The following is a 944,245-nucleotide window of genomic DNA, read 5'->3' as shown; positions in this document are numbered from 1 at the left end:
GGGCTCCGCTGCGCTCCGGCAGCGCGCCCGGCCCGGGGCTGTGGGGCTGTGCCGGGGCGCGGCGGCACCGGGGCGCCCCGGCCTGGGACCTGCCGGGGGGCGGGCGGAGGGCGGGGGGACGCGACCTGCCGCTCCGCCGGGCGGGGGAGCCGCGCTGCGCGGCCGCGGCGGGGCGGGCTGCGCTGCGGGCACATGCGGCGCTCGGGGCATCGCAGCGGCGGTTCCCTGCGCGGTCTCACGGCAGCCCCCGTCCCCTCCCCGGCAAGGGCCCCGGCGGCGGAGGCGCTCACCCCCGGCTCTCCGCCGAGAGCGCGCCCGTCCCAGAGCCGCCGGAGCGGGTAAGTGCTTGTCATCCTCTACGCGTGATTTACTGTAGATTTATTGTTCTCCGGTGGCAGCGGCGGGTTGTTAAGAGTAACCTTCTACAGGCTCGGTTGTAATGATCATCTCTCTCTTTTATGTGCCTTTCAAATATGAGGGTGCCTATGTGGAGGCATCTGCAGAAAAGTTCCTTCACTGTGCATCTATGATTGTCTTTCCTATTTCAGATAAAATGCATTTTTTTTTAACTTTTGCATTTAACTTTTGCTATTTTCAAAGTAATTCGTACCATGTTGCGCAAAGCTCATGGTGTCTCAAAAGGGGATAAATCCTGCTGACACGACTCAAATATAATGCATAAGGATGGAGGGGAGGAGCTGAATGCTTAAAATCATTAGTTGGGGGCGGGGGGGGGGGAATCGCTTCCCCGCATGCCGCCTTCCCGCTACGGAGCGGTGCGCTTTGGGGAACGCGTTGCCGCTTAATCCCTCCCGCCCCTGCGTGCGCACGTCTGCGCGCTCGCCGGGCCCCGCTCCCCGCGCTCCGGCTGCGCGGCAGCGGCATGGCATCGGCAGCCAGCGGCGATGAGAGAAACCTTCCCTTGCAGTTTATAGGTGCTTTTTAGTCCCAGCCCAGTTTCCTGCGGGGGAAATCCATAGGAATACTTCTCCCAGAGATGGGAAGCAGAAGCAAAAGTGTTTGGAAGCCTAGATTATACTCGCTACACAGGAAGCGCCTGAGAGGGTAAATGCAGACACCGCATTTCCCACACCCACTTCTGAATGCTTCCACGCATTGAGCCCTGTGGAGGGTGAGCATGGAGTTACGTGATGTGAAGAAGGTGTGTTCCCCACTAAGAGCCCTAAAAGTCATGCCATCTCTTACTGGAGTGCTGGGAACACCGTTTCTGTCAGTGAGGCTGTAGGGGAAGGAGTAGTGCCTCCTATGTTTTAAATCCCAAGCTGAGGGACTATCTCCCTTCCCCTACTTCCTGCACACATGCCTTTATTTTTTCCTAATGACTTGCATTACTATTTGCTGAACACAGCGTGTGCCTTCCTGCGCAACTTTGTATTTGCTGAGTTGTTCCCGGAACTAGAATCTAACAGAGCATCTTAGGGGCCTTTTGTTTTTCAGGCAGAATTTCATTTACTAATAACTGTCAGATGGCACAAGTATTAAATATTCATCTAATACACATCCACAGTATCTTCTGTCTCCTCATGATATAATTCTTGTATAGTGACATAGGCTGCTAGCTATCTGCACTGTAGTTTTGTTGTGTAATGCTCACTAGAACACCTTTCCATAATATATCACTCATCCTCAGCATTTAACCCTACAGGACACATGTCAAACTTGCAGTTGGAGTAGCTTCCTTGGCTGTAGCTGGAGTATGTTTGCCGCTAGTGGACCAGTCTCTAGCAAGATATGCAACACATCTGATCTGTATGGGTTATGTTAATGGTATTTAATTTCTTTAGAGAGACATAAGCAGGAAGAAGATGCCTGGTTTAATATATGTCACAAATAGGATTTTCTATGAATGTAGGAGGCTCACACTAGTTAATATAACTGACCCAATTTTTATTGGTCTTGTAGGGAAATCTTAAAAGATCTGCTGCAAAGGAAGTTGGAAATGTGATACTCTGCTGTTGCAAGCATCTCTCCATTATTTTACTTGTCTTGCTATTTGGTGCAAAAGAGGATGAAGGAGATAAATCAGTAAGGTTCTGTTGGTTTGGTTGTATAATGCCAAAAATGAATTCATGAAGTCTGAAATAAGCAGTGATTATGTATTGTCATTGGCTTAAGTTAGATTTAAGAGATGCAGCTTTTGAATGGTTTTCAATCTGTTTTGTGTTCTGCCTGCCTCCTCCTTTAAGATCATTAGGACTTCCTCTGGGCGATGATCCTATTTTTACAGTCAATCAAAATCCATACCAAGATCCTTACACAGGCCAAACACACTGTGTCAGAGAGACTATAAACTGACAGTTACAAATTACTTTCAGAGCACTACTAAAACAAAATGCAGATGTAAATAGAGTTTAGAATTGCTCCGAGTGCTGCGCCCTAAAGTTGTGGGTGTCTAAATCTGGAAAGTGTGCACAGGAGCTCTTTTTGCGAGGGCCATGGAGGAAGACAGCTGAAGTTTTGGCTTAGACCTTCAGAGAGTTTGGAGCCACAGTTTGTGGTTGTTGGACTCTCCTAAGTAGTCTGGGTTCAGGCTGGAGTATGGGCTGGAAGGGATCCTGGACTATTTCATCCGGCTTTTGCAGACAGCCTCATCTTATCTCCTGTATAAACTTGTCAAGTTTCACACTAAAATATGTTAGTTTTTTGCTTTTGCTGTCTTAGAGCTCTGCTCAATAGCTTTCCCGAACCTCACACTACAGATACAGATTCAGGGGGTTCTAACTAACGTAATTTGTTTTCATGGCTGGTAATACCCTCTTCTCTCTTTGTTAATAAGTTCTATAGTTTTAATCCCCCTTTGGAAGGCAAGTTGTTTTTTCCTCTGATTGTTCTAGCAGCATGTTGCTACACCTGCTGCAGTTAATACTGATTTTTTTTCTTTTTTAAACAACTTTTTCTGAGCCTGTGTGACTTCAGTGGTAGTCAGTGTTCCAGACACAATCCTAGCAAGGCCTGATTCAGCAGCCTCAGTCCCCTTCAGCAATGGAAATACTTCCCTGATGTACATTAGGATTACATATGCTGTTTGGATTTTTAGCATTGCATGATAGACAAGGGATACGATTAATCTACAGTGATGAAATAGGAGTCATTAGTGAAGCCAGATGGATCCAGGTAGGATAGACGCAGGACTCTTTAAAGCCAGCCCGCTGATAAATTTGAGGTCATCTGTATTGTCTGTGACTACAGTATGGGTTTTGCTAAATCTTGGCCTTTCCCAAGCAATTGTAAAAGGGTCTGTTGAATGTGCTACAACAAGGTCTGTCTCTAATAATGTCTTCATTAAGCTTCTCTACAAACAGAAGAGTATACTAATTGCCAGACTAACATCTCATTTGGCTGCATGAACAAGCTACTGAACACCAACTTATGAATGGAAACCTGAAAGGGTCACTTGCAACCTGCTACATGAAAGAAATATCAGAAGCACTAACTGAAATGCATTTGTGTCTCTATTGTTGCCATTGCTATTAAAGAATGGAAACCAGGAAGCTGATGCAGAATTCAGATTTAATTTTCCTGAGAGTCTTAACTAATTTCATAAATGTTTTTGCCTCTGAAGTTTCAGCAGCTGCTCCCTATATAAAAGCTAGAAATAACTGGTTCTCCTTTAGTAGGAATGAAAGGAGGATTGAGCTCTATACAAATGAGGAGATTAGAGCTCAATGATGTATATACCCTTTTAATGCTGCTGGAAACCAAACCTCCTAGAATAATCTTAACTCTCACTTGTGGTGAGCAGAAATTCTAGAAAAAAAATTTCCTTTAGTGACTTATTAACAAAGGCTTTTCAGGTTTACTGGGATTTATCATGTGAGCCTAATCTATCTTTTGTTCATCCAGTTGGCAGGCTTTAAGGTTTAAAAGGGTCTACAGAAACTCCTCCCCCAAACTCTTTATTTAATTAAAGAGGCTTGGTGCATTATTTACCTTCGAGTCTTCCATTTATGTGGGAACAACGAGTTGGGATTAACATATTGTAAAATATTTGTGAATGCTGCATTGTAAGTAGAGAAAGGCAAAGAGACAAACTTTGGCTATAACTTCAAATTTGCACTGACCTATATGAATGTTATACATCCATCCATGTTAGGTATATACACACCTGTATTTGTATTTTAGTATTTATGTAGGAGTGGCCTCATTTTCAGACATTCATTCAGACACTCACTCCTACATAAATCCTAAAATACAAATACAGGTGTGTAACTCAACAACAAATTTAATCTCTGCTGTAGGTGCTTAAAGAGCTTGGATGTGAGCTGGTCTTTATTTGCTTCCATGGGAGCTCTCCAGAGTCACTGGATGTGCAGATCAGGCCTTGCACGTACCGATATTTTATATATGTGGCTTTGGTAGTTCAGTAAAGACAAGACTGGTAGTTGTAGTTCTCTCATTGCTTCCCCCACTTTCTTCTCCTCCCCCACTCCATTCATTGTTGTAACTGTGAGCATCAAGTTGCAGATAAAAGGACTTTGGGAGAGCCAGGGGATGCGGCCCTTGCCAAAGGCAATTAAGTGCTTAGGATTACAGTGTGCTTTACAAAGTGTGTTCTCGCCGAATCCCTTCCCACTTCTGCTCGCTGGCACAGAGCGGTTTGTTGGCGCTTACCTTTGTTATAACGAGCCTGAGCACTGCTAAATTTCACTTCAGTGTGTCAGCTCCCTAAATAAGTACATGAAGCTGCAGTGTCTTATGTTCTGAGGACAGTCTCGCCTGGTGATTCTTTAGTAACAGTCAGCTTGGCCTCGTCAGCTCTTCCGTAATTGGATTAACTATGCTCACTTGCCAAATACATGGTCAGGTTATGGCATATTAATTCTTCAGATTGAAATGCTGTTCATATGCACAGGTTTCTTAGTGTCAAAGCATTTTCAGGGTCTGTGTGATGCAGCTGATGTGCTGTAGGATTTAGCATTGTCACTGATGGATGCTTTCAGCTGTTTGCTTCACCTAGAAGAATTACAATAGACCATATATTCTGTTTGAAAGTAGAAGACCTAACTTGTGGGAGGAAGAAGAGATGCTGCAGTTGCCAGTCACATGCATCTCTTGTTGTGTCTTCTTTTGAAATGCCATAAATTGCTGAGAGCCCACAGGTGGTCTGAAGCTGGAGACCTCCTGGCTGAGGAAAGCAAGTGATGGTGCGTTGTTTTGCACACCCATTGCAGTTTATTTCTAATTGCTGCCCAATAGGTTAAGGCTGTGGCTTGGAGTTCTTTTTACTGCTCCTTCTGTTATTCTTCAGCTGTCTTGTGATATGGGGCATTTGCAGAGGAGCAGGATACTATGTGAACAAAAAGATGTGCCCAAAATGTGTGTATAGTGGAGGATAAGCTGACTGCCAGGCCTGCAGTTTTCCCCAAGACCTTTTATATACTGTCTAAGCCAGTGTAATCCAGCTGCCAGTGGGAAAGAAATAGCCAAGTAATAAGAATCAGTATCACAGTTGTTATCCTCAATAAAAAGGTGAAGGGATGAATGGATGATGGAGAGACCAAGAACTGAGTGAGTTGCAGATATGCATATGAAGAGGATTGGGATTTGGGTGGATGGAGAGAAACACACTGGCACTTGATCTGGCATAGGTACTATCTGAAATATGTTCCAAATAATGAAAGGGTTCTTGTCTCATGAGTTAGCTGTTCTTATTTGCCTGGAAGAACTGTGGCTTTCCTGTGATGTTTATTTCTAAGGCCCGGAAAAGTAATATTTTGACGGCTGCATGAGTCAAGAAAACTACAGCTACCAGTTCTCTAGGTTCGAACACGACTTTGTTGCATTTGATTTTTAAGGTGATGCTGTTCTGTTAAGTGCATATAAACTGATGAATAATCATGGTGCAAAACAATACCTGAGAGATAAACAAGGTGAGGCAGGGATGTGAAGTTTTCCGTATCTGCCAAGTAGCAGGCACAATTTCATTTACTGTATAAATGTGCACTGCAAATAATTAAATGATATGTTTGACTTTAATACCCTATTATAAAATGTATGTAGCTGTGTAATTATGTTTTCTATAGTGTTAACTAGTATGAAGTTGCTCATCTCTTAATGGTATTTTTATATATATATTTTCCACTAATACCTTGTAATGATGAAAGCAGCTTGTTAATACTGAAATAAAGGCTTTTTCATTTGCATCTTTTATGTCATGAATTTGGAATCAGTGTCACTGCAAAAAAAAAAAAAAAAAAAAAAATTGCTGAGCATCTCTCCTGAGCAAGGATAAACAGTCTGACTGGATGGAGAGAAAGTGTGAAGGCATATTCTGTACAAAGCACTCACAAAGCATAGTTTAGGGAGTCATTGTCTGTATGGCTTTACTCTCTTGATTATGTTAAAATGAAAGTTACAGAACAGGAGCAATAAGCAGACTGTCTATGTTTAAAATACACAGGAAAGAGAAATTTGGGGAAAAAAAAGCACCTCCTTTACTCAGGTTATTTATTCTAGGATTGTTATGAACATAAGCTTCCCTCTCCTTTGGTGGGAAAAGAGGAAGATATTACATAAATGCTTCATGTCTGAAAGTGTTACTAGGTCTCCACATCATTAGTTGAAGTCTAGTCTAGTTCTGGAGGTGAGAAAGGAAGTATTCATCCCTTTCTGCTTTGTGCAATGTAAATTATTCTAGTGTTTTCGTGGGTTAGCTTGGTGAGATCTGCTTGTAGACATGCTGTCGTTATTTAAACGCTGACATTCTGGCCGTGGTGGCGTTAGGGGGTGTATCTCACGCAGAGCCTGTGAGGCCAAAAGGGAGGGAGCCCGGCTTTGAAATGTAGCAGCTGGTGTATGGGTGTCTCACCCCCAACTTCAGAGCAGTGCAGTTCCACTGACCTCAACAGAGTTGCAGCATTCATGGTTTTCACTAATGTGGGAGCGAAACTGGGCCTATATTCTTCTAACTGGTCTATTTAGCAGCTCTTTTCCATATGCAGTCTCCATGCCAGTGACAGGAGCTTCCTGGAACTGACAGGAGGCACAAAAGACTCTCTTCTCTAAATCACTGGACCTTAAGAATATTGAAAGGATGTTACAACAAGCCTTACAATACACCATTGTCAGACTCTCTCTGAAGATGCCTGCAGTGGTATCATACCTCTAAGCTTTCCAGAGGGGGTGTGATGACCCCACATGGAAGAAAATAGAAGAGTAATGGTTTGGGTGGCTGTGAGGAATTTTATGGTACTACCTCTGGCTGTAACTTGAAACCAGCTGGAGGTATCTACTGCTGACTGAACTCACAGAAGTAAGAGGGTAGGAAATATCATATCATATATATATATATCATGTGTTTTTTAGGAAGAGATCCTAGCTTGTGTGTCTATGCATGCCTGTGCGCACCTTTCTGGCTGACGGGAGTGGTGAAAGCTGGTTTATTTGGTGGTTTTGGTGTCCCTTTCTTTTTCCTACTCATTTTTGCTGTTCCCCTTCTGTATAGCAATTCTTCTTGTTGCAGTTTGTGCTTGTGAGTGGGGTGGACACACCTGAACGGAGGAGGGTTTCCAGGGTCTGGAGTCCAAACTGCAGCATTCCCTGAGGAGCTGCAGTTTGCCTTCTGCAATTCCTTTAGCCCTATTCAGGGATGTGCCTTACAGCACAGTGGAGAGTTAGTGGCAAGTAACCTATGTGTTGCTGCCAAAACAGGCTTGAGGGATTTTACTGACTGGCCAAAAATTAAGGACAAACTTCTGATCACCGATTCGGGCATCAAGGAAAAAGAACACCATAAACAGCTATAAAATCACTTACACAAACACCCATCCAAGCTTCTTCCTAGTTTCAACTTTCCTTATTTTTCACCTCAGCTTACAGAATCGCCGAATAGCTGGGGTTGGCGGGCGTCTCTGGAGATACCTGCTCCAACGCCCCCGTGCAAGGCTGGGTCAGCTAGAGCAGGTTGCCCAGAGCTGTGTCCAGCCGGGTTTCGGAAATCTCCGAGGACGGAGACTCCACAGCGTCTCTGGGCAACCTGTTCCAGTGCTCAGCCGCCCTGCGCTTACCAGCCATCTGCTGCCCTGCTCCCTCGGGGGGTCCCTGCCCGCCGGCCGCGCTCACCCGGGGCGTCCGGGTCCCCTTCGGCGTGGAGGTCCCCCGCAGCGTGTCTCCAGCCCTGGCAGCTGCTGCTTTTTTCCCCAAATGTGTCTGAAGCGGGCGCTTCTCTGACCAACGGACGCGTTGGCACACGCTAGTAAAGCTCCAGCGCCCGGTGCTTCAGAACCGGCTGCAACCGGTTCAGGGTGGTTGATGCCGGTCGCAGTGCTGCAGCGCTGGGAGATGCGTGTGGGGACAGGGCTGCAGGGTGGCAGTGTGTCCGGCGAGGGGACCCCCGCCACCCCCCAGGGACAGGTGAGGAGATGGGACTTGCGCCATGTCCTCTGGGAATGGCCGGCCTGAGCGCCTGTGATTTCGGCTCTGAGGTACTTGCTCCGTTTTCCCTCAACGCCGGCCTGTTGAACCAAAATTGTATAGCAGTCGATGGGGATTTTTGCCCAAGTTAAACATATAGGTGACTATGAGCATAGGCATTTGGATTGGGGCTGCTTAGTGAAAAGTTGATGCGGCTGTTTGAAAGACTTTTACATGGATTTTCTTCAGACGTTTCTAAACTTAGTGCTGCTTTGTTTTACATGAGCTCATGCTATGATCTAGTTCACTTCAGACGACTGACAAACTATTTAGTTCTATCTATTTAGCGCTTACCTTCTACGAAATTCTAAGTTATATTCCTTCTCCAAAGCATTTCCAAGTTAGTTGTGGACATTGAGGTACAGCGAATCCATCAGTAGTTTGGATTAGTTTGAATCCCAGTGGCGATTCAGTTCCTGACTGGATCATTGCATCTAAACCACAAGACAGAAAGACGGGAAAAGCCATGGATGGTCAAAGAGTTTTCTAAGGAAAACAGTGCGGACCTTATTTATTTCTCTGCATGTGATCCCCCCCACCCCCCGTTAAGCAGTTCATGACAGCAGAGATCTTGAGCTTCTTAGACTTAATGTGGTATCCTCTAACTACAAACTCTATGTAACTTCATCCGTTTTGTCTGAGATAGCAAAAGCAAACATAAATGTGTAAGCAGATTTTTAGTGCTTGACATTTTATTATATCTTTTAAGGACATTGTTTTGGCCTCTCTCAGAATAGCGTACCTCTTGGGGGGTGCGGGGATGTCTGTCCCAATTTAGCTCTACAGTTGGTTTGACAACTAGGGTAACCTGCTTTTTGAAATTGTTGTGATGGTTCATCAGAGCACTGAGCAGGATCCTGTGCAGGTTACAGGTACTATGGCTTATATTAGAGATGCTTGGTTACTGATACTGGGGTAGATAACTTCAGTAATATAGTCCACTTCTTGCTATATTAAGAAGAGGGGGGAAAAAATGCTAATGGTGTTTCATGTCTGTTCATGCCCGTTACCTGTTCTGTGATGGAATTCACTAGGCAGCTGCTTTAATGCTAGTTCCTTTCTAGTCGGTTTTATTAAAAGCATAAGATTTTGAGGCAGGCTGCATCAGGAGTAGCCGTAAGAGGCATCTTTGTCAAACAAACCTTGCTAATTTTTGATCTTTGTTGGATATAGAGATTTTATTTTTTCCCCCAAGAATCAAATGAAAATATTTTCTTTTAAAACTGTAAGAGTTACAAGATAGTGAGGAACTAAATTGAACCTCAGGACAAAGGTTTTATTGTCTTGAAGATAAAACTCTCTGTAATTGGACTTCTTGTGAGGTATTTTTTACTCTGTCCAAGCTTATATTTCACTCACAGGACAGGAAATACAGCTCTGCTGATTAAATTTTTTTTGAGATATAAATAACTTGCTGTTTTCGAAGACAGTCTAGCTGAGTGCATCTGAAATGAAATTATTTGTGATGAATTAAAAATTAAATGAAAATCTTGGTTTACCTGGGATGTTAAAATAATTATTTATGGATGTCTGTAGTGTTTTTGCAGATGTGAATGGTCCTTTTGGGGGGAATGGTGTTAAAAGAGAAGCTCTGGCACCTGTGTTTGGTCTAAATTGTTTTATTTCCTGTTCTTTGTTGTTCTTGTTCCCCCCACCCCATGAGCAGTAATGTATATGTTTGATTTCCATCAGCTTGCTCCTTTGTTAGCGTTATAATAGAGATGAAATAAAATAATAAAATGAATCCAGAAGCTGCATAGGAGGAAGAATAGCAGCAATATGTATTTTTTATTGCATTGATTATGGATAGTTATCATTAGTCCCCGAGAGACAGTGGCCAGCATGTTATGTTGCTATGTTGAAAGAAAGCAGTTACCTGATACCATACTCCTGTGTTAAGCCATGCGATGAATTCTAGTTCGGTTGATTCAGTGGCAGGAGGTTGTTTTCTGAAGCCCTGATGAATCCTGGCAGTTGCTTATCCTCAGGAAGAGGTGCTGTGTGTAGGAATGCTGAGTCTAGCCAAGAAATAAATAACATTAAAACTGCCTCACTGTTCCAGTTAGTCCAGTATTGTCTGACAAGGCAATAGGAGATTCTTAAACAGCCACTTTTCCAGATCCACTTCTCTCCCCACCTCCCTGATTTCCCCAGTTCTTGTGTTAGGAATATTAGAAGATACATATGTTCAGTCCTTTTAGTGTCCACTTATGGACCTGTTGTCCAGGAGTTTGTTTAATCCCCTTTCAAATCTGTGGATATCCTCTGTCTTCGCAGCCTCCTGTGGCAGCAAGTTCCAGAAGTTTGCAACCTGCTGTGTAAACAAGTACTTTATCTATTTAAATGGATCCCCTGCTAGCTTCAGTGACTGCTCCACACTGTAGTAGTGTGGAATTTTGTGAATAAGAGGTCTGCATTCAGCAGCTCATGTTTGTGTTTTTGTTTTTTTGGATTTGTTGTTGTTTTTTGTAATGCTTGGTCATATCTATCTTCAGCCTTCTCTCCAAACCAAATAGCCCCAGCCTTTTTAGTCTCTTCATGTAAATTATCTGCTCCATTTGCACTAAGTTGTCCTTCTCTGTGCCTTTTTCCCTATATCCTTCTTGACATGTGGAGACCAGACCGCAGTACTCAAGTTGTGGGTACATTCAGGCTGTATATAGTGGGAAAAAGATGCCCTCTCTCCAGTTCTCAATATCCTTTCTGATGCTGACCTGCATTTTGTTGGCTTTTTTGGCTGCCACTGCACACTGAGCCCATGACTTTTAGAGAATTATCAATGATAACTCCAGCATCTGGGTAGGAATGGTTAAAATTATTGCCTGAATGAATTACCTGAAATTTATCAACACTAAACAGTTTTTTTGCCCACTTGGTTAGCTTTGTGAGGCCCTTCTGGAGTTCCTCCCCATCTGCACAACACTTGACTTCGCCATAGAGCTTAGGGTCATCTGAAGAGCTGGAGACTTCACTCTTCACTCCCATTTCCAGGTAATTGGTGAAGATGCTGAATAACACCAGTCCCAGCACTGACCCCAGGGCCTGCAATGCTGACTTTTCGCCATCCTAAAAAGCATCTGTTAAGCTCTACACTTTGTTTCCTTATTCTTTATGATGGGCTTGCTCTGGCCAGGGATGGAAGTGAGACTCCCCAGTCTGTGCTTCCCAGGATCTCCTCCACAGCCCTGCCTGCATCAGGGAGTTGTGCAGGCAGGAGAAGCCTGCCAGCCCCTAGAACAGAGGCTCTCCGTGATGCTGGGTTTCACAACTTGGCTAGCAGTTCTGCAATTTCACATTTGAGTTTCTTCAGAAGTTGTGTGAATGCTCTTCTGTCCTAGCAATTCATTAACATCTAACCTTCTTGTTTGGTCTAGTATTTCCTGAATTTATTTCAGATTGATCTGGCTCTTCTGGCCGATCCACTACAAACTGTTCAACAGGAATGGAAATCTCCCCAACAATTTCAGCAGTAAAGACTGACGTAAAGAATTCACTGAGCTTCTCTGCTACATCTTTATCATCCCTGTCGGCCCCAGTTCCACTGATTTGCTAGCTGGCTTCTTGGTGTTGATGTATTTAAAGAACTGTTTGCTAGCGGTGTGAGCACCCTTTGCAGGCATTTTTTGGATTGTTTTTTCAGCCCTTTTAATTTCCTGTTTACATTTGACTTGCCATGTTTTTTGGGCTTTCCTGTTCGTCCTTAGGCAAGCTATCCATTTTTTAAACGCTAATCTCTGCCCTACAATACCCTCCTAACTCTCTCTTAGGCTTCCTGCTTTTGAACTGCTCTTTTTTAGGATTTTTTACTTGCCGCATCCTTACATAGTTCACTTTTTTGAACTTGAATATCTATGTGCTGGTTTTGTTGAGTGACCCTTAGCACCAGTGCCATTCTTCACATTACCTAGCAGGTTTCCTTTATAGCTTTCTCTGTTTTCAGTTGTACTCTATACTTAGAAGTGTTTCTTCCACTGGAGAACTGTATATGGATCTAATATAATGACTGATACTATATTGTCCCTTTCTTTTCCAAGTAGGCAAAGACTGAGGGGATATTTCTGGGTGTCCTCATGTGTTGTTAATACATGGCAGTTATTAATATTGCATGCTGTGTGGAAGCCATTAATTAACATTTGAGAGGCACAAGCTCTGTGTGAAGCTCTTCTGGGGGGTAATGATGCTACATAATCTCTTTTGTATACAGTATATGCAGTGATGATTAGAACTTCACACTTGCACATATTCTAGCCCAGGGCTGCATAAAATGAACCCCCCTTGCACTTGGAACATCCAGGAAGAGGATAGCCTTGCTCTTCCAATTTTGCAGACATGGAAATACCCTGAAGGAGGATACCTTGAGGTTATATGAAAAGTCTCTGTGGGACACGTTTACAAGAGCTGAAGTGTGTTTATATTCATTTCTGTGCAGTTCCTGGAAGACTTTCCTCTGTAAAGCATGTGCCTACATTTGAAGGAGCCATACAGAAATGTTTATTCTCTGCAGATGCACTTAGAAGAGCTGCTCTTACAGATTCAGTCCAATGTTGAAAGAAGATATACTAAACAAATTATAGTTGATTAATATTGCTTAGGTAGTTGAAGCTAATGTTAGCCAATATCACCCAGATAGCTGAGTAACCTAGTACTGTGCTCCCTGTGTACTGTATCAGTGAAGTCGTGTGTATTGTTTTTACTAAGAGCATGGGACTGAAGGGGGTTTTCTGGGCCATGTCCAGTCCCTGCTATCGCAATCACCTTGCATCTTATAAATCACCTCGCCTAAATCTGCAGAGCTAGTCTGTTTGAGCCTTTACTTAACCTGTGAGTGCTGAACCAATCTTCCTTCAAATCTAGCTATGTGTCTGTGCTTTGTTGAAGGTCTTGGATTCAAGCCTTCAGCTTGTCTGTCTGGACCAGAAAGCTGTTGGAAATGTACACGCTGTTTCTGTGCGAGCCTGGGGCAGTGATATGTATAGATGACTTTGCTGATGAGTTGCAGGAATCCCCCATCATATGAGCAGCTAAATAATGAAGTAGAGTTGTATACTTTAAAAGTTACTGCAAAAAAAAGAAAGTGAAATTGTCCAGAGCAATTTCTTCATCAAAGCTGACTGGAATAACATCTGTGGTGAAAGCCTGTATCTCATCATTTCATTATAATATGTGGAAGGGAAATGATGTCAAGTGAAGCAATTCTCTGTCATAAAGAGGAGCTGGACTTCATGACACAGTTTTTTTGCGGTCCTGTTTCTGATTAATAAGTTCTCATGAATGATTTCTCATCAAATAAAATCTCAGTGGCTGTTAGGGTCTTTTGTGATCATTGGCTTCTGTGGAGCTACTTGGCTGTGGAATTGTTCTCAGTGCCAGGCTTCAGAAGGATTTTGCTTGTTACCTAGTGTGGGTGGGTTTTTTTTTTGTTTTTTTTTTTTTTTAAACTTTACAGTCAGACTGGTAGGCTTGTATGGCTAATCTGGCCAGACTTGGCCCAATATCCGTTGTCTGATATGTAGCTGCTGATAATTTTAACAGCAAATTAATTTGTTTTTTTTTCTAAATGTAAAATACATCCCCTAATGCAAATTATTAGTAGGATTTCTACTAGAGTTTTTCAAATTCTAGGGTCAAACAATTAGTTCTTATCACTTTCATCACTACTTTTCAAATTGTTTTGCAGAGGAGAAGTATCAGAGGTGGAAGGAGCTGGAAGGGACTTCGCTAAGGTCTGAGAAAAGGTAAGCAAGGTGAATCTCCTGAGTCTGTGTCTGAATGCAAAGTTGCCTTACTCTAACTAAAATCAGTTTACAAGTTCTCTGGATAAAGCCTCTGAATGGATACTTATATTACCTATAATCTAGGCTTAGACTGGGTTTGGCTTAATTTACTGGGGGGGGGGGGTCACTTTTGAGTGCAAGTGAGCCCACAAGAACATTCCAGTTTTATCAAACCCTTAAAAGCTCTTACCTCAAACTGTACATTTCTCATCCAGAATTTCTGGGACTCATCAGAGAATTAGTTTTGTATTTGGGATGTGAATTGTCGATTTTTGAGCCTATTTCTCTGCGAGTTTCTAATGTAAGACCTTGTCCTGGACTTATATTAACATTAGTTCTGTTGGCTTAATTGGATTAATAAGATCAAAAATACATACTTTGGATGGCAACTTAAATGGGTTTCTTCCACAACAAGAGACTGAATTAATGTACAGGTTTTTTCAGAGGTGAATTTTGATATCCATAGCTATTCTATCCTGTTGTGTTTCCTTGAATATTATGTCTGCAGACCAAAAATATTTTAGGTTTTTATAAACCTGGCCACGAAGCTGCTACTAGCTGTTGTTGAAAGCTTGTACTCTGTACAAAAATCGCCCTTTAATTTTATTACCTGGACTCCCTGTCTTTTGTCCCTTCTGGATGACTGAGTTGTTATTCATCCTCAAATGAGAGAACTGGAATATACTTTCTAGGAAAACTTCTCTGCAAGATTTCCAGACTTACAGGAGACAGATTTCTGGAAATGAAAAGTGAGCTTACTAGAAAAATAAAAAGCTTTGAACTGTTTGACAAATACTGAATCTTAACTTGTGAAAACAAAACCTGAGTTTAGGTTCAGTGTCAGGACATGATGCAGTTACTTTGAACAGTTCTGGTTAGCTTCATTGCAGAACAAGGGCTGACTAATCCCTTTTGCGTTATGGAGTTACGCAGTACAGCAGTTAACTGAGTTGTATTATGCCAGCTGCTGTGCAAACACTGAGGAAGATCTTGTCACTGCCCCTAAAGAGTTTTGCCTCAGATAATGAACAGCTGCTTGCTTCTAGTGAGGTGATTTTTTTTTTTTTTTAAATGGAGAGCTGTACTGAACTGATAAAACTATATAGCTGTGATTTGTTTATTTCTTTAATCTAGGGGAATTTGCCATGCCTTCTGTTCTTACTCCCTACTCTTCAGAAGCCTGTGTCATTTCATTGCTCTTATAACATGCTCTATAACTTGTGTTGTTAAAACACATCTTCCAGAGAAGCACCTGTTTTTTATTTGAGTGGACCAAAATCATATGCAAAACTTTTTCTAATTTGTTAACTTTTCTCATGCTTTAAAAGAAAGGCACTCTCTAAATTTAGACTTCTACAGCTTCAGTTTCCAGTCCCTGGATTTTGGTATGTCTTTGTCTGTGAGATAACTTTAGTACCTGGTACTACTAGCCTGCCTCTGGAAGCATTTCTGCTTTGTGTGATAAGAAACCTTAACAACCATCTTAAACTGAACTTTTAACTTTTTTGGGGCCATATATATATCTATTTTTTTCCCCCAATCCCCAAATCATTATCTTGGCACTTTTCATCCTCTCCAGACTGTTTCAATGCCCTTTTTAGGAATTATATGGATAACTCCACTGTCAAGCCAGAGGTCTTGTGACTTTTGCTGGCTCCTATGTGAGAAGACTTGCATTTGCTTCAGTGAGGTGGTAGACACTTTCCATTGTGTATGTCAAATATACTGGAAGGCCTTACTGCACTTCAGAGTTCTCCAAAATGGTAAATTTAAACCCAAACACTGGAATAAAAATGTTAACGTTGAATGTTTTCCAAAGAAAAAAGAAAGAAGACAAAGGGGAGGAAGAAGAGCTAAAACTAGGCCTTGGGGACTGATCTTGACTCTGCTTTATTACCACAGCTTTATCCTTTCCAGTTCATAAAGATGCTGGTAGTTATTGAACTCTGACCTGATTAATGCATTGGAGGGATGCCTATAGATTGTGGTAATGATATTGTTTCCAGCTGGTTTCCTGGCAGGCTGATGGGCAGCAAGATGTCATCTTTGCAGTGATGGGGGGAGTAGCATGAATTTTTTTTCTTATGGAGCTTGTTGCAGCAAATAAATACCAGTCATTGGGTCAGTCTCTGAAAAACAGTAGCCTTGTGGTAAACTGAATTCTGTAGATTTACAGGAGTCTATAGAGTAATACAATAAAGCAATATATCCATATCGCTACCAGAGACTTAAAAGCCCTGTAATACCTGCTTCTCCTTCAGTCAGCATGGAGCTCTGTCAGTTGAAGCTGCCTGTATCCTGCGCATGTGGAATCCATGGGATAATCTTGGACATGTTTCTTGTGGCAAATACAGGATTTTACAGGACTTCAATTCAGACAGTTGAGTTCAGTTGATTTATCAGGCAGCAGCTGTAAGAAATTCTTGAGACCCTGCTATTGGGGAATTGTCTTCCTGTATTTTGTGCTTCAGCCAAGGACCAATGATCAGTCTCAGTATAGGTGAGAGAGGGTTCATGATAACTATAACAAACTTATTTTTTGAGTGAGATTTGTAGGCCATGCTGTTTTAAATTTAATTCAAGTATGTCTAGATGGGCTGTTTCCTGTGCAAACAACGGTGTGCGTACACTTGATGCGTTATAAGGAATGAGATGGAAAAGTGCCTTTTTTTTTTTTCTTCTTCCCCTGTCATTGCATTAGTGCTTCACACTGCATTCACATAAATGCATGTTGCTACCTATGGACATGTTTGAGCTCCTAAACTACTACTTTTCTCATCTGTTTTTCTTTTTTGATACCTTCAGTCAACAAAACATCTAATGAGGTGATGCATTGCGCTGACCTCTGGACCCAATATGCCCCCAGTGGCTGGCACAGGAAGTGTTCTTTGGAAAAGGGATGCTAAATGGCTATAGGATGAAAAGCCTTGGTGACAGTTTCAAACTTTAATAACAGTTTTTGTTGCAAGGAAGCTCTGAGATTGCAGTGGTGCTGAGCCAGGCCATGCTATAAATCTGTGATAGAGAGAACTAGCTAGTAATGTTCTCTGAGGTTGAAATTTCTTACAGCAAATGTGGTTCTTATGGCAGTATCCCTTCTCCTTCCAAGAGGACTGGCAGCTGGCTCTTCTACTGCTTGAGCCAGCAAAGCTGTCACTCTGAGTGTTTCTGCCTTAATCATCAAAATAATTTTCCTCTAGCCCATGAAACGGAGGATTTCATTTAGGCACAGGTTTAATGGTGGGACTAAACTTGCTGTGGCCTCTCAGTAGGTAGGGTGCAGAGTGGCAAGGAGAGGTTTATGGTTTTGGCAATGACTCACTTATTTGCATCACTTAAGTTCCATTTGTGCCTCTTCCCTCATCCATTTTGCCGCTGAATCCTACCTGCATCTGTAGCTAGGCCAGTAGAAATGCTGTAGGAATGAGAAATGATGAATATGAAGCACAAAGGGAGAAATCTGACCTCTTCTGCCATGGTTCCAAACCAACTTAATCCCTAATGCGATTCCAGTGATTTGCACAAATTTGACCCAATGTTCCCATGCAGTAATTGATGGCAACTGTCTGCATAATCTCAAGGCAAAGAAGCACTAGAAGCTTTCTGTGAGAAAGCTCTTGGGGGGAAAAACACCATTTCAAATTCATTTTACTGTTCTGGTTGTCTTCTGAGGACCCACAGCAGTAAGCAAAGTCTTGCTCTGGTCTGGATTACAAGATGGAATGAATCTGGCCTCTAGAGAAAATATATATCAGTGTCATCGGCTAGTGTCTTCCATAGGAGAAGAAATGACTCCATAATGGATTCACTGCTGTAGATGTTTGGGAGGAAAGTGTAGCATCTTGGCTTAACCTGTCTAAGCCAAGAAAATCTGAAATAGTTTTAAGTTCCAAGCTTAATTCCTAAAGCTGTGGGCAGGGAGGGGGAAACGGGAAGTGTATTCAGTGGTATGAGGCTAAAGGCAGATTGCCCAGATCTGCCCTCAGAAGCGTAAGCACAACTTTCAGTAATTTCAGAGGGAACTGCATGACATGATGAAAGGAGAACGTACACAGAAGTAACCAGCTCTGGTAGTATCCTTGCAGGGAATGAAACCCAGTCATCCTGGAGGGCCTGTCCAGCCCTGTTCCCAATTCCTGTGTCATACAGCCTCTTTCATATTCTGATCTTAAGGTGGAGTTAGGCTTCTTTTGTTAGTGGGAGGCTGTTTCTTTGCCATACTTGGAAGCATTCTTCTAATTTCTAACCTAAATATATTCATTGCTATTTTGTACCTGTGATTTGTAGGTTTCCTGGTTGGTTATCCCAGCTCTTTGTTCCTCAGAGTTACTTTATGTAAGTATTTTTGTTTGATTTTGTTTGATGTCTGTTAACAGTATGCTAGCAAGAGGGGGACCGAAACCCAGCTGAGAGATGTTTTTAGGGAGAAACAAACTGAACCAGTAGGGTACATATACATACATGGAAGTTAACCTGGTTAGGTTGCAAGACTGCAGCTTTGGGTGTAGACCTGTTCCTCTCCAAAGGGACAAGTACTTCTTGCTGTGTTCCTTTGCCATCTATGCAGGAGGAGGTTGAAGGGGGCATTGGTGGCCTAATGCATAGGGCCCTGGAAATGCCTTGGTGCTAGCAGGTGAATGGTGAGTTGGGGCAAGAAACCAAATTGGAACAGTACTTCCTAGTTCTGCGTTGTGTGTCCCAACTCTTAAGCCCCTGAAAGTCAGCAGTGTGTTTAAGACTAGTCTGTGGAGTGGTAGCTCCCAGAGATGAATTATGAAGAATGTTTAATTTGAGAGTATGAACAGTGGAAGAAAACAAAACAAAATAACCTTTTATTTTGCACTGAGTTTGGCAGTTCTGAAAAATATTAAATTTCCTATTAGTGCACTAAGGAAGAAGCTGGAACATATGTATAGTTTGGTCTCTAACTTTTGATTTGTGTAGACAGCATTTTTCAGAAGTACCTACATCCTTCTGAACGTCAGTGGAAATTAGATAAGTATCTGAGGAGCTCTTTGAAAAATATGTTCTCTATAACCAGCATTGCTTTTTGCCATGACTCTCCACGGAGGAAATGTGGTTGGGAGCTGGGAGCTTACCTGTTCTGCCATGGTTCTGCAAATAGAACTGCAGGTTCTTGAGCTGTGTGGAGGGGGAAAAAGAAAAAAAGGCTGTTTGTCCATGGTTAGTGTATGGAAAAATCTGTGACTTTGCTTATGGTTTTGGATTGAAGGACTTAAAGACCATGTAAGGTTTGGATACCTATATCCAGGGCGTTGTGTTTGTGGGGTTTTTTTGTTTGTTTGTTTTTTGTGTTTTTTTGTTGTTTTTTGGTTTGGTTTTTGTTTTGTTTTTTTTTTGGCCTTATCTTGAATTTGTTTCTCAGCAAACCAAAATAAGCTGTGTAATGATCAGGGAGATTTTCTCATAAAATATATTACCACAATCTGTCATAATTTACATCTCTCAAAAGTTACTAGGTGGTAAATTTTGATAGGAGTAAAGGAAATTCAAATTTGAAATAGCTACAATGTGAAAGAAACTCGTTTGCTATGAGATTCCTAAGAGTCCCTTCTTATTTCTGTGTGAAAAAGTAACTAAACCCCAGTGAGTACTGCTTGTGAATTGTGCTGCTCCTGCCTCCGTTGGACACCTTGCTTAATGAAAGTCCAGAAATAATCAAAAAAAGGGGGGTGGGGGTGGGGGGGAGGAATGTTTGAGTTGTATGCTTTCTCTCCATTTCACCTTTTCTTAAAGCATCAACATACATCCTGTTGCCCTAGTGGAAATCATAAAGAGGTTTTACTGAGTTCTTTGTCGTGAAGCTCATTTGGATAATTAATAACTGTAGCCTTGCTACTGATATCAGCTCTCCTTGTGGTCTCCGATAGCCGTAACATGGCTTGGGCTACTGTGTCATGCTTCTTTCTCCTTCCTCAGCCACCCCAGCCGATCAATCAAAGACAGTAAGCTAATAAAATAAAATTTGTTTTACATCTCCCATTCTTCTCTTCCAAAAACTCTCATGCAAGCTGATAAGACACCCCTGCCCCCCAAAAAAGTACCAGGCACTCTGGTACAAGAGGGAAGGATCTCTCTTGTAACCTTCCTTTTAAACTGCAGTAATAGGCAGTATTACAAAAACCCAAAGGTTAAGTAATGATGTTTGGCTCATATCCATTTAGGTGGAGGATGAGGATTATAGCATGTTTTTCATTAACTAGTGCAGAGGCTATAGCATTCACTTAAGTAGCAAAAGCACTACTATGGTTCTTACGTATGCATCAGATTTGGGTACAATGAGGGCAGACCCAGATTTGCCCTCTTTCGTTTGCATAAAGGGACCCTGAAGCTTCCCAGCTTTCTTCCTGTTCTCCATTCCCAAAAAGTATTCTAATATTTGGAGATTTGTAAACACAGGTTTTGGGATTCCGTGTGCATCTGGAACTGATAAACTATTGGTATTACAGAGATGTAACCCTTTATACCTCTAACCTGGGAATTCTCCAGAGAACTTACAGGCACATCTGATGTAGATGCAAGCAGATTCCTAGGAGCTGAAAGCAAAATGAAATGTTTGCTGTTGAATGTGTGGAATTTTCATTGAAAACTATGTCACAGGGGGTGGGGGGGGTAAAAATTATATAGTCTGCTTGGCAATAAATACAGCTATAATACTTTTGCACTAGGAACTGAAGAGATGTGAGGCAAACAAAACTTGTCAGGCAGCATTAGTGGGGGAGAGAACCTTTTGGAAGAGACAGGGTAGAGCAACAGGAGAAGACCAAAAAAAAAAAAAAAAAAAAGGAAAACCCTGACAGAATCTTAGATTAGTTGAGGTTCAGTGAACGGCTTTGTTGAAAACTCAAGAAAAGAATTTAAATAGAGAAAGCCTGATAAGGTGCAGGGCATCACAGATCTGTTTCCATAGTGACATTGTTCAAACAGAGGCTTAAAAACATGAATACCATTGCAGCTGAATTCTGTAAAAGATACCAGTCTTCTAGTGGGGATATTGGCCGTTTTTTGCTTAATGTTTTTCCCCATTAGATGGATTTGGAAAAAGGTGTGTGTGGGAGAACAGGTATTTGGACAGATAATTGACTTGAGATACTACTGGTTCCTTCTAGCTCCTGCTTTCTGCATCTCTGTATTCTCTGCACCCCTTCTTACTTTGACCATTGGCATTCTTAAAAAGTATATTCCAGTCTTTAAAGAAACCAACCAACCAACCAAAACTTGTCTGTATTTACTCTCATTTGATAAGAAGATATGATTAAACCATTTATTTAAAAGTGGGCTTGGTGTGCGTGCAGCCCAGTCAATACCTTTTCTATTTCATGTTGCCTACCATCCTAATCATCCTGTATCCACGGGGAAATCCATCAAGCATCACCTTATTTTCATACCTGATCCTTTTTCCCTTTGAAGAGCAGGGTCAGGCCCTGGTTAGAAAAAAGCTGTTTCATGTTACAAATATTGTGGTGTTAGTTTTCCTTTCTTTTTCCTTCTCAAAATTGCTATTCTGCAAATCTTTTTAGTTAAGTATACTCTGAAAATAAGCACAAACCCCTTAAGTTACAACTGTACCATCCATATTAAGATTAAAAGCATACTAGTCATTTCTGTCTAAATTATGATACTTTTTTAAAAAGCATTCTTTATTTAAAAAAAAGCGCAGTTCTTGGACTCTCTTGAACTTTTTATTACAGGCTGAATAAGCAACCTAATAAGGAGGGAAATTGATGTAGTCATGGGGGAAACAATTAGGTGGAAAAACTTTCTGCTTCTTTAGAAGACTGATTTCAGTGCTGCAGAAGACTGGGGCAGTGTGGAAATACCGATCTTTATGAGAATGGCCAGGTTTAGACCACTCTCACTCAGACCTGATCTGTTTCCTACTTTGGCTGGATCAGTTGGTGCTTAAAATTGTCATGACTCTTCTTACCACAGTGACGGAGACCATATGAAGTCATTAGAGTTGCATCCAATGGGCCTGTTGTCATCTAGGAACACAAGTAGTTGGAAGTGGAAACATTGTTTACTCACTGAACCTGTTGACCTTAAAGTAAGGGAAAATTACCTAGGGAAGAGTTTTGGCTTCAGTGAGGTAAATGGATTAATTTTTTTTCCAAATTGATTAGTTGACCCAAAACTTTACCTATAAAAAGACTTGAATGTGTATTGCAAAGTATTAATTTTCTGCATCTTGATTCAACAGCTGCTTTTTGAAGACATACTCCCAAGGGCATTCAGAAGCAGAGGGAAAAAAAACAATTGTGAGAGTGCAGTGTCTTGGCACGAACATGGCTAGCTTTAAATAGACTATTCTAGTCAGGTTACATCTTTCCTTTGCTTAAGGAAACAGTTCTGTACAAATGTCCTGTAAAAGCACAAATCTGAGTATCTAACCCTGTGATGATGACAATAGGCTTAAGAGAGTTGATTTAAAATAGATGAAATCAGAAAATGGAGTCTGTTCCATGTTTTTTCCTCAGTCATATCCCTTCTGAGTGGCAAAAGAGCAGATACTACTCATTAAATTCTTCCCCTTCTTTGCCTCCCCTTCCCCCCACCCCCAGAGAAAAAAGCATGCGTTGAAATTTGATTTCCATTCTTGAGGGGAAGGAGGGGAATCGGTCATGGGGGGGAAGTTATTCCTCTTCAAACAGTGTGGAAGCTAAATGTCAATTTTAGTTAAACTCTGCTTTCAATGAAGAGTGCTGTTTTATACTATGCTATTGTGTATTATCTTAAATTCTGTAAATGAATGGGCAAGTGAAAATTTACCCTTCAGTTCAATTCTTCACTTTCCAAATAGATTTCATTATTGAGAGTCTCCTGCTGAGCTCACCTCATTCCCTTCTTAAAGGGTGGGAAAATGTCAAAGATTTAATATATAGTCTTGCTACTGAACTGTCTTATCTCCATACAGCAGGGAATTGCATTAGATGGGAACAGTTTTATCAGTATAGATTATATATCTTTTTAAAATATGAAGAATGATTATAGAATCAGAAATGGAAGCTGTGGGAAATACTGTTCCCAGCATTGTTCAGTATCTTCATCAATGATCTAGATGCTGTAACAAAATGTGCCTCTAAATTGGGACGGGGCAGAGGTTGACACACTGAATGGTAGAGCTTCAGTCCAGGGGGACCCTGAGAAACTTGACGATAAAGCCAACACTAACCTTGTCATGTTTGACAAGAAGCGCAGAGTTCCTCAGTGGACTGAGGAAAGTTATCACTCCCCTCTGCTTGACACTGGGAAGGACACACTGAAATATTGCATCCAGGTTTGGGGCCCCCAGTTCACAAAAGAGATCAAGAAACCGGAGATGGTCCACGGAGAACTAACAAGATGGTTGATGGCCTAGTGCACATGCCTGTGAGGAGAGATTGCAGAAGCTGGGCTTGTTTAGTCTGATGAGGAGGCTAAGGAGCAATCTGATAACAGTCTACAACCACTTGAAGAGGAGTTACAAAGATGATAGGGCGAAGCTGTTCGCAGTAGTGGCAGATGGAAAAATGAGGAGCAGTGACCACAAGTTGCAGCTTGGGTGGTTCAAACTCAACCTTAGAAAAACCTTCCTTACTAGGAGAGTAGTGCAGCGCTGGAACGGGTTACTCAGAAATGTTGTGGCATCTTTGTGGGTGTATTCGAGGCTTGTTTAGACAAAGCCACAGCTGATCTGATCTAGTGTTTCTGGTAGTTCCGCTTTAAGTAGTGTGTTGGATTAGAGACCTCTGGAGGTCCCTTCCACCCAACATTGCTATGACTCTATGGTTGTTACTAGTTTCTTAGTTTTCCTTTGTTCAACCACATGTCCAGCATCCCTGGGTAAGATCAAGACTTCTTACAGTGTCTCCCAAAACTGATAAACTTTCCATCTGTCAGGGGTCCTTGTACATAGTTTATAAATTGGGGCAGCTCATCCTACTTGAAGCTTACCAAGCTGTCTCCATCATCCTGGTTTTGAACTTCCCTGGATCTCAGCAAATGATAGTTTGGTTTTTTTGGGTGATTTGTTTGTTTTTCTGGCCTGACAAATTTATTCTGACAAACAATCTCTGTCCATTGATCTTTCATGGAAATCATATCGTCCTACATCTTAGGCTCACAGGATAAACCAGTATATTAAACATGCATGTTCTTAAAACTCCACAAGGTAACTGTAAAATATCTGCCTAGCTGTTCAGAGTATAAAATTCCAATGCTCTTAACTTAAAGCACATGAACACATATATATTTTTAAAAGCAGTAAACTTACTCAGTGCAGTGTTCTTCACTTTGGCATATCCTTTTGTTGGAATTCCTTTTTTAGAAGGGATGTGACAGCATTTGAACTTTTTGCCTGATTTGTAAAGCTTCTGCAACAATTTGATTTTAAAATAACATGGATATTTCCCTTTTGAAAATAAAAGGAGCATTGTGTTTTTGACTGGAATCAAAAGTAGCAGAATTCAGGTTAGCTCTCGTTAGAGCTAGCATTAGTACTTTGTTAGTGACAGCTTGGTTCTGTGCAGGCAAATAAGACTTGTCTCTGAGGAGAATACAGGCTGAATCATACACTACATTTGTAATCTATTATGAAAGTCTGTCACTAAATGGGTAAATGCCAGAAAGGATCCACATGAAGATTTAGGCTAGCTTCCTGCATAACCAGAGTCGCAGAACTCAGTCTGTCTCAACAGACTTACTGTCCCAAGCTCTACAGCTGGGGTTTGAATGTGCTCTCTCTTGCCCTTCGTGCTGGGAAGTCTCCCTGGCACGATGCATCCTGATAGTATGGTTGTGTGTGTGCAGACATCTCCATTACCAGTGCCTGATCCCAGTCACTGCAATTCAGTGAAGGTGCACCCTCTGTCTTTTGGATACCAGAGAAACGTATTGGGATGCTGAGCATTTTGTCATGCCTGTTCTGAAGGTTGATCATTCCTTCCATAAGAATGGAATGCCTTTTACTGGGAAATAATCCTTAATACTTTAAATCAAGTTACACTGAATACAAATATTTATTTTTTTTAAATCCAAAATCGGTGGTACTACTAGAAAGACTTTTATAAAGACACAGGTGACAGCAGATAAAATCATGGTTATCTGCCAAATCAAATCCAAAATGCTTCTCTATTTAACAGGAAATGGATGTTATGTTACGATTCTGACTGTGCAGGTGATATATCCATGCAGGAGAGATCTGGGTTGATGTAGTTGGAAAGTTTTCTCTCTCTCTTGTTTGGAGTTTGCTTGAGGATAGCAGGTCATCTGGGAGTCCAGTAGGAGGTAATTTTGACTGTCCTCACTGTGGTGTGTGGACTGTCTTTGCCTCTTTGGATGTGCTATTGTCGCTTTGGTAGCCCCAGTGGAGTCATCTTCTGAGTTTCGCCATTCTGTTTTCAAACTCTTAACTCACTGAGGGGTAGGATGCTCTATCTCGAGTATTGTAGAAAACATATTTCATATGAGCATGTAACTGACAGCTTAACCATGCACAGAAATGCATTTGGATTATTTAGTGAAGCTTGTTTCTGGTTTTTACTTGAGACCAGGCATGATGAATCTGGGGTGATGGACCTACAGCCACTATCTGCCTTCTCCTTAACAAAGAATTTGGAATTTTGTCACAAGGAATGTTGTGAGATTAATCTGGAATGTATTTCTTAGGAAAACATCTAGGTAGAGATTTGCAAAGTGTTGCCTCTTGGCATTGAGGAAGATGTGCAGGGGGATCTAAACTCTAAATTCTGATCCTTTGGAAGGTAACGTGATTTTATTTTATTTTCAGTCCTGACCCAGCTCACCCTGTGGTTGCATGAATGCTAGAGTTAGTAAAAGGGAAAGGGTAAGAATATGAGAACAGGGGAAGTGAGGGAAGCAGAAGGTGAATGTCTTTATAGGTAGCAGCTGACACTTAAAGTGTGACCCCAAGATCCCTCTAGGCCAAAGTAAGATCAGAACCTTTTGTTCATCTTGCTGTAAAAACATTAACACACACAGCTGCTGGCCTAAGGAGTTTCCACTTAAAGGCTCTATCATTTTATGAGCAGAGAAATGAGAAACTTGGTCCTTGAAAGATTAAGTACCTTTCCAAAGGACACTGTAGTCGTTCCTCCTCACACAAATTGGCAGTTAAATGGCTTGTGCCCTGGGAGTCCAGGGCATTACTGCCAAACCAGGCTAGTCTCTTCCTAATGTTTTCTAACAGTCTAGACAATAAAATGAAAAGGTTAGTACCAGGGAGCTGGCAGAGTCTTTCCCTATGCTATGGAGGGGTGTGTGTATGGACGTATGTTTTCTCTCCCTGGAATAAGAGTATGACTTTGCCTTCCAAGAGCCTTTGGAAATAGTTTTCTCTTGCTACCCAGGCAAGCAGGGTTTGACCTTTGGATTTGGTATCTTATGAGAGGCCTGAGCTGTTGGTTCTTTCTGAACCGAGTGTTGCATGCACAGAACCCGGAAAGTCTCAGTGGGTGAGAAGGAGCAGCCCTTTCCAAGTACCTTTTGAAGTATGTAGTGAATGATCGTTTGTTTCTTAAAAGTGAATTGATATTGGTCAATCTCTGCCAGAGTTAGCACTGAAGAACTAGTAAATTAAGATCTTCCTTAGGCTTCTAAAAGAATCTGCATTGGTTTTGCTTGTTCTGGTTGTTTAAAGTGAGAAAATGACTTAAAGAAAAAAGACATCATGCTGTGAGGGAAAGTCATTAAATACAATGAGTAATTTGGCAAAGGAAGTGTCCCACTGCGAAATCTGACACCAGTGTTTTTTTTTCTTTTTGGGGGGAGGGAGGGGAAGTGTATTTATGCTCTCCCCTTTCCTCCTCAATCACCCCTCCATTTCTAAGTGGTGTGGAAAATGTTGATGCAAAAAAATAGCTAGATGAAATACTGATAAATGTGGGAATCGCTTACTTAGAACAGAGGCAAATTGGAAGGCAGCTGTTTTTCATCTCTTCTGTTAACTTGGGAGGTGGGGAGGGGTTGCTGAAGAATTGAGGCTGATTTATGTCCCCATATCATGCCCTTGAAGAAGGGAAAAAGCAAGAGTGCTGAGAGTGAGAATCAAGCACACAGCATTTCTTCAGGCTTCTGTTCATTATAAATTGTCTCCTAAGAAATGGAGGGAATGTTTTTTACAGCCCTTTGTCCCTGCTTTATGTCAAATGTCATAAGTGCTAGGGATAATACAAAACTAATTCATAGTATGCTTTATTCCCAGAACAACTTTGTACTTGAAAGACTGTATTAAAAGTGGGGTCAGTGTTTTCCTGCAGTCATAGCACCAGAAAGATGCTGTGGTGCTGAGCAGAAAGAAGCTGTGGTGCTGAGCGTGATGTCTGGGTTAATTCTAGATGGCTATCACAGAGGTGTTGTGGTACTAAGTACAAGTGAGGCTTTGAGGAACCCCTCTCATTATGTTAATGGAGAATGTAATTTAAATTCTTATGTAGAACAAGTTATCTTCTCATTATTATAGATAGCTCGTTCAAATGTCTGCGCGGGGTGGCCAAAAGACAAAGTTAGGAATTGGAAAACAGAATAAAACAGGAACGCTCATTCTGGCATTGTCAAAACTCATATCTGCAGTTCTGACTATAACTTGGAAAGGCATGATAGAACTAAGAAGGATTCAGAGAGAAGCAAAAAAAAAATCATAAAAGGAATGGAATGACATCCATAGGATCAGAATATGGCTAGGACTCTTCTGCTTGGAAAATCTTGATTGAAGGGTGGTAGTGTCATAAAACCAGAAAAGGTATGGAGAAATATGCAAGGCGTGATCATTCATGACTTCCCTTGAATAAAGAAAAGGGAGAACTCAACAAAACTCAGACAACAAGTTTAAAACAAAAGTTTTTTATTTTAATTTATTTTAATACAAAGCGTATGTAATTGATTGCGGAACTCACTGTAATAAAATGTCATGAGGGCGAAAAGTATAAATGGGTTCAGGAAGAGGTTAAATTTTCATAGAAGTTAATCTCGGGGACTATGAAACACGATGGTCTGGCTTCTTAAGTCCGTAAACTGCTGATTGCCGGAAGCCAGGAGGGTGTATTTGGGAAAGAATTGTTGTAAGCTTACTCTGGCTTTATGTGTTCTTTCTCAAGGCATGTGCTACTGATGGTCACTGGAGATAGGATATGCATAAGAATGAGATACTGGGGCATTTTTATGGCTTTTTTTTTTTTCAACATCTCTAGCTGTCTGACTCCGTTCGCAGACATGATACTGTTGTGATCCTCCACTTAATGATCAAACCAACTCCTTGTACTTCTCTACTCCTCTCATCTACATCAAGACGTACGGTAGCTCTGTCTGCCACAGCATTATCCAGGAACTTTTCTGATTTTCTTATTCAGCAGGACTCAATTTCGGTGACACCATGAATTTCACCAGAGTGAATGTTTCATATGGTGCTGATCCCCATTCTGTTTTGTCTGTTCAAGCAGTATTTAATAGTCACTTCAGCCTCACTTGTTGTCATTTAAATTGTCTTGGAAACCTTTTCCAGTATATTGACTTCTGTTTACTGAAGTTATGCACTCTTATCTAGGTAATTTAGTTGTTGCTTTCCTAGTTGGGACCCATGCTTCTTTCCAGCCTCTAGCCTTTTTGTTTTCCACTTCTGGCTTTAAGTATTTCTCCCTCCAAATAGTGGGTGGGGGGAACTTCCAGCTTTTGTCATGGAAAGGATGGAAGAAGTGTGGGGTTCTCCTTCATGTTTGCTCTGAATTTCTGAAGAAAGTTTTACTGTGAGCTGTTTGTTCTGTAAATCTCTTCTGACAAGTGACAGACAATTGCGTTTTACATGCACAAAATGCACTTGGGATTTTGTTGTTCTGGATTTTGCTTGTTTAATCCTGTAAATGCCACGAGTGAATTCCAGGTCAATGCCAGTGTTAGTGGTGTGTGAGCTGGTGCAGTGAAGCTGCAGGGGCACGCTGGTTCGTTAACCTCTACACTGGTGTGCTCGAAGCGTGTATATTTTTTGCTGCTCTCACAGAGGCTGGGAGTGGGAACTTGGAAGTTTCCCACTACAATCAATAGGAAACCGGCAAGTACTTAGGAATGAGAATTGCTTTCCTTTCTGGTACCTGGCCCACTGCCTATTTTTGTGATTTGTGCAATATTCCAGCTTTCACACTCCTCCAGGGGTGCTGAGGTGATGGCTTTCTTCCCTGGCCATGCATATTGAAATACAGTCTGCATACAGTGTGAATGTATGCAGCTGTAGGCATGCCATCTTCAGGGAGCTGAGGAGGTTGTCTTCCGAAGAAGGATGTCTTGTTGAAAGATGCCGTCCTGAAAGAGAGCAAAGAACTGTGGCTTAAACACGAGACTTGTAAACAAATGAAGCATGCTCCTTTAAGAAGGACTAGCTGAAGGCTGAGGGGCTAGATGTATGCCACAATTATGCTTGCTCTGTTTTCTGTGCCCTCATGTTTTCAGACTAACTCTCCAGCTCTTGTAGTTGTGAAGAAACCTTTTAAAGTGTGACCAGTATGTAGCTGCTGCAGCCGTAGCCACCTGAGTTGGCAGAGCGCCTGAAACAATAAGCCTTGAGGTGTGAATTCCTCCCATTCATTCAATGGATGGCTAATTCAAATGGCATTGATACAGCTTTAAAGGTGAACATTAACTGTTTCATTGTGCATCGAAGCAGCTAGGAAAAGGGAAGGGTGCGCGATGGAAGTGAGTAGCATTATGTTGGGCAGTCTTTTAACAGCACAGGGTGGGCTAGAGGAGACTTGGCTCTGAGTATTTGTGAAGCACAAGTCAGCTCAATTAAAGAAACTCTAGCAATAGATGGGCAGCAGTAAACAATAGAAAATATGAAGTGAACAATGAGAAAGGAAAAATAGACTTTTCATAACAACATTTCAACTGGCGTTAGTCATGCATTTGCCTGCTGGCTGTCTCATACTCACTGAATTCTTTGACACTCTTGGCGTGCATAAGGTTTAAGTGCTTGCTAGATTTGGAGTTGGTACCTATGTAGTCTGAAGGGGGAGAGACTAAGTATGCTTCCACCTGATGAGTAGAAGTTTATGGGATAGGGAAGGCCATGCTGTATTTTGTTGCTGACAGAAGTAAAGCATACATCTATCTCTTCATTTATCCCAAAGGAAGATTAGTTGGGGAGAGAGAGAGTGCCATTCCTATGCAGTCCGGCTCAGGAGGAACTGATGTGCCCTTTAAAAAAAAAAAAAAAAAAGGTTTTGTGTTAATCTGAATTTAGAGAACAATTGACTGTATAAGCTTTTACTTTAAGGCAGCGCGAGCTGCTAAATTACGAACCTGAGAGGCTGAAATGCATCTAAAATGCATCATCTTTCTCTATATCAAACAACTCAGTTGCTCTAATTGTGAATTGTTATTAATAATTTCAAATTGTTGAACAGTTAGAGGACTTCAATGTCATAGGGAAAAGACTGCTAGTCTGAAAGTACTTTAGTCTGGAATTAAGTCGAGTGGTATGAAAGTAGAAAAATATAGTAGTAAAGCTTTCAAAGATACTCAGTGTGGGTAGGTTATGTAGGAAGAAAAGCTATTGAATTAGTGCAGAAGTTAATTCCACAGAGGCCAGAAGAAGATAGTCCCTGGAAACATTTAGCAAGGGGGGAATAATAGTTACAATAATATAGCAAAGTCCTCTTAGACTGTGTCCTCCCCTTACAAAAACTTCTTGTCAGCAGATTCTCAGTGTCCAAGTCTGGACATTAATGACATAGATCTTTGCCAAAAGCCCTGGAAAATCAAATAGCAGATTGAGTCCAGAATCCATATGGTGAACAAAATGATCTTAATTCACTTCACTGGGCCTCAAATGGACCTGCAGTTACCCCAGGAAGTTTGAATCACTGATATCATCCTGGATGCCCATCATTGAGCACTGGCCTTCCAAAATTGTGCTGCAGGCTCTTCCATCCTGATCTAATGGGTCTGTTAACACATGTCCTACTTTTTGTATAGAAACTTTAAAACACCGTCAAATGGGCAGCGTAGTTTTCATCTGTATATATAAAATTATGTCAGGGCCTCCTTAAAATCTGCTTGGTTTCACACTCTGCCTTGAGTCATTATTTTCCCTAAATGTATCACATGCAGTTTCCAAAGGAAGAGGCCAAATGTTGTGAAATTTATTGGAAAAGTTTAAAATCTTTGACCTGTTCTATGTTCCACTTGTTCATTTTTTCTTAGATTCTTTTTAATTGGTAAATCCCTTCACAAGAGCCATTCTCTTTCCTATATTCTTCTGATTGATCCCTCGTCGATCTTTTTCCAGTTGATTATTTTGGGGGACTTCTGATCTTGTTGCCACAAAGTCCTAGGCTGGTTCTATTTTGTTACTTCTAAGTGCTGTAAAATTTTTTTGAGGGGGTGCAGTGTTTCCCAAAGTCTCCACTCATTTTCCAGTGTCTGAATCTGGTGGCTGTCCAGTCCTCTAAGCTGATGTGGTGTCTTCTGCCCTAATTGGTCCTGCTGACTTTGCATTGCTAAAACTGTCCATCCCATCTCAGAGATGGCTGCAGTCCAGGGCTGGGTGTGACAATTCACATATAAAACTACAATACCTGGAAAGCTGTTTGGGACAAAAAGGGCACATGAATGTGTCAGATATTAATGCCAGGGTTCCTGGAAGCCTTACTGTCTCCCCAGTAAAATAGGTCCAGAGATTGGCTTTGTTTCCCTGTGGCTGAATTCAGCCAAGATCTTTCCTATCCAACTTCTTAAGTGACTTGAAAACACTGAAATGAATTGCTTTAAGCCCTAATAAGTAATTTCTATTACTGAGAAGGATGTATTCCCTGCCAGCATGGTACTGGTGCTGAAAGTGGATTACATTAGCCTTTTGTTTGAAATCAATTGAGTTTACAACTCCACTTCAAAGTCTTTACAGCTTTTAAAATAGAGCCAGCAGAAACTGTTTGACAAGTCAGTGCTGCCCTGGGATTTGCATTGTTCTGTCTTTAGTTGTGAAAGGGAAAGACTTCATTTTCCTGCACTTTCACTTCACCCAGGGAAAACGTTGCACAACAATAAGAAGCCTATTCGCTTTTGCCTTACCACTGGTTTGCTAGTTCATACCTAGGTGCAGATGTCTCTTTACAAATGAATTGTAACTTCTCCAATGTTTCAGAGTGCTCTCACTTTAAAACGTGATTTTCTGTGAGATGACACTGTACTCTCAGATTATTTTATTTTCCAGTACTTTTTCATTTTGATGAAGAATCCCTTAAATAAGACAAGTTTATGGAAGTGTGGCGCCTTTAGATTTTGCACATTAACTTCTTGTTTCTGTGGCACAAAAGCAAGCACATTCTTTCAGTGACCCAGGGAAAACAACAGCATTGGTTTAAAGATGGATGCAACCCTACCTTTTTAAATGCATAGATTTTTAATCACTGCATGTGTTCTACTGAAAAAAGTAAACCAGAAATCCTTAGCTGAAACATGGGCAGATTCTTCTGAGGTGGGGGTAGTAGCCATTTCCCATAAAGTAAGGGCTTCTCTTTAACCAGCACATAATGAAAAGACTTCTGTCAACATAAGTAGGCAGAGGAGGAAGCAGAGTGGGTGGGTTAGTGCTGTTGTTTTACCAAATGTTTCTTTGCTGAAGCAGAGAGGAAGCTGAAGCAAATAACATGATCTCTTACTTTAGTTAAAGGCTGCCTCAGACTTGGCCTGCTTTTCAAACCTTCCTTGGTCTGTGGTGCTCCAGTTCAGTAGAACTTCCTTCCTTTCAAGGGCCATGACCTGGAAGAAGGTGAAGAGAAACATCATCTCTGTGAAAATAAAGATCATAACCATTTCCTTTCTAGGACTGATGTAGTTTAGTTTCTAGTTTGAGAAAGAAGCGTAGGCACTGGGGTAGCTCTAGAATCTGTCAAAAATGCAACAGATAACGAGTGCAACATGAACTTAGTCAGGCTCAACTCTGCATTGAGCACACAGATTTTTCTGCTGCCTTGCCACAGGATGAACCCTAGGTAGTTCTGGGTTCCCCCATCTCTTTCCCCTCGAGGACAAGCAAAAGGGGAGACAGACTCATATAATCTTACTGTGAAAAGACCTTTTAAGTACATAAAGGCCCTTCCCCAAGAAGTAGAAGACTGCAGTTCGTAGCTGGAGTGTGCATCAGGCAGAGCCTGAAGCAGTTGTCTCTCCACAAACCTGCAGACTCCTGGGTTCTGACTTCTGTGGCGCAAGCTGAGACTCGTTTTGCACCTTCTTGCTCTGATGGCACAGAAAGAGGTGTAAATATCAAGTGAGCAAAACTGGGATTGGATTTTGTGCTCTGAACCTTTAGCTTATGATTTTAATGTCTGTGCTTTCCAGGGTGCATAGGATTGATGCTTAAACTGGAGGTTGTTTTTTTTCTGGAGCTTTGTTCAAGGGAAAGGGGAGGAGAGGAGACAAATGTAATAAACCCAGGCCTTGTGCTTGAATCTTGGAAGAACATGCTAATATTACAAAATGGCTTTGAATGAACAATAAGCAATATTTACAAATAGTTCCCAAATATTTTTTTTTTCTGCTGGAGTGCTATTTGCATCTTAAAACAAGCTTTTCATTATAAACACTGGTTTCCCTGAGCTGGTACAGAAGATGCATCAGTGCCTCATGCTGCCAAGCATTGTGGCTTTTCAGAAGGAAGAAAAAGGCTTAATGCTATTTGTTCAACCCAGCCAGAGATCTACTGTTTATAAGCTGAAATATCATAAAATGTGTTTTCAATTACCTCATGCATATTTTTAAAGAATTAAATTTCCATCAAAGGATTTTGTGAGCTGTTTGATCTCACTGTGTCTAAAGAGCCCAATCTGACTGCAGATAGTTTTGTCTGAACACATATTGCACAATTGTAACAAATGTGCCCTTTGAGGGTATGTGACTTTAAGAGAAACCAGTCAATTTATTAGTGAGAGATTAGTGAGAGGATGGTGGGGGGCTAATTTCCAGTGTGAGTTGTGAAATGAGTAGCTAAGGACTGGATGTACAAAGGCACTGTGATTCTTTGTACTATATGGCTGACTTAAGCTTTTATTTTCTCACTGTGTTAATCTGGATATAGTATTCCATTTTTCAGGCATCTTTAAATGTGAGGTGGAACCCTACCTACTGTAGGAACCTGGAAACAAAAGGTGTAGGATTTTTTTGTTTTGTTTTTCCCCCCACTGAAAAAAGACTGCTTGTGACACCATTGTGCTAGGCGCTGTGCAAGCACACAGCTCCTTGGCACTGAATCTCAATACCCAAGCAAAAGACAAAGAGAAGAGAAAGAAAAATGAAATGGTTTTATCCAGAAATAGCATCAGATGTTCAAATTCCTACTTCATTGTTCAGTCTGCTAGATTACGCTGCTTTTCCAGTGTCAGGGTCTGAGCAGTGTAATGATGGAATTTAGGTATCTGTTGATCCTAGATGGAAACTGCATTTGTTAAACTAGAAAAGCAGGGGAAAATATTGATAGTCCACAATTTTTCTTGCTGTGCTGGTACACCTTACATAAAGAAACATTTAGATCTTCTGGAAATGTTAGCTTGAATCTTAAGAGTGGTGATTAGTCCAGTGGATTACCATGCTCATGTTGCTATTTTAGCTTTGGAACCAGCCTGGATATGTCTATAGGACACTGTACTGCCCTGATCAGGTTTACACAAGAGGTAAGAATGCTTTTCCCTTTCTGTTAAAAGAGCCTCCCTCAACAACACAGATGTTGAGAAGTAATTCTCCTACTGCAGTCAAGCATGTATTATTAAGCATTTTGATCTGTTTTCACATCATTCTTTATTACTAAGGAGTCCTGATGCGAAAGCAGTGTTTCTGTTTCTCAAGCATTTTGCTTTTTCCCCAGCACTTACTACCCACCTAACATCCAAATCCTGTGGTTTGGTTAGTCTGAAGATTGGGTAGCTTTTGATACTGCTATCTCTGTGTACCAATTTGCAGTCCTCTTTTAGAAATTTAATTTTATCTGTATTTAATTAACTAATGTAAATGCATACTGCACCAAATTAAAATGAAATTAAGTTGGGAACATTTGATTACCTGTGTTTGTGTGGTGGCATTTAATCACCATCTCTTGCTGACATTGTAGTTGGTTACTTAGAAAATGCCTGCAATGTCACAAATAAATGTCAGCTGGAAAATAAGCAGCACAAGGTGAAGCTTTAATAAGACAAAGAGTTGTTCTATGCAGATGTTATCTGTACTGAGGAGAAGGAAAGAGAAAGCCAGACACTCTGTACAGCAACAGCACGGTTGTATCTAAACAGAAAGGGGCCTATTTTTCCAAAGTTTCCAGCTAGTGATAGTGCAGGCAGTAATGAGATGCAGAGCTGCTTTCCATCTTACTCTGCCAATTCAGCTCTAGCAAAGATGCCAAATAAGTTTCCATTTATGAGATTTTTCGGTAGAGAACAGCTCTAGCAAAATCATTGCTTTTTTTTTTTTTTTCCTGTTGAGACTTTCTTTCCCATTTTGTGATATTTGCTACCTGTCTGACTGTCGTTAGCATGAAGCAATGGAAGATTTGTATAAATGGTTTGTATGGAAAACCCCTAAATCATTCGCTGACTGTTTCTTAGTGTTCCTGGAAAGGAAAGTAGTGACATCTCTAGGGATGTTTTTTCTATCAACTGGACCTTCACTAATGTGATTAGCAGGCTAAATGCTCCAAATATATCTGTATCACTGGTATCATTTGCATCAGAGGTGGATTTTGCTCATTTATTAATACATCAATAAAAACCCAATGTTAGTTTGAATGAGTCAGTGGAAGAATGGATTTAATTCAATATTTATTTTAATCCACATTGTTTCAAATTAGTATTTCTACACAACACATACAAAAACATGTGTCTGCTGGTCTTTGCTTCTACTGAAAACTTACGTGAAGTTTCCTCATATGAGAAGCACCTTGACCATAGATACTATATTCTGGTTCTAGACGACTGGTTTAATTCCAGGGACTTGTGGGCACCATGCAGTCCTCAGTGGGGTTTTCTGTTTGTTTTTAAACCATTAATGTTGGGGGGGGAGGTGTATTGTACATGCTAATCTGGCCTTGTTGCAAGGCAGACTTATGCTTGTAACATGGTATGTGGAAATGAGAATTGGATGTTACGCTTTGAGAAAACAGCATTTTTGGAAAGATTTTGGGGGTAGTACTGAATAAACAAGGAAATAAGGACTCTTGCTGTGATGCTGTAGGCAAGAGGTGTGATCAAGTCCTTACTGAGATGCAAAGGAGGGAAGATACATCAAGGAGAAGGAGAGAGGTGGGGTGTTGCTCTTCTGTAACACCACTGAGACCATTACACAGTTACCACATCCAATTCTAGTAGCTGCACATCACAAAGGAGGCTGAAATTGGAAAGTTTTCAGGAAAGAGATAAAAGAATGATTCACTGTCTGGAAAAATGCCTTGAAGCCAGAGACTAAAGAAGCTCAGTCTGTTTAACTTTTGAAACGAATAAAAGGTGACTCTAGCTGGTTATAACAATACCTACCTGGATAGGAGGTAGAATGAGGTGGAATTGGATCCAGAAGTTGGAAGCTGAAGGAGGGTTTAATTCCAAGTGAGGTGCCAAATGGTTTAACCATCTAAAAAAATAAATAAAAATCTGGCTTTAGGGACATAGTAGGGTGACTGGATGCCTTCTCCAGAGTATCGTAAATAAATGGAGAAATTCTTGCATGATTTCTTTGGGCTGTGTCCCACCAAGCTCAGACAAAATGATTGGAATAATCTCTTCTGACTTTGAACTCCATAAAACTTCAGTTGCCAGTTTGAATTCAGTTCAGATGTTCAGTTTATGGTCCAGTTTATGGGCTATCTGAAGACCTATTAAGAAGCTAGTTGCTATTGTCTTATTTTTGGAGGGCAGATATCTGTCAAAAACCATCCTTATAAATGGTGCCAAGGGAAAGCCTTGTTAGAGCCTGTATGACTCTGGTAGTTAATTTCTCTATTTTTATCGTACTGATTTAACTCCTGGGTTAATTTACAGCTGGCTGTCTTCCCTTAAATCGTGTTGAAGGACTGCGTAGGGCAGATGAAGGCTAGAATCTCCATTTGCTTGTCCTCTAAAGTTAGCACAGGTAAGCTAGAGAAAAACTGGAGCATACAGTCAGACTTGGAGCAAAGCCTGGGACAAACTTTTGAGGTCTAATCCCATTTCTGTGGCTTTTAAGAAGTCACTCTGGCCAAAATTTTAGGATTGAGGCTGCAGAAGTACGCATGTCTGCGCAGAACATGCTCAAGTATGGGATTTGCATCAGTATTTGCAAGGGAAGCGTGTGTGTGTGTGAAGTTGAGGAGCTTAGGGAAAACTCAAGCTTAATGAAGGTAATTTGTGTTTTTTTTGTTTTTTTGTTTTTTTTTGCTCTCTGTAATAATTTGGCTGAAGAGAGAGGCTAAGACTAGCTGGGTGTTATAACTACGTATGTAAATTGAAACAAAAAAGAAAGTTCACTTTGTTCTCAGTCTGTCTGAGGAGTCAGGTACTGATAATGAAAACGTGTGTGCTATAGCACCAGGAGGACAACTTCTCTAGGAGGCATTTGAAATCTTTACTGATACAGTGGCAGCTTTCACTTAAAGTTGAACCTATATAGTATTTAATTAGAATGTATTGATCTGAGTTTGAGAGAAAAACCTGAAAAGCAATCATGTTTTATCAAGCAAAATTTTCAAGCGTAATGGGAGACTATTTCCACCACTGAGTGAAAGATTGGCCCGTGCTAGTTCTTTTCATGTAAACAGATTTAAAAAAAAAAAACAAAAAACTTATTTCATGAGACTGCACTTACTCCAAGATACACAAATCATGCTGTGTGAAAGCTATAAACTTTTTATCTTATTTGTTTTGGTTGGAAATGGCCTTGGTCTCTTTTGAACCCATAGAAATTAAATAGGCTAATGATTGTGGCACAATGAAGAAGAATTTAGGCTTATTTTATAAATTGCAGTTACTGGTGTGCATGGGAGAAGGATTCTGTCTGTTTTCTTGGCCATTCTAGGGGAGAGATCATCTTCGTGGAAGTGGCAAATGCTTTTTTGTGTATGCTCTCAGTCTCTACATTGCCCTCTTCTCGCAAACTTCTTTAATGTCTTTTGGAAATATGCCATAGAAGGGATTATAGAACATGGAATATCTCTAATGAAACAACAGTGGGCAGGCTGGCTTATACAGGTTATTTTGTACAAATGACTGCTCTGAAAAACGAAGTCCAGAGTTGCACGCTAATGCTTTCATCATCCATCTGACTAATGATCTTTTCTTTGTGAAAGCTAGAAAACTGTTAGATTCTGCAGCGTCGTCTCTGTATTGGAGAAGTTCCACATAATACACATGCCAGGATCCCTTTTAAGAGGAGCAGTCAAAGAGATGTCATTAATTGGGTGCTCATTTAGGATCATTTTCAGGGTTATTTTTAAGATTCTACTAAAGGAATCTAACAAACATGATGGTGTGTGTGCTCTGTTGCAAATTTTAGGCATAGCCTCTATACAAAGGATTTCTATTTTACTGCCACTTTCTTTTTTTTTAATTTCTTTCCTCCTGCAATGGTGAAAATTTCTTAGTTTGTTGTGGTATGCTGCTTTTTGGAGCATCAGAGATATCTGCAGGCACTTTTCACATGTCAGTTCAGAATGAATCGATTTCATACTGTGTTCTTCAGAAGTACCTGCGTTGCCAAGGTCCTAGTACTAGAAGTACCTAGCTGCCCAGGCTTACCCCAAGACCCAGCATATTACCAAGAAGGGCCCTCAAGTCAGCCTAGATGTGAGTTTGAATGGCCGAAGCACTGGGGCGTTCAGCCTTAGTGATGGCACGTTGTCTGCGATGTGGCAACGTGCCGTCTGCTTTGGGTGTCTTGGGACTCAACCAGCGGGAAGGGAGGAGAGCTTCTCCTGTGCGCAGGCTGGCTGTTAAAGTGAAAACCACATTTCATTGCACGGCTCTTACTCAGTGAAGAAATAAAATATTTCTTTGGGGAGGCGAGTGTAGAAGGGATTCATTTTCCAACTATTGGAAATCTCCTGGGGACTGGGAGTGGTTCAGGTTTGTTTCTTTACAGGGAGCGGCATTTATTTTTGCCAGACATGGCCCAGCTCCGATTAACTTAAATCCAGATTAAAGGGAAGTTAGGTATATTTTATGTGATTGGACTATCCAGTCTTTTTTTCTTTTCTTTTTTTTTCCCCCTCCTGGTAACGATCCCTAGAGTGCAGTAAAAAGAATATTAACTCCCTTGAAGAGGCTATGTTAAAGGAACCATACCTCTTCAAAAAGCTGACGCAATTCATTGCAATCTTTCCAGTCCACTGTCATGAATATCTGCTTCTCAAGTGGATTCCAATATCCCCAAAGAATTTCAGATAAACAACATTATGTAGTCTATAAAAGGAGAAGAAATGAACTGTTTTGATCATTAAACATGAGGATTGTAGACTAAAAACATCTTTGCAAATTATAGTCTTATCAGCTTTTAAACTACTGAAAGGTCTGAAGTTTTTCTTTATCATAAGAGCAAAGTTTAATCTGGTGCAGCTCTCTTCTGTAAAGGAATGTCCATGATTGCATTTTCAATTACTGCATTTTCCAGTATTCCTCTGTGTTTCCTCTTTGGACCTCTAAATAACATCTGTATAAAACTCATGCAGGCAGAATCTCCATTCTCATAAATTCATTAATTCAGTACAGTTTGGATCTTCAGTCCCTTAAAGGACTGTGGATTAAGCTTGCAATGAATTTGCTTTTTTTGTATTGCTGGGTGATGTCATTGCAGGCATAAAGAAAGAATATGAATATAGCTGGAGCACTCCAAATTCGCAAGAGCAGAAGATGTGAATTTTTTTTTTTTTGGGGGGGGGGGATCAGAGGATCATTCCAGAGAAGTAAGCGTACTTTTCCAGCATTTAAAGCCATCAGGTTTTTATTCGATATTGTTTTTTTCAAAGTTTTGGTGCTAGTGAGAAGTCGGGAGCTGACAAGAACTGGTCATAAGCAGAGATACGCAGGTATTGTTTAATCTCTTCTCTCTGCCTGTCAATGCTATGCCGTAGTATTTCCAATACAGACGCCATCTCCTAATATTCCCCACAGAAAGACAACTGTGGAGATTTTGATCCTTCAAGAGCTGGAAAATCCTAATTTATTTGTGGTTTTACAAACTCAGTTTGTGTTACAGTGACAAATCTGCCTTTTCAGTGTGAAACAAAATAGCAGCTGTACTGATGGGTTACAAATTAAGAGAGCTCCTATTGGTATTCTAAAGAAACTCCATGGTTCAGTGTTAATGTGTCTCCTTTTCCGTTTGTACCTAGTAGAGATGTATAATGCGTCAAGAACAATTCTTTATTGGGTTTAAGGCAGGAGGTGCATTGGTGCAGAGGTGTCAACAGTGACTTAACTGATTTTTCTTTATTTCTGTGATGCAGGCATCCAGTGGGATATGCAAGTCTGTCGCTTATCAGTTCTCCTGAATGCATGATCCCTGATTAAGACTCATTAAGAGACGAAGAGGATATTTTCTCTGTTGTATAGAAGGGAGGCACAGAGTGATTGCCCAAGGTGTGCCAGAAGTTTGCAGTGGACCTAGGAACTGCGTCAAGCTCTGTTTAAGTGAAATTGCTAGCTGTGGGTTACTGCATGCTGGAAACAAAATAAAAGCCGGGGCACAAAAATGTATGGCTGAGGAGGAACTAGCGCTGAAAGAAGTTTCCAGCCCATTTTTTGGCAGGGATGTCAGAATCGGCACCAGGCTAGTGACTGAGGTTGCTTCATGCTACATTGGAGAAATGAATGGCCAAAGAGCTTATTCCAGCCATTCTGTCTTGGCCTCCCCTGGTTCCCAGTGGGTGGCATGTTAGTAAACCTGAGATAAAGCTGGGACTGATGCTGTTCTTACTGAATGCCTTCTCTGAACCAAGTGGAAGATCTGACTTCAGTATGACACTATTAATGTGGGTATATTACTCTGAGAAAAGTGGGGAGGGCAAGGTTTTTTTTGTTGTTGTTGTTGAAGCGTAAACTCTCAAGCTGTAATTCTAGGAGGGCTGATGAGTGACCGTTAAGATGAAGAACTGAACTTCTTTCACTTGACCTGAAGCTTAATTAGAGCAGGTGACAAAACAGAATGAAAATAGTCACCCAGTGGGCTGCTGCTGTTACACTGTTGCTGTTCTTGTTCAATCATGCCTGAAAGAAGCATTGCATAAAAAATTTTTTTTTCGAGAGTGATAGAGACAGGCAGGCACAACTACTAGATACAGGGTCACTCTGCGGCCAGGTTGGAGTCTATGAACTTTGCTACTGACTAAAATGTCTTTGGTCCTGTTCCTATAAGAAACTGATTCCAGCTCTCAGGGGTTAGCACCATTTAGGAACTGTTGCCATCTCAGTTTTACCTGTGATGTATGCTAACTTGGTTAGAGGTCCATTCTAGTTGCTGGCAGCTATGAATGTCTCCAGCTTAACCACGGTAAGGTGCCATCAGTGTTGTCCTTGCCAGCTGGCATGACCTTGACTGCATGAGGATAGAGTGTGATGTTCAAGTGATCAAGCCTCTTCAATAAAGAAAATACACAAGTGTCCGGAATGTAAATCTGGTAGCTTTATTGGCCTAAAATTCACCTGTGTGTTTTTGGGGTGTTACTGGATGTTTTTTCCTTTTTCAGTGAAAGAAATTTAACATTTACTTTGCTGTCAAGCAGTTGATATGCAGGTGTAACTAGGATGTCAGATGTCTAGTGGATTCAGTCCAGTTCAGAAAGTTGTGTTGAGCCTGGCAGTTAAACTGTCTTTTTTTCTCCTGTGAAACTGATCTTGGTAGTTCTCCTCTTAAGCGGGGAAACAGCCATTCACATGTGCTGCTTTTCCTTATTGATTTGTTCCAGTGACCTCTAGGAAATAAATTACAACAATTAAATTAAAATTTGGCTTTAAGACTGTCCAATTTGAATGCATTGCAGAAGCTCTCGTCTCAGCTTGAGCCCTTTCTAATACTTGAAAGGCAAAGGCTTTTTACTACATGTATATGCTATTACCTGTTGCTACTGCGCTTAGCTTAGCTCAAGAGGAGCTGCTATGCCATGGCTAATTCTCTTCTAAATGTAGCTAGAATGAAAAATCGCACTACAGGAAGCAGAATAATTGTAGGAGATGTGTTAATAGGAAAATTGCCCTCCCTGGGAAGAATTTGCAGCTGTAAATCTGTCTCACATTTAAAATTTCTTAGTTGCATTCCCTTAAAGAAAGGTTTAGTCTTTTAAATGCCTTGCTCTGGAATATTACATAGGCATAGATAGTTGTATGTTTCTTTATTGATGAATAAATTTGCCTCTGAAATATTTTGAAAGTACTAGAATCTTCAGATGGTTAAATAATTTTTGATTGCTGAACCTCTGGTGTAATGGTAAACATATGGCCAAAATCATGGTTGTCTTTGTTGCTAGGAAACCTGCTTCCACGTAGAAAATAACTTATAAAGAGACCTGTGAAGGCAAAAAAGGAAATAGGAAGGAGTGAGAAAAGGTAAACCTGAATAATATGCAAGCACAGGTCTCCTTAAGCTCTCTGGGTTGGAGAATTTAAGTTAACAGATGTCTTTCTGCCAGAGAAACTGTGAAGATTTTTTTTTTTTTTTTAATGCGTCAACTAGCAAGGTTTGTCTGATTATTATATTTACTTGTAACCATTGTAAAAAGAGTTTCACCCTGTGAATGAACTGAGTAGCTTGGAGCAGATGTCTCACTTAGACATGCTCACATGCTTTGACTTTATCATATGTCTGTTCCTGAGCTTTAAACCTGCCAGTAGTGCCCCCAGTGTGTTTTAGCAGTGCTTTTCATGACCTTTAAGTTCATTATCAGTCAGTATTTTGATTAAAACGCTTGCTTCGGTGTTTGCTTAACTCAAATGCAAAAATATTGTAAAGGATTCAGTCCTGTCAGATGCCAATAATCCTGCATGTTAGTGTTAGTGCTTTACAGGACTGTGTCTCTTCAGGCTGAAAACTGTACCCAGATCTTGTATCCTTCCTCTATGGCTGTTGCTTCTTTTTTCCTTCTGTCTAGGCTGGTCTTAGAAAGACGTGTGCATACGTAATGTTCTTCCTCTAAGTAGCCTGACCACGTTCATAGAGAACTTGATGTATGTGCAAGGCTGCGCGACGAGCATCAAAGTCCTTGGGGAAGAGGACTGGCACTAGCTAGGATTAGCACGAAGAGAAAAGGGGCTGGTGTTTTCAAACCAAAGGGCACATGGATGCACTTCACAGAATCACAGAATGGTTGAGGTTGGAAGGGACCTCTGGAGATCATCTAGTCCAACCCCCCTGCTCAGGCAGGATCACCTAGAGCACATTGCACAGGATCCTTTCCACTTTATATGGTTTGTATTCATCTGTTCCATTTATTAAACTTTAACAATACAAACCTCCCTTTGACTTTTTTTCCAAGTTTAAAAAAAAGAGCTTACACTTCCAAACCAACCTGACTGTCTCCAAAGGATAGGGAAAGAAGCTACTTTATAACAATACAGACAGGACCTGAAGGTACTAGAAACCTGTAATAAATGGTTTAGCTATTTCTCTGTGTTTACTTTCTTCCTGAAGTTGCAGGCATTTGTGGGGAGGCTGTTTGGTTATCTTACGCACACTAGCAGTCTTGGTCTCATTGGAACAGTAAGGACGTGTAACTGTTATTTAAATGACATGCAAGTTCTTGCCTCAGACCTTTTGGGCTCAAGTAATCGAATCTTCTGTGCAGAAGGCATAGCAGCTCTGTATGAGAGGGGTTAAAACATAGGCAGCACTTCAGTCTAAAAAAAGTAGCAGTTAAAATACACATAGTGGGGGGAAAGCTGGCAAAAAGAAAGCCCACAAAAATCCTTTCCTAGTCTCTGGAAGATTTATAAGGTACAACAGAATCCTTCCCAAAGTAAATTTAAAGTATTTTAAAAATGCAGCAAGACACCAGGGAACTCATCACTAGCACTTTTTTTTTTTAACCTGGAGTACAAGATGAAGAGAGCTTAAAAATAAGAGCAACAGAATCCTCTGGCCTCTGAAACAATTGCCACTCTTCAAAAGATCCCCATGCATGCTTTTCTTTTTTTTTTTAAATCAAATACTTTTCCAACCATCTCTAGTTACTGCAAGAATACTTTCCACTTCTCTGGATGAATGTCTTGCATCTGAGAGTCTCAAAGAGCTTAACTGATTAAGTTTGCCAAAAGGCAGGATCAAAAGCCTAAGTCAGGGGAGCCTTCCTGTTCAGTTCAACAGAGCTTGAACGTGGGGGTATTAATGCCGCTCTAGGTTGGGGCAGGTGGAACCCTACAGCAACTAGATATGAAGTTATTGATTATGTGGCCAATTTTGATTTTTACTATCTGTTTCAAACTCTTAACCCTCAACACAACTGAGTCTGTTCCTTCACAGAATTAAAGCCAGGCATATAATTAAAAAATTCCGGCATACCAGCCCTCAGCTGATCTGCCTTTAACAGAATATAGAGAGCAGTTCAGCCCTATTACTGTGAACACTTCTTTTAGGGTTAATTTGGTACAGAAATGTAACCGTATTGAACTAGGCTAAAACTCTGTGTGTGCAAGTGTCAGTGCTGTTTGCCATTGTGCCCCAAAGCATTCCCAAGGAGCAGCTCCGGTGTGAACCGTCGCAAGCTGAGCAGGTGGTGTGCAGGGCTGTCAGACAAGCGGCCTCTAGATGAGATTTGACTTTCAGTGTGATTCCTGCCGGTTACTGAGTGATTCGTTTCCTCCTCAAACATAAGTGTATTTGTTTGTCTTTTGACCTTCAGCAAATCAGCGTTGTCCAGCTCTGGTCTGTCGGGAAGCTGGGCAGCCCTTTGGGAGAGGTGGTTAGAGCTCCAGAGTCTTGACTTAACCTTTACTTATTGTCTGGCTTTTAGCAGTGCAGTATAGTTGGGCATGAAACCATCAGGCCTCAGTTCACTGCGGCGAGCAGAAAAGGTTGAAGCGTGCCTCCTGCAAGACAGGCTACCGTGGAAAATTCACCCATCTATACACAAACCCTGCCTTCGCTAACATCCTTCCAGAGCAACGAACATCACAAGATCGTTCCTCAGCAAGTCCTTACCTGAGGTCTGGTATTGTGTCAGTGGCAAAGCAAAGAATAAAATCCAGGAGTCCTGATAAAACCGCCGGGTAACCCTCAACCATTCTGCAGTGTGTCTCTTGAAGGCCAGTGATCACAGCTGCTGCGCTGTGTAAAAGCAAAGTGAGTAATTCTGTCGGCCCTAATTCCCCTTAATATTCCAACTGGATAGTCTTTTATATTGTCTTAATTTTATATGGTAGGTGGGTGCTATCTCCAAGGATGTCTTGCATTCCTGCCCAGAATGTTTTTTCATGATTTTTTCCCCCCCCCCACCCCCAAATACGCATGGAAGAAATGTAGGTGGGGGAGAAAACAAGCACATGTGCACGTCCACTTGGTTATGATTTGCTTATGGTGTTATAAATCTAGGTTAACTCCAGCAGTACCAATGGAATTGCCTCTCTTTCTCTCAGGCAAACAGAACGCAATGTAGAACGCTAAATCTGCTGGTTTAAAAAGCATAGTGATGAAATAAGGTGATACTTAAAGACAATTTAAATAATATTGTCTTTTTAAAAATAATACTTTTTTTGGTCAGAGTTTTCAGACCACTTAGCCTTGTATTGTTATCTATCCAGAAAATATAACACCAGGTGGCTTCTGTCTTCTCTATCCCTATTCTTATATAGAAAAGCATTATTTGGAATATCTTTATGGCAGTGAATTTTTATTTTTTTGTTTTCTGCTCCACCAGATAGGAAGGATAATTTCTCCAGGTCAAAAAAAACAACTGCCAGTACAATAACATGTTAATAACCAATAATTGAAGATTTCTCATTTGGTAGTGGAGAAACCATCTGGCAAAAAGTTGCCCTGAATCTTGATAATAAAAATTAAGCTAATTCAGTTTTGCTTTCTGTCTGGACAATACAAAATTTGGGAAGTTTAACTGATGACATGAAAATTTGCTCTCCTGTGATAAGTGTGTGGGGTTTTTTTGGTTTTGTTTTGGGTTTTTTGTTTTGTTTTGTTTTTTTTTTACAACACCCAAAGCCCACCTACTTGCTAACTCAACTGCTCTGCCTTTAGTCTCTTCCAAGTCTTATCTGTTAAGTTAAATGACTACAGCGATGGTTTAGTGCACTTCTGTTACCTCTTCAAAACCACACTAAGAGGAGCTCTTGCAGCCATCACTAGTGGTGCTTTATATAAAAAAAGTTCCTGAGCTTATAAAGGAGAAGTGCCACTGGCCCTCTTCCATGCGTGTGGTGAAGACCTGAGGTTGTACAGGAAAATCCAGTGTGACTGCAGTTCCTGTCTCCTCCTGATGTGAGGAGAGATAGCTCTGCTGCTCCCCTGACATCTGTTACTGTCCTGTGCTACCCTGAGGCGATGGAGTGTTGCTGAGTGTTGATATTTCCATTATTGGATGAATGTGACTAAGCTATTTTCCCTTCTTGCTTCTAAATCCCTTTGATCACTGGATCCACATGGCTGGATGCAAGTGGAATTAATATCACTTTAGGCCTCCAGGCTCGTTCAATTTAGCATGTCTCTTCCTTCATATGTATTCAATATTCGAGCCTCCTGTTGAACTGAAAACAAATACAGTGCATTTGTCTGCTTAATTCATTTTACAAGGCTCTGAGATTCCGTGCTGCTGTTCCCCAGCTAACATATGTTAAAAAACTAGCAGAAGGCTAGATACTTTTTTTTTTTTTTTTTTCCCCTGTGGCTTTGTGTGGCACAGGAGCAAAGCAGTCACTTGCTGAATTGGACCAGTAGTTTTTCAGCTGAAAAATGATTATTGTGACTACAGCAGCAAAAATCTCTGCAGCTTCACCCATACAGGCTCAGCGTGGATCTGGTTTATCCCCTTTCTGCTTGATGTGGGTTTGCATTATGCTTGGGTTTCAAGTTCAGACAAAAGCCAAAACTGGAAGCAAAACTTGCTGTGATTAGGTATGGAAGTGGTAACTGAAACACTTAAATGTTTGCCAGCCTCAACAAATTGGCCCAAGTAGTAGACTCGCAAGAAACCATTTTAAATTGGGCAGTTTTCTTCTTCGCTCAGGTTTTGATGCAAGTATATCTAATAGTGATGCCGAAGACCTGTAGAAATTGTTTTACTTCATTTTCTCCCAGATCTCTTTTCATCCTTGCTCACGCATAGCAACAGTAAATCCAGAATAGTGTCTGTCTTTTCCAGCACAGGAGCAGCTATCTCTTTGTAGTAAACAGTTAATAGTTGCTTCAGATATCGGACGGGATGAGATAATAGTGCTGGGAAAAGCTGTCCTTGTATGTTAACCTAACAAATCAATTTTTACTTGGAATTTCTGTAGTACCTGATGTTTGTTCTTGCTGTAACTTCTCTGTCAAAGTTTGAAACTAGGGCAGTAGTGAGTCTTCCTGATGTTTATCCTCACTCTAGGAAACATTTTCTTTTACCTAATTTTTTTTGACTCCTCAAGAAGAGAATTAGTTTCTTTTTGTGCATGACTGTGTTAAATACTCTGAGTTGCTGCACATACAGTGTAATGTCATCTTCTAGGATCCTAAAAAAGGTTCTTTTTTGGCATTTTTTGGGTGGGGCCATATACTGTAGAACCAAAACATACACAAAATTGTGTCTAATCACCTGGATTGAAAAGTCTTGTCAAAAAAAAAAAAACAAACAAAATGCCAAAACTGTATGTGGCCACACACTTTAAAGCATTGGACTAAATTGTGTTCTTTGCTTTAATGACAAAGCATAAAGCAGCAATATGCATCTCATGACAACTTGCATCATTTCTGTAATCCCTTTTATAACCATTCTGTATTTCTGAATGTCTAAAGAGCTGCTTGCTAGGGCTTTTTATGTAGAAATCGTGTTGCTGTCATTCCTGGTCATACAAAGTTGACTTAAATGACACTTACAGTGGAAGTAGTCAAGATGGTTAAAAACTGAAGACTGAAGCACAACTATTTTCTAAGAGCATAGTTTTGATCCAGAGTTGTCAAATGTACTTTTAAAAACAAACAAAAAAAGACTCTCATAGCAATATTTGAGATGAATAGCATTCTTGTACCACCTTGGAGACACATGTAGAGAATGGAGGCAGGGAAAGATCACAGACTGAGAGGGAATCAAGAGCAGAAACAGAATCTGGAAGTTTGGACTCGCTGTCCTCTCTTCTAATTACTAGATCTTGCGTGGAATTTGCCTGGATTACTCTGTTTAAGGGTTACCTACTAAAGCAGTGAAAAAGATGCTTTGAAATATCTCTAATATTTGAAAACAGGACCATGGTATTTAATCTAAAGAAGAAAAATCTTGCTAGCTACTCTATCTCTGGTTTCCGATAACTTAGTCTTTCTGAACAAGAGGTTGTTGCCTGAGAGGCAGAAATCTTCCGTTGTCCTGTACCTCACCAGGCAGATTCCTGGAGACTGGTTTTTCCTGACAGATGAGAAATAGAATAAATAATGCTAGGTCACTGTGATTGCAGATCTCACAGAAGCGTAGTACTGTAGTTCATGATTAATGGGTTTACACTTAGCTGCCAAAACTGATACAGGAAGATGTGCTACCAGATCCCCATCAAGTGTAAACTGGTACGTTTTTTTTACTCTGCGCAAACAGACTAATTTATACCAGCTGAAAACTTAGCTTCTTACATTAAGAGCTTTCCCTCCTTTACAAAAACAGAATGATAATGACAATCATAAAAGCATTATCTGCCTGTAGCTGTCTGCCCTCTGTGCTTTATCTTTTACTTTAAATAGTGTGGAGCATTGTGAGCCGTGCATTAACTGTTTTAGTCATCGGTAATAACGTTCAGAGAGTACATTGCTGTACGTTGTACGTACAGACAAAATGCGCTGGACTGTGATGTAGTTGGAACATTGCACTGTTGCCATAAGAGGACCTAGAAGGCAGGAAGTATTGGTAGATCATCTCAGCAGTGATGCAAGCAACCAAAAAGGCATTAAGCAAAATAACCCCCAAGCTGAAAATAAACACACACATATCCTCTTAAAAAGAAAGGTGTGTGCGCACACATGCACTTCCTTCTCCCCCCTCCTGCCCCCAAAACACCTTCAGAAAGCAGGAGATGGGTCTTTCAACAGAGTCCAATAGATTTAATACTGTCATGAAGAAGTGTAGGGGCAGAAGAGGATGGTAAAGATGGGAACTCAGAACTTCTCAAATTATTTCTTATTTTGCTGTTGAAGACATGAGGAAAGACTGCATTACACAGAGCCAAAGTACAGCAGTAGAACTGGACCCTGCTGCTTCTGTGGACTCTCTGTGTCTTCACTCAAGTCATTCAGAGCTCGAGCTTGAAGCTAACGTAGCAAAGGTATGTGTGAGAGATCTGGCTGGTGCAACAAATCAGGATTAGAAACTAGCACAGCTGCTGTTTCACTGTGGTAACCAGCAGTGTGGTACCGGGAGAAATTGGCTGGGCAGCAGCACAGGGGAATGCATGGTTCAATAAGCAAGTAAGTGGTTTGCAACGCTGTTGTTAGCTGAGGAAGGTGGAGACGTTGGCAGGGAAGGATTCCTTGGCCATTGGGAGCAGTAGCAAAGTGACTGGGATTATAGGAAAGGTATGAAAGGTATTCAAGGTATAGGGAAACTTTGCCAGTGTTGGAACTGATAACTTGATATCCCTGTGGTGTTTGTCTAAGCCGGTGTGGCAATGCACTGTTGGGGCTGGCTCATACAAACTCGTACACCGTGGCGTGGCAGGAACTCCATTACAGACCTCTAACTTGCCATGCAAAAAGGTCTTGGGTGCATTTACTGCCCTCTTATCTTTCTCTGCACTGACTAGATCCAGAGGTCATCACTGAGAGACTGGGATTTGCTGCTATTAGTCAAAGTATCTCTGTAGTGATTGGGAGCTGTGGAGTGGTGTGTGTATCTAGTCTATATGATTATATGGTCTTCTTTTTATCAACTATCTTATCTGTATCCTTCTTCATACCTAGATGCCTCAGAAACTGTGCTTGCTGTTTAAAAAAAAAAAAAAATAGTAGTTCCTTGTTCTGGCTCCTTTAGGTGTAATTCAGTCTCTTTCTTTTTCCTGAAAATATTTGGGTACTCAGGTGCTTGGTTTCTCTTCATAAGTGTTTGTGCTCACAAAATTCTTTCAACAATCTATTATTTTGCATGTGATTTTGGAGGCATCTTTTAAAACTCAAGCCTAAGCATTCCAAGATCAGCAGACTTGGATATGAATCACATGAGGTGGAAATATTCCAGGAATTTCCCCAGCAAAAGTGGTGGACTTTGTGTATATTTAAACCTTTTCAGTCTTCAATGCAATGGATTTTTACTCCCTATTTACTGGTTCTGGATATTGATTATCCTTATAAATAGTTTATTAGAGGCAGAGCCACTGTTTGTCTTTTAACAACCTCCATGAGAAAACGAAATCTTCTTGTGCAACTGGCCAAACTGCCCTTTCCTAGGATTGTGTCTATGCTATATCTGTAGGTCTACTGGGAAACTTTGCTCTCCTTCTCCCCTACCCCGTCAGTGCCGGTTTCTAGAGTTATTGCACTGTGATTTTTGTCTGCAAGGGATTTTTGTGGTTTGCAGAACTCCCATTCTAGCTTGACGTTTTCTGTGACGGTGCCTTAGGGTAACTTTCTGTTTGCTACTGGAATAGGAAAACAGACTCTGCTTAGGAAGAAAGATGTATGGATTTTGCTGATATTTCCTCCTCTCCCTCCCCCCCCCCCCAACTATATAAAATTAATAGAACTTTTATAATCCTATCAGTACTTATTAAACATTAGGTTTCCCATTTCTTTTGTTATTTCCAGGCTAATTAGGTACCTGTATATGGAGAGACCTTCTAGAATTGAGGCATGTTTTTATTTTCTCTAATATAGCATGTCTTAAAGTCATACTTGTGCTGTTACTTTTAATGTGTTCTTATTTTGTAAGCTCAGGTTTTTTGCTTGTTTGTTTTTGTTTGTTACATGTTACCCCCAGGTACCCTCTGGTTTAGAGCTTCTCTGCAGAGTTTAAAAGTGCACCCCGTCTTAGGTCTTCAGAGCCGTAGAGCTCTGCCTTTAGTGCGTGGAAGTCTCCTGGAAAGGGTTTGTAAATGAAGAGCTTCCCTTGAACCTGGTTCCCAGTTCAGGTCTCTCTGAAGGCCCTGGCAGCCTTTCCTCAGACTTCAGCGAAACTGAAGTCAGCTGATATTATTTTGTCTGTTGCTCACCTCAGATATCACAGAATCACAGAATCACTGAGGTTGGAAGGGACCTCTGGAGATCATCTAGTCCAACCCCCCTGCTCAAGCAGGGTCACCTACAGCACATTGCACAGGATTGCATCCAGGCGCATTTTGAATATCTCCAGAGAAGGAGACTCCACCACCTCTCGGGGCAACCTGTTCCAGTGCTCTGTCACCCTCACAGTGAAAAAGTTTTTCCTCATGTTAAGATGGAAGTGTCTGTGTTTCAGTTTGTGCCCATTGCCTCGTGTCCTGTCGCTCGTCACCACTGAAAAGAGTCTGGCCCCATCCTCTCGACACCCTCCCTTCAGATACTTGAACACATTGATAAGATCTCCTCTCAGCCTTCTCTTCTCCAAGCTAAACAGGCCCAGCTCTCTCAGCCTTTCCTCATAAGAGAGATGCTCCAGTCCCCTAATCATCTTTGTGGCCCTTCGCTGGACTTGCTCCAGTAGTGCCACATCCCTCTTGTACTGGGGAGCCCAGAACTGGACACAGTACTCTAGATGTGGCCTCACCAGGGCTGAGTAGAGGGGGAGAATCACCTCCCTCGACCTGCTGGCAACACTCTTTCTGATGCAGCCCAGGATACCATTGGCCTTCTTGGCCACAAGGGCACATTGCTGCCTCATGCTTAACTTGGTGTCCACCAGCACTCCCAGGTCCTTCTCAGCAGAGCTGCTTTCCAGCAGGTCAACTCCCAACCTGTACTGCTGCATGGGGTTATTCCTCCCCAGGTGCAGGACCCTGCACTTCCCTTTGTTGAATTTCATGAGGTTCCTCTCTGCCCACCTCTCCAGCCTGTCCAAGTCTCTTTGAATGGCAGCACAGCCCTCTGGCGTATCGGCCACTCCTCCCAGTTTTGTATCGTCAGCAAACTTGCTGAGGGTGCACTCTGTGCCTTCATCCAGGTCATTGATGAAGAAGTTGAACAAGACTGGACCCAGGACTGACCCCTGGGGGACACCGCTAGCTACAGGCCTCCAACTAGACTCTGTGCCACTGATCACAACCCTCTGAGCTCTGCCATTCAGCCAGTTCTCAATCCACCTCACTGTCCACTCATCTAACCCGCACTTCCTGAGCTTGTCTATGAGGATGCTATGGGAGACAGTGTCAAAAGCCTTGCTGAAGTCTAGGTAGACAACATCCACTGCTCTCCCCTCATCTACCCAGCCAGTCATTCCATCATAGAAGGCTATCAGATTGGTTAGGCATGATTTCCCCTTGGTGAAGCCATGCTGACTACTCCTGATCACCTTCTTTTCCTCCACATGCGTGGAGATGGCCTCCAGGATGAGCTGCTCCATCACCTTTCCAGGGATGGAGGTGAGGCTGACTGGCCTGTAGTTCCCTGGGTCCTCCTTCTTGCCCTTTTTAAAGACTGGGGTGACATTGGCTTTCTTCCAGTCCTCGGGCACCTCTCCTGTTCTCCATGACCTTTCAAAGATGATGGAGAGTGGCTTAGCAATAATGTCCGCCAGCTCCCTCAGCACTCGTGGGTGCATCCCATCAGGGCCCATGGATTTGTGGGTGTCAAGTTTGCTTAAATGATCTCTAACCCACTCCTCCTCCACCAAGGGAAAGTCTTCCTCTCTCCAGACTTTCTCTCTTGCCTCCAGGGTCTGGGGTTCCTGAGGGCTGGCCTGAGCAGTAAAGACTGAAGCAAAGAAGGCATTCAGTAACTCTGCCTTCTCTGCATCCTTCGTCACCAGGGCACCCACCCCATTCAGCAAAGGGCCCACATTTTCCCTAGTCTTCCTCTTGCTGCTGATGTATTTGAAGAAGCCCTTCTTGTTGTCCTTGACACCTCTCGCCAGATTTAATTCCAAACGGGCCTTAGCCTTCCTCGTCGCATCCCTGCATACTCTGACAACATTCCTATATTCATCCCAAGTGGCCTGTCCCCCTTTCCACTTTCTGTAGACTTCCTTCTTCTGGTTGAGTTTTGCCAGGAGCTCCTTGCTCATCCATGCAGGTCTCCTACCTCCTTTGCTTGACTTCCTACTCATAGGGATGCACCGCTCTTGAGCCTGGAGGAAGTGATGTTTGAATATTAACCAACTCTCTTGAACACTCCTTCCTTCCAGGGCCCTCACCCATGGGATTCCTCCAAGTAGGTCCCTGAAGAGGACAAAGTTTGCTCTCCTGAAGTCCAGGGTTGCGATCCTACTTGGTGCCCTGCTGCCTCCTCGCAGGATCCTGAACTCCACCATCTCATGGTCACTGCAGCCAAGGCAGCCCCCAACCTTCACATCTTCCACCAGTCCTTCTTTGTTTGTTAGTACGAGGTCCAGCAGCACACCTCTCCTTGTTGGCTCCTCCACCACCTGTGTCAAGAAGTTGTCACCAATGCTCTGCAGGAATCTCCAGGACTGTTTGTGCCTAGCTGTGTTGTCTTTCCAGCAGATCTCAGGGTGGTTGAAGTCCCCCATGAGAACCAGGGCCTGGGATCGTGAGGCTACTTCCAGCTGTCTGTAGAAGGCCTCATCAACTTCCTCATCCTGATCAGGTGGCCTGTAGTAAACACCCACAACAGTGTCACCTCTATTAGCCTGCCCTTTGATCCTTACCCATAAGCTCTCGACTCGCTCTTCATCCACCCCTAGGCACAGCTCAATACATTCCAGTTGCTCTCTCACATAAAGAGCAACTCCACCACCTCGCTTTCCTGGCCTGTCTTTCCTAAAAAGCACGTAGCCATCCATGACAGCACTCCAGTCATGCGAGCTATCCCACCATGTCTCTGTAATGGCAATGAGATCATGGCCCTGCGACCGCACAGATATCTCTAGTTCTTCCTGTTTGTTCCCCAAGCTGCGTGCATTGGTGTACAGGCATTTCAGGGAGGTGATCGAGCATGCAGGTTTCCCAGGAGGGGTAAAAGAGGGTCCTCCATAGCCACATCCCATGCGCACTTCCCTGGCTGCATTCACCTGTTGGAGGCATCCTGACTTGAGCAGTCTTTTGCCAACTACCCTGTCACTATAACTCTCCCCTTCCCCCATCTTTCCTAGTTTAAAGCCCTCCTTACCAGGTTGGCCAACCTGTTGGCAAAGACCTGTGTGCCCCGCCTCGTGAGGTGGATCCCATCTCTCGCCATCAGTTGTCGATCTTCAAACAGGGTCCCATGGTCATAGAAACCAAAACCCTGTTGCCAACACCAGCGGCGCAGCCAGTCGTTAACCTGGAAAGTCCGTCTCCTCCTCCTCTCATCCATCCCCCTCACTGGCAGGATTGAGGAGAAGATGACCTGGGCTCCCAGACCCTTGACCACCATCCCCAGAGCTCTGAAATCCTGCTTGATGGTCTCCAGTTTGCCCTTGGTGTCATTGGCGCCCACGTGGAAGAGCAGCAGTGGGTAATAGTCTGAAGCGTGGACAAGCCTTGGCAGATATGCTATGTGCAGAATAAAATGTGTGACCACGAAGAAAATACAAACTGGTTGTGTTCTGCCTTCTGTCCCCCATGGCTGAAGCTGGTTGTTGGAATAAATATGATGGGAGAAGATAAATTTTAGCATTGATTAAGGCTTGAATATTATGGTCTGTTAAGAAGTGTAAGTATCTCAATGGGGAGAAAAAAGTTAATTTAAAGAGAAGAGAGGGGCATTTCTCTTTATTATTAGAGAAGAAATTCCTTGTAGGAATTGCAGGGAAAAGAACTCAGGAGAGTGGAGGAAGATTAAAACAGGAACAATTCTTGTGGGTAGAAGAGGTAAGGAGACGTGAAGTGTCAGTGTCATTTGAAGAATTAACTTTTTTCATATGCAGCTTCCTTAAATGTTTTATCATCTTAGGAAAGTGAAGAATGCATTTCTGTTTCTAATATCAACGATATGCATTTTTATTCACATCTGTGTAAACACTTGGATAACTGGCATCTTTCTGACCTGCTCACTTCCAGTATTGGCATTCAGAGCGGTTGTTGGGATCATGTATAAAGGAGGATTGCCCTAAACTGGCAATTAGATGGATTGAGTGAGTCACTTTTGAGGGGAAAAATTATAAAACACTTTTCAAAAAAAACAAAGTTTAAAAAAAAAACAAACTGAGGGATGACTCTTCAACAGCCTGACGTGGCATGTAAAAACCTGTCTGAAGAGGTTTGTATGAACTCCAGTCATTCTTGGATTATTTGTCTATTCTTATATGGGGGGGGGGGAGGAAACAAAGAAAATATCTTGAAATTTAGTTAATTGAAGACAGACCAAACTCCCCAGTTGAGCCATCACAGCTCTCAGCCATACTACCAGCATAATTGAAAACTGGTCACCCTTTCGTAGTCTTTATCCTATGTCCCTTATGTTCTTCTTGCCTCTGTGACCAGACTCTTCCCCCTTCTAAAGTCTTTCTGCATCCTCAGAGTTATCTTTTATTCATTCCTGTTGATTTCTTTTCCCTTCTTATTCTCATTTTTTATCCATAATCTCATACCTTCCTGTTCTTATCTACTCGTTCCTGGCCAGGGTTCATTCTCTGCCTGGCACTAACTCAGAATGTTATTTACCTCCCAACTTTCACTGCTGCTGAGGGGGCAAGGCCAGCTGCTCCCAGTGTGAAAAACAAATTTATGGGATGGACAGGATTGGTCTAGCACTTCTGTAGAGCATCTTCACCAGAGCATCTCAGTACTAAGCCTTGCTCCTTTTTGACCTTTTAAAAGGGGATGGGAAGGGTTGTTCTTTGTGGACATCATGGAAAGGTGATGTGGTGGTGGGGGGGGAAGAGGGTTGGGTTGGGGGAGGGGTTATTCCTACCACTTTTTTTCCCCTGTTGATAGGGTAAATGTTGATATGGTCATTAAACTGATACACAGAGTATAGAGGCGTTAAGGATTGGGTTGGGCCCAAATCTGATGAGAAGAACCATCTTGATGAAATCGCAGCCAACAGGCCTCCCAGCTGGAAGCAGAACAGTCAGGACAGGCTTGGACCTGGGGCTGAATGCAGCCACTTTCTTTCTGGTACCAGTCCTGCTGAAATGTGAAGGGGCTCCAAAGCAGTGTTTTCATGTTTTGAACCTACTTTTATGCATGCTTTTGTGTTGATAGCTTTAAGACCTTGCGTTGTGTGCTTTTGTGGAACACAGCTGAATAAATCTTATGTGATCTGTGTAAATTGCTGCAATTCTAGTTTACAAACCCAGCAAGAAGTATGTAAACAAGGTTTTTCATGCAGTAAGATGTTTGCATATAACAGGGCAGCATCTGTATATCTGAAATAAGAAACATCTCAAAAGACATTGATTTGTTTGCCTGCATGTCCCATTCTCCTTCTGCAGTCTCAAATGAAAGCTGCATTCACTTGTTATCAGAAATGGACATTTGGCTGAGATTTGCGAACTGGCGCTTAAGTAAGATTAACCAAATTCCTTCTGTCTCCCTCCCTCTAGCTAAGCCCTGCATTGTTAATGATTTATATATTGATATTGTTGTGGTTTTCATAGGCTGATTCTTTTTTCACCATATAACAGTTGTTTCTTTTCAGATTTATAGTGTTCTCTACAGAATAATAGTTGTCTTGCTGGCCTGGAGCCAGCATGTGAAAGTCTATATTATATTCCAAATTTAACATCAGTTGTCAGATGAATCACAGTCATGGGATTGGAAGGGACTTCAGAAGGCCATCCAGTCTTTCCCATGTCCAAGACTAAATCAAGAGTGCATGTCATTCCTGACAGACGTTTGTATGGCTTCCAGCAGTGAAGACTCCCTGGGCAATCTCTTCCAGGACTGCTTCAATCCATATTTTTTAAACTCCCCCCTCCCCTAATGTCTAAATTGCACTTTCCTGGTGCAATTAAAAGCTCATTACTTCTCATTTTATTTCCCAAGTACGTGAAGAATAAACAGTTTTCTTCATTTTCTTTGCAGCAAACTGAAGTGTTTGAATATAATTACCAACTTAACCTCTCCACTAAGTGAGGCCAATTTGGGAAATTTCTCCATATCAGAATTTACAAAATCTTACTATTTTTGTTTGTTTCCAAAGTCTCCAGCTGATCCATGCTTGGAGTGCGGCATCCAGCGCTGGATATGAAACCTCACTAGCTCTGGGAGGAGCAGGATAGCTTCAGTGACGGGAGCTGGTCTTCTTCGATTACAGAGTTGCCAAAACCTCAATAATAGAGGTGGAATGGAAATGTCTCCAGCTCAGATCATGTATGGGTTCACATTTCATCATCTGAAAACTGCCTTAAGTTCTTGATGTCTAGTATAGGGACTGTCTTTGGGATGGCTTTCTTGAGGCTTTCGTTTCCTTTTCTTTCTATGAACAGAGGCAGGAAAAGGCCCATGGGAAGCTGTCCTGTGCCTGGTATGTAATGTGGGGATTAAGGATGTTGTGGACCAAGGAGAAGCTTTTTCTCTCTAGTAGACATGAAAGCTATGAGAGTAGTTATTCCTGTAGAAAGACTTCTTCTGCAATCTTAGTTGTAGATATTCTTGTCAATCCTGCTTACTGGCTGGCTTTCTGGAGCATATTTCACCAAAAAATCCTGCGTGTTATTTAGGTGCTTTTATAAAACAAAAATGAAATAAAACCAGTTGTCTTTCTTGATAAATAAATATATATATGTATGTATGTTTATATTTAAAAACGTACTGTCATTGTATAGCCTATCTCATGTTTAGGTTATAACTTTCAGTAAGGTGGTGTTTCTGTTTGCTTTCCAGTGCCAAATACATTGTCAAGGATTGATGTATAACAAATGATTGTTGGAGTATGCTGGCTTGCGTACATGTACAAAAGTGCTGTGTCCAGAAAAAACAGACTTGTGGGAGAACTTATGGGCCCGGTTTTGTGCTGACAGTTACTGGGACTGAGTAGAATGGAAGGCAGCGCAGGACTTGGCCTGTGCAGAGTATCTCAGCATGAAGAACCAGTGGCTCTTGCAAACTGAGAGACTTAATTCCTTTAGTATTAAGTATTCACAACATAATTTGAAACTTAATGATGTTTATTCATGGTCCAGTCTATCTCTGGCTGAAGTCAACAGGTTTCTTTCCAATGCTACCCTGGGGTTCACACACCTCAGCCAGTAGAGTGTGTGTGTGTGTGTTTTCCCAAATGGCACAGAATTTGGCAGACTTGAGTCTTTTTTCTTTATTGACTTTCTGGCTGTGTTTGAAACTAAAACACAAAGCAAAATTGAAAGAGGCTGAAAAATTCTGTGTGTTTTATGAACCACAAATCTTCCATGACTCACCTTTCATGCAACTTTATGGCCCTACTAGCTTGGAAATGAGCAATAGCAATTGGCCACCTGCAGCATCAACATCAAGGAAAGTTAATGTGGTGGTTATTCTTTGACGTGTGGAACCTAAAAAGAAAAAATCAGACAATTTCATTGTATACTGCTGATTTAGCATAATGTTCTGCCACCACAAAGACATTGCAGAAGTATCGCTCTTTAAAAAGTCATCTTTATTTAAATCAAATGGTAAAGCCAGAATAATCAGTATAAAAGAAGCGTAGGTTCTCTTTTGTTACCTCTTTTGAAATGTTGCTGAGAGCACCTGAGACCAAAGGGTTCGCCTCCGGAGTTCTGACCTGCTGTCACTGTACAGTACTAGGCAGAGTCAATAACCTCTCAACCTTTGTCTTATTTGCAGCTTGTTGTGCAGACCTTAGAAAGCTTGTCCCAGGCTGCCTTGCTCCAGAATTAGACTCATTAGGCGTGCTAGAATCCCTGCTGGTAAATGCACTCAAATTAACTTTTTTTTTTTAATCTTAGAAAATTAAATAATAAATGAGACTTTTCTTTCAGATTCGCTTTTGCATTTAGTCCTTGTAACTTTGACATCTTGATTATATATACTTTTTATTCCTTTGTAGGTACTTTCATAGACGTATGATGTGTTTTTAACTCAGGAAGTGATCGGTTTCAGGCTTCTGGAGGAGAGAGCTTTTGCTCTAATTTGAGGGTGAGCTGATTGTTTGAAATACACAGCTGGTTCTCAAACTGGCGGCTTAAAAATGTCTCTGGCAAACTGCAGTCTGTGCTGTGGTTTTCCTCTCCATCCCAAAAGCTTTAGTGCCACTGCTTGGCTTGGCCCATTTTTCTACCCTGCCCATTCGGATTTGGAGCCAGAGGTCTGTGGCTTTGCTGCCTGCCCCCCTCTCAAGTCAGACTGCTTTTTATTTGCTAGTCCATCCCAGCAGGTTCATCTTTGGGTATATGGGCAAGAGGGAGTTACCTCTTTGTGTGGCAGACTGGCTTCAGTTCCAAATCCAGAATGGCAGAATGTTTTTGTCTTAAGTCTCTTTAATCAAGTAACTGCCCTAATGGTCTATGCAGATTAAATTACTGATTGCTTCCCCTGTGTTGGCCAGTTGAGATGACCACAAAAGTTTTTCAGTATTGAAGACTGAAGGCAGTGATTGAAACTAGTGTGTATGATCATGGTCAGCCTGGTGACTTGGAGTAGGTTGCCATGCTCTAATGTGGAACTGAGGCTTTTTGATTCAGCAGTGTTAAGGTAGGAATTGCCTATGTGATATTCTTGGATTGGTAGCTACAGATTAAGCATAGATGCTAGCAGCGTTTATGCTTTATAAGAAACAAGAGCATTGCTGCAAGGATAGAAGCAGTATTTTCTCTTTCCTGAATGACTGGCATTGCTCTGTTTCTGCACTGTGTCACAGAAGACTCACGAGATAAACTTGTTCTCTCAGATCAATGCACTGCTTTGCTAGAGGAACGTTATTTTTGTTGAGAAACCTTAAAACTTGAAAATCAAGGGACTTTGCAGAGGCAGGCAGTAGTCCTTACGACTCAAATGATTGATACAAAGTTTACAGTAATCCTGTCCAAAATGGTCTGATTCAAGTGTGGAGCAGGTATCAGGATAGGCAGTAGAGAGGTGTGCATGGGTATGTGTTTAAATAGTCTGCATTTTTGTTTTCATATATAGTATAGGTGACTTAGCAAGTTTGTTTCCTTTTAACATTCACTTCTTGGATACTGTGGCATAGGAGTCAGAATGCTTTTTATTACCTACTTTCATCTCTCAAAGTAATTATGAGGCCCTTACTGCTGTTGCAGCTACTCAAATTTAGCCTGCCACCTTGCTAGAAAACTAGGAAACTGATGCTGTTCTTGTATCACAAGAGGGGAAAGATTGAGAGATTTGCCTGCAGTCTTATTGAAAGTGGGTAGATTAAGAAACTAAGCCTAGGACTCCACAGTTTTGTAGTATAAATGACGGAACCAGTGGATCATCCTTAATCTTAGATACTGGGAGTCTTAATACCTTAACATATATAAATGACTTTTAAAAGGCTTAGATGGAATGTTTAAGTGGTAGGTGCTGTTATTAGTAAAGCAGTTTTACTGAGCTTGTGTATGCCGAGCTTTAAGGTCTGAAGCCAGAGCTGCGGCTGCAGGTTTGAGCTTGTTCAGTTGGGAGTTCGCACTAGTGTCAGCTTATGCTGATATACTTCATCTCCACGTGCTGCCAGTGGCACTAACACTGAATATTAATCTGGAATCGCAGCTATGTTCTGAGAAGGTTTCAAGAGTCTGTTCCAAGTGTTTCACGCAAATCCTCTTACTTCCCTGGTCAGCCGAGATTCCCAGCTGACTCTCAGGTTTGCTGTGTTGTGAAGTCACTGATGGCACATGGATGTGAGGTGAGCAAAGGAAACGGGTTGGAAATTCTCATCTGCCGTGTCAATATGACCTGAAACAATGCGTTTGCACAAGTTTCTCTGCTGCTTGCATCAGTGTGTTGCCTTGAGTGTCAGCACAGCTTTGGGAAATACTTTTCCTTCCTGCAGAAGTGAGCTAGTAGTCTATGTCCTGCTGTTCAGGGATTTGGCCAGGGTCATGCCTCACACCCAGTGATCTTGCTGAATTTTGGAACATTTCTGTCATAAACACCAGCTTCTACCAGTTCTTTTCAATATTTGTAAAGCATGAGATGTAAGGTGCAAAGTAAGGGCAAAGGTTTATTGGTGGGAAGACGACAAGTGAGCTTTCTCATCAGATGCAGTCACAACTGTTTGCTCTGGAAATGCTGAAAATCTGTCTTAAAGGACGACAAGACATATTATTAGAAGTTTGTTCCTTTATGAGGGCAGCTTTTGATGATGAAATTCAGATCAAGGCTTTTAGTCCAAGCTTTCCCAAGACTGAGGTGTTTGGATTTTGGTATGTACTGAACACTAGAAATAATCCCTTTAAGGAAAACCAGTAGAATTTTATTGGGAGTGACCCACTGTTTAGTGCCATGAAAACCTTTCTGTAGACTTTTTGTTTTTAACGTTGCTTATAAACTACAATTCTAGCATATTTTTAAGTCAGATTGATTCCCCCCCCCCCCCCAATGCTTCTATAGGAAGTCACTTTGGAATCAGCCAGAACAAGCCCAGTTTGTATCCTGCTTGCCAGCTGGATTTCCCTCTGGCTTCAATTTGCTGCTATAAAGCAATTCTTAGGTATGGATGCTGTACTGAACCTGCCCAATGCATGTCACATTTAGTTACTCATATTTCTTCTAAGATAACAGCTGCAAAGAAGCTGTGTTTCTTGTGGTCTCTTTTGATTTAGTGCTCCTTAATCTGATGTTTCAAATTAAGCATTCAAGGTTTTGAGCCTTAAAATTCTTTTAAGACACATGTTCAGCTGCTTTGTAATGGGCATCTTTTTTTCCTGAATTTTAATGCTCAGTGGTTATGAAATAATTGAATAATGTAGCATGTCTGTTTATAATAAAGATGAATATATGTTATCAAAGGTATATATCCATTTCTCTCTGTACATATGTATTTTCTGTATCCTTACTTGTTCCCAAAATACCCTCTGCAGCTACTCTAATATATCAATAAGCCATTAAGGAATGGCCATGTAAGGCATATGTCAGGGCTCACGTTAGACATCTTCTGTGGCAGCAATGTGGCTACTCATTAGTGGGTGAAGTTGGGTATCCATACAAATCTCTGTGGGCCTAGGATCCTTGGGAACGCTGAACAGCACGGTTAAACTGGGGAAAATTAGAGTGGTTAAAACTGACAGTAACTGTGAGAAATGCACATCCTTGCTAATAAACTCTTTGTGAAGCAGCATAAACAGGATGAGGAGAGCATGATTTTCTTTTTCCTTGGTAAGAACATGTTGTTTTTTTCTTATATGATTTATGTAAATAATCAAATGTTTATGACTGTCATCTTCTTGTCCTCTAATAAACCTATCTTAACTAAATGTAGATCGGTTACCATCCTCTTGATTTATTCTCTTGCACAAGATGAGGATGAAATTCCTCACACAGCTGTGATCGTACCACAGAAACCTTTTCAGGTTAAAGCCAGTGCTGCAGTAGTCATGCAAATGTAATGGAAGGGCCAGATTTATTGATTGGATCGATTGGGTAGATTGCCTTCCTACCTCTCCCTCTCATCTGGTAACAGTAATTCAATTTTCAGTGTCACACAAACCAAAAGGTACTTTTTTGTCTATTCTAGAGAATTGCCAAAGAAAAGGGTGACTTGACAGTCGAATATTAATTACAAAGTTTGGTCTCAGTCATTCATGGTTAGCCACTTTTACTGATGGACATGTCTATGGCAGCCACTTTTGTGATTTATGTATTCCACAAGCTCTAGCGAGCTCAGCCTTACCTGGAAGAGTAGGTAAGAAGAGCTGTCCTTGTACTCGCAAGGATAACCAAGGCACACAGCAGGCTAAAGGCAATCTGCCACAAAACACTTGTTCTCCTTTTTTTCCAAACAGGGCAGCCCAGACTGCTGGAAGGTGTTGCACAGCGCTACCGAAGTTCGTTGTCCCTCCGTCTCCTGGTCAGGTGAGCAAGTATGTGAAGAGGGGATTTGGAAGAAGGAAGGAAGGAAAATGGGCTGCCTTCTTAGAAAGCTCTTACTGCACTTCAGAGCCCAGACTCTCTATCACTGTCTCACATGTATCTCTCTTGGAGTTGACAGTGTTTCAGTCTTTAAAGCAGCCTGGAGAATATTATTGTATCTGAATACCATATAGGGGCTGCGGCAGTATTTTGTTAAAATGAACACCTGGAACAGTTTGAACCTGCTCTTTCCCTTTTCCTCTGTACAAGCAAGATTCTTGCTGATGGAGAGACTTGTGGATGACTTGCTGAATGTGAAACTCCAGGCAGTGAAATGATGGGTTTTTAAGAACTTGCTTAATTTTGACAAGAACTGTGACATGATGGTCCGAAATGAAATTGTAATTTACTTTGAGGTTTTTTTGCTATCATTGTAGCTGGCCTAAGCTTTTGCACAAATTGAAATTTAGCCTGTAATTCCCATTTGTGTGAGACAGTTACACAAATGCAGTTTGTGGGAACATACCCAGAGATTTTACACAAATGCAGCTGCCAAAACTTAAGCTTGCAAAATGTTTGGATCTTGGACTTGGGCATGAAGATTTGGCATCTGATCCTGTTTCTACTGCCATGTCTGAGTTGCTTTTGAATCTTCCTGGGATGTTTAGGGGACTGGGTTGACAACGCCTTGAAGATTTTATAGCAAAAAGGCTTTTCTGGATGTTAGGTATATAGAGAAGCAGTGGGAAAATGATGATCATTTATGTATGAAGCAAAGAAGGAAGAAACCCCAGTCAAGTTGAGTCAGGACTGATACACAACCTCACTGTCTCCCAGAGTGTCAGGACTTCTTGACCACAAAGCTTAGCAGGACCTACGGGTACCAGAGCACAGACACACAAAAGATCTGAACATCGGAAAAGCATGATTTGCAGACAGTAGCTTTGTGTTTCCTTAGGAAAATGAAAGGTCTGTTTCTCTTGGACTAATATATTTAAGCACAGCCTGCTTAAATAAGATCTCCTTGCAGAAGCACCATCTTGTTGCTATTCCCTTACCAGAGGCAAATAACCGTTTTAATTACGGGATCTGAATGAGAGGCTGTACAGGAGAGTGCGGCTACGCCGGTGGTGCTCATGGGTGGAGATACAAGCCCCTTGCTTCCTGTTCCCACCTCCGACCTCTTCCCTTCTGCTAAATCCACACAGGACTTTCTAATCTGGATTGCTTTGGGGATCCTCTGTGGTTTATGCTTCCCTTGTATGCTGTTTCTTGGGTACTGGGAGCTGACAGGAGGCAGGATGCTACCTCATGTGGGCTGGTAGGATAAGACGGACAAGATGGTCACAAGTCTCATGGCTGCAAAAATTCCTTTCTGTAGTTCTGTGGAGAGCGTGTTCAGTTCAGATGTATGGAAGCCACATGTTAGTCCTTGTGGTAAAGATAGAGGCTGTAGCAGAGGAAATAAGGTGTGTGAAAAGGGGAAGCTGTCAAGCAGGTTTAGAAATGAAAGAAACTCTTTAAAATACAGAAGGCTTTGAAGCATAATGCAGGACCCTAGCAAAACTCTGGTGAATTTGGTGAAGCTGTGTAAGGAAATGAGTTTTTACCTGCAGTGATCTAAAATGCATGCTTTCTGAAAAAAACACCCTCATGATTTAAAAAAGGAAAGCTATAATGAGATCCAGCTTCCTGTGAGTTTATGGTAATTTTGTGCCTTTTACTAGTTATGCTATTTATATGGTCCTATTACTGTAGCCTGACTCCCAGCCTCTAACACAGTTATCCTCACGGCACTTCTTTGTGGTAAGGAAGTACAGTAATCCCCGCTTTGCAAATGGGGAGCCCTAGCAAAAGAGGGGCTTAGCGACTGGCCTGGGGTCATGCAGGCAGCCCGCTGCGGAGCAGGGACCTCGACCAGGGCTCCCAAACAGCAGACGCATGCTCCTGCCCCTGGGCTGTCCTTTTGCTCCTATTTTAAAAGAGCTCAGAAGATTCGATCCAGATTTCAGAGATGGTTCAAAGGTTAGCGGGGGCAGTCGGGTTAAAATAACAGAATAGCCGGACCTGGTAAGAACGCGCTGCTTAGGTGTAGAGTTGCAATATCAGTGAGTAAGTGAAATAAAGCTTCTTCAACTGGCAGCTCCGATTTCCTCCCACTTGCGTGCGCTCGCTCGCTCTCTCCCATGCACACGTCCTCTCTGCCTCTTATTTTTCTTCTGCCTCGGAGGAAGGACTTGGTAAAAGGAAATTAGTATAATTAAATGATTATGTAGGAAGCTGATGGTAAGTATTTACTTATATAAAATAAGTGAATGAGGAGAAAACATAAGGGGGATATCTTACTGTTTGCTTTTTTGGGTTTATTTCTGTGAGCAGGGTGTTGAGTGCTAGAGATTTGCTCTCAGTAAAAGATGCTTGAAACACCTTAGTCTGCTTTGGTATTAGAAAGATTAGAGGACACACTGTGAGAATTTGTAAGGATTTATGTGCTTTTTAGAAAGGATTAAGAATTAAAAAAAATATATCCAGATTAGAAATGCTGTCTAACCACATTGCTACCCTACAAGCTGACATTTGCATGGTGGTTTTCTTTTATGTATAATACCACACTGTCTGTGTTGCAACTTCAATTACAGTTGTTCTTGTTTAACCATCGTAGTCTAGGTGTACACAGCATGTGAAATGAAATGTTATCAGTCCATGCAGCAACCTTGAAATCTTTTTCAGTAGCAGGCTTGGAATACCTAGGAAAGAGATTTTAGGAATAGGGTCATTGTAGAAGGTTGCTTAAATAAAAGAAAAAAACCCATAAATATCAACATCTGTTTTTTTCCTTCCTATCAAATCTTAACCTTCGGCAAGATTTGTTCTCTTTAATATAATTTCCTTAAGATATTCAGAGGTGGCAGTTCCATAGGAACCCCAGAGCGCACGACATGGAAATATTTATTTGTCTGAGAGCATAATCGTTAAATATCCTCTAAGCTGAAAAAAGATTTTGTAATTAGTTACTAGAAGCATCTTCAGCCTCCATAGCTAGTTAAAGTCAGACTGCTAAATGTTTAGAGGCTTATGTTGCTAGAAAACTGCTTGTGCTGATTTGAGCTAATATTGATTGGTTAATTCAGTCCCTTCTAGACACTTTATTTAGAAAAAGATAAATCCCTACAAGATGTCCTTATGGAAAAGTCGAGCTATTACTTTATTTCATACTTTACAGTCCCACTATAACATTAGGCATCAACTTGTTCATAGCTTTTGGCATGTTACCAACATGCAATAAAAATGTAACCTGACTGGTAAGAATGACTATTTTAGCAGTTTAGGGGTTTTTTTTCTCTCTCCTTGCCCTCTCTCCCCCCCCCCCCCTTTTTTTTTGGTAGGGCTAGATCCAATAACCAGAGAAATTAGTGGAAAGATGACATTATCGGAGTTCAGCTCAGTTCCTCTATCAGAGAATCTTTCATGACCAGCCAACTTTGCATCCAAAGCAGCCCGTCGGACACTGCCCGAGCACAGCGCTGCTTGGAGGACGAGCGTGTTGGATACAGCGCGTTTTCCAGGCACATGCTGGTGGCTCTATTGCATGTACTATGTGAATCCAGCCCTGCAGCATACCCGGTGCTGCGGTTTCCCCACGTGAGTAGGTGTTATGCCTAACAAGATTTCTTAAGATAGCCCTGCATTAGCAGTGCGTTGCATCTAAGGACAGATGAACATTTTATCTTGACAGAATAGTCCTGCAAACATTTGTAGTATCTAGCATCTTCTTTTGGGATTTCTTTTTTTTCCAGCCGGTATAATGGCATTCACCAGAGTGGAATTGCATCTGATTTACATGAGTGAATATCAAGTTTGAATTGGATTCTGTCTTTTTTAATTTTGCCTTTTTTTTCCTTTTAGGAAACGTGAGGCATATGTGTGGTTTTGAACTCTGTAAAGCTGATACAGATGTGTGTGGAAGGATAGGTTTTGTCCTTGGCTTCTTATGGCACCAAATGCATTATAATGTCTTCATCTATATTATACCTGGCACATGGCTGTTGCTATTGCAAGTGGTCTGAAGTTTTATTGCAGGCTTATGTTGGCAGACTGATCTGCTGGTGAAGAGTTTCACAGCTACAGAGACATTGCAAGTTTTAGCATTTATAGGCTATGGAAAGGTGTAGCTTAGCAGAGGAGAAAAATGTGTGGGAAACAAAACTGAACACTGAGTAGTCAGTTGAGCATGTTGAAAAACTGAAGATCATCTGTGGAAAAGAGAAATTCAAGGAAGACCTTGGAGAAAAGGGGAAAAAGAAAAGGAAATGGGAAATACAAATTAAAATAGGATTTAGGCCAGTCTAGAACAGATAAGCAGATACAAAATTATCAGTGCCATATCATAAAAGTGACAAAAGATCACAGTTGATATTTATAGCAATTTACTATTTGAAAAATGTTTACTTTGAATCTGAAAAGAAAAACCAATTAACAAAAAATTGCTGACCAACGTGGGCTTGGTAGGCATCAGTTTACAGCTGTGTAACTGGGTGACAGTCTGCAAGATAAGCTGCAGTTTTACCTGAGTGAAGAACAGAGCTCGGAGTTTTGTGCTTAGTGAAAGAACATTTAATTAAAAGAATAATTCTCTCATGCTTTTCAGACAAATGGCTGTTCATATGAGTGGTATCTTGTAAGGATTTGCCTTCCAAACCACAGTTTCTGATAAGTATGTACTGCGAAGCAGAAAGCTTCTGGTGGCTCCTACATCTTAGAACAAAACAGTCTCTGGAGGTGACTTTCTGTTGACGGTGGAGGAGCCAAAGCTACTAGTTCAGATGGGCTGCCTAACTTGTAGACTAATAACTTCCAGGAGAGGAGTTTCCCTTTGAATCTCTTCCTGATAAATGCAGAGAATGTGTTCCTTGAGATGGGCACACTGTATTTTTATGGCGACTGAGCATGTCAGGAGTGCTATATGGAAATTCTGTTATCTGAGACTGGGTTTTCAGAAGCACGTATACGACCTGGAATATCAGTCCTCTTGAAAATGAGTGGGGTTGTGTGTTCCTGAATTCTCTAGTCAATTTTGAAAAATGTTCTCCATCACTTTTCTCTGAGAAGGGCTGGAGATTGGGGGGAAGAGTCGTAGTGGGTAAGACATGGAATCAGTGCTTTGTTGGGTGCGAAAGCTGCAAACAAACATGCAGTCATCTTGAGGTTTGGGAGAATGCCTTCTCATGGTCATTTAGCTTGCTTTTGCGTGGTGCGGTCTGGGAGTTGAAAGAAAATACCATTTAGGTTGTTGTTGGTGGTGGTGGTGTTAAAAATTCTGCTTCCCCCCCCTTCTCCCCCCCATTGGTTTAACTAATAACTTCGCAAAACACACTTTCTGCTGTGTGTCACAAAATTAATAATTCATTTTATATTGACAAGTATTACTTTGAAAATTCAAATGCCATCGCTGTGTCTGAACGCTAGGGACCTGTGGTGGGCTAGTCTTTGGGAGGACAGACAAGATGTGAGAGATGCACCCACAAGGCAGCTGGGATAACATAGCCTTAATAAAGGTGTCTAGTGCTGTTTTGGCAAAAGGCAGGAAGGCCTACGTTAGATGTCTGGGTAGCTGAATCCCCCTTCATCTGCTAGAGAGAAAAGACTATCGGCAAGGTATGTAATGGCCACTATGGACTTCTGAGGTGCCCAAGCACTACTGTTGATCCGGAAGAGGTCACCTAGTCCTTTAAGCGTTAACACACAGGGGTCCTGGGACTGGATCCATTAACTGTGAAAGGGCTGCCTGGAGGCTTGGGCTTCCACATAACTCGGAGAGTTGTGACACCGAATGCCCCATCGCCTTACCCACTGTGCAGGTCCTGCTCTCGGTCGCTAAAGCCACCAGGCATGGACCTGGCTTTATGCCTGCGGGATTGGCTCTGAGCTTCCAGATGCCTTTCCTTGGAGAAAGTTAGGATGATCAGTTAGGATGGGCTGTCGGAGAGCAATGATGTGCTGGAGTATTTGACCTTTCTACCCCTCTTTTGAAGAAGCTTTTTCAAAATGTTTCTGAGTACAGTTAATTCCCATCTATAATAGCCAGCAAAACCATTATAAGTGGAAAGAACGGCTAAATCAATCTTCCGTCCAGATAACTCCTACCTGTCGCTGCTGCTGAATGTGCCTGCTAAAATACTGTGGCCGACAGTGATTAGAGAAAAACGCAGCTATCTTTGTTGTTACTCCAACTTGTTTGTTTTGTGGTTGTGACGGTGCTTCATATATTTTGCACAACTGTTCTGTCCTCCCTGTTTTCTTGTAGCAGCAGGGAACAGAAAAACTTGAGAGGCAACAACGATGTGTAAAAGGTTTTTTTTTTTTTTTTTTTTTTTTTAAAGCCATGTAGATGCAATATTTGAAATGATACTTCATTTTTTAAAATGAGTACTTCTGGAGCACAGTTACCCCTTAATGCTTGGCTGATAGTGCCTGCAGCCCAACACAGCTGCTGTGCGCTTTCCCAGCAAGCTTGTTCCTTCCCACTTGTGTGCCCAGAGCGTGCGGCTCGCTCGCTCGGCTTCGCCGTGTGTTCCCCCACTCCAGCCTTTGCACGCAGCCCTGCGGCTCCTGCCTGCCTCCGGGCTGGGCCTGGGCCACGGGGTCGTGCCGCAGGTGAGGAGCGGGGGCGCAGTGCTGCAGTGAAGCTCTGCCTTTTTCAGTGGGACCCTATTTTCCAAACCTGTCTGGAAGGCATGTTCCCTAGGTAGCAACGCAGTGGGAAGGCCCCTTTCCTGCCGGGCCTAGGAGCGAGGTGTTCGCCCAGCTCAGCCTCTGGTAGGAGAGGGCCACGCGACATGCACACCCGTAGCGTGACCCTGTGAATGGGGGGCATCGTCCTCTAGGTGAGCTGAGGTGACTGGGAGTGACAGGAGCTTCCAGGCAGCGGTGGGAAAGCACGCGAGCTGTGATGGTACCGCGTGTCAGCTACCGCTTGGTGGGGGAAGAGGGAGGTGGAGCCCAGAAGGCTGTTAGTTCCTCTCTTTAACGTGGCGACTTTTCCTCCCCTACTCTCCAAACCTCTGCAGCCTCTTCTGGAACAAGTATTCTTTATGCAGGTGGATGAGTCAGGAATAATGTGGCCCCAGTTTAATTGATTTCTCTCTTGTTAAAGTTGAAACTTTACTGTTTATTCAAGTATTATTTATTACAACTTTTAGCAGAAGCAGATGAATAAATATATAGTCCATCATGGGTTGGTGTGTATGGCGGAGGATTATGACCTGGAAGCCAAGTTCTCTTCCTTGGTTCAACATGATTGATTGGTTGGTCAAGCATTTCTCCCTTTTATTCTCTGTTAAGCTGGTCTATTAAATAGCCATTTTGGAGTGGGGCTTCTAACTTATGCAAATTCTTCAAGGAATTAGCAGGCTGAGCTACTACCTTTTTTTTTCTTCTTCTTCTTTTCTGGAAAACCTAAATTTTTGCTTTCAGTTGCCAAAAAATAGGGTGAATAGCAAAAGAGTTGCCTCTGAAACAGGTATCTGTAATGAGGTTTTTAAAATGCCATTTTTGTAGCATTACGAAATTTGGTCTCCCTGCTATTTTCCTGGTCTGTGTGCTATAGAAGGATGTGCAGTAAACTAGAGAGTTGGAATTGCTGCAAAAGTGTCAGTTATGTACTAAGAGTGCTGTGCTTTGGAGGGAGATATCCAGATATTTCTTAAGATCTTGAAAGCGTGGTATGAAAAATCAGATTTTCCACATTCCCGCTTGCAGCTTAAATCCAGTGCAAACAGAGGCCTCTATTTCACAAGTACTTGTTTAACGCTGGCTCTGCTTTTGAGACTTACTGATTTTGGTGTATTCCAGGCCAGGAAAATCAAAGTCACGTTGCGAAAATATCCTCCTGAAATAAGTTATTACGGTTTAATGCAGTTGTAAAGGATGGCTTTTTGGTTAAGGCGCTGGTCTGGGACTTGAGAGTTCAATCTGAGTTCAGTTCAAGGCTGTGACCCTGACTGCAACCGTAGGTACACCAGGCAGTCTTCCTGGGTCACGCTTCCCCACCCAGAAAATAGCGCTTGTTACTTTAGACCAAAGACTCTTACTATGTATGTGAATATAGCAAAGCTATAGAATGATCTGTCCTCAATCTGATTTTTAGTAGCAACTGTAATGTAGGTAATTAATTGTTCTAAGTTCTATATCACAACTGTGTTTCTCTCTTTTACAGTTCACATCATGGGGGATGTGAAACTGGTGACATCAACTCGAGTTTCCAAAACCTCCCTGACACTCAGCCCCTCTGTGCCGGCAGAAGCACCAGCGTTTACCCTTCCTCCTCGGAATATCCGAGTGCAGCTGGGAGCCACCGCCAGATTTGAGGGGAAGGTAAGAAATGGAGATGACGGAGGGCTTGTCCACTTGTTTTTGTCCTTTCCTGAAGCTGCTTAGTTGGCTGCAGAAACAGTGAAATTTCTAATTGCCTCTGCGTTGTAGGACCTTTGCTCCAGAAGAGTGCACCAGTGTACACCTCTCCTGCCAGGCAGTAAGAGGGGGCAGGAGCATTACAAGTCAGCTTGTGAGTAGAGGAGAAGTGAGGGTTCTGCTAAGTGTGACCTAGGTGAGCATGTCAGGCACTGAGCTTAGTATCAGTGGAAAACTGCCTCTAGAGCTGGCTCTAATCAGAGAGGGTATGTATTCTCCTACTGCATATTCATCTCCCTGCCTCCCAAAGCTGCCTCTTTGCAAAACTTCATATGTAACAAAAGTAATTGCTGCAGCATGTGCTTCCTAGTAGTCAAACTAGGAATCTGCAAAGAGAGAAGTTGTGAAATTTTATTTAACTGTAGCACCTGCAATACATGTAGTTAAACGGAAAGCAGAAGGAGTGTTTCCAGAGGAAAGCGTGATTTGTTCAAGTAAAGATGTTAAGCCAACAGGGATAAAGCGTGTGGGTGGTGGTGGTGGGGAAACCCCAGCTCCTCCCCTTCCCCTCGTGCTTGGGACACTAAATTGTCCTTATTAGAATCTGTGTTCCCTTCATGCTTCAATCCCCATATCATCTCTTTCTTGTTCTGTTTATTTCCCCATCTTCTCCCTTAGCCCAGATCTTTTTCCTGGAGCTACCGCTTCTTCCTCTTGTCCCTGTAAGCTTCCTCCTGTCCATGTCGTGCTGTGACTGTGTGCTGACAGCTATATCATCTAACTGACTGCAGTCCTAGTCTTTGAAGCGATGAGACTTATCTGACAGAGACAGGAAACTGCAACTGTGCTGTAACAAACCAAGGGCTAAAAGGAATTTGGTAAATTCATAACTTTCAAAACTCTAACATAAAGAGAGAGCCGGTAGGGGGCATCTGATATTTATCTTATTTATTTGTTTATGCAAGATCAGGCTAGAAACTGGAATTTTTCTATGGAAACTGTGCAGGAAAACAATTTTTGAAGTATATCAATTTTTAAGTGGAAAATCAAAACTCAGAAATAGTTCTCAGATTGGATTTCTTTGAGGAAAAGTTGGTATTTTTCATAGAAGCACATACTTCCCATGAAAGTGTTTAAACTAAAGAACAGTTTTCTATCAAACTTCTAGATTTTTTTGAACAGTTTACTTTTTATGGGATTTTTAAGACATCAGTCAGAAACACCCTCTCTGTGTATGATGCTAGCTGCTCGCAATGAGCATTCCTTCACTTACTGTGCTTATCTCCCTTTTCCATTATTTTACCTTGCTTAGTTGCAAACTCAGTTGAAAAAGGACAACATATTGCTCCTGTAGGTGCACCGGTGCACGATAGTGTCCTAATTCTGACTGGTTCTTCCAGATAATACTACACCAGGCAATAACAGTGAAGTGAAATCAAATATGAAGCATGTGATGTAGCTATGGTTTTTTTGTTTGTTTTTTCTCCACTTTCCTAATTCAAAGCTTGAGTAGGATATTTTCAATTTTTGGTGCACCCTGCAGCCTTTTTATTATTAGTCAAATGGAAGCAACTATAAACTCTAGTTACCTGTAAGTTAGAGTTCAATCACTGCTTTGGTTGGGGAGGGGGGATTGTTTGTTTGTTTTTCAGATCTGGTTTTAAAGTATTAATTCTTCTGGGTTTCATATCCCTACCCCCTTTTTATCATTGCCTTGAATGCTGGATGGGTAAAGTCTAAGGGTTTGTTCTAGCAGCTTGGATAAAATACTCATTGAGTAGAACTGACAGGCTCCTTGAAGGAACTGAGCTTTGACTGAGGTCTTGGCTTGAACATATTTGAAAATTTAAATTCCAGTTCTGCCCATTTGGTGTTTGAGCATGGCTGAATCCCTTAATTTTCCATCCATAAAATGGGGATTATAATAATACGCTGGCCACATGCATGTCATGTAGATGAAGTAGCACTTTATTGCTTAAAGTGCTTTGTAAGTGCTAAGCATTAAGACTGCGGCTTTGCTGAAATCCATGCGAGATCTGTAATTACTTTGTGGCAAGTAGCATGCGTTGCGTTGTATTCCACTGCTTGGCAAACTGAGATTAGACAGTTACAGCCACTGCCTTTGGCGTTTCAGCCTCTTGCTGCACATGGGGTATTGCCTGGTTTTGGCTCAGTGCAGCTTGCTGCCCTGGGGAGCTTCATTTTGCCTCTCTTAGCTAAGCGCAGCTGAGGAGAAGCATGCAACCCAGCTGTAGACCAAACAGCCAATCTTTATCACTGTGAATCATTTCCAAACTTCCTGGAATCCAAACTAGCTGGAGGCTGCGATATGAACTTGCATTTCTGGGGGAGGGGGAAGGCGAACAATCTGCATTATAATGATTGGAAATAGAGTGTAATGGAGCACGGCGTGTTCTCCTTATTACTTCGTGCAAGGAAACTGAGTTTTGTAATGAGCATACCACTTAAAACTGTCCGGGTTGTGTGTTATTTGGAATGTAATGTGGTTGGGGAGCTTGTGTTTGGTTCTGTTGTTAATAACTGGGTTCAAATTAGTATCTTGCTTGTGCTCCCAGTCTGGTAACGTGACAGGGTGAGGGGACGCAATGCTACAGGCTGGAAGAACGCTGTCGCTTCCTAACTGCAACCTGGTGAGATTGCAGTCTACATAGCTCATATCATCTGGGTCCATCTTTAGCTGCTAGTACGATGTTGCTTTTTCTATTGCTTAACCATTCCCGAGGTTCAGTAGGACAGTTTTACTAAGATTTAGTGACAGTGATAGCTACTGAACATACTTAGGTTTTTCTGTCCTGGAAAATAGGCTACAGATGTTATGAAGGATTGTTGCTGATACTCCACTTCATCACACAGTATACGTATTAAACTAGGCTTAAGCTAAAGAAAAATAAAAGTTTTAAAAATGGCTAGACAGGAGATTTTCTTCAAAGAGTTCCTCTGCAGTGGAATGAAAGAACAAACATTTTGAGAATCCAAGACAGGATATAAATCTGATACTGTGGTGATCCTGTACTCTCATTAAGTGAACAAGGAGGAGAGAGCCCCAAAGTCAAGCTTTGCCTTTCTTTCCAACAGCATGTAAGATAAGTTGTGTGAAACGGCAATTGAAGATGAAGGACAGTGCAGAAACTGAAAAATTGCCTGTAAACATAGGAAATCTGAGGTAGAAGGGAACTGCAATTCCCGTTAACAGGAATTCTCTTAATCCCTCCACTACCACCCTGGTTTTCTTACCAATATCTCACCAAATTTATCCATATCTGACTGCAGATCTCAGTTTTTCAGTGTGACCTTAGGGTAGAAAGGTAGCTTCTCATCCTTCATGCATGTGAGCACGATTTTGGCCTGGAGCTCTCACTGAGGGGTGGAACCACTTAGTCAAGCGAAGGCAAGGTTACCTTCCCAGGTGCTCCCCTAGCCTCTGCATCTCAGTTGTTCATCAGTCAGTTGCTGAGCTGATTTTTACGGAAACCCTCCCAAATTACTGTGGTGTGTTGTGGCTTCCTAGTTTGTTGGGAGTTGACTGATGGACTGCTCTTCATTGCACAGCATGTCTGGGGTGAACAGTCCAGGGCAGTAATCTCCTGCCTTGTGCCAAGTCATTCTTGCTCAGTTGGAGCCTTTAAGATACTCCTGAAAAAAGGCAGGCCAAAATAATGTTACCCAGCTTTGTTTTAAGTTGTTTGCTTCTCTGTTATATTAGTCATTGTAATACATTATTAAAAATTTATCAGTGCTTTACTGCATTAAATTGTGATGGCATATCTTTCTAATTCAGTTGTACATCACCAGATTTCATACCTTTCACTGGCATAATAGTGAATCATGATTTCTTTCTTTGCAGCAAATACCATAACGGTTTCTGTGGCAAGTATTACACAGGAGGACAGGGAAATCCTTTCTGGCCATAACACCTAAATAACTACCTGTAAATTATCAGACAAGGTGATACTCTGATGCCACTGATACCATTTGAATTCAGATCAGATAGGGTTCCCTCCCCTTCCTGACCTGACTTTGGGTGATCCTAAATTTCACTTTCTGCAACTGTGCAGGATACTTTAATTACAACACAGAACACATAGCAATGCTGACCCATAAGAACCTTAACTGTATTTCTAGTTTAGAAATAAATTCATTTCAGCCTGTCCCACTTTCCCAGACTTAGATATGCTATTCTATAGCAAAGGTTCAAAGGGTTGGAGTAGACGAGTATGGATGTAAATAATGTAATTTTCCATACAGTCAAATGAAATAAGGCTTCCACAGATTTGCATGGTTTTGTGCCAGCTTGCCTGCCTGATTTCTTAGTATCCTGTTCAGAACATGTATCCAGCCTGATTTCCTGGTATCCTGGTCTTTCAGAGACTGTGGGCTCAGTGACTTAGACTGCAGCCTGCGTTATATCTCAGATTCCATCTTTTTGTGAAGACCTCTTTCCATCTAGAAATTGAACTTCTAAATATTGGACAACTTTATCCAGCTCTACATTCCCATTCGTTTAGAGGGGAAGGTCCGTCTCCCTTGTAGAACCTAGCAGTTATTTAAATACTGCCTTGACTCCACTCACATTTGCCTACATCCCCAGCCTGAGTGTTGCTGTCAGCCTGAGTTGGCCCATGCTAGTGTTTAGGCTTAGGTTCTGCTTTTCCTCGGGTTTGTGAGCCTTCCCACGTTTGTACTAAGATAGCAAGCTAGGCCTCCAGTTCCCTTTTCTGGGTTTAGAGGCATTGAAAGGTTCTGTCATGAGTCGCTGGGAAAACCTCAGAAAGCAGCTTGGTTTTCTGCAGCAGAATAAACCACTGGGACCCTAAAGTCCTGGTGGTGTGTATAGGTGAACAGAGCGGCCATAAGGCCTGGCCCCAGTAGGGCTGTGCACTCTTAACTGCCAACGTAAGCTGTCAGCAAATGTTAGTGCTCAGATCCCAGTTTCCCATGTCCACATTAACTTTTGTATGGGAGGATACTTTGAGGCACAGAGAGGTTAAGAGATTTGTTTAGGTTCCATACAGCAAACTGATAGAAAAGCCAAGAATAGAAACCAGGAATCTTTACTGTTCTCTAACCACTGAACCGCATTTTCTTGATCGTTTCCTCCCTATTTTAAGCTTCCACTTCTGAGACCAATAAAGCAGTCTGCTGCAGCCTTGCTGCTTTAAAAAAAAAACAAAACAAAAAAGGGTGGTTGCCCACAACAGTCATTTTTAGTTGATAACTGTGTGATTAGCTGCCCACACTTAACTCAGCTGAACTTAAATAGCAGTGGACTCATTACATCAAAAGCATGGTGTGAACATGTCTGATATGTCACTGAGTATCACACATTAAAAAATGGACAAGCTCAAAGAATGGCAGTTTCCAACAAACCCTTCCCTTTTCAGAGTGATATTAACCTCCACATTTGATTGCTGCAAGCAGTTAACTAAACCTGCCTTGGCTGCATAAGTGTATAATTTTTGAGGGTAATATTGACGGTCATTAATTTTATGAGTCTAAAGAATACTTGTGCTAAAGCTCTGCTTGAGAAGAACAGCCAAATGTCATGCTACGGACCACAGACTGATTGCCTTGAGGGTTAGGAAAGAATTTCTTCTCCTTGGATGAAGCATTGCGCAGTTGGCAACAGTGCATTATGGGTTATTTTCTACTTCATGCAAACCATGTATGGTCTGTTGCCAGAACCGAGATATCAAACTACTAAATCTAGTCTGGTATTCTGATCTCTGCGAGCTACGTTTCACGTGAGTCATGTATGGACATAGGCGCTTCAGAGCTTGAGTAGATGCTGGATTTAGTAGTTCGGTGTTTGCTCCCCATTAAGCAGTTACTGTCCTGCTCTTCCCCTCCCCTTCAAGTAAGGGCTGGTGAATTGGATGGTAAGTTTTAAGGTAAGCCAGGTCAATGGCAAATCCTGCCTCTAGTTAATGTGCTTTCTAGTTCTCCTTCTACCCCTGGTGTTGCAACACCCTGTCTTTTTTCTTTTTTCTTTTTTTTTTCCCTTGCAATAAGTCCAATGACATGTTTGAACTTGCCCATTTCTGAGCTTCTCTTGCTGCTGGGGGTTGCACAGATACTGTTTGAACCAGGTGCCTGAAAAAGTAAGCTGAGATCAGGTAGGAAGAAATAGGAGGGAATGGGGAAGTTAACTTACTTGTTCTGTGATAAAGAGAGACCAATTTGTGTGGTGTGTGAAGAAATAAAGGGTAGAAAGAAGTGTTGAAGAGGAAGACTACCACAGCATTTTAAAATTTGCATCTACCTGCTAACACAAAAACTGAGGTCTAACAAATTTATTTTCTTCCGGCTTCCACACCATCGCTGAGTGGCAAAACCTTTGTCATCTTCTCTTTGCTTTGGACTTAGGGCAGCAATGTGCACTCCAAGCCTCAGTCGCAAGCACTCCAGAAGTATGCCTTAATTATATTGTATGTCTAGATTTGAGGTGGTAGAATCTGAAATGAGAGAAGCCCAGATAATGACAGAGGATGAGGACATGGCACAAAATCCTTTGCTGTTGCTGTTGCCATGAGATGTTCGCTGTTACAAAATGTACTGCTCAGCTAATTGCATGATGCTGATGGTGGTTTTGGATCTGTATTTTCTGGAGGGATGACTGCTCTGGACCCCATGAGGAAGGAACTCAGGAAGGATCCATGTTTTTGTGGGAGACAGTTGTCTGATGAAAGCGAACACTGGAGGAGAGGTGGTGGGAGGAGTTGTGCTGAATCTGTAAAACTGCTGTGCACAGAAGCCTGATATGAAACATTGAGGCATGGGTGTTTCCCCCCCCCCCCCCCCAACAGAAGCTGTTGATTTAACTGGAGGTTTTACTTGATCATCCTTTCTACATACTAGTGAGCATTCTGGTAAAATAAATAAAAATCCGCTGTATGTTCAGAAGTTGCTGAAACATTTTGTGTCAAATAGATATTGGAGGGTAGAAAGCTTGAAGGCTTTTCTCCTACTTTGAAAGTAGGAAAATAAACACAAATTAGGAGGCCCTGAACAGCTTATTGCACATCTTTCTTCTGTTGGTGTTATCTGCTGCTACTTCATCTTCCTTTGTGTAACCTGCCTCACATTATACCCACTTCCACAGTGCTGGTTTTAGCAGTTCGCATATTCTCATGAATAATGCATGCATTATTTTATACCTCTGTATTGACATAAAGAAAAAATGGCTCAGAAGACATTCAGCTTTAGACAACATGGCCAAAGAGTGAGTGGCTGCTCTGCTGGAGAGTGGTTAAAGTGGGATTCAATCAAAACTGCTTCCCCACAAGGTACCATCTGGCTCCAGAATTATGCAAAGACCCTTCCCTTCACCAAGTGACACATGCACCCATCTGTCATCACCCGTTTTCTCTTCCTTGCACATCATGTGGCCTTCAGGGAAAAACTACAGAAGCAGGAGCGGCTGCTCAGGAGTTTGGACGAGAGTGGTGGTCTGCGTGCTCCGGCTCTGCCCCTCGGTCTCTTCAACTCAGAAATTCCCACCGGTCTCCCTGTCACCTATGGCCATGATAGTTATATTCAGGACTTTCCAGGTAGAAGTATAGGAGCATGCTCTGTGTAGCATGTGTGCAGTAAGTGTGTCCGACAGTTCCCCAAAAACACTGACCTTACTGCGCTGTCCCATGCCACCAATCTGAGCGTGCGCTGAGGCAACAGCCATGATTTCCGGATGCTTGGCAGCTCAGTTTGGTCAGACCTTTTGCAGAGTTGTTCCAATCTGCCAGATGTTCAGAAATCCCAGACAATGCTAAGAATCCGTAAATTCCAACCAGATAAAATTTCTAAGCAGAAAAGAAGCCATGACTGAGAAAGACTGGGCATACAATATGCCTACTCTTAATCACCATTTCTCAAGGTTAATTGTCTATATAATGGAGCTTATTCTCAGTAACCCACCCACCCCCAAACTGTGGAAGAAATCCACTGTTTGCCACTATTGTGTTTATTATTCTGTTTGTTTTCAATCTCCTTTCCCACTTTGTTTATATATAACCAGCTGGGACAGAGACTATCTGCTGCTCTGTGCAGTACCAGGCAGAATGGCTCCCTGTTCTTGGGTGATTTAAGAACTACTGTAATAATTAAAGTAACTTCAAAAAACTGATTTTTTTAATAATAATGGTCATACTAGGGTTAGACCCTTTTAAGGGCCATTCAGCTAATGTAAATATGGAGTTAACGAGAATCTCTCCAAACTGGTATTGTTTTAGCTCAAGCCAAAACAGACATTTATGCTGCTCTTGGCCACCTCTTTCACTTTCTTCCTTTACTTTTTCTTTAATGAGTTTCCAATTATTTCAGATTTTGAGGTGGAAGCAGTTAAAATCACATGGCAAACCTGACAATTAAATGCTGTGTGATTTAATTGCATCTGTCTGCTCCCAGTTTGAGGGCAGGGGCCAACAACTTTTGATTCTGGAGAGGTTATTGTAGAATTCTATTTTGTGATCACCCGCTACTGTGATATATCATCATCAAGCATGGCTATATATCAGCTGAAGTTGTCAAGTATGTCTTACCATTAGGGTTGATTTTGAAGACAATAGTTTTCTTTGGGAGGGATTTCTGAACTTGTGATTTTTCTATAGTCCTCAAATATAAATCAAAGAGAAATTTCTTTAATTATGTTTTGAAAGATTTGCAGAGGAAAAGGAGATATAAAATGTTTGTATTGTGGTGTAAAGGAGGTTCAGTCTTTTACAGAAGTAGTGATGGAATAAATACCAAGAGTAATCATAAAGTCTGCAATGTAGCAAAGAGAGGATAAAAATGTCCAAAAAAGGAATAAAAGAAAATCGAGATATGCCCCAAGAGAAAGAGAGCTAATCGGCATATCCTAAATAGCTGGACAAAAATAATATGTTCAGAAATTGAGGTTGTGTAAGTCAGGGTAGAAGTGGTCAGTGTAATTCTTCTTGTTTTTGTTTTTACTTGTCCCATGATAGTTAATCATAAATCTCTCAAATTTCAACAGTCTTATTAGATTCTTCAATTCTGCCTTTAACTTGAAAAATATCATCATCTTTTCCAGGCCAGTTTCCCTTCCTCTGGGCCAGGGCATAAGTCTTTGTTGTGGTTAGTTCCACTGGCAATCAAACTCATCGGGTAGCGTTGGGCTTTATTTAAATAAAAGTTCTTAGCAGAACATGAAACATGACTGCAACTTATCATTATGATGCCTAAAAATTGCTTGTTTAGGGGAATTGTGCATTTGGCTCCTTTCACAGTTATAGTAGATTGAAAACTTAAAGAGGAAGACCTAGTAACTGGAAGTACTGCAGTAAGAGGAATGAAATGGGGAAAGATTTATTTATTTTTTTCTCCCCTCCAGAGATGTCCCTTGAAGGGAAGAAAAAACAACTTTAAATTTTCTCTTTCTAGCTGACAAAAGAGGTAGGGTGGAATACTTCTCATCAGATTGTGTATTCAGCTAACTAGTAATAGGTTTGCTTTCTGTGATCGTAAGTAAAGCTCCTGCTTTGTTTCAGGGCCTTGCCTTGATCTGACTGATGTGACCACAAAGGTGAGCGAGGGGGTTCAGCACCCCGTGCAACCTTGGTAGCACGTTCAATAGCAAAGTAAATGTGGCTGTGAGAGTTTGCCTGACCTAAATTAAACCAAATTGTACTTCTTGATATAATCCTGCTTTTCCCACCTAGAAAAGAAAGTAGTTGTTAATAGACAGGAAACATGATTCACTTGAAATCTTTGCAGGAGGCCACATGCGGAGAAGGTTTATATTCACACCCGTCATCATTCACTGCTATTTGTTCAGTCCGCACTCACTCTAGCATTAGACTCCAAAGCTAAAAATTTCTGCTCTTGACATGTTACTTGGCTCTGTTCACTCATGAGTGGAATATGAAGTTTGGAAACCTACTGGGCACCCCCCCCCCCCAAAACAAAACAAAAAAAACGGGCAACATACTCTGCCCCCCTTCACCCTCCCGTGGGTTCCCTGGCATTGAAGAAGTGCATGCTCAGTAGAAGATAACGTTTTCTGTGAATCGTGTACAACTCAACCTGTTCATGAAGGAGAGAAACTAGGCTGTAAAGCTAGTGTAAAACAATCCAGACCATTTCTTAGTCTCCTGATTTGGCCTTCTAACTCTCAGACTTCTTCCTTGAGGAGTGTATTTCATAGAAGAGGTGCGCTAGACAGATGAAGTCCTAGTCTCCACACATGCAGAATGGAAAACCTTGAGATGAAGAAGGGTGAACCCCAGCTGCTTCTCTTTTTCCAAGGAGGAGCTCACAGGGAAGAGGGTTATTTATTTATTTATTTATTGCTTCTGGAAGCTACACTTGCAGTGTGAAAAATGAAGTGTTGTCTCATTCTAGAAAGAAATGAAAGTCTGTTGTTTATTTGAGGAAAGAAATTCTCTAGATGTGCCAGATACCTGAAACACAACCATTTTCGGACTGCTGTCACATGGCAAGATGAATGAAGCTACTTCTGTAGTTCACCAGGGCAGCTATGTGGGGGCCTACCATACTATATCTGAAGGTGTCTTGTGTAGGAAATAAGCATTTGAAAAGGAGTGAGACTGCTGTCTGGGGTGGTGGTTGGTGCGGAGGAAGTAACTGCCCCTGCTATTGCTGTCAGAACTCATGTTTCAAAGCTCTTGGCACTAGTATGAGCCAGAAAATCAAGGCATTTCAGTGACTGGTTGTCCCTGAGACGAGCAGTCCAGTGTAAATGCCTTGAACTGCCAGCCTAAATATGTTGAATTTATTTTTCTATGAAACTCAAGAGCTCATTTTCATTATATGTGGGTTGGAGTATGTGGCAGTACCCTTCCTCTCTCCCTGCGGTCAATAATCTGGTAGTTAGAGACTGAGATTCCTGAGATTATAGGAAACCTGCTTTTTGTCCTTTTCAGACTAAAGTTCAAACCCACATTTTCAACCTATTTGAAAATCTAACTGTCAAGTTAACTGGTTATGTTGGGTGGAAGGTTCTCTAACTCTTTATGGTGCAGGAGGAAATACGGCCATCTACCTCAGTGACCAATTTTCCAAGGACTGTTTCTATATTTAAATTAAATAGTTACTGAAAATGATATTAGAGATAGTCCTGCAATCTGGGCCTCCAAAGTCCTTCTGTGAATCTATCTCCAAGTGACTTGTCCAAGGCCTGCTAAAAGTCAGTGGTAGAGCAATGAATTAAATTGTGTTTCTTAACTCACAGGTTAGTAACCTGACCTGGGGGCTACCCATTCCACATTAAGGATATGTTGCAGTGAGATCCTTGAAGTGAGGTAATTTCTTACACGTTTCTTCTTCAAAGGGGTTTTAGAAATATGCAGGCTCTGCATTAGCAAGTGAACACCTGGAAATGTTTCATTTTCCAAAAAAAAATCAAAAAAAAAATCATCTGTTCCTAGTCTTTCTGGTGATGAAGGTGATAGCTTTATTCTCTGTAAATCAGTGCATTGCTGTAAACCTGCAACCAGACAGAACAAAGCAATCCTTGTCTCCTGAAAATACTTTGGCCAAGAGAAACGAGGAATCGGGAATCTAACCTGGCGCAAATTCCAAGCAAAGTCAGCTTTGCGTGTCTTAGTCACTTAGATAGAGATCTTTGCCGTTCATGTGCAGAATGAGGTGAAATGGGGAAATAAATTCCCTCATCTACCTTTCTGAATTTCCCTTGCTTTTCTGCACCTTTTCATACTACTATAATAAATGTTACTTTATGGAGTATATTATTCATTACAAATACAACAGTTGAGCTTACTAAAACAGTAATTAAAAGTCATACTGTATGCTGATGTACAACATATACAACACCTTTCCTTTAAGGATGACAGCAATGTGCAAATGTAGCCCAAGGAACTGGGCTAAGAAGCCAAGACTGAGAAATTAAAAAATTCTGTTCATGGTAACCCGGCTGTTGGTCACAGAATGTGGAGCTTCTTTCATCCAGCTGTGTGCTCTATCTCTGGACTTCCCTTTGGAAAGGTCATTTTCTTTTAGCCTCACAGTAGAGTGTCCAGTTATAATTGTGTAGTCTGAGAGCCTGGTGTTCTTTCCATGTGCACCATAATACACAAGCAAGCCTACAAATACGGTGTCTTTATAATTTGTATTATTCTTGCCAAGATTAGAGTATTAGTGTGATGCACACTATTTTGTAAACACTTGGTAAGAGCATCCCCTTTTCTTTACAGTAGTATCTGACATCTTGTATCTGAAATCATTTGTATCACATTTCCCATAATCTATAATTTTCATAGAGATCGCATACTTTTGGTCAATGAAATAAAACTGAACTGCTGGGAACTCTACTAAATAGGTTTTCAATATGCTTAAGCTTGATTCTTCTGTCTATATAATTTCTGCTGTTCCTTTATAAAAGAATAACTCAGCAGTTTGTCTCTACCGGAGGACAGACACAAATATTTCAAAACCAAGTTATGTTAAAAGCCAGGCCAGTGACTTTAGGAAGCCAGTAAGCAATAAAAATTATGATAAGATCTTGGAAAGGGGGATTAAAGCACTATGGCGAATGGTATTGATTTTTGCTTATTTCATGGTAGCACTTCAAAAGCCTAATCCAGCGGGAGTCTTACTGTAGGTTTGCCGATAGTGTTGAGCACAAACGCGTGCCAGACTAGAGTTGGTCCCTGCTCTGATGACCTTCCTCTCCAAAACATCAGAGGAGACCGTGACTATTACCCTCATTGATGCTCATGTGGGGTTCTGAGGCACAGAGAGATTTTTTGGTTTGTAAAGTGCGTGCCGGGGTTAGGACCCAAACTGCTGTCTTCCTGAAGTTCAGTTCCCATCCACTACCTTAAACATAAACCTGTCTGTCTTTGGAAGTAGCTGTCTCTGCAGTAAATACTTTCTGCTTTTTGAAGAGAAAGTTACAGTTTCCAAACAGGTGAAAATGTCACCAATATCTTGACAACTGCCCTTGGACTGAAAGTATCACTAAACAAAAGCAGGATGGCAAATTTGGGTCCCTAGTGCCTTGACACAAGAGCTGCTCTGGTTTGTTTGCCCGTTGGGGTATGGTAACGGGCAGAAGCAGGCAAAGATTTGTCTGCTTGGGAGACTGTTACATAACCATGGGTTTAATGGGAAACATTATGTTGGGTTTGTTCAGGTCTTTCGGTAGGTATGCCAGTGACTTCAGTTAAATGGAGCTCTATTGAAAGCACATGGAGGGTAAGCGCTTTTTTCCCCAGCCTAAACAAACGTAGCTATTTTTTAAGTGCACGTGTGTGTTGCTCTTACCAAGATCAGAGCAATTTTAGTTTTGAGAGAAAGCACTAGAAAGGAGAGGAAAGCCCACAAAATTTCTCTTGAACTCAGCCTTTCTATAAATATTTATTCTGGACTGCTGAACTAGAAATTCATAGCCACATCAATTTATGTTTTAGTATTTCAGTTAGTGCTTTGAGAGTTTTTTTTTTTTCTTTTAAGCAGTTTTTGCTTAGACCTTTATTTTTAATGAAGCAATTTATATATTGTACTGTATGAGTTATCTTTGTTAAGCTGTTAAGTTTATGTGCTAAGACTATAAAGCTTAACTTTATCAATTTTACAGATTCTTATAGGATAAAAGCAGCACTGAGAGATGCTAAGAAGCAGTTAATGTTTTACAGTGGCCTTGTGTGTGGAAGTCTTAATTACTTAATGCATAGCAGTAAGTTGCACAGAATAAGCAATGCAGTGAGAAATGTTAAATGTTTAGGATATCTAATGTATTCATATCTTCACACTCCAATATTGCATTTTGTACATTTGTATGTTCATCAGTTCTGTTTTTTAATGAAACTTAAAGCAAACGTCATGCCCAGTCTGGTTGCCAGCCCTAGAAAGTAGCGTTAGCAACGGGACGGTGCAGCTAACTGAGGAGGATTTTTATAACCTCTCCAGGACGCTGCCTTTGCCAGCAGTGGTCGTCGCTATCAGCAGACAGTTTTTAAATGAATGTCGAGCTCTGCACTCAACTCGGCAACCCAAAACGGTTTCAGTGTTTTCTGTGGCTGCTGCCAGACTACTAAATTGCAGGAAATAAATCTTGTCTGGCTGGAAATTGATAAAGGACGGACACCTTCATGCGGAGTGAAGAGTTTCTGTTACCTCCTTACAGCCCAGGTGTGCCTTGCTGCTCTCAGTTACGGATCTCATAGCTACAAAGCCTGTTTTCCAGTAGCTGTGTTTTGTGCACAGAAAGAAAGCATGTTTGTTTTTATTAATTTTCCACAGTAAGTCTTGCACAGTGTGTACACATAGTGTGTAAATTTATACAGATTCCTTGCCTGCAAGTAGCACATATTGATGCAGCGTTCCTAAGAATAGCATCCCAAAGCCAGGAACGTATGAAGATGCAAGCTAGTCTGGTCAGTGGCACAGCTCTTAGAAGAGGGTTGGGCCTCTAGCATTTGGAGACATGTCAAATAAATTCGCATCTATTAAGATAAAAACTTCATATTGGTAAAATTAAAAATATATATATTTTCAGTCTTCCAGCAGTAATATGTGATCAAAAATTGGTTTTTACAAGTATTTTTACACTGACTGACCATCTTTGTCTTGAGAAAGACAAGAAAGAGTGCGTTGTCTTATTAAAAAAATGACTCCGGATTCGAAACCCAAATATTATTGTTATGAAGGGATCGTTGCTCTCTGCAAATAACTGGTGCTGTTTAGTGTCGCTTTTTTGCGGTATCAGCGGAGTTTCTTGACCTGATGATGTCCCAGTCTCAAGCTGTGGTGCAGAGTTTGTCTGGATTCTGTGAGATAAAGCTAAATATTTACAATTTTCCTCCAAAGTGGGAGCATATGCACATATTGCTAATGACAGAGTGAAATCTTGGAGTTAATTTCAGCTCGTGTATGTTGGGGGGGGCTTCCTGGTTTGTGCGCTTTGGTCTAGACTCAGCCTGTATCCACCTTTCTGAGTTCTTACTAAATGAAGGATCTACAACTGACGGTAAAAATCTTTCTCAAGTGTTAAAAGCTGAAGTATCTTGGAGGGAAGAGGGGAGACGGTTTCCCAATGGTCTGTTTTTCTTGTGTTAAACTGTTTGATGTTTGAGCCTTTCTTCTAGGGCTGCCAAATAAAACTTATAAACAAAAGTAGTGGCAAACACAGTAACTCGGTCTTTACTATTGAAGTGGAGATGAATGAACTGCTTTGGTTGTTCTGACAGCTCTCACAACACAGCGAAACTCTGGTCGAACTTTTCAAAATCTCATTTTCTGCAGCAGAGATTCCTGCAGTTCTGAAGTGAACACTGGTCCTATCAGGAAACTTCTGGCCTGCTCCTAAACTCACTGATGGACAGTTAAAGCAGTTGCTTCGTTTGGTAACATGTGATGGATATCTTGATTCAGAATAACCAAAGATGGTGGGGAAGGGAGGGGTGGAGTCAGATATTTTAGATGCCTGTGGGGTACCTGGAACAATTAGCAAGAGCTCTTTCCATTCAGTAGCCACAGTTATTTCCCTTTGAATTCATTTATGTTCTTACTGCATAATCCTAAATGACCCATAACCCCCCACACAGTTTGGCTATTTCTTTGCTTTTTTGGCATTTTAAACTATTCAAACTATTCAGCACCTCATAAAATTTAACACATTTTAAAAGGCCTTAACACCAGTTCATCAATGAAGAAAGCTTCCTCTTTGACACAAAAGAAAATCAAAAATCTGCAAATGTTTTCTTTGTGGGCAGTGGTGGTGGGTTTTTTTGATTTAGGAGAGGCTTAGAAGCAGGGAAGATTCTCTTTTAAATTGATGAGAACCTCACCCAAGCGAAGGCTGCAAAATTTATCTTCTCTGTTTTGTTGAGAGCTCTTGTGCTTGCCCTTGCCTTCAAAACCTTTCCTAGCCTGTGCTGCAGGCTCTATTCTGCAAAGCTGTGTTAAAGTATTGAGGCTACTGAGCACTGCCAACCTAATAACTTACTACGTTCTCCTGTGGTGTCGAGGGTGGCTGTTAACATTAACTTCTTTATAACAATATTTTGCAAACTTCTGGTTGTGCTACAAAGGCTCTGGACTATTCTGTCTGGAACCTCTTTCCTGTTATTCATAACTGTGCCCTCTGATACCTCTATACAAATACAACTATGTGATGGTGATGGGCTTCTGTCATTATTCAAGATATGAAGAGCAGCTGTTCTCCTGTGCTGCACCTTCAGTTCAGACCCTGTCTAGATTGTTTATGGCAAATCTTTTGGCAGGGAGAAAGTATGGTCAGATGATTTGTTCTAAGGATACTAAATATGGAAACCTAGTTTCCTTTTGGTGTGAGTTTGCCAAAGTCTCTGAGGGTTTCTACATCTCGGTTCCTCAGTTATGAAATGAGAGTGACATTTTCCCGCATGTGACAACTATGTATTTTGGAACAGAGATCGTCTTCAGCATGTACATAACTCAGTATCCTGTGCACTGTTCTAGCTTGTGACAAAGTGGCAGAATTTCACCTCTTTGCTTGTCATCCCTGTGTGCCGGGTGTAGCTCATTAAAATATGCAACAACTCCAGGAGAGCAGGAGGCTGTACAGTATTGGGGTGGCAAGTGGGGGGAATAGCCTAAGCTTCTCCTAGACTTTGGCAAAGGTTTATGGCATCTGACTGCTTTTGATTTGCCGACCAAAACAAACTTCAGAAAAGGGGAAAACTTGGACAATGTCTAAGATAGATCTAAAGAGGAACAGAGATTTGGCCTGCTTATAACCCCATGGTAAGTCCAGAAAAGTTGTATTTCAAGGAAAAAAAAAAAAAAAAAGTCCAGGTGAGCTATATGGGTGGTTTGCATAAAACTCGCCTCGCGTGTTTACAGCGGTAGGTCAGCTGGCTACCATGTGGGAAAAGTAGAAAGGCAGATGTTGCCTCTGGTAGAATGATTTATTAAAGCTCCATTAAAAAGCCACCACCATTCTGGGACTGCAACACCTGTGTGAAAATGCCTGCGCTAGTGTAACACAGGTTTAGCAGCATTACCAAGTCCATTAGCTGATTAGTAATATAGATACACAGAAATGTGTTCCTCTGTACAGTGTGTGTTCCCCTTATGTCCACTATACTGGAAAGGGTAGAGTGCACCTTAATAGCGTTCCCTATTCCATCTGAATGATGTTTAAAATTATTCTGGAGCTGTCTGAACAATGCTACTTTAAATGCAATAAATTTAAACTAATTCTTTAAATGAAATAAGTCTTAATTTAGGAAAAGCACCTAGGCATGTGATTAATTCCAAAGGATTTAAGTATGGCTTAAGCATATTCTTAAGAACTATATTGATTGGGGCTCCTATCTGAACTTAGAACTTAAATATAGTCAAAGCAGCTTCACAGCCAGTGCAGCTTGCAGCTCTGAAATTCCCCTTGAGTCCTTTGTAAGTCATTCAGAACAGATGGACTTGTTAGCATTAAGGTTCCTGGGAAGACATTGCCATATTCAAACAGCTATATTCTGGTGACTAAACGCACAACCAATATGCGTGCACCTCTAGGAACTCTCCACACTGAATTTTACAAGAAATTATGGTTAAATGCAAAAGATATGAGAAGAAATGATCTGCAGCTGCTGTCTGCTTTTCAGTTAGCAGACCATGTCTTCCATGGATAGGTCATAAATTCTTTCCTGTTGGAAGTACCATAAATGCTGATTCCCCTGAAGAACTGTGCTGGCATGTGTAGTGCTCAGCACCATTGTAATCTGCAAAAAGGGGTTGAATAGTGACATGACAAAATTTGCAGATAGAACAGAATTATTTAAGAGAGTCAAAGCTAAAACTGGTAAGGAGAGATATGCAAAAGGATCTCATTCCGTTGAGTGCCTGGACTATAGAATGGTAAATGCCATTCGGCACTGATGTAGAAAGGCACAAAGGAGAAACATAATATATACCTAGTGCGCTTTTATTAGCTATTACCACTCAGAAGAGAGATTTTTTTCCCCTGAACAGCTCTCTGATTAATCAGCCTAGGCTCAGGGAAATATAGCTATTAGGATGTTAAATATTATTTGGAAAGAAAAAAGCAAAGTGTACTGTGTCACTCCAGAAATCTTTGTGTTCCTCATCTTGGATATTTCATGCAGTTCTGGTCTTTCCCAATCTTGAATTAGAAAAGAGACAGGAAATTGGACTAGGATATCAGAGGTATTTCATGGCATCTAGTACAAGCATAGAATAATTAAACTAGGGCTCTTCAGTTGAATAAAACAAGCGGAGAAGGATTTGATACAGTTCTATACAATGATGAATGATATGGAAGTGAATAATGTTTGTTTGCTATTTCCCAAAATACAAAAAGTAGGGAGACAGTGAAGTATCAGACAGCAAGATTAAAGCAAACCAGAAGTAATTTTTCAGTTGGCATAATTAGAATAAGGAATTCATTGCTGGAAATTACTTGGGAGGAAAAGCATTGATGAATTCCAAAACTTAAGCAGTATCATGGAGGATAGGTCTGTTGATGGGTATTAAATATGATGGCCTGGATGCAACTGCAGATTGACAAGATCCATGAATATCTTTGTGCCAGGTGCAAAAAGGAGAGGCTAGGAAAGAATCAGTTGATGCATATACTGTTTTAATACTATTGCTCTTTGGCATGTTCCCATGGCTAGTCTTGGGTTCAGGGCACTAGGTTAGAGGAATCTTTAACCTTATCCAGTACAGATATTTTTATACATATCTGATCTGCTTTTTACCCATTTGAAGCCACATGCAGTATTTTTGAAATCTCAATATTTACATCTAAGCTCTGTGGTTTTGTCTGCTTTGACCCTTGAGGTTTTTAGTTTAGGGTTTTTATAATGCTTGGTCTTTGGCTTTAAGGTTTGTATCCCTGATCTGAGTCTGGGAAAGGGGGACCTCAAATACGCTGTACTCTGTACTAGGGGAGGGATAGATCTTGTACTGCTATTCCCTTTTTACTTCATCTTCCACATATCTCTAGCCAGGTGTATAGATATTTCTATCATTTTAATCCTTAAAATATTGGGTGGAGGGCTGCTGGATTCCTATGGAAACCAGGGTTGACTTTGAAGAGTGCTGGTGAATGGAAAAAGGATGTGTTTCTGCATTGACCCTTCTGCTGTTCACACAATGCCTTACATGCAGCCTGGGAGGCCTGACTAAGCCTGTGCTAATGATGTACTAAGCTACTGCACTTGCTTAAACTTGAATGCTCCAGAGTGTAATTTCGGGCTACCCTCTAAATTCCCACTATATGCAGGAGACAAATCTGGTTTGGGGATAATCTCATAGCTTGACATTTTCAGATGGAAAATCCAAATCAGCTTTTTTCTATCATTTGTGTAAAGCTTCACAAAAGTTTTGGCTCCATAGTGATGTTCTCCTTACAAAGAGAACTGCTGTTTTCTAAGAATTCTCTAATGTATTACTGTTTTGGGTACTTTTCCTTTCTGGTGACATATTTTGCCCATGACCACCGTAATGGCCGTGTGTCCTGTTTTGTGCATTTTAAGATGGAAATTTTGTCCTTGGATACCTGTATTCTTTCTTACACAATTAGGAATTGTGAGATGCACAAGCAGTTCAGTAGACATGGTTACATATTTTTCTTCTAAATTGTCTAAATAGCACATGCATGCAGTGTCAGCACTGGTTTATGATCTGAACTGAAAGCATGCTTCCAGCCTCTCTAGCAAGTCCAAATGGAGCATTGCAGAGTCAGTGAAGCAAGATCTAATGCGTTTTCATCACAGTGAAAGAATTTTGTATGAGAAAACTCTTGTCTTTTGCTGCAGAATTCTGGATTGTCAGTACCAGCATTAGGGATGGAATAAACACAGAAACATGACAGAAAGTAATTCTTCCATGTGATCAAGTGATTTCCACACTTTCTAGGGTGGTTGGACCTTTTGCCAGGGAGCTGCACAGACTTTTGCAGATTGCCAGACAGCAGAATAGAACTCAAAGGAAGGATCTCTCCCATGAAAATAGAGTCCTTTAACTCTTCACCTTTCCCTAGCTTCCATTTCACCTGAATCCTGCAATAGAATCTAGATATTAGACCCAAGATCTGTAATCTGAACCCTTTGCATATGGGTTTATGATATAGATTTTTTAATAGACTTTTAAAAATGAACTAGAGTATACCGTTCTTCATTCATATCCCGATAGTTGGGTACAGCAGACAAAATGAGCAAGAAGTGCTCAACGTTTGCTATCATGTTTTAAGTTGGTGAAAACTACACGTTATTCAGCATATTCTGAAGTTGGGCCACAGGTTTTTCCATGAGATTTGGAAGAGGTAAACTGCATATGGCACACTAAAGGTGGTATTGCAGCAATGATTTTAAAGGAACAGTCTTTAACAAATGGGGAGAAAGTGCTAAGTCTCTTTCACCTTCTGGCCCTCCTTACATTTGCACTGAATTTTATGAATGGTGTCTTCAGGTAATTGTTTCTCATCTCTCATCATGGCAAAGGGAACAGTGATGAAGCTTGCTTCTGTGTTAGTGGTGTAGTCTATGATCTTTCCACCTGGGACTGTAAAAGACACTGAGATTTTCAACACGGACAGTATCAAAAGTATTAATGACAGCATCAACATTAGCAGTATCGAGGAGTTCAATTGAGCAAAAGTTTTCTCTTCATTGCCACAAGTGGGAACCAAGCAAAGCCCGTATGGTTTGAAGCTTCTGTAGGTGAAACCTAGAGAAGAGCGTAACGTAACTATGTATGTCTTGATATTGCTTAGGAACAGAACGTGGTGATTGCCAGAGATGGATGGTTTGGAGACTGGAGAATGAGTTGTAGCATTTGGAGGTGCTTTGCGGATGTTTTATTCTACTTTCTACTTTTTTTTTTTCTATCTCCCCTGACCTTTTCTTTTTTAAAGACAAGGATCTGTTTGAAGACTTCTGTTGTCATTTTTCTGTCACTGCTCCACATCATTTGGGAGAAGAACCAGATAATTTGCACACACCAGTTGTGAAGACTTATGTTTTCAGAGTAGTGTTCCAGTAAAGGTTACGCCCAAAAAAACTAATTTATGAGGATTGTGTGCACATGGAAGACGAAACCTAAACACCGGGTGTAATGTATCAGAGTTCAGCACTTAAAAACATGACCAAGGGTTACAGAAAGACCAGTATTGTTTCTTATAGGTACTATAGGTAATGCTTTGAAGTGAGCTATGTTTAGTCCTACTAATGTATTCCATTTCTGTTTTAAATGAGGCTATCATAGATTCTAGACTACTCCACAGAAGAGGTATCATTATTTACTTTGTTTGCAAGGTTGTAGCTAAGTCCCCAAATATTTAACATGTTCATGTTTAACTTTGCCAGGCAGGTTCTTTGTTATAGAAGTAAATTTTTAAAACGGATAAACTATTCCTGAGCTATGGTTTGTGTGTGTTTAAAGTCTCAGAAGGAGCTTAACAATATATCATGTTCACTTTCCCTTATCAAGAACATCTGCTGTTCATTTGTCAAAATGGACTGCAGTTCAGACCTGACAGAAGCATTGTTACAAGACTTGTGAAATAGGTGCACTGGCAAGAACCGTATTTCCCACCTGCACTAATCAAAACAATAGGAAAAAAAATATGCCACCTATTAGATGGGGTCCTATTCATGGTGTTCACATTGTAATCTCTACAGTTTTGTCGTACTCTTCTCCTTAAGATTGACAGAAAGAGTTCACATGCATATGAACATATGAAAATAAGAAGTGGCTTTTTTCTTATTAGAGAGCAAGCTGGGTAGAGCGTGTGCTAGAGTGTATCCAGTTCTTAGCATCCTCTACTAAGTCTGCTCTCAGGTACTTGATTTCCCTCACAGGTCTTTTGATGAAGATCAGGATACAGAAACTCTTGGCTCTTGATGGAAGGCACGTAGAGGACACTGGCTAGAGTTTGATGACTATGGGAGCCACCTCTTTTTTTGTATGACCTACCAGGAATATCATAAGACATGTCCACAGAACAGCTTTTACTGCCTGGATGGAATTTCTTAGGGCTGCAGAAAGGCACTGAATTGCCTTCAGCTGCTTGACCTTCAAATAAACTCATCTATCAGATAACTTGGAATAAAATGAGCAGTTTTCTTTTTGCTAGCCCAGACATTGAAAGGAGAGGTACACTCTCTGTACAGTCTCTACTGTATTTCAAGTGTAAATTGCTATATGACACCTTTTCCTACATCTTCACTCTTTGAATAGAATTACATTTACAGAATTTGTCATGCTACTTAATTGCATTCCTTCTTCTGCTTTCTTGATACAGTTTCCTGGATCTATTGATCTCTGTATCTATTGCCTAAGTTTTGCAAAAGGCGCTAGTAATTTGCCTTCTGCTAGATAATGAGTAGCTGCCAGGTCAAGTCTTTTCTTTTTTATGGCCACTTTTGCTTGCAGGCAGCAGAATAAAGGTCAAACTCTGTCAACCATTGCAGATGTTCTACTCTTCCCTTCATTCTTGACTCAGTTCTATCTTGTTTGCCTCTTAAGTCTCCTCTCAGTGTGACCTCTGATGAACTGCCCAAACCATACTCTTTGGAGAAACTCAATGGCAACATCTGGTAAGTGTAAGTGAGGCTATTTTCTTTTTATCCCTTTGTAAGTTCTGATCTCTGTAAGCCTTTTCAAGGCTACAGTTCCCAGAAGTGTTTGGTTCCTGGTTGAATGTGGCAATGGGACAGAGGGTGGACTGCAGACCATTCTCAAAAAGCTAGCTCACTCCTGTGATATTCCTTAATGTTAAGATGGGTAACTAGCCAAACAAGCAAGACTCCTGCTATTCTCCTAGAGAAGGAGTTTGCTGCTGTCAAACATTATCTACCAACCCACTGACCAGTTTCTCTTACAGTCTTTGCTGAGCAGGGTTTTCTGTGGAAGACTCATTTTCCCTGTGGGAGGAATGAATAATCATTAGAAAGATAAAAAAGGATACAGTGACTTATCAAGTATTCATGGTAAGAATGAAGGGTCAAAATGATGCTAATGTCAAATATAGCAAAAAGGAATTTAGCCTGACATGACTACACTTTAACCATTTGTTGTGGTTTCTCTTGGAATTTAATGTCCTTGATCTTATAGCCATAGTCTCTTCCAGCCTTGTTTTCCATGAGAGTCCAACTAATCCATTTTTCCTTAAGGCAGATTCAACTTTATGCCTCTCATTCCTGATAGATGATTGTCTAATCTGTTCTTAACAACCCGCAATGATGGCAAACTTCCAGTGGTAAAAAAGTCTCTTACTTATCCTGTCCACCATGGATGTGGGAAACAGTTTATTCTCTCCTGCTTTACCGGTACTGTTATGCATTAGAAGACAATTCTCATCACTGCTCTTCTCTTTGCTGGACTTGTTCCCCAGTTCCATGTGATCTGTATTTTCATGTTATTATGATGCTTCCAGCTACTACGTATAGTCTAGTTGTAAATGCACTAGCTGCAATACTAACCATCAGTCTTTTTAATAAATTATTTCTCTGTGCTGCAATGAATCAAATGCAGGTTTTAAAAATCAGTTGTAACCTCAAGGGCTGCATATCCCTAAAAGTCTCAAGACATGTGGAAAAGTCAAATTTTGCATAATCTTTTATCACCACACATGTGAATTAAAACAGCAAAAACTTCCATACATTTTCTCTTAGAAGCATATTCCATATTTTACGTCTCAATTATAAATGGATGGTTATGATAAGGAGTTCTTATCACTGAGAACCAGGTGTTAAAAGCAGTGTCACTGAACTGCAGGAAGGGAAAACTGCTGTTTTTAGGATATTATATACCAGCCACTACTCTGTTACACTTTAACAGCCTACAGAGGGGACAACCTTTCTCAAAAAAAAGCAAGGTAGGCCAGCTGTATTGAAAACTACATTTTAAATAGTACATGAAGTATAAAAAGTTGAATAGAGAATAATATTTCTGTCTTTAGAAGATAAATCCAAAAGAAATTGTTCTTTACATGGATTGAACCATCCAAATACAACTGATTCTTTCATTCATTGAATGAATAGTTTGCATACAGTGGTCTTGATTCTGAATTTTGTGGAAGAAAAGGAAAAGGTGGTCCACAAAGATAGCAGCACAACTGAACTCTCTATGCTGACAGAATCTGGATACTTTAAAATTCTTATTTTGTTGGAGACAGTAACCCTTGACAGGAATTTGAGTGGATGACAGAATTCATATTGTAGCATATGAAATCATCTTTAAGAGGGGTGTTATTTTGAATAGCAACTTCATGATGGTTGTCTCATTGCCAGCCTTTCTTGGTAGAACTTTTGCTCTGCTGGTCTGCATACGATGTACTTTTGGGGGGATTTTGCAATCCAAGGCAGGCTTTTGATAGGCTATTTTGTTTCTGATCTCATTGTGCTGTGTGTTGCTATGACCTTGAGTAGCGGTTTGTGACATATATCGTAACATCAAGCGCTGAACACCACAGCCAGTATAATGAGCACAATATTAGAATATGTCATGTAATGCTTGCCGTCATTTCCAATAGTCTTGAGGTACTATAGTTAGAGTGACTAACACTCAGCACTAGTACGCTCCCCGGCAATGTTTGTCACTGCTACCTACACTTCAGATTGTTGCTACTTCTGGCTGACTCTTTTGGATGCCCTGGGTTTATGTTCATTGTTAACCTCACTGGAGCCGGTGATAGTTATCACAAAGCAGTATATGACTCTGAAGTTAAAAGCGTAAACCAAAAGAGTGCATCAGATTACCCTAAATTGCCGCAGCAACTGTAACGCATCTGAGCAGGCAAACTGCTGTGTTTTTTTTAAATTGGTACATAAGCAGCCTTTGTGTGGAGCATAGTTACTGGCCAAGTTTTAGAAAATCCCTCTTGCACTTTGGAATGGTCAAGGAAAAGGGTCATTGAATATATTTGGCTGTGTTGGTCACTGAATGCATGTAGGTTTGTGACAATGGAGTCTAGATGGTAGAAATGTGTTTTTGAATGCTACTGTCCTTTGGAGGGATAGCTTCATAGATTTGTTGTATTTTTTTCTCTTTCCTTCTTTTCTTGGGGACCTGGCACCATCCCTTTTCAATGGGATTCCCCCAGGCCTAGATGCAGACCTGAATCTGGACTATAGAAGTTTCAAGAGCAACAGCTCTTCCCTCTTCCTGTATGGCTGGATAGAGCAAAAGGCCTGTTTTATCTTAGCAGACTTCTTCAGGAAGACCCTAAGCGATTGATGGGTCCAGCCAAAAACTCAAAACCCATGTTTGTGATAATACAGGGGTTATTTGCTGCTTGCTGTCAATTTTCTACTTGTTAGCATTGTACAGCCAGTAAAGAAAAGCCGTAATCTCGCTGGGACTGGCAATACCCCTATAGGCCAGGCTGTAAATAAAGGTTATAGCCCTCTGCTGCTGGGCATTAAATAAGCAGATAAATTTCTCTTTCCTGTGGATTATTCAAGGCAGATGTTTTTACTGAGTTCTGGAAAGGTTAGGGAGGCATATAAAACCTGCTGCAGTTCTGGAATTGATCCATTAGGATCAAAACCCAGTAACCAGTGATTCGTTTAAGAGTCCCTGACACTTTTTTGGCAAGACTATGTATTTCAGAGAGGGCTGAAACACATTTCAAGCCCAAACCTGAAGCAAATCCTTTCAGAAAAGCGGTTCTGTAAACTTCTGCTTTCCCGTCATTTCATTTTCAACAAAAAAATGAAAAAAAAAAAATACAACGTTTGGGAAGGGAATGACTCAACCTTTTGAAAGGAAATGGCATGCTGATTGCCTGCATTTGTAATTTTCTATGTGGCATTTCCTAAGTGTAGAGGTGTGGATGACCAAAATAATACAGATATAGCAAGCATGAAATAAACAGACATGGAAAAAATGGAAAAATACTTAAAGTAGGCTCAGCCATGTGATACTGGATGGGCATGTGTAATTGTCTACCAGAACTTGATGGGTCAGGTAAAAATGGCCTCTTGTGGTCCAAGAGGGACTTAGGAATATGGTAAAACAAAAGCAAAAATGGAAGGAAAATGTTTTGCATTGCTTCAACCCCCTTAGTTCACCAGGAAAAGTGATTGAACATTTGTGCTTGGGCCGTTTGAAGCTGGATAGAACAATACATAATAGAAAATACCGGACGGAATGATTGTGAACTGGAAAAAATAGTAAATATAGTAGGCGAAGTGTAATTGATGACTTGTATTCATAGGCCAGAATTTCAGCAGCTGTAAACTGACATGGCGAGACTAGCGTTAGTCTAGACGTTGTGATGTAATGCACGGAGAAGGTGGTTCTTCACGCCAGCCCAAGTGCTGCTCTGTGGATTTACTGTTTCCTCCTTGAAATAGCAGTTTCAAAGACATTTTGCCTAAAATGTTAAAAGTTAATATCCATTAAAGCAGGAATGAGAAGTAGAAACTCCAGTCTAATGTACTCTTTGGCTTGGGTAAGTTTTGTTGGTTTCTTAATCTAGAAAGAGAAGATACGTAGGGCATTGCCAAGTTAATAGGCAGAAAGGGCTCTCTGGTACAAGTCACGTTCTGTACCAGTGAGCACATTATCAACTCACAAATGCTACACTACTGTAAAAATGTCGTTTTGATGCTTTGTAGCCTCCTCCTTGTGAAAATGAGATGTGCTGGGAAAGATATCCTTCCTGGGAGCCTGCCCTCTGAGTGGGCACTAAACCAATGTGATGGAATAGTGCTAAGGGGCATGGTTGGGTGGGAGCTGCTGTTTTTCAGATAGCACAGGAAAGAAAAAGCATGGCCACACAGAGCTTTAAAAAGATGTTATGGTAATTTTAAGCAGTAATCAAGACTCCCTGTTGCACAGGATACCACAATGCATTCATCACAGAACATGGTTGTTACATAGGTAAAGGTAGACTTAGAAAGAACTTGAGAAGTTTGTACCAGAAGCAGGAAGTTTCTCTGGCTTATTCAGTGTATTCATACGCTTGGCAAACATTAATGTCCTTTAACAACATCTTGTATAATAAGTAAGTAATGCCAGAAAGAAGAGGTCACCACCTCACTAGCAAAATTAATTTGTTTGAACTGATACCCAAGGAGTTAAAGGAAAGAGAAACATTTCTGACAGCTGTAAGTTAAGTTCTGACAGATGAGAAACCCAGCTGGAGTGAGGTGGGGCAGGATTAAAAATGAAAGATCTTGAAAGAAGAGAACCTAAGAATGGGTAAGGCTGGTTGGCTAAAGTTTGCAATTTGGAAAGTAAGTGCTGTGCAGCAGAAGGCGGCAGAGCTGAAACGCTGAACTGAAACTGAGAGGAGGATGCTGGGAGATATCTGGACAAGCCACAACCAAGCCTTCTTCAAATCAAGACAGGTCATCAATATTTTGCCCACCTGGAGGCTGAGGGGCTTCCTGTTCAGTTGGCAAGTTTTGATAGCATAAGCCAGAATGCAGCATTGCTGCTTTCTCAGTGAGCAAACACAGCTACAAAGATTACTCATCCCACTTCATCTTGATCCACTCAGTTACTTTATGACATTTAGGCAAGGGATCAAAGAGCTGGAAGGTGGAGAGCTAACATATCAGAGTGGGGGAATAGGAAAGAAGGGGGAAATACCGTAATCAAGAGTTGTTATGACGACTGAGGAAGTGTTCTAACAGTTAACACGTACTAAAGCAACCTTCAAAGACGATGGCATCTCTCATAAAGCAGAGGAAGAACCTTTGCCTGATGAGTTAATTCTGTGGGGAAAACTGGTATATGTCTGTTTTTCCCATCTTTTTATGAAAAAAAACCCCACAGATCCTCAGCTGTGTTTCAGCCACTTCATCGAAATCAATGACTCTGCTCTCAGTTTTGCCAACTGAAGATCTGTCTGCAAATCTGAAGGTATCGTTAATGCAGGCGGGGTATACTAATATGGTTGCTATTTAATGAGCATAGGGCTGGTTTGTTTTGTTGAAATCTGTTCTTTGGCCTAGCAACAGATCACAGAGCTACTTATATGTAGCAGTGTGTTTGTGTGAATATGCCTAGGTCTTTATATCCTGCCATGATAACATCAGACTGCCCCTTAATGACACTTTCTCAGATGGCAGCTTCTTATCTTCTGCTTTTAAGGACGAAGACAATAGTTGTCAAATGAAAGTGCCTGCATCTCTTGCCTGTATATTGGCAGGAGCTACTACTCAGCCCACTTGAAAACTAGATAGATCCATACAGATTTACAACAGAAGCCTAATCCTTGGCAACCATGGTATTAATGTTTGGTCTACATACCTTGCATGCTCAGAGGTACGGCAGAAGTTCTGCCTTTGAGTGGGAAGCCGGGTGTCAGGATTCTTTGTTAGTGCCTTTGCTGTGTCTGCAGGCAAACAGTTCTAGAGGAAAACTTTCACTGCGTAGGTCTCTATCTGCTGACTAGTCTTATGACTTTAACAGTTTGTCTTATCCAAGAGTTTCTTCATTTCATTAGGTTCTGCCATTTGGCTTGCAAAGAGTATGTGCTTAACAGCTCTTGTGTCAAGAGCTTTCCACTGCATTGCTAAATGTCCAGCATTTCTTCCTAATACGATCATGTTGTTTACCTTCTTTCTCCCTTCTCTCTCCCATCTTTCCAGGTCAGAGGCTACCCAGAGCCTCAGATCACGTGGTACAGAAATGGGCATCCTGTCCTAGAGGGAGAACGTTATGTTGTGGATCGCAGCATTCGGGGGATATTCAGCTTGGTAATCAATGGCGTGCAGGAAGGCGATGGTGGTAAATACACCTGCGAGGCTGCAAATGATGGTGGGGTTCGTCAGGTGACTGTGGAATTGACAGTGGAAGGTAAGAGAGCGTTTATACTGCTGTTGTGATGATTACAGAGTTTCACTGTATGGATAAGGTGTATTGAACTGTCTGGTTAAGATCATAACTGTACATACATGCTTTCTCACTGGAGCAGGAGTAAGACTAATTGCATTGCTGTTGTCTTTGGAAGAGTGATCTGACAGGACTGGAAGGAAATCCCATTGTCCTAGCCCTAACTCCAACATGAGCGCAGGGAGCAGGGCCCACAGTCCTGTATTTACAGAATGTTTTGCTAATGTCTAATGTCTTTGTATCTGCATGCTATACTTAACAACTTTCTCCATCCCCCATCCCCTCTAGTGATCTGTGAGCTACGAATGGGATGTTACCTTTGTTCATTCACAGGAATTTTCTTGCTAAAAACTGATACAATATTTTGAAAAATTAGGTGGAGGCTTCAGTTAGAACAAAGAAACCTTTGACTTCTGTTCATGTACAATGGCACACTGTATTGCTGAACAGGATAGAATGTATTCCAGTGAAGGAATATGTGGTTACTATGAATAACATCCATATTTTATATTTTCGGAACCCTTCATAGAGATCTAGCTTTACAAATTAAGATTGACTTCATATTGGACACTATGTTGCATACCAAGGACCTGACTGAAGCAAGTGAAAACTCTTACACTTGTTATCATACAGATACTGGATTCATACTTATAAAATTATAAACAGGTTACAAACTGTCTGAGAAAATATTTGAAAATAAGATGCATCTTTCTAGTCTCAAAAAGAAGGCAGAAATATTCTAATAGCTGTAAAGGACCTCTTTTTCTGGAAGTTGGGCCACCATTTTGAAAGCCTAAAAGATCTTTCAGAAGCTTCATAAAAGAAACAGCCGTCTTCTGCCTGTCTCTTCCTTTTTTCTCTAGAAGAAGAGGGATTCTGACTGTACATGTTCTGCTTGTGAGGGGCAAGGCTTGAACCTACAGATTTTACACTGTGAACAGCTTTGTCCTCTCCAAGCTCCATCCTTTCTGATGATTCTCCCTTTCTCATCCAGTGCTGTGGTGGTGTAAACAGCCTTCCCGTTACCACACCTGAACTACTTGTTATGTTAACCTCGGGGTGCTGTTCCATTCTTGGCTTTACTTATGGACACTTCTTCCTGGGGCCTTAAGAGGAGAGGACACTGGTTTGGATTCCTTTTTGAGGTTGTCTGTGGGGTGTCTTCTTTGCCCCTTTCCTCTGACTTGCTCTATGGCCACACTCAGCAGCATAGCCAGCCTGAGCTAGCTGTAGTGGAAGGGCTCAATGGACTAATAAAATTCCATTTTATCACTAAATACATATCTTTTTAAAAGTGGCAGCCATCCATGCATCCATCAAACATCAGTTTTGCAATGGGTATGATTATGTGTGACTCCCAACCAAAACCAGTGAAGTTCTATCTGCTGAAGTAATTATTGAAACTAGCCACGTATGACTGTAAAATTTCAGCTCATACAACACGTGGTCAGTTTTAGCTAGAGCTGCTCTTTTGGTGGGAGTCATTGTGTTAGTAGAACTGCTTCTGACCTCCCTTCATATTAGCTCTCTGCTAGTCTAACGAGAGGACCTGCATCACCAGTGCTGTACAGCCACATGCCTTAGGAAGCGCACAGTATAAACAAGATGGGGAGACGAGGGAACAGGCACAGAGCACTGAAGTGCTCTTCCCCAGCCATCATAGTGGTGACAGGGCTGTAGCTGGGTTCAAAAAGGCATCAGCCTGCTCTGCCTGCCATCCTGAGCTGAGGGACAAGATGTGGGCTGACAGCTGTCATGCTTCTAGGATGGAGCTAGCTCATGTAAGACCAGGTAAGAGCTGGTATTTGTCTGTACCTGGGTCTCCATGTCTCCTGAGACCTCTCTGCTATGTTGCTCTGCCTTGCTCAGATGGATTTCACATTTTAAGACATTTTGCAGGGAACTACATGTCTACAGCTAGGTAAAGTGTGTGTTCGGTTTCAGAGGTGTATGATGATGCACCAGTTACAAGAGTCCTGGCCTTAAAGTCATTGCTGAAAACTTTGAGATTTTCATGGAAGCAACCACTCAGGACAGAAACAGAGGCCTGGAAAGTAAGAATTTTCTTTCAGGTAGTAGAAACTGTGGCAATCTTGGTTGCTTCACAGCGTATCAGACAGGCACACGGAGGCAATGGATTTCTGGAGTTCTCCATGGATGCTTCCATTTGCAAAGCAGAACGCCTGGTTGCAATTGCGTACCTAATGTCACACAGGAAACAGCTAAGATCAAACCCAGGAATTTTTAAGAGAACATCTGCATATTAGATAGTTGCAAACTGCCAAATTTAAAATGTAAGGAGTGACACAAAACCAGAGAAGGATAGAAATCCATAGCACTGCCTCTCTTTCCCATTTGGTCATGTCAGAGATCTGCTGAATATCAAAGCTGCTCAGGTCACGACTTTGTGTTAAATCCCAGAAGCAAAGCAAAAATCCTCAGCAGTCCTGAAGAAATTAGCATTTGGGTCTATTCAGAGTCAAAATCTCTTACAGAAATCCTTGGAGTACACACTGAAATATGCATAGGTCTGGCATGATTATTAATGCCTTCTGTTCTAAAAATTATTCAAAATATTTTTTCCTATTTTAAAGTTGTCCAAATGACAGCTTGCACAGAGGCAGAGTGTTTTTAAACCTTTTCTTATATCGGTTGTTCTGACCTGTTTTTTGCTGCACTTCAGCAGCAATTTCATGGCCATACTCAATGACTGAATTTCTCAGAGTTTAAGAACTACAGTGGTCTTTATTGTAATAATCCTATATGGATCCTGATAGCAAAGTGCAGAATTATTCTTATTCAGCCAAGGTATTTGTTTGGGTTGACTACTACCTTAAAAAATGAATGAATCTTTCCATACTGTATGACTGGCCTGTCTGAGTGCTAATACAGATCCCTATAAAGCTCTAGAAGGAAATTTTTTCACAGCTGCCAGAGTTGTTTGCTTCATGCTGTCACTCAGGATCCATCCCATATCACTACCCCGCTTTTCTGTGCCAAAGCTAGCAGGAATTCTCTGTGCAGCAGATGGCGCTGAGCTTACGTGGCTTTGTGCATAGCGTGGTATTGTGCACACTGGCAAGTACGATGCGCTACTGCGCTTCAAAAATGAGCATTTCACAGAAGCGGTAGTCTGAGCAAACACAGGAATAAAAAACAAACAAGCAAAGAAAAACCTCGTTAAGAGTCCAAAAATCTTTTCTTGTTATGTAATTTGAATTAGTGCTGCACTATATAGATTTTTTTTAATTTTTAATTTTATTTTTTTCATTTTTATTCACTTTTTTAAAAATCTTTTTGCACGAGTAATCTGCAGCATTGGTATTGCTGAGGCCAAGGGCTAGCTGGCAACTCTGCTAAAACCTACTCTTGAAGTTGGAGAGCCTGACTTTAGACTGCAGACGACATAACCTTATTCTGCAGGTGTTGCTTTTCTCCTTTATATTTGAAAGCTGGAGAAATGCTTATTCTATGTAGTCCTTAGTATCTGTAGTTCCCAATAGTCTTGACAAAACTTCTGACTTCCTATCTTTTTGTCCTATGCTTACAGGAAACTCCTTGAAGAAATACAGCTTGCCATCCAGTGCCAAAACCCCTGGGTAAGCAGTTTAGCAGCTCTGATATTGTTTAACAGAGTCCCAAATAAGTTTTGGTAGGAAAACAGGTAAAATGACTCTTTTTAAAGAACAGACACTTCTCTTCTTTTCAAGAGCCTCTTGCATTCTGTCTTTATTTCTGATTCACTTTGAGGGCCAGTCTAGAAGGGCTTGGTTCCTGCTCAGTTCTCAGTAATCCCTCATTGGAAACATGTCCCCAAGGCTCCTCTCCGGTGGAAGAGGCAGGGGTAATGGAGGAAGCCAAAACCTGGCAGTTACTGAAGATGAGTGCCAGTTCTGTACAGCATCACACTGGAATAAAGAACATTTTTAACTGGCTGGCATGATTTCTCCCGTTTGTGAGATGGGGATAGCAAGAATGGCTGGATTCTCAAAGGCAGCACTAGCCTAACTTCATCAGTTCAATGTCCGTAGCCCCCGTAGGGTTCAGTGCCAGCTACAGCAACGTCTGAAAAAATCACTTTGACATTTGTGAACTCGAATGCCCTAAGTCCAAATCTCCCTTTATCCCAAGCTGAACAGCTATCATGAGAGCTGTTCTGTGGGTAAAATTGTTGAGGCTGTCAGGAAGACACAAGTAGCTTGATTCAACTGCTGCTCACTCATACTGATAGGACTTCATCAGGCTGTAAACAGAACTTTCTGCTGGTATCTGTGCTCCAATATTGCAGCCTCCTGTCTCCGCTCTCTAATCCTCAGAATGCTTTCCCTGCATCTTCCATGATCTGACAGTCTCTCTGTAGAGCCAGAGCAAATACTGAAGAGTGATTAGTAAGAAATTAAATCAGCTGGAATAAGCATTCTCTCATATTTAATTTGAGCCTTTCTGAGTAACACAGTGGGCAAACTGTAGCCTGGAAGAAAGACTTGTTCTATTCTAGAGTAATTGTTAGCAAGAATGGGTTGAGGTGGTGATCTGCACTGACGCTGGCATGCAGGAGAGCCTTCTTACTGCTGTGTGCTTTCCGCACTTCAGTAGGCATTTACAATTAAATGAATGTTACTGCTTTAAAAGCCTAGACCCATCTCTCCCAACAGTTGAGTTTATTTCTTTATAATTAACTTGAATTTAAGCAGAATTATGTTCGATTTACACCACTAGGACTGAGTGGTCCTGAAGACTTGAACAAAAATCAATGTTTCTGATTACGTTAGTGGTCTGAATACAGATAATTAAAATTGAAGTTTTTAATTTCTTCATTGCTATGAATATTGTTTGTGTATGTTTTGATTTTTAGAATTGACTCAGATTACAACTGTGAAAATAGACTAGTAAGTGAAACTGAGTAATCAGGAAAGCTTTCTTGGGGTGCTGTCTATATTGCAAATGTACTACAGAAATACACATGCTAAATAATGAAAGCAAGAAAGGACGGTCAAGGTTGCTGTTAGCTTTTCTTTTTCCTTCAGGCTTTCCAAAGAGCTACTGTAATTTATTGCATTGCATGGAGTTGGAAGGACTGTCCTTATTTTTTGTCCTCATGTGTTTTGCTCCTGTTTGGCCTATTAATAATATTAAGGCCTGGAGAGTTTATGCCTTCCATAAACATGAAGGAAGGAAGAAAAAAAAAAGTAAATTTCCATTTGTATATGTCTAGTAAACAGTTGTAAACCTGCAGGGTATAATAGCTGATTTTCGTTTAATGTGTTAGTATACGTGTATAAATATATGAATATAGGGACATCACCTAAATGTTGTCACTAATGAAAAGAACTCTTTCTTTAATAAACATTCATACTCTTGTTTAGAGGTAACATGACGAAGCAGACAGTAAAAGCCACCAGCTATTTAATTCTACGATGGAGATTTTCCATTTTAGCATGTTGCAGTCACCCTTCTTTCCCAAGATTTTCTACTGTTCCTCTTGTCCATGTAAATCCTTTCATCATGATCTTGTCTTACTCAGAAACCTCAAGTTGCCTATATGGCAACCATCATGTCTTGGCAGCACCTTGGACTGAGGCGGTGTGGTCTCTGTTAGTATCTGATACCTCATAGAAATGGAGAGGTATTGACACATCTCATTTGCATGGGGTAAGAGGCCGTCTGGAAAAGAGGGCCCTGAAAATGGTTTGGTTTGCTTGAAATTGAAGGCTTAAAGCAAAAAAAAAAAAAAAATCACCATCTGCCATCTGCTAGTGTGTGTGTTGATTGTACCAGGTCTTCAGAGCAAAGAGTGCGAGTGTTCCCTTTGACATCAACAGACAGCAGTTACACTTTTTTTTTTTTCTTGCTACAATACTGTTTGATGTTTTATGGCTATGTGACTGAGGTTTTGGACTGTAGTTGCTGTAGTTTTGTTCCACATGTTCCACGTCTGTGCCATCCATGTAAGTAGAGCTGGGCCTTCACACTTAACAGATACTCTTTGCCATTCACTTGGAGTGGTGTACTTTGCATTTGTGCTCTTTTCATGTTTGCTTTGCAAATGTTGTAGTGAATGTGATTCCAAACAGAAGCATTCCCTAAACTAATAATCTTTACCAGGCCGCATCAGAGATGTCGCAAAAACAAATTGCTGATTCACAGTCACAAATTACTGTGTCAGCACACTCGGTGTCAAAACCAACAACGTGACAAAGAACTCTGAACAGTGAACAAGTAAGCACAAATAATCTAATTGTAGGCGAGTCGAAAAGAGGAAAGGGGAAAAACTAAACATATGGCATGCTTGTTGTGATTTAGTTTGCCCAGCTCTAGTTACAAGCACCTTGAACTGTCCCTGAGATTGTATGTGAGTTGTGTGTATGCTGGATGAAGGCGCATAGCGTCGCATATTCAGTTGCATGAGGAGGCAAGAGCAGTTGTCGCCAACATGGCATTTCTCCCATTGGCCCCAAAAAATACTGTGTTAGGCTGAAAATTTGGTAACTAGTGTCTTGGTTACTACATATGATATATCCTAGTTGGCAGACGACTGTTCTGAAATGCTTCCTGAAGTGTGCTCTAACCACACCACCTCCCAGTTCTGCTGTGAAACTAGGATGTTGACTGCCTTTCCAGGGGAAGATTTACCGTTCCATCCGTGGAGCACAGGCCAAGCATCTGGGGAGAGAGTCCACCAAAGTTTGCTACAAAACCCAATAGAGTTGTCGTGCGTGAAGGGCAGACAGGCAAATTCTCGTGTAAAATAACAGGACGACCTCAGCCTCAAGTAACCTGGTTTAAGGTATGATTTGCCAAGAAATAAATGTTTTCTTTCTGCCATGAAGTTTCATGTCTTGAAAGGATGAAATGTGTTTGCTGCTGTGGTATGGTAAATTGTCATGGCAAGAATTTACATACAAGTAAGAGGGCCATATTTTCACACTGAATAAACACGCAAAAGATAATGTTTCTCCGCAATATAAACTTCTCTTTTATCTGTCTCATAGCTGAAAATATTTGTACAGAGATATCATCTGAAAGCACCAGACAAGATCCAGGTACCATTATAAAAACAGTGGATATGAGACATATCTGCCCAAAAACCTTACTAACTAGATAAGGCAAATAGACAAAGAGTGGGAAATGTGAATATTATCATCAACTCTGTTTTATAGAGAGGGTCTGCAGGGATTTAATGCCTGGTCTGTGGTTACAGAGGAGTGTCTTACAGTCATGAAAATTGCAGCTGTATTTCCCAAGTTCCATTTCAGAGTCTCAAACCTGAAGTTCCTTTTCTGTTTTACTTGTATTGATTTTACCTGTACATTAGAATTAAGAAGATATTTAAAAAGAAATGAAATCTAATTGAAAAGGAAATGAGCCATTTAGGCACTAAGAGGCATGATTGTTTGTTGGCGTGCACAATCGTTTTTCACAAATTAAAAAAGAAATGTCCAAGGCAGATGAACAACAGTTTATCTGTTTCATTACTATCTCTGAAACTGGTAGAAGAAAAGAGTTTGACATATAAAATAAAAAGAGGCCTGAGCTGTGAACTTATGGTCTGCATTAAAACTGAGAATTATAAGCATGTCATTTACAAAAAAAAATTTACAAATGAACAATTTTCAAAATTTATTAGACTATTAAAAAGCACTGAAGACTTAAGTCTTAGCGCCCCCTCTGGGCAAATTCAAGATTTTCAACTACTTTTTTGTCAGTAGTGAGAGGGCTTTCAGGTGATAATTAAATGTTACATCGATTAGGCTATTTTTGCTGAAACTATTAATGTTTTAGAGAATTACAGTTAATTTCTGTAATTTGGAAGAGCAAATTCATGATTGCTCTATTATCTCCCCTCTTCCCTTCAGCCTTTAACAGACAGTTGCTTTATGTATAGTGTCAAAAAGAATGGAAATGCGGGAGCTTTTCTCTGAGCATTTAATTTCTTCTGGTGTTTGTAGGTTTTCTGGGAAAAAAAAAACCACAAAACTGTTTAAAGGGTAAGGGGATGCTTCCAAGTTCCTGGCTGCTTTATTCCAGACTCATTCTTGTCTGTAACACAAGAATGTGAGGAGACACCTCAGAAAACGAGCAGCCTTGTGCTTGTGTGAGCAAACACTGAGATGTCTCCTTCAGCTGGCGTCTCCATCCAGGGTCCGCTTCTCCCAGCGGCTGCTGTCTCTTCTCCCAGGACCACCAGCTCTCCAGGCAGTCTGCGATGCAGCTGCTCCACAACTGCAACAGCCTCTTCCCAGTCCCACCAGGCTGGCTCAGTTTCTCCAGCCATGCAAGTTCAGGGCTGTGTGTTAAACAGCAAGTAGAGATTAGCAGTCCAGCAGCTTGAATCTATAGTTTGGTACTTCTTTATACGCATTTTTGCAGTTTGTTACAGGTTATGTTGCACATTTTCCAATAGATTGTCAGCTTCCATAATGCATCATTCTATAATCTGTCATTCATTGTCTGATTAAATGAACTAAGTATGAGAAGTTTGTGTTATTAGCAGCTCCATAAGTTCTGTTCATGTGTGCATCCTTAAAAATCCTATCTGGACACCTGCAGATCTGCATATACTGCTATGTAAAATAATACAGGTGTGTTGTTCAGAGGTTCAGTAGTCCTGCCATTGGAGGCCTACAGACACCCTGTCACACTCTGGAACTTGCCTTCAATTCATTGCTGCAATGCGTTGGTTAATTTGGGTTGGGTTTTTTTAGGCTTTTGTGATACTATTTTAGCCCATATTTTGAGCACCAGGAAGATTTTGTGAAGCTTTCTTTCAGTAATTCTTATGCTCTGTGAAGTGCTAATGTGCTGTTGCTTCTTACCGAAGTTTTATTGGCAGGTTGTTGTTGCAAAGCATGTCTTTGCATACAGTATTCATAGGGGCTTGGCTCCACAGGTAATCATGCATTTGCTTTGGCTGGTTGCAAACAAGCTGAGGCCCAGAATCCTTCTGGCCATGTGAGGATGGTGCTGCCAAGTCCTGCTGGGCGGCATGGTGTATGAGTTCTGCCTCAGCATCCTGAAAATAAGCTTACGTGGCTGCTGGACAACATCTGGCTGTGGCAGAGCCAACACATGACCACCTTCCATAAGGCACATGAGAGTTTTAGAAACAATTAAAATTGCCCTTTTCAAAACAAATGAATAAGCTCTTTATGTAAATGTCTGTCTGTGTTTATTGTTTTCTTTCCTCTTTTCTTTTTTGCTAAGTCACAAAGGACAGAAGCTGATCCTGTATTACCACAAAAACCCTGATGTGAATTAGCTTTTCTTTCAAGTAGGGTTTATAGCACCCAGATAGTAGTAAATTGATAGAGCCTTCAGGAGCTACAGTGTCTGAAAATCAAACCCTGGCTGAGCAGTGCCCTACAAATCCTGGAGAAAGCACAGCTCTCCCTTCCTAAACTTAGGATAGGAAAAGCTGTGGTGCCTGATAGCAGGGGCACCTGCTATCTTAATCTTTAATGCCAGATACTGAAGTAGAAGCACTAATTTGCTCACAAATTAGTAGTTTGATCTATTATTTCTTAGAATTCAAAGGCAAAAAATAATTGTTCTGATCATTTAGTCTAATTCATGTAATGGAGAGCAGAGAATTACATACATTTGTTCCTGCCTCAAAGCTGTTGTTTCATCTCCAGTGTAGCTCTTTGATAGAAACTTCTTCTTGTCTTAAGTGTTGGAAATGAAGGAGAAAGCCTCAAATTTGCAAGTAAATTGTGTTAATCTTCCACACCTCTTACTGTACAAGTAGACACCTGACTTCAGTTATTTTAATCATTGGATTGCATAGTATCTTGGTGTGGTAGACTGAAGAGCCCTCTAGTAATAAGCATCATTTTTCTTTTTAAATACGTTTAAATCTTGATGAAGGTTAGAGTCCCTTTGTGCCAGAATAAGAATAGAGCCAAAGGTGGCTTTCTCCCCTCTCTGTATTCTCTACTGTGGGCCTTTCTTGGGCATGAGGGCTCTGCTGGAGGATGCTGTAGCCCATACCCACCTTCAGCTGGTCTCCACAGAGGAGCAGTGGTGCTCTTAATGTCCTGCCTGGCGCCTGTTGCCCCCCTTGTCTGGCCACTGCTGAGGTCCTCTTATGCATTTTCTTTTCCTGTTCCTAAAGTGAAACAGCATAAAGGAGCTATTGAGGGATGGAGAACTACTCTCCAAGTTGAAAGCTGTTGCTTAAAAACGTGATGTTTGTCTTTATGGAAAGAACATGAACAGAAAATTGGTTTGTGCCCACCTGCAGTGAAAGGAGATTTTTCTAAGGATATGGACACACTAAATGGTGAAAAGCCACAAGCAAACTTAGATGGGAGGAATGGCAAAATGCAAGGAAAAGCAGTCTCGTGCAGATACGAATTATAGGACTTTTGGACACACATTTTTGTTTATACTGTCTGAGTAGTATTCATAGAAGGAATTTGGCTGAGAGATAGGAAAAAGGCATTTTGGCCTGATATTTGACCAAAAAATTGCTCTTTCCCTTCCTCCTAACAATAGCTCTCTGTTTCATGGTGTCTTGTGATATTTGCAGGGCGATACTCAGTTGCAGCAAAATGATCGCTTCAACATGTTTGAGAAAACAGGCATTCAGTTCTTGGAGATCCAAAATGCTCAGCTGGTTGATGCAGGAATTTACACATGCACAGTGGTGAACAGTGCTGGGAAGGCGTCTGTGTCTGCAGAGCTCACCGTTCAAGGTACAGCAAAGAAAAGTTAATGAGAAAGAGCATAAGTGAACTACAGACATTCCTTTAAAACATCTTTGGTTGTGTTCTCCTTACAAGTGTTGATTTTTTCCCAATATCTTTCTGTCTCTTCATTAAATGATATGTGATAGCTTGGAGCGTACTACAGCTGAAAACATTGTGTTGGGGCTCTGGGAAACAACTGTCCAAACTCTTCTTCATAACAACTTCCCTTAAAACCAACTTTTCATTTTTACTATGGTTTTGCCCTTCATATGTTTTGAACATAGATTTTAATTTCAGCCAATTGAAACTTTGCCCTTATACTTCTAATCAGTAATTGTTTTTGTATTTGTTGAGTACCAGTTCTGGATGCACATTTATCCCAACTTCCATCTGGGAACAAAGTTGTATCTGTGTTCGTAGAACCAGGAAAATACAGGAGTGTAATTCAGAACTGTAAGAGAGAGAGAAGAAGAGCTTAATGAGGTTAAAATTCAGGGTTTTCAACCCCCGACCCTGCCTCATTTCACTGTTGTTAAAGGAAATAAAAATTTTTGTGTAAATATTTGGGATCTTCTATTCTATATATACATTATTATATACAATTCATTTTGCAGTTTAATGCTTCTTAGGGTGCCCTTTGCATCAGCCACAAAAGCATAAAGCCTTCAGCAACTGCACTAGAGAGGAATTTTGTTAGCCAATGGGTAAGCAGTAGGCTGTCACAGTTGCTGGACCCAATTAGATAAATAAATGAATAGTTGCTGGTTTCAGCTGCAGGCACAAGATCAGTGGGTTACATATGCCCCCATCAGTGAAAATTTGAAGTGAACTTTTTAGGTTCACAGCAATGCTGTCACTTTGTAAGGTCAAGAATACAAATGACAATAGGATTTGCATCTGGGATTCTCAGAACTGCAACTAGCATTTACCACTTTACTTAAAGCTGCCCTTTTTATCTGTAAGTGCCAATGTGATAAAACCATTGCAGAAAGCTTCTACAAGTTGCCTATTCAACTGATATATTATAGACAGGGCCTTTTTGTCCACTGAGCCTTTTTATTGAACATGAAACTTGATCCTTGCTTGCCCTCCCTGAAGTGGTGAGCTTTCTGTTGTGCGTACAGCAGCCTTGAGAGGTGATGCAGAACTGGGGTCACAAAGTCAGTGGTGGTATATGTTTACTTCAGATGCTGACCACGTCTCTGAATAATGCGCACATTCTTTCTTGGATTAGCACAGGTCAACCAGAAGAAAGTGGTCTCCAGACTGTCAGTAAGAAGGGCGTTCTCTGGCAGTGTACTTGACTAATCGGATGATTCCACTTACCTAACCACAATATCTAATTCTTTCATTATCAATTAGATCAGGTAGTAGGAACTGCTGTAAAATGCTAACAGACAATCAAGTGGCTCAGAATTACTGGGTTTTTTTTGTTTTTTCTTTTAAATAAAGCCGTGCAAGCTCATATGTGGATAACCTTATTCCAAGAGCTTCATTTTTTCCCCCAGGTTTCCGCACAATGGAAAGCAGCAAAGGAGGGGAAAATATTCTTTTAATTAACAGGGTTGCATAGCATTGTTTTTGTTACCAGTAGTTATTCTGCTTCTTCTTCTGCATTTATCCAGTCCATTTTCAGCTTTAATTTTTATGTGAAAAATTTCCGTAACTGTATATTGACAGGTTTATTGAAGTGAGGTCAATGAGTTATTTCCCTCTCTCAGTGCAACCCTTCTTTATGTGTAAGTAGTTTCTTTTGGTCACTGCAAACGGTAACGCAAGTTCAAGCACTTAGATGTGGATTTTTGCTTGCAAACCACAGTTGAAATCAGGGTATCATCTGTCACACCTTTTTGTCTTTTCCCTGAGACAAGGATTCTGAAAGCATATTTTATGCAGTATTGGATGATGACTTTTTCCTGCAAATTCATTATTGCAAGCCTTTCTGCTGGAATTTCTAGTCCCACAGCTGACAGCAGAGTGGATGCAACTTTGATCTGACCAGGAGAAAACATGTTGCATCCTGCAGTGTTAACCAGGGAGAAATGAAGAGATATGGTTGGGACTGGATCTGGAGCAGTGTTTTGCTCCCTCCCAGCTATTTATTAACTGATGCTGTCTTTAGGAGTTGGTACAGGGAGGCAAATACTGTCTAGGTTTGGGAGAATACATGGAAGCTTACATCCATGTGAACTAAGATGCTGGTATAGGCAAAAAGTGCACTCATTTATATCAATGCAGCTGATGATGGTAACTTGGCAAGCTATATAACTTAGCCATGTTCCCAGATTTTGTGGTTTTGTTGCAAATCAAAAAATGTTGTATGTTAGTTTTCGTGTTGTGTTGAACATGATAATCCTTAGTACCCAGGGAATGACTCAGTAAAAGTTTGCAGGTGGGCTTAGGTTTGTGAGGGAAGGGGGTTATTACTCTTATTTTGATTTTGTGTTTTATCTGGAGCACAGCTTCAGTTTCACTGTGGGCATGCTCAGGAGTAGTACTGATGATTTATTTTTCTCCCACTTTGCATACTCTGTGGAGTTCCCGTAAGATTTAATGAGCTGCTTCTGAGGTGGAATCTCTTCCTGACTTTTCTCTTCCAACACAAGCCTTTTAGACTGACAGATCATTACTTCTCAAGGGGCTTTATATCTCGCTAGATCCAGCAGTGTCTCAGAACAGACTAAGACTTCTTTCTGTCTCAGCTGAGCAGTTTGCTGTTGTCCATATCAAATTCCAGGTGTGGTGATAGTCAATCTTGACTTCAATGCATAGGAAGTATGAAGCGTGAAGGTTCTTAAGTATATTCTTTGCTTGCAACATATGCAATTTATGGGATTATATATAGTATATATAACAGTTACCTGTTCTGTTTTTCTTTATTTCAGGTCCAGATAAGACTGACACATATGCTCAGTCATTGTGGTATGTTTTTCCTGGGGTACTTTCTCAGTATATTTAAGTATAGTATACTAATGATGACATTTACTGCATGAAGCCTTCTCACAAAGTGATAAATTGTTTTGGGTCAGTCTGTATTTGGAAGTTAGAAAATTTTTATTTGGAATGAGATTATCTCATAGTGACAATTTCAGATGTCCTTGTTGTTTCCTATGAAATAGTTGGTGGAACTGGTGACAACACTGTGAAGTACAGAAAGTGCAGGTCTGGTATAGGAAAGCACAGTTTAGGTGTCTTTATGCTCACTGCTTCCGAGTAGCCAATTAGCTGTAGAATCTGCACAAGAACTGTGTGGGGAGAAATTATACTCTGGACTAGTCAAGCCAATTCCTTTTTGCAGTCCTGCATCATCATGTCAATACTGAGGTTGTTCTCTGCTCTCATACACAAATGTGGTATGTCCAGGGTCTTTACTGTTGTCTGAAAATAGACTACTGAAGTATGGATACAGCAATAAGAAAAAATAGATATTGTAGGACTTAGCACGTTTATTAAATTTAAATGACTATGATTTACAAAAATCATTTTGGCTTTTCTTCATGGATAGAAAATGCAGGAATGAAATGTTCTAACCTGTCTGTGTAAGATATCTTCATGAAGGCCAGTTGCTTTAGAGCCTTCAGGATGCTTAGTCTGTACCAGCATGCCCTGGATGGGATTTCAGAAGTGCATGTTTACATTGTCCTAACTCCATTTTCATTGCAAAGTTGATCTCAAAATGCTGTGCCTATTCTGTTATTAACATTTGTGTGATTTATAGAAACATACTTTAAAATAAGGTTGATGTGAATGCAACTGTGCTGCCCTACAGCCAGAAATCCGCATGTACTGGGTTCACCAGATTAGTTCTGCCTCCATAATTTACTCACAAGAGAAGGCTAGCTCACCTTCCTGCTAAGGGCTTGGACATTTGTATCATTGCTGATAATAATGATTAGTCTTTATACAGTATCATATATCTGTAAACTTATGATTTTCCTTCAGCATACCATCAAAACCAACAACAATTCCTGCTAAAGCTGCTGAACATTCAGAATTCCAACAGGTAACTAGCAATGGGATTGCCAAAGAGTTGAAATCCAGCAGCGCTGATATGATTGAAACCAAAGACAGACTGTCAGCAAAGAAAGAGACCTTCTACATCTCCTCCAAAGAAGTCAAAGACAGTAAGGAAGGACATCACCAAGAAGCCAGTGTAGTGTCTCCTCAAGAACCTAAAGGAGGAACAAGGGGGTCTCAGGTCTTGCAGAAAACTTCAAGCACCATCACACTGCAAGCCATTAAATTTCAACCTGAACCAAAGGCAGAACCCCAGGCCACCTCTCTAAGACCAGGTGAAGACAGGAAAAGACCTGTGCAGCCCACGGTGACAGCTCAACAAACCTCACTTCTGACAGGGCAAGTCAGTCCAAGGAGCAGAGAAGCAGAAAACAGAGGTGGAGCCCGGAAAGCTGTAACAGAGGAGAAGAGGGAGCCTCAGGGAATTCCTCCTCAGTTTGAGAGCCGTCCACAGAGCCTGGAAGCATCAGAAGGACAGGAGATTAAATTCAAGAGCAAAGGTAAAAGGATGAAAGTTCTCAGAGCCCTGGGGTTAGCTGAGTTCCCTTTCTGTGCTTGGAAATGGGGAAACACTTCCTTCTTCACTGCAAGTTGCCTCTTCCTAAAACATTTTTGAAATAGATGCAGAGTCTCATGCTGTTTCCACAGTACTCTACTCTGGGAAATTTTCAGGCCATTCCACACTGCAGTGTCCATCCCCTCTTGCAACTGTTTTTTCCCCAGATGTGCTCAATGCCTGTCTTTCTAGGAGGCAGTTTTAGGACCTCTTATATGAGGGTGCAAGAGAGAAAATTAATTGTACCCTTTCCAGACCTGTAACTATTATATTCCTCTTGAGCCAAAGAAATGATCAGCTAAGAAACTGTAATTAGTCACTGCATTTCCGTTGGGGCATCTACTGTTACCCCTTATATTTGGTCACCCCAATATTGATCTGAGTGCTTCTAACAATTTAAATGAAAAAGTCAGAATTAAAAGGGTGGTTCAGAGTTTGTTCTTCAGAATTTGACTGTGTTTTAACCTCTCGAAAGAGTAATGAGGGCTGCATTTTGCTGGTAACCTTGAATCTAGGGGGTAGATTTGGAACACTTCATTTTGTTTATTACAATTTTAGTAAAAATAATTTTGAAGCATTTTTATGGTTTTTTTTAAATAACATTTGCACTTCAAATTGTTCCCATGAGTGAGGGAGAAATTGGTTTTTTTATGTCTGTGGAGAAAAAAATTCACAACAAAACCATGCTAATTGATTTCATTTCTCAATGGTTCTTGCCCCATGAGGAAAGAATACAATTTATATCACAACCCCAGAGAGTACAGAAGGGGAAGTATTCCAAAGATTCTGGCACCTTTTGAATAGTTTATTTTTCAGACAGAGTAGTACTAAGAACTTCTCCCTCACTTTCCGTCAGAGCATCTAAAAAATATTGCAAAGTTTAACTAATTCATAGTTTTTATTGGTAGGGAAATGTAGTCCCTGTTCTGCAGAAATCAAGGCGATTATTCAGTGCTTATTGAAGTCAGTGAATGTCTTTTTGTTTGGCTTCAGATCCAAAGCTCAAACTCTTAAGTCGATTGGGGAAGGTCGTGCATGGTATCTGTAGGGAAGCTCCAGTGAAATCTCCATAACTCCTTTTAATAACCAGTTAGTTTGGTCCAAGAAACTCTCTTCCCTGAGAATCCTCCCCAGAGGGTGTCCGGGCTTGTCTTCACATGCACCTTTCCTTCCTGGCTGTGATGGGCAGTGGAAATGGAAATGCTGTAACATCCATAAGGAGACCTCTACTTGCCAGGCTGTCAGCTCCACATGCTGGCAGGTCTGCAGGGTTACTACAAAGCATCCAGGTTCCTTGATGCTTCAGGACTTGAATTTTTTCAAACTTTCAGAGGATCTCCTGCCTACACTTTTTTTTCACTAATTGTCTGTGGATTCCAGCAGTGTGTTGTTTTTCTGCTGGTCAGGGAAGAGAGTCTTTTTTGTGATAATAACTTCTAGTCTCTCCTGGAGTAAATTCACAGGGAAAGGACATTTCCTGCCTTCTGATGTATCCAGTGGAAATTCCACTTTTTTTCTTATTCGTGGCTGTAATGGTAACCTACCCCCTTCCAAATTTTTTTATGGATTTGGAGAATCCTGTGCTGGATCTAGGGGCTGTGTGTGTCCGTTCCCCCCCCCCCCCCCAAAGAGAATGAATTAGAAGGAATTCCTCATTTTTCAGTTTCTGGTCTGAAGCTCCATAAGCTCATTTGTATCAGGCAGGATACTGCTTCTACCTAAGGGTTCCTCCTCTTGACATGTCATTCCTTCAACCTTGTATTTTCTCTGTTGAAAAGGGCCTCTTCCAGTACATCGTATGTCTTTGTTGCTGCTCTTCCTGCCATCTCGTGCTGTCTGTACCCTCCTCCGGGGCTGAGGTGCTCTTGCTATGAGCAAAATGGGTAAAGTTGAGAATGAGTATCAGCAGAGAGCCCTGCTTGCTGAAGAAAAGAGAGGGATGGGGTTGGTGATTCCGGCATCCTTTCCTCTCCTTTTACACAGGGCAGCTAAAGCCCCACAAAGCCCAGCCATCCCTTGGTACCACCAGAAGCCCATCCGGTTTTCCAGAGCTCGGGCATAGGCAAAGCAGGCAGTGAAGCCATAGCTGTTTTGTTTCTGCTCCCTGGCAGTTTGCTGTCCTAGGAAGCTGCCTGCTTTGCCTACTCCTGGACCCTACTCTGGAAAAGAACAGGTTGAACAGCTACAATAACTGTTTTTGCTGCAGGTACCATAGATTGCAAAGTGCTGGGGGCTTTTCAAGCTGCCAAGTATTTATTATTTTAAAAGCTGGACTGGTTGAGCAGTTTTGGAAAATCAGAAATATCAAACTGTCTTTTTGAAGACAGTTATGTGTATTACTTACTCATTAAAGTTTATATAATTATGTATGTGTAAAGTATACATAATTTGCACCAAAGCAAATAATAGAATTACAGTGAGGGGAATACCTGTTCATAAAAAATCAAGTACCTGATTGTCTAGTTGCAGGGAAACCAAAACCAGATGTGGAGTGGTTCAAAGAGGGTGTACCTATTAAACCTGGAGAAGGAGTCCAAATATATGAAGAAAATGGAATTCATTGCTTGTTGTTAAAGAAAGCCTGTTTGGGGGACAGTGGATCTTACAGTTGTGTAGCTTTCAACCCCAAAGGCCAGACTTCCACCAGCTGGTTGCTAACTGTCAAAAGTAAGTAAGCTCTTGTGAGCCCATCTGCACTTTGAAAACTATGGCTGGGCTTTTCTAAGCTGTCGAAGGGTGGTGACTGCAAAATTCCAGTTAGAACTGCTCGATGCAGATTAATTCTGATTCCTACCTCTGCCACTAATGTGGTGTAGGAAAGCTGGCAAGCCACTTTCTTCATCAGTGCCGGTTTCTGCTCCTACCTGTTGCTGTTGCTTAGCATCTCACCATGTTTTGTACATAGGGAGGACCTGTTCTCTCTTGGACTTTTCTATAAATGATTGTATTAATACAGGTTGCCAAAGGGTTTTTTTGTTTGTTTTATTCTGCATGTGGTTCTCCTGGAGTTGCTTAGCACTTCTATGGGACACTGCATATCTGAAATGTTTTGCAAGCACAAATCAATCCTGTGCAATGAAGCGAATTTGAAAAGAAGGAATGAGAATTGCATGCTGCCAAATTCAAGTACAACTCCCAGGGGCAAATTGTTTCGAGCTTGAAAGCACTGTCTTAGCAGTCTGGTTGAAAGACTTGTTGGCCTCTTAGCAAATCCTCTCCTGAATTCTAATCTTTTCACCTGGTTTTAGATTTTGTCCTGGAACTAGGATCATGTTTATGCAACGTTTCTCTATTTGCTGTGTCTGAGGTTAAACTAGGATGCCCAAGATACTATGGCAGCACACTTTTGGCCTCCTGAGAGATCTGTAAACAGCTTCCTCAATTTACCCTATATTTTACTGCCAGCCAGGGAAATTTGAGAGAGGGAGAGATAAGACAGACAAGAGGGAAGAATAATTATCCTTCCCTTTGCACTAGCTCTCAGGTAATATGTTGCATTCCCTGCTAGTGTTTGGTTGCAAATGGTGGATTTTGGGGTAGAAAACCACCACCTAAGACAAAGCTTGAAGGCAAGAATTGCCTGCCTTGTAGATTGTGGGAGAACAACTTCTTTATGCCAGTCCGTCGCTTGAAATGATTTTTATTTCCCAATAAAACATTTCATTGTGGTTTTGATTTTTTCCTTGTTTGCATGGGACAAATTTGTTAGCCCAGCCATGGCATCTTACCATCCCTAGAAAAAGTCACTAAATAGTAAAGGTCATTTTGTCAGTCTGGATAAAGGAACTGTTTTCCTTTTGGTTTTAAAGGGCCTAAAGTTGAAGAGGTTGCTCCATGTTTTTCCAGTGTCTTGAAAGGATGCACCGTGAGTGAAGGGCAAGACTTTGTGCTGCAGTGCTGTGTAGGAGGTGTGCCTGTGCCTCAGATCACATGGCTTCTCAATGGTAAGGAATTCCCTTTTCTGCAGAAATACATGTATGCACCCACTTCTGTCCACAGTCTCAAATGCCACTCTGATCAGTACACAGTAAGGCTGTGAATACTGCACAAAGCACTCTAACTCACCTTAATATAATATCTGCTAGAATGTTTGAAGAAAATCATTTTTTTTGTGTATCATATGCAGGAAGAATGTTTCCCTTCAGTAGTTTTCTGTCTTACTGCCGTTTTCCACTATGTCCAGGAGGGGGACTCCGATGACAAGTTTGTATGCAGATGGGGTGTTTCTTGGGTTTTGTTAAACACAGTTTTTCATCACAGTGGAACAAAGTCTGTGTTGCTACTGTATGCTGAATACTGTGCAACTACCCCTCCTTCGCTACTAGCCTCTGTTCTGAGGGTAATGGGTAGGCATCAAGGTGCTGCAGGAAAGATAATTTATAAGAAAAATAAGTGCAGTATCACTCTTTAAGCTTGGAAGGAATTCTGTGCCTGGTTCCACTCTTCAGTCACCTGGGTAGGTCATAATTGTTTTTAGCTGCTACATGCCCAAAATCTAGTAAGGCACAACACTCGGGCAGGGCCATGTGCTTCTGGGCCTGCTGCAGACCTGGACCTACCGTGATTAACCTCCAGGCATTTTATCCGTTTATGTTGCTTTGGTCCGTTCTTTGTGGACTGTTGGACTGCTTATCTTTTTCCTTCACAAATCATACACATTTCTCCAATGAGAAGGAAATCAAAGTGTACACAGAGCAGCAATATATATTGCTCTTACTATACAAGTGTTTTTCTTTCCTTACAGGATATAATTAAGAATGAAAAAGATCCACAAACATCTAAATTTCAGTTGCCTTTTCATCTTTCCCTTTTTTCTCTGAGCCTCTCAGTTATCAGAGACAATGAAACCAGAATGGCATTTTCACTTTCTGCTTAATATCACAGTTTTTCAGGTTACTTCTCTACTGGAAAGATGTTCCTTGAGATTTTAACACTGCACGGGAATGTTTGTCCAAAGCTGTCTAAAAAAAGATAAGCAAGTAGAACGTTATCTACTTTTATCAGGGTCTATAATCTTGTATCTTGCCCTGATTAAACAAATGAACATGAAAGTTTCCTTAACAGTCCCCTCTTACTATCCGAGTTGGGCCCAAACATCAGTGTTTTGCTTAGAATCCAAACGATCTTGGAGATCCAGGGACTGGCACACTTGGACTAAGGGCTCTTTCCATTCAGAGCCATATCTATTAAACACTAGACAGATATATTCAGCTTAACCCTTGATCAGGTCTGTTACTTCTGAAGTGCAGTTGATTTTTTGCAGGCTCTGCCAAGCCATCTATCTTTGTGTGTGTGTGTGTGATTTAAAGACAAAGAATAGCATACTTTGCCATCAAGCGGTTTCCTCCAAGATTGTTTTAAAATGAATTATTTGCACATGATCTCTGTTTTTCTTAAGCCATTCAGAGAAAATGGGATAACTCAGAAAGGTGGCAGGGCAAATAAACCATGACCTTGAGATTGGTATGTTCCCACAGCCTGGCCTATTCCCCTTCCCAATAGCTCCATGTCTGGAATAGAAATGCCGGTTCTTTATTTACAGCATGAAACACATGTGAATAAAGCTCTGACCCTCTCCCATTGGAAATCATTTGCTTCTCTCTCTGAAGGCTACACTTCAGTTCCCTCTTTGCAGGCTGGGATAGAAGCAGTGTTTTGCTACACAAGAATTGCATCTTGCAGCACTGAAAGAGCAGCTCCTACCCATCGGGTCAGCTGTTTCTGCTTTGTGCTCCAAAGGTACCCCATGCTCACAAGGGGTTCCCTTAGTCATTTGATGTAGTTATACCCAGTTGCCTTCCACCTCATACAGAGCGTCTTCGTGTCTCAAATGACTTCTGATTTTCAAATGAAGTATAGTTTGCACTGTGTTACACCTAGGCACAGTGTCTCCATGGATATAATCGTGTTCTGCCTTTGCTAACTGGGAAACCAGTGTCTCCTGAAAAATGCAGCCTAGAGATCCATAAATGACAGGTTTCTGTAAGCCTCCAATATGCACTGTTCCCTCTTGTCGTTCTTCCATATGTTTGTTCTGAGTTAACCTTTCTCCTGTTCTTACTAATCTTGTCTGAGTCTGGCCCTGTGCCTGTTCAGGTATAGCCACGTCTTTATAGAATCCAAGCTTCTAACTGCAATCAGATCAATATCACAAGGAGTAAGCAATTTTTCAGGTAGCTGGATTTCAAATCATTTAGGGTTCTGTAGGTGAAAGGCAGTGCATTAACTCTGCTCTTAAATCAAAAGGCAGTTATGATTTTGAGCAAGAGAAGCACAAGAAGCTATCACAATAATAAAAATCAGGGACATCATATATTATTCTAAAGACATAAACACATTACTTTCATCCCAGACTCCTAGAACATACTACTGTATTTCAATGCTTCTCAGTCTTGCATCTGATTGTGATACATAACTGTTTATATACCATTTGGATACAAACTTGAATGGATTATAAACAGTAGTTTAATGCTGATAAATCCATGTACATTCCTACGGTCATAATTTTACTTACGGATCAAATTGGCTATTGTGATATCCATTTGAATGCAAACATTTCTTTCCTGTCTGACAGCTAACTACATACTATACACTGCCATATTTCCATCCATAACCAAATAAAGGAGAAATTTGTATTTCTGGTCCTGAAATATCACTCCAAGCAGACATAACAATGCTCTTTGTGAAATAACATGATGGAGTCTTTCATCAACTGGCCATGTGAAGAAAACAGTACATTCACAGTATATAGTTTGAGTCAGGCAGATAAATTTTATTTTAAAAAAGGTGCGTTAGAATCTGCTGTCCATGCTTGGAATATAAAGCTTTTTAAGTTCACAACTAGTAGGCTGCCCCATAGAGAAAAACAATCTACTGATAGCAATTGCATTTTTGTTCACAGTATAGCACTTTTGCAGAACTCCATGGTAATAATATGTATATATGGGACAGGATGTATGAAGTTCAGAAGAAAATGTCAAATTCAAATTGTCTTCAAAGTGTGACAGTGGTAACAAACTAGAATTAATTTTTCAAAATAATTAGTCAGAAAAGTACATATACACTTGAGGGGGTGATGAATATAAAGACCAAGTTACCAAATTGTAAGAAACATGAGCAAAAGGCTGCTTTGAATCACAAAAACGAGAAAAAAGCAGAACCGTCTTACTCTTATGCTTGCCATCCCGTGATACTGAACAGCCTGCATGTTGTCCAGTCTGCCTCCCAAGATCTCTAAGGAATCAACAACAGCTGAGACCTAAAAGACTTGTAACAGCTTCTTGTATAATGGCACCTCTTGGCATTTTTACCAGCTATGACTACATGCAAATTTAAAATGTTTTCCAAGCCATTGTGCGAACCGACCTCTTTTTCAGGTTAACCAAGCCAAAAAATAGATGATGTAAGCTGTGCATTCTCTATAAATACTTCTTAGCACCTGTGAGGACAGGGAGTTGGTTTCATATTCATCCAGATTGCACAAATAAGAGCTACTTGATTGAACTTTGTTTTTTTCCAGCTCTTACTCTTCTCTGAAGCTTTACCATCTTCAGTTCCTTTTTCATATACTTTTTCCTGGTCCATTTTAATGATTTGAATCTTTTTTTTCCAACTTTAAAAAGACAATTCTTCCATCTTTTTGCTCTCACTCTGAAAGTTTTCCAGAAACTGAAGCTTAAACATCTTTCTGTTCCATACCATTATGGATAATGTTCCTTTTTTGCCACTGGGGTCATTTTTCATTGCTCTTGCTCTTGTCTCTTTCTAGATGATAATAAGGTGGAATGATGCAATTCCTCACGCTTCAACTCTATTAAACTATTTGCTAATCTCTGTCTTCCAGCCCTTTATTTTAAGTTTCCCTATGAATTTGCACCAATTTACTAGCAAATTCCCTAGAAGTATAGTTCTTGTGTTTAGTTCTGGCCTCAGCAAGGCTGTATAAAGAAGAACTTTCTATTCATGCTGTCTGTGACAATACTTGAGTATGTAACTCCAATTTACTTAAGATTCTTTAAATGTTTTGTTGGTAATTTCTGTTTAATGTGCAGGAATAAGGCCAATGTCACTGCATTTTAAATATCTTCCTGTAATCGAACATGCCTTTTCATATTGCTGTCCTATTTTCTCCTAAGTTCAATTGAACCTCTTTCTGTTGAATTTAGAAAACAATACGTCCCTAACTTTAGCAGAACAATTCTCTGAGAAGCGTTTGTTTTAGGATAGCTTTCTGATCTGTCCAGAAAGCTTGTAATAAATGGACCAGGGGAAAATTTCCTTTCTTCTGGCATAGCATGCCAGCAGTACGGTATTTTTTGTTATTGTTCCTGCTGCCAAACTGTCACGGATATTTGACTGTTCTGCCTCTAGAGAAGGGAACATTTCACTACTGGGAGAGCTGTTTTTATTAGATCAAAATGTAGGTACAATGAACATAATCTGGCTGTAGGTTATCCCTCTGGACAGATATATTTTTGTTTGGTTTTGGGGGTCCGATAAAAAAGGAGAATAGCAAATAGTGCTAAAAATAAAAAATGAAAGTCCAGGTTTTGTTGGGACATGGAGGGAAAAAGTGGATGTGATATTGTTTTGTGATTTGAGGGCATGGTGAAGGAAACCGCACTTTTTTTTTTTTCCGCATAGAGCGCTTCCTCTATTCATTTGCTTATTCATGATAGAAATAAAAAGACATTGTCCTTTTGTTTGATGGTGCAGCTTTTATCCTGCATATATGATTCTGACATGTTATCATTGTGGCACTATTAGGCACCATTAATAGCTTCAATGTCAGAATCCCAGCCAGGATCCTTGTCAGGTTAGGTACTCTGCAGTCAGACCAGGAAGGCAGTCCAGTACCCCATGCCCTCTACCAGAAAACTTTGTCTACTTGGGCTTCAGTTCTATATTGCACATATTTGAACTTACTGATATCCTGCAGGCTAATATAAAAATTGGACCTAGTAGGCACAACAGCCCATGCCTAACAGAGTGAAAGGAGCTTAAAGGAACCAGTAATAAGAACATGTGATCCATGAAGAAGCTGGAGGGAGTTTATTCTGAAATTGGTGCCTCCTGGGCAGTTGATTAAATGTTTGCCCAAGTATTTTCATGTGGTAGAAAATTTGTTAACTTTCCAAACAGATGGCTTATAAGACAAGTAAGGGACCAAGATCATCCAGCCAGGCATTTTATAGTGTGTGTAACTATTGAATCATGCTGATTTTAGCACATGTAAATATTTCAGAATGAAACTTCATACAGAGATAATGCATAGATAATAACTGTCTTCTAATTTTGCTAGTGTTGGAAATCATAGCTGAGAGAAAAATCTGTGGCATCATTTAATTTATCCTGCTGATAGTGCAGAGCTGGTTCTTAGAAACCCCAGTGCTTTTCTCTTAATCTTTTAAAATGATTCTGTCAATGAAATCAATTTTGATCTTTCATTTTGACCATGATTTCCCCAGTGGCTGATGTCTTTGATTCAGTCCTGAACAATTTTTCTTCAATTTCACCCTCTTCTCTTAGATGAATCTAATTTCTGTTTCCAGCGTGCTGTTTATATACGGCTATCAGGCCCTCTTAAGCATTGCATACACTGGGAAAGCAACCAATGATGAGTCAGTAGTGGAAACTATTTAATATTAGGAAAACAGATTGCAGAAGCATTTCAGAAAGTAAGGCTGAGATTGATGATAGTTTCTGAAACAATAGCAAGGCAACTTTAACCAGTGCACGCTAACATTTAAGCATGTTCCATACCAGTTCAAGGAACCAGTTTTTTAAAATGAACTTCTTTAGTGGTCATGCTTTTTACCACAGACTAGACTGTAGCTGTGCATGACCAGACTATACATACTCTAGTGCGGACTGACTGCCTGTGTAAATCAGCCTCACAGTCTATCGTAGATTTTGCTGTCTGTCTTGGAATGTCGTCCATTATAGGGGCCTTCCAATGTTTCTCCATACGCCGACAGGTTTTGCACATCTGGATGGTAATGTTAATGTCTAGTTTTCCACAAAGTATGAGATAGAGGCAATGGTTGAGCAAACACACATGGCATCTCTTCTCTTATGCACTTGGAAGTGAATCTGTTCAAAATACAAAACCAAACCTTTCTCCTCTTACTATTAATCAAGGTAGCATCCAGTAAACCTAATGGTGAGATTTGTCTGAGGACCATGTTCTGCCTTGAACTTGGGATACTGCCATTTGTAGTCACTAGAGAGCAGTGGCCGTGCACCAGAGAGCAGGATTTGGCTTTGGGCTCTAGTATACTGACTGGTGTTGGGCAGCTTGATTTCATTGAAACCAAGAAGTGCTTTTGAAATTTGTGGTTGGTGTATTAAGATAATTCTCTTCCTTTCTGTCTACAGACCAGCCAATCCAGTATGCCCATTGCACTTTTGAAGATGGAGTTGCAAAACTGACTGTCCAAGATGCCTTACCAGAAGATGATGGTATTTATACCTGTCTGGCCGAAAACAACACAGGACAGGCATCTTGCAGTGCTCAAGTCACAGTCAAAGGTGAATATCTCAACCTGCTGTAATTATTGCAATGATATCAGCTTATAAACTTAAAAGATTTCTTGAGTCCTTAACAGAGGCAGTCGTGAGAGGATTCCATGGTTTGTCTAAGCTGTTGTCAGCTGGCTACTTTTCTCCCCCATGGAGGTGTGTGCAATTTTAATGCTTAGGGAGTCTGAAATGTAAAGTAATATGCATGTTGTAGAAATAGGTATTAATGCTCTGACCTTACCAAGAGTGGTTTAATGTGGTACACAGCAGTAAGGCTAAGGTTTGGAAGTGGTATATCAATGTGGGAAAGGACTGAAAGAAAGATGAGTGCAATATCACCAGTACCCATCAGGCAGAGAGAGAGTGTTATGGTGAGGAGGCAGCTGCTGCCCTTTTCTCTTGAAATGCAGGTCTCAGAGGAGACCAGTGCCAGGGACTGCAATTATGATAGCAAATGTCAATCTTCTTGTTCTGCTGCCACGAGCTATCAGAGGCAAGGACAGCTCTGAAGATATATGTGCCAGCTAATTGGGAGCAGTATATCTCCAAACGAGCAGAATTTTGGTGGTGAAAGTACCATCAGAAGACAGCTGATGTGACTGACTGAGGTGATCTGTTTTCTCTGAAATCTGGGACCATCCTCTTTTCAAATATCAACATGTTGATACCCTCAGTGCAGGACTGACATATTTGCGTTTGTCCATGGATGGCGTGGTTTTGCGCTAGGGTCTGAACAAACACCGTCTAAAAGGCCAGAGATTGTAATGAAGACAAGAAATGATAGATTCCCCGTGGATAAATCAAACAGTAAGGTAGTATCGATCAGCATTATGGTCTTTATTCTTATGATCTCACCCAGAGCTAGCTGTTTGATTTTATGGCTGCAGGTGACCAGGTTCCCCCCTCCTCTACAATCAAGCTAGTATTTGGTATTTGTCACCTGGTCTTTTCCCCAAAGTTATGATAGTTTGTCACTGCCTGTCCCTTGCCAACAGACTGCTGAGTGACAGCTGTCAAGGGAACCATTCCATTTGTCCAGCCTCTAGTAATACCTGCCCCAAACTGGCACATGCAACTTGGTGAAAAACGTACCCTGATCCCTGATATCCCAAGATTCATCTTGGTTCGCATACATTCTGCCATGCTTGTCAACAGCACTGCAGTGATATGCCTGCCCCTATTCTGTCTATAGGAATCGACTTAAAACCCTAGACAAGCTTAAAATGAAAACAAAATAGTTCTAGTAAACCTAGGAGTTATATTCTTGATAACAGAATTGGAAATGCTGTTACCAAAAAAAAAGAGCATAAAGTAGGAAAACATGGACTTAAAATAAGCCTAAAACTAATCTGTTCTCAAAGTTGTCATTTATAATTTCTCTGAAGCATTTCATCTGCATTAGCTAAGGACCAATCAACAGAGGTCCACCTCAAGGAAGCTATCTTTGACTTGGGACCTGCTGATTTTTCACTCAGACACAGAAGCCAAAAAGACAGCCCCTCACTTACTAACCTGAGTTATTTCAGGGTTGACATATAGCACTAACCTGGGAGCACTAGTGACCTAGACTTTCCCTAGGTTTTTTGTGCTCTGCTGAGGTCTTTAAGGCTACATAGTCACTGCTGCACTGCGTTGTGTCCCCCCTGTATTTTAGCTAGTCTGGGGTTAGAAAGCTGCACTGCTGCTGCTATGGGGAGTTAGTTCCTCTGTGCTGCATCTGATTCTGTTTTCTGGGAGTCATGAAGTGTGGGGGGAGAACAGGAGCAAAATTAAGAACACGCGTGACAGGCTGTAAAGCCATGTGTTTAGCATTTTTACAGCTTTAGCTCTCCTCCCCACTTCCTCTCTAAAACTCATTATGTCCCTGTTGCCATGAGGATTGCAGTAACTTTCCCCAAGACTCAGATCAATGTGGATTTGCCTGCCAAAAATAGTACCAAATTTAAAATTGTGATTTCCAAATCTCTTATCTTTTCATATATTTTTTTCCATCAGACCCTCTAGCAAACACTTATTGGCATTAGGGTTCTCTAAGACCCAAAACTGCTGTTAAGGCATCTCTAAATGCTTGACTTTTGCAGACAGATTACAGCAGGAAATCAGTGTACGTGCAGGAAGAGAGAAAACTTCATAAATCCTCTCCAGACCAGACACTGATTTTTGGGATAAAGTCTGCAAAAACCATTTCTGAATTGTAACCCATCTCTCTCCAGTTCCTTTTTGTCTCCCAGACAATTTAAGGTTTCTAGGCATCATACAGCACTCAGTTTGTTTGTTCATCACTAAAAAATATTTTTCCTTTTGTACCTTAAGCATAATTTTATATTTTATCTAAGAAGGAATGAATGTTCCAGGCTTATTTTCAGTATCAGACCAGCATCTGAATTCAGCTTCTTCTTAACTTGCTACTGTGGTCCTTGGACACATCTCTGAGTCTGGGGCTAAGTTTAGCTTTACATTGCCATTTTTGGCTTTGCTATTGTGAAACTACAGTGGTCTCATGAAGGGACTCATCTGTTGTGATCAGCAGGGAAACTTTACCTGGCATGAATTGTCTGTCTTGACAGTAAAACTCAGTTTTGTTTTTTTAAAATAAAAAACCTCCACTTCCTAAAGTAAGTTAAGCTTTCAGATAACTCTGAGAAGTCCCATACTGGCAGCAAGGATAGTCAGTGACAGTTTAAAGGAAATTAAAAAAAGAAGTAAGCCTCATGTATGAATTATAGTACAAGATCATGCTTAAACCTACCAGGATGTTACAGGTATTATCAGGTGACATATTATGTTCTTTCTGATCTTTTGTGCGTTCTTTGTCTGTCCTTCAGAAGAGATGTTACTTTGCTTTTGTCAAAGGAAATTCCCTATTGTGGAATTAATGTAGGAAACAATGTTTCAGCGGGCCTTTGCCCCATACTTGGAGACCAATTCAAGTCCTGTTAAACACAGTGGGAGATTTTTCCAGTTCTTTCAGTATGCTTTGCGTTGTGCCCAGGATAACTAGCTAGGATTATTGTGGCAGAGCATTCCTTCCAAGTCATCAGTCTTGGATTCATTTATGGTTGGCTTTTGCTTCCTTATTATAAAGCAGGGATAAAATCTGCCTGGTGCTGAGCAACCTTGGTGCTTCCTTGGTTTCTTACAGGAAAGCTGAAGAGCCTTACTGTTTGTAGGACGCTTTTGGCACCTCGTTGAAACAGTCCCACACTTCATACGGATGAGGCATAAAAAATGTAATGGTCTTAAAAAAAAGTTAACAATTTCAACCTAATCATTCTTCTGCTTATTTAAGGCAGGAAAATATCATCTTCAAATCACTGAGGTAAAGGCAGGCTGGGTAAATTGGCATAGGGCAGTTAGGTGGTCTGTGCTGAAACTGAAGTTAATCAAGGTGAAGTTAATCCTGGTCTTGTAAAAGACTAAGTAGACTTAGACTGAATCCTGACTGACTCTCTCCCCGTCACAGCGGTATCTTACTGCTGAAATACAGGTAGAGTCGAACTCGAGAGAATGAGCAGCACTGCTTTGTAAAACCGGCCTGGCAAACTTCTTCACCATGGGTACTTTTTCCAACTGAATGCTCTGGTGAGTGGGGTACACTGGATAAAGAGCTAGATTAATTAGTCTAATGCAGGAAACCCTGAGTGTTGAGCGGTAGAATCCAGATATTCAAACTCAGTGGCAGATCTTCCCGTTCCTGGAATAGTGTCATATGTCACTCTGCAATTTTTATAGTTTTTTGTTATTTAAATGAAAACATCATTTTCCACACACAGGCAAATCAGAGTTTGGGAGGCATTGGGGCTGCTATGAATATTTTTTTGTAAGTTCATAAATAATGTGTGCATAACGGAGTTGTTGCTCTGATGGTATGTGCAAGCTGGTCAACTGGGTTATTGTCCCATTTAATAGTACAGTTTGTGCATTGTGTTGTGATATGAAAATAAGTACACAAGCCATTTTCAAATACACCAGGTGTCTTGTTTAAAAAAAAAAAAAAATCACCTCTCCGTAATGGGGAGATGTAAGCTGCATTCAGGTCACCTGAAATATATTTATAGTGATGATGGCAATTGTAGATACTGAGGTCAGATATTAATATTAATCAGCTTTTTACCAAGGTGGCTGAACACTTTAAACACAGTTTTATGAGTAGAAAACTGAGGTGAGGAGAGGTTAATTGACTTGGGCATAACGGTGTGGTGTGCCAGTTACAGCGCTGTGCTGTAGCTATGGCAGTACAAGCAGGACAGTTAGTGGTTATAACTTATTAAAATAACTGCATGGTTGGAAAGTAAGGCAAGCTTCTGGGCATAGCCTCATACCTGAGATAAAGCCTCCTGATATGTAGTTGTCTCTGTCAGTTGATTAATCACTGACAAAGAACTGTAAGTGAGATTCAGCTGCAGAAAAGATGCGTCAAAGGGATACTCAACCACCTGACATTCACACCGGTATGTGGGTGTATTACTCAAGATTACAGGAGGAGAGAGAAGGGGAAAAGGGGGGGAACAGATGATAGGTTCGCAGTAATATTGTGCTGCACCAAATAAATATTGCGTACAGGAATCTTTTGTTCTTCACAGACGGACTCTGCATGTAAGAGGGGCAGTTATTTCCTTTTCCCAGGTTTCTCTAGGTGTGGTATCAAGATGGAGTGCTTGTTACATGAGGGCTGACTTGCAGGATAATGTCCTTCTGTCTTGCAGTTCTGTCCAACTGTAGATGACAGACAAAATATCTGACCCGCTACAGGCTCTTGTTTCATCCTCTGGAGTTCTCGAGCCCTCTGAGTTTCCTGTCTCCTCTTGCCAGGCAACAGCATCAATGATTGACTTCAAGAAGTGCGGCACGAACTCTGGTGATGATAGCAGCAGAAGCACAGGCTGGGAGCCAGCGCTTTCCTGGGTGCTCTAATGCTCTGCAGCCACCCAGGCCTGTTTTGCTGATGCTCATTTTCTGCACATTTCTTTCTTGAATGGAGGCCTAATACTGCTTCCCTCAGTGAGCAAACACTATTCAGCCAGTGCTGCTGCTCCTGCTCACTGGCTCTTGACCTCATTTCTCCCTCCCTGCCAGCAGTGCACTTTCCTGACTTGACATCTGTTCCCCTTTCTCCCCCACTATCTTCTGTTCACACTTTTTTTTAGTGCAGCATTCCCAGCATAAGTGTCTATGTTGGGAAGCCTGTAGCCCTTGTAATCCGATTACTGTAGTCATTCATTGATCATCAGACAAGCAGATTAGAGTCACCTGAAAGCCTGTCAGGATCCCTGCTGTAACCGGTTTATCGGAGCAGTGAAGAGAGATGCTTTCTGGAAAACCAGTTCGTTTTGTTCCTGTCACTCTTCAGTCCAGTGTGAGCGGACCACAAAATATAACCAGGTGAAAGAAAGGCTTTCAGGTAGGAGTCTTTTGTCCTATCTTGAGCAATGCTCAAGTCTTTAGGTGGTGCGTTGTTTTCTTTGTATCTCAGAATGACCTCTCTTGGCCATTAATCTGTTACAGAAGGTTATCATTGCTATAATCAGCCTCTCTTTGAGGCCTTAACTGAGAGGCTACAGCTTTGTTTCTCTGAGATAAATATTTCTGTCTAAGGTAAGCAAAGTATGATGTCTACTTATCTAAAGTGATGAAATATTTGTGACAGCTTTTCAAAGCCACTAGTTATTTGAAAGCGTTTTGCTGTATTTCAAGCATAACATAAATATAGAGGACTATAGAAGACTTTCCAAAGTATACAAATCTAGTCTTGTTAAATGTCCAAAAGCTATTCCAGACCAGTAGCCTGTTTGAACTGCTTGGCTACGTAAGAACTGGTACTGAGCGCTAAATGAAAGGGAGAAGTCTTTTGTCACTGTGTTGAAAGGTCAGAGGTAAGCTGTTGTGAGCCGGGCTAATATTAGCCATCAGAGAAACTCTGTTCCAGTGCTTTCAGGAGTGTCCTGATGTTTTCAGTTGAGCACTCTGTATGTCACTAACAGCTGTAATCCCTGCAGGACTGAGGGTTTTTTGTTTGTTTGTTTTTGGGTTTTTTTTGTTTTTGTTTTTTAATAAATTTCCTTCTTTCAGCACCTCAAGCGCAAACGTGAAACACAATGGTGGCTAGAGACCAGAAATGAGGGACAAAAGCAAAACATGTGTGGAAGCTTTTAATGATATAGGATTTGTGCCATCAATATAAGTGGTGTTCTCTAAAGACAGCTTCTTGATGTAAACCATTTCCAGTAAAAGAGGAACCAAATTTGGATGCAAATGAGGGATGCATGCTTGCAGAATGAGCAAAAGTTAAATGCTAGGAATTACATTAATACTTCTTGTAAATGAGAAACAAAGCTGAAATGCTGACAGACACAAATGTTTAATTTAAAAAGAAAAGAAAAAAGCCCAACAACAAAACCCCTAAATCTGGTGGTGTCCTCAACTGTGAAGTGATCAAATGCTGTGCACATTAAGCTATTATAACTAGAATGACAGAAAACAGATGGTTATTGTAACGTCAGTCTTAGGAATGGCCCTGCATTGGCCAAGGGGCAAGCTATCCCAGCAGGGTCTGCCAAATTCTACAATGCTGTAGGTTTCAGCTGGAAAGGGGAAGTCATCAAAATACATATAAAAATTGTTAATTGAATATATGCCTGAGCAATTTTTAAAGCATGGACATGATGTTACCCTGAAGACCATTTCCAAGAGCAGCTGATGTGGATTAGCTAATCAGAAGTCAAAAAGTCAACCGTCAGACTATCTCATAGAATTAGCTTGATTTATAAAACTCTTCAGAAATCACAGGTGGATTTGAGGTAGACAAGCTGTGGGATGGGAGGAAGGCCTCATAAGACTGAATCACTGAAAACTGGTCCCAAAGCATCTGAGCATAGGTTGTAGTGTGTGTTTTTCTGGAGGAAAATGGACTTGGTTTCTGACACTAAGGATCGTTCTTGCCTGCATTCCTTTGTGTGGACTTTTGTCTTGAGCTTTTAGTGCAATTATAAATTCACCCAGCATGTGAGAATTCTATGAAGCTTCTGTGAATCGTCTTCCAACCAAACTTTGCTGAACATCCTTTCCATGAATACTAATCTGAATTTATCAAAGCACAGTCCTGTTTCACATACGTTACTAAACAAATGGCAAACAGCAAACACATCATGTTTTTGTCACTTGTCTAACATCAGTCATGATTACATCCGATGGAGTACACCCCAAAGAGAAATTGTCTGCAGACTCTGCCACCTGGTTATGTAACAATTAAAAACCATTACATACCCTATAACATCAAAGTTAAAATGGCTAATTAAGTGCTAGAAGCGACCTGCCTTAACAGCTAAGCTTTTCATCTCTAGTACTTCATATTTAGGCGGAATGAGAGTAACAGGTGGAAGAGCACTTGTGAGATTGTCTAATATTTGCCTTTAAACTACAAATCAAAAGCTGAAATGCATCCTTAACCAAACTGTTTCCCAAAGTTAGAATTAAAATTATAGAGGCAGCAAAAGAGACTCTAAGGATTTACCTATGCCTACTTTGTTCAATTTGTTTAAGATAATTGGCACTTTCGTTAGTGCAAGTTTTGTCTGTCTATCCATTTCTTTCAGATTTGGGAGCAGACACGTTGACAGTATTTAGAAGCGTGTTGACTACCTTGCCTTATCAGCTGATGTAAAAATTACACACAAACATATATATACTCTAGTGCAGAAATCTTACAGAAATCTCACTTGCAGAAGGAAGAGTCTTACCTAAGCAGAAGAGCATGGCCAACTTTTAGAGAAAAGCAGAGTATGTCAGGGATAAGTGTTTTGTCATGGGTGTGAGAAAATCAGCATGCAAAATGGCTCTTAATCAAAAGGCTCAGGACCAAAGGCACTGGTTTGAGAACAGGGTGATGTGCATGTTTCTGCTGAGTATACATGAGAAGCTTTTTTGTGAATACCATTACCAAAGCACAGGGAAATGGGAGGACTGTTATCAGAAGTATAGGGAAATGGAAGGACCATGGAAAAGAGCTGTGAGTGTATAAGGCTGGATATTCAGCATCAGTGGAAAGGTGAGAATTAAAGAATGAGTTTGTGGACAGCAGGATGCAGGGGGAGAAGCAGAGATACAGGAGAGGAAGATCCAAGTGAGGAAAAGAAGAGACGGGTTTGTCTAAGGGAAGCATCTGTCTTCGAGTTAGGTTGTTAAAAAGAAATCTGAAAATTTTAGACACTTTAAGCTGGAGTATATAGGGCTAAGTAGGGATGGCAAGTTCTTAGAGGTATCTTTCTTCAGATTATTGTTACAAAATTAGCAACTTGTTGTTCAAGTATTTAACGGGGACACAGTATAGAGTCCCTAGGTTAGTATGGCCAACCACACTGAAAACAAAGGTCCTTTTCTGTAAAAACTGTCCCAACAAAACAGCTTCTCAGAAAGTCCATTTTGATTGTCATTGTTTTCATTTTGCTGTCAGTTTTTAGAGAAAAACTGGAGAGGAGCAAAAAAAAGACTCTCTTTCCTCAGTCTGTGTTCCCAGATGTTAACGTGAAGGAGGTGAGGTTCCTTTCCCAGGTGCAGAGTCCACCTAGATGTCAGCAGGACACTTATACTAGGCATAAGGGCTTATATGCTGCTTACACACATCTGCCTTTCTGCCCTCTCTCAACCAAAGGCAATTAGTGACCTGGGGGAGCAGATGGAAAGAAATTGGGAAGTGTAGTAGACAGTTAATACTGAAAAGTGCCCTATCCTTGTCCTCATCCCAAAATGTCATTTCTTACTGATCCAAGCTCAGTCTTAGCAGATGAACCCTCCCCATAAACACAAGACCCCATACTGAAAGTTAGCAGGTCCTGCTGTGTCCTTAGTGGTTCTGAAAGTCTATGCTGTCCTCTAGCCCAAAAGTAAAATTGTCCGCATAGGAGAAGCTGTGTAACAGAATTTGTGTATGTACATTTGGCATAGAAAATATACCTAGCTAGATAGACGTACCACTCTTAACACCTGCTTTAGCACCCCTCCTTGAAGCTCTGATTTTGTCAAACACTGATATTTCAGTTTTAGAGGAATGAGGTTTCCATTTTACAGATTGGAAAAAATGTGCTATACAGAAGTGTTTAAGTGCCTTAATACAGATTAGAGTATGAGTCCTACGAGCAGCTCGTTCCTCTGCAGTAGAGCAAAGGAACAGAGTGCAGGAATTTTGCATAGTTATGTATCATTGGAGATGTTTCAATATAGCTTCACTTTAATCAGGCCTTGTCCTGGCTGCAGTTCCACAGTCATAATGGAATAACATTTTTTTCTTTTTTTTCAGGATAAAGTCTTGTTTTGCTGAGTTTTTTTAATATGACTTTATCAGGAAGAGGCAGCTGAGCACAGACAAAGCCTAATAGAATTACTTTATCTTTTCTGCACATAAATGCCAAATGAGGCTTTGGTCAAAGCTGTGTGTTTCAGAATTCCTTTCTGACACCAGCTCTCACCCAGAAATATGATGCTGCTGGTTCTCTCATTTTTTCTTTATATTCTTCTAACTTCAAATGTATCCTTGCCATCAAGCCAAGTCTTATTTGAACTGTCCCTTAAAAGCATTCTTAGCACAGTATCTGTTTGATAACTGACTCAGCAGAGTGAGCAGAAGTATTTTAATATTACCGTAGCTAACAGAGCCATTCTGTTCCTGGTGTGGATTTACTAGAGAAGGGCTGTAACTCTCTATGCTAACAGCGTCCTCGGGAATACTTGCACTTTCTATTGCTGCCTGTTCCTGTTGTGGGTCCATTGGAGTTCTGCTCACGCAGAGCCCAGTTTTTTTCTACTGGAGCTGATATCTCTGCACATGATGATGCATTGCATTTAATTTAAATTCCACCTGTGCAGCCACACAGAAATTGAGGCTGTACATGCGAAGGTGAAATTCTGCCTCAGCAGTGTGCACATTTCACTGCAGTTAAGCCAGGTTGGTCTAGCATATATGAAGCACCTTTTCTGCAGTTCTCTATGTCAGACTGGTAGAATTGCGTTTACAGTACTGTACTAGTCCAGGTATCAGCATGAGTTTCTAGCGGTCTATCTAACATTGGGGAATTTGTTAGAGTGGGCCAGCTAAGCTGCCTTATAAATGCATTTGGTACATGTACATGCTCTCAAGCCTTCCATGGAGTTGCTGTCTGTGGCGGTGACAAAAGAGCAATCACTTGATGTAAATAGCTTGCAAACAGTGTTAGTCGTTAGTAAGGCAGACAGTTCTGAAGGCAAGAGCAAATACCACTTTGGCAGCAAAAACTTCCAGTGAGACTGTCACTGAGGAATTCAGTCTGCTGACTGCGAAGTGATTTGCAGTGACCTCAGCCGACTATGTTGTATCTCTGTCCTCTGAACTTAAAGTTAAGATTTTGACTGGATTTTCCCCAAATAATGGGTCTTACTGGTATGGTCAGCCTTTTGACAGTAGGATTCCTGGGATGGCATCTCTTTCAAATGCTGTGGGCTGTAGAAGAAGCTGGGAAGACAAATCAGAGGTGAAAACACTGATGACCTGGTGGCATCCCATACAGAGAGAAAGACTCAGAGAAGAAAGGCAGAGCGTTCATGGAGCTGCAGGATGGGACTGGAGAACTAGCTTGCAGTCCTGCAGGAAAACAGGGAGATCGCCAGACTGGATGAAATGGAACTCAGCCTCCTAAATATATCCTTAAGCACCTTGGCTAGTGTAGGCTAAGCATATTGTCAGTCTTGGGTTAAGGGTTTTTCTGTGTAAGGGGAGGTACAACATCCAGGCTATAACTTGGCCCAGCTCGTCAGTGAAAGCATCTCCCAAGGCTATGTAAAACCCCTAGCCTTCCATTTGCAGAAATAGATTATACCTGCAGAAAAAAATGATGGGAGGTAGATGTCTAAAGAACACTGCTAGGTCATTATATGTCTAGTTCTCATGATCTAAGTTTGCAAAATGGCATACCAACCTGATATCTTTAACAAGGCAGAAATGTCCCTACATGTCTCAAGTAGATAGAGGTCTCATATTTTTTTATGCTAGTATAAATCAAGTTTGGAATTTTTGGAAAACTTGCAGAGACTCTTTTACTCATATCGCTTCAAGCCTGAGACGAAGAAATTCTTTATGGGAAGAAAGACAGATGAGATGAAAGTCCTAATATCAATTTTCTGCCTATAAAATTGTTATTCTTTGAGTCGACGGTAGTGTTAACATGAGATCTGGTAACAGCTGGAGTTATTTACATAGAAAATATGTGGGGAGGTAGAACTCAAAAGTCTTTAATTCAGCTGGCCGGGCTCCTTTACAGCTCTGACTGTATGTATATGTGTAAATGTGAGTCTTGCTTTGAGAGATTTTAGTGGAATCTGCTGCTTCTCTCTCTGAGTTGCTCACGTGGAGAGCTTTTTGAGTTAAGCATTTGCTTCAGCTCAGTTGACATCTTAGCCTCTGAGCCAAATGATACTTAAACACCATAAATGGTAAATGTTGCAGAGACAGTCCTTTCACACGGCTCAGGCTAGGCATTATTTGGCAGCTAACCGTATGATTCTGGCAAACAGATTCCTCGAGTATAATTAAATCTCTTCTAAGACTAAACAGCGTGTTCGCAGTGTTCTGAACATAAGGCAGCAAACACTTTATTCTTTGTATGTCCTTGACTGTAACTAGTCGTAAGCCTGATCTTGTGCATAGCTGAGTACGCTGAAAGCCTGATATTCCAACAGGAGATGTCAGCACTTTGCAGCTCACGTTAAAAAGTCTTCAGTACGTCTGGGCAGGCAAATGAGCAAGAAAATTTACTAGAATAGATGATGTCCATAAGATGTTAACTGTGTCGGTTAGAGGCCGGGTAGAACCCAGGTACAGTCTTTGGAGACCTTCTTAACATTTGTGTCCAAATCTGGACTTCCTTCTTCACTTTAGTTTCAATAGCAGATCTAGGAATGAAAATGCCACAGTGTAATTATTGATTCTTTTTCCTTCTCTCTATATGTATAGATTTATCTATATCTTTTACCTTAGAAGGTAAATGGTTGTATACTTTCATTTAAATTGATACATATGTCTATTGTACAATTCGTTTGGAGTAGATTAATTTAACTATGTGTGGCAGCATGAATTTTTCCTTTTTTTTTCAGGTATACACATACGCCTTCAACACAATAACTCACCTCTGCTTATCATTCTACGATACAAGTATGTTTACAGTTGTGTTCAAGCACCAAATTCTGATTCAAGTCTAGATTCTCCAAAATTCAAGTGTTTGGCTTGGGCCCATAGCTAACAATAATAATAGTCTTGTAATAATTTCCAGTCTGCAGATACATGGAAGTTAAATTGATGTAAGGCACTTCTGAGATCCTGGAATGGGAAGAGTCAAAGAATAGGAAAGCGTTATTTATCACTTTGTATCTCTATTAATAGATATTAATAGATCAATAGATGCTTGATGTGGTAGCTGTAGATGGATTAATTTACTATTGATTACATAAACACAGGGAAGTAGAAAGAGAGATGAATAGAAATAGTCGTGCATCAGAGGCAATATATCTCCTCCTTACTGCCTTCCAAAAATGCTGAGAATCTGTCTTTTGGTAAGAAACTGGAAGGATATGAATTCTCCTTAATCTCTGAGGATTTAATACACTAAATGGCTTTTTTAGACATAGGCTTGGATGCTTATTAGACTGTCTTTCTAATAAAAAATGAAGCCTTAGGGTAAGGAAACACCGTGGGAAAAGCCTATATTATTCTTGCTAGTATAAAACATATGTGGGTATATAAGGTAGCTTTGCTTACTATTTCTGATCTCCCAGGCTAAGCACTGAGCTCTTTGGAGTGATATGTGTGGAGTGTTGTATTTGTTTCCCGCTGAGCTGTGCACCCTATTACTTGCTATTTCCCAACATTCATGCATAGTAAAGCCTGTAGAAAGATAAAAAACCACAGGAACCGCGTAAGTGGGATCACTGTGGTGGGCTTTTAAATCTGTCACCCTTTGTAACACCTCATTGAAAGCCTATCAAAATGACAGACCATTGCTCTTCAGAGAATGCCGCAGTTGGGCTCATGTATTAAGCTAGATCTCAGCTCTGAGCAAAGATGGTTAGTCTTTTTGAGCTGCAAATTTTATTAGAGCCTTTGGAAATCAGGTGCTCTATCAGCAGCCTTTGAGAAAATCGCATCTTGTGTATTATCTTGCGTGATTTGAGCTTCTGTGCAAAATCAACAGTTGTGGTTAAAAATTATAGCTGTTTTTATAAGCTACGGTAAAATAAACTAGTTGTGTGGTCCAAAAAATTAATAAAATGTACCTGTGCTTTATCAAGCCCATCCGAGGTAGTGCTTTCTGCTCTTCCTCTTGAATTGAATGAATCATGATCCCCCTGGGGTGAACTCACTGCAGCGGTGAAAGTTGACTGGGGAAGGGAAGGGGAGGAGGAAAATTAACTGCTTAAATTAGAATTTTTGTAGTCATTATGACAGTATTGATATCCGTTATCTGCTATATTCCTGCTTTTCATTCTTAAAAGTAAACCTACTCCTAATTCAAAGTAATAGGAAGTAAGAGCGGTGGGGGAGATGTTAAACAGCTGTAGGTGATTAGAGCACGTTAACATAATAGGAAGAGATTGGATCTGCTGTATTTCACATCCAGTTGATTAAGCTTGAGGATGGTAGATACATAAGAAAGCCATGGCCTTTATGCTGATATCTGACTAAACTTTCTTTAGGTTCCAGATTGGCTTTCTGATGTGAGATGTGCCATATTTATATTGCTCTGTACCTTTGGCAGCAGAAGTACCCCACAGTGCTGTAGAAGTTGTTTCTGCCAGAAGCATGGTGACTAGTAGTATCTGAGTTTGGAGCTGGACTTGTGCTTTCTTCTTTCTCCTCTTTCCCCCTGCTTTGGGCTCTGGAGCGAGCTGTTGCTGAAGATCACGTTAACTTTGAATCCCCTGCATAGTTCATGTGGTGAAAGGGGATGAGGGATGGAAAGCCCTAAAACAGGCTTTTCATTGCATGCTGCTTGCCTGTTTGTTCGAGTGCTGTTTTTCTTGCCTTCCTGCCCTCCATTTTCCTGGTGCAAGTCACAGATTTTGTACCTGATGCCTTGTGTATGAGGTTAGCTGGCAACTAGTGGTAGCCAGGGAATGTGAGCTTCCTTGGTTGTTACAATTCCTGAAATTACTTTTTGGCAAAAAATGCCTGGCTTTTCCATATGGTTTTCCTTATCTCACTTTCCTGGCAAAATAATTAGCCAAGTATTTTCAAAAGGAAGTGGAATCATACAGTATCCTTTCACCATAAGTGGGAACAGAGTTATTTGTTTAATCTTGGATTATAAAGAGTTTGTTGATGAGCAGTTTCCGTTCTCTTCCCAAGTGCCCTCCAAAAACAAACTCAGTGCAGTTTTTGCAAGCAAGGCCATGGGTAAAAGTGAAGAAACCTTTAGGTGTTTTAAAATGAGCTGGGCAAATGTATAGCACTGCTCTCTAGTAGTAAAGTTGTGTAATGTTAAAGCCTTCATTAGAGGAGCACTGAGTTATTGCATGATGCTACATGAAAAATACACAGCTAAAAGCATTTACAAGCTTCAGAGATCTTGATAATAGTTAAGATCCAGGCCTTGCAATTTGGATTCTGTGTGATTGTGTCAGTCCCTTTTGAGAAAATGGAATGATTTTAGACTAAGAGCAAATAAAACTGAAGAATATAGCAAAAACCGGCTGTGCTGTGTTGTGCAAAGCATTGCTAGAAAATAAAGTTGTCAGTAGATATACTTAATTTTTTTCTAAGTCTAGAAGAAGTGCAAAATACAAAATTTTAAATAAAGAAAGGAACGTTCTATGAAATGAGTCCATATGATTTCTTAGTGAACGAATAGCGTTTAGAACTATGGATTAGAACTCAAGTCTTTTTAATTGTTACTGTAAAGTTAAGAAACAGTAGACAATCTTGATGTTCTGCTTAAGTTGGTACAATCAACACACACTGTCAAACAACAGTAGCATAAAATCAGAGATCCCTATTAAAAACACATCTTTAAAAAGCAGGGGGGAATGCTTGTGTTTTGAAGGAAGTTGCTGTGGAGTCAGTCTTTTTAGCCATGTATTTATTGTGTCCTGGATGTCTTACAGTTGAACAGGAATACTGGTTGCCTTGGCCACAATCAAGCTTCTAATTTCGCAGGTGGTGCTGACGTGAATTGGGTAGAATTTGCAACTGCTTAGGCTTTTTTGAGCCCTGACATGCAACGGATTTTGTATCTGGTCGGTAAAGAACTGCTTTCACTGCCTCTGTGCTCTAAAGAACATCAGCAATGAAAAAGAGAGCCGTTTTTACTGCTGCTTTCTGATATTTAGTGAGAAACCAAGTAGCATTTCATGGGCTGGTCTAAATCAAGCAGTGTACATGCAGTGGCATACCATAGGTTTGCAAACATAGGAATGTCTTCAGAAATGTTCTGATATAAAAAACTGCCTTTGCTTCTGCCCCTGGAGTGATCCTCAAGTTTTCAATATTTCAGACTTAACAGTTCCTCTGCATAGTTATATTCAGCTTCCCCTAATGAAATAACTCATTCATTTCTCCAGTAACTTTTCTTGCACTTTTGAAGCTGTGTCCTTTAACTATGCATATACCATAACGTTTCTACTTCTTTTGTTATTTAGCCACCATCATAATGTTCTCTTTAAGTACTAAACAAGAGATCATCATAAAGCTGCGCAGTGCTTAAATTCAGTGTAAACACTATTTTTAATATTTGTGTGATGGTTAGCCAAGTTCTGACCCCTTAATATCAGTTAGGAAGCTTCACTTACGAATAGTGAGCAAATTTCTTGTGAACAAATAGTGAAAAATTTCTTTTGGAAGGTGATTTTATGCTATTCATTCTGTAGCCCCTCACCCATTCTTTTTAATAAGCGGAGCCTGTCACACCGTATTGTCTTTCTTGATAACAGAAATCCATGTATTTAGATTGCATGGAGCAGGTATGTCAGTCTAATGAAGCAAAGAGCCGGCTGGGAGGGATGTGGAGTGCTGCTAGTGCTCAGTGCCAGTTGTACTAGGGCTTTGCCAGAGGCAGCTCGGTCTGTTCTGGGAGAACTGCTGTTAGAGCCACTACCAGCAAGCTCAACTCCCAGTCACTGTTAACCCTCTCAAGGGAGCGGCTTCAGCTCTTTTTCCTGTTATCAGTCCTTCTCTGTAGGCTTGAACTTTTCTGATCATACTCCAAGACTGCTTCTCTGTTAGTCTAGCACCACATCTCTGCTTTATATCTATTTTTTTTTCTTCTCCCCACTTTTCTTTTATTTCATGTCTGCTTTCTTCCTTCTATTACTAATGCTATGTATTATTTCAATGAAAGGGATTATAGAAACATTATCATTACTTAGTGTCTTTTTCTCTTTTTTTCCATGCCTCTTCCCTGTCTTACTACTTTTCTTGTTTTCTCCTTTCCCTCCTTTCTTCTTCTTGTCCTCCTTTTCCCACTTTTGTGGATTTCTGCTTCCCCTGCCAGATCTGTTTCTGAGGGACAACAGAGTTTTCTGCAAGGCTTTAGAAATGTAGCGAAGGGCAATGTGCTGGTATTGCCCAGTCTAGCAGATGTATGCAGCAATTTTCCTGAGTAAACAGTACAAAACAGAGGAATATGGTGAACCAGAGCAGTTTCTTGCAGCAGTTGGGTTTGACCCAAATTCATGACTATTTTCTATACAGCATTAGTCACTTCTAAATAGGTGCTGTAGGAAGCCCTGAGACTGATCAATGTGGCCTGATGGGAATTTCAGAGTGCTAAGTCCATTGCACTGAGCGGAGTGGGTCTCATCAGTTCCTGTATTTCCATTCTCCCATGCATCAATGTCTCTCTACTCAGTGCCAAGGAAAGACCTATGACATAAGCCAGCAGGACAAGATTTTGGCTAGAAAAAGCTTTGCTAGAGAAGAGGGGAAAAACTTCCTCTCCAAGAAGCTTCCAAATTTTTGTGGAGCTTGAATAGCCCTGGGACAAGCTTAACTTTTGGCCTCCAGGAGGTTCAGTGGACTTGTTCAGTGAGGTGCTTCCAGCTTTTCTAATCATTGTCCTTTTATGAATGGCTGCTTTGTTTCAGCCTGGCACTTTATGTTGCTGTAATGCTATTTTGGGTGATCTGATAAACCTTTGAAAATTTTCAAGGCGGTAATAAGCAAAATGAAATTATTTTCACATATGGGCAAGAAGGTAGAGTTGGCATTATAGTGGCAAGATGTAAGAGGTCTGAACTCAAGGTAAACGAAACAAAAAGTGTATCCAAGTGACCTATAAATATTTATGACTTCCTGCATTTGGTAATGATCACTGCCTTGGCTCCAGAAGTGTCTTTGCTCCGGTCTTTAGAGCAAAAGTATCTTCCTAGTCTGGTATACTGTACAGGACACAGTCAATGAGCCTGCTTCATAGCCTGTAAATCTGAGGCAGAAAAGACCATTATAGATGGTGGAAATGTTGTATCATAGCTAAATTATATTTTTAAGAGTGATTAATTTTAACTCCAACCCTCATCATTTGATTGTACATCCTTAAAAAAAACCCTAATCCATAGCTTATGTTTTGTGGTATACGCTCAGGTTTCAATCTTTCCCATCATTATACAGTTGGCTAAGTATAATACAGCAGAGGCGTGTGGTGAACTAATCTATTATACTCAAACCCGTTTGATACTGGCAGTCGAGCAAACAAAATGGTTTTGTAGTTTCACACAGAGTGGCAAATCCTATATTCTTGTGAGTTTAAATTTTTAACTCATCGATTATGAGAAAAACACCTTGTTAACGTATTTTAAGCTTTTTTTATGTGAATTTAGCACAGATAAAAGGCATTGAGTTGCAAGGATGGTATTATTCTGCACATGGGCGCATGTACTTGAGGAAAGTGAGCGCAAATTTCTGTGTGCTACTACACCATATATGTTAATGTTGACTTAGGAGGGTCTTTGGAGGAAGGACAGTTTCATTCCCCTTTCTTTGGCCTTTCTTCTTGGACAATTGTCAAGAGTAAACAACTGGGGTGGTTTACAGTGCTATTGTTCTCTGGGAGCTGAAACAAGACCACTGACTCAAAATCAGTTTGAACCTAAGGTCAGTTGAAGCTCATTGTGAGAAATCCCAGTAAGAGACCCCTTTTGTTTTCCTTTTGACTTCACAGAAAAGAAGAGCAGCAAGAAGATGGAAAGTGCACACGCTGTTAAGCTAAACGAGACTTTTGCACCCATCTTCCTTAGAGGCCTGACTGACCTCAAAGTAATGGATGGAAGTCAAGTGATAATGACAGTGGAGGTATCAGGTGTGTTGCAATGAAGAAATATTATTTTAAAAATTTTGGTGCTGCTGCTAAGTTGTGCACTTGTTACCATTCTCCCTTTCTCCAAAAAGTGTCTTTGTATTTGCAAATAATGTTTCAAGTAACCAATTTTTAAGAAGTAGAAATTAGGGTTGCCTTATCTGATCTTCAGGGTGGATGAACGTTGGCCAGCGCTGAATGTGTTCAGACCAATAGAAGGGTTTCTTTATTGGAATAATAATCTACTTACTGTTATCAAGTCCCCCTGTTGAACTGAAACTAAGTCTCAGAGGACTTGTAATAGCCTGTGTTATGAACTGAACATGAATGAATACCTGTCAGCTGGGGACAAGATTAGTGTTGTAGAAGAGATCAGTCCTGGTATCAGCTTAGGCAGTCAAAACCGTTGATAGCTACCTTCATGGTATCTACAAATCATTTCCCCTCCCTGTTGTATACACACTTACCTCATTCATTTGTACTTTAACTCTAAGAAGACAGGCTTAGAACTATTCCACATTTCATAGCATCAACAGAGATAGTGAAATTCTAGGAGATTTTGAAGATGAAATTGAGAGTCAGGTGGCAGAAAACAATCAACCTTGTTTGTCCTCTCAGCCACACACTGAGGTTTTTTGTGTTTATCTCAGATTTTTTTGTTTCCTATTTTTCAGCTAACCCACCTCCTGAAATTATCTGGCTGCACAATGGGAAAGAAATCCAGGAGACAGAAGATTTCCACTTTGAGAAAAAAGGCAATGAGTACAGTCTGTACATCCAGGAAGTATTTCCTGAAGACACAGGCAAATATACCTGTGAAGCCTGGAATGACTTAGGAGAGACTCAGACCCAGGCTACTTTGACTGTACAAGGTATGAAGTTCTTCTCCACCTTAGGAAATGCGAAAAGGAAATCATTCTGATATGCTGGAGGAGTGTCTCTTTAAAGTGGATGAATGTTTATAAAGTCTGCTGTGAAGGATACTCAGTCTCTGCATCTGAATTAACAAGGATGTTGAGCAGAAGCAACTTTAAAAAAAATCTTTTCACTCTGGAACATTATGTTACTATTTCAAAAATGCATTCCTCAGTCCTATTCCTAGGGACCGTGCAAAACTTCTGCTAAATGCAGCTTCAGATTATAATTATAAGACTTGCTTAGCTGTGGACTAAATGTAAACCATTTAATGATGTTTTTCTTTCTAATTAAAGCACTGAGCATTTGGAAAAGCTGCCCAGGAGCCAGGAATCCTGGCTTCTTTAATATTAGCATTGTAATGGTAACAGGTGAAGAATGATTTCTGCAATTTGAGGACCAAGTCTTCAAATTTTGGCTTCGAATATCCACATAAGATATAAATCCCACAGTAAACACAAAAGTACTTAAAAACCTCCTGTGATTTGGGCATTTACTAGCTTCCTGACACTAGACTTTGTCTAATCTTACTCTGAGCCAACATTTTCCTATAGTCATTATTTAGAATTATTGGAGATTGATGGGAGACATTTAGTATTTTTTCATATAAATAGTCTTGACCCCAGGATTTCAGAGAGCTGTGCCTCATGGGGTGGGTCTGTAGTCTGTCATCACTGTCTGCTCTAAATTCAGACCGTTCTCTATTCTCTAACATTCCCTGAGGTCTAGCCTCAGGGTCAGTGTTTTATACTAAATGCAATTTTATGCTATTGCCAATGATGATTTATTACATGAGCTCTGAATTGCACGGCAGTCATAGTGCTGTCGCTTGCCCTTAAAGTTATTGCTGTCCATATTCTCCAAGGACAAATCTTCAAGATTCCTTTTAGGGCGGCTTTAAAGTCTCTTTTTTTTGATCTTAATATAAGTCTGGATCGAGCCAGTAAAGTGCCAAGTAAATGATTAATAATAGTACCAATGATAGTTACTTCCAAAATTAAAGCCTGACTTATTATCAGGTTAAAAACTTACACCCTAAGTGTTCAAAATAACTTTGCTTCTCTGTAATTGCTTTGCCTAAAGTTAGTTTATTAGTTCCTTTTAAGCGTGATATTTTCTCTTGATTTGTAAACTCTGTTTGTAAACTACAGAACCTCAGGATGGTATTCAGCCTTGGTTCATTAGCAAACCAAGATCAGTGACTGCAGCTCCTGGGCAAAATGTCCTTATATCCTGTGCCATTGCTGGAGATCCTTTCCCTACTGTTCACTGGTTTAAAGATGGGCAAGAAATAATGCCAGGAGCAGGGTATGAGATCCTGCAAAATGAAGACATCTTCACACTGATCTTGAGGAATGTGCAGTCTCGTCATGCAGGGCAATATGAAATTCAGCTCAGGTAGGTTTGCCAAGAAAAAGCCTGTTATATTTGCCTTTGACTTTTCAACTGCCTAGGTGGAGACAAACATCCCTTCTTTCTCCTGTTCCTCCTTGAACAAGACAAGAGGTCCCTCCTATTTGCACAGAAATGTAGAGTACTAAAGGAACTAAGTATTTCTGAGGGACGAACGGAACAGACATTTAATAAAACTAAAAGAGGGAAGGAGAAACACGAGAAAAGTCAGGAAGAAGGGCGAAGTGGCACACAGTTTTCTTTTTGGATCCTGAAAAGCAAAGCTTTGTAGCAGCAGTATGAGAAGCAATGTGTGTTTCTAGCAAGGGAAGTCACAATCCATGTCTCTGTTTTGGGGCTCTTGTCTATCAGGTTTGGCATCTCTTTGGATATTTTTTAATGATGCCCCCTTCCCATAGGAACAAACTGACCAGGAAGAGTCATTCCACGTATTTATGATCCATATCTGTAAGAGAAGAGTGTTTCCTGACCATGTTTAAAATGTCTGAATTTTATATGGAAGTTGGAGCCTCATTTTTCTGACATATCTTTGAACAGAGGCATCTTGATGCTTTGACCTTATTGTCTGTCCTACAAAATTTGGAAGAGCAGTTCTGAATTTAGCTTTTTTTTCTGTTGGTAAAATAACCGTCCTTTAAACCAAGCATCAGATTTGCTGCTGCTTTATTTTATAGAAAGTGCTGTAGCATTTTCCACCTCGAATGATGAAGATTGGGCATACTTACATATTCCCTGTATGGTTTTAGAAAACTTAGTGTACAACGTTAAACTGATGTTATCATTCTACGCTATTTACTGTGCATAGATGTATTGCCTTATTTGGCTAATATTTGTGACTTTATTAAAATTTATTTAGCCATCATGGATGTTTGAATCTGTGACACTGGAAGAAAATTATCTGCTTTGCTCCGCACACTACCTTTTTAGTCCAGACTGACTAGTCCAGGAAACAGAATAGACAAATACTGCCCAATATTACAAACTATTAGCATTGCAGTTCTGTACCACTTGCATTTGCCTGTTGTATGGTGGTTTGTTTTGGGTTTTTTTTCATGCTGTGAGCAAGCTATTTTTATTTCATATACTTCAGTCTGGTACAAAATTCAAAAAGTGAATTGTCATTTGCTCGCTTGCAAATAAATTGTTCCTGTCTTCTTCAAAGAGACAGGGCATTTCTTAATAAATTTTACCCACTTAGCCTCTAAAGCAGTGAGTTTAATTTTTTATATTTCTGGTTGCTTTTCCAACCAGTGTCAGAAATGGAAAAAAATTGTTGCCCCAATGATGGACCTGTCACTGTGTAGATGTCTAGTCCTAAGGTATGTTTCCATAGACTACCACAGGCAGCCACAAGCTAGCCTCAGTATACGTTGTTTTTGTATGCAAATCAGACAGGTTACTTGCTCTTCACCAGAGTAGTGTACTTTAGAAAACTGTAGCTGTTTTATATTAAGATTTGCCATAGAGAAGCTTTTCTACTGTTATATTCAAGTCTTGTTACTAACATTTATGTAAATAGAGCTATGTGCCATGACCTTTTTGCAAATAAGCCATTTAGCAGATTTACTTTGTACTTTGTACTCTTTGTAATAAATTATGAACTGACTGATTTCAGAATTGGTTTGTTCACGATCAGCTGACCAATATTTTAGGGTAATGACAAAGTCATCTAGGGCATTCACAATGCTGATTTGCGAAGGTCATGTCTACATACATCCTTGCATGTACAGAAAAGTCTTTCTGGAGGTGGGTGGTGTTTCTAACCTAGATCGCGTGTTCAGTTTTCATTAAGGTCAGTAACCTGTTCGGGAGATAGCAGGCCGAATCGGAAGAATTGCTACCTTCTTCTGGTGCGTTTCTGCAGTTCTGTTTGCATGCCCAGGACATGGGCGTTTTCTGTCACAATTTGCTAAGAGAACAGAGAGAGATTTCACTTTAAACAGCACTGAAGGACAGGGAGACATTCCAGCAAAACATCAGGGAGGGCAGGAAGGAGGGAAGAGAAGAGGAAGAGCAAATGGGAGCCAAGAGTACTTTCCTGTGGCTGACTTGAGCAAGGTCAACCTTAATGATCTGGTTGTGGCTGCTGGTCACCCAGGCCAAATTCGTCACTGAAGACTTTTGTCAAAGCGGAAGCCTGATAACATCATGACTGGAACACACAATAGAAAGTACAGTTAGAAAAGGAATTACTTCATAAAATTAGCAGAGAAGGAGAATTTTTGAGGGGCCGACAGAAGTAAAGTCTTAGCTAGAAGAAAACAACAGATTACGTACTAATGCAGTTGTTCCCTTCTCCTTTTACTGGAGAAGCAGCTGGGGGTCCCACAAAGATCAGTGCATTCATGTTGGCTTTTTCAAATTCATAATGAATAATGCTACATTGCAATTATTGCCAGGGGACTGCTGATGCCTCTTTTTGCCCTGCTCTCATTTGTGAAATACTATTCAGGGAACAGAAGGCCATGTGTTTTTAGGCAGTCGCTTATGTACCATGAACTCACTTATGTACCATGAATGATGAAGAAGCAGCTGCCTCAGGAATACTCAAGGAGCAAAAATATTGGCTGTAGAACTTCATGTTTGCAGTAGAGCTAAAGTAATTTCCAGCAGCAAATAATCTTGTCTAAATAGCTTTTGAACAGCCTGCATTTGTCTTGAATATTTGACTGAGAAGTGTTTATATATTCAGAAATAGTCTTAACAGTACCTGAGAGTAGGAGGGCTGTGCATAGTGTCCTTCACTAATGCTGTTACATAGTCCATTAAAAATATGGAGTAACTGAGAAACCACAATACAATTCACTAAGGAGTTTATAGAGAGGCTGACAATATACAATGGATTATTTTTAAACTTAATCATTTTCTTTTCAAATAAAATGTGCAATTCCTTTTCATGTGCTAATTTTAGAAGCATGTTGCACAGCTGCTTTAGGGAGTCATTCCTTCTCCAGCTCTCCTCAACATAGTCAGGGCATGGTTTCCTACTAGCATTAGTTACTTTCCAGTTTTCTTTTCCATTGTTCTCAAGCCCTAAATGCTGTCCTAATCTCTCCACAATTTTCCTTTTATGTTGGTGGCTCACAAATTAAAGATCTGGGTTTAAAAATTTGGGTTTAAAAGAAACATCTCTTTGCCTCTTCCTGGTTCTTTCTCCTTTTATCAGAATGAGTCAACAGAGGAATGTAGTCCACTGTGATCCTAGTGTGATCCATCAATGATTGCTGTTTGGCTCTTTCCTTTTTACTCCCTCAATATCATTTAGGGATGTGTGCTTGCTTTGCCTTTTGCTATATGGCAGACTATTAAGGCTGTCTTTTAAAAAGTCAGTCATTTTAGCCTCTCCTGGCCCTTGCTTTAAACCTACATAGAGCTCTGATTTCTCTACATTTGCATTGTTCATTTTAATTTTCCTAATCATTTCCTACTCTGCTTGTTTTTGCTCAGGCCTCTGGAAATAGTGTTGCATAAATATAGAAAGAACAACTGATTCATCCACTACTGAGGTTCACCTATTCAAGTTTGAACATGGCAGCCTGCAAAATTGCTGGCCTGTGCCGTTAAGGGACAAGAAATCAGTCAGAGTCTCTTTGAAACCATCATGATTGAGACGAGAAATAACACCCCCTTTTTGACCCAGAAAACCACAGATATCTTTTTCTCCTCCCATCCATTCCATTCTTCTAGTGATGCTAGCATAGGTATCCTTTTCTTATCCCATGGTATCCCATAGGTATCCCTATCCTATCCCATGTTCTTTCAGTCAGTGTGCATGCTCTTAACTGCAGAGAAATTGGGAGTACTGGACTGAGACTGAGTTTCTTGAGCAAAACCTTTATAATGGCACAGTCAACATCAGAGACCTCAGAAATCCTCCTGCAGCTCCTTAAACAAATCATCTGCTTTATTATCCTTTGCCTTTTCAGAAGCTGAGCCCTTCTCCTTTTCCCCACCCCATCTTCCATAAAACTTTGGTTAGTGTTGATTAATCTTTTTAGAGATTTTAATAATGTGATTAAAATCAGAGGTAAACATTCATCTCATAAAGCAGGGGTACCTCAAATAATAGTCTGCAATTCAAGTTACATAAAAAACAGTTGTAAGGTTATATTCCATTACACCCCACAGCAAATATAGTTCTGTCTTGGTGTAAAATAAACTTTGCAAACCTTGTTCTCTGCTATCAACTCATTGTCTATTTTTAGGGAGGAAAATCATGACCCCTTTCCCATTCCCTTCTCCCACTCAATGCTGTAAAATGCGAATAAAATGTTCTAGTCTTCCAGGTATTAAAACCTTTTAGCTGAACCATCAACTGAGGTAAATCAGTGCATCCTCTTTGAAGCCAGTAGAGCTGCTCTGCTTTATGTCAGCTGGAGGCCTGGTCCAGTAGATTAGGCACTTTCTTTGGGGTTAAAGCTTCATAGGGTCTGGACTGTATCCCCATTTAACTAAGAAAAGAGTTGCAAAACCTCATTCTGAGACTTTGCAGTGACGTGCACTGATGCACCAGCTATCGCTAGGAATCAACTTCTTTCTTTACCCTTTTCAGTTCATTCTTAAAAAATCCAATTTACTCTGCTACACTTGCCTCACACTTGGTAGGCCAGTAGGAATTTTTGGTGTGTCCCCACACTATAATTAACAGTGCTTTTTTTTCCCCCCCCTCTTTCTCCAGAGAGAGCTTCCTGGGGACATGCAGACAATAAGTCTCATCTAAGGTTCAGTGGAAATATTTGAGTAGATTCTGCCAAGAAACTAGTATTTCAAGACATTTTGAACATAAAAGCCATTCCAGGGAAAACTGATCCCACAATAGAACAGGGAGCTATTTCTAAAATTGCTTCAGGCTTTGCAGCTGGGGTTTTATTTGGTTTTTTTTTGTTGGTTTTTTTTTTAATTCATTGACATATTAAAGATAAATCCTGAGCATGGGCATTATATAGAATAATCCTGCAAAATCCAACACTTCCAAGCACTTCTTTGCCACATAGCTATGAAGCGTCACTTTTATCCATGTCCTGCGTTAGTCCACAAAAAAGGAGCCAGTGGGATCTAACTTTGTCAGGGGTTTTGTTGATATGATCCCAACGTGGAGAATGTAACGTTGCAGAAGTAATGTTGTTATTGCCAAGATTCAAAACAGCAGAGACCTGAAAGACTTGAAGTAGGGCTTGTACACTGCAAAGCTCTATTTTTTCCAATTGTCCCTATGAACCTTGCCTTGACTAGGTTCTGAAATTGCGTAAATGTAAAAATGTTTACAGAGTTTCCAGAATTATTCTGGATTGAATTTAGCATCTAAACTATCCAGTCCTTCTTAATTATTATTGCCTTGTTTCTCTTTTTCCATCCTATGAACTACAAGTACTTTGCAAAGGTGGGTCAATGTTCTTAACTACACTTTTTTAGACACTGCAACTGAATTCAGAAGACAAAATTCTGTTCTCCCTGCTCCTAAAATCAGTGACAAAACTTGCTTTGATTTCATTGGGACCAGAATTTGCCCTAAGAAAGTTAAGCCTTTGGACAAGGACATGATGAATCAGACACAGACTGGAGGTTTTTATCCAGTGGTCTGCTTTTCAGTCATTCACTTGAATCAGAAATCATAATTAAGAACAAAAACCTACCTTGTGAACCATTTGTCCATGTAGGCACTTGCATGGCCCACATGCCATAATTTGTATGTGCTTCCCAGGTTTTAAAAACAGAAAAAATTGCTGTCCTGCTTTCTTACCCCCTCCTTTATTTTCCAAACCCTGTGAAAAATAACTTAGTTTAGAGAGCTGTATTTTGCCTTCCTTATTTGCTTTCTTGTATATATGACGACTTTGCTGAGGGAAAGATGCATTGCAGAAATGGGTCCTGCAGAAATGGCATTTATCACAGTGCTCAAGGTGACACTCGGTATTCCTAGATCCTTCTTCTGGGAGAGTGCTGTTGCTGGTACTTTAACCTCTCCCACTGGTGACACAATTCTTGTGGGCAAAAACTATGGTCGTACAGTTGTGACAGAAGCTAAGCAGTGGTGCCTCTCCATTTGATATATGCTGTGAACTGTCAATTTTTCAGCTTAGGAGGCTTCTCCTACTCTGTCAGCTTTGGAGTGGTTTTACGTCCTAAAGGGAGAGTAACTGAGCTCTGGGAGATTCTGCTAGGAAGGGCTTTGGGCTAAACCGAAAGCCTGCTAGCAGCCCTGTAGCTCTGGTGAATGAGAAAGTTCTTGAGCAGTTTCAGAGTGCTTCCACCCATCTTTCGGTACCGATGGGTGTGTTGGGAGCAGGGGACACATGCATTTTTTTTCTTTCTTTTTGTTTATCTTGCTTCCAAATGGGGGTTGCACACGACAGGAAGTGACTGCCAGGTCTCCAGCATTCAGCTCGCATTGCGTGGGACTGGTTTGAATACTGTCTGCGCTGACTTGGGACTTCCCATGCCCTTTGGGCAGTCTCCGTTTGGTACTCAGATACTCTCCAGTCTTTTATATTGAGGGAAGTCAGGGTTGTGGCTTTGAGTGCTGTCCTTATGGATTGTTATCCACAACAGTTTCCTGTGTGCATAGACTGACTTGGTTTTGAAGTGTTGAATGTGTTCCTATGGCTTCTTGTTCTTAACGGCCTTAGGGACAAGTAAGGTGTGTTCTCTCCAGTCCTTAATCAGTTCAAAGGGGTCAGTCTATTTTTTTAATAGGACTTCAGGGGAGCTGTGGCAACGCTTAAAAAAACTACTGCCTGGGGGAGTTACATTTTGCTTTTGGCATCTCCTGTGTTAAGTGGAGAAGAGCTGTTTGGGGCTGGAAAGATGATATATATCTGCTGGAGGGAGTGTGCAGTGGGGGCGGGGGGAGCACGCTAATGACTTCTTTAATGGGAGCCCTTTGCAGAAGGCATCCATGGTATTCCTCTGCAAAAGGAAGAATAAGTACTCAGTACCATATATGGTGACACTTTTATGTTTTTTAATATAAACATGTACAGGCTGGAGCAATCCATGTAGATGGCTTTTGCTGATTGGTTGGGTCGGGGGGAGAGGGAAGGAAATGAGACCCTGTTTTTAATATCTTAACATTAGGAAACTTAAGAGCTCGGGACTTGAATAAATAAACAGTAGGCAGAGTTGGGAAGCTTTTCAACTTTGCAAAATAGCCCCTTCCTCTGCCTGGATTTTCCAGCTTTTGTATTTATTTTCCTTTAGCTTGTTTGTTTGCAGCTGCTTCATTCTGTAAATTGCTTTGATTTTTGTTCAGGGAGTATGTAGTTCCCAGCGTAGACAGCAATAGATCAGGAAAAGCTATTTGATATAGCTTAACTCCAAATATAAGGGGAACAAACCCACTCAGCCAACCACCACCGTGCTGGCCTTAAGAAAGGGGAATATCACACTAGGTTTGAGCTGCATTAGTGCAACACACAGTACAGCCACTTTAGCTCAGGCAAGTTACAGTTTTGGAGGGGGAAACCTCTGCTTTTCTGATTTCATTTAAACATTTCAGGAACCAAGTTGGAGAATGCAGCTGCCAGGTGTCTCTGATGCTGCGAGAGAGTTCAGCTTCCAGAGCAGAAATGCTCAGAGAGTGAGTATTTTTCCCAGGGACTTGCATGGGTGGGTTCTATTTTTTGCTCCGTTAATTCCCTGCCCTTACAGACCCAGTCTGGCTGCTGTTCAACCTAATCCCCAAATGTGACCCAACAAATTGTTTTCATCATACAGGCTAAGCACACTGTACCAAGCCAGAGGAGAGAAGATCATTTTTGTTTGTGCCCTTATATGGCTCCTGAAGTCATCATTGATGCAATAAACTAATGGAGTGTGCTCCTCTAATCAACCTCCCCTTCTATAAACACATTTTGTTCCTGCTCTGAGATTGTTCCCTGACATTTTTAAACCAGCCCCTTTCCTGGCTGACTCTTTCTTTTCTTTTTCTGATCCTAGTGGGAGGGAGTCAGGCAGCTCTGGAGAGCGAAGAGATGGTGGAGGTCATGGTACACTAACATTTGGTAGAACAAGTGGTTTCAAAAAGAGCAGCAGTGAAACCAGACCAGCTGAGGAAGAACAGGAAGACGTCCGAGGGGTGCTGAAGAGGCGAGTGGAAACTCGGGAACACACGGAGGAGAGCTTGAGGCAGCAGGAAGCTGAGCAGCTTGATTTCCGTGACATTTTAGGCAAGAAAGTCAGCACCAAAAGTTTTTCTGAGGAGGAACTGAAAGAAATTCCAGCCGAGCAAATGGACTTCCGTGCAAACCTGCAACGGCAGGTCAAACCCAAGACCTTGTCAGAGGAGGAAAGGAAAGTTCATGCTCCTCAGCAGGTGGACTTCCGTTCTGTGCTGGCCAAGAAAGGCACCCCAAAAACCCCTTTGCCAGAGAAAGTGCCACCTCCTAAGCCAGCCACTCCAGATTTCAGATCTGTGCTGGGCTCAAAGAAGAAGCCACCCGCAGAGAATGGCAGTGCTAGCACCCCAACACCGAATGCCCGCACCAATTCTGAACCCCAGAAAGCCACCCCCAATTCTGAAGCCCCTGTTGCCAAACCAGTAGTGAAAAAAGAAGAGAAGAACGACAGGAACTGTGAACATGGGTGCTCAGTGGTGGATGGCGGTATAATTGGAAAAAAAGCTGAAAGCAAAGGAACTGCAAGCAAAGGAACAGCACCATCCTTTACAGAGAAGCTTAAGGATGCTCAAGTAATAGATGGTGAAAAATTAGTTTTACAATGTCGGATTTCCTCTGATCCCCCTGCAGCTGTCACCTGGACTCTAGACAGCAAACTCCTCAAGTCATCAAAGTCTGTTGTCATCTCTCAAGAAGGTAAATTAATTGAATTAGAAGCCAGCTGGATGGCACACTATTATATCCAACTCTTGATTAATAATATTTAGTTCATTATAGGTAATGCAATACTTTAAGTCCTGTGCCAGTAACTGCTTCCAGATGCATCTTTCTTGTTATTTCAGTGCAGTACACAAGGAACAGTATTGTTTGAAATTTCTTGCAGATTCTCCTTTAACAGCCTGCAGATGTAATTTTTTATAAAGTTGAACTTCATGCATTCTGAAATGCTGCTTACATTGCTAACGGTGTTTAAAGAGCTGGTACGTGACGTTTATTTAAGCTGAACTTTAAGGATTTAGAATGTTGAAAAACAGAATAACATTATTGCTGGTTTATACATTCTGATTTAATTCCTTTGTATGTTTACTATTTCAGGCTTTTCTATTGCATTAAGAAACATGGAAGCAAAGAGGAATTGTGTTATTGAAAGAAATGGCTACAATTTTGAGTTATACAGTTAAGATCAGAGTTGAGAATTGATTTCCAATATATTCAGTAACTTGCCACAGGTGCTCCTGTAGTCTTTAGAGACAGTGAAGCATTCAAAATCATTGGTGTGATGGTTTTTAACCAATTTCAAAACAACACCTGGTTTGGTAAAAGCCCTCAAGGAGAACGTTAGTGTTGTCAAAATGAGTAATTTCTTTGTATTCCACGTTCTGGATAAACAAAACCCACTAGACTGGTTTTATACAGCATGAAAGCTAATACTATATCTAGGCAAAATGTACTTTCCTTGGGACAAAAGTGGGGAGGATAACTGATAATGTAGAAAAAAAATCCTTATTTTATATTGGTTTCATGAAACACACAGGGAATTGTATCGAGAATGATAGTGTCCTACATAGCTCGTGCTAAAAAATTTCATGGTGGTTGTAAGAACTGTAGCTTGATACATTTAATCCACAGTTTTTTTCAGTGTTAGCAAATGAGAACCAAAAGAATTTGCACAGTGGTTCACCACAAGCAGTGAATCCTTCCACAACAATCCAAGCACTGAAACATGAGGATTTAAGTTGATGCAATCAGAAACAACGTTGTTTTCCAATAGAACAAAACAGTACCTGGGTACTATGTTATGGCATAGCCAAGTGAGTAGGTGGGGAGAGAGAGATGGCAGCAGGCACATTGTGTCTGAAGTAGCAGAAGAATTTTACTCATGAACATGTGCTGATTTTTACCAGAGGGAACTGTGCAGAATAGGGGTAACTCCCATGTACATGAGAAAAGATAGAATGGAAAAAATGCCATCCCTGTGAAAAGGACTGAGATAATCAAAAAGGTGGGACCACAGTCTAATTACCCTTATCCTGAAAGAAGCCCGAATAGCAAGATTTCAGGGGTTTTCTTGGAGTTGCTTAGGGTAACAAGAAATTACACATCTGAAAGTTTAATCTCTCCTCTCAAGGTAGAGCAGAGAGAGAGCATCTCTGTATCAGAATGAATCAGGTTCTTCTGAGCTATGGTGGAGCCCCTCAAAGTACTGCAGCGTTGGTGCTGCAGTGTTGCAGAAAGCTGTTTTCTTGACTGAAAGAAGCTGTTGCAATCCTCCAACTCATACTCATTTTAAAAAAATAGTACTGTGAAGCCAAAAATCCAGTGTAGTTGGGGTTTGCTGTGAAGTGATCCTGATGTACTTAAATGCTCTGCCACCTGCCTGAGCAGAGCACGTGACACGTCCCGTCCAGTTTGTCTGGGCCAGGTGACGCTCTCAGCTCATAACACCCCAGAGCTGGCGCTTTGTCAGGGTGTCACAGATCAGCAACACTTTCCATTGGGGTAAAGAGCAAAGGTCACCACGGAATGAGGAATCCACTGTTTCAGGACAGCCATCCTGCAGGGAGTGAAGAACCTGTCCTTTTGTTTGAGTGGTACCTGTACTGTACTATTGTCACGGTTAGGTAATTGTATTATTTGTACTTAAAGGTTATGCTGCCTTTTGCATGTTTGCAGAGGCTGTGTTACACGAGGAACTGAATGGTAAGGTTTTCTCCTTTAATGCCAAGAAATGGAGCGAAGGTTACAACTACTTTTTTTTCCCCCCTATTACCTGCCTTCTGGTACATTGAAGGGACACCTTGCGTGATGGTCAGTTTAGGCTTTTTCCAGCCAGTAGCTGCTTGCTTTGGCACTTGGAGAGCAACGTGTTGCTGCTGTCATGCTGTGAGATGCTTTTATGCCAACTGTTAAGTAATTAGCCAGATATGCATGATACTTACTCAAAGCAAGCTCCAATTTTCTTAGAAATTGATTTTCTCTTTTTCCTTAATTAGGAACATGTGAATGTTTGATGGATATCGGGGTCAAGGAAGGAGGGGGAACAGTTAGCACAACAAAATTTACTGGGAACTACAGACTAGAACTGAGAAATAGCAAGTTTATGCTAAATATCAGGAAAGACTGCTCAGTAGTGGAGGCCTGTGGGTTAGTACCACAGAGACAGTGTTTGGAGCAGCTTTAAACATAGAGAACAACAATAAAACTGGATGCAGTACTTGGCATCCCAATGCCAAAAACCCCGTTTCTGTCTTTTACTCAGAATGCTGAAAAGGCAACTTGGTCAGGCCACAGGCATCATGTCCTTTAGCAACAGTGCCTTTGGCCAACCTTGGAGCGGCATCTAATGGGCTCTGGAGATGATCCCCTACAGTCATCCTCAGCTGAAAGAAGGTTGAGTCTGTGGGGAAGGAGAGGAATTTGGAGCAAAAGGACCTAGCTCACATTAATGGGCTTAGATTTTGCAAAGCCAGTTTTTACTTCTTCAGTATGATCTTGCTCCTCTTGTGTTCAGCAGCAAAATCCATTATGGAAGTGGGACAGGGTCTGTTATTAGCTATTTCACCAATTGCTTAAGCGCTGCCTTGATGTTTGATGGGGAGTGCTGGCTCTCATGTATGGAAAATACCATACATATATTTTCCTTAGGTGTCTCACAGAGGAAGAGTGGCTTAGTCCTTCTTAGTGAACTGTGTAGTGGAAAATCCTCCATCTAGAGCAAGAGATGTTTATCTGCTTCTTTGCATAGTGCAAGCCCATTTTAGTTAGTACAGGCTAGTGGTCCACAAACTGTTCAACGTGAATGGCACACGAACCTGCAGAATGACATGTATTTGTCCTTTGGAAATCAAATTAACACTCTCTGTCATTGCTGGAAAGCAAAAAGAGGCAGCAGCTTGGTGACCTCCTGGCACCAGATATACCACTAAAATAAATCCACAAAATCTCCTGGTTTCTTGAACATGGCTACTTGCTAAAGCAAGTGGTACATTTGGCTAGGAAGGACAGATTTAAAAGTATGTGCATTACACAAAATCTTTTGGTGTTTAAGAACTCCACTGGATAAGCGAGCCCTCTATGTAGTAACTCACTGAAAGTAACTTTCCTTGTCATATTTGTCCCTAGCTGACAGAAGGCCCTTTACCTGTTACAAGCGCTTCTGTTCACGTCTCCTCTGTGTGTGAAGAGGCTCACCCTACGTTCCCTGTCTGAGGCAGTTTAGCTATTAGCTTGCAAGAGAAGGGTGGACGTTAGCCCAGCTTCTTTACAGAGATGACCAAATTCGAACACCAGGCTCAGAATAATCACTGATTCTTAAGGTCTTTAGCTAATGAAAAATTATATTCTGCTCCAAAAACAGACTTTTACCTTCAGGCCTATTATTCAGTATATTTGCTGTATTCTTGTACTTAATCTAAGGCTTGCAACGTATGTTATTATTTCAGGGTAAAGTTTACATTAGCAATTAGAAGTCAGAATCTGGGCAGCATTATACTGGATGTCATGATCACATACCTAAGAACAGTCTCATTCCTTCCATTTTACACTTCAACTATTAAAAGTGTTTTATTGCTCTTTCTAATCATGAACATCGGTATTTGTTTTCTCATTCCTTTTCATAGGATACTTCCCCAAATAGTATTCTGTATGTTCATTTGCAGAAGTGATTTGTTGCTTAAAGTATCATTTTTATGGCAAAGTGAGCTACTATACCATTTTTCTTTTACCAATATATTTGACCTGGTAGGAGTTTAGAATGGTTTGACTTTATATTTTTCTTCTTTTGAACACTTGTCAGAGTGCAGTTGTCTTCACTTTCAGGATAGGCACCTATAGGTTTTTTGCCTGTAAAGTCTCAAAATTAATGGTCACTGTGACTAATGAGAAGGTGCAAGAGAAGGTGCTCACAAATTAGAGCGTTACAGATGTATGGGCAGGTTAGATGGTGTATGGTTAAAAGGTGGTTGATTTTCGTATGGAAGAATGCTGCTTTGTTTGAAGTAAGGAGTTTTTTGGTTTGTTTGAAACAAGATTTTAAGAAGGTGCCAGAGTGGAGTTAGACATATAAGGACCGTGCAGAACGAGCTTCCTAACACTGTGAGCTCTTTAGAGTGGGGACCATTTTGGTTTATGTTTTACAGGACTTGGCACAGCAGTGCCCTGTGCTGCTGTGTGACTCACTCTTGGATGCTAGTACCAGATTGGAAATTTTTGCATGGTGCAAAAGCTATTCTAGAAGAAGACAGTAAAAGGGACCTGGATGCTGGCATGCTGAGTGGACTGAGGAGTGCAAAGGAATTGAGATGCACAGTGAATATACGTGCAAACTGGCCATTTTCTAAGTCAGTTTGCTCTACTTTTTTTGGCTGGCTTTAGTACTGCGAGACTGTATACGTTGAGGAGATACCATGTAATGCAGGCTCAGGTAGAAGTGATGGTGTAGCTTAGAAAATGCCCAGAGTTTGTGTTACTTTGTGTAAGACAGTTCTTTTTGTCTTCCTAAGTGTCTTGGCAGCTTTAACAGTTGGTGATCTTGTTAGCAGTAACGCCTTAATGACTTTCTTGTGACCTAACCCAAGTCTTGTTCTCAATTGTGCATGTCTCTGTCTGTCAGTCTGGCTAGGATCTGCCATGACTTTTCTGATTTTTTTAATTAACTTGGAGCAAGAGTTTGGTGTATAATTAACAGATCCATATGTACTGCTGAATTTAGCTGGACTCGGCAGCGTAAGAAAAGCTTAAAGAAAAGCTATTTAATAAAGTTTAAGGCTAAGGAGATCATTTTAACAACAGCTCCGACACAACTCCTTGCGTGCCAAATGCCATAAAAATTCCCTCTGTACTGTCATTTGTGTCTGAAGCTTATCTGCCAGGAAGGCGTGTAGCGTAGATCTGAATACAGCAAAAGAGAGACGAATGCTATAATCCCTGGCAATTTATTACACTAGCTAATTATTTTCATAAGTGTTTTGTTTTTAAATCAAGAACCAAAGAAATGTCTTATTTCTAATTGGAATTTCTCTGGTTTCTGCTTCCACACACTGATTTCTTTTCTCTGATAAGCTAAAAAGCCTATTTGTACTTGGTATAATGACTTTGATTCTGTAATCAAGACACCTCTCTACCTCTCTATTTTTAGAGACTTGACAAGTCATGCTCTTATTAAATTCTCCTCCATAATGCACTTTATCCCTGGAGTGTTGCTTTTTTTTTTTTGGTCTTTTTAATACCTCCTCTTCAGTTGTTGTTTGTTGGTTTATTCTTTTTAGAAGACAGGCAGCAGACCCATACCTTAATATCTGCATCAGTGAGATGGAGGTCACCGTCCTATTGCTGTGCTTACAGGAGATCATTAGTCCTCTTTCCACCTTGTCACAGTGGGGCTCATGTTTGTTACTTCTGTGTTAAACCTTTAAATCTTGGATGTTGTCACTCCTTTACATAACACAGCAGTCCAGTCTGAAGACAGAGTGTCCCTTCCTGTACCTGGATATATAATTTGGCATTTCTCTATATTAAGCCCCATTTTCTTTGAGTGAATAGGACTTAGTTCAACAAGTAAATGAGATCATTTCTGATAATCGCTGTGTTCTCTCTCTCTCTCTCTCTCTCTGTCTTCCTCTGTTTTCCCTTTCCAACAGCCTTTCAATCATCTGTAAGTTTATCGCCATTGATTTATGAGTACTTCTCCATCATAGGTTAAAATATTGAATAAATTTGGTCCTAGTTTGATCACAGAGGAAGCCCACTAGAAACATACCAAGTGATGATTTCCTCTTGTCACCTTCTTCATGAGATCTTTATTTTGGCAGCTCTGACTCTGCCTAATGTGAATGTTATTATTATAGTATTAGTTTCAAGCAAAATGATATGAGATAACACAAATATTTCAGTAATCTAAGAGAGTTACCTTTTCACAGATACATTGCCAGTTGAACATGTAATCCCACGAAGAATGAAAGCAGGTTTGCTTCTTACATCATCTTCCTTAAAACCCTGTCAATGAGCAATAATTAAATCTGATTTTTTTCTTCCCTGAAACTCCTGTGAATTTTTCCACTGCATTGCTTGTTATCATTGTCACTGTATTCAGTGAATAGTTTCCTGGTCAACCCACTTGCCAGTTTTAAACATGACTGTGACATTAGCACGTTTCTGCACCTTCCCACACAGTCTGTGATTTATTAAAAATTAACACCAGTGGGCCAAAGAGCTCCTCAACCAATTTGTTATGACTTGAGGGCACCATTTCCCTTGGCCTAGTATTTATTAATGTTGCCTAAATACTCTGTAGTACTTCTTTTTGCCATGAGATACAAATGCGAAAGACATGAGAAACTTCAATCTGCGTCAGAAACAGGGAGTCGGGAGTTTGGCCAGCTAGATGCCAGAACAGGGAATTAGACCAGGAGCTGTTCTTTGTTGGTTTGTGTATTTGTTTTATATCTGAAGTTCACTTTCTGCAGAGTTTCATGGAAAGAATGCAGAAGCCTAGAGATATTTTAAACTGGTTTGCACTATTTTTGAGTAAGTCAGAAAATCCTTTAATAGCTCAAAATGCAAGGGAAAGTTTTTGTGTATCTAAACTAGAGTCTCCAGTAAACTGTCAGCTTCTCTGGTTGTTAAGGTCTTTTCTAGAGCTGCACCAGTTCCACGGCCCAAATGGAGGATCCAAGTATTTGTGTTTACTCTAATGCTGCACTTTGTGGCAGGATTTTAAAGACTATGTCAGTGAGCTCGTTCTTTAAAAAAAATATATATATATATATATAAAAAAGAAATGGAGGGATGGGGGACAAAATTCATTGTGAAATTTTTTAGATGGCTGGGATTTGTGAAGTGCCAGGATTCAGAATACCCAACTGGAGTCACCAGTCTGAGCTTTCTTACAGTTATGAGAAAATAAGCTTGTTTCAGGTCATGAAGGGCTTTTGTAGAGGAAATACCAAATACTTCATTGAAATACTTTTGGCCTTCCAGTCCCGGGAATCAACTGTAGCCCTAGATCACAGAATATAGGCCTTTTGGGTGTTTCCTGTCCTTATTAAATCTCATCAAGTCTTGCTTGTCTTTTTTTTCTGATTTCCTAAGGAAATGAGTTTTCTACGGCCTTGCTGTTTCTCAGCCTCCCTTTATCCCCCCTGCCCCAGCCTGGCTAATATTTTTTTTGAACCATTGGCCAATTTCATAATAAATAAAACCTAGTAGTCCACAGCTTTGTGAAAACTAGTGGCTAAATAAAGGAGAATGACCCAAGTTATCCCATTTCGTCTTTACTCCTCCAGTGAGGGCAGAATACCACCATTACATCTTCTGGTGGTAGCAAGAAGCCCAGCAATCCACATGTGCTTTGGATGTGCTGATCTGGTGCAGCTGCCAGGGAGTATGAAGAATTGAAAGGAGAAAGGATGCAGATTATTGCTGCAGGGAGATGAAAGTTAAGAGACAAAGGGGACAGCCCTTGAGAAGTCAAGTTTCAGTCATTCTCCTGCTCCCCAAATAACTTAATTCAAATTAAGCACCTATAAATATTCTTTTGGAATGAGCATCCTCAGCAAGACTAACGTTATTTCATGAGGACTGGACTTCCAGCAGAATAACCCAAATGCATTTTCAGTCAGATCCCTGCTATGCAGCCTGGCCAGTGCTGGATTATAAAAGTACTGCTCACAGAGAGCTGTATGCGCATGGCAACGGGAGGATTTTCATGAGAAAAAGCAAGGATTTGCTTCTAGGATTTAGTTTAATTGTGGGGAATGACCTATTGTCAGGGAGGGTTCTTTCTGCTTGCATGCTGCTTAAGGAAAAGTTTCTCATGTGTTAACTTATATTTCTGGAGTGTGCTATATGGGCAGCAGCGCAACATTATGAGTGGTGAAGAGTGAATTTATGTCAGATGAGTTAAACAAGCTGATAAACATTCAGGTCAGGGAGGGCTTTTGAGAAGGTAGAAGGGAGCTCTGTAACCCACCAGCAGAAACTAAAGCAAATGCTGGTTTGTTCCAGTCCCCTAAGGATCCAGTTATCCTTACAAACAAGGCCCTATCCCATCAGCAAGGTGGCCAGAGACCTACTTCATGTGTATGTGAATTTGTTCCATAGTTTATGTTCTTTAGCAATGGCATTTTTAGCTTCTAATGTGTGATCTGTTCTAATCATGTTATATAGATGCATACAAATTGTTTGCCTGGAAGTTATCATTGGTTTGCCCTCCAGTTGTCTCTTTAAACAGCAGAGATGCCTGAGTTTGCATTTGCTAGATGCCTGCCGGGACACTTTTGTAATGTCTCTCCTTCATTTGGAAGGAGGCTGCAGCTCAGGCTGACTCACCGAGATGAGTTGCCTGAGGGAAGGCACGTGGCTTTTCTCCTCACCCTGTAAGTTGGCTGAGCGCAGCCCATGTGAGTGAGTGAGGGGTCAGTGCTTCTCCTCTGAAATAGTTCTCGCTTAATTTCTCAGGGGGAAAAAATTGGCATTTTTTTAGAGCTTCTTTGTTTTGCTGAAAATAAGGAGGAGGGAAGAAATTGATTTGCTTCTAACCCTTGCGTGTTCCTGACAAAACAAATCTGTTGGGAACTCTTTGGTGTTTTTTTGAAAGATTTGCCTTGAATAATAACATCCAGTCTTACAGGGAGGGAAAATCTGAATGCCAAAAGCTGAGCTGCTGTGTCAGAACTGAGGTCCAGTCTCTGAGGGAAGCCAGTAAATTCCCCATGTTGCTTTTCAAGGATCAGTGTCACTTGTGACTTGTGCCATCTCCCACATCACGAGGGGAGATATGTGATGGAGAGCCTGCAGGCCAGCACTCTGAAAGGTGGAAGTCAGCCTGCAGTTAACCTAGAAAGAGAAACATGGAAAATAGCAAGAGATGCTGGGAAATCTCCTTATGTCCCAGGACATGGGAAAATGCCTAAGAAAAATTGGTTAGAGGACAGGTCAAGCATTCCAGTGAGGAAGGAGAACGCAAGCCCACATTTCACCCTCACTGCAAGGATATTTGAAAGGGGAAGGTTTGGAGTGTCATTTTTTTAAAGTGGGTTCTCCCCAGGGAGTGAAGTACTTTGTTGTTCCAAGCAATGCAAGTGAGAGTGTAAGGGATTAGGTAAACCACAGTTCTCCTTCCTCTTCCCCCAACTAGTGGGAATAGCTTCTGTTTTGGTTCACAGAGTTTTATTTTTTAAGAGGAAATGTATTTCCCTTGGGTCATACCAAGCTTCCCTTGGTAACTACAGAGCTTATGTCGCATCCTGTTTCTGCAAACCCATTGAACCCAAATTTTGGCTTTTTGTTTGAAATTAAATGGGTTCATTGCAGTGACAGATTTGATTGCCATTGATATATTGGGCTTTTTTACAGATATTTTACAAGATCAGACATTTGGTCTTTGAGCAAAAAAATCAAGCAAAAAGATGGTGGCCCTCAGTGCCATTTTTAAACTCAGGCACTAAGCTACGGTTCTACTTTCACACATGGATGCTGATGGGAGTGCTAGAAACAAGTTTGAACCAAAATACTGCAGATGGATGCTTTATAGAAGTCCTCTTATTTGCAGTCCTACACTACTAGCACTTTTGGGTAAAGACCATCTCAGTGAGGTCTTCTTATCACTGCTGCAAGGCAAAGAATGGCAGCAGAGATTCTGTTCTGGGTCTTCTGTATCCTCATCTATTGATCACTTGAGGACTGCAGGTCCAGTTTTGAGAATCCTGAGGAATATTGATATGATCTACCTTATGTATCCATGTATTTTTATTTTATTTCAGTCTTAATAAGGTTCTGATGTTGACTTTTTAAGGTCAGGACATCTTTTTCTAGTAGTGAACATCAACTGTAGTAAAAGATTGGATCATTTCATGCGTTCTGTTCCTTAGTAACACTAAGCTTTTTATGAACTGCCAAACATAATGCCTGTTTGACCTCTCTTTTCTTTGTATTAGGGACACTGTGTTCACTTACCATTGAGAAGGCTGTGCCTGAAGATGAAGGCGAGTACAAATGCATAGCTGAGAATGCAGCAGGAAAAGCTGAATGCGCTTGCAGAGTGCTGGTGGAAGGTAAGTGCTTTACTGGATATGAGAAAACCCTTCCATAGAACTTCCTCCTTTCCCCCCCTTTCTTTCACAATAACAGCCTTTATGAGCTACATACACAAAAAAGAACTCTGCCTGCTTCCTTCCTGCATGTTTTCTATCAATACGATAGTTCAGTGTCCACCATAAAGAAGCATGAGCAGAGAAATAGTGGAGCGCCAAGTGCTCTCGCTGCTTTGTCGTATAATTCAAGCTCCTGCTGTCCACTGTATTTCTATAATGATACCACCCCTGTATACCACTGTCTTAGAAGTCTGGTATGAATAATTTGCTAACTAAGGTACCAGTTCTCAACTCCAGTGATGCTGATGACACTGTACTCACATGCCAGATAGTCTTGGTCTTAGGCAAATATTTTGTCATGGGGTTGAGAGCACAGACTTTTAAAAATGCCATGGAATTTAAGCCCAACTAATTAAATGTGATTCTGATCAGCTCACCTTCAGGTGAACAGCTCATTCTTGAATACTCTACTTTGCATTGCAACTAAAAGAACACAAAACTAAAAAAGAAATGCAATACCTACCATAATATAAATCTTGGGTGGTAATTTAAAGTAATAATGAGAATTTACCAGCACTGAAGTTCAGAAAAGACTATCTAGAGGCTTTAAACAGAATCTAAATCATGTAACACCTTCAGTACCACAGAAGCAGAAGGATAAAGGAGCTGGTCATTAAGAGCTTAGCACTCAGTAGTTCTCCGAAGCTATCCTAGCATCTTTTAAATGTTTCCGTCATCTTCATATTTTTTCCTTTTCTTTGTCCTCTGATTGCCCTCAAGTAGTTGCCTTCTTTCATGAAGTCTCCTTCAGCATTATTGTTTCCCACTCTAAATTTCTTGCTGGCAATGTATGATCTGGGAGACTGGATGTAGTCTTTGGTTTGCAAAGCCTTGATCATGGGAAGCTGTCAGCTCATGACATATTCGTTACTTGATGACAGAGATGGTGTCCAACCAGCTGTCTGCCTCGCACTGGCAGTGGCATCCATGGTGTTAGGAGCTAACTGCTCACATAATATTGGACACCAGAGTGACCATATTCCTACCTCGATACTGGCCAACTCATCTGTCCTTTCTGTTCCCTACTGGCATGCTGCTTTGCATGACAGAGAAGAGGTTTTGAGGAATGGCACCAGAGCAAACCCCAGGTACTAGGAGGGATGCTGCTGGATATCCCGTATCCATGATTGGCAGACAGGACAGCTGTTACTTTTAAATTAGAATTATGATCTAAAACAACAGTAAAAATTGCTCCTTTCTACTCAGTCTGCAGTCAGCATCCTAGATGCTGATTTTTAGACTAAAAAAATAACCTTAAGTTTCATTACGTTCCTTTTGGCCCCATGGACTAAAATCAGCTCAGAGGAACATTTGACTTGATGGTTTATTAGCTCAGGGACAAATCTGTAGAATCTAAGTGTCTGAATTTAGGCCTAGCAGACTTCTGCTCTGAATTGCTTGCTAGAAATTTCTGTTTTTCTCTGTTAATTTTACAGGAAATTTAGAAAGACCAACTTCCATGCTCTGGCACCTACAGATTACCTGGGTAATCTGGCTGAAAAAAGGTTGCATCTCCTAGCTATATGTGTCTGTATCTTTTGGGTACACGTGGAAGAGAGCCTGTATTGACTCTTGGATGTCAATGCTGAGTATTGCTGGATATGAACTGTATAATCTTGAGAATGCTGAAATGCATCAAACTTGAGTCCTGTGGTGCCACTTTTGCCATCCTCCTTAGGAACTGAACCAATCTTCTTGAAAAGACTTAAACATACAGAGGAAATACTACTTTTCAAAGAATGTTCATCTATATAGATCACAGAGACAATAGACTAGAAAATGATATAGCAAAAGATTATTTTGGATGAAATGGTGCTTCAAAGATGCCTTTGCTTCCCTCTTCCCATGTCCTGTCTAAAGCAGCTGTGTGCACATTGTACTTAGTTCTCTTCAGTTAAATAGGCCCATCAGCCTTGGTGGTGTCTCCTTTCTGTTTGCTTTCTCAGGTTTTCAGTGCAGCTGCTTCTGCAGAGTGCTTCCCTCTCTCTGTTCCCTCTTCCTTTTGGAATATGACATTCTCCAGCAATTCTGTGCAGGAAATCTTGTTTAAAACCCTAACAGCCAACAGGTTCCTCTAACTTTGCAGAAAGATCCAGAACAAATTGAGGTTAACAGACAGTACTTTCATTCTTAATTTTTAAATTAATGTGTATTTTATAATCATTTTTGTTTTGATTGCAGATGCCTCATCCACAAAGACCTCAAAGCCTGCTGAGAAGAAAACCAAGAAGCCTAAGAGCACACTTCCCCCTGTGCTGTCAACAGAGAGTAAGTGACAGTGATTTTAATTGCTTCCTTTTCAGTGGAAACAAAAGAGTGCTTTGGGATTCTGTGGTCATTGCCTTCTGTTTGTAGGCATAGTATTGGAAGCTTGTGCTGTTTCTTTAACCCTTACGCATAGGTCATGCGAAATAAGAGTTTTTGCCTTGTAGGGAATGGAAGTGAGAGGTGAAACTGTGAGTTCAGACCTAGCCCACTCACTTCTCAGTTTCCCATAATAATGCAATAAACTTATGACACGTATTTCTTTTCAGCTGCCTCCTCAAAAGAGTGCAGAAATTCTCGAGTCATTTGTTTCAGATCAGGCTGTGTCCTTGCAGACAATAGACTGTCCTACCATTGATAGGCAAGGTGTTTTGACTGAATTGTCTCCTGTAACATAATCCATCCTGTTCTTTTTCTGTGAACGTGGGAAGTGGTTTTATGAGTTTTGCATTCTTTATTTCAACCCTAAATACTCTGCTTGCTTTTAATGCTACTTAAAATAACAAATCAGCCATAAAATCCAATGTTTTTTGCTACTCTGCATACATGCATTTGATTAAGAGGAAACTTTAAATGGTAAAGTCAGCATAATAACATTACTACTTAGAAATTCGCAATGCTGCTACTACTTTAGAAACAGAATGTCCACAGGGTGCAAATGTCTCTTTGAAATGAAACACTGGAGCTTGAAAGTTGTCTACCTAGGCTGTCTACCATGTGAGTTTCTAAAAAAGGAGTAAAGACATAGTTCTAATAGAAACTATTTTCTATGTAATATTTTCTCCAACTGTTTCAAAATAATTAGAAACAAGCTACTATCTGATTCTCCAGCATGGAATAGTTTTGGCTTTTTTTAGATGGACTCAGTGCAGTTTTGTACTTATTAATGATCACAGGTAATATTTGTGCTTCTGGAGTTGTTGACTTATGTAGAGCTGTTATGAGTGTGTGCCCCCAGGCTGTTCTGTCATGATATGCTCTATTTCTGAAAGTTTTGGAAATGTTATCTCTTCTCCATTACTTATTTTTTTGATTTAAAGATGACATTTGACTTGGGCTGCAGGTATTCCTGAGTTGCTGGCTGAGCATTAGAACTTCTCCCTCCTGCCAGTCGTTTGGGAGTGTGGGAAGGGTCACACCAACATGCTCGACCTCTGCACCTGTGCTTCAAAAACTGTGAATAATAGGAATTGAGAAGAACAAGCATTTGTTCTTGAACATCAATAGAAAATAAAGTTTTAAAGCTATTTAAAGCACCACAGGCTAGTGTTTTAAATAGTGTTTTCTATGCACACAAACACACACATTTCCTCTCAGCCTCCCAGCCATGTTATCAGTTGCAGCATTCCCAGGAGAATGTGTTAGTGGGAATCAAGTCTAAATATGTGGAGATGCTGATCCACATCCTATTGTAATCATTGTTTGTCTTGCTGTGGATTTTAGTAGAAACTGGATATGAGCAGTAAAACAGAAGCTAGCAACTCTGACTTCAGAAATGAAAAGAAAGTTGAAACAATGATGGCTGGTTTTCTTAAGTTTGCTCCATGACATATTATATCAGTGTTTAAAGTTCTTAAGCTTCTCATAAGGTCTTTTTTCAAAATACCTGTAAAACATCTTTCCTGTTGCCCTGAAAGTATCATCAAGGCAACCAGACAGAACATTAGGGAGCTGGGCTTTGGAAGAGCTTTTGAAAAACTTTGGAGGGTATATGTTTAATTTTAAAGGGATTTGTCCATAGAGATTCCACAGGCAGATTTTAACATCTCAGCCTCAGTCTCTGGAGGGCTGTAGGTATTTATCTGCCTGAAATGGGTGTTACATTTGTGTGCTTGTCAGTGGCAAACCGTACAAAACTGATCCAGTACTCTTCACGGTTTCAATATAAACTGAAATCCCTTTCAGATGTAGAGAATTTAAAGTTCCTTACCTGAAAGAGAACAGCCTTAACAAGTCAAATATTTGTCCATCTTTACTGTATCATTTCTCTCCAAAAGGAGGTTAATAAAAATGCCTGCAAGGTAAGATTCCCCAGTCTAATAAGGAGTTAAGTTTGTCCTCTGATCTCTTCTAGTCTTTGTTGCCACATCGACTCGGCAGCACTCATAACGGCAGGTAGAGTATAAGAAATGATAAGGAAGAAGTAGAGAACAAAACAAACCTAACAATCCCACTGCATAAATTCTGAATTTTGAATAGTTAATGCAGGTCTGACCCTTCCACCCCAGCTTCTCTGAATGGATATTGGAGAACTAAAGAAATTACACAGGAGACATTAAATAGACTAGGAATCTTTGGTTTGAAAAGAGGTAACCGAAGAAAGATAAGATAAAATCTATAAAACGATGAACAGCATTGATATTTAATGCTGAGCGTGGCTGAGCTTGGAAATGAGCATGAAATCCCACTAGTTTTGAATACAGAAACAACATGCCATTAATGTGGGCTACAGTTCTTTCCATCACAAACTTGTCAGCGGCTTTTTATTTACCCCTCCTGGCCTGATAGGATTCAATTCTGTTAAGTCACAACAGTATGTGCTATATATTCTCTGTCATCTTTAGAAATACCCCTTCTCAGAAAAAATTTCCATATTGTTCATTGTCTGGAAGAAGGTGCAAGTCAACTTTCATGGTTAGCAGCTACACCAACTTTTTTTCCCTTCAGATAAATTATAAGTGATCCCAAGATTTTTGCCCTAATAGGAACCTTCAGGAAATCTGATGAAAAATAATTAACTTTTAGTGCCTGAAAGCAAAGATCAACACATTTCTTGTTGAGAAGCAGAATGAATGTTGGTATGTTAATCCACAGAATTTGTCTCACTGTGAGAAAAGTTGCTGCCTCAGGTCATTTGACTGGTTGTTCTGACGATTTTATTCTATTATTTGAGGTTTAGCTTTTGCAAGCTACTGAAATCCACTAGTAAGCTAAATTTTCCCAGCATGAGCTCTTTTGAAATGATACTAGACTCTCATTTAGAATAAGAAGTTATTCTGAGGAAAATATCTGTGAAAGCAGCTTTGTGGCACTGAGTGTTTAGCAATATCTCTGAATAGCTCCTTTTCAAGCACGCTATGTTTACATGCAGAGAGACTGCTCCCATGCTAGCAAATTAGGAAAATTAGGCTGTATTTCTTTTTGCTCATAATTAATATTCTGTAACCAGAATTTAGTAGTAATTATGACTCTATAGAATGCAACTCTGTAATGCTAAATAGAATAAATAATAATGTTTGTGAGAGAAACAAACAGATTCAGCTTTGAATCTGAAGAAATCAGTTGTGAGAAAGAAGGGGGAAGGACATATTTTTTTTACTTTCAGAATTGATTCATTCTTTACTGGCTTATGTTTCTCTTCTAGGTGGATATAAAATGCTACTGGATTAGAATAATAAAGTGTTATGTTTCCTCTGCACAGATATAAAAGATTAGAAGAGGCAGTGGAAAATTGGAACCTTTCATTATTTATCATGCTGTATACTCCCCGCTATGGCAGGACAATCAGTGAATAATATAAGGGTCTCCCAGTTTGACATAACCTTGCAGCAGAAGCAGTGAATTAAAAATTCTTAGCACTTAATCATCTTCCTATGGAGCTTTGAAAGCATCTGATGTAAAGGGATTTGGGCACCCAATCCCCATTAAAATTAGAAGTTCATTCAAATTAAGCATAAAGGGAATTGGGTGTTTAAATTGCCATGACTACTTCAGTGCTTATTATATAAATGTGTTTTGCCCAACAGATTGTGGAAAAATGAAGGTGCAGCTTGAAATTTTTTAAGAGTAAATGATGATTTCATGGTATATAAATAAGTATTCTCTTTTATGAAAAAATCTTCTACTACTCAATGCTTCCTAAGATTTTGTCCCTTTAATGTGTCTTAAGCTGAGGATCAAAATAACAGCAAAACATAGCCTGAGCAGTTTGCCCAAGATCAGGCACATTCAGTTGCTGTTCTAGAAGCCAACTTTTTTGATTCTCAGTCTTGTGATTAGCTTACTCTGCATACCATGCCCTGAAACACAATACTTTTTTTTAACTGACATACCCCAAATTTGCATAAAACATACAGATTTTCCCAAGGCCAGATTTCTTTTCCAAAGATTTGAAGTATTTTTCAAGACTTAGAGGGGGAAAAGGCATCTTACAACAGTTAGAGGCTATCTCTTAAACTTCACCAGGGCTGAGCAGTGCAACATAACTTTACTATAGTAGGAAGAAACTGTATCCCAATCGTTGCTTCTTAGGAAAGAATTGGCTTTAATGTGTTAGAAATTAAACCTCCTAAATCTAAGCATTGAATCAAAGTGTTTGGAAAGAAATGCCCGCTGTTTTTCACAGAGCTAATTCACAGCCCTACTTCCAGTAAATATTAAGAAATGGCAACTATCACCTGTCATAATCAGTGGTGTAAAAACCTACCAGGATATCCTGGATTACTTCATCTCAGCAATATGCTTGTTAAACCCACTGTTCTCATACCCATAAATTAATACCTGGTAGTTAAACCTCATGCATCGAAGGGATGATCCAGCACAGGGTTTAACTGCACAAATTCAAGTTTTTCTACTCAGTTAAAAATAAAGTTATTTCAAAGAAAATAACTTCCTCCACACACCCAAGTAAAAGAGCCCAAAATACGTTATTTAGCAGTATTTGATATCTTGCTGATATAAGTCTTTTATATCTGCTACTATATAAAATCTGTTTGATTTCATGTCAAACACATTTTTGGCTGAGTAACGACGCATTCTCTTGCTGACTGTTGTTAATAAAATGTCGCCACTGACACTGTCCAGATCAAATCTTCTGGGAGGCTGAAGCGTTATCTTCCCAGATCTGACTTCTCAACGTTGTTGGTACTTGACCATAACGCTGAGCAGCAGCATCTTTGCAACAGCATGTCGTACGTGTAAATGTGTCAGACAGGACTCCTTATATATCCATATTCATATGGCGGGGGGGAGGTCAAAGCATTTTAATTACCATGGAGAAGTTATCAGTCAGCAGCCAAGTGATTAGCACACAGTGCTGTCATTTGTTCTTCAATAAACAGCCTTGTTTATTGAATCCAGGTCTGCTGGCACCATTTTAAGAAAATGTCGCAGTAAAAAGCTAAACTTGATGTGTCTGACTTAGATAATATGTAATTAAATCACTAAACACTTCATATTTTTGTAGTTTTCCATTCTAGGAACTATCAATATAATATTAAACATGGCACTGATGAATATAAAATGCTTCAAAATCTTCGTCACGTCAGATTTTTTTCTCCTCAGTATAAAACTTGCCACTTTCTAAGGGAAGAAGTAACTAATCAGGTCAGAGATATTCTCTTAATTGCACAAATAAGACAGTGCTGTGTAGCTGCACCCACTGTCAGGAAATCAGGGCAGCAGCGATCTGGTGACTGCTGCTGCTGTCCTCTCTTCTCTCTGGGATAGTTTGAGATGCTTTTAAGGGTCAACAAGGCTATTCAAAACAGTTCTCTCAGGCCTGTCACTTTCCCAGGAGGTCCATACCTCTCCGCTGCTTGAATGCTCCAAGAAGAACTGAGCTGTTGTCTGTACCGTGGGTGCACAGTATCTAGATCTCTGCTTAATGTGTTGGAACAATACCAATTTCATTGCCAGGGAAGTCATTGACCAAACTTTCTCAAAGAGAAAAAAAATCTCTCTTTTTTTCTTAAGTGAAGGTGAAACCTCCTTTTTTAGTGTATGAAAATAAACTTACTCTGAGCTGTTTTTAAGATGTAGGTATGATTTTTCTGGAACTCTGAATAATTAGAGGCGATGACTGCACACCTCAGGACTGGTGTCTGAGGGTGAATAACTGTGGCACGGAGCCTAACAAACAAACTAGCTGAAGTGAAAAGGTAGTGTAAGATTTAACTTGGTGACTGAAGTTGGTTGCCTCCAGAGACGAAAAGAGAATCCAGTCACTGTATGTATATATAAAGCAAAGAAGAAACACTGATGTGTTGTGTAAATCACTTCTCCTTGGGGCTCAGTGCAGCACCATTTAGCTAATGCCAGGTATGCATTTTGAATCTCTGCCAGGTTACTTTACAGCTTACACCAAACTGACGCTTTCTGAGTTAACATTGGCACAAAACAGTATTTTCCATGTGTTTTTCATACAATCCATCCTGCCTAGCTGTATGTTGACAGAAGAAAAGAGAGATGTTTATTGACTGTCGCACGCAGAAAAAGATGAGCGTAGTTTTTGCAGGATGGCCTTGAACTGAAGAGGCACCATGCACCATTAATTCCCAGTTAAGTCATTGATTAGAAATTGCTGATCTCTGGCATGTAATAGAAACATTGACTAAAGTTTCTTTTTTTATAAAATGGGAGCCTACATCTGTGTGCTTGAATAATGTACAAAAGCACTGAACACCTAGCTTTTTCCACTGAAATCACTTGAAGTTGCTGAAAGTCTAAACAAACTGACAGTCAGCCCTCTCTTTCCTACTTAATAGACTGGGCAGCAGGCTCGTAACCTGATTTAGGCTGCTGTTCCTAAATGCATGAGCACAGCATCTTAGTGTCTAATTCTAGCTGTCCTTGCAGGACCTGAGAAATACAAGAATCAAATCTACATTTAGAAAGCTAGCGCTGTTGTCTTGCTCCCACGAGAGCTTGTAGTGGAAGTCGTACAACTTGAGTTGTTCCTAAGCTCTGAGAGTCTGCATTTCTATTTGATGCTGGATCTCTTCTGTGCTTCTCAGATTTGCTTTAACTGCAGAAATTGCTCAAGCACTGCACTGCCAAACTGCTGTGGAATTGTTTCTTCATCGAGCTGAGCTCTTTTAAAAAACTGAGTTACTTTCAGTGTCCTATTTTGCATTATTGAAGCTGCGAGTGTGTTAATATGTGCTAGCTCTCTCTTGACTGGGAATGCAAGAGTGATTTTTTTGGAGGAGGGAGAGGAGGAAGCTGGATTTTTTTAAATTAGAGGGCAATCTCTGAATGATTTAGAAGCTAAATATGGGATGTTGCAACAAACTGTCAGTTGTTTCTAATGAACAAATAAAAGCTATTAAAATTGTGCTGAAACACACAAACAACTGACGTATATGGCATTTAGTTGTCTAATTTCCACATCTTATCAAATTTAAGTCAGAGTTCTTTTCTATTTTATTGTATTTAGATAAAAAACAGTTACTTGGAAAGGATATGAGGAATTTGCTCCTTGAGAAGCAATAGAGTGGAACTATTTAAACTTTCAAACCGTGATGAAGTCTCAGGCTATTGGTGCTGGTACATTGTCACTGTCATTTTCTGTATAGCGATTAGCATAGGTTTCTGAATGTAGGAATAAACTGGTAAGTGATGATGTGTCATCTTTTACTATAATCTTACGCATCATCTTTCTTTTGTTTCAGCTTGTCTGTGCTGAGTGATACCTGTGATAAACTTGGGTGCCACAAAGGAGGCCTGTGATAGAGGCAAGGATAGAACTGAGTTAGTCACAGCCTTAACTGTGAGGCCAAGCGTTTTTTCTCTTCCATAGTTCTAGGTCTCAGTCAATCCGTGCTTTCTAAGCAGTGAGTAGTGAAGCTTTACAGACAGCGGTCACCTTTGATACCAAAACCTGATATTCCCAGGATCAGACAGAGGTTACCTTGTGATGCATTTACATGCAGGAGACAGGTTACTCACAGTGTCACATCCCACAGGTCTGAGGTACTCAGGTGAGATGGAGAAGATACAGGTTCAGGTCCATAATGTGAATCTGATAGAGCAGAGACTTGAACCTGAGTTTTCCATCTCCTGTATGAGTATTCTTGTTACTGTGGTATCTACCATATTATAGATATGACTTCTTTTTCAGTTTCTCATAAAGGAAACTCTGAAAATCTTGATTTAGTTCCTCTCAGAAGATAATATCTTGAAAAGTTTTGCATGATGGGAAAATGTTTTCCAATGTGGCTAGAGTATCAGAGTATGACATTAGCCCTTCTCCTACCCTGAGCTAAAATGAGACTATTCCAGAAGCAGACCTTGCTCCCTGTGTTTGAAGGAGTTGGGGATTCATTGTATTTGTTTACCAGGTGCTGAAATCCATCACGATACTATAGACGACAAGCACATAACTTTAGGCGTGTGTTTCAAGGAAGATGGTGGGAAGGATGGACTGGCTGGAAACGCTCTCTGGAGTAATGATGTTTTTTCAGACTGTAACAGATTTTTACTTCATGCTTTATGAAAGCAAGTTGTGCGGAGAGTCATTTCAGGGGAGGCCTATGCCTATTTTTAGTAAAATTCCAAAAAAGGGAAACAAAAAAGAAAGACGGAGGCTTCTGAACATATCTGCTCCCATGAATTCGACATCAGGGCAAGGCAAACGGCCCAACCGAATGTTCCACGGCTATCAGCCTGTATGGGATCTTTCCCTTTTAGTGTACATCTCCCCAGGCACGAGCTCTCTAAGAGGCAAACCTGCCTATAAAGTTATGTAAATACCAGCCTTGTAATGTTTACATTGTGTCGTTTCTAGGAGGCAGATTCATTTAAGGAGGGAATATTATGCCCTTTTTCTTCCAGGCCGGTTTTTAGCTTCAGCTTCTTTCAATGTAAATATCAAAAGAGAGACAAACTGTCTTTTAAGAAAAAAGAAAAAAAACAGCAGAAGCAGACTTGAACTAACATTTCCAAGAGGCTGAAATATTTTGATGAAAACAATCATTTGACCTTGTCAACTTTGGTTAATCTTATTAGATTTCTTTCACTAACTGTCTACAGCGGCTTTTGAGCAAAAGTTGCTTTTCAAAAAGATGCATGAGTTGAGCTGAAATTTTTTAAGGAAAGTCCATGGACAGTGGAGTGTACTCCATTAGCCAAAGAAGTCAGGTTCATGGACACAGAGGCATACTTTTGCACTCATTCCCTTCCACACTGTCCTTGCCCTTCATTTCTGCTCCGGGCTATTTGTATCAGCCAGACCTTGTAGCAGCCCTGTGCAGTCTGCATGGTTTGATGAAATCCAGTGACAGTCTGCATAGCCTCAGATAAGTGAATGCAATGTCCTGGTGGGTGAAAATAAAAAAATTAAACAAAAAACTCGTATTTACATATAAAAAGCAGTACCCCAGCTGAATGAGATGATGGGTTCATGTTCTTTGCCTCACTGCAGTGGAAATACTCATGATGTGAGAGTCCTTTAAACTGTCTAAGCATGGCCCTTAGCCCTCCCAGGGATAAGAAGGATGCTGCATTTATTTCACTTAGAGTGTAAATATAGTCCATGGTGGTTCATTATACCTCCTAGCCTATATATAAATATTGTTCTTTAACAGTGATGAATTGAACATCACTGACTGTAGTTGTGAATGAACAAATTTTGTGATTGGGGTCCCTTCTCTGATGAACTAGGAGTGGCTGATAAGAGGCAGAGAGAAGCGAAAGAGGGAGGTATTTGAGTATATAGATATGTGTTCTGTGTATGTTTTGTGAAAAGGCTGATATTCAGAATGATATTGTCAGGAAAAAAATGCCACCTTGCCTGTTAACTGAGATATTGCAGCAAATGTACAACATCAGCCAAGAGGTGATAGCTGAGTGTAAATCATGCTTGATTAAGGAATTTTGGTTTTCCTCCCATTTGTCTGTAGTATCTTTAGTCCAAGATGGCATTTCACAAATGGTGCTTTTTCATCATCACTGGTGTTCCTTGTTGTTCATATCAGGCTTAACAGGGCATGGAGGTAATAAGATTCATGTCACTGTTTTAGATATTAAAAGTATTAAAAGCCATTATAGCTCTGAGGATACCCAACAGTAATTTCATTCTCAGTTTAGAGAAAAGGAGAGAATCTGGTGTCAAGTACAGCAGAAAAAAAATTAATCTACCTATTATTAAATCGTACAGCTGTGTTAGTTTGCATGGGATTATGCAGCTAACGGATTATTTCCATTAATTGAGGTGTTTGCCAGCAGATGATAGGCCAGATTCAGCAGCCCTTATGAACTAGCACCTGATCACATAAGCAGTTTCATCCACGTAGCTGTGACTACAGAAATAAATGAGAGTTTCAGCTCAGGGCTTGATCATACAGCGATAAAGAGCAGAGATGCTTTACAAATACCGCTTTTTGCTTTTCTTCATACAGCTCGGGGAGGAGAAGAGGAGCTGGAAATATATTTGCTATCACTTATTACAGCAGCCAGGGTACACGATAGTCTGCTGGTGGCCCAAGAAGTAATGGGTCCCTTTAATGAATAGTGGTGCTCTTTAAAAGCACCCATTTAACAAGACTAAGCCAACAAAGAAGACATAGCAATGCAGACATGTATCTTATGCCTTGGTGGTCCGGTTATACTAGGATAAACACCTCACAAGTACTAATCTAAACCTATAACTAGTTTTGTTGAGCTTGCAGTCTTTGAAGAAGGGCTTTCTTGGGAGATATCCAGCTCTTCTTTTTTTGACTCAGCTTTAAGTACTGCAAGAATAACCTGCCTCTCCATTATTTATTTCTGGTTCCAACAAAATCAATAAATACAGAGCATGTGAAAGCTAAGCATACTTTGAGAGAAAATTGCTATAAAGTAGAACTGTTTATGAAAAGAAGGCGACAACAGCTTCTGTATTCAATGCATATGAAATATTCCTCAAAATGAACTGAATAAACACTGATGTGGACAGCTAAACCATTATTTATTTATATTTATTAAGCCATTTGCTGTTTTAACAGCCTACAGCACATCAGTTGCTATTAGTTGCTATCTCCAGCGTCCCTAAAACTTGAAATCAGAGTCTTTGCAATTATGTATTGCTTGAGCCCATGGTGGGCTCCCATCTCCGATTGGTCCTCGTTCCTGGGGGATCAGGTGACGTGTTCACTGGGCACATTCACAGCTTGCAGTTTGCTATCAGCAAGCAGATTTGAAGGCTCAGAGCAAGGGAGGCATGGCAGTGCTTGTTATGTCTTCCAGAGCTTTAAAGAAAAGCGGTTCTATAAACACAGAGGCCAGCACTTGGTGGTACAAAATGTGCAGGATCTTATTGAAAGGGAGGTTAAAAAAACCCGGCTCACTTTATTGTGTTTAATTTATTTGCTGCTCACTGCTTTGAAATATTTTAAGTAAACAGTGAACCAAATAATTCAAACTTAGTTATGGCTATCACTAGGCACCTAAGTAGATGCTGCCAGATACTGAAAAGCACTTAGCAGATCCTGCCTCCATCAGAGGCAGCAGCATCTTAAAAGCCATACTGCTTCAATCAAGTTACCTATTTGAGCATCAGAAAATAAGAAATGGCCTTTTAGACCAGAGGGCATCCTCTGACAAGGACGCTTAGGATAGCGGATAAAAAGAGAGTGCTCTAAAAGGAATGAGCCCCCGCTTCTGGAATTCGGGGGGTTGAAGGCATCCAGACTGTTACGTTAATGGCCACCACTAGACTACCTCCTATGAATTTGTCCTTTTGAGCCTGTTTATGCTTTTGGCCTGCAAAACATTCCTTCTCTATGAACCCTAACTTAAGCATGTGCTATATTTAAAAATACTTCTTTGGTTTCTTTTACGCCTGCTACCTGGTAATTTAATGGGACGGCCCCTAGTTCTTGTTTTCTGAGAAATAGTGGATAGTCACCTTCTACCTACCTTCTCTACTGTCCTTCTACTTAACCGTTCACAATTTTGTAGAATGTTGTCTTGATCACATTAAGTGCCCAGGTTTCAAATTCTAGCCCATGTTTTTTGATGGCAACACATTGCGAATAAACATTTGTGAATAAACCAAATGTTGCCCTTGCCTAGAGAAAATGAGGTGATAAGGGGGTGATAACAGTATTTACTGCCTGCATATGTCTGTTTCTTTGTTAGTTCACAAGTGTCATAAGAAGTAGGACATGGTGTTTACTACCTTGTTTTAATTGAGCTCATTTAGTTGAGCATGATTTTTTTAAACCCTGAGCAGAAATTCAGTATGAGATGGATCTCAGCCCAGCGTTTTCATCCCAGTTAAGCTGCTAAAAGGAACTGAGTATGACAGAGTACAGGAGACACGTAGCAGATTTCATTGGCTCTTTTGAAAGTTCCAGTTTCAGCTGTGAATATTCTGAGGATCACCCAGGATAATAAATGTGATTTTTAATTCTTGAGTTGTTTAAGTTAATTTACATTAATTCTTAAGTTGCCAAAATATAATAGGTTTTGAATTGCCAACAGAGCATCACTATGAATGTGAACGTCTTTGCAGTTAATCTGATACCTTCCAAAACTCACCTGTGAATTAACTTTTTTTTTAAAACTTTTTTTTTTAAACTAGGTGAAGCAACAGTGAAGAAGAAACCAGCTCCAAAGACTCCTCCAAAAGCAGGTAATTAGTTGCATATATCATACTGTATTAATAAAAAATAAACCAGTACAGTTTTAAAAAACAGGCAACACATTTATAAGCACAGCTGTTTACCTGCTAAGTTTGTTGTGCGTATGTGATTAAATGGTGGTTGTGATGTTCTATGAGGAGAAAACTGGAAGGCAGAGTCCATTTCTCAAATTTGCTCTTGAGGTTACATTTGTATACAATTTAAATTATGAGCACGCAAAGAAGTTACTAACAATAAACTAAAGCAAGATCTTATGGCGTGTCAGCAGTAGTGCTGGAACTCCGGCCCCTTTAGTATATCCACAACATAGCCCTCAGGGAAAGAGATTTTTTCATTTATCACGTAATGCCACGTCCGCATGGGTAGCTACCACAGAGAAGTTGATAGATTCTACATTTCCTCTTAACTGGTCTTGTGCTAACTTGCTCAGGTGTTTGCCTTCTCCTAGGCAAAGCTATCTATATTTAATGTTAAGCAGGATGTTCCATTACAGCAGTCTGCTTTCGGTGCCTTGAAACTTTGTCAGACTTTTTAGCTGTTCACACAGTTTTCTCTGCCAGATGTGTGCTTCTTTCTAATTTCTTTCAGATATTTTCAAAACAAAAAATAAACTTCTCTAAGAACATGTCTAGGGAAAAACACTTTGTTTTACTTATTTTGAAAAGAAAGCACTTTCTTGGATGCCCAGTAGCCCAGTGCTTTGGACAGGAACCTTACATTTGGTGAAGTTATTCTAGTGTTAGGGAAGGCCTTTTACTGTTTCAGTCAAAATGTCCTCAAAGCTGCCTCCAAAAAAATACCATTTATTGTGCTGTTCCTGTAAAACAACTGAACATGTTTCACCCTGGAGCTGTCAGGGCTGTGATATTTCTGGCATCTATCCCTAAGAGCTGCCAGGAGTCTGTCACGCTCAGCACCACAACTGAGAGTCAGGAAATAGCACTAGAAGCGAAAGAGAGGTCCTGCCATCTATTGTTACCCCGACAGTGAGAAGGAAGAGCAGAAATAACTGATTCAGACATTGAGGAATATGAATAGGACTGCAAGATTTAAAAGAAGCCCTGCAGTACAGAAACCGAAGGATCATCATTGCTCACAGGAAAATTCAGTGTGGTGGGGAAAGAAGCTGATTTCCCTCCTTGCCTCTCTAACTGAGGTCTCAGATGATGGTCACCTGGCTACTGAAATGAGGATGTTCAAAGTTGGCTGTTGAGCCTTAGATTTTCTGCATGCTGTTGATGGCATTTGGGAGCAGGTGTGCAGACACCCTGAGCACATGCAGATAGATAGGAAGTTAGCTGGGGCCATTCGTTGAAAACATAAAGTGCTACAAGAATCCTTAGTATTCTGAAAAACTCAGTGCAAAATTTAATATGTTTTATGTTTGGAATTAGTGGTAAGTCTTAACAGTTTTGGCCTTCAGATTTCTGTACGTTAGTCTTGAATGAGCAAACTTTTGATGGGTAGATTGTTTTTCCTTCACTACAACAGGATTAACAAGTGTCCACAGAATTGTTTCATAGCAAGCCATAGATAATTGTCAGTCTTTTTTCAAATACCACTCTGAAACTGTTAAGAGATATATGTGTTTGACTGTTAAGAAAAATAGAAAGTATAGTCACCTAAAGGGAGGTTTTTTTTGTTTTATCAGCTACTCCCCCTCAGATTACTCAGTTCCCAGAAGACAGAAAAGTCCGTGCTGGTGAATCAGTGGAATTGTTTGCCAAGGTGGTAGGAACAGCACCCATAACTTGCACCTGGATGAAATTTCGTAAGCAGGTAAATTGTTTTCTGGTCTGTTTTAACAATCTTAAAAGAACAGAGCTGGAAAGGAACTCCAAAGACGCAACTAGTCTATATTCCTTCCCCAATAACTGGCCATAACTGTGTCATTTCTGCCAGATGTTTTTCTCACCTCTTCTGAAAGCATTCCAACGATGGAGATTTCACAGCCTCCATTGGCATCCTATTGCACTGCTTAACTATACTTAGTGTTAGAATTTTTTTCCTAATGCCAGACCTAAATCTTTCTTGCTACAGTTTAAACCCATTGCTGCCTGTTCTCTCTCCCATGACAAATGACTGGTCCTTTGAGAAGAGCCTTAGACCATGTAATTAAAGGATAGGTGATCTGAAGGATATATTATATGAAAGATATTTATCACAGAAAGCATTTCTCTCCTCCTTCAGAAATAACCTTTTCTTCATTGATGCTTGGTCTAAAGCTATGTCAGAGGGGCAAAAATATGACTTAGGAAGATTGAATGAAATGTCTCACAACACAAATGGCACCATACAAGGCACAGCAGCACTTGTGGTGCTGCGAGTGCCCTCACCACCTGGGTTAAAGTTCCTTTTTCTTGAATTAATTTCCTCAAGTTATATTACGTGTGTCCATAAGGGTAATTTCTGAAGAGAGTTGCTTTAGTGAACAGTTAAAACACTTTAAACCAAACAACCCAATATGGAAGCACAAGCTGGAAGATGAAGTGCCACGTTAGGATAGACAAAAGATAAATATGTACTGTAGCAGCTATTGTGTTTATTTCATTCTGAACTTGTTATGCACTCTATAAAACATAAATAAAAACAGCTCCTCTTAGGAGGAAGTTTAGACTCTAAATCTAGATATGTCAGCATTTAATCACAGGAGTTCAAAACAGTTCACTAATGCAAAGGGTATTCCACATTTCATCTTTGCTATCCCCAAATGACCTCTTACTTTAGGGGAAAGGGTGCACGATAATGTGCCATTAATTCCCTCTATACTGTATACTCAGCTTTTCTTTTATCTCCTTTGTGGAGTTTTTTTTCCTGAAGTCTTACATTTTCTTAAAATTCTGTAGCTTAGAGACTGAGGCTAAAAACTGGTCTACTTATTTCTACAAAAATAGTCCTCAGAAGCCTCAGTGGCATTCACTGTTCTGTGCTGCTGAGCTCTGTCTTGGCACGTCAGTGGTAGGTACCCCAAAAAGTGAGTTTCCAGTCTGTTCTGTGCAGAATTCTGAGCTCACTGGTGAATTCGGCAATCCTATTTACATCGATTCCATGGCCATTTTTATATACAAAACCAAAGTGATAACAGAGACTACCATCTCTTATTGCCCGTATCAGACCCATAATCTGTGATACTTCAGCTTTCTCTGTTTTAAAATGTCACTTTTACCATCTTTATGTATTCTTTAGCTAATCCCTGTGAGACAAACTAAAGGTTTGCAAAATTTTACGTTAGGATGATATTTAAATTTTTCGTATGTCAGTATGGCAGGTAAATGGTGTAGAAAAGAAAAAAACATTAGGAAGCTTAATAAACAATATAGGAGAACAAATGAGGGTCAGCAGAGCCTGTGAGTGGTGAATTCTGATTTCAGCTCTGTCACTGCATCGCTGTGGTGCACAGGAGGGACTCAGCTTCTCCTTTCTCCCATTCCCTCGCGTTTGAGAGAACCACGGGGGCTCTCACAGGTATTCTGGATAAATGCCTTTTGATGGGGAAAAGGGAATACCACAAAGTAATGACGAGTACTGCTGTATGGGATGGCAGCCCACTAGAGCGATGGTGGAGCTATGCTGAGTTAACACACGGAGCAAATGTGCCTTTGAAAGCCTGTTCTATTGTTAGCTGGATAACAAAGTCCATTGTTTGACACTGCTAATTGCTGGCGATTCTTAACTACCACCAGTGACTGTCTTTTGGGAACACAGGGATCAACTGTCCTATTCCCCAGACGCATTGCAAGCCACCAAGCATCCTTGCAGGGCTTTCTTTGCATAATACATATCCAGTTCTACTAGACTGCTTTTTTTATTATTATAACCCTTTGATTAATTGTAGTGAAGCAAAACACATAAACCAGTGTAGAATATCAGAAGAACAAAGCACAGCAGGAAAAAAAAAAACCTTTCAATATAATTTAAACTGTACGCCTACATAATTCCAATTACCAGCTCCTATACCAATTATTGCAGGACAAGCTTTCTCAGGTTACTTTTGGGCTATAGCAATGCACGTGTTGTGGCTCGATTGAGGAGAAAAGAGGGGCAAGTCCTGCTCCTAGCCTTGTAATTCCTTATCCTCTGAATACATGAGACAAGATAAGTCAAACTAAATAGCCTTCATTTTTAATGAAATTCTGAGAATGAGTTGGAAGAGTCACTTATCTGAGAAGGAAGTGGTGGGAGGAAGAAGGGCATTGACATTATGGTGCCTGTTTCATAAGAACACAGTGTGCTACTTCTGTAATTGCAGTGTAGCATCACGGGGTTTTGGAATAATCTTTCATGTCTCAAATTAATACTCATTAAAATCCAAGTATCCCTGGCCATGCTGTAATAGCTTTGTTTCAATTAAAAACTAGTTCATAATGTGCCTATGGAATTCAGCTGAGAGTTTGATTTTTGGTTGTTTCTGAAAATTTAACCAAAAGGAGAGATGCCAGGGATATCTGTGCACATTAAATTAGGATAGTTTGTTCTCTTCTGCTAGACAATGTGATTCATTTTGTAATGTCAGTGATTTCAAAATGAATGTTTCACAGGAATTTAAAATTCAAAGAGTGAAAGGGTATAATTTTTTTGTCTGTAAATTAAAAAATATTTTTGGTTCTCCAGAAAATAAAAGTAACTTAGGAAGGCTGCATCTGCACTTTGTAAGCCTCTCTGCACAGTGCACTATTACACCTCCGTTTCAGGCAAAATATCTTCAGTTGTTCAAAACCAGGAAACTCTTGCCCTGATTGATGTGGAAGCACAGAGTAAGGCTGGTTAAGACAAGGTGGTGAAAGTCACAGCTATGAAAGATCTGCAGAGTGGGTCTCTGAAAGCAATGACAAATGAATTAGGATATTTACAGCTAAACCCTAGTTCCACTGTGGTCTCTGTAGAATAAGTGAGACAAGACTTTGCTCTTTTGCCATTTTTCACTTTCAGTTGTCAAAGGGGAGGTAGAAAGTGAAATTCCTGTTCCTTAGTGGAGTCCCACCAATTCCAATGTTCCTTGTCTCCACTGCAGGAATGGAGTCATAACATTTACTATATTTCTAGATGTTTTGTGTTGATTTCACTCTTCATGAGCTACACATATTCACTGCTGTGATAGAGTTGTCTCTAGATGATGCTTAATAATGCTAACTTGTGTTGTAATGTGAGCTCTTTCAAATAGGTAAGGAATTTTTGCCCTTAAGATCTTTAATTTTTTTTCTGTTGAATTTGGCAGATAGAAGAAAATGAATATATCAAAATTGAGAATGCTGAGAACAGCAGCAAGCTAACAATATCATCAACAAAGCAAGAACACTGTGGATGTTACACTCTAGTTGTAGAAAACAAACTTGGCAGCAGACAAGCACAAGTCAACCTTACAGTTGTTGGTGAGTTTAAACAATGCTTTAGATATATACTCATTCTTTAGAAATTACTTTACACTGGTGTTCTAATGTATATGATGCTATGCAAAAACTTAAATAAAATCATCAGATAAGTTAAGAAGACTGAAAAAAACCCCAGACCTTTAAAAAAAAATACCTGGACAGGATGCTGACATGGTATAAGCACTATAAGCAACCTCAGTAGGGCTATGCTGTATTGCAGCAGCTTATGATGCATTTAATTTCATTTTGAAAAATTATTAATTACAGATGGAGGTAAGAAATAACCCAGATTTAGAAAAAAAAAACAGTAAAGAAAAAAAGCAGCTCACATCTCTTATTTTGTTTAGGTACCACTGTAGTCGTCCTTTTCCCATTTAACATTTGTAGCATCCAGATGTTTGCTAGACCGCAATTTTAACTAAATAATCCAGATTTTATTAGACTGTTAGTTTGGGAAGGACTCAAGTGGTCTGTATTAGACTGTAAATTTTAAAACATCATGTTATTTTGGGGAGGGAGGTTTTATCTGTTTGGCTGAAATTCCTACCAGTGTCTAGTGTTTTATAGTGACATAAACCGGTGGATAGAGGCAGTCTGTTTGGAATATGGAGTCCTTTATATGTGGTCTATTGTACACATGTGCATATATTCTGTAACATACATGGAAACAGTGAAAGAATTATTTGTTTGATACTTTGGAGCGTTTTAAAGTTCCAAACAGCTTTATCAGATGACACCGTGAGGCTATCAAGTTTGTTGAAGCAGGATGTGGGCAGCTACAGATAGCTGCGGGCCAGTAGACTGTTGCAATGTATTTGCAGGTACAACTGCAGCCTAGATGTAAACAAGCTGGGTTAATTCTGGACAAAATGTAGAGCTGTACCATCTAGCTCTGAAAGGGCTAATGAACCCACCTTTGTGTGGATACACAGCAAATGCTTTCCAGGGAAATCTAGGAAAGTTCTGCAAGCAGAGAGAGAGATTTAGTCAAAACGTTAACCTGGTTCCTTCTAACATGCGTCACTAGTTGTGTAGGACAGTTTGGGCCTGTCTCTGTTTCCTAAGGCTTGCAGCGGGGTCTTGGCACATGGCAGGGGAGGGCAGAGTTTGCCCAGGCATTTGGACAAACTCTATTTCAAATAATGAGGCTGCATCCTAATCACTCAGTCATAACTGCATTGGCTCTGCTGTCCTAACATATATGTGGGCTACTGAGCAAGTAAAGAAACCTGGGTGTAAGGCCAAAGGTGAAGATCCGACTCCAGTGAAATCAATGGCAAAATTCCCGTTGACTCTAACTTGGCTGGAAATTCATTCCAGTGATCCACTGAAGAGCATAAAAAGTTTAATAACTAGTATCACACTTCAGTGTACAATATCCAGTAAAGTCTGAATATGTTTCTTGATTATTTAAATGAATTTCTTTTGCCTTATTTTTGGTGTTTGTTGCAATTAAAAGGTAACTGAATGAATGAGTACAAATATAAAGTAAATTCCAGCAACAGATCAGAGAAGGCAAGATTAGAATATCATAGAAGAAGCATTTTTCATGTAATGCATAAATAAATTGTACTACCCCTTCCGACAGTAGCTTGTGCAGGTCAGAAATATAGCTAGGTTAAAAATGAACACCATGAAAGATTGATCCTCCGGTAACCATTAAACGCACTGTTCTGGCTACAGCTTTTGGCTATGCAGCTGGTTAGCAGCTAGAGGTATGCCAGGAGAGCATCCACTCTTCATGTCCCCCGGTACGCTTTCCTAGGCAACTGCTGCAGACTGCTAACTGTAGCGGGTTATTGGGCAAGATGGATTTTTTAGCTGAACCGAGATGACGAGTCTTACAATCTTGTCACTATGTGAACTTCACCTCATTATTATATAAGTCACTGGTTTATATTCTGTGGAGTTAATTGGTTTGAAAGTCTTTGAATTCTATAACCTTATAAAGCTACATCTCAGCCTCTTGCTTTGCTCTTCCATGAGTAAGAAATGTGCCAGAGAACAGTGGGATTCCCAGAGCTGCTTTTGGGAGAGTTGGGTGAAGAATCCTTACAATGCGCTGGAGTTTGCCATGCATTTTGGCTGATGAAAAGCTGTCTGATTCCAGCTGAAAAGAATAAATTCCCTCTTGTAAAATTGCCAAGCTCTTCAGTGAAACATCTCACTGATGTCAGTACTGCCGAAGGCATGACAAAGCCTCAAGATTCCTCCTTTGCTACATATGCATTTTACAGCCAGATCCTTCCATCTGGGTACCCAAAAATGTGGGGGAAGGGGGCAAAAATGTCTTCCTTCTAGGGAGCAGGTTGGAGTCTCACTGTTGAGGTAAAATCCTTCAGCCTATTTGCACCTTTAATGGTGTTAACTGTTCATGAAAAATAGGAAGGTGCTGTCTTTTCTCCAAAGCCTGCTCCAGTCAGAATAGGGAGGCTGTACTTCTTGAAGCATGCAGAACCAGAGAGCTTTTAGTCTACCAAACCTCATCCTTAGGACTAAGTTCTCATCTGTCCTTTCTGTTCCCTCCAAAGTACCAGGAAGGAACTTGCCCTCCCTGTCCTGACCCCTATTCATAACAAGGGTTGATGGAGAAAGCCCTGCTGCTACACATGGGCTTTGTTTGCCTCAGCTATATATAATAAGGCTCTAACCTCTGTGTGAGCTGCCTCCCCACAAGATTACTGTTTAAAAGGCACACCCACGTATATGCTGTGTACTGAAAACACTGCTGCCTGACCCCAGTACATAACTGACTCTTGAACGTGTTGAGAGAAACTATAAATACAGAACATCTGCTCTCTGGAAGGAGCGTGTCTGAGCCGACCTAGAGCTATGTTTCTCAAAAGGCTAACTAACAGGCTTGTCTGGTTTGAGTTTTAACAAATCAATGACATTTGTTAAAATACAAAATGAAATAGATAAGGAAATAAACCAGTAATTTTTTATTATTACTTTTTACAACCGTGTGGCTTGCAAAGTCGTCATGATCATGCGCAAGTTTCTCATGTGAAAGGCTCCAATAAGCATTTCCCAAATTAACATTGGACTGTAGCACATGACAGGGAACACATTGCCCAGAGAGGTTGTGCCATCTCCATCCTTGGAGGTATTCAAGTCCAGACTGAATAAGCATCTGAACAACCTCGTCTGACCTCCTAGCTGAGCAGAAGGTCTAATGACCTCCTGATTTAAGGCCTGAGTCTTAGACAGTAAACCATAGCTGGACATTTGAATGATTTTAGGGGGGGGAAAAAAAGAAAAAGAAAAATGCCTCCCTTGTATTCCTTTGATGAATTTTCTCCTTGTCATCACTCCTAAAGTCTTAAATCAAACTGCTCAAACTGTCATACTCAACAGTCATATTCAGCACTTCAACTGTGAGCTTAATTGAACCAAGTAGGGATTCTGCCATTTAAGGAGCTTGAATCGTATAACATTGTTTGATTCAGTTTTGGCCGTGGGAAAAGCTGCTCTTGAAGAAGCCCAGCTTTGAATTATTCTAAGGATTTCTTTTTTCCTTCATGATTTTAATGGATAACCATGAATAAAACTTCTATTAAACCCAACCTCTGGTGTGAGCTGTTTGCAGTCCACACACCAGCTGCACGGTATTGAGTCAAATTAGAGGAGACTCCTGTTAGTTGAGGATAGGCAGTGTGGTGTGGTGATGAGCGTGCAGGACTAAGCCACAAGCATTGAGTCTTAAGCTTAATATAGATTTGTGGTGTAACTTTGGTCCTGTATAAGCTAATAATACTGGGAGACCTGCAGTAGAAGTGTGACATCCAAGTTAAGCAGTCTCACCTCTTAAAGGGTAGGCTGCTTCCAAAATGTCCGTGTAGAGTTCTTCTCTATTGTTATTTAAAGATTAGCTCTCTCACATAAGCAATTTCATTAGCTGAATGATCTCTCTAGAGAGATTTTGCATGTTTCTGCTCCAAATCCGAAACAGCCTGTTGTGGGACCAAGCTTATGATTAACAGCAGACACTGTGTCAGATTAAAGTGGCTTTTTGTTGCTAAAGCTATATTAAATGAGCCAGCGATGAGCTGAGTGTAAGATAGGGCTGATTTAGGAAAGGTAAAGTCCTCACTCCATAGTGATAGCAAGGAATATTCATTCCTTTCTTGCCACTTTTTGGATGCATATGGGTAAATAATCACATTGCTGCTTCTGAACGTTTTAGCTATGGGACAGGAATACCTCAATCCGTAACCTGTTATGAAAAAGCAACTTTGTCATCATACTGGCTAAGGCTGGTTACTATGACAAAGAGTAAAAAGAATAACGGAGTACTTAAGAAAGAGAACTTGGCCTTTGAGAAGCTGTGGTCTGTTCTGTGGCTCTGCCGCAAGTTTCCTTCATGATTTTGAGGATCCTGCTTAGTGCTTCCATGCCCAGACACAAGGGAATTCTGAAGCTCAGTGTTTGCTGAGTACGTTGGATATCAGCGATGCCTTTTGCCTTTTTTCATACACAAGTAGGAAAATATATACTACCTATGTGGGGGCTGCTTTTGATCAACCTTGTTTTGTTCTTTAGATTGGTATTGTTTCTCATGTGGTATTGTATAAAAACAAAATATGGCTCTAAGACAGATATATGCAAAAGAATAAGAGCAATATTATTATACCTCAAGAGAGACTTAAAGATAGTCGTTATGGTGTTTTTATTACCCTAAACAGTTGTGCACATACTGTGTGCTCTGAGTCCTTCTCATACATTGTTGAACGGTGATAAACCAAGTACTTAAGTATACTTACATATAAGCATGTTGCACACAGACATGCAAGTAGTATAATATGACTGCATTAAGTAATACTTGCTTTTCTGCCTGATGTTATGGTTCCTTACTTGATTTGGGATGGAGATGTTATTTTCTGTGAGGAAATTGTTATTTCCCTGTCTTCAGCAGAATCAGTATCCACAGAGTTTTTCCAAGCAAAAATGAGAAAATTCAAGTTTAGCTTTAGAATAAGATCTGATCGTGCACTAACTCCAATAGTCATCGAATATAGTGGTAGTATTATTAATCGCCTATGCAGAGGCATTGGCTTCAACAAGTGACGTATATGCATGCTATCTTAACATTAGTTCTTTGCCCTTAAGCTCTACTGTAAGGAAATGTAACATTTAACAGTGGTGCTTTCAGCATTTTCTACGAGTCCCTGAGACCTCTGGCTCTGCGAGCGGCTCACACTGAATGGATCCATAGGGGGGCAGAAACTGGGCAGTCTCTCTCTGCAAAAGCACGTGCAGACTTCTGCGATAGTGAGGCAGGACAACCAAAGGTGTTTCTACAGAGAATACTACAGCAACATGAATGCTTCTGAAACGTCCTTCATCTTCTGAGAAGCATCAGCTTGCATCCTACAGTGGCCATGTGATTCCCTGTTTATAGCTAGGGCTGAGAATGCAGTGAATTTCCTAAGAATATGTGGGTGGACTTGGCCTCTAACCTTTGGCCTTTTAAATTCCTCTGGATTGCTGGAGGATTTTTGTCACCAGCTTTCCGGTTAAAGAGCAACTAGACTGATGGTTCAGGAAGGGATGTTTGTTGTTGTTGTTGTTGTTGTCGTTGTTGTCGTTGTTGCGGTAGTATGGTGTTATAATCACCACTGTCAGCTTCCCTGCTACTGTTTGGTGACTAGACTCTGCAGCCATATCAAAACTGTGTTTTTGCAGAAAGATAATAGTGCGTAGAGGAAAAAACAGCCTAGGTTGCCTAACATCAGTGCCAGTACCCTGATGCAGAATTAGTCCCTGAAGGACCATCTCATTTGTGTCACTTCTGTGAGGAGAAATTGCAGCAGAACTCTCTGCTTAGCTGTTTTTCCTGATATTCACCTTTACCTTTCTTCTGATGAAGAAAAGGAAACATCATCACAGTATTTTTCACAATAAGCTTCCTGTATTTCACGTGCTATTGAATGCTAGGCATTTCTTTAGTTATAAATGCTAGTGGTTGCTGTTCTGCACATGAGCAGGGTGTTCCTAGGACCCCGGTGGAGACTTGGCATCTGCTTACAGTCTTACCGGAGCAAGCCCTAAAATTTATTCTTACTTTCAGTGGACAGGTATTAGAGCTCTAATTCAATCAGTTATCAAACCAGATTCCTGACGCGTAGCATATGAGTAATCTGAATAGCTTGTTGACTTAGGCACAGGAACAGATGGTTTAGAAGAAGGGCTCCTGAGAATGCATTATATATTTGTTTGTTCCATTAGGCCTGTGGCAGGAGGAGATGTTCTTGTGATGAGGGCATATGCGTGGGAGTGGTGAGCTCTGGTTTCGTTCCCAGCTCCATCCTCCTGCCTGTCCTTGGGTGAGGTCGTTTTACTCTTTCTGCCCCAGTCTCCCCCTTGGCAAAGTGGGGATCGCGGTATGAAGTGCTGCTGCGGGTCTGCAGTGCTTGCGAGCTGCTTTATCTGCAGATCTCAGCAGCGCAGTTTTTCAGTAATGTAGTTTTATGTCAGAATTGTGGAGAGGGGCAAAGGGGGGTCCAGCTTTTGAGCTTGGCGCTGTCGTGCAGGGTGACGTGGAGAGGAGGCTAGAGCCCGTCTGCAGCGGGTGCTGCAGGGCTGGGCTGCGTTACGAGTTGTGCCCGAGCTCCGGGTGGGCAGCTCCCCTGAGCTAACCAGCCTCGTCTGCGCGGCGCTCTGCTCCTGCTGGGGAGGCTGCTTCCTCCGGGGAAAACCTCTGTTCCTTTCATCTTCTCTTGGGCTGCTTTGCGGGAGAACCCAGGTGTTTGCTTCCAGTTTAATATTATGCTAAACCTGTGGTGCATTAACATCCAGGAGGCTGTTAAAGGGTGTTAGTACCTTTACTTACAGTGCTTCTCTGCCTTGGAAAAAGAGCTGCAGGGCATAGTTTTCCAAGCAAAGCAGAGAGGTCTGCCATGACCCCAAGCCCTGTCAGCAATAATGTAGAGTTCAGTTATGACCTTTTATGGTTTCGCTTTTCTCCTGCTGATGAATTTCAAATGGAGCCTTTGCCAGTGCTGTCGGCATGGACAGTGTTCAACTGGCTTTAGCAGCATATTAAATACCTTCTCTGGCTAAACAGCCTGTGGAATGGAATTAAATTGTTTCTTTCTGTCTGTTCTTCATCTGGCAGACAAATATCACAATAGCTAATAATAGTATTATACAGTAATATGATAACTGGATTTAGAAAGAAACCAAACCAACTTTGAGAACAGATAAAGAAAACCACCTCAGAGATGTTGCTTCAGTGCTGTCTCTGAAAAAGAGCAGTAACTTTTCTTTCTCAGGAGCTGCGGTTATACTGTTCCCTGTTTTCAGAGGCTTTCTGCTGCAACAGTGTTGCTGCTTAAGAGACTGCCCGAGCCCTGCAAGCTCTTAATGTGCGGCAAGCCCTATCTCCCCGCTTCGGCTCAGTCTGATGGTCACATCAAGTAGCCGGACAATTTCCATTTCCCTGCGCTCCGAGCTAGATAAGGAGAACGCTGCCTTTTTTGGTGTCCTGGAATGGGGCTCGTGTTCTGCAGACTCCGCAAATTGAGCCATTTTGAGAAGCCAGTGAGATGTGGGTAGCATGGTTTCATGTTATGTGGGTGTCCTGTATGAGCTGTGGGTTTGCCACCTATGCAGAAGGAGAGAAAGTCCCTTTCCTTATCAGGAGGGATTTTGAGTTAAACACCACTGAAAGGAAAGCAAGGGCCTCAAGTCAGACTTGTCTCATAAATAACAATGATTTAAAGGCCGAGCATGCTTATGCTTTGTGCTTCTCAGTGCGCAGAGTGTACAAATGCAGATTAATTAAAGGTTACTTCAGGCTGTATATCAAAACCTGTTTACCAAAATATCTCTGAGAATTTGTCTGAAGAAGAAGTGCAGCTGAATCCAATTTGGGAGTAAATAGGAAGTGTGCATTTCAGTCCCAGTATGGTCTTAAATGTGGCTCATACCCTTCAGTGGGGCTAGCTTGTGACTTTACTGTCTGCCCTAAGGAGCACAGGCCACAAAGAACAAATCGGCATCAGACCGCCTTGCCTGCTCCTCCTTGCTCTGGGGAAGGGATAATCTATGTCCCTCTGTGTTGGGGAGCATTTGTTTTTTAATCTGTTCCTAGTTTGCTGGATCATGAAGGGAGAAAAGCCCTCCTTCTCCTCACCTCATTCGCCTCTTGCTCGCCTACTCAGGGCATGTTGTATGAGTTGCTGCTGCTCTTTCCCCTGTCTCAGTGACTTCAGGCAGTCCCTACGCTGCTGTGTAGAGCAGAGCCTCGGGCAGGCTTGAGGCCAGGTTACCTCTTTGTCCATCTTCCCTGCCTGCAGCCTTTGGAGCCAGCCCGGAGGCAGCCCTGCTGGTATTCCTGAGGAGATTGCCTAGGGAGCTCTGCGCTTGAGTCCCCTTCAGCATTTAGCTCTCCAGCCACCAACGATCTTGTTAGCCTTTGCAGTCACATTAGGCAAACAAGGTAGTCATGCATCCTGGTAAAAGAGGTATAGGTGCTGTCTGCTACAAAGGACGGTGGACTTTGTAGGGTGCTGACCAAGTTCAACAGAGACTGTGTGGGTGCAGCCAATTTGACTGTGATAATCTAGATTATCGTAAAGTTTAGGTAACTGTTGATTTGGGCGTTATATGCATGCTGTGATAACTTAGTCAAGGCTGGAGTACCCCTAGTTTCATCTAGTTAAGATGTCTAATTGTGGAGAACGTGCACATCTATTTTCTTTTGTTGCGTAAGTAGTGAAGCTGAAGTTAGAGCTCTGTATTTTGAATGAATTGCTTCCCCTGGAGATACATTGATATGCAAATGTTCAAAAGGAGCAGCATATTTTTTGGATGCACTCCCTTCCTTCTAGTTCCCATTTTGGACTGTGGTTGTGTCTTGGTCCAGAACAGGAGGTACCAAACTGTAGTCCAATGGAGCCAATGTAAAGTCCTCACAGTATAAGGCTAAATGTGAAGTATGTTTGTGTACGTAAAGCACTGCACATGACATGCAAATGAAAGACTGAAGATAGCCAGCTCAAGGACGCTAATGTTATATTAAACAGTAAAACAGAAGGACAAAATAGAGACTTGTGCTTGACTTCTGCACCCTTTCTCAAACCACTGGATATTTTTATTGGAAGCAGTTAATTATGCTGATAGAGTTTTCATATTCCAGAAGGGAATGCAGTTTGGCAAAATATCCTAGCTCTCAGTACAGACAGATGAATACAGGGTAACCTTTTAAATCTCCATGGAATAAACTGTTGAGAAACAAAACAGACACACGGAGAGACCATCTGCAAATTCTCTGAATGTGCAGAGCTATAGGATATCATCCAGTCTGATATCAAATAATTTTTTAAGCATGGTAAAGTACAATTTGGAGAGATACATAGATCTGTCATATTAAGAAAGTGCAAAGATTAGGCTGTCTTTCTTGTTTATGGTCTTCCATAGCAGCTACTACCCAGTATTTATATGTTAAGCAGGTCTGCAAGCAGCAGTACATGGTAGACTTCAAACAGAAATGTGGCTTTCTGACTCAAGAGAGTCTGGCGAGGGTTGCAGGTTTTCTTCTTTTCCTTCTGGGCAAAAGTTATTAGAAAAGTGGAAACATTCCCAAGACTGGCAGATATTAGACTAAGCCATATGGCATTTTCTTTACAGCTAAAGTCCCTTTGGCCGTGAATGTTTTCTCTCCAGTGCTCACATACTTAAGCCTTGCTTTTGTAAACTATCAAAATGGATTCCAGTTATCTAGGTGAGTCATGGAAAGAGAGGTCACTAAGGTAACTGTGGCCTAGGCAACTGATAAAATCATGCCCATGCATCATTTGAAAACAGAAGTGTGCTGAAAGCCAGCAAAGAAAGACTGCATATTCACGTCCTGCCTGGGAAGCAGGCCACTATGCTCTGCACAGACTGAAAGAGATGCATTTTTTCCTCCTTCAGTATAAAACTGAGTATAATGATCTAGTCAAAAGCTGTCCAACATATGGATCTCTGTAGGCTAGTCTTCTCTTTGAAAGAAGGGCTTAGTATTACAGCAAGCTAACTTAAAAAAAGAAAAAAAAGAAAAAAAAAGAGAGAAGCACATACTACTTAACTGTCCACATTTAGCTGTGTGCATGGCAGGAGTTGGAGAACATGCACCACTTGCACAAACCCGAACAAACGCCTTTAGAAAGGCTCGGCCTTTGGCTCAGCTTTTTCTTCAATGTATTTTTCTTTTGCTATCAGCAACTGCTCTGTTCTGTTTGGATTTAGGATGAGTCAGCAGTTGCTTGTCCGAGTTCTTATATCTGCATCCTGACATAATACAACAATGAATATGTAAGAGGAAAACGAGACACACAGCTAAGTATTATTCTTCTGAATAATACTTGAAGAGGACAGAGGCAGTAGAGTTTCCCACGAGGTCTCCCTGGATGATGATTTGTAGTGAACAGAAGGTGGTTATCCCTGCTCTTCGGAGTGTGACTGAAACCATCTAATCCCCGCGTGTGATGCCAGCTCCCTGGTGCCTGGTGCAGGACGGTGCTGGTCCCGTGAATGAAGGCGGCGTGGAGTTCTCACTTCTTTCAGCACCGAGGAGGCTGAGGTAGCACCAGTGCAGGGAAGAGGGACGCCACCATTTAAGTACCAGGAGATTGAGATTCGGTTCTCATTTTTGCCACAGTCTGTCCTTCTAATCTTGGACAAATCATTTAACCCCTCTGTGATCCAGTTCACAATATCTAAACTGTAAATTCATGCTTGTTGGTAGTCCCTTTTATTTTGCTAGAGAATGAGGCCAGTAAAATGTGACAACTAAGCAGGGCAGTAAGCCATTCCAGAGATTAAGGACATTTGGTTTCTGATATTCGTGTTTAACTAGAGGGGCACTGTATAATGATGACTCCTAGTGGAATGGTGTTTTAAATATTGCCAAAATGAATAAAGATAACCTACATCTGAATGGCTCTTTCTCTTCTGCCTGGGCATTCTCAGGCTGAATGCAGCTGAAAATCCTTGGTGCCCATCTCTCTTCCTCCATCTCCATCTCTTTCCTTATATTTAAAAGTTATAGACCTTTCATATATTTCAGTTTGGGAGGGAGGTGGATTTTTAGCGACAATTGTATTAAAGAGAATTACATAAGAGAGATTTTTCAGAGAAGCCGTTGGTCAACAGAACAAAACAGCTTATGGTCTGTAGAAAGAGGACTGGCCTGTTCCAGACAGTGAACTGATCTGAATAGTTCAGTGTCCTGGCTGGGTTAAACTATCCCATTTTCCCTCTGTATAAGTAAAATCACAGCAGTCAGAGGAGACATCCTTCCGTCCAAGAACTAAAGGTATGCCTGTGGCAAACTGTGGCCATTTCTGTCTGCTCAGTGATTTTCCTAGCAATGATAATTTGAATATGGAGGGATAACTAATGTAGGCTACCACAGTAAGGCTTTGATCAAAGGTCACAACAGTTTTTCTCAAGAAATTTTTTTATTACTGAGCAAGTGGCTGTATTTTTGGTTTGTTTGGCAGTTCTGTCTTTCCAAGAAAACGATGATGATGTCCATTAGCAACAGACAGTTATTCTTCGGCAGCTTTTATCAGCAAAACAGGACATGCATGTAGCATGGTTTTCTTTTCATCTTAGTTTGTTGAGTTTTGCCACCAGCCACATCTAAGCCAGGAACAGGTGAGGTTCAGAGAATGCATCTGGGATTTTGTGCAGCAGTTTGCGGTTTTCTGTGTCCTGATGATTGGGTGTGCGGCTAGGACAGCTACGTGTGATTTTGCAGTTCTACTCATTTGACTGGAAATGGTTCATCAGACTTACGCCTCTCAGAGCTTTATAGGACTCTTTGTGCAATATAGCAATGGAGCACTAGAAAAACAAATGCAGGCAAGGTTTTATTATACTTTGCCTCATACCTTAAACTCCTCCCTCTTAGAAACCCACTTATGTTACCTAATGGTTGAATGCCTGCATAAAAATCCCATTTCCTTGTTTCCATCCTGTCTGTTTCTCTTTGTTATTTTGAATGTGAGGATGTAGGATGTGCTTGGAAATACCCAGCTGGATGGTTGCTGCTTCAAGCAAAGAATAGTAATGACTGGTGAAAAGTTATTTGCCAGATTATTTAAAGTTATCAAATTAATTAAATTGTGTCTATTGCCCATTGACACAGTGATGTAAACTGGTGTGTTTGACAGAGGGAAGCTTGAATATTGGTGATTTTCAGGAAAATGGATAATAAAACATTTGCGATAGTTGTTGCTTTGGTCTGGTATCGTCTTCACAACATTTTATTCTCCTGTTCTCTCCCTTTCAAAATCCTGGAATAATTTGCAAAGCTTTGTCTTGTTCTGCATGCTGTATGTGACTGTGCTTTTACCTTGACATATTAGTTATTGCTATGGATTTTACCGATCCGTGTCCAGTGTTACCACTGTCTGTATCATCTCACACTTATTCTATTTTTTCCTTTCCATTTTCTATCACTTTGTCCCATTCTTTGACTTCACATTCAGCCTTTGGTCACTGGTTCATCCAGATCAACATCATCATTATTTTGTAGGTTTTGCTAGATTACTTCTGAGAGGATTATTCCCAGGGAAGATGCTTTGTTCCCTTTAAAGTCTTTGCAAGTGCTTAACTTCCATAATTCTTTCTTTAATAAGTAATTTAAAACGTCAGCATCCTTCTGTCTTAGGAGAACATTTATTGCAATAATTCCTTAGTTTAATGATTCAGGTTAATTCTGAAAAAGCCCTATAACTGTATGTTTTTTGTATTGTGTGGAGGTTTGCATAGTTGGTTGCTCATTTGCGTACCAGTTTCTGGTGATACTGGCTCTGTCCATGCAAATACGGGTTTTAGGAGCAAGCCTCTGAATGGGCAATAGCAGTTCAAAATTTCCATGTTCCACTTCTTCAACAATTTCCAAAATCCACATGAGATAAAATTTCAATATTTAAATGAGGTATTCTAAGCTGAGTTCTTTTTGCCAAAAAATGTACTAGGCTTCAAGAAACTGCACTCAGGCAAAGAAGTTCACTAAATTGTTGACAGCAATGTTGTCGCTCTTCAAGATATGTATTTCTATGCCAACAAAATGGGTTTGGTGTCCCTGATACCTAGCTACGCTTGGATTAATGGCACGTTCTGAGGCTGCGAAAGCTTGCCTCAGCCTTGGAGCATGGTGGCAGCAGAGGGGAGCTGGACTGAGAGTGTCACTGCCATGGCGACTGTGGCAGGGGTGACCCTCTAAGGAAGTTAACCAAGGAGAGGTTTGCGCTACTGTGGGAGATTTGATTCCAGTACTTGCAGGCATAGCTGGGACTGGTTTTAGTCTCAACAGTTCCTGTAATGGTAGCTGTGAAGGGCATAGGCTTCAGCACAGCTAAGCAAGATGCCTGGGGTACCGAACAGCCCATGCTGAGTCCCATGTGGGATCAGCACTTGTGTTAGCTAGTTCGGATACGTCTGTCTGTGCCGCGGTTGTTCCTTCTTACTGTAGTACAACCCTTCGAGGCAGAGCAATGACACAGAAGGAACCAAGCTCTTAGCTATGGCCACTCACGTCCTAATGACAGTCCTACCTCGTACTCTCAGTTTCATCTAATGTGTTTTGCATATGCATCTTTGCAGATAAACCAGACCCACCTGCTGGAACACCTTGCGCATCGGACATACGAAGTTCGTCCCTCACTCTCTCATGGTATGGCTCCTCTTACGATGGTGGAAGTGCTGTGCAGTCCTACACCGTGGAGATCTGGAATTCAGTGGATAACAAATGGACAGACCTCACTACCTGCCGCAGCACGTCTTTCAGTGTGCAGGACCTGCAGGCTGACAGGGAGTACAAATTCCGCGTGCGAGCTGCTAACGTGTATGGCATCAGCGAGCCCAGTCAAGAATCCGAGCTGGTAAAAGTTGGAGAGAAACAAGAAGGTTAGTCTTTAAAAGAAAAAAACACCTGAATTGCGTTACACCATCTCCTAACACTTCCCCAGTGAGGTCAGGCAGCTGTACACGCTCCTTCGCATGTGCCTGTGTGCAGTGAATGCTTATGCTGGCAGTAAGTGTGCTAATGTCCCGTCGCAAGCTTCATTTGGGTGTCCGTGCATATAGGTTTTGCATGCACTTATTGTGGGAACCTGGCGTCTGGATCCCAAACCCTGCTCTGAGAAAGAACCAATCATTTGCCTTCTGGATTGCTGTCTGCGTACTTGCTGACAAACTTCTGTGATTCAGTGCAGAGGTAATGGGAGATGAAACCTTTCACACATAAGTTACAGGTTCAGACCTTGCCCGGAGGAAAATGATGTTTGGTGGCTTACCTGAAATATACCGGTGGATTCATTACAGTTTATACTGGACACACTATGGAAAAACAGGTCAAAAACACTGTCCCATCCTCTGTGCTTGCTGGTAGCCAAGTGCTGAATCTGTATGTGGAAGCTGAATTAGCCTCTCATTCATACAAATTCCCATTCTTCAAATCCCAGCATGGGAGAGCATCAAAAGAAAATCCTCAGTCCTGTTGCCCCAGTACATCTGATCTGCTGGATTTCAGACTTGTATCCCTTAGAGTATGTTGGTTTTGCTGCATTGTATGGGTGTTAAAAATACTTTTTGAGGACTTTTGAGCTAAGTAAGCAGAATATTTTTATTCCAGTTGCATGTGCTTGTAAATGTATTTTTCAGTATCTTTCGCCTCTTATTTTTTGCTTAAGATTTTATCAAGGGCCTAATGGGAAGAGCTGGAGCATTTCAGAAGTTATTCTGAAAGTGGTACAAAAGTTTTTAACACACACAAAAATATCAATATTATTTTTAAAAAGTAGATGTTGAATGTGCACACCCACATCTACCAACTGTACAAGGATCATTTCAATAGTCATGCCACACTGAAAAGCCCACAATAGGGGGAACAAGAATGATGCATTTTGCCGTATTTCTTGTCTTTGGAGAGTTGTCTTTGGTGTTGCATCTCTCCGTCCCTATTTATGTATGCAGGGTTTTGGAGTTTTAAGTGTCTCATGTAATCCTTGTGATACTATCTTGTAGCGTCACAGCAAGACAAAATGACAACAAAGTGGTGCAGCACCACACAACTGTGTAAAATCTCTCAACAGATATTTCCAAACAAAAGGACATCATATTCCTCTTCAAGTGCTAAATTGGATGTATTCTGAGAAATTGCTTTCCTCTATTTTACAGACTTAAAAATTAATGCAAATCAAGATGCAGCTTCTCTTCAAAGGGGGAGAAATAGCAGTAAGAGTAGCAGTAAAATTGGAAGAAAGCTAGGCGGTGCTGGCTCTTCATAATAAAATTCCCTGTGTTTGAATGCCCTCTTTCTTTAGTTGCGGGAGGGACACCTTCTGGAGCTGGGGACTGGACTTTTCCCTACATTTGCTTTTCCTAGAGCTGACATTAATTGTACTGGGCCAAAGCAAACAAGTTATTTTTGTTTTTAAGACTAAGAGTTTTCTTGCATAGATTTTAATGCAGAAAGACTAGAGAGTGTATGAATCAGTGTGACACATGCAGAAAGCAACAACAAAGTTGCTTTGGGTGAAAAGAAAATGCCTCCTGTTTACAGGAAAGTGCCTTGTCTTAGCAGTTGTCCGACCACCAGCGTTTCTTGATTTCTGTTCTTGATATGAAGCTAGTATGGAGAAAGGGCAAGTCATTTAAAGTCTGATTTTTCAAGTGTGCAGAGCAAGCTAGTGTTCTAATTAAAGCCGGTGGAAAATGCATGTGTTCAGCACCTCTGAAAGTCAGGACTTCACACTGTCATCTATGTAAACACTTAGCTGAGTAAGTAAGGATTTTTCATTGCGGCCAGAAAGAGTGATTACTGATTGTTATACTGAAGTGGCTAGTGCACATCAGCAATCTCAGTCACATCCTAGTGAAGAAAGGCATGGGAAACTTTTCACTGTGGATTCAGAGGAAAACAGCTACTAAAATGAGGCCATATGTCACAAAGGATTAAGGCAGACATTGCCATGTTTGAGGAAAATCTGGTACTGTTGACTCACTTCTGAGAAAGATTTTAGCACAGCTACGCAGAGCTTACCAAGCTCAGATATGTTTCATTTATTTAATTTATGCTTTCACTGGTAGACCAAAAGGTTTCTAGCTCATGTCTTGAATAGACTGCCGCTGCAGAATGGGGAACCGACTTCTTTGTCTGTCTAATAGCCATTTGGCAGGCATAACTACTTGGCAGCATGGTTGGGATCAACCCTTATGCAGCCCTTAAAAGGGGAGGAAAATGTGATGTGCTCTGTGCAAGTGTGGTTTCTAGACGAGGAAGATGTGAGGACAGCTACCGCTGAGTGGGGAGGGCCCCCTTCCCTCCCTGCTCTTCTAGTACCTCAGCTGATGGCAAACCAGCTAGTCTGTGCTGGGGCATGCAAGTGGTGCAAGCCCAGCAAAAGGCGAGATAGGCTTTAGTAACACGTTATATCTACTTCCCTGGGTTTACTACCAGAATACAGAGGCAACATCATGTGTTGGGTGGTAGAAGAAGGTGAGGGATGAAGCTGGTCAGTTATATCAAAAGGCCCCCATGTCAGACGAGCTATCTGCTCCCCTTTCGCCCTTTCTTTCTGTTGTTTTTTGTCATCTGCTGCATGTAGCTCCAAGTAGAGTAGGTGCATGTAAAGCACCCAACAGTGTCCGGAGTGCCTCATTAATATATCATAACATAAATCTGTTGGCACAGGGGGGATAAATCACTTGTCTGGGATTGCACTCGACAATGGCAAAGCGCTGCTTCAGCAGTTGACGGGAGAGTTGTTCAGATCACTGAAACCGTCTTTGCAGTTTTTCAAACTACTGATCATTGCCACAGGTCTTAGGAACAAGTCCAAGCAGTAAAAGTAATACAAACAACACTGCAGCTACAACCCCTTTCCCCCATACCTGCAGGCAACACAGGGAACAACACACAAACCTGTGTCACTGACAGCTCTTGCACCTGCAAATTTTTAGCAAGACACTCAGGGCAGCTTTCACTCTGCCCTGTGTTACTGGGCTTGCTGACATCTCTGCCTGCCTTTGCATACACTGCAGAACGGAGGCTCCATTTGGACCTCGGTGATTTCAAAGTTCAGCCACGCTCAGGAAGGTGCATGGTTTCCAAATTTTCCCATCCTTCTGAGTCTCAAAAATTTGTCTAGATGCTTTGCAAGGCATCTTTTCATGTAAGAGTTTGCTTCAGTTTTGTTTTTTCAGTCCCAAAAATGTATAGAAAAAACAGAAAAGGATTTGTCATTGTATCAGTAGTGTAGTTACTGATTTGAATATTTTTTATTTATTTTCCATTTCATTAAGGCATTCTGAAAGCAATTTATTAGATGATTTTGAACTGATTCATTATGCCTATGTTTCTAATAGACAGGTAAAATAGCTGAGCACTGCAAAACACCTAAACTTGATTTATTAAGAAGTGGTGACCAGATTTTGATTAGGTAGTTAATAGAAATGTAGACATGGTGAATAGATTTTGATTATGAAGTTAATGCACAAACTCCCTGACTGCTTTTTTCTGCTTAGCCATTCGGATCTACCAGTTCTTCATAATACTGTGAATAATTTGACTCTTCTATGTAAGTACTATATCCTATAAAATAAATTAATAATGCCTTTTTTTTTCTTCATAGAACTTAAAGATGAAGTGGAGCTATCTGATGATGGTAAGAAGTTCATATTTTAATCAGGACAAATGCAAAGCTGCATCCTTAATTTGTGCTCTATGGAGGTTTTAATCACAATTCTTAATCCTTATTTATAGAAGGGAAAGAAACAGAGATCGAATATCGGACAGTTGCTATCAACACTGAACAAAAAGTTTCAGATGTCTACAATATTGAAGAAAGACTGGGATCGTAAGTACAATACTGTGCTTTTGAAGACACTGTTTTTGCAGCTAGCAGTCAATTAAAAAGATCAGGTATATTCATTTCTTGATGGTGTCTTGCACTCTTAGCATTTCAGCTGGGCTCCTCTATTGCAGTAAAAATAGGTTCTAATGTATGTTGGCCTCCACTCCATAAAGATCTTTTATTCCTATTAATTGATATTTTTAAATAGGCATTACATGCATTTTTGGCAAGGAAAGTGGAGCCCACAAATGAATAAAGCTAGAGGATTTGTTCGTTGTTCTGTGCTCTGAAAGCTAGCTGAAAAGACAGGAACACACTGTGCACTTGCATTTCCATTATATGCATTAGCGATAACAAGATTATCCTGCCCACAGGCTAGAATCTGTGTTGACAGTGGTTATAATCCCAGGAGCATTAATAGTATTGCTCAGTGAAGGTCAGTGATTAACCTGGCTGTGTTTCTCAGTACTCAAGCTCGTGGTTATGTGAATTGCATGCCAGGATAATCTTTGAGCAATTTGTGCTCCTGGTGGAGCTGAAGGCCAGGGGCCCTGTGTGCTTCTCATAACAAATCTGCCACTTCCCGTCCTTCTACCCGATAAGTGCGTCGCACAGGTGGAATTGTGTGTATTCACCAGATTGAATGAACAGCACTGAAGCCTCTAGCATGGGGATTCTCATTTCACCTACATCTCTTAGTAAGGTGTTTCCTGTCCAGTTCCCCTTCAGAGGTGTGTGGCCAATAGAAAAACTTGCAGGATGCAGGAAAACTGGAGTTGTATGAATTGAGGCCCTGCAGGAGTCTGGTTTTTTTGAACCCTCTTGCACAGAAGATACTAATTGGAATATTGTTTATTAGAAAGTAAAGGGACGATCTGGGAGTCTTTGGGCTGCAGTCTGATATTAATAGTGTAGGTGTATGGATGTCTATACTTAACGTGCATGAGTTTTTCAGCTTGTAATATCAGTGTACAAATACAGTGCTGTACTTCTACTGTATCTTTGCTGTGTACCAACCTAATCAAATTCTGAGCGGAAGTTCTGGGGCAGCTCCTCAGCTTGGTGCAGCTCAGCACAGTTCTGTTGATTTTGATAGATTTACAGCAACATTTGCCTTCTGGGGATCTCTCTAGATATGTTATTCATTAAAAAGTTCTTGCAGATTACTCTGCACAAAATCAATACTTGTTATGATGACATTTGTATTCCAGACTGGAATGGCTGCACTTGAATATTTAGTAAAATGTTGTTGCTATTCATGGTGAACTATACATTTTATGGAAATAGTTATATATTTTCAGGGGGAAATTTGGACAAGTCTTTAGGCTTGTTGAAAAGAAGACTGGAAAAGTTTGGGCAGGAAAATTTTTCAAAGCATATTCTGCTAAGGAAAAAGAAAACATAAGGGAAGAAATCAGCATCATGAATTGTCTACATCATCCAAAACTTGTCCAATGTGTAGATGCCTTTGAAGAAAAAGCCAACATTGTTATGGTCTTGGAAATGTAAGTATAAAAGAGATCACACTAGCAAAGCTAATAAAGTTGAAAATGTGTATACAAAAATAGCAACTTACCTAGAGGTGAGTGACTGTCAGAAGCTTCAGGGTTTGCAGGGCCTGGATGGTGTTTCACACCTTATAAGTTTTTCCAGTTATTTATGCAAGTTCTTTAAACTGCGTAAGTGAATCTGTGGTGTGTCTCTTTAAAATCAGGGAAGAAGCATTATATTTCTTATTGTCTAGTTTGTTTCTTTTTAATTGAGTATGTGTGGTGTTTTTCTGCAGCTCACTTCTAATGCTAAATTGGGAAGGGGAACAAAAGTTAGCTGCAATCTGGGCTTCGTCTTAGAACCAAAAACTTGTTTAAGGAGGAGATAATTTATTTTTTCTTCAGGCATTTCTAAAAATGTATAGAAGACGCTTGTATCATATTTCACATAAACACTGGTCAATTGTCTTTCATAGAGAATTGAATGTTGGTGTAGAACTGATTATAGAAGAGAAAGATAAGCTTAAGAATGCAAATCTCAAACTACATTCTAACAAAATAGTTGAGTTTCCATGAAAAATTCACCCAGGCAAATTCAGAGTACCCAAGAGGTATTGGGAACAGTTTAGTTTTCATCAAGTGCAGTATCCAGTTTTTATATTTTAAGTGACCTTAAGGGATTAGTCTGATGTGTTTGTCTTATGACATAACATAAATACTCTGATTGCAGAACATTTGTTTATAATAAGGGAGTGCTGTCTAAAAATCTGCATAGGTGAACACGTTGTTCATCTAAATTGTTCATCTAATGTTCTAAATCAAGATCAGTAGATGTAGAAAGATTGGGTTTTGTTTCCAAAAAAAACTAATTAAACATGACTTGTTCTGCCCCTAATGTTAATGCCCACCATTCTCCATGACGGTCCAGGTGTAACAGTTGTAGAAGGAGATATTTCCTCCTTCACCTGAAAGTCATTGCACTCTTCATCCCAAGAACAATTAAGCAAAGCTCAATCTGAAGACAGCCTATATTGCTGTCTTAGGTGTTGCTAACTTACATGGTAAAATTATCTTCACCCTCTCAGAAACTGTTTGCTTTGTGGTACTTACTCCACACTGTTGCAGGAAATAGCAGAAAAGCACCACAAGAGCAGTACTGTGAGACATCTCACAGGGCTGTGGCTGAGCTATGTTCATATTTGTAGATAGCAGATATTTTTTACTTTTGGAAAAGAGGAGGTTCAGAACATGTTCATGCACCAGTATTCATTTTAAGAAAAGAATCTGCACAGTGTGGGTTGGAAAGCAATGGTCAGACTTCAAAAGCAACGAGCGTGCATGACCAAAATGATGTCTGCATCATCCGTAATGCACCTGGCTTAGTGTAAATCCCGTACTTGTGGCAGCAACAGCTGGAAAGAAAATTAAATCCTGATCTGTGCAATGTTTTTTTCAAAAAGTTACATCAGTCACTGTGCTCCTGCCACATCTGCTTCATGTACTGTCTGCTGCAAGAAGGAGAAGCAGCTTTTTTGCTGCCTAGAAGTCTCGAACAAGATAGAGATTGTTAGAAGGAAAAGGGGCTATGCCTCTGCTCTGCTTGCTTGCAGCTTGTCTGCACTGTGTGAAAGCTGCTGTTGCATGGGTACATTTCAGAGACTGAATCCTTGTTATGCAATCTCGGCCCTTATGTGCAAGATGGTGCTTTTATATTTAGATTTAAAAGTTGAGCAAGCTGATGACAGTAAAGGAAGGGAACCCTACTTAGCTTGGAATTGGGAGCTGGCAGACCTAATGGAAAACAAGGAAATGTATGAAGAGTTTTGAATAGCATATGGCTTTACACTCCATTAATTTCCCACTGCCAGCAAAGGCTTTTTACTTTAAAAGTATATATAAAAATGCAATCAAATGTAAAATAGTTCTGTTACCCAGTCCAATTAGGATGTGATTTTAGGTTGGGGTGGCTGCAATTTCCAGCTTTGGAACCCACATACTGAAATTTCCATAGTGCGGAGAGCCATCGGAGCAGGGGTTCTTCAGGCAGCGCGCAGGCGGGAGGTAGCAGTCTCTCCCTGCGCTGGAGCGGCTTTGGGCACTGAGGCGCTGGCGTGACACATTCGTGTCAGATGACCTGGTCACCTCTGCACCATCACAGCCCTAATGTCACCCAGCTAATGTAGTCCCAGCCTGGCAACCACACTTGGATCGTTAGAGAGCCACTGAACAATCATTTCTGTTTTAGCTATTAAGCTAGTATTTCCTTGCATATCAAAGAAGTTGTGAGACATATTTTCCAAAATTCTTAGTATCCAAGCTGTTCTTCCTTATTCCCATCAGAGTGTAAATATGCGGACTTCAAATAAATCAAGGTCACCTGCTGTCAGTCTACTTTTACCCCAGATTTTAGCAGTGACTGGAGTTTAGCAGCTCCCTCTGCACCCAGATTGGAGCTGTTGCTGAGGAGCACCGTTGGATTTTCCCTCCTGATACTTACCCTGAATTTGTCATTGTAATTTTATTCTTATATCCTTTTGAACTTCGCCCAATAATTCCTCTCCCATTTTGGTATTTATGCCATGACACTATTTTATGTGGTTTGATTTCATACTTATAATAGATTTTTTTTTTTAGAGAAGTAGTATTTATTAAGGTTTGTGATCATTCATTTTAAATCAAACACTATAGTGATTCAAATAATTTGACATGTCCTTCCCTCAAAAACCTCCCATTTGCCATTTGCTGGAAGTCAGGAACAAATCTCAGTAATTTCCTTTTCGATTACAGCAATGCACCAGTTCCACAATAGATATCTCAGTGGAAAAAGAACATCTGAAAAATATTAGCATGTTGTGAATGGCTTTCAGCATTGGGAGTTAAGTGTCTTAAAGTCTCCTCATCTAGAGGAGACTGAAAAGAGAAGAATCCAGAAGAATCCAGAAAGAAATCCCATTGACCTGATCAGGCATTTAGATTCTGATGTAGTTGTGACTGTGTGAAGAAGGCCTGCTCCTTCTTGCATGTATGTGCAGCACCTGAACAGCATTGGTTCAGTTCAGCATCCTTACCTGGGAAAAATGAAACCTGATTTGGCTCAGATTATAAATGCAAAAAATGAGTTCTATAAATGCATTTACAGTTTAATCTAATGATATTACCAGAATGTCTACCAGGTTAAAAGAAAAAAATCTTACATGCAGGTACATTATCCAAATATATGCCAAAAAGCTGTGCTGGAGACAATGGTATGGTTTCTGAAAATTTAGGGATCTAAAAACAACAACAACAAAAAAACCCCAACACTTTAGGATTAAAAATGAGTCGTCATTATCTGGGTTAAACCATCAAAAAGCAACCCATACTCTTTCGTATTATAATGGAGATATTTTGGAATTGCAGCATGCTCCAGCTGCAGACATTCTGCATACAGATGATTTCATAAACACCTGCATACTGGCATCTTACTGAAGTAAAAATATACTTGATATCAGAATTTTCAGAGCTGTTTCTCCAACAGCTGTAGCCATAATATTGGTTTTATGTTATGTATATGCTATAATCCAGTGTAAGCTCTGAGTTTGTCAAGCCTATGCTATTCTTATTGGTTCCTTGTTAACAGGAAACTGCAGTAGCATTTCTAATTATTTATTTTCTGAAACCTTATAGTCAAAGCTACAAATGCATCCAGAACTCCAGATGTTTCAATTTCAGTTTAATACATGAGGGATATTACCATATATCTGACAACTTGCAAACGCTGCAAAGCCATTTTTCAGTTGCGTGTTTTCTTTCTGTAAGTGAAATGTGCAGTTACATTTGGCAATCAGCAGGAATGCTGCCAAATATTAAGCCACCTAAAGAGCATGTAGCGTTTCATTTAAGAACAGATTTCTAAAAGCAAAGCTGCTTTTCACCATTTGCTCGCTTATGTATGGGTCATTCACCCGCTGCATACAGAAAAGTATTTGCCATGTTTGGACATGAGCAGATGAACCAGTTAAGTGATTGCTCAGAATTCAAAAAAAGACCAAGCACAATTTGCATTTTGTTTTATTATACCTAGATTAAAAATGTCCCACTTTAGTTCTGGAAGGAGTTTGATCCAGGAGATTCTACCTGGGAAAAAACAATTATTTCACAGTTTAAACAAGCATAAAATTGGAACTGACCTACAAGCAGTGTGATGATGGTTCAGTGAAAAATGCCAGCACCAAAAAAGTTGTGGGTTAAATCCTTGTCCTGTTAAAGCTAAGGAGGCAATTCCCATTGAGCTCACGTGGGTCACTAATTTACCCTTCGAGCTTTGCATTAACTGTATCATTTGAATTCTTCCTTCTCCAGCCATTCTCTATCATTCTCAGCCTCTCCTCTCTCAACTTTAGCAGGTGGCTAAATGCTAAAGGCAGGATGTAAATCCAGCTGCCTGCGCACTGTCCGGGATGCTAGCGTGAGTGTTTCACAGTCCTAAGCTGGGGAAATATTTCAGTAGGGAAAAGACCTATTGATTCATACCACACACCGCAAGAGGTGATTTTTCCTAACAGAATGATCCTTGTGTCTATGGAAAATGCCATTACAGCACATAGATTGTGTCCTGAAGTGCTATTGCAAGTTTGAACTATCTGTATTTGTATAAAGGAAATAGCTTGATTACTCCCAAAATGAAAATGCTACAGAAGACCTCTTTTTTTTCTGTCTGTCCTAGTGTTTCTGGAGGAGAACTCTTTGAACGAATCATTGATGAAGACTTTGAACTGACAGAGAGAGAGTGCATTAAATATATGAGGCAAATTTCAGAAGGAGTTCAGTACATCCATAAGCAGGGTATTGTCCATTTGGATTTGAAGCCAGAAAATATTATGTGCGTCAACAAGACCGGTACAAGTATCAAACTCATTGACTTTGGACTTGCAAGAAGATTAGGTAATGATTTTTTCTGCCTACTTCAGTATGTCATGGGAAAAAGGGCAGGAGAAGCAGTAAATCATACTGTTATATTCTCTCATATCTAAAGAATAAACAGACATGTTTCATATAAATAGTTCTGTGTTTAGATTAAAAAAAATAGAAAAGGGAAAAACAAGACCTTCCAAAGAGAGTGCAGTGTACCTCATCTCCATGAGGCGTTTGCAATTAAATGTATACAAAATAGCTGTTGGTTTCTGTGGGTAGGATATCCTTGTAGATTACAAAGTAAAATACACAGTAGTAGTCATGTTAATAAATATTTACATTTATTACAGGTAATCTCAAAACCTTAGCGCTCTAACTGTAAGAAATATAACAAAACATTGGTCCTCAGGGTTACTAAAAATCTTTGAAACTTTTGTGAGGGCAGGAGTTAAGGTGATGTTCTAGAAGAGTTTCAAAGATGGATAGTTACATTCAATTTACACTTCCCCTTTGGTTTCATCACTTCCCATCCTAATATTGTTCTATATGTTAAACACAGGACGTAATATAGTATGAATATTTATAAAGTATGCTCAAATGCTCAAAATGATTGATAAAATAGCACTACTTGCAAATAATGCAGTGGGATTGAAAAAAACCCTTCCATTTGACAAGCTCCTCTTCTTTTTAAGCTATTCTCAGTTGCTTCCTATAATTCATTTTAGACTAAGCTTTCCAACATGCAGTGCCATTCAAAAGCAGAAGACCTTGCAGGGCCGCTTTTCTTCATAATGCTCAGTGTTAACTCTGCTCTAAAAGCAGCCTTCCTGTTGTGTTTGTTAGTGTTAATATTAACAATAAATAACAATACCAACATCACATACTGATCTTTTTTTATCTTATTCTTACACAAGGAAAAAAAATCATTCCAAGAATTAAAAGTAGATAAAATAGTTTAGGAACCTGTTATACTGGGAGAGCTGTTATTTGTGGCTCTTTTCCCATTAACTTGATTAGGACAACTCATATGAATTGCTACTCTCTGTTATAAGTGGCTCACAACTAGATTCCTATTTGTGATCTTTTCCCTTCCTTCTTTAAACAAAATTATATTTGATACTTTATTAAAAAGTAGAATGATGATTACTGTAAGAGTGAAGCCTGGAATTACAACCTTCTGGTTTGTTATTTGCCTACATGCTGCTCTTCCTTGTTCTTCTGACACATGAGTAACAGACCATGGCATACCCAAGAACATAATTTTACTAAATAAACCAAAAATGGTATGTTGATTGAATAGGAGAAAAAAAGTTTACTTTTCAGATTTTTAGGGGAAGTTCAACTCCAAAAGGGCCTTATATGAATCTTGATCACATGGGCACTGTGAATTCGGCAAAATATCTGTTATTTCACTCATTAAAAAAGATTTTGCTGCTATTATGTTTGTTCGCCAGTATGGAGCCAATACTTTCTGGGAGCATAAGCTGGATTTTGTTCTCGTTGAGGAAATAGCAGAACTGTTAACTAAGTTCCAATTGTGAAGTTTTTGTTGTCAGAGATGTGTGAAAGAATCCGTCCTATCATACTCCAGCTGTCAGGTTGGAAATCCCTACATTTACTGCTGAAGTGAGCAGATTTTATCAACAAGATATAATATACAAGGAACCACAGAATGACCTTTTTGCAGAAATGTCTTCAGCTACCTTCATACCTTCAAATCACAATTAAACCACATTTAGCAAAAGCAAGATCCTATTTTCAGCAGCCTGTTTGTATCAATTAGGTCTTCCTTTTTTCTGTTAATGTAGTGGTGTCACTGTATTTTGTACTGTTGACAATAGCCTGTGAGCTGCTACAGGCATGTCATATCTAGTAAATCTCTCTATGTAACTTCTCTTTTGCGGAAGGATGAGAACTATGGGCACTGAAGCTGATCTGGATTTTACAATGCTGCACACTTCTTTGGCTTAATACAGTGCTAATTCTTGCAAAGTTACACTATAGGTATTTGCTGTTTTTTTCATCTCTGAAAAGAAACTAGTCTCTTACAACAGCCTGGCATTCTGGACAACTCAGGGCGTGGCACTTCCCTAGGAAGGGAAAGTGCCCTCCTGTCCTATGCGCAAAAAGCAAAAGCTCTGCATTAATCACTAAGACGTTCCTAACAACTGGCCGAGTGTTCCAAAATGAGAAAACAATTTTTACTGTCTCATTTCCTTATAAAAAATTGTTAAATTGTCAAAAGTGATCTTTACTAAGTGCTCTCATCTTGCCAGTTGCCATAGGTGACACATTGAGAGCATGTTCCTCTGCTGTCAATCCCTTGTGACTTTATAATTGACCATCGGATTCCCTTTGGCTTTGATGCATGTGGGATTAGGAGCCCTCATACTATGGACCTGACCCCAGTTCAGCAGACCATACTCAACCAAGGGACTGCTAAAGGGAACAGTGACTGATTCTGCACTTCAGCTGCTGAGATTTTTAGTAATTGTTTGGCAACAACTGCAAACTTAGTGCATCTTGATATTCAATGTTTTGATCAGTTTTAAAGAAATTAAGATCAGCTCCTTCTGCAGTCATTTTCTGTGGTTAATTAGTTCTGTTATTTTGTCAGGAAATACCAAAGCTTCAGTGGGATATTTTCCTGACCTTTTTTGGTGTGCTGAGGAACACATGTAGAAAATTGTTTAAGATAAACTTCTTGAGGAGAAAAGGGAACGGTTTTTGAGTACTGTAAAGATTTTTTTTTAATCAGTTGATTATACACAGTGACAGCAACAGTTTCCAGCTAGCTTGTCAGCCTTCTATCTGAACTAAGTGGTATCTAAACATAGATCCTACTTGTGTATCAAGCTTGTAAACATCTGGGCAAAGATTTGACATACTATTCAGTAGAAAAGGCCCAATTCCTTTCTTTTTTCTTTTATACACAGAAAATGCTGTATCAGTTCTTTCACACTGTATGCTTGCACTCAAATGCTGTGTTTTCAGAAAACATTTCTGTGTCCTACGGGTAGCACATTTCATACCCCAGCCTTTGGCATACACAGTGGTTCATGGTAGTTTATACAGTGCACAGAAAAGCCTCCAAAATTGGATGTGAAAATCTGAGCCTCAGATTGAGAAGATCATGATGAAGCTCTTAGAAAACAGATCTTTTGTGACAAATTTAAGTAATTTTTCATAAGGACAGTTTGAAAAAAGTGTAGATGTTGAGCTTAGAAAGAAGACAACTGAGAAGATGGGATCTCAAGTCTTCCTGCTTGTGCTTAGAAAAGGGTGGGTGTCACTCCTCATTGCCACTGTGGCAAAGACATTGGCCTTGTTTTTAACTAAGTCAGTTTAGGCTGGATAGTAAGAAAAGCTTCCTAACTTTTGGGGTAAGAAATCTCTGATTACATGAATGTATGGATGTTATGGAATATCTTTTGAATGAGATTTTTTGAGCCTACTCAGACATTTGTCAGGAGGGATCCTGATGTTGGTGAACTTGCCTGGGAAGTAGGCGATTTGCTGGGGCCACTCTCAGGTGCTCCTCTCTGTTTCCCTCCCTAGAAAGGGGGACTCTGCATGGCAGAGTCTCTGAAAGGAGGGAGAACGTGTGAAGATGCTATTTCCTAATTCGCTATCACCAAGTCTGAGCAGAGCAAAAAGGGTTTCATAGCACTTAAGATGGGAAACTGGCACAACTATGAGTGAATTCCTTGTGGTAGTGCCTAGAAGTTGCCTCAAACATGCTTTCAGTTCTTAAACAAGTCATTAATCCCATGTATCCTTCAATTTTCATTTGGTAAATTGGGGTTATGAATACCTCAAAAGAGTACTGACTTAGGTGTATGATTAGATTTTATGAAATAACAGCTTTCAATGGAGGTAACTGTAGGTGCACAGTCAGTATTTGGAGCAGTTTTTATGTTGCAAAATGTGATAATGGGAAGTTCTGGTAAAGTATTCTGTAGTGATTCAGGGTTCTGGCCAAGTAACTTTTATTGTAGTCTTCTCAAAACAATTTGACCTGCGGTTTTATTTGTTAAGCTTTTTTCTTGATTATAGAGCTGCAAATCTATGCACGTGTGGTTACCTTAACAGGAGTAGTATTGGAATCTGTTACATTGGTTTTTCTTCCCATTCATGTCTATTTTGTTTAGATGGTAATCTCCATTGGGGCAGGGATGGCGTCTCACTATGTCCTTCTTCTGTGCTTAATCTGGATGCTACTGTTGAACAAGAGTAAATACAAAGTGATGGATCTCGCTTAATGCAAATACTGATTGTTCAGGCAGAGGTACAGACTGGACGAGAGTTTCTCAACCTAAATCCATGCCTGTTTCAAGTTAGAAACAATTTATCTCCTGATGTTTTTATATTCCTGTAATACAAATTTTTATTAAAATTTGTTTTTTTTCCAATCCCTAATCTATTCTTGTTTCTTACTACTTGTAGTTTACTCCCTTCTTGACCTTGTATATTCTTTTCTTCCCAGCAGATTTAGAACGAGCATCAATGAAAATGAGCCCACTGAGATTTGCCTAATAATTTCTATCTAAATAACTTGCATTGTGTTTCACACTATCACCAAAAGTTGGATGCATCACTGATAGTTGCACACTGGTAGCAATAAGTGATAATGTATTCTGTATAGGTTCTGTATAGTTTATTAATCTACCTTCCTCACTGTAGTACTGTAGCATCTTCCAGTAGAGCAATGCTGGTGGGTCAGTACGTGAAGGATGAAAAGACTGTTCACATGTCCCATGACCTCATTCTTTCAGTTCATATTGCTAGTACTAGCTTGGCTATAGCTCAGTTTAAAAGCATCCACACTCTGCTTAAGAAAAGCCAAATGTGGGACGCCTGTGCTACCAACCAGCGGAGTAAGAGTTTGGACTGGTAGCTGACGACTAAGGATTCATGGTCTCCCTTTCTTCACCACTCTAGAGCTGCAGAGCAACCAATCATATACTCATAGGCAAGCCTGGTTTTGAGAGCAGGCTCAAACCCAGGCTTACTGACAAGGTAGAGCTATACCCAGTGATATCACTTTACCATTAAGTGCAGATCCCTGTACTTTGATAGAAAATAATTTTTTGATTAAAAAAAATTTCCTTCAACTCCTTTCTAGCCCTGAAATCCTGAAACCCTGTTGTGTGGCTGCTAAAGCAATGAAGGCTCAAACACTCCTGCACTTTAGGACATTCAGATTAAAGCTATCCTCTTTCTTGCAACAAGACCTGGTCTTGCTGAAGCTCCTTGGAATAGGAACTTTCTTACTATGTACAGTGCTGTGTCCTTGAGGATGCTTAATAATTAATTCTTTAATGCTATTCATGTATCAGCTGAGAGATTAGCAGTTCAGATGTTGTTTATCTTTCTGATAAGGTTCTTTAAATCACAAATATGAGTACAAAATTGGTTTTGCTCTTACTGGAGAATAACTGCTTTTAAAAATCTGCATGCAGCAGGTAATGGTTTTCTCTTTCGTTCTTCACAGAAAATGCAGGTTCTCTGAAAGTTCTCTTTGGGACACCTGAGTTTGTGGCTCCAGAAGTTATAAACTATGAACCCATTGGATATGAAACAGATATGTGGAGTATAGGAGTTATCTGCTACATTTTGTGAGTACCTTTGCTAGTCTTGACTCTAATCCTGACAGTTCCTGAACATATGAAATTTCCATCAACTTCTGGGTGTTCTACAACTTTCAAGTCTTTTCTATTGTAATTAGAAACTCCAGGATTATTAATAAAAATTAATCTGCTTGGCCCCAGCTGAAGAAAACTGTTCTCTGAAGGATCTAATTGATAAACTGCAGAATTAGCAGCTTTGGAGATTCAACCATTTGGTGTTGTACATCTTACATCATATTCCAGCAAAACTTCAACTCATTTAAAAAGACAATGTGACAGTCTTTTATTATTAACTTTAAACTATTTTTCCTTCCCAGCTGTTTAAGAGAAATATGTGGGTGTACACTAAATCTTCCCTCTACTTATTCTCAAGAGAGAAAATCTTTGTGAAATTTGGGGGTTCTTATCCAGATAATATCCCCTGCAGAAAAGAAGATATCCCAGCATTGTCGTATCTGTTCCCAGTGCATTTTAATTTATTACTAAGTACATGCCACTGGATAAACACCTTTTATAAGCAAAATGGACCAACATGATGTAAATATTTTAGGGCACGGTTGGCTGCAGCTCCTGGTTACACACCTCTATATGTGATTTGATCATACGTGATCATGAACTACAGTGGATCTAGAGAAAGGCATATGGGAATAGGATCTCCCAGCTCCCATGCCTAGAACAACAAGAGATCTTCCAGCTGTGGCTTTACAAATTTGAGGCAATATAAACATACGAAAAGAAAGACTCAGTTTGGAACATGGTTCTTTTTCCCTCACTCCAGTTTCTGTCATAAGTAAATGGCAGATCTCCTTTTCATGCATTCTTCTAAAAGACTTTTGCCAATGCTTTGATTTTTTAAAAGACTCCCCCTCCTCCATGGAAACCCTCTTCCTTGACACCTAGCAATGCATATTCGTTTGCCCAATTTTTATGCAGTCTTTCTGTGATTCTCCTTACCGTGTCAGCTTATAGTTGTTCTCTTACTCTTCTAATTTCCAAACTAAGCAGCCTCATTTTCTTTCTTGTCCTGTACAAGAGCTACCACATCAACTCTCTTACTCCCAACAAAGACTCTGAAAATCTCAATATTTCTGTTATCTTCTATTTCACTCTATTTTCATATGTGAAGTGTGCTACACTCTTCAAGGTCACTTTGTTCTGCCAGTTTATTTACAGGACCTTTATTTTCCATTCACTTCCAACATTTTTTTCTAGATCTTGAAAGCTCATTTGGGCCATTCTTTAGTTCAAATAATTTAGACCACACAAGCAGGGCTCGGAAGACAAATTAATTTACTTTTTTAGCTTCTGAGGCCTCCTGAGCTACAAAGCACTTAGAGTGTTACAGAGATCCCAAATCAGACTGCCACACTGCTAATGGAAAAATCACTAGGTAAATCAATGCAGCATTGCCCCCTAGAGGCCTTATACACGGTGAGGAACAAAATGTTAACCTCCACAGTGTGTAATTTGCACATTTGGGGGGTTTTAACGTCTTTTGCTGTCATTTGTCATCAAAGTATTTCATGAGTTTCTGTGTGTTTGCAGTATGAGCAGGCTATTTCTTGTAAGAAATGTCAGACAAAAAAGGCAAAAATCAGTGACAGTAGTTTGCATGTGCTCCTAAGGCATGCAACCAGGATTGCTGCTCCATTATGGTGTGCGCAGGATAACACCATCACCGTCTGAGTAGGCGAGGCAAAAGGAGTGGGAGAAACAGATGGAGAAAAGGTGAAATGATTTGCCAAAGATCAGCCTGCAGGCGGTGGCAGAACTACTTCCTCACAGTTTCTCTGTGCAATTAGAAACAAGATTTTAAAGTTTAAAATATTTGGATGCTGCAATATTCAGCTGATGGGATCGGGGTGGTGTTACACTTGATTCAGATCATCTGATATGCCTTGCAAAATATATTACGAAATGACTCATTTGCTAAGGTGTCTTTAAGCTCATTTAAAACCTCATGTGGGGAAACAGATATTACCCAAACACAGTGAAAATCTTGTCCTTTTTGATGCATGTTGCCAAAATAATCATTTATAGTAATAATCAATGTCTGTCTGTCTTGCCAGAAATATAAAATAATAGAAGTTAGAACTCTCCACCCCAGGGTGCCAGGTTCCCAGTCTGTCTTCATGTCCTTAAAGCCCAACTATTTTTCCGGTCTTACAAATAGGAGCCATGATCTGAAATGGACCATCGCATCATGATTACAGAATGCAAGTAACAGTAATGGAGCACTGCCTCTCTCTTTAGTTATACCTGCTTTCTGCTTTGGTTATAAACTCAGAACTGTCAAATATCATGCACTGAGTTAAGACACTTGTTTGGCATCTGCCTCACATCCCATCACTGGGCTTGTGTCTTAGCGTTTGCATCTCCTCTCCCCCAGCTCTGTGAGTGGGGTCAACAGAGGGGAGCACTGCAGTGGCACTGGAGTTAGGGACAGGCCTGCTACAGGCACCTCATGGCACAAAGTGGCTGTGCCCATCACATGCCATAACCGAAGTGGGAGGGCCATGCTATTGTGTGACTTGACATAACACATTTTTCATGGTCGGATTTAAGGGAGTTGAGAGACTTGTAACCTGCCTAGACAGAGACTGTGTCTCCATTATGTCCTGCGCAACACCAAATACAAACCAAGTTCAGCAAAGAGCTGCTAAATTGATCTCTGTGGGTGAGGAATATTCCTTGCTGAAGAATCAATGGGTGGGATGTAATCTCAAGTAGGAAATAGAGTAACCTCACTCCTCCAAAACCCTGCAGCAAAATCCCTCTCTCCGCTTTCTGCCATGCAGGCAGAAGTACAGATATTGCAGTCTCTGTTGGGATGTTGCATCTGTCTTCCTTACAGCATGACTGACTTAATTCCATCCTACAGCTCCTGGGTACCCTATCTGCATTTCTAAACTACATGTTAAATCCTTCTAAGCTTTCTGGATAACTTATCCAGTCCTGTCTCTTTATCAGTCTTCGTTCTTTAAATTTCCCTCTTTGTATTCTCCACCTCAGTGTTTTTATCTTCCACTTTTATCTTGCTCTCTGTCCTGGTCTGCATCCCAATATTGCCCCACATACTTAAGTTGATCTATTGCCTTTGAAGTAACAGGCCACAAAAGTTATGGCTTGTGTGCATCATCTCCATTTATGTCTATTGCAGTGTCTCTCTTTGCGTTTACAGTAACCTTTATCTAATGAAGGTTAAACCTCCTGAATTCTTTCCAGCTCTTTCTGTCCCATTTGTTCTTGTGGACATTGCTGAATTTTTTTGTTTTTTCTATTTCTAGTCCTTTTCTGATGATCCTTTTGGATAGCCTATATTTCTAATATTTGGTAATCTGAAACAATTTCTAAATTCTATTTTTATTTCAGACCAAATTTCAATCTAAGATTTCAGCTGTGTGTGCACTTATATTGAAACTAGATAGCACTTTTACTTCTATCACCTCAGCATCTGACTAATGTAAGTAAGTGAGGAGTTTGCTATTGCTGCCTCTAACCTCCACTTACTTCCTATGAGTTCTTCTTGCTTTATCAGTTCCATGTATGGTATAGCTTTTTAGAGTCTGTCAGTTAATAATTGTTTTGCTATGCTACAGCTTAGGCTGGATTTCTGGTGCATTATATTTCACCGTGTTGTGGCCTCTTCTTCAGCGCTTTCCTAATATTACCACTCACCTGCCTCTTCAGACATTCCCTTTCCTTTCTGTCTGTTGTGGTTTATCATTGCTGCTATAGCTCCCTTGTTTGGCAGTTTGGGTTGGTTGAAAGATCTTTCAGTATCCTTCATCTTTTGGGTATGCTGACTCAGGACTTTGGTAAGGCAAGGCACTCGGGTTGCTGGTTTAAACTTGGCTCCACGTGGTATAAAAATGTAAGCCTTGTTAATACAAAGATGAGGGAGTGCTCCTAGCTCTTTCAGTAAAGAAAGTTAGAGCTCTTTAATGTCATGATTGTGTTGCTCAAAAGGAAATGAGTTATGTGGTCACTGGCAAGGTGTGATTCTTCATTAATCCGCTGGGCACGTAAAACAAGGGCAAGAGCAGAGTGAGCCCTTGCTCCAGTGATGAGCTTTATTCCTGTATGGGGATCCCGGTGGTCTGTTTCTTCCCTGAGACTGCCAGTGTGGGAGTCAGACAGCCCTCAGCTAAGGAGGAGGTTGTTTTGTCACGTGGATACATGTCCCCCACAAAGCAGACTGAGACTATTTATTTCATTTCATTTGTAAAAGAGTTAACTTACTACCTGATCTCCAGGATGCAGGCGTTATCGTCTCTGCCTAAATGGGCTTATTTCGCATGACTTGCACAGGTTTACTAGAGTCAGCCAGAGGTACTCCTCCAAGTGAAATTTGTCCCTTTTTTTTCACTGCTTATACAATGCAAGAGACTGTAAGGAGGAGCTCAGTGTCATTAGACCCAATCAGTTGCTGCTGCAAACACTGCTTGCAGAGGAATGCTCAAAGTCTGACTTTTTGAGGCATGGGGCACATTCATCTCTCCTGGATTAGTGACGGTTTTAATGCAAAGACTGCCAAGTGAAATGTAGGCAGTCAGACCTGAGGACCACAACGGACCCTTCTGATCTTAACATTTCTAAATCTGCACTCAGTGCTTTGTTAGAACAGACAATAAATGTTGACCATCGTCTGGAGGATGAAATATCTTTCTTCTTTATGTAGAAGTGGAAACTGTGAAAGACTTTCTAAACAAATGGTGCTTAACATGCCAGAAAGATGCCTGGTTAAGTAGCTGGAAAAATGTTTTCAGTAAACAACTTGCTGCTTGTCTAATAGTAACTTCATAGTATAAGCTCAGTATTAATTTTCTGGAGAGGTAGCTCCTCTTTATCACTAAGCTTCAGCATTCCAAAATGAAATTGTTTCCATGATCTGTCAAAAGAGATGCTGGGCCATTATTACTTTAAATGGCTATTAAGGAAAGAACATGCAAGACCTAGGCCAGTGAGATCTGTGATAAAGATGAAGAACTTCGGCGTATAACCTACATGAGTTGCTGCTGTTTTGTTTTCTGACTATAGACAAGGATCTAGTTCTCCTTAAAAATATTTCCATAACAAAGCCATGGGTTCACAGTAGAAAACTGTGGGAGAAGGAGACAATTATTTTAGCTTTATAAATTTGCAATAGCACACTCAGAAAAATATGCTTGTTGAAACCTCTGAATGGGTATTGTTACATTGCTGTTTGGAAATGACAAAGTGAGTGGAGGCTTAACTGGTCCTAATTTAATAATATACCAAATATAGAGAATAGGTCGACCTAGGACAGCATTTAAGATTTTATCAAACAATCCTGCCACCCAGTTCTTCAGAAAAAATACAAATCAAAACAACCAAACTTCTTTTTCTTCCCTAATCTCCTTCCATTTTACCCTCATCCTTCAAAAGCTGTGTGTGACATGCAATATCCCTTTGCCCAGAAAGCTTGATGTCTTTTTTATCAGCACTGCCTCTGAAATGTCACTGTGGAGCAATGAGCAGTGGTGCTTCCACACGAAGCAATGTCTCTGTATCTGTAGCAGTCTTTCTAACATGGAAAGTGAGCGGTCAACCTAGCAGCAAAGAGCCTTAATCTCTGGAAATAGGCCAAACTATTATCTAATGTAGCACAAGAGCTGTACAATACTATTTGTGGTAATACTATGCAGAGGTCACATTTGCCATACTTCAATCAAGTGTTGAAGAGAAGTGGGATTGTTCTTGCTCTGGCTACCTCAGTATTTCCTCTAGAAGCTTGACTGGAAGGAGAGAGAAGACATGCATCTCTTATATTGACAATGAACTAAAGAAATACTTTACAAACTCGTAGTTTGTATAAAATACGAGTCCTTGTAAGCTGCTGAATTGGTTAGGAGATTAGTTTACTTACAACATAGTCAAAAAAGATACAACTTAAAAATGAATATCTAGGACCCCAAAATTAGAATGGCAATCTGGATGAGATTTTTTCACCTTTTAAAATGTTATGGAGAAAGATGATGTTGTTATAAATATTCCTTTGCATAAATATTTGAGCAGGGATAGATTTAAGGCCCTGCTGGAGTGGTTTGCAGATTCCAGGACAGAGATTTTGCTGCAACAACTTACCTGGCCTGCCGGCTGGCGTTCATAAGAATCTGCAGAGCAGATTCTCTCTTGTTGTCCAGTGGCTGCCAGCTCTCAGTGCTGCCAGGAAGAAAACTTGCCTCTTCCAGTAAGTGTAAAAGACAGAGACCAGTTATGGTAAAGTAAGGTGTTGTTTTACGTGAGCACTGCTTTGTATGTTAATCTTTCAGCTTTCTGTAACTCATGCCTATAGTAAGTTCATAACTGGGTTTATGCCATTTTATACATTTATAAAGGCACTCTTCACTCTTGTATTTGAGTGTGTCCCATATAGTTCAAAGAAGAGAGCAAACACATCCTGTTCTGATTTCCCTCTTCCTCCCTGAGGCTAAAGAAATCAACCTTTTATCTTCATTTCATGTATCATCACTAGCAAATTTCTGAAATACACCTGTAAGATTCTAGACTCTGCTGTACTGTACAGGCGCCTTCCAGAAATGGTAAAAGATTTGTTATCTGCCTTGTCTGAGGCATCAAAGAGTGTGTATTTCTACTTTACTTACGGAAGTAAAATCCTCAGGAACAAATTCTGAATGAGATTTTGAATCTCACTAAAAATGTTTTTTTCTACCACTCTGTTGTGTAATATTCAGTAGCATTGCAATATTTTTCACTATAGTACTTTCTGAACCCTAATAAGTTACACTTACTTTTCCATATTTAAAGAAATGTACTGCTATTTAAATGTAACTGGCTTTTAAGAGAGTGGTTAACATGACTGGAGTACAGGGAAAGCAAATCAAGTCTGTAAAATCTCATTCTGGATAGTTTACTGTGTAAATTGGATGCCAGAAAGAAGAGCTGTAACTTGTAGTTCCAAAATATAAGCCAGCCTTTCGCCTGAATGTTTTTACTGACAGGGTGATAGATACAGATATCAAAAATATCTGGATGCACGTAGGTACAGTATAATAAAGGATAAAGCTAAACTTGAGAAAGACACTCTGCAGAATGGCATCTTGATGTTCTGTGGTTGCCATTCACTGGCAGTTTTTCAATTGTATTGAGTAAAGAGCCTTGGGAGCTCAACTTACGTTATAAAAGAGTATTATTTGCATTTCATGCGTCATCATGACTGACTGAGAACATGAAGACTGCATTACACTTTTGGATGCATCTGCATAACTCTACAGCCTGTGGTGATGTAGCACTGTTTTATCTGGTCCTATGATTGGGGTTTTGCTGTTGTTTTTGTTTACAAAATAGGCCTGTGAATTTCATGGTTTCATGATACATCCTTCTTCCCAGCCTACCTCTGCAGAGGTAAATGGAATAAAATGTACAGAAAGCTGGTTTTGACACTAAGGATAGCAAAGTCACTCTGAATGCACCAAAAAAAGTTCTTCTGCTGAATTTGGTATGAAAATTGTGCTACTATTTCTGCAGAACCAGACAATCATTTAACAAACTAGTAGCAAGTACAAATTCTCCATTGTCGCCTAATTCTAGTTCCCTGCTTAAAAAAATCTCAGGAAAAGAGCAAGAAAGAACAAAACTTTTCCAGTCATGTTTGCAGTCAAAATTCTAGTTTCCTTCCCATATGACTATCTGTACATTGTTTTGAGTCTTTGTTTGTTGAAATATCAGGGAGCTTCCACTCATAAAGTTTTGCAAGGCATAGGAGATGTCTTAATTTCTTCCGCTCATCATTTGCACAATGACACTGTTTTGCGTCTGTCCGTCTGCTTTATCCCCAGGGTCAGTGGACTTTCTCCTTTCATGGGAGACAATGACAACGAAACCCTAGCCAATGTTACCTCAGCAACGTGGGACTTTGATGATGAGGCTTTTGATGAAATCTCTGATGATGCCAAGGATTTTATCAGCAATCTACTAAAGAAAGATATGAAGTAAAGCTGTTGGACTTGCTACAGTTTTTACATTTGTGTTTACCTGAGCTTGCCGTTCTCGTTTCCCCACTACGAATCTCTGCATCGAGGCAGGCACTTCCGGCAGTACTTTATAAGAAGCTCTCTGTGCACATCTGTCTCTGTGTGCAGCTAGCATTTATGTTACAGTACAGGGTCTGAATGGAGCACTTTCATTTAAATGCCTGCTCACTCTTCTTTTCCTTTTCCTCAGGCAAAATGCAACCTGAGGCCTGGGTGGCTGTTCTTATCTTTACTGTAGTGTGACCACACATAAGAACTACTGATTCCTGCATGCGCTGTGTTGATCCGAATGGGTTGCAATTTTGCCAGATTTATTTCCACGTTGTTTTTAAATGTGGTATCCCTGAGTAGGTAGCTTTCCTATAAATCTAGTGGTTTGGCAAGAAAAAAAAAAATCAGAGTTGGAAGCCCTGTTTACAACGGACTCTGGACAAGCCAAAGAAAAAAAATATTCTTTTTCCAAGGAGTTTACAATCAAAAAGACAGAAGACAGAGGGTTATTTATACATGTGCCATGAACAAAGTGAGGTATTGGCGTGGTTTGATTAGAGATGTATTTGGATACTTCTGTTTTGTTAAATGTTGTTTAGTGTTGTGGGGAAGAGGGGTATTTAGCAGTAGAAAAGGGAAAACTTCTATGAGTAAAGGAAAGGAGATCTGAGACAGGATTCTAGTCATAACGAGGAAGCTGAATCATAGCCATTGTGGCTCTGTTGTATATATTTCATGACTAAAACATATGGCTTTTCATGCTTTATTTTATAATGTTTTATTAACACTTAAAAATGCACAGCTTACCCTCAAAAAAACTTCAAAAATTGTGAAAGTGAGTTTGTGGAGTACGCATGGCTAAGACAGCAGTGCCATGTGATCTATGTTGCTAAATATAGGAAAGAGAAATCAGCTCTCAAAAAAGAGAAATGGAAATAATGTTAAAGCAGATAGGTTCTATCATCGTTACTGGCAAAACTGACTAGCCTTTTTATATAAAAACAGGAGTCGCTTAGATTGTACTCAATGTCTTCAGCATCCTTGGCTGCAAAAAGACACCAAAAACATGGAAGCCAAAAAACTTTCCAAAGAGAGGATGAAGAAATATATGGCCAGAAGAAAATGGCAGGTAATGAAGAGGACATAGAATTGGGCCAGCTATCCTAATAAATCTCTTTATTTCTAACGTTTGTGATTCCAAGAAACATATCATGCCAGGTGGTTTCTACTGCTAGTGAAAACTCAAACGTGGCTAGTATATGAATGTAGTAAAGCAGGTTTGGTTTGTGTAGGCGAGCAGTAGGAGGGTGTATGGCTGTATAAATATAACATGATTCCATTTCAGGCTACTAAACGGTGTTTGAGTTCAAGTACAGATTTTCCTGTTCTTTTAGGGGCTTTTCCCTGTATGACTGTCTTTCCTCCCTGCCCTCTGCATGCTGCTGAGGCCGGGGATTTTGATATCCTTATCAAACTTGAACAGCTAGGTAAATGCCTATCAGTGTGACCTCTCTAAAGATACCTTCATTTTGTGGTAGTTTTGTTCTTCTAAGCTAGTAGTTCTTGTCCTCTTGGAGCATCAAGCTTCTCATGGATTCAGTCAGACTAGTTTAATAATTTTCTTTGAAACATTTAGTCTCCATATCTTCTTTTTTCTTAAAGCTAGAATTGAGGTAACAGCTCCATCTGTGTCATCCTGATAGCTAGGGTAGCAGATATATAATATCCTGGATCCAGCCTTTTCATAAGCCTACAAAATACTGATTTAGGTAAATTTACCTTATAATTTGCCTTACGTTCTATTTTACATGTTTCTTTAGTGCCCATGCAAGCTGTACAAAGATACAAGTGTCCATACGAAAGGGAAAGTAGTTTGAACGTATTTTAGTATCCTGGTGGTTGATTCTCGAGCCTGTCAGAGGCTTGCTTTTATCATACAGATGGTAGTTTCTCATTCATTTCGTATTAACTGGTTATTCACTCTTGATGAAACTCAGTCCAGCCCATAGAGCTGTTCAGAGATCCGTTTACCACTAGAGTTAAGTTCCACTTAAATGGTACATAGTTTTTTTGCTGGCTCTCCTCATGCAGTGCATTTTATCCTCAGCTAACAGAGACATTCATTTAGGTATGAGTTCATCAGGGGAAGCTCATATCTGCAACTAAATTTGGTAATTCGAACCAGTCTGGTCTGTCTCTGCTAGAACAACACAGCTATATATGAAGTAGTTTGTCCACGAATTTCAGTGAGGTTTGCTGAGATCCTAAGTAATGGTAGTACCTTTGTTACGGAAAATCACATGCCTTTTGGATTGGACTGACCAGAAGCCCTTGTGTTACGTTTCAGAAAACAGGCCATGCTGTTCGAGCAATAGGAAGATTGTCGTCCATGGCAATGATTTCCGGTATGAGCGGGAGGAAGGCCTCCGGGAGCTCGCCTACCAGCCCTATAAACACAGACAAAGTAGAGAATGAAGGTAAGGAACTTTGCTGCACCACGTTTTTACCTACCTTCTGAATCCTACTAAACCTTTTAGCAAAATGCGAGAAACCAGTCGAGTTTATTCCTGCTCTCTCTCTCCTGTTATCTTTTTCTTTTTTAAAGATCAAAAAGTCATTGTTGTTGTATTGCTCTGCTAACTCAGAATGTCCCATTGTAAGTACTGGCAGTAAAATGTCCGCTTTCAATCCAAGGAATTAAGGCAGATTTGTCAACTGCACTTTATATCAATCGTGGGAATGCATGTTTATACAAAGATTGCAGTAATGTATTACCTTCTCATGCAAATGCTCAAGCAATAAAGTAGTAATACTTGCTATCTCCAAGACACGTGCTATGTGATAACCATGCCCCTCAGAGAGGGGCATTAAAAAAAAAAAAGGCGTCTACAGTTATTCCCCTAAATCCAGATTTGGAATGTGGATTTGTGGTGTATAACAATCAGGCGCAGATGTTTGACACCTCTGAAATTCAGGCTAGTCATTTTGACATAGCCACATAGACTATGGGCCTGATCCAAGTTGAACTGGGTTGCCCCTCTGACTAGGAAAAGTCCAGGTTTGATTATAAACAAGTTCAAGGAAAAAATAAAGAATATTTGCAGCACGGTGGCCTGAATGTTGATTTAATTCTATTTATTGTCTGAATCTTTGTCCAACTGTGAAAGACTGGCACAAAACTAAGCAGCTAACATCCTCGCTGTTCTATTAAAAAGCAAAAGATGCTTTCATTACCTATTTGGTTATTAAAAATTAAAACTCATCTTTTGAGAGCATCCTTTGTAAAACAATTAACCACCTTTTTGCTCTCTGCCAGATGCTTTCCTTGAAGAAGTGGCTGAGGAAAAGCCCCATGTAAAGCCATACTTTACTAAAACAATCCTTGACATAGAGGTTGTGGAAGGAAGTGCTGCTAGATTTGACTGCAAAATTGAAGGTACATTAAATAAGCCTATCTCCACTATTCTTTCTTTCCTTCCCTGCCAGCTTTCTGCATTGTGCTGTTGTTTAGCTGAGGTTTTTCTGTATTATTGTTGTGCAGGTGCCATTCTGCTTTACCAATATCTGCATGTCACAGCATGAATATGTTGCAATAAAATAAGCTATTTGGAGCGGCACCGGCTTGTTCTGTGCTTGCCATAGAGCAGAAACCTCCTAAAGTAAATGTGTGAGTCACTAATTCAGAATACTGAGAAGGAACAGTAAGATGATTTTTGAAGATGGAAACAGTAAAAACAAGATGCAATGTAATACCATAAGTTGCAGAAATATACCCTTAGAGACTGCTAACCAGAAACCATGAATAAGCAGGGAGTCACTTGTCTGAAACGGCAGACGAGTTTTAGGTGACCTCCAGCCACGCATACACTGTGTTAAAGGCAAAGTCCCTAGCAGCGTATTTGCAGAAGTAATGATAATATTCATTGTGCTGATTACAAAATTCACATCTAGAAAATACTGTGCATTGTTTGTTTTTTTTTTTAACTTATAAGCCTTTTAACTTATAAGCTCAAAAAAGTAAACACAAACTGGAATATGTAGATAGAAAGAATAACTTTATGAGAAGACACTAAAGGAGCATGGCTTTGTCAGCCTAATAAACTAAAGGCCAAGACTGCTAGCATTTCTACCACAATGACACTGAGGTTTCTGTATCATGGCTGTTGATGAAAACTAGAAATTAGGAAGAGAAGAGCCGTTAAACAAAATGGATAGAGTTGGTACCAGAATGTATGGATTAAAAGTTAAATAATTTCTAATCTTAAGAAAGATGAAACAGCCTCACAGATTTTTGCTTGTTTCTTTCTGTGCTCCTAATCTCTTTCACTGCCTGTTTCCTACCTCACAGCGGAGATGTGAGGATGGATTGTTGTTGCTGATGGATGCTCAGCGTGAGGGGTATGTGTATAAATCCTGCATGGAATAAAAAAGATAGATGTACCACGGCCGATTTTCCAAACTTTCCAGTGTATCACTATAATGTTCACTGTATATTAGAGATTCCTGCACTTTATTGTTGTTCAGTAGGAAGTCATCCTCCTGCCGTAGTCCAGAATTTGCCGTGTTCAGTTTGCTCTATCAGCCAAGAGCACTACATAAGAGATTGTTCTCCAGCATGCATTGTATGGCCCTGCTCTGGATGCCTCCAGTATAGCAAAACCATCTGCTTCACAAAATGCTCAGAAACTCCTATTGAGATGCATAATTGAAATGCTTTTCTTAGATCCCCTCACTTATCCTAATAAAGACATAGAGGACGTGGGAGTGCCACAGTCACCATACAGGACAGGCTGGTGTAAGCGAGCAGATTAGGAAGAGGAAGACCCTGAACATCCACAACAAAGCAGGCTAAGGAAGACAGTAAATTGTAGTTGTAGCACAAAGCGCCTTATCCCTGAAATTCTAAATTTCCATGTTGGGAACCGTAGGTTCCACAAAAGCTGCATTGTAAGGTAAGCCTCAAATATACTATTAAGAGTCCCTTCCTGGCTGATGTCTGAGATGTATGAAAGGCTGTCTGCAATCATTGAAAAAGTGGTGAAACATGATATCTAGTGAGTACCTCAGTGTCAACTTTTGATTTTTGCTATTCATAATGAGATCAATTCAGGTAACTGTACAGTAAAAAAGGCTTACATCATTTGCATTTATTTTAAATAGAGTTCAGTGAAATACTTGTATGTCAGCATTTTGGCATGTGCACACCTGGATGTAGAACTGGAGCGTAAAATAAGTGCAGATAAGTTAATATTCATTTATTGCAACTGCTGTTCTTTCTCCACTATTGCAGGCTATCCTGACCCTGAGGTAATCTGGTACAAAGATGATCAGCCTGTTAAGGAGTCCCGGCACTTCCAAATAGATTATGATGAGGATGGGAACTGTTCTTTGACTATTTCTGAAGTATGTGGGGACGATGATGCCAAATACACCTGCAAAGCTGTTAATAGCCTTGGGGAAGCAACATGCACCGCAGAACTCCTTGTGGAAACAATGGGAAAAGAAGGAGAAGAGGAGGAGGAAGAAGAGGAAGAATGAAACAAGGCCCAAAGAAAAATTTTTTGAAAAAAAAATATTTAAAGACTCTCTCTCTAAGGCTCAGAAAACCAAGTTATCAAAAGCACCTTGTGTGATACGTAGGTCTTTGCGGGGGTGTTTTTTCAGCATGATCAGTTGAGACCTGTTTGTTTTATGTATGGGCATTAATTGAAATCAGCAGGCACTTTAAGTTGCTAGCATGATTGGATTTCATTTAAGCAAGTCATCAATTAAGTTGCCCAGTCTATTTTTTAAATTAAAATATATGCAAAGTAAGTCTACAATTATACTCTGAACTTACTAAAGAAAAACAGACTATTTATTGAGCTCATTGGTCTATACCATCATTTTCATCAGCCAGCACTACAGCTAAGTTGGTTCCCCAAGATCGACTTTACAAGGAATTGTTTGTCAGACACATGCAGTGAATCTCTCCAGTCTTAAGAAACAGGCTACTCTCATAGCAATATCTTCTATAAGGGAAGGTCTGATGCAGCGAGCATTGCAATTTGTATGTTCGTATGGTTCATTTTTCATTTGTTTTAAATAGAACTTCACTGTCCTAACTTTAAACACATTCACTCCCCTTTCTCAGTGTGCTGTTAGTGTAGTTCTAATACTGCTAATCTTAGATATCCATGCGTTTTTCTCTGAGATATTGCTGATCATACCTTGTCAACTTTCCCTTATAGAATCTGTCACTTTAATGCAGTCGCAGCTCCCTACTTAAGAAACAGACCGAAAATACAAAGACTGAGAAAATTTTCTGTTGTTCTGATCAGTTTAATAATGATTTGTGAGTCATATATATGCTGCTGTGAAAACACAGGTTACTGCACAATCAGTGACTTCTATGTGCATGTCTGTGAAGGAAATCCCAGGTTAGTTAAAATTTTACTTGCATTTATTTGGCCATTGCAAAGCAGATTTCAACTGATGATAAGCTGGAAACTCCCACAGACTTTTGGAGTAGCCAAAAAAGATAGTAGTCTGGATTAGAAACTCCTTTATACTAAGCAGTTTCCAAAGAATCATAACCTATATAGGACTTATTTTTACCTTATGAGCTTGACTGTCTTATTTTTGTCTTGAACCTGCATCAGTAAGGCTGTTGCCTTTTTTAGAAATGCAGAAAAAAAAAGAAAAAATCCAAAACCCCAATTTTTTCTCAGAAATGGTTAATGCACTCAGGCTTAGTAACTTTGCTTTCCTTTCACAGTGTTGGCACTTTTTAATTTTTTTGTTGTTCAGAGGTAATATCAGAGGCTGTAAGGTGATATGCATAATCCAAAACCAGTGTGTGTCCTATATCTATGTATCATTCCAAAAGTGATTCTTTTTCTTTTCCACTTTTTGTGTGTAAAGTGCAACCATTTGCATTTCAAAGGTTACCTCTATAAAAAAAAGAAATTATTTTAAATCCTCACAATTAAGTAGTCAATGTACTTTAATACAGGTGTGTACAATATCAACCTTAGGTTGTTTGATATTACCTAGTTGTGTATGTGTTTTATATGATTTGCTCTTCTACATTCAAAACTCAACTAATGTGGATCACACGATGGTTTTTATAACTGCTTTACTTTTTGTTGCTAGGTTCAGATTGCCAGCATGTCTTTTCTTTTTCAATGGATAAAGAACTCTTGTTATACTAAACACAGTATTGCCACAATTCCTTATACAGAAAGGTTTTAAATCTGATTTAGAGCATACAGAGCTTTTCTCACGTTTTTTAAATGTGTTAGACAACAATGGGGTGTATTTTGTACCTTAATAAAAATATGCTAATGTTTTCCCAGTTTGTTAAACCATCAGAATTGCAAAGATGAGAACGCTACGGCTGTAGTTGCTCACAGTTCCTAAATAAATAATACCACAAAGCATGCTACTTGTATACTCTATTGCAGGCGTCACTATGTTCACATTGGCTAAGGAAATCAGAATAGCAGTCTTTTCCTAGTCGGTCCCTTGCTGAGACCTGTTTGGCACAAAAATGGGTGAGGTGGCCGCATTGATCATAGTGGTGCTTCTGCACTTCTGACCACGCAGAGGCTCCCTAAAGCAAAGATTGTGAAACGTCCTGTCTGTATCAACATGTTTCTTAAGCAAACCTTCAACCCTTGAAACAGTCGCCTTTGCAAGATGAGGCCTCAACAGACTTGTGAACGTACTTTACTTTATTCATTGGACTGCTGTTTTCCATGCAGGTAGGCACATACATAAAGCTATTCTATGCTAATAAAACATACAGCTTTGATGGCCTGGGACACAGACATGGCAAGGTTCGTAGGTATGTGTATGTGTACTGGCTATCAAACCCCACAGACTCAATATTGGTTTTACTGCACAGAATTTCCCTTCTTTCTCCTCCTCTACAAGTCTCTCAGTGTTCAACAGGCTGCAAGTGGTCTCTCTTGCTTTTTACCCTAGCATGTATCTAGCTTATCATCTAGTTGATGAAGTAAAATGTCATGTTGACTCCTAGTAACATCTCTTCTAGTCTTTAGGAAACAATGAACTTTACTTCAAAAATGATGCAATACATATCTAATTCAACTCTGAGCAACTGATTCCAATTTGTATTTAGCCTTGAAATTTTTTGTTTGAAGAGTAGAAGACTCTTCTCTTCCAACTGAAGAAGGATCTTCCATGTGCTTGAAATCCTGTCTAATTTTGCCAGTCATCCCAATTGGTCTAATAAAAGATATTATCTCTTCCTATAAACCTTGTCTTGCCTGTATGTTTGCAGAGAACCACATTTTGGGTGTGGTAGGGTTGAAACAATCCCCAATAGCAGAGGTTATGCAAGACATTGTTACTGCACAAGTTGGACCACTTAATTTTACTTATATTTCTTTTGTATAAAACTCAGTCTCCTTAAGAGGTAAGGAAATTTTGGGACTAGCCACTGCTTTTTATAACTCAGGTTTCTGGATTTGCAGAAACTTAATTTACTTAACTACAAGCTCATCCAACCATCCAAGTGCCCAGTGCACAGTTGTGGCTGGCAAAGAGACTTTGCTAATTGCATGCGTGCCACGTAAAGACTCTTTGCCCACAAGGACGATAGCACAGGACTTTGTAATTCTCTTCTCTGTAGTGAGTTTCAGGCTTTGAAAATGCAGAAATATTTTTTAGTTGCAGATAAGGACATATACCTCTAAAATTTACTGGAATATTTATTGGAAAGGTCCAGAACGGTCACTAAAAAGACTGCTATCTGAAAATGATATTCTCATATATTATCCTTAAATTTTAAGCCATATTGACTGTAAGAGATGTGCACACAATGCTACAAATTGATTAGGAGACATACATGCTAACGTGAAAGCAGAATTTGCTGGGGGATGGGGGGGAGGCGTATGCACACTGCTCATAGAGAACTGCATCACAAGTAGCATTAAAAATAAATTGAGAATTGTTCTGGGAAGTTGAGAAATAACTCCACAGAATATTTACAGTCTCTGTAAAAAAAAAAATTGTTCATCTTTTCATTGCTGCCCTTACAAGTTAAAAAAAGAAGTGAGGATGGTGTATGTGACTCTGGGAAAGCAGCTCTGTCTCCTCTAAAAGGGATACTCAAATTCGTGCTGCTACAAAAGTCATGCAATACAGTTGCAACTGTATAAAACTTTAGCAGAAAATGAGTTATAGCTTCGGCCGTGCTTGGCTTCAGCAGCTTATTAAACTATAAAAAAAGATGAAAAGCGACAAAAAAAAATCTGGAGACAACCTCGATTTGAGAACTAACGGTACTAATTTCTCCAAGGAAATCACAGACCTACTTCGTCCTGCTGGCGCGAGATCACAGAGGGATATTTTTAACTTTTGTTTTAAAATGTAATCGGAAAGGTCGTTAATCACCTGCCTGGCAACGGGCGCGCTGTAGCCTCGAAGCGAACAGCAGCGGCGGCGCATTAACCCCTCGGGGCGGCTGCGCCGGGCCCAGGCGCCTCAGCGACGCCGCAGCCGCGGGGCCGGTGGCGCGATCCGGGACACGCAGGGCGGCGGATCAGGGCCTCCGGCAACGGAGCGCCGCTTTCCGAGGTAGCGGGGCGCCGGCGCCCAGCCCGGGCTGGGGGCCGTCAGGAGCAGCCCCGCCGCGCCGCTCTGCCCCGCTCCAAGATGGCGGCGGCGGGTGAGGCTCGCGGCCCCGCCCCGCGGCCCCGGCGTGCGCCGAGAGCAGGCAGCGGCCGTAGGAGCGCCGCAACATGGCGGCGGCTGGCGGCAGCGGCGGCGCTAGCCGCGCGGACAACGGCTACGGGAGCCAGCAGCCGCGGCGGAGGAAGGGCCCGGGCGCGCTGGCTACGGCCTATCTCGTTATCTACAATGTGGTGATGACGGCGGGGTAAGGAGGCGCCCCGCGGGGTGCCGGTCGCGGCCCGCTGGCGGGGTCTCGCCTCTCCGCCGACACGCGCGGCCGCCGGGGCCCCCCGCGGGGCCGGGGCCGGGGCCGGGGCCGGCTTCAGCTTCCCCCGCACCCGGCGGGGCTCTCCCGGTGCCGGCTCATGGCGGGGCGGGGGGCGCGGGCTGCCCCTGCTCCGGCGGCGGGAGGGTGCTGGGAGGCGCCGCGGGGGTTCCCGAGCGACGAGGGGCTCCGCGCCGGCAGCGGCGTGACCGTGCCCCGGCATGCGTGCACGCACGTATGTGTATATATGTGTATCCATATATAGACACATGCATGCGCGCGCACGTGCAGGTAGCGGTGTATGTGCGCGCACACGCACACACACAGGTACTTGTTGCCGGTCAGGCCGCCGGTCGCCCCCAGCTGTCGCGGTGGGGCGGGTGGGGGGTCGCTTTGCGCCGCCGGGGAGCGGGACCGCAGGATCCAACCGGGTCTTTCCCGTTGCTTCATCCCTTTCTCCCCCCTCGCTCGTCCCTCTTTCAGGCAATGCACCCGAAGCCCTGTTTGCCTGAATATACGCTAGAGATCCGTCACCTTTCCAGGTGACCCTCCTGTTATCAGTGGTCGTGTCCCAAACTTTCAGTATGGTGTAGGGGGAAAAAATAAATTTCCCTCACTGCCTCTCGTGCTGGAGAGGAGCTCCTGGTAAATACACGTGAAGTTGTTTCGTTTCCTTTCTCAGTTCTCTCCTTCACATGTTACAGTAAGAAACGCAGCGCTGAAGGTGGGTGCTCTAAGAGGGCTCCCTCTGCCCTGGCTCCCCGGCGCGTCCCTGCGCAGCACCTCTGTGCTGCGTGTCCTCGGCCAGATCCTTCCCCCTGGAAGGAATCGGCCTGAACAGCACGGGTGCCTGTTCCTGGCTTGGACAAGTATGTCCACCTAGAAGAGCTAATGCAGGGTTGGTGGGGCGCTTTACGTGCCTCACCTTAACTTACTCAGTACTTATTTTCTCATCTAGGCAACCGTGTAGATCATTGTTCTCAGCTCGGTTTGTTTTGTGGGCTCCAACACTTTTGGTAGAGAAATGAACCTAAATGCACTGAATTTGTCCATAGTAGTAGTTAAGAAAAGCAAAGGAGAGGAGAAAAGAGCATTAAAATGGATCCTGAATGAGCCTGTTTTCTTCTAGATAAATCCTGGTGGGTGGGAAGTCAGGCAAACAGAGTAGATTCGCTTCTCTGGGGGGGAGATTGGTATAGAACTAATATAGATAACATTTATTTCAGTGAGGCAATTGGACAAGTTGATTCTTACTTTCACTAGTGACAGAGCTGGTGTTATTTTAGCTTATAATGTGGTTACACTTATGTGGAACATAAGTAATTTACAGGGGAGAGCTCAGTTCTTTCAAGGTGCGTGCTACACCTATTGCACAATAAGTGTATTATTGTGAAATGGAACTGTTAAGAGGATTTATGACATTGTATGATATTTGCAGGGTATTCTGCTTATAGAGTGGAGTGGCAATTAGCCACCGGTCTGATACAGTTTAATGTTTTGTTTGAGAAATACTTAATTACATGAGCAATAAAACACAATACTGCCAGTCAGGAGCTCTTTTCAGTTTGTTATAATGTCCCAGCTGATGTTACAATGTTACCAAGTTAACCTCTGATTTCTTCCATGTCAAAGCACTTGCCTGCTTATTAAGCTGCTGATATTTAATTCACTTACATTTATTTATAAAAGATCTCAAAAACCAGTGATAGAAGTTGCAGGAGAAATGGAAAGGTTTTTTTCAAATGTCTTGATTTTTTTTTTTTATTCTTTTAATCAGGCAAGTTCCTGATGTTACGAGATATCTATTTCTTCAAAAGACCTAAAAACATTGAAGTGTTGGAAACTCAAATCCTTTTTATACTTCCTATTGTCACAGAAATCTTGATCAAGATGTTACCTGTTTTCCTAATTTACACCAAACTTTCTAGAAAATTCCAGTCTTAGGTGGGATGTGGCCTGTGGCGCTTTAACAGAAGGTGCCTTTCTGGGAATATTTGTGATTCTGCAATTTGGGGAGCTAGCCAAGGAGTTCTGCAATCAGGGTTCATATCTCTGCGTTGTCACTCACTGCCGTCCTTTTGGGGTAGGTCCCTAAGGGCTCTGACTGATGATTGGGCATTAAATGGATGAGGATTTCTGCATTGCCCTGGCCACTGCTGAAGTGCCGCAATATGCAATGTTGAATTAAAAAAAAAAAAAATTACTCAACTGATTATTGCTTACTTTTAAAAATACTTCATAATAAAGTAGTTTTTCAGGAGTTGGTTGACAGAAGCTCAGTTGTTCGTGTGATAACGATACGCAGCTGATGGCAATAATTATTCATTGTCCTCATGTAAATCAGAGTGTTCAACTCTTAGTTTTCTGTCTGCAAAAGGCAATTGGTAGTACTGCCTTGTAAAGAGAACTGTGAAATGAGAACACCAAAGCCTAAGGTGCCCAGATGATGTGCTGATGCCATAAAAGCAAAAAATGGTGGGTTTTTTTGGGGGGAGGGGGGACTCCCTTTGTTTTTTGGGGAGGTTTACTGTAATTTATGAAACAGCTTTTTTTAAGCTTGAGCACACAACAGCTGTCACCACTCAATAATAAAGAAATATCTTAAAAATTTAGTTGACATAGCTGTATTTAAAATGGGTCAAGTGACAGTTGAAAATCTGGGCTTAATTATCGTTTTTACTTTGCAAAACTTTCTTCTCGTGTTCAGTCAAATCGGTATTTTCCGGTTAGGGTGTCAAATAGTTTAGTATGCTGACATATGAAGCTCATTCCTGAGGCATGGTGAGGTATAGAAATTATTCTCCAAAAAAGTGTTTGACTGAAATCACTGAATGATGGGGGTGAGGGGGAACAGGACATGACACACTTGCTGTTAGTTGGAGGTGAGTATAAATGTTTGAGATGGTGATAAGCTGATTCAAAATATGATCACGTTTCCTATTTTTAGTCAAGTGCCATAATTACTATTGGGGTAGAAGTAGCTGATGGTGGTATAAACAATGAATTTCAAAATGATTTCACTCAAGATGTATATTTTTAATAGCTTTTGAGTTTGCAGAGGGTTCGTGTAATTTGTGCTGAGCAAATAGTGTTTGGGTTATGAACTTCAGGGTCCGTATCTTCAATAACTGGTTGCTGAGAATCAAAGTACACTTCCCTCTTCTTCAGACTCATTCATGCTGTACCTTTGCTATGTTCTTTCTTTACATAAACCAAACAGAACCTCAGTAAACTTGTTTCTCTTACAAACTATAAAAAAAAAAAGAAAGTTGGGGGACAAAAGGACCTGTGCATGAAGAACTGTCAAGACTGAGTAACTGAAACTTAAAAAACAAACAAACAAAAAAACCCTTGAGTTTATGCTGTATTCAGTTTTCCTTAGTTTATATAAATCAGGGAATGTAATATTCTAGCTAAGAGTTTACATGAATGGCAGTGGTTATTTAATGAAGTATAGCTCCATATAATATATCAAGTAGGTCTTTTTAGTGTCTAGAGTGCAGAAGCTGGAAAAGTTAACTTCAAACTTAGCCTCCATGTGACAGTGGTGCTTCTTCCTGCCCTTTTAATCTTCTAACCAAGTTTCTTTTTTTTTTAAGTTGATCTTTCACCTATCCCTGTCCATTCTCCCTAGTCGGATGGTTTTTCGCACTCTGTAAGAATCACAGAAGCAGGGCAGAGGTACTAAAAGCTTCAAAACTGAGTAGCCACAGCTTTTAGTTTTATGCAGATTAATACTTCAATCAGTATTAAATGCCCTTTGAAGGACAGTAGTTGTATTATCAAAAGAAAGGTGTAGTCTTTGAGAACAAGTAGTACAGTCTTCCTCAAGTTAGCTGTCCAGCAGAGAGGATGGAAGAAGGACAAGCAAGAGGCTTGAACAGCTTTGAGAGCCATTTACTTCACCAGCTGAGTTTCAGTTAGGGTGAAAACAGTCCACTGCAGACACAACGAAGAACTCTTATCTTCTGTAACCTGAGAAGTTGCTCAATTTATCTAAGTTTCTCAGCAAACATGGAAGATGAGAAAAAAACAGAAACTGACAGATATGAACAGGACAATGTCAACTTGCTGCCAGCTATCAGAGAAGAGAATTGGTCAGTGTTGCAGAGGATAGTTGTTAACTATTATACCTGCTGGTTTAGTCTACATTGAAGTCTGAATACCAAATTCATTTGATTCTTTCTTTGTAACCTGTAATTGGCAAAAGTTTTCTGTCTCTTGGCTTTATAAGACAGCTTTAACAGAAATAAGACTTGTCACTACTGAAAAAAGGGAAGACTTTCTCCCTCGCTTCCCATCTCTCTTCCTCACTCTCAGTGCTTGTCTCTCAAAGGCTTTGATGCTTGTCTTTTGGGAAGTCCAGGCAGAAATGAAATAGGTTTTTTTCAGTTGTACCGACAGATGTCATAACAACAGACCTGGACACCAGAATTGCTTATTATTGAAAAATCTGCATTCTACAGCAAATTTCAAGCAACTAAGTATTATATTTACTATATGGAAATACTTCTATATAGTTCATAATATCTAAAGTAGTATGGTACTTGTAAGCATCTAATATGCTGTAAATTATCAGGGAAGATGAAGAATTTCCCTTATAAAACCACAGCTGCAGTTTTTTTCAAAGGGTAAAAAGCTGTTGTGTACTTAGAGGACTCTACATGCGCATCCAGTGAGGTGTGCCATGGTTAGTGGAGATACTCGGTGACTGTTAGCATGAGCTCTATAACAGCACTTTGGGATTTAGAGGGAGGTAGGGAGAAAGTAGGGTGGCATTACGAGTTGCTGAGGGGAAGGCAGCACAGGAAGAGCCTGTCAGTAAAAAGTTTGAGAGTCACTGAAAAGGAATCCCAGTTTTCATCGACCGATTCCTTCTCCTGATGTTTGCCACAAGCAATCAAAAACTAAAGTTAACTCTAGATGCTGACTTCAGCTGAAAAGGTATTTGAGCAGGGTATAGCCACCTCAGTTTCATGGCTTGTCCTGGACTTCACAGTACAATTTCTGAAACTGGGGGCAAACACCGACTCTGAACAGCTATGATAGATGTTCCTGCCTCCGCCAGAACTGGAGGAGAAATTTTTAGCTGTGCTTCCTAAAACACTGAGGGGAAAAGTGGCAAGGTTAACAGGTTATGTTGTTTATCTGGGGTAGCTCGGGTAACTTTGATTAGAAAGCTCTCTGTGGAAAGATTCGGAGAGAGCAATAGACCCTGCTAGAGAAGGGGGAGCCACATGAACGATCCTCTCTCGCTCTTCCACCTGAACGGCTAGATGAAAAGAGAGTGTCGGCTTACAGGCTGAGGTGTGCAGGGTCATTAGTTTCATTCAGCTTATTCTGAATGAATTTGTTGTCTTCCTTTGTCCGTAAACTGTCCCACAAGCACAGTACATCTCCATAATTACTTTCCTTGTGATTGACATAGCTTCATTTGCTGCAAAATACCTTTCTGTGTGTTTATGTGCATCATCAATTCTTAGCTGCATTTTTTTTTTAAGATTAAACATGACAAATAGTTATATAGGCCTAGTTTATTTGTTGTTTAAAAAAAAAAAAGCTGTGACGGGAATAGCCAACATTACCCTCAAGACTTTAGTTAGTAGACTCAGTTTTCTTGTATTCACTTTATTAATAACTTTTTCTCATAAAATATATACTAGAAGTTAAGCTGGATGGTGTATCGTAAGGACTAAGAGTTTATTTTGAACTGAAACGCTAAAGTAGATGCCTCCTGAATCTTATGTTATGATTAATATATTACATTAAGAATCTTTGACTAGCAGTAAATGGTTTGCTGCTTAAACTAAACAAAATGTAATGCCAATCTTATTTTAAATGTCATGAATACCTTCCATAATTAAATACAGCTCAATAGAAAAATAAATGTAGATATTAAAGATATTGGTGTCATGATGGTGCTATAAGGTATTTTTAAAAATGCATAATACTTAATTTTGATAGATTTTCAGAGAATCCAGATGTATTTAATGTTTTCAGTGTTGCAGAGGGTAAGCAGAAAGTTAATATTCAGGCCATTATATGCCTGTTGCCTTATTGCATAACAAAACAGCTAATAAGGATGAGAGATTGTTTGCATGTATGCTCTACTTAATATCTCCTTATCTTAGACTTTTTTCTGTCTCATTTTAGATGGCTTGTAATTGCAGTTGGTCTAGTTCGAGCGTACCTGGCTAAAGGTAGCTACCATAGTCTTTACTATTCAATAGAAAAGCCCCTGAAATTCTTCCAAACTGGAGCTTTGCTTGAGGTAGGTGTAGTCTTCCTCCCCAGTATTACTAATATTTGCGCGAGTGTTTTGGTTAGGAGAAATGAAGTAGCCTTTATTGAACAGTACTTTCTAGGTACCTGTTTTTTTCATTAGCATTATAGAGTGGTTTGAAAGCAAACTTAAGAAGTAAATTCATTATCTGCTCCAGGTATTTCCTTTTAGCAGTCAAGAAGCTTACTGTCTCCTATTTAGCTGGAGCATCAGAGCTAAACATTAAGCTTAATTTTTGAAATATAAATATTGAACCTTAAGCACTTGTGATGGAACTAAATGTATTTTTGAATTACTGCATTTGAAATGTTAGTGATTTGAATTTTTCTTTTTGTTCTAGATTCTGCACTGTGCATTTGGTAAGCTTGCAAATTTTCAGTTTTATTATTTTTATAGAAAACTGCAGTTTTAGTGATGTATTGCCATGAAACTAATGTTATGGTCTGAATTGCTCGTTTTAATTCTGGTATAACTCCCTCATTTTTGCTTTAAATATTCCAATTTTTTACTAAATAATTTGACAAGTTAAATCACAAAAAGGAAAATAGTATAATAGGTTTTCAATTACCTGACACTGTTTTTATCTAGGTCCTTCCAATGCTACAAATTTTAGAGCGGTTTATAAATGTTTTATAGTAGGTTATGATTCTCTATATTATCTACCCTATAATTTTCTGTACCAGGCTGTCTTTCCTCAAAAAATATTTCTAGCTGGAAAATTAAAATTTCAATAAAAGTAACATTCCAAGCACTAGAACTTTGCCCGCATCCACAGAGCATAGACACACATTGCAGAACTGGGAAGGGTGAAACCACTCTGTGTTCCAGATTTGGCTAGGAATAAATATGCTTAAATGGCACTATTTCTGAGAGGAAGGAGTTTATAATTCCTTTTAGCCTAGTATTGTGAGGCTTATTCATTAGCTTGCCTAGTAGCACAATCTTAACTGTGTATCAGTGGTCTGTGGTCAGTAGCAGTGTCATGTTTCAGTCTACCTGAAAAACCTCATGTCCAGGTGATGGGCTAGAGTCTTGGATGTTTTGTTAGTCTTCATTAGCAGTGAACAGTTTGGCCTCAGCGTTTGGATGTTTTGTTTGTAGAACAGGTGATGTGTATAAATCTCTGCAAGATCAAAGTTAAAGTGCTATAAAAGGCAGCAGCACTTGTCTGCACTGCTTTGCTTAACGCTGATTTTTTTTTCTAAACAATCCAGCCTTTGCAAATAGACAGTCTTATGTTCAGATAGTTGGTCCTGTGGTTTTAAATAATGTGTTTGATCTCCTATCTGGATGTTTGCTAGCTACTTATTTGAAGAGTCAGTAAGATGGCATTAAGGTTTCTAAAGCCACGGCTACAAAAGCTGCTATTTTTGCATATCATACAAGCATTCTACAAACTGTAGGGTGTATCACTATGGTACCACTAAGCCCACGTTAATTTCCTGTGTAAAAGGTTTTTCTGAATAACCAAATATGGTTATTGAAAACTTAACATCATATTCCAAAATATGTCAGCAGAGGGCAGTATAATTCTGTATTTGGTACAATAGTTCTTGCCTTCCTGAATACTTCAGTTACTCTGAAAATGTTCTTAAAAAGAGCAGTTTGTAAACTGTGCACAGATCATCCTAAGAAATGAATGACTAGAAATTCTTTAAATTGATGTAAATGGTTCTTAGAGCATCTCTCCATATAGAAATAAATATAGTTTAGTTGAAGGGAAAGCACATGCTACCAAGTTTAAGCAACTTGAATTTTCTGAGATTCTTTTTTTAAAAAAAAGAAAGAAAAGAAAAGAAAACCCTGCAAAATAGATGTTTGCTCTTCTGCGAGTCATTTCATCTCAGAAACAATGCTTTTACTATAAATGTTAGTTATTTCCAAATGATATCTTCTGGTCAGCTTGTTTCAAATCACTATAATTAGTATACAGTGAGATTATTTGTACACACCCTTCTTAGTTCAAGTAAGCAGAATGTATTTGTGTGTGCACAGATTGTCTTAATGCTGGATATTCTAACACAGATGTTACAATTCAGCATCTGAACATTTAGCCATTGTAATCACTTCAGAAAAGTAGAGGTATTGGCTATTAAAACTAATATGACATTCCTGAATAGGAATGCATGATATAGTTGCCTGTGCTCCCAAAGAGATCTTTTTAATCCTGTTTTGCTTTACTAAATCTCAATTGCCATTTTTCCAAAATAATTCATACTCACTTTAAAAATATTTCATAGTCTATCAATAATACTTGACAATATTTTGAAGTCCCATTTACCAAATGACAAGAAGGACAAGTTAAATAATCTCAGAACACCGGGCCGAAACTTGCAGCAAACACTATTTTACCATCCTAGATACAACAGCATCAGAGCTATAATGCTCTGCTGGTTTCTTAAGCTAAACTCTGCGTAAAAATGCCTACATTTACCAGTACTAGGTCTGAGAAAGAATATAAACATTTTCTTGAATTATCTTTTTCTTACCTGTTAGAGTATATGTCCTCACCAAGCAGTGAACTGCAGCACAGCTAGTCCTGTGTTTCCACCTCCTAGGCTGCTGCGGAGCAGGAAACAAGATGCCTGTAGTGGTGTGTCTTTGCGCCAAGTTAGTAATCCTGGATGAGTTGATTTGAGGTGTGGATCCGTTTAGCCCATGTTATCCTCAGTCACATAATTTACTGTCAGCAAAGAGAGCCATTAATGGAGTGTTGCAACATTTTACACCAGTGTAACTCTCTCTTTATTTTTGCTAGCAGAGTTATTACAAAAACCACTAATTTTATGATAATTGTCCATGGACTTTTTTTTGTCAATGGAAGCATTTTTTGGCTAAATAAAATGAGGTTCTATACGCAGCTAGATACACTGCTGCTGTCTGCTGTAGTATAATTTCTGGATGTTACAGCTAATCAGTTCCAGATTTCCAAGGAATGTGCTAGGTATTAGGGAGAAAAAGTCCTACTGAATCTGGTTAAAAACTTCTCTGCAAGGAGAAATAGGAAACTTAGATTCCTTTGCCCCTGGTAAGCTAATTGCTATAACTAGAGCTCTAATTCTGTGTAGACAGAAGATCTTTGCCATGACAGATGGTAGCATGACCATCTACCAGCATAACTTTTTTTTTTCCTCCACATCTTTTCAGTAAAATCTAAAACGTTGATATCTGTGAGATAAGTTGTTCAAAACATGAACATTGATATGGGAACATCTCTGTATCAAGCGCGGTTGAGAACAGATCTTTGGCATTTGGCAGAGATTTAAAGAAATGGAGAAATGGACCTCTGTGTGGAGGGAGAGGAGGTAACATGTAGCCTGGACACTGAGAGAGCCTGGAGGACAGGGAAATGGAAAGTGAGTGTGCAGTTCCTTGGCTTGTGTAGCAGACAGAACCCAAGTGTATGGCACAGGAGAGCTTCTGCCTGCCTGAACTTAGTGTCAAATGAGGTGGTAGGAGCCCCTGAAATGAGGAAGCAATGGTAGCACAGGGAACAAAGAAAAGCAAGAAGGCTTTGGTTAAGTTCAAGCCTTCCTACCACAGGAATGCTTACCAGTAATACTAGTTAACTTTGCTTTGACCTGCTTAGTTAGGAGGAATATGATGGCTCCACCTCTGCTGGGCCAGCAGAAGGTAAGCTGGGTCTGTTCTGAGCTGGGAACTCCCTGGGAGAGAGGGAAAACTGTAGGAGTTGGAGGATCTCCTGATGGAGGTGAGAGAGGTCTGGGCAAGGCTTACTTGCTGCTTGGTTCTGGACCAGAGTCTTCTGTCTGCCAAGTCCCACTCTAGCACATACTGTATTGGGTAACTGGTGACAGATGTTCGTAAAATCGTCTGTCAGGTACCTTTTCAGTGTAATTAGTAAATAAATAGAGGCAAGTAGAGTTTATATAAAATTGTAGCTAGTGAGTCAGTGATTTGGATCTCCTGTTTTTGACATAGATTGGCATCATCTAGGCCAAAATGAAAAACCTCATTTATCTCACTTCTGAGATAATTTTGGTTCCTACATCGTCTTTTTGGCATATTTTTAGATTCTTTAGCATAAACATTGAATAAGTTATTTTGCTAAGCAGGGAATCATATTTTACATTCTGGGTTAGTGTTATTTAGGGCTAAGCTTTTGTGAAAAGCCGAGTTGTAGAGACTACTGAGGATATTCAGCAGTTCTTACACTTGCATATGAAAATCTATTTGTGGAAAAAAAAAAAATCCCCCCCATTGTAGGTGTGTGCCCTTAATGAGTGCAGATTGTGGGATTTTATAGCACCCCCTTTGTTGTCTGAATAACATATTCTGCCCTGAGATTTTGCATCAGAGATTACATTATGAACAATGCATGATAAAATTGGAGAGCTATGTTTGTAGGATTTTTCCCTTCTTTTTGTCCTGAAAAAAATAATAAAACATAATAGCTTTCTGACTGAAAATAATTCTAGTGAAATTTGCTTTTGGCTTTTCTTATTCTTTCTTTCCTTTCTGGTTTCCAATTTGGTTTTTACTTGTTTCTTAGGCTTTTATGCTGCTTGCTGTGATTTGCATTAGTTTTAGAAGCACTGTTGACTGTATTTTAGAAGCTGTAACTGCTCTTGCACTTGTCTTCATCATGCTATTTGAAGAAGATAGAACTTTGTGCCATGAAGTTTAGAAATTGGGTGTAATCTTGCAGTCTAAAACTATCCTGCTCTATCAGACCTGGGTATGTAGACCCATTTTATATTGGTTTGATCAGCACTTTAGAACTTGCTCAGAAATAACAGAGAAATCTGCTGCCTTGAGAAAATCTTAAAAGATTGTTTCTGTACCTATCAATGCATGAACTATTCCTTGTTTTAAAAAACAAACAAACTGTAGTCTCAGGAAGGAGTTGTAACTCATTTAGCAGAATATTGGATAGCTCAGTGGTTCTTCAAATCGGTTAAATTTTGTTTGCTGGTTTTTGGGAAATACGCTGCAAGACATCTTTTTTTTTAACTTTTAAATCACAATAATGCAGACTCTCATAGATATTTTAATCAGACAGGTTTTATTTGAAAGACTATCCCAAAAGCTATTTGACTAAAACTACTTCATCTTGTTCAGCTGTTTCATATATTGAGAAATGTGCTGTGATTGCAACAAGAGCAATTACTTTTATTCTCATTTAGATGTACAAAGTTTTGGTCAGGGGCTTCTGTTGTGCTAGGCCGTATAAACACACCATGAGACAGACTTTGTGCTCTCAAATTGAAAAAAAAAAAATCAAATTCTTTTGTTCCAAAATTTTCAAATAATTGGAGTTTTGTTTAGTTGTGCTTGACTGTATTTTACCCCTCTAGATACTAGGGGATATTCATTAATTGCCAAGTATTTTCCAGGCATTGTTCCGTCTTCTGTTGTCTTGACTGCTTTCCAAGTGATGTCAAGGGTTTTCCTGACCTGGGCAGTAACACATAGTGTAAAAGAGGTAAGTTAAGCTACAAAATAGATGGAAAAATTAATGACTCATGCTAAAAAGCAAGTGTTGATTGCTATGTTATTTTCCTTAAAAATGAGTTCTGTTTTATCCCAACATATGAAATTGTTTGTGAATTTGTGTGAATCAAAGAGAATAAAAATAAATATATCTGATGTCATCTCTTCTTGACAACCAAGTAGGTTGAGGTCTGAGTTTCTTGCTGTAAGACATCTAGTTCCTGAATAGCTTTTGCAGTCCTTACACTGGAACCTCTTCAATTTTTGGTATAATATGGATCCCAGAAGCGGGGACAGCATTCTAGTATTGATCTCACTACTGCCATACTTAATAGTAAAGTCTCCTCACTACTCCCCTCTTTCATACACAGCTTGCTTTTTTTACCATCGCATGCAAAAGCTCCCCCTGAATTGTTTGTCCGCAGCAACGCCTAGATGTTCTCAGTTACCACTTTCCAGGATGATCTTCCCCTCTGTATGCCCTTCATTCAATTTTCATACATTCCAGTGTAGGTGTGGTTTTTGGGTCTGGGTGTTTTTCCTCATTATTTATCACAGCAAATACTGCTGTATTTCATACAAATCCCTGCAGAATCTTCTAGAAACAATCCAATTTGAAAATGATTCCCAACTGACAACTACTTTCAAGTCTAAATCTGTTCATATGTGTCAATTGATACAGATCATGCTAACTTTTCTATATGATCTAAATATCTTGCAGTAGCCCAGGTATGGTACAGTTCTGCTGTTACTTTGACCAACTGATTTTATTATCTTGTTAAAGAAAACAGCAGACCTTGATGCCATTGTCAGCAGCTTCTGTCTCAGAAGACACGGCTGCCTGAAAGAAGTGATGGACATCTAGTGTCATACATGTAAGATGTCTTGTGACTTGACAAGGAGAATGTCATTAGGAGCTTGTCCCTTTTGGCCAAGTCTTCAGGCAAGCTTCTGTCTCTTCCTTACCCCAGCACCTGCTGATCAGAGCTTCCATCCACACTGATAAGTAACATATGTCACTGCAGTTCCTAATAATTAACTGTCCTTTCTGATAGGATGATGCTTGTTCTTGTGGAGCCTTAGTTTCCTACTACTGGAAACTGTTACTTTTCTTAAAAAAAAAAAAAAAAAAAAAAAAAAAACACTTCTACATACTTCTCTCTCTTTCTGATTTATTTCACTTTTGATGGAAACAAATGTACTCCAGTCCCTATTAATTCAAACTCACTGGAGATAAATGCTAGATTTTCAACAAGAAAATATGATCCCAAGGCATTAGATCTTAGATACATGTATAAAACATTTTTAAGAAATAAGCCTGTAGTTTTGCTTGTTATCTATTGTTTTTAGTTGTATAATGTTGGAGTACATGGTGCTTCATAAAGAACATGAGTAACCTATATTTATGAATTGCTTCCTGGTCTTGCAGTAATCAAGAATGTTAAGGTCTGCATTGCCTGGATAGAATTATTCCATATGTGTTCTGTAAGACATCAAAAGGAAATTTGCAAAATAACAATGGATTAGGGTTTTTTATTGTTTGTTGTTATTTTTTTAACTTATGTCCACATTCTTGCAAAAAAAAACTTCAAAATGAGAGAAAATAAAAGGAAGTTTAGCCTAACATTCAGTTTTTAATAAGGATTTTTTTCAACAATAGCACACGTGGTTTGTTGTTGTTGTTTTTTTTTTCTCCCTCCTCACAAATTTACATGGTCTTTGGGTTAAAAAAAGTCTTGAGAGGCACTGCTATATTACCTTTTTAATGTCTCAGAAAGTGGGCATAAGAGGATTGGGATATGATGAGTTTTCACCTCTGGACATAGAAAGATAGAGGTAATAGATTAAATGAAGAGGTTGTCTCATGACACCCTCTCCCAACCCCCAAACAAAACCCACCCAAAACAGAATGCAGTCTTATTTGGGAAGATGTATTTAAAGTGTCACGAGTGTTCTACTTTTTCTAAAGGGCTGTCTCACAAGTGAGCTCCATGGTGAAGTCCAGGATTAAATTCTCACACAGCTTTATGGAACTTGTAAGCTATGCAGTTGCATGATGAGGTTCTTGTAAAATAAAACTCAGTTTTTCTCTTTAACTTTTTGAGTGAAGATTGTTTAATATCTTGCTTTTCCAGACTGCTTTCATATATAATACAGTTAAAAGAAAAAACGTGTATTGCATCCCTTCTCTGTGTCAGAATACATTTCTGGATACTTGATGTGATTTGAAGCATGCTTCTTGCCACTAACATGTTTGTGCTTTTTGTTGAGTTTAGTGTTGACATTTTCATAAATTCAATATTTATAATAAAGTGTTTATAATAAATGTTAGAGCATGGCAGACTTCTGGTAAGCACTGCGCACTTCATGTAGCAAAGAGATTTTTCCCTTACCTCCATCATGTGATAAATATCATCACATGAGCAGCCGTTAGCTTAGTGGAGGAGGACCTGGCATGTAATACAATACTTGTAGCCCAGGAAATACTCTTTTTGGTGGATTTTACTATTCCTCATATGAAGGAATGAAGAGAATGAGCAGACTAGAGTGAAGGTCTGGATGAAAATAGCCATAGAAGAGTGATAGGAGTCCTTCAGTTCAAAGTTATCTTTTTGAATCTGTACGTGAAAATGAGGTCATCTAGTGATGTCTTGGGGCCCTTCATGAAGTTCAGTGTGTGACACAGTTCTGATAGGTAAGTATTAAGTCACTGCTGGCACCTTTTTGACTTATCAAACTTGATGCAGTTACAAAGCTCCAAGTAAGGTATATATTTAGAGGTACCTTTCTAGAACACAGTGAAATTACATAAAGGGGTGGTATGGAAAAGATATGTAGAGCATATTGAGTGGGTAATTAAGACTCCAGCATCTGCAGCTGTGAACTTGACATCTTTCATCAGTAGTAAAGCGTACTTAAAGAGAGAAGAACATTTTAATTTAGAATATTTTTTTAAGGTTGAGTTGAAGTAAAAGGAGTCCACACTGAAAGTTCAGAACTCTGAAAGAGTGAGTGCAGTTGGCAAGCCTGATTCATTACTGCTTTACATCTATGTAAAATTTGAGTAATACTATACTGCACAAGTGTCTGTCAGGCCCTTTATGCCTATTCTGAACCTTCCTTTTTTATTTTTTATTGATGTACAACAGAGCAGATGGAGAGGTGCTGTTTCATCATTAGGGTTGTATAGTGTCATTGTCTTATTCTTCCGTGTTGATTTCCTTTATGATGTATTTAGCTGAAATTTTCTGCAAATAATTTGTCAAATATTACCCTTTAACATGAGGAAATGTGTAGAATTTCTGGATTTATGTCTTTCGTGCCTTTCAAAACCTGCATTATCTCTTGGATAACTTTTCATGCATAAGGAGAACAGTAAAAGAGGCTTCATTTTGTCAATTCCCAATTCTAAATCTCATCTTTGTATCTTAAAAGGCTGTGGATTTTCATTTCTTTTAATGAAGATTGCCTGCTATTCATAATCATGAAGATAAATTAAAATATATTCAAGACCCTCCTTGGTGATAAAATCAGTTTGAAACACATGCCAAAAATTTATGCCTATGGTATGAATCACCCTAATTAAGGTAGCTGGACAAATAAGTCATAAATTGTAAAACATCCTCTGACTTTAACCCCTCCTTCAAAGGCTGGCAGGAAAAGGTGGAAGACGACAAATTGAGTTCTTAGGGCAACACTTGGCTTTGTGGTTTATGAAGAGCCTGCTGTTGATTGTTTGCACTATCCTTTGTCTCAACTTGGAAGAGGAATGATACATATGCAGCACTAGCAGTGGTTGTTTCTAAGTGAATAAGTCTTTTGAGCGACTGTTTTGTAAATCAGTCCTCTGGGGTTCAATAATGTGCATCTCGGACATCTTTATTTGAAATACTCAAAAAAAAAAAAAAAAAAAACCCTCAATCCTCAAGGAGAAATTCTAATTGCAATGGACTTCTGACAGATCTGTTAGTTTTAGGAAATGCATCTTTTTAAGTGATGAGCTATGGACTGTAGTTAAAATACAATGATAAAATATACAGGGGTCTTGTGTGACTAATTACACAGAAGGGAAGTGTTTGAAAACTCCTTAGGTCATTTTTGTACCAAAACTACCACCAGTTTCCAGTATTCTTCCTTCCTTACATAAGGACTTATAAAGGCACAGTCCATACTTCTAGTTAGTGACCTTAACAGTTTTTTGTTTTTTTTAATAATGGTGTGAACTGTTTTAATAACTTCCAAATACAGTTCTATTATTAAAGTAGGTTGGGATAACTCAACTTCAGAAAGCAGTGTTAAAGAAGTCCTGTGATGGAACTGGATTGCAACTGCCAAGTTTTCTTCTCAATTCATCATTTACTGTTAGCATCACCGTTTTTTGGATCCTCTTGTCCCCAGTCATATCTTCAGGTGGTGCCTCAAGCAACAGATTTCTGTTTGATTGTTTTTACTGACTTCCATAGGTAGGGAAAGAAGTGGGGTATCGAAGTGTAGATTGAGGTCTGACAGACGCTTAGATGAACTCACTAAGCTGCTAGCTGTGATTTGACTAGAAGGTGCAGCTCTTGAGTGCTTGGGAAGCATGTTGCTTTGGGGAATAGCATCATCTGTGAAGTGCTGCTAACTCTTCCAGAGTTGAGAACTGAGCCTTGCTTATCAAGCAAACCCAAAACAGGAGAAGTATCCTGTTCTAGATATTGTAGAAATATATAGTTAGATGTAGTCTCTTCTCTTTAAAGAAGTTTGGGGTTTTGTTCTTTTATGATGCTGTAAGGGAGATTAACATGTAGGCAAATTACCAGAGTTTCATGTGGAAGAGAGCAAGCTATGTTTGCTGCAAAATGCAATGGAAGTAACTTGAAATGCTGTAAGTAGCATCTCATGTAGCATAACACCAACTTTACATATATATTTTTTATATAACTCTTTCTGGGTTTTGTAGTCTCTGTAACAGAAAGCTTTTTTATGGATAGTCTTCATGAGCTTTTTTACAAGTAAATACATGATCAGTCCCTTTCTCTGAAAGGATTGTCTGTATTTTTTTTTTTGAATGTACTTTGCCCAAGATGAATAGGGTGTAGCACTCACACCTACTGACTTCCTTTTCCCTTTTTTCAAAGAGTTGGAGGAAAAAACAAAATGCAGGCCCCTGTGGTTGAGCTCTTTTTTGTTCCCACGGTCCAGTGAATTTGGGCTCAAGATACTCATACTGCTGAGAATTCACAACATGCTTCTGTTGTGGGGGAGGGGAAATGGAGAGCTGCATAAAAATCATATTTATTTGTGCTCTCATGAGTTTATAGTGTGGTTATGTGGCCCCCATAAACTTTTTCATAACTGCCATTATGTTTCAAACTTAGGTCATAACTATGCTCCCAAATCTAAGATTTCATTTTAAAATATCATATGCTTGTGAAGACTAACCTTCAAAATATAAAGGGAGTAAAACAGGTTCCGTGGTGTGCGAGTGAAATACTAGCTCAAAGAGGTGTAAAGCAGTGAAATTTAATGATGCCTTAAATGTAATGTTAGAGGAACAATGCTGGATGCAATAAACAGAAAAAGGAGCAGGGAGCAGTGAAGCAGACCGCTGTCAAGCTTACCTGAGGTGGGACAGGGAAAATCTGAGCTTCCATTTCTTTCCTCCCAGCCTGTTTCCTTGTGTTAGCTGTCTTGTTGCTTTCCAAAATTAGGACCCAGGTTCTCATCTGTGAAGAAGGAAAACAGTGTTCCTTTTAGTCAAAAATAGCACTGACTAGGACCAGAGCATTACAGTTTAAACCAGATCTCGTTAGACTAATGCTTTAGCTTCCTCTCTGCTTCCTGCACTAGGAAGCAATCACAAGACTGAAGTGGAAGTACTGTATAGGAGTGGGAAGAGTTGTGAGTTGTTCTCAGTATTTCAAGAATTTTTTGCACTAATTGCGTTATACAGAATGAGGGATCTTAACTTACCTGATCACCAGAGCTATTCTTAAGCCAAGTAGAAAAATATGGAGCATGATAAGAGGTGTGGGGGTTTTTTTTGTTTTGTTTGTTTTGCTGTTGATACTAATGTTGCTTTTAAGCTCATTCTTGGAATCTGTTTTCTGAAATTATGCAATAAAGTAATCCATAGAAATTGATTTCTTTGGGTTTTTTTGGTCTGCTGAGTAATTAGTAACACCTGAATTTATAATGAACTTCTCTTTTTTTATAGGTACAAACTGAAGATAGCGTCCTGTTGTTTGTTGTGGCCTGGACAATCACTGAAATCATCCGTTATTCTTTTTATACATTTAGTTTATTAAACCATCTCCCTTATCTCATCAAGTGGGCCAGGTATGAGACATAATAGAAATCATAGCCCTTAAAGTATTGATTTGACAGAAATATTTATCTTTTAAAACAGTTGCAGTTAAAAAAAAAAAAAAAAAAAAAAAAAAAAGATGCTACCTGGTGGTAATTGCCCTGTCTGTGAATGTGATCCTTCTTTCCAGTAGTTTTCCTGGTTAAAATCTATCAAATGTAAGCTGAAACTTTACTTGGTCAAAATTCAATCCCATTTACAAAGTGATTGTGTTTGTCAGAAACTGACATCTAACAATAAGGAGAGAAACAACTTTTTTTTTTAAGGCAAAGCATGTTTGAATCTAACTTGTAACTGAAAAAATATGTAAGCTCCTTGATTTATATTGACTGTGCTTGGCCCGATTTTAAGTAATATAACAACCTCTAACACAGAGTTTGGAAGTCAAAGTAACTAAGTGGGGGTTGTTTTAAAGACAGCTTTCAGCTTCTCAGAGGTATAATAATTCAAACTGAGCATTTTACCTTGCAGTAATGTGCACGCCTTACCATGCCCTAATCAAATAAGGATTAAGGGAAATAGAACAAATATTAAATTGAGTAGAGAATTTAAAATTTTGAATACCTGTAATAGTATTTAACAAATAGTTTGTAGGAGTTTGACTTTTAATCCTTTCCTTAAATATTTTGTTCTAGGTACACTTTGTTTATAGTATTGTATCCAATGGGAGTCTCAGGCGAATTACTCACAATATATGCTGCATTACCCTTCGTCAGACAGTCTGGCTTGTATTCCATTAGTTTACCTAACAAGTACAATTTTTCTTTTGACTACTATACATTCCTGATCCTGGTTATGATCTCTTACATTCCAAGTAAGTATGAGGTTTAAGTGTTTTATACTAAAAGCAGTGTGAGGAAAAGCTGTGGGATTAAAGTATACATAACTAAGTATTTTTTTGTAATTAATTTCAAAAATCACCTAAAGAAAAAAGCTCAGAGCTAAAATAGCAGGGACTGCTTTCTACCAACACGTGCAATATAATAATATTGTTTGTTTTTTCTCTTACTGTTGGAATATAAAACAACTGTAGTACTTCTTGGCACATACTGACTTCATAATTTTTTGTCTTAAAAGTTCTTTTGTCTTTCTTAATTTTTAAGTTTACAGAATTTTAGGGGAAGAAAGTTCAAAACAATCTATTAGAACCTGGTTGCTTTTCAGGCATAAGAATATTGCTTTTCCACTGATTACTAGGAAGCATCTCTGTTTAAATACCTTGAACTGAGATAGTCTCAGGTTGCTGTTTCTATAGATGGAACGAGATCTGGCTTTGCTGTTTTGAAATAGGCAATAGGAATACTGGAGTCTCTGAGTCCCACCTGAAGCCTGTAGCAAATTTAATTATGCAGACAGAGGTCTAAGTGAGTAATGCAGTGATGATGTTGCTGTTGTTAGTTATCTCTGTAGCTGTCTTTATCTGAACCTTGTTGTTTGTGCAGAATGATAAATCATATAACGAGATTTAAATTTCAGAATTGTGGTATTTTATAATAAGCACTTTCTCAGTGAATTATTTTGTAATTCTGACCTCAAGGTTTATAAATTTCTTCAGCTGTTCTCGAAAATACTTTTCATACACTTGTGTCTCCTTGCCCCCTCCTCCAAAAAAGTTGATATTACTAACTCCAAGAAGGCAGAATAATATCTTCTGTTTCAGTCAAAATAAATATGAGTATTACTTCTCTTGAAGTAGCTACATCACAGTTGACAGGCCATGTGGGAGGGAAGGAAGTTGAACCCAAATAACAATTTTATCCCTCTCTCTCCACTAAAATATCTTTTATCTCACCACAGAGAAGTGGGCTGTCAGATAAGACATTTTGTGTGATCCGTTTGTCAGATGTGTAACTTGAATGCAGTCTCTCTCTTTTTTTTTTTTTTATCATTATTGTGAATTGGTATCTTAACTCTGAGGACCAAAAATATGTGCATGATATTATTACTTTGGCTTAAGTGGTGTTAGGTGCCTTTTTGCATGAAGGTATAGCCTGTGGTATTCTGGAGATGCAGGAAGATGAACATTCATTGCACTTGTTCCTATTACACCACAAGTCAGTTGTTCTTTGATAAAGGCTCCCTGTGCAGGGGCGTCGCCTTCTGAACCCACTGAAGATCTTTAAAATTTTGTAAATGCTAACATTGCGAAGAGAGCAAGCTTTGAAAACTGTTGTTGAAAATTGAGATTAACATTCCTGATAGTTCCATTTTATCATTTACTTTACATAAATCTCTAATACTTGTCTGTCAGAATTAGTATCTTGCCAAAAAAGATGTCATTAAATTCTCTGCATATAAAGGATCCCAGTTATGAATGAGTACCTGAATTTACGTAGACTTCTAATGGAGACACCATGTGGCTCTTTATACTACTGTGTTTCTGACCAGCTGTATTCACTACTTCACACTGAGGGAGTGAAATCAATTGAAATTCAGGATAAGGGGAAACGATTAGGAAATTAAATACAGCGTAAAGAAAGCCAGAAGAAATGTCAACTTGAAGCAAATAGTAAATATTTTAGTACATAAACTAAACAGTCTTTGGTTGGTCTCCATTTATAACTAACATTTGGTGTATATAACTGATGTAATCTAGGCTGATGCTGACCTTGTTTAGTTTTCATACGGTTCACAAGATGAAGGTTTAGAGTCTAATGGCAGTTTTAGGTTTTGCTGTTCATGTATGTATGTTTTCCATCTTCTGTTTTGTTCTTCTGCAAACATACTGTATAATGCAGCCTTAGAAAAGGAGGAAAGAAGCTTTGCGTGGAGGATAAAGAGGCAGGTGAGAGAGGCACCTGTTCAGGTACAGTTTCTTAGATCCTGAAAAATGGACACTAAAACTGTAAGGAGAGAAACAAGTCTGGAAAGTCTATCCTTTTGGGAAGAGTTTCATTCCTTATGGTGCTCTTTTTCTTCCTTGCAAAGTATGTTCTTTCTACTGTGTGTGCGCAGTTCAGGAAACTTTGTCATCCTGTTTGAACATGCAGAGTTAATTATAAAAGAAGGTATTTGGCCTTTAATTCAAAATTGATTGCTCTGGCAAAAAAATAAATAGTACATGAAGTCTGAGGACTACATTAGTCCCTTAAAAGACTAAAAGGCAGTAGATGATATGAGTGGAAAGTGGATAAGCATGTTTTATTTTCAAAGAAAATTGGTGACCTTGAGTATGTGACTGTGCATCTTGCGTTGACACACAAACCTGACTGCATGCTTTATTTACTGATGTTTGTTTTCTCTTCAGTCTTTCCTCAGCTGTATTTTCACATGCTACATCAGAGGAGAAAGGTACTTTCCCACACTGAAGAACACAAGAAGTCGGAGTAATTCCAACTCCTTTTCAGAACTTTTCAAACATCAAAATGCTGCAGATTTTCAATATTCAGCACGTTTATAGAGAATATACCAAGATAAACTAAGTCAGAGGTAAAAGACCAATAATTTAGCAAGAATAACCAATAAACCTGATTTCACTGAAATTCCACGGTGTAAAACATTGAAATAATTTTCAGCTTGCAGTGCTTCAGAAAACTTCTAAACTTTAAATGGCTTTGGCAGTTAGCCTTTTACTTTTCCTTAAATGATATGCTGAATGGTTTTCAGTTATTACTAAATGCCTGAAGGTTACAGTATGAGTGATAAAGTTGTACTCACTAAATGCTTGAATTGGGATTATATTACTGGTATCTTTATTATTTTCTTTTTAAGTGCTTGACTGCATGCCAGAAACTGTATGTATTGCTGTGGAAGCAAACAATATGCTCTGGAATGCTTTAGGATTTTTGTCAGAGACTCCAGTGGAGAAGGTAACCCAGGCAGACTGTTTGAATTTAGAAAGGTGGGTTGTGAATTTAACAGGCAATGGGATCAGGAAGGCAATTATGGAAAATAAGGGGTTCTGCAGGAATTTAAATACTAGGGTGTCTGACCAGAGTATGTTTTCTGAAAATCTTGTTTAAGCTGATTACCCAAATGCTAATGTTCATCCAGAGGCTATAATGCAGATCTGAAACACTAAAACTCTTAAGTACTGCAGCCTTGGATATTTTTTAAACATAAAAGAATACTTATCATAGTGTTTCTCGTGACATCAATGACGAATCTGAACAATATAAGGAGGCAAGTCAGCTAGAAACAGGTATAGTTCTCCCTTTTTGACTTTATATTATCATCTCTAATAATTATCGACCAGCTCAGTGGTACTCATCTTTCTATGTTGAGGACTATTTGATCTACTGTAGAATCATTTGCAGGCCTTGTGCTTCAACCTGTCTTTTCTCAAGTGACTAATATGTATCACCCTGGCACATCCAAACAGGCAGTTCCAGACACTCTGCTTCTGAAATGTTGCAAAAAACCTAAGTCATAAGTTCCTTCTTTGAAAGCAGGTGTCTCATGTGTTACATGCTGCTTTTGCAGGTTGGACAAGCCTTCCCTCATCTGCTCTCTTGAAAGAGCAGAAGAGCACAGAAAGGCAAACTTACCTAGGTGCTTGCTCTGGGTTCTTGGGCCAAACCTTCCCTAGGGAAGGTAAAGCAGAAGATGAAAGGACTGAGAAAACCATGTGGCAGGCCAGAATGTCCTAATGCTGTGTGAGCAGTGGCCCAAGTTACGAACAAACTGTGTGCTGAGGGAGAATGGGAGCAACAAAGGGAGCAGGGAAATGAGCAGACATCCAAGCAAAGGCAAAAGGAAATGTGGAGTATGGTCTTTGCTCTGTCAGGTACTGGTAGTCAAAGTCCTATATTTACCCCATCAGAGCCGCTTGACACCAAGACTAGGGCTTCTCTGGCTCCCCTCTTGTAACGTCATGATTCAGTGCGCAAATGAGGTGTGACTACTACCATGTATGTGTGATACTTGTGCCATGCTTTCCAGCACCTCCCCTGGCCTTGGCCCACATCCGTGTCCCAGCACACTGACACGTTGCAGCTCTCTCCATGTAGGGCAGTACGTACTAAGTGCACGGCCTCTCTGTTCCAGCAGTTAGGGAGAGCTGGATTTACAGTTACTTTTGTTTTATATTTGTCAGAGCTCTGTTTAAAAAAACTTTACATTTTGTAATTTTTTTTGTTGGCTCCCTCAAAAAGTTTGATTGAATTTTCCTAGCACTCAGTAGTGTGCTGAATACCTTTCCTGTTCAACACAAATGGGACCACTGTAAGTAGGGAGGGAATAAGAGGCAATCATGATCTTTGCTTCTATTTTAAGGAACCTTCTGTAGACAGTTGTTGGCTGTAATCAGAAATGCTATAGCGATGTACAGCCTAAAAGTGGTTTTGCATTGAGACACAATTCATTTCTCTTTTAGGCTGTGTACTGCTGTGTTCTGGTGATCTGAGAAATGTTGCATTATACTGAATTCACTGTTCAAAGATGTATGTGTCACCTTTGAACAACACATCTCCTTTTGCTTGTACTTGCTCTCAGTTATTGGTGTCAGTGTTTCTGAAGGATGTCTTTTAAAAAAAATCTGATTTCCTGATGTGCTCAGGTTACTGGATGTTGTGGGTGCTCTGCTCCCGAAATTTTTCTTGATTTGATTTCTGTGCCTGAATATAGGATTTGGATTCAAGTTTGTAGTTGCAGGTCGGAGGGAATAAAAATGGCTGTATGGTATTCCTATATGAATCAAACTTGTAGATACCTTGATGGGAAAGATGTAGCACAAATCTGTAGCATTGGGCCTAAGAAGCAGAAAGTCACCAATAGGGAGAAGGCTTGTACAGTCAACCTCTTTACTGAGCAAGCTTTATTTTGGAATATTTACTTCAACTGAAAATATTAATTTACTGCACAAATGCAAATAAACTACAGCCTTTTTAAAGAATATGGCATTTATTTTCCTTCTAAAAGAAAGAGGAAAAGAAATTATTTTGATAGTAAGAAATCTCAAACAAAAAATAATTGATTTTTTTTTTAAATCTATAATCTGAAATATGAAACATGCAATCAATAGATAAAAGGATTCTAGCATTTATGATTGCAGTGCTTTTTAAAGTTAAGCTTCCATACAAATCACTGGAAGGTGATCTTGAATAAAAACTGTAGTATGGTGCCCTAATACTGACTTGGGTCACACGTGTGTGGTTTTGTTGGTTTTTTTTTCCTTCTTCATAAAATGATAACAAATGTCACCTCATCTATCAGTGAAATTATAATGTGGTGTATGTGAACTTTATAATGGAAGCTTTGATCAGTACTCTTTTTCACAAATCTAGAGGTTTGGTTTTTTTTCCACAAGCTATTTACTTGGCTTGCATATTTTCTCTCTATCAGCATCACTGAACTGCTGCAGCAGACATCTTTTCTGCTCTGGTCATCTTTGTGTTGTGTGCTCTAGTTCAGTCGACAATACTACCATGTTCTACCGTGCCAGCTTTGTCCGAGTTAGTCATTACCCTCAAAAAGACCATGGTTCTTCCCAGTGTATAGTTTACAACTGGAGTTGTAGAAATGTTCATATTGTAAATTACAGTAAGATGCAGACTACAGTGCAGGTAAATTGTAATTTTTCACAATGTGATGTTTCTATCAAAGTTTTCTTACTTATCAGTAGAAAGGTTGGCATTTGTGTGGACCAATCTGCAGTGTCATTTTAAAACCTATCTTTCAGATGCAAATTTTCATGAATATACATCAAATCATATGTTTTGATGTATATTTGTCAGTGCAATTTGGGTGAAAACTATATACGGTCATTTTTGTATTTTTTTCTATGTTGTGAAGAATAAAATTGTAATTTTATAAGTCTGATTCACTAAGATTATTATAAGTTAAATGTATTTTTTGTATATTTAGGAATCTGGTATTACCTGGAGCTCTGAAAGACTAAGCATAGAATTTTTATGCATGTTTGGAAGACATTTCTACTTGATAATGCAGTGAAATGGTTTGTATGCTAAAATACTAGTCTGTGTTGTTGCCTTGTGAAATTGATTCTGTGCTCTCTGCCTGGATTTGGACTACTGACCAGTGATACTAATTGCTGTAATCCAAATAAAATAATTCTGAACAAAACATGTTGTATTGCTACTGTTTAAGGAAAAAAAAACAGATACTTTGTAAATGTGAATTAGGGCTGTATTTTTCTTCATCTGTATATAATATCTTGCAGTTCACAAGTTTTTTGGCATAGATAACTTCTTGATCTCAAATGAAAGACAAGGTTAACTTAAATTCTGTTACTAATGTTCTGTTTTTTCACATTTGAAAGAGATGTTCACAACATGTTAACTGATTATATTAAAATTCAAATTTATTCTGTAACTTCCTGAAGGACCCTGAATAGAATGTTAGCCTATTGCTCTTCTGTTGTTGTCTATACTGTAGGTGGTGATGGTTTTCTACAAAAACAAACCTTTTTTTTAGTATTACAAATACAGTGGAATGCTTAACTAAAGCAACAAAATACTTCAGAGCTCATTTACTAAATATAATGTGTCTGCTACCACAGCAACGTTCTTAGCATTTTTAACGCTTCCTGAGAGATTTAAATACTGTGTCTAGGTTCTATTAATTCTCATAAATAACAAGTTACAGTTGCCTAATAGGAATTGAGTAGCAGTTGCAGAGTGAGTGCTATTATTCTAGGCATATGCTTGTCATAAGATTGCACAACTACAGTGATTTTTTTGTTTTACTGCAGAAGGGATGAAATAATGTTGTCATGCCCAGCATCAGCACATGTCCTACGCATGATAGCTGTGACTTAGCACTACTGTGTAATTAAAATTCTCTTTGAAATGCTGTGCTGTGAGGAGTGGTGCTGAGCTCCATTTGCGCCTTAGATTAACTATTACTTGTTATTTCTGTTTCCTCTTTGCATTTGAAAAACAGCATATGTGGAAACAATTTTAGTTACCTAGGATAAAATGAAAAAGTCTGAGAAGCATAAGGATTCTGTGTTCATAGGCAAATAAATTTCACAACAGTACTTAAGGCTCATCTTAAATAAAGCGTTGGCAGTTCCTGACATAAGACTTGGAAGGCTCTCTGCTGGTATAGTGAGTATAAAACAAGAAGGTGTGAATCTGTGTGTGACTCAGCTTTATTTGGTATGGATGGAGCATTTCTAGAGAGTCGGGATCAATGATGAATCAAGCTGCCCGACTGTCTGAACATTCCACTCAATATCCAGGGGCTTTTACATTCTGCTTGCCCACCTCCTAAACAAATACACTTCCACAGTTGTCAGAATGTTCTTATTAATTCTCTCTCACCACAATACTAAAGTTTCTGTAATCATTTCTGAAGGCTAGCTAGAAGCAGTCAAAATTAAAAAATTGGATGGAAAGTTTAAAACTCTTCTAATCTTGCTGATCACTAATTATCAGATTAATAACTCCCTTTAAAGATGTGAAAGATCTTAAAGTCACTGAAGCCCTTTTGATGTGTTCACAACTTAGCTTGGCATTAGTATTGTCAAAGGCGGGCTTTTCTCTTTGATGTGATGACACTGATAACGTGCTAGTATGAGGGAAAGAAATGTTGCTGTCAATATTGCATCTTATTTTTTTTTCCAGTCCTTTAAGTAGATATATATTATTTCAAACCACCACTACAAAAGCATAATTCAGAAAGTTTAGAAAAACTTTCTAGTTATGCTTGCCAAGGCACAAGCTCTAAAGTGTCACAATAAACTGGCACTCTATAGATGAAATGAATGAATTCTGTCCAGGTTGTATATAGAAATTTTACATTAACTGATACTCCATAAGGATGGCATTATTGGGAAATTCATTACCGGAAGTGTTTTCAGAGGCTTTCTTGGTGGAATTGTGTGTGAACACTGAACTGCATTTTCTCCTGTGATACAACTTCACTGCTTCATACAGTGTCTGCACAGTCTTCTGCAACCATCTGTAGCTGTCATTTAGGCACTGCTTAAAGCATTATAGTCACCATATAGAAATATCATTTACAACAAGCCTACATTTAAAAACTTTAACACTGGCATTTTCTAATTTGAACACTTAAACTAGCAGAATCATGATTGCTGTGTAATCTAAACTGAGCCTCCTAGGCATTACAATAGGTTAGTCTTGCTCTAAAAACAGTGAGTAGTAATCTAAAGAACATAGAATTAGCCTGAAATGCTACTTTTTATCTCTCTTAAAATTAGTTTTAGGTTGATGTCTGTTTAAAGGTCACCCCTTTGTTTCTTCTGTATCTTGCATGCCTACAAACAATTTCACTTTGGGGGGGATATAGGAAGTAGAGGGCTTTCTAATCAGCTTAACGTAAGGTTGCTTTATAAAATTTCTTTGGTTTTTAGTTAAAGGTTTCTTCAGATAAAACACAGCCCTTCACTTAATGGACAAAGACAAATATACTGTGTGCTGGGCTGCTCTGATAAATGACATTCTTAGTACAAAGATGAGGTGGAAGAAGGAGGATACAGAGCTAACGCTGATCTTTCCAAAAAACATTTGGGAATCAACAAAACTCTCAAACTCTTCTCCTTTCTTCCTTTGGTATCCCGTAATGGAAAAACAGCAGAATAACACCATTAAATGTATTTGCTGAAATGTTTTGTCTGGTTCTGACAATTTTGAGTCCCTGCACTAAGTGTTCACTGTAAGTTTGTGACTATGGGGAACTGGATGCAATGGCTTAGGTGCTCTGTTTTAGGCCTTAGGTCTTGTGTATAAACTACTTTTTTGAAAGTTACTGGACTGAGTAGTAACATTTCCTTATTCAGCTTTTCAGTACAACTTAAACTGTTCTAAGGGTTTTTTTTTCCTCTTACTACATACAGTACTGCAATTAACTTTAGTATATTGCCTTTCCGCAGCAATGGAGCTGAGCTGGAGAAATGTTCACACTTCAAATGAATATTCAGCTGAATAAAAGAAGTAATTGGAACCAGTTTCATCCTCTACAAATGCATTTGTAGAAGCTATTTTCTTTCTCATTGTTCTTCATAGCATGTGAAGGCACTTTATGCTGACTCATTCTAGTAGAACAAACTGCATAATACAATATACAGGACAGGATACTGGCATGCATGTAGCAAACATCAAGTTCAGTTTGAGAGGACAGCATTCTTGATTTTTTCATACTGTCCTAATTTTATGATTATGGTGTGCTACTACTTAATTATTCCTATATGCTTGCTAGGATTGCCTCGCCAGACAGCAAGAGTGGTCACAAATAAAGTTAATTGAAGAAACAAAGCACTGCAAGTGTTCACTGATGGAAGCAGCAAAGAAACTTTCTTGCCTCAGCAAGAAAAATGGCTGTGAGATAGAAAATAAGACATTGCTGGTTGAGTTTACTTAGTGAGGACTGGGAATTAACGCTTGATATTGCCAATCCCTACCAGAAGTAGACTCTGCAACCTGGAGGTATTTGAATTACTCTTCAAAAAGCAATCAAAGGATATGTGGAAATCTGTTCCAGGTGTACAAGTGCATCCAGATGTGAGGCATACATGAGCATTTAAGGGCCAGTGTGCTCTAGGTTCTTGATGCTGCAAGGCTGCAGATCAGGCCATAGCTTGCTGGATGCTGAAGAAATAAAATTCTTGTGGAAAGATGTAAAGCCATTACATACCACAGACATTGAAATTATATTACTTAGGTATTTTCAGTTCTGCCTTTAAAATTGAGACTTGTTTGTGTAATAAACCATTGTTGGAGTCTATTACATGAATTTTTAAGAATAAATGTATTGTATAATATATTGTTTTATGACCCTTGCAGTTATGTAATTCAGAATAACTTTTGAATAAAAAATGTTCTGCCTTTGTATATTTTTATTCAAAGTCTGGTTTCCTGAAGAAAACAGGATAGGCAATCATTTTTTCTTATCTGGCCCATTTACCTCTTCCTGAATGAGGCTACAGTCATTGAATAACACCAGCTGGATTTGAAAGAAGGACAGAAGTCTAACTGCCAGTTTAGCCTGTGCTTAGCTCCAGAGCATCCACAGCATGTGCTGATCTCATCTCACAGTAAATATGGAGGGGGGATATACACAGATAATAAGATGAAAACAATTGAAACTAGGTTTCCTTAGTCTGTGCGTGCAGAATAATACTTTTCCATGCACTTTTTTTTCCCCCACCCCTATTTAAAATAAGGAAGTGGTTCCTTGTGTAGTTGTGTTACAGTATCAGGCTGTTTCTTCTGGTGCGCAAAGCCGTGACTTGAGGCAACTGGTAAGTTTAATAGGCAAAACCACCTGACTGTGCGCCCTGTTTGCAGGTGTATTGAAGCTAGGCTTTCCAGTACTGGAAGTTGATATGTTGCTGGTGTGCTTAGTGCTGTAATGACGAGGCCTATCACACGCTTCCATTTTAGGCATTTGTGACCTTAAATATCGGTGCCTCATTTGTGCTTGTGCTGCAGATAAGTACAGTAATTTTATAAGTGGAATTTAAGACTGAGTCTCATTACAGCTTATATAGAAGTATTTGATGAAGTAAGTAAAAGCTGTCTAGCTTGTATGCCAAAAGCATAATTGTTGTATTCTGAACTTCATACAAGCTACAGAAGTCCATTCTGGATTACTGAAATCCGCTCTACCATTGCTTTGATGCTATCCATAGCTGAGCTAGCAAGACTAAAGTGAGGCTGAAAATTAAGTAGGTCTATATGGGCTACAGTTAACAAACTGTTGCATATGCAGTCTCTGTAAAGAACTGGAATCCTCAGCTACTTTTTTCTTGATGTCAGGGTTACATTAAATCCCTGCAAATGACCCACTTGAATTATTTACGTTAAGGTGCATTTCATGATGTAGTCTTTCAGTATTGCACGTGTGCATCCAGCTCTAGGTTGACCTAAACAGCATAGAAATGCAAATATTCTTAGTTCTAAATTTGTAGAGGAATGCTGCAGACACTGCTATGATAGTCTGATTCAATAAGCAAGTTGTCTTTCCAGGTTTCTGTGTAGCCTTGAAACCGTATAAGTCAGTTATGAGTCAGGCTGGTTTTATTTTTTTATGGCTGTGTTTCTATGTTTTCACAATTTTCTACTCACCTTTGGGTCTATTCCTTGTGCATCCTCAAGACTGGGGAATAAAAGCCTGAGAATGCATAACAGCAGCTTGTTCAGGTTCAGTATTTCATGCCTCCAAGTTGGATTCTCTTATTAGCTCTGGGCTTAAAGGGCTGCCTTGGACTATGCAAAGAGTCAGTGACAAGACCAAGAATCTGTTTTACAATGGCTTCCCTAATTGAGGGAGCATAGATATTTTGGAGTTCTGTATTTAATACTTGTGTGAATCTTAGTGCTAAAAGTTATGAGAAGTGAAATGTGTGGCACTTGTTCTGAGGCCACTAGCTAGACATTCCTCCCTATTTTAGGTAAATAATGCAAAGGCAGAATATTAATGTTTGCATCTACTGCACCTACTGTTAATCATACAGGGAAAAATGTTTTAATATTGATTTGTGAGACAGCATCTGAAATTGGAGTTTGTGTGAACTGTTGTGTGTTTAAGAACTTCAGATCTGTGCTTCACTTGGCTCTGCCACTGTACTTGCTGGTTCCTTCACAGCTGCCCTGGAGGATCTTGTGAACTTAATATGGCTCTCTAATTCTGTCCTTCTGTCCTTATTCTGTAAATCTTCCACATGCCTACTTCCATTTAGATACATTCTTTAGCTTCCTTGCTTAAAATACAAGGAGAAACACTTGTCTGAAGGAGGAGGAGCCCAAACAAAAGAAATTATTGCAAGTTTCTATTTTAATGCAGAATTTGATTAAATTATGATTGAAGGAACCTAATGGTATTTTTCCCCAAAACCAGAATAGCTTGAAAGATTGAGTGAATAGAATTTGGGAAGGCTAGGCTAGGGTGGAAGGTAGGACATTAGCCCTTCTAGATAAGGAACAATTAAGTTTCTCTATTTCAGCAGTACATTGTCCTGTGATATTTGTGTTTGTTGATCTCTAATAACAGGGCAAGTAAATGTTATCATTTTAAAGATTAGAAAATACAAAGAATACTTGTATTGACAAAGGTTATAGCTTGTTAATAGCTAGTTGGGACTAAGGCATGGGAGCTGCTCACTTTTACAGTCATTCTTCATAAATTGGCTGGACTAAGTTACCAAAGGAAAAGGTAATTATTACCTATAAATCACTCCTTTATTAACAGAGACTTTACTAATTGCCTGAGTGTTTTTATAACAAATATTAGACTTTTAGAAATGACTTTATGGCATCCAAGCTAAGTTGTTATTCTGCTTTCTTGCAACTTTCTGTTGAGCCAAACATGCAATCCTGTGTCAAAACTGCATATGTATTGCTTTTACTTTTTGATATCCAGATTTTCACAAACCATAGGTAACTTTTTTATGGCCTTTACTTCTGAGTATCCAACTTTGTCTCTTATACCCTTTGCTAGATTTCTTACTTGGCAACTGGGCAGTACAATATTGATTCAGGAACTTGAAATTAAAACTGTTTCTTTCCTATGGAAAACTTACTTGCCATAATCTAAAGAATTTTTCCTTTCTTGCCTCCTTTCCTGTAATCCTAAATAAATGAGGTGAGAAATTTTAAGTAAATAATCCTGAATGCTTTTTATATCATTTTGAAGGTCACAGAATTTCAACAATGTCTAATGACTGTCTTCCATTGTTTTTCTGCTCATGTTCATAGCTCTATTCATTTTAAATGAAGGCTAGACAAGATACCTGTGAGCATTCAGGTATCCCAGTTTTATTAATCCAGTCCAAGGTTTTGTTAAAGAAAGAAAATATTTCAGGATGAAACATTTACTGGAGTTTTTTACCTGTCTTTTTTAAGGTTTACCAGTAAGTAAACTGTCACTATAATTTGTACCGTGATGTTACAATCTTTAATTTAATTTATCTTTCTTCCCCTACATTTCCAAGATACAATTTTCAGTAATATGTTCACCTAAAACTGGGCATTACTTTCAAGATTTTGGTGTCTGTATGGAATCTTGCATCTTGTTTTTCTGTCATAGTACTTACTTATATGTCCTCAGTACTTGAAGTGCCTGATTATTTGGCCCTTCTCTTTGCCTCTAATACAGCATTCTTATTGTTTCCACAAGTCTGCAGATTTCTTGAAGAATCTCCTCTAAGTGCTTCTTTACCTTTCTTTTAACTTGCCGCCTCATTTTTACATACCTGTTTTTTAAATTCAAATTCATGGTAGAAGAATTTTTTTTCCTTCTGACAAAGCATGAAGGTTGAAAGCTAAGGAATTTTTTAAAAACAACTTTGATAGATTCAGCTTTAGCATAAATTATTGCAACATTAAAAATAAATGAAACTGTTCCTATGGCAAATAAGATGACATAATGAAAAGAAACATGAATGATATTCCAGAATTGAAACAATCAGTGGCTGTTATCTGTATAAAAAACTTTCTGGAGAAGGTGCTGTAACTGTGCAATGGTACCCTGCCTTGGATTGAGGCCCCCAGAAGGCATTATGATGCAAATACTAAATAATGCCCAATTTAGTCCCTGTGGTGGAACATCAGACCCATAAAATGATTTGACCCATTACCTAAGCAATGTGTTGTTGATATCCAGAATTAAAGGTAGTAAGACCTAGAGGCTGAATCTGCTAAGTGCTGGGTGCCTGCCTACTTAGTCATTTTCTGTTATACAGAATTAATTTTAAATCATCTGATGGGCATCATCTTTCCCTGGTCAGTTTTACAGTTGCACATTTTTGTGGAAAAGTGAGATCTTTCTCCGCTGGCTTTGAGAGAAGAACACCAAAATGGAACTTTGTGCACAAAACAAAGACCTGTCCCAATTTCCAGCAAGTATTAAGAATTGTTTCACTGGCTTTATCGTTAGAATCAGGCACTTTACAGCTAGAGTGCATAACTGAAGGAGATTTAAAAAAAAACCAAAAACCACAGAATTCTCCAGTACAGTTTTATTCTACTTAGTGTATGGATAGTGGCATGTTGTACAATAATCCAAAAAAAAGATAAATTTTGTCTGAAAGATGGTAGTAATTATATATAAATATATATATATAAAAGTATATTATGGAAAGGGAACTGTGAGGGCAATCTTGACCAACCGTAATGTTTAGCATCTGGCAGGAAAATGACGTGTAAGTGAGGATCACTGGAAGAGTTGGATGCATTTTTTAGTGAAAATCTTTAACTATATATTCATGGTAAGTAAAAGACCCTAGCTGTATGGAGGCAGCTGCTAAAAATCCAGCATATGATTTTACAAACCTTTACTGAAAAGCAGAAAGGCCTAGATTGCAGTAATCTGTGGAGTTAGCAGCAAGCGTAAGGGACACGTGAAAGGCTCGTGTTTGGAAGGTTACCTCTATATCCACTTATGTTACCTCTCTCTACAAACCTTGCCTCATCTATGTCCCTAGATAATCACAGCTTCAGTAATACTACTACTAGAGGCTACTTGCGAGCAGGGATTTTAAGCCTGGACAAACATCTAGACAATTACCAATTTCAGCTACTCAAGCTAAGCAGTCATCTGATCTGACAATTTGTTTTTCATAAAACATGACACAGAGCATCAAGCAATAAATAATATTATTCTTAGCAGACGTGACACCTTCAAAACATTGTAAAATATTAATTGCCTAACTCGCATCTGTAGAAACACTGGAATAAGGCAGCTGCAGTGGATCAGCTGAAACTACTGTAAAGAACGGGGTTTGAAAGGCTTTGGGAACTGCCTTGGTAGCCTTCGCATGCCCCAAAACGGGGCTGGCTAACCAGGTTACAGAAAACACCCTCGAGTGAGACTGCGTCATGACACCGTCAGATGAAAACTTGTGGTTTAGGCGGTTGAAAAATAGGCTTTAATATACAGTACAGTGATAGAATTCTTCCATAGCAGCCTATATTCATAAATATTTCAGCCTTAATTGCCACATTAGTAGTAGGTCCAGTAATAAGTACCTGAGGTTGGGAGAGGTTCCTTTGGGGTTCTGCCCTCCTCCGTTTATCAGCTTTCAGCCACTGATGCTTGGTGTTCTTAAAGCCTCCGTTTCTGTCATTTGGAGCAGGAGAAGGTTTGTTTCCCCCGCTCTCCGGGGAAAAGCTACCAAACGCGAGCCCACAGCCTCGACGATGAGGCAGGACGTTGAGATACTACACTACCCTCCCCTTATGCTTGGCACTGGCACAATGGAGCAGCTCTCGCGCGGGCGGTGGTGGCAGGGTAGGGTATTTCGGGGGGAGGGGAGCACCTAAGCAGCGCGGCCGCTTTGGGGTCCTGCCCCGCAGGTGCGCGGGGCGCCGACTGAGGCGAGCGCCCTGCGGAGGCGCTAACGGCCGGCGCGCGCGGCGCGCGACGCGCCGAAGGAGTTAACGGTCGCGCTGCGGCGGCCCGGCCCCCGCCCGCCCCTCCGGCGCGCCCATTGGCGGGCCGGCTAGCGGCGGCGCCCAATGGCGGAGGGCGGCGGCGCGGGGGGCGCCAATGGGGGCCGGCGGGGGGCGGGGGCGGGGGCCGGCGCGGCCGGCGCCCGGTTGAATGGGGAGTACAAAGCGGCGCGGGGCCGGGGCGGGCCGCCGCCGTCCCTGCCAGAGGCGCGCGCGGGGCCGCCGCCGCCGTCCGCAGCCCCGCGGGCGAGCGAGCAGCCGCGGCGGGTTTGGGCAGCGGGCGGGGGAGGGGAAGCCGAGCCGCCCCCTTGCTTTCCCCTTCTCCCCCCACCTTTGGCGTTTTCTTATTTTTCCCCCTCCTCGGCGCCTGTGGGAGAAGCGCGCCCGCCGCCCCCAGGCGCCGCCGAGGAGCGGGAGCCCGAGCGGCGGCCGCCGCGTGCATGAGCAGCCCGGCTGCCGCCGGCCCTGCCTTGCCGCCGGGGCTCCTTCGCCGCCGCTGGGAGGCGAGGCGAGGCCGGGGCGCCGCCGCCGCAGCCCGGCCCGGCCCGGGCAGCCCCGCCGCCGCGCCCAGGGCCCCCCCGGCGGGGGATGCTCCCGCCGCCGCGGGCTGCTGCGGCCCTGCGAGCCTGAGCCGCCCCGGCGCCCTCCCCGCTGACCGCCCCGCGCGGCTGCTGCTGCTGCCGCCGCCCGCCCCGTGCCCGGCCCCGAGCGGCGGGTGCCGGCGCGGCGCGGGGCGATGCGGCTCCCCCGCGGCGCCCGCAGCCGCCGCGGAGCGGCTCGGCTCGGCGGCGGCGGCGGCGCTCCCGGAGCCCGCTGAGGGCGAGCGGCTGTGAGGCGGCGGCGGCGGCGCGGCCCCGCGGCCCTGCCCGCCCCCGGCGGCGCCGCGCTCGCTCGGGGGTGTCGGAGCAGCGGGGGGCGGCGATGGCGGCCGCCGCCGCGCGGCCGTGAGGGCCCCGCCGGGGCCGCCCCGGCTCCGGGGACACCGGGCTGCGCCGGGGGCGTTCGCGGGTTTCCGTTGTTTTTTATATATTTTTGGTTTTTTGCTTTTTCCCCCTCCTATTTGGGAGTTTTCTCCCTGCTGTTCACCCCCTGTCGCGGGGGACCCCCCCCCCAAATCCCCCCCCCAGCGGACTTGTGCTCCCTCCCCGCCCGGCGGCCTCGTCCCCTCGCCCGCTGCCCCTTCCCTTCCCGCTGGGCATGTCCCGGTCCAACAGCGTGAGCCCTCCGGGCTTCGGCGGCCCCGCGCCCTGGGCGGCCACTGAGCAGCACCGCTCGGCCTGGGGCGAAGCGGAGGCCCGGGCCAATGGCTACTCCTACCCGCTGCCTCCGAACAGGTCCTCGGGCAAGAAGGCCTCCCGCATGGCGAGCAGGTGGAGGAGCGAGGAAGACTACGAGCCCCAGGCGAGCCGGAGCCGCGGGGAGAGCGGCTGCAGGATGATGATGAGCTTTAGGTCCAAATCCGCCTGGCAGGAGCACGGTGACGAAAGCCGGCGTCATCGGTCCCGCCACCCGCCCGGCGGAGATTCCCCCGCTGCCCCCAACGATGCCAGCCCCCGGCAGCTGGGGGAGCAGGGGGAGGTGCGGCCCCGCTCTGTCGAGCTGGGGCTGGAGGAGAGACGCATCAAGGCCAAGATCGAGGAGCTGGAGGAGGAGGACGGGGACGAGGGGGACTCCGAGGCGGCCTTCTCCATGGGCAGCTGTTGCAGCAGCCTGCTGCAAATCTTCAGGTCCAAGAAGTTCCAGTCGGAGAAACTGGAACGCCTCTATCAACGCTACTTCTTCCGACTCAACCAGAGCAGCCTCACCATGCTGATGGCCGTGTTGGTGCTGGTCTGCGTGGTCATGCTGATATTCCACGCCGTGCACGGCCGCTACGAGGTGTCCTACGTCGTGGTGCTCTCTCTGGCCATCCTGCTCATGGTGGTGCTGTGCATGGTGTGCAACCGCAACGAGTTCCACCAGGACCACATGTGGTTGGCGTGCTACTCGGTCATCCTGGTGATCCTGGCTGTGCAAGTGGTAGGGGTTCTGCTGGTGTGGCCCCGGAGCGCCTCCGAGGGCATCTGGTGGACCGTCTTCTTTATCTACAGCATCTACACGCTGCTGCCAGTGCGGATGAGGGCCGCGGTCATCAGCGGGGTGGTGCTCTCTGCCATCCACCTGGCCGTCTCCCTCAAGATCAACGCTGAGGATAAGTTCCTCCTCAAGCAGGTAGGCGAGCCCCGAGCCCGTCCGTGCGAGTGCTCTGCAGCCCTGACCTGGCTGCCGCTTTGAGGAGCGAGGAGAGTGGGGTTAGCTGAGTTTTACGGGCCTGCCTGATGCCGAAAGGCTAATAGGCTTTCGGTCGAAACCCCAAGCTGTCTGATACTAAGCAGGATTTTGTTCGACGTGGTGACTAGCCTGTAGTCCTGCTCCTTCGGGGCTGCCGTATTTCCTCCTTGCTGCTTTTCATTAATGTTCTGAACATAAAATAATAATAATAATTATTATCTTACTGGTTTCTAGTGACTGCTGTTTTAGCACACTATCAACCAGCCCTGCTAATGCCCTTCAGTTTTATTTTGTGTAAACAGCCCTGCGCTAAGCACACCTGTGGAATGGTATCTGCGCTTGCTGCCATGTCACTGAGAAATGTGTGGAAAAAGTCTTGTGATTTTTATCTGATAGAGGTTATCCTCGTGTGTAATTCTAGAAACTAAATTCAGTGGCAATGCAGTGTTTGCTTAGGCATCAGAGAGCGTGCTCCATATAAACATTAAATAAGCTTCTGATTTAACAGGAGGGTGTTCGCTCTGAGATGCACTGGAAATATCCATGGTAAAGAAGCCCGAACAGAGTTCATATGCAGCTAGCAGAAAAGTAAGAAGTATAGATGCAGATTATTATTTAACTGTAGTTGTGATATCATGTTTAAGTGGAGCAGCTCAATTCACAGGAACAATAAGACTATTATTGAATGCATTACAGTGCATTTTTTAATTACCATGTCCATATAAAAAACAGTAAAACAAGGAGCCACTCTTCTTTTCCAAGCAAAGGAAGCAGCCTTGGGGGTCGTGTGCTTTAAGCTTACAAGACTCCTTGGCAGTAGGAAAACCATTGACTTAAAATATTGCAGCTATATGGTAATCACTGTTGCTCTAAAGAGCAGGGGTCTGAGTAAGGATGAGTCTATCACCATACGCTTGTATGTAATTGGGGGTTGTTTTTTAAAATTTGGTGTTTGCTAGCTTACAGTTCTACCGCATAAGACAAAATAGAGCATTGCACCTTGCTGTGGCTGGCCTGAGTCTGTCCTCTAAATTGTTTTGGTTTCCACCTATTGCTGTGTCAGAAAAAGTTCTAGGGCTTTCTTTTAAATAAAACTCTGGTGGATCTGGGCTGCTGCTGCTTTGCTTTACAAAATATCCCCTGAAATTATTCCTTAATTCTTCTTTTTTTCTTCTTTCTATTCTCTTCTTTCCCCTCAGTTCACCCTGCTTGGATAGTTTCTGGCTTTAGTTTTAAGCTTGTTACAGATATTCTTATAAACTGTACATGACATTTTTCTTATGCTTGATACAAATGGGTTTTTGTGGATTTCCAGTAGAGCATACCCTGTAAGCAGGACGGTTACTGTTTTTCTGCTTCAGCTGGAAAAGTTGGCAAATGTGCTCAGCTCTGCTTCTGCAAAGCCTTGTGCATGTTCTTAACTTTATAAACAGAGAGTTGTCCCATTCAGTTGAGCGTATTTGGATATTGTTTTCTTAAATATGAAAGCAAAGCTTGTCAGGATTACGGCCAGAAGACTTAAAAATCTGATGCAAGCAAAGTTCAGTTTGAAGGATACTAATAAGTGCATGAAATGCTGTTACATTGGAAAGCGTTGATAACTATTTTAACAAGAAGGAGCCTAAATCACAAAGGCCAAGTCATTGACTCCCTCCCTGGAGAATCTGGGATAAGCTCAGGCTCCCAGCTGCTTATTCAGATCACTAGACCTGCTCTCTCCCTTCCCAAATGCAGCAGGGTTATTTGTAAGAGGTTAAGAACTACGAATGCATGTGCACTTGTCAAAGGTAAGACATGGGCAGCAGATGATGACGATACAGTATTCACAAATCTCTGCATTTCGCGGTTGTTTTCCCTCTCCTACGAATGTTGGGTTTTACGGCAGGTTGGGAGTAAGAGCTCAGTTAAAGAAGGAGGCTCTTAGGAAGGAAGGTGCTTGGGAATCTTCTTGCTTTGCTTTCAGATACAAAGGTCTGGATCCTAATGTGGTCTCAACTGGCCCTAGCACTCCTGAATTCCGTGGCGTTGTTATTCAGGGCCAAGAATCAAATTCTTTGTACGTTTGCCTATGTACGTGAGCTGCTATCTCTGGCTGCCTGATAGAAAAACCCGTTTCTGCAGAGCACGTTGTCTCCCAGCTATCAGCAGGCCTTTCTCGCTGGGGCTGTAGCCGGTTGCCATGGAAATCTGTTTTGTTCGGCTCTGCCCCGCTGATGCGTGTAAGCCCTGTTTCTCCCTTCAGACTAACACTGGCAAAGGTGGATGGAGACCAGATAAATCAAGAGGAAGGGGTTAAGTTGTTTTCAGTGACTTCACTCTGGTAGTCGCATCGGGCTGGATTTTGTGGAACAGAAGTGGATAGTGAATAGCGTTTGTGACTATGTGACCAGATGGTTCTTTATCCGTAGCATTCATAGGAGAAAGACTGCTTAGAACTTGTATCCCCTCTCCTCATTTAACCATAATACTTAAGTGAGTTCCTTTGTGTGTGTGTGTGTTTTTTAAATCTCCTCTCAGTTGCTTCTAAGCCTGGAAAAATCATACACTTGTTACGATCTGCTAAAATTTTTGTAATAAGCTGGATGACTCTTCTGTAGACTCCTGAGCACTTTTATGAGGCTCAGGAGCCTGCTGAAAACCTTGCTGCATCTCTAAAGAAAGGGGGTGAAATTATTGTTGGTTGTAGGTCCCTTTCGGGAGAAAGGGAACTTGTTGGATTCCCTTGCTGAGAATGCATGCTTTTATTGTCTGAATTAAATTGCTCTCATCACTACTGGACTTCTCTGTCATCAGACTTTCTGGTCCAAGGCTTATGCTGCTCAGGCTTGTATCTTTGAATGCATAGGCCCCTGGCCATTGATTCACAAAAGGGTTAAGGCGCTCAGCTGTTTCTGAATTGGGATGGGAATAAAGGTGGCTGTGATTTGACTGAACTGCCTTTTTTAATAATTTTTCTGGGGTCACAGGACTTTGGAAGGAGGCTCTGACTTCTCTCTGCTTACCTGAGGCATCTGGGGTCTGTCAGTCACGAGTACAGTACTGTGAGTGCGCTTAGCAAAAGCAGCAGGTATACTTGGTACCTGCGCGAGTCTGATCGGGTAGAGACAATGATTTTGGCTTCTTGCATTTTCTGTCCCAGTTAAACATCAATTCTAATTAATATGATTTACTGCATTATGTGGCAGACTCTTTCAAATGTATCCAGTGCTGAGGGAGGAAGAGAAAAAATATCCTCTTTGAGAGTTTACTCACATCCAAAGACTACTGCTGGAAACAGAGCATATTAAATGTATAACACTACTCAACCTACCAATTTGATTGTGTAAAGGTTCCTTGTGTACCTGTGATCAATTAATTCTAGAGGGATTGCCTTCAGATTTATTTGGGAGAGGATGAGTGAATTTGTCTTTACGTTTTTGTCCTTGTGTTATCCTGGGAAAGTTTGGCTTACAAATGTGATTCAGTGCACAAATGTCTGTGTCTTCCTTTCTTTGTATATGCTACATATCTCTTCTTAGGCCAGACTTTTTCCATGTGATGGCTGTGATACACCTTCAGGCTCTGAAAATACAGTGGACTCCAGAATTCATATAAAAAGTACTTTACATGCTAATGAGAGTAATACTTAACTGAGAAAGGAATATACTAGTTATTGATAACCTGTCTTGCATTCACAACAAAGATGATACCATGATACTGAGATTTAATCTATGTTCCATTAGAAACAACCCACCTAGCTGGCCCACAAACTCCATACAGACATATGGGAAGAACTTACAGTATATGGGTTGCAGATGCTTAACTTAAATCATGTGAGTAGACCTATTGCCCTCAGTACAGATAGTCTTGAGTAAGCACTGGCATTTTTGTAAGACTAGGGGCTAAGGGACAGGGAGTTTCACAAGAGAATTTGTTGGGCTCTGAATCAGAGTTAAAAAGGAATGGGGATTGTGTGGGGGAGGGAGTGGAGGAATAAGAGTAAGGGATAAGAATGCAATACACAAACATCAAACAAACTCATGGACTGAGGTTAGATTTAGTCTCGTTTTCCCATCCGAACCTGTTTTATTGTAACTTTCTGAGGTTCCTTGTTCAAGGATACAGTTAAGCCTCTGTAGTTTATTAACTCATTGTGAGTGGGTGACTGTTAAGATAGCATAAAAACAGAAGACTGAGGGGTTTTTTTTTTTTTTTGGTCTTGTATCTGTAAAGCCATGAAAACAGAAACTGAAATGTTCAGATCTTTTCTTCCCCAACTACTACTGCAAACCTTCTACAAAGGATTTTAAATAGCAGAGCTTTGAACAGCTGCCCCAGCACATGGCTCTTGTTTATGGCACTCAGATTGAGGACTCCTGATGTTGAGCTCCTTGTTGCTCAGCCCCATTCCATACGCCTCCATCATAACAACATTACATTAATACTCCTCATCCTTCACTTCTGAGAAATGTGTATGTGTTGGCCTTTCTCCCTGTCAGTCCGTGTTAATGATATGTGATTGATCCGCAGCTGCATGGTGGCTCTCTTGAAAGTGTAGCGTTTCGGTTTAACCATTTCTAGGAAGATGTTGCTATGAGAACGTGTGCAGTTTCTCTTTTTCCTTTCCCTAAACAAACCGTCACTTCAGCTGGGCTAAAAACAACTTTTTACTGTAATAGGATATTGACTTGTGTCTTGTGGATATCTTCTGGCTTCTCAGAAAGATGCTTTTTAGATGCAATTTAATTAGCATTCAATGAGAAGCTAGTTACCTAGCAGGAGAAATGGAACTGTATGTTTCATCTGAATCGCAGCATGCTCAAGGCATGTAGATGATGACTGATTTTGAGACTAGCAGATTCTCAGATATGTGTTACTGAAGTCACTGTAATGCACTTTCATGGTTTTATAGTAGCCTTTATTCATAAAGAAAGAGAAACGTGCAACTAAAATACAGATGTACGTGTCGTTTCTTTACAGTTTTCTCTCTCCTCCAGCTGGAAGGTAAATTTGAGTAATATTCATTTAGGACCTGATGTTAAGGCCCTCAGCTACATGGGGCCAGATGCTGCATGTCTTACAGCATGTGATATTTTGTTCTGCCTAAATGTTGATTTCAGTCGAACTGCTCATACAGTTAGATGTGCTCCAGCAAAAGTAACAATTGAAGAATTTGCCTGAGCAGTAGGTTGACTTAAGTCAGTAAAAGTCCAGTATTTGGGGCCTTTAGTTTGTGAAAACAGGCAACCTGAAGCATTCAACAACTGTTGCACTGATAATTGCCTTCCCTGGTGTAATTCTCTAATAGACGTAATTAAATTAATCCGTGAGGTATTGTATATCAATTAGTCCTTAGTAGAAACATTGTCTGTATCTCTTGGGAGTGCATATGTTGCTTGAGGTTTATAAAGGCATATCTGTTTTTCTTTCTTATATCTTAAATTACCCTGTGATCCTGCCACCTCCTAATCTTCCTCCCATTCTTGTTCCCCTGTCCCACCCCAAATCTGTTTGCTATTTTACTGAAATGTTCACTGGTACCAAAAACTGTTAGTGGAATTGTGTTTCCTGAGTGCTGTGTGCCTGTTTTCTCTGTGCCACTGGATTCGCGATAGGTGCGTTGTCTGGGTAAACTGACCCATTTGACTTGTTTCTGTGAGCCTTGCGGTAACGATCACAGTCCTATAGCTGGCTTGGAACTTGGTGAATTGAATATGAAGCTCGGTGGGGATGATATAGGTGCATTGCTGCTCCAGAAGCACTAATTCTAGCAAAAGATTTGTCCTTCTAGGTGCTTTTATGATACGCTTGAAAAAGCAGGGTATGCTAGTTCTGTGTATTTCTGGAGGGATGAAGATATTTCAGCAAAATCGTGGCAGATTACATTAGGACTTGTGAGGCAGAACGATAGCTTTGGGGGCTCCAATCTTACAAAGCAGTTGTTGTCAACTTGTCCTTAAGTGTCCTGGCTCTATAGTTTGGTTTGACACAATTGTGACCCTTAAACTCTGTCATAGACCTGTCCGAGACAGGACATCTTATTTACATGGTCTTTCATTATTAACTGCATTCGGATGAGACATAAACCTGAATCGCAGTAGAAACTAAATGTTGATGATCCTAGTGCTAAAGGCTCACTGGAACTTGTTCTGCCTTCTCAGAGCCTGGATCAGCTGCAGCACTTCCTAAATGCTGTTTTTCTCCAAGTTAGCTGTTGCTTGGACAGTGCTGCTGAAGTCAGGGATGGAAGAAGACTGGGACCCTGCCCAGCTGGAATGTGAACTTTGGGCACCAGACTGTTCTCCAAATACATTAAATTTGTATTTGATTAGCTAATCTTTCAGTCATGCACCACAGATCCCTCTGACTCTTAAGAAGAAAATTGGAAGAATTGCTAACTCTTTGGCCATTTTAGTAACTGAAACACTGTCTTTTGGGAATAACTGGTTTTGTCTTTATGGGATATTGCTCTCACCTTCTAATCAAATCAACAGAACCTTCCTCCTGCCTGGCACAACATGCAATGAAAAGTCTCCAGCAGCAGTTGTAACACTGACAGGTAAAAATTGAAATTATTTTGACAGCAGCTTCCATGTGTGTGGTAAAACAGTCTGTCCTGTAGCTGTTAGTGGCTTCTGAGAACCTGTGCGTTGACAAGTTCCTGTCCTCCTCCTTTTCTTTTTTTTTTTTTTTTTCCCCTGTGCGGTTGGGTGCAGTTCAGAGAACATACCTGCTTTTGTTTGGGGAGGTGGAAGACAGTGCTCCAAATTCTGCTAGCCTTGGGCAAGCTTTATCTTCCTGTCTGCTTTTATCTGTGCAAGGTGGCTTGTAAATGCTACAATAAATATGTACCCAAAAAAATGTAGTGCAGAGGGAGTTGGACTGCACCAGTCTCCCCAGAGCCTTCCAACTAGTACATGATTTGCCACATGCTTTTTTCATGGCCCAGAGGGGTAGGATGCTGACAAAACGTGTGAGAGGAATGTGAAGATTCACAGCTTCTGGGAAGCGGGTGGGGTTCCTGTATAACTAGTATGTGACTTTTTTCATCTCCCGTGAGTCCTGTGTTTTGATGTGGGATGTAGTCAGTGTTAGTTCCTTCCCTCCTTTTGAAGTCTAGCCTAGTGATCTTAACTTGTGATATCTTGCATTCAGGGGATGCTTTCTTCTTTGTGTTTTTAAATTGATGATACTTTTTTTTTTTGGCTTTTCCCAAGGAGTACCATTCTGCTGCCAGAAGTTTAAATTGATTCATTATCATGGAGTCCTTAGGCAAGGTAAAAACCCAAGGGGAAATCTCACGTGGGTGAAAAAACACAACCCCAAAGATTAAAAAGGATAATCTAGATATGAGGGGGTGTGAGAAAGAGTCAAGAAGTTTTAGTGTCTCTTGAACACCAAAATGTTCTCACCTTGTTGCAGGAAAGCTGGAAACTTCTAACACTTAATAAGATCACACACAAAATGGTTGTCAGCCCAAGATACGAGTCAAAATGCTTTTTAGCACCTGCAACTGGACTACTCCCAAGAAAATCTGTACTTGATGTTTTATGATGATGAGTCTTGCCAGCCTCATCATTGGCGGATATAGGAATGGCGTCATTGAACAGATCTGCAGTGGAATTTAGCATGAGATAATCCTGTTCTGACACTTAGAAATGGACTAAGCCAAATTAAAACTCTGCCTTTAACTTCTGTTTTCAAACTCATGTTTGAACATTTGGGAAGCTCTTCCCGCCAAGAAGTCTAATAATCAGACAAGCTTGTGAGCTACTGCAATCAGACACATTCAGCTTTGCACTGCAAAGGTGACACATTTATGAATGGCAAGAGACCCCACAGCTTCAGAATTCATGGACAATATTGGCATCACTGACAAAATCCCTCCTAGTGCTAGGCCAGCCTCACTGATACTAGTAGGAATTCCTTTTTAGCATTTGCTACAAAAAGTTTCATCATAGCATCAGGCTTTCTTTGTTCTGCAAATAAAATACCTTTATGTACTTCTTTTTTTTTTTTTCTCCATTTCCATCATGAGTCATTAATGCGATTGGGATGTATCTTTGTTCTCTTCCCTGGACATAAAGAACACAAATCATGTTTGTGTGTTTAAGATGTTACCTGGACTGTCTGCGCTGATAGCGTCAGTGTGCACCATGTGGTCGTCATACTCACGTCCTTCCTACCGCTTAGCAGCAGAGATACTAGAAGATACATATCTCAAAGTAGCCTGAATCCTGCCTATGTGACTGATTCCTCTGCAGTTTGAGTGACGAGCTTTCAGATGAAATATTAAACTTTCTCTTCTTTTCATCAAAGTTTCACACATCCATGGAACACTCATAAATTTTCTTTCTGGGAAGTGGGTCTTTATGGTATTACACTGCCTACCTATCATCCTCCCTCTTTCTGGGAAACTTTGGTTTTGGGGGGTGGGGGGGTAGAGCTGTGGATTAAAGCCACTCTACAAATTTAACATACACATTCCACTAGTATCAGAGTGCATCTTTGAGACAGTAAACAAAGGACTGTGCTGATGCAACAGAGGAGGAATATAAATAGTTTTTTTTCCCCCTGAAGACATTAGAAATGGATCTCTCAAAGCAGCGACTCACGCAAACTGTTTATTCCTTAAATGTGCTTGCAGCTTGTATAAGACATGCTGTCTCACTTCATAGTTGAAAGAAAAGGCTATGACATTGCTTGCAAGAATATGTCATAAGACATTTCTAATGCAGACAGCTGCCTGGCTGTATTTTCCCCTTCACAAAAAGCCACGGCTCTTTCTCTCTATTTCCCTCTCTAGAGTAAATGCCACAAGCGTTGATCTTTGTGCACCTCAGACTCTGGAAACTGAATTCCTAGAGCTAGCGATGTGGTAAGGGACTACTCAAATCAGTATTTCTAAAAACAGTCAGCTTGCCAGTCAGCCCACAGATGACAGAGCTACTCAGACAGGCTTGCTGAGTGATGAATTCTTTCCATTTGCTGGGAGCTACCCAACAGCAGCTTTGTCCATATTCTTGCTTAATGTATGTGGATTTATGCACAGAATTGCACAAATGGGCAGACGAAGGAATGCATTATTAATGAAGATGATGTTTCCAACTGAATGGGATTTCTTTTTTCGGGTAGGTGGTTACTAATAATCTCATAGAGGAAAGGAAGCAATGCTGTGTGGTGGGAGATGGTGTAGTTAAAATCTATCAGTCTCACCAGCCTTAAATGCTGACTGCAGCCTTTAAAGCTGTTAAACATGAGATAGGTTACTAGTATGGGTACTGCTATTCTGAAGTGAAGTCTGTGGGTCTTAATGCCAGGAAGGAGTACTATGATCATTTAACACAGTCCACAGAACTTTTCTCTGACACATAATGATTTCTTCTGTTCAGTTGGTATGGAGGGGGAAAAAAGTTAAATACTGAATTACACAGTATTTGTCAGTTGAAAAAGGAATCTGCAGTGATCTCTGAGCTGAATATGAACAGAACTAGCGATTTCTCTTCCCCCTTCCCCCCCATCCCCCCAAAAAAGGAGAAGATTGTAACACCCTGTGATGGAACATATTGGGAGTAATTTGCTGCTCAGGGTGGCATCTTCCACTTAAGACATAATGCAGATGGTCATGTTAGTTTGTGAAGGGACTCTGACATCATGCCCAGATTTCATACTGCGTAATTGTGTTCTTGCCTTCTTAACTCTAGTTGAATATGGCATTTTTCTGTGCTCATTTTCTATTCTGAACTCTTTAACAGTAAACGACAGCGCTGTCGAATAGCTGCTGTGCATGCAAGTGATTTTACACCCATAGCTGAGAAACTTGCAAGGCTGTTGACAAGCCAGAAAAATGAGGGAATAAAGTTATGAATTGTATCTTCTTAGTTATGTTAGTGTGCTGGAGCAAGTGCCATGCTGCTGATAAGCCTGATAGATACATTGATAACTTTTGAAAGCTACTGGTGATGATACAGTTGAAGGGTGTCTCCTGAGGTCAGCTACACCATCCCACAGCACCAAGGCAAGACCAACTCGGTCTCAACCATTTGTGGCAGGTCCTAATCACACATCTATCTATCTTAAAAAAAAAAAAAAAAAAATCCTGGGCATATGTGCTTTGGGGTCACAAAGATGCTGTTTTGCTTATTTTTAAAGAGCCTAGGTGGGATTTGAGGAGGAAATAGTAGGGAAGAGAAGTCCATAACTAGGACTCTGACTTCTTTTCCTCATCTTATGAAACTGCCTCTTAGCTTCCTTGTTTTACCTTATCTCTACTTCCAAAAAAACACCTGAAACCTGCAGTTCTCCATCTTTATTTGTAACAAACAATGAATTTGTATGACATCTGGCATGGCTGGGTCTCATTCCTGAGGCAAGGCCTTCTTGAGAGCACTGCAGTACAAATAGTAAACTTGGACACTGAATGTCCTTTCACAGGTGACTTCCCTTTCGATGTGTAGTCCTTCTCAGCTGTTTTGGACAGGTGCACTTAATTAACTTCATTCCTGACTCATTAGCACATTAGGGTTACTTCAGGGGCTCTTAAGCTGTATGCTTCTTGCAGCTACCATGGAAATGGCTGTGAATAATTACTTAAGGAAATATTTCCAAAAGTATTTCCAAAAAAAATTTGTCTTTCATTAGATAAAGTGAAGAGGTTGCATTTTTTCTTTTTCCTTAACTGATGTAGGTAATGAGTATCTGGCTGTAGTCATGAAACCAATTAGAGTACACATGTCCACATGCACCCCAGTTGTGCCACAGGAAACCACTATACAGAGACTGCTGTCCACAGCTGCAATCACCTTATTCTACTATTTTAGATGCAAATAAGATCCAGTAAATTTAATTCACTCTCAGAGGGAACACAAACTAAATAAAGTCACATTTGCTAAGAGGAGCATTCACACAAGTTTAACAAATCTTCCTCAATTTATTTTGATGGACTTTTCTGACCAGACAAACCTGTACTGCAATATCTTCAGGGTAAGACACTCCAGCATGCGTAAGTTGGGAGTACCTAATGTTACCATAGTGCATTGCCCATATATGCTGTTTTCTATTAACAGAGATACAGTGTCACCCTCTGTTCTGCATGCTTACCCCTTTGGCAAGGACTGGGGCCAGTTGTGTTAGGGACAGAGCCAAGAGAGTAGCTTATCTGTCACGTTTCGCCTGCCCTTGACCCTGTTACCAAAGCTGCTTCTCAGGACCCTGATCATGAGTGTCTCCTTGATATGGCCCCTTCTGTGCCAGGAGCTGCTGCAACTACTCCCAACTCATCCCACGCAGAGGCATGATCTGCTTTCAAAGCTCTTGGCCTCTTGGTTGGGGCTGAGAGGGAACCTTTCTATTGCCAGGTCCTTAGCAGCTGTGTCCATGATAATATCCTGTAATAAGATGTAGGCCTAGGAGCCCAAGTTGTTAAACACTGAAGTGGCAGGTGACACTGTTCTGTGGCACTTCAGGAGTAAAATCTTTACTGGGGACCTTCCTTCACTTGCTTAAGTTCTTCCTATGTTTAAGCCACCTACAGTACCGCCTGCACTGATTCAGCCAGTGCTTCCCCATGACATCACTGCATCCGTTCTATGTAAAATGTCATGGGTAAAGATCTTTACAGCCCCTCTGCCTGCCAAACCTTCTGCTTGAGGTTGTTAGAGAAGTAGGATGCTCTGCTCAAACAGGTGGCATTGTAACATTGGCTTTTTGGTGGAAACTTAAGGTTTGGTTCTGGTTGGAGTGCGAGAAGGTATTGATTTCCTTTTAGTATAGAGGGAAAAAAAAACAAAACTGAAAGGTGCCTTTTGCACAAACAGTGGCTTTAATTAGGGCTGTAGTTTGCTGGGCTGAGTTAAACAGCTTTTGAATCTTAATGGCCTGGATACCTCTTTCTCCCTCTACTAGTCCCTGTCCTGGTCAAATTTAATAGGAATTTTACCTCTGTTTAAGCCATACCTTAATTCTTCATTGCCTTGTCTAGTTTTTATTTATCACCACTGGAAATGAGTTGGAATCTAAATGTGTTCTGCCTGTCACCAAAAATATCTTTTTCCCCTCTGGCTGCTTGCAAAGTGCCTTTAACTTCCCTCAGGGCTTTTCTGTATGAAGGGACAGCTGGTGTAGAACAATAGTGGCTGATTTACTCTGATCAATCCCCACATTACTGAAAAGCATCTATTTTATACTAGCCACCCTGCAGTGCATGCTTTTCAGAGACACTCTGGTGGGAGATGCATCTGCAGTGTCTCCACTCTCTCTCCCCAGCCTGACTCCTTTGTAGGTCCTGAAAAAACCCTTGAGAAAAAATACTATAAATATTTAGTAGTGAGAGGTGTATTTTTCTCTCCTCCCCCAGTATGATAATTGATCGCCAAAGTTTTGGTTTTGTGGAGTTTGTTCGCGTGTCCTTTGGCAGCAGAGCCTGCCAAAGAGACTATCAAACTCAGCAACCAAAATGATCTTGCCCCCAGTCTAGTTTTAGTCCAGCTCAGCTAAAGTTAGTCCATTTATTTGGACCAAAATGGGCCAGGGAGTGCACATACTCACCGGAGCTGGCAGACTGGAGGGGTGGGTAACATCTAGGGGAGAACAGCAGCAAGGAACCAAGAGCAAGCACAGATGCAGCTGAAGGTGCATCCTGATAGGGATGCGTGGTACTTCAGACTTGGGCTGGAGGGAAGAGCATAAAGCTATATTTTCAGGAAACCTTTGGCATAACAGGAGAGAAGATGGCCCTAAGCATGGCGTTTCCACCTGTTGCATACCTGCAGCCCACCCTTCCTGTTTGCTTGCTCTCTTACCTCCTCAGTGATGTGAACAGCCATAGGAAGAGGGGTCGGGCAGTGTAGCTCTGTGTTCCTGCTACTGGTGCTGATTTTTCTGGTGCACTTTACATGTGTGGGTAGCTAAGATGAGCCCCAGTAACTGTCAGCTTTCACTGACAGCAATCAAATGTTATTCCTCACTGACAAAAGGAAAGACAGTTGTATAAGGTACCTGCAGCTGCAAGTGAATCTTCACGGCCCTGTACTCCAAAGTGACAGGAGAGAGCAGTTTGTTTCAGTAGCTGATACCTCCTCTTACCTCAGTAAGAAACTCCAAACTTTGCTTATATTTATTTTGAGTATCTCCAGCAGTCTGGCTAAAAGTTCCCTCTTCAGCCTTTAAGCAAATTGCAGTGGATAACTTGATTAAAAAGGGACATTGCCTCAACTCCCTCCATTTTGCTTTGGTATGAGTAGATTGTGTGAGAGCATCATTTAGCAAGTTTTGTTTTGGAAGCCTCCCCTATTCTGTGGGATTAGAGTAGCACCTGCTCCCTTGCACTTCATGTGAGAGCTATTTGTTATCACAGCATGGGAACTGGTGCTGCAAGTGAAGTCAACACAGGTGTTTTCTGGCTCTTTAATGGCTTGCTTTCCTCCTCTGCCAAAAGAGCAACCAGGTAGTCTCAAGGGAACCTGCTGCCTTCTGATATTTAATTTGCTCCAGGCTTGCTTTGGCATTCTGCCTCTTTCTTCTGCTGCCCAGCTTGGCCCACTTGCCTGCTCTTGCTACCAGCATTGTAGAGGAAACACAAGATATTTCTATAAAGTCAGGCTATGACTTGCTCAACATGCTGCAGTTGGGCCTAACAGTTCTCCAGCACCATCCTTCCCTTAAGTGCTTTTTCAGTTTCTGACTTCTTTTCAGCAGAATGTTTGAGTGATTTCTGCTGAACTACAGTGAAAATTTCATCATCTGGCAAAGGAACGTGCAGGTGAGAAATTGCAGAACAATTCTTCTGTTATCCGTCTTTTTGATTTAGGTATCACAGTGATAGGGGCTTAAGATATCTGTGATACACAGTGTTCATCTGTGACCACACGTGATTTTTTTGCAGAAGTGTATATATCCTGGAGGATGTATGGAGTGTGTATAAACTCCATATATATGGAGTTACATGGTGTGTGTCTTAACTGGAATATTAACTGCTCAAGAAGATTTTTAAAACAGGAGACTGGATAGGAAATGTCTGGCAAAACAGACTGGCAGCTGAATACTGACCAATTATGGGAAAAAGCTATGGGTTTAAATGCTAGAAGAGACCTTGCAAGATATTGACAGTAAGAGGAGGGCATGGAAATGCATGTGGAGCATACTAATTTGATCACGTGTTTTGGTGCAGGCCTCCTTGTATGGCTTTCCTTGTTGCAGCAGAGCATCTTGTACCATGGATCACCCATCCAGGTTTGTTTTTTGAATGCCTAACAAGCAATATATGCAGAGTGTCTCCAAATATGCCTTTTCATAGAAAGCTTCTAGTTTCTGAAACACATTTTTGAGATGGAAGCTATTTTTTCATGGGGTAGGACTGCTCTGGACTAAAGCATAGAGTAGGAAGCTTCACTCTGAATGGATGTGGTACGCAAGAGCTCAGCTTTAGTCCCTCTAGTCACTTCAAAAAGAAGAAAAATTACCTCAGAGAATGCTTCCACTGAAGATTATATGCTGGGTGAATGGTGTTACTTTGAGAGCCTTGTTCTTATGCTCCACGGATCATCGAGACAGCTCAAATATCAGCCATTTTTTCTTTCTAAACACAGTTAGCATGCACAGAGAAACAAGCAAGTTGATGCTTTCTAGATATGTGGGTCAAGTGCTGTTTTGCTGAGGAAATGGGGAGGTTTTTATTTAGCCTGCATTAATGCACAAGCATTTCCTAATTTTGTTGCACTGAATTCCTACACCATTACTCTGCTGGATGTTTCTTAACAGAAGTGTGCATCAAATCTCAATGTTGTGTCTTTAGGAATGCTGGCTTATGTGATTTACTAAGGTGGAGGGAGTTCATAAAGGGTGCGCAAGCTGCGTAGCTGTGGCTGTCTTCAAAGCCAGCTCCAAAATCTTAAAAAGTACTGCCATGGAGGAACTGGGTGACTTTGGGGAGGAATGGGGACAGAGAGAGAAAAATGGAAAGGACTTTCTAAAATAAATTCTAAAGGACTGTATATCCCTGTTCTATGAAGTAATAAACATATGGAACAGACTGTCGTTTAGGAGGTTTTAGGGGGTGGAATATTAACAGTGGTGAAAACAATGCAGGAGGAGAACATGCGTCCATGCTGGCACTTACTATATGTGTCGTCATGGAATTTCCAAAGAGGGCCCTAAACAAAACAGCATTATAGAAAAACAATAAAGCGTTGTCAGCAGTGGCTGAGGAAACTGTGCTGGCACCTCTTTCCATAACTGTGCTTTAAACTGGCTCTTGTTCCCAGTGTTTCTGTGACCGTTGCACGCACAGCTCTGTTAGCATCTGCCTTAAATGGTTCTGTGAAACTATGCTACAGCAAACGGTGGCTGGGCTTTGTTGGGCTATGCTGGCTTGGGGTTAGTGTTTGCATTTGGAATTTGTTTAAACATAGCTACTTTTCCTAAAACAGTCTTTTTTCTTTTCTTTTTTTTTTTTTTCCTCTCCACTAAGTCACAATAACTTGCCCTAAGGGAAAAGCATATGGAACAATGCAATTCTGTCTGAACAACTGTGTTCATTTAGAGTTGCCTTGCTTTGAGTGTGGGAGATTGTATTCTAGGCCTCTTTAGAGATTGTATGTCTGATCCAAGATTTTCTTCACTTGATCAGCCTCTTGAGCCACCACAATCTCCCTTAAAGTCAGGGTATTTATGAGGAGCGTGACAAGAACAGTGATCTGTTCCTCCTGAATGTGCATGCAGAGAGAGTGTCCATCTTGATCATAGTGGAGACATAGTACCAGAAAAGAGGGGGTTTTGGTGTACTGTGAAGCATGAAATACTTGCCACAGTGAACCTGTGGGATAGCTGGTTTAACCCACCTACCTTACAGCACAAGGGAAATGCTTATGGCTTCCTGGAGTCCTTGGCTTTCCGGTCTGAATATCTGGGGGTCTAAGGAAGGGTTGAAACCTTGTTTGCTGTATCTTTATGGGTTGGTTAACCTGTAAAACACACTTTTTCAAAGCCACTCTTTCATCTAGTGCCTAGGCACTCAGCATGGGATACCTTAGGCATCTGAAAGCTGAGTTAGGTTTAGGTACCCAGCAAGTCTTCTAAATTTAGGTACCTAAAATCTTTCTAAACAGCATTTTTCATCGACTAAATGGTGTGACTGCCTCCTCCTGCCTCTAGTGGCTACTACAGAATAAATAAGTTTGTGGGCTTCCGTATTTACTACTGCTCAGTCATGCTTCTGAATGTAGCTGCACTTGAATAAGCATGAGCTGCCTGACCAGCCTTGCATACTACAGCAGGATGATCACATATGTGATCAGTAATAGAAATTGGTTGGTAGAGCAGAAGGGATTCTTAGAGCACCTTTGACTAAACTCGGAGCAGCAGACTTCTGCCAGAAAGGAAAGAAAATAGCCTCTGAGTTTACTCTATGTGTGTGTTGGATTGTTAAAGCACAAAACATTTTAAATGTGAATGCAACTTCAAACTTGAATGCTTGGAGTACAAAAGTGAACAAGTTACTACTGAAAATGCTTAGCACGTTGGCCTGAAGGGATAGGGCATGGTCTACGTTGTGCAGGTGAAAAGCAAGCACTTAGGGATGCTAGAGGTTGGGCTACAGCTTCCTGATTTAATTCTGTGCTTGCAGTCCTGCTTCCCTGTTACCTTCTCTTCTCCACCCTGCTCTCTCCTGCCATCCACATCCAGAGATTAGAGAAGGCAGTTGGCAGCTTGTTGTGGGGAGAAGGTGGGATATGACATGGGACTGGGTGGAGGTAGTCTGGGACCCTGGGAAGGGAAGTCAGACTGAAAATGGGCTGGGAAGGAGGTCGTATGTGTGAGGAGAGAGGAAGAGAGATGGGAATTGAAGGGGGCTTGCAGGTCTGTATGGAAGTGGTAGGGGAACAGCCTGGGAAAGAAACAAGGAAGATCAGTAGGGTGGTGCATGAGGCTGAGGAGAGGAGGCTGTGAGACATTTCACGGGGTTGTTATTTTTCAGTGTCAACTTGTTTCTGTTCTTTTGAAAGCAAGGATTGCTTAGATCTGGACCAGTATTATAATACAGACTGGATCAGCCAATTCTTTAATTTTCCTCTGTCTCTTGAACAAAAAGGAAAACATTACAAAGGACTTGCAATTAAAATGAATTGTGAAGCGTTATCTGGTGTCTGCTGAGCAAAATCTCAACTGCTTCATGAGCTAGCTGAATTAGCGTTCTGGTAGTAGTGTGCTGTGTAGCAAGTGATGAAGCACGGAGCCTTGGCTATTGTGAAGAGATGGGGCAACAAAACAAGCCAGGTATGCCCAAGCCCTGCTGCTGCCCTGAAGGGGGGCGGTGGATATACAGCAACAGGCTGAGCAGGTAACGACCACTGGAAAGCATCCAAGAAGGCTTGAAAGAAGAGGGTGGAGGTAAAAGGGGCAGGGAGAAGCAGAGACCAGTACTCTGAAGATGCGACTGAGAATGTCCTGCCATGGATCTTTTGTTGGGAATAACACTTTATTGAAGCTTCCTGGCATGCACATGTTTGTCCTCTCTTTTGCTTGTGACTTCTCCATAACAAACATCTCAGCTGGGACTGACAATGGAAAAATTGTAGGAAACTTTCACCAAACAACTTGGTGGTAGGGCTGCCTCCTGTTTTGTTCTTGAGCTTTTCTGTTTTAAAGGAACCATCTGCTGCGTAACTGTAAATACAGCAGACTTTACTAGCAGTCTTTATCATTGGAGGGTCAGCATCCGTCTAATGCAAACTGCTGGCAAAGGCTGCCATGCTCTGCCCCTGTGCGGTTGCTGCCACCTCTCCTTCCAGGCTCCAAGTCCATGCCATTGTGCAAAGTTAACTTTGCAGGTTGCAAGCTTCCCGCAGCGCGGTGGTAATGCCCTCCTCCATGGGCAGAATTAGTAGGAACAGATAGACCCATGAACATGAAACTTGGGTGCAGCTGAAGTGACACACATGCTGGATGTTAGTGTGGCTCAACAAATGAGTCAGGCCCAACAGCTGAGCGGGCGCAGTTCAGTTTCCCTTTGCAGGATGTTTTACAGTGTCTAATCTTGTCAGGAAATCTTCAGGCAGGCAAAGCAGAGCCCTGTGCAGAATCCTGTTTCTCTCTTCGTGCCTTGCCCAGTGGCATATGTCAACAGTTAAGTAAGGAAGCATTACTCTGAGGGGACAAGGTCTCATGTTCTAAGCATATCCTAATTGTGGGGGTCTTTTGGTATTGCGTAAGGTAGGCTTGATAGAGCTTTACTCTTGCTTTTTTTGAAGGCATGTTTTACTTGCAAAGCCTTCTTCCAGAAGGAAAAGGTGAGGGCTGTTGGGGCTAGAAAGGAGAAAAGGGAGAGATGCTGAGGGCTGAAAGAGTGAAAACCTTGTTCATGAACATGGTGAAGTCTGAGGGGGTTTATTGGAGGAAGTGCTGATAGTGGACCTGCTGGACCAGGTGGGATTTCTCTTCAGTAGAAGAGTTCTCCCCCTGCCGCCTTGCTTTATTGTGCCAAAATAACTACTGGCTTGTTTGCATAGAAGGCCTGAAAATTAACACTGCTTGAAGCACTGAGCATCCAGTCTGGCCTGGTTTAATGCATACTGTGAACCTGCATGGCCTGACACAGTCACCAAGAGAAGGATTTGTTGTGGCAGCACAAGTATTTTTGTGGTGTGTGGAGACCCAAATCTGGGAACTGACTGGATTTGGCATTGCCTGGAGCAGGGGGAAGAAGACACAGTTGCAAATGGTGCAGGGGCAAGACAGAAGCAGGGGAGGGCAGGACACACAATATGTGTGTTGTGGTGGGTTTTTTTGTTTTTGTTTTTTTCCGGTGCTTGTATGAGTTCAGTATGGGTGATACTATGACCTGAATGCAGCTCCTGCAGTGCTTATTTCTGGTTTAATGCATCTAGCTAACAGGCCCTGAGCTGGACCTCCTCAGAGTGAAAGAGGAGGAAGCAGTTAACGCTTCCAAGGTTAACGAACTGGTCAGATAACAGGGCTGAGAGCCTGTAGGACCCAAGTTCTGATGCATGTCTTTAAATTAATCTCTGGTCTCCAGTAACTCATTTTAATGTGTCAAACTCATCTTTGTTAAACTGATGAGGAAATTAATGCATGTTTATAGAGACCACATCACAAGTGATATGAGGAGCAACTAGTTAATGTTTAGCAAAGTTCTTCTGAAGATGAGAAGTGGTATACAAGTGCTGTTCTGACTGTCTCAAGATTACTCTTGAAATAAAAATGCTTTTTTAAAGGATGGATTTTTTTGTCCCCTTAATCATTGCAATTGCATTGAGCCTAAAATATAGCCATGCATTCATTCATTGCTCAACTGAGTATGTATAGCATTATGAGAGTGCATTGGGTAGAGTTGTATGTCTTTACAGCCTAAGGAGAGATGCACTTCAGGTGAATGAAGCCAGAAGAAGGCCTACCGAAAAAGCATGCACAGCAAAGTGACTCAGCCGGCAGAATGCCACAAAGGAAATTTTAAACAAGGCTGAATCATTAGCAGTCAAACATCCCTTTTTCTTTTCCTGTCTTGCTATTTGCATTTTGAGATGCGTGCACGTCACAGTGAAATGTCCTTGCTAGCTAAAGTATTCTTCTAAATGGGAGAAAGGAAGATGTTGTGTTTAATGTTTGATAGGCCTTGGATTACAATTAAAGCATTATTCAGTGGGATTCTTGTATATAGTCTGTAATGTATTGCTAAAATCTTGTCCTGCATCATGGTGGTTTGGGCCATGATTCAGTCCTGCCTAAGGAGGCATCCAAATTCCAGGCTTGGAGAGCAGTTCTCAGACTTGTGTGAGCAAAAGGGAGAGACCTTGAATTTATCAGATAATCCGAACATATCCTGACTTTTTCAGAGTACACTAAGGTATCGTTATACCCGTGAATCTGTCTGCCTCCACAAATCCCACTGACGCCAAGGGAGACATCACACTGAGACAATATGCAGAATCGTGTGAGCTGTGTGAGCTACCGTGACCCACGCTGTAGTCCTGTGAAAAAACTGCTGTTCTGCAGCAGCAAAAGTGAATCTCTGATTTTTGCTTGGCAGTGCCAGCTGTATGCTGTGTCATGCTTGCACAGCTCACGCTGTTAACGCGCTAGTACGATGAGGTTTCCTGCATCAGTGTTGTGCTAGCAACGGCCACCAGCTCCTGATTCAGTTAAACCCAGGCGCGATGTGCGCAGGCTGGTAGTTGGGAATTACAGGCCCCTGTTGGAACAGAAAGCCTGCTGTTGTCTATCAACGCATTGACCAGGCAGCACAATAGCGCAAGGCAAGCGCTGGAAAAGCAAGGTCAAAAGAGCTGACAATACCATATTGTATTGTGTGACCCTGGGCAAGTGGTTTGCCCACCTTGCTTCAGCTACCCTATGAGAAACCAGAATAGTGCTTGCTTTTATAGAAAGTGCTTTATAGCCCATGGGTGGAAAGCATTTGTTTGAGTGTGAAGTATTTCTGTTTTAGAAAGAATTATTCTTATTTAGCATAGTTTTGTGTTCCCAGACCTGATTCTCAGAGAGATCAGATGCACAGCTTCCTTTTGAGGATGGAAACCTCTCTGTAGCTGTTCTGTATTTCATTCATCGTGGTCCATCTGGAAATGCTTTTTGGAACGATCCATTTTGTTTGTGGCTTTGGCTGGATTTGCATACTCTAAATAGCAAAGAGTGTGGTTTGGGCTTCATATTGGGATATATGGCCTCTCTGGTCTTCTTCCAGGACAGATTGGGAAGGACTGAAAGGAGTAAGACTTTAGGTCTCATCATGTAAGGCACTAGCAAAACACTGGGTACCTAATAGCAGAAGGAGGTCTAAGTGCTTAGTTACAAGCAGCCTGTGTGATATAATTTGGTAATGGAGAGTCAGTTATTGATTCAAGTTGCTCCTTACAAGTGGTCTCTGCTGCTCAAGTTTGATACGGTGGGTTGTCAGCTTTCATGGCATCCTTTTCTAGCTCTTGCTAGACAGTGACCTTTCTCAGAATTCATAAGCCGTTGCCTGCTCTGCCAAGCTGTATGGAAAGGGCACGTGTACCTGCCAGGTGAGCCAGCACCTTCTCTTTCTAGGCAACGTGGTGCCTAAAAGAATTGCAAGAATTTAAGCCTGTTAAGCCACAAACTCCCTTAGAAGTTTTTTTTACTCGTCAGTGGGACAGGACCAACTATTATAATTAACCTCTCCCCCTACCTCCCAGCTAGCTTTCCGTTGAGCGTCTGCATTTTTAGGTTCTGTCTGTCTGTCTGCGGTCCAGCCCCAAGATAGTTAAATTTAATAAATAAATAATGATAAAAATAGTCTCTGAGGACTTGGTAGGCAGCAGGCCAAGGAATCTGGGTAGGTTGCCAAAAGCTCTTCCACTTGAAATCTAAAGTTAACTCAAACTACGGTGCCTTGCATCGCCCGTTCAAATTATTTTTTAAAGTATCCTTTTTCCTTCCTCATCCCGCACCTTAAATGGTACCCTGTGTCCACTGTCCTCCTGCTGGCAAAAGCTCTGCAGCCTTGCTGCAGAGTGGGCTTTCAGGGCTTTGGTACAAACATGAAAACCATCAGCCTAACAGGGAGGAGAGCCCTCCGTCAGAGGGGAGAGAGCACCCCGTCAGAGGGAAAAGGCTGAAGTGTTGGTGCTCCCTTTAGTGAAAGTCAGAGCATCAACACAGACAAGACTCTTGTAAGTGCCAAAACCACAGAAAAACTTCAGCCAGAGTGAATGAGTCGGCCACAAGACACAAATGTGGAGGAAACCAGCTTTTGTGAGTTCTGGCATTCGCAGAACTAACTGCTCATTCTGTTAAGTGTGCTCTGATTTTTCAGCTGATACCACGTGGACTCCCTTTTTTTTTTTTTTTTTAAATCCCTGTGGTGAATTTATTGCTTTGTGATGTCCCACCCTAGGTTCCCAGTTACATCTCAGGGTAGGAACTGTCACACCACATCATCAGTGTGACTGTATTCAGCCACTGCCTGTATATTCCCATTTCCTCTCATGCCATTTATTTATTCCGTATAGTTCTGGGAGCTGAAAGAAATCTACCACAATCCTAGACAGGCAGTTACCACTATCAAGAGTATCTGGAAAACTATGTATCCTAAAAATGCATGCCCTCTTTCCCCTGGTGAGAAACAGGTTGCCGGCATGTGGGAAGATGAGTAGAAGAGATGAGATTCCCCTTTAAGGAGAAGCAGTGTTGGCTTGCAAGAACGAAGCTATCTGAACTTATCTGTGTGCAGCAATCAGTACAGTTCCTGCAGAATCGCGCCTAGAACAGAGAAGTTGAAAGTACAAATACAGACCTGTGCTTTCTCACCCTGCCAGGAACACTCCCCAAACCAGCCCCATTTCACTGGAGTGAGCTGATAACTATTTTAAACCTTCTAAAAGAATCTGCCAGCGCTTTCAGACATGCTTTTCTATAGACGTGTTCCTGAAACAGCGGTCACACTAGGAACTGGTAGTAACTGGGTTTAAGTCCAGCTATTGCATACTTTAAAAAGCCTTTGTGTGGAATAATCAAATGTCCCCAGATAGGCGCACACCTGCTGTGTGCTGGTAGGGACACAGAAATTCCAGTAAAGACTGGTTTGGGGCGCAGCACCCTTGTTTTGCAGGCAAGGCCAGGCACAGAACTTGTTTCTGGGTTTATTGCCTGTGTTGTTAATGTGTGGCCTAGGGAACTGGTAAGGTAGCAGAGATCAATACCCTTTTAAAATTTCATATTACACAAAGTGCTCTTGCGTGTGTGATTAGTCTCACCTGGAGCTGGGAGTGTAAAATAAGCTGCTCACAGTAAGGGAAGGAAGTTGGCCAGCAGACTGATGAAGAGATGTCCTAAAGTACTTACAGCCCCGATACCGGGGACAGTGTCTCAGGTGATAATGGGGTAACTCGGGACAGGAAATCATCTCTGAATATCCAAGATGTCTATTCCATTTCGAGCCATCAGAGGATGCACGTTGCATCCCGAGGAGGTACAGTGGTGATTCAGGGAGCTACCTCAGCAGTGATGTCCCTGTCCAGGGCTCTGACTGTGATGTGCGGAGGACTGCTAGAGGGACGGGTGCTGAGAACATCCGTTGTGACTCAGTACAAACTAGAATTGCAGTTTGCTTTATTTGTAATTTTTTCCCTAATTCTGCATTCAAAAGCCCAATGTGCCTGCCTTCATAGATCTGCCCGTTGTTTTATAAAAGCCTGCTGATGCTGGCGGGAGAAGTGAACCCTGGGTAAAACTTAGGCGCTCCGTCTTTCTGAGACCAGTGAGTCAAACCAAAGCAGCCTCGAAGAATCAGCAATCTGAGATGTGTGCGTGGAGAGCCCAGTAGGCAAAGGGTCGCTGGGATGCCGGTGCTGCCAGCTATCAAATTTGGGGAAGGAATTCCCTCTGGCAGGAGCAAACAACACTGCGCTCTCTGCATCTGCAAGAAGCAGATGCCGAGGGAAAATCAGTGGCTTTAGGAACATCCCTGGAGCCTCTCAGTACTTGAGACCTCTATACCCCCTTTGCAAGCTGATGAGAAAACAGTGTTAAGTTTGAACGCTTTGTAAATGCCCTTTGAGAGGGAAAGCACTTAGTTTTTGTTACAAAGCTCAAGTGCCAGCGCTCTCCTTTCCCCGGCGCCAAATGCACCTACTACATGGGTGAGAAGTGAGACCTCCTTCAGGACAATGTAGTATTGATAGAGTGAGCAAACTGTAAGGGCTGGTTTCTCGCTGTAGCAAGTCCGTGTAGCCGAGAGCGCTCGCAGCGTGCCTAACCTCGGGGAGAGGCTCTGTCCGTTTCTTCCACAGTAAAAATTCCTTCTTGGCATGTAGAAATATTGGACTGATTTGTCATGGAAACACATTAAGTTGTATAACTCTGGCCACGACCCATGACCCTAGATAAACTGGAAGGTGATGGATTTCCTTTGGTTCAGGAACCATCCTAGAGAAAATATTTAAATACAAATTCCCTGAAAACTTGAGTGCTTTTTGTAACAAACTCTTACTGTATGCGTAGCACCTCATCCTGGTATTAACCTGGACATAAGACAACGCTGCAGGGAGACAGATGATTCATTTCAGTTGGTTAATAGTTAAGTACTTGGGTCCTGTTGCAGTGACTGCTTAACTTAATAGTTCATTGACTTCAGCGGGTCTTGGATCATGCGTAATACGCACTTACAGTTTCGATTCCCTGCAAATCCTTTGTGTAGGTGTTGGAGGAAGGGGCTAGATGGATTTTTTTTTTTTTTATACCCAAGTATAAGTCAGGAGTAGTTTTGCTGATTCAATGGAGTCTGTCCAGTCTAAAAGGGCTTTAAATGTATTTTATTATTTAAATTTTATTATATTTATTTAAATATATTTAAAATAAATATTTATTACCCATGCCCCAGGAAGGGCTGGAGGGGAGCTCCTGCCAGGTCAGAGTGTACGGCAGTAACTGAGATCAGCAGTTTGTCAGGCAGAAGACCAAGCAGGCAAACTAATTGCATGTTGGCAAAAAAAGCATAATTAGGAAAGCAAGGCAAGGCTGTTGCTTAGCTGGCTGAGTGCTCCTCCCCTGCCTCATGTCACAGCCCTCTTGCATGGTGCTCCTTGGAGATTCCCGTGGTGGTGGGAGTCTGAGCACGCTGGTGATCACAGCAGCCCACGCTTGAATTATCTCTTTACCAGGAGACGTTTGCAAGCAGGCAAAAAGGGAACAGCTCGTTCTGACTTCAGCTTCCCGTACCTGGCGAAGGCACGGCCTTCAGCTCGCAGCGGTGACGAAGGGCTAGTTAATCCCTGGGATAACCCCATTAAAATCGGTGCCGCTAGCCCGAGTGTTGTGCTGTTTAAAGAGCTGTGGTGACTGGCCCTTTGAGATGGCTGCTTCGCCAAGCTGGGTCATCGTCGCAAAGAAGCAAACTTCATAGCCTTTGACAAATGCCTTTCAAATGGCTTTTGAGCTGTAACCAACAACCACTGTGGTTATGGCCTTCATACCGGGAAGGAGGAATTGTGGCTTACAGGGCCCAGGGACATGGGAAACCTTGGTTCTCTTGCTGGCTGCCCCCAAGCCTCTGGTTTACATTGGGTGCATCATTGCCCAGAGAGCCTTATCTGTAAAATGAAGAAAATTGTAACGTCCTTTAATAACCTTTTTTTTTTTCTGCTAGTGAAAACTCCAAGTCCTACTATGTTTGTGGAAAGAGTTGATTTTATCTTATGATGTACTGGCAGTGGTAGTAATGGTTCTGTTTAGGTTAGAAAGGTATGAATTTTGAAGAATATAAAATATTAGCATCTTGTAAGATACGGCTAGAGTGCTGCAGTATCTGAAGCTAGATACCAGCACACCTATTTTTCAGTTAACTACATTGTGCTAATGAAATAATATCAGAGAGTCAATGAGAGCCTCTAAACATGTGCTTGAAAGCTGCAATTAAAACTGTTTACCTTTCATTAACTTGTTTAGCTTTTATAAGTCATGTGAAACATGAAAGCGTCTGGAGAGCAATACTTTTAGATATAGAGTAATGTTTGAATGTTTAAAAAAAAATGAAGTAGCTTTTAAAAATATTTTGGTTGAAGTAAACAAAAAATGTTCTTGTAATCTGTTGCTTCTTGCTCTGTGTGTCAAATCTGCTTTTGTTTTGCATTTGACTTGGCCGCTTCTCCTCAAATTTTTGTGCTTTGGCTCTCAGTTAAATATTTCCGTCTTCAATTAATCTTCACATGCTGAAATAAGTTGCGAAGTCCACATTTGGAATGAATGTGCTGCACAATGTTTCCTTCTCATATACTTGAGGTAGTGTTAACTTTTCCAGAGAAATGTGATGAATTTCAGTAACCTAACCCTTAGTGCATGTGAGCTTCCTAAAAGATTTTTCGGTAAACATCGTCAGTGTTTTGTGAAGTCTGTGTACTTTCCGTTCATTAGATTTCCTTCATGGAGAGCAAGGAGAGAAATTGGATGAGGAGCTTCTGTTTGTGGCCATGACATTGACTGAGTTTTTTGTCCTCATTTTGCTTTGTTTTCCATGTTTGTAACCGGAGAACAATACTGATTGATTTGAGACACAGTTAATTTACCTTAAAGGGTAAACTAATTGAAAAATACTCTCAAATGCTCTGATAAGAGGTGGGGTGACAAGTTCCTGTGGAATTTCTGAATGTCATTAATATACTTTTTTTTTTTTTTGGTGATTTAGACCCAGTTACTATTCTGCTCTCGGGTATTTGTGTATCGCTACCAACCACAACATTACATCTAATAGTCAGAGGGCAACAATACTGCAAAGGCATAATCAAGAACTAAATTTTAGCGTGCAACACTTCACTGTCAATCCAGGAATAGGGCAGCACCTAGAATTCCTTTTGGTATCTAGGATGACTTGTCCATTATTAGTCTTGTAGGAGAAGGCTGATAACGGACGAATTAGTAGAGATTGTACTATTAAGAGTGTCTCTCTTCCCCTCCCTCCCCCCATCTTCTCAGTCAAAAAATGAAATTTTGAATGATATTTATCAGAATTGTTGTATGTCTCAGTTACCTTTATTAGAGTGATAGAAAGATCCACCAGAAAATAAATAAAGACTAAGTTAAGTCAGCCTAAGAAAGTGTGCTGAAGTTTATGCAATGAAAGGGATTAAATAGTAGAAGAGGCCTTTGTATGAAGTCTGATATGAATGTCTTTGGATAGGATGTAGACAAATGTTAGGCTACTTATTGAAGTCACTTGAAACTGGTAAACTTGCAGAAGGCCTCCACAGAAAGGGCCCATGCAGATGCCACTCTCTAAAGCCCATGTACGTCTTGCATGGGCTTAAAAAATAATCTGTGGAGTTATTTCAGATTTATGCTGAAGTGTTATGTAAATGTGATCTAGTTCCCTCTTGAAATCACTGGGAATCTTTCTATCGCCTTTGTAGGAAATTGAGCTAGCCTACAGAGCAGAATATTTCCTGTTGAGAGTTCCCGCCCTTTACTATTTCTGCGATTTGTGAGTTTTCCCAAAGGAGCTCCACATTGGCGTGGACATGGAAATTTGGAACTCTGCTGAATACCGTAGGTGCCACTTCCCAATTTAGAGCTCCTGTTTTTGACTCTGGCTCTTAATGGTTGCACATGGATGTCTGTCTACCTTAGTTGTCCTTTCTATAATAATCTCTGCCAAAGTAGGTTGACCTTTGGGACCTTCACCTAAAACTACCTATTTAATAAGGACTTTTTCAGAAGAACTGAACAGCTTTCATCAGAAGCAAAAGACTGTCTATACAACTGAGTTTATAGGCTTTGGATCCTGTCTGGTATATTTTAGTGCCTTTGTGGTATAACTGACTATTACTATTGTTGTGAATTGTGATACTTTCATTGCTAAGGTCCTTAGGACCATGGATAGAAATATGTTAAATGCAAAATATGTAAAATGGGAAAATATTGGAATAATAGGGCATCAAGGCAAGGCTGCGTAAGAGCCAGAGCAACACCAAATTTCTTGTAATACTTAAATCTCTTCTTTTAATGACGTTTTGCAAGTCTTTCAAAATAGTTTCCCATTTGTGCATATGGTTTTGTACCAGGCACTTTCCCACAAACTCTAGTTGTTGTTTAGGAATCTCTAGTTACTAAGAAAACCAGCTAGGTAGCTCTCAACGTATGATGTTATAGATGAGCTCAGGATAACGTGTATAAAACAACTCATATTTTCATCTTTTCCTAATTCTACCACATGTGACAAACTCTAGAATGAATGCACAGAACTTCATGAACTCCTTGAGATGCATGTTTTTAAACTTTTGCTGCTGGAGGAGTAGTTCCTAAGTGTTATAGCTGGCAAATTGCTATTTTTCTGACAGCGGGATTAGGTGTGAATTTTCTGCAGATGCCTCATTGCATCAGTTTGAGAAGTTTTACTTTGTTCTTTTATAGGTATGAAATCAGACACAAATGTATATAGTCATTTTAAATGGATGTGTTAAGAAAACTGTGGGAGTCTATGGCCACAGTCAAAAGAAAAAAGAATCCAACTAAACAAATAATTTGAATGTTGCTGTTAGCTGTGAGGCATGTTACGCTTGGCTTATACCTGGGATTTCTAGCAGCAGAATATTTGTTTTGAAATATGATGATGACTTATATCAACATGGCTCTTAGCGTGGATTCTGTTGTGTGACAATATGCAGTACCTTTTACAGAGGTTTGTGTTTCTGTACAGAAACAAAATATTTTAAATGCATTCATAGTAATATAGTTGCATTCATGCTAGGGCAATTGCACTGCTTTTCACAAAAGTGGTAAAGCTAGATACGCAACTTCTGCGTGTAACCGCGGCTTTTATTCTAAGCTAGTGGATTTTAAGTTTTTGTGTTTCAGGAACAGCTACGTGACCCTGTGGTACGTTCAAACTTTTGGCGACCCTCTCATGAGCAGAGATGAGATCAATGCAACTGCCAGAAAACTGTTTGTGATGCTCTCAGGTTGAGAACCTGTGCACCAGGCATTGCACGTCTCAATGTTGGTAGGAACCATTTTCTTAAAAGCCCTGTTTGTTATCAAGAGCAGCCCTGCTAGGACACTTAAAGAACTGGCTGAAACCCTCACATAACTGTACTGGTTATCTTTGAGAGGTCATTGAGGCATTGAAAGAATGGAAAGTATCAAACATAATGCCTGCCTTTTAAAAAAGGGGAGGCGGGGAGAAGTGTTGGGGAATTGTAGATCCATCAGCCTCACTTCAGTTCCTGGAAAAATCTGAAAGAAATAATAGCACAGTGTGTAAGTGCCTGGGACATAACAGAGAGATGAATAACAGCCAAAGTGACTTTGCTGAGAACAAATGGCATCCAAGTGGTCACGTTTCCTTCTGCAACAGGAGTAAGAGAAATGATGATAACAGTAGTAATAATGTCCTGCATGCTGTAGTTAGACTTTTGACACTATCTCATATGACGTTCTGAGAAGCAAACTGCGCCTAGAGTGTGATTCCCTAATATGGGGTCAAGCATGAGAGACAAAAACGAACGTGTATCCCGGTGCAGTTATAAAGGGTTTGCTGTCAAATGGAAAGATGCGTTGAGTGAGGTTTTGTAGGTGTCCTGGGGCTGCTTGTGCGCAGTGCAGGATGTACAGGATATGTGCGTATTAAATGTGTAGATGACACAACCACAAGGAGAACTGCAGCTATATCAGTATTAGCAGTGATACAGCAAGCCTGTCCTTGAACCTGTCCTGTCACAGGAATGAGTGTTTCCTCTGGCTAGAAATAAAATCCTAATCCGTTGCCGTCACTGACAAATCTCTGTTGATTTTGTCCCAGGAAAGGAATAGGGATCTGAAGTAGAAGTTACTCAGACTTTCTTTCTGGCAGGAAGTGAGAGGTGGCTGGGGGTTACAAAGCTCTCTGCTCACCCCCTGTTCCTCCCCCATTTCACCCCCGTGCAATAGTATATGGCTCTTCCAGCAGACTTCACATCTCGTGAAAGAGGGCATGTCAGACGGAAAATATGGTTGTAATAAACATTTGAGGCATGTATTTGGTGCTTAATTTTTGCCGTTTTGTTTTTTTTTTTTTTTAATTTCAGGTGGTTTGGTTTTATTAAATGGGTGGAGTTTTCTGTTAATCAACTGGTCTGGACAACGCACCTTAATTAAACTGATCTGAGTATCATCACATGGCTTGTCTGAAACGATTATCATTTACAGTCTGTGACAGTCACCCTTTCTGACAGTTTGATCCTTAAAGCCATAACTTCAATAGGGATAGGAGAAAGCGGTAAAAGGCCATGCATTTCTTTACACCTTATATGACAAGATAGAAACAACTCTTTGACATGCTGACTTTGTGAATTTTACTCAGCATTTTGGGAAAACTTGAATAAATACAGATGGGAAAAGTACCTCTTAATTTTTTTCTAATTTCCTCCATTCTAATTAGCATATTTGAAACAAGATGCTAAAAGGAATGCAGCACAACGTGGATTTCTAGGGCGTTCCTGAAGGATGCTCTTGGGATTCATAGGGCCGGCTTACAGAGCTGGAGATCATCTAAAGTATAAAATGTTAATATGAATAGTTTTGTGCTATTTTTGGCCTGGCTTCCTAAGGAAATGAGACTTGCACAATCTTTCTTCTCTCCTTCCTCACCATAACTTTCAAATCTGTTGACCAGTTTCAAACAAATATGACAGAGATATAGAAGCAGTTTCAGATAAAGTTTCATGAACTTAGGCAGGTGGAGAACAAGACACCCCACATATTGGTGCCTGTTCACAGACAATAAAACTGAAAGATCGAGCCCTGTCCTTACGGGAGGGCCCTCAGAGAAGAGAGAGATGTTACAAATATCCCAGCTGCAGGAAAAGCTTGAAGCAACACATGTACCTTATTAAATCTCAGAGAACCAAACCATAAATCTGTAGGAAACCGGGTTTTGCAAGTTCTTCTGCTTGTGGAATTGCTGATTAATTTCTGTAAAGAGCTGGCTAGTTAGTGCACAGTTCCCCTCCCGGGTTTATAGCGCCTGTGTCGGAGAACCAGACACTGCAACGACTCTGCGAGTGCAACCAAGATCCTGGCAGGCTGTTTCCTGGCTCCAGAGGACTTGCATAAAACCAGTGACTGCTCATTTCTGAAACATGTTTATCACCTGCCACTGTCCCTCTTTAGTCTTACAGAGGAAAAGAGCAGGAAGTGAAAACTGCATCTGCGATGCTGATCTGTGCATCTAGTTGCTTTTAACTGAAGTCCCTTGTCAGCTGCCCTCAGTGGAGAATGTGTAAGTGGTGATTGTATTTCTCAATGGTTTTAATCAGGCTTCTGTGGTTTCTCTCGAATTTGATGGTGAAGATTCAATAGGTCAGGAGCAGCTCTACTGTTGTCTTAAAAATTTTAGAGGCTCATTTCTTTGTGTCTTATACAGTGTCTAGCAGAGTGAATCCAGAAACTGTGACTAGGCTCCCAGTCCTGCTGTTAGCTCGGAGTAGTGTCCGTAGAGATGTTGTCTCATAATGATGTCCCTGCTTTAGTGATTAAATTACCTTTGAAGAAACTGCTGTGAAGATACTAGTGGGATTGTTGTGTGGACCACTTGTTCCCCCAGTGCTTGCATCTGTTTGTTTATTTGTCACTGTAAAAATTAAGGGACAAGCTGTTGTAGGCTCAAGATATTTCTCTAAGTCTGTAATGCATGATGCTATGCTGTTGTGTTAAAATTGTTCCCATTCCTTGTTCCCCTGTGCAGAAGGGGAAAATGATGTTCCCTTTGTCCTATAGCTTTGTCTGCGCCTAGAAAATGAGGTATATTGGAAACACCTGTAATCTTTCATTAGGATATTGCTAATAATTTTGAATATCTACTCTTAACTGTTTCAGTTCAGCTGAAAAAGGCTGCGGTTGGTAGCAGTTAAACCTGACATAATCTGCTGCTTCTATTAGGTTGATCATAACTTACTGAGTTTTATATGGCTTTCTGTCTAAGCCAAGAAAGACATCCAGCAGTTGCTAACAAAGCTAAGAATTTAGGATTAATGAACAAAGGCCTTCACATGCTGCTTGGTTCACCCAGCTCAAACTCTGGCACAGGTCACATTTTAAAGCACAAGTCCATTAGGTTTTCCATGCTGAGGACCTCAGTCCCCAGACCTGTAAAGCTTTCCTGCCTGAGCAGAAGGATTTGGTTTGAAGGATTTTACCTCTGGCATAGGTACCACTAGATGGGGGCAGAAGGCCACAGTGGGTGTGCGACTTCACTTTTTCTTCCCCCTTGGCCAACCCAAGGAGCTCTTTCTTTGCCTGTACACCATAATTATAAAATGCCTTGTCCCTCCCAGACAAAGGGTGGGATGAACTATGCAAAGGAAAGGAGGAACCAGCACTAGCATGCGTTGTCTTTCTTGAACTTCATGCAATTTTAGGTGATTGAATGTGTTGCCATTACCTACATAGAAATAAGCTTTTAACTTTGCCGTCCCCAGTTGTTCAGACTAGACTACTTGCAGCTGAAAGTTTCCTTTCCTCTGATGGCTGCATGTGGGTTTTGGCAACTTTCTAGCAGATAATTCACACTGAAGACTGATGACAGTAATGAAACTAAATTGCTCATGCTGACATCCTAAAAGCAGTGGACCCTGACTTTAAATGACAGAGGGAGGAGCAGAATATTGGGAAAAAGGGGGGGTTGAACCTACTAGGATGGCAGTGAAACACAAATGAGTTTAAGACAAATTTGTACTTATGTATGAAGAAGATGAGCACTGAGTGAGAGAGAGAAGAGTAATTTCATCCCCACTTCCCAAAAAATTGGCTTTATTGCTTCCATAGCTATTTAAACTAGGAAGTTGGGGTATCTTTGATTTGAACAAAACTAGATGTATTTGGGGATTGGAATATGTCATTCTGTGTTAAACCTGAGCGGGGTACCTGCTGGTAATACATAAACTGAGAGGATGCATTTTGCAAAATTTAAGCTCCGCTTGCAAAATAAGGAAAAACAGATGCCATTTTCTAGGGACAGGCAGGAAGACAAACTAGCATTGCTCCAATTAATCTATAAAGACATCTTTGCTATGTATTAAAGCAACAAAAATGGATGACTTCTGCTGATGCTTTCTTAATGATGCTGAGAGACTTGGCACTCAGGCTTTTTCATGCTTCCAGTCAGTGGCAAAGCTGGAAATAGTCCATCATTTCTGGCTTTAGTTCTGTGTTGAAGCTGTTAGTGGCTACTACTTCCCCTTCTTCAGATTTCTGAAATATGTTGTGTTAGTGGAGTCTGGATAAAACCTCCTTGAGTTTTAACCTCACCAATTAATCTAGAGCTTTTACTTATTTTTCTTAGCATCTTTTCCTGAATGTCTCTCTTCTCACCTCAAATCACCAAGACTGCATTTGTTCCCGAGGACTGGCGCTGTTCAGAGAGAGAGTGCAAGGTGACTCCACTAGACAAGTAGCAAGACTTTAATAGAATATGGACCTGTGTTGCCCACTACAGTCACCGAGGTACCAAAATCCTTCAAACATGGACAAAGCCTTCTTCCAGTCCAGTTTCCACCTCCTAGAGTTTTACTTTGGGAATTACTTCAGTCTACAAATGCTGCTTCCTTCTGGATGCTGGATTGCTACTTGCATTCCATCCTTTTTTTTCTCTGGGCAGAGACTAGGACCTTCTTATGCAGCCCTAGTAGAAAAAAGAATTGAGCCTTCATGTTTGAGTGTTGATGATCAAAGTTCAGCTCCATATAAAACCTTTCTGAAGCAGAAGCTTTACTCCTTTAGCAAGCTCTGGCATTCTAGTTGGGGTGTTAATCCCCCCAGAGATGGAAAGGGATATTTCTGTGTCTAATTCATTCCAGGGGTTGGATTTCTTTAGGTGGGGTTAGTGAGACCCTTGTCTCTGAGGCGCAGGTATGCTTTGCTTTTCAGGATTCAGTTAGTGGGAAATTTGTTATTTCTCCCTATCTTGCACGCAGATTAAGTAATCTGAAAGGGGAAACAAGGTAGCTGAAAATATGTCATTGAGGACCTATAACTTTATCCAAGGTGAGCACAATTAGTAAATAGCACCTTGCTAAATAGTACTGATTCTGACTAAAACTTAGCCAAAGCTTTTGACTTGCAAAACAGAGGCTGTTCAAGAATGCATGAGTTAGGCAAGCTGGAAAAAATACCCTTCATTTCTGAAATAGATCTGATCATAGGATTTAATTAGGGCAGGTCGTTTCTTTGGCTTTCTTAATTTCAATGTATGATTGGGTTTTATGTCCTAATAATCTGTCATTTTGTAAGGGTGAGGAATGCAGTAAATGGAACCGCTGAGCTGCCAGCATGGAAAGACAGAAGCTCTTTTCCTGTGTAATAGTGCAGTGAGATGGATCTTACATGCACAACTGCTTACATTCTCTTTTGAAATCCAAAAAAAGCACCAGCTCTAGTCCTTGCTGCAAGGTCGATGAGAGCATAACTAATGAATGTTGTTATCCTTAAGTGTATCCAGCTTTTCCGTTTGTTTTTAACTTTGATTGTAGCTTCAGCAAACTCTGCCTGTATGACTCTTCCAGTGTAGAAGCAGATGAAGGGTTATCTGTCATTCATATGGAGAATTAGTGCCATTTCTACAGTTATAAACCACCCAACTGTTCATAGGGTTTGATGCTTTGTTTTGTTGCAGACCAAAATGTCAGTGCATTTTGATTTGCTTTGTTGAAAAGTGTAGAATTAGATTTATAATGCAAGACTTCAATTGAAGACTCTTCCTTGCCCTTTCACAGCTGATTAGTTATTATGCTCTTTAAGGATTCCTTGTTCTGCTTTCAGAATTACTGGTTCCACTGTATACTTCAGATGAGGACAGAACAATCTCCATTAGCAGCTATGCAATGCTCTTTTTCCAAGGTCTCTTCTAATATCTTCCTGATAATAGCGCTTGCTCTCCCTTTGTGAGGAAAAGGTCACAACGGTGTAAATGGTATATGTTTGTTCTCTTGTTTCTAAGCTGTGCTATTCTTCCTTTTTTGTTGTTGTTGTTGTTGTTGTTTCTGACAAGATGGTTGCCAGGCCACTTTGTCATCACTCCTGCATTTCAGCAGAACACGGGAGTTGTCCCAGATAACAGGAGAATATATCTTTCTGGCAAAACCTGAGCGACTTCATCCACCCCAAGTTTAAACAGGCTTGACGTTTTCTGGCCCTGTTTGCAGACAGGATACTTCAACAGGACTCAGATGCTCTGCCACAAAAATAGCTGTTTCTCTTGCTAGCAAAGAAATGTTTAATTTTTGGGTAAAATGCTGATGGCATAATCAGTAATGAACCTTTGTAATGAGCCCATGCTGTTTATCTCCATGTATCTTAAGTATTTGAGATTGCATTGTGCTGCATGTTGAAAGACAGCACACTAAAAAGAAATTGTCTGCTGAGACTAGTGAACTAAATTCACTCAATATAATTTTGCATTGCATTATGTGTATGGCTGCTCTAATTAGGGGAGGAGAGGGAAGAACACTGAGTGAATATAACAAACTACTACCGTCATTATCTTCTGTCCACGTCCCTATGCCACAGCCAATTACATTAATGCAAATGGTAAGAGCCTCCTTTGATACTCTTATCAGTCTGCATGCAGTTCCTATGCCCTGATGACTCCCAGCAGTCCATTGAAATGCACACTGCGTATGTACAGCTTACTGTTTGGTGAAATCACAATCCCCTTCTCAGTTCTCTTCCCCCTTGCATGTACACTAGTAAAATATATTCATTTTACTTGCATGCAGATCCTGGAGATTTGTCTGTTTGGCTTTTGGTAACTTAATGTTCAGTAAAACCGGCATTTCATAAGCTTCCCTAATATATCTTGACCAAGACCACACAATCAAGGTGCTGCTTCCACCCTAGACAGCCACATGGCTCTAGCAGTGTGTTTCCAGATGCTTTAGGTGATGGTGTTCTTGTCCTGTCTCTCAGCTGTACTGCCTCCTTATATACAGGTGCCCATCCTCTTAGAGCTATAATATGCTTTTAAGCTTTTAATATGACATGCTTGGTCTTAGAGCCTCGTTTTTGTGGACAACTGTGGCAGGATGCAGTGCGAATCTCCAGTGTTTACACCAAGCCTTATATTTGTCCCTTTGCTTCTGTGATCACTAATAAGGGAGGAGCTGTCCCTGAACAGAGGAGGACAGACGTGCTTAAAAAGTCTAAGGAAAATCTAGGTTGTTTTTTATAGATCAAATCTTCTTTTCAAAATCAGAATACTTGAGACAACCATTTTGGAACACTTGTTAAGCATAGCTCCCTCTCGCTCAAGCTTGTCAAAATTCAACATCTAGTTGACTCAGTCTTCTAAAATTGTTTCAGAAGGTTTTAAAAGATGATGATCAAATAGGAAGATTTGCACTGGTAAAGTGCAGAGACAAATATAAATTGGAGGAGGGGAGAGAGGAGAAAATAGTATTAAATAATGCTTTTTGAGTGTTTTTATCTTGGCATCCCATTAAAGTAACGTAAAGATCCGTAGCACCACAGAAGAGTGGAAAGAGCTGCCTTTAAAACATGATCTGATCCCAGTATATTGCCATCATTCATCAGAACTACATGCTTCCATCCTGATTTTTCAACCTCCTATGCTATTGCAATAACCACATCCCTAGAGATGTGGTTAGGTTGGATTCCCCCTAGCTTGGGAAACCTAAATGCGGTTCCAGGCACTTCAGATATTTTATGTTTCCAGAAATGAGGTCTGGGATCTAGATTCCCCCTTCCAGGAGAGTGTTTTAACCATGGGGATGTAGTGTCATGTTCTCCTTTTGCTCCCATGGTGTTTGCTTTCTTGACTGCACTTAGAGAGTGCCTTCACCCAGACCAGCCTGACAGTGTTGCGTGCTAGCTTGGGAGTGGGTGGAGTAAATCTGAATGTTCTTTAACTGAGTAGGGGACCTTTCATTTTCCTGGCTGATTACTCCAGACTGTTAATTAAAGGTGAGCAGGGAAAGCATGACCTCCTCTCTGCCCAGCGTTCATGCCAAAAAGCCTTGAAGGTGAGCCCTGCTCAGCAATCTTTTCTTTGACAAGGGCCCCATGCTTCAGGTCCCAGCTACGTGGAGGCATCCAATGCTCAGCCCTCATTCCAACTCTTATGCACTAGGGAGGAATGGGAACTTGGACATGTTCATGTACCAAACATCTATTATTTGGGTGTAGGTGAATCCCTGTGTGGCCTGAGAGTTCAGTGCCACCTTTCTGAGATACCTGATTCCCCTTAGTGACCATGCAAGTAGCCTGAATATCTAATTCTGGTCTCTGATTCACCTGAGCTGGGGCTAGGTGCTTACGAAACACTCTGGTCTCCTTTAATGCCAAAGAGGACATATAAAGGAAAAATCACCAGCTGGTGATTCCTTACATGATTTCACTGCTTGGTGATGTTAGAGCCCTCCTGAAGGAATCGGAAGTAGTCTGAAATATTCTCATGTTCAGTCTTAGGTGGGGAGAGTTGGAGGTTGGCATTGCATTTTGGAAGGTTTGGGCTTCTAGGTATGAGTTTGCATGTGAGTGAGAGCAGGTGGGCTCTGGGCTCTCCAAAGAGGACTAGAAGTATGTGGTCTGAATGGAGAGTTTGTCAGTTTTCTTCCAGTGAGTAGTTCAGACCTTGGCTTGTTTGCATCTGCTTGGGGGAAAACCTGTTCCATCACAGAGCTGAGAGCCCTCAGTAGCATTGGTGTGGGTGGTGTGAGCTGGTGAGTAAGCGTTGCCGTAGAAAGAAGACACCTCCCTGCTAGGTGACAGGGAAACTCAAGTCTTCATGTTTCAGAAGGGACTTTTGCAAGGAACCTGTTGCTTGTCTCAGAATTACCTTGGGGAAAAGGCTTTATCATTATTTAAAAAAAAAAAAAAAGATACTTTAGAATCTGCACTTGCTTGTCTCCTGCGCCTGGATGTTTTAAATAGGCAGCTGTAATACTCCTCTCCCAGTCAATCCATGCTCTGATTTATCAGTTCTTCTTGGTGGCTGTAGTGAAAAGATTGGCCTTGCCTTACAGATGACTTCTCTGCTACAAGATGAGTTGGTGGATTGCTCTTAAAAACTGTATTTTGCTGGACAAGAAATGAGGTTTGTGTGGGTCTTTGTTTTGTTTGAGTAGGTGGAAACCTGGACTGATAAAACTACACAGCCCCTTGGTAAAATGAGATTAAATTAGGAATAGCCAAATGCCTGTGCATTTTGATGATGTGGTTGGCTCAGAAGAAGCTTAATCTTCTGGCAGAGCTGAGTGAACCTAATTTATGTGAATTACTATTTCTACTGGAAAACCAGATCCTGTATAATTAATTGCCAGTGTTTATGTGTCAGAATGCTGTCTTTTGACTTCATAGAGAAATGTTTTAAATGGGACATTGAGACGCCTTTCTCTTGGTAACTGTTGACTGTTGGGTAGGTAGAATTCGTCTGTCTCTGGAATTTGGCATAATCTCTAACTAGAAAGAGTCTGAAACTAGAAAAAAGAAACAACTAGCGACTTTTGTTTTGACCAGCAAGTGAAAGATTATTCCTCTCCTGCCTATGAAGCCCTTAAAAAAAAAAAAAAAAAAAAAAAAAGTATGAATATTTCTGGAAATGTGATGGCGGACTGACCGTAGGGAGACATCACAGCGTTTTACAGTGGAAAATGTTACGCTTGCAACTCAACGGTGTTCAGTGAAGCTTTGAAAATAGAAGGATGACGTAGCATTCTCTAGTGACTGGCTGAATGGAAGTCATTATTACCCTCCGAGCATTACCAAAGAGCAGCCTTTCTTTCAGTCTGCTGGAAACTTTGTGTTCAGGGCCAGAACTGCAAGATCTTCTCTGAGGGTTTTGCAGCCCTGTTAGAGCACTGAAGGGTGGTTGTTCTTGGACAAGCTCTCCTTTGCAACAAAAGAATTTAATGCAAACTGAAGGTGTTTTTGTCTGTGTAGGGGCAGATCCCACAGTCTGCTCTCCAGTATTGCGTAGAAGCCACCAGCAAAGCAGCCTGGTGTTGGGCCCTGAGGTAAGGGGCAGTAGATGATGGTCCTTGTCCTGAACAGATGAGCAGGTAAATGGTGGGTCTGTAAAAGTAGTTGCTAAGCTGTTAAGTAACTTGACCAGAAACAGACCCAGGGTCTTTTAATACTTTCTTTCTTCTCCTAAACTATGCAACCTGCCATTGATTTCACCTAACAGATTTTTCTTTTAGTTCACGTAAAAGATGCTTCACCCTTTGGTGTTTACCTTAGTTTTCTGCTCTGTTGAAGTTACGAACTTTCTGCCTGTGGGTCATTTAGTTAGCTTGTTGTGGGTCATTTAGTCAGCTAAAGAACAAATTAAGTCGCACTGCAAAGCTGCCTCCCAAAAAGTAAGTTACATGTTTTCTTGTAAGTATTGGATGATTCATAGCTTTACAGGCTGCTAAGAGCAGGTGACTTAGGAGGGACTTGGAAAAGTATGCCTGCCTTCTCGGTTAGAATGTGTCCAGCTGACAAAAAATGATGCTTGTTCATCTTGACATTAAAAGAGGAGTCACTCTAGAGAGAAGAGAGCGGATGCTTAGAAATGCAAAGGCGTTTTGAGCTCTTCCTGTTTTTTCATAACTCCGAGAACTGTATATGCAGGCAAATGGCAACACTTGGCAAACCTAAATATACAGATCTTCATATATTTCCTTCTTACTCTTTCCTTCTGTGTACTGTGCGTTGTTGACACGTGGCAATCAAATCAGCAAGGAGCAAGCTGTACAGTTCATGTGCAGTGTGTGGGGGGGAAAAAAATTAAAAATCTAGACCATCCAGTTAGATGAGTCCAATTGACATGATACACTGTTAATTTGACTGGCTCTTTAGCACCCTTCAGTGTTGGGGGATCTCTGTGTGAGTTCAAAACCTCAGTGTGTTCAAAATCTAGTGATATCCGCTCTTTATTTCTTCCCTCCCCATCACACTACCATAATATAATACAACATAAAGAAGTAAAGAGTGTATTTATTACAGAGGCTCCTACCTGAGACTGTGAAGGAAAACACTTTCTGCTACTTGAGTTTCTCTATCATCTTATGCTCTGAAACAGAAGTTTGGATGGGTTTTCTTCTATGCTGGCACTAAACTAAGTGTTCATTTTGTATTGTGTTGGATTTTAGCCTTGTTTCCATAGGAAACCAGGCATGTAAGATGAAGCTGTTTCTGCATATCTGTCTTTTCCTTTGCTCTTCTTTTTCTCTCCCTTTTTTAACCCATTGACCAATCACAGTCGAATTTCGCAGGCTGGTAGAGGTCTCAAGGGTAACTCTGTGCTATGGATGAGCTTCTTCCTCTAGACACTACAGATCCACCTGAAGCAGAGTCCAGAGACGTTCCCAGCTTCACTCTGAGCTTATGCTGTGAGACATCACAGTGCCCGAGATGCAGATTCACAGGAAATGAGACTTCCTTAATTCCCAGTAGTCAGGGAATTGCACATTTTATATCCATAGGCAACATATCCCTGTTCTTATGCTGAGCCTGACGTTAGGATTACGTTTACATGCAGTATCCTTGTAGGGTAAAGATCTCCTGCCGGAGACTAGACTGAAAGCCACTATTAACCCAGAGTCTGAGGTCTCCAAATGGCCTCCTGGGTCGGCTTGTACTGTCTCTCTTTGGCTCGTTCAAACAAATAAATAAATCCTCCTTCAGTTGTTCTTACTGTTGACAATCCCTAATTCTTGTTATGACATCTTTATCCTCTGGAAACAGGAAATACAACTGAACAATTTTTCAAAGCAGCAGCAATCCTAGTTATACTCCTGGGCTTTACAGTCTCATTTCTATGATCCATAGCCTCCAAATGGTTTTCTTTTGGTTTGTTCCCACCCCCACTCCCTCTTTGGTATTTTAAATAACTCCTGTGGTAGAATAGTGAGGCTTTCAGCCAGTCGCACTGCCTTTGAGTGTGAGGCATTTGCCTGAAAAAGCAATCCTAATGGTAAAGGCAGAAAAATGCTGTGGGATATTTTCTCCAGCTTTTTCTTCTAAATAATCTGTCTAGTGAATTATGATTACTTGGAGAGATGTTTTCACTGTACTGTGCTTCAGGCATAAAATGCTGTGTAAACCTAATACTTGGTGAGGAAAAAGCTGATCTGAGTTAGTGTTTGAGTTTCCATTTTAACAGTGTGTGTTGCTAGCTCACTGGGAAGCTGGCACAATAACAGATCTGTAAGTCAGTGTTTAACATCTAGAAAATACAGTATAGTTGGGACTTTAACTCAAGGTGCTGTTCATATTTACTACAACCCAACTTTATTTCTGTAGCCATTCTTCCTTGTGTTGGTTTCACTGCCATCACTGTGACTTCTGAAAATAGTACAGATCTAAGTCAATTCTGCAGTGGATTACAGAGAGCGTGGAAGGGTCATCACTTCTGGACTGGTAAGAAGAAAGCAGCATCTTCCTTCTATTAATGAAATCTCAGTTCCCCTCTTAGCTTAATTTTGGTCTCCTCCTCCAGTTACTTCACCCTTGTTCCCATTCCATGTTGATCAATCCATTTTTAGCTTTTTCTCCATCCTGACCCCAGTTTTCTTTCGTGCTAGTTGCATGCTCTGTACAGATACCTCAGGATGTCTTGACTGTGATGGGACTAAACAGCCTCTGTGAGAACAGAGGCCTTGATTCCTGTGGGAACAAGAATTTCTGAAAGACAGAACTGGAATATCAGAATTGCCTTAAATATGAGGGTAGCAAAAATCTGGTATGTGATGGGATTGCTCAGCAGGGAGATTCTTCATAGCCTGTTCTGCTCTTAGTGAATCAAACCCTTAACTTTTAGGTTTCCCAGAGAGGGAGGGAAGGTGAAGGAAAGCACTCAGACTATCAGTGACAATTGGTTAAATGGTTTGTTTCTGGTAATTTTTTTTTTTTCCCCTCTCTCTCCCTCTCTCTCCCCCCCCCCCCCCGTTGCTATTTGTATCAAAGACAGAAGTACTTTCTCAATCCCATGTTACTTTAATTGTGGTGAGATATCATTCTCTTACTGAGCTCACAACAGGTGAAGTTTTCTGAACCTCACATTTACAAAAGTCAGTCCACAGAGATGAACAGAGTGGGTACATTGGTTCACAGATGAACAGGATTCTGGCTGACAGTCATCTAAAAAGCCTTCCATCTTCTCTATGCTTGGACACAGATCTTACATAGCCTAATCCATTGCATCCCCTGTTTTGTAACCTTGTGCTGATCTGTGTTAATGGAGGATCACAGCGTTTCATGCGTATGTGATGATGCTTTACTCTTACCGTTAGAGTAGGGCAGATGGATTTTTACCTTCTGCCTTCCTGGTGAGCTGCATGCCTAGATTCAGCCTACAAGGCCTCCTAACAAAACTCACTCTTGCTTTCTCTCTCTCCCCCAGTTACTCTTCTGTGTGCTTCACCATAACTCAGCCAAGATGTTCTGAAGTACAAGTGAAAGAACTAGTGTTTCTACATTGCACCTATGTGCTTGCATGTACTCAAAAAATAGTGTAAGTTGCTCTTCCTTGCATCACTGGCACAAGCCCATGAGTCATTTTTGTCCTACAAAAGAAAACGGTACATATTCTTGAGATGTTTTTTCCATACGTTCCAGTGGCAAGAAGCGGAGGCATGGAGGAGATCCTGTGACTTCTGTGTTGTTTTTGTGACAGAACAGTGGCAGGAGAAAGAAAGGCCAAGTCTCTTGACTCACAGTTTCTCTCCATTTGTTTGTTCAGTGCTGAGCTCTGCTACTCATTGCCAAGTTGCATATCTTCAGTTGAAATTTCATCTTGATAATGCCTTGTTGCCTGCCTGTCCACTTCTTCATAACTAGTCTTCTTCTAGTTCACATGCAGGTGTTTGTTTTCTCTATGGCTCTCCAGCTGTGACATGCATAGGTCTTAGAAAACAGTACATAGTCTTCTAGTGCAGTGGGTGGACCCACCAAATTATATTATTTAAGCATGTCAAGTTTTCATTGGCACTCAAATGCAATGTTCTTATGCTGGATGAACTGGATATTTTTCTCTAAAGTTTTTAATGACTAGATCTCTTAAAGAATTTAATGAAGAACCTGTTCTACATAACAATTAGATTGAAGTTTCCAGAGATAGAAGGTCATGGTTTACTTAAAATGTCAACATCTAAAATACAGTGATGTTTTGCTTTCATTTTTGGTGAGTATCACTCCTTGTTTCAGCTTTCAGAGATCTTTTCTTTTAATTTCTGTGTTACTTTAGCTGGCTTTCAGCCAGCTTTGGCAGTTTCAAAGGAGTTATTAAGAGGAGCATCCTGAAGATAATAAAGTTTATGAAATAAATTAATAACAATGTAGTATAAAGCTTTTATTGCACAAGGTTAGGAAGACTATTACTTGTCATCAGCAAAGTTACTTTGATGTAGCTTATTCTAAATGACTGCTAGTAAAAAAACGTGCATTGCACTACATGTTTCTTTACAGCATGGATGTGTACGCTTTATTCGGTATTTAGAAATGAGCATCTTTTAGCAATACTACATTTTTTTTGTTGTCGCTTCTTGAGTGAGTTGGGTTGTCCTAGTTCTGTTATATCCTGTTTCTGAAAGAAATCAGCTGTACAACACGAGCAAAAATACAGCCTTGTTCTAAAGCCTGAAGCTTTCAAATATGGGCTTTCTGTTCATGTAAAATTGGCATATGCTATTGTTCATCCTTGGTGTAAATTTTAGATGTTGTTCTGACCACGGGATATCAATAGTATAGAGGCCATGGCCTTCACCTTCAAACACCTAAGACTTCTCTGTTTGACTTGTTTTTCTTCTACAAGCTGCTGCAGGCCATATTTAGTAAGTGGTTGTAGAAGAGAAAACAGTTTGTCTATAAAATGCCAGTCAGAACTGTGACATTCTTGGGGTAGGGGAATGCCCAGAAATCCTCATCACTTTGTGTTGATATGATCAAATTGAGCATTTATGGGTACCACTGCCTGGAAAGAGAGCTGTGTTTTGTTATAGGAAAGACAATGGAGAAGCAGTGACAGCTCTGTGCAGGAGGAACTCCATCTTCAGTTCCACCACCTCATCTCAAGGCAGCATGGATAGGTCCCTGTTCCCTTACATGTGCCAGCACACAGTCTTGTTCAGCAGCTGTCTTCTCCACAATGAAGGGGGTGTGTTTGATGATGACAGGTTGTTTGCATATCCATGCAAAGTAATTTATATTCATTTGGGTACATACCACCCACTGGGAAAACCCCACTAAGAGTAATTCATAGACTCTGGCAGGGTTACTCTCAGACTCTTAGTCTTACCTCCTCATCTTACCTCATATGTGACAAGTAGTGTGATTCCACCAGCTAGTTCTTGCATTAAGCTGGGACATATACTGATGAATTAAAGGATCTTAATGAAAAATATTCAGTCTTGATTACAATGGACCCTAAATGATAGTTATTGGTTTATAGAGGACAACAGTAATTATAGTAAGGAATTTCCTTTATGTTAAAAATGTGCTTTTTATTTCCAGCTTGAATATCTTGTTTCTCAAATTCTGATCGTTGGATCTTATTTTGTCTTTATCTGCATGACAGAGTGTTGTAGCATCAGTTCTCTTTTCTGCATATGAATAATTGCCTTCCCATCTTGTGTTTTTTTTTGGGTTTTTTTTTTAAAGCAAATGAGCTCCTGTTTTCAAGATTATTCTAGTAACCTGTCCTTGAAACCACTACAGATCTTAAGTCTTTTTCAAGTAGGCTTGGTTCTACAGTAGTGTGAGGGCTTCTAGTAAGAGACATGCCAGGACAATCCTTCCAGGTTGCCAAGGCAGCCAGGAGCTACTGGGCCAGACATAGCACTTGGATTAAACCTAAATTTGCAGTTCACCACATTAATGCACATGAGACACTCGTCCTGGCCGAGATTCTCAGAAATGCAATGCTATATTTCTGGGAAAGTTTGTATGCATATTTATTTATTAAATTTCATTCCATCTTCTCCACCCCACTTACAGAAGATACCATTTTCCTTATCAATTCAGCTTACAAATGGGTATAATGTTGCGGCTTCAGCTGACTGAGTTTTCAGAGGGTATGTGTTTCTCATTGTCACAAAGTGTTAAATATGAGGTCTTGCAACTTGGAAAAGATATTTGATTTGCTAGCAGAATTATCTGCACATCCTTTTCATCCAAGGTTTTGACTCACAGATGGGTTGGGACAGCCCTTAAAAGGCACAATACTGACCTTGATGAATTTGTGGAACTATTTTGCATTAAGCCTCTGTGGAATCCTGAGTCCTGCTTGAGAGGTGGAAAGAAGTCTTTGTGAGAAGCCTACCTGTGCATACATCAACCTTAAGCAGTAATGAGCAACAAAAAGCATTTTAATTTTGTTTTCTAGCATAATGTCACAATTCTACAGCTCGGAAAACTGGCATTAGGTTTTTCTCTTCTGTTTCTCCTCTTCTCCCCTCCCGGCTCACTGCTGGCAGGTGGTCACTTGTCCCATGGTCCTTAGTAAGTATGGAAATGTGTGGGTGACTCCATTTCCAAATGGATTCAGAAGAGAGCTTCCACCCACTCAGAAGTGACAGTCAAATGGTTTTATTAGCTTTTGAGTTGCACGAACTTGCAACCCCTAGTGGCTTACAGAATTGCTCTTTGAAACAGCAACAAAAAAAAAGTCATTAGGCTGTTTGGTTAACTAAGTGCTTTGAGCAATTGAAGGTGTTTTCATGCTTTTCCTCCCCTTCTCCTGTCGTCTCCCCAAATAAAGGAGCTACTTATCCCACAACTATATTCCAGGCTTTTAAAAATCTCTGTGGGGTAATAAGAGCCAGTGTTGCCTTTTATGTGAGAAAATAACACAGCAAACAATTGATTCTAAATTAAAGTTTGGGAGAATGAGTCAAATCCCTGTAGAAAAATAACGTGGCTGAAAATACTTCTTTTGTAACAAGGTGATGTCAGAATTCTGAGTCAACAATATTGTCATTGAGTCAACAAAAAAGTGTCAGACAAATGCGCTGCTTTACTGCTTCATTGCCTTGATTTCATCGGAGGTGCATTTTTAAAAGCGAAGTATCCCCTCTACCCCCAATGCCTATATTTCTTCTATAAGTAAGCTTATATTTCATTCCAAGCAACCTGCCAGACCAGCTACTTGGAATTAATTTCCTAAAATGCTAATATAAATTTTAAAGATGGTATTGTTTGGGGGGAGGGGGCAGAATCCTTGACAGCTCTTGTGACTCTGCTTCATATCCTGAGGACTAGGAGAAAGGTGCTTCATGTCAAGCCTAGGTAAGTAGGATGTTAAACAGATGGTAAATAGCACTGCATTTGTAACAGTTCTGCAAAGGAAGATTAAATCCTCCTTCTATATGTGAGAGATGAAGGCATGGGCAAAGAAAGCCCTGCAGCAAATTACAGTTATGTTTGAGATTCCCGATCTATCTTGTGCTGTTGAACTACTGTTTCAACTTTGTTCTTCCCAAATTTTGTTTGGCTGAAAAACTTCAAAGTTTTTTGACAGTTTTGGTTTTTCAGAAATGATATTTTTCTATGAATAGGTTAATCTTTCCCCTTATCCCCACAGTGCTTTTACCCACTCCAGTCAAAATAGTTGCTTAGAAATGCATTCATTACAGAGCTCAATTTTCTGTGGTGGCAAAATACTGGGGAAAGCTCCTGGGCAGTTACAGCTGGAGATAACTCCATGCTACCCCTGTTCATGGGAGGGCTCCACTGTGGGAAGAGGATGTGTCTCTTCAGTCCTGTGGAATTTCACTAAATCTCAAGGCTTTTTCTGTTGCACACTTCTGTATTCAGAAAGTGTCAGGGTGAAAAATGTGTTCCATTGGGAAGAAGAAAAATGAACTTTTTGGCACTGAAATAGCATGCCTTCTGTTTCAAAATCTCTCTGCTCTGGATTTAGAGATTGAACTAAGTGTCTTCATAATTGGCAAATAAAAACCTGAACCCCTTCTTGCATCATTGTTTAGATGCAAAAATATTCCTTTTATGGTTATGTCCGTATACATCTTTTAATGAAGCACAGAAACCTTTTCGGAAGTGAACTTTCTGCCCTCTTGGCTTTGACAGGGTGGGTCAGCTCCAGCCATCTATCGAGTTCTGCACTCGACACTGTACTCTTGTAACGAAGGAGGAGAGAAGGCAGAACATGGGAGACTTGGCTGCCTTCTCCGAGCTACAGTCGGCACATGGGTGTGTGAGGAGGCCAGCCAGCACCTGTAGTCAGCCAGGAGGAACTGAGAATTCAGCTTAAATCCCTCCAAGGAGAGAACAGATGGGCCTTGCTGGCAGGCCGCTGTGCTGTCCCTGTGCTACATTACACACCTCCTCCCCGCTCTTTGGGCTGGCAGATAGGGAACGGGGCAGTAGCTGCAGTTTTGCTGTCATCTGCTCCGTGCAGGGCACCTCAGACTCTGCAACGGCCCTGGTGTGTGTTGATTGCTGTTCCCTGCCTCCAGCCTGCTCCTTGTGAACACAGAGATGGGAGGATGGGTGTGAGGGAAGGATCGAAGGAGAGCAGCCTTTCCAATCTGCTGTGCCCCATGGGCTCCTCTCCGCCAGGGCAGATACAATCCAGTGCTTGGATATACAGCCTCCTTGTTGTGGCTTGTATCGGGTGAGTATCCTGGCCAGCAGGAGAAGTCACAAGCTCCGTATGGTTACAGCAGATGAGGAAGCAGTGCCCCTCTCTTGGGGGAAAGGAGAGGGCTCAGCCCTGGGTGGGTAAAAGGCTGTTTCTTGACCGGGACATCTAGCCAGGCAGAGACGGGCTTGCCAAAGGAAAGCAACAAGTCCAGCTTGTGAGGCATTGAAAACAAGTAATGCATTTCTTTTTACAAAGCTTTTCTAAAGCAGTTCCTTCCAGGTTAGTGTTGCTATGGCTGTGCTCACCTCAGAGCAGGGTGAAGGATGTGCATGCAGCATATTGTTTCATGCCTCACTATTTTATGAAATAGTGCTGATCTTCCCTAGTCTCTGCACCCTGACTGCACCGAAAAACCATCCAATCATGGTTGTATATTCTGGTGCATTCCTCCCCCATCCTTTATGCAGCTTCCTCAAAGTTGCAACAGATGAAAATGTGACACCGAATAAGGGGCCAGTGATCTGAAATAGATACAGCCATATGCTGATGCATTTCCTTTGTTCAAACTGCATTTAGGAAAAAGCATCTGCATGATTGGACCTTAACATGAGGCTTATGGAGGTGTCAAGGATACTAGAATGCCCTTGGGTCAATTTATTAAATTATTTGCTTTTCCAAAGTCCAGGCAGCTGAAACAATAACATTGTATGAAAGGACTAGACTCTATCCTGATGAATAATAAAAGTGCTCTTCTGTGTCATTTTTCTTTGAGTGGATTGTACTGTTGCTTGCAATTGCTAACTAGAAAAGTTCTTCCAAATCACAATGGGAAGGGCAGCAATAAAGTTAAAATTATTAGCAATGTTTGTGCAATACGTCACTGCGGCTTTGTCATTATATTTTTGTGTGCATTTCTCTCAGGTGACAGTAGGACTTAAATTATACAAATAACTAGTATCCATAAGCTATAAAGCATGTGTTGCTGGTAATTTTGCTTATCAGCAGAGGACAGTTATGACTTGATTTATTACTTTAACCCAAGTTGTTTGGCAGCAATGCTGAAAGATACTGTGCACACTTGCCAAGGTCCCCTAAATTATGAGTGTCATAAAACAAATCTCTTAAGTCACTGAGAGAAATAATTGGAAACTGAAAAGGTCAGAATTATGGTATGAAAAAGCATGAGCGCATTTAATAGGTTTCATGTGCTTTGGTGAGCAGGTTGGTCTGATATTTGTTCATAAGCCATAAAACAGAATTGACCCTGTTTGGGGAATAATTCACTGTAACCATTTTGAGTAGCTGGCGTATCTCTGACTTTTTATATGGAAAAGCTTTAAAGATAACCAGTGGTAGTTATGGTACTGGGAACATATGTTTTACTTTAATTTTGAATATGGGGTGGGAGAAGGATGGGTAGGAAGGAAAACGCACTCTGTTAGCAATAAATACGGAACTGCATGTCTGATCTCGTATGTGCTGACCTTAATGCATATACTCTGGTTGAGTAAAGATCTTCTGTTATCCCATCAAGTGCTAATCTATTTTAAATTTTTTGCTGTGTGGCCTTTAGTTGAGTAGCTTTTAAAGGGTGAATCTGCTGTCTAATGTGCATTTAGTTCCCATTGTTTCCTTTCAAAAGCTTACGACTACTGAGTGGTTTTGCAAGAAGGTCTAGTGTGATTGAAGGCTGTGCAGGGGAATTTCTGGATTACAGTGCAGGAGTGACTTCCACAGGATGGGTCTCAACTGAGTGGAGAAGTACTGCAGACTTCCCTGTGCTGATCAGTAGTGCGTTCTGCCAATGATGCTGAAGTTAAAGTCAAGTAGACTTGCTTGGAAGTGACCTAAGATCCAGCTCCTATCATACAGGCTGTCAACAGCCACAAAATGCCAACAATTCTGGTCACTGAGACAGTGACATTTTTTGGTTTGCCAAACATGTTGTGAATGACTGGGAGCACGTGTGCATGCAACATTAGTGATACAATTAGAACGTGCAATACAGAACAAAATCTGCGTCAAGTAAGTTCTGCAAAGATCTCTGGTTTGTTCTGCTGCATGTTTTGTATGCTTTGGTTTCCCTTGGTTTTCCTGTCCCCATGAGGCTTAGAGTAGTTGAAAGCTGTTTCTAAAGAAGTAAGGAAAAACACACAGCAGCTTTCTTGCATGGTCAGTCTTAACAGACGGCTTCTTTTTAGGGACCAAAACAGCCAGTAGCGTGAACTGGACTGAAGTGATGGAAGAGCGGAAGGGAGTCATTTTGATTGAAGCTACTGGAAGGTGACTCTTATCACAGGACCTGGAGAAGCAGATAACCAACTCCTAGGCCTCTAGTTCAAATGAAGCTTGAGGCATTGGGTTTTCTACTAATATCATGTTATGTACAGCTGTTAACTGAATGTGTGTTCAAAGTGCTAATGAAGAATCTAAAAGGACTGATTAGTTCTGGGAGCTTCCTTGGACCAGGTAGCCAGAGTTAACTTCCAAAAATGCCAGTGTGTAAAGTCTTACTGTGCTACATTTACCAAAGCGAGACAGGGAATTTATAAGCAGAGTGATGAGAACATTCAGTGATTAAACTTCGGTAGGTGAAAATGCAAAGGAATACACTATTCCACAAGACAGATTGTTTTTACTTAATGGCCTTTATGTTGCTTTAATAGATAAGTAGGTGCACATGCCTTGTTCCCTTTAAATGAACAAGGTGCAGGAGTCAGAGGGTCAAGAAAAAGAATTCAGCTTTCTCTACTGGCACTTCTTTCAATGTAAAATTGATCTGATCTAGTGAAATTTGTGAATAATGCACTGATACAGAGAAAGTCTTATAATGGACTCCTCCATCTCACTTGACAATTTAATCAGTGCAGTAAGGTGGTTGTTGTTGTTGTTTTCTTTTTTAATCTGTGTTCTGTTGTTTTTGCCAGTGTCACACTGGGTTTATAGCTGCCACTTTTTACCTGGGGAAACTGTCTTAAAAGCCAGTTCTAACATCATGTTTACAAAGGCTCCCTTGGAGGCACAAGAACGTGGGCAGCAGGAAAACAAGCTAGAAACACGGCTGTGGCTAGAAACACACTAAACCTGCGATTCTGCCAGCACATGAGCCCACTGGATTTATTGCTTATGAAAGGAGAATCCTGAAAACGAACAGGAATGTACAAAGTCTCTGGGGCATAAATTCAGGAGATTTATGTTCTTAGCTGCAGTAGTGGACTTGATGATTAAACTCTGTCCTCATTTGAAATGCTATCCCTTGAAGACTTGGGGGGGGGACCCTCTGTCCCTACAAACTTCCTTTCTTACTGCCATTTTTTTTGTTAGCAATCTGTCTTGCTTTTACTACCAAAGAAGCCATGTGGATTTTCTCTCGCTTACTTCCTTGTGTGGTATTATCTAGGCCCGTAGTTTTGGGAACGTAGCTGAGTGAACCGAGCCTGTGTGGGTAAGCTGGAGTATCCAGGAATCCAGCGCGGAGCTGTCATCCATATAAATAGTCCTGACTGTGCCCCAGCTTGAAGCCTTCATAGCTTAAGGGGTGTGTGTGGGTGTGTGTGTGTGGAGGAGGGGGGTTCCCCAAGCCTTTACAAGATCATTTTTCTGCCTTGGTGCCAAAACTCCTTTCTGAAAGGAGCTCTTCTGGTTTACGCCAGGAAGAAGTGTGAAGTGGTTGTTGATGTTTTTATCAACGCAGAGAGCGTGGAGATGCCGAGGGAGGTGGGACGCGGAGTGACTGAGCGTGACTCCCCAGGACGGCAGAAACCTGGCCTGTGGTGCTAGCTCTGCCACTGACCCCTTCTGGCACGTCAGGCAAGGTGTCCGAAAATCTTTATTTTTATTTATTTTTTTGCATATTTAGAAAGTGAATTTCTCAGGTCCTGAATGATCTCCAAAAAAAAAAAAAAAAAGTTTCTGATGTTGGTTCTGTCTCTTGGTGTGAACATAATATTGATATTTCGTTACAATCCCCAGGCGACTGTGAGAAAGTGACATCGAAAAGGCAGGGTTTGCATTTATGGAAGACGCTTTTTAGAAACACTTAAGTCGTGATCCTGCTCTGCTCTCACTTGAAGTTAGTGGGAGTCTTGCCTTTGACCTAAATAGCAGCAGAATTAGGCCAGAGGCTAATGGATTTGAAAATGTTGCCTTCTTATAAGATGGAAAGAGCTGCGGTGGCTCATCTTGTGCCTAGAAGACAGTTTTGTGGTGATCTATTGATGTGATGGCATCCTTTTTTTCCCTTAAATTATCTCTTTTCTTCCCCAACCTTCTAACTAGAATTCAGAGAAATAGTCAGTAGGTGATGAAAAATGAGGGTTTAAAGAAGTGTGTAGTAATTGACAGTGCTAATTACACCCATCCCCCAAACAGCAGTTGTATTAAGAATATAGTTTCTTTAAAAGCCATCTCTCCTGTCAGTTTTCAATGTTCTTCTGCTGGCAGCAAACAATAGACTGTGCTTAAATTTATTCAGTTGGTTGCGATATCTAGTAACCTTTTATTGATCTTTTAGGCTGCACACTCATCATCTGGTTTACAGTGGGGGAAGGCACAAATGCAGTATGTCACAGCATCTTGTATCTGATGGGCACAAGAGGGGAGCAAACAGACAATCTGGGGTATTTTTGAATGCTGGTACATTTAAACCGGACAAACCTGGTGAGGGAGAAGTAAGTGTTTCTTTGAAAACAGCAATTTCTTCACTCAGCTTAAGACAAAAATGAGGTCAAACAGGATACCTTTTTTTGCCCTGTGTGTGATAATCCATTTTCTTATACACTTTTGACAGTGTTGCACAATTATCAGAGTTACAGCTACGCAAAGCTTTTTTTCAGTACTTGGCAGCTGTGGTTGTAATTTATTTTAATGACTTTTTCTGAATGCCTGCGAGATGTATTGGACTGACCCCTCCGGCAACTATTTACACAGCAAGAATAGCGCATAGAGGAGCAAGGAGACCGTCTCCGGCTTTCTGTGACAGCGTGTGCTAACCTTGACCTGGAATGACGAGCCCCACAGCTTCAGTTTCCATGCCCGTTCAGTCCTTGGCTGGTCTTGCTAATAAGAATGCCAGATTTTTTTTTGTGGACAAATAGCCACCAGAGCAACGTCAGGAGATTCACTGTCTGTGTTGTCTTGAAGCTGGCTTGCACAGAGGAATTGCACAGGCAAATTCTGACATGTGAACCAGCCCTAAAATGCTTGCTGGGGTTCTGTATCCTTTTTCCATGTTGTGGGGCCATTTTTTTCCAGAGAAAAATGTAAGATAAACACATTTGAAGGGAAGTGCAAGACACTGTTTATGTTAAGCGTGTTGTCGGCAGTAATGCAAGCATATCCCTTTTTCTTGACAAAGTGCAGTCTCTCATGAGTTTAGCCCATTTAAAGAACATGTTGTGCTGTGCAGCATATTAAGGGTTTCCATGGAAATCTCATAATGAGAATGAAATTTGCTACTTAAAAAAAAAAAAAAGTTTTCTTAATGACCTTTGCCTTTGAAATTTTAAAACTGGAAACAAAGGAAAAAAGTTAAAATCTGGGATTATTATAGCTTTTGTGCAAATCTCTGGATTAATTTGCAACAGTGTGTGCTGTGAATAACTATTCACTATTTTCAACCAGATTCTCATTTCACAGAGCTCTGCTCATGTCAGAGGAGTTCAGCCAAACTCATCCTTTGTATATTTTTAGTTAATCTTTGCTAAAAGCATCCTTTTCTGTGGCCTGCACTGGGGCTGTCAGCCAGTGTCCTGCTGTGCTATTTCATCCACTACTTGAATGAGTTACTGATCCACAAAACGTTGTTACATGGTGTAAGTGTCCTCAGCTCCTTGACTCAGCTGTTGTTATACGAACTGGTAGCCCAGTGTTAAGAACATGGGAAGCCCTTGGGTGGATTCAGAAATGCTGATTCAGCCCTTGCCATGGCACAAGCTGCATCCAGCTAGTTAGGCACGGGTGTCTTTTAAATAAAGCTTTTAGGCAGCCTGGTTCGGCTGCGCACGATTTGGTGAAGCTAGTGGCTGCCGCAGTAGTGCCGAATTGTCCTTCGCTTCTCGCTGAAGTACCAAAGCATCCTATTGTTACTTTGATCCCTTTTGTCCATTTACCTCTCCTCTGTTAGTCGTATGTATTAAGCTATAATTTACTGCAGTAGCCGCTGTTGTTTGTTTTATATTCCTACAGTGTACAGTAAGATCCTGGCCTGGCTAATGGGTTCTCTGCAACACACTGATACAGATTTCACTTGTGGCTGGTATTAAGGACCCTGAAAATCAGGGTCATATAACATCCGGATAGATGTGTTATTCGGATATGGTCTTTCATATGATGAGACATGTCTCTGATTCTTTTAGTCTACCTTATGTCATAATGCTTTTTCACCTAATTTTTGCAGGAGTGTTTCTAATGGAAAGCTTGGGGGCTGTGTGATGGGCTGATCTCTGTGCTGACAGCAGGAGAGAGAGGAGACAAACATAAGACATTGCGCAGTAAGAGTAGCTGATAGTACACCCGGTGCAAACTGACCGGCTGTTTGCATCAGCAGTGGCATAACAACACCCTGTGATGATAAAGTGTGGGAACAAACAGTCCAGTGCCCTGGAAAGTGCTGGAGGGGTGGGGAGTAATTACCACTGATTTTAATCTGTGGGCCAGTCAAAATGAATCTGGTAACAAAGCAGTTAATTTTGCCTGGAAAGCTATCAAAATGATGAAACCAGCAGGAGTAGTTTGGCCTTGCTGTACAGATGTTTCGTATGCCATGTGATGAAGACACTGTCTAGCTCTTCTAAACAGGGAGGATGCTTTGTCAAAAGAAACGAATACTAAGTCTGCTTTGAACTGATAAGCTATTGCAAGCTCCTTTAGCAGAGACTCTTTTCTCAGCGTGTGTTAGTCTTTACAAGACAGAGCTATAAGAAAATCCATTGATGTGCAGGAAAAAATGCTCCCCCAGAATAACAGTTTACTATTTTTACCCAATGATGAGTTCCAGAAAACACTTAGGAAGAATGAACTTTGTCAGGCTTGAGGAGACTGGAGTAGAATGGTTAGCCTTGGAGAATGATTTTTGGCATAAAACAGCTCTGTTCATTGGTGCCTTTAAAAGTGATGCTCAGCGATAACTGTGACTATAGCCATTTTAAGGAAGGACGAAAGTGGAGGAAAAAGGTTGATGAGGAATTCAAGCCTAACGGAATGATAGGGGATTAGAATCTCTTCCCTGCATTTCATGTTGCCTCCTGTCCAAAACTTCATCTGTATGGAAATGTATTAATAGAGATGGTTTCCAGCTCCTATGAAGCTCTTAATTTTTAGTAGCTTTCGATCAAATGTGCTTAAACTGGTACTGCTGGCATAGGAAGGCAAAGAAATGGGAAAAGGGGAGCAGACTTAAAAGGGTATTTGGAAGTAGGATAAGCAGAAGCTAAGCTTAGTGCAGAGAAATGAGGAAACCAGGAAAAAGATGGGAGTGAGAGAGAGTAATCTGAGCACCAGGTGAAGAATATGGTCTCACTACTTGGCGTAGCTAGCATAAATCATGCATTGCGCTATCCTTTGTCAAATTTGTAGAACAGAGAAGAGCCTTTTTAGCTCCTTCTTCGGTACATTCAGAGGTATATCCTAAATAAGTAAAAGAATAATTGATATGTCTCCTTTAAAGCTTCAAACCAGCAAGCAGAGATTTAACATTGCAGTTTATCAAAAGGTATGTCATGCGTGAAAATAAGCAGACCAATTCAGATTTCACAGGTTGTTGGTATAACTTGCAAGGCTAACGTATAGTGCAGCACAGATTAATCTTCATTTTGGTCTCTGGTACCTTGAAGCAATCTTTTACCTCTATGAAGACAGTACCAATCCTATTTTGGTGGTCTGTAGATTTGGCTGGAACTTAGACTATGTGAATAAGGCCTCTAGGGGAATGCATATATTTTTGGTATTACATTGCTGTGTTGGGTTGCATCATTTATGGATAGAGAACTACTTATAGTGATTATTGCCTGTGAATTTTTTTAGATAACAAAACAACCCCGAAGTCACAAAATCTAAAGACTCTGGATTTTTCTGAAATAAATGTTGTTCAGAAATAATTTATTGGATTCCCATTCCTTTGGCATCTTGGTCAGTTGTATTTGCCTTGAAGTAGATTGACTCTTAAGTTCAACACATTGAAATATCAGGAATGTTGTAGCTGTTTGTCACTTTGAGGATGCAAACATCACACTTTTGATGTTGAATAGAAGTCCCACAACTAAAATGTCACATGGTTTCTCATGGGTCTATGTTTTTAAAAGGATCCCTCAAAGTGCTTTCATTTTTGATGGATCCAAACTGCTAAGGTCAAACATCATCAATCAATTTTGATATCAAAAGAACTTTTGAACACTTGCCCAACCCCTTTATCTCTCTCATCGTAACTGTCCATTTCTCTCTCCGGTGATATTTGTAGCTTTTGAAGATGAATGCCATAGTCCTTTTATTGTTTAGAAAATGATGTTTGATATCTGAGAAATTTGTTTAACTTTCAGCAAGGTGCTGCTCCAGTAATCTAGTTAACCATGTTTATATGTTATTTTGAGAGCACATATGAAAAAACACAATGGACAAACAAAACCAGTTATATGTTGTATGTAAATGAATGTTTATCCATTCACTAGAGAACCAAAATTTGATTTGATAGTTGAGGAAAACTTCTATTTTAAGTTTTAATACATAAATTCTTGTTTAACTAGATGATCGCTAGACAAGAAAAAAGTTAATGTTAAAAGTCATTTATTTCATTTAGAAGAGATTTAAAAATACTTGGTACAGGCTCTTTGAGATCAATTTCTAATTGAAATTAAATCCTTGATACAAATCTATTTGATTTCAAGCCTTTTAGCTGGTTAAGATAGCAAAGATTCATAGACAACAGTCTGTGAATCTGAAATTACTTGGTGATGGTAACAGCTTTGGACAGGTAGACTTTCTGAGCATATGGAAGCCTTGCTAAAAGCTCAGTGGGGTAGAAACTGTCACTCTAGCTCTGCTTAATGAATAATCTATAAACACCATCCTGTTGTTCCTTGAGTGCCTCAAGGCCCTAACGGAAATCTGGGCATTGTATCTTCACTGTTGGCAAAATCATACAGAGAAGTTATGTATGATCTGGCATATTTACACTTAAAATAGATGAGAGGGAGTGTGATAGACAGAGTGAAATGATTTGCCTGGAGGTGCAAGCAGAGCTAGGGTTTAGACTAGATGTTCAGTGCCCAGTCCGGGGCCTTGTTTGCTGTGGAAGTCTTTTAATCCAGTGATGCTTGTGAGGGTCAGACCCACCTCACTCCTGGTAGACCTTTCAAGGCTAGTTTTGTAGTCTACTTCTTGTTCATCATAACTGCTTCTCACTGACACAAGAGAGTAGGGCTCGTCTGAGGTTTTTGCTTGTATTTCTCTCCAAAGGATGGATCACAGCCAGCATTATAACAAAAACCTTAGTAGCAGTTTGATCCTTTCTAGTTTTGCTGACAGTGTGACTTTCGGCTTCTGGTGATAACTAGTGTTGGCTTGATGGAGTTGGGAACCCACTGACTTCAAGAAGTCCGAATTCTGAATTGAATCAGAATCAGAATTGAATATCTATGGTACCTCAGGAGGCATAAGATTTTCTGGCACTATTTTTGCTGTTCCTGTTTTTAACTATATTAGCAGTATCATAAGTATATAGCCTAGAAAGGTGATGCTTGCATATATGAAGCTTGCATATTTGTTGTTAGATTTGCGTAGACAGGTGTGAATATATTCCCTGACACACAGGAATTATAATAGTCTTTAACTGTAGCTTCATGTTGTCCTTTGAGTAACAGACTGAATGAGACTTGAGCGCTCTGCATGGTGTTTATAAGTGCCAATTTGTTGGCTCTTTTGGATGAAATCCTTGCCCTTTGACACTACTCCAATCTCAAACTGGTGCAAAGGGCTCTAAAAGCCCTAATTTCTTCTGTGGCTGCAGCAGGATGCCTCCAGCAAAGGTGCTTCAGAGGACAGTGATTTTGCAAGCAGGGCTCATGTTACTAGGCACCTCTATAATCCATAATGCAGTGCCGACTCTGAACTGTGCTGTGGCCTGTAGGACATCCTTGTAAGTTTACCATAATTCAGATAGTCCAAAAGGCCTAAGCAGCCAAGGAGAGCACAAGCTGGAGTGCCAACAGGTGACCCAGATTCCCTTCAGGTTTTCTGTTCTTCAGCTCTGACTTTTGATCCACTCCTCTGTATGGGTGTCAGATGGATTCTTGCCCTTATTTAATTCCCAGAATAAATGTATAATGCTGCAAAATGTCATCAATTTCTGTCCGAAACTGTTGTGAAAGCCTCGTCTGTGACAGCAGACAGAAGAGTACATCATTTAAAAAATTCATCCTCTGCCCAGCAGAGGACAAGGCACGAGGAGTTCATCTTGGGTTAGCAGCTTTGAAGTGACTTGTATGACTTCTTACCGTTTAATTAACTTAGTGTTTAAGTGCATATGAGAAATCCAAGTGTAGGGTTTTTTTTCCCTGACACAGGATTTTTTTTTTTTCTTTTAAGAGCTGGAATATTATTCATGTGATAAGCTGTAACAAATCTGTAATGAGAGAGATGAATATAGAACAGTTCATTAGCTTCCTTTAAGAGCACCGATACTGTAGATATTTGTTAATTTAGACTGAAAAATGATTCTCAAGCTCTCTGCAGAAAAGAACAACGCAATAAATCTTGTGGCTTTGTGCAAGGCATTCCTTTCAAAGTTAGCAGAGCGCATAGACTGCAGCTGGCACTGGAAAGAAAGCAGGACCCAGCTATCATGTGTCCATATCTGTATTTTTCCTTCTTCACAGGTGCTAGTACCATTCCCTGGAAATGCCACTTTATTTGTCTTACGTGTTGAATGTGTAGCATATTGCCTCTTGAAAAGACCATTTCAATTTTTAATGAAAACAATCTTTTCTTGTGCAAGCAGTGATCACATTGGGTATCAGGGACAGTTTCAAAGCCTGCGCTTTATAAAATTTCAGATTTATATAGTGGGTAGGGAAATTTTAGAAGGCTCGAAAGGATTTTCTCTATTGAGAACCTGTGACAATGCTGTTCAATATTAATTAAAGTATAATGTTAGATACCCATAGCTAATCTTGACAAGATGATATTCTTTTTTCTTCATGCTCTGTGAGCCATTTGAATGCGGTTCCCTTCTTCCCTTCAGAAATTATTTTTATTAGCATTTCCAAAATACACACCATAGGAGGCCGCAAACATTACAGGATACCAATCTAGCTGCGATTTGATACGAACTAGAACTACCATCATCAGTGATATGCGGAGAGACCATAAAAGGAAAACAGAGCAGCATTGCATATTTGCGTAGTGGCAAGGTCAAACATGAGAGACATTGCAGCCTGTCTTCTGAGGAGGAGGATTCAATTCAAAGCGTGCAGCACTAGCGTTTCATAAGGCTCTAGTGAATATCTGGAGGGAATTTAAAAAGGCAAAATAGGAGCTCCGCTTAGAGGGGAGCGTAACACAGCTGGAATGAACAGGTAGTGTGTTATGTTAGGAAAGGTAAATCATTGTACTCAAAAGGGGACAGCGTGACTTAATGTGTAGGGGAAGGGCCTGTGGGAAGCAGGAAAAGCTTGTCTTGAGGATTTCTTTTTGCATTGGTTGACCTGGTCTCTCGGGCAGGCCTTCTGAGGCCGCCTCGTAGGGCAGGATGCGTGCGGTGTGCTCCATGGAGGAAAAGTGCCTTGGGTTAATAACTGATGCCACTGCAGGCTGGGAAGTGCTGGAGTCCAGGGATAGCACTGCTCCGTCGAGGCATTTGACCCGTCTCAGGACCAGGTGCTGGCTCCTCAGTGAAGGCACAGTCACGAGCCCTGCAGCGCTGGAGGCTGCGGTCCTCGTGCTGAACCACACGTACTGCTAGCGGCATGCAAACTGTTTAAAAGTGACATTCCCACCCATGTGACAGGCCACCTTTCTTTTTTTTTTTTTTTTTTTTTTTTTCCTTCTTTCCTGTAAACCAGAGCAAGAAAACCTACTGCTGTAAAGACTGGTAGGTTTGAAGCAAATATAAGTGTGTGTATGCACTTCTGCTTTTACCTCTTCCCACACAGACACTCGAGATCATCACATGCCCTTGGATGCACAATTCCAAATCTTCTGATCTCTGTTTCTAAGGTTTTTCCAAGGAAATGGACTCAAGTTATTGCAAAATAAACTACTTGGCAAAACTAATTTTCTTATTTAATATTCTGATGTGGCTATTGCACTTTTATTCTGGAATAAGGCACAGTTTTAAGGTTTTGTGTCAACAAACCTTCCAAGGGAGAATAACCCTAGAAATACTGAAACTGGAATAACCAGAAAGGACGTGGAGGACAGCTAGGAAAGCAGCTGAAACAGACTGAGACAGCAGTCGCTGGCACAGAAAGCCTAATGCTCAGTGGGCCATATTCCAGTGTTTATGCTCATACTAGTGTGCCCTACAAGGTCTCTCAAGCATCCTGTAATATGATGATGAGAGAAAACCATAACAATCAATAATGCAATTACATCTCGGATTGCAATAGGTAACTCATCTGAAACTGCAATTTCATTTCTGAGTGCAGGTGTGCTCACAGCGCGTGCTAGCTGGAGGCTCTGCGGGTACTTTACAAGTGCTGTCTCTTGATTTTGCACTAGCTGTTTATTTCCTCACTTGATAGCTTGATGTTCTTGGGATAGTGGATTTAAGCTCTTCTTTTTCTGACTATGGGGGAAGAAAAATAATGGGAGAAGTGTAGGTAAAAAGAAAGTCCAGGGGTGTTACCTGGCAAACTGTTTACTGCTGATTGATTTCCACTGCTCTTCTAGACTCTTGAGAAATATGGCTACCTGAAGACCTTTTTTATTTATGGGCAACCTCATCACTGCTTAACTTGTGACTTTATTTTACTGCACCTGCCATCCATCCGCCCACAGCTACACCCACACACAGTCACAGATAGAGAACGGTTCTGTTAAACAGACCCAGATTGCATTGCAAACAGATACACTGAAATTATAGTTCAGCACAATGCAGGTGACTTGCAGTTAGAGTGCAGTGGTCTGTGATTTAAAGTTACTGTAAGTGTGTGTTGCTGGAGGAGATTTTGGTTAGGGAGCAGTTAAGCACGTATTTGCTGTCGCAGGGGACAGTGTGTGTGCTGAACTCTAACCCAAAATAAGAATGGGCTTGGATGCTAGCTGCCTGGTCTGATGACCTTTTAGCGTCATATCCAGATTGTGGAAGGGGAGAACGATACACAAGCAGCTGGACTTAAATTGATTTAATTCACAGCCTACAGTCAGTACTCCCATTCTCAGACTCTGCAAACATCATTTGTTGCCCCCAGTGAAGAGGTAGGGATTCAAGGAGATAAGCTACGTGCGCTGTGCTCAGATGATTGCACAGGGTAGGATCAAACCCAAAGATACATTACAGAGAAGTTAAAGACCAAACAATTACAGAGACTGGGCTTTCTAGTCACACTGACAGATGCTTCACATTTCCTTCCAGGCTTCCAAGGTCAATAGATTAACTTTATATATAGTCCCAAGGCCTAGAAGGACTTACATGTTTAAAATATGACCATTGTCGATTGCAGGGTTGAGCTATAGCCAAAGGAGACTTTAAAATTGCCCCTCTCTGTGCTGGACAAGGTGGGGTAATTTTTTAGAGCTGTCAGTATCTTTTTTTCAATTTGTTCTGTCACACACTGATGCCAACAAAAGATTAAAAAAAAAAAACAGAACTTTTGAGATTTTTTGTTACATATACATGTATTTAGAGATCCAGAGAAGACTGTCGTTGATTGAATATGTTACTTTCCATTGTTAATCAGAGCTTAAGGAGAAACGTTTTATAGTGTTTCTAGGTTAAATTTAATTCCTCTGTGCTCGAGTACTGTGCCATAGTAATAATACACTAACTACACTGACAATGAAGGCAAGTGATTGACGCTGCTAACTTCTGCAGGATGCTTCACAGCAGTCTGTGCAAGACTTGTGTTGTTGATGGTTTGCTAATGTGAATAGATTTTCTTTAAATGCTATAAAACCTTCTAATTAGCTTGTAAATAGAGCACTACATTTTGAGTAAGGGAAACGTTAAATAAAGCGTAATATTTAAACCAGACTTTATTTCTGGCAATTACCCAGGCTCCAAAGATAAATTCTCTTTTATTAAATTACAGTGAGGACCTATTATGGCTAGCCTCTGTGTAGACATATACTAAGCTACAGTCTGAGAAGGATCGGCAAGAGAGAATAAGAGAAGGATGAAGTCACGTGTGTTAAGGGACAGAGCTGGTAAAAGACTCTTCTGAAATAGAAATGTCACATGCAGAAACTGTCGTTCAAGTTTGTTTGCATTGCCGCTTTGCCACAGAATTGAGCTCACATTATCACTGAGATTTTGATAGAATTAATTCCCCTCCTTCCCAGGTGAAGGTGGCTTTGATAATAGTATAACTGAGATGATCCTAATTCTTCTGGACCAGGTCTAGCAGCCACAGTGTGTTGGCAGCTAGGTTTGTTCCGGAGCGCACCTGTGCTTCTGGCTCTAGGGCAACTTGTGCACAAATAATATTTCTAAAAACAAGAGAATAGCTACATCACCTAGAAGAGCAAAGCAAAAGCAAAGTAGGAAGTTTGTAGAAAGTATTTCTGCTAATTCTTCACGTACAGTGAGGCCATACTGTAAACACTGGATTGTTAAATGGGGAAGAAAAAAAAGTACAGGTGGCTCTATCATATTGAAATATCTTTATTGTCTCCTGTTGAGGAAGATTCCTCTTCTCTTAGAGTTCAGAAATATTTGAATCAGGAAAAGTCTAAGTGCATACTTCAGAGAGGATTTCAATTTTTTCCTTGTTCTATAGGGAGGATGAAATGTAAAAACTTGTGAGATGTGAAAAAAAAAAAAATTAATTGTAGTACGTATAAAATAAGGGGCATTAAGAAGGGGAAGCCTTTGTGCAGTAGTGATATTCCCATTTCACGACTCAGCTTGATTTCTGAGAAGCAGGTATACCCGACCTGTCTCTTCACATTGTACAGACTGGTGTATGTGCGCAAGTCTGTGTATAACTCTGGGGTTGTAAATACAGAGAAGAGGACCTGATACTTTTCAAGCTCATTAAATGCTAAATAATGTCTTCAGAACAGGCTGTGTTTTCATCAGATATTTTGAGGAGGAAAAGTGTCTTGAAAATAACTTCCAAACATACTCTTAAGATACCCTCTATCCAGAGGTAGGATTATTACCTCTTTTGTGTAAAGTTAAGTGACCTTAGCTCATAGCACATAAATAGCAGTTAGCCCTCAAGTACAAATGTACTCTTAAAAAAAATAACATAAAGATCTGGAGGACCTGAGTAGGGCAACTTTTCAAAAATGAAAAAACCCTTTTCCAGTTAGCAAATGATGTTTCAGGATCTGGGCAACCACAGGGAAAAAGAAGCCTGGAAAAGGCTATGTTATGGAACTTTCACTGAAATCAATTAAAGTTGGTTTCAAAATTGCCTTGTCAGAGACGCAGACTAGCTGCCTTCACCAGCGTACGACAAGTATTTCTGCAGCTGGGAAACAGGCACTTCCCTCCCTCATCTCTCCTGCAAGAAATGTAAGACCAGGAGAGAATTTTTTCTTTGTGGTCAGTGCATAGTGACTCTGAAGTGCCTGGCAGCACGAATGTGGAGAATGGACTATGAAGATATGGAAGATCTGTCTCTCTGTACACTTACTTAACCAGATACAACTGTTATCTTACAGCGTGTTACAGAGTGAAGCCTTTCCATGCTCTGTTATGTACGTGGAAGTACCTGCCACCTACTCTACCACTAGTTTTGCAATTCAGTTAAATAAATACTTGCTTTGCTATATCCTGAGTGGGTTGAGCCAATGTTGTTTTTAGCTGAGCGGTCCCTTTGCAAAATTTTAAGCATTCACAATTAGGCACTTCTTACTCTCGTAGGTAACACCCACCGCAGAACTGCATGTCTAAACAGATGCTTAATTTTTCAGTGGAGTAAATACTAACTTAATCCTTGTTTCAGACAGCTCTTGCTTACTCTAATGCAGAATAATTGAGGGTTAATACTGCTTACTTGATTTGAGAATGAAGCAGTTGTGTGAGTTAGGGTGAATAATTCATTTTTCAGAGTTCTTCTACAGGGTAGATGTTAATATTGCGAAGCTGCAGCTGATGTTTCAAAAGCCATTTATGTTAAGAGAACAAAATTGCCACTTGGCATGCTGAAAAATTAACCCAATTTACAGCATGGGTGAAGATGAACTCTCTCTGGTTAAAACTATATTTAAATCACCAATAAGATAATTGTATCTTGGCCTTCCAACGTGTCTTGGTGTAGCACAGATGTGACTGCTTTTTTCTTTATAAATGAATACCTAAATGAATACAGTTTTCTCTTTAAAAAAAAAAAAATCTAAAAATTATTTGTGCTTGTTCTTCTAGTCTTCATGCATTTTTATCCAGAAAATTTATACAAAATAAACCCTGAGGGACATGCATACATAATGTGTCATCTAAGGATTAAGCCACAAGATAAGCAAAGAGGAACCAATGTATGCTATTCCTACATAAACACAGCTTTCAGAAAATTAGTACAAGTCCTCTTTCCAAGCAGAATAGGTAACAGTTGTGGGTGCAAATGCTTCTGCACGTAGTTAGTTCCTGTGCAAATTAATCTAAGGGGAAGCTTCATCTTTTAATTTAAACTATCTTGCTTGGAAAAGTCTGGTGTAATTACACCAATCAGGGACATTTTGGTGTGATGCTGTTAAAGCATATGACCTTTGTGCCTTGGTCAGCATAATTTTGAGTATTGGGCCTATATTTTGTCTATTTAAATCAGCTGTAGGACCTCACAGTACTACTCCTGCATGTGAGCTGAGCTTTACTGAGCAAACAAATTATCCACAAAACAATGTCTTTGTGTTTCTACTAGAACTGTAACAAACACAGTTCTTGTTCCCTTGTTTGTGCGTGTCCTTTGTGGAAGATGACAGCACAGAGCCGGGAATGACTTTCATTAGTTAAAAACCCTCTGCAGCCCAGGCTACAGGAAGATCCTAGAAGTGCACACCAGCGCTGTCCTTGTATATCCTTTTGCCTCCCCCCATCTTTTTCTAATTTGGGGAAAATGGCAGCCAAAGTTTGGTATCTTGTGCCAGGTGAGAGCAGTGGGCAGGCACTTGAATCCCACAGCCTGGTGTCACCCAGCCAGAGCATTCCTGCCCGGTTCAGCTGTGCTGTAACTGGTGGTCCCAAGAGCGAAAGAGACAGAGGAGTGAGTAGGACACAGTGGGGCATCCCCGATGGAACTGGTATTTGAGTATTATCACAGCTTTTTCTCATCTTTCTTCCCTCAGCTCTTTGGTCTCACAACTGCCCTTCCGTAGGTGTTGGTAAGCTTGGTGGCCACCAGGAGTTCCTCAGCTTTCTGGTTCTCATCACTGAGGCATACGGTCGCTATTTTTGTATAATGGTTGTATTCAAGCCTTGCTGCTTTCTGAGACTTACCTGTTTGGGAGAAACTGATTGCTATTAGACTCATAGATTTGCACATTTACAGAGGACAGAACCAGTTATAGTACCTACTCACTTGCAGAATTTAAGCAGGTTAAATAAACAGAAGAATGATCCTGCTGGCTTAAGCAACTTGAGACTTAAAGCCTGGGATGCAACTGAAGAAAAAAAAGATGCAAACTTTTTTTGAAATAGAATCTAGTCTTCTAACACTTATGTCAATTAAAACCTACTTTCTATACTATGCATACCTTCAAACTTGCCTGAGAACTTACTGTTTAGTTAGGGTTTGCATGTCCTGTGTTTGTGGAAGGAGTCTTATTGCATGTTATGGATTTACATCTACGAAATTTTCCTGATCTAAAGGTTTCTGAGAAAGCTTTGAGTAGTTGTGGTGCATTAAGACACTGTTTACAAATGAAAGTTAGTCTCTACATGTTGCAAGTACATAGTAGCCCTTAGTCACATGCACCTAATTAAATCCTGATATGTTTTGTAGGTAGGCAGGTAAAACTGGGCAAAAACTGTTAGTGAACTTTTCATGCTCAAAAGGATGATGAAAATGAAGCTTTTGAGTTGGAGCTGTTGGAGCAGTCCCCAAATTCATTCAGTTTTATCTAAGAAGATAAACAGTGTGACAGGAGATCCTAGTATTTGCATTTTCTATTTTTGTTGTGAAATGTTGTCTTTGTCTCTAGACTGACCTGAATTTTAAAAAGACATCTGGATATCTGAAGCTAATAATAATAAAGCAGTCACTTTGTCAACCTCAATAAAAAGAAAAAAAGAACACCTCTGGGTAGGACTTTTGTTTTGATTATTTGATTTCAGCCCTTTCAAAGGGAAACTCTTTGATTTATGCAACTTTATACATAACTGAGTGAGCGAGTGGCCGGGGAACTTATCTCCCAAACTGAAAAGTAGATGAGGCTGAACTTGAAAAAGAGTAGTTCCCTTCACTTTTATTAATGTAGGAAACAAACACAAAGGGTAAAGCAATATGTGTAAGGTTACACCATAAGTTGGTGACAGACTGAAAATGTCATGTGTTTGAATGTCTTGATCGCTGCTCCCTCTTGCCTTTGCGGTAGAGAGAAACATCTGTCTGTAGCTGATATACTGAACTGAGTATGTCTTGAGGCCTATGTCAGACCTTAGTACAAAGATTGTATTAAGGCTCATTTCTCTTTCCACTTATGCTGTGCTAACTATCCTACCTCTTCTCAGCCATGGTCCGCTGGCAATCATTTATACAAAGCTGGGTTTTATAAAGGTGTTGACTGGTTGTAGTCTCTCAACACTACTTAGTGGTTGCAAATTAGGAAGAGAATGAATGCTTTGTGGTTATCTATATGGTGTTAGCTCTTCTCCATTAACTGTTGATACCTATTGACTACAATTGTGGGAAAATCAGATTTCTAAGCTTGCAATGCTGGTCCTGAGACTTGCTGTTCAGTGGGATATTGATGTAGATTGACAATAAGGGGAATTCTTTGCAGTTCCTAGCTGCCTACCTGTTGGGAATACCAGATCCTCCAAATCTCAATCAGATGGTCTACCCAAGGGAACTTACTGAAAAAGCAAGGATTAAATACATCACTAATGGGGCGAGTTGCTGGATAGATTTGGTGACTGGGTACTGGAACTCTTCTTTGACCTTGAGAGTACAGTTTGACTGCTGTGTGCCAATAAAGTAGGTATAATTGCTCTGTGCCCATAAAATGGGTATCAGAGCTATCTCATAAGGCTAATTAATGTTGGCAAAGTGCTTTGAGGCCCAAAAATAAAAGGGGTCATACACTGTTGGTTCTAAATACTGACATCTGTTTCTTGATAAAGTAATCTCCCTCAGTCATTGTGCTCCTATATTATTGTCTAGGATCAGACTGTTTCTGGCTTAATAATTTGCATGTTTGCAGGTCTGGATTTAGATAGCTCATCTGCTTTAAATCACTACAATTAGTGATACTCTATATATATATGTTTTTTTAATATATACATACACACACGCTATATATATATATTCATATATATATGAAAATAATCATTTCTTATATGGATTCCCTGAAACTGCTTCTTTCTCAGTTTGACCTGTCCATGCACTTAATTGGTAATTCTAGGAGCTTTTCCACAACTAGTGGTGACTCAGGCCCCGAAAGGTAATTTTGATTAAAAACTTGCAGATGTTGGACATCTCTTTGTCTTCCCTCCCCAAATGGCTTAGTTAAATGTGTGATATACAGGTCTCTACTTGTATCTATTCCCAGCTCTCTGGGGACACTGCTTCAGGGGGCTCAGAGTCTGAAGGCAGATGTGTGTCAGTGGTGCCAAAACAAACCAACCAAACCCACAAACCCCAATTGTTGCAGTCACTTGTGTGAAAGGATGATGGGTTCTGGCAGCTTTCACCCATGCCGAGGAGACTGAAAGGGGTCTGCAGACAACCTTTGACTCTGGACAAGCAAGTTCTGCTGATAAGCGGTAAAGAGACTATAGTTAAAAAGTCCTGTGGGAACCAGAAGGCGACAGCAAAAGGCAACAAAAGGAAGAAAGTCAGAGGGACTGAGGAAAATTAAGGGGCAAAGAGGAGCCAGGATGAGCTGATGTCCATGCATTGGCAAGGAAAACTGGCAGCACTGTAGCATTTGGAATAGTAAAGCTTTCTGAGAATGTCAAAGGACCTGAACTGATTCTCCTGATGCCCATGAGATGCACTACCAGAGGAGAAGAGCCCTGCTTTACACATAGAGAAAACAGTCCCAGCAGTGCTGAGCATCCAGGGTTTCACCCAGGGTTAATGGGGGCTTGCCAGTGCGCAGCATGGCTGCAAAGCAAAGCTATGTGGCTGCCAAAGGGACTTGGGGGCTGAGCTGGCAATAGTCTAAATCTGTCTCACTCCATCCCATAATAGCCGTCCTCCCCTAGACTTTCAAGGAGGAATCTAATTTTTCCGTAAACAAATGCTTCTGTTTACCCTATAGCTGTGGTAGCTGCATGTGCCTATCACTGTGGTAGCTGACCTGCAGGCTTTAGCACGCTTTCCTCCATCTCCCTTGGAAGGGAAAAGCTCTGTCTTTATGTTCTGCACAACTGAGGCACAGAGAGACTGAAATGATTTACCTGGAAGGAGCGAGGAATTGTCCCCAGGTAGTCCAAGGATCACATTGGAATCAAACTACTAAAATATCACTTTTGCTTAATCAAAGTTTATCTATCACAAGTGGGGAGTGGAAATAAAAGAAGGCAGCCTGTCTTACACGTGCCTGGCCCCTGGAGAAGCGGAAGAGTCAGGCTGTGGTCAGGGTGTGTGTGTGTGTGTGCATGTGCCTGTGTCCCCTTGCAAGAGGCCTGTTCAAAGCAGAAACTGTTTCAGGATGCCGGATTGCAGTCATCATGGTAGCCTGGAGATTATGGTACTGCGGGAAAGCACGTTCCCACGGTAACCAGAAGCAACCGTACCCAGAGCCTGAGGGGGAGCCGAAGGTGCGCCTTTTCCTGCAGTCCCTCACTACAGCTTTGGGGGTTTTTAATTATGGCATTAAGGGCTTATTATGTTTGAGCTGTACTGATTGGGATGCAGGGATTTTTCAGCAAGAAGAGGAAGGATAACCCGGTCTCCTAGCTGCCACTGTCACTGGAGATCACGCAGTACTGTGTCGGCTTTGGGGTTTTAGCACTAGAGCCTATTTACAGTGCCGTTGCGGGGTGTGCGGCTTATGCATTTCTGTTTGTTTAGACCATAAGCAACAGCTCAGCCAATATCGGCATCTAACATTTTAATCTGTCTTGTTTGAACTGGGAACTGTGTATCATGACCTTTTATCTGCTTTAGCATTATCCTTTCAGTATTTTCATGAGTCAGATAACCAATAACGTGGTTTTATGGATACCATAAAATACTTTGCAGTATGCGCACCTAACATTTCAGGGCCTCAGCCCACAGAAGAATTAAGATTTAGATTTCCAGTCTCCCCTCCATGCAATTTTGGGAGGTGAGGCCTCTGAGAATGGGCTGTCCATGGTTGTCATGCTGAGTGTGGGACGCCTGCCTCCTAGCCTGTAGGAGAAACTACGGATAAGTGATGTGTTTGAATAGCATCCTTCAGCTGGAGGCTGGGAGCTTTCTCAGGGCTGTCCTCCTGCTCCTTTCCACTCCTTTGGGAGGGCTCCAGGCCGCAGAGCTTGGATGCAGTGTGTGCAAGCATCCCTTCACAGAGCTTAAGCTCCAGGCGGAAGAGCCAGAGAAGGTGGAGTTGGGGATGAGCTGCCCCATTTGCATGAAAGGACCTACGAGCATTTGTGCACGAAATGACCTTCTCGGCTACAGGGGAGCCCAGACTGTCTCTAGCAGAAAACAGCGTGGTAGGAAATATTTCCTCGTTTCTGCTGAAGCTTGTCACTTTATAGAAAAGCAAAATGGAGGTCTGGAGCGAGCAAAGGAGAATCATTCTGTCACACGGTGTTTAGGGGACTCACCTGGCTCAGGGAAACGCTGCCTTCTGGTCCCTTTTGTCCGGACTGTTCATTTTCAGTTAAAACGGTTTTTCATTTCTACCATTTGCTTGTCATTGCTTCTCTCGTTGGGAGGCAACATGCTGACTACGCATCCAAGAATCGCTTCTTTCCCATCGCTGAAAGGCCCCCCCCCACCCCCCCCCGTGGGGTGGGATCTGGCAGTTGTTTGGGAGTGCTGAGCTGCAGTTGGCTGTGCCGCGATTTCGGCTAGGGAGTGAAGATGAATGTCCTCTCCTGCTAAAGCTGTAGGGGAGGGATTTGCATCAGTGAGAAGTAAATATCAGTAATGCAGCCTAGGTCAGGAACCGCTGCTTTACAAGGGCTCCTCTGGGGTCTCTGCCAAGGAAGATGTTACTCGCTGGGTGGGTTCATTATAGCGTTTGTTTCCCTCCTACCTTCATCTCCCTCCATCACCTTGCTGAGACCACGTTTATGTTGTGAGCACTTACAGTGCTACGCTGGTCGAGATCAATTTTGAGTGAATCTGTCTCATATAGTACAGCTTGTTTTAGGGACTTCAGTTAGGCACCAGCCATGTTAATTCTTATGAATATTTAGAATTTAATAGCTATGCTGTTAAACGATGTTAGAGTTTGCTTTGTTTTGTATGTTTTTTCTTCCACCCTTGAACATTTTGTGGAATGCATCAAAACAGGCTCCTTCTCAGCCTGTCTTGGGGAGGAGGGTCTAAAACAAGCGGAGTGGACACTTTTCAAAAACTGAAAACTCTTACGAAGTTGTAAAAGGTTTAATGCAAAATGCTCTCATTTCAAATCTGTCCACCTACCTGAATCTCATCTTTCCTGTTTTTTTGAAAATGCAGAGGAGGAACAAATCTCACTTTGATGAAATTGCTTCATCTTGTTCCTTAACCGACTGAATAACTCAGTATGCTAAAACTATGCTAGGGAACTATTAAAGTAGAAACAGTGGAAGAACTCAAAAAGTTGACAGTGATTTGTGCAGCCTGGTACATATACATTTCTGTGTAACCTTGAATTATTGATTAGATACTATTTCAGTGATTGATTTTTCTGCAACTTTACACTGCTCTTAGAGAAACCTACAAAAATGAAAATATTAATTTGGATTGTTGAAACAATCTAGTAGGTCTTTAATGGCTTTTATGTAGTGATTCTGCCCTCCTACAGCACTGCTGATCTATAGAAATTCAGTACAGTTGACTGATTTAATTTATACTGATATATGTGAGAGGAGATCGGTCCTTTTATACTTTTCTCTCTCTCTGTCTCTCTCCAAACAATGGGTTGTGCAGATAACCAGATACTTTGTTGTGCATTTAAAGGCAGAAGCATTACTGTAGTGTCTTGCAAAGCTTTTGTCATGGACACAAACTTTCAACAGCAGTAAATTTAGCTGAGAGGCCTTTAAATCACGTAGAAATTCTCAGATTAAACACAATCCAAAAGTATAAAGTATAGGTAATTACAATACTTTAATTGCTGTTTGTACAATCTCTGCTAATTTCTAGTCACCCCTCTTATTATAGGGAAAAAATTAAATTTGGGGTTTAATAAGCATCAGATTCTCAAAGGCAAATGAGCTCATTTCAGAAGAGCATCAGAACAACAGTACTGGATCAGACCACAGATCTGCCTAATCCAATATCCTGATTCTGACAGTAGCTCAGTCCTGCACTTGCTTTCCCAAAGCATCTGCTGCTGGCCTTCCCTTCCCAGCTTTGGGCAGTCAGCTGTTTAGGTACTTCTTGAGCCAGAGGTGGACTGCATCATTGTGTTTAATAGCCTTTGATGGGCCTTTCTTCCATGATTTTCTCTTAATTGCTTTTCTTTTAATCCATTTATGCTTTTGGCCCTCAAAACATCCTGTGGCAATGAGTTACACAACTTAATTAGGTGGTGTATAATAAAAAAAGAAAAAAAAGGAGGGGGGATGCTCTCATTTTAAACTAGCTGCTTGATCATTTCATTTAGCACCCTGTTTTTTGCATCGTGAGAATACTTGTTCCTATTTACTATCTTTATGGTTTTCATGATTTTTAGACCATAATCATATTCTTCTCCACAATCATCTTTCTTGCAAGCTGAAGAGTCCTCTTCTGTCTAATCTTTTCTTGTAAAGAAGCTGAGTTTTGTACCTTTGTTATTTATGTCTTCCTTTGCCATGTCTTTTTATAGTTCTTTAAATCCATTTTAGAAATGTGCATAGTACTGAAGGTGTGGGCACAACTTGAGTTTATACAGAGAGAGAGATGATGTTCTCTGTTTCTTTTGTAATTGTCCCTGACATTGTTTTTCTCTTTTACCATCCCTTAGCATTCAACTTGATGCTTTCAGAGAAGGCTGTTGTGATTCCAAGATCTCTTTTCTGAGGAATAATGGGTAATTTAGATCATGTAACAGTGTATGCACAATTTCGGTGGGTTTTACACAGGTACAGCACCTTGCATTTACTGACACTGCATTTCCCAGCACCCCAGAGCAATTGTCTTCCTTGCTGCTGTTTGTTTATCCTTGTATAATGAGAAGAACTGAAAAAATCATTTATCTGAAGGATTTTTGCCTCGGTTGTTGCCTGCTTCAAGTAAATCACATTTTTTTTCAAATTCAAATTGTGCCACTGCTGTACAAAGCAATGTGGAGAGATAAGGGGAAATGAGACATTTGCTTAAGCAAAGAACTGCGCTAATCTGCTTGTACTTTTGCTGGTACCCAAGCTAGCCTGGGACTTCTCATATAGCCCCACACTGTGCTAACACATCTATACACTGACAGAAACTGGTCAGAGAGGCGCTATCTTTCAGTAGCACTTTTTATATCCCAGTGAAAGAGATTAAAAATAATAAAAGATTTTTTAAAAAATGTAGTAGCTTATGCAGCACGTAAGGGCCTTGGGGCCATAGTGTGGCCGTGTAAATTCCTTCAATAAAAAGATGAAAAGTGGATGGAGGCTTCTTCTTCCTGACCCTCACAAGGCTGAGCCGGGAAACGCCAATGGGACAGGAAAAGCAATTTTTTGTAAGCAGGACAAAGGGTGCAGCAAGGGAGGGAACGTGGTGACTCGACTCTCGCTTTTTTCCTTGAGCTCCTTAGCTGTGTCGTGTTGCTCAGACAGGACTGTGCTCAACGTCTTAACTGTTCTTCAGTCATTTTCTCTTTCCAGTTTCCATATCAGTTTAAAAACAAACCAATCCAAAACTAAATGCAAAGGTGAAAATCCATTTTACTGGCATCTGAAGTGCTGAAATCACAAGTATTTCTGAAAACGGAACACTTGTGTTCTGTAACTGAGTGTTTGATGGAAAATGTAACAGTTGAGTAGCTTTGTAAAAATTCCAAATAACCTATTTTCTCTGAAGCATTGGCTTTCCAAGTAGTAAAGCAGTAACCAAATTTGGTTCCTCAGAGGCTTGCGTGGCCATTAGGTATTTAGTACTGAGTAAATATTAGCTTTCATGGTCTGGTGAATTTGTGTCGCTCTGTGTAATTACCATTTTTTATTAAGAGGTGTCTTTAAACATCTGTGTGATAAATAACTGCAGTGTTATGTCAACTTGTATCTGTCATGTGAGCTCACACACACAACCAGAAAGCCAGTCTTTCTTCCGTGGCAAATGCACATGTTTTTGGTGGCATTTCTTGCCCAGAGAAACAAGCAGGCTCTTGTGCTGTGCAGCTCTTTGTTTATTGTCTGTTGTACTGCTTCCTTACTCTAGGGAATGAAAGCGGGGGGAATGTCTTTAAAAATTACCATCGCTATCTATTAGTTTATTTTTCCCCTATCCCCCTTATTATCCAGAAATAAAACTTTTAACTCCTTAAGGTAGGAGTAAAGGGTATAAGAGAGCGATATGAGTTGACAGTGGCTGCAGATGGGCACGCTCAGAGGATGAAAGCAAGACTGATGAATGCCTAGTTAGACCTGAGACAGAGGTTTACATCTTGCCATAGCAGAGAGCAGGGAAAAAGTCAGTTAGGAAATAGAGAAGAGGAAATATCTGGCAGACAGCCTTCCCTTTTACCTACCCCCAGTCATTCCCAGAGCATCAAACTGAAGATAAATTTAGAAGCTCTGATTCTATTTATTGTGTGGTTTTTTTGTGTGAAAGTTGGTATTGGGGGATAAATAGCAATGTCTTCATTTCCAGGTTTTGCATTGCGAAAGGAGGAAAGGAGGGGCACTTTTAGGCACAACTGCACATGAGAACTGAAACTGTTTGCTGAACCCAAGAGTCTTTCAATAGCATATTAGCCAGCTAATCCCCTGAGGATGTAACTTGTATTGATCTCATTAATGGACCTCTAACAATGAAACTTCCCAGCTGCAGATGGCTTACATAAAAGTGGGGAATACACAAAAGAGGTCTAACTTGTTGACTGTATTACATTGTATTTTAATATACTACAATATATAAACGTGGATGGATTTTTTTTAAACCCCATAACCCTTGAACAACTGAAACCGTTGTGAAACAGGTAAAGGAAACTTGTCTAGAAATACTCTTGTTAGATTAGTCTTGAGTCACCAGAAATTTTAAGTGAAGATGAGAAAAATTTTAATCTACATTTATGAGGGATGGCACGGCTAGTTCATATTTTAGTCTGATAAATATTCAACGTACTCTTTCAAAATCATAGTAATGTGAAATGGAAAAGCATATGTTGAGAACAATTGCAAGAAAAAAAAAATCATCATTTTGTACTTCAACAGGTCTATATATAGAATATGAGTCATTTCACCCACCTCTGAAAAGGAATGTGGCCACTTACGAGAGCATATTGCACCATTAGGCAACAGTTCAGGAGAGATGAAGAGGAGCTTCACGGACAGTTGAAATGGGGGCTGTACACAGGCAGAACACGACTGAAGCAGCCCAAAAACATTTGGCTAAGTCGCCTCTGGCTGACACCTTTACTCCCGTGAGAAGTGTTCTGGCATCTTTAGTGACTGCAAATATTGCAGGCCACAGCTGTAAATACGATGGCAAAGGTGGGTCTCCTGTCCTGCACCTTTTTTGACACTGACTCACCGGGAAAGTTTGCCCCCTACAAACAGCACGTGTTAGCTGCAGACTTCAAGCAGATGTTTCATTTCCATTCTGCAGCAAGATCAAAAGCTTCCAAATCTGAAACTCAGAGCAGATATGTATTTCTTAAAACAAAAACTAAAAGATGAAAGAAATCCTTCAGCTTTTGTTGACTGTTTCATCTCTGATTGCTAGGCCAAGATTTAATTTTGGATGCTGCGCGGACAGTCACGTATTTCCTCTGAGTCAAAGTAAATTTGAAAGTAGAGACAAATGCTACAATTGCACAAAGTAAGATTAAAGACAGTCCTGGTCATGCTTATGGAGACACAGAACATGTTTTAATATTTGTGTTTTTCTGGTCCAGACTAGATTTCACCACTCTTCATCATTTTACTCATATTAGGAAGAAGAAAGGCTCTGATAACATCAGAGTTAAGAAGCAGATAAGCTCTCTTGAACACATTATGTGAGAGAAGGGGAAAAAAAGGCCTTAAGAGAGGCTTCAGAAAATCCTTTGGCTGTATGGTTGTTGCATTGGATCTGAAGATGATTAGCTGCTCCTCTTGGTCCACATATTTGCAGATGTTCCTGTGTGTTACTGTAATTCAATGCATGTAAAAGTGTCACCAGGACAGCGCTGCTGGGTATGCCGAAAGTCAAAATTAATAGGGATGGACTGTGACTACGTTAAGGTGTGAGAATTAGTAATGGTTGGTTACTTCAATTCTAACTACAGGTTTGTAGGGAATTTGAATATTTCTGCCTAAGTGAATTCTGTGAAATTATTCATAAAGTTGACGATTATTAGTAGCAGAGCTAATTGGAACATCATGGGAGGAATGGAAATTTTTGCAAAGAGAATGAGCAGTTTTATTTTGTCATTCATATGTCAGTAAAATGCAGTTTGGGGTTCCAAGATTGCATGTGCTTAAAAAACAGATGCAGCGCTCCTAGTATGGCTGTATTTCTGTAAATAGTTTGTGAATCCCTGGAGCTTCACATTGTGTGTTACTCTGGAATTTTTCTGGTACATTTGTGTGCTACTAGAAACAAATCAGAGTGACACTTTGTACATAGTCACGTCTGCAGTGCGTGCGCAGAGCAGTACTGGTAGTTGGGATTCAACTGTGCCCTGGGTTTTTTTTCATGCTCTTTTCTGTAGAGAGCAAACAAATGCGAGGAGGATGTGATCCTGTCTGGGAATGGAGCAGCACAGAGGGCAACTGTGGAGGCCTGGGGAAAGTGAAACTTGAAAGACACTGTGCCTGCTGGATCTTGACGTTGACTTTTGTTCTGAATTTCACTTTTAAAAAGGGAAAGGAAGGCGAATTTTTTTTTATACACGGGGGAAAAAAATGACTTCTTGGAGAAAACTTTTTTTTTGTCCGAAGCAATGTGTTTTTATACTTGAGGAGAGCATCGGTCAACTCCCTACCTTCTTGAGCTCCTTCTCACACCCCGAGACTCTCTCCTTTAAGTATATCTTAGAAACTAGGAAAGCTTTGACAAGCTCTGCTGTTTATATTTGGGATTTTCAGCCTGGTTTTCTGAGGAAATGAGACTGTGATCACACCGTCTGTGAATTCATCCCACTTCTTCACCCTGATAGGTTTAAACTAGCTCACTAGTTTCCACCAAGTTTGACAAAGGAGAAGGGGTTTCAAAGGTTACTAAGCTCCCAGAAGGTTCATAAAACAACGTCTGGGTAGAGGAAAGCAACCAAAGCTTGTGCCCCTTTGAGAGGAAGGTAGGCAAAACTCAGGATCAGAAGCAAGCAGTTGGCTGCCCAGTCAGAAGATGTGGGGTGACCCAGTGGCCAGCGTTGCAGCCAGCCACAGTGTGTCCTTCGTAGTAAGAGGCGGGGGGAATGGAAGAGTGCTTGGGGACACTGCAGTAAGAGAGAGAAAGAGGAGGGGGACAGTAGGTACAGTGGGACATAGACCATGAATCTGTAGAAAATCAGGCTTCGTTGGCCCTGTGGCTGATTTCAGGAGACCTTTAGCTGCATAAATCCCTCCCTTCATACCAAGTTTCAGGTGCTGGTTTCGGTTTATTCCTCAGCTGGAGCTTAGGAGTTTAAAGCTGGGTATTTCCATGGGGCTAAGAGCCAGGCTGAGACATATGAAGAGTATGTCTTGATTGCATTTGCAGCCTTTCTCATCAGAGTTTCCCCTTCCTGCCGTGCCAGGTTCCTCTCGTGACCCGTGTCAGACCAGATGGGGACAGGGCTTTTCCAAGACGCACTGCTCCAGAGGGGAGCCCAGGAGGGCTGGGTTTAGCCTTATTTCTTGCCTCACACACATGGTTAGCATCTGTGCTCATGTGTGCTTTTGTTTTATGCAGAGTTTTTAAGGAGCTGGGTTTACTACAAGCTAGACTTTCACGCTTACCTCACGTGAGGTGGAATTTATTTTTTGGTGAGGTGTGGCCTTACAATGGGGAGGAGATGGTGAGAAGCAAGGTTCGGGGGTCATGCTTAGCCACCTCAGTACCTCACTGTGCACATCGTCTCCAGCCAAAGTTTCATTCACTAACTGAAGGCTTCAAAGTGGGGAAACTTGTTGAAGTGGTGGAAAATGCAACGATCCAAGCCAATCTCTAATCTTCCCCTTGTGCTCACAAGATAAAAATACTAGTTAGCACAATAAGGTACCTGTGTTACCTAGCTGCCTTGTTACCTGGTGGCTTAGGCTAAGTATATCGCAATAATTCAGGTACACAAGACTTCTTCACAGCTAACTTCTGCTGAGCATTGGTGGTATGTAGTCGTATCCTTGCTGCTTATCTGTTCTCGTAACATCCGCTAGAAGATAAAATATTATTCCCTAGGACATTTTATGGTCATGTGAAAGTCCTGTTTCCTTCCCAGCTTCCAGCGAAGCAAGCATAAATCTCAGCCTTGCGTTCCTGAAAGGCTGAAGGGGAAGTCGTCGTTTGTTGCCCGTGGCTCTCCTGGTACTGTCATGAGTTTGTTTCTGTCACTCTACTTGCAGGTGCCTCGTTTGGGGGAAGGAGGTTGCGTCCTGAAAACTGCTGTGGTATAGCAGAGGCAAGATAAGGTTGTGACACAAGTGACCTGGGTTTTCTCCCAGGGCTGTCAGTGGCTTGCTCTCAAAGTCTCACAGCTGCTTTGGTCCATCTCTTTCTCCAGAAGTTACTTACCCCTGCTCTGTGTAAGGGAGATGAGGACTTTTGAGCCTGGGTGTGAACACAGGGAAAGCGCCCTGCTAACCTGAGTAGGAGTTACAGGGTTTCCAGGAGAGGGTGCAGAAGAAGGAAGCCACGTTTGGGGGGTGGTTTTCTAACTGCCGGTTTCGGAAATAGCTATGACTTTTAGCAGCTTCTTCCACCAAATTCTCTCCAAATTGCTAAGACCTGGCAATTGTTTGAGACTGAAGTGATGGAGGGCCATCTGTGAACAGCATTGCTCATGAAATCAACTTTTGGGAACTTCAAGGAAGAGATTAGTCTACTAAAGCATTGCTGTGTACTGTGTTAGCCAGAGAGGAATGTCTTTAAGTGTTTTCTTGAAAAAAGTAATATGTCTTGTGAGTGAAGCACATAACGGAAAATACCTTCATCTAGATTTTGTTTGCAGCATCACTGGTAATTTTTTTCCTTTTTCATTTATTTTGGAAGCGTGAAGTAAAATATCTTTGTTACCGATGAATATTTACAGCTAGTAAGCATTTGCATCTCCAAATGGCATGGTTTGAAGGTTAAGTGAAAGGCATTCAAACATGGCAGATTTTGGGAACCAATGATGGGTTCATCACTAGAGCATGCTTTTTTATTTTCAGCCATAAAATGGGAATTATATTTACCTAAAATTTTTATGGTTTCTAAGATTAGACATGTGTAAAATACTTGGAAGTCATTTCACAGAATCACAGAATCACAGAATCGCTGAGGTTGGAAGGGACCTCTGGAGATCATCTAGTCGAACCCCCCTGCTCAAACAGGGTCACCTAGAGCACGTTGCACAGGATTGCATCCAGGCACGTTTTGAATATCTCCAGAGAAGGAGACTCCACCACCTCTCGGGGCAACCTGTTCCAGTGCTCTGTCACCCTCACAGTGAAAAAGTTTTTCCTCATGTTCAGATGGAAGCATCTGTGTTTCAGTTTGTGCCTGTTGCCTCGCGTCCTGTCGCTCGGCACCACTGAAAAGAGTCTGGTCCCGTCCTCTCGACACCCTCCCTTCAGATACTTGTACACGTTGATAAGATCTCCTCTCAGCCTTCTCTTCTCCAAGCTAAACAGGCCCAGCTCTCTCAGCCTTTCCTCATAAGAGAGATGCTCCAGTCCCCTAATCATCTTTGTGGCCCTTCGCTGGACTTGCTCCAGTAGTGCCACATCCCTCTTGTACTGGGGAGCCCAGAACTGGACGCAGTACTCCAGATGTGGCCTCACCAGGGCTGAGTAGAGGGGGAGGATCACCTCCCTCGACCTGCTGGCAACACTCTTCCTGATGCACCCCAGGATACCATTGGCCTTCTTGGCCACAAGGGCACATTGCTGCCTCATGCTTAACTTGGTGTCCACCAGCACTCCCAGGTCCTTCTCCGCAGAGCTGCTTTCCAGCAGGTCAACCCCCAACCTGTACTGGTGCATGGGGTTATTCCTCCCCAGGTGCAGGACCCTGCACTTGCCTTTGTTGAACTTCATGAGGTTCCTCTCTGCCCACCTCTCCAGCCTGTCCAAGTCTCTCTGAATGGCAGCACAGCCCTCTGGTGTATCAGCCACTCCTCCCAGTTTTGTATCGTCAGCAAACTTGCTGAGATAACAGAAAGCATTTATAAAAGCTGTGTTATAAATTCAACCTTTTCCAGGGGTGTGGTTTGATAATAGAGTAAATCTGGCTTTCAGTCACCTACTACTGTATCAAAACGCTCATGGCAATGCTGATGTGGTATGTGTACTATATGCTGCCAGTTCTAGGAAAGATGATGGACTAACTTTGTACTGTGATATTTGTGGAGCCCCAGCCTAAGTTGCAGAAATGCATTCTGGGGAGCAAAACAAGGACTGTATTAAATGGTCATATGCTCTGGAAAGATAGAAAGGTACAAATGGTTTCAGAAGTAGAAAGAAAAGTAACAGTAGAGGTGGGTGCCCCTGCAAATGGTTATTGGAGGAACTGGGTTCCTTGCTGGATTTTGGTTCTCCCCTTTGACAGACACATTCACTTTTGCTGTGTGTATTAACTTAAGGTTTTTGTTATGCTATTTGGTAAGGTATACGCTTATAATCTACCTTTTTAGCCAAACCATGCACTGGATAGCTTCCCCAAGAAGACGAGAATTTGTCTATTTATTCTTGAGGCAAACCTTTCCCACTTGAAACGTGCTGATTTTCTGCCTCTTTGTTTGTTTGTTTGTTTGTTTTAAGTATTTTTGTTTCAGGATGACTATAAGAATATGCAGAGCCACTCGTGGCAATGGAAGTATACTGAGCATCTGTTGTATTTGTAATAACTGTAGAGTAGCATAGTAAAAACCCAGGGATGCAGCTTAAGTGATCCAAAATGAGATACAGATCTCAAGTCAGCCTATAATTCAATCTTTTTCAGTTCACTGTGTTTCACAATAAGAGGAGACAGAAGAAAGGGAACACAAAGCAGATTTACTCATAGCTTGATGTTCTATCTGCATACAAACTAAACATATTAAACTTGGCACACACTGTGTATTTACCACACTATATTGTAGTTGTGTAGCTTTATAGAAGAGTATTTACAATACATGGTTAGCATTAAATTTACCAAAGCCCCAGTCATCTGGAATGTGTTCGTCTTTCCAGATTAGCAATTTTAAAGCTAGATTTCCCATCAGCTTTTTGTTTCTCTGCCTTATTAGTTTTATGAGCAGCAAACTAGCTATTGGAGAATTGGTTTCAATTGCTCACTCAAAAATGCCACCCTATCAGCCTTGCAATCTTGCAGCAGTTCTTGCTGAGCCAGTTTCACCATCTCATTAGATCATGTTTCTCCAAAACTCTGTATAACTAGTATTAAATTATAGCAAAGTTGTGGGTTTTTTTTCCCCACAGTGGACTTTTTTAGTTGTTATTAGAAGCATTTACCAGTCCTCCTGGGCAGAGCAAAGGTGATCCCTGACTCCTGTAGGTTGTGCAGGAGCTGCTGGCATAAGCAGCGTTGTTCTTCACTCAGGTACAGTGAGCTTTGCTGGCTGGAGGTCATTTTACCATAATAGTACAAGGTACAACTTCTTCTGGCCTAGGTGCGCCTCCTCCTGTTATGGAAACCTGACGCCGCCAAAACACTTGTCTTTTTTTATTTCACACAAAGCAAGAGAAACAATTTTTTTTCACTGTGATGTTGTTCTTATTTTGGGAGGAAAAAAACAGGTTTACTTTATAGTCTATACACCAAAGAGCACGTCAGTAAATTCTGTTGGCTGGCTGATAATAATAAACAGCACATCTCTGTCCAGATAGCTTTCCTGTTTCAGTGCATCATCTGGGTCCTCTGGGAATTGCATACTATTAAACCCAAAAGGACGTTAGCTTCTCGACAACAGGCTTACTAAACTTCAAGAGCTGAGTTTAAGCATAGACTTTTATGACTTCTGAGTTGTATTTCTGTAAGTAGGTGCAAGTTTACCTCAGGGCCAGGGTATACTGAGAGGCCTTTAGAAACTGCAAATGATGTGACAGACAAGCTCCTGGTTACCTGATGTACAATACTTTATTCCTTTGGTTCAAGGTAAGTAGTTTGAATCTAGCCCCAGTAGATGTTTCCTTTGATTTTTTTTATCCATGGCAGTGCCAGTCTGCCTCTACTTCTATCCAAACGGACAAAGCATAGATGTTCTCCATTTCTTCTTTTTACAAGTGGAATATCTCCATCCATCCTCTGTGGTAAATCATGGTGTTTTAGTGCTGCAGCTTAATAGCTGCACAGTTAATCTTGCAAGTTGGAAAATGCACAAGCTTATCTCTGCCCTTAGTGTGTCACTATTACAAAACAGCCCTTGCTTACACAGGCATCCACTACAAGAGCTGTTCTGCAAGCAGAGGATGGCCTGTGAGAATCGGCTATAGATGAGGTATATGCTGAATGAGCAAAGCCTGTTTTGGAGCGTATTTTGCAAGTCATTTCTGTCAATGGCAAAAAGAGCTTCTGTTCAGTTGTTCTGAAGTCCACCCCCAGTTACGGCACAGAAATTACTGGTGGCAATTGGGGATGCCACCCACTATTGTATAAATTTTCTTCTCCTCATCAGTGCTTGTTGCTTCTGTGATGAACCAGGAGAAGGAAACCTTGCCCCAATGCCAATAGTTGATTAAGTGCAATAGTCTATCAGCTGCTGATTGGAAGTACTCCCCCTTGAAAGAGAACTTCAGTTTCATATCTGTGATCCATGGTCAATGTGGATCACAAGTGTCTGCTGCAATGCCAGCAGGGTTTTGGGTTTTTTTAAGTGAGGTGGTTAACACTGTTCAAAGTTGTTTCCTTGTAGAGAACTGAGGGTAGTATTCAAGGAAGGTTGATTTAGACCTTGAAGGCTATTTTCTTAGCATAATAAGCCAAGTGGGAGGGAGAGAAGTAGGCTCTTCTTGGGGTGATTCAGAGCACCTACAGCTAAGCCTCAGGTTTGAATCACCATCCAAAAAAGCATGTTCTTCTGAATCCTCTCACAAAGTCATTTTAGCTTTTCTAAAAGTACCAGAAATTGAGAGAGTAGCAGTAGTCTGGATGTGGGCTTCTTATTTTGTTGGTTTGTTTGTTTTCTTATTATCCTTTCAACATTCTGTTCTCGGGTTTATTTCTTGAATCCCTAGGGAATCACAGAAAAGTAGCTTTGGAAGGGACTTCAAGGAACTATCTAGCTTGATTTTCCACATCTCCTTCCCTTTTTCTGTGGCACAACTAAATATACTAAGATCATTCCTGATGGTTGTTATTCTTGAATATCTTTAGTGGCGGCAGTTCCACAAGCATCCTTGGAACATGTTCCAATCCTTAACGGTTCATAGCTAGGAAAAATTTTCCTACTGTCTGACTTCAATAAAAGTTGTCTTCTGCAAATGGAGCCAACTACTTGTCTTATAATCTGTAGATATGGAGAACAATCAATTGCTGTCCTCTTTAAATATCTTTAATGTACATCAAGAATTATTACACCTCTATCTTTTTTTTTCTAAACTATACTCAGCCAGATCTTTTACACTTTAGTTCTAGGTCCTTTCTCTAAACCTGATTTCTCTCCATTGCACTCTCTCTGATTTGTAGCACCTTTCTAGGTGTAGTGTCCAAAAGTGAATGCTCTATTCAGCAAAGCACACACCAGTGCTGAACAGAATAGAAACATTGCTTTCCATGGCTAACACAAGATGTTCCCAGTGATGCATCTTGGAATTGCATTAGCTTATTTTGTGACAAACATTATATTGACTCATGAATCCAATTTGATCCAGCGTAATTTTCAGAACCTTTTTAGGAGTCTTCGTACTGTGCGAGTTGTTCCCAAGTCTACACTCTTGAGTTTTCCTTGGTGACTTCAAAATTCTGTACTTCATTTTACTGATATCCGTTCATTTGTCCAACATACAAAGATAATTTAGAAATTGAATTTTATCTAAGAGTGCTTACATCCCCTCCAGGCTTGGTATCACCTGCAGATTTCAGAAGTGTGCCATTTATTCTGTAATCCCAAAGTGAACTGTGCCAGAAACTCCATGAAATACCCTCTTGATTTGATGGAGACTGGCCTTTGAGAGCATTTTTTTCAAACAGTTGTGTATTTGCCTCTTGGTGTTTTGATCTAGATAAGAAATTTTATAAGCAATTTGGCGTGGGACAGCCAAAGGCCTTGCTAGAGCTGAGCAGCTACTGGATCCTCCTTAACCATGAGGCCATGTGTGTGTTTGGAATGATTGTTTATTGGAAAATTCAAACTGGCTGTCCTCTGTTATGGCCTAATTCCTTGGTGCATATAAACTGATTGTTAATATTTTATTCCTGTGTTATTCCAGATATCGGTTAGGTTTGGTAATCTAGTTATTCCCTAATTCCTCTGTTTTCTGAAGAGAATTACAACATTTTATTTTCCAATTTTGTTGTTCTTTCATGTCCGCCACTGTGGATTCTTGAAAATGTCTGGCAGTGGTTCAAAGGTTCAGGATTTTTGGTTGAATTCAGTATTGAATCAGAACTGCTGGCTGGGCTACATTTAACCTGTTTTATATTCTTTAACTTCTTCTTTCTTTATTCTAGTTTGTGTTTTTACCCCATTTTTAGAATGGTGCAAAGTTTCTGGTCATAGCCAACCTTTTTTCGTGAAGACTGCAGCAATGAAGACATGGATTACTTTAGTCTCTGTCATGAATTATTTTCTCTCCTTCCTTATTAAGCAATGGAGCTGTACCTGCCTTCTGATACATTTCTAGAATATTCTCTTTTCATCTTTCATGTCCCTTGGTACTTGTGATGCTCTTTTTGTGATGTAGGCTCTGATTTTGTCACAGCAGAACTTTGCCGGGTGTTTGTTTGTTTGTTTTAGTTATTCCTAGCCCTGAGAAGTTGTTTCTGTACTGGATTTTCAGAGCTTCTGCTTTTTAAACAACTAATGCAACAGCCTTCTGTCTACCACCCTGCTTCCAGTCTTTTCCTCTGGCAACTTTTCAGTGTTCTGCTAGAGTTTCTGTCCCAGAAGTCCAACCAGCTGTTTCTCTAAATTTACTGAAGCCTTAAGTCCATCATCCTCGTTCTGTTTCTTTATTGCTCCCCCCGACACTCAGAGTGTTTTCTCATGATTTTAACATCAGTTACCTTCCCTCTGAATTTTCAGATGGTTCTTTCCCATAAATCAGAATTTCATCTAAAATAATCACCTCCATTGCAATTTCCTCCATTTCTGAAACCAAAGTAAGTCCCACTGTAAGTGAGGGTCCTTTGAATAAATTGTGAACAGTTTGAGATTCATTTTGCCTAACTGTAGACACTGAAAATTGTTGACACCCAAAGTCTTGACCAGTGCTTGTAGGCTCTCATCTAAACAGCAGGAGGAAACGGGCACTGCCAGACCAATCCATCTCCTCTTTAGAAGAAACATTTTAGCTGCAGCAGCGATGGTCCATGGGCAGGGATAGCACAAGTGAAGAACAGCATGTGTGTCTGAAAGCTTGTTTATTTTCCAGCCATGTCACCTGGTCTAAAACATATTACCTTAACTTACAAACCTGGCCTTGTCTTGGGGATGGATTTACTTGATCCCACCTCTGCAGGGAGCTGTACCTTTTCCTCTAACAGCTGGGGTGGGGTGGGGTGGGGAGGTGGCACCCAGAATGGTGAAGATGTGCCCACTGACACTGTGGTGTAACCCCCGTGACACCTGAGGGAAAAAATCCCTTATGCACGTCATAGGCTATTTCATTTGAGGAATTGTTTAAAGCCAAATAGCTGTTAGTATAAACCACTGTAGTTAAGTCTGGACAAAGCAGTTTCTTCTGCCGTTGTCCAGACTAGGAAAGTGCCAGTGTTTACCAGCTGCTTTTGCTAAATCGTTTACCTAAAGTAGGTGCTAAGTGGTGTTTAAAATGTTAGCTAATATCTTTCCTAAACATGCCTTGTCCAGTTTGTTTAGACAAGACTGGCCTGTGTCTCCTTTCTTTGGAAATGATTAGTCACAACCCAGAAAAATGTTTGTCATAAATTTCATTTAGCTCCAATTTAGGGATCCTAGTAGCAAAAAGGACACAGATCTATCCCCAGGAGCAGGTGGATGGTGCTTACAATTACCCTTTTCATCTTTCCACACCAGTTGTGTGTTTTTTGCTTAAGTAAGAATTGTGGTTTTTCATTGGTAGTCTGCCGGCACCTTAGTCTTATTTCTGGGCCTTTCAGTATGTATTTGGCTTATTGAAGAACCCTTTTGGAGGGAATTTAAATGTTTAGACATCTCACAACAGGCTCAGAAATCTTTCAGGCATGCTAGCTTCTTTAGTACCTTTTAAATAATGTATAGGCAGAGTTTACTGTTTCCTGAAAGGTGGTTGTTTGTTTTGTTTAAACTAAATTTGTATTATTCCTTAGATTGGAGCATAGAAAAATGGAATTTGGCATGCAAAAATAATCTGAGAACATGACATATTGCATATGCAGGTAGAGAGAGACCTGTCCAAGACCTTCAATTTTAAATTCTCAGCTAAAGTTTAGGATTTGGGGGAAGTGTTAATTGGATACTTTTTTTGTGTGTGGTTTGAAAGCAAAATCAGACATTGTTTTTGAAATTGGCTTAAAAACAACCAAACATTAGGAGAGTGCTGATTTCATAATATTTCCGGATTATTTTTTAATAGGGTTTCTAGCTTTTTGATATGATAGCCTGGTGATAGTAGTGCATGAGGATTTGGCTTACTCTAAATCTGGTTTGCTACAGACTAATGCTCTCGTTCCCTGCTTTTCCAAAGTTTAAAAGAAAAGTGAGCATATTAGAACAGCAATATTTACTCACATTCCCATTACCTTTGAAAAATTGATGATGCAAGCTTGGCTGCTGGCTGGAAACTTTTGTCCCCAAAGTGTGTAATCCCTCTGTGTCATATGTCTTTAGTTGCACTTTTCTTTGTGTATTCCCATATTCTGTAGAACTGTCCTGTTCTGTAAATTTTATCATATTCCAGGATCTTTGAACATTTGTCAACTAACGGCCGGAGTGTGGTTATCAGCTAAACCAAGCTAGGTGAGCAGGGAATGCTTGCCTACAGCTTGGTGGTGAAGGTCTGCTTTTTAAGTAAAATGGAAACCTGAAAATGAAATTCTGTTGAAACTGTAAATCTTTGCTTATTTTGTGTCCTGATGAAGAGAGGGACTAGACTGATGCAGGGTACCTAGATTTAGTTTTTGTTTTTGTTATGGGCCTGCTGTATAGCCACAGGCAACTCTCTTCTGTTCTTCAGTTTCCCCAACTGTAAAAATGGGGGCAAGTGGGGAAACTTTATGAAAAGAATGAAGTGCTCAGAAGCCTCTGAAAAAAGCACCGTTTAAAAATCCTATTTACAGTAATGTTTCTTCCAATACCAAAATCAGAAGTTGACTGAAATTCTCGCAAGTCAAAGTCTGCGTGTATTTAAGAGCTTCACCATCTTTTAGTGAACTTTAGCTGGCAGGAGTTAAACTTTTGGTAGAAGACAAGAAAAAATGAAATTTGGGGAGGAGCAGGGGAAGCAGGAATGTTGTTTCCCAGGCCCCCACCTTCCCGACTTACATAGATGTGTTTGTGAGTCGCCGATGAGAATGTTTTTATAATTTGCTGAACATCCCAAATCATGCCAATTCTGAATGCCTCTCTTTAATTTTTCCCTGCAGCTGCCTCAGCGGGATTGTGCTTTCTTTTCATCCATCTTTCAGCAAGTGTATTGTGCAAGAATATGTAAATATCTTTACAGAGAGAGTAGCACAAACTGCACACATGGTACTGTTTAGGCAACTGAGACAGATGGTGCGGGTGTAGTTACAATGAAAACAAGCCCTTAAAGATGGGTGGGGGAACATTGTATGTGTCTTTGCTTGGGTGGAAGCTCTAACAGGATCTGGGCCTGGGATCGGAGTAATCCCTGAACTCAGGCTTCTTTTTGGCAGAAAACTGCATTATGCAGTTCAAGGTAGGCCGAGTCCTGTAATACTTCTCACCTCAGAAGATGAAGGGATAATCCTGGTTAGGCTGTTTTCCATTCAAATCCCTTCCTATTGTTTGGCTTCCAAGAAATGTTTTTATTTACCCTTCCCCAAATGAAAGCACGAAACAACGGTGGGGTTGGTTTCTCAGGGTTTCAGATCTCATGTTAGTCATGTACACCACTACAAAACACTTCCCGCGGCGCAGAGGTGGATTGCCTTATGCCCTCTACGTGCTTGCTTGCACAGGTAGAGGTGGCTGGTGAAAGCAGAAGGGTAACCAAGCACCCCTTTGGGAAGCAGTAGAAGCGATGCCAAACCACGTCAAGTCAGGTTCCCTAAAAATCACGAAACGGGTGGTGTTTTCCCCACCCCTGCCTGCCTTGTCCCCTCGCGCTGTTTTGTTACTCACGTTTTCTTGCATCGTGTCTGCAGTGAGGGCTGGGCAACGTGGGAAGAGCTGGGGGAAGCAGAGCACGGAGGGCACGCGTGTAGTGGTAATTGTGGGAAATCTCTGCCAAGTGCTTATTTGATAGCTCCCCTAGCTGTTTTCATCTGACAGGGTTCCTCCGCTGCTGAATTCTGCTTTACAAATGCTTCCCCCTGCACCTGACGCTCTTCCAGTTTACAGCTCTTGTCCTTGCCCTCCCGTCCTGGCCGGGCAGGAGCACCGTTTCCCCCTTCTTCCCAGCTGCTTTCTCGCGGGAGCTGCCGGATGACTGCTGTGCAGAAATATGCATGACAGGCAAGACCTTGCTCGGTCTAGCAGCTGTTGCTAGGGGAGGAGGTGACATTTAGTGCTAGTACAGAGGGTCAATTAGATAGGAGCCCTAAAGATAGTTGCTATAATATGGGGTTCAGTGATTTGGAGCGGGGGAGGGAGATCTGTAAGAATTATGCAGCTACTATTAATCTGGTTGTTTTTTTTTTTTTTCAACCTTGCCTCAGAGAGCTCATGGTTTCAGCAGGACAGATGTTACCACCTTCAGATATTAAAAACATGCTTAATCTCTATGGAGACATTTGCTTCACCTAATGAAATGAGCTGCAGCAATCAATTTTATTCTGTGCCTATTGATCATGTCTGTTTTAGGGAGACAAATACAAGACAACCTTAATTAAGAGGATCTATCTCTTCCCTTAACAGTGTTTTCCAGCAGGAAGCTTTCACATCTCATACTGTATTTTTGATAGAAAATAGCTCTTCTGTGTGAACCAGGATTAAATGGAAATCAGGCTTGTATTTCTATCCTCTGCACTGATTTTAAAGGAACAAAGTGGTCCGTATTTTTTAAGTACTTAATTCAATTTATTTAGATGTATTATCCCTCAGAAATTATAAAACTACTAACCCAATAGCTGCCAGGTACACAATTTATAGATTTTTTTTTTTAAGGCTGCAAATCTGAGTGACATCTGTCTTATGTGAATTGTGTGGCTTCATTGTACATAAATTAAAAACACAGGATTATTTTTTTCTTTAGCATTTAGCTTGAGGATAATATCTCTTAGTTTCCATCCTTTTCTTCCTGGCCAGGTTCCACGTACCGTATGTGCTTATTTTCAAACTAAGCTGCATTTAGCAGAGTCCTCAAAAGAGAGGAGCTTCAAGAAATCAAACAGGTGGCATTAGTGTTCTTGGGGACTGTCTACCCCTGCAGCAGTCAAATTTTTTAAATGAGATATTGGTGCCACTGGCGTGGAACGTGGAACGTTTTCCCTGCCAAAGCAAAGCGCTCCTGAGCTGACAAATGTTTTTGGTCTGCTTACAAGACAGCTGTGGGAAAGGCACATAGTAAGTACAAGTAGGAAAATACTTGCTTTTGTGGGGTCAGAAACAAGGAAATAGTTAACATGTAGTACTAGATTGCTCATGATAACTGATGATAGTAGTATATCTAAGTATCAAGCAATGAAAGTACAAAGCACTGGATCAGCAGAGTGATTTCAGAGCTCTCTGTCAATAGTACTTAGTACGCGTGGTGTTTCCCATCAGTCTCCAGCGGGCGCCATCCCTTCGGGGAGGTCAGGACTATTGCACTGTGCAGAATGATCTACTCCGGCACAGTGAAGGAAAGCGTCCAAGCTCAGCACACAGCAAAATTGGGAAGGATATGAGAGAAACCTTATCTGTGATCCCCTGCTTTTAGCATCCACCAAGGAGCACTTGATGGTCTCTCTGGTAGCTCAGCACTAACAGGGCTTTCTGCTCTCTCTCAAACTGGTTCAGCTGGGAACAGCTTAGCAACCGAGGTCTCCTTTGACATACAGGTGCAGCATATCGGTAGGGTTAATGGGTCTTGACTTGGTTAGAGGTACTGAAGCGGCAACAAATTCCATAGTTGTGTGCGTTGGAGTCTTTTGCATGCAGCAAGGCTCTGTGTGGGTGGCATTAATCCCAGAGCAGTTTTTGTAAGAGCAGCGCTTTTACCCTAGTGCCGTTGGTTGAAAATTGCTCTCCTTTGTGGCAGAGCCTGCCATGCTGATGTCCCACGACCTGGATAATATCAGGTCTCATCCTGATATCTGCATAGCATCTTCCACTGTCTTTCACAGTTTTGTTGCAGGTGCTTCTCAGGTCAAGGTCGGAAAGATTTTTTTTACTTCAGAGCTAAAGTTAACCAAAGTATTTCCCTTTTATGGGAAAGCTATGTGTAGCAGCTGGGAAAAAATGGGAGTTTAGCACATTGCTATAAACAAAGGAAATAATTTGATTCTGAATCTTTCAGTCCCCACCTTTTGTAAAGCTGATACTTCTACTTTTAGAAAGTTGTGGTTGAAACGAGTATATGTAAAAAGTATCAAAGCAGTAATTCAGGTGTCTTAACTGACACAAAACTTTTTTATGAAAAAAGATGCACTTACATAAGCTTATTTCTATTTACCCGAAGTTCAATAAAATAAGCAATTTCATTCTATTGATATTTTCCTCCTCCTCCTCCTCCTCCTTTCCAGGACATAAACTTGACTTCATTTGACTTTCTTAGACATTTTTTGCCCCTATAAGGAAATTTAGCATCTCACAGCAGTATGTTTTGCTTTGTTTTAGTTCTCTGCTGGGTCTCTGGGTGAAGTTTAGTGTCCTTTAGATGCTGCTTAAGAATTCAACACACCAGTTTGTTTATTTGTAAGAAAACAGTTGTTGCTGGACATCTGCTGCTTGTGGTAGTTATACTGGAGTTAATACCACTGCACTGCTCAGCCTGAATTAGTAATAAATACAGTTGACCTAAGTAGTGACTTTGAGAGATGAGACCCATCCAGGACCTTACCAAGAGCAGTATGAACTATTATATGAAGATCTGCATTAGATTTCTAAGTCCCCTGATGGTGGATATTGTGAAGTCTATGAGAAACTGTTGCACTTCAGTACTCTTACCTTTCTTACTGTTATTTCTTTGCTCAGACACTTGGCTTCTCATGAAAAACAAACTTTAATGATTCATTGCATTTAATGATTAAGCCAGTCCCTGTTGGTTCAATTTAGGCTGTACAGATTAAAGGGTCTCAAAGTAAATCCCATTCAGTTGGTCATGGACAGGCAGGCTGCAGAGAAATCGGCTCTGCAGGATACTGAGATTGTAGGGAAAGGACAGGGCTCTCCAGAGCTTTTCAGATCAACCGAGAGCTCCTCTGGGGGCCTGCTGGCGAGAGAGAGGCCCACTATGCTCCTCTCTCTCCTCCCTCTATCTTCCAAGTCATCGTTACAATAGGGATAAACCAAACAAAAAAGTCATAATTCATACACGAAAGCTCTAGAGGGATGTGTTTTACAGCTGAAGGCAAGACAGTGTTTTATATCCTTTGAAATACTGATGCTTGTATAGTTTTCCATCTGGCATTTTTCTGTTTGAAAGTTTGTCAGTCATACCAATAGTTAAATGAGTTTTGGAAGGCCAACTGTTGTTATCTTCAGGGGGCTGGCGGATTTTTTTTGTCCCAAATAACCTTTTTTTAACCCTTAAAGTAAACAGGGTTTCTTTCTCTTTGAGTCCATTTAAATACAAGGCCAATATACTCTGTAACAGGTTGACAAATGGGAGTTCTGGTGCATGTGGAATAGGCAAGATATATTTACTCATAAAATGATATAATAGGAGATGTTAGGCCTGGTTAAGTACCAGCTTAGATCATTGCATTCAGTCTACCTAAATTTCCACTGGAATTTCCCTCAGATGTGATGATCTTCATCTCCTTCTCTCTGTTGTTCTGTGCTTGGTTGAACTGTCCTAGCCTTTTCCATCATGCTAGTCTACTGGCACCAGGTTGAGTATTTGCATCCTGCATTTCAGTACTAAGAGCAGCAGCTCTTGTGATATTTCTGCAAAGTCTTTGAGTTAAAGGCACTCTGTTGTAAAATGTTTTCTCTTTTTCTTTTTTATTACTGCAGCGGCAACATCTTGCATTGCTTTTTCAAAGCAGTATTACACCCAAGAGGGCAAAGGAGTTCATGCTTTATGAATACTGCTAATTAACATTAGCCTTCCCTTCCTCTTTAAGGTGAGGAAGTAGCATCCCTGCCTGATAAACAGATGAATCTGGGGAAGAATTAAAATGTCTTTTGAAGGCTACTCAGAAAAATTATTACAGTGAGTTTTTAGGGACTCAACACATAAGGCAATCTGTCATTCCATCTATCCATTCCACAAGGCAGAAAACCTCTTTTTAGATTAATGAGGGTAGTTACAATAATACTCATCCATAAACAACTTTAGGTATCAAGGGTTCACTGCTAATTCCAGTGAGGTAACTTTTGCTTGTTAAATGGAGGTGGTAAATTTACCTTTCAGGTACTCTTTCTGTTTTGAAGGGTCTGCTATATGGTAACCTTTTCTCTTTATCAGTAGAAAGCATAAAATCTTTATGCAGTTCACGTGCATTACGCAGCACAAGTCAATCAAAAGTTCATGGACGAGTGTGTTTAGAATGTGACCGAGTATCCCACACTGAAACAAGTTAGTGATGAGCGTTTAATTATTTTGAGGTTGGTGGCTGAGCGTGTCTAATACCACTTGGTATGCAGTCACAAAGTAGAATGGACTAAGTCATTTGACATGTGAACTGTGCTTATAATGCAAATGTTAATACAACTTCAGCTTAACTTCCTGTTTAGTGGTTAAAAATTTGAGTGATATTTAATTATTCTAATACTGCATTGGTTTTAAACCACAGGTTTTCTTAAATGGTAATTATTCAGCTTTCTTTTTGTGGAGACTTAGCAGGAAGACTTTGTGCTTTGAGGAAAAATACACGTAAGTGGGCATTTTCAGGGCATCTCCATAGCACTGTTTCTGGAAACAAAGCATAGGAAGCAGCATGCTGTATTGCATCTGCAGCCTGTTTGACAGTAACCAGCCCCAGGTACTTCAGAGGTCAATTTACAGAATCCAGAAGTAAGCAGTTAATCTGCCCAGGGAAGTCTCTCCTCTTAAAACCAATAGCCTGGAGGTTAACATAAACTCTGAAGTGTTAGACATGTAACCCCTCCTCTTCTCACCCTCGCTCTTCTTACTTTACGATGTTTCTAGGCAATCTAACTGTCCAGCATTCGCTCCAATTTTTCCTTGGACCTTGATTAGACTTTTGGCTTCAGTAGCATCATAAACATTTTGCAATTATGTAAGCTTTGCTAAGGACCCATTCAACTTTTGAATATCCCATTGCTTTTGAATTATGAGAGAGAACAGAGGATTCTGATGTGCATTCTGCTGATTATTTATAACTGTACATACTTCTGTCACCTTCTTATTTAAGGCAAGCAGTTCCAGTCTTTCAGGGTCATTCTGCAAGAAATCCTCCTTTCGTGGGAAACCCATCGCTCCCCATTGAGATGGGAAACCCATCTCCCCTGCCATGTCCTTTTATCATTGGCATCTGTTTCTGAATCCTTTTCAGTTCTTGAGTATCATCTTATGGAGAGAATACTTTGGGATGCAGTCTTCTAGAGGAAGGTGAACCACTGATTTGTAGAGGCCTTTGCTACACCTTTTATAGAAAGGTTTCCTTATCTATAGCTCTGTCCTTAAATCCTGCTGCTGTAGAATTCTCATTTTAGATTTTAGATGTTTTGTGATTAAATATGAAAATCTCAGTGAAGCAGAGTTCTGTCAGAACCCAAATTACAGGACTAAGATAGCTTTAAGCAGATAAATGACTTCTGGCCTGTGAAGAGACTCTGAAGAGACTACATTTTAGCAGGGAACAAAACCAGTGTTATAAATGATGTTGGGAAGATGAGCATGTTTTTCACAACAATGTGAAACTGGCACATGAAAAACAGCCTGAACATTTGAACTAGTAGAGTCATTCCTACTTTGCATGTGTATCTTATTGTTTCACATCTGTTATGTTTGTGTAGTTGACTTTTGTAGTAACTCCATAATACAAGCAAATTGTCACCAATAAAGCAGATGGAATGAAATTCCTGTTGAATAATGTAATTAAGAAAATAAGCACAATGTAGGAAGGAGCTAGTATGCTGCTCTCTCTCATAGAGCAGGAACTCATCATCCATGCCAGCCTCTGTTGGCAAAGCACATAAGGGTGCTTTTTCTCTTCTTAAGCAGGGATTGTTCTGCTAGGTTTTTCTTTTGATTTTGTGTTAAAAAGCATTATATAATGATCATGTTCAAAATTACTGCCATCTCATTGAATTAGATGGGAGTTTTGGCCTCTTTGGGAACACAGTTGAATCCAATAGTTATACAAGCAAGAGTACATTTCCCTCTTAATTAGAAAATAAGTGTTTATAATACAGAAAATAATTTGAGAATTTACTCAGTCTGTTTCATCCTGCTAGCATAAGCCAACTGAAATATGTAATCCTGAGACATGCTAATTGAAACGTCATATTTACAAGAAACTGTGCCATCTAAAAAGTTGTGCTCATAAGATAATTAAAAAAGCAAGTTGGAAGGATTAAGTACCTGCTCATGTCATTTTTGGCCTGTCTAAACTATTATGTAACATCTGTGGAGTCTGAGATTTCTCAGCTTCCCTAGGCATTCTATTTTAGTGCTTAATTATCTTCACCTTTAGAAAGCTGTGTTTGATATGTAATAATAACCTTCTTTTTTGCAATTAACTTGTCCAGTCTAACAGCAACATGAAGAACAGATGATTTTCCTTATATTTTTGCAGTAGCCTTTCATATATTTTTGAAGAGCGCATTATCATGTCCCTCTGTCCCCTAGATCCAGCAACCATAGTACTTCTTACAGGATGTTTTGTATATCTGTAGTCATCCTTGTTGGTCCCCTCCTGACAGTAAACCATGGGGTCACATCTTTTTTGGAAAATGGTACTCAAACTGGCTACAGTGGACACCTCTGGTTTTAAAAGTGCTGGATAGAGTAGCAGGATTGCTGTATGGGTCAAGCAAATCATATTGCTATTTATATATACTAGTATGAGAGTTTCTTTGGTTTTGTTAATGTTTGACATGGTTTCTTCTCCTTTTATGTGATGGAAGTGTTAAATATGAGTCAACAATGTCATGCTGTGTACTTAAAAAAAAAAAAAAAAAGCGGGGGGGGCTATGCTTGGATATATAAAGGGGGAATTAGTATTAATTTAAATGCTATTTCTAACACTAGAATTTTGCTGTAATTTATATATGAAACATTGATAGTTACTGACCTTCTCTTATTTTAGTTATACTTGCCTGCAGCCACTGAAATAAATCAAAGAAACTGCTTGTAACTTTGCAAGTGGTTAATTTATCCCATTGTCTTCAGCAAAAAGTCTTTGAGCTGAATATTAGGCTTAGCCAGTCTCACATTCTCAAGAGCGTTCAAAGTAAAATCTGATGAGGTTGCAAGTAGAGCGTGAACAATGAAGCAATAAGCTGCAATAGAGAAAAGCTAGTACAAATTGTAGCAGCTATGTTGTTTACTATTTGTGCTGTGTTTTATTAGTTCAGAATTGTTTAAAATTAATAATTATAAATAGCTGTTTCACAGGGTCTTGTAGTAATGTGGTTTTATTTATTCTTAATGGGGTGGAGTAAAGTGATGCTTTCAGCCATGATCTGTGAGTTGTTTTCAGAGCGTTTTTAATGCTTACCCTAAAAATCTGAACCTTGATTTTGTGGAGCCTCAGAATGGAATCTCACTGTTTCTAATGTTGAGGTCTTGAGGTGTGTTAAATTGGAATATGCAAACCTGGAAAGCACCTGAGCAAATTTGGGTCCTGGTTGCCCAGGAAGGCTCTGAGGGACTGCAGCCCAGATCTCTTAGTTCATAGTCCTCGTCTTAACACTCACAACTGCAATATCCCTACCCCTTCTCAGAAAGGGTACCCCTAATGCCAGAACAATTAAGGAGACCAGTAGATTTTATTAAGTGTGGTTTCACAATGAGTTGGTTAACTTGGAGAAAATGATAGAAACTTAAGCTTAAGACCTTAAGATCCCTCTGAAGAGCGATCAATTGTAAAATTGCTTATCAACGCTGCTCTTGAAGAGGTGAGGAAAGGTCATTTCCATTCTTCTGGTAACTTGGATCTCTCTGTTAGTGGCCATCTTCTGACACCTAGCACGTTCCAGTCCAGAATTTAATTTAAGCAATCATTATCATTCTACACAAACCAGCAAGCTGTTGGATGCTCTGTCATATGATGCTCTGCCCAGCCAGGAGATGGGGTTATTGCAGAAAACCTTACAGTTTGCTTCTGTTGAACATTAGGGCATTGTTAGCTAGAGTAACTTTCATGTAGGTGAATGTTTTATTCCTTCATCTAGTCTTGGCAGTTACATAATCGAGTTCAACTGATGTTGATAGGATCCAAACTTCAGAAAGGCATGGTTAATTACATGTCATCAGCCATGTGTTCAGAGTAGCTGAAATGTCTTAGGTAAGTTATTTTTATACCATGCTTAAGAAATATAAATGTCAGTTATAGTCCTGATCTTTTTATGGCTTTATAGCTCAAGATGTTGAAGATAACCCTGTGTATCAGGTTTCTTGTGATGAGATTAGTTAATTCTAGGTGATGAAGAAGAAAATTACACTATTTGTGCAGAAAACGGAACCAGAACTGGTCTTTTCTGTGTGTGGTGATAACAAAGAGAAGAATTGTGTGCTGTGGCCATAAAAAGTTGAAAAATATAGAAGTTCAATGAATAGCTGTTGCACAGTTTCCTAGTGAACTGTGTATGCATCTTCACAGTATTAAAGTGATGATAGTTGTCAGGGCGTCGGTATAGTCAAGAATTTAAGCGATATGACACTTTTCTTCTTTCTTGGTACCTTGACTATGGAAGTTGAAGGGAGAGTCCCAGACAGCTTTATTTCCCCCATCTGCCTCTCATTATTCCTTCCCAACAGGGTCACAGTGCAGAAGAGCTGAGAAGTGCTGGTCTGGTAGAATAATTGGACTGGGCATTAATAGATGCTTTCTTAATCCTGATTCAGGCATTGACCAGCCTTGTAAGCTTCGGGAGATGTTTTGTTTCCCCTCCTAACTTCTTTTTGCTTGTTAGCACAAGGTGGTATGGTTCCTAAGAAGAAATGCATAGAGGATAACACATGCTGCACCCCCAGAGGTTTTCTAACTGAGACCCAAGGCAAGAGGCAACAATTGGGTACAAGTCGATGGATAGGGTATATGAAGGAACAGTCAGGCTGTTCATCTGTATAACGGGCAGATGCACTTCAGTCTTGCTCTTTTGAAAGTGTAGCACACTGCATGCTCCAGTGGCCTAAACCTCTGCTGGGAAGCTGACCAAACCAAATCTGAAAATTGAGAGTTTGAAGGGGAGGATTTGAAGGAGGTCCGTGACTTAGCTTTGCACTTTGTTCTGAAAAGTCTCTGTCTAAATGAAGGAGGCAGCAAGGGGGAGGACAAAGGGAAGCACAAAAGCGTTTGCTTGAAAAATACAACAAATAATGGCATCAGGGAGTGGATGGGCTAAGGGTGAATGCAACAGGCTTGTGCACATAGGACAGGAAAGGTCTGCATGGAAGGGAAGCTTTTTGTGTGCAGTGTGGTGAATGTGAAGATTTTGCTCCATCAGTAACATGGACTATCGGACAGTCTGTAGCAGTGCTTTGGCCATAGAAGGGCTCAAGTTGCAGCTTAGGTGTGAGATGAAGCTGGGGATGGATCCCAGCAGGAAGTCTAGCTCCACAGACAGAACTCTAATAACAGTGTTTGCAAATAGACCCGCGCGTACTCTGTTGCTGTTGACCAGCAACCCGAATTGTTAACGAATTCCATACAAAGACACTTGAGCTGACTGGATGCAATCAAATTGAATGCCACTGACTAGCGAACTCTTCAGAACTAGCATTAATGCAACCTAATAAACTCACTGCATCCTAAACTAGAGTTATTAAAACTTGGGCGGTTTCGAACTGTGCCATGCAGATATAATGACCGGAGCCAGCAATAGCTCAGGTATCTCTGCACTGTTGTGTTCTGTCATGTGGATTTGTCCACTGCCTCACACATGTCTTAAAAGAAGAACAAACAACTTAGGGTTGTATGTACTGTGTGCTACCATAACATGAGTCAGGATAAAACTCCTGTAAATTTTGATTTTATGGTAGATCTAAAGGAGACAAATGACTGCTTGAAACTCTGTGAAAAAGGAGCTCTTGGGAGAGTTTGGCAGCATTGCTGATCTAATGCAATCTTGAACCCCTGTAGCACATGCTGTCTTAAGATAAACCAACATCTAGGTCTATCTGCTAACCCGTCCATCTCTACAGAGGGTATTTGTGTGACTAGCACTCAGTTCTTTCACAGTTGCTTATTACTCATTTAATCATCTTCTTTTGTGATTTCCTGAACATATTCACTCTGAAGGGTGTCACACCCACAGTATTTCAACTTCAGGTAGAAAAATTGCATGAAAAAATAGAATAACAATAAAATGGAGAAGGAAAGGAGAAAATTGAGACCAATAAAATTCTTGCTTATAATCGTAATAATATTTGCAAACAGTGCTTCTGTACTGGATATTGCTGAAAATTTACCGTAAGGCAAATGCTCCTATTAATTCTAAAAAATGCAAGAGAAGGATAATATGAAAACATAGCTCCAAATGGATAATTTTTAAAGATAAAGCAGTCTTCAAGTTTTCCATTAAGGTGTCCTTTAGACTGTTTTTCTGTAAGAAATACCTCTGTGTGATTTTGGCATCTCTATTTTAATATTCTTTTCCTAGTGAAAGACTGCAAACTGAAGTTCATAGTAGTAAGCACATAGCTCTCATGCTGTAAACTGAAAGCCATCAAAAAAGGCTTTCCCTTCGTGCCTTCAGGGTGCATGTTGGAACACAGGCCACATGGAGAATATGGAAACTGGACAGATTATGTTGTAGATTAAGAACAGAAATTGTGACTGAATTGGGCATGTGTTCAAGCTTCATAGAATTGCTTAGTTGCAGAGTTCTGCCTAAACTATAATCTAGACTGTGTACTGGGAAAATGGTCAGAGAAAAGGTGTTAACATAATCTTTCATCTGAGACCAAAACACTTAGCAATGTCTCAACCTCTTAAGGCTTGCATGGTGCAGAGAACACAGTGTTTAAGAACTAGGCTCAGAGGTCGAGGTAATGTACCTTACTGTCATTTTGTAAGGAAAAGGCTTTTAGAACCAGTCAATCCAGTGTAATTTGAAATACAGTACCACTTAAGCAGTAAAGCAAAAGCAGACAGGCACCTGCAGTCCATACTGTTGAGCCTAGCTCTAAAATGAAAAGTTCCTGAGTAAAACTGGAGATTTATCAGAGGAAAAAAAATCTACTGACATGTGAATTTAAAAAGCGATGAGAGAAATAACATGGCTAAAAGACTTGTCTCATCCGCAGAAGGAATAGCAGATGACTCTTGTATTGTGATGAGAATTTTAAGGACACATTCACTTTTGCCCTGTTGCCATTTAGTAAAGTTGTATATACCAAAGAATTTATCAGAAGATGGCTAGGCACAAGAAGTGCTGATACATCCAAAGCTGATACTTGGGAAAGAGGATAGAAGGAATAGTCTAAACTTCTAATGTTGTCTTGGAATGGAGCATAAGAGAGTTTGGGTTCCCTGGTGGGAAAGAGAAAGTTAGGACAGCTCTGCAACCTATCCTGGCTTAGCGACTGACTGTTTGTCTGCAGGTCGGCTTAACACCTGAGATCAGTAACTGAAAGAACTGATATACTAAGTTCACCAGAATATGTTTTTCAAAGAAGAAAAGAAGAAATATACTGCTTTGTGTTTTAGTCACTCACTTATAGTCTAGTCCGGCTTAGCCACCCACCAAATATATATCCATTCTAGGACCCCGCTGGTCACCAACTCCTGCATCCCATAGAATAGGCTTTGTCATGGAGAAGAGGAGATCAAAGGCCTATGTTCCTTTATGCTTTAGGAAACTCAAGCTACTGAAAAAATCAGTGAAGTTTTCAGCACCCAACAAGCCCTGATACCAGAGGGTATAAGGTTGCCTTAGAATATTGGATTTGCAAATACCATTGTTCTGTTTCTCTGAAGCCAATAGCTGTGTAATACGTGGAGATTCCCCTAGCTCAGAAAATGTTGTAAAACTACTCATTGCCATTATTATCCTCTTCTCTGTCAGACTTATGGCATGAGAGTGTTAAACTTTTCCTTTAAGATTCAGAATTTCAACAGAGTTTGCAGACTGGCTTCTTGCCCTGTTCCTAATTGTAGGTAGTAATAAATGATTACTTTGACTTTAATGCCAAGAAAGAGGAAACAAAGGTTTAAGGAATACTTACTTTTGTACACAGCAAGTTAACAATTGGGACTTTGATATTTCATATTGTAACCAATGGGTAATATACATATAATTGGGAAAATGGGATGAAGGAGAGGTTGCAAAAGTTGACAGTGACAGGAAATTATAGAAGTTAGTGAAGATTAGAGAAGACTGTGGGCCCAAATGAGGTGAATGGACACGATGGCAAATGAAATGCATTTTCGTCACAAGCTAGGCACAGAACAAAGAGTAACAAGACTGATTTGTACATGTTGTAGGGTTCTAAATTAACAACCATTATTTGTGGGTGGAAAAAATGTTTTTGGGAATGAAACTATTTGTTCCCACAGCTTCCACTGTGGGAAGCTGATTGAACATGTCTGTTCAGTATGTAGTGGTGATCTAATAAAACCTATGTCAGGATTACCAGGAAGAGGACAGCAAATAATACTTCCCATTATTCTAATTGGGCATACTGTGTCTCTGATCCCTTTCTATTTCTGCTACATCTCTTATAGATAAGAGGTGAGAACTGGACAAAGTAATGCCTACCCAAGGTTTGGAACATGTCCACTGGTAGGCCACCCCTTTTTTCTTTGTATATATGGTGAAAAAAAATTATGCTTCAGGCCATAAATTATGGTGACTGGTGGAGTTTAGGGAGATGTTTCCTTCTGTGTGCATTTTATTACCTAATTTAACTCTGGAGAGTTTCTTGCACCTTCTGATGTTTCTGTTATTGGCCACTATCAGTTACTGGATACTAAATGTAGCAAGGGTCACATTTTGTATTGATTATGTAGTAATACATCTTTGTGATGCTTCCATTACAAATATTTTCATATCTGATATAACCTGAAATCCAATTGCCTTTAACTGGTGACCAGTTCTGCATCTGCTTCAGCAACCCATGTGAGAAGAAACAATGGAGATCTGGGCACTGTCCATAACACTGGATTCTGTAGGACATTGTTAGTTACCTTTGGGACCTCAGGAAAAGCTTTACTAGAGCTCCGTCGACAAAGGAGAGGAGCTGACTAAGCAATGTTATGGTCCGAGTTCAGCACTGCATTAGAAGAGCAGTTCACTTTTATGAATGCATTTCCTGAACCTGTTGACGTTACGGGCAAATTCCCACCAGCTTCAGCAGACAAAAGTTCAGTCTTGCATCTACTGCTAATCAAAGCTGAGGAAGAAACATATATAACAGCTATGCTGACAGAGAGCGGAGAGAATCTGATCTACTTTTCCTCAACTAATAAGAAAGTGGAGAGACAGCAGGAAATTTCATGGAGAAGGCTGATAAGGCAGAGGTTTGTGGGATGTGGAATAGCTGAGGAACATATATAACAGTCATAGATACTGGACAAACTTGAAATCTAATGAGCGAACTAAACAAACAAAATCAAAAGAAAACCCAACTCTGCATGTATTCTTTAAAGTAAGCAAGAGTAAAAAACACGTGAGGCTTGCATTTAGTGATCTGAGAATAGCTGCAAATTCTTTTCGCAATAGAAGAGTGTTTAGATCAGTCCAAATATTGAAGACCCTGACAATTTTAGAAGAGAGAGAAACTGGGAACAAGATCAGAAGCCAATTAAGTTGTGTTAATGTTGCATTTAATCTTGTATCCTGAAGATGCCTTTGAAAGCTTCTGAATTTATTTGAGTAGTAGATTTTTGTGAGTGAAGGGCTTTATTGGTAACTCATAACAACTGAAAGAAGTTGGGCTTCAGAACTGACAATACAGATACTTTTCATAAAGATTAGCTGTAGAAATAGGAACTGGCTCATGAACCCTTCATTCAGGTTTGTTTTGTATCATCCCACATTACGCATGTTGTAACTTAGGGAAAGAGTTAAGAGTTGAGTTTAATTTTCAAACGTGTTAGCTGTTTTATCTGTGAGGTGCTTAACTCGAGATGTAGATTACCTGAAACTCCCATGGGCTGCAGGGTTACAGCCAGAACAAAACTGCCCCAGATGGCCTCACATGGAAAAATAAGATTAGGTAAAAATAACATGGAGTTCCTTCCTGAGATTTGTTTGCGGGCTTCATTTACTATTCATGCAAATTCCCACTAAGTCCATCCAAGCTTGCGTTACATAGGACAGAGCAGAATCTGTGTTAAGAACTGCAGGGTTTGGCTGCTCAGAAAAACTACTAAGTGATGCTGAAATCAGCTCCACTTTTCCCCAGCCATATTAGAAAAATTGTTTCCCCGAGGAGGGATGAGACAAGGAGTTGCTTAATGACACTGTCTGTTTGTAAAGATTCCTTCTGCCCTTCAGCATAAAGTAACCCCTTTGTACATGCATTTTTCTTGAGGCATCAAAGTTAAAAAGACAAGTTCAGTTTCCACTTTTATAGAAATATGGTTCATCTTGCTGTGATGCCTGGCCATCTAGTTTTGAATTTTCATCCTTAGAAAGCGAGGTGTGTTACTAGCTCACTGTTAGGGGGGCTTTTACAGGTAGGTAGCCTTTCCTCTTCTGTTAGACCGCCTGAGGACGGTTTGGGCTGTGCTTCTCTCTGCTGACTCTGCGGGCAGTCTGCCATCCTTCCTCTTTGTGCTTGATGTCTTGCATAGCAGGGAAGGTGCTTTGAAGGCTTTCCTTTCACCTGCCTTAATGCTTGTTGTGAAACTTCCCAATGAATTTGAGACAACTCTCCCTTTTTGGTACTCAGCTTTTTTTTTAAGTTTCATCCATTTCTGTCCATGAAATTTTTGTGTTTGATTTAAATACTTGCTGCTTCTACTCTTTTCCGCACCTGCCTCAGCTCTAATGTTTCATTAGTTTTTCACTTGTTTCAATATTCAACTTCAATATTTTGACGTGTTGACATACTATATTCCTTGTATAAACATGATTATAATAATCTCTGGCCTGTTTTAAACCACTGCTCAGAGCTCAAGGGCTGTAAATGAAAGTGAGTCATGGTGGTCTATTGTATGTAAACATAATAGGAATTTGATTGATTTCCAAGATCAGTTAACATTACTTGATTGGAAAGGGTTGCTATGGGAGAAAGAAGGTGATAACAAAAGTAAGCAGCTAGTTTCAGAGCATGATGGCAATCACAAGCTCTCATCACGTGTAGAATAAAATTTTTAGTATGGTATTTTTAAACCTTATCTTAATCATGCAATAATGTAAACATTTGCTGGAGTTCAGCCTCTGCAGTGAGAGAAGCAATTCTCGCTAGGGAAAAGGGAGTAAGAGGCAGGGTCGAGTCGGCTCTGCTTTGGCACACCGCAGCGTGGCTGCCGAGATGGCTGTCTGATGTGTCTCTGAGCCTACCAGTCCACTCTTGTTTTTCCCTTCAGATGAATGATCTCTGAGGTGGCCAGGTTTCTGTGATCTTTCAGCGGGAGGTGTGTGGCTTTATGTGTGTGAGGTTTTCTGCTTGCTTTGGAAAAGGTTGGCTTAACATGCTTTCTCTCACGTCTTGGCTAAGTCCCTAGAATAGAAATGTATCCAGTAAATATTTAATTCCAGAGATGCTGCCAAAAGATTCCATGCTCAGTGATTGCTTTGAGGCTTGTTAGTGTGAATCAATTTTTACTATTTCTTAGAACTGACCTTACAGAGGCAGAACATATGTATCTGAACTATAATCAAAAATATGGAGTGAACTTCTAGCCAAAAAGTTCTAACTGGACACAATACAAACACGATACTGGTACCTCCTTATTTGCTAGGAACGATTGTGGTAGAGCTGTGAGCAATAGCTCAGGCTCAGTGTTTCTCCCTCTCAGTTCAGTTCTGCGCTGTTACAGAAGATATGGCTTTGAAGTGTTTCAAACCTGGACTTTCTCCATTGTGCCATATCATTTAACTGCCCACCTAATTGCAGCACTTCTACTCTCCTTGTTTTGCCTACCTGAATATAATTTATGTAGATAAAAATAGAGCAGGGAAAGAACAGAGGCTGCCAAGGTTGGGTTTAAGTTAAAGACCACCTAAGAATGGATTAAAGGTGAGTAACTATTTTGTCCTGGGACAATACTGTTGAATAGCAGGGTACAGAGGGAAGGGGAGAAAAAGTAAAAGGAGCATTGCTAAGAGGTATGGAGAAGTGATGGCGCAATTGCCACATCTAAATCTAAACAATACTGCAAGTTTTTAGCATGTTCAAATGGAGGAAGGGAGGGAAAGGAGTAAAGAAATCCTAAAATATGCAAACAGTGGTACATGAAATTGCAAGGAATTTTAATGAATGCATCAAACTGGAGAAGATGCCGTAGGTTTGAAGAATAGCAAATGTAGATGGATATTTGAGAAAGCAGATTCCTCTGAGTGAACCATCAGGGTGCTCTCCTGGCTGGTTTAGTTGTGATTTAAATTGACAAATAGAAACCTTGGGCTTTAAATCTTGTTTTGCATTTGTGCACTCTTTTTTTCCAGGTAGGGTCTTACCAGTTGGTAGCTGTTAAATCATGTTAGATTTAATTTCAGCTGTGCCCTTAGCCTTCATCAGTTGGAAACGACAAAAAAGGAGAAAGACCACAATGCGTGAGTCAGTCCAACAGTGACTAAGCTGCTGTTGTCTTCCATGGCTACATCACAAGTGCAACCCTGAGATGCATTCAGTGAAGTGCTCCAAATACAAGAGTAGCTCTGTCATGATGCATGAGCGAGACCACATGGAAGTCCTGCATGCAGGCCATGTTCAGGAATGAATTACTTGAAACTGGACACGTAAGAAGAAGGGCTTCTGGGGTTATCAAAGGAACACAGAATATCTTACAGGGGGAACTTAAAAGAAGATAGCTTCTCTTATTTACAAAAACTAATGCTGATTTCTTTGATATATAGTTGTTTACCACACTGCATATTTATAGACAAATGGAGGAAGGGAAAAGAGTGAGTTAAACTGGAGGACACCATTCAAACAAAAAAAAAATGGCTCTGGATAAATTCAAGGTGAAGATTAGAATAATGTTTCTACCTCTTCAAACAGTGTTATTTTAGGATTAGCCTATGCTGGCCCTTCCTCAAATGTCTGCCCCTCAGCTAAGTTCCTTGGTTCTTTAGTCACAAACACAAATTTATACCTAAGTTGCCCCTCCGTGGCATGTAGCTGACCAGCAGCTGAAGACAAAGTATATTAGCCATGATTACTTTTATATAGAATATGCATTCTAATAGATTTCAAGCTGCTTCTCGCTTGTACATATTTGATACACAAATTCATCGTCTGTCAGTATGATGACAGCATGTTTGCTTGCATGTGTGCTCAGCATATTTAGGACTACTCTAGCTTTGGAGCAGTCTTGTGAATTAGGTAGTGCATACAAGTAAATGCAAGTCTAGCTTGAATCATTTAAATATAGAGCCATTTGCTTGTCAATATGAGCATTATCCCAGCTAGCCCAGGAACCCCGCAGTAGCTGTTTCCTTGCTAGCTGGATGCATAGTATTATGAGCAGTAAGAGATCTGCATAGTAGAGATGAAAAAAGATGATTAGATTCAAAAGTCACCTACATAAATCTGTGAAAGATTGCCTGCAGCAGCATGGTCCTAGTTTCTAACAATCTGTTTTGTATTATGCGCTCACCATAGTCTCTCTGTGCTTAAGTGGCGAAACGGCTGTAGCAATAGCTTATCGGACCACTTCTAAAGGGATCATGTGCTCCGGGAAAACTGTAGTATTGCAGACTTGACTGTGGGTAGCAGTTCTCTCTCCTCCTACCCCTTTCCTTCAGTTATCTTCATTCTGATTTGATATGCTGATGTTCTTTAAAAAACCCTCAAAACTCCAAGCCAATTCAAATCTAACACACACTGTCAGAGCAACAGCTTGGTTTGTTTTTTGTGTTGTGTTTTTTTTGTTGTTTTCTTTCCTCCAAGCTTTGTCTTTTCAGTGCTGTTTTAGGTCAAGTTCTATCATTTTACACCTGTCCAACCTTGTGTAAGGCTTCACTGGGGTTGCACAAGGACAAGCGTGGGTGGAACTTAATGTTCAAAATCTTGTATGGCTGTTGACAACGTGTGAGAAGGGAAAAGCCCTCTGCTTCCCAGACCCCAAATTAAGCCTCCAGGGCTGACAGTTAGCAAAACAATTCTTGTAATGGTACATGGAGCTAATTTGTTATGGACTCAGAGAAGCAATAAATTTGGAAAAAAAACTATTCCAAGTTTAGTTTACATTGGAGGCAAATTACACTGTGAGCCATGCACTGTGCCGCTGCTATCTACTAGACTTTGGTAATGATAGTGTGGTAGGTTCACCCCCTCACTCACATTTACCTGATCTGGAAAATGCAGATTTCTCCAGTGCAACTTAAAACCAAGTGAATTCTTGTGGGGTTTTTCCCACAGAGAGTCTCAGATGTGCCATTCACTTGCAATTTGGCGCTGCTAATTAGTCTTGAGTTTTAAAGAACGTGAGGCTCAGCCGTTCAGACCCTGACATTTCGTGTTCCTGCTATTCAGGCTGTCCAGCCCTGGGCCAGTTGCTAACCGACAACAGAGAGCGAGTTCTCTGGTCTTGGCCTGGGAGAACGAATAACTACATCCACACGATATTTTGCAGACAGACGTGAGCTGGTTGGAGCCAACTACTGGACATGGGTCTACATTAGCAGGATCCTGAGCTCCATTTAGGAGGCCCCTGAAGTACCGTGAGGTTGTCTGCATGACTTCCTGCTGGTTCGGATCATCAGTGGCACTCACTTGTCCTGCCTGTGAATACCCCGCAGACGTTCACCTGCTGGCACAGGGAGAATGAGCCTTGTGGGAACGCAGCCCTAAGCAAAGTTAGCTGCTCACAACAGGGATTGGGTTCAGGGCAGTACCTCTGTGAACAGTAAGCAGCTTGACGGCAAAAACTGGGCTTCACCAGTACTTGAATTTTTAAGGTATCTCTCATGCCAAACTTTTTCTGTACAGGCACAAGCCAGGAAGTCCTAGTCAAATATGCAATTTCTGTGCCCTGCTATTCATCGACTGGCACAATTTTATGCGGCTCTGTCATTGTTTCTGAATTAATGACCAGAAAGAAACAGAGGTCCTGCAGATACTGTAGGCTATGGGAAACTGCAGCAGTACTGAGATAACATAGTTGGTACCAGTACGTTCTGCTCTCAGGCTTTCAAATTACTTTTGTTAAAATAAACAAACAAAACAAGAAAACCCTGCTGGCCTGGAAACCCTTAGGCATGCTTTCCTAAGAAAAGTGCATTGTCTGTTGGTTCTTTTCACTATTTCTTCCTAGAAATTGCTGTTATAAAAAAGCAAAACCAGTTGTTTTATTCATTGTCATAAGAAAATAAGTCTCTGGGGAGGACATGGCTAGCCTGGAAGGAAGAAACAGTGCTTCACGTTGCTGTTTGAAGTTAACCTTCGTTGCTGTGTATTGTGACTCAGCTACTGAGCTGGCGTTTGGGGAGGTAGAGCAAATGCAACAACTTTTTAGTCTTAGAGGTAGATGATTAGAAATGACTGTTCTTTATGCCACTGCAAGTACATTGATTTCATTTCTTAGAAATTAAGGGTTTCCTCTGACCTAACTCCTACTGAAGGAACTGAGATAGCCTTTGCCTGCGGAAAAGGACCGCAGGATTAAATCATGAAGAATAATTGTACTGTGTACTCTGTGCCTTCCACCAGCCTTTCCGTGCTGCCACCAGCATCCATGCTGTTTGTAATAAACCGCTATTAAACCATTCTCCCTAGGACCAGGACGGGAGCTGTATTATGCTAGATGCTGTGAAACTGCATAGTAAGAGGCTGTAAACTGTTCTCTGAACAAACTAATTAAATAGGAGAAGGGATATGAAACGGAAATAATCCACAACCAAACTCTGGCACATGGTGATGTTAAGTAGGTGCTGTAGGTTACCTAGTAGGTGTGCTGCAGAGCTGGAAACTGAGCCGGTCTCCTGTTCTGCCAGTATGTGCAAAAAAAAATTATCTTCCTTTATCATTTTTTTTTCTTCTCACTTAACTGCTCCAGTTTATTCCATCAGCTCTTGTCCAGAGAATGATATAGATGAATGTGTGGATATGACTGAATTACAGAATACAGCCTTGTCCCTCCAGATTGTTTGCCGTCTGTCTTGCACTGTCCCCATTACCATAACTAAAAGATTGCAAGGTGCTTGGATATCACACCGGCAGGAATGGCAAGCATCCGTAAAAGTGTTTCTGCATTTATGCAAGAAACATATGTATGCAGAGTTGTGTTCTTTCCAATTTGAACTAAAGTATAGCTACCTGCTCGTTTTAAGTCAGCTCAGTCATTTTGTTCCTCAGTTTCTTTCCTCTCCATGTTCCCACCTTTTTGATGGAGAATTGCAAAGGAAGTAGAGGGTCTTGTCTGTGTAGTTCCTGCTCTCCACGGAGTCAGCAGTGGCCAAGGAGGCTCAGTGTGGCTGCATTGTTTGTAAGTACACAGGGGACAGAAAGCCTGAAAAGTAACTTTTATGTTTGTGCTTGTTGGGAACACCATAATGAATTAAAAGTTCAGGAATGCCTTGTTCATGTGCATTCTGTACCAGAACACCATCAGCATAAGCAAGGAATCAATCTTTCATCCAAGTACATGGTAGCCACAGGGCTCACTCCCTTTTTTGGTGATTTTTTTTTTTTCCTTCCCTCCCTGTTCTCTCCAACTCTTCCTTTTCTGTGTTTGAGCACTCGGATGCGTCAGCAGTGCTTAGGGAAGGTGCAGTACTGGCAAACACAGACTCGCATTCTGGCTGTTTTTTCAAAGGTGAAAGGACTGGTTGTATCGACACGATGAAATGTGATGGGCGCCTTGTCCCTTTGTGGCCTTTAATCTGCTCAAGTTATCCACTTACTGTGGCTGCCGGCCACAGCCTGGAGCTTGGCCTGTGGCTCCGGGTCAGGAAAGGGCTTCATGAGGCTAAATTAGGTATCGGGGAAATATGTGCAGGCAAAGAGGGAGAAGCCAGAGCCTGTTCCTTGGAGCCCCCCAGTCTGTGTGTGTGTGGTATTGAAGAAGAAGCTCAATTTCTCTTGAAGTTGATGTGCAACACTGTGGATTAAATTCTGCTGACTAAAACTCCGTGGGTTGTGGCATATGGATGTTGGAGAAGTCACTTTACAAGGGTATCAAGCTTGTTTTCTGAGGGCTGAACTTAATCAAGAGCTGAGAGTGATAGGACAAAGTGTAATAAAAGAGGGGACGGGGGCGAGAAAACATCCCTTGTGACTAGCATGCATCAGTGTTGTGGGATAGTCCTCACTGGAGTCTATCTGAAATATTTGTAAAATCACGTCTTGCAAACATTGGCTCTGCGCATTTACTCATGCCACGCTGGTTGTCACATACAGACATTCAGACAGCCGCCTTGGAAACTGCATCCCGTCTTATTTTTCTATTTCTTTTAAACTCTTTAATTCACTTGAAGGTAAAGAATAACAAGAGAAGGTAGGACCTTAAAACCTCTGTGTCTGCAGGAGTCAGCATTTAATGGCAACTTTGCCTCTAGTCGTGGCATCAAGTTACTTTTGAAGCCTTTGAAGTCATTGGGCTGGAGGGAGAAAATGTTGTGTTGTTTCTTTAAAAAGAAACATGCTTCAGTTACGTTTGCAGCTGAGTTTTTAATGGCTGAGAATTAAAGCATGTTTTATTTGGCCTTTGTTTTTAGTGCATTTTTCTCCCCTTAGGGAGACTCTAAGCCAAGGCACGACTTAAAATGTAATGGACTGCAGCACACCAACTTAGCCATCATCAGTTTGGTCTCTTGTTTCTCTGCAGAGCTCAGCGCTCGTGATTTGTGCTCCCCAGGACTCAAACCTCCCGACCTCCCCAGTACCTGCCCGGCATCTCTTTGCATGTGCTGTGTCTTTGCTGACACAGTAACAAGTGGTTTGTGGCTGACTTTGTGGCTTGGAGTGAACTGAAGTAAACTTTGTGCGTTGGCCCTGGAGACCTTCTTTTCTAATCAACTCCTGTTAAATTACTATGAATCTGATAAAGGGAAAGAAGCTCGGTTTATGAAGGTGCAGATAGGCACTTAATGTGATTTAATGTATGTCTAAATAGTTTAGCTGCCTGTCTGCACATCTGGCCTAAATATTTGTGCAAATCTGACCCATCCTTTTTTTTTTTTTTTTTTTTTTAAACCCTATTCAGTTTGGAAGGACAGAAGGTAGATTATGCAGTTAATAGGTTACGAGTTATTTCCCAGTTGTTCCTAGGAGCATCAGCACTCCTGCTGCCTGGTGTTGAGTACAACAAGAGGTACTTGGCCAGTGATGGCAGTGGCAAAGCAAAGTGCTCTACTTTGCAATTTTTTCATGGTTTGACTGAGGCCATGAAAAATGCCCAGTGAGGTTCCTGCATGTCCTCCTCACCCTTGCGGGTGAAAAGTTCTGTCTCAGGTGGAATAGAAATAATATTCTGGTTCCTTTTATGAAGACGATGTTCTTTAGATCACAAGGGCTTTATTTCTACTTACCTGAGATTTTTACATCTGTCTAGCATTTCCAGTCCTTGATGCGTTATGGACTTGGAATCACTTTCCCATCTCAGAGTTCATGAAGTGGAGAGTATATGGTTAAGGCAAATTCCTGGTCTTTTAACATTACTGACTCCAAGTGACAGAGCAAGAATATTTTGCTTGGCTCTTCCTGGACATTCTTGGAGAGGCTGAGACAGAGAAGAAACTGGTGAACGCTTTTGTTAAAGTACTGGGCAATCTGGTGCTTCAGAGAGCAGTATACAAATCTTGGCTTTGCCATTGGTTTCTTCCATGACCTTGGACAAATTGTTTGGTCTCTCTGTAAATGAGAGACATGAGGGTAACTTCTCCCTCATCTGTGAGGGTGTTGTAAGAAAAGATCTGTAAATGCTTGAGGGGGCTTGGAGGGAGGAAATGTGATCCAGCAAACTTACGCCATTTTATCGTCTCACTTGTGTATTGCTGTAAAGAAAGGAGCTTAAAAGGGAAAGATTTTTCTGTGTCTCCTAATGTTCTGACAGCCCATGTCACCTGTCTATTCAATCAGGCCTCACCATCCATCTGCCCAGTTTTCCGTACTGTGAACTTGGGTGGGGTGGTGTTTTTTGTGTGGCTGGTTTTGGTTTTGTCTCCACTTTTTTAATTGTCAGGGCACAGGTGGGAAAGCTTGCAGCCTTCATTTTGTCTGAGTGTTGCAGTGCCTTCTGCACGTGTTCTGCCTCTTTAGCCTGTTTCTCTGTCCGATTTCACCCTGAGTGAGAAGGGTGGGGAGTAGTAGAACATTTCTGTTCATAAAGTATTTCCCTTCCCTCCCTTTTCTTTCTGTGCCTGGGAGGATAGTGGCCTGCAGCGGATTCCCTGCAGCATCTGCGTTATTGCATACACATGCTTGTGACACTTTAATAGTAGCTGTCAGATAACATTAGCACACTGCTGCTACGAATAAATCAAGCAGGGCCACAAGCGAAGAACTGAGCGAATGAGAAAGGACAGTCTCACCCATCGGTATCAGACAAGGGCACCATAAGTTTTGTCTGTTCGCTTTGCTAGCAAAATTGATGGCCATGCGAAGATGTGCTTACTGGGAATACCCAGAACGTAGCCAGGATCATTCACTGGGGATATCCAGTATATAGCTGGGCACCCTCCCCTCTTTGAGCACCCGAAGTGTAACTTAGTTTATCAGTGGTTCAGAATGGAGAGAAGAGGAAGCTTGTTTTGGCCTCGTGAGGTGTTCTTGAAGACCCTCTCTTTAAGTACCACCTTCTGTGGGGTACGGACAGGAATGGTCTCCTCTCCTCGGAGAGCTGTGAAATGTTTGGGATACTGAAAATATCATTGCTGTAACAGGGTCCCAAATCTAATTGGGTTTCTCTCAGATGATGGCATGCTAAATCCTGTGGCAATGGAGGCCATTGGTGAAAGACTACACAGATAATGTTGGACAGGCGGTGGTTGCCTGGCTTGGGAGAATGGTCGGGTAGACCCCACTGGAAATCCTTGGCTGGCCCCCAGACCTCTTTCTAGGAGAGCCTTAGTTATTGGAGCTAGTCACCAGAATTAATTGAGTGGGGGGAAATAACAGGTAAGCTGAAATTCCTCCCACAAAATTATAGCCCTCATTTATCAGTGTACTACTACTTAAGGATGTCTATTCTGGGTCTTCTCACACTTCTGAGAAGTTCATTAACATGATATTGAATATAAAAGGTTCTTTATCTGATAGCGTAGATGTTTCTAAACTCAGAAGTGCAAATTGCACCTGGAATATTGTCCTCCTACTGCTTGTGGAGATCCTGGAATTACCTCTTGCATTTGAGTGTTATATTAGAAAACCAGCCAGTGTTAACTTGCTTACAGCTTAGATTGAATAGTCAGCGCAGTAAGTATTTTGCAGGCTCTGCAGATAGAGTGGTAGGAGAAGCGTGGCATTTGAGAGTTGGCCTAATGTGACTGGAAAATTATTGTTAGTTCTCCTTCTTAACAGTTGTTGACATAGTTTATTAGGTTGTGATAGACTGCAAGGAAATATAGACCATAAACTTAATGTATACCAGACCATTGCCCAGTTTCCTGAAAAGCATTAAAGTGTCACTTTGTGATTTAAATGAGTCTTTTGCAAGACTGAAAGCTCAGAAAGTTTCAGTAAATTAAAAAAAAACTTCTTGCAGAAGCAGTTGCTTTTACTGTGTGAAGGTGGAACATTATTTTATGTGGCTGCAGCTGTGGAAAGTAGCATCAGTACTTTTTTTTAATTTGTACATGATTGTCGTGTTCTTAAAATTCTCTCCGTGACAAGTCTTTTGTATTTCCTTAAACTGGTGAAGGGTTTATTATGCTGAATTTGACAGGTTAATGATCAAGTAGGAAATCACATGATGCTCGTTAGTGTTGTTTCTGATGATATAAAATTAACTCTATCCTTTCTAAAATCAGAAATTAAATCTAGAGTTTGGAGGTAGGGGAGAGATTGTGGCAGATAAATACCAAGAAGCTCTCTTAAGATCAATGCGCCATCTTGCTCTACTTAAATACTGCATTTAAGATAGCAGAAGAGATATAAGCCCTCATACTGAAGAACAGAAGTCAATGCCTAACTAATGGGACTTTGGAGGAATGTTGTGTGTGGATAGGTTATTCTGTTGATAGCTTGGCCTAATGCAGAGAAAGAAACATCAAGAAATTCTGAAGTGCCGGGTTTGGAGTTTTGCCTACCTAGCAGATACAGTGATAGGTGGCTGTTTGCATGCTGGTTTGAAAGACTGGGTCTGTTTGAAATGGACTGCCACCCTCTGCTTAGCTTCCTTGCTGGGACCACTATGAAGTGTTATTTTTAATGGGAACACCTCTGATTTGGGCCATCTCTGATGATGTGGGGAGGGAAGCAATATAGACACCAATACTGATGGGCCATTGCTAATAATAAGGGTAATGCCATAATAAGGATAAAACTAAAAAGCAATGAAGCCGTAATAAGGATCGAGCCAGTAGCTTTGGCCAGCATTGATCTAGCTTTGTGCTTGTGATTTTGAGAGCAAAAGCCTTCACAGCCTGTTGTCACTCCTCATGCTATGTGTGAGTATTTTAATAACTTGTGTTTTTCCTGTTCGAATGGAGTGAAGCCTAGAGAACAAGCTGTTCTTTTGGAATCCTGTAGTTCGTTTATTCCCGGTGGATTCCAGTGGGAAATAAAATCAACAGCCTCTCCACTTCTGAACAGTGACCCTCACTGTGTTTGCTAATACCTCGCAGTATCTGTTTCCGTCAAAACTCGGGATATAATTGCTAGACCAGAACATGTAGGGGAATAAGAACTAAGATCTTCTGAGATTTAAAATGCACACGAACGACGTTTGATTTTGGATACCCAAAGACTACACTTTACTGCTCATTTGTTTAAACAGCTTTTAAAAATCCAACTTTCTATAAAGATCTAAGGTTTAAGCTCCTAAAACCACATCATCAAAGCATCCTAGTGAACTAGTGACAGCTGTACACCTCAAAATGTTTGAGTGCGTGGGCACAAATGCCAAAAATTGATTTCCCTCTGGGGCCAGGAGAGAAAAAAATTTTTTGTTATCTTCTGGTTGAATTAGCACTTGACTTCCTTATCATTTCATGCTCCTTAAATGAATTAGTGACTGAGTCTTGCAGCATAGGTTCTGGAGAATATTTCAAATGTGTATACCTTGAAAAATCACAAAATATTCTTCATTCGGATGTTGCAGAGCAATTAAAAACAGTTTCTGCAATATGAATGGTGAGAAAGGGAGGTAACAGCCGACAGAGGGGAAGGATAGATTTACTGAAATAAAAATGGAAAGGGACCTGATCTAATAATATCTAGTGAATAGAAGCTCTCCTAGAAGTGCTAAAATCCTGGCTGAATCTTAATCCTAGAGGTTTGGGCTGTAATTCCATTTTCTGTGTGCCTTGCCAAATCGAGAAGGGCTAGGATTATACTCAAGTGGATAGAAGACAATGCAGTTAGGGACTCCGGATCAGAACAGGCTGTGGTGCAAGAGGAAGTCTGAAAAAAGTTCATTTCAGTAACATGATTGTTTCTTAGAAAGATAAAATAAAACCTGTATATTGCATTGTCACATCTGTCTTTCTATTATTACCATACTCTGCCAAATAGAAAAAAGATTGCAGGACTCCTTATTCCAATATATATCTAGACTGAAACTCTGAAAAGTAATCCAAGATTTAGAAATGTGTAAAATCCCTTCAGTTCACTGACTATTGGGCTTAACAAAAAAAAAAAAAAAAAAAAACCTCCAGTTCAGCCTGTTTACTCTACACACAGAAGTAAATGATCATTTAAATTAAAAAAAAAAAAAAAAAAATTGTAAAAGTTGTAAAAATTCCCATAGATAGCTTCGGTGACTTAAATTACATTCTGTGTGAATAAAGTACTTGTGTTGTCAGTATTTTGAGTCTTACAACAAACTGCCTGACTTCACAAGGTAAAAGGTAGATAGAAAGTTAATCCAATGTTTGTTGTTTATCTGAAGACCCATAGAACAGTCATGCTGTGGGGGAAAATGACAGCACATACTGTTAACACACCTGATAAATTATAAGCTATTCAATGATACAGATTCTCTTACTCTGTTTTGAAAATACTCTGACACAGTAGGCTTGTGGTCCTGACTAGTGTCTCAAATAAGAAGAGTAAGAGTCAATGTGTGATGAGTTACATTCTCCAGCTGGCCTTGCTTGCGTTGTGCAGATGCAACAATAGCAGAACTTGGCCTTTCTTCTTCAAAAACAGGTGGGGCTTTCGGACACAATTTGTGAGCTGGAACGAGGCCATTCTTGGCTCAGCAGGGAAGTCCTGCAACCTTCTTCCGTAAAGGAGGAGAAAGGACTTTGATGTGAATTCTTCAAACTGCCCTTTCTGCAGAAAGGAAGTTTAATAGGGGAGCTCTGGCAATGTCCCATATTCTTGGGGTCCCCTTGGTCCTACCTGGCTTCAGGCCATTGCACAGTATAGAAGCAACACTAGTTTCTTGACTGGTGATTTTCTCCACACACTGAGCAGGTGTCAAATGTTGAAAAATATTGTAGACGTGCCCATGGCACCTAGTAAAGACAGAGGTGAAGGAAGTCTGGGATCACTGTTCGTTTGCCTTAAACCTCTCTCATGACCAGAGTAAGTTCCCTCATTGTCCATCTCCTTGCTGTGCTTTCCTGTCATGTGTCCTCTATCAAGTATTCGAAGTTTGGCACAGTGAAAATGAAAATGGTTTAGAGGGATCAAAGATATTTAATTGCCTAATGCTTGCTGGTGCTGAATAATTGTATAAACTATGTCAAGGAATACTGGAGTGCACAGTTAGAAACCCTACATACTTAGATAAGGAGGGGTGTAGATGACCTGTCTTTTTAATCATGAGATAGCATGAAGAAATGTGCATTGTCGGACACAGCTGTCAAGGATAGAGTTGCTACAAAGGGGTTTGACTAAAGGCTTGCTGGGTGAAATTTAACTGTAGCAGAACTGAGGCAATTCTGCAAAGCTGGGGGAAAATTGAGATGCCGTGGATTAGAATTATCCCCCTCCCATGAGGGAATTGCACCTGCTGTCATTAATTTAAGACAATTTTCAATGTAGGTGGTTCTTGTCTGCTTCCGGACACCTTAGGAGTAGGTTCACTTGAGCAGGTTTTCTGTCCGCACTCAGCCAGAGCGCTGGCCTTTTTCTCCCTGAGGTGGAAGCTCTTACTGCCAGGTGCATCTTTTGTTGCTTTGATGCTGGAGCTGATGTTACGCCCTCAAACTGAGAAGCAGGAGCAGAGCTGAGGATGCCTGCTTGCAAAGAGGTGCTTCATGATCAACCAAGTTTCACTGTTCAATGTCAGCTATGTTGACTTCTGCTTCTAATAGCTTAAACACTAGTATGATGGTGGATTTAGAAAGACCTGAAAAATACATTGCCCTTTCTATACCCTCCCCCAAGAAATCGCCCTTCTCACAGTCCTTGGATTAAAGAGAGGAATTGGAAATCACTCAGCATTATTTTTCTGCTCATGTTGTTTTAAATCCCAAATTCCCTTCTATAATTCCTGTGGACAGATAACTTCTGGCATTTTAATTCCTGTTGTGTAGACCTGATGTATGCAGAGCTGGATGAAACCAGAATTAGAATAGCTAGCATTTCACCCATCTCCAGCAGTAAGGAAGGTAAATATGCTCCCTGGAGTCCAAGTCTGGGATAGTCACCTGTATCATACATATTGACAGTCCAATAAAATTTGTGCTAATTTTCCAACTACTTTCTGGTTAAAAGCAGCACAGATTGTTCAGAACTAATTAAACAGCCATTTGTAAGAGTGTTTTTACTGATCCGTTTGGTGCTGATAATCACATATACCAATATTACACTGTAGAAACAATATTTTAAGGCAAAATTGAAGCTGTGAGGTTGGGCACTCGCTCATGCTAGGAAATGTGACACATTGCCTAGTGAGCCTCATAGTTTTGATAAAAATTTGCCTGTGAGCTGGTGAACTTTACTCAGCATTTAGGTGGCCTCTGCAACCTTGATTCAGTTCCCTTGTTTAAGGCAGTCCCCAAATGAACATAATCTGTAATACTTGTATTTTCTACTACCAAGGTGTAGCAATAGGAGGACCATTTTGTTCTTTACAGACCTGCCAGCTGAAGGGACTGTAAACATAGTTTATCACAGAGTTTAAGTTATTTTTCAGGCATAAAAAACAGTGGAAAAAATGTGGTTTGATTTCAGGTTCTATAAGAAAGACATCTGTAATCATTGCAGAAAAAGTGCTTCTCTGTCTGCGCCCTACTAGTCCATGCCCTCTCCATCTGAGATGGTATATTCTGTGGTTTGTCTTTTTAGAGTTACATGATTGTTTTCTGTAACTTCAGGTGGAACCATTTTGAGAAACTACCCTAGTGTTTTTTAGGAAAGGTATTTGACTTTATAGTGGTCAAAAGAATACTTGGTCTGTTTTAAAGACTGCCCTAGAGACATCATTGGATGATCAAAGTCAATGAGAGAAAAGACCTGGTTAAGTCTTTTTTTCTAGTCTCTTCTGCTTTTGTTTTCCCCTGGGTTTGCATTGCATATCTGGAGTTATGACTTTCACCATCCCTTCACTTTTTCTTTTGTTTAGCGTTATTTTAGAAGCTCTGCAGCAGGATGCACATTAGAGTCTTTGGACCTTCTGCACCAGAAGATGTATTAGTTATCACTGCTATCTGTCAGGGACCACCTGCTTTGCCTTTGAAGGGATATCTCATATTTGCTTATGGCTGATTACCATAAAGCACTAAGAAGTGTTTGATGAAATAAAATCTGGGAGATTAATTCATCACTTACACTAGTTCTAACTGTCTTAAGTTGACAGAGTTAAATGGATAAGAGCGGAGAACTGGATCCAGTATCCTTATCCTATCAAATGCTACTTAAGAGTTCCCTATTGGATTTAGCCAGACGAATGCTATCACATTCCAGTAGCACAGCTAAGAACCAGTCTGATTTCAAACCACAGTCATGGGACTGATCACATATGAGAAGATTTTATACCATTTTTTACCGTTTTAGTATTATTGTCTCTTTTGATAAATTTTTAATTTGTTTTTATATGACTCATTCCCCAGACACACTACCTGTTTTTCTGTAGATAGGAAACCCTCTCTCAGCTATTTGTTTTCCTTTTTTAAGTAATTATTCATCCAGTTACCTTCCACATTTGAAGTATTTTTCATAAACTCATTTTGTTTTGAAGTATACAAATCAATCTCCAAATAATATAAGTGATGTTTTGCAAAAGGCTCATTAGGCAAGGACAAGTGCACAGGTACCCTGCTCTCAGAATATAATATCTGATGTAAAACCATTGCTGAATATTTAAGCAGTGGTAAAGCTGAATAAGATCGTGGGGCAAGTGGATTGCAAACTTATTTGTTTGAGATCAGTATTATCTACTTCCAAAAGAGTAAGCATCTCTTTAGGAGATATTAAGAGAAGTACTGTATATAACGTAATGTAAGCAAGTACTACTATTCAGTGCCATTTAAACTTTGACAGGATTGTTGTATCAGTTTTTGGATGCCACACCTTTTTAAGAGGCAAGTAGGGAATGAACTACATAATTCTTGGGGTCTCTTTGAGTCTTTTGTTGTCATGCTGTCATGTTACAAAAAATTCTGGAATTAAAAAAAAAGTTTTCTCTATTTTTTTTCTCTCTGCCTTCCTTAGATTAGGTTATTTTAAAAATTCATAATTCACTGTTTTTCAAAGTCCAGTGCTGTGGTGTACAATATCCTCTTGAGGAGGTCAATATGATATTAAGTCTATTTTAAGTTCACCTCAGAAAACCCTATTCAGCTACATAATCTCTGGTAATGATCTTTGGGAGAGTAAAAGAACATACTTAATTACAGACTCAAATTTTTCCACTAGCTACAGAAATTTAGGTTTTTTTCTTTATATCCAGCCCAATTCTCAGCAGACCCAACTTATTTCATTTGTCAGAATTCAAGGACTCTTCCAAACTGTGCATCTCCAGGGAAGTGAGGTTTATTTGTTTGTTTCTGTTAAACATCTGAATTTTTGCAGCATCGTAATACCAATATTTTCTTCTACATTTGACAGCAAGAAAAGTAAGTTTAAGATCCTAGCAAAAATAACCCATGGCTATGGCTTATCTTGATTCAAGAATCCAGCTTCCTGCCAATTCATAATGCTTAATGACATTAATGATGCAGTCTTCTGGAACAGATCTTGGACAACGTTTCCAATACATATACCTTAAAAGTATGTAACGTTTTCATTCAGATAGTGCAAAGCAATTAAAAATGTGCCCTGCAACATACACTGTGAAAAGCTCACATAACACTGGAGTTACAGATTGTTGGAGCTATCAAAAAAGAATGAGATTCATCTTGGCTGATTTAAAAATATTAATTCATTTGATTTGGTCCTGGGATCATGAGATCATGGGTTTCTGTGTGCCTTTGGGGAGAAGACAGGATTGGGCAGCTGAGAAGAAAATCCAGTGTGGATTATAATGAGAATTACAGTATAAAGAAGGCAGAATGAAAAACACATGAAGAGTAAAATAATGTAGTTCTAGAGGAATAGGGAAAAGGGCTGGATATAATGAAATAAATGCAGCCTAAATTGTGTTTATGTAATCTGTATTATAAACAGAGCTGGTCGTAACCATTATCATTAGGTTGTCTTACACTTTTCTTTATAAACAATTCTGAAGTCTGTTAGCGCTTCTCTAGAAAATCTTTGTTGTCTTACTGGAGGCCTTTGAAATTCAGTATGACAAAGACCAAGGCCAAGGAATGTGCCTTCAAGCTGTCCATTGTGCTCAATTAAAAGTTGGTTGAGAATTTGCCTACCCGCAGTTCTTGTGTTGCTGAAACCAAATCTGTTTGGAGATCAGTATGCTCAACTGCTCGAGCGGCCAGGCTGTAAGATACAATAATGAATCTCAGACTTCTATGCAGCCTCTCTTGTTGTGGTCCGGTTAGATGACTCAAAGATTCACTTGTGCCTTAGCCGTGGCTGTGCACCATCTTTGCTGCCTGTTACGAATGCTGCTCCTTCCCCTCATGTCATAACAGCCACTGCTTCACTTCAGGAGTTCAAACTTTGCTGGTGGTGCTTGATAATTTTTGTGTATTAAAAATATATGTGGGTTTTAGAAGAAAGGAGCCCATCTTGTGGGCGAGCTGCCCCAACTTCATTTGAAATCCAGCAACAGAAGAAGAAAGGAGGTCTTATTTAAAAACAAAACAAAACAAAAAAAATCCATCTCTATTCTACTCTTTCTCCAGTTTTGTATTTCTTCCCACACATGCACTCAAAGCCAACCTAAATCACCACCCCACAAAAAACACACACTCTAAATGCCTGGGAAATAATGATTTTTATATCTCACAGACCATATTTAGGGCAGTCATTTCTGCCTGCTGAGCAGTTGGAGAATGTTCTTTTTTCCCAGATAAATAAGACTTCCATGTAACTAGATAAACATTTTTGTTTTCCCAGTGACCTGGAGGTGACGCCTGTGCTTAAATGACTGTGGAAGATAAGGGGTGATGCACTGCCTCTACTTGAGTACAGGGCTTCCACAAATATTCCCAGAAACACTAAGGACCAGGGCACACTGTGAATGCAGGGAGCAGAGGGGTGTGGATCTTCATGTTTTTGTCTATTTAACATGGAGATTTTTTCTCATAGCCGTTGGAAGCAACCATACTTGGCAGAAGCACTTCAATAAAGTGTGTTTGCTGGTAGCAGTTAGTCTGTTTGAAAGGGCCAGCACCCCTTGCCAGGAGAATGGAGGGGACAGCTAGCGGCAGAGATGATTGTGGGATCTTGACGGACAGGCTGCAGAAGTCTCTTCTGCTGAGATGTTGCATGAAATACTGTCTGCCAGGTACAACCTGATCCAAACAAACAAAAAAAAGTCAGAAAAGCAAACCAAACAAAATCCTAATCCCAACATAGAACAACTCAATACATATATTTGCTTGATGAGTAAGGTGGCATATATTAATTGGCATTGCATGTGCATTTCACTGTAGTGGCCTAGTTTTAGCTAGGTCTGATAGAAAACCTCAGCATTTGGTTTCTTCCTTCCTTCACATCCTCTCCACCACTGACATGTTTTTTAGTTTGGAAGAAAAGAAAGATAGGGAAGGAAATATGATGTAGAAGGTTATTCAAGTCAACCATCTTTCTGAGCCTTTGTCCTCCTAATTATATTGATTGCAGCTCCCTCGCTGGCTTGAGAAGCATTCTGGAGACTTGTGAAAGTACGGGCAGAATAGGTTGTTTCGGGGTCTCACCGCTGCACTAAGGGCCACTGCTGAACCTCTCTCAAGCTCCTTGCCCTTGGGTGGCAGCTTCCCACACTGTCATCTCTCATGGACTTCATCTGATTCACTGTCAAGGATCCCTGCATGAAAACCATGCCTGTTTTGTAGCTCGTAAAATATGTTAAGCATGAAGATGCACAGAAACTGGGTTGCTACGGCGATTTGGTGAGGATGGACAATAGGACCCGGGAATCTCCTCCTCTACCATTTTATTCCTAGCCAAAGGCAGCACTTCCTCCCAGAACAGGCTGTGCCCCCATATAGAGAATACCGAGCTGCGATCATGACAGGGTTTCAGGAAAATTTGGACACAGAAATACCTCTTTCGGCTGGGGTTATGCCAAGATTTTGTCAGGACAGTATATTCTCCTTCCCTGCACCTTATCACTCAGTAACCAAAGAAAATGTGATCTCACTGAAATCCCAGCGGAAAACTTAATTAAAAAAAGAAAAAGCCATCTGCGGGGAAGTAAAGTTTATCAGTTAGCTCTAGGAATGTTTCCTCTAAAGTGGTTTGCTAAAAATACATCTGTGTTTGTAATGTTCTATTCTTTAATAAAATTTGGATTTAAAGTTTTTAATTATAATAGTGAAATGTAAGCACGGTCCTTTATGTTTCTACATTCTGTACAACAGTGAAAATAGCAGTGGGAAAGAGTGTATGGAGGGTTTGCAACTACAGTAATCAGTAAGCAAATGAAAGTCTTGTAGAATAAGGTGTGAGAGATTAAAATTAAGAAAGCAACAAAAATGTTGATGCCATCTGAAACAACTGTAAGAACTGAAAAATGTCAAAATCTTAATTTTTTGCTCTGGACGTGGGGTGTAGTGCATTATGTCTGTATCTGCAGCTATGTATTTAAAAGGTGAATCCGATTATTTTTTTTTCCTGAAGAAAGAATAAAGTTATGTGAGGCAAAATTATTGTTCGGCTTTCCCTTGAGAGGACAGAGCATCATATCTAAGTGATCAACATGTACCAGGGCTTGGATGGTGAGATGATCCCTGAAATATGAGGAATGGGATAGCATCAGTATAATGTTTTAATTTACTTGAATTCTTGAATAGAGATATTCACAAGTGGCATAAGCTTTCTTTGACAGGTTTCAGCCCAAATACCAGTGCTTCATTCTCACAAAGCAACTTTATGCTGAATGTAGAATTTAGCTGAAAAGATTGAAGTAGGCAGCTTTGGCTACTTGCAGGTTTCCCAAACAGAAGGAATATCAGAAAAGAGCATCAAAGTATTTCTGCAAAGAATTTTTTTGTTCTCAGCATCAACTGATTTACTGCCTATGTAGAGCCTCACTATTTGATAAGTTCTGCTACTTTTGTGATTGTTGAATTATACTATGACTTAGTGAAGTGTTTAAATTTCTAGAGCTGACTTCAGTAGCACTACTGATGTTCATAAAGTGTAGTTAGAGAAGTCTTTGGAAGACAGTGGTTATAATCAGTTTTCTGTTCTGCTGGAGACCTCAGCGAGTGGTTGTTGCACTGAGGTAGCAGAATGGAGGGGGAAGGTCCCATCTAGCAACTCCAGAAAATTTGTTCTTAGGTTCTTGTGTATTGACTTAAATTTTGTTGTTGTTATTTCAAGTATTTAGTAAAAGTGCTTGTTACATTTAATATTAAAAAGCCCTCCTGATTTCCTAATTTGCACTTTATTCTTCTTGCACTATATTTAGTCCTTATCTTGTTCTTTACTGGCCAGGCACTAGGAGAGGACCATATGACTCTAACTGCTTAATTATCTTTCTAGCATAATCTACAAGTTTCCCCTATCTTAGTGCTGTGCTAGTTCTAGCTCTGGGAAATTAAATATGTTGTTGTATATACAGCACAAATAAATGAGTAATTTGATCTTGGAGCCAGTAGATGTTGTCTTTCATTTTAATTTTCAATATGCCTTTGGCTCTGTAGCTGCTCCAATTCTTTTATTAGATGGAAGTATATAAAGAGGCAATATAGGGTTAATTGCTACTCGGGGGAAGCATTTAGAAAACAGCATCATCTGTACTTTACTTTCCACTTTTTAACAAAAACATTTTTCATAATGTTTGTGCTTTTTATTTTTTGCAATTTTAGAATTTATCCGTCCTTCCAATTCAGTATCACCCACACGGGTGCTACAGAAGAATCTTGGCTAGATGGAGCTTTTGAAGTCCATCATTTTTTTGTTCTTACATTGTGTTTCAGATAAGTATTAAAGAATTTATAACAAATTTTCACAGTTAAAAAAGGAACTCCCAGAAGTAAAGCTTATTTCGGTGTTTGCCCCTGCAGTTAATAATTGAACCAATTTGTCAGTTCACTGTACAACCACTCTGAAATGTAGTCTAGAAACTCGGTTGTCTTGTCTGTTTTTAACCTACCTGTTGCACTGATGATCAGTTTAACAAAATATTTCCCACTGGGTGAGTAGTATGAGAGCTGGAAAGAAGAGGCAGAGCAGTGTCAAACTCCGGAGAGAGGGACATGTAATTTATTGTTTGCTCTAGATCGTTTTGCATGGCTTCTTAATCTCCGTACATGTGCTTTCCTCTTCCTTGTGCCAGTTTTACTGTCCCACATTAAAAACTTAACATGTAATTGTTTTCAAAATGGGACTTTATAAAAATATCACAACAATATTTTGATTTCAATAATAAATAAAATAAATTTAAAAATAAAATATTACCTAGTGGTATTAGAAACTAGCAGAGAATGGCTTAGTGCTGGGATCTCAGAACAAAAATAACCCCAAACCTCTGCACAAGAAGTTACCAAAGCAGAGTGACTTGGGAAAAACAATTAAAAAGCTGTGATTATTATAATAAGCTGTGATATTCAGAGGAATATAGCCCATTTTTTCATGTCAGCAGCCAGCTTTTTTGTTCTGGCAAAGGTAAGGAACTAACGAAAATTATCTTGACACTATCCCTCTTAAGCATGTTGTTGTCTCTTAATTACATATTGAATAGCATCTGGTGTTTGAAGAATAATCGAATAGAAACATAGTAGGGAGAACAGTGGCAATATTGATTCAAGCTGATGCTTTATTCTGTTTTTGATCATCCTGAAGGCTCTCCTCTGAATTACTGAAACATGAGGGTTCTTCCTAAGTTTTTCCTGAAGCTCCAGAAATATCAATTTTGTAATGAGTGTCAGGCCAAATTTAGCCTGAGATTTTGATTTTGTAATACCAGGTTTTCGTAACTCCTAGAGCACATGAAACTAAACTGTTTCCATTGCTTTTTTTTTCTTCAATCACCAAGGGAAAAAATATTGAAAACAGCTTCCTGCAAGAGATTCAACAAAATCATTACAGTGTTCTGCTAGTGAGACAAAATCAAAGTGACTAGATACTGTCTAATCTGTTCTGCTGTTTGAGATCAAGTGATCTGTTATTTCAGGGGAATGTAAGAAGTGTCGGGGAGTTCTGAAAAACCTTCATAGTACATAGCTTTTCTTTTAGGTACTGAATTACCTTTGAAGAGCTCTGCCTCAGTGAAGTCAGGATAATAGCGTTTCTCCACTACTCACAGATGTTGTAAGAGTAGACGTGTTAGTTTGTGAAATACTCAAATCTGACAATCCTGCAGGCTAGTTTAGTAACTTATCTAGGAGTAATATGTAAGTGAAATAGTCTTGTATAAGCTATTATTTTCCAAAATCAGGAGGATAGAAATCTTCTTGGTCTGAATCTCTGGACAGGCAGAGAAGGGAATCAGCTCCAAATTAGACAACTGTATTTTCCCATTGCCTTGAACAGCTCTTCAAGCACAGATTGTCTGAAATAGTTGCCGTAATATGTTTTTGCTTTTCAGGCCATGGAGCTTAGGGAATCAGTTTTTTTAATATCTACATCATCTCTTTCCTCCTGGGATTGAAGCTGGTTACCATAGCAAAATGGCAAGGAAGCTGATAAGCAAGTAGTGCCATTTGGCAAACAGGACATAAATTTATTTTATTAAGACAGACGCTGTGAAAAAAATTAATGAGATTAGAAATCTTTGATTCTTTTTTTGGCTTAATTTATTTTTAAATACCTGTGAAGAAGATGATTGTGAACAGATATTGAACAAAATGCTCTTACCTAAATAACAAGTGTTGCTGCAAATAGTAGGAGCTTGAGTTTCAAATCTCTGAGGATCTTTGATGCTCTCAGCACTACGCTGTAATTTCCCCCCTTATGCTTCAGGATGTCACAAATACGCCATGCTGCAAATTAAAAGAGCTTCCCTTTAATGGAATGAATACAGATGTCTGTCCCTTGCTACTTAAAAATTACATTGCTGTGCAATTTTTATTCCTCCCTCGCGAAGCACGGTCATCTGAGTCTGTCTTGTAAATCAGTCTGTGAAGCCCCTTGTGTTTGTGTAAAATCATGTCAGTTGGTGCTGAAAAATTAAATGTCTTGGGGTTCCACGAGCATTGTCAATAGTATCAAGTTTGATAATGCTTTTTGTGCTCTGACTTGACAATGTTGATCTCTAGAGGGATCGCGTGCCTGGGACTGTACAGCTTGGCTATTTAAGGCATCATCGTGACAACGGTATCTTCAGGGGTGGGCCTCACTGGGGGCATTTTCTGTTGGCACCGAGATATGCCCGTATAGTGTTTGTTTTCAGGATTGAGGTGTTCCTCTCTACTGCTCAGTTAACTCCCGGTCTGTTGCCTGCCATCTAACCCACATACTGTCTCTTGTTCTTGGTGCAAGAGTTTCAATTCAAGTCACTGTTTTGGGGAGTTTGTTTTGGATTTGCACTGTTAACTGTACGTGAAATGAGGTCTCAGCTTCTGAGGATTAAGAAAGAAAACTAAATGTTTCCTGAAAATCATCTGTGTTCTTGTCTTTATCCATTTCAGATATATGGTGCGTGCTTATGCTGTTTTCCGTGTGCTGACAAATTTTTCATTTATTGTGCAATTGAACAGCTCCAATAGAGAGGATTTGGGTGTCTTGCTGTAATCTGGCCATGCAGAAGATGCTATTTAGTGTTAACCCCTTTGAGCTTGTAATAATTGTATTGCACTTGTAGGAGTGTTATTCACAGGCTGTCAGTTGCAATCAGTGCAGCCATAAAGCAGGAATCACAGTAACTCCTAGGGAAGCCCTACTTGTGCTCCCTATTTAAGCTTCCTCTTACATAATAATGAGCGCTAGTATTTTTTATATTATTTTGTGGGTAGGATTTTTAATCCTTTCAAAATCCACATTTTTCCTCATTATTAGCAAAAAATACTGTCAAATGCCCACTGGTTGCAGCACTGCGTTAGGGTAACTGGGCAGGACATGGGTGGGAATCGGCTGCTGTGTGATTTAGCTTGGAGGAAAGATGGAGGACCTTGGACCTGTCAGGATCCAGCCAGCCTTAAAAAGAGCTGAGGGAGAAAATAACTTCAAGGGGAATTTAGGCGTTTAGGAGCAGGGCTTATTGCGTGTTCGTGTGTGCGAACTGCTCCTTAGCTAGCCCTGTCTCTGCTCAGCGTGTGGACTCTTTGGAGAGAGGGAGCAATCTGTTGAGGATGAGTAGTGGTTTCCTCCTTGGAAACCAGTTATTTGCAGATACATATAACTGGCAGCGCTGATAGTCACCACTGGGTAGCTACAACTGGTGGGTTGTTGTGTTTTAGTAGTATCCATATGTGTGGGATGCAGAGAAGTAACCCAAAATGCAGCACTTGCAATAGAGGAGCTTCATGAGTTTGAGTGTTGCCATCTACTGGCGGCCGTCTGCAGAGAGGCCGAAGTACCTCGGCTGTCCGCAGTTACGAGGTATTGCTTGTTTTGAACTGAAAGACGAGATTTTCTGCCTAAATTCGGTTTCAGGGCAGTCTTGTTAATAAAACAACAGTTGCTGTGCTTAGCACACGGATGGAGTCAAAGCGTTGGAGTAATCCCCGTGGGGCTTCTGCGGAGAGATCGTTGCTGTGCGGGCTGCGCGCTCACGTTCGCTCCTCTCTCCTCCAGTGAAATGGCAGAGAAGAAGCTGATTTGGGGAGTCCTGAGCACCCTCTGCAGGGTTCAGGGCTCGACGGGTGCCCTGCGCTCGGGCTGCCTTTCGGAGTCAGTGCACTGGTCTGGAAATGTTTTTTTTTCTCTGCAGTAAAAAAGTCCAGAGGTGAAGTGTGTGTTTGGATTCATTGGACAATAGCCCCAAGATCCCTGTTTATGAGAGTGTTGCAAGTCTGACATTCTTTTCCCCTAGAAGAAATGGGAGGTGTTGTAAAGTCTGTCCTCAAAGGAGGGGATACAATACAGCTTGTGCAGCTCTCGGCAAGTTGTGTTTTGACCTCTGTCAAACGAAATGTTTATGTGAAACCATTAGAAGCAGTTCTGAACATTTTGCTTGAAGCCAAATTCCAGCAAGGGACATCTTTTTTTTCCTTTTTATTAAAAAAGAATCGTTAGGAAATAAAACACTGGTTTTCAGCAAAAGATATGTGACTGCTTTATTAAAAAACATAACCCATGTGGAAGCAATAGAGCAATGTAGCTTTTCCTATATACTTGTCCAGTCTGAATATGCTTCAGACTTATCACCTCTTTCTGTAGTCAGAAATGTGAAAGACAATTTGTTTATCTAGTAAAATAAAATTTTGGAACTAGACAAAAAATGGATTTCCGTTGTGCCTAAAAACCGTGAATACTAACACGTTCCCTTCAATATTTTAAGCACTGTCTCTGAAATAATAGTTTTAATACATCATTGACATATTTTCATGTCAGATATGTAGGTATACAAGCATGGAAATATTTGTATTCTTCTATCAGATCTGTCTGCACAGTTCTTAGCTCACCAAACAGAGAGTAATGATGCATTTTTAAATAGATTTTTGTCACAGTAGTTCCAAGATGCTGGATTACCATAAACAAGATTTACCAGTAGAGTTGTATTTTTTACTGATGAAGTAATACACAGTGTTGAAAACATATATTTGAGGCCATATATGGAAGTTTTATATTTTAAAGACTAGAGAAGTAAAATACACTGGAATTAAGAGCTTGAGGTTTAACCGTGGCTTGGATTAAGGAGTCATGGAATGGGCTGAGTTCTGGCTGGTCCTTCTGTTATTGATGGCAGGTTTCCAAAGTGTAATCAAATGTTTTTCTCTCTTTTTTTTTCTTTTGTTGCAGCTGGTCTCCAATGTTCTCATCTTCTCCTGTACAAACATTGTAGGCGTGTGTACCCACTACCCAGCAGAGGTGTCCCAAAGGCAGGCTTTCCAGGAGACCAGGGAATGCATACAAGCCAGGCTGCATTCTCAGAGGGAAAACCAGCAGCAGGTAAGAGCAACAATGCGAAATTAAAAATGAAACTGCTGAAGTGGAATTAGCTTGCAAATTACCCCTTTGGAACTGGATTTGCTGGTCTCTTGCTTGTTGACTGATCCAAGCAAGGGTAGGCTGGCAGTAGGGGGCAGGGTTTTTAGAGGTTGGAAAGAGAAGTCAAGGCAGTCATTCTTCCCCAGTATCCCGATAGACCTGTCTGCAGACATCAACAAATCTTGTGGTCTGTGCTCTGTGAATGAAAATTACACAGTATGCCGGGAGTCTGCATAGTTGTTTTGCACCCATGGAAGCCATGTGTTGAAGGCAGATGCAACACAGGCTTCAGACTGGCTCTTTTTTGTAAGGGCAAAGTGTAATACGGTTTTCAGCAAAGCCACTACCAACTGGTTGCTGTAAGGCAGGTTTGGGATGTGAAAGAGGCCCACAGAACGCATGGTCCCTTGGTGCCTCCAAAGACGGTCCTCTACCTGTCTTCTCTAAAGGCTCCTACCTGCTGCACACCATTGTATACCATATAGACCTCAGGTATTTGTCTGAAAAGTAAGATTCATCACCCACTTCTATGTTTGTTTGCTGTAAAAAAACCTTTTGCTGCTAGCATACAGGTTTGTTGTCAAGGGCACTGAACATATCTGCTCCCCTAATTCGTTCATGGGTTCTGTTGCAATGAATTTCTTGTGCCCTCATAATTAGATATGAAGGACCTTTTGGGCCACCTTGACTATTCCCTTGCTGATACACATCTCTATCCTCCAGTAAATCTCCTAGTGGTCTGTCCAGTCCAATCTGAAATGAATCATGAAATGAGGCTTTCACTCTTCCCTTGAGAGATATCTCAGAACTTGGTTGTGGGTTTGGGGAAGAGGTCAGGGGAATGAATCAAGTGTGATGTCTTTGCATCTCTGTGGCAACACAGCTTAATTTTCTTTCATGTCTCGGCCCATTTGCATCTATAGACCTGTTTGTAGGTAGTGTTTTATGAGGTGCTTCTGGCCAACAAACTTGCTGTTTAAGCCATACTGTGAAATAATATGTATACCTACTTTATTTGATAATATCTATATTTATATAAAAATGGATTCAGGCTTAAGGCTTCTTTTCCTTCTGTAACAAATGTAGTCTCAGAAAGATGAAACAAGCAGCTGCTCCTCCTTCCATACCTTGAAATGGAAGAAAAGTCTGAGCCAAGAGAATACCCCATTTTACTTATTGATTGCAGCACTGTCTTCCCTGCTGAGAGATTGCCTTTGCAGTATGTCTCAAATGCTTGTGTTATACTGTATTTAGAAACTTCTTTGTCAGAAGTATCTCATTAAAAAAAAGCTCTGACAAATGCCATAGCATTATGCCTTTTTCTTTTTCCCCTCCCCAGATAGTACTACACCAGGAGAAAGCCAGGACATTAGAAAAACATGGGTCAAAGTCAGTCACTAAAAATACCCTCCAGAACTCCCCGCAGTAACTGTGGATCCTGGCAGCTGGGGCCTCCATACAAGATTATTTGCTGCTGCAGCCTGCACTGACATTGATTTCCAGGTTCAGTTAAGATGCATCCCTATGCATAATGCATTGAGATAATCTGGAGGTGACAGCAGACACACATAACAGTAGCTCTGCTTGCATCTGGGAGAGCCAGTCTCCAAACAGGCATGGATGGAAGAACTGTGCAGCCCAAAACCGCTATCAATGTTTGACTGTTCATGGAGATCTGACAGTGCTCCCGCGTGCTGTTCTCTGTTAAAGGCAGGCAGATTATCTCAGTCGAAGGACTGTATATTTTCCCTTATTAAACTTCTGCCAGCACCAAAATCAACAAGAAAGTAAGTGGAAATTCAGAATGTGCAATCCAGAATAAAGACTTCTAGTGATTTCATTATTCGAGATGACCTAGGGCAGAGTCATAACAGGAATTACTGTTGCTCGCCCAGAATAAAATACTGTTGGATAAAAAAATAGGTGTTCAAAACAATCTGCAGTGAGCAGATATTTGCAGTAGATTTGGCTAAGGGATTGGTGATCGGGACTACGTAGTTTTATTTCTTGCAGAGTTTATCTTTTGTCTAGGAAAAGTCATTCTCTCTTTTTCATCACTGCATCATTTAACTCATGGTACAAAATAAGTGTTGTTAAACCTGAGGTCGAACAGACCATCATAAGATACTAAATATTTTTTAGTGCTTTGAGGTCATCTTGGGAGAATAGGGCATTAATAGTTAAAATTCCTATCTAGGAAGGAGTCATTGTAAGGATGTATGTTTTATATATACGCCCACTTATACAGATATCTACATGCCCATATGTAAACAGAGTAGAACTATATTATAATCTTTCATCTGTGCCTATTCTAGAGAGTAGTGCTCCTAGGTATACGTTTGTTTAATGTATAATTCAGTGGATCTGTAGCTGCATCTTATTTAAAAGTGAGAATTATATGTGAATTTGCTCTTTCTTTTCTTATCAGGTCAGACTGCTGCCTTGTTATACTTGTAAAACAGCAGTCCCAGTCACCACACTTGTGCATAATAAATGATTTCACAGTGAGGGCTGCCGTACTTTCTGACCATTATAGCAAAATGAAAATTGTACTCTAGTGGAGACTTCAGTTTCTGTGCTGTATTTGAAATAATACAAAGGAGTATTTGGTTGCTTTAAAGTTTTTCTTGGTATGGCTTGTGCTCTACTAAGGCACATGTTACAACTTTCTCCTGTTAGTTACAGAGGTTATTTTCAGTGATCCTGTGAAGGGATGTTACGTGCATTGGTCTCAATTGATGAAGTATATCTTATTCCCTGGGTTGCTGACGTTTAAGGGCTGTGTTAGTTAATCCTCTGAAGATCTCAAATGTCTTGAAAGTATTGGTGGATTTAATCTGGCAAGTGCCCATTATGTCAGGAAGAGCAGGGGTGGAGGTCCATAAGCAAAAATTATCCAGAAATCTATCTGAAAGTCTTTTGGAGTATTAGAGAATCTCGGTTCCCTGAACATGTCTCTATTTTGTGAGCAAATAAAAAAAATCATCCTTCCACTCTCATGTGCCTACAGGGAATGTTCCAAACCTGCGTATGCCCTGAACCTTCCACTAAGCTCCGAGTTATTTTAAAGGATGTGTAAAATCACAAGAGAAATAGCAGCTTTCACGCATTTGAGGATGTCTATTATAATATGCAAATGACAGCAGTGTGTACACTAGTTACTCTGGTAAACCTGCAAAATGTGTTGTGCTTTTGTGCTCAAGAAATACCCTAACAGCTGATGGAAGCCTGAGGACATCTGCATGATTCATATACTTTTTTTTTTAATTTGCATATGTAAGTGCTAGCACATGCAGTGTGCTAGTGGATGCGATAGTATTTTAAAAAACGTGTGTCTTGTCAGGACTGCTGCATTTTTGACCTGAGGGGATAAAAATCCCTCCAACGTATCTTCTTCTGTGTTATTACTACCTCTTCAGGGACTGGAGGCAAGAATCAGTCTCTTTGAGGCACAAGTTGGAAGAAAAAAGTAAATACTGGACAGTGCTGCAGAATATAAAAAGTCTCAGTATATGCTGAGCACATTTTCAGTGAATTCATTTTCCTCTGCTTCCCCCAAAGTTTCTTCAGCTCCTTAGAGGAAGAAATGAATGGGCAACTTTCAGTCAAAAGTAGGAATTAGAAACCAGGAATGTGTTTATAATTGAAGTATGGGCAAGAGATGTAGTGACGCAATGAGCAGGAGAACGCTGACCCCTCTGAGTCAGGATGGCAGTCCGAGCCCTAGTGCTCCCTGTGTTGTTGAGAATTAATGAGCTGTTAGATAAGGTTGGGGACCTTCGTTTATACCATATTGTGTCTGTGTCGTCAGGAAGGAAGGCCCTTTTCTTCCCTCTGGTCGCTGCAGGGGAAGGAAAATGATGAAGATGAGAGTGACACCTAGAAACCTTTGGGATTCTCCACCTCTTCCAGAGCGCTGTTTTCCACCTGCAGGTTGGGTTACGCTCGGACTGGTCCAAAAAGAGATACTCTCAACCGTCTTCAGCTGTAGCAAAAACTTTGTTTGAATTGAGGAAGGTGTGGGTGGGAGGAAACTAAAGGGAGTGAAGGATCTGGGTAGAATTTATCAGGTGTAATTCCTGAAATACACCAATGTATCCCTGGGGTGCATATTACCTGCAGATTTAAATTCTTTAGCTTTTACATGAAATTACCACCAAATTTCGAATAATAACGAGCAGAGGCTTTTGTGTGAGTTTTTAGGAAAATTACCAGAAAGTCATCATTTTGTCATGTAACTAATTTTTGCCCAGCATACAAAACTATATACAGAGCAGCTTACAAAATAATGTTATGAAAGACACACTAAAGCTATTATCAGTAAATAAAGGTGCAATTTAGTTGTTCCAAGTGAGGGTGGAGAGCTGTGAGTTGCTGATGACAGAAGGTGGGTATTGGAAATACTCTTGTAGGTGAGTGGGTGGGCTTACAGGGCTTTATGCAGTTGGGCCCTGATGGCAGTTTTAAGCGTAGAAATACGATACTACATGGTATAGTTGGGCTAAATTTTCATGCTGGTTTTACTGGGGTGTTCCTATTGACTTTTCAGCTGCTGAGAACAGGTTTGTGCCTGTTGGAGGAATTTGCTTAGATGGTTAGATGGGAGAGGAAGGAATTTTAGATGGTGCCCAAGGGTGTCGGGGTATCAGTCCTCTAGTGTTATGTGAAGGAGAAGTTCATGGTGGCTGTGGAGAGACTGTGCATGAGGTGAGACGGTATCATTTAGCGGGGTCCTTTCAGGAATGCGCATGTGCACTTTTGGGGTTGCATGGCGCCTTCATTTGCAAGAATTAGCAGCCATGAATCACAAGCCCAGTGCAGCAGGGGTGAAAAGTAATAATTTTCCCTCTAAAATAATCGAATTCTTATTTGGGGATTGAGGCAGCACCCCAGGTGCCTTGACAGGGGAACCAGCTGCTGGGTTTATGGCGACCACTTTGCTTGGTTGCATTCATCAGTCACCCGACTGATGGCTTCTTTTCTCCCCAGGAAGGAGCACGGTACATTTGTTAAGCGGGCTGCAGGTGTTTTAATTGGTTCATCTCTCTGACTCCACAGGAGCGTCTCCTGCTCTCTGTACTTCCTCGACATGTTGCTATGGAGATGAAAGCTGACATTAATGCCAAGCAGGAAGATATGATGTTTCATAAGATCTACATCCAGAAGCATGACAATGTCAGGTAAGAACAACAGCTGGCCTCCCAGCTGCCGGGGGGCAGGGACCTTCCCAGTGCTTGGCACTTGATGCCAAAGGAGGAAGATGGCAGCAACACATGATCCCCAATAAGAGTAAAATCTTGGAAGTGTCACCAGTTGACTTTCGAAAGTTTGTTTATAGGACAGGAGGAGGATTGCCATGTGTCTGCAACATCTTCCCCTGAGAAGCAACTTTAATCTCTTTCCTTACCTTTTTTTCCTTTTTTTCTTTCCTGGCATGTGTCTCACTGATTTTGGAAAGGTGGTAGACTTAGGTTTAGTTATTCTTTGAGAGTTGCAAGCACTCTTCCAATAATGCAAATTAAAGATTGTGGGTGCTTGTCCTTCTGGCGAGCTGCAGAGTCCAACTGATGTTAAAACGACTTTGAATAGTCTCTGCCAGTTTTGAATTACGAGCAGACGACCAGCTAGAGCCAGCTCTCGGCCCCTGCTCAAGGAGCAGTCAGCCACCCAGCGCGTTGTGGCTCCTTGATCTACCTGGAAGAGCACAAGAATTGGGTGTCACATCTCTGTCAAGTGGTGCAAGATCAAATGCTCCATGTTGTGGTCCGACCCCATGAGGCTCTGAATGTCCTTGTTCCCCCGGGGTTTCCACTATCTGCTTCCCAGGGAAGGGAGAAAAGTAGTACTTCAGTTACTTGATATCTTTATATGCTGCCGTTACAAAGTGAGGTTTTATTTAATATCAATGCCGTTTACTTCTGCTGCAGAACCTGACCTCTGTAGGATAACTTCCATCTCTGTTAACCCAGGTGCTGACACTGTTTAACAGCTCTGTAAGTCTATAAATACTTCTGCTGAGACAGAGGGACTAGGGATAGAGAGTTTCCCTCATTTCCCCCCTCCACGTCCACTTCAGACAAGATGTCTTCCTGTAAATTGCTTGTGTAGCTTTCTCTCTTACATAGCTTTGAGTATGTCGGTGAGTTATGTTTTCTGCTACTTGGGGCTCAACAAGTAGTATTTCAAGAAAAGGATTTGTTACATCTCTAATATACTGCACCCCACATAAGCTCCATTAGATGATACAGCGAAATTCACTTAAAATTCACTTATAATTCTGAGGCATTTAAAGACTGACAAGCTGACATTTCCTTACCTTTGAGGGTGGGGGGGAGAAGTAAGGTACAAGCAGAAAAGTGGAAGGAGATTGCTCACTCCTAAATGTAGAGTCTGATACAAAATTCACTGAAATCAGGGCAAGCCTATGTGCTGGCTTGGATGGACTTCAGTTCAGCCCTCCGTGGTTTTGGTTTTGACTGAGAGTCTGGTAACTGATAAAGAGCCACTAGCAATATGGAAGAAAAAAATGTCAGATATAAAAGACTATAACCATTCTGTGGTGAAAAATAAAGAATATACATATGGTGATGAAGGTGACTGTTCTGGCAACTGAGAAGAGCCCTTCAGTGGTGCCCTCAGCAGAGTATGCACAGCAGTGGACTAGGTGATGTTTTCTGTCTTTATATCCTTTTTTTCCTGAAAGGCACTTAGCTTGCTCAAGAAGGTTTGTAAATTTTTAGTGATAGATAGTGTTTGTGAATTTTCCTAATGGAGGAATTACTTTTCTCTGGTACCCAAAGGTCAGCTTGACATTCGGACAGAATGCAAGTGGTTGGATATGACATGAGACTAGTCAGTATGGTATTACATTCTTTCATATCAGTTCCTATATTTCATTATTTGCAGGCTTGAAAGATGTGCAGTACAGTCAAATCTTAGTAAAGGTGATTGTCTCTGTAGGATGATGCTTCTTTGAAAGCAAAGTTTTGACTGTATCACTAAACAAATAATAATGAACAACTAACTAAGTTAACAAATGAACACATTTAAAGGGAGAGAGGGAACTGAGAGAATGATTATGATGGAAAAAAGTAACCTGAAGCTGATGGCTGGTAAAGAGAGATGGCGATATCAGAAGATACAGCAAAAAAAAAAAAAAGAAAAAAAAAAGGCATGTGACCTATAAATAAAAAGAGAAAGCAGTTTGTTATGATTTTCAGTTTTGGCTGGTAGGTAAAATGAAAGGTGGAGCATGTGTACATAAATGGGCGTTCTTTTTATGCAACAATCAGCTTTTTGGAGTATCCTGATGGATATCTAAAGGGAAGCTTGCAAGCATATAATTTTCATATCTTGCCTATTCATTGAATAATATGAGCATTTACTCATAATATTATAATAGATAACCTTCTGCAGTCTAAAAATAATTTTAACTCTGTACTTCATGGTGATGAGTAATTAGGATAGAGCCCTTGCAGATACTTGCAGGTCTACAACGCAAATGGAAGCTGAGGTCACAACAGGTCTTGCAAGGGGAAGCAACTTAAACTTTATTTTCCTCAAGGTATGGACTTTGTGGTCTGTGACTGCTAGGTCCTAAATCAAAGCCCAGTGAGATCAGTGAAAAGGCTGTCAGTCACTCCACTCAGTAGATAAGAAATAGGAATCAAGTAATATAAGGGTTAGAAGAAGCACGGAGAACATGTATCTAGGGTTCTGATCATTACTCACTGGGTGAAATAATATGAAAAGGTGGAGGAATTTACCCCTCAGACAATAGTTTGAAGAATAGGCTTTGCTTTCAGAATATGCTAGTCTGTTTTAAATAGCATTTCAACTCCGAAACATGCGGAAGTTATAAAATGATTAATTAGGTGTTAGCTGACTGTGATCGATATTAATGTGTAGATGTAGAGTTCTCGATAAACACATAACCCCTTAAAAAAAGGGAATTAAAATTTGTTAATTATATGCCGACTGGCAGCACCCTTGAACGCATGCTTGCATCTCAAGAAGACTTAAATATACATATGGACTTGACATTTCACTGAGTAGGTCAGCCATGCTATTCAACATATATGTATGTATATATTCTTTTCTTCGTTTCTTTTTCTTTCTTTCTTTCTCTCTTTGTCTCTTTCTTTCTCTTTTCCACACAAGAGCTTTTTGTAGCCGTTACACATAGGTACTGAGAGCAAAGAGAAAGTAACTTCAGAACATCTCATCTTCATATACTTTAGGGAAATGAATAACTAAGTATGAATACTCAAAAAGGAAATATGATTTGGAACAAATGACTCATTTCACACTAGGAGTTCAGCGTGGAGCCCTTTCTCTTGCCTGGGTGCCCTGAAACCAACTGTAGTGGGAATTACTGTGGATGATTTTAAAGCATTTATGTGCACCTGGAAACACAATGTTGGTGGGAGGTAGTGCCTCCACGATGTGGATTAATGAATTGGCTGAATATAAGCAAGCGGGCTCTTTACCTTTCGTTGGGAAATGCTCAAGGAAAAGCTTTTGAGACTAGAACACTCCAAGCAATTTTGTTTTGGTTTGTTTTTTTTTCCCCTGTTCAAAAATGTCATAAGATCTAAGGTTTTTTATGAGCTAAAGGTTATTGTGTCAAGGCAATTGAGAAGTATGTTAAGCTGGTGCAAGGGTGCTGTGCCCAGCCATTGAATCTGGCTTCCTGTTGGTGATTTATGAACAGAAGCATTTCCTTCGCCGTTCGTAGGAGTGGGAAGGTCTGTGCGTGCACAGAGGTGCCTGCTTCCCCCTGCCATCAGCTGGGCGCAACGGTTCACTTTTCCTGCTCTCCCAGCACAGTTAACAGGCGGATTTACAAATCCAAGTGTAATGGATGAGACTTCTCAGTGGCTGCTGATTTACAAGTGTGAGATTGCTGTCATAATACCTTGTCTCCGAGGGCTTCATTTATGCCGAATCTTCGGGGTGATGTTGCTCACTGACCTCACCAGCAGGATGGAAATTATGAACCTTGCTGACACTGGAGGTTTCAGAGCAGCCAGATTTAACTTTGGCCCCGCGACCTCTGGAGGCACGGGAGCAGAGCTCGTTCACTTAGCTTGTTTAGGCATTTTGTATGAGAGAAGCAGTTTACTAAATTCTGTTCCAGACAAGATTAAATGTTTTAATTTTCAGGGATGATTGGGTCTGGGCTTTTGGGACACCTCTGAGTTTAATTAAAAAACAAACCTAAACCACTCCACCAGCAGAAAATGTTATTATAAAATTATTATTGAAGTTACTGTGGGTTTTTTTTTTCCTATTTTAAAATAAGAAGTCCTTAAATGGCTAGTTCTGCTATGATGTTCTTGGGTTTTTAGGTACAATTTTAGATGCTTTAAAAAAAATTAACATATGTAGAAAAGAGATCTGCTTCAACTGCCGGTAGTAGGTCTGTAAAACACAGCCATAATCCTTTAATAAGGGGCAGTTCTGGCATGATATTGCTAACTATGCTACACTACTTTTAGAGGGTGGGTATACCTGTCTGTGGAAAAACATGAGGCTTTTATGCAAAGGTAAAGTGGTCTCTCTAACCTGACTGGATAAAAGCAAATCTTTGTAGAGCCTTATCAGGACTTCCTGGGAATGAGTTCATAATCTCCTGCTTATTGTTATGGAAAGTAAAGTTCAGAGACTGAATTATCCACAATGAAAATATAATTTCCTGTCATTTTTCCACAGTAAAATTTTTTCAAGATTATGTTCTTCTAAAGAATTTAGGGTGATGGTGAAGCTAGGATGAAGAGGTTTGGGGTTGATGCACTCTGTTCAGATGCGAATGAGCAGAACCTTTGAACAGGGAAAGAAACCTTTTCCCTCCCTGATTTATTGAATGAGAGTTAACTTTGACTAGTGCAGAATCTTAGAGCATGACTTGACCTTTCCCACATGTGTGTTTTAAATATAAAGTCTATTGTCAAATGCGATCAGGAAAGGAGTTCCCAAGACCATACAAGTCATTTTGGGTAAACAACAAGGTGAATTATGTAACTAAATCAGCTCATTTTGTCATGAATGAGATTATGCCTGATAGACAAACCCTAAAATACACATAGATTATATTGTTTATCTACAATGCTTCCTAGGGGGAATTTGAAATGCTTTACATTACTATTGCTATTTATATCCCACTGCAGTGATAATGGCTTTAATGTTATCTAGGTTTGGCCAAATATAGTAATCTCAGTGCTATAAAAGGAGGTTTGAAGTCCTCTGTGAAGGGATAAAGGTTGGCTTTGTCATTTAAATTCCTTTGATGAACTGTTTCAAGAAGCTTATTTTAGGGCCAGCATCCAAGCACTCTGAAAGTGACAGTTTCTTCTTTTCTCTGCTTCACATAATTCTTATGAATCATGTGCTGAACAATATTAACCTGATCTCATAGTCTTTTAAACATCTTGACAACTTGAAGTAAGCCATTTGCAGAAATAAAACAGTAGGATCGATTTGCTTTCAACTTTGTAAGTGGAAAACATGTTTAACTAGTTTTGTGATTTAATTAAGTTCTAACACCAAAACCACTCCCTTTAAAAGTGACCATTAAACATTATAAGTGGAGCAAATCGTTGCCCTTTGGCTGAGCGTCAGGATATTCAGACCAGCCATGCTGACTTAACCTCTCTCTGCCTTATAGGTGTCGTGATGCTTAATTAGTTGTTTATGAAGTGTGTTAAATTCTTAGATTGCAAGATGCTCTTCAATTGCATGTTGCAGTTTGTGAACGTTTCAACTAAGCAAACATCTGTTTCCCTCCTCCTTCCACTGCCCCTGCACACAGGACATCCAGTCTCAATATTTCTTGGCGTTAAAGGAGTTATCAATCTAAACAGCGGTGCAGAGCCGGGCTCTGATTGCAGCTGGCAGGGGAGCCCCCACAACAGAGCTGTAACTGGGCATGTCAGATCAACGGCCAGAGCAGTGTGCTGCCTAATGGTATATTCTTGTTGGTGAATGTAGGAATGGAGCTGTTTCTTCTGGCTTGCGAATTGTAACGTGCCTTTTGAAATGCTGAATGAGTTTATAACGAGGCATAATCTGCCAAGCGCAGGTCGGACAGGCGCGATGCCTTCGTGGGTCGTCCTGCCAATAGGCTGTTCTTGTTCAGGAGCTCGTCTGGGTTCTGCTTTAATGTGTTTTCATGAAAGGTCATTGAAGCTAAACAGAAACCAGTTTAATTTTACCACTTTTAATAAATAAAACTACGGTATAGTGTACATAAATGTGCGATGGTTCTTTCCTGGATATTTTCAAAGATACCAAGAATAATCTGTTGTCTCAGCCAAAGTTTATGTGGCTTGAATTTCTATGGAAAGCCTCATTGCTGGGAAAAGGTGGCACCAGTAACTGCTTTAAATATTCCCTGCATGATCCACCTCCCTTCTTGGCTTCTCCCCTTTGCAGGGAGGGAATAAAACATGGTGGTTTATGTTTGAAGGTGAGGAAGGTTAACATTAAGGAGGAAGCCAAAAAGCAGGTTTTATGCATCTCTTGCTTAGTGACAGTACTCTTCCTGCTGGTCAGGGAGCTTTGATTTCCTCCTGAAATGTGTTCATGGGCTGGCAGGTTGTTTCTCTGCATCATGTCTTAGCAAGACCTCTATCTGGATTGGGTTGTTGAAGGCCTGGGCCCATGTGCAGTAGAAAGTCATTTCTGCAGGTTAGCAGGGGAAACTGTGGGTTTCATATGGGTTTAGGTGCCCCGTTCAAGTAATTGCCATGACTCCTGGTTCAGGCTGTAGGCTGAGAAGAGTGGGTAGGAGAAAAATGAACAACCTTCCCACACCTTTTCCCTGCAATGATGACAGCAGTGAATTTTACTTTTTCAGGAACTCTTGTGTCTCCCTGTCAAGAAGCAGCTCCTAGGTATCTCACCTGTATCTGCCTGGAGCGAATCTTAGCTTTTTAATTTTCCAGAAATCCTGATTTTTTTTTTTTTTTTTTTTTTTTTTTTTTTTTAAGACTGAAGTAATTTTTAGGATGTGTCAAGCTAGGTTTCACCCATGGGTGAAGGTACATTATTCTGCAGTTACCACATGACCTATTGTTTGTTTTTGCGAGGAAAATCAGTGTCTTTGGGGAAAAGACATTCAAGCTAAAGTCTGTGTGTAAAGCGATTTGTATATTTTACAGCAGTTGTGGCACCTGAACTTGACATCAAAGCCGTGCAGTAAGCTTGGACCTAATATTAAAGAGGATATTTCAACCGCAGATCAGTCCCTCTTTTCAGTATGGGTTTGTTGATAGTTCAGTCTTGAAAACTTTTAAGCCAAAGGACAGGGTAGGTGTATGTATTTTATCCAGTCTACTTCATGCATATGCACAGCACCCGTTGAGAAGAACATACACACGGTAACTTGTATAAGTGTTCATCTGACTGTCTGCAGATCTTTCTTTTTGAACTGGGAATATATTGTGATCTTGGTTCCTGCTGGGAACTCCTGGTGTCTTCAGGGGGATGAGAGTGTCTTGTACCCTCCAAAGAACAAAAATAGATAAATAACTGACTGCAGGGCACCCTGCTGGATGCATTACTTCAACACGTGTGCTGTGATAAAGATAACATCCCAAAAGTGCAGTGTGCCAGGTGACTGCAGATCTGCAGCCCCCAGCAGGCCATCAGCAATTAGGCAGGGCCTGTGATGTATAATTCACACGCTGCTATTCTGGTTTTACACAAGGGTCTGTGAAGTTCACAGGGTGATGGATTGAAGAGCGTTAGATGTTTTAATGATGAAATACTGTGAATAGTAATTTGGAGAGAATAATGAAGATGCCTGCAGAAGTTTACAGAGCAGTATTTTAGCTCAACAGGGTTATTTGGAGTCTCTTTTTTTCCCTTCAGTAGTACTAGAAATAAATTAAATCTGAAAATAACGCAAGTCTCACTGCTAATTGGCCTGATAGTAAAAACAGATAAGTATGAAATGATGTTTATTGAACAAATCAACCTCCAGTCTCCTCTATTTTGGAGTAACTTCGAGGGGAAAAAAATTGAGTCATCTCTGAGCACAACTTTACTTTTCTAGGGACTTGCTGAAAGTTAACCAATTATTGTGTCATGTTATTAACATGCAAAATGATTTTAAGAACACTGAGTTTATATAATACTTGAAAAGATTCTTATTAAAATCATCCTACCTTTTTGCTTCCTCCTCTAGGCTATAATGACTGAAAAGCAAAAATCATTTAAACTTCTTATTCTATAATGCATTGAGCTGTGCAAAACTATTTAAACCACTCTCTTTACAGAAGCTGTAAAACAGAAGCACAGTTTTAGATGGGGATGGATTAACTTCCTTTGTCTTGTACTATATTTATATCCCTCAACAATGGTTGCTAATGGGTGCATGTGTTCTTATCCATTTACATATAACTTTGAGTCTGGATAAATGATGATGAAGAGGCAAGAGCTGAAACCAGCTAGTGAAGAGGAGCTCTTAGGAAACCTGGTATCCTATGTCTCTGTCTCATCTCTGATAATGTGTTTGGGCAGCCCTTTCCTCAGTGCCATGCTAATTTGAGTCTATGTCCTCTAGTCACTGAAAGTTGCGTATTTTTTTAAACATCCTCCTTGTTATTAAATTTACTTGAAACTAGGAGATTAAAAAGTTAGGAAGAGGCTGCCACGAGATGTGCAGGCTGCCCGGTTCCATAAATTGTGTTTCTGTAAGAAACGGGGCTAAGAACACAGCGCTAAGGAAAAAGAGTTGAGTAGAAATGACAAGCAACCAAAAGACTGCATTGAAGAGGAAAGGGCCTAAGAGATTAAATATATTCCAGTACACACACCGCTGGCAGGGCACTGGCCTTGTGGAACGATGGAAGTGCTCTTTTTAGAAAATGGAGATTTTTCTCGGTCCATTTGTTTCAGTTATAAAAGCCCTAGAAAGATGCGTGCAATTAAATGGTAGGAATAAGGTTATGTAAGACCAGGTCAGTTCTGAGGACTTGAATGTTTGCAAATATTTTTAAGAAACCGTGGAGAAGGACATGTGTTAGCTCTACTCGATCTGTGATGTGATTTCAAAAGGCAACAAAATGAAGGAATACGAGTAGTTTCTTCCATGATGCCATGATCTTTGTCTGCCGATGCTGTATGTGTGTGTTGGGCAAATCTCTGGGGCTCTCAAAGGCACGGAAAAAGTCTAAAGATACTGCTGACGAGTAAACACGTCCCTTTTTGAGCCAAAGTCCTGAAGGAGACCCTTTAATATGTAGGAGGATGCTGAGGATTTGAAACCAGCTCCCTTAACTGCACTGCTGCAGAGCTGAGCCTGCAGCCTGGAAGCCCCGTGCTGCGCCTGCGTGCGCGGTGCGCTCCCTCCTGCTCAACCAGACCCTGGGTGCCGTCGGCAAAGGATTTTGCAGGGAAGCACAACTTGGCATCCCACGTGAAAGAGGGCGGCCGAATGTGTGAGGCCACCAGGAATTACCGCAGCAAAGGGATATAGTTTGTTGATCCACCCTGATGGTTTGTTTGTTTGGCTTTGCTGTTGTCGTTTTGGGGTGTTTTGTAACTTTAACAAGAATTCTCTGCAGAATCTGATAATCCGCTGGCACTATTTCGCGCTAGTTGTGGGGAATGTGTTGCTAATAGGACGTTACTAGGACAACCCTAGCTCTTCAGACAACCACTTAATTTCTGTTATCTCCAAGGCCTGGCAGACCCCTAAGTGCTGAATGTGGTAGCAAGTTGGAGAGACGCTTTGTAACATCTTGGAACGTGAAGGAGATGAGAGATGTATGTCCAAGAGCCGATGGGATATTTGTGTAGAGGGGAGGTAGGCATAAAAGATGGGAAAGACTAGAAAACCTGTGAAAGCAAAGAGCAAATGTAGTGATTGTTAGCAATAACCGGGGGAAAGGAGGATGGAAAACAGAGACGTACTTTTGTTTAGATAGTTGGTGGTTATGTGCCCTAGCAGTTTGGGCGGCGAGCCTCTGGTCTGGGAGCTTGCACACCAGTGCCCTGCTACTTTCTGCAGGGATCGTTTCCAAAGCATGAGCTAATAAGCATCAATTTGCAGAACAAAGCAGACAAAACTTTGGCTTCTGCTCAGGGGAACTTGAGCAATTCTAGTTATAGATCAGGCTTCAACAGGAGCCAAATGTTGATCCATGAAAGTGTAATTATTCTGTTTCATTTGGAACCTTTTGTTCTGGATTATATTCAAAACTACCGTAAGCCCCATTATAAGATTCTTTTTCTTTCCAGCCAAGAGGAAAAAGAGGCCTTTTGAGTTAATAGCTCTACTTTGTTTTAATTAAAAATGAGGAAGAAAACACCTCTTCCTTGCCTTTCTTTAAGAATCTTCCCTTCTGTAAAATAGCAGCCAGCAGGCTGCGGTTTAGGATAATGGGTCTGGCTTCGAGACCAGGTTGTATTATAGAATATAAATGGTGAGTAAGTGATATTCTATTTGTAAGATACAGTACTGATTGTCATTTTCAGCTGCAAACTGAATAAGTTTTTGGTATTGAAATTGGAAGCGATTGCAGATTTCTTGCAAAGCCCACAAAACCTGAAATTGGAGACGTGAGTTACTTGCTGAGCCCCTTTTCCTTGGAAGCTTGTAAAGAGTGGAAAGAGTAAACTGGAAATAGAATATTCTCTGCAAGTGTAAAGAGAACTAAAAGAAGACAAAAAAATAGTGTTGGAGAATCCTACGACTGTACAAAACTAAAGATGTGTTTAAGGATGAAAGAAGTGATTTGGGGGGGGGGGCTTGTGATTTTGAGAACGGCATAGGAGGGTGACAGTTCACCCACTCTGAAACAGCTTGTATGCTAAGAATCATCCATATGCCTGAATAACACTAACCTCATTAGCATTTATTAGATCACTGTATTTCACTTAAATATATACATTCACTGGTTTATTTACATCTTTTTTGTGTGTTCTTTCATGTCTTTTTAGGTTATTTTTCCTGATCCAAGGAACATTTGTAGTGGAAGAACATCCTAGTGATGTGCTTTGTGAAACAGTAAAAGTTGTATTTGCTTGGTCTGTCATGTCTTGCAGCTTTTTATTTTTCCATTGATGTATCAGATACAGCATTTATTGTATTACTAATAACTGACCAAATTCTAAGTCATCTTGTTAGAAAAGGAGCGCTGCCGGCAAACACCTTGCATTTTTAGCACCTTATGCTCGCAAATCCTTGTGTCAGTATTCACTGCTACGAGTGAACCCCCCCAGGAGGAAGGGAGGGCAGGGGAAAGAGAGAGGCTGAGAGTGACAATGATTTGTTTAATTTGACCTGGTAAAGAGGCTGATTACAGCTCAGAAATTCCTGGCTCCCATTACAAAAGCGTCCCAATAACCAGACCGTGGAGGCTCTGGCTGCGCTGCGAAGGGATTGTGCAGAAGTAACAAGCAGGCAGTGTGCAAAAACACACTCGCTGTGTTGGGGATTTCTTGTGATTGCCGGCTTTGTCTGCAGAGGGAATGAGCTTTAAATTTCAGCTGGGCAGCCATGCCAAACTGATATCTTTACTTCTTTTCCTCACTACAGTGAAAACCCAGAGAAATTAATTAATTCAGTTGACTTTGCTGGTGACAAAGTACGGCACAAAAGTAGTCCAGATCTAAAGAGACACAACGGATGATGCATACCCTTCTGCCCTGGAAGCATAGAGGCTAGACCCACTTGCTTAGGATGTTGGTTATCCAGATTCAGTTCTCCCATGAGGGCGTTTGAGTCCACATCTCCTAGGGCCTAGGAGAGGCCCTAACCAAGTCAGGTGTCCTCCTGCTCTTTTGTTAACTCTGTTTTGCTTTTTATATAAGAGAATGAAACCCTGGAGCAGCAGCTGGAATCCTGCTGTCCCATGTCACACACAGCACCGTAACCAGGAGCACAGAGTGCTGCTTGCTGCCTCTGCCTCTAATTATTCCGAGTATTTTATACATAATGAGCAGCTGCAACATGAGGTCCTGAGAGCACCCCTGTTCCCAATCCAAAATAGCCTGTTGTCCAGTTCAGACTGGATTCAGGCAGAGGAAAGATCAGAGCCGTGTTTTCTCGCTTCCCAGGCAGCGGTCCTAAGAGACGGTTTCCCAGCTTGCCTTCTCTTTCCCTTTATATATAGTTGGCATTTACAGAATGCTAAAGAATGAAGGATGTAAGTATGTGTATATTTTTTTGTTCCTTAAAAATGCACTGGTTTGTTGTGACAGGCCATTGATGTTTTAGCTGGCAGGTATATAGGCTCTAGATAGTCTAGAGTCCTATAGCGGGCAGCATAAATGTGGCAGAGATGTTGTTAAATACTGGACACGCATCCTTTTTTATTGTAGCTGCTGACTTGTCTGAGCCCTGCTTGTATTTCTTAATTCACAAAAATAACCAGTCAGATATTCCTGTAAGATGCTAGCATGAGACTTAAAACTGAAGTGAAAATAAATCAGCGGAGTTTTCTAGCATCAGTAGTCCTTACTTGACTAACCACGGTATGCAGGAGGTACCAAGGAAGGGCAGGGGCCAGTGTGATTCTGGGTTCGGTTTGCTTTCACATTTGACCACTGTTAACTTTTTCTGGTTCAGTTTGTAAAGATGCTGTTGACTGAGTGTTGTCAGCAGCGTTTTTTTTCGGTTGCGTAAGGCCCGGGAAAACAGTCTCTGCCTGACTCTTCCACAGTGAATGGCTTTCAAGTTAAGCCATGGCTGCCGTTATTGTGCTCTGTGACACTATAAATAAAGTTATTAACATCAATATGTAAATGGCTTTCTATTTTTGTTCCCTGTATTGTTTGTAAAATCTAGGGCAGTTATTCAGTAAGAATCATCTGCTGTTTAGCACTGAGCCTACCAGCATTTGATGCTGTGTGGGCTGCTAGGGGTTTTTTTTCCTTTCTTTCTTTTTCTTTCTTTCTTTCTTTCTTTCTTTGCCCTGGCTTTTAGAATCTAGCTCCTTTGCAAGTTTCTTTCTTGTGGTCTATAAGAAATAGTCTGGCTGTGCTAAGCATTTTCAGGCTTCCGGAGAGTGGCTTGGTATTTCAGAATAGCGAATCATCTCTTGATATCTGAACTATAGGAGCATTAAAAGCAGCTACACAAACATCAAACACCACAGCTGCTATTTGCCTTAGTGTGCATCTTGCAAATTCCACTTTGTTCAAAGATTTTTACAGTTCCTGTTTTGGTTGTGTGCTCCATTTCCTTCCTCTCCCCTTGCCATCCCCCTGGAACGGCCTCACAGCCTTGGGCCATGTTTGTGCTGGGAACTGGTACCCTGGTAATTAGTATAGTTGCAAGTGATACAGCTCCCTGAGGGACGGCACAGATATATTCATTTAGACCACCATAAATATATATATGTGTGTGTGTGTGTGTGCGCGCGTGTGTATATGCGTGCATGCATGCATTTATGTATTTATGTACATATATACCACTTTATTAACATTTTAATACTGTCATGGAAAATTATTCTAATCCAAAGCATCTGTTTAGAAACCTGAGTGCATCTGTGCTTGGGACAGGACCCGTATGGCTGTGATGGCTAACAAACATACCATAGAACAAATTTCAAGTGTAGATGAGGCATTACTGACCAAAGACCTGCATGCTCCAGTTTTATGTATCACATAAGACAGTTTATTCAAACTTCTTCCTGCTCTGTGAGTGCATTTCTCCCTGGCCTCCCCAAATCTCCTCCGGAGAACGTCCCAGCCAGTTTGTCCTGTGACTCATTAGCCGCAGTTTTAGTGCCAGTTGTGTCAGTCCGGAGATGGGCACGCATCCACTGCGGCAGCTTAATGCCGTCTCATGCAGCTTAGCGAAAGGCCATTGCAGCGCTCGCACACTAGCAGCTGTGTCTCTAATTTCATTCCTTGCTCGAAGTTGCATTTAGGTTTATTATGTGTACAGCAGATGAATGTACAGTGGTGTTTTAAAGTTGTGACACCTGCTATTGTCAGAGCTGAGCTCATCCTTTCAAATGCCAGGCACTTTGTTTTGTTTTCTATAATTAATCTTCAAACCAAAATTGCTGCTTGTGTAGAGGCTTACAAGGTGAGCAGAAATAGGCTAGACTGCTTTTGCCTAGGCAGAAAGGTCTGACCCAGTAACTTTCCCCTTATTTTTATGGTCTGAGACGCATTAATCTCTAAGGTGGCTTTCTATGTTACAGAAAAGATCTGGTCAGACTCTGTTGACTTTATTGGTAATAGTGCAGTGGCAAACTAATAACTGTTTACGGGAGCTTCATTTGGAGCTGATATTTTGCAAATATCGAGAGTAGCAGGCAAATGGCTTAGTGAAATATCTTAATGCATTAACACAGAAATGAAATTTTCCAATGGAGCGTGCAAGAAAAAAGCTATTTCTTTATATGCAGATCTATTATTCTAGTGATGGCAATTACAGTAATTCTCTTGAAATCAAGATAAAATTATATGCCTTCCTCATTATGAGAAGAAACTACTGATTGCAGAAATCAGGGGAGATCCAGTTAAAAGTTAAAAACACTCACGTTTGCAGTGGGCAGACCTGCCTTGCCACTGTCCCTGCTTCGACAAACCGTTCTGCGCAGATGTTCCCTGGATTGATGAGGCCAGGATTCAGGTTCCTTCTTTGCTGTAGTTTTCCCACATGGCCTGGAGCCCCTTTATATGTCTTCTTTATATACCATACTGCTGCCTCTGTAAAGTGGTGTGGCCGGCATTGCTTTTGTAGTGCTGATGACTGAGTGTAAAGATTTGTAGGCTGCTTACACATTGTGTTAATGGACTCGCATTTGTTTTCTCTGTCTGCACACCCTTTCCCCTAAATGTGTTTGAGGTTTGACACACACATTTAGTGCCGAAATTGCTGCAAGTTGTATTATGTCACGTCTTTTGAGCCATGGCTTGTTTGTTTTTTCCACTGATTGGAGTGGGCCAGTCTCTTTAAGTCTGTTTTCTCACTACATATTTGTAAAATTCAAAATGTTTTTTAATATTTCCTCATTTTAGCCATTTCCCAATGCTGTTTTACGTGAAGACTTATATGCTTTAAGAAGCTAGAGATGCACTGGTCAATTTTATTTTATAAAGAAAGAAATTTGAGGCAGAGACAGCTAAGTAACCAACCACAAAGTCAAATGATGGGTTGTCAAAGATTAGCCTCAAGGTGTCTGGATACTTATTATCTAAACCAGCAAAATGGAAGCAAAAGTGGTGCAAATGTGTTCTGATATTACAGAATATAATCTGAATGCCATAAAGTAGATTTAACACTACTTAATATCTATGAAATAATGTATTTGGAATGTCAGGTAGTTAGGGATATTACATAGAATATTATATACATACAATATAATATAAATACATAGAATGTAATATTTCCTATTATAGGATGGTCTTCCATAGAAATACTCATTTAGTGAGTTTACCAATACTGCTTTCTAAGTGCAAATGGTTTTATTGCTGATATTGATTGTGCAGTATTTCATTATAGTTTTATTGTTTCTCCATGACAGCTAGAGTTTTCTGTGTTACCAAAGGGAAATGCAGAGATATATCAGTTCAAGTGTTGCTGATCAAATGAGATGTGATGGTAGGTCTTTAAAAAGGAAACAGAACCCTTGAAGTTAAATTGTAGCCCCTGTAAAGCTGGGAGAACTTTGCTCATGACTTTTGTATATCTTGTAATTACTGGTTCTTATCAAGTAAGGAATATTAATGAAGTGTACAATACCCAGATAGCATGAGTTCAATTTCCTGCGGGATTTTCTCCTTCTCATTTCATTCTGAAATTAAGGCCAATCCCCCTTCTTACTGAAAATTAAACATTTTATTATTAAATTTATTACTAGGTTTGTTTATTAACTAAGAGCAAGTTGATCCCTCAACTAATGAGCTATACCATTTTATTTGGACAGCCATTTTACCTTTCAGAATAACTAACAAAGGAAGATGTCTTAACTTTAAGGTTCTTTTCCGTTGATGTGGCATTAATACATCTTAAAGTAACTTCTAATAGTTGTGGCTCACTAAGTTTCTCTATATTCCTTGGGTATATTTCTGCTTCCAGTTTCACCAGTGTCATTTTTAAAACTCAACCATTTGAATAAATTTAAATATGAAAATGAGGAGGCAGGGGATCGACTCACCTTTCGGTTGTTCCAAGAAGGGGCAGGAAGAATCAGGCTCCTATTCTTCAGTGGTCGCTTGTCACTATGGGTGGCCACTTCGCTATTATTGATGTAGTAAGTTCCTAAACATGAGTGGTAGGTATCTGTACAGAACATCACATCACTTGTCCATTTTCACCTTATCTGTGAAACATTCTGCGTATTTTGGTACATTTGTGTGTACCCTGGTGTCCTTCTTTGGGAAAACTAGGTAACTATAGGAAAGGCATAGTTGATCTTTAAGGTTATAAGTTATGACATGTCTATACTAATGCAATGTTTTCACAGTGCAGTCACTTTTCAGCAGGAAGAGTGAAAGAGATCCTGACTTAAAGAATTTGCAAAGTAAATAAATCACAAAAGGACAGGACACTGGGGAAGCTAGTGGTGGGAATGAGGAAAAGGTAAAGTTAGGTTGAAATGACCACAGCATGCAGAATTACTGCAGCTTTTGGGTAAGGAGCATAAAAGCATTGTTGTTTGACTAAATGTCCATGATACCAGGGAAAAACAGCCTGATTGTGATTTGAATAGATGCAAAAAGCATGTTTTTTCAGCATAAGGGACAAAGAACTGGACAATATGTAAGAGAAAGCTCAAACTTGATTAGATGGAACTTACAGAATCTCTGTCCCTTGTGCTTCACCCAGTATTTCAAGATAGAAGCATGAAACTGTTAACTGCCCATGCCAAAATTTATAAGTCCATTGCCATCTCTGACGGGTGATTGATTGACTGATTGTTGGCACACAGCCTCTCAGCAACAGGCCATCCTTTATTTAATATTTAATTTTTGGGTTGTTTCTCTTTTCTGTTGCATTGCTTTCAGGGCTTCAGTCACTTTTGCAAGCAGTGCTCTCAAAGCCAGGCAAGGAGGAATAGCACCAGCCTCTTACGGCCATGGTGCTAATGGATAATCCCCTTCCTGGAGAGCTCTGTTAGCTCTGACTTTGTGTTTGTTGGGTTTTGGCAGGCTTTTGATGGAAAAGATTGCTCTAAAGCCAGAAGACAGACTGCAAGAACATTCACAGCAAAATCACGCTTGAAGTTTAAAAACCAGAAATTGCCATGACTTCTCCTTTCTGGTTTATACACTGTTTGGAATTTCAGGCTTGTAGAACAAACGGATCTGAGGTTTATTTTGGTGTGGGTTGATCCTGCTCCAGTTTGGGTGAACAAACATGCCAACAGTCTTGTGCACCAGTCAGGCAGGCCAGGATGAGTCTGGCCCTACTCTGAGAGAAGACGTGTAGTCATTGTTAATGCCGCTTGGATTTGGAGCTGATATACCCTGCTGTCAGCATGGTTGTTTGCACAGATTGACACCTTGATAGCAAAGCTATGCAGTAGGTAGGGCTCCCTTGCGCTTTCTGCAAAAGGCCTTGTGTATCCTTGGACTTTGCCTTCCTAAACTACCTCTGAGTTGGAACAGATTTGGCACCCTTTTCTTTATATGTTTTTTTCCCTGACCTACATGACTGGAAAATGTTTTCACATTCCCATCAGTCCCTTCTTAGATACATGATAAAGGTCTGAATTTGCTCCTTCTTAATAACCCAAAATCTCATTTAGGCTGTTTGGATTTCTATTTTATGTTCAGCAGACAGTGACATCTAATTTGACTTGTGACGATGGAGTAATAAAAATGGAGTAATAAAATTCCTTCCGCTCATCTTGAAGATATCTATAATGTGCTCCACCTATAGTTTGGCTAGTAGCCACTGCATATCTTTCTTTATTTGTTTTGCCTTCCTCAAATAGTTTTTCTTCCCAAAAGGCTATTTATTACTCCTGTTTCCAGTGAGGAATCAATTTGGTTAAAGATAGCCTGCTGAAATCGGAAAATCTTTTAACTCAAGATGTTTAGAGGGAGAGGGAAGCAAGCTTTTCATGTTTAAAATAAAAAACGAGTACTGATGCTACTTTGCTATAAGCAAGCTCTGATAACTGGGGTTGCTACTCAATGCTTGTATCCTGCAAACCTATGAAGGTCATAGGAAAATTGTGTTTCCTGTTACGATTGCTCCAGTCTTCCCTTCCTGTCTGGTTATCTCAGGATCTTAAATTCTTCTCATATCTTGTATTGATAGTGAAAGACAGACCACTGGCGTCGAGATGAAGAGCACTGAGCATGGAGGGAAATGCAGCGCCATTTTTCGCACCGGCTCTTGGGAATGCCGGAAGGGTTAGACGCCTGCACCTGGGCATTGCCAGAAGCACATTACTAAAGCAGGCAGAGCTAAAGTCACAAATGCTGAGAGTTTATGCTGTATATATTTTCCTCCAGCTGTGTCCCCCAGGCAGTTCTAACCTTTGTTCGGTAATGCTTGTGTTAGAGCAAGCATGGGAAAATCAAGAAAACATAGAGCACTGTGGTTTGGATCTTTGCAAGGAGGGTAGCTTGTGTTGTTCAGTGGCACTGTGGGTTGCAGTCTGCACGTTGTCACGGCTGTCTCTGTGAACCAGCTGGTCTCCTGCTTTTAGGTCAGTTCTTACACTGTCACCAAATTACAGTTGGCATGGTCTTGCAGAGTGCACTTCTTGAATATGGGATGTGTTTTTGGTTTACATTTTTGGCTGCTTTGTAAGAGGGACAGGGGGCTTTCCGTCTCTTGCTATGAAGAACAAGGTGAAAAGGCCCACAGTTTTCAGGGATTTGGCTTTGTAGGTTTTTTGTGTTTATTTCCTCCTGTGCTGCCTTGCGTTACTCTTTCTCTCAAGGATGTGCTGCTTTCCTTACCATAGCATTTGTGCGCACACATGTCTTCTCATCCTCTTGAGCAAGTGGAAGCCAGCATGACTGGTCCTAAAATGGAGCAGTGTCACTGCGCATGTCCGAGTCCTGCTCCCGAGGGGGAGCTGTGCCAGCTGATGTGTCACAGAAGTGCTAGAGCCCATTTGAAACAAAAGGTGATTTCCAAAAGTAAACGGATCTTCTGCAAAATGACCATATAAGTTTAGGAAAGAGAGAGTTTATCTTTTTGCTTTTTTTTTTTTTTTCCATGACTGTAGGAAAAGGAAATATTTTAACCTCTGTTGTGTCTGGTGTCCTGCTGCTCTGGAGAACGTTTTTTTTGTATTGCGAAGACTAAGACCAAGACGTTAGCTTGTCATATAGACATCCCTAGAGAGCAAAGCTGACATGCTGTAGGGACCTGAGTTAGTCTGGACCTAGCTAGCAGCCTTCGCTGCACCAGTCACCATGCGGTCAGTCAGCGTGGTGTGATCTGTGCAGGCCAGGTTTTCCTCCTGAGGTGGGCTTTGCTGTCCTGGCTCGGGTTTGTGCTGCTGTACCTACGCGTGCTCCCTGAGCCACGGCCACTTTGTACGATATACCTGAGCCACTGCGGTAAGCTTGTTCTCCTCTTGGTTTGGTTTGTTCTTTGTTGTTGCTGTTATTAAATTCCCAGGGGGAAAGGGCGTTGTGAGATTCTCGCTTTGTGACTCTGGAAGCTGAAATCCTTTTTGTGCACCAGGAGGGTGCCCAAAGAGAGCAGGCTGTCCTGCGGGGTTGTCATTGCCTCATTGTCATCCCCAAATGACTCTTCTAGGAAAGGGAGACTGAGTGTATCTTCATGCCACCTCTGGGTCCTTCTGGTTGAACTTAACACTGTGTTTATACCACTCAAGCGTTAGCTGGACAATAACTTCGGGGCTCCCACTGCTGCCTGGGAACTGGCTTTTAAATGAATGTCCAGGTGTGAAAATTGGCCCATTTACCAAACTGCTCAGGAAAACCTAGGTCTTTGTTACAGGGCCCGACCCTTCAATCGAAAGTTTTGTGGCTTTCATCTCAGTCCATCCTTCTTTCTCCTTCCTTGTTCATAGTATCACTCAATAATATGCAAAACCCCCAGCAGCAGATGGTGTTGCAAAGCGACAGCAACATTTTGAGGCACTGTCCTCTGCAATCAACCCAGTAAAATCACTGTCATGGGCAAATTGTGTCTACAGCAGATGACTTTCTCGTTACACCTTTGCTCACGCATGCACATTAGGGCACATCTATTTTGTGCGCAATGATTATTTCATTATGCCACATGAACTTTCTCTTCCCTTGTTCAGTGCCATTTGTTACACTAAAACACCATGGCTTTGATTCGCATGCAGTCAGATGCACTTTGCTGTTTTTGCAAGTCATTAAAGCTCGCCGAGTCTGGGGTTTTGTTCTGTTTCCCATGCAGTGCGTGTGGTGTTCAGTTTCCAGTAACACATGGTGTTTATATTCATGACTGGCATTACCGTTGTGATGGTGATAGGGTTTGTGTTTCTTGCCTTACTTGATTTATGTTGTGGCTGGCGTGCATGGCACGCACATGTCTTGAAATAGAACGCGACTGTTTTTTTGTTTTTGCATTAGAAGCACTGATGATTTAATTTTGCGTTTGGAATAATCCTGCACTTGCAGGGAAGCCTGGCTGTGTCGTGTCCCTCCTTTGATAACTCTGTCAGCTTCAGTCATTTAAGGCTGCAGTTCAAAATCGCTCTCTGTAGGTGTGTGTGGTTTCTAAAAAATCTCACGTGGGTTTGCTGCTTCGCACCTTGTCCTCAGCTCTTCCTATTCCTTACTAAATTTTTTGCTTTCTGGCAGGATCATCTCTCCCCTCCTGCACTCTTGCTATAAGACCTTTCTCCTTCGCCATCTGAAAGAGCTTCCCCTGCTTCTGCCCCAGGGTACGTTAGTAGCGCAGTCACAGCGATGACTACCTGAATTACAGGAGCTAGTTTTAAATGATCTACAGTGGTAACAACCTAGCTTCAGCAGCACAGACTAAGCGGCCAGGGGAATTCACACCGCCAGCCTCGGTGGTGCGGCATGGAGGGTCCTCCTGTTGTCCTCAGCTACCTGGCCACCAGCAGGTCGTGGGTGAGGACAGGCAGGTAGCAGACTGTCCTAAGCAGAGAGGGGGATGGCAGGAGCTGGGAGCTAGCCAAGCTCCCTGTTATTTTTCGTCCCCTGTGCTGTCGTGAGCCACACAGGGGAACAGCCACAGAACTCAGTTTGGCAGATACAGCTATGAAATCTTGAGCCAGTCCTTGCTGGAAGAAGGACCTGAGGTTACGCTTAGGAAAGTATCCACCTCTATCCCATGACACAGTTTGTGGTACTTTTCAACCAAAATTAAACATCAGTAATCTTAAAAAAAAGTGTAAGAAAGAAAGATAACCCCTCCTTTTGTCTTTGCTTCCCAGAAATAAGCCCTTTTTTGTCTTTTTGAGGTCATGCCCTGGTTACTACTGGACAAACTCCAATCAGATGGTAATTCTGAAGTCAGTGACAATATGGAAAATCTATTCAGAGCTCTGAAGCTGTTACAACGTTTTAATTACCTGTTAAAGTGTTTTTTTCCACACAGCAATGTCCTTCCAGATGAAGGGACTGGGACTCAGGGCTGATAAATGTTGCTGAAACACGGGCTGCAGATTGCATGGTCATTCCCTTCCAGGCAGCTTTCTGCTAATAGTACTTTTAAACCACTCACCTACTTATCCCATGAGGTTTCATAGCTATCACAATTATTTCATTTGGCCTTTTGTTGAGCATTGTCATTTACCCCAAATTTTCAGTTTGTCTTGAATTTTGGCACAAAGAAGGCCTATTACTGGCATTGTGCTCCCACCAGCAAGGAAAGGCCTTGCTTTCTGAAGACTCACAAATAATTGGCTTGAGTCTTGCCCTTCATCTCAATGATCCATCACCATCATCCTTTAATAAAAACTTTTCATTGCTAAGGGTAGTCTGAAATGAAAGACTAAAGTGAACTATGGAGTAAGGACTTAAGGGGGTGGGAGGAAGCCCTGCAATTAAATCTCTAAGGCTCCTTTTCTCCATGCAATAACTTGGCAGGACTGAGTGGTGTTCTGACAGTCAGATGTTTTCCCAACCTCACCGCATGCGTTTTGTGTGTGTGTAAGGAGGTGTAACAGGTGTTTTTCTAAAGAAAAGCTCTGTCTAAACACAGGATGAGGTTCATGTGCTGTTTTCTGATGGGTGTTGTAAGAAAAATGCACTTTTTTGTAGTTGTTTCTGGGCTGTTGGATATTTTGCCGGGAGGAGGGTGAATTTAAGGGTTACTGGGGTTAATAAGAGAAGTAACAGAAGTGGCGTGGCACAGCAGCATGTCCACTGATCCCCATTCCTCTCCCCTGTGGATCATTAGTAGGGTTTGGACTGTCAAACCTAGGGGTTGTTTCTGCTGCAGGAACAGTGCTAGCAGGAGCGTGCTGCGGGAACAGATTAAGCAAAAGGAGTAAAAACGTGATTTAGTGGCTTTCAGAGCTCTTTGTTGACAGCAGAGGAACAGAGAGGCTTCAGCCTGAATTCCTGTTCGAAAGGACTGTTTTCTCTGATGGTTGTGTGCTGTTCTTTCCCCAGGCTGCTGCCACAAACTTGTCTCTTCCCTCTCTGTCTTCACTTCCCAGATCATTGCCCCATCCTCTGCCAACTCCCACACAGTCCTTTCCATACCGTGGTGAGGTTTTCTCTTCCCTGCAGCCTCTGTGCCAGGAGGGGAACGTTGAGAGCCCATGCAGGATCCCCTGACAGCACAGTGGCCTAGATATTCAGTGGCACAGCAAATGCCGCAGCTGTCTTACACCTGTAATGGACCATGCTCTGGTGCTGCGGGAGGTACATACGTTACTTGGTCAGCTGACAGGGAAGAGGGAGAAGAGGATGCATCATGCTCGGTTCGGGTAGCATCTTCCCAGGATTGCAGGTAGACGCCTTCGCGTTAATCGCAAAGTGTGCAAAAACTGAATCGTGCAAAGGACTTAACATGTAAGCCATTATGAGCAGGTTTTCATGCAAACGGCAAAAGGCACATGCCAGATGAAGCTCTTCCCCTTATTGCTAAGCCTCATGTCCATGTTCAAGAGCATGAAGAGACCTGAAGCATCTAAAAAATTCTTGCAATTCATTCCTTTACTTTGGATAAAACCAAACTTCTTTTTCCTTGATTTCCCTCTCCGAAATGATCAAGCCGGTTTTGTTGAAACTATTTCATGCAGCCCTCCTTCCTCAGACAAAGCACTTATCCAGAGAAGCATCTCATGTGGTAAATGTTAGCTTTATAACCAGAGGTGGTTATAAAGCATCAGGTGGTGTTAACTTCAGGTTTTGCTGCTGTCCCATCATCCAACCTTTCTAGGTTTTATTCTCATAATAAACCCTTTTGTAGCTGCTTATAATTGTACTTTTCTAGCACTCAGCCAGAGGCTGCACGTTGACTTGCAACTGTACTGCTCTGTGACTGCAGGGTGAGGATCAAGCTGAAGGAGACATCTGCTGAATTTGAACAGAGTACTTTGCTGGTCACCTGTAAAAGGTTACAAGTTTAAGAAAATGTTGTAGACAAATATTTCAACTTGAGAATGCATAAATTTGTGCGTAGGTCAGCTCCACAGGTCTCTGCAGATCATTTCATTTGACCGGTTGAAAATATTGCCGTGATTTAACTTTGAGGAATGTCTGATCCATTTATCCAGCGTGATAGTAAAGGGGAAAGAGGACAACCTTGAGTCGTTCATCTGTGTTTATTAGTACGCTACACTATCGCTCATTTTCTGAACTGGGCAGGAGGAGGCAGCTCAGGGCATCCCTGCGTAGTGTTTTTGGCGATACCCATTGCTCTCTGACCATCAGAGTACCGATTGCTCTGTACTCCTCCTCTATGCCTGTTATAACGCGCCTACAAGCAAAGAGTGGGAACGTGTCCACAGGTGAGGAACTTTGCAATTTGCCATGTGCCAAAACAGGAGCAAATTCCCGTCCCTCTGAATAAAGGGGTTTGCATTGCTTTTCGTGTTTCCTGTGTTGCGTCTTTTGTGCCTAACAGCTAGTCCACTCCTGAAAAGTTAGCAATGCTATTAAAGAACCATTATCGAGATTTTTCAGCTTGCAACAGGATACATTTTGTTACTGCCACAAGAACTGGAGAAATTTCCTATTTGTACAATACATATTAAAACATACTTCAGTTGCATGGTGAGCAATATGAACATCTCTAGTGTTTTGGTTGGTTTCAAGTGTTTTTCTTTGGGAGGTTTACATTTATTTGTAAACATGTGAGATCTTGATTTATTTTGTGTGTATTTTTTCAAGTGTTTTTAAAAAAGGCAAAATATATTTTGATTCAGACATGCTTGCATTCCTCCTCCTTTTGCATTTTTCTTGTACATTTGAGTTTCAGTCTGACTAGTGAAGAAATATTTAATGCAATATGTTTGATTGATGATTTATTGGGGTTGAAATGTGGAAGAAAAATAGAAAAAGCATGCCAAAATTGAAATGTGTTTCAGGATTTTTGCAAAAAATGCTTGTGAAAATATTCTTGTTTTCTTTGCTTTCTGTCTGAAGACATGGGGAATTACAGCTGAAAACATAGCCTCTCCAGTTTGCCTAAAACATGTTAGAGTTTTATTTTACAAAGAGAAAACAATTCTAAAGTGCAAGCTATTTACACTTTTAATTTCTGTTTCTATCCAAATACAGCTTGCTGCAATAATCAACTTCAAAGAAGAAATCAACTAGTCGCTGCTTTAATACAATAAAATATACAAGTATATCTTAGGAATTTTATATTTTTATAAATGTGTGTATGGATAAATTTTATAGAATTTTAAAATAGTTTTTTATGATTTGTATAGTTTTATATAATTCCTTAGATATATGTAGATATAGACATAGTCTGCTACTTATTATACTGAGCAGTTTCAAATTTAGCGTAATGGCTATGTTGATTGCAAATCAATGTTTCAACTGTAATAATTATCAACGAGACAAAAATCAACGAGACAAAAACCTTTTTTTCCAGAAAAAGGTTACAAGAAGAATCTTTGTAAAATTGATTAATTGAAATGAATTTGTTATTCATACTTGTGATTCAAATAATTTTGCTTTCAAACCAGTCCAAGTGGCTTTCAGAGGACTGTCCCGGGCGGCGCTGGGCTGGTGCTAGCGGTTCAGTCTCCCTGTTGCAATAGCGTTGCTGCCTTATTGAGAGCAACTTATGACCATAGGTGTTTGCTTTTATAAAGTGCTTTGGAGGCTAAGCCGGCTGGAAGGCATAGGAGAAATGGGTAATATTATTTCTGTAGTTCTTCAGAAGCTAAGCAAAAAAGATAAGCAATGACTAGTGTAGATTTCAGCCTGCGGGCGGTCGCGGGGCCACGGCATGCGCGGGAAAGTCGACCGCCGCGGCGGGAGGGAAAGCTGCGGCAAGCAGGTTACGCTCATTCGCTAGAGGAAGGCTTTAGGTTGTGGCTCCGCTTTGGCAGTGGGGGAAGCGGGCAGAGGAATGTGGTTTTTCTGAAGCAGGGTTAAAGCAGAGGCGATATTACTGAGCTGATAGATTGAGGGACGTGGAGAGAATGGGTAAGTGTTGACTTCATAGCTGGGCTAATTTGTTCAGTGTGTAGGAGAGCCTTGGTATTAAGAACAGTTGATAGTGTTATCATGCTGCCACTGGCTCCCAACATACTGGAAATTTTCTGGACACAGGACAGGGGTGGAGTGTGGGAGGCTTGTGGTTTTGTTGTCCCTCTCTAATCTTTGTAGGGGATGAGGCCATGCCCCTCCGCACTTCACTTGTGATAGAGGCGGCAGCATAAGGTGGTGCTGGGGGTGCTCATCTCCTTGCTCCTGTAGGGCGGGGACAGTCCTATTTCACGCACGCCCCCCACCCCCGGACTTCCACTCCAGAACTTGCACGAATATTGGCAACAAATTTTATGACGCTTTTATTTGTTTTTCTCTTTTTTCCCAAGCATCCTCTTTGCAGACATAGAGGGTTTCACAAGTCTGGCCTCCCAGTGTACTGCTCAGGAGCTGGTCATGACGCTGAACGAGCTCTTTGCCAGATTTGATAAGCTAGCAGCTGTAAGTTTTCTATTATAATTCTGATATATTTTTTTTCCTGTTGCAAGAATGATATACTGTGCTGGTTCACTGGATTTCTGTAAATATTCACTGCCCTAAAAGGCAAGCTATTACAAGCATGAAAATAAGCTGAATACTTTTCTCTCCTTTATTATTGTTATTATTTTTTTAGGAGAACCACTGTTTACGTATCAAGATCCTGGGTGACTGCTATTACTGCGTGTCTGGGTTGCCAGAAGCAAGAGCTGACCATGCACACTGCTGTGTTGAAATGGGAATGGACATGATAGAGGCCATCTCGTAAGTACCGTATTCCTCGTGGAGAATTTCAGAACGAATAGCAAGCAGATTCACTTTCCAGTTAGGTCTTCCTTGCATTAATAGTTAGGCAGCCAAACCAGGGAACTGATTCCCACAAAAAGGGAGACCCACTGGAACCGGAAAACAAAACACAGTAAAGGTTTGACAGCAGAGAGAGAGATGCTTGATTCCATTACAGCCACGTGGATATCAGAACTGAATCTCCCAATGAGAAAGGCAAAGGTTATTGTAGTTAGTGGAAGTTTCATTCCCAAAGGAGAATTCGAGTGAGCTACAGAAATGTGAAATCAGAGGATTAATAATAACTTTATTAAATTGCAATCACTCTGCACTTACCTGTCTTTAAACCAGCTTCTTTCTTGCCTCGCAATTCCTCTGCTAAGCTCTCTCTTCTCTAGTTTAACTACTCCTCCTTCATGTGCCCCTGTACCAAATAGGTGAGATCCAAGACTTAATTTAGACAAATTAATTATTGAAGAAAGTCGTCATGTTGGTCAGACACTACCTGAGATACCCATGGTGTTTTTATTTTATTACCATTTATTTCCCTGTCTTTAGCTTTTCTTTTTAAAATCTGTTCTGAAGCTTTGCCTGCTCCTGAGGTCAGACTAACAGTCCTGTATTTGTCCTGACTATTTCTGTCTTCTTAAAGAGTAGCAAATATACAATCCGTATCTAATCCTGTTACTTGGAGGACATATTGAATATTGTTTGCATTAGACGTGGGCTTTCACATCCCAGTTCTTTCAGAATTCAGGGAAGGGAGATTATTTGGTCGTCTTGAAGGCACTGAAGTCTTTTAATTTGGTTCTGCCTCTGTAACACCTTTTTTCTGGTTATCCATCTTGTCTTACATGTCCTCCTTTCTGGCTGCAATGTCACTGTTTTTACTGAAAGTTTAGGTACAACATTCATTCAGTTTGGAATGGTAACTGAGCTGACCTTAACATCTACCCTGTCCTTGCCTCACAGAGACTGCTTCTTTTTGCCTTGTTCTCTTCTAATTTTTTCTTTGTGAAAGCAACTTCTAAAGTGTTGATGGTACTAACAGAGAAGTATAAGGTCTCTTTGCAGTTTTCCTATCATTCCATTCAATAAATTGACTGAATTTCCACTTCATCGTGATAAAAACTAGAAGTACGTATTTGTTGAGCTTGATGCAGTACATCTTAATAATTATGATTTCTGCAAGGACGCAAATGCACATCCACACTTTTCAGCCTCATTTTCACAACGCTAGTGCATAGTTTGAAAAGCAGAGTTTTCACCTAGGAGACCCCATTCAAAGAGCAGTACGCAGCAGCATTCCTTTGCTTTGTATGCAGTGTGCACTGTCAAGACTTACTATCTGTACTTTCCCAGTTTTAAACTGTGTTGCTTTGCACCAGTCTCCTTTTGGGGTTTGTATGCAAAATACAAAATAAAAGCAGTTCCAAGTAAGTTGTTTTCAATAGCCCTTGGAAGGATCCTCTGCCTTCCTTGCAAAGCACAACTAAGTAGCAGGTGAGGAGGTGTCTTGTCAAATGCTAAAAGGCATGATTCTTGGTCACCTGCCCTATGAGGGAAATACTGTGAACGTTATGTTTAACCAGAAAAGTCTCACTTTCTGCATTGTGTGGCCTGGTGAAATCCCTAGACCTTGACACATTGCTTTGTAATCACCCACAAGGCTACGTAACACCTAGGACATCTAGACTTCGTTGATTAACTGCAACCCACCTTACCTTGGAATAAGCATGGAGCTGAAGTGCACTGAGTTTGTTTACAAATAGCTCTTCATCAGACTTTAAAATTTGTTTCACACTTGATGTACAGTGAACGTATTTAACAACATTATCTAAATCTGGAATGTGACTCGCTGTTCTCACTGCCTTTGCTTCCCCCTCTTCCTCCTGCCCTAAGGATCAAGATAAGAGTTTTCACAATTAAGGTAACAGATATTTACTGAACATTGATTTGCAGGCCTCACCAGTGCTGGGTCCTGTCCATAGTTTTATTTTATCTGTGCACAGTAACAGCAGGGAGTGTTGCCCCAGATCAGAAAGACAGAATTATATTCACTGTACTATTGGTATAAATGGAATAAAATAAATAAATAAAGGTAGCAAAGGATATTTCATTTGTCTATAAAGGATAACCAAGCTCATTTGTTTATCTGCAAAGTCTGAAAAAAGTCATGTTCTCAACAGCTATACTGGGAGAAGGTCCCAGGTCTTGTCAGTAATGTGGCTTGGCCCAGGGTGCATGGGGTTTGTAGCACTCCTGCAGTGTGTTGTTCCTCCCACCCCAATGCTGTACACACACTGCAGCTGCAGTTTTCCTTGCAAGGGATATGGCTGCAGCTGCATTTTCATTACCCCAGTTCCTATTGCTCTCCAAGGTGATGTGGTTGAAGTTCTTTCAGTTCATAAGCCTTTGGCACCTCACCAGTATAGAGCTTCCCTTCCCTGCTACAGAGGGTGGAGGTATCTCAGCAGCTTGTTAATAAAAATAACGTCACTTCTGTGAGCAGCTAATGAAACAGGAGAAGATAGGGATTGTAAGGAGAAAGGAATTTTAAGGTATGGTAGGAGCTGTTTCAAAGAGAAATGGTCTTGAATAGTCTTGTAAGGGACACGTATTAAGCTGTGAGGAGTGAACTATATTCCAGAATTGGTCTATCTTCAATCATTCATCTTCATTAATAACTAAAACATTAATATTAAAATTGCGCTGATGTTAAGAAGATGGGAGGACTTATCTATCAAGAGGCTGTAGTTCAGAAAGGACTAGATGAACTTGAAAGCCAAATAGGTTGAAATTTGATAGGTACAAAATGCAGCTTCACACTGCAAGGAGATAACAACACATGGAAAAGTATTGTTCTGTGTGATGTAGGTGGTTTTCCCTGTGAAATGTGGATATTCTGGGAATGATGTGACCAGCAATAATAAGAAGCTGAGTTGTTCTGATGGCCTCATCAAGACTTTCCCCTACCCACATTCCTGAATATATTTTCCATGTGAACAGCCCTTGAAGTTAACTTTTGCCCTAAAAGGGCAAAACCCACAAAGTATTCCAGCAGTCATCTTGGGAGTAAGCAGAGCATCCAAGACCTCATTAAAATCAGTTTGAGTATTTGTAGCTGCCTGTTTAGAGTGACTGCAATAGATGTGGTTCTCTGGTTTGCTGCTCTGAGTGCATCTATAAAGCTCTGTTCGAGCTTTCCAACTGCAGTGGGGTATTTCACACACGTATCGTATTTCATCTGTGGAACAGCTGATGCTTGGTGCCATACAGACAAATTAAGATCTCTGAAATCATTTCCTTTTACTCTTTGCAACAGGCTATTACTTTTAGTGAGGGTCAGAATCCTGGCAGGTTATGTCCAGCTTTGGTACGGAGCTCAGAGACCAGTGCTTTATTCCTTTCACTGCCCCAAAGAATTTTTTCATGAGTTCCCAACTTGACCTTAGGGGATTTACCACTAAGGATTTACCACTAGATTGGCCAGCCAGACCATCAAAGTGCAGTACAGCCTATCCATTTTTGTTTTGTCGTCCTGGTGTTGTGGATGAAGAGCACTCTGTGTATACTTGAATAATGTATAGGTCATTATGGATTTTAGAATTCTGGGTGTAAGTTTGTGCCACTGACTACAAGCATGCAGTTCTTAGTGATGTCCTTCTTTTCCCATATCTCTTTTCAGATTAGTCCGGGAGGTGACAGGAGTTAATGTCAACATGAGGGTTGGAATCCATAGTGGGAGAGTTCACTGCGGGGTCTTGGGCCTGAGAAAGTGGCAGTTCGATGTGTGGTCAAATGACGTTACGTTAGCCAACCACATGGAGGCAGGGGGCAAAGCTGGGTAAGTTGCTTTATCAAACCTGTCATGTTAATCCATATGTCATTTTGCTTCTGACACCTCATAGCAAGATCTGGAAATGAGGGAGAGAGGTTCAGGCAGTCTGTATGTCTGCCATAAAATGAACTGTGGGTGTAGCATTTTAAATGTGTACAGATGTTGGCAAGGTTATTCTGTTCCATGTCTACATGTCTTCGGTTACAGAAAATCTACCAAATCCCAAGATGGGCACATCCTTCTACGGTAAGAATTGAATTTATTCTCTATGAAACAAAGCTGATAGATACAACAGAAATTAATAGGTCTCTGTGTGAACACTAGCAGAGCTGGTCATGGTTACAGATGTGACTATGTTAATAGTGTTTGCTGGAGAGCATACCAGCTATCAGTGGATATTATAAGAAGCATTATTTTAGACTAGCTTTTTGTTTTGAAACATTCCTTTGAGAGATCAGAATCAGTTCTTTTTTACCCCTTTATGGACCAACTGAAGACTAACTTGCTGCCAAGTTGTCCCTGTGAGAAAATTGTTCTACATGCCTTTCCACATTTTCTCTGCTCTGGAAGAAAGCATAAGACTATGGTACTTCATAGGATACCTCTACAAGGTACGCTGGTACCACAGTGATTAATGTGATATAACAAACAAGATATATGCTATAGTATATATTATATGTGTCTGGTGCATATACATGTCCTTGTGAAATGCATATATTTTCTGTAAAAGATATCTGCTGTATGTTAGAGCAAAGTGAATAAAAGGATGAGTGCTTTTTTATCTAAGGAGGTACTTATAAATTGATGTGGAAGATGTTTAATATGAAAACTTCTCTTCAAGAAGATACCTCCCTTCCTGCTTCCTTTAAAATAGACAAAATCCTGCACTACATCTGTAAGAGTAGTGGCATGACTAAATAAATTGTTTCTTACTACTTGTTTGTTTTAGAACATGGGACCGGTTGGTTACAGGAACGGGCATTAAAGACAGGTAATAACTCTTCAGAGATTACAAAACCAGCTTGTCTTTTGTCTCATTCAAGGCGCATCCACATAACAAAAGCAACTCTAAACTATCTAAATGGAGACTATGAGGTGGAGCTGGGCTTCGGAGGGGAACGCAATGCTTATCTGAAAGAGCACAGTATCGAGACCTTCTTGATTGTACGGTGCAGCCAGAAACGGGTAAGAGCAAACAAACTAATGCAAGTTTTAGACACTTTTAATAGCTGGATGCCCTCCAGCACATCAAAGCAGAGTGAACACCGGTCTTTTTAGATGAATGAGGACTGTTCCTGTACAAGTTGTTGACTACCTGACCTCCAGTGACAAAAATTCCTATTTCACTTTCCTCCTCCTGAACTTCTATGTGTGTAGAAGGGGACATAGCCACCTTATTCATAAGGTTTCTGTGCAGAGCACTTTCTAGTTCTATCAAAGAATCTGTCCTCAGTTGTTTTCAAAATCATTGTGAGAATGTTGTTAATACAGATATATTTTTTTCAATTAAATATAATGCTTGTGCAAGTTAGATTGCAATAGGAAGCAATAGATTGAAAACACAAAGATCTCTGTAGTATCAGAGTACAGACAGAGGTGCTTTTGCCCACCTGCTCACCGTGTTGCCACAAACACAAAGCTCCCTATTTAGGGCAGTTCTTATCATCGCTTTTCAGGGTCTGTTTCTGATGATGGGAAGATTTGGACGGCCACTGTGGCGATGGGATGAGATCATACCCATTGGTATGAAATGAGTCAAGCTACACAGAATAAGACTACTGGGGCACTACTGATTTGAGCTTGAGTCAAGTCAAACTCAGATGGACTTCAGCTAATAAATCTTCTTTTTGAAGTGACGCTGCCCATAACACAAATTAGGCTTATGTTATCGCTAGTTTGTATTCTTTCAAATAACGGTAGACCTTAAGACCAGAAAATGACCTTTTTGCTCATCTAGTTGGGCCTACCCAGTAATGTTTCTGTAAGGCATTTCTGCATCATAGACACTGCATTGTCATTCAGAGTACTGGCAGGCATATAAAGGTTGGCCTGAACTCAAAAATCATTTCAAATGTTTCTGAATCTAAGACCAATTAAACCTTCCCACAGCCATAAATATGGCTACCATGAGATTAAATGCATTAGTGTTTGTGACATGTTCCAATAGCATGGTTCCTATGAATAACTGTAACACCTATATAGAAATTGTTTGCTACCATTTCCTCATTTTCTGAGAGAATGAGAGAATGGAAGCCTCAGATCTCCTTAATGGATATTGTGTAAAAAATCTCTAAGAAAATCCCATATCATCTGTTAAAGAAAGAGGCTGATGTTTTGGTTTTTATCTGCTCATGAGATAAATCTCATTAACAATTGTCAAACTTCAAAAGAGGATTAGGACTTGCAGTGCAAGATTATTGTTTCCTGAGCATCGCTGCCTGTCAGTGGGCCAGCTGATGTTTGTGCCTAAAACACCTCTTCATTGCTGGGTACATTCAGGAACATAAAGCAAAAGAGCCTTATGGCCAGGGCCCATCTTCAGGGGTGGAGAAGTTATATTGACTTGTTGAATCAGGAGCATGCACTCGCATGTCCTTGCGGAGGACTGAAGGTCTCTGTTGAGAGAAGAGGAACACTACGGTGGACGCCAGGATTCTGCTCCTTGTGTAAACAAAACACTCAAAAACAGAGACCTAGAACACTTGGGACTTGATTTAGTTTTTTAACCCAGGGCCGTCTTGTGACTAGGAGACTGGACAGAGACTCAGGAGAGATCTGGATCCCATTCCAGACTTTGATTTTGGGGAAGTCACATCTTTGTGCCTTGGTCCTCCATGTGTAAAATAAAAATGTTCTCCGCCTCCCTTCATTCTTTCACTACTTTATCTGTATTTATTAGAGCTTTATTACACAATGTAGCCCTTAACTGCAGTTTCTTGGCACTACTATAATGCTGCTCTCACATGCTGCATCCGAGTAATTAATAACTGGGACATGCACCTGGCTTAGGTAATTACTGTACTGAAGAAATTGCTACCCAAGGTCATGGATATTAGTGTTTAGAGTTTGAGTAACTCCTGATTTGCCCATTCTAGTACTGCAACTTTTTTTGCTCCTATAGCCATTTTCTATCCCTTTGTGAATAGTTTAAAGTTCTCTCCCTCTTTAAAAACTCATTTTAACATGATAGGAAGCTCAGAAGTGAAAAAAAGCTTTCTCCTGTAGCCAACAGTCTCCCTTGAATATTTTGCTAGATGCTAGGCAAAGTTCTAGCACTTCACTTTTTCCTTCCTTTCCTTCTTGATTTTAATGACTTTCTTGTGATGTGTTTAGCCAGGTTTTCATTTGAGTCTGTTCCAGTAAAAGCCATAAAATGTTCACCTAGCTTAGTAATGGGTTCCTGTGAGTCGTGTCTGGGTTCCTGCTATCCTTATACACAAGCCCCAGGATTCACAGAAGGGAGCTCGGCATGTGTGCCATCATGATCTGGGCTAGTGGCAGCTCTTCTGTTGGAGAAAACATAAATCATCTCTTACTTAATTGTTTTCTTCTTGGGCCCAGACAATGGCAGGTTAAAATTTTCCTGCACCCTGTGCTTGTTCTATTCACATGGCTTCAATTCTGGTCAGCTGGTTGTTTTTCTGAGTGGAAAAGAAAGTTGTTGGGTTTTTTTTAATCTTGGCCCTTCCCAGGGCATTGGTTATATCAGGTTCCCATAAGAATGGTTTTTGGTGGGTGCTTTGGTAGGTGATTTTCAATTGGATTCTGATTTCTGCAAGGTGATAAAGATATCTTAACACCTCCTTTGCTCAGGCTGCCAGTTGCCTTTCTGTCCACTGCAGTGTCTGCGCATTTCATGCAGAGAGTGACAGGGCTTGTCCCTCTCTAGCTAACTAATTAACAAGTCTGCTCTCAACTTCCAAACAACATTATTAGTTCTTCAGTTCAAGCAGTACAAGCTCACGCTGGAGGGTCTTATCTTCAAATCCTTCTGTTAGCTCAAGTGGGATAAGTTACATCTGCATCGTGCTATGCAATTCTGATGCCTTTTCAGAAAGCACAAGATGCTTAGCTGCAACTGGAGTTGGGATAGTGCTTTCATCTTATTTAGCTGTGACTTCCTGAAACACTGACCTTTTGGGGCTCTTATTTCTCGTGCTTGGTCTCTGCATTTGGTAGAGTTTGAATTTCAAACAGATCTTACATCTGCACGTTCTGGTAAAATCAGTCAGTGGGAAAATATTCTTACTGCCCTCAGCAGATGGCTGTTCATACCTTAAGTCAGCCATGAATGGGGCATTGAATGTTTTTTAATATATGGACCATCAGACTTTTTCATAATTCTTTCCTTTATATGTAGTGAGTAAATTCCATTGAAAAGCTCAATGAACTGGAATAATTATTAATATGTATATAACAAAATGAGTTTAAAGAATACAAAATAATGGGAGCAGAAATTCAGTTTAATTAAAGGTGTATGCTAGAGGATCTAATTCACATTGAGGATAATTTGCGTTATCCCAATAGATGACCTAATTAACTGTTTGTCTGAGCTATTCTTCAGTTCACATAGGCATATCAGGTCCCTCAGTCCCATAGCCATCGAAACCCACCAATATCAGTTCAAATGAATGCATAAAATGTAACAGCATGTGCTGTCATACCCTTTCTGCTTACTGTTTGCTATGGGGAATCATAACTTTGAATTTCCTTTTTTGTTTGTTTGACTTTTTCAGCCATTAAATGACTTTGTGTTAATGCCATTTCTTTGGCACGGAGTAAATGGGAGGAACATTTATCTAATATTTTTGTTCCAGGAACTCTCACGTGTTTCGGACTTGCTGCTTCTTTGGAAATAGCTTTTTTTCCTTCTTAAAGATGCTGTTAACTAAAATATATTTAGTTGAGTTTCAGGAAAAAAATAGCTAAATTTTGGTCGCTCAGCCTTTAAAATAACATTTCCAGAGCTGAAAAAAGTCCTGGCTTACTTTCTGATACGCAGAAAGATCTTTTTCTATTGAAAGAGAATAAACAGTAGAAATTCAAAATCTGGTTTGTTCAGATTTCTCTCTCCTCATCTTTCTCCCTCCTAAACCTGCTTTTTACCTTTCTATTTGCTCTGTCCTCTGATGCTGCTGCACTTATGAGTAAGCACTTGCTTGTGTAAAAGGCTTCTTGGATACCCCAGAGAAGTGCAGGAGTCACTTCATTATTCCAGTGCTGTGTTCCCCCAAATAAAAGCTGTTTTTCTTTTTTTTGAAAACACAGGTCCAAAGGTGCAAAGTTGTTTTTCTTGCATTTATTTTCACTTTCTTAAACTAAGATTATAAGGAGATGATTAAAAATATGAAACAGTCTTAACTATGTGATTCCCATGCATTTCATTGCAATGTAAACCTACATGTCTGTGGATATCATTTATAAATCAACACTATCTTCTACCTTGCTGTTCCTCAAAGCAAGTAAGAAATGCAAAGATACATATGAGCTACAATGAAGACAGGAACATGGAAGGAAAGAATCTCTTGGGCCAGCAAACGTACATCAGTGCTGTTGAAGGCAATATGTATATCAGATAATTCTTGTCATAAGTTTAGCAAGCTCCACCATAAAGGTCCGCTCAATCTTCTGCTGTGGTTTGTTTGCTCCCATTAACGCTAACAGAGGGCTGTTTTAGGACGTGATTGCTCTGATGTCTGAGAACATCCTTTAATCTCCAGTTTATATTTATTCATCTCCAACTGTCACCTATTGTTTTGTGTCAAAGTTTTCTTGTAGCTTGAAATCGCCTTTTTGTGGTGCTTTCTTTCCTAAAACTATTCTTTTACAGACTTCAATCGTATACCTTCTCTACCTCTCAACCTTTTTTTTTTCCTCCTCCAATCTTTTCTCACAATGAAAGCTGTCTATTTTCCTGGTCATCAAAGGAAACCTTTACTTTTTGCATAGCTCCATTACCCTGGTGTCTCATAGTTATTCTGTGATGAACTAATGTGATAACTAATAGTTAACTGAAGTTTCTGACTGAAGTCTTTAAATGAATGATCTTGCTTTTTCTACATTTGAATGTCTCAAGTCCCATTTCTATTATTCCAGTCCTCAAGTATCCAGTGCTATCTAATATTGCTTTTTTCTTATGTATCAGATACTACCTCTGCTTCTCTCAGTAGCAAAGTCCATCATTAATTCACTTTCTGCCAGATGGGATGAGGAAAAAATTAAACAAAATCTGCCCTAAGACTGATCCTTGAGTAACTCTACCACCAGCTTTCATCCAGCCTGATACTTCCTCACTCAAAACCACCTCTTGCCTTTCCACTATAAACCAGCTCTTTGCCCAACTTCTTTTTCCCCATCTGTGTTATCCACTAACCTCCAGCACGGCACTCTGTCAAATGTTCTGTGGAAAAAACAAGGCCAGTGAGCTACTGTATTTCTGTTGTTTAGAAAATCTTGGATGCTCTCAAGGCTGTTAATCCAAGCCCAGCATTTGCAGTTCTGTGTCACGATCTCTAATTAAATAGCTATTAAAAGTGTCTGTTACCAGAACTGAAATTGCGTTTGGCAGTTGTGCAGAGATCTGGGATGGAGGTTGTCCTTTTTACTTCAGCACATTACACTTCAGTTTTGCTTCCAACTTAGCCATATTTTCCGTTTCATAACACTGCTCCTATGATCCCTCTTCTCTTTTCCTTCTACTGTGGTGGTGGTGACTATCTGAAAAGAGAGACAATCTGTTCCTTCAGTTCTAGATGGATGTAGCTTTTGTAATCTCTGTTATCCTCATTTTATGGGGTGACTTCTGTCCTTATTCACTGTTTTATAGCTGAAGTAGCATTTCAGCTATCTCAGTCTGGAGACTCTCACTTTTTTTCATTTGTTTGGGATATATATTCCTTTTGGGTTTAGTACCTTAGCATGGAAGAAACAAGAATTCTCCAAGGAGGTCTTTGCCCTTCCTCCATTACTAGCTTTGCATCTTCATTCTCTGTCTGGAAAGTCGATGTTTCCAGATAGACAGAGAATTATCAGCTAGAATTGCTAAGACTATTACCACATCTGTTTTGATACCCAAACTTAACCCTAGGCTTTCTAGTGGATTAGTCAGAAGAACTTCTTCATCCTTCTCCAAAGTCATTTTGACCCAATCTGGCTTTATTTTATTCATGTCATCCTTTTTTTTTTTTTTTTTTTTTAAATTTACCTTGCATCCTGTAGAGTTCCTAACACACAGTGCTGTACCCCACTTCCTCCAATTTTGTATGTATCCTTCTGGAAAAATGCACTTTACTCAAAACTTCTGTCCCAGTCATTACTGCTGTTCTGTGATACATACACTCTATGTATCACAATATTCAGTTTAATTATCCTTATAGTATCCAATAGTACAAATTCTCATGTTGCCCAAGTTTCTGGAGTTTGTATAGAAGCATGTAACCTGGGTGGTTATTGAGATGTTTCTGCTCTTTCTGCTCTGCTGCGTTAATTAATTTCCAGAAGCTTCACAGCTGCTCTTCTAATCAGTTCTAATAACTGATAAAAGCTTTAGTCTGAGAACGGTGGAAAAGTATGTCTTTGGAGGAGTGGGAAAGTGATCTGTGTTTAAGGGAAATAGGATTTTAATAGCAAATTAGGTTTGCAGTTAATTCGATTGTCCTGAAAATTGTCAGAAAACTGGGGAAATGCTATGTGTTGAACACAAGTGGGAACTAAATGTGACTGTCAACAGGTTAGCAATAATGCTGACTAAACACAGTGTGCTGACTGCACAAAGTAGGGAAACTGAAAAAATGTTTATTCTTCTTTAATGTGTTTCATTTGCAGTAAATACGGGCGTTTCTTTTAACAATAGTAAGTACACAACAATTTCAGGAAGAATTGTTGATGGTGGCCTTAAAACAGCTCAACAAACTTTGGCTGTAACTCCTAGAAAAACAATTCTTATTCTTTTCTAAATAGTGTCCTGGAACTCCATCCAGCTGAAGAAACAGAGTGGTCATTTAAATGTTGTGCATGTGAGTCTCCTAAAACTTCATCAGTCTAATGTGATTTAATCACAATTCAGCCAGGTTCCATTAATGTAGATTTATGAAGGCAATGGTTTGCAACATGTATCATTGCAAGAAATGTCTTGATGTCCTATTGACATGTGGGTGACCACATAGGACATCAAGGCAATTTCAGGAATAATATATATAGCTGAATCAGAAATGTCTGATCCATGCTCATATTTCACTGCTTTGTTGCACTGATAGTCATCACATATGTTGCAAAATCTTATCATACACTGTAAAAAAGTAACATGGGCATGCCTGATGCCATCGATCAGTATAAGAAAATCCCAGCTATTTCTGCAGTTTTGCTATAGTATTGCTGTAGCTCAGTGTGTGGGAACCAGTGATGGGAACAAAATAAAACCTCTGGGAATAAGATTTACAGTCTCTTTGCGAGTCCAGATTTAAAAAGTTCCCACAGCATCTTTTGGAGTTTAGCCATGTCAAATTTGAAAAACTCATTACTGTCAGAAAGTTCTGTACCTGCTCCTGTTGTTGGTAGTATCTATGATGAGGAGGACTGAAAGGTATCACCTATTCCTTCTCTTTATTCTTTCCAGTTTTCTTATGCCTTAGGTAGCACTGTGCGCAAGTTGTCCTCATGCTGTCCTTTAACCAGGAAGAAGCAAAGTGAGGATCTTCCTAAATTTCCATAGAGGAACTATGAATTTTTTAATTCTTCATTGTTAGAATTTATTTTTTTCATGATCCACTGAACAAGTGATCTTGCAGAAAATAACTTGGTTCAACTTTTAAAAATGTCAAGTTGTAAAAAAAAATGTTTGATATGAGTACTGATACGTTAAAAACAAAGTCCCTTTGCTCAAGATAATATAGTAGCATAGTATGTTATTTGGGAAAGCAAAAAACCACTATCCCTATGTATATATTTTAATCTGATTGGAAATAGTGCTGAAACGTGGTTCACAATTCTGTATAAACTGTTTAAAAGGTAAAGGGGGAAATACTGCTAGAGTTCATGTAGCCATGGATAATTTATGGTGCTTGATGTCATGGTTAGAAATGATCTCAGAAGTGTATGTTTACCCCTTTGTCCCAGCCTTACCTCAACCCAGATGTGTCAATAAACGTGTTCCTACTGTATGAGGTCTTTTATTCCCTTCAAATTAATTAAGTGATTGACATGAAGTAGAAGTAATGTCTCAGAGTCACCCAGCACTAGTTTTGACTAGTTTTTGAAGCAGGTAGATAGTTTACTTGCTGGCTGAGAGGGTTTAGTGCATCTGCTTGAAGTTGTCATTAAAGCTTTTCTCAAATTCCAACCAAATTTGCTAAGGCTGACTTCCTGCTGGAATGTTTTTAGTCATGGGGGAAAATCTGTTGTATGTATCTTTTATCATCTGTTGAGGTAAAAGCATTTGTAATGTAACCAAATAGCTTTGCTTTTATAGGTCCCCAGACTAGCTTTATTGTCTGGGTTTTTTGATTGCTACTGGTTGAAAACCCTTCACTAAGCTGTAATAAAATGGACAGGCAGCATCACTTTTAATACTGAAAACAATATATATTTTCTTGTAGATAATGGATCTATATTTTCTACCAGTTTTCTGGCATCATATGATATATTAAAAAAAAAAGCTTAATTATGGAAAAGGGATTGCATCTAAAATGCTACAAATGATTTGAGAGACCATAACGTGCTGTGACTTTTAAAAAACAAAACCTCAAACCACCTCGAATCTGAACATCAGCTTTGCATCGCATTTGTGTATTTTTAGAAATGTTTAAAAGGCAGCTCTCCTGGAGGTTATCCAGTGGCTCTGTCATGATTGCTCATGTGAAATTCGTCTGGTGCCGAGGGATCAAGTTTTCAGCGCTTCAGGATGATGAAGCAGTGGTGGGTTGGATGCGGGGAGGAGGCTGGCTTGATAGGCGCTTGCAGACCTGGGGGCATGCCACGTGGGAGCACCCACCAGCCTTTCCGGCAAGCTTCCCGGGAGCTGGCAGTTCCCTTGGGCGATTCCTTGGCGCTCTTTCACAGCTCAGGTGACTGCTAACAGGGCATCAAGTTTCCTCAAAATCCTGCAGCTGCTTCTGGCTGGGTGGGAAAAGAGCTTTGTTGGTAGCCCAGGGCTGCGGTGACCACAACGGCATGTCGTCACGGGGCTGGTCAGGTGTCCGGCGCTGGTCTCCCATCGCAAGTGGCACCGTGTCCCCGGCTCGTGGTCGGGAAGCCCGCAGGACTGCGCGGGAGGACAGCTGGTCCCTGCGTGGGGAGCATGCAGACTCGTGGGAAGTGCTGTCATTGGAGCTGTCTCCTCTTTGCAAGGAAAGAGATGATGATTTCCCATGGTTGTCAGTCAGGCACTGAATCTGAACAGGCTTTTTCTTCTATTAAAAAAAAGAAAAAAGATTAAAGCAGTATAGCACTTGACAGTTAACTCTCTGGTTACCATCGAAATAACACCAGGTATTTTGCAGACTCCTGACAGGTACACGTTACAGCGAGTGGCAGGGAATCAAAGTAAATAGGTAGGGAAAGCAGACTCCAGGCAAAAATAGATGCAGACCAACCTGTATTTTCATACAGAACTTAAACCATTATTCAGGTGTCTGAACACCTTCTGAAATCCAAAATTAACTATTATGTCTAACTTCTTCAGTACTTCCATGGAAGCAGGCAATCTCTTGAAAAAAGCTTGATCTCTCAAACTAATAAATAGCCAAGTTTTAGATATCAGCACTGTCTGATCCTTCAAGCTTTCCAAAGTTTGTCTCTCTTCAGTAAGGATGTGGCAATTGCTGCCCCTCTGCCTTGTAGGGCAGCACAGCTGAATCACACAGTCCTCATGGAGCAAACCTCTGGGAGCAGTCCATGCTAAAGATCGAAGGGTTTCGCTGTGTACAGCAAACTCCTGTCTTTCCATAGAAAACATTCCACGTGGAAGATTGCCCATCTTTTTAAACCAGAGAATACATTCAAAGTAAGGAAGTAGCCAGCCTATTTTGTGGCCTAATTACATGTTGCACTTCTGCTTTTTTTTTTTTTTTTAACTGAGATTGAGCTTGAATAAAAGCTTTCAGTCAGATGCTGTGCAAACTTTGCAATAAGCTCAATTTACAACCACAATTCAAAACCATCTCTAATAACAAAACCAAAGACCCTGCCTGAAATTCAGGAACGTTGCTGCCAATGACAAAATTTGTGGCTAGCGTTAGGGGAGAGAGAGACAATTTTATCACACACTTGCAGCATCGTTATCCTTAGCACTTACACAGTAAAGTTGTTTGCAAGATTTATGTTCTCTCCTTGTCTCCTCTGGAAAGGTGTTCTGTTTTTGCAAGTGTGGAAAGTGACCTGCAGAGAAAGATGTTCTTCATTCCCATAGTTTCACAGTTCCTATTCTCTAATTGGATCTTTCTGCATGTCCTTGAATCCTTTGTGTTGTGTCGCTTGCAAACACAGCAATTTTTTTTTCCCTGTTATTATTTCCTATCTGAAATGATTCAGTTTATTTAAAAAAAAAAAAAAAGAAATGGACGTCTCTCAGTTTTGGAATGTTCTCTGTGTTTGCACAGGTTATGGTGGTGGTTCAAAACAAGCAAATGAGTAAAATGGTGGGCACCACTTAGGGGAAGTCTTTTAAATTTTTTTCCCGTGTAGGTATGAAGAGAGAGAGCAATGATCACCTTGGCCTGCTCCTGGTCAGCAGCCATTTCATAAAGTTCAGGAGATCAGAAATGAGAGGTGCTTGGAGAATGACTGGCACATAAATGTTTCAAAAATGATTCTCCATTTCTTTCTTACTTGTGTTTCAGAAAGATGAGAAAGCCACAATAGCCAAGATGAACCGTCAGCGCACGAATTCCATCAGCCATAACCCGCCACACTGGGGTGTTGACCGGCCCTTTTATAACCACCTCGGAGCTCACCAGGTCTCCAAGGAGATGAAGAGAATGGTAATGCCTTGCTTTATGGTCATTAATTACAGTTCTTCTTAATACAGTGTTATATATCCCCCCTGCTTTGTCTGAAGGTTTTTGCAGCCTTGAGGGCATTTTCCAAATGGCGGTGGTATATTCTACTTTGACTGCAGAAGTAATAACTGGTACATCCGGAGGTGAGTGTTTGTGAGATGAGGCCCAAGGTTGTTTGAAAGGGGAAGCGAGGCAGAATGGCACAAAGAGAGCTCTTTTGTTTGACTTGTCCTGTGTTCTGAAAACTGATCCAGGCTGGTCGAGAAGCCTTGATTATCTACAAAAACTCCTCAGTAACCCCAGCATTCAAATAGCAGAAGACATACAATTCAACTAGTCCGTAATGGACTTTAGCACCTGCAGAGATCTCTTATTTGCATTGTAACAGCTAGATGCCATGCACTTTCTGTAAGCTACACGTCCATATATACTCATGGGTCTACAGGAACCTTTCAGGAAAATGGCAGCTCTGTCACATGAATTATGTGAGATGCTACCGTATTTAACTCTTGACAATACATTCTAAAGTATATGGACTAATTGACCTAAGATAGCAAGTTTATTCATTTCTTGCTTATACCCTTCATTCCTTCTAAATTAAAATAGGTAAGTAGCTGGTAACTAGCACAATCAGACTGGGAACACTTTTATGGCTCATTTTAGGTAAAGTTGGAGATGATGAGATCTTTGTTTCATCTTCAATAAAGATGAAGAAAAGAGAGTTTCAGTTATGATAGGCATTTTGTAATAATAATAATATTTATCATCTCTATAATAACTCCCATAATCAGATTGCTCTTTGAGCATTAGCTTGTTAATCTTTAGTCAAAGTTCTAAACAAATGAATTCCCTTTAACATTCTGTATGTCAGGATAATGTAGGACAAAATTAAAATATATTTACCTTGGTCACACATGGGGATGTTTTTCAGATTGGAAATGTCATAACCATTTGGGGATTGCAAATCACATTCTGTTAGTTATTTTGCATGCACAATATATAGCTGCATATCCAGCTTGGAATTCACCCACTGAGTTTGCAGGATTTTTGTGTTCCCTCTGCAGTTTATTAGGGATGATTGAAAGTTGGAGTCCTTCTGCAAACAGTTTATCACACTGTTTTGACACTTCATACACAGTCAGAAGTGGGTATTTCTTGCCCATTTTCTTGCCCATTTCTTGCCCAATGTCAAGATTCTGCTCCAGTTCACCAAGGCCCTAGAGGTGTTCAAAGAACTTTTTAACTTGAGATTCACCTCCACAGCTTTAACGTTTTTCAGCCTAGCTATAAGGCACTCACTGCATATGGTGTATTCTAATGGGAAATGCTGGCACATTTATTAATAGTTGGTGCTAATATTATTCAATCATAATATTATTTTACAATGCTAAGCTGAATTTCTTAATTTCCATAGCAATGCTTCTTTCCTTTCTCAAATCTTCAAATGAGGGTTTCTGACATAAGCATACAGATCTGTGGAAGTGTGCATTTTTTATGTGGGCTTTTCAATAGGGTGCACTCAATAGGCGTGACATTATTAGGAGAGCCTAATCACACTAGCAGATAATTATAAGTTTCTTTGAATAGCTTTTAAGGAGTTCTTGTATCCTCCTGTTCAGAAACAAGGTGTGAGCATGCCAAATGGTATTGTGCTTCTTGGTGTTAATTACAGTTTGCTATGTCTAGCTGGTTATTCAGTTGGAAAAACATAATTATTTATCAAAATATCAAGCTGAGTTCTGAAAACTTTGCTGCCCATTGCTGGTAGGAGGAAAAGATTCTCTTCTTTTTTCTTTCCTTATCTTGAACCCTTTCTTGCAAAGGTATTTACCTTTTTATGAAATCAGCTGCTCAGAAAGTCTTTCCTGGTCGGTAGGCTTATGTTACCTTTTGTAGCAAGCTCTTCTTGGAGAGGCTGATGTTGTCTGTGTTGAATGGCTCAGGCTTCTTTCTGAACACCAATTTAAACCTGATTTAGATATATTATTACTTATTCTCAGCTAGACTTTTTGTTGTTCTTTGTGTACCTTTTTTTAAATCTGCTATTTGCAGCATTTCCTACTGATGTATCTTTGAGACGCTACGGTCAAAGCTAAAACATGCTGCTCTCCATGCAATAGAGACCATTTTAACATCTGCTAGGTGGATATTTTATTGATTAGATCATATGAGCAATTTCTCTTTCTCGGTTCTCAACTCTTTCTCTGTCTTTGGATTAATTAAGTGCTGATTTAAATTTGCTTTTCCTTGCACCACCCAGCCTTGCATAGTATGACTTTATTTGTATGTACTCTCTCACATTGTGTTATACAGTTGCTGTGTGTGCTTAAACCTGTCTATACATGTATGCTATCTACAGACTGCCTGCTCAGAAATACAAAATACAAACCAACAACAGGGGAGCCGAGCTACAAAGGCTTTTTCAGCACTCCTCTGGGATGGCATCTCATTGATCTTGATAAGCAGCACCGGCTTTCAAAGCTCCTGAAAACGTGCTCTTTGTTCCACTTCACCCACCTTTCTCCAGCCCTCCTGTATGCAATTATATGTAGCCTTTTCTCTTGGGAACTACGGACGTGTAAGGTTGGATTAGTCCAGGAAGTATGCCGAAGGCAAGAAGTGCAACTTTGCCTTTCTCTTTAAAACCTGAAGCTCTTTAGCCTTCTAATTTTGAAACAGGAATTTATAAAGGCAATCATCAGATAGTACTATGTCAGGAGCAGGGAGATGTTACGGTGAGGTGCAGTTACAATGTGTTGATATGTGTATATAAATACATTTGTGTGTAGAGGGTAATATGGAGGGTTATAAAGGACCCGAATTTTTGTCACAGGATACAGAGCATGTTGCATTGTGAAGACAACTGTGTTTCCAGGAAAAAAAAAAGAGATACTTTTCTGGTGCTACTGAGAATTTCCCAAGAGACAATATTAAAGTTCCCAGTATTGCATTTTTGGGAGGGAACCATTATATTTAATAGAAAAGAGAAGTTTTTGGAGATTTTTCTTTCTTTTGAACACTGGCTCTGGTAGCTGTCTCTACTCTAAGGTTTGAAATATGTTAGTAGTAGTCCTGGATGAGATGGATTAGTATCAAAGGTGCCCATATACTCCTTTCCCGCCCCACTTGTCATGGCATTTCAACACACTGACATGTCTGAGTGCATCGGCACTGCATCGCACAGAGATGCTGGTCCAGCCAGTCTTGTCCGGGCAGGCAGTCCTGCCAGCAGGAGATGGAGACCCTGGACCCTTGCTTCTTTCTTGTGGCTTGGGCTTAGTCCCTGCTGGGTCCAGCTGACTTTACATAGTACTTCTGGGTTAAGTTCATATTGTTCACCAAGGCGCTCGGGAGTTTATTCAGGCACTCGCACATGCATATAAGTAATGCAAAATATTGCATATGTGTCCCTGTAGTGATAATCTAAAATGCCCTGGATAACTGGACTTATTTTCCTAGTCCTAACCTTCTAGCTAACTGGGGTCAGAGTCAGCTGAGATTACAACTGTGCTGTGTCATCCTCTCTTGCCCAACAGCCTCTCTGCCTTCCTCCTGTGCTGCTCTGCTTTCCAGAGCATCCCAGATCCTTCTTTTTCCCCTCCCATGCGTTAGTGGTGGACCTTCTTGCCATGCAGAGCCTCCCAGGAGACAGCGAGCGGGAAACACCAACATTGCCGTTGCTAATCCTGCCCTCTCCTTAGCCTTGCTCGGAGAAAGCCAACCCCAGGGACCTCGCTGAGTTGTGCTGCCATGTCAGGGGTTTCCCCCACCCTGTCTCCCCCCCGAAGCCTGTTATTTTAGAGGCTGAGAAAGAGCAGACACGAATGCCATGGGAAAGCAACCTCTGAGCTGGCAACCTCTGCTCTGAACCTCACCCCCTGGGCCTGTGTCATTGCACAGGGTGCTGTTTTCAGCGTGAAACGTATAGAGCGGTTAAAAGGTTGCCGTGCTCGCTTTACACAGGCCAGACAAGCTGAGAGAAGAAACCTGGACAAGACCAGCTTTGTGGCTATCTGCAGAATATGAAAAGAGCCAGAAAACAGCAGCAAAGCTACTTTCAGCTGCTTTCTCTTTTTATTGCTTTTGTAGTACGTTTTCTTCTTTCCTAAACAAAAACAGGCAGTCCAGGACCAGTTACTGTCTGTATCTCCGTGGAAATGCAGACTTTTGTACAATTTGTGATACACCCAAAGGCACAGAGTTCCCACAAGTCTACGTACGCCAGCCTTGTGTTCCCCGTTGTTGCTGAGGTCTAAAATTTAATTGCAAAAGGGTCAAAAATAAAACCAACTTGAAAGCATTTATGATTACAGGTATATTTATAGCTATAAGAATATTTATACACTACAAAGAAATACTTTGCTTTTCCCAGTATAGATCTCAGAGTGCTTTTATACATATTCATGGATTTTAGACTTCTGGAAATAATAGTTGTGCCTCAGTTTTCATCAGCAAAACAAGTCTGCAGAAAGAATTAAAAAAAAAAAAAAAAGATCTGAGGATTGAAATAGTATATAAACTGAATGAAGTTTGTTGTAAACAATAAAAAAGGCAAATGTAGGTACCTACCAAAGTGCCAGGGCTGTTCTAGATGACCAAATGTTTCTTCTTGCATCCTTTACCCTCGTATGCATTGGCATGGCCTTAGTTGGAAAACCATATCCAATTTGGGAATGCAGTCCTTTAGGAGGGCATGGATGAACTGAAGATAATTCAGTAGAGAAAATTACAAATCGAGAGAGTTTCAACAATGTGACTTGTGAGGAAAGGCTGAAGTTTTGGGTTTGTTTAGTCTAGAAAAGAAAAGATTGAGTAGGAACAAAAGTCTTCCAGTACTTGAAAGGCTGTAAGGACAGAAGATGGTGATAAATCATTCTCCATGTCTGCAAAGGACAGGATGAAAAATAATCATCTTAATTTGCTGCAAGGAAGAGCTAAGTTAAGAAAAATTTTCCAGATGTAAGGAAAAGGCTATATAAGGAGCTTAAGTAATTCCTGATTTTACTGAAAACATTTTATTGATTTTATTTCGAGACTTTTCAGTCTAGGGGGAAATAGCAAAATGTGCAAATATAAACATAATCATGTAAAAAAAATCCGTATTAGGATAATTTATAGGAAATAAAGAATATATGATAGACTTAAAGATATTGTGAATTTTCCAGTCTAGGCTGCACAGAATTGGAGGTATTTTCTCATCTATCTCTCCCCATAGAGAAAGGCCATACCTGCAGGCTATACCTGCAACACTCCTGACAGATATTTGTTCAACCCTTGCTTAAAAGCCTCAACAGCCTTGCTGGGTGTCCTCTTCAATGGTTTAATTATTTTTCCTGATGTTTAACTTCAGACTCCGACATTTCAGTTTTAAAATAGGCTGCTTCATGAGCTATTTGCAGTAGATAGAGAACAGATTAATCTTCTCTTTGCAGTTATCTTTTATGTGTTTGAAGACTATTACCATGTCTCTGCTCAACTCCAGTTCCTTCATCAAGTTCCTTCCATAGTTTGTGCTCTCCAGGCCTGTGGTGGTGGTTCTCCTCCTGTGGGCGCTTGCCACGTCTTCGATAAGAGGCAGTGCCCCACGCTGAATGCAGTGCTGCCCAGATGATGTTGGTCATTGCCTGGGTCTTACAGCCAGAGCTCCTCATGGTATGTCCCAGTATGAGGTTTGCCTCCTCTGCAGCAGCATAGGAGAGTCCAGAATAAACCATGGCAACTTGACTTGGGTCCGTCATCTACTATGGTCACACTAGTAGTACCCAGACTGTCAGAATAATTGCCCAGGTATTTTTTTCCATTTGATTTTTATCTCAAAATTTGTCTAATCTTTTAGAAAGCATCCGTTTCAATACAGATCATCCATCACAGTGGGCAGAAGTCAGCACTTCACGTGATCAGATGAGGCAGTGTCCCGGGCAGGGGTGGTGCTTGGAGAACTAAGACGTGACACAGCTGAATGCTACCTGGCTTCTAGAAAAGGAAACGTTAGGCGTGTCATGAGATCTAGTCAGCCATGCAAAGTCCTGGCCTTGTTTCTTAAGGCTGCTGTATGTTTATTACACTTATTTTGCACTGGCTGGTAGGATTGAGCAGCTTAGCCTGTTCCACTGATACATGCCTTGGGGAAGGTTTACTGTAGAAACAGGTACCTGTAAGTCCTTATAACCAAATGTGAGCAGAATTGCTAATGTGATTACTGAGCCTGGTTGTAGATGCCTGGCAGGCTTTCTTTTATTTCTTTCAGCTACTGGAAAGGTCTAACATCAGGAAGTTTAGAAACAGAAAGAGGAAACCTTGAAGATCTGCAATGCTGATTTCACTCTGACCATGTGTCTGTTATGAGTCCAAGTACAATTCACTAAGCATTTAATCTGCAATGAAATTGTGCGTGAGGTCAATGTTAGTTACAAAGTAAAACTGAAATTAAATCAAATAGGGTTTCTGCACATGACTGCAAGCAGATGTTAAAAATTTAGGACAAAGTTAAAAAATACATCCTGGAAATGATTAGTGCAATGAAGAATAAGCTTTTATTTCAGGTAGGCACTACCTGATTTGTGTGTTCTGTGTTGTTCAGAGCTGCGTGCATGGTGTAGTACATGATACTTGATTGTTTGGTGTTTACTTTCTAATGAAACAAAACTCATCTACAAGCCTGGTCATTCAACCATATAGTTCTTTGTATCATTCACTCCATTTAAAATCAGACAGTTCTCTGCATGTTGCATCACAAGTACAGCTTATTCCCACCCTCTGTTGTCTCCAAGTTGCCCATACAGTAGATTTTCTTGCTACTCAGAAATCAAAACCGGGGAACAGGTGCTTCAAAGGAACAAACTCTAGTTCTATGCCAACAAAACTGATTAAACACCAGAAATGATTACAAATTTAAAATAAAACTCAGTGGGGCAAGTTTTTCTCAGACAGTAGTGCAGCCCCATCAAAGGGAAGAGGATTTTACTCCATGAATGAGGCACAGAAGGGTTCACCCTCCTTCTAAAGGTTTTCATTTAACTTGAGGTCACCATTATCCTCTTTTCCAGCAATCATCCACTAAATCTGGTAATAGCAGCATTGACGTCAGTGGAGTTGGACAGAGGCACCCAATGGAGAAGAATTTGACCCGCTGTTTTTTTTGCTGCTATTGTGGTATTGAGAATCCCCTGAACTCTTGCTTGCTTAAGTAGGGAGAAACCCTCAAGCCATCCATTTTGCTGTAGTCTCCCTGTATTGCTGTAGACCTGGGAGGAAATTGTTAATCTAGTCTGGGTTTTATATTGCCAATTTGGTTTAGATAGCTCGCTAACAGTGAGGGGAGGAATCCTATCCTCCAGTTATTCTATATAATTGCTTTGGTGCTTCTGCAAAGAGGATTTGCCTGATTTAAATGTTCTGTGTTATCTCACTTAAAGGAGTGGGAGCCATATAAAACATTGTACATTGCTTGAATTGTCAGAGGCTTCATACAGTTTTATATCCTCATCTGCAAACTTAAACTTTATTCTAGTTGATCAGGGCTTGCAATCATCCTTGATTAAATTCTTTAAAAGAGGAATAACAGTCAGCACTTGTGTGCCTAGCTAATATGCAACAGCTGATCTGCAGCTGCTTTTGTGAAACTTAGTCAGAGTTTAATATTTGCTTGGAAATTTTGCATTGATAGTTTTTCCACCATTCCATACCGTGTTCTCAAATAAGCCATAGTCATAGAGGAAAAGGGGGGTTGACTCAAGACATTACTGAAAAGTGTCAGTCGGTCTTCAAATGGGACTAAATTAAGCCTACAGAAGTAAAGATATTGATTACTACACTTCCTGTGGTGTCAGGGGCAGCTTTGAACAGGTGGATACCAGAGATGAAATTGTGGCATTTACCAGAATCCTTTGTTTTTCTTTTTTACCAAAGCTTTCTAAAATGCACAGTAAGTTTTAATGATAAAAGGATGCAGTTCTGCAGGTTTGGGTTTGATTTTTCGGAGATGGTGAGCAGCTATGGCTAGTGCCAGTGAGAGATTTTGATTAAGGCTGGATAGGTTTGCATTCAGGCTGTCTGTGTCTGTGATTTAGGTGTTCTGATTCAGAGCCTGTTTGACAGTAGTTTCTGTAAAGTTTCTGTTGTCTTTATCATCAGCTGGAGTGTAGAGGTGAAAGGACAGAGATTAAGCAGCCAGTGAGTGATACAGAGCATTTCTAGGACTACCTATTTTTAGGTCTTTTCTGTTTTGCAAGCTCAGTTATGGTAACTGTTAACAAGTGAAGCACAAAAAAAACATAAAATTTCACTTGCAAATGTGGCCTTTCAACTGTAGAAATTTGGATTCAGAGTTCATACAAAACTGGAAATTGTATGCAACCTGCACTTGTCAGAGGTGTAGGTTCACCAGAAGTTAATTAAAATTAAGGGGGGAATACCTATTTCAAAAGCAACAACTTCTGCTCTGCACAGTATAAATCTGATGGGCCGAACATATTCATGGGCTTGGCCAAATCCAGTCTGCCCGTTAGGGGCTGTCTACTAAATCATTTTTAGCAGAACAAAGCAGTGTGTGCAGTGCAGAGGGATGAAAGTCTATTTATCAAATGGGGTGGGATGCAGAAGGAAGGAGTGCTCCAGTTTTCCTTTAGCTCATTAGCATATGCTCCAGCTATAGAGGACACACTCATAAAATCTGTTTCATAAACTAGTTTTATGCCAGATTGTTGTTCTGCACTTAGACGCTTGTTAAATATCTTTCCTATCAGACTTAGTATTTTATGTGCCCTTTTTTTCAGAGCTCTGGTATAAAAATTGTGCTATTTCTGGCTTGAGTGCTTTAAAGTCCTTCAGGTTTTTTCTGCTCTTACACCTAGCATTTATCTTCAAAGCCTTGCCTCGTTGACCACAGGGACAAAGACAGAATGCATAACACTACTGAAAACAGAGGTGAATAATCAGTTATGCGGTGAGGCCATACCAAGTTTGTTTTTAACTACATCTGCTGTCTGCCCATCAGGCTCCTTTTCCGTTTTCCATGGTCCCTGTCTCTGTGAAACACCTTTGCTTTGCAAGTTGGTCTGGCCTCTTACAGACTTGATTTTGTCCCTGCTCTTCTTGACCCTAGGTCTAAAGTTCTTTTGATCTCTCCCTTAATACCAGTTAAGTCACTTTTCAACTTTGTTCTGGAGGTGAGCAAAGGCATGCAAAATGGGTTTCTTTGTCATCTTTGCCCTTACAATCTTTGTTGGAGTTGCCAGTGAAGTTTTTAAGGCAGAATCCATGCTTTCAAACCATGGAAGGTCATAGAGCTCATCAGCCCCTCTACAGTCTTATTTCTGGAGCTAAATGAAAAGGTAAAAAGGGAGATAGATGTAAAGCCTGTTCCACTTTTCTTTGCCTAGTTACAACATCTTAATGATGTTCTCAGAGTTGGATGTTCTCAAAGTTGGAATTATTATTTCTAATGGTTCTTGATTTGAAGCATGATGGTATGGCAGTCAGCTTGTCATGGCTTTGACAAACAGTCTATCATTCTATTTAAGGAATCTCAATCTTCAAAGAAAAGGGCCTGGTTAATTTAGAAGTCAAGCAGAGAGATGGCAGTCATATGAGCTTTTAGCACAATAGATACTCATAAAACATCCCCCATAAAATTATAAACCTTTGGGACAGACGCAATGATGGAACATTCCCTCTTTCTCTCTCCTTCACGTGTCTACCTCCACTGAGGATGGTCATTAAAAGTAAGTGCTTGTAAATTCAGAGCCAGCTGACCTACCATAACAATATGTTTTTTTAAAAATCTCATTGATGTAGAAAAGAAGAAAAAGCAGGACTGTTCTTTGGTAGGTGGTGTTGCCTTTGAGGGAGCCAATTCAGCTAAGTTTGAGTTAATATTCCTGAAGACAAAGACAGACCTGTCTTAGTCTCAGAGCAGTTATTACATGTTATTACTTTTACATTTGCCATCAGATGGCAGAATAATGCAGCCTCCTGGGGGAAGGGGTAAAAACTTGAGTATTGGGGAGATTTAAAATGAGATTGAATAAAATTTGCATGAGATCCTATATGCAACAGTCCATTAGTAATGCACTGCGATAAGAGCCTTCTTATGCCTTATATTTCCTTCTAGAGAAAAGGAATTTTGGCCTTAACAAGGGCTACTTCACCACCATGGTTGTGGAGCTGCTCTGGAGCTCCTGTGAACTCATATCTGCCTGATCCTTGTAGCCATCACCACTCTTGCCACTCTCGTCTCTGCAGAAAAATTCCCAGCCTTTAGCTCTTAGCGCCCTAGAAAGCTCTTGGCACTGCTTTGCGGCTAGCTGGGCACAAATCCATGAGAGTCAAGAGGGGATTTAGACACTCAACTCCAGAAATAGGCTTCTCCTCTTCCTGCCCCTTCATTCCCCCTCTACCAAATGAGAGGCCCCTGATTTTTATGTATTGTATTTCCTGGGCATCCAGGTTTCTGTTTGTGCGTGTGCAGAAATGCCAGTTTTGGCATAGCTTTGCGCAGCTCAGCACTGGCTCTATACCTAACAGGCTGGGTACGCCGCTGCACCCACACAGCTCGGCAGCCTCTGGCGGGCGGCAGAGTCGAAACGAGCTCAGGGCTGCTGGAGAGAGGCTTTATGGACGTGCTCACCACAGCACCCCCCCTGTTATTTCATTTTTCTTGGCCTGCTGATGGCATGCGGGAGGTAGTACCGCGTGTTGACCCATGCACTAGCACAGGGTGAATCGCTCCAGCAGCGCGGGCGGACGAGCGGCGTTAATGCAGAATGCGGGGCAGTAAGAGAGGAAAGCTATCACCTCTGTCTTTGCTGCTTAGTGTATCTTAAGGAACTTGTTATTTGTGGTCGTTTGTCTACTAGACCATGAGTGCGTTAGTCCTTAGGAATCAAGGCAAATCCGTGCACACCACATCTCTACAAGATTGATTGTGCTTAGTACTTACCCTGTGTATAACAGACCGTTACGGTTCATGCGAAAAGCCCTATGCTGAGCCAAAGGTTAACTGGATCAAAGCATTTGAGTCCTCCAGAAGCTAAACTATTGGTAGCTGCAGAGAAGACAACGACCAGTGTGCCATTAGTGCCCAAGCCTTGTGCAAGGGGAAGGAAATAATTTTAGTGAAGACTTCCAAGTGATTCTAATGGGCCAAGCATGCCCACAAGGCAGGAGGAGGTGAAAATACATCAGCGAGAACCCAGGGGGGAAATTTCCTTCCTAACCCTAAACATGGCGAGCAGTGGGACCCTGTGTGTGTGATATCTTCTCCACTTAGGAAGATTCTTGGTATGTAATTGAGATACTGGTGCTTTAATGGATAGGGGAAAAAATCTCTGGTGACGGCCGGATTGTTAAGCCATATTTTCTCTGTATCTTAGCAAAGTATTTCAGTGCAAATAAGAAAGATTTCCTGTAATAAGCTATCAGTTTTTAAGAAGCTGTGTTTGGGATTTTTTTCACTTAAATAATCTTGCAGACCTTTCTCCATGACAATTCCATTTTTGGAAATTTTGCATGAAGAATCTTTCATATAAAATGGGAATGTTTGAAGTGAATCATTTAATTTGCTTAACTAAAGAGGTTACTACTACTTATTTTAAGCTGATTCTCTTTAATTGAAGTTCAAGTCACTCTTAAATATTTAGTCTTGTTAGATGAAGATCCATGAAAGAAAATGTAATAATCTTTTCCTTTGTTGCTTTACCTGAAATATGCCTTTTTGGAGTTTTTAATTTTGAAATATCAATTTAATTTGAGCTGCCAGCATGAATAACTTCTAGGGTTTTAAGCACAATTCAGTATTTTAAATTGAAAAGCTTAATCAATTAATTCTGTATTATTTTAGAGACTTTCTTTATAACAGGTTTGCTGGGGGAGATAAGCAGGGGAGAATCCAATTCCACATGGACCAAATGATCACTCATATAAATGGCCAGTTAAACATGCAGCTGATGTATTTGTCCGTGCTTGAAATACTACTCAGATGTAAGATGTACTCCTTTTTGAGGGTACGTCTGCTGAGGTTTTCTTGTGGATTGACCTGGTTGGCCTATAACCTCAAACTTGCACACCTAGAAGGCAGCAGTTTGAGGTCTGTATTTAGTTTCAAGATTTCAGTAGTATCAATGGTTGTGCTGCTGCCCATGAAAATCAGAGCATTTGGGGGGACCCTCCAAATGGAGTTAGTCATCCAGTTCCCATGCCGATAAGCTTGAAAATGTGAATTTGATGTCTGTCTAATAAATAAGTACAGTCTGTTTTCACACTGGTCCCCTCCCCTTAGTTGTTGGCTGGTAGCTGTTCGTGTTCGGCTGGTTTTCTTTTTTTTTAGCCTAACTGGCTATGACACCAGACAAATTAGTGAGCATTTTGTCTCCATGATTAATCAGTGAGCTTTCATTTTTGGCATTGTGTTATAGCATTGCTTAGAGGATAAATAAATAAATCAGATATTCCTGACAACTGTAAAATGATTAAGCAAAAAAATAACTCCACACAACAGAAAGCTGAATGATCCCTTCATCACTGTTTAATGTGAAGTCAAAAGCACATGTTTTGTTTGGTTTGGATAACTGGACATGCTAACTTTGAACCAACATTACTATTTCCTTCTTCCCACTGAGCATTAATCTGCTGGTGGTTAGTACGTGGGACCAAGAAACTTCCTTTATCTGAATTTCTGATGGGTTAAGTTGGAGTTGCAGTTTCTATTTTGAAGTGTGGGTTTTAGTTGGAGACTGAGTACATAAAAATGGAAATGTCTCACTCAGTGAATCACAGTCCTGACTGTTGACCTGAGTGACAAAACCCACCTTTTTCCCCATGCCAAGCTGATGTCGTTTGGACAGGCTGCCTTGGTTTTACTTCTGCCTCTCACAAAGTCACCATATTGTTAACCAGTAGCAAGGTCAAAATTGGTTTTCACGTAATATCTGGTCGACGTTCTTGTCTCTGATGGTGTCAGACAGGGCAGCCGTGGGAAGACTTTTGCCAGAAGATTGCTACTTGCAATTCAGCCACATTGAGGAAGGATCTCAGTTTATTCCCCCCAGCCTGGTAGCGGCTGCAGTTCCCGTAGCTGGAGTATCTTCATGCGCTCGGAGCATTTTTGGCCTGAGGTCCCTGGGAGGAAAAAGAAAGGAATTTGTCATGTCTCCCAGCTATGTTTCTTATATGTTTTGGAGCTCAAGGGACAAACCCTGTGCTTGTATATTTGACCCTGCCTGTCAAATATGCAAGCACAACTTTTCTTGACCTCGGTTAAATTTATGCCAGGATTTCAGAGGGCAGATATTGGCTTACCCCATGTAAAATGTCCATTTTGATTCCATTTGATCTATTAGGAATGTTAATACTAAATATTTAAAGCTATCTGTCCATACATATTTTTCTCTAAGGCCTTCTGGCCACTTTTAAAGTATGGCTGACCTAAAATACATACTGTTGTTACTCGGTTCAAGTGGTCCTGAAGGAATTACGAGCATTTCAACTATTGCAAAAATTATAAATAATTTCTGTATTCTTATTCAAGAAAACACACTTCGTGTATCCATATAGTGAGGGCAGAAGGAAGGAGACCCCTTAAGGTTCCTATTGAAGAAATGAAAGTTGAAGTGCATCCAGCTCCCTTCACAAAACTCCAACTTAAAGAGGTGGAACTTTGTTGAATGCAACAGTTGTTGTGTGTTATCAGTCTGAATTTTGTCTCAAGAGCAATATATTGTCAGTATAATATCAGTATAATTTCCGTTATTGCATTTGTGATGGTGACCTTTTTTTTAAAAAAAAAAAAAAAAAAGGAAAAGACACCTCAAATAATGCATGGCAACAATCAACTGAAGCATCTCCCTTATCTTCGCTTCCAGAAATTTATATCTGAGGACATGTGTTTTTATAAAAAATTGTTCTGTCCACCTGATGACACAGCAGCACAAAATATTGCCTTGGGTTGGTAAGGTTCTCCATCAACACCTAACAAATGAACTCACTGAAAACTCCTCTCTGAAATGCTATTCTTCAGAATACATGGTATTCTCAAGGTCAGCCTGTTTCCTAACTGTTGTGTCCTTTTCCTTTCTTTCAGGGTTTTGAGGACCCCAAGGACAAGTAAGCAAATTTACTTCTATCATACACTGTTAGGTTTCCAGATTTTGTTTTTCTCTTATTAAAAAGAAACAACAATAAAAATTAATGCCCAACAGACAAGAATAGTGCCTGGACTCCTCAGGGATTTCTCCTGGAGGGAAAGCCATTCTGAAGGTGCTGTATTGACTGGTGTGCATTAAGAATTGCCACTGCCCTCAAAACATATATTTGTCTGGGTGGTTTTAACTAGTTTTTGTAATGAAATATCCCGAGAACAAAATCTACATGTAAAGGATGTTTTACAGTGTTGAACTTCTCTGATAAGAAATGTGTATGTGTGTGTGTGTGTGTGTATATATATATATATGTATGTATGTATACAGTTTCTGAGTTTTATTTACATATATAAAATGTATAATAATATATAAATACAGTGTATAATAAAATATAATAATAAAATATAAAGTAATACTAAATATAATATATAAATAAATGTGTCTGTCTAAATAAACTCAGAAACTACAGTTAATTTCAAAAAGAAAATTCATACTTTCATGCTCTAAAATATAGACACATGAAAGCAGTTTTTCCATATTTTTCATGTATAACATTAAAAAAAATTGGTAAAAGTAACAGTTTAATAAGAATGGTATTTTGTGCTGGAAAATTGCTTCTGCAGAGAAAAAAAAAAATCCAACCATGTTTACCGTTAACTTTGGCACCTGAGTATAACAAAAGCATTTCTGGTGTTGAAGGTGCCTGTAGAAATTTCTTATTCAGTCACAGTGGATGGCATTAATTGTAGCCTTGCTCAGAGTGGGACAGGTGGACGTAGAGGAGCCTGATGATACGGCGCTATTGCTCCTTGCCGGCATTCTCAGGCTGCTGGTCAGGACTCGGGGGACCTCCGTGAGCTAGGGCACAGAAATGCTTCTGAGCACCTGAAAATCCGTCTTTGGGAAAATTCACATCATGAGGACTGAGCACTGAGAACAGCCCTCCAAAAGTAAATGGGTGTGATGAGCTGGGATATGGCACAGCCAGCAGAAAGCGTGAGGATCCTCCTCTCCTTCCCTTGCCCTTCACTGCAAACTCGGTTGTCGTAACGTTTAGTTTGCATGTTCTGCTGGCGGTACAACGTGTCTCAGGAGAGTCACCAGGTTTTCTTGTGCCCGTGGCTGCCCTGAACTCTGTTGATATTAGATGCACTTTGGGCAGAAAAGAACCAGCATGTTACAACAGAAAAATCCTTAGGAACATAGAAAAATGAAACATCCCTCATGAAACAGGGTATTTCCTTATAGTCTGTGCAAGAGAACGTAAATTCAGCTGCCTCAGCCCACCACAGAGTTAGCTGGGAGTGAGGAAATGCCGAAGCACCTCCACTATTGTCTAAAGGGTTGTAATAGCTCTCCTCCGTCCTGTAGCTTGAACAGGTTGCTTCAACGGCTATGGCCAATACCTAAGTGCTGGCAAGGGTGAGTGTGTATTTACCTGTGCTGATTCGGTGCAGCTCCTTCGTGTTGTGTAGGTTGCAGGATTTTTGCATTTCTATTTAGGGACAAAGGTTTGGCCTAAAAGATCTCTAACAGGAAACGTTCATAGTGCCGTTGTTTAAAATCAGCTATCAAAACCAGGTCAAGCACTCAGTCCAGTGCCCTCACACGCAGAAATGCTGAGCATGCTTTTCGCTGACAGCAGAGGAAGATGCAGGCACCACGCATCTCTGAAAAAGGCATGCCTAAACCCAGATTTAGATGCTGAATCTAAATGCAGATTTAAGTATTGAATGTGGGCATGAAGCATTGAAAATTATGGCCTATACGTAATTCTGGCACTCTTCATTTGCAGACAGTAACTAAATCAGCAGGCGGCTTTTGGATTGCTCTGCAGCCAGCATCGCTGGGTGAATTGCCAGCCTTTACGTTTGCAGGCAGAGCGTGAAAGTCGCTGCAAGCTCCGTTTGCACTGTTCCTGTCCCTCGCACCTTTTTTCTGGTGGCTGCATTTAGAGAGATATCAGCAGCGCCTTAAAGAGGTGTTTCTGAAAGTTTTGCGTAGGCTTGAAATCCCGCTTTTTTCCCCCCACCCGCAGTGATGTCCGTAAGCATTTCCACATACGGTTTTCGTTAGCCTACCGCAGGCCCTCGGCTCTGACTTACAGGCGCTGCCTCTAGAGCACTCTTCAGCCCTGGAAAACGTCGTCTTTCCATTCACACCTTCTGGTTATGCAAGTGTACCCAAACTTGCTGTAAACTGATGAGCTCGGGTACAGCTGGCAGAGCACCGTGCTGCCAAAGTCACCCGAGCAGCGAGGTGCGTTGGGGTGACTGAGCTTCCCCGCGGTCTATGTGAACGTGGGCGCCTCGCTGGGAATATCCGAGCAAGGCGATTTCAAACTTGCAGAGCTGTTTCTACCTAAGCCGCAGTCCCACAAGTTAGTGTAGTGTTAGAAATATCCTTAGCGCTATAATAACCTATTGCAAAACTAAAAACAGCCGAGGCCAAAAACTCGAGCGGGGTTTGTTCTTCTCTTTGTGTCTTCCTGAGCGACGCTTTTCGACTGGAACTTTAAATTTAACGGAGGTTCACTAAAATGCTGAGCCAGCTTTTTAGCCTGGGGTCTCGGGGAAAATATATAGCATCTCTCACATGTGGTATGAAGCGACTAAATGTGAATGACCCAAACATATAAATAACTAGCAGGATCTTGGAAGGCTTTCTGTAAATATGAAGCCTAATAGTTTGCTTGCTCATTTTTGAGTCTGGGGCACAGAATTGTGAGGACTGAGGGAAAACAAGCAGCGTCTTCTTGAGTGTTTAAGCAGATGTGCTTCCTCTAAGGAAGCATCTAGAAGTAAATTGAATTTCCTTTCCTTCAAGGGACAAAACCACATTTAATTTCGAAGTGGAATATATGACGTTCAAGGAATTAAATAGCTCTAGAGTCCAAAAATGAAAGCAACTCTTTTTCCCCCAACCCTACTGAAATACTAAAATTTGCTAATATAACTCTAAGACGTTGAGACAAAATAGGTTTGCATTTGCCATGCAGTCACTGAATAGGTGCAGACGACGTGTCGTTGTGACACAGCTGAGGCACAGACGAGTTCAACTTACTGGCTGGGGCAAAGGGAGGTGCCATGGAAACAAGATGCTTTGTTTTTCTTTTGATCTGAGGTACACGGTAGAGCTGTGGGTACCGAGTGCTTCTGAAAATCTGTTCTGGTATTGCAGAAAGTTTTTGGAGAGCCTTTCGTTTGAAAGTGGGCCTTTAACTTTTAGAATACAGTCCCGTTTTATTTGGGAAGCCGTTTTGAGTAGTCTTTGCTTGCAGCATAATCATGCGTATAGAGGCCCGCTGGCTGCATGCAGCGTTTGTGCTTATACACTGTTATGCAGCACAAATAAAACCAAGGAGATATAGTATAGCTGTGTAGCTTTTCATTTTGCTTGTCAGCCCTCAGGCTTTTTTTTTTTTTTTTTTTTTTAAGAGTGCCTAAGGTGAAGGTCACATAACATGAACTATAAGCTGCTCTGCCATCATGGGATTTGTGCATGGAAATAGTTATCCACTGGAATACGCCCCAGCACAAGCTCTGTGTCCTTGGCAATCATGCAAGCAGAGCAGGAAAAACAGCACTTCAGTATTAGCTTTTAATTTCTGCCTATAGCTAGGTTTAAGGCAGGCCATTAATGTGACAACATCAAGTTATTAAAATACTGTTAGATTTAAAAAGCAACTAGAGGTTTGGGGGAGGGGAGGAGGTGCTTCAAATTTCCTGATAGCACAGGATGCCTCAGGGCGATTTGGTTTTCGGTGTTATTTTTTCAAGAGTTTTTGAAAATTAGCCTCATTTTTCAGAAGCTGTATCAGAGCATCGGAAACACACTGGCACTGAAGGTTATCAGCAATTTTAAAATCTCATTCCGCGTTTTTGGAAAGTAGAATCTAATTTCATATTGTCTTTGCTTTTGCTACCTTTTTCCTAGCTCAAGTATGTTAAGTAACTATCTTGTACAAGTGAACAGAAAATTGCAGTCTGGTTTATGCTTCCCACACTTGTAAATGACTACAGAAAAGGGAGAGGGAGAAGAATCAGGCCACATTTTTTCTCCACGTTTGTTCCTATGAACAATGTAAATGCTCAAAAATGGAGAATTGTTCAAGTTCAGAAATTTTCAGAGGAATATTTACAGAAATGATATCAGGAAACAGGGAATCCGACTGTTTTCATGAATCCTTTTGCCAGTTCGGGCAATAATGGATATGAGAGTATTGAAATGCAGGGAAGAACAAGGCAGAGGAATAGTGGAGGGAAACTGCTGACTGCCTTTAGGGAATGATGCATGGTAAAGAGACCTCACGGAGGGGGGGAAGCTCCATGATAGATATAGAACAGCAAAAGAGCAAGTAAATCAATTCTTTTTACTAGTGAACTCAGGACTGGCAATGCGCTCTGGAGCTGATATCATTTTCCTCTCAGTTCATAATCTGTTTTCTAGTTAGAAGTTGTCATAAGTGAAAGGCCGTTAACCTCCGGCTTGTTATACAGTGAAATGATAACATCAGGTGAAGAGGGGAACATCATCATGTCTTCTTATGTTCCCTTTTTGTGACATCTCCTCAGGAACACACAGGAAAGTATGAACCCTGAAGATGAAGTCGATGAGTTTCTGGGCCGTGCCATTGATGCCAGAAGTATTGACCGGTTACGCTCCGAGCATGTGCGCAAGTTCCTCTTAACGTTCAGGGAGCCGGACTTGGAGAAAAAGGTAATGCTGTCGAAAAATCGTTGCAACAGGTCACTCAGGTTTCTTGTGAGTTTTGATTCTCCTGCATAAGCTGAAGCTTTTATTTCTAAAGGTAAAGTTAGGTTTTAGATGTTGGAAGTGGGGTTGTGGGCTTAAAAAAATCTGTGCTTCTTTATGGAAACGTTAATGTATATGCATCCTTAGAAAGCCACAGTCATCCAAAGGGAGCACTGGGCAGGAAAGCCAAGCCATTTCTGTCAGACACACATGAATATGCAACAGTGAGCTGTAAAGGGAATCCAGAATAAGCCAGATCTGTTCCACTGAGCTTAAGGCATCCAAACTGAGATTGTGGTCACCCCTCATCTCCCTCAAAGTCACTGAAGAAAGTGACTTTTTGAGAACGCAGCCTGAGATCTGAATCACTTCTGGATGGGCTTTCATCTTCCTTTGGCCATCCAGGGAGCCCCAGGTGCTGCAAAGGTTCACTGGGGTGCATTCATACTCCCCTTGTCTTTGGAGAACCTGTTTTAAGCACCAGTTAGTCATCTCTCTCAAATTTGGGAAAGGAGAGTAACAGATCTGCAGTTTTTCTGTCTATAATATGGAGACAACAGCTTCTCTAGAAAGTTGCAAAGTTCAATTCAGCTCTGTCAGGAGGTACCTGGATGCTATTATGAAGGGTACCATATAAGCAGCTGTTTTTAATTACCAAAAGAAAATTAAGGTCGTCTTTTTTTAATCCTAATAACACAAGTCCTCAGAATACTTGAGCTGTCTTCAGGTTAAACTCATTTTTTAATGGGAAAAGCTTTTGTTAGATATCTAATATTAATTGAATTTGAGCTGTTTTTTTATCATATTGTTTAGAAATGCTCTTTCAATCACAAGAATTGCAACCTATTGAAAAAGCAGACTTTTCCAGGATTTACAGCTACTCAATGAATCAGTGTTGGATTCAATAAAAGCACAAACATGTAGTTTTCCCCAGCTACTTCCCTTTAATTTTATAGCTGAAAACTGCTAGGGAAATTAGCAGTTCACCTGTTCTGAGCATCTTTTATTTCATGGTTCAATCCCTGAGCCCATCTGTAATGAGCCCTGTGCTTCAAGCTAAATAAAGCATCTTTGGGAATTGGATGCAGCTCCCATGTGACTGATATGTTGATAAGTAGTTGGAATGAATGGCTGTGTGAAAACTGCAGCGTCCTCGCACTATCATTAGAGCCAGCCAAGCCGTCTGCACAAAAACAGAGGTTTTCTCATTAGCAGCTCTCATTCCTGTTAGAGGAAACTTCCCATGGAAGAAGTGAATATCTGCCAATGGTGACCTAGAATTCTGGTCTCAGTTAACCAGTTCTTGTTCCTCTTGTGTAAGGAGCAGAGGGTGATTCTTCTTTTCATCCATCTACGTGGGTTTCTTCCATGGCCTTTGGTTCTGTTTGAGCCGTTATGCTTGCCTAGGGAGAAGGGGAGTTTGCAATTTTAGATGTTTCCTACCAGCGGTGCTTTCCAAGGACATAAAAAGAATCTGAGTAAGTAGTTTTTGTAGGCAGAAGGCAGCTGACTGTGTTTCCCACGCTAATGTAACCCTGTTCACTTTCTTGCAGTACTCCAAGCAGGTGGATGACAGGTTCGGAGCCTACGTGGCTTGTGCCTCCCTAGTCTTCCTCTTCATCTGCTTTGTTCAAATCATAATCATGCCACAGTGAGTATCTTTTCATCCCTTTGTTCCCATCTGCTCCCCTCCTGTATTCTGCCCTACTTCTCTTTGTTTTTTCTTGAGGTTTCAGAGCACCAAGGGGAAGAGAAAAATCCTTAAATAATTCATGCTCAAGTGATGCCTGGTGCTTATTGTTTTCACTCATTTCTAGAGCAGAATTAACCTCCTCACTGGCATGTGAGGATTTCTGTTTTGACAGCATGTTTTCTCTTAACATTTACCTCCATTTTAGGAAACTACTGTAGTATTTTTATAAGCCCATGGAAAACAAATATCACTAAGTTGGAAGCATTGCCTACTAAGGCACAGTATACGTTCACAGTATAAGGCTAGGCTCTCCTCTTATCTAAATGCAATAGGACAGAGCGGTGTCTGCTTTATGGATGAATTATGACTTCTCATCTGTTTATTCCTCTGGACTCAGAGTACCAGTGCAAGAAGAAAGGTTCGGAGGGAGTTGAGCTACGCATGTCCAAGTTGTGGGCAGCTCACACTTGGTTAAAAGATTGCAATAATTTCTTTCCCCAGGCAAGAGAGAGACCAGAATGGAATTAAGCTTCTCAGGGCTGTGGGGCACTGTGCCTTTGGACCATTGCAGTGTATTTCTTTATCTGAAAGTCACAGCGTAACCCACTGGATCTTTTCTAGCAGTAAGCTCTGCAGGCATGGTATTTATTCTCAAAAAATTCTTGAAAAAATCCCCCAAAATAAGCAAGTTAGTATTTTCCAGTGCTCTGGTTTAATAGCAAGGATATCTCCTTCACTGTGTACCACTGTGCTGGAAATAAATTTGGAGTTAGTCATTTTTAATTTAAAGAATAAGATCACAGAAGCTCTAAAAGCACTTCATCTTCATTACAAGAAGACAAAAAATTGTTTAAAGAGAGTCCCAATACTCTTATTTGTCATTACCACTGATTTCTATTTCTGTTCACACCACAGTTGTTTCCAGAGTAGAGACTGGTTTGTACCATTCAGATCAGATATTCGGAAGGTCATAGAACCAATGTCTAATGTTTGAGGTCACTCACTCTCCCAAGCAAGAGGGCAATCACTTCTGGTCACAGAAAAATTAAATCAGAAAAATAGCATCGATAGAAACGTGCTGTATAACCAGACAGATCCACTTAGGGAAACAAGAAGTGAAGCTGAAAGAGGTTCAAAAGTGAAATCAGATCAATCCCAACACTTAATGCAATAATGACCAAAAGTGTTCTTTAAAAGTTTGCCCTCATTTAGTAAGGGATTACACTTTGGATCTCAGGAGTGGCTGTTGCTGCTTTGAATTCACACTTGAAGAGGCCCTCTAACAGCCTTTGTGTTGCTCATCAAACTCCCTAAGCAGCCGCCAAGTTGTCTCTGTAAAACCCAGTTTAACATTCAAAATAACAACTTGACAGTTTCTGATCTGTGGCAACCATGTGGCTGGCTCTTTTGTGTTACACAAGACCCATGACAGTATGGTGTAAATGTCATACTGGTCAGCCTGCTTTCACGTGGCTTATAACAGGGTAGGGTGGGTTTTTTTTGGTAAGTTCTTCAACATCATTAGGCAGCCTGAGCTGTCTGAAAGATAATTTGGTTGAAGAGTAAATACAGTTTAATATCTTAACTGCAGGTCAGATATATTTTCCATCACCTTTTGCCTGTTTTTCCTTATATTTCAATTGCATTGTTTAGTCTTTTACTGAAGATAACAATTAAGCAGCAAGGCTTCATGAAAGACACAATATGGAATTTGAATCTGAAACTTGAGACAAAATGGCAGTGATAATTTGTGAAGATAAAGAGGAATAGCTTTAATGAATTTCACAAAGGCTCAAGCAGTGAATTAGCAAGTACAATTATCTTTGTAGTCGTGAAAGAACACAGAGACCAGCTGGCTTTGGCGTGGTTAGCCTTAATGTCACGTTGCAAGAACACTTCCTTTAAATTATGAGCAAGGCAAACTCCTGGGAGGGGACCTGTCCTTTCACACTGAGACCAATCATTGGGAAATTGTTGCTGAATATCTTCATGATCAAAACACATCAAAATGCATAGTACAGTGCTGGCCCCAGGTCTTGTTTGTACTTCAAAAGTGGAAGGAACAGAGAAAAAGGAGGAACTTCTCAAACTGACCGGGCTAAAGCCGTTTCCCCTAACTACCCTCTTGCCGTGGTTGCTCCCATCCCATTCAAGAGACGGAGCACCGACGTACCCTCTACATGGGAAGGCTGGTTAGCTAACCCCATTGAGCTCTCTCTCTATATGTTCCCACGTAAAAAGTGCAGGGTTTCGCAGCTCTTCCAGAGGCGCAACCGAAAGGCCAGGGAGCAGGTCTCATTAGCTTGACATGAAATGCTGTGCACTTGGCCACAGCTGCCCACGCTGCAGCTTGGGGGCTGACCCACTGCAACAAATTGTTCTGCCCTCTCCCCTAGCGCACGAAATATTTCTCGGTCCCTCTGCTGTCTCCCTGGCAGGAAGGTGATTGCTACACAAGGTGCAGTATTCTCTGCTCTGCAGCCCGTGTGAGTAATTCAGAATAGGACAGGGTATCTGTTGGTATTCAAGGCACCATGTATCTCCTACCACTATCCTAATTAGAGAGCCCATGCAGTATGTCCTAGCTTGTACAAATGTCGTATTCTAGAGAGCAGAACTTAGCTGTTCTATATGGCGTGCATTAAAAAAAAAAAATCTCCTTGATTTCAGCTCTACGTTTATGCTGGGTTTTTACCTGACCTGTTTCCTGATCCTGACCACAGTGGTGTTTGTTTCGGTCATTTATTCCTGTGTAAAGGTGAGCAATGTTGTTTCTTTGTAGAGCCCTTTGCCTAAGCCAACTGGATCAGTAATCCGTTTCTTAAGCTAACAGAGCATGTTTTGTTAGCCGTCCTTTCCACACTATGTGATAAGGGTTACAGAAAAAGCCTTTGATAAGACAGAATGAACTGCAAACAGATGTTAGGGTTGGCATCTCTTTAGCTCAGCAAGAAGTAATCACTCTGCAGATCTGCATGTCTATTAAGTCCCCTGCAGGCGCTCTTGTATTGATATAAGAAGAACACATTTCCCAATGTGGAACAAAACACTGACCATTCGTTTCCTCCCTGTAAACTTCCTGCAGAGTAGCCTGTGTGCTGTCCCCTGCTGCATATGCATGTTTTGGTAGGCAGATAATCAGAAGCAGAATATCATCAAGGAAAAATGTCCTGGGGGGACATAAAAGCCATAAACATATAACTTTATCAGCCTTTCTCAGATGAGTGTACAGAGCTTTCGGCATTTAGTGAGCTCCTTTTTGTAACTGGTGTCCAATAAGCAAAGAAATACATAGTGTAAAATCTGAAAACATATTAAATATTCTTGGCATTCTGTGGTAAAATGGCTGTCAGTGCTCTTGGGAAGGGTGGTGTATTCATGTTTTTCAGTCAAAGGTATTTGTATTAAAATGTTGATCCTAGTTGATTGTATCTTCTGTTTTGGGGATCATTCCATGCTAACAATGTCTGAACCTGGAAAATGTTTGGATTCAGGCTCCCTAGCCCAAACTCTGCTTCGTTCCTCAAGAGCTTTGAAAAAAATAGCTCAGTAACATTTTGTTTCCTGCAGAAGAAATAGGTAATGGATTGTGTCAGGCAGATGATTTGTCTCACTTTAATTTTCTTCTCTGTGCCATTTTCGACAGTTGAAAGTGGGTGCTCTTGACAGACTTACACCTTTCATGTCTTTTTGCTTTTTGAAAGTTCAATTCTGAGAATTAAGCTTTCCCTTCTCATTTAATAAGAACTATGAACTGTTTCCAATGAAGGAAGCTTCAGGTTATGTTTAAACTTGCAACTCACAGGGCTTCCCTTGGGCTCATGAACATTTTAAGAGAGCCTAGTGCGTAAGTGCAGCATCCCAGTGGCCCTGCTCGTTTACCTTGCTTGTTGTTAGTCTTCCTTGTTTCTTGGCAATGGGACTTACAAGCCAGAGAGAATGGTGCTAGTAGGAAGACTTGGGTCCCTTGAGCTGAGGAATAGGACCCAGCGATGCCCGGCTACGTTTCACGTGCCCGTTGCACATGAGGATGCTACTGAGTGTCCTTCCTTTGCAAACTGGTGATCTGCAGTGGATGAAAGTGGTCACCATTGTGGAGAGCTTTTGGTCACAGGCAGAAAGTACTCAGAAAGCCAGTGCAGAGTTGTGCTGAAGCCTGTTTACGCTGCAGTGCCGTGGGCAGCAGGGTCCCAGCACGCCACCAGCCGTGACGACCAGGCCAGCACACCAGCCCGTCCGCGACGCGTGGCGCTGTGCAAATAATGGCGCAGGAGCTCTGGCAGCGTCAGAGCTCTGAAGCGTTTGAGCTGGCCGACCTGCAACCAGGCAGATTTTAAAGAGCACGGCTGTTTTTCACCCACTGGCTTTTACAAGCTTAAATTGTTTTCACAAACTGACAGCACCACTCCTTTTTTCTGAGTGTGTTTTCTGGTGCATTTTTTCATCATTCAAAGTTTTTGGTTTTGGCTTGGGGCTTTTTGGTTTGTTTAATGTTGTTACTGGTCTGAATTAATGATTAATTTAAAAGGCGCACAGGATTTTTCAACCCTGGGAGCTTGTTCTGTTGTGCTTTCTTTGCCTTTAACTTCCAAGGTCCCATAGAAGAGGTCTGTCCAGTGGTGCCTGCAACTGTTTTGGGGCTGGCTTTGCCTCACGGGACGGGCCCTGGCAACACAGATGGACAGACGTCACGGAGGATTCAGAGTAACAACATCAGAATTTAAGGGAATCTTGTAAAGCTCCCGGTATTTCCAAAAGTGAGTTTTCAGCATTCTGCCCAGACCCACAGGGTATTTGTGTATAACATTCGCTGACACCAGTGGCATATGTGCATGAATTGCAAATATTAAAAACATAGGGCTTTCTAGCTCCTGTACCTTTTTTGATTGCCACTTTTTTTAGTGCCCCAAATTAGCTTCTGCATTAGAGCATCTGATTATGAGATGGCTTGTTCGTGAGGATGTGTACTTCTGCTGTAGGGTTGGCTTGGCAGTTACCTGTTGGATGTCAGCAGCTCCCAAAGCTGAAGCCTGCTTCTATCATGAAAGATTTTGGTGCTTCAAGTAAGGTTTTTTTCTAATTGATCAGCTTATCCAGCCCTTGATTAAGGAGTATTACTTTACTACTGTACCAGCCACTCAAAAGATGCTTTTAGAGCTTGGGTTAGCTGGGAGAAATAGTTCTCAAAACTCAGAATGACTACTTTGGAAAAGAGCAAGGCTTGTAATAGTCTTCCAGTTGCCTGTGCTACCTGCCTATCACCCAGAAGCAAATTCCACCCCACAATCCATATTTCAGGTTGTTGAGAGAGCAGTATATAAAATACTGCTAGCAGCTTACAGATCAGGCTTTGACTTATGGCAGGATCCATAAAGCAATTTTATTGTTGTGATACTTGCGGTGGCATGGCCTAAGGCTTAAGCCTCTGGAGCAGGATCCAACATTTTACAAATATGCACAAGGAAGGCACTTTCACAGATCCTTTAGATGAAATTTTAAGGCGCAGGGATATCAGAGACTGCATTAGTTTATTTGATTCACAGTCGGATGTGGGATAGGAAGGAGTGTGTTTTACATACTAATAGTTCCATACAAAGTTGTAAGGCAGGTGTTCAACCCAGGAGATCAGCAGAGGCATAACTTTTGTCCATTTGCTGTGCTATTACATGATAAGTGGCTCTTTTTCTTCCTCTTTCCAGCTTTCATATGAAATTTTCCTTCCCTGTTTTGGCCTCTCCATCTCTGGCTTTGACAGTTGCCAGCAGGCTCTTTCTGGACAGCTCGATTGTGTTTTATTTTCTTTTGCTGTCATTATTATCTTCTACTATAAAATTCTCCACGGACTAGAAGTTGATCCTGGAATTACCAACCCAGCCAGCTTGGCTTTCCAAGTTTCTTCAGCTGTAATGAACAAGAGAGTCCCAGTTCTGTGCTTTGATGCTCAATGAAGACTTGGCCACCGAGAGATGGTGTTTTTTCCCAATAAAATCTAAGGTCATGGGAACCAGGGTCCCTTCTCAAATACTCCACTGACAGACATCTGTTTTGCTACTAACTTATCAAGTTTGTATTTCTTCTTAAAATCCATAACTTTTGATATATACACTGCTCTGTGGAATTCAACTTTTTGCATGTTCCTGGGAACAAGTATGAGAGAGAATCCAAGTTATCCCTTACAAGATAATAGGATTTTAAGACAGTAGCTTTGCATGGGTACAGTTTGCCTACCTGTTTCTCTGTCTCTCAAGGCGGGGGTAGAAGCTCACAAAGTTGGTTTTTTCCTCTTCTTCTTAAAAGGGAAAAAAAACTCTCTGAAAACTGTGCTTCTTTTTTATAGACTAATGAAACACTGTGGAATAAGTTATATAAGTGGACTTGCAGCTTCAAGTTGCCTGAAGATGTTGTTTTTTACTCCAGAGGCATCTTAATTTACCTCAAAATGACTCAGAGGCTTGTATTACAAATTGAAAAATCAAAACTTAAAGACCTCCTACTTTTATTTGTTTCACCACGCAACAGTAATTGTATCCGACTGGTTTTCCTTGTCCACAATATATGTTAAGAAGATTGAAAGGAGAAATATTACCTTCCTGTCTGTGATCAGCTGTTGCCGCAATATACTGCTTTATTTAGTGTGCTTTCTGTCGTGCAAATGAATGCAGGTTGTGGATTAACTTCAGTGTAACACTTGTACTTGTTACGCTTTTAAAGTTTGGACTTTGACCTGTGCAACAGTGCTCTGCCTTCCTCTTCTATATCAGCATTACTACAACAGCATCAGCTTCTGGCTTGTTGACCAGTCAGGGTGGATCTCTGAATATAAAAGGACTTAGTTCTTCTGCCCCAGCTTCCCCTGTATAAAAATACCTATCTATACACTGGATGTAATAACGATAGAAATTGGCTAACTGCATGCTTTCAGGGACTCTCCCCTTGGGGGAGCTTATGTCTTCCAGCAGCATTTATAAATATCAATTGGAGTCAATTGGACAATCCAGCTCACTTTTTCCCACTGTGGTTATTTTTCTTGACACAGGGTTTTTAAGAGGACTAACGGGTGGCCTCAAGCTTGTGTAGCAACCTAAATGTGAATTTGGCTAGCCGAATGGATCATTGCTGTTCTTTTAGCCCCTTTTCCCCATAGCTGCACATGCGGGTTTAGAGGTGCCATTTCATCAGACCTTTCTTCGTTGTTCTGTTCTTCACCAATGCAAGATTTTACTCATATTAAGAGGAGTAAATGGTGTCGGACAGTACAAACCAATGGGCTCACCAGCAACAGAGTACAGATTTTCACTGTCCTATTAAGTCTTGATAGTTCTGCTTCTTTTACTAGGACAGAAAGGATTTTATTGGGCAGGAACAGAATTTTTCTTTTTTGGGGGGAAGATCTTTTTTTTTGGTGTACCCCTGGCCCGCAGATGCTTCTGTGGAGGGAACACTGCTGGAGTGGAGCAGACCTGTTAGTGCTGCAACAGGTCACCCATTTCTATCATGGAAGTCCTCCAAGCGGCAACCATTCCTGGTCTCTGCGTTTGCTTCTGTAAAATGATGTGTGGTGTGGCTGTGCAGCTATGCTCTCTGTTGCCATCCTAACCTATCGGGGTTTCTGGCATTAGTTTCATCTTCAAGACTTTTTTTCTGGCTGCACTTATTTACTAATTTAACCTTTTCCCTACTTTGCAAAGTGATGAGAACCAAGATTAATACAAAGAAAACACATTTTCATTAGAATTGAAGCGCCTTCCCCTGATAGCTTTGCTTGATATCTCAGGCTTGGTTCAAAGTCAGGCTTTTTTGAGATTGTTGGCAATAGAGGCTTGAGCCAAGATCCACAACAAAGCACTCCCAAGTTTTATTTCGGTGCCTGATTTCCCAGAGATTGCAGAAGGAGGTTAGACCCATATGTACCTTTGTGGAGCTTGGCCATGAGGCCCAAACATGAGCCTTGGGGGGCAGCAAGATCTGTCACGCTCTCCTCCAGGCCCAGCCTCTATCTCCTGGCTCAGTTTAAATGATACCTTGGGCTAATTCCTGTCTTATCTCGGTTTCTCTGTTTGTCCAATGAGAATAGTGCTTCAGAGAAGTGATGTGATATTAATTTAGTGTTTAGGTGGTGTTTGGAAGAGTGAAATACTAAGTGCTAATCATTACTGTCCTACAACACTTGCATAACAGCTCCTCCAGCAAGGATAAAAATCCACTGCTAATTCCCTATTTCCTCCTTTGTGATTTCTCCTTCTCTTTTCACAGAAATGTGTTTTCCAAATTTGGCTGCGTCTTTCCAATTTAGCCTTTTATAAACACAAATCTGCTGACTGAAGCTGGATTTTGAAATCCAATTTAATCAGCCCCCCGCAACCTCCCTTGAATCCTAGCTGCTAGATTAGAAACCTTTCTGCCTGATTTCCCTCGCATGCAGTAAAATCAGGAGCAGCTCTTAGAAAGGCAGTGGACCATCATGAAGGCACAAGAAAAAGCATATTGTTCTTTTGGTTGTATTCAGCAAACATTTTCTCCAAATTCCTATGGCCACTGGAGATTTAACACTGTACTCTATTGTTGGGCAATGTGTACAGTTCCCATTAATGTCACTCCACAATAAATCAGAGGATGATATCCTCTAAGGGATGAAGGTTATCATCTGCCTGTCAGCATGGGCCAGTAGGTACCGTGATACTAGATCTTGTACAGCAGATTCTTAAGGTAGCAATTTAAGAGACCTTATAAGGGATGACAGCTCATGGATATAAAAATCCTATTAAGGTTAGAGAGGAGGAAAGCCCAAGGGTGTTGTCCTACATCCCTGCGGCGGTGGGAATGTGTTGGCTGATGTCTGTCTAGGAGCAGCTGGATACGGTAGGGAAAGGAAGTACTTTGATTCTGGCTTATCAGCAGAGTCAAGAATTTCTATATCAGCAAGGTTTATTTCTAAAAAAGAGGGGCTCTGTTTTGTTTTAAATCGGCTGCATGAGCCTGAAGGATTGTCTAAGCGTTCAGTGAATTTCAATCAATTCTCATTCAGTGCGAACAGATCAGAACCCCGATTTCCCCTTTTCTTCCACCACCCTCCCCGCGCAGAGACTTGCCCTTTTCTCCCTGAGAGTTAGCTGAAGTTTTGAGTGCGTGCTGGCAGCAGGTGCAGTCAGCTCTGGAAAAGCTCTCGCCATGCCAGCCTCTCCTTCCCTCTGTAAAAGTCCCCAGCTAACCAGCGCCGCGGCCGTCCAAACGCTTCGTAATTACGTTGCAGGACTGCTGTGTGGGAAGCTGGGCCCTGACAAAATGTTGCCTCTCTGAAGATGTAAGAGTGAAGGATAAACTGGAAAAGCAGGCCTTTTAATAGAAACATTAGTCATAGTTAAATTGCAGCGCCATGTCGCTGTGCTGCTGGCTTCTTTGTGTCTCTAAAAATACCCTCTAGTGGCTTGCTTATTCATGCAGTGTGTTGATACAGAAAGGAGAGCTGGATTCTGGAAAAACTCGAGCAGTCGGCGGCAGAGCCCCCCTTCCCTTGAGCAGCTGGCGCTCCCCGCTCCCCAGGAAAGTGTTCCAGGATTTCCGGAGGGGGCATCTCTCTGTGCTCCAGCTCCAAGCTTGCGCCGGGACAGCGGTGGTGAATGCAGAGAGGGGCTGTTTCAGTGCCTTGGGGACTTTTTAGCAGCTGAAGCAGTGGAAGGAGGCCCCGTGCGACGTCGAGGTGTGACCCTTGCTGCACAGGTCTCCCGGTTAGCTTGCACTCGGCGCGGGAACGGTTCCCACCTAGAGCACAGTGCAGCTCCTGCAGACCAAACACGCCGGAGGCATGCGGTTCGGTAGTGAGAAGAAACTTCCTAACTTCGATAACAGTGAATCACTGGGAGAGGCTATTTCAGGAAGCTGTACGATTGCCCTTACCAGAGGTTGTTTTTAGCCCTGTGTGTCTGGTGCGGAGTGCTATAGACAAGGCGAGGCCAGCTGATTTTCCCAGTGCCTTTCCGTGCGGGTGTTACAGATCATGAGACTGGCCTGGACCTTTTAACAGTGTGTTTCTGAAATGGTATCGAAAGTGCTGTGATATCCTTTCTTGACAAAAGGCATATAAGAGGGTTTTTTTCATCTCTGTTTTCTTTTAATTTTTGATCCAATAACCCACAGGCTGCAGCTCCTGGTTATTTCAGTTACAGGTGGCTCGTGGTTTGCTTCTCCTGACAAGATGAGTGCAGTCCTGCGAGCTGTACTGTCTCGGCTCAGGAGCCAGTGTTTCCATTAGGAAGGAGTAACTAGGTTTGACAAGCCAGCTGGGCCGTGCTGCCACGATGCAGTCACGTCCCTGCCTGTGTCCCACAGCCTCTGTCCCTTGTCACCATCCTCCAACCCCTGTGCAGCAGCCAGATAGACACTGTCCTGAAGGATGTAGGCAGCTCAAATGAAAGTTGTAATCCTTGCAACAACCAGTGATTTTACATGTTTATTTAATCTTTTTTTTTTCCATATCCAGCTTTTCCCAGCTCCGCTCCAGACTCTTTCTAAGAAGATTGTACAGTCCAGGACCAATAGTACCTTAGTTGGAGTCTTTGCCATTATCCTGGTTTTTCTCTCTGCCTTTGTCAACATGGTACGTGCGTTATTTCCTTTAGACCCGCTGTTCGTGTGGCTTTCGTACTGATGCCCTCTGGTGCCGTAACCCTTAAAACCACTGGGCTTAGCATAACACTGCCTGGTTGTTAGAGCATCTGAAGTTAGTTCCTCTTTGCTCTCGGGGCACAGAAAGGAAATTGGAGCCAGACCACCACGTCCCTAGCATGTTATATGCCTGCCACTGGCTTTGCTTTTGTGACTATATTCTTTTCTGATTCTTTAGATGCCTCTGCTGCAAATACATAAACCAAACCTGAAGCGTACCCCAGCGTGAAGGCCCAGCCCGAGGCCCATGCGTCATCTAACTCCCACAGTATTGAGTGGGACTTAACCGTTCCGTAGGCTTTGTGCTGGCCTTCTGCACAGCACTGAATTTGCTCCCAGTGTAATAATCACTTAACAGAGACTGTAAAGGCTCTGCTTTAAATCACACTTTCAGGACTGGGGTGATTTTGCTTCACATCCAAACACTGCTGCTAATTTCAGATTCAGAGAGAGATGGGCTGTTCTCTAGGGCCTTGTTGCTGCTGTTTTTTCACCTGTACGAATGGCTTGAAGGATAAATGGATTTTAAAGAAACCATTTGAATATTCTGTCCTGCACACATCTCTCTTATTTTTTAAGAGAAAAATAAAAAATAAAAAGAGATGGTCCTGGGGTTAAAGCCCTGGGCCTAGAGATAGCTCCAAAGACTCCACATAGCTCCCTCCCCATCAGTTATGGCCTTGGCTGAGGAAGCCCGGACCTGGCACTGACTTGCACTGGCATGGAGTAATTTAAACACCTAAACATCAGGCCACTTCTTGCTCTTGCCTCCGCTTCCCTATATACATAGTAGAGATTTAGGAACAATTTTATGCTCCGTGGGGGTACTTGAGTGGGAGGCACTGGCAAAGTACAGCATGTTCTGGTTAGACTAGCAGAGCCCCGTTCTGCACGAGGGGGAGACCCTGAGCTCCAGGGCTTTGAGACTCCCACAGTCTCCCCCCATAGCACACCAGCAAAGAACCAGTGTGGGTTGCTGAGCACCAGGCAGGAATTAGTCTTATTTTTCTGCATAATATGGGGCTCTTTGCAATTGTGAATTGCTTAATGTAAAAATCAGCTAAATGGACAAGCAGAGCTGTGCACACAGGAGATCAGGATGGGGGCGTCTACCTCTGCCTCAGAATAATGTAACAAATTAGTCTTTGAATCTTGACACAAAAGTCTTTCCTACAGAAGAACCCACAGCAGTAGCTTTAGGAACTTCTAGATGTCAGAGGAAAGTTAGCAATTCAGGAAGTCCTGTCAGTAGAAATACAGCAACACCAAGACCTTCTCACAGAAAATGGGATATATTTGTAGTGTAATATCTACAGGCCCTCTGCCTTACTTGTGAACCTTCAAGCATTGAATTATACATGTTGAGCACTGAACTTGCTTTCTAGAGTGCATGGCCTGGATTTTATTAATTAATGGCTTGGGGAGAAAAAACATAGCCATTACATGTGCAGTAAAACAGAGGCTGGTGATTCCATTTTGCACATCGCTTAGTTTCCTTGGATAGCCATTTCCAAGGGGCTTTTAAAATGATATAAATTATTTGGTTCTCTTCTCCTTGTCTATGCCTTTGAGTTTAACATTATCTTTTTCTTCAGTTCATGTGCAGCACTGTGGATCTTGCCAGCTGCATGGCTACAGAATACAACATCACTCGTGACCGGGTGGACATATGCCTTATCAGCAACCTGACTTCCAACTACAGCCTGGGCACCTTGCAGGGATTCTGTGACAGTCCTTTGCCCAACTGCAACTTTCCAGAGGTATTGCTTGAAAAAAATGCATTGCAGATGCATTGGTCTGAGAATCACTAAATAAAATTTAGCGATTGCAGAGGAAAGCAGATTGCTGCTGACTGATGTTATGGGACTGACACAGGCTACCACTCACAAACTTCTATGTCTGAAGTTATTGTCATGAGCCTGCATTCATACGTTTGAATGAGTGGTCTGATTTTCAAAGGTGCTTAAGCTCTGAGCTCTGGGCAAAGTCACCAGGGTGCCTGAATGCTTTGTACAATAAACCTGCTACACGTGGTCTCTAGCAGGGATGAATTGGAGACCTGTTTAAGTTCTTTCAGGGTTGAATAAGCAGCAGACTTTTATAATTGTTGGGTCCTGCCTGTAGCAGGAGAAATGGCCTTTCTCTGTGAAGTCCTTAATAGCATGCAGAACTTCAAGCCATTGGTATGTTGTCTGCTGGAAACTGAAAAGGAAGGGAAAAAAATCTCTCTTGGATAAGCGCAGAATAGATGTCTAGGTCATTTGGGTTTGTGACAGCGTTGCAGATTTATAGCTGATCTGTTACCATTCAGGTGTTGTCCCACTGAAGCCCTGAACCTGTTTCCATATAAACTAATGGGAATATTGTCAGTATCTAATTCAGTGAGGATTCTGAGACTATCCTTACTGTGACTTTCAACCCTGCAAAGCCTCTTAGTATTTCTACAGAAAGACTCAGAAGCATGATCTGGCACAATGGAGAACTGAAAACACTCTGCACCCATCACAAGGTTGTCCGGGTGCTGGGCAGAGAGGGATTGTAAGCAGTGGGGAACAGCCATTTGTTCTCTCCATCAATTCAGTTTTAACACTTAAATTCCCTGTAATGTTAGAGGATCCCACAGGTAGCCACAGGTTTAAATGTTCATTCAACCACATGACCCCCAGTCCCTTTTTATCCCTCTGTTTAGTTTCTTTTGTTTTTGGTTTTGATTTATCCAACTGACATTCATCTCTCTCCTGTTTTTTTTCCCTTTTTGTCTTTATACAGTACTTTACCTACAGTGTCTTATTGAGTCTCCTGGCCTGCTCTGTGTTCCTTCAGATCAGCTGTATTGGAAAACTGATCCTTATGTTAATCATTGAATTTATATATGTTCTCATTGTGGAGGTGCCAGGGGTCAACCTTTTTGACAATGCAGATCTCCTGGTTACAGCTAACACCTAGTAAGTGCCTTTCACTTCTGAAATCTTCACCTAACTTCTTTCACTCAGTGATTTCAGTGTGGCATTAGGTGGATGGGAGCTCCAAAGCCGAGGTGTAAGCAATGGAAGTGCATGGTACCAGGTTAGGCATGGCTGTAAATTTAAGGCTCTGTCCGTGCTGCTGTCCACCTCTGAAGTGTAGAAGATCACGGTTACCTATAAGACTTTTTTGAACTAGAACTTGACTAATGAACTATCTATTAATAATGAAATATAACTGGAATCAGAGTGGATATGTGTTTTTTTTTCCAGAAATGGGGAGCTGTTGTTAGTCATTCTGACTGCTTCTGGTAGTACACTCTCAATATAGCAATGCCTTGTCTCAAAAAAGAAAACAAAAAAACTAAATTCTAGGTGGCTCAGAGATGAATGAACCTCTGAGATGTTCTGACATCTGGTGTATCAAATGCAGGTTGGGGTGGCAGAACTGGTAGAGCTTGGCATTTGGCTAGTGATCTTACAGTTTCTGCTGAATGGATGTCTACATTTGAAAAGTTGGCGGTATAGCCTATGCTGGCACAATTCCTAGCAGAGGGGCCCGAGTTAAGTGCCAGTAGGCAGTTGCCTTTTTACTTACAAAGGTAGTTTATATTTGCCAGGTCACACACTAATCACGGTGGTAACCTCCTCCTTCTATTGACATGGTTACCCCTCTCCTGAAGGTCATGTCAGGGAGGCAAATTCAGCACATCCACAAGCACTCTCTCCTCCACAGGTTTCACATCTCACCAGCAGTTGCATTGTTTTGCTGCTTGTTTTGATGATTTTCCCTTGCAGGCAACAATATACTTAAGTGTGAGTCAACAAAATCATAGTGTTGTGAAAAGGTAAACATGATGCTAGGGTGTATAACAAGGAGAGTTGCCTGTAAGATGTGTGAAGTAGACCATTTGCTCTACTGAGCAGTGGGAAGGCCTATCGTGGAGCACGTTCTCCAGTTTTGGGCAAGGCGCTTCAAAATAATGAAGAGTCCAGCGCAGCAAAGAACAATCAGAGATCTAGAAAGCATACAATACTAGAGAAGATGAAAAGAATTGGTAGTGTTTATCCTAGAAAAGAGAATAGTGAGAAGAAACTTGGCATGTGTACGTTGGGTAAAACATGAAGTCGTAACTTAAATAGCACCAAGGAATATTTATACAGATGCTAGGAAACTCTTTAATGGTAAAGATTTAGTAAGCACTGGGATAACCCAGTAGGGCATTTGTAGTATGTCCAACCCTGACGGTTTAAAGACCAGTTTAGGTGAAACATCTGCCTAGGATCATAGCTATGTTTGCTCCTGTCTTGAGACAGGAAGATGGTTGAGAAGACACCCATGGTCCTTCCCAATGCTATTTTGTATGTTATGAAATAGCTTATGTAGTTGCTTGACTTTGCTGATGGTCATTAACTCCTACAAGCTGGATGCACTCAGTTACTTCTGTCCTTCACAGTAACATTCCATGATTTCTAGGATTCCTGTGTGCCCAGTAATAATTTATGGAGGTATGACTTTCACATCCATTGACAGTAAAATCATTTAAATAATATTTTTAACTCAAGCAAACGAAATTATGTAGGAAACCCCATGGAGCTTTCTGTGGGAGTATAAGGAGAAGGAGGTTTCCTTTCTTTTTTGCAGAAGGTATGCATTCCCACAGCGGAAGCTGTTTAGCATTTTCTAACATAATTAGAGAAATAAAAGCATTTTATATCCTGAATATCATTTCATTCTTTTAAGTCAAGCACTAAGCAAAATTACAGCACTTAGAAGTATAATTTACGTCACTCCACAATCAAAATGTCAGTAATAAAGTAGAGAAGGTTAGAAGGTTTTCCCAGAAATAAGTTTTCTGTGGATGCTATATTATCTCTCACTAAATGATACTTGTTTTGTACTGAGATCTCCATGGGCAGCTTTTTAATGCCCCAGAGTCAGGCAGACCATTTGGGTCTGGTGGGAAATGGAAGCTCAGCATGCAACGCAGTTTAGAGATGTACCTTGTTGTCCAGCTGATATTAAAAAAAAAAAAAAATGGCCTCATATTGCTTTAATTGGATGCCCATTGTAGCTACATAATTACTGTCTACTCTGGAGCCATTATGGTACTCTGACTAATTAGGAGTGATGCAGATGTCGCTTCACACTTCTGTGTACAAACTAACCCAGCATGCAAGCAACTGAAAGGCTGATTACAGCACGTTGAGAGTTGCTAGACTTGATTGCAGTGACACACCAGCGTTGTGACATATGAAGCATATAACTGGAAGCACAGAGCTACTATTATGTTACTTTTTTCCTATGCAGAAGATAAAACTAACACATTGGTTTTAAAGATATGATGGACCAATGTGATCTTCTAAGTGGAGCCCAAAGAACTTTGCCCAATGATTTGTTCACAAACCCATCATTTCTGTTTGAGCTATAGCATGTGATCTGGAAGGCTGTCTAGCCTTGGCTTCAAGGCTGCAATAAGGGAGGCTCTCCTGTCCTTATGGGAGCTGTCCCCAAAATCAGCCACCCATCCTGCTGAAGATGGGCACTTAACTTTGAACGTGAATGTATTTAGCAGACTTCTCACTGTGTTGCCTTGTAGTTGGTTAAAGAGCCATCTGCTACTGGAAATGTCTGTCCCATGGAGGAGCAACCTACCAATGCAACTCCATTATTACTTGCAGTGGGCATTTTCACTTATCCAAAGCTTTATTGTAACTACTGGGTTACTACTGCAGTTACTACTGCATTTTGTAATCTTTGCGTTGCTGCTGAGGATTTTAGAGCAGGCATAATAACCACAGCAAGCTGCAGCCCCGGGACAGAGGTTCAGATCTGCTGCTCTCCCATCATAAGACCAAGAGTGATAGTGAGGGGCAGGCACTCATCCTTGTCAGGGCAGTGATTTAGGGGAAGAAGGGTATCACACTGCATGAAGAAAGTGGCTCCAACTCCTACTAGATCCATCCTTCAATGTGGAGTAAATTTCCCCAAAGTTTTCAAACTGGCTCCACTGCTAAATACAGGCTGGACTTCGTTATGTGTTTAGTGCTGGAGTTGACCAAGGGGCCTCGCAATGAATCAGGTGTGAGACGACAGTGGTTTTCAAAATCTGTCAGAAGAAATTCCATGCTCAGAACACCAGAAAATATCTTGAAAAAAAACAAGATTAGAAAGTTGCTATGTTATTATTTTTTATTTTGTGCTCAGCTAGGTCCTCAGCCACTTCAATTTGGGTAGTTTCTAGCTCTGATTCTCCAGAAAGAGGGTTCCTGCCGGCCTCAGAAAACTGTGACCTGAAGTACTCAGAACTACTGTACGACTCTCATTGTAAAAATGTGTCACATTAGCAGCCTGCAAAGCTATAACTGCATCAAAAGCACTATAATAATGCTACCACTGGTTTCTTTCTTTCAATTTAAATAGCATTTTAAAAGACACATATATATGGTTCTCAGCCACCTAATACTCCACCTACACTTGAGAAGAAACCCCACAGCATTAAGCAATCAATCAGTCAGGAACTGAGCCAGCTCCTACCCACCAGAAAGCTCTTTTCCATCCTTTCGCTGTACGGAAAGCACGCCCTCCATCTCCTCCAGCAGCTCTGCTCGATACGAGCGCTTTGCGGTGCCGTATGTTACGGTGAACGGGGAGAAGGGGAGCTAGCCCTCGCAACGACTTATCCCAAAGCTGCCTTTTCTAAAACAAGTTTTTCTGCCTGACCTAATTAAGTAGTGGCAGGTGCGCAAGCATTTGCTAAGCACCCCACACTAACATTACAATCTTGAATGATTCTCCGATTCTCAGTGCTGCTTGGCTGTTTACACCCAAGCCACATTAACCACGTTGCACCATCACTCTGGATCTTGGAGTGTAGCTCAGAGAACGACCTCCCCCCCACCCAATCTTTTTCTTGTTACCCGTTTTTAAAGGGTTATAGCCCCACACAGTGTTGGAGGTGCCACATTGCAGCGATGCTGTTGAATGATACGCCAAAGGACGTGTGCTAGAGAGAGCAAACCACCTTACTAACCTTGGCTTTGTGTTTGTTTGTTTGTTTTTCAGCGTGTCTGCAAATGCAACGTTACCATGGTGAGTTCTTTCGGCATGAAATAATTCTAATGATTTTTTTGGGCAGGCGTTTTCTGTTCACAAGGAGCAGTATCAGCATGTTGGGTCACCAGTGGGCAAGTCTGTCTGGTGCTTTACTATGCATTGCTGTGACCTGGTGCAAGACACTCTGAAAAACATAAGTGGACTGAGTATTGCCTTTCTGTCTGTATAGCTATTCTCAGAGCATCCTACTTTCTGTGGGACTGACGTGAACTTGCTTTATAAGAGCAGCTCATAGATTTTATTTGTAACTAAAGATCACAGGTTTTATCAAAATAATATTTTCATATTGTATAACTTTGTAATTCAAACAGTTTTTATTTGCTTGCTTGTCAGAAGGGCTGGAAATGTATCTTAACATCCCTTTCAGCTTTTAGAATATTTATAAAACAAAGGCCATTAAAAAGTGTGAGGAAGCACTGAAAGTAGAAGAGCTCCAGACTTAAGAGGCTGGGGAGGACAGTGCGAGAGACACAGTGAACATGATCTGAGAGCTGGCAGCATTTCAGTTTGCCCAAGCACAGTCCTGGCTGAGCACGTATGGCTGTTTTCTTAAAATTGGCTCTTATATCAATGTTAAGCCTTTCTAAGAAGTTGGATTAAATTTCCAGTTTCAAAGTCCTGTCTTAGAAACTCGCATCCATGAGCCAAAATCATAAGCTTTTTGCAGGTATTGTTTGTCCCTTTGCCAACATGTGCTTCACAGGGAAATAAAAAAATCTTCTGTTCAAATATTGGTTAGCCTTACATGGGAATTGGAGAGCATGGCTAAGCTGTGCGCGTTCCTCGGTGCTGCGAATAATCGAGAAATTGTCTTTTTGTTGGCTGTAGCGCTCCGGCAATGACGCGAGTCGCGCTCAAGATTGTGACCCCCGTCATCATTACAGTGTTTGTCCTGGCGCTGTACTTGCATGCCCAGCAAGTGGAATCCACTGCCAGGCTTGATTTCCTCTGGAAGCTTCAGGTTAGTGGTGTTTGCCGTGTTGGATGAATGCACAGAGCCACTGGTGTTGGTATGAAACCGTTGAGCTATTTGTTATCAAGTTTTAGAGTCTTATAAAAATGCCTTTGAATTCAGGATGAATGTGACAGCTCACTGGACACATCAGTAATGTTCCTAGCTTCTTTGGCGTATTTCATTCTCAGTGCCTGTCATCCTGCTTATTTACTTTCACCCTCATTTCCTTGGCAATGCACTTAGGATGGTCCCTGCAATAAAGGGCCAGAGATCTGAAGATGAATTCGGGCACCTGGACCTGTCGCTGTCACAGAAACCTTTAACATAACACAATTTATAAACGTTATCGAGCTCATTCTCACTGCTGATTTGTTTTGCAGAGTTCAGTCGACTTTGGCTTGCTGTATTTAGAGGTTCAAAAGATTTGCAGTTGCGTTTTTGTTCACCTCCTTGTTAAGCAATGGGAACTGGCTGGATATCCAATCTTCATTAGCTCCTAGGCAGCAATATTGGATAACCAACATGCTACAGATAATGTCACGGTTTTTTGCTTCTGTCACTGGGTTCAGTGTTAATATTTTTACTGCTTGTGCTGGTGAGGGATGTTGGGGTACCTTATATGATTCTCAAGCAAGCAGGGCAGGTCTCAGCTCTGCTCCTGAGTCATGGTTGGGGGACCACAGGGTTTCTATAGATTTTTTTTTTTTTTTAACCTTCTGGACAGTAGGACATCATTCTAAGAATAGGTTAATAATTAATTAAAGCTCCTCGGGAAGCAGATAAACATTGTTATCGTCATTTATAAATGGTGAAACAATGGAAGAGATGAGCTGACTTGCCTGGGCTTCACTGCAGATCCAGGTCTGTGCTCAGCAGGCTGAACCGCGTTGCTTCCCCAGGCAGCGCCAAGTGTTTTTCTTATTCTGTCCACACATATCACTTTCTAAAGGGTCCTTCCTTGTTTAACCGAATTTCCAGTCTCAAATGTCCTGTTCTAGAAACCAGCCCGCATGAGCCAAAGTCGCAAGTGCTTTGCAGATAGTTTGTCCCTTTACCAACATGTGCTTAAGGAGGGTAGGGAGGAAATCCCTTCTCTTCACAGCTTGTGACACACCTGTTTGTACGTACGTGTGTCTCTCCTCGCACAGGGAGGACTGGAGCATATGGCTAAACGCTATTCACCCATGCTGGGGCCCGAGAGTCGCAGGAGAGTCCGTCCTTTGGTTGGCTTCAGCTCTCCAGCAGTGACAGAAGTAGATTTGAAGAAAACCCTTTTCAAAAGGCTTTACTTTGTCAGGGGTATTTTGACTGCTGCTGCTGCTGCTGCAGCTCTGTTTTCCATGGGACAGCCGTGTGGTGTTCCTGTGAGCTGAACCGTTCTGCAGTTCTCCTGTATCAACTACGCAGTTCCCAGTCATTGCCTGAGCCCCTTTATCCTTCGCTTTTTGCTCATAAATATGCAAAATGACAAAAAGTAAAAACAAGGGGGGAAAATCCTGCTACCATTAGGTAAGGGGGGGGGGGAAAGAAGTGAATCAGTACATGCACCTCTGTACATTTGCCTGCAAACCAGAAGCGATGAACTGTGGCGATGCTGGTACTCTGCAAGTCTGCAAAGAGAAATCAAATCCTCAGAGAATAATTATCTGTGAAGTCTGATTAATCTAGTGTGCTTTAAATGCTTGTTTTATTTTAGTCACCTAGCTGTGGGCAGGTACATCTTTTCAGAAGTTCTTGCTCCATCTGAACATTAATCCTAAATCCATATGCATTAGAGCAGAAACAGGGCAACCCATCCTCCTCATTGGCCCCTTTGCCCTGACATATCCCCTCTACTGCTGGAGAAATGGGCTCTAAAGGCTGGTAAAAAAGTCCTCCCTGGAGTGTCAGATTAGACTGTTTCATGGGTTCAATTGGGAATGTACCAAATTTACTGTTTTCCCCTCCCTGCTTTCTTCCATTTCTGTGCTCCACACAAGTTCATTTTCAGCTTGCTCTCCTCCAGAGCAGTTACCAAAAGAGTAAGCGTGCCACTGTCTCTCCCTCCTAAACTAGGCCACTGAAGAGAAAGAAGAAATGGAGGAGCTGCAGGCCTATAACAGGCGCCTCCTCCACAACATTTTGCCGAAGGACGTGGCGGCCCATTTCTTGGCTCAGGAGCGGCGAAACGACGAACTGTACTACCAGTCGTGCGAGTGCGTGGCTGTCATGTTCGCCTCGATCAGCAACTTCTCGGAGTTCTACGTGGAGCTGGAGGCCAACAACGAAGGGGTGGAGTGTCTGCGCCTGCTCAACGAGATCATCGCGGATTTCGACGAAGTAAGTCGTGGAAAATCCAGGTGGGCAGAGTCAGCTGAATCAATGAGCGTCTCTGGGCTTTGCTGAGCTCATGAAGGAAGCTGGCTTGCTGAGTCCTTATGCCTTGTTTTATTTCTCCTTGCTCGAGACATCTTTAATTCCTTTTTTCAGATGAAAGCTCCTCTCATTCCTCGTCCCTTCCCCCAATAACTAATCCCCTTCTTTGTGTGAGGACTCTGTACTTTGAGGCGTGAATGCTCTGTTCAGCACTTTGTAGTGCTTGTACTAAGGGAGGACACGTAGCAAGGACATTAACAGCATGTATGTGTTTGTCAAGGCTTATTTGGTTCCTTTGTTCTTCTCTTGTGAAACAGATAATAAGTGAAGACCAGTTTCGGCAGCTGGAGAAGATCAAAACCATTGGCAGTACATATATGGCTGCTTCAGGCCTCAATGATTCCACTTATGACAAGGAAGGGAAAACGCATATCAAAGCTCTGGCTGATTTTGCCATGAGGTTAATGGACCAAATGAAATATATTAATGAACATTCATTCAACAACTTCCAGATGAAGATAGGTAATGTCCCTGTATTTACAGGATGAAATATTGTTAGTGGTTATTCTGACCTGGGGATTTTACAGAGTAAAAGCCATAGATGTCACCTTAGATGTCCAGTGATGTTAATCGCTCTTGTGTCTAGTGACAGAAAAATAACTGGCTTTTTTTGGCCTGTATGATGCAGTCTCAGAGCAATTTGATTAGGACAGTGTCCTCATTACCAGAGCTCCCTGGAGCACTGGGAGCAGTCGAGCTACGGACCTTGGCGCAAAGAGGCTCTTACCAGAGCAGTGGGTCTCACAGGGGCATTGGGCTTGGGCTCATTCTGCCTGTGATGTGTCCTCTGCCCACATACCCTGTGGTTCCTGGGTCCGCCAGTCAACTGTGCATCTTAGACATTAAATTGTCTTTAAAATCAGAGAGTAAAAAGAGTCAGGAAAGGAGAAGGAAAGAAAGCGTGAAGATGGCAAGAGCGATATTTGTTCTAGAAGGTCATCGGGACGCTGCGTTACCTCTCACAGCCACCCAGCATCTCAGCAACTGTGTCTCAGCCAAATTCCAGGGGAGCTGTTTGCTCGGCAGCCAGATGGCCAGTAAACTTTATAATGTTATCTGGTCCTGGAAAATAGCTCTGGATTGGACAGATGCAGCCTGTGCTGCCATTTAGACAGCCATAATTGATCAGAGAAGCAGCCAACTTCTCCTTTAGTTTCTTTCCCCTCAGTTTGGCCATAGCTTTATGTGTCAGGGTAAAGCACTGCTAGAACTGATGAACCTCAGGATTTTTGTATTGTCTGATAAATAGCTTGCCTCAAACTTAATGTGGAGCCACACGATGGATCTGAGCGTTGTAGAATTTCTTCTGTATTTCTAGGCCTCAATATTGGTCCTGTCGTGGCTGGGGTGATCGGAGCACGTAAACCTCAGTATGACATATGGGGCAACACAGTGAACGTAGCCAGCCGAATGGACAGTACAGGTGTGCCTGACAGGATTCAGGTAAGGACCTCGCTGGAAAACTTGCTTGCGTTGCCAGTCGTGTGCCACTTAGAGGTTTTAAAACTTAATTGGAATTTTCATTTCACTTGATTCCTTTATGCCACACATTTATCTATATGCTGAAAGGAAAGTGAACTGGGGAGTGGTTATGGTAGCCCGAAGCTGTGACTGTTAAATTTGACCAACTCTGCAGCCTTGAGGTTAAAAAAAAAAAAAAATCACCATTTAGTTCTGGCTGGAAGTGCTGATCTGAGTTTCCTTCCCTGAGTGCTTCACTGGTGTTAAGAGGACAGTCCTGCTCCGATGCTTGTAGTAACTCGTGCTGCTGGCTTTGGTTTTGGCTGCGTGCAGCTCTGCACTGGCCTGCAGCTGGGAAATTAAATCTTCTTTGGAGCTGGGGTTGCCCCCCACCAAAGAACAGCGGTGGGTTTATTTTCCAAGCACCTGAGTCACAAATGTATTTCTGTGTACACCGCGAGGTGAGCAAGAATCCAGGCAGCAGCAGGGAGCGAACAGGTAACTGGAGGGAGAGGACGGCTGAAGGGGTTTAACGGAGGCTGCACTACTGTACCGACCCTCCCGCCGCCGGGGCGCAGACAGGGACCTGTGCAGTGATTCGGTGCCGTTGCCCTGCTGTCTCCGAGTCAGTGCCCGCAGCTGCAGATTGTCATTCCTTGGGAAAGTACCGAAGGGCTGTAAAAATAATTAGAGTAACTGATGGTAAATCCAAGAGGGGAAGCCATGCTGGTTTTTTTCCCATTAAGCTGTTAGTTGACTGGATCAATATTTAGCCAACACCCTTTAAACTTTCCTACGAGGCAGTCCATGAGCAATTTTCTTTCAAGTTAAGCAAATCAGCACAGCAACCTTACAGCAGTAGGAAACCAGAAGAGGAAATATTTAAAGCCACCCAGAAAAAAAGGTGAGAAAATGCCTTATAAGAAACAATTCGCCATAGAATGGCTAGGCTTTAACAGATACTTGCTGCTCTGTGTTTTCCTGTTGCCCATAAGCTTATGAAGTATTTAGAGCTGATGTTTATGTGAGTATGCACAGGCAGTGCAACACTAGACTTCCCAAAGACTCTTTCTTCTTTTTTTTTTTTTTTCCTTTTTTTTTTTGTGCTATCTAATGGCATGGTAGAGTGTTGACAGCCCGACATCAGGAAATTGGGGGAACGATTAAGAGGATGCAATGGAACTGTCAGTGGGGGCTAAGAATTTCAAATGTTTTGAGTGATAAATTTTAAAAGTTTGGGGTCAGATTAGGTGCTTGAAGGGATTTTTGCAAATTAGGCCTTGAGCCCCTGTTGGTAGCTGGTGGGGAATGATTTACCCGAGTTACAAGTCTCATTTGCTTAGGCTCTGAAAGTACTGTGAAACACCTTGCCTTGCTTGGCCCCTAAATATCTCAGAATCTGGCTTTAAATCTTCTGTTTGTTAGTTATTCCGTGGGATAAGTAAAAGTAAGTGACTGATTATAGCTGAATGGCATCTGCCCAATGAAATTGGATCCTGGGTAGATTATTCCATTTTTTTTCCCCCTACTCTGATCTATTTCCAGGATGATTCCATGCAGTCTCATTCCCCCTACCCTTTCCTCCACAAAAAAGCCCCCAAATGACCCTTTCTGAACTAAATATCCACTGGGTAGGACTTGATAATTTGGTTGGTCCATTTCAATTCTAAATTTTTCTCTTTCCCCAAAACTTCTAGAAGCCTTTTTTTTTTTTTTGAGGAATTTTTAAATATCTTTTAACATGTTTTCCTAATATCACTCTCTGATACAATATTTTGCACATTTCCTGAACTGCCAGGTGCATTTTTTTTGAAATGTGACTAATTAATTTTTTTCTTTTCATACCGTGACTTCCTTGAAAAGCTGGTTCTCCTCACATTGTGTACCCTGTTTGCCTTGTGTAGGTTCTCAATTTCTGCGGTTTGTGTTTGTTTTGCAGCTTCTGCCAACTTCTTTAGTTAGTGATTGATGTGAAAAAGTCAACTTAGAACCAAAACAGTTGACGCCACCCAAGTTTTGCCCAAGAATTACTCCAAAAGCAAATGAAAAGCATGCCAAGCACGTGTCTACTCTTGTTTTTTCTGCAGGTAACCACAGACATGTACCAGGTTTTAGCAGCCAACAACTATCAGCTGGAATATCGAGGCATCATTAAGGTCAAAGGTAAAGGGGAAATGACCACCTACTTTCTAAATGAAGGGCCTCCAATTAGTTAGCACCAGTTGCAGCGTCGCTCAGAAAAATGGAATTTGCATTAAACAAGATTGTGAAGTGGAGAAGAATCACTTTTTGGCAGTGAATCCAAAAACAAAAAAAAAATGCAGCCCAGTTGAAATTTCACACAGTGACTCTGGAACTGGTATCAGCAAACACTTTGGCCACCTATCATGAGATGCAAAAGCAGGGAAACAAACCGCTTGGAGTCGTTCCTGCCCGAGTGCTAAATCGACCAAAGATGTGTGCCGATGGAAGTCACAGCTAAGACATGAATTTGGAATTTTAAAGTAAGGCTGCTACCACAGGATCTAAGAAGATATTTAAGTATTTATTGAAGCAACACAACATTTACTTGGTTGAAGAAGGAATGTATGATTCACTACAAAGCATTATTTTGGAATGGATTCGCACTCCCATAATGTTTCCATCCCATACTGCCAGCTATTTGAAGTGTACCACTGTGCTTTTATTAGCTGTTTTGAATGGGCTTTTAAAATTGACACCCACTGTTGCAACACACAAAAGGCCTTTTAGGACGGCATCAGTAATGTTTTAGTTAGAAAAGACATTGTAGGCCTAGCCCCCTCTTTTCCCTTCTTTTCCATGGCTGAAAGACTGCGTTTCTGAGTGGGGCTGGCACATCTAACGAAAGGGAAGATCAAGATGAAGAAAGATGGCTCTACAAGCATATTTATTAAACAAAAAGTCTTCTGTGCTCTTCTTTGGTATATATCAGTTTACATGGGAAAGACTAGATGTAAACAAGAGACACTTCATTGGGGGGAACTCCCCTGAAATTTGTTGTGTTTTTTTTTGTATTTTTTATTTTGTAATATTGAAAACATGGAGATCTAACAGATATACCAAATTCTATATTTTGTAAATTATATATAAATTAGAAGACAGGCTGTCTGCACCAAGGTGTGTTGGGAGGTGTATATAACCTGTAGACTTTTGTGTAATTTTTTGTGCATAATACTCTGAACACAGACTTGGCAGTTTTCAGATTATCACTATACAATCAAACAGCAACAGGTGAGTTTCCAGGCTGAATCAGATGCATTTTTTAAATGAAAATCCAGAAAAATCTACAACCCCAAGAAGAGGAAAAAACAAATACAATAATCACACAGTTGTTCAATGCAGCATTCAAACTGAGGGTGGCGTATTAACAAATGGAAACAGGACCTATGAGGCTTAGCTAATGAGAAGGTATCAATTCAAGCATGTTAAAAAGAGCTCTGAGCAACTCTTCTAAGTAAGTGTAACAGGGAGCTCATATAAGAAGAGGAAAAAAAAAAAGATCATTTGAACTTTTCTTTAAAAAAATAATTTTCCATAGCTGGTATTAATACAATCCTGCTGATGAGAGTTGTCTGATATTTTAACTGCCATTTGACATTGCAAAAAACTATGTACTTGCATCGCTGAGTTGGCTTTCCTGCAGTAGACATTTATTTAAACTGAGTCACATATTTTCAGTTTTCAGGAGTGAGTTAGGTGATTTTCAAAACAAGATTATGATGGAAAATTTGTGTATGAGGTGGGTGACCTTAAAATACAGTGCCATTGATATTGTGTTGGGCATCCTTATCTCTAGTCAGGGTTGATGCATAGCGCACTGTTATCATTCATCTATCTTTTTTTAACTAGTGAAGAAAATCCCTTGATATTTTATTAAAAAAAAAAGAATTTAAAAAGTTCTATTTTTTATATTCTACAAGGGGAGAGTTTTGATATTGAATTTGGCTAGCACTAAAAATGACTCCAATCTTTTGACATTTAATAAAGTTCTTTTCCACTCTTCTCAGGGCAGAATATTGTAGTATTAACAGCTTAATGATTGATTGCACTATGGTGGTGATTTATTTTTTCCTACTTGACAACAAGAATAAGTTAAAATCCATGAGTCTGTCTTAATTAATTTGCCATGTTGCTAAGCATACCCATAGCATTAAGCCATTTAAACTTGAGCTTAAATGGCATCGCCCCGTTCCTTCTCCCTTCCACTAGGAAACATCGCTGAAAGTATAGTATATTGACTTCTGTAAAACTGCCAAGTCTGCCCTTGTACTATACTTTTGCTCCTTTACATCTTTCCTGGTTTGCAAAATACTTCAGTTGCATCACACTGTTACGCCTTTCTTTTCCACCCTCCATCCCTTTTACTCCCTCACTGACTTTCATTAGCTCCATGCCATACATTCAGTTTTGGATTTGCTTTCTACTTTACGAAAGTCTGCAGCCTTCTTAACTTTTGATTCATCTTATGAAGTTGTGTTGTCAATGAAATTTCAAGTCCCCAGTATCTCTAGCTGTGATTGTTGACAGTGTGTCATGATCATTTCAAGGGGTATTCACACACTCTTTACTCTGGATCTTGCAAAAATGGATAGTTATGATTTCCCATGGAAATTGAAATCTATTTAAGTAATTTAACTATATTAAACACTGTTTCACTGGTAAAGTGTCTCTGTTTTATTTAAGCTGCATCTGGCTAGTGAAGAGATCAGATGTAATTTGTGTATTGGATACTGATTTTGCATACAGAAACATACAATCCTTGCATAGTGATGAATGACCATCTGCACTACATTGCTACTAAGCAATATCCAGTTACAGGCCCTCCAGTTCTGATTTGCATGATGAACATCCTAATTCCCACCTGTGCATGTACTCTGTGTACCCACTTACCTTGAAAAGTTAATCTCAGGATAGCTGACACATCCTGGTTGCTGAACTATGCTTAAGTATATGGTTATAACTCACTAGTTTTAAAAAAAAAGTCACATATGAGTGCTATTTAAAAAAATTAGTTGTACATCACAGAAAAATAATGCCCCAGGTGCATGCACACAGAAAGAACTGAACAGAGTGGGTGCAATAAGGTGCTTTTAGACTTGAGGCTCCCAAGGACAACTGGAGAGAGGTGGCAGGCCTGTCCAATACAACATTTACAGTCTTCATATGCGAAAGATGCTTCTCATTTCCTCACTGTAAACATGATGCTTCAGCTTCCTGGTAATTGGTGTAGTCACGTGTAACTTAGAAACAAAAAGCTCCATCTTTAAATTGAGTTTTTCTGTTCAGGGGCCATTCATTATACAGACAATTAAAAATGGAACGGCTTAAAAAAAAGTTGTTACGTGGTAGGAGGGATTTTATAAGTTACCAAGAACATAACTGTACTGCAAAAAAAAAAAAAGAAAAAAAAAAAAGAAACACGCCATGAATTACTTCTTAAAATAGAGGTTTAAAACAAAAAATAAATAAAAAAAAATAAGCAAGTCCTTAAGGAAGACTGAAGAACTGATTACTACTTTACATGTTCTCTAACATAAGCATACAAACAGCAACTCAGGAGAGTATCTAGTGTAGGTTATTTTTTGAAACTTCCAAAGGGGAACTTCAACCTCCAAATGTGCTTTGACTAAAAAGGCCATAGGAGACCAGCGAGAGGAGAGGGAGAGAGGGAGAGAGATACACACACACATGCACGCACGCAGACACGCACCCGGAGAGCCTTTCTTTGAACACAGAATTTCAGATACAAACAACTATTGCCATCTACTGGAAACAAACTCACATAGCCTTAGCTATGATGTTAACACTGCTTCTAAATAATTACACAGAAAGGGGCTGGAAGAGCTGACACCACAGGAACAAAAACCATTTCAACTGCGGGGGAAAGCCCAGCCCAAAGGCATTCACTAGCTACACAGTTGCTGCTCAGGCTGAAACGATCAAATGCAATTTATAAACCAACAAAAATGATGCAAGAGCCCAGGTTGTAGCCCCCCCCCCCCCCAATCCCTCCACACAGCAGCCAATGGTAAAACAAAACAAGCCCTTACCATCTATTCTGATGCTGCTCCTCACTACATGGGCATGCTCGAAAAGCTCTGGTGAGCAATCAAGACTACATGGTGAGGAGGCCTGCCTCATGGTAAACACCCTTCCCCCCCCCTTTTTTTGTTTGATGCAGCCCTTGAGCCTAAAAGTCCCAGCAGCCCATAAAAATGTGCCATAAATTCTGCAGCATCTAAACATGAAGCTGTGCTGAGAAACAAAGTGTGGGGGGGGGCAGGCACAGTCCCCAAGAGAGGGTCACTCCCTGCCACCAGCTCGTCCTGACGCCAAACCAACCTGGTTCCTCCCCTTTAGGCGCTAGGGTCTTGGAGTAGGTTCATCCTTTTGCTTTCTTAAATGCCGCAGTAAGGCACCTGGCTTAAGCCAATTCCCCACTGGCCCTTAGATGATTGTTTCACTAGTCCACTGGTGGTTTTTTAGGCAGAGCTCACGAAGCAGCTTTGTTATTCTGTTCCCTTATTCAGGCTGGTACTGCATACGTTGAAGCCCACGAAAATGCAGATGATGCTGCTTATCATCTGCTGTGCCGCAGGGGCAATGGCTTCAATGCTTTCCCCTCCCGAGAGGGTAAGGACCTGCTCTCATCCCTAATGTATGCTTGGCACTCTCCCATTCTTCCTTACAAGGCTGGTCCCATTTGATCTGAAATGAAACAGGTTAGCAGATATCCCACCTCCTCAGCAAGGAATATAGCACAGCATCCCAGGATCCCCATGCTTGGGGGAGGGGGAGGGTGGAGGAGACTGGAAGACTGGGATCCACAAAGCACCAAACTGAGGCTACACATCTGCTAGGAAACAGTGTTCACCTTAAGTTGTCTGAAGAACTACAAAGATGCAGATTGCATCCTGGAAAGGGCAGGGAGACAGAAGAGGAGAGCTGGTTCTTGCTTTGGAATTATTTTGTGCTTCACATGCAAGGCAGACACCAGGCCTCCCCCAGCTATGCAAATGTGAGAACTCCTGGCCTAAGATGTCCTCATCTCCTGCCCTCTTTTCTCCTGGCTTTTCTGCAGCAGCTCCAATATGAGAGATGGAGCACATATCCCACTTCCCATCTGCTTTCAAGCTTTGCCTGCTGCTTGATAACTAGAGCACATTCTTAAGCTCTGCTCAGAATACAGGTTAGTGGGCTAATCCTTCTGTGCCACTTACATGTTCCCAGCGCCAGCAGAGTCAGATGCTGCGGTCAGAGCTTTGCATTCAGAAGTCAGATATCCATAAGTGCCTATGCAGCCACTGCTGAATGTACCTTAAACTTTCTAAACATGCACTTGTCATCTTCAGGATGCTTTGCCTTGGAGGAAGAAAGAAAAAAGTTATCCAGGGTAACAAAAACTTCATAAACGCTGCAAGAGTTCAGAATGACTTTTAGATAGCTCTGTGTACAGCCATGATAGCAAACAGAGGGTCTATCAACTGATAAAAATGCTCTGTGAAGTTCGCTAAAAAAAGAATTTGATCAATAAAACTGATGATAAACTACAATTTCACAAGTAAAGAAAACAGGCACAGATGCCATGAGGTTGTTTTTAGCCTTCACCAAAGTAAACGGGTACCTGGAACATTTCACCAGCTGCAACTGGAACCGCACACGTAGATAGCTGCTCCAAGCTTACTCTTGTCAGCAGAGCCCCTACTGCAACCTGTCTCATCAGTTATCCCCAGTCAGGAAAAAACACCCTTCTGTAATACATCCCTTTATATTAACAGCATCCAGAAAGCTGTGGTAGCACATATATCTAGAATACTGCTTATTCTGACCAAAAGCTAATTCAAAAAATGCCTACATTCAGTGTTTGCAAGCATTAATGGGCTTCTATTTTCAATACAAACCATGACAGCAAAAAACATAATCAAACACCAGTACTTGCAGTGGAAATGAGGAATGAAAGGCAGGAGCCCGAAAGGTAATACCCCTAAATAGATGTTCTTCATTCCTTTGAAAAAGAGACTATCAATATATTAAAGAACCCATAGTAAAAGTTGAGTAATCACAATGTCTGCAAAGCAAACTGCATTTTCCATCACCTTGTAGTTCTATACCAGTTTTGATATAGCTAAAAATCAATTCAAGTAGCACACGCAAAAAAAGGTTTGAACCTTCATTCATTCACAGAAGGCTGCATTCTTTTACACACACATACACCTTTAAATTAGCAGTATGAGAGAAGAAGGGGTCTGAACATATTTCAGTGCCTGAAAGGTTATTTCCTAGCAAAATCTGACCGTTTGGAAATGAAATAAATCTTATCCCCAGATTTTAGCCTAGATGTTCAAAATAAGACAACAGACTCCTGTCAAAAAGCTTAGACATTAAAAAGGACTAACACAAGGAAAATACGAATTAAATGTCTAGAAGCTGAAGTCAGGGACTCTGGGGGTAATCAAACCTCAAGCAATACTACGTACCTTGTAAAAGTCAGTCAAATGTTTGGTGATTCCATATTGAAAGTGAATATAAACAGTCATACTTTTTTCAAAGAAAAATATGATATTTTGGGTGTTGGATGTATTCATTTTAACTTTAAAGAGGGCTTACTTTGTAAATACAACATTAAGTAGGCTCCACTTCTGCTATGTCCTGCAGAATATATTAAGCAACTAGGAATGTTATCCAATTCAAATTAAAATAAAGCATGTTGCTCAAGAGAGTAAACAGATGTAGAAATTAATCTTTATGAGTATCTGTATATACTCAAGTATCTGGTGAAACCAGCAAGGAAGCACCTACTGTTTCACTGAATACTGACTTTGTGCAAGCAATTGTGAAATCCTGGGAATTTTTTGTAAATTTGCGCCTCCAACCTAGCCATGAGCACTGCATGTTTCTAATCTTACAAAAAATTTCCACCAATTCAGATATTACAGTCACACTACAGTAATATACACAAAAGCCATTTTTTTAGCACATAGTAATATCGGGTGATGAAGAACAGTCATGTTTAGGGACCAGACATTAACTTTCCATTGCGAATTGGGATTTTTATCTGTGCTGTAAAAAACAACTGTCCTCTACTACGCTGACAGTTGTATTCGTTCATTATATCTATTAATCAGCAGTTAGTTAAACACCAATATAACTGTAATGGAGTAATGGCTCCAGATGTTACAGCAAAGGAAATCTTCATCCCTTAAAAATGCATCTTTAGAAACAGCAGGAAGTCTCAGAGAAAACAAACATGATTACCTGCTGACATACAAGCCCAGGAAAGGATGCAACAGGAAAGTCTTCATGTGCTCAGTAGCACAAGTCAAAAACAAAGTGGTATTTTGGGCATTCCTAATAGCTTCCCTGCCTATCAACTGAGGTGAAGTAAAAAGACAGGTAGAAGGACTCTTGCAGATTTTATAAGCAAGATAACAAACCTGGTTTTATATTTAAACATGAATACCTATATTTTTCAATCCTTGACTTAAAATGGTAAAGGACTGCTTTTTACGTTTTCAGGTGTTCAGAGTTCAGAAAGCTGCATACAAGTTAATACAAGCAAACTTTGCAGTGCTAAACACAGATTGTGCTTTCTGTTCTTCTGTGTTTTTAAAATATTCATGGTTAAACATTCCCAAAATTTTTGTATGCTTGCTCTCCTCCTTATCTCTTCCCCATCTTCCTGGTTCCCGAAACAAAAGCAGACCATGTTCATGAACGCACTCTGCCTTTCTGGCTCCAAGAGGGGAGGGAAGAGGCTTAACAGCAAAGCACATCCCCTGCAACGCCGGTTTTGGATGCTGCACACCAAGATATCTTCATGGTGTTAATCTCACTTATCAGTCTGAGAAATAGACATTATGAATAATATAGTACATACCCCTGCTGCTCACTTAGGACTGCAATTTCATTCTCTAATTCTTCTTGACCTCAAGATATCTAGATTTTCTTGACCAACACCACCCTCTAAAAAGAAAAAAAAGTATCCAGCTCCATTCTTCTCTGTCATAATCTGACCCCAAATAACTTGCTAAAACACATAACTTTTGGTGGGAAGTGTCCTTAGAAATCTGCCAGAAGCAACGCTTCACGGTACACCAAGTCCTGCCGAGCCCCAAATCCAACAACACAAGCAGCATGGCAACCTCTCTGCTATTAAAACTTTTTTTTTTTTTAAACACTACATTATTCCAGGTCATATATAAAAACAATCTCTATCTGTCTATTTGTACATTATGAAACATCATAAATAACTGAAACAAAATTGTCAAAAAAAAAAAAGAAAGAAAAACTCAACAATGTAACTGATGATGGTACCATGTGGTTGCAATTCTGTTTTCTAAGTATTTGTTGTTTGCTGGTTAATTCACAAACTTCTGCAATATGCAATGGTTTTCTCAAACACAAGTCCAGATCAAGGAAGTTCTATTCCAGTACAATAAAACAAAGCCAGCAGAAGAAACCAAATTCCTGTTCTTTTCTTGTTCAAGCTAATTCGACTGATTTATTTGTCACCAGTTGCTTATATAAGGTTTCAGCTAATTATTTATCCATTTCAAAAATAATAAAAAGAATAGCCAAGAAATCAAAGTCACTCCATCTACTCACCAGACCATTTCCTTTCAACCTTTCTAGAGTTCAAACAGAGGAAGAGTGCAAAAATGGTGGGTTAAGTGGCAGACTTTTGTTGGATAATTACTAAAAATAAACTGTGCCCACAGAGATCACTTTCAAAAGATAATTAAGAGCAAATTAAACAAATGAAAGAAATGTGCAAGTATTTACAGCACTAGGCAGAGGGCCACTAGTGCCAAAAAGCTGATCCCCAGAAACTACAGAGTTTCCAGGTTACATTTTAATTAAGAAACCTTTCACGCATATGTCAATGTGAAAATGTTCCAAAATGTAGCATCTTACACATTCCAGCTATAGTCTGTTAACAGGCAATGGAGCTTTTTTTTTTTTTTTTTAATTTAGCCTATTCCCCTACTGCCTCACAAAGGCAAAACTGATTTTGGAAGTAAAGAGCTTGCATGATAGGCAGCACACATACTCTAACACATTTCTTCCATTAACATACTTTTGAATAAAGCTTTATCATGCCACCAGTCAAATTCCCCAAACTTGGTGCCCCAATACATTTCACTGCACAGATATGACCCATTTTCCTCCTCTAGTCCAGTATTCTTTTGTGCCTTCAGTTCTCCTTTAAAAACAAGTTTAACCACCAAGTGAAAAATGTCCACAGGCATCTTACATTGCTTTATAAAAAAAACCAAAACCCACAAAGAACAAAACAAATAAAGAGTCCCATCCAGGTAGCTTCTTCTTTTGGAGAACAGCTTTACATTCCTGAGAGTGAATAACTGCTGGAACAAGATTGCCTTGAAATGTTCCAGGACTTGTCAGACATTGTAATCTGGGGACTTCCCCTGTGGTTGTCTCAGTCGTATTTGTAACGTAGAAAACGCTCCCACAGTCACATGAAAGAAGAGCTGCCACAGATTGCGCAGTTCATACAGATACATGTTACACAGGCAAATTAACCCAAAAGTCAGGAAGGATTTGACATTCCTCCAGCCTGTGTAATACACAAATAGGTAACACTGTCAGGAAGAGAAAAGAAATCACATTAGTACATGGAAAATAACTTCCACTGATGAAACATATCTGGTCATTAAGAAATCACAAAAATAAAAAAGTAGAACTTCTAAAATTAAGCATATAAGAATAGTATTAATTTACAGCAGTCAAAGAAGGGTGAGAACTCAACATCAATAAAAGGTTAAATTTTGCTTCCATTAAACTCCCTTTGAGGACAATTCTCTCATAATAATTGATAAAAACTGCAGTAATGAGAGCGGCCCATGACAAAGGGAAGCGGACGTTCCTGGCAACCTCCAGTCTAAAACACGCTCTCTGCTCCAGCCAGACAAGGGAGGAGGAACGAGAGCCAGCTTTAAGTCCTCTGCGGGAGAAAGGATGGTAAGGACAAGGAAAACAGCAGTGCTGGGCAGGGGGGAACGCTCAGCACCAGGCAGCCCCGCAGGTACGAACCCAGCATCCTGCTCGGTAAAAGCCGAGGGGAATTGGTGGAGGTGGAGCAGCCCGCGGCTACGCGCTGCACAACACACAGCAATTCTGCTGTAATTCAGCCACGGTTTAAGGGTCCGTCTCTGCACAGAGAAGCTGTACATTGCTGTGCAACGCAAAATGCCACGACTGTCCGCAGCTCCTTATTCTTTGCCTTCTTCTTCCGCAGCTGAACAGCTGCAAAATCTGTTCTATTCTCTTGCCTCAGTTTTCTTTTCATCTCTAAAAGGATGCAGCTGCCCAGTACTTTTTCATGGGCATTATTTTTATTTCTTCTATTGTTCAAACCACTTCCCGACTTCCACAAAAAATTATTTGGCCTCTGGATTCCAGCCATTTCCATTTGCCAAAGGAAGCTTTTGTTGTGCTTCAAGGCAGGTAACAACATCACTTGGGCTTGGTTTCTATTCCAAATCTGTTTCCAGTGGGCATATAACCATGCTCTTCCAAAGTTTTAACAGCATTCATCGTCAGATTATCTAAGTGTCATTCACTTTCTTCTTGGGCATTTGCCATGTTTTATCAGTGTCAGAGAAACCGTACTTAATTTTTTTTAATTTTTCATCTTCCTCAAAAAATAATGCCAAAGCATGGTACACTTGCAGCTGGACAACACAATTTATTGGGGTTTATATTTTATTGGAAATTTAACGTACTCCTATTGCAAGCATGGTTCAGATTATCAGAACTATTAGACATTTCTGGATATCTAAATACCTTCATAGATGTGACAACATTGGTGAGATTTTTATTTCCTCCCTCCAAAGCAAAGTAAAACTACAGATAAGTAATCAGTGGGTTTCAGAATCTAGATGGAATTCCTTTGAACTTGCTGGGCCATTCTGAGCAGAGCAAATGCAGCCTACTTGTGCAGACAGTTTTACAAATTATATCTAAAAGAGTAATTCACTGGTACTAGTGCATCAACGATAAGAATACATATAATTTCCTAGTGTCATCTCCTCCACTGACAACATCTGAAGAAGTACAGCTCCTTTGAAGAACAAAGTAAGAGTCAGGATATGCTTCGTTCAAATAATTAAAATTAGAAGGATTTAAAAAAACAAAAATAGTTAGTACAGAAGTCTAAATATGTTAGTGCAATATGCTGTTGAATGATTGTAAATTTTACTGAAGATCTGTTTTAAATGAATTCTGGAGCTGAATTTTTCATTAGCCTAAGTTTGAGATGGTAAAAAATCTGCCACTTAAAAAACAGAGCAGCAGTCAAAAGGACAAGACATTGCGTTTTAACATGTTACTCTAACAAGCGCTGTAATGAAATTCCTGGAGTCTTTGATCTTTTTTCTTTTTTTTTTTTTTAAACAAATGTTAAGAAATGACTGAAGGCTCAGCTCCTGATGCTTCTTTGCACTTCGGGTACAACTGAGACAGCTGTTACTCTTGCTCATTTTCTTCTTCAGAAGACTAGAAACTTCATGGAGAAACACTGGACATGTCAGCTCTAGATATACTGGAACAGACATTTCTTGGCTTCTTGGACGTATTATCAGTGTTCCTAATCTCAGTTATTTTTCCCCGAGAACACTGTAGCACTATTTTATGAGTGTTGCAATACTCAGTTACAGTTTTGTAAGCAAAGTAGGCCATAGAACAGAAAGACTTAAAAGTTTACTTGGAAATGGTGCTTTCAGATGTGCAACAAATTATGATCCCAAATGGAAAAAACCCTAAGGCAATTAAAAATCACAGTTAATATTTGAATGCTGCTAAAAAGTGCCCTAAAGCTGTACATTTGATTTCTATATAAAAGTGAACCTAAAAGTGAACCTAAATGCTGATAACATCAGCTTGAAATGGAAGGTTTTAGAGATTACTTGGTAGATACTCATGGTGACGGATCATTCCCCCAAAATGTTAGTAATAGCTAGAATAGCTACTGCTCTGTTTACGCAGGGAATACTTTTCTCCTACCTCAATCTAAAAAACATCCAGATGGCATAGTGTATGTGAAAAATGTAGAGGGAATACTATTATTATTTCAGTAAGATATATGCCTGCAGCCCTCGTTGGCTAATCAATACATCCCAGGTATTACTAGGATTCTTGAAAATGTAGTGCAGAATGATTTTCTCTGTGCAGCCCACTTTCACTTTGTTTCTTTGTGAAACTAAAACATCCTATTCTATATAAGCCCAGTTTTCGCCTGCACACCTGGGTTGCAACCATTTTCTTGGAAACTCAAAAAAGAAACATACTGCTGTGTAATTATTAATTGAACAAGATAATACAACATTGCAGAAGTCTTATGGGTGAACGGTAATGTGCTGTCATGCAACACAAACTTGGAAATAACCTCCCAAACTCCCATATGGGGCAAAAAGATGTCAGAGCTTGCCGTGGAACCGACAGCCCTCTTTGTTCTGGGAACCGACCAACCACATCCTGTAGCAATCGCCCTGGAGGGTGCACAACAAGAGTCCCGATAGATGTATTTGGAATATTAAGGAAAAGCCTACATTCCCAACTGTATGGATTCTTTCTTTTAAATACATCTATTCAAGTCAGCAAGTGGGGGAAGGACATATGTCCTTATGTCTTAATACACAGACAACAACACTTTATAAAGTAAGAACTTCCAATTTGGGAGAGGAGGGAAGAATGCTTATTTTTCTCGCAAAAAAAGAATGGAGGAGCTCCGCCTATCTGATACGGAACAGACTTTTGGCATGGAAAATTAACACCAGTTTGAAGAATTATTTAAGGCAGAAGCTGGCGAAATGTCAACAAGTGCTGAATACAAGTTGTGCTGCGACATTTTGCTAGAGACTAGTTGTAGAGAACAGAGATTACAAACAACTTGGATAAAAGGCTGATTGATAGAAAGGTTGAGATAAAAGAAAACCCTGGGACATTTATCTTATTTTACAGTCTGACACTGTACTAACTATGTGAGCACGACAAGAAGTAGATACCGCATATTCCACAGGCACAAGAGATTAAGAGTCAAAAGAATTATAACAGCAATTGAATATGACTGACGTAATAGCCATAGCTAAACATAGCAGTAGAGTCACTGAATGACAAATGCCAAAGTGCATCAGAATACTTTGCTACAAATTATACAGGAAAGTCAAATTAAGCTGCAAAAATGCAAAATCTACAGACATAAAATGCAAGTACCAAATATCAGATTGGAGAAGGAAAACATAGTGGAAAGTGACTGAAAGCCTTGAAAAGGAAGGAAACGTGTGATAAAGCATCAAGCAGGGGAAATTTGGGGGTGTAGTAAATTCTAGGTATTACTGTATTTGCTACAGACCTTTCTAAAGGAAAGGAGCAGCAAGTCATCTGTTCAGACAGTTAGATACGCTTGAATTACGGAACTATTATTTTAAGGAAATTACATAACTTCCATTGCTTGTGAGTTTTACAGATAAATTGTAAGCTTCAGGAAGAAAAGTACACCCAGTATCTTGATGAACTGAGGAATAATGCCAGCAAATAGAAGCTTTATGTAGAAATCTGCTCTATCACAGTTTATGATCAATGAAGTAAAACAGAGCAGAAATTATTTTTAAAATTACTCTATTCAAATATTCATGACACTTAAGAAACAAACACTTATAGATAACTGAGTGATGTTTTTAAACTCCAGTGAACTATACAAGCACAAGAACATACCTGGTACAAACAGGCTGCTGTTCCAAGAAAAAACGCAATAACATAACTGAAATCTTCACCTTCGCTCTGTGAAAATAGAAACAAAACACAACATTTTACAATGTTTCAACAAAAACAAATGCTAGTTATGTACAGTATGAAAGTTATTCATTACTCAAAGTTAAAGTAGTCTCACACAGAGATTTACAATAATTCCTATACTAAGTTAAACCACAGGAATTGGCAGTAGTCATTACTTATTTATCTCTCCGGAACAAAACCACCACAATCTGGAATCTGACCAAAATGTTTTTTCACCACAGCAGGTAACTAATGCTGAGATTTTCAGAAGTCTTAAAGGAAGCCTAGCTGTAACACTGGACATCTACCTTCTCCAGATGCCCTTGATAATCTAAGTCTAAACACTGAGAACTACCTTTAATATCAACTTTACAGAATTGTGCCTTCCTGCAGCTTCACAAAATGGAAACTAGGTAAAATAGAAAAGACAAACTGGCCACTAGGGTGTGCTGATATTCTATGCAGAAGATACTGCTGGCAGGTCTGCATTAATGGCAGTGAGGACAAACAAAAGCACAAGAATACCAGAGATTATTCCTAAAAAATGATATGGACAGAAAATTAAGTTTTCATAAAGGAAAAGAGAGAAAAATTTACTTAAAACGATAGCTCTTTCCACTCTTTTTTTTTTTAAGCACACATTCCTTCTAACTTACTCAAATGGGTTTTATAGTTTCTATAGAGCTGAGCAGAATAAATTTGCACGCTCAGTGATTATTCTATCTGCGTTCCAAACAAACATCTGCTACAATCAAAAACTTTCCCAGGAAAACAAAGGGTATTCATGCAAATGTTCTTTCTTGAAGGAGAATTTCATTTTGAGAAGAAACTGGGCCATTTGGAACTACAATTTGTTTCTGCTAAGATTATGTTCAATGCGAAGCATCTGCATTTACAGCTTTCATCAGTGAAAAATTCATATGTCTGCACTAACATTTACCTCCACAGAGCAGTACACTCCCAAAGCATATGAAAGTCTTATATGGCCACTGTAGATTTACTGAAGTATAGCTACAGGTTATAACAGAGTTTTGCTAATACCTAAATAAAACACAGATTATAAAGGAAAAAATACTAAATTCAGAAAAAAGTTTTGCAATGACTTTTCAGAAAAGGTTCCTTAAATCACATTCTGGATGATTTCTGCCTTAACTTTGTGAAGTTTTCCATAACAAAGGAAATTAAGAGACATTTTAATGTACTTTTCATGTCATTTGTTGGAAATGAAAAAATACTATCTTCCATGTCTACTGCAGTCTGTTACCTCCAGAATCAACAGCATACAGAATAAAATGAACTGGTTGCCCTATCGTCAGTTAAATAGGTCACTCCAACATTGGCATACCTTTCTGCAGCTGTGATTAAAAAACAAAAAAAACCTCTAGAAACATTGTGATTAAAGTGGCAAAATACTGTTCATTATTTTTGTACAGCACCGTACTTCAAATTTATTCATTTTTATAAATTGAAAGGCATGGTAATAAGGAATTCAGGAAATATTGTACATATTCATACAAGAAATCTAGGGAATGAGCAGTGTACCTGTTCTCTAAAAAAAGCTATGTAAATATGTATAATACTTAAAAACATAAATAGCAATAAAAGTGAAGATATATGGTTACTATTTCATTCTTGTTTTTGTTTTATTAACCCTGCTCAACTATTAATTAGTCTGCAGGAACTGCTCGGACCTCAAACATTACTGTTTTATTAATTCTGTACATATACCAATAACTGTACAAGACATAATTGGGATAGAGATCATCATCTTTCCCTTACTGCCCTAAAAAGTCCATGACATATCAAAAGTTGCAAAGCAGTTGTTGCAGTTATAAAGTCCACACACTTTTTTTGAACAAAAAGAGTTTCTACTGGCCAAACAGGAGAATTCTTCTTTTCTTTCTGAAACCTTCCCCTTCCATGGGATTTTTAGTTTCTATCTCCACCACCACAACAGTAGAGCCCTGTTTAATGTTAAGTAAATCCTTTTTTTGTAGGAAGACACACCAGCTTTCTGTGCATACTTACAACTGACACCAACGTATTCACCTGAACTGCCAGAAGTCATCATTTCCTTAATTATTGCAATGAGAATATAACTAACAGAAGAAACAGAACAGAAAGAAAAACTTATCTGCTGAAAGGCTGTGGGGCAGAAGTATCTTTTACAAGAAATCGCTGGACAGTTTCTCTTAAATATAATTCACACTGATCCTTTCAGCATACAAAGAGAAATGATCATCCTATTTAAGAAGGTTTATTAAAAACAGAAACAAACCAAAGAAAGCTTTTCAAAAAAGGATTTTAGAAAAGCTCTTTAAAGGCCCTGTTCTGTGGATATTTCCATAAAATTGATTAGGTTTTCAAAGTGGCTTACTATTTCTCCCACATGTTTTTATAGAACAGCTATAAAAATCAATATTTAACATTTCATATCATGACATAAATTTAGAAAATAGGATACTGTGTCCACGTACTCACTGCTACCAACGTACCTATGGAGTCAGCCACCCACCTTGTGCTGCTTTCAAAACCCACAGCCCTCAGGTGAAGGATGCACAGTCCACAAACAATTAAGGCTACATAAATAAAGGTAGGAGCTCACAAACAATATTTGTGAAAAGAAAACTGGAAAGATTTAGTTCATATTGTAAGAATCTTCTACAGTGATATTACAATTGATATGATGCATAACTCTTAAATTGATAAACATGGTACAATACCTGTAGAAGACTTTCAATGGCATGAAAGCCACGAATTAAATTCAAAGCCCCACATAACAGACTAAGTACAAATGAGACTATCCCTGGCAGAGTTACAGGTTCCAGACGCTGATGAGGAGCTGTAAAGCACAAGGTCAAAAAAAGACATGAGAGGTCAAAGCAGTGTCTTTAAAAAGATTTCATAAAACAGTAACATCATTTTTCAGTATTTTCTGGCTCAAGAAGAGATCACTGAACATCAATCTTTTTAAAAAAGAGGAGGAAACATTTTAAATATAGCAACACAAGGTTTAACAAAACATATACTTTCCTTCAATTAAAATATAGAACTGTCTCATTATATTTAGTCTTTAACTTGATATAACCAGTTTATTCAGCACGGTACTGAAGGCTGCTCAAACGTGCCAGTAAATCAATAGCAAAAAATGCACTGGCAAGTAAAATTTGCCCACAATTAGTAGCCAGCTAATAAGTCACGTACTTAAGAGCTCCTCTGCTTTTCTTTAACACTGATGCTTTAGCAGAGCTATCTAGACTGATTCAGCTGGTTTGCTGAACAGAACGCTACGAGGCAAAGCCTGTTACGTGTCCCTACTGCAAAACATCCAGCCACTGAGTGCTACCAAAGATACAAATAAAAGACTGCTCTGAAGCTGCAGCTAGAATCTATACTACAACCTTAATACAGACTTTTCCAATATGTTTAGAAGTTTCTTACATAACATATTAAAATTAGAAACCCCTTTCTTTCCATGCACACCCGCTCTTTTAGGCTCATCTAGGGTCACAAGTACATAGCAATTGTGCATGTTCCTCATTGCTGTCCTTTTCCACAATTAGTAATGGAAAGTAAATATGAAAAAACAATTCAAAATTCATAACGGTCTAGGCAACACTGGGGAAACAATAGGACTAGTGAACCGTATTTAAATCATTCTGTTCAAATCAACGAAGTGTAATGATGTGAACAATGAGGTTAATGAACTGTAACATTAATATGGAGAGAGGTGTCAATCTTGGTTGTTTGCACCGCACAGATCCAGGAGAAAGGCTTTCCAAGCCGTTCATAAAGTTACAGAAACTAAACAAAAAAAAAAAAGACAATAGCTACCTCTCACTGATAAGCATACAAGGGCTGTTTGATTATCACCATGTGACAGCTTCAAAATAGAACACAAAATGAGTTCAATTAACTAATTTGTGCTGAATTTAATAACGTAACCTCTATTTTTTTTTAAATAAAAGCATAATCCATGTTTAACTTTCAGAGCTTATTGCGGTGCACACTAGAGGCATACTACTAGCAACCACTTAGGTTCGATATGAATTTGCAGCCCAAACCATTCTTTTTCAGTGACTCGTAACTTTTTCTACCAATCTCATCCAGAGTGGCTGCAGGTTTATGCGACTGTTTCTCTCCAAAAGTCACTTTATTTTATTTACTGATAGATAAAAATTAATTCACTAGTGAGTTCTGACAATCTAGGGACAGCTCTCCAGGCAGTCTCATTTTTCCCCTCATATAGGGGTAACTTTAAAACACCATGTGTTCAAACAGTATTTAAAACACCTCTGAGAGCCATGGGGAGCAAAGTGAATAGTTTTGTCAGCTATACTAAGACAGCCTGTGAACTCAAAACTCCCTAACACAAGCCAAGGAACAAAGAAAGCACAAATTCTGAATTAAATGTTGGATTTTAAGTAGCAATTTAGGAAATTTACAGGATGTGAGAAACCTCATTACTTGCAACGACAGTCATTAAAAAAACCACCAAAAACAAACAAACAAAAGAATCAGGCACGCTCTGAGGCAAGAAGTAATTTTGATTTGAGAACTGATTTTTCCTTGTGAAAAAGCTTAGGAAACAGTAAATTCATCCTAACCAAATAAATACCAGGAACATCACACTTCAGCATGCTGTCACCATATTTCTAGTGTCTGTCAACACCTACATTCACCTTTAAAGCAAAATCCTATCCTATAACCTGCACGCTGAATGCTTCACACATTAAGTATTAGCGCTATTACTACACAGAACAACTGTCTCTAAAGAAAAAGGACTGCCATTTTCAATCGCTTTAACAAGACAAGAGACCGAGACACCCGGTGTTATTAAACACTGGATATATATCCAATAGCTTTATCTGTACAAGTAACAGACAAAGCTTTATCAGCATAGTCAAAACTAATGCATCAAATTCTGCTATATCTTGTAACAAGACAAGATTTGTGCCCACCTAACTTTCTACTTCTGCATCCTATCTAATTTGATTTAACATATTTAATTCACTTGTAGCAAGTCATATTTTTAAGAGGATAGGCCCATTTCTCTTTATAAGTGCCTCGGGAAGGTAAGCACATTGAACAGACAACACAAAACAGACATCGAAGCTAAGATACACAGGCTATGTCATGGGAGCTCTTCCTTTAAGAACATTATGGTCAAAAGGCTTTTTTAAAAAAGAAAACATATCAAAAGAAAAATCAAGTCTACTGCCCTACATCATGTAAGGATACAAGTACCTAAAGTCTGAAACTTACCGGCAGATATCTTACCAGTACCCTTATAATCCGCAGCAGACAAAGGTGTAAATCCGTTAGCTGAACCAAGTTCTGACACTGAAATTTGGTAAGGGGGTCTCAGTTTGATCTCTGTCTGCATGTCAGCAAGGTTCATCTTCGTTGACAAAGAACGTGTGTTGTTGTATCGCTGTTTGGTCCTCTGAATGAAATTATCTGTGTAAATTTTAAAATGAAAAGGTATAACCCTACAGACTTCTGTTAATTAAATAATCCAAGACCATGCAAGTTCACAGACAATATACTTCACAAATACACAAATTTAAATACGTTGTTTGAACTGCTTGCATTTATCTTGGAACATTCTAATATTATTTCTGCTTTATGACTACTATATTATGGGCTATTTAATTCTGCAGTAAAAACATAAAGCTCTAGAATTCTAATTACTTAATAACTGAATAAACTAACAGCTTTTCATTGCATGAGACTGAAAGCACTGCTAATATAACAGACTTATTGCATTTATTCTGGCTTTTCTTTTTTAGTAAACATCCTTATGAAAAAATTAACTTCTGCATTCAAGTATAAACTCACTTGAGTATGAAATATGCCTGCAAAATATTCAGTCTGAGAAACTTAATACCACAATATACATACATAAACACTGTTACAGACCTACAGTCTAATTTAACAACTGGCAAAACACAGAGAGCATAAATAAAAAAGTAGGTTCATAGAAATCTTTACAAGGAAGACAACAATGTTACATATAAGTCATTAAAAATGGACTGAATTAATTACAGACAGGAATTAAACAAATGGGTACATACTCCATATTTCTAAAACAACAATTCTTTTTGCTCTAATGCAGTTTTATAATGATATAAAAAATAACTGCATAAGGCATAGTTTTAAAATGACAGATATTAATAGAATCCATGACAGTTGTTATCTGGTACATATGAGATTACTTCTGCTTGGAGCTTGCAGCACGGAAGATCAAATGCATCCCTATATCATAACACAAATAAAAATCTTCTCTCCCTTTCACATTCTAAACAAAAACTAGCATACTTAAGAGCAGACATGAAATTCTGATCTTTTACTCTGGAAATTTATGAAGCTCAATGCCTTTATAGGTTAAGTAATTCAAGAGGTATTAAGTCAAACATGTCATAAAGTATTATTAACTAGGAGACGCTAAACTCCAAATTTGGTCACACAATACCTATACTAAAACCTACCTAAATGAACAGAAAGACTATAAACAACCTTTGGGTCAAACTCGGGTAGCCTAACTTAATTCCCATGGAAGTATTTTTTCCTGTTGTCTCTGATGGGAGTTAAATCAGATTCTAAATCCACCTGAAATACAGCTATAAACTCTCCTGGATATTTTTGTCTTGTGTGCATTAGGTTGCACATCTACTTAAATACTGATTTGACTTAGGGTAAGAATGGGAATGGTGTCTGCAAAAAGAGAAAAAAAAGAGTCTGATCCTTACCAAACTCTATAAAACAGTACGGTCTGATAGCAGTATTTGTCTTCATCATATTGTAGGTAGTAATGAACTCTTTCTGAAGCTCATCCAGGAAGCAGAAAGCCAGGACACTGGGATAATTTTCAGTGCACAACATCATATAGCTCACTCCCAGAGAACTGATAAAGCTATAATTGAGACAACAAATTCAAAACTTCAAAATTAAATCCAGGTAGTTCACGGCTTCACAAGTCAAATTTCATATTCTACAATCAGAGTAGCAAAAACTGCTCTGGGGTAACAAAGGCGTTAATGTTTATTGAAAAGTCAAACACTGTTCTAGAAGAAAACAATTTACCTTCAGGTAATGCCTTATTTTAACACAGCATTGTACCATCACACAAGAAACTATGTTATACATATATATGAGCGTTACAAATGAGTAACAGGCAAACAGCTCAGACAGCAAGATAAAGCCCTTGGGATACAGAAGTTGTGGCCCGTCCCATGAGAGCATTTCAGTGATCTCAGATGTAGAACACAGCATCTGGTACAGCCCAAAAATGCAAAAAATCATCTTCAGTATGGTTGGGGGGAAAGGGAGCACAGTTGGTTATTTTTAAATATGTGAGGGAATGAAACTGTTCCGCAGAATGACAGATTCTTCATTCTCTAGAGACAGATGTAAAGATGATCAGAGACAGCAGATACGGAAAGAAGGGAGGGTTTTCAATGTGCATACACCTAGTGCATTTGGGCAATTCATTAAGATGTAGTTCACTTTTTCATGACACTCAAATTTCTTCAAAAACTTGATATAACTTACTATTGAAAGTAATCAAAGCTCCAAGGAATAAGAAGTTCTTAAGTCTTATGTCCCATTCTTAAAAGTTTCTTTTAAGCTGATTGGTTTATAAGCCAACAGCAGCTGTTATCTAAAAAATTGACCATCGACTTTATCCAACAACAGTTTCATGTTTTATGGATAATTAAAGCAGTGACCCAACATTAACATGTAAGAGAAAATATTTACTTTCTGCTCTCCATTTACACAAACAGAAACTGTTTGCTCTTTGTAACTAAGATGTAAAATACTGCAGAACTTCAATTCACAGCAGTATAGATATCAGATACTAAGCACATGCTTGGTCGTGTCTCTACTCTTGTTTAAAAAATGGTCATATGGTATGATGATTAAGGAAGAAATTAAGAAAGATAATTAGGAACTTATTTTTTAAATAAACCAAGTGTTCAGTTTTATAAATCTCAGCTCACATATTAAAATAACTTATTAAATAATTACCAAATGGAAATAATACGTTATCATTCAACAACCAGATAAAACATGCTGCTACGGTGTTTTATACTAAGTGCTCAATGACTGGCAGGCAAGAACATAGAAAAATCTCTACAATGCAAACTTGACCTTTTAATTTCTGGGATGAAAATGAAATTAAAGCCTATTAAAGCAATGAAAAAGAATGTGCAAGATTTTTGTATTGATTTGTCAATGCACTTTGGAACTGCTTTTCCAAAGATGCTTTTGCAGCTTTGTTAACCCCACTGAAACTATGAATAAACTGGAAAAATGTAGCCCATTCCGGGCCTAATCCTGAGAGATGTTGGAAACTCATCGCTACCAGTGGGATATGGAGAAGTTTGAGCACTTTCGAAGGCACGTGGTACACTGTCCCACTGCTATAAGTGCTAGCTTAATGTCAACACATTTGCTAGGGGTTAGGATGAAATCACTTGACTCATTTAAAATGGCCTATCTAAATTAGGATTTCAGCTCAGCTAAAGTGCAGCTCAATTACCAGCTACACACAGGTGCATCTAATTACCAATAGTAAGGAGAAAAGGTCACATATAAAGCAAAATTCTGAGTGAATACTAGATTCAAATAATTATTTCATGATAATCCAAGTTTCATGTTGCAAATAGAAAAAAAAAAAGAGCATCTTCTGAATTATTACTTATTAAGTGTTGACATGCAAGTACACTATCAAATTGACTAGCTTCAGAATTTGAGGAATTGTTCTAAGAAAAAAAAAAAGGTGTAAAGAGGAAACAAATAGCACTGCTGTGAAAGCGCTGGATGGAGTATCAGGATAAACAGACTCCTTCAAGGCTTTACTACACATCTCCTCCAGACTCTGGAAAAATTCTTCTCGCCCTTCCCACTTCCTCACTCCCCATGTGCAATAATATTTATCTCCTGCCTGATGAAGATACTATACACACTCAACTAATGTCCACAAGGACCTCCAAAACCCTTGACAATGCACCCCAAAACAAAAAAAAAGCATTCACACAAATGGAATAAGGGTTCTGCAATATTTCATAAAATATTTAAGGTTTAGCAATATTTGGATAACATTTTAAGAAGTTATGGACAGGTGAGGGAAGAGGACTTCAATAGTTTAAACATCCACTTCCAACACTGGAAACAGCAAATGTAACAGCATTTTGTTAATGCATGAGATCCATGAAAGGAAACTTAACAGTTCAGGTTTATTGTCCAGACAAAGAAATAGATGAAAAGTGAAAAATCAGTTTCTAACAATCAATAATTTTTAATAAATGAAACATGCTTTCAACAGTAGAGATTTTGTCTGACGCTATAGAATCATGATGTGTTTTTACCAAATATTATGTACACTAGATTGTAGTCAGGATAAGGTCTCCACTGACACAAGCAACATACAAACAGGTAGAAAGACACAGTAAGAAAGAATTACTGTTTGGTGCCTCTACTGACATCACCGTATGGAATAATTGCTAAGTTATGCTCATTTCTTAAGGTATGACATTTTCTCTGAAGTCGAGACTATAAATGTGCAATAAAGGCAGAGTAGGATCTAACTCCACAATAAAGTATCACAAGTTTTGAAAAATACTGGACAATCAATATATTTATTTTTTCTATTTGTGAAGGCTAAAAATGGAAAACAGATAAATACTGGTTGAAATAACATGATAAATAATTTAAAAACTGGTCAGTTTCATGCAGGAAACAACCTCAAAATCAACAGAAATCTTTCTAGTAAGTCAACAATTTCAATATTTATAAAAATATTGGCAATTTAAATGATAATTTCCATTGAAGTGTGGTAGGTTTCAAATATTTCTAGCATTTCTCAATTTGAAATTTTTGATACACAAAAAGCTTCTTAATTTGATCAATCACTACTGACATGCAACCACTAACTTTTTAAGTTATGGACAAGTTCAACTCAGGAATGTTATAAATATATATAAAGAAATGTCTTACTTTATATTATACTGCCCAGTTTTCAGAGTACATCTATCAGGAAGCTGAGAAAGTTTCTTTGAGAGCATTTTAAAATATTTCCTACATTCTTGCACTCCTGTGCTTTGACCATAATCAGTAGATGCAGACAGGGGGAGTCCATCCCTCACACGGACCACAGAGGCAGATAAAATCATAGACATTGCCAACAGAGTTAACGACAACCTAAAACAAAACACAAAACAGCCTGAGAAATACAGAGGAATCAAAATTAAGGTAAAAATAAAGAGAAAGGAGACAACTGTGATTAATCAAAGCTCCCAAACTGTATATGGGGCTCAACCTTAAAACGGGGCACAGCGATGAATTTTCAACTATAACTCAGATTAGAATCCTAACTGAAAAGGATCTCATAGCCTATGCAAACCACAAAGAGGCAGCAAATCTAACATCCTGTTTCCAAATATTTTTATCTGAATTACCCTAATTCCTCACCTAGAGGCACCAGGGGAGACTGAAACTCTATTACTTAGCCTGAGTACTACCACAGCATTTACACTCTTGAAGATGAAAGCCTTTCTTTTGTAGCAAGACAAGAATTATAGTCTAAATAAACAAGAGCAATAGCTGGAGAGGTGAAACATGTATGACAAAAATATGCCAGATAAAGAATTCACCCTGGTGTGATCAAGCAACAATGTTAACACACTTTCATGTCACTAAGCGCATGCTTAAGTATCTTGGCAAATGGAGACTTATAAAACTTAAATACAATCCAACAAGAAACCAAGGAATCGAGACAGCAAGGAATATAATCGAGTTCTCCCAAATCACAACACAAGTTCTTAAACATGAAATGTCTTCTTTCTTATCTGGATCTCCTTTTTTTTTTTTTTAAATCTGCAAAATGTATTTTCCCAAAATAGCACTGCCTCTTCACAACAGGAAAAAGTGGCTTTTTTCTTTCTTAACTCAGGCCTCCTCTCTTTCTCCCTGCACAAAGGTTTTACATCAGGATTCTTTCAAATAACAATTAATATTCATGTTTTTCAAGTCTATTTACTCCTCAGAAAGCAAGTTGTGTAATAATAGAAACATTGAAAATCTGTTGCGATTTTCAAGTTAAGAAAGAAATTCAGCTTCTTCAGCAGCAGCCAAACTTCAGCCTGCTTTCAGATGCATCATGTTAACTTAGCAATATGAGTTCCAAATTAATACCTTTCTAATTTTACTTTAATAGTGTATCAGACTTTCACCAAAGCTGTAACAGCAGCAGAAGCCACTACAGCCACCGAGTCCCTCTGAACCATTACCAGGTAGGCTTGTTAATTCAGCATCTCACCACAGAGCTCCGTATTGTACAAAATGCTTTGATCAGAGTTGGATACAAAAGCAGAAAGCAAAACAACTTCAGGATTTCCTCTAGGTTAGTTTGCTAGAGTTAAGCATTCTAGAAATTTAACCTACAGTTCTGGCAACTTTTATGTAGCTATACTTAGGTTTATGCAAGTGCTCCCAGCAGGACAACTCACATGAAATACACACTATACACGCGGCACCCGTTTCCTCAACTATGCTGCCAACCATGTAACCATGGCAGTGGCTCACAAGCATGACACAGTTGCAGAGGATGTAAAGTTTCTCGGACAATAGCTGCTTCTGCCACTTAGGACACAGCCCTGAAGGGACTTCTGAGAGCTACATCAATATAAACATAAGAACAATAATGCGATAGCAAAAGTTTATAATTCCCCTCGTTAACTTACTTGCACTAAATGGAATTTCATGGATCCGCATTTCCTCTGGTGAAATAAGTAACTTCATTAGCACCTACAGGGAAGAAAGGGCCCACAGCTCCATGTCCCGTCTTAGGAAAAGGTAGCAGGTAAGACAGCAAGGCCGGAGAAACTCAGAATCTTGAAGTTAGCTCTCAGAAGAAAAAATACTGTTCTGTTTACTTTTAACGTGATCTTGATTGTTGAAGTTCATGTCGAGCTTTCTGATGAGGCAAGAATGAATATATTAATACATTTATTTTGTGGCTAATGATATTATTCAACTCTTTTTGTGAGGCCATGCTTACTGGAAACAGTTTACTAAATCTCCAAAATGAAAATGCAGCTTTACCTGGCCCTTGAAATAATCACGCTCTACAGAAAGCACCAGCTGGCACATTTGATACAGACATATATACACAAAGATTGAAGAAAGAACAATTAAGGATATAACAGTGTTTTTAGAACCATCTTTAAATGCCTTTTTTAACCATCTATTCAAAACTGCACTGATTAATTCACTGTACCATTACAAATCAAATAGTTTTTTCCTCCATGAGTGAAATTAGCGGGTAGCAAGTTCACAGAAAACATAGCTGATTCTTCACAAACCATGCCCTTAGCCAGCGGAACTCCTCGTCACAGGATCAGGTAGATGCTGGAAGTTTACGTGGATTCAAGAGGCAACTGGATACATTCACAGAATAGCTAGAAGGGTTATTATATCTAAATCACTACTCCTTGCTCAGGAAGATTCTGACCCACAAACAATGAAAGTACACTATGGAAATATCACTCAGTGATGGTGCTAGTCTTATGCTTCTCTGTATGTATCTGCTTCTGATCTGTCTTTATCGATTTCCTCTGACTCCAAAACTTCACAGGCCTCTCTGAAAATCCAGACAGGGAGAGCTCAAGGAAAAGAGAAACATGGAGAAATCAGATCATAGATAGGAAAGAGTGACCCAACACAGTCACTCCTGTGTTATTCCACTCTCCCTAAATCTGCCAGAAGATTATACATGCTCTGCTGCTTTCAGAAACAGGAATTATTATATGTAGCTTCAGTTTCACTTCTTCCCATTAGAGGGAAAATTGGGATGATGCAAATCAGAATCTGTTATTGTATTTTTATTTTTTTTTTAAGACAGCTGCAGTTATCATCTAGTTTATTTGTGTGTTATGGATGACACTTGGTCCTGAGGCAGCATCAAGAAAAGTCCTAGAAAGTGGTCTATATTCCAGTCTTCCTTTGTAAGGAACTGGCCTTTCAGTTTGAGATATGACAATATGCGTTCTATACTTATTCGTCTTTTCACAACTCTTTAAAAGAAAATGTCCAAAAGTGGTCTGCGAAAATGGTTTGCTCAGGATACTCTAGTCTTTTAAAAACAGTCTAGCTTCACAAAAAATGAAAGCGATTGTAAATACATCTAGTGTAACAGCAAGCCTACCCTCCTGCACCTCTGAGCTTTCAGTGCCTCCTTAATCAAGCTGTTCCTTGCCAAGATGCCTGCCTCTCATAACAACTATCCATAAAACACAGAATTGGGTTGTGGTTGCAAGCCGGGCACCTCCTTGTAGAAGCAGAATGAAGATACAGTTTCTGTGTTTACCTCAAGCATATGCGATAGCCTTAGACAGTTTATTTTCCTCTCTTTTGGAGGCTGTGGCAGCTGTATTATGCAGGTAGCAATCTTAGCCTCTCCACTCTACAGCATACTTTAGAAATCCATTTCACAAACTAAAACACTGTGTAAGGACGACATATAAGCAGCCACTTATATCAGGTATAATCAGACAAGGAAATAATCCTAAACCACTAGCCCATATAATCCTTCTCATAAAGAAGAGGCGGAAAAAAAACGGTGAAAACATAGCACCAAGATTCTGGAAAACTACAAGAACGGGACAAACCACATTCCCGAGATCGGGAAGTTGAGACCTGCCATCCCCCCGCCACCTCCCTGCGCGGAGGCCGCAGCCGGGGCGGGAAGGGGCCGCGGGTGCCCGACCTCCAGCGCCACGGGCTACCTGGCTGCAGACCCCAGACTTCGCAGCGGAGCCCTGGCGCCCGCGCAGCTGCCCAGGGGCGGCCGACAGGCCCCGGCCGCAACACCCCGGCGCCCTGGGAAGAGGCCCCGCCGCCCGCAGCGGCCGCACCGCGCTGCCCTCACGGTGCCACCGGCCGAGGGAAGCGCTGCCGGGGTGGGGGGGGGTGGGGGACACACACCGGGACCCCTCAGCACCGGGATGCTCAGGGGCAGACGCGGTGACGGGGCAGGCCTGCGCCCCTGTCAGCCCCCGCCGGACACGCAGCCCCCCGCCCCCCCCCGTAACCCCGCAGCCGCAGCGGAGCCAACCGCCTTGTGGCTTTACCGGGCAGCACCCGCGCCCCCCGGAGCCCCGAGAGGGGCGGGCGGCCAGGGAGGGAAGGAGGGAGGGAGGGAGGCCGGCGGCCGCCCCCTCCCCATGCGGCAGCGGAGCCCCTGCCCCTCCTCTCCCCCTCCCCCCACCGGGCCCCGGCGGGGTCGCCGCCCCCCGCCCGCACGGCCCGGGCCCAGCCGGGCTGGGCGGGGCGGGCCGCGTCGCTAGGCAACGGCGCGCGGCACCGCCGGGGGAGGGGGGAGGGAGGGGGCGCACAGCTACCTGGCTCAGCGCAGCGGCGGCACCGGCGCGCGCGGCCCCCGCCGCCGCCTCCCGCCAGGCATTGTGGGTACCGTCCACGTCCGCCCCGCGGCGAGGCGGCGGCCGTCACGTGACGCCAACGCGGCCCCGCCATTGCTCCGCGGGCGGGGCGGGGCAGGTCGCCATGGCGACGCGCTGAGGGCGCGCTGCGGCGGGCCTGGCTGTGTGGCGCCTTCCAGGGCTCTTGTGCTCCGGGCCGCTTTGGCTCGCTCCTGTTGCCCGGGTTTTCTAAGGAAACGGGGCTTCGCAGTCACGCTCTTCGGGTTCTCTCGTGTAATAACTTCTAGCTATTTGGCCGGTTTCGGATGAGTTTGAACAGCAGCATATAGAGCGTGGCATGTGCTTAACACTATATAAATAATAAGATACGTGTTTTTATGTGTTTTCTGATGAGGTAGTGCACATAAATGCAGATCAGGAGGAAGTACAATGACATAGCTGTCACCAGAAAAAGTGCACTAAGATGGCACGCGGGCTGCCATGTGGTAATTTCAGTTGTTCTCAGAGAAATCAACTGGACATGTTCTGAAAATAAATGACAATACAAAAATGAAAGTTTACCAGTCTCATTACTAATCCCAAAGTGAGACACCTATTTTAAAACTACTTTGTTTACCACTACAAGAACAATTTTCTCCCTGCATTGCTCTTCAACTTGACTTTTTTCTTACTGTATCATACAGTTTTAGTCCAACTGAAATGTTAAATGAAAGCAGTTATTTCCTTCCTAACACCTTTTAATTTCTCCTTCTATCTCTGTTATTACTTAAGTATACAAATGTTTTTAGCATTGCAAAGAATGGCAAAGTACAGACGACATACATCCTACTCTAGACTCTCTGGGTCTACTGAGCTATATTCAGGAGCAAGGTAACAGGGAAGACAGCACCAAAGTACATTAATACTCTCCAAATTCAAGCTTGCCTTCTCCAGCAGCACAAACTATTTCAGCTGGGCACCTTCGGCAACTCCAGACACCAGCAGCTAGTATGAGAGTCGTGTATCGCCCCGAGACAGTAGGTGCGAATGCCAGTGATTCAGGTGTGGCAAAATGATCTCTTGGATCCATGAGCAACCAGGTGTAAGTTGTTTCTGCTGGAGATAATTTAGCTTTTCAGCCTTCAAGCTTTCCACCATGCTTCAGGCAAAGCTCAGTCAAGCTGAAGAATCTAGCTCTCTGTGTCAGGCTTTACTGCGAGAAGGTTTACAAGGTTAAATACAGCTACAGAGCTGAATAACAGAGATGGAGGGAGTCAGTAAGAGGTGTTGGCAAAAGAGAAATTTGTTTTCAGAGGAGGCTCGAATGAGACGGAGAACTGATGAGGCAGAGCAGTAGAAGAATGCCACAGCAGATGGCAGGAGCAGTGGCCCGGACACTGTCAGGAGTAGGGCGAGTGTGTGAAAGAGGAAGGCAGGAGCGGATAAGCAGAGGGACTGCTGCCGGAGAAGAATGAGGCAAGGTCACCTGCAGACATTTGATGAGTTAGTTTTGCTTTGAATGTTAAAAGCAGCACCAAAAAAAAAAAAAAAAAAGTGATACCCTGAAGACCGCTGGGGAGACAGCCTCTTCTGAACACATTCTCACCTGCTGCAGTGGAAGTCAGTCGTGGCAGGGGAGCTACTGCAGTCCTTGCTCTGCAAACATGTCTTTCTTAGGCCTCACACGGTCCGTGCGTTCAATTAAGCTCCTTAACATTTCCAAATTAGAATCTCAGCCTGTCAGGGAGAAACTGTGTCCCCTGTTGGGTTTTTGTAGAATTGAGCACAAAAACATCCCCATCCTGACTGACTAGGCACAACTATAATATACGTTGCAAAGATAACATGCTAATCTAAATAATTTCCACAGAGTCCTTATCCTGTATAAACAGAGTGCACAGTATTACAAGCTGCTACACAATTTAATGGCACATGATAACATCTACTATAACGCTGAGAAGCAGTGATTGCTTAATCAGAGGCTGCCTAAAGGTTTGTGATAAGTGCATATGTGTGTCATTTTAATTTTTCTACTTCCTGACTGTGAACTCTTTATCTTTGAACCTGAAAATTCTCTTGACCATTTGTAAATGTTTTGAAGGGAAAAAGATAAGCATTTTGCATTTTTATAAACAGAACTTTAGAAATTATATATACATCTATTAATTAAGTCTTATATATTCTTAGGGGAAAAAAAGGTAATATTCTCTATAATCAGGTGAGGAAATTGGCCCCAAGAGGTTAAATAAATTGCATAAGGTCAGTGACGGAGGTAGAGGCAGAGTCAGAAATGGAGTTACAGCTCCAGATTCCCTCATGGTACACGTAAATCATACCCGTTATTTAAGAATTTGCATGGCTAACAAGCCAGTTGCATTTAAAATATCTTTCTTCCTGTCCCATTGACTCCCGTAAGACAACGAAGCAGTAAAACATTATTAGAGGGGCACCATGCACTGAATAAATTAGTGAAAGCTGCAGTGAGAGATAAAACTGAGATTCCTAAGAACTAAATCCAGTCAGTGTAATGGCAAATAAGTGAAGCAATGTAGGTGTTTCTAAAGGAGGAGGAGAGATAGATCAAGAGGACTACAAGGCTGGAATGGACAACGTCAAAGGTTAAGTGAGGAAGCTGAACTTTTAAGGACTGGTGCCAATAAGTCCCTGTGGTGTCAGAACCCTCTGAGATGACAATGAGGTACTTGTTCATGAGTGCACCAAAATAATGAAATATAACGTGATAACTTACCGTGTCATCAGCCAAGCAAAGATAAAAAGCCAACAACAGAGACATGTTAGCATGGGATTTATCCCACCAAAGTTTAATGATCTGAAAATTGCCCAGTGTGAAGAAGCTAGTTGTTGCTATTCCTCCTCAGTCACTGCAGGGGGAGCCAACATGACCAGCCTCCTTTAGATGTCTAGTTTCTATATTACTAAAGATAGAAGAGATAAATCCCACCCTTGGGCTCTATCCACTGTATTTAAGGACAACTTTTAAATCAAGTTTCTTAGAAAAGAAATCTTCAGCCTGAGGAGTTTGTAGTAGTTATGCTCTTCAGTTATGGAATTATAGGAGAAACACAGAGGTGAAGGTCTGAAAGGACCCTCAGAAGGTCATGCAGAAAATTGTACCTCAGTTTCTTGTAGCAAATTAAACTGATAAACACTCAGTGTATGTGGAACATATCAGATCACTGATCCACTTTGCAGCCCATTTTTTTATGGGGAAAAGTACTACCATGCCCCTTAGCCTTCTCAGATTTAGATTAATTAAATCCAAATCTGTTCAATCTTTTCTAAAACTTATGTTTACTAAACATCTTTATAATCCCGTTGCTCCCTTGTCTGGATTTTGTCATTTTTTCTGTATCTTTAAGAAAGATTGGTGCCTGAAGCTGCAGATATTATTCAAGCCGAGGCTGTAGCTGGAAACCAGACCGTAGCGTGCTTCTTGTTTCTTGTATAGTAATGCCAGTTCCCATGAAAACACAAATATATTGAATCAGTTGCTGTCAGTTCATGTTCAGTACAGCCACAACTTCACCACAAGTGCTTAAAACTTTGCATCAGGCCTCCTGGAATCAAGGTATTGGCTAAGAACTCCTGACATCCTAAAAATTCTGCACTTTGGAATAATTGCATCTGATTTTAGAGGTTTTAGAGAAGCCTTTGTCCATAATCACAAGAGCTAAAAATACATTAGTTGGAGCGAGAGAGCCTTGCTAATACAGCATCAGCAGAAGTGTGAGCAAGGTCATAAAAACCATCAGCACAATATACAGTTTATTTCCTTGCTTATTTTTTAAAATGTTTCTCCACTGATACATTCTCAAGAGTCTGTACTGGGTAGAAGAGGTTCTTTCATGGAGCAATAATGTTTAATTCTCAAGGACCTAACAAGTCTGAAGCCACCTCATGATGTCACATGAAGTATCTCGCTGGTAATAAATGCAGATGTTAAAATAGCATTATCCCAATGGCTTTTGTTGCAGTAGGGCCCAGCATGATCTCTTGCACAAAGAATATCGTATTTCTGAAAAGTAATCTTCATGCTGCATCTCAATTAGCTTGCAAAGCAACATGTTTTTAATGTATTCTTATTTGCAGGGCCATCAACACTTTGGGCTTCTGGAAATAAAACAAGTGAGCTTTTTGATGATCATGGCCTTAGCCATTCCAATAGTAATGGTATCTCTTTGGAGCTTTTCTGCTTACTTTATACCTCCTCTGGTAGAAGAAACTAATCTGGAAAGCCACATTAATATACTCCTAGTACACATAATCCCCTTAGTTCCCTATATGACTGTAATTGAACACATTGGCAGACTTTGTTTGTATTTAAATATTTTCATAGAAGGGAAAGTCATGCCAAGACGATCACTTTATAAGGCCAAGAATTTCATTAGCAGCCATTTAAACAATTACAATAAATAAGAAAATCATCATTTGTTAATAAAATTGTACCGTAAATGCTTAATTTATATTCAAAGAAGTCTTGGTCCCTAAAGACATTTGCCTTTGTTTATGATAATATCCACAACAAACTCTGCTTGAGTAGGAAAAAAAAAAAAGGTTTGGTAATCCAGTTAGGATGTTCTATCTGAAACTTAATTCAGAAGGATATAAGGGTTTCTTAGAATTGAAGGGATTATTAGCTACTAATATCGAATAAGATTATAATTGAATCAGATGGAGGTGGTAGCTCACTATAATAGAAAATCACTAAGACATAGGAATATACTAAGACACAGGTCTGGCAGGACTTTCTGGGTTATCATATCCAGTCCCCACTTACTGCAGGCCACTGTATCACATAATCCATTGCACAAATTTTGTGAGCTTCACATTAAAACTAGGTGTGTTTTTGTCCCTCTATGTTCTACGCCCTCACTAGGCAAGTGCGTAAAAATCATCTAATTTCTAGCCTAAATTATTCACGGCCAGTTTATACCCACTTATTCTTATGCCTGAATCGCCCTCTAGTTTTAATATTTTCCTACCTGATATATTTACAAAGAGCAATCAAACCTCATCTTGGCCTTCAGCTAATATGCTAAATGAGCTGAGTACATAGAGTTTCCTTTCATAAGAGGTTCTCCAGCCCCATAATCATCTTAGCAGCCCTTCTCTGTACCAGTTTCAGTAAGAATCCAGATTTCTTTAACATGAATGGTCAGAATCATACATATTATTCCAAGTGAAATCTTACTGGGGTCTTGTACAAGGGCATTCATACTTCCCTTTCTCTGCTGGAAATGTCTCTCCTTCTGCATTTTAAAATTTCAGTTGCCTTTTTCATGACCACACCACAGTGGGGGCAAACGGTGCGGGATCTTCCTATGTTTTTTCTGATTTCTTGGAGAATGTTTTCTGCTGTTAGCTATCATACTATTTTTGTGACCTTACTCTTCAAGGACATTCATTTCTTGCTCTCTGCTATTCTGAACTTTCTCTGTACTAATGATACCTCCTAATTTTGTGACTTCAACACATTTTAATTATCAAACACCTCTGTTTTCCATGTGGGTCATTAATGAAAGCATTAAATAATAATCAGTCCTAAGACTGATTTTTAGGAACTCTGGATATTTCCCCTTCAACACAGCTCAGCTCTTCATCTGACACCCTGCCCACCTTGCGGTTCCTCTGCAAATCTCAGACTTCTCCAAGCAGAAGTAACACATGGCGCCTTGTCAGCTACTTTACTGAAGTCCAGACAGCCAGACTGTCCCTCTTTGTCTAGCTAATTAATTACTGTATCAAAGAAGGCTATTGAGTTACTCTGGTATTATTTAGTCTTAGTGCCAATGCCAAATGCTAATTCCATTTTTCTCTGTTTTCCACTGACTTTCATGTCTTCTATAATTCTTTCCTTTAACATTTTTTCCTAAAGCCTGACAAAGAACATTGATGTGCACAAAGCAAAATATGTTGTGCCTTTTGAATGAATTTCATGTTTTATTTGTCCTTGGCATGGGTTCATTATTTTCCATCAATATGTATGTTTAACTAACAGGTCGGGTTGAACGGGGATTACACACATATTGGATGCCTCACTGTGTTTGCTAACGAATGTACATGCCTTCTTTTTTCATTATTCTAAATAGCGGTAGGACCACTTTTACAAAGGATCAGACTATAAATTTAGCAGCCTGCTGTCACCAGGACGTGGCACCATGTGGAACAGGGTCTTTTCCCTAACAGGTTTGTAGTCCAATGCAAACGTGATGTATGCTGCAGTAAATCAGAGGACAGAAGGTACAGTAACATGACGTGTAAGGTGATCACAAGTATAAGCCTGGAAAGAAATACAGGTTCTGAAGAAACAGAGAAGGGGGGGAGGATTTGGCCCAGAGGTACTGGATGATTGTTCTTGAGAGAGATAAATTACATATGGTATTGTCCTCTTTATGCTTCATTTTAATATTTAATTATGTGTTGTGTGCAGTACACAAATTGAAAGAAGAGCCAGTAAGAAACTAAATCAAGACTTGAATTTCAAATCCACCGCTGACCCACAGACTGTATGTCCTTGGGCAAAATGCTTCGTCTCTCACTGCCTCATCTGTAAAACAGAGATAACAACACTTCTTTTTTCCCAACCTGACTATTTACATAATAAAAGCCTTTCCATGCATGACAGTCTCATATATTTGTACAGCATCTAGCATAATGAGGGCCTGGATCTTGGGACCACAGTGCAAACAATAAACAACAATTAAGATTATACTCTATCCAAAATATATCTAATGTACTTAATACTGTGGTACCTCACTGGCGATATGTGACTTTACTTCATGCTGGACTCTACTTCTGTTTTTCCTTTAAGTCCTTCATTTTATTCTGCTCTTTCACCTAGGGAAGGCTTTGGCAGAGAGGTAGGTTTAATGAAAAGTGAGTAGTCCCTCTGCAGAGATCCTTTCATCATCTCCTGCAAGTGGAAGGGGTGACTGACCCCAGGCCCTACCACGTCTCCCAAGAGCCGTAGCCCCCACAGGAGCTGTTGGAAGCGAAGCAGAGCCACATGGAGGCTCGCATGGCCCCGTTCTTCTCCCACTGGATCATGGAAGGGCTACCTTGAAGACAGTTCAGTCCCTTCTGAAAAGGGGAGAAAGCCTCTGCCTGCATTGTTGTTTCCATAGTGCCACTGGGGGAGACAACCTCTTCCAACCAATGCAACCTCTGCAGGCCAAGCACGGCGTTGTCCTTTTCCTTACTCTCTCGGTAAGCAAACCGTAGGCTCTTGAAGAGGTATCAGTAAATTCGGGGGATGCAACAGGAAACTTGGGACCTGATCACCCTGTTTCACACACATACGGTGGGATATAGTAATAAAATCCCCCTCACTAGTGACCTGATGGCTAGAGGATGATATCTTTCATTATCACGCACGTTTTCCAAGGAAACGTTATCTCACACAACGTAGAGGTGGCTTGGAAGGTGGCTTTCCACGCCAGAATTTTTGGGAAGGGAGGAAAGAAGCAAACTGGCAAGTATAATTTATGAAGCAACAGGAATGAGGTGCGAGGAGAGAAAGCAGTCGCGCTCATGCAAGCTGTGAGGGAGGGCTGCTGCTGGCCAATCACGGGATATTTTTTCTGATAAAAATTCTGAGATTTTGCTTTCTTTCGCCCCCGCCCTGAGTTGTGCAACAGCCTTGTCCTTCACTTCATCGGTTCCCTGCCTTCCCGCCCTGCAGGAAACAGCCCACCGTAATGAAAGAGACCCCAGCTGCTCCCCAAAAAACCCCAAACCACCTCACTGCTCTCAGTGGACTGTCACATACACAACCTATAGAAACCCCTTCCTGGGGGAAGCGGGTAGCTCCTTCCCGTAACCCACGTGGCCAGGAGGTCTGCCCGAATATTGCTCTCGTCAGAGGACCAGCTGGGGCTGTGCTGCAATTTCTCTGCACGCCGAGAGAGAAACAAAACCGGAGCCTGCTCGGCTGACCCAGGCCCTAAGGAAGCCGGGCACGTAAGTGTGCAGCTGAATCCAGGTCTTGAAGTGGGGTTGGCGCTTGGGGTTGCAGTTGCTTGGCATAAAGAGGGGTAAAAGCATGCAGAAATTGGAAGCTCTCCAGGCCAAGTTTCCTGTTTTGTCCCAGAGTAACTGATTGAGGGCACTCACGTATTTCCAGCGCTAGACCAGCCTGCCCATACACGAGTGACATGTTTTAGTGGCTCCCTTGTGGTGGCAGGCAGACCATTACATTAAATTTAACTGCGTAACACTGCTCTTGCTAAAGCAGACGGACATTTTAAAGTTCTCATTTCAGTAGTGCTGTTTCCCCCCCCTCCCCTTTCCCTTCCAAGTTTGTTACAAATGACAAAACGAGCAAGAAAAGTGCAGATAACTGGATTATTAATAATGCACATTTAATAACTGATTAATTTAGTTGCATGTACCGTGCAAGGAAGATTGCGTTGTGATATGGCTATTGTTGTTTTATGGAAACTGAGACTAGGTATCAGGTGTCTATTACAAATGTTAGGCACAAAATTAAACACCCACACATACGGGAAGGACCTTCTACATGACAGGAAGCATTATTCATTCTACAAGCAAAAAAAAATGGCAAAGCAGAGCAGTGACAAATGCTCTAGATAAATCCAGAGCTCCAATTTAATGCATGGTATAAGGACCTCTTTTTACAAGTAAAGATTTCAACTCCTGCAGCATTTCTTACTTCTCCATCATTTAGCTGTGCACATATTTGGCATTTAGAGTGTGATGGATTTACACATTTGCTACCAAATGAGCTGCAAGCGCTAATGAGCTCACGCAGAATTGCACATATTAATGAAGAAGGCTCTTTCTTCTGCATGCCTACGATGTAGATACCCACTTAACTGGGGCACCAGAGACTAATTTGAAAAGATTTTGTTCACACAGAAGCTTTTTCCCTCTGATGAATGTTTGAAGGGATCGCTTGGTGTGGATGGGGAGGGAGCAGTATCTGCAAAATCTGACTAAATGCTACTTGTTAGTGAGTGTTGGAAGAGCAACAGGACGAATAGCTTACTAATGGCCCAAAGCTAATGAGGATGATTAGCACTATGATGCTTTCCAAACACACACGGAAAACCAGCGTTCCTTAAGGAGCACTGTCCCGCTGCACATGTGGCCAGCGCTCCAGGCAGAGCTGCAGAGGACTTGCACAGATAGAAATCTTTACAGCCAAAGACCAGTTCCTGCAGCTGGGCAGAGGCACCTGCACGTCCGGCTGGCTTTAATCATGGGCTAGCATTAGAGTAGCGATTCCTAAAATTTTGGGCTAACAGCTCAGTTTTTGCCAACCTAAAAGTTCAACTTAACTCCTAAGAAACTACAGTCTGGAAGTTGCTGCCTTCAATACAGAGACTTTTTTGCAGCATTGCATCATAGCCACATACTCACAACACCTGCCAAAACCTTGGCAAAAGCTGAGGCAGCTGAGGGTGTTTTGCTGGGAGTATTTCAGCCACTCTGCTCAGTGAGGCATTCCAGGACTCTTGGCTGCCAGCAGATAAAATGGTATTTGGACTCATTTCCTTTGTAGAAACACCCAGGTACCCTCCTTCCTTAATCAGTAAATAAAAGCAGGATGCATAGAGAAAGCAGAGCATCTTCTCATGCAAGCCAAAGAAAATAATGGGAGAATTTTAGTTTCAGAATGGTTTCCAATCATTTCCAGCACAGAACAATTATGTATACAACCGGATTAGCCAAAGGGCCGTACACCTGAGGCTCATCTCTTGTTCTTCCCTCACAATTACACTAGAGCCACAAAACACTCGCTAATGCCGGGATTTCAAAGGAGAAAAAAATGCCAGCATTTGGCCCTGGTGCTTAGCACCTGCTGAGAAAAGCTAAATCCTCCCCCCTCTCGGTTTTTAGAATTTACTCCTGCAATCCCAGTCAAACATTACAGACCCAATCGCACTAAAGCAAGCCTGTTAAAGCGAGGTGCATGTCGGCAACAGTCCCTGCTCTGCGGATTGTCATTTTGATCGAACAGTTTGTTTCATAGTTTGTAAAACGCATAGTGCCACGGGTTTGGTATTAGCCTAGGAAAACCATATATAGACCATTTCTTTCTCTTAATATAGCACTATCAAGAATATGAAGAGTGATTTTGCTTTTTATTTTTTAAAAAGAGAAAAATAGATTTTGAAAACACCTGTGGACCGCAGAGTCACTGGGTTTTGACTTTTCTTTTGAAAAGCAGTACAAGCTTCTGAACTTGAAGTCACCCTTGAAGCAATCCCACCAAACTAGACTGTCTAAAGCAATCACTTAGAACTTATTCAGGCAGGGCCTTGCATCTGCTTTTCTTTTACTAATGAATTAAATACTGTAAGAACACAAGCCTATACCCCTGTAATTTTTTTGATTGTGAATATCAATCCATTTTAGTGGATGACTATTGAGAGAAATCTAAACCAGTGAGATTTGGGGACCTAATTTGGGCTGAGTAGGAGTTTAGATAAATTCCCCCACAACTGGATTACGCACCTGGGAGGATTTTTTTTTTTCTGGGTCAACAGGGCTTTCAGATCCTGAATGCAATTTTAAAGGAGAGGGAAGAAGAAATGGAGATTTTTTTTAGGTTGCTTTTCTTGATTCAGATTAGAAAGCTAGTCTCTTCAAATCTCTCCTGTGGAAGTTTTTCCAGTTTGAACAAATAAGGACATATTAATTGGGTCAGAGATAGATGGACAACCTCTTTGGAGCAGAGGCCGAAGCATCCATTTGGGGTGCTGGGGACTGGGATATAGACCTGTGTCGTATCCAGTTCAGACCTGGGACTCCAATCTGGGTCCCCCATATCCCAGAGTATTCACCTGCCTGGGACCTGCCGATGCTCCCTTCTCCCTCAGACCGACGTGTTTTGGTCCATCCCATAGTTGGATGAAACAAAGCAGAAGTCTCAGGCTCTTTCACTAAATGGGAAAACCATTTCCTAGCAGCTGCCTCCTAGTCTGCACACAAAGCGCAGTCCTGGTCTGACACGAGAGGTCTGCACCAGACCCACGGGCTATCTGTATCTATCTCCTTTAAGCCAACGCTGAGGAATGAAGTGATAGGCGATCCTTGCTCGGCCTCTTGCTGGGGTGCACTGTTTTACCCTTCTTCAACGAGGGCTGATCCGCCTGGGGTTAACTGTGTAGCAAAGGGCGAAGATGTTTGAAACGCACCTTAAAGGGCTGAAAGACCAAACCTATAACTGCAAAAGCAGAATCTCTGATTCACTGCGAACCATTTGTTATCAGCAATTAAATTTCTTTCTGATAAATGATTCATGATTTGAAAGACCTGATTACTCATTTTTAATCATAGCAGAAATTCCTGTGCACTTAATGAATGCCTTGTCTGTGCATTTACTGGAACAGGCTGGAAAGTCTGAATATGTGAAATAACCAACAGTTTAAATGCACAAAATAAGAGCTCTTAAATATAAGATACTTTTCATCCATATTTTGTAGAAACAGGAAAAAAATTCAATTTTAGCTTAATTTGACTGATGCAAATAAAAATACAAACTGACTTCATTAGCAAATATAAACACTAACTTTTGCATTACTGGAGACAACAGATTAACATCAGTGTAACTGAGATTCAAACCTGGTCTGCTAATTAAACAGCCTTGGAAGTAAAGCTTCTCGCTCATGATATACTCTAGTTCACAGTAACTAAGGCTTTTGGTCAGCCATTACATGTAATTGTTTAGGGTGTTCAAAATTATATTTTTCAAAAAACATTCAGACTATAAACCAGATGACTCATGACACTGTAACAGAAGGTAAATTATTCTCAAATATTTTATATTTGTGCATAACATATGATTAGCTACAAAAAAAAAAAAAAAAAAAAAAAGCCTAAGTCCAAGAAGTAATTGGCAAAATACTGAAGGGAAAAATGAGAATCCTTAATTTTATATTATGGTGTAACCAGCTGTAAGGAATTACAGGTCTAAAGCACAGTGTGTAATTGTCCTATCCAAAACATTTACTAAAGCCTATAATTCAGAATGATCCTGGCAAGTGATGTCACCACTGGCAAGCCACAATCTTTTTTTTTTTTTTTTTTTTTTTAAGTCTGCATTTCTTTGCAATTAGCACAAATACAGGCACAGCCTACAGCTCAGGCATTTGCGGATACCGTATTTCCTTTTCTTAATTTCAACTGCTTTGACTCACAGAGATCAAAAAAGTCTGCAGTAAGTTCTGGACTGATCATACTTGCTGCTTTGTAGCCTGCTGGTAAGCAAAAAAAAAAACAAAAAAACCCACCAAACCAACCAAACAAAAAAACCCACTGAAACCCCCAAAACCTTATTTTAAATCTAATGGCATCGCTACATATTATTTCTTAAATTCAGGGCAGAACGCACACTACCTAATGCGAGGATAGCTTGAAAGAAAGAGTTACCACGATTCTTGTGCAAAAGCACTAAACACAGTGTGAAGTAGCTGTGTTATGAGAAAAGAAAAAACAGCAAGAAACTAAATTAACCTAGTTTCAGGCTGGGATATTACATACTACCAGGCAGATTTTTTTCTTTTTGAGTGGAGACACTCATCAGGTGCCTAATAAGAGAAAATGCTTGGCCCAGCTCCATCCCCGTTTAACTCCGTGTTGTGGTGAACGAGCCGGCCACCACGCAAGGCCAGTCAGGCTACTGGTATTCTGCATTACTCACTAATGGCTTCAGCAGCCTAACGAGTGCCAAACGTACAGCGCCACTAATTGGGCAAGAGAGCGGAGGAAAAGATACCGCAGTGGAGATAAGATGCCTTTCACCTCCCAGCAGCACAGCGCTAGGTTGCCCATCAACATGGGCTTCACCGAGAAACCAAACCAGCAAAAGGAAATGCAACTGGCAGGCTGAGGAGCAAAAGGAAGATTTCGGACCCAAGAAATAGTTATTTCTTCGTTGCAAAAGGCTCTTTGATCCACCCGCTGAGCGCTGGGGTGGATGGGCGCCAAGCCTCGCACAGGCGAGCGGCCCGCGGTGCCGCGCAGCACACCCGGACGCCGGGCTTCCCTGGCACTGGGTCTGCACTCGGGCAGCCCAGCGGGAAAGAAGCTGGATGAGGCCAATTAACGATTAATTTTTTTTTTAATTTATTTGTAGTTCAAAGTGAATCACAACTTCCTGCCCATCCCTCACCCCTCCTATGAAGACATAAGCACCTCCAGATCAACATAACCTTTTTTTTCAGGCATCCAGAGTGTAACAAGCTTTGACTGCTCCATCTAATACAGTTTTTACAGTGATGACTCTTTGTCAAAGAGAGATTCTTTATGCAACTCCTTAAAAAGAGCAAAAGGAAAAATCCAACATACGAACACAGACAAACTTTTGGAATGTAAACATGTAGTATACATAATTGTTGCATTATCAAAAGTATTATGCATTTATCAAAACAGTCAAACATAACACTTTCCAACACACATTTCGTATGGCCCAATGATAAATTTTAATGGTGATTCTGTAGCCTATAATGTAATTCCTCCTCCTGTAATTTATAGGGGCATTTAACAATACTGATGCCAAAAAAGGAGGACTTGGCTTGAATCTTATCCATGCTGTGCCGATTTTTGCACAATTAACTCAATACATTCTATAAAAGTATGTAAACAGTCCTGGTAGAGAGTTTAAAATGAAATCACTAAATCTGAACTGGTCAATGTTAATGTCTTCATTAACTCCGATACTTTATTTATCCCTGAGCACCTTAAAATTGTTCCCCCAAATCTCACTGAAGAACGTGTAACTATTTCACAAGAAGGGGAAACTGCATTTGGATAAACCTGTTTATTACAAGTCCCACTTTCCTTCACTGGTTTAAAAAACATCCCCCCCCCCTTTTTTTAAACATGTACTGTAATATCTTTAAAAAAAAAAATCACCCCATCAAACAATATCACCTACAGACACACTACAGACTACAAAAATATTGCATAGGAGTGTCAGTGGGCATAGTCTCACAACATGAGAGAAAATGCTAAGTTTTCTTTAAAACACTATGGCAACATTCTAATTTATTTTCCTTTTAAAAATCAAGTGGTTTCACTTTATTTCAAAATTGTACAAAATGGCCATGGCTGTTTATAAAAAAAAGTCTCTGTCTTGAGAGTATGTGAAGTCTCAGGTGCAGTAACGATAGACCTGGAACCATTCACAGTGCAGCGGAAAGCTTCCTTTGAGGCAGAAATTACAATTCATCCTTCTTCTTTCCTACTCTTTCATGGTCTCTTTCTCTAAGGGTTCGCATGAAAGTGATGAATCCAGACTCCTGTTTTTGAAGAAAGAAAAATATGGGTCATATTTTTAGAAATATACAACCAAAACAATGCATCAAGAACACTTTCAGCTTCTGCACTGCCAGCAGAAGGAAGGTGGCAGACCATAAACTAGGAAACAGTTATTGCTTCTGCATTGCCTCATCATGTGGTACTCTGGTCCAATGCTGCTCCATTGAAAAGCAAGGGGGAAATATCCACAGACTCCAAACTCGACCATTTCTCATGAGAAACTCTGAAGAGTTGGGGTACATAGAGAAAGCAGCCCTGGAACTCACAAGACAAGGTAAAATCTGTCTCTAGAAATGCCATCAATGCCTTTTTGTTGAAAAAGCTCAAACACATTTTCATGCTGCATGTGTCATTTTAAAAGTAGTTAGTATATCATTTGTTGGCTGTACACACATTTACCACTGTTCTTCATCCTGTAATAATTCTGCTTATGATTTTACTCCTTCTTCAAGCATTCAGATTAAGGGAACTATATTTTTTCCAGTCAGTATCAAAATTACAGTCAAACAATTTCAAATGTGGATGCCTAGGTGCTGCCCTCTGTATTTTGACAACTTACGATTTCCGATTTTCAAAGCTGTTGAACACCAGCAGTTCCTGTGGTCTGACTCCAAGGAAAGCTCTGAGCACAGGGCAAGAGAACCTGACAGGCATTTTAAAAGGCTCAAAGATGTAATGGTGCGGGCACCTGGGTTTGAACACACTGCCCATTGGTACACAAACATTGTAGCTCTCTAGGCAAATAACCTCACCCAATGTGACGCATTTTTACTGTTAAGCAATCCTGAAACACACCAATGAAAGCTGGTGATAAGAAAGGAAAATACAGAGAGGTAGAGAACAAACAGAAGTAAAAGTTTGACTTAAAAAAAAAAAAAAAAAAAAAAGCTGGGAAGCTTTTGGGAGGGTTGAATGATAAAAGGCTCTTCTAAAAAGAATTCACTATTTTTACATTGAAAAAACTGAAGTGACAGCTTCTGGCCATCCATGATCTGAAGACATTTGGCAATCACTAGCTCCAACAGGAGGACCCCACTTTTCAAAGCTCTGGATCTGGAGCCCATTAAAAGCACACCTAAGTTGGAAGGTGTCCTGGCTCCCCCTTGAGTTGCTTGGGGTGAAGTGCCCTAAAATCTCTGCTCTGGCACAGCAATTCCCTTTGAGGTGTGGAGGACCCCTTAGGGGCTACCACCGAGGGTCGTGCTGCCCCTGTAGCCAGGGCTCCAGAGCAGAGTAGCAGGGAGCTGACGGCTCCTGCTCCACCTGCCGTGGCTCCTGTTCTAGCACATCACGTTGCTCCCGTGGCAGCTGAGGACACCACCTCCCATCTTCCTTGACCATGTGAAATTGTACTACACCAGCTGGACCACACTGAACTAAATGCTCATGGACATGTACCAATGTAGTGGCAGAATCGGGAACAGACCACAGGTCCCCTGGCTCCTACTGCTTTCTCCTGAGACCTTTGCAAGGTATGAGGCAGTAGGCTGAGGTGCTTCAAGTGCTGTTGTCATGCTGATGAAAGTCCTTTAACAACACAATCCTTTGACACTGAAACAGATAGGTGAACAGACCTAGAAACCCTATGGAAGGCCCTCTGCTGAGTACTGCCTCCAGCATTACCATGATAGGAGGAACCAAAACCTAACTGGATGCTGCAGGAGCAGACGACCACAGGGCCCAGGAAAGGTGGAGAGAGAACACAGTTGTCAACCACAAAGAGTTTGTGACATTCTGTTGGGTAATTTAATTCTACCCAATAAAGGGTTGACCGCATGCAGGGGATTAGCCAGTCTATTTTCCAAAACAGGGATAATCATCTCCCAACTACTGTGGCTTCAGAGCACTCCTGTCTTGCTAACTTCTTTATCAGCCACAACAGATCCATCCTTTCATATATAATTTCTATAAGTATGGGTAATAATTACAAAGAATGTTATGGCTAAAATTTTACTTGTTGGCTACTGCACCCATCTTTACCCTTAATAAAAGATACACAATCTGTGCTAAACACAGTATCCATTAACAACGCCTGGATCAGTACAGTAATTATTGTGGTCCTAAAGCTGGAAAAAAGTGGGAGGCAAAGCTCCATGAAGACTTCCCTAAGCTCCTGACTGCCAAAAGACTTGAGAATTTGGCTTTTTTCTTCATGTTCCTCTATAATTTGGTGAGCTGTAATAGCAGCAACGACTTTCAGCCAAGGCTCTTTTAGCAAATAATCACTGGATGGTTTGAAGACCCCATGTTTTTCATTGTAGTCCCTAGTACCTCTAGGTGATCAATCACTGCTGAGAAGTAACATCCCTCTAAGAGATTATGACAAAGAATGCACACAAATAACTAGATTGCTTCCTTATTCTCTGGCATTTTACAACCACAGAAGGCACTGTGCCATCTCTGCCCACTGTACTCATAGCATACCATTAGCGGGCCACAGGAGGACGAGAGGGAAATTTCAGCCCAGGAGCTAGATGCCACGACTGGTCTTCCAACCCTGAGCTCCAGGAGTAAATCTGATTCAGTGAGGATGAGCTATTTAGCTTCCCCCAGTCTTCAAAGGACAGTTTTGGCCTTGCTATAAAACCAATGGTCTGTCACAGTTTGGCAGACTGGTGAAACTATTAATACATTTGCGGTATATAAGAGATCCAGATCCAGAACTGAGAGGAGCAACTTATACATTTTCTGGCCTTTCTGCACCCAACAGCAGCCCATGCAATAAATCCTTCACTTTCACTTGGTTCACGTTCACTTGCAGGCTTCAGCTTAAAGAATAAAATATGTAACAAAGCAATACCAAATCCACTCCTTTTTCTTCTCATGTTCCCAAAATAGACCAAGTATGTTCCCAACACGGAGATATATAGGGGTGTGGTACACAATGATTCATCCATGTAAGTTAGTAACAGAAGCAGTTAAACATCTTTTCAGCCTGACAGAAACACACTCTATGTCTTTCATTTGCAGAGGCAGTACAGGCAGAGGAGACCTTCCTCCCTTTATCAGATGATGACTCTTGCTTTTACTTACCCCTCTCTCTCCAGTATATTTTTCCACAAATTTCCCATAGTTGTAATAGTTAAAGGTGGGGTAGCCATCAACCCCCTCCTGCTTGCACAGGTCATGGTTCTGTTCTTTGGCACAGTCCACCGCAGCGTAGGCAATCTGAAACGCAAAAAAGCAGCATAAGGCAGTAGAAGACAAAGCAAAACTCCACTTTGTGGCAAAGCTGCTGTTGCAGCTTAGACCTAGCACTAGGAGACACTTGTGTCTTCTGCCAAAAGTGCAACTGCTTTTGTAACCCCTCAGCTGTGGAGGAAGATCAGGTGGTCATCATCAGGTCAAGCCACATGAACATAAGGGCAGAGCTCTGTCCCTCCTGAGGAAGCGGCGCACTGCACTGCCTTGCACAGCATCTGGCCTGCGCAGCTGCAAGGTGTGTTCGAGCCACAGAGTAGAAAATCACCTTCCTAATCTCCACGTTAAGTGCTATGTTAGCCATATTTTTCCTGTGCTTTGGTGCTAAGTGACAAACAGTGAAGACCCACCTAATGCAACCTGCTTCCTGTGACGTGACAAACGCCTGGAGATGGTACCTCTTCTGTTCATGGACAATCATGGCTGATCACTTATACAGGCTATTAACAGATTAATGATTTCTACCCCAAATAGCTTTAGTGAACTCTACTCAGTTCTCCCAAGGTCAAATGGGGATGGGTGAGGAGCCAGAACGTTGTCTTCTGCATAGCGCAAATAGGGAATTAAGTTGCTTGCTTGCAGTCTTAGCCTCGGTCTATGTATTTCCTTTCCCACCTTTTTTTCGGTGTGTCCTTTGAGGTAGGGACTGTACGTTACGTACAGCCATTAGCAGAACGGGCTTCCAATTCCCTTTGAAACCTCTAGATGCTACTGTCACACAAACAAACCGTCAGTAAGAAACAGGCTGCTATGCTCTCAGCCTGTTTACAGCGCAGCAACACCCTCCTTCCCTGCCTGCCTCAGGAGAGACGGCGTGAGGAAGCACAGCCCTGGAGCCCTACAGCATCAGCTCAGGCTAACCCTAGTTTAGGGCATCTGACATTTGAAACCTGAATCTACAAATTATTGAGAATGAGCTTGCACTTAACATTTTTGATGTTAAGGCAAAATGCAGTTCACAGACTTTTACTTACAGCAGCCTAGCCCTCTGCTGTGATTTCACACCGACTCTTCCAATGGCAGATACAGCTCTAAACTTATTTTGCTGTTTATGAGATTTGCCTTCACAACTCCGTGGTATGCTTTGCTGAAAAGCAAGCAGGTTTAGGTACAAGCTACATAAAGAAACAACAGATTAGAGGAGGGATTTCTGCAATTGTGGGTTCCAGTGTATCAAGTGCTAATTTCATAGCAGCTACATCTTAACTTGAAATTTCCATTCCACAAGCCTCCTTCAAGTAATCTGCAAAATACCTTTTGCTCGCATGACTTTAGGGTTGCAGTTGAACCGTTCTTCCATAATTAAAAGATCACTTAATATTCCAGTGCCCTCCAGTTTCATGGTGACACCATCAAAACAACAAAACCTGATCTCATTATCCTAGCAGCAATTAAACAGATTTGCAAAGCCAACTTCAGTTAATTTGCTTGTTTTGTTTTGGCTTTGAAAGCTTAACAAGACAATGCTCAGTAAGATCTCACTTGGGTCTATCTTCAGATGGAAAGCACTATATCAACTGTGCAATGTTCTTACCTTAAATATTTGGTTTCTGTTTTCCTGTTTTAAACATTAATAAGGCTATTACAGAAACAGGACTCTTGAGAGCTGTTAAAAGTAAGTATGATCACACTTTTTTTCTTCCTTTTTTTTGGTAAACAGAAAAACTTCTACTCATTCAGGGTCAGTTAAAAAAAAGGTTAGGAATAATACACAGCAAAAAGGTTTCATCCAAGTATTTATGCCTTCCTGACCTTAGCAGCTAGCCAAAATTTAGAGCCCTCTGGGTTATTTCTGTATATAGGAAAACTTGCAAGGGAGATTAACATTTTTTGATGTCACAGTATTAATTCACAGAGAATACTGGAAGTCCTGGTTCCCTGAAAACAGGAAGAATAAAACAAACTGTTTTTCTTAGTACTCTAAATATCACAAGGGGAGAGATTATGGCCAAAAAAAGGGGAAGGTGTATGTGTGCTCATCTGGATATTTGTAGCTGGTCTGAGGCGCAAAACTGTCATGACCGATGACCCGTCTGTTTTCAGATAATGCCGTGGAGATTAGGAAGATAAGTTATTAAGACACTGGAAGGAAGAGAAGCCTCTTTGTCTCTATCTCTGTGGAAACATCAAGACTGCCCTTGGTTGGACCAAAAAGCCCAATTCCATTTATAAAAGGCTTTTGTGACAAGACTCTCCAGCGAAGCCCAGGAGAGGGCACAGTGGAGGAACGGTATGCTATAAGCCACTGACGACCCTGTTCAGCATATATTTGCTGTCTCAAAACAGGTGAGCAATGGAATATAAGAAGGTGGCTTCTGAACGAAATGCTTAGTAGATTGATTGAGGTACAGCTCTCTTCTGCAGCATGTGAAAATCTAAGCTGGTAAATCTGCATTGTCGTGCAGTGCAATAGTGCACAGAGATCCTGCTCCAAGCCTGCCTGCAAGAGCCACGTTAGCCTACCGGTATGCCTGCCTGGTAGACCTGACAGTAAGGGACGCATCCTACACCCAGGGTAGGGGGTGGAGGACGCTCCTATGGTTTGTCATGCTCTGAAGCGTTCCTGATGCAAGCTCCCGCACAGCCCCACGGACTCGCTGCTGCTCCTGCAAATGTCATTTTGAGCCCAGCTCGGCAGAACATTCACATTCAGTTATTTTTACAGCCACTGAGAGAAGAGAAATGGCAATTTTCAAAAAACTTGCGACTCATACAGACCTGAGCAAAATTTCAGAGAGACGTCTAATTCCCAAGACTGTATCCTGGGGCTGGATTTCAAATGCCTGCTGCCAACAGGAGCAGAGTAAGAGTACTTAGGAGAGTTTGCATGATTATTTTAGAGCGGAAATGTTAAGGCAGCCTAAATATAGAGGTTGCTACTGTCTCTATGCACTCATTACCATAGCATCAGTTCTAATTGTCTTGCCTGTCTCACAGTGGAAGATCAAATACAGTACATTACAAAAGAGAAAAGTAATGCTGAAAAACACTTCTTGCAGCAAAACACATTTCTAGATTGAGGAACAATTCTAATCTCAGTTCTGTCAGTTTTAGACAACTGAACTCCAAGACATACAAGAATTTCAGCAAACAGAACTGATGCCCTTTGCTTCATTCTGATTAATATCCATGGTCCATGAAAACACAAACTCCACTTCTGATGGAGAAGTTTCCTACAGTAGTTTTAGTTAGGGTGAATCACTTTATGACTACACTGCAATACTGCACATGAAAAGCAGCAGCCCACCGCTCCCCAAAAATGTCTTTGCTTGAGTCCTGTCTCAAGTGAGCAGTGATACATTGCAGGGCAGTCTTCCTCTCACTCTCAATCTTCTTATCAATGGTTAGTTTTTCTGTGTCATTAAAGAAGAAAATTGAGTGAGGAAAAATGACTCACCCCCACAAAACCTCTGCCCCAACCTGGTTAAAGATTTCTGGGGAACATTACTCTCAGAAATGATCTTCAAATTTAACCATCAGCAACAAATTGCATGGAGGTTCACTGGAAAGCATAGGTTAGCAAGAGATACATGTGCTACCTCGTCAAAACAACTATATTTTAACCAAAAATTTCAGACAGATTAAGCATATGACATCCATGAAATATATCCCGCAGCCAAGGAACTCTGCATCATCTCTCATGAATTCTGTACAAATTTTTCCTCATCAAGAGAAAAAAATTCTACAAATCTGTGACAGCAGGAAACTCTCCTGACACCGATGGCAAGACTCTTACATACATATTTGTTCATTAAGAAAAAATTAAAAAAAAAACTAGCATAACAGCAGTTTTTAGAAGAAAGGTTTGCATTTTGAGTAGCTTTTGATTATTAGGGCTAACATTTAATTTCTTGGGCCTTGTTAAACTTCCCTGTAGCCAGAGGGACAATCAACCGAAAAATCATTTTGAAATACAGAAAACAAAACAAAACAAGAAAAACTGTAAGTGCTATTTCTGCAATACTCACAAAACTCTACAGGGTTATGGATTCTCCATAACCCAAAGCTGCACTGCCTTAAATATTGAGGATGCATCAAAATTATTTTCCCAGAGGCTCTGCCATTCAGGTTTATCACCACCCTAGCTAATAACTGTCACAAGAACAAAACAGTTATCAAATGAAAAGACAATCAGCGGGAAAACTTTGGACCCTAGAGGAAACTCGTTGGAGGACATCCAGCACTCTTGATGTTACTGGTAGCTTCACACAACTGCTATGTAGCTTTACCAGTCACATTTTACTAGGATACCAGGCTAGCATGCGTTTCTCCTGTATTTCAGAGTCAGCATAGTTCACATGACTCTAGCAGCATCTGGGACTGGAAAATATTTTTGTCCTAATAGGAAAGTCCTATAGCAGCGTTACAGTTTTACCAAAGAAGTGGAAGCTCAACTGTAGAGTTGCCAACTTCACTCTGCACCGCTTTAGAAAGTGACTGATGTATGACCAGCTCTGAAGAGCTCTTAAAGAGGAAATAGAGCGTGGCATATCATTCAGATGAAGTGGTCTGAATTTCAAGAATGCTGAGCTGTTGCAAAAATCAGAAGTTTTAATTTAGGTGCTTAAATAGAAGTGGTGCTCTGCTGAAAATGCGACCACTGATCTCTGCATGCCACAACTGTAACAGAAGGATGACACCTTATTTTTTTCCACGGAAGTGTTAGAAGGAAAAAAGTATTTGCAGCATCATATAATCATACATCAGGCATCGCAGTTCCAGCAGAATTACAAAACAGCTCTTTGTTCTAGAGGGATCTTGCAGGTAAAGAACACAATTACATCTAGCAGTTCAAATGGATGTGTAGAAAATTGAAAGTGGGATCCCTTGACATTTCAGGTAACTCCCCCTTTCTGATTCTTAAATTCCTTTCATTTTTAACAGTTTGTCTCCCAATCATCATGTGATGATACACTAAAAATACCTCCTGCAATCCTAGTTGCTCTCCTGTTAAAATATGTGCCACCACACACTAGTTTATTGATTCAAGGAAATAAATCTCTGCTGGAGCTAATATTGACTTTTGTTATGAAAATGAAAGCGAATAACTAACTGAATATTGATTCAAGAAAGGAATGACACATGATAAACTTAAAAAAATTAAAATAAAAGTATATTTTCAGCATGGAAATGAATGATACCAAGCAATGGTTTTAGAGTACAGTCAATTCCAGATGACAAACTCTGTTGTTGCCAAACGTCTTAAAAGCATCTATGAATAAGACAGATGCACACTCTTTTCTAGGATTACTCTACAGGGTTCTATTTATATTACCTGTTATGGATCCTAACAGCAGTTATGAGCTAGCCTGCTAAGGCTTGTTGTGATTCAGCTACTGTTTTCAACGTGAATGGCCTTGCAAACACAAGATTCATTAGTAGATGCCCTGATGTACACTAGCAGCATTACCATAGCTGCAATTCATCAATTGTTCTCAAAGTAGGTCTACTTGCAAAGGGAAGATCCATTAGTAGTCACCATAATGTACAGTACTAATGTTACCATGTTTAATGAGTCTAATTAAAAAGAAATTCAACACATGCTATTTAAGCAAATACAATTCAAATTCTTGGCCTAATTCAAATACTAACTCATTTGGATGACTCTGTACAAAGGTTTGGTTGGTATCGTAACTGTAAACCACGTTTCAAATCTAAAAACGTTTGCAAAACTGGTGCTCCATATGCATTGGGGACTTATCCATTTCACTACTGAATTGCAGCTCCCTGCTAGCAAACCAACTCACCCAGTAAGTCGCTCTCTTTCCAACAATGTCTGCTACAACTGGTTCTGTACAAACTCACTATATCCCAATTGCAGTGCTTTGATTTAAATCAGTGCTTACATACATGAACAGCCTTCTGTGGAACTGGAGAAGATTGGTCAAGCAGCAGCCCCTTTTAGGAAATTCTGGAGTTTCGTTAATGAGGGGCCTTGAAGAGTCAATAGCTTTCCTTCTCCAAATCCAAATTGGAGCCTCACAAATCAGTTCCTTCAAGATGAACTTTAGGATCAGCCAAAAGGCAGAATGCAGATTTTTGAAGATTTAGCTGCTACCCTTTCGAAAGTCTCTGGAGCAGTTAGTGAACATGCCTTCATGCTCTTCAATATGTTCAGCAGTGACAATCCTCCCATTTGCATTTTCTGAAATACACCGGTCATTGCCAAAACTCTAGCTGTGAAGCACAGGCCAAAGGCTTTTCCCTAACAGCTGCAAGCAAAGGCCACAGCTCCCCAAGGCAAGAATGCTCCAGATGCCTTTTTTTTTTTTTTTTTTTTTTGTTAAGTAACTGGAAGCAACATGCTAACTGCTTCATTAGACTAGCCTCTTCAGCACCAATAAGCCCAGGCCAGTGAATTCCTCCAGGTACACGGAAACATGCAGAGCCCTGATTTATGCCAGAGCCCTCACTGGTTACACCCAGAGCTGTGTTTTGCAATAGCCACAGCCAGCTGCCCTAGGAAAGCACACAGACTCAGTATTTCTGCTAAAACCACCAGCAGTGATGTGGCCAACAAGAACTGACATTTGGGGCCGATGTTCTGAATGCTGCATTTTTAAACTCTGACTCCATCAGTGCAGATGATGGAAAAAGTACTCAGCATCACACACATCCCTACGAGGGTGCGGGGGGAAATTCTGCGCCAGATTCACCGTGTTACTGTGAATTTTCAGAGCCAAAGACACATTTTAACAGCTTTAAGTTCTGCTCATCTTCAAAATTCCTATGTAAAGACTCAAAGTCTCCAAAAGGTTGCCTTTTAAGATACCATTTATAACCATTAAGGGCAGGAATGTTTTTGATTTTTCTTTGGCTTCTGCAGAAATAAACATTAATTAAAGGACCACCCCTACTGAAAAGAAGATGCTGTTTAAATGCTACCATACTCTGTTAAATTGAAAAAATTTCTCCAGAAAAAGAATAAAAGCCACTATTATGGACTAAAAATGAAAATTAGTAATGTTTCCATATTTTTGAAAGAAGAAATACTACTTCCCTCTTCTTTAAGCAGCAATTTTACAGAAGTCTGAAATCCTACAGAACTTAACCAAAGCTTTAAGGCTCAGGTCAATCTGAAACATGGGAACATGCCCAGTGCTGTTCATGGGAATAGCCATCTGCCCTTCTGAGTTTTACATCAGTTTATTTTCTTTTCCACAAGGGCACAAACTGGCAGAAAGAAACACCTTGGCAGGTTATGGTTGTAAACAATTAAATAGGGTTCCCTAGATAAGCAGTCCCTGGCACTTTCATAACTCACTGGGGCAGAATAAGATCGTTTTCCCTAACTGCACACACCTCTTTGAAACTGTACTAGCCTTAATATGCCCTACTGGCTCTCCTGTTCCAACTCATTACATTTTATACCCCCCCCCCCACTTCAGCCTTAAACTGAAATCAAGATTTGCAACCGTCAATCACAGTTCTGCTCTTTGAGTCCTTTCATAACGTTCTGCAGTCTGAACTGAAAGCTTCACAAGCCTGCCTGATGTTCAGAAATCTGCATTATGATTCAGATTGGTTGCTAATACATCCTGGGGCTCTAATAAGCAAGTTGCACATTGTTTGGTACAATTGCCACATCTCCTCTGAGTGAAATTTTAACGAGTTTAGGAAAGAGAGGCTTCATTTAGAACTAAGAGAAAAGTGGGAAAACAAGGATGCATTCGTAGAGATCTTTGAAACAAACAAGTAACCAAAAGGTATCTGAACACATAAACTTATAGCAGGAAGAGAACCGACAGCTGTGTGCCTCTAAACCTTCCACATGCGACCTGTGCCAGAGGGCATAAGTGATGGACTTCTAATTTTATGCATTCAGTGATACAAGAATGATTTGTCTCGTGACATTCCTATGCATCTTGTGTGAGTTACAAAAAAGATGGGGGAAAAGAAGGAAAACCACCACCGAAATTCTTTCCTCTTATGGTAGCGGGCAGATTAATGTACAGCTATTTCACAGCTAGCCCTTCACTGCCTTATTAAATTGTCAAATCTTTTCCATGCCACATCTAAATACAAGGCGTTCATGAAGTTAGAACAAATACTGAGTTCAGAATGAAACACAGTTCAGCCAAAGATAATAAGCAGGTTTCTAATGAGGTACCTGGTTAGATCCAGTGACTCAGGTGATTCAAGTAAGCCAAGTGCTTCAATGCATTAATGAAAGACTCTCTTTGGCAGTTTCTTTCTCATCATTTTAATGAGTGAGAAAAGGTGTGGAATTTCAAAATACAGCAAGAAATAAAGGGACCAAAACATAGTGGGGATCCAGAATACTTTTTTTTTGGATTACACATTTCATCAAAACTCAACCTGAAATACTTCATGGGAGAAATATTCCCCAGGAGAAGGATTCTCAAGTGTACGGCCATACAACTGAGCTATTACAGCAGAGCAAGTTACTATAAATTGATGAGTTGCCCTAACTGTGCAAATCCTTTTAGTCTGGCAGAAACGCAAGGCACAAGGTAACATGTCAGGTGTAAGATAACGTTTTTTCTTTAATCCCAGATATGCATGCACTCAGTTAAAATAGCCCAGCTGATGCAATGGAATTAGCTTGTGTGCTTCAGCCACCAGATGTATGATCAAGGCAGAAGCATAAGGGACCTAGAAGGGCACAGCATCCCAGCCAACTCACATAAATACATTGTATTTATACAAGCAAAGATTAGTTATATGAATGAGGCCTTCTGGATCTGTCACACAGCTTGTGGTTTCTCCACACACACTCCATTTACAATTGACAAAACCTGACAGGTAATGGAGAAGATGCAAGTTATCTTTGTTTCTCACTGAAAGATTAATAAAAGTGTTTTGCTTCATAGAAAAGGATTCTCACACAAAGAATTAAACAGAAAGACAACAAATGAAACAGAGAACAGGTTAAAAGTATAACTCAGTTTGACCACAAAAGATATAGCCCTTAAGATACAGATACATCTCTATTAGTTTAACAGCAACTTTAACTACAAGCCCACAACCTTATCAGTAAGCAAAGCCTGTAAAGTACAAATGGTGGAAAAGGTTCTTAAATATCTCAGAAGTGATTAACAGCAAGTTACCTTTCGATCTTCTTTAAAGACTTCAGCAGCAGTTGTAAAATGCGGAATGGAATTTTTACAGTGTGGGCACCCTGTTTGACACGGGAAGAAAAAACCAGTATGAACATTTGTGGTAAATAAGATACTGGGACAAACTCAAGACAGATAAGTGAATTAGTGAAAAATTAGTACTGAAGAGAACTCTAGGTAAGAGTTCTCTCGTTCTGGGAAGAGCAGGACTAGGCATCTATAGACCATCTGTCAGCTACGTGAACTTAAGCATGTGTTTAAAATATATCTGACTTCAAGCAGTTTAAGTGTATACTTACAGTTAAGCAACATCCCATAGAGGGACCATGGTGCAAGTGTCTTTTCCCTATCTCTGGTCACTTAAGAGCATTGAAAGATCACTAGTCACAAACGGACAAACCATTTTCATGCTGTCGTCCTTCTTCGTGGGTATTACCACATAGGTTATTACTGTTGTTGCCACAGATACAAGCTACATTTGGAAACAGGAATAAAGACAGGGCAGCTGTGAACAGGAGGAGGAAGGGGACTCCACAATGAATCGTAAAGGAAGTCGCTGGAAGACAAACTCCATGTTAAAAACCAAGATGAGGGTTTAGAAGTGTTTGGGAATTGCTGGTTTTAGAGCCAAGCCATTGGGATCACAGGGGAGGAGGAGAAGAGCAAGTCCAACAGGCAACGCACCTTTCACATACAGAGGACAGAGGTCCAGCTTCAGGCTAAGATTACTCCTGTTGGCCTTTCTCTAGTCCCCTTCTGCTTACCACAAAACACATCAGCAGGGTTTGAAGGGACTGGCAACCCCAGAAGAGTTTTACAGACCCAAAGTTCTGTGTGGAAGACTGGCCAAGACTTGCTTGTACCACAACAGTCTTCGCAAAAGGCCAGTCTGTCCCTTGCTTGCTTTAACGTATACTGAATTTATTCAGACGTTTTAGAAGAAACCACCCAAGGGGAACAAATGGCTCTCTTGATTCAAGATCCAGATTTGAGCACTCTTAATTCAGAAGCAGTGCTTATTGTCTATGATTAATCTGAACTACTCTCAAAATGCTCAATACTAAGTAAGGTTTTGAAAAGGAAAGCACCTACATATTGGTAACAAATTATTCTTCCAAACTTAGTGTAAAAAGATTGTACCCAAGCAAACTATCAGGACTTTTTTTTTTTTTTTTTTTTTTGCTTAGATGCGGGGGGTGGGGAGAATGGACAAACTTCTGTCAAGCCTGTATAATTCTAACAAAGGCACAAAAGTTCATCCTGCTATTACTTTTGAATAAGAATAAAACAAAGCACAGGCGAATTGCTCACTAGCTCCAATTATAGCTTATGTTACTGCTGCGCATCATTGTAAAATACTGGTAAACAAGTGGCCGTGTTATTTTTAAGTCAGTACAGAACAAACACCCTCTTAGGAGGCTTAAAGCTGCTGTCTCATAAAATGCACCATCTTTTAGGTGACAAGAAAAACAGTTATCTCCGCATAAATGCCGTGCAACCCTTTTCACAAAGGATAAGCTGCACATCCCTTTCATCACAGCCAAAATGCAACTGCATTGCTTACATGCACTGCTTTGAATTTTAGAGTATTTTTTCTCCAGAATGGAATTTTAAAAGCACTGAAATGACACACAAGGGTATAAATGCCACTGAAAGTCTATGGAGTAACTAACAAGTAAATCCCACTGAAAGTCAAAAGGACAATTCGTAAGAAACTGAGGCTTTCCACAAAGCCACCTTAACAGCCGCAAACTCTTCATGCAGCATGGTGACAGCAGTGGTCTATCCTCAAGGCAGCTGTGTTTCAGTGGGAGATAGTGCATGTCCTCTGCAGCTTGCAAACTATTAACTTTGTTGAGCATTTTGGCATTTGTCAGAGAGAAAACGGTCAAAAAAGAAGAGGAGGAGGAGAAGGAGGAGGAGGAGGAGGAGAAGGAGGTTAGCGCTCCAGGCTACCAGGCACTGCTCCCATGTCCATCAACCCATTTCGGTGACCTGTTTTCTCTCCCACCATTTGCCTGTCCTATCTGCCTGAACAGAAAAGCCTTCGGGTCAGGGCTGTCTCTTGACACATTTTGTATAATAACCTGTACTGTGGGGTGACAGCCTCAGTTGGCCTGTTAATATTGCTCTACAAAAATAAATCAGAATTTCAGTATTGTCAGTGACAATACTGAAAAACAATTTCAGAGACAAAATATGAGAAAAATCAGGCACCCCTAAAACAGTAACACTTCTCCTAGCCCATAACTTTAAACACCACAGTTTACAGGAAAGTGTGCCCAGCTGTTACACAAAAACACAAAGGCTTAAACCTTTCAGAGCCCTCTTTCTACTCATGATCCTGAGCTTGAGATTTAGATTTCACCAAACAGCAAATTTTAAACCCTCAGTAAAAGATACTGCAAGAGAAATACAAGACTTCAGGTCTTCCTATTCCCCCACCCCATGCCCCAAAACCTTTACAACACATCAAGGTCAACAGGTTTTCCAGCCTCCCGTGTGCTGGATCTGTAGAGGACAGGGCATTTGGTAAATTCTCACTCTAAGCCCCTAGTGAAGCTGCAGCAGGTTAGAGCTTTCTGTGAGCCACATTCTTCAAGGAGACCCAAATGTGAAACAACAAGCATGTTCCTTCAGACACAGAAAAGTTCAATTGCTATTAAAAATGCAAGTGGTCATTTTACAATGGCCAACAGATGGCCATTAAGAAAACTGTCAGAGTGCCAGAGTTTTAGCTGGTAACTTCTCAGAGGAGTGCCAGCAATTGTTCCATGCTCCTTCCATCCTAGCAAGCAACTACTGCCGCACAGTGTTCAGTAGGCGGCATCAGAAGGGCTTTGAGCATGGTTCTCAGCAAGGATGCATATTGTTTAAGGCCAGACGGAAGCACAAAATTATCTAGATTGTTATGGTATTTTGAAAAAGGTAGGGCAAAACCAAATATGCTCTGAGGTTGTGGTCAAGAGCACTACACAGAGGAGGTGAGTACCATGTAATTCAAAACACCTAATAAAGGAATCTATGCTCACAGCTGTACTTTTGCTTCTCTGATCTCCTCCTTATCTTCCCATTCTGATACCAAACTTCAAAAGTTACCTTCATTTACTGATCTGAAGCTCCATCCCTCCTCCCTTCATTTCTCATTTGGCCCAGCCTCCTTTCTTTACTGCACTGTGGTTGCAAAACCAAAACACAACCATATGGCTTTTGGCAGAGTTAACTCCAAGTCCAGTAGGCATTTTGTTAGTCTTGGACATCTATCCACAGAACAGATGTGAACGCTGTGCTGTATTCCCAAGGAGTTTCAAGGAGTCACCAAAAAAAGGGGGAAGGAGCATATCATATGGAATAGCAGAACTTCATCTGTTACAACTTAAAACGATTGCCAAATGCAGAAAACACTTGGAAGACACCCAATTCAGTCATTCTATTTAAAGCACACATGGCAAAAAAAATAAAAGCAGAGGTTGATGTCTTCATTTTGACAGACGGAAAACTTGTTCTTCCCGTTCCCTTTTCACACCCACTATCACACATTTATTTTAAGTGTTAACACTATCCTCAAGATTTGAATGTGAAAAGAAAGGAAATATACAGTGCCTGGTAGATGAAGAGAGGAAAGCGTATATGAAGATAGGAAAGTGTGCAGATTCCTTGGAAAGGATTTTCCAGATGGGCTGCAATGGAAAGTGATTGAACTGGAGGCACCTAAAGGTGCAGATAAGGTGTCAAGGATCAAAAGGTTCTACTCCCTTCTTGGTGGTACGTATAGGACAGTGAGTCACTGCAGACTAAGGAAGTGGGAAGATGCATCCCGTTTCATTGCAGTTAGATAATTCAGTTGCTACAGTAGAAGCACATGCTCCCTCTGAGGCCAAGTGGTGGACTTCCACCAGAGCAGCTTTGGAAGTAGCACTGACTATTCTGGGAGCAGAGCCCTCCAACATAGGCACCAGCGCTTTGTGTTACCAATTGTTCTTTCTTCATTTTTAGATCACTGTCAAATTTGATCTCATCAGGGTTAACAGCAGATGTGAAGTGAACAGTAATTTCCTGTGCCTGACTTGAGAAAGCTGAAAGAAACCTGCTCTTGGAACATCCAGCCTTTCCACAGGATCCCAACACTGGCTCTCAAAACCTCTAATCACTCTTGAAAATCTTGAGCTAACTTCATTTCCTAATGCAGAAACACACTTGCATCGCCTGGCAGGCGAACAAGAGAGCCTGGCTTGAAGTCTCATGTACATGCAGTAGCATGTGTTAAGGCTATTCTCCGTTCCTGATCTGCAAATGATACAACTTTATTACAGCTCTGGCCAGATGTTCTCAGCTGTCTCTGTGCTCAAAGTTTTGCGCTTCAGAGGCCCTCCCGTCCGGCTTGCGGTGCGCAAACACGGCAGTAGCTGCTCTGCCCGACCACTGAAGCCTTCCAGCAGATCGGCCTCTTTAAACCACAGGTCCATAGATCTGTACGAGAACACCTGCAACAGAAGGGTCCTAGGCTTTACTTACCATTGCACTACAAAGTTAAAATTTTACTGCAACTGAGTGATTTCTACAGGTGTTTTTCCCCCCATTCACACCATAAATTTGATAAGGCACACTGTGGTACAGTCACAGGGGGGACAGTCACATTTTCTGACCTTGAAAACTAAGTAGTTCTGGACTTATTTAGTACATGAAAGATACTGTTGCTTTGGGTGAAAATCCAAGAGGAATGTGTGCCGAACAACAGATGAGGGAAATCAAGTAAGGAAGCAGGCTTCATTCAGACCCATTATCACTGTGGGCTGGAGAGGGAGTCAGGCTAAATCTCTGCTAACTAGAGGCATTTAAGGCCAGTGTTTCATGGGAGCTGAAGTGATGGAAAATACACCGCCCGGCTTATTTTGTGTGGACTGAATTTACTGATAGCAGGAACAACTGCATGGTATGGCATCTTCTCACGGTGTTTTGAGGAAGGAACCAATGAACAGGCTTTGGTTTGAACACAGAAAAGCGTTGGAAGAGGCTGGCATAAAAGCAGGATGCATCCTCACTGAACCACAGGCTTGAGGACTCTGAGAAATACCAAATGTCAGACTAGGATCAAATTTGAAGAACTGCAGGGTAAAGCTGGATAGGGTTTCCTAAAACGATGCCACAAAAAGTTTGTGCAGATGATGTTAAAACAAAGCTATTACACATGCAAATAGAAAAATTTACTAAGTACTAACGTCTCCTTGCAAACTGATTTTTTTGGGGTGGGTGGGTGGGAACAAAAATCGGACTGAGGAGAAATAATATAAAACATTTGTCAGGTAAGATAAGAAAAACACAAAACTGGTATTAAAAAACAAGCGCACACTGCCCCCAAATAAGAGTAATCAAGCATATGCTGTGCGAGTAATTCATTAAAACTCCAGAAATAATATACTGTATCCATAATTGTAAACATTCCCCGTAACTGCACGGCCCCATGGGATGCAGATGGGATGCCAAGATGGTTTTAAAGAAATGGAACAGTCAAGTGAATAACCTGCATATCTTTACTAGATTCAAAGGGAGATTTTTTTCATTGGCCAGAGTTTCTGTTTTTTTTTAACCAAGTGAAGTGTGAGGAGGTGACAAAAGCACAAAAGAAAAACTTAGACATTCTTAAAACTCCAATGTAGAAAAGTATTAGGACCAGATGGCAATTACAAAGCTGTCTCCAACACAGTGTGTGAAACAGATGCACCCTGTTGGACAATATTCACCTTATTAAATTTAAAATAAAATTGTGCAAAATTTTCAGAATTGCCTAAGGAATCAAGTTCCATATTGAAAAGACAGGTTTCTATTTGCTTAAATATGAAAAGGGGCCTTTAAGTTACTTTATGCTTTAATTTGAAACTACAAAGCCAAGTGATATAATATAACCTCTCTACATCTGAACAATACAAGGTTAATTCAGTTTTCTTAGAAGAGTGGAATTTGTATTAGCATAGCACATAGAAGGTGAAGCTGTTTTTAATGAATATAAATCAAAAGCTAACAATTTGTACAAAATAGATAAAGGAAGCAAATGGACATCAAAGCAGTATCTACTGCCAGCAGAGCTAATAATGATGTTTTAAGTATATAAGCGGCTTTAAATATATTAAAAGCAAAAGAAATCCAAACAATACTAGCAATATACCTCTAAAAGAAAAAGATGAAGCTGTCAAAAGGAACTTCACTGAATGCATAAATGAAAATAGCAAGTAGGAGTGGAGAGGGCCTCTATACCCGGCATCTCCAAAATACTGCTTGTAGTTTTGGGTCCACAAACCAAGAATGAGTTCAAAAGCTGGAGGGTGCTCAGAGAAGACCTGCCAGAAAGACAACAGGACTGGAAGGCATGTTTCATGGCAAAGGAAGTCAAGAAGCTCAGAGAGTCAACAGCTTAAATCCAAAGGCTAAGAAGTGACAGAAATCAAGAAGAGCTCGCTAGGTGACAAAGGCTAAGTAACCTCCAAAGCTAGCTGGCAGCAGAAGCCGGTCAAATTCAGACAAGAAATTCACATTCCCCATCCCTGGCGACATTTGATTTGGAAGGGAATGGTTTTCTAAAAGCAATGCTTCCACTTGGTGGCTGCCCACCCGATTCGACTGCAGCCTGCCCTTGGCGAGGACCTGCTCCAGAGGTGACATGGCTCTGCTGTCCCTGAGCTGGTGGCGAGTGTCCAGGTGCCCGCAGCGTGACATCCCTGCCCTACAGCCAGGAGGTCCCTCCTGACCCCGGCTCCATCAGTGCCGAGTGGGTATTTCGACTTCAGAGAGCGCTAGCCCATACCTTTTGCCCACCATTAATACGTAACATGTACAACCTCACCCAACTTGTTTCTGCGTTTGCTTTTAGCGTCTTGTAACATAATAGGATGTGATAACTAAAGTAAAAAAGTTCTGTGCATTTATTTTACATGAGATGTTTTTCAGATAGATAGATTAAACATGCATAAATTCTAATGCTGTAGATTGCTTCCATAAAAAATTTACTGATTTTAACTATTAGTATTTTCATAGCAAAGTCCTGACCAACTCCTCAGAGGGGGAGATCTGAAAAGCTACCAGTCTGTGAGACTGTGGCATTTGTGCCGCCTGTGCTCAACCCTCCGCACGCACAGGAGGGCTCCTCTCCCCTGTCAGCCCTCAGCTTCCTTTAGCACCTCTCAACGGGTGATCTCAAATGCTTTAACCAATATCAATAAATTAAGCCTCAAATTGCCCCTAAGAGAGGCAGACGTGATTATCCCCCTCTTTCATTACAGCCAAGGTTAAATGGAGTCAGGAAGAGAGTAAGTGACTCTCCGGGTTCAAAATTGTCGTTGACAGGGAGCATGGTGGCTAGGTGCTGACCGCGGAGCCGCGCGGACCTCGAGTGCTCAGCGCTTGGCAGGATGGAGCCCTCGGCGTGCAAACTGCAGAGGGGAATGACTGGCTGATTCCCTGCCCCTGCTCGAAATAATCACCGTCTAAATAACAGGGGCAGATAGGGGCCTCCATTATTGGCTTTCAAATGACTACAATTCCGCACAAGCGAAAGCAGCAGTGTGCAGCAATCAAAGCAAACAGAGGAGCTTGCAGATTGCAGAGTAAAGCAAAGCCTGTTTCCATTTCCAGAGTTCCAAGTGATTAACTAGAATTAAAAGAAGAATATTACTCAGTCAGTCAAGGAAAGACAGGCCACGGACAGTAACTGCAGAGATAAGAAGCTGAAAACGGATATACTGCTTAAACCAACACAATTCGTGCAGTCACACAAGTTATTGTAACCACGGGCAGATTTGAGGAAAGGCATTTGGAGATGTTACTGAGAGGTTAATTTGCTTTTGTTCTACCAGTACAGAACTGGAGGGCCTTTTAATGAATATCTGGAACCAAAGCTCATTTTATGACATGACCTGACACACAACATAATCATATTCCCAAGGCACAAGATATTAATAATTGAGAGGAGGAGGATTTGAAAAAGGTCATGAGGTTTTCAGTTAAGCATCAGGTCAACCAGGGCTTGCCCCTCTACTCTCAGCAATGACAGGCAACCTACTACCAATTTCACAACATGCTGGTGGGTTTTGATTTTTTTTACCCCAAGCTATTTGAACTTTTACTTTATCAACTTTAAAAAGAAACTTTATATTCTGCTCTGGACTTTGAGGGAAATCTTTAGATAGATGATTTAAATGCAGCTGGCTCTCTTTTAGGGTACCAAATCAACTAGATCTCTTAAAAGGTTCCTTTCAAACCTATTTCCTGATTTTGAGAGAAAAGGGGATCGTAACCACTTTCCCAACACACACCATAGAAACGCACACAGCGCTGAGGGGATTGGGAATTCCTGAGCAGTAACCCCAGCTCTGCTGTCAGCGCTCACCGTGCTGCTCTCAGACAAATCTCAATTTCTCTATCTTCATTTCCTGAAGAGTGTATTTGGCACAATTATAGCATGGATGCTGTGAAGACATATTAGTTGTTTGCACAGCCCCATGAACTCCAGAAGTGGTGTGCAAATGCCAAATAGAAATTATTTTATCTACTATTGGTGCAAAAGATGCAATTCCCCCCTCCGTGAAACAACAACAGGCACCCAACTTATTACTGAAATGCAACAGGAGCGAGGAGTCCAATTTACTTCAGTGCTTTTGAGCATCTTGGACAAAAATATTACTCTCCACAGCAGAACTACCCTGCTTGCCTTGCAACCATTTGGGATAGGAACAATACACCCTTAAGTGGTCTGCGACCATGTGGCTACCCAGAATCCCCTCTTAGTGGTCTCCAAAACCCTACTTAGTTAAAAGTTTGTATAGCATGAAACTGGCAGAGAAATCACCTACTGGCTGTTTTCTTTCGTTAACCCTTGAAGAATACTCATTCACAGATTGAATATAACATGCACTGAATAAAAATACAGCTTTACCTATGCACTCTCTCTGTGCAAACTGCATTAGCATCACTTCTGTAGCACGTTGTGGGTATATAGAGGAGAAGGGGCATACATAAACCCAAATCTTTAGAAACCACAGCCTTAAACATGAACAGCAGCAACATAATCATCAGAACAGGGCAAACTGCAAAGGTGAGAAGAGGGGAAAGATCCAGCCCCAAATCCCTAGACTGTTTTATCCACTGTAAAAGGCAAGGACACAACTAATTGCAGTGAATTACAAATAACATGACAGCAACTGGCACTTGGCACCAAGCAATCCTTTAAGATGCAAAGCTGTACAGCAAGCAACCACCGGACTGAGGGTTAAGAGCAATAGTTATATTCAGAACAAAATTAACGTGTCAGTCCCAGAACACCGGGATTTTCCAGATAGAAACCACCCAGCTGAGCACAAACAAAGCTGAGGATCACAGTGGTAACTCTGTAGTTTTAGAGCTAGTCTCTACTCTGAGCACTTCTGCCATAGCTACGTGCAGTCCAGTGAAGTGCCTCAACTTCTGAGTTAAGCGTGGTTAAAACCTGTTCTCCTGGTACTAATTAATATCCTCAACACAAGCACTAGGGCTAGCAGCAGCTCTGACAGCCTGATTGCAAAGACCGCTCTATAAATTTATCCCTTACCAAAATCAGCCCATTAATGGCCTCTGTAGCATCAGCACTGTTTACACTGATGGGAAGGCATGTTGCTAGCATGAGTCTGCAGCGAGAGCACCAGTAATACATGGGAGAAACAAGGAACCAGCAGAGCTAACAAATCGAAATTCTGCAATGCCAGCCCATGCAGGATTTGAAGCCTCATTATCGGAGGCCCCAGACATAGCTTCTCCCTTGGTCAACAACCAGAAAATCCTTACTGCGAGGGTTTTTGCCTTGAAATGGATTCTTTCTGTTCAGCATGTTTTAAATAATTTTTGATAGCTTAAGCTTCATTTACAAGCATGCACATTTTGCTCATACTCTCTGATAGAGCCTTCTAATGAAAACTTAACAAGATATGGTTGCAAATGAAGGGAAAACTGCTTGTTGTAAGCCCTTCTGAGGCTGTTACGGCATACTGACTTAATCTGTGTTGCTGCTTTGTTCAAAAATTACTGGGAGATAGGAGATCATTCAAACAAGCGTTGCATTTCAGTGCATTTGGACCTATTAACTATTGCATATTTTAGCCCCTCTGTGCTCCCTTCACATAAAACTATGCCATCCAGGTCGACTCTCCATGCCGAGACCTCGACCAGTGATCTCAGGCCCATGAGTCACTGGCTGAAGCCTCATGGTCGGTCTAAATTATTCTGCCCCGTTGCAGCAGTCAGGATTAGCCAGGACACAGCCTAATCTCACCAAACCTTCCTGCAAGCAGTGCAAAGGCATGAGGGCAGAGATATGGTGTAGCCAGCTTTGTCCCAGCCTACTTCAAAACGGGAGGAAGGAAAAGGAAACATTACTGCTTTCTTAAGAAAAGCTTTTTGATCAGCTCATGTTATAAGCAAGCCAACAGGGCTGGAGGAGCAGACAGGACCTATCTGTTAGCACTAATAACCAAAGCGCTATCTGCACAGGCTGCGCACACAGTGCAATCCACTCTGGCACGGACTCTAAGTGCTCTTCTGATACTGTATATTCCTTGATGCATAACCTGGACAGAAGAAACTGGGAAGTTTTCTCTGCAAAAAGATAGAAGGAGCATACCAGATTACAGGAATAGAGTACCAGGATGAACAACATTTTGAACAAAACCTGTGGGTAAAAATTAATGCACGTTGCTGTAGCTCTCAGCATTTTATGCACTACTGATGGGATGCACAGGGATGGGAAAGGCTGATTTATAGTTTGGACTAAAAAAAAAATTTGTTCCCTCTCTGATTTGTTATTGTTTGCTATCCACAACAATATCTATCAGACAGTGATGATGTCTCTGTCAAGATTCCTACTTGACTTGGAGCCAAAAAACAGTTTATTTTTGTCAAAACAATACCCAGTTTCTTAAAAAAAAAGATTCAAACATCTTCCCAAACTCTTTTGCAATGTCATCAGGTACAAAACAGATGAAGTGCCTTCATTTACTTCTTCCATCTCTAAAAGAAAAAGCTTACAAAAGAGTTAAGCTAAGAGCCAAGGAGAGGTACATGTCCTAATTGCACATCTATTTGTCAACACACAGCCACTAACTCAATACAAAAATACCCCATTAAAATTGTCCTCAGTAAGGTTTATATGCTGAGTGTTCTTTGCATAACCCCTGTGGGTCAGGCTGCACCAGAGAATAATCTTCTCCAGCTGACAAAAATAATTTCAAGTGAAGTGAAAGTTTTGCTGCTGAACAGAGAGGCAAACCAGAAAGCAGCTCCCAGCAACAAAGTATTTATTAAAAATATCCATTCTGTGAGCCCTGTTGAGTCCCACAAATTGAAGTCATTTGGCAAGTTAATAACATTGGCAATCGCCGTCCTTACAAACCATTAAAAGGGAGCATTTTCCCCCTATTATTTCTCATTGCTGCTGAAAAATTTATTTATTTTTTTTAAGAACACTTACCTTGCGTTTTTACAAAACTAGGAACTGAATGTATTTGCTCAGCACAAAGCCCTTTCCTTAAAAGTGTCCAATAAAAAAAAAAAGCACCTCTCCCATCATTCAGACCCACTAATTACTGGATTCTATTATGATACAACTACTGCTCCTGACACAGGGGATTCATTTGTAGCATTGCTGGAGGTAGCTCTCTTGACACAAAACAATACAAACGTGTTTTCACGTTGGTCTTAATTCTTAAGTACAATCACCGCTGGACAGCTATTCACAGAAAACAATAACTAGATGGAAAGGGTGAAAAACACCCTTTAAATTTGAAACTCTAGTGCTACTGTTCCTAGAATCAACGAATTGCTGAGGATGGGAGGGATGTCTGGAGATTGCTTAGTCCAACCTTGAACAATTTGCATTTCTCTATTTCACTGGAAAATGCCGACCTAGATTCACTCAGTTACGACTTTTTCCTTAATTCAGTTTGAGTAATGCAGCAAAAACATCCCCAACTGAGCAGATACTTTATTTACTGCAATTTCTTTGCCCTTTGTGATTCTGACAACTAATCAACAATCGATTGCTTCTGTTTTGCAGTTCTCGGTGCTACAGTAGGAGCAGGTTAAAATCTAATGCATTGGTGAAGTCAAGTCTTAATTATCCGGGGTAATGGAGTGGAGAGAGCCCACATAAAAGTAAAAATGCAGAGAACAAAACACATTCAGATAGTCTACATGAACAAACAGTGAGGACATAAGAGAAACAAGAAAGAAAAGTCAGCCCGTTGATCCCAGAAGTAGCATCAATTCAAACTGGTCAGTCCAGATCCCTACGCATTTAATGCTGCAGGTCTTGAAACAAGCACTGGACACAGCACCACGGAGTACAGCGCTGTCACTTCTGGGCTTAGCTGGGTAAGCCTGGGGGCAAACACCATACTTCTCTGGGCTGGGTCTATTCTCGTCAGTTTGGCCCACTTCCTGATTTGGTCCACAGCTCCCAAAACCCAATCATCCACATACTAGGCTGTGTATGCACATCAAACCAAACTCAAGACTAACTGGCTCCTCTCCTCTTTTCTGGACCAAGTCAAACAGTTACAAAAGGAGACTTGTAGTTGGTGGTAACCGGTACTCCAAGGGCTGCTCTACAGAGATAATACAGACACAGGTGCGATAAAGTTTGGACATCTCCTAAAACACCTCTCAAATGCTAGTGCAACAAGCCTGGTGCTCTCAAATGCCCCTCAAACCCTTCACACCAGGCCGCAGGACACATAACATGTGCCTGTGGCACCATACTTCACTTTAGCAGATTGCAACATTGCTCTCATTATTGTAGGCATTTTGAACTCAGGGATGAGGTAGGGGGACAGCAATCGCATCTAAGGACCACAAGGGCCCCACATAGGTCCAGAGAAGATCTAGACCTAGCGCTGTGCAGCACAGATGCCGCCAGCCCTGAGAAGCAGGGACAAGTGCCAGCGTGCACCACTAGCCTGCATGGCAGGGTACCCTTCCTGGTGGCAGCCACAGAGGGTACAGACTGAACCAAGGGACACCAGGATGAAGATCAGGTCAAAGGCAGTTATTGGTACAAGTAGCATCAGCTATTCTGCAACTAGCACTTTTGTCCCAAGTCAGTAGTGACCAACTACCTTTACGGCTGTCCCTTGTCCCAAATCAGGCATTACAGTGCATGGAAATGCCACTGCGGAAGGACGCAACATGAAATCAGGAACATTATTCTCACTGTGGGTGCCAAGTCCATGGCAGTGGGATTTTTCCAGCAATTTCAAGGGTTTTGATTCACATTCACAGTCCTTAAAAGACTCCCGAAGCACCAGGTTTAACCTTTATGCTTTGACCATGTTCAGGGTGATGGGCTAATGAGTTCCCTATCTTTTCCAGTTGGATACAGCAGTATTTTCTTCTGGAGTTAAATCACCGTGAAGCACTGCTCAGTACCATTAAAACATCGCTCAGTTCAGTCCAGAGTTATCTGTACAGCAGCAGATTGATGGTTCTCTTATACAAACTAAGTGATTTGGGCTGGAAGTTGCCACAGAAAAGCCAGATCTCATTTTAATTCACATGTAAGATATAAATCAGTGGCCTTTCCCCAAAGGTTTGTCACTAACTGAAAGCTTTAAAAAGGTCAGAATATTCAACTTACTGCTTTCAATTCTAATGACAGATGAGAGATACATTTCTTAGCATAAATATTTATGTATAAACATATTTTATATATGCATGCATACACCCTCCCCAATCTTAAAATATCTCAGCATATGTGTAAGTGTAACAAATACTGCCATAGAGTCACAAGTGAATAGAGTAACATACTGTGAGTCTGCACTGACCTAAGATGTGGATCTGAATAGAAAAAGAAAATTATTGGATATAATGGGACCTGGCAATTTTAGCTGTGCTCCTTCTGCACTGAAATAAGCAAGTTAAGACTAATTGGCGATGTAAACTCCAAGAGGTCTCAGGATTGAGAAAAGGGTAAACAAAAGCTAATCTAGCAAATTTAGCAGGAGGCACATTATCACTGCAGAAAAGCAGAAAAATAGAATGATTTGTACTGTTCTGTTGCATTAATAATTATTTCACAGAAACTAGAGACTTAAAATATTCATTTCCTACTTCCCACTGCATCCAATAAAGGACAGGCTTGTTGACTCCAGTGTTTGTGTGCGTGTGCGCGTTATGCTTAGCACACAGGCACTTTCAAATTTAGAACAAATCTAACACATCAGAAACCGTGCATGACCCACATACAGACAACACAACAGCAGCGCTGTCTGAGGAGTTACGGGAAGTCCAGAAGTGGTGGTTTCAGTTAACACCTCTGTCTTGTATATAGGTGGTCTCACGCAGCACTGTATCCGAAACAGTGCAGGAAGAACATGTCTGAAGGGCAGTCTCAATGAACCCAATGGTCTCACATCATGCAAATCTTGCTCTTGCAGCCCATTAGTACACACAGGGCAAGCCTGATCTTTATTCACTACTCCTGGGGTAAGGGTGGAATTCAGCCTTCGAACAATGGTGTCATAATTTGCCCATCAGGCAAGTTGACTCATGCTTTCAGCCCCGAGAGCTACATATTCATTGCACTTAGTGTCTTTGTTATAAACACTGTCCATAAAAAAAAGACAAGACAAAAATCTTAAGTGCCTTAAAGAGATGCACCTGAAGAACAACAGAGGAGTAAGAGCTCTCTCTTCTCCATGGAAAGTGGCTCATTGGGTAAAGAGAACTCAAGAACAGCAAATTTCTAACTCTTACCATTTCGTGTACAATCATTTGATTTTGAAGCTACAACTTGCTCTTAACCAGTTGCGCTCCATGAATCAGAAATTCCTGGCACATGGGCAATTTTCAGTCAATAGATGGTGGGAACTGGAGTTGAGAAAGGATTAAGTCCCTTTCTCTTTTCTTTTACAACCTTCCAGAAATCTCTCTTCTGAATTCCATCCCTCCCTTCTCTCCACATCTCACATCCTGCAGGACTTTGCAGGAGCCCAAAAGCATTCATGTTTAATTCTCTAATAGAAAAGCAAAATAAAAGGCTGACTGTTTAAAAATTAAGGACCTGAGCCTTTTCTTCCTTTCTAGAAAACCCCTTCATTTTTAGGGGAACAAGTTAGTAACTGCTGTCTAAAGGTTATCAGTGAATTGCAGGGATGGTCATGCGATGGGGAAGCATTTTTTCCTGCAAAATTAATCTATTTAATATCTTCTCCCTTTGACAGTCCCCTCAAAAGCGAAGAGCCTGAATTGAACCTGCCTTCCTCTAGGACAACACAAAAAAATAGAAGAGACAATTTCTCTAGTTTCAGTAATACCATGAGAATCAGAAGGAATATCCAGAGACAAATGGTACCTGCATATGGCATATATCTAAAGAAGTCATTTAAAATGAAAGGCGGGGAAATAATTTTCCTCCCATTCACCTAACTTATGAAGGGCTTGATTCAAAACTTCACTGGAAATATGCTCAGGAATTTCAAAAAGGGAGTGTGTGGGTGATGTATGCAAAACTGTTTGGGAGGGGGAAGCTATGCCCATAATCCAGGTGGTGATTTAAATGTAGATTTATTACTGACAAAGTTCCCTCAGAATTTGTTCTCGGCCTGTGGGAGACTGATTCTCCCTGCACCACTATATCGATTTCATTACTGAAGTGCTGCACTAATGAGCCAGGCTCTGTGGGTCCGTTGTACTATTATAAATGGATCACATTTTGTTACGCGGACCATAAAATGCAGCAGAGGAAAATACATCCGTTTTCTTTTTGTTTCCCTGCCTACTTTAGTGTCTGCATTAGCACAATAACTCCTTAAATAAACACTGTACATTGTTTTGTTTCCCATTTATGAAGATTCATACAGTAGTGTCAAGGATGGTCCCATGCAGTTACATTCAGAATCGGCTTTTTACCCCTACGTAGTCTGGGGACAGCGAGTGAATTAATTCAGGATTTCATAAATTGTAGCATTTAAATCAAACCCAAACCACATGGAGAGGTTTTTACTCACATGGGGCGTAGAACATGACAAGTGTGTGCTTCTTCTTCTTCAAGGACTCCCTGAAATCTTCTCCAGCAAGGTGCATAACACTAGTTTGTTTTTCTTCCCATGCAGGCTCGGGTGGAGGTGGTGCTTCAGGACTAGAAAAGATGGGGAACGAGATTGGTTTGAAAGTGTTTCTGAAAGCACGTGAAGAGGCATCACAACCTGGTCACAACTACTATGAGGGAAACAAGGTAGAATAATCCTTCAGGGTACCTCTGCAGTAGAAAAAAAGTGCTCAATATTTCCAATGCCAGGTAACAACAAAAAATGCTATGTGTTAATTTCTGTAAGTCAGTAAAAATACAATTTAAGTGAGCCTACTCAGGCATATCAGATTGCAGAATAAAGATTTCCTATATTGCATCCGTTATCTGGCAGAAAGAACATTGCTCCTATATTACTTTGTCCATAGGTATGAACTAAGAACAGCAGGCAGGGCAATCAAAAGGCAGCTGACACAGGGCAGCATCTTCCATTCAAACGTTCGCCGCATACTCTCTATCGCTATCATGCAAACTTCTATAAAGAATTTCACGACCTTCTCTTGAATTCTAATATTAAAGTTTGGATACAAAAAATCAGCATCGTTCCATTTGGAAGACTGGGGGTAACTGAACTGGAATATTTTATCTTGATAAAGAGAATGTCAGGTTTTCAATTATGACTGCACATACTGACTAGATCAGAGCAATGCTGCACATCTAGAGCACCTCTAACAAAACTTCTGCTATTCACCAGCTCACAGACTTCTCTCAGACTCATTAAATTCATTCCTGCTGTATCTTAAATAAGTGATTACTTATATAAAAGCATCAGAATGGAGTCAAGGTATAAAGACCTTCATATGTTGCCTTGGTAATAAATTAGCTTTTCAGCCTTTCCTGTCACTTTGAATGACACCATTTTAAGTTGTACCAGGGACATAAAAACTAAGTGGAGAACACCTCAAATTTTAAAGTTCTATTCAAGGTCATTTGGTGGACATCCATCATATTTCCATCAATACTGATTTGCTCCTTGTTAGCCAAAAGAATTAGGACAGCTGGTCTGAATCGCCACATGAACACAGTTGGTGTGAGCTATCATCAATTGCAGGTAGTCTGGGGTGTGACTTCATCTCACATAGACCTCCCCAAGCTGGCCTGAAATCAGCTACTCAGATACCGCTAACAGCGTAGTGAGGCAGCGCAGAGCACAGGCACCACGAACAGACTGGGGACCGAAGCTGAAACCTGCACCGCTGTGACTAGACCACTCATTTGGAGAGGTTTTTCCACAAACGTAACTTTATTTCCACCTTGCACCCCAGATGCATCCCTTTTTCCATCAGCTTCAGTGGAGCTGTGACAATTTTACCCCAGGTCAACAAATAAGGAGCCTACTTTATTTCTGTCTCTAGTTGGAAGAGTGGCTAGTGGTTAGGGTAGGAGACAAGCCTATGTTTCTCCCTGCGTTACTGACTGCCTGAGGCTGCAGACAAGCCTATGTTTCTCCCTGTGTTGCTGACTGCCCGAGGCTGCAGACAGAAGTCTTCCAGTGGCACAGCTGGATCTGGAAAAGATTACCACCGCTACCCTCTTCATCACTGCTGCTTTACCTAGACAACTACGTGAGCGCTCTGCTTAGCCCACTGGAGAAAACCCTCAGGTAAGTAGCGTAGATCACCAAAGTGAACAGGCGGTACCAACCCGGCTGCCTAGCCCAGTACAAATTAGCTAGCACTCAAAACGCTCCAGCAAATGCCTAGGGGAAATCGGACAGTGATTAATATCCATTACTGACAAAGCATCCTAGAGCTTGAATAAGCAAAGTGGCCAAGGGAATGCTGGGTGCAAATGTAAAAAGCAGACAAAACTTCCCAACATGCTACAAAGATGCTCCCAAGCTGTATTTCTTACCTGATTTGAGGCACTCAGAGATGTAGATTAAAAGACAACAACAACAACAACAAAAAAACAAGAACAAACAAAACCAAACGGGGGGTGGAAAAATTAAGATTATATTCCTCATACCAACTGTGCTTAATAGTTAAAATGACTTAAAAACGTCACAAAACACAGATGCATTTTCATTGAATAACATGGAAAATATACTATGCTTACAGTACTTAAATGAATTACACATTTCATTCCAAAATACTTAAAAGACAGAATTATACCAGCAATTTTCCTCTTTGAAATAAGATTATTTTTATCATACATCAAACATAACTCTGCATATTTTAACACACCTCCCAGGAAAAGTTGGGAAGAACACAAAAGGTGCTGTTTTGTTGGTCTCAGTGGCTTTCCTTCAGTCCCACATAACTGGTCATCTACGTATTGACTCTGAAATTGCTGGAGGGGGAAAGTACAACTACAGAAGATCAGTAGCTAAATAGTGAAATCTGCTGCTTAATATAAAGAGGGAACAACAAATGTTCTGTTTATTTTTCAGAGCCACTGGCATTCCTTCTCCAGAGAGAGGCTTAGGGCATATTTGAAAAATATTTATTTTGGGAAAGAATTACCAGGACAACTATGAAAAACCCCACAGCAAATAAAGGATTTGGTGTATTAAAGACCATAATTATCATACATGTTTGTGTGGCTTTCAATACTGGAATTCAATTTGTTTTTGTTAGCAAGGGATTTAAGCAGTCGATGAAGCCAGGTTTAAGATTTACTTCCTTGCAAAAGCAATCTTCAGGAGCCCATAGCCACGAACCTGAATACTATCTCAGACTCTTAATACTTACTTCAGCAACCAGTCAATGATCTTCTTCTTTGTTCTGAGGTGTGGCAGAGTGTATTTCTCCTCTCCATCCTTAAAATACTTCAAAGTAGGAAATCCCGAGATGTGGTATCTTTCTGCCAGTGCCTTGTTGACGGTAGCATCTACGGCTGCAAGGACACCCGGACTCTAAAACAGAAACCACCACCTGTAAATCACAGCAACACACTCGCACACAGCTGCGCACTCCAGGGCAATCACTTACACTCTAGGTGCCTTTGCTTCCTCAGGCACACACTAAAGATGCACAGCAAGACACAGAGGGCCGATGCAACACCAGGAAGGGATATCTTATGATGCCAATATAATTAGGGTATTCTCCTCCTCTTTTCTGACCAGATTTCCCTGTCACAAGTCACTTTGTAAGAGCCTAAGAGCTGCTCCCGGGAGAGGCACTCCCTCCCACCAAATCCATCCACTTCTCCCAGAGAAAGAAGCATTGTTAAAAGTTTACTTCAAGACAAATCCCCCTTTCCCTAACTTGCAGGCATCTTTACATCAGCCACCTTTACAGTCAAGGGAGAAGAGACACTCCTGGGATGCGATTCATCTGATTTTTTTTGCACATCTCCCTCTTCTTCTCCAACAACTACAAAGGGAATCCAGGTATCTCCACTGAAGATACCTAAAGTCTGGGGGGAGGGGGGGGGAGAATTCTGTTTCTGTTCCTTTCATGGCATATACAGAGTGAGACTGAATCAGTAAGAGTAATAATCATGTTACTGGACCTCTGTTCTCCACCCAGTCATGCTGATGGAGCACTTACGATGAAGCTAATGGAGTGACACAACCATAAAACCAAGATATTTGAAAGAGAGATGGACCCCTTTTGCTTTTTTTCGCCAAATCTAATTCATAAATAAAACCCTATGTTTCTCCACACTCAATGTCTTTAAACAATAAGGGAAAAAAATCCATTTTGGATTTGATCATATTATGTATAAGGCCTACAGCAGAATACATAAACATTTTTCAATTTTGTTTTTGTTCAAGACAGAATGTTCTTTCTAAAACTTTGGCAGGGCTCATGCATTAGCGATGAGACTGTACTTTGGAAGCACATTTTGAAGGGTCCTGTGGGAGGATGAGAACAGCTGAATTTGTTGTAGGGAGAAAAGTCACTTTTATTACTCCAGTTATTTATCACTGATTATTTGAAGGATATAATAATGAAAATTAGCTTACATCACTGGCTACATGGAGAAACTCTGCAGCCTTCTCATATTCTGGTTTCATTTTCTTACAGTGCCCACACCCTGCCAAAAAAAAGGAAGATATAGCCAATTAAATTGTACACGCCATGGTTATTCATTGACCCATCCAGTCATTATCAAAATCCCAAACCATGTGGTAGAGATTTACTGGAATTTAGTATGAGTTTACTTGATTCATTTGTAAAGCTTCAGTATGATTTAGGATCATTTCCAAAGTAGTCACCATAGCTTAAGCAAAGAATTTAATTTATTAAAAAATAATAAACCCCCCTGCATTCACACCCACACTTTTTCCCTACCAGAACATACTATGAACACAATACTCATCAAGTCCATTCCTTCTAGCATCTTCTTGGGTAAGACACAACCTCACCTATTTCAGTTTCCAAATCTTTATCTGCATTAAATAGAAACAACACAGACTCTCATGTGACTTGCTCAATTTAAGCTGAGGCTTATACTAGCATAGCTTAATTAGGTAATGTAATTTGAATTAAACTGCACTGATAATAAGCCCTACTTTATATTGGTGCAGCATGTCCCTGTAGCAAGGATTTGCACTGATTTACTCACATCAGTGTAATTACACCACCACATATGTTCTCAACGTAAGCAAGGCCTGTAAAACTGAGATAATGGTGCTTTCTCACTTGTGCGAAGTTCTCCAGAGATCTCCCATTACTTCATTGCTAAGTGCTGACATTACAATAAAGTAAAATGAATGCATGAGTGAGGAAAAACAGATTTAAAACAAGTTATTTGGGTGTAAATTAAACTGCTTTCATCTGGTGCAATCCCTTCCAAGGCTTCCAGGCAAGCTGCACGTTCAGGAGTGGGTGAGATTTCAGCTGCAACGTCGAGTTGCACTTGAGCAACGATGGTGCGATCCTGTGTGCGGGCCTTGGGGGCTGCCTCCTTCATCGCCCTCCCGCAGCTCCTTCCATGCCCGCCAAATGCCACCGCGGTCCCCGGGGGCCGGAGCCAAGGAGGATGGGGCAGCACGGGCAAAGAGCTGGGGCTGGCTCCTGCAGGTGGGCTGGCGCTGGAGGCGCGGAGAGCTGTAATTAGACAAGACCCAGCGGATGCAAGGCGTTCGCCTGCGCCTCTCTCCGCAGCCCCTCTTTTCTCTCTCCAGCTGTTATTGCTGGAAAGCACGCTTGAAAGCCCAGACTTTGCTGAGCTTTTGAAAGCCGTATCTGAAAATGCAGCTAAAAATCTGTTTCGATACCACTTCAGCAAAAGCAGTTTCTGAGGTACACAGGCAACAGGGCTATGACTATTTTTATACCATTGTTTAAAAGAAAATAAACCAAAGACTCCAAATCTCAGCGCTGATTTGATTCCCACTAATGGGATGAATGACAAAGTCAGCAGACACAAACCTAAACCTGAACTCAACCAGACAAGCCTGAACTCGGCCAGACAACCGTGTTTTATAGAGCACAAGCTGAAGAGTATTCACAGCCTGGAAGTGACAGGACATGAAGGTGCAACTTCCCTGAGGCAAAAAGGGACTTCGGGAGAGCTCCAGCCACTACAGCACATCACGAAATGCTCTCCAGGCATGTTTATAGCACAGTCATTGCTGCGACCGCAGCACAGAGAAGATATAATTGAATAAAGTCTGTAAATCCCACCCGAGAATTAAGGAAAATACCCAAATGGCTTGTCCCACACTGAACTCCGGTTTGAACACTAGCTAAGGTCTGTGCTGTTTAGTAGTTTGTATATAGTGACTGCAGCACTAAAGCCCGCTTCCTTCTCATGAGCAAAACCAGGGTTTTCATGTGTTAGAAGCGGCAAAACAAGCTGATCTCAGAAGTGCTGGGAGAGTTGGAGGAGGACGTTTTGCTTGGTTTTCGCACGGCAGGGAGAGCACATGGGGCCAAGCCTCAGGTGACAGCCTCAGAGGTGAACTCAGGAAGAAGCTGGAAAAGGCTGAGGACAACTTACTGTCTCGGCACTGCTCTTGGTTAAGAGTATGAAAGAGGGTGGCAAAATGATTTATTTGCCACCCACAGAAAACTTGCAGGCATATGGCTTTCTGGAATGGGCTGACAGTTCCCTTTGACACCTGCCTGAATTGATTTATTTCTCCTTTTAGGAGCAGGGAACTTCATTCATTTTGTGCTCTTCCCCACTTATAACAAAGGTGAAGTTGACTGTATCACAGCTCAGATACCTGGAATTTGAATCATGGCTCAGATACCTGGGAACTTCACTGAATTAGCTAGCTCAAATTTGTAAGAAGAAAAAGATTTTTTGAGGGGGTACCTTTGCCTTGGTAGATTTTACACGGTGTGTCCCCCAACCAGAATAAACTTCATGCTGTGTGCTCTCGCTACTGCATGCACACTTGACCTAAATTATGTTCCACAATCGTTAATATTAGATCTGATCACACAAAAGCAACAAAACAACCCAAGCTTTCACCATATCTACGCATTGAGGAAGTGTGTGTGTGTGTGTGTGTGTGTGTGTGTGTAGGGGGAAGTTAGGGATACTTTGTCATGGAAATTAAACAATCCAAAGCCTTTGAAATGCATGTTAAGTAGTATCCTGGAGAAAGAAATTCAGACTATAAAGTATCACAGTTCTGGATTCCTTCACAAAGATTACATTGATACAGCACTATGGACTTCCATAAAGCTTACTCACTCAGGACAAAGGGGAAGAAGGATCTGGTTTCTAAAGATGTTTAAATACAAACTGAGGCCCTCAAATCTTGCTCATGCAATGCTTGTTCCACCAATGACAGAAAATAGCATGATATTCTAGTCTGGAAAAAAGCCACCATGTTCCACTGAATCCGAAATGGGAAAAACAAATCCCAAGGGCTTCTCCCTCAGTAAAAATATTTACCTGGCCATCTTTAAGAGATTTTTGCTATTCCCTTCTTTTGCATTCTACTGCCTGCTTTCACCTACCATTGAGGGGAGTGGAGATTTGACCTAGAAGTCAGATCTACACATTGCATATCAATCCATCTCTCCTATGATTATTTATCCTACCTTTCAATAATCTTCTGAGGATTACCATTAAATTCAAGGTCAATGAAAAAGGCATTTAAATGAATTCCAAGGTCACTGCCTTTCCTTTGAATGCTACACTATGCTGTTCAGCAGCAGCTGTATACCTCTGTGCTAACCTCCTCTAGTTTTAGACATTTTCCATTTATAAAAAAGAACGGGAAAATAACAACAATCCTGCAGGTCCTTAACCCAGATGCTCCAATGTGCTGCTTAAGGTCTGCTGGGATTGTGGATGGAGGCCCACAGGTTTTGCAGCAAGCACCTTTGATAGGTGTGTTCTTAGAAAATGCATTGTTGTTTTAAGTGTATACTGACATTAAAAGCAAAAATCTAAAAAAGGGAAGTGATCTGTTCAATCCTGGTAGAGAAAGAAGAAGGTTACAGTCAACAGCGAGGATGTCCTGCAGCCTCCTGTGACCACTGAAGCCCTCCAGGTCTCTCTTGGTCAAGGCTGCTGGGAGCAACCAAGGGACAGTAAGGAGTTGTAGGCAACTGCACACGAGGTTGGTCGTGGCCTCATTCTCTGCTTGCAGAACACAGGGAGCTCCAACAAGGTGAAAATAAGGGTTACTCTCCATCCTGTGGGATGAAACCAGTCCTGGGCTCGGCTCCTGGCTCTGCAGGCTCGCTGAATGATTCTGGAAAACTCATTTGACCTCTCAGTACATCACCTTGCTCCACTCACACAGGACACCCAAGTCTGCAAGGCTCCATGGTGCCCAAGGGGAAAAGAGTACACAGAACAAGCGTAAAGCAGCAATATTACAAAACAGGAAAAAAAGTCAAAGCTTACAAAAATCAGTGTTAGGACATCTGGTAGAAGGCAGGCTCTTGCTAATTGTTTTTAAAACAGATGCCTAAATGAAGTAAGAGTTCTTGTTTCCCAGTTCATTTACAAACAATGTTCTCATTTGCAGTACATAGCCACGCAGATAAACAGCTCCTTCCTTCCTTCCACGGTTGCTGTCACATAGCTCAGCTGCACGCCTGGAGCAGTGACAAGCAAAAGTCTCCAGGTTGTTCCAGCGCAGAGATCAGTCATCTCCCACCAGAAACCCACCGCAGACTAGAGGACGCTGCTCAGCCTGCACTTCGTCCTGCCCAGAGCGAGGCCGTACCCGAGTGCAGAGGCAAGCATGGACAGCGCGATGCTGCTTTCGAACGGCAAGCAGCACACAGACAAGGAAAGGCAAATGAATGTGTCGAGCAGCTCACATCTGCAGGACTCACTACAGGAGTTACAGCAGTTGTACTGACTAGGGCGCAAATAAAGACAACTATAATTTTCAGTTTCAAACCTTAAATTAAAAGGCTGGGTAGCAGTTTCTCTTCCAGCACAACAAATTGCACACAGATACCAGGATGGTGCTGGGAGCAGCAGAGAGATAAGTCACAGTTAGTGGCCTGCCACTGTAGACAGGCAATCAAGGCAGAAGACCATTATTAGAGGAATCTGAGTATTTCAAGTCTTTCCTCTCTAGGACCAGTGTAACAAGCAGCTCACTGCCACACTTTCCTCCTCACCTGTAAGATACGTACATAAGCACACACCCTCCTCTACGGCATCTTCTGCGGCTTAAAGACTTCAGGGACAGAACTGAGTCTCTTACACAGAAAAACAGTTTTCACTAAACAGAAGTGTGGCTTTTTCCAAATAATTATCCGTATTTGTTCATGGCAACCTATTTGGCACTGCTGTAGAGACTCGCAGTACAGAGCACAGTTGCTCCAAACTCTTACAAAAGTGCGCTACTAACACAAACACTTCTATTGTTAAAAATATAAAGTTTTGTCTGAAGAGGACAGGCAGAAAACTGGTCAACCACCACCAACTAGGCTACTGCATACGCAGTCTTACTGCTGTCCCCAGAACGTAAATCTCTCTGCTTCTTTGTCATTTATTGTTTACTTCTTTCAGGTTATTATGGCTATATAAACAAACACCATGCTTTCAGTCACGTCTTCTCATTTCAGCACAACATTGGCTGAGGATCTGAAGTGAAAGAAGGTACGTGACAAACAAGATAAAGGCCAACATCCAGGTGACTGCGGATAAGGAATTTCTGACTGAAGAACCCTAGAGACAAACTAAATTGCAAATAAAGATTTTAAAGAATCATTAAATTTCTGCTATTAGCAGGCTGCTTGGGTACTGCTATCATGCACCAGCTATTTATTGTATCATGCCACCTCCACATTCATCTACAGCTGCATACCACAAATACTTCTATTAACCTGACAGGAAAACATAAATTTGAAGCCCAGAACATGTCCTGCATTCAGCAAGCAGGTCATTGGGAGGTCAGACTACATTCATGGAAGACTTACGGACAACTTGGAAGAAAAAGAAAGACCTCAAAAACTTCAGATTCACCTTAGTTCCCTAAACACGTAACACAGGGTTACCACTTTGATTTCTCCATTGTTAATCCCAGAGCAGTGATTTCTCAACACAGCAGAAGAGCTAAAGTTTGTTCGTGCCCTGTTTTTAACTTTGAATCATATACTGTAACTATACACATAGAGCAAGAGTAGGTGGGCAGGATGGGGGAAAAAAGACCATTCCTTGGAGCTAGGGCAAGGACACGCAGTCCCAGCCTCCACATTGCCTATGCAAGAATACAAACATATTCTCCTCTGCCATGAAAACCCTTAACACACAAAGCTTTCTTATGCATCATATAACAGAGTAGCTCTAAGGTTTGACATGAGACAGCTTACAATTCTTTTACCATTGTAGAAGAGCATAAACTGCAATGGCTGCAGATTCCCTTGCATAATTTAACCTTCTGCATTGCAGACATCTGATGGGAAATCACCCACAAATTTGTTAGGGAAGGAGGGTGCAAATAAATGCCAAAAGCAACTTTTCCTCCCCATCATCAAGGGTTTGCACGTGGAGCTGTGATGGTTCCACACCTACTTAATAGTTATAATGGCCCATGAAACTTGATTGCCTTGTATGCAGGCCATAATCAGATCCCCAGGTTTTTGCTTACAAGTTCACCCCGTAAAGGACCAGGGGCTTAAGAAATTTTATGTATTCTTCTCTCTTCATACCTACTCTGAGATATAGATAAAAATATAAAATATATATATTATTATTAATTTATTATTATTTTTTTATATCTACATCAAACCATCCATCTCCCTCTCAAGAGCAGCACTGCCCTCCCCGGCACAATTCCAGGGGACTTAATACTTACATTGAATTCAAATATTCATCAGCTAGACATGTAAACTGCTACTGTACTCTAAAGAGTAGACTTAGTTTGACTAAATATGACATTTTTTAGGTATCAGTGACAAGCAAGCAGCTTTGTGGCTTTACAAGAGACCAAGTCTGTAGAAGTTCAGCCTGGAAGGTAAGGTTCTGAGCAACTAAAAATATGGAATTAGAATGAAAACACTTCAGCAGTTTGGATTAGTGCAGTCATGCTACATCTACACAGTTGCGGCCAAACTGCGTGGCTGTGCGGGCTGCGCAGTCCATCCTAGCGGCAGGAGAGCAATAGGGTGCCTCATGCCCACCCATACCACCAGCTGCCGGGCATGACCACAAACTCACAGCACACTCAACCTGCGCGTGCAACGATCTGTGCAAATCCATTGACGCCCAGTACACGCACACACAAGGAAGCCCCTCTCTGCTTCCAGCAGCAATTCGGTCCCATGCAGTTGGGACAGAAAATGCCTGGAATTTGGCCACTGCTTCTCTCATCGGTGCAACTCACTACTACAACAGCAACCCCATCCCAGCCAGCCTCTCTCGGAAGCAGCTCACACAGGTGTTACATTCAACCAAATCTGGATTATCTTTTCTGTGCCAGCATAGCTGTTGCCCCAAGCATCCCAGAAGTTGCTCACCAGAAGAAAAGATTCACAACAGCTTTTAGACAGTTAAAGCTTTTTTGTTTGTTTGTTTGCTTGTTTGTTTAAAGAGACACTCAGACCACCGCATTACATAAGATAAATCAGATCAAACTTAAAAGAGAGCTTAACCAAGTGTATCCTCCAGGAATCCTTTCTGCATTCATGCCATTTTCACAGCTCCAGCAGAAAAGCTCCCTTCAGCCAGCAACAGACCACAGCAGAGGAAAATTCAGAATACAGAAGGGTGAAATAAGAGCGGATCTGTACACAGTGCTCACAGGATTTAAAGGAAGATGACTTTTATGACCTCCTACATAACACAGGACAAGAAAATTCATTTAGATGCTTCTGCCTTCATTTCTGGTCACACTGGAGCATATCTTCTTTTGACATAAAGGCTCAGGGAAAAGGGTAAATATTCTCCAAAGCTAACTTCAGCCACAGGCTGCTACCTCCCAGGGCTCCCTAAAGAGTTATGTGGAGACAGAGATTTCTGCTCTATATTGCCCTCAGAGAGAGGTCACTCTTGGCATTTAACTCTACAGGGAGCCCTGGGTGAGCCAGGTTCCTGAAGTCAGCCTTTGAAAAATACACCCTCCTCTCCCATGGCACCGAATCCAGCACATGTCCAGGAAAGCTCTTTAAGGCTAATCTTCTTCTTTAAATTAAAAACAAATAAACAAAGTCTTACAGTTCCTTATTTCCATTCCAAATTTGGCTTCAGCCTCCAGCTACTGGAGCTTATGCTACATGTATATAGCCTGTCAGTCAAAGCTATATGGTGCAACTGGTAGAAATCAGGGTGCAACTGGTAGAAATCAGTGTTGGGAGACGATGGTGCCTCCTACCATCCCTGTTGGGTGGGAAAAGAAGCAAAGGAAGATGGATCAGCTGGCACCAGGAGATATGAATTACACCTCCTACACTAGCTTGGAGGATCACGGCCCTGAGTAGGTGTTGAGAATTAACCTTCCCCTATTGAAATGTGAGAGAAACTACAGCATGGCTGCCTTTAAGGTGAAGTTGTTGAGAGTTTATGAAAAATACCACCAGAAGGTTTCCTTCTTGATTAGACCATAATTATTCCACATCTTAAAAAAAAAAAAAAGTCCCCCTCCCCCTCCACTGCCAGATGATCAAGAACATTTTGCCTTGGGAAGGGAAGAGAAGCTGTACTGCTTTCCCTCACATTCCCACCCCACTAAGAAAGATTTTACACTTTAGATTTAGTAATGACAACGTCACATAAGGGAGGTTAGACCAGGGAGTCGCGACTGTCTAGTTCAGTGAAACAGCATAGCAAGCAAATGATCAGCTAGGATGCAATTTGTACAAAACATCAGCAAAACGGATGCAATACAGAGATCTTGCTAGGAAAGCTAACTATATCCCAAAGCCAAAACTGAAGATTTGGGGGTAGGGGTATTAAAGCAGTGTTCATACTGGCTGTTACTGAAGTTACCAATAAGAGGAGGCAGCAGGAGAGGCATTATGCAGAACGTGCACTTTTTGTCCAGAACTGGGGCAAAAGTAGTTGCCAACTGAGATACATTCACCTACTTCTGAGAAGTGTGGTGGGATGCTCACTAACCACAAGCAGTCAGGACCCCAGAAGATACACCTCCACCATCAGCACAGTACCTCAATATCAAAGCAAGGGGTTCATTTATGAATAACCCAGAAAGATAGCGTCACTTGCCAAGTTATCACCCAAAAGGGCACAATGAGCAGACAGACAGGAAAGCAATCTTTCACTATAAATTTCTCTGCTTGTTATTTGCCCTTTAAAGTAAGTTCCCTACTCTCCCTTCCATAGGATAATAAAAATTCAAGCCATAAATTATTAAGGAAGATAAACTTGATAATGAAAACTCTGCTGGTAACGATTCAAATAGCAGAGATATTGTAAGGCACTTTCCAAACGTGAGCTCTGCACTGTATATTAAGTTCATCCAGGCAAGGAAATTAATTTATTTCAGAAGAAATAAACCTGGCTACTTTAATTCTTAAAACAAACTCTTACTGTTAACAGTCATTAGAGGCAAGCAAAGTAAACTTAGAAAAATAAATTATGCTTCACTCCTATTGGAACTTAAGGGCTTACAAATACACTGGGGTGAAGTCTGCAGGAATAAAGTCACCTGGTGCACACACACAGAGGCCACAGCAAAAGCCCAAGAAAAAAATCTCAGTGCTCTGGGTGGTGCCTCCGTATTTCATGCCCGTTTCATCTCCAGTCAAGCTGGGCATGTTCAGTCAAAACAAACACAACATCACCCTACTGAGCTGACATTAATCTATCACTAAGCAAGACTTTCACTAGACAAAAAGGCCAGCTACAGTTACAGCAGTCCTTTAAAAGACCACTTGGATGAATAATTAAATAATCTGCTAAAACACCCTAAGAAGGGGAGAAGAACAGGGTGAGTCTTTCTTCTGCTGTCACTTTTCAGCTGACCCGGTGGTTTCCCCAGGAGCGGGAGCCAGTCCTCTGCAGTAGTCTCAGTTGGACAGTAAGGACTTTTTAGGAAAGAGGGAAAGCAATAGTAAAGGGAGAAATGAAGCAGCAAATCCCCAAAGAAACTAATGTTCCCTTCACACCACCTGCCACACATTTACAGGAAGATTTTTTCTGATTAGAATAGCCTTCCTAAATGTCTTCTTTAATAGAGAACTAATTGCTCCCTATTGGAGGCTAGCAGGCAGCGATGCATTTTGAACAAATTTCCCAAATTCAACAGAACCGAGTATCTATGGTTCAGCTCCATTCTTTCCTCCTCTACTACCCTTCTGCATACTCTTATCAATTCCCAAAATTGCTAACAAGGAAGTTATTCAAACTCCACTCCCAGTCCCCTCACTGTCTCCAGAGCAGGACGGCGACACAAAGCAGGTCACATTCCCGCTTGCAGGCAGTGCAGCCCCAATAGCGCTGAAAGGCTGGTTTCGCTGGTCTTCCTGTCACGAAGCTGAACCCCAGAAAGCCAAGGCTCCTCCGTTGTGGTCCAGGTGTGGACTTCAGCCAGGCTGCGAGCCATCAGCCCTGGTGGCAATAGTTGTTTGAGCAGTGCATTCTCCCCGACACATGCAGCTCTTCCTCAACAGGGCAGCCAAGCCTGTTTGTCTTCAACAAGTCGACGAACACGGAAGGCACAATCCTACATCCTTCAGGTCAATCAAGTATTTGCAATTTTCTTTTCAGTTACAATATGCCTTCCCATACCAATTATTGCAATACCAGAGGCTCTCAGAGCCCATATGTAGACCACTACATAAAACTCCCACGCAAGTTGAAACGTCATCTCTGCTTCTCAGATTGGAAAGAGACAAAGATTTAGCGAACTGGGTCATGGTTTTATAAATTGAAGCAAGGGAAGGGACTAAATGTGTATATCTTCAGGCCGAGGCTATTATTTTTATCACTGGATCATCCTCTTTTATGACTTTACTCAAAGAGCATGAAATACTTCAAAATGACAATCATCTTATACGAACTGTGTGCTACACAATCAAAAGATTGACAGAAAAGAAACAGTAGACTGTCTCTAGTGTCCTCACCCCTTTCACTGGGTATCCCATCAAGTTTTACTGCACAATCTAGTTATTAGAATTTTTATACTCTCCCCTTTCTTATTTACATTAAGTACCACTAAAACCCCACATTGATTTTTATTTTTAAACCCTCAAGAAACGGTCATTAAAAAAAAGTTACTGTGTCAGGTTCTTCATTTTCCTGGTTTGCTGCATTTTCAATAACTCCTGCTTTAACATGTGTGCCTAAAAGCCCTACTGAAAACTGTTACTGTAATTAGTTTAATGAGGCATGTCATTGCATGAAACTGTTTACATTCCCCAAGATTTCCTTTGCTGATATTTAAATATGTATACTATCAAGCAACACCCTGTTGTAGATTTATATGTTTTTAAAATATTGATTAATCTAGTCTGAGTTTTACAGTCCTTATCTTGCTGAAATCAACAGCCAAAACTCGTTCATCTCACTAGAAGCAGAATCAGGAGCCAAGAATTTATCTGGCTGATGTGAAGAATCTATCTGTTCCCAGAGTGTGCCAGTAAGGATGTTAGGAGTTCAGCTAAGAAGTATATACATACAATGAACAGAAAGTTGGCACAATTTATGCTTGTTCAGGAAAAAGTTTATTATACATTCCATTAAAAATGCATTAAGGCAACATTAAAGTCAAGCACCTAAGGGATGCAAAAAGTCAAAAAGTGGTATGCCCAAACTGAAGCAGATCTCTTCCTTTCACCTGTCTATCCAGACTCTTAAAACAGCAACACTCCTCATCTGAGTGCCCTCGGACAGCAATTCAACCTTGAAGTGATTAGGGCATTACAACCTGTCCCCAACCCATCTGAGATGTGCACTCTTCCACCAAGAAACGATACACAGCCAGGCCCTGCCTACCACCTAGGTGATGGTCCAGGAGGAGTTTACCTCACTCAAAGCTTTCTCCAGTTACTCTGAAAGCAAGGACAGGACTTTCACTGGCTCTGGTAGGAGCAGGATCAAGCCCACAGCAAGCATCTTCACATGTGCATGGTCCCTGCATACAGACCCATGGACCGGTAAGTATAGCTGTATCAGGTGGGTATGGCATCTGGCAACCTTACAAATACACAGCCTTACACACTACAGATTTCCAGTAATGCTTTCAGTCTGCAGCTAATCAGCCATAAAACTGCTTGCCTTCATTTTCTCCTCTGATTACAGCATTACTGAATAATGGTCACAAGTATTTTTAAAGCACTGTCTATATGGAAAGTCCAACTTGAAAAGCAGAGTCCATACGTGAGATTGGATTGTCAAGGCTTATAAAAAGACCTTTCAGGAAACTTGAGAACAAACTCCTGAATGAGGGCTACATCCTGCCAAGCTTTCAACTTTAAACTCCCTGCCCTTTTGTATAGTTAAAACACACTTTGAAAACACTGGTCTTCTCCATGTCCTCAATGCTTCTACAGCATAATAAGCCCTTCTCATACAAAGCTGTCTTCAGCCAAGGAATGATCAAACTTATAAAGCTGAAAACAATGGCGAAGAGCGCAAACATGGAGATACTCAAGCAGAAGGTAGTACTGCTACTGCTGACACTGCTCCTGGGAAGCTGAGACCTACCCATGTGGACACCACTTGGGTGCATGCCTCTTCTCTGAAGCTGCCTGACTTGGCTGATGCCAAGGCTGAGGTTTGAAGACAGACCTTTGGTGATGAAAGACAGTCTTTTCCACCTGAACTAAAATACCACCATCAATAAAGGCAAGTTCAAGCTTCTTATGAAGAGCAACCACTAGAGGATGACAAAAAACTAAGGAGTCTCCTAGCATGGGTTCTCAAGGACAGCTTTCCCAGCTACCTACTTCTTCATCCTAGAGGCTATGCACTTGAAGGCTGATGGCAGAAATTGTGTATATAACCACAGAACGTAGCCAATATTTTATTTTAAAGTAACAAGTATGTCAGATATGGTGAGGACAAACGAAATTAAAAGATATTTCCATCCATTCCACATTCAGTGCTGTTTGTTATTTGGATAACCCAAAAATCTTTAGCCTCCAGTGGTGTCAACTACATTGGTTTCCATTAAAAGGGGAGGTGGAGGGGAGGAGAAGTGTCTTTGACTGAATCATGAATCAGCGTGGAAAAAACTTCAGAAGTTTTTATTTATTTATTAAGGGCTGACAGTGTCGCAGTGCTGCTGACCTGTGCTGGAAGGGCTATTTTTTCAGGCTGCACAGTAAATTAATTCTTTAGCCTTTTCAACCCATGGCCCTTCTGTAGAGGCTGCCAACAGAAATACCAATTAGTGCTAACTGCAATGGTAGCTTGTTTTCACAAGGAACCAGTTGGGGTCTGAAAGGGAGACTTATTTATAGCTGTAAAACCCAGTTAAAAAAGCAGATTTGATTTTGTGTGCACATTTTGGGTTCGCTTTACTTTAAATATAAAATGAGCAATAGCTTCCCATATTCTAGTCTCTCCACATGGAGCAGTAGGAAACAAAACCGAGTTCAGTGAAATCAATGATGGTGCGCTCTCAGGGAGACATCCAGCCTGCTGCTTGGTTAGATGCTGGAGGCCCTCATCTTGTATTGGGTTAATTGGCTGGCATTCTCAATAATGAGCCCACAAAGTGGCTTAAAAGCTTGAGTTTTAATGGATGGAAGGGAGGAGGGAAGGAGAGAAGGGTGTGAAATGTTTTTCAAAGCTGAATTGATAAAACAGCTCCCAGTGCAATTAAAAACCTGTACAGCTGGATACTTGGCTTTGGAAAGCATTAACTGTGTAATTTATCAGGCTGGTTTACAGAGGGAGAGAAATTATCTGAGGAATTCCATGGACATTTCAACAACACATCAAAACTGCAGGGCATTTTATCATCTCAAGATTTATTCTTGCCCTCCTCTCCATTAGAAGGGAGCAAGTAGTGGTGCATCATGGCTGCATCTCCAAATCAGTTTCCAAGAACAAATTAAGGGGAAAAAAGGTGGGCTGAGTATTCCTTGCCTTCCTTCCTTATCAGGGAAGGAAAACAGTGACAGCTCCAATAACACATTAAGGGCCTCAACAACATTTTTTCTAACCCTAGGTCCTGCAACTGCAGGTTATATAATGTCTCTGAAGAAGTCCTATGAAGAAAGCTGCGTAGAAGACAGGTTTAACATGAATGTAAGCTTAGGTACAAGGCAGAAGTGTTGCAGGAAAAAAAATCCTACCGTTTAATCCTTTAAAAAGCAAACGCGCACTCCCGGTAGCAGTAGGGCCATGCTGCCCTTTCTCTATTACCTTTGGCATCACTACAGGACCATGGACTGTTATCTCTGATGGAGTGCGATGGGGAAAAAGCAACCCTAAGCAACCATCAGAGGCTCCTGATCACTCATTACCAACAGGGACTGCCTACTAAGTTCTGCACTTGCTGAATATACCAGAGGAGTTTAGAGCTCATGGTGGTGCCAGGAGATTACTCTACATGAGGTACAGGAACACTTACTCTCTAAAACGTTAGCAATGTCATTTGTGTTAACAAAACATAATGAAAACTAACTCCTATGCAGACACTTTTAAAACCCATTTCTGAATTGATTCTAATTTCAATCCATGACTTTAAACATCCTTCAGTAGCATTTGAATTGACTCATCAGTGACTTGGTTAGACTTATTTTGTGCAAGACTGAGATCATGCTTTGGAGAGAAATGCTGGGAAAAATGCAGGAAGGGAAATGCGTGGAGCTTTTGTTCCTTTGACAAAACCCAATCCAAAAGACAGCAGGTTCCACTAATTTGGCAAGTTTTTTGACATTACTTTAAAAAATTGCATTTCACTCAGCAAATAGGTTGATATGGACAACAGGGGGAAAAAAATGCTTTTTTTGTGTTCAAGTGTTTTGGAAGCGTAAGTCCCAGCAAGTCCCTATCTTACTAAAGCATTTAATAACATTTGACTGGCAATATAAACCAAATTCAGAGACATTCAGAACCCAGCTCTCATTTTGGGCCTCTAAATAAACCAATCAGCCTACAGCATGGATATCAAGAGGCACATATGGACAGGGAGCCTTTATTTTCATTACTAGCAGAAGACTACAATAAGCTGCACAGGTACCTCTATTTATATCACAGTACATAAATAGCTTTGGTTGGTGTGATCCGATTTCAAAGTTGGGCAAATCCATGCTAATTCACAACGATACATCTTCTGCCACAGCCTCAGAAATAGGTCTGTTAACATAACCATGCTATCTTGTGTTAGCAAAAATGATCAATCCACAAAACAATTTCAAATCCTTCGCGAGCAGGGGCCACTTATTTGTTCTCCTTTTGTACAGCGGTACATGCCAAGAGATCCCAGTTCATAACCAAAGTTTCTGGATATAACAACAACACACAAAAACACACTTCAGAAGTCTGCAAGACAGTAAACAACTTCATCAGGTGTTACGTGTGATGAACAGCTCTACTGAACACATGCTCAGGATGCCTGGACATATCCAGGATAACCACACGCCCACCAGCAATTACAAAATTCCAGCAAAATGCTTGAATAAGAAGGTGCACAGCAATGCACCCTCTTCTCAGAGGGCTAGGGAAGAAGAGTGCCTTCAGACTCGCAGCTAGCTGGGTTATCATTTACCTACCCTAAATATTCAGATTTGCAGAACATCTTCTTAAGAGCTTTAAGTTTCAGAAGGTTAAAAATCCTGCCTCATGTCCCAAGTGACCTGCAGAATGAAAGCAGGATGAATTCATCCCGTCCACCCACACTCACCCACGTTTCTCAGGGCCAGCAGTAATGACTCAAAACAGCCTATCTTTTATTTCACGTCTGTTCTAAGTTATTTCAGAAAAGCTGTAAAGTCTTTGATATCAAGAGGCACAAGCTGCATGTAACAGACTTTCCTGATACATTTAAATCACACATAGCTGCTCTAGCTGAACCAAGTCACACTAGGCTGCACGTAATGCAAGATGCAGTGACATCTTTAATTGGGCTGGTAAGTGCGACTGATTGTAAATAATTAGTGTTATCCACAGGGATGAACACTAGGAGCCACAGGCATGGAGGCACAGCTGGCCATAATCATCACGGTGCCTAATTCTGCAGGTAGGAAGTATTTAACAGTTGAACCAAACACATCCCTGGTATCTCCAGCACTAAGGTGGGGGGAGGGGAATTCCCTGGACATTTTTAATGCTACAGTCTATTAATGCTTTAGCCATCTGACTATGAAACTGCAATTAAAGCATCAATGCCATAATTCTGCCTCTAGCAAGAGAACTTCTCATGAACACAAGATTTATAGCATATTAAAAAAACTCCAAGTCACATGTACCCTGCATGGTGACACAGGGTTTTAAGTACTTGCTAATTCCAGGCCGGTGTTGAAATCCCCTTGCTTATTCTTAATTACATAGAAATATATCCTGACTTCTTGGCCTATTTTGTATGTTTGTCTCAAGATTTTTTTTTTTTTTAATTAATACTTAATTTTAAAAGAAGATACTCTCACAGTCTAAGTTTTATCAAGGTTAAAACAAATAAGATACCCTCTGCCTTTACCACTTCTTTTACTGGATAAATTCATCTCCTAATGTTCATAAGGTGACTCCACTAGCAAATTTAAGAAGTGCTCGGAGAAGATCTTTTAATCACAGAGATAACTGTTTATGATAGCTGTCTGTTGTTAATTAGTTTGCAAGACCAGTCTCTGCTGAGGATGCCCAGAGAGGATTCTTACAAGCGCAGATCTCTTACACATTTGCAAGCTGGATTGTGCACGTAGGCATGCCACTACCACCTGCCTCTCTCCAGCAGAGGTTTCCTGAATGTAAATAAAATGTGTTAAGTCATTTATGCCCCAAGTTTTCAGGTTGCATTTAAAATGGAGTTGTTCTGATAAGGAACACTCCTTATTCCAATTCTGAGCAGCTGGAACACGTTATCAGAAGATTGCAACAGCCCAATTCAGGCAACTGATTTCTTTTGAAACATTCACCAAAAGTACTACTGTACCTTAGCACAGGATGCCCCTTAGTACAGGATGTACCTAGTTACAAGTGCCCCATCTCTCCAAATGGGGGTCTCAGCATTGTTATCCCTAGAACAGTATTATTCTTCTTTTAAAAGACATTAAAAAACCCTAAATATCATTCAGATTCATAACTAACTTGGATTTACTAGAAATTTAGCTGTAGCTGTGTGTATTTGTCTATTTTTAATTTGACTTCCTAAAGGAATAAGGGTGGTAGGACCAACTTGTTGATTTCTGCTCTCCCTTTCTCCTCCCAAATACATTCCTCAACTCCTTTACCCCTTTTCAAACTTAAAAGCTGGCAGAGCTTTCAAATACAACTGAATCCCTGCAAGGTTACAGAAAACTGAGGCTAGACAGAGAAGATACTTTTCCCAAGCCACTGTCCACAGAGAGGGGGGAGAAGGGAAATCCAGCAGTTAGGTTTCTGTTTGGCAGCAGTTGCCCAGCCAAACCAGCAAGTGTAGAGCTCCAGACGAGCAGCAGCCTCTGCTGTGTCCTGCACGCTGGGGGCACACGGAAGTCCGGGGGAAGGAAGGATTTGGGTAACGAGGGGTGACTCCCTGGCAAACCAGGCTTCATCAGTTCTGCTACTCATGCTTTGGTTTTCAAACTAGGTGTTTATGTCCGGTCCCACTTTCATTATTAAGCACAACCCAGCTAACACAGCAACAAAACAGCAGTCAGTCGCCTGCTTCAATGGATCAAATCCCTAGACATTTCATTAGGCAAAAGCAAAATTCATTACGGTATGTTTTTCAAATCAGTCTTATGAGCAGATCTTCAAAAAAGTGCTAACTCCTACTGGATTAAAGGGAAGCAGGATTTCAGCCTCTGTGCCAAGACGCTTGGTTGTGAGCGCACAGCCTGCCTCCAGAGCCCTAGTCTTAAATCTGTGACCGCGAAAATGAACATCTCATCTAAATGCAACTGGCAGCACAGCGGTAAGAGGAGACAGAAGTGATATACCACCCAGCATAGTGGATTTGGGTCTGAACCTTCAACTGCAAGTACAAAGAATTGGAAGGGTCAGCTGTGTAGCTGTAACCAGTTAAATCATTAGTGAACAAACTTATTAATGCACTCTTCCACCCTACAGCATACAGGAGGACAGCCTAGTTGGAACAGCTTAATGAAGGCAATCTCTCAGGGCAACCCACTGTGTTTGTCTTGCTCAAAGTAAAATCTCAAGTCATCAAGAAAATCAGCCCAATTCATTTTCAGCAAAACAGGAAGCAATATCACTACCAGCTCTGCATTACAGTTTTCAAAAGTCCTGGCCACTTTACGAACTTCAATGAAGTTTTGGCATACTTCAACACAACATGTAATGACCACCACCCCTTACATTGCCAGAGAACAGAAACTGCAGAAGAGGAGTGAAAGTGAGTCACTCCAGTGCTCAAAATGAAGCATTAGCAGCCACAAACAAGGGTTCAGGAGCTCTTAGTTCTTAAGCTCTGTCCTAAACTTAAAGTCAGCAACTTCACAAGCATTTAATGCCTTGTGTATTTAAGAATCAACACAAACAAGAGAAGCCTGGACCTTGGGACTCACGGCTCTGTGAAACCTGCACAGAAAATTATCATTGATTTTATTAGCAAGCATTTGGATCAGGGTGCGGAATAGAAAAAGCAAACTCACACGGTGCGTGGAACATCACTAGCACAGATGAATGATCTTTTATAAACTTGTCGAAGTCCTCATCGGTCAGGTGATAAACTACATTTTCCTCATCTGCCCAAGGAGTCTCTGGAGCCTGTGGCTGAGGTGCCTGTGGGCTGCAAGACAAATAGACACAGCTGAAAAGCAGCTCTTTGCTGCTGAACAGCAATCATTTTTGCAAGTAATTCTGCAAGAAACCACTTTGTGCAAATGCCAATGTACGACATGCTATCCCTACTAAACAGCTTCTATAATTGTTCCCGCTCAGAACTGATAAGCGCTGAAACCTAGATAAGAATGGAGGAGGAAGAAAAAAATCCACAAGAAGCTCATAAGGACATATCAGAAACGGAAGGGGATAGAGTGGGGAGATAAACAGACTGCTTTGTTATTATAAAAGTCAGCTGCATTTTCTATTACTCTTTTAACTTGCTCAGCAGGATGCTCCCTAGTTTCACAACAATCGCACTTAGTAGTTCACAGGAGCCATTGCAAATGAAAGAAAAAAGTACTGAGCGGAAACAGCCAATCTAACCAGCCACCTTGAATACCTACAGCAGGACTAGGGCGGAGAGAGAAAATGAGAGGAGCAACACTGGGCCCATGAGCGAGCTATTTGCAACCCTCACCAGAGCATTTCCCCAGGAATATATGAGTTTATTCTTAACAACCCTGTGACCGGGGGAAGCATCACTGTGTCCTCATTTGGCAGTGGGCTTGTAGGTCTAATTCAGCAAAACTACTCAACTTCGTGCTTAATCTAACAGATAAGCAACATGTGCCACTGACTCCACTAGGATTGCACATGAGCTTAACTATCTTTGATGGATCAGAGCCAGAGATTAAAATGACTGCTCAAAGACACACTAGCAGATCTGGAAATCGAACCCAAGCTCCTCTGGACCAGTTCAGTGCTCACCCTGCAACACAAGCATTCTTGGCTTTTATTAATGTACATTAAAAAAGAGAATTTGGCAGATATGAACTAAACTATGCTGATTGGACATTTAATTTATTAAAGTAGTTTGTATAAAGCACACCCAAACATAGGAACATTCGGAGCCAGACTATGAAGCTACGTTATCCTTGCCAGTTGTAGTAATGAGTCCCAAACACCCTAAAGGAATTGCCCAAATTCCTTGGCAAAATTCAGGTCTGGATGCGGACCCATCTTTGGTGAAAGCAGATTTACTATTTTTGATTAAAATGTATTATTGTGTTAACTGCCTGGAACAAGTAACGGCAAGCGGATGGTAACTCATTTATCCTCCCTTGTTCATTTCCAGGCTGAAAGCCTAGTTTGATAAAAAGCAGTAGAGACATATACAGACAAGACATAGTGAATTCTGTTGATGAAGGCAGTAGGTACGATTCAAGAATATTAAGCAATCCATGCAAAATTGTGATGCACACCTCTGATGCTGCTTATATGATAAATGAACCAAGAAAAAAAAACAAAAAAAACACACAAAGCAGGGATCAGAGCTGCATTCTGCCAAGCAGCCTACAGAGAAAGAGAGGCAGGTCCCTGCTCATGAAAGTTTACTGTCTAAATGGCAGAGGAAACCCACAGTGCAGGGGGCTGATGCTTTAGGAGGCTGTGATCACAACGTTTAGCCAACAATCAGTTTGCTTCTTGCCAAACCTATAGGAGACAGCAATAATCTGTAGGCATCCTGACAGAATGAGGGCTTTCCAGACAGTATCATGATACTTAATGAATTTGGAAGGGAAGTTTGTTTATTAAGAGTAGGCAGAAAGTGATGAACATGGACACAGTCACCATAATGCACTGGGAGAAAGCTGAAAGCAGGGCCTGGCATGACCTATTTCAGTAAGGAATTCGTAAAACAGGGCACAGGATGTTTATTCAAATGGCCCAATTTAAAGTGCTGTGCATGCTAATAACCCTCACAGGAGCTGCTAAGAAGTATCTCAAGGCCTGGAGTAGACAATAAGCAAAATCTAAAATATCATTTAAAACTGAGACGAAGCAAATTCAACACCTAAAGACCAATATAGGATGACAAAAGTCTGGAAAAGTTATCAAGAGCTAATTAAGAACAAAGAACAAGTTCTTGATCTAGCTGAGTAGCTGGTGCTAAGAAAGTGCCCAAGAAAAGTCTGTAGGGGGGAGGAAAAAAAAAATCCCAGCAAGACAAACTAAGCATCTGCTGAAGGCTGCAAGAAGCTGGGTGGCTTGCCTGCCATCCAGACTGATACAGCTGTAAGTAGAGTGATTTTAGGAAAAGAATTGTGGTATGTACAAGATAGCATCTTTCGTGTTAATAATGCTGCGTGCTGGAGTAAGACAGTATGATGGTTTCTCTCTATTGCCTCCTAAAAACATCTGAAACTTCACTAGATAGTAGCCAGTGGCTATTAGGAAGATAAGAGGGGTTAAGTATCTGTAGACTGATATATTAGGGCACTTCAGCTCCAGAAAAAAAAAAATCCACCTTCAATAAGTAGCAGAAAAGGTGTTGGAGGCCACCAAACTATCAGCTCTTGTTCTGAGAGAAAAGAGCATGAAAAAACACACAAGTCTGACATCCTTTCCATATTTAAACTAATTCTAACCTTTATTAAGTTATATAACTTCCCCTTCCCCCCCTCCAAAAAAATTAGCATAGACTAACCACTTTCAGCGCTTAGCCAGTACCATTTTGAAGGAAAAAAAGGAAGAAGGGGGAGATGGAAAACAGCTGCTCCTTTGTGGTGCATACCTAGTGTCCACAAACAGTTCATTTCATATGGCTTGTCTTTGCTGGATTCGCTTTTTCTTCTATATGAAAGAGAGCACACACGTGCACAGTATAAAAATACCGTGGTTTTGCTCGCCACACATTGCAATGGACGCTGGCACTGCCATATGCCTCTGCTGTTCAGCACTGTCAGCACGTCTGCTCATCAGATCAGCGTCTCGCTCCAAAGCGACTTCCTAACAGGAGCGACTGTCTTGGCAGGGGCCTCTCTCTACCCTCCAGCTTCACCAGCTCTCAAGTGCCTCTCAAATTCAAAACAACACAGTTTGGGAAACCAAGAACTACCAGAACTAATCCTGACTATTCCCAAATATTTCAACATTCCCAAAGTTGAGACTGGTTATAAGATCCAGGATTTGGTCTTGGTGCATGTCTAATGCATACAGCTCCTGCCTCTTTCACCATATTTCTGTGTTTTTCAGAAAAGGGAGCCAATCTCCCCATTCAAATGGAAGTGAGAGGACATTGATCAAGACACCAGTATTACAGGAAAAAACAAAAATGATAATACGATAATATTTAATTCTGGCTAGAGTTATCTGGTAAGCATTTTAATATTATACTATTCTGAAGTATAGAGCATACACCCTGCAGCTATCTAATTACAGTCTTTGGCTTTGCTAAAACCCTTGCCATACCATTTGACTACTTGTAGCGCAGATTCCTCAGAGTAATGTAATACTATGTATGTAGCAGATTTACCCTCTATACAGTTTTAATTGCAACATCATTTACTGACAAAATTCAAGCATGCATAATTTCTGAATATGGTTTCCTTAAAAGTTGTATTTATTACAAAAAAAAATGGGCAAGAGAGCTACTGCTCAGATCACATTCTGGGAAACTAATAAGCCTGCACTGAACACTAAGTGAGGACAAACAGCTGTCTTTAACTGCGGCCTGCCGAAATATCAGCCAAAGCCCACAGTGGCTTGTTAGCAGAGATTATCATTGGAAAGAGCTTGCAGCTGTTCTGCTTTGCCTCCAGTAGCTCTGTTCACTTGCTGTCACAGCACTGATATAAAGGCACTGCATGTTACAGGGATTATCTGGATATTATGTGGGCAGACAGAGGGGAAAAAAACACCCTAAGTATCTAATGTTTCACATGTGGTAGCCAAGAGATAACCTCATCCTTGCAGAACAGAAAAGCATAATAAAGTACAGGTGATGAAGTCACATATCCTTGCTCCAAGGGCTGATCATCTCCTCAGCGTTGCTGCAGTTGCCATATTGCCAATTCATGTGTGAAGGCTAAATGGTCTAGAAGAGGCTTTAAAACTATAGCCAAGATTCTCCCCTTCAATCCACAGGGCAGTACTCTCCTTCAGCATTCGTGCCTCCTGATCCTAAGAGGAATACCACCATCACTGCACTCTTGGGTCTCGGCATGCTGGAACATCCCCAGTCCTGAACCAGTTAGCTTACTACTGCTGAAGACCCCAGGCCGCCTGCAACCATATGCATGTCCCTAGCCTATCCCCACTAGTAAAGCGGAACACATTCACTCTTCAGCCAGTTTTGCTAAGCCATATGGTTTGCAACTGTCTGTTCCTTCTCACGTTTTTGTTTCCTATATTGGCCTCATTTTAAAATTATTTCCTTGGCTGCAAAAAACAAGCGAGGGTTTCAAAGATGACCTAATGCCCAAGAGCCAAGGACTGGGGCTTCCTGTTAAAGGCAGTTCTCCATCACCATAGTATCTAAGCACTCTCCAGCTGCTCTATCAACTTTACTGATGATGTGCTCCTTTGCATCAACCGAAGATCAACTATACACGCACACACTATTCTCTCCCTCTCAACTGCTAGACCCACAGGCTCATTCAACACCCATAATATTTATGACTGCAAATAGCTGCCTTTAGGTAGAACAAGATGCTTTCAACACCGCTTCACGTCATGACAGGAAACACAGCCTCCCTTTTCAAAATGACTCGCAATGTGGGGTGCCTTGATCTTCTGCTTGTCTCTATGAGAGACACTCTTAAGGCTCCAGCTAAAGGTTGAAGAACCAGTGTGAGCTGGTCACTTGATATACACATTCTAATAGATCAACAAAACCCAGACCTTTTACAAGGTATCAAGTTCAGGTACCACAGATCACCGGAAATCTAGGTTGGCATTTTTTAAATGGAGATGAGATCCATATTATCTGCATTTATTTTGGTGCACAGTCCCCTATTACACACAAAATGCAACTGTAAAATGCAAATGCATACATGCTAAAAACCAAAACTTTTGGCAATCTCTGTACTAGTTTAACCAATCTCAGTGGTTTTGTTTGCTCTCCTGAGCAGAGGGAATGAGGGAGAGATGGCTGTTCCTAAACCATTACATTCTGCAAATACTGAACAGTACATAAGAGGTGGAGTGCATAAAGTTCAATGCCTTACTTTTTCAGCCACTCTGCTATATCTGTTGCGGTAGCACCATAGTTCTCAAAGTGGAACAGGAACTTTCCTTTCCTATTAAAGCAACAAAACCAGTTTTAGTACTTGTCCTGGAAGATAAGAAGGACATGCAATTATAGTTGAGTGTATGATTTCTAAAGTAGTAGCAAAAGATAACTGACTCAAAATAGCAGATTGTAGGATATCCCCGGACATTGTATTCTTCCTTTATCCTTTCAAACTCGGCAGAGTAAACATTCATCCCTGCAAGTACCTGGGGGAGGGAAAAAAAAAAAAAAAAAAAAACCCACACAGAACAGAACAGCGTCATATTGATTCTTACAACATAGTAGTAACATTATAACTTTAAAGAGAAGTAAAAACAACTGAGTCTTGGGCAGATACTGATTTCATTCACATTGCTGTAAAACAAGGGGGGGGGGGCTCTATAAAATGTACTGAAATTTTTCTGATTTTGTGCAAGGGAGGAAAAAAGCAACATTTGAGTCCAGTCCACAGAAAGCACACACCAACTGGCTTGTCACCCCCCTAGCCCTGTCAGTATCTCCTTTCTTTTTTCTTATTCACTCACTAACAGAAATACCAAAAGGAAATTCTCTCAATAGCACTACATTAATACGTTAACTTACCTGGCTCACAGGGTGTTCCAACAGTAGGAATTAGCCTTGTTCCACAGATGTTGAAACAGGGCCATGGAGGTGTAGCAACTTTTCAGACTAGCAAGTAAAACACAAAACAGGGCTCGCCTTCCCTTTCCCTACCTCCACCCAGCCCATCCTCCAAACATGCCCTCACCTGAGGTTCAGGCTCTGAACTGCTGCTCCCTATCCTGTGCCCAATTGTCCCTCAAAGGGTTTTGACCCTGAAGATTTGAAGGTGGGACTAGTTCTGAGTTTCTGTGGGTGCAGGATTCACACAGAGCTTGTTCAACCAGCCTGTTGCTGAGATACAACTTCAAGATTAGCTTAGTTTTGATGACATTGATGGCCTAAATCATTTTAGCAGCAGGTTCTTAATCCAAACTCCTCCTCCTTCCCCCTCCCAAAACAGGATTTTCTCCTTCCAGCTGAAATATCACATCAGAATTTAATACTAGGTTCCTGACTGCAGCAAACTGCATAGACCAACCAAATACGCTCAGAGCCAGCATGAAATAAATCTTGGAGCACAAAATCTTCATTTGAAGGTCAACCTTTTCTAAGAATGCACTGGAAAGTCACAAAAAGATACTTTGCTTTTTCTCTCCTATCCTGAGGAAGTATAAAGAAAAGCTAACTCAGAGGACAGGAGTACAGAAATAGGATTTATAATGGCTGGTCAAATCTCTTATTTTGAATTTTCCTTGCAATTCTAACAACCAAATGGACTTAGTTTATGAGACACCTATACCCAATTCTCCCCTTCCCTCTTCTTCTATGTCACCACTTGAGGATAGGTAATTGCAATATCATCAAGACAATTTCCTTATGGTTTCCTAAAACAAAACTACCCTTTCAAACCCCTACCCCTATCCTCTCTGTCCTCCCCCAAAACAACCCCATTACAGTGGGATTCAGTTTAATGAGTAAAGTTATGCCACTGCTTTAGCTGGCCTATAATGACAGAACCATGTAATATCAGGCTGGCAGGGACCACCAGAACCAGGCTGGCAGAGATCATCAAAACACACCTACCACCCCGAGCCAGGATCCTCCCTGTATACCTAAACCACTCCAGCTAGATGTTTAGCTAATTTGCTTTTAGCAAATGACTGAATGACCCTTAATGCAATTTAAGTCCATTACCTCTTAAAATATCCCCAGCAGACATGAGAATCAGTTTATTCCTTTCACCTCTGCAGTGAGGCAAAGTATTCCAACACTTCTCCACTCTCCACCTAGCCACCTATAATCCAAATAGATTCTGAACCTTTCTTAGCTGGGCATGTCTTCTGGGCTCCTGACCATTCCTGTTCTCCCCTGAACCCCGTTCTCACTTGCTTCATACTTTTCTTGATGGGGTAGGTCCAAAACTGGGGCATCATACCAGCACTTGAATCCTTCCTAGAATGCAGTTTAATGACTAGATTAAACAAAGGCTTCCTTTGACATCTGAAATAAGAGTAGGAGCTTTGTGCTTCTGAAGTCTCAGATTCCTACCAAAAAAAAAAAAAAAAAAAGACAAGCACCAAAGAAGGAAAGCACTTAAGTGCATCCCCCAATATGTCTTTGCTGAGTAAAGCACTGTGGCATGCTCATGAAGTCAACGGAAATTAAGCAGGTGCTTAAGTGCTTTGCTGACCACCAACTCCTCCCTGCACTGGGGCCACAGTGTGCCAGTGAGAGTCATTCACTAGAGTCCACCCTGCTCAAACCACAGGAATCTCTTGTCTCAAGGATAAAATAAGTCATCCTTTTCTGATTTGGAGCTGGTCTTTCTTCCACACTGGGTGTGATTTAATGCAAATTCTAAGCTTAATGAAACACTAAAAATGCCATCCAGCTTTCCTTTCAGTAACAATACCGACAAGGAACGACCAGTCCCAAAAGAACATAGCAACCAGCCACAGGTACAGTTTGCCTTTCCATTTTTACAACCTATTAAGTAGGCAATACTGTATTTCATTTTCCAGCTATATAATAGCAAAAATCACTTTTGAGTCTGGCACTTCCTGACAGTTAATTACAGGTCAGGATAAACGGCCAAACTCTCAGCTCATCCAAACCAATCATAAACTTTCCAGCAACACCTGACCTGGAGGTCAGCATCACTTTAAGAAAACCCATGGATAATCTATGATGGGTACGGTGCATTTACTTTTAGAAACTGCAAACTGAATACACATCCCACTCAAAGTGAATTAGGTAAACTTAGACCAACAGACTGATTTCTGTGCAAGAAACCAGGGGGAGTGGCATAACTGGACTTTCCTCTGAACTGATCCTGCATGAAAAATACCCTGATGCAACTGATCCCTGGCCTGCATTGCATCCAGCACAGGTATTGCCCTGTGCCAGTCTCAGTGCAGGGCCACGGCCCTGTCATTCATTTGGGCAGGATCAGGCCAGATCTACAAAGAGACCATTTCCAAGAGCAGGAGAAAAGAAATAAATTGGAGGAGACCTGGAGCTTACATTCTCCGGTCTGAATTTAATAAAATGGAACTGCATCTGGCAAGGCAAGAGATAACAGCAAAATACAGAGTTCTTCAGCCTGCCTTCCCTCTAGCGTTACGTGTGTAGGTGATTATTTTTCTAATTCCCATCCCCTCCAAGCCTTACGATGTACCTGCCCTGCAAGACAGGAACAGCTTTCCAGAGGACTCAGTGTACCTTCCACTGCAGCGAGATTTAACGTGAATGCTGCCTGGCCTGATCAAAATGCTCTTGAAAATGTCTTTGAGGCTTGTACTGTGCCCTAAATAAATTTGAACAACTCCCACTCAATTTAGCCCTAAGCAAACAAGGATTTAGAGAAAACACTTCTTAAAAAAACAGCTAGTTGGGAGAACATGGGGAAGTCTGACAACATTCAGTGCTTATGAGATGTGCTGACTGACCAGAGCTGCCCTAGCAATGAATCTCAGTGCTTCATTTTTAGCCTCATCACATGCTGCCTCCGAGAAAATCTGTAAACTCCAGCAAAGTGAATGAGAACAAGTAGAATTAGACCAAATCCAGGTAAAGTCATGAAATAGCAATCATATTTCTTTTGTTGCTCAAGTATTATTGGTTTAAGTTATACATAAAACGCATTACAAAATCTTCAATTGAGTGCCTTTGACTTGCTTAAAGAAATCAATATGCCTTATTACTTCAAACAGGTAACTAAATTATTGTGACTGCTGCTAATGGATTTTATAAGGGTCAAAACTTATTTTCATTTCAACCCGCTATGAATACTGACTTTGTTGACACAGCTATAGTAAAATTACAAGATCTATAAATGCTCACGCTTACTGGCTAAGAGGCTGATCAGTAGCTAACATGAGAGCAAAATCCCCCTGCCATGACACTATGATTCACCACTGAACATGCAGATTAATTATTACTATAACAGCCTCCATCCTAGATTCCTCTATGAAACAGCAGGCCAAAAAGTCGATCAACCCTAGTACGGTAAACATTTCCTTATCTGTATCAAAATAAGTCTGACAAGACTACAAACTCACAAATTAGAAGCTAGATATTTAAAACTACACAGGGTCAGAGCCACAGTTTTTTTTTCTGACAAGAACTCCACTGAATCTAAAAGTAGCGAGTAACACTTCATCCTCCACAGTTTAACAAAGAATAAAAACCAAAAGAGACTGAATCCTGAAGAGATCTGGAACAGCCTTTCGTTTCTGTTTTGATTTCCTTAAAAATTCCCCACTTTGAATATTTTAATTTGTATCATTAAATACTCAAAAAGTGTTAAAAGGACTTTTTACATTTATATAAATCTTATCTTCTCACTTACATATTTACCCTTCAGTTCTGTGGCTGCCTGTTGGTAAGATGGCATCATTCTCTTACAAACACCACACCCTGATTAAAACGAAAAAAGAAAAAAAAAGTGTAAGTAATATGCAACTCTATCTGGACTGTTCTACAGGATCTCACTGTGTTCCAAAACATAAAAACACATTTTTATTTATATATATAATACATATTTCACTAAATATTTCAGATTATTAGTTTCTAAGGAAGTTACTTTTTGCTATGTACAGCTATTTTTGCATGTTTTCATGCTATTCCTTTTCGAAGTCATTTCTCATCCCGATTTTGGGAAGAATAATGCCATCTCATATTCCCCGGGCTCTGAGTTAAGCCCAAAGTGGAACACAAGATGAAACTCTCACACATTTCAAAAGTCAATGAAAGATGTGCTTGTCAAGTCAAGCAGAAAGCTTGGTGTGTTTCAAACACACACTCCAGTGACCAAGAAAGTCAAAATACACTCTTTAATTTGGGGTGGGGGGAAATGAGGTACTTCAAATTCAGCCTAACTTAAAAGTCTTTGAAACTCAGTTGAGACACATTTCCTAAACACATTAAATAGACATCAAAAGTTAAGCAGTGCTACATTAATTGAGGAAGACAATAACTCAGAAGCAGCAACACCCCTTGTAAGACATAAGAACTTTACGTGCTGAGTAAGAGACAAACGGTGAGTGAGGAAGACTACTGATGTATAGCTGGAGCATGCTAAAAGCTGTTTGATGATGCTGTGGAATGCTAAGCAGATTAACAATAAATCACTTTGTAAGCCAGCAGGTTTCACCCTTGCCAAGTAAAATATGTATATCTGTGTTGAAAGGGGAGGAAGGGCAGACAACATGAAAGAAGGGAAGCAGAAACCAAGCACTTAAGAAACTTATTGTAGAGACTCTTGGGTCTACCACTGGACAGTAGTCAGCATTTATTTGCTGGTGAAGAAACAGCTGCAAGAGTTTGGAAAATATCTTCCAGAAAGGAGGAACAGAATTTGCAACCACTGGTTTAGGATCATATCACCATGCCTGGGAGGAACATCCTTTAATCAGAGGAAAGAGAATCCTTATTTCTATGGTCTTTCCACTTTTGATCTCTCTGCTCAAATGGCCCACAAGGTCATTAAATCAGTGCTGGTTAAAGTGATGATTTCTTGGTGGGCACAAACCACTCATCTGAGGCCTACTGAGCTCTTACAACTTCATCCAAACCACTGGACAGACATCAAAAGATATGAGTTGTTAACACATCTTCTGAATGCTCTCTGTTTCTATTCTCTTCAAGAGTCCAAGGCCTCAAACACCCCCATCTAACTCATCTCCCTCCTCACTTGCCCTCTTCAACCTCCTACCGTTCCCTGGATTCCCTCCTGGAGTACAGGCACGTACTAGCCTCCTCCACCCAACTATCACCCATATCGTCCTTCTGTTCCCAACTCAGCTGCTGCTTCAAACTCGCCGCTTCCAAACCCACTTCAGTACGATTTCTCTTGCCCATGCATTTCTGCATTATATGGTTCAGAACTCTATCAAGCAATATATGCCCCTATAGGGACATACAAGGGTAACTTCAAAAAACTCCCACTTTCTTTTGTTATTTATTCTTGCCTTTTAACTAATTTTTTTTTTTTAATCAAATGCATATTAGTTTTTAAGTATTTAACGCTTTCATTTTTAAAGCACTGTTTCCAATGACATTATAAACAGCTCCTTTTTGTTGCTAAACCCAGACCATTTCCTGCAGGGGCCATCTTTGAGAGAGCTGCACTACAAATAAATCTGAATGCCTGCAAGAATACCTAATTTTTCATATTTACTGCTGTCTGACTTTATAATATAGGCCAAAAAATACAGTGAATGGCCTCAAAATGGCAGGTAATATCTTCTAAGGAAAGCATGCCTTTGCTCAGAGTAGTTTCACACGGACCAAGCATTCCTGAAATATTAAAGAAATGACATTTAAGTTTGCAGTCACTTTCACCTCCCTTTGCACTGGTACATAATGAAAAAGCCCACTTCCTATGAATCTGCCACAGTGAATCTAAAACCCCTTGCTTCCAACAAAGCTGAGAAATAGTGCAGCTGTCTTGCCCACATCCTCCTAGACAAAGGCTCTGATGTCCTCTCTTGCCAAAGATCTCCCCGACTCACCTATTAAAAGTAACAAGCACAGCAGAAATCCCTTTAGTCACCAGCCTTGATTTGCTACTCCCCACTATGAGAGGTTACACCTGCACCAAAAGACAGTAACCAATAACCTCAGCTTACCAAAATCGCTCTTTTAATGCAACTGCTAGATGCCTTTTGTCTTGAGTAAGTGGAACAGGAGTAAGAAAAGAAAAATTGGACACGAACCAAGTCAGACGGTCTTGTGAGTTAAATAAAAGATAAGGGAGTGAAGAACTGTGAAATCAGAGGGGGAAAAAAAAGCCTTACAAGTAGGCTTCCTTCACAGCAGTTTATAAAGCAGCAGAAGTATTACAGCACTGAAGACTAGCAGGTATTTTGCCACTTCAAAAGAAGAGAAACTGGAAGGAGGGTTTCTGGGGGGAATGGTTCAAAGAGAACGAAGGGTTAGATAAGGCACATTTCAGGAAGAGACTTAGTTGTGGGAAACAATTATTCGTGATGTGGGTAAACTGAGAGAGCATTCTGGGCCGGAACTCTCCCAGAAGGGACGATTTATGGGCAGAGCAGGCGTATCATCTCCTGCTGACACTAAGGCGGCAGCAGTGACTGGGAGTTACAGTGCACTGTGCCAGGCCACACAGGACCACGCTGCTGCAGTTCGAAGGCAGAGAGCTGCAACAAATTTAATTAAAGGAAAAGACATTCTCTTTGTGAGTATCAACTAAGTCTTGGGTACTTCTGGCCATCTTGGCAGTACTCAGATGAGACTAAAAAGGGTAGAAGGGCTTTTCAGGCAATAATCACCGAGGAAATTCACTGAGTAACACCAGAAAACGCTGCCATGGGACACTCATTTTATAAGAGAAACAACTAGCAAATTGCCATTGATGCCTAACATCAATTTCATTATCAGGGCAGAGCTGGGAGGCTTTTCTAGCTTAGGTCACATGTTCATTCCTTTCTCCTGGCTCCTCTGCTTTCCAGCTGAGGAACAACTCTAGTGCAATAATACTCAGTTTTAAAGAGCTAGAAAGCCCCTTGGTTGCCAATCACAACGAAATACAAAAAAGCAGCTGGAAATTTGCAAAATGCAGGAATAAGCAGCCAATGCAGTGACAAGATAACAGCAATGCAATGTCAAGGTAACAAAAGAAATGCAACGACTCCTATGCATTCTTTCCTCCCTTCTCTGATGAAACCCCGCTCGCTTGAGATACTCCTGCCAACATGGGGACAAGCCTCCAGATTGCCTCCTGAATAGAGCAGGAGAGTCTCTTCCTCCTGACCAGTGCATTGCTTCCTCTGCCTGCAGTTAGGCAGGACACATACGGCTTCTTTCAGAGCCATGGTCTCCTCTGGAGATTTTTTGCTTGTGTGGAACCAGCCTATCGTATGCTGCGATCCAAACTGCAGAAGTAAAAGGCATGTGCTCATAGTTCCATACAGGCCAGAGGGACAGACAGACCTTTTAACATTTACATGCTCAGCATACCTTATCTCTGTCTAGTACAACACAAACTTAGAAAGGACAAGGGATAAACATATATATAAAGTGGCAGCTTGAAAGAGCAATGACTGAGAATCATCATCACAAGAGAAAGAGGCAAGACTGGGATAAAGGGAGAAAATATTGATAGTCTAGAAAGCAAGAAATGGACAGCTAGGGGAAACTGAAGACAAACAGGCAGAAAAACACAAGGAATTGAATGATAAAGATGAGATAGGATGGGATTAGTGAAGGAAGCACATGTTACCAGTCCGACACGGACATCTCTCAGTGGAGACAGGAAGATGATGTGAGAGGACATTGCTGGATTACTTACATGGGGCATAGAACATCATCAGAAGGGGTCTGTCTTCCTTCTTCAGAAGCCTTCTCAATTCCTAATGAATGAACCAAAGATAAGTTATCAATAAAAACAGATATATACACAAGAACACCTATTATTACTTGTGTTAAAATTTTGAAAGGTAAATTTATCCATCAGTAGCACATAGGCTTGTTTACTTGGGCAGGGAAGAGGAGTCATCTTTCCTAAGAGACAAGATTTGAGTTACTTCTCCTTGTTCAATTTTTAACTGCGAAGGAGCTAGCACAATTTATTATAGATTCAAATATTTGCTAAATATCCTAGACCAGTATCATCAGTGTTGAGATGCAGAAGTTGTACTACTTTGTTAAATCTCACTGAAGAATCTGTGTGTGACTAAAAACATTTCCTTTCTGGACTCCATTGGGAAAAAACAAAAAAACAAAAAAAGAAAAACAGTACTCTAATTCATGAAGTCAGACTTAATAACATGCAAAATAAGTTCAGCTTCCACACTATGAAACCTTGTCAGGGCTATGAGAAACCATGAGAATAGATTTTTTCAGTACCAGCATGGTAGAGAATCCAGATGAAGTTTTTAAATCGAACACAACCCTTGGAGGGCTAGTAATAAGAGTACAAAAGGTGAACATTAAAAATTAATCTTTCTACAAAAACTGAATGTCAAAATAACTGTTCCAAATATCAAAAATGAAAGCTAGAAAATTGAAAAGGCCCTTTATGAAATACCAGCTAAAGTCCGATCAATTAAGTTTTAAAAATCAACAGATTAGAAAACTGATACAAAATACCAAGCTGATTATTTAGGAGAAAATAATGGTCAGCTCTGTGGTGGCACTGGCTTTTTAAGGCAATTTTATCTCATTCACTGCTTTCCCACTTAACACTAAGCAGAAAGTTACTGTAGAAGGTTAAATCACTCAAGATCTGGATTCTGTTCCTACCTGCTCCAGACTTTGAGACAACCTCAGGCACATAAGAGAACCTAAGGTTTAATGACAACCTGTAGTTGTAAGACTAGCATTTTGCTTCCAACTCGCACCTATCTTACCTTTAGCTGCTACACTTTCCTGAGACAAACAGGCCTCTTCCGCCACATCTGTAATGCTTTAATACTTGCTGTGCAGCTGGCAGACTAACACCATGACCACACGTGGAGATGAGGAAGGAAGTAAGCAGGAGACCTTGTTCTGTATTATTGTAATCCACGAATTTTGTCAAGTCACTTGAAACAAATTGGGTGCTCTAAATTTCCCTTCCAAAGGAAGGAAATAATGGTGCTTCATTAGGAGTTCACATAAACATGCACACTCCTTACATTCCATACATTTATAAAACATATTTAATCTCTCTCCTCTGATGTACCTTTTCACTGTCAACATGCACAATGTCTTTGGCTTCTGGATCCTCCTCCCACAATGGAGCACCTTCTGGATCCTTGAGAAAGGCCACCATGGACTGTAATGAATGGAAAGAACAGTTTTTAAAGCAAACTGAGAACCATGAGACCTTCCAACCCAAATCCATCCTGTCATGGGAACAATAGCCAGGACTCTTTCCAATTAGTGCCTTTACTGTTCTGCTCTTACACTCATCTGCTTTACCGGAGATGAACACAAACTTCTTGTTGCTGAACAAAGCAATAGCCTGGGGTATACCTTCCTCACAACTGATATCCCACCTCACCAGTGCCAATTTCCACTCTAAAATTGGGGAGAGCAATGTGGAGGTAGACCAGCATACAGACAGCAGCTTCAATGATCCTTCAGACTACAAGAGGGCTCTTTCAATGGTACCAGAGCTGTAATACTTCCACAGCTACTCCCTGGCTTAGCAGAAAGTATTTCTTTCTATGTAGAGGTCAGGTTCCCACGCCCTTCACTGTTCCCAAGTAACCTTTGAATCCAACAGGACTAGTCGGAGGGCACACTGCTTTTGCTCACGGCAAGTAACAATGAACTCCAGACTTACAGATCAAACTGCTTATTTGGTCAAAAGAAGAATAATCCACCAGCTGTTCCCCCATGACCCATTTACCTAAAAATTGCACTCAGTAGATTTTTATGTAGGAGTGTAACAAGGAAACACAACAAGAGAAGTGGGAGATAAGACCCTATGTTTCTGCAGCTCCCATATTCCACAAGCCGAGTACAGGCATATGCCTACTTTATAATTGCTCTGCCCAACTGACACACAACCAACCAGCTCTATTTTGGCAGATCACAGATATTATCTTTATCATAAAGAAATACTCTTGAGTGTTTCTGATTTCAGACTGAGCCTGAGGGAAATTCCAGCCCTCTGAAGTCGATGAGACTCTCTCCATGGGTTCCAGTGAGTAGCATTTCCCCCCACTTCCAGCTGTAATGGGAGCTGCAAGCTCAATCACTGGTATCCTCAGATGTCCGTGCTCTAGGAAGCAAGATACTTAGATTTCTATGGTCATTCACTGCTTAGTCTGACCCCATTTCTTTCTCTGTAGCATTGTCTGTAGGACCCAGTACACATCAAGTCCTAGGCAGGACCTCTGCCACCCCAGGAATGTAGTGAGGTCCCTGAGCAGCCTCCTCCACTGTAAGAGTAGGGGGACGATACTGCAACAGCACTGAACAAACTTGGAGTTAGAGCAAAGAAAGAGGTACGCTGTGCCATTCATTAAAGCCTTTTTCAGCCCATGGGATATTCTGCCAAAGCAGCTCATGTTTGAAAAGCACAGTGGGGTATACACTAACACATACCAAGAGCATCCATCTTAAAGTCCAGGTGTGCACTCCCCTTCTCAGAGCAGGTTAGCAGTGCACCTGGTGACACACACCACTGAAACAGTCTCAGAGATACTTCTGCCACCTCTCTGCCTTTGGTCAGGCTGCTCTGGTACAACATCCCAACAGCTTATCAACAGAGAGCTCATTTTCCTGCATCTCAGTTGGTTCTGCAAGACTTGGGAGGATTCGGAGCTTATGGCAGGATTCATTTATTGCATTAATGTTTTTCTCTACTCGCTCAGCTAATACCGAACAGATTTGTCTTATCACAAGCGGCAACGTATATTAGTCACTAGACAGCAAGCAAAGCACTTAATGTGCCCAGTGAGAAGACCTAAGGGGTGAGGTAGGTGGTGTTGGGACTGCAGACACTTTGAAGAGAAGAAATTTATTTTAATATGGCATTAACAGAGAAAGGAGCTAGCTAGAAAAAAAAAAAAATCAAGTTATAGCTGTAAAAAGCACTAAAACTATAGGCATTAACATCCCAACCAATGCTAGAAGAGACTTAATAATATATGATGAAAGGAGAGGGGAAGAGGACAAAACAGAGGAGATATTCTACATTTAAGAATGCTAAATCAAGTTCTGCTCACTCTCAGTCTGCACAGATCTCAACTATACATGGAGGGGGAGAGAGAGAGGGGTCAACATTTTAACAGCTAATGAGTGTGATTGACTCTGCTAGTTTCAAGAATTCCTGTGTGCCAAGTTCAGTCATGTAGAAACAGATGTGGTTAGAGGATGGGGGATTAAAGAGATTTAATTCATCCAGCTTCTCCCTCTCAGCCAAGAGAAAAAAAATTAGATGTGTAATGTCTTCTGGCAAGAATAGGCAGTATATTGGCTTGCACTCATTACTCTGCTCTGTGAAGAACTAGCATTTCATCTGTGCCTTTAAATAGGGAAAAAACCAGCTCCACAAACAAGCCACAACATTTCTAATCACAGAAAAATCAACAGTCCCCAGGCTGCTGGGGTAGAGGTCAGGGCAAGGTCCAGTCCACAGCACAGCAACGCCCATGTTAAGGAATCGGCTACACTTCTGTCAGGCCACGACGTGGTTAGGACCCGCTTTGACCCTACGGGACCGACAAACCACGCTGGGCTGCAACTCTCCACTTGAACCCACACAACGGCTTTGAACTTTAAACACCAATTCAGCAGAACCCAGGGACGTGCCTTTGTCCAGTCCACCCTAGACAAAAATCAAGCAAGTTTTAACAGCAGCGTTGCTGGCTATCCTATACGACCTGGGTGTTAACCTGGGAGAGGGGGAGGGCAAAAATACGTCCCTGTACTTCTCACTCCAGCAAAGTATAATGCAGTAGGGATGCTAATAACAGACTTCTCTTGATTTCACTCACGCACACACATCCCTCTTAGTTTTAAAGAGCAACCTACAAGAGCAAATCTGAAAAGGATTCTGACTTTAGAGCAGGACTAATTTATTGGTTTAGTCTATTCCCTTTATTAGTACTAAGCAGATTTATATTTTAATGAGTTTTCTCCATTTTAGGAGAGAAAAATTTCCCTGTACTCTACCCTCCAGGAAAGGCTTCAACTTGTAATAAAGACAACGTGGATACTAGCCTTCTGGAAGTATGGAAGATTAGGAAGCGGTGCAGCTACAACAACATAAGAACAGACATACCTGTTAAGACCCAATCTAAACTTAGATCTCCAACAGCAGCTGGCTGCAGATACTTGGGGAAAAACTACACCAGGATCATTCTTATACAGCATATACTGGCATACATTCTGTTTCTGGCAACCCGTAAGTAAATTTTAGGGACTCTGCGTCAGCTGTTGTATTTGGACCACCGAGCTTGCTAATGCACTTATTCCTTATGATTAGATAATCCTGTTTTTAAGACCTTTAGATTTTTAGCTTCCATGACATGTGGCAATGAGGTCCACAAAGGAATTCCATCATGTAAAAAGTAATCTGTTTCAAATAAGCTATCCCCAAAAGCCTGTTTGTCCCCAAGTTTTGAGGAAAAAACAGGTAATCATTCCCTTTTTGACACTACTCACCACTGTAAACATATCTATCATAATTCCCTTTAGTTCTCCTTTTTCGAAACCCAAGAATCCTCATGTAAATATTAAGCCATCCATACCCCGATCATCTTCACTGCCCTTCTGAAGTGCTTCTCTGCCTTTAGAATAGATGGGGCAACCAGAATCGCATACAAGGTACAAGATGAAAGAACCCAATGGCTTCAGAGAGTGGAATAGCATTTTCCTGTTCCATTTTCTGTGCCTTCTCTATTCATTTGCCTTTTTAACTATGGCTAAGCACAGGGCCAAGGTTTTCAGAGCAACCACTGTTCTGACTGGTAACTCAAAACCCACAACAACAGTATGCGATTACTCCAGCATAGGGGGAGTTCTGTCCCTTCCCCTCCTCATGTTCATTTACCCTGCAAGTTACTACTTTCATATTGACAAACTACTCAGTATTGTTAGAACCTTCCCAACTTTTTGCAGAAGTTAAAAGAAAAAACCCAAACAAACAAACAACCCCCCTCTCCTCCCCCCACCCCCTACTAATTCCTGGTAATTTTGCATCAAACTCTGCCATCTTGCTGTTCACCTCCTTTATCAGATACACTGAACAGCTCAGATCCTAACAAAAGTCTTGGCAGCAGGAGGTTCTGACTACTAAATTCCCCCCACTGTGAACACTGAGCTAGTCCCTATTCCTCATCTTTTTAAAAGTTAACCCACAAGGGGATCTCTGCTAATTACATAAGGATTTAGTTTAAGAAATAAAAAGCTTTTCTCAAAATCCAGGTACACTATCAGCTGGATCAGCCAAATCTATGCAATTGCTGATTACTTCAGAAGAACCCTTTTAGGGTTGTGAAGCACTCCCTCTTCAGATCTGTGTCCATTATTCTCCAAAACATCCTACTAGTTAATATGTCCACCAGATGCCACAGAGGATCCAAGTTTTCTTGCCACTGTCTTGCTGAATGATGTGAAACACATCCTTTAACCTCCCTGTTCTTCTGTCTGTCCATCTGTCCATAAAAGAGGTACGATACTCTATGCAACTGTGTTGCTCTGCTGTTCACTATATGTAAAGTGCTGGGAGATTCCTGGCAAATGGAGCTGAAGGCAAGAGAGAAATGTCACTACCTGAGCACAAGACAAGGAGAGGACATAGTATAAAGGGGGAAATAAAGATAATATTTAGATAGTTGTGAGCAGCAGAACAAGTAAACAAAGGAGTTCAATGACCAGTGCCAAATTTGGATGCACTGTCTAATCTGTAAATTATTGGTAGCTGGTTTCATGGGACAGTTAAATTACGAAGAGTAGAGTTCCTGGAGTGTGCATGCATGCAGAGGGAGGGAGCTTCAAAACCCCTCTTCCACCTGTATCCCTGTCCATGGGCTCACCCTAGAGCTGCTTTGTGTTCATCAGCAGGCAGGAAACATGCATCAGAACATGAGGAAAGGGGAAAACGCTCATCACAAAATAGCAACTACAAGAGTAAGTGACATGGTTCCTGTTTTGCTATGATTGCATCTTGGCCAAAGCATTCCTTGGGGCTCTGCAGGTACCTTCCAGTTGATCCTATCTATCATGCAGAATCACAGCACTAATTCCTGGTAGCAGTGCTTTATAGAGGGCAGGAAGGAGACTTCAAGGAGCATTCAGACCACCTAAATTTAAGCAACTAACAAGTCTCTCTCGGTCCATCACCCACCAAGAGGGAAAGAAGTTTAACTTCATCTCATTAACTACACAAGGAGCCTCAGAAATTTGCTGACTAGGCTAGGTATCTAACATCGCCCTTCTTTGTTCCAGGTGAGATTTCTACTGCAGGAGATAGGAAGATATACAGTCCTATTCTCCCAACCTCATCCGTGCTCCCTGAAGCCTGCATAATGACACCAAATACAGGCTGAATAGCTGACACAGCCACTGTGCATTTCTGAGACAGTTCGCCTGGACACACATCTACCCCACAACAATTTTGGCTGTAAAAGGAAGGTACAGAGAGCATGCTTAGGAGCAGCCACTCTGAAAGACTCAGATTCATGTAGCACCTCACACAGGTCTTTCTTCATCCCAGTTCAAACCTTAGAAGAACCAAAAAAGGGAAGCGAATGTAATTATGTCAGCCTGTGTTGACTTCACCAAGCCTCCACAACACTGAGGATGGTGCAAAGGCTGGGTTTGCTGGAGAGAGAGGAGGAACAGAAATGAGAACTCTGCATCAGAGCTGGGCAGAAACTGTTTCTGCAAGCCAGGTCAGCATAGGGTTGCAGGTTCATGCAAGGATAATCACAGCACTTCACCAGTGCCTCATACGGGAAGGCCATATACCTTCTGCCTGTTTACTGTGCTTTTAGTCTATTGTTTCTGCAATCATTAAAATCTACACATTCATTTCAAGTTTCACATCTTTTTCCTTCCCTTGCCCTCGCAGAATGTTGCCTCCTGTTGCTTTGTGTCAAAGCTTGAAGGAGAAGGAAGGTCATTTTATCCCTGCTGCACTCAGGGCATATCCATAGGAATCTACGCTCCATAATCAGATCAAAGATAAGGCCGCTCAGCTCTTTTTCAAGTTTGTAAACACAAGACCTAAAAACCCCAGAGAACTCCTTATCAAAATGCAGTCCAGCTAATACTTTTAGTTATGCTGCCATCAACAGCATCTTGTAATCAGAACAAACACAAAAATCCCTATTTGTTACCAGCCTGCAAGTCAACTCACAAACTACATTACAGTTTAACACAGATTCAATGTTGTTAATAATACTTAAAAATCCAGCTTTTCTGGATCTGTGGTTGGCAGATGCATAAAGACACAAAGATCTTTAGGTCATTCTGACAGCTGTTTATGACGATTAACCCCCTCCCCTCCTACCTTTAACATGAAACAAGGTACCAACACCCATTTTTAATCCACAAATGTCTCCCCCATATCTAGCAAAGAACAAAAAATAATAATCGAATATTTAAATTTACCTTCAACGTGACAGCTCTGTTATATTCAGTATGAAATGCACCGTCCCTGTTGAATAAGGAGTGGGGAATAGTGTTAACTTACAATAGCGTTGCTGGAAATCATACAGCTGTTCTCCCAGGTATCTCACTAACCAGGATAAAATTGTCCTGCCAAAGCCACAGAACTAAGCAGAATTCATTGTGCAGCAATTAAAAAAAAAAATAGAGTGAGGAAAAAGTGAGGGTGAAAAATCAAGTGTAAAGCAAACAGGTCTCCAGTAAATTTCTTCTCTGAAGCTTTAACAAGAACATCTACTAAGGGCATGATCTTTGGAGATGCAGCTGCTTGGCGTTTCTTACATTTGCAGTACTCTTACTCCTATTATTTCCAGGAAGAAAAACTCTTGCTCTCTCATTTCACTTGCCTTTCTTCAAGTACTCTGCAAAAAGTACTGTCTCAGGTCAGGAAAGGAGGCACACAGAGTTGAAGCAACCTGCCCGAGGCACATGCCAGCAGGCAAGTGCCAGAGAAAGCAAGAGCGCCGAAATCTCAGGCCTCAGCCCTTTCTATTGGGTAGTTCTAGCTCATTAGGCATCTCTCCTAGACTCAGCTTATGCTTTTAGTGTACTGTATTCAACAGCAGAATAAATTTATCTCAACTTCTACTGTAACACATGCTTACAAACTGAAGAAACAGCAATCAATTTCAAATGTCAAAGGGTACAGCAAAAATCAAGAAGTCCTCATGCTGCAGTAGAATGGAGCTGCAAGGAGAATGAATGATCCTAACAGGGGCATCAACAATTATGAGCTACAAATCCCAGCCCAGCACTCACTTATAATGGAGTAATTCCACTCCTTTCTCCTTTGAATTAGGATCTACTTTCATCTTCTTGCATAATTTTCGGCTTTCAGTATCACTGCAAAAAACACATATTGGAAGAAAAATGGTTACAAAAAAAGAAATCAAATGCATTCAGTAGTGAAAACTTATTACTTTGCTTCCTCACCAGCAATTAGTTGCAGCTAATGATAATTTAGAAGCTCTTTAGCTAAATTTGTGGGACAAACGTGGAAATCTGCATTAGCCAATTTAAATTTGCGGGTTTTTTGGTCAGGACAAGGTGAACTATGTTAAAACAAGTTCATGGCCATGTTCTAAAACCAGGCCCTGCCCAGTGGAAAAGGAGTCCATGCCAGCACGTCCGATTACCTCAGTAGACTTTGCATCCATGAGATTAACAGAAAGTTTAGAAGTCAAGTTTTCAAGAAGACCCTGTTACCATTAGAGGGGGGTCAAAGAGCAGTGTTTGTGAAAAGACTCAAAGAAAAAGAGCAGATCAGCTTTTGTATCTGGTAGAAGAGAACTCTACAACAAAAAAACCCATCTTCATGAGCTCTCCAAGCCCAGAGCTTTCAGATGCAGAGTGGCTAGCTTTAAATAGGTGTCACAGAAAATAAAAACCTATTCAAGCTTTGGCTGGGCCAGCCATCCCATTCACTCTAGGTATAAAGGAGGCATTCTGTGGCCACATCTGACAAGTGGAGGAAAGACCCATCCATCACAGCTCCTGGAAAAGGAGACAAGTAACAGGCAGGGAGCAGACCCTACTGAAGGTGATTTGTAAACTGGAGTGAACTGCTTCCAGCACAATCCAGATTAAACTAAGGAAAAGAAGAGAGAAGGGCCATGGGAGACTTAGGTGGGCAAGATAAGGGTCTAGGAGACCTAGCTGCTGTCCTAAATGAGGTAGAAGTGTAGCTATACGGATCCTTCAAACTGAAGCAAATATGAAGGAAGTCAAAGACCAAAATGAGATGAGTGAAACAGCGAAACTACTAAGAAAAAGAGGAAGATTCATATTTGCAAGTCTATTCTTTGCATTGACAAACAGCAAGATTAAAAAGCTTGAAAATTTGTTTCCAGCAGAGGACAACTTGTACCTTTTACACAGATAAATCAATTTAAAAAATGAAAACACTGAAAACCCATCAAGTTTAAACTGATTAGAGACACTTTAGAAAGCTGAGATGCAAGGGCCCCACCAAATTACATACTGGCAGCTAATTCTCCCGATGTTCTCCAGCTGCCTTTCTGCAAATGTGAGGAAGAACAAACAGCAAGGTAGTAGTGTGTTGCAGAGGAGAGAGTGCCTTTGTGGGAACATTTCCCAAATACTTATTGTAAATGGAAATGAAGAGGGGGCCTATGGGCACATAAATCAAGAGCAGAATGGTACACTGAAGACTAAAATTAGCATTTTAAGGAACTAACAAAGCACGCAACCACTTCATCAGTAAGGAGCACCTGCAATCTCAATAGTACAGAAGCATGTCTATCCAAGGAGTCTTACTCAATGCATGTTCTGTCATTGTAACCCACAAATGCTTTCTTTGCTTCCCCAAGAGGCTAGAGATCCAAGCAAGGACAGATTTTCCTATGGTCTGCTGCATCTTTTTCTCCATACTGCAGTGGAAGATGAAGCTAAAATATGTCAGCTCCACTGAATAGCACAAACATCCCCCTTGCAACCAAACTAGGTTAGAAAGCAAATAGTCTTGATTTAGACTTCTACCCAGAAGTTGGTTTGCAACATGCAGTTTGTACAGAAAGCATGTAATAACATCAAACCTAGCTGCCAGAACATACAGTCTCCTCTCATCGGCAGTCCTCCAACTGTCCCATGGGCTAAATCTAAATGGAAGGTCACCGAATCTCAGAGGGAACATCAGTTTATCAGACTACCTCCTCAACTTATGCCAGACACAGAGATCTAGGGACATGAAGAACAACTTAGGGCACTGCTGGAGTTAACTGTCTGGCAGTCAACTGAAGTCTGTTGACACCACAGCCAACATTTGTAAATGCTACTCTGGACACTCCCAAATGTTTCCTATTCTGGACATATATTTGTCTAAGCTGACCTATCTTTGTGGCTATTTCAGCCTTGTCAAGAAAAGTGTTAGAAAGTGGTCCAGATGAACAAGTGCAATGGTGATACCTCTGCTGACAGGGTCTGCCTGACCCTGTGATGTGAAGACTTGATTTCTTGTTCTTGAAGCTTTGTTCTGGGACCAATAACTTGAGGACTGAAATCTGCATCACGACAAGTCTGTTGCCAGTTCTGCTACCAATTCAGTGCAACTTCAAACCATGTGGGGGAAAGGGGGAATTTTTCCTTATTTATCATTTAGAGATCCTGAGGCTTACCCAACTTAGGAAAGCTTTGCAAGGGTTATAGTTTAAAAAAGGCTACAAAATATTACTACTCAAACAAGATGTGCACGTGAGCAAGCAGCTAGCAACTCTTACCATTCCAATTCCTACCAACTCCTTTCCTGCTCACAAGCATTTCTATTAAAAAAGAACAGCTGTACCATCAGAAAGAAACAGACTCTAAGCCTTCCCTGCTTTCAAGATTGCTCCATTTGTAGAGATCCACGTAGCCGCCTGAACGCACATCCATTGTCACAGGTAAGGAAAGCAGCAGTTTGCTCCAGTACGTCTCTTACAATTTATTGGACAGATTCTCTGCACCAGTGCATTGGGAATTCAGTCTGTTATGCACTGATGCAAGGAATGGAAGAGGAGCAAATCCCCAGAATAGGGAACGCCTAAATATGTATCAGTACATTTTTCGTGCATCAGTGCAGATTTTTGCACATGCTGACCAACTCAGAGACTCCACTAATTTTTATTTTATTTTTTTGAAAAAGCAGAAAAGAAGATGTACAGAAATGGCAATGATGGACCTCTTCTGCTTTTTCTTCTGCTTTTGCATACAGGCAGACAAAATAACAGTTACCTGCAAAGAGCAACCTGCTCTGATACTACCTGGTAACGCCTCTTATCCTCAATAAGAGTAAATATCAACACGGATGCAGTCTCTGCTCTGAGATTCACCTCCTTTTAATCTCAGCCAACAGCCTCTCTCTGAAGATGAGTTCCTCACCTCTCACATGGGAGAGGATAATTAGGATTCCAGCTCTCACAATTTAATTATATCATTTGAATTAAGAGTTTGCTATAAAGACAATGGGGGGGGTGAAGAAGCCACCCCCAAAATCAGGACTCTGCCACCCAAGCCAAGACACTAAAGACAAGGTATGAGGCTCAAGAAATGCCGGCTTTGGGGATGAGGTCAGTAACCATGTCCCCAGTACAGGGCTTGTCTCCCTCCTGCCATTGCCATTCAGAGCAATTCAAACGCCAGCAGACCCCTGCTGTGCTAGTGCTGAAGAGCCCCAGCTTTGCCTACTGGGAGTCCTACAAAGAAGCCAGCTTTATTTCCATGGAAAATCATCCAAAACATCAGCCTATCTTCAACACCATAAAAGCCCTAGCCAGCAGCTATCTACATGGTAACAAGGGCAATCCTTAAGCAGGGTAGTGGTCTGCACAGACACGGTAGCAGGTCTTCCTTCCACTCCCACAGGCACATTCCCCACGCTCCCCCTTCCCACTAAACCCACCCAGGCTCCAAAACGCTCCTTTGCTGAAGAAGCAAAGGCATAAGGCAGCCTGTTAAAAAGAACGATAAAACGAATGATCCAAGATGACCTAACTAAGCAAGAAGTCTAAACACCAACAAAGGGGGTGTGGACCGCAGATTACTTTGCCCCTCTGCACCCACATCCCAGTCTGCTTTACTGGGACAAGTTTCTGTCCTCCAGGGGTTACAAGGGAGCTGGCAGGAAGCCCCTTCTGCACTGCTCCCTGTAAACCTCCGGAGCCCCCTGTCAGCATTAGCGTGCATGAATAACCACTTTGCCAAGCCAGCCATCCATCACTGGGGCAGGAAGAGGACAAGGGGCCTGCTAAGGAGACCTGACCTCCTTTGGCCCACAACCAGCAAAGCCAGAATCTGAAAGGGATCTGCCACGGGCGCTCCTCAGGGGCACTGCAAGGAGCAGGGCTGTCCACAGGCCTGGGAGCTCGCAGCTGGCGGCCAAAACACTGGACAATCGGCAAGACATACTGATGGCTGCCCTCGACGGCAGAAGCTACCCAGGGAAAGGCTTCTGCAGCAGTGTGGCACAGCAATTTGGAGAGAGAAAGAGAACAGAGGCTAAAGCTAGATAAGAGGAACAGAAATATAAGGTCCAGGAGTTTGGCTGCAGCAAGTCCATGTAGATTTCTAAAAACAAAACAGTCTTTGCTGGCTCCTGAATAAAAGACACTGCCTGGAGATGACAGTGCAAAACATCATCCTCAGGGCCAAGTCAAACATTGCCCTGGCAGGTGCTGATGGAGCAGGACAAGACTGAACATCCTGAGCACCGTCCTTTCTCCCAAGCACAGACAAGAGCTTCTGCGACCCCCCTAAGTATTTGCCTTATCTTGTAACGCTGACCACTGGCTTCTCACCAGGAAGGGAGAACAGCCCTACAACCATATTGGCCTCTGGGGAGGGAGGATCTGACTGTCAAATCTTCTCTCAAGAAACAGCAAAAACGCCATCAAAAAAAGTTTGTGTCTCCAGTTGACAATGTTATAGTGCTGCATGCACATGCCATGCAGCTGCATCACTGAAGATGGTGCTGGCATCAGCTAACACTTTGCAATGTAGACCAGACCTAACAGTCTTTTCCATCCGCACCCCCCAACGTTCCCAGGCGCAAGAGAAGCAATTAATGAAGATGCTATGATAGCACACATTTAACTAACGAGGTCAGTAAATCTGCCTGCACAAACACTGTCTTGCTTTCCTATCAGCATATCGCACAACTACACGTGAACCACAGATCTCACAATCTGTAAACAGATTTTATCTGTTCTATCTGTACATGTCTCAATTTGAAACGGGGAATTAACAGTTCACAAAAATTATGCTTTGTCAGTCACTTACATTAGTTGCACCTGCAGACTCCACATGACCAAGGCCCTGCTTTATCAGTGGCTGTACAAAAAAAGCACTGTCAGTGTCCTGAACAGTCGGAAGAGAGAAGACTGAACAGGTAAAGAAGAGGAACAGGCCCAGAGAACAGGGTAACGCAGCAGAACAGTGGCAGGGCTGCACACAGAACAGTACTGTTTCCCAACACTGGGAAAAGCCTTCGACACTAAAAGGAAGATATCAGTCAAGGGTGTCATCACATTATCAGTGTGCTCTCACTTTTGCCTCTATTGTTTAACTGCTTTTAATCTCTTATGTTATGGTGAAAAACATCATACAGACACTGCAGAATAACTCCAGTTTTAACTCCAGGGAACTACAACTGCAATTCGGACTAGCCCTTAGAATTGAATTATCAAACAGGGTTTCCCGGCCCAATGCACAGCCTTTGCAATGCCCTCTGGCTATCTTCCAGAGAATACCCTCTCCAGACAACAGACTGATGAACATCCTGAGAAAGCATGGAGTTGAGATCCTGCCAGACAACTAATTGAGCTTGTGACCCGAAAAAGCAGCAATCAAGAGGGGTGTCAATGCCAGAAATTTCCTCAAGCCACATAAAAATAAAAACCACATTCGCGCTAGCAAATCTAATCTGAAAGAGGAAGTCATTAACAGTCAGTCATAGTCAGATCTGCTCCCACAAGGTTTAGAAATCAAAAACGCAACTCATTAGCTGTTCTGTTTTGGACAATATGGGATTCTGACCACACTCCTTCCAATCATCAATCCCACTCTCCAACAAAGACTGCACGATCCATTTACATTACAGCACTCGTGTACTTTGCTGACCAAAAGAAAACAAACCAACCGCTGCAAAACCTTCCTCCCCTCAGACATAAGGCATTGCTTCCATATCATCCTTTCTCCTCCCTCCTAGTCTGGGGTGGCAGCTGCTACAACTACTGCTGCTTACAGTATGTCACATTTATAAGGCTCCTCATATTCTGTAATGAACCTAGACCTTTCTGTATCACTCTCTTGAGACAGATCTGAAATGAGAGAGGAAAAAAGAAAAAGGAAAAAGAAAAATCACTTCTCAAACTGTCAGCCTAGCTTGCAAGAGCACTTCTCCAAAGAGCTGTGCTAAGCAGCTGCTGGATGGTAATGGCTTACATCCTCTCAAATGGAAAGCACATATGCAGCTCTCAGTGCAGACAGGCACTTAGACACTATGCTGATGAGTGGGGTTTAAGAACCTGCAGGCAGAACCCAAGAGAGATGGACATGGGAGTAATAAACACAGGAAGTTTAAAATGCAGAATTTGTCTTCAAAAAACAAAACAACAATTTGCCACCATTCTAGGTTCCTCGTGGAGATTAATTTATAAAAGAAGTAACAATAGCAACAGGTTTCCATAGCAAAAAACAAATGAGCCTCTAAAACAATGCAGTGAATTACAAGCTTGACTCTATTAGGGGATGGGAGAGCAAGAAAACACAAAAAAGGAAAACTTACTGCTGGAAAGAATCAAAGATTAGGACTAGCAGATTGACAGGGCAGTCTCATCTGAATTTAAGGCTTGATTTCTTTCCCCCCAAAACTCAGCAAAAAGGCCCTCTGTGACCCACAAGGCTATCATAGCTTTCTGCTTGAGCACTCCCCTGAAACGTGCCAGGACTGCAAGTGGCACAATCTAGATGCTGTAGAAACCCAGCACTACCAGTCACCCAATAAAAGTGATTCTGTATGCCCATTAGTCAATTAGAGAGCCCAAAAATCTACAGGAATGAGATCGAAAAGAAGTATTTGCCCAAAATTAAAACTCAGGAGATTAGTCCTCCTAAAAGCAAAAGCGAGCAAAAGAGCAGAAAGAAACCCAAGGTAAAAAGGTAACACAGGTATCATCAGACAAAAACAATTAAGAAAGGGAAAATATCATACAGCATAAGCTCCAGCCTTGCAGAAAGTCTGGAAGTTATAATGAAAGGTATTTTCCATGGAGATATAAATTAGAGAGGTGCACTCAGCAACACACGTCTACACAGAAATACAGTGAACACAGTCAAAGGAGCTACAAAGGCTATGCAGGAACTTCTAGAAAAGCAGAATGCTTGAACTATCTTCTTTATAAGCAAGAAGCCTTCCTCATTAGACACTATGTGGGTTAGATGAGGTCTGGGTAATCAGGGCACAGGAGGATATGGTGACACTGTCCTAATCTGGGACACAGAGGGCTCACGCTGTATCTTTGAATTCGCACTAAACTAAGCTCTACGTGAAGATGGGTTTAGAATGCATTATCCACAGGCATGTGAAAGCTGTAGTATATTGTACTTTGTCTCTTTTATGATTTTTTTTTAGCTGTATTATGGGTCTGGAAAGTATGCTAGAGGATGTTTTAAATAAAGTATTAAAGGCAAGAAAACTGAGGTACTTTTGATTAGATCTTAGCTCATCTACTATTCATTTTAGCTTGAAAAGCAGCAAGGTTAAAGATTCACAGTTAATCAGCAATTCTAGGCAAAACAGTCATGGAATACGTATGGTTGGCTAGAACTATGATGTGAACCCAGTCTTGTACACGTAAGCATCACAGGGGCTTTTAGTTAAATTCTCTATATTTCTGAATTAGTGCAATACACCCAACTCTAAATAGGTTTACCTTCGGCACCAAGAGCTTGTTTAAAGGAGGAAATTATTTCAGAATGAAGTAGCACTTCCTTCATGGTCACTCTTATGGTAAAACAGAGGGGCTTTAACATGAATTAGCATTAACCGCATAGACAGGTTACAACAGAGACAGGAGGAGGAAGGGATTGAAAATCTATGCTGCAAAGGCACAGTTTGCCCGTATAAATTGCACCCACACGAGGATCCCGTTGCCAGTATAAGCACACTTGCAAAGTGCTCCTTGTGTATACCTGGCCCGCGACTCCTAGATGGGCTGCAGACAGCCCCCCCTCACCCTGTAGGCTGCCACGTAGCATTACTTGTCACCCGCTGCCGTCACCTGCAAGGCGGCTGTAGCGAAGGACAGAAATCCAGACGCGCAAATCTACTTGGACGTAAGGGGCTGCATCAATGTGAGAGCACTCCTTCCTTCTTTTCTCTCTCTCTCTCTCCCCGTTAGATCTGGTCATTTTTATTTGCAATTTCAAAGCTTTTCATTAGCTTTAAAATTCAGCTACAAGGAGGAAAGATGAGTAGGCTTACTTCCTTAAATAAATCCTACTTCTCATCGGTTTTATAAGAGCGAAGGTAGAAACTAAAGAGGAAAATGACACTTAATGCCATCTGTACCAGTAGCCTTATTTCTAAAATCCCTCTCTCCTATTCCAAGGTGTTAACCAAGTTCATTTCCGATTGTGTGTGGGCAAAGCCATTCTATATCCAAAGCATTAGAAATCTGGGGAAGCAAGATTTCATCTAAAAGGCAGATAAACATGGAAATTGGGGGAAATCCCTGGAAAGGAGACTTATTAGATTTAACTCTCCTGAGCCAGCAGAGGTTTAGCTATGCAGCCTTGAAAGAGCTGCTTTACCAGCCAAATTACGATTTGGGTGGGACCCTGAAGAATGTATCTCATCTTTATGATAAGTGTCACAGGATTGTAACAACTACAAATAATTATTAGATCTGTGTCTGGAAGGGGACAAAAGGAATGACACACAGACCATGAAAGCGGGAAAAATGGGATTAAAAAAATTAAAAAATTAGTGAGATTTTAGCCAGATGGCATTTCCTCTTACTAGCAGCCTGATGTGCTAAAGCCAAGCACATGCACTATGACAGCAGATGGGAATCACACAGCTCTGTCTACGTTAGGGACCTACATTAAAGGAAACCCTGCAAGTCTGAGTAGGGAATAATTACCCAGAGCCAAGGAAATGGGTGCTTTTATGAAAATACCAGTTTCCACAATCAGGCAGAAGTTACTGCTAAAATCAAATTTGATAGCATGGAGTTACAATTAACAACAGCTTGATTTTGAGATTACACAAAACGATAGGCTAACACCTTCTCTTTGCAGACATCTTCAGCTTTCAATTCCCTGTTTCACTTTGGAAATGGTAAATTCTGAAAATGAAGCACTTCATTTTCAAAAGTTGTATCAGACTGCTACTAAAAATAATTCAATAAATAATCCAATCCTCTGCTTGCTTAAACGCCTATCCCAATAGCATCTGAATGCACTAAATGAATAATACTTATTAGCGCTGCTGTAGCATTTTTCCTTTCAAAATTCTCCAAACTCTTTATAAACATTGACTAATGAATCAGGCAATATTTACCCAGTTGCCTGGAAAAACAGAGATATATGGTTTTTCAACAGCACAAAACAACAACAGTGAATCAATGGCAGAGCCAGGAACAGAAACTGGCTCTCTCAGCTCTCGTTAACTTGGTGTCTCTCCGAACACAACTCCCAGTACGCTTGCTTGCAAGAAGCCTGACCCATCTTTTTGGGACATTTGGAGGATTTACAGAGTTGTAATGTTGTGCTCTACCAATGCTACTAGTCAGCCTCAACACAGAACTGAAGCACCACATATTTTAGGGGGGAAATAAATAAAAGGTAAGAAAAAGCTCTCTGTTTAAACTGACACAATAAAAAGTAGAAATTGCACAGAAGACCAGACCTTAACAGACATTATTAATTCAATATTCTATCATCTCTCACACTACTGTTCAGTCAACGAACGCTTCGGCAAGGACTTCTTAATTAAAACATGGGAAGGCTAAAATAAAATGTATTTTTGTCACACGGTTTGTGGCTCTTTTATTCATAATTGAAATAGCTTCACATTTAGTTACATACAGAGCCACGTATGCTATCTCAGTAGGCAGGAGCAAGAAGCGATCACCTTAACGCTGTAAACCATTTCAGTGCTGCCCATTCATCTTCAGCAGAAGTCACCCCTTCTATCTGCCTGCAAGAATTGATTCAGATCCCCGGTGGAACAAGGACTTCCCTACAACACCGTGCATGGAGAAGTTCCCGAGTGTGTTGCGTTCAGCATGGTCCTGCTCCAGCACGGCACTTAAGCACAGGTAAGTCTAACTGCACGGAAGAGGCAGGGACCTGGCACTTCCCAGCCCCACCACTCATAGCTGAGCCCAGGCACTCTGGTGGACCTCTGCTACGTTGCTGCACAGCTAAAAGCAAGCAGCAACCTCTTCTCTTCCACTCTGTCTCACAAGAAACCACCTATTTCCCCAGAGTATGCTGGAAGACTAACCTCCCTGGTCTTTCTCAGGCCACTCAACCTGGAATTAAAAGCTCTAGTCTAACCTCCAGCTCCAACCACAGACCCAACAAAAGCCAAGGAAAGGGAACGTGGTTTCCATATAAGCTGGCAATTCAGGCAGCCAGCTTTCAGCCACAAACCTGCACGCTCCTCTGTGCTGCATGAAATACAGAACACGCTGACAAGACTCAGCAATTAATAACGCTTTCCATCGGTGGAAGAATAAATTCTTGATTTCTCCTGAAAATTAGGGGGAAAGGGGGAATTATAAGAAAGAAAAAAGCCTGGCCAATAAAGAAAAAGAAAAGAAAAAGACTGCTGTCATCGCCACAGGGAAGCAGAGACACAAACCACAACTCTGCATGTATGCCAACCTTGCCAACGCTTGGAGCTGAAGGCAAAGAAGTCCACTACAGCAGGGTGTAAAGAGCAAAGCCAAAATTCCCTGCCAAACAAGCCATTTCTTGTCAATATTTGTAAAACAAATTGAGCCTGTGCGGTAAATATCCCTGCATCTGTGCGCTGTTTGTTTCAGCATGAAGACTTGCAAACAAGCTTCACAGCATACTTGCACTAGGAGAATAGCTTGAGCAACTCTGGTCGGACTCAGCTGTTCGGAGTCCCCACAAGTGGCCCTTTGTGACCAGTGACAGATGGCACTACTGCAGCCTCATACTATTGCTGGGACGAGGGAGGCAGCAGTTCGCAGCCACCTGTAGAAAAATTAAGCAGTAACACACACAAATCTTTTAAACTTTTTTTTTTGCCTTAAAAGTTACATCAGCACATACTAAGAGATTGATTTCAGAATGCTTTAAAGGTCTAGCAAGCAAGCAAGCAAAAAATAAACTTGGTTCAGATTCAGACCCTTCTTGTCCACATGTATCAGGGCTTCCTTTGCCGCAAGCCAGTCTTGCAGCCCACCTCGCCCCATCCAACAGGTTCAAAAATCCTCATTAGGACATCCCTCTGCAGGAGGGTTTAACAGAAGAGAGACCTCTGAAAAATAGCTAAGTATTTATTTAGTTGGACAGAGCATCTATTTTTTTTCAGGTTCTTCCCAAACAAGTGATCTGAAAGGAAGCACCGCTCAACCTTTTAAAAGAGAATTACATCTACTGCCATGTTTACAGCATCCTCTCTATAGCACTGTTTGTCACTCAGCAAACAGCAATCTGATTTCAAAAGTACTGGAATCAGAGCAGATTTGAGGAACCTACTGTCTATTCCCAGGTCTGCCAACCTCTTATAGCATGACCTTCACCAGGCTGCTTCACTTCTCTAGGAATAACTCATCTTTCACTGTGGATGGGAAGCTTAATTGGATAATAATTGCCCAGAAATTTATGATGGTCAGAAAAAAGGCACTGCAGGTATCAAACTTCCTATGAAATGTATTAAAGCACTACCTGGAAGAGACTTTAAAATACATTTCTTGCAAGTAACTTCCATAACAAAGTTTGGTTTAGGTGCCAACACTTGGCAAGAAGGAAAAGGGAGAACGTATTAGGACTTGAGGAACTGAAGTTTATTTTACACCAAAACTAAGTAATACATTTCCTCCCCCATCACCGCCACTTACAAACTCAGGACCAGAGACTGATCTGTTGAATTAAGTGCCAAAACTTCCTTGCATTTCAAATAGAAGCAGTACTGGATCTAAACAAGGAATATTTCCTTCCCAACCCAGAACTAAAAATAGACATTAGAGGAGGTTATTTCTTAGTTGTACTATAGCAGCATTTTGAAGGACCAAACAGAAATAGCCTCAACCATTCGAGGAGTTGTACGTGTGAGTGCACACACACAGTAAGCAATGAGCCCCACAACACAGAAGCAGTCTAAAACAAAGGGGAAATAAGAGACACAAAGGTAAAGTGACCATTCTGCAGTCAGGGAGGCTGATTGGAGACTGAAGTCAAGAAGCTGGCTGAGAATCCTATTCACTACACTTACTGACAACCAAAAATTGTTTATTGACGCTTCGGTTAGACAAGGAGACTGGATTTCAGAGGTATGCCTGACTTCCACACAGCTTTCTTTTCTTCGGGGTCAATATAATTTATTTGCTGGCTTCTCAGCAGGTGGGGACTGGTACAGGCTTCACTGACCTCAGAGGAGCAGCCCTGCTCTCTGCCAGCTGATGACTTGGAACATTGTCCCCATCAGCTGGGCAGGCATGAAAATGTCTGTGCTTTTGGACTAGCCCAGCAGAAGGCAAACAGAAGGCAGAAACATAGGACTCCCCAGGAAAGCTATTTGCCTGGGGGCAGGAGGAAAGCAGGACAGGTTAACTAACAACAATAACACATTAACTTGGATTTACCAATAACTTATTCTGGGTCACTGCTTTCTGATGGATAGGGGTGGTTTCAAAAGTATATTTTTAAGGGAGCTACATGCTTTTCAGAGATGACTCAGATCTGTGCACAGTGTACCACTTGCTCACACCACGGCAAGCCACCCAAGCGCACAGGTAGGCAGCAATCTGTTCTTCCGGAAAGCAGGAAGTGGAATTTGCCACCTGCAGGCAAAGCTCTCGAGCTGCAGAGACAGAGAGATGCTACGATACGCACGCTGAAACCACAGGCAATGTGTTATTGGACAGAGCCACAGCAGAGGCTTTCAGATCTGCAAACCAGAAAGCACACACCTGCTCATTCCTCCCCAAATAAGCAAACACTTACAAAAACAAGTCTCCCTGCTTTCACATTAAAAATCACCATGAACCTACCAGCACAGAGGAAGCTCTTTAAAAGAAAGCACATTTTATTGAGAAACACTAGTGGGTGGACACTTCAAAGCCAACAAAACAATCCTATTGTTCATGTGATATTTGCTGCTAGAGCAGAACCGCACTGACCTCCAGCAGAGGCATCACATGGGGGATTCCTCCTCCTCCCTGCTTGTGGGAGAGCTGGAACAGTCACAGTCTCCATGCTACGTGGCCCCCATAAAAGCAGATGCTAGCTGGGGTCTCCAGCTTCTGGCAGAAAAACATGCTGTCAGAGAAGAAGTGACAACAGCCACAGGGAAGAAATGATCCCCTACCAACGGCCTGAAGGCAGAAGAGAGATGGTGACACATAGGTTCCCTCCAGTTATGAAGAAACTGAGCAGGGTGATGTGGGTTCAATTTTAAGCAGCAAGTTTCATAGCTATCAGAAAAAGCTAAGTCAGCAATAAAAGCCAAAAGGGGAGAGGGCAAAAAGGGAAGAAGAAAACAAACAAACAAGAAAACCCAGTGTGTCACATACCCACAGTCTATCCAGCTGATAGTGCCTCGTCCCTTCACCTCCTGGGCCACACTGGACAGTAACCTGAGTGAGCTATCCGCAGCAGCAGCTGAAAAACCAACAGCAGCATTATTACTCCACGCAGAAAAACACAACAGTTGCATTCCTTTGTTCTGAAGCACTGGAAGAACATTTTCTCAAGTTTGAAGAAACCAGTATGAGAGAAATGAGTGAAATCTTTCCTAATCTAGGAGGAATGCCAGCTATGACTGAAGTTTCACGGCTCTTTCCCTCTCTCCTCCTCCTTTAACAACAAACTGAGAATCATATCTTCAGGCAGACATCCTGACCTATATTTATGTGGCTATACTGTGTCCTCTCCCACAAACCAGCTTCCATCCATCACTGCCTTTTTCCCATGGCTGGGCATTAACTGGTTTGTACTACTGTCTGGTAATTAGAGCACTCCATTTAAGACCTTCCTCTGCTGTAAAGGCAAGTCTTTTAGTGCTTCTGCCAGCCTCAATTCCATACCTGTAATACACAGATAACAGTACACTGTTATGCTCATATTATCCCTGGGAGATATCCAAACCAACAGCTGTGAGGAGCTCTAAACTGTTAGCCAAGAGCACCCAGAAAAGGTCCTTCCAAGAATATATAAATATCCAACTGATTGATATATATATATATATATATATATATTTTTTTTTTAAAACAGTGCCATGCCACCTGTGTAGGTTTTGAAAAACATTTACCATTTTATAATAGTGTTTTGGAATGTATTAAAAATAAACAGAGGAGAAAAAAAAGGAAGGAGAGCTCAGGAGAGAAAATACAGATTCAAACGAGTATCATTTCCCCCCAAAATATAAATAGAAACTATTTCCCGTCCCAATAAACAGAAAATAGAAATTCAGAATCTTCTCCAGATCCACTTAAACACCACTGCTTTTCTACAACTAGTTAAAGTATTTGAATATAAGAATGGCTATACTGGATTATATCAAATGTCCATATAGTCCGATAACTTGTCTCCAACAGGGGAGAAAGTGAATGCCCATGGTCAGATTAGAAGAGTAGAGGAAGCATCTAGTGATAGTTCCCCTTAAATAATCTCCAAGCCTCCACAATTTATACCTCAGTCTCCTGAGCCAGAAATGGTTTTTGTATTCAACAGCCCTTGCTTGGGCCTGATGCCATCAGAGACTCCAGCCCACACATATTAGCTGTCAGGAAACTCTCCTACCCCCAGTGCTGATCCCATGCAACCACCACCTCTTCTCCAACACAGGGATGTAGCTGTGTGGGAATATTTCGTATGTAATTAGAGCAGAACAGTTTGACAAACATCCTTTAAATAAAGATGACAAATTAACACAAGTGTTTGGGATCAGACTCCCTTAAGACTCACTAGTTGAGCAACCCTGGCAGGATGAACTAAACATCTCCTGTAAATGAGGACATCTCCTGGAATCAATGCATTTTCTGCATGAGGTAGGAATATTGATCTAGTTTTGCTCAACTGAAAAGCAAAGACCTCTTTCCAGCAATACGATCAGTTGTTGGACAACATCTCACCACAGCTGGGTGACGTATACCTGGGATTAGAGCTGTGCCTCTGTTCTCATCTCTTTTTCCTCCTCTCTTTCTTAATTGGGCAGCAGTTAGGCAAGAGCTTTCTAATTGTGCAAGGATCACTGTTCTAGAAGGAAACATTAAGTACACAGCCAACACTGTATGCAATGCTTCAGGCTGCTAAAACCAACCAATTAAATAATAAAAACAGGAAAAAAAAACATCTCCACAACATGGCTTTTGAAGGATGCCCATAGGGCAACACTTATTTGATGAGTGTCAGAGCCAAAACGTTCTGGTTGTGCTACTAAAAAATGAAAGCAACTACCACTAAAAATGTTAAGCATAAAAAGAAAATTTTCCCTTTAAGAAGCTGAATAATACAGATGCTTTTTTTTTTAAAATCTAAAGTGCTCCTTTCAAAAATCAAAAAGCATTAGAAACTCTTTTATGACTTCCACTTTGAACTTGTTACTACAAAACCATTTGGCCGATTTTGAGCACTCAAAGTTTCCTATTATAACAGAATCTAAATATTTGAACAAGAATTAAGTCACGTACTCTCATTTTAGTCATTTCAAAATGAACACATCCAGTATCTCCATGCTGTTGCCTGCAGAATTCTCTTATCTGATTTTGGAGGGGGAGGGGGGGAGAATATTGGGTCACCACATACTGCTACTATTTGCCACACTATAAATCCAGAGCAATTCTACTGGTGTCATTGCGTTTGTTCGAGATACAACCATTGCACAGACTAGAAAGGGAGAACCCAACCCCCAAATAAAATATTATCTTGTATTGCTTGTTCTGCAGGAAAGGAAACAACAACAACATAAATCAAAGCCTGTACATCCAAACAATATTAAAAAAGGCAACTTAGTTATGACTTTTTCTTTCTGCCATTCAATGAGTTTCATATCTACAACAGCATTCTCCACTTGCGTGTGGAGCTTAAGGACCGGTTCTTTATTTCACATGGTGCCACAAAACATCCCCCACAAACAAACAAGAGGATAAATAAGGAAAAAAAAAAATAAAGTACAGCAGGAGAGGAAGGTACATAAGGTACAGAGGAGAGAAAGGAGCAAATGACAGAGCAAGAAAGAGACAGAAGATGAGTAAAAATGAACAACTAGAAAGAACAGCCTGAACGAGAGAGGAGATAAAAAAGATGCAAGTGGACAGGTGGCATGAGGTGAAATGTGCCATTTCTCCCTCTTACAAAAGAGCCTTATTTTTTATTTTTATATTTTGTTAATTAAAGTTGAAAGACAACCATAGGACCCCCAAAGATGCCAAAGTAAAGATGGTTTCATTCTTGTATTATAACTTTCATTAAGCCTTTCAGTGCCACCAGGAGACTGAAACTTGCAAACTACTATGACAAACACAACTCAGGCTGACAGCTATTACAAGCAGCCATTTTTTGGAGACAAAACCAGAAAAAAAGTACATTTTCTCCAAGGTGACAGTACAACTAGAAGACGAAATTAAGAAGAGCCTTCAAATCCAAAACCCCAGAAGTCTCTGAGTTAGAACGAAGGCCCCTGGTCCTAAGGAAGCCCTTATGCTATAGTGTACAGTCATATAAGACAACACTGGACAAACAGTAAATGCAGGAGAAGAGCTTAGTCATTCAAATATGCACACAGCTAACTGAAGAGGTGCAGAGAAGTTCACAAATGCAAGCAACCTTCTGGGCCGAAAGAGTTGTGACATTCAGAAAAAGGAGAACTTACCAGATTTGGAATACAGCACTAGTACGTTATTCCGTGTCCTGAGAAGCTTCTTGAAATCCTTGTGGTCGCTTATTTTTTCTATGAGTGGGGACACCTTCAGCGAGGACAGGAACGGCGGCAAGAATGCCTACAGGCACAAGAAGCCAGAAACATTAGTAACAGCTTCCAAACTGAGAAACAAAACGCAAAGGCAAACCGCTTTTGAAATTGCCTTGACCTTTTTGACAGTCTTGAGATGCACTTCCTTAAATAAATTATCATACTGATTTGATCAGCAAAAGCCAAAACACCATACACATGATTTATTGAAACTAGAGCAATACCACTCCCCCAAAACATCCTTAAGTGGAAAGATGAGATGAACACAACATCAAGAAATGTGTTTTTGTTTAAAAAGTCAGCTGCTTTACAAGTTTGTTCCTTAATCAGATAAAAATTCCTACATAAATTTAATACACTGTCACAATAGAAGCAGCAAATTACCACTTTGAAAGCACTCTTGCCCCTAGATCTCCAAATGCTTTGCGAACCTGATCAAGTACTTTCACCAAAGAGAAGACAGAGCCACAGAAGTTGAGTAACCAGCCCAAAATGACATAGAGCAAATGAGGGAAATGAAAATAGAAATTGTAAATAATCTGGTGCCCCATGAAGGCACTAACAACCCCAAGCCCCAGCTTTGACTTCCACCAGCCACATTTCCACTGTCCTCACAGGCAAGTTATTTAATCTCTCTGCACCTCGGTTCTGCACCTATGCAAAGAAACGATTTATTTTGTTGCACCTTTTGCTCTATTTAGATTATAACCTCTTCAGAATAAAGTCCATCTTTTACTCTACTATAAAGTAAAATTCCTAGCGCAATATGGCCATAACCTCAGCTGGGGACTTCACTACTCATTTGTACCGCAATAATCTTCAATAATAATAATCTTATCCATCAGGCTATGCTGCCTCCCTTCCGCACTGTAATGATTTCATACTAATGGAATGATTATAGGAAGCTTAGCTGGAGAAATTATCTAGTTTACATTCACCTTACAGTAAAACCTTAACACTTAATTGCTTGGCTAAAAGCTTTAGTTCATCTGCCTAACACACAAGAGGTTCAGCATTTCCTTAATTACAGTACTAATTCTTAGTATGGCTCATTCCAACCAGGCTGTAAAATTTGTGTCCAGGGTGGATATGAAAAAGGAAGAGCCCGTTGTTCTTGCATTTCATGTATTACAGATTGCAGCATTCAAAACAAGGCACTAAGCCAATCAAAGTCAGAACACTCAGCCCGAGGCACTGTATTTCATTACAAATTCAGTTATTTGCAAACACCACACTGCTGAGGCACAGAAACAAAACCTGCATCCTGTGAAACATATTTTGCAAGTGCCAAAAGTTTCTACATGCTGGACTGGGAAGCGGGAGTTTTGGAATGCATGAGGTACAGTGAAGAAGCTAAGCTGAAATGGCTGTAGTGCTCAAAACTGTCTCAGGACGTGTTTGGGAATTTGAAGTTATAGACGATATTACCATAATGTAAAATATAAAAGCACAACAGGCTGAACAGGCTCAGAGTGAACAAGTTTTCCCACTACGCATGTAAGACTCCCAACACAAGAGTCCTGTTGATTAGATGGTTTAACTGTTAAGAGGAAAAAAAAGCACAAGATTTGCAAGTCAGACGCTACCTTCAGTATAAATGTGCTTGATGCTTTAATTCAACTGACAGACACTCATTCTTTCAAATTCAGATGTCCAGAGCTCAACCTTCATACATATGACTCACATGCATCAGCCTGAAGTATATTTCTTGAGATAAATACATGGTGTTGCCAATCAAAGCAGACAAATATAGTTGTGCTAAGTGAGGTGACACACACACATGCAAATTCATGCTCAAAACTCATTGCAATCAGAGGCTTTACAGCAGGGATTAATCCAACATGGACTTTATGAGCAGATCTCTTTAATCACGAATATATATATTTTTTAACTGAGGTGAAGAAAAAGGTTTTCTAACTTCACATCAGGTCTACCCAAGTGGCTTAGAGTTTTATGCCTTGACTTACAGAAGGCCAAAACCAAACTTCACTGAAACTAAGGATGAACACAAAGGAAAAGAGCTGAAACTTTTTTTTTTCCTTTGGCTTAGAAAACTGGAATCAAATAAGGATATTTTAGTCTATGAACTCACTGCTGAAAAGAATTGAACTAAAAAGGCTACAAAGGCCATTTCCAAAGTGACACCAAATGGTATTATGAGCTTTGTTTAAAGCATCTGTACAGATTTACCAATAGCTTGAAAGTACACATATTTCATGTCTTTTCCAGATGGAAAGGTTGTTTAGCCAATTTCAGCGAGTTTTTTTTCTTTCTTATAATGGCAGAACTATAAGACTCTTGAAAAACTGGATTCTGGAAACAATGACAGCTTTAACTACTGCCTTGTCTGCATTGCCACTAATAGGAAACTTGCTGTGCTGGTGGAACTGCAGGTCTTCGAGGGAGAAGCCCCTCATTCTGCATATATCCACTGCCACTTTGCCCAGTTCCCCCCATAGCTATCAATACACATCATTCATTTACCTCCAGTGTTGCTGCTGCACCTCTCGCTGATGCTACAGTTTCAACCAAAATGCACTAGGATAGGCACGGCACTCACAAGCACACTGATCAGCCCTGCTGAATAAATCATCATCTCCCTCCAATCAAGATTAATGTTGCAGCCTCTCCTGGTTATAAAAAACAAAGGTCCAAGCTGAAGGCATCAGGTTGGACAGAAATGCACTGACCGCACATCTAAGGCTGCTGCGGCAACACCGGGAGGTCATCAGCTGAGCCTACAAGCTCACCACCTCCCAGTAAACATTTGCACTACACTGTGCTTGCAAACTCATAAGGATTAACCAGGTCTACATTCTCCAGCTTTCTCATACTGGAATTAACAAAGATCCTACCCAGGCACAAAAAAAAGAGTTTTTCCTCAAATCTCCGAGAGAACATCTACCTTTGCTACCAGCTCCATTGAAGGTAACCAACGGCAAGTGGTCATATGCACAAGATGCCAGGCCCAGCCACGGGGTGATCTGCCCTACTCCCGAGTCGAGGCTGTGGATCAGCAACCAAACCCCCACCAGGGCTAGAGCCACCAATAGCAGCAAGAACATGAAATTAAGGGGGAGCTGGGAAATGAGACTCCCACAAAGGGAGTTACGCACCCCTCTGCCACAGAAAACAGGCACCCTGCTCCTGCACGCTCCCCAGGCAAAGAAGCATTGCTTATACTGTGCTATCCGACTTCAATTGCAAGGTATGACTCACGGGTACATCTACTCCACACATTTTGCAGAAGTCTCTGCAGAAGAGCTCACCAGCAAAGCAGCACCCTATCAAGCACATGGCATTTTGTTTAAATCCAAGACACAGGAGGAGATGAGCTCATAAAAAAAGTCAGGAAAGGTGACAGTCTCTCCTGGGCAGAAAGTCTCTTTTTATTTGCTTCAGGGAGTGCTATATCCAGACATATGGAATCTTATAAATAAGACACAAGCTAAACTCTCGTCACTTCAGCATCCTAAAGCTTTAAAATCTATTCACAGCAATCACTGAAAAGGCAAGAAAGACTCCAAATACTTTACCTGAAAGACTATTTCCCCAAGAAGCTGCCTGCCTTGGCAGGTGTATTAAGAACAACACAGGAAACATCTATGCCCTGCCTTCCCTGCGACAACTAAGCCGACAAGAAATTGCAATAAAACTGGAGAAAGGTCTCTTTCATTTCAAGGCAGTCTTTGCTCAGTGCCTAGCATGATGGGTCCTCATCCACGGCTGGATCTGTGAGCTGTAACCACAACAGTTACCCGATGTCCTCAAAACCAGGCAACTTTGGTGGAGACCTCAGAAAAAGGCATACATGGGTCCGACTATGAAATGCAAATTTGGTAGCACTTGTAGTCTGCGGACTTTCCCCAGCTCAAGATCTCAAACCGAGTTTATTTTCACAAAACTGTATTGTGTAGGTCACACATTAGTCACATGGTTGTAGTGTCTGAGCTAAGATGCATCAAGGACTCTTATGTAAAACCCAGGGTGACCTAAAACCTTCAAGACAGTCAATTCAAAACTGCTGGGATATACTATTTGAATACAAGGTACAAAAACACGTGTGCTCTAGCTCTGTGCCTGCTCTTCAAATCAATGTATGTTTTTAAATGTACAATCTTGCAAGCTAGGCAGAAGAAGTCTGATCAGTTGAAAAGGTTTAGTTATCCTTTCTTCCCCGCACTCCAGCAATTCCAGCAAAGCGCTCCACAGCCCCACCCAGGGTAGAATTGGCACCCAAGACTTATCTGAGTTTTCAGAAAGGCAGAGGAAAAGAGAATACAGGCAAACAACTTCCAGGACTGATACTTTTGAAAAATGTGGTCATCCCCCAGGCCAAGTTTTTTCAAAATCATTGAGGATCTAAGAAAGAAGAGTTTATTTCTCAAGCTTTTACTCTTCTCAGTCTCTTTTCACAATGAAAAAAGATAATATCTTTCAAGCAGCCACAGAAATATCTTTCCATATATTCCATTTATGATTCAATTTAAGTGTGATAAATCTTAATTGCAGTTCCTGCACAGCCCAGTTCAATTTATGAGTTGTCCCCCACAAAAGCATCAGGACAGCACAGTCTTTTGCTAAGGATAAGCAGAATATCTGGATGAGAAATTTTATTAAAAGCAAGAAAAATACAGTTAAAAAAAATCAAAGTTAAACAAAAAGGAACTATCAGAGGAGCAGCTTTGTGCACTAGACAGAAAAACTGTCCTAATCTGGTAACAATACAGACTTCCATTTCCAGCTCAAGAGCATGAAATATGTATTTCCTTGGACACAAATTATGCATTCAAAAATATGATCAGATACGTGGCTGAAAGTGCCTGAATTCATACATCAACATACAATTTTTATGTGCACACTAACACTGGCATGTATAATTAGCTAGACAATTTGCACATCATTCATCAGGAATAGCTTGAACTGTTGCAAACCATGTTGATTCTAGCACAATTGCTCCCGGGCAGGAACACAGTCTTACCCCCACCACAAAAGCCCATTTTAAAAGCCCATTTTACAGCAACATATTGATTTTGATTTCTGTCTTAGCTCTGTCATCCACTGATGTTCTCATTTTGGGACAACAGCATTCAATCCACTGTAAATACGATCAATGAGTAACCTTGCATGTATGAAATGGACTGTGCCTGAAATGGTCAAGGCATTTTATGGGAATTTATCTGAATACCAAATCTGCCTCAAAATTCCAAGCAGTAATGGAGATCGGAGACTTTAATCTCATAATTAATTTCTTTAGGAGGGGAACAGTTCAGATTCTGGACCACACCATTCTAAAAAAAGTGTCTCATCCGCTAGATCAAAATGCGGAAAGGAACCCAAAACAGACAAGCAATTCCAAGAACAAGACTGGATCTCACCTTTCCTACTTAGTCCCCAAAATAAGCCTTGCATTAGAGTCTGTGCTTACCTGCAGAAGGTGGGTTTGGAGGAACATCTGCACAGCAGTCACTACAGCTTTATGAACCCTCAGCCCAGCCAGCAGCACGGCCAGGCTCCTAGGGTGCAGGCAGTGTGCACTTACTGAAAATACCAGGTCTAAGATATCTCCAGGTAAGTACAACAGCAAAACAAAACTGTTGTTCCCCTTCCACACCATTTGTTCTAACGCAAAAATACAAGGTGTTCAAATCCAAAGCCCCCTTGTTTACAAGGGCCACAGTTTGATTGCAGATGTTTTATCTCCCTTGTTCATCATACAAACCACTCTTGACCTTGTGCAGTAATTGCTTGCTTTTCACTCACCAGCCCTCCCTCGGTTGCTATTTACATTCAGGGTTGTGCTGCTTTGATCACTGAGCCATTTGTAACAAACGTCTTCCAAGATGGATAGCGATAAGTAGCACAGTCCCCTGTTTTTGTTCACTATTAATATCCAAAATAGCTCTAGAAACACTTTAATCAAATCAGATGAGGGGAGATGGGGTTACCTCTGTTACCTAGTACTTCAAGGTGCTGGTACTTCAGGAAAGCCTGCTAAGACTTTAATACTTGGGAAGAGGATAGGGGAAGAGAAAAGATGACACTTGGATGTCAGACTTCAGTGGTCACAAATGAAGTAGCCCCTGCAGTCCCACTGGGACCATAACATGACCCCTTCCTAACCACAACTGCAGGGGCTCTCAAAATACAATCTGCCGACCACTTACGGCACAGAGGCCACAGCACATGATCTGCAACCAACTCAGAGAGCCATCTACCAACTCAACGCAGAGAGGTGATTCCAGGGGCCTGCAACAGCATGGGACAGTGAGGAGCCGTCCAACAGAGACTCTGAAAGATGAAGAACTTTCGCATTAAAGACAGACAGCATAAACTTAACAAAAAAAGAAACACGCACACACACACACACACACACACACAAACACAACACATTCTTGCCTGATACAGATTTACATCTGCAGACACTCCCATCGGACATGTCTTTTTGTTTTTGTTCAATTCCCATGAACTACATGGAAGATTACACTCTTATTTGCCATATAATTTAGATCAATTAATTTACACCTCTAGCCATTCAAGGAATAAAAAACCCCAAGAACTGCTGACATTTTATTGTGGTGGGTCATAACTGAAAGAGGCAAGTGTCATATCTTCTTTTGTTCAGGAAGGAAGGAAAATTAAAATCCTGACAAAGAGCATCTTGGTATTCTTTAAACTTACTGAAGAATGCTACAAATAAGGTATTCAACTTAATATGGTACTTGTAATGTTCACTTTCCAAATATAGAAGATAGCAAAAAAACCATGGCGACGTCAAGATTTGACTGGTCTCTACTGTTCATATTGTTCTTAACACTGGGTTTTAAGGAACACAAGCCACAAGCATAATAGTTTGTATTAAAGGTTATTCCAAAGCTCTGTGTAGCCAATTAATTATATGGTTTATCACTGGTTTAAAAAATGCATAGCATAGGAAAACCTGCACAACTGTTTACTAATTAGCTGACTGTAATATAGTCAATTACTAACACTGACAAAGAATTTTCTCCTTATTATTAATGTGTAGTTCAATCTCTCTTCAAACCAGGCATTGGTGAAACATATTATTTCATCAACAGCCTGTTTAATATATGTTTCAGATATCACTTCTGAACAAACACGTTTGGATAACTTCAGAAACTAAGGGAGTGAGAATAGCATATGCCACATTATCCCTAAATAAAAACTGGGTTTTGAAGAAGTATCATCTATTGAAGAAGCATGTAGGAAAGGCTATAAAAAGATAACAAAACCACTATTAATGGGACTTATAAAGAGGAGAGGGTGAAAAATGACACCTGAAAATCCTTAGCATTTTATACTGCACTTGTGATCTTCAAAGCATTGCACAAATATTAACACTGTTTTTCTGCCAGGTGAATAAGGAGAAGAAGCTCAAGTAACACTCGCAGAGAGAGAAACTGATCTGCCAGAAGCCAAAGGGAGGCAGCATTAGAGATATCCACCACTCCGAAGTTCCCAGATCCCACTACACATGCTCATGGTGTGTGAAGGCGTCTATTCCCAGGCACCCAGCAAATATACTATAGGACTATAAACTCACTAACAGAAAGGACAACATCAAGGCAGCCGCAAGCGAGACTACCTCTGTCATCTTTGTTCGGCAAGCATTGCAAGTCACTGTGCCCTCCAGATATGCTACCAGCTATTCTGAGCTAGCAACATAGTGAAATTTAAGACTTGCTTTGCTATCACAGTTCTCTCCCATTCATGAGCTTGAAACAGCAGCAGGATCAAGGTAAACCATAACTTACTTCCCACCTGCCCACATCAAGAAATTTAAGGCAATGCTAGTTTGTGATTCTGGTTGCAAATTGCATCGAGTTTTCCCATTCACAAACTTCCAAACACCCCTGCGATTAAATGTTAGTCTCGTTACCCTCATTTTGTTGATCAAGAAACTCCATCACTGAAAAGCAAAAGAAACAGTCAATGGTGAGCAAGCAGCAGAAACACCACCTCTTCTACAACCAATTGTCCACGACATCGGGAAGGCATCCCCAGGCAGAAACATCACTTCTGATGACCCCACCATGCTTGAGGCAGTATTTGAGCCCCTCTGAAGTAAATGGGAGCTTTGCATCAAAGCCAACAAATTCAAAATGTCATTCCATAAGGCACAGACTTGCGTGACAAAGCCAGTCCTGAAAGCCAAGGTTTGATTTGGGAGGAGCATCCGAGAGGGTAGAGCATAGCCCATGTCACAGGGTTTACAAATCCGTAAATAGAAAATGGACACAAAGCAGGAACAATATTTTTCACAAAGGGAGACAATAAGTAAGGGATTTACTATCTGCAACACCCTCCTCTGACTTGCGGAAAAACATTTCCCAAAGCAGCTCCTGCTGTGTACACAGTGCCTGGAAGGGAAGAGGCCCTCCCGAACTCGAACCCCAGCCCTGACACCCACCTGACAGCACGGGAAGCGGCATCTGAGAGTTCCTGTAAAACCTTTCTTTGAAGACACCAGCTTTGAACAGCACTCAGGTTAAAAGGCATTCAAGTACCCTGGTGCTTCCACGAAGACAGCTTAAGGACTTCTTGAAAGCTGTAAGTTCACCAAACTCCCTCGACTCAGTTTCTGCCATTAAACCAACACTCAGATGACTAACCGATCTTTGCCATGTTGTTCTGCAATAATATTGGGTCAATGTTCACAAAGCAAACGTATCGTGGATGCGTAACTGCTAGAAGCAGTGGCTGGCCTCTGCTAGAGAAAGGACAATACCTCATACTTTACTGGAAATGGAAAATCCACCTTGTTGGTTGTGAAATTCCTTCCCAATGCCTGCAACAGTAAACTCAGTCCTTCGAGCATGAGATTTAGTCAACCACTTGGCATACCAAATAGGGAAGTATCTCTGAAGTTAAACCACAGCTTCCCTATGACTCTCAAGCTCATTCAAGAAATACATATTTACAGCACGCAGAGATTACTACAGCATCTTCCTCACTGTGTCACAGATTTACTGTGATGTAGAAGATCCTGAAGTGTTTAATTCACCCAGCTTTGTAATCTTCCTTTTAGAATTGAAGGAAGTCTCACACATAAGGGTTTCAATTCTCAGAAGCCACCTCTTATTTTGGGTTCCTACTTTAAAAGTGAGCCTAATTTTTCAAAAGTTCTAAGCATAAATATCTGATATCCTAAATGCATCACAGGTACACAGCACTTCCAGAAAAATAATCATATTTGGGCACCTGAAGAATTTGGTATATTAACCTGGACTGTAAAGATAGAGCAAGGAAGGGCTGGAAGGAGAGACAGTGTTCTCATTAACCTCTGTTCTACCAAACAGCTTATATTACCTTTGCTTTTAACTATACGCACTGAGTATGTCCTGGTTTAACAGCCTCACTGACTTTGCAAACATTGACTTAAGAAAAATCTAAAAGCAGTCTTTGCAATGTCACAGCTGTAGGCTACTTTTTTAATCCTGAAGTACAGCAGGTTACATATTTCAAGATGAAAAATCACACCTTCAAGTGCAAGATAATGCAAATTGGAAGAAATCATTTAAACTACTTGTACACAGCAAAGGGGAAAGAATTAGCTGAATCAACAGCTCAATGAAGACATCTGCTCAGCACGCAACATCACAGAGCAAATAAAACATCGGGGCAAATTAAGAAGGCAAAGAGAGAATAATGTGGATAAACTATAATGGCATCATGTAATTTCTCTGACAATGGCAGGCTCACTCTGCTCATCTCAAAGACGACAGGTCTGCAATATGAAAGGTCCAAAGGAGGGCAACAAGAATGGTTAGAAACAAGAGATTCACATGAAAAGAGATTTATTTTACTTGGATAAATCTTTTAATCTACAAAGATAAATCACAACAAAATGCTTACGTTGACAGAAAGATAGTATTACAGTAAGATAAAGTCTGACAGTCTCAATGGATACAGAGGAAATATTACAAGTAATTCCTTGTGTTTAGTTGCTTAAAATGAAGGGAAATTCAGTCCGCTTGCAACTCCAAGGAATACAGCGCCACAGCATCACTGAGAAAAGTATTTTATCTCTCAAAAATGAGCCCTGGAAAACCAAAAGCTGCACTAACCTCTCCAACATTTTAGGAAGAGTTCAGTCTGACTTCAGTTTCTCTTAAGTCCAATAAATAAATTACAGAGAGTAGAGCCCTGTGCTTCTAGACCACGCTCAGAAGCGAGCAAGACCGCGCAGCCCCGTCCGCCCTCTCCCCGCGCGAGCGGCGGCCACGGCGCTGCCGGAGGCAAAGGCTGGACCGCCCGGGCTCAGCGCGTTATGCCCCGCGGCGGCAATACCGGTGTTAGCTCGGGAGATGCACGGGGCAATAACCAATTCCACGCCTGATTTGCATGAATTACATGACTGCCGCTAGGTCACTCAGTTCTGAAATGCATTTCAGAATTGTGTGCCTAAGAAAATTAACGTGGTTCTTCATTAATTATTAACTGTTTGCCCAGGCAGAAGGAAGAAGCGCGGTTCGTGCCAGCAAAGTAAATAAAGGAGTGCTTTAAAGCATGCCCTAACCAATCTTTTAAGTTGTTTACGCTAAATTTCTTTTTTTTTTTTTTTGGGGGGGGGGGGGGATCGGACTATGAAGCATTTCTGCGAGTCCAGCAGCCTCTCCGCCCAAGCAAAGCGCAGCCGCTCCGCTCGGCGCGGCTTCAGCCCTGGAGCCCCCCGCCGCGACACCGGCCCCGCGCCCGAAACTTCGGGGTGCGGGAAGCGGCCGCCGCGGCCCCGGGGGCAGCGCGGCGGCACCGGGCAGCACGGGGCGCCCGGCCGGGGCCGCCCCGGCGCCCGCTTCCCCCTGCTTTTTGTTTAAAAGGGGGGAGGCAGGGAAGGAAGCAGCGCTGCCGCGGGACGACAAGAGGCTCCGCGCCCCCCGGCCGGCGGCAGCGGGGCGGCGCCGCCGCGGCTGCCCGCGGGGGGGGGGGTGGGGGGGGGTCGGGCCGCCCCCAACTTTCGCCCAACTCCGCCGGCCGCGACCCGCGCTGGGGGGACGCGAACCCGCCCCCCGCCGCCGCCCCGCAGGTGGCAGCGCGGCGCCCCCCGGCCCGCCCTGTCCCGTCCCGTCCCGGCACTCACCGCTAGCCCGAGCAGCAGCAGCGGGAGCCGCCCGCGGCGGCGCGCAGCCCCCGCGCCCTGCCCCGGCTCAGCCATCGCCGCCGCCGCTGCCGCCGCAGCCGGACCCGCCGCCGCCGCCGCTGCGGGCTGCTGCCACGTCTGGCCGCGCAGGCGCGCTGCACCGCCCCGCCTGCCCGCCCCGCGGCATGCCGGGACTTGTAGTGCAGAGACAGGGAAGCGGCGGCTCTGCGGCTCCGCCGCGGCTCCGCGTGTGCGGCGGGGCCGCCGCCCCCCGCCCGCCCCTCCGCCTCAGCGCGGCACCTGCACGGGGCGCGGGAGAGAAGCTGCTGCCGGCACTCGCAATTCAACAGCAATCTTCAGGCGATTTGTTTCAGCAGGGCTCAAAAAAAAAAAAGAAAGAAAAAAGTTCTAGCTCTGCCTGAACGCCCCGTTTGCCTCCGCTCTAGGATGAGCACCAAGATTGCTTTCGTGCCTTGGCCTCGCCCCAGACCCTGGACAACCTCGTTCTTCATGCCTCTGTCCTTCTGTCTGGCTCTTTCAAAGCTTCTGCTGGTCTTAGATCCGGGGTAAAAGGTAAATAAGGGAAAGGGGGGAGAGAGTTAAGCGGAAGAAAGGCTTGGAAACAAGGACCTGTTCTCCTCATAAGTTGTTCTCGCTGGTTATCATTAAAATCCTAAAGCAGAGCCCAGGGTGTCCTCACACGATGGCAAGAATGCCGGAAAGCAGATAAATACAGTGCATCTGAGCAGGGTCTGTTTGTGCAACGTTCCTTATGATCCTGCTATTTGAATGATCGCTGCATCCGGGTGAACAAATGAGCCCGTGCCCCAAGTTAGGCACATTCGGGGCGCCAGCTCTGTCGAGCAAGGACATCCGAGGCATCCCGCTAGTGATCTGAGTGTCAGAGCGGGTCAGTCACGTTACAGTCGGCTTCTCACAAACCGAAGGATCCTTTACCTACAGCCCAGTGGCCGTGTGCAATTCCTCCTTGGCCCAGAAAGATCAAAGAAAATCAAAGGCATCTTTTAGAGTCTGATCCTTACAGCTGACTGTTGCCTGAGCATTAGACTAAGAGGTTGGCTTCAAGGGAGCAATTTGTAGGCCCATACAGCTGACTGATCACTTCAAGCAGTGATCATGAAAACTGAATACCATTGACATTAACAAGTCCCCTGGTGGAGATGTAATCTGGCAAAGCAGAAACCCACGTAGAGAAACTTATTACTATTAACATTCACACTTTTGTGGCATCTTTTCCGGCAGGAACAGTGCACACTTTGCTGTCACAGCTGGATAACCTTTAGCAAATCATTTCACAATTTACGCCTCACTTCCCATTTGCAGAAGGCCTCAGTTAGCCTGCCTTAAAATGAGGTTAGTGATACTTAGCTTCTCTGTAAAATGCCAGTGAATCTACCCAACTGGCACAGCCCTGGAGCCGTCAGGAGGAGTTTAGGACAGGGAAGGAAGCACAGCTGGAGAGAGAATTAAGGAAGGAAAGAAAAAGGTAGGAATCTTTTCACTCAACAACGGAAAGACCCAAAACAAATCATCCTTTGCCTCAAGTATCTGCACCCCTAAGGTATGTACTACTGATCTCTGCACTCCCTTTTTTGTGCCTGCAGTCCTAACGACTGTATCGGGATTGCTGGAAGGGTGCGCTGTGCTGGCCACTGCCATCGCTGGTGCCAGCTTTCCAATCTACAATGATCAGCCGACTAGAAATAGGCTCAGGGTCCCCACTTGAAGCCCATTTCAAATAAGCTATCAGGAATAGATAACCTCTTCCGGATGCTGTTCACAGCAGATCCCTAGCCTAGAGCTGAAAGGCAGCTACCCTGACTCATCCTTACCTCTAGTCTCAGCAGGATATCCGAGCCCTGAAAGACTGTTTGAATCCCCCTGTGACTCTTTTCTGTGGAAAACTGTTACATCTTCTGACTCTTCGTATCACAGTCACTGGTATTAGACAATACAAAAGTAACCTCAACGTGGTAGATTTTCTGTGCTGTGTCATCGTCATACAGGATGTGCTGCCATTGTGGTAGGAAAGGATAAAATGCCGGGACATCGTTGTTTTGTGACAGGAGAACTTTTTTATCATAATGGTAAGAGGAAATGTTCTCAGGAAGAAAGAGAAAAAGGAAGAAAGAGAAAAGAAAGGTGAGTTATTTCAAACTGTGTTTCAGAAAGATTATACAAAAAATCCAGTTTGTGAAGCTGCCATTCTTATATACAAAGCAATATAAAAAGGGTATCCATGTGATAACTACAGCTTCTTTCTTTCAGTTCAGCCAATAATTTGTATTGACATGACAAGCATTGCCAAAATTTAAAAGACAAGATCATTGCATCTGTCTCAGGTCAAAATAATATATCAAGTATCAGCTCTGCACAGGACTTTACACAGTGGCAACTACTTAATCAATCCAGTCGTGCATTGCTAATGAACTTATTACAGTGGTATCTGAGTGTGCCACTATCCAGCATCCTAAGTTTTACCTGGTATCTACTTGACATTATTATCATATGCTGCTTGCCTCTCCATAATACAAATATTTAATATTTGTATATGGCATCTCAAAACACTGGGAAGGCATTCATTAATTCACTGCTGTGAGGCAAATTACTGCCCCTGGATTATAGATCAGAAAACAGTAGTAGAGAAATTATATGATTTGCCCAAGGCTATAAAGCCAAACAGTTTCAGATCAGGATCATTCCAAAGTCTGTGTTGGGACTGCTAATCCTTACTTGTCTATCTAAATTCAAACATCTGTTTTACCAAGAATAAAATACAAAACTGGACGGACAGTAAGTATGTGTGTAAGGAGTTACACCCTCCACATTTCCTGGGTGTTGCTGCTTTATTTGAAAAGCTTTTTCTTTGTTCTCTTTATAACCTGAACAAGTCTCTAATGGCCTCTCAGCAAAGGTAAAATGAGTCACCTGTACTGCAGAAATGACAGCAGAGTAGCTAGGAAAAGTTGCAAACACTCTGCAAGTCAAACTCAATCCAAGGGCAATGTGGTCAACACTGGGACCCCCAAACTGCATAGCATTTGCCCAAAATGAAAGCATGATTCCCTCACTGTCTTAAGTTCATAAAGTTCTTCTTCCTTCGAGCACTGTCTCTTTCTTCCTTTAGTTCAGCTTCAGCCAACTGGTTTTGATCTGTGGGCTTAGCTCTTGTGAACTAAGCTTTGTGACATCTGTGTTGTGGCACTGATTGAATGAGCTGGAAAGAGACGTATGAGCTGGTTGTCATCAACAGATTGATGGTATCGTAGCCCTTGGCTTCTCCTGACCTTTCCAACAGCTCTTCTGTACATGATGAAAAGGAAAAGAGACAGTACCAGCCCCTGCAGGCCTTCACATGGGAGTGGTCTTGGAGAAGAGGCACAGCTGTACGCTGCTTTTCTCTAACGGAGGTCTGTCGGAGAGGAGAGCCTGAAGTCAACTTTCCACTCCTACAGACTCCTCAGCACCTGTCGGGGGGCTGCAGATAGAGCATATCCATGCACACAAGCTAACAAATTCCATGGAGGATCGGTAGCACACCAAAATAAGAGATAGAAAGGTGCAGCTGTTACATATAGGATTGTTTCTTTGGTCAAACATTCCAGTGTTATACTTTTGCATAAATTCTTTTTTACAATGTTTTGTTAACAACAGCAATATATCATGAGTCCTAGGGGATTGTTTTCTGTTACACAGATGTTACATATCTGTGGTTTTCGCCTGATTCACTCAATGCAGTCAGTGGGAATAGCATGAAGGCAAAACAAGATGGAGTTTAGTCCGAACACTGTTAGCCGCAATACTCTGTAATACTGTGTAAGGTTATATGGTTGTGCATGGCCATAAAACTCAGTACTTCCATTTTCTGCATTCTACCCCTTCACATTTCTGAGGTCTTGAAGGACTGTGAGCTTTTTGTACAGATCTTGCACAGCACAAAGAAGAAATACACACATGCTGTGTACTTTCATGGGTATCTTACTTTTGTACTTTATTGTTGTTGTTTTCTTCAGTCTAGAATCCAAGTACTTTTGGACCGCAGGTAGACAGATGCTCTTTATATATATGAGGGAAAAAACAGTAGGTACTGCAGGAGTCAGTTAAAAGTTGAGTTCAGATATTTTCCAAATATTTCCTCCTAGAAATTTTCCATTACAGTTTTTATTGCTTTCTTTAAGTCTGAGGTCTGCATGCCCTTTTACATTTAAGTGGCCCTACTGTTAAAAACACTGTAGTTTCTTTCACTGAATATCCAAAGCTGGGTATAATGTGTTCCTGAGTAACATAAAAACCTTCTATAGTATGGGCACCTTGCTGGCAGGATGTGGATAATTTATGTCTTTCAGAAAGTTACCTGCTGAGAGAATGGTTTAAACAAGATTAGAACAACCATTGGAGTCTAGCTGTTGTGCAGTGGCTGTAGCACCACTGCATGTTTCCAAAGTGTTGCAGTCAAGACAGTTTTCTAGTCATCTGCAGAATCTTTATAAATATTTGCGGGCTGTTTTACCTTTAACGCATCATCACAAAAGGGTTGAACAACGAGCAAATTAAGAAGGCTAAGATTCGAATCTGAATCCATGTACAGCTCAACCACAGGTTTCCTGCATGAGGATTTACACGTCATATGATCTAGTGGGGGGCCGACATCTCCACCTGTAAAACAGAAATAGGTACATTAGTGGGGTTTGGGTAACACCCCTTGGATTGTGCTGGCGCCTATATGCCCTAGTAACAGGGGCCCAGCTGGTTATTTTAGAATATTAGAGGTCTCTATTCTGCTGGCAAAATGTTTGTCTTAAGTATACAAGTTCGCATATCAAGATCAGTTCTGCCAAGCTGTTCAGCGGTACCTCATGCTAACAGCTAGCGACAGAGAAGTAGATGGGGCTCCTCTTGTGAACAGAGTGATTATGCCTCTGGTCTGGGTACACAAAATATTCATGCATATGAAGGACTGAATATAAAGATAGGTATATAAATATATTACCAAAATATTGGTTGGTGTAAAACCAATTTTTGCCCTGCTGGCCTCAGTCTTCAATGGAGCTATATCCATCTACAGTGGCTGAGCATCTGTCTCCATATTATATCCAAAAATGTGGTTTTAGTCAACCATCAGCATGTATTTGCTGCAGATAATGTCCTACTAAAATATTTTTCATATACCTATCCTATGAGAATATATCCACTATATACAATATATACATATTCAGTACTTTTCCCTCTCTGTATGTAGATAGATAATTTTATATCTGCTTCTTATTTTATACATAAGTATACACACACATATGCAGGCATATACCTGGCATATATTAAATTAGGTAGACATTCTGTGGAGGTTTCTATGATTATTTGTAATCACAGTAATTATCGAGTCTATATGTTTGATATTTTTCTCCATTTTTTCAGTTTTCCTGGTATTAATTTGTATGATTAAAGGACTGTCTGTCTGAGCTCAAAATCAGCAGCCACAATTAAGCATATGACTAAGCAGTCACTAGGTACTGCATACAGTACTGCAAACTTCAATGAGAGGGATTTTCTTCCTGAAAGACCTTCTCTTTGCAAGGGCCGCTACTCTTAGCCGTATGAAAAGAGCTGCTTCATGGCGAAGCTGGTATTAAAAAAAACAACTTATGATCAAATCCCTTGGCTTTCTGCAGTTCTGTAGTACTAGTAATTTAGCAATTCAGTAAGGAATTTACTAGGTCCCTAGAATTTTCTCTCTCTAAACCCCTTTGCTTCCTGCATATTGTAATAATCCGTCTTTCAGTAAGGAAACACCACAAAGAACGCTGCATGGGAAAAGAGATTGTGGAAGAAACAGACAAACAAGAGGGAATAAGGTTTTGATCCAAAACTCTTTGAAGGTAATGGAATGACTTCAGCAGACTTTGGTTCGAGCCCCAGCTGTCAGGAAGAAAAGTCAGTAACGGAAGAAGGAAAACAGTTGAGAAACAACAGGAAAACAAAGGAGGCAGAAGGAAAAAATACTGAAGACAAAAGGAAGAAATCAGAAAGGGTAAAGGATGGAGTGCCAAGGGAAGAGAGTCAGAGGAGTGCAGTAGTGGACACCACTAAAGCATCGACAGAGGAGAGCGAGAAAGAAACTACAGTGAAATATCCATCAAACAGGTTGTGCAGGGAGGGAGGTACCAGTCGCATACACAGATGCAAAGGAAATGGATTTGCTCCTGTTTTTTAAGCCAGTTGTTTATGCCGCACAACCTCGATACTGCCAGTGACAGAGACTGCAACTACATTTACTTTTTGATGAGCTTTATGGCATCCCCTGAGACCCCGTTCCTCTGTTCATCCAGGCCAGCACTTCTTTAGGGAACGTCACGGCTCCCAGCTGGTGTATGCATTTAGGTTTCCCCTACAGGGAGGAGGTTGGTGTGCCTCTGGGTTTCACCTTGATATGGAGCTGAGCTCATGTGGAAGTCGATGGGAATGGCGGGAGCTCAGCACCACAGGTGAATTGCAGTCTTGCCTCTTTAAGCCTATCTATACAGCAATGAAAAGATCTTTTAATGTGGGTCTTATAAGCACAAGATTGTCTCATGGGCCAAGAACAGAAACAGGAGTTAGGAGACCAAATTTATGTTTTAAAGCTCTGTCACAAGGCTCTTGCAATCATTAGTAAGTCAATAAAGTATTATTTTTCTCCTCTTGAAATATGCATAAGCTTGGCGATAGGAAGTTCCTCAGCTGCCATTTGTAAAACACCGAGATTTACAAACAGCCTCAACTGTGAAACTCTCTGGTGGGGTCTGTGGCTGACCTTCCTACTTTGGAGGATCATGGTAGGATTTGCCTGTTCTTTCAGATCATCTTTTAAAAATACAATTAATTTATTAAGGTACTTAGCAATAGCTCTCCATAGCTCTAGGTACCGTAACATAATAATAAAAAGAAATCCTTGCAGCATTGTAATGACATTCATCGGGAACTCTGCCAGCCAGGTGAATTCTTTTCTCTCTCTTCATTATCACTCACTGGTGTCCTAATGCCTGCCTTCTCCAAAAGCCTGATCAGACAGATGGTTGCAGAGGCTGAAAAAATGTTTCTCTCCTCCTGGGGTTCAGCTTGAGTCTCTGGCATTGCAGTGTGGCTCTGGGACAGCCAAAGAACACGGTTCCCCGGATCCAGAAAAGTGATAGGGATCTCCAGACGGCGCCTCTCTTCCCCTCACCTCTCTGTGGCCTTGGGAAAACGCGGAGCAGAAGAGCCAGCCAGAGGACTCCGGGTGGACATAGCCAAAGCCAGGATCTTTGCACATGCAGATAACGGTCTGGATTTTGGACTGTAACACCTTTGCTCCATCCTCATTTGCTGCCTACTCCAGTCCTCTCACTCCTACACAATATTTTCACTTCTGCTTCACTTATATCCTCTTATTCTCTTTTCTCCTGGACTCCCCCTTGCCATCATTCCCTGTAATAGCCATTTCTCAATTACTTTTCTTTCCACTTAGCTGACATCTTACATAAGATATCCACCTCACCCCTCCAAAGAAAGATTTAAATGAATAAGGCCTTTGCTGTCCTCACTTTGTTCACTTTCCGTAGGTGGTATATGCATTGTCCCATCTCTTGCTACTCAGCCCATCAAGTCTTTGTGCCAGACTGGCTGTTCTGGTGTTTCTTGGGGACCTGCTTAGTGGGGCTGGCCTTTAGGCACAGATAAAATAAACATCATAATTATGATTCTGAGTTCCTTCAGCAATGATTTTCTCATTGCTCTTGATCTTGGCTCTTGTATATTCTGGCTCCATCAGCTATACATGAATAAAAATAGGCAGAAGCATCTTTAGAAGCAGAGAACTTTCTAGTAGTTTGTAAAGTTACCATGTTGTAAGTGGAACCAGTAACCATACCAGCTACTAAAAGGTACCCAATGCAACCTAATTATTTTAGATATGCTTCTCTTCACTAAAATAAACTGCGTGAGCTGCAATTTTCTATTCTGGGCACCTGCTTCAAGTTTACTTATTCTGGGAAACTTCTTCCAAATTTATTCAACCATCTCTAAGCATTAGGCTTAGTGTCTGAGGAGCCTCAAAAAATCCTGACTACCTTCTCTTTGAAAAGCTCCAATTCTCTCCTTCTTTGGAGCAGGCATCCAGCCTTCATCACAGAGTCATGCCCTTTCCAGAACCTGTGCAGATATGTCCAATTATTTGCCCAAATTAAATTCAGATTAAGAAAACAAACCAAAGCTGTAGTTTGCACACATGTAGTAGTAAGTGCCTGGATTCTCAGGGCTAAAACCTCTGACAGCTCCTACAGCGCAGCCTTGCAGCTGCCCAGGATGGCTGAGCAGCCCCCTCCTCCTCAGCCCCTGCGTGTAAGCACAGCCACGCTTGTGCCACTCGCACAAAGCAAGGCAGCAAGCTGCTGCCTGGTTGCGGACGTTGCTCCCGCTAGCCTTGGCCATGTGGAGCTGAGACTGCGGAAGCTGTTTGGAGCTCCCTGCAACCGCATTCGCAGTCTGAAGGAGAAAGCAACCTAATCAGCATGGGAAGGAAACAGAAGCAAGGGAGGAGGGAAGGAAAAGGATCAGTTAGAGCTTTTGAGATTTGGCTTTCCTTCTTGTGCAAACTGCTTAAAGAAACTTTTCTCACATTATCCCTAAATGTTCATTTCTCCTTTTCTGGGTATCCAGCCTGGTATCCCTGATCAGATTTGCAGAAATGCTGAGCACTTACAAGAGGAACTGAATTCGACAGGAGCAGTGCAGTGAGTATTTACACTCTGTACAGCTGACTATACTGAAATATGAGATTTTAGGCAGTCAGACTGCACACTCAGAATAGGGAACTCAAACTTATATTCTCTTGTTTCAGTCCCTGTCTCTGAAGTGGAATGACATCCTTTTTTGCCCTACTATGTATTGGAAAGAGAAATTTATCAATGGGCATAAAGCACTCAGGCTCTTTAGTGAAGAGCAACATAGAAAACACCACATGACAGAGAATATAACTTCCATCAAAGCAATGTTTGAGTAGCAGACAGTAAGGAAGCAAGGGGCATATATTGAGCATGGAGGCTAAATCAAAATACAGATACTGAGTACCACCTATTCTGCGCACTGATTGAGGAAGGAGATTGTGGAAAAATGCAGTATGATCAAATATTAAAGGCTCTATCCTAATGCTTGTTTATCTAAGAAAACAGTTATGGAGGAAACAAGCAGAGATAAGATAAAAAAGTGTTCAGGAGCATTCTGGCAAGCCTATGTAAAAAAGGATTAGGGACCTGTAAAATGGGGAAGCTAGTAAGGTGCTCCTTGTTAGTAAGGTGCTTTGAGAACTGCTGCTGAAAGATGCGACAAGACTTAATGCATTCTTCTTTTCACAGGATCTACAAGGTCTTATAGAGCGACTCCAGAATACCTCATAGGATGGATCTGAAGCCAATTGCAGTAAGTGGGAAGTTAGTTTATTTCAGGGGTTTTGGAGCAAAATCCATGAGCCATCAAACCCGGTTTCATTTTACGAAGTGTCTTGATGTCGTGAGCTGTAGACCCTAGAGACAAAACCACGGAATGAGGTTATTAGGGTGACATAAGCCAGGATCTGTGTTTGGTTTATTTTTTAAACAAGTTGTTTCTTGGCAGCAACCCAGAAAAAAAGTGATATATATAAAAATAACAGGAAGGATAGCATGATAATAAAAAAACCACTGAAACTAGATCAGTGCAGACAGTGGAGTCTGTGAAATATAAGATCAGGACAGCACTGAGACACTAATAAGGCATTGTCCAGCTGAACTAGTAAAAAGCAATAGAATGAGGTTTAGCCGAGGCTGACAGGGTCACCTCAAGCTCATTTCCCCACGTGCACCACAGTAGGAACATAGCCGAAATGGTGACTTTTTTTTCCTTCTGTCGGTTATAAAGCAGAAAAACAGAGCACCTGCTGAAGGCGCTTGTCAATGACAGGCAGCAAATGGTAGCACTAAAAGTACAAGCCAATGCAGCAAATGTGACCTGAGAAAAACAGGCTGACAGTGAAAAATGCTGCAGATCTGAAGTGCACCACGGCTCTCTAAGTTTATAAAAGCAATACACCTGGGCAGCTGGCGCGGGAAACAATGACAGGCCACATGTCTGAGATGTTATTGGGGACAGACAGAAAGTGCAAGGTCCTCAGCGTTATTCAGAAAGGGACTCTTAACGCTATACTGAAAAAAGATAACCAGATGCCCCATTTTTAACCCCCTGTTGCAAAATTTCCAGACCCTGCCTAAGGCTTTGGCTGCACACACCAATGCCAGCACCGTGAAAATACCTGCAACAGGCCAAGGGGCCACAAGCTTCTGCCTCCCTCAGGAGCAAGATCTGCTCCACTGTGAGTTCCCACGTGCAGGCTTTTATCTCACTTTGCCCGCAGTTTATCTGAGGCACTCGCCACTCCGTGGAAGAAGGCTACGTGCCTAATATGTGCCATGAATAACGGGGAGTAGCTGGCCTGCAGCTACTCTGTGTAGGTAAGGATTTCATAGACCAGGTGTGCAGGGCCCCTAGAAGTAAAGGGACCCCAAGTATTCTCATGAATTGTTTATGCTCAAAGCCTGCTCTGAGGGGGAGGTGAGCAAGCCTGGATTCAGTTAATTTGTCTAAATGAATTATCATTTCTACCTACCTATACCTATCAACATACCTATGTTCTACTAATAAACTTCCCAGTACAGTACCTTTCACTACAAAAGAAGAGCTGTAAGCTCTTGTATTCTGCTGTAGACTCTTTGGAAGGGGAATCCTCTTTTTATTAGAGAGCATCTAGCATGATGGCATTCTGATCTGATTAGAACACCTTCTTGCTAGTGTATTACAATTTAAATATAAGAATATCTATTTGCCATTTTTTCTTGGTTCAGTCTTGAGATGGTCAGAAAAGACAGAAGCAGAAATATTCAACTATGTGTGATCTACAGATTCTTATTTACCACAAATCTCTTGGGTCTGTACTGTCATGTTAATATCTGATTGGCTGTGTATTCATAAATGTGAAACTTTTAAGTGGGAATGGCTTTGTTTTAACATTGTCTATTTAGAGTAAGAATTTAAGGTCAAGGACCTTTTCTCTTATTGGCATATAGATATAATTTCTTCATAAGGAACATGGATATATTCAGATTACATAAATCAAAACACTCAGCCATCGATACCACAAGAGGGACAAGGGACTGATGCAAAGGGAAGCTATGACTCTCAGATCTGCTGGAATTACAAAACCAGAACTTGAATCAAAATCTGTTGTTATATGTTATCTTAATACTTAAATACTATAATACATCTTCAAGTGTAAGCAAGATTGCATAATGAGACTGAGCAAAATATGTTAATTTTCTGTAATTTCAACTTATGTTTCTTTGTCAAAACATGTATGGAAAAGGCACAGCTGACCTGTGATATGGTTTGGCTATTGTAATTATACATTAGTATTTCTATATTGTAATAAAACAGCCTTTAAAGTTTATCCTTTGTAAAGCTGTTTATTGTTTTTCTCTTATCATAGTAGCTACACATGAATTTACTAGACAATACTACTACAAGGCCTATTTGCTTTATAATGGCATCCTGACAGATGAATTTGTTAACTTAAGAGTCAGATTTCTTCACTTATGTTACTAATAACATAATGTGTTCAAACTGAGACAATTTTAAAATCCATTTGACCTTTCACTGTTGATTGGAGTTGCCGAGTTCCTGTGCTTCTCCCAGAGTGCATAAGGAAAACAGCTTCCTTTCCTTGGAGTCATTTTATGTTTTATGTGGTAAGCAGTGCAAAGGAAATAAATGTTCTTTGTTTACAAACAAGGGTGTTCCATTCGAGTGTTAAACAACTGTTATTATTAATTATTTACATTGTCATAGCTCTGCAGAGACACCATCATGGAGCATGGCTCTATTATGTTAGCTGCTATACAAACATAGATGGAAAAGATGATTGTTGCTATTCCTGATGGCCTATATGCCAAGTTGCCCAAGGTAATGATTTGTTTATAAAAGGCAGCAAAAAGGCCTAGATTAATCCAAACAAAAAAGCCTAATTGTACAACTAAAATCACGTGCAGTAAGAAAGGAAACAAAACTAGAAAAGAATGTGCTAGATTAACCTCACATCTGTTTGCTGTTAAAATAATAGATGGATCAGCTATTTCACTGTTTAGAAGGGCCGTTTATAAAAAAAGACTGAAGAGGAATCAAGACGGTCATGAAAGCAAATGTACTAAAAGGAGTGAGCCATCTTTTATGGCTCCTCCTACATTATCTTCAGGCATGGAGAGAAAGACCTAGATAACCAGATCCTAGATAACTTTTGCCAGCTTTGGCTAAAACCTGAACAAGCACTGAGTTCCTGTTGTCACTCTTTTCCTTCTGGATCTTTTTTCTTTCCCGTCTGTTTCTTTTCTATCTTTCTCTTTTTAGCTTTTCTTCAGTAAGAGTTTTACCTAGTTGGCCAAGATCACAGACCTTGTTGCTATGACATTAAATAGGTTGAAATTTCTGCATTTAAAATCCTGAACCCTATTTAACTTCTTCGTACTGATCGTGAACACACTTTTGACTTTCCAGGCCCACTTATCCCATCAAATTTAACACTGATGCAAGGAGCTCACAATCCAGAAATGTCATATTAATCTAAAGTTATAAAAAAGATTATTACATGTTGGAATTTGGGGCCCAGTGCTATTTGAAAGCATTTCTTTTCTGTTAATATACCACTTGAAAAGGGAAATTGCTAAAAAACAAGTAAATCCTTTTATTACTGTAAATAGTAAGATTTTGTATTTGTTCTAAAATAATGAAATGCCAGTAAATGTTATATTTAATATCTGACCTCTTGGCCGGATGAATTTGTTGTCGATTTTGGCACTTAAAAATTATATATTAATTTTGAATACATTTTCCCAGACCAGTTTTTGGACTAGAACTCCTTCAAATAGAATCAGCATTAGTCTGTGATCTGCTCTAAATCAAAGGGCTACCCCGTTGCTTTGAGCAATCTGTTTTTATCATATTTTCCAATTGAAATGATTGGAGCTTCTCAGAACCCAGTACATGAGTTTTGATGGTGTTATTTTTTCAGTATGGGACTGAGGTGCTGAGTCGAAGGTCCAAATTTTAAAAGTGCTTTGGCTGCCTAACTTTGAACAAAATCAGCATCAGTAGGTATTAGATTCCTTTGAAGATCTAGGTTTACGAGACTTACGCAGGAAGTTTGTGGCATATCAGGATGCTGAAGCCTGTAAAGCTACAGGCTAGCATTCTAATTTCTGTATTACTCTTCTTTTCTCCCATCACATTGCTGCTTCCAGAAGGTCTGATTCATTTTCTTTGCTTTATTTTCAGTATTATGCCAGTTTCCTGTGCAGCCGACACAATACACTGGTTCCTCTGCATTCTCCAGAAGCAACAATCTCCCCCGAAACCCCACTTCCTTCAGAGTGTCTATTTAAGCATGGATTTGTAAGTTGAGAAAGCAGTCAGACATGTCTTTTTCTGTATGCATGCTAAATGATACTTAACCTATTGTGCCAGAATCTAGAGAAGATTGTTTTCTCTTCTGGACTTTTCTAAGAAAACAATTGTTTCCTTTCTCTCTAAGAAAGTCTTTTCCGATAAGCTTTTGGGGAAGCACTCTCTGCTATAGTGCATCATTTCACAATCATAACTGCATCTCGGCATTGCAATTTATGTATGAGAATTAGAGGGAGCAGCTCCTTCCATTTAATCTGATCCACAGGGGACTGGGAAAGAGCAGGCAGAAGCAGTGCCTGCTCCATTTATCAGCAGTAAATCTGGTAGAAAATGTACAGTTCTAGTCTGCTTTTTTTGATGGAGAACTGAGTTTTTGACAAAACTATTTTAATTAAAAATATTTCTGGTTGATAGTACTTGTTTTCTGCAGAAAAAAGCAGAAGTAAATAGTGATCATAACCCTAACTATTACAGTTTTGTAACATTTACTGACGTCTTTCATACATGTACTTTCATTGTCTTATGCTCCTCTTTTTAGGCTGTATTTCCAAGACAGACGGTATCTCCCAGGGCGCACTGTGGCCATGTGACTGCCATGATGCACCACTTCCCTGTACGAATAGAGTGAAAGAGGAGGGCATGCCGATATACTTATTTTTAACAGGGAAACCAAACTACAATGAAGAATACTGGTTTGCAACACCTGCACTACAGTTCCCAGGAGGCAGTGCAGCTATGTTTAGGAACCAAAATACTGTTCTTTTTCACTGCCATTTTAGACTATTCTATGTAAAAAAGTCTTCCTAACTGCCCATTTTCCAAGCAGCTCTAACCAAGCATCCTCAATGAGACAATATAGGAAATAATAGAAGAGGGACCTACTTAAGGAAAAAAGAGACCTAGACGTCCCATTTTCAGATGTCGTCATCTTCTTATGAGCTTATTTTCCATCGTGTGAGGTACTTAACTGATTCTTCAGAACAACTGGATGTTAATAATGATCAATCTACATTTACTCTGCACGTAACCACAGAGGTTACGATGCACGGCATAACTGCAGTGTCCCGAATGTTTCCTTTTTGTGGCTGGCTGCAGAGACCGTAACCGCCTGCTACTCCTTTCTAGGTGAAGGCTTCCCTCCTTCAGTGTGGGTGGCAGGAGCTTGTGCTTCTGCTGCTGACACTTTTGATCTTGACTCTCACTGGTGGTTGTAGGCAGCCACATTTAATTATCATGCAATCAACATTGTTTTGTTATTCTCCTTTCAAAATGACCCAAAGGTACTTGACAACAGCGCCATATCAACCAAACCAAACCAAACCAAACCAGACCTTACCTCTTGGGAAGGATGGAAGTAGCCTTAATATTCTTCATTCCAAGGAAGAATTTATTACATGCTTCACATGTTTTCATGTTCTCTTTCCCTAAAACACTGTAAAGACATAGAGAAGGCCAGAGGTTAGATATGGCATAATTGCAATGGCAGTCCATCTCTTCCTGACCAATTAATTATTGATCTATTTTCCTGAGAAAGAAAATCAACAAACAAACAAAAGCAGGACATATTATGTGTATTTATGTGTATTTACAAGCAACTGAAACACTGCAAAGATTTAAAAAAATTGTAAATTTAAAATATTGTTGAAGATAAGACACCAAAGATAAAGATAAATTGAATTAATGTATTCAAGTCTGTTGGCCCAAATCTGTGTCTGGTATAAATCCGTAGCTCACAGATGCATTTTTCTCACTGTTAGATAAAAACAGAACAAAACCTGATTTCGAAACAGATACGATAAGCTGGCAACATCCACATACAGCACAATATACTGCGTTGGACTGGAGCAAACACGTTTAGTTAGATAACTGCCACCGAAGCTGCGGTTCCTGCGCAGGACTGAGGAGCTGGGTTCGCTGCGCGTGAAAATCGTCTCATCTCGGCACCCTGCTCCCTGAGGAGAATAAACCTTTTTTTTTTTTTTTTTTTTTTTTTTTTACCTTTTTGCGTTGTAAAAGCCTTTGGGGAAGAGATGTGTTGTGCCCTCACTCGAGACCTCTGGCAGCAAAACCCACGTCCCTTTTCTGCTTGACTTCAGAGAGATCTGGAGCCGGGCCCCACGCACGCTTCCCCGGGCGGCGGCGGCGAGCGGGGCGCGGGCAGGGCCGCGGCCTGCTGCCATGGCAGGGCTGCTCTGCCGCCTGGTTTTTCTGTGTGGATTTCAAAAAACACAGACTGGGGGAAGGGATGGAAAGAGCCAGCTGCGCGCTCCTGGTTCATGAGGTGCGGGTGCGAGGGGGCCGGCTGCTTCCGAGGGGACGGGGAGCCGTGGGGGACGCCAGGGCCCGTCCCACTGCCCCGTGGGCAGCAGGGAGCCGGGGCAGCCCCGGGCATGGGGCACCTCCGTGGGGACGGGGATGGGGATGGGGACGGGGACGGGGACTGGACGGGCGGTTGGGGTCCAAACCAGGCCCGGTGAGCGTGAGAGGGGTCAGACGGAGCCCTGCGACGGCCAGGCAGCGCCGTGGGGCTGGGCCGGGCCAGGCCCTCACCGTGGGTCAGCCGGCACTGCGGTGACTGGACAAGAACTGAAATTAAATATCATAGCCTGCGATAAAAGCAAGCATCTGATAAAAATAAGCATTTTTTATCAAACACATACATAAGCTGTGGAACATATTGTTGCAGGAAAGTACTGAGACCGAGGACTTGAGAAGATTCGAGAGGGTTCAGTCAGTCAGGTTATAGGAAGACTGTCCAGATTTGGCATAATTTACGGCAAATTTCAGAGATATTTTAAAGTTTGTGCTCCAGGGAAGAAGTGAGTCTCTTAGGAGGTCAGTTTGAGATTTAAAGCAGAGCAAAAGTATACGTATCAGATTATCGTACTGCCCTCTTAAGCTGCTGTTAAAGACAGGACACTGATCTGAATAGATTGCCAGATTGATAATTTATGACAACTCCTATATTCTAGGCTGAGAGCAGCCGCAAAAAGCAACAGTGTGTGTGAAGGTCATGTGATCTTAGATTTTACAAGGGCTACAGCAACTTAGCTGCTGACGGATGAAAGCATACCTGACCTTAGCATCTTTCAATCAGTGAGGCTCCATCCTTCAGGAAATAGGAATAACTGACAAAAGTGTTATTACTTCCACAAATTAATTCAGGTTTCCTGCTCTTTTGTCTGGTACATAGCCTTTTGTTCTCTCTCCCCTCTGTCCTCCTTTTTTTCTTCCTGCATGCATAAGAGACAGCAATCCTCCAACGCTTAGGTAGTCTCGTGTACTTATGAACCCCATCCAGCATCAGAACATTTCTGACAACATGTGAAAAATCGCCTCTGGATGTGCCAGCGTATCAGCACGGAAAACACTAAGCAGGGAGCGGACTCTCATGACAACTGACATATTAATTCAGGCAAAATGCATACAAGAATTACAGTCTGTGAATATGGAAAGAAAGCTGCCATTCGTACCAGCTAGCCTTATGCCATTCACAGTTGGAGTGGCAAAATGTGGTTCCTCAAAGTACATAGACTATCACTGGTGATCTCAAGGGATTTCTGGATGAGCCTTAAAGAAAAGGTTGCAGTAGTTGTATCATGCCTTTCCCATAAAGCAGACGTCTGTGTAAAAGGTAATAAAATAGAAACATGTTTCCTTATATACTTTCAGCTCCTTTTTACCCAGCAAAATGCCTAAGCACTTCAGGAACTATCCGTTCTGTGGGATCCATTTGCCCACCACTGAACAAATTTCTAGGCTGCAAAGCAGCAGGTGCTGCGTGACCCACTATTGAACAATTTGAACATGGTATGTGAAGAATACTACCCCCCGCTGAAACCACAAGGCAACTATAAGCAGTAATGGGTGGACTCAGTGGTTCTTAAATATTGTCCTGCTGCAAGCTGTGCCTCAGTCCTTTCATGGAGTCTGGTTTTCTTTCCAGTGTCCCAATCGGTTTCTCACTATTTTTCCAATGTGTACTGCAGCTACCAGGAAAAAAAAACGTTGACCAAAATTACCAAGACTCTGGGAAGCGATGTGAAACCAAGCTCATTTCAACAGGAGGTGGGCATCTGCTTTGCCGCACCCCATCATTCTGCAGCTGTGCTCAGCATTTGCCTGCCAGAAGTGCTGGAGCTTTACTTTTGTTATTGCTGACTCTTTTTCTGTTGCGTGCAGACTTTTAATTCTCTCTCCAGGTCACTCTGCATGTTGGTTCTCTCCTCCCACTTGTTTGTTACCCTCTTGCTTTCAGCATTGGCTGAAAGTTTGCTCATAGCTGGATTTACATCACAGACACCTGACACAGAAAGACATCAAACAAGTATGCCTATTTTGGAGTCAAACTGGTCAAAAAAAAAGAAAAAAAAAGCATCCAGAAATCTTAAATGAATCTTGACCCGAGTTCCACAGCAAGAGATCACAGCTTTGAGACTGACAGGTGCTTCACCACTGTGACAGCAGCAGTTTTAGCAGATTATAGTCTGAGAACTGCTGTGTTTGCTGAGTCAGCAAAATTGACTGCCTGGGAGCTCTGTGCTAACTGCTTGAATGCCCATGAAAAGATTTTGCCTGTTTTTCTCCTGCTATTCTCAGCAAGAATTAGGGCTGGATTGCAGAGGAAAATCTGGATCCAAGTGAACATGAACTTTTATAAAATCAAGGTGCACTTCACTGCTGGCTTTATTATAAAATGGGATCATTCAAACCTAGCTTTCAAACACCCCCAGACTTTGGAAACTGAATCCGGATTTTTAGCACAGTAACCAGGCTCATCAACTAAACACCTTTGAATAGTTCTAAGCGGGTATAATGCAAGACATGGAGCGAGGTCCAGGACAAGTGTTCCAGTGCTGATCCTCATGAACCTTGTGAACTATCAGTGCCCTCACTTATACCAATGTGGCACCAGTCCCTGAAGCTTGTTTTGAATCATGCATTGAAAAATCATTGGTACTTAGGCTGCACAATCTTTTCCCTTGTTATATCAGGAGCAAATGACAGTCTGAAGTGAGTGCTGCTGCTTCAGCTTAGCATCCGATATGCTTGCTTTCCTGATGTAGTGTTCTTAGGGAGTGATTAATGAGAATTCTTGAGTCAGAGCCTATAACCATGATGAGCATTAACAGTTAAACTTACAAATAGAAAAGGATAAAGCTCCTGAAGGAGGAAAAAGTACTGGTATCTCAGTCCGGTTGCTTATGTATTGGTCTCAACCAGATTGTCTAGGGGTTGTTACATTTCAGTTCAAGTCTTTTAAAGCACCAAATATATTTATTCATGAGACTGACAGAACATGTTTATAGACCACAGTGACCCTATAGAAACCAGTGGCTAACTCCTCTGTTTTAATCAGGCCCAGGCACAGAATTCATATGTGGAATGCTCATTTTCTTCTGTGGACAAAATCAAAACTGACTGCAGCGTGTTTCCAAGCAGACAGGAGAAGATACAGAAATGCCTGCAATATAAACAAACCTGGTGATAGCTCCCTGTTTGTTGCATGGGGATATTCAAGTAAATACACCCCAGGTCATCAGTACATTTGAGCTCATGCCTAACTTTAAGCAAGTACTTGAGTATCACTGCCATCCCTTGAACTTTAATGGCTCTTTGGGCCACTGTTCAAGGATAAATCAATATTTATGTTCCTTGAAAACCTGAGATGGGCTTGCTCATGCCTTTTTTGTTGTGCTGGATCAGGGCTTATAATGCCTATCTAAATATTTCAAGCACATATACAAAAATAAACCTAATCTTCTGCCAATATTCCACCTCTCTGATCCCGTGACTTCCAGGGCATAAATGACTGATCTTTCCAATGATCTAACTTAAAAATCCAGTTTTAGAAGGCACCGACAGCTAATCACTCCTACAGCTGGAATACCTATGTTACTGCATCTCTGTTGCATGTGACTAGCTTGGAAAATGAAGTTAAAGTTATACAATAAAAGCAATTTAATACATGATTTAGAACTTTAACCATCTTATTGCAAATTAATTTGCATGCCTGCAAGCCTTTACTTGTATGAGCAACCCTATCTGTTTTGACGAGGATGGAATTATTAGTGAGATTTGGCCTGCTAACTGTAGAAATGATTGTATCATAAATCAGTGATAATATTTACCTGAAATGTAGCAGTTCCATTCATTGTTCAGGAAAAAAACAGTTTTTCTCTCTTTTCTTCTTCTTTATTGCTGTTGAATCTTGCATTTTTGAGGAAAGGGAGAGGAGAATCAAACCTTGTATATCTCGGTCTATTATTACAATGTGAATAAAATGGTAAAACTACCTTACAATAGGCATTTGGGATGGAAGAGTGAGTCAGCAATGGAGGGTCTTCTATGCAATCAAATAATTGATCAGACTGGAATCTGGTTACCCACCAAATGAAATCATAGCTGAGATTTAGATATGTCACTGCTCTAATAGGCCAATTCTGTGAGGCACTCTGACCCCTGACAGAGCTTCAAGCATCTTTGACTGATGGAAGGGTTGCAGTGCTTAATATGCTACAGAACTGGGTCTTACATTGTAGACTCACAGAAAAATTTAGGCTAGAAGGGACATCTAGAGGTCTGTAGTCCAACTTCCTGCTCAAAGCAGGACTAGCTTCAAAATCAAAATTAAAGGGCCTTGTCAAATTTTGAAAATCTCCAAGGGCGGAGACTGAACAGTCCCTTTGGGCCTCTGCCCCAGTGATGCTCCAAGCCCACTGGGATGAATTTTCTTCCTTATTTCCTAATCATTATTTCCCTCATTGCTGCTTATGATTATTGCCTCTTGTCCTTTTGCTGTGCATCTCTGAGAAAAGTCTTCTCCATAATCTTCCTTTAAGGTAGTGGAAGACTGCAATTATATTCCTTCTTAGCCTTCTCATCTCCAGGCTAAACACACCGAATAGCCCCATCCTCTTCTTGTACATCATGTCCTCCAGCCCCCTGTCTTAGTGGCCCTTTCTGGAACCTCTCCGGTTTGTCAGTATCTCTCATTTTGCAGGTCCAAAATGCCAGCTGTAGGGTCGCTTACTCAGCCCCCAGTCTGTCCTCTCACATGGGGTACTTCTGGCCCGGATGCAGGACTTCACATTTGTCTTTGCTGAACTTCATGAGATTCCTCCAGTTTGTTGAGGCCTTTCTGAATGGCAACTCTGCCCTCCAGTGTATCAACCATTCCTCCAATTCAGTGTCATCTGATGCGGATGCATTGGGTCTCATGATCCAGGGCCATATGGCATAGTAGTAGGATAACATATGGAGTTAGTCAGCAGATGATAATTTCAGATTATCTGGCAGGAATATAATTCGTAATAATCATTGTCCAGAGTTCATGGAATACTTTTGGCCTTTTGACTAGACTGATTATACAATATACTATGCAGTATATGATATGCTAGTTAGAAATATATGTAATGCATTTTGATATGCATATCTAAATGTGTACTTATCTTGTAAAGGTACTTCTGACGGACAACTTTGTATGGAAAATAAATATGAAACAGATATCAGTAATATATACAGTTAGGTATGTATAGTATAGCGGGTAGAATTCTCTGAGTAGAAGCACTATAACATCATACTGCTGAAGCTCAACACCTGACCCTGCCCGATCCAATGGCCCATTTTTTCACTGCTGCACTGCCTGCCTTCCGAATTCACTACAAAGCTCTTGGCTTGCCCTGTTGCTGTGCCTTCTGTTTGAGATGTAGCTGCTATATGTTGTGGTATCCAGGCTGAAGGAAGGACATGATGTTTTGCAGAAGATGTCGCAGGGTTTTTAATTGCTTGAAATGCAAAGCAGAAAGCCTCTCTCTTCCTGCACCAACCCACTCTGCAGCAATCATTTTTCTTTATTGACATCTTTAGCTGTGCCTGTGAAGGGAAGCAGACACTCTCAGTTAGGAAGCAGTGTGGTGTACAGGATAATGCTATGGTATTCTTAGCTTTCAGTTAATGTAGTGGTTGTGGTACGCCACAATCTTTTTGCTGAGGTACCATAAGCAAAAAAGTAGCTGTCTCCTCTGACATTTTTTTAAACAAAAACAGGCCACACACTATGGTAAGTCCAGTCCAACTTCTTCCTGGTGTTTAGGTTTACCAGTGATAAAATAGCAATGAATATTCATATTTCACATATTACCAGCTCAGCCTAGGCCCAAGATTCCCTTTCATCACGGAGCAGCTTCCACCACCCTCCTCTTTGGGTGGGAGGGAAGAGGTCACCTTGTCTCAGTGAATCAGGCAGTGAAGAGGACAGAGAGGGCTCTCTGCAAGAGACCTCCACCTCTTTATACTTTACGTGGAGGTCTCCCTGATGCGGGGCCTTCTGTTGTATTGCCAAGTCACAAGAGGGTGCACTTCCATTCACGAGGGAACGGAGCTACAACGTGCAGGTCTAAGCTACGTTCTCCTAGAGCAGCAGGCAGAGCTGTTGGGGTTAGGGTTACATTTCAGGTTTACTGTTGAGAAATGTCTCAGGCTGTGAAGTTCTACCTACCCTGTGTAAGAATTTGAAGCCAAGTTTTCCCCAGGATAACAGATCTGTCTTCATCAGTTCCAGCAGGCCTATTTCTTAGGACAGGAAAGACTTGGTCACTTGGTCACAACCATTATAGGTGAAGCTATAACACGGTTTCTATTCTAAACCCTTATTTTCAATACCTCTCTGAAAAGCTGCCAAATGGAGAATTGAAATCTAAACTATTTGGCTTCTGCCTAAAGGTAAAATTATATTTTTAAATACAGTTCATGCTTTGAATGAGAAGGCTAAAAAAAGTTTCCTGTTTAAAATGGTAAAAATTTTCTCCTGACCTTTTAATTTGAACAGCCCTGCAGCCAAAGTGGGTGAGATTTGAAAGTCAATTGGTTTTGATTTGAATTATAAGCATTTACATATCACACACTGAGTAGGTACAGTAGGGTTTTTAGTTAAGTTCTTTAAAAGCATGCAGGTATGGAAGGACATAGTATTAACTGAGCGCTATGAATTTAAGCCCTCAGAATGGCTTTCTAGGTCATGAGTTCCAAATAACTACAGGAGAATTACAATCCGCTAAAAGGGAGATTACCAGTATGTTCACATTCCCATTGCATTTTCAAAACCAAACACTGCAAGTTGCATTACCAAGACATTGCTCATCATATAAACAGGTGAAGGAAGGAAAACTAACGGGTTCAAAACTTGCTCATATTTAGGCCCAGATTTTTCAATAAAGCACAGCTCACTGGACACAACAATGTGTTGTACAAGCATGTTCCTCCAAAGCTTTTTAACTTAGCTGTATAAAAGAATATAAGACCAGGACAAGATACTGCAAAGGTTGTAATGAGTGCTGAGCTCATCTTCCAGCTGAGGTGCCTAAGGTGGGGTGCGAAGTTGGTGGCAAAGCTGGGAACAGCCCTGAGTCCAAGCGGTGGAATTCACTTTTCATTCAAATCTGGTTCCTGTAAAGGGCACCCAGTGAGACCTCCAATGTACCCAACATCTCTTTAAATAAAAGCTTAAGTCCGATTTTAAAGGCTTCCATACTCCCCGGACAGAAAATCCCCCTGGTAGTTACCACGGGAGTTTTTAGTCCCTCCAACAATATATCTTGGAACAGAATAGCAGTGCTCAGTGGTAGGTTTTACACTTTCTACACTTCCAGTCTCAAGACAGAAGTCATTTCCAATAAACACGGCCTCCGGGCTCAGAGCTTAGAGGAAGGGAAAAAGGAGCTTCTGATGTAGTATCAACCCCCTTACTGGTATTGTTAAAAAATAATTTTTCACCGTTCCTTTTATTTGCCAGCAAATAGGTGGCTGCTGGGTGCTGCATAACTTTGAGCAACGTGGATGCTCACTGTGCGGTGACAAGTGTCGCCGGGTAACATTCCCTCCCTCCTGGTATATCATGTAGTTATCTCAACCTTTATGTGTCATGTGTCTTTTTCTGCCTTTGTGAGACTCAGCAGGAATACTCAGGCCTGCCTCTGTTAACTATGTTGACATTTGCTCACCTTATCACGTCAAGAGACATATGAAAATTGGTAATTAACAGTACCTGACTTTGGGGGAAGGGGGGGGGACCAACTGTATATCATTTGTCCATAAGCAGCAGAGCCTTCAGATGTAGTTTTCTAAAAATAAAGCCATTGTCCCAATTTAAGCTCATTTCATTCTTTCCAAAGAAGTGAAATATAGTTATGGCTGTGATGGTGTCAAGTCATCTCTCTGTATTATTCCATTTGTTCCATCACAGACTATTCTCCCCAGGGAGCTCATTTGTATTCTCTTGCTTTCAGGTCATCTGACTCTTACTTTGTGTCATGGATTTAACTTTGCCTTCTCTTTAGTATAAATTAAAATGTTACTGTCGCCACCAGCCTGAGCCCGGAAACCACAACTGTGACTATTTAGCAGCCTATTTTAAATTCAAGAAAAAAAGCCTGGTACCTAAATATTTTATGGTCAATGGCCATTTAGTTTGAGATCTAAATTGAAATATTCAAGATAATGCTTACTATTTCTAGTGCTGTATCGCTGGTGCTTTTGAATATTTGCTGATATTGCATTTAGAAATGCATTCTTCCCTTTTGAGAAAACACGGCTTCATCTAGAAGGGCAGTTTGGGCTCCACTTGGGTCAGGCACTCGCATCAGCATCAAGTTGTAAAGAGCGTGTCGCTGCCTGTGTTTTGACCGTTTTCCGCAGGGCAAGCCGGCTTCCCTCCTTGCAGCGCTACAGCAAAGCACGAGCGTGTAGCTGGCTGCTCAAGTGCTTGGCTGAACATACGTTCCCAGCTCTCAGTTTAAGCCGCGTTTTAAATTGTTGCCACTGACACGGGCACTGTCCGCCTCCCTCGCGCTCTGGGTGCAACGGCCTGGCCAGCTACGGCGAGGTTACTTTTCTAACGACACTGCTGCTACTGTGCAGTCGTGGCCGGAGACCAAACGGGCTGTCGCCTCGCCTCGCCTCGCCCCCGGGCGACGAGGCCAGAGTCAAGGTCTGCCTCCAGAGCTCCCCCGGTGCCGGCGCCTCTCCGCAGCGCGCTCGGTCGCGACCAGACCGGTTTTCTCCGTGCAAACGCAGACGGAGCAGGCGGCTCCGGGGGCGGCACAGTGCCACGCTCGCTGCGGCTCCGCGAACCGTCTTTGCCTCACCGGGATCACGGAAAAGCCGCGGCCGGAGCCTGCCCGCGGGCGGCGCCGCGCTGCAGCGGGAGCCGCCGGCGGCACCTGGCGGTGGCAGCGGGCTCCGCCGCGGCCCGGGAGAAGCGGAGCCGAGCGGAGCCGAGCGGCGCCTCCGCGAGAGGCGGATCGCGCCGCGCTGCCTCCGCGCCGGCGGCTAAAGCGACGCCCCGAGGCGCCGGCCGAGAGCGCGTCCGCCGGCTGCTGAGCCCGGCGGGGGATCTGGGGTCGCAAAGCGAGTGCTTGGCACAGGTGGCACCACGTGCGGTGCCCTGACTTTCCCCCCGTCGCTTCTGTCTTTTCAAAGCCTCTGAGCTGTTCTGCTGTGCGTCACGAGCCCCTTACTAAAGGATCTGAGCAGCACCCTTGCTGCTGCCGGAAATTTTTGGGAGGTCGTGCTGTGCAGCAGAATTAAAGCATCCGGAGCTGGCTGGTCCAGCAAATATTACCGGACTTCTGTAGGCACCTTTGATCTTTGGTCTCTGCGCAATGCATGCACGCACACGACCAGCTAAAAGTAGTGCCAGCTTTGAGGGGGGGGGGAGCTAAAGCTGCAAAATAGTAGGAAAATGCTCTAAGATTTTAGGGCAAACAGTCTTTTCTTTAAAAGAAAAGTACTACCCCCGAGGTCCTTAGATGTTGACTGAGAGGGGAAAAAAAGCCTTAGTTTATGAGGTCTCATGCTACTTACTGTTCACTGCTTAGTATCTAATTTGCAAGTCTCAGGAGGAAGAAAGGCTGAGCTGACTCTTCTGTAAACTATATCTGTAGTTGCGGCATTTGGTGTTGGCATTTTATTGCTGAGGCTTAGATAACCAAGCCACTCACCCTATAGTAAAATTAAGAAACTCCGTGATGGGCCGGTACTGCCCCATCACAGAATTACAGATGTGCACTGTGCTCTGCCCTGGACACCCAGGCTAGCATACATCATTATCTAAAATTTAATTTACTAAATTGAAAGATATCCTATTAGGGAAATAGAGTTAAATTTACTATTCACGTAGAAATGAAGACAATACCATAAAAAGATGCTATAACAACAAATCAGCTAGAGTCTTTCTGTTGACTGTTTAATGGGTTTTTTTTGGAGTGAGTCTTGGGAAGAGATGGGGATGAAAAAAGAGGGGCAAATGAGATGCAGCAGCACATGGGGCAGTTTGCTTAGCAGCTTGCAGACTATGCCTAGTTTGAGGCTTATCCTGGAGTTGGTTTCAAACAGAATACATAGCTGCATTGCAATTATTTTGTAACCATTACCAGTCCTCAACTTCCCAGGGAAAGTTTTAAAAGGGAAGTAAGTTTAAAAATGCTATACATATAAATTATGTATTAACTATTTCATACAAGCTGTACTGCAAAAATGCATTACTCTATTAAAGGATGTAGTGATACGGTTACTTAATTAGTGTTAAGGAAGAACTGAGAAATTACGAAGAACAGGTGCATAATTATGTATTGTGTAATGCTCATCTCAGTGGATCCGTGCTGTTACTTTCATGAGACTTGAATTGTGAGAACACCCACTGCCACCACAATTGGCAGTGACAGCACAGATGAGCCATCACACAATTACACTGTTTTCACATAACTGTAACACACTGTCAACATCAATGACTGGATCAGTTTACAGAATAAAGCAAAAAATCCCGTCTCTCTATGGAGGTGCACACACACGCGCAGCGGTGCCAGCAAGGCCGTTCTACCTGGGGATTCGGCGAATAAATGGCTGAGGCTCTTATCTTGCAAATGTTAAATGTCACCAAAACACGGCGGATGCTTTTTCCGCGCGTCACGGGGCGGCAGCTTATCCAGCAGCAGCGGTTCTTCTCTCCTTGCCCGGCTGCCGCCGGCGGCTCAGAGCACCCGTGCGTCGCCACGGGCGCCGGGAGGCACGTCGAGCGCTTTTAAAAACACGTTTGATACCCCCCCCCCGCCCCGCCGGAGCGCGCAGCGCGGGGCGGCCCACGCGTGGCGGCGCTGCCCCGCGGGACACGCGCGCCGCCGCGGCCGCGGGGGGCTCGTGCCGGGCGGCCTCTCCGCGGCGCCCGCGCTGCTCCCCGCCACGACCCTCCCGGCAGGGGGGAGCCGGGGCCCGGGCGCGGCGCTCCCGCCGCGGCGCTTTGCTCGCCCTCGCCTGCTGCCCCCCCCCCCCCCCGGCGCTCCCCACCGCCGCCGCGCTTGAACCTGCCCGGCCGAGCAGGGAGCAGCCCCGCCGCCCCCGCCGAGCTCCCGGCCCCCCCCGTGCTCCCCAGCCCCGCCGTCCTCCCGGGCCCCGCCGAGCTCCTGGGCCCCGCCTAGCCCCCCGGCTCCGCCGAGCTCCCCGGGCCCCGCCGAGCTCCCCCGGCCCCTCCGTGCTCCTCGGCCCCGCCGTCCTCCCGGTCCCCGCCGAGCTCCCCGGCCCCCCCGTGATCCCCGGCCCCGCCGAGCTCCCTGGCCCTCCCGTGATCCCCGGCCCCGCCGAGCTCCCTGGCCCTCCCGTGATCCCCGGCCCCGCCGAGCTCCCCGGGCCCCCCCGAGCTCCCAGGCCCCGCCGAACCCCCCGGCCCCGCCGAGCTCCCCTGCCCCTCCGTGCTCCCCGGGCCCCGCCGAGCTCCCCCGGCCCCCCCGTGCTCCCCGGGCCCCGCCGAGCTCCCCGGCCCCTCCGTGCTCCCCGGCCCCCGCCGAGCTCCCGGCCCCCCCGTGCTCCCCGGCCCCCCCCGTGCTCCTCGGCCCCGCCGTGCTCCCCGAGCCCCCCCGAGCTCCCAGGCCCCGCCGAGCCCCCCGGAGCGCCCGGGAGGGAGGCGCGGGGGGGCGGCGGGGGCCATCCGCCTGCCAAGCAATGCCCTGTTGAACTTTGAATACATTAGTTGACATCAGCGCGAGTTGGGGCTGCCAGCCCCTAGCTCCCTCCTCCTCCTCCTCCCCCCCTCCCTCCTCCTCCTCCTCCTCCTCCTCCTGCTCCTGCGCCTCCTCCCCCCGCGGGCTCCGATGGAAGGAGTTGAAGCCGCGCCGGCAGGAGCCGCCTGCAAGAGACGGCGCAGGCGAGGGCAGCGCTCGCCTCGCAGCTCCGGCCGCGCCGCGGGGACGCCGCCCGCAGCCGCTCGCATGGCCCGCGGCGGCGCCGCCTGAGCGCCGGGCCGGGGCCGGCGGCGCCCTGCTCCGCGCCCTGCTCCGCGCCCTGCTCCGCGCCCGCCCGCGGCGCCATGTGCCCGTGAGCCCGCACCGGCGCCCGCAGCCCGGCGGCGACTCCCGTAAGCGCAGCGCGGCGGCGGCGGGCCGGGGGGACCGCAAACTTCCCAACTTGGCGGGGCGCGGGGGCCGCGGCCGGGGGGATGCGCGGCCGGGGCTCCCCGCGGCGGGTGCGTGCGCGTGTGCGCCGCGCCCCGTGTGCCGCCCCCTGCCCCCGGCCCCACTGGGCTGTGGGGTGGTTCTGCAGCGCGGGAGCGGGCGGCGGCGGGGGTGGCGGTGGCGGTGGAGGTGTCTCGTCCCTCTCTCGCTCCCCCCCCCCCCCCGTCTCTCCCTAAGCGCGCCGAGCCGCGCTGGGGGGAGAGGGAAGGGGGTGCAGCGGTGGGAAGGCAGATAGCCTACACGGAGCGATATTAATGATTTTTTTTTTCAGATGGTAATTTGTCTTTGTGGTAGGGGTGGCCCATTAAATTTCAGCTCACGTCCTGATGAAGATCAAAAGCGAAGGGGAGAGGGAGAGGGAAGCAGAGAGCCTTGTGCGGCTCCCTAGCTCCGGGTATTGTTGGAAACTTGGGGGGGGGGGGGAATTCCCAGAGCCGACCTTCGCCGATCCAGCTCCGACACCCACACCAAAAGTTGGAGGTCTCTCTTTTCCGACACCCCCATCCGCTCCAGCGCGCTGCCCGGGAGCACAGCGCTGCGCCTCGGAGGAAGCCAGCAAAAGGTGTGTTTGCCAGGCTGGTCCCCAACCTGCCGCTTCGTGGGCTTCAGGTGGAGCGGGACGGGCACAGCCCGGTATCTGCGGCTTCACCGTTCCCTGTTGGCTCAGTTTAGACCCTTTGACTATTTCCTGCCTTTAAAAAAGGTCTCCAGGCATGGGAGATGCCAGCTCCTGGGTCTGGGCTTTTCTTTTTTTCCTTTTGAATTATTTATGCATGGATATATTGGTTTGGGATCATAGTGAAGTTTCATCTCTTGTTGTGCCAGTGTTCCCCCCTCATTACAGAAAATACTTCTTTTCCTAAATTATAGTTGGAGCGGCAAGAGGTTAGATGTCTTTGCCTCTGGATGGGTTCAGTGGTAGGCTAAGACCCCAAGCTGACTGCGCTGCGAACAAAATAAAAACCAACTAAGCTAAAAGTTACAACGGGCTTTGCTCCTGCCTGCTATCTGAGATCAGCAGAGATGGTGGGTGAGTGAAGGCAAGGAGGAGTGAGAGTAGCCGGAACAAACTACTCGTACGGAAAAGCGCTCTCTTGATTATATGTGCGATTTGTAAGCACCTAAGGGAGAAAGCTCTGGTCATAAACTGCAGAAGAGAAGGCAATGGGAACGAGAAAAATCCTGCTGATAATTAACCAGATTCCTCGGGCTTTTTTAATAGAGTTTTTAACAGCTACTTGAATCACCCATGTTTTTGTTTTTGTTTTTTTCATTTTTTCTCCCTTTTGGACTAAAACTTTTCCATTCAAATTGGACTGAATGATAAATAGAGTCTGCAGAAGGCAGCCTACAGCAGGGAATCGCTGCAGTTGATGTTACGCCTTTCGCCGTTTTCGGCATGGTGCAGGCAGTTTCTCCTTTTCTTTCCCCCCTTTCTTTCTTTCCTCAGAGAGATTAAGTTTTTGTCCTGCCCTGTCAGGGACATGTTAATCCTGAAGTCAAGGGGGGGGGGGGCGGGGGGAAGAGACCCCGCCATTCGGAATATAGGTGTTTTTGCTTTGTTTGTGCCCCCGGCCCGTGGGGCTGCCGCAGGTGGCAGCGGCTGCCCTCCGCCACCTCCCTCCCGTCCCACCAAGAGCTGGGGCGGCCGCGGCGGGGAGATGGGCGAGAAGAGCAGCCCCCGAAGACAGAGGGCTGAGGAGGGCGACGCGGGGGCCCGGGGTCCGTGCGGGGAATGACTTTTAACCAGGCGGCCCCGGTCCGTTTGTGCAGACCCGGCGCCCTGGAGGTGGGCTCACAGACCGATGGAAACGCGATACAGGTGCTGCCGTGGGATTGCTTCGTAGTAGGATGAAACAAGTGCCTGAGTAAGACGGCTTTGGGGGTCTGGTATGATTGCCCTTCCTTCGCCAAACGGATGGCTGGCATGGGGGAACAGGCCCCCGGACCTGAGAGTCTTTGCTTTCATATAACTTACCTTGGAGTCGGTTGTAAAACTCCTGCTCGGTTTGGACTGAGCCACGGTCGGTCCTAGTTAAAGAGAGGGCACGTTCTTGAAGAGCAGTCGCTCCGTGATTTCAAATACGGCTTGAACAACAGATTTCTCTTTTAGCCAGGATTAATAATCATGTGAGCAGTCATGCTAGGGTTAAATAAGACCATCTGCATTAATATGTTTTACTGAAAACAAATACATGACATGAGAAGTTTTTGTGCAATGTCTAGGCTGTTGACTTGCTGTTTGGCAAAAGGGGGCAGTATCAAACAATGCCTCAAAGAAATCCGCTGTGCATCTGCTTTCCTGCCTTAAGTACTGATGTGTACTATTTCTGCTAGGATCTGGGAATTTCGGATGTTATTTGGTAGCCCTTATTCAGGCGATTCCTCATAGAGACTTCACTGTTGTTACTTGACTGAGTAAAAGATGCAGGATCGAAGCTCTCATTAGCTTTACTTCATGGTTGCATCACTCCCATATGGAGCAGTGAAATCTAGGAAATTAAGGACAATACTATATGATTGCAAAGCTACTTTTGTTCACACTAAGGAGTCTGGCAGCAATAACCTTAACCTGTTCTAATGAAGTACCCAGCAGAACTTCACTGATTTCCCAGAGAGCACGACGGAGCCCTAGCTTTGGATTGCAGTTCATATAAATGCCCTCCAAGGAATTGTCATCACTGTTTTCTGTAGTAAGAAAAATAGACGTTTTCTTCGCTAAATTTAACTTCGTTTGAGAGCTCATTTGTTTCCAGCCTGGGGAAATATATTGAACAGGCTTATGAAATACTGCTTTTAGAATGTCTTTAAAAGTCTTTTCACCTTTTCTTTATCTACATGCTTGGAATCATTAGAATAGGACCTCTTAGTTAATTTTTTACTGAGAGCCACGGGTGATTTTACCGAGGATCTCTCATCAGGAAGCCATGCACTGACTTTGTCTTTGCCGGGTCTCCTAGGTGTTGTGTGCTGCCTTCATGGCAAGAACTGTGGTGGCAAGTACAGGCTGGCCCTGAGAGAGCGGGGAAGTGGTGAGGAGTACGGAGTCCCTCATAGTAATGTGGAGGATGTCACACCACCAGAGCGGTGGTGGCATCCAGAACTGAGTTGCAGTCCAGTCTCACATCTGCAATCTGATTTGCCTTGCTTCAGACTGTGCACACCTTCTGGTGTCAACCTGAAAATGAGAAATTTAATCAAATGCAGGTAACGGTGGAGGCAGTTGGGAATGATTCTCTGAGGACGAGACTGTTCTGCTGCTGGTCATTGTGCAGCAGATACAGGCTGTCAAGTCACACTGAGATTGCCACATAGGTCCTCAGTGATGGACCTGCCTTTCACGGACTGAGCCCCATGAAGATGAACGGCCGCTATTTTGCGTTGTGTCCCTCTGATGTAGTCCAGGAGACAATCTTGGAGGATTAGAGCACTATCCTGCCTTGAAAAGGATCGTGTTTGAATATGACTGTCGTTGACTTCGGGAATCAAATAACATTGTTTTGCTGCTGTTCTGTTGCCTTTTTTATTTTTAAGGAGGAAAAAACAACTTAGTGAAGGGGGTGTCAGCTAGTCTTATTGCAGGTCGCTGTTTCTTTTCTTTTTAAAATGTGCAGTGCTGACTCTTCTGGCGTGCCCAGCACCAGAACACATCCCATCCCTGTCCGTGATGGCAATTTTCATTAGCTTCGGTGGGAGCTGTCTGAATAGGAGATAAAAGACTTCCACGGCTATTTGAGCGTGCAGCTTGCGTGGACAGTGCCTCGCTTGCTGGAGTTACCTCCAGCGCAGTTAGTCTCAGTATTCGTTTCACCTCTGTTCTCAAAGTTGTGCAAAAAAATCCTGCAGGGCAGCAGTTATTCCCTACCCCAGGCTCAAACTGTGTGAGCAAAGTGCAGCAAAGCTGTGAAGGCACCACTGTGCCTTCCAGCGTGCAAGGTCGCCTTGACTACGGCACTGCAACTCCTAAAGTTACCTCTCCGCTTCCGCGCTCGTATGAAGCACTCATTTTTAGGGCCCATGTAAAATCTTCTGAAGCTCAAAGTGATTTTCTGATGATGAGTGAGTGTGCGAGTAATGAGACTTTGGAGATACCGCTGTTATCAAGTGTGTATCTACAAACGAAATGGTTTTGTTTTGTTTCAGAACACAATAAATCTGGCAGGGAGTTTGTACGTGAAGGATATTGTCAAGCTACAGAGTGTGACTATGAATTGGTGACAGGGCTACTCATATGCTTACAATTAAGCATATGCCGAAGTGTGGTGTCAGTTAAGGACTGCTACGTCTTTATTTACTTTTTAGTGAGCTTTAAATGAAGTCACAAGCAAACATGCTGATTGCTAGGCTTAATCCCCAAATCAATTGTGAACACGTTGGGAGTACAGTAAGACTGTGTAATTTCACTGTTTGGCAGCAAGTGGTCATTTGTGGAGTGAACGCAGGGTATTTTCTTCCCATAAGCTGTTTTGAAGGAGCTTGGTCTTGCAAGATGCTGCACGTTCGTGATCCTTGTTAAAGTGTCTCCTGCGATGAGCACCCTCCCTGATCAGACCCCGATAAACACAGACTTTAGCTGTGCCCGACCTCCGTGGGTCACCTGCTTTGCAGAGCAGCCTAAATGCTCCTGAACTTGGCTAATCTCAATATATAATGTACTCTGTGTTAGGTTATTGCAGGAAGCCGAATAAATCGCAGAGTGCCGGTTTCAAAGGTTTGACTTTATCCTTTGTGTGGCAACACGTGACCAGCTGGGACATCGCAACCTACAGAGCAGAATCGCAGTAATCTATTTTATCTCTGCCCAATATTGTGCTGCGCTCTAAGGGCTTAATCATAACTTCAGATCCATGAGGCAGCCTCCAAAATTGGGAATAGCATGTGAGGATCTGATCCTGCAAAATGGGTCCTGCAGTAGCCTTGAACCCTCGATGTTACGGAGGAAATACCCTTGTGCTGGGGGATCAGACGTTAAGCAGAGATGCTGTCTCCAGTCATGCAGAACAGCCAGGCTAAGTCCTGGCTGGATGATCTATAAGCCATTTGCTGTTTAAGGGTTTGTGGCTTTGAAGTTTGTGTATTTTTCAGATTGCTTGTGCCATAGTCTTCAAAAACAGTTAGCTTTTAAGACAAGCAGATGGCTTAGCAAAATATATTTGCTGGCACCTGCAACAGGTGGATCTGGAATCAATTTATGCAGTGTAATTTTTTCCACACCCCTTTTGGAATAATTTTGTATGCTGGAGCCACCTAAGATGCTTATTATGTAGCCAATAGGGAACTGCTTCTGTCCGACTACATAAGATTTTACACATCTTTTATAGCTAATGCCTAGATTGAAATGCAAAATTTAGTGCCGGGAGTGCATGTGAATTTGTGAAACTCCCTGGAGAAAATGTGGGTGCATGTATCAGTGAATGAATTATGCTCCTCTGTAGACAGAGAGAGTTTTTCTCGTGGTAACAAATGCTCTGTGTCCAGTGTTTGTCATTTTAAAAGTGGTATTTTTCATTTCCAGTGCAAACCTCATACAGGTTACTGATGTAGAGTAAAAATGAAAAAAATAGGTTTAACTTTGTTTGAAAGCGTAACAGAATGAAAATTTCTTACATGGTACAGAAGTGTTCTGGCTTACAGGTCAAGTTTGCGGTTCCAAAATACAGCTGGGACGGTTACAAGTAGCGGGTGAGAAAGGGGAAGATCCCGCGTGTCCTCTCAAGGGACAGCAAACAAACTGGGGATCAGAGCTTGGCTAAGTCCTCGGTCTTGCAGCAGAATCTGGCCCAGGGAGCTTCCCTGGTTGTGTCGATTCGGAGGAACTTCGGGGGGTTTTGCGTGGGCACCGGGACCATCTGCACAGGTCAGAGGTAGGATTAGGAACTCAATCTGGGACCACTTTGGAGCCGGTCTCTTGAGGCAGGAGGATGCTGCCCGTGGATGGCCTGTAGTGCAGGTTTAATTGCTTTGCTCTGTTTCCTGGGCACGTGTAAGTTGTTTAGGCTGCAGTTTCAGCGAAGGGTTGCTTATTTATCTCTTGCAATGCTGATTTGCAATAGGGCAAGAGATTAGGGAAAAAAAGGAAGATGAAAAAGAAAAGGGTAGGAAGTTCATTCTGTGTAATTGAGTTTGACAGGATAATATAGTAAATTCAGGAAAGTAGACGGAGACGCATTTTGGAGCCTGTGTATGCAATGAAGGGAAGGAAGAATTGGCTAAGTCTCAAGAGTTTGTTAGAGTGATTACAGATCCCCCTACCCTGCCTCACGTTCCTTTTCTGTTCTCTCTTCCTGATTGAAAATGATCGTCTGCCAGAAAGAGATTTTCAAACACATGGCTTGGACAGAGCAATCAGTATGTGTTTATAAATCACATAATATTCCACTCTCTGACCTTTTTGGGGTCCGCTGTACATCTGAAGGGCATTTTCATTAAAAACACAAAGCTGAAACTCATTTTCTGCCTACATCCGAAGTATTCCTCCAGTCTAAGACAGTCTAACTTTTAGCTGTAATTGCAGCTAGTAACCACCTATTTAAAATAAAAGACAGCAGGGAAAATAACATTAGTGGCTTGTGGTAGGATGAAACAGTCGAAGGATATACACTTTATTTGACATGAGCAAGATAGGACTCAGCTCTGTAACTTGGGCTCTGAGGTGCTCATCCGATACAGATGAAGGATGATGTCAGGTAGCACATAATATAAGTTATGAACAATTCCACAGTTTTGTGAGGATAATAAAGTGATAGAACAGAACAACTTACCCTTCTTTGCCATTTTGATAACCTTGCTATGTGGTTAGAAGTAATAGTCATCAGGGAGAGAAACTGAAGTTTAAAGGACTACGGCCTGGAGAATTTAGTGCTCAACTGTTGAAGTTACCACGAAACATAAAGATGCAGATAGGTGCTGTGTTGGATTGCCAGTGACTGAAATCAGTAGGAATTCGGCTTTGAGGTCTTTGAAAAGACCTGGTCTTCTGCAACTTGCTCAAGGTCATGCAGCGAGTTTGTGGCAGGGGTAAGGTTACAATCCCTGAAAACACTTACATATTTAATTATAAATATGTATCTAAGTCCTATCAATTAAATATTTCAGTTCGTTGTTTTTCTGGATCAGAGCCCTAGTCTTGTGCCTCATTTATCCCTTTGCTAAGCATTTGCTGGTAGATAACTTGATGGTGCAAATCTTTTACTCACTTGAGCAGTTCCAGTTAGTGTGACTAATTTGAGGAAAAAAATACCCTGATAACATATGTGCAATTTGTCCCAACATTTTAAAGGTAGACTAAGGATCATTCCTGTATTTTGTATTTTTATATACATGTGCACACATGCGTATATATAGATTGAATTAAAACAAAAGCAAATGATCAACATCTTTTAAATTTAACATTTCCCCCCTTAACCAACAGAAATTGTTCCTGAGAGAGTAATTTACTAGATATCTTCGGTATTTGTCTAGGACTGTACGTCAGGAATACAAAACATGCTATTGCTAATGCTGTGTGTTCCCTCTAATGTGTCTTTGAAATATTAAAACAACTTATATTTGGAATGAGCTTTGCACACCTCCTTGTCTGTGGTTGCTTTGCAAATCCAGGCTTCACTGCTTTGCCTTGGAGAATTACGAGTTTATTATGCTCCTGGAATGCTAATAGCACTTTGTTTTTTTCCCTAAATTTCTTCTTCATATGTATTTATTGATTCTTCATTTGAGCACAGTTTCACAGATAATGATGGTACTACTGAGACTAGCTGGCGTGAGTTAATTTTGAGAGGGCTGAAGCTACAGTGCCATCCTTCCTCGCTAAGCAGCTCCGTGTGAAGTTCATAAGCTAAGGCGTCCAAAACACTGGATTCGTTGAGAAGACAACTGGACAGGGTTACTCCCAGAGTTGTATTTCATCCCCAGTTCTACAAAGAGAAAATGTATCAAGGTTGACAAATCTCAAAGTGTTGGTTGAAAACCCGCTGGCAGGTTTGCAAATGACACGCTTTAGGGAAGCAACGACTTTCCTGTGTCCCTCGGTCTTTATTCAACTGAGTAACGTACTGACTTGTGAGGGAACGTGCAGGAACCAGGGTTTTTAGCATTTCACCCTTTGGTTTACATTTTATTTTTGATTCCTGGTATTCTTCCGCATCTCAGTCCCTCTTCACACAGTCATGGATGGCGACTCCCAAACAAGTGCTTTCAGTCATTTTAGCTGTCCTCCCTGAAGCCACAGGACTTCCCCGAGCTGATTCTTGTTCGAGCTGGTCATCTCTTCTAAACAAGCATCTAGTTGTGAATTAAACATTTCCAAAGGTGGAGAACATCCCGCAGTCTTCAGTTAGGTGTTTAAAATGCAGCAGCCCTCGCAGTTGCATTGCCTCTTGGTTCCTGTCGGTCGCTAGCCCCTGGGTCTTGCTGTGCTCTCACCTGGCGACCGGGGCATCGTGTTTTCTTCCTTGTAGCAGAAGCACTTGTGAACGGCAGTCAAGCTCTTAATTTCTCTGTGTTATTTCAGCATGATACCGGATTCTGCTGAGGTTTCGCAGTCTTTCTGTCAGCCTTGTGGCTCTTCTCTGAACGCTTCCTAAGGACGTCACCGGCCAAAGAGGACGGTGCGGTGCTGACAGAAGTGCGGGGGCTTGGGCGAACCGAACGCCGGAGGTGGCAGAGCAGGACTGAGCGGTGGCAGGAGGGTGAGAGACAAGGACGAGGGGGCGGACGAAGTTGGAAGGCAAAAAGAGGCTTGGTGCTATAGAGGCTCCTGGCATGAAGAGCCTGGTGCGAGGTGAAGTGATGCACGCCCGGGGAAGAACCGGAGTAGCTGAAGTGTTAAAAGACCTCAGCAGGTTTTCACTGGCAGAGGAGGATGGCTGGGAGGTAAGCAAGGACTGCAGCAGCAGTAGTGCTTGTAAATCAGAGCAGCGTTGTATCAGAGAAACCCTCTGTGGGAAAATTTCAAAACATCTGTCTGCACTTTGCTCAGGCATGAGCAGACTCTTTCTCTCGCTCCGGAGTGCTCTGAGGTAGGCAAAGGGCAAGGAGACATATGAAACTAAACTGAGCGCAGAGTTCGGTCTGGGTTTCTGGTGAGGCAGCCATCCCACCCTTGCAAGTACAAGATCTGATCCTGCAGAGCGAAGCTCGCTTTTGCAGCCTGTGTAAGCGCACCAAGTGTTACTCGTTTCGGTGCAATGACCTGTGAATGAGCATTTACTGGCCTGAGCTCTTGATTGCTAACACAAGGCAAATGTTCTTAAACTGTTTCCAAAAGTTATACTAGTGAACGGCTGGGCTGTACTAGCCTTAACTGTGATAATTGTGATCTGAGAGGACTAGAACCTTCCCGTAAGTAACACAGTTTCTGTTTTTAGTTTGGAAAGATGTTATCATTTAATGAAAACTTTTTGTTTTCTGGCAGCCTACCCTGCTATCCATTTACAAAGCTCTCAAAGGACTCGGACTTCCGTAAAAAGTGCAAGAGCCCAATTTTACTCTCAATTACGCTAGTGCAACCTTGCTGAAGACCTGCAGTTGTGCTTGACTAACTGAGGGCTAGCAGGATGAGTCCAGAGACTCAGAGTCGAGTTTCTACCTAAGGGACAGAATCGCGGAGGGATGGTGTTGGGCCAGAGGCACTTTCCAAAATTAGATGCGCAAGATTATGCTGGTGCAAAACCTAACCATAAGAAAAGCATTTTCAGTTTTAATTGAAACAAAACCCAAAACAACAACAAAGTCCCTCTTTATGCTGAATTTTAAGCTTCCCAAATGTTTTAGCATTAGATGCAAAAGTAATTAATTAGAAACAGAAGTAAAATAATGAGGCTAGTTTTTTTTCTTTTCCTAAGCTGATTCAACTGAGGAAGGAAAAATCCTCGGAAGCCTTTACTTGGGTTGAGTAAGACTTCTTGCCACAAATAGACCAAATGAAATACTGAAGTGCTTCAGTGAAGTTATCACAAGGACCTGAGCCAGTGGGATTATTTATTTGGCAGACTTCTACCTGGTAAAATCAGGGCCTTACTGGATAATATAAAGATTTGGAAATAATTTAATGTCTGCAGTTCTAATGGTCTAAGGTAATTTTGTCAGACGTAAGAGCCTGATCCTGCATCAAAGGACATCAGTAGGAAGACCTCCATTTATGTAAGTTAAAATCTGATTTTCCTGAAAAAAAGAAGTATACGTATCTTGCAGTTCTTATCCAAGGATGACTTCCTTTTGAATTTGGCGTACCACCTGAGTCAGGACTGCATGAGTTTTCAACCTGACAGTACCTCTTTAAAATGCAACAGTATAATTTAGGCATCTATTTGTTTTGAATAGCAGAACGAACGTCTCTCAGTTACAATGACTTGATAGACATGATTAAAAGGCAGGAGATCGGGAAAAATGTGTGCTTATCACAGCCAACTTTCTCTGATGAAAGAGTAAGTGGCTCAGTGGCATACTTGCAATAGAGGTGTAACTGAAAGCATTTTTGGAAATGTGCTTTGTAGGCTGCTTTGAAATGGTGTTTTCTATTATGACCAGTTTCTGGAACAGATTATCATGATTGTAGGAAGTACTTCAAAGCAGATTGATGTAGGAAGATCTTTCCCTGAAAACTTTGGCTTCTCCTGTAAGACAGAAAGCTACGAATGTGTCTGCAATCTGTGTTGTTTCAGCTACAACAGCATTTATTTGGTAAAAATGGGCTGCTATTAATTTCCAAAAAGCTACAAAGTACTTTGTATTTTGCTGGGCCCTCTGTTTCACAGAGGGTTTCAGAAGTCTGTGTTTCCTTTCTCCCGTATCCCTCTAAATTTCTGTTTTGCATCTTTTCAGAGGCTGAGATTTAAACATTGTAATGAAATATTGGGCTGCATCTGATAAACAGTCAGACAGTAATTTAAAATCTCGGTGGCCAGACTTTCATAGAACAGACCTTGAAGCATCATCTGGTCCATCCCCCTGCCCTAAGACAGGATCAGCTGAATGCAGGTTCATCTGAACTCGGCTGTAGCCAAACCTTGGTAGGAACTGGAGAATGCCATCAGATGCGCCTAAAATATATCAATCTCTGAATTTTCACCTACAAGCCTAGCTACATGCCATCTCAGCAAGCCTGCTAAACAGCTTTACTTGCAGGCTGATGTCTGCGTCTTAGAGAACTGAAGCCTTCTACACGCTTGCAGACGCAGGAGCAAACAGGAGAAGCCAGCTTTCTGGCTGGTATGAAACCAGGTGGTAACAGAAAATTGAAGCATGATAGCCTGCCAGTAAATTCTTCTTGTTTTTCAAGGATGTTGAAAAGGGAGGAAGCTTATGCAGGAAAATGAAAGCGAGCATTAAGAAGAAAGATAAGAATCAACTAGAACCATCTTGCTCTGCTATATTTGGTAGCACATGGAAATGACAGGAAGAAGAAATTAATAAAAAAGTTGTTCTGTTGTTTCATTCTTGTGCCTCATCCAGCTGTATTATATCAAACCTGTTGTATTGTGCTGTATAATCCCTAAGCAAACAAATTTCCTTTTTACCAGGGAAGAAGCTAAGGCAAAGAGAAGTTATATGTCACGTGTCTGAGCTCACAGAGGGAGGCTCTGTATGAGAGCCCTGCGCTCACGGTGTCTTTTTTTTATTTGACAGCAGAAATGTGATTAATTCTTTATGTTGAGGCAGAAGGGCCTTGAAGTATTCCCTCCTCTTTCTGGGAAATTATTTTTTCCTATAAAGCAAGACCAAATGTTGTATTGATGGATACCTTATGAATGCTTATGGTAACTGTTAATAAAATGTAGAATTTTTCTTTATCTACACTCTCATCAAATGAACAATTTTGAAAAAGCAGTTTGATATCAAAATATTGTTTTGCTTTTCTGTATCAGCTTTTTCAATAACTAAAGCAATATGCTCCGTATGCTATAATCCATGAATTCAGTTGAAAGTTGCTGTCTTGCTGTTTGAAGCCCCACCAGGACTTTTTCTGTAGTCTTCTACTCATCCGCTGCCTCCTATCTTCCATAGACTTGAAGTCCGTCGTGTTTATTAAAGAAAATAGACGTTGCTAAAGCGAAGCTTCCACATAGCTCATGTGGTAGGTTGCCTCTGTGCTTTCCTCTAGCCACGCCGCATCTGGTATTCATTACAGAAGAGGAGGAGAGGGGCGGAATATGCCCCACGGTCATGTCTCATCACAGCGCTCTCGCTGCCTCGGCCCCTGTAAGGATGCTCTTTGTATCTGTGCGATGTGGCACCTTCTTTATCTGTTCATCCTCAATCACACGTGACATCATCACTTAAGAACCTGCCTTATTTCTTGCTCAAGGTGCTTCATTTCATTCTTGCTCTGTTATTTAATGCCATAACATTTGTTCTTTCAACCTGGAGTGTAATTTATATATAAGATGCAGTGAAGAAGTGAAATTAACTTATGCAGAAGACTTACTCTGTTTTTTTTAATAAAGAAGTGCACATCGCTTTTAAATAAGCTCCTAAAGGAGACAACTCTGTGAGCCCTTTCTTACCCTTTCTTTTCTCCAACATAGAAAATTACTAGCTAAGCACCAATTTTGCCTGTATTTTTAGTGAGCATAAATTAATCTTCTTAAAGTGCAGTATGCTTCTTGCATCTACACATAATTAAATCATATTTGTTCTTAGAAGCTATTCATCTGGTGTAAACCTGCTTCCTGAGTAAATATTCCTTTAATTAGCAGAACAAATAGATTGCGGGATTTGGAGTTGATTATCACAGCATTCCTTTCCCTGATGTCTGCTTCAGATCTGCACAGTGGAGAGGTGTGCTAAATACAGTTGGGGAACACAGCAGCAAGCTTTTTTGCAGTGTGAAAATAAATACATCGTACGAATACTTCACACCTACAGAACCCTTCATTTGGGGATTACAAAGTGCTTTGCCATGCTGTGTGGGTATTATTTGTTTCCATTTTAGAGCAGGATAAAGTGAAACAGAGAGAGATTAGGGCCAATACACGACGTCCCCACATTGTATTAATAGGCACAGCTGTTACTAAAATGAATACAGTTGTACTCTGATCTTGCAGAACAACTGAGGATGTGGCTTGGTCTCCTCGGAAAGGTTAATTAGGTGCAGCCTCCATTTTTGGATGCCTGGCTGGGGATATCTGGTCTCAGAGGTCCTGAAAACTCCAAACAGATGGAAGTCACCGAGGGCTGCAGGCACGGGGGATCTCTGTCAGCTGAGCCCTGGCACTCCAGTTCAGCATCTCAGTTTCAGATTTGGCCATGGGTGTTTAGTGGCTTAGGGCTGGGGTGTGGAGTCGGTGGCAGAGCAGAGAGAGGAGTACAGCTGTGCTGCTGCCAAATCTTGCGGTGCCAGAGCAGAAGAATATATCCACAGATCCAGATCCTTGTCTTCGTTGCACAGCTCATCTAGGAGGCTGGAAGCCCAATCTGAACAGCCACTTCAGCAAAGCCCCACTCATGACCTCAGGGTTTCTGTACTTGCCTCTGGGAAGGTGAGGATATATGTGGGTGTCAGTGTCTCCCAGGATTTTTTGTGTTGAGGCTATGTAGGAGTAATTCCTGAAAAATGTGGGAGAAATATGTTCCCTGTGGGACGAGCGTTCAAGAGTTATCAGCAGCTTCATGTTTCTTCTCTGTAGGGTAAGGAGTTCCTGATAGGGGAGGGTAGAGTTTGAACTCTGCTTTCTCCTGCTGAGTTTATTAGCCTGAGTTTAAAGCACTTCCCCTCCTGAACTGCAGTTTCTTATGTGGGAAAAAAGGAGGGAAGAGGCCATAGCCACATGAGAGCCACAATTAAGGATGCAAATGAACAAGGATGGAGCTATTTATTGGTCTGGCTTGTAACTGTCTGCCTTGAGTTTGAGCAGAAGATTGTGTCTGCCAGCAAGATACGGTTTGGACATATCCTTAATGAAAAGAAAGGGTTTACTCGGGAGTCAGAAGCCAAAACATCCCCGCTGTTGTTCGAGCGCAGAGTGTCATGTGTGCTGCACATCCTGCTGGCGTTGTTTCAGGAGTGCAGTAAAGGGAGATGGCATTTGGAAGAGACTGGGGAACGTCAGAGCTGAAAGAGGTGACTGGATGCTGTGCGATACCACATTAAAGAGGACAGGTCTTTGTGCCTGCTTGTCTTAGGATGGGTTAAATTCCTAAGACCATCCCCACTCGCACACATCTCTCTTCTTCCAGTTCCTGTTCTTTTTCCTCAGTGGAGCTATTAGATGTAGCTGAGGCCAGTCAGATAATGGACTGTGAAGGAACAAATCCTTGACTTAAACAAAAACATCTTTAGCAGCTAACGGTTTAGAGTGGTATTTCTCTGTATACTTACTCTAGCTCTGAAAGCTCAAAGGCTGCTCCTTCTTGGCTCTGAAGGCTTTACTTTAAAAGCACAGGCTTCAATGGTCCGAGTGAGTACCTAGGAGCCTTGCAGTGCTAATAGACATACGCCTCATCAGCTAGCTCTGGTGTGCCTACCTGTGCGTTGGGTGCATCTCTTGCCTGTGGTGGAATGATATATAAAGAGTGCCTTTATGTGGTTTAGTGTAATCCTCTTAACTGCAAGAAGATGTTCTTAGTGTGTAATACAGTATCCACTCAGGGAGTTAGCAGGAAATACCTATTGTAATTTAGATTTACCTCCTGGATTACTGGGCAATAATTTCCTCTTTGCAGGCAAGCTCTAACTCACTCGGAGGTCAGATGCTGCTGGGACAGGAGCTCCAGGAGGGTGTCTGATGAGAGCTCTCTGCTTTGACTTTCCACTGCAAATGAGTGTAAGAGTATATGTGATCTGTTTTGTTCATTGAGGTCAGAAGTTCTTCTGGGATGAAAAGTTACTCTATAAACATGAATAGCACCTTGTGCAGTGCTGCTGCATTTCGTGTGGAACCTCTACCTGTCTCTGTAACACTAATAGTAGTGGAAATACATCTGAAGTATGAGAGCCTTGTGATTTAAATACTTTTTCTTTGTTTCTGGAAACCAATCTCTTTAGCTCTTTGAGGCATTTAATGAAACTTGTTTTAGCATGACTGCAGTATCTTAGAGAGTACTGTGTGTGTTTTTGTGTAGTTAGTTGAAGCTATAGAGTGCAGCTGGAGCCTTAGCATTTTACTGTGCTGTGACAGGTGGAATTGATTTTACAGTTAGGTGAGACTGATTTCAAATGTTCCTTTATTGAGTTTATTGGCATCTACAGCTAACAATGTTAAAAGGTTAAATGGCACACATGTTAAACTGCACACAGCCCCAAAAATTTGTTTAGAGGACTAAAACAGTGGAGTCCCTTGTGAATGCCTTTCACTCTACAGAATTTCTGTGTGTGGATATCTAGCCTGGATGAGGTTGATTAAGATTACTGGACACTGTCATCTTACATCTTTTCCGTGCCTCTTGTGGATAATATTTCTGGCTGAAAACCTAACTGACAGAAAGGCAGGATGTGCTCTTGTGCTGAACATAGATCGAAGGCTCGGAGCATTCCTGGAACATCTGGGAACATCCTGGCATCCGTGGCTGGTGTCCAGATCTGTTACGGGCTTACTGTGTGACCATGAGCATGTCCCATAAACACTCCATGCTTCATTACTTAGCCCTCTTACAAAGCAAATAGCGCTTCACAGAGATGTTGTGGGGCTTCAGTCCCTGGGATCTGTAGAGCTCTAGGACCACTTGGTCTGGTCCAGCTACAGAATCACATGTATTAATAATACTGCTTGGAGTCAAATAATCCTGTATAAATGTCACGAGATCTGGTCCATGTTATCAGTTAGGAAAGGACATGAATTGAGTGAGAAAGAGAGATATGCTATAATGGCTTAAATACAGACATGGGAATTGGGAAGTTTTAACTACTAAGCTCTTCCCTGCCAGCAGCTCACTCTTTGCCTTGGGCAAACAATGGGAACTCAGCATCAGGCTTCCCAGTTGGAGTAATAATGCATAAGAAAAGAAAAAAGGCAACATTTTCTAGACCCGTTGTAAGAATTAATCAGAGATTGTTTTAAAGTATTGCCTGAAAAGTGCTACATATTTTAAATTGTTTCCCATCTCTGCGTACTGGTTGTAGGCGTAGGAAAAAATCAAAGTCTGAAGCACAGCTCCCATTGGTGATTTCCGCTTGAAATGACCCTTTCATTCATCAAAACAACAGAAAGGACAGATGTGTGCTATTAAAAACAAGATGTTCTTGTTCAAACTGTCAGCGTTGTCTCTGAAACCCACCCTGCTGGAGCAGTGCTTACAAAAATCCTAGATTCTCCCCAGTTGGCTGCTGCTAACTCTTCCACTTCATTCCCCAAATTACTTGCAAAGCAGCTGGCATTGGCCACCCTTATTTCCTTTGATGCAAGAAGTTTTCATTTCCCATTCTTGGATTCCTCCACACCTGTGGCCCCAGTACAAGCAGTGATCAGTGGTTAGTCACTTGACACACTCTGTGTCTAGTGTTGGCTTTGCTCCTAGAGACATGTGCCAGCCTGGGGGGGGGGAAGGAAGGAAGGAAAACAAAGACCCCAAAGGCATGATAACTTGAATTATTTCCCTTCAGCCCTTCCCTTCCTGAAGTGGAAATCCAGCTTGCATATGGAGTTCATGAACTGGAAACAAGCTGCTGACTCTGTGGCTGCTGTTGGCTATAATCCTCCAAACCTCAGCATTCGGATTGAAAGCCAGACCTTTCTGATGCATTAAGGCTTGCACACTTCTAGCTTCAATTGTTGAGCTTCCTTTCAGGACTAAAAGATTACAAAAGAGTTGCCAAGGCTCTCTTTTCAGTGGCCTATGTTCCCGTGATAGTCTAGCTAACTTGACTTTGAAGTGGGCTGCAAATGAGGATGTTCTCCATTCTCTCCTCTACAAGTGCACGCTGCAAGGGTCCAGCTGCCCCTGAAGTTCCCATCAACTTGATTAGTTGGCACCAGCTTTGATGTAGTTTGAAATACCAGGAGCAATTTGTCTCTTTAGAAATACCCCTCTAAAAATTACTCAAGTGACTGAGTTTGTTCCTCGTGCATTTAAAGCTTATGAATTGACTACGAGCCTCCTGCTATGAACCTGATCCAAAGATCACTGAAATAGAGAGGGGGAGGATGTCTTAAAATTCTTTCCGTCAGTTTTGGATCAGGCTGTTTGTTAAAAACACTTGTCCTTTCTTCTAATCCGAACCCAGTATTCTTGAGGGCTGTGGATATCTTTTCTGTTTCAAAAGTTTTAGTACTTCACTCCTACTGACATGCCCAGTTTACAGCTCCTCTCATTTAGTATGACTTGTGGTCTGTACAAGCAGGTTGGTTTTCATTGCTGCATGAGACATGGAGAGCTACCAAGATTGTATTTTAACAGAAGGTGGAATATATCAATGTTGTACAACTGAAGCTGGAGCCAATAGCATATTTTACCTTTAAGCTAGTGAGCCTACCAAAGCCAGTATTTTCTTAAACTGAATGGGGACTGTACATCTGTTGCAGTACAGCTGGAATACACGTTGTTAAGGGCAGGGTGCCCTCTCCCGGGACTGGGTGTATTGCTTTTTGTGCTGTCCACCTGCACTGGAGTGTTTTCACTTGGCTGCACTAAACTGTGGTCATGGCTGAAAATAAGCAGATTTGTTATTTAGTACCTTTGGCAGTCTTACAGGGAGCTGTAGTGAAGAATCGAGAGCGTACTTGGTTGGCATCCTGTTCCCATTGGAAAGGCCTCGTGCAGCAATAGCTCCCTGTGCTTGTCCTCTTCTGCAAGGGTGTTATACCTGCTGGCGAGAGAAGGATCTCCAGGATGCTGCTGCTGCCTGACAGCAGTCTGCTAAGGATAATCGTAGTACCACTGTTTCTCATACAGAGCCATTTGGCCTTGGCTGCTCCCTTTGGCAAGAGGGATTAGGAGAGTCTTTTGTGGCTTGGAGTTTATGGTTTCCTGATGCAGGGAAGTGCTGCTGTGTTGGGCTGTCCTTGGAGGTCATGGATCTGCTCTGCTGAGTGCAGGAGAGAAAGTCTCTTCTGTTTCTCTTTCAGAAATCCCCCCCAAAGCCAAAAGCAAACTTCAGTTGAATTACTTCTCTTACAGGCTGGGAAACGATTTGGCTCTTCTGGCTGGAAGCGGGCTGAGCTCCAGCCTTTCTCATGCAGTTTGCCCTGTAACCTCTGTTCCTTTCCCAATCCCGTCCGCATTGTCCGAAAGCGGCAAGCTCCGCTCTGCCGCCGGCCTGGCTGCCGCTCGCCCCAGCCCGCGCGAGGCGCTGGCAGTCCCTTTCCTTCCCCCGCCCGCTCCCTGCCGGCTGTAACGCCGGGATGCCGTCCTTTGCTTTCATCCTGATGACCATGCTCAACCCAGTCATTACAGCTGCTTGTGCTTAACCAGAAACCTCCACGTCCGTCCGACGGGCTGGTTGGCGTGGTCAGAGAAGGAGGAATTTTCAGCCGTTCCAACGCCGCGCTGAGATACCCAGACTTTTAATGACATTTTCAACTGAATGCTAATGGTAGCTGTTCATGAAGCCAAGAATGTGTCTCTTCATGCCACTCGAACAGTTTACTGAGGGCGAGGGCACAATTAGTCATTCAGCAGGCAAACATCTGGTGTTTTTGTGTGCCCTGCGGCTCTTCCTATACAGCGGGCCTCACATAGGCCTGTCTAAGCGAGGAATCTGTTAGTACAGGCATTTTAATTTCATATTTTTAACCACCACCACCACCATAAATGGGCTTTAACTTCTAGATTGGCTACAGTTAGGCAACACATTTTTAAAGAAGTTGAAACCTATTTACTTGTCTTTTTTTTTTTTTAACTATGTTGTTACAGCAGGATAAGGTTCCCTCACTGGACACGCACCAACATACTGCCTCTGTCTTCTACTCATTGGGAACAGGCACGTCTAAGTTTTCTTGAGTCTGAGCAGAGTTCAGGTACTAAATCTGTCCCTGGATTTTAAGGCACAGTTCTGAGGTCTTTGTTTTCCCTTTTAGAAAATGTGAATTTAGCAATTGCTGTTCATGCCTGGGCCCAGTGTGGAGGGCCATGACAGGGTTAAACTGGTGGAAAGTTGCAAGTAGCAAGCAACAGGAGTCTCAGACAAACGTACCCAAGGACACTGGTGCAGCTGGAAATGATACATCCTGAGAAAGTACAGATAAACTAGCAGAAGCCAGTGGGAACCAAGGTTAAGGGCTAGACGGTTTTGCTAAATAAGTAGCAAGGTACAAGGCATGACCGCTGCGTGCGTGATCGGTGCTATGATTGGCTCCCTGTGACATAATCTGTATGAACCACCAATCAAGGGCCAAAGCGCCGAATACCTGTACCTATAAAATGGGCAAATTGATGAATAAAGGGGGAATTGAACCTGCATTCTGTGAATGCGTATGATTCTTTCCCGTCACTCCCGCGGACCGCGACAGCCCAGAGATGGATGTGTCGGTATTGTGTACAAGACTTTGCAGTTGCTTACACCCATGAATGGCTTTCTGCAGCTGCAGGAGGTAAAACTTTGTTGCTCATGTGGTCTTTTCTAGTTCTGTGTCCTTGTATTTCTAGATCCCAACTGACTCTGGACAACCATTTAGGGATGTGTGATAGAAGAAGCAAAAGAAACAGGTTTTTCAGAGGGTTTTGAAAAGACTCTGTCTTTTAAGGCAGGATAGGAGACAGCAAACCAGGGAAAATAAAAAATGCCTTCATGCAAATCCCTGCCTCTGTTTTCTCCCTGTGCTTGGCTTCTCTTCTGAATCCCAGAGGCTCCCTCTGACCACTGGCAGTTCATGGCCCATAGTTTAGTCCTTGCGAAACCTCTTGCTTTTGTTCCTTTTTCCTGCCCTTGTTTTCTTCATCTCTGGGAATTCATCTGAGCTCTCAAATTCTCGAATGACCACAGGTTTCTTTGTTTTCCTCAGATGAAGAAATGCCCTTTTCCAAATGCCTGTCCTTGTAGCCCACCTGCAATAACTGGCTTCTTCCAACTCAGGCACTTTCCTTAGCACATCTTTTGTCCTGTCTGCACATAAAAATGTTCACTTTGTCTTTTGTTTCACTTCCTCTTCCAGAAACAGTATGTGACATGTGATGGAGTCATAGTAATCTACCTAATCTATAGCTGGTGCAATCTGTGTTGGAGTTTGAAGCCTGAACAGAAAATGCATAACAGCTGATCAAAATGCATAAAGCATATGTAGACTGAGCCCTGAACTGCACCAGGTATCTCACCAGTTCTTAATCACAGCCTGTTTTCTTCATCTAGATGTAGCTTCCAAGCAAACTGAATCTCAGGGAAACATGGTGAAACCGAAGGAAAGTTCCCAAGCTGCTCCACTGTTTTGCAAACAGCAAGGAGAAGTTCTAGTTAAAGTGACCCTCACTATCATTTAGAGAGTAAAATCTTGGTGGTGAAAAGGCTTTCCTGCATGATACATCCTTCTGTAATTGCAAGGTGACAGATTGTGTAGCACTGGGAGAACTTGTGCTCTCTGTCTGCAGTGCAACATATTTTTATAGAAGCAGAATGGGTGGGGGTCTTTTGACATTTCAGCCTGAAGGAGAATTATTAGTAAATCGTTAGCTAATTAGAGCTGGAAAAGAGCTGGCAGCCTATTCAGTGCATCCCTAGCTAATGTAGGACTGTTCCCTAAGGTGCATTTTCTCCTGTTGGCTTTAAATGACTGAGCATCTATTGCTTCCCTTGGGAAAGTATACCAGTCTAGCTGATTTCCTCATTAGTGAACTCGGTCTAACGATCAGCCTAAACTTTTCTTAATTTCCTCCCCCTTCCCCTAATTCTTTCTAGATTTTTATACCTTTTGAATATTTGTAGATAGCTCTGCTGTTATCATATGTCATATCAGGATAAATTTCGTTCTTATTAATTGCTGTTTGTGCTGCTTCAAGTTCTGTTCTGGAGTTCTGCATCTTCCTATGCCATTCATAAAGCTTGACTGGGGAATGCCCAAACTCCGGTGCGTCCTTTTATAAAGCCACTTGTGCGTTTTCTGTGCTCTGAGTCAAACTGCAAACCTTTGAAAATGTGGAGCCAGACTTGAGTATTGGAGCAAGATGAGTCCGCACAGTGGGAAGCCACTAGTCTGGTTTTTAATGTAAGTGTTAACACCTGTTCACATGGTGGCCCTGGGAAAACGACTTTGCCCGTCTGGTTAAGACAGCACAGCTTTCGAGTGGAGGCTTGTGCGTGAGCTCGCACCTCCTCCTGTCCGGAGGGCTTGGATACGCTTCAGATGCAGGTGAGCTCTGGAACACAGCAGGAGAAGGAGGTGCAGACTGCTCTCCCCAAACCGGGTGTGGGTGTGGGGTGTGTGGGGGTGTACAGTGCAGATGTAGTTGAGATACTTCAGTCTTCCCAACTGTGAGTTAGGGATAACGTCGCTTGTAAGTGCTTTTGTAACACCGTCAGGAACCAAGTATTAATCACTATTGTTCAAATAAACCCTTATCTTTAAAATGGGCTCATCTACCACCATATCCTAGAAGAGCCCTTCCTTTTGGTTGTGTCCCATCTGAATCTGGACATGGAGCCAGAGAGCTTCAGAGGAGAACACTCCCTCTTTTTAGACTATCCGTGCCATGATTCAGTTTGATGATCAGGCTACCATTTTCTTTTATTTCAGCTCAACAACGAAACAGGAATATGCAATTATCCACCATCCCGTTTCATATATTTTATGATTCACTGTAAATTAAAAAAAAAATCCCTTTTTTGGAAGCCTGAAATTTTACCGGTGATCGAAGATCCAGAGAACCCATTTAGAGGAAAAATACTAGTAAAAGTAAGAGAGGATAAAAGGCATCACTGGCTGTGTCTTTTGGTGTAAATCACATTCATTTCATAAAAGTCTTGAACACGTTCCTTAAACTTTTAATACCTGAATTTCAAACCCAGAAGCCAGTGGAGTTTTTAGCACCATCCAGAGAGTACTCAGAGTTGGCAGGCAGATGGTCCTTTCCCCTTTTTTACATTCTTTTAACGCACTAACACTGCCAGTTGGGCGCTTGAAAGCCTCATTAATTTTCCTCGCTGTTTGGCAATAAGACCTTACTTGTTCTTGCTGTCTTCCATTTCTGAAACCTGTGCAGTTTTCAGATTGCTCCTACTTGTTACTTTGAGGTAGGCTGGGTTATTTGCCTTGCTGTGGAACCAAATGGTGGAGATGTTGAGTGGTGTAGAAGCACCCTGGGATGTGATGTCAAAAGCACAAGTGGTGAGAGTGTGGAGAGGAGAAATTCCTGTGAGTGGATCGAGTACAAAGAGGGAATTAGAAATGAGAGAGAAGGAGTCATGTCGAGACAAAATTGATGTTAGATCCAGAAAACTCAGAGGAGACTTTAGCTTTTGCTGGTTAAATTTGTGTTTAGAGTAACCAGTGATGTTTCTTTATACTTTATGGAGAAGTCTTATGTTTCTCTGCTGCTCTGGAAGTATGTGATGTATCTAAAAATACTGGGTTCGCCTAATTGCAGGTTTTTTTTTTTTAAATGAGAAATGCTTTACAGTGTAGTTCTGCTTTCTAAAGTGAATCTGCAGAAATGGCAGCATGGAGCTGCATGTTCAGTGGTTTGAGTGGCTCCATATCTCATTATCCAAGTTACAGGATGGATTTCTTTGACTGCCTGCCCTGCAAACTCATTTTGAGACAGATGTGTTAAAAATGCATGTGTCCTTGGTTACCTGGAGAGAGCAGAGGTGCTTTGTAGCTCTGAGTTAAGCTAAATGAACAAAGCCTGTATTATTCATCAAGACAAAACCATTTTCTGAATCTAAAAAAAAGAAACTGTCTTGTCTTTGAAAATCATTTATCTGGCCTTAATTTTCTTGAGGGCAGTGAGTAGAAATCAAGTTTAAAACAGAGAATAAAACTCTTTTTCAGTGGGATCAACAAAAGCAGATTGCCAGCAGAACCACTTCTGATCAAATAAGTGTCTGCTGCAAGAACTGACTGTGCTTGCTGCCCATGCGGCACGATGTTACAGTGTTCATCTGCTCTCCAGTCAGTTAGCATTGCTTTGCTCTCTTCCGTTTGGTGTGCCTGGCAAATTGAGAAAGATGGATGTGTAAAAGGTTTTGTCTTTCTCATGTGGACTTCCCCAAGGTGAAGAGCTTACTGATAGATCAACAGTAGTTGCATCTGTCAGCACATATGCAGAGAAAGCCCCGGGTGCTAGGAATTCATAGTCACAGCACCTCTACTGAGGGCACAGAGAAGTATTGCTTGTTGTGTCATGCCTTAAAGAAGGTGTGACTAATATCCTGCAGACATGTTGGCCCAGGGCATGATGGTTTGGGTTCCTGCAAGCTGAGAAGAGTCTGATATGACCCGGTGTTCAGGATGGGAGTGACAGTGATATTCATGATTCATGTGCAATGTTTCTCTGCTAAAGGGTAGGATGGTCATGTGTTGCTGGAGCCATTATCTTTAAGGTGAGGAGTAATTCTAATATCTGAACTGTCTTATGGTCAGTGTACATCCACATTGTACCTTGAGTCTTTTTGTTTTTGAGCCTGCGTCTAGGACAGATTGCAAATTGGAGCAATTTATATTCTTGCTGCCGTGGTGGGTTACAGAGGAGAAAGGTGTATTGGGCTTCTGTGTGAGGAAGTGCTAAGCAAGATCGCTCATCTAGGGTCTTTCCATGTGTTTGCAAGCTCATTGCAGGAACTGAGCAGGACCAAAGAAGCCACAGCTAGGGAGATGGACAAAGGCAATATATTTTGTTGATATTTCTGAGCTTCTGCATCTAAGAGAGAATGTCCTTGGAGAAATTTCTCCATACAAAGAATTAGGATCAGTGAGTTTGGAGAATATGGACACATATTCACAAACAACTCCTCCTTCCAAAATTGCCCTCACCACTCTTGGTAATGAATAAGCTAACAAACCAGCCAGTAAGACATAGCAGAAAATAACATTTTTTTTTGCCCTAAAAATTCAGTTGATTCCATTTAATCCTTGATGCCAGTGGTATTGTTATTAATCTTAAATGGATTCTCACCTACCATAGAGGTAATAAGACATTACCAAAACTAGATACATGGAATATTTAGCCTCAGGAGGAAGAATTCCAGATGTTCCCTGTGCTGTTCCAGGTGGCCTATATTTGTGTCTGCATGTAATTCTTTCTAGCATTTCTATTGGTTATGGCATTCCTTATCTCCTCTCCTAAAGTATTTGTGCATCTGTAGTGCATGCTTTTAAACAGGTAGTGTTTTCTAGTCCAGAGTGATTGCATTCCTCTACAGCGTGGAATGTCTCCTAAGGATCATTTATAAAATACTAAATCACTCTGAGTGCAAGAGAAGTCTGTCAGTAATAATACGCATCTTGCCTTCTTAATAAATCTCAAAGTTATTGTCTTTAAAAGGTGATTCCTTACAGGTTTTCTTACTATTTTGTAAACTGTATTAGTTTTTACCTCAGTTCTTGCAATAGCATTTTGTCTGGCTATTTTCTCCTCTTCATTGTACAGCAGAATTTAATTGAACTGAATGAAATATATATGAACGTGAAGTGGTGATTACTCAGCCTGGCTTGTGTTAATTCACAAATGTAATTTAACAATTAAAAAAAAATCTGAACTTCACTCAGGAATTTTAGAGCATCGATCACTAAATTAATTAGAGCTTTCTAAATATGTCGTGCAGATTATGCATTACAGCCCCAAATACAAATACCACATAGAATTTATAAGTGTCGGTGAAGGCCGGCCGCTGCAGCTGCCTGCGGTGCGCTAATGGCACTGCTGCCCCTGGCAGCACCAGGGAGTAATGACTCACTGGGCAGCGGAGGCTGTCACCAAATTCATTGTCTTAGCTGGAACTCAGCTGGGGTAAGACGTTATCGCCCCAATTGTTCATCTCCAAAATTGGCCTTTGAATCTATCAGCTAGGACAAGACACAGAAAAATGAGGCTATAGTAAACTTTTTGTGAGAATTTGTCATTTTAAAATCCACCCATGTGGAGTGCCAAGCATGATGGGTCCTCAGTGGGGCTGTGGGGTCTCAAGTAACACCCAGAGGTGCAGGATGAGAGGGAAAGCCCCCGACTATTGACTCTGCTCCCTGCTCTTGAAAGAAACGGTGTTGTGCAGTCCTTAATACATCTAGTAAGACCTGTCCTTAAAGCAGCTAGGGATCCTGGCCCCACTCTTGTCCCTGGAAAACTGTTGAAGACACTCAGTCCTTTGATCAGAAGTATTTTCTAATTTGCATCCTAATTCTATTCATAGATAACTTACATCCTTTTTTTCTTGTATGAACGTTTTCTTTTAACCTAAATAGCTTTTTTTTATGCCTGATATATTTACAGTCAGTAATCATCTCCTCTCTCACCTTTTGTTTTAGTAGGCTAAACAATCCGCGTTCATGAGATCCATGAAGTGTCTGATAGTGTGAGTGGGTTTTCTCTGGATCTACTCAAGCTTGAATTTCTCTTCGTTGGGTGCAGCACAGAACTTTACTGCACAGTAACATTAATGCTTTCCCACCTCTACTAGAATAATGTGTCTTAATACACGCTAAGGTTTCATCTGTCTTTTTAGCAACTGTGCCATGTTAATGGCTGAGGTGATCCTGAATCTAATTATGAACCCAGGTCTTTATCTTCCTCTCCCAAGCTGGTGATATCCATACTGTGTTTTAAATCTATGATCTTGCACTTTGCATTATTAGCTTTCTTTCTGTTCTTCCTACTCCACCCCTCTTTTGTCACATGTGATATCTCCATTCCCTTCTCTATCACCAATTCTTTTTGAGCTATGAATCATCATCACCTTTCATTAGAACATGCCTACAAAATTAAGGTGTATAAAATTTAGGACTCGGACTGCAAGTTGCTTGTGTACCTCAGAGCAGGGTGAGTGCCTGATCTGCAGAGACTTAGGCTGTGAGGAAGCCACACAAGTTGTAGCTGGGAAGTTTTCATCTTTCAGCTCATGGTAGCAGACTATACATTTAGCTATGAATGCCTTTAGTTAAATCTCTAACGTACCTGTCATGTTGGTTTGCACAGTGTGGCAAGATCTTGTGCTGTGCTGAGCTCCTTCAGCGTCTGCACACTTCAAGGTACTCAGCATTTGCTAAGATAAAGCTGCTTTGCTCAGGACAGCTTTTCAACAAGTGTTTCAAAAGATACATTTCTAGATGTGCCCACACAGAGTTTTTCGCAGGACTGCAGTATCGTGATGTGGATGCAGCCTGTGTCAGGCTGTGCAGGGTATTTACCCGTCCCTGCGCGTACGTGATTGAGGTGGTCGGCTGGTGTAACTCACTGTCATTTCAGTAATGAAACTGGACCAAGCATGATTTACTTCAAAGCGTTTGGACTCCATATGGACAAAATTTATGCCTCTGCAGAGCTCCTCACAGGAACAGGATTTTGTGCAATATTACTGAATATACTAATCTAGACATAGATTATGGAAATTCCATTTATTGGCAAAACCAGAGGCTGGTCAATCTCCACATTAAAATGTTATATAGCGGGATCTCAGGGAACCACTCGGTGATTCCAGCGAAGTTACACCAGGGAATGAGTCTGGCCAAGTTGATTTACCCTTGATGACAGCAGTTGTGCAGCTGATCTGCACAATCGGATTGTGTTTTGGCACTGGAGGGACCCTGGGGAATCTCACGTGATCTGTTCCGTGAAATTAATTTGATAACGCGCCACATTGTTTTCCCTGAGCTTGATCGTTCTTTCTCTGCTGAAGCTAAGACCTGCAGGACTGGAGTCATCACGTTTTGAAACCAGCTACAGTTTTCCGCTTACAGGATGTCAAAATCCCTATGCGGTTGCCTTCTTTAAAAGAACAAAGCGCAATGTGTGCAAAATAAGGCCTGTCTGTGAGGTTCCTGCCAACGAGGGGCAGAAACTGCCCCATGAAAAACTGGCATCAGTTTTCTTTAGAGCTGATCATGGGTGAATCTGCAGGTGCTAATTCATGAAGTAACTGATGCAATCCATCCTGATGAAACACGAATCCCAGCAGACGGAGGAGGGAGAATCCAGTCCCTCCCAGATCTTGATCTTCAGTATCATGCCTGCATATTTTGGCTGGGCCAGGTAGCAGCATTGGGCCCACTCTAGCCTTGGTGTAAGTCCGTTAGCATCAGCGGAGTTGCCTGCACCTACACGAGGCTCACCTTGGCCCACTGTGGTTAAAGCTCTGTCGGTATTTCCGCTAAGCCCTTTTCTTTTTTCAGGGGTTTAGAAGCTGGCTGTAAAAACGTGCTCCATGCTGACACTTGGCTTACAACATCTTGTCCTGGGACCAGGGATTTTCTTCTTCTGTAGAACAAAAGAAAACAAATAGAAACCCCCAAACCCACTGAGGAATTTTAGTCTGATTTCCTGGATTAGTAATAAGTAGGAGTTTGTTTCAGATTCTTTGTTATTCACCTACATCTCTGGGGTGGATTTGTCTTGAAGATTATCATATGCATCTGCGGGTACATGCAGGGAATTTGTTTTTAGGTGTAACATCAGCTCATATTGCCTGTTTTGGCATTCAGGAGTGATGACTCTTCTAGGAAATATAAAGTATTGATTAGGCTCATGTGTCCATAAACCAGTGTCTTCTGTTGAACAGGTAGCTTCTCTGTGGTTCTGTTTCTTTTACTTAGATCAAAGCGACTGCTTTGAGCAAATTCACATGGCCCAGTTTCTGTCTTCATACAAGGCTTTGAGCCTTCACAGATGTGTTTGTTACTCAAAAGTAAGTGTACACATAAGCTTCCATGAAGACAAATTTCAGTTTTAGAGTTGCTTGAGAATAATTCATTGCAGTTTTGCATGGCCATCATCTGTTAGTGACCAGTTATGTAGTGCAGATATGTCACGTGAGAGTCTGTTGACAATCTGGGTTAATGGCAGAAGAATTTGGTAAACAAGAAGAGTGCTTGAATGAGCCAGTTGTGCAGACTCTAATGCCAAAGTGTATTTACATGAGTATCCATGAGAGTGCTAGGACTTCCTGTGTGATATTTCTATGCATAAATTTTTTTGCAAATACAGTCGCTTCGTGAACAACAATAAAGTCAGCCTCACAGCTGTTTGTAGAAAAAAAAAAGCGTTTGCAATGTTTGTCAAAATGAACTTGTTGGAGGGAGCTCAGATAACAAGTGAACCTGCCCAGTGCTGCTGCCAGCTCCCCTGGAGGAGATCAGTGGAGAAGTGGAGGCAGTGAGGGGACATCTGCCCTCAAGTCTGTCCTGGAGTCCATGTGGCTGCGGCAGACCGCATGGGGATAATTAGGAAGCCTAGGTGTAGGAGGGACACATTTATTAGCATGTTTATCTATTTCTCAAAGACATGGCAAATCTTGAGAGATAGTCATGCTCATGCCTTTTAAACAGCTGTACGGATTTAGGTTGTTACCATCTCTCAGCTGTTCATTATCTGCTGCTCAGCTGACTGATCATGTAAGTGTTCCTAATTTGTTGCAGTACAAAGTGAAACAGTTCATTTAATGAAGCTTTTAATTAAGATGATGGCAAGAAGGGATGGTCAGATCTTAAAGAACCATTGTTCTCATAAACAAGCGTAAGCCTATGCGCATAATATTTGCAAAAGCCTGCGGAGGTGCAGAGGTAGAAGTGATGGTTCAGCACTATTATCGTTAAGATATGGCTTGCTCTACATCCATAGGATACATGATTTCTAAAACACTTTATGTACTGCTTTGTCTTCTCTGTATCAAAGTACAAACGCCAGAGAAATAGAGCCAAATAAAACCAGAAAAAATGCTGTTCTTGTACAGTGTAGTCTTACTGGAAATTAAATCCAGGCATTTTAGCTATTATTCCATATTGCAGCAGTGTTTACATAGCCAGTGAAGGACAACTCCTAATGTGCATGGATCCTCTTTTTTAGAATAGAGCACCCTAACAGTTTATCAGGTGGTCTGTCTTTTTTAGTTTCTAGAACATCAGTCAGGTTTTCCTGGGGAAGCATATATTCATGGACCTGTGAGCAGTAAGACTGTGTCTAGTTCTTCGCAGTGAAAAGATCACAGCCCATGTGCTTTCCCAATTGTAGAGCTGCCCGGTTTGGTGTCTCACTGGCAGACCAGCTGCAGGGAGCACTAGATAGATACCCATTTAGTATTAAGTTAATGTGTAGTATACAGTCTCATACATTTTCACACTTTCCTCTGATTTCCCTTATACTTCAGTTTTCAGTGCTTTTGGGGTTGGGGAAAAAGCAGGCCCTAAGGGCATGCCGACTCTTTGCTTTTGAAGACTCTTGAACTTGAGGGAAAGCTAATGGAAGCTGTGGGCGCTCAGGACCTCTTAAAGCTAAGCCACAGATTGTGCTATATTTGCTCATACAGGATTCGTACCTCATCGGCGCAGAGTTCCCTTTCCTTCAAAGCCGTTAGGAATCCAGGCTCATCTCGGTGTGAGTGAGCCCTAGGGCCGGATGCCTGGAGGCGTAAGCATAAAGGCGCGTGAGCCTTCCCGGGATGCCTTCGCTTCCGCCGAAAGGGTGGCGCGGATCCCCAGGGCGCTTGCGTTTCTGCATGCCGCTGACCTGCACCGGCTGACGATCTGGCGGCCAAACTGGTGAACGTACGGTGCTGCCTGAGGAAGTATTAACACTACGTTACTGGTTACGCAGTAGTATGTAAACCCCCCCACGCTGGTATTATGTTTTGCATTTATCTCAGTTCAGACAAGGAACTCAAAGAAATTAGCTTTGCTCTTATCTATAATCAATTTCCCTTTCCAGCTCTGTGTTTTCTTCTGTTACTCTCTTCCCTTTGCACTCCTGGAATGCTGTTTAATTAGTGGATCATTAATAATAATGTATTAATTCTAAAATAAAAATAAATGGGACTGTTTCTAGGAGTCTTACTTGTAAAGAAACGTTTGATATTATTATGAATGTTGGACCAATAATAAGTTTATACTTTAACTTTGAAAGCACTTTGTGATGATGCTCACCATGTTGTAGAACATGTATTTGTTAAAACAATGCAGCATTTTTCATGGCCTCTAGTTTTTACTGCTCTATCCTCTATATGTCCTTTACTGAATTTTTGATCATTTTGGTACCTGAGCACAATTGGGACTTGATGCATTACAGTATTATGGATTTGTATCTCTGCTGCCTTTTAAAGATGTGCTCTAGTTCAACCTGAAATTATGCTCAAAATGCAGGAATTTCAGGTGGTATTCAATACTCAGGGTAATTTAGGAGGTCATAATGGCCTAATCTGGCTGTAAAATATAATAATCTGTTTGAACCTTTGCAAGTACTTTAAAGTACTGTAAGCTGCAAAATACTATAAACAGAGTGAAGAGCCGTCATTAGAGAGGAAACAAAAATAGCCTGACTTGCTTAGCCTAGCAAAACTAAGGTGGAAAGGGGATATGAATGTCTATAAATATATCATGGGGGTTAATACCAGGGAAGGAAAAGAGTTATTTACGCTAAAGGACTAGGCTGGCACAGGAATAGGTACATATACATTGGTTGTGAGTATGTTCGGACTGGAAACTGTAATGTTCCTAGTCATTAGAGAAATGAGCTTCTGTAACAGCTTTTGAAAAGGGGAATATGTTTAATGTGGAGCATGGTTGGTTGTGAAGGAGATCAGTGATGTTGTTGTGCGTGAGAGCAAGAGACTGGGTGACCCAGCGGAGTTCAGTAGAAGAGCACCAAAAGGCTAAGTTGTTATGTGCATTTGAGGGTCAAATTCAAATCAACGTCAGCACAACCCAGCAATGTTACAGTTGAAATTGTCCTTAGTTTACCCCACTGCACAGTTCCATAACTTTGTAGGGGGTGAGATTTGGGTATTATATGTAGGGTCTTATCTTGCATAAAATAAATCCTGACGTTCTCATGATGGCCAGCAGACTGCAGGGTTGGGAAGAAGTATGTTCGCCTGCTTGTCACTACTCTATTTAGACATGACTGAGTATAATAAATCTCTCGAGTTGTCTTCCAGATGCAGTATTCTGTATCTTGTGGATCCCTTGAGTGAAGTTTAATGAGAATGCAAGGTCACAGAACGATAAAAGAAAATTGCCATGTTCCAGCTATGAAGGCAAAAAGATTGATCCAGTCAATAGCCATTCAAGTCAGAGGAAACCTTTGCATTGATTTCAATGGAAACTGGATCAGAGCCACAGGGAGTAAATTACTGTCTGATCTCAGTACCCTGTGCATCTAATATCGTGATATAACACAACCTTATCTGTGAAGAGAATTTACTCTGCACCTGTGTTGTAAGGCGTGAGAAATTAAAGAAAAACTGACCCCAGCTAGGTCATGCTGTACAATGCAAAGCTTTTTTTTTTCTCTTGAGCTGTGAAATATAACTGAAAACTTCTATAGAAAATACACATTGGTACTTCTGATCTCTTCTTCAGGAACAGTCATTTTGCTTCTCAAAAAGAGAGGCTAATCACATTTCTTCAATCTATAAGGAGAGCTCTGGACATCAGTGGTTTCAGTCAAATGCTGAATTTTCTTTCTTGGTGACTTAAACTAAAGATGAGTCCAAGCTGAAATGCTGGATCCTAAACCCAAGACTCTGGAACAGGTTTCTAGATTGGCAGCTGGGTTACTGTAGCAGGGCAGTGGCTATCTCAGCAGGGACTTGACCCCTTCTTGTTATTCTAGCAAAAAAGCTGAATCCAGAGCAAGATCCAAAGAGTGGTATTGTTATAGCTGCCCTAAGTTATCAGTACCTCTTGGACTGTCTGCAGCACATGCACAAGCTATGCTGCTGAAGGCATGCTATGAACTCCATTTTTATTAAAAAAGGTAACCTGAGGCTCAGAGACTGAGGGACTGAGTAGATATCAATGACAGAGCCCGCATTGAACCTGGATTGTGTGTATCACAGTATTTAATCACTGAGCCCATCCTTCTCTTCCTGTCCTTGAGCTGCTTTTTAAATTAAATATTTCTAAAGCAATGGAAAACCACATGGCAAGTGAAACTGTATTGCAATTCTGAATGTTTTAGGGGTGCTGGCTTATTTTGCATTTATGCAGATAAGACTGTCCCTGTTTCTTCTGATGTTAAAATTAAACTGCCCCGTCTTCAGGGATAGGACTCTCTCATTAAAACACTGTTTGGTGAGTTAGCATTTTGTTTCAGGGCTGTCCACAGAGAATAATTGAGTCTGACCATTGTATTTGTCTGTGCAAATAGACACCTCGTGCGTTCCCTTTAGTAGCACTGCAAAGCCTCCACTTAGTATGCACATGCTGCAATGACAGCTTAGCCTGCCCTCCCCTTCATGGCCTGTGTATATGTGTCCTGGATGCATTTGCATGCACTTGCATCAAGCTGTGCTGGCAGCTTGATTTTGCACCATCACTGTGGGCTTTTCAGGCCACAGAGGGTCAGCGCTGTGGATGAGGAAAAGCTGATGTTCTTTCTGCTTCATAGCAGGTGCTTAGATGTAAATGTTTAACCACTGCTAAGTTGGAGATGTAGAAATTTGGAGATGTCTGTGTGAGAAAGTCGCTGGACCAGCAAAGAGCTGTGTATGCTGTACTGGTCGTGTCTGTACTGGCTGGGCATCTACCCAGAGGTCCCTTAATCCATGAGAGCCATACGTCATACATTTGCTGTGTGGTGCTGTGACCTCTGTCCCCTTCGGTGACGCCATCCGCAGGATGCAGTTTGTCAGAGCATCCTTTAGCTCACCTGGGGCACTGGGTCAGCACAGTGCTACACCCTGGCACAGATGTGTCCTTCCAAAAGGCCCCCAGAGCTTCTTCTGTCGTCTGACCCAGTGTGTCAGGCGTATCCCCTGCGCTCATTGCTGGAGTAGAGGAAATGAGAGGTCTGCGTGAGTGCAAAAGCTAGAAGCACGTTCTCTCATATTGCTCGGAAGTCTAGAGGATGTTCCCACGGTACTGCTGCTTCCCATCTTCCACCCTCTTGAGACATTTCAGAAAATATGAAGCTGTCTTCACTGTTTTCCCTGTACTCTCTCCACCCTGCGGATGCCGAGGCTGTGGTCCCATTCCTCTTTGGGCTCTAGCTGTGTTGGGGTTAGTGTCCTCTTAGATCAGCTGCTCATACGCTGGTGTGAATGCTCCCTGCTGTTTTAGTGCAGATGGACTGGTTTAGGGTGCATACTCAAATTCAACTCAGATTAAATGACCTTCCTGCTTCCAGTCTCTATTGCTTGTTGATGTATGGCTTTGCTAGTCCCATTGTACTGGGAGCTCATGTTGAGTTGCTTGTTTGCTCTGACCCCTAATTCCTTGCTTGGAAAGCAGTGGCTGTACAAACAGCTTCTTACTCTTCAGAGGTGACCTGCTTTCTTATCTCTAGATGAACGATCCCCTTTTGCCTAAATAAACTGTATTTTTTGACTGGGCCCAGCTTATAAAGAAGTTGGGAACACACTGTATGGTTGCCTGCACTGTAGACCCCAACTGAATTTCATCCCTTCTTAAAGGAAGTTCCTCCTTTCTTCGTATTTCTAAGTTAGATTCCTGTTTTGGCTTTGGTCCCAGTCTGTACCTCAGGAAGTGAGAAAATGATCAGATTCGTATGGTTAATATCCATGGGCCTGCACTAAGTGTTACTGTACCTGGTGAGGGCCTGGCTCCATGTTTCAGGGTCCTTGTTGGCATATCTTAGGTCTGCAAATGTCACTTTTCTCAAACGTCTCCTGTCACCCAGATGAGATCTGGGCTGTTGGGGTCAGACAGCAAATGTGCTTTGAGGAGAGCAGAACGCAAATGCTGCAGTGGTTCTTCAAGATGGGCTGAACCAAAACCACTGGGAGAGGAGAACCTGAGGAGGGTGCAGATTTCAGAGATGCCTGGACCCTGTCTGCTCATTGAGGAGTTTTGCTCTAAGCTCAAGCTCAGACAAGTCTCTGGCATTTTCAGCAATGTCACAACATTGTTGGTAAGCTAGCAAATTCTTTAGGAGTTGGAGAGAAATAGTTTTTCTCTCCCTAAACTGGCATTGGGCACACCTGGCAGAGATAACTCACAGGAGTCTTCCTGTTAATACGGCCAGAACTGGAGCAGATGGGACATTTGCGAATCAATTCCTGACTTCCTCATGCATTTCTTTATCCTCTGCCATTTCAGTGGCGTGTTGGAAGCAGATAGGATCCTGAAGCTTTTTTTTTCCTTCTTTCTCCATAGCATAAAACATGCAGGAAATTATAGACATTGGATCAGAAATGCAGACCAGCCTATTTTACACGCAAGCTAGCTCTCTCTCTGCCCTGGTAGGAGATATTTAAAATAAAGCCAGCACATTCAGAGACGCTAATGCAGCAGTTAAAGGGAGTTGGCCGTAGCAGCTTCCTGAAAGACAAGTGTAGCCTAATATATTTGGCACTAGCCTGGGACTCGGGAGCTGCGGTACTATTTCTGGCTCTGCTATCAGCTCTTCCTGTGCGGAGTTTCCCTGTTTGTAAATATAGACACTTATCTCCTTCAGGAGAGCTTTCAAATCTGTCGAGGAAAGTTGTGGGAGAGCTGTAGGAACGGAGAACCCACTGGAGGCAGGAAAGAATCTGTAATTTCTAACTTTTGTGCTAACATCTAAGTAGGCTTCCGTTCTGGCCTTTTGGTAACACATCAGTTCGGAGCAGGGCTTCAGGGTATGGGATGCTTCTCGAACGTGCACTGCAAGTGAGACCCAGCCCTGAACAGATGGCAAACTGCTCTGCGCAGATAAACCTCCTGCCCTGTTGCAGGGAACGGGACGCTGGCTGCTACAAACAGCTTGCAGATCGATGCCTAATTAAAGACGAGGCAACAAGTGAGCATCACCGGAATGGGGAGATCGGAAGGTAACAGTAATAAGCTGGAGTGGTCAAACAGTCTAGATTGCATACGATTGCCTTCAACTTCTGCTTTCACTTAGAAAAAAATGCAGCTCTCTATGCCCGTACTTCTGGTTCCATTTAAAATGAAAACTATTTTTTAAACCTCTGTTTATCTTCAGAAACCTGTTTCTGCCTGTTTTCATTTATTTTCTTAAAATTGCTGGTTTAACCCAGTAAGACTTACCATAGATTTTCTTATGGGAAGAAATAGATTTTGCAATTTCAAGCCAATAATGATCTGTCCGTGCATGACATGAAAGAGAAATCGAAGGAATTTTTTGACAAGGAACAGACCTGTCTGTAAACTAATCTTTACTGAGCCAGCTGTGGAGAGGTTTAGCTTTCTGGTGCTTCCCATGAACGCATACATAACTCATTGCTGTTCAGCAGCTTCAGGTCACTTGACTGGATGCAATTAGCATTTTGTAATGAGCTGGCGAGCCCGCTCATGGGTCTTGCCATGGTCGTGTTGAGGAGTCTGCAAAATGTGCTCTGTACATTACATGCAATTGTTTGATCCATGAAGATATTTCTTGTCACCGCACAAGGTACATTGGCTGTATGTGCATGGGTGTGGGGCACCTATGGGATGTGGGGCATCTGCTTAGGAGAATGTAACAGTATCAAAATCAGTGTTTCACTAATGATTTGCCTCTTGTGAGCTTGAAATCCTGTCCTTGTTGATGGCCTAGGAAGGAGAAGCTGACAGTGTAGGAGAGGGAGGAGAAAACCTGGTCGATAGACTGGTATGTGTGTGTGGAGGGGAGGGTGCAAAGCCATAAATAACTGATATTAAAAAAACATTTTTAGTACACTGGGGTGTTTGATTCTTGCACATTGTTAGAAGGAGATACTCCATGGCAAAGCAGATGTCTTCTTCAGTGCTGGTCACTGGGATTTGGAAAGACTTTCACGAAAATCAGCTTTAGGCTCGGACAGCCGTACAGCACATGTTCTCTGAAATACTTTCTGACTGTGCATGTTCAGTACTAGCAATAATTTAGGCCCCAATCCAATACCCACAGAAGCTAATAGGTGTCTTTCTGTTAACTTCTTTTTAATAGACCAGGCCCATAAAGAGAAGACAAGCATATTTTTAAGAGCCTGCTAATCTGTGGAGCATGTGTTACTTTGAATGAAATCCCCTAGCACACTGTGAATGGAAGATTTCCAACAACAACAAAAAAAAAGAGTAAATATCCATTTGTGGAAGCTAGGAACCTGTAAAGGCTGAAAAAGGAAAGGTCAGTTGCATTCCCAGCTAAAGACTGACGATCTTCATGGTTATGAATGTATTTTTTCTATGTATGGGAGTTTTGAAAACGCCCTGATATTAGTTATATGGGGGAGAAATTAATACTGAGAAGAAATCCACCCAAATAAACCCCAAATCTCTTCACTTTGACTTTGCCTCAGAATAAATTGCATGGGTGTAAGAGGAGTGAGGGAGTCAACTTCCTCTTTCCTTTTACACACGTAAGGAAAAAAAAAATCTTACCTACTCATTTAGAATTGATACAGCTTTTGTCTCAAAATTGTATTCTAAATGTTTTTATTGCAAAAATCATTTTTTTGTTTTGTGACACTATTGCATTGTATGTTTGCGGACCTCCATTTATTTCATATTTATTTTTATTTTTAAAGCCAGAATGGCTTACAGGCAACTAGTCTGATTTTCTGTTAAACTACAGAACATGGAATTTCACCTGTGAATTCCAGATTAAATTCAATAATCTATGAGAATGCTAGAACATACTTATAGGAAGAAATTCAAACTTTATGCACAAAATGGACAATCTGTGATATCCCGGGTTGAACTGCTAGAGTGAAAAGTAAAAAGGCTGCTTCTTTCCTGTTTGTTTGTCTAATTTCACCTTCTAGCGCTTTGATCTTGTTATACCTTTGTCTGCCAGATTAAAGAACTGTCTCGGATCAGATACCAGATATTGGTAGGTACTTACAGACTCTGATCAAATCTCCTCTTAACCTGCTCTTTGATAAGCTAACAAGATTGAATTTTCTGAATCTCCCACAGAGAAGCGGGTTTTCCAGACCATGAATCCTTCTTAGCCATTTGTTTGATTTGGTTGCACTGGTGTGAAACTGGAGGTGTCCAGTGGTGAACCAAACCCTGTTACTTTAGTTATTTTGCAGAGGCTCCTGTTCTTTGAAAAATATTAGGCTTTATATACCTTCCAATATCTGAACAGCTCTGTGTTTCGGGGAAAGGAAAACAGACAGTAGAAGCATCTCCCCTTTTTGTGTAAGCCCACGACTGTAATTATTTGCACACTTATAAATGTTCCATTTCTTCAGTACTTCAGAGAGACAGTGAAGGTAGAGTAACATTTACTGATCCCAAAACAGTGTTTGAAAAGCTTCTAAAAGGACCGGGAAATGTTATGGCTGGGACTGGTGTGATACTGATGCCGATATCCTGTTTTTATCAGCTAGGTATCTGAACCGTCTGTCTTTGTGATCCTGCCGCTGTTGAAATCAGTAGGGATTCCTCCCTAGATGCCGGCGGAAGCAAGAGCATACCTAAACGCCGTAAGCTCTTGGGAGGCTGTAACTGCTCAAGCCAGTGATCTCGTTTCTGTGGCCATTGCTTTTTCTGAGAAATCTGAGCATTAGAGTTATACTGTATTAAGTAGTGACTTTCAGGCTAAGATCAGGCTGCAAATTTTACTGGCTCAGACAGAAAGAGGGTCCTTGAACGTGTGTGCAGCATGGCAGTAAAGACGGCAAGTTGACTCTTGGCTGTGGGAACCCATGATAGAAACTGGCAGCCGTCACATCCATCAGGGCTTAGGACACGGTCTCCTATATGTCATTCACTGGACCGATCACATCAAAGCCCATTTTGGCTGTGAAGTGGAATAATTTAATTGATGTCAGAGAAGTTACACCAGATTGATAACCAAGTAGATGAGAATGAAAACTGGCGGTGAGCCTCCCTCTTCTGTGGGCTTGTTCCACAGAGGCTGTGCTGCAACAGCTTCCTGGGACTGCAAGAAGTCAGTGGGACCTGAAGGCATGCAGGGTGTTAAAACTTACATTACATAAGCATAAGGAATTTGGTCAATGCCTTAAGATAAGATATAATTATCTGTGCTACAGGTATTTTAAATTCCCTCCCTGAGGGCAGGAACCTCTGTTGCAAAACACATGTATGAACATTGTCAAAATCCAGCTATGATGGTTAGTAAATCTGTAGTTAAAGGCTGTATTGATCCTTATAATGAAGGAATTCATTTGAATGCAGGGTATTTGTTTATGGGTGGAAGAGGCAGCTTACCTGCAGGATTCACTAGGGTGGGTACATTAAGCACTGTTCAGCCTAAACTCATGAACTTCAGCCTCCTTTGCTCCACTTGGGTCTGCTTATATTTCAGATAAGCCACCAGCAGTTTGGTGTTTATAGTGGAATGCAATCTGAAAATCAATGTTCCCTTGTCTGCTTTAGCCATTGTGCTCCATTGCTCTTTGTGGTCTTATGTTATTAAAATTACATCAGGTGTATAGCTGTATTATATGATTTGGTAGTTGGAACGCAGATAACACTTGGATTATTGGGTCAGACGTATTTATTATCCATTCAGAGAGAGTGGGTATCTGATGTGAATTTCTGGAAGTGTCTGAGTCGATTTTGTAAGCTGAGAACAGCTTTTCCATCATTGGCTGCTGTGTGCAGACAGTCCTCTGGCTGCCACTTACCTTTACTTTATCGTATGCTCCACTGGAGCATAATGAGCATGTATATTGGAAATTGCTTGGTGCGTGTGTGGTGAGAGGGAAAAACCCGTAGACGGAACCCAGCATCCACTGACCCTCGGACAAAGAAAAAGGGGAACAGATGTTTCTCAAGCCTTTGTACATGGTGTGTGGGGTGAGCGCTTTGCTTTGGGGTCAGACACTTCTTTGCTGCTGGCACTGAGTGAGGGTCAAGTCCTGGGGAGAGGAGCGTGTGGACAGAGGAGAACAGCTCCAGTAAGCAAGGTAGATAGTCATGGGCATCGAGCCCATGTGTTATAATGACTGCCTGCTACATCCGACTGTCTTACTATTGCCTTTTTGCTTTCTCTGAGTTGTATTCACTTACTGTCTGCATTCTCCAGATGATGCCTGTCTTCCTGTTCAGCGTGTGTTTTGTGATGGGTGGGATAGCACGTACGTCTCTGCCGGAGCTTCACGTAGGGTTTTTTCAGTAGCAGGTGGTATGCTATGGTATGTTTGTGTGATGCAGTGCAGCATTTCTCAGAAATGCCCAGGTGAGCCCTGGAGGTGCTTGTTTAGCTGTTGGGAGCCAGGTGATGACACTAGTGTGGTGCCTTTTTGGGTTAATCAGTCTTCCTGGGAAACAGGTTGTATTAGCTTGGCAGAGCGGTTGTGTTGCCAAACTAAAGTGGTTATGTTGCTCTTAAGCTTCAGCTGAGCTTGTTGAGAGCCACCTTGGGTGTCTGCCCAGCAGCACACTGCAGACACCTACTCTTGGGAATGGAGGCAGGTTTAAACAACCTTGTCCTGCATGGTGAAGAGAAGGGAGTCATCCAAACCCAGCTCCACAGCGCATAGCTGGAGTTGCTCAGAAAAAGAGCCAAAGCCAGGACCAGCAATCTGGCCTCACTTGGAAGGTAAGTATTGCAGAAGTGCATCTGCACGCTGTGGCCCAGAACCAGGTTTTAAAACATAGCAGCCAGGGTATAAAAAGTCCCCCGCAGTTTCCCTTCCTGCAGTCCCCAGTTCACAGGCAGAACCCTGCAGGTTTGGTTCAGAGAGGCTGCAAGTGAGTGAATCCCCTGCAATCCTACATTCGGTTAACTTCATCTGCCCGACAGCCAGCTCCCTTACCAGCCTTTTCCTGTGGAAAGAAGCAGGTTTGTCCTGCCCCTCAGCTTCTTCACTCAGGGGCCTGCAAGATGAAGAGGGGAGGTTCAGTACCTTCCAAGTGAGGAAATGTGCTCAACCTGCAGTTGCTGGACTTCCCTATCAGAGGCCAAAACTTGGAGACATAAAATGCTGAGCCTAGGTTCAGCTGAAGTCTTGAGGCTGTTTTACACAGCTATATGCATATTACTCAATAAAATAGATTGCACCTGGGCAGTTCTTGCAGCTGTGCATCAAAGGCATGAACACATGGAGCAGGGGAGGGATTTCTCATTAGACTGTTATCTAAGAGATGACGTTTGGCTCAGCAAAGCCCGTTGCTTCCAAGGTTATAAATGAGACTTTATTTTTTTTGCTGCCACCATAGGTAGCTTGTGGCTACTGAGTCTGGCTTGTCAGATCTTCTGCCTGAGATCAGTTATGGTCTTTGTCGTGCGCTTATCTGGCTCTTCTCTGGCAAAGTCCAAACTGTAGCAGCTGCTCTCTCTGTCCCATTAGTTCATCATGAGACTCCTAGCTTCCTAAGGCTCCTGTTTGCAGAGAGCTATCTAGATCAGCTGAAATCAATTTGTGCTTTAATGTACAGTCTGTTGGGACTTCTGGGTCCTTCACGTGCTTCTTTGAAGACTTTGCTTCCTTTCTAGTCAAACCCACCCTTGGGCCTGCCTACAAATTGTTACTGATTCTGTCATTCTTTAATAGTTCAGTTGAGTTTCCCCCAGAATCATTTTGGTAAAAATACCAACTTCTTGATGCCTTGTAGCATTAGAAGCCCTTCTCTGCTGCACAGGACAGTGCTGGCCACCCTTGGGAGCTAACAGTGTCAGGGAAGAGGCTCAGACTGCCACATCCCTGTCTGCAAGCACCAGTGGTACTAAAAACAGGTGGCTCACATACACCCAGGGAAGGGCAGATGTTGCGGATGGAATGGGATAACTGACAATACCATCCCAAGGTTTACGAATGTGCCATACACCTAATTGGATATTTTTGTAAGAAGCAGCAACTAAATTAATTTTGATTTACCTTGGTTCTAGGTTAAGCTTTTGCAAGAGCCTCAATTTTCTTCTTTCTCTTGGTCCAAATTCCAAAAGCAAATGGAACGCCTGAAGTGGAAAATACTGCAGATAACAAAGATTTAGGTTATAAAATTATAGGATATCTATTTTTCTTGGTATTGGGTTCATCAGCAGCTACACATTCAGGTATTTCAACTTAAACTACTGACATAAAACATGGATTTGCAACTCTATTTCCAGTGCACATATTTTATATAATATGAAATTTAACAGAGTTCTATATTTCCTGTTATATGATAGTTGAAATCTATAGCAGTAGTCTTTTTCTTTATCAAATCCTGTACAATGCTATTAGCTCTTGAGCTATAAAATCCAATAGGACTTTTTCCCATAAGATCAGCTGAGAAGATGCAATATAAATTCAAAATATTACCACAGACTTTAGCCTAGAGCTAACACTGTTCTCTGTGAGGATATAGGGCCTTCACTGTATTTACTCTAATATTTGTGACATACCCTCTACCCTCAGCTTGAGACTTTGCTTTCCTAATCAACAAACCTGTCTGCTTGAGACTTATTTGATGAGGCAGTTGATGCATCCTGCTGTGAAAGTAAGCACAGCATTCAAGGGTCATTTGAAGTCCAGCATGTCCAAGTCCTTTCTTTAAGACCACTTGAAGAGGGGGGAAAAATTGGAAGAAAACTCTCCGAAGAGGAACTTTGCACCATATGAGGAATTTGGATGGGAATGTTATGCAGCCACGTGAAGCCGTGGGAAGAGATGACCAGACAAGGTTAATTGCATCTGCCAAGTGTTTCCAGATTTAAAGAACGAAGAGAACTGTTAAATTCTGCACATTTTCTTTTTCTTGTCTGCCAAGTCCATTAGTAAGCTTTTAAACTAATGTGTAGCTCTGTTGATTCTTCCAGGCTGTAAGCATGTTACAGGCGTGCGTAGTATGGCCCAGCAAGACAGTTGTGGTCCCCAAGGAGAGGGAAGGACCAGCACCATAACCACCATGCTGAACATGGAGTCAGTCCTGGCTCTGGTGCAGCTGGAACTCATAAACCCAGCTGGATCCAGGTTGAATCCAGCAGAGCGCTTGGACAGCTCTGCAGCTGCAGTCCCCATGGTCCCACACCCAGAAGGATTTGCTCACGTGCAGCGAGTGCACAGGTCCGGTGCAGAGATTGAGCACGAAAGCTCGCAGCCTGAGCAGAGCTGGGGAGTTGGCTCAGGTCAGGCAAGGCTTTTTAGCTTCATCTCAGGGCTGGCTGTGCTGGATCTGTGCTAACTCACAGTAGTGAGATGTCTCTCTACTACTTTTATTAGCCTGTTGCCTGGGATAGCCCAATTCCTTGTTACTTTGCATAGCAGAGAGTGGATGGTATATGCCATCTGTTTTTTTCACTTAACTAGAAGATAGAAGTTTAACTTAAACTGCACACCTTATAATTGGCATCTATTATACCAATAAAAACAGCAATTAACCTGTTACCCTTGTCTGAGGTTGACAAAGCAAGGAAGAAAGTTGCATACAAATTAAAGTTGTTGCCCAGCTAAATGGGCTCTTTTTCTCTCTCTCAGAACCAGGAGAGTTTCAAAGGCAGTTCACCGAGATCAAAAGAGATGCTAACCAAACAGGGGGCTCATGCCAAGTAGTTTGAAAATACATTGATTGCTTTTTTGCTGAAAATCTTCTTTCATTACGTTATGATGTAGACTAAATATATAAGAACGGGCTTGAATTACTAAGCTTACTGCTCATTGAGTTCAGTAGTATCAACACATGTCTCAGTACGTCATGCTGTAGACCACGTTTTGTGAGCGCGCTGGTTGTACACCCTTGGCAGGAGGCTACGTGAGAGAATCGGAGCCGGTTCTTGTGAAGATTGTTGCTTCTTTGCAGGATGTGAGTCAGGTAATGTTTGTGAAGACATGGCTGGAGAGGGGGATGAGTTGGGACATTTGGGGTTACCAGGGGGACAGAAAGCCTGTCAGCAGTACGCAGCCATAACCTCAGGCATGTTGTGGTCTTGCCAGATCTTGATAGGAAATGGTGTCTGAGCAGGCCCGATCCTAAGACAGACTCTGAAGGTTGGCAGATGATGGCTCCAAAGACAGAGCTGTTCCCGCTGAGCTGGTCAGGTATGGTGTCACGGTGCCTGTGCAGGGCTTTCGGAGTCCTCCAAGAAAGATATTAAATGATGTTTCTGACATTTGAAATCATTAATTATCGCTTGGCACTTTTCAGAAGTGAAGAGGTGCCAGTTCCAGTTTGCGTGGTTGTTTCTTGGCAGATTTAATCGAATCAGAAGTCATGTGGGATTTTTTTTTCCTCCGTACCATTAAGCAGCAACTGTGTGCAGTAAGCAGTGGCCACAGTGACCTGTAGGCCCAATCCTGGCCCAATCCTCCTATAATTCGTCCTCTTTTTTGTACAGGGAGCCTGAATAAATTCTGTGCGGAATCGTGGCCGCAGTGTATAAGAAACCATTATATCCTCCCAAGGAGAAAAGTACTGTAGAAGTTCAAGATTAGTATTATAAAACGTCCTCTAGGTCTGGACTCCTGCCTTAAACTCGATCTGAAAATAAGCAGAAGTGCCAGACGCGGTGCCTGTTTTGCCCTGCCGCTGGCCCCTCTTCCTTCAGAGCAGATTAGGAACAAATGTGAAACTCAGCGGCTGGTTTAAGCACTCAAATGGACTTAAAAGCAAACGTGATGATAAAAAATAAACATTTTTTTCCCTTCAGTTTTAACTCTCTCCGTCTTGTTAGAAACAATGGAGGTAAATTATGTAAAATGGAAATGTGCTATGTAATTCTCTCTTTAGCCTGTCATTAAGATTCTTTGTGATGTCTCTGTAGCTAGGAAGAGTCAGAGTAAAAGGGTAATAGAGGGGAACTATTTACATATTGTTGGAGGCGATTAACAAACTTTTTTCCTCATTGCTATTTCATCCTATGAGGGAAAACACATCCCTTTTCTGATGATGTTGTGACTTTTGTCACGCTCTGCTTCCGAGTGTGTTTGCTAATTGGCACCTCTTGGATGAATCTGTCTGTCAAAATCACATGTAGCACCTGGATGTGCAGTGTAACAAAACACTCTCAATATTTGAAAGGAGCTCAGATTTTAATATCACGTTCTATAAATAAAGTCTCCTTGTTGATGTGTGATTGATGCGATATGCCTTTAATTATAAAAATGAAAAGTCTTCTCTGCATTTTCTTTCTAACATTTAAGCTTTCAGGTTCCAGATCAAGACATAACTTAGACCCATGAATAAGTTCCATTTAAATCAGGGACCTCTAGGCATATGCTTAATTTCAAAAATGTGCTTCCTAAATGCTGCACAAAGTCAGGCCCTGCTTTTCTTAAAATTCATCAGACTTTCTTTTCAGACTTTACTGGTGCTCTTATTTCTGTGGATTTGGGAATGTCGCTAAGGATGGGAATAGACTAGTTGGTTTCTGTAACACTGCTTTGGCTACAGTCCTGCAGCCTGATCCCAGAGAGTGCAAGCTAGGGGATGTAGGGATGTAGGTTTTCTGTGTGCTGTACAGATTCATAATCCCCTTACTTTATTGTAGCAAGCTAAATTTACATCCAGCAAAAAATGATCATGCAACCAAGTTCATGGAAAAGATCATTCTCACTGAAGGAAGGCATCTCTATTAGCATTTTAAGTTTCCCAGATGCATTATGTTGTCCCTTGTAATATGCTGCGTTCCACATTAGCAGCTCTGCAGGTCTCAAGGTATGCCCAAACCTGTTCTTTAAGAACTGTGACTGTGAGTAATTGAATACCGAGAGCCTCAGCTGTAGCCCCCTGGGGTCAGTGAGGAGGTCCTTACTGACTGTGCTTTGGATCATGCCCTTGATTTCTGTTCGAATCAAATAACTCCTGAAGTAGGAGCTGGGCTGGGGAGAAAATGTCCGACACTTCATGCTGGACATAGGTGCGGGATTGCAGTTACTCTCCTGGGAAGTGGAGGTGCGTGCATTTTGGAAAGAAGTATTCCACGTTTTTCCAGTCGCATGCACAATATGGGAAGGCTGAAGAAGCATGTGGCCGAGCATAGAAATGAAGGATAAAATGCTTTCCTTGCCCTGGCGAGACTGAACACACAGACAGAGAAATGCACACAGACAGAATGAGCCCTTTCATGCGGGGAGTCATGATTTACCGATGCGCTGGCTGAATACTAAGCGCAGGCGTGTGACAGGAGCGAGGCTCTGCGCTCGGGAGGCGCTGGCGGCTGAGCCGGGCAGCAGAAACCCCAACACCTGCGAGCCGGCGCTCTTTACACCAACGTTGTTCCACTGCCGGCGTGAGTTTACTGCTGACCCACACCGGTCTGTACATTAAGATTTAAGCCCCTTCTTGTCTTCTCTCTCGCTATTTGTAAACCAGTATAAAATGCTGTGAAGTGATATCGGCAGTCTGCACAGCGAGTGCTGGGCTGTCAGCATGATGTGCTTTATTCAGGTGTAAATGGCTTTGGTGGCCAAGATACGGAGATATGGGCCTATTTCCTCTCGTACTGATGGTTGCTTACATTGCTACAGCTCCCACCGGGTCCCATTTTGCTGGCTAACGCAGCGATGCCAGGGAAGAGGCAATCCCCTTGCCAGATCGAGGGCCGGACTCTGCTTTCCTGTCCTCCGTGACAGGTAAATGGGTTGAAGTCAATAGAGCTGTGCCGGGGTGAGAGGAGACCGGAGCACTGGGCCTGATGGATTTGCCTGTTTAAGGTGTTTTTATGGCTCCCAGCGCAGCGATGTTTGAATGCCTCACAAACTTTAAGACCACCCCTGCGAGAGAGGGAAGCAGTGTCATCCCTGCTTAACAGCTGGGGAGCTGCGATACAGTAAGATAAAATACCTTGCCCAAGGTCGCTCTGGAAGTCTGTGACGGAGCAGGGTCTGCCAAATAAGCCTTTGCCAGATCTCAAGCTGGTATGCGAGCGGCTGGGCCAGCTTTTGTCCTAGCATGGGGCGAATGGCCTGTCCTTGCTGTCTGTCCGACTGTGCCCTCATCTTCCTCCCTTTCTTGTGTTGCGGTGGTGCGAGCTGTTTAGCTAGGAGCTGCCGGAAGGGATCAGCCAAAGCGCAGTCCCTGTGGTGCTTTCGCTAGGCGTCGGATCAGGCTGTTAATCCCACAAGGCGCAGGCACAGCGATAGATGCCCGTTTCCTGAGAACGTGGGAATCCAGGGTCAGTGCACCACTGGATTGTTCATTAGCAGGGTCTAAGCCGTAGCACCTTCCCCTCTCACATTTGTATTATTTAGGGTGACTAATCATAATAACAAATTGATTAAGGTTAACTGGATAAAGTCATCTAAGTCATATTTACTGCTAAACTAACTGCCCAGGGAGGTGAATTAATGATCTTTACAGAAACCTTTTATGGTTATTTGGCCACAAGGTGTGATCTGGTTTGATCTTTTATGCAACATAAATCAGTTTAATGGTTAAATCTGTGCAGCTAGCTGTTGAATTTAAATGAGGGCTTTTTAAATGAAGTATGATGCTTTTCCACACACAGAGGGACATTGAGCAGGTGTATATTGCAATTAAATGGGAAAACTTACAATTAGATAATGTTAAGTTTGTGACGGTGGCTGACAGAAGCCTGGAGATTCATGGTGAAGGTCCATGATCAATCATTAATTCATGCTGCTACGGACAGAGTAAAAATGCAAATGGTCTCAGACGAGGTCAAAGCAGTGTGGGAGAACAATGTGGGTCATGCAGCTGATGGTTGATACCAGCCACTCATTTCAATAGCTTTGGGTTTGAATACTGTGTTGAGTCACAGATGGAAATGAGTTGGGCTTAGCAGACAGCTCTCTGCCTTTCCATCATTTATTCCTCTTTTGGCAATGCCTAGGAAGGTCCAGCTGAGATGAGGGACCTGTTGTAATAGGCAGGCTACAAACACATCCTGGGAGATGGCTTAAGTCTGGTGCAGATTTTCTAGGGTGGGAGAAAGCTAAGAAGGCATTAGCAACCCTCCTGGCCTTCCTGTGCTTTAGCACTGTGCTCCTAAATAGTCTGATGTAGTCACAGCCTCTCCTGCCCCATTTAGACAGCAGTGGTGTCTCTCCCAGGATCTTACTGTTTAAATGGTGAATGCAATTTGGGAGATGGAGACTCACAGAGCTGTGCTAATGCATCCAAGGTCAACAGACCAGATCTGGGAATGAAGCGAGTCCTTCTGATGCACAGCCTTTTGTCCTACCCACAGGACCACACTGCTCACCAGGTCTCCCCTGAATCCTGTCTTCACCCAAGGGTGGAAAAAGGGATCAACAATTAGACAGAACAGCTTAAATGTGAGCCAGCTTTGCAGGGGATTTGTTGAACTTGAGAATATTCTGTTAGATACACCTATTTACTCAGGTGTTCTGTGAAGAAAGGGAGAAGTGATTGGGATGTTGACTGAACTTTGGGGAAAAGTTTGTAGTTGGGAAGGCATGGAGAGGAGTGAGTAGTTCCTGTTTGATTGACTTCTTTTCTGAGTGCTCCTATTTTAATAATTTACTGATAATATTATAGAATGGGCAAAGAGCCTGGGGCAGGGAGGGTGCGGATGGGTGAAGGGATTCAGGAGCACCACTCAAGAACAGATTGGTTCTGGGAGCCTGAGAGACACGTTTTCCCATTCAAGTCAGTCGCTGATGGACCATGGCCCTCCTGTGCCTGGTCTTGCCTCCTTGTTGAGTAGAAAATAGTTGATTTTTTTTCTGTAGGGCTTGGTCCCATTAAATGATGGAGATTAAGTGTGAAGTGATTCTGCCAAGCCCTTCTTGTTTCAGTGCCCTGGCGTGGCCTGGAGAGGCGGCACAGTCACACACATTTATAATAATCATTTACATCTTCAAAGTTCTTTGCAAATGCAAGCTAATTAAAGAATCATCGTCAACCAAGAAATCACAGTTTTGTCTTTTTAACTGTGTTACAAGTAACAACTGACTGTTGTAATAAATACTGTTCATAGAGCAATGAAAGGAAAATTTCATGGATTTCTTTCTTCTTCTGGTCAAAACTTTGATTGATGGAGTTTTAATTCTTTTTTTCTTTTTTAACTGGCTCTAAGCACTAAAGAACAAGAAAAAGAAATCAGCTACCTTCCTTCCAGCCTGCTTCTGCTATGAATTTGGCAGTATTTGCAGTTGGGTCTGTTTGGATTCTAACACTTCTAACTCTTGTTCGTTACCTTTTTGCACAGAAAAAAAGTGGAGAGAAAAGCACCAAAATATGTGATTTTTAGAACCTTAAAAGCTGAAGGGGAGAGGGTTCAAGATAGTGCCTGAAACTACTTCAGACAATATCTTTTTGTATCACATTAAAATGCAAGTCAGTGTTGTTCCATTAAGTCTCCCACCACTTTGGTGTGATAAGTAAATATTATGATCCTATTTAACATATGCCTCAAGCCATATAAAAGGCAAGACAGAGATTTGGCATACTTGAATGTGAATCATTAAAACTGCAGCTTCTTAAATGTAGACTGAATTCAGTCTAAACAGGGAATGTTACAACTGGGATTAGACTTATTCCTCTACCAGTCTCCTGTTTTGGTACACCAAATTATGTCTTCATAACGTAGTGGTGTTTGGAAATGTGTTGTGATGACTCTGATAGCACTGCAGATTTTCAGTACCGTGATCATTTCACTGTTTATAAATCCAAGCTCTTTAGTTCTGTTTTGCATAGGCTCATATAAAGGGTGGTAACCAGTCTTAGATCTGCCTGGCTTAAACCTGGAGGAGGGGTTGCCTTGAGACCTGTTATTATATGAAGTTGGTATCTCAAAACAAAGTTTGAAAACTCACTCGGAGGGCAGTTTTGTTTGGAACCAGGTTGTTGGCTGTAAAAAGGCAGTCTGAGGCTGGGTGGAGAATAAGGGATGCCTGTTTCTTCCTTTTGTTTCCTTCCTTTAGCCAAGCAGCTTTGTTCTTTACCACCTCACTGAGAAACTGGCTCGGTTTGGGGGAGATCACTGCCGGACTTTCAGGGTTCTGAAAATGGATATTACAGTCACCCTATGCTGAGCCTGCACTGGTCTTTCTTTCAGTAAACCTTATCTGTGTTTTAGGATGGAAATAAAAAGAGAGATCAGACAAGCTTTGCTTCATTTTCAGTTTATTACAGCAGGCTCATTCATGTGGTTCTAATCTGGGTTTTCTCATTTGAGAAACGTCTAGATGTGGCAGCTTAGTTCTCTCAGCAGAGAAAGTGACCCTCATTTGAAAGATCTGGCCCCAGCCTATTATTCAGGGGTGCGTAGGTCAGCCTCTGCTCTAATTTTATGACTTGATTTCCTTGGTTAGATATTTCAGGCATGATTTTAAGAATAAGGATGGTCCATTCTTCGGAGGAGAGATTTAGTCACAAATTGTCATATCCTCCCAATTTAGGAAGATTGACTGCATCTTCTCCTTTTTGTCCCACTGCCCAAGGAGGAAACTGCGAGGTGAGGACTGCAGGGGGATTTTCTTTTAAATGCATGCAGAGGCTCAGCAGTTACTTGGTTTGTTGTGCTTTCAGGTTTGCCATGGCAGAGTTGTCCGATTAGGAATAAAAAATAGTGTTGGAGATTGACTGTGGTACCCAAAGAAAGAGCTGGTTACTGAGGATTCAGCATTGCTCCCAGTTAAAACTACTGTAAAACGTGAAGCAGATGTTCTGTGGTGATGTAGGCACTAGTGAGAAAAAAGCCAGCGAAGGTAATAAATCAGCCCTGCTAGCCCAAGCGTCCACGTCTCTGTACATCTGCCAGATGCACTGGAGGGAGGGAGCGGGGAAGTGGTCCAAACAGGTCAGGAAGTGGAAGGAGCTCGCTCCTGTGAGAATGGAGGTCTCTGGCTGTAGCACATCTTCATTAATTGCCATAAAAGATTACCCACTCAACACTGCTGTTCCAGGTGCTCTGTCTTCAGCCCCGCCAGGCTCTGTTGTAACTCCCATTTTCTGTTTGTGCTGCAGGAAAAAAACACACCAGCATTGCCATTTTCCCTTCTTTGCCCTTGAAAGGCAAAGACAGTCCTTCATAGACTGTCTGACATGGACTTCATAGAAAGGACAGGCCTGTAGTAAAGTCACTAGCATGAAATTTGGAAGATTTTGGTTTAATCCTTGCCTCTGCCACAGACGTCTTGGGTAACCCTGAGCATGTCAGTTAATCTCCATGTTCTTCCATTACTGCAGTTTTAGGATAATCCTCTCCCAGCCTTTTCCTTTCTTGTCTAGTGTATGTGCTTTTCAGGGCTGTCTCCTTTTTGTTTGTATAATGGAGTGACGGGGACATCAGGACTCGTGGGCTGTAGAAAAAAAAAACAACCAGTAAGCCAGGCCACCATGAGCTGTTTCAGGCCTGGGGCAAATGAAATCTTCTGGTCTCACGCAATCCCTAGCCTGCCCCAACTACTCACAGCGGAAGCCTAACTCAACACAGAGCTAAGCAGCCAGCGATAGAGATGGCCACAAAAGCCAGGGCAGGCTGGAAGGAGGTGGGTAGTGCGTGGAGAGGGAGGCGGAGGTTTGGTACGTGCGAGGTTTCTGTATGGGGTCGTGCGTCATGGGTGCCAGCAGAAGCAGGACACTTGAGTCAGTTGGGAGAGCTCTTGTAGTTGTGCTATATGTTGATGTGTGGTGAAGACCAGGACACATCCGCCACGTGGGATTACAACTGGCTCTGCTGATAGGAGAAAGTATGTGCATGTTGTATGTGTTCATGTGCGTCTAGATGTCAAAACAATTTCAAAACAGTAAAATTTTGCTTGCCGTTCTCATTTCATTTCCCAGACCTGGGACCTGCTTTACTTACTTGGGTTTGACGACATCTCTGATAAGATGCAGATGAGCCTAGAGGCTACGATGGGATTTGTAACTTTGTGTGACAGTCACCATTTGAGTTCAACCTAATGCTAGACACCAAGAGTCTTGAGGTTGTGGGTTCTTAAAGCAAAATTCCCGGAATGGAAAGTCGCCCCCAACCTAGAACCTAAAATAGTTTGTCACAAATCCCTCTCTCCTGCTGTGGCTGAATTTTAAATGGTCTGGTGATGCTAGGTCACCCTTACATGTTGTTGTACCTGTTATGACATTGTGGGGCTGTTACTAATTTGTTGCTGAACACTTTTGAAACAGAAAAAAGCTCTGCAGGGTGGCATACTCTCCAGCAAGATAAAGTGGAGTGCAGAGGGTAGGAGAAAACAAACAAGAACATGGAAAGATGGCTATTGGCCAGGTTTGATGATACAGTTTTTAGGAAATTGTGAGCGTGCAGGGAAGATTTCTGTTTCCCCGACACCCAAACGATTATTGTGGCTGCGAGGCATGTGAGGGGAGAGGCACCATGAGAACTGTTATTTGCTTCTCCAGGAATAAATAGAAACCTTGTACTGCTGTGTGACAGCCCTGGCGTCCTCGCCCTGCGGAGGGACCGTGACAAACCAGAAGTGGCCCGAGCAAGTGCCGCGAGCGTTTGAAATGAGCTGCGCTGACAAGTGATGGAGAGCGTTTCGAGGGGGCTTCGGAAGGGTTCGTGTGTTTGATTCAGTATTGGCATCACTTCTGTCGTAGCCGTGATTGGCAACGTCCCTGCAGCGACTTAACAGGGGAGTTACTATGTTAAATAAAAGTTACGTAAGGAATAATTTACCCCCAGCCGTGCACAATAATGCTGCTATGCTTCCATCAAGGCGTTCGGGTGACATCAGAAACCGCCAGCGTCAAGTTTCAGTGTCTTGTTAATCTTCCCAGAATTCGCAGATGGAGGCAGAGCCGCCGCACGCTTTCAGGGCGCACGTTCGGCACAGGCCCTGCCGTCACGCGCCAGAAGGACTGGCGTGCGCGCGAGCGAGACAAACACGCAGCAAACACGAAGCCTCCTGCGTCTCCGGCGCGCAGGGATCCAACGCAAGTTATTCCCCGCGCAAGCCGGCGGCGATGGATGGGGGGAGTTGCGCCCGGCCTGTGCTCGGAGCTAGCCGGGGGCCAGTCAGCTCCGGCCCGGAGGTGTGTGATGGGAGCCTTAGCACGGCGCGGAGCTGAGCTGCTCCTCAGGGCTTCTTAACTCCTCTTCGATGCTTCCTGCACGCGGGTTGGTGGCTTCTGGTTTGCACCCAGCGGGCTGAGGGCACGGGCAGATGTGGGAGGACCGCGCGTGCCCGACCGCAGGCCTGGTGGCAGCGTAACGCCGGCCGGACCCCAGCCGCGGCCTCACGGGCCGCGAGAGCGGCTCTGCCACTGGACTCGCCGGATCCGTCGCGTCGTGAGGAAGGTGCCCCGAAGCGCTGGGAGCGTGAGCTGGGAACGTGGCCCCCGAGCGCGGGGAGCGGGGTGGGAATCACCAAGCCCGGCGCGATCTGCAGCCTGCTGCGCGCTCGGCCCTCGCGCTGCTTCCTTGCTGGGGCCCCTTGGACTGTTTGGATACTCGTAACCCTCTGGACCCTCTCCGATGGGACCGAGAGCTATAACATTTCAAGAGAGAGAGAGGGACGACAGGGGGGCTAAAGAGGAGTGAGGGAAAGGCACCTAATATGATTTCAGAGAGCCCTCTGGCAGCCTGTCCGTGGGAGGCTGCCATGTATAATAAGGAAACGATTTGTCTGGGAATGATTCAGTGTGTAAAACTCCCCCTCTCTGACCTCTCTGCTAAGTCCCCGGCACGGGATTGCTGGAGATTTCTGACGGAGGAGAAACGATAAGGCACAATAGTTTTCGCATTCTCCGCGCGGGGAGGTCAAAGTGCCCCCGCTGAGGCAGCGTTCTCACGGCGGCCCTGGGGGCCGCGAGCCGCGCCACGCCGCGCCGGGTTTCGCCTTTACCCCGCGCAGGGAGGTGTATTTTGCCCTGCTCGGAGTCACATTAACCATTGGAGAACTTTTCCTTTTTGCCCAGCTGGCCCTTGGCCGTCTGCTTCCCGCAGCCTCTACGCCGCTGTCGCACAGCCGGCCCGGCGTGGGGACATGGGCGCACTCTCCGCTGCAAGGCTCCTTCCCCACCGATCTCCCCGGAGCTGCCTGCGGGCTCGGAGCTGGCCTGCTGATACCTCCTGGCGCGGGCTCCCTCCTGCTGGTGAGCCGGGGAGAGCCCTGCTGCAGGCTGGAGGCTGGAGCAGGCAGCTGCCTGCGGGAGCCCGCCGGTGGGGCTTGTTTCCAGCGAGGGAAACCCGTGTGCATTTTCTTGAGCTCACTCTAGACAGGAGGGTTGAATCGTTTTTGCTTCTCGGGTACTCTGGGAGCTCCTGTCCAGCACTGCGAGCCTCCACCTGACCAGCACAAATGATTACAAAACTGCTGTTTCTTGGGGACTGAGCTGGTTTTATAGGTTGTCAGGTTCTCCCAGAAAATGCTACACGTGTTTCCTCTTCAGCACTCTCTGTGTGCAGAGGGGCAGAGGAGAGACAGCAACTAAGTATGCTAGTGAATCCGAGTTTGCAAATGCTGACATTTGAAAGAGTGGCCACCCTTATGTGCTTCCCTGTCTCTTAATATGCACCAGTACATTTTTGCTGATCTTCTTCATTGAAAAGCTTTATTATCTCTTGGGGCGGGATTCTCTTTTGCTGCAGCTTTCTGTAGTTAATTATACTAGTGCAAAATGGCTATGAAGCGTGAGCAGATCAAAACAGGCAGGGATTTCTGGGCAGTCCAAAGGGGCTCTAGGTCCCTGCCTGCTCCTGCTGTCATGTGAGGAAGGAGCAGCTGTGCTTCTGTGTAGTTCCCTTCCACCATCAGTGCAGCTGTCTCCAGATCTAACGTTGCTCCTTTCCTTTTCATTCACTTAAAGTAGAGGTGGCCAAGATTCCTGACCCTACAAGTTTTGGGCAGTCTAAACTCTCCATGTGGCTGAGGGCCATGAAATACATACCACATCTCTTGGGGAGCTGGGGAGGGAACCAAGAGTAATTTGTAGATGGGAGAAGAGACGAGCTCTGCAATGGAGGCACCTTTCTGCTCTGAGATGAGGCTGGACTGGACATGCAGGAGGGTTTCAGGGTGAGAAGTTAATGACAGCTTCATCAGCCCCTTTCAACTCGCCTCCCCTGCAGCAGTGGCTTATGATTTTATCTGCTGCACTGCTGGTAATGTAACCAGCTCAGCAAGGGGGCTGCTTTTGAACTATTTATAAGCATCCTGCTCAGGAGCTGCTGGTGAGCACCGTCGGCTTAATGAATTTGCAGGGGACAAGGCCAAGGTGAACAGGGCACCCAGCGTCAGCCAGTGGCAAGGGTAATGTTCAGCAACGAAGGAGATGTCAGAAGTTCAAAGCACTACCTTGGGTTTGTGAATGCATTGCTCTCCAGGTCTTTACGTGGTATCAGTACGGACTGTAAATGAAATAACTCCTTTCCCTGTTATTAGGTGATATCTATTAGCAGACAGCTCATTTTGTGTTCTGTTCCTGGCGGGGACATTTTGGCCAGAAGCAGTTTCCAATCTGGCAAGCACAACCAAAGTATTACAGGAAGAGAGAGAAGGCTACATCCATGGAGGAAATATTTCTCTTCTCCTTTTCTTGCTGGTTTGAAAATAGCCCCAAAGCAGGATATCTCAGCCCGAACTGAATTATCTCAAGTTGCCTGTTCATATGTATCAGCTAGTAACAAGGTCACTCTCCACTTCTATCTCCTTACTGATTTTGGTGGGAATTTTGGATAAAGCAGGCTGGACTGGAATTCCTACCCAGGCTGGCTATCCACTGCGTCTGACACTGGCCAAAACCTGCTGCCTTGTAGAGTGCACATGTGCAATAAGCTGTCCTTTGTGTCTCATCCTAACTCCCAGTATTCAGAGACTGGCTCTGAAATGTGTAGTGTTTCTGTCGAAAGCCTCTGCCTCTTTGAAGCTATGGTTAACTATCACAGTGCTGGATATTCTTGTTATCAATATAAGTGTCCAGGCCTAACTTTGTATTTTGTTCTTCCTCCCCGTAACTGCCTATATGAGTGCACTGCAGTCTAGTAAAACCAATAGGGGAGGAAAATCAGGGACTGTGGGGAAAATCAGTGGCTGTCAGTCATGCTCTTCCTTGCTCTACTATTCGCTTTTGCTGTGTAGAACAAATCGCATAACCTTTCCATGTCTCAGTTTCTTCCTGTATAATGAGGACAAATATTAATTTGTCTCCTAGTGACAGAGGGAGGTTGCGTTCATACTTACAAAGTGCTTTGGTAATCAGAGGTATTCTGTGCCATATATTGTTATCCCGCCATCCGAATGATTCCTCTGTGTTTCCTGGGGCCTGAGCACTTGGAGCTCAGTCCGTGGGGTATTGCATTACCAGCTTTGTAAGATGGCCATGTGCTGAATATGGGACAACTGAGAAATGGTGGGTTTATGTCACTGACACTGGATATGACATCTGGATCTGCACTGTTACTTTTTGGCCTGGTGCGTTTGTGGCGTGTGGTGTGTCCTTGTGGCAAGGACAACATGTAGTCCCACGGGGAAGAGTCTCAGAACCTCCTGTGGGCAGCTTGCTCTTCCCTCTTGCTCTTCCTATCACCCAGCCCAGGAGCCCTTTGTGCCACCGGCTGTGAACTCCCAGGATTTTCTGCTCTCTGTGCAAGGCTTGTGATGGGATACTCGGCAAACCCCTCTGCTCAGGCTCTGGGATCCTGCTCTTAACCCTTTGCGTGGTGAGGGGCTGCCTTGGCTGTTTTGGCTGTAATTAACAATGTGCACTTCATTAGCACTTATACCATGACTTTTCTGAGCAATCTGTAAATGCCACACCAGCCCTTTCTTCATAATGTTTTCCCTGCTTCACTGTTGACTTAATTCTTGCAGACCTCGTCCCAGAGGAGCTACCGCTCGCTCACTGATGTATGAAGGATTTCTTATCCCCTGGCTTCCTGTGGTTTTCATAGCTGGAATATTATCTCCCCTCTTGCCCCCTCCTCTCTAGACACTTAACACTTTACGTTTCATTTATAGTCCCTGTCTGTTCTTTTCTCTCAACATTTTGTCTTTTCAGTCTTTTTTTTGCTCGCTCAGTTCTCACTCTCCTATAGAGGAAAATGGAGCTGGGATTCTTTGCAAATCATCCTGTGAAACTTAGCAGAGCATAAGCTCCCAGCAGCAGCAGCATTGTAGATGCTGGCTAAAAAATACTCCCAGAAGCCCTTCATTCCTCTTTTCCTGTTAAAATATATTTTTAGGGTCACTTCTATAGAAACATGGTTCTACAGAAGCCCGTTGGTTTCATTTCTGTTGAAAAGCATAGGACTTTTCCACAAGGACAGCTGTGCAACCACAAGGGAAATACTTTATTTTTTGTCTCCTAAGAGCCTTGCAGAAACTAATCTTCACAATAGCCCTAGGACTGGGGTCTTGCACAGATAGAAGAGCTGGCACATAGTCACTTAACCAAGGTCACAGGAGGAAATAAAAAGCAGAACTGGAACGGGGATGCTTGTGTCAGTGCCTCTAGACATGCTCTTGGAAGGTCTTCCTAGCGTGGGAACCACTGCCATCCCAGTGTGTGCACACCACCTACCCTCTACTGCGTGCGATGGAAATCACCACTGTGGGGTCACCACGCGGGGATGGCTCACACGCTGCTTCCGTGCAAAGGAGGCAGTAGGACTGAGGCATGGTTTGGGGAGGAGCATGAATTTATGCCCCAGAGTTGATATCAGACATAGCGGTTTTGTATAGGGCAGGTAATCCATGTGGATCATTTTTAGGACTCATTTGCCATGGTATGCGCAAAAGTCATCTCGATGCCTGCAGTTGGCCAGATGAGGAGACGTGTTAGAGTTTTCCTGGGCTTTGCCTTGCTGGAGAAGCTGCCACAGCGCAGCAGCGAGCCAGGACTGGGTCTGCCCTCGGTGCCAGGCAAGTGCGTTGGCACCGCCTCGCCTCTCTTCTCCGCATCGTAGGGTAGCATAGGGGGTATTTCGAGCACTGCAGCCCTGGGGTTGAGCCAGCACTCCTCCTTGTTTTGGGAGAGGCCTGGGACCTGGGCTGGTTTGTTTAGAGTCACCGTGGATATCTGTGAACTACGCAGCGGTGTGTTGCTCTGACCTGTCTGTGCAGCAGTGGTCCCAAGCGGCTGGTTTGTAGGTGGAACAAGGGATGATGTTGCCTGCTGTATGTCGCCTTTTCGGCTTGGTTGCTTAGGGGCGTGTGGACCTTGGCGGGGGCACGGCTTTGGTTTGGATGTCATCCAGGGCACAGCTTCTCTGAACACACGGCATACTGATTATTATGTTTTAAGCATAAATGAAACAAGCCCCCAAAATTAAGATGCGATGCAGAACACGAACGCCCAGCAAGTTTGGATGTTTGGTTTCTATAGCTCATGGCAGCATCTGCAGAACATAAAGGGTTAGCTATTCCAGCAGTAGCATGATTAGGTGCTATGAACACTAATGATCCAAAAAGCTCAGTTTTAGCTTACGTGAGAATTGTATCCAATGTTTTCATGCCTGTTAACTTTGCAGACAGCCGGCTTCCTACAGTAGCCAGAGACCCAGGCAAGTGACATGAAAAGTTACTGAAAATGCACGTAGCGTCTAGAGCTGTGGTCTGCAGTGGAAAGTTAGACAAGGTGAGACTGTAAAAGGCCAGTAATTGTACACAGGAGATGGCTGTGATTGCTTTGAATGTGGAGCCATTGTCAGGAACACAGAGAAAAAAGCGCAGCCTGTTTGAGCGGTCTTATCTCCAACTCGGGGCTAAGTGAAGACAGGAAATGATTGGAGGGGGTGCTGTTGTTGTCTGCGCGTTTTCACCTCTGGGATCTCTAGAAACTTGGGATTTTGCGCTGCCTTTGGCATGGCTTTGCTACACTTTGCCAGGTTTCATTAATCAGCAGCCAGGGGTTATGTGAAGGGTATGGTGTCTACCAGATGGGAATTCAAGGACCAAAAGGAGAGGTTTCAGTGACGTTTATTTAAAGTTCTAGTTTTTTACTTTTGGATTCTGAAACATAACTGCCATCTTTTAACTATTATCAATGGCATTAGAGCTTCACGTAGTAACAGCATGCTTGGATCCATGAGAGAGTGTCAGACTGGCTTGCTGCTACATGAAAAATGTCAAATCTTGCAGCATTTCAGCTCTTGATTTTTGTCTGGTTTTTAGCACTTTGGAATTTGATGCCATCATCTTATCAAAGGGAAAAATGTCTCAAATTAGAGCCTGCTTTAAACAGATGCTTTGCAGCCTCAAGTAAGTACAAGTTGCAGGCATAACTCAGAGAGAAATTTAAATGCTGAAGGTACCTAGATTCACCAAATTGCTGAGATCCCACTGAGCAGCTGCATGGTTCCCTCAGCCTCCCCTCCACCCCTCGAGCAGACCCTTTCTTTCCAAGGTATTCCTTCTGAATTGCTCCTATCCCTGAGACTTCGATCCGTCTCCCACACTGAGCAGTACCGCTGTCACCTTGTCTTTGTGTCTCTTGAACATCATCGTTAGCAGTTGTGTGATGGTTTTGCACTTCATGTGCTGCTGTGTGTGTACAATAAGCTGTAATTATGGCATGTTAAATGAAACAGTATGTAGCGTGTGGGCTAAACTCTGGGGTATTTTTAGTCTCTGTTGGCCTTGTCATGGCCTTCGCTGTATTTCTCTGGGAAACAGTTGCTGAGTAGCATCATTTAGTTTGTCCCACATAACTCCAGGCTCTTGGAAAGCTTGAGTTTCCTGCCAGACTTTGGGATTCTGGGACGGCTTGTTTTCCCACTGGGAATGTACCGTTTTAGCATTTACGACTTCATGCCTTATTAATTTTGATGAGAGTTTTGGGTGGAAAGGCAATCTCAGGGCTGGGCCTTAAAAGTTGATTAGGGGCGTAAAAACCAAAGGTCACCAGTTTAAGCTGAGACTAGGTTATAGGTGGCAAAAAATCTGTATTGCCCTGATCCTTTTGCATAGCAATTGGAGATATGCTGTATCAGTGCTGTAGTGAGTTCCTGATAGACAGATATTCCCAGGAAAAGGGAGGCGGGAGCATTACTGCCACTGCTGAATGAAGGTATCATATGTGGGCGAAGGACACAAGTTGGTGCCTCCATGGAGAAGTGCCCAGGGAGAGCTGGGTGTCTCCGCGTGCCAGCTGGCCGCTCAGTCCGGCGTCCCTATCCTCCCAGCAGAATTGGCAGAAGGGAAGAGAAGTCTGTGCTGCCTCCAAGTCTAGTACAAACCCCATCTTTTAGCTCAAACCAGGGAGGATGAGGGGCATGAACTAAGCTCCCTGGCTATAAACTGATGCGTTTAAGTGCAGACACATGTTCTGCTCTGCCCATTGCTACAAGCAGTAGTAACCTCTGGCAAATGGTTGAGGCAGACATCTGGAGATGGTGATGTCTTAAACTGCTGTAACATGATTAGCTAGGGCTCATCTGGTTTTTGAACCTTTAGTATTCATCTTTGCAATCTCCTCTTTCTTACCCTGAGAACCTAAAAGCTTTTTTTTTTGTAATGAGAATTTCATGTAACAACATGGCTCCAGGAACTGTGGCTTTATAAAGAAGAGAAAGTTATGAGAGACTGTATAAAATCACCATGTTCTATTATTTTACATAAAATTAAATAATACCACACTTTAGAGACAGGGAGAAGTGCTTTTTATTAGCTGAGAAAACACACATGAAGTTTAAGCTTCCATACAACAGCACAAAATGTGGGTAGCAGGGCTGGGAGCAGAACTGACTTCTTCTGGCTTCCATGTCTTAACCATACTTAAAGAAGATGAAAAGCAAATAGTTGAAGATCCTGAACGTGGAATTCTTGCTCCTTTGTGCAAAATATTACATTAAAGAGAACTACTTGAGTAATTTATTTTCTGCAGGCATTATACTTGCTTAGAAAAAGAGGGAAAAAGGAGACCTTTATATATTTTAATTTAAAACTAATCATTCACTTTTGAAACTCTTAAGAATCTGAGAAGTGAATTTAACAATGAGATTTTCTAAGAAAAACTGCTGATTCCAAATTTACCCAAGACTGAGATTAATCACAGTCTTCTGGAGAGGGGAAGCTGTGGAATAGAAGGCATCTGAGAATCCATCAAGTTCATGGGAAAGTGATCTTGGAAGAGCAACAAATAAATACTATGACCTTTCGACTCTCCTAGCCCTGGAGCTGTGGTAAGTTTGCAGTCAGGCACTTGGTTCCAGACAGGAATTTTCATTGCTGCAGTGAAGTAAATCACCATGAGGAGGAGGCCTCGTGGGCCCTGTCTGCATGAAGATGTTTTCAGAGCTCTTAATTCCCTGCTGGTGCCCCCTCCATCAGTGACAGCGTAAATGGCAGCTGAATGACAGATCTGGCTCAGGAAGCTTGAAATACCACCATTTAAAACCATGTTAGTTAATATAGTAGCAGAAATGCCAACCTTATCACTGCTGTGGTCTGCAGTGGTGGTTCTGGCTGAATCCCAGCAATATGGGATGGATTTGTCCCAGAGGCAAACTTAGGGAAGTGACTGAGGGTGCCGTAGCTCTCTCCAGTAGCATCATCTTTGCATGGCACATGTGGGATATGTAAGGGAAGCTGTTGCCCATCCGCTTTGCTTCAGCAGCTTAAAGAAGCTGAATTAATGGTGGAAAGTAAAACAGCTTTTGGAAAACACATTGTTTTTCATGATTATTAATTTAATGATCCTTAGATACAAATGCATTTTAAACCGCATGTTAGGGGAAGGGAGTTTCTTTGCAATTAAATTGTTTGGTTTGGGGGTTTTTGGCTTTGCTTGTGCAGACTAGACAGAGCTGTTTCCACCCTGGTTCATACTCTGTGTCTCATGGGTTAATGACGGTTAGGCTGCAAACATTGAACCAAGTGTCATATTGCCAGACAGGTTTTCAGACCTTCTGAGATCAGGCCTGGAGAGTTATGAGTTTGGCTTATAGAGCCTAAGAATTAAAAAATGATTAAGGGTTATTTCTGTTTTGACTTATGCATTTGTGGTGGGGGTAGGGAGCTAAGCCTTTATGGCTCAAGTTTTCTGCCTTCTCTCTCTATCCACAGTTCCAATGAATACTGGAAGATGTTAAGCCTGGATTCCTACAGATTTATGTCTTGTGGCTGGTTGTGAGTCCCGATTAATGTAGTTAGGTCTCATATATAAGGATCTCTCCTATGTGGATTAATTTAATAAAGCATGAGTTCACACTGCAGCCTTTTCTGGGGATGCTAGATCTCTGTCCTCTCCAGGGCTTGTGTTCATGAGACTTGTAGGAACTTATTTATTGTGGAAACCTTTACCTTTCTCTGATCTGGACTAAAAGTAGTCTGTAAGTTCCAAAGCTATTAGGAGGAAGAGACAGAAAGGCTGCATGTTAGGTCTCATTTCCTTAGGAACAAGGAACTGCAGCAGTGATTTTTGTGTAACTATAGGAACCAGCACTTTAAAGAAATAACTAGCCAGTGCAAGACTTGGGATAAAATCAAGACTTGATAATGATGGTTTCTTCTGATCAATCATCACGTGCAAGGGCATAAAAGGTCTGAATACCACTGATGCTGCTGGGGGACACAATACAACCAGGTTGGACGTTGTCTTGTTCTGCTTGATTGCCTCCTTCCCCATTTGAGCTCAGTGTGGCATGTCTGGGGCATCACGTGAGGAGAGTTAGAGGAGCTTGTGCTCTGTGCAGTGGTTATCAGGTTGTCCGTGGAGAATACAGCTAATACAGCTTCTCTCAGCATTGGAGCTCCTACTGGGGGGTCTTCTGTGCTGGGAGACTCTTTGCAGGGCCTCACTGATACGGCTATATGAGCAGAAGCCTATAGGGCATGACCTGCCTTTGTTTTTGCAGTCTGTGTGGGCTCTGGCCCTGTCCCCAGTGAAAGGCTAAGCATGCTGAGATCCATTAAAAGGAGTCTGTTTCCTCTAATGCTGGCAAAATTAGTACAGCTAAGAGGAGAGTGTTGCCCTCATCGCGCCTAAGAGGCTGTTATGGAGCAGTGCACAGGACTCAGTTGTGGAGTGGCAGAAACTTCTGGAAGAAGATTGCTGCTGCTGCTCTTTCCCTTGCAGAAGCAGAGCTGCAGGGCAAGGAGGGCTTTGCTACAGCTGCTGTAGAAACATCCTCCCCTTCTGCAACATACATATGTGCTTGATGCGAACACATGAAATGCCCAAGAAACAACCACCGTAAACTCGCTTCTCTGAAATACCTCATTTTCCTTTTTCCATCCTTCTCCCATCTGCTCTTTTCTTGTGTTTCTGTTCCTTTGGTGGTGATAAATATCCTCCCTGTATTCATTCTGTGGATTCACCTCCTCCCCACAGGCACCCAGTGAACAGTACAAATGGCATTTGATGTGAATCAGAGTAAGATTCTGCTTGGGTCTTTTCTCCTTTTCATGCTCTGGGCATCAGTATAACGAAGAAGAAGGCAATGATTCTTATTTACTTCACATTCTTTAAGGCAGATGCCTTCAGCATGTGTGAGAGAAAAAGACTGGTCACGTGGCAACGTGTGAATGACTCGGTCGGGACTCAGGACTGATTTTACATTTATTTAGGCAAGGAGAGGGATGTGCCTCCCATTTTTGCTCTGTCGATGCCTCTCCCCAGCATACCCTCGCTTGCCAGCCCTTTGTGCGCAGTGATTCAGGGGCTCACCCAGAGCTCAGCAGCTGTGGAGCAACCTTGGTTCCAGAAATGGTGATGACAATTGCCATGCAATCCTACCACCAGCTGAGACACGTTCCCCGAACTGGCTAGAGCAATCACTCAATGAACAGAGTGATCTTTTGGCCGAGAGCTGTGCCAGGGACTTTCTTGTACTATCTTGTACTAACAAAGCCAAACTAGAAGAGCCAAGGTTGGCCTGACCTGTCTCTGCCTGCGCAAGGGAGAGTAGAGTCCTGTCCCCCACTCTGACATATACATTTTTCCTCCTACCCAGGCTGCCATTTCGCCAGGAGAGAAGCAAGGGAAAGCAACAGCCTTGGTTCTGCCCCCTGTTTTCCCTGCCTAGGGAAAACAGCCGCACACAGCCCGATGGCGAATGCTTCTTGCTGTGGAGTGGAACAAACTTTTCTCTCGCAGAACTGGAAGGATCTGGAGCTGTCTGAGCCCCTTGGTTCCCTGGGTCCTGCTCCCTGGGAGAGCTCATGCCAGCCTTACTCAGAGCAGATAATATCTTACAATCAAGACATAAGTGATTGCACTGTTAGGGTTTTTTCCAAGTCACAAACTGTCTTTCCAGTAATGTAAGATTTTTTACCCCTGTTCGTACTGTGATGGGTGTGCAGTAGTTCCTCCGCTCCTTCTGCTAATCATCCGTTCTGACAGACTAAGGTTTGTGCATTCATTTATTTGCCATTTTTTTCTCTCTTTTAAGAACTCCTTAAATTTTAGTCACTGGGAAAACATTTAACTGCCTTAAGACTGCATCGTGGGTTTGAGTCTGATTTGTTGAAGCTTTGAGGCCAGACGGCTTTATTAATGACAGTGGGTTCCTTTTCAGATAAATTCTCCTTTTCAGAGAACATCTTTCCTAAAGAGTTTCACAGCTGATTATGGACGCAAATAACTCATCAGAAAAAGTTAGTGATGCTCAGTGTTTGGCAAGCCCTGAATTATTATCCAGTTAATGCTGCAGCACTGTGCGTTTCCAGCTGTGTTGCAGTGGCACGCAGACCTCAGCAGCTGTTGTGGAGCTCATCAGATAGCTGTTGAGCATCATCCCTGATTTGTCATAAACCTAAAGGTTCCTCTGGGAAAGGACGTTATCGCCTGCCACAGCCCAGCTCTACTGCAGCGATGTTCTGGCGCTGTCATTATGGGGACCGTGTTTGTATGAATTTCTCCCCTTTCTGCCTTTGCCTTTATTATTTTTCCTTTTTCAGGGGAATTGTGTTCAGATTATTCATAGCCTTGTGCTTCTAAATGACTTGTCTGGAAATGCACTTTGGTGTCTGCTTTAGGCCTACCTAGTTTCATTTCCGACAAACCCGTTGAGATTCTATTTTAAAAAATATTTAGACTCCTAACAATACCAAGAGGCACAGAATAGGACTTTTGAAAGTGCTCAGGCACCCTGTCCCTGTAAACAGGAATGGGGTTTGAGGTGGAGGTTGTGGGATGGACAAAAGCTGTGTTTTATGGAGGATTTTAGTGTTTGCCCTTATTCTGAGTAGGAACAAAACTAGAGAACTTCAAAACTGGAAAGGGGAGAGAAAAGGGGAGAGAAAAACATTGGATTTCATAGAAAAGCTTTGTGTTAAGAAACTTTTTTTTCAGATACATAATAAAGAAAAAGCTGAAGCAAGGCCATGTTTCAGAATATTTTAGACTTCTGGAAATTTTCCATGTCCAGTTTCACCATTGGCAGAACACTCTTCAAGTTTTCTTCCATTTTTCCTTTCAGACACAATTTCAGCAAAACTGATACGATTTCCCAAAATTGTTTTAGCTCAAGGGGAAAAGCTTTCAAAGATTTTCTGACCACTTCAGTCTTGGTGCAGTTGAAAACCCCTTTTAGGCATGCATGTGTTCCCTTTGCTTCCGAGAGACTTGAAAAATCCAGGCCATGGTCAGGTGCAGAAAGCGCTTTTGCAGATGCTAGCAATCACGGTTCCTTCCTGGTTCTGTTGGCCAGATTGCTTCATCTCTCTGTGCTTCACGTGTGCCGTGGTATAATGGGAACACTAATAAATCTTTCTTCTTTTTGGATTCTAAGATCGTCTTGGCAGAGCCTGAGTTATTGCAGGCCTAGTTTCAGAGTCCTGCTCTTTAACTCAGTCCATACCACCCCAGGCTTTTAGTATGGGAACTCCTTGTTCGAGTCACTGGTGGGTGGCCCTTATGCTTGTACGATGCAAATATTATGAAAAAGAGACATGGTAGTCACTGCTGGCCGTATCCTGATTTGGCTGTCTCTGGGAAACGCCTTGGCAATAGTATTTTTCCTTCCCTAAATTGCGCCATAGTCCTGAGAGACTTGCAAGGATCCATTTGAGGGACGACCAAGTATTAGTGACAGGTGAAAGCATCGGTGTGTTTTCACACCGAATTGCTCCTTTTGTGGTCCTGTTTCTTGTGAAACTTGCCAAGACAACATGATTGGGCCCCGAACATCCCAGTCCCTGGGCTCTATAAATATCCTGGGCAGACAGGGACAGTTGAAAAAGCAAACAGAGCACTTAAGCGGTAAGGACTTTTCTATTGGGCCTGCCAGGTTGGTGCAAGTCGTCACTGTGACTCTTTGTCACAAACAAGCTGCAAAAAATACTTTCAGCCGCCTGAGATAAAATGGACAGTGGTGGCGGCTTTTTGTTGGCTCAAAAATAGTGAGATGCTTTCAGGCCAAAAATATTCTTTCTGCTGCCAGTCCCCTGAAGACTTTTTTGGCCTGAAAGTTTATGTGTAACAGCTTATATATTAGTCCAATAAAGGATACACACGATCTACCTTGTCTCACTATCGGTCCATCATCAAAAATGTTGCTGCAGCGAATGGCGGGTCATATTTGATTTGTACCCAGTGTATTTTCGGGCTGCAAAACCATCCAGCTAGGGTAGATGTCTGTCTCGGTCAGATCGTCCTCTGCCTATTATTATATATGTTTGTATTAATGGCTAGCTATCCCATAGTGTTAGTCGATTTAAATATTGAAAACAAATCTCCTATTTCTCTGCCTTGGGGATAGGATTGATTTTTTCAGTCTCTTCAATGTATATAAATCTGCATCTGTTAGAGGTCTGTATTCTATAATGAGCCCAACATGCGAACTCAGTTTGCAAATTCATCTGAGAAATGCTAAAATTGGCACCTAGGTCTGCAAGTACTTATAATGTATTCAATGGTATAGTTGCCCTATTGCTTTGGAATTGCAGGTTTTTAGACTTAAGCCACTCGGGTCAAAGTCCTTCTGTCTCTTTATTGTTTACATCTTCATATTTCAGTGTCACCAGGATACGTTATTATGACCGTTGGATGCAAACAGCCTGTCGCTGAGGGTTTTTTTTAGTAACTCGGCAACGTTATCTAAAGCAAAGCAGACTCTTGAAAATTGGGACATACTGCAATACACAGGGACAATGAAAAGTATTTGTGGTACAGAATATTTCACACACATTTGCAATCTCTATTATATCTATCTCAATCAGAAGAGGAGTGGCCAAAGCAAAAACAAGTTTTGTTGCTGTTTAATGTTTCTGATAAAATTATTTGCAAAAATACCCTTTGGAATAGTGGAAGAGTTTGATACAATAACCTTAACAATGTTTACAGTGCTGCTTGTAAATATGTGTTTGGGGAGATATAAAATTGCAGATCATTGACCTTATAAGCTGTAGCATCATTTTCAGCGCTATTTAGGTGTGTCGACTGTATGAATATTTAGAATCTGTACAGTACATGTAGTAAAAATTTGCATGAAACTGTATCGATTTCAGGTGCAGAGGAAGCATTTCAGTGCAGTCTAGATGGGCTGCTGGAAGCATCTGTATTCCAAGGCAGGAGCAGCCAGAATCTGCCCAAAGGACCCCTTGTAGTCCTGATGTGAGCCGGTGCGAGGCTGCGAGAGGCACAGCCAGGAGGAAGCGGTGAAAGCCTGGGAGCTGTGGCTCCTGGGGCCGGCTCCTGGCTCTGCTGCCGACCCCAGTCTCATGTCTCCGCGGTGTATCGCAAAGGAGCCTTTCTGTGATGGACTCCATCAAACGCCCTAGCGCCTGCCGCGGGACACATGGGAGAGCTGCTCCCATGACTGTGGGCAGGGAGGTAGAAGTAGATAATACCTCTGATGCCACACTTGACATGAGTCCGGTGACAAGCATTTGACTGCTATGCTCTGGGCTCGGCTTTTTGGGGGTTGCAGAATTTGGCTGCCGTCCGCAGCACAAGGCTCAGCCCCTTCAGAGCAAGGGGTCGAGGGAGGAACTCATGTCCCTAGTGAGGGAGCAGGAGAGAGCGCAGGAGGAAAGCAAGGAAGTTTGGGACACGTTGCCGTGAGTTGCAGAAAAATGGCAGGAATGTCACAAAACTGATACTCAGTCTAGTGGTGAGACATTTATGACGAAGTGCCTCAGTGTATCCAGATCATTTTGAACATTTTGTTTCTTCAAGCCAATGTCAAGATCTTTTTGTATCCTGCAACCTGGAGCTCATTAAGTGCATGGTGCACAGAAAAATGCGTTTGCTTTTTAATAATGTAATACTGGGGAAAATAAACTCTTAATCCCACTTTGTGTTGGACACCTTTTGTATCCAAATTCAAGCCATTTAACGTACGTGTATTTGAATGTTCGTTCATATTTCTCGCTTTGCCTAGGTGTGGATTTGAAATTCAAGCTCTGCGCAAAAATCTTTCCCCATTACCACCACTTGGGTGAAGGTAAGAGACCAAAATGCATGAAGCGCAGTGCTCCATCCACCTGTCACAGCCTGAGAGATGGAAATGCCCCCTTACCGCCAGTGTTACAAACGTGTATTTCTCCAGAGGGAGATATTGAAGGATGCAGTGCGTTTAGGAGTTTGTTGTTGTCTGCTTCAAAGTGAGGAGAGAATCAATAATTTGTTAGTCTGTGAGCTGATGGCTTGTCTGAACGCCAGCTCTGGTGCCCTCAAGGATAAGCTGCCAAAGTGACTGAGGGAGCAAAGTCGGATGTAAATTCCCCAAGTCATTTTCCTTAAACGCTTCTATGGGAAACCTTTAGAGCCTCTCAGTAAGGGCAAAATCCTTCCAGGCTTAGTTCTTATTTGAGCAAAATTCCTTCTGAGGTCAGTCAATCTAATCCTGAAGCCTTATCGCTTGTTTACCTCCAGGGGATTTGAGCGTGGGGAGAAAGCAGAAGGAGGGTCTCAGGACAGGGCACGCTGGAAATATTTTCCTGGGAGGCTGCAAGAGGCCTGCCAGGTTTAGGCCCTCTGGAAATGGGCACACACGTGAAAAGCGGGCTTGCCTTGGTAAAAGCAAACTTTGCTAAAGCCCGCTCCCTCAGCAGTCATAGAAATAGCAAGTAAGAGCTCATCTCTCCTTTGGAGGCTCTGCAGTGTCTGCCGGTGGCCCTGAGCTCCTCCCGTGTCTCCAAGGCGTTGTAGCTCGTGCTCCTGTGCAGACACTTCAGAGGTGTTTTACAGTCGAGAACTTCCTTCTTTGACATCTTTGGGAGGAAAAAAGACCCAAACTGACACCCCCTCTTGTCTTTTTAATTGCAGCACAGTCCATCAAAGTGATAAGTAGTGTCAAACACAGGAGGAGGTGGGAGCTGACACCTTGGTTTCCGTTATCCTCACGCTGGGAAACAAGCTCCGTATTCACCCATTTGGTCTGGAGGAAAACGATGTTCCAGTGAGCTTTAGGGCAAGACTAAAAGTGGTTCCCAGCCCTGCTGGCCCTACGCGCTGTCCTAACGAAACCCCGTAAAAGGCCCCTCGTCCCTGCTTGCAAATTGTGGCATGCCAACGATGCCCTCGGTAGAGATCGCTCCTGCTTGTGGGTTTTCCCCTCCTCCTTTCACCCTGCAAATTGAAATGTGTCTTCTTTACAATGGACTCAGCTCTTATTAGCCCAAAATCATGCCTCTTTATTAATCTTCAAATAAGGCTAAACCAACTGAGTGAAACATGATTCGATAGGGCATATGGTATCATAAAAGTCACTGCGGGTGTCACACAGCTGTTTAAAATACAGGAATAGGATTGCTGGTTTTTGCTTTTTGGTTTGTGGGTTTTTTCTTTTTAGTAAAGAGATGGAAATCTTTCTTTTCTTCTCTTTTCTGCTTTCTGGTGAGTGACTTACAAACAGCCTGGGTAAAATTGGCTCTAGAAATTAAAGTTAGAAAAATATATAGACTGTTGCATTGTTTTTATGAATTCCAGTTCATGGTACAGGGGAGATTCCATTGTAAACTTTCATTAAAAATAAAAGGAGAACGTTAAAAATCCTACTGCTCATCCAGGAAAAGTAAAGCTTTGTCAAGCCAACTAACACTAAGCCATCTTGTACTTTCTTCCCTGCTGTTCATCTAAAGCATGTTTATTACATTCAGTAGGTTTCTACTTCTGGTAGTTTATATCTCCATGAGTTTAAGAGCCTTTGCCTAATTAAGACCAGAGAGATCTTCACCACACTGCCACAGTCCCACTAGAAGGATAATTTCCGAGTGTTTTGCTCTCTGGGGACATATGAGGACAAAATTAAAGATAAGTAAATAAGTGTGTATGTGTGTGTATACACATACATAAATTTAGATGTTTAGATTATATATATGTATGTATGTACGTATATGTACGTATGTTAAAAAAAGTCTTAAAACTAAGTAGCTTCAGACTGCAGAATCTGCGAACCGTAGCACAGTCTTCTAGGTGGGTCTCTGGTTGCATCATAAGCTATTTGCAAATTAATCATGGAAGAAATTTAAAAGGTTTGATACTAGGAGTGAGTAAGTGTGTGTATCTGTGTGCGTGTGTGTGCACGCATGCAGAACGTGGCTGAGAGGGATGCCTGTTTTTAAACTCATCAGACAAGTTTTATTACTTCTGTCTGTTGATACTGTTTTTGAAATATGATGGGCTGATTCTATTAAGGTAGCTCAGAAATGTCTTTCCACATTGGCTTTTGGGTCCCTGTTCTCATACTCGGTTGCTTCTTGATTCCCTTCCGAATCTGCTCGCCTCGGCATTTGCTGCGTTTGCTAACACAGAGGCATTGAGAAATGGATTGTTACCCACCCGTTTGCTGTAACAGAAGGTGATTCTTGGTCTGGATCCAGAGAAAGATATTCAGAGAAAAAATACATTGAAGGAAAGGATTGTATCAAAATTGCATGTGAAAATGAGAAGGTAATATGCATGTAAAAGAGTATATCAGAGATACAAAGATATAGAAATGAGGGGAGAGGTATTCAGCTGAAATTTGCAACTGCGTTAACCTTACTGATGTTGAACAATGTCTGACTCCACAATAAATCCTAGAAACTGAAGTTCAAGATTCAGATTCAGGAAAACATACAAGTTTGTAATTTCGTCCCTCTCTGGCAGCGTGATTGAATGCCTGTTGCATCTCTGTGAATGTGGTTGCCAGCTCTTATGAGGCTTAGGAGAGCACCAAAATCCCACAGATTTGTAATGGCAAGTAGTTCCACGTATAGACATTTGTGGTGCCACAGGAAGAGTCTGGTTTCTGAACCAGAGCCTTCAGCAAACTCATCCTGAATATGGGGCAAAATGGAAGCAGTCAGGAAAAGCGAGATTTGTTCGTGGAAGTTTTTGAGAAGAACAAAATAATTCATACCACCTGAAGTCTGAAACACAGCTTTGTCAGGATAACAGAATTTACAAATCACTTATGCTGGTGCTAAAATCACGCCTATAGTAGTATCCACCAAGATAAGGCTCTTACTTTCAGAAAATGGTCTCCAAAGCTAGATCACACCATTAAAGGAGATAAGAGAGTGGGAGTAAATTCAGCCAACCTCATCTGAAGAAAAGTTTAATGAGGAGGATGATCATCGTAAGGGTCATTTAATACCAGGAAGAGGAAATGACACGATACAAGTAGTAACCCAAAGAACAATGGATTCAATTTAATAAAGGGCAAATTCAGATTGGAAATGAGGCTAAACTTTTAGACGGTTAAGAGCAGACAGAAACGGGAGTCATTTGCTTAATGAGGTAGTTATGACAAATGAGGTAAAAAAGTTCTGGTTTCCAAATTTTGCAGATACGGAGTTGAATCTTTCCAACTCAACACAGGGGGTTGGCTCAGGGAAGCCAGTGGTGCTATATCAGCCTTGTCCATCATGATTATTGGGTTAATAATCTGCATTGGAATAAAGGCACTACAGGAGCCTCATTAGATGTTGAGATTCTTTCATCTTTCACAGTGGAGGAGGAAATTAGGTTTTTGGTAGCTTTACAAAAAGAAGCAAAACATTAAGTGTGCTGTGGTTTTCCTAGCTGAGATTTAAAGCCCACATGGAGATTTACAGGCTCACAGCATTTGTGCCTGTTCAGAACCATGCTACGCTATAGGTTGACAAAGTCCACAGGTCTGGTTCTGCTTTCCTGAAAGACCCTGGTGGGGATTTCTCCTAGGATTGTATGGGACTTTTCCCAGGATTGTATGCAAAGTGCTGTATTGCAGAGACAACTGGACACCCTAGAGGTATCTGTTGAAAATCCTGCTCTTCCATTCTAACTGTTCCCTTGAAGCATGGCTGGCCTGACGGCTATTCATGATGACGCGGTTGACCTTAATTAACCACCTACAAGTCTCGCTGTACCAAATGCGCTCTTTTCCTGCATGCTAACGACTTCTTTAGGAGCATGTCTGAAAACAGTCTCGTTTCTGTGTTGTCATGAAGGCTCTGTGAAATGAAACTAAAAATGCAGAGTGCCAGAACTTCTCATCTGTGTAAAAGTGGACAAAGTATATGTTAACGTCCTGGAATCACTGAACAGTGCAATAGCTAGTACTGGTATTTGAATCAGTGATTCTAATATGATGAAGAAAAGTGATTAACAGAGATGGTTATCCCTTTGTGACACAGTTATACAGTTGATGTTCCTTGCCTTATTTTAAATATATTCTCAGTCACAAAGAGCCTAATTAATGAGGTTTCCAATTAACAGATAATGGTCACCAACTGGTAGTTTTTGCTATGGCTGGAGATGAAATGAAATGATGTGACTCAGTGCATGAAAATGGCAAGTTTTACAGCACGATTGATGATTTGATGATTACTGCATTTAAGTAACAGAATTCATGTAAGGATTCGAGCTGCTCAAAAATTAATATAATTTTTCCAGGACCCTGATAGTGATCAGGAAGTGTATGTAAAACTGTGATCTCATGCAATTTGGAAAGTTCACAGAATAATCTGATTGGCAGAGTTTGCTGGAGATCTAACTGTATGCTCAAAGAGAAAAAAATCTTGAAGGCGTGGGTCTCTGCCAGCAGCAATGGAAATGGAGAAGACAGTGGATTTTGTTCTGTAATTTATCTGAGATAAAGATGGGAGATGTCCCAAAGAGAAATAAAACAGTGTTGCTGCTTGCAAGGAAAGTACATCAGTCCAACTGTTAGCATTGGTTGTTATATGCAGCTATAGAGGTGTATATTGGAGTTGGACAATTAATTTTTTCTTGCAAAAACATTGCTTTCATAGAAATCTTGCTTTCAGATTCTCATTGGAAAAATTGAAAATCATCACTTTCCAGGCACCAGAACGTCTCAGATGGAAACCTGGTTTGTGGTCAAGTTTTTTCCCCCACGCAGACACCCCAGTTTGCAGAAGTTAGCCGTCTTTACTGGTGTGGATGCGAATCTACTTTTACAGGCTATCCTATTTCCTCCCTCGTTCGGCCACATCCCCTCCTGAATGTGGGAGCCCTCAGAGCTGCTGCCTCCTTTTTCCAGCTGTGGGTTTCTAAGTTTCGGTTTTTATTTCAGTTGTAAGTTCCTGAGCTACTCTAAGGGCTTATCATCCTCGCCACTCTCTCATCTTCTCTACTCTTTGCAGTTAAGCCGAAAATTAGAAATAAAGTGTTTGAGATTGCTCAATGAAAGCAATGGCAGAAGTTGCACCAGCAGTAAACGTTAAAGAGAGAGAAGCCGTAAAAACTGAGGAAAGTAAATGCAAGTTGTCAACAGTAAGTGCAGGCCACATTTTTCCAAAATAACTCATCTTTCTGGCTGGGGACAGAAGATGAAAATCTCAGATTTAATCCTTCTCTCTTATTAATTGCTGAAGCTGTTGAATAATAACCTCTAAAATCTCTACTAGTAAGAGCTGTGCCAGGACCCTAGTAAAGGTAGTGGTCCCTGGATGTCCTGTGGGAATATTTTTTTGAACTATATAGCGCATTACCAGCGTTCATCAAATAATACGTAGCTTTTACTGCACTAAGCTACGTAACCAGGGAAGTTCAGATGTCAGCAAGAGGTCAGAGGAAATGATCTGTTGGTTATATAATAGCGCTAGTAGATGCTGTTATTAAGCCCCCAGAGCGTGTGCGGGCTGTGCTGCTGAGATGTAAGCATGGAGCTTTTAGCATTTGTTGGGATATTTTATACAGCTAAGGCAGGCTGGTGACAGGTATTATTAGAAAGTAGAGTTGGCTGGGAATTTTCTTGTGGTTGCAGGTCACTAGGTAGATACAGATATATACGTCTCTCTGAATAGCCAGCAACTTTGTGGTGTGGACTTTTGGCTGGGAAGTGAAAGCTCCGTGTTAGAGGCGCTGGCTGAATTCGGCAGCGTTCAGGCGATTTCAGCTTCCGGCGGGAGGGGGAGTTGGGCCGTTGGGCTGTTCCTTGGGGTTCAGATGTCAGCTTGGATTTCCCTGAAAGGTCTCATTTTTATCCTGGTGTAAAATGGGAGAAGCTTTATGGGATGAGAAAACTGTTTCCTGTGTTGCTAAACTACGGACTTATTTCCAATATCTTCATTCCTTTAAGTAGGTGTCAGTAGCCTTTTTTTTTCTTGGTTAGATACCACAGCCTAATTCCTGTCTCTGCTCTGGTGCCGTAGTTGAGCAGAGCAGTTCATCACCCAGGGAAAATAAGTCCTTCTTTATAACTGTTTCTCTTCATTTTGTCTTGGCTCGTCGGTGCCTGGCAGATTGTCCATCCCTTAGGCTGTTTCCCGTCAGCCCGCTGCGGAGAGCGGTCACTAGCTGTGCGTGCAGCGCTGGCGTGGGGACGCGCTCCTTCTCCAAAGCTTTGCTCGCTCTTTCTTGAGTTTCTTTGAACTTTATGTTCCTTCGTATATTCTTAAGACTTGTAATTACCATCGGACTGGACTGACCTGAAGTGGCATTGTAACTGCGCCTGACACTTCTGTTTGGAAAAGCATTTATGAAGTTGGCATTTGTATCTCATTTTGTTAAATTTACTTGTACCGTTTAGAACAATTTTAGGAGATTTATAATTGCTTGTTTTGTAATACAGCCAGAAAGAATTAAGTAAACGCTTTAAAAGTAATCTCTCTTTTCTCCAGCTGAAGAAACACTGTCATGTTTTCATATATCATCTTATTTAGGGTCAAAGTTTGCCTTCCATCTGCCCTTGATAGACATAGGTAGCTTGCGTAGACAGCGTAGCTTCGTTACGATGGATTTCATGCAACTAAAGGAAGTATATTTTCAGGAAAAATGACTACTAGCCGATTGCAATTAAAACTGTGACTGAGTTGATACTGGAGATCAATAGCTACTAGCTTTGGATATTTGCTGGGTAGGCAGAAACTCGGAAAACAGTGGATTCTGCGAACAGAGATATGGAGGAAAGACGGCTTTCTGTTTAAGCCTCTGCGTTGGGGCTCAGAAACCTCGCTTCACTTCATTTTCTGGCTGCCCCGCAGGATGCCTCTGTAGTCTCGGGGATGATTACAAACTTTTTACAGTATGTTTGTATTGTGCCTAATGTCCTGGAGCCCTTATTTTAGTTGGGGTTCATGAAATTCTGGCCTACCAAATAATATTTACTCATTAGCCTCTCCGAGAAAGTAAACAAATGTTCTTTGCAAGGACCAAGCTAAGTCATGTTTAGGCTGAGTAGGGATTCTGCGTCGTGGGCGCTGATGGATGGAAAGGAAGGCCTTGGAGATGATGATTATATCAGACGAGACACTCAGACCAGGCATGGGATCATTTAAGCTGTTTAGAAAAATGCTGGGAGGGAAGGAGAGGAGATGGTGACCGTGAAGGCTGCGAGCTGTTTCCCCGAGATTGTAGTCCCATAGCTCAAGGAAGAGGAAGGATCTGACAGACGGAGAGAGCCCTCCTCCAAGAGGACATTATAACTTCATTATTATGTCCAGCCAAGTGCAGGCACGCTTTTTTCTTTTTTTGTAATGAAGAAAAAGCTGCTTTTTTTTTTAGATAAATCATCCACAGGCAAACTTATGAGAAAAATAGAAGGAAGAAGGCCAAGGAGGCATGCCAGAGAAGGAAGCCGCCTGAGCAGCAGGGATTTGGAGCAGCCTGCAGCGGGTCTGCCTCCGGGAGGGAGGTTCACATCTCTAACTGCTGCCTGGGTTACCGTGCGGGAAGTGGGGCTTGGACCGCTACTGGGACATTTGTCTTGGACTTGGCCTCGGGGCTGGGGAGTTAGCGAGGGAACGACACACTTCTCCGGTGTGCTGAAACACGGTGCTTTCAAATTGCTCAGTGCAAGTGGTTTTGGTCTCTGATCATGTCATTCCTCCTGCTCCAACGATGAGAAGATGTGTCAAGTAGTTAAAGCACAAATCTGGGAGCTGGAAGACTTGGCCACTGTTTCCGAGGCTGCTATATCCTATTTGTGATTTTGGACAAAGCAAAGAAGCCCTGAATTTAGACGCAGGGTTTTCCAAATGGCTCAGCACTCTCTTACCTCTGCTGTCATTGGCCTTGAGGGGAATTTTCCCCTTTACTTTGTTGGGATCTTGTATTTCCAACTATATGTGAAGTAGGTAGGTTTCTGTAATCATTTGGATACAAAAAATGTGTCTGCTGCAGTGCAGGAACTGATGCAACTTCTGCAGATGCTACTTAGTGGATGGAGAAAGTGTATTTTAACTAAAAATTTAAGGTCAAATTCAGGCCCAGTTCAAATCTGGAGTGATGCTGTTGGCGTCTTTAGCTGGAGTTCGTTGTTACGGTAATACGACTGCTTCACAATCACTTGGTACAGCTGCAGGGGACTGCAGTATGGGCAGGGGAGCGGCGAATCGAAGCTGATTAATTTGGTCCTAGAATATATATCCCATAGTAAGTAAATAGCATTGCAAGGGCTTAACTTTGCAATATCCTTTTTCCAGTGTAACATTACAAGAAGGTATTAGTAAACCATTTACAGTTTGTGCCCAGTTTGTGCTGTCTGAAGCTAGGAAAAATTTCCGCTTTGGAAAAGATGAAGCTTCTATTTGGAGCAAAGCAAAGCATTTTTCAAATTCCTTATGGAAAATGAATTTTTGTTTTTAATACGAAAAAAAGTTTCAATCTGTTTTTGTAGAAGAATGGAGCACAACACGGGGTTTGCCAGAATAATGAATCTGGTCCCATCATGGTGATTCATTTCCCTGTGGACTCTCCGGCAAAGAGATATGGGTCAGATAGACTGGTTCCAGTATTGATCCTGCAGGCAGCTCCCAGCCCGGGAGTCCTCAGAACACGAGGAGGCATGAAGGAGGCTGAAGAAGTGATCTGGTGGTGCCATTTGCAGAGAACAAGCTGCAGAGGGGTGTTTGATAAGCCCCAGGTTTGCCAGATATGCTGTTCATTTGCATTTGACATGCTGAGCATAGGTTTGGCCATCTGACAAGCCAGGATGGGACCATACAGCCCTTCTGCTGGAAGAAGATACACAGCTGGAGGGACTGAGGGACGCTTTCCATAAAGGAAAGGGAATAGCTGGGTGCTCCTTGGGCTCGGGGCTGGTCCCTCCTGTACCGTGGGGAGTCTGGAAGCAGAGGAGCCTTGTCTTAGTTTAGCGCTGCTTGACTGCGTATCGGGGATCCTGGAAGCCCTGGGAACTTAGTCTTAAACCTCCCTTGGGCATCCAGGGCCTTGTTTTGTGGCGTGGCTCCTGCAAGCCCGGGGTTGTTGACCCGGAGCCGCCAGCAGAGCGAGCCGGCGGGGAGCGCGTGGGCTGCTCGTAGGGACCGCTAGGCTCCCTCACACCTCTCCATCTTTTTTACAGACCTGGCAAAACCGAAAGAGCAAATGTGTCAATATAAGCAAATCAATCTTTTACTGACCAAAGCGAGTTGTGCTGGAAATTTTCTGGGCTAATCTACTCACTGTATCACGGGTCTGGTTTAAAACCAGTGCAAAGAGTTAACCTCTGCTCAGCGAGTTGTACTTCTCTGAACTTTAATGCCCAGCATGGTATGCGGCAGCCGTAGTCCGCGGAGGAGGAACATGCATTTCCTTTGACTAAGGATGTTTGCAGTTATCTCCTGTCTCCCCTTGCCCTCTTTTCATATTCAGGTGCATATTTTCAACACTAATGAGAATCACAACTATATACTAAAAGGATCCTCTGCCCCTTAAAATGTCTCTTGGAACAGCCAAAGACAAAAACAAGTAGTGAACTAGAAAAGCTCCCTCTCTGCCTTTTGCTCAGCCAGTCACCTAAATTAACCTGTGTGTTACAGGACAACGAGCTGCCTGCTGTGGCCACGCGGGGTGCTTTGCCCTGGGATTCACACCTGTTGAAAGCCGAATCCAGCCCTAAAAGGTAGCTCCGGACAGTATCCCTGGCCCCGTCTCTGCATATATGCGTGCTTTGGGTGGCAGCCTTAATTTAGTAGTTGTGGCTGTTTGCAAAATGCACACTAATGAAAACAGCACCTTCCTCTGTGATGTTCTCAGTAGAAACGTTGTAAGAGCTGGGTGGGGGCTGGTGTCTGGGGGGGACAGGACCGTAAGCTGGGCTTCGTAGCTCCCCCCCAGCTACGCCACTGGCTCGCTGTGAAATCCTGTGCAAGTCACTCACCTTCTCTGGAGGTTGGGTTTTGCTTTTGCAAAGCGGGAACAATGATTCCTTTCAGCTGTGCCTCCATCGCAGGGACTGGACTGGGCTAACAGGCATTAATGCAGTCTTCGAGGAGCGGCAGCCCTGAAGTCACTCGAGGGAGTGTTTTGTGCTAGGAGAAGAATGGATCCATAAAATATTTAATCCACAATCTCTGGGTATAGATATTCTCCCACTTCTGCATTAAATACTCTTAGGGGTTTAGGGGGTTATTATGTCTTTCCCTCTTTTATCTCTTGTTCTCATCAAGAGGAGCTGCATTTTAGACCACAATAAAGCTTTTTAACCATACTTTTACCAGATACAGTTATTAGGAAAACTTCAGCATGTTTTTTTTTAATAGTGACCCCATTCTCACTTTCTGAACTATCTTGATTTTTTTTTTAAAGGGAAGCAATAATGAATTTCCATATGGGCTATACCTTGTAAAAAGATTATCTCCATTTATTCTTTTTATAAAGTTTTCAGAAGGGAAGGCACTGTCCCAATACACAGAAGCAATTTTTCTTTTCAATGGATCCTGTGACTCAAATCTAAACCTTTGCTCTCAGAGGAACACTTTTCAAATGTTTACTTACTGCTTGATTCCTGATAGGCAGTCTGGAAAAAAATCAGATGAGGTGTTGCTCCTGAAAGTTATACTACTTTATATTGCTTGAAAGGCAGAGATTGAACTGATTTGTTTAGCAGCTTGCCTTGTCTCAACTAGGGGAAAGAGTTCCTTTGTATCTCAGGCTTTTATCAACAGTCCAGTAAAAGTGTTTATATATATACATAAAAAAATCATACAGCATTTATGTAAAGCCTTTCATCTTGATGGATCCAAAGTAGTTGACAAATATGTCAGATAATTTGTCAACTACTTTGCTCAATAGTTATCTCTTGCTGCAGCACAAAAGTGGTGGCATTTCTACGCTGTGTAAAATTATTCCTGCAGCTAATAATTTATTAATCACCATAGTTGTAACGCATGGATTACAAAATTCTAAACTAAGATTTTTATATTTCTTTTCCTGATCATCTAAGGGGAGTTAATTAAATACGAAGCAACCATCCTGTTCTGCCGGGGTCAGGGAGGAACTGGCGCACAAGGCATGCTGAGCAGGAGCGGATCAGCACTGCATGGTTATGGTGCGTAATTGGAGGAAAAAAAAAAAAGAGGAATAATACAACACTGATGACAAAACCAGGGTCACAGAAAGATCCCCTTTGAACAGTCACTTGGTGACAAATTGCTGTTCGGCAGCCCAGCTGGGACAGATTGTGCTTTGTATGGGCGAAAACCGCATGAGCTGATGGGGACACCAGCCCCTCTCTGATACCTCCTTGCCCATGCCGGGCTCAGAGAGCAGCGCCTGGGCCGAGCGTGGGTTGTCCTCCTGGGGCTGGCGGTGTCCTCGCAGCGGTTTGCCTTCTACCTCTCTGGTGTCACCGTAACCTTCCCTGGCCTGTGCTTCCATAAGAGCCGGATATATGAGCAGCGTTTGCCGCTTCTGGAAGGGCTCCGTATTCCCATGTGGCACAGCCACAGTGACGTCTGTAAGGCTGGGTCGCAGCATCCTCTTGGCTGCTGGACCTTTTCCTCGCGCAAGTCACTGGCTACCTCCTGAGGAAACATGGTGCAAAGTGACTAAGGGTTTCATGATGGGATCCATAGCATGAGTGTGTTAATGGAGTCAAGTGTTATTTATTGGCTCCAGCGTATTTCACTGCGCCCTTGGCGCGTTCCCGCTTCCTGTATGAAATTTGGCTGGAGGAGTCAGAGCTGCAAGACATCATCCCAAACTCCAGCTGGGACACATAACTTGGCTGCATGACACTCTCCCCTCTTGCCCCCCTTAGCTGCTTCCCATGTTAAATAGCTTCTCAGGACTCGGAGGGGAAGGGGGAGATAATCTCCAGGCCAATGATTCTGATAAGTTGAAAAATTGTATAAATAAATTAGCTGCGATTAATCATGAGAAATTGTCACTTTTCCCACTTGCCTGGAAGTTCTGGACGGCTGAAATGACAGTGCTTGTCTTGCTGCTGGGGGGCCGGGATGCAGAGGATGAATGCTGAGAGTGGGGATTTATCTGACACATATTTTCAGATTAAAAAAAAAAGTGTGATTTATTTTCTTTTGCTGCAGCCTGCTCCCAATTTTCAGTTTACATTAATAACTATGGGAACAGCAGTTCTTATTGCCATATACTTTAGCCATTAACACCGTGTCTGGTTTGACAGTACATCTCTCTTGTTTTTTTTTTATTCCCTTGCGTTCATAAAATATGTATCAACCTTCCTTTTTAATCTCCTTTGGCAGGTCCAGCTAGTTAATTTGTGCCTTTCCTTCTTTAAAATTTGATTTTTCTAACATCATATACTTATCAGAAGAAACAAAATAACTCACTATTAAAAATTGCCTTTATTTTTTGGAACTTGTTTGAATTCATATTAAATGGAATTATTTCTCCAAGAGCCCCTAATAAGTTTCTCCCCAAAATGTTTGCATCATTGATATTTTAATTGCTGCAATAATCAGTTTTGTGAATAAGAGGTCCTTCCCGTAGCTCAGTAAATCCATACTGACTGAGTAAAGCATGTCTGTGATTTATGTGCAGATAAACAGCTTTGGTTCCTATCCAATCACTTCATCAGTTTTAATTCGGCTGCCTAATCAGTAGCAAACAGGAGGGTTGTTTTTTTGTTGTTTTTTGCTTTGTTTTGTTTTTAATAGGGTTGTGGGTTTTTTTAATGCAGGCCTTGGCATGTTCCCCAGAATGGCACAGATAACTCCCCATTTCTCATCATGTTAGTGTCAAAGTCAGCTCTAACTTTCTGAAAGAGTTTATAAGAAGGGGATGAGATGCCAAGACCTGCCTTTAGGCTTTGGCTGGTAGCTAAGGAACCACACAGATATGCAGGCTGAAAAACAAGTCTGCTCTTATCTCATGTTCTATAAAGGACATCCCTCAGATTCCTGAGAAACGTGGAGAAGCTCGTGTGGAAGCAAACTTTATTTTCCGTGTGTGTTTAGCGGTTGCTGACTTCAAAATTATTGCCGCAGCAGTGGTGTTGCTGTGTTCTTCATAGGCTAAAGTTCTTAGCGGAGTGCCGGAGGAGCCGGTGGCTGTGGGCACGCAGGGCAGGAGCCGAGCGCGGGGCTCCTGCTCCCTGGGCTTCCCCGCCGCGCCGGGCAGGAAGGATGGACACCAGCACCCAGTGGGGACCAGCGGCACCCGGCCCCGCGGCCTCTGCTGGCTGGGGAGGGCGTGGGGCTCTGGGCTCGCTGCCCTCCTCTCCTCTCCTGCCCTGGACGCTGGAGGGTGAACGTTTGGTGCATGAAGTAAGCGGTGGAGCAGGAGATGGGGCAAGTGCTGCTCTGCGAGGGAGCTGCTCCCGCTACAGCTCCGGGCAGCTGGGGGGGGCAGGAGCGATATAGCCCCCTCTCACCTTTGCGTCTCCAGCCTGTAGGCTGCTGTTACACATCAGCTGTGTGCGCAGTGCTGTAAAGGCCGAGGTGATACAGATTCCCCCAGACTGAGGCGCTGCTAACTTAAGGCTCAGATCCGGAGATCCTGACCTCATTTTTATCTGTCATAACCCAAGCAAAGACTTATTAATGTTAAAACATTGAACCATTTGTATTATTATCTGTTAGTGCCATGTGGCCAGAGGTGAAGTGTTCTCTGATTTATAAGCAGCCTCTGCAGGATTACAAAGAATAACTCCATTTGGTCATCTGATCTAGGGCAAGCAATACCAGCTGTCATATTAAAGCTTACCTAAAGAGCTTAGCTTGGGTTGAAGAGTAAACCATGGCTGTGTGTCTCCGCTTCATAGCAGCCCTTGCTACATAAGTAAGTGGCAAGTTTGGGAAAGTTCTGCTAGGCTGGGAAGCCACCACTGGACCATTTAGGAGATGTGTTAAGTTGGAAGAAGAAGACATTGACATTGCTACTGTATCTTGGGGGTTTATATTATAACCCAGATATGATACAAAACACCCTTTTTTTTCCATTTCAGGTGAAACACCCACAGGTTCATATTTCACTGTTACCAAGACAAAAAAGTCTTGGGGAAAACCCAAGCAGAGCTGCTAAATTCAAACCTTTTGGCTCAGCTGTAATTCCTTGCACACACCCATAGCTGTAGGGGCTTTAAATAGAGCTTTGAATCATCATGAAATTTAGAGAATTAGGCTGGGCTGGAGGGAAGGGCAGCAGACTGGATTTGAGGCACTTTGGGATCAGTTCGCAGTGCAGATGTGCATATCCCGAGGGACCTTGGGCGAGGTGTGTAATCTATCGGCGGTGCTGGTTTTTTTTTTTTTATTTTGCAAACGGGTATTAACACCTCCCTGCCGTGGACTGGGGATGAAATGAGGATAAAACCCATTATTAAAGAAAATGCATGCAGATCCTGTGGTGGTTCTGGAGTCGTTCCACCTTCCCTACGGCAGTCCCCGAGCTTTGGGTCTGTGGTGATCAAAGATGTTTGGTCTTTCAATTTTAGAAGTCCCTGCTTCGATCCAAGGTGTGTTGGCTAAGACAGTGTGTCTCCCACTGGCGTGGATTTGGAGGAGCGTATGGAGAGGGCAGTTTGGTCCTTATATTGTGCTGTTGTGCCACTTTTTTTTTACTGCTGACAGCACTATGGAGGAACCAGCAGGCTTGGGATTTTCCTGGCCTTGATTGAACACAGTCTATAGGTCTAGTTCTTTTAACCTGAACACAAGGTTTGAACACCCCATTCCGGTTAAAATTAATGTGAAAAGAGCATCCAGAGTCCTGAAAAATGAAGACAATCCCATCTGTCTATCTGCTTCTTTAATGGAGAGATAGGAATGGTTTCATGCTGTAACCTGAGAGGGAATTCAAACATCTGACAAGTAATTTCAGGAGAACATTCAGTTTCTTGCAGATCAAAGGGTGGGTTTAGGGAATCCTGTATTTTCTGGCCAGAGGGGAGCTGTTATGTTTAGAGAATTTGGCAGTTTGCACACCAAAAGTGTTGATCAAACCCAAGAGTTTCTGCTGACCGATGGCCTGCTTTTCAGAAGGGAATGCCAATCCTGATCGGGAGGTTTGAGCTAACAAATATATTTTATGTTCTTACAACCTGGTATGTTGGGCTCTGAGCAGCCACTTGGGGTATCACCGGAAAAGCATTTCCACTGTTGTCATTTTAAAGAGCAAGAGCCAACTGGTAGTAGAGACTTAGTCCTTTAGTGAGGTGATCTGTCACCTCCAGGGTCCCCTTGGGTTTCCTGCAGTTGGCATTCAGCCCTGGCAGCCAAGGAAATTTTCACATCTTCATCCCTCTCCTATGATTTCTTCCACAAAGGAAGACCAATAGGAAAAGGAGGGAAATGTAAGGGTGTTTATGAGTGTTACAATCTTAAAATGTTGCAAGAAGGGAGTGTGGGAGCATTTTCTGGATTATGGAAATGTGATGAATGAGGCTTCCTGTAGAAAACAATTGCTTCAGTCCTCTCAGCAAGCGGGATGACTGGTTCCTCTGTTACTGCAGTTTGCTTTTTTTCAGAGGTTGCTACAATTATTGCGACTTTTTCTCCTTTTGCAAGATCCACACTATTTAGAAGCCTGTGTTCAAGGAAGAATTACCAGGACTGTGAGAGGACGGCCTGCGGCTGGAGCCTGTTACCCTGTCCTTGAGAGGGGCACCTTAACCCTTGGGAGCCTCTGGCATGATAGAGGCTTTTGGCAGATCAGATTTGAGCTTCCCTGGAAAAAACATTTTGTCGTTTTTGTGTCTCCGTTCCCTGTCTGTAATGTAGGGTTGATAGCATGTGCTACTTCTCAGGAGTGCAGGGAGGATAAACCCATCTGGTTTGTGAACGCGCAGACATTACTCTAATGGAGGCCATGTAAATAACTAGATAAATGATTCAGTGAGATCATCTGTCGAGCGTAATAGGTAGCAGGGTCAGACTCTCTTTCACAGTGAATCATTTCTTACTGGCTGACTGGGAATTGTGCTCACCAGCCTTTGTGCAGAAGCATCCTCCGATTTTTGCTGTCTCTGTCTTTTCCCTGCCTACGCATTTAGCTGCTTGATCTCTAGCCTGCGAGGTGCAGGGAACAGAAACGACCATGTCCAATGTCTGTACAGTGCTTAGCACAAAGAGTTCAGGCAGGTGGTAGGCCTCTGAGTGCTGCCATAATATAATGTTAAAGAATAATTTATTAGAAAATAATCTAGAATTTATCATAATTTATTATAAGTTTTGCCTGTTTACTTTCATCAAGTTGTGATGGAGGTGTGGGTTTGGGGTAAGACAGACGCGTGAAAACAGCCTTTGAGGTGTGGGTTTCTTGAGCAGATTTGTTCATTTGGTGCTTTGCTTTGTCATCAGTGCCCTCAGTGTTTCGAAGAGTGGGGATGTGGGCTCATAGCTGGCGTGCCCGCCGTCTGCCCTGCCTGGCTTGCTGTGAGACCTGGGGCAAGTCGTGTAGGCTGTGTTGACACCTCTTCATTTGGCTGCAGCTCCTGGATTGACTTGAAGAGTTTAAATGGGTCTTTGCTAACCTGTATCCCTTTGACTACTCTTGTAAGTAGTTCTGTAGACAGAACGGAGGGCACAGTGAACTCCCGCAGTGGTGACTGATGGGACAAGGAGACAGGTGATGGAGACAGTCATCTTTCCAAGCAGGACGCTACAGTGGCGAAAAAGATGTGTGTTCACAGCCTCAGTTTCTTGTTGGTGCTGATCTTCTCCTTGGAAATTGGGACAAAAGCAATTCCTCGTGTCTCCTGGAGGATGAAGCATTCAGGATTGTGAAAAGTTCAGACAGGGCTGCACGATATCTAAGATAGATTGAGTGTGTTAAAATTTTTATTGTTTCTACAAACATTTGCTACTAGCAAATCTGTAGGCTAGGATTTTTGCAGAAAGCAAATATGAAGAAAAATGCTTTCAAGTTGAAGCAAGTTTTGAAGCAAACTTCAGCCGAGTTTTAAGGAAAATTTTTACACTGCTCTATGGTTAAATTTAAGTGATATGTTCTTTAAATTTTATTTCCCAAATAATCTCAAAATTTGACATTAAATTCTCTTCCTTGAGAGATGAGAAGATGTAGTTAGAAGTATCCACTTAAGATTCTTTTTCTGGTGTTTCCACAGCTTACTAAGGATTTTCCCTGGAGCAGGACTTTGAATATGACCCTTCAGTAATGCAGAGGCTGTAAGTATATAATATTATGTTTGCAACCCTTTTTTAACATCTATGTCTACACTCTTTCAGAGCTTTGCTAGAACTCATCTTTGCTAGATTCTACTTTGCAAAGAGCTTACAAGGAAGTGACTGGAAGATGAGATGGTTCTAAAATGGATAGTGCCATTTTAGACACTGCTTTATCAGCTTCATGTTGCCCTGTTTAAGTACTCCTATAATGGCTTGTTAAATCGGCAGGAGGAGAGCCCAAGACATCTGTCAGTATTGCTGGAAATGCCACAAGTAGACAAAAATAAAAATACCTCATTAGTACAGATGAGCAGTGCATAAAATGCAATGATACATTACCAAAAGCTGGCATGCAGTTGGTTCCCAGGCACAGAACAAAGGCCAAGAACCATATGTCGCTTTGTGATACCACTAATTAAAAAGACCTACTTTAAGCTGAATAAATGAAAGTAAGTGAGGGCTTGCTACCCTGATCATGTATTTGTTGGCCTTTGGTCACTTGGTGTCAGAGTTGGAGGTCCGAGGAGTCTTATCACATCTCAAATAGGCAAGGTTTTGCGTAATTCCTCGTTGTAGATGCTTGAAAAAAATACAATTTCCTTTTTTTTCCTCAGCTGTTCCCATCTTTTTTGTAGGTGAATTAGTGAGCTGTTAATTTTCGTAGCTCTTTTCTGAATTCTGCATTGTTTCTCCTAATCAGTTCTCTCAGATCTGTTCAATCTCCATTTAATTCAGTCAGCTACTCAACATCCAAACCATTTGTAATAAGGAGAGTGCTAATTTTTCCTTTTATTTCAATTGTAGCTGATGGCTTTCGGCAGGTGTTATCATATAACTCAATCACCAGCCATTGGAATTTGTAATTTAATCAATAAAGGAGGCCATTTTTCTCAAGGAGATCAAAAGAGAAAGAGCCCAAGGAAAATGCATGGCAAAAGGAGCGTGAAGAATAAAAAAGGGTGATAGGCACTGCAGTTCTGCACATAATAGCTGCACAGCCTGGTGGCTATATCTGCCTAGCAGGTGGCAAGCAAAAGAAATACCTATTATTTATTTACCTATAATATTCTAGAACACTGTTCTAGAATAAAGGAATGTAATGACTACACTCATGCACTTGTCTTGGAAAATCTAGAGGGGAAACCATACTTAAGTTGCTACGACATGTACCTTGTATCAACTCCTCTGGGGTGGATGGCTTTAGCAGCCCCTGTGTGTGAGCAGTAGTGTTCACATGCATAATTTGATGTCGAGAGGAACACCACGAGATGAAACTCTGCTGATCTTCCAGCCTTTCTGTTCACATCCTTTCATGACGTTGCAGTTGCTTTAGATAAGGGCAGAGGAGGGGGTAGCCGTGGTGTCAAGCCACTCCTTCAGATGTTCTCCCTGAACGGCTCAAGGCCTTGAAGCACAGTCATCTCCCTGGCCTCAGTAGGGGGTGGCCATGGCCTGTGCACAGCCCCACTCTGTCCCCCGCCTCCGTGTTTGCTTCTGCTGCTTCTGCCACCCCAAAGGAGGGGTGGTACTGCCCTGGGGTGGCAGGACTTGGCGTGGGCTGTCGGCCGTAACAAGGAGGCTGGGAAGGGGCAAGAGTGGGTGCGTGAGGGGCTGCCTGTTCGTTACCAGCTGCAAGAGCTCACTGGTTTCATGGCATGGCCCATTTAGGAAGTGCAGTGTTTAGAGGAGCATCTCTGCCGGTTCTGCTGCAGAACTGGATTTTGCCCCAAGGATGGAGATTTGTTTGTGCTCAGCCTCTGGAAGGCAACATGCCTTTTTTCATGCTGCCAAGAAGCTTAGAGCAAGCCTGGGGAGAGAGGTTGAATGCCCTGCTGGGGAAGCACTTGTGCTGGGTCACAGCTGGGAAGCCTTCCTTGGCTCCTTGACTTCAGGGGAAGGTTGCCTGAACAGGTCTCAAATATCAGGCCTCTGAAGAGTCACCCACGGTTTTGATGATAAAAAGCTGCTAAGTATTATGGTCTCAATTTGGCAAGGACTAGAGAACTCAAGATGAAAGCTATCAAAATTATTCATCCAGAAAATGTTAACATTTAAATTTACAATGAATTAGTTGGTCTTTAAAGGACATCAAGATGCTGATTTGTTTATGTCTGTCCCAAAGCGCCATTGCCAGCACTGTAACCATGTTTTCTACAAGTGAAATGTTGAGCCAGCCATAGAAACATGCATCTTGGGAGATTTTTTAGAACTTTTTTTTTTTAATTGAAGCAGGCACATCAGTAAAGAAGGGCTTAAGAATACAACATTTTGGGAAATTTTTAAAACAGTGTGTGGTATCTGTCTTGAAAATATTAGTTCTTCCCTTGAGTGCTACTGTAGATTGAGTATACATGTATTTAGAGAGTCTTTAGGTGTTTACTTTCAACCTGTGTTGCCAAACTTTTCTTGTGGTAAGCACAGAATTTTTTAAGACAATAAGACAATCAGCTGAAGAACTTTATAGTGAATAACCTTTAAAAAAAGAAAAAAAGCCCCCAACTGTCTACAGCAGAAGCAATCACTTAATTGCAGTAAGAGACTTACATGATAGTTTATTAAGTGCTCAACCTCATGAAGAATGTCTGGACAAGTGATGCAGTGAAATGTCTTTGTTCTCCTTGTCGCAGCCCTGTTGAATTCAAGTCCTACCCCTTTTTTGCACAGCTGTACCAGAAAGGAAAGTTTTGGCTGAGAAATATGTGAAGTGTGCCAATCAGACAGCTACAAAACCTTCTATGAAACTGCAGCTGGCCAACTTCTGACAAATCATTCCCTCTGCCCCTGGAAAATATCATAGAAGCCTTTTCTTGACTAGTGTGAACAATACTGTAAGCGATATTGGTACATTTTTTTCCCCATAAATCTATGTTTAAGTCTATTCCCCAACCTTTCAACATAAAGGATTACCAAACATGCACCATATGACTGCTTATGATTCCTGGTTCCTTCTGGTGCACACCAAAGTAATGTCATCAAAGTCAGTGCAGTTCTGCCTGCTCTGTTTGGCCAAATGAGAGAGCAGAATTTCTCCCACTGAGCAGCTAAATCTGAAGGCTGACTTTTTGGAGCAACCAGCCTTTGACTGGTCAAAGCAATCAGTGCTTTGCCTAGCCAGGCGGCCTAGGGAGCCCAACCATAAGAAATGCAAAGCTTCTGATGAGGACTGAGGTTGAAAGCAATTCTCAGGATTGATTTAGCACTCGAGCTCAGTGCTTTGCCGAGTCGGAGCATCTTCAGAAATCAGTAATGGCACATGCAACGACTGCCTCTCTGTCCTTCCCAGAACAATGACTTTCTCTTTTCACCTTAAAAAGGAGAAAATAGGTCTTGGAAGAAAATAGGAAGAAAATAGGTGCCTTAGTCCTACTAGTGAGTAATATCTTGCACAAATCCCTTCTGCAGAGCAGAATAATTTGGGGGGGAGGCAGGAATCATGCATGTGTATATTATTTCCAAAAATGCTTACATACATATTTATTAATAATTTTTCCTGACATCCATTGCTTTTAAACTGCTGAAACATTTTGAAAGGCTTGGCTTGGTTTTCCTGCCCTGCTCCCAGCACCAAATCACCCATTTTAGTGATTCCACTCAGATGAGGGATTTGGAAGAAAAGAACATTGCAGCTACGTTTAGATCTCGTATGGTAGAGGACATGGTGTTTTACTTCCACTGTCTTTGATTTCAACAGGCTGCAGAAGGACTGGGTGTCATTTAGCTGTTAAAGATTTTTGTTCTCCTGATCGTTGTGAAGTAGCATCATTAACACAGGCAAATTACCATGCTTCACTGTGCTGTGTCCATGGTGCATTAGAGGCCCTTTCCCATTGGTAAAGCTGGCCCTATTCTTCTGTAAAATGAGGGGCCCATTGGCAGGTCTTTGGCAAGACAGACAGAGGGACTATTTAATGAGAAGGAGAGTGGTCTAATAAGGGGAAAAAATTGAATGTGACAAATGCAGGGAGAGATAGCAGAACGCTGATGTATAAATCACCGCGTAACTGGGCCAAAATATTTATCAGTTTTCATCGGGTGAGGGAAGAAGGGGGCTGCAGCTTTGGGGTAAATGATTTAATAGATGTCTCCAGAGTGCATTTTGGAAAAGTCAAGCGTTCCATTGCATCTCTCCACTGCTTAGCAAGCGCTGTGCTTTTAGACTAATAGAAACTGGTTTGCATTGCTTAATTTTCTTCTTTGAAATGCTGTATTGGCTTTTGGTGCGGGAATTGGCATTATGCTTGAATACGTCTGGCTTTTACAAATAGGTTTTTAGTTTAATAAGATGAAACCAATTAACCAGAAAAGTCACTGCCAATGGATTTTACAAGTACATAAAAATATATTGCTTTTTCTTCGAACATTTCATCACCCTTTCAAATGTTCTCTTTTCTTTCCTTTGCCACCAGTGGCAAAGCACTGGGGTTTGATCTGTCCCCTTATGTGTTTTTTTTAAAAGACGTTGGTCTCTGGCCCCGTTTGGGGGTGCGCGTGTGGGAGGTTGTATGTGTTTATTTATTCATTTCTCTCTTATTTTGCCCCCGGTGTTGTTTAGTGCAGTTTGCTTGTGGCCTGAGGAAAGACGGAGCCCACAAGCTATAAAAAGGTGTCCTTAAAGGGTAACCCGAAGTGGCCCAGCACCCACGGCTAGTGAGCAATCTCGCAAAACCGGGCGTTAATGCCGTCGCCGAGCTCCTTGGAGCAGCAGATGCGCTGAGGAAGGCAGTGGGGCCGGACCGTCGCCCCGCCGCGTCCCCGCGAGGGCAAACGTCCCCCGGAAACTCCTGCGAGCGCCCCACTGCGCTGGTGTCGCCGCGCCCTGCGGGACGGGGCCCTCGCCTCCGCTTCTCTGGCCGTCGCCTCAGCCCTGCTCACCCTCGCGGCCTCGCCGCCTGCCCCAATCGCCACGGGCTTTAACCGCCGAGGGCTCGAGGGCTGCGGCCCCGGCAGGCGGCGCCTCGGCGCGACGCCGTCTTCCCGCTCCGGTCAGCTCTGTGTCAGTCGAGCCATGAAGAGTCTGCCTTGATCCCTAAAAACTTCGCCCGTTTGCTTTAGTTACCAGCTGACGCAGGCAGCGATGACTAAAATGTGGAACTTGGGGGTACAAAAGGGTGTCTGTGTTCGAGCAGCACGGCATATGCCCCAAAACGTTAGCTATTGCCCGCAGACCTCTCTGCTCACACGAGCTTCGCCCGGCCCTTCGTGAAAACACCCGCGTCATCTGGAAGAGTAGCAAATGCTGATTTCTCTTAATGTGAAAGGCTTTAACTCCTGTCTTCCGCAAGCGGTGGGAGTACCCCTCGGGCAGTGCCCTTTTTGCATCCTCGCTTCCATTTAGCAAGGGTTCTCACATTTTAAAAATAAGCGTAGGCATCTTAGCAGCAGCCTGACATTGGTATTAATGCTCTGTGCCTTATGAATATCTATTTTTACTGTATAACTGCTGGTAGAGTTGGAGGAAATCCTCAAAGTGGATGGTTGTACAGGAGATTCCTCCTTTGAGGAGGTGTGAATGTTGGCACAAGCGAAGCAGTTGCTTCAGGTCCTCCTCAACTTGTGAGAATCGCCCCAGCAGCCGCACCAAGCTGGGAACGATACTGCCCTTTCTGAGAGCCGCGATGGCCCCGCACCTCCTCCCAGGAGCTGCTGTGTGAGCGGCATGGGTTGGTCTTTTGGCCTTTGTTGAATTTTTCGGCTGTCCGTCATTTTAAAACGACCTTGTTCCTTCATTTAACCCCCTCTTCAAAAAAAAAAAAAAAAAAAGGTACTTGCACCAAATAACTGCTTTGTGGCATCCAGTTTTGTGCCGCGTTTGTTTTACAGCTTCCCAGGAACCCCAGGCTACTTCGCGCAAACTGTTAACTCGAGGGTAATAATTTTGTCTGGGTTTTGTCACAGAAATTCAATTAAGGAGGATTATGAACACAGTTGTAGGCCTGTTTCATTTACAGTTGCAAATGAAACCCAGGCCACACACTGTTCGTTTATATACAGGCAAGGAGATGCGGGGTGGTTCTGAGTGGCTGAAATCAGAGTTACCTGCGTGCTCCTTTGTGCGGCTTCGCTTACCGGAGAACGGAGGGGAGGGAGAACTGCAAAATGAAGGAAGAGGTGATGGAAAGGCGGGAAGGAAATCACCAAGGGAAAAACTACCCCTACTGCTTTCCCTAGGAGGCATGCTTCCCATGTACACATAATAAACTCCGCGGGGAATTTCTTCCTCCTTAGAAAACATATCCCGAAGGATAAGAGTGAGTCGTCCTTTATTTATATATTTCTGGTTAACAAAGAGCAATATTCTGTTTTCGTGGCCTTGGTTTGGTTCCAAGTCCCAGAGCCACTGGGGGCGAGGCATACGGTTTCACTTTTTTCAGTTCTTATTTCTGGGCCAGGCAAGCCAACTTTTTTATTCCTTTTTTCTCTTTTCAAGTTTTTTCCGCAAGCAGCTGAATTCCCCAGGTATTAAAGGCGGGAGGAGGGGGAAGGGAGGAGAAGACTTTACCAGATTGGAGTGAAATGAGAGCTGCTGCAGAGACTGGCTCCTGGTGGAAGCAGCATGTTTGGAGATAATGAAAGAAGGGGTTTTGTTTATTTTGCAGAATGCACTTTTTAGTTATGAAGGGCAAAACAAAGGCAAAACTTCTCTCGATGCCCTCTAATGAAATGTCTGTGTCTGTAAAAAAGCAATATGTCTGCGCTTTCCTCTGCAACAATAAACTCGGGAATTACTTTGAGCCCCTCTGGAGATATGAGAAGGGCACCGAATTGGTCATCTCTTCTTCCTTATACGGTCTTTATCCCACAGCTCTGAGCTCTGTCCTCGAACCCTTTGGCAGGGAAATCCCACACTGATTTCCCTGGGGTGTTGCCTGCCTGAAGACATGTAGGATGCGGTCTCCTATTGCTAATAAAACTTAGCTCCCATGAACTGCATTTTATTCATAAGGCGTTATCACCATTTTGCAGGTGGGGAAGAGAGAGGTGCCTGAGGATAGAAGTGCAGCCCTAATTGAGGCAAGAATAGGAATAGTCCCAGTCTTGGTTTCATGTCCTAAGTATCAGAGCACACCGTATCCCCAGCTCGTGCATGCTGGAGGGCCTGCTAGGGACCTGCACCATGCCTCGCCTTTGGCTAAAGCTTTCCTCGAGTACTCTCTGTTCAACAACTCCTTTTCCTCCTGTTTCTTGCTTACTTCCTGATCCTGCAATTCCGGGAAGGGTTTTACTGTTCTTACTCTGGTTCAACTATGCACCCAAGAGACTTACTGGATTCTTCACCAGATAAGAAGAAATAAGCTCTTTTGTTTGTAGCTTTAGATCAGATACTGTTTCCAACAACCTCTGTGTACAGCCTTGACACTGCTGAAGTTAGAAAGAGAAGCGGCAGCTGATTAATCTTCAGCAAAATTCACTACAGGTAATGCAGTGAAGTGTTAATAAAATCTACCTTTGCGCTACATCTACACGGCAATTCATCCTGTGGTGAGGAGCTTTTGCAGCTATTTCTATTACTCAGTTGTTTTGTGGCAGAGTTGTTTGGTGTCAGACCAAACTTCTTGTGAGAGCTAGTGGTGGGAGCACTGGCTGCATCAGAGCTAAATTCATCAAGGCAAAACCTATTGAAATGAAAGGCCTTAGGTAAAGGATGATCTGAGACTCTCCTACCTTTTGTGTACCTGTTCTGAAGAAGTTAGGACGATTTAATTCAGTGCCTTCAGCAGCATTCAGTCTAGCTGAACATGACTTTGGAGCAGATATTATGATTCTATGGATATAAGTCAGAATAACCCTGCAAAAGTCAATGGGAACACACTGGTACAAAAACGCTGGGAGAAAAGAATCATGATCAGGAGTTTTCGTAACTGTCAGATTATTCCATTACAGTGGATTTGGGCTATCAATAACCACCTACTTTTCTTCTGTAGTCCCTGAAGGAGCTCAGCACCGTAAGCGGGTGACTCATCAGAGCGGCGTTCCCATAGTCCAGAAGAACTGACCTTTGGGAGTGCGGAGCTCTTCCCGCTGACACAGTACAAGCCGAGCTGCCTAGCCTAGGCCTTGCTTTGAGGTGAATAAAGTAGGGTGAGATGAATCCCTGCCTATGCTTTAACCACGTTTTGTATTTGGTAAAGCAGATTAAAACAGCCATTTTTTAGTATCTTGCGATCTGAAGACAGTAGAGTTAGACCCACAGCTGGCATTGATCAGCTTAACTGCAGTGTTAAAGAGCTCATTTTGATGGAATAACTTCTTCTTTACTGCATTAATTCCAGTGACTTCTGCCTTTACTCCAAGGGGAGTCAAATGTCCATGGAGTTTTTGGAGGCTGTCTGGGAGCACCATTAAGCTTAGGACATAAACCTCAGCACTGGGGCAGAAGGAGAGGCTGTGCAGGATTTAGGGTACACATGATTTGATCTGACGCCGTATGTTTTACATAAGGTGCTTTCAGATGCATGACATCCGGCAGCACTGCCTTCTCAGAGTGCAGCAGTGAAATAATCCTTTGAACTCAGCTCTGATGGCGACTGAAACGGTTTTCACTAGCCTCGTTTAAAAATTGGATCCAAGTCTTCCCTCATGTGGATGCTAATGGCTTCAGCACAGACAGTGCCCACACACAGTAGCCATGTCGGCAGTTTCCCTGGAACTTGCTGTACATTTTTCTTTTCTTTCTTTCTTTCTTTCTTATTTTGGAACAAGCTTTGTTTACACAGCAGAAAAAATGTGTACTTGAATCATAAAGCTAGATGAAGTATCATAAGCATGTGTTGGAGGGAGGTCCTTTTCAGCCAAATAATGACTCTATCTGCTTATAATGGAAGAATTGAAAGAGATGTGGGAAAGTAAGACAGAAACACACTCGGGATCCTATGTTTCAGTAACGAGGAGGAGGCTGACCGTTGATATGGGAATTAATAACCCTCCAAAGCCACCTCATTTGAGCAGCTGCAGTAGGAACTGGCAGTGCAGAGTGCACAGACTAGTTCTCTTCCAGAGTAGCTAAAATTAAATGTTTGTTACAGCTTTATGTACATACATTCTCAGCAGGGGCCGTTTTCCTTCCCTTTAGGCAAACTCAGAAGGGGAAGAACATTTAACAGCCTTGAACCCCCTGATCTGTATGCCATATGTATATGCCACTGAGCCATGCCTGGGTTGTCAGTGAGTCTAAACCCTCCCCGAAGGGTGGAAGCTGAGCTTGTTGCTAGCAATTGGTGTCATTATAGGCACTGGAGCAAAAATGCTAATGTTGATCAGAAGGGGAAAGCTTGAAATTGTAAGCAAACAGAGAAGATCCAGCATGCATTTTCACAGATGATAAAAGGCTGACAGTGGCAATCTGCTTATCAAATAACTAGATTTATTGAAATAGTCTGTGCTCTCATTAAATAGTTTGCTTTTTCTGTTTTAATTTTATTTTCTTTTACTGAAGGTGTCTGGGTTTTTTTAAACCTACCATTACTACCATTGCAAACTGGCTAATTTAGATTATTTCTCCTGTTAATGCTTAGAAGCAGCATGGAATGCAGTAGTCTCTTCTCGCTGGTGGAGTGGGACCTCAGCACAAAGCCAATTCCTGTCACGAAATTTGAGCTTCCTGGAAAATAAATTATAAAATCAATATAATAATTATAAGTTTGTTCCTTGCAAGATGATAGTGCTAGTGGAAGTATGACTACACATCTCCTTTAGCATAAGCCTAGTGCCTTCAACTATGCACAGAAAACAGGGTAGGATCGATCTTTTTTAATCACTAGAGAGAAGTAAAACAGAGAACAAAAATGTTGCTAGCATGATATGACATCCCTATGCTGAAGGGACCGTTCCTTTCATGGCTCAGCGAGGCACCATATTTCATGGTTTTGTTCCCAGGGGAACAAGCTACTGTTTTCCTCCTTTTCTGAAAAACTTTGGAAAGCAAGAGTGAAATATTAATAATCAAAAATGCAAGTCTCAGTTAAGCCATTTCCATAAGGAATTTTGCTTGACCCTTGGAGAATATTCACTGTTAGTTGGAGAAAAGATCAGCAGAGGAGCTGTGGGAGCCTGATGGGTCTAAAAGGTTACCTGGCAATAAATGTGTTTCTTAAATGAATCCAAATGTGGCTCCCAAGGCTGCAGTTCTCTATTTATAGCTTGCCCTTTTTCCTGGAGGACCTGAAAATAAATCCCCCCACCCCTGGGTGTGGTAGCAGTAACTATGCATTATTATGGAGGGATGTTTTTTTACCAAAGGACACAGAGACAAGTCCTTCCTCTTGCAGAATTTGCTGTGTGAAGTGTAACAGTCACAGTGACCTTCACTGAGAACGTCCTTCCCTACAGACGTTTTAACAGTGCATGGACCTGCATGGAGTTCACCCATCCACTGCAGCAGGGGATGAGACTGAGCTGATGCTGCTGGGATTTTAGCCTATAATTTCAGGAAATGGGGGTGGTGGTGGTGGTGGTTGTTTTTTTTTTTGGGGGGGGGGTTGTTTGTTCAACTTGATGTTTATACTGCAGAACCATCCTTCCATGCTGTTTTGAATGCTCATGGTACTGAAACATTACTCATAAAGTGCACACACGGTTACGATTCCTGACTTTAACTCTTAGCATATTTATAGGCCTCATTTCCATTTTTTGTAGTCTCATTAATGGAACAGCAATAATAAATTGAAATGTTAATGGGGGATCATTTCACCAACAGCAGAAGGTATTAACGAACTTGATAAGATATTTGAAAGGAAAATAACTTTTTAGTAGTGTAATTTTTTTAAACATAGCCCCTGATTGTCTCCTTCCAAACATGTATAATTAGGGCAGGTTGAAGCTCTAAGTGTCATTTCATATGGAGATTTTTTAATCAGCTTCCTGGATGACTTGCATGGGAGATGGACCCTCTGCAGAAATTCCAGTGGAGGCAGCGAATCTCCAAGCTGAGCCATGAGTAAACTTAGCTGTAGTCATGGCGGTGATGATAAAACCCCAGAAAGTACCTTTTGTTCATGCAAGTTAATGACCTTCATTAATACAGTGTGAAAAAGTGGCCCTCTTTGTACAAAGTGTGTCATTCACGTCTTGTTGTGAAGTACTTGGAGATAGTGTTCAAATACGATCTCATATAGCAGTTAAATTCCACAGCTGACAAGGGAATTGCACCTTATAGTCACTAATTTGTGGCTGAGAAGTCTCTTAATCTCACTGTATCACAGTTTTCTCACTGGTAAGGTGGAGGGCTTTGACTTGGTGAAATGCAGAAGGAATTTCAGGCTTGGTCAGTTAATATCTGTGGGGAATTTAGTGTCTTCTGAGGGAGAAATGATATGTTGTGAGCGAATCCTCAGCTAGGAGTAAGCAGTATCAGACACTGTCCAGGACCTTTCCCGATTCTAGGTCTTGTTTCAGACCTCTGTGTTAGGTTGGTTACGGCTGTAAGGACATTTCTACATGCATGTTTAGAAGTTGAAGGCAGTAACATTTGCATTCTGGCCCCCGGTACAGAGCACCTGTCTGAGCCTTTTGCTGCTTAGGTTGTAGAAAGTTTGTTCCTAATGAGTTTTCATCTCTCTGGGCACATGCACGAATGCTTTTTTGGACTTTGCTTACCCAGAAATATAGTGGAAGCTTTGAAGTGGATTGGCAACTTCTCCCCCCCATCCCTCTTTCTCTGTTTTTGTTTTTAACAGTAGGTTTAATGGCATTAGAGTGGGTCCAGAATTACAGTTTTGAACTGGTTGTTTCCCATAAGAGAACAAAGATTGGCATTTGCATGTGTCAAACAGGCTAATCATCTCATAATCAAGAGTCTACTGAGCTAGAAACTTATGTAGTCTTGTGAGTACAAATATGTGCAGTTTTCTGAGAAAAGGGAAAAATGATTATTTTCAAAGAATGGACATGATTGGTGTAATTCCCTGGTCTTTTGTAGCTTTTATTAATTTAGAAATGACTTCTGTGTAGAGTTGTTGCTTGCTTCCAGCACAGGGAAACTGTGTGGGAGCGAGCTAAGCGTGGGGTGAGCCAGTTCGTTTTGAAGTCGGTAGGAGAATACCAATGTAGGGGCAGCTGAAGCAGGCCCGAAGAGAAGATTATGTGTCTAACCATATTGCTAAATAATCAGAAAAGAGGCTAAAAGTATTATATTGCATTTGTTCTTGCTTAGGGCTTGATCCAAAATTCTCCAAAATGAATGGGACACTTTCTACTGATGTGCTTGAGTTTTGGGTCAGGACACCTGATTCTCACCTTCTCCCTGTCTCACAACAAAAAATTGCTAAGTGCCTCAGGCAAATAAAGATATTTTTAACAGCCAGCGCTACAAACACTACCTGTCAGTGGAAAAGCAAACTGTACTCATATCCATTGGTCCTAACCATGTTATCAGTAGGAAGCAGTCCCCAGTCAAAAACTGGCATGATAAGTTAAGTTATAAATGCAGGAAGCAGAATAGAACCATCCTTAATCTGCTGTAGCTGTAATGTCCCTTCAGCCTGCATAGGGGTAAACAGTTCCTTTGAATAATATGACATGGATATGGATGTGGGTAGGGATATGGATATGGATATAACCCAAGCAGTAAGGCGTCATTTTTATATAGACAAGTGACCTTAAAATGCTTCTTCTAGTTTTGCTACGTCATCATCTTTTAAACTTCTTACTCTTTAGCTTTTATTCTATTGGATATATTTTTTTCCCTGTTTTTTATGTCTTTTAAAGTTCAGTATGTGCAGATTCATTTTAAGGATGGAGGTGGAGCACAGCTGGTGGAGTGGAGGGAGAGGGGAGGGAGCGGATCTTTTTAAAGCAGCTAAACTTGTAGCCAAAAAAGATACTGCATTTATAATGTCCCCATTCTTCTCAATACTTAACAAGAAAAATGATTGTGTGTGTGTGACGTGAATATTCAGCACGGAGCTTTGGTGGCTGACCAGCTCTCTTTTCACAGCCATCCAACCGCACACACATTCCTAGGGGATTACCTCACCGCCAGCACTCCTCAAAGTGTGGGATACGCCGAATCCAACCAACGGCAAAGCTCCTTTCTGCTTACTGTCGTGCTGATTTTAGGCAATGACCTTTTAAACCAGAAATCTAATCCTCCTCCTGCCCCTAAAATGATTTTTCATCCATTAGCTAAATGGAAGAGATGCTGGGAGTGGAAATCGGGTAGAGTCAGTAGGTTACTCGTAGAAATTCCTCTCCATGTTTCCCACTCTGCTTTGGCTCTTAACATTCAATAACTTTCCAGCCAGGGAATGTTTGTCCCTTCCTTCTCTCTCTCGCTTTTTTTTGTTCTTCCCTTGTTTTGCATATTCTGACACACTGTTTACTTCAGTCTGCAGCTCCCACTGCTTTGTGTGCTTTCTCCCTGTCTCACAATTGCACAAATAAATCACTGAGGAAAATTTGCATTTGATGGGAATTTTTAGGTGATATTAAGTTTTATGGGGAGATTATAATGTATGTGAGGTGGCTTAATTAAAATGAATTTTCATTCGTGAGACAGATGTCTTTTTCTGTAGAAGGCCATTTTTTTCTTTTATCTTTTTCACTATTAAACATTCCAGTGGATTTGAAAATGTGATGATGACAGGTCTTGAAAAGTATCATTTCCACTGCATCAAAATACCCGCCTATGCCGAGCAGAGCAAGTCAGCATCATCACAGAAGTGAACAGTTAATTTATTCCAGGAATTTCCAAAGCGGGGACTGCATGCCAGGCGGTCGAGTCCAAGGCCCCTATATGTTGCAGCACCCTCTAGCTTGCTCCATTGGTAACTTGTCTCACTCCAGGTGAGAGCTGAAGTTAGCCAAAAGAATTTGGGTCAAGTGAAAGTTGATTAAAAATTCGTCCAGAGTTTCCACAGCTTGCAATACCATACTGATGGAAAGTGTTTTCCTTCCACTCCCAAACAGTGGTGCCTCCTCTCTCCGCTGCCACAGCTGCAGCTCACAGAGATGGGAACCAGCGTCCTCATTCCCATTTTCACTCTGCTCTTATGTTTCCACATTAAAAAAAGGGACAGAAATGCCATTATACACTGGGGTACACACCTAACTGGAGCATGTTTTTAATGCTTAGCACTAACCAGGAGCTTGGTCTTTGATATTTCTCCCTGTGCAAGCAGCAGGAAGGGCCGTGAGCCTCCTGCGGGGTCCCCAGCCTGGCGTCCCAGAGCGCAGGTACTTGGGAGGGCTGGATAGCAGTTCTGAGTTTTTGGCTGTTTCCCTCAAACAAAAATGGCAAATTATATCTTGAGATTGTCACGGTGATTCCTACTGACAGTGCTGGTGCAGCTCCCCAAAGTGTGTGAGGCACTGATGAAAGTGCTAGTTTCAATTTATTTTTTGTTCGGGCTAAGGATTTCCACACTTGCACAGCTCCCTTCACTGCCATTCTCCATGCAAAGGGCCTTCATGCCCCCGAGACTGATACCTCATCTGCTTCTCTGCGAAGACAAAGATAAACTGGTCCATGGCACGTTGTTATTTTGCTTGCTCTTCAGCATGAGAACAAGCAATAAGAATGCATTTAAGATGTTAATGAAATTAATGAAAGGCAGATCTCAAAAACAGCTGAGATTGTTGACTGTCTCAGGCAGATTTGTACTTCATTTTAATTACAGATGAGCCAGAACCAAAACCCTGATTAGAAGTGCTCCAGATTTTGGATCCACATCTCTCAGCTTTGCAGTTTGGACCAGGTTCCCATGTTTAATTCTCCTCCTGTTTTATTTGTCCTTCTGGTTTTACTCCAGGTATTTTCATGTTTTCATTTTATCTCAGTGAAAGATTGGCCTCAGTGAAGGACGTGAGACCTGCCGCCACAAGTCCCTCTGGGAATTCAGAGGTATAATTTTATAGCAGAACGTGCTAGTATACGTGGGAGGAGGATATACTAGATTTGGTTCTGACAGACGTTACTGACATCTATGCGGCCAGGCCTTGCTGCGCCTGCCGGCATTCTGGCATCTCAATATGTAAAATACTGTCCCTGGGAAGTCTCCTGTAGGTTAAATTGTAAATATCTTTCCCTCTGGCCTGAACCGGGTGGGATACTAGACGAGTCCCCCAGCCACATACGTGATTTATGGTCTGTTACCATGCCGTCGCCCACGACGCCAGGCAATCCCGTCGACGGTGCAATGTTCTCAATTTGCACGTATATCAATTCCATCCTAGAATTTGTACTTTGATTAAAAAGAAAACCTCTTGGAGACAGTGTATTAATAATGAACAAATTCCTTTTCATATCTCCTGGATATAAGGGAACCTTGAGCCTCTCTCTGGGGAGAGAGAATGGTCTGAACAGTCCAGTTAGAAACCTCAGAAGCAGCAAGCGTGTGGGAAAGGCTGGTTTATAATCTTTGTTCTTTCATCGCTGTACTCAAATCCCAGGAACAGCATGACTATAGGCCACGAATACTGTGCTCTGCATTTTTAGGGTAGGTCGAGAAAAGCACCCGATCACAACAGCTTTAAAAACAGTGATAAAAGAGGGAGAGAAAATTTAATTTACATTAAATGCCACAGTGCTTCATTTACACAATATAATAAAAAGCAAATTCTGTGATTCAAATAATGATTGCAGGTTATTAAACTAGGCTTAAAGACTTCATAAATAAAAGACTTCTTTTAATAAGTGATGAACATGGATGATGATAATGCACTAGAAAATAGAGAGAATCTTTATTAAGTTTGATACATTTGTTCTCCACCCACCTACTTCCCTCCTACTTTACTTGGTCCCTGGATCACTGTCTCAAAAATGTGCCGGTGAGACAAAGGTCTAGCTGGGAAACTACATGGCAAAGCACCACATTTGATTACTGCAAGGGCCTTGAGAATTTGAAATTTGGGGAGAGAGACTGCAAGGATGCTCAGTGAGATGTGAAAGTTGCTCTCCCCGGATAGCCGTTGCGTTCGGACCCCGGCGCTGGCAGCGGGGCTGCTGTGCGGTGCTTCGTGCCGGCCAGGTCACACTGTGTGCAGCTCACCAGGAGCCTTCTCCAGGGCTTCTTTGCTTGAAGGATCTTGCTTGGGTGATGCTGAAGCAAGAAACTCTGACAATTATTTCACCACTTCTTGGTATTTCTGAAGGCTAGTTCTGACCGTCATCAAATTATGATTCTGCAAAGCAGAGATTTACTGGTCTGGCGGGGAGGTGGCAAAGGAAGAGGCAGGATGCTGCCCGGAGCCTCCTTCTTGGAAACAGCAGTAAGCTGGTGATGGCCTTAGGGAAGCTGTTCCTGCACGTACTGCCTTTTGGTTAGACATTTTAGAGTCTTTAAAAAGTTCCTGTTAAGAGAGTGAATATATCAGACAGTCCTGCCCAGCTGCTATTTTGGATAACTTAATTTTACCTGCTCAACTTGCCTCCCCATTTCAGTGGAATATTCTGCTCTGACTTGCCTAAATTATTAAAGACTGATGAGTTTTCCAAGCTAGAAGTGGCTGCATTTCAGTGACAGATGAGTTGATTTTTGTATGGATATAGTAATCAAGGTACTTTTAAGCGTCTTTGGTATGAAAGGGACAAGATAAACATGAAATATTATTTTGTGCCATGCAGCTGCTCGAATCTGAAATACGCATTATGTCTCAGTAATATAGACAGTGCTTAAGACTGTTAAATTAAACTATTAAAGCCTATAGAAAAAACAGACATGACAGAGTGCAAATTAAATCTGAATTATCGTTAACTTGCTGTGCCAGTAGTTTTCAAACACATTCATATTGACCTGGAAGAGAGCAGGGGGAGTGGGATGACGTTCACACCTCTTAATTGGAGTCATTATCTGTACTTTGTTCCATGCTGCCCACCACAAGGGCATTGCTGGGACAGACGTGTCACAGGCAGGGTGGAAGGACGCCTGTGGACCATGAGGGATACCTAGCGGCAGTAACGGCTGTCCTGCCATCTTTCTGATTTAAAGCCAGGACGTGGTCAGGAGATGACTTTGTCAGCGAGTTTCTGAAGGCGAGAAGTAGCTGCAGGTCGAGGGAGGGGGGGAACTGGGGGAATGGTGCGTTTCTGGGTTGTGGGAAGTGCTGGCATCCCATGGCTATTCTGGTCCATCCTCCCCTGTTGTCACCCTTGCTACCATCACAGGTTTGGGGGGCTGTGCTGAACCAGAGGCTGGAAGCAATTCCTGATATGGGCCATCATACAATATCAGATAGAAAAGGAGCTTTTTAGATCATCTAGATGATCTGCCTGCCAAAACATTATCACACCTGACAGTATGTTCTCAGATGCTTTGTCTAGTTCATATACATCCAGTTGCAAGTGATATTAAATTTTCACAGCTTCCTGTGGAACATTATCCTTGCCCCAGTCTTTAATAAACCCTCCACACTGCATTTTTAAATTGAGATTTCGCCTTTGTTTTCCGCATTTCATTACTCATGATGATATCTCTGTGTACCTCTAAAAAAATACCTTCCCATCCTTAATCTTTACAAGCGCTTGCAGGCATGTGGGTATCTGTTTATGGTGAGTCAACCCCATGGCAATCCATCAGTTTGCCTTCTAGAGCATTTTATGACAATGAAAAGTGATTAATTTTCAAAGCAGACACAACCTTTAATCTTCAGAAAAGGAAACAAACTTTCCCTTGCTCCTTTGCCGATTGAATCTGGAAATGAATGAATGATACCCGACTCAAATGTGTTTCTAAAATAGTTTTCATTAAATACAATCGGTCACTGCTGATCATCAAAAGTGTCTTGAAGATTGGCCTATATATATATGGTACTAAAGTCAGAATGAATTCAGTGATCGATATTCGTCCAACATCTTAATCTGCTCAACAGTATTAAATGGATTTCCTAACATCCCCGCAAAGCAGGGAAATAATGTAACTCTTGAGTAGGAATATTAAAGCAGAGAGGATAAATGTTACGTCCAGAGCAATGCTGAGCAGCTCCTGACTTGTGTCTTCGTACCTGTTGTTCTCCTGTTTGTGATCATCAACTGATGCAGTTACGGCTGGGGAAACCCCCAGGCAGGGACAAGAAAAGCCATGACGTGGCAGAGTTGGATGAAACGGCTCAATGTGCTCAAGTGGATTCCCTCGGATGTGTCGATGGAGTCGCAGATCTGTAGACCCCAAGTCACCAGGGGCTGAGTCGGGACTAAACCCAAGAGCACACACAGCCTTAGTTCTGTGTCTAGGCTCTCAGTTTTGTGTGTGGTTTCTTAGTTGTTTGTGCTCCTGCACGAATGATAGGAACATAGATCTCTGTCCTTAAGTCCATCCCTTGCTATACTGCTAAAATCTTCTTCCTGCTTCCGGCATGTGGCTGAATCTTGGCTGAAACTAAGCTCAAATATACAAGTCATTTTGCATACTGCTGCACTATAAAAATCATACTAATTTTATATCCATATACAGTTAGCTCAATAATGGGTTTTGTTCTTCCCTAGACTTTTGTTCTTCCCTTGACTAGAATCTTTGTTCCTCCCTAGACTTACTGTAGAAAATCTCTTTAATTTCGCTGCTGCAAAACTGGAGGGTAACTAACAGTGTATTTAATTTAGTTATTTAAGGCAAGGACTGCTACTGAACATCTGTCTATGGCCATGACTTCTGGAGAGATTTGAATGAATGACCTGGAAGATTCTGAATCATCCAGTCATGCAAATTAAACTTTTTCAATAATATGAGGGCTACTTTTCCTGATCCATAGTAATTGATGAGGCTCATTATATGTTAATATCACTTCTTTTTTTTAATCTTACATGTAATTCACTATAGTGTTTCAATGTGAAGGTATAATTAAGATTCAGATGGCAATTTCATTCTAGACTGCTCTCTACAGTTGCTTAAATAAAAATTAGCACTTGGAGTGGTATCTTCTCTGAAGGCAGAAAAAATATTCTTTTTGATACTTCGGATGTAAATCTATTCAACTGTTGCTGAGTTTTCTAATTGCAGAGAAACACAAAATACTGCCTCTTAAATGCAAACACTATTATTTCCCTTTCTCCCCTTGTTTGGTTCTGTGCCCCTTCTGAAGGTCTTGTGTTCAGTGCAGTGTCCAGTTCTTGAATGCACAAAACCTGTGATTTTTGTGGTTACAGCTGTGACCAGTAATCAGTTCCTCCGCTCATATATTAATGTTTATTTTCAGTGTGTATGGTGTTGATGTACACAGTCAGTCACTCCAAGATCTGCCTGACCAAGCTGTTGGTGTGCCCGTCCTTGGGTGAACCTTCATGAAACTTCGCTGAAATTTTGCCAGGCTTATTATACACATTAAAGGTTTATGTGGGGCTTAAACTGAGCCGAAAGCCTTGACAGTGAGGGGAGGAAAGGCATGTGTGTGTGTGTATTTGTGTGTGTTGTAGCTTTGCATTGATCCTCTGCTTTATGACCGTTCTCAAGGTTTCTATAAAAGGCTCTGTCTGTATGTGGGATTTGATGACTGCCTACCGGTTGACTACACACATTAGCTTACTACTTGGGATGTAACACACTCTTGACAGATAAGCTTTGGAACATAGCATATGAAAAGAGCAAAAAGAAATGTTTCTGTAATAAAATGCTAGGAAAGACAAATGTGGGTGTACATGAAAACATTCAGGCGAGTCTGCTGACATGGGCAAGGAGGAGAGGAAGAAGGGAGCTTCTGTGTTTTTGTAAAGCAAGTTAAAAAATCACCGCTCATAGTAGGAATTTCTGAAGTGGATGGCAAAATCTAACCATTTTTATGTAGCAATCACAGAACTGTGCTATTTCACTTAGGCCGACATCATGTGCTTTATGAACCCTGTTTCAAGGTTTACAAGGTTTACTGTGTTGGCTGCTTGAGGAAACCTGGGGCAAGTGTTTGGAGTGCAACTCCTCCTAACAGTTTGAATTGCAAATGCTTGACAGCTAGCAATGTGGACTGGTACGGTAGACTGGATCTTTGCTCTGTAACGGAAGAGGGATGTACGTTTTATAGCTCCCTTAATACAAGGCCCCACAGTGGTTCATAGACTGTAACGTACTGCAATATAGAAATCATCTCACGAAAGAAATGCAGTCACCTCTGGGGTGGAAGAAGAGCGGAAGGGAAGAGGCTGCCTTTGGCTGGGGCTCCAGCTGCGGTGTGGGTAGGGGAGCAAAATCCTATCTATCTCCACCCTTGTGCTGGAGTGGACAGGACTATGGCGGTATCACCTTTTCTATGAGAGAAATACCATGGGATCTTTAACAACCAGAATGATCCAACACAGCTGAATTCCTTTTTCCAGCAAGGCCTGTTGGGGTGGGCAAGGCTGTCTGATGCATCTGTATTGACTGAACTTTCTCGCCATGAAGTTTGTCCATCTTTCTGCTGCAGAAGGCCAGATAGAGAATAATGTGTTTGGGCCTTTTTCCAGCTCCCCCACCACAGAGGATCAGATTGTCAGGACCACACGTGGGCACGTCAGCTGCTTGCATCCCTCCGAAGGCTGGAGCGAATTCCTCCCCCTGCCTCCATGTGAGGCTCGGTAGCCCCTCGGGACCCTCACTGCAAGGCCCAGAGGGAGGAACTGGAGAGGGAGCCCAGTTCCTGGGGAGGAGGGAGTGGGAGCACAGATGGGGCCCGGTCTCAGCTGTGTTCAGCATCTGTCCAAGCGCTGGCGGCAGAGCAGAGACACACGAAAGGAAGGAAGAGGTGGGAATCTGTGTATGTGGGTAGGACTTGAGAGATTTTTCATCCTCCTGCTCTGCAGCGGCGAGCTCTGGGAATTGCTGTAAAATCACTTAGCATCTTCATGACTCAGTTTCCCTTCCAGTAAATTGGAGGAGATCTTCCCCAAAGATGCTGTAAAAATGATTATAGTACAGTGATGCTGTGGTGTGAGGGCCCATACGAGCACTTCAGAGAGACAGCGTGCTGTCTGGCAGCTGCTTTAAATCTTTAAAAAGAAACACAAAGATTTGGCTTTGTTTCGTACCATGTGCAAAAGCAGGATGTGTCTTTTGAAAAGGAATTAGTCAGAACATTGTCGTTTTGAAGGACTGCGAGTGGTGTGGGTCACATTCTCCTGCTGTAATTGCAGCTCCTGTGCCGCAGTCACACAATAGCGGCGGTGTGGGGTTGCCTGCCCGTGCAGGTCGCTGAGGTGGGAGCGTGCCGTCTACGTGCCATGCGTTGTACTGTAATGTAAGTTTTGGAACCAGGCCTGTTTTTAATAATTTGTACCTTTTCCTCAACTGCTTCCTGTCTAAGTACTGTGCGCTAACCCAAAATGAGCAAGCGTCACAGCAGCTGTCAGTGGATTTTTGTATGTTCTCAGAAAAGACCCTCTGAGGAATTTCCTTATTAAACAGATGAGCTATCAAAAGCGCCTTTTCCTGCCAAAGAGGGCAAGAAGCACAGAGAACTGAATGAAGGTTTAGTGAAATTCAGTTGTACTTTAATGAGATCGGGCCTTGGAAGGAGGTCTCTTCTGCCTCACCTGCCTGGTGGCTACTGGAAAGAGAGTCAGAATAATGCGTAATGGTCTTGAGTATAAAATCTTAATCATCTTTGCCTGTGACTCTTTCAAGGTATACCAGTACTCTTGACATGTTGCTGGTTGGATACTGTTGCCCCAAGAGCTGAGCTGGGCCAGGTGGGGGTTTGTAGGTGATCATGAGCATAGAAGTCTTGGCTACCTGTGGACAGACTCTAATCTGGGGGGCTGATGAGTGGTGCTTAAGACTTCAGTGTATTTCAGACTTGCTTTTGGGGAGAGAAAACACTGAAATCAGTTGTAAGAAAACAGATAAGGTTTATTACCAGGTGCGTCTCTAACTTTGGGTGATTGAATAGAATAGACTAGGACTTTTCAGCCTGGGAAGGAGATGGAGTGGGCATGTGGTAGAGATCTAGCAGACGGGTAGGTGGGTGAAAGCAGGTAAGCAAGGAGGAAAGAAAAGGAAGGATGTGGCTTCAAGGAACATATTAAGTCACTGCTTTACTTGCTGTGGTGTTTTCTAGATCATTCTAAAGGAACATTAATTAGATGATTGCTGTTGGAGAGAAAAATGTGAGAAGACTGGGGGAAGAGTGGAGGAATTGCCCCAGAAAAGTGTTGGGACAAGGCGTGAGAGAGAAGGAAAGGCAGAACTTGCATTCTTGCAAAGAAGGAAGCAAAACAACCTAATTAGAAACAGAGGATGATGTTAAAGAGAAATACCATGTCTGGGAGGCAGATGAACAGATCTTATGAATTAGAACTATTCATTTAACTCAGTGCTAGCACAGAACTGTGCTATATGCTTTTATTCCTTCTCAACCTGATTTCTACCATTTTTATTCTGAGTCAGTGCCAGAGGGTGTCCTTTAATACTGCCCTCTTGCACAGAATTCAGGAGTGAGGCTCTTTTCTGGATCTAAGTCTTTCCGTTATGTTATTCCTCTCCTAAGGGAGTGAAATTGATTTTCAATAAAGCAGCTGGTTGATTTTTAAGATTCTAGCAGTTGGCTATTTGTTTGATCTTTTGGTTTTCCATTTAGCAGGTTGCTCTCTCTATCCCGCCTCTAAATGACCTACACCCAGCCTGCCTGCACCAACTGCAGCTCCACGACCTCCTGGCTGTTGCGCACTGCGCCCCTTCTCCAAGGAGTCCCACAGCATTGGCTGATATTAAAGCTAATGAAAAATGTTGTGTTTCGTTTTCCTTCAGTGGATTTGATTTTTATTCATTTCGTCCCTGTCTGTCAGGACTGAATGAGTGGGAAAGGAGGAGGGAGTCATGGAAGCTCTCTTTCATCTCAGACTCGAGCACGCTCTGCTGGCTCTCCCCTTATTCCCTCCCCCGAGTAAACCTACCACTCCTTTTCATACCCTTGTACTTTCCTTATGCTTGTTTTTTCTCCCATCATAGCCTTTTATCCTTGTTGCCTCGACTCCTTCTTTTGGCACTGAGAGATCCTCAGCCTGGAGGCATTTCCTATTTTAGTGAATATGTTTGGCAGTAGTAAACATCAAAGCATGATCCAGGCCAACAGAGCAGTACATACCTTGGTATTTCTTATATATTCCTGATTAATGTTCACACACTCAAGCCAACCAGTTTCCAAGTTAAAACATTTTTTTCTCTGTCTCTGACCACTGCAAACTCTTCCTTTTATGTAGAAGGAAAAATGTGTCTTCCTCCCTTTTCTTAAAGGGATTCAGCAGCAATAAAGAGGCTGGGTTAGGAAGCTGGCTGATAACTTTGCTCCTAATACACGGGGCTGAACAGGACAAAGGCTGTTCCCCAGAGTTACTTTGGTTGTGCAGCGCTAGACATTTGTTTGCGGATGATGCAAGTGCACCGCAGATGAAAATGAGAGAATGGCTGTGTCTGGTATCCACTGTTTCTTTTTAATACTTTTCTGAAGATAACTTTTACTCAGCAGGAAGCTGGTTATTTGACACATTGTATCCTTCTTGTGGGTAGGAAGTCTCTGCAGGTTTGCAGAAGGCTACTGGCAAAACAATTAAGGGTGCATAGTCTGAGCAGTGCTTTAGAGAGACACTTGCAGCCCTCGTTACGTGTTAGGAGAGCAGGAATTGCCGTGCCAGATGAAACTGGCAGTCGCTCTCCCTGGACGTGCTGTCAGCGGCAGTATCCAGTGTCGGATGCTGCAGGGAAGATGCAAGAAACTTGGACGTGCCGTAAAGGACCTTCCTCTTAATCACGCCGATCAGGCTTGGCTGGTGCCCTGAAGCGTGAGGATGTATCTTAGACAGTGATTTTTCTCTGTGAGTCATCATGACTGATGTTATAAGTGAGTTACCTCTGTTACAGAACAGAGCAGTGATGGAGGCAGAGGTAGCTGATATGGTATGGCTTGGCCAGGTATGGTATCAGGGAGGATCAGGGTAAACTGAAATGGTATAGTGGAAATCCTCAATTTTCATTGCAATTATCACTTACAGTCTGTACAGTTAACTCCTTTTCCTTAATTGGATAAATTATGTAAATAATTGACACAGGTCCATAGCCAAATATTATAACAATGCATGTCTTAATTGGCTCTGAATTAAAATGCGCTTTGCTGTTGAGTTCTTACAGTACATCATGGAGCAACATTTTGTATTTTTTCCTCATTACTTAACTAACTTAGTTTTGCTTTTACCTGTGCTGCTTTTATATGTTTGAATGACTGGGACTTTGTTCTCCTTTCCTCGTGCATTTGAGCCAGCAGAAGCATCAGTCAGTTTGATCTAGGAACCACGTGGGAGATGGTCGCCACTTCCTGTAATTTCACGACCCACCAGCTATTGAGCAGCAAAGTAACACAGAATTGACACAGACGGCTTGGTTATAAGATTTCAATATATAGGATGTCAGCATCAGTCTGAAATATCCTGTTTGGAGAGTGTTAGACGTGAGCACTGCCAACCCTGACGTCACCCCCCTAGTGAGGCCACCCTGTGTCAGTTATTCTGGCAGGTGGTTCCCTGAGAGCAGAGAGAGATTAAATATCCCAGGGAATTTTATTTTGCTGTGTAAAGCATTATTAAAAAGAACTTTCAAATAAGGCTTGTGTGTCGCTTGCTCTCTGGCTGCTTAATGACAGGACGTGGAACATTTTTGGTTGGTGTCGTATGTGCGGGAGGCACAGACGCTGTAGTGGTAGGGAAGGCTCCGGACTTACATTTGGTGTAGAAAGGCCTGTGCAAGCTGCCGAACTGCAGCAGCTTTAGCTATGGTTATGTGGACAAGTTCATTTTCCTCCAGCACTACCAGCAGAGTGAAACCGGGCAGGATTGCAAACTGTCGAGCATGTTGGCCCGTGGCGCAGTGGCCGATTTCACACTGCTGCCCCCAGGTCCAAGGCAGACGTTGCTGCCCTGGCAGAGTCCCAGGCATCCTCAATCACCCTCTTATTTTCTGCATAACGTAATCAGCTTGATTCAGGAGGTTTGGATATTTTCCGTTGTTTCAAAAGCTTCAGCATATCTATTTGTGGATACAAAACACACTCCTGTAGAAAATTCTGTTAGCGGCAGGGGCATATTGCACTCTGCATTGAATCCTGTATTCTGTTTTTCTGGGAACTTTGCTGTTTGGGGGATCTGCATCAGTAAAGCTGTGGTAATATAGACAACAGCTTGCGCTGAATTGCCTGAGACTGAAGACTGAATTGAGTGGCTAACCTGTACTGATGTCCGTGATGTCCTGGTTTGGCCACTTTTCCTTCCCGATTTAGCTAGGTGAAAGCTGCCCGGCTTTTGTCTACACTGTGCTGCAAACACACTTGCAGGTGCATTAGGGTCTGTGGTAATGGTAGCACCTGCATTTTGCAAGCTATGTTGTATGCAAAATGATGCTTGAAAAGAAGAAAAGGAAGCTTTCAAACAAACAAACAAAAAAAAGGAAACAGGAAAAGAAGAGAAAAAGAAGAAAAGGAAATAAAAAGAACATACATGGGTCAGTTGCATACGCAATTTTCCACCTGCTCTTGGAAGAGAATGGCAAATCTGTTTTTCCTCTGCAATTTCAAGCTGCAGAATTGCTCTGGGATCTCTGATTCACCTGAATATCCTTTCCTACATGGAAGTCAAACTCTTAATGTTGCTTATGCACTCTTCTTGCAGTTGATAATCCTAAGTCATTTTAACATTTCATCTACTGTCTTTACTCCATTGAACAGAAATAATGGAAAAAAGATAGAGTGATAAAGAAAAACACCAATGGGAAGTGGAATGAAAACTGATTGATGAGACGTAATGTGGTTAAGCAACAGATGTTAAGCACCGTTAACTCATTGTCTTATTATATTCTACCAGAGGTTCATCTTCCCCGACCCTCACAGGCCAAGCAATCTGGATGTGTGTACTGCAAGTCAATGCAAATCAGAAGAAAACATTTGCCCGTAGACTTATAAGGGGCTCTTCAGTTAGACAGTGGTGCTATAAATGCCAGCCTGATCTGATATATTAGTGTGTTTGAGTCTAACCTCTCTAGCCTTTTAAACAGGGAAAAACAACAGCTCTAAGTGGCTGTGAGGTTTCAATTACATTTGCACCCTAGAGGGACACAGCGGTGACCTGGTGCTGATGGATTTATGAGTATATTATCTGACAGGAAGGCGGGTTTAAAAACAACTGGTGCAACACGTGCTTAGTTATTACGTAAAACTACTTTCCTTGGCTTGGACATCTCTATTTTTCTCCTCTCGGCAGGCTCAGGTAGTCCAGAGGATTCTTACCATTGATATGAAGATTTTTTTTTCTCATAGTTCTTCTAGAAATCTAAATCAGAAATAAAGTCATTAGTGACATTAAAAATTTCAGCAGGATTATTTGAATCACCAGCATGGTGAGAAGCCTTTTACTTCAGATGTTATTTCAAAAGCTGAGAAGATTATTTCCCATGAGCAGTCTGAGCAAGAGTAATTTCAAATGTAAAAGGAAGAGTTACATCTTTGTGAACACTCATATTTAAATCCTTAGGATAAACGTGCTTCATTGATACATTGTCTTCTCTACACTGTATCATACAAGAATTTGGATTATTTAGCTGGAAGTCATGGAGGATTATTCTTGAAAGTTATGAATTGCTTTCTATATTCCTCTGAAGCCTTTTATTGTCTTTTGGGGCTAATCATTATCAAGCAAAGAATTAAATATTGATGGGAAGTAATGAAAAAATTGTAAATGGGCTGAAAAATATACAATTTTCATGAATTTTGAAGTGTTCAAATTCAATAATAATATTTTGACATTTCTCTGGTATGTCACAAACCTACATGTGTACCTTCTAGCACAAAACCACTGTTGTGTGTAATGGTTTTGGTTTTACAGATGTATTCACCATTAACCTATGTGTGAAGACTACTAAGCAGTTTTTAATTAACTTATGTCAAACATGCTGCACAGCAGCACATCAACAAAAAGATACAGGAAGAACAAATCTTCATTCAGCTCAGATCAATACATGTTCATAATTCATTACACTGTATTAGCAACATCCTACGAAGAAACCTTAACTCTGACCCATGCGGTTTTGCAGACAGCAGCTATCTATTTTACTAATTATTGCAATAGCAGGGATTAATAGGAATATACTCTCAGATGCTTTTGCACCTTGTAGCACTTATTGGTACCCCTATGCCATCTGCTTGCATTAAATTGTGTAGGTTACCTCTAGCCAGAGCTAGGACCTGAACCGAGTTGCCTGTGTTCGAGCCATATAAATCCCTTAACATCCTCTTTGATCTCGTATTAGCTTTATGGAAGTGAATGGCATGGACCTGAGCTTTGGCTTCATCTGAAGGTATCGCTTTCTTCAGCAGTCCCTGGTTTTGCCTGTTCGGCTCGCTGGCAGCTGTCTACCACGCCGTGCCTATGCACAGCTATTCACAAACCAATGAGCCTGGATCCTTTCCGCAGCATTTTGGCCCAGATATTCTCAGGCAAGTTTTGTAGCCATGCTTCTTGCTGCTGTGACTAAGTTGCTAGCAATACCTGTACTGCACATCTCGAAAATGGAATATCTGTATCTGGGGCAGGTATTCCAGTGCAGATCAGCTCCTCACTGAATCTGGTGAGACTGCAAAACATGATTGGGTTATCCAAAAGAAGGTGATATTGAAAGTTTATAAGCTATTATCTTTGTATTTCAATAAGGACATTTTAGGAGGAAAAAAAGCCCCAATACTATTCACTGCTTAACATATTTGAAAATATTCCATCTGTTTTGCTGCAGTGTTATCTTGGCCATTAGGCTTTTGTACTGGGGGGAGAAGTGACTGATCTCTCTGGCAGTCTCAGTTGGTTCAGATATCCCTGAGTACCACCACCAAACTTCTTGCAGCTCCCTGGGTGCCAGTACCACGCAGATGGAGGTCTCTGCACTCATGAGTTAGGAGTCTGATACCTGTACTAAGTGCCTAAAGAGGTGCATGCATGGGTATTTTTTTGATGAGGGCTTGTCACCAGTGCTGCAGCAAGAAGAGGAGAGATGAGAAGAAATCAGAGCCCAATGGCAGACGATTATGTGGTTTTTGTCTTCTAATTGCACAGAAAGTGGTTTGACATAGCCAACAGCTTTCCTGCATGAGGTCGTTCTGTTAGCAGTCTGTGCATGGATCAGTCAGGAACATGACATCTACTTTAATAATTTTTTCTTATTCCCATTGCCATTCAGGTGGTCACTGAGGTACAAGGACAAGAAAATGTAAATGTGTGAATAGCCAGTAGCAACCAGGTTTTGCAAAACTCATTACCTTGATAGAGCTGTGCAGTAGAAGCCATTTGCAAACCATTTTCTTCAGCTGGTCCCTGCTACCCTTCTGAGCAAAACAAAGCAGCTTGGGACAAAAAAGAGCATGAAACTTGTCCATCCCTGACCTCCCCCAAAATAGCCTTGTCGTGCATACATCAGTGAGCTATTTACCTGAGGAGATGGAGAATATGAAGGCAGGGGTCTTTCCAAACCTACAGTTTGGTTGTGATTTGAACTTAGGCGACCTCCCCATGACTGCCTGATTAGCAGCAATAACACATTTTACTGAGAATATTTGGCAAGGAGGGGTTTTATTTTGTGCTTTCCTGTTTAACAGATGGTTTTTGGTTGGAGCAGGGGTAGAAATTCCCCACAGTAGTTGCAGTGAGACTTGGCCACATCCACTGGCATTAATTATAATAATTGTCCTTTGTAATTAGCTGCGTGCCAGAGCTGGAGGCACAACGTCACGTCTCTGCTGACTCCGTCTGATTGTTGGGCTCTTTTGCGGATTGTGCTCCCACAACTGGGAAGCAGATTGTTTGGGCTGGAATTAGAGAGTTGTAGGTAGGCAGCAGCTGCTCTTGAGCTTTTTTTATATGCTAGTTGGATGTGTGAGATCAAATTGGTTGTGTTCTTTTTACAGTCTGTTCAATGGAGGAGGAAGAACAACATGAGCCTTTGTAACGGGTAACAGGCTGTTCTCACAGAGCCTCTGCCTGTCGATGACATTTAAGTGTATTTATGACTCTGCATATGATAGATTCCTGTTTCACTGCAAATGTAGGAAACAACCCTACATGTACCTACTTCCAGCGGAGAACCCTTACTCATTGCATGTCATACCACCCTGTGCAGGTGGTATTTGGTTTGACCTGAACTTGGTGTAAGCATTTACTCATCAGATGCGGTGCTACTGAAATTACACAGGGCTTTTATGCATTGTGATTTAAACCTGGAGCTGATCCTGTTGTCAAGACCCTCATGTTTAACACATAAGCCTGTGCATAAAACGGAGGGCTTCATCTGAGCCCTGAAACTCACTGACGGTGAAGAACCCAGGCATGCACACCCAGAAAGCAAGTTCATTTTGCCTTAGGATCTCAAAGCATTTCACAAGCCTAAGTAACAAAGGTATGTCTATGAGGTGGAATTTAAAAGAACTCCCCAGGCAGTGCTAAGATTAAAATCCAGAATTCTTGCCTGCCAGTTCTGCATTTAATATCAAACCCACACTAGGTAATCAGCTGATCTGAATGATACACTTCCTTGGTCAGTGGGCTCAGACTCAGTTACAGCTATGTGGATCTGACTCCTACAATATTGTGTGCAAATTGGTGGTTCATGTTCAGGATACGGCATCAATGCAATATTGAAATGAAATCCAATTTGTGTGAAGCAGCCTGGGCAATGTAGATACTGCAGCGATGCTGTAGTAAGTGAACAGGTAACCAACCATGCAGAGCCTCAAGATGGATTTTTCCCAGAGACAGTCCTATGCAGTGTGGTAGGAGTCCTAGATTATACAGTAATTAACTTCTCAAAGGAAAACAAAGATACTCCACTTTATCTGGAGAAGAAATGTGAGGTGGCTGCCAAACCTGAGTTGTGAAAAGAAATCTGTGCTCGTTCTGCCCAGCTAGATCTTTTAGAAATGGCAATAAAGTCGTCGTTCCTTTTTCTCTTTGGCTTCATGTCAAGTCAATGCTGACACCATGGATGAATCTGACTCTTTGCTCTGTTCAGCCTGGGGATGTAGGAGTGGAATGATAAATCTTACTACGGTGCCTAAACCAAAACTTTCAGAGAAAGCGAGGAAATCTACATTTCCTTCCTGCACCAAGTGCATCAAATGACTTCAGCTTACGATATTGTATTACATTATTAAAGCTAAACTCCAAGGGAGCAGGTGGCCCCATGATGTTATTTCACCTCCCAAGTCTGTTGGCAAATCTATCATCTTAATGTCAAGTGAGAATAAGTTTTGGTGGCTGCGGTCTAGGAGAGTTTCAAAAGCAGGGAATTATTAATGGTAATGGTTATTAGGGCTAAATGTTTGCTTTGTGTTCAAAGAAGTTGACTGTGATTTGTATTGGCCATGTAAAGAAAGGAAAAAGAGACAGTCTTTTCTCTGAAGATCTTCAATTCCCAAACCATTTTGAAAGTTTGAGGGAGTTGGGATTCTCTCTTCTCTAAGCTTTAGGGGAATTTATCCGTGTCCTAACAAGAAGGGTTATTGCTGCAGACTTGACTCAAGGAGAAGCGATAGATCTGAGCAGGAAATCCTTAGTTGTTACCTGTCTGCATTATGTGTGGTTTAAACCAGCTCCAAATTGAAAAGAGAAATTTAAATAGAGAGAAAAGAAACCCCCTATCCAGTGTTCTCAGTATTCAAAACAACAAGGGAAAGAATCTGCATCTCAATCTCATCGTTGTGCTAAAGGAGATGTACTGACTTTGCGGAATGGCTGCAGCAGGTTGTGAATAATGTATGAAAGGGAAAAATTGCTTCCCGGTGCACAGAGAGAATGCAAACAGCTGTGCCGTGTGCCGTGGGCTGGTTACGCAGGCACGCCAGCCTCGCTGGGCACCCAGGAAGACGAGGGTAACAAATCCAGAATTCCAGAGCTTCTCCTCCCGCGTTGACATCAGACCTTAAAAGAAAAGAGACCGATTTAAAATGACTTTTATTACTTATAATTATTTTTTCTTCATTTCCTAGTCTCTTCTTTTCTCCTCTGTTGGGCACCTAGCCAGTTAGAGGGAGGGAGAGGGAAAGAGAAACATACACAAAGAGCCCAAATAAGGAAACACAAGTCTAAATACATTTCAATTAATTTTTTTTTTTAATTTAAACTCAACCTTCTCTTTTTCAATGCCGTTGTGTATTTATTGTTGATGAGAGATAGGGATTAGGAGGCTTGGCAAAAGTTGAGGTCACAGTCTTTTTGTGCTCCAGACAAATCCTTCATTTCTGTCTCCTCTGTGTTCACCCACTGCTTCTCATCTCCTTTGGTATGACAAGTCAGAATCTGGTCCAGTACATGAGTCCTACCTGAGTGTGTCGTGGGTTGGACCTTTGAAATTTTTTAGTCTTTTTTGCCTCCTGGCCAGAAAATGAGACCTGTGCTAAGTTGTGTGGCAGCTTTATGGTGGTGGTAAGTAAGGCTTTGAGCCAGCAGGACATTTCATCCCAAAACGTTCACCAGTCTTTTTCAAAGCATTAGCTGAACTCTGGTCTTTGGAAGAGAAGGCGAATGAACACAAGCCCATTACTTACTTAGCTTTCATTTAAATTCAGCTTTAAATCCTACGCTCTGAATTTAAACAGATGAACGAATAGCAAAATAGAACTCAAAGAGCTGTCCCTCATTGCCAGGAGAACCTTTTGTCTGGTGTGGAGAGGAAAACACATACAATTAGTCATTTTTATGCTTTCAAAGCATTGGTTTGATGGTGCCAAACTTTTTTTGACAGATCTTGTCTACTTCAGTTATCTGCCACTCCAGTTTATGACGTTTCTAGGGCAACTAACATCTTCACAGTTAAACACCTAGCATATTCTCAGGATTCATGTAATGCTGCTGTTAGTAGATTCTTTTCCTTTAGCGCCCATGGACTTCTGTAGCTCAATTTCCAAAATCACCTCAGCAAAGTATTATTATTGTATGAGCACAGGTGAATGATTTCTTGTCTTGGATTTTTGCAAGGCTGATGGTCAGGAAGGCTTTGGCTTTCTTCTCTGTCAAGTTCCTTCATAGTCAAGGGGTCTTGGCCAAGAATATTACTTATAACTCTCTTGAAATTTTTGGGGAGGAACATCAGCTTCATTCCTCTGGAAAAATGTAGCTGTCTTAGCCTGGAAGCTGGGTTTCTCATCTGTGGAACAAGAGAGGTGAAAAGAAAGGCAACGGAAGTGAAGAGCTCTGGGATTGGGCTACAGAAAGGGGGGAGCATCTGGAGATAGCACTTGAAGTTGCTTCTGTCAAAGACTCAGTAAATCTCAATAAACTGATATGAGGTAATTCAGACTGGCAGAACCTGGACATAAAAGAAAATGAGATAGTATCCTGTGATTCTGTGATCAAGAAAGCCATCTACCATGCTGCCTACAAGAAATGAATAATCTGATTAGGCTGAAGTTCCAGATTCTGGGGATAATGTGTATACATACTATGATAATTAAATTCAACTCCAAAGCCAAGTTGTTATTCTTAAAACACTTTCTTGGGAAATATGATCATTTTATCATTTCATGTAGAATGGATGGAGTTAAAGAGGTGTAAAGAAGCTGTAGCATAGCTGGACACAGACAAGACGAGGCATGGAGTTGCACTGATGTATTCACATAGACATACGTATATTATTTTTGTGTTTCAGTGGTGTCTGAAAGCTCTTTGACAGCACTTTGAGGCTGGGTCTTATATATTTGAACAGCATCTAGCATGTCACGTGGAGGCAGAAGCCAAACAAAGAGGCTTGCTGGCTAGTCAGCTAGCCTAAGATAAATGGGTACCATGATCTTCAGCAGACCTTCTCTATGAGGTGGTGAATGGGCAAGGAAATGCAGTTAGCTGTTGAAAATAAATGATAAAGTTACTTGTAATGCTTACAATTACAGCTGGAGCCTGTTTGCTAACACCATCCACCCCAGCCACTAATGCTTCCCACTTCCCTGACGCGTGTCCATTTTCTAATACTGGCTTGGTTTAAGAATATTATGAATAGGTTTTTTTATTTTTTAGCCGTGTTAATGTGGCACATAGGAGCAGCATTACGCTGGGCACAGTAGAAACACATTTATTTAGACTCATGTGAAAATTACTAATGAGAAAGGATGGCTGGCCAAAACTTTAGGCGTTCTGACACCTCTGAATACAACAATGACATCCCAACAGTGCTTAAAGTGATGATTCCAACAGAAACTCCGCCAGCTGCTTCCAGAAACTCCTACAGCATACCATTAGCCTTCTCTAAATAGTCTATAAAACAGAAGACTTGACAAATGTTAGGAGATGGTCTTTACCCTGAAATGTTTACAGTCCAAGGCCTTCATCCTTCAGAGAAGTGTCTACTTACGTGATGATGTCCAGTGAGAAGATGTTGTTACTTTTCTTCCATAGAATTATGCATGTCTCTGGACAGTCAAGGCAGAAAGTAAAGGGAGGAGGAAGGAAAACCGTTACTTGCTTTAAAAAAAGAGAGAAAAGATGAAGGCTTAAAACGGAAAGGACTTGCCTGAGGCCACGCAGAAAGTCTGTGGTGAAGGCCTGAATTGAAACCAGATGTTGGGAGCCTGTGACAATATTCTTTAACAAGAATTTAACAGGGAGATGTTTTCCTTCAAAGTTTGTTTTCACCTCCCTTTTGAATTATCTTTTGATTTTCTTTTTCTTTTGTAAAGGATATTGAAAGAAAGACACAGGGAGTTTCAAACAAAGATAATACATTCAGGAATCCAAGCTTTGGGAAATTTGCTGGGGTTCTGGTTTCCTATGAGCAAGAAGAACTGCTCTAATTCTAATTCTTAGGCAGGAACCTCAAAGATTGCAAGAGTCTATAAATATTTGCTTTATTTGCAGTGACGAGTACAGGAAGTTCTGTGTTAGCCTAATTTAGGCTTCAATATAGGCTATTTATGTACTACCTCCTGGGACCACCTCTGGTTACTGAAAGAGTGACCTTACTGGAAACCAACAAGTAGGTCTGCAGTTAATTATAAAGGATTCAAAGCTCACTGCACAACCCTAACAAAGGTATTTTTGTAGATGATGTTACGTGTTTTTATTTAACAGCTCAAATTAGGAGAGCTAAAACAGATGGCGTACTTCTTGCTGCTCTCTGAGAACACCTATAGAAAGACACTGATAATAACTGTGAGAGGCCAAGACTAGTAGGTCAGGAGTAATGGCAAAGATCAGGCTGTCTGGGCTCACTAATTAACATCTGAAAGCAATAATGAACTGGTCAGTTGGGGTCAGGAACAGGTGATGCTGTTTAGAAGGGGAGAAAGAGGATTTTGTTTGTCTCCTGCATTTGGAAGCGGTTGCTTATAAATTTTTGTCCCTTTTTTTTTTGTTTTAAACTTCATGATAATGGCAGTGACTTAATCTAATCTAAATGTCGTCTTTGGAGAAAATCTACTCTAAGACTTTTCCAAAATAATTTCCTGATGGAAAGAGGAATCGCTCTGAGTAAAGTTCAGAGTAATGTCTGGAGAAAGAAATGCAAAAAGCTGACTTATGGGGCAGCAAGTTTATACACGGGAAGATGCTCCTCTGGGGCATTATAGAAAATGATTATACCAGATTTTGTTCATGAAGGCAAAGAAAGCTAAATCAGAAACAAGATGAAGCCCTTAGGAGGGGGAGGATCGTATTCAATTTAGTGAGGCAACTGTGATAATAATTAAAGCCCAGATGGAAACCTTTCAATGTGTCTGGCATCTGTGTATCCACTGTGTTTTTTCTGTTAACTTGACATTATAAAAGGAGCACCCAAAGAATAAAGAGATGGTGTTTGAAATTTCATCAGTCAAGCACTGTCCCAACTTTGATTTATTGTAAACAATCTTCAAAAATTGGTTTGGGTTTATACGATACAGACAGGGAGTTTTTCTCAAGTGGTAATTCACAAAGAGAGAAATTGTACATTATTTGTACATTTGTCTTTGCTGAAATGCAGTCAGGATTAATCACACCATTTGCCAGTTCTGACTGTGAACCTCTTGTACTTCGGACATATGGAGAGAATTTTATTCTGCTGCTATAAACTCTGCAGCAGAGTGCTATGCTGTTTACTTTGTGAGAAAAATTACAGCAAGATTTCAGTAAATAACTTCTATACATATAATACATATAATTATACAATAAAAAAAGTAATGCAAAAATCAAGGATTAAAGAGGGAAAAGTTGTCCTACTTTTTTCCAATAATGTCCAAGCTAAGAACAAATGATGATATTGTATGGAAACACTTTAAAAGGGTTAGAAAAATGTAAAGAGTTATTTGCTATTACAGCTGAATGAAGGGGAAAGCGGTTGGCACTTATATTGCTCGACTGTCATACACACAGGGAGCCTAGAGTATCTCCTGTCTCGTGTTTGAGACATTACTTCTATCTGTTTGGAGCAGACAGACTGCGTCCAGTCCAAAATCATCCAACGTACTTTATGTCTAGTACAGTCAGGTATGTTGTACTAAGATTAAATACTACCGCTTCAGTCATGGGAGGCTTGCAGCTATTTTATCCTGTTTTTTACAGGCCAGAATCAGGGTGCCAGTATTACCCTAACAAGTCTTTCATGTCAGAACAACAGTGAAGAGTTTGTTGTTTGGAGTAAATCGAATGCGCCGAAAAAAAAAAGAGAGAGGAAAAAAAGAAAAGCCATTCCTCCGCTGAAGTGTTAGATCAGTTTTTCCCACGTCATCTGTAAACACGTATTTAGGGGCTTTTGAAAATGTCTGTTACTCCCTAGACAGACCATTTTATTAGCAACTTTGTGATGTTACAGTCGCAGGCAAAACTATTGTTAAGCATGTGTAATTAGCAGCATTATTAATGGTTTTTAATGATATTAACTCCAGGCAGTGCTGTTTTCTCTGAATTTTCATTACCTGAATATTACCTGATAATGCCTTGCATCCTTTGGACTAAATCTGTGTTGCCAAAACACTTCTGGTGTTTTTCACTTAAAAAAGTATCTGCGTGTGAGCATATTTCCTCTACATATGTTGTTAGTCTTCATTATAATTTTTTTTTTTGCATTGAAATACGTGGAGCCTTCTTTTGCAGTCTGTGTTCTGAAATAACAACAACAAAAATGCCACTTTCTTATATATGAAGATTTATTTTAAATATTTTTAGAAAAGCTCCACTTTTAATGCACCTGCTGTGTGCATAAGGTTCCTGCTGTGCTGGAGCTTCCTGCAAGTGGTTCAGTGTTGCTGAAGAGAACCGAAACACTGGGTCTGACAACTCATGGATCTGAGCTAGATTAAATTAAGCTTCAGACCCACATTTTTTTAATCTGCATTTCACCTCCACGTGTGATGTGCGAGGGCATAGCAAGCTTCCGTGTGCGTGGACCACGCGTTTTACTTGAGTAGTGATGCAGATGCAGCCTGCCACCTGTCCCCTTGGAAGTGGAGACCCGGCGTCCGTGGGCTGTGATCAGTCCTGCGGAAAGCGGTGAGACAACCCTCCAGGCTGCGAGTCTGGCGCCCAAGAGTAGCCTATCCCAGATCGCCTTCCCAATCAGCTTTTCACTTGTCAGCCTCTAACTTTGCTTAAAGGCAACCTAATTGTAATTAAAAAAAAAAAAATCCCTTTTTTGCCTAAAACCAACATCCTGTAAAGTTTGTAAGACCACTGGTGATATTTATGGCTCTGATACCTCCGTGACTCTTTTGTCTGCAATTTCATTGCTGCTGCGGGAGTAGGGTCTGCATCTTACCTCGGTGCATGTAAGCGGAGACTTGAGAGATTTATAATGGGAAAACGCTGACAGTTTCTTAATTTATTGCAACACTAATGGGCGGCACAGGAGCTCCTGACAGCTCCAAACCTTTGTTCTCCAGGAGAGGTTGTTTCTAACGCACTTGGTTTGCTGCATTTTTCCCCCTCTCTCTCTCTAGATGAATGGGCCGACGTTTGTGAATATCTATATTGCTGCATTTCCCCCCGGTAATTTAAAAGCCTTTCGCTTCCAGGACTTCCCATTGTTGAAATTTGTAAGGGATTTCAGGACCTTCGCAGCAGAAAGGCTTTTCGTATAAGTTGGCTTTTTTTTTTTTTTTTTTTGCTGTTGTTCTTTCGCTTCCCCAGCGTCGAGTATCTTACATATTCATTGTCATACCGGATATTCAAGCAGCGGTCTTAAATTTGTGCGCCCTGGTACTTTGCTGGGTCCAAAAAATGTGTAGGCATTGAACAATACCTACTTTTTAACTTATTGGAGGAGAACACTGCGAATCTGCATAATGGTTGCGCACAGAAAGTGCTTTATCTTCACGAGTTAGTGAGTCAGTTTAGGGGTATTCTATTGGCGAAAGCTTTCAGAGAAATTATGCACGGTAAATTAATGAAGGCCGTCTGAGGTATTATTGTGTGTGAATGCACATGCCATTGGAATCAATGGCTGGCTGAAAAAAGTTAACGGTCATTAAGCGACTGTTAAATAGGCCGGTGGACACAGCTTTCCTCCCTTGCCGGGTTCTGGTTGGATTAGGTGAGGACAGAGATTGCTATTTGCCTGTAGGCCATAGGACAACCCAGGCTTTGTGCTTCATCTCCCCGTTTATGTTGGCTCCTTTCTGGCACTGGCAGATTTACAAGAGCCTGCAAGGAGCGTCTCATAAGCAGGTAAAGGCCTTTGCATCCCTTGTCCTTATTTTAGGAGTGGTTGGTAACGGGGTGTCGAAGGGGGGGAGCTGAAATGGTTTCAAACCGCTGAACATCTCAAAGTGGGTGTGAAATGGAGCTCTTTAACAGAGAAGTTGCAGCAGAGAGGCTACCCTTTGGCTTTAGATAACGCCATCCTGTCTGGATCCAGCCTTTAAAATACATGTCTTATTTGAATAGTGCGGTATCACCTTAAATTTAGTCTCAGAGAGATAGCAAATAAATTAATTGAGCAGTGTGACAGATCTAACCATTATCCAGTGGGACGTGAAGAGGAACGTTAAGCTCCAAATGAAGTTTAGACAACTCTGTACCATTATTGGCAGCTCAGCTGTGAATTTGGTATACACAAAATATAAGTGACGTGAGCTATTTTCTGAGCACCTATATCGCCTTGGGCTGTGTCCTTTCCCTTGAGCGGTGTAGGGTTTTTTCCTAGATTGTGTTTTAACGCAGTGATTGTGACTGAAATAAAATGCATGGAGAAAATTAATGATTTGATATCATCTTGATGCTGCCAAAAGAAATATAAAAGAGTCTTTGATCTAGGGGCCTTGAGAAAGTAAGCTGGACCAGTTACTGATGCTTACTTACTGACCCAAGTAAGTGATAAAGCGACTGTGTCGAAGTTTAATTAGTCTTGATCAAGATACGTATTTAAGATTTAGGACTAGTGACCTTTTGAAGAAGAAAGGCTTCTAGTTGTCATTTATGCCACAACATGTCCTTTTATCATACCTCCTACATCTCCAGCAGGAACAGTTTTTATTTTAGAGGAAAAAAGAAACAGCTCATTTGATGGAGATTAGCACAGACAAGCTTACTAATGTTTGAAGACAATTTCTCTGTCTTACCTTTTTCTCTATTTCATATCCCACAGAGATTGCCTCAGACTGCCGTTGTTAGTCACTGTTATTTATATAAAGATATGTAATGTGTTTGTGCTTGCGGGGTCGTCTGTGACTGGGTGTGCAATTTCAGATTGTAGAGGGTGGCGGGAATTGCTGTGAAGAATCGCTTTCCAGTGACAGCTTTATCCTGCCTCTAATATGTCATTGCGTGTGACTTTCAATTAATCATGCAATAACAAAACATTGCGTCTGGCGACAATGGTGTGTCCATTAATATCGAGAAGTAAGTCTCGGCTTTATGAGCACAAGTGCTGTCGCAGTCCCCTGCCCACTCTTGCGCTTTAATCAGCAAGTTTCAATATATAAGGAACGTTTCTCTCTTCCCCTCTCCCCCATCATCCTCCATTGTGATCTATTAAGCTGCAATCCATAATGTCTCGTGTCTCCGTAACAGTCTAATGGCGTGCGGTTTTAAATGATTGTATGAGTTTGACTTTGGCTCACTCTGCCTTGACCTTGGTGTCTTCAGTGGCTTCCCCTCCCTCGGTTTTCGAAGAGGGAGTGGGGAGCTGGGAGAGAAAATCAAAGAGTAACAGAAGGGATTTGGGAGATATTTCACAGGAGGTTTCATGTTGCTCTTTGAGGAAACGGGGGAGAGAGAAGGTAAGGGAGAAGCACAGGTCTGTGAATTTGCAGGAAAAATGGCATCATGCTGTCGAGCATAACTGGTTCTGTAGGCTGAAACCTGCCACGTGCTGGAGCTCATTGGTAAGCAGGGTGGAAATCATGCAGTAATTCTTCCTCTTGCTCACTCTCCCACTTATTATAAGATTGCTAAGTAATGTCTCAATTTAAGTAAAATCCCCAAATCTCATTCTGTTTTACAGCCATGTCTGTATTCTGAATGGAAACATAAAGAGGCACTTGGGTGCTCTGAGGCTTGGGCCACAAAGAAAGACGGACCCTGGTCCCACCTGCCAAGTATGAGTCCCGTTAGTATATTGGACCAAATTCAGGGGCAGATTCTTACTTCATTGAAAGTCATGGTCTTTTTTCAGTTGCTTTCTGTTGGGTTAGAATTGGAGGTTTTACACCTTAGGCAGCATAAATAAAAGGGCTTGGTAGTAATCAGTGGGATTACTTTATTTTTATTTTTCCTCAGAAGGAGGAAATTTAATTTTTAAGAAGTAATTGGATAGACAGTGTTGGAAGACTCTCTTGAGCAGCCTGAAAGCTGGTTTACAGCAGCGCGTCAGCATGTTGTGTGATACGGAGGAACCTATTTTTGTAGCTGTTCCTGTGTATTAACACTGTTTGAGAATTGGTGACATGTTTGACCAGTTGCCTTGAAAAGAGCACTCTGAAAGAGGCATCTGTGTTTGTCCTGGATTCTGACGATAGCGTGTTGGGTGTGTTGGAGTACTTTCACTTTATGTAAATAAAATGCAAAAATCTTGGGTATTCTGAGGAATAACAACAAGGTTAGTAGCTCCTTGGGGAGATCTTCCTTCCCTGGCTAGCTGAAGTCTCGTCCTTGTCCCTGAGTTATCAACCGAACAATAAAACAATAGCTAATCAAGGGTTTACCTCAAACCTGGTTATTCTGGGGCAAATGCCCTTTTATGCCAGGGCCATGCAAGGTTCTCATTCCCTCTGGGCGATGTGACTTCTGCCAGTTGGCAGCGGCATTGGTTTTGGTTCTTTAATTAACGCTAAGCCCTGTCTATCCTGCTGTCTGAGCTGTAGATCTGACAAGATGCCGAACTTGCTAAGCTACGTAAAGTAAAAGCGCTTGCCCTCACGTAGACACGAGGCCATTCAGTACCACGAAAGGTGATGTCTTCGGCGATTAGTCTGGGCCTGATCCTAGGCAGATGCAAACCAGCCCGGCTCTGTAAAGCCATTTACTGCCAGGTGGGGGTCTGCCTGTTTACATCAAGCTTTTACATCGAGCCGAAGGAGTTGTGTGCGCGCTAGCGGCTGCTTGGATCCTCGTGCACGCTGTGGAGGCTTCCGAGCAGGAGGGTGTGTAATCAATTTCTCATTCCCAAATTATTTGTCCAGAATCCCCACAGTATGGTGTTTGAGTAACAGAATAATCTTCTCGCTATTAAGTGCCTGAAAATCAGCAGTAATTACCTTAGTGCAAATTCTTCCCTTCCTCTCCCTCCCCTTTGCTGAAAAAAACAAACAACCCCCCTTTCTCGGCGGAGGAAATGCAGATGGCAGCCGCCTCTCCCTCCTTAGCCAAGTCGTGTACAGACTGCGTCTTTTTTTCCCCCCCCCTTCAGTTCTGTGAATAACATGATTGCTTTGTTATCCCTCGGGGGATTTGTAATATTAACATTGGTTAATGACATTAATTCAAGTTTTTACCATTAATAAAATGGCTTTGCTTAAAATTAAGCATTACATTTCAATTAGTAGTCCATCGAAGACTTTAATAGTCTGGAGCATTAAAGTGATATTTTTCTAAATTTCTTATTAATTTTTTATTGTATCATGCTAATTTCCAAAGAGTGATTGAAAGCCCAGCTGATCCAAGTAACGACCCTATCTGCCATGTTTCTTGAGGGAACTTCTTTCTTTTGTGACATTATGCAAAAAGGTCACATTTCCACAAAGCAGGAATCTGTTTCAGTCACCTCCTGAATTCATTATCATCCTTTTTACTTTTTAACATGAGGCACATGATATACAGGCACCCCAGGTGGACATGTTTAAATTAATCTAGTAATAATTGATTCAGAAGAGATTTGGAGGACAGAATTTGCATAAAAGCCATAATGAGAGTAAATCCTCCAAGGCCAGGCTGAACAGCTAAGTCCCTGAATTACTTACATTTTCTAAACTGATTTGGTTATATATGCAGCATGGAGGTGTGGGGGTTGGAGTGCCATGTGATTGGAATTCATTGCAAATAATTTATCTTCTCCAGAAAGCCTGGCCTCGGAGTGCGTTAAAACGGTATGAGCCCCCAAACACTTGCTCAGACCCTGCCCTTGGAAGATGACGACAAGATTTCTGTCTGAGGGCTGGTTTGGCTTTTTTAAAGCATTTCCAAGGAGGAGAGCTGGCACCATGGGGCTGGGATATTCCACTTAACAGGTTGCTTCTCCCAACTGATGATGTTTTTGTAGAGCATATTCTACATCGGAGTTTAGCTGGATGTTGGATATAATCAAGGACATGAGTGTGGAGGACGATCCAAGCTTTTATTCTCATATACTCCTGCCTTCGGTTCCACATGGAGCTGCTCAGCTAGGTAGCAGACTGTAGGGTTTGTATGAAATGCTGGATCACTTTGATGTCTCGCAGTTTAGGGAGAGAGATGTCTTACAGCACTGGGACCAAACTGTATGGTTCAGGAAAAGTAAATAGGTGGGCAGTGAAAATTATGACCCCAGTTCAGTAGCAGAACACAGCAAGGGCCTTGCTGTAGGATCACTCCAGATTTGTGTTGCTTCACGTTCTCTTTGCCTAAATACCTTTGTTGAGAAAAGGGCTGAAAGGAGCTTGCTGTGACCCAGGATAGTAATTTCTGTGTTTTTAGGTTGATGAGCTTTGATTAGCAACTAATGCACCCTTCTGATATCAGGGGAGTTGCAGAGTGTGTTTGGTGGAAGAGGAAAATTCAGCTCGACTTTTTTGGAAGTTATTGAACACCAGGTATTTTTCTGGGGAAAATTGATGTCACTGCTGTTTTCAGCAGGTGAGGAATCAGTCCCATTTCGTTCACCCACAGCAGTCTTTAATAACCTGTGATTTGTGAGCCATGTATTTGCTGCGTTGCTTCCCTTTAGCGCTGTCCTGCAGCCGGTAGGTCTGGGAAGAAGCTGCCGTCCCATAGAGAACCCCCACTGCAACGCGAGAGTCGGGGCAGAGCAAACAGCCCTGCTGCTCCAGCGAGGGCAAGAGTTAACACAGCTCAACAGGAAGCTGCTGCTGCGAGAAATATGGCAAAAGCCGGGCATGGCAGGAGAAAAAAGAGTCTGGTTGATAATTATTATTTTGTCTGTTCACATTTGGGGCATATATTGGCCATTCGAATGCCTTCTAGCCAAAGGCTTCTGTATGATGAATGGTGCTGTGCGGTGCCAAAAAGACACTGCAGCGAAACGTAGTCTTGTTTCCAAGCAGGCTGAGACTTGGAGTTCCACTACAGCAATGCCTAACGCTTACTCTCTGCAAGTTACAATTAAGCCACGAGCCTGTGTTTGCTCGGAGGCAACAGGTAATCGCAGGTCTTTGACACAAACAAGCAGGCGGTGGTTTCTCTCTCCTGCATGGGCAAGCATTAAAAGCATAACGTTTCTCATCCTGCTGTTGCAACTTATCAGTATATGAAGGAGTTGCTGGGAGGTGTGTCATGGGTTCCTGACGGGTACCAGCCACCTCTGACCCTGGGGCGTAGAGCTGCGTAAGAGAGGCAGAAGGGTGTGTGGGATGGAGCCGAAGGGGGGTGGATGGCAGGAGCTAAAGGCCTGGAGCTTGCACTCAAGTCTTCAGATTGGAAAAACAAAGCTCTGTGGAAGTTTGAGGCCATCTGTTGTGGCTGACTCTCAGGTGGGAGGTTAGTTGGTGCTGTGATTTCATGGCTCAGTTCTCATTGCTGAAGACCTAAATACAGAGATTGTTTTGGGTCACAGGCAGAAATAAGATTTTTTAAAATTTCCTCTTTTTAGTGTTTTCCCAACTGTGCAGTTACAAGGCCACCATAGCGGCTGCTACATAGTTTAGCAGGGTTGTCTGTCTGCTCAGCACAGTCTGGGTGCTGCAGTTGTCCATGGCTTGCCAGCAAAGAGCTGAAGAGAAAGCTTGCAAGTTACCAGTCTATATTGGGTCTGCTACAGTCTGGAGCCACTATCCCTAACTTCCTTACTAAAATCCCATCAGATGTCTCCAGTGGGCCCTGTAATTAGAGCTGAATAAAAAAACAATGCCAGTAAAACTAGGGTTAGTGCTCTAATAGCTTAAAGGTCAAGGAGATTTACAGTTTTCATATTAAACTAGGAGGAAAAGGAAGGTCCTGTAACCAAAGCATTTGGAAGAGTCAGGGAGACTTGACTTCATTTTCTGATTCTATCAAAACCTAATTGCAGTTACTAGTGACTGAGTCACCAAATTGTGTCATGCCTCAGTTTCCCCAGCAGTAATGTCATAGTTGCAGTACGGAGGTGTGTGAGCTGCAACACAACTTGTCTAGAAATCAGTGCAAATAGATTAGTGTCTCCAGACAGTCAGGCTACAGAATGCATTGAAATGACTTTGGTTGCACAGCACGGTGTTAGGGGCTGTGGCTCTGCTAATTTGCAAATGTAGAAGCCATTCCCACATTGCGCAGGGGAGCGACTTGAAGAAAAGCAGCTGCATTAGTGTTTTCACAACATCTCTGTAAGCTTAAGGCATGGGCCTGTAGGCTTGAGTACCAAATCTCCAGCCTGAAAGAGCCCTGGTAGCCAACAGACTATTTGCAGCAAGCCTGATGCTGAATTGACTGTGCTTGCATCATGTAGCTGATCTGCATGTGAACAGCACGCCTGGCACACTGGATTTACTGCACCCATGCGGAGGACTCTACCTCACATGTACAGTGAGAGCAGAGACCATGCTGCAAGCGATGCAGAGCACTGGGCACCCAGCCCTGCTGTGCACAGGGCCCCTGGAGTAGTTATTCTTGCTCTGTTGCTACTGTCTTGTGGGCCCTGGGGACGCCTCAATGCTTGGGCTGTGAGTAACACTCATTTGGGTCATCCTTTTGATAGACTATCCAGAAGCTTTGACTGGGAGCCGGGAGCTCCTGATCTCCAGTCCAGGCTGCAGGGAACTTTGGGTGTGAATCGCAGTGATGCTAAGTACCGTAGCATCCATGGCGTGCTGTTAGCTGTGCCGTTGCAGATTGGAGTCTCTGCCTTCCTGGCTCTGTTTCACAGATGCAACTTATGAGAAATAATTCCATAATCAGTCTAGGTCCCAGAATCACAAAATACCTCCACTTTGACATCCCTGTTGACAGTCTCTCAGAGAGGCCAGTCTGTGACCAGCAAAAAGAAGGTCTTTCCATTTCTACTATAAAGGTAGTCTTCTAGAGAACAGTTGAGGTATACCACCAGAGAAAAAAATGTGTGTAAGCTTTCATTGCCAAATACAATCTTTGGATAAACAGAAGACTTCAGACTCCAAGGCACCTTTCACAAGTGCTAAATTCATACCCCAAACAAACCCTAACAAAACCTCTCATGTCTTTATATTATGTGTAGCCAGTAAAAAGACGTTCTAGAGCCCTTTGGGGAGGGCCTCTTGAAGCACTTGGGGAAGCACTCAATGTGTGGTCAGGTTAGCACTGTTCAAGAGTAGGTCTGAGTGTCAGCAGAGCAGGTATTTATTTATGCCCACTGGGTTTGGCAGGAACCCAGCAGTATGTATATTTTGCTCTGTTACACAGGCTTTTATTGTTGAATCAGCTTTATTTAATGGAAGCTTTCTGTAATGGGTTCCTCTTCTGGAGGGCCTCCTCTAAAGGTGAGGAAACACTTCAGTTTCCAGGATCATTCAGCCATTAACTGTTCTGCTGAGGCTAAGTAACCAAGTGGTGGCTGATGATGGCTCATCGGGTTTATACACCAATCCATAAAGAAGTGGACTGACCCACACCAATTCATTTCATCCTGAGCCACTATTAAGGAGTTTCATTTTCTGTTACCTGATCCGGATGAGAACTTTTTGTGGGCTTGGTTTGGGACCTTGATCAGTCTTGGATGGGTTTGAACAGCAATCAAATAATGCTCTAGAAATAAAATGCCCCTAAGTACACTGTCCATCTTTTGTGTGATACAGTCCTAAAAATCACAGAATCACAAAATAGCTGGGATTGGAAGACACCTCTGGAGATCATCTGGTCCAACCCCCCTGCTCAAGCAGGGTCAGCTAGAGCAGGTTGCCCAGGGCTGTGTCCAGTTGGAGTTTGAATATCTCCAAGGATGGAGACTCCACAACCTGCCTGGGCAACCTGTTGCAGCGTTCAACCTCCCCTCAAAGTGAAGACATGTTTTCTTATGTTCAGACAGAGTTTCCTGTGTTTCAGTCTGTGCCCATTGCCTCTTGTCCTGTCACTGGGCACCACTGAGAAGAGTCTGGCTCCAACTTCTGACCATAGACTATTAATATTCAGCTCTGCTACAGGCTTTGTGAGCCATGAACCTTAGAGTATATTAGGTTAAACTGATTTCTCCTTTGCAAAGAGTTACCTGAATTATTTATATATATCTAGATAACAGGAAGGTTTCAATAAAGGAACTTGTATTGCCAGATCTTGATTGTTTTATTCCTGATGTAAAAACTATTCTGATACTGTAACTGGCACCTTACAGATGCTGTGAAAGGCAGGAACTGAGAGTGATGCAGTGGTTAGGATGGAGCTCAGGTTTCTGCTTTGCCACAGGAGAGCATATTACCTGCACACTCTTGTGATCCTCCCTGCTGCTGAATTGCAGGGTTTTTTTAAATGATAACCCTTGGATTATATGCATGAAAATGTGGTCCTGTCTTCCTGGGGTGCGAACAACCTCACAAGGATATGTGTTGTAATGAAGGCCATGGGAATCTCTTAAAAAGGTAGATGCAAGAGAACATAACAAAACCCAACTGGAGCAAGAACTGCAGAGTGTAACTGGTCGTGAAATTGGAGGTAAACTAGCCCATTCCTTAGAAGACGAGGGTGATTTAATTAAAGCAAAACAAGACCTCTTCACAAATTCATCTGATCACTAGTTTGACCAGCCAATCCCATACCCTTGCCTCGAAAGTAAATAAATGAGAAAGGCTCAGTATGCGGGAGCCCAGTCTACAGGTGTACATGAGATTTGACATGAGGACATGCAAGTGCAGTGTCATTTTTTGACAGGCATGGCTAAGAGCTGAGCGTACTGACGTGGCCAGGGACAGAGGGAAAAGCTGTGCCTTTTTCTTCGATAGTGTGAAACAGCCTTTGGAGCCAGTCTGATGGAACGAATTCCAGCTGGTGAGGGTGGGAGGGGAGGGCGAGGAGAGGCGTATGAATAGAGAAAGGACCGTGGTTTTGTTGGCCTTGGCGTTCTCTGTTTTCTAGGGCAGAGCTGCCTGTGCCAGCTTGTCATAGCCGCATTGCTGAGCTGTCTTGCGTTGTAAAGTTTATATTTATTGCCTTTTTTCTTACAGTACTTTTCTGAATATTTTGATGTTCACCTCTTTCCACTGGTCATCTTCCCTCTGTTATCCCATTCTAATAAAATCATAACTGTGCCAATCACAAAAGATCCTGAATGGAGGAATTAATGCTTTTTTCAAGAGGTTCCTTTTTTTAGTCTTTTTTAAAGGCATCTCTTCTCCTTAAAATGAAAGATGAAGCATTTTCTTTTATCCTTAAACTTCACTGTCACGTTTTATTAAGTCAAAATGAGAGTTACAGTCAGAGGAAAGCAGGATATGTATTCCTGGTACAGCCATTTTTAAAGTGTGCTTTGTTTTAAAGCCTTGAAGATTGATTGAAGGTATTTTTCTTTTAGACATGGAGCTTTAGTCAAAGGGGGCCTGATCTGAGTTACCCTCTGTAAATCAGGATTAGTTCCTGGGAAATCAATGGAGTTACAATGATACAATGCAGGGCGAGTTGGAAAAGACTCATGCCCCAAGAATGAATTAGGGAGGAACTGTGGGTGATCCCCTGAATGCTGCGCTTGTGCAAGAGGGTGAAGCCACGAGGCAAAGCAGAATTATATGCTACCCCTATCAGGCCATGCTGGAAGGGCCTGGGTGAGGAATGGGCATGTGGCAGCGGGTTTGTGCTCATATGGATGGTGTGGTTGCAAATCTCAGCTTAGGTGACGCATTTAGCATGCAGATCTCCTTTACCCAGAAGGATCAGTGCTTCCCTTCCAGTGCCACCAGTTACAGCTGGGGAGGTGCATGAGCAAAGAGACCCTGATTTAAGAGACAAGAGGATGGTGGCAGAAGTGGTGCTTTACAAAATACCTCTCGCTGGAGCATATGTCACTGGATCCAATGGAGCCTGAACGTGTTGACCTTTTTGGCACAGGGCCAGAGGGATTCATTGTGTGGGAGAAGCCCTCATCAAAGGGCCTGGGTACTGCGCAGAGGAGCAGAGGACCTGCTTGCAGGAGGGAGCAGGCAGATAAACTTGCACAGATAATCGTATTGGACATTTTTATCCTTTTTTTATGCGTCTGCATTTTGGGGGGAAAAATAGCTAAGGTGGTAAAGATACATCAAGATGAGTAAATAAAGAATTGAAATGGTATGTCCTGTCTGGGATTTGAGTTTAACTGGGGATTTCAGCTCTTGTCTCTCATCTGTACTGAGGCCTTGACAGCTGATTTCTTGAGCCCTAAGCCGTTTTGAGCAGAGAAAGCCTAATAAGAACAGCTCTTTTTATAGCATTTAAACTGTGTCTAAATGGCTTAACGCTAGGGCAAGTTCCAGCAGTGCAAACCCCAGCTAGCCTGCTCCGTGCAGGGTTTTAGCAGTCCAACCAGGGCAGCCTGGTCCTAAGCACTGCTCATATTCCAGCCCTCACAGTGAAAATCTATAGCTGGGGAAAACCAGAGGCTTGAGTCTTAAAACATTTACACTTCATAACTAGCTGCCAAACTCTTCCAGGCAGTTACTAGTTTGCTTTTGGTATACAACTCACCTCCTGCTGCACGTGGCACTTTTTCATATTTGAAATGTATTTTTTTTCCCAGAAATAAAGTTGCAGCGGCTGGGAATAGCAATTACTTATTTAGGGCCTTTTTTAAATCATTGAGAAGAAAATGACCCAGGCAGCCTGGGAAGGGGCAGCTTGAAGAGGTAACCTTTTGCAGTGCTATCTGGTATCTGACTCTTGTTCAGCTGATGCTCTAGGGCTCTGATTTCTGTCACCCTTGATCAAGCTGGCATTATCCACTGGAGTCAATGGGTATCAGTTCAGGGCTGTACGTGACACTGATTTTATTTAATTAATTTTCCAGCACATGAGAACTCCACAGATTGGGTAGACTCAGAGGAAGGAAGTAGGGGAGATAGGGGAGGATACAAAGTTTTTTATGTTGTTTCTTTTTCATCTTTGTCTTTTATATTATTTTCCACTTCACATCAATTTTGAAACCATGATTTTCGTGCACACTTTGGATTTCCCTGCGATGATAAACCTGAACTTTAATAAAGAGGATGAAACTTTACCCCAAATATTGGTTACAGCTTTCTAAGGAACGCAGAAGTCTGTTGGACTGTGGTAAAATCTCCCAGGGAAAGTGGCAGAAATCCAGCTACTTGGCACATTTTACAACTAGTCCAGACAAAACACTAGTAAATGTACAATAGGGAACACTGCTTTGGCAGAGAATGGGCTGCGGGACATTATGCGGTTTTCCTGTATGCAGCTTTTTATGGTTCCATGACCCTGATGAGTGTGAAACTTGGATTTACTCTTCTGCTGATTCTAGACCCCATCGGGTCTTAGAGGAGCATCGGAGGCCTGCACGGGAAGCCCTACCATGTGTCTCTGAGCACCGTCACATGATTATTAGAGAATTTCATTCACCTGACTTGAGAGTGTTGTTTGGATAATTAGTACAGGAGAATGGCCATATTAATTCAGATCAAAGGTCTGTCTAGCTTAGTACCTTATTTCCAGGATTAGCCAATTACAGATGCATTGGGAGGAGTATAGCGTGCATATACTTGGCTATTTCTTCCAGTTTCCAGCACCGTTATCTGGCAGTGAAGAAGTCCTTTTTGTCTCTTGTGCATTTCCCAACAACTACCAACTCCTATCTAAGGAAAGCTTGTTTGTCTCTCCTGCAACTGTGAATCTGAGAGCTAAGCAAAATGCATCTCCCTAGGGTTCACATGTGTGCTGTACTTAACTCCTGGATCTGTAATGAAAAAAATTGTCACGTAAACCAATGGCTGAAAACATAATCTGATGCTTTGTCATCGGTAATTCCCATTATAATGATGTGACTTGCACATCTCTTGTCATCTGAGATGCCATGATACCCATTTATGTGTGCCCAGCGGTATGCTTGTTCTTAATGACTAAAGGCCATGCTGGTCTTAGCTTTGAATGATTTCACCTCTCTTACTTCTGCCAGTGCCACTTTTTAATTTAGCTTGATATTTGCCATGTTTAAAAAAGAATCCTCCTTAGCGAAGTGCTGTAGAACCTTCCTGGGAGAACTGGAGGGAGATTTTATAAAGATGTTAGGGGGCCTGGAAAAATGTGAAAGGCTGTAATCTCTCATTCACACTAGTTAGGAAAAAAAGACCTGAGAACTCCCCAAATCCTAAATGCCACCTCACCGTTATTTTCAGTCAACAGCACGTAGCGGCTGTTGAGAATTCATATAATAGATGCACTGGCAGTTCATCTTTATACTAGTGTTTAAAATCCCAGAGAAATATGGATAAGGATAAAACACAGAATCCATCTTTCAAACCAGCTGTTTCCTGTAGCCCTGTAAGCAGTGCGTGATTGCTCCTGTGATGCCTGAATACCTTTGGAAACTTCTTCAGGCTCCACAATGTTGCAATATTGTCCCATGCTGGGGTTTGCTCCATGCCCTGAGTCTGTCATGGCTCGTTGGTGCCTCATGTTACCAGCCCCCAGGCTGGCCAGTACAGCTCACTGAGGATGTCTTGGGGACTCCAAATAAAAATATAGAGGTATCGGGCACTGAGGGAGTTGACTGTTGGACTTAGACGATCTCCAGAGGTCCCTTCCAACCTCAACCATTCTGTGATTCTTTGATTCGGTGACTGTTACACTACCTTCATGAGTCACTACACCTGTAGGAATTGAAAATCTTGTTAATGTGTGAAGTTAATCAGAATCAGCTTTATCACTGGATAAGGTTTAAGTGCAACAGACTGTTTGGAAACACACATTTGCAATAATTGAACAAAGTTACAGTAGGAAAAGACACCGTGCATATCATTAAGATGAAATTTGGCAATGCAGATTTTCCTAAGCTGCAGCAACGTCTTGGGGAGCTTGTGGCACTGGCTAATTAATCCTCCATGCCCTTCCTCAGGCCTGGTAGGCCCTGGGGCATTCTTAGAGCTGTATCTTTTCTGCTTATTTTGTTAAAAATGGCTCGTGTAGAAAAGCCATGACTTGCCCCTCTCCTAGCCTGAGAGGGAGTGCTGCTCCTCTTTGGCTGTGCCTCGCTTCTTGTGACTGGGAACTACAGCATCCCACGGTAATGCAGGCGATCGACTCATTTCTCACCATTCCCCCATTAAGCTCTTTTAATTTTTATTTTATGCCTTAATTAGCACGTTCCTGGCAACACCTTTAAATTGTTTTTTCTTGTTTCAAGGCATTTTAAAAGGCAGTGCTAAAATGTACAAATCTATTAGAACAGTTTTCGTCACACGTGTTTTTAGTGACGGCTGGAGTTGGCCTACACTTAGTAATCTCCTGAATGTAACATGACGCATCGTGGAACTGAGCAGTGAGGTGTCCACGTTAGGGGACGTATTTACATCTGGAGCATTTGCAGATTTCTTGTTCTTTGTCAGCGCTGGGCATTGCGCACCAGGTACTGTATAAGGACATACAGCCAAAAGTACACAAAGATCTTTAGGGAGCTGTGTGCTTCACTTCTTTTTGAAGTTAGCAGCCCAAATACGGTTGTAAATTGGCTCATTTTTTTAGGGTGTTGTTTGTGGAATATTGTCATGTGTACTCAGCGCAAGTGGGGCTGGGATGAAAGGGGAAGCTCAATCCTTCTGTACCCATGTTGCACACTTTGGTTAAGCGTTCATCTTTCTGAAAGTGGAATTGTTTTTATTTCAGGTATCCTCCCTGGGCCTACCTTGGAAGCTAGATCTGCAGCCGCCCTTCAGTCATGGTTGTTTCAAGATTAAAGGCCATTTCCCTGTCATTGCCAAGCCTTTTTCTTCTTGCTTTTCATCTCTCAGCATCACAGAATGTACCTGAATACTCTGAAGCTGAACATCAGCAATGTGTCAGGAAAGAACACCCCACAATTGCTTTTGAAGGTAAGAGCTTCTGTTCCTGTTTCAAGTTCCAGTAGGATGATCCATTTTGAAGTCCTTCTTGGTGTTGTTATGGATGATGGTTTAGTCTGCGCTGTTTTCCTTAAACCTATGATTCACAGGCCAGTGCGAGTGGTCGTATTCACTTTGATGCCTTACAGAGATTTCACCATGCGGTCTCACAGCAGTCACTTATTTCAGTGAGTTTGGGGACTGCTGGTCTAAGAATCTCCATTTCCAATTCTAGTAGAGGCTGCTTGTAATCTTGCGCCACGCTGAAACTGTGTCTCAGTTTCCTTTTCCCTAAATGGATTCCGTAATTCTTATATACCTCACATGGCTGTCCAGATCCGGATACTTAATAAGTGAAGAGTGATAAAGCATTTGGAAATATCCGGATGCAAGAGAAACAAACTGTTTTGCAATTGCAGTGTGTGGCTGCCTTTTTGCTTGTTGCTTTTTCTGTATGTACTTATCACCTCTGCCAGGAATTTTTCTGTCTTTCATCTGGGCACTGAACCTGACAAGGTTTTAAGAATGTAAGATGGGGCCTTTGCACTGCAGCGTCCTGCCATACCGCACACAAAACGCAGGGAGTCCTTTTTCTGTTCATCCACAACGTGGGATTTCCCATATTCTTATCCCTGTTGGATTTTCCACGGGTGTTTGTGTACCCCTAGGATGCTCTCTGCCTAATCTGTCCACTTACCCCCATGACACTTAGATCACGATGCAGGCATCAACATTATTTCTGAATTCGCCCCAGTCTAGTATATTAAGCTCAGTATGCCAGCGTCATCGGTTGAGTCTCCTTGATAAAAGTGGTTTCCTCCTAAATGTTGAACTATTGATTTTGGTTCCCATTTAGGGCCTTGCAATGCATATCTAGTTACGTTCTTTGCTAAAGAAATTGCCTTTGCTAAAGGCAATTAAATACCTTGCAATGTGTCTCAAGTTAGGTTCTTTGCTAAAGGCAATTAAGTAGGGGCTTTGTGACCTTTGAGATAGGGTTTCCAGGAGGAAAGTAGTCAAAGGGTTCCCTGCTGACCTTTCAGGGTTCTTCTAGAGGAGGAAACTATTGTCTCTTCGTGTGGAAAGTGTAAGAGGTTTCTTGTCTGTTTTCCATTATCTATACTTTAAAGGTTTAAGTGGATTAAAGTAAATTAGCAGAATCTTTAAGCCTACATAACGTGACACTGGCTCTAACCTTGTTCCAGTGGAATGGGTAAATAAACTTTGATTCTAATTGCTTAATAAGTCTGACCATCTGTTTAACTGGGGAGGGGTGAAAGGAGAAACCCTTGTGGTTAAAAACGTGTTGGAACTCATTTGGCTATTTAAATAGATAAATACAGTAATGAGTATGTTATAGATACAGAAAGGGGAAAAATGTGTGCGCTCTTCATATTAACCAAGAGGCACCGAAATCTGAGCTTGCAGAGGACATGTTTGTAGGATCCAACACTGAGATATATCATTCTGCAGGGAATATTGGAGCCCTGAAGCCTGATCCTGAAGAAGAGATGGGCATTTCTGGCACTCAGTATGAGTCATATAGTGCTTCTCCGCAGAAGGGATTGCCATGTAATTACACTCATAGTCTGCCAGTTTACTTTGTATTAATCAGGCACGACAGATTCTCAGAAAAAAGTAGTCTCTCCTCCCCTTTCACTGTTCTTGCTCCCTTCCCTCCTTTAATGATAAAGGGCAAAAACTGGCAAGAGTTAATTAGAACTTAACAATTACACAAAAGAAATAAAGAAAGAAATTGCAGACACATCAAGCAGATGTCTCAGATTATCACTCGGGTCTCTTAAACCCAAGTTAGATTCATGGTTATTGTTTGTTTTCAGCACCTGTTTCCTCATGATTGTTCAAGATAGAGTTTAATCCTGTGCTCTCCGCCGTGAAGCCCTGCTGGAAATGAAATTAAAGGCACCTCATTCCCACTGCCCACAGTGTTTAAATTCTATAGAGGAGGGCTCACACCTCCAAAAACTCTTCTGAGTTCATAATTTAATTTACCTTAAAGCTATATCCTGTTCTGACCCCAACACGAGCAGGTTCAGGCTGCAAGGGGAGACGAGCAGGGGAATCGGCCTCTTATCTGCCCAGTTGCCCTGGGGAGGCGTCTGTGCCCAGCAGTGTGGCTCACGGGTCTCCTTGCGGGTCTCCAAACGCCCTGCCCCGTGGATCACAACCTGCTGGGTCGCGGCAGCATAAAGCCAGCGGCTGGCCGCCTGGCCCCCACAGCGGCCCTGCGGATGCTCCCGCCGCCAGGGGAGAGGATTATATTACACCAGCAATTTTCAGTGGTCGGGCAGTAATAATAAGTAAGACCTCAGACCATTCAGTCATACAGGATGCATTAATTTACTGCCAGATTAAACAGACTATCAAAACAATACATGTTACAAAGGGGTTGAATAGCTCCTTGTTCGCAACCTGGCTGGCCGGGCTTCCAGCGGCAAGACAGAGCGGATGCCTGTGACATGTTTAGTGCTTCTTCAGTCTTCAGTTCCCACCTTGCTTGTGCTCAGCCTCTCTTTTTATTGTGATTTTGCCTTCAGATTACAATATTCTTAATTTCCAGTTGACTAGATTTTAACGTCGTGGAAGAATCCAAGCAAAGCTCATTTCTGTCTACTTTTTAGCTTTTTTTTTTCTGAGAAATTCTGTATTTGCCATACCTCATCTCTTGTTTACAATATCCCATCCACACTAGTCAAGGACCTGATTGAATTGACATCACTTTGTATTGCTATGGGAGGGGTAAGAAAGAGGGAGAATACATTACATGACCTTCTCATTTAAGCAAAATACAAGCTACATGTGAAAAATGATGTTATTTTAGCTGTTTTCAGACCTGCAGAAATGACCGTTTCCTTACAGAGTCCATTCCCCCAGTCATCTGCCGTTACCTGTGACCTAGAGAAGAAGGTCTCAAAAAGTCAAGAGCCCAAAATGTGCTTATTTTACATGTTCAAGCTCAAAGCTTGTGCTGCCAGGAGAGATGAGGGCTGGGAGTGGGCTGTGGGCTGGATGATCTGTCCTAGCAGACTCCACAGAGCTTGTGGGCAACAGGTTAGGAATTTGTGCTGGAAGGTCTGCCAGGCGTGTTTGTACCGCACCAAACGCACCGGTGCCCCAATTTCCCTGCGGCTGGAAAGTGCTGCTCATAGTATAGTTCACCAACAGTAATAAGGTACCTAGTTTTGGCCTTTCATAATTAGGTTGTTCTACTCTGTGCGTATAGAAACTCCAGTTAAAGTTTGATTTCCCTTGTTAGATCAATAGGAAAATGATCTTTTAATTCCCAGGAGCCTGTTTCTGGTGTCTTATTACCTGTTTGGCTGTGAGTGGGTAGCTGCATTTAGGATCTTGCATGCTTGTTTGTTTTTCAGTGAGCTGAGAAATTGGTGAAACAAGTCAGGTATATTCTTAGTGAAACCTTTTTTATTTATACCTGCATGCACACATGCGTACAAGTCCCCTTTCATTAAAAAGTGTGTCACTGCAGCTCAGCTCCAGCTCAGAAATTCACATATGGGTCACTTTGGTAAGCCAAACACCTGAGAAACTGTCTCTGGTTCCTGTCAGTCATGCTCATATGCTAACTTTCTTGTCTTTTCTATATACATCTTGTAAGCAGTAGATCAGTCCCGGCATTTGCAGCTGGGCTATGCCCTTGCCATACTGTCGTGTTTCTCCAGCAGTAGCCTTCACTGTAGACAGCTGTTTCTCAGACATGAAGCAGCTTTGTGACTCATTAAAGACGTCTGGAGTGCCCTTTGCAGCACGTCCCTTGGGAGCAGCCAGAAGCGTCTTCTGCCATAGCACGGCTATTTTTTTCAAGAGCCAGAGCCATGACTGACATGTGCACGTATGTCTGTAATGGGTGGAGTGGGGAGTGTTTGGTTTGAGCTTGTTTACCAAGGAAGTGCTTAGAAGTTTGCAAACTCATCTGCGTTATGTGAATCGCTTGGATGTTCATGACTTAGCTGGAAATGAGTTGTGGACAGGTTTTCACTTGCAGTTTCTACATTATTTCTACAGTTCTACAATTATACATTAGCTCTATCCATTATATTATGCTTAGGAAAAGGTATGATAGACTCCCCAGGTCCTTCTCTGTTCTGTCTGCCAGTGCATTCTCCCCTGGGTCATGGCAGTTAGCGTGAGCTGAAAGACTATCATTTGTGCTCCCCTGCTTTAATATTTGTAGCCTTTCTTTGTCCTCAGAAGCGCCTCAGCTGGTCTCATGCTGAAGCACAGGAGAGAGGTGGACTTGGTTAAATAGCTTACATCCCGGATCTTCGCAGGACCACATATCACAGCTTTGCAGACTGTCTCGTAAGTGCTGGTGTGAGTTCTGGGCATGCAGCATTCGACCCACCGCCTGGTGCTCCATCTCTCCTAAATGCACAAGGTGCTCTGTCTGTTGCCTCAGGTTTTTAAAATGAATTAGTTCAAGAGGGTTTAAATCTGGGATTTTACTTCAGACTATCCATAATTATTACCTCCTACAAGATGAATGTGATTCAGGTTGCTTGAATGTAGCTTGCTATATATTTTCTCAATATTTTTTCTTTAAACAGCATTTTATTGAAACCTGGCCAGCTTTGAACACTGAGATCTGTGGGGAGCAGTTAAGTGTTTGCTTGTTGTGTTGAAAGCAAAAGCTGTTTTAACTTTGTGGGCTGAAGGATAATGGGGTATGATTTATTTGCTTTGACTGTTCCTGACCTTTTACCAAACACCCCCACTATTGTTGAATTGGTCACTAATACATTATTCCCTTTACTGTACATTGATGGAAAAAAAGCACATTAACATCCATCAACTCCAAAATCCAGCTAGGAAAACCCCTTAGGAAATTTTGATAAAGATTTATACTTTTCTTGAGCTAGCGAGATTTTGACAATCCAACCCAAAACTTTAGTTAACAAAGGATGAAGGTTGTGGGGTGAAGTCTGAGAAGTGTATCTGGCTAAACATCAAGGGGAAGGCTAAGTACATTATGGGAGAAATTTCTTCTAGCTCATAGCTTTGCTGTCCTTGAATCTCAATACAGGGAGCCAAAACATTAACTAATGATGGAGCGTTAACTGCTAACTAATGGCATCCTATGCATAAGATTGGGATATTTGACCTTCAATGCAGTTCAGTAAAGATTTTGTTTCCATTAAGTGATCCTTGTGGCAATTTTCTTTTTAATCTTGAAAAATGGAACTGTGGCAAATGAAGCTGATATTTTCTTCCTTAGGGTTGATTTAGAATTTGTTTGAAAATTATGACTAATAAAGCCATAAATACACAGCAGTTAGGAAAGTAATTTGCTCTCGGGCAAACTTTTGAAAATTACACCCAGCAGCTCTCAATATCTTTTTCGTTCCATAATAATAATTATAACAATAATGATGCTAGTCCTTTGACACTTCCCCATTAATGGTGTCCAAGATACCTCACAAATAAACACAATGAGATTTGATTAAAAAAATGATTGTGTGCTGTTCCTTGGGGCTTCCAGGAGAAAAGGGGTCTTGGAAGAGTGCCCTTCATTCACAAAATGCTTTACACAGTGAGAATCCCTCACAAGCAGGAGAGAAAAGGAAGATTTTACGGTGAAGCTTCAGGAGGCGAAGTGGTTGAGTAACTCTCAGATGGTGCAGTGGGGGAAGGTAAAGCTTTAAAGAGGTACGATTGCTCCAGTGAAGGAGCATCTTCTGACCATGAGCGGCAGTGAAGAGGCAAGGGGAGGTGTCCTCAGCAGAGGGGCTGAGCGAGGAGGGCGTTGTGGTGTGGAGGAACAGATACCCAGAAGGTCGCCAAGGTAGGATGCATGGACCAAGGCCATGAAACACTCTGGTCAACAGCGGAGTAGCTTCCTTATATTTTCAGCGGTACTGCTGGTGTAACAGCGATGGCACCAGAAAGCAATAGTCCTGTTCTTTGGCACAGGTCCAAACAGCTGGGTCCAGGGAGCAGAAGTGGGCTGCTGCTTTTCAAGTCCCAGGGAGCACCTCAGTGAAAGGAAACTGGATGGAAAGCAAAACAAAGTGCTTTTCTTCTTTTTCTGTGGTTCAGTGCAAACAAAAACATGCCTTTTGGAGACCTCATTCTCAGTTTTAAAGTTTACTTAGCATTGTTCCCTAACTGAATAAGTTTGTGAGCCAGTGGCGTGGCAGACATCATTTATTTAGCACGTTTACTTGTGATGAGTATTAATATATCACATTCTCCTAAAACCTTCCATCCAAGGATGTCATTATGCTTTGATAAATTTCAGCTTAGTACTAGCACTCTCTTAAGAATATTCTTGTTTAACCCTGCTGGGTTCACTCTGTAAGGTAATGAATACTATAGCCCCAGCTCAGTCAAGCACTTAAATATGCACTTACCTTGAAGTCAATGGGATTGTGTACTTGAAACCATTATTTGTTTACATGTTTAGCTAGGCCACAGTCAGAGTACTCAGTACAGAACAGATCAAGTCCCTAAATGGAAACCGTAGCATATAATTTTGTTCCTAGAGAGTTTTGCTACCACAGGTCCAACTGGCCAACTTGTTTCTCTAACGTAGCTAAAGCAAGTGCTTAAGAGGTCTGACATGTTCCTGGGCTCTATATAGGATTAGCTAGATAAAAGTCTGTGGTCTGCAATATACAGTAGACTGGATTAGAGGTTTTTATGATCATTTCTAGCTTTGGGATGTGCAGATAAAATCCTTAAGAAACTCTTTATGCTTTGGCTTTAAAAACTGTGACTTCATAAATCATCCATTCCTTCCTTTTTACTAGCATTGGACGATCCTTAGAATGTTTTTTTAATGGAAAAGCTTGAGCTGCAAAATTCAGATTTGTGTTTTATACATGGGGATTGCTCAGAGTTAGAGCACATTAATAAAAGAAGTGGAGGTCACTGGTGAAATGTGGTCTTTGATAATCCCTTACTATTATTAGCTGGCTTCTGACTTAAGAACAATGATCCTTATGAGAAAAGGCTCATTTCAAAACTCTTCCAATATTTTGCTCTTATAATTATGGCTTCTCCTCATCACTGGTTCATTGATTCACTGGTGTAGCTGACTCATGACTGGACCCTTTGTCCGCACAAGACAGGAGCCCTCATAGGCCTGGCTAGCTAAAGAATACAAATTGTGCATTTGACTTTGGCAGTCCCCAGTTCAGTTTCTGGTGAGCCAACAAAGACGGCCAACTTCTGTTTCAGATGTTCATCAAAATCAGGGCACACCTGCTTCTGTGGCAGATCTAGGTGCATGCTGGCGAAACTCAAGAAGGTGGACTTGGCCGCACCTACTCTGCCCTCTCTCAGCTTCCTGAGTGCTCGCTAGTGGAAACGGTTGTCCTCAATCTTGCACCGTGTCTGTTGGCACAGGTGGCTGGAGTAGAGGCATAACTGAAAGGCTAGTGAAAAAAAAAATCTACTTCCAAATGTGGGAGAGGCAGACTGAAGGTTGAATGATGACAAGAGTGTTTTTTCCATCAGACTGCAATGGCTGTAGGAGCCAAGATGCAGCTTGCTTTCCTGTCTGAAAAGAGGGATTATACTGATCAGACTGTCATAGGAAGGTGCAAGTGATGCATGAGCACTCACCTTATCTTTCTCAGCGAGGGAGATTGCGTGACAGCTGCAGGGCTTGTCTCAGTAAACATTGGCTTGCAATACCTAACCGCTCTGCAACATGCTTAAGAGAACCAGGAAACTTTGGATGAGCTAAGACAGGGGCTGTGTGGGACACTGGTGATGATGATTTCACCAGGGAGTGATGGGACATGGGGCTATGGTGCCATGACGCAGTGCGGTGCCGTGCAGGGATAGCAGGCGAGGTTTTCGAGGTGTTTTGACGAGGAGGGGAGGCAGTGTCAGGGCAGTGTTTGCCCCAGTCTGTAGCCTGCTGAGGAAAGCTAGGTCTTCCCATGCAGTATTGTGCCATGGAGACAACACACCCGTGGCCCCATCACAGAATCACAGAATGGTTGAGGTTGGAAGGGACCTCTGGAGATCATCTAGTCCAATCCCCCTACTCAAGCAGGGTCACCTAGAGCATGTTGCCCAGGGTTGTGTCCAGCTGGCTTTTGAATATCTCCAGAGAAGGAGACTCCACAACCTCTCTGGGCAACCTGTTCCAGTGCTCAGTCACTCTCACAGTAAAGAAGTTTTTCCTCATATTCAGACGGATCTTAGCCATGCAAATGGATGTGCTCCTGCCTCATGGCTTTACATCTGTATCCAACGCACTATCAGTGGTGTGGCTGTGTCTCTTCTTGCTCTGCCACTGCGTGTGCCTAATTTGCAGTGACTGGCCATGTCCAGCTGCTGTACCATGGCTGGGGTTTGTGGCCTTGTGGGACTCTGAGCAACAGGAGCCAAGCTGAGGGTGGAACAGCCTCTCTCTTCTTTCCCCATCACCCGGCCTGAGGCCTGGGCACCCACAGATTAGAAGTCTTCTCCTGTCTAGCTGTCCCCTGGGTACAGGGGTAGGTCTCCACTGAGCTGCTGCTTGTCCTTCACCATGGGCAAATAGGTGAGAGTAACCCAGGTGAAACAGAGAATGGGCCAAAACTGGCCTCCCTATAGAGCAGAAGTGCTGGAGAACGTAAAGAAATGGGAGTGTGACGCACAGTCCTTCAATCTCCTTCCTTGGGGGGCCCCCAGGAGAGCATAACAGCACATGAGAGCAAGCCCTAGCTCATAGTTATTATCTGGTGTTTTCTTTATATGAGTTTGAATCCTTGAGTTTTTGCTGACAGACGGATGTGTTTTGCCAGCTGCTCAGTATTAATAATAAATAAACAAACAAGCAGTCATAATTGTACTTTCGCAAAAAATAGGTTTGGGCTAAGTTCTTTTTTTCTCCATATTGAAACAATTTAGCAACACTTGTTTTGAAGAAATGGTTAATATTTAGGAAACAAAGATTTGAGATGCTCCGCCTGTTTTAACAACAGTACGTCCTGTACATCACAGCTTTCAAGTGCTTTGCAGATAATTAGGCCTTGATGCCCTAGCTGGTGTCAGTAAGCCCATTTAACAGTTGGAAGAACTGAGGCACTAAAGGATTTCTTGATTTGCCCAAGACACAGAGGGCTCCAGTGTCAGCCCTGTTAGGCCCTTGGGGCCATGCTTACGTCACCAGGTGCCATTTCTCTCTTGTGATGGAAGAAGCTCAGCAAGGTCCATTTAATAAGGAGCTGTAGATAGTGAACCCAGAGGCACAAAATCATCTAGATGTGATGCAACTTTAAATGGTAACATCACATGACTATTACTCTGTGAAGGAGCAAGGTGAGTCTTCAGCGCTTCTTTTCCCTTGAGGATGGTAAGGAGCAGAGCCTTTTCTTCAGACTCCTCCTTTTTCTTGGCAGCTGAGACATGGGGCTGTTCTCTCTTTTAGGATACCAAGAGAGAAAAAGTCTTATCCTTACGCAGTTGTTTCCTGCCTACCAGTTCTTGGACAGGTTGGACATTAGCAACTCTGTTGCCTCTTGGCTCTCATTGAAAGGGAATGGCTCACTGCAAGGAGCTCTCATGGTGACGCTTATGCCACTCATGGGTTAGCTCATTGTTTCTCCTGTCTTTGAAGGAGTTTTATAGTTGGCCCAGCCTGGAAGAATTGATTGAGTGGGCAGGAAATGAGGTAGAAACATGGGTGGAAGGTGAAGACTGCTAGAAAAGAAAGTGTGAGTGGGAGAAGAGGTGAATGTGGGGTCAGAGGGGTAAATTGAGTGAAACCATGAAAAAGAGACATCTGGAAGAATATTTTAAGTTGGATTTGGATATAGAGAGGAGTGAGAAGGAAACTGCTGGTTACGACATAGGGTAGGGTTGGTCTATTTTGTAGAAGAGGAGATTACTCTGCCAGCAGCCCTCTGAATCCTCATAGCTGTAAGTGGAGATCAGAGATTTAGGAAGGCAATGAAGCTAGAAATTGCAGCAGTTGGTATGAGGACATATTTAATGTACAATTAAAGATTTCAACAGATCAGGTTAAAGAAAGAGAGAATACCAGTAATGAGGTGGAGGTGGTGATGGGAAGACAAGACAGGAGGATGATATGCAAGTGTGGGAGGATTTTTGGGGTAAAGCCAGCTTGAGTTTTCTGGCCTCATGAGTAAAGTTGAGCTCTGAGTGCTGACACACTGTTTGCTCAGCTCTGCCAGCACAGCAAAGGATTTCTCCTTCTCCTGAGAATTTTGCTGAATTGGGGTGGTTTTGTGTTGTGGAGGCTACTTTTACATCTCAGCATGAGGTAGGAGTGAAACTCATTTTCAAAAGACTATTGCACTAACCTGTGGCATGACCTAAAACAGAGCTAGAATTTAAAATGAGGCTGATATGAAAATATGATTCATTGTCAGTCTAATAAAGATAACGCTGTAAGTTGACTGTAATGTTTATGCATCTTTGGAAGTGTCCACACCGAGGCAAGGAAGCTGTAAAGTAGAAGACTGAGCTGATGAGATAGCAAAGTTGTGAGTTGTGATCTTTGCTGTTTGTGCCCTGGTGGTTATGGTGCTGCTGGGAGTGGTTCTGCAATGATAAATATATGCTGAGTTTGAGAAGACAGGTGGTAGCATGGAGAGTCCTGAGCTTTCTGACCTGTTGCTTACAACCTTACTTGCTTTGTCCCTGATGGTGACTGGTCAGTGACATCTACAGAATGGACACTGTGGCCTTGGTCTTAGCAGGCAACTGTCTGCTTCATGAAAAATACTCTGAATACTGAAGGTAATTGAGACAGAGGGTGGTCTGAGTTTGCAGGTCTTGACAAATGAATAGATGGTAGGTCAAATTCTGCAAATGGGACGTTTACCCAAAAGGTAGGCTGAGTCACAAGGTTGTAACACAACAACCTTGTGCTACAAAGTGATTTACGTCTGCTGGTCATTGGTGGGATCTAACACTGAGAGTCCTCTAGTCTAGGGGGTGGTCTGAAAAAGACCTAAGTGGTTAAGTACCTGCAAACTGGAGTACCTGCTGGTCTCTAAACTTGGTTTGCCCTGTGCCAGGGCTGAGGCAAGCCAAAAGGCTTGATGAAAGGAGTTTTCAGGGTTGCAGAGGTCAATGCTGTAATCTGGACCTCTGCATGAGTGCTGAAATTTTCACACACACACAAAATAAATGTACCATGAACTAGTAAACTGAGTTAAGAGAGGTTTCAAGAGGGCATCTTGAGGCAGTAAGGGAAGCACTCAATGTGTGGTCAAGTTAATGCTGCACAAAAGTAAGTCTGAATATCTGCAGAACAGGTATTTATTTATGCCCATTGAGTCTGGCAGGCCACCAGTGCTGTATATATGTTTTGCTTTATTGCACAAGCCTTTGTTGTTGAATCAGCTTATTTTACAGGGGCTTTACGTAATATAAGTCTTTGGTCTAAAAGAAGTTTTTGGTTCGTGTTGTATTTTCTGGAATGGGGTCCCTGGGTCTTGCTTCTAGTTTGTCTTTTTGTATCCTTGAAGCTTTTCTTTGCAATCCTCCCATTTCCAGCAGGGGACTCATGTTTCTACATGGTGGCACACCCTCAGTATGAGTCACAGCTTGACTACACCTGGCACTAGTCACAAGGAGCTGTTCCAAAATAACTCCATGTCTGGACAGTCTTCACATGTGACTACACAGCTACCCAAAAGTATGAACAGGGCACACACCTGATGCCTGAATTACCTTTCAACTAGCTAGGTCCAAAAGAGATAATGATTTTGCAGTTGGCAGTGTGGTATTCATGTTGGGAAGCAAGCTCTGCCCAAAACGCAGGAGAAATCCTTGGACAAGTAATTCAGGATGAGGTTTTTGCTCATGCAGCCTCGCTGTTATTCATATCAAAGCTACTGCAGATAGATGCATGGGTGGTTTGTATATGTGGATATACCCTTATTTTGCACAAAGAATCCTTGCTCCTGTTTAGTTTAGCTTCTTTTGTTCCAGACTAGGAGAGTTCACGCTGTGAATTATTCCAGAAGAGATGTTCTTGAATAACACAGTGGTTAGCCATGCTCCTTGCACATAGAAATGGCTTTGCAGTTTCAAAGCATGGGCATTTAACCTCTCTGTTCTTGCGTGGTGTGTGGCTGGATGCACAAAGCTGCCACAGGCTGCTGGTGATGGGAGCTGCAATTGGGCACCAGTGAGATGAAGCAGTAAATACTGTCCTTCAGGCAGGGGAGTCTCAACCCAGTGCTCACGTGCTTCTTTCCTTCAAAACACTTGGGATAAGGGTGAGGTGGGGAACAGCTGGTTTTGAGGAGACGGAGGCTCAAGTATTACCAGGTTTACCACATGTCTTTAGAAGCTGATCCAAAACCCATCAAGCTCAGTGGAAAACTGCCAATGATTTGAAGAGCCCCTGGATCAGGCCCTTAAACCCAGCTCCTGCAGTCTGGCACGCAGTCCTTTGTGCAGCTGACTAATCCTCGTCCCAGTCCTATACTCTCAGGAAACTGATGCAGAGCAGCATGCTAGCAGGCTGCAGGGACCACCCTCCGAAATGGCAGAGGGCCTTTTTTCACCTTGTCTCATGCACGCATAAAAGCGTGAGCACAGCTGTGTCCGCAGACTTACATTTCCTGCACAGCTCTGTGCTCTTTGCAGCTGGATACCTGAACCACCTTGAGCTTGGAGGGACTCTCAGAGCTTTAGCGGCTCTGAATCATATGGCTGGCACAGGATGGGGTTGGAAACTATTAAACTTTTGTTTGTTAGTCCTAATGTGGAGGAAGTGAGAGCATGGATCTTTAACCCCCTGGAAATGATTAGAGATGAGAAGCACAAAGGAGCCCTTGATGAGCATTTCACCCTTAAGCCATTCGGTTCCTAGCTTTCCAGCCCCTGCTGCCGACATGCAAAGCCAGGGCCTTGGTTTTTAATTTTTCATACTGTTTTTAAACAGATACTTTTGCAAATGTAAACATGCCCCAGCACTGAAGGTTTCCAGCCAAATTAAAGAGCACTGGAAAAATCAGCCTTCTGAGAAAGGTCAAATACAAGCAAACTCTGGAGTTCATTGGGTCCATATGTGTAAACTTGAGCTAATATAGGATAGGCCCAGGGCAGCACTTACCTAGCAGAACTGAGCTTGTTTTAAAATGAAAGCTTGGACCTGTCCTTGGGGATGCTGTGGTCAGAGCAGTAGATTTGAACGTGTCAGATGAAAAAAGACCCATGTCCTGTCTCTTTCTTGATTTCCATTCCACTTTATCCCTTTCCTCTAACAGGAAGAAAGAAGGTTAGGAAGGAAAATGTGCCATTTGGCATTAATTCTGACAACTCACGGTCAGACATTCTTAGCTGAGACCATGCTGGGTTTAATAATCTCCAACTACATGCCTATAAAAGCTTAATTTTGCTATGAGGATGCATGCCTTGCAGCCTTTAATTTAATAACCGGGAAGGGTTTCTTTATAAGTTGTACCACCTGCAGTAGTAATAGAAATCAAGACACTGCCTGTTATTTCATGGGCTTGATTGACATTTAAGCCAACATGGAAAGATTCAAGCCACCTACTGCCTTTAATTTTTTTTAATTATTTTTACCTGTAATTTTTCAGAGCTTGCCATTAAAAGGAAGAACTGATGAGTGTACCTCTCTGAAGTGAGGAGCTTTTGCTTAGAGCAGCAGATGAGGAAATATTCTTCCTGCTACTGCACTCTAATAGTGGGTTAGTTAGTAGGAAAAAGTTGGTAGGAGAGGAGGTAAAATGACAAGAGAAATTATGGCCTAAAAGCGGGATCCTTGAAAGGTATCATCATTATATAGCAATCCCCTAATCCCACCCCCGTCAGCCAACACAAATGCCAGGAGATCTGCAGCACGTCAGCTGGCTAACCTGCCTGAAAGGTGTTATTGTTGCTGGTTCTGCTGTTTGGCTCAGAAATGTCTCTGCAGCTAAAGAGCTACAGGAAAAGAAGACAGAGCCCCATTAGTTAGAAGAATGCCAGAGGTGAAACTGCAGTACCTCCCTGGTGCTAGTACATCATTAAGGGTCCCAGAGGAGTGTAGGAGGTGGAGATGTTTGAAGGTTAGACTGGCTGAGTTATTCCTTAACTCATGCCTTTTCCTTGAAGAGCAGAGGAGGTACACGTGTTGTGTGTGGTTACGTTGTGTGACAGGAATGCTGAGAAGGGCTGGAAACCTCCAGCTCCCAGTGACAGGGTTTTGGGATTGAGGGGGTGGAGGCCTTGTCGTCAGAGGTGCCCTGACAGCCTTGAGTCAGGCAAGGTGCAGGACCAGGTCTGATGGTCAGTCCCGTGTCATGGGGGCTCAGGAGTGGTTGTGAGACGTGGTGGCATCCAGAGCAGAGACAGAAGCTCCATGGCAAGGTTCTGCCTTGGGAAGGAAGGCAGAACATGGAGAGATTGGACTGAAGGGACTTTAGTATGTGTTTTCTCAAGGTTTTGATAACTCAGGGACTTGATTAGATTTCACCCGCCCCTGGAAGGAGAAGGGACTTGAGAGTGCCCCCCAAATATCCCTACGTCAAGGGTTTTAAACCCTTGCACATATGTAATCCTGCAAAGCATGCCAAGATGCCAACGGCCTTGTAAACAATGAGATCCCTTGTCAGCATTGTCATCTCACCCCTGTGGAAGGGGGAACTAATGCCCAGACCAAAATGTTCAAACCTGGCTGTCTTCAATGAGAGGTCTCAATTTATCACTGGGCACATAAAATGACAAGGGCGCATGCTTTCTCAGAGCTCTTTTGAACTGATCTGAACAAAGCTGCATCATTATTGTTATGAGTCACCAGGTCATTGCCCTCTCTATTGGTATCCTGTTGGCACGAGGCCAGAAGATCATACCCTTCATGTTCAAAGCTTTGAGCCTCCCGGATCTTCAACATCCATCTCTTGAAAGAGGCAGGGTTACTTGTCCATAGGTCACAGAGGGATTTCAGATGTTTCAGAGATTTGGTCTCATTTGTGCCTTGCTCCCTCAGATGTCTGGCATTATCTGTGTATTTAACAGCCAGAGTACTTAAAAATTGGAACAAATTCCCAAGAGAAGTCCTCCCAGTAAAACTGGATGGCTTTCTGAAAGGTGTCCATTAATCAAGCCCCGGTTATTTCATGCAGTAAAGGTGTAATGTGAGAGAATGAAATTCTGTGATACGTGATATGTGCAAGGTCAGAGTTGATAACTATATTGAAATCTGGAGTTCTGTGTATGCCCTAGCATCAGACCTGAGAGTACCCTAAAAGCAGTGTTTTAGTTTTTCCTTATTTAAAACAGGTGTATTTTTATTACATCAAGACTATCCTGCTGTAGAGCTTTCCGTAGATGTTGTGTTAATAGATGTAGCTTCTGTAAGAAGAACTTTGTCTCCATGAGTGTAGCTTAGCCAAATCTATTGCTCTGCATTAACCTGTGTGATTGCAGTGTCTAGGTTGGCAGATCCAAGCTAGTTGACAGAATCAGTTTCAAGCCTCTGGAATCTCTTAGCTACCACAATGCTGTGATGGCCACCCTTGTCTTGGTTAAGGAGGGCTTTAATTGAGGGGGATCCCCAGCGCCAGGTAAAATGAAACCTAGAACAGAACCTTAAACCTAGAAGAGAAGGTAAAACCTGTCTTTGGAGCAGTCAGCTCTTGAGTGCACATCACTTCTACTCTAACCCAGTTTTCAATCAATTAATTCCACTTTCCCTTTCTGGAGGACAGCAGTTTCCCTTTGCCTAGTGTAGAAGGCAAGGCTGCGGAGGTGTTATAGGGGGAACCTAGTCCCCTTACACTGCTTAACCCTGGCTCCCCAGTTTTAACAGAAGTAAAAGCAAGCTGCCGTTGTCTGCAGAGCCAATGCTGACACTCCATCTTGGATGTGAAAATAACTGCTGAGACAGCCCCGCATCTATGTGCAATTTTTGCACATTGTGCGTAGGATGAGAATAAATAGTAACCTTTAAATAGATTATTAATTATCTTTCCTCTGACAGATAACTCTGTAGGAAATCCATTAGTGGATGTCTGGGTGAACTCACTGCTTCTAGAGCAGCTTTATTGTTTTCTGCTTTTTCATTGTCGTTGCAGATCTGAAGCCCTGGGTGTCGAATTTCACCTATCCAGGTGTGCATGACTTTTCTCAGCTTGCACTGGATGCCAACAGGAACCAGCTCATTGTGGGAGCAAGGTAAAGATAATCTTTTAATTAGACCAGGGTTGCTGCTCAAGCTCTTTACCTTCAGGTTCTGGCTTCAGAGCAGAGTGTGTTTCCAGCTTCTGTGGCCAGTCTCCCTCTCAAAGAGAAAGCTATAATTTGTGTAGAGGGATTTAGAATCCCAGTATAATTGCAAAGAAGAGAAAATTACTAGAATTAAAAAAAAAATGCAACCAAAATGACTGGTTAATGAAGAAGAATGCTGGCATCTCCCTCAGTAGCATGAATGTGAGGAGAGTTATAGTAAATCATTCTGCGCCATCATTCTGCCAGCACGGAATTTGGCTTTGTGGTTTATTTACCATGGACAGACTTTCCGTCTGTACCAGGTTCATCTACACGCCTTTTAAAAGCTGTAGTGAGACTGTGGAGGTGTAAGAGCTTGGCTTCTTCTCTCTTCCTTTAGAATTCACTCCTCAACCTGTTCTCTTCGTCCTGCTGGCAAAGCCAGATCCTCACCTAATGCATTTTGGTGCAACTTTGTTGTTCTGGCCCATTGTATATAATTAGCATCTATTTTCCTTTATTTTTAAACAGTATTTTTATGTAAAATGCCATAAGAGAAGGTTAGAAACACAAACACAGCATGAGCATAGGCAAGCTCTAACAAATTTAGAGCTGCATTTGTTACAGCGAAAAGAACTATGGTTCAGCGAAATAATATACGTCAGGAGTGGTTGAATCATGGGCCCCAGCAGCAACAATTCTTTATTGCATGATAAACAGATAAGACAACCCCAAAAGAAAAGACTAAGCATAGTCCAACAAATCAGCCACCAACAGCAGTTTAAGTATAACATTTGGAATCAGATAACTTTGTGGTAGCAGTCTGCGCTATTAATGAAAATGGAGGAAGAGACTGCGTTCTTTCTAGTTTATTTGGCATTAGAAGACAGGGTGGTGAGAAGCAGAGCTGGAGGAACCCCTGGTATAAACAAGAGAAGAGAGCGAGATGTGTAGTGGAGGGGGAGTTTCTGGCTCCAAAGAGACAACTGAAGTGGTATTTAATATACATTTTCTGTGTGCATTTATGCAGTAAATAATAAAACTTACCATCACATAACTGCTTGAACTACCAGAGGCGCTCCTGCTTTTCATGCAGAAACGTTTTACTTTTTGAAGCCGCAGCTTTACCTGTGTGGGAATCTTTAACCAGTGATTATTAATATTTATTGCTTCAGAATGGCATCTCTTTGGGGACAGCCGTGAATAGTGCCTTCTGCTAGGCGTTTTACAAACACAGGCTTGTCGCTCGGAGGGATTTACGGTTTACATAATGCAGCTGCACAGCCCATTTCCCCCCGTGTAGACATTGCTAACGCCGACACACCTCGGCCCCGCTCAAACCCCAGCGATGCATCCTGGAGGGACCCTCTGTCTCCGCACGAGTTTGTACTAGTGCGGTTAGACACAAGGCAACAGGATCGTTATAAGCAGAGGGATGACAGCAAATTTGGCTTCCTGCTGGAAGTACAATACAGTGCAATGTATTACTTCATGAGGAAACGGTGACAGGTATTTATAGAATTTGCTTGGAAAAGTCGGTTTTTGTAAAATACCACCAAGCCGACTGGGAGACTCTGAAAGTTTCGATAGCACCGAATGGCTCTGCTGAGCAATTTTTGAGGCGGTTAAAGGAGACATAATCTCCCGGAGTGGTTTGTCGGGGTGGACGCACTCTTGGCGTGGGGCAGAAGGGGAGCGTTTCCCCTCCCCACCGCCCGTTTTCTCCCCTGCGCGACGGCCGGGGAGAGGTGCATGGAGAGGAGGCTGCAGATGGGGAGCAGCCCGTGGTCCACGGCTCTGCGCAGCCCCGTGGGTCCTTCGGGTGCCCCATGCCGCGCGCTGTGCTGAGCTGAACGTCTGGAGATGCCAGAGAAATGGGAACGGGAAGTAAAGCCTTTTCTGTTCCCTCCTGCCCTGATGAATCCACACCTTCTTCTGGACTATTTTTAGGGGTGATTTTTGAGTCATTAGTTGCTCGTGCACCATCTGCTTGAATTTGCAAATGAAACAATACCTCAAAGAGATAGGAGCTGTCTCTCTCCATCTCCACAGGGTGTAATTTATGAAACCTAAATTTAAATGTTAACCATGTTTAAATGTGGTACTGCAGATTGTATTAGTAGTAACACCAGCTATTCTGGGCTCGTGGCAGGAGTTGGGGATCAGGGTGGAGTTTATAAGTACTCCCACTTCTCAATTTCCTGGTTAACATCACTCTCTTAGATGACTGTGTTATAAATTGTTTCAGACTAGTTCTTTCTATTTAAAAGCAGTATGAGCTCACCGCGGCATCTCTTTAGCTTAGCTCGCCCTGTGTTTCCTCTGTCTCAAAGCTTCGTAGCAAATGCTTCCTAGAAGGAAAGAAAATCCCGGGGCTCACGAGAGTTTCTGGTTTCAGGAATTGGACACAGTGTGACTGAAACCGTAACAGGTATTGAGGGCACGCTGTGCAGAAAGGGAGCGGGGATAACATGAGCCTCAGGGTTTTAAGCTTCATCCTTATCCGAGAGCCCTCCCGACTGACTGGTGGTGCCTGAGCCCGAACCAGAGGAGTCTGATAACTCCACTGTACCAAACACCTGCCAAGTCAAAATCCCAGAAACAAAAGAATTAGTTTCAAAAGCCCACCATGGTTTCTAAGCAACGTATTTGCTCGTCACATCATTTGTAAAATCCAAACACTTGCGAGTAAGGATATGAATAGTTTAGGACATTGTAAATCTCACACTGCCCATATTGTGAACCGCATTTTATTAAGTATAAAAACACACATTTCAGAAATGGATAACCTTCATTTTGACTCATAGTTTGCATGCTTTGTTTTTGTTTTAAATGTAGTGTTAGTATTTTAATGTACTGTTTTTCTTCTGTGAATGAGTGATTGTTTTGAAACATTTGCTGCTTTTTTCAGCTCTTGAGCTCATGTGATTACTATTGAGCTTAGTTTAATGGGAGGAAAAGCAATTTTCTAGATGTCATTATTACTGAGAAAAAACTTGAAAATATGATCTGCACAGCTCAAAAACCAAGATACATAAATCTCCCCGTGCATTAAAAAAAAGTGATGATTTGGGGAACTTGAATCTGGATTTTTGTTTGCTTCTATCAGCAATGCTACTTTGTCCAACTGTCCTGCTTTTTTTTGCAAAACCTTCCTTTCTTCAAGAATAAGCCTTGAATTTTTCAGACCTGAGAAAACTTCCAAGCCAATGCCAGTAAGGGAGCTGAAATGGAAACTGATTGCAGCCCAGACTGTGTAGAAACTGCCGTCTCTCTCTAATAGCATGATCTGGAATGCTTATCGTCTTTACTTTCAATCTTTTTCCCATTATTAGATTTCAGATTTAACTCTGCTCTATGGCGATCTTAGTGAGCAGTTTGCTTTTATTAACTGCGGGTCTATTTGCACTACCTAAACATCTGAAATCAAAGAGTGACGGTGAGGAAGTGGGTGATAGTTTCTTGCAGATTAGTGTTGCATAATGAGCAATAGTTTTGAATTATAGACACATGTTGTATATTTGCTGCCACGGCAGAAGAGCCACAGACGAGATGATCCTGGTGCCAGAACAGAGGCGAGGCAGCCCGGGACGCTGCTCTTTGGTCAGTTATACAGCTGGGGAATGGACTGGGAAGAACAGCTTGAATGAGCTGCTGTAAAATAAATGGTTTAACGAAGGAGATGGGCTGAATTTCCTAACTTGATGGGCAAGCAAAAGAGACTTGCATTAAAAAGTGGTGACTTAAAAGACGTGACTGTTTGAATGGACAGTATCTGCTTGCCGTAGCTCAAGAGCAGCTTTAGACACTGTCAGTAGCTGTCTGGAGCAGCAGACTGCTGGGGCAGCCAGATGGCCATGGGCCCTCTGCCTCGGCCAGAGCCTGGGGAGGACATGCAGGGTGCTTCTGCTGCAGGGGGACACAGGAGGCGATGGGAGGACTGGAGGAAGCTCCATTCCCATTCCCGTTCCCGTTCCCGTTCTGGCAGGTTGTTCTGGCTCGACTCTCCAAGGTTCTCCTTGGGACTCTTTGTCCCCTCTTCTCCTCACATCCCCTGCCCAGGCTGTAGCAGAAGCCGGCTGGCCTTCTCCCTCTCCGTGGGGCAGTGATTTTGCCTGCACGTCTGCAAAGCAGTGCCCTGCTCTCTCAGCTGCCCCGTGCGCAGGGTGCCCAAAGTCTGGGAAGATGGGTTTTGTGGAGGAGGTGCACTGCCTACTTGTGACATCCCACCCCTGCACCCCGGACTTACTCCTCGAGGCTATCTCATTACTGACTGGGCAGAGACAGGGGCCAATGAAGAAATTTTGATATGAAAGGCCCTGCTTGGAGTCAAGCCAAAAAGCATGCTTCACAAGAGCTTCCTGGCGAGGAGAACATAAAAGGTTTAAACGAGGACGGTTGAGACACCATGTGACGATCTGGCACGATGGCAAGCTGAAGGGAAACAGCTTGGACAACAGGAGGATGGTACCCAAACAAATGGCTGTGCAGAGCATGCCTGGGAAACCCTAAGGGAAACATTTGACTTCTCCCAGAAGGACGCAGCGGGGGTGTCAGCTCGGGGCAGTAGCGTGCTGGGGCTGCGGATGTGAGAGGCCTGGCTAAGAGCATTGGCCATTCGCAGCGAGGGGACATGTCGCTGTAGAAAAGCAGCCAGAAAGCGTCATGACCAGAAGTATTCATTGTCCTGCCTGCCACGAGAGCTGTCAGCTCCATCAGGAGCTAGGACGGGTTGTTTCTCATGGCTTGTAACAAATGGGCTTCACCGAGGAGAGCCCGGAGGTAGAGGGTGGTGCGCAAATGCTGCATTAAGGGACTTGCAATGGGCAAGTAAAGTGCACATCCTTCTGTGGCTGCCAGCTTCTTCTGCAAACTCCGTTGAATGTAAAGCAACAAAGCTGCTGGTGAGGCATGTCTGGATGCTTTGAGGAGGGGTGATTTTTGTCCCTGATTTAGAGCTGTACTGAATATACCTCTTAATACCAAGTAGACAGGCACTGAAGAGAGGAGTTAGGGTTAATTTAGGGAGAAGATGCTCTTTGAACTTACAATGCTTATTATAGATCAGGCCAAAAGCTTTGCTTCTGACTCTGGGATGGAGGGCTGTGAGTGTGAAAAACAATTTTGGGAGGGTCACTTTTGGCTTTGAACAGGACAACTTGGTGATAAATTGGGAGCACAACAGCGTGGGTACACCCCTTCCTGGCTGGCCTTGCTCCAGAACATACGAGCAGTAAAACAACTCTGTATCACGTAGGCTTAGGAACCAAAGACTGAATGGAAGGAGTGATGTCCCAAAAGAGTTGCTTCAAGCTGCAGCTTGCAGAAATATGGGAGATTGTAAATATAGCCTAGGATCCTCAACCAGCAGGTTTGGCACCCTGAGTTTATTGAAACTCTCTAGTGTATGATAGATTAGTCTGTCAGACACCAGGTTTCGTGCAGATTTCTGGCTGAACATAGGCTCTTTCCTGCCTAGTTGGCAGAAAGCTCCAGAGGAGTGCAGTAAAACTCACAAAACCTGTGCTGCTTGGAAAATATCACTCTTACCCTTGGGCATCTTCAATCCTATCCAGATCTGTATTGCCACTGAACTCTGAAGAGAATAAGTCTTAGCAGATTATGTTGCCTGGGCAAAAAACACTTTGCAAAGCAGGAAGTTGGTTCAGTGGCAGAAGTCTTGGGTCAGAGATGATTGCAGGTTTGGAGCATCAGCATCAGGTCTGAACTCAGTCAACAACGCTTTCTCTTGCCAAACGATCAAGGCCCCTCACCAAGATTTATCCTCACAGGGCTTCTGCAAAGAAGGAAAGCACTATCATAAATTTCACATAAAAGATGGGAATCTAAGGCCCAGAGGGATTAAGAGCAAGCCTGCCCTGTGAAACAGCCTATGATGTAGAGACACATGAGCTTATGGATCTGAACGACAGTGCGGTGCTCACCTGGCACAATTGCTCCTGCAGACAGGCTGCAGCTTTTGGAAGTAACAGTTGATGTTTGCACAACCCCAGAGGTGTCTGCACTGTTTTACTTGGCTAATATGGACATACCCAAAGCAATATTTTGTATGGACTCACAGAAAATCTGTGGACCCTTTACCTTTGGGGTTCTGGCAGTTTAATTACCCACCCTCAACCTGGCATAAGACATAAGTCTTCAAAATGCTGGTGAGAGTCTGTGAGTCCCACAGACTTGCACTGGGACGGTGGGACTTCAGCGTGTCTGAAAAAATCATGTCTTGTACCGTGGAGAGACTAACCTGCAAGCAATTTAACATTGCCCACAGTCACATGGGCCTAACCAAGGGTTAAATAGTACACAGGCTTATCCTGTTATCAGCAGGCAAAGACATGCCGTTCTTCACAGACTGCAGAATTTGACTCAATACTTCTCCGAGACAAAGCGAGTGAGCTGTGTTACTGCGATGTTCTGGAGGCTCGCATCGCTATCACCCCCTCTTATGCCAACCGTACCCCCTACAGAGTCACGTTTGACTGGGAAATTACCTTGCCCGTTGAGGTGTTAATGAGGACGTGAGCAAGCAAAGAGCATGATAATGTGTTTGGTTATATCCAGATCGTAGGAAGGTATCTGAAATCTGTGCTGCAAAGGAACCTAGAAAAACAAATATCCTCCCTCCTCACTGTGATTTTTCCGATCAGACAAAAAGAAGGCTCTCGTTAAAGTTGCAGCCTCATTCCAGGGGGAGGGAAGGTAACATGGCAGCGTAAGAAAAAAAGGGGGATCAGTCTTGGAAATTAACAAAAACTTTAAAAGGACCATTAATGGTTTTTAAAGAAACTGCCTGACCTGCATGAAAAAGAACATGGCGAAGGTGAGAAACTCGTGATTAAACATTACAGCTAGTTAAAGCCATAATTGGGAGTGCCCGGTTTCCTTATCCAGGGCATAAAAGTATGATCTGAAGTGCAGATTTTAACCTCTGTGGTTGAGTCTGGGATAGTTTAAAGGGAGATTCTCCTCTCTGATGCTGTGCCAGATGAGGCCAGCTCAGCCCCTGCTTTGGTGTGGAGGGATGAAGCCTCGTTGGGGTGCCTGGCTCTTACTTATGGAGTTTGCTCCCTTCAGCTGGGCTGTAGGAGTCTGCATTTGTCCCACCCCAAGTCTGTGCTGTCCCAGACTACCCCTTGAGGAGGAGGAGAAGAGGTATGGGCAGGGATGGAAGGAAAGTTTTTGTAGCTTATGGGATTCTGGGAACTTTGGAGCCTGGCCCAAATTTTGTTCAAAGTATATATATTTTTTTCTCACGTAAAATTTGTACATTTGCCCAGAGCACAGGATGGGAATTTTAATTAGCACAGAAAAAATAAATCAAATAAAATGCTACACTGCAGCACCGGCAGGTTGCTGGGCTTGGCCAAGGCACAGAAGAAGCAGCAGCTGTAAGACAGCAGAGAGAAAGCTTCGCCCCAGGTATTGCTCCTGGAGAACAGGCTGAGGCAACAGGCAGTCGCTTAGGTCTGTCCTCCTTGTCGGCAGAGAAAACAGGTGGTCCTTCAAACAACCTGTAAGGCAGCACCATCCACCTCTCTGCTGACGAACCCTGAGGTGGTAGTCAGGGCGCTTTGCCCATTCCCGGAGCAGACAGACAGGAAAGCAGCCGTCGGCTCTCCTGGCCGGTGGTCTCACAGCCAGGACTGACTGAAAAGCAAGCTGGGTGCAGCGCAGGTTGATGGGAAGCATCTTTACACAGCTAATGCAGCCTGGCTGGAGAAGCATCTCATACTCCAGATAAAATGAAAATTGGTGATATGCTATCACAAAAGCAGCCACCCGTGAGAGACTCGCTTGCTTTAGTAACACGTGAGGAAAATTCAGTTTAAAGATTGTATTACAGAGAGGGGTATGAGGTCAGGAAATGTTGGCAAATACCTTGGGGGTTTCAGCCTAGCATGTGTTTTACAGCATTGTGGGATGGGGCTGCAGAGCAGTTTCGTTTTGCACTACTGAAAATACTCCTTTGTTCCAGTTAAATTGGTGTTACGTCAGTTTTATATGGCAGGGCTCACCACGGTGACTTGCGTATCACTTTATATCCAGATGTTTAGGTGCTAAACCTACTGTTCTGTGCCACTGCTAAGGTGTAAAAAAAACCTGTAGAGAGAAGAGTAAAAAGAGAAGGCATTGGTCAGCAATAACATGAGCTTGCCAGCCAACTATATCTGTATTTGCATACAAGTCATGTTGAACTCCTCCAGAGTTTGAGGAAAGCCTAACAGAGCTGAGCATGTTTATCAGCCTAAGTAGGCAGGCGGGGGGGCTGCCAAGGAATATTTGAGTGATATTCAGTGCACTGGAAGAACAGGAATTTTACAGGTTGCATATGAGAGCGCAACTAAGTCATGTGCAAACAGGAGATCAAAGGTCTCCATGTGGCTCAGTGCCACAGCAAGGTGCTATAAGTGCTCTGTTACTCTGCCAGCTGGGATGAGAGAGGCAGAGAAGAGCTGTCAGTCACAAGTCAAGAGAGACTTGAGGTGGTATGTGGGATAATATGTGATGGCCTGAGAGGTGGACTCACTCCAGGAGATTGGGGACCAACCCACACAAGTGTTTTGTAAATTTGACTCAGTTTCCCTCTACGAGGTTTTAAAGAAACTCATCTAGTGAAATGGAGGAAAACGTAACAAAGAATTATGGAAATTTGCCTCCATTTTTTAACATTTGTTCAAATAATATTAAAAACAAAATCCCCCTCCTGATCCTCCTGAGTGTGTACATATTGTAACCCTCCAGAAAACGGCTGGCTGAAGGCTTCTCAGGAGTGTGGGCAAAGCTGCCACCCCTAAAGAGGTGGAATCAGAGACATGCTGCTCCTGCGAGGTGATGGGAGAGGGGACTTGGCTGCTGCTCTGAGGGATGACCCCCTTCCTCCTGCCTTCCCTCCTGCAGCAGCTAGCGCTCCCTGAACCGTGATGTTACTCGGTGACAGTAGCAGCAGTCAGTCTGGATTTCTGAAGAGTCATATAGGCCAAACGTGCTGGAGCTACACTGTGGTCCTGCATGGACTGCATCTGCCTGTTTTGACTCTTCCGAGAGCTGGCCCTGAATACACAGCATCGAGACTGCACAGATCTGTGTCACATACCCTGTGCTGCTACAGCTGATGATAGCTCTCCTCCATTGACTGGAATATAGAGGATTTGATTTTCATCCTGGTTTCTACTGGAAAGTACTGGGAAGTACTTGTGCAACACAGTGACAATCCAGAAGTGCTAGCTGGGACCCTGGCTTAACTTGGAAGCTACTTAATCAAAATGATTCAGAAATATCTTGAATGCTTGCAGAAGAGCCTCTTTTAAGAGGATGCTGCTCCAGCTCTGGCAAGATTTATCACAGAGAAATGTTGCTTTGGGAAAAGCAATTGCTCATATGGCAACTGCATCATATCACTGTGTGCCATTTAGTATGGTTCTCTGTTGAACGTCTATTGATTTTTAAGAAAGAATGATGTACTGGACAAGTTTTTCTTCAATAGAAACAAAATTACTGGTGAATAAGGTTCCAGCTTGTAAGGGAGATGCTGGCTTACCACCTTTCTCCAGCAGTTGTATGCCAGGCCCTTCAAATGAATCACTGGCGCAGCATTTGCTAAGGGATCATCACATCACACTATGGAACAAGCATGTAATTAACTCCTTCTGAGAGCAAAGGCCAGAATCACCCTTCAGAAGCGGGGTTTCCTGGGACAGCTGGCTTGTTCAGAAATGTGGATAACCATCTGAAAAGTTCAGCCACAGCTGGACCTCCATAGAGGCACTATGCTTTAATCTAGCTTGAAATTTGGTAACCAAGAGCCCTGGGGTCTGATCTCAATTCCATCACTGACTTGCTGTGCGCTTTGGAGAAGGTCATTTAATGTTTCTCTGGCTCATTTTCCCATTATTATAAGAGAGGGAATGATACTAACCAGCTCGCAGGGAGTTGGGAAGCATGAGTAAGCTATGTTTGTAACGTACTGTGGAAGTACAAAGTATACTTAAGGTCTCCAGAAGCAAAGATAGGAAGAGATGACAGGACCTCCTGGCTCCTAGCCCGAGGCTCGGCCCTAGGACGTGGCTTCTAGGAGAGTGCCAGGAGGGAGCGTTAGGTTTGTCACAGGCATAATTCCATGTCTTGTTTCACATCACCCAGAGGACCCTGTTCTGTTAATTATTTTTCTTATTATCTACACTGACAGTTGTGAGTCCCTGTTGTAGACCTGGCACCTGATTGTAGCACAAGCATGGGAAGTATCTTCCCAGAGCCCCACTAGCATACTTGAAGCCTCCAGTATCTCACTTAAGCTGTATTGGATGGCTGTTTCAGTGCGATAATAGCCCCAAAAGGGGAGAGCAACTCTTCACTCAATCCTCTTCAGCTCTCTCCAACCATGTTTTTTTAGCATGATCAAACGCTACTATCAGCTTCTGCTGGCTGTGTTTCTACTTCCAGGGTAGTTGTCTGTGTACGGAGAGGGTGCTTGAGGTAGCCTGCCCTGTCATGAGGCAGGGGTAAGCTACCCGCATCTACTATAAGATGCTGGAAAGCGGGAACATGCAAGTAGATATATATGTCTTGTAGTGATATAGAACAGCTAGGGTAAGGTAAGGTACTGCTGAGTGATAATCTGTGTGTGCTGAAGTCCAGAAAGGTTCCAGTAATGTCCTGTGTTAGGGGATCTTGTAGCTTCACATCGCTATCAGGGATTGTGCTGGAGCACAGACAGGTTACCCCACCTCCTTGGTGTGTGGCGGGGAGACGGCAGTGGGAAATGTGAACAAACCTTACTCATTAAATAGAAAAAAAGATTCTGAAGCTAGGTAAACATTCATATACACCTGTTCAAAACCTGTTCAATCCATCAGCTGCAGGGAAGTTCCTCCTGATCTACTACAGCAGAACTGAACTGAAAAGCACGCTCCTTTTTAATTAGAAGGAAGCATCTTTTAATCAGCAAGAGCAGTGCTGACAGATGTAGTGCCTGAAAAAAGGGCTTTGCTCAGAGCTGGGAAGGAGCGTGTTTGTAGGCTGTCTGAAGCATGTTGCAGCCCTTATAATTTCTGAACTCCTTAGAGGAAGAGTCTCAGCTTTTATTGCAGTTCTCTAATTATGCGGCTTCCCATTGGAAAGGCATAGTGTTTCTTGTAGCTCTGTTGCTCAGTAGCATTTTAGATGAAACATTTTGTCTTCACTGTGAGTTGCTGCAAGGCCGGGTGATGTGTGAACAAGTGCATGGACATCACATCACAAAGTTCATCCAAGGTGTGCTTGGCTGTATGAAACGGACTCTTAATAAGCAGCTTTGACTTGGGAATTTCATTGGCAAGCAGATTTAGGTGGATATATTCCTCCGCCCTTTCTTAAACACATCTCAGCTGCTCTCCTGGTGGCTGGTACGCCTGCACTGTGGTACCAGGCACAGTGAGTGCTTAATCATTTTACAAGGCAGCCAAATACAAGTTACAAAGCCAATTAACAAATACTTTCATCTACAAGATTTGTACTGTAGCTTGGCTCTGCCCGTAGGCAGAACAGGAGAGAGGGCCCAGAGTACTTGAGTGTATACCCAATTTCCAGGAGTGTAAATGACACTTCAGCACAGGCTTAAATGCTATTCCCCAACTTGGGGGAACAGTCTTTCTCCTAACCAGGGCACTGGCTAATGGACTAGGAGATCAGCTCCTGGTTGTGCTGCAGATGTCCTCTGTGACCTTGGCCAAGTTTCTTACTCTGTGCTTTAAACTGAAACGAGAATGATGTCTCTTTTTCACTCTTCTCTACCTGTTTAGATGGCAAATTCTTCAAGATTAGGTTGTATAGAGCAGGAGGTCTTTACAGCAGCAAACTTTGTATGCCTGTATTGGGGCTAATATCCCCCTGCAATCATAAGAGACAGGGAGAGGATCCACCCTCAAGTTGTTTAAATAGGTTTCTGCTGTGAATCGCTCCATGAAGGAACCACCACCAACCCACTCTCTGTCTAATGTAATAAAGCTGCAGTCCTGACTGAGATGTCAGGGATTATTAACATGGGTATTTTAAGAAATGCACTGAGGTTCCTGAATAATATTAGTAGTAGTAATAATTAGCAGTTTGAGGCACCTTACACTGTGTATAATACAGTTTATCCCAGAGTACTTAAAAGAATGTAGTCTCTTGGTCTGGAGATGGCTGAAATGCAGCCAACACTGGGATGAAACAAAGTTACTGTTTTAATATCATGCAGCAAAGTTGTGTGACCTTTTAGGACAGAAAGTGAATAAGAAGATTGTTCCATCCCTCCAGGTTTGGGCACTAGTTTTTTATACTGGAGCAGGAGGTTAATAGAATAGCTGTTTGCACCAAGCAATTGCTCTTCTGGCCTATTCCAGGTGGGTTTAATTTAAAAGAGAAAGGAATTAGCCAGCATTTACTGAGAAGACAAAATGGGAGGAAAAAAAAGAAAAGACCAAGAAGGCACCTCATCCATTCATGCAGAGATCTCAGTGTGCTTATGTATTTCTTAATCCTATTCTTACAGCTGCTTTAAATTATAGTTCAGCAAGGTATTAAACAGACATAACTTCAAACATGAGCAGAAAAAAAGGACACAAATGGGGCAATTCTAGGTACAATAAACCATGCCTGTCATTCAGAGACATTGTTCATTCTCAGACTGAAATCACAGTTAAAAAGCAATTCATAAAAACGGCACAGTCTTATTCAGCAGATCTTCCCCTGTTGCATTTTACTCCTGGTGTGGCCTTGCAGAACCAACACGGTTAAAAGAGCATGTTATTAATTAAGGATTAGTCAGTTCTAGCTGGGCAGGCCAACTGGAGTCCAGAGGGGTCTCTGGTAGCCTAGTCTGGCCGCTGGTGGTCATATTACTGCTGATGAGATGTGCGAAGGATCAAACAAACCAAGAGAAACTGCCAGTGGCTGTGCAGATGCCAGGTGAGGCCAGCTGATGAAAAATAAAGGGGAAACCCCCCTTTCTGCCAGAAAGCCATAAGGTCGGACTTGGAGAGTTGAGTTTAGTATGAGGTCTTTGGAAGATCATTGTGCGACTAGCGTTAGTACTGTGTTTCTTCTGCCTGGTTCAGGTCTCAGCCAGCTGAGTGATCTCACTGCTAATGCGTTGTTCAGGCGCTACACAGCAGTCACTGAGAGGACAGAGACTGTCTTTATTTAAATGGACACTGTTCCCATCTGCATCTATTTTGGCTGAGCGCAAAGAAAATCGTGTCCTTTAGATATGTCTCTTCCATTAAAGATTTTCTGGTTGAATTTGCTCCGCGGTGCTACCAGGGAAAAAAACCCTAATATTAAAATTTATTACTCAGTCAAACTGTCCAGCTTTTTACAAGACTAAAACAAGGAACTGGAATCTATGTTATAAGACTTCCAAAATCAATGCATTTAAATAGCATGCTTAACAACAGGATAGCAACTTCAAGTCCCTAGTTACAAGAACTTTCTCCTTAGAGTGTTGTAAGATTAGAGGCCTGTGACAAACTTAACTCCTCCAGGACAAGGATTATTCCATGATATCTTATATACTGGAAATGCATTAGTATTTTGATGAGAGTAGTGTGTGCTTTTCTAAAGGAGCTAAGTCAAATCAGTCACTGGATGAGAATTTCCCTCCATTTTGAGATCTTAGTTATACGTATGCTTGATGCCTCCAGTCTGCTGCACACAGCAGGACAGAATATTTAAGTCTGTACCTGATGCTAAAGAGTTAATAAATAATTACCTGGAAGGGTAGGCAGCACTTTTAGAAGGAGTGTGGTTTCAGAATACAAAAGAACCGCTGGATCTCAGGAGATTGGACTAGGAGAGATGATGGAGATTTTGTGTATGTACTTCTCTGCGTACTTACATTACATATTACTGATATATTTTGTCCAGGTATTGCTAATGGGTCTCATTCTTCTCTGGGTAAGTGGTCCCAGTACAGATTAGGCTAGAGATGGTGCAAATTAGAGCTACATCAGCTGAAGATCTGGTCCCAGGAGCTTGACTTCCAGAGTTCCTCATAATCTTCGTTGCGATCTTTCTTTACAGACAGTCTGCCAGTGGTTGAAACCCTTAAATCTGTTTATAGAATCGTGACAAAATATATAGACAGCTCTGTGGTTATGACTTATGTGATATATAAAAGAGATAAGAGAAGAAGGAAGAACTGTTCATGCCTTGCAGTGGTCATTGTGACATAATATAAAATTCTTGTGCGTGGAAGTTAGAATAACTTTCTTTGCTTGGGCAGAGTGTGCTGCTGACTACAGACTCTAAACAAAGCTCTTCAGAAGAGTCCTTAGGACTTTTTCATTGCCATAGGAGCTTTCCACTGACTTCCCATTGACATAGGACTGAAACCTGTTTTCCTGCTGAGTAGGGAAATGCTGGTATATTGGCACTTCTAGAGTGAATGAAGCTATATCGTCAAGCTGCACTTCATACTGTTAAAATAGAACCACCTCCAAAAACATAGTTCACCTGGTATAACACAAATGCATCTTCTCTGGGAGACTGTGGTGACAGGGATGCTGGAAAGGGATTACAGCTCTTCACACCCCCTGACAGATGGGATGCAAAAATATGAAGTTAGACATGGCCAAAAGCCTCAAGCACACAGTCAAGTCACTATGGCTTAGTATATGTCAGCTGATTCCTGATAGCTGCAATGTCTTAGCAAGCAAAAATATGAGTCAAATCCTGTTAACTAAGCTCCTTCCATAGATGTTTATGCAAATGCATGTTCCCTCCTATTTGTGATGGGATAAGAACATGCAGAAGGACAGATACAGGTGTTCAACTGATGTGTGGTATCTCACGCAACAGTGACTTGTCAGGAATTCCCTTGCTTTGCCTGTGGAGATGTGATGACAGGAGGATTGGGAGTATCTGCAGTCACTGCCTTGATTTCCCTGATGGTTTTCTGTGCAGAGAAGTATCTGTCCTCTTCTCCTCCTTTCCCACAAAGTCCTTGATGGGAGCATCTACAAGGATGCGCTTGTGGGGAGCATACTACAGGAGTCAGCTTTGCTCCATTTGGCTTCTGTCCAACTCCAGACTTCTCAGTATGAAAAAAGAAAAATGTGAGCACAGCCCCTACAGGGCCTGAACCAAAGCCCACTGAGGGTTTAGAAGCAGTCTCTGTGTTGCTGGGATTTCATTGTGGGCCTCCATTATGAGGTTTGGAAAATTTTGCTCCAGACTTGCTCAGAGCTTTGTTATGAGGTTCATTAAGACACAGATGAAAAGGGGCATCTTAATATCTTTGCATTGTGTGGAGAGGAGTCCAAGGAGAGCTCACTGCCCATACAAATGAATAACCAAAAACTATGACTTCGTTTTATAACTTTCCCCTCCCTTCTTTGGGTAACCTAACAATTTTTATTTCTTCTGCTTGCTTATGCAGGAACTACCTCTTCAGACTTAGTCTGCACAACGTTTCTCTTATTCAGGTATGTTCACATTTTACTCTCTTGTTTTATTTGAGTTGCTAATGTAATATTTGCTTCTGTAATATTTGATGTATGTTTTCAGAAGGCTGTAGAGCATAAATGTGCCCAGAGTGACAGAGCAGGGAGAAGAACAAAGTCAAAATCAGATGCTTATTCCCATTCAGAAGATAATGCTGGGGGAAGGGCTTTTCTACACTTGCCCATTTGGACAACACCCTGCTCTTCATTCCTGAGTGTTTGGGTGGTAAGGGGTTGTGCCAAAAATATGACATCTTAAAGGAACAAAGCAGGTAGTGTGACCAATAGTTGGTACAGGCTTAAACACAACAATCAAAAGAAATCCTTGTCTTTCTTTAGAGGAGATGTCAGCAACATGTAGGAAAAGCTTTTACTATTCTTGTCTGTCCTCGTTTTCAGCCTTTGTTGGCCCTTTTGAACACGGACTGCTGAAGAGCTGAGTTTTGCTGAATGCATTGCTAAAAACAAGACCGAACTTGCAAGCATTCAGGAGGCAAAACTGGTTGCAAAATGTATGTTACCCATAGCAGAATGGGGGCAAAGCAGATGAAGTTTGAAAGGCCCTGCAAATATCCAGCAGTATTAGGACTTTTCTCCTATTGCACTGAATCTGGAATTGAAAGATGCAGCAAAAATTGTTAGTAAAAAACCCACTTTAAGTAAATAAATACATATACTCTGGAGTATTTACTATCTTCTGTGATTGCTATAGAACCAAAGATGTATTCAGTATTTTTTAGACAGATGGAAGGGCCTTCCTCCAGTATCCGACCAGGCAAACAAGCCATTAGGCTAGTATTGCCAGCCGTTCCCATGTACGCAAGCCTTTTGCTGTTAGTAGGAGACACAAGTATAGATGGAGAGGAGAAAAGATGTTTAATGGTTGTAAAATGCATTGAATCTTTCTTTAAAGGGAAAACAAAGTCTGGAGTTACCAATGACAACAATGAAGAGCTAGAGAAGCTGATACTCCCATTTGGCAGGAGTTTCCCTTTGCAGAGCCGTACTAGCACGGCTGGAAGGGTTCCAGCAAGCGCACAGGAGAGGGAAGTCTCTGTAGTTACGCGAGGTGCCATACCTTCCACAATGCCTGTTACCACACTGCCTAACACAGCCTCTTGTGCTTGTCGGAGGAGGGAGCCCCTTCCTCCAAACCCAGCTCTGAATATCCCATATACAGCTCTGAAGTCAGGCTTAGCTTGGGCCCTTTTCACTGCAGCGAGTTTCCTTTCCTACTCTGCAGAAAAAAATGGGAAGTCTCCTTTTATGGGACTGGAGGATGCTGTGGGATCTCCGGTTAACATAATGAGCTTAGTTTGCTCCTGCTTTCTGGGTGTATCCGGCCACTTTGCCAAGACTTTTTGCATGACAAAGAGAGCATGGAATTATGTTGACACACGTGTTGGGAATGATGGAAGTGATTGTTTCCCGACCTAATGGTTGCCTAAGTAGCTACTTGGCTTGTCTCCATAAAGCACACGATGCTGCTTAGAGACACCCCCTCCCGCCTTCCCTTCGCTGTGCATCATTTTAAAGATCACATCAGAAAGCCAGACAAGAAATGCAAGGAATTTGCAGTTAGATCTATGGAAGGAGAACAGAAGGTGAGAATGCAGTTTAAGAAGTAATCCCAATGCTAATTTGGGATGTTTTCTGTCTCCTTGTGTTTGTAACTAAAATATAGCACAGATCTTGTTAGGCCTGATTTGGGGTAGGTTTTCTTTCTGGGATTGTGAGTCTAATTTGTTTCTGTTCATGGCACTTACTCTTCAGGTTGCTAGTGGTGCTAAATTGCTTGAAGGTGCAGGATTGTGTTGGCAGATATCTTCTCCCTCACATTTGTACTTTCATGAGAACAAGGGAGCATGGTTTACAAAGACAGCAGGACATGCTGGTTGGGGGGCAGAGCTTGGCGGTGGGAGGAATACTTCCCTCTACAGCAGCGTTAGGTAAAGCTTAAAGATCTCCATTGAAGGAAACAACTCTTAATTGCCTTTTCAGTGAGAGTGGCAACAGCATCTCTCTGGGGCAATATCCCTGTGCCACTGTTTGCTAGCACAGTGATTGTAGTACTTTAGTCTCTCTTTTGGTAATGGGTACAGTTACTAGCTCACTCTACATAGTGCATGTTTTCCTTTCCAGTTATTTTTTTTTTTAACCAGAAAATGAATATTTCCTGCCACTGAGCAAGCCATAAAGTTTTTCATCACAGCATTACTTTATTCATTGCTTTTTGATAGGAATAAATTCTTCTTTTTCTGGATTATAATCCTCTTTATATCTATCACATATCACAAGATCAGTGTTAACCATGTCATTACTCTCTGATTTTAGAAAGGCTTTGGAATCTCAGACTTTAAAAGACTGTGCTCTTTCCTTCTACCTGTTGAATGATTGTGGATGGCTTTCATTTAGGTTCAGTATAAAACCCATTGAGATAAGCAAGAATTCTCCACTGACTTCAAGGATGTATTTGTAAGACTGTCACTCCTGAAAATACATTTTAAGAGTCTTCAGTTCCAGCAACTAAAGTTCTGGTATTATTTCTGGATCTGTCTTGGACTGCCATTACTATAAATTTTTAAGTTTGTAATCTCCACAGAAAAGAAGGCTCTGTATTATCATGTAGCCATTCCATGTAGTTGGAATAAGAAATTACTCCCAAGAATTTGTTACACAGAACTCTAGTCCTGAAATTTCAGTAGACTCAAAGACAAGATTTAATGTTATGTGGGCAAGTTACTGGATAAGAGCCGTATAAAAAGATAGCATTACCCTCTAGAGAGGTTAAGATTTCAGGGGAGGGGAGGAAAAGAGGTAGATTCACAGAGTGTTTTCTTAGGATGTGTCAGTTTTTGGAATATGTTATACTTTAGTAAAGGGGTCTTTTCTTTTCCTTTCCTGGCTTCCAGCTCCTTATCTTGAATTCCTTCCCCAGCACTTTCGTCCCTGCTACTCTACCCTGTGGCAAAGTTTGCTCCTGACTTCGAATTTTATTTTGGTTCTGCTGAGGTTTTTTCTCCAAGAACTGTAACACTGAGCTTTTACGTGAGACCCCGGGGGTGGAGCGGAGCAGGAGCTGAAGCAGAACAAGCTCATTTCCTACTCCAGTAGGAGAAATGGAGAATGAGAACATCCAAACTTTTTTATGTTGTTCTTTTTTTCTCTCTTTTTCTGAAATTTGCTTCAGAAATTCCATTCCGGATCTGAGAAACCTTTCTGAAAATGAGTTTTAGTGGCATGAAAATCTTTGGTGGTGATTGATATTTTGTGAGAATTTTTTTTGGTTAAATCTCAATATGCTGAAGGAAATTGGGGCCAAAGTATTTTGGGGGTCACTTGTGTTTTTGTTTGCCTTGGTCATTCTTGCCAAAATTGAGGCACCTTGTTAGAGAATTTCTGAAAATCAGTGTCTTTGAGATGCTCCAGGTGGGGTATCCAAAAGCACCTGATAATTTTTGAAACCTTGACATGTAGCATTAAAATTCTTGCAGCAGTCAGGAAATAATAGTTTTAAAATGGATACTGTTCTTAATCTTTTAAACAGAATCCGTGCAATATTTTATCTCCATCTTTTAAACTGACCTCTTGTATGCATTATGAGCTCTAAATATTAGACATTTTATAGAACACATTTTTGAAATGATGTGCACTTGGAGCACATGCTGTTTAATTTATGCATGAGCCTGAAACAAGGTTAGCTCCTAATCTCCAGATTTCACACTGAGGCCATAGAAAAGTCTGGTTTATACTGGACTTTGTAATTAATAGAGTAGGTGGAAGGGTCATTTTAAAAACATAAGCCTTTGAGCAAATTAAAAAAAATGCAGTATGCTGATTAGGACTTCTTACCAAGGAATGCTACTCTCCGGTGTGCATTAAAAGCAGGCTACTTGGCAGGCATTTCATAAATCCCAGTGTAGTGCCTACTCCCCGTTCACCCTGATTTTACCTGGAATTTAGAGATCTTGCTAGAACTACATGGGAAATGATTTTTTTCATCTCCAAAACCTTTTATAGATGTCAAGATATTTTGCACTGAGATGAAAACAAGACTTTTTGACGTATTTGTGAAATCTGAAAGAGAAAGAGATAGATACATGGTTATTTGGGATGCAAATATTCTAGGTCAAGTCATTATCTGAACTGAGCAGACGGAGGGTTTGAATGTACATTCTCTGCTCTCAAGAGACTGACCTGGTTTGTTTGTGGTATATTTTTTCCTTTCCTTTATGTTTGTGACCAGAAGTTTCCCTCTAGACCCAAGCGTCCCTTCTGGGCTCTCTTCTGATAAGTTTAAAAGAAACTGTTAGGACTTCATAAAATGCTTTGATTTCAGTTATTTGTTTTAACAGAATATCTCTTCTGAAAAAGTTCCTAACCAGCCCTGTGAGGTTTTTTTGCTGACCAATTATGTTATATTAGGCTAATAATAGTATTTAAAAACACATACTCTGAGAGTATGTATTCCCTTTGTTAAAGGTACACTATATTTTAACAAAATATGACGGAATAAATGCATGCGCCTATTGCAAGATGTTTGGAAGAGGTAAGCTGTCTCATCTTTTAAGAAAGACACAAAAAATAAAATATTCTTTAATTAACAATTCTGAAACAAATTATTTGTCCTCTTGAGTTAGGCCAAGTTTAGAGACAGAGCGTATTATGGAAGCTTATGAAACCAGTTCCTTTCTGTTGATATCACTGGGTTTTGGCATGGGTGTTTTTTCAGACCTAAAGTTGGGACGAAATGGTCCTTTAGCCGATGAACTGCAGCTAAGCACCCAGTGCATTTCCAGTGAAGGCAGTTTTACCCCGCTTCACTTTTTCCTCTCTTAATCAAAGAAGCAGAAACATCCCTGCTGCAAAGATCACGCTCGTAAACTCAGCGGCTTCTCCTGAAGTCACACATCCCTCCCTGCTTATCCCTGAAGGGATCTTTAACTCTGTGGCATGATCACTGGTAAATCAATAGTACCTATCAACAGTGTAGTTAATAAAACTCGCCTAGCGGTTCTAAATATGTCACGCGGCAACAAAAGGAACCTGTTTTGTATTTTGCGATTTGAATCAAACTGAGCACTAAACGCATTATTTTCTATTTATTTAGGGCTCGGTAGTGCCACGTTTGTGTGTGCTGATGAGAAACACGCTCTGCAAGTACATAAAAGTGTGAGGAGTGGTGGTGGAGTTTGACTCTCAGTGTTTTTCTGTATAGTTAATAAAATATGGTGAACAAAATTAACAGGGAGCAATGAATAATACAGTTTACAGTCCAAATTGTCACTCTATTAATCTTTCAGGGGGAGAATACTTCACCATGAAATTTTAAGGATTCTGAATATGTTCACAAAGCGCTGGCACTCATTAGCAAACTAACAAACAAGAGATAAATCTTACGTCCACCCGAGACAGGGAGAGACAGTGTGTCCTGCTGGATAGACACCAGGCTGGGGCTTGGGAGGCCCGAAATCTCCCTGCTGGCTCCCTGTGTTTTGTTAATAAACATATTGTGTTTCAGATATTTTTTTGCAGAAACGGCCTTGAGTCAGAGCCGTTCCCGTTCTCAAACTCTCCTCTCCGAAATGAGGAGGACCCCGCATGTTGATATGGCAGGGTAAACCCAAGGGTGTTCGAAAGCAGGCCCGAGTTTGCTGAAGATACCTGTTTATGGAATCAAGCCGGAGTGTCAAGATTATCGTGCTATTTAAAATCCAGTTTGGGGAGTAATTTTGGGGAGGACTGAGAATACTTTGCATAGCTTTATGTGCCACTGAGCCACAGGACGACAGAAACTCTGTTTTGAAATGGTCAGGAATAAGCTTCACTTCCCAAAAGTCACTTTCTTAAAAGCAGTTGATTATTTGTTTCTATGCAGATTCCCAGATACTTCTGTGAATTATATGGTACGTATTTCTAGCTAAAACATCTACTTCTTTATTTTTAGGCCAATGCAGTTCCTTCATCTGAAAACATAATCAAAACCTCTACTAGAGCAGATGCAGTCTTAATATGTGGCTCATAGCTGAGTTATGATTGTCACATATTTTATCAGTATGCTACATTTTTTATTAACAGATTAACATATAAATCTATTCATAAATCACCTTCCAAAGCTGCACCTAAAACCCCTCACCCTCAGCCTAGAGGTTTAAAGCTATTCCATAATAAAGCCTATATCGGCTGAACAAACTTTCTGGCAAATTCAGCTTTTTATTCTTATGGTTTCAGGTTCCCAGATCAAATCTACTCCCTGAATATACCCTTCCTTAAAGTGATAGAGCAGGAGCTAGATTGCAACATTCAGGTGCAGGTCTCCCTTCCCAGGCTTTATCTAAGAGCCTGGTGGAAATTCCGGGTTTTTCAAAATCTTGATGTGCAGAGGGAGATGGGTGGAGAAAACAGGCATGTCCAGCTGGAGATGACCATGTCTGAAGGTCACACTTGGTCCTCTAAGGATGCACTTCTCCACCTATTTGCTGCAGGGAACTGTACTCTGTTGAAGGCTCTGGCCCCAGCCATTTGGGAGCAACCCTTGTGCTGATATATTGGTACAGGTTACTCATCGGCTGATATTCAGAGAGCAGAGGAAGCAAATCTCTTGTCACACTCCTTATTCTGAGTGATTTCTGAACACCATGTCCCGTCTGTCGGAATTAACCAGCTCAGGAGTCCATTTATATCCAGCAAAGCTTTTAAGCCCATGTTTAGCTTTAAATAAATGCCTGTTTTCCTTTGAGAACTGTCAAAGGTAAGAACATGCTTGCATGCTCTACTGAGTGAGACTAGATTTCAATATGTGCATTAATGAGTTTGTTAAACAGGCTCAGAGTGCTCCGTCTAGTCGTAATCAATATGATTGCCCTCAAAAGTGAGCAGTTAGGCATGGTATAGGAAGATCTCATGTATATATTTACATATATATTATGTTACATATATATGTACATACACACATACATAGGTGGATCATTTCTATAGGGCCGTACAGTGTATATAGGAGGTTCAGGAGCTACACCAGTTTAGATTCTTCCTTGGCATAAAACAGGGCAACTTTCTCGGAGCCGGCGACGGCCGTGGAGTTGATTTACGCCTGGAGGGGCTCTAGCCTGTTACTCCCAGGGTGCGAGTGAGGCTTCCGTGATGACTGCCAGCTGTGGATTGTCAGCCTGCTCTCCCGCATAACGTGTTACTTGTCATTCCCTCCCTCCCTGCCTCGCCTCACCTAAATGCTGGAATTACTACGGGGGGTTTGGTCGTTGTCAGCAAACATTATGAACAGGACTCAGAAACCGAGAATTTAATTAGCTGCTGAAGTCACTTACTGATAACAGTGGCATATTGGGCTTTTTATTTGATAAAAACCTGTCAGGCATTTTATGTGTAGGGGATGAAGACTAATGTTGTTATTCCTTGCAACTTATAGTCAGGACCATTAAACATCCTTTATACAGTGAGAAAAAAAGAAGGAAAATGAGAAAAAATTCCCTTGGACTTTTCATTTCTTATAACCGGTGTTGCTTCTGTATCTTTGCAAAACATATTCTGCTTAGCATATTTGCCCTTTTTTCTCTGTGTGAGGCTTCCCATTCCACCGGCTCCAGGAGACTTTAGGAGAATTCCGTGTGCTTGTGCCCTGACTCTCCCCTTCCCTAACACACGCATTTGTCTGCTGCTGTCAACAAAACCAGCTCTGCAGATGTTCCTGGGAGGCAAATCAGCCTCCTGTTGCAGGCTACAACCATAGCTAAATTGACATGCTGGCAGAGATTTATATAAGAATAGGCTGATTTATTATTATTATTATTATTATTTTAGGGATGTGGGGTATTCATAGACACGAGGAAAGATTTATTCTGTAGCTGGGAACCCTGGCTCGTCACAAGGCGGGGGAAGTATTTTGTAGTCACTCCTGTCTAAATTACAGCGGTCTAATGCGGTCATCAGTGGAGGCTCTAACCCAGGACGGGGTGGTGCGGCACCTTCGCCTAAGAAGAATCGATGTGGCAATGGCGACCTATTGAATTTCACACGCTGAGCGCAAGGTTCACGCGGTCGCTCCTGCCTCCTGCTCTCCCAGAGAGAGAGACGGCGGTACGTCCCGCAGCGTCTGGCCTGCCTGGCCAGCCCGGGGCTGCGTAGATGGTGAGCTGCCCACCAGCGGAGCCGATGGATGGCATCACCCCGCCGGGGAGAGGTTGGGGCACCCTGCTGCACCCAGCGCTGCGGTTTATCACCTCCCAGCGCTGCGGTTTATCGCAATAAAGTGCGCTTCCTACCTGGGACGCAGCGCCCTGTCCCTTCCCTGGCACTGGAGCTGAGTTTCATGTGCTGGGAAGTCAGAAGGAGGAGAAGTCCTCAATGATACAAAGCACGGCCTCTTTCCAGACAAACAATGGAGTATTGGGGCCAATTACTGTAAAAAAAAATGGCAACTTTTTTTTGAGACTGAGAATGCAGGGAAATATCTACATTTTGCACTCAAAGCAGAGCTTAAGAGAGATTTAAATGATTCATGTGCCTTGCACTGGCTCTCTGCACAGGATTAAGTTTGACCCTGATAGCATCCAGTCATTTATAATGAGAGAATAAAAAATCACCATTTATTGATTTGCACCTCTCTAAGACGGGCCTGTAAATGACCTCATGTGTTTCCTTTAAAACCAACTATTGAGCTCTTGGAAAAGAAAAAAGAATTATTTTATAGTAAATACACTTCATGTCACTGCGTGTGGTTTTTCCCTGGATAAATAATCCTGCTTTTTCTGTTAGTAACAGTTTAGCTGATGTGTGTTTTACAGATTCTTTTAGATGTAAGAGTTCGGAATGAGCAATACTAAGGAGATTATAGGAGCCTGGAGCTATACAGCAGAGTCACTAGCACAGTCACTGCACAGCCGTTACGGTAAATCCAGAGCTAGGGAGCAGAAATGGGAACCGTTTGCTCATCACTCCCATAGGACATCGATTCTATCTCGGCATGGCAGGCACAGCTTCAAATAGCTTTGGGCTCAAAGGTTTCATCTACCTTCCCCAGGCTGAACACAAGAAAGCACGATCCCCGTGAGGACCGAAGAGTAAATAGGTCCCAACTTGATTATGCCTGCGACCTCTCCAGCTGCCTTGACTGGAGGAAGATGTCATCATAGCAGGAGCAAGGACAGTAGGACTGGAGGGAGAGGATGCCCCAAAAGAAACTAATCTAGTGGGAGGTGTTTTTTCCAGTTTTGCTGCATAATTGAAGTTTGGGTAGAGGATCCACAGGGCCTGTGGTGCCAGCTGAAGCCCTGCAAATTTCCATATCAAAGCAAAGTCTTCACACAGATGCAGATCTGAGGTACTGTGGAGGTTTCTTGGGAATGCATGAGCTGGGAGGTAGCTAATGGTCAGGGAAGAACTGGCCAAATACTGTCCGTGGTGGAACACAACCATTGAGGGGTGGGCTAGGAGACCTCCCCAGCCCTATTTTTTAAGGTAAGTGATGCTTCCACATGTTATGTTTGGTCTTTCAGAGATTTGTAGAAACAGGTAACACTTTCATTTAGTCCTGCCAATAGGATCAATAGAGGCAGGCAAGTTTGCAAGCTCAGAAGCCTTTCTTCAGGGTTGTAGAAGGGAGAGTGAGCTTCCAGCGATGCAGTGTCAGGGAATGGCTGCTCTGACTTTGAATGTGGCTAATGGGCAGAAAGGAAAGTTAGGTAGCACCTCTGGAAAGGGTGAGATGGTGTGGCTCTGGGATATAAATGAGTTGCTGGGCGCCCCCACAACTTGACTGCTCAATAGGAACAACATTCTCACAGACTTCCTAGGTCACTGAAATGCTCCTTTCATCTAAAAGCGACCACACCAATGTTTTCTATCTATCCGGTGTGTTTTTACTGGTAACATGACTGAGTGGACACTGCACTACTCTGAGATTGAGGAGACCAAGCACGGGAGTCAGCGGAAGTCAGTGAAAGGAAATGTCCAGAAAAATTGCATATTTCTGTCCATTCTCTCTAAGGAGAGCCTAGATAGCATGGACTAGACGCCTGATTATTAGACAGCTGCGTAAGGTGAGGTGGTTTCCAGCCATCTCTGCTCTGTGCTTTCTTTCCTCCACATGTAAAGCTGAGATAATGATACTTGTCTTTTTAAAGTGCTTTGAAATATATGGCTTAAAAGTGCTTTTTGTGTAAGGCCAGAGTATTATACACAAAGATATGCACTTGTAAATATAGTGGAGTTGCCTTAATCATGAGGTTGCAAAGTTGTTACACTCTGATTGATAGTACATGTAATATTAAGCAGTTGTTATCTTCACTTCTGGTTTTTATTTAAGTAATTATGCAATTTTAGAGTGTCCTCATGTTTAAAATGAATCCGTTTTTCACTCTTTTTTGTGAACTTCTTAACTGAAAACCTTTTAATGTAGCTGGGTTTTGGTAGGGGAAAAATGCACTAACAACTTACCCTTTCAGATAAAAATACTTAAAATGCAAATAACTATGTAAATTATTGTTTTAAAAAGTGAACAGCTTGGCAAGAATTGTTGGGGGGGGTTAATAAAAACACTATTTCATTTTTGTGTGAGAAATTTGAAACACTTCCAGAAATTATTTTAATTGTTAATTAATCATTTCAGAAAGGAGACAAAGCATGATTTTGAGCTTTTTGAGAGTGTTTTCTTTCCTTATAAATAATGAACAAGGAATAACGGGGCTGCAGCCAGTTGAATAAGCTGTGAGGTTGTTCAGAGAGAAGAGGTTTGAGCTTTATTAAAAATGACCACAAAATTCTTGAGTTAGCTTAGGCATAGTGAGAGACAAGCTGCAGTTGCCTAAGAGCATAGGATTTTGATGCATAGGGGAGAAAGGAATGATCAATGGTTCATAAATATACTAGTGGTAAACACAGTGACAGGAGAGAAAATGTATGTGGCTAATGTAATTGTTACAAATTTAGTAGCTTTTGCTGTGAGATCAGCTACTGAGGATTTAAGAACAAGGGGAGAAAAAGCTTTTTTTCAAGAAAAGATAAATGTAAAAGCACTGAGAGCCACCAAGAATGAGGTTGACAGAACAAGCACAGAGAAGAAGTATGCTGCATTAAGGCTATTGGAGAATCATTTTGTATTCCCTTATCTTAAGTATCAGGCATATTCTCAAAACTTAGTGTAGACTCTTTGACCTTGGTCGAGGTTAAATACAAGTGTTTTGGAAGAGAGGTAAGGGAAGAGACAGGTGGCAGGGGGAATGTAAGGGCAGGATTCAAAGTGAAGGAAATTGGAAAATAAATCCTGAGTTGGCAGGAAAGTGCAGATTGGAGAACAGATCCGAGAGGAGCTGGGCGGAAGGAATAAAAGACACTGCATCAGAGTCGTCTTTGCAGTAGAAGGAGCAAATAAATTCCTTGTTGAGATGAAGCTTGGCAGAGCTCACTAGAGCATCAGGTGCTGACGTCTGGTGTTGGAGAAGAAGAGGCAGAAGCAAGGCAAACTGTGACAGACCAAGCAGGGAGTCTGAAGGCATCTGTTTCCGAGCCTTTGGAAGAAGCTAGATGGAAAGATGCTTCGCGAAGCGGTGGGACTCTGCTTGTGTACAGCCACAGCAGACTGGGACTGCTTCCTGCTGGGGTGGCAGGAGGGGATTCTGCTGGAAACACTGGAGCTTGTGGTGGTGGGATGGGACGGGGAGGAGAGCCGTCTTCCGTAACGTTGCAGTCCTGTTTTGATTCAAACTGTTGCACACTGCCGCGTTGCAACAATAAACGCGAGGCTTGAGAAAACAGACCTTTTGGACTCTTGATAAATCAACCCCATCACTTTTTCTCCAAACTGGCTCCTTGTGTTTCTCTGAGAGAAGTGTTTGATTTTGTTTTGATCAAGTGCTGAACTCCAGTCACCACACGTACCGCTAGCAATGTGATTGTATATGAAGAGTGAAGCCTTAGATGTAGACGTAAAGAAACCAGGAGATTCAGGTCCTGTCTGGCCTGTCGTTTCTCCACTGACCACTGAAAGTGTTGCTGCATGTCATGGAGGTAGAAATGTAGCCTGCCCGGAGCTTTCCAGTGTATTTATGACAGGACGGATGTTGGTTTCAGACTTAACTGGAATTGCTGGGGAGATGAGTTGGGGGGAGGGTATGGGGAATTCAACACTGTTGGGTCTTCACTTTCTCAGTATTTAAGTGTTCCTTGCTGATGGAGCACAGATGGTCTTAGATTAAGGAAAAACATGCCAGAATTGCAGGCTAGGCTCAGATTGGGGAGTTAAGCTTGACATGAAATAAGCAGAAGGCTGTAATTAGCTTATCAAGAGCATTAGGCACCTGGTGGAGGAAAGCAGATATGTAATGCACAATGTAGCTGTAGCACAATAAAAAAGATACTGAAAACTGGTTTATGAAGCTTGGGGGACTTTTTGTTGCTGACTTCCTTTTCCAGCCCTGCCTGGTAACGTCTGAAAGGTTCCACTTGTTCCTGGTTATTAGTGATTTATGAGAAATGACATTTTCTGACAGTTTGTGATGCTGAGCACCAAACCTCATAGAAGCCAGAGAGTGTAAAGGTCAAAATCAAGGTGCGTTGCCAAAAACTTCCCTGGGAAGCTTGCACCACATTTGCTTGTGCCCCATGTGTGCTCTGTGGCTGCACTTACCAGCCATCTCTTTCCTCCCTTTTGTTCTTTCTGCCTGTTTTTGCAGCCACATGTTGTTTTTCATCTTAACCCTAGGATACAGGCTCTTTGGGGCAAGGATTGTCATTTAATTTTGTGTAGAAATGCCTAGCAGAGTGCAGCTGAGAATTCCACGTACTACCACCATGCATGTCAAAATCGTAGTTCCTAGGAGCAGTGGTCTAGATCCTTTCTCTACATATGTAAAACAAATGGAAATTCAAATATAAGCCTGCTGAATTGAATAGGGAAAGTACAAAGACTCCTTTTTAGTGGAGGATTTAATGCTTTTTTTGCCTCTATTCTTAAGTACTGTCTCAAAAGCTAAAACTTTAAAATGGAGTAGAGCAGGAGTGAGAGTCTGGTTTCACTTATGTTCCCCATGGCACAGGCAGGCTCAGGCGGGATCTCTGTTTTCAGCCTGCCTTGCAAAACTTTTCCAGTCTCTCTGGCTTGCACGAAACTGGCCTTGGCTAATTAAAGTAATCTCAAAGCTTTCATTTGGTCTCAATAATGCATCTTTCACTTAATTAAAGATTTCCACTGCCTTTTTTTCCCTTTTGGTTGCGCTACACCAAGCTTAAGTGCACAACCAGAAAAGAATGTTGATAGGATAAGTTGAATTGCATGCACATTTATTTGTTTAATTGCACGCTGCCCTCTTTTTTTCAAGCCAAGATAGGACTAAGCCCATGTTGAACCTCTTATACAATTTTAAAGAGAATATATTGCAGTGTTTGTCATCTGAAAGAGTATTAGTCCCCCCAATGCAATAGATGCAATTTCCCTAAAGAGAAACAGGAGGCACAGAACAGTGAGAACGTCATCTTGAGTTCTTCATTAGTCCCTTTAATACTGCAGGATGTGCTGATTTTGATTCCTGAACCTCAAACTAAGAGTTTGGAGAATCAGACCCAAACTGGGCATTTTTCTCCAACTCATTTCAGCTCCTTCTCAAAGTAAACAAATAAATGCTAAACAAGTATATTTCATGATATAGCCTGAAGAAGAATGAAGAATGCAAGATTTTCCCAATTATTTTGGAAAGCTCGTAACACACAGGTTTCACACGTGCTTCAGTGATTACATTTTCAGTTTGAAGCATATGTAGGAAGATTGCTTTTGTAGCTGAACTTTTCATGTGGGTGCACAAAAATGCACTTGGTTGACTGTGCAGGATTTGTCCAGTCTGCCTCAGAAGTGGAAAAAGAAAAGCATGTATAGTGGGGAACCCTTAACATCTCTACATAAGAGCAAGCTTCAAAGAGGCACAATGGCAAGGAAACCCAGAGCAAAAAAATGAAGGAGAAAAAAATTGCCTTGCTTGATGCAGAAATACAAAGGAGACTATAGCCATGCTAAATTGATTTTGTACTGAATATGGGCTGGTCCATTGGAAGGGGTTTTGAACCTCCTATTCCAGAAATCATTGTGCAAAACAGTAAGAGGAGGCTGTTTAGAAGTCTTGTCACATCCATCAGTGGAGCCCACAGAGAGGAAGGAGGGATTTAGTTCTGAATGGCGACTCCACTAAGGAACATAAAGGGGTGGAGATGGACATCTTTTGGCGGTAGAGGGGCCTCAAAGGAAGAATTGCCTCCATTTTACCAGCAGTGACCATTGCTGTGACTCCTTTCGTTGGTGCGCTTCTTAGAAATAGCTTGTTGCACCTTGTTTGTAGTGACTGAAGCAAAAAAGAATACAAAACCTGTTCTTTGCAGAATAAATAGTGCTTTTGGTGCGAGAAATAGCGCTGCGGGGTATCTACCTGTCTGGTGTCAACCCCAACAGTGTGTGCATTGGCCATACATATATTCCTGACCTGGGCTTGACTGCAGTGGAATTTTTCCATAATCATTTCTGAATAAGTATATTTTAACCTCTTTATTAGTTCATTTATTGATTTATCATATAATCTTATGTCTTTGTAATCTCTGGTGCATTTAGTAAATGTTTGTTGTCATAAGCTCTAAGTTGAATGTGACATGGCAAGAAACCAAATTCCACTCTGGATGTTAATTACCCACTATGCTAAAAGCCTTGTCTCAGTTTCTGTATGCTTTTGATCTTCAGTAATAGGAAACACTATAAGTCATCCTTCCCTAACATCTTCCATGCTGTTCTCCAGTTCTGGATGTTGTCATTCATTCTGTACTGGCTACAGGCAAGTGCTTTAAGGTCTTTTTTTAATTTTCATACTGAATGTCCCAGTTAACTAAGACCATCAATTTGCATTTGGCCCAATATATGCATTTGCATACTTAAAAGCAGTAGAAAAATTGAATGGATTAGGTTGTTTTTTAAAAGAGATAAGCATCCCGTATAATACATGCAGCTAAATCATTGTAGTGCTCAGTACTTTCAAGCAAAATGAAGCGGATCATCAGCAAAATGAAATCATTGTCACAGACTGACGTTTTTGTTTGCTTTGAATGAGAAAAATACAAAGAATAGATACTGGAAACAGAAATCCAATGCCATCTTTATCTGTATTCTCCAGAGTGGTATCTTTCTTCCAAAGTAATATCTTGGCCTGTTCATCTAACATTGCTGCATAAATATGTAGCTGTCAGTCTAAGCTCAGCGTACAGCCGCAGCAGAACATGTACTCCTTCTTTCTTTACCCTTATGCACAGCACTGCAACCGATCTGTTGCTAAAAACTGTAATCTGGGCATCGTTCTTGATTTCCACAATCCCTTCTGTCCAAGTGTGGCATCTCTTAAGATATATCCTGAGCTCCTTATTTGACTGGGTCAGCACTGGCTTTGCACCCTTCCAGTGTTTCCCCCTTTCTCTGTCTTTCATGGGCCTGCTCATGTACAGCACAGCCTGCCTCTCACTTCTCATGAGAGGTCCTCCCCACTTTGGATCAGCCCGTGAAGCCAGCATCTCTCCCTGCTTTGGTCACATGTGCCTCCTCCTCTTGCTTTCTACCACGCTGCCCGTTGCATCTCGGAAGACCTGTTATGTCAGTGGTATGCTGAGACCTTTGCCTCTTGTGCGGTTATGCTGCCCTGTTTCTTTGTGCTTCGCTGCCTGTTGCCACCTGAGGTCCTGTGTGTGATGCTTTGCTTATAATCCGCTTGGCAAGATTGTCTATGTTCAGTGCTTTTGCAGAAGCTTGCGCAGGGGGTCCTGGGCCATGATGGAAGCTCCTAGGCACTTAGATACTACTGTGAAAATGGCAGTTTTGGATGACAGACAAAGAAAATTCAAAACTTCATTGTCAAAAAAGCTCAATTTTAACAGAGAATTAGCAGAAAAGCGAATTCTGCTCTATGTGGAATTTAGCATCGAATTACAAATATTTTTACACTAGGGTTACTGAGAGGATGCATAAAGCACTGGCAAATCAATCTGCGTGTTTCAAACATGAATTTTAAGTTGCCAATCTACCTCTCCAAGGATGAGCTGGCTGCTGCATTATAAGCTGTCCTTTGTGTCCTAAAATTCACGAAGAGCTGAAAAGTAAAGGTTGTAACCTGGACGTGATTATCTGTATTTATTATTTATTGTGCAAAATACCTTTTAACTTTTAGTACTTGGTATCAAATATTCTTTACTAAAGCTTTAGACAATTATCTTAATAATAAAACCTTGCACAGTGCTTTCCATCTGGGTATGCTTTAGAAACCGCGATCTGTTAAGCCTTATACAGTACTCCTTTCAGATAAGGAAATGCATGGTCTGGAGTTGTAAATTCCTACCTGACACTGCAGAGAGAGGGGAGTGTCTGATTTACAGACCTTATGTTATTTAATGGATTCCCCTGTAGGACAAATGGAAGTTGAAAGCACCAAAACTCAAATTTGTTTTTTTCTTTGTAAGTTACAGATTGTGGCCTTGCCCTAAGATGACAGAGCGGATCAGAGGAAGGAGAGGACCTGGGTGCACGGCGTCTTGGCCGTTGTTCTAGTCTCTAAACCCGCTCCCTCTGCACATCACCAATTCAGTGGATGCACTTTGTGATACTGCTTGCATTAAAATGCTAAGAACACATTTTGTGCTAGACAAGGCTGTCTCAAGTCCTCAAGAGAGCGGAGTTCAGTTCTCAGCTCTGCCTCTGACCCGCTCCGTGGCTTTTCCTAGGCAGTTGACCTCTCTGTGCTTCTGATTTTCCCCTCCTACCGTGTGCCCGTGTTGTCTTTTTAGCTTGTAAGTGCTCTCGGACAGAAATTCTTTCCTCGCTGTATGTTTGTATATTGCCAAGAAATACAAGGTCACAATCTCAGTTCATGCCTCTACGTGCTCCTGTAATACAAGTAAATAACAAAGGATTTTGAAGCTGTGAAGGCGAGAAAATAAATAGCATTGACCATCGAAGAAGAACTCAAAGCGGCTGAAATACTTTCCCCCAGAAAGGAGTGAGTTAGCTTTGCAGTCGAACACAGATCCTCTCTGCAGGCAGAGATGGCAGAGGTACAGGAGCTTCCTGATGTACTGCTCCTCAGGAGAGTCCTCTTGCATGGGCAGAGTAGGAGACCATGACCTAGCAAATGCATAGTAACTCCTTAAGTTGGGGTAACTTGATCAGAGAAAGTAGAGCTCACATGCCTGGAGGCTGGGCCTTGTTCTGCTAGGTAGTATTAAGTGCTCTGCCCGGATGTGCATACAACCTGAATACGTAAAGCAGGAGGACAAACTCTATTCTAAGTCAGTGATGCCCAAGAATGAAATGTGGTTGAAGTAATGCAACCAGCAAAGGGAACGTAGCCAGTCCTGCTGGGAAGTCTCCTCCCTGTCTAGGGAGTGCAGGTGTAGTCAATTATGTTATTTTTGTACAGCAGGTGAGCCAGGACTGAAGAACTTCCTCGGGGCTATTGCAGTTCTCATTGTAAGGATGTGGTAAGAGTCCATGAGACAGAGGTCCATGAGCCTCGGTTGCTGTTACTTGGGGCTGAGGTAAAGATCTAATCTTAAAGTGAGAAAGTCCTTCTTTCTGATGAATTATTCGTTTCTTACTAGGCCTGCATCTAGCATCCACTTTGGTTCTCACATAGAGTGAACGTGTTGAGTAGCCAACAAATACCAGGCCAGAATCGGTCCCAGGATAGTAACGGGCTGACTTTCATTTATGTAGAAAAGGTCTGATTCAGAAATTAGGGTTATGGGAACAAGAGCCCACTGATGAATTTTTCTGCATGTTTGCCAACCTCCAAGTGTTACATTTTGAAGTCTTCCCCAGGTGACTTACGATCCAGCCACTTCCAGAAGAGCCATGCGACTGTGCCAGTCACTGTCGATACGCGCTCTGGGTACTTAGTTTAAGTGAAGCATACAGCTTGAGTTTTATCACATCCTGAAGGGTCTGAGATCACTTAAGGGAAATCAATTAATAATTTGATAAAACACAATGCAATTCCCTTCACCCACGTCCCCCCTGAAATGAATTGACTCAATACTGTGATAATTCCTCATAGCTGTCACTGCATGCAGCAGTGATCTGTAATTTGTATACTGCGGTATGCAGCTGAACTGACTGCTTATTGAAACTTGGCATTATGTTCTTTTGGTATTAGTTATCTGTTTATCAGACATGTTTATCACAGTTTTAATAAATTACCTGTACTGGAACTTCAGAAGTGGCCTCTAGGGTATTAAGCTACTGCTCTCTATTATTAAGAAGTTAGATTTCAATAAGTTTTGCTTATAGACCCCTTTAAAGGTGACTTGTCCTTAAGAGACAAAAGCCAATGCTTCAAAAAGGAATTTAACTTTCCACTTATAGAAGAAGGCAGCGAGTCTTTATGGAGAAGTCCTGGAGTATTTAATAAGGAAGAAATAGCTAAAGTTATGTAGAATTTTTTTTACACTAAGTTTTATAGAAACATAAGTTAAACAAGAACCTTTACATGGATTTTTGTGGTCCAGCCTATAGAACTCTTTCAGAGATTTTTTTTTTAAGTGCTATAAGAACCAGTATTTACCTATTTCTTTTAAATGCTGTAGAATTTGCCCAAGGAAGGATAGATTAACACTGTCACTGTCTTGTGTGGAGACTGCAAAGTGTGTAGAAACATAGAAATGAACTTATAAAATGGATTTGTCAACATCAGCAAGAATCTATGGGTTGTATTTTAGAGGTCTGAAATCTGTTCATCTATATGGATGAAAAGGTTCAGACTAACATCCTGTAGGGGAATGAACTGTCCTCTGAGCAGTCACTGCCTAAAGGTCTTGATCTGCAACCCAATTTAGCAAAGTCCTTAAGTATGTGATTAAACTAATCTGGGGTAGTAAGGTATGTAAATATGTGCTTTATTTCCATTGAAGTGAGTGGATGTTAAATGCTGTGCAGGAACATGGCCCCTCCACGTGCCTGTCTCCCCAGGACTGGAGAAAAATTTCCATACCTTGCTATGAAATGAGCTGATCCAAAAACAGTTTGTAAATAAGAAATGCAGAGATTTTGAGTTGGATTAAGGAATACAGGAAGCTGCTTTTGGAGCAGGTCTTTTTTCCAGAGGTATATTTCAGTGAATATACTAGTGCCTTGTACAGTAGTTGGAAAAGAAGATGTAAATAAATATGCAGGGAAAGAAATGACTCTGCCAGCTTGGGTCTCTAGTGCACAATAACTGTCATATCACAACACCTCCTGCCCTCCCTTCTTCATGCATAACTCAGCAAAGGGTTACGTGACTGGCAGCCTCTGCTCAGGGCACCCTACACGGCTCAAGCGGAGAACCAAAATCACCTCTTACCCCTTGGGCAGATTGAAAAGTCTCCTGTGTGCATTGCGGAGGGCTGATGGAAATGGAAGTTCCTGCCGTGAGCAGTCCCCGCAGACCTGAACCCCTGACACACCACGCTGCTTCTGCTTCTGCTGACCTTAGCAGGAACCTGGGCAGCTCAGTGCCTTTTGGGAAATGCTGTGCATCTTATAGAATCAGTCCTTTTCTTTTTTTTTTGCAGTAAGCCTGTCCTTGCTCTTTCAGCCACTTTCAATCATAAACAATGTAAGTTTTTGTGTTACACATTTCTCCCTTAATAGGAGAGAACAGCATGAATCTGAGACTGTCTGCAGGCATGTGCGGCTGCCAGTAGCTTGTATGGAGCACTTATTTAATGGAAGTGAGTTTGGTAACAGATGGATAGGATTGTAATAAAGAGACTTCACAAATTAAAAATGGGTTTAATTTACCCGATAAAAATGCACGTAGCTTATTCTCTTCCAGTTTTCACTTTTCATTTTTAAAACAACATTTTGATTTGGAGCAAAAACCAGCACCTCTGTTGTGCAGGTACAGTGCAGGGATTAACATATGCTTGATCAACTAAATTCATATGTGGTGTTTGAAGTAATTATAAACTGCTGGCCTGAATGTAAAATCTGGTCCATAAAAGTTGAGGAGGCTTCCACATCAGCATTTGAGGATGCACATGACTATTGACAACAGGACTTCCTAGTGACAGGCAGGTACTTTGGATGCCAACCTTAAGATGCGCAGGTAATTAAATAAATGTATCTAGAAAGCTTTTTGCAGCAGTGTGTGCTGAATAACTGATTTGACAGCATATGATGGGCTAGAATTTCTAGATCACTTTTGATCTGCAGTCTGAACTGGAAGCAAACTTTGATGCTCATAATTTATTAAAAAAGACCTTAACTCTTTCTGTGTCTGAGTGTGACATTTGAATGTTCAGACTTGCACCGAACTTTGCCATTGCGGCCCATTTCTGTTAATCTCTAGTTGGCCAGTGTTGCACCACATACCCACAGTGGTATGAATGCTTTTCCACTGATTGTTCTCCTTCATATGACTTCCTAAAGATGCAGAAATAAACCCTTTCCCCTTTTTTGGGGGAGAAAATCTGTCTGCATGGAACTCAAGAACAGAAATAGAGATGGGAAGAAGCAGATGCCCATGCAAATATGCTGAATAGAAGGCACATTCAATTGCAACTTCAGTTCAGGGACAAAGTTGCTAATACTCTACCGCCTCTCTGCATGGCTGGCTGGGCAGTCCTGCTCATGGTTTGCATGGCTCTTGTCTTACACAGCAGCTGCATCCCTGAACTAGTTGTTTCAGTTGTATGGCATATGAATCTGAGGTTCCCACGTTCTGCACATGGGCCATGTGGTTGCATAGGAGATAGAAATTCTGCATTTCTTCTGAAATTGCAAGAGAGAAAGGATGCTGGCAAGCTTGTAAGGAGGTAACGTGAGGAGCTGGGATGCTCTTGGCAAGGAGCTAAGGGAAGGAAATGTTGATGTCCTGTCACCCTGACATCCTAAAAATGTGTTTGCTTATTTGCTTAAGCATGTGGCAGGTAAGGAAGCAACTAGGAGAAAGAACATATTGTCCTGTGTTCATATGTAGTCTTGCTACCAGTTTTTGTCACATCTTCATCCAGGCTCTGTTTTCCATGACCCATGCCATGAAAGTTGTTTTATTGCCACATGGGTTCAGAGGTGTCCACTCTACTGCTTTTGACTGACATGTGTAGCAGGAGGTATAGAAATAATCCCAGATAAGTTTTCTGAAGCTGGGAAACTTAAACGGCTCAGACAGCTGAGAAAATGAGTGATAAATTCAGGATGATCGCCCAGTGGGGTGACCAAAAATGTGTGGTTGATTTGACCTCAATCAGGAGTGCAGAGTCAGCTTTCAGCAGTAAAAAGAAATAGAAAGTAGATGCCTATATTGCTGAGAAAACTCTGGGCACACACAGCTGAACTGGTTCTACAAATACGCTTTGTGCACTTGATGTTCTCCAAAAAAGAGAGATCTTTCTGAAGGCTTCTCTGCCCAGTGTCCGGGATGTAGGTTGAGTCTGGGACAAAATGAATCTAAGAGAGAGGAAGAAGATTTCATCTGGGAAGAAACAGCTTGGGTTGTACAGTGACATGCATAAAGTAGAGCACCAACATTACACAGGGAGTTTGAATGAAGAGGCCCAAGATAACAGGGATGACAAGAGTGTGAAGTTTTAATCTGAAAGAAAACCTGATTAGTCAAGTAAAGAAACCCAGGAGGGCTAGAAAACTCATGCAAAGGCCTCAAGCTCAGAGTTTGGAGCCTGCCTGGGCTCAGGGGGTCCAGCCCAAAGGCTATGACTGCAGATATGTGAGGGCTCCTGGGAGCCCAATGGAAAGACTTGTCTGGGCTGCAGGTCATCTGACTGGTGCATGTTGATACCTTGAAGTACAATTATTTAAACATGTATTAGCTGCTTGGCCTTGCAATTATATTTTTACTATTGACAAAATGTTCTGCATTGCAGGGTCATTAATATTTTCTTTGAGTCACTTGAGGTCATTGGAGTTACTTAGTCCTCAAACTAATACCTCCCTGCCCTTCTAAAGACATGTGTGGGACTTGTAAAACATGCTTGAGATTGCTATATTGCTTAATTATCCTCATAACTAATGAAATGCACACTGACTAATGGTGCAGTCACAAACAACATGTTCCCATAATTTGGGCCATCACCAAGAACTTCTGTTATCACTCAATTCATCAAGATAGTGCTTCAGAAAGCTGAAGGGCAGTGCAGTTTAGTAAAAGAAGACATTTCGCCACTAAGAACGTAGCTGGAGGGATAAATGCTCTGACATGAGCTGTTTGGGATGTACCTGAAAGCTCTGTGGTGCAGGTGGCTGGCAGGAGGAGCTAGGTGTCCCCTAGGAGGCCAAATTCTGCTCTTGTTAGGTTGCTACAGTCCCAGAAGGCCCAGAGTATTTGTTGAGAAGCAGCAGTGATTGCTGAAGTAACCAATGATTTTTGTTTTCATTTTGTCCTGTCAAATATTGTCAAGGTCAGCTGGGGCTGTAATGGGAAGTGCTGTGTTCCAGTTTTTAAGATGGAAAGAAGAGCCACCTAGTAAGCTCTAATGAGGGTTTTTTGTATTAGGCTTGTCAAAAATTGATCCAAGGACCAAGAATACTGTGGCTAGATGAATATGGGCCAGAATTGGACTGAGGATAAAAATGCTGCTGAGTAGTGATTCTGCAGATGTTGAGGATCCCTGGGAGTCACCAGTCAAAATTCCTCACTCTACTGTAATGGTTTATCAGAATGAGCTTTCTCTTCCGATGACATACCCCCTCTCAGGATATGGCTGACATGATCCTTTCCAGGGAAGACTTATCCCAGTTCTCCCAAAAGTACTTCTGAGGCACAAACTTTTGGCCTTCAGCCTGGATTGGACTACAGTACTTGGGAGGTATTTCCCAACCAACTCCCACAGAAAGATCTCTGCTGTTCCCTTCTTCCGCCAGATCTTTTCATGTGCTCCTAAGGTCTTACTTCAAGCCAAACTGAACTGAATGCTCAACTAACAATAGACAAGATTCCGGTTTTCAAAGTGAGGTACCAATATTCCTCCCCCGAATGTTTAATATAAATGGATTTCCTGGGTGGTGGTATTTCTTGCAGTTATGTGTTCACTGGGGGGGGGAATTCATCCCGTCTTCTTACTGGACTACCATCTTCCTACTGCAACAAGTGGGATTTATCATGTAACAAGGGGACAATTTTTATGGAAGTCCAATGTTTAAAAAAGTATGTTGGCTGCAGTGAGAAAGTTCAAGAAAAGTTCAGATCCGGACCGAACTTTAAAGCTATTTCCTGTGTTGGTAATGGATTGAAAAAAAAAAAAGGAAAGAAATCCTGGCTATTTTAGAGCAGTTTTGGGTCTGTATCTAAACTTGCAAACCTGGCCTTTCCATATGTAGCAGAGCTATTTTTCTTGTACTCAGAATGATGTATTATGTATAGTATGGATGTTTATATGTATTTTCACCTCCAGCTAACAATACCTGCTTGAATTCGTTACCACTATTTAAAAAAAGTGCTGAAGGAAGGAAAATTGCAGAGGGCACTGAATGGTTGGGTGTGTTGCTGAAGTTTTTAAATCTAGGAGTTCTCTCTAATGGAGTTTTGCTGGTTTGACTTTTCTTGTGAAGGAAGGGGTCTCTTTGCCCTGAAGGAGTCAGAGTGCTCTCGGTCAAGGCCTCACAGCCCAGTCAATAGTGCCTTCAACCCTAATACATTTCACTCCACCTCAGGATCTGACCTCACATCTCTAGCGTTACAAATTGCCATCCGTTTCTCCCTGCTTCCTGTCTCTCCAAGCTATGCCTTTCAGCTCCCCGTTCTCGTTTTGTCCTGCTCACTTTTCTGCATGATTACTTAGAAGGTGATAGTGTGCCACCAGCAGATATGTACAGAACGTCCGGGCTTTGCTGCAAGGAAGGTTTTTGCCTCGGTGAGAGCTGCGCAGCGCTGCCTCTTTGAAAAAGGCAAGGGCTTGGCCTATGGGGCTTGTGTCTTGGACACTTCCAGTTGAATGATGATCAGAAGTTGCAAGAACTGGAATCTGGACATTTCATCTATTTATCATTTGTGTGCACTGTGAGCACAGTGGGAGTGAGATATATTTACTGTCACAATGCTGGTTGCAAATTGGGCTGCATAAACTGGCTGGAGATACTCGCTCTTGTTTTGGGAGTCTCCAGGTGTGGTGGTTCGCTGCACTGTCATGTGACTTGTGCCTTTTGGTTTCTCAGGCAACAGCATGGGGTTCAGATGAAGACACCAGGCGGTCCTGTCAGAGTAAAGGAAAAACTGAGGTAAGTTTTGCTTTGCTACAAAGATATACTATGGGTAAATTTATTTGCCTCATTCCCTTAGAAACCCACACAGGGAGCATCTAACACCAGCCCGAGTTTGTAAATCTGCAGCCTTTCAGAGCTGTCACCACACCTGTATGAGCACTACCATATGGAGCAAGCCATTTCAAAGGCCCCCTGTCCAAGTTATTAGACTTGCACTGCATGAAATTTAAAGGTAATTTGACTGCTGGAGAGGACGCAGTGTGTGACACCTCAAGGTGTCAGACCAGAAGTAGCACTGTGTGGTGGGGCTGAGGCTGGTCAGGTCAGCCTCAGTACTCTCAGGACTCAGCAGTGAGCTGCTGGAGTTCAGCCACGTGGGCTTGTGTTTGATGCTTGTCTGCAGTTAGACCTGGTCTTGTATAAATCTCGTGAACATGAGGATTTAATCTGCTAGCACAAAGCAATTCTTTTCAGGTAGGGTATCAGAGAGTTCCTCAGGAAGCAGGTGCACTCTGGTAAACTACGATTTAAAGCAAGAAGTGTTTGAACCAAGGCCTTCTATCCCACAAGTCTGGAGTTTGCAGATATTTCTGATCTGAACACAGGTCCTCTTCTGCCCCTTTTCTGAGAATCTAAAACAAAACCATGTATCTGAAAGCAGGGAATACTCTGAGTTTTCAAATGAGTAGTTATTGGTACTGCACAAAAACCTCTAGGCCTCAGCTGAGAGCAGGTCCTACTGTCCTAAATGCTATACCACAAAGAGTTTTCGGTCTAAACCAAAGGAGTTTGACATAGGATAAGAGAGGATAAACATTATCTTTGCTGTAGACATGGACAGTCAAGCACAGACTGATTGTCCCAAAATGCCAGTGTTTTGCTGAGTTCCAGTTCAGTGCTTTAAACACAGGACTATATGCTCTTCCACTGATTATGTTCATTTTATATATTAAATTCCATGTGATTGCTGTATTAATTTGTATATACACGAAAAAACTAGCTTGAATTTTGCTGGATGGGCAGCAGTGAGCTTCATGTAATTGGGGAGAACAGGAGTACAGGTATCCTAGAACATCTGTCAGAGTTTTGCATAGGACTACATTATGCAGGAAAGCACCATGGATCCTCCCAGGCAAACTGGGTTAGGTTAGGTAAACACCAAACGTGACCAGCCACTAGAAGAAGAACCCAAGTGAAGACGGACAGAATTCAAAAACTCCAAAACCCAAGACATGGGAATTTCTTCTGTACTTTAAAATGTGTACTATAAAGAGAGGGTTTTGCTCTTTTCTTCCATTATAAAGTTTGTAAGACTTATATAGTATTCCATTGTTCATGAAGTATTTGAATTTATAACCCAGAATTATTTTGTCAAACTACAGATAAAACCCTACGTGAGATTCCATGCACTTGGCTGAACGTGTTCTAGGATAATTTCAATTTATCTTTTTTATTGTCATGCCAAAGCAAAGTGATGGCCTGAGCATCTTTGCTGCTGCTGCCTCCTCACGTCTGTGACGCAAAGAGTTTGCCAGACATTTCATGAGGATAATCCACTGAACAGCTGAGTTTGTGCTCATTGTGATCCAGCACTTAAAATTGTTCAGTGGGCGCGGTGGCCCTGGCTGTGCAGTTCTGAGGAACAATAATTAATCAGATTGTTAGACACTTCTTGACATACAATTAATGGCAAATAGAGGTATTGCCTAAAAATCTGAGAAGAGGACATGGAGCTACAAAGAAAGGCAGAAAGATTCTGCAATGGTTAAGTAAACTCAGATCTCCCAAGTCCATATCTTCTCTAACCTGTGTGTGTCCATGGACAAGTCACTGTTGGGGAGTCTACACTATTCATTGCATTGCAGAGAAACAACTTAGCATTAGCTGCAAAAATAAAGAGCTTAGCCAGCTGGTGAAGAGCTTGACTCCAGCTAATAAGTTCAGCTCTGACCCAGTACCTTTGCCCTGGGCTGGGTGAATGCATCAAGCGAGGACAGCACTAACGTGCATGTTTTTGTTCCTGCTCTGCAGTGGTGGTACAAGAGCCAGGGCTTTGTCTGCTTCAGTTCTGCGTTGTCAGAACTTGACTAATGGCAGTTTTCTACCTTGCACAGATGATTTGATGATAAATATGTTATGGATTGTCAGGCACTTAGATATGTGGTGATGGAGGCTAGAAATAAGGAGGACCTTTGGCTCTCATATTAATTCATGGTGTAGTCTGCGTAAGTTATATGACTGATCCATTTTCCATGCCCATTTAATAATACATGTATTTTTAGGGTGAGGTTTTCAAAGCCACCTGGTATATTAAAATGCCTTGTTTCCCTTCATTCTTATGCCTTTTGAGTATCTAAATCAGATTCCTCCCGCAGCTTAGAAAATCTATTCCTAAAATGCCTAGAGCTTTACCATAAGGAAAATAAATAGTGCAGGAGTTAAAGCCACAAAATGCATACATGTTCAGTATTTCATCACAGAAATATAGTTTTTATGGCATGATGGTTACTCCACATCTGATTGCCCACTGGCTACAGAAAAGAGAGATGGGAAATCCGGGTCCCAGATTTAAGGCTAGAAGGTACCATTAGGTCATTTCTTCTGACACCTTATGTAACTCTGGCCATACATTTCACCTACTCATTTTTAAATTGAATTCAGCAACTTGTGTTTGGCTACTGCACCTTTTCCAGGAAGGCAGAAAGTTTTGAATTGAAGGCCTCAAGCAATGGGCATCCCACTGTGGGCTTTGCTAGCTTGTTCTGATGACTGATCACCTTTACTATTAACAACGTGCACTTTATTTCCGGTTTGAATCTGGCTTCAGCTTTTACTGGCTGGGTCTCATTCTGCCCTCTCTGCTTGATTAAAGATCCCTTTAGTTACCAATATTTATATTTGTATCCTCTTGTCAAGTCAGTTCTTATGCTTCTTTGGTAAACTAAAAAGCTGAGTTCTTCAAGCCTCTTGCTCTAAGGAATTTTTCTGCTGCCCTTGAATATTTTTTGTGTCTGTTTTCTGCACACTCCAATTTTTCTCCTGTATTCCCTTGTCAATCTCTCTAATGCCTGAGTGTGATTAAAATAGTTTTCCACCTCTTATTCACCCTCCTCTGTTCATGTACCTAGCAGTTTCATAAGCTCTTCTGTCATAGGAGATCGTGCAGAATTGCCTAGCCACTGTGACCACTAAATCCTTTCCACAGGTGCTAGTTTCAGGATGTATAATCTCCTGGCCTATACCTAGAGGCCTTTTGTTCCTTGCTCTTTAATGTATAGTATCTTACAGAAATGTATTTTGTTGGGCCCAGCTCACCAACCAGCCTAGCATATATCACTATTTTGGCCTCATTGTTAATTGTCTTTTTCCTAATCTTTGGGTTATCCACAAATGTTTGTTAGCTATGACAGAGGAAAATGTTGATACTGGACTAGTACCATCCCTTCTGGAGCCCTACTAGAAACTCAAGTTTGTGAAAGATTTCTCACCGAGGCCTTTTTTTAGTCCAGTAATATATCAGATTTTAATCCATTTAATGTATATGTTTGTGATCTTAATTTTAAAATTAACTGTCTGTAGTATGTCATGTGGATTTAAACACCTCAGAAAAGTCTCTTTCATTTATGGTGTTACTTTTATCAACCAAAACTTGTAAATTCCTCAAAGAATTATATCTGCTTTATTTTCCGTGTCTCTGTAGATCCATGCTGGCTTCCATTAGTTATTTTTCATATTTTTGCAGCATTTAATAATTGAATCCTGTTTCCTAATCAGTACCTTAAAATCCTCCCCTGAAAACACCCACCTTACTGGTAGACAATGCAGAGAACAAAACCAGTGTCATCCTGCCTTTCTTTCTGTCTTCCAAGTGATATCACCTGGAGGGTGTATTTAAAATGAGTGATTGATAGAGTGGCAGGGGAAGAGGTCCCACGAGGTCAAAATGTATTTAATTTCATTAGAAGTAGCTCAGCTTCTAGTTTTAATTAGTTTGTCTCTGCATAACAGTCCATATCTACCACATCTAAGGAATTTTGCCTGATATGCAAAGTTGTGGCTTTCTAAACATGAGCTCTTCGGTCTTTCTCTTGGCTGAACGTAGAATTATTTGATAACTTTCCAAAAGCCGCACACTGTCATTTCAAAGAGTGAATGGAAACCGTTTGTGAAAACAGCAATGATCTGGGTCTACAACATGCTGTCCTAAGAGCTTTGTTTGCGTAGCTCTCGGTAGTGCTGGAGCAAGAAGAAGGATGATGCCATATAATGGCTCTGGAGCAAGAAAGACCACCAAGAGAAATGCTCATAGGCAGTCCATCTACTGGCTGTCCGACCATATTGCCAGTATAGTTTCTTCCTGTTCTTGGATGATGTCCTGATGCAAGGAGTTCTTATGGTTCACATGAGGTTACAAAGAAATCCTAGCCCAAGGTTTAAACTGGGCTTAAGGCTTAAGGCTTAAGGCTTAAGGCCAGCTAACTGGGTATGGTGTGGGGATCATGAGGCTAATGGAAGAATCTTCCATTTCAGACCTTCAAGTGACTATTCATCAGACAGGGGCTGTTCCGCTGGGACTCTAGGGCAGCAGGCAATCTCCATGCCCCTTACAAATAGTAGGCATCCAGATATGACAGGCACCATATAAATCCCCAAGCAGAGAGGTGTAACTGGAAGGCTCTCAGATCTTTTTTTCCCTTTATAACTGTTTCTTGAGTTCTCATCCTACATTTCTAGTACTTTTGCTAAGCTGTCAATGCAGAAGCAGCCTCCAGATTTGATCTGAAGTCCATTAAAGAAAATTTGGCTGGAAAAATCATTAGCAATTCTCTTTGCTATCTATTGCACTCCAAGGAGAAAGATAGCTTGGTCAGGCTATTGGCTTGAACTGATTAATGGAATTGTGTGTCCAAAGAAATAAATATAAACATCTGAAAGCATGTTAATAACACTGCTCAAGAACTTGCAAAGTGAACTTTTTTTTTAACAAATTGGCATAAACTGCAACAAATAAATTGAATGTTTGCTGCACTCTAAAACAAATATCTTTGCATGAAGTTCTGCTGGTTAATTCCCTGTACTGCAGGTTATACTTCATAGTCAATGTACCTAGTTTTATGATATGAGGCTTTTTGGATAGCTAGTGCAGGTAGAAAGTACAGCTAAATGGACCAGAGGACCCCATGGCTGAGGAGCAGGGAGAGCAGTGTGGCCTCCCAGTTCAGTGGAGAGACAGAAATCCTCTCTCTTCCCACCGTGAATGTAGACAGCAGGAATAATCTGGCTGCTGGCAGTGCAGGAGCCCTCTCTGAGTAGAGCGGCTGGGGTATTACTGCCTGAGTGATTGGTTTTGTTTGATTCACTCCAAAATGACTCCCAGTGTGGCTCTGACTTTCTCTTCTGGCAGGTTAGAATCACAGAATCACAGAATCACGGAGGTTGGAAGGGACCTCTGGAGATCATCTAGTCCAACCCCCCTGCTCAAGCAGGGTCACCTAGAGCACATTGCACAGGATTGCATCCAGGCGCGTTTTGAATATCTCCAGAGAAGGAGACTCCACCACCTCTCTGGGCAACCTGTTCCAGTGCTCTGTCACCCTCACAGTGAAAAAGTTTTTCCTCATGTTAAGATGGAAGTGTCTGTGTTTCAGTTTGTGCCCGTTGCCTCGCGTCCTGTCGCTCGTCACCACTGAAAAGAGTCTGGCCCCATCCTCTCGACACCCTCCCTTCAGATACTTGTACACATTGATAAGATCTCCTCTCAGCCTTCTCTTCTCCAAGCTAAACAGGCCCAGCTCTCTCAGCCTTTCCTCATAAGAGAGATGCTTCAGTCCCCTAATCATCTTTGTAGCCCTTCGCTGGACTTGCTCCAGTAGTGCCACATCCCTCTTGTACTGGGGAGCCCAGAACTGGACGCAGTACTCCAGATGTGGCCTCACCAGGGCTGAGTAGAGGGGGAGAATCACCTCCCTCGACCTGCTGGCAACACTCTTCCTGATGCACCCCAGGATGCCATTGGCCTTCTTGGCCACAAGGGCACATTGGTGGCTGATGCTTAACTTGGTGTCCACCAGCACTCCCAGGTCCTTCTCGGCAGAGCTGCTTTCCAGCAGGTCAACCCCCAACCTGTACTGATGCATGGGGTTATTCCTCCCCAGGTGCAGGACCCTGCACTTGCCTTTGTTGAACTTCATGAGGTTCCTCTCTGCCCACCTCTCCAGCCTGTCCAAGTCTCTTTGAATGGCAGCACAGCCCTCTGGTGTATCAGCCACTCCTCCCAGTTTTGTATCGAATAGTCCTGATGATTATGTTGAAGCAGAGCAGTGGGTTCTCCTGCCCCATATGTGGTCTTCTGTGCTGGCCAAATCTGGCTACTTCAGAATAATGTGCAGGAAGATTTGCTTCAGTGGGGAACAACCTGCCATCCATGGTAACATCTTCTGAAACAAGAATTCCTTTCTTCTGCACTGTCTGGATTTTTTATGGCAGTGTTGATGTAGCCAGGAGGAGCTGAATGTGAAAGAAGAGCCAGATTTGCAAGGAGAGGTAATACCCTGCCCCTGCTGTTACAGCTGGCAAGGACAGGCAGGCTTGGGGTCACCATTCACCAGGTCTTTGTAGGTTTTTAAGAAAACTTGCTGTTTCAACTCTAGATGTCCTACATATACATTCCCATCTACCTGTTTTATATTACTATGCTCTGGCCTCAGTGAACACCTGGCAGTGAGTTCTGCAGAATAATCACATGTTGTGTGAAACTATTTTCATGATGCTGTAGTCCTGCAGGAAGGTCATAACTATGTATCTGCCAGGTTTCATCCTGCTTCTCCTCTCTCCAGCCCTGGCCTAAACCCTAGATGAATTCCCTTATTCTGAAGAGTTTGCGTTTCTTTGCTGAGGACAACAGACCATCTGAAATATCTGTTTTCCTGATATAGCATATAACTGCATTTTTAATCTATGATTAAAATATCTTGGTATATGATGAAGCAGTGTTATCTAAAAAAAAAAAAAAATTAAGAAGGAGATTTCTGAAAACAGAGCTTTAGTGGTTTATTCAAAGTAAAGGCCAATTAGAGCAGTGCCTATATTCAGTTAGACTTTCAAAGAAAAATACATCTGTACAATGAGATTAAGGGCTTATAACATTTCAGAACTCCCATGTTCAGAGATGACAGATGAAATGGCTCGAGAAGCACCTACAGCTGTCTTATTCGCAGTATCCTGAAAATGTCTTTTTGAATTTTACCTTAAACCAGAGCCAGCAGGAGTTCGGCCCCTCCATTTGCTGGTCTGTCCACACAAACGGAGTAACAGGGTACCGCGCTTCATTTTGGGGTTGAAATGTGCTTTCAAAGCATCCTGACATCCATATGTGCTAGAAAGAGTTCTGCTCTTAGCCACTGTGGTGGGCATTACACCATTCACAGAGCAGACACGTTTAATGCTAAATGTTACAAAAAATAAAATAAACCAAAATGGGCTTAAACCGAGGGGAACAAAAGTGCAAGAGGGGAAAGGATGGGCTTCAGTAAAGTTTATTCTCTTAGTTACAGTGAGATCCTGTGCCCTAGGGAGCTGAACGTTAAAAGTCATGTTCTGTTGCTTTCTAGAAAACAAGGTCTGTTCAATTTAAGGCCTTATCTCCAAAAAGGAGGTAGTACCAGATAATTCTGAGGAAGGAGCAAGAACCCCAAAGTGGGAGCATGGAATTCATGAGAAAATCAGAGATATACTTAATGCTCTGGCAGTGAGCCATAGGATTTATCAGCTCTGCCATAAATTTAATAGTAATCCCAACTAATATAACTGGGTTATTCTCATTAACCATATAAATATCCAGTCTTCATCCTTTATTTAAATCCTCAATCTCTTGATCCCAGTAATATCTTCCGGTGATGAGATCTGCAGACTGATCATACACAGATTTAACTGGCTGCTCCATAATGTGAGAGCAGGATCCAAATATTGTCTTGTCTGGACAGAGCTGGAGTTCAAGTTTGCCAGATTTTCGAACTGTATTAAAATCCCACTGGATTTTGCCTGCTGCACAGCTGAAGTTTTCTAACCACATGGAAGAAACTGCACTAAATAGCTCCTATTTTCTCTTAAGTGTTTGTGAGATCATATTACTAACCAGTTGCCTCAGCTACGAATTGTTGTAGAGAGCAGCATGTTGAATGATTTTCGGAGCAAATCCAGGCTGGTTTAAAGAGCGCAGAGAGGAGGCTGTTCCTTTCTAGTTATTTTGAGAGTAGGGTAGAAAAGGGATCTAATGTAAATCTCACCGACACTGACAGTGTCCCGAGAAAAATCTTGCAAACTGGAGCATTTAAGTGGTTCAGCTTCTTCCTTGCTTTTGTTGGAGGCTTTCATAGACTGAGCTGACCGACAGTGGATACAGCAGTGACAAAGACCAGTGAGTGCAGGATCCCTCTTAGGGCCAGGCAGGTTAGAGAGGTGGGGACTGGTAGTTAAATCTTCGTTTTTCTCTTTCAGGATTTCCTCTGACTCAGTGTGTCACCACGGCAAATCCTTTTGCACTTCTGTGTTTCAATTTACCCAGCTGAGAAGACAGGGAAACCAATGCACATTTGTTTCAGAACATTAGTTAATGCTGTGTAAATTGCTTTGAGGCTCGTGGAAGAAAAGAACATGTTATCATTGCTCTTCCTCCAGAAGTGCGGAGTGCTGTTACCATCATTAGAAAGGCAAGGCCAGTGAAAGCACCTACGCAAGGCCTAGGCAGTTAATTCCTAAGGATACCTCTGGTTGGATATGGCCCACACCTAGCAGCGTCATTATCTAAGCAGTGTAGGAAACATCTGCTGGTTACCCCCATTTTTGCCTTTACAGCCGGTGAAATAATTAGTGGGCTTGATACATCCAGTTCTGTGAAAAGTATCAGCTGTCAAATGTTTCCAATCTAACCTCTCATCCATCCTGACTATGCTCTGTGCTAACACAATTGGGAATGGGCTGGAAGTCACAGATGAAATAATCTAGTACAGGATCAGGCAGCAGTAGATATCCTTGCTCAGTATGATCTCTCTTGTTTCAATAAATAACCTCTGCTTTTGACTGAATGGGTATAAATAAAACCATGCATAATTAAGCAAAAATAATACAACATTTTACAAGCTTCCAGCATCTTTACCAACCTGGGCTGCTGTGCCTTGGAGTAAAATGTGCAACAGATGCACTGCTGCCTGCAGACACCAGAAGACCATCCAGCATGGCCTCGCAGACAAATTCTTTTTGTGCGCTGTTTGCTCAGCTGAGAAAATTTTTATAAAAATAGAAGGTTGGGACTCTGTAATATAGTTCTGTGCAAAGAAGAGGAGTCTGCAAATTAGAATTTTAGATTACTGCAGAACAGGATTTTATTCAGCAAAAAACTGAAGTACCTCTGCAGGAAAGAGTCCAGCAATGTAAATGGCGTTAGCTGGTTTAGGTCAGATGTGAAGTTCTGACTCTGCAGATAGCAGGGAACGTTGGAAGAGGTGGGGGAGCAGGTGAGTACTCTTATTGTGGGGAATTTGGATGCAGAGCTGCATTCTGGGTTAGATGCCAGATCTTAATCATATTCTGAAAAGAAAACCTGGTAGGGAGAAGAGCCTATACGTTACTTCCTCTGTAACATCTCCTCCTCAACAATTTCTGGTCCTTTGCAGTTAAATACATAGTGGTCCTAATACTGTGTGGGACTGAATAACTATGATCTACAGAAGCAGGAGTTACTTCACCCACTTGTGAAATGCAGACATCCCTCGGGTGGGGTGTGATAAGTAACTAGGCCCACAGCGCAGCGTAACCATGAAGGGAGAGGGAAGATAGGCTGGCAAGCCCTTCGTCTTATCAAAGGAAGCAACGAGAGTGAGGCCTCTAGTCTCAACACACAGCAAGTGGGACCTTGTTTCTCAAGGCCCTGTTTGATAGATTGGTGCACAATAGCCATGACTGATCTGCTTCTGAAATATGAAGTGCTGGATCGATCCAGCTATGAATTTAAGGTCCGGTTCCTGGGTGCCAGGCATTGCGTATCTGATCCCTGATGTCCCTGCTGAGAATTAAGGCTGGTGGCGCCTGCTCCGTGGCACTCTGTAGGCTCTGCTGGGGTTGGGTGACTGCTCCCAGGCTGGCTCTGAAGTGCAGGTTCTGCGATCTTCTCTGTTCAAAGTGAGCCCCCAAATGTCGTGCCTGTCCGGTTGCTTGTCCGTGGCTAACACAGGTGGTTTCTCCCTAAATGCCATCCTTCAACAAGTTGATTTCCGTACAGCAAATGAAAGGAGATGGCACTTAATCCAGCTAAGCAAGCCTCTTCCATTCCAGATGATACGGAGTGTTTTTACACTGCTGAATTTTGCAAATGAAGTCTTCAGGGAAATGATCAACAGTGTGGAGCGCTGTGAGACAGGGAAGCTCGCAGAGTGATTGCTGCTTGCGGGAGGAGAAGCGGTGTCTGCAGCTGTAGGCTCAGCTTAGTGGCAAATTATGATCTATTGGAGGGAGGAAAGCAAAGCGGACAGAGTAACCCAGCCAAGGCTGTTATTTTTTAACAACTTTCCTTTTCTGTTTACAGTAGAAAATAAGTGACTTTCTTCCCTTAGAGCCCTGTGAGTGCCAGGCATGAGCCATTGCTCCTGTCCTTTCCTCTGAGCCGGAGGGCCGAGCCGGAGCCCAGCGCAGGCGGTCTGGTGCCTGGCACGCAGGACATCTTTCACTGGGGCTGTCAGCATGAGCCTGGGGGGCCGGTGGCTGTCAGGTCCCTTGCACCGCACGTGAGGCTTGCGCAGGGGGCTCGCGCTGCCCTACGTGGCCTCTTCTGCCCCGCTGCTTAACATCCCCGGCAGTCGGCTGGCCTGACCTGCGATCCGCAGGTATCTGGATACAAGGCTGTAGGGTGAGAGGGAGACTGTGGCACTCTCCAGCAACTCGGAGGAGCTTTTTGGGAAGACCCACCTGCAGCCTTGTGCTGTCACCGCTACCCCATCGTGGGACGACTGGAGTCCCACACTTATGGGACTGGCATGTTGCAGGAGCTGCCTGTTTGAAACAGCGAGTGGTCATGCAGTTGAAAAGAGGGGATTTGCTGTCCCTCACTGGCCTGGCCTGAAAGAGAAACTCCTTCTACTATGGAAAATCCTGAGTGCACGATCCTTACAGGAGGCAGGGAGTAGGAGTCTGTTCAAGCAAGTGATTCTCGTGACCAGCCTGGTCTATAAAGCAGAAATTCCTCCTGGTTTTCCTGCTAGCGCTGGTGCGAATTATAGTGCAAGCAGAGCCTCTGCCTTCCATTGGGGTTACAGACAGTTTGGGTCTGGGCTGTGTCGTCAAAGCTGCAGCATTACTGGGAAAATTAGGTCGGGACTACCCTCATGAAGAGAGGGAGAATTCCTCCTCCAAACTAAGCGGAGCATAGAAAGAGCCATTTGTGTAGTTAATCCAGAGGCAGCCTGACGGAGAACAGCTTATCCGGAGACTGTGTGTGCAGGGCTATGATTCGAGAAGTAACCAGCAAATTGGGCTTGCTTGCTCAGACTGCCAGCTCCCTAGAGCTGGACTCTGCTGCAGCACTTGATGCAACAAATCCTGGTCCCGGTTAGGCCTAACGAAGGTGTATTCCAGCTGTAATACAGGTAAATGCATTTTTGTGTAATGAATAACCCCACAGTAAAGAGCCTCTGTTTCTGTCTTGTGTCCCTGTAGGAAGAGTGCCAGAACTATGTCCGGGTGCTGATTGTTTATGGCAAGAAGGTGTTTACCTGTGGTACCAATGCCTTTTCGCCCGTGTGTTCCAGTCGACAGGTCTGTTCTGCCTCTTTCGCAGGGATGGGGAGGGAGGAGGAAGAGGGCTGGATACGTACCCTGGGGAAGGCCAGCCATGTGGCAAGACATCGTGGGTGCAGAGTATGTTCCAAAGGTAGCTGCTCTGCAACCGTTTTGGCTTTTTTCTTTGGGCCCTTTGGGGACAGTGGGTGTGCAGATGGGGAGCAAAAAACCATGTTACAAATGAGCTGGATCTGGACAATGTGCTGCTCGTGTAAACCTTGGCTATCTTGCTGAAAATGGGGAACGTAGACAGAGTTCTTCCTGACCTGAATACTTAGATGCTTCCTTCAAAATAAATGTCAAAACTCTCTTTGGCTTCAAAGGAGGCAGGAGCAAGTCCAGAACAATGTTTGTTTTTATTTTTTTATGCCAATATACATTCAGAAAGCATCTATGGAAGATTAGAAACCTGTGCTAGCAGCAGGAGCAGCTGATTACACTGAGTGGGTTGGGTCCTACAGGCTTTACTGGGGGGGAATTACCCTCCTTACAAAGCCATAGGATCAGTGAGCCTCAGGCACAGCTTCTTTCATTGGCATATGATGGATGTAATGATCAATTTACAATCATCCTGGGCATTACTTTCTTATAGCTGCCCATTTTTTTTAAATCAGGGCTTTGCTTTTAGGTACTCCTGGGCAAACTGAATTCTCTGTACTAGTAAGAAAGCCAGCTGATCTTTAAATTCTCTCCTCTCTCCTTTTAAATACAGGTAGGAAATCTTAGCAAAATCATTGACAGAATTAATGGAGTGGCTCGGTGCCCGTACGACCCCCGTCATAACTCGACAGCTGTGATTACATCACGAGGAGAGCTCTATGCTGCAACTGTAATTGATTTCTCTGGACGAGATCCTGCTATTTACCGCAGCCTTGGAAACGTTCCCCCACTTAGGACAGCACAATACAACTCCAAATGGCTCAATGGTAAAGTCATGTGGGTCGTATCTGAGCAAGAGGTGTATTGAAGTCAACTTGGCAGGCTTGTAAATCTTTCCCTCTGTTTTCTTATTGGAATCCAGAGTTATGGTGGGGAAGGGTTTCTGGTGCAGTAATCAATGCAGCTTAGAAGTTTAAAAATAGCCTGGAAGGATTTCAGAGTAGTAGATTTAGAATATGGAAAGTGGGTCTTACAGGCTGCTTAACATATATATAGGTCTCTGTCTTGTGAGATGACCAAATACATCATTTTAACAAGAAAACTACTCAAAGACTTGAAGATCAGATCCAACTTAAATAGAGCATCGTATTGCTGACCCAATTCTGCACAGTGCTGAGCACCCTCTACTTCCATTGACTCAGCTGAAGATGGCTGGTATCAATGCGAGATCAGTCCCAAAATGAGAAATTTCAGAGTGAGTTACGTTCCATGTACAGCCACGCTTTTGCAGATTTATAGCTTTTAGAAGCAGCTGTTACCCCAGTGTGATAATACCCTGCATCAAGCAAGCTATAGAATTTCACCCAGTAATTCCTGCATGGAGTCCACATCTTCTGACTGAGGCAAAGCATATCTTGACTGGACATACTGTAGTGATGGAAACCCCATATTTCCCCTTTCTCCCTTGGCCCAAGTAAGTTGGCTGGATATTCAGAATCTTTCCACTGGCTTTCATGACCTTTCAATCAAATGTGTGAGCAGTGTGAGTGTGCACTCTCTGGAGCTTAAAGAGGCTGAACTAGGCTTCGGCAGACAGTTGTATATAGACTGAAGTCAGTATGGAGAACAGCAGGTGTAAGAGAAGGATATCATCAGGCAAGACTGTGATGTTAGGAGCAAGAAGCAGCACAGCTCCTACACGGTTGTTAAAACTATGTGCCTCTTGTCTGCACAAGAATGAAGAATTTAGAAGGAAGTCAAATCGGAACAGGGGAGTTTAAAGAAGGACACAGAGAAACTGAGTTTCTAGTCTCTGGTCAGAAAAGTTAACATGATTCTTGGATTTATAACCATGTGCAGTATTGGTGATATAGCAATATTTCATCCTCTTCTGATGGCCATTTTTCAACAAGAAGGAGAAAACTTGAAGATGATTCAGAAAAGAGCCATAGAGTGATTTGAAGTTTGGAAAGCCTGCCTCACAGTGAGAGCCTTAAGGAGCTCAATTTATTTATCTTTCTGAAAAGGAGATAAAAGGTGATTTGTTCATGATATGGAAGTACTTACATCAGGAGAAGATCTCTGGCAGGATAAAGTTCTTTAATCTAGCAGACAAGCCATAACAAGAGCCTATGATTGGAAGCTGAAACCAGCTAATGTGAAATGGAAAAAGAAGTGCAGGTTGCTACCAGGTCTTTAGTCACTGAAACAAGTCTCTGAGGAAAGTGATGGATTTGAAATCATGTGAAGTTATCCAGTAATATTAGGTCTCCTTCGAAAGATATGGTCTAATTCAACTCTTAGTTATGGGATTGGGTGGTGGAATTATGGGGTGAAATTCTCTGGTCTGTTAGACAGAAGGTTGGACTGGCGATCACAACAGTCCCCTTAAGGTTTGCAATTTGTTCATAAGTAGAAGTTTGATTGGAGATGCTTTGCAGTGCCCTCTCCCCTTTGTATCATATTCTGCCTCCTAAAACTGCCTTGTAGCAGCAGCAGAATCTGCTTTCCCTCTCCCTCTGCCGGACTCTGTTCTCCTTTTACTCTGAGGCTGCAACATTAAAGGAATTTTGTATTTTTTTTCTTCTTGCTTTGAGCATTACTCAGAAGTGAACATCATAAAAGCACCCTATAAAACCAACAGGTCTTTTTGTTGTTGTTTAGTCAAATATTATTCATTGGCCAATCTTTTCCCTTTGCCAGAGAAACTGTTGGTATGAAAGGCTGTACACTTTAAAGCCTTGTTTAATACCCAATTAAAATATTCACTTCAAACCAATTCGAGGTTCTTTTCAATTCTTGTGAAAATAATAACAATTCTGGGAGAAAAAGAACTAAGGAGAGCTTGCTTTGATACTGTCAGTTTGTGGTGTGGTTTTGTTTTACGAACAGAAGATAATCTTGTGTGCCTAGAAACTGGAAAAGCTTCATGATAAAAGCCAGATGTGATTGTGTTAGAATAGGTTGAATGTTTCAATACAGCAGTCTAGGGAATTGGGCGGATGCAAGCAGCATATTTAACACAACATAAGGTGCATTTCAGAAGTGAATAGGTGGAGGAACCCAATGGGAAGGCTTTATGTTGTAAAATGAGTATAAGTACAGAGAATAATCCTACATATACAAAGTGTTGAACTCTGCTTTCACTAAAGTCAGTAGCAGCTTTGCCATTGAAGTAGGAAAATGATGGGGTCTTTCCAAGATCTGAAAAATGGAACTAGAGCTATATCCCCATATATCATTATTCTGATCTACTGTTTGTCTGTCCTCTGCTGACTGAGAACTCCCTCTGGTCCCAGCTTTGACAGCCTCTGTAAAGAGAGCTGGTGGTGCAATGCATTTGGCGAGTCAGTGAGCATGGATTAATTTCTGACCTGTATAATTCTCTTCACATGTTTGTTTTTCAGAGCCTAATTTTATCGCTGCCTATGACATCGGTTTGTTCACCTACTTCTTTTTCCGTGAGAATGCGGTGGAACACGACTGTGGGAAAACAGTGTATTCTCGTGTGGCAAGGGTTTGCAAAAATGACATCGGGGGGAGATTTTTGCTGGAGGACACATGGACAACTTTTATGAAGGCCAGACTGAACTGCTCCCGGGCTGGAGAAATCCCCTTCTATTACAATGAATTACAAAGCACCTTCTACCTTCCTGAGCAAGACCTGATCTATGGTGTCTTCACCACTAATGTGTAAGTTGTGCTGGTTTTACTGCCCTTCTATCCCCAGCAGTCTGAAACTGAGAGTATCCTCATTTCTTAGACAGTCTGGACAATCATCTTTTGAAAGATCCTTTGGTTAAGGGGAAGGGATAGATAGATCTGTGTTATCCATTGTGGCTTTAACACAGTGTTTTTAACCCCTGGTCCATAGATTTCTGGATGCGTGTAGAGTCCATAAAAGATGACAACAGTGCAGTTTTAGGGTAACTTAACTTGATATAAGTTTGGGCTGCTTCAGTCTTCCGACTCTTGTAGTGGCAATGCTACTTGTGTAGTTGAGAGAGCTGGTATCAGAACAAGCCTATAGAAAAAAAAATTATTTTTCGGTCAGGTTAACTTCCTGGATGCTCTTACTGAATGGTTGCATGAACATCGGTGCTGGTTCAAGGGATAGACAGGTAAGTATGCTTGGAAGAGAGGGATTGGAAGGAGGAGAAAGAGGTGAATAGAATTGCAACAGCCAAGACTGAAATCAACATAAACCGCTGTGGAAAGCCACCTTATAGAAGCAAAGTCAGGCAGGCTACACAGCATTTGATACTTCTGAGTGGTTCTGTACCTCTGCTACAAACCTCTTTTCAGGTCCACAAATCAAAAGCAGAGTTGAGCTCCGAGGGGAAGGCATGAATTCTGAAACTTCATAATCACCTTTTCTTGGCTTGATATTGAAAAAACTTGTAATTGGAATGATTTAGTGTAGCTGTGAAGGCAGAAAGGAGAAGAGGAGTTAATTAAAAAATATATTAAAAAACTCATAATGTATATTTTTAAGTCAGGAAAACTCAAATAAGTTTTCTCTAAAGCCCAAGGCTAAGATGATAAGTTTCAAGCTATAACCAGTCTGTCTGATATTGAGTTTCAATAATACATGTTCTCCAGGGTGGGTGTTATTCTGATGTATAAACTAGAGAATGAAACTCTGAGTTAGTTACTAGACATGACAAACACTCGGCTTGAGCTTGAGCTTCAGACCTTCCAGTCACAAAGCATCAGGCCCAGCTTTCTGAGCTAAAGCACTGCTGGGAGTTTCACTATTAGAATCAACAGAGCCAGAATATTATTCTCACTCTGTAAATGCCAAGAAGTAAATGGGTGTTTTGGCCACCCTCATCCATCTTCCATGTTTTATTCCTGCACTATCATTGCCAACATTGTCAAAAGTCAACCAATGGAGGAGCAACTAGCAAGAGTAAACATGATTGGGGGCCTCAACTGTGGACTGTGTGGAAAATCTGTCCTGGATTTGAAAGGAACGTGAATCACTCTTTATAAGTATTTAAAGGATGTTAACCAAACCTCCTGAGCGTTAAAAGGAAACCTGGCTACAACTTTGGGCATATGAGATGACACTTTTTTATCAGGAAGGACTTCTGTGCCCATAGCGATAATGTTCTGTCCATCCATTTGTCGATTCATCCAGCCAAGGCCAGAAGCTGGAAATGAGAATACAATGATTAATGGATTTACTATATTTTTCAACTTGATATAGTTTTGGAATATAAGGGGGAAGGTGTAGGCTGGCAATGGTTAGAATAGTTGTCTTCTGCTGTATCTGTCTCCCAGGTTTGCTAAAACATGGTGAGGGTTGTCCCTCTCTCTTTTGGATTATACTTAAATCACTCTTCTTGCATTACGGGTGTTTGTTCCCTCCTGTAGCTTCTGACGACAGTATAATATGTAACGTTTGTGTAATTGAAGAGATGAGATATTGATAATAGCTGAAGTTAGATCAAGTAGCATTTTGGGTCTACAACATGATGTTCTTTCCAGAGTTCAAAGTGAAAATGTTCCAATTTGTCATCTGACTAGAGAAATAATGGTAATTATTCTTTTAACTTCCACTGGGACTTATATCATGCTGCATAAGCTCTGCATACCAAAGAGGGCTGATGTATGCTCCCGCCTGAGTACCTTTATTTGGAATACTGATGCACCACAAGAGTATGATTGTTTGTTATACTTGTAAAAGTGTATTTATTTTTGAAGGCTCATGTTTAGTGGGGTTAAGGTCACCTTATAACAAAGGAATATTAGTCCGTGTCGTACTTGGTTGTGGAAACACCCACAGGTAGATTTATTGCTCTTTGTTTTATTATATCCAGCAAAGTCAGTGGGAAAGATCGCTTTTTTGGGGGAAGCTGCTCATGAAATACTTAAGAAGTTTTTATTAAAGTTTTTCTTTGAGGTCATTGAGACTGCATTAAAACCGTCTTGAACTTAACCCATTTCCTAAACCACCTAGTTAATCATAGGAAGTAGCAAGTGGAAATAAAGGAGATGATTATACTTCACATCAGTGCAATACGTGGCAGGTGCACAAATTAATGTCACTAGTTTGAGATTGGGATCAAACTTTTCACAGGGAGGGATGAGAAGTATGCCAGGCCACAGATAGGATTATTTCATGGAAAACATCTCTCATTTCCCCTTTAGCAAAGGCAAAGGGCTATACTGTGGAATCTTTAGCAGGGCTCTATAAAAATCCTTTATTTTTTTTTAAGGCATTTTATTTAGGCTAGTCAGGGGGAGTGGTTCTTTCTTTGCCTTTTCCTTTTTCTTTTTCTTTTTTTTTCCCATGTGTGCCTCAAGGCATTTCACTTGTCATCCATCATTAGCTTTGTCTTAAGAGCTGCCTTCTGTGAGCATGCACTGCGTCAGCGGTGTTCAGACAAAAGCGGAGAAGGCTTCGCCTGGCGTTGCTTTGACACGTTCAAAGGGAGCTACTCCATCACTCCAGGAATGGAAGGGGCAGGGGCAGGAGCCGAGAGGGGAAGGCAAAGCAAGAAGTTCTTCCTTACCTAGTATTGCTCTAAAGCAATATGCTGTGAAAGAATCAGTCCTTCTGCTTTCCTGCCTGGAATTGTGGAGCAAGGCTTTTTTGTGTGAGAGAGGGTAATTATTAGTCTAGTAAAAAAGATTTGTTCTTTTCAGAGAATTCAGATTTCTTTAATTAGCAGCAAGATATGTACAGCAAGGCCTGGGTTATTTAAAAGACACTGTAACTAGTGAATCTCTTGTGCTAGCCCTATTTTTAGTTTTCTCTCTAGTTCTCTCTAATCATTGTTCTTTTCCTTTAAAAAAAGAGGGAAAGAGAAGGGCTGGAAGCAAGTTTTGAATTTCAGGTTACTACTTAGCAAATAGTCTCTCTTTGGGCCTGACTCTGTGAGATGCCATCCCCATCCAGGAGGCGCAGTCGAACCCTGCAGGACCTTGCAGAAATGTGCCCTCCGGGACCACTGATCCGCGTGCGGGTCGGAGCAGGTGGCGTAGCATCGCTAGAACAAATTCTTTTCCAGACAGTCCTTCCTCCGGTGGCATTTGCTCTAAGCGTGCCTCCCCTGCCCGGCGCGTGCATGCTGAGCCGTCTGCCCGAGACAGATGCTATTCCCAGCAGGGAACACAAAGAAGTGAACTATGATCACTGAAAACAGAGGCTCCCACGTATTAGCAAGACCTTCTTGCGTGCTGAGCTGCTGTAACAACTAGGCTGCTGTGCACTGTCGCTCTCTCCCTCTCACTGCATGTGTGTTCATGCATGTGTGGATTTTGTATGTATATATAAATGAATATACCAAAAATTCAGAGGATATATTTTGCAGCTGAAGATTTCCGGAGCCTGTAGAAACTGAATTTCACCTTGAGATACACCAAGAGATTAAAAATTAGGCTGTTTGTAATCAATCAAGATAGATGGGGTATTAAAAAAAAATAAAACCAGACACAAATAATCCATGCAAATTAAACTGTATTCACCTTTCATGTCAGAACTGCTTCTGTGGCCCTTAAATCACAGATATTTTAAAACCAAGTTTAAAATTCATTCTCAAAATTGTCATGCAATCCATCTGCATTTTACAATTTATTTATTTATTTTTACTCCCTGTGAGATCGGTATCACTGTACTTCTACCTAGCAATTTGCATGTATTTTATTTGAGTAGAGTTTGATGTGTGTTATGATGAAAATGTCAATGCTCTAATGATTAAATTGATTTTTTTTCTTCTCTTTTCCAGAAACAGCATAGCTGCCTCAGCAGTGTGTGCCTTCAATCTGAGTGCCATTACTCAGGCATTTAATGGCCCTTTCCGTTACCAAGAGAACCCAAGATCAGCCTGGCTGCCAACACTAAACCCCATCCCTAATTTCCAGGTACTACTGTTGCCCTTCATTTACTTTGGTCCCTTTTATGTTCTCTGTCGTTCCACTGGGTTGATTTGTGTGGGGCTCATTTTTCCAGCTAGACCCATGGTACAGATAAATGATATTCTTCCACATTTAGGAGTAATTAAGTCTGTGGAACTCCTTGCCATATGTTGTTATTGAGCTCAAGCACTTCATGTGATGCATGGCAAAAAGAGAATGTTTTTACAGATAACATGGATGTTCAGAGTTTTTATAATATTGAAGAGTTTAAAATATCTGCTAGCCAGAGATGGTGTGCTAGGTAAAAAGGCTGGGAGGAAAAGCTTGCTCAGGATATGCCATTGAACACCCTCCCCCTCAAAAAACCTGATAAACTGCTTTCTGAAACAACCAGTACTGGCCTATGGTGGGAACTGTGTTAGGCTAGATGGACCCAAATTTTGACACAGCAGAGAAAATTCATTGTCGATACTTTTATATCCTGACACGTGAACCTCAGGAATGTGATCCTCACAAGCAGACATACAGGCACCTCCCCACCAAAACCTGCAGAACCAAGGACTGGAAGCTGAGGATGGACAAAATCAGATTCAAGTAGAGACAACCTTTTTTTTTGCTAACAAGTAAGGTAACTAGCCATTGGGATTGTGTAAGGATGTGATGAATTTTCTGTCACTTACTAGGTCCCCTAAGGCTACAAACGTTTCAGTCCAAGATGGATATCTTTCCAAGATAGACACACTAACTCAGCCAGAAGTTATGGACATGTTGCAAGAGTAACCAGTGGAAACTTGTGCCCTGTGTTGTGCAAGAGGCTACACGAGGATGGTCACTGTGGTTCCTTCTGGCCTTAAAAATCTTTGTTTTTGTGAATGAGCAGTTTTTCAGGATTCTGAATTACAGCCAGTGTGCAAAATTATGGAACTACTTCAGTCCCTTTCTGCCCAGATTCAGTCAGTGCAGTGACCAACCCAGCAAACCTGAGTCCTCTGAAGCATTAGCCTGTTTTACAGCTCAGTTCCTTCCCACCTGGGGAACCGTAGGGACAACAGACTCTCCTTCCTGTCCTTGCTCCCCGCAAATGAATCCTTTCAGCCCAATTGTGTGAATCTGGCTCTCTCTTATTAGTGCAAGGGTGCTGAGGCTGCCTGCAAATACCATCTGCCCTCAAGCTGGTGATGTCAGGGATCTTCCAAAAAGGACTCTGCAGTGAGCTTAAAATCACTGCAAGAGCAGATGGGATGCAGATCCACTCTGCAGGCAGCTGTATGCTTGGGTTCCTGCTGAGGAACCTAACCCCTGACTTCCCTGATGGCACTTGAGTGGGGACTTATGCCTGTACAAGGTGGGGCAAGCTTGGGCTTTTGGTCACTCCCTCAACTAGGTGCACTCAAAACCAAGAAACAAAGCCTCACTGAAGGCCCAGCCATACCAAGCGCTGTGAAGCTTTTTTTGAATTTGGAAGAAATATTAAGGTTCAATGAGAATCAAGGACTTTCCGTCCCTTGCTGGGCTAACCCGGGAAGAACAGAAAAAGGACTTTGGAAAGAATTTCCATGTAGTGAAAAGTATCAGATAAGATGTGGAGTGTAAAGATTGCAGCAGCAAGATGAAAGAAAAGGGTCAGGGGAAAATAAGGAAAGTAAAAGGAGGTATGTGGCAGACAAAAGGAAGATTGCAAGAAGAGATTAAGATGTTTTTCAAGTACATGAGGAACAAGAGGTCAGCGAAGGGCCTTTAGGAGATGACAAAGGTAATTTAGTGACAGAAGAGGCAGATATTGCAAAAAATTAGATTAATTTTTTTGCCTCAGTGTTCAGAAAGGAAGATGAGGGAAGGATGCCAGAAAAAAATTTTTTTTTCTTGCAGAGGAAGGAGAAATATTGAAGGATATAGAGGATCAGAGCAGTGTAGATAATCACGAAATTAGACCAAAACAAAATAAAAACAAACCACAGGGATGCTGTGTCAGCACATGGGCTGCCAATAAACCAAAAGGATTATCTGTGACTTGATGAGAAGAGAAAACAAAACTAACAATGACATTCTGGCCACCAGGACTCCTTCTTCAGTGAAGTTCTGGAAATGAAAAAAAGTGGAGAGAAAAGTATCCAAAGCAAGACAGTAGTGTAAATCAGAGGGTGAACAGGGAAGAGACAGCAGAAGAGAGAGATCTAAAAACTCTTTAGAACTTGGGATCAGGCAGTCATGAAATAAAAAAGACCTTTTCATTAAAAAAAATACTGAACATATCAGAGGACAAGTCAAAAAAACGCTCTCATTTCCTTGGTCTGGGCACTCAGGAGGATGCCAAATTTGGTAAGCAAATGGCCACGTTTCGTAGGTCGTGTGAATCAGCGTCGCACTGTTCAGCTACTTCAAACAAGCTGCAAAATGGTGGTGGTGGGTTTTGCACAAAGCAAGTTGTACATAACTGTGTCAAATATGTTTGTTACTGAAATAAATTCTTAAAGGCTTGACAGTTGCAGGAGTTAGCATACCAGCCGTTAGGATCTGCGTTTATTGTGTAAATGTGAGCTAAATTCCTTTGAACTCATTTAAGCACATCGTAAGAGCAGCTCTGCATGGTGCATCTTGGAAAGGCAGTCATGCTGCAAAGAGCTGCCTTGATGCATATCGAGTGCATGCACGTGGGAAATTTGTACACAGTAGCGGGAGTGCTGTAAATCGACATCCTGATTTGCAGTATACTAACCTCTTCCAAGGAAGCCCAAATACCTGGACCCAAAATGAAAAAAAAGAAATCTGTTTGTTTTCTAGTGGAACTTCTGAGGAGTGAGCATCAGTTAATGAGAAGTAGGGTTGTCCTGTGGACTGAGTATGGGAGTGGGCAAGAATTCTGGTACTGCCACTGCCTATCATTGCCTTGGATGGGATAAATAACCAGTCCCCCAGCTTTCTTTTGGAATAATAAATCTTCTGCCTGTCATACATGGCAACATGGGGAAGAGTGGAGATCCAGCCTTGGTTACTGACGTGGGCAACAAAACTGCATTGGGAATATGATCTTGCACTGGCCTTTGAAAATATTGAATTCTAGACATTAGCATGAGGTAGAAACACAGACCTTAAAAAGAGATATCACCTGGTAGGCCTTATGCTGATGCTTAAAAGAAACAAGATGAACTCTCTTCTTCCTCTCCATTCTGGTTAGAAGGGAGTCGAGTCCTATCTCAGTTCACCCGTTGATGCTTGAGGCTGGATGGACACAGGCTGATCTGCCATTATCTGTGAAGATAGAAGAGCTGCGTGTGGGGAGGGCGGGAGTTACTGGCTAACCTGCCTTTCTTAAGATGAACCTGATAAGGTCTGTTCAGAAGGGAACACATGAGAGAAAAACAGTGTGGTGAGGTAGCTTTCATGCAAAATCAACCATTTTTTCATTGTTTTTTTTTAATCTCAGGTTTTGTGCCTTATACAGAGTGATATGCCAGGTAGAGTTGGAAGATTATTTGAAAGGCTTCAAGGATTTGTTACCACAAAAACTTCTTTACATTGCTAGCTTTAAAGCTCTCTTTATACCACTAGCTTTAATTCTTTCTTCTTCTCCACAATTTGTTAATTCCTTCTGCCCTTCTCCTGGCATGCTGCCTCCAGGGTATCACAAAGGAATGAAACACTACATCCCTAGTCAGTGGACCAGTTGGGAGAAGTGTTTTCACGGAGTGGGCTACTGGCCAAAGCTAGCTGTTATCCAGGCCTTTCACATGAAGGGCCAAATTCTGTGAGCAGAAACCCACCAGCCCAGGAAATCCATAGGGAATGGGTTTCCAGAATTTCAGGGTTTGGTCTTGAGCTGCCTGAGTGGGGAGAAAATGCAGGTGCTGAAGTTTGATCTTCTGTGTCTAGTGTGGGACGCTGAACGATGACGGCCCCAATGAAAACCTGACGGAGAGGATCCTGCAGGATGCGCAGCGCTTGTTCCTGATGAATGACGTGGTGCAGCCGGTCACTGTAGATCCGTATGTGACTCAGGACAGCATTCGATTTTCCAAACTGGTGGTTGATATTGTTCAGGGGAAGGATACTCTCTACCACGTGATGTATATTGGGACAGGTAAGAACATCAGGACTTAAGAAAGTTCTCTCCACTTGTTCACAAAGCTAGCAGCCCTGAAAGCCCAGTTGTGCCATCATTATGCAGTTGTCATTCAGTATCGTTACGGCACAAAACTTCATGGAAGTTAGTTTGCCTGAATAAATTAGAAGCAGGATGGAGGACTTGAGACAGAATCCAGGTGGACAGGCCATAAATCTACAATGTGTTTAAAAACAACAATAGCAGACTTCTCCCTTCTATAAAAACATGTTTCAACAGTTGCCTCACTGTGCTATGACGTCCTGATCTCTACATCAGCAATAATAATACTTAACCTCCAGGCTTGCTGCAAGGTTTTAGTAGTTCCTTTCTTTGCACTTTCATGTGCCTACTGGTGTAGACTCCCAGGTGCTTTCGGGGTGCATAATAATATAATGCCAATAGGGAAGCTGAGGCAAGCGCTTTTCTGAGGTAGCATGGTGAACCAGTGGCAGAGTTAGGCATCTGGTCTGAGTCTCTTGATTTCTACTGCCATCCTCTAATTAGCAGGACACACTGCCTCTTCTGAAAAGCACAGATATCTTGGATAAATGAAAGATGTTGAAGAAGGACAAAGTGTTATAAATGGTTGTCTTAGCCCATATTCATGCTAATGATCGAAGTTAAATTAAATATTTTGATTAATCAGAGCATATGGCCAGCCTCATGGGTATAATGTTTTTATCCTCTGTTGCAGAAGCCTTGACTTTAGAATAAGATGGATTGCCTCCCTAAGTGTTAGTTTAATCTCGCATCTGAATGCAGAGTCACTGTCTCATTCTCATGTTACCACCTTCCAGGACTGTGTCATAATTTATCTAACTTTTACCACCACTTACTTGGAAAGTGATGGTTTCTGATGTGTTCTTGTAACATTGTCACTGTGCGAGTCTCCATGGAAGTTGATTATGATGAGAGGACTTTACTTCAATGGAAGTATGACATGGTTCTGCCATTTTTAGATACTGGTACTTTCTGGGATGTGTCCTGTTACAAAGCCAGGAGAGAAGGCTGGGATTTGAATTGTGTTCGCTTCCTGCCTCAGACCATTTATGTGGAAGAGGGTTCTGCCGTAACCTCAGCTTCTCATTCATATTTGCTTTCTGGCCCTGGTTAGTGGTAACTAGAGAATAAGTTCTGCTGGACCTCAAACTTTTAAAGCATTCAAATATTTAAGTAGAGGCAACCCTGAACACAACCCCCAAATCTGAGACAAAACAAGCCCAAATGTGGGTCTTAATCTTGTTCCGCTCTTCAGGCCCTGCCAAGTGAAAGAAAAGCTACCTGGGGCAGCCAACCCTGCCACTGTAAACTGTAAACTACTGAGCTTTGGCACCAGTACAGAATAGTTGTCTAAACAGAAAGATTAAACTCAGGAGCAATTGGTACAAATAGACCTGTTTGGGGGTTTTAATGAAAAATTGTTTGGTTGCCCCCTTTTCCCTGGCAGAAATCTCCCACAGTTTATCAGATCCTTAAACTTTTAGTCAAGAGCACTGTGAACACTGACATATATTTTTCCATGTATGCACTGTTCATGCCATAAAATCCCCTTGTCAAGTTGGCAGGACTGCTTCTTCTAGGAAGAGGAGCGGTTCGATCCTTGATCCATGCAGTCCTTCTGGTGGCCTCCGAGATTGCCGGCAGGGCCACTGCATCTGATGTCACTTGTCACAGCACCAAATGAGATCGATCTACTCCATAAAGCAAAGGAAATATAGACTCAAAGCACCAGAAATGATCCCTACTATGTCAGATCACCTTGTATAATTCACCGGTAACAGGACCAAGCTCCTTTTTTGCCTCAGTGCTCCAAATGGGAAATGTTTCCAGGAACTCGTTCTGCAGATGATTCACATCCTTCTGTTTTCCGACTGCAGAGTATTCACAGCCAGTTTATGTAATGTCTGAGAACTGTTTAAGGATTGTACCTATGTAGCTGGGGCTCTACATACCACAGGCAGCAGGCGTGTTTTAAAAATGACACAGAAATAGGTTTAAAGCAGCTGTGTAAAGGTGACATTAATATTTAAGTCTTTGTGCTTGTATGAAATCAAGTCAATGACTCCAAGATTTACCTGTGTCTTGTTTCTTGTTCCATTAGAGTATGGGACCATCTTGAAGGCACTTTCTACCACTAATAGGAGCCTAAGGAGTTGTTATTTAGAGGAAATGCAGATTCTCCCTGACGGACAACAGGAACCAATCAAGAGTCTTCAAATCCTGCACAGTGACAGGTCGCTCTTTGTGGGTTTAAATAATGGAGTGCTAAAAATTCCTCTGGAGAGATGCTCCATGTACAGAACAGAAGGGTAAGCAAATTTACAGCTCTGATATATTTATTCCACTTCAACTTAAAAAGAAAAGCACCAGGGAAACATATTCTAGTGTGGTTCATTTTAGAATGCCTTTTTTCATCACCACCAGACAGAAGACATTGGTGAAAGTGCATCTCCTGATGGATACACCCATGCCAGGAGCAATGAGAATAGGCAATATTTTTTTCGTAAATATTAATTAGTCCTCATCAGAAATTGATTGTAATTTTACCAAAGAAGGACTTGCAGTATTTACTTTTTTTGCCCCTCCTCTTTTTGTTTGTTTTACTTGACATTTCGGTGTTGATTTTATCAACTCCATGTGTTTTGCTGGTGGGTGTTACTGGCTGTATGGCTGCAGGCTCCTGAATCTGGATTACCCTCAGCCTGTCCTGGCTTATACAAATGATCACCTCTCAAACATCTGATGAGGCAGGGTTGGGCTGGATGGCAACTTGTTATGGCTTTTAGAAACCAATAGCTCATTTCAACTATGTGTGACACTGCTTACACCTGGATAGATGCCATGTCTGGATTGCACCTTTTAGAAGGGGTAGGAAAAAAACTTCTTTAAATTGTCAGACCTGGCACCCAGGCTGTTTTCCACCCAGCAATGAGTGCAGAAATCTTCTGTACTCAAACATATGGCCCCTTTCCAGCAGGTGAAACAGTATGATACCAAGTGATTGAGATATGCATTCAAATGATCTCCCTAAGTACATAGTGGGTCTGCTGGGGGTAATTGCTTGTTTACATCCCTAAAAACGCTCTTCCCTCTCCACTCCTGCCTTTGCGTTGCTTTCTTTGAGCAGAGTTTTGTCTGAAATCGATGTTCTCTGTGCTAGACGAAAGGAAGAAATTTGCTAGCACTGTCTAAACTGGCCCTCTCTGTCATGGCCTGCTACAAAATGTCCCTGTTCCTATTGTCAAGAAGCCTGATACAGAAAATGTCACCATCATTTTATTTTCAACAAGTAGAGTTTATCTATTAGCTTGTACTAGTCATGTCTGTCTAAATATAAAAATGCCAGCTCTTTCTATTTTTGCTAAACCTCTTAATTATCCCTTTCAGAAAATATACCTCGGTCATTACTGCAAGTTTGACTCAGAAGCGTTTAATGTGTAAAGGTTTAGCTGTGTATGCAGAGAGGCTGACACAGAAGTGTTTAGTAAGAGAAAGAGAATCACAGCTGGAAAATGCCATCCCATCCTTAGCCCTTAAAAACAGAGATTTAAAAGGGTGGAACATAACAGCTGTCCTCTTCAGGCTGTCCTGGAGAATTTTAGTTTGAGAATATTTATGTGCGTGTATACATATATGTGATCCAATTTCAAGAGCACTGAGTTCTCCTTTTTTTTTTTCTTTTCCTAATCTTGAATTCAGCTTGCCAGTATTTTATAGGTCGTGTCTCCATTTCAGCCTGTGTAAGTACTTTATATGACACTTCCATTAAAACTCGAATGGTGGAGGTTGGCTCACCAGCCTAAGACATAGGGACAAGCGGGGATGAAGTGGCAGTGCTGGAGGGCAGAGGAGTGGGGTGCACCTCCCAGGAGCACCATCCGCTCTGGACCTGGAGGTCCCCTTGCGCTCTGGTGGCCACAAGCAGCCTGAGTTTTATGCATTGTACAGCACTGAGTGTTAGCTGAAGTTACTGGGAAGTTTGTGTGGGAAAGTTGTTTTTTGCTAAACCAAACTTTACAGAGGCATCTTTCAGTGCAATAAGGAAGCAGTCCAGCTCTTTGAGGAGACTCAAACCCTTCCCCACTGACTGGTTCCATGACACTTCTAGGCTATTTAAGTCAGTCGCTGGGCTATACCAAAGTACGTGCGCTGGGACCTCCTGACAGCAGGGTAGGTGTGTATGTTTGGCAGTGTGGGAGGTCAGGTTTGCCGAATTTGGGTGCTGGCCAATTAGTGCATTTGTGTTGTTGTAGTGGGTCCTCTGCCCCACAGCTGAGTCTCATAGAGGGACTGTGCATTTGAGGGGAAAAAAGGAGAAAACTTAGGAAAACCGAGGAAGGCTGTTGTTTATTTTTTGAGAGGGTGCTGTTTTTTTTTAAAGGTAAGCTTTTTTGGTAGAAAATTTTTCACTGCAAATTTTGGAAGCCTTTTTCCCCTTAGCATCCTGGCTGTGTAGGTGACAAGTCAACTTGGCCTCCTTTGTATTTCTTTCAATGCTGAACTGTATCGAGAGGGATGTTTTAATTTCCGCCAGTGCATTCCACCTGGCACTTCTCCTGGGCTGTGATTTATTGCTTGTTGTTGTGTCTATGTTTAATACATGCCAATATACAGCCACCACGGGAAGAAGGACTCCCACCCCTGCGACACCCCCCGCTTACTTTTTTGTCATGCTGTGACTTCTTGACTGGCTTCCCTGAAAAACTCCAGTTTCAGCAATTTTTATAATCTAATCGTTTTGATGGGGGCTCGGGAAGCTTTGAGGTGATGGAGAATTTGTGCCTCCCAGGCAGGAATACCACAACGCTGTTTGTTTTCCTTGGCTCTGCCTCATGCTATCAGGAAACTTTACAGCCTTTTACACCCCGGGGGCTGATGTGGGTTCGCGATTGCTGGCTTAGGATTCCTGCCGTCACCCTGCCTTCTCCCTTCTGCCTGGATTGGGCGATCATATATCGAGGCAAGATTGATCCTGACATTGATCCCCTCCAGCACTCCCTGTTGCTGTGTTGCTTTAAAACTTTGGGGCATGTTACTGAGGCTCAGAGATGGGGCAGAGGAAAAAACAGCAGGGAAGGGAAGAGATGGCAAGGGAAAAACGTTTCTGCCATCTCCTTTACTGTTTGTTTATTGACACGACACCAATTGAGTCTCTTAAATGGAGACCGGTAACTCAGCCCCGCATCTTGATGTGGTTCGTTGACCCAAGATACTTCTGGGTGTCTAAAGAGTGCTTTGTGTGTGCCCACTGACCTGTCTCAATCTGTCTTTTCAAAACAGCCAGTCGTAGCAGCAGGGCAATGGGAAGACATCTGTAATGTCAGCTGCCCAAATTTACAGGCTGGACTTGGCTGCAGGGACCTTGCCTTGTGCATGTGTTTTCCTACTGTGCTTTAAAGCTGCCATTCCCCACTCTCACTGGAGAGTTTTAGGAAGATGTCCAATGTGAGCAAAACCTACAAGCCCTTTGAATGTGCGGGGTGTTTCGAAGGCTGCTTTGCTGGGTGGTAGCTTGGCTGTGCTTGCTGCTGGGTTTTGCATGGCTTTGAAATCTTTTCAACCTCCCTGCAATTTTCAAATGAGCTTGGATTTCTACCTCAAGTTGCCCCCAAGCTTTGGGGAGGGATACCTGGAGAGTGAACCTTGCAGCTTTATCACTGACATCTCCCGTATCTCTAGAGTGTGTCTGAACGAAATCCTGGATCTGAATTTTGGAGGGGGTGAGGACTTCAGATCCAGACCATTATTTTCAGGTGGGGCCTATCTGTCAGGGTAGCTTAATAATTATTTTAAAGGTTGTGGTTAAATTATTCATTTTAAGAACGGCAGTCAAACAGGTAGGAAAATGCACTTTTGTGCTGCCCTTTTGCAGCATTGGGACAACGCGCCTCCGGTGCGGCAGGATGCTGCTGCTGAGCAGACCAGCCACCCGGAGGCCAGCCTGGGAGTTGTAGCCACTTTTGATTACACATTCAAATAAGCAAAAAGAAAATGTGCTTGGGAGCCAGACCAGAGCGTCTCCTGAACACCCACCTTCTCTGTTCTCTCCTGAGCAATTTATTGTAGTGCACTTTATGTTGATCTTCATTCGTCCCTCTTGCTCCTCACAGTTTTCTGCATAAAATCTGTAGTTTGCGTGATGTAGGTTGTTATTGAGGATGTACAGTGAGGTCCTGCGACCGGTGTATATTATAGCAGGTTGTGGGAGTATTACCTCAGGTCGATCTCAAGCGAGTAGAGTTGCTCGTGCTTCGGAGGCTATGGGGAGAGCCAGACCCTCCTGTGTGCAGCCGGGACTCTCCCTCGTCTGTGCTCTGCTGGCTTTCGTGGCCCTGTTGCAGGGAGTTTGCTAATGAGTGATGCTGAGCTTCAGTTGTCCTACTTGGCCTAAATTCTGGCGTGCGTCCCCTCTGGCCATGTTGCTTAATGCAAAGCTAGCAGAAATGACTCAGCTGACAGGTACTCTTCTCTGCTGACTTGCGAACTGCGAGGAACACAACTCACCTCTAAATAGCTCTGGGCCAGTGATCAGACAACTAAGTACATATGGGTGAGTAACTCCTGAAATGGCTCCAGGGACTTTTAGGGAGAAAAGGGTCAGCAGCCACAGTAAAGAAGTTCAGAGGGTTTTTTGTACTCTTTCTCTCCTTTTTGTTTGCCTTCCAAAGTACCAAATTGGAAAACTCCAAACATGTTCTCTGTACCACTTCCACACCACATTTTAAGGGAAATATCTGAGATGTTGCATGGTGGATTATTTTGGTTGTTATTGGTTGGTAGGTTCTTTTCTTCTGTTTGTTTTGGGGTGTTTTTTTTTCTTCTTATAAGGTGAAAAATCCTCTGTAACAAAGGAACGAAACACTTGAATTTAGCATTGTAAAGCCAGAGTAGTTACAGGATTACCAGATTTCAGGAAAGAAAGTCTTGGGGAACTTAATCAGATGAGTAATACAGCATGGGAAGAGGTCTAAAAATTTCCCAGTGCTGGGGAAGGAGTGACTCAAGTAAGGGCTGGAAATCCTCTGCTCTCCTCATCGGAATGCCTGTAGTTCCTCCAAAGACAAACAAGCAGCTGTTGTTGGGTAAAATTGCGGGAGGGAAAATGGTAAGGGAGGTATGGGGAGGAAACAAAGGAAAGACTGTTCAGCGGAGCCCAGCAACCAACAGATCATTTAGGTGACCCTGGTGGTAAGACTGATCAGCAAAGACCCTGAAAATCCAGCCATTCCTTCTCGGCGGAGTCTGTTGAAAATCTGGCCCACACTTTTGAAAATCTTCTTGAGGGTTTTAAAAAATTTCCAACACAATGAACATCCTTTAAAAACAAGTCATTCAGAGGATAAAGGCAAATGGAAAGGTAAGAGCCTACAAAAATTTGTAAAGATTAAGCATCTATTTCCATCTGTTCTGGCTGATATGGTCTCCAAGATTAAGGGAATTAGCTAATTATTTTACCACTAATTTTGAAAAGCTTTGGAAGACTTCACAGGCAGAAAGAAGAGTACTCAGCCCAACCTTTTGTCATCCATAGTCTCCAATAATAAAGCATAATAAATCACTAAACATCTGGTTTGACATTCTGGTTCCATTTAAGTAAATAGCAAGACTCCCACTGACAGCAAATGAAGATATCAAACAGAACCATGTTCCCTAAAGTGCCTAAAAAGAATAAAGTTTGGTAGATGAAATGGATTTGTGTTCTTTAAATAGAAGTAGAAAATTATACTATTATTTCCTCTATCCAGAAAACACATTTGTATGTACTGTAGCAGACAATTACTCCCATTTTGTTTAATGTAGCTGCTTACATATGTAAAGTTAAGCTCATCCATGCTATTTACAAAATCTGGACCTTTAAAGTTCAAGGGAATGAAACAGGTGTAAGATATCTGGATTTTAGCATATCTGGATTTAGCATATGAAGAGTCTGGGAAAGGAATGTGTCTCTGTGTATCTAAAATTGAAGGGGGGAAAAAAAGGGGGGGCAGGGTAAACGGTAATGTAGTGAGCAGGGGCATGTTTCCAGTAAGATGCCAGAGAGACTGGTTTTCAATCTCGTCTTATTTGACATTACCTTTAATAGCATGGAAGAAAGAAAATAGCATACTTTATAGATGGCACTTAAGTATGATGGAATCACAAATAATAGTGAGGAGAGAAATACAATCTGAGTAGGAAAACCAGCAAGAGGCTGAGTTTGAGGAACAAGCCTTTACTGAGATTGCTGGTACTTGCATTACCAAAGAAGAGAGGACACAGGAGGAAACAGTGAAAGGGGCTCTACTCAGAACCAAATGAATTTTTAGATTTTTCCCATTTCTGTTCAACACACCAACCACTAAAAAGCTTTACATTCATGTTAAGTTGTCCATACACTTTTAGGCTCCCACTTTTAGCTGCAAGGTATATAAATGACCCCAAGTGAATGGTACCGTGGCACAAATGGGATTTTGTAGACATGTTGTGCTGGACTCCAGGGTTATATAGCTGCTGGAACAGATGCAGGTCACTTCAGAATGAGCCAAGTAAAATGAGCAGATTTCAGGGCTCCTGGCTTTTGTTTCCTTACTATGATGACTACGTTGCTAATTTTGTTTTGGGGTGCTTTCCTGGGAGGGGAGGAAGAAGGGGAGAGGTTGAATGTGCTGGGGAGTTTTGTTTGTTCCTTAGTTTTATAGAATATCGCCCTTGTGACTTAGTTGGCGAGGAAAACCAGGAGCGGTTTAGAGTATGGATCCTTTTGCCTTTAGCAAACTGGCTTTAGGCCAGCTCAGATCAATGGTGTCTAAAAGTCATTACCATCTGACACCTGCTTGGTGGGCTCTGTGAAATTAGTTTCAACGCAGCGGCGATTGACAGAAAAGCACGTACTTTTCTTGGAATACATAATGCTAGGATGACATTGATGCCACTGTTAAACAAACAAGATTGATAACTAGAGCTACCAGTAAGCCCCAGGGCAGATATCCTTTGCCTCTGTCAATTTGTGCAATTTGCTGCTATTACGTCATAAGATTTGTATTCTAGGCAGCGGTCACGTGCGGAGATGTGGCTCCTCATGCAAGGAGCCTACATCTTACTGCTGCCATGGCTGGTTTGCTTTCATGACTCAAGTTTTCAGACAACAGTTACAGTGTAAAACATAAATGTGTCCTTCATGTTACAGAAGCCCCATATTAATACCAGATGAATACATTGCTACAGATGTGTCATTAACTTTTTATTAGGAGATGTGCTATTTCACTTGTTTGGGGAGAAAGAAGGGTCTGGAGTCAGAGAAAATTTGTTGTTGTTGTACTTGTAAGGATCAAGAGAGCATATAAAATACACATGGCTCACAGAAAAACATAATATTGCACTTAGTTCTATCTAGTGTCTTTTACATGTCAAAATACCAAAATGCTGTAGATCTATAGGAACACTAGTGTGAAAAGGGATAGGGCTAGATTTCAGGAGTATCTGTTTAGTTAAGTAATAGTCTCTCTTGTTAAATAGTGGAATTGATATTGCTCGATGGTGTTTTTATGACTATGTGGGGAAAAAGCAATGGAGAATATATTGAAAGGACCATTTTGCCCCTTATTCGGTGCTGAAATAATCCTATGCTGGGCAAGAGATCTGTTAGATCCTCAGGGATGTACTAGATGGTCTAACGCTTATTTGCCTTCTCCAACATACATTAATCTACAAAGACTCTGTCTGGTTGAATCTACATTTTGTTGAGCAGAAAATAATTACCCAGAGCTTAACAAAATCCAACTTTGACAAAGGAGCTGCTCGAATATGGATTACCCTTTGCAGCCTGGGTGACAACTATAGACCATTTTTAGGTTTCTTTATCATCACTCACATCTCTAGGTTTCCTACCTTTGCAGGTGTATTTCCCTTCCTAAGTTTCCTCCTTTACCATAATTTGTGTCCTTAAATCATCGGCATCTTCCAGAGGCTACATAAAGCACCTTTCTCCATCCCTAGCACTGGACTTGCTCTTGCCTAAACCACCCTTTCTTCTTTATCTACCCGCATCGCCAGACTACAAGAATTTACTTGTTCTCACAGAAGACTTAAGTCTGCAACCACAAAGCTGAAACGTGGAAGCAGAGCGCAGGGTCGCCTGGCAGCCGCCTTCAGACACGGGCTGACACGGGGCAGATCCAGGCAGGAACACGTGACTGCGCTAGTTTGCCCAAGCTGCCTTTCCGAGGGGTGTCGAGTCCCCGCTGCCTCTTTCCATTCGGCAGCCCCGGAGGGAAGGTTTTCTTAAGGCTCAAAAGCCTGCTGAGGCTGGGAAATGGTTGTGCTTCAGAGTCCCGACAAAATGCCCCACGCTCAGGAATTCCTTCTGGCTATTCCTTTCATTGGGGCTTTAACAGCATCCAAGTTTTCTTGTGGATGACTGATCCCATCATTGGTAGTCAGAGACCCTCTGTATTTCTGTTTTTATTAGAGGTCAGTTTTGCTTGGCACAGTGACAAGAGTTCCTAAGAGTGTTTATGGAACACCACATTCATTTTTTTTTAATAACCTGCTTTACTGATGTAAACATAAATCCAGATTTAATCAGACTTTTTCTCAGGTGGCATTAATCTTCATATTTGAATAAATGCAATGTTGTTTTATTTCACGGCTTTAAAAATAAAAATAAACACCTATTCAATAAAGAAGTCACTGTTGCTAGAAGATGATGGAATGGGATGTCAGAGGGTAAGAAAGGGAATAGTTTGTTCTGTGAATTGCATGAGGCCATAATCTATAAACCACGATCGATTAAAGAGGTATTGAAAATGTTAGAGCAGGAGGTGGATACTAATAAGTCAAGGTCCCTGATGTGGAAAGGAAAATAAGGTGAAACTGCCTATGAAAATCATGTGTATGTTCACTGTTCTTTTCAAATAAGTTACATGTGTTTGGCCAATAGATGAATTTTAATTTTAGAGGTCATTTTACGCCATAGCTTTAATTTATGCATTCAAAACAAATCATGTGCAGAGTAGGAATCATTGGTGCTAAGCACGTGTGGGCGATAAATTGCACACGCGCACTTCAGCTTCTCTGCCTTTGTGTCCAAAATCAAGCACCCAAATGCCAAACCTTAGCTATACAGATTAACATCAACTGTAGCCCTCACAGTGGTGGTACCTGACAGCTCTAGTGTGCTCTTCCTGAGTAGTGCCCTGCTGCACAAATCACTCCATTAATTGCATATAAAGTATGTGGCTACTGATCTGGAGGAAAGGGCAGTAGCATCTGGCACAGAATATGTTATATTCACCAGCTGAGAAATGAAGTTGCTACTTGACCACCGTCTGACTAAAGCAGCTCAGTTCCACTTGGCTTCTCCTCTCAGTGGGGAAAGATAATGGATTTGCACAGATCACTAACTCATCTCTGCAGTTTAAATTTTTAAAGGTATCAAAACTATAGGGATTGTTTGAAGGTGTGGTGCTTTTTTTCCCTTTATAATCTTATTTTCCTAAGCCATGAACATCCTTTTGATTCTCATTCTTCTCTTTTCATGCCATCTGGCTTTAGAGAAGACAGAAGTCCACTCTTCCTTGCATGGGCTATTGAGGTTGTCAGTAATTATGATTTGGTTGGCTGGTAGCTAATATGATTGTTTGTTTAGTTCATCCTCTCTGTAGGTTAATAGCAATGGGACAATAAGCTAACCTTGTCAGGAAATGCCTGTCTGCCAAACACAGCTGCATGCCTGCAACTAGCAGACATAGCTAAAACCACCCTCCTGCTTGCAAAGTGCTGTGCGCTCAGCGTTAACTTGCCTGCTCTGAGTGGAGCGAAGCCATGTGAATTCTGAGATCTGGTTCCTCAAAAGGAGCGAGGTGCTGCCCGTCACCTAGGATGCTGAGCACAGATGAGTGTTGGTTGCTCAATGCCTTGCAGGATCAGGCCAATAAATGTTTGCGCTGCGTTAGTGAGTTGATAATGCTGCTAACCCTGTGCCTCTAATAAACTAAGTGGTGATGCCTACTGGGTACTTAAAAGTCTAGGTGCAGAATGGGGATCATCATCTCCCTGGTGAACGTGATGTTCACTGCAGGCTCCAAATTCATCAGCAAAAATGTAGAACCCTCTCGTATCATGGTGCCACAGTTTTGTTAGCAAACACAGTTTGGGAAGGGGTTTCTTAGCCTTTGGATCTAGTCCCCTCCTCTGTAGATCATCACATCCTGTTGTTCCATTCTGAATTGCATTTAGTCATCAATAAGGAATGAGAGAGAGGAAAATGTAGAGAGGATGAAGGCTGGGAGAGCAAGCACGTCCTGATAGATGAGAGAAGCACAGTCCTTTAGTGTGAATGCTCGAGATGACTGCTTTGTGGCTCTTGGTACAAAATGGCATGTTTGCTTCTCTTCTTTCTGGTAATAAGAGTGGGAAGAAGCTCTAGTAATTCTTTCTTTCCCTTGGTCTGTTAAAGCCTAATATCTTCAGTCTGGTTCTATTGATCTGAAGATCCATTTATTACGCAGTCTGAAGCTTTTTGTCTGTCAGGGAAAACTGACCAAAAGATGAAGTCATCTAGACCCAGAAGCGAATTAAAGTCTGACTGAGAAACTTCTGAACTAGAGACTTTTAAGCCTTAATGAAGTTTTTGAAAGGAGACATCATTTAGGCTATTACAAAAAAGTTCCCAAATCCTTGTGTCATTTAGATTATGAGATTGCTGCTGTCACTTTGCAAGCACCTTGGGACAAGCATTCTGTTTAGAAAGCAGTTGTGCTCAGTGATCAATCATTATTGTGTGCCTTTGGTCAAATTCAGCCCCTTTTAAGAGAAAGAGGAAGAAAATTTAAAAAGATAAAAACAAAAGAAAGGGCGGGTCAGTTGTGACGTCTAGTTCTCAGTGCTGTGGGTGAGCAGTTCCCATATTTGTCCAAGCAGAAATCTCCTTATCTGGTGTTCATCATAGGATGCTGACCATACTTCCCAAAGGTGAAGTTGTAGCTGCTGCAGCAATGTCACATGACTGGAGATGGAGAGGAGATGGGATTAGGACATAAGACAAGGCCTGAACGAGGGGCGTGAAGGGGAGATACCTAACAGAGCATCCTTGAGATTGCACTAGGAGACCTCCTGCTTTAGGCTGGTGACTGTTTTATCTATGCCTTGTTCATATTTTAGAAGGGGTGAAGCTTCCCTTCTGGGAGAGAGGCACTGGGACCAGCTGCTCAGCCTCACGTGAAGGGCCCGTGCCTCTAAGGTGCTGCCTGGTTCCCCACAGCTGCCTTTGGGTTCCCTTCTTCTTCCCTTCCCTTTTCATTTCCCACCATTCCTCCAAGGAATGTGCCTATGGATCAAGATATTTGTACAGCCTCATGCCTTACATATATCTCCAAGTAGGCCCTTGGGGCATGGGGAAGTAAAAAGTGCTATGATCTCCCTTCCCCACGTCATGAGTCCTTGGCTTTTCTTGAGGAGATCTTGGGGAGGACCAGCATCTTGGAAGCAGAAATCTTTTTACTGCAAATGCTAATAGTGAAGGCTCAGTATTTGTAAGCTTCAAAGGCCCTATAAAAACTCTTTTGAGTCATAGGTAAGAGTTTCCATTGACTTCAGTGGGCTGTGGATAGGGCCCCATTTGCAGAGTCTTAATCCTTTGTGTTATCCCAGATCGCTGCTGTAGAAATGACTGCAATAGCCAACAACAGCAAGGCTTACAGCTCCGGAACAGCAGGCAGCAGGTGAACTCTTATGAATAAGATCCTATTTTCATGCAAATGTCCTTGGTAAGTGAGAATAAGGAACCAGAGAAAAATACCTTAAAAATGGAATTGTTTTTCAATTGAGCATTTTCAATGTGTATTCCATTATGCCTCAGATAAGACATCTATTGCAAGCCAATGAACTAAAGTGAATCGCTATTGATGGTAATGCCCTGTCATAACAACTCCGACCTCTTAGATATCTGTCAAGAGGTGCTCTCCTGAGTCCTCACTGAATGACTGAATGCATTACAATTAGTAGATGGCCAGAGGGGAACTGAGGGCACAGGCTGTGTGGTAACCTCACCATCTTACTTTCACAAACGTACCACTTTTGGGGATTTTATTAGCTAAGTCATTAGCATTAATACAGCCAATGTTCCCTGCCATGCTCAGGTCCTCTTCTGGAGTAATGGATTCCCTTTACCTGTGTGAATTTTGGTGGGAAATGTTGCTGTCATTGGTTCCTTAAGGCATTGCTCATCTGTCACTGAGGAAACCGATGTATAGATTTCACTGCTGAAGACTGTATATATGGTATGAAATTCTGGCCCTGCTGAGCCAGTGGCAGAAGCTCCATTGACTCTAGAAGCATCAGAATTTCATTCTAGCATGTAAACTCCTCTGTAGCTTATTTCACAGATTTTACATAATGCCCCACATGACTTCAGGTCCCCAGGCCTGTGTGGGACTTTTTGGCAGTAGCATAATATGAAATGATATTTACACATAAACATTTCAATTTATTTAGTGTTCTGAGCACAAGGAAATGCTGTGATATCTTTTCATTTTCCACACCACGGTGTCTGATCTACTAAGAATGACAGCACATTACTGAAGCATTTTGATCTCTGTGTGTGCGTGTATGCATACATATATTTGTCTTTTGGTGTGTGTTCACTGGTGTGGTTTAATCATTTAATGACATAAATAGGGACATATATTCTAAAGATATCTTAAAGATATAAATTAGGGTGGATTTTGAAGTGTTCACTTAAGGTATTTGCCAGAAATGTTCTCTTGCAGTAGTGCACATTGTAATGCTTTTCCTGCTTACAAAAGGGAAAAAAATGAAGCAAATTGTGTGTAAGTAAATACATTTCTCCTTACCCTTAAGTGTATCGCTGTCAGTTGATATAATAGGTTTCTTACCAGAGTTGAGGCAGACGAGTGGGCTCTGAATTCTGAAGGGAGGCAGACAGCGTAGCTATTTTGTTTTTAGATTTCAAGTGGTTTTGAGGGCCTGCTGTCAGGTGGGAAGAAGTCCTAGTCTTTGATGGTTGTTAAATTACTGAGTGCGTGTTTCGACAACCCAATGGAGTCGGGGTCCTGTGTGCATGGCAGAGGCAGCCAAATAGAAATTCATTGCTTCCAGGATCCCGGACCCGGAGACAGCCCAGAGTGGGCCAGCCGCAGCTCCGTGCTAACAAGCGCCGTGTCGGACTTCTGCCAAAGCCCAGCGTCGCGTCCTGGTCCAGGGGCTGCAGTTGGGTTCCTGATGGCCCGTCAGCTGTGGGGGTCAGTGTCGGCAGCAAGGGACTGGCAGGCTGTGATTCATCGGGTGCACTGTGAGGGCTCTGCAGCTCGCAGCTCGCAGCCAAGAGCAGCACATTAGCTGCATGACATACATTATGATAGTGCCAGCAAAGTGGTCAGTGCCTAACTGGGATATATTGCAGCCTGCGGAGTGGCTGAGGGCTGCAGCACAGAACATATGGAGATTATTTCCTGAATTTATGCAGCACATGTTTTCCTATAAATTAAACTCAGAGAAAATGTGTATCATAATAGGGCGATGCTCACAACAGCCTTCCCTGTTATGAATTACAATGACCTCTCTCTGCTCGCCGGGTGCCCAGCAAAATGGCTTCATGCAGTTGGAAACAATAGCGTGTACTCGGTGTCAGGGTCTGGAAGCATGACCAAAGGGCTCTGTAACTAAAACCAGGAGCTTTTTTTTTTTCATTGCTTCTCTCATTATTATTCTTCTCTCCAGAAACTGCACAGTTCACTCCTGAAGTGCCGAGTTACCTAGAAGGTGGCCCTGCTTCCTCCTCGCAGTCCCGATGGCTGCTCAGTAACTCGCTCTACGCTGACCGTGTTGAGGGGCTGCTGCAGTGTCGAAGGCAGATAAGACCTTTCTGTGGACGTGGAGGCAGTCCCACTCCGCAGATTAGGGCAGTGTGTCTTGCCAAAACAGTAGGATCAGGATCCATAGCCAGAATGAGCAAAGCAGCACATGTCCCTTCTGTGTCCTTGGACTGAGGATCTCAAATCTTCTCTAGGCAAATATTTGATGTTCTGTTGCCTGGGGCTGAGTCAAAATCGTCTTTGCCTTTTCCTTGGATGTTTTTAAGCAGTTGAAAGAAAATCTGGTAGACAGCCCACTGTGACTTCCATCCTAGAGCATGAAGGATATAGAGCTTTGTTTCTTATAATTCAGTAGTTTAAATCTTCAGTAGAGCAAATGTCCTTCTGCAATGTATGAGCAAACTCGAAACTTGTAATTAAAATATAAACATATAGGTATGTGTAAAAATCAGAGGGCACCAGAGCACACAACCGTCTAGGGTTTGCTTTAGGGCAAATTGCTGTGGAGTCAGTACAGACTGGTACAGCATCCAGCATTTTCAACTGTGCTTGACGGACATGGTTTTTCATTTGTGGCTGATTACAAGCTAATACGATTTCAAAGATTTCTGGGTGGGAACAGTTCACATCTCATTGCATTTGATTCTTTTTTTTGATGTTTCATTTATCATACTGATACCTACCCTAGAATAAATTTTATTACTCTCCCATTTAGCTTCTTGAACTGAATTTTTCCCTTTGGTCTCTTGCTGGTGTCTAATTGGCAGTTTTCAAATCATTTGGGACTTTCGGAAAGATCCTAGCAGCTCTTTGTGTGATAGAATAGAACAGATCATTGGAATAAAAAGTGGTGTTACAAATCTTTTTAGGTTTAGTCCTCTCTTCTTTGTCTTTGACTAACACATGCATGATATGGCTTGTACAATTATGTTTTCATAATGAAAACTAACAACTTGAAAGTGACTCATAGGAATAACCAATACAGCTGAATTTTATCAGTACAGCCTAATTCTGTGACTGACCATCTCTGTCTAGTGGCAGTAGTAACCCTAGTTATTTTTCTTTAGCAGCTCACATGTTGGGAACACCCACTTAGCCTGTAAATATGGATTCAGGAGGAAAATGAATACAGCAGTGTTCAAAGCAGCCAAAAGCTTAGAAATAATGTTCTGCTGTGACTTTTCCAAACTGACATCTTGATGTTAGAATTATAAATGAAACCATTGTTCCAGCAAAGGCTAAGACTAATAGAAAGCCTTTATTACTGGTCCATTGGCTAATTGTGCTTGTCTAACCCCTTTGGATGGACAGAGTGTCAGAAAACATACTCACAGAGGTTGCTTTGTGTGAGATTTGGCCTGATGAGTGATTACTTGGGGGCACAAAGATATCTCAATGACAAGTGTTCTTTGACTAAAATTTGTAAAGTCATTTTCTTTCCCTAGGCCTTGGAAAGGAGTGAACTGATTTTTAATCTACAGCTTCTATGAGTGATACTTGCTTTGTGTCCTATCACTCTTCTATTCAGCCATTCTCCCCTTCCAAGCAGGTAAACCTCTGCTTAGAAGAAATTGTTTCTTCTGCTGAGCCTCAGTGCAGTTGACAGCTGTCATATACAAGCACTATACTTGAATACGCATTTTTAGAGCTAGCCAGTCTTAAAGAGCTTTAATCTTTTCTCTTTGCACATGCAGGGAATGTCTAGGAGCCAGAGACCCCTACTGCGGCTGGGATAGCAAGCAGAAGCGATGCACCACCATTGAGGACAGCTCCAACATGAGCCTGTGGACTCAAAATATTACTGAGTGCCCAGTAAGTGGAAGGAGTGGAAATATTTTGTATCCACTGGTGTGTGAGTGTGTGTGTGTAAAAGGGAGAGAGAAAGTGAGTGTGTGGTAGCCTGATGCCAAGAAGCTGCCTTAGGACAAGCTGGTCTCATTGTACAGCTGCATCCTCCTTGCTCTGTGCTCTGGAGTGACCTGAGAGGGGAAGAGCACTGGCTGTTAGGGGGAATGCCGAGCCCAGCGGCAAACACTTTCTCTAATTCTGAGCACGGACATCCCAATGCATTTGTTTGCCCCAGAAGGGGGGATCCCAAGACAAGCATTCAGTCCCCCTCCTGCCCACCCTTGCCTTGAGTGGAGTAGGTTGGATCATGCTGTTGGGTTGCTGCTGAGAAGGAGGTAAGCCCAGGTGAAAATGGAGCCACCTCAGGAGTGCTCCGCCATCTGCACCATTTCCTTGGCTTCCCTGTAGGTCTGGGAAATCAGAATAGCTGCTGTACAGCGTCCTCAGGCTGTGTCCAGTTTGTTCCCCTCTTAGACTCCAGAGCTGGATGCAGGAGTTAAAGCTGGTGAAGAAGCATTGCATTGGAAAAGGTGAAAGCGTCTGAGGAGCAGCTGAGAAACAGGGCATGGATGGTTTGCAGAGGGAACGAAAGGATACAGTATATATTAGAGAACAGGAGGGAAGGGGAGAGTGTTAATTTCTAACCTGAATTTAGTAGACCAAAAATCAAATCTGTGTGATATTTCAAGGGGATTGTCTTCTTTCCTTGCCCTGTTCTCCATGAGATGTGGCAGTTAAAAGAAAGTGGCACTGCCTGAGTCAATTTGAGTTGGCTCTCTGGTTCCCTTCTCACCCACCCATCCTTTTTCTCTCACTACAATATCCGGCTCCTGACTGTGATCCCCAGAAGCCGTCTGGCCAAATTTAATTCCTGCTGCTTGAACCATACCTGCAACGTGGTTAGGAAGGAAAGCTAGTCTTATTAAATAAATTGTAGTGTGTGGGGAGGAGAAATTCTCATTAATGTCCATTGTTATTATCTAATGTCAATTAGCATGTAAATACTGCTAAATACAGTAGACAGAGAGAGGGGGCTGGATGGGTTGTATCTTCAGTATGCTATTTCTGTCTGGAGGTGCTGGGATGTTTATGCCTCTTATCTTCCTTACTTCTCAGATATTTTCCCAGGAAATATTAGTCATTACTTCAGTCCATCCTCAGCTTGGCAGGCTTAAGTTTTTCGCTGCTGGATTCAGAGGCTTGTGTGTTTATAACCCTCCCGTGTTGAACTGGGATGCAGTGCTTCTTGATTGCCCACGCTGTTATCTCGTCCTGCTTAATGCCTGTGTCTGTTGATAGGTGTGTGAGGTGTTAATCCGCTGGTTTGAACATGTCTGCAGTGGTGCACACCAGGGAGCAGGCTGCTCCAGATCATTGTTTCAAGGTCATAAAAATCCGGCGCAGAATATTGAGGAGCTTTGGCTGCTCTTGGGGTGCTCATTTTACCTTTGCTTTAGCATTTCCCTTGTAGATTATTTTAGGTTTAGGTGCTGTCATTCTGCTGCATACATCAGCCTTGTGCCCTTCGACTGAAGGGCCACCAAGCGCTTTAAAACCCACATACAATCACTTTCTCTTTCTTTCTGCTCTGCCCCTCGCTGAAATGAATTCACCTCTGGGATGGAAAGGGATGGCTCATTTAAGCACCTACGTCAGCTGTGCACCCAAGTATGTTCCTAACGTTCAGTGCAGGATAAAGACTGTGGTCAACAGAGGCAAGAGGCTAGGGCAGTGTGTGCAAATGGCCACTAAAAAGGTAAGGGAATGCAGTGGCCCAAAGTGAAATTTCAGTTAAAACAGGCCTATTCTGAGAGTTTAGTTTGATGAGTTACTGTCTTAAGAAATCTTGGCTTTTCTCACTCCACTTTTCTGGGCCAAGCACCATGCGCTCAGCTACGCTGGTACAGCTGTATGTGAGATCACACTAAAGCACGACATGGTCTAGGTTAAAAACACCCCTCCCAAATAACCTTTTCCCAACCCAGATAATGTCAGTGAGTCCTTCTGCAGCCTAGCCCGCAAACAGATGTCCTGGCACAGCTAAAGGGGTGGCATGCAGGAACTTTCAAAGCTGAAACTGGCATATTACTGAATTATGTCCTAAGAGGGCCAGGCATTAGTGTGAGTCAAGCACAACACTAAAGAAACTCGACAGCTACTCTTATGCAAACATCCTTGTTCAGAGCTGGTCTGTACATCTTTGTACAGCACTGCCTTGTACTACAGCTATTTGGCTTTAATAATAAGGGACCTTGGATACAGGATTAATCGTACTGTGTTAACATAGCACTTTGTGCAATGGTTAATATATGTTATTAACAGATAACACTCAGAATCTGCTAAAGATCCATTGCTAAGGTTGCAATGTCAAACATTCAAATATTAAGAAATGCTAGGACAAATGCTGTATATGCAGCTTTTGTATTCCCTATTGGTGTATGTGCCATATCAGGCAGTCTTGAACTACATGACTGCATGCTATTTCTTCTTAGGCTTGGGAGAGATGAGATGTTTTTTGTTTTTAGGAAAATGAACCCCCCCCCACACACACACACACACATATCCTACTTTATAGCATCATATTGATGCCAGTATGAGACATCAGCAGGAAAAGGACTTCAGATTCAGCTCACAAACTCCAGCTGCCGAGCACATGGGGTCACTGCTGACGGCAGTTAGTTGTCTGGGACTCAGGAATTGAGTATGTCCAGTGTCAGGAAGTGACTATTCCAGTTCTTCTTCTCACAAGCCAGATCATGCTCTGCCTCTCAGGTTTTCATCCCAGGTCCACTCCATGTGTCCAGCAAATCCCTATCTCAGCCATCTGGCATCTGCTCCTTGCCACCGCCTTTTCTTGCTAGCCAGTCCCAGTCTCCCCACTCCTTTTTTAAGGGTGGCTAGTGGACTTGCACCCCGCTCTTAATTTGTGTGGTCACAGCCACTCAGTGCTGCAGTTCCTGGGATGATCCTGCTCTGGCCAGCACTAGAGCATGCCCAGTGCACAGAGAATATATCAGGACTTTAGGTGCCAAAATCAAAATCTGTAATAAGCATTGAGAAACCGAGAATTTTCCTCTCCACCTCCCAAGGATTTTTTACCCTAGATAGATTTGAATGGCTTTTCATGAAAATTGCAAAAAATGTTACAAGGACATGATAAAGATCAGTTCCTTGCTTTGAACACTGGAATGATTCAAGGAAAAGGTTGCTACTTATGGACAAATGTTCTTTTTTTCTTAGGTTTGATTTTAGAAATGGTTGAAGTACCTTGATTGAAACTTTCCACAAACTTTCAGCTTCTATCAAACAGCCAACATGGAAATGTCCAGTTGAAATGATTGAAGCTTGGCAAAGTTATAAGCAGTTGACATCCGAATCCCAAGGGGGAAGTACTGATGAATCTAAAGAACGGGCAAAGCTTCTAGCCTTGTCTATAATGTCAGAATAAACATTGAAAATATCCTGTTGAGAGGTTGGGAAGTGCTCAGTCTGAATTTTTAAATGCTGTACTTGAGCCTTTAGACAGTAGGAGGAAGAGATGGTACAAGGAGGAAAGGATGAAGCCTTTGGTAGAAGTATGCCAGTTTACAAAATAAGAGAACTCAAATTGGTCATATTGTCCGGTGAGAAAAGTGCATTAGATCACAGGTGTTTTTAAAGGTGTCCTCTCTATTGAATGGACACTGTTGGCTTCAAAGGACTTCCCTTGTAGAGATCTTCCTGCAAATGATCAATGCATATGGGTTTTTATCCCAATTCCCAGTTTGCTCTTTTGAAGATATTTCTGTGAATTTAAAGATGGAATAATAATCCATATATAATTTCTTAAGGATAAAAACTTCCCACACTCACAACGTGACATGTTTATAAATCCTCACATTTCAGCTATGGCCGCTTATTTGTTTAATTTTTGGGTTGCTTCCCAGTATCACTCATGAGCCAATAATTATTTGTCAGCTTTTTTTTTTTAATTGAAGCCACGGGCCATATCATACCATTGATTTCTGAACAGAACTCCCTGCTGGAATCAGCAAGGCTTTCTGGCTCAAAAATGAGTAGAAATGATCCAATACTTGGATTATGACTTTTGTACGGCAAGAGGAAAAAGGGGATAAAAATCTAGTATTAAATATTTCAAAGTAGCTCTCTTTATATTTTTACCCCCTAACTTTTAGCAACCCAACTGTCTTCATTTTTGACTGCATGTGTGTTTAAAACAACAAATTTGACGACAGCAACAAAACGCAGTGTTCTCTTCTCTGGGCGTCTTGCCTCGTAACCTGCAGCCCGGAGCAAATTTTTACTACGGCTTGATAATCTATTGAAAACAAAGGTTTGTAACAGAGGCTTGAAGCCCCGTAAGTACAGTCTGACAAGCGCAGTAACAGATCTAAATTACTTCCGTGTCACTGCTGCATATTTTTGATGCCGTGAGAAGGGTGGGAGGGAAGATGACAGCCCACGAAAGGTGCGTAGTGAGTGTTTAACGCAGTGCCAGACTCGGAGAATAAACTCAGGGCAGCGTGTTTCAGAGGACGAGTGTTCAAGGACATTTCCCACACGTACGGCTGACTCACTGCGTGGCCCCAGACCAGTCTCGCAGCCTCTCAGTGCCTCAGTTTCCTTGCTGGTAGAGCAGAAGAAATGTTTTTCCCCCCCGGGCAGTGCAGTGAATTGATGCCTGATGGCTGCAGTCTGCGAAGTGTGGTCCCCATGGTTTTTGTCAGCAGCTGTAGCTGGCTCGGTTTTTGAGCCAGGCTTGTTCGCCAGGGCCCCAGCCTGGTCCTTTCTTTGCCCTTCTTTGCGTGAGACACCGAGGCCAAGTTCAGTGTTGCCTTTGCTGGCTGTTTTACCAAAGCCGCTGAGCGTGCCAGGGTGACGTTAGTGGGAATGAGTCGCCCGTTCCCTGCCTTCATGTCCCAGCGGGATGAAGGAGGTGGGGAGGTTGGAGGGGGTCTCCTGGGAGCAGCGTGTCATGGCAAGGAGGTAACCCCTCGCGAGGGAGGAGGAGAGGGGGGACGAGAGGCAGATGAGCTGGCCTCACCCCGCAGATGGCCAAGGGGATAGTGGGAGTCGCTAAGGAGGGTTGAAGTCCAGGGGGTTCCTGATGGCAGAGCCTGAGGCAGCGGACAAGAGTTTTGGAGGGATATGGGGAAACTGTGGGGGAAATGGGTCTCTCTTCCGGCTCCTCTGGTTTCTTACTAACCAGCCTTCCCAAGCCTGCCATTTTTAGTCTCCCCCTCCTTATTTCCTCTTGCCAGCTGCAGTCCCTGAGGTGCCCTTCCCAGCGCACCTGTCAGCTGGAAGTGGTGGGAGAGGCTTGGGGATGCTGGCGAGAGCGTGACGGGAGACAGCCGTCTCAGGGCAGGGCTGAGCGGCCTGGCCACACATGGTGGAGCAGCTCCAGCCCAGCAGAGCTGGGAGCTCCTCGGGGCTGCCGACCCCAGGGCTTGGGGGAAGCAGAGTCGTGAGTCTCAGCTCCGCAAGCAGCAGCATGGGGATCACTCTTGAGCTCCAGACCCTGGGTCTGGCACAGCACTTTCACACCCCCTCCTGCTGCTGGCTGGGCACCACGATGCCTTTGGCTCCCTGTAACCATAAGGCATCGTGGTATAAGACCTTCAGTGCTCATTTCCAGTACGTTTTGTATCCAAACCTCTCTCACTGGTACCACAGTCGTGCTACCTGGTGTGCACTGGGGCTGGGGAGCAAGGAGCAAGTAGGAGTCTTCCTTCTCTGCAAGGGCCATTACTCTGTTTTGCCCACAAGGTCTGTGGTGTTACATCCCTGCACATCACCTGGGTGCAGCATCTGTGTGACAGGCAGTGGGGCGCTGAGTAGCCCCGTGGTTGCCAATATGATGTGGAAATGTGTCACCTGATTTGGGGGACAGATGCAGGGGCTCCCAGCCGGTGAGGGACTGAGCTGTGCTGGGCCTGTGCTGTATCTAGACAGGCCAGCTTGGATGTCTCTCTGCACTATGTCTCTGAAGTCAGGAACAGGGGGGATCCAGGGCAGAGGTTCACAGCAGGCTGCCAAACGTAGTCTTGGAGCTAGCAAATTTTCCTCTCAGAGCTGGTTCCAGAGAGAGTGGTGGAGTGGGCACAAGAAGGCACTGGTGGCCTGGGAGTGACCCAGAAAGGAGCAGACAGTGCTGATTTTCTCAAGTTCAGCCTTGGCTATAAGGGCTAGCAGCTCGCTTGCTAAGGCCACATCTTAGGGGTCACTTAGCGGCCGTAACAGCACTGGTTAAAACAAGACACCTGGGAGCAGTCACTGACACCCTCCTTCTTGGGCGTTCTTCTCCAAATCTGTTCTGAAACAGTCTGTTCCTCATGCTTTTGCTCTGCCAGGATTGCAGTATTTTAACTTTGTTATAGTGCTTAGGAACTAGTGCAAGTCCTAGTCTGTTAGCTGCTGCACAGGCATAAAACAAAGGGCAGAGAAAACAGATGGCAACCTGCTCTGGTCTATAAATTGCCTGAGATCAGTTCTTGCTCTTTAGTCCACAGTGTGATCCTGAGCATTAATTATAGTCACCCCCATCTCTTTCACCTTCTGTCCTTCATCCAACTTATCCATCCAGGCCACAGTTCTGCTTAGAAAGGGAGCCAGTTCCTACTGAATGTTTGGACAGGGCCAAGCTCAATGAGGCCCCAATCTCAGTTGGTCTTTGTGGTTACACAAATGCTAACTAGGAAAATGGTCTATAGGAGCAGTCCCAAGTACTGCAGGGGCAGAACCAGAACAGAGTTGGGCCAATTAGCATTGGCCGTTGTATTACTTGGAAAGCTGGAGCTGCGCAGCGTGGGATTGGGGCGCATGGCGGTTTTGTGGTGTGGCAGATGGATGCTTGCATCTGATGTTGGCTGGCCGGGTAGGCTCGGGTGCCTGCGTGCACATGTTAGGTATGCGGGGTGGAATTCGGAGGGTAAATATTGATGCGGCATTGTCTGAAAACAGCTCTCTGTTTTGAATCCTGCTCACAAGCACAGACAGCTCCCATCTAAGCTGCGCCTTAATCCCCCCAGCAGCTTTGTTTGGCATTTCTATTGTGGGGCTGTCTCCTGAAATGTAAACTCACTATTAATGACCTTTTTTTTTTCAAATTAGGTGAAAAACCTGACAACAAATGGAAGATTGGGGCCCTGGTCCCCATGGCAACTGTGTGAGCATTCAGATGGGGACAGCACAGGCTCCTGTATGTGTAGGTCACGTTCATGTGACAGCCCTCGTCCTCGCTGCGGAGGTCGTGCCTGTGAAGGGGCCAGGATTGAGGTCGCAAATTGTTCAAGGTACCTCAGCATCTTTGTGCTTTTCAGGAGTGCAATAAGAATTGTGCCTGTTCACACCTGCTCTCTTTCTTTCTGTTTCCATGACTGTCTTCTTGTATCTCAGCCAAACTGATACATGTGGGGTCCAACTTGAAGGCAGTGAAAAATGAAGGAGTCCAATGGCTCTGAAGGAGGGACCTTCAGGTGTCTCAAAAGGGGCCTTTGGAAGGTGGGCACCCCAAAAAAGTGTAAGCATTAGCCTTTGCTACACTGTGCCTCAGTTTCCCTCAACTGTACAGTGGGTAGTGACCTATCAAGAGGCAGCAAGTACAGCAGAAGCAGTTGTTAGCCAACAGAACAACAGTAGGCTAAAAAAAATCAGTAAGCTCTCAATCATTGTTTTTCGGAGCTTGAAGGCTGAGGTTGCATTGCCGAAAGCAAGGAGAGATCCTTCAGAGCAGCGTTTCTTAGAGACAGAGCCTAGCTCAGCTCCTAGCAAGGTCTGTTTGCCTTGTTCTGGGAGTCTGTGAACTGTCTGCAACACATCGGCTACGTGAAAGCAACAGATCAGCAACTGGCAGCGAGCAGAGCTTAGGAGGCATGCCCACCAGGGACAGCACTTAAACAACACATACAGCTCAGCTTGTGTCCAAGTGCTGCCTTTCCAGGGATGGCTGAAGCTTGTGCTTGAGCAATATGGAGAGTATATGTCCTCCGTCTGGATGCCTAAGCATAGCCACAGTGTTTGTGTCCCTGTTACCCATCACCCTCAGACTACATCATGTCATGGCTCAAGGAAAGAAAAGATGCAGTAGTGTAAGCACTACTTAACCAGGGTGGGGCCAGCCAATATTTTGGTAAATATTGGGTCAATACCATTTTAATCTACTTCACTTTCTCTGTAAATACTCATTCTGTTAAGGACAGCTGTCTCCTGACTCCTCCCTGGAGTTTAGTTCTGTCCTTGGCACGAAAAATTCAGCAACACTCATGTTTTAATTGGCATCTCTCCTTCCAGTTGTAGGCTGTGCTGCCTAAAACACAGGCAGTCATTCGTACCCCTGTGCTGCCACCGTGGGTTGTACGGAGCCTTCCTGAGGCAGTCTTTTTATGTCAGTGGGAAATGCAAAGTGTGCCAGAGGGATGGGTTTGTCAGCACTGCTCTGATGACGAAAGAGGCAGGAACATCCTCAGAGAAGGGGATGAAAAATATATTATTCAATCTTAGGACACCGGAAAACAGCATGGTTTGAAAAATAGGGACATCTGGTCATCCTACATCCGCCTCAGCCCTCGAATTTCCTTTAATTGACTTCATATGGCATTGTGATTTTTTTTGCAAAGAGAAAGCAGGATGCTTAAAGATGAGTTCTATTAGAAAGCAAGAGCTGGAAGTCTGAAAGTGTCCTCATTTCCGTTAAAAATCCTGGAACACAAATAGATGGTGAAAATTTTTTTTTTTTTTGAGGAATTTTAGTAGAGATTACTTTCCTTTTTTGCTACAGCAACAGCAACCTTCCATTTGATTCTTTTCATTTGAGATTTTATACCTAATCTTTCTTCTGGACTGAGGTTGGGAAGGTAGTAGGTGGGTTAAAATGCTGAAGAGTACCATGGAAGAGTTGGATTTTTATGTAAGTGAATTTCTTGTTCTTTAACCTTGTTTGGGGAGTGAGAGGGCAAGGGAAGGAGGGAGAAGGGATGAGAGAACAAGAGGAGGAGGGGAGAAATATCTAACAGGGGTCTGAAATAAGGTTGCCAAGAACAAGCAAGACTTGATAACAAATGTAAAAGGTGCGAAGGGCAATGTGGGTTTTAACTTTCATCCTCTGCCCTGATTGGTGCTACGCCAGAAAATATTTCTTGCCAGCAATGTTATTAGTTCAGTAAATGCTTTGAAAATTAACATCTGTTTTTGAGCTTAGCTTTCAAGAACCAGCGAGCACCTGTTTTTTGACTAGACTTTTTAAAAAGTTTTTTTTTTAAGAAAAAACAAATGAGATTTTTTGGCTTAAGGCAGTGTAGTATCAAGATCAGGCATTTCTGTAAGACAGAGCATTGCCACTGGCTCCCTATGAAATGAAAACCTGCAGCACAGAAGAGATGGAGTACGGTTTTTCCTTCCCCTGACTCTGTGAGACTCGAAGGTTTAGTAGCATTGCCAAATCAAGGGAAGGGGAGCTTTAATAATCAAGAGATTTTAAAGACGAAAGTGCTGGCTTCTGTTTAAACACATCATTGAGTCACCATGTCAGCGGCGTCACAGAAACCTACTGCGTGCACGTGTTCAGCCGGTCGCAGATGCGAGGTACAGAGTGCTAGCTTGCACCTCTGTAATTGAGGTGTGAACAGAGGGGTTTTACATCACATTTCCCGCAGGCTAAGTTACCACTGCTCAGCTGAGATGCAATCACTCATTAAACTAGGAAACTCAATCCTGCCTCTGAGCTCTTAATTGCTTTCTGGGTTCTACAGCTTTAAGGTCACACTACAGTGGTGTTTGCAGGCTGCCTTGAATGCGAGAAGCAATTATTGTTATTTTTAATGAAATTTGAGATTTCCACTTAATAGGATTCAAGGCCGAAGGCTTTAGGAAAACACCAAATATTATGAGGCTTGTGATAAAACCATGGGAGCTGGCAGTATTATTGCTGTAACAGATTTAAAGTATCAGTACCTGCTGAATGAGCAGAAGGTAGGTTTTTTACATCCTTTGGCACAGCTGGCTTTGGTGAGCCTCAAAAACTACATTTGGTTGTGCAGAAGAGCCCAGGAGATACAACTTTGGGATCAGCTTTTGGCTCAGAAAAGAGGGGTTAAGAGACACAAGGGGAGATGATGGGGGAATAGTCAGTGAGAGTTACAGCAACCCCACTGTTGCCCAGAAAATCCTAGGAGGGGTTTCCAAAATCATTCAGTATTGGCTTCATTCTGTTCCTTTCCAAGTCTTAGAGACTTCAGTGGAAGGAAAGCGAGGCCAATGCTTTGAAAGTCCCTTTTCTAAATCTCAGCTGATATAAAGTCTGGTTGAAATGGATACATCTCTTTTCCAGTGCGTTCAAGGATTCCCCTGTCAGAGCCTTATGTGCTTTGCTGCTGAGCACAGCATGACATCAGCAGACCTTCAAGTAACCTGCATGGTCTGTTCTCTCTCCCTGCCTTTGATAGAAATGGCGCTTGGACACCCTGGTCTTCCTGGGCCCCGTGTAGCACTTCCTGTGGGATCGGCTTTCAGGTCCGCCAGCGATCCTGCAGCAACCCCGCTCCACGGTATGGGGGCAGGGTCTGTGTTGGACAGAGCAGGGAAGAGAGGTAAGAGGCGTTCACAACTCACTTTGTTCACTTTTGAGGTTATAATGTTGTCAGCTGGAAATGGCAGCTCTTCTATGAATGCAGATTAAGGCTGTTTGGCCAATTACATGGAGCAGAAGACCTCCCAGAGCCTGAGATGGGTGAGGTTGCTAACATGCACAGCCTCTCTCTTGCAATGATCCTGTGACCATCAGAGACTTCAGAGTTGCCTCCACCCTTTGTCATGACCTTTCAGACCTTCGCAAGTGTTAGTGCATGACTATTCCTATCCCCAAAACAGAGGACTGTCCTCCTGAATGAAAGGAGAAGTCATATCCTTTTAGCAGTCTAACTGTTGATAGTTACATTTTTCTGATTCTGTACCTGAGGAGGCAGTTGAATATGTGCAGCTTTCATTGCCAATTACACCATTCCTAAGTTCTGTATTAATTGTGCTGATGCACCAGAAGTTCAAGAGAGAATACAGCTTAACTCACAGATTCAGGCTTGAGTTTTTGCTGGGTTGGCAACAGAAGAATATCTATTTCTCCCCCCTCTAAACTATGCAAATTTGATGCAAAATCACTGAAAGACAATACTTTTAGAACCTACAGAGCCATCTGCACTATTTTGGTTCTTCAAGCCCAGCCCATAATTAAGCACATGCTTCAAGGCATCCCCATTTGGTTTCCGGTTTAGACATTTCATTAAAGGCCACCTCTGCTTGTCAGTAGGCTGTTGCTTGTCCCTTGAGTGGTCACTTAAGACAGATCTTTCTGCATTTCTCAGAATACAAAGGGCAATTCATTTAACTTCCTTGATTCAGGACATTTTAATGTTTGGCTTGATTTGTGGCCATTCAGAACGGTCCCTTTTTTGTTTTAAAGACTATGTCTGAGTCAGTTAGGGTCCTGTGTGATTCAATTTGAGAAGAATATCTATTCAAAAACTGAACAAAATTGAAGTTACCTTTTAGAAAGGGAACATGAAACAACATTAATTTAGCAGCTGCTTTTAGATGCATATAGCTGTTTTGGCTCCAATTGCAAACACTAGTTTCTTAGGGTCCAAACAACAGTAAGGGCCAGATTTTGGGAAGAGAAGATTGTCAAGCACTTAGTACCTGTCATTAGGGACAGTTGGTTGATGAGCTGAGCTCCCATTAGTTACCTAAATAAGAGCCAGATTTTCAAAACACTTACCATTCAGTATCTCTCATTGAGATACCTGGGCTTCAGCTTGTGAGCTCTTTTGTAACTTCAGTGTATAAAAGTTTTGAGATCAGAGCACTTTCAGAAGCCTGATCTTGATCATTTGTGCCAACCTTGTTAGTGAGCTCCGCCTTACTGTCTGGTTAACCACTCCTGGTTCTGTATAAAGGGTACAGTTCTCTGCTGTGAACAGGAATAATACTAATATAACCAGCTTATGCTGACTTTCTGTGCAAGCATGAATTGCACCCAAATGCAGTATGCACCCATTGTGCTTTTGTCCCTGGGATGTGCTGACATGGACTTTTTCTGAGCCATGTGCTTTCCTCTTTCAGATTCTGTAATGAAAATAGTCCATGCCCGTTACCAATTTTTTGGTCTTCATGGGGTCCTTGGAATAAATGTAGTGTGAATTGTGGCGGAGGCATACATTCAAGACAGAGGTCCTGTGAAAATGGAAATACATGTCCAGGCTGTGCTGTGGTATGTATTATTTACTGACATTGCATATAGGGCACCTATTGACATTTAGCTTCTAGGGACTTGGTATTTAACTCCTCTCTCCGTCTTGCTTTTATTTCTCAAGCTACAAGAAAATGCTAGCCTCAGCCCTTGCTGGAGACCATGCTGAAATGAACTGGGAAGTAAAGAGGTGGCAGACTGCAGAACCCAGTCAAGTTGGCGTGATTGTGTGTGTGTGTGTGTGTGTGTGTGTGTGTGTACGGGTAAGGAGAGGCTGCCATGCTAAGCTTTTGTAGGTTTAGATATCTCAGGTAGTTTACCTGAGAGCACTCCACCTTTTGTTCTTCTATCCTACTCCCAGGGATGATCCCACTGAGTCAAGGAAGCCCTACAGGCATCAGAAATGAGTCTCACTCTCATGCTAGAGTAAACAGCAGGTCAAACATGCAGTTAACCCACAAGTGAGGCAATGGCTACCCCTTTTCTATCTTTTTTTCACTTTCCCATTCTGGCAGCTGCTTCATGCAGCTGTTTTAATTATTTTTATGGAGAGTTTTCTTCCAGGGTAAGCAGATTTGATCTGGAACCTCCCATCTGTTCACAAGCTGTTTGGCATTTACTCTAGAATCATAAAATCCTGAAGCATTACATTTCCTTCCCTCTGCCAGAAGAAATTTATTTATTTATTTATTTTTAAACAAGAACTTGATGTTTTTCACTGGAATTCCTCTCGCTGATGGAGAAAATTGTGAAAACTTCAAATCACCCCATCCCCCTCCAGCTAGAATATTGGCTGGACTCAGTGGGTGCTCAGGTCTAGACCAAGGATGGCAAATGGTTCATAATCCTCATTAGAGAGTTAAAAAAGCCAACCAAACAAAAAATAGCAATAAAAAGAGATTTTTCTAAAAGCATCTTAAAAATAAAACACTAAACTTTTGAAGGAATAAACCTTACTGAGATTTTGTCCTCATGAGGGTCCTGTAGGCCGGCCTGGCAATAGCATCTCAGGGCCATAGCAGAAGATAACTTGTTCATTGTTATTATTATATATTGTTTGAAGTATTATCCTGCCCACGATGTACCAGGCTTTCCAAGCCCCACAGGACTTTGAGTCAGCAAAGAAACACAAACCTGAGGGACATAAGAATAACAAGCACAGTTCACCCTTGAGGTCCTCATGAGGCTATCCACCACCACTGCCTTCACAGTGCCTGGGTTTTGTGCTGGGCCCAGCTCTGACTTGTATCTGTGAGGTCAGATAATGTGGAGGGATGTAGTTTGAGATCCAGAGGGTACTTTCTTGTCTTCTGGGATGTAAATGAATCCCTGCCTGTTACAGTGTTGCTGTTTGATAAATAAGGAGAGAGTGTTTTTCCTCCTTGGCAGGAATATAAGACGTGCAACCCCGAGAGTTGCCCGGAGGTGCGCAGAAACACACCCTGGACCCCTTGGATGCCTGTCAATATCACCCAGAACGGTGCCCGCCAGGAGCAGCGCTTCCGCTACACGTGTCGTGCCCAGCTGTCCGATCCTCACGAGCTGCAGTTTGGGAGGAAGAAGACCGAGAGTCGATTCTGCCCCAATGATGGCTCGGCAGTGTGTGATACTGACTGTACGTCTTGCCAGCTCCGGGGGGCCATAGGGCCAAGCCTAGATTTGGTGTTAGATGGGGGATCCTCTCGGGACAGCAAAAACCTGAGTGTGTCTACATAAATCTTGACACGTACAGCTAGTGCCACTACAGAATGACTGGGATGCATGCAGAGAGCCCTGTGACTTAGCGATCAACACGGTCATGAGCTCTGCACTTATGGCACTGTATAGATTTGTTCTTGTTACTGTCAGACTGCTCCAAAGAGGACAGGCAAGTAATGAGGACATAGAAAAGAGGAGAAGAGCCGTTCTGCAGGACAGTGTGTCTGTACTCTTCTTTCTCTCTGGAGGTCCCCTTGTGCACTGCCTCTGGGATAATTCCCTTCGCTACTGCTGGGATGCAAGGCAGTGTCCTCAGGGCACAGCCTGGATTGCTGCAGTTTGCTGCCCAGAAAGGTTATTTATCAAGGTTATAACTTGACTCAGCTCGTGTGTGTGCAGATTTTATTTCACTTCTACCTTTAACCCAGTGGAACAAAACTCTTGCTAAAAGCTTTCAACAGAAACCCTTCCCCAAGGCACACAAATCCTGAGTTTATTTATGAGCTGAAGTCCTTTTATAAAAGCCAACAACTGACTGATTTATAATCATATGGTGTATCATTTGTTTTCCTTGAAGCTCTTGTTGATGACCTCCTCAAGACTGGTAAGACCTCTGCACGGATTATCAATGGGGGCTGGTCCTTTTGGGGGGCCTGGTCCTCCTGTTCCAGGGACTGTGAGTTGGGATTTAGGATCAGGAAGAGAACTTGCACAAACCCCGAACCTAAAAATGGTGGCTTGCCCTGCGTGGGGTCAGCGATGGAGTACCAAGACTGCAACCCACATCCCTGCCCAGGTAACCATTATCATCTTCCTGCGTGAAATTCAGAGGTGTTCTTCCCCATCTTAATGGTAGAGACATCAAAAATCAGTATTTCCAAGCTGCTTTTTTTTTTTTAGCTTTGGGGGTTTTTCCTTAATTTTTTAAAAGTTATTGAAATGACCCATGTCTGTGACCCACACATCCTTCAGTGCTGTGACTTATGTTTCATCTAGCCTCAGAGGGTAACACAGCCACATCCTCTAAAGGAAGTAGTATTGTGGCTTGTCTAGCAATTTTTTGCTTCAAGCAGGTTTGATGCTCCATCCAGTGGAGGGCATCATGGTGCACCTGCACCTTGATGAGAAGACAGGCTTAATGAATGTGGCTTAATACTGTGTAGAGATGCTTGATGTGGAGATTCTTCTTGTGAACACTTGTTTCTTCCCCCTCTCCTGCTTACGTATTGTTCTTGCGATGGGCATCTACTCTTGGCATCAGTTACCATTTCCTGCACAGCCAGCAGGGAGTATTCTTGCCTGGTTTCCTGGTTTTCGAGTTTGTCCTCATGTTTATGTTGCACTTCTGGTCCAGAATAGTAATAATAGACCATTGACAACTGTATTCTCACTTGCTTATCCTTCTCCTTACTCTGCAATAAATATCTAACCTAAATTTAAGTGATCTTAGGCAAATCATCTCACCTCTTTGCAGTTTCAGCATTTATCTACCTCTGGCAATACAGTTTGTGGCCTACACTTGAAAGTGCTATATTATTTTAGTATTATAATGATATTAAAACTCATTACAAAGATAAAATGCCAATGCGGATAGAACGATGATCAGAATGTGTAAAGCACAGCAAGAGTGGCAAATATTGCACTCTGTGGCCTCTAAAAAGAAAATAACTCTGGCACTATAAAGGCAGCTATTAGTACTATTTTGGAAGATCTCAGTGGCTTTTCACTAATGTCCGTGCCCTTCTTCTGTGCTGTTTTCTGCCCTTGGACGCTATGATGTTTTACAATCTGTTCTGAGTGCATGATTCCTATTTCTCTGTGTCTCCCTCCTTCCCTTCCTCACTCGATGTGTATACACAAATCCTGGGTTTATCTTGCACTAAGTCATCAGGTTGTTAAAGATATCTCCTGAAGTAAGTAATGTGGACCTGCAAATCAGATAGTCTAGTACACAGACAAGAGGGGTTCAAACTAGGGCTCTTAATTGCCTCCCTAGATTTATTATTAACTTGTTACGTGACTGTACTCAGATCAAGCCTCTGAGCTCCTGTTTTCTGAGGGTTGGGACTAGAAGAATTGGGGCCCCCCCCCCCCCCCAGAAAGATGCCATATAAGCTCCACTTAGGTTGTACAGCATTTTGTTTCCAAGTAAATCTGCTGCTGCTGTAGGTGAAGTGTCAGGAAACAACGTAATAACAGTAATGCTGTTGTATAAAATGTGTGTAACAACAAGGTTACTGCCCTAAAGAATAGTTTCTGTTAGGGCACTTCATGATGCAGAGTCTTTTTGTGCAGATATACTTCATTCTGCATCCACAGAGTGGATACAAAAGTTTTTGTTGTCAGGCCCAAATGTCCTGGAGTACAAGAAAGTGCTAGCTAGTCTGGGCAGGGTGGATCTAGAAGGTGAGAGGCTGGGGCTGTCTCCAGCTTTGCCACAGTGAAAGGAGTAACCAGTGACATGTGCCTCCCTCTCCTTGCTTTTCAATATCCTTCAGTGAAAGGCTCATGGTCTTGCTGGACTCCTTGGTCTCAGTGCTCAGCAACCTGTGGAGGAGGACACTACCAGCGCACACGGACTTGCACCAATCCAGCCCCATCTAGCGGAGAGGATATCTGCATTGGTCTGCACACTGAGGAGGCCCTCTGCAACACACACCCATGTGAAGGTAGCCAGGTCTCATCTCTGCTTCAGCTGGTTTGGGTGGTGGTGGGAACAAGCCACATCTGCAAAGTGTTGAAAAATAAATCAGGAATACCATCAGTTAGAAGCTTTTCTACCCATTCAGTAAATGCATATTGAACCAGAGAAAACATAGGCACCCTAGTGTTCAAATTAAATGCATCACCTTTCTCTTTACTTGTTCACTAGAGCATGCCCTGGCACTCCGGTGCTGGCCAGGCAAAATCTTGTTAACGGCTGATCCGTTTAAAGTAATTGAAAAAGCGGGAGTTTGGTTCTTGAAAGTGGAAGCTCGCAAGATGAAGAAAAGGAGTCATGAAATACCAATCTGTATGGTTGCTGAAGGGGCAATCCTTCATTCTTGTGTCTTACACAGAATGGCAGATGAGTGTGTGCTACAGCTCAAAGGACAGGTGTTGGACCTGTGTTGCTTTTGAACCACCTTTGTGTTTCTCTGATCCAATGCAGGCTGACTGCTGTTCTTAGGGACCTTAACCAAACCGCTGTAATTTGGGCTGGCTGCTTGGGGTAACTCCAGAAGGCCACTGCAGATGTTGGGGTTTGTGGTGCAACGTAGCCCCATCCACCTCCTTGTGCATCTTCAGCCAGAAAGCTGATATAGGAGCTTTTAAGGCAACCCCGCATTATGCAATACTCCACAAGGTGTTGGTTTAGTCAGTGTTAAGGCAGCTTAACTTGACAAGTAGGATATGATGATTGCACTGTTACTTGTATGGAGAGAATTAAATCCACTGAAGGCCCCTGGATTATATGTGCAAAAGAGGTCCAGATCAGGATCTAGACACTCTCCAGCATTGGGGAAGTTTGGATTTTACAAGGGGTCTTTTCCCTTTTTGGTGATGTTCTCTCTGTGTTATCTTGATCTTGGATTTAAGGTGGCTGGTCAGAGTGGTCAGAGTGGAGCTTGTGTAATGAAGAGGGGATCCAGTATCGCAGTCGTTATTGCGAGGTACACAGTCCAGACTCTTCTCAGTGCGTCGGAAACAGCACACAGTACCAAGATTGCCTGTATAATGAAATTCCCGGTATGTACAGTGTCATCAAGGAGGGAGAGGGTGGGCTGATTCAGGAAAGCAGCTCATGCCCAGACTGTCAAGCTAGGCTGAGATTTTCTCTACTATAGATGGGGCTGGGATGCCTCTAAAACAACAAGCAAGCAAACTAACAAATGTGCTATATACTTACTTGTTTCAGGCACAGGATAACTGACATTCCTTTGGGGACAACTCAGCTCTCTTATAAAGCAGAATTATCTAGATCTATAATAAGTAACTAGTATTGCTTGAATTGAAGCTTTTAACCTTGCATAGTTGTCTCAGGCTGGGCTATATAAATGAACTCTGTTCTTGGTGTGGATTTGGGCAACAGGAGGTCCTTAAGTTCAAACATCAGAGGAAAGCATCCCACAGGAGTAAAGAAGCAAGCTGGGGCAAATGGAGACAACTGGCATGTAAAGTGGGGAGAGCAATCAGGGGTCTAACAGAGAAACGTTATTGATGGACAGATGTTCATAAACATCTTCCAACCTAGTTTTTGTGGAAATTGAATCTCTCAGGCAAATACTTGACATGTGTCTAGACTGAATAACTGCTTTCCAAATGTTCTTTTATGGACTACAATGCCCTGGTTTAAAAATCTGAGATCTACAGACAATGGTAGTCTTGTTTTCCATGGTTTTCTCAGCTGTCTTCTTTCTCCAAATGGAAGAAGCTGAACAGTGATCAGGTAATAGTACTGGAATTGTCAGGCCTTTTGAGAGGTTTTGTTGCGTGTGGTTCCCCATGCTGAGCTTATCATTCAATTTAGAGAGACTCTCAGCTTGCTGCAAAGCACACGAGCAGCTTCTCATGTCTAGAGCACCGGGGCTTTAATTACTTAAAGAAGCAAAGTGATGGCAAAATGACAACTTTCTCCAATCTTTTCTTTATTTAGTGATCCTGCCAGCCTCCAGCATTGATGAGAGCACAAACTGTGGAGGTAGGGTACCACTAACTATATATCTTATTTTTATCCTAACCTAGCTTTTTTTCTCCCTGTGCAGTATCAGCCAAAGCATTAATCTGTGCAGCTCACATCACACTGATAACCTTAATTCCATTGGAGTCTTGCTGTCTGAGTCAGACTGGAGGAATGTATCTCACCATCCAGTTGTCAGTTCCAAGATTTTTATTTATTTTAGGGTTTGGATTGGGCCCTGAGGGTCATTAATTATCAGGGAACACGTCACCTGTCTTTCTCTATCCTCCATATAAATCGTTCAGGAGAAAGGAAGGAATATTCCTCATTTCACCATTGTAAGCCTGCAGCTGTTTGGAGGCAGGTATTTTTAAATAACCTATAAAGACTTTGGTGAATGGAGGTCTCTTAGACAGTTCCTTTGCTATCATAGGACTAGATTAGAGTTGATGGTTGTCCTCCAAGCACTCCTTTTCGTTGAAGTCTTCACCTCTCAGAGAAGATGTGACTCCTTTATGCGTGTAACTTGGAAGATACAGTCATTAGTGTCACTTCTCCACTGGCCTAGGAGCCTCTGTGATAAAAATGCAGATTGAAGAGAATGGCAGGTTCCTTCGACATTTAAAAATGCTAGTTTCACACTAATGACCATGTCAATTCCTACTTGCGTCACACCCCTGCTTTCCTGAAACTGAGATAGTCTGCAGGCTGCCAAAATCTGTTCCCCCTGTGGAGATCATGGCAAAAAAGGCATGTCATCTGTGGAATGGAAATGTGGCCTTTTGGTTTGTGACTGCAGGGCAATCAGTGGAATTAAGATTTCAGCACCTACAATGTAACAGTTGGCTTTCTGCATCACTCCTCCCCCTCCAGAGAGAGCAAAGTCTCTCTTCAGTTCCAGGACTCCTTACTACAGTTGCACTCTGCTGTTACGCCCTGTATTCGCATTTCCTTCTTCTTTTTTCCACCACCATTGCATTTGCTATTCTAATCTACATTTTACCATAGCTAATATTATTTATTACATAGCGTTCCACAATATTTGGCAAGGAAACCAATCAACACAAATTCTGCTGATGCATTTCAGAAAGTCTATATTATAAAAGTGGTGAACCAGAAAGGCTCCACCCTGGGGACTGATGTGCTGTAGATAAAATATTTTGTTTTACCCCTGAGGTACTGCTAAAACTCACCTGAAAAATCAGATGGGTCTTTCAAGGGCAACAGTGAAATGTAAGAGAGCTTTATGTTTTAGAAAGGATTTCCTACTGTAGTGAATAGGCAAATGTAACAGTGAAATGAAACATTCACTGCAGTGTAAGCAAAGCTGGGCAGGAGGAGAATGTGACAGAATGTCATGTGGCTTCACTGAACACCAGCTGCATATTCTGTATTTTAGCTCTCGTGAGTGAGGTAAACCAGGCAGAGGTTTTCAGCAAGGAAATGTCTTTTTGGAATAGTCTCATAATATTTAATAGGAAATTATCGTCTTTCTGCTGGTTTTTTGGATCATCATCTAAAACACAATAGAAAGTTGTAATCTTGCAATAGAATTTTATAGTGTGGTTTAAAAAAATAAATGTAGCTTGTCAGTCTAATAAATTCTATATGATCCTTACTGTAATTATGATTGAAGTGCATTACTTTTCTGTAGAACTCTATTGGTTTTGTTCTTATTAAACTCAGGAGGATATTTTTTAACTAAAGATTAGAGGAGATCAGAAGACTAATGGGCAGAATTCTCTATTTGAAAAGCATATCAGTTAAAATGTAAGATGGCACCAAAAAAGATGCACACCGTGATCAGACTAAGAATGAACCTCATTTACAGCCACACTCTGAGTAGTCCCTTCCGTTTCTCTGCGCACAGTCAAGTCAACGCAGCAGTCTGTCCAAATGAATTGGCTTTTGAAGTATTATGGGAACTTTCCTGCTGCAGTCTCCGCTGAAGCGATCTGGCTATCCCCTAGGACAGCTGCCCTGGGGCACTAGGGCCCCTGTCATTCCTGCTTGAAAGATTATATGACAGAGCAAAGTCAGTAGCACTTGGGGTCATCATCATTGATTCTCTTCCTGTGGACCCCTCAGCAAACAACAACAGGGTCAACTTAGGCCACCCAAGACTGCTTCTGGTTATTTCTTTAACTTGGTGGCTATAAAGGTCACAAGTCCTTGTTCTGTTGATGGTGGAAATCTGTTGGCTGTTGGGTTTACCATAGGGTTTTTTCAGATGAGGGAGGTATGAGGAGAATTATTTGACTTTCTCCTCCCCTGCCAGGCAGAGTTGCGAGTTAGGTAGCTCCCAGCACGTGGGATACACATCTCCTTCCAGGGGTCAGTGCTGTGCTTGGAGGATGCTGCTAAAATCACACACCAAGAGAGCTCTGTAGGAGGCTTTTATAGTCCAGGAGCTTTTCTTTTTGAAATCTTCACACCGTAGCTACCCCACCAGCACCTGCCTCCCACTCCTATCTGTGCAGTTTGTGGAGAAATACAACCAAAGAAGGTTTTTTCAAGCAGTTTCCCCCTTTCCCACCTTATTCCACCTCATCTTTCCCATTCCCCTGAGGACCCCTGCTTTGCTGTTAGCGGTACAGATACACCGCAGAAGGTGGTGCAGAGGTGACCAAGGCAATACACTGCTATGAATAAGCAAGGATGCTGAGCACACTTGGATTACACCAGGGAGGAGTGTGTCTCTCCCCTACCCCCCCACAGTCCCATAGGCTTTTTGGGCAGCTGGCAAAAAGGGCTTTGGCCTCCCTTTCCTTCCCTTTAGAGAAACACTGTTTTTATCCCCTTATTTCCATGACACGCACATGCTTTGGAATCCATTAATGTGTATTGTTTGTACGGCTCATTTCTTTAGCTGTCAGCTTAACATAATGTTTAGTTTCAGTATCAATAGAGGGGAGAGAGGAGAGACAGGGAGGGAGCTTTGAGAAAACAATGCATGAACCTGTTAAACGCACAAGGCAGAGCTGCAGAGGGGAGAGCGATTTGCAGGGAGATTATGTCAGTTTATGTTAGAACGTAAGACTCTGGCTTCAACAGCTTATTAATGTTGATCCCGAGATGTCATAGCTCTGATTTGCACCTGTGGTCTTGTCGGCAGAGGGAAAGAGGTTGTTCTTTAAAAATAGCATCACTTGTCATTTCCCTTGCAGGTTTTAGTCTCATCCATCTGATTGCCACCGGGGTCTCCTGTTTCTTTGGCTCTAGCCTCTTAACGTTTGTGATTTACGTGTACTGCCAGCGCTGCCAGAGGCAGTCCCAGGAGTCAACCGTTATCCACCCAACCACTCCCAACCACCTCCATTACAAAGGCAACACCACCCCCAAGAACGAGAAGTACACCCCCATGGAGTTCAAGGTAGGGTGCTCGATGGGAAATACCACAAACAGCTTGATACTACCTGAACTCTTCCATATTTATGTCATGGTTTGAACTGGGTAGGTTTGTGTTTCTGTGCCCAGCTGTTAGCATTACATGTGGGGTTGAAGTGGGACGTGGGTGATACTGAAAGTGCATGTAGCAGTACTGTCACAAAGGGGTTAAAAAGTCCCATATTGCAATGGGGTTTTGTTCTGTTTCACAGCCCTGATAAATGCCAGCATGGCGAATACATACCAGCATACTCCAGCCCATTATGACCATTACACATATGCAAATTGTCCCCTAAGAAATCACTAAGAGCTCAGCTCAGTGCATTGTTAGTGCTTGGTAAGAGGAAACGGAGGGGAGGAAGAATAAAAATGGAAACTTGAACAAATAGCTGGGAAAATGCTGATTGGTGGGATGAGATTCTGGAAATACTTTGGGATCTGCAAAATCAGAGAGAACAGGGAAGGGAAGAGGGTTCTGCCCCCTCTGCCAGTACTGGACAGAGCTTATTCCCCAGGCAGCTGCACAGAATTCAATGGTAGCAGCAAAATTGGGAGAAAAATTAGGAAGAGATGAGTGTCAAAGTAACATGCTCTCTTGGCATGTCCACTTGCTGAAGAGAACATCAGCCATTATCCAGAGAAGGTATGACTAAGGGTGCAAAAGCCAATGCGCTGAAAGACTGGCACACCGTTGTGTTTGAACCTCGGTCTGCAGGTGAAGTGTGAGATCAGAGGGCTGAGCAGTGGGATGGACAGAAGGGCTTCCCATCACCCCGGGAGGAACAGCCCGCCTAAGGTCACTTGAGCAGGGCGCAGCATGTCTGGGACTTGAACACAAAACAGAAGGAAAGCCGGCAGCTGCTTGCTCCTTCCTGGAACTGTGTGCTGTTGACATTGTCGTTGTGTGTTTCTGCTGATCTGGCTGGACTTCTGATTGAGATCTTATAGTAAGATCAACTGTGAGGCCATAGACTAAACTCCATGGGTGCTGGGGACAGTTTCTGTGTAGAGACTTTATAATGCTCGGCTCAGGAAGACTCCTGATATATGGCAGCGATTGCAATATGAATACGCATCAGAACTAAGAGCTTACATCATATTTTTTGAAAAGAGTCAACATTTTTCTGATATTTTAAAGGAAAACAGTTAGAGCTGGAAAATAACAGACCAGTTTGGCAATAAGTATGTGCTGAATTCCTTGTGTTGGGCATTGCAGCCCCTCAGAGGATCCCACTGTCTATAAATGCAGTCTCAAAAATACATTTCCTGACAGCATAAGGCTACAGTTGCATACAGTTTAATAAGGATGTAGCATCATAATGCGAGTCAGCATGGATTTGTGGAAAGTAAATCATGTCAAGCAAATTGGATTCCTTTTCTAAATTAAATAAACATTGATCTAGATAGAAGGGAAGCAGCAGACATATTGGGATCTTCAGAAGCTTTTAACAAAGTTTCACAGGATGTATTATTCTACATGTTCTGCATACACGGGTTAGGTAGTAATTTATTAAGACACTTAAGGAATTGGGGACTGATCCTGGAAGCTTCGAGCTATGAGAGTAATCCTTTCAGTTACGTGAATAGTTGTCAATAGGAAGACTCAGGTGAGAAAGACTTGCAGGAGCAAAGGTGTGCAAGAGGGTCCTCATGTTTCTCACTTAGCAAACAGTGAAGAAAAGATACAAATTATTTCTGTGGGCAAAAGCACTCTATATTAACATTTTTTTCCGTGATTTATACTGTGCTTTCCTATATGATCAGATGATCTAAAATTGGAAGAATGGTTATAATTTGGAAGGATGAAGCTGTTTCCGGAATAATCTTGATCGATTGGGTAAATGGATTATGAAATGCAGTATGTCTATGCAAAGCAGTGCAGTGGAGTAGAAGTAATAGCAAAGCCAAGCAAAGTTTAAAATGGCAGCAGATTAGTTAATGTAGTATCAGGAGGGAGTTGACCTCTTTGATAGATCCATTTCTGAATACTTGATGTAGTGTGTAGTGACAGTAAGCAGCTGTTAGAGACTTCTTTTGAGAGACATAAAGAGCTTAGGCATTAGATCAAATTTTGAGAAGTCTAGTTTATTTAAAGGAAGGCATTAGCTAACTGGAACTGCACGAGGTACGGTGGGGGGAGAAGGGACTTGGATACAAGGAGAGATAGACCAGATGGGGCTTATTTATAAAACGTTAGGAAGTGAAACAGTTCAAGTTCATAAATCTGCAGTCATTGGACAGAGCAAAACTAAATTTTTAGGAGCAAGGGACTACTTTGTTAAGAAGAACTTGAAATGATACTTTCTCACAGAGAGTGGTAAATGAGGCAGATAGACTTACAGAAAGGGTAGAATCTGTTTATCAAGTGAAGCCCCTTTTCTCTATCCCTGTTGAATGTTTTCTTATCTTCTTCTTCTTTGTTGTCCCTCCTTTCATAAACTCTTGCCTAAAAAAGTCTCATTTAATAATACAGTTTTGCCACTCCTCAGTGTTCCTTTGAAGAACATAGTGTTAGTGCAGTAAGAGGGAGGTTGTCTGTGCTCTGTGCTGTGTAATTACTTACAAAACTTGTTATTAGCTAGCTTTGTATTTAGGAATAACTGGCAGATTTTTGTAAGGGTCAGGAGGGAATTTTTCATGCCATCAAGGAGCATGTGTGGTTTTATTGTGGTGCTGCACAATTAACATTCAAATGATGGAGGAGCTAAAATTCCCTTCCTGGAAAATGAGAGTTAGACTGAGTTTGGATATGGGCCCATCTGAATTTCAAACATGTGCATATGAAAGAAAGTACAAATACCTGAAATTCCAGATTTTAAAACCAAGTAAGCTTCTACTCAGAAGATGCCAAGAAAACTCCCCCAGATATTTTTTAGGTAAGGAAAGCAAAAGAATCAATGTGTGTGTATGAGTGAAAGAGTTAATAAACCCAGGATTAAGCAAATATATGGTGTGTAGACTACTTTTCAGTAACAGAAAACGATAATGCATAGTGACATGATGGTAGCAGAAAGCTGAGCATATGCACAAGTCTATTATTTTCCATTCTTTGATAATACTAAGCCTTCTGCAACCATCTTTATTTTGTTTTCATCTTGAAATATCTCTGCTCTCCAACCAGCAGGTGAACACAGTAGAAAGTTTGGCAATGTTACATTCAAATATACAGCACTGAATGCAAACTTAGAAATCAAGGTGAATTTTATATGAAGGCAGATTTTAATGAAGGAAGTGCTAGCTGAGATGAGCCTTGTTGGACATTCAAGCACAGCAATGCATTAATGCAGATCAGGTGTAAATATTGTACATAATGGTGACCTATTGATCATTAAGTTGATGCTAACTTGCCTAAGCAGTGTTTTGCAGAAGAATGCTTTATTTTTCCTGGCTTCTTTTCCCTTCCTGTTTTGCTTTCTCAGAGATGCTGTGAGGTTTATTGTTAGCTATTTTAGCCGTGATGTCTTAAAAGATTTCATGCATATGCATTTAACAGAAGCACATTGATTTTCATTTGTTATTCACAGATTGTAGGGGAGAGACCTTTTGGGTCACCTAATAAGCAGTTCATGTTTCATTAATTGGTTAAAGTTCATACAGCACTCTGACAATATTGAAGACTGTGCAGAACAAGAGCATAATGAAATAAAAATTATCTACTCTTCACATTTTGGCATGATGGGTTACAGAACCACCTACCACCTCCCCGGTACTGCCACATCGATTAGTTAATAACTGGCTATCAAAGCAGAGAGGAGAACCTCTTTTTTAAAGTGTTGCTAGCTACTCAGTGACTTACTCATGTGAGTTACTTTTTAACATCATGCTGGATGGAAAGCCAGATGATCCTGCAGTAAAAGCAGGAGGATATAGGGTCAGGGCTGAGCCCTTGTGAGTGAGGAGCTCTAGGAACAGCCACACATGGAGAAAGGATTTGGACTGAACTTCTTCCTATTGCTAAATCCTCTGCTAATAAAGGGAGCCAACTTTTGACTCTACACGGGATGTGGACAGACAAAGGCATCTGCACATTGGTCCAAATCCAAGGTCCAGTGGCCTTTGGATCAGGCCAGATGTGATCAGTGAGAAATGTAAGTTTGCAGGATTGGTCATAATGATGATTCTGCAGATTTGCTTCTCGATTGTATTGGACAGATCTTCCTCTGTCCTTCCTTCCTTCAGCACTGTTTTAGTCATGAGTCATGCAGTCAAACTCTTTTTGTACTGATGCCTGAAATAAGCTAGGGAAACACTGGAGCACTGCCTAAGCTCTAGGCACCATTGCTGCTAAGGGCCATGGAAACTAAGGGCCAAATACTGAAGTTCTGCTCAAGCAAAATAGTCATTTATGTCAAGGAGCAAATTTGTGAGAGCACTGATTGAGATAGCAGGCTTTGGCAAAGAAAGAAGGAAACTAGACTTTTGATGTGTCACCTGATACCTCAGGTTCCTGGGAGGGCACCAGAACAATACAAGTTAGCTTGGATGGGACTGTGGGTCCAATAACTGCCCAAAATTCTGTAACAAATATAAATGCAGCCATGAAAAAATGGGGAGAATGCTCGCTCCATCACTTGGGAGTCTATAAATAAAAAGTTACAAAGAATTCTTCTCAATAAAGTGAAAACAATGCTGTTGAAAATCAAATAACAGTGCAGAGCACACCCCCCCCGCAAAGGACTCCCGACACTGTGATCCACACTTCATTAGGAATCCCGAATAATTCATGGAGATAAAATATGAATGTGGAGGGCTATGAAACAAAAAACAATTTTGCATTTGGAAGAAGACTCCTTCCAAATAAAACAAGAGCCTGGGTCTTTGATGTGGCTTCCAACATTGTAATGAGGAATAAAGCTCAGGGTGTAAGGAAGTGGAGCCCTGTATGGTTTTTAAATGTCTTTCCCTTGGCTATGGTCATTTCACTGACACTGAAAATCACACCTTTTTGTAGCAGGGAGACAGCCAGTGGTTCAAGTTTAAATGAGGTTTAGCTGCCATCAAGTCCCCTAGAGAAATGTTTGTCTAAGTCAGCCTCATACTCTGAGGATGTTTGTTTCTCTCTTCCATGAAAAACTTAGGGCTTTGGTGTCCTATTGCTTTATTTGATATGTTGCTACTTCAACTAAAATTGGCTAACCCATTTGTTCATAGTGATCAGAGCCCATACGCTGATATCATTGTGATATAAGCTTTTTTCTTTTCTCAGTGACCCTTCCACTGTGTATCATTCAAGCCTGGGGAAGTGGCTGTAAAGTTCAGGCAAAAGCCAGCAGTTGATGATACCCAACATAGTCAATAAGTCATCAACAGTCTCCCTTAAACATTTGCTTTAGCTGCATGGCATTTTAGAGAGAGATTTAGCTGATGTAATCATCTGGGAAAAAATATATAATGTGTGTGTGTGTATATATATATATATATATATATCGTAAATCAGATTGAAACATAAATTTTGTTCACAGTGAAGTTCATGTTTAACAAAGACTATTTCCCCTGAACAAAGTGGCATTTAAGAACATTAACTGCTTGAATGGCAGAGTACATATTTTTAGTACTTACCATGAGTATAGTATTATTTGAAAAAGAATAGTAGGGGCAGGGGGTTGTATTGGCAAAGGAGCATTGTGCCCTTTCTTGTATGATCCTGCAGTTGCAAATATCACTTCAGGGAACTCTCAATTTACATAATGCCTGCTAGGAAGGGAAAGCAAGAGAGCTTACTGATGGGGAAAAAAGGATTAAGTGGTGCGCCTCAGTCAAAACCTATTAGTGTCTTTTTCTCCCCTTTATATCTTTGGATCGAGTCAAATTGAGCAGTCAAGCATGCCTGGAGGTGTGGCTGTCCTGTGATGATAATGCCCATGGAGTGATGTGCATCTCTTGGAGGTGTCCTCACCCTGTGGCAGCAGCGGTCAGCAGGCTGCTGTGTGCCTGTCACAGATATCTCCATTTTATAGCTACATTATTTAAGAGCAGGGGAAACTGCTCGTTAGGGTGTGACTGTTTCGTTGCTCGTGTTCCCGTGAGGGAAGCGCTCCCTCTGGGATGCCAGACAGCGGCTTGCAATGTTCCTTCAGTCGAATTTGGTTCCTCCTCCCTGCAATCTTCAGGCAAGCCCTTCGTTACTTCGCAGTGCTGTTGCTGCTCGCTCTGCAGTAGGAATCCACATTATTCCTCTTTCCCCAGCATTTTGAGAGAGTCCAATCTTGGGGATTAATTTTTAGTTTTCCTCTTTAAGCCATCTTGAGAAGTTTTAAGTCACAGTAGAGGTAGATGCTTCATATTACTCCTGCCATGTTCTTTTCTGATGACTCAGCCTTCTCTCCTCAACCGTGTATGACCAGGCGTATCTCCTCTACAGTCACACCAGGGGTATGGCAGTGTGCTCTGCCTCTCATGGTCTAGACTAGTCATCATGGATGCTGGAGTTAACCTTATTTGCTTAGCTGTGTTAGCCTTATTTGTAGCTGTGATGATTGGTGGACACGGGTAAGACAGGTTAGTAGGTAGACAAGATCTTTTCTTTGTTTTTATTAGATCAATGAATATAGCTGGAAAAAGTTTTGACCATATGAGCTGCTATTTCAGACCTGAAAGACAGGTGTGCTCAAAAGTTCATCTAATTTTTCCAGCTATCATAATTGGTCTCATAGTTGCTATTACCTTTTTCTTGCATTCTTTGCTTCCCCTAATTTCTCTGGCGTTGACATTTAGTTGCTCTCCACACTCCAGTGTTCTGGAAAAAGTAGAATTAAAGGAAGAATTGCAGGACTGGGAATAATAAAATCTCTCTGCGCTGTTGCATGCTTACATGACTTCCCTCTACTGGTCAGAATAGGAATAGTTCAAATATACCCTGGCCCCATTTGCTAAAAGTTAATGGTTCTCGCTTGGCTCAGGTGCTTGAAGTGGTGGTTCCCTCCTTGTCTCTGCGAAGCTCTGACTGGCAGTGGTATGCGCCAAAGTCAACCTGGGAGAGCCTCAATGCCTCCAAGACATGCAGGAGCAACTAATTATGGGTTTGCAGAAGAGTTTAAAGGGACCCATGAGGGCAGGGAGGTAAGCAAAGGGAGAGGGTAATATTAGACAAGCAATATATGCCAGAAAAAGTATAAACTTTGTGACACACGTGGAGGGGAGCTGCATCGCTGTTCATCTAGAGTAACTCCACTAGTGAACAATGGATTTTTAGGTAGAATTGTAAAGAAAAGCAGCTGAATACATACAAAAAACAGATAGCTCTGTTGGTTTTTTAGAGCTAGAGCTCAATCTCAAGAACTTGTTTGGCAGCTCTGAGGGAGGACTGAAGAAATACCCCAGCTGTTTTTTCCTGAACTGTGACCACAAGCACCATCCTGAAGAGCAACTGGGCATCAGGGCTGCTCAAGATGTGCTGGCTGCCACCATGGCACAACTGCAACAACACTACATCAATCGCCACTTTTCCACCATTGCGCCCTTTATATATGCAAAGTAGGTTTGGCGAAGGCAGGAGTGGCTCTGCCTGCATTCCCCTGTAGGCAAGGGGAATCCTCATTAAGTCAGCTTTAATGTTGTCCTGAGATTTGGCACAAAGCATGTGAATGAAGGAAAGAACTGAAAATCCACAGATTCTAGATGGACTGTATCCCAGAGTCTGTGAGAATCAGCTAATGAACAACCCCAATTACCTTTATAAGTATCACGGAAGTTGGGCAAACCCCCAATGCCATGAAATGCAAAGGTAATACAAAAGCATTCATATGAAAGAAGGCCAATTTCTTCCCAGCTAATTGAGTCACTATTAAGCTACCAACTCCAATGCACTAAAATCACACAAGTAGCTCCAGTAACTCTGCATGGGAAAGGCTGGTTGGATTTGGGCCTATGAGAAAATACCTGTAAGTACACAGGACCCCAACTGATAAAATACTTCTGGATATTCCCCATTCAGCAAAGCATATCAGTGGGGTATTAAATCCTTGCTGTCTTAAAAGCTTGGCAGAGTCAGGGCCATAATAAAGAATGAAACCAGGAGAAGCAAATGGGGTTGACCCAATTGTGCTTTCGGTTACAGCAATGGGAACTCATTGAAACCAATCTATGTCAGTGTTCATACGCAGGCAGCTCCGAATGAATATTTGAGAGGCAACACAATCACACACTGATGAAATGAAAGGTGCTTGGGTGGAACTGACAGCTGAGCTGGGACCCTTGTGCTGAGAAGGAAGAAATCAAGTATGATCACTTTTTGCACTGTTTCAGCATTAGTGGATGAAGAGAAGGCATTTGAATGAGCTACATAAGGGGAGATTCTCACTTGGTTAAAATGGAGCTTCACTGGTCTGTACGCTTAAAGAACAGTACAGTACTGGTGTCCTAAATAATCTTGTGACATGTAAGTGCAAATTGGCTTGGACAAGAAAGGTGCTGCAGAGATTGAAATGTAGCTAACGGACTGTAAGCGACAGACAATCTTTAATGGGAATGCGTAAGGCCATGGGGGCAAGTTGTTTGGGGCACTGCAAGCAGTAATGCAATGTTTGGCTTTATTTAATATCTTCATGAACAACCTCGGAGAGGGTGCAATCAGCATGTTAATTAAACGAGCAGGAGATATTAAATGGGGAGGTGTGTCAAAAAACAGCCATTGGTATAGAAATAATGGAAAGTGTCCTGGAGAGGTTATAAATGTAGAGAGGAAATATCAAGGTGAGATGCAGCGTGGGGAGAAAACAAAGCAATCTTGAGGAAAATAATCAAAAAGCAGCTATTTAGTGGGTGGGAGATGCTTGGAAAGCTGTAAGACTATAAGAGACTGAATGGAGTTAACAGATGGCAAATTAGGCCCTGTCTCTACTTTTATTTCTATTTTTACTACTACTTTTTTTTTTTTTTTTTTGCACCACTGCAGTTATACCTTTGCAGTTCTCAGTCTAAATGTAGTGCTGTGGGCTGGCACTGCTCTGCATGACTTATGGTTGTAATTGCGTAGAATAAGCAGCTCTGAGGCAATCTGAAGACTCAGGGCTGTTTGCTCCAATATAGCTGCGACGAGGCGGTGAAACCTGCCTTCTCCGGACAGACCTGCAGGCTGTCACCGTGGCCTTACTAGTGCCCATGCATCAGCTGAGGCCCCACAGCAGTTGGTATAGATGGTCTTCTGCACCCAACGTGAACTCTTTAACTTAGTTTTAGAAGGCAATTAAGATACCTCTGGTGAGTTAGTTTGGGTACTAGAGCATGCACAAGGACGGGTACTGTAGCTCAACTGATTAGCCTCTGTAGTAACATTACTGCATGCCTGAGTGGCCCAGGAAGGGGGGAGGAAGGACATACCCTGAAGCATCATAGTAGGGCAGTAAGGAGACAGTTTATACCTCCCCATATAGCTGAGATCATGTCTGCTAGTGCTATACAATGTAGCCTACAGCTATACATTGTTGTATTATATTGTTATATGTGTGTATATATAGTTATGTATTGTATATTATACATACAGCTATATATTGTTATATACAGCTATAATATATATAGCCTGCAGCTGTACTGGGTAGCAGCTTGAGGCAGCTCTGAATTCCTCTTCCATGTGGACACAATATCATGAGTGTTGCCACCACCAAATTACCAGCAAACCAGGGCTAAAAACACACTTTTGGGCTACGCACCTGCACTTGAGAGTGGGCAGACTTCCACTGACTCCTTGGTCATCAGTTCCCTGTTCAGAAAAGTACTTAAACCTGGACCTAGCTCTAAGCAGGGCCTCGCTTCAGTTTGGCTTATTGTTACTTACAGTTCATCTTGTCGTCTTACCCATGTGCTTAAAGGCAGAGATGTGCCAAAGCATCTTTCTGATTATGGTCCTTTATGTCGCCATCTCATGGGGTTTTTGTAAGTTTAAAATGGCAGTAATATAACTTCACTCCCTCCCAAGTATAAGGATAAAATAGCTATTTTCAAACAACCGTAGAAAACTGAAGCTATTCATTTTCTCGTAATTGAATGTTAGTTCCATTGTCAACCTGAGCACATCTACAGATGCTGCTGTCATTTGGGGGTTGCTAAACACAAAGATACCATTTAATTTATTTACCAATAACAGTGAACAAAGAACTTCCAGTCTAAAAATATGGTAAGCTTCCATCCAAAAGGAACATGCAATCCTTAGTTCAGTCCCACAGTAGGCTTTTTTTTGGTATCTCTTTTCAAGTGGGAAAACCTCCTTATGTAGAAAATAGTTTTGTCATCTGTACAGCTACACTTCACTGTAAATGCAGCAAACAACCTTACTGAGTTCAGTGGAACGACTTAATACATAAATCCTGGGCACCGCTACCTTTGACTTCAGCGTGGGCAGAGCTCACTAGCCTTTATAAAAGCTTCAGGTGAGACAGTTTGTGCAGCATCAGACAGTAAGCAAATTTTTAAGAAAAACCTGAAGGATTTACTAAAGTCTTAAAAAAATCACTTATAGCTTGCAGTAAATACTTGGGTTTTGTAAGGTCTTTCTGGCAGCTTTCCATATTTCCAGGGTTGTTTGTAATGTATGGCTTGAGAAGCACAGCAGTGTTGTGGCATCCGGTTGATCGGAGGAAAGGGAGCCTGTGGGTGGGCCACACGTCATTTATTTTCCTGGTGTCAATTATTGCCAAAGAGGTTATTTTAGTTGTATGGTTTATTTTGTAGAAATGTATCTATTATGCTAATTATTTCCAAATTTACTGTTTAATTATAATTCTGAGATCTCTACCTTGGTACTTCCAGAGAAGTACAAGCTGTGGGAAGTGCTTCTTAATATATTTCTGCAACCCGAATTCGTTTGGCTAATGTTCCTAGAACTCAAAGAGTAATATCCTTTAACAAGAAGGCAGAGCTAGCTCCATAAAACAGCTGATCTGCATTGAAATGGCATTTTGCCCGATCTAATTTCACTGAAAAGAACATATACAACTTAAAAGCAACACAGCAGAAGCTACAAGTTGGATCTTGGACTCACTATATCATTGCACAATTCCCTTATCCCTCCCTTTTCCTGAGGGAGAAGGGGGAGTAATGGCCATCTAACTCTATTACTACAGGATGTCTGTGGGATACTGTTCCAAGGAAAATTGAAAACACTAATTCTTTTAGAGCTAGTTGTGCAACTGAATTCAGTGGGGCTTTTGTCACCGATTTCTGCAGAGGCAGGACGCAGGTTTCCGTGCACATCGGCTTGATCTGCATATTGCTAGGAGGAGTGGTTTGCTAGGAGCTTGCTATCTGGTACCTGAGCCCTGATTTTAGACCTTTGCCTACGTCCACAGTGGATGACCAAGGTTAACATTTACTGGAGTGACTGCCCTTGGTTCCTTAGTGGCTGTGCTCACTCCATGATGAGGGAAAGGTTTTTCTCTGTAGTACAATGGAGAGTTCAACATTACAAAAAACCTTGCGACATGGAAGCTTCCAAGTGCCCCGTCCTGGCACACGCAGTGCATCTTTGCTGAATGATGGCTATTGGAAAGATGCCGCATGCTACGTTGTTCAACTTATGCAGAGGTTGAAGTGGTGATTATTTAACCACAAATGCTAGACCTGGTGGTTTGAAGACGCCCAGAAAAGTCACCCAACTTTTTTTCTTTCTTTTTATATCTGTAAAGAGAAAAGTGTTGTGGGTGGGAGGTGGAAGAACTGAAATAACACCTGGTGACAGACAAATAGTAGGGAAATTGTTAGGTGGAAATTGCTTTTGCTCCATTGATTTCACTGGGACTGTGACGCTGTGTAGCTGGGGAAGCTGGTGAAGATTAGCTTACAAAGCTCAAGAAGCTCAAGAAACTCACTGACTCCCCACAAGGCCCCCAAAATAGAAAAGAAAATGCGGAGCACTAAGAGCATACCAAGCTCTGCGTGGTGAGATCAAGGAAATCTTGTCATTGTATTTCACCCTGTTGCAATTACCCCTACTTTATGGCCCCTATTTTGGTATTGGTCATATGTGTACAGGAGGAAAGCCTTGTGGCAAATGAAAATGCTTTTAGAACCATCCTTTTCATTTTAGCTTGCCAAAAAGGATATAGAATTCCTTTTAATTTGGAGGGGGGGGTGTTCATTTTTAAATCAAGTTTTGCAATTTTGATGATTGTTTATTGAAAATTGAAACATTTGAGCTGTTTATGTGAGTCAGAACTGTTTATACAGCTTGAGCATGCAGCTGTAGGACAGGAATAGTACTGGAACTCCCGTACTGTTAAGCATGAAGATGTTTTGATACATCTGGGAGAATGTAAGCAAGTAGGTCAGTGGATTATGACTTAATGATTTGGAGCAAAGGCAGAATTTGGAGGAGTAGTGGCAAGGAGTTGCTGGAGAAAAAGCAACAAATGGAAAATCTGAATGATGATTAAGTCTAAAAATATCAATAGTAAAAGCTGAGCAAAGTTTAATATATGAATATGGCACAATGCAATCACGTTTAACACAGCTGGCACTTGGCTTTACCTTGGAAAGAACAGCTTGAGCATGTATGTCAGTATTTTGCCTCCTATATGAATATCAGAGATGAGAGCAGCACAGAAGAGGGGATATTGGTATGCTTTCCTAGACTGTTTCAGTTCTAATTAACTGCTAATACAATAGTAATAGTGGTAACTAATTGTTTTTACATTTCTGTAGGTACTGAAATACTCAATATTCTTTGCACTTGGTACAAACATAGAATTCACTGGCAACAAGGTTGGACCTTTGAATTAGTTGAGACCTATAGTGTAAAAAGGTGCTGCTGGGAAGAGAGCCCACATGGAGAGATTTAACTGTGGTCCTCTTCTTGCACTGTGCGTGTGTGAGTGTGTGTGTGTGTGTGTGTGTGTGTGTGTATCTCTACAGTTCCTGATTTCCCTTCTTGCAAAATACCAACCAATTTCTAGTGCCAGAGAACCTAATCATCTATTTATTAAAATGAGACAGACAATAAGTTTGTGTGGGGAAATGTTAAGGCAGTGCACATTGATCATGCTGATTTAGGACTGTACTGCCATCTCAGTGTTTCTGGAGACAAATTCTTTGCAGCTAATTGCATTATAAATTCCATTAAACCATTTTCATAAGGTATTTCCCTAAGATATAAGGCCCTCCATCAGAACCAACGAGAGCAAAGGAACAGTTGTGGGTTTTTTTCCTGATTAAATGTTATATGAAAGTAAGACAAGAGAGAGGGAAAAAAAAATGCAAATCTTGTTAATTAAATGCTAAGTCTTCTGTGAGGGGCTAGTTTTAAACACTGTGGGTTATGTTGAAATTCATACAGCTTTTCCAGCCAAAAGCCAAAAGAGTAGAGCCCTGAGGTTTTTGTCCTCAGATCAAAATGGTCTTGAGCCATCCCAGACCAGGATTATCGATGACACCAAATATCAGAAGTTTCAACCCTGGCATGTCTTTAATCTTAACTGTCTCAAAAAATGACCCAGACAAGCCCTGGATGCTGGACCACCCCGCCAAGAACATCTTTCATGGACTGCTCTTATCCTGCAGTTTTCGCTGAGCATCTTTTCTGTGGGTGTCCTTTCAGCACCTGCTCACACAGAAACCTGCTCCTCACTGACTCGCTCCACCAGTTTCTCTCTTCAGGTTGACAGTGGCTCTCCCCTGTATGCCAACGTAGGCATGACAGTGGCGTTCGCTCCCCTGGTATGGGCCGAGAGCCCAGGGAGCGGGGCAGTGGGGAATCAGCCTCTTCCTCCTGCTGTGGATGTCCGTGACCTGGGGGATTGCACTGCCTGCGGTAGGCACCAGAGCTAGGGACGCCGATAGGGTTGGCAGTCGTCATGTCCAGCAGGTGTGAGCAATTGTATTTGTTTGCCAGAGAACAGTTCCCCCAAATACTCAGTCATAATGCATAGCAAAGTGTTTTATACCGGGGGATCTCAATCATTTTTACCAAGCTGGGTCAGAGGATACTGAAGCACAGAGAAGTTAATTGAATTTCCCCAGGAAGCATAGCAAGCAGCAGAGAACTGAACCTGACTCCCTTGTTTCCCAGCCTCAAGCACAAAGTGGCAGACTATTGCCTACACTATTTTAATATTTCTTTGGGTGGCTAAGAGCAAAGTATGACATTTCTTTTTATTTCTTCCTCTCATTTCAAAGGGCAAAAATTCTCTTACCTTGGAAGTATTTGTCATTTTGAGTGTGCCTATACAAATTCTCTCTTCAGCTCCTACAACCATTGTGCTGTGAGCTCATCTTATAGAGTCCAGGCTGGGAAAGATCCCAGTCAGACCACAAGGAGACTGGTTCTCCTCCTGGTTTCACATATGAGATGTTTCAGGTATTGCCTGTTGCCAAAAAATGTTACTCAGATATAGCAATTCCAGTGATCATTGTATCATAGCTCCTGCATCCCTGATTAGACAAACAGTCCAAGTCTGTTGATTAGTTTAATACTTTTCTTTAAGGCATTTTCCTTTACACAATCTGCAATTGGGAAGCTATATTTTTGCCAGCTTGCTTTTGCCAGGGGAAAGCCTTTCCTCTTAACACCTTGCGTGAAACTGGGAGTCACAGTTCCCAAGGTAGCTGCAACTGTGAGTCTGCTAACAAAAGAAAGTATTTTTTCTTCTTCCTCCTCTCCCCCTCCCCATGCAGTAAAATTGCTTGATTAAAATGAAATTGGAACATAAATTTACTTCTCGTGGTCTTAGCAGTAGCTCTGGTCATTTAAGCAATAACAGCTGGCATGTGGCTAAGCCCCGGTTGTGCTGTAGTTATTTGCACAGGGTGAGACCTAACTGTAGCCTTCTAAAAGTTGGACACCCACTGCCAGCTAGTCGCCTGGCTGCTCCCAGGCTGCGGCAGGGACAGGGGCTCTCCCAGAAGGCAGTTTTCATCCACACCTGCTTTCACATGGGAAGGAGGCCTCTCCCTGGATTACTGATGGAGCCTGAAGTTTAGGTGGCTGAAGTGAGATAAGTTGAATCTTACCCTTCGTGATTTGCTTTTTTCACTAGAAGAATATAGGAACCCTCTTGCCTGGGTGAGCTATGGCTCCACTATGAGTAAAGCTAATGGAGCTGGGTATTTCATGGTTTTGAACATTAGTTAATTAATTTCCATCTCTCCCTGAGCTGGGTAGGGTATGAGCTGCTTGTCTCAAAGGGAAACTAAGCTGAAGGGGTTTCCCCAGAAGCATCAAGTTGTAGCAGAACAGCCAGTAGGTCCCAGGACTCGTTACTGCTCTGGACCCCTCCGTCTCTCTGCTCCAGACAGGAGAGACACTCATACCCTCTTTGGAAATGTGCTGTGCAACTCTCATTAGGATTCTGCAATAACACGCCTTGTGTTGCTTCTCAGATCAAAGGCGTGAGTTCCCTGCCTTGCAGCATAACAACCCTTTAAGGGGTGCATAGGAGTGATTTAGGCCAGAAGTACATTTAAGACATTTAAGCTAAGGGTTATTTGAAAAAAAGAACTCTCATAAATGTTCCTCAGAAATTACAGCCAAATCCATTCAAATCAGGTGACTAGAAAGATGAAGGATAAAGTTTCGTACAATTATTGCATCCTCCAAGTCAGGATTTTGTTCTTGTGCATAGGTAATGGCTGGCATAGCAATGGGTTTTAATCCTGAGGCGGGAGGGGGACATCTGATTGCTGGTGGGAAGAATAATAGTAATTCTTGCATAACACAAAGAAGGGGGGAGAAGGGAGGGAGAAGAACACCATTTCTAAATTATAATGGTAAAAGGGACATTTGTGGTTCTCATTTTTATGTTGTTGTTGACAACACTTGTTACATGGTTGTTAATTTTTTTTAAGTCATTTTAGTTTTTCCAAAAGTGACCATGATTTGTTACTTATACTGTAGCTTACAGAAGTGACACACTTAATATCGGGGGGTCCAAACCTGGATATCTACCAATGGAGATGGAGATCAGGTAAATGCACACCTGCTCTTCCAAAGAGAAGAAGCTGCCATTTGGCAACTGGCTTGAGAGGGAGCTGCAGGCTATGTCAAGAACATTTTAGAAGAGATTAGATTGAGCACTAGCATTAATCACCAAGCTCTGTGTAGGCCCAGCATGGTTTTGATGATCAGTCAATGTGCCATCTACTAGGAGACTCCGGGTCTCTGGAGAAGGCCCTGGATTCTAGCCCTAGTAATAGTTGAGCACAGATCCACCAAAGGAGACCTGGCAGGAGCTGTGGGTCCCCCCACAGGCTAGCCCCATAGAGATTACGATGTACCGTCTTACTCTCCCAGCCGGAGGGAAGGTGGTGGTGGTGGCAACAGAGACCATGCTGGAGAAGGCAGGTGAGAGGGAGGTATCTGCAGGTAGAAATGAGTAATTGTGACACACCATTTCCATGTCCGTCATTTTCTCTTCTCTTTTACAGACACTTAACAAGAACAACTTGATACCAGATGACAGGACCAACTTCTACCCGTTGCAGCAAACCAACGTGTACACAACAACCTATTATCCCAGTACACTGAATAAATATGACTACAGGCCTGAGGCCTCCCCTGGAAGGACCTTTACCAACAGCTGATGATGGACAGACCCTACAGGACTGGATCACTTCCTATATGAAAATTTTTTTAATTGATTTTATGGACCAAATATTGGCCCCATCTCTAGATGTAAATATTGTACAGTAGGGTCTTTTTTTTTTCCTTTGGTTAATTGTATTACTTGTAAACAGCACATCTCTTTACAAGGACAAAAAAGCATATGGACCATTCTGCAGAGCTTTTGTGGATATTTGGCTGGAGATGGCTCTTACTACTGCAACTGTTTATGGCTGGAAGATCAGCATTTCTATCCAAAGCCGACACTGTCAAGGAGCTGACTGTGTGCTGTGCTCAGCGTTCACCATGCAGCAGAACACAGCTACGTACAGGTGCACTCTAAGAAACACAAGAGGTGGCTTCTTGGAGCAAGGAGTGTCTGTCTGGTGAGGAGCATCCTTCCTGGGACAGGGTAGCAATGGTGCACTGGATGACACGTAGCTCACGAGACAGCCTGAGCGGGACTCCATCATGCCAACAACTCAAAGAACATTTTCTTTTTCTTTTCCTTTTTTTTCTTTTTGCTTTTGTTTTTTTATGTTTCTGCAAAAAAAAAAAAAAAAAAAGTGACTTTCTAGGGCAGTGTTCCCTGTATCTTCAACAGAATCTTTTCTTACTACAGGAAATACTCTCCACAGCCTTCTTTGGTAATATGCAATCCAGCTGATGAGAAACAACACACAAACAAAGTGCATTACCCAAAGAAGCTTTCCAGAATGTTTCCAGTCTTAATTAAGAGAAAATTATACAGGCAGTGAGAAGTTGAGCTAAGTAAATGTTGGAATAACATCAGCGACATGAACTTGGAGTGCCTAACAAAGAAAGATGTTTATTTCACTGGAAAAAAATACGTGATGATTGCCGCACAAGAGCCATGGGCTTTTTTTTCTTACTTTCTTTCTTTCTTTTTTCTAAGACCGTGTTAACTCTTTTTCTTCTAGCTTTGATCCTGACTGTGTCTGCCAGGAGAGACAACTTTAGAGGCCATGCTCTTCTTGTGGGAAGTCACCATGCTTTGGGCTTATTTTTACTCTTGTTTTACTGTTGGTTTTTAGTTCATTTGTTTTCAAAGAGTGAATAATTCTGACTTTGCAGGGGGAGAGTATTTTTGTAAGGAATGTTTCCATAGTCTGAGATGACCCAGAAAGCCTGCTGCACATTCTTATAGCGTCTTCCAGTCAGTATTCTATGAAATAATAACACAGCTGAGTAATGTGCATTGTTTGCCAATATTTCTTTAATTTTTCTGAACAAAAACAACCCGACAGACAAATGCTGCTGCAGCTATTGAAGTAAATTGGGGCAGTGGCGTTATTAAACAGTATATCCAGCCTTGAAATGTAATTTTGTGTATGTGTGTGACTGTGTCTATAAGAACTGTATTAGTTTGATGCAGAAGCCATGTTGTCTACAACCAGATGTTTGTCTGACATAATTGTTTGGCAAAAAGGAAACTTATTGCTGGTGCTTAATGTACAATTACATCCAATGTGTTAGCAACGTGAGCAAGTTCACCACTGTTATCATTCAGTGTTTCTAAATATTTATAATGAACTCCTGATGCTAAGAATTTTAGACTGTTGCAATACTGAGCATGAGATAAAAGTACACCCCAAAACGCGCATGAGCTCCAAGTGGTCCAGAACTTGGATTTGTTGTCTGCATCTTACTCAAGCAATTGCCATGCCTATGCTTGGTCAGTGACTTGGACATATTCCAAGTGGTTCCGTTTATATTTGCTTTATTTCAGATTTTTGCTGTACGCCAACACTCTGCTGGTTTCTCAGTGCTGTTACTTTGCAGTTGCTTGTTTGAAGGTTGAGCTTGGGCTCTGTGCTCAGGTCTTTCACGTAGGTAGCTGGTAGGAACTGAAGAACAACTGTGTTGCTCGTGACAAGTGTATTGCTTTTCCTGGGAGGAAAAGCCAACATGGCTTTCTAAGCCTGTGTTACGGTTGTTTGGCCAGAAGGCAAGAATAAAGTAACCTCCCATTTTTAAGTTAGTACGTTAGACTTCAGTTTGCAGTGATTGAAGGCTGTAGGGATATTTGTAGTGAAGTGTGGTCATTAGCACTGCCCCGAGGATGCCTTGCCTCCATGGTGCCCATCATTTCCAGCAGCTGCTCTTCTAATTTAGCTGGCTGATCCTGCTTCGGCACTGGTTTCACCGGGAGAAGCAAAGGGAAATGAGGAAGAAAGGGATGCCCTGAAAGAGATGCACTCAGATGGGAAGCAGAGGGGTTACGAGCTGATGCAGGCCTTGAAGCTTTGCGAGAAGCGACTTGCTGCAACTCTTGCAGTAGGGAACCAGGCAAACTCGCCCGCAGAGCACGAGCCTGCCAGCAGCGGCCACAAACGCCTGCAGGGGGGCTCTTCGCGGGCCCCTAAATCCCGTTTGCGGATCGCTGCCTTTGTGCCTCGTGCCCGTGAAGAGTTCACACGGGGGAACTGAGCCTCACTGAATTGCCTCGTCCCCTGGAGCAACACCGAAAATCTTGACTTAAAGTAGCTCTAACAAGTATATAGCCCAGGGGTTGAAAATGATTACATTAGAGTACCTCGCTGGGATTTCCCAGCTTTAATTTAGGTGAGTCAGAAGAAAATGTTGGCTTCCAGGATCGCTCTAGCAACTGTAAGATTAAAGACATCTCTGAGCTGCCCTTGCAGAAGATTCCCTGTTGGTGACCCATTCTGCAGTTATCACACATGTGGCAGGATTGCAGCTGTGGTTCGGGGGACGCGAGCAAGTGAGGCAAACCTCGCAACTGTTTTCATTTTCTATTTTTCTTTTTTTTTTTTTTTTTGCTCCTTAAACATTTTTCCATTTTCAGCCTCTCTGAGAACGTGATTTAAACGGCTATTTTTTTCCGAAGAAAGTCCCATGTAGCAGCTGGAATTATTTAAATGTTCAACTTGCCAAGATAGATAGGTCATTACTGCCATTGTGCTCAACAGGTGCATATTTTGTAGGCTATTGGAGGGCAGATGCTGCGAGGGTGGTGCATGTGGTTATAGTTTCGTCAAGACGTTCCTTCTTACCAGCCATCCAAATGGATTCAGCCCTTTTTCCTATAATTGGCAGTCACAGAGTCGGCAGACTTCATTCGAGCAGAAAGTAGAACCCGGGAGGGAGAGAGAGAGAGAAAAGGAGAGAAATCAGGACTCTTATTACTCAGTTAATGTTTGCATGAGAGTGCAGCTCTTTAAGGACAACGTTAATGCAATGTGAGGGTTGCATTTTTTTATGGACTCTCTAATGTGTGGCAGGTTAATGACACCAAATGCAGTGACACTCTCGTGATCCAGGTAATTCAGCAGCTTGATCATCAAGTCTGTAGTATCTGCAGTAGATTGAATTGCTCCTGCAGTTGGATGTTAAACTTGCTGAAATTTCCTGTGATTCCTAGTATCATCTTAAAGTACACTGGAAATGCATTTAGTTCTGGAGCATTACTTTCCAAAAGAATCATCTCACTATATATAATTTTTTCTTTAACTTCTAAGAAAGAGAGGGAGAGCAGTGGTCATTATTGTGTTGGCCTCGGAGCATTCGTTCTGTGCAAACCCTTTGGCTAGGATTCAGGTATACGCCATGTCCAATATGACGGAAGTCTTATGGCCAAATATTTAGTGGAAACTTCTATAATTAGGCCATTTGTTTTCTTTCTCCGTGCAAGCGGCCGCATTACTGTCTCCAGAAGGGGCATGGGTATTGCAGAGTTATCCCGGCTACGGGCTGCGATTGCCCTCGGGCCACGTCCCACCCGCCAGAAGTAACACGTGCAAACCGCCAACGGTAACCCCACAGGGCAAGAGGGGCTGTTGCGCTAAAGCTGTGCTTGAATGTACGAGCCAGGGCTGCCCTTAAACGTGTGAAATGTGCAGATGCCACAGGAGAAGAATGTGCATCGTGCTACCACCACCGTTCTTAATGCCTTCCTTTTAGAAAATGAGAGAGTTGTTCGAAAGCAGCAGAGAGCAAGGATGGAGTCCACGGCTGATGCAGACAGCTTGACACCGCCAGTGTTAATCTGATGTTAAGGCCACCTGAAGGGGAAATTGCTGTCCACTGAGATTGATTTATTCTTTGTACCAAATGTAGTGTGCAGGAGAGTTTTTATATATATATATATATATATATATATATACAGATATATATTTATATATCTGTATATATAAATGTAAATGTAGAGTTTGTGTAACAACTTGCTCTTTCTTGTAATAGTGTATACATCTATCAGTGGATAGATACTGTATTTATTTATAATATATACATGCTATATATATATGTGTATATAAATACATATACATACATATATATACAGCAAAATGCCTGCAGAGGAAGCAGAAGAAGAAAGGTAGTGCTGGTATTCAAATCCCACAGAGACAAACTGAAAAAAAAAAACCTGTGAAAAATCTAGTATCCTTTCCATTAGATTTGACAAAACACACTTCTGAGCTAAATGCAAAATATTTTTTTAATTGTGAAGAAAATTGATTTTTCTAGTTAGAAATGCTGATTCTCCTCTAAATCATTCTGGTTAAGAATGACTAAGTAAAAGATTCTTGCTGCTTATATTTTCTGATTAAGCCTCCTGAGTCTCTCATGTGTATCGCTTTATTGTTTTTGTAATTATAAGTAGGGAGTAATTGTGCAAATAAAATTAAAATAGCAAGTAGGAGTAACAAATATTATACCATTAGAGCAAAACATATCATCTATTAGAACTGGAACAAATGTCATTTTCTACTTAAATATTAAAGAATTTAGCAGTTGCTTTCTGAGTTATTGATGGGCATTATAAGACTTGCCTTACTGTTACCCAACAAGGATTTAGCACAAAATTTAGGGAAGAGCAACCCTGCAAACTCACGGCTTTCCGAGGGGCCCCAAGAAGCCGCCAGGCTGTGAGTGTCAGCGCCCAGCGCCCCGGATCTCCGTGGCGCTTCCCGTGGTCGTGATTGAGGCTCCACATGCATTTCTTGCCCCGTCGCGCCCATGAGCTAGCCTGCATGCAAGGCATGGCGCAGCACCCCTTGGACTTCTCTGGCGTAATGAAGAAATACCCAGTAAATTTGGTTTGAGGGATTTTTTTTTTTTCAACAGGTCATTTAATGCCCTTCTGCCCAAGGATCAGACTTGTACAGGTGCATCTCCCCTTTAAGCCTGTTAGGAACAAACTTCAGAAGGCTTCAGGAACAGGCTTGGGGTAGGTGAGCAAATCCATAAATTTTGATACTGTCCAGTCTCTAGAGCCTTCAAACCTGGATGAAAAAGTCTTTAGAGCACAGATCCTGGTGGGATCTGGTGGGGTTGGCTGGTCTCACCCAATCTGCCTGTGAATTCCTCATGTGGACCCTTGGGAAATTTTAGTTTCTGTAATTGTCCAGGCTGGAGGAGCAAAACCAGCAACCCACTGTTTTGATAGCCACAAATATGAGTGTTCAATATTCTTCAACACAAGTTTGGTTCCTGAACTTGATCTCTTCTGCCTCCTGCCTCATCTGCAAATCTGCCCCTGCTATTAGAGATGGTTCAGTGAAATATGACCAGTGTTTGGCTTTCTGGAATTCCCAATGTGTTTTTTTTTAATGAATCTGATCGTGAATAATATTAACGCTCTACTCTTGTAACGCTGAAACCCCTGTGAGCTGGAGCGCTGTGTAATGCGCGTGCCAGGGAGTCAAGCGGAGGTCAGCGTGCATAGGCCATTAATAACCGAGGCAAAATGTTTTTAGTACCAAACTGTCAAAACAATGTAAAAGCCAGCCAGCTGCCTGATAGTGTGGTTTACATCCACACACAACTCCTTAGATAACATCCAAAAGTGCGCATACTTTAAACAGATAGAGTTAATTAGGACCATTCCCACAGAAGAAACGTTAGGAGGGGAAGAACAGTGTGTTAAATGTCAATGATATGATTTAGCTTGTAATGGAGGTGGGAGAGTGACAGATGCAATACCAGATCTTGGATAAATGGGAAATTATTACCAGAACACAGAATGCTTGCCCCAAAACAGCAAAAACCTGGAGAGTATCATTGGACTCTGTTGTGAAGGCACATCACCCTTCCTATGCAATTGAACTTGATGGTACTTTAGTATAGAGGTGACCTAGACTGTAATCACTGCCTTTAGACACTGTGAATTTTTGGGGGGGTACTCTGTATTTTTATATATTGTACAATGTAAAGAATAATTCAGAAATAAAACAGAACAACCTGGCAGGCTTGTGAATTATTTCCCCGCCGCGGCTAATGCAGCACGATGCAGAGCCTCCCGAGGAGGTCTGACGGGACAGGTCAGATGCAGCTCAGAGGAGGTTTCTCCTGACCCTGGTTAATGCACGGGCTGCGAAGGGCCAAGCAAACCTCACTCGGCACTTGTGCAGGGCTGCAGGAGCCTAACGGCGTGTGCCATTTCTCTCTGCAACTGGGCCACATCCTGCTGCACGAGTTTGGATTTTATTTGTCGTGATCACAGACTATATGGCTGCAAAATACCGTCACTGGGTATAACGTTAAATTCTGCTACGGCAGTTTACTCCCCTCCAGCGCAAGCCGTTGTTGATAGAGTGGAGCACAGCTAAACACCAAATATCTGGTGCATTTGAAAAAAAAAAAAATCATACTTCTGAGTAAGGTATCTAATGAGCAAAGAGCAAAGCTCTCTGCAGATTGGGGTGCCAAATCCCTGCCCAGTTTTGCATTTTGATCCTCACCTCTGCTTTCCAGTTTCCGTCCAGGAAAGCACGTGGCTGATGCTCTCCAAGGACACAACTTCTGGCTCTGTCAAGGAGATTAGCTGGCTGCAATGAGGCAAAAACAGGCTCGTCTTCTGCAGAGCCTTTCGGAGGTACGTGCTCTGCTGCGGTGAAATTGTATCCCAGAGCCTTCTCGATTGTTACATATTACTGTGAAAAGTTATAATAAAATGAGGAACACATTCTGACTGAAGGATGATCATAGGCTCTTACTGAAGAATGTTATAGCTCTTGTTGCGTTTATTAATCAAAGTAAAGACCATGGAAAGCGACAGAGTCAGGAACATTTTAGTTTATGTTCCGATACAGCTCAAGACTTACATTGAAGTTTTATACAGAAAATTACGCCATAATGTCGTAAAAAATAGATTGGATTACTAATAACCTGAAACATGCTACACCTGCATACATAATACTTTAATCCCACTAAATCATAGGCTAGCATTTGGGTGTTTTCATATTCTCAAGTGTGCATACAGGAATTTCTTTTCAATGCAGACCATTAAAAAGTAATAGAGAAGTACAAGATCAGTAAAAACAAACTTGCTGTGAATAAGATTTTTTTCTTTCTCCCCAGTTGCTTTTACTTTAACAGAGGCAGACCATTTCTGCATAGTTTTGCTTTGCATCAGGACTTTCCCTGCACACAATTAAAGCAAAATTTCATAATGGAACCTATTTCCGATGCCCTTAAAAAAACCTGTCTATCACATCAATCTTTTTCTAGTCGCTAATTTGATTCATTAACATAGTTTCCTTTGTAACCCCATTGCATTTTCGTCTCTCACCTTCACCATGCTTCCCACCTGTACTATTTTTTATTATTAGTCTTAACTGTGTGACGTAAACAGGCAAAACTTTGTTATCGCAGAGGTTCCCTGCCTACTTTTTATTAAACCGAAGCTTTAGAAAGGCCGTGCTTTGCAGCGGGCGGACTCGCGGCGCCGGACACGCGGGAGCCGGGCAGAGCTTCCCGCGGCACCGTAGCACCTGCCCCGCTGTCCTGCACGCTGGTTTGGCACCGCCAAGAGCAGAACTAAGGGACCATGTACAAGAAATGCAGCAAAAAAAAAGAAAAAAGGAAAAGAAAAAAAAAGAAAAAGGGCTTCTTCACTTCTAGCTGTGCCCTGACTTCAGGCCCATGCGCCTCGCTGGCTCCCCGGCCATGGCCGTGCTCCTGCCCTGCTCGCTGGGACTGGCCCGGGCGAGGGAAAAGCTGGGACCGGCTTTGCAGAGGGAAAAGAGGGGCCGGGAATTGCAGCCCAGGCAGGTTAACGGCAGCGCTCGGAAAGCTGCTGAAACCGAGCATCAGACGAACAATTAGCAACCACTGCAAGCTAATAAGCAGCTGCGTATCGGTCTCAGGGCGCCGTCGAGAACGAGTCGCGGCAAACCCAGCCGAGGCCCCTCGCCGAACTGAGCCCCGCTCTTGCCGCTTGCCTGCAGCAAGAAGCCCGCGGCAGCGTGGTTTTTCGCAAGGCTTTTGCTGCCTCCCCTGCAGCCCTGGCGAGCGGCCGGGCGATGCAGCTGCCCTGCGGCACCCGCTTGGGGTCTGAGCCCATTTCCAATAGGGAAAAAAAATTGCAAGACCAGCCCCAACCCACCCCCCCAGCACTTGAGGGTCTGTTGAATCGTCCGTCTGAGTAGACAACACGTAAACTGTAAGAAAGGGAGAGAAGCAGGACGCTTTCGACCTGGTGAACGAAGGACGCGGCGCCCAGCTGGGCGCTCGCTTTGTGCTGCTTTGCCAGGCTGCGCTTCTGGATAACATTTGCACCATGGCTGAGTTTTTCATCATCCTTCCTGTGCTGTGACTGCCCCTACGCTGACCATGCCATGGCCCAAACTCGAGGTCGTGCAAGATGAGGTTGCGCTAATTTTAACGCTATAGAGACCATACGGGGGCTTCAGCAAGCCGTGGAAGAAACGCCAGTATTCAGCTGCTGGTCACAGCTATCTGTCACCTCCGAGTTTGATATCTTTGAAAAACTGAAGCAACTGAAGCAATTTGAGTATCTTGAGTAATTTAAAGCTTGGTCCCTCCAACCCAGCCGCTTCCCGTAGTTTCCAAACCCTCCCGGAGCCTGTTCGCTGCCGTCTTGGAGATGCTGGCGCCAGCGACAGGCTGTTCCCCTCCAGCGTGACGAACAGCAAGCGGAAACATTTGATATTTCCATGATGTGAAGCATTGACGGCCACAGCAGAAGCAATTCCCATTTCTGCAGCGCTTAATTTCCCATCATAAGCAAGCGATCGGCATGAGAGACCGGGCACGAGGCTGACACACTTTTATTACTCTGGCAGCAGCCACGTTATTGTTTTCTGTTTTCCCATTTCTTAGCAACAGCGCGTTTTGTTCATGCGTTTCTTCCTAGCAGCTCGGCAGAAATCATTTTCCTGTTGCACTCAATTTATGCGCTGACGGGCACCAGCGGGTGCCGCGAGCGCCTTGCTTGCCGGGTGAAACCCCGCGACCGTCGCCGGTGCCTTTCCCAGGCCACCCCTCCACTTGTGCCACAGGGACAAACATCTCCCATCATCTCCCAAGAGAAACTGGGTTAAAAATCCCTTTGATGGGCACAGAGGGTCGGCTGATGCCCAAAACCGCATTAGGGATCCGAGATGGACCCTGGGCCCTGATCTCTCCATGGGAAGAAATGCCTGTAACACTGCAAAGATAAATACGACCAGGACTTGTATCATTAGAAGAGCCTTAAGCTCCCATATATAGCCTGGAAAGTGGCTGTTACTAAGAATAGCAGGGCCCCGATATTCCATGATCCGAGAGTTGACAGATTTCTCCAGAGCACTAATGGGACGTGAGGCTATTTTAAAGTTGCCTCGGTGAGTAGTCAGGACATTACTGAAGAGCCGGTCACAGAAAATAAACATGGATCAAGAGATCCCAGGTTGAGTCTGTCTCAATTAAATGAAGAATAAACACAAGCGAGGTTATTATTAGGGCTCTCATTTCCAAAAGCACGAGCCGAAATATTAATGGAAGCAGCCAGCAAACCCAACTGGCTTGCAGCACCCGCAGGCTTGAATGTGGATGAGGCAGGATGTGAAATCAGAGTCAAGAAGACGTCGTAGGGAGCCAAGAGCCCCCACAAAATGACTAAAGGGACAAAGAAAGCAAGCAGTGTCTCAGGGCAGGTGGCAAAGACCAAGAGAGATCGCTCATTCCCAAAGGATGAGTTGTGATTTCTGTCCTAAGAGCGCTGACACATCTGTGGAGTCTGTGGCTCCTTTTACCCCATGTGTGCGCACATGGTACAGAAAGGCCGCAGAAGTTGTAATTTA

The 944,245-nt window shown here is 41.9% G+C and overlaps 6 protein-coding genes and 2 long non-coding RNA genes across 19 annotated transcripts; 4 read left to right on the top strand and 4 right to left on the bottom strand.

The window, feature by feature from the left end:
* Window positions 1–216: 216 nt before the first annotated feature.
* On the top strand, window positions 217–231,534 carry MYLK (myosin light chain kinase). 3 transcript variants are annotated; one of them, XM_013960570.2, is made up of 34 exons: window positions 226–338; window positions 14,111–14,168; window positions 63,286–63,355; window positions 71,568–71,725; window positions 100,333–100,540; window positions 104,127–104,175; window positions 107,198–107,363; window positions 111,108–111,273; window positions 114,153–114,189; window positions 115,210–115,784; window positions 118,304–118,507; window positions 119,650–119,784; window positions 126,218–126,370; window positions 144,532–144,669; window positions 145,341–145,538; window positions 146,733–146,979; window positions 154,490–154,570; window positions 154,930–155,804; window positions 166,043–166,159; window positions 168,440–168,526; window positions 180,807–180,857; window positions 182,519–182,646; window positions 186,083–186,236; window positions 199,839–200,141; window positions 203,870–203,902; window positions 204,001–204,094; window positions 205,393–205,596; window positions 210,287–210,504; window positions 215,969–216,092; window positions 223,928–224,080; window positions 225,119–225,242; window positions 226,461–226,590; window positions 227,430–227,549; window positions 229,404–231,534. In XM_013960570.2, exons 4-34 carry the CDS (start codon window positions 71,576–71,578, stop codon window positions 229,649–229,651), a joined length of 5,670 nt encoding a protein of 1,889 aa, XP_013816024.2. In that variant the 5' UTR covers window positions 226–338; window positions 14,111–14,168; window positions 63,286–63,355; window positions 71,568–71,575; the 3' UTR covers window positions 229,652–231,534. The 3 variants fall into 3 exon arrangements, with proteins under 3 accessions (XP_013816025.2, XP_013816027.2, XP_013816024.2); XM_013960571.2 differs by lacking the exons at window positions 225,119–225,242; window positions 227,430–227,549; window positions 229,404–231,534 and having other exon boundaries at window positions 217–338; window positions 226,461–226,580; XM_013960573.2 differs by lacking the exons at window positions 215,969–216,092; window positions 223,928–224,080; window positions 225,119–225,242; ... (1 more) ...; window positions 227,430–227,549; window positions 229,404–231,534 and adding an exon at window positions 214,626–214,886 and having other exon boundaries at window positions 217–338.
* LOC136992353 (uncharacterized) lies at window positions 197,695–233,750 on the bottom strand. 2 transcript variants are annotated; one of them, XR_010884605.1, is made up of 3 exons: window positions 233,516–233,750; window positions 199,854–199,962; window positions 197,695–198,071 (listed from the first exon to the last, which is right to left on the bottom strand). It is a non-coding gene; the product is annotated as an uncharacterized lncRNA (long non-coding RNA). The 2 variants fall into 2 exon arrangements; XR_010884604.1 differs by having other exon boundaries at window positions 233,520–233,750.
* Window positions 233,751–233,846: 96 nt separating this feature from the next.
* Window positions 233,847–262,891, top strand: HACD2 (3-hydroxyacyl-CoA dehydratase 2). 3 transcript variants are annotated; one of them, XM_067299316.1, is made up of 8 exons: window positions 233,847–233,999; window positions 240,213–240,330; window positions 240,683–240,701; window positions 245,700–245,788; window positions 251,996–252,117; window positions 252,781–252,959; window positions 255,393–255,574; window positions 262,271–262,891. In XM_067299316.1, exons 1-7 carry the CDS (start codon window positions 233,863–233,865, stop codon window positions 255,473–255,475), a joined length of 747 nt encoding a protein of 248 aa, XP_067155417.1. In that variant the 5' UTR covers window positions 233,847–233,862; the 3' UTR covers window positions 255,476–255,574; window positions 262,271–262,891. The 3 variants fall into 3 exon arrangements, with proteins under 3 accessions (XP_067155417.1, XP_067155416.1, XP_067155415.1); XM_067299315.1 differs by lacking the exon at window positions 262,271–262,891 and adding an exon at window positions 258,950–259,603; XM_067299314.1 differs by lacking the exon at window positions 262,271–262,891 and adding an exon at window positions 255,857–259,603.
* On the bottom strand, window positions 242,827–268,381 carry LOC136992352 (uncharacterized). Of its 2 annotated transcripts, none has more exons than XR_010884603.1 (3): window positions 268,039–268,381; window positions 251,400–251,504; window positions 242,827–243,025 (listed from the first exon to the last, which is right to left on the bottom strand). It is a non-coding gene; the product is annotated as an uncharacterized lncRNA (long non-coding RNA). The 2 variants fall into 2 exon arrangements; XR_010884602.1 differs by lacking the exon at window positions 242,827–243,025 and adding an exon at window positions 245,703–245,760.
* A 1,260-nt stretch (window positions 268,382–269,641) lies between these two features.
* On the top strand, window positions 269,642–493,900 carry ADCY5 (adenylate cyclase 5). 3 transcript variants are annotated; one of them, XM_067299310.1, is made up of 22 exons: window positions 269,642–270,672; window positions 398,691–398,840; window positions 403,938–404,059; window positions 429,794–429,905; window positions 430,078–430,205; window positions 433,915–434,073; window positions 434,275–434,313; window positions 435,111–435,252; window positions 445,902–446,042; window positions 460,138–460,160; window positions 464,770–464,914; window positions 466,504–466,601; window positions 469,314–469,401; window positions 477,121–477,237; window positions 478,901–479,065; window positions 480,075–480,250; window positions 484,335–484,361; window positions 485,214–485,346; window positions 487,396–487,659; window positions 488,013–488,217; window positions 489,074–489,198; window positions 491,304–493,900. In XM_067299310.1, exons 1-22 carry the CDS (start codon window positions 269,659–269,661, stop codon window positions 491,430–491,432), a joined length of 3,702 nt encoding a protein of 1,233 aa, XP_067155411.1. In that variant the 5' UTR covers window positions 269,642–269,658; the 3' UTR covers window positions 491,433–493,900. The 3 variants fall into 3 exon arrangements, with proteins under 3 accessions (XP_067155411.1, XP_067155414.1, XP_067155412.1); XM_067299313.1 differs by lacking the exon at window positions 491,304–493,900 and adding an exon at window positions 491,156–491,286; XM_067299311.1 differs by lacking the exon at window positions 434,275–434,313.
* Window positions 493,901–499,701: 5,801 nt separating this feature from the next.
* On the bottom strand, window positions 499,702–519,520 carry SEC22A (SEC22 homolog A, vesicle trafficking protein). The gene is made up of 8 exons (XM_067299309.1): window positions 519,438–519,520; window positions 516,780–517,012; window positions 515,035–515,238; window positions 511,785–511,948; window positions 510,298–510,492; window positions 507,756–507,874; window positions 504,973–505,038; window positions 499,702–500,840 (listed from the first exon to the last, which is right to left on the bottom strand). Exons 3-8 carry the CDS (start codon window positions 515,214–515,216, stop codon window positions 500,640–500,642), a joined length of 927 nt encoding a protein of 308 aa, XP_067155410.1. The 5' UTR covers window positions 515,217–515,238; window positions 516,780–517,012; window positions 519,438–519,520; the 3' UTR covers window positions 499,702–500,639.
* Window positions 519,521–532,544: 13,024 nt separating this feature from the next.
* PDIA5 (protein disulfide isomerase family A member 5) lies at window positions 532,545–634,515 on the bottom strand. Its single transcript, XM_067299308.1, has 17 exons — window positions 634,386–634,515; window positions 623,186–623,312; window positions 619,887–619,974; window positions 606,376–606,459; window positions 605,560–605,605; window positions 599,171–599,263; window positions 597,797–597,857; window positions 593,831–593,898; window positions 589,552–589,643; window positions 589,373–589,444; window positions 584,192–584,328; window positions 566,059–566,129; window positions 564,839–565,002; window positions 562,066–562,196; window positions 546,035–546,105; window positions 536,796–536,930; window positions 532,545–533,743 (listed from the first exon to the last, which is right to left on the bottom strand). Exons 1-17 carry the CDS (start codon window positions 634,458–634,460, stop codon window positions 533,663–533,665), a joined length of 1,596 nt encoding a protein of 531 aa, XP_067155409.1. The 5' UTR covers window positions 634,461–634,515; the 3' UTR covers window positions 532,545–533,662.
* Window positions 634,516–662,235: 27,720 nt separating this feature from the next.
* SEMA5B (semaphorin 5B) lies at window positions 662,236–940,404 on the top strand. 4 transcript variants are annotated; one of them, XM_067299306.1, is made up of 24 exons: window positions 662,236–662,304; window positions 746,708–746,768; window positions 798,034–798,239; window positions 814,286–814,385; window positions 829,831–829,876; window positions 854,067–854,129; window positions 865,821–865,919; window positions 866,656–866,869; window positions 869,450–869,735; window positions 873,779–873,914; window positions 877,779–877,986; window positions 880,112–880,319; window positions 895,517–895,634; window positions 902,784–902,965; window positions 906,113–906,256; window positions 907,782–907,929; window positions 909,298–909,523; window positions 910,184–910,402; window positions 912,105–912,275; window positions 913,186–913,335; window positions 914,243–914,287; window positions 917,434–917,639; window positions 933,474–933,543; window positions 934,004–934,068. In XM_067299306.1, the coding sequence occupies exons 3-24, from the start codon at window positions 798,086–798,088 to the stop codon at window positions 934,009–934,011; spliced, it is 3,201 nt and encodes a 1,066-aa protein (XP_067155407.1). In that variant the 5' UTR covers window positions 662,236–662,304; window positions 746,708–746,768; window positions 798,034–798,085; the 3' UTR covers window positions 934,012–934,068. The 4 variants fall into 4 exon arrangements, with proteins under 4 accessions (XP_067155407.1, XP_067155406.1, XP_067155408.1 ...); XM_067299305.1 differs by lacking the exon at window positions 933,474–933,543 and having other exon boundaries at window positions 934,004–940,404; XM_013960654.2 differs by lacking the exons at window positions 662,236–662,304; window positions 933,474–933,543 and adding an exon at window positions 714,115–714,153 and having other exon boundaries at window positions 934,004–940,404.
* Window positions 940,405–944,245: the final 3,841 nt, after the last annotated feature.

The sequence above is a fragment of the Apteryx mantelli genome, chromosome 6 (assembly GCF_036417845.1).
Source record: "Apteryx mantelli isolate bAptMan1 chromosome 6, bAptMan1.hap1, whole genome shotgun sequence".
Classification (NCBI taxonomy): domain Eukaryota; kingdom Metazoa; phylum Chordata; class Aves; order Apterygiformes; family Apterygidae; genus Apteryx; species Apteryx mantelli.
This window is presented reverse-complemented; position numbering and strand designations above follow the sequence as displayed.

Bases quoted from the DNA above. Each gene is read 5' to 3' on its own strand.
- ADCY5 (XM_067299310.1), top strand. From the start codon at position 269,659: ATGTCCCGGTCCAACAGCGTGAGCCCTCCGGGCTTCGGCGGCCCCGCG. The intron at 398,841-403,937 runs GTAAGAGCAACA...CTGACTCCACAG, and splicing joins AGAGGGAAAACCAGCAGCAG to GAGCGTCTCCTGCTCTCTGT. The intron at 487,660-488,012 runs GTAAGTCGTGGA...CTTGTGAAACAG, and splicing joins TCATCGCGGATTTCGACGAA to ATAATAAGTGAAGACCAGTT.
- SEMA5B (XM_067299305.1), top strand. From the start codon at position 798,086: ATGGTTGTTTCAAGATTAAAGGCCATTTCCCTGTCATTGCCAAGCCTT. The intron at 829,877-854,066 runs GTATGTTCACAT...TTGGTTTCTCAG, and splicing joins ACAACGTTTCTCTTATTCAG to GCAACAGCATGGGGTTCAGA. The intron at 907,930-909,297 runs GTATGTATTATT...CCTCCTTGGCAG, and splicing joins CATGTCCAGGCTGTGCTGTG to GAATATAAGACGTGCAACCC.
- HACD2 (XM_067299316.1), top strand. From the start codon at position 233,863: ATGGCGGCGGCTGGCGGCAGCGGCGGCGCTAGCCGCGCGGACAACGGC. The intron at 234,000-240,212 runs GTAAGGAGGCGC...GTCTCATTTTAG, and splicing joins AATGTGGTGATGACGGCGGG to ATGGCTTGTAATTGCAGTTG. The intron at 252,118-252,780 runs GTATGAGACATA...ATTTTGTTCTAG, and splicing joins TATCTCATCAAGTGGGCCAG to GTACACTTTGTTTATAGTAT.
- SEC22A (XM_067299309.1), bottom strand. From the start codon at position 515,216: ATGTCTATGATTTTATCTGCCTCTGTGGTCCGTGTGAGGGATGGACTC. The intron at 511,949-515,034 runs GTAAGACATTTC...TCTCAATTATAG, and splicing joins ACTGGGCAGTATAATATAAA to CTTTATCAGTTCTCTGGGAG. The intron at 510,493-511,784 runs GTAAGGATCAGA...AAATTTACACAG, and splicing joins GTACTGTTTTATAGAGTTTG to ATAATTTCATTCAGAGGACC.
- PDIA5 (XM_067299308.1), bottom strand. From the start codon at position 634,460: ATGGCTGAGCCGGGGCAGGGCGCGGGGGCTGCGCGCCGCCGCGGGCGG. The intron at 589,644-593,830 runs GTAAGTGAGAAG...TCCCTCCCCCAG, and splicing joins CAGAACTGAAGGGTAAATAT to GTACTTGCAGGGATGAATGT. The intron at 562,197-564,838 runs GTAAGTATTAAG...CATCTTTTCTAG, and splicing joins ATCATTGACTGGTTGCTGAA to TCCTGAAGCACCACCTCCAC.
- MYLK (XM_013960570.2), top strand. From the start codon at position 71,576: ATGGGGGATGTGAAACTGGTGACATCAACTCGAGTTTCCAAAACCTCC. The intron at 104,176-107,197 runs GTAAGCAGTTTA...CTGCCTTTCCAG, and splicing joins TCCAGTGCCAAAACCCCTGG to GGGAAGATTTACCGTTCCAT. The intron at 145,539-146,732 runs GTATGAAGTTCT...TGTAAACTACAG, and splicing joins GGCTACTTTGACTGTACAAG to AACCTCAGGATGGTATTCAG.